Genomic DNA, 1,153,433 nt, shown 5'->3' with positions numbered 1-1,153,433 from the left:
CCAACACAGCCCGCCACATTAACACTCCGACCGCCGCGGCGGTGCAGACAAACAGCGTGGCGGTCACCGCCAACAGGCAGGCGGCAGACAATGTACCGCCCACAGTATCACAACTCACCAATCCGCCACCTTTTCCGGGGCGGGAGCCCCGCCGATAAAAACACGGCGGAAACAGACTACGAACGGGAAAACGCGCACCAAAACACACTCCACGAGGAAGGAGGACAGCATGGAACCCGAATTAAACATCCTACCTGCTCTCGTCTACCTTCTCATCTACCACGAGTACGAACGCCGGCGCCGACGACAACGGTGAGTACTGCACCTACGACACACGGGAGGGGGGAGGAGTGAAGTTCATGGCACACACATATGCGACCCCCACCCCCCCAAACTATGTACACACTAATGCAGAGCAACAATGCACAGTGACACCACCCAAACCCCCCTTAAAAATGCAAAGACAGAATTAAATTGGGACGAAAATTTTATATAAAAAATAGACTCTGATATGGAGCGGTCAACTATGCAAAATATCCATAACAAAATGATACTATATACACTGCAATGGAGAAGCGAGGCAATTAGTCCTGTACATGAAAGTTAAATGGAACAGTCCGTGGGCTACAGTGTAGCGACACAAGGGCAAAGCCCACACAGGAGACCTGAGTCCTTTGGAGAGAACACTGCAGGGGCATCTGATGAAAAAACTACAGGCACCTCAGGGGGAAGGGAAGGGGGAGGCACCACAGCCACATGAGTCCACGACGCCAGATCCACGAAGGGGCCACCATGCCCATTGATGTATCCAGGGGAGTGCAAAGCCACAGTCTCTCAAGTCTCTACAGTGGGTGGGTTGCCCACTTTACCATCCTGGGGAGTGCAAAGCCACAGTCTTTCAAGTCTCTACAGTGGGTGGGTTGCCCACTTTACCATCCTGGGGAGTGCAAAGCCACAGTCTCTCAAGTCTCTACAGTGGGTGGGTTGCCCACTGTACCATCCTGGGGAGTGCAAAGCCACAGTCTCTCAAGTCTCTACAGTGGGTGGCTTGCCCACTGTACCATCCTGGGGAGTGCAAAGCCACAGTCTCTCAAGTCTCTACAGTGGGTGGGTTGCCCACTGTACCATCCTGGGGAGTGCAAAGCCACAGTCTCTCAAGTCTCTACAGTGGGTGGGTTGCCCACTGTACCATCCTGGGGAGTGCAAAGCCACAGTCTCTCAAGTCTCTACAGTGGGTGGCTTGCCCACTGTACCATCCTGGGGAGTGCAAAGCCACAGTCCATCTGGTGGATCACAGTCTCCACTGCTCAAGGAGGAGGCATGGTGGGCACAGTGAACCATAAACAGTGCTTGACAGGAAGGGCCCAGCGGAGCGGTGCTTGAGACGGTGGGGCCCAGCGGAGCGGTGCTTGACAGGAAGGGCCCAGCGGAGCGGTGCTTGAGACGGCGGGGCCCAGCGGAGCGGTGCTTGAGATGAAGGACCCAGCGGAGCGGTGCTTGAGACGGCGGGGCCCAGCGGAGCGGTGCTTGAGATGAAGGGCTCAGCGGAGCGGTGCTTGAGGCGGCGGGGCCCAGCGGAGCGGTGCTTGAGATGAAGGGCCCAGCGGAGCGGTGCTTGAGACGGCGGGGCCCAGCGGAGCGGTGCTTGAGACGGCGGGGCCCAGCGGAGCGGTGCTTGACAGGAAGGGCCCAGCGGAGCGATGCTTGAGACGGCGGGGCCCAGCGGAGCGGTGCTTGAGATGAAGGGCCCAGCGGAGCGGTGCTTGAGATGAAGGGCCCAGCGGAGCGGTGCTTGAGACGGCGGGGCTCAGCGGAGCGGTGCTTGAGATGAAGGGCCCAGCGGAGCGGTGCTTGAGACGGCGGGCCCAGCGGAGCGGTGCTTGAGATGAAGGGCCCAGCGGAGCGGTGCTTGAGACGGCGGGGCCCAGCGGAGCGGTGCTTGAGATAAAGGGCCCAGCGGAGCGGTGCTTGAGACGGCGGGGCCCAGCGGAGCGGTGCTTGAGACGGCGGGGCCCAGCGGAGCGGTGCTTGACAGGAAGGGCCCAGCGGAGCGGTGCTTGAGACGGCGGGGCCCAGCGGAGCGGTGCTTGAGATGAAGGGCCCAGCGGAGCGGTGCTTGAGATGAAGGGCCCAGCGGAGCGGTCCTCTTCTGCACGGTGGGCCCTGTTCAGCGGTGCCTATCTTCACGGCGGGGCCCAGCGGAGCGGTCCTCTTCTGCACGGCGGGCCCTGTTCAGCGGTGCTCTTCTGCACGGCGGGCCCTGTTCAGCGGTGCTCTTCTGCACGGCGGGCCCTGTTCAGCGGTGCCTATCTTCACGGCGGGCCCTGTTCAGCGTTGCCTATCTTCACGGCGGGGCCCAGCGGAGCGGTCCTCTTCTGCACGGCGGGCCCTGTTCAGCGGTGCTCTTCTGCACGGCGGGCCCTGTTCAGCGGTGCACATCCAGTAGGTCAAGGGAGCCAGACCTGGCCTGGACTCCCTGCTCAGTCGCCCTCCGACCGTGATGCTTCTGGACCCTTCGGGGACGGAGTCCTGGGCCCTTTGGTGTCCTCCTTTTCAGCTGGGATGTGGCATGTGGGGCCCACCTGCTCCGCCCTCCTGCTGCCTGACTTCTCCGCCCTGCTGCCCTTACGCTCCTTAGATGGGGCTCTCGGGCCCTTGCCTCCCCTAGATGATGTGGCTGGTGAAGTGGGCGAACTTTGCTCCTTGGGGGCAGCCGTGTCAGTCGTCACACGGCGGCCCTTGTGTTTCCTGGTCCTCTTGCCGGGGGGGGGGCTGGATGTGTCCTTGCTGCTGATTGAGGTGTCACTGCTGGCAAAGGGTGGACTCCAGAACCCATGCACAACAGTGACACCCGAAGCTGGGCTGGTGGTGGCTGTGGTGCTCTTGGGACTCTTTGCAGATGGAGGGGGTACGTCATCGGAGGGAAAGAGGTCAAGATTAGCCAGGAAAAGTTTTTTAGGGCCAAGGTAAAGGGTAGGAGAAGTGGTGATGGGAGTGGAGGAAGAGGATGTGGTTGTAGGAGAGGGAGGAGGGAGACGAGGAGGAGGGGGACACAGGGGTGGCAGTGACTGTTGGAATGTCTGCATCTGGGTGTTGCTTGGGTGAGTGTTTGTGGGATCTGTGGTGCTTGTGTCTGGATGAGCTGCCCTTGGGTGTTGAGGTGTGTGCAGGCTGGTCAGATGGTGTGGATGGGATAGGCTGAGGAACAGGAGACAGAGACAGGCTGGAGGCAGTCAGAAGAGGGAGGCTGGAAACAGGGACAATGGCTGCCGTCAGTGCTGAGGCCAGAGCAGTGAACGATCGTTGATGGGCAGCCTGACCTGAATGAATGCCCTCCAGGTAGGCATTGCTCTGATGCACCTCCCTTTCTACCCCCTGGATGGCATTCAAAAGGGTAGTCTGCCCAACAATGAGCGTCCTCACAAGGTCAATGAGCTCCGCACTGAGGGCAGCAGGGGTGACAGGGGCAGGGGCTGAGGTGCCTGGGGCGAAGGAGACGCCCGCCTTCCTGGGCGAGCGGGCACGGAGCGTAGGCTGAGGGGCTGCAGGGAGGGCGGGGCTGGTGCGCTGGGTGGCGGCTGTACCTGTAGAGGCGGGGGGCCCGGATGTTGCCGCCACCGCTAGGGAGCACCCATCCGAGGACGTGTCTGTGTCGCTGCTCTCACCACCGGTCCCCGTTGTGGTGCTCCCCTCGCCCTCCGGATCACTGGTGCCCTCGGTGTCTGTTCCTGGGCCCACCGGGGCCTTGTGACTTGCAGCTCCCTCGTGCTCCGATGCCAAATCTCCTCCGCCTGATGATGCTAATGCACACATGCAAAAGAAGATGAAGAAGAAGGGTGGGGGGAGAAAAAAGAAGACCAGGTTGAGTGCATGCAATGTCAACACCGTTGGCGGAGAGGACAGACACAGGAGCCTCATGCACTAAGCCGCGCATTCGGGGTACACTACTCAGTACTTCTGACTAAGACAACAGGTCAAGAGACGACAAACGCGCACATGTGTGAGGCTGGACCATCAATAGCTGTACTTGTCACCCTACAGAGGTGGGGGCCGGGAGCACAGGGCCATGCCTAAGGGAGAGGACTACACTACAGAAAGCGCCCTGGCCTAATGTCACCCACAACCCTCCTCCCCCACCCAGACGCCTCCACTGCGCAGAAAGATAGCAGAATGTGCTGATACTCACCCCCTTGTGTCTGCTGTGATGCTCTCAAGCGCCCATCCAAATCAGGGTAGGCCACAGCCAGGATCCGGGACATCAGGGGGGTCAGGGTACGACTGGCACCCCTCCTAGGTTGGGAGGCCATCCCCAGCAGTGACTCGGCGGTCTTCCTGGTTCCGCGGCGGATGTCCTCCCACCTCTTGCGGCAGTGGGTGCCCCGTCTGACGTGGACCCCCAGGGCCCGGACTTCCTTGGCGATGGCACGCCAAATCTCGACTTTCTGATGGGCGCTGACCTATGTGACATGTACAGGGTGGGAAGGAAACATTCATCATCTTACTGCATGTTAGATGTGATTGGCCCCCCCTCCCCAGCCTTGCCATATGGCACATGCTCTCATCTGTCGTGCGTTGCACTCCTCAATCGCCCCCCACCCCACCAACTTACATCCACCCCACTCCACACAGGCATCGCCCATTCCATGTGCACCCGGTGTACTTACCTGTTGGTCTGGAGGACCGTAGAGTAACGCATACTGGGGGAGGACCCCATCCACGAGCTTCTCGAACTCTTCAGACGTGAAGGCAGGGGCCCTTTCCCCAGTCGCAGCAGCCATTGTCACTTCCAGACCGAGGTCACAGCAGCACTTGCAGTATAGGTCCTCTCCTGTGGATGATCAGGTCTCGAGTGATTAGGCAGATAGAAAATGGCGGTCACGCCCGCGGCGGTGCGTACCGCGGCGGTGCGTACCGCTACCGCCGGCGCACCTCGTCATTGGCTCCTGAAACCCATAGGCTTCAATGTTAACCAATGCGGCTCCGTGTAGCGGTCTTCGACCGCCTACCGCCACGGTGTGCTCCGCCAGCGCATTGACCTCACATCCCATTGTCCCACTTCACAGGTCAGGCAGCCGCCATTTCAAGGGCCCACATGGCATAATTTCTACTGCGACACACAGGCCTAGGCCTTGCATTGCCACACATACACGCTTTTCAAAACATAGATAACCGTGTGCTATGCAAGCTGTGGTGAACGTACCAGTGATTAGCTTGACTCTGTGCTCCATGTTGTCATTCCTAGGCACCGTCCGCTGGGACTTGCGAGGAGAAGGATGAATCCTCGCGTGTACCGACCGCTGGTGGACCTGTCGACAATGGAAGAACGCCACATCATACTACGATACCGACTTGACCGTGCCACTATCCATGAACTGTGTGCCCAGCTGGAGCCAGCCCTGATGTCCCCCATCCGCCAACCCACAGGAATTCCCCCTCTGGTGCAGGTTCTGTCAGTACTCCATTTTCTTGCAAGTGGCTCATTCCAGACAACAGTGGCCATGTCATCTGGAATGTCTCAGCCTATGTTTTCAAAAGTTTTGTCTAGAGTGTTGTCTGCCCTGACGAAACACATGCGGAGTTACATCATATTCCCTGAGGAGGTTGATTTGGCCACTGTGAAGGGTGATTTTTATGCCCTTGGACATATTCCTAACATCATTGGTGCCATTGATGGGACCCATGTAGCCTTAGTCCCCCCAAAAGACGATGAGCAGGTGTACAGAAACAGGAAAAGTTACCATTCTATGAACGTCCAGGTGGTCTGTTTGGCTGACCAGTACATCTCCCATGTGAATGCCATGTTCCCTGGTTCAGTGCATGACGCGTATGTGATGCGTAATAGCAGCATCCCTTATGTGATGGAACAGCTACAGAGACGTGTGTGGCTAATAGGTGACTTTGGTTACCCCAACCTGCCTTGGCTATTGACCCCAGTGAGGAATCCCCGGACCAGGGCTGAGGAACGGTACAATGAGGCCCATGGGCGAACTAGGAGGATCATAGAAAGGACCTTTGGCCTCCTGAAGGCCAGGTTTAGGTGCCTGCATATGACAGGGGGATCCCTGATGTACTCACCAAAGAAGGTGTGCCAGATCATCGTGGCCTGCTGTATGCTTCACAATCTGGCATTGCGACGTCAGGTGCCTTTCCTGCAGGAGGATGGTCCAGATGGTGGTGTTGAAGCAGCTGTGGAGCCTACGGAGAGTGAAGAGGAGGAAGACTCAGAGGACGACACAGACAACAGGGACAGAGTTATCCATCAGTAGCACACAGGTAAGAATCACCCACGCCATTTTACTTTTCCTGAAAGCCTCCTGCTTCTCAACTTTGTCTATGACCCCCCAGTTCTTTTGAACTGATGTTTGATTTTCCCTTCCCTTTTCAGTGCTGTATGACCCACTGCGTGACTTCTGCTTGGTTAGCCCATGGACTGATGCTTATTGATCTCGGTATGTGTTCAGCACAAAGTTAACAGAACATAATTGATCGGTAATGTGTTATACATTTGTAAATAATACAGCCTGACTCCTGTTTGATTTCAGTGCATTGAGTGATTTATTTTTTGTGCTAGATAATGGTACATGATATAAACACGGTGATGGGTGGGGGTGGAGTAATGGCCATGGCAGAGTCCAGTTCTCAGTCTCACAGGTGCATTGTCCATATGCCTGTGGAAGGATGGAGCAGGGGCAGTTCAAGGTTGGACAGGGTGGCAATGTGGGACAGTGGGATGACTTCAGGGGGTATCTCATGCTGGCGGGGGTCTTGACATCCTACTCTGTCGATTTTTTTGATCTCAGGCTCCTCTTGCGGGGTGGTTGTTCTTCAGCAGGAGGTGGGGTTCTGGTGGCCTGTCGTTGTGGTGGGGCCTCCTGTCCACTAGCGCCGGCGGAGGTGGTAGGCTGTTCCTGGCTAGTGACAGGGGCCCTGTGTGGTGCCACATGGTCCCGCAACGTGTCTTCTATCCGGTTGAGGGCCTGGACTATGCTCCCCATAGCGGTAGAGATGTTGGTGAGTTGATTGGTGAACCCCATGTAGCGTTCCTCCTGCTGTGCCTGGATCTCCTGGAACCTGGCCAGTACCGTCACCATCGTCTCTTGGGAGTGGTGGTAGGCTGCCATGATGGTGGTGAGGGCCTCTTGGAGAGTGGGTTCCCTGGGCCTCTCCTCCCCCCCTGTCGCACAGCAGCCCTCCGAGTTGCCCTGTTTCCCCCGGCCTCTGTCCCCTGGACGGTGTGCCCACTACCACTGCCCCCAGGTCCCTGTTGTTGTTGGGGTGGTGGGTTAGCCTGGGTGCCCTGTGGTGGCAGACACACCGCTGATTGACCTGTCCTAGAGACAGAGGCATGGGCCCGCTGGGTGGGAGCTGTGCTGTTGGTCCCAGAGGGGGTTGGGTCTGCTGTGGCCTGTGTGTGGGGAACCGACTGTCCAGAGGTCCCCGACGGTCCGGGCTGGTCATCAGGTTCCAGGTCGACCGGGCTGCTGTCATCACTGGGGGCCTCTTCCGGGGGGGGGGGGGATGGATATTTCTGGACCCTCCTGGCCGGTGTGTTGGCGTTCGGGTCCTGCAAGGGGTAAGAGAGTATGGTTATTGTTTCTGTGTGTGCTATTGCGTGCCATTTATGGGTGCCCTTGTCCCCCAGTGCTGTCATTCCCTTGGGGGAGGTGTTGTGGGGGTGTTTTGCGGGGGGGGTATTGTGCAGTGGTCATGCTTAGGTGATGGGTGTCCATAGTTTGTGGTGGCATGCAGGGGTTGGTGTTGGGAGGGTTGTGCTGGAGAGACATTCTCAGGGAGGATGTGTGATGGGGGTTGGGGGTGAGGGTGGTGGTGGGGGTTAGCATGCTGGGGGGGTGAAGTAGTTGAGATTGTACTTACCAGAGTCCATTCCTCCGTGTACTCCAGCAAGGCCATCAGGATGCAGGATGTTTAGTACCTCTTGCTCCTATGCTGTGAATTCGGGTGGAGTGGGTGGGGGTCCCCCGCCAGTCTTCTGCACTGCGATGTTGTGTCGCGAGACCATCGAGCGCACCTTTCCCCTTAAGTCGTTCCAGCGTTTGCGGATGTCGTCTCGATTTCTGGGATGCTGTCCCACCGCGTTGACCCTGTCCACGATCCGCTGCCATAGCTCCGCCTTCCTGGCTATAGTGGTGTGCTGCACCTGTGAGCCGAAGAGCTGGGGTTCAACTCTTATGATTTCCTCAACCATGACCCGGAGTTCTTGGTCCGAAAAGCGTGGGTGCCTTTGGGGTGCCATGGGGTGGTGTGGATGAGGTGTGGGGTGGTGTATATGGTGATGAGTGTGTTGGTGTGTGGTGCTTTGTGCTTCTATGTGGTGTGTGTGATGGTGTAGTGTGCCTCTGTGTGATGTAGCTCTCTATTCTGTGATGTATCTCTCTCTCCTTCGTCTCTGATCTTCGGTCGTAGGGGTTTGTGGGTGATGTGGGTGGGTGTTTTATAGTTGTATGGATGTGTGGGAGTGTTGTTGGTATGTGTATCAGGTGTGTGTATTTCAAATTGTCCAATGTGGCAGTGTTTTGGAGGTGTGTGTGTATTTTTAGCGCAGCGGTGTGTACCGCCAATGGAATACCGCGGTTGAAAGACCGCCGCGTGTATTCGTGGGTCAGAATGGCATTGGCGTGTTTGTGTTGGCGTGGCGGTGGAGGTTTGGTCATCTCCAGTTTTCCGCGGCCCGCTGATGAGGCGGCCTTCCTTGGATGTCGGGTTTTTGGCAGATTCACAGTTGGTGGTCAGAATGACCGTGGTGGTTTGCCGCGGCGGTAGTATGGCGGAGTTCTGACCGGCGGTATAGGCCTTTTACCGCCAAGGTCAGAATGACCCCCTTTGTGAGTGCGGGGACACCATTACACGCGTGCACTATACATAGGTCACTACCTATGTATAGCGTCACAATGGTAACTCCGAACATGGCCATGTAACATGTCTAAGATCATGGAATTGTCACCCCAATGCCATCCTGGCATTGGGGAGACAATTCCAGGATCGCCCGAGTCTCTAGCACAGATCCGGGTACTGCCAAACTGCCTTTCCCAGGGTTTCACTGCAGCTGCTGCCAACCCCTCAGACAGGTCTCTGCCCTCCTGGGGTCCAGCCAGGCCTGGCCCAGGAAGGCAGAACAAATGACTTCCACAGAGAGAGGGTGTTACACCCTCTCCCTTTGGAAAAAGGTGTCAGGGCTGGGGAGGAGTAGCATCCCCCAGCCTCTGGAAATGCTTTGATGGGCACAGATGGTGCCCATCTCTGCATAAGCCAGTCTACACCGGTTCAGGGATCCCCCATCCCTGCTCTGGCGCAAAACTGGACAAAGGAAAGGGGAGTGACCACTCCCCTGACCTGCACCTTCCAGGGGAGGTGCCCAGAGCTCCTCCAGTGTGCCCCAGACCTCTGCCATCTTGGAAACAGAGGTGTTGCTGGCACACTGGACTACTCTGAGTGGCCAGTGCCAGCAGGTGACGTCAGAGACTCCTTCTGATAGGCTCTTACCTTTCTTACTAGCCTATACTCCTTCCTAGGTAGCCAAACCTCCTTTTCTGGCTATTTAGGGTCTCTGCTTTGGGGAATTCTTCAGATACCGAATGCAAGAGCTCATCAGAGTTCCTCTGCATCTCTCTCTTCACCTTCTGCCAAAGGATCAACTGCTGACTGCTCAGGAAGCCTGCAAAACCGCAACAAAGTAGCAAAGACGATTACTGCATCCTTGTATCGCTGATCCTCCCGCTTTCTCGCCTGTTTCCTGATGGTTCATGCTCTGGGGGTAGACTGCCTCCTTTCTGCACCAGGAGCTCTGAAGAAATCTCCTGTGGGACGACGGAATCTTCCCCCTGCAACCGCAGGCAACAAAATACTGCATCACCGGTCCTCTGGGTCCCCTCTCAGCACGACAAGCGTGGTCCTGGAACTCAGCAACTCTGTCCAAGTGACTCCCACAGTCCAGTGACTCTTCAGTCCAAGTTTTGTGGAGGTAAGTCCTTGCCTCCCCACGCTAGACTGGATTGCTGGGTACCACGTGATTTGCAGCTGCTCCGGCTCCTGTGCACTCTTCCAGGATTTCCTTCGTGCACAGCCAGGCCTGAGTCCCCGACACTCTAACCTGCAGTGCACAACCTTCTGAGTTGTCCACTGGCGTCGTGGGACTCCCTTTTGTGTCTTCGGGTGGACTCCGGTTCACTCCTCTTCCAAGTGCCTTTTCTGGTACTTTTGCGGGTGCTGCCTGCTTCTGTGAGGGCTCCCTGACTTGCTGGGTTCCTCTTCTGTCTCCTCATCCAAGTGGCGACATCCTGGTCCCTCCTGGGCCACAGCAGCATCCAAAAACCCTAACCGCAACCCTTGCAGCTAGCAAGGCTTGTTTGCGGTCTTTCTGCGTGGGAACACCTCTGTAAGCTTCTTCACAACGTGGGACATCCATCCTCCAAAGGGAAGTTTCTAGCCCTCTTCGTTCTTGCAGAATCCACAGCTTCTACCATCCAGTGGCAGCTTCTTTGCACCCTCAGCTGGCATTTTCTGGGCATCTGCCCACTCTCGACATTGTCGCGACTCTTGCACTTAGTCCCCTTGTTCCACAGGTATTCAGGTCCGGAAATCCACTTTGGTTGCTTTGCTGGTGTTGGTCTTCCTTGCAGAAACCCCCTATCACGACTTCTGTGCTCTCTGGGGGTTATATGTGCACTTTACACCTACTTTTCAGGGTCTTGGGGTGGGCTATTTTTCTAACCCTCACTGTTTTCTTACAGCCCCAGCGACCTTCTACAAGCTCACATAGGTTTGGGATCCATTCGTGGTTCGCATTTCACTTTTGGAGTATATGGTTTGTGTTGCCCCTATACCTATGTTGTCCTATTGCAATCTACTGTAACTTTACATTGCTTGCATTACTTCCTTTTGCTATTGCTGCATATTTTTGTTATTGTGTACATGTATCTTGTGTATATTTGGCATCCTCATACTGAGGGTACTCACTGAGATACTTTTGGCATATTGTCATAAAAATAAAGTACCTTTATTTTTAGTATATCTGTGTATTGTGTTTTCTTATGATATTGTGCATATGACACCAGTGGTATAGTAGGAGCTTTGCATGACTCCTAGTTCAGCCTAAGCTGCTCTGCTATAGCTACCTTCTATCAGCTTCTTCTACACTAATAAGGGATAACTGGACCTGGTACAGAGTGTAAGTACCCCTTGGTACCCACTACAAGCCAGGCCAGCCTCCTACACCAGACATTACACAAACATTATCTGCATCAAGCTCAAAGCCATGCAGTCTTCCACACCTTGCAAAACACCTATACAGTGTGCCTTTAGAAGTTAAAAACTACCCTAGTTTGCAAACATGAACCACTTTTTAGCTATCTAATTCTCAATGAGGGCCACTTTTATTTTGGTGCCTGGGCCCATTTTCTGTCTCTGTTCAACCCTATCATAGCCACCCTCTTCTGCTCTGTGAAGATCGATTGAAGAAATTGTGTGTGGCTTGAGGTGATCATCTAATAACTACTCAAGGTATGGCAAATTTGTGAATACTTCAAGCAGTTGAATCTAGTAAAGCCATGTGGCACTGCAGCTTTTTGAAAGACTTTTCAAGCCGTACCTTCTGACCCCGAGAAGGAAATCCTATCATGGCTTTTGAGAGTACAGCCTTGTTAAAGATTTGAACCTGCTGATTCTGACTCAAGAGAGAGATCTATTAATGACTTGAAGGTACGGCAGCTATGAAAAAGCTTGCCTAACTTTGTTTGACTCGCAGCCTCATGGCTATGTACCTACATCCTTTTATGATCTTGTTACCAGTGATCAGTAAAGTACTAGGGTAAGAGAGAAATACCAGTAGCATACATGCAGGCTGCTTCATTATCAACTGTTTTCAATTGGTGCAAAATGAAGTTAAGCCTTCTATGGGATTGCGTCTTTGAGCTGAAATTTATTTGCTCTAACTCTCAGAAACAACAGGAATTTCTGAATGTACAAAAATGGATAAAGCGCACCTCTTCTCTTGCTTTCTTCAGACCTCAATAATATACTTCTATTTTTTTTGTTTAATTACGTTTTTGTCAATTCATTTCCAATATCAGATAGTTTGTGTTGGAAAACAAAATGTTTTCACCTAATTTCCATTTGAATTGTAACTCAAACAGTATGATTTAATGTGTATGGTTTACCTTGTGCCTGATCTATATTGGACAAACTTGTCAGAAAGTTCAAAACTGCATTGCACAAAGTCAGAACCCCATTCAGAGGGCCGCAAGCCAATAGAAGCTACTGGGCCTAAATGTGGGAGTGGAAGCCTTTTACTTCTGAGTTCCTGGGCCGACCTACAATAGATCCTGAACAATTGGGCTAAGTACTAATTCAGCACTTGACACTCAGTGATAGCACGAAAGGAGCAGTCCAAGGATTCTCGTGGGTGATAGACACAAGCTCACAAATCAAAATATGTCCAGCAGCAATTAATAATTGACCAGTCAAATACTTGATTTTATGAAAAAAGAGAATTAATCTACTAGCAGAAAGTAGAATATGACATCCACAAAATATGCATTTTATTGGCAGGTTCCTGAGTCCTACTTCACTCTCCCTAGCGGTAGTGGTTAATCCCCATTCACTACAGATGAAATTCAGGATGAGCCCTACTAGTAGTTTGAGTCTCAGGAGTTCCACTTTGACTTCTAAATAAAGGCAAAGATGTTCGAACTCTAAAGTGCTATATGGCAGGCAAGATCTTCCGGAGTGCTGTGTCCGGTAAATAAGTCTGACCCACATGAACAGGATCTGAGCGACCAGAGTCTCCGTGCATGCTTCCTTCGTGGGTGTTGATGCTGCAGCTGCTGCTGTCTCTTGTAAGTTCCTACCATGTATCCTGCGGGTTCAGCAGTCGAGTGTGCTCAAGTTCCTCACATGCGGGCCTGTGGAGGCAGCAGCTCGGGAGTCCTGAATGCTACTCAGAGGCTTATACGTTTCTTGGGACCCTCCTCACAGGAAGGAGCGCTGCGATGCAACTGGTGCTGCTCTTTGATTTGGAATCCAGCTCACTTGTGTCACCATGGTGGCTTCCTCCTCACTGTGACAGTCTCAATCAGACACGCTCTTTGCTTTAGTGGCTGCCCAGATTTATAGGGGTCACAATCTTAACTCTACATGGGCTACGGCCAGATTGAAACAGCATCAATCCTCAAAGTGGCCCCCACTTGGCATACGGGGTCACCACCTTCACTCCGCACACAAGCTGTGGCGCGATCAGCATGACAGCAATCTTCACAGCGGCCCTACCTGACATATGTGGTTGCCGTCTTCACTTTGCACACAGCTGCAGCCCGATCAGTGCAATAATGTTCATGGCTCACTTCACAGCAGCCCTCCTCTGGCATATGGGGTTCACTGTGTTTACCCTGCACATGGGCAATAAACCAATTGGTGCAGGAGCCATCCCCCCATACCAGGATCACCCAATGGACTTCATTCCCTCCATCTCCTCTTCCTCACAGGAGAGGCTGATATTGGCAAGCAGGCAGGCAATGGTGCACCTCGATCCAGAGACAGGTATCTTGGAGTCCCTTGTTGATGTCCCCAACTAGGACACTGGCAGACCTTAACCCCCAGTCTCAGTTGCAGGCAGGAGCCTTGAAAAGCTTCTCCGCCTTGTGCAGCCAGAATAGCTGACTGACAGTTGACAAATTTGCGGAGCTCGAACTCCCCTTTTTATGGTCAATTTCCAGGCACCAAATACGATTTAGAGTCTGAGTCTTTCAAGTTTATGTTAGGGTTCTACCTCCTTTCAAAGTGCCCTCTCCCCTGCCCAGTTCTTCCTCCTGAAAGCAGTCGGTCACTGCAGGAGTGACTTCAAATCTGATAGCCCACAACACAGGACATGGGAGTGACTAGACATTCTCACCTGAATGCCATCTACAGTAATATGTGTGTCAAAAGGTTACTTCAGCTCTACTCTTTATGATTTTCTTATCAAGCCCATCCCCTTCATGAGATGTGTCCAGGCTCCCTTCCCAGTGTCCTCTCACTGAATCAAAGAGAACCCTTTGAAGTGTAGTGAAGAGCCTGACTCTCCCTGCCTTTAATGTGTCCCACCCAGTTCACAGGAATGCAGCAATTAATAAATCTGTCTAGTGTGGTTTCTCTACCTCATTATGTTCCTCAAGTTAGCCCAAAATGGAACCGAAAACCTCCATGTATTGTGCCATTCACATATTCACAAACATATATTAAACACATGAACATATTAAACACACACTCGTAGCACCACATTCTTCATGTATTGTACCATTCACAGTCACATATACACCCAGCCCATATATAACACAAATACACTGTGCAACACTACAGATCAACCTGATGTATACCAAGGGTGAGTTAGCACATAGCAGTAAAACTTTGAATAAGTGAGCCTGTAAGCCCCACTCCAGTGACACTGGTAAAATATTTATACCCTATGGCCACTACACAAATGCTGCCACACAATGCTCCTGCCACTAAACTGTTGGTAAAGGCAGTAGCCTTTCACCAATATGAGGGTAGCCCTTTGGGCCGACCCATCCAATGGAAAAAGACCACAATCTGTGAGACGGGTCTATGTCATGGTGCACATGCATGGCCTATGTTCCCCCATGACAAAAAAAATAATCATCATCAGTTATTCAGACATCCTTACATTTTGGGCACTCAGGGTAGAGGAGCACATCCTTCATCCTTCACCCTGTGAGGGACTTTTTCTTCCCAACAGACTACCCTCCCAGCCCAGAACAACCCAAAGCAACTCATAACCTGGGGAGGTTAGGTGGTCATATTGGTAAAACCACTGGGAAGTCCATCAGCATTCCTGTTGCTCAATCTGGCTCTGTGCCTTACTACAAGGTCTAACCCTAACAAAGAAATAGTCCACCTCAACAACTTGAGATTTTCTCCCTTCAAGGCCTTGAAGCATTTCAGTGGCTTATGATCCACAAACTTGGGGGATGATTTAAGAGCCCCTAGTGCCTCCTTGTGCCACATTAACATAATTTTTTTTTTTACGCTAATGTGGCCCAATGAGGCCAAAAACACCGCACCAAACTTACAAAGTGGCGCAATGCATGCATTGTGCCACTTTGTAACACTTGGTGCTACATTATGCCTGTGCAAAGCATAATGTATGCAAAGGGTTATTCCCTGTTTGGGGGCCTAAAAAGTGGCGCAAAGAAATCAAAGAGATTTCTTTACGTCGTTTTTTCTGCACTTTTAATGCCTGCTCAGAACAGGCTTGAAAAGGAGGCATACCATTGTTTTCAATGGGCTTTTGGGTGCTTTGCAGCATTAGCGTCAGAATTTTTGATGCTTGTACTGCAAAGCTCCTAACTAGCATAAAAAATGTTGACATTAGTTTCCCTAACTACCGCCATGGTGTGTTGTATCTTATATACAGCCACACATGGTGGCTTAGGGGGTCACTAAGGGGCTCAAGGAAAGTGGTGCTGCACTGGGTACAGTGCCACTTTCCTTAAATCAGGCTCTAAGAGTGCCAAAATAGTAAGGACAGAAATTATGTAAGGCCCACACATAGCAAAGCACTCTTTCCCAATAGCCACTCAGTTCCGTTTGCTGGGCAGTAACCTCCCTCTAATAAAGGCAACTAGATGCTCTCTTCTTTTGTCATCTAGTTGGGCTAACACCGCTCAAACATCCTTGTCAGAGGCATTTGTCTCTACAATGAAGGGCTGACTATAGTCAGGGGCTTTCAGTAAAGGTGCATAGAGCCTTATTCAGTTCCTCAAATGCTTTCTGACACTCCTCAATCCATATTATCTTTCTGGGCTGCCTCTCGGAGGCAACACAGTCAATAGGACAACTAGATTTCTTTAGTTCACCACAAAGTTCCTGTACAACCCGGTGTAGGAAAGTAGCCTCTTTCTAGCATGGTTACCCCCACTTTTGGCCTGTTTGTGAGTGTGTGTCAGTGTGTTTTTACTGTGTCACTGGGATCCTGCTAGCCAGGACCCCAGTGCTCATAGATAAAAACCTATGTGTCAGTATGTTTTGCCTATCACACTGGGATCCTGTTAGCCAGGACCCCAGTGCTCATAGTGTGTGGCCTACTGTGTATGCCTTGTAGTGCCTAACTGTGTCACTGAGGCTCTGCTAATCAGACCCTCAGGGCTTATGCTCTCTCTGCTTTTAAATTTGTCACTGTAGGACAGTGACTTCATTTATCAATTTCAATTGGCACACTGGACTCCCCCTTATAAGTCCCTAGTATGTGGTACCTAGGTAGGAGGGCATTGGAGTTCCAGGAGGTCCATATGGGCTGCAGCATTTCCTTTGCCACCCATAGGGAGCTCAGACAAACCCTTACACAGGACTGCCATTGCAGGCTGCATGTAATAGTGCACACACTATTTTACAGCCATTTTCACTTCACTTAAGTAACTTATTAGTCACGTATATGTCTAACCTTCACTTGCTGAGGGTTAGGTACAAAGTTACTAAGTGTGAGGGCACCCTTGCACTAGCAAAGGTGCCCCCACATAGTTCACGGCCATTTTCCGGGACTTTGTGAGTGCGGGGACACCATTCCACAGGTGTACTACATATAGGTCAATACCTATATGTAGCTTCACAATGGTAACTCCGAATATGGCAATGTCACATGTCTAAGATCATGGAATTGTCCCCTCATTCAAAATCTGGTATTGGGGAGCCAATTCCATGCATCCTGGGGGCTCCACCATGGACCCCCAGTAATGCCAAACCAGCTCTTTGAGGCTTGTGCTGCAGCTACAGCTGCTGCCACCTTACAGACTGGGTTTTGCCCTCCTGGGGTCTGGGAAACCCAGTCCCAGGAAGGCAAAACAAAGCATTCCATCTGAGAGCAGGGTGTTACACCCTTGCCCTTTGGAAATAGGCATTACAGGCTGGGGAGGGGTAGCCCCCCAGCCTCTGGAATGCTTTGAATGGCATAGATGGTGCCCTCCTTGCATAAACCTGTCTACACATGTTCATGGACCCCTTCTCCCCTGCTCTGGTGGGAAACTGGACAAAGGAAAGGGGAGTGACCACTACCCTGTCCATCACCACCCGGGGTGGTGCCCAGAGCTCCTCCAGTGTGTCCCAGACTTCAGCCATCTTGCCTTGCAAGGTGTGGGGGCACTCTGGAGGGCTCTGAGTGGCTAGTGCCAGCAGGTGACATCAGAGACCCCTCCTGATAGGTCCATACCTGATAAGGTAGCCAATCACCCTCTATTTGCTGGTGTATAAGTACTGTGCGACTATAAGTGGTATTGGAGGAGCTTTGCATGTCTCCTAGTTCAGCCTAAGCTGCTCTGCTATAGCTACCTCTATCAGCCTAAGCTGCTAGAACACTACTACTTCACTAATAAGGGATAACTGGACCTGGTATAAGGTGTAAGTACCCAAGGTACCCACTACAAACCAGGCCAGCCTCCTACACCCCGTGAGTCCTAAGAAAGGCCCTTGCCTCGGTCTGGGTAGTAGGTACCTCACACCCCATCAGATTGAATTTTGGCATCCAACAGGTGAATCTTCCCAGGCCCCACCTCATGCCCAAGGTACACCTCAGAGGACGGCTCCACCTGACACATGGTCAACTTGATGGTCAGGTTTGCCTCCTGTAGCCTAACCAACACCTATTCTTGGTGTCTTAGGTTGTCCTATCATGAATTGCTGAACTCTGCAATATCATCCAGGTAGGCCACACTGTACCCTTCTAGCCCTGCAAGGATGTGGCTCCCCAGGTGCTGAAAAGTGACAAGAGCATTCTTTGACCCAAAGGACATCACATTGAATTCATATAGCACCTTTGGCATAGAAAATGCAGTCTTTTCCGTGTCATTTCATACCGAAATATTCTGCCAGTCTCCACTGGTCAAGTACTTCACTGCACCTCACTAATCCACAAGGCCATCCGTCCTTGAGGTTGGATGGGCATCTTTCTTGGTTACCTCATTGAGGTTTCAGAAATCCACAAGAACTGTAAGTCATAAGACCCTTGCTTTGGTACTGGTACCACAGGACTAAACCATGGACAACGAGATCTCTCGATGAACCCCATCACACCATGGGTCTCAGCACGACCCGCAGCTCACTCCACTACCGCCCTGCATCCTGTGTTATACAGCCGGATGCTCTACACACTTGCCTGTAGCCTAGGGAATCCTGCAAGGGGCCATGTAGGGCCTTTCTTGTCTCTGCTTTTCAGCTGGTCTGGAGGCATTCCTCTCCCGAGAGCCATATTCTTGCGCTCTGTAGCTTCTTCTTCACAGAATTCCTGAGGAAGGGTTTTCACTTAACCAATACACCATGCTCTATAATATATTCTTGACAGAATTTCCCAATTCATCTTGGCAGCCTAACTTCTTCTTTTATGTCACTTCCTGTTTTGGGGTATATAAGGAGCAGAACTGTCTTTCTCTATTGCTTACAAAACTCCTCAATTCTGCTGGTGTGTCTTCACTCCTTCTGGTGTATCCTTGCTCCCGCTGGTGTGTCATCGCTCCTTCTAGTGTCTCCTCACTCCTGTTGGTGTATCATCACTCCTGCTGTTAATTCTTGCTCCTGTTGTTTCCCTTCTGATCCTTTCTATTTTCCTGGTTCTGGCATTTCCACTAGCCCTAGCTGCATGTTCTAAGTCTTGCTGCAGTACCAGTCCTCATCAGTCTCCCAAGAGTCTCTAATCACCATCAGAGGTTTTTCCCATTTGTTTTTTTTTCTTTCGGGAGCTCCTTCTGGAGGGCACTATCTGCTGAGATGTTTCATTGTCAGCAGCATTGTGCCTACCAGAATGGGCCATCCCCACCCTTTGGCAGACAAGGACAGACAAAACTTGGTCTTGCAGATTTTCCCTTCGCTCCAAGGCTGCTGAGAAACTTGTCAGAACCCCAGTTCTAACATTTTGACAAAGTCCACCCTAATGTATCTCAGAACCAGGTCAGGCATTCTATACATCCTGTCCTTCACTGGCAGACTCTTTCATGTGTCTATGGCAACCCTGGAGCCAGCAAGAAGAGGTTGAAAAACCATAACAATACCTGTCTATACTCCCTCTGATGCTCAGGTACTAACTTAGGGGCTAATAGAAACCCTTCCACAGTGCCATTCCTCAGCAGCAAGCCTGGAAGAGGCTCACTGTCTTCCTCAAGTTCCTGAGCAGTAGCCATGACATTTACTGTGTAACCTCTCCAGAGGTAAGGCTTCAGCCTGTTCTCATGGATTATCTTTTTGGGTTTCCCTGTGGTACATGTATCCTGAGAAATCTTCTGAACTACATTGTATGGTCCACTCATTTGCCCTCCATAGCCCTTGGTCAAATAGGCTTTAGCACCAACACCTCCAGACCTTCCTGATACCAAGTTAGCATAGCTTTCTGGCCATACCATTCCTTCATCAGCACATGCCTGGCCTAGAGGTTTTCCTTTCCCTGACTCATGTATTGCCTGACTCGTGTATTACACTTTAAACGTCCTGAGGCTAATCACATAATTCATCAGGTCCTTCTATGAAGACTCTGAGGTTCCTTCACACCCTTCTCTGACTAAGGTGAGTAAGCTCTTGTACCGGGTGTCCATACAGAAGCTTAAAGGGACTGAACCCTACCACCTTTTGCGAAAACTCTTAGTAGGCAAACAAGAGACATGACAGGGGAAGATGCCAATTCCTCCTGAGGTTTGCTGGCAGAGTTCTCATCATGCTCTCCAGTGTCTTGTTAAACCCTTCTCCAACCCATTCGTGTGTAGGTGGTAAGCCGCGGAGAAGTGGCTTGCTTTCACATCTTCCTAAAAACAGAAGAAATTGGTTCCCTAGTCAGAAATAATCTTTCTTGGAAATCCAGCACGAGAAAAGATCCCTAGGAGAACTTTCACTACCACCATTGCAGTCAAGACATGTTCCCCAGAGGTATAGCTTCTAGGTACCTGGTGGCTTGATACAGCACAACCAACATTTGCTTGCTTCCTGTATATCACAGTCAAATGGACCAATTATGTCTAATACCACTTGCTCAAGTGGAACACCTATATCTACAGCTACACTTCTGTGAGAAATTAGCCTCCTTCTGGCATGGTTACCCCCACTTTTGGCCTGTTTGTGAGTGTTTGCCGGTGTGTTTTTACTGTGTCACTGGGATCCTGCTAGCCAGGACCCCAGTGTTCATAGATAAAAACCTATATGTTAGTGTGTTTTGCCTGTCTCACTGGGGTCCTGCTAGTCAGGACTCCAGTGCTCATAGTTTGTGGTCTAATGTAGTGTTGTCAGTAGTGCTTGACTGTGTCACTGAGGCTCTGCTAACCAGAACCTCAGTGCTTATGCTCTGTCTGCTTTTAAATGTGTCACTGTAGGCTAGTGACTTCATTTACCAATTTCAATTGGCACACTGGACCCCCCTCATAAGTCCCTGGTATATGGTACCTAGGTACCCAGGGCATTGGGGTTCCAGGAGATCCATATGGGCTTCAGCATTTTTTTTGCCATACCGTAGGGAGCTCAGACAAACCCTTCCACAGGCCTGCCATTGCAGTCTGTGTGAAATAGTGCACACGTTATTTCACAGCCATTTTCACTGCACTTAAGTAACTTATAAGTCACCTATATGTCTGACCTTCACTTGCTGAGAGTTAGGTGCAAAGTTGCTAAGTGTGAGGGCAAAGGTGCCCCCACATAGTTCAGAGCCATTTCCTGGGACTATGTGAGTGCGGGAACACCATTACACTGTGCATTACATATAGGTCATACCTATATGTAGCTTCACAATGGTAACTCCAAATATGGCCATGTAACATGTCTAAGATCATGGAATTGTCCCCCCATTCTAAATATGGTATTGGGGAGCCAATTTCATGCATCCTGGGGGATACACTAAGGACCCCCAGTACTGCCAAACCAGCTCCCTGGGGCTTGCACTGCAGCTACAGCTGCTGCCACCTCACAGACAGGGTTCTACCCTCCTGGGGTCTGGGCAGCCCAGTCCCAGGAAGGCAGAACAAAGCATTTCCTCTGAGACCAGGGTGTTACACCCTCTCCCTTTGGAAATAGGCATTACAGGCTGGGGAGGGGTAGCCCCCCAGCCTCTGGAATGCTTTGAATGGCATAGATGGTGCCCTCCTTGCATAAACCTGTCTACACATGTTCATGGACCCCTTCTCCCCTGCTCTGGTGGGAAACTGGACAAAGGAAAGGGGAGTGACCACTACCCTGTCCATCACCACCCGGGGTGGTGCCCAGAGCTCCTCCAGTGTGTCCCAGACTTCAGCCATCTTGCCTTGCAAGGTGTGGGGGCACTCTGGAGGGCTCTGAGTGGCTAGTGCCAGCAGGTGACATCAGAGACCCCTCCTGATAGGTCCATACCTGATAAGGTAGCCAATCACCCTCTATTTGCTGGTGTATAAGTACTGTGCGACTATAAGTGGTATTGGAGGAGCTTTGCATGTCTCCTAGTTCAGCCTAAGCTGCTCTGCTATAGCTACCTCTATCAGCCTAAGCTGCTAGAACACTACTACTTCACTAATAAGGGATAACTGGACCTGGTATAAGGTGTAAGTACCCAAGGTACCCACTACAAACCAGGCCAGCCTCCTACACCCCGTGAGTCCTAAGAAAGGCCCTTGCCTCGGTCTGGGTAGTAGGTACCTCACACCCCATCAGATTGAATTTTGGCATCCAACAGGTGAATCTTCCCAGGCCCCACCTCATGCCCAAGGTACACCTCAGAGGACGGCTCCACCTGACACATGGTCAACTTGATGGTCAGGTTTGCCTCCTGTAGCCTAACCAACACCTATTCTTGGTGTCTTAGGTTGTCCTATCATGAATTGCTGAACTCTGCAATATCATCCAGGTAGGCCACACTGTACCCTTCTAGCCCTGCAAGGATGTGGCTCCCCAGGTGCTGAAAAGTGACAAGAGCATTCTTTGACCCAAAGGACATCACATTGAATTCATATAGCACCTTTGGCATAGAAAATGCAGTCTTTTCCGTGTCATTTCATACCGAAATATTCTGCCAGTCTCCACTGGTCAAGTACTTCACTGCACCTCACTAATCCACAAGGCCATCCGTCCTTGAGGTTGGATGGGCATCTTTCTTGGTTACCTCATTGAGGTCTCAGAAATCCACAAGAACTGTAAGTCATAAGACCCTTGCTTTGGTACTGGTACCACAGGACTAAACCATGGACAACGAGATCTCTCGATGAACCCCATCACACCATGGGTCTCAGCACGACCCGCAGCTCACTCCACTACCGCCCTGCATCCTGTGTTATACAGCCGGATGCTCTACACACTTGCCTGTAGCCTAGGGAATCCTGCAAGGGGCCATGTAGGGCCTTTCTTGTCTCTGCTTTTCAGCTGGTCTGGAGGCATTCCTCTCCCGAGAGCCATATTCTTGCGCTCTGTAGCTTCTTCTTCACAGAATTCCTGAGGAAGGGTTTTCACTTAACCAATACACCATGCTCTATAATATATTCTTGACAGAATTTCCCAATTCATCTTGGCAGCCTAACTTCTTCTTTTATGTCACTTCCTGTTTTGGGGTATATTAGGAGCAGAACTGTCTTTCTCTATTGCTTACAAAACTCCTCAATTCTGCTGGTGTGTCTTCACTCCTTCTGGTGTATCCTTGCTCCCGCTGGTGTGTCATCACTCCTTCTAGTGTCTCCTCACTCCTGTTGGTGTATCATCACTCCTGCTGTTAATTCTTGCTCCTGTTGTTTCCCTTCTGATCCTTTCTATTTTCCTGGTTCTGGCATTTCCACTAGCCCTAGCTGCATGTTCTAAGTCTTGCTGCAGTACCAGTCCTCATCAGTCTCCCAAGAGTCTCTAATCACCATCAGAGGTTTTTCCCATTTGTTTTTTTTTCTTTCGGGAGCTCCTTCTGGAGGGCACTATCTGCTGAGATGTTTCATTGTCAGCAGCATTGTGCCTACCAGAATGGGCCATCCCCACCCTTTGGCAGACAAGGACAGACAAAACTTGGTCTTGCAGATTTTCCCTTCGCTCCAAGGCTGCTGAGAAACTTGTCAGAACCCCAGTTCTAACATTTTGACAAAGTCCACCCTAATGTATCTCAGAACCAGGTCAGGCATTCTATACATCCTGTCCTTCACTGGCAGACTCTTTCATGTGTCTATGGCAACCCTGGAGCCAGCAAGAAGAGGTTGAAAAACCATAACAATACCTGTCTATACTCCCTCTGATGCTCAGGTACTAACTTAGGGGCTAATAGAAACCCTTCCACAGTGCCATTCCTCAGCAGCAAGCCTGGAAGAGGCTCACTGTCTTCCTCAAGTTCCTGAGCAGTAGCCATGACATTTACTGTGTAACCTCTCCAGAGGTAAGGCTTCAGCCTGTTCTCATGGATTATCTTTTTGGGTTTCCCTGTGGTACATGTATCCTGAGAAATCTTCTGAACTACATTGTATGGTCCACTCATTTGCCCTCCATAGCCCTTGGTCAAATAGGCTTTAGCACCAACACCTCCAGACCTTCCTGATACCAAGTTAGCATAGCTTTCTGGCCATACCATTCCTTCATCAGCACATGCCTGGCCTAGAGGTTTTCCTTTCCCTGACTCATGTATTGCCTGACTCGTGTATTACACTTTAAACGTCCTGAGGCTAATCACATAATTCATCAGGTCCTTCTATGAAGACTCTGAGGTTCCTTCACACCCTTCTCTGACTAAGGTGAGTAAGCTCTTGTACCGGGTGTCCATACAGAAGCTTAAAGGGACTGAACCCTACCACCTTTTGCGAAAACTCTTAGTAGGCAAACAAGAGACATGACAGGGGAAGATGCCAATTCCTCCTGAGGTTTGCTGGCAGAGTTCTCATCATGCTCTCCAGTGTCTTGTTAAACCCTTCTCCAACCCATTCGTGTGTAGGTGGTAAGCCGCGGAGAAGTGGCTTGTTTTCACATCTTCCTAAAAACAGAAGAAATTGGTTCCCTAGTCAGAAATAATCTTTCTTGGAAATCCAGCACGAGAAAAGATCCCTAGGAGAACTTTCACTACCACCATTGCAGTCAAGACATGTTCCCCAGAGGTATAGCTTCTAGGTACCTGGTGGCTTGATACAGCACAACCAACATTTGCTTGCTTCCTGTATATCACAGTCAAATGGACCAATTATGTCTAATACCACTTGCTCAAGTGGAACACCTATATCTACAGCTACACTTCTGTGAGAAAGTAGCCTCCTTCTGGCATGGTTACCCCCACTTTTGGCCTGTTTGTGAGTGTTTGCCGGTGTGTTTTTACTGTGTCACTGGGATCCTGCTAGCCAGGACCCCAGTGTTCATAGATAAAAACCTATATGTTAGTGTGTTTTGCCTGTCTCACTGGGGTCCTGCTAGTCAGGACTCCAGTGCTCATAGTTTGTGGTCTAATGTAGTGTTGTCAGTAGTGCTTGACTGTGTCACTGAGGCTCTGCTAACCAGAACCTCAGTGCTTATGCTCTGTCTGCTTTTAAATGTGTCACTGTAGGCTAGTGACTTCATTTACCAATTTCAATTGGCACACTGGACCCCCCTCATAAGTCCCTGGTATATGGTACCTAGGTACCCAGGGCATTGGGGTTCCAGGAGATCCATATGGGCTTCAGCATTTCTTTTGCCATACCGTAGGGAGCTCAGACAAACCCTTCCACAGGCCTGCCATTGCAGTCTGTGTGAATTAGTGCACACGTTATTTCACAGCCATTTTCACTGCACTTAAGTAACTTATAAGTCACCTATATGTCTGACCTTCACTTGCTGAGAGTTAGGTGCAAAGTTGCTAAGTGTGAGGGCAAAGGTGCCCCCACATAGTTCAGAGCCATTTCCTGGGACTATGTGAGTGCGGGAACACCATTACACTGTGCATTACATATAGGTCATACCTATATGTAGCTTCACAATGGTAACTCCAAATATGGCCATGTAACATGTCTAAGATCATGGAATTGTCCCCCCATTCTAAATATGGTATTGGGGAGCCAATTTCATGCATCCTGGGGGATACACTAAGGACCCCCAGTACTGCCAAACCAGCTCCCTGGGGCTTGCACTGCAGCTACAGCTGCTGCCACCTCACAGACAGGGTTCTACCCTCCTGGGGTCTGGGCAGCCCAGTCCCAGGAAGGCAGAACAAAGCATTTCCTCTGAGACCAGGGTGTTACACCCTCTCCCTTTGGAAATAGGTGTTACAGGCTGGGGAGAGGTAACCTCCCCCAGGCTCTGGAAATGCTTTGAAGGGCACAGATGTTGCCCTCCTTGCATAAGCCAGTCTATACTGGTTCTAGGACCCCTTGTCCCCTGCTCTGGTGCGAAACTGGACAAAGGAAAGGGGAGTGACCACTCCCCTGTCCATCACCACCCCAGGGGTGGTGCCCAGAGCTCCTCCAGTGTGTCCCAAACTTCAGCCATCTTGTTTTGCAAGGTGTGGGGGCACTCTGGAGGGCTCTGAGTGGCCAGTGCCAGAAAGTGACGTCTGAGACCCCTCCTGATAGGTCCATACCTGATAAGGTAACCAATCCCCCTCTCAGGGCTATTTAAGGTATCTCCTGCGGGTTCTCTTCAGATTCTGTTTGCAAGTTTCCTTCAAGAATCCTCTGCAACTACTGCTTCATCCTCTGACCTCGGATTAACCGCAGCCTGCTCCAGGAACCACTGCACAGCAACAAAGTATCCACAAGGGATACTTTTCCTCTGCAACTTCACCTACAGCCAGCAACTGCAACAGTTTCCATAGTGTGCACCATCTAAGGACTCCCTGTCTTCATTCTGCACCAGAAGGACAGAAGAAAACTCCTCTCACAGCGACGAGCATGCTCCTACGAACACAGAGGGTGGACTTCATCGATATAGACTGTCCTGAGGTCCTGCTGACACAATTTGGAGGAAGTAAGGCCTTGCTTTCCCAGAGAGCAATGGTATCCCTGTGTACTGCATCTTATTCACCTCCTGAGGCCTCTCTGCATTATTTGCAAAATTCCTTCATTGACAGCCTAGCCCAGGTCCCCAGCAATCCATCCTGTGATGCTCAACTCGCTGAGTTGTTCTCCAGCGGCGTGGGACGTTCCTTTGTTGTGCTGCACCAACCGCTTTTTGCACCCCATTATCACCATGTCCTGGGACTCCCATGGATGCTGCCTGGCATCCTGAGGGCTCTCTAGAGTGCTGAGAGCCCCCTCCTCCTCCTCACACAGAGTTGAGGCCCCCAGGTCCATCCAGTGCCATTTTGACACAAAATGCACTTTTGTCGTAATCAAGGCTTGTTGGTGACTTCCAACACAAAATCATGTCTGCAACCACCTTCATTTTGTGGGACATCCTTTGCATCATACAAGAACCCGCTGGCATCTTTCTAGGGTGCATTCTTGCAGTCTTCGACTAACTGGGGACTCCTCTTTTGCACCCTCTTCTGGGTTGGCAGGGGCTCCTATCCTTCCTGGAACTTCTTTCGACTTCTGAATTTCATCCCCTTCTTTTGCAGGTCTTCAGGTCCAGGAATCCAGCAGTTGTTGTTTGCAGACCTGGTTGGTTACTGCAAAATCCCAATCACGAGGTGTAGAGTGTTCTATGGAAACTTGCAGTACTTTACTCCTGCTTTTCTGGGCTCTGGGCTGGGGTAATTTACTTATCTTACAGTATTCTTACTCTCCCAGCGATTCTGCACACACTACACTTGTCTAAGGGGGAATTTGTGACTCACATTCCACTTTCTCAGTATATTATTTGTGCTGCCCCTAGACCTACTTTCTCCCATTGCATTCTATAGCATTTCCTATTGTTTGCATTGCTCTATGACTACTTACTTCTCTAATTTTGGTGTCTAGTGTATATATTGTGTATAATACTTACCTCCAGAAGGAGTAATGCCTCTAAGACATTTTTGGTACTGTGTCACCCAAATAAATACCTTTATTTTGTATAACACTGAGTATTGTCTTTACTTGTGTATGTGTATTGTGTAACTATGATTGGTATTGCATTAACTTTGTATGTCTCCTAGTTCAGCCTAAGGTGCACTGCTATAGATACCTCATCAGCCTAAGCTGCTAGAATAAACCAGGCCAGCCTCCTACATTGGTGGTGCAGGGGCGGGATAAGTAATTGCAATTGCTTTACCACTTTGTTGCCTGTGCTTTTCACAAGAAAACCTTGCTCCAATACTTAGAGCATATATATTATATACCTAGAAACAGTTTTCTAACTTTCTAAAAAGTTCTTTAAACTTTGCTAAAGTTTTACAAAGTCTTGAAAAGGTTTCTTCTTTTCTCTAAAATGTTAGCTCTGCTATTCTACAAACTTTTTACTCACTTTTCCTAAACTTTTTTCTTTTAATATGTATTCTGTAGATGCTACCCCTAGAGTTGTGAAAAGAACATATGAAAATCTTAACTTTAAAAGTTTGAGGGTCTCTGTATTGAAAGAACTTTAGGGATTCGGAAGAACCCCAATAAGGAGTTCCTCTTAAATCTCCTCCTCCAAGATGACCGGGGAATCAGCACTGGTCCAGATCAGACAGGGGAAGAGGTAGAGGATGATTCCAACCAGGAAGGCTCAGAGGAGTAAACTGACAATCCTGGGGAGGGTCCTTCCACAGATCTATCTGTCAATAAACCACCTAGTATAACTGGTAGTGGGAAGGGTTCACACACAAGTAGGGCTCCCTTTACCCCTACAGGCTAGGTCATCATCATCATTTGACTTAATTTTGGTAAGAAAAACATACCATAAAAGTACAATGCACATAACAAAAAACATTTTTTAAAAGCAAGAGAACACTAAAGGTAAAAACACAATAAAAGAATTAAAAAAGATTAAGAGAAACTTAAGGTCCAAGCAAAATAAGCAACATTATGGGTGCCTCTTAATAATGGAAAATTCTACTAGACGAAAGACCAGTTCCATAAGTCCATTAATTATCAATAATATAGTGAACCAGTATCTATATGCTACAAGTTAGAGGCGTAAATCATACGTCCAAGTTAAATAAATATACATAAATAAGTCTAAGAATCAGCTAGCCAGTCTTGTTCCTTAAAATTGCTAATCTAAAACGCCAGATTGATTCGAGAAATTTTGCCACTGGTAAAACTATCTGGACGGATGGATCAGGTTTTAAGATTCTGTCAACATGAAAACAAGATCTTGCACCTATATGTTTGCAAAGCGGGATGATCCAAAGAGCTCTTTGTTTGTGGTATGCATGGCAATGAAAAAAGACATGTGAAACAGACTCTTCGCTTTTGCAACCCATCGGGCAGAACTTAGATCTATTGATGGAACTGGACCATTTATACGTTAGGGAGCACAAAGGGAGAGACCCTATTCGGAACCTAATAAAAAGGGCATGTGCAAGTGGAGATAACGCTACGTCCATAAAGGGCTCAAATTCATAATGGCATTTGACTGATAAATAATTATCAGACAGAGACAGCGGGACAGACTTGGTAAATTGGGTAATCTGGACATTATGCCAAAAAGCATCCTTTAACAGCTGCACAGCGTTTTTAGGAATAGAGGTGGGATCTTGCCAAGAGGACCCTAGGCAGAGGCGGGAGAAGGATCGTTCGACGAAGGCACACCATTTGATTTTGATAATGGAAGGCCCACCAGTTTAAGAAGCCCACAACGAAAAGGAATTAGGGCGTCTGTTGTCCATAACCGAATCCAAAACAGCAGGGGCCTTAGAGCAGCAATCTGTGAAATTGAGAAGAGGTTTAGGTCCATTCGGATGGGCAAAGATGGTGTGCTGGAGGGGACTTTTAGCAGCATTTTCAAGAACTGATTTTCTCCCCTTGCCAAATTCGCCAAGTTGCAGTGGCCCCAAAGTTCAGCGCCGTATAGAGCACCCCCCCTGGCTTGAGATTTGTATATTTCAAGGGCAGGGGACATTGCAAATTTGGGAGATCTAGAGGCAAATCTTACAATGCCACCCGCCCTTTGCTTCAGGCACAGTAAAGATTTCTGGCGGTGGGCATGCCAGAGATGTGAGTCTTCCAATTTAATGCCTAAATAATCAAAGGTGCCCACTCTTTCCAAGGGAATACCTTCTAAATATACAGGCCTCTTCATTTTGTGCCTGGTATCCCCAAAGACCATATATTTTGTTTTTGCTGAATTGATTTCCAACCCATGGTCGATACAAAACTCCATGAATTTAGAGAGCAGTCTGGAAAGGCCTGTAGCAGTATGCGAGAGTAGCAAAGTGTCGTCCGCAAACAAAAGACAGGGGAGCTTCTGCCCACCCAAGCTGGGGGGATCACCATGGCAGTCTGAAAGGTATGGAATACAAGCATTAATAAACAAAAGGAACAGGGTAGGCGCAAGAATGCATCCCTGCCTCACCCCACGGGCTATTGGAAAAGCTGGGGTCAGATCGACGGTCATACCCCAGCGAACTTTAGCACAGTTGTCAGAGTAAAGCTCCTTGATAATGTTGATCATGGAACCCGGAACACCAGTATTGCTAAGGACCTCCCAGAGCTTGGCACGCGGGACGAGGTCGAACGCAGATTTCACATCAACGAAGGCCACAAATAAATGGCCATGATCTGCGTCTACGATCTTCCACTTAATGGTAGTAAATCGGAAGACCTGGTCGATGGTACTGACTTTGTCCCTAAATCCAGCCTGGAGATGACTTAAAACCTGATTTTTCGTTATCCAGTGTTTTAGATTGGATAGCAACTGAAAAGAGAATATTTTCTGCAAGTTATCTAATAAGCTAATGGGTCTATAATTCCCTGGGGAGCTCTTATCTCCTTTTTTATGAATGGGAACAATAATTGCCATCTTCCACGAGACCGAATAGGATCGAGTTGCCATGACAGTATTCAATACACTATTGATGTACCGAGTCCATACAAGTAAGTCTGATTTATACAGATCCGAGGGGATACCGTCTGGGCTGGGAGCCTTCCCTGTTCTTTGTGCGCAAATTGCCAACTCTGTTTCTTTTAAAGTAAAAATCGGCACAGCAGGATGGCACAATAAAGAATCTGTAGAAATATTATCAGAATCGGGCCGAGGACCGTACAGTCCCCCAAAGTGGGAGAGCCAAGTTTCTGGATCAATGTGGCATTTGGGAGTAGATGACAGGGCAGGATCTCCACGTGAAACCAAAATCCCAAAAAGTTTGGCATCACGAGCACTGACCGCCTCCGCCAGACCCTCCCATAAATTTTCCTCATATTTGAGTTTAGATAACTTGCGAGTAGAAACATAGGGGGTCATTCCGACCAGGGACCGCAGAAGCACCGCCAACAGGCTGGCGGTGCTTCCTGGGCCATTCTGACCGCGGCGGTAAAGCCACGGTCAGAAAAGGAGAACCGGCGGTTTCCCGCCGGTTTACCCCTGGCCCAGGGAATCCTCCATGACGGCGCTGCTTGCAGCGCCGCCATGGGGATTCCGACCCCTTTCCTGCCATCCTGTTCCTGGCGGTAAAGGATGGGGAGAACGGGTGTTGTGGGGCCCCTGGGGGCCCCTGCAATGCCCATGCCACCGGCATGGGCAGTGCAGGGGCCCCCTAACAGGGCCCCATAAAGATTTTCAGTGTCTGCTTTGCAGACACTGAAAATCGCGACGGGTGCCACTGCACCCGTCGCACCCCTGCAACTCCGCCGGCTCCATTCGGAGCCGGCTTCCTCGTTGCATGGTCTTTCCCCCTGGGCCGGCGGGCGGCCTTTTGGCGGTCGCCCGCCGGCCCAGCGGGAAAGCCAGAATGGCCGCCACGGTCTTTTGACCGCGGTGCGGTCATTCGGCGGTGACCGCATGGCAGGCGGCGACCGCGGCCCGCCGCGGTCAGAATGACCGCCATAGTTTCTTCTTGCATGTATAATAGAATCCCAGTTCTTTAACTTTAGAGCTTTGAACAGAAGGTTCTTGGCCAACCGGCACTTCTTATCGAACCATTTGGAATTGGGTACGGAGGATTTCCTTTGGGTTATGGGAGATTTAGTAAAAAGCTTCTTGAGGTCTGCATAAAGAGCTACATGAGAAGACATAATTTCTGAGGAAGACAGTGCAATAGAGTCGTCAAAGAGCTGGTGACAGGAATCCAAGGCGCAGAGCTTATCATTAAGCAGATTTGATTTAAAAAACGAAGGTCATTTTACCACACCCCTATTGCTGGACAATTCCAGCAAATCGTTAGGATCAACCGAAACGTTGGGTGGTGCATGCCCTGTAAATAAAGTTGCGTTGCATGCAATTTGTAATGGGGCATGGTTACTAGTACGATGAAAACCCACCTCTACGTTAATTATAAAATGCCAAACTCATAGGTCAAAGATGACGTAGTCGAGAAAAATACTATAGCAACCTCTGAAAAAGGTAGGTCTAACAGGATTGCCATTTGGAAATCGTCCATTTCCTAAGCGAAGGCCATAAGTAATTGCAAGATCTATTATCTGCGACACCCTAGGGGGAGAAGTCAGTGGCATAGATTGAATTAAAAGCGGGGGAACATTCCACACTTCATCTTCAGCCTGAGTAGACTTGGCAAAAGCTGAGTCAAGTTCAATTTGAACATTAAGGTCGCCTGCAATGATGACACGAAATTTAGAATGAAGTTCAGATAGAAGATTATGCAGCAGATGGATAGTATCAGACTGATGGTTAGAAGGGTCAGGTCTGTTATAGATATTAATACATAACTCAGGAGTGCCAGAATTTGGCCATATTGCTATAGCTAGGATGTCACAAGAGTCAACAGCAATTTCCTTTACCCTGCCCATCTCAGACAACTTAACCCAGGTACAAAGACCCCCGGTCACCCTTCCCCTAGGAGACTGGATTGCCTTTTTAGTAAAAGAACAATAGCCTTGCCTATGCACACAATCCGTTGCCCAGGTTTCCTGAAACATACAGATGGAAAAGGATTCAACATAAGCCCCCCACTCAGAGTCAAACAGTTTACTCTTAATGCCAGCCACGTTCCAGGACAATAAGTTCCCTGAAGCATGTAGAGTGCTGCAAGTAGGCATACAAGAATCAACATCCGAAGCTGAATTGGAAATTGCATTAGAGGTGCAGGATGAAGCACTTGGAATGGAAACACCCGAGCCGAGTAGAAGTCTTTGAGGTGACGTGGCCTGTAAGAGTAGAGCGCTGGGGTTGCAGGAATTAGGAAGGCGTAGTCAATCCACACCAGATGTGTCCCTTAAGAAAATGGTGTCTCAGGTATTGGCACCTTTAGGGTTGCTAACCAGGGCAGCCCCATCAGCAGGGAAGGACAACAAACCAGGAAAAGCAGCAGAAACTGGAACATTACAAGGAATTATCTTGGCCCTGGGTGAGCGAACGGACAAGATCTTATGACCCGTAACGGGCGAGCATTCTCTGAAATGTATGTCAGAGTCCGTTCTTAACAAGTTGCGAGCTTCCATCTGCAAAAGCCCCTTGACTAGCGCGGGGCTAGCAAGATTGATTTTGATAGTATCCCGTCCAACGGGACAGCCGCGCACTCGTGAGGCAAAGACAATATCGGCATGAATGATAGAGACACAGCCCCTGGTGTGGCGAATCCAATACGACAGCTTATTGATAAGAGAAGAAGTATCTTCCCTCATGTGAGATATGAGAGGGGGGACTTTACACATGTAGATACAGTTTTGATTGGGCACGTGAGTAGGATGGGCCACAAATTGGTCGGGGTTGGAAAGAGAAGGTATCAGATTTGCTGCCAGTGGGGCTGAATATTTTCCATGGAGTGGCCTATGGGAGGGGCCCTTATTAAATTCCCGTGGAAATGGTGAAGCTACTAGTAATACGGCAGGAACCTGTGGACAGGGAGGTTGAGCTGGTGCTGAGATCGAGGTACACTGAGAGGTTGAATCAGATTTTTTGAGGAGTTTGAGGACCTCAGACAGTAGACCCTTCAGCTCCCCAACTTCTCGTTTTAAGCTAGAAACCATTGTTAAAACATCTTCTCCTGGAGGATCTCGGCTGGTGTTAAGAAGCGGAGGGGTCGGGGGCTGTTTGGCACCCGCTAAGTCTGGTTGATCCAGGACTCAGAACCGATTTGCAAAGGGAATCCCAATAAGGATGGGATCGAGAAAAGTTGCATCCGAATTGGCAACAAAGCCAGATGGGGGTGAAGAATTGGGCAGCCTCGACAACCTAGAAGAAGCAGGAACTTGAACTGGAATTCTCGGAGGCTGAGCATCGGTAGAGATATTAGGGGATGTTAAAAACAGGAGTAGGGTTCCAGGTTTCAGTCTCTTGCAAGCATTGCCCTCTTTTTCCTTGAGAATAGATTCCACTTCCTCGATTAAATTGTCAATTTCTCTAGAGACGCAACTGGAATGAATTTGAGTTACTCTGTTAGATTTGGACTTGACTGCAGCAGGATCGGGACTGGAGCGCACCTTACGCTTCCCCATGCTGAATAAAAGGAAAAAAGAAAAAGAGCTTGCTTCACACCCCTAGAAGACACAGCAAAAGGAATAAAAATTAAGGGATGTGGCCCAGCCCAGCCTCTTCCGGGCGCTGAAAGGGCGAAGGACGGGCCCACCCTTGGCCCGGGCTTTGTCCGGGCGCGTCCTGCGAAGCGGGCGCGCTGTGTGATTTAAAGGGGGTCTTGGCCCCGCCCCCAAGTGCCGGTAAGAACAGTCCTTCCTTCGTGGGTTCGCGGGGCGCGCTGTGTGATTTAAAGGGGGACTTGGCCCCGCCCCCAAGTGCCGGTAAGAACAGTCCTGCCTTCGTGGGCGCGACCCGCGAAGCGGGCGCGCTGTGTGATTTAAAGGGGGACTTGGCCCGCCCCCAAGTGCCGGTAACAACAGTCCTTCCTTCGTGGGCCAGGTCACTAGAGTGGCCCCTGTTAGAGATAGATCTGCTTCTGCACACTCTCATGTTACATCTGTTTCAGAGGCTTCACACACTTCTAACCCTGAGGACCAGTCCCTAGATAGGGAACTCAGAAAGCTGAGGTTGGAAGAGGCCAGACTGAGGCCAATGCAGCAACAGTTGGCCTTAGACAAGGAATCCCTAGCTGTGGAGAAAGAGAGGCAGTGTTTGGGGTTAGTTCACCATGGTAGCAGCAGCAGTTTTAGACATTCAAATGTTAGGGAACCTTCTCTTTACTTTAGAAATCTGCACAAAGTTGTCCCTCCTTACAAGGATGGTGATGACATCTACACGTGGTTTGCTGCACTTGAGAGGGCCTGTAAAGTTCAGAGGGTCCCACATGTACAGTGGGATGCTATCCTTTGGTTATCCTTCTCTGGCAAGGGGTGTACGAAGGTAGCCTCTTTCTAGCCTTGTCATCCCAACGTTTGGCCTGTTTGTGAGTATATGTCAGGGTGTTTTTACTGTCTCAATGGGATCCTGCTAGCCAGGACCCCAGTGCTCATAGTGAAAACCTTATTTGTCAGTGCGATTTATATGTCTCACTGGGACCCTTCTAGCCAGGGCCCCAGTGCTCATAGCTTGTGGCCTGAATGTGTTCCCTGTGTGGTGCCTGACTGTGTCACTGAGGCTCTGCTAACCAGAACCTCAGTGCTTATGCTCTCTCTGCTTTTAAAATTGTCACTGCAGGCTAGTGACCATTTTCAACAGTTCGGATTGGCACACTGGAATACCCTTATAATTCCCTAGTATATGGTACTAGGTAACCAGGGTATTGGGGTTCCGGGAGATCTTTATGGGCTGCAGCATTTCTTTTGCCACCCATAGGGAGCTCAGACAATTTTTACACAGGACTGCCACTGCAGCCTGAGTGAAATAACATCCATGTTATTTCACAGCCATTTTACACTGCACTTAAGTAACTTATAAGTCACCTATATGTCTAATCCTTACCTAGTGAAGGTTAGGTGCAAAGTTACTAAGTGTGAGGGCCCCCTGGCACTATCCAAGGTGCCCCCACATTGTTCTTGGCAATTTCCCCGGACTTTGTGAGTGAGGGGACACCATTACACGTGTGCACTACATATAGGTCAATACCTATATGTAGCTTCACAATGGTAACTCTGAATATGGCCATGTAACATGTCTAAGATCATGGAATTGTCCCTCCATGCCAAATCTGGCATTGGGGTGCCAATCCCATGCATCCACGGTGCTCCAACATGGACCCCGGGTACTGCCAAACTAGCTCTCTGGGCTTTTCTCTGCAGCTAACGCTGCTGCCAACCCACAGACAGGTTTCTGCCCTCCTGGGGTCTGGGCAGCCCAGTCCCAGGAAGGCAGAACAAAGAATTTCCTCTGAGAGAGGGTGTTACACCCTCTCCCTTTGGAAATAGGTGTTAAGTGCTGGGGAGGAGTAGCCTCCCCCAGCCTCTGGAAATGCTTTGAAGGGCACAGATTGTGCCCTCCTTGCAGAAACCAGTCTACACCACTTCAGGGATCCCCAGCCCCTGCTCTGGTGCAAAACTGGACAAAGGAAAGGGGAGTGACCACTCCCCTGTCCATCACCACCCCAGGGGTGGTGCCCAGAGCTCCTCCAGTGTGTCCCAGACCTCTGTCATCTTGAATGCAAAGGTGTGAGGGCACAATGGAGGCCTCTGAGTTGGCAATGCCAGCAGGTGACGTCAGAGACCCCTCCTGATAGGTGCTTACCTGGTTAGGTGGCCAATCCTCCTCTGAGGGCTATTTAGGATTTCTCCTGTGGGTTTCTCTTCAGATAACGAATGCAAGAGCTCACCAGAGTTTCTCTGCATCTCTCTCTTCGACTTCTGCCAAGGATCGACCGCTGACTGCTCCAGGATGCCTGCAAAACCACAACAAAGTAGCAAGACGACTACCAGCAACATTGTAGCGCCTAATCCTGCCGGCTTTCTCAACTGTTTCCTGGTGGTGCATGCTCTGAGGGCTGTCTGCCTTCACCCTGAACTGGAAACCAAGAAGAAATCTCCTGTGGGTCGACGGAATCTTCCCCCTGCTAACGCAGGCACCAAACTGCTTCACCAGTCCTCTGGGTCCCCTCTCATCTCGACGAGCTTTGTCCCTGGAACACCGGAGCTGGATCCAAGTGACCCCAACAGTCCAGTGGTCCTTCTGTCCACATTTGGTGGACGTAAGTCCTTGCCTCCCCACGCCAGATAGTAATCTGTGTACTGCGTGAACTGCAGCTGCTAAGGTTGCTGTGCACTTTTGCAAGGAATCCTTTGTGCACAGCATAGACCAGGTCCCCAACACTCTGTCCTGCATTACTCAACTCACTGAGTTGAACACCGGCTTCGTGGGACCCTCCTTTGTAGTGTTGAGAGGACCACCATGCTCCGATTTCTTGAATGCCTGTTCAAGTGCTTCTGTGGGTGCTGCCTGCTTCTGCGTGGGCTCTCTGTGCTGCTGAGCGCCCTCTCTGTCTCCTCCTCCAAGGGGCGACCTCCTGGTTCTTTCTAGGCCCGGGCAGCGCCCATTTTCTTCAAATGCGACCTTTGCAGCTAGCAAGACTTGTTTGCGATTTTTTTTGCGTGGAAACAACTCTGCATCTTCCAACGCGCCGTGGGACATTTTCTATGCAAAGGAGAAGTTCCTGGCATCTTCTGTTGTTGCAGGATCTTCAGCTTCTTCCACCCAGAGGCAGCCATTTTGCCCCTTCATCCAGGGTTTAGTGGCTCCTGCCCCCCTGGACACTTTCGTGACTCTTGGACTTGGCCCCCTTCCTTTACAGGTCCTCAGGTCCAGGAATCCGTCTTCAGTGCTTTGCAGTCAGTTGTTGCCTTTGCAGAATCTCCTATCACGACTTTAGTGTGTTTCTGGGGAAGTAGGGTAAATTTACTCCTACTTTTCAGGGTCTTGGGTTGGGGTATCTTGGACACCCTTAGTGTCTTCTTACACTCCCAGCGACCCTCTACACACTACTCTAGGCCTGGGGTCCATTTGTGGTTCGCATTCCACTTTTAGAGTATATGGTTTGTGTTGCCCCTAGGCCTATTGCATCCTATTGTATTCTATAGTGTTTGCACTACTTTTCTAACTGTTTACTTACCTAATTTTGTTTTTTGTGTATATTTTGTGTATTTTAATTACCTCCTAAGGGAGTATATCCTCTGAGATATTTCTGACACATTGTCACTAAAATAAAGTACCTTTATTTTTAGTAACTCTGAGTATTGTGATTCTTATGATATAGTGCTATATGATATGAGTGTATAGTAGGAGCTTTGCATGTCTCCTAGTTCAGCCTAAGCTGCTCTGCTATAGCTTCCTCTATCAGCTTAAGCTACTAGAACACTACTAATCTACTAATAAAGGATAACTGGACCTGGCACAAGGTGTAAGTACCATCAGGTACCCACTATAAGCCAGGCCAGCCTCCTACAAGGGGAGAGACAAACTTCTTATTGTCAGAGAGGATGATGCAGGTAACTATCAAATTCTGAAAAATTCACTCTTGGATGGTCTAGGCTTAACCACTGAACAGTAGAGACTTAAGTTTAGAGAGACCATAAAGGAGTCATCACAGGACTGGACAGACTTTGTAGACTGTTCTGTGAAGGCCCTGGAAGGGTGGTTAAATGGCAATAAGGTGACTGACTATGAAAGCCTATATAACTTGATTCTGAGAGAGCATATTTTGAATAATTGTGCGTCTGACTTGTTGCATCAGTATCTTGTGCACTCAGATCTGACTTCTCCCTAAGAACTGGGAAAGAAGGCTGACAAATGGGTCAGAACAAGGGTGAACAGAAAAGTTCATACAGGGGGTGACAAGGATGGTAAGAAGAAAGACGGTGAAAAAGTTCAACACAAGCATCAGGATAAAAGTAAACATAAAGATCCTTCTTCAGGTCCAAAACACTCTTCTGGGGGTGGGGATAAAACTTCTTCATCTTCTTCAAACTCTTCGCACAATCAGAAAAGGCCTTGGTGCTATGTGTGTAGAAATAAAGGCCATTGGCCAGGGGATAAGTCCTGTACAGGTGAAGCCCCTGAGCCTACTACCACTAAGACATAAGACTCTAGTGCCCCTAGCAGTAGTGATAATAGTGGTGGGACTACTGGCAATAGTCAAACTAAAGGTGTAGTTGGGTTCACTTTTGGGACCATAATAGAAAATGGGGTAGACAGTCCCAAGACAGTTTCTGTCACCTGGTGGCATTGGCCTTGCCACATTGGCTACTTGTCCCCCTAACACGGATAAGTACAGGCAGTCGATCTTAGTAAATGGTGTTGAGGACCAGGCCTACAGGGGCACAGGTGCCAGTATCACTTTGGTGATTGCAAACTTGGTGTCACATGCACAACACCTCCTTGGACAGAAGTACCAAGTTACTGATGTCTATAACTCCACTCAGTCTCTCTCCTTAACTGTAGTTCAACTTAGTTGGGGTGGAGTTACCGGCCCTAAGCAGGTGGTGAAATCACCTAGCTTACTTGTATATTGTCTCTTATGGAATGACCTAGAGGCCTCAGGTTGGGCTGAGGTAGAGTTTAGTACACATGCATCCATGCTGGGTATCCCTGAGGAATTCCTTCCTCTCATTTCTGATGAAATGAAAAAGCAAAGGAGAGACAAAGGCCTGAAATCTCTGGAACCCTCTCCACCAACAGGTTAAGAAGGGTATCAAAGTATCCCTTCCCCACCCTGCCACTAGAGATACAATTCATGTGGTGGGACAAACCTCTCCTGGGGTGGAACCATCTGTACCAAAGGAGCCCTCAGCTACCACAGCTGGACTCCCAGAGGTAAAAGTACCTTTCTGTGAAATTACTAATGCAGATGTACAAAATTGCACCATTTTAGTAAATATGGAGCATCCCTCCAGCCCTCTCAGAGAAACATTAGTACAGCAGCCCTATACTACCTCTAAACACTTAGGACTGCAGCCCTGTCCTAGTGTGGAGCTTATAGGACAGCAGCTCTGCCCTGCTCCAACTCAAGTGAGACAACAACCCTGTTCTCTCTTACAGCCATATGGACAAAGATTTTGCCCAGCTATGGCTTTATTGAGGCAGCGTCCCTGTCTAGCATTTCCTGCATTTGACATAGGCCCAGTGGACCAATCCCACTGCCCAACTTTAAAACATACTCATTCCAACTCTGAGAATTTACACTCACACTGTTGGTTAGGTAACAATCTCCACAGGGAAGTAACCATATAGTGGATGATGAAGGGAGTGACCACTCTATTGCAGATCTACTCTCCACGTATCATTACTTAGACAATAAAGTCTCAACTGGCCAAGGTTAGCCTTATTGTCCTGCGTTTGGGAGAGGGGCGGGGTTGTGTGAGAAAGTAGCCTCTTTCTAACATGGTTACCCCCACTTTTGGGCTGTTTGTGAGTGTGTGTCAGTGTGTTTTTACTGTGTCACTGGGATCCTGCTAGCCAGGACCCCAGTGTTCATAGATAAAAACCTATATGTCAGCGTGTTTTGCCTGTCTCATTGGAATCATGTTAGCCAGGATCCCAGTGCTCATAGTTTTTGGCCTAATGCATGTGTTGTCAGAAGTGCTTGACTGTGTCACTGAGGCTCTGCTTACCAGAACCTCAGTGCTTATGCTCTCTCTGCTTTTAAAATTTTCACTGTAGGCTAGTGACTTAATTTATCAATTTCAATTGGCACACTAGACCCACCTTATAAGTCCCTAGTATATGGTACCTAGCTAATCAGGGCATTGGGGTTCCAGGAGATCCGTATGGGCTGCAGCATTTCTTTTGCCAACCATAGGGAGCTCAGACAAACCCTTGCACAGGCCTGCCATTGCAGCCTGCGTGAAATGACGCACACGTTATTTCAAAACCATCAAGTAACCTATAAGTCACCTATATGTCTAAACTTCACTTGCTGAAGGTTAGGTGCAAAGTTACTAAGTGAGAGGGCACCCTTGCACTAGCCAAGGTCCCCCCACATAGTTTAGGGCCATTTTCCAGTACTTTGTGAGTCAGGGACGCCATTACACGCGTGCACTACATATAGGTCAATACCTATATGTAGCTTCACAGTGCTAACTCTGAATATGGCCCTGTAACATGTCTAAGATCATGGAATTGTCCCCGTATTGCAAATCTGGTGTTGGGGAGGCAATGCATCCTGGGGGCTCCACTATGGACCCCTAATACTGCAAAAACCAGCTCTCTGAGGCTTGCACTGCAGCTACAACTGCTGCCACCTCACAGACAGGGTTCTGCCCTCCTGGGGTCTGGGCAGCCCAGTCCCAGGAAGGCAGAACAAAGCATTTGCTCTGAGAGCAGGGCGTTACACCCTCTTCCTTTCGAAATAGGTATTACAGGCTGTGGAGGGGTAGCCTCCCCAAAGCTCTGGAAATGTTTTGAATGCCACAGATGGTGCCCTCCTTGCATAAGCCAGTCCACACCGGTTCAGGGACCCCTTATCCTCTGCTCTGGCATGAAACTGGACAAAGGAAAGGGGAGTGACCACTTCCCTGTCCATCACCACCCCAGGGGTGTTGCCCAGAGCTCCTCCAGTGTGTCCCGACTTCAGCCATCTTGCTTTGCAAGGTATGGGGGCACTCTGGAGGGCTCTGAGTGGCCAGTGCCAGCAAGTGACGTCTGAGACCCCTTCTGATAGGTCCATACCTGATAATGTAGCCAATACCCCTCTCAGGGCTATTTAGGGTCTCTCCTGTGGGTTCTCTTCAGATTCTGTTTGCAAGTTTACTTCAAGAATCCTCTGCAACTACTGCTTCATCCTCTGACCTCGGATCAACTGCAGCCTGCTCCAGGAACCACTGCACAGCAACAAAGTATCCAGAAGGGATACTTTTCCTCTGCAGCTTTAGCTACAGCCAGCAACTACAACAGTTTCCATAGTGTGCACCCTCTGAGGACTCCCTGTCTTCATTCTGCACCAGACGGACAGAAGAAATCTCCGTGGGGTGAGGGAGTCACTCCCTTGCTCAAGCAGGCACCTTCCAAGAAGACAACCAGTACCCTTGGACTCCTCTCACAGCGACGAGCGTGCTCCTACGGACACAGAGGGTGGACTCCATCGATATAGACTGTCCTGAGGTCCTGCTGGAGGAGGTAAGACCTTGCTTTCCCAGAGAGCAATGGTATCCCTGTGTACTGCATCTTATTCACCTCCTGAGGCCTCTCTGCACTATTCGCAAAATTCCTTCATGGACAGCCTGGCCCAGGTCGCCAGCAATCCATCCTGTGAAGCTCAACTCGCTGAGTTGTTCTCCAGCGGCGTGGGACCTTCCTTTGTTGTGCTGCACCAACCGCTTTTTGCACCTCCTTTATTCCCGTGTCCTGGAACTCCCGTGGGTGCTACCTGGCAACAAGTTTCCTTCAGGAATCCTCTGCAATTACTACTTCATCCTCTGACCTCGGATCAACTGCAGCCTGCTCCAGGAACCACTGTAACAGCAAAAAAGTATCCACAAGGGACACTTTTCCTCTGCAACTTCAGCTACAGCCAGCAACTGCAACAGTTTCCATGGTGTGCATGCTCTGAGGACTTCCTGTCTTCATCCTGCACCAGAAGGACAGAAGAAATCTCCTGTGGGGTGACGGAGTCACTCTCCTGCTCAAGCAGGCACCTTCCAAGACGACGACCGGTCATCTTGGACTCCTCTCAAAGCGACAAGCGTGCTCCTAAGGACACAGAGGGTAGACTCCATCAACGTGGGCTGTCCTGAGGTCCTGCTGATGCAATTTGGAGGAGGTAAGACCTTGCCTTCCTAGAGAGCGACTGTACCGTTGTGTACTGCATCTTCTTCACCTCCTGAGGTCTCTGTGCACTATTTGCAAATTTCCGTCATGCACATCCTGGCCCAGATCCCCAGAACTCCATCCTGTGACTCTCAACTCGCTGAGTTGTTCTCCGGCGGAGTGGGACCTTTCTTTGTTGTTCTGCACCGGCAGCATTTTTCACCTCCTTTGACATGGGTGCTGCCTGACATCCTGAGGGCTCTCTAAAGTGCCGAGAGCCCCCTCTTCCTCTTCACACAGTGTTGAGGCTGACAGGTCCCTCCTGGGTCCATCCAGCGCCATTTTGACACAAAATGCTCTTTTGTCATAACGAAGGCTTGTTGGTGACTTCCAACAGGAAATCACATCTGCAACCATATTCACGTTGTGCGACATCCTTTGCATCATGCAGGAACCCGCTCGCATCTTCCTAGGGTGCATTCTTGCAGTCTTCGACAAACCAGGGACTCTTCTTTTGCACACTCTTCTGGGTTGGCAGGGGCTCCTGTCCTTCCTAGAACTTCTTTCAACTTCTGGACTTGGTCCCCTTCTTTTGCAGGTCTTCAGGTCCAGGAATCCACCAGTTGTTGTTTGCAGACTTGGTTTGTTACTGCAAAATCCCAATCACGAGGTGTAGTATGTCCTAAGGAAACTTTCAGTACTTTACTCCTGCTTTTCTGGGATGTGGGGTGGGGTAATTTACTTACCTTTACTGTATTCTTACTCTCCCAGCAATTCTGCACACACTACACTTGTATAGGGATTTAATTTGTAATTCACATTTTACTTTCTTAGTATATGGTTTGTGTTACCCCTAAACCTATTTTCTCCCATTGCATTCTATAGCATTTCCTATTGTTTGCATTGGTCTATGACTACTTACTTCTCTAATTTTGGTGTCTAGTGTACATATTGTGTATAATGCTTCATTTTTGGTACTGTGTCACCCAAATAAATACCTTTATTTTTTATAACACTGAGTATTGTCTTTACTTGTGTATAAGTACTGTGTAACTATAAGTGGTATTGTATGAGCTTTGCATGTCTCCTAGTTCAGCCTAAGCTGTGCTGCTATAGCTACCTCTATCAGCCTAAGCTGCCAGAAGACTACTATATTTCACTAATGAGGGATAACTGGACCTGGTATAAGGTGTAAATACCCAAGGTACCCCCTACAAACCATGCCAGCCTCCTACAACCTACAACTGGTAGAGGCATGAATGATCCTTAATTTTCTTTCCTGTGCTACTACTCATCTGGCAAGCAGGACAGGTCCTACAAAACTTCTTTGTGTTTCTGCACATCCATGGCCAGCAGAACAGAGGTTGGACTTTATAATCTTTAAGTGTCCTGCTAAAGGCACTTCATGGGGCATTGGCAAGAGGAAATTGTCTGACTCAAGATTCACTGTCTCATTATAAAGGAGGTCATCGTCCCAGCCAACATAGTTTTCTGAGCACTACTTTGCTGGTCTGCTCCTGGGCTTTCTTCCAAAGTCCCACATGTATAAGGCACTCTTCCAGTGCCTTGTAGAAATCTCCCCCAGTAGGCCCTCCAGCAGCTAGCAAACCCTTTAGCTCTGGAAGCGACCCAGACACCAGCACCTGGTCCACTTCAGCAGCCTCATCCTACCCTCATCTTCCCCTCACTATAGAGTGTAAGCGGTGACTTCCATAGCAATTCCCTTCCTGGAGTTTACCCTATCCTGTAAACTACTTTGTCTCTGTTCTTGCAGTTCAGAAATGACCCCAGTCCTACTGGCACCAGTCCAGGGGAAATCAAATCATTGCCAATGGAGACATCCAGCATCTTGCTTTTCCCTTACCTAACATCAATCATGCCCTTTCCACTGGCTACTGAACTGTATACTTGGTCCCATGGAGTATCCCCTCAGACTGAAGGTACTTCCTCCGAACCATAATGCAGACGATTTCAGTATTACTTAGGGCAGACAGCTTCTTCATATTGATACTAACTTCCTGTACAAACTATATTGCGTTAGGATGAAAATGCTTCAGATCATCTGAGTCTCTCACCCAGATTTTCATAGCTACTAGACTGAGGGCAATTGGACCAGTCCAGGTCCCTCCACCCACGTGTAACCTGTCTACTATCAAAGATGCTGCTGGGTCAGAGACCTTCACCTGACAATCCCTCTTGAAGTGAACCACCTGGCGACACTTGTAGCAAGTCACCTCCTTGCACTTGGAAGAACTTACCTATCCTCCCTGCTCATGAGCCTCCTTCCTCTGACACAGCATTACCATTCTCCATTCTCTTAGGCCCTCCTTGAATTCCATGGGAATTGGGCTGACCCGTACTCTTCAGTTTGGAACCAATCCCTGGAGAGTTCCTCTCCCCCTTTGGCTTAGAACTGTACTGTTCTAGCCCCTTGTGAACCCTTTAAGCTAACCACTTGTCAGCCAACACTGCAAGCTTCTCTGGATCCATCTATGTGAGATCAGAAAAGTACTACCTAAGTGGGGTAGAGCACTCTTTCTTGTGTCGCTATGTCACCAGCAATTTGTTAAGAGACTGAAAGTCCTTTGCCACCATGCTTCTCACTCATGCATTCCAGTCCTGCAATACACCATGAATCCAAGTCTTAAACAGAACCCATTAACTCTTTTACAGTCCTGGAATCTCTGACGCAAATGAGCTGGCTTCAGTGCAAACAATCTAATCAGAGCCTCTTTTATTCACTTGTAGACTATCTGGTTTTCCACAGCTATCCCCTCTAAATGATGTCTGTCCCTTCCAATGGGTTGCACACCATTCAGACAGCTGCCTTAGATACCTCATTCAATGCCTGCAATCGACATGCAACCTCAAAGCTCACAAACCCTTCCAAGATGCTCTGACCTTCCAAATACATATGCACAAGATCTCTTGGAACGTTGGCCCCAACCTGACCTAAACTGGATGTAGGGTCACTTATCCTAGATAAAGTTGTCATGACTGCCTAAGTTTCATTCTCTCACAGGCTATCCTTTTCCTCTCCGGCTCTTTTTCCTTTTCCTTCTCTTTCTCTCCCACCCTCTGTTTCTCCTCCCTTTCTCTCTGTTTCTCTTTCTTTTCTCACACTTTCTCTGCTTGGGCCATTTCTCTTGCCTCTCCTCCTCCTCTCCGCTGGTTCCTGGTAAACTAGGATTAGCTTCTCTTGCAAGAACACTCTGGCTTTCTCCTCTTCCTCAGTCTTAGCTTTCGGAAGTACCAGCTGCAAGCTCAGAATTTCTGCTAGACTGAACCCACATAAGGGATTTACTACTGGAATTGGTGGCAGTGGTATCTTAGAATTTCGAGATGGTATACATACCTGCGACATTCTAGAAACTAAAGGTAGTGCATGACATGGTAAAACACTTGAACATGCATTAGGGGACACACTGCATATGTGTGAGATAGATGTTTCCTAAAGGGATCCTGAATCCACAGCACTCTGTTCCTGGGCTCCTACTATGGTCATCTTCGTAGAGTTAACAATATCTTCATCTTTTTTACCCAGCATCTCAAACCAGTCCCTGATTAAGTTAGTAGGGACCTATCTGTCTGTATGCCTGGAAACCCTCCTCACTTTGTCTCTGCATAAATCCTTCATGTGATCCATGGACATAGCGCTGAGGTCTATTCCTAACCCTGTGTTTCCCATTGTCTATGTAAGAGGACATTGTTTATAAAAACTGGACTTATTGAACTAATGGTGTAGAAGGCTTCCAAATGTTAGACACCCCACCACTTGCCACCAATTGTCAGAACCACATTCAAATGGTCAAGGAGCAAGCAGGAGTTACTGGGCCCAAACGTTGGGGTTGAGGCCTATTACTCCTGATGTACTAGTTCCTGACCTACTATGGGTCGAAAACAACTGGGCCAAGTACCCCTTCAGCACTTGATTCTCAGTGGTAACATGGATCGATCAGTCCAAGACTTCTCAGGGGAGGTAAACACAGAAGGGTAAACACAGGCTTGCAACTCAATATATATGTTCAGCAGCAGCAATAAATATTTGTCCCGTCAAATACTTGCTTTTATGGAAAAAGAAGTAATATCCAACATTCACAAACAATACGCACAGTTGTCTGAATTCAAGGAACTATTGTCTTATAGGCAGGTTCCTGACTCTTACTCCTCTCTCGCCAACGGTAGCGGTTGTTCCCTATTCACTATAAGCGACATTCAAGTTAAGCTCCACTAGCAGTCAGAATCTCAAGAGTCTGATTCCGACTCTTTATTTAAGTCAAAAGTGTTCCAGCACCAAAGTGCAATATGACATGCAAATTTTCCCTGGGGCATCCGGCCAGTAAATCATTCTTACTCTCACAAGCAGGTTCTGAGGGACCGAAGTCTCCAAGCCTACCCCATTCACACATGATCCCGCAGAGGCAGTGGCAGGGTGGTCCTAAATGCTCCTCCAATGTTAGTAAGGTTCCTTGGATATTTCCCACAGGAGGGGGTGGGCTTCAAAGGCTCCTGGTGATGGTCCTTAGTTGGGGCTTAGGTCCGCTTGGGTCACCACAGTGGCTTCCTCCTCATAACAATGGTCTTGAACAGGCCACACTCCTTGCCTTGTCCTGGTGACTTCTCGTCATACATAGTAACCAAATTCACTCTGAAAAACAGGCTATGACCCAATATTTATGGCAGCAATATTCACGTGGGTCCCACCTGACATATGGGGTCACCCACTTCACTCTGCACATGGGCTACAATCCAATCAGTGCAGCAGTGTTCATGGCTCAGTTTGCAGAGGCCCTGCTCTGGCATACTTGGGTTGTCAACTTTACCTTGCACATGGGAAATTACCCGATGAGTGCAGGAGCCATATCCTCACCTTCAATACAGGGATCAAATCACCAGGAGCCTCCACTGGACCTCGCTCCCTTCAACTCTCTCTTTCTCACAGGGCACACTGGTCTTGGTAAGCAGGCAGGCACTGGTGTTCCTGGCTCCAAGGAGAGCTAGCCTTGGGGTCCTTGGGTGATGTCCCCTCACCCAGCTGGGAAACTACAGGCTTGGAACCCTAGTCCTGGTCACAGACATATGTCTTACAGAGCAGTTTCTCCTTCCAGAGTCGACTGGCTGCTTGATGGTTGACAATTTTGTGGGGTTCAAGCTCCCCTTCTTTGAAGTTTATTTTGGAGGTCTGCTTCCTTTTGAAGTCCCCTCTGCATGTTTCTACCTTTGCAGGTCCGTATTTGTGTTTTCTTTTAGTAAGAGAAAGAAGTATTGTATATTAGAGTTAGAGAGGCATGAGAAGAGAATTTTAGGCAAGAACACGATGATTTAATGAGCAGACTATGCCTCCTATCCATCGCCTATCTGGTGTGAAGTTGTTCAAGGTTAACTTGATCGTTCAAGCTCTATGAGATGGGAGAATCAGCATGTATTGTAAGTGCGGCTTTCGGGCAAGAGAAATAATTGAAGTTTTTGGACGATGTGACTAGGGATATGGATTCTCCCGGAATTTTCCTCTTTACGTTTGTGTTCACACTGTTAAAATTACAGCAGATTCTTTTGGACTTTGAGAGGTACAGACCTCTCCACTTTCCTTAAGTCCTCTGAGTGAGTAGCGTTATTCTAGTACACATTTTTCTTTCTAGAAGATTTCTATTGAAGACTTCATGATGCTTACACCTACTGTGCTTCATTCTTGAGTCCCCTTTGACTTTTATTACCATTTAGCTTAGATCCTAAGTTGGTGTCCTAAATTCAATTTATGTTTAGGAGGAGCAATCTGACAACCTTTAAGGAATGCCAATTCTTATTCCTTAGATTCTCTACTGCTGTGACTGTAATCTTTGTATGACTTATGCTACTGAGACTGAATTTATTCTGGTGTTTCAGCTTGCCAGTTCTGATTTTGTACTTTTACAAATTGATTCTAATATGCACGTACATTGGATTGATTACTGATTTGTAATAAACCTATTAAACTTCACTAGTGATTACTTGCCCTAATTGTGTGACCAAATGGACTTCACGAAATTGTAAAGCTCCTTTGCCTCCTAGTCTTCTACAAGGTCTGTTAGATGAAGACTAACATCTGCTTCGATGTGCACTCCTTCACTCTAATATCTGTTCAAAGCGTATGCAGGTTGCTGCCTGTAGTGTGAAACATGGTGTGGCTTTGAAGGAGCCACTCGATATTTCACTCAAATGCCCTGCAAGTTTGCGACTGCCCTGGGGGCAGCACATTGTTTGTAATATCTGCACTGTCCCTATTTGCGCCCGGCACAGCTTTTGAATAGGGAAAGTGTACTGTATGCATAATGTGGTCCCAGGACATCTTCCAGTGTGACAAATTTTGTGTTGTTGCATTCCATGTCTCTATATGTCTCAATCAAGATGCAATATGTTACTACTTAAGATATCTTCCTTCTCCTTGGCTTCACAATCCTTTAAATTGAAGGACAACCCTTTTCTTCAAAGTGACCACATGCCTAAGCGTTCCTTGAAATATATTTAAAAAGGATTTTGCTAATGCAGAAACTTCAAAAATCCCCAGATTGACATGTCTATAAAAGGGCAGACTCTGATTAGAAATGAGTTTTTTATGACTAGCATGGTTTGCCAAAAGCATAAGGCATAAAAAGGACATATACAAATGTATTCAATAATAGATCTCCCATGACCAATTAAACATTCCTACATTGTTGCCTTTCATTTTGAAAGTAAAGGTGTAGAAGTGAAAACCATCTGTATTGAACGAGATTTAGAAAATGCTACAAAAGCAGAAAGTGACAATGACAAGTTGCCACAATGGTTCATGGAGAGATACGCAAAGTTAATATAAAGCTTGTCAATGCAATATAAAAACCCCAGCTACATAAGCACAATACAATTCCTAGTTTTATGAAAAGCTTTGCTACTAAAAAGACATCCAGTATCAATTCTGCATTTGAATCTGATCATTTCTTTCCAATTTTTTGACTGCATTGGATTTTCTAGTTATGGCCATTTATATGTAGAATGATATCACTAAGAACGTAAGGCTATAAACGGCTATTATTTACAAATGGCGTGTTGATAAAACTTTCTCCACCTTATAGCTGCATTATTTTGTTTTAGTTCCAAGTATTTTATTACATTTATATAGATAGATTACAAAAGACAAAGGAAAGAAAACATATGTGTGGCATACAAACATATATCACAGACCCAAACTCGATTAAAAATATCAAGTGTAGCTAGTGTCTTCAATCAAGAGCAACCAAATGCACAGACAGGAAATTAATCAAATGCATTTAGAGGCTCATTAGCAGGAAACACCGTAATTGAGCAAGGAAGCTTCCTATATATTTAGTCACAGAATTCAAAAGTGAATTCACAGGTTTGGGTAAGCATAAAAGCCAATAGTAACAAAACACATTTGTCACTAACAGGGAATGAACAAAGAAGCATGAACTAATTAAGAAAAACTGAGGTTCATCAGAAATATTATAGAACTACAAATCAAGGGAATAACAAGAAAATAGATACAAAGAAGAGAAATTAGTAAATGGACAGAAGTAGCAAAAGAAAGAGAAGCAAAGAAAGGGAAAAGAAAAGAGAAAAAGAGAGAGAGGAAGGAAAGAATGATAAAAGGTAGGAAAGACCTGGGAAAGAATGCCATGAGGAAACAATATTACAAGGATGAATATTATTCTTGCAGGCAATGAAAACAAATATAAAGGAAAAGGCTATTATGTTGTGGACATAAAGCAATCAAGAGTGTGCCACAGTGATTGTAAACGGACCGACATGCCAGGGGAAATGGATAATCATGTACGTGTACTTCTAAGTAACTCAAGCCCACCATGTATGAAAAAAATATATTAATGAGCGCTTTTCACTCTAATAGAATTACTTTGACTCCCTCCGTCAAAAGGAAATCTAATAGAGCCAAGTCTCTCTCAGGTAGATCAAGTGGGGGAGTTAATTAATATGGATTTAGCAGAACGAAAGGCACATTCCGATAGGACACCTCATAAATGTTAATAAGTCAGTCATGAATAGTTAGAAAGACATTTGCACGTCAAGAACCTATGGCCAGAGGTGCAAGTAGTTATTTGCAAGACCAACAGAGATCATAGTCAATTCATTTCAACTTGAACATTTTGGAGGTGTCCAGTAAAAGAAATGTGCAGTGTAAAAACGCGTCTGAGACAAAGAAGGTATCAGTTTATTACTAAGAACGTTTTTTAGAAATAAGAGGCCAACTAGAGTTCGGAATAGGGAACGATGTAGCAACTGAAGATACTTTACCCGGTGAGTGTGGATGGCTGAAGATGGTGGTACCAAAGAACTATGGAGGAATTTATATATTTTAGATGCAACATGCCCAACTGTAGTTGCCCGATGAATAAGAGGGAGAAACCCTGGTGGGGATTGCATATCTAATTTAGATAATTTTGTTTTGATCTTTAAAAAGTTATAACAGTCCATATTTGATAAGGAGTATTTTTCCTGGAGGGAGGCAAAGGATAGTGGGATACCGCTTTCCAACAAGTCTGACGCCAAGTTAATGCCCTTGGTGCTCCAAACAGGACGCACTTTGGATGAAAGCAGAGTTGATGTTTTTGAATTATTCCATAGAGTACTGGCAGAGGATTTAAATATTGTCTGAGAGGAGAACCTGTCCACCGTCTTAAGAGGCGGATAGTGTGGAGAAACATACGACAGGAATGGGAAACCTTTAGAGTATTTATTGAAAGCACATCATACAAGGAATTAAGGGAGATAATGTGATGTTCTATTAAAATCCAGAGGACCGTTAAACCACATTGAGACTCCAACCAGCATGCACCACAAGCTACAAGAAAGGCTGTTTGATAATTTCACCAGTTCTAACGTCCGCAGCCCCCCCCCCTCCCCTCCACACAGATGGCAATCTTAGGTTCTTAACGCTCATTCCAGGCTTTTTGGCAGACCACAAGAAGCTCGAAGCCATTTTATAAACTGTAGAGAAAAAAGTTGATGAAAGGTGGACAGGAAACATAAGGCCAAAAAAATTGCAAATGGTGTAATCATCATCTTCAAGGTAACTATTCCTCCCCACCACAAGATAAATTCTGGGGAACAAAAAGATAAGAGATCCTTGATTTTGTCTGAGGTCTTCTACTTATTGACTGCTAAGGACTCAGAAAGATTTTTAGCAAACCAAGGGGCATATTTATAAGCCGCCAGCGCCACCTTGCACCACATTTGAGACATTTATTTTGACACAAATGTGGCGTTAAGGTGGCATTTATCACATGCCATATTTATAAAGTGGTGCAATGGTTGCATTGTGCCACTTTGTAAACCCTTATGCCACATTACGACTGCACCAGGCATAATTATGCAAGGTTGGCATTTCCCCATTAGGGGGGCTGACAAAATGTCGCAAGGAAATCTAAAAGCTTTCCTTGCTCCATTTATTTCAGCACTTTTAACACTGCTCAGAGCAGGCGTTAAAAGGGAGCATACCATTATTTACAATGGGCAACTCTGTACTCTGCAGTAGCAGCGGCAACATTTAGGTGCTACTCCTGCAAAGTACATCAATAGCGTCATAAATAATTATGCTATTGGCCCCTACTCTGCACCATGGTGTTAAATACGGCAAACAAATGGTGGCGGTAAGGGGGCGCTAAGGGGCATACAAACCAACATTTGCTCTGTGTGATGTTGACGGAGAACTGGCCATGGTTACGAATAGTGTTTGCGCTGAAAGGGAGGGATCCGATGTGTATGTTCAGATTTGTAGTCTCCTTGGAAAGGGATATGAAGGGTGTATGGGATCCAGGTTGCTAAGAACTCAACCAAGGAAGGAGCCTGTTCCTCAGTACCATCAGGAAGCCCACATATTCTAAGACTGCCATGCCTACTGCAATCATCCATAGATGTTATGTCATGTTTGAGAGAGGAAGAGACCTGGTTGGATTCCTGAAGCTGTTTTCCATGCGCCACAGTATGATCCTCTACATAACTTATTCCTGGTTTGTCCTGATTGAGTCCAATATTTCAGTTTTTAAGTTCTCTTCTAATTGCAGCCACCTCCACTGGCCGAGATCTGTATTTGTTTTTTTACATTGTAGAATATTATGTACCACATTGAGCTTTTTCAGGATGGCTTCCCTTGTGGTGGTATTGTCTGGCTTATCTTTGGTAGGGATTTCAGGAGTGGGGGTTCCTGTTTGGGACATTTCAGTTCCCTTTGAAGTCCTTATCCTTGGAATCTTTGGGTTCCGGTATGATGCATTTATCAGACGTGCTTAACTTAATTGGTACAGAGATGGTCTGAAGACACGGTCCCCAGTTTGAGAACCTAGGTTCCAGAGACCGGAAGAAGAGGATGAAATAAGGCGGCAAATAATAACTGGGAGTATGTCGGTCTTGAGACTGCCAGGCATGTAATCTGGCCCTTTGTGTGGATTTGAATGGCTTAAAAAATCTGGAGTAATGAAACGCAGCACAAATCACTGTGTTGCATTACTCTGCACCATGGAGGTGTTCTATGTGAGTTCGGTGGGTGTTCCCATGCAAAGTCCATGGTTTTTGATGCATTTCCAGATTTATCTAACCTGGAATGCACCAAAAAGATACGCCTCCCCAGGAGAAGCGTAATGAGGAGAAATATCTTTATTTCTCCTCGTTTCTTCCTCTGTGTGTGCTGCATTGTGCAGCACACATAGAAAGAGGAAAAAGCTCCTCCTGATTATTTTTGACGCAGCAAGGTGTCCCTTTCTGCACAAAAAACAATCCTGCTTACAACAGAGGCACCCTTGCACCACAGTGCAAGGGTGCCTCCATTGGTGCTAAGCTGCCAAAATGATGCCATCACAAGGGAAACGGACAAGAATGCACGGTATTGGATAAATATGGCACATTCCTGCCCTTTTCCTGAGACGCAAGCAAATATAGCAAGGTGACTGCCCATGCTGCCCCATGCCACAAATGTCACAAATAAGCCCCTTAATGTTTTGTGATAGGACTTCGGTCATAAAACATTAATACATGCCTTAACAAACCAGTATTTGGAAGACACACCCATAAAGCTCCCCTTCAATAGTGATTCCTCATTGTTTCCTAAACCCTTACATGATAAGAAAATCCTTGGCATGGGCAGTGCAGAGGCCCTCCTGCCCAGCACCATCGCAATAACTCCAGCGGGGAGGTCAACACGTAGGCTATTTTAGGAAGCGATCTCTGCATGCCGGACATCAAACTATGAATGGCATCAGGAATTGAGCCATTTGCTGCATTTGGCCCTGGTTGCCATTTATGTTTGTTGTCTGGTCTACAGAGTTGCTGGGTAAGAGGTCAATAGCCTCCTCACTCAGCACAGCTGGAGGACAGGAGCAGGGGTGAGGTGCCTGCAGCAAAGGAGACCCCAGCCCTTTTAGTGGGTCAGGTTTGGCCATCTTGGGGGCAGCAAGAGTGAAGGTGGTGATCGGTCTCAGGGTAGCGGACAAGGATGCAGATTGTACAGTTCCTGTAGGATCCACCACCACTAGGTACTGATCTTGAGGTTTTAACCAAAACATTTCCTACTTTTCATATTTCACCTGCTTCAAGGGTTTCAAACTGAGGTTGAATTTACATTTATCTCATTAATATATGGAAAAGCTTCAGAAAACATTTGGTCACAGTTTTGTGTGTTCCCATCATTACTCCGATAGCATTTATGATAATTAGTCTTCATCATTTGGAATTTTCTCAAGGAATTGATTAACACATGTAGTTTTGAAGAGTGAACTTATGTCAAAAAAATCAATATCCAGACAAACAACCTTTGAACATTGTTCATCTGCAAAAGTCCCTTTCAAGAAATTTTTTTTCTTCTTTTTTTTCATCTTGACATGACAAAGGACATACAAAAGTCAGTTTTGGGTATGTGTTATCCTGTCCATAATGTGTACAAATTCCTGTAAATTGTTTAAAAAATGTATGCCTATCAAGTTATTTTTTCAATAAACAGACTGGCTTACATGCACAGACTGGCTTACATGCACATTTGTAAAGTAGTAGGCCCATGCAAATGTGTACTGAATTTTATGTGTTGTAAAAAATTATTTGTAATGTGTTTTTACTAAACATTGCTATTTCTTCTCATGTTACAACTCTTTTTGGCTCACATGCTCAGTATTGTTTTTCTATAATACCAACTCAGCAATCTGATGTTTGGAACATCAATCAATCAATCAATCAAGGATTTATAGCGCACACTAATCAACCGTTAGGGTCTCAAGGCGCTGGTGGGGGGAGCTACTGGTCGTAGAGCCATGTCTTGAGGCGTTTCCTGAATGTCAAGAGGTCTTGGGTCTGGCGAAGGTGGAGCGGTAGGGAGTGCCACGTCTTGGTGGCTGGGTGAGAGAAGGATCTTCCTACAGTGGTGGTGCGGCGGATGCGTGGGATAGAGGCGAGGGCGAGGCTGGCGGAGCGAAGATTGCGGGTGGCGGTGTGGAAGGTGAGTCTGTCGTTGAGGTAGGCTGGGCCTGTGTCGTGGAGGGCCTTGTGTGCATGGATGAGGAGTTTGAAGGTGATCCTCTTTTATACTGGTAGCCAGTGAAGGTCTCTGAGGTGGGGGGAAATGTGGTTGCAGCGTGGAATGTCCAGAATGAGGCCGGCGGATGGGTTCTGGATTCTTTGCAGCTTTGTTAGGAGTTTGGTTGTTATTCCTGCATATAGGGCGTTTCCGTAGTCCAATCGGCTGCTGACCAGGGCGTGGGTGACAGTTTTCCTGGTTTCGACGGGAATCAACTTGAAGATTTTGCGGAGCATGCGGAGAGTGTTGTAGCAGGAAGAGGAGATGGCATTGACCTGCTGAGTCAGGCTGAGTGTGGAGTCCAAGATGAAGCCTAGGTTGCGTGTGTGGTGGGTGAGAGTGTGGTTCCTAGGGAGGTGGGCCACCAGGAGTCATTCCAAGTTGAGGGGTTGGTGAAAAAGATGAGGATTTCTGTCTTGTTTGTGTTTAACTTGAGGTGGATTGATTCCATCCAGCTGGCGATGGCATGAAGTCCGTTGTGGAGGTTGTTCTTTGCAGTTGTAGGGTCTTTCGTGAGGGAGAGGATGAGCTGAGTGTCGTCTGCTTAGGAAACTATGTTGATGTGGTGGATTTGTGCGATGTTGGCGAGGATGAGCCATATAAACGTTGAAGAGTGTGGGGCTGAGCGAAGATCCTTGGGGAACGCCAGAGATGATTCTGGAGGCTTCTGACAGGAACGATGGGAGGCGGACTCTCTGGGTTCTGCCTGAGAGAAATGACGAGATCCAGTCGAGTGCCTTGTCGCGGATTCCAGCGTTGTGGAGGCGTGTGCGGAGAGTGTGATGACATACTGTAGGAAAGTACCATCTTGCCTGGCATGTTACCCCCATTTTTCACTGTATATATGTTGTTTTAGTTGTATGTGTCACTGGGACCCTGTCACCCAGGGCCCCAGTGCTCATAAGTGTGCCTGAATGTGTTACCTGTGTAGTGACTAACTGTCTCACTGAGGCTCTGCTATCCAGAACCTCAGTGGTTATGCTCTCTCATTTCTTTCAAATTGTCACTAACAGGCTAGTGACCAATTTTACCAATTTACATTGGCTTACTGGAACACCCTTATAATTCCCTAGTATATAGTACTGAGGTACCCAGGTTATTGGGGTTCCAGGAGATCCATATGGGCTGCAGCATTTCTTTTGCCACCCATAGGGAGCTCTGACAATTCTTACACAGGCCTGCCACTGCAGCCTGAGTGAAATAACGTCCACGTTATTTCACAGCCATTTTACACTGCACTTAAATAACTTATAAGTCACCTATATGTCTAACCTTTACCTGGTAAAGGTTAGGTGCAAAGTTACTTAGTGTGAGGGTACCCTGGCACTAGCCAAGGTGCCCCCACATTGTTCAGGGCCAATTCCCCGGACTTTGTGAGTGCGGGGACACCATTACACGCGTGCACTACATATAGGTCACTACCTATATGTAGCTTCCAAATGGTAACTCCGAATATGGCCATGTAACATGTCTATGATCATGGAATTGCCCCCTCTATGCCATCCTGGCATAGTTGGCACAATCCCATGATCCCAGTGGTCTGTAGCACAGACCCTGGTACTGCCAAACTGCCTTTCCTGGGGTTTCACTGAAGCTGCTGCCAACCCCTCAGACAGGTTTCTGCCCTCCTGGGGTCAAGCCAGGCTTGTCCCAGGATGGCAGAACAAAGGACTTCCTCTGAGAGAGGGTGTTACACCCTCTCCCTTTGGAAAATGGTGTGAAGGCAGGGGAGGAGTAGCCTCCCCCAGCCTCTGGAAATGCTTTCATGGGCACATTTGGTGCCCATTTCTGCATAAGCCAGTCTACACCGCTTCAGGGACCCCTTAGCCCTGCTCTGGCGCGAAACTGGACAAAGGAAAGGAGAGTGACCACTCCCCTGACCTGCACCTCCCCTGGGAGGTGTCCAGAGCTCCTCCAGTGCTCCAGACCTCGGCCATCTTGGAAACAGAGGTGCTGCTGGCACACTGGACTGCTCTGAGTGGCCAGTGCCACCAGGTGACGTCAGAGACTCCTTCTGATAGGCTCCTTCAGGTGTTGCTAGCCTATCCTCTCTCCTAGGTAGCCAAACCCTCTTTTCTGGCTATTTAGGTCTCTGTCTCTGGGGAAACTTTAGATAACGAATGCAAGAGCTCATCCGAGTTCCTCTGCATCTCTCTCTTCACCTTCTGCCAAGGAATCGACTGCTTCCCGCGCTGGAAGCCTGCAAAACTGCAACATAGTAGCAAAGACGACTACTGCAACTCTGTAACGCTGATCCTGCCGCCTTCTCGACTGTTTTCCTGGTGGTGCATGCTGTGGGGTAGTCTGCCTCCTCTCTGCACTAGAAGCTCCGAAGAAATCTCCCGTGGGTCGACGGAATCGTCCCCCTGCAACCGCAGGCACCAAAGAACTGCATCACCAGTCCCCTGGGTCTCCTCTCAGCACGACGAGCGAGGTCCCTTGAATCCAGCAACTCTGTCCAAGTGACTCCCACAGTCCAGTGACTCTTCAGTCCAAGTTTGGTGGAGGTAAGTCCTTGCCTCCCCACGCCAGACTGCATTGCTGGGAACCGCAACTTTTGCAGCTACTCCGGCCTCCGTGCACTTCCGGCGGAAATCCTTTGTGCACAGTCCAGCCTGGGTCCACGGCACTCTAACCTGCATTGCACGACCTCCTAAGTTGTTCTCCGGCGACGTGGGACTCCTTTGTGCAACTTCGGGTGAGCACCGTTTCACGCATCCTCGTAGTGCCTGTTTCTGGCACTTCTGTGGGTGCTGCCTGCTGCTGAGAGGGCTCCTCGTCTTGCGTGACACCCTCTCTGTCCCCTGAAGCAATTGGCGACATCCTGGTCCCTCCTGAGCCACAGCAGCATCCAAAAACCCTTACGGCATGATTTGCAGCTAGCAAGGCTTGTTGGCGGTCTTTTGGCGGGAAAGTACTTCTGCACAACTCTCCACGGCGCGAGGGATCCGTCTTCCAAAGGGGAAGTCTCTAGCCCTTGTCGTTCCTGTAGAAACCTAAGCTTCTACTGTCCAGTAGTAGCTTCTTTGCACCCACAGCTGGCATTTCCTGGGCATCTGCCCATATCCGACTTGCTTGTGACTTTTGGACTTGGTCCCCTTGTTCCACAGGTACCCTCGACTGGAAATCCCTCGTTGCTGCATTGTTGGTTTGTGTTTTTCCTGCAGAATTCCCCTATCACGACTTCTATGTCCTTTGGGGAACTTTAGTGCACTTTGCACTCACTTTTCAGGGTCTTGGGGTGGGCTATCTTTCTAACCCTCACTATTTTCTAATAGTCCCAGCGACCCTCTACAAGGTCACATAGGTTTGGGGTTGATTTGTGGTTCGCATTCCACTTTTGGAGTATATGGTTTGTGTTGCCCCTATCCCTATGTGTCCCCATTGCATCCTATTGTAACTATACATTGTTTGCACTGTTTTCTAAGACTATACTGCATATTTTTGGTATTGTGTACATATATCTTTTGTATATTTCCTATCCTCCCACTGAGGGTACACTCTGAGATACTTTGGCATATTGTCATAAAAATAAAGTACCTTTATTTTTAGTATAACTGTGTATTGTGTTTTCTTATGATATTGTGCAAGTGACATTAGTGGTACTGTAGGAGCTTCACTCGTCTCCTAGTTCAGCCTAAGCTGCTCTGCTAAGCTACCATTATCTATCAGCCTATGCTGCTAGACACCCTATACACCAAGAAGGGATAACTGGGCCTGGTGCAAGGTGCAAGTACCCCTTGGTACTCACTACAAGCCAGTCCAGCCTCCTACATTGGTTGTGCAGCGGTGGGATAAGTGCTTTGAGTCTACTTACCACTCTTGTCATTGTACTTTTCATAAGAGAAAAATATACAAAACAAGTTCAGTGTTTGTACACATAACTAAAAAGTTTTGCATTCCCTCTTTTCACTCATTTCTAAGTGCTGAAAAGTACTTCTAAACTTCTAAAAAGTTCTTAAAAGTTTAAAAAGTTTTTTTTTTTCTGTCTTTCTAAAAGTTCTAAAAACTTTTTTCTCTTTTTCTATCACTTTAACTCTCTCTAAAAATGTCTGGCACAGGCCAAAATGTTGATCTGTCCAAACTTGCATATGATTACCTTAGCTGGAAAGGAGCAAGGAGTCTCTGCATAGAGAGAGGTTTGAGTGTAGGGAAGAATCCTTCCTTGGAATTGTTACTTAACATGCTTAGAGAACGAGATAAGGCTAAAAGTGCCCCATCTGTTGAAATGCCAAGGTTCCCAATCTGATCCAGGGACTCCCCCAGGAAAAGATTCAGGAAAGAAACTTCCTAGCCTGCCCATTACTACACAGTCTAGCATAGTTGGTACTGAGGTTGAGTCACATCATACAGATGGTGTGCTCTCACATTACACTGTCAGCCAAGCTGTTAGAGTGCCCTCTGTAAGGGACAGGTCTCCTTCTGTTCATTCTCATCATACTTTTGTGTCTAGGAATGTCCCTCCCACCAACCCTGATGACAGAATGTTAGAAAGGGAACTCAATAAGTTGAGGGTGGAACAAACCAGACTGAAGCTTAAAAAGCAACAGCTGGATTTGGATAGACAGTCTTTAGAACTAGAGAAGGAAAGACAGAAGATGGGTTTAGAAACCCATGGTGGCAGCAGCAGTATTCCCCATAGTCATCCTGCAAAAGAGCATGATTCCAGGAATCTGCACAAGATAGTTCCCCCTTATAAGTAGGGGGATGACATTAACAAGTGGTTTGCTGCACTTGAGAGGGCCTGTGATGTACAGGATGTCCCTCAAAGGCAGTGGGCTGCTATCCTATGGCTATCATTTAGTGGAAAAGGTAGGGATAGGCTCCTTACTGTGAAAGAAAGTGAAGCCAATGATTACAAAGTTCTTAAGAATGCACTCCTGGATGGTTATGGCTTAACCACTGAACAATACAGGATAAAGTTCAGAGAGACCAAAAAGGAGTCTTCACAAGACTGGGTGGATTTCATTGACCATTCAGTGAAGGCCTTGGAGGGGTGGTTACATGGCAGTAAAGTTACTGATTATGACAGCCTGTATAACTTGATCCTGAGAGAGCATATTCTTAATAATTGTGTGTCTGATTTGTTGCACCAGTACTTGGTGGACTCTGATCTGACCTCTCCCAAAGAATTGGGAAAGAAGGCAGACAAATGGGTCAGAACAAGGGTGAACAGAAAAGTTCATACAGGGGGTGACAAAGATGGCAAGAAGAAGGATGGTAAGTCTTCTGACAAGGGTGGGGACAAATCTAAAAATGAGTCTTCATCAGGCCCACAAAAACACTCAGGTGGGGGTGGTGGGCCCAACTCCTCTTCTAATCAAAACAAGGAAAAGAAACCATGGTGCTGTTTATGTAAAATAAAAGGCCATTGGACAACAGATCCCAGTTGTCCAAAGAAAAGCACCAAGCCTCCTACCACTACAACCCCTACTGCTACACCTAGTGTCCCTACTAATAGCAGTGGTGGTGGGAGCAAACCTACTAATAGCCAATCCAATGGAGTAGCTGGGCTCACTTTTGGTAACTTAGTTGGGGTTGGTCTGGTTAGGGAGACCACAGAGGCTGTGTTAGTCTCTGAGGGGGCTATTGATTTAGCCACCTTAGTTGCTTGTCCCCTTAATATGGATAAGTACAAGCAGCTACCCCTAATAAATGGTGTTGAGGTCCAGGCCTACAGGGACACTGGTGCCAGTGTGACTATGGTCATAGAGAAACTGGTCCACCCTGAACAACACCTACTTGGTCACCAGTACCAAGTAACCGATGCTCACAACAACACACTTAGCCACCCCATGGCTGTTGTAAATCTCAACTGGGGGGGGGGGTTACTGGTCCAAATAAAGTTGTGGTAGCCACAGATTTACCTGTAGACTGTCTACTAGGAAATGATTTGGAGTCATCAGCTTGGTCAGATGTGGAGTTGGAGGCCCATGCAGAAATGCTGGGCATCCCAGGGCATATTTTTGCTTTAACCAGGGCTCAGGCCAAAAAGCAAAAATGACAGGGAAGCTTGGATCCTGGAACAATGGACCAAGTGCTCCCTAAAGCTAGGGCTAGTAGAAGTAAACCACTTCCTGCTATCCCTCCCTCTACAGTGGATTCTACTTCTGAGGAAGAAGAATTTCCACCCTGTGCAGAACCTACACCAGAGGAGCTGGAAGCAGACACTGCTGAGCTTTTGGGTGAAGGGGGGCCTGCCAGGGAGGAGCTGAGTGTGGCACAGCAAACCTGTCCCACACTAGAGGGTCTAAGACAGCAAGCTGTCAAACAGGCTAATGGGGATGTCAGTGACTCTCACAGAGTTTACTGGGAGGACAACCTCTTGTACACTGAAGCAAGGGATCCTAAACCTGGAACTGCCAGGAGGTTAGTGATTCCTCAGGAGTACAGAAAGTTCCTCCTAACTCTAGCCCACGACATTCCCCTAGCTGGACATCTGGGACAAATGAAAACTTGGGACAGGCTTGTTCCCCTGTTTCAATGGCCTAGGATGTCTGAGGACACAAAGGAATTTTGTAAGTCCTATGAAACCTGTCAAGCCAGTGGCAAGACAGGTGGCACTCCAAAGGCACCCCTTATTCTACTGCCTGTGGTTGGGGTTCTCTTTGAAAGGGTAGGGGTTGACATAGTTGGCCCCCTTGACCCTCCTACTGCTTCAGGCAATAGGTTTATCTTGGTGGTAGTAGACCATGCCAAGAGTTATCCTGAAGCAATTCCTTTAAGGACCACTACAGCACCTGCAGTGGCAAAGGCCCTCCTGGGAATATTTTCTAGGGTGGGCTTCCCAAAGGAAGTAGTATCAGACAGGGGAAGCAATTTCATGTCTCCATACTTAAAGGCCATGTGGAAGGAGTGTGGTGTGACTTACAAGTTCACTACACCCTATCATCCACAAACAGATGGACTGGTGGAAAGATTTAACAAAACTCTCAAATGCATGATTATGGGTCTCCCTGAAAAACTCCGCAGGAGATGGGATATCCTGTTACCATGCCTCCTTTTTTGCCTACAGGGAGGTACCCCAGAAAGGAGTGGGCTTCAGCCCCTTTGAACTCCTCTTTGGACACCCTGTTAGGGGTCCACTAACACTTGTCAAGGAGGGTTCGGAACAACCTTTAAAAGCTCCAAAACAAGATATTGTGGATTATGTACTTGGCCTCAGATCAAGGATGGGTGAGTACATGAAAAAGGCCAGTAAAAACCTTCAGGCCAGCCAAGAGCTCCAGAAGCAATGTCATGACCAAAAGGCTGTTTTGGTTCAGTACCAACCAGGGCAGAAAGTGTGGGTCTTGGAGCCTGTGGCCCCAAGAGCACTCCAAGATAAATGGAGTGGACCCCACACAATTGTTGAGAAAAAGGGTGAAGTCACCTACTTAGTTGACTTAGGCACTGCCAGGAGTCCCCTTAGGGTGCTCCATGTCAATCGCCTGAAACCCTACTATGACAGGGATGATCTCACCCTGCTCATGGCAACTGATGAGGGACAGGAAGAAGACAGTGATCCTCTACCTGATCTCTTCTCTTCCACAGAACAAGATGCTCTTGTGGAAGGGGTAGTTTTGGCTGATTGTCTTACCGCTGAGCAGAAAGACCATTGCATAAATCTCCTGGGTCAGTTTTCTGAACTCTTCTCTACTGTGCCAGGTACCACTTCTTGGTGTGAGCACACTATAGATACTGGAGACAGCTTGCCTGTCAAAAGTAAGATCTATAGGCAACCTGACCATGTCAGGGACTGCATAAAGCAAGAAGTGCAGAAAATGTTAGAACTGGGAGTGGTTGAGAACTCTGAAAGTCCATGGGCTTCTCCTGTGGTACTTGTACCAAAACCCCATTCCAAAGATGGAAAGAAGGAAATGCGGTTTTGTGTAGACTACAGAGGTCTCAACCAGGTAACCAAAACTGATGCTCACCCTATACCCAGGGCAGATGAGCTCATAGGTACACTGGCATCTGCCAAGTATCTAATCACTTTTGATTTGACTGCAGGGTATTGGCAGATCAAAATATCAGAAGATGCTAAACCTAAAACTACATTTTCAACCATTGGAGGACATTACCAGTTCACAGTAATGCCTTTTGGATTGAAAAATGCACCTGCCACTTTTCAGAGGTTGGTGAACACAGTCCTGCAAGGGCTGGAAGCTTTCAGTGCAGCATATTTGGACGATGTACTTGTCTTTAGCTCCAGCTGGGATGATCACCTGGTCCACCTATGGAAAGTTTTGGAGGCCCTGCAAAAGGCAGGCCTCACTATCAAGGCTTCAAAGTGCCAGATAGGGCAGGGAAAGGTGGTTTATCTGGGACACCTTGTTGGTGGGGAGCAGATTGCACCACTTCAGGGGAAAATCCAAACTATCATAGATTGGGTTCACCCTACTACTCAGACCCAGGTGAGAGCCTTCCTAGGCCTCACTGGGTATTACAGGAGGTTCATGAAGAACTATGGCTCCATTGCAGCCCCTCTTAATGACCTCACATCCGAGAAAATGCCTAAAAAGGTATTATGGACAGCAAACTGTCAGAAAGCTTTTGAGGAGCTGAAGCAGGCCATGTGCTCTGCACCTGTCCTGAAAAGCCCTTGTTACTCTAAAAAATTCTATGTCCAAACTGATGCATCTGAATTAGGAGTAGGGGCAGTCCTATCACAACTTAATTCTGAGTGCCAGGATCAACCTGTTGCTTTTATTAGTAGGAGGTTGACCCCTAGAGAAAAGCGTTGGTCTGCCATAGAGAGGGAGGCCTTTGCTGTGGTCTGGGCTCTGAAGAAGTTGAGGCCATACCTGTTTGGCACTCACTTCATTGTTCAGACAGACCACAAACCTCTACTTTGGCTAAAACAAATGAAAGGTGAAAATCCTAAATTGTTGAGGTGGTCCATATCCCTACAGGGAATGGACTATACAGTGGAACATAGACCTGGGAGTAGCCACTCCAATGCAGTTGGACTCTCCAGATATTTCCACTTAGAGAATGAAGACTCATCAGGTCATGGCTAGACTTATTGTCCTTCGTTTGGGGGGGGGGGTTGTGTAGGAAAGTACCATCTTGCCTGGCATGTTACCCCCATTTTCACTGTATATATGTTGTTTTAGTTGTATGTGTCACTGGGACCCTGTCACCCAGGGCCCCAGTGCTTATAAGTGTGCCTGAATGTGTTACCTGTGTAGTGACTAACTGTCTCACTGAGGCTCTGCTATCCAGAACCTCAGTGGTTATGCTCTCTCATTTCTTTCAAATTGTCACTAACAGGCTAGTGACCAATTTGACCAATTTACATTGGCTTACTGGAACACCCTTATAATTCCCTAGTATATGGTACTAAGGTACCCAGGGTATTGGGGTTCCAGGAGATCCATATGGGCTGCAGCATTTCTTTTGCCACCCATAGGGAGCTCTGACAATTCTTACACAGGCCTGCCACTGCAGTCTGAGTGAAATAACGTCCATGTTATTTCACAGCCATTTTACACTGCACTTAAGTAACTTATAAGTCACCTATATGTCTAACCTTTACCTGGTAAAGGTTAGGTGCAAAGTTACTTAGTGTGAGGGCACCCTGGCACTAGCCAAGGTGCCCCCACATTGTTCAGGGCCAATTCCCCGGACTTTGTGAGTGCGGGGACACCATTACACGCGTGCACTACATATAGGTCACTACCTATATGTAGCTTCACAATGGTAACTCCGAATATGGCCATGTAACATGTCTATGATCATGGAATTGCCCCCTCTATGCCATCCTGGCATAGTTGGCAAAATCCCATGATCCCAGTGGTCTCTAGCACAGACCCTGGTACTGCCAAACTGCCTTTCCTGGGGTTTCACTGCAGCTGCTGCTGCTGCCAACCCCTCAGACAGGTTTCTGCCCTCCTGGGGTCAAGCCAGGCTTGTCCCAGGATGGCAGAACAAAGGACTTCCTCTGAGAGAGGGTGTTACACCCTCTCCCTTTGGAAAATGGTGTGAAGGCAGGGGAGGAGTAGCCTCCCCCAGCCTCTGGAAATGCTTTCATGGGCACATTTGGTGCCCATTTCTGCATAAGCCAGTCTACACCGGTTCAGGGACCCCTTAGCCCTGCTCTGGCGCGAAACTGGACAAAGGAAAGGGGAGTGACCACTCCCCTGACCTGCACCTCCCCTGGGAGGTGTCCAGAGCTCCTCCAGTGTGCTCCAGACCTCTGCCATCTTGGAAACAGAGGTGCTGCTGGCACACTGGACTGCTCTGAATGGCTAGTGCCACCAGGTGACGTCAGAGACTCCTTCTGATAGGCTCCTTCAGGTGTTGCTAGCCTATCCTCTCTCCTAGGTAGCCAAACCCTCTTTTCTGGCTATTTAGGGTCTCTGTCTCTGGGGAAACTTTAGATAACGAATGCAAGAGCTCATCCGAGTTCCTCTGCATCTCTTTCTTCACCTTCTGCCAAGGAATCGACTGCTGACCGCGCTGGAAGCCTGCAAAACTGCAACATAGTAGCAAAGACGACTATTGCAACTCTGTAACGCTGATCCTGCCGCCTTCTCGACTGTTTTCCTGGTGGTGCATGCTGTGGGGGTAGTCTGCCTCCTCTCTGCATTAGAAGCTCCGAAGAAATCTCCCGTGGGTCGACGGAATCGTCCCCCTGCAACCGCAGGCACCAAAGAACTGCATCACCGGTCCCCTGGGTCTCCTCTCAGCACGACGAGTGAGGTCCCTTGAATCCAGCAACTCTGTCCAAGTGACTCCCACAGTCCAGTGACTCTTCAGTCCAAGTTTGGTGGAGGTAAGTCCTTGCCTCCCCACGCCAGACTGCATTGCTGGGAACCGCGACTTTTGCAGCTACTCCGGCCTCCGTGCACTTCCGGTGGAAATCCTTTGTGCACAGTCCAGCCTGGGTCCACTGCACTCTAACCTGCATTGCACGACCTCCTAAGTTGTTCTCCGGCGACGTGGGACTCCTTTGTGCAACTTCGGGTGAGCACTGTTTCACGCATCCTCGTAGTGCCTGTTTCTGGCACTTCTGCGGGTGCTGCCTGCTGCTGAGAGGGCTCCTTGTCTTGCTCGACGCCCCCTCTGTCCCCTGACGCAATTGGCTACATCCTGGTCCCTCCTGGGCCACAGCAGCATCCAAAAACCCTTACTGCATGATTTGCAGCTAGCAAGGCTTGTTGGCGGTCTTTCGGCGGGAAAACACTTCTGCACGACTCTCCACGGCATGTGGGATCCGTCCTCTAAAGGGAAAGTCTCTAGCCCTTGTCGTTCCTGCAGAAACCTAAGCTTCTACTGTCCAGTAGCAGCTTCTTTGCACCCACAGCTGGCATTTACTGGGCATCTGCCCATCTCCGACTTGCTTGTGACTTTTGGACTTGGTCCCCTTGTTCCACAGGTACCCTCTACTGGAAATCCATCGTTGCTGCATTGTTGGTTTGTGTCTTTCCTGCAGAATTCCCCTATCACGACTTCTATGTCCTTTGGGGAACTTTAGTGCACTTTGCACTCACTTTTCAGGGTCTTGGGGTGGGCTATATTTCTAACCCTCACTATTTTCTAATAGTCCCAGCGACCCTCTACACAGTCACATAGGTTTGGGGTCCATTTGTGGTTCGCATTCCACTTTTGGAGAATATGGTTTGTGTTGCCCCTATCCCTATGTGTCCCCATTGCATCCTATTGTAACTATACATTGTTTGCACTGTTTTCTGAGACTATACTGCATATTTTTGGTATTGTGTACATATATCTTGTGTATATTTCCTATCCTCCCACTGAGGGTACACTCTGAGATACTTTGGCATATTGTCATAAAAATAAAGTACCTTTATTTTTAGTATAACTGTATATTGTGTTTTCTTATGATATTGTGCAAGTGACATTAGTGGTACTGTAGGAGCTTCACTCGTCTCCTAGTTCAGCCTAAGCTGCTCTGCTAAGCTACCATTATCTATCAGCCTATGCTGCTAGACACTCTATACACTAATAAGGGATAACTGGGCCTGGTGCAAGGTGCAAGTACCCCTTGGTACTCACTACAAGCCAGTCCAGCCTCCTACACATACCGTGTCGAAAGCTGCGGAGAGGCCTAGGAGGATGAGTGCTGCTGTTTCTCCTTCGTCGAGCATGGTCCTAATGTCGTCTGTTGCAGCAATGAGTTCAGTCTCGGTGCTATGGTTTCTGCGGAATCCGGATTGGGAGGTGTCGAGAACCATGCTGTCTTCCAGGAACCGGGATAGTTGGCTGTTTACTATTTTTTTGATGACCTTGGCTGGGAAGGGGAGGAGGGAGATCGGCCGGTAGTTCTTGGGGTTGTCTGGGTCTGCCTTTGGTTTCCTCAGCAGGGCGTTGATTTCTGCATGCTTCCATCTTTCTGGGAAGGTGGCTGAACATCCACTGTATCAATGTAGGAGACTGGCCTGGTTTGTAGTGGGCACCTTGGGTACTGACACCTTATACCAGGTCCAGTTTTCCCTTATTAGTGAAATGTAGTAGTGTTCTAGCAGCTTAGGCTGATAGAGGTGTAGGAGGCTGACCTGGCCTATAGTGGGTACCTTGTGGTACTTACACCTTGTGCCAGGTCCACTTATCCCTTATTAGTAGAATAGAGGTGTTCTAGCAGCTTAGACTGATAGAGGTAGCTATAGCAGAGCAGCTTAGGCTGTACTAGGAGACATGCAAAGCTCCTACCATACCACTTATAGCATATAGCACTTTATCACAAGAAAACACAATACTCAGAGTTACTAAAAATAAAGGTTGTAGAGGGTCGCTGGGACTGTAAGAAAACAGTAAGGGTGTCCAAAATACCCCACCCCAAGACCCTGAAAAGTAGGAGTAAAGTTACCCTACTACCCCAAAAAGACACTATAGTCGAGATAGGGGATTCTGCGAGAACCACAACCACCAGCAAAACACTGAAGACGGATTCCTGGACCCGAGGACCTGTGAAGGAAGGGGACCAATTCCAAGAGTCAGGCAAGTGTCCTGGGGGGGGGGCATGAGCCCACTAAACCCCAGATGAAGGTGCGAAAGGGCTGCCTTCGGGTGGAAGAAGCCAAAGATTCTGCAACAACAGAAGGAGCCAGGAACATTTCCTTTGGTCATAAGATGTCCAATGGCGTGGTGCTGGAGGATGTAGGAGTGTTTCCACCACAAACAAGCCTTGCTAGCTGCAAGAGTCGCAGTTGAGGATTTTGGGTGCTGCTGGTGCCCAGGATTTCACCCCTTGGAGGAGGAGACAGAGGGGGCGCTCAGCAACTCAGAGAGCCCCCGCAGAAGCAGGCAGCACCCGTAGAAGTACCGGAACAGGCACTTGGAAGATCTGAGGACAGCGGTCGACTCAGAGTCACAAAGGAGGGTCCCACGACGTCGGAGTCCAACTCAGCGAGTTGGGCAATGCAGGTCGGAGTGCTGGGGACCCAGGCTAGGCTTTGCACAAAGGAATCCTTGGAAAAGTGCACAGAAGCCCGACCAGCTGCAGATCACGCAGTACACCGGATTACTGTCTAGCGTGGGGAGGTAAGGACTTACCTCCACCAAATTTGGACAGAAGGGCCACTGGACTGTGGGAGACACTTGGACCCAGCTCCTGTGTTCCAGGGACCACGCTCGTCAGGGTGAGAGGGGACCCAGAGGACTGGTGATGCAGATGTTTGGTGACTGCGTTAGCATGGGGAAGATTCCGTCGACCCACTGGAGATTTCTTCTTGGCGTCCAGTGCAGGGTGAGTCAGGCAGCCCTCAGAGCATTCACCACCAGGAAACAGTCGAGAAAGCCGGCAGGATTAGGTGCTACAATGTTGCTGGTAGTCGTCTTGATAATTTGTTGTGGTTTCCTTGGCAGAAGTCAAAGAGGGAAGTGCAGAGGAACTCTGTTGAGCTCTTGCATTCGTTATCTGAGGAATAGCCCAGAGGAGAAACCCTAAATAGCCCACAGAGGAGGAATGGCTACTGAGAAAGGTAGGCACCTATCAGGAGGGGTCTCTGGTGTCACCTGCTGGCCACTCAGAGCTGTCTATTGTGCCCTCACACCTCTGCATCCAAGATGGCAGAGGTCTGGGACACACTGGAGGAGCTCTGGGCACCTCCCCTGGGAGGTGCTGGTCAGGGACTGGTCACTCCCCTTTCCTTTGTCCAGTTTCACAGCAGAGCAGGGCTGGGGGATCCCTGATCTGGTGTAGACTGGTTTATCCAGAGAGGGCACCATATGTGCCCATCAAAGCATTTCTAGAGGCTGGGGGAGGCTACTCCTCCCTAGCCCTTCACACCTATTTCCAAAGGGAGAGGGTGTAACACCCTCTCTCAGAGGAAATCCTTTGTTCTGCCTTCCTGGGACCAGGCTGCCCAGGCCCCAGGGGGGCAGAAACCTGTCTGAGGGGTTGGCAGCAGCTGCAGTTGAGACCCCGGAAAGGCAGTTTGGCAGTATCCGGGTTCTGTGCTAGAGACCCGGGGATGCATGGAATTGTCTCCCCAATACCAGAATGGTATTGGGGTGACAATTCCATGATCCTAGACATGTTACATGGCCATGTTCGGAGTTACCATGGTGACACTACATATAGGTATTGACCTATATGTAGTGCATGCGTGTAATGGTTTCCCCGCACTCACAAAGTCTGGGAAATTTGCCCTGAACAATGTGGGGGCACCTTGGCTAGTCCAGGGTGCCCACACACTAAGTAACTTGGCACCTAACCTTCACAAAGTGAGTGTTAGACATATAGGTGACTTATAAGTTACTTCTATGCAGTGTAAAATGGCTGTGAAATACCGTGGATGTTGTTTCACTCAGGCTGCAGTGGCAGTCCTGTGTAAGAATTGTCTGAGCTCCCTATGGGTGGCAAAAGAAATGCTGCAGCCCATAGGGATCTCCTGGAACCCCAATACCCTGGGTACCTAAGTACCATATACAAGGGAATTATAAGGGTGTTCCAGTGTGCCAATGAGAATTGGTAAAATTAGTCACTAGCCCTCTCAGGGCTATTTAGGGTCTCTCCTGTGGGTTCTCTTCAGATTCTGCTTGCAAGTTTCCTCGAGGAATCCTCTGCAACAATTTGAGACTCATCTGACATCGAATCAACCGCAGCCTGCTCAAAAAAACGCTGTAACTACGACAAAGAGTTACTTTTCTTCAGCAACCTCAGCTCCAAGTCAGCAACTGTAACAGTTTCCACAGTGTGCATGCTCTGAGGACTTCCTGTCTTCATCCTGCACCAGAAAGGACGAAGAAATCTCCTGTGGAGTCACTCCCCTGCTCCAAGCAGGCACCTTCCAAGACGACCTTCCTAAAGAGTAGCGACCTCATGCAACCATGCTCCCTGCCAGAGCGGGGTGTGTCAGGTAATCGTGCCCCACCACCCCGTCACTCTTTCGGCCTCATGCCACCCATACACAACCTGGCTGGTGATTTTGGGCGTATCCCTGGGGATAGGAGAGAGATATAATAGATCCATGAGTCACGGGAGTCCCAGCGGTGACAGTTCCAGTAGAAAGGCTGGGTCGTCCCCCCCCCCCAGTAAGTCATTCATTAATAGTGAGTATCTGTACTGCCAGATAATAAAGGTAAAGGTTTTACATAGCCAGACCACCGTCGAACAAGCCGCGTTGACATGAGTCCTAGAGAGGCAGCTCCTGCCCCCCGCAGCACAAAGGAGAGGGTTACTGCATCCATCTCCCGAAACCAGTGCCGGGGATCCAGGTGGGGAGATTCTGGAGAATATATAGAAAACGGTGTAGGATCAGCATTTTGTACAGTGCTATTCGTTGCATCACATTAAGCAGCAGATTCTGCCATCTCCCTAGGTCCGCTTTCATTTTTCGCAAAAGCGGGTTGAGCTTAAAGACCCAGATCATGTCGGGATTAAGTGCGATTTTAATACTGAGATATGTGAAGCTTAATTGCCGGATAGAAATGGTTGTCTGCCAGTCAACCAGTGCCCGAGATGCAGATAGCAGTACCAGCAGAGACTTCCTAGCATTCATTTTGAGGCCAGACGCCTCACCAAAGATATGTAGCAGTTGGAGACACCTAGTATAGGAAGTTGGCTATGTATATACTATTTCAAAGTAAGAAATAGTGTGCACAGAGTCCAAGGGTTCCCCTTAGAGGTAAGATAGTGGCAAAATTAGACAATTCTAATGCTCTATTTTGTGGTAGTGTGGTCGAGCAGTAGGCTTAACAGAGGGTAGTGTTAAGCATTTGTTGTACACAAACAGGCAATAAATGAGGAACACACAATCAAAGACTTAACTCCAGGCCAATAGTTCTTATATAGAAAAATATATTTTCTTAATTTATTTTCAGAACCACAAGTTCAAGATTTGAAGTAAATACATAAAATGTAAGGTACTTCACCCAGGTAAGTTAGGAACTTTGAATTAAAGCGATAACACATACAATTTTAGTTAAAATGGCAATCAGCTATTTTGAAAGTAAGTGCAAAAATCAACAGTTCCTGGGGAGGTAAGTATTAGTTAGATTGTGAGGTAAGTAAGACACTTACAAGTCTCAGTTCCTGGGCATAGGCAGCCCACCGTTGGGGGTTCAGGGCAACCCCAAAGTTACCACACCAGCAGCTCAGAGCCGGTCAGGTGCAGAGGTCAAAGAGGTGCCCAAAACACATAGGCGCCTATGGAGAACAGGGGTGCTCTGGTTCAAGTCTGCCAGCAAGTAAGTACCTGTGTCCTCAGGGACAGACCAGGGGGGTTTTGTAGAGCACTGGGGGGGACACAAGTAGGCACACAAAACACACCCTCAGCGGCACAGGGGCGGCCGGTGCAGTGTGCAAAGCAGGTGTTGGGTTTTGAATAGGTTTCAATGGGGGGACCCGGGGGCCACTCTAGCAGTGCAGGCAGGCACAGGGGGGGCTTCTCGGGCCAGCAACCACCTGGGCTAGGCAGAGAGTCCCCTGGGGGTCACTCCTGCACTGAGGTTCGGTTCCTTCAGGTCCTGGGGGCTGCGGGTACAGTGCTTGGTCCAGGCGTCGGGTCCCTTGTTACAGGCAGTCGAGGTCAGGGGGAGCCTCACGGGGTCGCAGTCTCCGGCGAGTCCTCCCTGTGGTGTTTGTTCTCTGGATCTCGAGCCGGGGGTATCGGATGCAGAGTGTGAAGTCTCACACTTCCAGCGGGAAGAGTGAGGTCTTTAAAGTTGAAGAAAAGTTGCAACGTTGTTGCAGGTTATTGAGCAGAGCTGCTGCTCACAGGAGTTTCTTGGTCCTGGGGGTCAGGGCAGTCCTCTGAGGCTTCAGAGGTTGCTGGTCCCTGTTGGATGTATTGCTGGGTGCAGGTTTTCGACTCAGGAGACAGGCCGATAGGGCTGGGGCCAAAGCAGTTGTTGTCGTCTGTCGTCTCTGCAGGCTTGTAGGTCAGCAGTCCTTCTTTAGGTCAGGTTGCAGGAATCTAATTTCCTGGGTTCTGTGGTGCCCCTAAATACTAAATGTAGGGGTGTGTTTAGGTCTGGGGAGCAGTAGCCAATGGCTACTGTCCTGGAGGGTGGCTACACCCTCTTTGTGCCTCCTCCCCAAGAGGAAGGGGGCACATCCCTATTCCTATTGGGGAAATCCTCCAAAATCAAGTTGGAGGATTTTTAAAGGCAGGGGTCACCTCAGCTCAGTACACCTTAGGGGCTGTCCTGACTGGTGGGTGACTCCTCCTTGTTTTTCTTATTATCTCCTCTGGACTTGCTGCCAAAATTGGGGGCAGTAACCAGGGGGCGGGCATTTCCACTAGCTGGAGTGCCCTGGGGCATTGTAACACGAAGCCTGAGCCTTTGAGGCTCACTGCTAGGTGTTACAGGTCCTGCAGGGGGGAGGTGTTAAGCACTTCCACCCAGTGCAGGCTTTGTTTCTGTCCTCAGAGAGCACAAAGGCTCTCACCCCAGGGGGGCAGAAACTCGTCTCAGTAGCAGGCTAGCACTGACCAGTCAGTCCTGCACTGAAGGATTGGGTAAATTACAGGGGGAATCTTCTAAGATTCCCTCTGTGTGCATTTTGTAATAAATCCAACACTGGCATCAGTGTTGGTTTATTATTCTGAGAAGTTTGATACCAAACTTCCCAGTATACAGTGTAGCCATTATGGAGCTGTGGAGTTCGTTTTTGTCAAACTTCCAGACCATATACTTAATATGGCCACACTGCACTTACAATGTCTAAGAACAGACTTAGACACTCTAGGTGCATGTTGCTCATGCAGCTATGCCCCCACCTGTGGTATAGTGCACCCTGACTTAGGGCTGTAAGGCCTGCTAGAGGGGTGACTTACCTATGCCACAAGCAGTATTTTGTGGGCATGGCATCCAGAGTGGGATGCCATGTCGACTTTGCCTTTTTCTCCCCACCAACACACACAATCTACAATGGCTATGTGCATGTGTTAGGTGGGGGTCCCTAAGGGTGGCACAACACATGCTGCAGCCCTTACAGACCTCCCCTGATCACAGGGCCCTTGGTACCACTGGTACCTTTTACAAGGGACGTATGTGTGTGTGCCAGGGGTGTGCCAATTGTGGAAACAATGGTACATTTTTAGTGAAAGAACACTGGTGCTGGGGCCTGGTTAGCAGGGTCCCAGCACACTTCTTAGTCAAGTCAGCATCAATATTAGGCAAAACGTGGGAGGTAACTTCAACAGGGAACCATTTTCCTACACCGTGGGCCGCCTACTTCCAGGTGTGACAGGTAGAGTAATATGTCGTCTGCATATAAGGCGATGCAATCCTCCTTTCCCGTCTCCCACGGCCACCACTCCAAGAAGGCATCCTGGCAGATCATCTGAACAAGGGGTTCGATGGCTAGAGTGAAGAGGAGGGGGGACAGGGGCACCCCCTTCTGGTACCCTCTCGATCTGTATGACCTCCGATAGGCACTCGTTTACGAGAACACAGGCAGATGGTGCTTGGTATAATAGATGGACCATACGCCGAAAAGAGGATCCCAAACCCGCCCGTCGGAGGACAAGATCCAGATAACTCCAGTCCACCAAATCAAATGCTTTTTCAAAATCAATTAGGAGGAGGGCCTGGGGGGCGTGCAGCACATGTGTATGCGCTAAGGCAACATGAAGCCTCCGTAAGCAGTGTCTCACGCTGTGGGTGGGCATAAAGCCACATTGATCCGAGTGGATTAGGTGTTGCAGCACCGGCCGTAGAAAACCGGCTAGTATGTTGGCGTTAATCTTGAGCTGTGTTGAGTAATGATATCGGGCAATAGTCCATACAGTGCCTGGATGGCGGCTTAGATTTAGGCAACACCACGATGGTGGCCCGGTCCAGTTCAGCAGGAAAGGCCATGAAGGTGGGGCACCAGGAGGTCACGGAACCTGGAATAGTACTCTGACGGATAGCCATCAAGGCCGGTGTCTTCCCGGAGAGAAAGTTCGCAATGGCCTCCCCTATTTCTTCCAAGGTTATGGGGTCATCAAGGCCTCTGCTACCTGAGCCGAGAGGATTGGCATGCCTATCTCATTCAGGAACGGCATCTGCTGTTCGACAAGAGGTCTAGGTGCCACCTTGTATAGTGCAGCATAATAGTGGGCAAAGGTCTCCGCTATGTCCTGCGGAGTCGTGCGTATCTGCCCAGACTCATTCAGAATCTCAGAAATCACTCGCCCCTATAGGGGGCCAGTGGCCAGCCAATATAGGACCCTACTGTTTTTATCCCCCCTACTATAGACTCGGGCCTGTGTTGCCCGCCACATCTGTTTTGCCTCTTCCATGGATTGGGCTCGAATTTCTTGCCTCACCAGCTTCAGGGCCCGCCCGCGATCCTCCCCCCGGGATTCAATGCCTCGCACTTCAGATGGAGTGCCCGAGATTTGAGGGATGTGATATGGGCTTGTGTCTATTTCTCCTCACGTCGTAGGAGACTTTTTTGCATAACTGCGGACTGTGGCCTTAACCGCTACCAAAAGAGTGATACGGGATTGGACCGAGCCAGCATTGTCGCTAAAGTAAAGGTTGATCTGTTTTTCAAGGTCCTGGAGAAACCAGGCATTAAGACGTCACACAGGTCTCCGGTGTTGCTTCGCATGGCCAATAACCATCGAGATTGGTGCATGGTCGGAGAGGCCCCACACATGTATCTGGACCTGGGTGACTAGGGAAAGGTCAGTGTCCCTCGTGAGGATCATATATGTACGATCCTGGGTATGGTGCGTCACCAAAGTGTGTGTGTATTGTCGGTGTAGTGGGTGCCACACCTGCCATGTATCAGCCAGTCCTGTGTTCAGCATAAATTGGGTCAGAGCTCGCGAGCATCTACGATGGACATCAGACAAGGGGCCCATAACGTCCATCGCGTTCATATCCCCACCCATGGCCGTGAATCCCATAGGTATTTGTGCAAGGAGAGCGATAAGAGTGTCAAAGAACCCCTCAAGCCCAGCAGGGGGGGCATATATGCTAATTAGGTTTATATTGCATCTGTCCAGTCTTCCCGTCAGGGCCATGTACCTCCCCTGCAGGTCCTCCCAAGTCTGTTGCACCGCCAAGCGGCAGCCCCGGTGGAGTGGTATCACCACACCCCAAGCCCCCCACCTGTACTCAGAGTGGAAGCCTGGTCAAAGCCATAGCGGGTCAAGAACAGGCATGTGGACCCCAATAAGTGTGTCTCCTTTAGGAGGAGACTGGAGGGTCAGAGGCACTGTGCATAGCGCAGCACTGCCGTCCACTTAACCTTTTCAAGGAGATCATTAAAGTTCCAGGAGACTATTGTCGTGTGTGCCATGTGTCGTTTGAGATGGGGCATCCTCCACTGAAGGCAAAAAAACCCGGGGCTGGACACTGAGCGGTGGGCAGTGAGCCCTGCAGCCTCCCGGTGTCTGTGTGTACTGTGTGCGTCCCTCATATGCGGCGTCCAAGAGCTGAAAACTAGAAACAAACAACAATACAGTAAGTACCTCCCAACTCCCCCCTCCCTATTCCCCTCCCCAACTGAAGAAGCATCTGTCACCCTAGAAGACCCCAACACATCAATGAAAAGGTAAGGTATCTCCTATAGTGGTGTGGAGTGGGAGACCCCTCCATTGTGTCAGATTTCAGATATGCTCCATTAGTCAGCCATGTTGAGCTGATCGTCGCCCTCGGGGCCTCAAATGAGCGGGGTCTGGCTCAGTCTTTCCCCCTCCTCTGGTGCAAGGTGCCCCGGCGGTGTCGAGTCCCGGGAGTTCTCTCTCCTCCGAGGCGGCAACAGCGAGGGAGTCTCGGTGCCACCCATCCGGGAGGCTCTCCGGGACCTTCGCCTCCGTCGACGGCAACCAGTCCGCAAGCGCCCCTAGCGGTCGGGACCCCCAGAGACTCCCCCAGGCATCGCCTCTCACGCCCCCTCAGGATGAGAGGGGGGCCCTCCAGCGTCCCTCTGAAGCAGCCGCTCCTCCATTGCCCACTCCCAGGTCACCTCGGATGTGTCGAAGAACTGTACCCTGCCGGCATGTAGAGCTTTGGGGCGGGCCAGGAAGAGGAGCATGTACTTTAAATTGATCACTCGCAGTCTCTGTTTAACCTGTTCATAGGTGCGCAGCTTGGCCTGGACCTCTCGGGAGTAGTCCGGGAAGATCAGGATCCTTGAGTTTTGATAGCGCACGTCCCGTTGAGCACGTGCCTCTCGGAGCGCGGCGTCTCGATCTCTAAAGTTAAGGATGCGGGCGATCAACACCCTAGGCGCCACCCAGGAGGAGGCTTTGCAGTAAGAGCTCTATGAGTGCGCTCAACGGCAAGCCAGGCAGACAACTTGTCCACGGGCACCCATGTCTTGATCCATTTCTCTAGAAACTCTACGGGGTCAGAACCTTCGATGGCCTCCGGGAATTCCACAAAGCGCAGGTTATTCCAGAGTGAGCGATTTTCTGTGTCTTCTGCTCATTGTTGCAATTCCTGTGTGCTGGTGAGAATGCAGGAAACCTTCTTTTGAAGATCCCGAACCTCATCTTCCACAGTCGACACATGGGTTTCCGCCTCAGTGATTCGCGCCGAGGCATTCTGAAGATCTTGATGGAGCAGCAGTGCCAGGTCAACTCTGGGAGAACTGTATGCCGCGTAGAATCTTATCGGTGTCCCCCTCGATCTGGTCAGCGAGGGCGGGAGTCCCCACGCCCCTGCGCTCACCTGTCCCGGTCGAGGTGGTGTACTTGTCAATGCGGGCTTGAAATGAGGAGGGTTTGGCCTGTTTGTCTTTCCCCATAGCTCCACAGGCCAGTCTCACAGGCGTGGTGATATGTACCGCACACAGGGCCCGTCTGCTCTAGCCCTATGAAGTCCAGTCACAAGGTGAGGCTGTCTCCCCGAGTGGGCACTGGGGGCCCGCGATCTAGCCCCACCGTATTCCCAAGCCCAGGGCTGGCCCAGCCAGATCGGCCCTTCTTCAGCGTGGGCCGTTTGCTCCTCCATAGGTGCGAGCATAGCCCCGGGGGCCCAAGGCCGCTGGCCATCCCAAGCCCCACCGGGTGGCAGTCCCTCATATTCAGGGCACCCCCAGCAGTGGGCAGAAACAGGGGGAGGGGCGCCTGGTATAATCTCTCTTGTAGCCGGGCAGCTGTGGGGTCTCCAGTGCCGAACGTGCTTCCTGCGTGGGGCGTTCACCAACCAAGTCCCTGGTCGGCGGCTGCCGTCAGGGCCCCGGGAGTGCCGCCACCCCAGCCGATGATCCACGGCCCACCACCATTCCTCCTAGCAGCCACGACCAGCCAACGCCGGTCCTCTCCCCGGTGTGTTTCGGCGACCCATGTCAGCCACAATCTGTCCGTTGTCTGCCGTGGCGGGTGTCCGCTCCTCAAGCGCCCCTGTCCCGCCCACAGGACTAGTCCATCTGGGGCCCCCCAAGGCCCCAAGTAGTATTCGTCAATCGCGTTGGGCGCCCGTCTCCCGGGTGCCCCTCTCGGTCGCCGGGGGCTGTTGTGGGGGGGCCGCGGTTGCTTCCAGGCCCTCTGCACACAGCAGCTCTGCACTTGGCAAGCGGCCTGCCAACACGCCAAGCCCGACTCTGTTCAGCTTAGCGGAGACCCGCTATCTTAGACGCCCATTGACAGGATCTTGGAGGTCTGGAGCCCTGGGCACCGGAGGTCTGGCGGGCCGGTCTGAAGTCCTGGGTTCTCCTCTCCTTTGTCAGGCCCAGGGAAACAGCTCCGACACAGCGTGGATGGTGGGAGATGACGGAGGGGTCCAGAGCACCCTCACTGCCCAGAACTCCTCCAGTGTGTCCCAGACTTCAACCATCTTGCTTTGCAAGGTGTGGGGGCACTCTGGAGGGCTCTGAGTGGCCAGTGCCAGCAGGTGACATCAGAGACCCCTTCTGCCAAGCCAGCTCTCTGAGGCTTGCACTGCAGCTACAGCTGCTGCCACCTCACAGACAGGGTTCTGCCCTCCTGGGGTCTGGGCAGTCCAGTCCCAGAAAGGCAGAACAAAGTATTTGCTCTGAGAGCAGGGCGTTACACCCTCTTCCTTTCGAAATAGGCGTTACAGGCTGGGGAGTAGTAGCCTCCCCAGCCTCTGGAAATGTTTTGAATGGCACAGATGGCGCCCTCCTTGCGTAAGCCAGTCCACACTGGTTCAGGGACCCCTTGTCCTCTGCTCTGACGCAAAACTGGACAAAGGAAAGGGGAGTGGCTACTCCCCTGTCCATCACCACCCCAGAGGTGTTGCCAGAGCCCCTCCAGTGTGTCCCAGACTTCAGCCATCTTGCTTTGCAAGGTGTGGGGGCACTCTGGAGGGCTCTGAGTGGCCAGTGCCAGCAAGTGACGTCAGAGACCCCTCCTGATAGGTCCATATCTGATATGGTAGCCAATCCCCCTCTCAGGGCTATCTAGGGTCTCTCTTGTGGGTTCTCTTCAGATTCTGCTTGCAAGTTTCCTTCAGGAATCCTCTGCAACAACTTCAGCATCCTCTGACCTCGGATCAACTGAAGTCTGCTCCAAGAAAGGCTGTAACTGCAACAAAGTGTCTACAAGAGACACTTTACTTCAACAACCTCAGCTCCAAGTCAGCAACTGCAACAATTTCCATGGTGTGCCTGCTCTGGGGACTCCCTGTCTTCATCCTGCACCAGAAGGACTAAAGAAATCTCCCGTGGAGTGACAGTCACTCTCCTGCTCCAAGCGGGCACATGCCAAGGTGACAACTGGTACCCTGGGACTCCTCTCACGGTTAAGAGTGTGCTCATATGGACACAGAGGGTGGACATCATCAACACAGACTATCCTGAGGTCCTGCTGATGCAATTTGGAGGAGGTAAGACCTTGCCTTCCCCGAGAATGATGGTACCCCTGTGTTTTGTGTCTTCTTCGCCTCCTGAGGCCTCAGTTCACTCTTTGCAGCAGTCCTTCGTGCACAGCCTGGCCCAGGTCCCCAGCACTCCACCCTGCGACGTTCAACTCACTGAGTTGTTCTCCGGTGGGGTGGGACCTTCTTTTGTTGTGCTGCATCAACTGCATTTTGCACCTCCCTTGTACCCAGATCCTGTGACTCCTGGGGTGCTGGCTGGCATCCTGAGGGCTCACTAAAGTGCTGAGAGCTCCCTTTTCCTCCTGGGTCCATCCAGCACCATTTTGAAACAAAATCCACTTTTATCATAGCCAAGGCTTGTTGGTGACTTCCAACACAAAATCACATCAGCAACAATCTTCGTACAATGGGACATCTTTTGAATCATGCAGTAACCTTCTGGCATCTTCCTAGGGTGCATTCCTGCAGTCTTTGACTAACCGCAGACTCTTCTTTTGCACCCTCTTCTGGGTTGGCAGGTGCTCCTGCCCTTCCTGGGACTTTTTTCGACTTCTGGACTTGGTCCCCTTCCTTTGCAGGTCTCCAGGTCCAATAATCCAGCAGTTGTCCCTTGCAGACTTGGTTGGCTGCTGCAAAATCCCAATCACGAGGTGTAGTGTGTCCTAAGGAAACTTGCAGTACTTTACTCCTGCTTTTCTGGGCTCTGGGGTGGGGTAATTTACTGACCTTTACTGTAATCTTGCTCTCCCAGTGATTCTGCACACACTACACTTGTCTAGGGGGGAATTCGTGATTTGAATTCCACTTTCTTAGTATATGGCTTGTGTTGCCCCTAGACCTATTTTCTCCTATTGCATTCTATAGCATTTCCTTTTGTTTGCATTGTTTTATGACTATTTACATGTCTAATTTTGGTGTCCATTGTATATATTGTGTATAATACTTACCTCCAGAAGGAGAATTGTCTCTAAGATATTTTTGGTACTGTGTCACCCAAATAAATACCTTTATTGTTGGTAACACTGAGTATTGTCTTTACTTGTGTATTAGTACTGTGTAACTAGGGGCCAGCTGTACAAAGCTTTTTGCAGCGAATTTTGCTGTTTGCGACGTGCAAAAAGCACTTTGCAATGCACAAACCCCATTTTGCGATTCAGTAATCTGGTTACCGAATCGCAAAACGGGTTTGCGAGTCGCAATTAGGAAGGGGTGTTCCCTTCCAAATTGGGAGTCGCAGTGCAATGCAGGATTGCTTTGTGACCGCGTTTGCGGTCACAAACCAATCGCAGTTTGCACCCTTTTGAAATGGGTGGTAACCCATGCGCAGAAGGGAAGGGATCCCCATGGGACCCCTTCCCCTTTGTGAATGGCACTGCAAACATTTTTTAAGAGCAGGTAGTGATCCTATGGACCACTGCCTGCTCTGCAAAAATGAAACTAAAACGTTTCATTTTTCGTTTTTGTAATGCATCTTGTTTTCCTTTAAGGAAAACGGGCTGCATTACAAACAAACAAAAAACTGCTTTATTAAAAAGCAAGCACAGACATGGTGGTCTGCTGTCCGCAGCAGGCCACCATCCCTGTGAGGGCCGCCATTCACAAGGGGGCCGCAAATTGCGACCCATCTCATGATTATTCATGAGGTGGGCCTTTGCGACCCCCTTGCGAGTCGCAGATGGTGTGAGGGACACCATCCAACATTCCGAATTGCCACTCGCAATTTGCGGGTCGCAATTCGGAATTTTCCTACATCTGGCCCTATATGTGGTATTGCATGAGCTTTGCATGTCTCCTAGTTCAGCCTAAGCTGCTCTGCTATAGCTACCTCTATTAGCCTAAGCTGCTAGAACACTACTACATTCACTAACAAGGGATAACTGGACCAGGTGTAAAGTGCAAGTACCCAAGGTACCCACTACAATCCAGGTCAGCCTCCTACAGAGCTCAAACAAACCTTTCTTCAGGATTGCCACTGAGCCTGAGTGAAGTATTGCACACTATTTCACAGCCATTTTCACTGCACTTAAGTAACTCATAAGTCACCTATATGTCTAACCTTTATTTACTGAAGGCTAGGCGCAAAGTTACTAAGTGTGATGGCACCCTTGCACTAGTAAAGGTGCCCCCATGCTGTGCAGGACCAATTCCCCGGACTTCATGAGTGAGGGGATACCATTGCACACGTGCACTACATATAGGTCAATACTTATATATAGCTTCACAATGGTAACTCCGTATATGGCCATGTAAGGTGTCTAAGGTCATGGGATTGTCCCCCCATTCCAAATCTGGTATTGGGGGGGCAATCCCATGCATCCTGGGGTCTCCACCATGGACCCCCAGTACTGCCAACCCAACTCTGTGAGGTTTGCACTGCAACTCCAGATGCTGCCACCTCACAGACAGACTTCTGCCCTCCTGGGGTCTGAGCAGCTCAGTCCCAGGAAGGCAGAACAATGCATTTCCTTTGGGAGGAAGGTGTTACACCCTCTCCCTTTGGAAATAGGTGTAACGTGCTTGGGAGGGGTAGCCTCCCAGAGCCTCTGGAAATGCTTTGAAGGTCACAGATGATGCCGGCCTTGCACAAGCCAGTCTACACTGGTTAAGGGACCCCCAGTCCCTACTCTGTTGCAAAACAGGACAAAGGAAAGGGGAGTGACCACTCCCCTGTCCATCACCTCCTCAGGGGTGGTGCCCAGAGGTCCTCCAGTGTGTCCCTGGCGTTAGCCATCTTATTTTCCAAGGTGTGGGGACACTCTGGAGATCTCTGAGAGGCCAGTGCCAACATGTGACGTCAGGGACCCCTCCTGATAGGTGCCTACCTGGGTAGGTAGCCAATCCCCCCCCCACCGGGCTATTTAGGGTCCCTCCTGTGGGTGTCTCTTCAGATTCGGTTTGCAAGATTCCTCTAGGACTCCTCTGTGTCCTCTGCTTCAGCCTCTGACCATCCGATCAACTGCAGACTGCTCCAGGAGCCGCTGTAACTGCAACAAAGTATCCAGGACCACTCCTGTGACCTGCAACTTCAGCTCCGCCATACTCTACAACAGTTTCCACAGTGTGCCCACTCTGAAGACTCCTTGTCTTCACCCTGCACCAGAGGGATCGAAGGAATCTCCGTGGAGTGACGGAGTCACTTCCCTGCTCCAGCAGGCACCCTTTTTCACAACAACTGGTACTCTGGGACTGCTCTCCTGTCATCAAGCGTTATCCCTGGAACACAGGTGGTAGACCAAAGTGACTCGACTGTCCAAAGGTCCAGCTGTCCAAATTTAGTGGAGGTAAGAGCTTGCCTCCCCGTGCTGCAACATTACCCCTGTGCTCCGTGTCTTCTGCAGCTCCTTGGGCTTCTGTGTACTTCTTCCAAGAATCCTTCGTGCACAATGTAGCCCAGGTCCCTAGCACTCCATCCTGTGACCCACAACAAGTGAGTTTTTCTTTGGCGGCGTGGGATCATCCTTTGTTGGGCTGCACCAACCGTATTTTGCATCTTGTTGGTCCCTGTGTCCTGGAACACCCATGTTGAGAGAACCCCTCTATCTCCTCAGTCCGAGTTGAGACCCCCAGGTCCCTCCTGGGTCCAGGCAGCACCATTTTGATAGAAACCGCAAACTTGCTTGAACCAAGGCTTGTTGGATAAATCCAGCAACACAAACAGCCTGCATCCAACATCTCGACCTGGGACACCTCCTGCACCATGCAGGATCCCTCAGCCATCTTCTTTGGTGCTCTTCTGTACACTTCTTCTAATCGGAGAATCCACTTTTGCACCATCATCTAGGTTGGCAGGGGCTCCAGTCCTTCCTAGAATCTTCTGCAACTTCTGGACTTGGTCTCCTCTCTTCACAGGTCTTCAGGTCCAGGAATCCACTGGTTGTTGATAGCAGTCTTGTTTGGTTCTTGCAATATCTCTTATCATGACTTGTAGTGTGTCCTGAGGAAACTTGCACTACTTTACTCCTACTTTCCTGGGATCTTTGGTGGGGTACTTTATTTACCTTTGGTGTTTTCTTACACTCCCAACACACCTCTACACACTACACTTGCCTAGGGGGGAATTCGTGATTCACATTCCACTTTCTTAGTATATGGTTTGTGTTGCCCCCAGGCCTATTGCATTCTATGGTATTTTCTACTGTTTGCACTATTCTATGACTGTTTACTTACCTGATTTTGGTCACTAGTGTATATATTGTGTATAATACTTACCTCCAGAAGGAATATTGTCTCTCAGATATTTTTGGCCTTGTGTCACTAAAATAAAGTACCTTTGTTTTTGGTAACACTGTGTATTATCTTTTATTGTATTGTATTTTATTATAAGTACTGTGTAACTATAGTGGTATTGCAGGAGCTTTATATGTTTCGTAGTTCAGCCTAAACTGCTCTGCTACAGCTACCTCTAGACAGCATAAGTTGCTAGAACACTGCCTACTTTTCACTAATAAGGGATAAGTGGACCGGGTATAAGGTGTAATTACCTTGGGTACTCACTACAAACCAGGCCAGCCTTCTACACTAGGTGATCCTACCGCCCAAATCCAGTAGCCTCATTACCCTAATGAGAACCTATGCAACATAGCGCCACCAACTCTGGTCAGGCACAAATAGTCAAAAGCAGTAAATATGAGAGGCCCTATTTGGGAAAGTACCATCTTGCCTGGCATGTTACCCCCATATTTCAATGTATATATGTTGTTTTAGTCTATGTGTCACTGGGACCCTGCCAGACAGGGCCCCAGTGCTCATAAGTATGTGCCCTTTATGTGTTCCCTGTGTGATGCCTAACTGTCTCACTGAGGCTCTGCTAACCAGAACCTTAGTGGTTATGCTCTCTCTGCTTTCCAAATTTGTCACTAACAGGCTAGTGACTACATTTATCAATTCAAATTGGCATACTGGTACACCCATATAATTCCCTAGTATATGGTACTGAGGTACCCAGGGTATTGGGGTTCCAGGAGATCCCTATGGGCTGCAGCATTTCTTTTGCCACCCATAGGGAGCTCTGACAATTCTTACACAGGCCTGCCATTGCAGCCTGCGTGAAATAACATCCACGTTAATTCACAGCCATTTACCAATGCACTTAAGTAACTTATAAGTCACCTATATGTCTAACCTTCACCTGGTGAAGGTTGGGTGCAAAGTTACTTAGTGTGTGGGCACCCTGGCACTAGCCAAGGTGCCCCCACATCGTTCAGGACAAATTCCCCGGAACTTTGTGAGTGCGGAGACACCATTACAAAGCGTGCAGTACCCATAGGTCACTACCTATGTGTAGCGTCACAATGGTAACTTCGAACATGGCCAGGTAACATGTCTAAGATCATGGAATTGTCACCCCAATACCATTCTGGTATTGGGGGTACAATTCTATGATCCCCGGGTCACTAGCACAGCACCCGGGTACTGCCAAACTGCCTTTCCGGGGTCTCCACTGCAGCTGCTGTTGCCAACCCCTCACACCGGTTTCTGCCCTCCTGGGGTCCAGGCAGGCCTGGCCCAGGAAGGCAGAACAAAGGATTTCCTCTGAGAGAGGGTGTAACACCCTCTCCCATTGGAAATAGGGGTGAGGGCTCGGGAGGAGTAGCCTCCCCCAGCCTCTGGAAATGCTTTGATGGGCACAGATGGTGCCCATCTCTGCATAAGCCAGTCTACATCGGTTTAGGAATCCCCCAGCCCTGCTCTGGCGTGAAACTGGACAAAGGAAAGGGGAGTGACCACTCCCCTGCACCTCCCAGGGGAGGTGCCCATAGCTCCTCCAGTGCGTCCCATACCTCTGCCATCTTGGAAACAGAGGTGTTGGGGGCACACTGGACTGCTCTGAGTGGCCAGTGCCAGCAGGTGACGTCATAGGCTCCTTCTGATAGGCTCTTACCTCTCTTGGTAGCCAATCCTCCTTCCTTGGTAGCCAAACCTCCTTTTCTGGCTATTTAGGGTCTCTGCTTTGGGGAATTATTCAGATAACGAATGCAAGAGCTCACCAGAGTTCCTCTGCATCTCCCTCTTCACCTTCTACCAAAGGATCGACCGCTGACTGCTCAGGATGCCTTCAAAACCGCAACAAAGTAGCAAGACGACTACTAGCAACCTTGTATCGCCTCATCCTGCTGGTTTTCTCGAATGTTTCCAGGTGGTGCATGCTCTGGGGGTAACCTGCCTTCACCCTGCACCAGGAGCTCTGAAGAAATCTCCTGTGGGTCGACGGAATCTTCCCCCTGCTGACGCAGGCACCAAAAGACTGCAACACTGGTCCTCTGGGTCCCCTCTCATCCTGACGTGCGTGGTCCCTGGAACTCAGCAACTCTGTCCAAGTGACTCCCACAGTCCAGCGACTCTTCAGTCAAAGTTTGGTGAAAGTAAGTCCTTGCCTCCCCACAATAGACTGCATTGCTGGGTACAGCATGATTTGCAGCTGCTCCGGCTCCTGTGCACTCTTCCAGGATTCCCTTCATGCACAGCCAAGCCAGGGTCCCCGACACTCCTTCCTGCTGTGCACATCCTTCTGAGTTGTCCTCTGGCGTTGTGGGACTCCCTTTTGTGACTTCGCATGGACTCCAGTTCACTTTTCTTCCAAGTGCCTGTTCAGGTACTTTTACGGGTGCTGCCTGCTTCTGTGAGGGCTCCCTGAGTTGTGGGGCACCCCCTCTGTCTCCTCCTCCAAGTGGCGACATCCTGGTCCCTCCTGGGCCACAGCAGCACCCAAAAACCTCTACCATGACCCTTGCAGCTAGCAAGGCTTGTTTGTGGTCTGTCCGCATGGGAACACCTCTGCAAGCTTCATCATGACGTGGGACATCCGTCTTCCAAAGGATAAGTCCCTAGCTCTCTTCTTTGTTGCAGAACTCCAAGCTTCTTCCAACTGGTGTCAGCTTCCTTGCACCCTCAGCTGGCATTTCCTGGGCTCCTGCCCACTCTCGACACTGTTGCGACTATTGGACTTGGTCCCCTTGTCTTACAGGTACTCAGGTCCGGAAATCCACTGTTGTTGCATTGCTGGTGTTTGTTCTTCCTGCAGAATCCCCCTATCACGACTTCTGTGCTCTCTGGGGGTAGTAGGTGCACTTTACACCTACCTTTCAGGGTCTTGGGGTGGGCTATTTTTCTAACCCTCACTGTTTTCTTACAGTCCCAGCGACCCTCTACAAGCTCACATAAGTTTGGGGTCCATTCGTGGTTCGCATTCCACTTTTGGAGTATATGGTTTATGTTGCCCCTATACCTATGTGCTCCTTTTGCAATCTATTGTAATACTACACTGTTTGCATTACTTTTCTTTCTATTACTTACCTAATTTTGGTTATGGTACATATATCTTGTGTATATAACTGATCCTCATACTGAGGGTACTCACTGAGGTACTTTTGGCATATTGTCATAAAAATAAAGTACCTTTATTTTTAGTACTTCTGTGTATTGTGTTTTTTATGATATTGTGCATATGACACCAGTGGTATATTAGGAGCTTTACATGTCTCCTAGTTCAGCCTAAGCTGCTTTGCCATAGCTACCTTCTATCAGCCTAAGCTGGTAGAAACACCTCTTCTACACTAATAAGGAATAACTGGACCTGGCAGAAAGTGTAAGTAACTCTGGTACCCACTACAAGCCAGGCCAGCCTCCTACATTGGTTGTGCAGCTGTGGGATAAGTACTTGTAACTACTTACCACTTTTTCATTGTGTACTTTTCATAAGAGAATAATATACAAAACAGTTCAGTGTATGTACACCTAACCAAAAAGTTGTGCTTTTCTCCTCTTAAACGTTTTACAAAGTTCTGCATTTTTTCTAAAATTTCTAAAAGTTTTCTAAAAGTTAGAAAAAGTTTTTTTCTCTGTTCTTTAAAAAGTTGTAAAACTTTTTCTTCCTTCTCACTGTCTCTAAACCTTTTGCTATCATGTCTGAAGTAGAGTCAGCTCTAAAAATGGTCAATACAATTTATGACAATTTGAATTACAAGAGCCTAAGGGGTCTCTGCTTAGAAAGAGGTTTAGTGATAGGAAAGAACCCTACCAAAGAGTTTCTATTTAACATGCTTATTGTAAATGATGAGCCCCAAGCAGGCACATCAAATGAGAGGTTAATAGAAGGTTCCCAATCTGACTTAGGAAGGGAGGGTTCTGATCAGGATCTGCCCCTTAGCAGGACACACAGTAATGTTGGTAGTAATGGAGGTTCCCATCACTGTAGGGAAGTCTTTATTCCTAGAGGCCAAGTTGCTAGGGTCCAGTCAGTTAGGGACAGATCCCCCTGTTGTAATTTAATAGCGATTAGATTAAGCATTAGCAGAAGACATCTTATATTTAGCAACTATTGTGAACATTTGGAGGAATCTATTTTGTATTCATGGCAGCCATTTTCTCTGCCATGTGCTCGCCATGTGCTCTGTCCTACCTTTCTGTTAACTACTCTTGAAAATCTGTCTAGTGACAAGTTATATTTAGCATCTCCCACTTTCGCACATGCCCAGTAAGATCTGCAGCTGTTAGTAATCAGTAACAGACAGTAATGTGTCAACTAGTCCTTGAAACTGTTAGCCCCTCCTACCTGTCGACTGTGCATTTCCATATGACGTTACATGTATGTAAGTCTTGCTTCTATAATTGTACCACCTTCTTTTAGCCCCTGCGTGGGTATAAAAGGACCATGCTCTCTTAGTTCAGTGTGCTACTTCAAACATTACCGAAGGGTGCTGTTTAAACTGTAGTACCACCTCATGAGGTTTAATAAACTTTGTCTTTTATTTCAGTTTCTGTGCCAACTTCTTCCTATATGGTCTGAGGACTTTGTGCAGAGAAGGGCAAACCCCTTGCACTAGTAGGCCTTGCTGAGGCTTACTTCAACAAATTGGCGCCCGAACAGGGACTCATCGGCGACTCGGACGCCCAACGGATTGGTCGCGGCGAAGGATTGGGATCTCGCTGTGGACGATCAATGCCTGAGGAGACCCGAGTCTTGGCAACCACGCCGTTTTTCCCTTCTTTCTGATTTGACCATCCAGGTGGCGCCGGTCCTCGACTGAGATCCTTTTTGTTAATTCGTCATGGAGTGACCATTTGGTCGACTTTATAACTTGGCAGTTGGAACCTGGGCACCCTGTGATTGGTAAGAGCCGTTTCACAGCACTTGCTGTGGGTTTTGATGCCTTTGTTTGGTAATGAAGTTTAGCACTACTTACTGTGGCTCTCGTGTTTTGGGTGACTAGTCAATTTGTGTCCTTTGAATTGATATATAAATTGCAATTTATATAGGCAGGTAATGAGGAGAATTTTCTCCAATTTAATTTTGATTTGAACAGCAACTTAAGTGCTACTTTGATTATAATATTGCATATTCTGCACTTTTTTTGGCATGCCTGTTTTTAGCGCACTTCGTAGGATGTGTTGCTTTTGTAATGGTACCAATTTGAGACTGGAAGAATTGCAACCGGCACCCCCAGAGGGGACGCCCAATAGAGATATGTATGTTAAACATGGTCTTTCTTCTATAATGTACAGCACATTATGGAACAAATACACTTGTGCGGATCCTGAGTTAGGTTGGCCTATGCATGGATCATTTGATTTGTGAAAGATTGAGTATGTGGAGCAAGGTATGTGTAAGCGAAGGTCTAGGCAAGATATGTTTGACTGTTTACGAATGTGGGAGAAAGAAGTGCGTGGTAGAGTGAAGCGTGAGCAAGCCTTGCTTGAGAAAGAGCAGCGGAAGACTATATATGTGAAAGCATTGGAAATGAGAAAGAAAGAAAGAAATGACTTAAAGGAGCTAGAAGAGAAAGAACGTAAATTACAGGTAACTGGCCAATACACCGTTAGGCAACCTCTCTATCCTATCCTTAATAAACCACACAATGATTTTTTGTTACTAGATCGCCCTCCACCTCCGTATGTCGTTCCTTCTGGCCCTCATGAGTTAGCTAAGGTCTCCGGTTCGGAGCAACAGAAGACACGAGACAGTCGGTCTATGTTGCCTGCTGACCGTGCATCTGAGCTTAGATCTATTGCTCGTAAAACAATTCATAGCGTTGTCTCTGCTTCTGAACTTTTAGACAACATGAAAGGGTGGACGGAAAAGGAGCAGCTATATTTTACTGAGACATTTGGCACAGAAGTTATTGAACTATATCGGAAATATTCTGATGAGTTAGAGCGCAATAATGTATCAGCTGATCATAAGCAAATGCGTGATGGTCTTTTTGTTTTCTCCCAGGTGGCTGATGCAATCAGGCGTTTGGTGAAATGATGTGTTGTGGCAGTCCATTTGCAAGAGGACAAAAGGGCCGTGGACGTAGTTGCACGGACATCTCAGACCGGTGGGGTGCAAGCTTCCATCTTTGGAACAGATAAGACTATGATAGTTCACGCGAAACCAATGCAGGAGGCCGCGCCTTTGTATGTTCCTCCTAAAGGATTGGGTACAAGTGATGATAAAACTTCTGTTGATGCTAAGGGTTATTTTATTTATAATTGGGTGTATACTCCCTCGAATAGGGCAGATGTAATGGCACTTAAATCAGCAGTACCTGACCCGCGGAAAAATCCAGCCGCCTTTTATGAGGAAGTTGAGGGAGCAATTAGTTCTTGTACTATGACGTTGGCTGACATTGATTTATTTTTCCGATTGATATTACAACCAGATATGTGGAGAACTGTTTGTAAAGTTGATGATCGTGTAGTTTTTGGGGGGTCATGGAAAGAATTAGAACAGATGGACAGGGATAGGGAACCTGCGAAAAAGCCATATCAGTTGATTCTAGTTCTTCGCGCAGCCATATTAGTTAAGTTAAAAACGATTATTTCCCCTAAAAAGATAGATTGGACTGTTTTAGCGTCTTGTAAACAAAAGGCAGATGAATCGGTCTCTGATTTCTTTACACACTTTGAAGAAGCATTTCATGATTTTAGCAGCCAGTTATTGTCAGATGATAGGGGCAGACATTTGTTTGTCGATAAATATGTCGCAAATCTGTTACCAGGAATAGCTAGTCGTCTAAAAGCTAGTGAAAGTTCATGGACTACCTCAACTCCGGTTTCTCTTTTGACTATGGCTCAGTATTATGAACGTCAGGAATTAGAAGCAAAAGGTAGCGAGGATAAAAAGATTAAAGAATTAAAGACAAAGGTTATGTTGGCTCAAGCTTATGGTCCACTTTTTAGAGGTAGTGATAGAGGTGGACGTGGATCTTATGGTTCTTCTTACACTCATTCGAATTTGTCTGTTTATCAGTGGGCATATTGTAAGAAATGTGGGCATTGGGCTGCTGATTGTCCAGCACTACGTGTTCAGCAGTGTTCACGTGGTCGGGGACAAATGAGAAATCACTCAGGATATTCAGGGCCTAGAAGAAGCACGAATGATCATGCTAGGGTTGATGCTAATGTACGAGGGCAGGATGGGTTTAACACTTTTGATAGACGGAACCAATACCAGATGTCTAACTATGTGCAGCCTGATTTCCAAGATTTTGCTTATGCATAGGATTGCCTAGGATGGGGTAAGGAATCAGTTGAAGTTCCAGTAGATCAGAGGGGTCCCTATGTTACAGCACATGTTTTGGGTTCTACTGATCAGTTTCTGGTTGATACAGGAGCTACTCGTAGCGCCTTGTCTAAACAATTGATTCCAAGGGTTCCCCTGTCTGGCTTAACCATTACATCAATAGGTTTCGATGGAACACCTTCCTCTAGCCCGTTGTCACAACCACTTGCATTCCATGTTGATAAATTTACTGCTCCATGTCCATTTTTGCTTTCTCCAAATACACCAGACAATATTGTGGGTTTTGATATGCTCAAGTATTTCAGGGCTACAATACGATGCTCTCCTGAAGAGGTGTGTGTTATTTTAAATGATAATCATCCTGTGATGGAAAGAGTTTGTCTTGTTAAAGAAGATATTGCATTAGCTTCACTCCCTAGTACTTTGTGGGCTACTTCAGATACTGATGTGGGACAAATGATTATTCCACCGGTGCATATTAGTGTCAAGGAGGGAGCTGTATTGCCACGTTTGCCTCAATACAAAATTTCACAGGAGGGCGAAGAAGCACTCATACGAATTGTGCATGATCTTATTGTAGTTGGAGTTGTTGAGGAAGTTCTGTATAATGTTTGTAACAGTCCGATTCTTCCTATTCTGAAAAAGGATACTGATACTAGGATTTAGCGATTCATTTTTGATTTACGAGAAGTCAATAAGATTGTGATACCACAATATCCTGTGGTATCTGACATCACAGCACTTCTTACTTTGGTTCCCCCAACAGCAATTACGTTCTCTGTGATAGACTTGAAGAATGCTTTCTTTTCGATCCCTATTCATCCTGACAGCTGATATTTGTTTGGTTTTACTTTGAATAAACGATCATGTAGATTTTGCAGAGTTCCTCAAGGCTATACTGAGAGTCCTAGTATTTATAGTCAAGCGATAAAACGACAACTTGATTCTTTTGTTTTGCCTGAAGGTGTGGCTCTCATACAATATGTCGATGATATTTTGTTGGCAGCTGATACCCCTGAGCAATGTGAAAAGTGCACTTTGTCCTTACTTTCTTTTCTTGCTTCACACCATCATAAAGTGTCACGAAAGAAATTGCAATATTGTAGACCAAAGGTAACCTATTTAGCTCACCTTTAGTCTAAGGAGGGCTGTGCACTTACATCAGATCGTATTCAAGCAATTTTAGACACACCAGTACCCTCTACTCAGAAAGATGTTCGTTCATTCCTTGGTCTTACTTCTTTTTGTAGGCAATGGATATTAGGGTTTTCACACATTGTCTAACCTTTGCTAGCACTTTTGACTAAAGATACTCCAATGCCCCTCCCATGGACAGATGAATGTGAGACTGCTTTCCGGCAGCTACAACAAGCCCTTTGTTCAGCACCAGTGTTAGGTACTCCAGATTACATGAAGCCTTTTGTACTTTACGTACATGAGAAAGATGGATATGCATTGTCAGTTTTAGTACAGACACATGGTGATAAGCTGCGTCCCTGTGCATATTTTTCAGCAGTACTTGATCCTGTCCCTCGAGCGTTGCCTGGGTGTTTTCGTTCAGTTGCCGCAACAGCTATGTCAATACGTCAGAGTGAAGGGATAGTTTTGTCACATAAGCTGTTGGTGTTAGTACCCCATGCGGTTGATGCTCTTTTAAATCAAACAAAGACACAACATTTAACTAGCGCTCGCCTGACAGGATATGAATTGACATTGCTGGTTCCTCACATTACACTGAAGAGATGTGCAACACTAAATCCAGCCACTTTGTTGCCATATCCGGTGACTCAGCCTGAGTCACAAGAAACACATGATTGTATATTCCTTACTGAAGAACAGACAAAGGGTCGTATTGATTTACAAGATACACCCCTTCCAGATGTAGACGGGGAATTGTGGGTTGATGGGTCTTGTTTGAAGTTGCCTGACGGTATGACCTCAGCTGCATATGCAATCACCACAATACACACGGTAGTGGAGACAGCTCGTATACCACAGAAGTCAGCTCAAGCAGCTGAACTAATAGCTTTGACACGAGCATGTGAGCTTAGTACTGACTTATGTGTGAACATTTATACAGACAGCCGCTATGCTTTTGGAGTGGCTCATGATTTTGGTTTGCTTTGGAAGGAGAGAGGCTTTCTCACATCCCACGGGATGCAGATAATGCACGGAGAATTAGTGCATAACCTCTTGACTGCATTGACATATCCAAAGAAACTAGCTATTGTGAAATGTAGTGAACACAAGAAAGTGACCGATAAGATAGGGAAGGTAATGGCCTTGCGGACCGCGTAGCACGTGAGACTGCGATGCAGCGAAGTACTACTTCTATGTATGTTGTGAAGTCACAAGCTGAAAGTTGGCATAATGCTAGACAAGACGTATTAGATATACAGAAATCTGCTTCTGTGAAAGAATTCGAGCAATGGTCTGAAGAAGGAGAATTGGATTTTGAGGGCTGTTGGCGGAATAAGCAGATGGATAAATGGAAAATGCCTATAGCTTTTGTACAACCTATGGTTCAGATGGCACATGGGCTGGCACATGTTGGAGCCTCAACAATAACGAAGTTGCTTACGCAAGTTTGGGAACATCCAGAAATTTCCAGTTCAGCTAAGAGAGTAGTACAGTCTTGTTTGATCTGTTTACAATACAATCCTGGGAAAGGGACATGTACTCCTGCGGGAGGGTTTGCTACACCAACTGCACCTTTTGAAGTTCTACAAATGGATTATATTCAGCTTGAATGCTGCAACAATTTAAAGTATGTCTTGGTTGTGGAATGTGCCTTCAGTAAATGGATAGAGGCGTACCCCACAAAGGATAATACTGGCATTACCACAGCAAAGGTGCTTTTGAAAGAATTTTTCCCTAGGTTTGGTGTTTGCAGACTTTTATGGAATGATAACGGACCTCATTTTGTTGGGGAAGTTATTAAGTATGTCCTGAAAGGATTAGGGATCAAAAAGAAGTTCCATGCAGTTTTCCACCCACAGTCAGCAGGGTTGGTGGAAAGGTATAATGCTACTTTGAAGCTGAAGTTAGCAAAGATATAGGCTTCCACATCCTTAACTTGGCTGGATGCATTACCATTTATATTATTGTCTATTAGGTCAGTGCCACACTCTCGAATTGGCATTACCCCTTACGAAATAGTGTTTGGAAGGCCAATGGACATTTGGGGAGTTCCTAAGCCAAATTCTGTATATGATGTACCTTGTGTCCTGATGAATGATTATTTGGCACAGTTAACTGACAATTTGGTTTCTATTCATCAACAGGTTCGAGAAGTACTTCCTGACAGATCTACAGGTGAAGGCCATGAACTCCGACCTGGTGATCAGGTAATGATTAAGTCCTTTGAAAGATCAAGCAGCTTGGAACCAAGGTGGTGAGGCCCAGAACAGGTGCTCCTTGCGACAAGGACAGCAGTTCGAGTGACGAACCGAAAGAATTGGGTCCATAGTACTCACTGCAAGAGAGTGCTACCTACCTTGGTGGAACCTGCTGTGCTGACTGATCATCGAGAGATTTTGACTACGGAGAAAGGCCGTGCTATATCACCTGACAAATCTGCGGAAGTCTTCCCGGACCATACGATTTCTGAAGTGTCGCGATATAATTTGAGACCGAGGAAAGACCCCGTAGTGCTAGAGAAAACTGGTTGAGCTACTGCCCTGGGTTAGTGAAACGGAGAGCCAATATGGCAAGGGGGGGGATCAGTCATGCATTAGAGTAGTGACACCGTCTTGGCCTGTGGTGAAGAAATCAGCAACTGCCCAGGGATAGGAGCTTCAACAATTGTTTTTAGTTAATTTCTGAAAGGGTCGATTATCACTGTTGCTAAAATGAATAACATACTGATCATTAGTACTATGGGGTTTGTTGTTGTTTTGGTGGTTATAGCAATAATCACCTGGTTTGTTGAAAAGAAGGCTCCTGCTCGTGAGTTTTTTGTTGCCACTACCCCAGTACCAGAGGATCACTATTTCTTTACGCTTCCCTATCAGGAGCAGAAGCACCGTCAATCGTACTTCAATAATACTTTCATTCAGATGTTGCATCATACTCATAATGCTACAAATACTACTAACTGTTGGGTATGTGGAATGATACCTGCGCATCAAAAGAAAGGAGGAACACCTTTCATTCCTCTTCCTTTTTCACACAATGTTTCTTGTCAAGCTTGGTATACGCTTTTGTTTGCATCTGGAAAACGTACTGAGGGCAGACTTCTTTTTCGCCTTAATAAAGTATGCTACCAAGACATAGATGGGTATCCCCAAGCCAAAGGAACTAAATGGGAATAGGAAGAGTATCAACCGGACAATGTTTCAATACCATGTGTCTTCACAAATATAAGAGACTCTGACAAGAAAGAACAATTTGTGATTTCTGTTACAAAAACTAAAGCAAATTTATGTATACGTAGCATTGGGCAAATTCCAGTAGGGATAAGTGATTGTACCTTGATTTTAACTATAGAGGGTGTAAATAATAGTAGTTTTACAGCTTCACATAATACATATTTTGTTTGTGATAACTATGGATATTACCAACTACCTGTTGGGTGGTCAGGTGTGTGTTATGTATCTTTTCTATTACCCCCTGTGTTTTTGGCCCCTGCATCATATCACCGAGATTTGAAACTGTTCAATTAATTCATTAAAAACAGATATAAAAGGACAATAAGTACAAATGAGGTAGACCAAACAGATACTAGCCTGCAACAATATGTTGATTTTAATTTAGGGTTGTTCTTAAACAGTAGTAAAGTGAGACGATTGACTAGGGTTGTGGAAGCTGTTACCAATCATGCAGCTCTGGCACTTGGGAATATTACCGAGGAGCTCCAAATTGCGAGGATTGTAGCGCTCCAAAATCGTATGGTACTAGATGTGATATTAGCTGATCGAGGTGGTGCATGTCGCATCATTGGTAGTAGTTGCTGTGTTTTTATTCCAGATCACTCACCTTCAGTATATGATACAATATCTAAATTGCATAAAATTGCTGCAGAAATCCACACAGAGACTGGTACCTGGACTTTTTCTGGATGGTTTTGGGCTCTTGTTTCCGCTTGGGGCTGGAAACTTCTGACTATCCTGTGTGTAATGATTGCAATATTTTTCACATGTTGTATCTGTATTTAGTGTGGTCCAATGTTCTGCTCCATGTGTATTACTGCTTGTATGCCTACCAAAAGAAATATTACAGAAATGAAAGCACAACACATGTTAGATAAGGAAATAGCTGAAATGATGAGCATAAATATACAAGATGAATATTTAGATTATCCCAGAAAGACGAATGTCTTCAGCTAATGCTGAAAGGGTCGTCTTTTGTAATTTAATAGCGATTAGATTAAGCATTAGCAGAAGAGATCTTGTATTTAGCAACTATTGTGAACATTTGGCAGAATCCATTTTGTATTCATGGCAGCCATTTTCTCTGCCATGTGCTCTGTCCTACCTTTCTGTTAACTGCTCTTGAAAATCTGTCTAGTGACAAGTTATATTTAGCATCTCCCACTTTCACACATGCCCAGTAAGATCTGCAGCAGTTAGTAAACAGTAACAGACAGTAATGTGTCAACTAGTCCTTGAAACTGTTAGCCCCTCCTACCTGTTGACTGTGCATTTCCATATGACATTACATGTACGTAAGTCTTGCTTCTATAATTGTACCACCTTCTTTTAGCCCCTGCGTGGGTATAAAAGGACCAGGCTCTCTTAGTTCAGTGTGCTACTTCAAACATTACCAAAGGGTGCTGTTTGAACTGTAGTACCACCTCATGAGGTTTAATAAACTTTGTCTTTTATTTTAGTTTCTGTGCCAACTTCTTCCTATATGGTCTGAGGACTTTGTGCAGAGAAGGGCGAACCCCTTGCACTAGTAGGCCTTGCTGAGGCTTACTTCAACACCCATCTGTTGTTTCAAACTTGTCCTCTGTGTCCAAGCATTCCCAACCCACCCACCCTGAGGATAACTTGTTAGAAAGGGAACTCAAGAAGTTGAGGGTTGAAGAGACCATATTGAAGCTTAAACAGCAACAGCTGGTCTTAGATAGGGAATCCCTAGACCTGGAGAAGGAAAGACAGAGATTGGGGTTTGGACTCCATGGTGGCAGCAACAGTATTCCTGATAGTAATCCTGTTAGAGAGCATGATTCCAGGAATCTGCACATGATAGCCCCCCTTACAAGGAGGGGGATGACATCAACAAGTGGTTTGCTGCACTTGAGAGGGCCTGTATGGTACAGGGGTCCCTCAAAGGCAGTGGGCTGCTATATTGTGGCTATCTTTCACTGGAAAGGGTAGGGATAGGCTCCTTACTGTTAGAGAAAGTGATGCTAACAATTTTGCAGTTTTGAAGGATGCACTCTTAGATGGATTTGGCTTAACCACTGAACAATACAGGATTAAGTTCAGAGACACCAGAAAAGAGTCCTCACAAGACTGGGCAGACTTTGTAGACTGTTCAGTGAAGGCCTTTGAGGGGTGGTTACATGGCAGTAGAATTACTGACTATGAAAGCCTGTATAATCTTATTCTGAGAGAGCATATTCTGAATAACTGTGTGTCTGACTTGTTACACCAATATCTAGTGGACTCAGATCTGACCTCTCCCCAAGAATTGGGAAAGAATGCAGCCAAATGGGTCAGAACAAGAGTGAACAGAAAAGTTTATACAGGGTGTGACAAGGATGGCAAGAAGAAGGATGGTAAGTCTTATGACAAGGGTGGGGACAAAAGTAAAAATGAGTCTTCATCAGGCCCACAAAAATCCTCTGGTGGGGGTGGTGGGTCCAAATCCTCTTCCAATTATCAACCTAAAATGCCTTGGTGTTATCTGTGTAAAGTCCAAGGCCATTGTGCAAATGAAGCCAGCTGTCCAAAGAAAAACACCAAACCTCCCACTACCACAACCCCTACTGCAAATTCTAGTGCCCCTAGTAATAGCAGTGGTGGTGGGAGCAAACCTACAAATAGCCAATCCAAGGGAGTAGCTGGGCTCACTATTGGTAATGTAGTTGGTGTTGGTCTTGTTAGGGAGACCACAGAAGCTGTGTTAGTCTCTGAAGGTGCCATTGATTTGGCCACCTTGGTTGCTTGTCCCCTTAATATGGATAAGTACAAGCAACTTCCTCTAATAAATGGTGTTTAGGTTCAGGTCTACAGGGACACAGGTGCCAGTGTTACCATGGTGATAGAGAAACTGGTGCACCCTGAACAACACCTACTTGGTCAGCAGTACCAAGTGACATACGCTCACAACAACACTCTTAGCCACCCCATGGCTGTTGTGAATCTCAACTGGGGGGGGGGGTTACTGGTCCAAAGGAAGTTGTGGTTGCCTCAGATTTACCTGTAGACTGTCTACTAGGGAACGATTTATAGACATCAGCTTGGGCAGAAGTGAAGTTTGGAGGCTCATGCCGCAATGCTGGGCATTCCTGGGCATATTTTTGCTTTGACAAGGGCTCGGGCCAAAAAGCAAAAAGGACAGGGTAACTTGGATCCTGGAACAATGGACCAAGTGCTCCCTAAAGCTAGTGGTAGCAAGGGTAAATCCCTACCCACTATCCTTCCCTCTACAGATGATTCTCCTTCTGAGGAAGAATAATTTCCTCCTTGTACAGAACCTTCACCAGATGAGCTGTTGGCGGACTTTGTGAGTGCGGGGACACCATTACACGCGTGCACTGTACATAGGTCACTACCTATGTACAGCGTCACAATGGTAACTCCGAACATGGCCAGGTAACATTTCTAAGATCATGAAATTGCCACCCCAATGCCATTCTGGCATTGGGGGGACAATTCCATGATCCCCCGGGTCTCTAGCACAGAACCCAGGTACTGCCAAACTGCCTTTCCGGGGTCTCCACTGCAGCTGCTGCTGCTGCCAACCCCTCAGACAGGTTTCTGCCCTCCTGGGGTCCAGGTAGCCCTGGCCAAGGAAGGCAGAACAAAGTACTTCCTCTGAGAGAGGGTGTAACACCCTCTCCCTTTGGAAATAGGTGTGAAGGCTGGGGAGGAGTAGCCTCCCCCAGCCTCTGGAAATGCTTTGATGGGCACAGATGGCGCCCATCTCTGCATAAGCCAGTCTACACCGGTTCAGGGATTCCCCCAGCCCTGCTCTGACGCGAAACTGGACAAAGGAAAGGGGAGTGACCACTCCCCTGACCTGCACCTCCCAAGGGAGGTGCCCAGAGCTCCTCCAGTGTGTCTCAGACCTCTGCCATCTTGGAAACAGAGGTGTCTGTGGCACACTGGACTGCTCTCAGTGGCCAGTGCCAGCAGGTGACGTCAGAGGCTCCTTCTGATAGGCCCTTACCTCTCTTGGTAGCCAATCCTCCTTCCTAGGTAGCCAAACCTCCTTTTCTGGCTATTTAGGGTCTCTGCTTTGGGGATCTCACCAGATAACGAATGCGAGATCTCATCAGAGTTCCTCTGCATCTCCCTCTTCACCTTCTACCAAAGGATCGACCGCTGACTGCTCAGGACGCCTGCAAAACCGCAACAAAGTAGCAAGACGACTATTAGCAACCTTGTATCGCTTCATCCTGCCGGCTTTCTCAACTGTTTCCAGGTGGTGCATGCTCTGGGGGTAGCCTGCCTCATCTCTGCACCAGGAGCTCTGAAGAAATCTCCTCTGGGTTGACGGAATCTTCCCCCTGCAACCGCAAGCACCAAAAGACTGCATCACTGGTCCTCTGGGTCCCCTCTCAGCATGACGAGCGTGGTGCCTGGAACTCAGCAACTCTGTCCAAGTGACTCCCTCAGTCCAGTGACTCTCCAGTCCAAGGTTGGTGGAGATAAGTCCTTGCCTCCCCACGCTAGGCTGCATTGCTGGGTACCGCGTGATTTGCAGCTCCTCTGGCTCCTGTGCACTCTTCCAGGATTTCCTTTGTGCACAGCCAAGCCTGGGTCCCTGACACTCTAACCTGCAGTGCACAACCTTCTGAGTTGTCCTCCGGCGTCATGGGACTCCCTTTTGTGACTTTGCGTGGACTCCAGTTCACTCTTCTTCCAAGTGCCTGTTCAGGTACTTCTGCGGGTGCTGCCTGCTGCTGTGAGGGATCCCTGAGTTGCTGGGCGCCCCCTCTGTCTCCTCCTCCAAGTGGCGACATCCTGGTCCATCCTGGGCCACAGCAGCACCCAAAAACCTCTACTGCGACCCTTGCAGCTAGCAAGGTTTGTCTGCAGTCTTTCTGCGTGGGAATACCTCTGCAAGCTTCATCACGATGTGGGACATCCATCCTCTAAAGGAAAAGTTTCTAGTCCTCTTCTTTCTTGAATAACTCCAAGCTTCTTCCAACAGGTGGCAGCTTCCTTGCATCCTCAGCTGGCATTTCCTGGGCTCCTGCCCACTCTCAACACTGTCGCGACTATTGGACTTGGTCCCCTTGTTTTACAGGTACTCAGGTCTGGAAATCCACTGTTGTTACATTGCTGGTGATTGTTCTTCCTGCAGAATCCCCCTATCACAACTTCTGTGCTCTCTGGGGGTAGTAGGTGCACTTCACACCTACCTTTCAGGGTCTTATGGTGGGCTATTTTTCTAACCCTCACTGTTTCCTTACAGTCCCTGCGACGCTCTACAAGCTCACATAGTTTTGGGGTCCATTTGTGGTTCGCATTCCACTTTTGGAGTATATGGTTTGTGTTGCCCCTATACTTATGTGCTCCTATTGCAATCTATTATAATTTTACACTGCTTGCATTACTTTTCTTGCTATTACCTGCATAATTTTGGTTTGTGAACATATATCTTGTGTATATATCTTATCCTCATACTGAGGGTACTCACTGAGATACTTTTGGCATATTGTCATAAAAATAAAGTACCTTTACTTTTAGTACTTCTGTGTATTGTGTTTTCTTATGATATTGTGCATTTGACACCAGTGGTATAGTAGGAGCTTTACATGTCTCCTAGTTCAGCCTAAGCTGCTTTGCCATACCTACCTTCTGTCATCCTATGCTGCTAGAAACACCTCTTCTACACTAATTCTGCACTACCAATTTACAGTGATGCCCTTTGGTTTGAAAAATGCACCTGACACTTTTCAGAGGTTGGTGAACACAGTCCTGCAAGTGTTGGAGGCTTTTAGTGCAGCATATCTAGATGATGTAGCTGTATTTAGCTCCACCTGGGATGAGCACCTGGTCCACCTTTGGAAAGTTTTGGAGGCCCTGCAAAAGGCAGACCTCACTATCAAGACCTCAAAGTGCCAGATAGGGCAGGGAAAGGTGGTTTAACTGGGACACCTGGTAGGTGGAGAAGAGATTGCACCACTGCAGGGGAAAATCCAGACAATCATGGATTGGGTTCCCCCTACAACACAGACCCAGGTGAGAGCCTTCTTAGGCCTCACTGGGTATTACAGGAGATTCATTAAACACTATGGCTCCATAGCAGCCCCTCTTAATGATCTCACTAGTAAGAAGATGCCTAAAAAGGTATTGTGGACAGATAGCTGTCAGAAAGCCTTTGAGGAGCTCAAACAGGCCATGTGCTCTGCACCTGTCCTAAAAAGCCCATGTGACTCCAAGAAATTCATTGTTCAAACTGATGCATCTGAATTAGGGGTAGGGGCAGTCTTATCACAACTGAATTCTGAGGGCCAGGATCAACCAGTTGCTTTTATCAGCAGAAGGTTGACCCCTAAAGAAAAGTGTTGGTCTGCCATTGAGAGGGAGGCCTTTGCTGTGGTCTGGGCACTGAAAAAGTTAAGGCCATACCTGTTTGGCACTCACTTTATTGGTCAGACAGACCACAAACCTCTAATTTGGCTAAAACAAATGAACGGTGAAAACCCTAAATTGTTGAGGTGGTCCATATCTCTACAGGGAATGGACTATACAGTGGAACATAGACCTGGGAGCACCCACTCCAATGCAGATGGACTTTCCAGATATTTCCACTTAGACAATGAAGACTCATCAGGGCATGGCTAGTCTTATTGCCCTTCGTTTGGGGGCGTGTGTAGGAAAGTACCATCTTGCCTGGCATGTTACCCCATATTTCACTGTATATATGTTGTTTTAGTCTATGTGTCACTGGTACCCTGCCAGTCATGGCCCCAGTGCTCAAAAGTATGTGCCCTGTATGTGTTCCCTGTGTGATGCCTATCTGTCTCACTGAGGCTCTGCTAACCAGAACCTCAGTGCTTATTCTCTCTCTGCTTTCCAAATTTGTCAATAACAGGCTAGTGACTAAATTTATCAATTCACATTGGCATATTGGTACACCCATATAATTCCCTAGTATATGGTACTGAGGTACCCAGGGTATTGGGGTTCCCGGAGATCCCTATGGGCTGCAGCATTTCTTTTGATACCCATAGGGAGTTCTGACAATTCTTACACAGGCCTGCCATTGCAGCCTGTGTGAAATAACGTCCACGTTATTTGACAGCCATTTACCACTGCACTTAAGTAACTTATAAGTCACCTGTATGTCTAACCGCGTGTCTCCCTTTTGTGACTTCATGTGGACTCCGGTTCACTCTTCTTCCAAGTGCCTGTTCAGGTACTTCTGCGGGTGCTGCCTGCTGCGTTGAGGGCTCCCTGACTTGCTGGGCGCCCTCTCTGTCTCCTCCTCCAAGTGTCGACATCCTGGTCCCTCCTGGGCCACAGCAGCACCCAAAATCCTCTACCGCATCCCTTGCAGATAGCAAGGCTTGTTTGTGGTCTTTCTGCATGGGAACACCTCTGTAAGCTTCATTGTGACGTGGGACATCCGTCTTCCAAAGGAGAAGTCCCTAGCTCTCTTCTTTCTTGCAGAACTCCAAGCTTCTTCCAACCGGTGGCAGCTTCCTTGCACCCTCAGCTGGCTTTTCCTGGGCTCCTGCCCATTCTCGACACTGTTGCGACTATTGGACTTGGTCCCCTTGACTTACAGGTACTCAGGTCCGGAAATCCACTGTTGTTGCATTGCTGGTGTTTGTTCTTCCTGCAGAATCCCCCTATCACGACTTCTGTGCTCTCTGGGGGTAGTAGGTGCATTTTACACCTACCTTTCAGGGTCTTGGGGTGGGCTATTTTTCTAACCCTCAATGTTTTCTTACAGTCCCAGCAACCCTCTACAAGCTCACATAGGTTTGGGGTCCATTCGTGGTTCGCATTCCACTTTTGGAGTATATGGTTTGTGTTGCCCCTATACCTATGTGCTCCTATTGCAATCTATTGTGATCGTACACTTTTTGCATTACTTTTCTTGCTATTACTTACCTAATTTTGGTTAGGGTACATATATCTTGTGTATATAACTGATCCTCATACTGAGGGTACTCACTGAGATACTTTTGGCATATTGTCATAAAAATAAAGTACCTTTATTTTCAGTACTTCTGTGTATTGTGTTTTCTTATGATATTGTGCATATGACACCAGTGGTATAGTAGGAGCTTTACATGTCTCCTCGTTCAGCCTAAGCTGCTTTACCATAGCTACCTTCTATCTGCCTACGCTGCTAGAAACACCTCTTCTACACTAATAAGGGATAACTGGACCTGGCACAAGGTGTAAGTACCTCTGGTACCCACAACAAGCCAGGCCAGCCTCCTACACCCCTTACTGCACATTTGTAGGCAAATGGCTTAACGGCCCAGTTACTTTTGTTGTTTAAGCTCATGCGGCTTATAGAACAGAAATATTTTATTCTTGGTTCACCTTTCCAGCAGTGGATGGGAACACACATACATTTCATAATTATACACTGTCAAATCCTCCTGGACAATACAGAGCTTCTGCATCCTTAGAGATACCATTATCTTATCACGACCATAATAACTGGCCTGATGGCATCCTACCACACACAATTTTACCTGTTAGGTTAGGTCCTTTGAGTAATGCTGGCCGACCTGGCCCTTATTGGCCACATATACACCACATCCTGACGCAGGAGCAATGGCGATAGCTGAGGTCTGCCGTTTGTAAACAGAAATAATAATGACTTACAGATTGTTAGTACAATTTGTCATGTAAATGTTAAATACAAACCCAGCAAAAGCTGCTCTAGGTCAGGCACATGCAGCAGCGCAAGATATCAATCCTTCTACTGTACATTCAATCATGGGTAAAGTACACGCCAAACGGGAGGAAATTATGTTTTGGTTAACTCAAAAAATGTATGCACTGAAAGCAATTTTTCCTCATACTGGACCTCAGCATCAAAATAGAATTTTGACAATGTGCTTGCCCTTCGGCATGGTTTCCACAGTTAAAAACTGTAACAAATGGGGAATTGTATTTGCCGCGCTCTACACAACCACACACGGTACACCAACACTTGCCAATCTTCCGGAGGTATTGAAAAAAAATTCAAGACGAATATAGGGCAGCCATGGTCCTGGATTTGGGGTTGCAATCAATAGGTAATTTTGCCACTGTATCTTCATTTATATGAAGTAGCATTAAAGGGAAAGCAGTCGCAATGACAGTGCTCATTGTGGTTCCGTGACATTCCGGCATAGGATCAAGAACGAGAGCTGCCAAAAATTATCATTGAAAGTTACTCCATAATAGGTCAAGATAGTTTGGGAGCCAGACCGATTAAGCCACAAGTACAAGGTAGACCCAATGAGGATCCTGCCAAACAAACACATGAGAGTTCTAAAAAACACTGGGATAAAAAACAGCAAACACATAGAAAAGAAAGGGGAGAATCCCTGCATTCAGAGACCCTGCAAAAAAAGATACAATCTTAGAAATAGGGATAATTTAAAAACGCCTAACAAATATCAGTATTCTGATAAACGCCAATCTAGTCCCTTTTCAGACTCACCGGAAAAAAGCAGTGATAGAGGTGGGCGGTCAGATCAGCGGACCAAGTATGTGAAACTGATAAAGGACTCACAATTCTCATTTGAACCTTCTGTTAAAAAGGAAGAGAAACTTCCACAACAGAAACCACAGTTTAAAAAGAAATACGACATGCCACTCAAGAAGAGGGCTTTACTAAAGAACAGGAAGTGGGCACTTGCACTGCCAGACAGCAGAATTCACAATAGTTCGCCGGGATCTTCTAGAGCATCTGGAGGTGAAAACAACTGATGACTGTCTACAAGCAGAGACTGCTGGGATCGTGTCGTTTCTATTTATGATATTCTGCTGGTCAAAAAAGACTGGCCACCTATTTGTCCACTGGTATTTGTCCGAGATCACCCATATGGAGAGGACATTATTGAAAAATCCTTCTTGCCCCCTGTTCCGAAAGAGCTTGTTGAAAACTTTGCTATTGATTGGGCAGTGGTACAGGCACCTGCAATATATCGGAATCATGTAGGGTGGGACAAAGATTCTCCCTACCATATAATACCAAGAAAATTAATTACTCAGCCCCAACCTCAATATTCAATCACATACGAGGCGAAAGCCCCGCTGAGGGAAATCCTCATACAATTATTGTACCAGGGTGTCATTGAACGCTCAGACTCATCAATGAATAATCCATTATTCCCGGTCGCTAAACCCGACCATTCCAATAGAATAGTCTAAGACTACAGACATTTAAATAGTCATACAAAAACATATGTTATACAAAACACACATAGTACAACATTAATAAACAACATTGTGGGTAAAAAATACAAAACGACTCTGGATATATCCAATGGATTTTTCTGCTAAAACATAGCACCTGAAAGTAGGGACTTAACAAGTTTTAGTGCTTTAGGCTCCTGGAAAAAAATTGCTGACTCCCACAAGGCTATAAGAATGGTCCTGGAATGTTCTCGGCTCGTGTGGCATCAATATTACATGACGTAGACCCTGAGGTTTTGTCCTATGTGGATGATATTTACCTCACGGATGATGACCTCATACAACATTTAAGAAGGGTTGCCCGCATTGTTGTAGGATTTGCCGAAATCGGCTACAAATTTAGTTTAAAAAAAACCAAAAATAGCCCTTCTCAGTGTACTGTTTCTGTGATACGAGTTGTCGGATGAAGGCAAGAGCCTGGCGCCCCAAATGTTGGAAAAATGCGCACAACTACAACCACCAAATACAGAAAAAAGCTCCAATCAGTGTTGGGCTTTCTGAATTTTGGCAGAACTTATATCACAGACTATGCACAACACATAAAACCATTATATGACCTAATATGTCCTGATTTTACCAGCAGACACTGGACACTTGAACACACACGCATTCTCAAAGCACTGCAAAAAGACATGCTTGAAGCAAAACATTTACACACAAGGGACAATGAAAAACATTTGGTCATCAGAGTAATTGCTGATGCCATTGGTTTCACTTATGTGACATTTAATGAAGGTGAGACCGTCCCAACTGCATATAAATCACATTTATATTCTACAGCCGAACAACACTTTGCTCCCACTGAAATTTTTTTCACTGCTGCTCAGATGGTGGTCCTTAAATAGAGACCTCTGGCCCAAGGGAAATGACTTATTGTCATATCCCCGGTCCCAGCCCTTGAGGCTGTCACCAAAGCAAGTGTTCCGAATGCTAAAGCATTACATCCACATTGGATTCAATGGACAACGTCTCTGACGTCCACTGATGTTGTGTTTGACTCCAAATTACAGACTCAAGAATTCTTACAATACGAATATCCTGTTCCAGCAAATACACTACCTATTGAACTGTACAAAACAATCTTGTATACCGATGGTTCAGCACAACCTGCTGTAGGCACTAAACACCAATACTCAGCTGCTTGCGCAGTCATGAGTGGGTGCATGACGGATGGCAAGTTCCATCAAGAAAAAACATACACACAGACTCTAGGGGCTCAGGGCTCTGGTGATGGCACAAGAACATATGGATCCTGAGCAGATGACTTTGATTGTCTGTGATTCGTACTATTGTGTCCAGTCCTTAAATGAATACTTGCATTACTGGCGACAAAATGGGTTCAGAGATTCAAAAGGTAATACCATAAAACACAGACTTCTGTGGGGGAAGGTAGCGGATCTGAAGGAAAAACTACCAAATGTCCATGTTGTACATACACTAGGACACCAACGTGTTGGGATACACATTGAAGGCAACACTGTGGCTGATGAAGCAGCAAAGTCGGCAGTAGTGATGGCTTCTGTCACAGCAGTGACAGGCTCTAAAACAAGAGTGGATGATGAAACATTAGCAGCTAAAGGAGCAACGGCTGAGGGTACACCTATGCCCAAAGCCTATCCCACTAAATATTCCTACCGGATGGGAGGCACGTTTGACGCAGAAGTTAAAATTCCAGGTGTAGTGATTCCCAGCAAAGATTTAAGACCAGAGCTAGTAAAAACAGCACATGAGGGAGTTGCATCTGCCTATGCTGATGTGGCGCTACAATTTCAATATTACAATCACACTACTGGTGGCCAGGTCTTCACAAACAGGCCAAGCAGTATGTCCTTTGCTGTGAGATCTGCCAACAAATAAAAGGCCCCAGCGTTAATCTCCCACCGCAGACACCCATCTTAATTTCCGACAAACCCTCACATTGTGCGTACTTGGATTACTGTGGTGCTCTGACACCAGAAAGTGCATACAAATACATTCTAGTCGCTGTGGACTCATGCTCTAAATTTCTATGGGCTTGGCCACAATGCTCGGCTGACGCTCGAACTGTAAATAAAGAACATCACAGCAGTGGCAATATCCAATTGGATGGTATGGGATAAAGTCTTATTCAACATATATGGTCCTACAGAGATCATTCAAATTCCTTATGTGTTCAAACTTTCATTGATTGATATAATTACAACCGGAGTGATTTCTGATGATTGGGATGTAAAAACAGTTCATACAATGATGTCTGATCTACAGTATTATACGTTTTTTTTAAATGATGATGTGTACCAATTTAAAGGAAATAATGGAGATATGTTCTGTTAAAATCTTTATGGACATCATTTCATTCACAGAGCCAGTACCCCGAAAACTGTCTTTAGATATGCACAATGGGAGCACTGCCCGATTCCACCAACAGGCAGCTCAAAAACATATACTGAAAAGTTTGCATATTTTTCTGGACATAATATCATGAAAGCTGAGTCGCATTATTTCAGATTGCCAGTGATGGAAGACTTCCATGTATTATTAATTGATACAAAATTGATATATTCTGCTTCCTTTGTTTCCCAGTTGGCCTTAGTAGGTTATGAACATTGGGTCAATTCAATTGATGTAAAAATTGTGTGGGGAACATAAAATTGGTAACTTAGGTGTATAAAAGCTTAATTTAGAGCTTTATGATTCCTGTTCAGATGATATTCTTAAATGAAACAGTACAACAAACAAGCTGTTTAGGCTTAGCAAACATTAAAGAATTGAATGCGCCCAGTATTCCCACCCCTGCTAAATTTAGCAATTGGCAAAGGTATATAAATGCATCTGAAGACCAGCTTAATGAATGGGTACAAAATGGAACATATAACACTTCATTATCACATCCTGGCGGTGGTTATTGTGGCCTGCAGACACCATTGGATGCGCTACGCGTTTTGTGAACTCCTCTGGGGGATTTAGAACAAATAGGTCGGACCCTCGCTATATATCCTTAGAGCACTAGGGAATTGTGATGAGATATAGTGTAGGGAAACTTTGCCAGCAATAGATGAAGGTCTCCTCATTAGATGCTGTTAAAGCACATCTTGGTCTCCTGTCCAATAACACAGACTTACAGGATTTCCTGTTAGGCCCTAGGAGACAACACAGAAAACGCTTCATATATGAAACATATAATGAAATTTGGAAACTTTCCCACCAAGAAGCGGCTGCCCGGTTAAGGCAAATAGATCAAGAAAACTTACAGAAAGCATTAGCCATCTTAGATAATGGAATTAACATCCTGTCCACACTAAATAACATTGTGTCCTCTGCAATAGATATAGTACCGAGTGACATGTTGTTTCTGAAACATGGACAGAGTCAGCTACGATCCATCATGCAGTTAGGTTAGACACTACAGACATTGAAGGCAGGTCGTGTCCCCTGGCGACATGTGAGCGCAAGGGAGATTTTTTCAACATTTAATTTAACGCAACAGCAGCAAATGGTGGATAAGAAGGAAGCACATATATTATGTTGAGAACAGAGAAAGCAGAAAAGTTGCCTTTTACTGTGCCTGAGGTACCTTCTGCTGATTGGTTAATACATGGGGTTATTAATCTGCCTAGTTCAACCCTCCAATTCACATCCTGCTTGAAACACATTCTGGTAGGCAGGTATGAAAGGCTGGGAGATAACTATATACACGAGGTGTGGGAGGTACCCTTTTTGTACAAATGCTTCAATGGCATGAAAGAGGTCTTTCTTAGTGGTAGCGAATGCAAGACTCCTGTGAGCCATTCAGTGGTTTGTAAACAGCTATCCTTGCATGGGGCATGCACTGCAAATTTAGGTGCTCATTCTGACCTCGGCGGTAAAAGGCGCCTACCGCCGGTCAGAAATCCTCCATAATCCCGCCGCGGTCGCGGAAACCCGCCACGGTCATTCTGACCCGCAGAAGGCAAACCTCCGAAAATCCGACCGCCACAACAGACCGCCAGACCAGCGGTCGGCGGAAAAGTGGAGGTGACAAAACCTCCACCGCCACGCCAACAGAAATACGCCCATGCCATTACGACCCACGAATCCACGCGGCGGTCATTCAAACGCGGTATTCCATTGGCGGGACACACCGCCGCGGTCAGAATACACACAAACGAACAAAACTCAGCCACATTGGACGATTTGAATCCCACACACCTGATACACATACACACACCACTCCCACACACACAATACAATATAAAACACACACCCACATCACCCACAAACCCCTACGCTAAAAAATTCTGAAAGAAGGCCAGAGCGAGACACCAGCATCCACAAACTAACAGCCACAGCCACTCAACACCATCACCCACACACTATCCACACACAAAACAACACACACCACCACACTCAACTCACTTAAATACACATACTCCACCCCACACATCATACACACCACCCCATGGCACCCCAAAGACAACCCCGCTTCACAGACGAAGAACTCAGGGTCATGGTGGAGGAAATCGTTCGGGTAGAGCCCCAGCTGTTCGGCACACAGATACAATACACCAGCATTGCCCGGAGGACGGAGCTATGGCAGAGGATTGTCGACAGGGTCAACGCAGTGGGACAGCACCCCAGAAATCGGGAAGACATCAGGAAGCGATGGAACGACCTACGGGGGAAGGTGCGTTCCATGGTATCCAGGCACAACATCGCCGTGCAGAAGACTGGCGGAGGACCCCCACCTCAACCCCCACAATTCACATCATGGGAGGAGGAAGTCTTGAACATCCTGCATCCTGACGGCCTCGCAGGAGTCGGCGGAGGAATGGATACTGGTAAGTTGAAGCTTCAATACTGCTTCCCCCCCACCTGCATGCCAAATCATACCCCAACCCTCACCCCCATCCTCGAACCCCACCCTCACCCCCACCCCCATCCTCACCCCCACCCTCACCCCCACCACCATCCTCACCCCCACCACCATCCTCACCCCCACCCCCAGCACACCTATTCCCCGCCAATGTCTCACCATCACAACCCACACATCCCAATACCTAGGCCTGCATGCGTCCACTAAGCATGGACACCCATCACCAAAGCATGCCCAATGCATATACACATCCCCCCCACAAGCCACCCTCACCAAAGCCCCCACACACGAATGCCAGCACTTGGGGACACGAGAACCCATAGATACACCCATATGCCACACATTGAAACTATAACCATACCTCTATACCCCTGCAGGACCCGACCGTCAACACACCGCGGCGGAGGGGCCAGAATTCTCCACACCCCCCACCCAAGAGGCCGTCAGCGATGACAGCAGCTCTGTCGACCTGGACACCGATGACCAGCCCGGACCATCGGGGACCTCTGGACAGTCGGTTCCCCTCACACAGGCCCAGGCCACTACAGACCCAAACCCCTCTGGGAACACCAGCACAGCTCCCACCCAGCGGGCCCATGCCTCTGTCTCCAGGGCGCGTCAATCTGCGGTGTGTCTACCACTACAGGGCACCCAGGATAACCCACCACCCCAACAACAACAGGGACCTGGGGGCAGTGGTAGTGGGCGCACTGGCCAGGGGGCAGAGGCCCAGGGAAACAGGGCAACTCGGAGGGCAGCTGTGCGACAGGGGGGGGAGGAGAGGCCCAGGGAACCCACTCTCCACGAGGTCCTCACCACCATCATGGGAGCATACAACCGCTCCCAGGAGACGATGGCGACGGTACTGGCCCGGTTCCAGGAGATCCAGGTACTGCAGGAGGAACACTATCGGGGGTACAGGGAGGACATCAGAGCCATCAACACCACCCTGGTTACCATGGTAGGGCTGCTGCAGGACCTCGTCAACACCAGGGTGGACACTGAACAACACCCAAGGGCCCCTGCCACTAGCCTGGACCAAGAACAGCCAACCACCTCCGCCGGCGCTAGTGGACAGGAGGCCCCCGCACAGCAGCAGCCCACCAGACCCCCACCTCCTGCAGGAGAAGAACCACCCCGCAAGAGGGCCCTGAGATCTCGCAAGAAGACAGAGTAGTATGTCAAGACCCCCGCCAGCAATGGATACCACCTGATGTCATCCCACTGTCCCACATTGTCACCCTGTCCATCCTTGAACTGCCCATGCTCCATCTCTCCACAGGCCTCTGGACAATGCACCTGTGTGACTGTTACTCTGGACTCTGCCATGGACATTCCTTCACCATAGCCCCCACCCACTTGAAACCACCCATCCCATTTTGAGCACTTAAATAAACACCTATTTTGCACCAAAATATCTGGAGTCTGGCTGTGATTTCAATATATTGTAATTGACATGACAGTGCAAATATGTCCTTGTACATGGTGAAGTCAACAAACAGCTGCCACAAAGCTGTAGTCCATGGGGAAACGAAGCACAGGACTCGTAGTGGGGACCCCAGATCTGAAATAGGGAGGGAAAAGCCAAAACTCAGTCATCATACACTGGGGCAAATAGACAGGCAGCAGAGATGCAGGAGAGTAGTTAACATTTACTAAATTATCTTTGAAATGTTACCTGTGTCCTATTGGAAGTACTGTTCAATGATTCTGTCCCTGTTGTCTGTTTCAGCCCCGTCGTCTTCCTCCTCGTCACTCTCCTCAGGTTCCACCGCTGCCACAACACCACCGTCTCGACCATCCTCCTGCAGGAAAGGCACCTGGCGGCGCAAAGCCAGGTTGTGAAGCATGCAGCAGGCCACGATGATGTGACACACCTTCTTAGGTGAGTACATTAGGGATCCACCTGTCATATGCAGGCACCTAAACCTGGCCTTTAGGAGGCCAAAGGTGCGTTCGATCACCCTCCTAGTACGCCCATGGGCCTCATTGTACCGTTCCTCTGCCCTGGTCCGGGGATTCCTTACTGGGGTCAGTAGCCACGACAGGTTGGGGTACCCAGAGTCCCCCACTAGCCATACACGGTGTCTCTGTAGCTGTTCCATCACGTAAGGGATGCTGCTATTCCTGAGGATGTAGGCGTCATGCACTGACCCTGGGAATTTGGCATTTACATGCGAGATGTACTGGTCAGCCAAACACACCACCTGGATGTTCATTGAATGGTATTTTTTTCTGTTCCTGTACACCTGCTCCCTGTCTCTTGGGGGAACCAAAGCCACATGGGTCCCATCAATGGCACCAATTACATTGGGAATATGTCCAAGGGCGTAGAAATCACCCTTCACTGTAGCCAATTCGCCCACCTCAGGGAAAATGATGTAGCTCCTCACGGATTTCATCAGGGCAGACAACACTCTGGATAACACCTTCGAAAACATGGGCTGAGACATCCCAGAAGCAATTCCCACGGTTGTCTGAAATGACCCACTTGCCAAGAAATGGAGTACTGACATGACCTGCACCAGAGGGGGAATCCCTGTGGGTTGGCGGATGGGGGACATCAGGTCGGGCTCCAGCTGGGCACACAGTTCATGGATAGTGGCACGGTTAAGACGGTAGGTCAGGATAATGTGGCGTTCTTCCATTGTCGACAGGTCCACCAGCGGTCGGTACACGGGAGGATTCATCCGTCTCCTCGCCCAACCCAGCGGACGGTGCCTAGGAAGGACAACATGGAGCACACAGTCAAGCAACCCACAGGTACGTACTCACAGCTAGCACAGTAAACGATTCTCTATGCAGTGAATGGCGTGTCTGAGTGGCTATGCAAGGCCTAGGCCTGTGTGACGCTGTTGAAATTGAGCCATGTGGGCCCTGGAAATGGCGGCTGCCTGACCTGTGAACTGTGACAATGGGATGTGAGGTCAATGCGCTGGCGTGGCACACCGCGGCGGGCGGCGGGCGAAGACCGCGGCGCCAAGCCGCATTGGTTAACATTGAAGCCTATGGGTTTCAGGAGCCAATGGCGAAGGGCACCGGCGGTGGCGGGACGCACCGCCGCGGTACGCACCGCCGCGGACGTGACCGCCATTTTCTATCTACTTATCCACTTGCGACTTGAACTTTCACAGGAGAGGACCTATACTGCAAGTGTTGCTGTGACCTCGGTCTGGAAGGGACAATGGCTGCTGCGCCTGGGGAAAGGGCCCCTGCCTTCACTGGAGAGGAGTTGGAGAAACTGGTGGATGGGGTCCTCCCCCAGTATGCGCTACTCTACGGTCCTCCAGACCAACAAGTGAGTTTAATTCAATCTGGATTTGGGGCCACTGGCTGGCTTGGGGGCCTGGCGGGGGGCCTGGCGGGGATGGGGGGCATGTTGGGCCTGGCGGGGGGCATGGCGGGGGGCCTGGCGGGGATGGGGGGCATGTTGGGCCTGGCGGGGGGCATGGCGGGGATGGGGGGCATGTTGGGCCTGGCGGGGGGCATGGTGGGGGGCCTGGCGGGGATGGGGGGCATGTTGGGCCTGGCGGGGGGCATGGCGGGGATGGGGGGCATGTTGGGCCTGGCGGGGGGCATGGCGGGGGGCCTGGCGGGGATGGGGGGCATGTTGGGCCTGGCGGGGGGCATGGCGGGGGGCCTGGCGGGGATGGGGGGCATGTTGGGCCTGGCGGGGGGCATGGCGGGGATGGGGGGCATGTTGGGCCTGGCGGGGGGCATGGCGGGGATGGGGGGCATGTTGGGCATGGCGGGGATGGGGGGCATGTTGGGCCTGGCGGGGGGCATGGCGGGGGGCCTGGCGGGGATGGGGGCGTTGGGCCACTGGCAAGGAAAATGCTGACAAACTTGAACGTGGTATTTCTCCCTCCCTGTACGTGTCACATAGGTCCGCGCCCATGAGAAGATCGGGATTTGGCGTGCCATCGCCAAGGAAGTCCGGACCCTGGGGGTCCACCATCGACGGGGCACCCACTGCCGCAACAGGTGGGAGGACATCCGCCGCGGGACCAAGAAGACCGCCGAGTCTCTGCTGGGGATGGCCTCCCAACGTAGGCGGGTTGCCTGCCGTCAACTGAGCCCCCTGATGTTCCGGATCCTGGCGGTGGCCTACCCTGATTTGGATGGGCGCGTGAGGGCAGCACAGCAGACACAAGGGGGTGAGTACAAGCATTATCTACTCTGTTGTCGCGCAGTGGAGGTGTCTGGGTGGGGGAGGAGGGCTGGGGGTCCCCCTAGGCCAGGGCGATATCTGTAGGCTGGGCACCCCCGTAAGCCCCTGTGTCCCCAGCCACCACCCTCAGTAGTTTGTCAGTACAGCCATCCCTGGGCCGTGTCATCCATGGGTGCAGTTGTGAACTCTAGGCGTGTAGGGCATGTTCCACGGAATGCGTAGCGGACCCCAAGTGCGCAACTTAGTGCAGGGGGCATCTGTGTCTGTCATGTCCGCTAACTGTACCGGAGATCCATGTAATCAATATCCCTTTATTTCTCTCTCCCCCCCCTTTTTGTTTGTCTTTCTGTGCTTGTGTGCATCAGCATCATCAGGCGGAGGAGAAGTGGCATCGGGGCAGGAGGGAGCTGCATCTCACATGGCCCAGGAGGGCCATGCCACAGAGTCAGACTGGACCAGTGAGACGGAGGGCGAGGGGAGCTCCACGACGGGGATGACTGGACCCTGCAGCGACACGGACACGTCCTCGGAAGGGGGCTCCCTTGCGGGGGTGGCACCATCCGTGCCCCCCGCCATTACAGGTACAGCCGCCACCCAGCGCACCATCTCCGCCCTCCCAGCAGCCCCTCAGCGTTCGCCCCGTGCCCGCTCTGCCAGGAAGCCGGGCATCTCCTTCGCCCCAGGCACCTCAGGCCCTGCCCCTGTTACCCCCGCTGCCCTCAGTGAGGAGGTCATTGACCTACTCCGAACGCTCATTGTTGGGCAGACTACCCTTTTGAATGCCATCCAGGGGGTGGAGAGGGAGGTTCATCGCAGCAATGCGTACCTGGAGGGCATTCATTCGGGTCAGGCTGCCCATCAGCGATCGTTCCAGGCTCTGGCCTCAGCACTGACGGCAGCCATTGTCCCTGTCTCCTGCCTGCCTCTACTAACTCCCTCCTCCCAGTCTCCTGTTCCTCTGCCTGTCCCACCCACACCATCAGACCAGCCTGCACACACCTCAACACCCAAGAGAAGCTCATCCAAACATAAGCACCACAGATCACGCAGACATTCACACACGCAACATTCCGATGCAGACATGCCAACAGTCACTACCACCTCTGTGACCCCCACCTCCTCATCTCCCTCCTCCCTCCCTGTGACGTCTACACTCACACCTCCATTCACCTCACCATCAGCCAGTGTTCCCATCACCAGCACACCCTCCACTCCAGTCCGCACACGTGCAGTCACCACCCCCACTGCCATTTACACGTCCCCTGTGTCCTCTCCCACTGTGTCTGTCACCCCCTCTTCCACACCACACAAACGCAGCCACCCACCCACCCAACAGCCATCCACCTCACGACAGCCTATCCCTCCTGCACCTGCACCCAAAGACAGCAAACGTGACTCACCTACAACCACATCCTCTCCCTCCACTCCCATTCCCACTGTACCTACCACTCTCCATTGTCCCAAGAAGCTCTTCCTCGCCACTACTAACTTCTTTCCTGACCCTGACCCCCCCCCTCCTTCTCGTCGGGGTAAGAAGAGCACCTCAGCCACCACCAGCCCTGCAGCCCCCTTGACAAGGGTGCAGGGGTATTGGAGCCCGCCAGCCCGCATGTCTGGATCTTCGCCCAGCAGCAAGGGGACAGCCAGCCCACCCCCTGGGAAGAGGAGCAGAAGGCGGAAGGGGCGCCGCAGGAGCCGGCCTTCTACATCCTCCCCGGACACCACCCAGAGACAGTCACCAGCCACAGCTCCAAAGGGAGGAAAGGGCCACAGGCCCACGACTAAGGAGGGCAAGGGCAGCAAGTCGGAGAGGTCAGGCAGCAGGCCTGCTGCCCAGGAGGAGCCCACAACCCCCATAGCCGCTGCCCCGGGAGGAACCGGCACAGCTGCCCCGGGAGAGCCCACCACCCCCATAGCCGCTGCCCAGGGAGGACCCAGCCCAGCTGGCCAGGAGGGCCCCACCACCCACAGCCCCGGTGGGCATTGAAGGAGCACCATCCCCGCTGCCCAGGAGGGCACCACCAGGCAATGAGCAGTTGGCCATAGACCGGCCGCCGTCTCCAGAACCGCTGAACTGGGCCCCGCCGTCTCCAGAACCGCTGAACTGGGCCCCGCCGTCTCAAGAACCGCTCCGCTGGGCCCCGCCGTCTCAAGAACCGCTGAACTGGGCCCTTCAAGGCAAGGAGCGCTGAACTGGGCCCCGCCGTCTCACGCACCGCTCCGCTGGGCCCCGCCGTCTAAAGAACCGCTGAACTGGGCCCCGCCGTCTCAAGCACCGCTCCGCTGGGCCCCGCCGTCTCAAGAACCGCTGAACTGGGCCCTTCAAGGCAAGGAGCGCTGAACTGGGCCCCGCCGTCTCACGCACCGCTCCGCTGGGCCCCGCCGTCTCAAGAACCGCTGAACTGGGCCCTTCAAGGCAAGGAGCGCTGAACTGGGCCCCGCCGTCTCACGCACCGCTCCGCTGGGCCCCGCCGTCTCAAGAACCGCTGAACTGGGCCCTTCAAGGCAAGGAGCGCTGAACTGGGCCCCGCCGTCTCCAGAACCGCTGAACTGGGCCCCGCCGTCTCAAGAACCGCTCCGCTGGGCCCCGCCGTCTCAAGAACCGCTGAACTGGGCCCTTCAAGGCAAGGAGCGCTGAACTGGGCCCCGCCGTCTCACGCACCGCTCCGCTGGGCCCCGCCGTCTCAAGAACCGCTGAACTGGGCCCCGCCGTCTCAAGCACCGCTCCGCTGGGCCCCGCCGTCTCAAGAACCGCTGAACTGGGCCCTTCAAGGCAAGGAGCGCTGAACTGGGCCCCGCCGTCTCACGCACCGCTCCGCTGGGCCCCGCCGTCTCAAGAACCGCTGAACTGGGCCCTTCAAGGCAAGGAGCGCTGAACTGGGCCCCGCCGTCTCACGCACCGCTCCGCTGGGCCCAGCCGTCTCAAGAACCGCTGAACTGGGCCCTTCAAGGCAAGGAGCGCTGAACTGGGCCCCGCCGTCTCACGCACCGCTCCGCTGGGCCCCGCCGTCTCAAGAACCGCTGAACTGGGCCCTTCAAGGCAAGGAGCGCTGAACTGGGCCCCGCCGTCTCACGCACCGCACCGCTGGGCCCCGCCGTCTCAAGAACCGCTGAACTGGGCCCTTCAAGGCAAGGAGCGCTGAACTGGGCCCCGCCGTCTCAAGAACCGCTGAACTGGGCCCTTCAAGGCAAGGACCGCTGAACTGGGCCCCACCGTCTCCAGAACCGCTGAACTGGGCCCTTCAAGGCAAGGACCGCTGAACTGGGCCCCGCCGTCTCCAGAACCGCTGAACTGGGCCCTTCAAGGCAAGAACCGCTGGCCCTTTGGCAGACGTGGCAGGGCAGGATCTATCTCGGGCAGGGCTGCAGGATGTCCTCTGGCCAACTTGCCTCCTCCAGTGGCAGTGGGGTCTGTTATGGACTGTATGGACTGTGGCTTTGCTCTGCCCAGGATGGCCCAGTGGGCAGGCCACCCACTGTATGGACTGTATGGACTGTGGCTTTGCTCTCCCCAGGATGGCCCAGTGGGCAGGCCACCCACTGTATGGACTGTTTGGACTGTGGCTTTGCTCTCCCCAGGATGGGCCAGTGGGCAGGCCACCCACTGTATGGACTGTTTGGACTGTGGCTTTGCTCTCCCCAGGATGGGCCAGTGGGCAGGCCACCCACTGTATGGACTGTTTGGACTGTGGCTTTGCTCTCCCCAGGATGGCCCAGTGGGCAGGCCACCCACTGTATGGACTGTATGGACTGTGGCTTTGCTCTCCCCAGGATGGGCAAGTGGGCAGGCCACCCACTGTATGGACTGTTTGGACTGTGGCTTTGCTCTCCCCAGGATGGGCCAGTGGGCAGGCCACCCACTGTATGGACTGTATGGACTGTGGCTTTGCTCTCCCCAGGATGGGCAAGTGGGCAGGCCACCCACTGTATGGACTGTTTGGACTGTGGCTTTGCTCTCCCCAGGATGGGCCAGTGGGCAGGCCACCCACTGTATGGACTGTTTGGACTGTGGCTTTGCTCTCCCCAGGATGGGCCAGTGGTCATGGAGTCCCCTCGTGGATCTGGTGTCGTGTACTCAAGTGGCTGAGGTGCCCCCCCTTCCCTTCCCCCTGAGGTGCCTGTCCTATTTTCTTTCTGATGCCCCTGCAGTGTTCTCTCCGTGGAGTTCTTGTCGTGGGACTGGGCCTTGCCCCTTTGCACAGGACCCCTGTGATCCACGGACAGTGGTTGGACTACATTTAGTAGCTGTATATATTTTGTACATAGTTTATTTATTTATTGGGATTACTGGTGTACATATTTCAATATATCTGCCCGTTTATGATCTCTTCTTTTGGTCTTTGCATTATTTCGGTGGGGGGTGGTTTGTGGGTTGTGACAGTGATCTGTGGGAATGCATTGATGTGTGTGTTGTAGTGGGTGTGGGTGGGTGGGTGTGTGCCGGTAATCTTTTCCCTCCCCTGTGTCGTAGGTGCAGTACTCACCGATGTCTTCCGCGCCGCCGGGCGTGCTCCTGGTATATGAGCAGGTATAGGAGTGCGGGGATGACCTGCAACTCTGGTTCCATACTGCCGGAATCTCGCGTGGAGTGCGTAGAGGTGAGCGTTTTCCCGTTCGTAGTCTGTTTCCGCCGTGTTCTTATCGGCGGTGCTCCCGCCCCGGAAAAGGTGGCGGATTGGTGGGTCGTAATAGGGTGGGCGGTACATTGTCTGCCGCCTGGCTGTTGGCGGGAACCGCCGCGCTGTTTGTTTGTACCGCCGTGGTGGGCGGAGTGTTAAGTTGGCGGGCTGTGTTGGCGGTTCCCGCCAGGGTCAGAATTGCATATTTTAGACCGCCGGCCTGTTGGCGGCTTGGCCGCCGCTTTATCACCGACCGCCAGGGTCAGAATGAGGGCCTTAGCCTTTTATCTAAAGGGAGTCCCAGTGCCCTTAATTAGACCAGCATTCAAGGTGCTCTCCAATGGCAGCTATGTGCTCCTTAACAGTGAGAGCTGTTGTAAGATGCGAGCCGCAATACCTTACGTAGTTTCCGTCTCCAAAATTGTTACATGTTGCGGGAATGTCCTATTTACCCCCGCACAATTTCAAGGAGTAACAGACATCTGGCCTCATGTTGCTACTTCTAATGTTAAATTTGACAAGTTGAATAGACTGAAGGCCTTATCATTCCAAAAACATGTGGAGCTCACATCAGCCCACGAGACCTGTGCGCTTTAAGTTGTGAGGTCATCAGCGGAAACTCAGTCCCTTTTAAATACCAACTTTCCGAGACACTTTGGTGAACTAGTGGGACAAATATTCAATGTGTCTAGTACTGGTGGGATCACCCACTTTTTTAAGGCTGTTGGTTCTGGTTTCATTCACACCTTCTCCTCTATACTTGGTTTAATACCCTCAGGCAAACATTCACTTTTTTGGAGTGTTGTCGGCGGATTCCCGATCACTTTGGCATTAATTGGTGGCATCCTGCTGTTGCTTCTTTTTCCGCACAATTGCTGTCACTTCACAGCAAGGAGGACTGCAAGTGCTACCATCGGCGCAACTGTGTCGTGAATGCATGATGCAGTACTTCGGACCACCTCTCCTGCAACTGCTGGAGTGAGACTGGTCCTAGTCATTCCAACCAGTTTTGAACAGTGTGCTGCCCGTGTTTCGATGCCTGTGGTGCCTCTTTGAGTGTGCACTGGAAGTCTGTCTTTCTACGCAGCGTTTACTATCACTGGATGCTGATCTATTGATGTTCTCGATGAGGGCTCATCGTCGGACATGTGCATTGATGGTGCGTTTTCTACGAGAGGCAGTTTACAAACTGCCCTATATGGATTTGATGGGTCTTAGCTCTGCTGTGGGCATGACACGGAATGCTGCTGCCTCGGCTGAGGCTCAGACTGTGGGACATATGTTCTCTGTGGTCTTTCCGGGACCTACCTTGGATATTTTGTCACCTGCCGAAGTTGACCATCTCCTGGCATCCATTGTCCTGGATAGGATTTGCGATATCCAAAATGACTTTGACTTTTGAATTTGGTTCCACATGCCACTTAGTGGTTTTTCAAATTGTCCTTGCCATGGTTTGTGTTTACTGCACTTGTCATAATTACCGCTTTGGTTGCTGCCTTAGTTTGGAGCTTTCTGCATTCGTTTTGAATCACCTTTGACCAGCTATGTTCTGAGCGCATTGTTTTAGCTACCTGGACCCGCAGCTGTGCACTTTCACCCACCCACGGTTTATTCAGCACTGCATTATTTTTCTAGCAATAGCTTCCATTACGACCTTGTTTAATTTTAATATCTTATTGTCCTTTCGCCTAGTACTCCACCATGTTCTTCGTAGGACATTCAGTTCACTTTGTGCTTTCTCCAAGGCTACTGTCAGATAGGGTTGCCGACAAACGTGGTATGCTGTGTCTCCTGCATTCACAGAAACACACACACACTCATATGTGGGGACCATTTCTTAGAATGTCAGCTGTTTTATTATAAAACACCCCTTAGTCCCAGACACGTTAGAGGGAGATTCCAGCCAGATGACCATAACTGTATGCTGTTTGCTGCAAGCTTCGCTACAGCTACCTGCTTAGACGACCGAGCCCTGATCCAGATGGGGATGGTGTCTTTTTAGATCTCAGGCCTCTTCTCCAGGTATGAGGGATGATGTTCTCCCAGGGGGAAACCCGAAAGGCAGATTAGGCCTAGTATGCTCTGCTCATACTTAGTGTAGGTGAGGAGTTGTAGATCCACTCTCCTGTGATGATAGGACTGTTCTTGTGTTTTACCTTTTTAGTCACATGCCTGCTCCTATTACTTGTTATGATTCTCACTATTGCTATGCATCTGCTTCTATCTAGGATGCAGATATTTTAATAAATGCTTATTCAAATATATTCTGCCTCTATTATCTTTGCCTGAGTGAGAGCTTGGAAACTGAGAGAATGGGATATGATCTGACATTCCACGATTCCCTGGGGAGTCTATTTCATCATGAGCTGGGCTGCCACAATCATCTCGGTCAGAGATGGGGTGCTGCTAGGTAGCCGTTAACCCCGTATTAGGCCGACAGGTGTCACCTGGTGTGGAACTGTACTTAGTACCCACTGCCTGGGTGATCCTACTGCCTGAATCCAGTTGCCTCATTACCCTATTGAGAACCTACGTGACAGAAGGACCCCAACCAGCTCCCAGGCCGCCCCTTCCACTTCCAAGGCCACACCTGCCACCTCTGCAAGTAGCCATACCTCTTTCCTGAAGAAGAAGCCAACCCCTCCCAAGCTCAAGCCCAAACCCCCCTCCAAAATCTGATTCCCCTACCCCAAGATAATCCCTGAGATGCCTGCCTGCCATCTTGAAGGCTCTTACTGTGGAGGTTCCCTGACAGTTGGGAGTCATGTTTTAGCACAATACTGTGCTATGATGCAGCACTGCATGGACCGGTCAATGGCCTTCATTCAGAATCTTTTTTTCATAATAAAACCTATACAGTTGTTGGTTTATTGGGTACACCTTTGTCCTGCAATTCCTTTTGTAGCTTTATATTGTTCCTAAGTGACTTTGGTTGTGTGCCTCCAGTTGTGTGTGTTTGAGCCTGCTTGCTGCTCCATGTGCTGTTGTTAGCAGTATGTGAGTTTGTGGGCAGTGCTGGTGTCCCCCAAGCGAAGGGACTATGTTGTATGTATAGGTATGTGTATGTAAATGCAATGGTGGTGTAATGGCATTATGTACTGTTTGGTATGGTGAGTATTTCTTTTTCTGTTTTTCAATGTGGGCATGTATGGTGTTAGAATTGTCCCCCTGATATGGCTTATGGATTCATGTGATGTGTGCCCACTTGAGTTTTGCTTGTGCAGACATGGAGTGTGTTCAATTGTGGTAGCTGTATTTGCATATGCCTGTGTCCATTTACATGTGTGTCCCTTACAGCTAGTTCATGTAGAGTTATGTCCCATTCAGTAGTAGTAGTATGTGCTCTGTTGACTTGTCCTTCCCCATTGTGCAGATGTGCATGACATTTATAATTATATTTTGTACGTTTACACCGCTTTTGAGTAAAAAAATGATGCAAAGACAGTGCTAACTTTCTATAAATAAGGCCCTAGGTGTGAAAAATAATTGTATAGTTTGGCAGTTGGGCTTGTGAGAGTACCGCAAGACTCCAGCAACAGAGCAAAATCATAAAGAAGCCCTGTGATTGATAGAGGCCCAATTTATTTTTTTGTTAAATTGTTTTGGTTAGGATTTTTGATACATCAAAGTATGCAAGCCAAGTTACAAAAGGCGTCAAGCCACTCACAATATGCTACAGCTTCCCCCATCCCTCCCCGACCAGGTCATAGCATAATAATTAGGAGAGAAGTACACATCTCAATACGCCTGGCGCCCCAGCAATTGGTGTAGTTCACTAAATTCGTAAAGCATTAAATATAGTAATAACAAAACTTAACAACATAACAAGTGTTTTATCCCTCTCAGCACAACAGACGAGGATTGAAAGGACTTCAGCCTATGAGTCCCCTCCCTGAGCCCGGGAATGTTACCCTTAGTCACACTCATCATCCCTTCCCGATCCAGCCCCTACACATGGAAAAGATGCAGAGCCTGAAGGCGTGGGCTACAAGCTGCGATAGGCAAGCCCTTTGAGAGGAACCGAACCAGGGGGTCCCAAATGTAGTCGAAGCTTCTTCGAGAGTCATCTATTTTATCTGCTAAACGTTCCATGGCGAGGCCATGCCACAACCACGTATAGCACAGAGCTATTGGAGGTGGGTCCACTTCTTTACAATATGACGCGAAAGCCTTCTTCACCGCCCCCAACGCCAGCCACATTAAGGAGCGATCTCTCCGCATTTAATGTTTCAGTTCTGGGGCACGGAGGTCCAGCAGAATATGCTCGGGAGATGTCGGTACAGGTTAGCCCAGCATCTCTTGTAAATAAGATAGGATTTCACTCCAGTAAGGGCGGATGGGAAGGGCAGTCTCACCAGAAATGCCTGAAATCCCCCAACATTCCTCAACCACGCCAGCACCTGTCTGATACCTGGGGGTATATTTTTTTAAGTTTCTCAGGATAGAGGTACCAATTGTAAAGTAGCTCATAGTGTGCTTCCCTGGCTCCCATCGAGCGGTTGTATTTGGTTATATCCTGAAATAGGTGATGCAAGAGACCCTCCTCCACCGAAAAACCCAGCACCTGCTCCCAGAAAGGGATGTGTCGGGGGTATGTGCACACTGCGCCGAGGCCAATATTTTGTACAGTGTGTATATACTACCCCTCACCACTCCTCCCTGCTGCACAAATCTCTCAATGGGGAGAAGTTCCCTGGTGGCCACCTCTCGCATGTGAGGCTGCGTATCCCAATGAATTAACTGAGTGGAATGGAAGTATTCGGATTGGGGCAGTTGAAAGTCCCTACAGCAGTTATTGAATGTGCGTATCTATTCCCCATGAAACAGATCTGCGATTATTTAGACAGCCTCTCTCCCTCCACCTACCAATAGGCCCCGGTGAATTTCCCAGAGTAAAGGCCGTATTAAAATGGATGGGGGTATGCGATGAGGGAAAGGTTGTAATCTCATGTCCCACACCTTGAGGGTGGTAGTGGTGGGTATGCATTCTTTGGTCATGCCCCTTTTGGCTTCCAAAGTATGTCCCATAATATCCGTCCCGTCACTGCCCTGTCCATATGGAGCCACAACTTGTCCGACTCTCGGAGGGACCACTCAACAATGACACGGAGTTGTGCCGCTCTATAATACTTGAGGAGGTCAGGAGTGCTAAACCACCCTCCTCTCTGGTGCGCATAAGTACCTTGTGGGACAGTCTGGCCCTAGACCCCTGCCATGTAAACCTTGTGAACAGTGTACATGTCCCCGTAAAAAAATCTGTAGGAATGTCAATAGGCAGGTTCTGGAACAGATAAAGGAAGTGTGGGACCAACGTCATCTTGATGCTATTGATACAACCCAGCCAAGTGAGCCAGAGCAACGACCAGCTTTTAAAATCTGCTCACAGCATCCTAAGTAGGGGCGGGTAGTTGGCCCTAAACAGGTCGGCAACCCTAGGAACGAGCTTGATTCCCAGGTACGTAATTTCTTTTTTAGCCCAAATAAATGGAGACCTGGATGCTATCTGTTCCATTTCAGCGGTGGGTGTGGTCAAATTAAGGATATATGATTTCCCCTTATTTACTTTAAAGCCTGCCACTTGCTCAAAAAGAGACAGCTCCTGGATTGCCAAAAGGGACCTGTGGGGTTCATTGACAAACAGCAAAATGTCATCGGCAAACAGAGAAATTTTATGGTGGTCGGGGCCAAACTTGATGCTCTGAAAGTCCAGACATTCCCTAATGCGTGTTGCCAGAGGTTCCACACTAAGTGCAAAAAGCAACTGGGAAAGAGGGCATCCCTACCTCATTCCTTGTGACAAGTCGAAAAAATCAGAGATCACCCTGTTTACCAGTATTTGGGACCGGGGACCCGAGTAGTTGCTCATCACTATTGCAATGAATTGTTCCCCGAGCCCAAAACGCTGCAAAGTCGCCACCAGAAAGGACCACTCCACCCTATCGAATGCTTTTTCAGCATCGAGAGCCAGCATTAGTGCGGGTACCCATTTCTTTGTTACTTTTTCCATCAGGAGGATGACTCGTCTCAAATTGTTGTGCATTTGTCGGCCCTTGATAAACCCCGATTGAGCAGGATGTATTAAATCTGGCAGCACCTCCTCATGTCTCCGTGCCAGAATTGTGAAATATAATTTTACATCGAGGTTGAGTAGGGCAATAGGCCAATAAGAGGCACATAATTGAGGGTCCTTCCCTGCCTTGGGAATAAATGTGATCAGGGCTTCTCCCATAGTTGGGGACAGTGCACTCTCCGTTCTTACATAGTTGATCAATTTGGTCAGATGCACTGTTAGCTGCGCACTAAAGGATTTATGAAAATGTGCAGTATACCCATAGGGACCGGGCGCTTTATGAAGTGGGAGAGAGTCGATAGCCTCCTGAACTTCGTCTGTGGTGAACGGGGCTGCCAGAACGTCATCATCCTCCCAGGAGACCTGCGGAAAGTGGGTGTGTTGCAGGTCGCTCTCTTGAGCAAGGGCATTCGGCTCATCTGATTCATACAGATGCACATAAAACTCCCTGAAAGCTTGTGCCTTCTCATCGTTGGAATAATGTTCCCCGATCATCCTTCACCTGCGTTATATAGTCCCTGGCTTGTTTGGCATGTAGTTGCCTAACAAGAGGTGTGTCTATTTTATTACCCTTTTTGTAGTGCGTTTTCTGAAGTCTCAACAGTGCTATTTCCACTCTAGTCATGTATATGGATTGCAGTTTGCCTTTAATGGTAGTTACTTTCCTCTGGGCCTGCAAGGTAGGGGAGAGCTTATGGGCCTGCTCAGCTACTTTCAGTTCACCTGTTGTTTTAACTGATATAGTGCAGATGCTAAGGAAATGCATGTACCCCTGATGACAGCCTTGAATGCGTCCCACAGAATGGGGGGGAATAGTGTCTCCCACTCTATTATGTTGGAAATATTTTCTGATAGATCTCCGCAAGTCATCGCGGGTGGCTGAGTCACGGAATAAAATGTTTGGAGAGTCTGACGAAGAGGTCAACTTAAAAATATATAGTCTATCCTTGCATAGGATCTGTGAGAATGGGAAAAGAAAGCATAGTCCTTCTCAGTGGGCTTAAGGGTACGCCAAGAATCAAAGAGCCCTAACCTGTGGAGGGTCGACTTAAGTGATTTTGCAAAAGCACGTGCAGGTAGTCTCTGGGGGGGTGTTGTGTCCTGGGTGGCATCCCAGATCAAATTAAAGTCACCCAGTAGCATTATCTCTACCTCTGCAAATCCCTCCAGCCCTTCCAGGAAGCGCAGGAGAAAATGTGTTTGTTCACTGTTGGGAGCATAAAGAGTGGCCACCGTGCAAACCCTCCCCCGCAGGCTGCCCTTGACCATTAGAAATCTGCCCTCCCTATCTTGTTTTGACCCTATATTCTGGAAATTAATAAACCTGTGGAATAGCAGAGCTACCACACAATGCTTTGTTGGTGCTGAAGCAATGTTTTTCTGTGGGTACTGTTTGTGGTGTAGGCGCTGACCCTCGCCCCTCTTAAGGTGTGTTTCCTGAAAAGCCACAATATCATAGTGATGATCATCAAAGTACTTTCTAAGCTGTGACAGCTTATTAGGTGAGTTCAAAACCCTTAACATTCCATGATAACAATTCTAACATTGCACCACTGCGACCCAAATTCCCTCGCCCGAGTGAGAATATTCCCTTGGCAAATTCTCAGATCCCTCCCCCCACCCCTCGTCCAAGTGCTCCGAACGTTCCACAGGCCTCCTCGATAGCCCTCCTGCACTAAGTAGGGATAGTGAACAACAACCAAACATAAACAACACTTCTGAATAAGAAAAAATGGATGAACAACAGGTCGCTGGTTGTCAGACCTCCCTGTGATCTTCATGGTGTACACGGGGTATGTACACGGGGTATGCGACCACTGCCCCCTCCACAAGACCACATACGAATTCAATATCAGCGTCATGAGTGGTGTCCTCCACCATTACTCGTCAGTGGTGTGAGAGGGACCACGCCAAGCCTGTCCCTCCAGTGGCCGAACCCACCCTGAACCACAATGCCCCAGGCACCCCCCAGCGGGGGATCCCCCCGGCACAGTGAAATCCCCCGCATGAGACCACCTGGGAGTCTCCTTCTAACCCCTCACAGGTTCTGTTGCAGTCACATTCCATGCGAAGAGTTTCATTTCTTAGGGGTCTTCTTCCCCCTCCTCAGTTGTCTCCATTGATCCACAGAAGTGGAAGGCTTGTCCTGTCCTCGCGCATCACCCGTTGCAGTGAGACCAACTCCTGAACTCTACTCCTGTATTCTCCTGTATTCTACTGTGTTCCCAGTGAGGCCGCTGCCTCCCTGACGTCCGTGAAGTGGCAAGCCTTTTTGTGGAGCTCAAAAGCCAGACCAAAGGGAAATGTCCATCTGTACCCTCTGTCACCAGACGGAACTGCTGCTGATGGGCCAGTGTTGCTGGAGAAATATCCTGAAATAGGGTTCTTTGTGCCCCCTGGAATGAGACAGAGTCCTGTCGTCGCGCCCTTTGGAGGATACATTCCTTAACTTTAAACGAGCTCAGCTTCACCAATATGTCTCTGGGCCTCTTCCCCTCACCGGCGGCGCAGCTCTCCACCCTGTGCAACCTCTCTACCTATACCGCCGGATGTTCCTCACCCAGGAGGGTGGAGAAGAGGCCAATCACAAAGGCCTCCACGTCCGCTCCCTCGCTGCACTCCTCCAGCCCCCTCACTCTGATGTTGTCTCTGCGGGTGCAGTTTTCCAAGTCTTCGCACTTGTTGCATCTCTTGGACCTGTGTTTCCAGATCCAAAGTGCATGTCCCAACTGAGTTCACATCAGCTTGGAGAGAGGCCGGTCTACTATTAATGTATGCTTGGAACGTATCCAACGTCGCCTTAATGTCGGCTGTGAGGCTCTCTCTTAATTCCACCTTGAAGGTGCGAAGGGATGACAGAAGGTCCTCCTTCGTCAGCGCCATCTCTCCCTCCTGTGGGGAGGCAGGCCCTCCCGTTCTGGCTGGCGCAAAATAGTTGGAGACCCTGTTGGTTTACAATCTCCACCGAGGCATAGGCACCACCCAGGGTCTTATCGCTTAGAAGCTCCTGCCACCACCCCTATCGCTGTTCTACTTACTGTCATCATGGGATCCCTCACTGAGGTCCTTCTCACGTGCCGAGAACATCATTCAGGGCACCCTCACCGGAAAGTGGGGGGGATCTCACTGTCCCTTGGCTACAATCTTCACGCCAGGCCTTGGGCGCCATCTTGGGGTCAGTCATTCATTCCCACTTCACCCCTCCACCGGATAAACAGGGGACTTCACTCTCCTCACTGGGACCACAGGTGAATCCCCCTCCGGAGCATCGGCTGTGGGCCCCGGTTGTCACCATGCATCAGGACCCACCGGGCCCCGGCGTAGTTCAGGGCGTGGACGTGCCACATCTCTCCTGCGCGGTTACCCGACACACCAGGGGAGCCCATCGGCTCCCCAATCGCCAATGGGGGCCACCGCCTCCTCTCCTCAGCTTGCACTACGCGGCCCCCGGCTTGTCATGGGGCCGCAGGCCTCAAGAACTTCCAGGCCGTGCTCTGGCCAGCCTTCGCACCTCGCCTCCCAGGGTGGCCAGCTTGTCCAGCGGGGCCCTGCCTCTGCGTCGTTCGGCACCCCCGGGTGTCCCATCACCTTCACCGGGACATTGTAGGCAGAAAACTCCCCCACGACACCTCACTTAGCGTGGCCGTGGGGAGTTTCTGCAGAGCCTCGAGAGTTTACGTCTGGTCGGCCATGTTGGTTGGCCCCCTCGGCCAATTTTTCAACGAGCCTATATGCTCTCACAGGAGTGAGAGGCTCTCATGAGTCCAGTGAGAATGAGCACTCTGGTTGGCTGGCTGTTGGAATGTTAGGAATGAAATGGTAGCCATTAATATTTACCATGAAAAATTTGAGGTATTGTTGAAATTAAATAAAAAAGCTATATAATTGGTCAGTAGAAGAGCATACTGTCCTCCTAGAGTTAGAGAGGAGGTGTCTAAGGGATAACTACTGTGAAGATTATAAATGTATACTGTTTTTTACTAATTGTTAGGATCTTGTGGGTCTCTTGCATGTTTGTGAAGAGTAAAAAGAAGTATGTACATGAGTTCTCAATATGCTCTACTAGCAGAAATGCATTACTGAGGTCCTTGTTATTGAGAGGAACTGTCCAAGAGAGGAGTACTGTGATGAGTAGAAGTTTGATTCTTTTTTAAATCAAATGTTACAGTCTCGCAATGCTCTCCCAGGATTGAAACAAATAGGAAGAAGCAGGTGATCTTTGAATACACCCTGGTATGCACACTTTTTACTGGAGGAAGGAGTCTTATTGGAGGTGGTCCTTATTAGAGTCTACTAGTTACACCCATGGGCTTCATAGAAGTTGTGAGTAGAATTAAGCCTCTTCCCACATCCTACTATGCAAACCTGTCATCAAAGAGAGGTGCCTAAGTGGAGAGGCCAGTACATCCACAAACCCTACTGCACACACCAGTGAACTGATAGAGATTGAGGTCTCAAAGGAGAAGCCAGTCCCTCACCATACATCCTACTATGCATACCTGTCTTGTGAGAGAGCTCTCAGTGGAGAGGACAATCTCTATCCACACACCCTACCACACACACCTGTTATCTGAGAGAAAGGTCTGAAAAGAGAGACTAGTCCCTCTACACTCACTACTATGCAGGCCTATCTTCTGAGAGGGAGGTGTGAAAGGAGAGTACAATCTCTCCCTGGCTCTTGCAAACTCTTGTGAGAGGCTTGAGAGACAGCCACTGATTATTGTGGCCTTCTTTTGGTCTTTCAAGAATCTCACAAGAGATTTTAAGAAGGGAAAAAGGGAAACATGGTGCAAACAACATAGGTCGACAAAGCAGAGGTTAACTCCGAAAAGAGCCTTTTTAAACAGTTTTCAAGAACTATAAAACTTTTTAACGTTTTCAAATATTACATTTTTTTTGTTTTTTTAAGATTGTTTTAGAAGGGTACGACAAAAACATACAACTTGAGTTGTTAAACAAACAACCTATAAGTTATAGTTAGGTTCTGACTGAATTTACAGGCACAAAACCATAGAAATCCAGCTTTTAGACTCAGAATTATTTAAAGTAACTATAACTTGTGCTGTAAGTTAACTAACACTCATGTGCCCAGTAGGCACAATTTCCTCAACAATAATTTTGTTGCAAATGTTGCAGTGATTATATTAATGATGTCATAGAAGATGTCATCAGTAATGTATTATGTAGGGTAATTAGCTGTGTGTGGTGAGGCCTTGAGTTATAGTTACCTTAAGGCCTGAGTTATGGTTACTTGAAATAACTATTATAGCTTAATTTCTATGTTTTTTTGCGTGTAAATTCAGAACCTAACTATAATGCCTCTATAACCTTTGATTTTTTCAGTGAATTTCTATATTCTTTTAATGCAGCAGATTGCGGCCAAGCCCCGAAGGCATCTTAACCGTGCAGGGTACGGCCTTTGGTCATGCACAGCTTAGGATGGCTGCAGGGCCTGGTACCACACATGGCCTTTGACCGTGCATGGCAGGGGTTGCCTGCAGAGCCTGCAGCCAACACCGTAGGAGTTCAACCCAGTGCTACGCACAGCATTTGGCCACGCATGGCAAGGGTTTGCTGAAGGGCCTGGTCTGTCACCAACCCACCCCTGGGAACCCTAGGTGACAGATGAGATTTAATTTCTGTGAAATTCTCAAAGTGCCATAATGCATCCTGATTAGTTTATCTATCCAAGAAGAGGCCACAGTTTTGTGCAAAATGTCTATCCAACTGGAGTACTTTCTACTTACTAATTAGTAAGTACTACCTTGCTGGGTAAATATATAGTGCATATCCCACACTACAGCTGCATAAAGAACCCCGAGGTACTGACTTCAATGACCTTATGTGTCTGTAATTTTGGAAATGTGACTGTTCCTCATATGTCTTCATACAGACATCTGCAATAACAAGAATCTTCATGTACAGATAATGTAGAGATTACAAAGAGTTGAATCTCCAGCAAATAAGTACAGCTGGGCACACAACTCTGCTTCGCTGGTGGATTTTTCAGAATTTGGGCACTCCTTGCAAAGCAGAGTAGCATGAAATTCCCGAATTCCACCTTCCAGCATGGAGTGGCATTTGTTCGTGTGTGCAAGATTTGGTTTTGGTGCTCGCTTGTGAGCACCACAGTACACTCGGGTCACTAGCGAGCGCACACGAGACTTAGAGGGTCATTACAACATTGGCGGTAAAAGCCTTTTACCACCGTGCAGAAGACCGCCAACACACCGCTGCGGCCGCGGAATTCCGCCACGGTCATTATGACCCAAAGCCCGGAATCCGCCAAAATCTAGACACCCACACAAGTCCATCACCAAAGGTCAGTGATAAACTGCCGATAACAAAACCTCCACCGTCATGCCAACAGGAATTCACCCACACTATCATGACCCATGAATCCACGCAGCGGTCTTTCAACCGCGGTATTCTATTGCCGGTACACACCACCGCGCTCAAAATACACACACATTTACAAAACACTACCACATTGGACAATTCGAAATACACACACCTGATACACATACACACACCACACCCACACACCCAATACGCTATAAAACACACACCCACATCACCCACAAACCCCTACGACAACAATTGCGACTGAAGGCCCGAGAGAGACACCACCATCTACTAACTAGCATCCACAGGCACTCAACACCATCACTCACATAACATTCACGCACCACACACAACACACATCTAAATATCACCCCACACATCACAACACACACCACCCCACACATCACCCACACCACCCCATGGCACCGCAAAGACACCCCAGATTCTCTGAGGCGGAGCTCAGGGTCATGGGGGAGGAAGTCATCCTGGTAGAGCCACGGCTATTCGGATCACAGGTGCAGCACACCTCCAGAACTAGGAAGATGGAGCTATGGCGAAGAATCGTGGACAGGGTCAACGCAGTGGGACAGCACCCAAGAACCAGGGATGACATCAGGAAGAGGTGGAATGACCTACGGGGGAAGGTGCGTTCTATGGTCTCAAGACACCACATCTCGGTTCAGAGGACTGGCGGCGGACGCCCACCTCCTCCCCCACAACTAACAACATGTGAGGAGCAAGTCTTGGCTATACTGCATCCTGAGGGCCTCGCGGGAGTAGCTGGAGGAATGGACTCTGGTAAGTCAAATCTTTACTACATCATCCTCCACCCAACCTGCATGCCATCACATACACCCACCCTCGCCCTCACCCCATCACTCCAACTCCTCACACATGACCCAATATCACAAACCACACATCCCAAACCCAAGCCCTGCATGCAACACCAAAGCATGGACACCCATCACCAAAGCATGGCCACTGCACATACCCATGCACCCCCCTAAACCATCATCACACAAGGTCCATCACAGGAATGCAAGCACTGGGGTACACCGTCACCCACCCATCGCACACCATGGCACACACAGATGCAATAATCATGCTTTTACACCCCTGCAGGACCCCTACCCAACGTCACCGGACAGGAGTGTCCAGATATGTCCATGCCACCCACAGAAGAGGCCCACAGTGATGACCGCAGCTCTGTCCAACTGGATCTCGATGACCAGCCCTTCCCATCTGGGACCTCAGGACAGTCGGTTCCCCTCACACTGGCACAAGCCACTACAGATCTTCCCCCCTCTGGAAACACCAGCGCAGCACCCACCCAGCGGGCCCATACCTCTATCCCCAGGACACGTCAAGCAGCAGTGTGTCCACCACTGCAGGGAACCCAGGCTAACCCACCACCCCAACAACAACAGGGACCTGGGGGCAGTGGCAGTGGGCACACGGTTCAGGGGACAGAGGCCTGGAGCACAGGGGAACTGGGAGGGCTGCTGTGCAACAGGGGGAGGACAAGCCCAGGGAACCCACTCTCCACAAGGCCCTCTACAACATCATGAGAGCCTACCACCATTCCCAGGAGAAGATGGCAACGGTAGTGGCCAAGTTTCAGGAGACCCAGCGGCTACAGGAGGAACAGTATTTGAGGTTCAGGGAGGAACTCAAATCCATCAATTTCACCCTGGGCACCATTGTAGGGGTGCTGAAGGAACTCGTGAACACCAGGAGGGACACTGTGGCACAACAAGGGGCCCCTGACACTAGCATGGACGATGAACTGCCCACCACCTCCGCCGGTGCTAGTGGACAGGAGGCACCGCCACAGGACCACCACACCAGCACCCCACCCCCTGCAGAGGGAGAACCACCCCGCAAACGGTCCCTGAGATCCAGGACAAAGACAGAGAACGATGCCAAGACCACCACCAGAAATGAGACCACCCTGATTGTCATCCTTTTGTCCCACCTTGTCACCCTGTCCATCCTTAAACTTCCCCAGCTCCACTTCCTATGCCCCTTTGGACATTAGCAATTACGTTGGCAAAATCCTCTTTCAAATGTAATGTCAACATATCTATGTCACACAGCTGTAGCCCATGAGGAAACAAAGCACATCTGTGAAATCGTAAGGGAAAGTGACAACTCAGTGACCATACACTGGGTGAAAATGACAGACAGTAGAGAGGTAGTAGATTTAAATCAGATGTAGCAGGCAGTGTTGTCTTCTTACCTGTGTCTCACTGGACGTTTTGCAGGATCACCGCGTTCCTGTTGTCGATGTCCTCTTCTTCTGCTTCCTCGTCTTCACTGTCCACAGGGTCCACAGTTGCCACAAGACCTCTATCTGGACCATCCTACTGCAGAAAAGGCACCTGTCGTCGCAAAGGCAAGTTGTGAAGCATACAGCATGTCACGATGATCTGGCATACCTTCTTTGGTGAGTAGGATAGGGAACCACCTGTCATATGGAGGCACTGGAACCTGGCCTTCTGGAGGCCGAAGGACCGCTCTATAATCCTCCTAGTTCGCCCATATGCCTCATTGTAGCGTTCCTCTGCCCTTGTCCTGGGATTCCTCACTGGGGTCAGTAGCCATGACAGGTTGGGGTAACCAGAGTCACCTGCAAATGGCGAGGGACAACTGTTAGACACACACTAACTCATAGGGACATCCACAGACCCAGACAACTATTCCCACTGTATTGGGTCCATGTGCTCACCTAATAGCTACACCCAGTGCCTCTGGAGTTAAGGGATGCTGCTATTCCACAAGATGTAAGAGTCATGCACTGAGCCAGGGAATTTGGCATTAACATGTGAGATGTACTGGTCTGCCAAACACACCATCTGCACATTCATGGACCAAGGCCACATGTGTCCCGTCAATGGCACCTATGATGTTGGGGATATGTCCCAGGGCATAGAAATCACCTTTCACTGTAGGCAAATCCTCCACCTGAGGGAAAACGATGTAGCTCCGCAGGGCAGGCAACACTCTGGACAACACGTTGGAAAACATAGGCTGGGACATCCCTGATCCTATGGCCACTGTAGTTTGAAAAAACCCACTTGCTAGGAAATGGAGTACTGACAGCACCTGCACTTGAGGGGGGAATTCCTGTGGGATGGCGGATAGCTGACATCGGGTCTGGCTCCAACTGGGCACACAGTTCCTGGATTGTGGCACGATCAAGCCTGTAGGTGATGATCACATGTTGCTCCTCCATTGTCGACAGGTCCACCCGCGATCTGTACACCGGAGGATGCCGCCATCTCCTCACATGCCCCAGCGGACGATGCCTATAGAGGAAAACAGCGAGCAGAGAGTCAACCAACTCAGAGTAAACACAGCTTACTCTGAAAATATTCATAAATAAAAATTTGCCTGTATGAGTGTTTAGGCAAGGCCTAGATATGTGTAACGCAGTCAAAAATAATGCCATGTGGGACCATGAAAATGGCGGCTGCCTGACCTGTAAAGTGGGACAAGGGGATATGAGGTAACTGTGGTGGTGTTGTACAGCGTCGCGGTAGGCGGTCGAAGACCACAGCGCAATCCTGCATTGGTTAACATTGGACCCTATTGGTCCCAGGAGCCAATGACGATGTACGCCGCGGACGTGACCGCCATTTTCTCTCTGTTCAATCACTTGATACCTGATCTTCGACAGGAGAGGACCTACACTGCAAGTGCTGCTGTGACCTCAGTCTGGAAGAGACAATGGCTCCTGTGTCTGGGGAAAGGGCCCCTGCCTTCAGCAAGGAGGACTTGGAGAAACTTGTGGATGGGGTCCTTCCCCAGTACACGCTACTCTACGGTACTCCAGACAAACAGGTAAGTACACTGTGAGGATGCTGTATGGGCAATGCCTGTGTGGAGTAAGGGGGGATGAAAGAAGGGGGGGTGAGAATGAGGTGTGCATGAAAAGCCGGTGAGTGCATGTGCGTCATGGCAAGGGTAGGGATGCGGGACAGTGACTGTGACAGTGCAGATGGTAATTACTTCTCTTTTTCCCCTGTACAATTCCTGTAGGTCCGCGCCCACCAGAAGAAGGACATTTGGAGTGCCATCGGCAAGGAAGTCCGGACCCCGTGGGTCTACCACAGATGGAGCACCCACTGCCGGAACAGATGGGAGGACATTCGCCGCTGGAGCAAGAAGACAGCGGATGCCCAGCTGGGGATGGCCTCCAAACGTGGGAGGTGTGCCCGTCGCACCATAACCCCCCTGATGATCAGGATCCTGGCAGTGGCGTACACAGAGTTGGATGGGCACTTGAGGGCATCACAGCAGCAACAAGGGGGTGAGTGCACTCTCATTCTGCTGATTCAGCAAGAATTGTAGGTGTCTGGGTGGGGGAGGTGGCTGTGGGTTCCCCTAGGCCAGGGCGAGTTTAGTAGTCAAGGATCCTACTTAAGGCAGTCCCTGTGGCACCCCACCCCACCTGTGTACAGTGGCAACTACACCTAGTCAGGCTCCTGTGACATCCATGTGTGCAGCAATCGGGCATAGCCTTGTAACCCATGTTCCTGGGATTGAACAGTGCACTCCAAGTGCGGGGCATAGTGCAGGGGGCTTCTGTGTCTATAGTGTCTGCCAACGGTAGCGGTATTGCATGCACTCAACATGTCTTTCTTCTGTCTTCCCCCCCTTTTTGTGGTCTCCCTGTTCTTGTGTGCATTAGCATCATCAGCCGGAGGAGCAGTGGCACCGGAGCAAGAGGGAGCTGCATCCCACATGGCCCTGGAGGGTGACACTACGGAGTCTAAATTCACCAGTGGGACAGAGGGGGAGGGGAGCTCCAAGGCGGGGACAGGAGCTGACACCAGCGATACGGATTTCTCCTCTTATGGGAGCTCCCTTGCGGTGGCGGGCCCATCTGTGCCCCCCGCATCTACAGGTACAGCTGCCACCCCCTCTACCAGCAGCGCCCTCCCAGCAGCCCCTCAGCTTTTGCCCCGTGCCCGCTCACCCAGGAGGGTGGGCATCACCTTCGCCCCAGGCACCTCAGGCCCTGCCCCAGTCACCCCTGCTGCCCTCAGTGAGGAGGCCATTGACCTCCTCAGGTCCCTCACTGTTGGGCAGTCTACCATTTTGAATGCCATCGAGGGTGTAGAGAGGCAGTTGCAACAAACCAATGCATACCTGGAGGGCATTCACTCTGGTCAGGCATCCCTTCAGCGAGCATTTAAGACTCTGGCCTCAGCACTGATGGCAGCCATTGTCCCTGTCTCTAGCCTCCCCCCTCCAACTTCCTCCACCCAGACCCAACCCCTGTGCCTAAGCCTATCCCAAGCACGCCATCAGACCAGCATGCACACACCTCAACACACAAGGGAAGCTCAGGCAAACGTAAGCACCACACATCCCACAGGCACTCACGCAAGCCTCAGACACATGCAGACACACCAACATCCACTGTCTCCACTGTGTCCCCTCCTCCTCCTCTCCCTCCTCCCTCCCTGTCTCGTCTCCACTCACACCTGCATGCACTACATGCTCAGCCACTACGTCCATCACCAGCACACCCACCACCACACCCCGCTCACATGCAGTCACCAACCCCACTACCCTTCCCACGTCCCCTGTGTCCTCTCCCAGTGTGTCTGTGAGGCCACCTCCCAAGGTACACAAACGTAGCCACACACACACCCAACAGCCATCCACCTCACAACAGCCTCCAGCCCATGCACCTTCACCCAAAGTCAGCAAATGTACACCTCCTACAACCACTACCTCTTTCTCCTCTCCAAAACCCCCTCCAGCTACCCATCCCAGTGTTCCTAAGAAACTTTTCCTGTCCAACCTTGACCTCTTTCCCTCACCTCCCCCACCCATTCAGTCTCCTAGGGCCCGACTCTCCAGGTCCCAACCTAGCACCTCAGCCACCACATCGGCGGGACCAGTGGCGCCAGTAGTCACCGGATTCTAGAATGCACCAGGCAGCAGGGCAGCCAGTGTGGCAAGGAGCCAGAGCACGGACAGTCCCCCACCTGTCAAGCATAAAAAGTTGTCCAGTTCCCGGCAGCAGAGGGGAAAGAAATCAGCCACCAAAGCTGCTCCCAGGGGTATAGTTGGGAGTGTGGAGACAGCTGCAACACCATTCAAGGTGGGGAAGGGGCACAGTAAAACCGGCAAGTCTGGGAAGATCAGCATGGCGGACAAGACCGCCAGCAGCCCCACTGCCCAGGACAAGACCGCCACCAGCAGCCCCGCTGCCCAGGACAAGACCGCCACCAGCAGCCCTGCTGCTCAGGACAAGACCATCACCAGCAGCCCCTCTGCCCAAGACAAGACCGCCACCAGCAGCCCTGCTGCCCAGGACAAGACCGCCACCAGCAGCACCTCTGCCCAGGACAAGACCGCTAGAAGCCCCGCTGCCCGGGATAAGACCGCCACCAGCAGCCCCGCTGCCCAGGACAAGACCGCCAGCACCACTGCAGAACAGTGAGCGCCAATGATTACAATGCTACTGAGGCCGCCACGGGCAGGATGAAGCACTCTGGGCACAACGCCCCCTCCAGAACCAGTGGAGAGTTACATACACTACCTCTGTCCTTGGCAGGATGAAGCACTCTGGGCACAAAGCCCCCTCCAGAACCAGTGGAGAAAGACATCCACTACCTCTGTCCTTGGCAGGATGAAGCACTTTGGGCACAAAGCCCCCTCCAGAACCAGTGGAGATTCACATCCACTACCTCTGTCCTTGGCAGGATGAAGCACTCTGCGCACAAAGCCCTCTCCAGAACCAGTGGAGAGTTACATCCACTACCTCTGTCCTTGGCAGGATGAAGCACTCTGGGCACCAAGCCCCTTCCAGAACCAGTGGAGACTGTTATCCATTTGAGAGACTGTGGCTTTGCACTCCCAGGATTGAACAGTGGACAACCCACCCACTGTAGAGACTTGAGAGACTGTGGCTTTGCACTCCACAGGATTGAACAGTGGGCAACCCACCCACTGTAGAGACTTGAGAGACGGTGGCTTTGCACTCCCCAGGATTGAACAGTGGGCATGGAGCCCCCTCGTGGATCTGGCGTCGTGCACTCATCCGGCTGAGGTGCCCCCCCTTCCGTTACCCTTGAGGTGCCTGTTTTATTTCTATCTGATGCCCCAGCAGTGTTCTCTCTGTCTTGTTCGGGTATTGAGTGTGGGCCACGCCCATGCCTTCTGGGCCCAGTGGTCCACGGACTATGATGGTGGAATCCCTTGGACTTGTGTTCTTGGTGTATATAGTTGTTTATAGTGTAAATGTATATATATGTAAATATTTTTGATTCATGTAATTGAATGTTTCACATTTATTCGACACATTTCCTTTTGTCCTTGCATCCTTCCGGGGGGGTTGGAGGGTGTAACTGTAATGTATCATGCTGTATTTGTGTGTGTGTTGTAGTGGGTGAGGGTGGGGGTGTTGCGTATTGCATGTGTGTGTCACTGTTTTTTCCCTCCCCCCCACACTGTGTCGTAGGTGCAGTACTCACCGTGTTCTTCGCCGCCGGCGTTCGTGCTCCTGGTAGAGGAGCAGGAAGATAAAGGCTGGGAGTATCTGAAGTTCTGGTTCAATGGTGTCCTGGTTCCTCGTGGTGTGTGTAGAGGTGAGCGTTTCCCCTTCAAAGTCCTGTTTCCACCGTGTTTTTGTTCGCGGTGAATCCACCCCGGAAAAGGTGGTGGATTGTACTGTTGTAATTCTGTGGGCGGTACATTGTCTTCCGCCTGTCTGTTGGCGGTTACTGCTGCGGTGTTTGTTTGTACCGCCTTGGCGATCGTAGTGTTAAAGTGGCTGTCTATGTTGGCGGTTTCCGCCACGATCGTAATTCCATTTATTTTACTGCCGGCCTGTTTGCGGTTTAACCGCCGCTTTAACACCGACCACCAGGGTTGTAATGACCACCGTAATGTTTTATCTCGCTGCTTTCTGCCATATGCATGAGACTTCACATTGAATCATGCTGCTTCCAGCCATGCATGTGAAACTTCACATTCTCTCACATTACTTCCGGCTGCAGCAGCATCCAAAACAGTGCTGCAAGCGCGAACGCACCTAGAGTAGATTTTCTACTATAGATGCATCTAAATCTAATCAAAAAGAGATTATTGAGTGGATTTTCTTCTCCAAAGGACCCTCAAAGGTTTTTTTAGTGTGAGAAGCGTTTTATTTCCCACAGGAGAAAGTGACTCCAACTTCCTGTTCCTCCCAGTGCTTTGTCCACCTCTGGTCACTTTTCCCTTGGATTTCAAGGTGGACAGTTCATTCTCTTTGTCTCCCGGATATTATTTTGGATTTATGGAATTTGTTTGTGGGAAATCACACAAGTAAAAAACTATTCTATAGGGGTGTTGTTTGTTTGCTTGGGTATGCATCAGCAATGCTTTGTAATTTAATTTGATTTTAAAATTTTATCGTGGTGGGTGGCCTTGACTTTCAGTTTGGGCCTAGGTATTATTTACATGGCATTTCATTGATTTTTCATCTTTTGTAAAGGAAAATTGTTGCATTCCTCAGTACCTTTTCACCATCTTTGTAACATTTGCAGTATTATTTTCCTATGTGGCCTAGATTTCTACAGGGCTATCAATCATGTTGGCTCGGCAGAAATAGACATCACTGCATGAAATAATTGTTTCTGTGGTATATGTTTTTAAAAATTAATTTAGGACAGGAGTGGCATTGGACTAATTTACAAATGCTGGCTATTGTTTGCATTTCATTTTTAGTTGTTGCAAAAAGTGTATATGTCGTTGGGTACTATTTGAAGGTATAGTAGGTTGTGTCTTATTTGGAAATTTGTATAGCTCAGTTAATTTTTGTGTTTTGCATTTGCATTACTGAACTAATGCTGGTGTTTTCTTCAGTGATACCACCATGCCTCCTTACGGCCAGTGTGTGTGTGTGTGTGTGTGTTTGCCATCATCAACCATTTGTGTTTGTTCTCCATGCCATGTGGCCAGGGGTTATTTTGTGTAGTCTATGTCCATAGACCCTGCATATGTTCTTTGTTCTCCATGCCTACTTGTTCACAGTTGTTGTTTGACCATGTGGCTGGTAGCCATTTTGTGCATTCAGCCAGTGTGTCTTTGCCAAAGGCTTGCATGTGTTTTTTGTTCTTCTTGCTGTTTGACCATGTTGCTGGCAGCCATTTTGTGCATGCAGCCAGTGTTCGTTTGCCATAGGCTTGCATAAGGTCTCTGTTCCCCATGCTTCCTTGTTCCTTATTGTTGTTGTTTGACCATGTGTCTGGTGGCCATTTTGTGCATCCAGTCAGTGTCTTTTTGCAGTAAGCTTGCATATGCTCTTTGTTCCCCATTCCTCCTTGCTTCTTGTTGGTTGTTGTTTGACCATGTAACTGGCAGCCATTTTGTGCATCCAGCCGGTGTCTTTTTGCCATAGGATTGCATGTTTTCTTTGTTCCACAGGCCTCCTTCCTCCTTGTTGTTGTTGTTAGACCATGTCGCTGGTTGACATTTTCTGCATTCAGTCAGTTTCTTTTTGGCACAGGCTTGCATGTGCTCTTTTTTCCCATGACTCCTTGCTCCTTGTTGTTTGACCATGTGGCTGGCAGCCATTTTGTGCATCCAGCCAGTGTCTTCTTGCTGTAGGCTTGCATGTGTTCTTTGCTTGCAATGCCTCCTTGCTCCTTTTTGTTATTGTTTGACCATGTGGCTGGAGGCCATTTTGTGCACCAGCCAGTGTGCCTTTGCCAAAGGCTTGCATGTGTTCTTTGTTACCCATACCTCCTTCCTCCTTGTTATTGTTGTTTGACCATGTGGCTGGATGACGTTTTGTGCATCCACCCAGTGTGCTGTTGCCATCGGCTTCCATGGATTGATGGAATACCCCTGTAGGTTTATATGCTTCGGGATCTTTGTAGTACATGTATTATAATAGAATATGATTCTGATGAACAATGTTTATATCATTTCCTTCCATTTCTGCCTCATTTGCCCTTTCCTCACAATAGCTTTTTTTTCTTCTTGTCCTCCCATACACATTGGCAATTATTGATCATTTTTTAAATTTAATTTTTTACTTGAATTTTGTATTTACATTTTTATTTCTAATTTTTATTTCAATGTTCTATTTCAATTTGTATTTTTTGTTTTTCATTTTTCATTTTATTTTTTAAAGGTTATTTTAATTTTAATATGTTATTGATTTTTTAATTTCTTGTTTTTCTATTTTAATGTTTTAATTTGTGTTTTTTTTTAAATTGTTTATTCTTTTAATATATTTAATTCTGCATTTTGCCTTGATTCGTCCATCATAGGTGCACAGCTGTACGCCAACTTTCAGTTTTTTTAGGTGTATAATAATTCCATGTCCTCCTGAACACCCTGGCTGCAGTGCACTGCAGACACATCAGCAGCATAATTCTTTTTTTTACCACAGTTTTTTTTTCAACATAATTCCATTTACCCATGTACCGCTCTCTGACTACCACAGATATCTCTTTGACAATGGATGGGATAAAGCAAAGAGTTATATCTTCATTTGCGTTGCCTGATTTGAAATGAAGTTTTATGTTGTGGTATTGTGGTTTGATTTACAATATTTGATTAAATTGGTATTTATTCCATAAGTAACCAACCACACTAATATTGCATTTGTTTGTACTGTTTCAACCTGCAACTATGCCATGTTTTACTAACTACATGCTTTTCTTGCTTGGTTACTTTTGGGTGCACAAGAGAAGAGACATCACATCGCCCGCAGTATAGCCACTGAGAAGTCCTGTACAGTGCTTTCAGTACTCCAATCTCTTCCGCTTGTGCAGCTTAGTGCCACTGCCATAAAGAAAAAGGAAGGGTACTACAACACCATCTTCTCCAAGCACTACTTCTCATGACGATGATAGGGACATGTAGTGGACCACAGCGGCACCTGGGAGATGCAGGAGATGCAGGAGAGGCAAGGAAAAAGAGAAGTTCCAGAAAGCCTTAGCATCATGGAAGGGGGTGATCATGAGGAGGATGATGAGCCGGTCATTGTGTGAGCTGGAACAGAGAAATTCAACAGTGCTATCCAACCTGCTCCGAGAGATATGGCACAGGCAGCACCACCAGCTCCTATACTTGTAAGGCCCCAGATGAGACCTGCACCAACCCCTACCTCAGTAGAAGTATGCACTTCAGAGAAATCAACGCACCCACCTACTTCCAGTTCTTCTTCATGTATTGGCAATGGCCCAGTAAGAAAGTACTTCACCCCAGCTTGGTATATTTTTTACGATTAGCAAACAGTAGAAGAACAATGCAAGATGCTTCATTTGCAATATGAGTGTTCATCGAGGGACACCTGGTTCACATTATGGTACTGGAGACCAGACGACCCATATGAAAAAAACACACATGCAATCCAGTGGGAGGAGCACCTTAAAAATTGCTGAACATGCTTATAGTTGGTAAGGTGAGGAGAGAAGGGAAACATCACCTACAACTGGTCAAATCATGGTGGAAGGTGAGGAGTGAAAGGGTGACATCCTTAAGCAAAGCATCCCTGTCCTCAGCAGTGCTCCAGAATCATCCGCCTGAGTGACCTCCCATTGGCACAGGAAGACTAAGGGCCTGATTTATGAAAAGTTAACGCCACCTTTATGTCATTTTTTTACTCAAAAGTGGCTAAAACTTACAATATATAATTATATTTTGTACGTCTGTGCCGCTTTTGTATAAAAAAATGACATAAAGGCGGTGCTAAGTTTTCCTAAATCAGGCCCTAAGAGTCAGATGGAGACACCACAGCATACGGTGGCTGCACCATGATATACATTGTGTCTAGTACTACCTGCTTCTCAAATGTTGCCTGTGTCAGTGGCCCCAGAAAAAAACACAATCCAGACTACTGTTATGGGCATCCAACCACAACCACCCAAAGGCACGGTTGTACAATGAGAAGCTGGCAAAAATGTAAGTGCTGGACCTCCTCCCTTTTTCATTTGTGGATTCTTAGAAGTTGTGGCAGCCATCTGCCTGGAATGGAAGGTTCCAAGTTGGTCTTATTTTGCCAGAGTTGCTGTTCCAACACTGCATCACGATGTGCTATAATTGGTTGGACAAGCTTTGCAGCAAGGTGTTGGCCACACTTTCCACTTGACGACAGGCATGTGGACCAGTTGTCAGGCTCCTAAATACATGTGCATCACTGCACACTGGCTCTCTTTTGCAGCAGTAAAACAAAAGCTATCTAAATGTCTTCACCCTGAAGAAAATTTTAAGAACGTTCGGCAACATGCAGCAGTAACCATGTTTGCTAATGAGAAATCTCATACAGCTGCAAACATCTTGGATGAATTCAATAGCAAGGAGTCTTAATGGCTACCACCCACAGGTCTCCGAACTGGATTTGTTGCTATGGACAATGGTCAAGACCATGGCAGAAGGTGGCTATTTCAGGGTCCTGTGTTTGGAACACTGTATCAAGCTGGTTGTGCAAGACTTTCTAAAAAAAGAAGACATATTCAGCAACACACTACCCACCTGCAGATAAATCTGCACTCATTTCAGCCATTCTTTTAAAGCATAGAAGATGTTGCGGATTATTCAGCGTGCTAACACAGTACCAGTTAAAGCCCTGATACAGGAGGTGACAACACCTTGGAACTCAACCTAATGCAGAGGTCTTCAAACTGGAGGGCGGGCCCCCCTTGGGGGGCCTCAAGTGATCCCAGGGGGGGCGCCAAACTCTGGCCAAAAGAAATATTATACAGATAACATGCCTTTGTTTTAAGCAAAAGCATGTTATTGCAGTTTTAAAAAGGTAACAATACTTAACTGCAATGTTTAAATAGGTTTAGACCTATTTAAACATTGCCATCTTTCTAAAATAATTGTGAAAAATTCTGAGGGGGGGCCCAATGATTTTTATTTTTCAATTGGGGGGCGTGGCATTAAAAAGTTTGAAGACCACTGACCTAATGTATGCTGCAACATATGTTTGAGCAGTACAGACATATCAATGACTGTGTCATTCAAAGAGGAGGAAAGCTATCACCATGGATGCGGACCAAGGAGGCCTAGTCAAATGCATGAAACAGATGCTGCTCCCTTTTGAGGTTTTCACGAGGGAAGGTAGCAAGGAGGACAGTATGATGGACCAAGCTATCCCGTTGTTGCATCTGCTACAAGAGTAGCTAAAGAAGGTACCTGAAAAGTTCATAACAAAACAAAAACAAAAACTCAGAAGCACATGCCTTTGTTGAGAGCCTCGGCTTCGCTTGACTTGCAATACAAGACAGCAAAATTACATTACCTCGTCTAAAGAGTACATCTGTGCCACCCTACTTGATCCACGCTACATAAAAATTCTTTCCACTTTAATTCCTTTTTCTGAAGGGAATGTTTCAAAATACAATAGATGGATTGTTAAGCAAGCCAGAGAACTGGAAGAAGAATGGCTGGAAGTTAGATTCACACTGTGCAGATCTGAGGTGCAGCTTTCAACTTCCAGAGAGGGTAATCTTGTCTCACAGCCAGCAACAAGAACACCGGCAACAACAGCATCAGAAGAATCAGACCTAACCTCAGCATTCGCATGGTTACAAGTGGCCTTGGTCCAGTGCAGAGGTGAAGGCAAAAGAGGCCAAGCAAGTGGCAGCACCAATGACACTTCAGAGGATGTTCCAGGATTATCTTGATGACCCAAAAGTGGTATATATGGTTCAAAACCCATTGGTGTATTAATATGGGAAGCTAAGCCAATGACCATAGCTCAGGAGGCTGGTAATAAAGTATCTGGCTTGTCCTATAGCCAGTGTCTCTGCTGAGCTTGTGTTCAGTGCTGCTGGTGCAGTTGAACAGTGAGAAGGACCAGTCACTCACCTCAAAATGTAGAGAGATTTACCAAGATCAAAGTTAACCAGCATTTCATACCACCCGATTACACCGTTCCTGAAACACCATGGGAGGAGGAAAAGGATGATTGGTCAGAATTAAATGTGTTTGTTGACTAACTTGTGGTTCACCAACATGAGTTTGAGGACAAACTATACCTCTCAGACTGAGTATGACAGTACCATCATATAATGTTTTAAATATTTGTTTTTGAACTTCTTTCTTTCTTTGCAAAAAGAAATTGTTAGTGGATCATTATGAGTGTGTCGGATTTATACTCCCCTACCAATTTTTTGGTCACAAATATGGCTGGATTGGAATTGGACCTGTGTGCAGTGGAGAAGTCCACACATTCCCCTCAGGACATTGGAGTCAATGCCTGCCTCACTCACGTGCCATTGCCAATCCTTTTTTTACATCACCCAGCAGGGCTGCTCCAGAAAATCATTGATTAAAAGAGTGCCGGTGCCAAATTCCAATGTGTTTCTACCATCAAAGAGGATATAAAACTTTGTATCAACCACTGTGCTTGGATTTGAAGAGGTAACTACTAACTATTGCACCAATGAGTGGTGATATATTGAGTTATTGTGAGTGACGATTTGTGATGTATATGGTGTTTGACAATGAGGGAGAGAGTTTAACAAATTTGTAAACTTGATTTCAATGATTTGCAACGTTTGAGGGTTGATGGGTGATCTTTTTTTCCTGAAAGTGATTAGCCTTTCAAACTTAGAGAAATGTACCTGCAGGGTTCACTACTTTTTTCTCATTCCTCAGACACCAGACGAGTCACTTCAGTTACCAAACACAAATCTACACAGAATACTCTAATTCTATTTCTCAGTTTGTTCTTCAACATCAGTACACTCCACAGGTCTACCTTATTTGGTTTGGGACTGGGACTGAGTTATTCAGAATCAGGAGGAGGAGGATGGAAGAACTCAGGGTGGGACTAGCTCACCCCCTAGAAGTAGAATGTTATAGACTTCAAAGAGAAGCCACAATGATTGTGAAAAATGTGAGGCCTAGTACTTACTCAGCTCTGTGAACTGGAGAGAGGTGTGTTGATTTGGGCAATTCTGCTGACTATGTGTTTGCTGCATTAATGGCTCAAAGCATGAAACTCCCCTTTATGTTTTTGCTCTGCTTCTGAGCCTTGTTGATACAGTCCTGACCCCTCATGAAGCCTACCTTGCTTCTTTTTGTACTTTTCCTTCTCTTTATAATACATTTACTGTTTTTCAAACACAGGCCTTCTCCTTGTCCTCTCCTGCACAAACAAAACTTAGTGCAAGCTCAACACTCCAGCTTATCTACCAGACACATTCAGCCAGGCACACAAGAGTGACGGACATTCCAAGAAGAATGGAGATGCACCCCCCAATTTGGCAATATAGTATAATTTTCCTTTAAACAATCATATTCGATCTGGGTGGGTTATCTTCAGTCCTCCATAGCTTGTATTTTCCAAACCTAGAAACATAACATTTAGAGATATACTACCTTGGGTCTCTATGGGGCAGAATGACCATTTGCAATGCATTTAAATCAACTGGGTTATGCTTATCTCTTTATCGTTCACTTCCACAACAGATTGATGATGGTGTGCTGCTCAGCACCCTGATGAACATTGTAATGGTTTATTTTCTGTGGTCACACTTTTTCCTAAATCTCTTTCCCTATCCATTCATTCAGCCCCTAACCCTCTTCCCCAGGTCTATGTGATTTATTAAGGTGTGAATTCATTTTACACCATAAATTGATCACATACATGTTGGGGTGGATGTGGTGAAAGTGACACTATCTTACTGAATAGCCTTATATTACCTGAGCAATATTCCACATCGGCCCCATAAACATCATCACTAAGGTCTTGTGTTGCATAGATGCTTAACCTTGTCTGACCACTACTGACTCGGAGCCTACTTTTCCTGACTCAAGGATTTCATTTCCTAAGTTTAGTTTTCATTAAATACTAACTTCCCATTGCTCAGAAGAAGTTGACATTCCTAGTTTTTATTATCATATCAGGTCTTCTTTGTTGTGTGTCAAATACTGCCATTGTGGTAGTCAGGTCTCAGTCTTCCTAACTAGCTCTTTGTTTTCTTTCCATTTAGTTGACAGAGAGGATAACCCATTGAATAATCCTGCAGTTGGAGTTTGCATTGGTGGGAGTGGCACCTTGTGACTTCCCTGTTAGCACACTAGCCTGATACTACTACTACCACCCTCTCAAGTTAAGATGCTACCTTGGGAAAACCCTGCAGTAAGATGACTGAGGTATCAGCCCTTGCTTCATCTTTTCAGGTATGAGGAGAACTTTGGATTGAAGTGAACTTGGTTAGTTAGAAATGCACTTCTACTGAAGAATATTTTGTTTGTGTGTTTCTAGGTTTTTATAGGCAAAATAGGCAAAGGCAATCATTCCCTAGTGGTCACTATAGTTATGAAGGGCAGTAGAGCAAAGGTATAAGTAAATGACAGATTTAAAAAATAGACAACATTAAAATACAACAGTGCAAAGTAAAACACAAAATAAACTTTTGAGGCATAAATGAAGTAGAATAAATTATCCCTTTTTTTTTGCAAATGGAAAAAACTCCCTTTCTACCCACAACAGAGCCACCCCTCTCCCCAAACAAATGTCCTCTTCCCTAAAAGTCTAACAAAAGTCCAAAGTGAATAAAACTCAGTCCTAACTCGCTTCCCACCCTCTCCACCCACAAAACATTCCTCCCACCCAAACACATTTTTTTTAAAAGGGCTTAGAAGAGGGAATTGTCTATTTGGGTCTGGAGCTGGTCCAGGCTGTGCTCTATCCTGCGAGCTGGCACTCCATACTGCCCATCAGCTGAAGGGTGCTCTCCAGCAATGCCATGTCAGAGCAAGAAGGGGTGGCAGAAGTCTAGTCATAACTGAGTGCGGAGTCCAGACAAAAACCCCACTAGCTCCAGCTGCGGAGCTCAACATGTGCACACTGCAGCCCAGTTACAGGTCACAAGGGCAGAAAGTCTGCATTTTCACTGTGTGGCACATAACTGGGCTGCCGTGCACACTCAGCCCGATATTGGTGGTGTGGAGCTGCTGCAAGCTGCAGGACTGCACCAGCTCCAGATCCAGCAGAGAGCCGGGTTATTGGCAACAGGGACGCTGGGACCCAGGTGAGACCCTTGTTTCACGTTCTCTTCTATGTGCACATGGCAGGCCGGCACTGGGCATGGACAGGATTTGTATATGAGGGAGGTCTGTGCTTGGAAAAAAGGAAACTTTCTGTCAGAGCTCCACTTGATAAGAATCTGTCTCCTAAGAGGCCCTGGGAAAGGAAGTGGTGCTATGGGTTATGGTGCCAGCAGGGAGAGCTGGAGACCGGGGGAGCACCAGCTGTGTGCTGAGTGGTAGTCCAGCAGCCCCCACCAGATAGAGATGTTTGTGGCCTGAAAGAGTGCCTTAGAGCCCAGTGGCAAGCAAGGCTAAAAAATATCAGGCTACCTATGATGAGCTGCTTTGCTGCTGCTACTAGTGCTGGCCCTAAAGAAATGGCAGTCTGAGGCTTTGTGTAAGTCACAAGAAACAATTGCAAGGAGGTGCAAGACAGGGGCTGTGCTTGGCCCTCCGTAGCAAATTTGTGAAGGGAAGTGTGCAGGTGTGGAGAGCAGCAGGCTCCAGACCGGTGGGCTGTGTCAGCACAAGAGGCCTGAAATGGCAGCTTTCACTGCCTAGAGGAATGCACACGATATCAGAAACGTTAAGCATGGTCAGGCCTGGCTATCCAAGCCCGACCCTGTTTAGCACTGCTGAGATCAGGCGCATTTGGGCCCGAGTGCCAGTAGGACAGGTACAACTCCACCGCACGGGGAACTCTGCAGAATTCCACAGAGTTTTAATCCAACTCCGCAGAATTCCATGGAGTAGAACTCCATGAGCTCCGCCCACCCCTAGAATAAAGGAGTAACAAAAGGTGACTGAGTGTGTGAAGAGAAACACACCTTGTGTGTTTTTTTTTTATTGCATTGAAAACTGTGTAAATGCCACATTAACTGAATCAGATGCACATTGCACAGCCAACAGTGCAGTCACAAACTGAAACATACTGAACTTCTTCGTTCATGGGTAGCGAAATGCAATGGGAAGGGTGGGATATATATCTGCCACGCTCAACAAATACAGTCAGTCAAGGAATTAGAACAACAACAAAAAATACCCCGTATTTGAACCATAGCTTTAATAAACATAAAACAAAGTATGCAAAGTAGGTGAGCAGCATGCCCCTTTCCGGAAGGGTTCCCTTGTTTATTCATCAAAGCAATTAATCAGTCATCCTTTCACTCTTCCTACTATATTCATCCATAGCCACCATGATTTAAGCTTTAACTTTCTCACTTCTAGTCTTTCTCTAAAATTTCCAATCGATTATCCATCCATTCAGGATCCACCCTTTCTTTCAATAACCCTTTTGCCCGTCCATCCATTTACCCAATACTCACCAATGTATTTTTTCATTTCACACATTTCATCCATCCTTTCGTTTAACCTTCTGTTCTTTGCCATTTCCATCAACCCATCGTTTTGAATGTACATTAATGGAGTTTTTGCTAAGTTGCAGATAGAAGAGGTCATAACTCAGCCACTGCTGTAGCTTGTAAAGCAGGAGGTACATGATCATGAGTCACCATGATGGCCTTGTAGCTAGTGAGTATAATAGTTAGTGTCAATAAGCAAGCTATGTGACTACCACCTCCCGTCCCTGCAGCCGATTCTCCACCTCCAACTGAATCTCCTAATGTAAGAGGCTGGCCTGGTTTGTAGTGGGTACCTTGGGTACCTACCCTTATACCAGGTCCAGTTATCGCTTATTAGTGAAGTAGTAGTGTTCTAGCAGCTTCGGCTAATAGAGGTAGCTATAGCAGAGCAGCTTAGGCTGAACTAGGAGACATCCAAAGCTCATGCAATACCACTTATAGTTACACATTACTTATCCACAAGTAAAGACAATAGTCAGTGTTACCAAAAATAAAGGTATTTATTTGGGTGACACAATACCAAAAATATCTGAGAGGCAATACTCCTTCCGGAGGTAAGTATTATACACAATACATACATTAGACATCAACATAAAGCAATAATTAGACATAGGATAGTACAAACAATAGGAAATGCTATAGACTGCAATGGGAGAAAATAGGTCTAGGGGCAACACAAACCATATACTAAGAAAGTGGAATGAGAATCACGAATTCCCCCCTGTGCAGAATCACTGGAGAGTCAGAATACTGTAAAGGTAAGTAAATTACCCCACCCCAAAGCCCAGAAAAGCAGGACTAAAGTACTGCAAGTTTCCTTAGGACACACTACACATCGTGATTGGGATATTGCATTAACCAACCAAGCCTGCAAACAACAACTGCTGGACTCCTGGACCTGAAGACCCGCAAAAGAAGGAGACCAAATCAGGAAGTTGAAAGAAGTTCCAGGAAGGACAGGAGCCCCTGCCAACCCAGAAGAGGGTGCAAAAGAAAAGTCCCCGGTTGGACGAAGACTGCAGAAATGCACCCTAGGAAGATGCCAGCGGGTTCCTGCATGTTGCAAAAGATGTCCCACTGTTGAAGTAAGCCTCAGCAAGGCCTCCTAGTGCAAGGGGTTCACCTTTCTCTGCACAAAGTCCTCAGACCATGTAGGAAGAAGTTGGCACAGAAACTGAAATAAAAGACAAAGTTTATTTAACCTCATGAGGTGGTACCACAGTTCAAACAGCACCCTTTGGTAATGTCTGAAGTAGCACACTGAACTGAGAGAGCATGGTCCTTTTATACCCACGCAGGGGCTAAAAGGAGGTGGACAATTATAGAAGCAAGACTTGCATACATGTTAGGTCATGTGGAAATGCACAGTCGACAGGTAGGAGGAGCTAACAGTTTTCAAAGACTAACAGCTGCAGACCTTACTGAGCATGTGCAAAAGTGGGAGATGCTAAATATAACTTGTCACTAGGCAGATTTTCAAGAGTAGTTAACAGAAAGGTAGGACAGAGCACATGGTGAGAACATGGCAGCATGTGGCAGAGAAAATGGCTGCCATGAATACAAAATGGATTCCGCGAAATGTTCACAATAGTTACTAAATACAAGATGTCTTCTGCTAATGCTTAATCTAATCGCTGCTAAACTACAAGAGACGACCCTTTCAGCATTAGCTGAAGACATTCGTCTTTCTAGGATAATCTAAATATTCATCTTGTATATTTATGCTCATCATTTCAGCTATTTCCTTATCTAACATATGTTGTGCTTTTATTTCTGTAATATTTCTTTTGGTCGGCATACAAGCAGTAATACACATGGAGCAGAACATTGGACCACACTGAATACAGATACAGCATGTGAAAAATATTGCAATCATTAGACACAGGATAGTCAGTAGTTTCCAGCCCCAGGCGGAAACAAGAGCCCAAAACCATCCAGAAAAAGTCCAAGTAACAGTCTCTGTGTGGATTTCTGCAGCAATTTTATGCAATTTAGATATTGCATCATATGCTGAAGGTGAGTGATCAGGAATGAAAACACAGCAACTACTACTGATGATGCGACATGCACCACCTCGGTCAGCTAATATCACATTTAGTACCATACGATTTTGGAGCGCTACAATCCTCGCAGTTTGGAGCTCCTCAGTAATATTCCCAAGTGCCAGAGCTGCCTGATTGGTAACAGCTTCCACAACCCTAGTCAATCGTCTCACTTTCCTACTGTTTAACGCAGCACCCACAAAGGGGAATAACCCTAAATTAAAATCAACATATTGTTGCAGGCTAGTATCCGTTTGGTCTACCTCATTTGTACTTATTGCCCTTTTATATCTGTTGTTAATGATATCATTGAACAGTTTAAAATCTCGGTGATATGATGCAGGGGGCAAAAACACAGGGGGTAATAGAAAAGATACATAACACACACCTGACCACCCAATAGGTAGTTGGTAATATCCATAGTTACCACAAACAAAATATGTATTATGTGAAGCTGTAAAACTACTATTATTTACACCCTCAATAGTTACAATCAGGGTAAAATCGCTTATCCCTATTGGAATTCGCCCAATGCTACGTATACATAAATCTGCTTTAATGTTTGTAACAGAAATCACAAATTGTTCTTTCTTGTCAGAGTCTCTTATATTTGTGAAGACATATGGTTTTGAAACATTGTCCGGTTGATACTCTTCCCATTCCCATTTAGTTCCTTTGGCTTGGGCATACTCATCTTTGTCTTGGTAGCATACTTTATTAAGGCGAAAAAGAAGGTTGCCCTCTGTACGTTTTCCAGATGCAAACAAAAGCGTGTACCAAGCTTGACAAGAACCATTGTGTGAAAAAGGAAGAGGAATGAAAGGTGTTCATCCTTTCTTTTGATGCACGGGTATCATTCCACATACCCAACTGTTAGTAGTATTTGTAGCATTATGAGTATGATGCAACATCTGAATGAAAGTATTATTGAAGTACGATTGACGGTACTTCTGCTCCTGAAAGGGAAGCGTAAAGTAATAGTGATCCTCTGGTACTGGAGTAGTGGCAACAAAAAACTCACGAGCAGGAGCCTTCTTTTCAACAAACCAAGTGATTGTTGCTGTAACCACCAAAACAGCAACAAACCCCATAGTACTAATGATCACTTTGTTATTCATTTTAGCAACAGTGATAATCGACCCTTTTAGAAATGAATTAAAAACAATCGTTGGAGCTCTTATCCCTGGGCAGCCGCTGATTTCTTCACCACGGGCCAAGACGGATGTCACTACTCTAATGCATGGCTGATCCCCCCCCTTGCCACATTGGCTCTCCGTTTCACTAACCCAGGGCGGTAGCTCAACCAGTTTTTTTTCAAAACAATTTCAGATTCTTTCCTCGGTCTCAAATTATATTGCGACACTCCAGAAGTCGTATGGTCCAGGAAGACTTCTGCAGATTCGTCAGGTGATATAGCACGGCCCTTCTCCGTAGTCAAAATCTCTCGATGATCGGTCAGCACAGCAGGTTCCACCAAGGTAGGTAGCACTCTCTTGCAGTGAGTACTATGGACCCAATTCTTTCGGTTCGTCACTCGAACTGCTGTCCTTGTCGCAAGGAGCACCTGTGCTGGGCCTCGCCACCTTGGTCCCAAGCTGATTGATCTTTCAAAAGACTTAATCATCACCTGGTCACCAGGTCGGAGTTCATGGCCTTCACCTGTAGATCTCTCAGGAAGTGCTTCTCGAACCTGTTGATGAATAGAAACCAAATTGTCGGTCAACTGTGCCAAATAATCATTCATCAGGACACAAGGTACATCATATACAGAATTTGGCTTAGGAACTCCCCAAATATTCATTGGCCTTCCGAATACTATTTCATAGGGGGTCAGGCCTGTTCAAGAGGGTGGCACTGACCTAATAGACAATAATGCCAACGGTAATGCATCCGGCCAAGTTAAGGATGTGGAAGCCTGTATCTTCGCTAACTTCAGCTTCAAAGTAGCATTATACCTTTCCACCAACCCTGCTGATTGTGGGTGGAAAACCGCATGGAACTTCTGTTTGATCCCTAATCCTTTCAGGACATACTTAATAACTTCCCCAACAAAATGAGTCCGTTATCATTCCATAAAAGTCTGGAAACACCAATCTAGGGAAAAATTATTTCAAAAGCACCTTTGCTGTGGTAATGGCAGTATTATCCCTTGTGGGGTACGCCTCTATCCATTTACTGAAGGCACATACCACCACCAAGGCATACTTTAAATTGTTGCAGCGTTCAAGCTGAATATAATCCATTTACAGAACTTTAAAAGATGCAGTTGGTGTAGCACACCCTCTCGCAGGAGTACGTGTCCCTTTTCCAGGATTGTATTGTAAACAGATCAAACAAGACTATACTACTCTCTTAGCTGTACTGGAAATTTCTGGATGCTCCCAAACTTGCGTGAGCAAATTCTTTATTGTTGAAGCTCCAACATGTGCCAGCACATGTGCCATCTGAACCATAGGTTGTACAAAAGCTATAGGCAATTTCCATTTATCCAAATTCTTATTCCGCCAACAGCCCTCATCATCCAATTCTCCTTCTTCAGACCATTGCTCACGTTCTTTCACAGAAGCAGATTTCTGTACATCTAATACGTCTTGTCTAGCATTATGCCAACGTTCAGCTTGTGACTTCACTACATACGTAGAAGTAGTACTTCGCTGCATCGCAGTCTCACGTGCTACGCGGTCTGCAAGAGCATTACCTTGCCCTATCTTATCGGTCACTTTCTTATGTGCACTACATTTCACAATAGCTAGTTTCTTTGGATATGTCACTGCAGTCAAGAGGTTATGCACTAATTCTCCGTGCATTATCTGTATCCCGTGGGATGTGAGAAAGCCTCTCTCCTTCCAAAGCAAACCAAAATCATGAGCCACTCCAAAAGCATAGCGGCTGTCTGTATAAATGTTCACACATAAGTCAGTACTAAGCTCACATGCTCATGTCAAAGCTATTAGTTCAGCTGCCTGAGCTGACTTCTGTGGTATACGAGCTGTCTCCACTACCGTGTGTATTGTGGTGATTGCATATACAGCTGAGGTTGTACCATCAGGCAACTTCAAACAAGACCAATCAACCCACAGTTCCCCGTCTACATCTGGAAGGGGCGTATCTTGTAAATCAATATGACCCTTTATCTGTTCTTCGGTAAGGAATATACAAGCATGTGTTTCTTGTAACTCAGGCTGAGTGACCGGATATGGCAACAAAGTGGCTGGATTTAGTGTTGCACATCTCTTCAGTGTAATGTGAGGAGCCAGCAATGTGAACTCATATCCTGTTATACGAGCGCTAGTTAAATGTTGTGTCTTTGTTCGATTTAAAAGAGCATCAACCGCATGGGGTACTAACACCAACAGCTTATGTGACAAAACTATCCCTTCACTCTGACGTATTGACACAGCTGTTGCGGCAACTGAACGAAAACACCCAGGCAACGCTCGAGCGACAGGGTCAAGTACTGCTGAAAAATATGCACAGGGACGCTGCTTATCGCCATGTGTCTGTACTAAAACAGACAATGCACATCCATCTTTCTCATGTAAGTAAAGTGCAAAAGGCTTCATGTAATCCAGAGTACCTAACACTGGTGCTGAACAAAGGGCTTGTCGCAGCTGCCGGAAAGCAGTCTCACATTCATCTGTCCATGGGAGGGGCATTGGAGTATCTTTAGTCAAAAGTGCTAGCAAAGGTTTGACAATATTTGAAAACCCTAATATCCATTGCCTACAAAAAGAAGTAAGACCAAGGAATGCAAGAACATCTTTCTGAGTAGAGGGTACTGGTGTGTCTAAAATTGCTTGAATACGATCTGAAGTAAGTGCACGGCCATCCTTAGACAAAAGGTGACCTAAATAGGTTACCTTTGGTCTACAATATTGCAATTTCTTTCGTGACACTTTATGATGGTGTGAAGGAAGAAAAGAAAGTAAGGACAAAGTGCACTTTTCACATTGCCCAGGGGTAATAGCCGCCAACAAAATATCATCGACATATTGTATGAGAGCCACACCTTCAGGCAAAACAAAAGAATCAGGTTGTCATTTTAACGCTTGACTATAAATACTTGGACTCTCAGTATAGCCTTGAGGAACTCTGCAAAATCTACATGATCGTTTATTCAAAATAAAACCAAACAAATATCGGCTGTCAGGATGAATAGGGATCGAAAAGAAAGCATTCTTCAAGTCTAATACAGAGAACGTAGTTGCTGTCGGGGGAACCAAAGTAAGAAGTGTCATGATGTCAGATACCACAGGATATTGTGGTATCACAATCTTATTGACTTCTCATAAATCAATAATGAATTGGTAAATCCTAGTATCAGTATACTTTTTCAGAATAGGAAGAATCGGACTGTAACAAACATTATACAGAACTTCCTCAACAAATTCAACTGCAATAAGATCATGCACAATTCGTGTGAGTGCTTCTAAGCCCTCCTGTGAAATTTTGTATTGAGGCAAATGTGGCAATACAGCTCCCTCCTTGACACTAATATGTACCGGTGGAATAATCATTTGTCCCACATCAGTATCTGAAGTAGCCCACAAAGTACTAGGGAGTGAAGCTAATGCAATATCCTCTTTAACAAGACAAACTCTTTCCATCACAGGATGATTATCATTTAAAATAACACGCACCCCTTCAGGAGAGCATCGTATTGTAGCCCTGAAATACTTGAGCATATCCAGACACACAATATTGTCTGGTGTGTTTGGAGAAAGCAAAAATGGGCATGGAGCAGTAAATGTATTAACATGGAATGCAAGTGGTTGTGACAATGGGCTAGGGGAAGGTGTTCCATCGAAACCTATCGATGTAATGGTTAAGCCAGACATGGGAGCCCTTGGAATCAATTGTTTAGACAAGGCGCTACGAGTAGCTCCTGTATCAACCAGAAACTGATCAGTAGAGCCCAAAACGTGCTGTAACATAGGGACCCCTCTGATCTACTGGAACTTCAACTGATTCCTTACCCCATCCTAGGCAATCCTATGCATGAGCAGAATCTTGGAAATCAGGCTGCACATGGTTAGACAGCTGGTATTGGTTCCATCTATCAAAAGTGTTAAACCCATCCTGCCCTCGTACATTAGCATCAACCCTAGCATGATCATTCGTGCTTCTTCTAGGTCCTGAATATCCTGAGCGATTTCTCATTTGTCCCCGACCACGTGAACACTGCTGAACACGTAGTGCTGGACAATCGGCAGCCCAATGCCCAAATTTCGTACAATAGGCACACTGATCAACAGACAAATTTGAACAAGTGTAAGAAGAACCATAAGATCCACGTCCACTTCTATCACTACCTCTAAAAGGCGGACCATAAGCTTGAGCCAACATAACCTTCGTCTTTAATTCTTTAATCTTTTTATCCTCGCTACCTTTTGCTTCTAATTCCTGACGTTCATAATACTGAGCCATAGTCAAAAGAGAAACCGGAGTAGAGGTAGTCCATGAACTTTCACTAGCTTTTAGACGACTATCTATTCCTGGTAACAGATTTGCGACATATTTATCAACAAACAAATGTCTGCCAGTATCATCTGACAATAACTGACCGCTAAAATCATGAAATGCTTCTTCAAAGCGTGTAAAGAAATGAGAAACCGATTCATCTGCCTTTTGCTTACAAGACGCTAAAACAGTCCAACCTATCATTTTAGGGGGAATAATCGTTTTTAATTTAACTAATATGGCTGCAGGAAGATCTAATATCAACTGATATGGTTTTTTCGCAGGTTCCCTATCCCCGTCCATCTGTTCTAATTCTTTCCATGACGCCCCAAAAACTGCATGATCATCAATTTTACAAACAGTTCTGCACATAGCTGGTGGTAATATCAGTCCAAAAAATAAATCAATGTCAGCCAAAGTCATAGTACAAGAACTAATTGCTCCCTCAACTTCCTCATAAAAGGCGACTGGATTTTTCCGCGGGTCAGGTAATGCTGTTTTAAGTGCCATTACATCTGCCCTATTCCAAGGAGTATACACCCAATTATAAATAAAATAACCCTTAGCGTCAACAGAAGTTTTATCATCACTTGTACCCAATCCTTTAGGAGGAACATACAAAGGTGCGGCCTCCCGCATTGGTTTTGCATGAACTATCATAGTCTTATCTGTTCCGAAGATGGAAGCTTGCACCCCACCGGTCTGAGATGTCCGTGCAACTACGTCCACAGCTCTTTTCTCCTCTTGCAAGCGGACTGCTGTAACACATAATTTCACCAAACGCCTGATTGCATCAGCCACCTGGGAGAAAACAAAAAGACCATCACGCATTTGCTTATGATCAGCTGCTACATCATCGGGCTCTAACTCATCAGAATATTTCCGATATAGTTCAATAACTTCTGAGCCAAATGCCTCAGTAAAATATAGCTGCTCCTTTTCCGTCCACTCTTTCATGTTGTCTAAAAGTTCAGAAGCAGAGACAACGCTACGAATTGTTTTACGAGCAATAGATCTAAGCTCAGACGCACGGTCAGCAGGCAACATAGAGCGACTGTCTCGCATCTTCTGTTTCTCCAAACTTCAGACCTTATCTAACTCATGAGGGGCAGGAGGAACGACATACGGAGGTGGAGGGCGATCTAATAACAATAAATCATCATGTGGTTTATTAAGGATAGGATAGAGAGGTTGCCTAATGGTGTATTGGCCAGTTACCTGTAATTTACGTTCTTTCTCTTCTAGCTCCTTCAAGTCATTTATTTATTTCTTTCTCATTTCCAAAGCTTTCACATATACATTCTTCCGCTGCTCTCTCTCAAGCAAGACTTGCTCACGCTTCACTCGTCCACGCACTTCTTTCTCCCACATTCGTACACAGTCATACATATTTTGCCTAGACTTTCGCTTACACATACATTGTTCCACATACTCAATCTTTCGCAAATCAAATGACCCATGCATAGGCCAACATAACTCAGGATCCGCACGAGTGTATTTATTCCATAATGTGCTGTACATTATAGAAGAAAGACCATGTTTAACATACATATCTCTATTGGGCGTCCCTTCTGGGGGTGCCGGTTGCGATTCTTCCTGTCTCAAATTGGTACCATTACAAAAGCAACACATCCTACAAAGTGCGCTAAAAACAGGCATGCCAAAAATAGTGCAGAATATGCAATATTATAATCAAAGTAGCACTTAAGGTGCTGTTCAAATCAAAATTAAATTGGAGAAAATTCTCCTCATTACCGGCCTATATAAATTGCAATTTATATATCAATTCAAAGGACACAAATTGACTAGTCACCCAAAACACGAGAGCCACAGTAAGTAGTGCTAAACTACATTACCAAACAAAGGCATCAAAACGCACAGCAAGTGCAGTAAAACGGCTCTTACCAATCACAGGGTGTCCAGGTTCCAACTGCCAAGTTCTAAAATCGACCAAATGGTCACTGCATGACGAATGAACAAAAAGGATCTCAGTCGAGGACCGGCGCCACCTGGATGGTCAAATCAGAAAGAAGGGAAAAACGCAGTGGTTGCCAAGACTCGGGTCTCCTCAGGCATTGATCGTCCGCAGCGAGAGTCCAATCCTTCGTCGCGACCAATCCGTTGGGCGTCCGAGTCGCCGATGAGTCCCTGTTCGGGCACCAATTTGTTGAAGTAAGCCTCAGCAAGGCCTACTAGTGCAAGGGGTTCACCTTTCTCTGCACAAAGTCCTCAGGCCATGTGGGAAGAAGTTGGCACAGAAACTGAAATAAAAGACAAAGGTCCAGATGTAGGTAGGCTTTTGCACCTCGCAAACGGCAAAAAACGCCGTTTGCGAGGTGCAAAAGCCCTCAAGCGATGCAGAAACACATTTTGTGAGTCGGAACCGACTTGCAAAATGTGTTTCCGACTCGCAAATAGGAAGGGGTGTTCCCTTCCTATTTGCAACTCGCACCGCGATTTAAGTTGATTTGTGACCGCGAAAGCGGTCGCAAATCAACTCGCAGTTACCATCCACTTGAAGTGGATGGTAACTCATTCGCAAAGGGGAAGGGGTCCCCACGGGACCCCTTCCCCTTTGTGAATGCTCACAAAATTATTTTTTCAGAGCAGGCAGTGGTCCTATGGACCACTGCCTACTCTGAAAAAAACCGAAACAAAAGGTTTCGGTATTTTTTTCTATTTGCAGCTCGTTTTCCTTTAAGGAAAACGGGCTGCAAAGAGAAAAAAAAAACTGCTTTATTTAAAAGCAGTCACGGAGATGGTGGTCTGCTGTCTCCAGCAGGCCACCATCCCCGTGAGTGCCTAGACTCGCTATGGGGTCGCAAACTGCGACCCACCTCATAAATATTTATGAGGTGGGTCTTTGCGACCCCATAGCGAGTTGCAGAAGGTGTCTGAGACACCTTTCTGCATTCCAAATTGCGACTTGCAATTTGCGAGTCGCAGGGACTCGCAAATTGCAAATCGCAATTTGGAATCTTTCTACATCTGGCCCAAAGTTTATTAAACCTCATGAGATGGTTCCACAGTTCGAACAGCACCCTTTGTTAATGTCTGAAGTAGCACACTGAACTGGACTAACAGCTGCAGACCTTACTGAGCATGTGCGAAAGTGGGAGATGCTAAATATAAATTGTCACTAGGCAGATTTTCAAGAGTAGTTAACAGAAAGGTAGGACAGAGCGCATGGTGAGCACATGGCAGCATGTGGAAGAGAAAATGGCTGCCATGAATACAAAATGTATTCCGCGAAATGTTCACAATAGTTAGTAAATACAAGATGTCTTCTGCTAATGCTTAATCTAATCGCTGCTAAACTACAACACTACGAGGTGAAGAAGGATGCAGATGTGATTTGTGTTGGAAGTCGCCAACAAGCCTTGGTTACCACAAAAGTGCATTTTGCATCAAAATGGCACTGGCTGGACCCAGGAGGGACCTGGGGGCAACAACTCTGTGTGAGGAGGAAGAGGGGGCTCTCAGCACTTTAGAGAGCCTTCAGGATGCCAGGCAGCATCCATGGGAGTCCCAGGACACGGGGACAAAGGAGGTGGAACATGCAGTTACTGCAGCACTACAAAGAAGGGCCCCACACCACCGGAGGTCAACAACTCAGCGAGTTGAGCATCACAGGACAGAGTGCTGGGGACCTGGGCCAGGCTTTGCATAAAATAATTTTGCAGTTTGTGCACAGAGGCCTCAAGAGATGAAGAAGATGCAGTACACAGGGGTACTGTCGCTTTCAGGGAAAGCAAGGTCTTACCTCCTCCAAATTGCATCAGCAGCACCTCAGAACAATCTGTGTCAATGATATCCACCCTCTGTGTCCTTAGGAACACGCTCGTCACTGTGAGAGGAGTCCAAGGGTACCGGTCGTCGTCTTAGAAGGTGCCTGCATGATCAGGGGAGTGACTCCGTCACCCCATGGGATATTTCTTCGGTCCTTCTGGTGCAGGATGAAGACAGGGAGTCCTCAGAGTGTGCATACTGCGGAAACTGTTGCAGTTGCTGGCTGGAGCTGAAGTTGCAGAAGAAAAGTATCCCTTGTGGATACTTTGTTGCTGTTACAGCGGTTCCTGGAGCAGGCTGCGGTTGATCCGAGGTCAGAGGATGAAGTAGTAGTTGCAGAGGATTTCTGTTGGAAACCTGCAAGTAGAATCTAAAGAGAACCCACAGAAGAGACCCTAAATAGCCCTGAGAGGGGAATTGGCTACCTTATCAGGTAAGGACCTATCAGGAGGGGTCTCTGACGTCACCTGCTGGCACTGGCCACTCAGAGCCCTCCAGAGTGCCCCCACAACTTGCAAAGCAAAATGGCTGAAGTCTGGGAGACACTGGAGGAGCTCTGGGCACCACCCCTGGGGTGGTGATGGACAGGGGAGTGGTCACTCCACTTTCCTTTGTCCAGTTTTGCACCAGAGTAGGGGACAAGGGGTCCCTGAGTCAGTGTAGATTGGCTTATGTAAGGAGGACACTATCTGTGCCCTTCAAAGCATTTCTGGGGGCTGGGGGAGGCTACCCCTCCCCAGCCTATAACACCTATTTCCAAATGGAAAGGGTGTAACACCCTGCTGTCAGAGGAAATGCTTTGTTCTGCCTTCCTGAGACTGTGCTGCTAAGACCCCAGGAGGGCAGAACCCTGTGTGTGAGGTGGCAGGAGCTATAGCTGCAGTGCAAGCCTCAGAGAGCTGGTTTGGCAGTACTGGGGTCAATAGTGGAGCCCCCAGGATGCATGGAATTGTCTCCCCAATACCAGATTTGGAATGAGGCAACAATTCTATGATCTTAGACACCTTACATGGCCATATTCAGAGTTACCATTGTGAAGCTGCATAAAGGTATTGACCTACATGTAGTGCACACATGTAATGGCGTCTCGCACTCACAAAGTCCCAGAAAATGGCCCTGAACTATGTGGGGGCACCTTTGCTAGTGCAAGGGTGCCCTTACACTTAGCAACTTTGCATGTAACCTTCAGCAGTGAAGGTTAGACCTATAGGTGACTTATAAGTTACTTAAGTGCAGTGAAAATGGCTGTCAAATAACGTGTGAGTTATTTCACGCAGGCTGCAATGGCAGGCCTGTTTAAGGGTTTGTCTGAGCTCCTTATGGATGGCAAAAGAAATGCTGCAGCCCATATGGATCTCCTGGAACCCCAATGCCCTGGGTACCTACGTACCATATACTAGGGACTTATAAGGGGGGGTCCAGTGTTCCAATTGAAATTGGTAAATGAAGTCACTAGCCTACAGTGACAAATTTAAAAGCAGAGAGAGCATAAGCACTGAGGTTCTGATTAGCAGAGTCTCATTGACACAGTCAAGCACTATAGAGACACACACATTAGGACATAAACTATGAGCACTGGGGTCCTGGCCAGCAGGATCCCGGTGATACAGGCAAAAACATACTGACATACAGGTAAAAATGGGGGTAACATGCCAAGGAAGATGGTACTTTCCTACACCTCCTGCAGAGGCACTTAAGCTGGCGGCACTCTGTGTGGGAAGAAAATAACAATATAAATTTTTTAGATGCTAGATACACCTCCCCTTATCTTTTTAATCAAAACATACAGCTGCAATACATCACTACAGTTCAGTTAGCTATAGTATATTCTATCAAAAATATCACTCTGGGCATTTTGTTGATTCACAAAGTTAGAAAAGGCAGGTAGTCAAGCCAAGCAAAAACTTTTCATAATGGAGGGGCACTGCTATAGTCTATGATGAAGATGACTCTAAATTATTGAAGAACAATGAATGGGTGGTATAATAATAATCATTGAAAGACACATTGGGCCTCATTACGATTTGGCGGTCTTTTTGGAAGACCACCATGGGTGCGGCCATCAAAAGACCGCCATGTTGGCCGTCATCCGACTGCCGTATTACGACTCACACCATGAAGACTGCCAAAAAAGTCACAAATCGGATATTGCCAGGAGACAGGAGGGTGGGAAAGAGATGATTTCACCACCAGCAACGCCAGCCTGACAGAATTCCACCCACCATATTATGAGCCACAAATCACCACAGCGTTTCTTTCATGGTGAAAAACCATTGGCGGTGCGAACCGCCGTGCTCAGAACCCACTATGGCAGAACACAACACCAGACACACCTACCCGCTGCACTATAAACCACACCTCCACGCAACCCACAATCCTTTGCTACAAACTCAATGTTTTGGAGCACAGGTCCAGCAAACCTCAATAGCTAGAAAAATGGAGCTGTGGCAGAGAATAGTTGACAGGGTCAACTCGGTAGGCAAGGAAGGACATCAGGAAGACGTCGAACAACCTTAGGGGGAAGGTGTGTTCCATGACATCACAACACCAGATCGCCGTGCACAAGACTAGCGGTGGGCCACAACCTCCTCCCCCACAGTTCACATCTTGGGAGGAGAAGGTCTTGGACATTCTGTATCCCAAGGGTCTGACTGGAATACCTGGGGGACCGGATTCTGGTAAGTATCCACAACTTCCATGTCACACAGTTGTCGTGTCCTGCATGCTTCCTCACCACCCAAATACTCCCTGTTAGAAATGGGGGCTTCAGATGGCAGTCAGGTTACCTCCTGTCCAAGCAAGGACCCTCATTCTAGTCAGGAAAAAAGAGAATCACCCTCAGTTAACCCCCGCTCACCCCTTTGGTGGCTTGGCATGAGCAGGCAGGCTTACCTTCAGAAACAATGTGCGAAGCATTTGTACCAACACAAACAGTAATACAGTGAAAACACTACAAAATGGACACCACACCAGTTTAGAAAAATAGGTAATATTTATATAAATCAAACAAGACCACGACAACAAAAATCCAACATACACAAGTCAAGATATAAATTTTCAAACAAATAAGAGTCTTAGGGCCTCATTACAAACCCTGGTGGTCAAAGACCGCCAGGGCTATTCTGGAGGTTGCAGCCCCAACAGGCTGGCGGTGCAAACTTGCACATCACGACCACGGTGGGAGCGCCGCGGTCGCACCGCTGGGACCAGCGGTTTTCCGTCACGTTGGTCCCGGCGGATTCAATCCTCCAGGGCAGCACTGCTTGCAGCGCTGCCGAAGGGATTACGAGTCCCCCTCCCGCCAGCCTTTTCATGGCGGTAGGAACCACCATGAAAAGGCTGGTGGAAAGGGGAGTCGCAGGGGCCCCTGGGGGCCCTATGAAGTTTTTCACTGTCTGCACAGCAGACAGTGAAAAGTGCGACGGGTGCAACTACACCCGTCTCACCGCCGCAACACTGCCGGCTCCATTTGGAGCCGGCTCCCATGTTGTGGCCGTCTTCCACGCTGGGCCAGTGGGCGGAAACCAAGTTTCCGCCCGCCGGCCCAGCGGGGATGTCGAAATGGCCACAGCAGGAGTGCGGCTGCATTGGCGGCTGTGCGGCGGTTGCAACTTGGCGGGCGGCGGTTGCTGCCCGCCAAAGTTTTAATGAGGGCCTTAATCTTTACAAAACAGTGACAATTCTGTTGTTATACAAAGTACCTGGTTAGCGTTAAAAATAAAGCCACACAGGCGAGCATGCATCGGAAAAGATTCCTAATCGCAAGTGAGGCCGTTCGTCATTTCCTTCTCCGGTCGGGTCGGCGATGCGTCGTTTTTGTCCCTCGCAAGAGAGCAATGCATCGATTTCCAGACAGGGCACCTCGGATCCACCCAGAGTCAGGTTGACTTGGACACCCAGGGACGATGCGTGGAAAATCCAGTTGCACAGTATCAGAAAACCACGCTGAGTGGGGTTGCGTCATTATCAGCCTCCGTAAGTGGGTCGTTTCTCCAGTCTCGTTGCATCGATCTCCCAGCCCAAATGCAGGTGGAGTGTCGATTTCAGCCACAAAGTCGGCAGGTGCATCGTTTATCAGCCGTGTCGTAGAAGGTGCATCAGAAAATTTCCCTGCATGGTGTTCAGTGGGTGGATTTTCAGTTCTTTTCTGCCAGCTTCACCTTTCAAAGGCCCAGGGACTGGATAGGGCACCACTTGGCAGGGCAGGAGTCCCAGCAGCGAGCCCAGGTGCTGACAGGGGACGTCTTTGATGGCCCTGAGACTTCAACAACCAGAGGCAAGCTCAGTTCAAGCCCTTGGAGATTCTTCTCAAGCAGAAATGCACAACAGAGTCCAGTCTTTGTCCCCTTTCACAGGCAGAAGCAGCAACTGCAGGATAGCCCAGTAAAGCACAGGCAGGGACAGCTCTTCTCCTCAGCTCTTCAGCTCTTCAGCTCTTCTCCTTGGCAGAGGTTCTTCTTGATTCCAGAAGTGATCTAATTTTCACTACTTATACTCCTTTCTACCTTTGAAGTAGGAAAACTTCGAAGGAAAGTCTTTCTTGTTTTTGAGGTCCTGCTTTGCCCAGGCCAAGCCCCAGACACACACTAGGGGGTTGGAGACTGCATTGTGTGAGGGCAGGCACAGCCCTTTCAGGTGTGAGTGACTGCTCCTCTCCTCCCTACCAGCACAGATGGTTAATCAGGATATGCAGGCTAGACACCAGCTCCCTTTGTGTCACTGTTAGAGGAGAGGTGCAAACAGCCCAATTGTCAAACTGACCTAGACAGGGAATCCACAAACAGACAGAGTCACAGAATGGTTTCAGCAAGAAAATGCCTACTTTCAAAAAGTGTCATTTTCAAACACACAATCTAAAAACAACCTTTACTAAAAAAATTATTTTTTAATTGTGAGTTCAGAGACCCTAAACTCCATATTTCTATCTTCTCCCAAAGGGAATCTGCACTTCAATAATATTTAATGGCAGCCCCCATGTTAACCTATGAGAAAGATGGGCCTTGCACAGTGAAAACCAAATTTTCAGTATCTCATTGTCTGGCCATATTTAACACATTAGTATATGTCCGACCTTAAACATATACTACACCCTGCCCATAGGGCTACCTAGAGGCCTACCTTAGGGGTGCCTTACATGTAAGAAAAGGGAAGGTTCAGGCCTGGGAAGTGGGTACTCTTGCCAAGTCGAATTGGAAGTTTAAAACTGCACACACAGTCACTTCAGTGGCAGGTCCGATCCATGTCTACAGGGCTACTCATGTGGGTGGCAAGACAACCAGTGCTGCAGGCCCTCTAGTAGCATTTGATTTACAGGCCCTGGGCACCTCTTTTGCACTGTGCTGGGGACTTACTAGTAAATCAAATATTGCAATCATGGAAAGCCAATTGCACATACGCTTTACATAGGAGCACTTGCAGTGATAACGTGCCCAGAGTAACACAAACAGCAAAAACAGAGTCCAGCACACATCAACAACCTTGGAAACAGAGACAAAAAGTTAGGGGAGACCACGCCAAGGATGCCAAGTCTAACACGTGTCAACCCCCCAGTGGGGAGCAACTACCCAACCCCATGGGAATTCTCATAACTAAGGCAGAAGGTTCTGGACAGACCATCAGCATTGGCGTGTTCTGTACCAGGGTGGTGCTCTACCATAAAACCCATCCCTTGTAGGGAAATCGACCACATCAACAATTTTGGATTCTCACCCCTCAACTGCATTAACCATATAAGGGGCCTGTGGTCTATCTGAACCCGAAAGAGAGTCCCAAACAAGTACGGTCTTAGCTTCTTCAGCACCCAGACCACAGCAAAAGCTTCACGCTCAATGCACTCCACCTACGTTGCCTGGGAAGTAACCTCTTGCGAATGGTTACGAATGCTAAGGTTGAGCTATGCCCTCTTCATTAAGCTGTGAGAGTACTGCGCCTATAACATGCTCTGAGGTGTCTGTCTGCACAACAAACTCCTTGGAGTAGTCAGGTGCCTTCAATACAGGTGCTGTGCACATGGCAGCCTTCAGGGCATCAAAAGCAGTCTGGCAAGCCGCGGTCCAGATCATCTTCTTGGATTTCTTCTAAGAAGTCAACAGAGTCAAGGGGGCAACAATGGTGCCATATCCCTTGACAAACCTCCTGTAATAGCCAGTGAGGCCTAAAAAGGCCCTCTCCTCCTCCTGGGTCTTGGGAGGCTCCCAAGCCAGAATGGTGTCAATTTTGGGCTGTAGGGGTGTCACCTGGCCACTCCCTACCCAGTGTCCCAAATACACCACTGAACCCTGGCCTATTTTGCACTTGCTTGGCTTAATAGTGAGGCCAGCCTTCTGTAGGGCCTCCAAACACTCTGCAGAGGTGCTGCAAGTGTTCTTCCCAAGTCGAACTGAACACTGCAGTGTCATCCAGGCATGCTGCGCTGAAGTCATCCAACACAATCAAAACCTGGTTGCCCAGTCTCTGGAATGTGGCAGGGGCATTTTTCATCCCAAATGGCATCACTTTGAACTGGAAGTGTCCATCTGGGGTAGAAAATGCTGTCCTCTCCTTGGCCCCCTCATTTAAGGCAATCTGCCAATACCCAGATGTCAAATCAAAAGTGCTGAGGTATTTGGCAGCTCCCAACCAATCGATAAGCTCCTCAGCTAGGGCGATGGGGTGCGTGTCAATTTTAGTGACCGCATTGAGACCCCGGTAGTCCACACAGAACCAGAGTTCTAGGGTGGCATCAGGAGTAACAGGCTTTGGGACCAAGACCACAGGGCTTGCCCAAGGACTACTAGAAAACTCAATCACCCCTGGTGATAACATCTTAGACACCTCATCTTTGATGCTAGCCCTGACCTTATCAGTCACCCTGTAAACCTTCTGTTTTATGGGTGGACTGTCCCCAGTGTCCACATCATATGTACACAAGTCTGTGACTCCTGGGAGCAAGGAGAACAGGGAGGCAAACTGACCCAATACCTGGCGACAGCCCCTCTGTTGTTCTGAGGTCAGGGAGGGGGAGAGGTTCACTCCCTTCACAGACCCATCCTTCTATCCGGCAGACAGGAGGTCAGGAAAAGACTCACTCTATTCCTGCACCCCATCATCTGTCGCTATGAGCATGGACAATTCAGTCCACTCAAAGTGTGGCTTGACCCGGTTCACATGCAGGACCATTAAGGGTTTCCTGGGAGTCCACAAGTCCACCAGGTCGGTGACTTTGCTTTTGCTCTCCACCACCTCAAATGGTCCAGTCCACTTGTCCTGGAGTACCCAAGGCTCCACTGGTAACTGTAGGAAAGTACCATCTTTCTTGGCATGTTACCCCCAATTTCTACTTGTTTGTAAGTATGTTTTGCCTGTCTCGCTGGGATCCTGCTGGTCAGGACCCCCGTGCTCGTAGTTTGTGGCCTAATGTGTATGTTCTCAGTAGTGCTTAACTGTGTCACTGAAGTTCTGCGAACAAGAACTTCAGTGCTTATGCTCTCTCTGCTTCCAACTTAGTCACTCTAGTTTAGTGACTTAATTTACCAGTTCCAATTGGCACACCGGACCCCCCTTATAAGTCACTAGTATATGCTACCAAGGTTACCAGGGCATTGGGGTTCCAGGAAATCCTTATGGGCTGCAGCATTTGTTTTGCCACCCATGAGGAGCTCAGACAAACCCTTTCAGAGGACTGCCACTGCAGCCTGCGTGAATTAGTGCACACACTATTTCACAGCCATTTTCAATGCACTTAAGTAACTTAGAAGTCACCTATACGTCTAACCTTCATTTACTGAAGGCTAGGTGCAAAGTTACTAAGTGGGAGAGCACCCTTGCACTAGCAAAGGTGCCCCCACACTGATCTATTCCCAGGACTTTGTGAGTGTGGGGATACCATTAAACGTGTGCACTACATAAAGCTAAATATTTATATGTAGCTTCACAATGGTAGCTCCGAATATGGCCATGTAAGGGGTCTAAGATCATGGAATTGTCCCCCCATTCCAAATATGGTACTAGAGGGCCAATCTCATGCATCCTGGGGACTCCACCATGGACCCCCAGTACTGCCAAGCCAGCTCTCTGAGGCTTGCACTGCAGCTACAGCTGCTGCAACCTCATATACAGGGTTCTGCCCTCCTGGGGTCTGAGCAGCTCAGTCCCAGGAAGGCAGAACAAAGCTTTTCCTTTGAGATGAGGGTGTCACACCCTCTCCCTTTGGAAATAGGTGTTAAAGGCTTGGGAAGGGCAGCCTCCTAGAGCCTCTGGAAATGCTTTGAAGGACACAGATGGTGCCCTCCTTGCATAAGCCAGTCTACACCGGCTCAGGGCACAAAACTGGACAAAAGAAAGGGGAGTGACCACTCCCATGTCCATCACCACCCCAGGGGTGGTGCCCAGAGCTTCTCCAGTGTGTCCCTGGCATTAGCCATCTTGTTTTCCAAGGTGTGGGGACACTCTGGAGATCTCTGAGTGGCCTGTGCCAGCAGGTGACATTAGAGACCCCTCCTGATAGGTGCATACCTGGTTAGGTAGCCAATCCCCCTCTCAGGGCTGTTTAGGGTCTCTCCTGAGGGTTCCTCTTCAGATTCAGGTTGCATGTTTCCACCAGGAATCCTCTGAAACTCCTGCTTCATCCTCTGACTGTCAGATCAACTGCACACCACTCCGGGAACCGCTATAACTGCAACAAAGCATCCAAGAAGGCTACTGTGACTCCGCAACTTCAGCTCCAGCCAGCAACTGCAACAGTTTCCAAGGTGTGCACGCTCTGAGGACACCCTGTCTTCATCCTGCACCAGAAGGACCAAAGAAATCTCCCGTGGAGTGACGGAGTCACTTCCCTGCTCCAGGAGGCACCTTCTAAGACTACGACCGGTTCTCTGGGACTCCTCTCCTGACAACGATCATGCTCCCTGGAACACAGGTGGTAGACCCCTTCGACCCAGACTGTCCTAAGTTCCAGCTGCCCAAATTTGGCGGAGGTAAGAGCTTGCCTTCCCGATTTGCAACAGAAACCCTGTGCACCACGTCATCTCTCGCTCCTCTGTGCACTATTTGCAAGAATTCTTTGTGCACAGTGTTGCACAAGTCCCCAGCACTCTGTCCTGTGATGCTCAACTCAATTAGTTGTTCTCCGGTGGCATGGGACCTTCTTTTGTAGTGCTGTGGCAACCATAATTTGCATCTTTTTTGTCCCTGTGTCCTGGGACTCCAGTGGGTGCTGCCTGGTCATCTGTGGGTTCCCTCCAGTGTTGGGAGCCCCCTCTACCTCCTCAGTTGGAGTTGAGGCCCCCAGATCCCTCTTGGGTCCAGGCAGCGACATTTTGACGCAAACTGTGACATTGCTTGAACCAAGACTTATCGGACGAATCCAGTGCTGCAACTCGCCTGCATCCAACATCTCGATGTGGGACAACCTTTGCATCATGCAGGAACCCGCAGCCATCTTCTTTGGTGCTCTTCTGAAGACTTCTTCCAAAAGGAGAATCATCTTTTGCACCATCTTCTAGGTTGGCAGGGGCTCCTGTCCTTCCTGGAATCGTCTGCAACCTCTGGACTTGGTCTCCTCTCTTCACAGGTCTTCATGTCCAGAAATTTGTTGCTTGCAGTCCTGCTTGGTTCTTGCAATAACTCTTATCATGACTTATAGTGTGTCCTGAGGAAACTTACAGCACTTTATTCCTATTTTCCTGGGCTCTGGGTGGGGTATTTTACTCACCTTTGTGGTTTTCTTACACTCCCAGTGCCCCTCTATACACTATACTTGCATAGGGGGTGATTTGAGATTCACATTCCACTTTCTTAGTATGTGGTTTGCTTTAATCCAGTACACACTCAGATCTACGGCACCTGGCCATTGACGAATCTTGTTACTGGACTTATCAGGGTCCCCAGCTTCCGGTTACCTTTCATCCGCTTGGACTGTTTTCCACTATGACTTATTCACATCGAACAGCCTGACTACAGATACGAAGAATATACCTTATTTTTTGCTTCACGTATTGACACCGCTTTGTTACTTCGGCCACTAGCCTTGAAAAAGTCACCAGTGTGACGAAACACGTGTTGGCTGTGTTTGGAGTGAGGTTCTCCTTTACTGAATGTAACTGCGCTTACAAAGAAAGAGACTTTCAAGAAAGATGTGAATACCGACGTGCTGTCTTCCTCTTCTGTCCATACGGAACTTCATGCATTACGGATCTTAATATTTATATCATACTGTTGGTCATACTGTGTGCTGTGGTCTGTTCTACTCAGTATGTGGTTTGTGTTGCCCCTAGGCCTATTTCTTCCTATTGCATCCTATTGTTTTTTCCACTGTTTGTACTATTCTGTGACTATTAACTTGCCTGATTTTGGTCTCTAATGTATATATTGTGTATAATACTCACCTCCAGGAGGATTATTGCCTCTAAAATATTTTTGGCCTTGTGCCACTAAAATAAAGTACCTTTATTTTTGGTAACACTGAGTATTGTCTTTTATTGTGTATAAGTACTGTGTAACTATAGTGGTATTGCAGGAGCTTTGCATGTCTCCTAGATCAGCCTAAGCTGCTCTGCTATAGCTACCTCTAACAGCCTAAGCTACTAGAACACTGACTACATTTCACTCATAAGGGATAACTGGACCTGGTTGGTATAAGGTGTAAGTAGCTAGGATACACACTACAAACCAGGACAGCCTCCTACAGTGACATTACCCACCCTTTTTTACCAGGCTGAAACTCGACCAGACTGGCATTCTGGTCATACCACAGTTTCATGTCTGACTGGCTTGAGTCCAGGTTCTCTTGTGTGAGAGCTCTGAAGCGGGCAGTCGGTTTCTGAAGGCCAGCAAGTAGCTAAATACATCCAGGGGAGGTTTACTGGGTACTTTCTCTAAGCCCTCCTTCACCAGACTCAAAGATCCCCTGACAGGGTGGCCAAATAGTAAATCAAAAGGACTAAATCCAAGCACTTTTTGAGGCGCCTCCCTGTAGGCGAACAGAATGCATGGCAAGAGGACATCCCACTTCCAACACAAGGGCTCTGACAGGCCCATGATCATGCTTTTTAAAGTGCGGTTGAGTCTTTGAACCAGACCATTGCTCTGGGGGTGGTAAGGAGTGGTGAACTTATATGTTACCCCACACTCCTGCCACAGAGACTTCATATAAGTAGATATGAAGTTGGTACCCCTATCAGATACCACTTCCTTGGGGAACACCATATGGGTAAACCCCCATCAATGCATGACCTATCACAAGGGAAGTGAATCACCTCAGAGGAATGGCTTCTGGGTACCGGGTGGCATGGTCCACCAAGACCAAGATGAACCTGTTGCCAATGGCTGTCTTGGGTTCCAAAGGCCTCACAATGTCAATACTGACCCTTTCAAAGGGAGTACTAACCACTGGAAAAGGGTGGAGGGGAGCCTTACATTTCCCCCACTCTTGCCACTTGCCTGACAAGTCTGGCAAAACCTGCAATGAGAATCTGAGTGCTTACTCAGTAAGTGGCAGTAAAAGTGGTAAAAAGCCATTCAAAGGTCTTGTCCTGCCCCAAATTTCCAGCTAAAGGCACATCATGAGCCAGACCCCAGCAGGAAGGCTCTGAAGCACTGGGGTACCACCAGCACACGGGCTAACCCAGGCTAAGCAACCTTATGCTCACTATACAGAAGGCCATCCTCCAATAAATCAGGTGAGATCCTGGCTCCTTGCCAGCTTCCTGGTCTGCAGCCTGCTGCTGCAAACCCAGTAGAGTAGGGCATGTCTTCTGTGCCTCACAGAATGCCTCCCTGGTAGGACTCCCTTACTGCTGCCACTGTGATAGCTCAGGGACCTCCCCCAGCTCAGCCACCTGCTCCCCTGTGGGGTCCAGGATGTCACCCTCAGGCTCTGCCTCCTCCTGGACTGTGGGAACTTCTGGGGCCGGTTTCCTGTGCCCCTTGCCCTTCCTCTTTTTGGCGGTTCTCTGGGCCACTGTTTCAGGCTCCAAAGGCTCCTGACCACCCTGAGGGGCTGTCATGGACCAGGTGAATACACATACCAACCCAGGCGGGCCCAGCATGTGACCTGTGTTCCATCTCCTTCCAAGGGGAATCCTCCAGGTCATTTCTGGAGGATTCCAGGCATGGTTGGACTCACAGCTACTTTCAGGGAACCTGAGACCCCCCCCCATTCAAGGGGAACCTGTGCCACTATGCACAGGCGCTCTCTGAGTTGTTCACTGCAACTACTTGGTGAAGTACACAGGGATCTATCTGCTCTTCAGACACTAGGTGACTCCTTACTGTAGTCACACTGGCTCCTGTGTCTCTGAGAGCCTCAACCCTCTATCTATTAATGGTCCCCCACTGCCTTTACTTTTTAGTGTTCTCAGGCACTAGGGATCTCTGGACTATCTCACTGTCCCCTAGTGAGACAAGTGTCATCTCAGCTGGCTCCCACCCATCTGGAACCAACTCCTCCCCAAGCGCTACAGCCAAACCCTGGGACTGAGCACCAGTGGGTGCCGGTGTACTCTTGAGGCATTTGGGGTCCCCCTCACACCACCAGCCTGGTCAGAAGCATAACACTGATGCGGGGGTCTGCCTTCCACAGGTTTCCCTTTGGAGAACCATGGCTTCTTTTCATCGTGGGACTGGGAATCTTTATCTTGGGAACTAGTTTGGGGCCCTTTTGAGAACTCCCTCTGTTTACCCTTACTCCCCTTTCTTCTGAGAGGGACCCTGCCTACCCTTGGCGTGGTCTCCCCCATATCTCTTCTGGACCCTGGTGCTCTCCCAGCAGTCCACTTCCTGCACAAGCTTCCTGAGGTCAGTCAGCTTGCTGTCAATTAGGTGCTGGTGCAGCTCTGGAAAACATAAACTGTACAAGTGCTCCCAAGCAATTAATTTGTAAAGCCCTTGATATGTTGTCACCTTACTGCCCTTCACCCAACCATCCAGTGACCTGCAAAAAGAATCAACACATTCCAATCATATTTGGGATTCCTTCTTCTTATAAGACCTAAACTTGTCATACTGCTCAAGGGTGAGACCATACCTTGTGAGTAGGGCATCCTTCATGACAGAGTAGGTGAGCCCTGAGGATCCCCTAAGGATGTCAGACTATCCCTCCCCTCTACCTCAAAGTGCTTCCACAGACCCACCCCCAATGAGCTTCAGGGACCAGATTCATATGGAGACCAGCCTCATACCCCTTGAACCACAAGAATATGTCATCCTCCCTTTTGTAATCCTTCACAGGGTATTTAGGAATATGCATCGTCCTCTCAGGCTGTGCTTTGATATTGCTGCCACCACCCCTACTGGACTGGCTCCTCTGATCCAGCTCCCTCAAGCTGAGCTCATGAGCCAGCAGTATTTTCTTTTCCTCTATGGCCATCTTCCTTTCTTCCATCTCCCTTTGTATCCTAAACTTTTCCAACTCCAGCTGGTGATCCCTTTATGCCTGTCTGTCCTGTACCACTTCAGGAATCAGACACTTGGATGACACACTGCTACCTGCCCTGGAGACTCTCTCCCTGGACATAACAGGCCCATCGACTATACCGTTGCGTATAGATTGCACCTCCTTACCCTCATCCTCCCTCTCCTTCTCCTCCTCTGTGTGCCCCTCAGTTTCTTTGGCTGTTACCCAAGCCCTCAGTGCCTTCTGCAGGTCCCCCTTCCTGGTGGAGTCCTTAATGGGACAGGCAAGATTTTTGCAGAACTTCCTCAACTAAATGTAGGAAAGTACCATCTTGCCTGGCATGTTACCCCCATATTTCTCTGTATATATGTTGTCTTAGTGTATGTGTCACTGGGACCCTGCCAGCCAGGGCCCCAGTGCTCATAAGTGTGCCCTATATGTGTTCCCTGTGTAATGACTAACTGTCTCGCTGAGGCTCTACTAACCAGAACCCCAATGGTTATGCCCTCTCTGCTTTCTAAATTGTCACTAACAGGCTAGTGACCAATTTCACCAATTCACATTGGCATACTGGAACACCCTTATAATTCCCTAGTATATGGTACTGAGGTACCCAGGGTATTGGGCTTCCAGGAGATCCCTATGGGCTGCAGCATTTATTTTGCCACCCATAGGGAGCTCTGACAATTCTTACACAGGCATGCCACTGCAGCCTGAGTGAAATAACGTCCTCGTTATTTCACAGCCATTTACCACTGCACTTAAGTAACTTATAAGTCACCTTTATGTCTAACCTTCACCTGGTGAAGGTTGGGTGCTAAGTTACTTAGTGTGTGGGCACCCTGGCAATAGCCAAGGTGCCCCCACATCGTTCATGGCAAATTCTCCGGACTTTGTGAGTGCGGGGACACCATTTCATGCGTGCACAATACACAGGTCACTACCTATGTATAGCGTCACAATGGTAACTCCGAACATGGCCATGTAAAATGCCTAAGATCATGGAATTGTCACCCCAATGCCATTCTGGCATTGGGGAGAGAATTCCATGATCCCCCCGAGTCTCTAGCACAGACCCGGGTACTGCCAAACTGCCTTTACCGGGGTTTCACATCAGCTGATGCTGCTGCCAACCCCTCAGACATGTTTCTGCCCTCCTGGGGTCCAGCCAGGCCTGGACCAGGAAGGCAGAACAAAGGACTTCCTCAGAGAGAGGGTGTTACACCCTCTCCCTTTGGAAAAAGGTGTCAGGGCTGGGGAGGAGCAGCCTCCCCCAGCCTCTGGAAATGCTTTGATGGGCACAGATGGTGTCTATCTCTGCATAAGCCAGTCTACACCGGTTCAGGGATCACCCAGCCCTGCTCTGGTGCGAAACTGGACAAAGGAAAGGGGAGTGACCACTCCCCTGACCTGCACCTCCCAGGGAAGGTGCCCAGAGCTCCTCCAGTGTGCTCCAGATCTCTGCCATCTTGGAAACAGAGGTGCTGCTGGCACACTGGACTGCTCTAGGTGGCCAGTGCCAGCAGGTGACGTCAGAGACTCCTTCTGATAGGCTCTTACCTGTTTTACTAGCCGATCCTCCTTCCTAGGTAGCCAAACCTCCTTTTCTGGCTATTTAGGGTCTCTGCATTGGGGAATTCTTTAGATAACGAATGCAAGTGCTCATCCAAGTTCCTCTGCATCTCTCTCTTCACCTTCTGCCAAAGGATCGACTGCTGACTGCTCAGGACGCCTGCAAAACCGCAACAAAGTAGCAAAGATGACTACTGCAACCTTGTATCGCTTCTCCTGCTGCTTTCTCGCCTGTTTCCTGGTGGTGTATGCTCTGGGGGTAGCCTGCCTCCTCTCTGCACCAGGAGCTCTGAATAAATCTCCAGTGGGACGACGGAATCCTCCCCCTGCAACCGCAGGCAACAAAAGACTGCATCACCGGTCCTCTGGGTCCCCTCTCAGCATGACGAGCGTGGTCGCTGGAACTTAGCAACTCTGTCCAAGTGACTCCCACAGTCCAGTGACTCTTCAGTCCAAGTTTGGTGGAGGTAAGTCCTTGCCTCCCCACGCTAGACTGCATTGCTGGGTACCGCGTGATTTTCAGCTGTCCCGGGTCCTGTGCACTTTTTCAGAATTTCCTTCATGCACAGCCAAGCCTGGGTCCCTGACACTCTAACCTGCAGTGCACAACCTTCTGAGTTGTCCTCCGGCATCGTGGGACTCCCTTTTGTGTCTTCAGGTGAGCTCCAATTCACTCCTCTTCCAAGTGCCTGTTCTGGTACTTCTGCGGGTGCTGCCTGCTTCTGTGAGGGCTCCCTGACTTGCTGGGCACACCCTCTGTCTCCTCATCCAAGTGGTGACATCCTGGTCCCTCCTGGGCCACAGCAGCATCCAAAAACCCTAACCGTGACCCTTGCAGCTAGCAAGGCTTGTTTGTGGTCTTTCTGCGTGGGAACACCTCTGCAAGCTTCTACACGACGTGGGACATTCATCCTCCAAAGGGGAAGTTTCTAGCCCTCTTCATTCTTGCAGAATCCACAGCTTCTACCATCTGGTGGCAGCTTCTTTACACCCTCAGCTGGCATTTCCTGGGCATCTGCCCACTCTCTACTTTGTCGCGACTCTTGGACTTGGTCCCCTTGTTCCACAGGTAATCTCGTCCAGAAATCCACTTTGGTTGCTTTGCTGGTGTTAGTCTTCCTTGCAGAATTCCCCTATCACGACTTCTGTGCTCTCTGGGGAATATAGGTGCACATTACACCTACTTTTCAGCGTCTTGGGGTGGGCTATTTTTCTAACCTTCACTGTTTTCTTACAGTCCAAGCGACCCTCTACAAGCTCACATAGGTTTGGGGTCCATTTGTGGTTCGCATTCCACTTTTGGAGTATATGGTTTGTGTTGCCCCTATACCTATGTGCTCCTATTGCAACCTATTGTAACTTTACACTGCTTGCATTACTTCCTTATGCTATTACTGCATATTTTTGGTATTGTGTACATATATCTTGTGTATATTTGGCATCCTCATACTGAGGGTACTCACTGAGATACTTTTGGCATATTGTCATAAAAATAAAGTACCTTTATTTTTAGTATATCTGTGTATTGTGTTTTCTTATCGTATTGTGCATATGCCAACAGTGGTATAGTAGGAGCTTTGCATGTCTCCTAGTTCAGCCTAAGCTGCTGTGCTATAGCTACCTTCTATCAGCCTAAGCTGCTAGAAACACCTCTTCTACACTAATAAGGGATAACTGGACCTGGTACAGAGTGTAAATAACCCTTGGTACCCACTACAAGCCAGGCCAGCCTCCTACACTGAACAACTGTTTAGCTCTCCAGTTTCCCTAAGTCAAACGCAGCTCCAACTGATGCATCTCCGGATTGAGACACGATGAAGAATCAACAAAAGTGCAAAGTTCCAAGGCAGAAAAAGAGTTCCCAATGAAGTTCAAAAGTCAGTAAATGATCAACAAAAATATGGAAGTAGGGAAAAATTCAAAAAGAGAAAAAGCAAAGACAAGCTGTATGTGGTCACGTAATGGTCTGCACTGAAAGCAGTTGTGTACAATTAATCACTGTATGTCAAGTTCAAATATAAGTCCAATCCTCACCGTTTATCACCAATGTTAGAAATTGGGTCTTTGGTTGGCAGTCAGGTTACCCCCTGTCCAAGCAAGGACCCTCACTCCAGTCAGGGCAGAGGAGAAACACACCTGATTAACCCCCATTCAGCCCCTTGGTAGCTTGGCACGAGCAGGCAGGGTTAACTTCAGAAGCAAAGTGTAAAGGATTTGTACCAACACACACAGTAATACAGTGAAAGCACTACAAAATGGACACCACACCATTAAAAATAGGCAATGTTTATCTAAATCAAACAAGACCAAAATGACAAAAATCCAACATACAAAAGTTAAAATATGAATTTTCAAAAGAATAAGAGTCTTACTCAATAGAAAACAATGGATTTTTTTTTTTTTCACAAAGTACCTGGTTTGCTCCAAAAATAATGCTGCAGGGGCAAGCATGAAAAAAGTCAGTGATGCGCAAGGGAGGCAGTGTGTCATTTCTTCTCTGGTTGGGTCGGCGATGCATCGTTTTTCTCCCTCACAAGAGAGCAAAGTGTCGATTTCTAAACAGGGCACCTTGGATCCGCGCAGAGTCGGGTGACTTTGACGCCGAGGGATGATGCGTGGAAAATACCAGTCGCACAGTGTAAGAAAACCGCGTTGAGTGGGGTCTGCGTCAGTCAGTCAGTCAAAGAACTTTATTTGGCAATTGCCATAAAAGTGCAAATTAAGATCAAATTTCAAGCAAACAGAAAAAAAGTAAAATACATCTTACATGTGTTACCAAGAAAAAAGGATGGCAGAATGATCTTGTCCAGGTTCCTCTTTCACAGATATTCCAATATTCATTATCAAATCGTTTACTAGTTTCGTGCAATGTAATACTAAAAGCTGGTTAAATACCTTAAAATATAATAAAAACATTTCTTCCTAATAGCAATAGATGATCTAATAAAATTTAAATAAAATTTAAAACCTGAAAACAAATTTTGTCATTTAGTAATTTCTGGAAATATATCAAAGCTTCCTTATAATGAATTGGTCTTAAAGTGCGTAAAATAGGTAAAATGAAAGTATTTCTAGGGGAGGAATAAAGAGAACAAAAGAGAAAAAAAATGAGAAGTGCTTTGCTTTGAGCTGGCATCGCAAGGGCAAGGTGGTAAATCTTTTTGCCAAATACACTGCTTGGGAAAGGCCACCTTGAAATGAATCAAATTTAGTCTAAAAAAAGTTAAAAGAGAATATATTTTTGGGCATGAAAACCAAGTCAAATAAGGTTCAATATGTAAAGCCGTAGCAATCTGGGTATAAGAATCTAAAGATTTCAAGTTAAAACAGCTATGAAGTCTTATGTGCAAAGTATGCTCAGAGTAACGTGCTTTCAACAGGGACTTTGCAGTTGTAGTTAGCGTTTGCGGTTCTTCATACATGTACCTAAGCCCCAGCTTATCAAAAGATGATCGCAAGTACAAAAGCCAGGGGATCCTGTTTGAGTTAGCCAACTGTGTGCATTCAGTAATACATTACTGCACAAGACTTGCCACTGGGTTCGTCCAACATCTAATCCACAGCAAAAGGGGGGCAATAGAGACCGTGTCCTCTAAAAAGCATTGGCCCACCTCCTCATGGATAATGATGTTTGCTATACACTTAGGTACCACCAATAGTCTGCGCATAAATGTATTCTCGGTACGTTGGAGAGTGGACATTTTAATGTAGCCCCAGACTCCGGCCCCATATAGGGCTGCTGAGACACACTTGGAATTATATAGCAACATAATCTGAGAAGACGGTCTGTGGCCAAGTTTACGGGTAAAACGAAAAATCGCTTTAGTATTCCTTGACATTTGCTGAGTCTTAAATTTAAGGTGAGTATTCCAAAGCATAGAAGAGCTTATATGCATACCTAGATAACAGAAATCCCTCACCTTATTAATGGTATTGCCCCCCACAGTAAATGTTTTAGATTTTGTATTTCAGGGGCCACAAGTCATAACAAATGTCTTAGAATAATTTACTTTTAGATCTAAGTCCAACATGAAGTCCAAAAAAAGATCCAACAGGCCTTGTAAACCATTTGCAGTGCGTGCAATAAGTGCAGCATCATCTGCATATAGTAAAACTGGGAGCAATCTCTGACCCATCTTTGGCACATCCTTCCCATTTTTTATCAAAAAATCATAAAGCTGTAGGAGGCTGGACTGGCTTGTAGTGAGTACCAAGGGGTACTTGCACCTTGCACCAGGCCCAGTTATCCCTTATTAGTGTATAGGGTGTCTAGCAGCTTAGGCTGATAGATAATGGTAGCTTAGCAGAGCAGCTTAGGCTGAACTAGGAGACGTGTGAAGCTACTACAGTACCACTTAGTGTCATATGCACAATATCATAAGAAAACACAATACACAGTTCTACTAAAAATAAAGGTACTTTATTTTTATGACAATATGCCAAAGTATCTCAGAGTGTACCCTCAGTAAGAGGATAGGAAATATACACAAGATATATGTACACAATACCAAAAATATGCAGTATAGTCTTAGAAAACAGTGCAAACAATGTATAGTTACAATAGGATGCAATGGGGACACATAGGGATAGGGGCAACACAAAACATATACTCCAAAAGTGGAATGCGAACCACGAATGGACCCCAAACCTATGTGACCTTGTAGAGGGTCGCTGGGACTATTAGAAAACAGTGAGAGTTAGAAAATTAGCCCCCCCCAAGACCCTGAAAAGTGAGTGCAAAGTGAACTAAAGTTCCCCCAAAGACAAAGAAGTCGTGATAGAGGAATAATGCAGGAAAGACACAAACCAACAATGCAACAACTGTGGATTTCCAATCTAGGGTACCTGTGGAACAAGGGGACCAAGTCCAAAAGTCACAAGCAAGTCGGAGATGGGCATATGCCCAGGAAATGCCAGCTGTGGGTGCAAATAAGCTTCTACTGGACAGAAGAAGCTGTGGTTTCTGCAGGAACGAAAAGGGCTAGATGTAGGAAAGTACCATCTTGCCTGGCATGTTACCCCCATTTTTCACTGTATATATGTTGTTTTAGTTGTATGTGTCACTGGGACCCTGGTAACCCAGGGCCCCAGTGCTCATAAGTGTGCCTGAATGTGTTACCTGTGTAGTGACTAACTGTCTCACTGAGGCTCTGCTAATCAGAACCTCAGTGGTTATGCTCTCTCATTTCTTTCCAAATTGTCACTGACAGGCTAGTGACCATTTTTACCAATTTACATTGGCTTACTGGAACACCCTTATAATTCCCTAGTATATGGTACTGAGGTACCCAGGGTATTGGGGTTCCAGGAGATCCCTATGGGCTGCAGCATTTCTTTTGCCACCCATAGGGAGCTCTGACAATTCTTACACAGGCCTGCCACTGCAGCCTGAGTGAAATAACGTCTACGTTATTTCACAGCCATTTTACACTGCACTTAAGTAACTTATAAGTCACCTATATGTCTAACCTTTACCTGGTAAAGGTTAGGTGCAAAGTTACTTAGTGTGAGGGCACCCTGGCACTAGCCAAGGTGCCCCCACATTGTTCAGAGCCAATTCACTGAACTTTGTGAGTGCGGGGACACCATTACACGCGTGCACTACATATAGGTCACTACCTATATGTAGCTTCACCATGGTAACTCCGAATATGGCCATGTAACATGTCTATGATCATGGAATTGCCCCCTCTATGCCATCCTGGCATTGTTGGTACAATTCCATGATCTCAGTGGTCTGTAGCACAGACCCTGGTACTGCCAGACTGCCCTTCCTGGGGTTTCACTGCAGCTGCTGCTGCTGCCAACCCCTCAGACAGGCAGCTGCCCTCCTGGGGTCCAGCCAGGCCTGGCCCAGGATGGCAGAACAAAGAACTTCCTCTGAGAGAGGGTGTGACACCCTCTCCCTTTGGAAAATGGTGTGAAGGCAGGGGAGGAGTAGCCTCCCCCAGCCTCTGGAAATGCTTTGTTGGGCACAGATGTGCCCAATTCTGCATAAGCCAGTCTACACCGGTTCAGGGACCCCTTAGCCCCTGCTCTGGCGCGAAACTGGACAAAGGAAAGGGGAGTGACCACTCCCCTGACCTGCACCTTCCCTGGGAGGTGTCCAGAGCTCCTCCAGTATGCTCCAGACCTCTGCCATCTTGGAAACAGAGGTGCTGCTGGCACACTGGACTGCTCTGAGTGGCCAGTGCCACCAGGTGACGTCAGAGACTCCTGCTGATAGGCTCCTTCAGGTGTTAGTAGCCTTTCCTCTCTCCTAGGTAGCCAAACCCTCTTTTCTGGCTATTTAGGGTCTCTGTCTCTGGGGAAACTTTAGATAACGAATGCATGAGCTCAGCCGAGTTCCTCTGCATCTCTCTCTTCACCTTCTGATAAGGAATCGACCGCTGACCGCGCTGGAAGCCTGCAAACCTGCAACATAGTAGCAAAGACGACTACTGCAACTCTGTAACGCTGATCCTGCCGCCTTCTCGACTGTTTTCCTGCTTGTGCATGCTGTGGGGGTAGTCTGCCTCCTCTCTGCACCAGAAGCTCCAAAGAAATCTCCCGTGGGTCGACGGAATCTTCCCCCTGCAACCGCAGGCACCAAAAAGCTGCATTACCGGTCCCTTGGGTCTCCTCTCAGCACGACGAGCGAGGTCCCTCGAATCCAGCGACGCTGTCCAAGTGACCCCCACAGTCCAGTGACTCTTCAGCCCAAGTTTGGTGGAGGTAAGTCCTTGCCTCACCTCGCTGGGCTGCATTGCTGGGAACCGCGACTTTGCAGCTACTCCGGCCCCTGTGCACTTCCGGTGGAAATCCTTTGTGCACATCCAAGCCTGGGTCCACGGCACTCTAACCTGCATTGCACGACTTTCTAAGTTGGTCTCCGGCGACGTGGGACTCCTTTGTGCAACTTCGGCGAGCACCATTTCATGCATCCTTGTAGTGCCTGTTTCTGGCACGTCTCCGGGTGCTACCTGCTTTAGTGAGGGCTCTTTGTTTTGCTCGACGTCCCCTCTCTCTGCAGGTCCAATTTGCGACCTCCTGGTCCCTCCTGGGCCCCAGCAGCGTCCAAAAACGCCAAACGCACGATTTGCGTGTAGCAAGGCTTGTTGGCGTCCTTCCGGCGGGAAAACACTTCTGCACAACTCTCCAAGGCGAGAGGGATCCGTCCACCAAAGGGGAAGTCTCTAGCCCTTTTCGTTCCGGCAGAAACCTCAGCTTCTTCTGTCCAGTCAAAGCTTCTTTGCACCCGCAGCTGGCATTTCCTGGGCATCTGCCCATCTCCGACTTGCTTGTGACTTTTGGACTTGGTCCCCTTGTTCCACAGGTACCCTAGATTGGAAATCCACAGTTGTTGCATTGCTGGTTTGTGTCTTTCTTGCATTATTCCTCTAACACGACTCTTTTGTCCTTAGGGGAACTTTGGTGCACTTTGCACTCACTTTTCAGGGTCTTGGGGAGGGTTATTTTTCTAACTCTCACTATTTTCTAATAGTCCCAGCGACCCTCTACAAGGTCACATAGGTTTGGGGTCCATTCGTGGTTCGCATTCCACTTTTGGAGTATATGGTTTGTGTTGCCCCTATCCCTATGTTTCCCCATTGCATCCTATTGTAACTATACATTGTTTGCACTGTTTTCTAAGACTATACTGCATATTTTTGCTATTGTGTATATATATCTTGTGTATATTTCCTATCCTCTCACTGAGGGTACACTCTAAGATACTTTGGCATATTGTCATAAAAATAAAGTACCTTTATTTTTAGTATAACTGTGTATTGTGTTTTCTTATGATATTGTGCATATGACACTAAGTGGTACTGTAGTAGCTTCACACGTCTCCTAGTTCCGCCTAAGCTGCTCTGCTAAGCTACCATTATCTATCAGCCTAAGCTGCTAGACACCCTATACACTAATAAGGGATAACTGGGCCTGGTGCAAGGTGCAAGTACCCCTTGGTACTCACTACAAGCCAGTCCAGCCTCCTACACTAGAGACTTCCCCTTTGGTGGACGGATCCCACTCGCCGTGGAGAGTCGTGCAAAAGTAATTTCCCGCCGAAAGAATGCCAACAAGCCTTGCGAGCTGCAAATCGTGCGGTTAGCGTTTTTGGACGCTGCTGTAGGCCAGGAGGGACCAGGAGGTCGCAAATTGGACCAGGAGGTAGAGGGGACGTCGAGCAAGACAAGGAGCCCTCTCAGCAGCAGGTAGCACCCAGAGAAGTGCCAGAAACAGGCACTACGAGGATGCGTGAAATGGTGCTCACCCGAAGTCGCACAAAGGAGTCCCACGTCGCCGGAGACAAACTTAGAAAGTCGTGCAATGCAGGTTAGAGTGCCGTGGACCCAGGCTTGGCTGTGCACAAAGGATTTCCGCCGGAAGTGCACAGGGGCCAGAGTAGCTGCAAAAGTCGTGGTTCCCAGCAATGCAGTCTAGCGAGGTGAGGCAAGGACTTACCTCCACCAAACTTGGACTGAAGAGTCACTGGACTGTGGGAGTCACTTGGACAGAGTTGCTGGATTCGAGGGACCTCGCTCGTTGTGCTGAGAGGAGACCCAAGGGACCGGTAATGCAGCTTTTTGGTGCCTGCGGTTGCAAGGGGAAGATTCCGTCGACCCACGGGAGATTTCTTCGGAGCTTCTAGTGCATAGAGGAGGCAGACTACCCCCACAGCATGCACCACCAGGAAAACAGTCGAGAAGGCGGCAGGATCAGCGTTACAGAGTTGCAGTAGTCGTCTTTGTATGTTGCAGGTTTGCAGGCTTCCAGCGCGGTCAGCAGTCGATTCCTTGGCAGAAGGTGAAGAGAGAGATGCAGAGGAACTCGGATGAGCTCTTGCATTCGTTATCTAAAGTTTCCCCAGAGACAGAGACCCTAAATAGCCAGAAAAGAGGGTTTGGCTACCTAGGAGAGAGGATAGGCTACTAACACCTGAAGGAGCCTATCAGAAGGAGTCTCTGACATCACCTGGTGGCACTGGCCACTCAGAGCAGTCCAGTGTGCCAGCAGCACCTCTGTTTCCAAGATGGCAGAGGTCTGGAGCACACTGGAGGAGCTCTGGACACCTCCCAGGGGAGGTGCAGGTCAGGGGAGTGGTCACTCCCCTTTCCTTTGTCCAGTTTCGCGCCAGAGCAGGGCTAAGGGGTCCCTGAACCGGTGTAGACTGGCTTATGCAGAATTGGGCCCATCTGTGCCCATCAAAGCATTTCGAGAGGCTGGGGGAGGCTACTCCTCCCCTGCCTTCACACCATTTTCCAAAGGGAGAGGGTGTAACACCCTCTCTCAGAGGAAGTCCTTTGTTCTGCCATCCTGGAACAAGCCTGGCTTGATCCCAGGGGGGCAGAAACCTGTCTGAGGGGTTGGCAGCAGCAGCAGCTGCAGTGAAACCCCAGGAAAGGCAGTTTGGCAGTACCAGGGTCTGTGCTACAGACCACTGGGATCATGGAATTGTGCCAACAATGCCAGGATGGCATAGAGGGGGCAATTCCATGATCTTAGACATGTTACATGGCCATATTCGGAGTTACCATTGTGAAGCTACATATAGGTATTGACCTATATGTAGTGCACGCGTGTAATGGTGTCCCCACACTCACAAAGTTCAGGGAATTGGCCCTGAACAATGTGGGGGCACCTTGGCTAGTGCCAGGGTGCCCTCACACTAAGTAACTTTGCACCTAACCTTTACCAGGTAAAGGTTAGACATATAGGTGACTTATAAGTTACTTAAGTGCAGTGTAAAATGGCTGTGAAATAACGTGGACATTATTTCACTCAGGCTGCAGTGGCAGGCCTGTGTAAGAATGGTCAGAGCTCCCTATAGGTGGCAAAAGAAATGCTGCAGCCCATATGGATCTCCTGGAACCCCAATACCCTGGGTACCTCAGTACCATATACTAGGGAATTATAAGGGTGTTCCAGTAAGCCAATGTAAATTGGTAAAATTGGTCACTAGTCTGTTAGTGACAATTTGTAAGAAATGAGAGAGCATAACCACTGAGGTTCTGATTAGCAGAGCCTCAGTGAGACAGTTAGGCACTACACAGGGAACACATACATATAGGCCACAAACTTATGAGCACTGTGGTCCTGACTAGCAGGGTCCCAGTGACACATAACAAACATACTGAAAACATAGGGTTTTCACTATGAGCACTGGGCCCTGGCTAGCAGGATCCCAGTGAGACAGTGAAAACACCCTGACATACACTCACAAACAGGCCAAATGTGGGGGTAACAAGGCTAGAAAGAGGCTACTTTCTCACAAAAGCCCATTAATATATATCAAAAAAGGAAAGGGGGCCAAAATACATCCCAGACGCACTCCCCTAAAAGAGGAAATGGGGGCGGTTCGCTGGCCCGACGGGCCAAACTCAACTGACACATTTAAATCCATATGAAGGCGCTTTATGAGACCCAGTAGAGTCATGTCGCATCCCAGAGTTTCCATGATTTGCCACAACTTCTCCCTGTTTACCAAGTCAAAGGCACTGGATAAGTCAATAAAAGCCATATGAATTGGCTCCCTTTTGGCAATTACATATTTGTTAAGAATGAGATGCAAGTTTAATACTTGCTCAACTGTACCCAAACCAGGTCGAAAACCAAATTGAACTAGTGATAGAATCTGAGTCTGTAGCACCCAATCCTCCAGGCGAGATAAAATCACACTACCCAGAATCTTAGCTGTGGAGTCAATCAGAGATATAGGTCTGTAGCAGGAAGGGTCTTGCCTATTGCCCTTTTTAAAAATAGGGATAATAATTGCCAGTTTCCAAGAAGGGAGTATATTAGTTTTAACAGCACTTCTTAAAACGTTTGTTACTAGAGGGCCCCAAAGACTAGGCATAGATTTAAAAATGTCAATGGGGACACCGTCAGGGCCTGGGCCTTCCCTTGTTTTGAGCGATTTATGGCTCCAAGGATCTCATGTAGGTCAAAAGAAACATCTAAGTAGTTTGTGTAGGGGTCTATATTAGTCCGATTGTTGACATTATCCCCACTGATCTGGAGATCATTTTCTGGATCAAATACTTTCCTAAAGTGGTTCAACCACACTTCTTCTACAATAAAACAATCATCATCTTTAGTATTACTATCTGTAAAATAGGAATGATTGACCACTTTCTAGAATTTTGAGGAATCCTTCAGATCGGACGCGGCCTGAAGCTCTTCCCATGCCTTAGACCTTATCTCTGATTTCCTTTTTTCCAAGGTGGCCTTATACTCGGCCCTGACAGATTTAATTAAGTGACGGGAAGAAGAAACTGATTTAAGGGCATCTTTTAATTTTTTCTGAGCAATAGAACATGCAGAGTCAAACCATTTCTGACCGGGCAAGCCCCTAGTAGGCCTGTCCACCACGAGGGCATGTGAAATGGCATTACTTAGTATTTCAAATTCTTGAACGATATGGTCAAAGTCAGGCTGCTGAGATAAACATATATTAATGGAGTCAAACGTAGATCTTATGATTTCTTGATTAAAAATCGTTGGGTTTATTTTATCCCACTTCAAACGAAAACCAGAGTTTATGTGAAAAGTAGTATTTCTTCTCATACTCTTATCCCTAGGAACCTGGTCTATAATTAAGTCTAGGTTGATACACAGAGGGTTGTGGTCACTGGCACAGTGAGGGATTATCTTGAAATCACAGATTAAATGATAATCTGGGGAGCCAATAAGAATAAAATCAATGGTGCTCCCCTTCACATTCCCTGTAAACGTTGGAACATTTAGAGAGTCTAGTGCCATTTTCTCCCTGACATGAACCAGATCAAAATTACATAAGAAGGAGTTCAGAGCTTCTCCTTCAGGTATATGAGTAAAATGAATTAATGATTCTCTGCCTTCGGTAGGAATAGCACCCAATTCTAAAATTACCTGACAACATAAGGAGGTATTAAAATCGCCGACCCATAAGACTACAAAATCTTCATCCTGCAATTCAATAGAGGAATCAATAAAATCCACAGCGTCCTCTAACGTTCCTTTAAGGAGACCGTGTGGGACATTATTATAAAAATTTAAGATCAAAATACCTTTACACCCCTAATAGATAATAAAACAATCATAAAATAAGGAGAAGACCTAATTAAGGAAGCCTTCAGTGATGGTAAACGTAAAGATATGAACATTAATAGACCTCCACATGCTCTTCCCATTGGAGTAGTTTCTGCCGGCTGGTAAAGAGTTGTATACCCATCCAGAAAAAAACTTATCTTGGGACCAAGTTTCCTGTAGGCAAATTATGTCAAAGGATGATATAAAACTCACCCAGTCCGGGTTGTTTCTTTTAGATTGAAGCCCGCAATATCCCAACTAATCAAGGATAGAGGCTTTGATCCCGAGTGTGACACCAAACTATCAATATTGTTTAAATGGGAGCTGTCAGGAATCTTCACTCTTACTTCCTGTACAGGTTTGTCATGGTCATCATCAGTCGTTAATCTCAACATATTTTTGTGACCCGGACTAGCGATAACCTTAAGTCAATTATTTTCGTCAAGAGAGTTAAAGGGCAAAGGACAATTGTTAGTGGGAACATTTACAAGCGCGTATGGCCTAACAGGAGCTAAGCTGTGGTAGCTAGAGACAACACTGGTACATTGAGGAAAAAGGGAATGGTCGTAAAAATGACATAACAAGTGGATTTGTATACCTTTATCTGGGAAATAAGAACAATCTGAATTTGCCATGAGGTGATCAACTGAACACGGGTTAGCAAAATTAATTACGACACAATCTCCGTTGTCCCTATTTCTTCGATGGCCAACCTGATTCACTCTACGTGCTGTAAGGATCTTGTCATTCTGATGATATTTAGCCTTAAATTTAGATTTCAGCCAGTGATCAGACTTCCTAATCAGAGCTTGGGTGTCTTCTTTTTTTTTACTGTCTAGAGGGGGTACATTTGATAACACCAAAACATATGGAATCCAGTCAGGAGGTAGATGCAAGACATCTGCTTGATTAATAGAATTATTAGATAATGGACGTTTTGGGCAGGGAAGAGTGGCTTCTTTAGAAGTTACTTGTGGCAAACTGGTCACAGCATTACCTAGGCCAGGTATAACCGAAGGTCTGGCCTTAAGTGTACCGGCACGTGGGATGTCAATATGGGTAATTGGTTTACCTTTGTTGCCACATCCCGGCTTGGTGCCATTCCCTTGCTTAGTACTCCTGAATTTGGTAGCTGAACAAAGGTACTAAGCACTTTATCACAAAAACAATCTAGTTTTTTAGTAATCATGATAGTAAGTTTCTCCTCTAGAGTAGTGCAAAAAGATTTAAGTAAGGTGTTTATTACATCAAAAGGGTCGCTATAAGCATCATTTCTTTTAGGATGTTCATTTGTTGAAACCAAAACAAGTGATTCATCGGGACTAATTGCCGGTAAAATATGTGATCGCTTTTTCGAGCCTAACGTCTTTTTTATATTCCTGGTCTTTTTACCCGCCCTCCTCTTCTTCAATGGTGGGGAAAGCACCGGGGAGCGTTCCAGGGGCGAAATAACACTTTGGACCGAAAGATTAGGTAAAACTGATGGGGGCATATTACATGGAGTAGATTGTGTTATGTTGATAGAAGAAGCCAATGAAAGTAACCCATCCTTTGAATTAGTAATTATATGGACAATAGGTTCCAATGGGGGCTGCTGAGCAGTGTTTTGAACAGCCCCATTCCTTTTTTCAACTTGCTCTAGTTCGGATTCAATAGCCCCAATCACAGAAGATAAATAGCTGGCAATAGAAGACTGACATAAGGAGCTGGGCCCACCTTCCCCCTTTTGCAGATTGATCTTTCTCTTCCCCATTTTAGATGTCGATCTCCCACACCTCCTTTGACAACTTCCAAGAGGATTTACCACCAAACGGGAAAGAGAAATGTTAGAGGAGGGTCCATCCCAGCCTATTCCAGTCAATGACGGGCGAAGGACAGGCCCGCCCTTGGCCTGGGCTTGGCCCAGGCGCTGCCTGCGTGTGTCCCGCGAGGCGAGAGCGCGAGAATGTATTTAAAGGGCTCCTGCCCCACCTTTTGGCTGCCACCTCCTCCAGTAAGCGTGTCCCGCGAGGCCGGAGCACGAGAATGTATTTACAGGGCTCCTGCCCCACCTCCGGCTGCCGCCTCCTCCAGTAAGTGCGTCCCGCGAGGCGGGAGCACGAGAATGTATTATTAAAGGGCTCCTGCCCCACCTCCGGCTGGCGCCTCCTCCAGTAAGCAGCCGCAAGCCGGTGTTGTGCGTCATCTCTCCAGCCACAATGCATCAATCTCCCAGCCTCAATGCAGGTGGAGCATCAATTTCAGCCGAAAAGCTGGTGGCACGTCATTTATCAGCTGCATTGCAGATAGTGCATCAAAAATGTCCCCGCACTGCATTCTGTGCGTGGATTTTCAGCTCTTGTTCTGCCAACTTCACCTTTCAAGGGCCCAGGGACTGGATAAAACTTGTCAGGGCAGGTTTCTCACCAGAGAGGCCGGGTGCTGGCAGAGGAAGTCTTTGATGGCCCTGAGACTACAAAACAGGAGGCAAGCTCAGTTCAAGCCCTTGGATATTCTTCACAAGCAGGAATATACCACAACGTCCAGTCTTTGTCCCTGTTCGCAGGCAGAAGCAGCTACTGCAGGATAGCCCAACAAAGCACAGTCACAGGCAGGAGTAGCACTTCTCCTCAGCTCTTCAGCTCTTCTCCTTGGCAGAGGTTCCTCTTGAATCCAGAAGTGATCTAATTTTCGGGGGTTTTAGGTCCAATACTTATACCCCTTTCTGCCTTTAAAGTAGGCATACTTCAAAGGAAAGTTTCTGTTGTTCACAAGATACTGCGTTGCCAAGGCCATGCCCCAGACACACACCAGGCGATTGGAGACTGGATTGTGAGAGGGCAGGCACAGCCCATTCAGGAAAAGTGTTGGGAGTTTCAAAAACAGCAAAAACAGAGTCCAGCACAAATCAACAACCTGGGAAACAGAGGCAAAAAGTTAGGGGAGACCACCCCAAGGATGCCAACAACCTCCTAATCAGGGGCCCCCAGAGATTATCTATACATCACCAGTCACAAAATATTCATCACAGATCACTTTAGCTGTCATCTGTCATGGATAACCCTCAATTCTCAAATCATTTAGCAATGGTGAATGACTATGAATGCCTTAAGCCACAGGTAACAAAGGCACGCCAGGCGGGAACCACCAAGCGGCCGCTATGCGGCCAAAATAACGCTGCCCCCATTCCAACATTCACGCTGGGCCGGCGGGCACTAACCATGTTAGCGCCCGCCGGCCCAGCAGGAATGAGGCCGCAACACAGGAGCCGGCTCCTAATGGAGCCGGCGGTGTTGCGGCCGTGCGACGGGTGCAGTTGCACCCGTCGCGCTTTTCACTGTCTGCTATGCAGACAGTGAAAAGCAGGCCGGGGCCCTGTTAGGGGGCCCCTGCACTGCCCATGCCAGTGGCATGGGCAGTGCAGGGGCCCCCAGGGGCCCCAGGACACCCCTTACTGCCAGCCTCTTCCTGGCGGTGTAAACCGCCAGAAACAGGCTGGCGGTAAGGGGGTCATAATCCCCAGGGCAGCGCTGCTTGCAGCGCTGCCCTGGAGGATTATCACCACCGGTGGAAAATTGGCAGGAAACCGCAGGCCCCGGCGGTGCGACCGCGGCTTTACCGCCGCGGTCAGAATAGGGATTGAAGCACCGCCAGCCTGTTGGCGGTGCTTCTGTCATTCTTGCCCTGGCGGTCCAAGACCGCCAGGGTCAGAATGACCCCCATAGTCAATAATTGTCTATCCAGTGAAGATGTGAATGTAGGAAACTGCAGTGAGCACACATGTCAAAGGTGAGACACTTTTACTGTTCATCTTTTATTCAAACAGTCACCTTCCCCAACAGACACACATAGGGATAGGCCCACATTACACCTCCACTGATGAATCAACTTAGGAGGACGGTTGTCAGCAATTAATGCGGATATATAGCACTTGCAAACCAACACTCACCATACCTGTATGTCACTGGAAGTACTGATTGATGAGTTCAGTCCTAGGGTGAGCTGTGCCTTCCTGCTCTGCCTCCTCATCACTTGCCATGTCAGCATTACCAGCCACTGGTCCTCATCAGCTAGCAATGGTGTCTGACGTCTCAGGGCTAGATTGTGGAGCATGTAGCAGGTTACTATTACCTGGCATACCTTTTTTGGGGAGAGTAGAGGAGGAAACCTCCAGATAGATCCAGACACCTGAATCTGGTCTTCAGGAGGCCAAATGTTCTTCTTTCCTCCTGTGGACCTCATTGGAACAGAGTTCTCTATCTGTGGCAGGGTACCTCACTGGTGTCAACAGCCAGGGAAGGTTAGGATATCCAGAGTCACCTGTGTTAAAAATTGTAGGATCAGTGAAAATACAGCTACAGCGACAGGGAAGAATGTGGTGACAGGTGCCATAACAATGAAATACCTTCATATGCATACATGTCAAGGAACCAGGCCCTCTGTGTGTGGCTGTGCCATCATTTGTTGGACATTGCTGTTCTTCAAAGTGTAGGACTTATGAACAGATCTAGGAAACTTGGCTGTGACCTGTGAGATGTACTGGTCTGCCAGTCACACCACCTGAACATTTATGGAGTGGAAGTTCTTCCTGTTACTATACACCTGTTCATTGGCACTGGGAGGGACCAGGGCTACATGGGTGCCATAAATGGCCCCTATCACATGAGGGATGTGTCTCATGTCATAAAAGTCTGCCTTCACATATGCCAAATCTGCACATTGGGGGAACCTAATGTAGCTGCCCAGGTATTTTAACAATGCACCCAATACATCCTTCGACACAAGACTGAACATGGACTGTGACTTCCTGCTGTCAAGCCCACTGTATTCTGAAAGGAACATGACAGGACGAGCACTGTGGGGAGATACAATAGGGACTGTGTTTGGCTGGTAAGAGATCATGCTCCAACTGTGTACATAGATCCATGCTGGTCTGACGATTCAGGTGATAGGTCTGGATGATATGCCTGTCCTTCATTGTTGCAAGGTCAACTAGTGGACAGTACACTGGTGGTTGTCTCAATCTCCTCATGGCAGAATATCTAGGTAGTGAGGAGAGAATGTATTTTGAGAAATGCACTTGACACATGTAAGTCGATCATGTCAAAATCGCACAAACCTATCACTGTAGGACATGCGTAGCACTGCTGACAAATACTATTATGGGCATGCAGAAGAATTTTGGACACAAACCTTGCAGCACATTGCTGAACCTGTAAGGCATATAGGACACATATCACATGTATAACGTATGTGGCAGACTGAGCTGTCCTGCACTGATCAATAGAATAGTAATGGATATACCAATACAGTGCCACCGCCTATGTGCCTCTGAGTATCTAAACATGCCCATGATCAGATATACTGCCACATCACGTCACTGTGTCATGCATGTCACATGTCTTTGCAGTACCATGATGGCACAACATAGGCTTACTCCGCAATTTGTGCGAATATGTGTATGGCGTACTTGTTTTGGCACATCAATGTATAATATGTGCACAAAATGTCAGTCGCCTGTCCTGCTGCACTGGACAGTTGGAAGTGACCTATGTCCGCAGGTGTATGTCATCATGGCAGTAGGCAGTTAAAACGCTGTGCAACTTGTCATGGTTAACATTGCTGCCTATGACCGACTTGGGACAATGGTGATGACCACGGGCGGTGACGGTCCTGTAAGTGGTGCCGTAAACGGCATTTTCTGCAGCGTGATAGGGCCTCAGCCTTCACCCCAGAAGAGCTAGAGAAGCTTGTGAAAGGAGTCCTACCCCTGTATGGACAGCCATATTGGGCACCAGAGGAGCAGGTGAGCCCAGTGCCACAGTCAAGTGTGATAGGAGTGCTTGTGACAGTGAATGGGGTAAGTGTACCAGTGAGGAAGTATATGCATGCAGAGGACATAAAGTGAAGGTGTGTGAGCAGAGAGGATGGGAATGTGTGGGCAGTTGGTGAATCAGATGTGTATAGGCCACTCCTGTTGGTATGGTGCCAGTGTACATGACTTTCTCCTTTTGTCTGAGTCATCCATTCAGGCGAACACCGATCAGAAGAAAGGGATATGGCGTGCCATCGCCAAGCAAGTGCGGACCCTGAGGATCCACAGCTGGCGGAGCACCCATTGTTGCAAGCGGTGGGAGGACCTGAGACCCTGGGCCTGGAATGAAGAGCCAGCTGGGGATGTCCTCCCAATGAGGGAGGGGTTCCTGTTGGACCCTGGCCCCCCAAATGACCTGTATTGTAGCAGTGGCCTACCCTGAGGGGGATGGGTGTTTGAGGGCAGCACATCAGCCACAAGGGGGTGCGTACTGACTGTATCCTGGGACTTGGGTCAGGTTGTATGTGATTAGCTGCCTCGCTGTAGCTTTTGTGACAATGTAGTCAATGCAACATGTATGTAGACTAGTGGGAATGGGTAGTAACCACCCGGCGTGAGTATAAGTTGTAGATGTGTTTTGGTGGTTTGGTGTCAGTGAATGTACATCTCCTATATCAGGACATCTCCATGTCTTTATTATGGAGACGGTCTAGTGACATAGGCACATGTGTAACTCCATTCTGCCTTTACTATGGATGTGAGCTTGTGTATTACTCTGAACATTGAGTATGACCTGATCCATCCATCTGCATTTGTGGCTCTAAGGTGTCAGTCCACTCCTATCTGTATAGCACACCCGTATAAGCAACTGTGTGACTCTCATTGTATCACAGGGACTATATACATCAAGTACTGGTAACGATCTTGACTCCATGTGAGGCAGCCTTTACATATCCACCACAGATATGGCCTGTATAGGACTGACTAAAGGCTTGATAGTTGTATACTCATATTCTGGTCATCTGCTAACTTTAGCGTATGTGAAGGTTGCTAAAGTAGGATACTTTTACATGTACGTTTGATTTGGTCTGATTGCAATCATCATGCATTTCTAAGTGCTAGACTTGTGGGGATGAAACCTTGAAGCCAATGCGATAGTACTAGAGGTGGTAAGTGCCTAGGCAGACCTAGTCATTGTCAATATGTTATGTATATGCCATGTGTGCCAATGCCCTAGCAATTACAGTGCAACATAGCTTAGGTAGTGCCTACATCATGTCTCAATGGTTACTTGGGGGCACATCTGATAGAGTGGGACCATGTCTGATTCCTTTGGCCTAGCTGAAGTGGCAGATTAGGACATGATTGGGTATTGCATGACTTATGAGATGTTGGTGTGATTTAAATGTTGTATTTTCTCTCCTGAGGCTGCCCTATGTAGTAGTAGTATGTAGTAGTAGTGCAAAGGCAATGATGTTGATCCATGTGTGCATAATGCTTGCACGTATTTACTGTCTGAGATGTGTGTTGTCTGGATGTAGGTACAGGTATTCACAAATCTGAAATGGTGTGTGTGACAGTGTTGTTATCATGTTGTGAAGTCCTACTGGTGAAAATGCATGTGTGGTAGTTTTGTATGTGGGCCATGATGTCATATGTGTGTTTCTGAAGTTCATCAGTTGTGACACTCCACTCAGTGATGGAGCATATGTGTAATATGTGGTATATGGGCCATTGTAGGTGTACTTAGATGTATGATTAGTTGTGATATATATGTATTTGGGGTCAGCGGAGCTTCCTCTGAGATTGAGTCTGACTAATCACATGGCTAAACCCCAGACTTGTATTGTACACATCAGATGTCACCTGTATGAGAGTCTAACTTGTAGTGGCTAAATAAGTTATGATAGCTATATTGGTATTACTGTACAGAGTGTTAGGTCAGGCATGTAATGTGACAGGCAGATGCTGTGTGGTGTGTGAGTGGAGTAGACTTCACTGTCATGAACATTTTACAAAGGACATGGACTGATCAGCTGTTGTAACTGTACAGGCCTGATGATTTTTGTTCAGTCAACTGCACTTCCAATATGTGATAGAGGTATGGAGTGGTTTGATGTGAGATCAGGGAGTCATTTGTACTTTATCCAGGGCATGATGTGCTTGCACACATAGCTTTGGTGGTGATTATATGGATGACACACTACTTATGCACAAGGAAAGACAATACTCAGTGTTACAAAAAATGAAGGTAGTTTATTTGGGTGACACAAGGCCAAAAATATCTCAGAGGCAATACTCCTTCTGGAGGTAAGTATTATACACAATATATACACTAGACACCAAAATAAGATAAGTAATTAGAGATAGGATAGTACAAACAATAGGAAATGCTATAGAATGCAATGGGAGAAAATAGGTCTGGGGGCAAAATAAACCATATAAGAAAGTGGAATGCAAATCACGAATTCCCCCCTAGACAGGTGTAGTGTGTAGAGAATCGCTGGGAGAGTAGGAATACAGTAAAGTAAGTAAATTACCCAACCCCAGAGCCCAGGAAAGTAGGAGTAAACTACTGCACGTTTCCTTAGGACACACTACAAGTCGTAATAAGAGTTATTGCAAGAACCAAGCAAGACTGCAACCAACAAATGGTGGATTCCTGGACTTGAAGATCTGTAAAGGAAGGAGACCAAGTCCAAAAGTCAGAAGAAGTTCCAGGAAGGACAGGAGCCCCTGCCAACCCAGAAGAAGGTGCAAAAGAAGAGTCCCCAGTTAGGTGAAGACTGCAGAAATGTGTCCAAGGAAGATGTCAGCGGATTCCTGCATGATGCAAAAGATGTCCCACAAAGAGATGCTGGATGCAGGCAAGTTTTGGCACTGGATTTGTCCAACAAGCCTTGGTTCTAGCAAAGTCGCATTTTGCATCACAGTGGCGCTGTCTGGGTCCAAGAGGGACCAGGGAACCTCAACTCTGTCTGAGGAGGAAGTGATGGCTCTCAGCACTTCAGAGAGCCCTCAGAAGATCAGACAGCACCCACAGGAGTCCCAGGACACGGGGACAAAGGAGGTGCAAAATGCAGTTGGTGCAGCACTAAAAGGAGGGTCCCACGCCGCCGGAGGGCAACTCAGCAAGTTGAGTATCACAGGATAGAGTGCTGGAGACCTGGGCCAGGCTGTGCACGAAGGAGTTTTGCAAATAGTGCACAGAGGCCTCGAGGGGTGAAGAAGATGCAATGCACAGGGGTACTGTCGTTCTCAGAGGAAGGCAAGGTCTTACCTGCTCCAAGTTGGGACAGCAGGACCTCAGGACAGTCTGTGTCGAAGGGGTCCACCCTCTGTGTTCCAAGGAGCATGCTTGTTGCCAGGAGAGGAGTCCAAGAGAACAGCTGAGTTAATTAGAAGGTGCCTGCGTGAGCAGGGGAGTAACTGAGTCACTCCACAGGAGATTTCTTTGGTCCTTCTCGTGCAGGATGAAGACAGGGAGTCCCCAGAGTGTGCACACCATGGAAACTTTTGCAGTTGCTAGCTGGAGCTGAAATTGCAGAGGAAAGGTAGCCCTTCTGGATACTGTGTTGCTGTTAAAGCAGTTCCTGGAGCAGTCTGCAGTCAATCCGAGGTCAGAGGATGAAGTAGTAGTTGCAGAGGATTCCTGCTGGAAATGTGCAAGTATAATCTGAAGAGAAACCCACAGGAGAGACCCTAAATAGCCCTGAGAGGGGGATTAGCTACCTTTTCAGGAATGGACCTATCAGGAGGTGTCTCTGATGTCACTGTCTGGCACTGGCCACTCAGAGGCCTCCAGAGTGTCCCCCCACCTTAGAAAACAAGATGGCTGAAGTCTGGGACACACTGGAGGAACTCTGGGCACCACCCCTGGGGTGGTGATGGACAGGGGAGTGATCACTCCCCTTTCCTTTGTCCAGTTTCAAGCCAGAGCAGGGACTGGTGGTCCTTGACCCGCTGTAGACTGGCTTATGCAAGGAGGACACCATATGTGCCCTTCAAAGCATTACCAGAGGCTGGGGAAGGCTATCCCTCCCCAGCCTATAACACCTATTTCCAAAGGGAGAGGGTGCAACACCATGCTCCCAAAGGAAATGCAAGGTGGGCATCATATGTGCCCTTCAAAGCATTTCCAGAGGCTGGGGGAGGCTATCCCTCCCCAGCCTGTAACACCTATTTCCAAAGGGAGAGCGTGTAACACCCTGCTCAAAAAGAAAATGCTTTGTTCTGCCTTCCTGGGACTGAGCTGCTCAGACCCCAGGAGGGCAGAACCCTGTCTGTGAGGTGGCAGCAGCTGTAGCTGCATTGCAAGCCTGAGAGAGCTGGTTTGGCAGTACTGGGGGTCCATTGTGGACCCCCCAGGATGGATGGAATTGGCTCCCCAATACCAGATTTGGAATGGGGGACAATTCCATGATTTTAGACACCTCACATGGCCATATTCAGAGTTACCATTGTGAAGCTACATATAGGTATTGACCTATGTGTAGTGCACGTGTGTAATGGCATCCCTGTACTCACAAAGTCCAGGGAATTTGCCCTGAACTATGTAGAGTAACCTTTGCTAGTGCAAGGGTGCACCTAATATTTATTAAATGAAGGTTAGACATATAGGTGACTTATAAGTTACTTAAGTGCAGTAAATATGGCTGTGAAATAGTGTGTGCACTATTTCAAGCAAGCTGCAATGGCAGGCCTGTGGAAGGGTTTGTCTGAGCTCCTTATGGGTTGCAAAAGAAATGCTGCAGCCCATTAGTATCTCTGGAACTCCAATGCCCTGGGTACCTAGGTACCCTTTACTAGGTACTTATAAGGGAGGTCCAGCGTGCCATTTGAAATTGGTAAATGAAGTCACTAGCCTATAGTGACAAATTTAAAAGCAGAGAGAGCATACACACTGAGGTTCTGGTTAGCAGAGCCTCAGTGACACAGTTAATCACTACTGACAACACACACATTAGGCCACAAACTATAAGCAATGAGGTCCTGGCTAGCAGGATCCCAGTGAGACAGGCAAAACACACTGACATATAGGATTTTATCTATGAGCACTGGGATCCTGGCTAGCAGGATCCCAGTGACACAGCAAAAACACACTGACACACACTCACAAACAGGCCAAAAGTGGTGGTAGCCATGCTAGAAAGAGACTACTTTCTCACAGTGAGGTATATGTTAACCCTCTCTTGCCCTATCTCTCTTCTTCCCTCCCTCTCTCTTTCTCTATGTGTGTGCATCAGCATCGGCAGGCGAAGGAGAAGTAGCACAGGCGAAAAGGGATGCTGCAGGCCATGAGACCCTGGTTCTGCTACCAGCTACAGTGTGGGACCCAGTTATGGAGGGCAAGGGGAGTGCCACTGGGAAGACTGTATCTTCCACATCATCTTCGGAATCCTTCTCAAGTGGACACTCCTTGGCAGACATCCCTGCTGCCCTCGGTGAGGAGGCTATTGACCTCCTGAGGTCCATCTCTGTGGGTCTGTCTACAGTCCTGAATGCCATCCAGGGACTGGTAGCTCAATTGCAGTAGAGAAATGCATTCCTGGCTTTGGCCTCCACACTGGTGGCAGCCAGACACCCTTTGTCTACCATCCCCTCTCCACCTACCTCTTCCCAATCCCAAACCCCTCTTCCCAAACCCACGCAAAGCACACAGACAGACAAACATGCATCCACCTCAACATCCAAGTTTATCGCGGGCAAATACAAGCACCAAAAGACCCACTCCCAGCATGCACACAAACAACACCCACATGCAGACACATCAACACTCACTACCTGTACAGACTCCCCCACCACTCCCACCTTCACAGACACTACACCAGAGAGACACCTGCAGACACCACACCAACATCTACTGATCCAGCACAACTCCTACCTTACCCACAGTCAACACCTGCAGACATCCACCCCAGTCACCACACCCACAGACACCACAACCACAGACACCTCCACATGCAGCACATCTTCCATACGTGCAGACACCACCCAACAGACCGTCGTCCATCCAGCATACCATCTCCCAGCACCTCCTTCCAAGACACATAAACACCCGCACTCACCCACCCAACAGACACCCAGCACCCACAAGCATTCCTCGTATGCACATGTACCCACGAAATCCAGCAAGACACCTCCAACAACCACTCCCTCTGCCTCTACTCCCAAACCTTTTTGCCATGACTGCCCCTGTCTGTCTAAGAAGGTGGTCCTTTCTGAGTTTTCTGTGTTTCCTATTCCTCTCTCACTCTGTGATACCCCCAAACAGTCTAGGTCCCTCCCCAAGTCCAGCCCTTTCACCTCCAAGTTCTCTCCTACCCCGCTAGTACCCATGCCTCTCCCTCTGCCAGAAGTCAACCCCTCCCAAGCCCAAGCCCAAGGCCAAAGACCCCCCCTCCAAAACCCAAGCCCAAACCCCACCTCTGCCCCCAATTCCTGAGGTGCCTCTCTGCCCCCTTGATGCCCCTACCCTGTGGAGGTCATCTAGCACTCAGGAGTCATGTAGCGGCACACAGAAGTGCCATTTGTGACTTGTGAACTTTGAACTTTGGACTCGCTAATGGCCTTCTATTTGTACTTAGATATTTATTTATTGCCATATATTTATATTTATATTTATTATTCTAGAGCAACCAGTTGTTGGTTTGATGGTAATATGCTTGTCCTGCCTTTCTTTCCACCTGGCTGTTTTGGTCTTGCCTGCTTTGGTTTGTGTGTTAGTGACATATGTGTGTGTGTGTTGGTGTGCTAGTTGTTGTGTCTGGGCAGCATGTGTGGGTGTGGCCCTGCCATGTGCCCCACTGTGATGGCTGTGTGTTGTGTTTAGGATAGGTTTGTGTTTGGAACATGCATGTATGTTGATAATTTGTGTATTGTTTGTGTTGACATGTGCAATGGTGGTGTTGTGTGCCCTTGTGTGGTTGTTGTGTGTGTGATGAAGGGTGTGTCTGAAGCGTTGTGTGTTGTGTTAGTGTGGTACGACGTATGCCTCGTTGTATGGCTGTGTGATTGTGTATATTGGTTGTCAGGTGTTTTTTATGTGTTGTTGTATGTATGTAGTGTTATGTGGAGGTGTGCAATGTGTTAACTTGCCAAAGCGTTTGTGTTGTCCGGTTGTGGTGTAATTGTGAGATTTTGTGGTGTTGTGTTGGACTGTGCTGGTGCTGTGTGTGCGCAGGTTGGTGTGCGTATTGTTCATGTGTGTTGGCTGTGGTGTGTGTAGTATGGGTGCACATGTGTGTATGTGTGTGTGCATATGGGTATGTGGTTACGTTTGTGTGTTGCCATCGCCTGCCATCTCATATGTGTATGTTTTATGTGTGTGTGTATTTTGTTTTTTCCCTACAGTGTCCGGTAGGTGTGTGTACTCACTGTTATTGTTGATCCATGACCATGGCCACTCTCTCGTTAACTGGTAGAGCATGACAAGAACAAGAGATCCTTCTCAACAAACAAACATGGTGCATGCTATTTATAATACTAGATTACTTGGGCCTGCATTCGTCACAGTAGAAAGTAGAGTACCAAAAATCTGCTCTTAGTCTTACAATACAACAAGATATATAGAGAAGAGTGGAAAAAGTCAGCTACCATAAAAAAAACATGAAATAAGGAAAATGAAAAATAATGTAGGGATAACAGGAATTCAACAAAAATTGGATAGGAGAGTTGGAAAAAAGGAGACAGTATAAAAAAAAAAAAGGCAAAATTAAAAGTAGTATATTAGTGGGCAGAGGTAAAAGGTAGGGAAATACTACTAATAAATAATAGGACTTACTGGGGTGAGCACAGCCCTCAGCAGTGGTGCTCGTGGTCGGTACCTCCTCCCCAACGCTTCCCAGACCCGCCCCCATTCTTCTCCTCTTCTTGCCCTTGGGTGATGATCTAAGAAATAAAGAAGACAAAAAAATAGATTAGGAGTACAGTTAATCTCCTTGAAATTATTATAACAGGCAAACACAGTAACATTGTACATCATATAGCCTATTGGTACTAGTATCAGCTACTGTTGAGTTGGCTATACTAATCCTAAAATCCCTGTTCCAAATTTCATTACAAAACTACATTTGGAACTAATACATTGCAATGAATGATCTTTGATTCTATTCTCATTTCTCAACTCCCTTGATGGACAAACTTGGTCTCCCTTTTTGCAATGCATAGATGCATACTTCTACTAAACATGAGTGTGAAATTGCATAGGACTGTACAAGCTATATAAAGAAATTCACAGAGAACGCTAACTCACTGATATCACTAATTCACTATGGTGACAGGAGGTCAGAGGAGTCTGCAGTGCAATGGCTTCTTAAATAATCAGCCACAGCTAGCGCCAATGAGTATGATTAGATAGTGCTGAGCACCCACCTAGCTCAAACTGGTTCAAATGATAACGTTCTTAAAGTAAACTAAACATAACTTACCTCTGTATGAGCAGCATGCTATTCGCATTAGCATTGTAGAACACAAACACAACAAATAATATAATAATACTCACTGAACCCTGGAATCTTGATGTCTAGCAGGTGGAGCAGGTCCTGCTCCCGGTTAAGGATATCCACCCAGCGGTGCATCAGCTACTGGGTGGTGCGCTGTATCTGGCTGATGCACTGAACACACATCTGCATGCTACCACCCAAAGCAGCTGATGCTCAGTCAGGAGGTACTCACTGACAGGCCTGCCATCTGCTGCCAGCATGGAGGGGAGGTGGTGCTGCATGTAAGAAAACAGTGCTGCCACTCCCACATTACAAAAGATTGGCTGGGGCTGCACCCTTTGGCGGTGCTTCTGTCCACGAGGTAGGTGCCTGCTGCTGCTTGCTGTTCGGGGGTCTGCTGCCAACCGATTCCCTGGTCGCCACCATGCTCTGCCATGGAGCTGGGTGGGGAAAAGAAAAGAAACAGGTAAAAGCAGGAAAGAAGAAAGGGAGGAAGAAAGAAATAAGAAAGAAAAGGGGAAAATAAACAAAAATACACGAAAAAAAATGAAAAAAAACGCTAAAATACACAGACACAAAAACACACACTGATACAATAAATGAAAAGAAGGGGTGAAATCATGAGGAGGGCAGAGGACTGAAAATATTAGTAAGGGATTCAAAAACAGACCCAGCACCACGACCAGAGTATGAAAAAAAAGATGACCATGCCCATGCGCACAGCGTGATTTCGAATGTGCGGATGTACTCCTGTTAGAAATGGGGTCAGTTTGCACTCTGTCCAAGCAGGGACCCTCAGTCTAGTCAGGGCAATAAAGCTACACAATCAAGACAACCCCTGCTCACCCCCTTGGTAGCTTGGCACAAGCAGTCAGGCTTATATCAAAGGCAATGTGTAAAGTATTTGTATCAACAGACACAGTAATACCATGAAGACACAAAAAAATGGACCTGTGGAAGAAGGGGACCAAGTCCAAGAAGCACTGAAGAGTCAGGGGAGAACAGGAGCCCCTTCTAAAGCGGATGAAGGTGCAAAAGAAGAACCACCGGTAAGAAGACAAAGGTGGTCATTATGATCTTGCCAGCTGGCATGGCGGCCCACACCACCACATAATGAACCCTTGGAGGGCCCCCATAAGCAGCCCTCACTCACAGCCAGGCTGCCTCCATCAGGCAGCTTGGCGGCTTTCGGCATCATCATCCGACAGGGCAGCGGTACTGCCCCTCGGATAATGATCCCGCAGTCCCCAGCCAGGGAAAGGCTGGTGGAAGGGGTGCACCGGGGCACCCCTGGGAGCCCCTGCACTGCCCATGCACTTGGCCTGGGCAGTGCAGGGGCCCCTGTGCAGTGCTCCATCGCGGATCTGCACGACGGGTGAAGCTGCACCTGCCACACAGAGGCATTGGTGGCGGCTCCATGTGCGTCAATGTCCCGGCCAGGCATTCCTGTGGACCGGCGGGCGGAAAACAATGTTTACACCTGCCGGCCCACAGGAATATTCTTTATACAGGGGGCGGGGTTCGGGGTGCGCTGGCGGTTAGTAGTAAGACCGCCAGCATGAACATGCCGTGTTCATAATGAGGCACAAAGTCAGTTATGCACCCAAGAAGACATATGCAGGACCCTGGTTGGTGCAGAAGATGTTCCACGCTGGATGGATGATTGCAGTCTGGTTTGCGTCACTGAATTCTGCCAACAAGCCTTGGCACACGCAAAGTTCGCAGTTAGCGCAAAAGGGCGCTGCCCAGGTTCAGGAGGGACCTGGTGGCCTCTACCCAGGAGGGGAAGACAGAGGGGGCTCTCAGCAACTCAGAGAGCCCTCAGAAGAACAGGAAGCATGCACCGGAGTCCCACAGCATGGGACAGAGAAGGTGCAAATGGAGGCCCCTGCAGCACAACACAAATGGATCCCATGCCGCCGGAGAACCACTCAGGAAGCTGTGAATCGCAGGATGGAGTGCTGGGGGCCTAAGCTGTCCTGTGCACGAAAAACTTTTTGGAAGGTCTCACACAAGCCTTGGCAACTGCAAGTCATATGGTGCACGGGGTACTGTCTTGCATGGGGGGGCAAGCTCTTATCTCCACCAAAGTTGGACATCTTGACATTGGCACTATCGGATTCACTTTAGTCCACGATTTGTGTTGCTCGATCCACGCCTGTCGTCTGGAGAGGGGACACAAGCCACTGGTCATCGCTGCATTGAGGTGCATGCTGAAGAAGGGAAGGGACTCCATCACTCCACAGCAGATTCCTTTAGTTCTTCTGGTGCAGACTTAAGACAGGGGGTCCTCAGAGGATGCACAAACTGGAAACTGTTGGAGTTGCTGGCAGGAGCTGAAGTTACAATGTTGCAGAAGTCGTCTTTTCTTCTTTGTTGCAGTTTTGTAGAGTTCCTGGAGCAGTCAGCGGTTGATCCGTTGATAGAAGATGAAGTAAAGGAAGCAGAGGATTCCTGCTGGAGTCTTGCAATCTGAATCTAAAGAAACATCCAGAGGAGGGACCCTAAATAACCCTGAAAGGAATTGGTCACCTAACCAGGTAAGCACCTATCAGTTGAGGCCTCTTATAACACCTGCTGGCACTGGCCACTCAGATGCTCCCAGAGTGCCCCACCACCATGGAATCCAAGATAGCAAAACCCAGGGACACTCTGGAGGAGCTCTGGGCACCACCCCTGGGGTGGTGATGGACAGGGGAGTGGTCACTCCCCTTTCCTTTGTCCAGTTTCGCGCTAGAGCAGGGGCTGGGGTTCCTGAACCAGTATAGACTTAATTATGCAAGTAGGGCACCATCTGGGCCCTTCAAAACATTACCAGATGTTCCGGGAGACTACCCCTCCCATGCCCGTAACAACTATCTCCAAAGGGAGAGGGTGTAACACTACTCTCCCAAAGGAAATCCTTTGTTCTGCATTCCTGGGCTTGAGCTGGTCAAGCAACAGGAGGGCAGAAGCATGTCTGTGAGGTGGCAGCAGCTGGGGCTGCCTGGAAAACCTCAGAAGACTGGTATGGCAGTACTGGGGGTCCACTGTGGAGACCCCAGAGTGAATGGGATTGTACAACCAATACTAGAATCTTACATGGCCATATTCGGGGTTACCATTGTGAAGCTGGACATAGGTATTGACTTATTTCCAGTGCATCTGCAAAATGGCATTCCCCCACTCAGAAAGTCTGGGAAAATGGTCCTGGATGACGTGGGGGCACCTCTGCTAGTGCAGGGGTGCCCTCACACACAGGTACTTTGCAAGCAGCCTTCAGGGTTGGAAGAGCTGACATATAGGTGACTTATAAGTGACCTGGTGTAGTGAAAATGGCAAAAGTAATGCTGCAGCCCATAGGGATCCCCTGGAACCCCAGTGCCCTGGGTACCTAGGTACCATATACTAGGGACTTATAAGGGGTGATCAGTATGCCAATTTGAAGTGAAATACTGGGTTACCAGTATGTAGTGATCAACTTGGAAACAGAGAGAGCAGAAGCACTGGGGTCCTGGTTAGCAGGACTCCAGTGACACAGTCAAGCATACTTTCAAAAAAAGTGACACATACTGACAAGCAGGCCAAAAACCATAAGCACTGGGATCCTGGCTAGCAGAATCCCAGTGACACAGTCAAAACACAATAACAAACAGGCCAAAAATGGGGGTAACCATGCTAGAAAGAGGCTACTTTCTCACATGCACCACACCAGTTTAGATAAATAGGCCATATTTATCTAAATCAAACAAGAATCAAACATACACAAGTCAAAATATGAATTTTCAAGAGAATAAGAGTTTTACTCCATAGGAAACAATGGAAAACATTGATTTTACACAAAGTACCTGGTTTCCGTACAAAATAAAGCCACATAGGCGAGCGTGCGTTGGAAAAGTAAGGGATGCGTTGATTTCTAACTCCCAAGCGAGGCCGTGCATCATTTCTTCTCCGGTTGGGTTGGCGATGCGTCGTTTTTCTCTCACGCAAGACATCAATGTGTTGATTTCTGGACAGGGTACCTGTTATCCGCGCAGGTTCACGATGACTTTGACGCCCAGTGGTTGTGCGTGAGAAATCCGGTCGCACAGTGTTAGAAATCCATGCAGTGTAGTTTGTGTCGTTATCAGCAGCCGCAAGCGGGTGTTGCGTCATTTCTCCAGCCGCAATGCGTCAGAAGACTAGTGGTCACAGGGAAACAAATGTTGGACCATCAGAACAGAGCAGCCCAACCAGATCAGCTCCTCACAAACTGACAGTATATATCTCCACCCACTTTAAGATATTCCACACCATGTTCAGAAAATTGCTTGGGCATGCTCTATTGTAGATTAGAGGGAAATATTGTGAGAAAGTAGCCTCTTTCTAGCATGGTTACCTCCACTTTTGGCCTGTTTGTGAGTGTGTGTCAGTGTGTTTTTACTGTGTCACTGGGATCCTGCTAGCCAGGACCCCAGTGCTCATAGATAAAAACCTATATGTCAGTATGTTTTGCCTGTCTCACTGGGATCCTGCTAGCTAGGACCCCAGTGCTCATAGTTTGTGGCCTAATGTGTATGCCTGTGTAGTACCTAACCATGTCACTGAGGCTCTGCTAATCAGAACATCAGTGCTTATGTTCTCTCTGCTTTTAAATTTGTCACTGTAGGCCAGTGACTTCATTTACCAATTTCAATTGGCACACTGGACCCCCCTTATAAGTCCCTAGTATATGGTACGTAGGTATCCAGGGCATTGGGGTTCCAGGAGATCCATATGGGCTGCAGCATTTATTTTGCCACCCATAGAGAGCTCAGACAAACCCTTACACAGGACTGCCATTGCAGCCTGTGTGAAATAGTGCACACACTATTTCACAGCCATTTTCACTGCACTTAAGTAACGTATAAGTCACCTATATGTCTAACCTTCATTTGCTGAAGGTTAGGTGCAAAGTTACTAAGTGTGAGGGCACCCTTGCACTAGCAAAGGTGCCCCCACATAGTTCAGGGCCATTTCCCCGGACTTTGTGAGTGCGGGGACACCATTACACGCCTGCATTACATATAGGTTAATACCTATATATAGCATCACAATGGTAACTCCGAATATGGCCATATCACATGTCTAAGATCATGGAATTGTCCCCCCATTCCAAATCTGGTATTGGGGAGCCAATTCCATACATTCTGGGGGCTCCACCATGGACCCCTAGTACTGACAAACCAGCTTTCTGAGGCTTGCACTGCAGCTACAGCTGCTGCCACCTCAGAGACAGGGTTCTGCCCTCCTGGGGTCTGGGCAGCCCAGTCATAGGAAGGCAGAACAAAGTATTTCCTCTGAGAGCAGGGTGTTACACCCTCTCCCTTTGGAAATAGGTGTTAGAGGCTGGGGAGGGGTAGCCTCCCCCAGCCCCTGGAAATGCTTTGAAGTGCACAGATGGTGCCCTCCTTGCATAAACCAGTCTACACCGGTTCAGAGACCCCTTCTCCCCTGCTCTGGCGGGAAACTGGACAAAGGAAAGGGGAGTGACCACTCCCCTGTCCAGCACCACCCCAGAGGTGGTGCCCAGAGCTCCTCCAGTGTGTCCCAGACATCAGCCATCTTGCTTTGCAAGATGTGTGGGCACTCTGGAGGGCTCTGAGTGGCTAGTGCCAGCAGGTGACATCAGAGACCCCTCCTGATAGGTCCATACCTGATAAGGTAGCCAATCCCCGCCTCAGGGATATTTAGGGTCTCTCCTGTGGGTTCTCTTCAGATTCTGCTTGCAAGTTTCCTTCAGGAATCCTCTACAACAACTTCAGACTCTTCTGACCTCGGATCAAGCGCAGCCTGCTCCAAGAAATGCTGTAACTGCAACAAAGTGTCTACAGCTCCAAGTCAGCAAGTGCAACAGTTTTCATGGTGTGCATGTTCTGGGGACTCCCTGTCTTCATCCTGCACCAGAAGGACCAAAGAAGTCTCCTGTGGAGTGACTGAGTCACTCCCCTGCTCCAAGCAGGCACCTTCCAAGGCGACGACCGGTACCCTGGGACTCCTTTCACGGTGATGAGCATGCTCCTAAGGACACAGAGGGTGGACATCTTCGACATAGACTGTCCTGAAGTCCTGCTGATGCAATTTGGAGGAGGTAAGACCTTGTCTTCCCCGAGAACGACGGTATCCCTGTGTATTGTGTCTTCTTTGCCTCCTGAGGCTTCTGTGCACTCTTTGTAAAATTCCTTCATGCACTGTCTGGCCCAGGTCCCAAGCACTCCACTCTGTGACGCTCAACTCGCTGAGTTGCTCTCCGGTGGCATGTGACCTTCTTTTGTTGTGCTGCATTCAACTTCATTTTGCACCTCCTTTGAACCCGGATCCTGCGTCTTCTGGGGGTGCTGGCTGGCATCCTGAGGGCTCTCTAAAGTGTTGAGAGCCCCCTCTTCCTCCTCACATAGAGTTGAGGCCCCCAGGTCCCTCCTGGGTCCAACCAGCGCCTTTTTCATGAAAAACGAACTTTTGTCGTAACCAAGGCTTGTTGGTGCCTTCCAACACGAAATCTGATCTGCAACAATCTTCATGCTGTGGGACATCTTTTGCATCATGCAGGAACCTGCTGACATCTTCCTAGGGTGCATTTCTGCAGTCTTCAACTAACCTGGGACTCCTCTTCTGGGTTAGCAGGGGCTTCTGTCCTTCCTGGAACTTCTTTCGACTTCTGGACTTGGTCCCCTTCCTTTGCAGGTCTTCCGGTCCAATAATCCAGCAGTTGTTTTTTGCAGACTTGGTTGGCTTTTGCAAAATCCCAAAACCGAGTTGTAGTGTGTCCTAAGGAATCTTGCAGTACTTTACTCCTACTTTTTTGGGCCCTGGGGTGGGGTAATTTACTTACCTGTACTGTATTATTACTCTCCTAGCGATTCTGCACACACTACACTTGTCTAGGGGGGAATTTGTGATTCAAAATCCACCTTTTTAATATATGGTTTTTGTTGCCCCTAAACCTATTTTCTCCCATTGCATTCTATAGGATGTCCTACTGTTTGCATTGTTCTATGACTATTTACTTATCTAATTTTGGTGTCTAGTGTATATATTGTGTATAATACTTACATCCAGAAGGAGTATTGTCTCTAAGATATTTTTGGTACTGTGTCACCCAAATAAATACCTTTATTTTTGGTAACACAGTATTGTCTTTACTTGTGTACAAGTACTGTGTAACTATAAGTGGTATTGCAGGAGCTTTGCATGTCTCCTAGTTCAGCCTAAGCTGCTCTGCTATAGCTACCTCTATCAGCCTAAGCTGCTAGAACACTACTACTTCACTAATAAGGGATAACTGGAACTGGTATAAGGTGTAAGTACCCAAGGTACCCTCTACAAACCAGGCCAACCTCCTACAAATATTACTTTAACTCCTTAAGTTTTAGTTGGTATTAGACTCCCAAAAACAAAAGAACACAAATAGGATTAGCATCAACGTTTGTGTTGATAAGCGCAGGTTCTCTTGTAGCTAAGAACTCAGAAAAGCAACAACTGGAAGCAGCAGGGACAGAACAGAAGAGTTTTCAGGTGTCTTCTGAAGGACAAATGAGGCAAAATGTTCTTAAGTTCTGAAGGGATCTGGTTTCACAGGAGAAGGTGCCAAGTAATGAGAGCATGATCAGCAAAGACGTCTTTGCAAATTCGTGGAAAATGAAGACGAATCTGATCTGAATGCCAGTTGAAGGCAACTTGGTAATGTGATTGGTTAAAAAACTTCAAATTGCTTAAGAAAAGAAAATAATTACTTTGACACATTGGTGTGCTAGAGTTTGACCACCACAAGACATAGAAGCGGATAGGGCACACATTTTTGGATGCCATGGAAACGAAATCTGATACCTCTAAAAGAGGGACCCCAAGATCTTCGTTAAATATTCAAACAATGTGCTGGATAAAAGGGCCAAGTTAAGGATTTTCAGATAGGGAAAGATAGTACGTGTAACAGGGATCCCGTCTAATAGAAATCCAGATTAGCATTCTGAAAAAAATATTGACAAACGGGTAATGTTTCAAGTGGGTAAAAATCAAATCAACAAGCTAAAGACTTGGTAGAAGTCGTGAAACTAAAGGAGAAGCAAAGTTCTTTATCAAAATTATTGATTTTGAAATGATATAGGCAGTCATCTCAGTGTATCAAATTATGGGCTGCATAAAGAGGTTCATTTTCGGTCAGTGCTTTCTTAAGTATTATAAAACATTATTTCTGTCTGTTGCCTGTAATAGATAGTCTGGAGCCCTAATTGCTTTGACGATTTTATCTTTCAGACTTTTCAGAATTGTCTTGTAAAATTCTATCGTCATAGTGTTTTAGAGACACTTTAGTTACTTTTTCAGATGTATTCAGGGTGCTTGACTTCATTTTATAGAGAAACTTATTAGGCCAAGGATTATGGTTTTTTTGGGGGTTTAGTCTGCCAGATCGACGTTGGGAATAAAACATCAAGGGCAGAATGTATTTTGTTACAATAGGCCTCATATTTCGAGTTAGTGTCTTATTCAGTGTGAATCTTGCAGAAAGTGGACCTAATACTTATTTGCCAATATTCCAAGCAATTTTCCTCCAGTCCATAGAGTCATTATTAATGTTTTGTGCACCATTAATCGTTTGCGAGAGAGGCAAGCCAAACATCATAAAATGTTGGCCAAATCAATCACAAGTAAGAATCTCAAGTAAATTTACTCTGACTGCAGAGGCAATAAGGATGGCTAAAATAAGGTTAGCAATATGGGTGTCTTGAATTGATATTTGGTAAGAATGCAAGAAAGGAGAATGCTTAGCAAACATGGGATTATTAAACGCCTCAAAATGGAGGTTGCATTCAACAAAAATGAGATGCACTGAGATGTACTGAACGATGGAAGATATTCACTTCATGAAAACTTCGAATAAATGTAGAAGCATTGATAAGAGTGCCATAGATATGCATAAATGGAAGGATAGAACTGGCACTAGGGTATAAGATAAATGTTAAAACTTCAAAAGAGGGTGAGGGAAAAATAGAAAATTTGAATGTGATTATTTAACAAGCGCTGACCCCACCACCACCTTGGGGGTCATTCTGACCCCGGCGGGCGGCGGTCGCCGCCCGCCTGGCGGGAACCGGCATTTGCCTGCACCGCGGTCAAAAGACCGCTGGTGCAATTTCAACTTTCCCGCTGGGCCGGCGGGAAAGAGGCCTGCAACACTGAAGCCGGCTCCAAATGGAGCCGGCAGTGTTGCAGGCATGCGACGGGTGCAGTTGCACCCGACGCGCTTTTCACTGTCTGCTAGGCAGACAGTGAAAAGCTTCTGGGGGCCCTGTTAGGGGGCCCCTAGACACCCGTTACCGCCAGCCTCTTTCTGGCGGTGACAACCGCCAGAAACAGGCTGGCAGTAAGGGGGTCAGAATCCCCATGGCGGCGCTGCTTGCAGTGCCGCCATGGCGGATTCGCCCAGCCGGGGTAAATCTGGCGGGAAACCGCCGGACCCTGTTTTCTGACCGCGGCTTTACCGCCGCGGTCAGAATGGGCAGGGAAGCACCGCCAGCCTGTTGGCGGTGCTTCCATCATTCGCGGCCACCAGGGTCATAATGACCCCCCTTGTCTCCTAAGCAGTCAGAGCTATCAACAAAGTATTTAGGGGTGTTATTCACAATTGAAACATAATCAGTTCAAGCTGTGATGCAGGTCTGTTAATCAGAAGAAAATCTAGAACATTGCCAATTATGAGATTGTAAATCTCAACATCTTATTCAGAAATAGATGGTCATAAAATAAAATATCCTTCAAGTTAGCAGTGTGAATATAGGTTAAAGTAGAGTTGCTAAAGACTGTAGACGAAAAGGGTTAGTACAGGCATGAATTCAAATGTAAAGAGAATAATTGTGATGAAGAGACAGCAAATTGCTTTATGGTACCCTATAGTTGGCCGCTTCTGGTGAGAGGAATTATTGGTGAACTAGGGATGCCCTGTCACTATTTTTTGTTTGCATATCATATATATTAATGTGCACTGTGTGGATGATTGGTGCAAAGCTGCACTAGAGCAGAATCCTATAGTCCTGGACTGAGGCATGACACCACAAGTCAATTTCAATTGATTACTATAAAGCATATAAAGCCCCACAACAATGGCAGAGAGTAGGATATTTGCAACCCATGAATGTTTATTTACAGATTAGAAAAGTTATAACTCAAATCATTCAAATTAGTCATCAATCAATGATCGTTGGTCAATATAATTCAAAGGGTTTCAAAATAGCGAATACAAAGACAAACTGTCATTAGCAATTCAAGTGTACTCAGTTTCCCCTGAAGGGAAGTTTCACTAACATTCTAAGCTAAGAGGTCGAATGAAGTTGGGAGAAGTCGGGAAGAAGGTGTCACCAAATATAGCCTCTAAAGAGAGAATCAATGAGGGTGGGGGTTACAATAAGGTAAGTGACAATTGATTTGTTCAAGGGTCTAACACAAGAGCTGCATGAGGGTTTGCCTTTGGAGTTTTTGCAACATGGCCACACAATGAGTCCCTCTTTAAATAGTCCTTGCACATAACCGCAGGGTTAAACCTGATAAAGTTCAGCAAGGGGTAGACAGTAGAGAATGTCTTACCCCACAGAAAAACAGCAAAACGTGAGGAAAATGCGTGAATTAGTGTGAGTCGAAATAATACCTAAAATGGTCAATACAGTTAAAAACAGAAGTTAAGAAAAGCAATGCTAATGGCAGGAGCTGTCAAAGCTCAGGATTGCTACACAGTGAGTCCCTCTTTAAATGTAATGGTGGCTAATACATATTGGACACTGAAAAAAAGAACAACACCACTAGCACAATACTGTGCCAGGGGTCTACTCTTTAGATTGCCACCACCAAGAGCTCTGTAGTTGTGAGGTAAATTAAAACGAAGGGGAGAGTCAATCCTACCAACAAGCCTCAGAGAAACCCAGGCAGGAGAAAGTATTTGCCAAACACAGTAGCAGCAAAAAAAACAGAAAGATGCTCATGATATTCAGTTCTAATGCAATTGATAACCAAAAATAATCAATACAGTTCAAAACAGAAGTTTTTCGGCACATGACTAATGGCTGATGCTCTTAAAGTTCAGAATGGTCCCACGCCAGGTCCCTCTTTAAAAAGCAGTACATGCCCAGATGGTTGAGAAAGAACTAGACCTTTGAGACAACACTGTGCAAAGAGTCTGCACGCAAGATGGCAGCTGACAAAATGATCATAGTATTAAGGTAAACTTAACAAAGGAGACGAGCAATCCTACAAATAATCCTCAGAGAGAAGGCAGACAGTACAGAATATTTTACTACACACAACAACAAAAAAACTGTCAAAAGAGCTCAAGTTAGAAAATGCTAGTGCAAATACCCATGTCTGATCAATACAGATAAAAAAAGGAAAAGAATAAGAAGTTCAGGATGGTTGTGCAGCAAGTTCCTGTTTAAATAGAGCAGGGTCACTGCACATGCTCGGATGGCCAATAAAGAACTTGACCGTCAATAAAACACTGGGCCAAGAGTTCACACTCTTGCTGTCAAATCGACCGAACTTAGGCCCTGATTTATACTTTTTGATGCCAAACTGCGCTAACGCAGTTTAGCATCAAAAAGTATACCACCGGCTAGCAGCATCCCAAAACGCCGGCCGGGCGTCATATTTATGGGATGACGGTAGCCGGCGGTAGGGCCCGGCTAGCATCATAAGAAGGACACTAGCCGGGTGGGGAGGGGCATAGGGGGAACAGAGGGTTTAGTGTCAAAGGATGACGCTAGTATAGGCAGAGGCATAAAAAATGCCTCTAACCAGACTAGCGTTATTTTCTGACGTTAAGGCCGCATTTATACTTTTTGACGCAAACTAGCGCCTGCGCCGGTTTGTGTCAAAAAATGTACCGCTGGCTAACGCCACTCCTACGCGCCAGGCGGGCACCTTATTTAAGGATTGACGTTAGCCGGAGCTGCGGGCTGGTCAGAGTAAAAAAAAAGACTCAAACCAGGCAGCGCCGGCGTAGAGAAAAATGGGAGTTGTGCGTCAAAAAATGGTGCAAGTCAGGTTTGAGTAAAAAATCATGGCTAAAATCGGACTAGCGCCATTTTTTGACGCACAACCCCCATTGAAATTACTCCTGTCTTAGCAAAGACAGGAGTCATGCCCTCTTGCCCAATGGCCATGCCCAGGGGACTTCTGTCCCCTGGGCATGGTCATTGGGCACAGTGGAATGTAGGGGGGCCTAAATTATCCCCCCCTATTCCACTTTAAAAAAATAAAAAAATTATGCTAACCCCAACTTACCTGTACCTACCTGGGATGGGTCCCCCCATCCATGGGTGTCCTCCAGGGGTGGGCGAGGATGGCAGGGGGTGTCCCTGGGGGCAGGGAAGGGCACATCTTGACTGCTTCCATGGTCAGAGACCATGGAAGTGAGCCCACAGGTCCCTTAACGCCTGCCCTCACCCAGGCGTTAAAAAACAGCCCACATCAGGCTGTGCGCCGTTTTTTAAGGCCCGCACCCTCCTATGCGTCAAAATGACGCAGGAGTATAAATAAGGCGCACAGGCCTTAAAGTCATTTTTGGAATGTGAACGCCTACCTTGCATGTCATTAACGCAAGGCGGTTTCCCGCATCCCAAAAATGACGCACACAGAGGATTTTTGACGTCCGAGGGGTCGGGCATCATAGTATAAATATGGGGAAAGGTTTGTGCTGAATTTTGAAAAATTTGAAACACATTCGGCGCAAACAGAGTATAAATATGCCCCTAAAATCCTATGGACATGGGTCCTGTCTAAGTTAAGACAGGAGTCTTGCCCACCACCCCAATGGCCATGCCCAGGGAACATATGTCCCCCGAGCATGGGCATTGGGCCCAGTGCATTGTAGGGGGGCCCAATTTAGGCCCCCGTATGTCACTACAGAAATAAAAAAAAATTACGTACCTCTGCTTACCTATACTTACCTGGGATGGGGTCCCAATCCTCTGCTGTCCCTCTGGTGTGGTTAGGGGTATCCCTGGGGCTAGGGAAGGGCACCTGTGGGCTCTTTCCATGGTCTCCGACAATTGAAAAAGGCCCACAGCTCCCCTAACGCCTGCCCTGACCCAGGCGTTAAATAATGGTGCTTTGTAGGAAAGTACCATCTTGCCTGGCATGTTACCGCCATTTTCATTGTATGTATGTTTGATTTTGCCCATGTGTCACTGGGATCCTACCAGGCAGGACCCCAGTGCTCATAATGTATGCCCTGTATGTGTTCCCTGTGTGGTGCCTAACTGTATCACTGAGGCTCTGCTAACCAGAACCTCAGTGTTTATGCTCTCTCTGCTTTCTAAAATTGTCACTGCAGGCTAGTGACTAATTTTATCAATTCTCATTGGCACACTGGTACACCCATATAATTCCCTTGTATATGGTACTTAGGTACCCAAGGTTTTGGGGTTCCAGGAGAACCCTATGGGCTGCAGCATTTCTTTTGCCACCCATAGGGAGCTCAGACAATTCTTACACAGGACTGCCACTGCAGTCTGAGTGAAATAACGTCCACGTTATTTCACAGCCATTTTTCACTGCACATAAGTAACTTATAAATCACATATATTTCTAACCCTCACTTGGTGAAGGTTAGGTGCAAAGTTACTTATTGTGTGGGCACCCTGGCACTAGCCAAGGTGCCCCCACATTGTTCAGGGCAAATTCCCCGGACCTTGTGAGTGCGGGGACACCATTACACGCGTGCACTACACATAGGTCACCACCTATGTGTAGCGTCACAATGGTAACTCCGAACATGGCCATGTAACATGTCTAAGATCATGGAATTGTCACCCCAATACCATTCTGGTATTGGGGGGACAATTCCATGATCCCCCGGGTCTCTAGCACAGAACCCGGGTACTGCCAAACTGCCTTTCCGGGGTTTCCACTGCAGCTGCTGCCAACCCCTCAGACAGGATTCTGCCCTCCTGGGCAGCCCAGTCCCAGGAAGGCAGAACAAAGGATTTCCTCTGAGAGAGGGTGTTACACCTTTGGAAATAGGTGTGAAGGGCTGGGGAGGATTTGCCTCCTCCAGCCTCTGGAAATGCTTTGATGGGCATAGATTGTGCCCATCTCTGCATAAGCCATTTTACACCGGTTCAGGGATCCCCCAGCCCTGCCCTGGTGTGAAACTGGACAAAGGAAAGGGGAGTGACCACTCCCCTTTCCAGTACCTCACAGGGGAGGTGCCCAGAGCTCCTCCAGTGTGTCCCAGGCCTCTGCCATCTTGGATTCAGAGGTGTTGGGGGCACACTGGACTGCTCTGAGTGGCAAATTCCAGCGGATGACGTCAGAGACCCCTCTTGATAGGTGCTTACCTCCTTCAGTAGCCAAGCCTCCTTTCTTAGTAGCCAAACCTCCTTTTTTGGCTATTTAGGGTCTCTCCTCTGGGCTAGTCCTCAGATAACGAATGCAAGAGCTCACCAGAGTTCCTCTGCACTTCCCTCTTCGACTTCTGCCAAGGATCGACCGCTGACTGCTTCAGGACGCCTGCAAAACCGCAACAAAGTAGCAAGACGACTACCGGCAACATTGTAGCGCCTCATCCTGATGGCTTTCTCAACTGTTTCCTGGTGGTGCATGCTCTGAGGGCGGTCTGCCTTCACCCTGCACTGGAAGCCAAGAAGAAATCTCCCATGGGTCGACGGAATCTTCCCCCTGCTAACACAGGCACCAAACGTATGTGCCACCGGTCCTCTGGGTCCCCTCTCATCCTGACGAGAGTGGTCCCTGGAACACAGGAGCTGGGTCCAAGTGTCTCCCACAGTCCAGTGGCCCTTCTGTCCAAAGTTGGTGGAGGTAAGTCCTTGTCTCCCCACGCCAGACAGCAAACCTGTGTACTACGTGATTTGCAGCTGCTCCGGCTTCTTTGCACTTTTCCAAGGATTCCTTTGTGCACAGCCTAGCCTGCGTCCCCAACACTCCATCCTGCAGTGCCCAACTTTCTGAGGTGGACTCCGACGTCATGGGACCCTCCTTTGTGACTCTGAGTCTACTGCTGTCCTCAGATCTTCCAAGTGCCTGCTCTGGTACTTCTGCTGTTGCTGCCTGCTTCTGCAGGGGCTCTCTGAGTTGCTGAGTGCTCCTTCTGTCTCCTCCTCCCAGGGGCGACATCCTGGTCCTTCCTGTGCCCCAGCAGCACCCAAAATCCTCATCCACAACTTTTGCAGCTAGCAAGGCTTGTTTGCAGTACTTCTGCCTGGAAACACTTCTGCAACCTCCAGCATGCCGTGGGACGTCTTCCTTCCAAAGGAGAAGTTCCTGGCTCCTTTCGTTGTTGCAGAATCTTTGGCTTCTTCCACCCAGAGGCAGCCCTTTTGCACCTTCATCCGGGGATTAGTAGGTTCCTGCCCCCCGGACACTTTTGTGACTCTTGGACTTGGTCCCCTTCCTTTACAGGTCCTCAGGTCCAGGAATCCATCTTCAGTGTTTTGCTGGTGCTTGTGGTTCTTGCAGAATCCCCTATCACGACTGTTCTGTCTTTCTGGGGTAGTAGGGTAACTTTACTCCTACTTTTCAGGGTCTTGAGGTAGGTTATTTTGGACACCCTTACTGTTTTCTTACAGTCCCAGCGACCCTCTACAACTTCCCATAGGCCTGGGGTCCATTCGTGATTCGCATTCCACTTTTGGAGTCTATGGTTTGTGTTGCCCCTAGGCCTATGTCTACCTATTGCATCCTATTGTGATTCTACATTGTTTGCACTACTTTTCTTACTGTTACTTACCTGATTTTGGTTTGTGTGCATATAATTTGTGTAACGTCTGAGATACGTTTGGCATATTGTCACTAAAATAAAGTACCTTTATTTTTAGTAACTCTGATTATTGTGTATTCTTGTGATATTGTGCTATATGATATAAGTGGTATGGTAGGAGCTGTGCATGTCTCCTGGTTCAGCCTAAGCTGCTTTGCCATAGCTACCTTCTATCAGCCTAAGCTGCTAGAAACACCTCTATTCTACTAATAAGGGATCACTAGACCTGGCACAAGGTGTACGTACCACAAGGTACCCACTATAACCCAGGCCAGCCTCCTACATGCTTAGCAAGCTTAGCACCATTATTTAGACCCTCCTACCTCCCATGTTCCTTTTTTGCATGGGAGGATAATTAAGGCGCCTGGGCCTTAGAGTAATTTTTTGCCCGGAAAGCTTACCTTGCATCTCACTGATGGAAGGTAGTTTTCTGCATGCAAAAAATGACTTTAACTCCAATATTTTGACGCTAGATGGGTCTAGCGTCAAAATATTAATATGGAGTTAAATTTGCACTGACATATCATTAAAAAAATGATGCTATTTCAGCACAAACAGAGTATAAATATGCCCCTTACTTCTGATGTACAATAAGCAGAGGACAAGGAAATTAAAAAAAAGCAATCATTAGTGGCGTAATCCATCACAAAATAGTAGCAACCCTGTTAGACCTGACAGCCTTAGGGTGATCATCCCCCAACATTTTGCCTGCCTCCCTCCAATTTTCTGACACTGTTTTTTTCTGTTTTTAGGACTCTGCACACTTTCCCACTGCTAACCAGTACTATAGTGCATATGCTTACTTCCTTTAACATGGTGACATTAGTTCATCCCCAGTTGGCATATATGAGTTACTGATAAGTCCCTAGTAAAGTGCACTACATGTGCCCAAGGCCTGTAAATTAAATGCTATTAGTGGGCCTGCAGCACTGATGGTGCCACCCACACAAGAAGCCCCATAACCATGTGCAGGAAAGTGCCTTCTTTCTTGGCATGGTTACCCCATTTTCTGCCTGTTGCCACTGTGTTTGACTGTGTCTACTGGGCTCCTGCTAACCAGGACCCCAATAGGTATGCTCTCTCCTGTAAACTGTACCTTTTTCTTCCCATAATTGACATACTGGTCCCTCCATGTAAGTCCCTAGTATATGGTACCTAGGTAACCAGGGCATCGGGGGTTTCTAGGGGATCCCTATGGGCTGCAGCAGTTATTCTGCCACCCATAGGGAGCCCATGCAAAGGGCTCTGTAGGCCTGCCATTGCAGTTTGTTTGAAACAGGTGCATGCACCCGTTTTCACTACAGGTCACTGCACCAGGTCACTGTAAGTCACCCCTATGGTAGGCCCTCTCATCCCAGAGGGCAGGGTGCAGGTACCTCTGTGAGAGGGTACCCCTGCACTAGCAGAGGTGCCCCAAAAAACTCCAGATCCATTTTCCTGGACTTTGTGAGCGGGGTAATGCCATTTTACGTGTGTTCTAGACATTGGTCACTACCTATGTCCAGCTACATAATGGTAACGCTGGACCTGGGCATGTTTGGTATCAAACATGTCAGAATATATCCCAATACTGTTACAAGTATTGGAAGTCTGATTACAAGCACTCTGGGGGCTCCTTAGAAGACCCCCACCATTGCTACCACCAGTCTTACAGGGTTTTCCAGGCAGCCCAAGCTGCTGCCATCCCTCAGACAGGTTTCTGCCCTCCATCTTCTTGATCCGATCAAGCCCAGGATGGCAGAACAAAGGATTTCCTTTGGGAGAGGGAGGTAACACTCTCTCCCTTTGGAAATAGGTGTGACTGGCTTGGGAGGGTAGCCTCCCCAAGTCACTGGTATGCTTTAAAGGGCACATTTGGAGCCATCAATACCTAAACCAGTCCACACCGGTTCGGGGAACCCCAATGCCTGCTCTGGCATGAAACTGGACAATGGAAAGGGGAGTGACCACTCCCCTTTCTATCACCACTCCAGGGGTGGTGCTCAGAGCTCCTCCAGAGGGTCCCTGGGTTATGCCATCTTGTTTCCAAGGTTGGCAGGGAACTCTGGGAGCATCTGAGTGGCCAGAGCCCCCTCCTTATAGGTGATTACCTGGTTAGGTGACCAGTCCCCCTTTCAGGACTTTTTAGGGTCTTCCTCTTGGGTGGGTCCTCAGATTCAGCTTGCACAACTCCAGCAGGATTCCTCTGCAATCTACACTTTGACTTGTGGCCACTGTACCTGTGATTGGACCCTCCAGGAACCGACAACAATGCAAACAATGAAGAAGACTCTTCTACAACATTGTTTCCCCGACACCTGCCAGCTTTGCAACATTAACCGGGACCTGCATCCTCAGAAGACGCAACTCTTCAGCCTGCACAAGAAGAAGAAGGAATCTCCCTTGGAGTGAAGGAGTCACTCCTCTGCAACCGCAGGCACCTACAGCAAACGACGACCGGCTGCGTGGATCTCCCCTCACCTTCAGCTGCATGGATCCTGCATCACGGGTGGTGGTCTGGAGTAGTCCTCTTGGTGCTCCCTGCCAGCTTCTTAACTTTGATGGAGGTAAGCCATTGCCTTCCCACGCAGGACAGTACCCCTGTGCACCACATCTTTTGCAGCTGCCAAGGCTTGTTGGCATCTCCTCCAAGGGATTTTCAGGCTACATACAGCTCCATCCCCCAACACCACTTCCCGCAAAGCACAGCCTTCTGCGTGGTTCTCCGGCGGTGTGGGATCCTCTTTTGTAGTGCTCTGTGGGCTCCATCTGCGACCCCTGTGTCCCCATCCTGTGGGACTCCTGTGGGTGCTGCATCTTCTCCTGTGGACTATCTGCAACTCTGAGGGTCCCCTGTGACTCCCCCTCCTGGGTTGAGTTCTTCTGGACTTTGCTGGTGCCCGGCCCCACTTTTCCACTAACCGCAAGTTTACCTCTGCCAAGGCTTCCTTGGTGGAATTCCTGCACCAACACCTGTCTGCAATCTTTACTCCATAATGGGACATCTCCTGCATCCATCAGGAACTCTTCTCCCGCTCCAGGGCTGCAATGCTGTCCTGTTCTTCCTCACCATCATGCAGCTGGGTGGGTAGTAGCTCCTACTCCTCCTGGACTCCACTGTGACTCTTGGACTTGCTCCCCTTTCTCCACAGGTCTTCTGTCTTCAGGAATCCACCACGGGTTTCTTGCAGTCTTGTCTGGGTGTCTTCTTTTTCTTCTTTTCCTCCTTTTGGGTGGTTTGGGGAAATTCCAGTGATTTACTCCTGCTAACCTGGTCGCTGGGGGGTGTTATGTTATTTACCTCTGTGGTTTTATAGTACCCTCTGCTCCCCTCTACACATTACACTTACCTAGGTGGGGGTCATGTGTCTGTAGGAGGCTGGACTGGCTTGTAGTGAGTACCAAGGGGTACGTACACTTTGCACCAGGCACAGGTATCCCTTATTAGTGTATAGGGGTGTCTAGCAGCTTAGGCTGATAGAAAAGGTAGCTTAGCAGAGCAGCTTAGGCTGAACTAGGAGACGAGTGAAGCTCCTACAGTACCACTAGTGTCATGTGCACAATTTCATAAGAAAACACAATACACAGATATCCTAAAAATAAAGGTACTTTATTTTTATGACAATATGCCAAAAGTATCTCAGTGAGTACCCTCAGTATGAGGATAGCAAATATACACAAGATATATGTACACAATACCAAAAATATGCAGTATAGTATTAGAAAACAGTGCAAACAATGTATAGTTACAATAGGATGCAATGGGGACACATAGGGATAGGGGCAACACCAAACATATACTCCAAAAGTGGAATGCGAACCACGAATGGACCCCAAACCTATGTGACCTTGTAGAGGGTCGCTGGGACTGTAAGAAAACAGTGAGGGTTAGAAAAATAGCCCACCCCAAGACCCTGAAAAGTGAATGCAAAGTGCACTAAAGTTCCCCAAAGAGCACAGAAGTCGTGATAGGGGAATTCTGCAGGAAAGACCAAAACCAGCAATGCAACAACAATGGACTTCCAGACGAGGGTACCTGTGGAACAAGGGGACCAAGTCCAAAAGTCACGACCAAGTCGAGAGTGGGCAGATGCCCAGGAAATGCCAGCTGTGGGTGCAAAGAAGCTGCTACTGGACAGTAGAAGCTGAGGATTCTGCAGGAACGACAAGGGCTAGAAACGTCCCCTTTGGAGGATGGATGCCCCACGCCGTGGAGAGTCGTGCAGAAGTATTTTCCTGAAGAAAGACCGCAAACAAGCCTTGCTAGCTGCAAGTCGTGTGGTTAGGGTTTTTGAATGCTGCTGTGGCCCAGGAGGGACCAGGATGTCGCCAATTGCGTCAGGGGACAGAGGGGCGCCCAGCAAGACAAAGAGCCCTCTCAGAAGCAGGCAGCACCCGCAGAAGTGCCAGAACAGGCACTACAAAGAGGAGTGAAATGGTGCTCACCCGAAGTTGCACAAAGGAGTCCCACGCCGCCGGAGGACAACTCAGGAGGTCGTGCAATGCAGGTTAGAGTGCCGTGGACCCAGGCTTGGCTGTGCACAAAGGATTTCCACCGGAAGTGCACAGAGGCCGGAGTAGTTGCAAAAGACGTGGTTCCCAGCAATGCAGTCTGACGTGGGGAGGGAAGGACTTACCTCCACCAAACTTGGACTGAAGAGTCACTGGACTATGGGAGTCACTTGGACAGAGTTGCTGGATTCAAGGGACCTCGCTCGTCGTGCTGAGAGGAGACCCAGGGGACCAGTGATGCAGTTCTTTGGTGCCTGTGGTAGCAGGGGGAAGATTCCATCGACCCACAGGAGATTTCTTCGGAGCTTCTAGTGCAGAGAGGAGGCAGACTACCCCCACAGCATGCACCACCAGGAAAACAGTAGAGAAGGCGACAGAATCAGCGTTACAGAGTTGCAGTAGTCGTCTTCGCTACTTTGTTGCAGTTTTGCGGGCTTCCAGCGCGGTCAGCAATTGATTCCTTGGTAGAAGGTGAAGAGAGAGATGCAGAGGAACTCTGATGAGCTCTTGCATTCGTTATCTAAGGAAATCCCCAAAGCAGAGACCCTAAATAGCCAGAAAAGAGGGTTTGGCTACTTAGGAGAGAAGATAGGCTAGCAACACCTGAAGGAGCTTATCAGAAGGAGTCTCTGACATCACCTGCTGGCCCTGGCCACTCAGAGCAGTCCAGTGTGCCAGCAGCACCTCTGTTTCCAAGATGGCAGAGGTCTGGAGCACACTGGAGGAGCTCTGGGCACCTCCCAGGGGAGGTGCAGGTCAGGGGAGTGGTCACTCACCTTTCCTTTGTCCAGTTTCGCGCCAGAGCAGGGCTGAGGGGTCCCTGAACCGGTGTAGACTGGCTTATGCAGAAATGGGCACCATCTGTGCCCATGAAAGCATTTCCAGAGTCTGGGGGAGGCTACTCCTCCCCTGCCTTAACACCTTTTTCCAAAGGGAGAGGGTGTAACACCCTCTCTCTGAAGAAGTCCTTTGTTCTGCCATCCTGGGCCAAGCCTGGCTGGACCCCAGGAGGGCAGAAACCTGTCTGAGGGGTTGGCAGCAGCAGCAGCTGCAGTGAAACCCCTGAAAAGGCAGTTTGGCAGTACCCGGGGCTGTGCTACAGACCCGTGGGGTCATGGGATTGTACCAACTATGCCAGGATGGCATAGAGGGGGCAATTCAATGATCATAGACATGTTACATGGCCATATTCGGAGTTACCATTGTGAAGCTACACATAGGTAGTGACCTATGTGTAGTAAACGCGTGTAATGGTGTCCCCGTACTCACAAAGTCCGGGGAATTTGCCCTGAACAATGTGGGGGCACCTTGGCTAGTGCCAGGGTGCCCACACACTAAGTAACTTAGCACCCAACCTTTACCAGGTAAAGGTTAGACATATAGGTGACTTATAAGTTACTTAAGTGCAGTGGTAAATGGCTGTGAAATAACGTGGACGTTATTTCACTCAGGCTGCAGTGGCAGGCCTGTGTAAAAATTGTCAGAGCTCCCTATGGGTGGCAAAAGAAATGCTGCAGCCCATAGGGATCTCCTGGAACCCCAATTCCCTGGGTACCTAAGTACCATATACTAGGGAATTATAAGGGTGTTCCAGTATACCAATGTAAATTGGTGAAAATGGTCACTAGCCTGTTAGTGACAATTTGTACAGAGAGAGCATAACCACTGAGGTTCTGGTTAGCAGAGCCTCAGTGAGACAGTTAGGCATCACACAGGGAACACATACATATAGGCCACAAACTTATGAGCACTGGGGTCCTGGCTAGCGGGGTCCCAGTGACACATAACAAACATACTGAAAACATAGGGTTTTCACTATGAGCACTGGGCCCTGGCTAGCAGGATCCCAGTGAGACAGTGAAAAGCCCATGACATACACTCACAAACAGGCCAAAAGTGGGGGTAACAAGGCTAGAAAGAGGCTACTTTCTCACAGTGTCCGCATTCAATTTTTTTTGCATATGGTTTGGGCTCCCGCCACGGACACTATTGGTTATTGCTATTTGCACTATTTCTAATGTTTCTATGCCTATCCCTGATTGCTAGTGTATATAGTTTGTGTATTACTTACCTCCAATTGAAGGGTTGCCATTCTAGTATGTTGTGGTGTTGTGTTCCACAAATAAAGTACCTTCATCTTTGTACAACTGAGTGTGTTCTTTCATGTGTGTAAGTGTTGTGTGACTACAGTGGTGTTGCATGAGCTTTGCATGTCTCTTATATAAGCGTTGGCTGCTTATCCACAGCTACCTACAGAGTCTGGCTTCTAGACACTGCCTATACTTCTCTAAGAGGGGATACTTGGACCTGGTATAAGGTGTAAGTACCTTAGGTACCCACCACACACCAGGCCAGATTCCTACATCATGTCTCAAGCCTGCCATTTCAAGGCAAGTCTGTGCAGTTTCACTACCACTTTGACTTGGCATTTAAAAGTACTTGCCAAGCCTTAAACTCTCCATTTTCTACATATAAGTCACCCCTAAGGTAGGCCCTAGGTAACCCATAGGGCAGGGTGATATGTAGATAAAAGACAGGACATGTACATATGTGTTTTGTATGTCCTGGTAATGAAAAACCCCTAAATCTGTTTTCCACTACTGTGAGTGTAGGAGGCTGGCCTGGTTTTTAGTGGGTACCTTGGGTACTTACACCTTATACCAGGTCCACTTATCCCTTATTAGTGAAATGTAGTAGTGTCCTAGCAGCTTAGGCTGATAGAGGTAGCTATAGCAGAGCAGCTTAGGCTGAACTAGGAGACCTGCAAAGCTCCTGCAATACTACTTGTGGCTACACAGTACTTATACACAAGTAAAGACAATACTCAGTGTTACCAAAAATAAAGGTAGTTTATTTGGGTGATACAAGACCAAAAATATCTTAGAGGCAATACTCCTTCTGGAGATAAGTATTATACACAATATATACACTAGACACCAAAATAAGGTAAGTAATTAGACATAGGATAGTGCAAACAATAGGAAATGCTATAGAATGCAATGGGAGAAAATAGGTCTAGGGGCAACACAAACCATATACTACGAAAGTAGAATGCAAATCACAAATTCCCCCCTAGACAAGTGTAGACTGTAGAGAATCGCTGGGAGAGTAAGAATACAGTAAAGGTAAGTAAATTACCCCACTCCAGAGCTCAGAAAAGCAGGAGTAAAGTACTGCAAGTTTCCTTATGACACGCTACAAGCCATGATTAAAGTTATTGCAAGAACCAAGCAAGACTGCAAACAACAAATGGTGGATTCCTGGACCTGAAGAACTGCAAAGGAAGAAGACCAAGTCCAGAAGTCGGAAGAAGTTCCAGGAAGGACAGGAGCCCCTGCCAACCCAGAAGAGGGGGCAAAAGAAAAGTCCCCGGTTAGACGAAGTATGCAGAAATGCACCCAAGGAAGATGTCAGCAGGTTCCTGCATGATGCAATGGATGTCCCACATGGAGATGTTGGATGCAGGTGAGTTTCGACTCTGGATTCCTCCAACAAGCCTTGGTTCAATCAAAGTCGCAGATTACGTCAAAGCGGCGCTATCTGGACCCAAAAGGGACCTGGGGCCTCAACTCTGTGTGAGGAGGAAGAGGGGGCTCTCAGCACTTTAGAGAACTCTCAGAACACCAGATAGCACCCACAGGAGTCCCAGGACGTGGGGACAAAAGAGGCGCAAAATGCCATTGGTGCAGTACTACAAAGGAAGGTCCCACGCCGCCGGAGAACAAATCAGCGAGTTGAGGATAGAGTGCTGGGGACCTGGGCCAGGCTGCGCACAAAGGAATTTTTTAAATAGTGCACAGAGGCCTCAGGAGGTGAAGAAGATGTGGTGCACAGGGGTACTGTTGTTCTCGGAGAAGGTAAGGTCTTACTTCCTCCAAATTGGGACAGCAGGACCTCAGGACAGTCTGTGTCAATGGGGTCCACCCTCTGTGTTACAAGCAGCACGCTGATCACCAGGAGAGGAGTCCAAGAGAACCGGTTGTCGACTTAAAAGGTGTCTGCTTTAGCAGGGAAGTGACTCCATCACTCCATGGGAGATTTCTTTGGTCCTTCTGGTGCAGGGTAAAGACAGGGAGTCCTCAGAGTGTGGGCACCATGGAAACTGTTGCAGTTGCTGGCTGGAGCTGAAGTTCCAGAGGAAAAGTAGCCCTTCTGGATACTTTGTTGCTGTTATAGCATTTCCTCAAGCAGTCTGCAGTTGATCCGAGGTCAGAGGATGAAGTAGTAGTTGCAGAGGATTCCTGCTGGAAGCTTGTAAGTAGAATCTCAAGAGAATCCACAGGAGAGACCCTAAATAGCCATGAGAGGGGAAATGGCTACCTTATCAGGTATGGACCTATCAGGAGGGGTCTCTGACGTCACCTGCTAGCAATGGCCACTCAAAGGCCTCCAGAGTGTCCCCACACCTTGGAAAACAAGATGGCTGAAGTCTGGGACACACTGGAGGAGCTCTGGGTACCACCCCTGGGGTGGTGATGGACAAGGGAGGGGTAAATCCCCTTTCCTTGGTGCAGTTTTGTGCCAGAGCAGGGACTGGGGGTCCCTGAACCGGTGTAGACTGGCTTATGCAAGGAGGGCAACATCTATACCCTTCAAAGCATTTCCAGAGGCTGGGGGAGGCTACCCCTCCCAAGTCTGTAACACCTATTTCCAAAGAGAGAGGGTGTAACACCCTGCTCCCAAAGGAAATGCTTTGTTTGGCCTTTGGACTGAGCTGCTCAGACCCCAGGAGGGCAGAACCTTGTCTGTGAGGTGGCAGCAGCTGTAGCTGCAGTGCAAGCCTCAGAGAACTGGTGTGGCAGTACTGGGGGTCCATAGTGAAGCCCCCAGAATGCATGGAATTGGCTCCCCAATACCAGATTTGGAATGGGCAACAATTCCATGATCTTAGACACCTTACATGGCCATATTCGGAGTTACCATTGTGAAGCTACATATAGGTATTGACCTATATGTAGTGTACGTGTGTGATGGCGTCACCTCACTCACAATGTCCCGGGAAATAGCCCTGAAGTATGTGGGGGCACCTTTGCTAGTGCAAGGGTGTCCTCACACTTAGTTACTTTGCACCTAAACTCCAGCAAGTGAAGGTTAGACATATGGGTGACTTATAAGTTACTTAAGTGCAGTAAAAATGGCTGTGAAATAAAGTGTGGTTTATTTCACGAAGGCTGCAATGGCAAGCCTGTGGAAGGGTTTGTCTAAGCTTCTTATGGGTGGCAAAAGAAATGCTGCAGCCCAAAAGGATCTCCTGGAACCACAATGCCCTGGGTACTTGGTACCATATGCTAGGGACTTATAAGGGAGGTGCTGTGTGCCAAATTGAAATTTATAAATGAAGTCACTAGCCTATAGTAACAAATTTAGAAGCAGAGAGAGCATAAGCACTGAGGTTCTGATTATCAGAGCCTCAGTGACACAGTCAAGCACTATACAGACACACACATTAGGCCATAAAAGTATGAACACTGGGGTCCTGACCAGCAGGATCCCAGTGAGACAGGCAAAAACATACTGACGTACAGGTGAAATTGGGGGTAACATGCCAAGAAAGATGGCACTTTCCTAAAAAACGAGGGCCAGTAAGGCTAACCTTGCCCAGATAAGTCTTCATTGTCTAAGTGGAAATATCTGGAGAGTCCATCTGCATTGGAGTGCGGACTGCTTACTCCCAGGTCTATGTTCCACTGTCAAGTCCATACCCTGTAGGGAAATGGACCACCTCAACAATTTAGAGTTTTACCTTTCATTTGTTTAAGCCATAATAGAGATTTGTGGTCTGCTTGAACAATGAAGTGATGTAGGAGGCTGGACTGGCTTGTAGTGAGTACCAAGGGGTACTTGCACCTTGCACCAGGCCCAGTTATCCCTGATTAGTGTATAGGGTGTCTAGCAGCTTAGGCTGATAGATAATGGTAGCTTAGCAGAGCAGCTTAGGCTGAACTAGGAGACGTCTGAAGCTACTACAGTACCACTTAGTGTCATATGCACAATATCATAAGAAAACACAATACACAGTTATACTAAAAATAAAGGTACTTTATTTTTATGACAATATGCCAAAGTATCTTAGAGTGTACCCTCAGTGAGAGGATAGGAAATATACACAAGATATATATACACAATAGCAAAAATATGCAGTATAGTCTTAGAAAACAGTGCAAACAATGTATAGTTACAATAGGATGCAATGGGGAAACATAGGGATAGGGGCAACACAAACCATATACTCCAAAAGTGGAATGCGAACCACGAATGGACCCCAAACCTATGTGACCTTGTAGAGGGTCGCTGGAACTATTAGAAAATAGTGAGAGTTAGAAAAATAACCCTCCCCAAGACCCTGAAAAGTGAGTGCAAAGTGCACTAAAGTTCCCCTAAGGACAAAAGAGTCGTGTTAGAGGAATAATGCAGGAAAGACACAAACCAGCAATGCAACAACTGTGGATTTCCAATCTAGGGTACCTGTGGAACAAGGGGACCAAGTCCAAAAGTCACAAGCAAGTCGGAGATGGGCAGATGCCCAGGAAATGCCAGCTGCGGGTGCAAAGAAGCTTCGACTGGACAGAAGAAGCTGAGGTTTCTGCAGGAACGAAAAGGGCTAGAGACTTCCCCTTTGGTGGACGGATCCCACTTGCCTTGGAGAGTCGTGCAGAAGTATTTTCCCGCTGGAAGGACGCCAACAAGCCTTGCTACACGCAAATCGTGCGTTTGGCGTTTTTGGACGCTGCTGGGGCCCAGGAGGGACCAGGAGGTCGCAAATTTGACCTGCAGAGAGAGGGGACGTCGAGCAAGACAAAGAGCCCTCACTGAAGCAGGTAGCACCCGGAGAAGTGCCAGAAGCAGGCACTACAAGGATGCGTGAAACGGTGCTCGCCGAAGTTGCACAAAGGAGTCCCACGTCGCCGGAGACCAACTTAGAAAGTCGTGCAATGCAGGTTAGAGTGCCGTGGAGCCAGGCTTGGCTGTGCACAAAGGATTTCCGCCGGAAGTGCACAGGGGCCAGAGTAGCTGCAAAGTCGCGGTTCCCAGCAATGCAGCCCAGCGAGGTGAGGCAAGGACTTACCTCCACCAAACTTGGGCTGAAGAGTCACTGGACTGTGGGGGTCACTTGGACAGCGTCGCTGGATTCGAGGGACCTCGCTCGTCGTGCTGAGAGGAGACCCAAGGGACTGGTAATGCAGCTTTTTGGTGCCTGCGGTTGCAGGGGGAAGATTCCGTCGACCCACGGGAGATTTCTTCGGAGCTTCTGGTGCAGAGAGGAGGCAGGCTACCCCCACAGCATGCACAAGCAGGAAAACAGTCGAGAAGGCGGCAGGATCAGCGTTACAGAGTTGCAGTAGTCGTCTTTGCTACTATGTTGCAGGTTTGCAGGCTTCCAGCGCGGTCAGCGGTCGTTTCCTTATCAGAAGGTGAAGAGAGAGATGCAGAGGAACTCGGCTGAGCTCATGCATTCGTTATCTAAAGTTTCCCCAGAGACAGAGACCCTAAATAGCCAGAAAAGAGGGTTTGGCTACCTAGGAGAGAGGAAAGGCTACTAACACCTGAAGGAGCCTATCAGCAGGAGTCTCTGACGTCACCTGGTGGCACTGGCCACTCAGAGCAGTCCAGTGTGCCAGCAGCACCTCTGTTTCCAAGATGGCAGAGGTCTGGAGCACACTGGAGGAGCTCTGGACACCTCCCAGGGGAGGTGCAGGTCAGGGGAGTGGTCACTCCCCTTTCCTTTGTCCAGTTTCGCGCCAGAGCAGGGGCTAAGGGGTCCCTGAACTGGTGTAGACTGGCTTATGCAGAATTGGGCACATCTGTGCCCAACAAAGCATTTCCAGAGGCTGGGGAGGCTACTCCTCCCCTGCCTTCACACCATTTTCCAAAGGGAGAGGGTGTCACACCCTCTCTCAGAGGAAGTTCTTTGTTCTGCCATCCTGGGCCAGGCCTGGCTGGACCCCAGGAGGGCAGCTGCCTGTCTGAGGGGTTGGCAGCAGCAGCAGCTGCAGTGAAACCCCAGGAAGGGCAGTCTGGCAGTACCAGGGTCTGTGCTACAGACCACTGGGATCATGGGATTGTGCCAACTATGCCAGGATGGTATAGAGGGGGCAATTCCATGATCATAGACATGTTACATGGCCATATTCGGAGTTACCATGGTGAAGCTACATATAGGTAGTGACCTATATGTAGTGCACGCGTGTAATGGTGTCCCCGCACTCACAAAGTTCAGGGGATTGGCTCTGAACAATGTGGGGGCACCTTGGCTAGTGCCAGGGTGCCCTCACACTAAGTAACTTTGCACCTAACCTTTACCAGGTAAAGGTTAGACATATAGGTGACTTATAAGTTACTTAAGTGCAGTGTAAAATGGCTGTGAAATAACGTGGACGTTATTTCACTCAGGCTGCAGTGGCAGGCCTGTGTAAGAATTGTCAGAGCTCCCTATGGGTGGCAAAAGAAATGCTGCAGCCCATAGGGATCTCCTGGAACCCCAATACCCTGGGTACCTCAGTACCATATACTAGGGAATTATAAGGGTGTTCCAGTAAGCCAATGTAAATTGGTAAAAATGGTCACTAGCCTGTCAGTGACAATTTGGAAAGAAATGAGAGAGCATAACCACTGAGGTTCTGATTAGCAGAGCCTCAGTGAGACAGTTAGTCACTACACAGGTAACACATTCAGGCACACTTATGAGCACTGGGGCCCTGGGTTACCAGGGTCCCAGTGACACATACAACTAAAACAACATATATACAGTGAAAAATGGGGGTAACATGCCAGGCAAGATGGTACTTTCCTACACAACCCCCCCCCCCCAAACGAAGGACAATAAGACTAGCCATTACCTGATGAGTCTTCATTGTCTAAGTGGAAATATCTGGAGAGTCCATCTGCATTGGAGTGGCTACTCCCAGGTCTATGTTCCACTGTATAGTCCATTCCCTGTAGGGATATGGACCACCTCAACAGTTTAGGATTTTCACCTTTCATTTGTTTTAGCCAAAGTAGAGGTTTGTGGTCTGTCTGAACAATGAAGTGAGTGCCAAACAGGTATGTCCTCAACTTTTTCAGTGCCCAGACCACAGCAAAGGCCTCCCTCTCTATGGCAGACCAACTCTTTTCTCTAGGGGTCAACCTTCTGCTGATAAAAGCAACTGGTTGAACCTGGCCCTCAGAATTCAGTTGTGATAAGACTGCCCCTACCCCTAATTCAGATGCATCAGTTTGAACAATGATTTTTTTGGAGTAACATGGGCTTTTTAGGACAGGTGCAGAGTACATGGCCTGTTTGAGCTCCTCAAAAGCTTTCTGACAGCTAGCTGTCCATATCACCTTCTTAGGCATTTTCTTGCTTGTGAGATTATTAAGAGGGGCTGCTATGGAGCAATAATTCTTGATGAATCTCCTGTAGTACCCTGTGAGGCCTAAAAGGCTCTCACTTGGGTCTGAGTTGTAGGGGGAACCCAAACCATGATTGTCTGGATTTTCCCCTGTAGTGGTGCAATCTGTTCTCCACCTACCAGGTGGCCCAGATAAACCACTTTCCCCTGCCCTATCTGGCACTTTGGAGCCTTGATAGTGAGGCCTGCCTTTTGCAGGGCCTCCAAAACTTTCCAAAGGTGGACCAAGTGCTCATCCCAGATTGAGCTAAAGACAGCAATATCATCAAGATATGCTGCACTGAAAGCTTCCTACTCTTGCGGGACTATGTTCACCAACCTCTGAAAAGTGGCAGGTGCATTTTTCAAACCAAAAGGCATTACTGTGAATTGGTAGTACCCTCCTATAGTAGAAAATGCAGTCTTGGGTTTAGCATCTTCTGCCAATCTAATCTGCCAATACCCTGCAGTCAGATCAAAAGTGCTAAGATACTTGGCAGAAGCCAGGTTTTGTTACCTGATTGAGCCCTCTGTAATCTACACAAAACCTCATCTCTCTCTTTCCACCTTTGGTGTGAGGTTTTGGTACAAGAACCACTGGGCTAGCCAAGGGGCTTTCAGAAGGTTCAATCACCCCCAACATTTTCTGCACCTCTTGTTTAATGCAGTCTCTGACATGGTCGGGCTGCCTATAAATTTTACTTTTGACAGGCAGGCTGTCTCCAGTGTCAATTGTGTGTTCACACCAGGATGTTGTACCTGGTACAAGTGAAAAGAGGTCTGAAAATTGGCTTAGGAGATTGATGCAGTTGTTTTTCTGTTCTGCAGTCAGACAATCTGCTAAAACTACTCCCTCCACTAAGGCATCTTGTACGAAAGTACCATCTTGCCTGGCATGTTACCCCCATATTTCACTGTATATATGTTGTTTTAGTTGTATGTGTCACTGGGACCCTGCCAGCCAGGGCCCCAGTGCTCATAAGTGTGCCCTGTATGTGTTACCTGTGTGATGACTAACTGTCTCACTGAGGCTCTGCTAACCAGAACCTCAGTGGTTATGCTCTCTCATTTCTTTCCAAATTGTCACTAACAGGCTAGTGACCATTTTCACCAATTTACATTGGCATACTGGAACACCCTTACAATTCCCTAGTATATGGTACTGAGGTACCCAGGGTATTGGGGTTCCAGGAGATCCCTATGGGCTGCAGCATTTCTTTTGCCACACATAGGGAGCTCTGACAATTCTTACACAGGCCTGCCACTGCAGCCTGAGTGAAATAACGTCCATGTTATTTCACAGCCATTTACCACTGCACTTAAGTAACTTATAAGTCACCTATATGTCTAACCTTTACCTGGTAAAGGTTGGGTGCTAAGTTACTTAGGGCCTGATTCTAACTTTGGAGGACGGTGTTAAACCGTCCCAAAAGTGGCGGATATACCACCTACCGTATTACGAGTTCCATAGGATATAATGGACTCGCAATACGGTAGGTGGTATATCTGCCACTTTTGGGACGGTTTAACACCGTCCTCCAAAGTTAGAATCAGGCCCTTAGTGTGTGGGCACCCTGGCACTAGCCAAGGTGCCCCCACATTGTTCAGGGCAAATTCCCCGGACTTTGTGAGTGCGGGGACATCATTACACGCGTGCACTATACATAGGTCACTACCTATGTATAGCTTCACAATGGTAACTCCGAACATGGCCATGTAACATGTCTAAGATCATGGAATTGCCACCCCAATGCCATCCTGGCATTGGGGAGACAATTCCATGATCCCCCCGGGTCTCTAGCACAGACCCGGGTACTGCCAAACTGCCTTTCCCGGGGTTTCACTGCAGCTGCTGCTGCTGCCAACCCCTCAGACAGGTTTCTGCCCTCCTGGGGTCTAGCCAGGCTTGGCCCAGGAAGGCAGAACAAAGGACTTCCTGAGAGAGAGGGTGTTACACCCTCGCCCTTTGGAAAAAGGTGTCAGGGCTGGGGAGGAGTAGCCTCCCCCAGCCTCTGGAAATGCTTTGAGGGTGCCCATCTCTGCATAAGCCAGTCTACACCGGTTCAGGGATCCCCCAGCCCTGCTCTGGCGCGAAACTGGACAAAGGAAAGGGGAGTGACCGCTCCCCTGACCTGCACATCCCCGGTGAGGTGCCCAGAGCTCCTCCAGTGTGCTCCAGACCTCTGCCATCTTGGAAACAGAGGTGCTGCTGGCACACTGGACTGCTCTGAGTGGCCAGGGCCACCAGGTGACGTCAGAGACTCCTTCTGATAGGCTCTTACCTGTGTTGATAGCCTATCCTCCTTCCTAGGTGGCCAAACCTCCTTTTCTGGCTATTTAGGGTCTCTTCTTTGGGGAATTCTTGAGATAACGAATGCAAGAGCTCATCAGAGTTCCTCTGCATCTCTCTCTCCACCTTCTGCCAAGGAACCGACTGCTGACCATGCTGGAAGCCTGCAAAACCGCAACAAAGTAGCAAAGATGACTACTGCAACCTTGTATCGCTGATCCTGCCGCCTTCTCGACTGTTTTCATGGCGGTGCATGCTGTGGGGGTAGTCTGCCTCCTCTCTGCACTAGAAGCTCCGAAGAAATCTCCCGTGGGTCGAGGGAATCTTACCCCTGCAACCGCAGGCACCAAAAGACTGCATCACCGGTCCTCTGGGTCCCCTCTCAGCACGACGAGCGTGGTCCCTGGAACTCAGCAACTCTGTCCAAGTGACTCCCACAGTCCAGTGACTCTTCAGTCCAAGTTTGGTGGAGGTAAGTCCTTGCCTCCCCACGCCAGACTGCATTGCTGGGTACCGCGTGATTTGCAGCATCTCCGGCTCCTGTGCACTCTTCCAGGATTTCCTTTGTGCACAGCCAAGCCTGGGTCCCCGACACTCTAACCTGCAGTGCACGACCTCCTGAGTTGTCCTCCGGCGTCGTGGGACCTTCTTTTGTGACTTCGGGTGAGCTACGGTTCACTCTTCTTCGTAGTGCCTGTTCCGGCACTTCTGCGGGTGCTGCCTGCTTCTGAGTGGGCTCCTTGTTTTGCTGGGCGCCCCCCTCTGTCTCCTCACTCAATTGGCGACATCCTGGTCCCTCCTGGGCCACAGCAGCATCCAAAACCCTAACCGCGACCCTTGCAGCTAGCAAGGCTTGTTTGCGGTCTTTCTGCACGGGAACACCTCTGCAAGCTTTTTCACAACGTGGGACATCCATCCTCCAAAGGGGAAGTTCTTGCAGAATCCACAGCTTCTACCATCCGGTGGCAGCTTCTCTGCAACCTCGGATGGCATTTCTGGGGCGTCTGCCCACTCACGACTTGAGTGTGACTCTTGGACTTGGTCCCCTTGTTCCACAGGTTCTCTCGTCTGGAAATCCATCATCGTTGCATTGCTGGTGTTGGTCTTCCTTGCAGAATTCCCCTATCACGACTTCTGTGCTCTCTGGGGAACTTAGGTGCACTTTACACCTACTTTTCAGGGTCTTGGGGTGGGCTATTTTTTTAACCCTCACTGTTTTCTTACAGTCCCAGCGACCCTCTACAAGCTCACATAGGTTTGGGGTCCATACGTTATTTACATTCCACTTTTGGAGTATATGGTTTGTGTTGCCCCTATACCTATGTGCTCCCATTGCAATCTATTGTGACTATACATTGCTTGCACTGTTTTCTATTGCTATTACTGCATAATTTTGGTATTGTGTACATATATCTTGTGTATATATGCTATCCTCATACTGAGGGTACTCACTGAGATACTTTTGGCATATTGTCATAAAAATAAAGTACCTTTATTTTTAGTATATCTGTGTATTGTGTTTTCTTATGATATTGTGCATATGACACCAGTGGAATAGTAGGAGCTTTGCATGTCTCCTAGTTCAGCCTAAGCTGCTCTGCTAAGCTACCATTTTCTATCAGCCTAAGCTGCTAGACACCTCTTCTACACTAATAAGGGATAAGTGGACCTGGTACAAAGTGTAAGTACCCCTTGGTACCCACTACAAGCCAGGCCAGCCTCCTACATTGGTCGTGCAGCGGTGGGATAAGTACTTGCAACTACTTACCACTTTGTCATGTTGTACTTTTCATAAGAGAAAAATATACAAAACAAGTTCAGTGTATGTACACCTAACCAAAAAGGTTTGCTTTTCTCCTCTTACTCTATTGCTAAGTGCTGAAAAGTACCTCGAAAACTTTCAAAAAGTTCTTAAAAGTTGAAAAAGTTTTTTTTCTGTTTCCTTAAAAAGTTCTGAAACTTTTTCTTTCTTTTTCTGTCCCTTAAACTCTTTTCTATCATGTCTGGTACAGGCCAAGCTCTTGGTCGGGCCAGCACAGCTTATGACCACCTTTGCTGGAAAGAAGCAAGGAGTCTCTGCATTGATAGAGGTTTAGGGGTAGGGAAGAATCCTTCTAGAGGATTGTTAGTTAATATGCTCATTGAAAATGATAAGTCCTTAGGTGGCACATCAGGTGAGAAATTAGCAGATGGTTCACACTCTGATTCTGGGGTAGCCCCAGTAAAAGTGTTAGATAGTATTCTTCCCAACCTGCCCCTTAGCAGGCCACCTAGCATGGCTGGTACTTATGTGAGTTCTCATCACAGTAGGGAGATTACTCCTTTAGGCCAGGTTGTTAGAGTGCCATCTGTTAGGGACAGGTCTCCCTCTGTCCATTCACACCATTCTTCTGTGTCTAGGCATGCCCAACCCACACACCTTGATTACAGGGTGTTAGAAAGGGAACTCAATAGATTGAGAGTGGAAGAGTCCAGGCTGAAGCTTAAACAGCACCAGCTGGCTCTAGACAGGGAATCATTAGACTTAGAAAAAGAAAGACAGAGGTTGGGGTTAGGACCCCATGGTGGCAGCAGCAGTTTTACAGATAGTAATCCTGTGAAAGAGCATGATTCTAGGAATCTGCATGAGATAGTTCCCCCTTATAAGGAGGGGGATGACATTAACAAGTGGGTTGCTGACCTTGAGAGGGCCTGTGTTGTGCAGGGGGTCCCTCAAAGGCAGTGGGCTGCTATCCTATGGCTATCTTTCAGTGGAAAGGGTAGGGATAGGCTCCTTACTGTGAAGGAAAGTGATGCCAATAATTTTACAGTTCTTAAGAATGCCCTCCTAGATGGTTATGGCTTAACCACTGAACAGTACAGGATCAAGTTCAGAGAAACCAAAAAGGAGTCTTCACAAGACTGGGTAGACTTTGTTGACCATTCAGTGAAGGCCTTGGAGGGGTGGTTACATGGCAGTAAAGTTTCTGACTATGAAAGCCTGTATAACTTAATCCTGAGAGATCATATTCTTAATAATTGTGTGTCTGATTTGTTGCACCAGTATCTATTGGACTCAGATCTGACGTCTCCCCAAGAATTGGGAAAGAAGGCAGACAAATGGGTCAGAAAAAGAGTGAACAGAAAAGCTCATACAGGGGGTGACAAGGATGGCAAGAAGAAGGATGGTAAGTCTTCAGACAAGGGTGGGGACAAATCTAAAAATGAGTCTTCATCAGGCCCACAAAAACACTCTGGTGGGGGTGGGTCCAAATCCTCTTCTAATCAAGTAAAGAAACCATGGAGCTATTTATGTAAAGTAAAAGGCCATTGGACAACTGATGCCAGTTGTCTAAAGAAAAGCACCAAGCCTCCCACCACTACAACCCCTACTGCTACACCTAGTGCCCCTAGTAATAGCAGTGGTGGTGGGAGCAAACCTACTAATAGCCAAACCAAGGGAGTAGCTGGGCTCACTTTTGGTAATTTAGTTGGGGCTGGTCTTGTTAGGGAGACCACAGAGGCTGTGCTAATCTCTGAAGGTGCCATTGATTTGGCCACCTTGGTTGCTTGCCCCCTTAATATGGATAAGTACAAGCAACTTCCCCTAATAAATGGTGTTGAGGTTCAGGCCTACAGGGACACAGGTGCCAGTGTTACCATGGTAATAGAGAAACTGATCCACCCTGAACAACACCTACTTGGTCACCAGTACCAAGTGACTGATGCTCATAACAACACACTTAGCCACCCCATGGCTGTTGTAAATATCAACTGGGGGGGGGTGTTACTGGTCCAAAGAAAGTTGTGGTTGCCTCAGATTTACCTGTAGACTGTCTACTAGGGAACGATTTAGAGACATCAGCTTGGTCAGAAGTGGAGTTGGAGGCTCATGCAGCAATGCTGGGCATTCTTGGGCATATTTTTGCTTTGACAAGGGCTCAGGCCAAAAAGCAAAAAGGACAGGGTGACTTGGATCCTGGAAGAATGGACCAAGTGCTCCCTAAAGCTAGGGTTAGTAAAGGTAAAACACTACCTACTATCCCTCCCTCTACAGTGGATTCAACTTCTGAGGAAGAAGAATTTCCACCCTGTGCAGAACCTACACCAGAGGAGCTGGAAGCAGACACTACTGAGCTTTTGGGTGGAGGGGGGCCTGCCAGGGAGGAGCTGAGTGTGGCACAGCAGACCTGTCCCACACTAGAGGGTCTAAGACAGCAAGCTGTCAAACAGCAACATGGGGATTTCAGTGACTCTCACAGAGTTTACTGGGAGGACAACCTCTTGTATACTGAAGCAAGGGATCCAAAACCTGGAGCAGCCAGGAGATGGGTGATTCCTCAGCAATATAGAGAGTTCCTCCTAACTCTAGCCCACGACATTCCCTTGGCTGGACATTTAGGGCAAATTAAAACTTGGGACAGACTTGTCCCCTTGTTTCATTGGCCTAGAATGTCAGAGGACACAAAGGAATTTTGTAAGTCCTGTGAAACCTGTCAAGCCAGTGGAAAAACAGGTGGCACTCCAAAGGCTCCCCTTATTCCACTACCTGTGGTTGGGGTCCCCTTTGAAAGGGTAGGGGTTGACATAGTTGGCCCCCTTGACCCTCCTACTGCTTCAGGCAATAGGTTTATTTTGGTGGTAGTGGACCATGCCACCAGTTATATCCTGAAGCAATTCCTCTAAGGACCACTACAGCTCCTGCAGTGGCAAAGGCCCTCCTGGGAATCTTTTCCAGGGTGGGCTTCCCAAAAGAGGTGCTATCAGACAGGGGTAGCAACTTCATGTCTGCTTACTAAAAGGCCATGTGGAAAGAATGTGGTGTGACATACAAGTTCACCACACCCTATCATCCACAAACAAATGGACTGGTTGAGAGGTTTAATAAAACTCTCAAAGGAATGATAATGGGACTCCCTGAAAAACTCTGGAGGAGATGGGATGTCCTATTACCTTGCCTCCTTTTTGCTTACAGGGAGGTACCCCAAAAAGGAGTGGGCTTCAGCCCCTTTGAACTCCTATTTGGACACCCTGTAAGAGGTCCTCTAACACTTGTGAAGGAGGGTTGGGAACAACCATTAAACGCTCCTAAGCAAGACATAGTGGACTATGTACTTGGCTTAAGATCTAGAATGGCTGAGTACATGAAAAAGGCCAGTAAAAACCTTCAGGCCAGCCAAGAGCTCCAAAAGCAATGGCATGACCAGAAGGCTGTTCTGATTCAGTACCAACCAGGGCAGAAAGTGTGGGTCTTGGAGCCTGTGGCCCCAAGAGCACTCCAAGACAAATGGAGTGGTCCCCACATTATTGTTGAGAAAAAGGGAGAAGTCACCTACTTGGTTGACTTCGGCACTGCCAGGAGTCCCCTTAGGGTGCTCCATGTCAATCGCCTGAAACCCTACTATGACAGGGCTGATCTCACCCTGCTCATGGCAACAGATGAAGGACAGGAAGAATAGAGTGACCCTCTCCCTGATCTCTTCTCTTCCACAGAACAAGATGCTCTAGTGGAAGGTGTAGTTTTGGCAGATTGTCTTACTGCTGAGCAGAAAGACCACTGCACAAATCTCCTGGGTCAGTTTTCTGAACTCTTTTCTACTATGCCAGGCACCACTTCTTGGTGTGAGCACACTATAGATACTGGAGACAGCTTGCCTGTCAAAAGTAAGATCTATAGGCAGCCTCACCATGTCAGAGACTGCATAAAACAAGAGGTTCAGAAAATGCTTGAACTAGGAGTGGTTGAGCACTCTGAAAGTCCATGGTCTTCTCCTGTGGTACTTGTACCAAAACCTCATTCCAAAGATGGAAAGAAGGAAATGAGATTTTGTGTAGATTACAGAGGTCTCAACCAGGTAACTAAAACTGATGCTCACCCTATACCCAGGGCAGATGAGCTAATAGATACACTGGCATCTGCCAAGTATCTAAGCACCTTTGATTTGACTGCAGGGTATTGGCAGATCAAATTATCAGAGGATGCTAAAGCGAAAACTGCATTTTCACCCGTTGGAGGGCACTACCAATTCACAGTAATGCCTTTTGGGTTGAAAAATGCAACTGCCACTTTTCAGAGGTTGGTGAATACAGTCCTGCAAGGGTTGGAGGCTTTTAGTGCAGCATATCGAAATTATATAGCTGTCTTTAGCTCCACCTGGGATGATCACCTGGTCCACCTGTGGAAAGTTTTGGAGGCCCTGCAAAAGGCAGGCATCACTATCAAAGCTTCAAAGTGCCAGATAGGGCAGGGGAAAGTGGTTTATCTGGGACACCTGGTAGGTGGAGGACAGATTGCACCACTTCAGGGGAAAATCCAAACTATTATAGATTGGGTTCCCCCTACAACTCAGACCCAGGTGAGAGCCTTCTTAGGCCTCACTGGGTATTACAGGAGGTTCATAAAGAACTATGGCTCCATTGCAGCCCCTCTTAATTACCTCACTTCAAAGAAGATGCCTAAAAAGGTATTGTGGACAGCTAGCTGTCAGAAAGCTTTTGAGGAGCTGAAACAGGCCATGTGCTCTGCACCTGTCCTAAAAAGCCCCTGTTACTCCAAAAAAATTCATTGTCCAAACTGATGCATCTGAATTAGGGGTAGGGGCAGTCTTATCACAACTTAATTCTGAGGGCCAGGATCAACCTGTTGCTTTTATCAGCAGGAGGTTGACCCCTAGAGAAAAGCGTTGGTCTGCCATAGAGAGGGAGGCCTTTGCTGTGGTCTGGGCACTGAAGAAGTTGAGGCCATATCTGTTTGGCACTCACTTCATTGTCCAGACAGACCACAAACCTCTACTTTGGCTAAAACAAATGAAAGGTGAAAACCCTAAATTGTTGAGGTGGTCCATATCTCTACAGGGAATGGACTATACAGTGGAACATAGACCTGGGAGTACCCACTCCAATGCAGATGGACTCTCCAGATATTTCCACTTAGACAATGAAGACTCATCAGGTCATGGCTAGTCTTATTGTCCTTCGTTTGGGGGGGGGGGGGTTGTGTAGGAAAGTACCATCTTGCCTGGCATGTTACCCCCATATTTCACTGTATATATGTTATTTTAGTTGTATGTGTCACTGGGACCCTCCCAGCCAGGGCCCCAGTGCTCATAAGTTTGCCCTGTATGTGTTACCTGTGTGATGACTAACTGTCTCACTGAGGCTCTGCTAACCAGAACCTCAGTGGTTATGCTCTCTCATTTCTTTCCAAATTGTCACTAACAGGCTAGTGACCATTTTCACCAATTTACATTGGCATACTGGAACACCCTTACAATTCCCTAGTATATGGCACTGAGGTACCCAGGGTATTGGGGTTCCAGGAGATCCCTATGGGCTGCAGCATTTCTTTTGCCACCCATAGGGAGCTCTGACAATTCTTACACAGGCCTGCCACTGCAGCCTGAGTGAAATAACGTCCACGTTATTTCACAGCCATTTACCACTGCACTTAAGTAACTTATAAGTCACATATATGTCTAACCTTTACCTGGTAAAGGTTGGGTGCTAAGTTACTTAGGGGGTCATTTTGACCTTGGCGGACGGCGTAGGCCGTCCGCCAAGGTACCGCCGCTGAATGACCGCACCGCGGTCAAAAGACCGCGGCGGCCATTCAGACATTTCCTCTGGGCCGGCGGGCGCTCTCCAAAAGAGCGCCCGCCGGCCCAGAGGAAATGCCCCTGCAACGAGGACGCCGGCTCAGAATTGAGCCGGCGTAGTTGCAGGGGTGCGACGGGTGCAGTTGCACCCGTCGCGTATTTCAGTGTCTGCAAAGCAGACACTGAAATACTTTGCGGGGCCCTCTTACGGGGGCCCCTGCAGTGCCCATGCCATAGGCATGGGCACTGCAGGGGCCCCCAGGGGCCCCGCGGCACCCCCTACCGCCATCCTGTTCCTGGCGGGAGACCCGCCAGGAACAGGATGGCGGTAGGGGGTGTCAGAATCCCCATGGCTGCGGAGCGCGCTCCGCAGCCATGGAGGATTCACAAGGGCAGTGGTAAACCGGCGGGAGACCGCCGGTTTACCCTTTCTGGCCGCGGCTGAACCGCAGCGGTCAGAATGCCCTCGGGAGCACCGCCAGCCTGTTGGCGGTGCTCCCGTGGTCGGTGACCCTGGCGGTCACCGGCCGCCAGGATCAGAATGACCCCCTTAGTGTGTGGGCACCCTGGCACTAGCCAAGGTGCCCCCACATTGTTTAGGGCAAATTCCCCGGACATTGTGAGTGCGGGGACACCATTACACGCATGCACTATACATAGGTCACTACCTATGTATAGCTTCACAATGGTAACTCCGAACATGGCCATGTAACATGTCTAAGATCATGGAATTGCCACCCCAATGCCATCCTGGCATTGGGGAGACAATTCCATGATCCCCCGGGTCTCTAGCACAGACCTGGGTACTGCCAAACTGCCTTTCCTGGGGTTTCACTGCAGCTGCTGCTGCTGCCAACCCCTCAGACAGGTTTCTGCCCTCCTGGGGTCCAGCCAGGCTTGGCCCAGGAAGGCAGAACAAAGGACTTCCTCAGAGAGAGGGTGTTACACCCTCTCCCTTTGGAAAAAGATGTCAGGGCTGGGGAGGAGTAGCCTCCCCCAGCCTCTGGAAATGCTTTGATGGTGCCCATCTCTGCATAAGCCAGTCTACACCGGTTTAGGGATCCCCCAGCCCTGCTCTGGCGCAAAACTGGACAAAGGAAAGGGGAGTGACCACTCCCCTGACCTGCACCTCCCCGGGGAGGTGCCCAGAGCTCCTCCAGTGTGCTCCAGACCTCTGCCATCTTGGAAACAGAGGTGCTGCTGGCACACTGGACTGCTCTGAGTGGCCAGGGCCAGCAGGTGACGTCAGAGACTCCTTCTGATAGGCTCTTACCTGTGTTGATAGCCTATCCTCCTTCCTAGGTAGCCAAACCTCCTTTTCTGGCTATTTAGGGTCTCTGCTTTGGGGAATTCTTGAGATAACGAATGCAAGAGCTCATCAGAGTTCCTCTGCATCTCTCTCTTCACCTTCTGCCAAGGAACCGACTGCTGACCATGCTGGAAGCCTGCAAAACCACAACAAAGTAGCAAAGACGACTACTGCAACCTTGTATCACTGATCCTGCCGCCTTCTCGACTGTTTTCCTGGCGGTGCATGCTGTGGGGGTAGTCTGCCTCCTCTCTGCACTAGATGCTCAGAAGAAATCTCCCGTGGGTCGACGGAATCTTACCCCTGCAACCACAGGCACCAAAAGACTGCATCACCGGTCCTCTGGGTCCCCTCTCAGCGTGACGAACGTGGTCCCTGGAACTCAGCAACTCTGTCCAAGTGACTCCCACAGTCCAGTGACTCTTCAGTCCAAGTTTGGTGGAGGTAAGTCCTTGCCTCCCCACGCCAGACTGCATTGCTGGGTACCGCGTGATTTGCAGCATCTCCGGCTCCTGTGCACTCTTCCAGGATTTCCTTTGTGCACAGCCAAGCCTGGATCCCCGACACTCTAACCTGCAGTGCACGACCTCCTGAGTTGTCCTCCGGCGTCGTGGACCTTGTTTTGTGACTTCGGGTGAGCTACGGTTCACTCTTCTTCGTAGTGCCTGTTCCGGCACTTCTGCGGATGCTGCCTGCTTCTGAGTGGGCTTCTTGTTTTGCTGGGCGCCCCCCTCTGTCTTCTCACGCAATTGGCGACATCCAAAGTCCCTCCTGGGCCACAGCAGCATCCAAAAACCCTAACCGCGACCCTTGCAGCTAGCAAGGCTTGTTTGCGGTCTTTCTGCACGGGAACACCTCTGCAAGCTTTTTCACGACGTGGGACATCCATCCTCCAAAGGGGAAGTTCTTGCAGAATCCACAGCTTCTACCATCCAGTGGCAGCTTCTCTGCACCCTCGGCTGGTATTTCTTGGGCATCTGCCCACTCACGACTTGAGTGTGACTCTTGGACTTGGTCCCCTTGTTCCACAGGTTCTCTCATCTGGAAATCCATCATCGTTGCATTGCTGGTGTTGGTCTTCCTTGCAGAATTCCCCTATCACAACTTCTGTGCTCTCTGGGAAACTTAGGTGTACTTTACACCTACTTTTCAGGGTCTTGGGGTGGGCTATTTTTCTAACCCTCACTGTTTTCTTACAGTCCCAGCGACCCTCTACAAGCTCACATAGGTTTGGGGTCCATACGTTATTTGCATTCCACTTTTGGAGTATATGGTTTGTGTTGCCCCTATACCTATGCGCTCCCATTGCAATCTATTGTGACTATACATTGCTTGCACTGTTTTTTATTGCTATTACTGCATAATTTTGGTATTGTGTACATATATCTTGTGTATATTTGCTATCCTCATACTGAGGGTACTCACTGAGATACTTTTGGCATATTGTCAAAAAAATAAAGTACCTTTATTTTTAGTATATCTGTGTATTGTGTTTTCTTATGATATTGTGCATATGACACCAGTGGTATAGTAGGAGCTTTGCATGTCTCCTAGTTCAGCCTAAGCTGCTCTGCTAAGCTACCATTTTCTATCAGCCTAAGCTGCTAGACACCTCTTCTACACTAATAAGGGATAAGTGGACCTGGTACAAAGTGTAAGTACCCTTTGGTACCCACTACAAGCCAGGCCAGCCTCCTACATTGGTCGTGCAGCGGTGGGATAAGTACTTGCAACTACTTACCACTTTGTCATGTTGTACTTTTCGTAAGAGAAAAATATACAAAACAAGTTCAGTGTATGTACACCTAACCAAAAAGGTTTGCTTTTCTCCTCTTACTCTATTGCTAAGTGCTGAAAAGTACCTCTAAAACTTTCAAAAAGTTCTTAAAAGTTGAAAAAGTTTTTTTTCTGTTTCTTTAAAAAGTTCTGAAACTTTTTCTTTCTTTTTCTGTCCCTTAAACTCTTTTCTATCATGTCTGGTACAGGCCAAGCTCTTGGTCTGGCCAGCACAGCTTATGACCACCTTTGCTGGAAAGAAGCAAGGAGTCTCTGCATTGATAGAGGTTTAGGGGTAGGGAAGAATCCTTCTAGAGGATTGTTAGTTAATATGCTCATTGAAAATGATAAGTCCTTAGGTGGCACATCAGGTGAGAAATTAGCAGATGGTTCACACTCTGATTCTGGGGTAGCCCCAGTAAAAGTGTTAGATAGTATTCTTCCCAACCTGCCCCTTAGCAGGCCACCTAGCATGGCTGGTACTTATGTGAGTTCTCATCACAGTAGGGAGATTACTCCTTTAGGCCAGGTTGTTAGAGTGCCATCTGTTAGGGACAGGTCTCCCTCTGTCCATTCACACCATTCTTCTGTGTCTAGGCATGCCCAACCCACACACCTTGATTACAGGGTGTTAGAAAGGGAACTCAATAGATTGAGAGTGGAAGAGTCCAGGCTGAAGCTTAAACAGCGCCAGCTGGCTCTAGACAGGGAATCATTAGACTTAGAAAAAGAAAGACAGAGGTTGGGGTTAGGACCCCATGGTGGCAGCAGCAGTTTTACAGATAGTAATCCTGTGAAAGAGCATGATTCTAGGAATCTGCATAAGATAGTTCCCCCTTATAAGGAGGGGGATGACATTAACAAGTGGGTTGCTGCACTTGAGAGGGCCTGTGTTGTACAGGGGGTCCCTCAAAGGCAGTGGGCTGCTATCCTATGGCTATCTTTCAGTGGAAAGGGTAGGGATAGGCTCCTTACTGTGAAGGAAAGTGATGCCAATAATTTTACAGTTCTTAGGAATTCACTCCTTGATGGTTATGGCTTAACCACTGAACAGTACAGGACCAAGTTCAGAGAAACCAAAAAGGAGTCTTCACAAGACTGGGTAGACTTTGTTGACCATTCAGTGAAGGCCTTGGAGGGGTGGTTACATGGCAGTAAAGTTTCTGACTATGAAAGCCTGTATTACTTAATCCTGAGAGAGCATATTCTTAATAATTGTGTGTCTGATTTGTTGCACCAGTATCTATTGGACTCAGATCTGACCTCTCCCCAAGAATTGGGAAAGAAGGCAGACAAATGGGTCAGAACAAGAGTGAACAGAAAAGCTCATACAGGGGGTGACAAGGATGGCAAGAAGAAGGATGGTAAGTCTTCAGACAAGGGTGGGGACAAATCTAAAAATGAGTCTTCATCAGGCCCACAAAAACACTCTGGTGGGGGGGGGGGGTCCAAATCCTCTTCTAATCAAGTAAAGAAACCATGGAGCTATTTATGTAAAGTAAAAGGCCATTGGACAACTGATGCCAGTTGTCTAAAGAAAAGCACCAAGCCTCCCACCACTACAACCCCTACTGCTACACCTAGTGCCCCTAGTAATACCAGTGGTGGTGGGAGCAAACCTACTAATAGCCAAACCAAGGGAGTAGCTGGGCTCACTTTTGGTAATTTAGTTGGGGTTGGTCTTGTTAGGGAGACCACAGAGGCTGTGCTAATCTCTGAAGGTGCCATTGATTTGGCCACCTTGGTTGCTTGCCCCCTTAATATGGATAAGTACAAGCAACTTCCCCTAATAAATGGTGTTGAGGTTCAGGCCTACAGGGACACAGGTGCCAGTGTTACCATGGTAATAGAGAAACTGATCCACCCTGAACAACACCTACTTGGTCACCAGTACCAAGTGACTGATGCTCATAACAACACACTTAGCCACCCCATGGCTGTTGTAAATATCAACTGGGGGGTGGGGTGGGCGTTACTGGTCCAAAGAAAGTTGTGGTTGCCTCAGATTTACCTGTAGACTGTCTACTAGGGAACAATTTAGAGACATCAGCTTGGTCAGAAGTGGAGTTGGAGGCTCATGCAGCAATGCTGGGCATTCTTGGGCATATTTTTGCTTTGACAAGGGCTCAGGCCAAAAAGCAAAAAGGACAGGGTGACTTGGATCCTGGAAGAATGGACCAAGTGCTCCCTAAAGCTAGGGTTAGTAAAGGTAAAACACTACCTACTATCCCTCCCTCTACAGTGGATTCAACTTCTGAGGAAGAATAATTTCCACCCTGTGCAGAACCTACACCAGAGGAGCTGGAAGCAGACACTACTGAGCTTTTGGGTGGAGGGGGGCCTGCCAGGGAGGAGCTGAGTGTGGCACAGCAGACCTGTCCCACACTAGAGGGTCTAAGACAGCAAGCTGTCAAACAGCAAAATGGGGATTTCAGTGACTCTCACAGAGTTTACTGGGAGGACAACCTCTTGTATACTGAAGCAAGGGATCCAAAACCTGGAGCAGCCAGGAGATTGGTGATTCCTCAGCAATACAGAGAGTTCCTCCTAACTCTATCCACGACATTCCCTTGGCTGGACATTTAGGGCAAATTAAAACTTGGGACAGACTTGTCCCCTTGTTTCATTGGCCTAGAATGTCAGAGGACACAAAGGAATTTTGTAAGTCCTGTGAAACCTGTCAAGCCAGTGGCAAAACAGGTGGCACTCCAAAGGCTCCCCTTATTCCACTACCTGTGGTTGGGGTCCCCTTTGAAAGGGTAGGGGTTGACATAGTTGGCCCCCTTGACCCTCCTACTGCTTCAGGCAATAGGTTTATTTTGGTGGTAGTGGACCATGCCACCAGTTATATCCTGAAGCAATTCCTCTAAGGACCACTACAGCTCCTGCAGTGGCAAAGGCCCTCCTGGGAATCTTTTCCAGGGTGGGCTTCCCAAAAGAGGTGCTATCAGACAGGGGTAGCAACTTCATGTCTGCTTACTAAAAGGCCATGTGGAAAGAATGTGGTGTGACATACAAGTTCACCACACCCTATCATCCACAAACAAATGGACTGGTTGAGAGGTTTAATAAAACTCTCAAAGGAATGATAATGGGACTCCCTGAAAAACTCCGGAGGAGATGGGATGTCCTATTACCTTGCCTCCTTTTTGCTTACAGGGAGGTACCCCAAAAAGGAGTGGGCTTCAGCCCCTTTGAACTCCTATTTGGACACCCTGTAAGAGGTCCTCTAACACTTGTGAAGGAGGGTTGGGAACAACCTTTAAAAGCTCCTAAGCAAGACATAGTGGACTATGTACTTGGCTTAAGATCTAGAATGGCTGAGTACATGAAAAAGGCCAGTAAAAACCTTCAGGCCAGCCAAGAGCTCCAAAAGCAATGGCATGACCAGAAGGCTGTTCTGATTCAGTACCAACCAGGGCAGAAAGTGTGGGTCTTGGAGCCTGTGGCCCCAAGAGCACTCCAAGACAAATGGAGTGTTCCCCACATTATTGTTGAGAAAAAGGGAGAAGTCACCTACTTGGTTGACTTTGGCACTGCCAGGAGTCCCCTTAGGGTGCTCCATGTCAATCGCCTGAAACCCTACTATGACAGGGCTGATCTCACCCTGCTCATGGCAACAGATGAAGGACAGGAAGAATAGAGTGACCCTCTCCCTGATCTCTTCTCTTCCACAGAACAAGATGCTCTAGTGGAAGGTGTAGTTTTGGCAGATTGCCTTACTGCTGAGCAGAAAGACCACTGCACAAATCTCCTGGGTCAGTTTTCTGAACTCTTTTCTACTATGCCAGGCACCACTTCTTGGTGTGAGCACACTATAGATACTGGAGACAGCTTGCCTGTCAAAAGCAAGATCTAAAGGCAGCCTGACCATGTCAGAGACTGCATAAAACAAGAGGTTCAGAAGATGGAAAGAAGGAAATTAGATTTTGTGTAGATTACAGAGGTCTCAACCAGGTATCTAAAACTGATGCTCACCCTATACCCAGGGCAGATGAGCTAATAGATACACTGGCATCTGCCAAGTATCTAAGCACCTTTGATTTGACTGCAGGGTATTGGCAGATCAAATTATCAGAGGATGCTAAAGCAAAAACTGTGTTTTCACCTATTGGAGGGCACTACCAATTCACAGTAATGCCTTTTGGGTTGAAAAATGCAACTGCCACTTTTCAGAGGTTGGTGAATACAGTCCTGCAAGGGTTGGAGGCTTTTAGTGCAGCATATCTAGATGATATAGCTGTCTTTAGCTCCACCTGGGATGATCACCTGGTCCACCTGTGGAAAGTTTTGGAGGCCCTGCAAAAGGCAGGCCTCACTATCAAAGCTTCAAAGTGCCAGATAGGGCAGGGGAAAGTGGTTTATCTGGGCTACCTGGTAGGTGGAGGACAGATTGCACCACTTCAGGGGAAAATCCAAACTATTATAGATTGGGTTCCCCCTACAACTCAGACCCAGGTGAGAGCCTTCTTAGGCCTCACTGGGTATTACAGGAGGTTCATAAAGAACTATGGCTCCATTGCAGCCCCTCTTAATTACCTCACTTCAAAGAAGATGCCTAAAAAGGTATTGTGGACAGCTAGCTGTCAGAAATCTTTTGAGGAGCTGAAACAGGCCATGTGCTCTGCACCTGTCCTAAAAAGCCCCTGTTACTCCAAAAAAATTCATTGTCCAAACTGATGCATCTGAATTAGGGGTAGTGGCAGTCTTATCACAACTTAATTCTGAGGGCCAGGATCAACCTGTTGCTTTTATCAGCAGGAGGTTGACCCCTAGAGAAAAGCGTTGGTCTGCCATAGAGAGGGAGGCCTTTGCTGTGGTCTGGGCACTGAAGAAGTTGAGGCCATACCTGTTTGGCACTCACTTCATTGTTCAGACAGACCACAAACCTCTACTTTGGCTAAAACAAATGAAAGTTGAAAACCCTAAATTGTTGAGGTGGTCCATATCTCTACAGGGAATGGACTATACAGTGGAACATAGACCTGGGAGTACCCACTCCAATGCAGATGGACTCTCCAGATATTTCCACTTAGACAATGAAGACTCATCAGGTCATGGCTAGTCTTTTTGTCCTTCGTTTGGTGGGGGGGGGGGTTGTGTAGGAAAGTACCATCTTGCCTGGCATGTTAACCCCATATTTCACTGTATATATGTTGTTTTAGTTGTATGTGTCACTGGGACCCTGCCAGCCAGGGCCCCAGTGCTCATAAGTGTGCCCTGTATGTGTTACCTGTGTGATGACTAACTGTCTCACTGAGGCTCTGCTAACCAGAACCTCAGTGGTTATGCTCTCTCATTTCTTTCCAAATTGTCACTAACAGGCTAGTGACCATTTTCACGAATTTACATTGGCATACTGGAACACCCTTATAATTCCCTAGTATATGGTACTGAGGTACCCAGGGTATTGGGGTTCCAGGAGATCACTATGGGCTGCAGCATTTCTTTTGCCACCCATCGGGAGCTCTGACAATTCTTACACAGGCCTGCCACTGCAGCCTGAGTGAAATAACATCCACGTTATTTCACAGCCATTTACCATTGCACTTAAGTAACTTATAAGTCACCTATATGTCTAACCTTTACCTGGTAAAGGTTGGGTGCTAAGATACTTAGTGTGTGGGCACCCTGGCACTAGCCAAGGTGCCCCCACATTGTTCAGGGCAAATTCCCCCTGACTTTGTGAGTGCGGGGACACCATTACACGCGTGCACTATACATAGGTCACTACCTATGTATAGCTTCACAATGGTAACTCCGAACATGGCCATGTAACATGTCTAAGATCATGGAATTGCCACCCCAATGCCATCCTGGCATTGGGGAGACAATTCCATGATCCCCCGGGTCTCTAGCACAGACCCGGGTACTGCCAAACTGCCTTTCCCGGGTTTCACTGCAGCTGCTGCTGCTGCCAACCCCTCAGACAGGTTTCTGCCCTCCTGGGGTCCAGCCAGGCTTGGCCCAGGAAGGCAGAACAAAGGACTTCCTCAGAGAGAGGGTGTTACACCCTCTCCCTTTGGAAAAAGGTGTCAGGGCTGGGGAGGAGTAGCCTCCCCCAGCCTCTGGAAATGCTTTGATGGGCACAGATGGTGCCCATCTCTGCATAAGCCAGTCTACACCGGTTCAGGGATCCCCCAGCCCTGCTCTGGCGTGAAACTGGACAAAGGAAAGCGGAGTGACCACTCCCCTGACCTGCACCTCCCCTGAGAGGTGCCCAGAGCTCCTCCAGTGTGCTCCAGACCTCTGCCATCTTGGAAACAGAGGTGCTGCTGGCACACTGGACTGCTCTGAGTGGCCAGGGCCAGCAGGTGACGTCAGAGACTCCTTCTGATAGGCTCTTACCTGTGTTGCTAGCCTATCCTCCTTCCTAGGTAGCCAAACCTCCTTTTCTGGCTATTTAGGGTCTCTGCTTTGGGGAATTCTTGAGGTAACGAATGCAAGAGCTCATCAGAGTTCCTCTGTTCACCTTCTGCCAAGGAACCGACTGCTGACTGCACTGGAAGCCTGCAAAACCGCAACAAAGTAGCAAAGACGACTACTGCAACCTTGTATCACTGATCCTGCTGCCTTCTCGGCTGTTTTCCTGGTGGTGCGTGCTGTGGGGGTAGTCTGCCTCCTCTCTGCACTAGAAGCTCTGAAGAAATCTCCCGTGGGTCGACGGAATCTTCCCCCTGCAACCGCAGGCAGCAAAAGACTGCATCACCGGTCCTCTGGGTCCCCCCTCAGCACAACGAGCGTGGTCCCTGGAACTCAGCAACTCTGTCCAAGTGACTCCCACAGTCCAGTGACTCTTCAGTCCAAGTTTGGTGGAGGTAAGTCCTTGCCTCCCCACGTCAGACTGCATTGCTGGGTACCGCATGATTTGCAGCTGCTCTGGCTCCTGTGCACTCTTCCAGGATTTCCTTTGTGCACAGCCAAGCCTGGGTCCCCGACACTCCAACCTGCAGTGCACGACCTCCTGAGTTGTCCTCCGGTGTAATGGGACCTTTTTTTGTGACTTCGGGTGAGCTCCGGTTCACTCTTCATTGTAGTGCCTGTTCCGGCACTTCTGCGGGTGCTGCCTGCTTCTGAGTGGGCTCCTTGTCTTGCTGGGCACCCCCCTCTGTCTCCTCATGCAATTGGTGACATCCTGGTCCCTCCTGGGCCACAGCAGCATCCAAAAACCCTAACCGCGACCCTTGCAGCTAGCAAGGCTTGTTTGCGGTCTTTCTGCACGGGAACACGTCTGCAAGATTCATCACGACGTGGGACATCTATCCTCTAAAGGGAAAGTTCCTAGTCCTCTTCGTTCTTGCAGAATCCACAGCTTCTACCATACGGTGGCAGCTTCTTTGCACCCTCAGCTGTCATTTCTTGGGCATCTACCCACTCACGACTTGAGTGTGACTTTTGGACTTGGTCCCCTTGTTCCACAGGTTCTCTCGTCTGGAAACCATTGTTGTTGCATTGCTGGTGTTGGTCTTCCTTGCAGAATTCCCCTATCACGACTTCTGTGCTCTCTGGGGAACTTAGGTGCACTTTACACCTACTTTTCAGGGTCTTGGGGTGGGCTATTTTTCTAACCCTCACTGTTTTCCTACAGTCCCAGCAACCCTCTACAAGCTCACATAGGTTTGGGGTCCATACGTTATTCGCATTCAACTTTTGGAGTATATGGTTTGTGTTTCCCCTATACCTATGTGCTCCCATTGCAATCTATTGTGACTATACATTGCTTTCACTGTTTTCTATTGCTATTACTGCATAATTTTGGTATTGTGTACATATATCTTGTGTATATTTGCTATCCTCATACTGAGGGTACTCACTGAGATACTTTTGGCATATTGTCATAAAAATAAAGTACCTTTATTTTTAGTATATCTGTGTATTGTGTTTTCTTATGATATTGTGCATATGACACCAGTGGTGTAGTAGGAGCTTTGCATGTCTCCTAGTTCAGCCTAAGCTGCTCTGCTAAGCTACCATTTTCTATCAGCCTAAGCTGCTAGACACCTCTTCTACACTAATAAGGGATAACTGGACCTGGTACAAAGTGTAAGTACCCCTTGGTACCCACTACAAGCCATGCCAGCCTCCTACACATCTGCTTCAGTGGTGGAGAAGAGATCAGGGAGAGTGTCACTCTCTTCTTCCTGTCCCTCATCTGTTGCCATGAGCAGGGGTAGATCAGCCCTGTCATAATAGGGTTTCACGCGGTTGATATGAATCACAATAATGGGACTTCTGGCAGTGCCCAGGTCTACCAAATAGGTAACCTCACCCTTCTTCTCAACAATTAGATGGGGTCCATTCCATTTGTCTTGGAGTGCTCTTGGGGCCACAGGCTCCAATACCCAAACCTTCTGTCCTGGTTGGTACTGGATCAGAACAGCCTTCTGGTCATGCCATTACTTTTACAACTCCTGGCTGACCTGTAGGTTTTTACTGGCCTTTTTCATGTACTCAGCCATTCTGGATCTTAGGCCAAGTACATAATCCACTATGTCCTGTTTAGGAGCCTTTAAAGGTTGTTCCCAACCCTCCTTTACAAGAGTGAGTGGACCTCTTACAGGGTGCCCAAAGAGGAGTTCAATGGGGCTGAAGCCCACTCCTTTCCGGGGTACCTCCCTGTAAGCAAAAAGGAGGCAAGGTAACAGGACATCCCATCTCCTCCTGAGTTTTTCAGGGAGTCCCATTATCATTCCTTTGAGAGTTTTATTAAGCCTCTCAACCAGACCATTTGTTGGTGGATGGTAAGGGATGGTGAACTTGTAGGTAACACCACACTCCTTCCACATTGCTTTTAGGTATGCAGACATGATGTTGCTACCTCTGTCTGACACAACCTCTTTAGGAAAACCCACCATGGAAAAGATTCCCAGGAGGGCCTTTGCCACTGCCGGAGCTGTAGTGGTCCTTAAAGGTATGGCTTCAGGATATCTTGTTGCATGGTCCACTACCACCAAGATAAATCTATTGCCTGAAGCAGTAGGAGGGTCAAGGGGGGCAACTATGTCAACCCCTACCCTTTCAAAGGGCACCCCAACCACTGGAAGTGGAATTGGAGTGCCACCAGTCTTGCCACTGGCTTGGCAGGTCAAACAAGACTTACAAAAGTCTTTGGTGTCCTCTGACATATGAGGCCAGTGAAACAAGGGGACAAGTCTTTCCCAAGTTTTCGTCTGGCCCAAATGCCCAGCCAAAGGAATGTCATGTGCTAGAGTGAAAAGAAACACTCTGTACTGCAGGGGAATGACCAATCTCCTGGCTGATCCAGGTTTTGGGTCCCTTGACTCTGTGTACAAGAGGTGATCTTCCCAGTATACTCCATGACTGTCATTGACATCCCCATTTTGCTGCTTTACAGCTTGCTGTCAGAGACCCTCTAATGTGGGACAGGTTTGCTGTACCACACTCAGCTCTTCCCTGGCAGGCCCCCCTCCACCCAAAAGCTCAGCAGTGTCTGCTGCTAGCTCCTCTGATGTAGGTTCTGCACAAGGAGGAAATTCCTCTTCCTCAGAAGGGGAATTATCTGTAGAGGGAGGGATAGTGGGTAGGGATTTACCCTTGCTACCCCTAGCTTTAGGGAGCACTTGGTCCATTGTTCCAGGATCCAAGTTACCCTGTCCTTTTTGCTTTTTGGTCTGAGCCCTGGTTAAAGCAAACATATGCTTAGGAATGCCCAGCATTGCTGCATGGGCCTCCAACTCCACTTCTGCCCAAGCTGATGTCTCTAAATCATTCCCTAGTAGACAATCTACAGGTAAATCTGAGGCAACCACAACTTTCTTTGGACCAGTAACCCCCCCTCCCCCCAGTTGAGATTCACAACAGCCATGGGGTGGCTAAGAGTTTTGTTATGAGCGTCTGTCATTTGGTACTGCTGACCAAGTAGGTGTTGCTCAGGGTGGACCAGTTTTTCTATCACCATAGTTACACTGGCTCCTGTGTCCCTGTAGGCTTGAACCTCAACACCATTTATTAGGGGAAGTTGCTTGTACTTATCCATATTAAGGGGACAAGCAACCAAGGTGGCAAAATCAATGCCACCATCAGAGACTAAAATAGCCTCTGTGGTCTCCCTAACAAGACTAACCCCAACTACATTGCCAATAGTGAGCCCAGCTACACCCTTGGATTGGCTATTAGTAGTAGATTTCCCACCACCACTGCTATTACTAGGGGCACTAGAATTTGCAGCAGGGGTTGTGGTGGTGGGAGGTTTGGTGTTTTTCTTTGGGCAGCTGCAATCAGTTGCCCAATGGCCTTTGACTTTACACAAATAACTATCAACACGAGAGGGACTGGGAGGTTAATGGTCCAGTGTACTTTCTCCCTGTGCATGAACCTATAATAAAAATGAGTACACTGTTCCAGAGAAGATTGTAAACGAGGACGAAAAGTAGACTGAAAAAAGGTATTGTAGGAGTGCCCTCAAGCATCACAGTAGGATGCTAGGCATCATCATGGGGCTGACTCCTCGTCAGACCGGCACTGCAACGTCTGACGGGCCACCATACAAGGGGTGGTGGCACTTCAACTGAAAAGTTGTATCGCAGATCAAGTTGAGTCTGCAGAACGTGCTGACAGAGGAGGAAAGGAGAGTGAGGGGTATATAAAATTGGCTCTGAACACCTAATGCCTCAATTTAATGTTTAAAGTAAGGGTCAGGCCAAGATTAAAAATAAATGCAGGAGTATTAAGGGAAATAATGTTTCCTATACTCCTAAAAAAAGGCATCCTACTGTGATGCTTGAGGGCACTCCTACAATACCTTTTTTCAGTCTACTTTTCGTCCTCATTGACAATCTTCTCTGGAACAGTGTACTCATTTTTCTTATAGGTTTTTACACAAATAACACCAAGGCTTTTTAGGTTGATTATTAGAAGAGGATTAGACCCACCACCCCCAGAGGATTTTTGTGGGCCCGATGAAGACTCACAATGCTTACATTTGTCCCCACCCTTCTCAGAAGACTTACCATCATTCTTCTTGCCATCCTTGTCACCCCCTGTATGAACTTTTCTGTTCACACTTGTTCTGACCCACTTGTCCGCCTTCTTTCCCAATTCTTGGGGAGAGGTCAGATCCAAGTCCACTATGAATTGGTGCAACAAGTCAGACACACAGTTGTTCAGAATATGCTCTCTCAGAATAAGAGTGTACAGGCTTTCATAGTCAGATACCTTACTGCCATGTAACCACCCTTCCAAGACCTTCACTGAACAGTCCACAAAATCTGTCCAGTCTCGAGAAGACTCTTTTCTGGTGTCTCTGAGCTTAATCCTGGATTATTCAGCGGTTAAGCCAAATCCATGCAAGAGAGCATCTTTCAAAACTTTGTAGTTATTGGCTTCACTTTCTCTAACAGTAAGGGGCCTATTCCTACCCTTTCTAGTGAAAGATAGCCACAAAATAGCAGCCCACTGCCTTTGAGGGACCAACTGTACCATAAAGGCCCTCTCAAGTGCAGCAAACCACGTATTAATGTCATCACCCTCCTTGTAAGGGGGGACTATATTGTGCAGATTCCTGAAATCTTGTTCTCTAACAGGATTGTTATCAGAAATACTGCTGCTACCACCATGGGGAACTACCCTTAACCTCTTTCTTTCCCTCTCAATGTCTAGGGATTCCCTATCTAAGGCCAGCTGTTGCTGTTTAAGCTTCAGTCTGGTCTCTTCAACCCTCAACTTTTTGAGTTCCCGTTCTAACAAGTTATCCTCAGGGTGGTTGGGTTGGGAATGCTTTGACACTGATGAAATATGGGAAGTTTCTGAGGGGTATCTAATTGTTAGGACCCTGGTTACCTGGCCTCTAGGGATAAAGGATGCCCTACTGTTATGGGAACCTCTATCACTACCAGTATCACTAGGTACCCTGCTAGGGGGCAGACCCTTGTAAGAACCCTCCCCAGCTTCTCCAGGGGATGCCTCTGAATCAGACTGGGAAGCTTCACCCTTTTCTAACCTTCCTATTTGATGGCCCAGACTGGTTCTGGTCATCTACAACAAGCATGTTAAAGAGAAACTCTTTGTAGGGTTCTTTCCTATACTCAAAGCTCTATCCAGGCAGAGACGCCGCAAACTTTTAAAGTTCAAACTCTCATATGTTGCATTAACAGTTTTGAGAGTGGAATCTTCAACAGACATGAGAGTATAGGTTTAAGGATAGTAAGAAAGAAAATGTTTTAGAACTTTAGAAAGCACAGAGAAAAAACTTTTTCAAACTTTTAGAAGTTTTAAGAAACTTTTCAGAACTTTGTAAAAAGTTTTAGGATAGAAAAGTAAACTTTTGGGTTAAGTGTATATACACTGAACTGTTTGGTATATGATTCTCTTATGAAAAGTACAAAATGACAAAGTGGTAAAGCAGTTGCAAGTACTTATCTGATCGCTGCTGCCAGTGTAGGAGGCTGGCCTGGCTTGTAGTGGGTACCAAAGGTTCTTACACCCTGTGCCAGGCCCAGTTATCCCTTATTAGTAGAATAGAGGTGTTTCTAGCAGATTAGGCTGATAGAAGGTAGCTATGGCAAAGCAGCCTAGGCTGAACTAGGAGACATGCAAAGCTCCTACTATACCACTTATATCATATGCACAATGTCATAAGAAAACACAATACTCAGAGTTACTAAAATTAAAGGTACTTTATTTTTATGACAATATGCCAAAAGTATCTCAGTGAGTACCCTCAGTAAGAAGGTAAGTAATATACACAAGTTATATGTACACAAACTCAAAACAGGTAAGTAAGAGTAAGAAAAGTAATGCTGACAGTGTAGAATTACAATAGGATGCAATAGGTGAACATAGGTCTAGGGGCAACACAAACCATAGACTCCAAAAGTGGAATGCGAATCACGAATGGACCCCAGACCTATGGGAGCTTGTAGAGGGCCACTGGGACTGTAAGAAAACAGTCAGGGTGTCCAAGATACCCCACCCCAAGACCCTGAAAAATAGGAGTAAAGTACACCTACTACCCCAAAAGGGCACAATAGTCGTGAAAGGGGGATTCTGCAAGAACAACAAACACCAGCAAGGCACTGAAGGACGATGCCTGGACCTGAGGACCTGCAAGGCAAGGAGACCAAGTGCAAGAGTCGTGATAGTGTCCAGAGGGGGCAGGAGCCCAGGAAACCCCGGATGAAGGTGCAAGGAAGCTGCCTCTGGATGGAAGAAGCTTGGAATTCTGCAACAACGAAGAGGACTAGGAACTTCTCCTTTGGATGTAAGATGTCCCACGTCGGGATGAAGGTTGCAGAAGTGTTCCCACACAGAAATACTGCAAACAAGCTGCAAGGGTTGCACTAGAGGTTTTTGGGTGCTGCTGGGGACCAGGAAGGACCAGGATGTCGCCCCTTGGAGGAGGAGACAGAAGGGGCACTCAGCAACTCAGACAGCCCCCGCAGAAGCAGGCAGCACCCGCAGAAGTACAAGAGCAGGCACTTAGATGATTTGTGAACCAGATCTGGCTCAGAGTCACAAAGGAGGGGCCCACGACATCGGAGGCCAACTCAGCGGGTTGAGCTCTGCAGGAGAGAGTGCTGGGGACCCAGGCTAGGCTGTGCACAAAGGAAATCCTGGAAGAGTGCACAGGAGCCAGAGCAGCTGCAAATCACGCAGTACACAGGTTTGCAGTCTAGCGTGGGGAGGCAAGGACTTACCTCAACCAAACTTGGACTGAAGGATCACTGGACTGTGGGAGTCACTTCGATAGAGTTCCTGTGTTCCAGGGACCAAGCTCGTCAGGATGAGAGGGGACCCAGAGGACCCGTGATGCAGTCTTTTGCTGCCTGCATTAGCAGGGGGAAGATTCTGTCGACCCACAGGAGATTTATTCTTGGCTTCCAGTGCAGGGTGAAGGCAGATGACCCCCAGAGCATGCACCACCAGGAAACAGTTGCGAAAGCTGACAGGATGAGGCGCTACAATGTTGCTGGTAGTCATCTTGCTACTTTGTTGCAGTTTTGCAGGCGTCCTGGAGCAGTCAGCGGTCAATCCTTGGCAGAAGTCGAAGAGGGAGATACAGAGGAACTCTGTTGAGCTGTTGCATTAGTTATCTGAAAATTCCCCATAGGAGAGACCCTAAATAGGCAGAAAAGGAGGTTTGGCTACCAAGAAAGGAGGATTGGCTACCAAGAAATGTAAGAGCCTATCAGATGTGGTCTCTGACGTCACCTGCTGGCACTGGCTACTCAGAGCAGTCCAGTGTGCCTCCAACATCTCTGTTTCCAAGATGGCAGAGGTCTGGGACACACTGGAGGAGCTCTGGGCACCTCCCCTGGGAGGTACTGGTCAGGGGAGTGGTCACTCCCCTCTCCTTTGTCCAGTTTCACCCCAGGGCAGGGCTGGGGGATCCCTGATCCGGTGTAGACTGGCTTATGCAGAGATGGGCACCATCTGTGCCCATCAAAGCATTTGCAGAGGCTGGGGGAGGCAAAGTCAATGCCACCATCAGAGAATAAAACAGCCTCTGTGGTCTCCCTAACAAGACCAAACCCAACTACACTGCCAATAGTGAGCCCAGCTACATCCTTGGATTGGCTATTTGTAGTAGACTTCCCACCACCACTGCTATTACTAGGGGCACTAGAGGTTGCAGTTGGGGTTGTGGTAGTGTGAGCCTTGGTGTTTTTCTTTGGACAAGTGGCATCACTTGCCCAGTGGTCTTTTACTTTACATAAATAACACTATGGCTTTTTCTGATTGTGAGAAGAGGATTTGGATCCACCACCCCCAGAGGATTTTTGTGGGCCTGATGAAGACTCAGAATGTTTTTCATCTTTGTCCCCACCCTTGTCAGAAGACTTACCATCCTTCCTCTTGCCATCCTTGTCACCCCCTGTATGAACTCTTCTGTTCACTCTTGTTCTGTCCCATTTGTCTGCTTACTTTCCCAATTCTTGGGGAGAGGTCAGATCTGAATCTACCAAGTACTGGTGCAACAAATCAGACACACAATTGTTCAAAATATGCTCTCTCAGGATTAGATTATACAGGCTTTCATAGTCAGTCACCTTACTGCCATGTAACCAACCCTCCAAGGCCTTCACTGAAAAGTCTACAAAGTCTGTCCAGTCTTGAGAGGACTCTTTTCTGGTGTCTCTGAACTTAATCCTGTATGGTTCAGTGGTTACACCCAGACCATCCAAGAGTGCACTTTCAAGAATTTGGTAATTATTGCACCATCCTCTCTGACAATAAGGAGTCTGTCCCTCCCCTTACCAGAGAAGGATAACCACAGGATAGCAGCCCACTGTACATGAGGGACCCTCTGAACTTTACAGGCCCTCTCAAGTGCAGAAAACCACTTGAAGATGTCATCACCTTCCTTGTAAGGAGAGACAACTTTGTGCAGATTCCTAGAGTCAAATGAAGGTTCCCTAACATTTGAATGTCTGAAACTGCTGCTGCCACCATGGGGAACTAACCCCAAACCCTGCCTTTCCTTTTCCACAGCCAGGGGTACCCTGTCTAAGGCCAACTGTTGCTGCATTAGCCTCAGTCTAGCCTCCTCTAACCTCAGCTTTCTGAGTTTCCTATCTAGGGGCTGGTCCTCGGGTTAGATGTGTGGGATGCCTCTGAAAAAGAGGTAACATGGGAATGTGCAGAGGCAGATCTATCTCTAACAGGGGCCACCCTAGTGACCTGGCCTCTAGGGGTGAAGGGAGCCCTACTAGTGTGTGAACCTTTCCCACTCCCAGTTGTACTAAGTGGCTTGTTAACAGATAAATCTGTGGAAGGACCCTCCCAGGATTGTCAGTTTCCTCCTCTGAGCCCTTGCGGTTGGAATCATCCTCTACCTCTTCCCCTGTCTGATCTGGACCAGTGCTGAGTCCCTGGTCATCTTGGAGAAGAAGATTTAAGAGGAATTCCTTATTGTCGTTCTTCCCAATCCCCAAACTTCTTTCAGTACAGAGACCCCTCAAACTTTTAAAGTTTAGATTCTCATGGGTAGTTTTGACAACTCTAGGGGTAGCTTCTACAGAAGAAGTATTGAAAGAGAAAAGATTTAAGAAAGTGAGTAAAATGTTAGTAGAATAACAGAGCTAACTTTTCATAGAAAAGAAGAAAACTTTTCAGAACTTTGTAAAAACTTTTGAAAAGTTTAAAAAACATTTTAGAAAGTTAGAAAATTACTTCTAGGTATATACTATGTATGCTCTAAGTATTGGAGCAAGATTTTCTTGTGAAAAGCACCAGTAACAAAGTGGTAAAGGAATGGCAAGTCCTTATCCCACCGCTGCACAACCAATGTAGGAGGCTGGCCTTGTTTGTAGTGGGTACTTTGGGTACTTACACCTTATACCAGGTCCAGTTATCCCTTATTTGTGAAGTAATAGTGTTCTAGCAGCTTAGGCTGATAGAGGTTGCTGTAGCAGTGCAGCTTAGGCTGAACTAGGAGACATGCAAAGCTCATTCAATACCACTTCTAGTTACACAGTACTTAAACACAAGTAGAGACAATTGTCAGTGTTACCAAAAATAAAGGTTGTTTATTTGGGTGACACAGTGCCAAAAATATCTTAGAGGCAACCCTCCTTCTGGAGGTAAGTATTATACACAATATATACACTAGACACCAAAATAAGGTAAGTAATTAGACACAGGACAGTGCCAACAATAGGAAATGTTATAGAATGCAATGGGAGAAAATAGGTCTAGGGGCAACAGAAACCATATACTAAGAAAGTTGAATGCGAATCACAAACTGTCCCCTAGACAAGTGTAGTGTGTGCAGAATCGCTGGGAGAGTAAGAATACAGTAAAGGTAAGTAAATTACCCCACCCAGAGCCCAGAAAAGCAGGAGTAAAGTACCGCAAGTTTCCTTAATACACACTACACCTCGTGATTGGGATTATTGCAAGAACCAACCAAGTCTGCAAACAACAAATAGTGGATTCCTGGACCTGAAGACCTGCAAAGGAAGGAGACCATGTCCAGAAGTCGAAAGAAGTTCCAGGAAGGACAGGAGCCCCTGCCAACCTAGAAGAGGGTGCAAAAGAAGAGTCACAGGTTGGATGAAGACTGAAGAAATGCACCCTAGGAAGATGCCAGTGGGTTCCTGCATAGTGCAAAGGATGTCCCACATCGGGAAGTTGGATGTCGGCGAGATTTGGGACTGGATTGCTTCGAGAACCCTTGGTTCCAGCAAAGTTATGTTTTGCATCAACTAGGCACTATCTGGACCCAGGAGGGACCTGGGGCCCTCAACTCTATGTGAGGAGGAAGAGGAGGCCCTCAGCACTTCTGAGAGCCCCCAGAGCACCAGATAGCACCCACGGGAGTCCCAGGACAAGGGGACAAAGGAGGTGCAAAGTGCAGTTGGTGCTACACTACAAAGGAAGGTCCCATGCCGCCGGAGAACAACTCAGTGAGTTGAGCATCACAGGATAGAGTGCTGGGACCTGGGCCAGGCTGTGCATGAAGGAATTTTGCTAATAGTGCACAGAGGCCTCAGGAGGTGAAGAAGACGTGGTGCACAGGGGTACTGCTGTTCTGGGGGAAGGCAAGGTCTTACCTCCTCCAAATTGCAACAGAAGGACCTTAGGACAGTCTGTTTCGATGGGGTCCATCCTCTGTGTTCCAAGGAGCATGCTCGTCGCTGTGAGAGGAGTTCAAGTGTACCAGTCATCGACTTAGAAGGTGCCTGCGTGAGCAGGGGAGTGACTCCGTAACCCCATGGGAGATTTCTTTGGTCCTTCTGGTGCAGGGTGAAGACAGGGAGTCCTCAGAGCTTGCACACTGTGGAAACTGTTGCAGTTGCTGGTTGGCGCTGAAGTTGCAGAGGAAAAGTAGCCCTTTTGGATACTTTGTTACTGTTACAGCGGTTCCTGGAGCAGGCTGCGGTTAATCCGAGGTCAGAGGATGAAGTAGTAGTTGCAGAGGATTCCTGCTGGAAACTTGCAAGTAGCATCTGAAGAGAACCCACAGGAGAGACCCTAAATAGCCCTGAGAGGGGATTGGCTACCTTATTAGGTAAGGTCCTATCAGGAGGGGTCTTTCATGTCACCTGCTGGCACTGGCCACTCAAAGCCCTCCAGAGTGCCCCCACAGCTTGCAAAGCAAAATGGCTGAAGTCTGGGACACACTGGAGGAGCCCTGGACACCACCCCTTGAATGGTGATGGAGAGGGGAGTGGTCACTCCCCTTTCCTTTGTCCATTTTCCCACCGGAGCAGGGGAGAAGGGGTCCCTGAACTGGTGTAGACTGGCTCATGCAAGGAGGGCACCATCTGTGCCCTTCAAAGCATTTCCAGAGGCTGGGGGAGGTTCCCTCTCCCCAGCCTGTAACACCTATTTCTAAAGGGAGAGGGTGTAACACCCTGCTCCCAAAGGAAATGCTTTGTTCTGCCTCCATGGGACTGAGCTGCAGAAGGGCTCCAGGAGGGCAGAACCATGTCTGTGAGGTGGCAGCAGCTGTAGCTGCAGTGCAAGCCTCAGAGAGCTAGTTTGGCAGTACTGGAGGTCCATTGTGGAGCCCTCAGGATGCATGGAATTGGCTCCCCAATACCATATTTGGAATGGGGGGACAATTCTATGATCTTAGACACGTTACATGGCCTTATTTGGAGTTACCTTTGTGAAGCTACATATAGGTATTGACCGCTATTTAGTGTACGCATGCAATGGCGTCCCCGCACTCACAAGGTCCAGGGAAATGGCCCTGAACTATGTGGGGGCACCTTTGCTAGTGCAAGGGTGCCCTCACACTTAGTAACTTTGCACCTAACCTTCAGCAAGTGAAGGTTAGACAGATAGGTGACTTATAAGTTACTTAAGTGCAGTGAAAATGGTTGTGAAATAGTGTGTGCATTATTTTACGCAGGTTGCAATGGCAGGCCTGTGGAAGGGTTTGTCTGAGCTCCTTATGAGTGGCAGCAGAAATGCAGAAATGCTGCAGCCCATAAGGATCTCCTGGAACCTAGGTACCATATACTAGGGACTTATAAGGGGGGGTCCAGTGTGCCAATTGAAATTGGTAAATGAAGTCACTAGCCTATAGTGACAAATTTAAAAGCAGAGAGAGCATAAACACTGAGGTTCTGATTATCAGATCCTCAGTGACACAGTCAAGCACTATACAGACTCACACATTAGGCCATAAACTTATGAGCACTGGGGTCCTGACCAGCAGGATCCCAGTGAGACAGTTAAAACATACTGACTTACAAGTAAAATTGGGGGTAACATGCTAAGAAAGATGGTACTTTCCTACAGATGACAACTCCCTTGTGCATTTCGCCCAGACAACCACAAACACAGGACACTCAATCACATCTGCATTCATCTGCATAGCTGGAAGAGTGGAGGGCCTGACACTTACATTTCAAAGGCCAGTGGCCTGCCCTCACACAAAGGACTGATAACCCCCCACTCGGATCCTGGCAGACAAGTCTGGGCTGAAAGGCCAACTTGTTCACTTCAAAACCACTCTTTGAAGTCCCCTCTCTACAAAGGCATTTGTGGGTATATAAACTGGGTCTTTGACCCCACCAAATCAGACTCTTCTGGACCTACACCTGCACCCAGTCAGAGGAGCTGCCTGGCTGCCAAAAGGACTCATCTTGACTTGTTTGCTGTAAAGGATTGCTGCCCTGCTTGCCGCTGACCTTACTGGAAGGACACTGCCTTCCCCAGAAGTGCTCTCCAAGGGCTTGGATTCAGCTTGCTTCCTGTTTCTGAAGTCTCAGGGCCAAAAGACTTCACCTCTTCAAGAAACTCAACACAAAGCCTGCAGAAATCAGCGCAAAGCCTGCATTGCGGGTGAGATATCGCTGCACAGCCGACCGGAATGACACAGCACACAGAAAATTTGACGCATCACTGTGTTATTGTGCGATTTATTGCACAAATACTTTACACACTGCCTCCTAAGTTAAGCATGAAGTTTCAGTGCCAAGCTACCAGAGGGTGGGCACAGGATCATTTGGATTGTGTTGTAACTCACCCTGACTAGGATTGTGGTCCCTACTCTGACATGGGTGTATATCTCTGCCAAGTAGAAACCCCCTCACCCCTAATCTGAAGTATCAATCCATTACCCACAGTATTCTGCCAGCAGCTGCAGTTCGAAGTATTCCCCCCACAGGAGACACAGAAACTTTTGTACAGGATCCTCGTTGCTATGGCAGACATCTAGATATTTACAAATGTTCTGTTGCTGCTAGACGTTTCACCACATTGTCGGATAGAGAGTGTGGAGCCAAAATTGAAAGCTATATGTAGTTATACTGTAATTCTGAATGAAGTTGAGAATTTGAATGTTTTGATATTACTTCTTTAATCCAGTTAATTGCAGACTGGATTACTCAATCACAAATGTGATGAATATATCATCTGCATTATTGCATCTCCACGTTACAAGTCTGTTATATCCTACGACACTTGTAATAATGCTGATGAGTAATCCGTTACATTTGTGACTGACTACCAGTCATCAAACTCTAACTCATTCCAAGGGGTAGATTTACAAACATTCTGCGCTGGTGTTAAAAGTGAAGGTAACCAGCACAAAACGTTTTCCCCTAATTTACTTTCGAGTGCAAAACTTGTTTTTCACTGGGAAATATTCTAAAAGTAATGCAAAGCAGCGCAAAGCACCACTTTGCATTACTTAATGCTAAGGGGGCGTTACCTGGATGGTACATGGGAATTCTTATGCAACCACCCATGCCGTTTGATGCAAAACCATATCTACTAACAATAGTAGACAGGGTTAGCGCCAAAAGATACCATTTGAAAGGAGGCACTAAAAGGAGAAATGTTTTCATTTCTCCTTTTTTCCGACTTTGCTTGCATGCTGCACTGTGCAGCACACATACAAAGTAGGTAAAGTTTAAATGTGTCTAAGCATAGCACTTTGTACTGGAATGGTACCCTTCGAGCAGAAAAACCTGGTGCAAAGTGGTGTGCATGGCGCACATCAGATAAAATCAGGACTTAGGGAGAGGGGAGAAGAATTCCATATCTCTGTAGATATGGCACGGTGCTGCTCCCTTCCTGTCATGCGATGCAGCACAGCATTTTATCTGTTGCGCTGCTTTCAGTGCCTAAATCTGGTCCAGAGTGCCTTTAAAATATTTACTGGTTTGCAGGCATAATATTGAATTTGCATTGACAAAGGGAGTCTATCTTCCACTCTGGTTTTGAGGTCACCCTAGGGTACATTTAGCAAAGAGGTACGCAGTTTGCTTTGGTTTGCCCTGCGCTGATGTTTACTATAGCACGCAATCACGCAGGATAAATTGACTATAGTTTGTACAGGTAGAACATAGGGATCAGGCAGGACTGCTGTAGCATTTATGACATCGAGCTGTGAAGATGTGCCCAGAAAATAGTGGAAATGTAGAAACTGAACACTGATGGGCACGCACCAGACTGTTTGTGAAAGTAAACTGTTTGAAACAGGAAGGGGGCAGTATATCACCACTGTATTTATGTTACAAGTGAATGAACTTTCATCCTCTTAAACAAACAGAAAGCACATGACTACGGAGCCTGCTCTTTTATTGAACCATTTTTCCAGACCCTTTTCCCCTGTTGAAAAGCGTTTTAAACGAACGCACATGCTGTTTTTGGTGTTATTCCTGTCATTCAGATAAAGAAGCTGACATGGATATAACTATTTTCTTGTTCACAATAATTTCATGCGTATTTCTGCTTTCAACATGGAAACAAAGGTATCGGAAAGGTAAACTGCCACCAGGACCCACCCCGCTACCTGTAGTAGGCAACATTTTCCAGGTGAAACGAGGCCAGATTGTTAAATCGCTGTTAGAGGTGAGTCCTTTTAACGGGGTTGACTTCATGGTGATTGCACCATTCGGAGCAAATTATATTACTATATATCACAAGCATGGACTGATCTATACAAATCTTGACATTAGTTGAGAGAGAGACATGCCATCACCAGGGTTGAGGAGGATATCTTTATCTCGTGCATGCTAATCCGCTGTTTTGTTTTCGCTTCTGTCCAACTGACTCTGGTAGAAAGAAATGCCCGATTTACGAAACAAAATCATGCAATACAGTGCCGCCAAGCAACTAAAGTTGGTGTGCTGGGTTGCATGAAAAGGATATGTAAACTATGACGCTGTTTTCCTTTCTTCCTTTTCTAAGGTACTTTACGCTGTAATATGCCAATGCAAAAAACCTTGGGCCAGATGTAGCAAAGGTTTTTACCCATTCTGTGTCTATGGGAAAAAGTGTTCGTACATATGGCCCCTTGTGCCTTAGTGCAAAGGTGTGGGTTTTCCGTAAAGAATAGTTTTTATACAAACACTATCCTTTAACACTTTTCCTGCTTTGTAGTGTGCTGTGCAATGAAGCACACATGCAAATTATGAAAGATAACGGGAAATGCAATAGTTGTCTTCTTTATGCCTGCCTTGAGGAGGCATAAGATTTTGGCACAAATCTCGGTCTATGTATGTTTGTTGATCGGTATTTGTGTCAAAAGCAATGGGTGGTTACAAGGGAACGCCCCTGGACAACCTATGGATCATCTCCTTGATACAAAGAAACGCAAAGCAGTGGGCCCATTTTAGTTCCCCTTTCTGGGCACAGGAGATGGATTAGCTTTTAGCTTGCCCTTTTTACCTGGTCCCCATTGACATCTTTTCATGCTCTGTTTTATTCCATTTATTTATTTATTTCCTTTTAGCACTGCTTGCAGATGCGTGCATTTTAGAGAAATGTTTTCCTTTTGCTCATCAGTGTCTTTCTGAGAAAGCATCATTATCAGTGATGTACATGGGTAATGTCATCATGCTCTTTTTGTTTTACGTTGACAAGAACAGAATGCAAACATGTCAGGTATTTGTAATGCAATTGCCGATAAGGTTGGCATACTCGCGTCAGGATTTCTGCAAAAACCATAAATTGTGCCTGATAAAATCACCTTCAAGATCCAGGGGGTCATTTTCAAGCCCCTTGTGCCGCCTTAGCATCATTTTTTATACACTAAGGTGGCGCAAAACAGTCTCCGACCCCACGCCATATTTACAAACTGGTGCAGTGGGACCATTGCATCAGTTTGTAAAGCCTTGTGCCACATTATACCTGCGCCAGGTATATTGTATGCAGGTTAGGCTTTCACCCGTAAAAAGCCCTGCAGAAATGGCGCAGTGAAATCTACAAGATTTCACTGCACCAGCATAGCGTTATTTTTATAATGTCTGCTCAGGGCATGCGTTAAAAGTGAGGCTGTGCTGTTTCCCACAGGGCACCCTTACCATTGCTGGTTACTGTTGTGAACACATTTGCTCCATGGAGCACTGTCTTGTAAATACTGGCCTATAGTTAAGAAAAAGTGGCGCATCAGAGCTGATGGACCTCTTTTTCTGCACCCACATACTGGTACCCAGCAACACCATGGTTGCAACTTATTTATAATACGGCACACAATGGCGGTCGTTAGTACAATAGCATCAACATTTTTTAGGCTATTATGCCGCTTTGCTACACTAGCATAAAAAAATGTTGACGCTAGTATTGCAAAATGCAAGGAGGCCCATTAGTTTCAATGAGAGCATCATTTTAGAACCTGCTCTGAACAGGCGTTAAACATTATGCCAAAATTGGCGCAGTGAAATCTGTTGAATTTCACTGTTCCATTTTTGTGGGCCTCCTAGTGCCGGAACACCCCCCCTTGCATACATTATGCCTGGTGCAGGCATAATGTGCCGCAAGGATTTACAAAGTGGAGCAATGTATGCATTGCGCCACTTTGTATCTATAGCACGTAGCAAAAGCCACATATCTACCACTTTTATCCTCACCATTCTGCTTCTGTTATTTCTCATTGTCATAATTATTGTAGCACTTGCATTTTATCATAGATTGCAGTCTTCTATAAATGTATTGAAACTGTTCTGCATCCTCATTGCCTGTGTGTGTGTGTGTGTAAAAGACTTATTTCTGATGAGAGAAAAGGGGGACGATTTGTTACACCACAACTTCATGAAGGGTCTCCAGAGTTCATGCGGTAGGCTGCCAGAAGCCACCTTTACTCCTTAGGGTTCAAGTGAAGTACTGCTACGGAGCCGGGAGGTTTGGACCAACAGCTTCTAACTGGCATAGGAGTGACTCATTCATCTACGAATAAAAGAGTTGCCTCGCTGAGAGGCGAAAGTCATTCATGACAAGTGCAACTTTGTGTTACCTTGGGTAACTATCCAACAGCAAGTCCTTATTTGCATTAAATAGTTAAATCCGGCAAAACATTTGTGTCAAGTTTGCATTACAGAAGTAACAATACAAACCCAGCAGAAAACATTAGGAAATCTGGGCCAAAGTTCATTTCTACAAAAAGCAGTTTGAAGCACACGTTTCTTGTGATAGCTATGTCTCCCCTGTTTGTGCTTTTCTGACTGATAGCGACGTTCTCAAATGCAAAGTTGGACCGTTCTTGTTGTTACATGGATTAATTGCTATGAAACAATTGTCAACAAGTACAAAAACAAATATAGATAGGTAGGAAAGATGAAAGAATTCACAAGTAGAATAGATAGGCTAATGAATTAGTTCATTAAAGCAAACAAAGGCAGAAAGCCCTGGAGTGCACTTATTTTTTAAATGACGGCCGTCAACCCAAAACATGAAAAAAGCTAACAAAAATGTAATTGTTTTCTATTCAGCTCTTCAAATTAAAGGTGACTTGGCAATGCAAATTAAAGGTGTCATTAATACTAATGTGTTATACATGATGGGTTACCAGATCTCTCCATCTTTATCAAAGATTGAGTATTCATTCTTTGGAAATTCCTGCGGCAAATTAATTAGTTCATTAAAGCAAATGAAGGCAGAAACCCCTGGAGTGCACTTATGTTTTAAATGACAGCAGACACGAAGGAACTGAATTGTGTTACTTAGACTATTGCAATAAGGCAAAGCATGGAATGTGCATACTGAGAACACTCCATCGCTAACTAAAAGTGAGCATTCCAAAAGGAAGCAATGCTTGAATATTCATAGGCCATCGCATACTTCATCACACAAAAAACTTAAAATGCCCTCTTAGACCTAAAAAAACCCATTGTAATAGAGCAGAAAGGAAGATTGTTATAATCCCATTTTGTTCAGTTGCCAGTCAATCCTACAAATTTTTAAATCCAATATTTATGATGTGTATAACCTGCAGGAAATGTGGTAGGAAGGGCCACTTTGCAAGGGTCTTTAGAGATCCATCGAAACTGACAGACCTAATGACAATAAAAGGGTGGAGGAAACCCCCCACGAAGTAAAGAAGATTATTTTTTAAATCCAAGATGAGAACGCGGTTCACTCCAGGTATCCAGAATGCACCATACACATTGACAATAACCCTATCAAAGCTTTTGCAGACTCATGTTCTCCCTTCACCCTTTTAAACATTGCCGAGTTTTATAAGATGAAAGATGCTCAAGCTTTAAAATGAGTCACACCAGACGTTTCCCCAAAAGGTTACAACAAAGATCCCATTCCCATCAGAGGTATGTTCAAGGCTTGCATATCATAAAGGGTCATTCCACGGTAGGGAAAATATATGTTTTACAAGAGGGTTCCAACTTTTTGGGCTGGCAACACCAAAAAGAACTTGGAATCAGGTTAGATCCTAACAAACCAGAACAAGTTTTGATAGTCAATGAACATACCTCCACGGCACGAATTTCCAATGAATTCCCAGAGATTTTTTCAGAGAAATTGGGTGTGCTCAAAGATTTCCAGCACAAAATAAAATAAAAACCTGGCTCTAAACCTGTGGTACACAAAACCCGGCCAGTTCCGTTTTTACTTAAGGACGCTCTTGCTAGAGAGTTACACAGACTTGAATCGCTTGGCATAATACAACCCATTGACAGTTCGGAATGGCTGGCCCCTATTGTCATAGCAAAGAAGAATCACTGAGATCATATCAGAGTCTGCATTGATCTGAGAGATTTGAACAAGCACATCTGGGTTGATAGACACCCCCTTCCCAGGATTCAGGAAATGTTACGTTTAACAGGATGCCGTTTGGGTTAGCGTCAGCTGCTGCGGTTTTTCAGAAAGTCATGCAACACATTCTCCGTGATGCACAGAAAACCCTTTGTTTCCAGGATGATATTCTCATTTACGGAGCCTCTATTAAAGAACATGACTCAAACTTAAGAACTGTACTCAACAAACTAAGAAAAGCTGGCCTCACGTTAAAGAAAGAGCGATTGGGGTGAGCAGGGTGGAATATTGAGGACACACAATTTCTAAGGATGGCCCCTATTGTCATAGCAAAGAAAAATCACTGTGATCATATCAGAGTCTGCATTGATCTGAGAGATTTGAACAAGCACATCTGGGTTGATAGACACCCCCTTCCCAGGATTCAGGAAATGTTAAGTTTAACAGGATGCCGTTTAGGTTAGCATCAGCTGCTGCGGTTTTTCAGAAAGTCATGCAACACATTCTCCGTGATGCACAGAAAACCCTTTGTTTCCAGGATGATATTCTCATTTACGAAGCCTCTATTAAAGAACATGACTCAAACTTAAGAGCTGTACTCAACAAACTAAGAAAAGCTGGCCTCACGTTAAAGAAAGAGAAATGCCAAATTGGGGTGAGCAGGGTGGAATATTTAGGACACACGGGGCCATATTTATACTTTTTGCCGCTAAACTGCGCTAACGCAGTTTAGCGTCAAAAAAATTAGCGCCGTCTAACGCCATTCTGAAGCGCCATGCGGGCGCCGTATTTATAGAATGGCGTTAGCCGGCGTTAGCCGACCGGCGCTGCCTGGTGTGCGTGGAAAAAAACCACGTACACCAGGCAGCGCCGGCGTAGGGGAAAAACGGCGTATGGGCGTCTCAAAATGGGGCAAGTCAGGTTGAGTCCAAAAAATCGCCTTAACCTGATTTGCGCCATTTTTTTATGACACCCATCCCCCATTAACATGACTCCTGTCTTAGCAAAGACAGGAGTCATGCCCCCTTGCCCAATGGCCATGCCCAGGGGACTTCTGTCCCCTGGGCATGGTCATTGGGCATAGTGGCATGTAGGGGGGCACAAATCAGGCCCCCCTATGCCACAAAAAAAAATAAAAAAAATACTTACCTGAACTTACCTTAATGTCCCTGGGGTGGGTCCCTCCATCCTTGGGTGTCCTCCTGGGGTGGGCAAGGGTGGCAGGGGGTGTCCCTGGGGGTAGGGGAGGCCACCTCTGGGCTCATTCTGAGCCCACAGGTCCCTTAACGCCTGCCCTGACCCAGGCGTTAAAATCCGGCGCAAATGCAGGGTTTTTTGCCCCGCCCACTCCCGGGCGTGATTTTTGCCCGGGAGTATAAATACCACGCACATGCCTGGGAGTCATTTTTTTAGACGGGAACGCCTACCTTGCATCTCATTAACGCAAGGAAGGTGTTCACGCCAAAAAATTACGCTAACTCCATGGACTTTGGCGCTAGACGCGTCTAACGCCAAAGTATAAATATGGAGTTAGTTTTGCGTCGAAATTGCGTCAAAAAAAACAACGCAATTTCAGCGCAAACAGAGTATAAATATGCCCCACAATTTCTAAGGATGGTTTCAAACCTAAATTGTGCCTGGTTGAGCCCGTCCAAAAGGCAAAGGAACCTTGGAACAAAGAAGAACTCAGGTCGTTTTTGGGTCTGACTGAATTTATGGCGAAGTACGTCAAGAATGTCTCTGAACTAACGTATCAATTAAGAAACTTATTAAAAAATCACACCTCCTATGAGTGGTCTGAAATTCATGACAAAGCATTCTCAAAGGTCAAACAAGCCATTTTGGCAGCTCCTTATCTGGGTACTTTTGACCCCAAGAGGAAAACAGTCCTTACTACAGATGCTAGTAAAAAGGGTTTGGGGGCAACATTATCCCAATTTATTGATGGGAAGGAAAGAAATGTAGCCTTCACTTCTAGGGCCCTTAGCAAAGCAGAATCCAACTACTAAGTGATTGAAAGGGAGGCCCTAGCATGCTTCTGGGCTGTTAAACATTTTAAGTTCTTCCTTTGGGGCACCCAATTCAGTATTTGCACTGATCATAAACTGTTGGTATACATTTTCACCACTAAATGGTCTATCAACACCACCCCAAGAATGGCCAAATGGATCCTGGGCCTGGAGAGTTTTTGTTTCAAGGTAGACTTTTTTCCTGGTAACAAGAATTCTGTGGCTGATTTCTTGTCCATAGTACCTCTAGATGTAATTGAGGATTTTGAAATACCAGAGTATCCTGTTTTGTCATTCAATACGCCCTCGATCACCAGAGAGGAATAGATGTCAACATATCAACAAGACAAATCTTTGTCAATGCTGAAATCCTTTACAAGAGATGGGTGGCCTAACTCCAGAAAAGATGTCAGTGATTACATTATGGACTACTGGGAGATAAGATATGAGATTAACAAAAACAATGACTTCCTCTTTAGGAATGACAAAATCATACCCCCTGCGAATTTAAGGCATAAAATCATCATGCTTGCCCATGAGGGTCACCTAGGTAGGAGCTTAACCAAGGCTCACATCAGGGAAAAGTATTGGTTCCCTGGTATGGAGTCCATGGTGGAGACTGAGGTGAGGGATTGCACAGTTTGCGCTAACAGCAACAAATCCAAGATGGTCCGCAAAGCCCCCATATCTCCAGTCTCCATTCCGAGCAAGCCGTGGGTAAAGTTAGCCCTGGACATTGTAGGTCCTATCAACCTATCTGGGGTATCCAAACCATAAGCTTTTGTGCTTATTGATTACCATTCACATTGGATCCACACGAGGATGGTCAATCAGACCACCACAGATTCTCTGATCAATTTCTTGAAAGACATTTTTTCGATGGAAGGGATGCATGCTGCTCTCATCACAGATAATGGGATTCAACTAACCTCATCTGTGATGAAGGAGTTCCTGAATAACCTCAACATTGAACATCTTACCACTGCTTTATACTGTCCACGTGCTAATGGCCTGGTGGAAAGAGCAAATCGTATGATTAAGGAATGCATCCAACTTGCGAGCATTAATCACCTTAATGTGGAGAATGCTATTAGGAATATGCTGTGAGCACACCACACCACTCCTAATTCTGTTACTAAAGTCTCCCCATTTTTGGCATTAAAAGGTAGGAAACCTATCTCAAAGTTGTTTCCCGTATGGTTAGGGGGAGGAGACAAAATGGAGCGTACCGTCGCTGATACCAATATCCAGATATCCACACATCAAGACAAGTACAAAAGGTTCTATGACCTCAAGCATGGTGTGAAAGAACGGGTGTGGAGAGTGGTGATTGGGTGTTGGTCAAAAGGCTGAAATTGGGTACAATGAAGGGTACGAATTTTATGGGACCTGTACAAATCAGTAAAGTCAAACACAATGTTGTGATATTAGATAATGGTCAGTGTTGGAGCATGGACAGAATCGTTAGAAGTGATGCTCCTTTCAACCCGGGTAATGAAAAGGAGTTGTCAAGTTATGATATGAAAATGGGCCTCACCAATTCGACACACAAAAGACAAATCCGAACTCCGACGTGGCATAAGGACTATGGGCCAGATGTAAGAAGGCTTTTGCGCCTTGCAAATGGCGAAAAATGCAGTTTGCGAGGCGCAAAAGCCCCTACGCGATGCTGAAACACATTTACCGACTCGCAAAATGTGTTTCAGACTCGCAAATAGGAAGGGGTGTTCCCTACCTATTTGCGAGTCGCACCGCGATGTAGAGTTGATTTGTGACCGCGAAAGCGGTCGCAAATCAACTCGCAGTTACCATCCACTACAAGTGGATGGTAACTCATTTGCAAACGGGAACGGGTCCCCATGGGACCCCTTCCTCTTTGTGAATGCTCACAATAAAAAAAATTCAGAGCAGACAGTGGTCCTATGGACCACTGCCTACTCTGAAAAAAACCGAAACAAAAAGGTTTCAGTATGTTTTCTATTTGCAGCTCGTTTTCCTTTAAGGAAAACGGGCTTCAAAGTGAAAAAAAAAACTGCTTTATTGAAAAGCAGTCACGGACATGGAGGTCTGCTGTCTCCAGCAGGCCACCATCCCCGTGAGTGCCTAGACTCGCTATGGGGTCGCAAACTGCGACCACCTCATAAATATTTATGAGGTGGGTCTTTGCGAACCCATAGCGAGTCGCAGAAGGAGTCTGAGACACCTTTCTGCATAACATTTTGCGAGGTGCAAATTGCGAGTCGCTGGGACTCGCAATTTGCACCTCGCAAAATGTTTTCTACCTACATCTGGCCCTAAGTTATTAACACATAGGCCCTCATTACAACCCTGGCGGACGGTGTTAAAGCGGCGGTAAGACCGCCAACAGGCCGGCGGTAAAAAATGTGCAATTACGACCGTGGCGGAAACCGCCAACAAAGACAGCCACTTTAACACTCAGACTGCCACGGCGGTACAAACAAACAGCGTGGCGGTCACCGCCAACAGACAGGCGGGAGACAATGTGCCGCCCACACTATTATGACAGGCGAATCTGCCACCTTTTCCGGGGCGGATTCAACGCGGTTAAAAACACGGCGGAAACAGGAATTTTGAAGGGAAAACGCTCACCTCATCACACTCCACGAGGAACGAGGACACCATGGACCCGGAACTCCAAATTCTACCTGGGATAGTCTTCCTGCTCCTGTACGACACAGGGGAGGCAAAAACCAGGGACACACACATGCAACACCCCCACCCCCACCCTCACCCACTACAACACACACACTAATACATGTTGATACATTACAGTTACACCCCCCCAAGCCCTCCGGAAGAATGCAAAGACCAAAGCAAATGATTGTAACCATTGTAATCTATTAAAATACAGTACTCTAAAATATATATACACTATAAACAAATATATACACCAATAATACAAGTCCAGGTATTGCACCATTTATAGTCTGTGGACCACTGGGCCAAAAATGCATGGGAGAGGCCCACACTCGATACCAGATCAAAACAGAGAGAACACTGCAGGGGCATCAGATAGAAATACAACAGGCACCTCAGGGGGAAGGGAAGGGGGGGCACCTCGGCCTGATGAGTGCGTGACGCCAGATCCACGAGGGGGCTCAATGCCCACTGTTCAATCCTGGGGAGTGCAAAGCCACAGTCTCTCAAGTCTCTCCAGTGGGTGGTTTGCCCACTGTTCAATCCTGGGGAGTGCAAAGCCACAGTCTCTCAAGTCTCTACAGTGGGTGATTTGCCCACTGTTCAATCCTGGGGAGTGCAAAGCCACAGTCTCTCAAGTCTCTACAGTGGGTGGTTTGCCCACTGTTCAATCCTGGGGAGTGCAAAGCCACAGTCTCTCAAGTCTCTACAGTGGGTGGTTTGCCCACTGTTCAATCCTGGGGAGTGCAAAGCCACAGTCTCTCAAGTCTCTACAGTGGGTGGTTTGCCCACTGTTCAATCCTGGGGAGTGCAGAGCCACAGTCTCTCAAGTGGATGTCTCCACTGGCTCTTGAGGGAGGCTGGTGCCCAGAGTGCTTCATCCTGTGAAGGACAGAGGTAGTGGATGGATCTCTCCACTGGTTCTGGAGGGGGACTGGTGCCCAGAGTGCTTCATCCTGTGAAGGACAGAGGTACTGGATGGATGTCTCCACTGGTTCTGGAGGGGGACTGGTGCCCAGAGTGCTTCATCCTGTGAAGGACAGAGGTAGTGAATGGATCTCTCCACTGGATCTGGAGGGGGACTGGTGCCCACAGTGCTTACCCCGTGACGGACCCAGTTGCGTCAGTGCCCCTGCCGCTCATGGGCTTGATTTGGCGGTGCCCTGTTCAGCGGTGCTTGATTTGGCGGTGCCCTGTTCAGCGGTGCTTGAGTTGGCGGTGCCCTGTTCAGCGGTGCTTGAGTTGGCGGTGCCCTGTTCAGCGGGGCTTGATTTGGCGGTGCCCTGTTCGCGGTGCTTGAGTTGGCGGTGCCCTGTTCAGCGGTGCTTGTGCTGGCGGTGCCCTGTTCAGCGGTGCTTGAGTTGGTGGTCCTTCATGGCCCAGCGGGGCTTGTGCTGGCGGTCCTTCATGGCCCAGCGGGGCTTGTACTGGCGGTGGCCTCCTGGGCAGCTGGGCTGGGGCTGCATGGCCCAGCGGGGCTTGTGCTGGGGTCTTCATGGCCCAGCGGGGCTTGTGCTGGCGGTGGCTTCCTGGGCAGCTGGGCTCGGTGGCTGGCGGGGCCCTCCTGGGCAGCTGGGCTAGGGCTGGCGGGGCCCTCCTGTAGGAAAGTACCATCTTGCCTGGCATGTTACCCCCATTTTTCACTGTATATATGTTGTTTTAGTTGTATGTGTCACTGGGACCCTGGTAACCCAGGGCCCCAGTGCTCATAAGTGTGCCTGAATGTGTTACCTGTGTAGTGACTAACTGTCTCACTGAGGCTCTGCTAATCAGAACCTCAGTGGTTATGCTCTCTCATTTCTTTCCAAATTGTCACTGACAGGCTAGTGACCATTTTTACCAATTTACATTGGCTTACTGGAACACCCTTATAATTCCCTAGTATATGGTACTGAGGTACCCAGGGTATTGGGGTTCCAGGAGATCCCTATGGGCTGCAGCATTTCTTTTGCCACCCATAGGGAGCTCTGACAATTCTTACACAGGCCTGCCACTGCAGCCTGAGTGAAATAACGTCCACGTTATTTCACAGCCATTTTACACTGCACTTAAGTAACTTATAAGTCACCTATATGTCTAACCTTTACCTGGTAAAGGTTAGGTGCAAAGTTACTTAGTGTGAGGGCACCCTGGCACTAGCCAAGGTGCCCCCACATTGTTCAGAGCCAATTCACTGAACTTTGTGAGTGCGGGGACACCATTACACGCGTGCACTACATATAGGTCACTACCTATATGTAGCTTCACCATGGTAACTCCGAATATGGCCATGTAACATGTCTATGATCATGGAATTGCCCCCTCTATGCCATCCTGGCATTGTTGGTACAATTCCATGATCCCAGTGGTCTGTAGCACAGACCCTGGTACTGCCAGACTGCCCTTCCTGGGGTTTCACTGCAGCTGCTGCTGCTGCCAACCCCTCAGACAGGCAGCTGCCCTCCTGGGGTCCAGCCAGGCCTGGCCCAGGATGGCAGAACAAAGAACTTCCTCTGAGAGAGGGTGTGACACCCTCTCCCTTTGGAAAATGGTGTGAAGGCAGGGGAGGAGTAGCCTCCCCCAGCCTCTGGAAATGCTTTGTTGGGCACAGATGTGCCCAATTCTGCATAAGCCAGTCTACACCGGTTCAGGGACCCCTTAGCCCCTGCTCTGGCGCGAAACTGGACAAAGGAAAGGGGAGTGACCACTCCCCTGACCTGCACCTCCCCTGGGAGGTGTCCAGAGCTCCTCCAGTGTGCTCCAGACCTCTGCCATCTTGGAAACAGAGGTGCTGCTGGCACACTGGACTGCTCTGAGTGGCCAGTGCCACCAGGTGACGTCAGAGACTCCTGCTGATAGGCTCCTTCAGGTGTTAGTAGCCTTTCCTCTCTCCTAGGTAGCCAAACCCTCTTTTCTGGCTATTTAGGGTCTCTGTCTCTGGGGAAACTTTAGATAACGAATGCATGAGCTCAGCCGAGTTCCTCTGCATCTCTCTCTTCACCTTCTGATAAGGAAACGACCGCTGACCGCGCTGGAAGCCTGCAAACCTGCAACATAGTAGCAAAGACGACTACTGCAACTCTGTAACGCTGATCCTGCCGCCTTCTCGACTGTTTTCCTGCTTGTGCATGCTGTGGGGGTAGCCTGCCTCCTCTCTGCACCAGAAGCTCCGAAGAAATCTCCCGTGGGTCAACGGAATCTTCCCCCTGCAACCGCAGGCACCAAAAAGCTGCATTACCGGTCCCTTGGGTCTCCTCTCAGCACGGCGAGCGAGGTCCCTCGAATCCAGTGATGCTGTCCAAGTGACCCCCACAGTCCAGTGACTCTTCAGCCCAAGTTTGGTGGAGGTAAGTCCTTGCCTCACCTCGCTGGGCTGCATTGCTGGGAACCGCGACTTTGCAGCTACTCCGGCCCCTGTGCACTTCCGGCGGAAATCCTTTGTGCACAGCCAAGCCTGGGTCCACGGCACTCTAACCTGCATTGCACGACTTTCTAAGTTGGTCTCCGGCGACGTGGGACTCCTTTGTGCAACTTCGGCGAGCACCGTTTCACGCATCCTCGTAGTGCCTGTTTCTGGCACTTCTCCGGGTGCTACCTGCTTCAGTGAGGACTCTTTGTCTTACTCGACGTCCCCTCTCTCTTCAGGTCCAATTTGCGACCTCCTGGTCCCTCCTGGGCCCCAGCAGCTTCCAAAAACGCCAAACGCACGATTTGCGTGTAGCAAGGCTTGTTGGCGTCCTTCCGGCGGGAAAACACTTCTGCACGACTCTCCAAGGCAAGAGGGGTCCGTCCACCAAAGGGGAAGTCCCTAGCCCTTTTCGTTCCTGCAGAAATCTCAGCTTCTTCTGTCCAGTCGAAGCTTCTTTGCACCCGCAGCTGGCATTTCCTGGGCATCTGCCCATCTCCGACTTGCTTGTGCCTTTTGGACTTGGTCCCCTTATTCCACAGGTACCCTAGATTGGAAATCCACAGTTGTTGCATTGCTGGTTTGTGTCTTTCCTGCATTATTCCTCTAACACGACTCTTTTGTCCTTAGGGAAACTTTAGTGCACTTTGCACTCACTTTTCAGGGTCTTGGGGAGGGTTATTTTGCTAACTCTCACTATTGTCTAATAGTCCCAGCGACCCTCTACAAGGTCACATAGGTTTGGGGTCCATTCGTGGTTCGCATTCCACTTTTGGAGTATATGGTTTGTGTTGCCCCTATCCCTATGTTTCCCCATTGCATCCTATTGTAACTATACATTGTTTGCACTGTTTTCTAAGACTATACTGCATATTTTTGCTATTGTGTATATATATCTTGTGTATATTTCCTATCCTCTCACTGAGGGTACACTCTAAGATACTTTGGCATATTGTCATAAAAATAAAGTACCTTTATTTTTAGTATAACTGTGTATTGTGTTTTCTTATGATATTGTGCATATGACACTAAGTGGTACTGTAGTAGCTTCACACGTCTCCTAGTTCAGCCTAAGCTGCTCTGCTAAGCTACCATTATCTATCAGCCTAAGCTGCTAGACACCCTATACACTAATCAGGGATAACTGGGCCTGGTGCAAGGTGCAAGTACCCCTTGGTACTCACTACAAGCCAGTCCAGCCTCCTACATTGGTTGTGCAGCGGTGGGATAAGTGCTTGAGACTACTTACCACTCTTGTCATTGTACTTTTCATAAGAGAAAAATATACAAAACAAGGTCAGTGTATATACACATAGCCAAAACGTTTTGCATTTCCTCTTTTCACTCTTTTCTAAGTGCTGAAAATTACTTCTAAAACTTTCAAAAAGTTCTTAAAAGTTTAAAAAGTTTTTTCTGTCTTTCCAAAAAGTTCTGAAAACTTTTGTCTCTTTCTCTATCACTTTAACTCTCTCTAAAAAATGTCTGGCACAGGCCAAAGTGTTGATCTGTCCAAACTTGCATATGACAACCTTAGCTGGAAAAGAGTAAGGAGTCTCTGTATAGAGAGAGGTTTGAGTGTAGGGAAGAATCCTGCCTTAGAACTATTAATTAACATGCTTAGAGAACAGGATAAGGCCATAGGTGCCCCATCTGTTGAAAAAGTACCTAATAGTTCCCAATCAGATTCAGGGACTCCCTCAGGAAAAGATTCAGGAAAGAAACTTCCTAGCCTTCCCATTACTAGACAATCTAGCATAGATGGTAATGATGATGAGCCACACCATAGAAATAGTGTTGTCTCACATCATAGCAAAAGCATTTATTCTCACCATACTGGTAGTAATGTTTCTGTAAACCAAGCTGTTAAGTTGGCTTCTGTAAGGGACAGGTCTCCTTCTGTTCATTCCCATCATAGCTCTGTTTCTAGAAATGTCCCTCCCACCAACCCTGATGACAGAATGTTAGAGAGGGAACTCAATAAGTTGAGGGTGGAACAAACCAGACTGAAGCTTAAAAAGCAACAGCTGGATTTGGATAGACAGTCTTTTGAATTAGAGAAGGAAAGACAGAAGTTGGGTTTAGATACCCATGGTGGCAGCAGCAGTATTCCCCATAGTCATCCTGCAAAAGAGCATGATTCCAGGAATCTGCACAAGATAGTTCCCCCTTATAAGGAGGGGGATGACATTAACAAGTGGTTTGCTGCACTTGAGAGGGCCTGTGTTGTACAGGATGTCCCTCAAAGGCAGTGGGCTGCTATCCTATGGCTATCATTTAGTGGAAAAGGTAGGGATAGGCTCCTTACTGTAAAATAAAATGATGCTAATAATTTCCAAGTTCTTAAGAATGCACTCCTGGATGGTTATGGCTTAACCACTGAACAGTAGAGGATAAAGTTCAGAGAGACCAAAAAGGAGTCTTCACAAGACTGGGTTGATTTCATTGACCAGGCAGTGAAGGCCTTGGAGGGGTGGTTACATGGCAGTAAAGTTACTGATTATGATAGCCTGTATAACTTGATCCTGAGAGAGCATATTCTTAATAATTGTGTGTCTGATTTGTTGCACCAGTACTTGGTGGACTCTGATCTGACCTCTCCCCAAGAATTGGGAAAGAAGGCAGACAAATGGGTCAGAACAAGAGTGAACAGAAAAGTTCATACAGGGGGTGACAAAGATGGCAACAAAAAGAAGGATGGTAAGTCTTCTGACAAGGGTGGGGACAAATCTAAAAATGAGTCTTCATCAGGCCCACAAAAACACTCTGGTGGGGGTGATGGGTCCAAATCCTCCTTTAATCAGAACAAGGAAAATAAACCATGGTGCTATTTATGTAAAATAAAAGGCCATTGGACAACAGATCCCAGTTGTCCAAAGAAAGGCACCACAGCTCCTACCACTACAACCCCTACTGCTACACCTAGTGTCCCTACTAATAGCAGTGGTGGTGGGAGCAAACCTACTAATAGCCAATCCAAGGGAGTAGCTGGGCTCACTTTTGGTAATTTAGTTGGGGTTGGTCTGATTAGGGAGACCACAGAGGCTACTTTAGTCTCTGAAGGGGCTATTGATTTAGCCACTTTGGTTGCTTGCCCCCATAACTTGGAGAAGTACAAGCAACTAACCCTAATAAATGGTGTTGAGGTCCAGGCCTACAGGGACACAGGTGCCAGTGTCACAATGGTGATTGAGAAACTGGTGCACCCTGAACAACACATACTTGGACACCAGTACCAAGTAACCGATGCTCACAACATAACACAAAGCCACCCCATGGCTGTTGTAAATCTCAACTGGGGGGGGGGGGTAACTGGTCCAAAGAAAGTTGTGGTAGCTTCAGATTTACCTGTAGACTGTCTATTAGGGAATGATTTGGAGACATCAGCTTGGTCAGATGTGGAGTTGGAGGCCCATGCAGCAATGCTGGGCATCCCAGGGCATATTTTTGCTTTGACAAGGGCTCAGGCCAAAAAGCAAAAAGGACAGGGAAGCTTGGATCCTGGAACGATGGACCAAGTGCTCCCTAAAGCTAGGGCTAGTAGAAGCAAACCACTTCCTACTATCCCTCCCTCTACAGTGGATTCTACTTCTGAGGAAGAAGAATTCCCTCCCTGTGCAGAACCTACACCAGAGGAGCTGGAAGCAGACACTGCTGAGCTTTTGGGTGAAGGGGGGCCTGCCAGAGAGGAGCTGAGTGTGGCACAGCAAACCTGTCCCACATTAGAGGGTCTCAGACAGCAAGCTGTCAAACAGGCTAATGGGGATGTCAGTGACTCTCACAGAGTTTACTGGGAGGACAACCTCTTGTACACTGAGCATAGGGATCCTAAACCTGGAGCTGCCAGGAGATTAGTGATTCCTCAGGAGTACAGAAAGTTCCTCCTAACACTGGCACATGACATTCCCTTAGCTGGGCACCTGGGTCAAATGAAAACTTGGGACAGACTTGTTCCCCTGTTTCATTGGCCTAGGATGTCTGAGGACACAAAAGAATTTTGCAAGTCCTGTGAAACCTGTCAAGCCAGTGGCAAGACAGGTGGCACCCCAAAGGCACCCCTTATCCCACTGCCTGTGGTTGGGGTTCCCTTTGAAAGGGTAGGGGTTGACATAGTTGGCCCCCTTGACCCTCCTACTGCTTCAGGCAATAGGTTTATCTTGGTGGTAGTGGACCATGCCACAAGATATCCTGAAGCTATTCCTTTAAGGACCACTACAGCTCCTGCAGTGGCAAAGGCCCTCCTGGGAATATTTTCCAGAGTGGGCTTCCCAAAGGAAGTGGTATCAGACACAGGAAGCAATTTCATGTCTGCATACTTAAAGGCCATGTGGAAGGAGTGTGGTGTAACTTACAAGTTCACAACACCCTATCATCCACAAACAAATGGACTGGTGGAGAGATTTAATAAAACTCTCAAAGGCATGATTATGGGACTCCCTGAAAAACTCCGCAGGAGATGGGATATCCTTCTACCATGCCTCCTTTTTGCCTACAGGGAGGTACCCCAAAAAGGAGTGGGCTTCAGCCCCTTTGAACTTCTTTTTGGACACCCTGTTAGGGGTCCACTCACACTTGTCAAGGAGGGTTGGGAACAACCTTTAAAAGCTCCTAAGCAGGATATTGTGGACTATGTACTTGGCCTCAGATCAAGGATGGCTGAGTACATGAAAAAGGCCAGTAAAAACCTTCAGGCCAGCCAAGAGCTCCAGAAGCAATGGCATGATCAGAAGGCTGTTTTGGTTCAGTACCAACCAGGGCAGAAAGTGTGGGTCTTGGAGCCTGTGGCCCCAAGAGCACTCCAAGATAAATGGAGTGGACCCCACACAATTGTTGAAAAGAAGGGTGAAGTCACCTACTTGGTTGACTTAGGCACTGCCAGGAGTCCCCTTAGGGTGCTCCATGTCAACCGCCTGAAACCCTACTATGACAGGGCTGATCTCACCCTGCTCATGGCAACTGATGAGGACAGGAAGAAGACAGTGATCCTCTACCTGATCTCTTCTCTTCCACAGAACAAGATGCTCTTGTGGAAGGTGTAGTTTTGGCTGATTGTCTTACTGCTGAGCAGAAAGATAATTGCATAAATCTCCTAGGACAATTTTCAGAACTCTTCTCTATTGTGCCAGGCACCACTTCTTGGTGTGAGCACACTATAGATACTGGAGACAGTTTACCTGTCAAAAGTAAGATCTATAGACAGCCTGACCATGTCAGGGACTGCATAAAGCAAGAAGTTCAGAAAATGTTGGAACTAGGAGTGGTTGAGCACTCTGACAGTCCATGGGCTTCTCCTGTGGTACTGGTACCAAAACCCAATTCTAAAGATGGAAAGCAGGAAATGAGGTTTTGTGTAGACTATAGAGGTCTCAACTTGGTAACCAAAACTGATGCTCACCCTATACCCAGGGCAGATGAGCTCATAGATACACTGGCATCTGCCAAGTATCTAAGCACTTTTGATTTGACTGCAGGGTATTGGCAGATCAAATTGTCAGAAGATGCTAAACCTAAGACTGCATTTTCTACCATTGGAGGACATTACCAGTTTACTGTAATGCCTTTTGGTTTGAAAAATGCACCTGCCACTTTTCAGAGGTTGGTGAACACAGTCCTGCAAGGGCTGGAAGCTTTCAGTGCAGCATATTTGGACGATATAGCTGTCTTTAGCTCCAGCTGGGATGATCACCTGGTCCACCTATGGAAAGTTTTAGAGGCTCTGCAAAAGGCAGGCCTCACTATCAAGGCTTCAAAGTGCCAGATAGGGCAGGGTAAGGTGGTTTATCTGGGACACCTTGTTGGTGGGGAACAGATTGCACCACTTCAGGGGAAAATCCAAACTATTATTGATTGGGTTCCCCCTACCACTCAGACTCAGGTGAGAGCCTTCCTAGGCCTCACTGGGTATTACAGGAGGTTCATTAAGAACTATGGCTCCATTGCAGCCCCTCTTAATGACCTCACATCCAAGAAAATGCCTAAAAAGGTATTGTGGACAGCAAGCTGTCAGAAAGCTTTTGAGGAGCTAAAGCAGGCCATGTGCTCTGCACCTGTCCTGAAAAGCCCTTGTTACTCTAAAAAATTCTATGTCCAAACTGATGCATCTGAATTAGGAGTAGGGGCAGTCCTATCACAACTTAATTCTGAGGGCCAGGATCAACCTGTTGCTTTTATTAGTAGGAGGTTGACCCCTAGAGAAAAGCATTGGTCTGCCATTGAGAGGGAGGCCTTTGCTGTGGTCTGGGCTCTGAAGAAGTTGAGGCCATACCTGTTTGGCACTCACTTCATTGTTCAAACAGACCACAAACCTCTACTTTGGCTAAAACAAATGAAAGGTGAAAATCCTAAATTGTTGAGGTGGTCCATATCCCTGCAGGGAATGGACTATACAGTGGAACATAGACCTGGGAGTAGCCACTCCAATGCAGATGGACTCTCCAGATATTTCCACTTAGACAATGAAGACTCATCAGGTAATGGCTAGTCTTATTGTCCTTCGTTTGGGGGGGGGGTTGTGTAGGAAAGTACCATCTTGCCTGGCATGGTACCCCCATTTTTCACTGTATATATGTTGTTTTAGTTGTATGTGTCACTGGGACCCTGGTAACCCAGGGCCCCAGTGCTCATAAGTGTGCCTGAATGTGTTACCTGTGTAGTGACTAACTGTCTCACTGAGGCTCTGCTAATCAGAACCTCAGTGGTTATGCTCTCTCATTTCTTTCCAAATTGTCACTGACAGGCTAGTGACCATTTTTACCAATTTACATTGGCTTACTGGAACACCCTTATAATTCCCTAGTATATGGTACTGAGGTACCCAGGGTATTGGGGTTCCAGGAGATCCCTATGGGCTGCAGCATTTCTTTTGCCACCCATAGGGAGCTCTGACAATTCTTACACAGGCCTGCCACTGCAGCCTGAGTGAAATAACGTCCACGTTATTTCACAGCCATTTTACACTGCACTTAAGTAACTTATAAGTCACCTATATGTCTAACCTTTACCTGGTAAAGGTTAGGTGCAAAGTTACTTAGTGTGAGGGCACCCTGGCACTAGCCAAGGTGCCCCCACATTGTTCAGAGCCAATTCACTGAACTTTGTGAGTGCGGGGACACCATTACACGCGTGCACTACATATAGGTCACTACCTATATGTAGCTTCACCATGGTAACTCCGAATATGGCCATGTAACATGTCTATGATCATGGAATTGCCCCCTCTATGCCATCCTGGCATTGTTGGTACAATTCCATGATCCCAGTGGTCTGTAGCACAGACCCTGGTACTGCCAGACTGCCCTTCCTGGGGTTTCACTGCAGCTGCTGCTGCTGCCAACCCCTCAGACAGGCAGCTGCCCTCCTGGGGTCCAGCCAGGCCTGGCCCAGGATGGCAGAACAAAGAACTTCCTCTGAGAGAGGGTGTGACACCCTCTCCCTTTGGAAAATGGTGTGAAGGCAGGGGAGGAGTAGCCTCCCCCAGCCTCTGGAAATGCTTTGTTGGGCACAGATGTGCCCAATTCTGCATAAGCCAGTCTACACCGGTTCAGGGACCCCTTAGCCCCTGCTCTGGCGTGAAACTGGACAAAGGAAAGGGGAGTGACCACTCCCCTGACCTGCACCTCCCCTGGGAGGTGTCCAGAGCTCCTCCAGTGTGCTCCAGACCTCTGCCATCTTGGAAACAGAGGTGCTGCTGGCACACTGGACTGCTCTGAGTGGCCAGTGCCACCAGGTGACGTCAGAGACTCCTGCTGATAGGCTCCTTCAGGTGTTAGTAGCCTTTCCTCTCTCCTAGGTAGCCAAACCCTCTTTTCTGGCTATTTAGGGTCTCTGTCTCTGGGGAAACTTTAGATAACGAATGCATGAGCTCAGCCGAGTTCCTCTGCATCTCTCTCTTCACCTTCTGATAAGGAAACGACCGCTGACCGCGCTGGAAGCCTGCAAACCTGCAACATAGTAGCAAAGACGACTACTGCAACTCTGTAACGCTGATCCTGCCGCCTTCTCGACTGTTTTCCTGCTTGTGCATGCTGTGGGGGTAGCCTGCCTCCTCTCTGCACCAGAAGCTCCGAAGAAATCTCCCGTGGGTCGACGGAATCTTCCCCCTGCAACCGCAGGCACCAAAAAGCTGCATTACCGGTCCCTTGGGTCTCCTCTCAGCACGGCGAGCGAGGTCCCTCGAATCCAGCGACGCTGTCCAAGTGACCCCCACAGTCCAGTGACTCTTCAGCCCAAGTTTGGTGGAGGTAAGTCCTTGCCTCACCTCGCTGGGCTGCATTGCTGGGAATCGCGTCTTTGCAGCTACTCCGGCCCTTGTGCACTTCCGGCGGAAATCCTTTGTGCACAGCCAAGCCTGGGTCCACGGCACTCTAACCTGCATTGCACGACTTTCTAAGTTGGTCTCCGGCGACGTGGGACTCCTTTGTGCAACTTCGGCGAGCACCGTTTCACGCATCCTCGTAGTGCCTGTTTCTGGCACTTCTCCGGATGCTACCTGCTTCAGTGAGGGCTCTTTGTCTTGCTCGACGTCCCCTCTCTCTTCAGGTCCAATTTGCGACCTCCTGGTCCCTCCTGGGCCCCAGCAGCGTCCAAAAACGCCAAACGCACGATTTACGTGTAGCAAGGCTTGTTGGCGTCCTTTCGGCGGGAAAACACTTCTGCACAACTCTCCAAGGCGAGTGGGATCCGTCCTCCAAAGGGGAAGTCCCTAGCCCTTTTTGTTCCTGCAGAAACCTCAGCTTCTTCTGTCCAGTCAAAGCTTCTTTGCACCCGCAGCTGGCATTTCCTGGGCATCTGCCCATCTCCGACTTGCTTGTGACTTTTGGACTTGGTCCCCTTGTTCCACAGGTACCCTAGATTGGAAATCCACAGTTGTTGCATTGCTGGTTTGTGTCTTTCCTGCATTATTCCTCTAACACGACTCTTTTGTCCTTAGGGGAACTTTAGTGCACTTTCCACTCACTTTTCAGGGTCTTGGGGAGGGTTATTTTGCTAACTCTCACTATTGTCTAATAGTCCCAGCGACCCTCTACAAGGTCACATAGGTTTGGGGTCCATTCGTGGTTCGCATTCCACTTTTGGAGTATATGGTTTGTGTTGCCCCTATCCCTATGTTTCCCCATTGCATCCTATTGTAACTATACATTGTTTGCACTGTTTTCTAAGACTATACTGCATATTTTTGCTATTGTGTATATATATCTTGTGTATATTTCCTATCCTCTCACTGAGGGTACACTCTAAGATACTTTGGCATATTGTCATAAAAATAAAGTACCTTTATTTTTAGTATAACTGTGTATTGTGTTTTCTTATGATATTGTGCATATGACACTAAGTGGTACTGTAGTAGCTTCACACGTCTCCTAGTTCAGCCTAAACTGCTCTGCTAAGCTACCATTATCTATCAGCCTAAGCTGCTAGACACCCTATACACTAATAAGGGATAACTGGGCCTGGTGCAAGGTGCAAGTACCCCTTGGTACTCACTACAAGCCAGTCCAGCCTCCTACACCTCTTGGGCAGCTGGGCTGGCGGGCCCTCCTGAGCAGCTGGGATGGGGCAGACAGTGGCCTCCTGGGCAGCTGAGATGGGGCTGGCGGTGGCCTCCTGGGCAGCGGGGATGATGGTGGTCTTCTCCGCCGTGCTGCTCTTCCCAGACTTGCCGGATTTCTTGTGGCCCTTCCCCACCTTGGGAGGTGTAACAGCTGACTCCACACTCCCAACTGTACCCCTGGGAGCGGCTTTGGTGGCTGGAGGCTACCCCCTCTCCCGCCGGGCACTGGCCAACTTCTTATGCTTCACAGGGAGGGGACTGGCTGTGCTGTGTCTCCGTGCCACACTGGCTGTCCTGGTGGCCGGTGCACTCCACATACCTGTGACTACAGGCACCACTGGTCCCGGAGATGCTGTGGCTGAGGTGCTACTTCGGGAACCTATGAGATGGACGGGGTGGGGGAGGTGTGGGAAAAAGGTCAAGGCTGGACAGGAAAATTATTTTGGACACACTGGGATGGGTATCTGAAGGGGGTTTGGGAGTGGAGGAAGAGGTGGTGGTAGTAGGAGGTGTACGTTTGGTGACTTTGGGTGCAGGTGCATGCGCTGGAGGCTGTTGTGAGGTGGATGGCTTTTTGGTGGGTGTGTGCCTGCGTTTGTGTATCTTCGGAGGGGGCGTCACAGACACACTGGGAGAGGACACAGGGGACGTGTGAATGGTAGTGGGGGTGGTGACTGCACGTGAGCGGGGTGTGCTGGTGGGTGTAATGGTGAGGGACGTAGTGGCTGTAGAGGTAGTGCATGCAGGTGTGTGTGTAGACGAGACTGGGAGGGAGGAGGGAGATGACGAGGAGGGGGACACAGTGGAGGCAGTGGATGTTGGTGTGTCTGTATGTGTGTGATGCTTGCGTGAGTGCCTGTGGGATGTGTGGTGCTTATGTTTGCCTGAGCTTCCCTTGTGTGGTGAGGTGTGTGCAGGCTGGTCTGATGGTGTGCTTGGGATAGGCAGAGGTACAGGGGATTGGGTCTGGGTGGAGGAAGTTGGAGGGGGGAGGCTAGACACAGGGACAATGGCTGCCATCAGTGCTGAGGCCAGAGTTTGAAAAGCTCGGTGAAGGGCCGTCTGTCCAGAATGAATGCCCTCCAGGAATGCATTAGTTTGTTGCAACTGCCTTTCTACACCCTGGATGGCATTCAAAATGGTAGACTGCCCAACAGTGAGTGACCTGAGGAGGTCAATGGCCTCCTCACTGAGGGCAGCAGGGGTGACTGGGGCAGGGCCTGAGGTGCCTGGGGTGCCTGGGGCGAAGGTGATGCCCACCCTCCTGGGTGAGTGGGCACGGGGTGAAGGATGAGGGGCTGCTGGGAGGGCGGTGCTGGTAGGGGGGGGTGGCAGATGTACCTGTAGATGTGGGGGGCACAGATGTTGCCGCCACCACAAGGGAGCTCCCATCAGAGGATGAGTCCGTGTCGCTGGTCTCAGCTCCTGTCCCCGCAGTGGAGCTCCCCTCGCCCTCCGTCTCACTGGTGAATTCAGAGTCCGTAGTGTGGCCCTCCTTGGCCATGTGGGATGCACCTCCCTCGTGCTCCGGTGCTACTGCTCCTCTGCCTGATGATGCTAATGCACACAAGAACAGGTAGACAACAAAAAGGGGGGGGGAGACAGAATAAAGACATGTTGAGTGCATGGATTACCGCTACCGTTGGCGGACAAGACAGACACAGAAGCCCCCTGCATTACGCCACGCTCTTGGGCTCTACAGTGCAATTCCTGGGAAATGGCCTACAAGGCTATGGACGACATCTGCACACATAGATGACACAGGGGCATGAATAGCTGTACTTGGCACTCTACAGAGGTGGGGTGGGGGGCTACAGGGCCATGCCTTACGGAGGGGCCTAGCCTACGGAACTCGCCCTGGCTTGGGGAAACCCACAGCCCTCCTCCCCCACCCAGACAACTCCACTGCGCGCAAAGTCAGCTGAATGAGAGTGTACTCACCCCCTTGTGTCTGCTGTGATGCCCTCAAGTGCCCATCCAACTCCGGGTAGGCCACCGCCAGGATCCTGAACATCAGGGGGGTCATGGTTCGACGGGCACCCCTCCCACATTGGGAGGCCATCCCCAGCTGAGCCTCCACCGTCTTCTTGCTCCAGCGGCGAATGTCCTCCCATCTTTTCCAGCAGTGGGTGCTCCGTCTGTGGTAGACCCCCAGGGTCCGGACGTCCTTGGCGATGGCACACCAAATATCTTTCTTCTGGTGGGCACTGACCTACATGAAATGTACAGGGGAAAAAGAGAAGTCATTACCAACTGCACCGTCAAAGTGAGTGGCCCCCATCCCTACCTTTGCCGTGTGGCACATGCACCCACCGTCTTTCATGCACGCAGCACTCTGCCTCCTTCCTTCTTACATCCAGCCCTCTCCACACAGGCATAGCCCATACAATATGCTCCCTGTGTACTTACCTGTTTGTCTGGAGGACCATAGAATAGCGTGTACTGGGGGAAGACCCCATCAACGAGCTTCTCCAACTCCTCCGATGTGAAGGCAGGGGCCCTTTCCCCAGACGCACAAGCCTTTGTCTCTTCCAGACTGAGGTCACAGCAGCACTTGCAGTGTAGGTCCTCTCCTGTCGAAGATCAGGTATCAACAGATAGAAAATGGCGGTCACATCCGCGGCAGTCACGTCCGCGGCGGTTCGTACCATCACCACCGGCGTACATCGTCATTGGCTCCTGGGACCCTTAGGGTCCAATGTTAACCAATGCAGCATTGCGCCGTGGTCTCCGACAGCCTACCTCGACGGTGTACAACGCCAGCGCAGTTACCTCACATCCCATTGTCCCACTTTAGAGGTTAGGCAGCCGCCATTTCAGGGGCCCACATGGCCTCATTTTATACAGCGTCACACATACCTAGGCCTAGTCTCAACACACATACAGGCCACCTTTTGTGTATGATTGGTGTTCTGTGTAAACTGTGGGTACGTACGTGGCAGTTGTTTGACTCTGTGGTCGCTGTTTTCCTTCATAGGCACTGTCCGCTGGGACATGTGAGGAGATGGCGGCATCCTCCGGTGTACCGACTGGTGGAACTGTCGACAATGGAGGAGCGACATTTGATAATCACCTACAGGTTTTACCGTGCCACAATCCAGGAACTGTGTACCCAGTTGGAGCCAGATCTGATGTCAGCAATCCGCCATCCCACAGGAATCCCCCCTCAAGTGCAGGTGCTGTCAGTGCTCCATTTCCTTGCAAGTGGGTCTTTTCAAACAACTGTGGCCATGGCATCAGGGATGTCCCAGCCTATGTTTTCCAACGTATTGTCCAGAGTGTTGTCTGCCCTTCTGAAACAAATGCGGAGCTACATCGTTTTCCCTCAGGTGGAGGATTTGCCTACAGTGAAAGGTGATTTCTATTCCCTGGGACATATCCCCAACATCATAGGTGCCATTGATGGGACCCATGTGGCTTTGGTTCCCCCCCCCCTACAGGAGTGAACAGGTGTACAGAAACCGGGAGAGTTATCATTCTATGAATGTACAGATGGTATGTTTGGCAGACCAGTTCATCTCCCATGTGAATGCCATGTTCCCTGGCTCAGTGCATGACGCCTACATCCTGCGGAATAGCAGCATCACTTATGTGATGGGTCAACTCCAGAGGCACCGTGTGTGGCTATTAGGTGAGCCCCTGGAAGCAAGACAGTGGGAATGGTTGTCTGGGGTTATCCCTACAGGTTAGTGTGTGTCTAACAGTTGTCCCTCACCATTTGCAGGTGACTCTGGGTACCCCAATTTGTCTTGGCTACTGACCCCCGTGAGGAATCCCAGGACAAGGGCAGAGGAACGCTACAATGAGGCCCATGGGCGAACTAGGAGGGTGATCGAGCGGACCTTCGGCCTCCTGAAGGCCAGGTTCAGGTGCCTGCATATGACAGGTGGATCCCTATTCTACTCACCAAAGAAGGTGTTTCAGATCATCGTGGCCTGCTGTATGCTTCACAACTTGGCTTTGCGACGACAGGTGCCTTTTCTGCAGGAGGATGGTCCAGATGGCGGTGTTGTGGCAGCTGTGGAGCCTGTGGACAGTGATGAGGATGAAGCAGAGGAAGAAGACATGCAGAACAGGGACTCAGTGATCCAGCAATATTTCCAGTGAAACACAGGTGAGAATACATTCCTACCTACTACATGTACTTTTACACTACTACCTCTATCCTGTCTGACGTTTTTACCCAGTGTATGGTCACTGAGTTGTCACTTTCCCTTACGGTTTCACAGATGTGGGTCCCAACGTGTGTCATCTGCTTACATTCCTCATGGACTAGAGCCGTGTGACATAGGTATGTTGACATTACAATTGAAAGAACATTTTGTCACTGTAACTGCAAATACACTATTTCGAAATCACAGACAGACTCCAGATAATTTTGTTCTTTAGGTGTGTTTATTTAAATGCAAAATATTGGAGGGGGTAGTTAAATGGTGAGGGGTGATGGCGGAAGAGTGTCCATGGCAGAGTCCAGTCTATTAGTCTCACCGGTGCATTGCCCATATGGGCATAGGAAGTGGAGTTGGGGCAGTTTAATTATGGACAGGGTGACAAAGTGGGACAGTGGGATGACAATCAGGGTGGTCTCATTTCTTGGCGGGGGTCTTGGAATCGTGCTCTGTCTTGTTCCTGGATCTCAGGGACCGTTTGCGGGGTGGTTCTTCCTCTGCAGGGGGTGGGGTGCTGCTGTGGTGGTCTTGTGGCGGGGCGTCCTGTCCACTAGCGCCGGCGTAGGTGGTGGGCAGTTCATCGTCCATGCTAGTGTCAGGGGCCCCTTGGAGTGCCACAGTGTCCCTCTTGGTGTTGAGTAGTTCCTTCAGCACCCCTACGATGGTGCCCAGGGTGGAGCTGATGGTTCTGCGTTCCTCCCTGAAGCCCATATACTGTTCTGCCTGCATGCGCTGGGTCTCCTGAAACTTGGCCAGTACTGTTGCCATCGTCTCCTGGGAGTGGTGGTATGCTCCCATGATGGAGGAGAGGGCCTCGTGGAGAGTGGGTTCCCTTGGCCTGTCCGCCCCCTGTCGCACGGCAGCCCTCCCAGTTCCCCTGTGTTCCCGGGCCTCCATCCCCTGGACCGTGTGTCCACTGCCACTGCCCCCAGGTCCCTGTTGTTGTTGGGATGATGGGATATCCTGGGTTCCATGTAGTGGTGGACACACAGCTGATTGACGTGTCCTGGGGACAGAGGTATGGGCCCGCTGGGGGGGGTGCTGTGATGGTGTTTCCAGAGGGGGGAAGGTCTGTGGTGGCCTGTGCCTGTGTGAGGGGAACCAACTGTCCCGAGGCCCCTTATGGGCTGCGCTGGTCATCTAGATCCAGTTGGACAGATGTGCTGTCATCACTGTGGGCCTCTTCTGTGGTTGGAGTGGACATGTCTGGACCCTCCTGTCTGGTGACGTTAGGTAGGGGTCCTGCAGGGGTGGAAAGGCATGATTATTGCATCTGTGTGTGGCATGGTGTGCAATGGGTGGGTGACTGTGTACCCCAGTGCTGGCATTCCTGTGTGGGACCTTGTGTGATGATGGTTTAGGGGGGTGCATGGCTATGTGCAGTGTGCATGCTTTGGTGATGGGTGTCCATGCTTTGCTGTTGCATGCAGGGCTTAGTGTTGGAATGGCTGGTTTGTGATATTAGTACATTTGTGAGGAGTTGGAGTGATAGGGGTGAGGGTGGGGGTATGTGATAGCATGCAGGTAAGGTGGGGGATGTAATAGTTAAGATTTGACTTACCAGAGTCCATTCCTCCACCTACTCCTGCGTGGCCCTCAGGATGCAGAATCGCCAAGACCTGCTCCTTCCATGTTGTTAGTTGTGGGTGAGGAGGTGGGGGTCCGCCGCCAGTTCGCTGAACCGCCAGGTAGTGTCTTGAGACCACGGAACGCACCTTCCCCCGTAGGTCGTTCCACCTTTTCCTGATGTCCTCCCGATTTCTTGGGTGCTGTCCCACTGCGTTGACCCTGTCCACTATTCTTCGCCATAGCTCCATCTTCCTTGCAATTGAGGTGTGCTGCACCTGTGATCCAAATAGCTGTGGCTCTACCCTGACGATTTCCTCCACCATGACCCTGAGCTCCTCCTCCGAGAACCTGGGGTGTCTTTGCCGTGCCATAGCGTGGTGTAGGTGATGTGTGGGGTGGTGTGTGTGGTGATAAGTGTGGTGATATGTAGTGGTGTGTTGTGTGAGGTGCGTGGAAGTTGTGTGGGTGATGGTGTTATGTGCCTGTGGATACTGTTGTACTTGCTGGTGGTGTCTCTCTCTGTGCTTCGTTCTCAATTTTTGTTGTAGGGGTTTGTGGGTGATGTGGGTTTGTGTTTTATATTGTATTGGGTGTGTGGGAGTGGTGTGTGTATGTGTCTCAGGTGTGTGTATTTCGAATTGTCCAATGTGGTTGTGTTTTGTAAATGTGTGTGTATTTTGAGCGCGGCGGTGTGTACCGCCAATGGAATACCGCGGTTGAAAGACCGCCGCGTGGATTCGTATGTCGTGATAGTGTGGGCGTATTTCTGTTGGCGTGACGGTGGAGGTTTTGTTTTCGCCAGTTTATCACTGACCTTTGGTGTGGCGGACTTGTGTGGGTGTCTGAATTTTGTCGGGTTCCGAGATGTGGGTCATAATAGCTGTGGCGGAATCCCACAGCCGCGGTGGTGTGTTGGCGGTCTTCTGCACAGCGGTAAGCGGCTTTTACCGCCAATTTTGTAATGACCCCCATAATGTACTCTTTGTCATACCCTTGGCAATGCACCACTGAAGGTATTGTATTAATCCTCTGTAAAACGTATAAGCTCTTACGTTAGCTAATTCCCTTCTCCTTGTTTTTGTTCTCCCATAGGGTTTCTCCTCCTTGTTCTCTATCCTGCTCAATCCCCCCAATTCTTTTCTTGCATTTTCTTTATTTCTTTCTTTTGGGATGGAAGACGTGTTATAATCCCATTTTGTTCAGTTGCCAGTCAATCCTACAAATTGTTAAATCCAATAATTATGATGTGTATAGCAATCAAGCCAATACATGTTATCAATCAAGTATTGGTTATGAATAATCGACTGCTCCATTTCCCCTTTTATTCTGATGATATAGTATGTTCCTTTAGTTTAGAATGTTGAGTGGGAGCTCTCTTTAGAACGTTAGTTGTGAAAAGAGCGAGCTGTGTGAGGATGGAGCATTAGAGAAGAAGAATAAAAGCTCTCTCTCTGAAGAGTTACATTGTGAACGTCTCTTCTTTTACTACTCTAATTACAACAAAGATACTATTTGAAAGTCACATTATCAAAATATTCAATGCAGGAGTTAAAGCCCCTTTAAAGTCTAAAAATGTCTTGATGTTTAGATAGCGTTCATAGTCAGCTTTCAATATGAGCCATGTACATTTTGAAAGAAAGAAATTCAAACATTTGATAAAACAATGAGAATTTAGTTACTGTGAACAAAACAAACAGAATCAGTTTATGAAGAGAAGCCGGAGAAGCCGCATATTTGTCATGCTAAAATATCAAATTGTAGGATTTTACGTATTTCTGCCAAACCCATGGTTGTTCAGACACAATGTCATGTGCACGCAGTGGTGTGAGAAAGTAGCCTCTTTCTAGCATGGTTACCCCCATTTTTGGGCTGTTTATCAGTGTTTATCAGTGTGTTTTAACTGTGTCACTGGGATTCTGCTAGCCAGGACCCCAGTGCTTACGGTATGTGGCCTACTTGTCAGTCTGTTTCACTGTTTTTATCAGTATGCTTAACTGTGTCACTGGAGTTCTGCTCACCAGAACTCTAGTGCTTATGCTATCTCTGGTTCTAAATTTGTATTTACATATTGGTAACCCAGTATTTTACTCCAAATTGTCATACTGGACCCCCCTTATAAGGCCCTAGTATATGGTAATTAGGTACCCAGGGCATTGAGGTTCCAGGGGATCCATATGGACTGCAGCATTTATTTTGCCACCCATAGGGAGCCCATGCAGAGGCTTCGACAGGACTGCCATTGCAGCCTGTGTGAAATAGTGCATGCCCTTTTTCACAGCCATTTTCACTGCACGAGGTCACTTATAAGTCATGTTATATAGAAACTCTTTTGTAGGGTGCTTTCCTGTCTGTGGTGATAGGAAAGCACCCTACAAAAGAGTTTCTATATAACATGCTTATTGTGAATGATGAGTCCCAAGCAGGCACTTCAAATGAGAGGTTAATAGAAGGTTCCCATTCTGACTCAGGGGATCTCCTTGAGGGAGGTGGGGAGGGTTCTGTTCCAAATCTGCCCCTTAGCAGGACACCTAGTAATGTTGGTAGTAATGGAGGTTCCCATCATAGTAGGGAAGTCTTTATTCCTAGAGGCCAAGTTGCTAGGGTTCAGTCAGTTAGGGACAGATATCCCATCTGTTGTTTCCAATGTATCTTCTGTGTCCAAGCATTCCCAACCCACCCACCCTGAAGACAATATGTTAGAAAAGGAACTCAAAAAGTAGAGAGTTGAAGAGACCAGGCTGAAGCTTAAACAGCAACAGCTGGCCTTAGATAGAGAATCCTTAGACCTGGAGAAGGAGAGACAGAGATTGGGGTTAGGACCCCAAGGTGGCAGCAATAGCAGTATTCCTGATAGTAATCCTGTTAGAGAGCATGATTCCTGGAATCTGCACAAGATAGTCCCCCCCTTACAAGGAGGGGGATGACATCAACAAGTGGTTTGCTACACTTTAGAGGGCCTGTATGGTACAGGGGGGTCCCTCAAAGGCAGTGGGCTGCTATATTGTGGCTATCTTTCACTGGAATGGGTAGGGATAGGCTCCTTACTGTTAGAGAAAGTGATGCTAACAATTTTGCAGTTTTGAAGGATGCACTCTTGGATGGATTTGGCTTAACCACTGAACAATACAGGATTAAGTTCAGAGACTCCAGAAAAGAGTCCTCACAAGACTGGATAGACGTTGTTGACTGTTCAGTGAAGGCCTTGGAGGGGTGGTTACATGGCAGTAAAGTTTCTGACTATGAAAGCTTGTATAATCTTATTCTGAGAGAGCATATTCTGAATAACTGTGTGTCTGACTTGTTACACCAATATCTAGTGGACTCAGATCTGACCTGTCCCCAAGAATTGGGAAAGAAGGCAGACAAATGGGTCAGAACAAGAGTGAACAGAAAAGTTCATACAGTGGGTGACAAGGATGGCAAAAAGAAAGATAGTAAGAAATCTCAGGATAAGCATGGGGATAAGGGTAAAACCAAAGATCCTTCTTCAAATCCTAAACACTCTTCAGGGGGTGGGGATAAATCAAATTCTTCCTCTTCTTCACAACATACACACATTAAAAAGCCTTGGTGCTATGTGTGTAAAAATAAAGGCCATTGGCAAGGGGATAAGTCCTGTCCAGGTATACCCCTTGAGCCAACCACCACTAATACATCAAACTCTAGTGCCCCTAGTAGTAGTGGTAATAGTGGTGGGACTACTGGCAACAGTCAAAGTAAGGTTGTAGTTGGGTTCACTTATGGGTCCATCATAGAAACTGGGATAGTCAGTCCCAAGACAGTTTCTGTCACACCTAGTGGCATTTGCCTTGCCACAATGGCTGCTTGTCCCCTTACAATGGATAAGTGCAGGCAGACAGTTTCAATAAATGGTGTTGAGGCCCAGGCCTACATGGACACAGGTGCCAGTATCACTTTGGTGACTGAAAACCTAGTGCCTCCTGAACAACACATCATTAGACAGCAATACAAGATTATGGATGTCCATAACTCCACTAAGTTTCTTCCCTTAGCTATAGTTCAGCTTATTTGGGGTGGAGTTACTGGCCCTAAGCAGGTGGTAGTGTCACCTTGCGTACCTGTAGACTGTCTCTTAGGTAATGACCTAGAGACCTCAGGTTGGGCTGAGGTAGAGTTTTATACCCATGCAGCCATGCTGGATATCCCTGAGGAATTGCTTCCTCTCATTTCTACTGAAATGAAAAAGCAAAGGAGAGGAACGGGCCTGAAAACTCAGGATCCTTCTCCAACAACAGGTAAAAAGGGTATCAAAGTATCCCCTACCCACCCTGCCACTCAGGATAGCATTCCTGTGGTGGGAGAAACCTCTCCTGGGGTGGCACCTGTACCAAGGGAACCATCAGCTGGCACAACTGTACTCCCTGAGGTGGACGTACCTCTCTGTGGGATAACTAATATTGGTGAGAAAAAGTACACCATTGTAGTTAACATGGAGCATCCCTCCAACCCTCCCAGAGAAACTTTAGTGCAGCAACCCTGCACTGCCTCAAAACACTTAGGACAGCAGCCCTGGCCTAGTGTGGAGTTCATAGGACAGCATCCCTGCCCTGCTCCAAAGCAAGAGAAATAGCATCCCTGTTCTCTCTTATAGCCGTATGGACAAAGTTTTTGCCCAGCTATGGCTTTACTGATACAGCATCCCTGTCTGGCATTCTCATCACTAGAAATAGGTCCAGTGGACAATTCCCACTGTTCTAAACTAAAAATTACTGACAGGAACTCTGATAATATATCTTCACATTGTTGGTTAGCTAACAAACTTCAAACAGGGTGGTTTACATCCCCATAGGGAAGTAACCATATAGTGGATGATAAAGGGAGTAACCAGTCTATTGCAGAGCTACTCTCCACTTATCACCACTTAAACAATAAAGACTCAACTGGCCAAGGTTAGCCTTATTGTCCTTCGTTTGGGGGGGAGGGGGTTGTGTGAGAAAGTAGCCTCTTTCTAGCCTTGTTACCCCCACTTTCGGCCTGTTTGTGATTATATGTCAGGGTGTTTTCACTGTCTCACTGGGATCCTGCTAGCCAGGGCCCAGTGCTCATAGTGAAAACCCTATGTTGTCAGTATGTTTGTTATGTGTCACTGGGACCCTGCTAGCCAGGACCCCAGTGCTCATAAGTATGTGCCCTGTATGTGTTCCCTGTGTGATGCCTAACTGTCTCACTGAGGCTCTGCTAACCAGAGCCTCAGTGGTTATGCTCTCTCTGCTTTCCAAATTTGTCACTAACAGGCTAGTGACTAAATTTACCAATTCACATTGGCATACTGGTACACCCATATAATTCCCTAGTATATGGTACTGAGGTAACCAGGGTATTGGGGTTCCAGGAGATCCCTATGGGCTGCAGCATTTCTTTTGCACCCATAGGGAACTCTGACAATTCTTACACAGGCCTGCCAGGGCAGCCTGAGTGAAATAACGTCCACGTTATTTCACAGCCATTTACCACTGCACTTAAGTAACTTCTAAGTCACCTATATGTCTAACCTTCACCTGGTGAAGGTTGGGTGCAAAGTTACTTAGTGTGTGGGCACCCTGGCACTAGCCAAGGTGCCCCCACATCGTTCAGGGCACATTCCCCGGACTTTGTGAGTGCGGGGACACCATTACACGCATGCACTGTACATAAGTCACTACCTATGTACAGCGTCACAATGGTAACTCCGAACATGGCCATGTAACATGTCTAAGATCATGGAATTGTCCCCCCAATGCCATTCTGGCATTGGGGGGGATAATTCCATGATCCCCCGGGTCTCTAGCACAGAACCAGGGTACTGCTAAACTGCCTTTCCGGGGTCTCCACTGCAGCTGCTGCTGCTGCCAACCCCTCAGACAGGTTTCTGCCCTCCTGGGGTCCAAGCAGCCCTCGCCCAGGAAGGCAGAACAAAGGATTTCCTCTGAGAGAGGGTGAAACACCCTCTCCCTTTGGAAATAGGTGTGAAGGATGGGGAGGAGTAGCCTCCCCCAGCCTCTGGAAATGCTTTGATGGGCACAGAGGATGCCCATCTCTGCATAAGCCAGTCTACACCGGTTTAGGGATCCCCCAGCCCTGCTCTGGCGTGAAACTGGACAAAGGAGAGGGGAGTGACCACTCCCCTGACCTGCACCTCTCAGGAGAGGTGCCTAGAGCTCCTCCAGTGTGTCCCAGACCTCTGCCATCTTGGAAACAGAGGTGTCTGTGGCACACTGGACTGCTCTGAGTGGCCAGTGCCAGCAGGTGACGTCAGAGGCTCCTTCTGATAGGCTCTTACCTCTCTTGGTAGTCAATCCTCCTTCCTTGGTAGCCAAACCTCCTTTTCTGGCTATTTAGGGTCTCTGCTTTGGGGAATTCTTCAGATAACGAATGCAAGAGCTCACCAGAGTTCCTCTGCATCTCCCTCTTCACCTTCTGCCAAAGGATCGACCGCTGACTGCTCAGGACGCCTGCAAAACCACAACAAAGTAGCAAGACGACTACTAGCAACCTTGTATCGCTTCATCCTGCCGGCTTTCTCGACTTTTTCCAGGTGGTGCATGCTCTGGGGAAATCTCCTGTGGGTTGACGGAGTCTTCCCCCTGCAACTGCAGACACCAAAAGACTTCATCACTGGTCCTCTGTGTCCCCTCTCAGCACAACGAGTGTGGTCACTGGAACTCAGAAACTCTGTCCAAGTGACTCCCACAGTCCAGCGACTCTTCAGTCCAAGTTTGGTGGAGGTAATTCTTTGCCTCCTCACGCTAGACTGCATTGCTGGGTACCGCGTGATTTGCAGCTGCTCCGCTCCTGTGCACTCTTCCAAGATTTCCTTTGTGCACAGCCAAGCCTGGGTCCCCAACACTCCTTCCTGCAGTGCACAACCTTCTGAGTTGTCCTCCGGCGTCGTGGGACTCCCTTTTGTGACTTTGGGTGGACTCCAGTTCACTTTTCTTCTAAGTGCCTGTTCAGGTACTTCTGCGGATGCTGCCTGCTTCACTGAGGGCTCCCTACGTTGCTGGTTACCCCCTCTGTCTCCTCTTCCAAGTGGCAACATCCTGGTCCCTCCTGAGCCACAGCAGCACCCAAAAACCCTAACCGTGACCCTTGCAGCTAGCAAGGCTTGTTTGCAGTCTTTCTGCGTGGGAACACCTCTGCAAGCTTTTTTACAACATGCAACATCCATCCTCCAAAGGAGAAGTTCCTAGTCCTCTTCGTTCTTGCAGAACACCAAGCTTCTTCCAACAGGTGGCAGCTTCCTTGCACCCTCAGCTGGCATTTCCTGGGCTCCTGCCCACTCTCGACACCGTCGCGACTCTTGGACTTGGTCCCCTTGTCATACAGGTACTCAGGTCCAGAAATCCATTGTTGTTGCATTGCTGGTGTTTGTTCTTCCTGCAGAATCCCCCTATCACGACTTCTGTGCTCTCTGGGGCTAGTAGGTGCACTTTACACCTACCTTTCAGGGTCTTGGGGTGGGCTATTTTTCTAACCCTCACTGTTTTCTTACAGTCCCAGCGACCCTCTACAAGCTCACATAGGTTTGGGGTCCATTCGTTGTTCGCATTCCACTTTTGGAGTATATGGTTTGTGTTGTCCCTATGCCTATGTGCTTCTATTGCAATCTACTGTAATTTTACACTGCTTGCATTACTTTTCTTGCTATTACCTGCATAATTTTGGCTTGTGTACATATATCTTGTGTATATAATTTATCCTCATACTGAGGGTACTCACTGAGATACTTTTGGCATATTGTCATAAAAATAAAGTACCTTTATTTTTAGTATATCGGTCTATTGTGTTTTCTTATGATATTGTGCATATGACACCAGTGGTATAGTAGGAGCTTTACATGTCTCCTAGTTCAGCCTAAGCTGCTTTGCCATAGCTACCTTCTATCAGCCTAAGCTGCTAGAAACACCTCTTCTACACTAAGAAGGGGTAACTGGACTTGGCACAGGTGTAAGTACCTCTGGTACCCACTAAAAGCCAGGACAGCCTCCTACAGCAGTCACCTCTCTGCAGCGACGACCAGTGGCTTGGGTCCTCTCTCCAGATAGCAGATGTGGATCCAACAAAACTAGTGGTAGACTAAAGTGACTTCAACAGTCCCAACATCCAGCTGTCCAACTTTGGTGAAGATAGGAGCTTGCCTTTCCACGCAGGACAGTGCCACTGTGCATCGAGTGACTTGCAGTTGCCAAGGCTTGTGTGCTACCTTCCAAGAAGTTCTTCTTGCACAGCACTCAATCCTGTGACGCACAGCTTCCTGAGTGGCTTTCTGGTGGCGTGGGAATCCTTTGTGTTATGCTGCATGGGCCTCCATATGCACCTCCTTTGTCTCCGTGCTGTGGGACTCCTGTGCGTGCTGTCTGTTCTTCTAAGGGCTCTCTGAGTTGCTGATAGCCCCCTCTGTCTCCACCTCCTGGTTAGAGGCCACCAAGTCCCTCCTGGTCCCAGGCAGCCCATCTTCTGCCAGCTGTGTGTTTTGCGTAAGCCAAGGCTTGTTGGCGGAATCCGGTGACGCAAACCAGACTGCATTCATCCATCTTGCGTGGGACATCTTCTGCACCAACCAGAAACCCTCATTTGTCTTGTTTGGTGCAATACTGACTTTGTCTTCTCACCAGTGGTCCCTCTTTTGCACCTTCATCTGGGTTACCAGGGGCATCTGTTCTCCCTGGACTCTTCAATGCTTCTTGGACTTGGTCCCCTTCTTCCACAGGTCTTCAGGTCCAGGAATCAATCATTGGTGTCTTGCAGTCTCTTCTGGTTCTTGCATTATCTTCTATCACAACTTCTAGAGTATTTTAGGAAACTTACTGTGTTTTACTCCGGCTTTACTGGGCTCTGGGGTGGGGTATTTTACTTACCTCTGGTGTTTTCTTACACTCCCAGCACCCCTCTACACACTAAACTTGCCTAGGTGGGAAACCGACTTTCGCATTCTACTATTTTAGACAACTGTTTATTTCTAAGGATTAAGGGCCAGATGTACAAAGCTGTTTGCGCCATGCAAAACGCACATAGCGATGTTCAATCCCATTTTGCGAGTCGGTAACCTGGTTCCCGACTCGCAAAATGAGAATGCGACTCGCAAAGCGGAAAGGGTGTTCCCCTTCCTATTTGCGATTCGCATAGCAATTCGCAGTTAGCACCCATTACCCTTTGTGAATGGCTCTGAAAAAATTAAACAAAAAAGTTTCATTTTCTCGGGTGTATTGCAACTCGTTTTCCCTTTAAGGAAAACAGGCTGCAATACAAAAAAAATGCTTTATTAAAAAGCAGTCACAGACATGGTTGTCTGCTGTCTCCAGCAGGCCACCCTCCCTGTGAGTGCAGCGAATCGCAAAGGGGTCGCAAATTGCGACCTACCTCCTTAATATTAATGAGGTGGGTCTTTGCGACCCCCTTGCGATTTGCAGATGGTGTCAGGGACAACATCCTGCATATGGGTTTGCAACTCGCAAATTGCGAGTCGCAAACCCAAACTTACCTACATCTGGTCCTAAGACTCTTTTAAACATTTCATTTTTTTTTTTTTTTTTTTTTTTTTATTGGAAGGAAACACATAACACATATATTCTTATGTCATTATACACTGAAGGCTTAAAAAAAAAAGGAAAAAACAAAATATTACCAAGTTATATCATACGTACTACAAACCACAAAACCTAGCCACCCCTCAAGCTCTATCTAGAAGTGGTACCCATTGATTTATTCAAAAGGGAGTGGCCCGATCATTGTGGGCCTGCATCCAAGCCTGAAACAGACCCCATATTATCTTCCCTTTCCTCCTGGCTTGTCTCCCCTTCCGTTCATACAGTGACATCTCCAAGTGATATACAGACAGCAGCCTAGCCAGCCATTGTTGCCAGGATGGGGGTCGTAGATCCAGCCATGCTGTTGATAAACAGATTCGAAACACCGCCATAGCTACAAAGATAAACGCTCTGTGAGGTCCAGCGATTTCGCCATCAGTCCCAAAGACCATTATCTCAGGCGTGAGGACAAGATCATAGCCCACTACCTCCTTCAACACAGATCGAATACCTTCCCTTGAGGCTTTTAACTCCCCACATGCGGCCATCATATGTATAATATCTGCACCATGCATCCCACATCTTGGACAGTTTGTTCCTGACACACATCCCCATTTGGCAAGATGGGCTGGTGTATGATACAGATCAAACAAAGTCTTGTAATGCTGTGCTTGTAGGGAAGATGATAATAGAATAGTATATCCCAATTCCAGTGATCTCAAAAAATTATTACTACCATCCGCCAGCTTCTTACTCCACCTCTCCTTGTTCTTTTCTAAATCATCTGCTTCTTCTACCATTAAAATAGGGTAAATTGACCTAATAGTTATGCTGGGCTTAGCCAGAATATCGTTCAACAATTGATTACTTTTAAATCCCTGGGCCCCCCCTGTTTTTTTCGCTAAATAGTTCCTTATCTGTAGATATTTGAAGAAGTCCCTTTTCTGTAGACCATATTGCTCCTGTAGATCTCGAAACGTCTTGACCCCCGAGTTGTCGAAAAAGTTTCCTAGCCTGGTAATACCTGATGTACACCACTTAGCCATATATCTATCATGAAATATTTCAGGAAGTAATGGATTCTTCTCGATCATGGTATAATAGTTGTATCTACCGAATCCTTTCTTTTTATACCATAATCGCCAGCACTTGTGAGCCGCTCCTAGGACTTTATACCTAGTTTTCTTATAATATCCAGGCTCATGGAATGTTACCAAACACCCATTGGCTGCAGCTCCTATCTGCAGCTCATATATATTGGGGCTATCTGCCTTTATAGCGCCTTCTGTGTCAGATCCCAGTAGCGGACGCATATGCTGAAAGGCTGCTGCCATTTGATATAGTTTTACATTCGGCAGGGACCACCCACCCCTTTCACGGGGAAGAGACAAAAATTTACTCGATCTCCTACACTTGCCATACGCCCATATAAATCTCATAATTATTCTATCAATCTCTTTAAATTTTACGTTAGCAAAGTTCAATGGTACAGCACGAAATAGATACAACAACTTTGGGAGGAAGATCATCTTTATCATATTACATCGCCCTACAATGGTTAAATGTAGATTATTCCATCTGCATGTATCATCTCTAAATTTGGCGAGTATAGGATCTAAATTTAGGTTTACGACTTCATCTACATTTGGTGTAATATTAATACCTAAATATACTGCATGGTCCACCCTCCGTGGATCTTTGATATTTGTGTATTGATTAGCCAACAGCTGTGTCTTAGCTCCATTTAACAGACACCCGGAAAACCTTCCGAATTTTTTCGTCACCACTTCAATCTCTCTCAGTGCTGAATCAGGAGAGGGTGTTAGTATGGCTATATCATCTGCATATGCTAAGACTTTGGTATCCCATCCCTGCCTATGGATTGGTGGAATCTTACTATTTTCTTCCAATTGTCTCAGCAGAGGATCTATATACAAAGCAAACAGAAGAGGAGAGCAAGGCCACCCCTGCCTGGTGCCTCTCCTAATTAGTATAGTCTCAGATTGTCCTCCCATTAGTTGTATTTGCGCAGTCGGGGATCTATATAGAGCCCTTACTGCTGTAATAAATTTCTTCCCTAGCCCATAATATTCCATAACGTGCCATAAATACTTCCAATTCACCCGATCGAATGCCTTCTCTGCATCCAAAAAAACAGCCGCCATAGGCTCTTTTGCTACTTCCGTAGAATCAAAGAGTGCTAGAACTCTCTGGATATGATTGGTTGTATCTCTTCCTGGGATAAACCCATGTTGCCGTGGAGAAACCAGTTTTTTAATCACCAATGCCAATCGGACTGCCAAGATCTTTGAATATATCTTGGCATCACTATTTATTAATGTGATCGGGCGATATGAGGCTGGATCTAACGGGGGTTTTCCCTTCTTATGAAATATAACTATATTAGCTAGATCCCAAGATGGGGGGATTTTCCCTCCATTTTGTACCTGAGTATACAACTCCAACATAACCGGAAGCAGAGGTAGTTTGAAAACTTTATAAAATTCTAGAGGGATCAGATCAGGACCAGTAGCCTTCGCTGTGGGCAGATTGTTTATTGCCGTTTCTATTACTGAGACATCTATCTGTTCTCCAAGGCGTGCCTTGTCTTCCTTATCTAGCTTTCCCAACTTAATGGGGTACCAGAATTCTAAAGCATCTTCATCCGAATATACTGATGTTTCATCATAAAGTTCCTGATAATATCCGTGGAACACCTTTCTGATCCCGCCCACTTCTGATGTTACCCCTCCTTGCCGATCTGTGATCTCCCTAATTACCCCTTCCGCTGTTTTCTGGGTTGCCCGAATCGCTAGCAGCCGTCCGACTTTTTCTCCAAACTCAAACCCTTGCGCGCGCTGCGTTAAATATTTCTCTGCTATTTTTTGGGCTATAACCTCATTTGCTGTTGCTTTTATTATGGCAACCTCTTCCTGTGCTTTCTTTATATCTACTCCGGTTTCTATAGCTATAGCCAACTGTCTTTCTGCAGACCGCAGCTTTGCTTGAGACTCTATTATTTTCCCTTGAGCCTCCTTCTGTCTTTTAATACTAAAGCTTAATGTTTCTCCACGAATACCAGCTTTCAGAGTGTCCCAGACAATCTCTACTGGGGCTGACCCCTGATTGAACCCCAAAAATTCAGTTATCCACTTACTCATATGCTCACAATATTCTGGATTTTTTAAAAGTCCCCTTTCAAATGTCCATCTGCTGACTTTTGGTTCTAACCCATCCAGTTCCACATCAAGTACTAAAGGGTTATGATCTGACACCATCCGTGAGTATAACTCAATCCTGGCTTGTTTTAAGAATACAGGGGAGATTAGAAAATAATCAAGCCGTGCTAATTTCACATGTGGAGCCGAGTAATAAGTATATCCGGGATCAGGTTTGCGCAGCTTAACCCAAGCATCCACCAGCCCTAATTCTTGCTGAATAGCACCCATTGCCTTGTACACCCGAGGTTTACGCCCTTTATACTTCTCAGTTGTGGGTGCTAATAAATCCTGTAGTCCCTCCCACGAGCCATTAAAGTTAAAATCACCACAAATGATATAGGGAGGGGCCCATCCTGTGAGCTCGATAGCGAGGGTGTCAATTACAATCGGGTCATCCGTAACTACCCCATATATGGAACATAATGTAAAGCTATTATGGCCATAGCTACATTCTATTATTACCCATCTTCCACCGGTATCAGCCTTTTGCAGAGTAAATTTTAATTTACCAGTCTGGTCTAAAATCGCCACTCCTTTAGTTCTAGCTTCTTGCTTAGACCAGGCAATTGCCTTCAAACCAAGTGAGCCGAGGATCCCAGAGTTTTTATATTCCACGTGTGTTTCTTGCAGGCAGAAAATATCTGCCTTAAAAGTTTTAAGTTCTTCGGCCACTCTCCTTCTTTTATGAGGATCGTTCAGTCCACATATATTGATTGAAACAATTCTGAGTCTAGCCATACCCCTTCCTTTTTGTAAATTCAAAACCTTTCCCTTTGAAATCCCTCAAGTTACCATTTCTGACTACACCATCTCTTGAGTTCCCTTTCCTTCCTTTTCCACTTCTTTGCCCCCTATCTCTCACCTCCATTGATCGTTTCCTTTCCATTTTCTCCCCCTGATTTACCCCTATCGCTCCTCCCCCAACCCCTCCTACTTTCCCCTTCCCCTTCCCACCCCCCCTTCCCTCCCCCAGGGCCAGTCGCCCCTTACCCCCTCCCTGATCCCCTCCCTCCCCTCCTGATACTGGCCCCCCATTCTGTTGAGCAATCAGACCCCGAATGGCCTGAATGTTGGTGTCGTGCATGCATCGACCTACCCCACTCACCGGTGCCCCGAGTGTCTATGTCTTCACTAGTTCTTCTATACGCTATACATTTACCCCCATCAAGTATTCTTTTGCCTTAATTTCTGATGTAAAGAATCTTACTTTTCCACTCATTATTGTTTTTAGCCTAGCAGGGGCCAACAGATAAGCCTCCCCTCCTTTCTCAAAGAACGGTTTGATGAGCTGCCGAAGCCGCCATCTCCGCTCCACTGTAGCGTGACAGAAGTCGGGGCGGGTAAAGAAGGTAACCCCATTGCAGGAGCGTGGGGTATTGGGAGGAGTCTTATCGGCTACCTCTTGACGTACCAAATAGCTCCCGAAATAAACCAGAATCGCTCTTGGGTATTTAGAGTCTGCCCGATGTCCCCCCTCCCGACGGTTTATCGGGAACCTGTGAGCCCTCTGCACCTCATTGTCCCAATCCCGATTTCCCAGTTCTGGAAAGGCCCCACGCAAAAGAACAACCATATATGCCTGTATATTGTCCCCTTCTAGTCCTTCTGGTATACGGACGGAGCAACATGGTTGCCGTGTGATTGCGAGGCTTCCTGCCCCGCCCACTTGGGATCCCGAAGCCGCTGCAGTTGGTGCCGCGCAGGATCGGGAGCGGAGAAGAATCGCCGGCAAACCTCCGGCGTCCCAAAGGATTCTGTCGCGGAGGAGAGAGTTGCGGCAGAGACAGAGGCGGCGGTTTTCAAATAACGGCATTCGCAGGTAACAGCGCGAATTAATGAGCCGTTACGGAGCAGGGCGACTCAAGCCTGATCGCGGGCTGAAATTTCACTAACCCATGGCCGGGCTCAACAATGAAGACACAACACGAGGGGATTGTTTTGTAGCAATAAGGTGAAGGCGCAAAATGCAAGGTATACAGCTTGTGTTTTACTGGAGCTTCGCGCCGTGTCTGACTGCTGTTGTAGCTGCAGTATACATCAAGATAGCTACAAGTAGCGCTGACTGTATCCCCTCCGGACACCAGCGTTTCAGTGACAATTGTCTGTTATTCATTAAGCAGTCGCGCTTTCTCTCGCCGCAATAGCCACCATTAAGGACTCTGCGCATACCTGCACCCGTTTTTGCTGCCATTTATGTCATAACATGACAACGATTAAGGACGTGGAAGGAAAATAGAGGAGAAATGATCTGGCAAAAGTGTTGAGAGACTCTATTTTTAGGGGAGGGAAGAGGAAGAACCCTAGGAAGTGTCAATGCGTCCGACTACGCACAGTAATATATTATGGTATATGTCTACCCCCGCACGGCCATTAAGGAGCGTGATTAAACAAACAATAACAGAGGTGTTGGCGGCAGCGGTGGGCATAACAAGACTTATTCGATCACTATCTCAGACTATAACAATAAATATGGCACCCAAAGTCAATAGGTATCTGGGGAATAAAAGCGAGGGCGCTAAGACCGTACGCTCTGGCAGGGGAAAAGGAGAGTCTGCAGGAGTAAATAAACGTTTAATGTCTACAACCGGTAAAGTGGGGGGGGGAAATACTTCTACCTCAGGATTGATGAAAGACTCCAAGATGAGTGCTAAGATAAGCAACAGCCCTATCTCCCTGTTCGAAAACAAATTGAAAGATAAAAATCAATCAACTATAATGGCTTTTCTGGCCAGTGGAGTACAAGATGCCCCTGCTGCAAATGCAACCCCCCCCCCCGAAAAATAACTGGCCAGGAATAGGATCAACCCCTCCTGACTCAAGCGTGAGAAATCAAGATCAATGTGACAAATCTATAATAAGCCTATCAGGCAATCAAGACAACAGCCGGGCAGCAATCGGAAAAGTGCTCAGTCCCCCCGGAAATGAACAGCTACAAACCCAACAAATGGTGCAAGGCGAACAGCTGGATCTTCAGAACGAGGGGAGAATTGGAAGTCCATCAGGATACACAGTGGAGGAGAACAATTATACTAACCCCTTAGGCAGCCCTAAAAAACGGGATAACATCTTGGGGGGGAAAAATCCCCAATTAACTGACTGGGGCAGAGAAAGCAGTGACAAGTTTTACTCTCTGACAGAGGAGTCTGATCTTGGCAGCGCCGACTGCAGTTTTAGTGAAACTGATGAGAGTGAGACCTCTGAAACGGGCAACAAATCTCCAAGTGGGGAACATACAGTGCGTAAGGCTCGTCAACGGAAATCTGTTAAATCACGTTCTGGTTTACAAGAGGGCTCAGAAACTACGGCACCTATGAGGGGTAGGACTTTAAGGTGGGACTACTCGGGGATAAGCCTGGCAGATACTTTTACCGGTGGCAACAAAACCCCCACCAAAGATAAAACTGATCCAGAAGCCGCAGCCGGGAGTATTGGTAATTCTGGTGATGCTCACGCGATGGGCACCGAGACGGGGATCCTACAGTCAATTTACAGTTCAATCAAAGAGCTACAAACGGAGACTAGGATTGAAAGCCGTCGGGCTAGCGTCGCCACAAAGCGGCTGCAAGGATCTGTACGTAAGGTAGTGAAATCATGCATGGAAATTGAAGCCAAGTTATGCTCTATGGAAGATCGGATAGTGGCAGTCGAGGATGACATTGATACTCTCAAAGAGCAGAACACTGCCCGAGAAGGACAACTGATGGATGTGATGTGGAAGATAGAAGATTTGGAAAACAGACAAAGAAGGAACAATCTTTTAAACATTTCAAAAGTGATATTTCAACTTGTGCTTATTGAATCTTTGTCGTTTTGACCTTATTTTATTCAGATAAATATTATCTATTTTTCTAAACCTGTGTGGTGTTTTCACTGGGTTACTGTATGATTTATTGCACAAATACTTACACACTGTCTTTTAAGTTAAACCTGACTGCTCAGTGCCAAGCTACCAGAGGGTGGGCACAGCATCATTTGGATTGTGTGTGACTTACCCTGACTAGGATTGTAGTCCCTTCTTGAAAAAGGGTGTATACCTCTTGCAACTAGAGACCCCATTTCTAACATTGGTGATCAGCTGAGAGGATAGCACTTGTGTTTGTGCAGTGCCATACAATAGCTGTGTTTACACTACGTATCCACAGTAAAAGGTCAATTTGATTTGCTTCCTTTTTGCTGCAATTTCCCAGCTTGACATACTAATCTAATCCAATACAACATGTCTCTGGCTGGGTCCACAAGTGGAGCGGGAGAGTTTGACATAGCCAAGCTGGAGACACATACTGTCAACCAGCTGAAGGGTTTCTGCAAAGGAATGGGGGCACCTACCCATGGAGCCTCCAAGAAGGAGGAGTACCAAAAGGCGCTGAGGGCCTGGGCAAAAGTCCATTCACAAGAGCATATTGAGCTGAGAGAGCAACCAGATGGCTCTCCAGAGGATTTGCCAACAGCAGTGGGGGATGACACCCTTGGATTTGTGCCCCCTGTGCGAGAAAGTAGCCTCTGTTTAGCATGGTTACCCCAATTTTTGGCCTGTTTGTCAGTCTGTTTTTACTGTCTCACTGGGATCCTGCTAGTCGGGTAACCCAGTATTCCACTCCACATTGGCATACTGGACCACCCTTATAAGTCCCTAGGGTATTGGGATTCCAGGGGACCCATATGAGTTGAAGGAATTCTTTTGCCACCCATTGGGAGCCCATACAAACACTTCTTCAGGACTGCCATTGCAGCCAGAGTGAAATTGTGTAAGCACTATTTCACAGCCATTTTCATTGCACCAGGTCACTAATAAGTCACCTAAATGTTTGACATTCGGACCCTGAAGGCTAGGTACATAGGACCTGTGTGTGAGGGCACTCCTGCACTAGCAGAGGTGCTCCCACGTGGTCCATACCCATTTTCCCCATCCACCAGTCACTCCAACCCCTCCGAAGTGAAGGCAGGGGCCATTTCCCCAGTCACAGGGGCCATGGTAGGTTCCAGACACAGGTCACAGCAGCACACGCAGTGTAGGTGTCATCCTGTGAAAAGTCAGGAAAGTCAGGAAACAAGTGAGAATTTGGATAGGAAATGGCGGCCACATCCGCGGCGGTGTACAGCGTCACTGCCGGCACTGATCCCCATTGGCCACTGTACTCCATAGAGCCCCATATTAGCCAATTGGAATTGCACAGCGGTGCAAGAGCGCCTTCCACCACGATGCCCAATGTCGGTAGAGTTATCTCACTTCCACCTGTCCCAAGATACAGGACAGGCGGTGGCCATTACATGGTGTTGGACAACGATCAGATAAACCATAGCTTGCTTAAAATAGCACATACATTGCCATTCCAACTGCCCCATCACATTGATGCTTTATGTACACTGAGGTGGTGGTTCCATTGTTCAAAGTGTGACAGCCTACTCGCTCTTGTGTCCCTTAGATACCTACCACTGCGGATGAATAGGAGGAGACAAATCCCCGTGTACAGACCCCTTTTGGACTTGGCTACGCTGGAGGACAGGCACATCACACTCACCTATAGATTGGACAGGGCCACAATAACAGAGCTGTGTGCCCAATTGGAACTTGTCCTGATATCACCCATCCGTCATCCCACTTGGATCCCCCCTCTTTTGCAAGTGCTATCAGTGCTCCATTTCCTGGCAACTTCTTCTTTCCAAGTGACAGTGGGCTTGGCAGCAGGAATGTCACAGCCAATGTTCTCAATCGTGCTGGCAAGTGTTCTGTCTGCCCTGGTGAATCACATGTGCAGCTACATTGTTTTTCTCCAGGTGGAAGATTTGGCCACTGTTAAGGCAGGATTCTATGCAATGGGGTAGATATACCCAATATTATTGGTGCGGTTGACTGTACACATATTGAGTTCATTCCCCCCACCGCCACAATGAACAAGTGTTCAGGAATTGGAAGAGTTTCCATTTAATGAATGTGCAAATGGAGTGCCTGGCGGACCAGTACATCTCCCACGTCACTGCCAGGTATCCTGGGTTGGCGCATGGCGCCTTTGTCCTGAGGAATAGCTGCATCCCAAATGTGATGGCCCAAATATAGAGGCCCAGTGTGTGGCTAATAGGTGAGCCAGTGCCCCCACCCACTGTATGTCAGTGTATGCCTTCAGGTGTTATCCACATAGTACTGTGTAAAGCTAAAGTTTGGCCCTCACTATTTGCAGGTGACTCTGGCTACCCAAACCTATCGTGGCTCCTGACCACTGTGAGGAATGCCAGGACAGTGGCTGAGAACCGTTATAATGAGGCACATGGGCGATCCAGAAGAATAATTGAAAGGACCTTTGGCCTCCTGAAGGCCAGGTTCAGGTGATCCCCATCTGATAGGTGGATCCCTGTGCTACTTACCTGGGAAGGTCTGCCAGATAGTAGTGGTATGCTGCATGTTGCACAACCTGGCACTCAGAGGAAATGTGCTTTTTCTACAGGATAAGGTGATTGGAGATGCCCTGTGGCAGCAGTTGACTATGAGGACAGTGAGGATGAGGAGGCAGAGGATGAGGATGTGGACAACAAAACATCAGTTATATGTCAGTACTTCCAATGACACACAGGTGAGACAGTGGAACTGATCATTGCTCTGAATATTGATTTCATCTGTGTGACTGTGGCATGATGGCATTCGCTTCCTTTGCTTCTAAACACACTGTCACCTACAGATTTTGAAGATATGACAACAGTCTCATGATTTGATTACTACAGACAGTTACAGGTCATTATGTGTATGTTATCACAGTGTCCATATCATTTGCACCAGATGTGACTGTTCCCCTAAATGCACATTTTCAACACATAAAATACTATTAGTCAAGTTGTCTTCAAGGGTGTTTATTGTGGTGCTATAAAATTGAGGGTAAAGTGCAATGGAATGGGGTGATGGTAGAGGAAAGTCCAGTGTATTGTTCCAGCCAGTCTGTTTGTAGCAGTATCCAAGGGGCCATAGAAATGGGAGCAAAGGCAGTTCAAAGTGGACAAGGTGACAGGGTGGGACACAAGGGGGTCAATCAGGAGAGTCTCATTTCCTGGTGGTGGTCTTGGCAAATGTCTCTGGCTTCTGTTTGGTTCGCAGGGAGCATTTGCGGGGTGGTTCACCTTCTGCAGGGAGAGGGTTGCTGGTGGCCTGTGGGTCCTGTGGCCCACTAGCTGTAGCTGGGCTGGGCTGGTCAATAGACTGGCTAGCAGTAGGGGCCCACCTGTGTGCTGTCGATTCCCTCATGATGTTGGCCATGTCTGCCAGCACCCTTGCTATGGAGATCATGGTGGTGTTGACAGCATGCAAGTCCTCCCTGATCTCCTGATGGTGTTCCTCCTGCATCCGCTTGTTCTCCTGCATGTTGTCAAGGATCTGGCCCATTGTGTCTTGGGATTGTTGGTAGGCACCCAGGATCTTGGTGAGTGCCTCCCAGAGAGTCGGTTCCCTGGGCCTGTCCTCCCCCTGGCACACAGCGGTCCTCCCAGTGTCCCTGTTGCCCTTTGCCTCTGTCCCCTGAATGGTGTACCCACTGCCACTGACCCCAGGTCCCTGATTGTCCTGGGTGGGAGGTATGGCGTGGGGTCCCTGTACAGGTGGGCACACTGCTGATTGACGTGTCCTGGAGACAGAGGTGTGGGGACGCTGGGTGGGTGCTGTGGTGTTGTAGTCTGATGGGGGAGGCTCTGTGGTTGACTGTGAGTGCGCTGGGGTGACCGATTGTGCAGTGGTCCCTGATGGGCCAGGTTGTTGATCCAGATTCTAAAGTCCAGAGTTACTGTCATCACTGGGGGCATCTTCTGTTGGGGGTCTGGTTTGTCATGGCACCTCCTCTCCGCTGAGATTCGCTGGGGCACCTGCGGGGATGTAAGTGATGTATTATGCTTCATGCCTGTGACATATTGTACATCCCTATCTACCCCTCTATCGTTGCTGTTGCCCTGCCACCTTGGTTTGTGTATGTTGATGTTTTGCAGGATTGTTAATTCCCCTGTGCTGTGCGTGCCTTAGTGATGGGTGTCCATGCAGGGCTGGGAGGGCTGTTCATGCAATGGTATAGCATGCAGGGCTGGGCATTGGGGTTAGTCATATGTGTTGGTGCAGTGTGTGGGATGGAGTGGAGTGATGGGAGTGAGGGTGTGAGATGGCATGCAGGTATGGGGGGTGATAAGTAGTAAATATTGACTCACCACTGTCCAGTCCTCCGGCTACTCTAGTGAGTCCCTCAGGATGCAGATTTGCCAAGACTTGCTCCTCCCATGCTGTGAGCTGTGGGGGAGGAGGTGGGGGTCCACCGCCATTCCTCTGTATGGCATGCTGGTGCCTTGCTGCTATGGAACGTACCTGCCCCGTAGGTCGTTCCACCTCTTCCTGATGTTGTCCCTTGTTCTTGTATGCTGTCCCATGTCGTTCACCCTGTCCACAATTTTCCGCCATATCTCCATCTTCCTGGCAATGGATATTTGCTATACCTGTGCTCCAAACAACTGTGGCTCTACCCTTACTATTTCCTCCACCATGACCCTCAGCTCCTCATTTGTGAAACAGGGATGCCTTAGTGTCATCTGAGGAGGATCCTCTTCCATATATACACAAATATGGTTTTCATTTAATAACTAGAAAACTACTGATTGGATTTCCATCAAATCACAAAAAGGTCGCTTTATGGATCAAGAGCTAGCTTTCTGCCAAATTTGTGCATCAAAAAAATTAATGCTGACATTTCCTTGCGTGATCCAGGTGACATATTTAGAAAACAACGCACCATGGTGCTAAGAAAAAGGTTAGCGTAAAAAATATGATGCTAACTATTGCGACAGGTCGTATAGAAAAATGACACTAATACTAGCATGATTAGCGGCACTTTTTTTTACACCTATCGTGCTAGTGACATTTCTGCCTCAGAAAGCATCAAAAAAGCCCACAACAATGCCAAACAAGCCACAAGGACTCTATTTGGCCAATGCAGGTCAGGAGCGATCCCGTGATAGAACCCAGTCATCCCAGTACAAATCAAGATAGACAAACACAATCAAAGTAAAGGAGAAGAGGAAGATGAAGTGTTGTTTCAGTGAGGAAGAGAATAACATCAAGGTCAGAGAGGTGACAGAGCACCAACACCAGCTCTTTGGTACCTCCAAATTGCCAATAGGTGAAGAGGACAGTCATTGATTGTAAGAAGCGCTCGCACAATTGCAAGTGCAGAACTAAAGAGAAATTGCCCAGGAACCGAAAGGCAGCACTTGAGACTGGAGGTAGAATTCCGACACCGTTGGAGGACCTGGAGTACCTTGAGGAGATGGTGGCAGCGGTCATCCTAGAGGAACTAGTCACTGGAGTCTCAGGACAGGACAGTGCAGACTTTCAAAACCTACTAGAAATGCAGGGTAAGTTGCAGTGGGGGGCATTCTTGAAACTAACAAATGGCAGAAGGGGGAGGCACATCAGACACACTCAATGCATGCAAAAGGATTGCATGGGGACACAATAATGGCCAAAGACTTCTAATGCGCTCACACCTTTCCCCCTATATGCACAGACCATTTTCCAACCCTTACATCAATCCCTTCACTGTTGCAACTTAATCACCTGCTCATGTGGAACACCCATTGGGCAACATGTACTACATTTATTGCTGAGGGTGGGTCAACAAGAAGTGTGAAACGCCTCCATGCACCATTGTGAATGGGCACCAAAGTAACCATACACACTGTAATGAGCATGTCTGTGATCATCATCTGTGCTGCTGTACAAGTAGCTTCAATGTCACCATGTAGCAAGATTGCCTGTGTAGTGGGAATGGTTGGTGTTGTGCACAAAGAGACACCTTCATGCATAACATTAGCTACAAGTGGTTTCACTCACTCTAGGGCCCCATATTTACAAGCCCTTACTGGAACATTAGCATCATATTGATTGATGCCAATGTGGACTAAAGCCACCCATTCCCCTTGTGCTACATTAACAAAGTCACACAATGCATGCATAGATCCACCTTGCACCACAATATGCCTGAGCCTAATATGATGTATGCAACAAAATATTTCTTATGCAGGGAGGGAAGAACAAATGATGCAGACATTCGATAAATTTTGCACTATGACACCCGTTAACCTTATTTATGAGGCCTGCCAAAGGCAGATGGGAAAGTGCCACAAGCATTGTAAGCAGTGGACATACCTGCGCTTTGCTGCACTAGTGCTATCATTTATGCTGCCAAGGCAGTAAAGCACCACTATAGTGAAAAAACTCATGAGGCTACTGTGGAAACGTCCACCACGGTAACCAGTAATGTAAATACGTTGCTTCCATTGTTTGATTAGCTAGGGCAAGTCACTGCAAGGAAAATAGTGATTTGGGATCAATGCACCAAATACACTGAAAGTTTGCCCTATGTGTGATCCACAGTGCAACACACAATGAACAACTAAATCTTTGCAAATACAAACTTGTCACACACACACTTGTAACCCCCATACTACCTTTTTAATTCCTGGACTACACTGTAGGAGGCTGGCCTGGTTTATAGTGGGTACCAAAGGTACTTACAATACACCAGGCCCAGTTATCCCTTACTAGTGAAATGTAGTCAGTGTCTAGAAGCCAGGCTGTCTAGAGGTAGCTGGAGGCAGAGCAGCCAATGCTGAACTAAGAGACATGAAAAGCTCTTGCAATAGCACTGTAGTCACACATTACTTACACCATGAAAGATTACTCAATGTTACAAAAATAAAGGTGCTTTATTTTAGTCACACAATGCCAAAAATACTTTGTAGGCTATACTCCTTTAGGAGGTAAGTAAGTAACACTATATATACACTAGTAACCAGAAACAGGGAAAGTAGTGCAAATAGTGAAAAACACCATAGGTTGCAATGGGCCTAGGGGCAACACAAACAATGGGGGTCATTACAACCCTGGCGGCCGATGTTAAAGCTGCGGAAATACCGCAAACAGGCCGGCGGACGAAAAAAGGGAATTATGACCCTGGCGGAAACCGCCAACAAAGACAGCCACTTTAACACTTAGCCCGCCACGGCGGTACACACAAGCAGAGCGGAGGTCACCGCCAACAGACAGGTGGAAGACAATGTACCGCCCACAGTATTACAATCCGCCACCTTTTCCGGGGCGGATTCTCCGTGGATTAAAACACAGCGGAAACAGCTTTTGCTATGGGAAAACGCTCACCTGAACACATCCCACGAGGAACGAGGACTCCATGGAGCCGGAACTCCAAATACTCCCTGCCCTTGTGTTTCTGCTCCTCTACGACCAACAGCTACGTAGGCTCCGAAGACAACGGTGAGTACTGCACCTACGACACGGGGGAGGGGAAAGGCAAAAGTTAGGGGGACACCCACCAAACACCCCCACCCCCCCCTCTCATATTACAACATACACACCAATGCATTCACAAAAATCACAGTAACAACCCACAATCCCCCCGGAAGAATGAAAAGACAAAGCAAAATTTGGTCAAACATTGTAATGTGCCAATATACATCTCATAAAAAAATATACAGATATATATTTGAAAATCAGTCATAATTATATACAATACGAGAAGTAGTGCAGATATGTACATAACAATGTCCGTGCACCAACAGTCCAAAAATGCATGGGCGAGGCCCACAAAGGATACCTGACCACAATCGGAGAGAACACTGCCAGGGCATCAGATAGAAATACTACAGGCACCTCAGGGGGAAGGAAAGGGGGGGCACCTCAGCCGGATGACTGCAAAGCCAGATCCACGACGGGGCTCCATGCCCATTAATGTATCCTGGGGATTGCAAAGCCACAGTCTCTCAAGTCTCTACAGTGGGTGGTTTGCCCACTGTGCCATCCTGGGGAGTGCAAAGCCACAGTCTCTCAAGTCTCTACAGTGGGTGGTTTGCCCACTGTACCATCCTGGGGAGTGCAAAGCCACAGTCTCTCAAGTCTCTACAGTGGGTGGCTTGCCCACTGTACCATCCTGGGGAGTGCAAAGCCACAGTCTCTCAAGTAGATGCAGGTCTCTACTGGTACTGGGGGGGACTGGTGCCCAGACTGGATGAGTCTCCCCGTGAAAGGTCGTGTCCTGTCACTGTCCCAGCTGCACATGGGATAAGGATGCCTGATGTGGCGGTCCATTCATTCCTACCCGGTGCTTGCCCTGTTCAGCGGTGCTTTGCCATGGCGGTCTTTGTCCTGTTCAGCGGTGCTTTGCCATGGCGGTCTTTGCCCTGTTGAGCGGTGCTTTGCCATGGGGGTTCAGGACTGTTCAGCTGTGCTTTGACATGGCTGTCTTTGCCCTGTTCAGCGGTGCTTTGCCATGGCGGTCTTTGCCCTGTTCAGCGGTGCTTTGACATGGCAGTCTTTGCCCTGTGCAGCGGTGCTTTGCCATGGCGGTCTTTGTCCTGTTCAGCGGTGCTTTGACATGGCAGTTCAGGACTGTTCAGCGGTGCTTTGCAATGGCGGTCTTTGCCCTGTTCAGCTGTGCTTTGCCATGGCGGTCTTTGCCCTGTTCAGCGATGCTTAGACATAGCGGATCAGGACTGTTCAGCGGTGCTTTGCCATGGCGGTACTTGCCCTGTTCAGCGGTGCTTTGCCATGGCAGTCTTTGCCCTGTTCAGCGGTTCTTTGACATGGCGGTTCTGATACGGACATTGGTGTGTGGCATGACGTTCTCTACACTGGACATTGGTGTGTGGCATGACGTTCTCTACACTGGGCATTGGTGTGTGGCATGACGTTCCATCATTGCCCAGCGGGGCTGTGGCAGCCGGGGCCCTCCAGAGCACTGACTCCGGCGGTGGTCTCCTGACCAGTGATGATACTTGGGCCCTCCTGGGCACTGACTCCGGCGGTGGCGGTGGTCTCCTGACCAGTGACAATACTTGGGCCCTCCTGGGCACTGACTCCGGCAGTGGTCTCCTGACCAGTGACGATACTTGGGCCCTCCTGGGCACTGACTCCGGCGGTGGCGGTGGTCTCCTGACCAGTGACGATACTTGGGCCCTCCTAGGCTGTGACTCTGGCAGTGGTCTTTGGACCAGTGACCATACTTGTGCCCTCCTGGGCTGTGACTCTGGCGGTGGTCTCTGGACCAGTGACGATACTTGGGCCCTCCTGGGCTGTGACTCTGGCGGTGGTCTCTTGACTAGTAACGATACTTGTACCCTCCTGGGCTGTGACTCTGGCGGTGGTCTCTGGACCAGTGATGATACTTGTGCCCTCCTGGGCTGTGACTCTGGCGGTGGTCTCTGGACCAGTGGCGATACTTGTGCCCTCCTGGGCTGTGACTCTGGCGGTGGTCTCTGGACCAGTGACGACGGTACTGGCGGTTGTGTCTCAACCGCCGGCAATGATGGCACACTTCTCTGCCGTGAAACTCACAACAGGCTGGGCAGACTTCCTCTGGCCCTTCCCCACCTTTGGTGGAGTAACAGCTGACTCTTAGAGCCTTTAAAGGGGGTGGGCTGCCAGTGCCTTCGCTGTGGGTCCTACTGCCTGCCCTGGTGGCCGGTGCATTCCACAAACCTTGAACAGACACCACTGGTATTGGAGGCTTTTTGGCTGAGGCGCTACGACGGGACTGATGAATTGGAGGGGGTGGGGTGGGGGCAAAAAGGTCAACTTTACAGATGGACAGTTTCTGACGAACACTGGGATGGGTAGCTGGAGGGGGTCTGGGAGTGAAGGAAGAGGAGGTGGTTGTCGGAGGTGTCACTTTAGGTGTTTTGGGTGCAGGTGCAGGTACTGGAGGCTGTCGTGAGGTGGATGGATGTTGGGTGAGTGATTGCCGGCGTTTGTGTACTTTGGGAGGGGGCGTCACAGACACACTGGGAGAGGACACAAGGTACGTGTAAATGGCAGTGGAGGTGGTGAGTGCAGGTGAGAGGCTTGTGGTGCTGGGTGTCCTTGTGTGATTCATGGTGCCTGTAGATGTGGTGCATGCAGGTGTGTGTGTAGACGAGACTGGGAGGGAGGAGGGAGAAGAGGAGGAGGGGGACACAGTGGAGGCAGTGGATGTTGCTCTGTCTGTATGTGAGTGAGGCTTGCGTGAGTGCCTGTGGTGTGTGTGGTGCCTATGTTTGCTTGAGCTACTTGTGTGTGTTGACTTGTGTGCATGCTGGTCTGTAGGTGTGCTTGGGATGGGCTGGGGTACAGGAGATTGGTCTGGGTGGAGGAAGTTGGAGGGGGGAGGCTAGACACAGGGACAATGGCTGCCATCAGTGCTGAGGCCAGAGATTGCAGGGTTCGCTGAAGGACAGCCTGACCAGAATGAATGCCCTCCAGGAATGCATTACCGTATTGCAACTCTCGTTCTACACCCTGGATAGCATTCACAATGATAGACTGCCCAACAGTGAGTGACCTGAGGAGGTCAATGGCCTCCTCACTGAGAGCAGCAGGGGTGACTGGGGCAGGGCCTGAGGTGCCCTTGGACATATCCCCAACGTCATAGCTGCCATTGATGGGACCCATGTAGCTCTGGTCCCCCCCACAGGAATAAACAGGTGTACAGGAACAGGAAGAGTTATCATTCCATGAATGTCCAGATGGTCTGTTTGGCAGACCAGTACATCTCGCAGGTAAATGCTATGTTCCCTGGCTCAGTGCATGACGCCTACATCCTGCGGAATAGCAGCATCCCTGATATGATGGGTCAACTCCAGAGGCACCGTGTATGGCTATTGGGGGACTCTGGTTACCCCAACCTTTCCTGGCTATTGACCCCAGTGAGGAATCCCAGGACCAGGGCAGAGGAACGGTACAATGAGGCCCATGGGTGGACTAGGAGGGTGATCGAACGCACCTTCGGCCTCCTGAAGGCCAGGTTCAGGTGCCTCCATATGACAGGTGGATCCCTATTCTACTCACCAAAGAAGGTGTGCGAGATCATCATCGCCTGCTCCATGCTCCATCATTTGGCTTTGCGACGCCAGGTGCCTTTTCTGCAGGAGGATGATCCAGATGACGGTGTTGTAGCACCTGTGGAGTCTGTGGAGCCTGTGGACAGTGATGAGGATGAAGCTGAGGAAGAAGACAACGACAACAGGGAGTCAGTCATACAGCAATATTTCCAGTGAGATACAGGTGAGAACATTTTCAGGTTTAACATTACATTAACTTTCACACGTCTACCTCTATCCTGTTTCTCGAATTCAATCACTATTTGGTAACTGAGTTGTACCCTTCCATTACGGTTTCACAGGTGTGGTTACCTACGTGTCAACTGCTTGCATCCTTCAAGGGCTTGTGATGTGTGACATAGGTATGTTAGCCTTACAATGGTAAACCCATTATGACACTGTCATTGATAATACATATTTGCTAAATCACAGACTGACTCCAGATTGTTTTGTGTTTCAAGGGTGTTTATTGAAGTGCTCAGAAATGTGAGGGGTTTGTAAAATGAGGATGGGTGATGGCAGAGAAATGTCCATGGCAGAGTCCAGTCTATTAGTCTCACAGGTGCACTGCCCATCTGGGCATAGGAAGTGGAGCTGGGGCAGTTTAAGTATGGACAGGGTAACAAAGTGGGACAGTGGGAGGACAATCAGGGTGGTCTCATTTCCTGGCGGGGGTCTTGCCATCTTGCTCTGTCCTGTTCCTGGATCTCAGGGACCGCTTGCATGGTGGTTGTCCGTCTGCACGGGGTGGGGTGCTGGTGTGGTTGTCCTGTGGCGGGGCGTCCTGTCCACTAGCGCCGGCGGAGGTGATTTGCAGTTCATTGTTGTGGCTAGTGTCAGGGGCCCCTTGGAGTGCCACGATGTCCCTCAAGATCTGCTGTATTTCCTTCAGCACCCCTACGATGGTGCCCAGGGTGGAGCTGATGGTCCTGAGCTCCTCCCTGAACTCCAAATACAGTTCGTCCTGCAGGCGCAGGGTCTCCTGCAACTTGTCCAGGACCGTCGCCATCGTCTCCTGGGAGTGGTGGTATACTCCCATGATGGAGGATAGGGCCTCTTGGAGAGTGGGTTCCCTTGGCCTTTCCGCCTCCTGTAGCACAGCAGCCCTCCCAGTTCCCCTGTGTTCCTGTGCCTCTGTCCCCTGGACCGTGTGCCCACAACCACTGCCCCCAGGTCCCTGTTGTTGTTGGGGTGGTGGGTTACCCTGGGTGCCCTGTAGTGGTGGACACACCGCTGATTGACCTGTCCTGGGTAGGGAGGTTTGGGCCCGCTGGGTGGGTGCTGTGCTGGTGTTACCAGAGAGTGGAAGGTCGGTTTTGGGCTGTGCAAGGGGAACCGACTGTCCCGAGGCCCACGATGGTCCGGGCTGGTCATCAGGATCCAGTAGGGCAGAGCTGCTATCGTCACTGTGGGCCTCTTCTGGGGGTGGAGTGGTGTTGTCTGGACCCTCTGTTGTGGTGACGGTCCTTCGGGTTCCTGCAGGGGCATAAGAGCATGATTATTGCATGTGTGTGTGTAATGGTGTGAAATGGGTGGGTGTTTGTGTACCCCAGTGCAAGCATTCCTGTGTGTGGGTTTGTGTGATGATGGTTGGGGGGGTGTTCTGGGTATGTGCAGTGGGCATGCTTTAGTGAGGGGTGTCCATGCTTAGTTGTGTCATGCAGGGCTTGGTGTTGGGATGGGTGGTTTGTGTCATGGGTACAATAGAGACGAGTTGTAGTGATAGGGGAGGGGGTGAGGGAGGGGATGTGTGATAGCATGCAGGTAGGGTGGGGGATATGATAGTTAAGATTTGACTTACCAGTGTCCCATCCTCCACTGACTCCTCCGAGGCCCTCAGGATGCAAGATGGTCAAGACTTGCTCCTCCCATGTGTAGGAGGCTGGACTGGCTTGTAGTGAGTACCAAGGGGTACTTGCACCTTGCACCAGGCCCAGTTATCCCACCGCTGCCACCAATAAGGGATAACTGGGCCTGGTGCAAGGTGCAAGTACCCCTTGAAATGTAGGAGGCTGGACTGGCTTGTAGTGAGTACCAAGGGGTACTTGCACCTTGCACCAGGCCCAGTTATCCCTTATTAGTGTATAGGGTGTCTAGCAGCATAGGCTGATAGATAATGGTAGCTTAGCAGAGCAGCTTAGGCTGAACTAGGAGACGAGTGAAGCTCCTACAGTACCACTTAGTGTCATGTGCACAATATCATAAGAAAACACAATACACAGTTATACTAAAAATAAAGGTACTTTATTTTTATGACAATATGCCAAAGTATCTCAGAGTGTACCCTCAGTGAGAGGATAGGAAATATACACAAGATATATATACACAATACCAAAAATATGCAGTATAGTCTTAGAAAACAGTGCAAACAATGTATAGTTACAATAGGATGCAATGGGGACACCTAGGGATAGGGGCAACACAAACCATATACTCCAAAAATGGAATTCGAACCACGAATGGACCCCAAACCTATGTGACCTTGTAGAGGGTCGCTGGGACTATTAGAAAATAGTGAGAGTTAGAAAAATAACCCTCCCCAAGACCCTGAAAAGCGAGTGCAAAGTGCACTAAAGTTCCCCCAGGGACAAAGAAGTCGTGATAGAGGAATAATGCAGGAAAGACACAAACCAATCTAGGGTACCTGTGGAACAAGGGGACCAAGTCCAAAAGTCACAAGCAAGTCAGAGATGGGCAGATGCCCAGGAAATGCCAGCTGTGGGTGCAAAGAAGCTTCTACTGGACAGAAGAAGCTGAGGTTTCTGCAGGAACAAAAAGGGCTAGAGACTTTCCCTTTGGTGGATGGATCCCGCTCGCCTTGGAGAGTCGTGCAGAAGTGTTTTTCCACCGAAAGAATGCCAACAAGCCTTGCTAGCTGCAAATCGTGCAGTTAGCGTTTTTGGACACTGCTGTGGCCCAGGAAGGACCAGGATATCGCAAATTGCGCCAGGAGGTAGAGGGGACGTCGAACAAGACAAAGAGCCCTCTCAGCAGCAGGTAGATCCCGGAGAAGTGCCAGAAACAGGCACTACAAGGATGCGTGAAATGGTGCTCACCCGAAGTTACACAAAGGAGTCCCATGTCGCCGGAGACCAACTTAGAAAGTCGTGCAATGCAGGTTAGAGTGCTGTGGACCCAGGCTTGGCTGTGCACAAAGGATTTCTGCCGGAAGTGCACAGGGGCCGGAGTAGCTGCAAAAGTCGTGGTTCCCAGCAATGCAGTCTGGCGTGGGGAGGCAAAGACTTACCTCCACCAAACTTGGACTGAAGAGTCACTGGACTGTGGGAGTCACTTGGACAGAGTTGCTGGATTCGAGGGACCTCGCTCGTCGTGCTGAGAGGAGACCCAAGGGACCGGTAATGCAGCTTTTTGGCGCCTGCGGTTGCAGGGGGAAGATTTCGTCGACCCACGGGAGATTTCTTCGGAGCTTCTAGTGCAGAGAGGAGGCAGACTACCCCCACAGCATGCACCACCAGGAAAACAGTCGAGAAGGCAGCAGGATCAGCGTTATAGAGTTGCAGTAGTCGTCTTAGCTACTATGTTGCAGTTTTGCAGGCTTCCAGCGCGGTCAGCAGTCGATTCCTTGGCAGACGGTGAAGAGAGAGATGCAGAGGAACTCGGATGAGCTCTTACATTCGTTATCTAAAGTTTCCCCAGAGACAGAGACCCTAAATAGCCAGAAAAGAGGGTTTGGCTACTTAGGAGAGAGGATAGGCTAGCAACACCTGAAGGAGCCTATCAGAAGGAGTCTCTGACGTCACCTGGTGGCACTGGCGACTCAGAGCAGTCCAGTGTGCCAGCAGCACCTCTGTTTCCAAGATGGCAGAGGTCTGGAGCACACTGGAGGAGCTCTGAACACCTCCCAGGGGAGGTGCAGGTCAGGGGAGTGGTCACTCCCCTTTCCTTTGTCCAGTTTCACGCCAGAGCAGGGCTAAGGGGTCTCCTAAACCGGTGTAGACTGGTTTATGCAGAATTGGGCACATCTGTGCCCAAGAAAGCATTTCCAGAGGCTGGGGGAGGCTACTCCTCCCCTGCCTTCACACCATTTTCCAAAGGGAGAGGGTGTAACACCCTCTCTCAGAGGAAGTCCTTTGTTCTGCCATCCTGGGCCAGGCCTGGCTGGACCCCAGGAGGGCAGAAGCCTGTCTGAGGGGTTGGCAGCAGCTGCAGTGAAACCCCAGGAAAGGCAGTTTGGCAGTACCAGGGTCTGTGCTACAGACCACTGGGATCATGGGATTGTGCCAACTATGCCAGGATGGCATAGAGGGGGCAATTCCATGATCATAGACATGTTACATGGCCATATTCGGAGTTACCATTGTGAAGCTACATATAGGTAGTGACCTATATGAAGTGCACGCGTGTAATGGTGTCCCCGCACTCACAAAGTCTGGGGAATTGGCCCTGAACAATGTGGGGGCACCTTGGCTAGTGCCAGGGTGCCCTCACACTAAGTAACTTTGCACCTAACCTTTACCAGGTAAAGGTTAGACATATAGGTGACTTATAAGTTACTTAAGTGCAGTGTAAAATGGCTGTGAAATAACGTAGACGTTATTTCACTCAGGCTGCAGTGGCAGGCCTGTGTAAGAATTGTCTGAGCTCCCTATGGGTGGCAAAAGAAATGCTGCAGCCCATATGGATTTCCTGGAACCCCAATACCCTGGGTACTTCAGTACCATATACTAGGGAATTATAAGGACGTTCCAGTAAGCCAATGTAAATTGGTAAAATTAGTCACTAGCCTGTTAGTGACAATTTGAAAGAAATGAGAGAGCATAACCACTGAGGTTCTGGTTAGCAGAGCCTCAGTGAGACAGTTAGGCACCACACAGGGAACACATACATATAGGCCACAAACTTATGAGCACTGGGGTCCTGACTAGCAGGGTCCCAGTGACACATAACAAACATACTGAAAACATAGTGTTTTCACTAGGAGCACTGGGCCCTGGCTAGCAGGATCCCAGTGAGACAGTGAAAACACCCTGACATCCACTCACAAACAGGCCAAAAGTGGGGGTAACAAGGCTAGAAAGAGGCTACTTTCTCACACCATGTTGTTAGTTGTGGGGGAGGAGGTGGGGGTCCGCCGCCAGTCCGCTGTACCGCGATGTTGAGCCTGGAGACCGTTGAACTCACCTTCCCCGTAGGTCGTTCCACCTCTTCCTGATGTCCTCCCTATTTCTTGGGTGCTGTCCCACGGCGTTCTCGCTGTCCACTATTCTGCGCCATAACTCCATCTTCCTGGCTATTGATGTGTGCTGTACCTGTGAGCCAAATAGCTGTGGCTCTACCCGGACGATTTCCTCCACCATGACCCTGAGCTCCTCCTCGGAGCAGCGGGCGTGTCTTTGGCGTGACATGGGGTGGTGTGGGTGATGTGTGGGCTCGTGTATGTGGTGATGAGTGTGGTGAGTGTAGTGGTGTGTAGTGTTTTGTGCGTGGATGTTGTGTGGGTGATGGTGCTGTGTGCCTCTGTGTGATGGGGTTGTCTATTCTGTGCTCTCTCTCTGGCGTTCGTTCGTGATTTTTTTGCCGTAGGGGTTTGTGGGTGATGTGGGTGTTTGTTTTATACTGTATTGGGTGTGTGGGAGTGGTGTTTGTATGTGTATCAGGTGTGTGTATTTTGAATTGTCCAATGTGGCGGTGTTTTGGAGATGTGTGCGTATTTTGAGTGCGGCGGTGTGTACCGCCAATGGAATACCGTGGTTAAAAGACCGCCGCGTGGATTCGTGGGTTGTAATAGCATGGGTGTGTTTCTGTTGGCGTGGAGGTGGAGGATTTGTTTCCGCCAGTTTATCACTGACCTTTGGTGTGGCGGTGTTGTGTGGGTGTCTGAATTTCTGCAGATTCCAAGATGTGTGTCATAATAGCTGTGGCGGAATACCGCCGCCGCCGCGGTGTATTGGTGGTCTTCTGCACGGCGGTAAGCGCCTTTTACCGCCAATGTTGTAATGATCCCCCATATACTAAAATGGTGGCATGCAAAAGTTGGTTTCCCTTCTAGGCAAGTGTAGTGTGTAGAGGGGCGCTGGGAGTGTAAGAAAACACCAAAGGTAAGTAAAATACCCCACCCCAGAGCCCAGGAAAGCGGGAGTAAAACACAGTAAGTTTCCTAAAACACACTAGAAGTCGTGATAGAAGATAATGCAAAAAGCAGAAGAGACTGCAAGACACCAACTATGGATTCCTGGACTTGAAGATCTGTGGAAGAAGGGGACCAAGTCCAAGAAGTACTGAAGAATCGAGGGAGAACAGGACTATAATCATGACCCACGAATCACAACGGTGGACATTCAACGGTGGTAAACCATACACACCCTCGCGCTCAGAATGTACACACAGATACTAAATAACACAACATTGGCCAATAACAAAAACACACACCTGACACTCATACGCACACCACACTCACTCACCCATAGCAATATAAAACACACACCCACATTACCCACAACCCTTTACGAATGCAAATTATTGCCACCAGACTGACACCAAGACCACTACGACAACTAGACACACACACCACATACACCCATACATCTCTCATGCACCCAACTTCACACACCCAACCACAGTACCCAACACCCACACACTTACACACACCACACAACACCCATGTCCTGACCTTAATCTTTACACCACCGGTGACTCCTTACTCATGTGTCGATGTCAAGTGTCAATGTTCCATCACTAAGAAGGTTTAACACCCAAAACACTAGTGAATAAACAAACACACTGCCAAACGATACCAGGATTTGAACCTTTAGCCTACTGAGTGACAACACAAGACCTTGCCCATTAGGCCAAAAGTGACTCTGTTCCGCTCTGCATCCCAACATAACTATAAGATTCATAACAAACATCTTGCTAGCTTTACTTTTTAAAGTCATTGCACGGAGAGACCATTGCAATGTTAATCTCTCTCTCTATCTTCCATCACATTATAGGATGGAAGAGAGACAGAGAGAGAGAGTGACAGGACTGTGGGGGGATCTTCAAGGCCCCTGCGGTCCTAGCCAGCTTCCTACGTTCTGTGAGACTCAGCATTTTTCTCACAAGCAGCGAGTTGCTTTAAATAGCCACTCCCTGCTTGTGGGAGCAATGTTATCATCTGTTTTCCTGCACACATATTTGCGTGCCGGGAAACAGATGAAAACGTTTTGCAAGTGAGGGATGTTTGACAGCGCTCACTGGCAGAAAGTAAAGTGTTTGCTCTGACCTAACGGGAGCTGTCAAAGCTCCCGCCAAGTCACAGCAAACAGCTATGTGTAAGGGGCGGGCACCCCAGGACATAGCAGGAGCTGGCCCCCAGAGGTGGAAGTCTCCAGGGTGATTTATGGCTCCTTGAGGGGGGCCACGTGGTCCCCCTCCAACATGTATTGCACCCTGAGGCTGCAGGGGTCTGTTTATTTTCTTAACGCCCTTGGGAGGTCACCATCCTAGGGCCTGAGGGGGGGATGAGAGGGGCCACACAACCCGCACTATATTTAATGAAGTGACCCCTTCATTTTTTTAATAATGCCCCGGGGAGGTGGCCATCCCCAGGGCTGCAGGGGGGCCACGCTGCCACCCAGCTTTTTATTTAGTTAAAGTTCTGGTGAGGTATTGGTCCCCAGGGCTGTGGGGTGGCCGCATGACCCCACACATTGTATTTCATTGAAGCCCCTAGGAGGTGGTGGTCCCCGGGGCTGCAGGTATCCAAAACGCACCCCCCTCATTATTTTATTAATCTCCCAAGGAGGTTGCAGTCCTCGGGGCTGAGGGGGGCTGGGCAGACCCCCTTGCATCCATTTAATAAATTTCCCAGGGGAGGTGGTGGTCTCTGGGGCTGCGGGGGGACCTGGACATACCCCTGCTTCGATTTTGGAAATCGTACTGGGAAGGTCGCAGCCCCTGGGACGTGGCCCACCAGGGAGCTTATAAAAAGCAAGAGTAGAGTCTGTTTCAGTGAATTTGGGATGTCTTCGCAAAATTGTGGCATTTTTTTAATGAGGTCTTTTTTAGCCCTGGGGGTCCATATGGGACCTCAGAATGAGAACTAAGGGTTCAGGCTGACTCTACCCTGGCCTTTTTTTATTTTTTTCTTTATACTTTTTTGTGGGGCTTGGTTAAAGCTGAGTCTTAAGATGGATGTGAACACTTCCTGGTTGAAATGTTGGCAGCCAATCAAAGTTCTGAAGAAGTTCTCGCGGCCAGAGCTATCTAAATTTATTATCCCATTAATTTCTGATAAACTACTGAGTGGATTTACACCAAATAAGCAAAAACGTAATCTGCATACTGAAAGTTAGCTAGCTTTCTGCCAAATTTGGTGTAATTCCTTCCAGTGGTTCGGGCTGTAGTTGTGTCTAAAGGTCCTGTGGAAATTAACATGGGAAGCACAACTTTTTGACCTCCTCCTCTTTTTCTCAGCCCCTGCTTGACTTTTCACCCCAAAACTTTCTGTGCCCAATAAGAATCACTGGGGCACTTTAAAAAAAAACAATTGTGAGGATATGTCAAATGGTGCCAAAGATATAGGCAATTCAAAAATGCTTTTTCTATCTACATTCATATAAATAACTCTCTCTCTCTCTCTCTCTCTCTCTCTCTATATATATATATATATATATATATATATATATATATCTCCAAAACCAACAATTGTCAGACAATTGATTCGTTGCACTCCAGGAGAGTTTTATTGCTGGGACACGCAGGCCCCTACATCTCACTAATAACAGTCAAAACATGATAAATCCCAACAAAAACCTACTTATTATTATCAACCATTCAAATTATACTTAAATCATTAAGTACAAGACTATAAAATTATATATACAGCGCCAAAACAAACTAATGCTAAGCATGTTCCATATTCTGCATATATATACACAAAAATCCAGATAATACAAGTGGGATATCTGTTTTCCTGCCGATCATACATGAGGGATGGATTACATTTATATATTGTTAGGAAATATTTTAAATTGTGATAGTGATGATAACCAGTTTCCCAGGGCAATTGTTTATATCTCTCAATCTGCTGTATCTATTTAGTATGGTTACTAGTGAGATGTAGGGGACTGCGTGTCCCAGAATGCACTTGGGTGGTGATAGGAAAATACATTATAAATAGAGACTCATGGGAAGGTTCTTTTTAAATTGTGATCAAAACCGAGAGGTTGAGACGCGTTGGTAGTGTCTTTTTATACTTCTTTGTATATAAGCAATAAAACTCTCCTGGAGTGCAACAAATCAATTGTCTGACAGATTGTCTGGAGATTGTAGCGGAATGGTCCTTTCCTCACATTTGCACGCGTAACATTTGCGCGCCACAAGTTGGACCTGGGATAGTTTATATATATATATATATATATATATATATATATATATATATATATATATATATAGGCCTGATTTTAGGTTGGTGGTGGAAGGGAACTTCAGTGCAACAGTGACAGCATTCTCTCCCCCCCAACATAGTGGTCTGCCTACCAGATTTATATGCGGGTGGAGCATACCTTTCACCAAGGTGGAAATTACTCCATCTCCGCTGTGGCCACTCTTGAGTGACCCTTCAGAGTAAGGGCCATCGGAGCCTGACCTGTCACTCCATCCTTCTAATTTAGATGGGCACAATGAGAGGTCAGTTTTCAATGCCCCTCTCCACCAGGAAATCCCTGGCGGGGAAGGGGCAGTGGAAACTGCTAAATGCTCTCTTCTCCATGAAAGAGTACTCCTATGGTGAGGGAAACATTGCATTTTTTTAGTTTAAAAAAAATGAAAAATAAAACCAGAAAACTGTTTGGCACAGGGCTCTGTTCTGCTGATGGAGCCCTGGGCCAAACAAAAGAATTCCCTGGAGGGGAATTTATAAATATGCTGGGCCGTTCTGACACCAAAAGGATAAAATAATTTATTCTGTTGCTCTTGTAAAATAGCAGGCTATCAGGCCGAATATAAATCAGGCCCTTTATCTGTAGTGGTTTGCAAGTGTGAGAGGTGAACTCTTTTCTACTTCTGATCCTGGGATTTATCCTAATTTGAGTGTGCCACAAAGTGCTTTATCCATCTATTTTTTACATACAGCTTCTTTTACAGGTAGTGGAAGATATAATTATAGTATTATTTGGTGCGTGTGACTGAGAAAATAATTATTAAGATACTTTCAGCAAAAAACAGTACACACTTGTGAGACTTTTAAGAATGTGCTCATTATTATTCATGATAAAAATGTAATTGGGTGTAAATGATGATGAAAATAACTAGTTCTATGTTTATGCTGCTTCTAAAATATGTAGTTTGCTGAATAAAATACATCACGTGCGGTAGGCTTAAACATATAAAATGATGTGGTTGCCCTACTCATGATTCTGAAGATTATAGTTTTGCTTTATTTGAGAAGGTGTCCACATACGAAAATGGGTGCACTTTACATTGTGAAATATGTGGAACAATTTATATATTCTGTTTACACCAATGTGGTTACAGTTGCTGTTGGAGTACAGGAGCTACTTCAAATTTAAGGCCCATATTTATACTTTTGATACAAAACTGCTCCGATGCAGTTTTAAGTCAAAAATCTTAACGCCTGCTAACGCCATTTCTTTGCGCCGCTCGGGCGTCAAATTTATACTTTGACGCTCAGCGGCGCAAACCACTGGTGTGAGTCTTTTTTTTTACTCAAACCAATGCGTCACGTCGTAAAGAAAAACTACGTTAACACAACGAAAATGACTTTGATCCGATTTACGACGTCGCAAACTGGATACGCACCTTTTTTTATTAAATTGCGTCAAAAAGCAGCACAAGCACAGCAAAATATGCAAAGGAGAGCCAAAATGGATCCCAGAAGCTTTGAGAGACCCCAGGAAGATGACAACCGACCAGCCAGGAGGACCCACACAAGATCCAGGAGAGGGAGAAGAAGAAAAGGAAATGTCAGTTCAGTGCAGAGGAGCAGGAAATACTGGTGAAAGAGGTGTTGGAACACCAGCAACAACTTTTTGTCACCTCTAAATTGCCAATTAGTAGGAGAGAGGCAATTTGGCAACAAATTGTTGACATGATAAACAATGTGGCAGAAGTATGGAGAACAGTCATCAAGTGCAGGAAACGCTGGCATGACTGCAAGCGCAGGACCAAGGAAAAGATGGCCAGGAACAGGAAGGCAGCACTGCAGACTGGAGGTAGGAGTCCAGCACTGCAGGAGGCCCTGGACCACATGGAGGAGATGGTGGCAGCTGTCTTCACTGAGGAGATCGTCACAGGGATTCAAGGACAGGTCAGAGCTGACTACGAGGAGACAACACAGGTGCAGGGTAAGTGGCATGGGGAACCAAAATGCCTAAATGTTAACTGTAAGCGGGGGGACATACCTACTACACGATGCATGTAAGTCATGATAATCAGGGAGTGGAAAGGGCAAAGGGGCACGGCACGGGGGCATGGGCTGTTCAGAGGAAACCTGCGGCACAGTACAACACTACACCGACAACCTTTGCATTGGTGTATGCTGCCATGCCAAGGATGTTGGAACGGTAAAGCCAGTCCAGGAGGGTGCAGTACAATGTAAAACTGGCCTGCTGTCAAACTACAGCTGGTATTCTCGCCACCTGAACAAGGGCTCATTTAACAGTCTCAGGCCATATCCTCAAGTTGCCACTACCACCTCTGCTGTGTGTGCAGGTCAAGGAGCTAATGGCAGCTACGTGCCAATGGATCAAACACACCCAAATTAGAGGGTTCAGGATGTCAACGTTATCAATCCCCTGTAATCAATAAAAAGGTGCTAATCCTGTCAAATGTGAATGTTCCGAGTCGCTACAAACAACAGCCATTGTCATAAACATTATGAGGTACACAGCAGTAATGTCATACCCATGCTGCACATGTCAGGGTCCACCGTGTGCCTGGGTCACAATAGCTGTAATGACACCATGCAACATCCCAACTGTCATACAGCTCAGACAACAGCATTGAGGGAGAGGACATATGTTTCCAGCTAGTGAAACACACCTGCACAGTCAGAAGAGGAAATGGAACACTGCTAGGACCATCAGTGCAATCCAATGTAGCACACATTCCCCAACATCAACATTACACACTACCAATGCTGACATCTGTATTGTGCCATGCCAATGCTATACATAGTATATGCTAGGTCTCAGCAACATATAGCTGGATGTGAAATAACAGAGACTGAGGCAGTTTCAGATTGTTAAGTGTGGTGCAAGTGCCATCAGAACACCCACAGCCAGTGCAAGGCCAAAACATGAGAATGGAAGTAAACGGAGGGTTGAGTTGTACAATAAGGTGGCAACATACAATTTGGGCAGAACCTACACCTAGAGGATGTGACACAGACAATTCTCCAAGCTGCCCACACTACATGTGACATGCAGGTGGGGCATAGGCCTGGGAGAATGCTAATATTAAAGACAGGAACAATGAACAGGAACCAAGCTCACAATGTGCAACTAATAGGAAGTCAGGCATGTCACGTTACAAATGCCACAACCCAAACACACTAATTGTACTATATCTCATTGCAGAGGATGATGGCTCTCCTATTGATATGCCTGTCCTGGACTTCCCTGCTGACATGGATGACGAGCTGACAAGCATCAGCCAGCAGACCCTCCAAGATGTCCCTGGAACCCTCCAGACCCCACCTTCAGTCGCAAGGAGGAGCACAGAAGTAGCAGCCATCACAGAGGAACCACCCACCACCCCAATTGTACGACCTGCCAGCTCCAACACAGCTGGGGACTCTGACGATACTGGCACCAGCTTTGAGAGGACTGTAGTTGGAGTACATCAGGAGCTGGCCAAGGAGGTGCGGGTGGGGATGCAAAATATGACAGCCAGCCTAGAGGGGGTGCGTTTGTGCATGATGTCAACTGCAGAAGAGGCAGTGGCTATGCAAGGGCGAACATCAATCTTGCAAGAACTTCAAAAAAGTGAGAAGGAAATCATCACTGCAGTAAGGAAGCTGACACAACACCTCCAACAACAAACCTTTCAACAAGTGCACGAATGCTATTTTGACCCCCTCAGGGCCGACCTGGCTGCCTACCACAGTGATGTAGCTGCTATCCTTAAGAACCAGAAGCTCCTCCTTGCTGCATTACTGCCCTTAATAGCCCCACACTTGGCAGCTACCAGGATTTCTGACTCCACGTCTTCAAACAATGGAGTGTGTGTTGCCCCTTCAAACCCACCACCACCAAGGGCAGAGGAGATGACACACACATCAGAAGATGAAGATGTGGAACAGATCACCTTCACCCGTAAGAGTACCCGGTAGCACTAGTCCCTGCCACATGGGCACTTATAACCAAGGTCCTGTGCTTTGTAACATGTCAGTCTTGCAACAGCTGCTCACAAGCACTGTTCTCCAGCCCACTGTTTACCTTGACACTATGCTCTGTGATTGTCTCTCACTACTTCATTGGCAATTCATGTCCCTCTGTACTGTATGACACTTCACCCCTGCATGTCCAATGACATGTCCTTTTGCACTTGTGTAGTATCACAATAGAAGGCGTCACGTGTGTTTTTTGGACACAGAGGAGCACCGGCGAGGCGCGAGAGCCCTTTAAAGCATTTTTACGCGCTCCCGCTCGCGGGACACGTGTTTTTTGGGCACAGAGGAGCACCGGTGAGGGGGCGTGCCCCGAGAGCCCTTTAAAGCATTTTTACCTGCTTCTGCTTGCGGGACATGCGAGGGCGGCGCCCGGGCCAAGGGCGGGCCCGTCTGCGCCCTTCAGAGGCCATCTGAGGCTGGACTGGGCCACCCCCCTGGGCCCTAAGGTACGTTTCTGGGCCCCTTTGTCTTGTGTTTGTCTTGTGTTTGTTAGAAGCACCACGTGAGTGCTGGCTACCCTATTTAACATATTTAAGCCGTTTGGGGCGGTGTTAGGCTTCCCTTAAGTGCCAGAGGCTTGACAAACATTACTACTCTTTTTATACAAGAACAAGTGCACTGGGTAATCTTTGCTTTTTTTGGATTTGTGACTTGTATTTTATTAGTACCCAGCAATGGGAAAACGTAAAGCCGTGGATGTTCCACCTCGCCAGAACGGCACAAAAAAGTTGAAAAAGCACACTAAAAACTCAGTGAGTCCTGCAAAGAGCAAAGGATTTAATCCCCTGGATCAAATTGATTTGTTATTTAAGGAGGTTGAGGAACTTTTGAAATGTAATTCTCATCCATCTACAACAAAGAGTGAAACTCTGGGGACGGGGAAAATACCAGAAATCTTCGCTAGGAAGAAGAAGATACGAACAACATACTCTCCAGTTTTGACTCACCAAGTGAGGCTTCTCTTGCCCCTAGGGGTGAAACTATGCATAAGACAGTAGCAACTCTATGCAGTACTGCAGATGTTCCATTTAGCCATTCGGTTTCTCCTTCCATGGGTACTATGGCTATTCCCTCCCCACTAAGCCCAGAGATTGTAGTGATTCCCAATATTACATGTACTAACCGATTTGGGCCATTGGAGGAAGAGGGAGTTTTGCCTGCCTGTGTAACACACGTTCTGTATGGAGATGCCATTGAGAATGCTAGCTAGCAAAATAATGCGCTTGTTTCTGACGGTGCACAAATTTTGCATGAGAATGTTAATCTAGCCCTTGTTTTACGAAAGGTGGACGAAGTGAAGACCTTGGTTGTATCTTTATTGGGGTTGATGAGAGAGAACTTGGTGCCAAATTGTGGTTGTAGCTGCCAGATAACAAGAAAGAAGGTGGGAATAGAAATGGGTGGGGGGGAAAACTGTAACCAAGCTAGGATTAACATCAGTCACTCCCTCCAGTAGGGTAGCTACGAATCCCCTCCCTACAGATTTACTCCCACCCCATGCTGAGAGCAATCAGTCTGAAGCCACAAGGTTACGCCAGAAGTGTACTGGAGTTTCAAATATTAGAGGTGCCCGGGGGGGGTGTTTATACTGCAACACGGCTCAGCCCTGCGGAAGACGCATTTGAGGGGGCTGTTATACCTTGTGGGCTAGATGGAGCAGCTGGCCCCCATGGGATCCCCATTGGTTCAGGTATCTCCTCGACTGGTATTCCATGGCAGGTACGACAGGTACAACACTCAGGCCAAATAAGTAGAGCCAGTACTGTTTGTTTGATTAACGTTCCCAAACTGCCACCTGGTTCTTTCGAAGATCATGAAACCTTGACCAATAAGGTTATTCACTAGTTGCATTTTAGATGTGATTGTCTTTCGGTTATTCGTTCAGATATCCGTGAGGTAGGAAGGCATAGACAACCAGGGCTAAATCATGATTATATAACTGTTTGTATTATAAAAAAGGCTACGGTGGACCATCTCATGGAATTCATAATCTGAGCACGTGACCTGTGGGTCAAGAAAAGGGTTTGCATTAACCTTTATTTAAAACCACCCTGTATTTGCATAGAAAGGAATTTTAGTGAGCTAGCCCCGGCCCTGGAATGCGAAACTCCTGTGGATCACAATTCTTCTCATTCCCTGGACGCTATTGATTGACTAAATAACAATCGGGATGTGTGTTCAGGTGTTACTACTGGGGACAATTGAATGGAAGAGGGACTCAGCCCCGTCAACGGAAATGATCTAGCCAACCCTGAGCTCTTAATTGTAACATGGAATGCTGCTGGTCTCCATAAGAAGCTGGGGGACACGGAGTGGGCTACTTTTGTTAATAATTCTCACATTTGTTTGTTTCAAGAGACCTGGGCTGATGAGCACATTTTTATCGATGGTTTTTTTTCATATAATATTCTTGCCCAGCAACCAGAGAAGGGCCAAGGCCTTTTTAAAGGGGGCTTACTAATGCTCATTAATAAGGACCTGCAATGTGAACACTTCTTGTTAAAAATAGATTCTGTGGATTTAATGGGAGTCCAATTTACTCTACAACGGGAATTTAAAATTATTGTTATTAACGTATATGCAAGATCTGCTTCTAGGGGCTTCGAGTCTCAAACTTTATTACAGTTGACAGAATTTCTTGACTCCCTAAATCCCCCTTTTTTATTTAATATTAGCAGGGGATTTAAACTGTACTTTTGAACCCTCGCATATACTCACTGGATTAACAAATGAGGAAAACGAGACCTGGGGAATCCCACAGTTAATGAACAACTATCCGTGCACCCGTTCTCGTGTAGCACACCAGCTAGCTCTGTTATGTTTAAAGTATGGTCTCAGGGCTTGTAATGGACGTACACCCTCAGATTTAAACTTGGCACCTACCTTCAAACGAGGGATGTCCTCAAGTGTAATAGACTATTTTTTACTTGATATTAGATTATGGCCTCTATTAAAGGACATGAAGGTAGAATCCCGATGCGAAAGTGATCATAACCCCCTGATATTATCTATGGACAGGAATGATTTTAGGAGAACCCTGAATACACAACGTACTGTGGTCCCATCTTCACTATTGAATAATAACTTTACTAGGGTCTCGTGGCCAAAGGTTCTGTCTAGTCCTCATTCAATGGCTGGGATTTACAAATTGTTTACAGATGAGCTGGCTATCTATGAGGGACATGAAATTGATAACATTCCTATCCTAGACATTCAGCAAGGAATGTTGAAGGGATTGCAGAGGTTCTTCTATAAAAAGATTAGAGCCACAGTGGGTGATGTTTCTTCCAAGGGTGATAGAGGACGGTTCGATGAGGACTGCAGTAGGGCCATATCTGAATTAAAAGCTGCTATTAAGATAGGCTCCTCAGTAGAGATTCAATCAGCTAGGCGATCATATAAGGAGGCTCAAATATTAGTAAAAAAGCTATGGGAAGACTCGATATGGCAGGGCTTGATTCTCGCCACGGAAAACAACAATAATGTGATGTTCTGGGAGTTATTGTCTAGAGGGCAAGGAGGGGGCAGGAGGCGCATAAGGAACCATATTCAGTCTGAGATTTGGGTAGATCATTTTACTCAACTTTTGCTGCCCCTCATAGCCCTTCAGTTGGATACCCCCCAGCACAAGATTCAACTACCCCTTGGCTGGGAAGCTAGGGTGACCGGCCTGAACCACTCGTCTTCTCCTTAGAGGGAACTAGAATCACAATTAATTCACTAAAATCAGGAAAAGCGCCTGGGACTGATAAGATACCAGGTGATCTATATAAATCAGAAATAATTATCCGGTCCTGGTATATCAATTTGATTTCAAACAGAATCGCTGCTGGTGGTGTAATCCCGGCTAGAGAGGTTAACTAGTTGGGTCCAAGAACATCAGGCCCTTTCTACGTTGCAAGATAGACCAGGTTTTTAGATTGAGTCTCCTGTATTGGAAGTATGAGGTTCTCGCTAAACAACCCCTTTATGTTGTCTTCGTGGACCTCAGATCTGCCTTTGATTTAGTATTAAGTAGAGTCAAGACCATAGGCTACTTGGGCGTGAGGCTTTCAAATAACTTGCACTGGGAGGAACAAATTGGCAAAAGTGTGGAGCTTCTTCAGCACAGAGCGGCTGCTATCTTGCGCATTTATAAGAATTCTTTATCTAAAGCTGTATCCCCAGCTATCAAAATCTATTTGGTAAAGGCGCAGGGTGCAGCCGCCTATGGCGCTGAATTATTGGGTTTCTCAGAGAATAAAAGACTAGCTGTGGGATAAAACAATTTTGCCAGGGCCCTACCTGCGTGCCCCCAGAGTACTCCTTTGATCCCCATGTTTCTGGACCTAGGCTTTAACCGTATAGCTGACTTGGTAGCCTTAAGACCCCTGTTTTACTGGGTAAGGATCTGGATTGTTCCGGAACTTATTGTATACAGAGATTCAGTACTTGACATTCTAAGGAGGCCGGGAGCGGCCTCCATTCCCTGGGTTATGCATGCATCCAACTGGTTCCGTACTCTGGGTCTACGAAGGTTTTGGGAAGAGCCACACAACTTGAAGAGATCTGACAAGACCCTCTTGAAGACAGTATACTGGTCCCACATAACGAGTAATTTGGCCCGTTGTACATTTTATGGCAGATTGACTAATCTATTTACTGATCTCAAGTGGTATCCTCAATTTGAACAATATCTTGATTTGATTCCCGACCTACTGGGGAATAGTCTCTATGCACGCTTCCGCTTTGGAAGCCTCCCGCTGTTAACCTTAACTAAAGATTGGGGCGCGCCCTTATCTACTGATCTTTGCCCAGCTTGCTTTGGTTGCACTGAAACCATTGAACATTTTATGTTCTTTTGTCCTGCTTACACGACCCCTAGGTCAAAATGGCAGTGTTTTATAGCTATTAGGATTTTAAAGAGTGATACTTCTAAAAATGTTATCCATGCGGTTAGCAAGTTCCTTGCGACAGCTTGGCGTATACGACATCGCTCACTGAAATAAATCCTTTATTTTATCTTATTATCTATTTTAGGCTGTAGAACTTAGAATGTTTGAAGGAAAGGGGTGTATATTTTCAGTTATGTTTTAATCTGTGTATATATATATATATATATCAAGCCACCAAGCTCGTTTGCATCCTTTGACTGTATGTTTTTAAATTTTGCTATTTATGATTTTATGCTTTGATGGCCTCAAGGACCGAATAAAGTTATTATTATTATTATTATTAAGGCGTCACACTAATGGACTCACAATCCTGGCCTATGTAAATATTGCACTACAGCACTTTAAAATAAATAGCACTTACACAACCACTTTGTCTCTGTGTAATGTGACACATCAACCGTAAGGGAGATTAGTGATGTTTGCCTCATGTCAATGCCCATAGAATGTCAATACAACTGCCCTGAAAGATTGTGGGCTGATAACTATCCACTGTGGTCTGGATTGTACCATCATCTGCCCTTCATGAGGGTTAAATCTGAAGTAAATAGAAACATTACAGTATAATGCTGTGTTGGACAGAATAAGTCTTCTTCAAGGGATGTCTAAGCAGAAAATAATTATCTTCAAATTCTTCTTCAAGACAATCTTTAGGTATGTGACATTTGACTCAAAATTTACATCACACACACCATACAGCAGGAATGGATGTGTACGAGTGTACATACAAATAAGTAACCTGGCAGTACAATGTAAGAAATGATAGGTGTGAGTTATGTATACTATACTACATGAGAATATACCATCACCCACCTTATCAGGGTTCACATGAACATCAGGCTGCAGGCAGATGTACCATAGTGTCCTCAATACCAAATCTGGTCTCAAAGTATGACTGATTGAAAACATACATCCAAACGTTAAAACACATTGGGAACCATAGTAACCTTGAGTGGTGTGTGCAATGGATGGCAGATTCCTCTCGAAGTAGTTTTAGCGTAGCTGCCAATGTGACAGTGATGCAGGATGGAACACAAATGCAAATACTAAATTGACACTGTTCACCCATGCCAAGGCCCTGATCCCCAAGCATATGACACATACTGTAAAGGAGTACCTACGTATTTATTTAACTGTAAAAAATGGGATGCTAAAACTAGGGAAAACACCTTAACTAACCTAACCTATCCTAACTACACATTACCCACAACTGGCCGTAACTACCCTAAGCTAAATTTACTTAGCACATTTAACTAAACACTCTAAACATCATCCCCCACCCCCCTTATATGACGGGACACATGGAGGACAACATATAGGGCCAGATGTATCAAAGGTTTTTACCCATTATATGCCTATGGGAAAATGTGTTCATACATATGGCCCATACTAACCTAAACACATACTATCTTATACTAAATATGATATATATATATATATATATATATATATATATATATATATATATATATATATATATTTTTTTTTTTGTTTAATACACAAAAACCCCAACATCATCCCCCACCCACCCACAAAAAAACCACATATAAAAATATCATACCCTCCACCCCCCAACCCACTAATATTAACTAAACTAACAGCCTATTCTAACCTAACACAAAGCCCCCTAAACCCACTCAATATAAGAACCAGGAAAGAGGAGGGAGGGGAGGGAGTCATGGCTGAGGGTCTCAAAGTCACAAGTTTGACCTCCGCAGGGTCTTCTTAATCCCACGCACTCTTGTTTATCTGGGACACCTCCTGCTGCAGCATGTCGAGTCTGCGCAACATCCGTTGCATGTCACGTTGCATTGCACGAAATTCAACATTGTTAATGACTGCAGCAGAGGTGGTCTGAGTGCCAGTTGTGAAGGGTTGTCCAGTTGCTGGTGCCTAGCTTGGAGGGGGAGGTGCAGGGGCTGTTGTCAGTGGTCCAGGAGCTGAGGATGTTGATGGACCTGCAGAGGTGGCTGTCATCCTTACTGCCACTTGGGTCGTAGTGGTGGTGCTGGTGGTGGCTGCTGTTGTGGACACAGATGGGCCCCTTTGGGCAAATGCCCTCCACACCCCTGAGGCTCTCTCATGGCAATAACGCCGTGCCATGTGGCGGAACCCAGACTCTGCATCCAGAATGCGGCGGTAACGCATCGCCCTCCTCTGAAATTCACAGATCTGGTTGGCATCCATATTTGCTGCTGTTAAAAAAGATAAAGCCAAACATTAGTTACATCATTGTGTTATACAGCTACTGATGATAATCAGAAACTACATCTAATGTACCTGAAACAGGCCATATCACTGTTCAGATCACAAGTTCTCCCTGAGGAAGTACATGCCAACGCAGCCTACACATGTTCTATCTAACAGCACAGCAATGCTAAAAAAGATGTGTACATACTTAATTGCTCTAAGTATCATTGTTCTGCCATTAGTCACATAACAAATGCTGCAAGTCCTCCACATGTGACAGGCCAACTAATGACTATCTTCTGGATGACAATCAAGGGCCACTAGATCTGTGATTTGTAAATGGAATTGCCAGGATGGTATGCAGTTGCTAATCAAGAGTGGCTATCCTAGGTTGGAACAAATGAATTACAGAATTGCATGTCAGTGTACTACACTTGGATCCTCACACCTAGGTACACATATTTCATAACCCTAAGACTGTACCTCAGGGGGGGAAGGACAAGCAACACATACTTTCAAACATCAAAGACAGCCGGGAAGGTTTGGACAGCTGTACATGGGTTTAGTCAGTCCACCACAGGGAAGGATGGTGTCTAACTAGGATAGACAAACATTGGACAATCCCATCCACATTTATGTTTGTAATTGCAGACAATAGTCAACATTATTTGATACTACCAATATCTGTCCTACAACAAGCAGATAGATGCAAGCACCCATCTAGGCATGAGCTGCATGCACACCTATGACATTGTACTCAAGTGCCACATACACGTAGCACAACATGTGGTGCTAGATGCTGCTAGGAAGTCAAACATACAGTCTAACATGTTCATTAGTGAACAGGGAGGCTCAAGTCTGTGGGTAATACTTTGGCATCCCTATTCTGTGTGGGACTAAATCATGAAAATGGCCCTCTCCAAATTTTTCTTTACAAGAAATGTAACAAAAAGTGTCACACTATTCACATGGCCATGCCTACAAGGCTGCACTACAATCCCAAAATATGATTCTCCGCCACTGATTGTCCAACTCAAATATGGAAAAATAAGTCAAACTCCAGTCAAGTTACATATCAGATCATGTGCCAGCACATCATACCTTCCTATGTGTCCAACACACAGGAGTCAATCACACAACAGCTGCAAACACAACATAGAACTGAAATATCAACACTTACTGGATGTGGCTGGGTCCGCAAATCGAGCCACTTCCCCAATTGTGTAAGGGGCAGGTCCACCTGTAAAGCATGGAAGAGTGAAATGTGCTCAATGTCTGTGCACAGTACAACACTGTCAAGTAAAATTACTATGTGTGACATTATATATGAAGGACCAGCCCCTCAGGCATGATGATACACCAACATTCATACCACTGCAAACATGTATAGACCCTGTCACTCCAGTGAGTGATACACACATATGCACACATGCAGTGACCCTAACTATCATGTGGTGACAAACATGATTCCTCAATTGGTTGCAGACTCATTTGTAGAGTGTACTCCATTTCATTATTTGTTGTTATGAGAGACATGCAAAGCCACATTCCTGGTGCACAGCAATACCAGTCACTCAGGTATTGTGGCTTGTGCATCAAGGGACAATCAGTTACTGTATGATGCTCATGTGGTTTGAGTTAAGCTCATGATTTATTATGCTTTCTATGGTCCCTTACATGTGGGCCTGTGTTGTGTGTAGGTTCCATATGCCATATTTACAGTGTCCCCAGAGCCACATATGCCCCATGACACCATAATGGCAGGGATCCTGTGTGTTACTTGATGACAATCTGACGCTAAACATGGATTGGCCATTTATTGAAATTAACACAACAAAGAAATATATGCTGACAGTGTATATTTTGGTCATCCATGACAGAATGCTTGGGCAGAGGTGTAGTCATTGCACCTGAAATGTGTCACTCATTGCCCTGTGTACCCATATTGGGTATTAGAAGTCACAGTTAGCCACATTCATCATCTTACATTAGCCAAGTTGGGAGATCAGTGGGTATACAGCAAACTGACACTGTCCCATTATTGAAACATGATTTAGCAAATGTCCTACTGTGTCAATCATGATGATGTACCTTGGGAATGGCAGCAGTTACAGGAATGCTGGTCTTCTGATCTTAGCGTACATCCATGTCTGTTAAAGCCTTCATACTGGGAAGTTAGCTATTGTACATATGCTGCACTAGATCAGCAGGGGTGTACCAAACGTAAAGTAGCAAAGTATTTGGGAACTTTATATGTATGATGGAATTGCTCAGGGGTCCCTTGCACAACATCATGCAAGTAATACATTGTGACCATGCATTCCCCAACTTCAGGTATCCCATGATGACCCAATAACTTATGAGAAGTGCATGGCTATAAAGTAACACAGATGGGAAATTCATCAGCTCAGTTCCATCGATTGTGCCCAAGACCAATTTAAAACACACAGGTACAATGAACAGAGGGCCAGGGATATTTGTTATCCCTCAATTTGTATCATTTGCTTCATGTTTTACCCTACAGCTATGGAAAGTAGCACCAAACATTTAGCTATGAACCCGTGTACATTACTTTGGCATCCATACCTAATTTAATTGCGGCAAAACCAAGTCAAACTATCAGCCTAAGATATTACCTGAGGTTAGGAAGAAATTTGTACATATGGGCCAGAATACAGTTCAGACATGCTTTCAAAATAATTGGGGAACACATTAATTCCTTGCTTTAGCTTGTGAAAGACATCTCTTTCCTGGCACACTCACAGACCATGGATAAAAGATATGTTTGAGTCTCATTACCATCATCTATTGACATGAAAGCAGCACTAATTTACAAGATCAAGTTGTGTTTTGTAAGTTTGTGCAGCTGTTGTGTCAACAAATGACGGTAATGTGTAGCAATTATTGTATAACTCAGAGCCACTGTATGTTTAACTTGCATTCCACATGTCCAAAAACATTGCCTACAACATATCAACAAATCTGCTACTGTCACTACAGAGCATTTAAATGTGCACATTACTCTGAATTGTACTCACCAACAGGGCCACCAATCACAACACCCAGGTGGTCCAGCAGGTCTTGCTCTCTGGCAACAAGGTCAGCCCAGCGGTGCTTCAGTTGGTGGTCGTTGCGTGGTGTGTTGAAAATGCGACGCAGATGGTACAGCACCTTGGACCACCTGAGCCTCCTCGTCTCTGTGTGATACCCCTGTATCACTCTGCCACCTGCTTCAATCATCAGGGGGAGGAAGTGGCACACCAGCCAAATGAATGCCCCCAGCTCCTCCGCACCCATTTTCCCCAGACGTGGCCTACCCAACATGACAGAAATAATAGTACAAATAAAGGGTACGGAGGTAAATAAAGGGAAAGGAGGGAGGAAAATGAAAGTAAAGTAACCCACAAACAGTCCAACTATCCCCAAACTAACAATACACACTACAGACTCCCAACAGTACAAAGACAAAATTAGACACCAAATAAGACAAATACACACTTATAATGAACAACTGAGACAATTACAAATAAAACAGATGACAAATAGGATGGCACACAGGAGACAAAAGGACAAATTGGACAGACAAAACTCCCAGCACAGCAACACAGTCTAGAAAAATCACAGACTGCAAAGTGAAAGTACACCCACTGTACCATTTCTGTAAACAGGATATCCTATTACATCACTTCCTGCCTCAAATGCGTTGCGTTTTTATTATGATGCTTCAAGATTTTATGATGCTTACAGTCTGTGCGTCAATTTGTTTTTACGCAAATGCTAAAAAATTCCCCAGCATTCATAGTTCCAAATATTTTGCACTGGTAACCAATTTCATGGGGTGCAGTATAGGAATTACCGCTCCGGCCAATGAATGTATAATGGCTGTGAGCATCATTTTCCAACGCATATGCAGCGATTTTTTACGCATATGGGTCTCTTTTGACGCGTTTGTATCAAAATATGTCTTTTACTGTGTTTGTGTCATTTCTCACATTTTTAAAGTACATGACAGCAGTAACTGTACGGAGATAGGCTGTCTGCACCTCCATTGTGTATTCCAGTGTTTGGGCACATGTGGCAGATCACACTACTGAGGACCATGATACTCATGTTGTTGTACCGAATGAGCACTCTTCACTGACGCAATAGATACCCAAACCTTTTTAATACAATTTAGTATTAACCAGTTTGAGCAGGTTGTGTGTCAATAGAGGATAGCAAGGCTACGCAACTTAATACATTAACTCATTGCCTGTGTGTCAATGTCTGTGAATTGGCAATTTCAATTTTTGTTGGGCCTCTGTGTGAATGTCACAAGACGTGCTTTCATTAATGTGCTTGTATGCATGTGTTGTAAATGTGGATAACCTTCACAAACTATTCAGCGTAGATATGAGTCAGGATATGTGTTTGTCATACACGTAGCATCTAATTCTGTGTGAACTGCACTGAATTTTGGGACAATACAGCTCCCATGACAAACTATGCACAGGATAGATAGAGGACAGTTGATAATGGCAATGAGTAAGCCATCACATGTACAGGAATATTGGATACCACATCCTAGTAACTTGTTTGTTTACTAGCCATGAGTCAGTCATTTGAAAATGCTATGTAGGTACAGTGTTTGTGGCACATTGTCGGAAAACAATCCAAAAATGTAATGTTACTCCACAGTTTGAGTCCTATATATGACATATGTTTCTCGTGTGGCAGTGGAGGACCAGCAGACAAAGCTGCATGTGTTCACATATTTTCAGTGGTTAATTGCACAAAGGTGTCCAGTTCAAGTGTGTGGCCATGTGTACCCGGTGTCATTATTGTCCTCCATGTTGTCACTGTTACATGCATGTCTGCTCATGAGTCTGTGGATCCATTCCCTGCATTAACAGAGTATCCTTCAAAGCAGAATTGACCGAAAGCCAAAGGGAAATCGACAACACACATAGGGATATTTGAGCTATGGCACTGCAGAAGTTTTATGAGGCTGACAACAGGGTAACCTTGGTGTGCTGACAAATGTAATGGATCAGTAAATAGAACCCGGCAGCTTTCATCACAACATTTGTACACAGGGTGGTATTGAAAATTCCCACTGCAACAGGGAACATCAGTGCCTTTGTGCTGATTAACCTCACAGCTAGTCACCACGCAACCACCATCATTGGGTTGCCGCCAATGTGAATCTGTGTGTTGACCATGAGGGCACAAACATGTTTTGTCCATTCATGCACATTAGCAAACGTTGTTTTTTGTGCTGGAGGCACCATACCCAATCCATGCACACAGCCATAGTACACTGTCACTGTTTGTCACTCATGCATAACTGAAACACAGGCAAGGGATAGTGCCGGGATTAGGCTATTTGAATACATGTCCCACACCTTGATACCATATGTAATCTGATTAAACTATACAATCTATTTGAGGATTCATCGTTGACCTTCCAGACACAATACCGCAGGAGGAAAGAGAGGGCATAGAAAGCAACTATGAGAGAAATGTAGCCACAGAGAACCTCTGTGGTAACACAAAGACAGGTAACAATCAGGCTAACAGGATGTACGCTTTGTCAGGAACTAACATGAACAAGGCAAATGCACAGTGAGCAGACTCAGACTGGGAAAAGCCTGAACAACACTGTGGAAAATTAAAACTGGATTTGTGCTGTCGGCTGCAATGTTACACAATAACCCAAGGGCTGTGTTACACAAGTGGTTTATAAGGCAATGCACAACAAGGATATTCTGAAAATGGCAGCTTCTAAGCTGTTCCAGGCAGCAGCAATGGCAGTGCAGGTTCAAATGGCTGGTCTGCATGGAAGTGCTCACAGGTGTGTGCAGCTTCAGTCTCTCAGAAGTCCTGTAGGTGTGAATCCAGTTCAAAGGACCAACAGTACCTTCCACATGGGAAGCAATGGACTGGTGATTACAGGTCCTACAGACTACCAGGCAGTGCATTTTGGGACCTGCAGTCCATGCAGCCAAATGAACTAGGACCATGGCATGCCATACTAAAGAGGGAAGCACACTGGAGTCAGAATGTGAGTCTGGGTGTGTGTAGATGATGGATTATCAGGGTACAAACAGTCCTGTTACAGGGCCACCTAGAGAAGGGTGGGGAGAGACTGAATAAATGCCTGTGACAGAACTTATAACCTGGGATGGCATGCACAGGGCATGTCTTGTGAGCAATGCTTATCATACTTGGGGCACTCGTGCTATCCATTTGCAGCTTACATGGACTTCTTTTCACACATGCTCCTTGCAGAGATAGCTGATGTCACACTTACTGCTGTCAAGGGTGTGGTCATACATTCCTGTTACTAAAGCAATTGTAAATCCACAAGCTCATGTATGAAGCAGGTTTTTTACTTGTGATTGATGGTGTCTTAGTTGTGTGCCATATGCTGCAATGAACCATGTTGCGAACATGGATGTTTCCCATAGTTGTGCTACTTTGACATTGCCATTCAAATGTAAAATGAACACCATATATGTAATTTACACTTTGTGTGAAGTTGGATGCACATTCATACCCAACAAATGTAATATGGCTTTTTCAGTATCCTAATCTGTATTACTGCACTGCTCCATGAGGCTAAACTCTGATTGTGATTCCTAAGGATCATGTGATGCATAAATAATTACCCGGACCATGATTTAGTGATTAGATTAGGTGTTTAATGAGATATAGTAAGAAAGTGGTGATGGTGACTATAGTTAAAAGAAGTTTTGTACAATGTGTTGTCTCCGACGCAATCCTACAGCAGTGGTTGGATGGTCCCCCTCATGTTGATGGACAGCATCCTCCTCTTCCTCCTCTTCAGGCATTTGTGGGTCTGGTTCATAGAGGGGAATGTTCCTCCTTACACATATATTGTGCAGGATGGCGTAGGTCAGAATGATCTTGCAGACCATTTCCCAGGAATATAAGAGGCTGCCTCCGATGATGTTGAGGCACCTGAATCTTGACTTCAGGATGCCAAAGGTCCTCTCTACTATGGTATGTGTCCTCCGATGTGCCTCATTGTAAGCATGCTCTGCTGCAGTGCTTGGGTTTGCAAATGGGGTCATGATCCATGGCTGGATCCCATACCCCTGATCAGCTGAAAGAGAAAATGAGTGAAAAAATTTGATGGAGTTGCACCATGATTATCACTTTGCATGGCAGTGGTTATCTTGTGTTGTCTGTGACTCATCTGTGTTTGTGTTATTGTGTGGAATCCTAGGCTTCTAATATGTAACATCAGCATTGGTTTGTTTCATTATCTGAACTGGTGTTTGGCTGATTGACTGGATGTCAGCGTTATTTTTGTAGACTTGGAGTACATTGTGTACTCCCATGCATTATGTCATGTGAAAGAGGTGTTTGTGTGCCTTAACTGGAGGTGACATGATACTTCCATACACAGAATTAATTCCACAGTGGTGGCAACACGGTTGCATCTATATGGCCTGGACATCCCATCCAATTTAACATATGCAAGAGAATTTGTTTAACATCAGTGAGGCCCTTTGATTTGGCTAGGGTACAATGCACAACACATCTCCATAAGTTGGCAGCACTGTGGTGTTGACAATTCACAATACACAAATATTGCATGTGTGACCCGTTCTATGCAGACCTACTTTTCTACCCTCACCGAGTTGGCTCATGTTCAAACGTATACCTACACTACTGAACCTGGTCCACATAATGTGGCTAATTTGGTTGTGGAGGTAAAGGTTTAATTCTAAGAAGGTCCATATGCCTGTACATCTGTTGTGTATATGTGTCTCAATCCGTATGTGTAGCAATGTGCACTTTGCAATATTGTCACATCAATATGTGTTCTTATCACAGTCCACTTGCTTATTGGTATTGGCCAATGTCAGCCCAGGAGTGATGTGAGATGTTGGTACAGCCTCAATGATTCCATGTCCCATTCATTAGAGTCATCATCATCATGCTATGTGTGTCATGGTGTTTGACCTGCAGCGAAACACACTGCATACCCCTTACACAGTACATATTGGTTAGAAGGGTGTGTGATTGAGTGTTATTGATGTGATGTTGGAAGATTCATCTTCCAAGTTGTACTGCCAGTTAAGGCCATGTCATTGTCACTGTGTGGTTTTAAAATGTTCCCTTGTGTCTCTGGAGTGGCATCTGTTGTTATTTGCATCTGTCATTTGTCCATAGGTGTGTATCCCATTGGGTCAGGATATCAAACATGACTAGCAGTGTCACAACCTCAGTGTCTTCCTGGCCATGTGTCAATGTAGTGGTGTATGTGTTGTGTGTCCCACAGGGTTGCTGTGCTGTGTGTATATAACTGGGTTTCTGTACTTACCAACAAGTAGGCCATTTCCATACCATCCATCCTGGAAGTGTTAATTGATGGTGGGGTGGCGGAAGATGAATGAATCATGTACACTCCCAGGATACTTTGCCACAATGTTGGTGATCAAACCCTGGTGATCCACAATGGCCTGCACATTGATGGAGTGTGTGTGCTTCCTGTTGCGGTATAGATGCTCGGTTGCAGCCTGTGGGACAATCCGTACATGTGTGCAGTCAATGGCACCAAGCACGTGTGGGAAGCCGTTGATTTGGTAGAAGCCCTGTTTGGTCTCCTGCTGCTTCTGCTGTGTGTTGGGGAAGCTGATGTGGCTGGGTGTGAGGGAGATGATGGCATCCAGTACCTTGGGAAGGAAGGCAGAGAAGGAGGGCTGTGAGATCCCAGCAACCAGGGCACCATTGGTTTGAAAAGAGCCACTTGCCAACATGTGGAGGACAGCTAGCAGCTTGGTCTCTGGTGGAATGATGTGGGGTGTCTGCAAGCTGGGTGCCAACTGTGGCTCAATGTGGCGCAGCAGCTGCTGTATGGTTTGCCAGTTTAGTCTGTACCTCTGGATGATGTCATGTTCTCTGAGGCTCTGAAGGGTTGTCCTGGTCCAGAATATCCTCTCCTGCCTTCTGCGTTGCCTTTGGGGTCCCTGCTGGTGTGGTGGAAGCTGCTGCTGTTGGTCCTGTGCTCTGCGTCTTTGTGCATGCTGGATGAATAGCACCTCCATGTCTTCCTTTTGGAGCTCTGATGTTGCTTCTGTGTGTTTCCCTTAAGTACTGGTGTGTTTGCCCCATTTTAAAACCTGCCCTGACCCAGGCGTTAATTTTTGACGCAAATCGGGCTGTGCACCATTTTCCGACTACGCCTCCCAGCCGTGCCGGATTTTTGTGCGGTAGGATAAATATGGCGCGCAGGTGTTTAAGTCAGTTTTTGTACTGGAACGCCTACCTTGCATGTCATTACCGCAAGGTGGGTTCACGCATCCAGAAAATGATGCACACAGCGGAATTTTGGCGATCGCAGGCTCGGGCGTCAAAATATAAATATGGTGTTAGGTTTGCGCTGAATTTGCGTCAAAATTTTTGATGCAAATTCAGCGCAGACAGAGTATAAATATGCCCCTAAGTGTCATACATTCTACTCCTGTTCCTGTCCTGGTACTTGATTTGAGTCTTTCTATGTCCTGTTGATGTCAGACTTTTTTGTTTTATTTCTTATAAACCTCAGATGGAAGGTGCTAGAAACCACAGTTGAATCATGAAGATGACAAAATGTTTTTTATTAGTTCAGATTGAATGCTGATATCACATTGCCATACACAATTTTCACGAGAAGATGCTTTATAGAGGCAACATAGTGGGTACTATACATAAAATTGTGAAACATATCTCTGGTTTGAAGAGTACATATTAATAAGCTATGTGATCTCTTTCTGGTATTACTTACACTATAGAGTGTTCTATGAGCTTCATATGTTTGAAATGTGAAAATATATTGCAGCTTTAAATCTAGAGCAATGGGTGGTGTTCAATGCAGGCCCATGTTTTCGGAGAGCTATGTAAGATGTGTTCTTCAGCAGGTCAGTTGGTTTCATATGCACTTTTTTACTTTCTCCTTCCTGTGTTTAATTCTTCTTTCATTTTATTTAAAATTGATAGTGAACATCTCTAAGTTGTAGTGCTTCAGTCGTCCTTATTAGTGGTGTGTACATCTATTTGATTTATTAGCCTGGGCTATTTGTATTGTTCTCTTATTCAAAACTTGGCACTACAAATATGGTGCACAGTAGTGGAAGTATGTGTCAAATTAATGAAAATCAAGTGCTACTATTATAGTGTCTCACAGTGATGATAGCAATATGACTAATGGTTTATTATACGCCTGCAGATCAGCACCATGCTATGGTGCCTATTATAGGACTGTTTCAATAGTATAGGACAACTTTAAAGCTGAGCACCTATAGTAACAGGATGATAAAAAAATGCCTGTGAGATCAATTTACAATACCTTAGAAATCTCTTCAGTTCCTGTTGAGCTTCCGCAGCTGCAGCTATATGAGAGTATTGTTAGCCAGACTTCTAAGCTATAGTGCCAAAGCAGCCAAAAACTGCATGCAAAGTTACCTCCGAATTAGTTACTGGAAGGTGTAATAGGCAAAATAATGTATCTTCCACTAGACTTGAAGAAGAACATTAAGGCCTTGATTTATACTTTTTGACGCAAACCTGCGCTAGCGCAGGTTTGCGTCAAAAAGTTTACTGCCGGTTATGATCATTCCTAGACACCAGCTGGGCATCATATTTAAGGAATGAAGCTAGCCTGCACTAAGGCCCAGTCAGCGTCAAAACAAATGACGCTAACCGGGAAAGGGAGGTGTAGGGGAGACTGGAGGTTTTGCCTCAAAGAATGACGCTAGTCATGTGTGCGTTAAAAATATTGACTCTGACCTGACTTGGGTCATTTTCTGACGCACAACCCCCATGGACGTGACTCCTGTCTTAGCAAAGATACTGGTCCATTTGGCATGCTGAGCTAAAGTGCATGTTGTTTGTCTTAGGTGAAACCCATCTGGTTAGTAACTACGAGCTTCGCTGAGTATTCTTGAGACGATCCCCACAATGTCCTCAGGAAAGCTAACTAAAACATTGCTGGCATCAATTTTAAAACTATATTTCAAGAAGAAGGGAGTGTGAAGTGATACCAGGTTTGCTCACTTTCCCAAACTTCTAACCATACAAAAACAACAGGAGAGAACCCTCCTATTGTTTCTGAATGAATCAGTTTTAAAAAAACCTAGAGAATTGTGCTCTTTGGATTGAGAAAATGTAAGTAGGTACTTTAGTCATAGGTTTTAAGCTAAACTTTGCTTCATCTGCATCAAAAAGGAATCTTGGGTGAGGTCATTGAGTACTTTTGGAGGAAAGTGTACCAAGCTAGAGGTACTTTACATATTCACATGTTACTGTGAGTAAAAGGTGCACCCAAAGTTGGACAGGATATTGATGAGTCAGTATTGCTATTAATTGAGCAGAATGTTGCATCTGAGATTCCAAATGAACCCTTAGGGAGGAAGTGTTGCAATTCCAATCCCACAAATATGAAAATTACTGGTATTGCAACAATGTTTTGCTATGGATTCCCTTGACTTGTTCTTTTTAATTCAATTCAATTTATTTATTTCACGATTTGGAGGTCCACGTGTTCACCCAACATTTAAACAAAGGTATAAATAATGCGGTCCATATCAAATATATACAAACCCATCTTAAGTACTATATAAAAGACAAAAGAAATAAAACAGAAATATATTTCAGTATGAAGTAATCAGGTCACAGCCCAACATTTCTAAGTTAAACATCATACGATATTTACATAAAAACACTATTTGATAAATAACCAGTTTAAAAGAAGAAATAAAATACCAATTAACAGGAGAGTTGATGCCTACACCCAGGCCAAAGGGCCTATCATACGCCCCGGAATAAAAATACCAAAACATTCAAGATTGTGACTATAAATTATAACTACAGAGAGAGTGCTAAACTCAATAAAAATTTAAAAAGGCCTAAAAAATGTTAAACATCCTCAAACAAAATATTTCGTTCGGAGGATTATACATAAATTCAATAACCCATCATAAAAACATATGTTGAATTTCACACATAACGGTTTCAACCATTTTTTCCGTAACTCATCTAAGGATGGACAAACAAATAACACATGCATAAAATGTTGTATCCCTAGCTGGCAAAGATCACAAATATTCGAGGAACCATCCTACTTAGCCGTTACATCTCTCAGAGGTAATTTGTTAAATCTCAACAGGATGAGATTACAGGATGAATTTACTCCATGGGGTAAGTTCCACCGAAAATAAGGTTGTGGATAATAAAAAATCACTGAATTTGTTAGTGCCCTTAACCTCCAGTTTTTAATGCAGAACTCCATGTCCAAAAATAAACTTTTTTCCCTTGTAGCTTCTTTTAGACTCTTTTTAAATTACTAGGGGTATTGAGATAACAACAAATGAACATCTAACTGAAGAATTTGCATAGCATGGTTAATATTTCTATAAAAGTGAGAGTTATCTCTTAGTGAGCCAAATATTTCTTTATAGGCTAGGGATCTTAGGGATTGTGTTGTACTCTGGGCCAAACAGTAGGCTCTCCAGATTACTGCAGCTAGGCCCTGTATATAAATACTCTGAAGACCAAATTCTAACCTTAAAGCTGCCACAGAAACTGAGTTATTATAGGCAACCAAGCTTCTTAGAATCCGGCCTTCAATTTTATTCAAAAACTCCCATTTTGAAGTTTTGATTCCCTCAATGGCATAGAGGATAGAAGACAAAATTTCAGCTTGATAAACAGATAGTAGGTATGAGAAGTACCGCCGGCCCACCGCTTTGTAAAAGGCTAATATCTCCTGAGATTGAGACAGAGCCTTACTGCTGTTCTTACATATGTGGTCTCTATCACTAAGGGAACAGGACAGGATTTTTCCCAAAAAACAGTAAGATTTCACCAGCTCCAAACTCTGCTGACCCACTGACCATATAAAGTTATTTTTTTTACAGGATTTATTCCCCTGGAAGCATACTACTTGGGACTTTAATACATTTATTTTTAGGTAATGCTGATTCGAAAAATCATGTAAGGCCGCGTGTCGCCTATTGAGACCTTTCGGGGTGAAATCGAGCACAACAATATCATCGGCATAGAGAAGGCAAGAAATTGGAGTGCCTCCAATTATGGGTGCAAATCCTTGGGTGTTCCATAATACAGATGGCTGGTCGTGAAGATATAAGGAAAAAAGAAGAGGTGCCAAAAGGCAACCCTGTTTTAAACCATTTTTTGTCTCGAATTGAGAAGAAAGTCTCTGCTCTCCACCTAGCAGTATTTTACACCACATTGAAGAGTGCAAGACTATAATTAGACATAGCAAATTTAAAGGAATGCCCAATTTTGATCTTTTCTTCCATAATATCTCACAGTCTACCCTGTCAAAAGCTGTAGAAAAGTCAATAAAAGCGGCGTATACCACCCCACCCCTAAGCTGAACATACTTTTCATTTATGATCTGCATTAAAAGAATATTATCTAGGGTTTTATGCCCCTTCCTGAAGCCTGCCTGCTCGACAGGGAGGATCAAGTTTTCTTCTTCCCAGGAGGTTAGACGTACGAGTATGCTTTTAGCGAAGATCTTACCAACAGCATCCAACAGGGCTATTTGCCGATAGTTTAGCGCTTAAGATTTATCGCCCTTTTTATACAAAGGAACAATGATACTCCCTGTCCAAGACACCGGGATAGTACCATACAAATAGCAAGAGTGGAATACCGGGTTAAGGATCTTTGCCCAGAGCGAGGGCGCTTTTTAAATTACTGCCATAGGGACTTGATCAGGACTCATCGCTCCCGAGGCCCTCACCGACCTTATATACCCCTCTATCTTGAGGATTGTAGGGGCCCGAAAGCATCGGGCTCCAACCAACAAACGGTCTTTAGGTCCAATTCCTCTAATTCCATGACCTCATTTTCTGCATAAAGGGAGAGGTTATAGTCCCTCCATTCTGACTCAGCAATTGGTGGTGCTGAGGGAGTTTTACAAGACCCACAACCTTCAGAAATAAGTGACCAGAATTTACGACTGTCTTTCACCCTGGCTGCTTCCCGCAGAGCAATCCAGCGCTGATGTGCTTCCAGTGGTGGCCCGTCCTTTAGGGCGGAGGGGCCACCCCCCCCACCTTTTTCCCCCCATGAAGTGTGTCTGTCAGGCTGAACAAAGGTCAGCCTGACAGATACTCTTCATGTTCAGGTCAGGCAGCCAGGAGCAGACATGCGCGATTTGCGCAGACTCCTGGCTGTCTGAGCTGAACTTTGCTGGTCTGAGGAGATCACAGCTCCTATGGGCATGACCTCCTGAGCGCAGCAAAGGTGCCTCGAGGCCCTCCCCTGGGTGACGAGGAAAGCGTCACCAATTGACACTCTCCCTGGGCGCTTCAGTTTAAGCCCTGAAGTGCCCAGAGCGAGTGTCAATCAGTGACACTTCGTCACAGAGTGGGGTGGGGTCAGCAGTCTCACTGACCCCATCCCACTCTGTAACGAGGCTGGTACTGCTGCCTTCCCTCATTGGCTGACCTAAGGTCAGCCAATGAGGAAAGGCAGCAGTCCCAACCCTCCTGGGACCTGGAGGCCGAAGGTAAGTGTGTGTGTGTATGTGTGTGATGTTTCAAATGGAATGTTTGGTGCGTGCGTGCATGTTTGAATGGTATGAATGTTGTTAATGGATGTGCGAGCATGCGTGTGTGAAAGAATGAGTGTGTGTGATGTTTTAAAATGAATGGTTGGTGCATGCGTGCATGTTTGAATGGTATGAGTGTTGTTAATGGATGTGCGTGCGTGCGTGCATGCGTGTCTGTGTGTGAAAGAATGAGTGTGTGTGTGCCCCCGCCCACCCCCTCCCTCCCCCTCCCTCCTAAAGCTGCCGGCCGCCACTGTCTGCTTCCTCCTTCCTTATTCTCACCTTCATCCGTACTCTTCTCCTCTTGAGAAGGGAAATTCTTCTACCCCTCTCCTCCAATTCCCGCCCATGCTGTAACCTAACCAGTCTATTAATTTTCCTATTCAATAGGAGAAGAGGGAGCCTTAATTTCTGTTGTGGAGGTTTGATACATTTTGACTGGATTTTCTGAATAACATTTCCCATAAATTTGAAAAAACATTTTAGCGGATCTTTATGCGAGGCAACAATATTTCTCAACACTATTTCAACTAATTCCTTTAGGGACAACATTTTCAAAGGTGACCAATGCATTCGACCCGTTTTCGCATTAAAGTTCAGATTTTGACTCTTAAGGTTCCATGTTTCAATAGGAGACATTTGGAGTTTTAGTGAGAGGCTCAAAATCTTATGGTCACGAAGTGAAATACCCATAATTGCCATATCCTCCACAGTTTGTGCTAGGGGGTAGGAGGCCAGAAAATAATCAATGATAGAATTACTCAAGTGTGATTTATGAGTAAATGCTACAGTGGAGTCTGACTAAAATCGGCCATTCAAAATTATACAGCTAAGTTCCCTCAAACCTTTTAGCCGAGCAAACCACCATTTGTCTGTCCTAATACTGGGAGGAAAACGAATAGGTGGAATATTGAGGAGGGATTCCCTTTCATAATCACTAAAGATCGAGAGGGATGCATTCAAGATTTTGCAATTTAAATCCCCCACTATTAAAACTTCAAATACAGTTTCATCTGAACTTAAAAAAGAAGAAATACAATTCAGCATATGCAATAACATCCTATCATGCTCCTTGTCAGGGGGAATATAAGCATTTACCACTAAAACTGGCATTTTTCTACCATCGTTCAGTATTGGCACAATTCCAATTATCTGTTAAGAATTATGTAGAGTCGGAATGATTTCAAACTCCCATCTGTGATTATCACTTAAGAATATTGCAGTACCCCCTTTTGCATGCCTCAACTTGGGTGGCTGTCTTTTTGACTCAGGACCGTGTACCCCGGGCAAGAAATATTAGTTACGCTCCAAGTCTCCTGGATGCAGATTAGGTCTGCTTGAACAAAGCAGATATGGTCTAATTTACCTATATAATTCTCTAATCCTGCAGCATTCTAGGAGACCACATGAAGGTTATGGTTAAAAACCATGTTGAGGGTAATTCCCCTTCACCTTACTACTATTTAAAGCCCCAGCTCCAGTTATCTTGGGAGGAGCTCCGGGAGGGAGGCTGAACTTCTTTAACAAACTTCACCACTCTTCCTCCCTGGGAAAGCGAGACCTTCATATTTTCCAGGGGAGGAGTCAAAGACCCATGCCCAAGAGTGATGTTGCTTTTATTCATGCCTGGCGCCAGGGAGGACTGGATTTTATAGAAATGGGGATCCATCTTCCTATCTGGGAGCACATCTAAGCCTCTACGTTGCAATTGTTCACAATTGACTAAGATCAAATTTGCAATAGTTTTGGAGTAAAACCAGGCTCTTGATTTTGCAGAGTTGCGACCCTGCATTAAAGATACACAAGCAATATCACCACTTTCAATTAAACTTAACTCCGGTGTATCTGCAAAACATGATATTAAAAGAGAACGATTTAAAGGTAAATTTGATTCAAATAAAACTCAAAACTAAAGGTATGATTTTGACCCAGAAAAATTGAAAGGATTCTCCGTCTTCCCATTAGAAACTCCACCACCCAAGTTGTCAGGAATTAATTGCAAGGTATTACAGAACACATCTGCATGTGGATTAAGGGAAGAGGTCACCTTCTTTACACTCAATAGTTCATCTGGTTTGTCCACAGGAAGATCCCAAAAGGGAACTAAATTGAGTTCTTCCTTAATGGAGGTGGGTACAATGACTTCCTGGCCTGCAAAAACATTCATCCTCTCCTCAATTGGGTCTTTATTGATAACATCCATGGGGGGAGAGATTCCTGAAGGAGTCTGGCCATCAAACTTTACCTTTCTAGGTTTTCTTTTAGAAATCCGCCTTTTAGTTTTTCTTCCCTGCTTTTTTGATTTTCGCAAATTCACTTCATTGGCTACTTGCTTAATCGATTCCATCCTCTTGTGCTCCACACTTGGACAAATGGAGAGTAACTTAGACTGAGGTAGAAAGATAGGAAATGGAGCCATGGACGAGGATGATTTTAATTCCTTACTGACACGGGGATATTCAGCTGTGGAGGAGAGGGAGAAAATAACTTTTCCAGGGAATAATCAGTACTTTCCAAGTCAAACTTTCCTCACACTTTACCGGAGAAGGGGACACTTGTGATTTCCCAGCCTGGGTTCCTCTGAAAAACAAAACAATGGTTTAATTGAGTTTGTGTAGAAATTTGCATCCAAGGAGTCCTGAAGTATACCAGGAAAACTACCCCAATTCATTGGAGGCCTTTTTTATAGTAGACAGATTTTCCTCAATTGGGGTTAAACCCTCCTTTTTTTGACCTGTTAGGACTTTCAATACAGCCAATAGAGTATCTTGTGAATTTTCAAAGCTATGTATCGATTTTTCCAAAAGCGCTAAGATAGACGAAAGTATTCTCTCTAGGCATTTAAAGGATTCTGATATTACTGTATGTTGATCCAGGGGGGGCACTTGGCAAATTTCTAGAGGACAAAAACTCAGGGGTAAGTGAGGGAAATCCTGGAGATAGAGAGAGAGATCCGAAGGTGTACTACTAATAAGTCTTAGGCGGGGGGATTCCTCTTTTCTCTCCAAGGGTTGAGACACCAGATGAGGAGAAAAGCTCTTTGTGAGAAACATCCCTTTTACCTCAATGTCCGGCATGGTAAAGACTTCCACATCCGGGGGAGGACTCATGTTAAAATAAGGGAGAATTGTGTTCTCTAGATCACCCCCGACAATAAGCAACTGATTAAAACAAGAATGTGTGGCCAGAACCTTCCAGGAGTTACAGAGATGATCAGAACCCATAGGGTTTGCAGGAGCTTCCTTATAAGGAGGGGGATTGCCAAAAGTTTCCTTTTGCAAAAAGGGAAAAATTGTGCAGGAGTTTTTTCTATTCAAATGAGACATATACCCCTCAATACAACCCTGGCGGTCGGTGTTAAAGCGGCAGTAATACCGCAAACAGTCCGTCGGGAAAAAAAATGGGATTACGACCATGGCGGAAACCGCCAACATAGACAGCCACTTTAACACTCCGACCGCCACGGCGGTACAAACAAACATCGCTGCGGACACCGCCAACAGACAGGCGGAAGACAATGTACCGCCCACCCTATCACAACACGGCTATCCGCCACCTTTTCCAGGGGCGGAACCAACGTGAATAAAAACACGGTGGAAACAGTACACAGAAGGGAAAACACTCACCTCTCCACATCCCACGAGGAACCAGGACGCCATGGAGCCAGAACTGCAGATCCTGCCGGCGATGGTCTTCCTGCTCCTCTATCAGGAGCTCCAACGACGGCGACGACAACCACGGAGAGTACTGCACCTATAACACAGGTGAGGGGGGAGGGAAAAGAGAGTGACACACACACGCAACACACCCACCCCCACCCTCACCCACAACACCATACACACAAATACATGCTGTAACATTACATATACACCCGCCACCCCCTTGATTAACGCAAGGACAAAAGGAAATTATTGTAACGATTGTAATCAATAAAATTCCATCAGTCAAAACTCAAAATCCAGTATATACAAGTATGTACACCAACTACACAAGTCCGGATAGTGCACCAATCATTGTCCGTGGACCACTGGGTCCAAAATGCATGGGCGAGGCCCACACTAGATACCTGACTCCAAACGGAGAGAACACTGGAGGGGCATCACATAGAAAATATACAGGCACCTCAGGGGAAAGGGAGGGGGGCACCTCAGCCTGATGAACGCACAACGCCACTGCTTCACGAGGAGGCTCCATGCCCATCGATGTATCCTGGGGAGTGCCAAGCCACAGTCTCTCAAGTCTCTCCAGTGGGTGGGTTGCCCACTGCTTTATCCTGGGGAGTGCAAAGCCACAGTCTCTCAAGTCTTTACAGTGGGTGGGTTGCCCACTGCATTATCCTGGGGAGTGCAAAGCCACAGTCTCTCAAGTCATTCCAGTGGGTGGTTTGCCGACTGCATTATCCTGGGGAGTGCAAAGCCACAATCTCTCAAGTCATTCCAGTGGGTGGTTTGCCTACTGCTTAATCCTGGGGAGTGCAAAGTCACAGTCTCTCAAGTCATTCCAGTGGGTGGTTTGCCCATTGCTTTATCCTGGGGAGTGCAAAGCCACAGTCTCTCAAGTCATTCCAGTGGGTGGGTTGCCCACTACATCATCCTGGGGAGTGCAAAGCCACAGTCTCACAAGTCATTCCAGTGAGTGGTTTGCCCACTGCTTTATCCTGGGGAGTGCAAAGCCACAGTCTCTCAAGTCATTCCAGTGGGTGGGTTGCCCACTGCATTATCCTGGGGAGTGCAAAGCCACAGTCTCACAAGTCATTCCAGTGGGTGGTTTGCCCACTGCTTTATCCTGGGGAGTGCAAAGCCAAAGTCTCTCAAGTGGATAACAGTCTCCACTGGTTCTGGAGGGGGCTTTGTGCCCAGAGTGCTTCATCCTGCCAAGGACTGAGGTAGTGAATGTGATACTCCATTGGTTCTGGAGGGGGCTTTGTGCCCAGAGTGCTTCATCCTGCCAAGGACTGAGGTACTGGATGCCTTTCTCCACTGGTTCTAGAGGGGGCGTTGTGCCCAGAGTGCTTCATCCTGCCAAGGACTGAGGTAGTGGATGCCTTTCCCCACTGGTTCTAGAGGGGGCGTTGTGCCCAGAGTTCTTCATCCTGCCAAGGACTGAGGTAGTGGATGCCTTTCTCCACTGAAAGTGATGCTTCATGGAAGCTGCCCAGGCTCCTGGAACTCACCACCAGCCTCGGACGACTGACCACTGGGGATGGCAGCCATGTTTGCGATGGTGCCGCTGGCTCAGGATGTTGCGGGGCCGCTGGCGGTGCTTGCGGCGCTTGCGGCGCTTGCGGCGGTGTCTGTCGTGGCGGTGCTGGCGGTGGGCTCTGTGGCGGCGGTGCTTGCGGCGGTGTCAGTCACGGCGGTGCTTGCGGCGGGCTCTGTGGCAGTAGTGCTGGTTGTGGGCTGTGTGGCAGCAGTGCTTGCGGCGGCCTCTGTGACAGTGGTGCTGGTTGAGGGCTCTGTGACTGCGGTGCTGGTTGCGGGCTCTGTGGCAGCGGTGCTGGCGGCGGGCTCTGTGGTGGCGGGGCTGGTGGCGGGGTCTGTGGCGGGTGGGGCTGGTGGTGGGGTCTGTGGGGCGGGGCTGGCGGTGGGGTCTGTGGTGGTGCAGGTAGCAGTGCAGGTGGCGGTCTTCTCCGCCGTACAGGTTGGCGTCGAAGTGGACAGAAGGTGTGACACTGGTCCCTCAGTCGGTGCCACCATGCCCTCTCCTGACCTGCCCTTCAGTTTCTGGCCTTTCCCCACCTTTGATGGTGGCACAGCTGTCTTGCCACTATCCCCTTTCGTTTTCCCTGACCCCTTGGTGGCAGGTGTTTTCTGTTTCTCCCTCTGGGATGTGGGCAACTTTTTGAGCTTGGCGGGTGGCGGAATGTCCTTCCCTCGCTCCGTGGCACACTGGCAGCCCTGATGGTTGGCGCACTCCAATAGCCCGCAGTTGCTGCCACCACTGTGGCCGGGGATGTGGTGGCTGAGGTGCTGGGTTGGGACCTGGAAAGCCTGGCCCTAGGGGACAGACGGGGGAAGGTGTAGGTAACAGGTCAATATTAGCCAGGAAAAGTATTTTAGACACACTGGGACGGGTAGATGGAGGGGGTTTGGGAGTGGAGGAAGAGGTGGTGGTTGTAGGAGGTGTACGTCTGCTGAATTTGGGTGAAGGTGCATGGGCCGGAGGCTGTTGTGAGGTGGATGGCTGTTGGGTGGGTGTGTGCCTGCGTTTGTGCACTTTGGGAGGAGGGCTCACTGACACACTGGGAGAGGACACAGGGGATGGGTGAATGGTAGTGGGGGTGGTGAGTGTACGTGAGCAGTGTGTGGTGATGGGCGTGTTGGTGATGGAGGTAGTGGCTGAAGATGTAGTGCATGCAGGTGTGAGTGGAGACGAGACTGAAGGGAGGGGGGAGACGTGGAGGAGGGGACACAGTGGAGGCAGTGGATGTTGGTATGTCTGCATGGGTATGATGCTTGTGTGAGGTGCATTGTCCAAAGGGGCATAGGAAGTGGAGCAAGGGCAGTTGAAGGATGGACAGGGTGACAAAGTGGGACAGAAGGGTGACATTCAGGGGGATCTCATTTCCTGGCGGGGGTGGAGGGCTGTTCATCATCCAGGCTAGTGTCACAGTGTCCCTCCTGCTGTTGACAAGGTCCTGCAGCACCCCTGAAATGGTGACCAGGGTGGTGTTAATGGACTTCAGTTCCTCCCTGATCCCCAGATAGTGTTCCTCCTGCAGCCGCTGGGTCTCCTGAAAGTTGGCCAGTACCGTTGCCATCGTCTCCTGGGAATGATGGTACGCTCCCATGATGTTGGAGAGGGCTTCGTGGAGAGTGGGTTCCCTGGGCCTGTCCTCCCCCTGTCACACAGCAGTCCTCCAGTTCCCCTGTTTTCCTATTCCTCTGTCCCCTGAACCGTGTGCCCACTGCCACTGCCCCCAGCTCCCTGATTTTCTTGGGGTGGTGGGTTAGCCTGGGTTACCTGTAGATGTAGGTGGACACACTGATGTTTGACATGTCCTGGGGACAGAGGTATGGGCCCGTTGGGTGGGTGCTGTGGTGGTGTTTCCTGAGGGGGGAGGCTCTGTGGTGGCTTGTGCCAGTGTCAGGGGAACAGACTGTCCCGAGGCCCAGATCGGCCAGGCTGGTCATCTTGATCCAGTTGTGCAAAGCTGCTGTGTAAGGAAATGCCTCCTTGGCATGGTTACCCCCTGATTTTTTGCCTTTGCTGATGTCAATTTATGATTTGAAAGTGTGCTGAGGCCTGCTAACCAGGCCCCAGCACCAGTGTTCTTTTCCTAAAAATGTACCTTTGTCTCCACAATTGGCACACCCTGGCATCCAGGTAAGTCCCTTGTAACTGGTACACCTGGTACCAAGGGCCCTGATGCCAGGGAAGGTCTCTAAGGGCCGCAGCATGTCTTATGCCACCCTGGGGACCCCTCACTCAGCACAGACACACTGCTTGCCAGCTTGTGTGGGCTGGTGGGGGGAGAAAATGACTAAGTCCACATGGCACTCCCCTCAGGGTGCCGTGCCAACCTCACACTGCCTATGGCATAGAAAAGTCACCCCTCTAGCAGGCTTTACAGCCCTAAGATAGGGTGCACTATACCACACATGAGCACTATGCCCCTACAGTGTCTAAGACAAACCTTAGACATTGTAAGTGCAGGGTAGCCATAAGAGTATATGGTCTGGGAGTCTGTCATTCACGAGCTCCACAGCACCATAATGGCTACATTGAAAACTGGGAAGTTTGGTATCAAACTTCTCAGCACAATAAATGCACACTGATGCCAGTGTATATTTTATTGTGAAATACACCCAGAGGGCATCTTAGAGAGGCCCCCTAAAAACATACCCGACTTCCAGTGTGGGCTGACTAGTTTTGCCAGCCTGCCACACACCAGACATGTTGCTGGCCACATGGGGAGAGTGCCTTTGTCACTCTGTGGCCAGTAACAAAGCCTGTACTGGGTGGAGGTGCTTCTTACCTCCCTCTGCAGGAACTGTAACACCTGGCGTTGAGCCTCAAAGGCTCGCCCCCTTTGTTACTGCGCCACAGGGAATCCCAGCTAGTGGAGATGCCTGCCCCCTCCGGCCACAGCCCCACTTTTGGCGGCAAGGCCGGAGGAGATAATGAGAAAAACAAGGAGGAGTCACTGGCCAGTCAGGACAACCCCTAAGGTGTCCTGAGCTGAGGTGACTCTGACTTTTAGAAATCCTCCATCGTGCAGATGGAGGATTCCCAAAAATAGGATTAAGAATGTGCCCCCCTCCCCTCAGGGAGGAGGCACAAAGAAGGTGTAGCCACCCTCAGGGCTAGTAGTCATTGGCTACTAAACTCCCAGACCTAAACACACCCCTAAATTGAGTATTTAGGGGCCCCCAGAACCAAGCAAGATAGATCCCTGCAACCTGAAGATGAAGAAGGACTGCTGACCTGAAGTCCTGCAGAGAAGACGGAGACACCAACTGCTTTGGCCCCAGCCCTACCGGCCTGACTCCCCACTTCAAGAAAAACTGCAACAGCGATGCGTCTCCCAGGGTCCAGCAACCTCTGAAGCCTCAGAGGACTACCCTGCATCTAAAAGGACCAAGAACTCCCGAGGACAGCGGCTCTGTTCCACAAAGACAGCAACTTTGCAACAAAGAAGCAACTTTTAAAGACCACATGTTTCCCGCCGGAAGAGTGAGACTTTCCACTCTGCACCCGACACCCCCGGCTCGACCTGCGGAAAACCAACACTACAGAGAGGACTCCCCGGCAACTGTGAGCCCGTGAGTAGCCAGAGTTGACCCCCCTAGGCCTCCCATGCGACGCCTGCAGAGGGAATCCAGAGGCTCCCCCTGACCGCGACTGCCTGCTTCAAAGAACCCGACGCCTGGGAAACACATTGCACCCGCAGCCCCCAGGACCTGAAGGATCCGACCTCCAGTGCAGGAGCGACCCCCAGTTGGCCCTCTCCTTTGCCCAGGTGGTGGCTACCCCGAGGAGTCCCCCCCCCCCTTGCCTGCCTGCATCGCTGAATAGACCCCTGGGTCTCCCATTGAAACCTATTGCAAACCCGACGCCTGTTTGCACTCTGCACCCGGCCGCCCCTGTGCCGCTGAGGGTGTACTTTTTGTGCTGACTTGTGTGTCCCCCGGTGCCCTAAAAAAAACCCTGATCTCCCCTCCGAAGTTGCGGGTACTTCACTGCTGGCAGACTGGAACCGGGGCACCCCCTTCTCCATTGAAGCCTATGCGCTTTGGGTTTTGCTGGTGTGGTAACTTTGGTGTTGCGCTCAACCCCCAATGGTGGGCTACCTTGGACCCAACTTTGAACCCTGTAAGTGCTTTACTTACCTGAAAAACTAACGAATGCTTATCTCCCCCAGGAACTGTTGAATTTTGCACTGTGTCCAATTTTAAAATAGCTTATTGCCATTTTTGCCACAACTGTACATGCTATTGTGATGATTCAAAGTTCCTACGATACCTAAGTGAAATACCTTTCATTTAAAGTATTGTTTGTACATCTTGAATCTGTGGTTCTTAAAATAAACTAAGAAAATATATTTTTCTATATAAAAAACCTATTGGCCTGGAATTGTCTTTGAGTGTGTGTTCCTAATTTATTGCTTGTGTGTGTACAACAAATGCTTAACACTACCCTCTGATAAGCCTACTGCTCGACCACACTACCACAAAATAGAGCATTGGAATTATCTCTTTTTGCCACTATCTTACCTCTAAGGGGAACCCTTGGACTCTGTGCATGATATTTCTTACTTTGAAATAGTGCATACAGAGCCAACTTCCTACATTGGTGGATCAGCGGTGGGGTACAAGACTTTGCATTTGCTGGACTACTCAGCCAATACCTGAGCACACGACTAAATTCCAAAAATTGTCATTAGAAACTGATTTTTGAAATTTGAGCTATTTTTCTAAATTTTTAAAAATCCTGCTAGTGCCTTGTGTTAGTCCCTGTTAGCATTTCTTTTAGAGTTTAAAAGTTTTTGTAAGTTTGGATTAAGTTCTAGAGATAGTTTTAGATTCTTAAAAAGGATTCCAACTTTTAGAAACAAAGGCCCTCATTCTGACCTTGGCGGGCGGCGGAGGCCGCCCGCCAAAGTCCCGCCGTCAGGTTACCGTTCCGCGGTCGAAAGACCGCGGCGGTAATTCTGACTTTCCCGCTGGGCTGGCGGGCGGTCGCCTTCAGACCGCCAGCCAGCACAGCGGGAAAGAGGCTTCCACGATGAAGCCGGCTCGGAATCGAGCCGGCGGAGTGGAAGCTGTGCGACGGGTGCAGTTGCACCCGTCGCGTATTTCACTGTCTGCGCAGCAGACAGTGAAATACATGTAGGGGCCCTCTTACGGGGGCCCCTGCAATGCCCATGCCAGTGGTCCGACCGCCGGGATCTGGATGGCGGTAGGGGGGGTCGGAAGGAGGATTCAATGGGGCCGCGGTACACTGGCGGGACCCCGCCAGTGGTGCCGGTCCGACCGCGGCTTTACCGCCGCGGTCGGAATCCCCATTGGAGCACCGCCGGCCTGTCGGCGGTGCTCCCGCGGTCCTCCGCCCTGGCGGTCAAAGACCGCCAGGGTCAGAATGACCACCAAAATGTCTACTACAGAAGAGAGAGTGATGGAACTCAACCTCACCCCTTACCTGCATCTTAGGATGACAGAGTTAAGGTCTCTCTGCAGAATCAAAAAGATAAAAACTGGTTCAAACCCTACCAAAGTACAGCTCCAAGAGCTCTTAGCAGAGTTTTCTAAAAACAACCCCTCTGATGATGGCCTCACAGAGGGGGACACTAGTGATTTGGAGGAACTCCCACCTCCAGTCATAGATAGGGAGACCAGGGTTTCTCCAACCCTGACTCCACAAGTGATAGTCAGAGATGCTGCTTCTCTCACAGGAGAGTCCAGCAACTCTGGAAGCATTGAGGGCAGCATCAATGAAGATGACCTCATGTTAGACAGGATAGACAAAAGATTGGCTTTGGAAAGACAGATCCTAGCCATAGAAAGGGAAAGACAAGAGATGGGCTTAGGTCCCATCAATGGTGGCAGCAATTTAAATAGGGTCAGAGAAACTCCTGACATGCTAAAAATCCCCAAAGGGATTGTAACTAAATATGAAGATGGTGATGACATCACCAAATGGTTCACAGCTGTTGAGAGGGCTTGTGCAACCAGAAAAGTAAACAGATCTCATGGGAAATGTTCACTGGAAAGTATAGGGATAGACTCCTCACACTCTCTGGAAAAGATGCAGAATCCTATGACCTCATGAAGGCTACCCTGATTGAGGGCTTTGGATTGTTAACTGAGGAGTACAGGATTAGGTTCAGGGAGGCTCAAAAATCCTCGAGCCAGACCTGGGTTGATTTTGTTGACTTCTCAGTCAAAACACTGGATGGTTGGATTGATGGCAGTGGTGTAAATGAATATGATGGGCTGTACAATCTGTTTATGAAAGAACACCTTTTAAGTAATTGTTTCAATGATAAACTGCATCAGCATCTGGTAGACCTAGGACCAATTTCTCCCCAAGAATTGGGAAAGAAGGCGGACCATTGGGTCAAGACTAGGGTGACCAAGACTTCCACATGGGGTGACCAAAAGAAAGGGGTCACAAAGACTCCCCAGGGGAAGAGTGTTGCGACATCTAAGGGTAAAAGTAAAGAGTCTTCTACAGGGCCCCAAAAACCTGTTCAGGAGGGAGGGTCCAAAGCCTCTTGACAATCCAATTTTGGGTACAAGGGTAAAAACTTTGATCCCAAGAAGGCCTGGTGTCGTAGCTGTAATCAGCGGGGACACCAAACTGGAGACAAGGCCTGTCCCAAGAAAGGTTCCACTTCAAACTCTACTCCAGTTAGCACTGGAATAGTCAGTCTCCAGGTGGGATCAACAGTGTGTCCAGAGCAAATCAGGGTTCACACTGAAGCTACATTAGTTTCTGAGGGTGGGGTGGACTTAGCCACACTGGCTGCCTGGCCCCCTAGTATGCAAAAATACAGGCAGCAACTCTTAATTAATGGGACTAGTGTAGAAGGCCTGAGGGATACAGGCACCAGTGTCATCATGGTGACACAGAAACTGGTTTCCCCAGGACAGTACCTGATTGGACAAACTTATCCAGTCACCAACGCTGACAATCAGATTAAAGTACATCCCATGGCTATGGTAACTTTAGAATGGGGAGGGGTCAATGGCCTGAAACAGGTAGTAGTCTCCTCAAATATCCCTGTAGACGGTTTGCTTGGAAATGACCTGGAGTCCTCAGCATGGGCTGAGTTAGAACTCAAACCCCATGCAGCCATGCTGGGTATCCCTGAACTGGTGTGTGTCAAGACAAGGGCACAGTGCAAGGCTCAGGGTGAAAAAGTGGTGTTGGAGCTTGGAATAATGGCCCAACCCTCCAAGAGGAAAGGAAATAAGACTGGGGAACCAACACAACAAAAGAAAGGGAACCTCTCTTCCCAGGAAGAAGTTCTGCCCTCTGAGGGAACTGAGCCCATGGAGTTGGAACCTTATCAGGTGGAACTCTTAGGCCCAGGGGGACCCACAAGGGAACGGTTGTGTAAGGGGCAAGAAACATGTCCCTCTCTTGAAGGCCTTAGGCAGCAAGCTGCTGAAGAGACCAAAGGAAAAATCACTGGAACACATAGAGTCTATTGGGAAGATGGACTCCTCTACACTGAGGCAAGAGATCCCAAACCAGGTGCCACTAGGAGAGTGGTAGTGCCTCAGGAGTTTAGGAAGTTCATTCTGACCTTAGCTCATGATATTCCACTTGCTGGGCATTTGGGACAAACCAAGACTTGGGAGAGGTTAGTCAACCATTTCTATTGGCCCAACATGTCCCAGAAAGTAAAGGAGTTTTGTGTCTCCTGTGCCACCTGTCAAGCCAGTGGTAAGACAGGTGGACATCCAAAGGCCCCCCTCATTCCACTTCCAGTGGTGGGGGTCCCCTTTGAAAGAGTGGGTGTGGACATAGTGGGTCCACTTGAACCTCCCACAGCCTCAGGGAACCAGTATATCCTAGTGGTAGTGGATCATGCCACTAGGTACCCTGAAGCAATTCCCCTTAGGTCCACTACTGCCTCTGCAGTAGCAAAAGCACTCATAGGTATCTTTACCAGAGTGGGATTTCCTAAGGAGGTGGTGTCTGACAAGGGTACCAACTTTGTGTCAGCAAACCTGAAACACATGTGGAATGAGTGTGGGGTGACTTACAAATTCACCACACCATACCATCCACAAACCAATGGTCTTGTAGAAAGATTTAACAAGACATTGAAAGGCATGATCATGGGGCTCCCTGAAAAGCTCAAAAGGAGATGGGATGTCCTCTTGCCCTGTCTGCTTTTCACCTACAGAGAGGTGCCTCAGAAGGGAGTAGGCTTTTCCCCCTTTGAACTTCTGTTTGACCATCCTGTCAGGGGACCACTAGCTCTTGTAAAAGAAGGCTGGGAGAGACCTCTTCATGAGCCTAAACAAGATATAGTGGACTATGTACTAGGCCTACGTTCCAGGATGGCAGAGTACATGGAAAAGGCAAGTAAAAACCTTGAGGGCAGCCAACAGCTCCAGAAGATGTGGTATGACCAAAAGGCTGCTATGGTTGAATTTCAGCCAGGGCAGAAAGTCTGGGTTCTGGAGCCTGTGGCTCCCAGGGCACTTCAGGACAGATGGAGCGGCCCTTACCCAGTGCTAGAGAGAAAGAGGCAGGTCACCTACCTGGTAGACCTAGGCACTAGCAGGACCCCCAAAAGGGTGATCCATGTGAACTGCCTCAAACCCTTTCATGACAGGGCAGATGTGAATCTGTTCATTGTAACAGATGAGGACCAGGAAGCTGAGAGTGAACCTCTCCCTGATCTCGTCTCCACAGACCCTAAAGATGGCTCAGTAGATGGAATGATCTATTCAGACACCCTCTCTGGCCAACAGCAATCTAACTGTAGGAAAGTCTTACAACAGTTTGCTGAGCTCTTTTCCCTAACCCCTGGTCAGACACACCTGTATACCCATGATGTGGACACAGGAGACAGCATGCCTGTCAAAAACAAAATATTCAGACAGTCCGACCTAGTTAAGGAAAGCATCAAAGTGGAAGCCCACAAGATGCTGGAATTGGGAGTCATTGAGCACTCTGACAGCCCTTGAGCTAGCCCAGTGGTCTTAGTCCCCAAACCTCACACCAAGGATGGTAAGAGAGAGATGAGGTTTTGTGTGGACTACAGAGGAATTAATTCTGTCACCAAGACAGATGCCCATCCCATTCCAATGGCAGATGAGTTAATTAACAAACTAGATGCTGCCAGATACTTAAGTACCTTTGACTTGACAGCAGGGTACTGGCAAATCAAAATGGCACCAGGAGCAAAAGAAAAGACAGCATTCTCCACACCTGATGGGGATTATCAGTTTACTGTAATGCCCTTTGGCTTAAAGAATGCCCCTGCCACCTTCCAAAGGTTGGTGCATCAAGTCCTTGCTGGCTTGGAGCCCTTTAGTGCAGCTTATCTTGACGATATTGCTGTCTTTAGCTCCAGCTGGCAGGATCACCTGGTCCACCTGAAGAAGGTTTTTCAGGCCCTGCAAGCAGCAGGCCTCTCTATCAAGGCATCCAAATGTCAGATAGGGCAGGGAACTGTGGTTTACTTGGGACACCTTGTAGGTGGAGGCCAAGTTCAGCCACTCCAACCCAAGATCCAGACTATTCTGGACTGGGCAGCTCCAAAATCCCAGACTCATGTCAGGGCATTCCTTGGCTTGACTGGCTACTACAGGAGGTCTGTGAAGGGATATGGATCAATAGTGACACCCCTCACAGAACCTACCTCCAAGAAAATGCCTAAGAAGGTAAAATGGACTATAAAATGCCAACAGGCCTTTGACACCCTGAAACAAGCTATTTGCACAGCACCAGTTCTAAAAGCTGCAGATTACTCCAAGCAGTTCATTGTGCGGGCTGATGCCTCTGAACATGGGATAGGGGCAGTTTTGTCCCAAACAAATGATGGTGGCCTTGACCAGCCTGTTGCTTTCATTAACAGGAGGTTACTCCCCAGGGAGCAGCGTTGGAGTGCCATTGAAAGGGAGGCCTTTGCTGTGGTTTGGTCCCTGAAGAAGCTGAGACCATACCTCTTTGGCACTCACTTTGTAGTTCAGACTGACCACAGACCTCTCAGATGGCTAATGCAAATGAAAGGTGAAAATCCAAAACTGTTGAGGTGGTCCATCTCCCTACAGGGAATGGACTTTATAGTGGAACACAGACCTGGGACTGCCCATGCCAATGCAGATGGCCTTTCCAGGTTCTTCCACTTAGAAAATGAAGACTCTCTTGGGAAAGGTTAGTCTCATCCTTTTTCTTTTGGGGGGGGGGGTTGTGTAAGGAAATGCCTCCTTGGCATCGTTACCCCCTGACATTTTGCCTTTGCTGATGCCAAGTTATGATTTGAAAGTGACTGAGGCCTGCTAACCAGGCCCCAGCACCAGTGTTCTTTCCCTAAAACTGTACCTTTGTCTCCACAATTGGCACACCCTGGCATCCAGGTAAGTCCCTTGTAACTGGTACCCCTGGTACCAAGGGCCCTGATGCCAGGGAAGGTCTCTAAGGGATGCAGAATGTCTTATGCCACCCTGGGGACCCCTCACTCAGCACAGACACACTGCTTGTGTGCTGGTGGGGAGAAAATGACTAAGTCGACATGACACTCCCCTCAGGGTGCCATGCCAACCTCACACTGCCTATGGCATAGATAAGTCACCCCTCTAGCAGGCCTTATATCCCTAAGGCAGGGTGCACTATATCACAGGTGAGGGCATAGGTGCATGAGCACTATGTCCCTACAGCATCTAAGCCAAACCTTAGACATTGTAAGTGCAGGGTAGCCATAAGAGTATATGGTCTGGGAGTCTGTCATACACGAACTCCACAGCACCATATTGTCTGCACTGAAAACTGGGAAGTTTGGTATCAAACTTCTCAGCACAATAAATGCACACTGATGCCAGTGTACATTTTATTGTGAAATACAACCAGAGGGCATCTTAGAGAGGCCCCCTAAAAACATACCCGACTTCCAGTGTGGGCTGACTAGTTTTGCCAGTCTACCACACACCAGACATGTTGCTGGCCACATGGGGAGAGTGCCTTTGTCACTCTGTGGCCAGTAACAAAGCCTGTACTGGGTGGATGTGCTTCTCACCTCCCCCTGCAGGAACTGTAACACCTGGCGGTGAGCCTCAAAGGCTCACCTCCTTTGTTACAGCGCCACAGGGCATCCCAGCTAGTGGAGATGCCCGCCCCCTCCGGCCACGGTCCCACTTTTGGCGGCAAGGCCGGAGGAGATAATGAGAAAAACAAGGAGGAGTCACTGGCCAGTCAGGACAACCCCTAAGGTGTCCTGAGCTGAGGTGACTCTGACTTTTAGAAATCCTCCATCTTGCAGATGGAGGATTCCCCCAATAGGATTAGGGATGTGCCCCCCTCACCTCAGGGAGGAGGAACAAAGAGGGTGTAGCCACCCTCAGGGCTAGTAGCCATTGGCTACTAACCTCCCAGACCCAAACACACCCCTAAATTGAGTATTTAGGGCCCCCCAGAACCAAGCAAGATAGATTCCTGCAATCTGAAGATGAAGAAGGACTGCTGACCTGAAGCCCTGCAGAGAAGACGGAGAAACCAACTTCTTTGGCCCCAGCCCTACCGGCCTGACTCCCCACTTCAAGAAAAACTGCAACAGCGACGTGTCCCCCAGGGTCCAGCGACCTCTGAAGCCTCAGAGGACTACCCAGCATCCAAAAGGACCAAGAACTCCCGAGGACAGCGGCCCTGTTCCACAAAGACTGCAACTTTGCAACAAAGAAGCAACTTTTAAAGTTTCCAGCCGGAAGCGTGAGACTTTCCACTCTGCACCCGACGCCCCCGGCTCGACCTGCGGAAAACCAAAACTACAGGGAGGACTCCCCAGCTACTGCGAGCCCGTGAGTAGCCAGAGTTGACCCCCCTGGGCCCCCCAGCGACGCCTGCTGAGGGAATCCAGATGCTCCCCCTGACAGCGACTGCCTGCTTTAAAGAACCCGACGCCTGGGAAACACACTGCACCCGCAGCCCCCAAGACCTGGAGGATCCGACCTCCAGTGCAGAAGCGACCCCCAGGTGGCCCTCTCCCTTGCCCAGGTGGTGGCTACCCCGAGGAGCCCCCCCTTTGCCTGTCTGCATCACTGAAGAGACCCCTGGGTCTCCCATTGAAACCTATTGCAAACCCGACGCATGTTTGCAATCTGCACCCGGCCGCCCCTGTGCCGCTGAGGGTGTACTTTTTGTGCTGACTTGTGTCCCCCCCGGTGCCCTACAAAACCCCCCTGATCTGCCCTCCGAAGTCGCGGGTACTTACCTGCTGGCAGACTGGAACCGGGACACCCCTTCTCCATTGAAGCCTATTCGTTTTGGGCACCATTTTGACCTCTGCACCTGACCGGCCCTGAGCTGCTCGTGTGATAACTTTGGGGTTGCCCTGAACCCCCAATGGTGGGCTACCCTGGACCCAACTTTGAACCCTGTAGGTGCTTTACTTAACTGAAAAACTAACAAATACTTACCTCCCCCAGGAACTGTTGAATTTTGCTGTGTCCAATTTTAAAATAGCTTATTGCCATTTGTGCCAAAACTGAACATGCTATTGTGATGATTCAAAGTTCCTAAGATACCTGAGTGAAATACCTTTCATTTAAAGTATTGTTTGTACATCGTGAACCTGTGGTTCTTAAAATAAACTAAGAAAATATATTTTTCTATATAAAAAACCCATTGGCCTGGATTTGTCTTTCAGTGTGTGTTCCTCATTTATTGCTTGTGTGTGTATAACAAATGCTTAACACTACCCTCTGATAAGCCTACTGCTCGACCACACTACCACAAAATAGAGCATTAGAACTATCTCTTTTTGCCACTATCTTACCTCTAAGAGGGACCCTTGGACTCTGTGCATGCTATTTCGTACTTTGAAATAGTGCAAACAGAGCCAACTTCCTACATGCTGTCATCACTGTGGGTCTCTTCTGTGGGGGGACTGGATATGTCTGGAACCTCCTGTCCGGTGACGTCGGGTAGGGGGCCTGCAGGGGTGTGAAGTCTTGATTATTGCATCTGTGTGTGCCATCATGTGCAATGGCTGAGTGACCCTGTACTCCAGTGCTTGCATTATCGTCTAGGTCCTTGTGTGATATTTTGTTTGGGGTCTGTTTGGGTATCTGTAGTGGACATGCTTTGGTGATGGGTGTCCATGCTTTGGTGTTGCATGCAGGGCTTGCTGTTGGGATGGGTGGGTTGTGATAGTGGGACATATGTGAGGTGTTGGAGTGATGAGGGTGAGGGTATGGGATGGCATACACGTAGGGTGGGGGATATAATAGTTAAGAGTTGACTTACTAGAGTCCATTCTGCCTGCTACTCCTGCAAGGCCCTCAGGATGTAGTATTGCCAAGACTTGCTCCTCCCATGTTGTTAGTTGTGGGGGAGGAGGTGGGGGTCCACTGCCAGTCCTCTGTACTGCAATCTTGTGTCTGGAGACAACAGAACACACCTTCCCCCGTAGGTCGTTCCACCTTTTCCTGATGTCATCCCTAGTTCTTGGATGCTGTCCCACTGCGCCCACTGCTGCACCTGTGATCCGAATAGCTGTGGCTCTACCCAGACGATTTCCTCCACCATGACCCTGAGTCCCTCCTCAGAGAACCTGGGGTGTTGTTGAGATGCTATGATGTGGTGTGGGTGATGTGTGAGGTGGTGTGTGTTGTGATGTGTGAGGGGATGTGTTGTTGTGTGTTGTTTGAGGTGCGTGGATGTTGTGTGAGTGATGATGTTGTGTGTCTGTGGATGCTAGTGTTGTTTCTGGTGGTGTCTCTCTCTGGCCTTCTTTCGATTTTTTGGTAGTAAGGGTTTGTGGATGATGTAGGTGTGTGTTTTATATTGGATTGGGTGTGTGGGAGTGGTGGGTGTATTTGGAATTATCCAATGTGGTTGTGTTTTGTAAATGTGTGTGTATTTTGAGCGCGGCGGTGTGTACCGCCAATGGAATACAGCGGTTGAAAGACCGCCGCATTGATTCGTGGGTCGTGATAGTGTGGGCGTATTCCTGTTGGCGTGATGGTGGAGGTTTTGTTATCGCCAGTTTATCACTGACCTTTGGTGTGGCGGCCCTGTGTGGGTGTCTAGATTATGGCGGATTCCGAGCTGTGGGTCCTAATAGCTGTATTCCGCCCCCGCAGCGGTGTGTTGACGGTCTTCTGCACAGCGGTAAGCGGGATTTACCACCAATGTTGTAATGAGGGCCATAGTCTTGTTTCTTAAGGGATTTGATCTAGTCGTTTTGCAGGCCTGGTTCAGAAAAGCTCTGCCTATCCCTAGGTGTTTGGCCGTCATAACCCGATAAGGGATTAACTTAACAAGCTGTACAACAGTTCTTTTTTCCTCTCGGCCCGTGTAGCCGGGATACTCAGACTCTTTGATTACAGGCGCTCCCCGAGGTTTTAGGTAGCCGGGCTGGAGACTCCCAGAAATTATATTTATGGCTGTATAGGCTATTTCAACAATGTTGTCCTTATTCCGGATTTCCCAGGGTTTTCATGTAGCTGTTTCTCCCGGGCTGGGCTCTGAACGGGGATGCGGCAAAGGCCGACAATCCTCCAGCCTACTGCAACAGTACTTTAAGCTGAGTACCCACCAGTACCCATGGGGTGATACCAGCCCTAAAACAGAGTGGGATGGCGAGGAGGTGAGGGAGGGGGATTCTCTATGCCAGGAACCCACTCCCTTGCAACCCCAAGTCAATTGCAGCTAGCACTCACCAGACTCATGCCACCACCTGTCTGGTATATATTATTATCCGCCACGAGCAGCCAGCACTGCTCCAAGTAGGACCTGTACCTGAGTGCTCCTTCCTTCCTTGCTGCGTCACCCAGTCAGCCAAAAACACCAGCCGCCTTCATCGCTTCACCCACTCGGCTCCAGGCACTTTTAGGGGCCTGACCACCCCGCCGATTACCTCGGGATAGGGCTATACACCCTACCAAGGAAAGCCGAGGGCCGCCGCCCACGCTGGCCAGGCTTCGGGCTCCGGGCACAACCACAACCGCGAACCCGCTGATTTCCTGGGCAGAACACCCAACCAGGGAGGGCCAAGCAGGGCCCAGCAGGAGGCAAGGAGACCGGGAGCTGCCTCTGGCATAACCTCGCTTGTTGCAGCTGAAAACGCCGACCTCCCCTGCCAACCATCACAAGGTCTTGTGAGCGGCGCGAGGCACACAGCGAGTCACACAGCAACGGCGTCAATCTGGCTGTTACTAAGCAGACACCAAAGTCTTTTCGGGAAAAGTCCAGCGGTGCCGCGCACAATACCACACGCCCTCTGTGCTGTGTAACTGAGGGGTGAGCGGGGGCGGGGGGCAAAAGGTGCGGGAGCCGCCTCAGCCGCAGCCTTGCTCGTCACGGCCCGACGCGGCTAGCAACACCGACCTCCTCTGCCGACCACCAGAAGTCTCGCGAAACAAGCAAACGGGCGTCTATCAACTTCAGTAACCAGCGCAGACATCAACTTGTTTTCTTTAAAGGAAAGCTAAATTCATACATGAAAAAGTCTTGAAAGACTGAAATGAAAGATTTATGAGACAAGATCTCAGCAGAGAAATCTTCTACTAAAAAGCTTATAGCTTCAGTTTGAAGATGCTTTCACACAGAGAAGTTGGATCTTACGGAATGTGCAACAGATTCACTAAGAAATTGAGTTTTGAAGTTATGTGCAGAGATTCAGGGGCATGATTACTAATCTTTTACACTATGCAAGGCAGCAAGCAAAGTGATGCGATCCAGGCTCAAAATCATAGTAAATATGCCTCCCAGTAGCTCACTCTGATCATGATAGCACCGACATTGCAAAGACTAACATGATCCCAACCAATGTGGTCATTTAGAGAATCTATGTCTGTATTACGTTCTACAAATTAAGAAACACTGTTGAAAAAAACATTGAAGCTGGCATATTTGCTTTCTCTGGCTATAGCAGTTGTTAAGTGAGACATACCAAAGCCAGTCTCATCAACCATCACAAGCTCAGTTGTCAAAGATCAGATAAAAAAGAGTTATTTTACCTGGCTCTACTGAAACTCTTTAAATCTTGCTGTACTGAGGAAAAACCGTTAGGTCAATATGACTGCTATGAAGATGCTTTCAATGGACAGAAAGAACAAATTCAATGCCCAGTATTTCCTACCTTTATGAAAATGCTAAATGATGACATTCAACACCAGGCAACCGTACAAGGTGTCAAGGCAGCTAGAGTTCAGGCACAGATAGTGAAGATCTGCTTGGCCACTTGTTGTAGAAAATGCGGCAGAAATACCAATTAATGAAGCTGAAAATGTTATGGACCAAGTGGTGAATGGCTTCATTGATTTAGCATAATTAGTAGCTCAACTTACTGAAGAGCAGCTACAAATCTTCTAACTAATAACAGCATTGGTTGACCATGGAATTCCACATCACAAATTTGAATGTGCATGTACCACATTCAAGCCTACACTTCTCAATGTTAGTGGTGAGGCCTGTACTAGCTGAAGATTTCTCATAAAAGTGCTTACTGCATACATCCAAAAAAGGCAGATTTCAACCTTACATGGATTAATACCGTAATCCTGGTCCAGCTGGACTCAACATAAAAGGTATTGTCATTTTATTTTGCCAGTGGGGAATGACAATAAACTACAGTATCTCAAGTTATTTGGTAATGCTTAGGAGGAAGTGTCAAGCGTTAAAAAAAACCGAAGGCCCTAATTTTCGATGAGGTTAGCATGGTTTCAAACTTAATGCTAGTCTTCACCAATCTGAGAATATAGGATGTTCACAGATTTGACTATGGTGTATATTTTTTGGTATAAAACATGTTATAGTCTTCAGTACCACTCTTCAGACAACCCTGCGAAAGGTCAACCACTTTTTACACACTACTCCATGAACAAAAGAAACTTATTAGGCAGCATTAGAAACATTTGGTTGAATTTCCTATAAGCATAATTAACTAGAAATATAAGACAGGCTGCAGATGTGAAATATGGCAGAATGTTGAAAGACATCAGAATAGGTGTGGCCACTTAATGAGCTAAGATGGTTCTTGAGAGTCACTCATTAGCTGTTTTTTTCCCACACAAATAAAACAGCTGCAAGTGTAATACAGGAACTCCTAAATTCTTGCAAGTAGATTGTGTGCCTCATGGCAACATTAGATCTGTATGCACATACCATTATGTCAAAAGTGGTAAAGAAACTTGATGAACTAGACAAATCAGTTCACATACATCTGGTTTAGAAAAGCTCTAAGCCATAAGAAAAGTTTTGTGACGTAATTTGTCCGCCAACTGAGCCATGGGAAATTAGGTAGACTTAAGCATATATCCTTACAAAACTGAGTTTGAATCAGTTGTCGTAAGATTTGACCATACAGAACAACCAAAACATATAGGTAGGAGTAGTGCCCCTTTCCTGTTTGTGGAAGATCGCTAAGTGCATGAGTTTGACCTATGCTGTCACCAGTGATAAATCACAAGGATAAATATGAATGTAGCATTGATAAATATAGGCCAAAATGTTTTTCAAGTGGGCATGTCTTATGTTGCACTATCACAGGTTGAGTTGCCTTCAAAGTTATAACTTCTATATTTTAATGAGAGCAATGTAAATGCAGACAGTTCATTTGTTAGACAGTGCAATTGATTGAAACGTCTGTGCACTCCTCACCTTGGTCAATATCAAAATTATGAAAAGTGTCCAATCTGTAGCAAACTTAACTTTGAGAAAGTCTCTGAAGACAAGAAAGACACAAAGGTTAACAAGGTGAAAGAACAGCAGAGCAAAAAAGTAAAAGTAAAAGAGGCAAAGCATATGGCAGGGGCTCAGTTTTCAAAATTATATGGTTACTGGTATTGAAATTTAGTCAATGTTCTCTTTCAGTTAACTTCACTTAGTGAGAAAACTGAGGAAAACACAAGCAAAACCCTATTAAGCACACTGTCATGTCTATTGAGTACATTGCGGTCTGGAAAACATTTGTCTCATTCTGCAACAGTTATGTGTCACAGCGGTAATATCTGTACTGGTAAAACACAACTTACTCTAAATTTTCAAGAGGATACCCAGGAAATGCTTATAGTAGTGCTAGGTGTTCTAGAAAATTAGCATATTCCAATCAATTACATTTTTGGAATTAACAATTCCTCAGATAATGAATGCATACATATACACCTATCATCTAGAACTGACATTGATTTAGATGATTTGTATACCTAGTCATATAAGATTGCAAAGCAGCTTCATTTGATAAATTAGTTAAAAAAGCTGTGCAAAATAACTCATGTCTAGATTGTAGAGTAGAAGTGCTATCAAGTTTAGTTGTTAGGAAAAGCAGAAAGTATGGCATCTCAAATGCTACAAAGGTGTAAAGCTTGTATGGAGCAGTCGACACTAAAATAAATATTAGTATCACCCATGTTTTAATAGGTCAGATATCAATATACAATAAAGCATACTCTACTATTGGTATCATTTTCAATGAGGGAGAGAGTATTAGATCAGGCCACTGTACAGTTTATTTTGTGAATAGATCTGGATGGACTATATGTAATAACACTTGTCTTCCATACAAAAAGAGGTTAACAAGGAATATAGCAAATTCATATCTCCTATTTCTGGAACCAGAGTTCTCGGAAGTATATGGTTGTTTGGTTTAGGGTTAGGTTTATACTGAAACGTATTCCCAATAAAGTGGATCAATGTTGTCATGTGGCCTGGCAATGTCTTAACATTTTTTGGAGGAACACTTCAATTTCTGTTCAGTGTTAATTTAGGACACTATATATAGAGCTCTTTAAGAAAGTAATTTTAGCTTAATAGAAGCTGTTTAAATGTTAAACACTTTGCTTTTCATATGTCAAAGCCAAAGTCGCTTTGTTTTTTGAAGTTATGGGTTATGGTTTTTTTTTCTCTATTAATAAACTTGTGTCTCTAATGCCTAATGGAATGGCATTATACACCAGAGATATGGAGGGTATATATATATATATATATATATATATATATATATATATATATATATATATATTTACATATATTTTTTCTTTTCTCTTTTTTTTACTTTATAATTTTAAGTAAATGGAGACAATATTGTGTAGGTTTAAATCAGTGATTTGTTGGACTTTGAAACAGTAACTCAGTTTTTGTTTTTGGGCTGAAGTTTAATGATTTATTGAGTGATTGGTTTTCTTATTTTAAGTGGACATAATTTATGAAATGCACGGTGTCCTTTTGGTTTGATGCACCTGAAAAATATTGGGACACTGTGGATGATGTTCCCCTGAAATTGGACAACAGGGTGGTTACATGAGGATTCCCCTTCTTTATAAGATGTTAAGGTGAGTTAATTTTGATATTCATTGTTATGAGCGTTTTGATCCAATATGGGTACAATGGTATTGATGGATGTTAGGTTTTCTAGGTATTGAGACACTGAATTTCGTAAGTGGAACATACCATTTTTTGGAATACTAAGGATGATAAACCGTATGTGAGTATGAAGGTATTTTCTGAATCTTAATATACATGCAGCATATGATATTAGGAGAAATAGTAGGCTAAGGTTGTATATGGTTGATGTCTTGAGAAAGACCCGCAGTTGAGACAGAGAGTGGGCCTTATATATTTCGTTGGGTCGAAACATTGACAATACAGATTGAGCCTGAATTGTATTTGTTTTGTTATCATCAAGTGTAGGAAAGTACCATATTTCTTGGCATGTTACCCCCATTGTTGCCTGTATGCCAGTATGTTTTTGCCTGTCTCACTGGAATCCTGCTGGTCAGGACCCCAGTGCTCATAATCTATGGCCTAATGTATGTGTTGAAAGTAGTGCTTGACTGTGTCACTGAGGCTCTGCTAACCAGAACCTCAGTACTTATAATCTCTCTCCTTTTAAAATTGTCACTATAGGCTAGTTACTTAATTTACGAATTTCAATTGGCACACTGGACCCCCCTTGGTACCCAGGGCATTGGGGTTCCAGGAGATCCTTATGGGCTGCAGCATTTCTTTTGCCACCCATAAAGAGTTCAGACACACCCTTCCACAGGCCTCCCATTGCAGCATGCGTGAAATAGTGCACACACTATTTCAAAGCCATTTTCACTGCACTTAAGTAACTTTTAAGTCACCTATATGTCTAACCTTCACTTGCTGAAGATTAGATGCAACGATACTAAGTGTGAGGCCCCCTTGCACTAGCAAAGGTGCCCCACATAGTTCAAGGCCAATTCCCCATACTTTGTGAGTGCGGGGACGCCATTACACGTGTGCACTACATATAGGTCAATACCTATATGTAGCTTCATAATGGAAACTCAGAATATGGCCACGTAAGGTGTCTAAGATCATGGAATTGTCCCTCCATTCCAAATATGGTATTGGGGAGCCAATTCCATGCATCCTGGGGGCTCCACCATGAACCCCCAGTACTGCCAAACCAGTTCTCTGAGGCTCGCACTGCAGCTACAGCTGCTGCCACCTCACAGATAGGGTTCTGCCCTCCTGGGGTCTGAGCAGCTCAGTCCTACGAAGGCAGAACAAAGCATTTCCTTTGGAAGCAGGGTCTTACACCCTCTCCCTTTGGAAATAGGTGTTATAGGTTGGGGAGGGGTAGCCTCCCCCAGCCTCTGGAAATGCTTTGAAGGGCACTGTTGGTGCTCTTCTTGCATAAGCCAGTCTACACCAGTTCAGGGACCCCCAGTCCCTGCTCTGGTGCGAAACTGGGCAAAGGAAAGGGGAGTGATCACTCCCCTGTCCATCACCACCCTAGGGGTGGTGCCTAGAGCTCCTCCAGTGTGTCCCAGACTTCAGCCATCTTGTTTTCCAAGGTGTGGGGACACTCTGGAGGCCTTTGAGTGACCAGTGCTAACAGGTGACATCAGAGACCCCTCCTGATAGGTTCATACCTGATAAGGTAGCCAATCCCCCTCTCAGGGCTATTTAGGGTCTCCCCTGTGGGTTTCTCTTCAGATTCTGCTTGCAAGTTTCCATCAGGAATCCTCTGCAACTACCACTTCATTCTCTGACCTCAAATCGACGCAGACTGCCCCAGGAACTGCTGTAACAGCAACAAAGTATCCAGAAGGGCTACTTTTTCTCTGCAACTTCAGCTCCAGCCAGCAACTGCAACAGTTTCCATGGTGTGCACGCTCTGGGGACTCCCTGTCTTCACCCTGCACCAGAAGGACTGAAGAAATCTCCTGTAGAGTGACTGATTCACTTCCCTGCTCAAGCAGGCACCTTCTATGTCGATGACCAATTCTCTTGGACTCCTCTCCTGGCGAAGAGCGTGCTCCTTGGAACACAGGTGGTGGACCCCTTCGACACAGACAGTCCTGAGGTCCTGCTGTCCCAATTTGGAGGAGATAAGACCTTGGTGTAACATTTTGTAGTCGTCAGGTGTGGCCATTGAGAAGTTGGGATTTGAGGAAGGGTTTAACCATGTTTTGGTGATGAAGGCAACATCCGGGTCATGGGTGGCGATGGTGTCCCAGATTTCTGTGTCATGTTTGCATAGGGAGTAGGATACACTGGAGTGGTTCTGGGTTGTTTGCCATTTTCTGCACAAGTGTAGTGTGGTATCAGTGTGGGCAGGTGTCAGTGTCATCAGTTGAAGGGTCCTGTGGTTGATCGTGTGGTGGCCATGAAGCAGCTGATGTTGCAGAGTCTGATGTTCAGAGCCTGGAGTTCCTTGATGGTGTAGCAGTGTGGGCTGGGAGGGCCAGGGGTCCTGGCACTGGGCGTGGTCCAGGCACAGACAGGTACAGATGGGCCTGCCTTTGGCACATTGGAAGCGCAGTCTAGCAGCGGCCTCCATTATATGTCCTGGGAGGTGGTAGGAGCTGGAGTGGAAGGGGGGAGAGGGAGGGGGCGACAGCGGTAGAGGTGGGAAGGGTGTAGACAGATGCAAAAAGAGGAAGCGGGTAGACATGTAAAAAAAGGTGGGATGGCCAAGGAGTGACTTAGGAGCTGTGGTCTGACCAGGGAGGTCAGGTACTGCTCAATCAAACCATTTAGCGGCCTCCTTTAAATGTTCTGAGAGGTGGGAGAGACCAAGGTGGCAGGCGGGAGGGCAAGGTGGTGTGAGCAGCAGAGGCAGGAAGAGCACTGGCATGTGCAATCAGGGGAAGCGGGCAGAACTGTCAAAAAGGCAGGAAGGCAAAGGAGCAGCTGGAGAGCTGTGTCCAGCCCAGGGAGGTCAGGCACTGCTCAACCAGACCACACAGCAGCCTCCATTACATATCCTGGGAGGTAGGAGAGGCTGGGGTGGGAGACAGGAGGGCAGGGGGCCTGGAGCAGAAGAGGCAGGAAGAGTGATCCAAGCAGAGGAAGCAGCAGAGTTGTGAAAAAGGCGGAAAAGCCAGGGAGCGGCTGAGGAGCTTTGTCCAGCCCAAGGAGGTCAGGCACTGCTCTACAATGAGTTTTTCCACCAAAGCATTTCCCATAGACATTTGCATCTCAGGTAGTGTGAAAATAGCTGAATGGATTTACATGCAATTTGGCAGGGTTAGACATTATGTTTTACGGACATTAATTTTGGTTACTAGAGGTAAATAGAGTAAGGATTTGTTAAGTTAAAAGATATTTAAACTTAGTGGTATCTGTTGTTGCAGTATTTTGTGGTATTTTGTGTAAGTGTTACACTGCATAGCAATGACAAGGCATTATATAATTGATTAATGACTATGTTGTTTTTAGGTTCACTTTGGCTTTGATCTGCGTTTCATCCTTTGATGGAGACAGGTATTAGGTTTGATATATATCCCCTTCTAACTACCAATTTAATAAAGTGGTAATAAGTAGGGAAAATATTCAAAACTTTCCATATATTTTTTTTCTACAAAGGTGTATGGAGTACCGCAGAACTGCCTCAGTCGAACTGCAGTACCAAAATAATTAAAAATAAAAATAATGAAGAAATAAAAATGTTAAAAATTGGAAAAAGGCGCACTGCCCTATATTCTACATATATAGTGCAGTACAGTGTATTTATAATTTTTAACATATATAAATCTTCACAAAAAAGCCTAAGTAGTACCACAGTAACACCTATAAATCACCACACTACTTACATTTTTTTATTTTATTGTGTACTTCTCCCTAAACTGCTGTAAAGATATATAGCAAATTATAAATGTGAATAAACTGGTGATAAGAAGGGGAAATCTTTCAATCCCAATATTAATGTATATCTAAGTGCAAAATGCATAAAACTCTCTCATTTTTTAATATCTAAGACCCTAAACCAGAACACAACAAAATACAGAATGCAGCCAAACCGTGCTGAAAACTACATGGGTGCATTTTATGTCTGTTGAACACAGCCCATTTGCATGTACCACAGTATTCCACGATCTTACCATGGCATACAGTGTCACAATATATGTTTAAAAGCTATAACTTTAACACTATTCTCACATACTTCAAAAAATTACCATTTAAACCTAATAATTTAGGGCCAGATGTAGGTAGGTATCCGATTGCGACTTGCAATTTGCGAGTCATAGCGACTCGCAAATTGCAACTCGCAATCCGAGATGCAGAAAGGTGTCTCAGACACCGTCTGCGACTCGCTATGGGGTCGCAAAGACCCACCTCATTAATATTCATGAGGTGGGTCACAGTTTGCGACCCCATAGCGAGTCTAGGCACTCACGTGGATGGTGGCCTGCTGGAGACAGCAGACCACCATGTCCGTGACTGCTTTTTTAATAAAGCAGTTTTTTTTTCTTTGCAGCCCGTTTTCCTTAAAGGAAAACGAGCTGCAAAAAGAAAAAATTCCGAAACCATTTGGTTTCGGTTTTTTCTGAGTAGGCAGTGGTCCATAGGACCACTGCCTACTCTGAAAAAATATTTTTGTGGGCATTCACAAAGGGGAAGGGGTCCCATGGGGACCCCTTCCCTCTTGCGAATGAGTTACCATCCACTTCTAGTGGATGGTAACTGCGAGTTGGTTTGCGACCGCTTTCGCGGTCACAAAGCAGCTCTACACCGCGATGCGGTCGCAAATAGGAAGGGAACACCCCTTCCTATATGCGAGGCAGAATCACATTTTGCAAGTCGGTACTGACTCGTAAAATGTGATTCTGCATCGCGTTCAGCCTTTTGCGCCTCACAAACTGCGTTTTTCGCCGTTTGCGAGGCGCAAAAGGCTTCCTACATCTGGCCCTTATTTCCTGCCACCATATATCTAGATCCATTCACACACTTTCGAGTGATGTCTGTTTCAATTATCACACTCTGCGCTGTTACTCCACTCTATGCCACTGAGCTCCATGCCACTCTCCTCTCTGCTATTACAGTTTATGCCACTCCACTCTATGCCACTCTATGTCACTCTACACTACTCTAATCCACTGTAGGCCACTCCACTGTACCTCACTCCCCTCTACACCACTCCCCTTCACCCCACTACACTGCACAATATTACACTCTACGACAGACCACTGTATTCCACTCCACTGTATGTCCCTACATACAGTTTATGTATGCTACTTTGAAGCTTTGCTACTTGAAGCTTTGCTAGTCCACGGCACAGAACTCTATTCTACGACACTACACTCTACACTATTCCATTCTGTCCCTCCCCATGTTATGCCACTTAAGTGTACAACACTGCACGGTACGAAATGTCACTCGAAATGAGAATTTTCCTTAAAAAACAAAAGTCATATGGCAAACCAGGATACAATTTTTTAATTAAACATTACGGCTTGGAGAGCAATTACAGAACTAGAGTCTGAGGATTTTTTCTTATTGTACATCTAATTGAAGCAGGTTTTATGCATTACTCTGGGTACAATAAAGTCATTAAAAAAATTCCTTCCTTGGTAAAAAATGCAAACAGTTGTCAAGGAGTTGTAAATACAATTTCAGATAGGAAATGCAGATGGGCCTCGACCTGGCGTGGACACAATGTGGGCAGTGAGTATGTGTCTGGCTTGAGGGGCGCGTGGTCACTGCATGTGCTATGTGTGCTGGGTCCTGATTGGCTAGGTGTATCTGACTACATGTGGCATCTAACTTTATGGTGTTTTGGGAATGCACACATCCTTCTGGCCATGTGTGTTTTATTGGGCCAGTCTCTGGGGACCATTGTAGTGTTGCTGCCAATCTGTGGGATCTGATCTGATCTAAGTTTTCATGTTTGTGCATTTTGCTGCCAGCTAAGTGTTACCCCACCTGTAACCTCTCAGTCATTAATCTTTAGGCCTGGGTCTCAGAGCCTGCATGACCACCACCCTACGTGCTGGGGAGTTCATGATGGGGGAATCTAACAGTGGTAATGCAACTTTTTTTGTGTATGAAAATGTATTGTTCATGTATAGAAATGTCTTGGTGTCATGCTCATCGTCATTGATCGATCTATTCTCAACAGATATTCCTCTGTACACCACTCCAGTAAATGCCATCCCTACTACAACAATCCACTCCAAGCTATTATACTGCGCATAACTCCATACTATGCCACTCCACTCTACACCACTCCACTCTACACAAACCATTTCATGCTAAAACTCTTTAAGCTATTCCACTGTGCAACACTCCCCTCTACGGTATTCTACTCTATGCTATTTCATTTTGTGCCACTCTATTGTACTGTATGTCAGGAACACTCCATGTTATTTCACTCTAAACCACTCCATTGTTTGCTACTCCACTGTATGCCACTCCACCATATGGCTCTCCACTCTACACCCCTACTCTCGATACTATTCCACTCTATGCCACTCCACTCTCCAAAATTTCACTTTGTACCACTCCACAGTATGCTATTACACTGTATGGCACTACACTCTACTCTACAACACTCCATTCTGCAATATTTCACTCTACAACACTCTACTCTATGCCACTACACTGTACACCACTCCACTCTACCCACTCCAATCTATGGTAATCCGATGTACACCACTGCACTGTACCTTATTCCACTCTAAGATCCTCTACTGTGCACTGCTTCACTGTACACCACTCCACTCAGCATTATTCCACTCTACGCTGCTCCACACAATGCTGCTCCACCAAACTTCACTCCAGTGTACAGTATTCCACTATATGCCACTCCTGTGTATGCCGTTATACTCTATATCACTCCACTCTATACTATTTCCACTGTACTCCACTACTATGTACCTCACTCCCCTCTATTTCACTCCATTGTATGCCGCTCCATTCTATGCTATTCCACCATATGCCACTCCACTCTTACACATTCTGCTGACAAAACTGCACTGTACACCACTCCACTGTATGCGGTTCAACTGTAAGTTGATCAACTGTACAACACTCTAGTTTACACCACCACACAATATGGCAAACCGCTCTACACTATAGCACAACTCCACTGTACAATACTCAATTCTGCTTTTCCGCTCTATGTCACTCCACAGTATGTCATTGTAATATAGTTATTCCAATGTGTGCCACTTCACTGTACACCACTCCAGTCTGTGCCACCCCACTCTGTTATTCCACTGTATGCCACTCCACTCTTACACATTTCGCTGTATGCCCCTGCACTGGGCCCCACTTCACTACATGCTATTTAATTGTGAGGTGATCAACTCTACGACACTTCAGTCTACCCCACCACACTGTACGGCAATCCACTCTAAACTGTTCCACTGTTCACACCTCCACTGTACAATACTCAACTGTGGGCTTTTCCGCTCTAAGCCATTCCACTGTATGCCATTGTAATATATGCTATTCCATTGTATGTCACTTCACTGTACACCACTCCACTCAATGCCACTCTACTCTATTCCACTCCACTCTGTGCCACCGTACTGTATGCCACTCCATTCTATGTCACTGCAGTCTAAACCACTGCACTGTATGCTACTTCTTTCAACTATACTCCACTGTACTCAGCAGTTACTCTTGCCACTCCACGTTATTCCACTCTATGTCACTTCTCTGTATGCTATATCACGCTACCCCATTTCACTCTTCGCCAGCCCACTGTACGCCACTCTCTATATGATGTTCTGCTGTATGCAACCACATCATATCCCACTCAATTCTACGGTATTCAACTCTATGTCACTCCACTCCACACTACTTCACTGTTTGCTCTTCCACTGTATGCAACTCCACTATACCCCACTCCACTCTAAATCACTCACCTGTGCACTATTCCTCTGCACCCTACTCCACTATACCCTAGTTCACTCTATTCTATTTCAGTGTACTCTATTTCACTGTATGTCACTCCACTCTATGCCACTCACCGCTACACCACTTCACAGTATGCTTTCCACTGTACGGCACTCTACTCTACCCCACTCTACTCCAATCTATGCTATTCCACTTTACAGCACTTCATTGTTTCTTATTCTACTCAACTCTGCGCCCCTGCAGTCAATGCCACAGCACTCTAGTGCAATGTACTCTATGCTATTCCCTTGTATGTAACTCCACTCTACCCCAATCTACTCTATGCTATTGTACTCAATGCCAGTCCACTATACACCACTCCACTGTATGTAACTTCATTGTATGCCATTGCAGTGTATGTTTTTGCACTCTATGACAATCCACTCTATGCCACCCCACCCTACAACAGTCCACTGTATGCTATTCCACTCTACAGCACTCCACTGCATGGCACTCCACTCTAGGCCACTCCACTGTACTCCACTCCACTCTAGGCCACTCCACTATACGTTATCCCTCTGTATGCAGCTACACTCTATGCTAGTCTACTCCATGCCACTCCACTCTACCACACTCCACTGTAAGCTATTCTAATCTATACCACTCCACTGTACGTTATTTCACTGTACACTACTCCACAATACCCAACTTCACTCTATCTCACTCCAATTTATGCCACTCAATTCAATTCAATAGTTTATTCGGTCCAAATTTGGGCCATTTAAAAGGTTTAAAAATATATACATACATACAGAAAGATAAAAACCATAAACCAATACACAGTAAAAGGAACAATAGTAAAAAAAGTAGGGGTCCAGTAGCTGACTGAGAAAGATTTCATAAATAGGTGGGGTGAAGGAGGTGCTCGGAATAGTCTCTGGATCTTACCCTGTACATAACCCTGAACAGTAAAATAACAATAACGTAAAAACTGTTGTGTAGCACATCTCTATATAAAATCAGGCATTGAAACTCCAGACAGTAAAACCGATTAAAAATTTAAGAAGTCAGACAGTGGTAGATGATGCTCTAGGTTAATTAGTTCTTTTGGGTTAATTAATCCAATAAATTGCATCTTGACAATTATAAAATTAAGTATAATTTTAAATTTATAAAACACTTTAGTTAAAATAACTCAATGTAGCACTTATTCAGAGATACGGTCTTTTGGGCTCAATAAGTCGCGGTTTACAATTAGAGCCCAAGGCTAATATAACAGGATGCTGATTTACTATTTTCTAGACAGCTCTTCAAACAGTGAGTTAAAATCTAAAATAGTCCTATTACGAATTTTCCATGCTGCTGCCAGATATTTAGAAACAGCGCTGATTATCAGTATGGAAGTGTCGTATTTACATATTCTGAATAGACTGTTGCGGGATAGTGGTTGGAGTGTTCTGCACAAGGGAATAATCCACTTCCCTCAGGGACCTTTGTACAGAGGGCAAAAAAATAGGACGTGTTCAGCAGTTTCCTTGCATAAGTGACAATTTATGCATTTGTCCGATGGGGAACTGTTAGTCGACCAACCAGCCGTGTAGCTATTGACCGCCAATGTCCCGTACCTGAGCTGGAGTAATAGAGAGCGAGCAGGGGCTGGTATGGGTAGATCCAGGGAGCTTTCAGGGAAGGGAACGTGTTTGACCAGCAGGAATTCTGCTGTCAGCCGACCTGACCCATTTGGACCGAGAGATTCCTCGTTGATTTTTGCCCAATAATGTTCTTTGATCAGGCGTTTAGCACTGCCAGGAATCATCTTGGGGTTCTCCCAGTACTGGGATAGACTCAATTTGGCCCATGCCGCTTTCATCTCCCTAAGCCACCGTACTTTTTCCCATCCGTGATGAGGTGGTAATAGTTCTTTGACTGCTGCCCTGTAGGGTTCAAGTTCATCTGTTTTCCATAGTCTGACCCAATACAGGAGTGGTCTTAGATATGCTGTGTCTTTGATACTATTTAAGCCCAGGTCCAGTCTGAGGGGGAGCATTGGCGTGCCCCTCCCCAGTCTAGATATGTGTCTAAGGAAGTTATTTTCTTTGATTTGGAGAGTATCCATCTGTCTGTGTAATCCCCAAAGTTCTGCTCCATATAGGGCCGCAGCACGGATTTGTGCTTTATATATTTCAGAGATAAGGATCAGAGGGGGGCTTGTGGCAGTACTAGCTTTGCGTCCTATTACTCCACATCTTTGGCTAATTGTTAGTGCCCCTTTCCTTATGGCTGGCTCCCAGCTGCCCTTGTCAGATAGTCTAATGCCCAAGTAGTCATATTCCATTACTCTCTCCAGGGGAGTTAAATCCATCTTTATGTTTGCGCTGAGCTTCTTGTTCGGGGCGCTGTATATCATAAGTTTAGTTTTCTTATGGTTTATGTCTAATCCATAGTTTCTGCAGTATACACCAAACTGGTTTACCAAGTTTTGAATTCCCATGGGTGATTTAGACAAAAGAATAGTGTCATCTGCGTAGAGTAGGCAGGGGACTTTGGTTCCAGCCTGCTTGGGAGAATCATTAGTGCAGTTTACTAAGTACTTGATACAGTTGTTTATGTATAATAGAAAGAGAGTTGGGGCCAGGACGCACCCCTGTCTAACTCCCCTCTCAATAGCCACTGGTTCTGTGAGATCACCCTTCTTGCCGTTCCTGATTTGGGCATAGGTATTTTCATGTAGGCGGGTAATAAGTTTCAGAAGGCCATGTGGGACACACATATTGGCTAGCGTCAGCCATAACTGGTTTCTGGGGACCAGGTCGAACGCGGCTCTGAGATCGATAAAAACTACGTAAAGGTTACCCCTTCCTATTTCTACAGTTTTCCATTTTATTGTTAAAAATCTTAGCACCTGATCTATAGTACTGACTGCTGGTCTGAACCCTGCTTGTAGATCAGAGATGGCATTTGTTTCTAAAATCCAGTCTTCTAGACAGGACAAAATTTGCTTTGCAAAGATTTTTTGGAAGTTGTCGAGTAAGGAGATTGGGCGATAGTTGGCAGGGTTAGAGGGGTCGCCTTTCTTAAAAATGGGGACTATCTCTGCTCCCAACCAGGAGCTCGGAACAGGTGCTCCAGCAGCTATCTCATTGGAAATGAGGTTTAAGTATGGGGCCCATACATCTGGATTCGTCTTGTAAAGGTCTCCTGGTATTTTATCGAGGCCGGGGGCCTTTCCCCATTTCATTGAGGCAATCGCAGCCTTGGTATCTGCCAAAGTGAATTCAATTTTGGGGGTCTCGGTGGTCATGATATGGATCAGATCCCGGGAAGCAGCATCGGTGGTCCCCAGGTATAATTGGGAAAAATGGTCGGACCATTCTGCAGGGAGTATTGAGGCACCAGGCGAACGGTGTGGTTCATTGCTGGCATCAGCTACCAATTTCCAAAATTTCGTGGTGTCGTTTGTTTTAGCAGATTCCAGGAGGAGGACCCATCTTGATTCATCCCATTTCCTACGGGCTCTACCTTGTTCCTTTTTGTAGTCTTTTCTAGCTTCCCTTATATAATCCATCTGGCCACCTCTTAGGGCTCTCAGCAACTTATGCTGTGCTTCTCTGCATGCAGTGTTGAACCATCTTGCGTTAGAGTTCTGTTTAGGCTCTGTTGCCGACTCTTTAGTAAGTAGGGTTTTTAGAGAGTTAAAAAACAGTGTGTGGGCTGCTATAAGCCCACCACTATCTTTCGTGGGTTGAAGTATATATTCCATATGATCCGCCAGCTGCCTGTACACTTTTGCCAAAGTGGTTATGTCAGTGTTCAGGGATTTCCATCTAACATTTCGCCTGTTGTTGGTCAGTGCGAGCTGCTGTCCATAGGACTTGGGGCAGGAGACTTCAAGTAGGGGTAGTAGGTTCCTGAGAGATAAAATCAATGGTTCATGGTCGCTTTCCTCATGTTCTGTGATGTTCATATCGACCATGTGGCCCCAAAGGCGGATGTCGAGCAAGATGTAATCAATCTGGCTCTTCTGCAACCCACGCCTAAATGTGGGGAGAAGGTTAAGATCCGAGCGGGAACGGCCATTGCAAGCCCGGAGGCCGTGTGCCAATGTAATGTCCATGAGCTGGTATGATAGTCTGTTGATTTTAGGTCTTTTGCTTGACACCAGCTGGGGGATGCCCCAGTGAGCATCTTCATCTTTATATAGTTCCTGGGCCAGCGAGTAGGGTTCAAAAGTGGTGTTAAAATCTCCGGCAATGAGAATAAAATGAGAGGGTGATTTATCGGTGAGAAAATTGTCTAAAATAGTCAGTGCATTGGACTCATATTTATTGCCCAGGCTCCTATTATAGATGTTAATTATTAAAAGTGGTTTCTCTCTAAGGGATGGTATTGATAGACCCATTAGATCAGGGCAGCCCAAGTCAATTGGTTCAATTTGACATTTGAGAGAACAGCTGAGCCATATTAGCAGGCCACCTGAGGGTCTCCCTGAATTCGCCTTATTTGCTGGAACCCAGTAGCTTTTGTAGCCGATTCTATATTTAGGCTCCAGCGCCCATGTTTCTTGGAAGAGACATATTTTATGTTTGTCTATAAATTTTCCCCATTCAGGGTTGTTCATTTTACTCTCCAACCCGGCAATGTTCCAACTGAGGATGGTATCTAAGCCATCTGGTTTGTTATGGGGAGCTTCAGCCACAGGATTCTCTCTTGGGGCTAGGGTACCGTGGGGAAGCATTGTGCCCTTCTCAGTCGTGTCTAGGGTGCTTCCAGCCCCATCTAGGTCGGGGGGTGGCCTAAGCCATTCAAATACCTGGAGTAGAGGTGGGTCTGCGGGTTTGCTGTGATCTAGTGGGTCTGTAGCTAAGTTAATCTCAATCACCCTGCGCTCCTTATCTGTTCCCCCGATATGGATTTTAGAACATTTAAGATAGTCTGACTGGGCGAGAGCGGGAGTTAGAGTAGACTCACTAGTGTTGCTAATGGGAGTATATTCGGCCCCACAGTTGATTTGCCCTGTTTTATAAGTTTCATTTTTCCCAGCTATAGGATAGTTTTTGTTCCAGTTGCTTGAACCTCGGGAATTAGGAAAAGTCATGTGTAATAGTCAATCATTTTCGGAGAGTGTGGGCGAGGCAGCATTGCAACTTGGCTGGAAATCAGTTGGCATCTGAGCCCTAGGAAAATCTCTGGATGTCATTGTCACCCCCTTGAAGCCTGGTGCAGCTTTATGGGGGTAAAAGGCCTGAAGCCTGCAAAGTGAAGTGGCCCCCCCTAGGGGGTTGGGATGACATGCATTTAGGGAAAGCTGTTCGACAAGGGAAGGCGCATTAAAGTTAATAACAATACAGTCCCCAGTACCAGGGTTTTTGAGTGGACCCACCCAACCCACCCTCCTCACCATTAATATTGAGGGTATCATATGGAATGCGAATCTAGCATGTTTATGCAACCAATGAATAACCTTATTTTTCAGTTCTGTGAATGATTCTGGGATGATGGACTTGAGCTTAGGGACAAATTTATGCCACTCCACTCTATGTCTCTCTGCTATTACAAAGCTGGTTTTATGCCACTCCACATTATGCCAAACCACTCTTTGCTACTCTATGTTATTCCACTCTATGCTATTTCAGTGTATCATACTATACTGTACCCTATTCTAATATGCCAATCCACTCTATGACACTCCCCTCTACACCACTCCAGTTTATACCACTTCACCCTCCACGCTACAAATCTTTACAACTTCCTCTGTGCTGCTCCACTCCAGTTAATATACTCAATTTTCCACTGCACTCGACTGTACTCCACTACTACACTATGCCACACCATTGTATGCTACTCTGTGCCACTCAATTCCACAACAGTTTCCCTCTCTAATCTACTCTACTGTAGTACTCTCTAATCTACTCCACTCCACTCCACTGGACAACACTCTAATCTTCTCTGTGACACTAACTCTACTCCACCTTATGACACTTTTAGACACTATGCAACACACTAGCCCACTCCACTGTACCATACACCTCTATACTCTACAACACTTTAATTCACTATATACTATGCCACTCCACTCTACTCAACTCCCCATGACTGTACTCTACAACACGGCATTCCCATTTAAGCTACGCTATTCCACTAGATTCCATACACTCTACTCCACTGCACAACACTTTACTCCATTAAATGGCACTGTACAGCACTCCACTCTACACTGCCCGACTGTATTACACTTTCATCTACTATATGCAATGCCACTGTGCAACACTCTACTACATTCTGTGGTACTAGTCAACACTGTATTCCACTGTGTCTCTATACTGCCCGGTACAAGCGTGTGCTCCACTTTTTGCCCCTACACCACAGTGTACATCAATCTACTCCATTCTATAACACGTTCACTCTAAGACTCACCACTCCACTGTACTGCAGTAAACAGCACTCAAATTTATAATATTTTACTGGACTATACACTTCACCTTTTTACTCTAGTGCACCCCACTGTACAATGCAATCCCCCACCACACTAATATCAATTTAATCCACTCTGTTGCATAACTCCACTCTACCCCACTCCACTGTACAACGCTCCACTTTATGCAACTCCATTGTACATCACTTCAATCTATGCTATTCCACTGTTTGCACTCCACTGTACCACATTCCACTCTACTCCTCTATTCTGCTCTACCACATTCCACTTAATGAAACTTCACTGGTTTACTGTTGTCGAGTGGAATAATTAACTGTTGAATTTCTATGGTTCCGTATAAGTAAATTTAGAACCTAACTATAATTTCCCTGTAGCTTTTGTTTTTTTCAGGGAACATATATGTCTGTGTGTGTATGTGTGTGGGTGTGTATGTTTGTGTGTTGTTGTACAAAGAAGGGGAGGAGGCCTGAGCAGTGCCCCTCCCCGATTGATTATAGGCAGGGGGAGCCCATCTCCCAGGGCAAAATGTTACACAAAAATGGAGAGGACCCACATGTCCCCCTCCCCTAGCCCTTGTAGGCCTGGGAAACCCATCCCAAGTACTCTGTATTCAACTAGTCAATACAAGTATTGTGTCTCAGAGAGCCCATTCCTGGGACAAAGCAGCGGAATCATATGTTTGCTCCTGCCTGGTGGGGGCATTTTTAAATCTCCCACCAAATTGGAGCAAACATGCCTTCCCTACCTGGAGGAGCACAGGCAGGAATGCATGCCTGCTCCGAGCTAGCAGTAGCTTTAAACATGCTTCTGCCTGCTGGGAGCAGACTTCTGTTCTGTTTCCCTGCCCACACTCCTGCGGGCAAGGAAAAAGAACAGATGTTACTCACGCCTGGAGGGAGCATTCATAATTAGTTGTTTCCTTCAGGCATCAACAGTGCAGCTTCTGCACTGTGGGGGTCATTCTGACCCTGGCGGTCCATGACCGCCATGGCGGAGGGAGGCGGAAGCACCGCCAACAGGCTGGCGGTGCTTCCTGGGCGATTCTGACCGCGGTGGTAAAGCCGCGGTCAGAAAAGGGGAGCCGGCGGTTTCCCGCCGGTTTCCCGCCGGTTTCCCGTTGGCCCAGGGTATCTGCCATGGCGGCGCTGCTTGCAGCACCGCCATGGGGATTCCGACCGCCTTCCCGCCAGCCTGTTTCTGGCGGTGTCCACCGCCAGAGCCAGGATGGCGGGAAAGGGTGCCGTGGGGCCCCTGGGGGCCCCTGCACCGCCCATGCCACTGGCATGGGCGGTGCAGGGGCCCCCTAACAGGGCCCCACAAAGATTTTCACTGTCTGCTTTGCAGACAGTGAAAATCGCGACGGGTGCCACTGCACCCATCGCATCCCTGCAACTCCGCCGGCTCCATTCCAAGGCGGCTTCATTGTTGAAGGGGCTTTCCCGCTGGGCCGGCCGGCGGTCTTCTGGCGGTCGCCCGCCGGCCCCACGGGAAAGCCAGAATGGCCGCCGCGGTCTTTCGGCGGGAACCGCTTGGCGGGCGGCGACCGCCGACCGCCGCGGTCAGAATGACCGCCTGTGTGTTTGGAGTTGGCTGGGGCCAGGGGCACACTGTGGCTCCCCCTACAGCCCCTAACGTGGTGGTTGATGGGTGCCCTGGGTAGACACCAGGCCACTCACCTATAAAATAATGCAGTCCCCCAGGTAATGGAGTCCTTAGGTGTGAGAAGGCTGGGGAGTGGGAATTTTGCTCTGGGTGATGTGGTCCCCAAGCCTATAAAGGATCAGTGAGACGGCAAAACATCCCCCTCTCCTTCATATATATGTTTTTGCCCTGGGGAATGGGGTCCCTTGGCCAAGAAGGCTCTTGGAGGCCCCTTCCCCTTCATTAAGGCTTTTCGGAGGGGGGCACATGGCCTCTCCCCTTTTTTATTGGAATTTGGCTTTGGGAGATAAGGAGAAGGGCTGAATCCCCTGTCCCGTTCATATGTTTTTTTTGGCCCCAGGCAATGAGGTCCCTGGGGCCTGAAGGCCAACCCTACACCATGCATGCCAAAGGCTGTGCATTGTATGGGGTTGGCACATTGCTGGGGGTTTAAATGCAGGGCCAGGTGGCAGCCAAGCCCTCTGTCCAACCCCGCTGCCCTAAGGCAAAATTTGTGTGCTGCGTGTGATTGGCTGCCTACAGAGAGTTGGAAGCAGGGCCTGGCTGCAGTCAACTCAAATCCACACATGACCAAAGGCCATGGGCACATGACCAAAGGCCTTGGGCAGCGGGTTGGCATGTAATTGGCTGCCTACAGGGAGTTGGAAGCATGGCCTGGCTGCAGTCAACTCTACTCCACACCTGGCCAAAGGCCATGGGCAGCGAGTTGGCTATCAATGGGGAGTTGGAAACCTGGCCTGGCTGCAAGCCAGACCCTGTGGCAAACCTTACACCATGAATGACCAAGGGCCATGCAGAGCATGGGTTTATCTACCTCTGAGTGGCTTCCTGTGGGGTGCTGGACCCAGGACCTGGCTGCAAGACAGACTTTGTGGCCAACCCCATGCCATGCACAATGAAAGGCCGTGAGCAGCATGAGGCTGGCTGTCTGCAGAGGGTTGGCTGCCTCAAGGTAGGTTGGCTGAAGGCCTTGCACAGCCAGGGGTTGGCTTTACGTATGGTACTAAAAATTTCTTTATGTTAAGAAAAGTATAAATTCACTGGAGTAAACAAAGGTTAAAGTAAAATTATAGGTAGGAGGGACAAAAAGGTCTGTTTTTGCTTACATTTTTAAGTGACGTTATAGTTAGGTGAAAATGTCAGTGACAACATTAATATTTTGAACTAAAAAAAACACAGAAATGCACCAGTTATAATTAGCAGAGCTAACTATAACTTGTGCCCAGTACTGCTTAAGACCTCACACATTACATGATTCACCACATGTTCTATGATATCATGTATGACATAGCTGATGCCATCTCAAATAATATCAGTGATGACATCACTGATGGCTGCATTAGTTTGTTTTTTAGTTTCAATGGTGGTACGTAACTACTATATTGCTTCTTTAACTAATTTTGTACAGTCTGTGTCCACCTAATGGGTGTGTGTACAAAATGCATGTGCTCCTAATGCGTTATGTGTGTAGAGGTATTGAACACATTGTAAATCTTTGCATTGAACTCTGTGTGCAGATGGCAGTTGATGACTTGTGACTAGTGTCTTAACCACACGTTTTTTGATTCTACAGAAAACGTTTCCAACAGTAAAAAGATTCTATGTAGTAGATACTATGGGAGAAATGTATCATAGGTGATGCAAAGCTGCACAATGCAGAGTTGCATTGGAAATGTTTGTGCCCTGGTGTGGCATTTCCCTGCACCATGGATGTGCTTTACTTATGTGACTGCATATTATTGCACAAGGAACAAAGATGCATTATGAATTTTGATGCAGCAGTGACAAGAGTGGTGCAATAGGCCAGAATGCAACTACAATTTATGTGAAGAAAAGTTGAACTGTGTGTTGTAACGTACCTATAGGAGTGCTTAGCGACATAGGTGTACTTGAAAAAATGGTGCAATCTACACAAAATATTTCTCAAGATAAAGAAGCATGGAACGACCCTCAGAGAGCCAGGAGGGTAGTAACTCCAACTCAGAAGTCTTCACATCAGGCCTGGGGAAGAGGAAGACTTACTCCAGTGAGGCGGAGAACGATATATTAATCAGTGAGGTGACAAAAATGTAACACCTCTTATTTGTGACCTCAAAGTTACCATTATCAAGGAAGGATGCAATATGGCAAACCATAGTGGACAAGATAAACTGTGTTGTTCAAACAAAGAGGACAATCCTGAAGTGTAAAAAGAGGTGGCATGACTACAAGCATAGGGCTAAAGAAAAACTTCCCAAGGAACCTGAAGGCAGCACTGAGGAACAGAGGAAATTCTGATGTACGGGAGGAATTGGACCCATTGGAGAAGCAGGTGGCATCCAGTATCCAAACAGATTTGGCAGCTGAAGTGGAATATCCAGACAGTGCTGATGTAGAGGACCAGCAAAACCCCAGGGTGAGTAGAAACAAGGGACCATATTGTTCAAACTGTCATGCAGTGCAACGCTGCAAGACCCTTTCTGCACTGCGCTGCTATGTGTGAAAGGGAAAGGGCAGGAATACCCTACACGTTAAGTCATCCATCACACAACTGCCCTTTCCTTGGGCAGTAACAATCACTCCAGCCCAGTGCAGACCTGCCAAGTTTTCCTGGTCCATGTGTGATGTGCTGTTTCCATCCTTGTTTGACCATTGATTACAGTGACCAGTAGTGTAATGTTTAACATTATAGAGCAGGACTATAAGTCCCAGAAAACCAAGTCAAAACACATAGCAGTAGCAGACAATCATGCATTGACCTTTGAACCCTGGCAGATGTGCCAGTGACAATGCTGGTCCTCTCATACCATACCCAAAATATGGCTCTGTTGTGTCTAGGCAGCAAAGAAAAAATAAGTTATTGTGACATTGTAGTGTTAGCTTGTCAGCAGAGAGAGAATCCAGGTGCTGCGTAAGAGCATGATCTACAAGTAGAAGCACTTGAGGAGGCAGTCGTTGACTCACTATCACATATTTGATGCAGATGTCCTTATGTGGTGGGTGAGTTTATTCTAGGTGTAGGCTGCCATGTAGGAGAACACCCTACCCCCTGTCTTGCTCATATGGATATCGGTGGTGGGGGGAGTGGAAGCGGTGCAGAGCATAGGTTCATGATTAGATGGTGGAAGTGTAAATAGTGTGTGATGTAGGTCGGTCCTTCGTAGCGTAGTGCTTTGTAGGTATGGCTGAGCATCTTTAACTGGCAGTGTGTCTGAATGAGGAGCCATCGTATTTTTTAGAGGAGAGATGCGATGTGCATGCTGAAAGGTAGGTTAAGAAATAGTTTGGCTTTGGTGTGTTGGAAAGTTTGCCTCTTGGGGAGCAGATGTGCAGAGGTATTCTAGTAGAGCGCATTGGTGTAGTACAGTTTACATGTGATTAGGGTCTGTGTGATGCTCTCACAGGTGTCAGGAGGGAATCATATGAAGAAATGTCTGAGTCTGCAAAATATGTGAAAGCGGGTGGAGGTGACAGTGGCAGTTTGAAATGTCAATGTGTCTGGTGTCCAGGATGATGTACAGGTTTCTGGGGTGGTTGGAGGGTGATAGGTTTGGCTATAGTTCTCTGGGTAATCAGTGTGAGTTTATGTTGCAGATTTTTATCACTACCATTGTGTCTCATAGAGTTAACCATGTTGTTGAATGACATACTGTAACACCCTTTGGTGGCTTGGTGGCTCCTGAGAGTTAATGTATGAACTGAGTGTCATCAGTGTAAGTAAATGATGTAGAGTCCCTGTGGCTGAATGATGCTTACCAAAGGCATATGTTACACATATCCCTGTGCATCTGAAATTTAACCAAAATACGGTCCAAATGTAACTGAAACACTCATGTCCATTCAAACATGTTAAGTTTGTGATAAAGTTCAACTTTTTTCAGAAGGTCAAACAACATCTCCTGGAGATCAGACTGTCCATAATGCCCATCCTTTTATTGGGCATTATCCTGCCCCCCATGGACGAAGACACCTTCCAGCAGCTCCTGGACAGTATTGGAACTTCTCCTCCTCCACTGACAAGGGAAGATGACATTATTGTGTGTCCAGATGAACAATCACAAACTGGACATGGACCATCACCCAGTCAAATAACAGCTGAGGACAGAGGACCCCAAATGACTTTTCACTAGTGAGTGGTATGAGTCCGGCAATGGATGGCTGCGGAAGTCTGGTTGGGGATGGAGACCATAGCAGCACACCTGAAGGAGTCTGTAGGTGTCTTGAGCCTAATAAAGGGTTGACTAAGTCAATCACAGACACCTACGCTTGTCTTCAGTGGATTGATGAATTTCCAGCTGACATTGCTGGGGTCATGATGCAGCAAGAAAAACAACAACAGCCTCCTACATCTGACACCAGTGAAGTCGTGAGACAGCTAGGAGCCATTACTACATTCATACACTACCTGGAGACCAAGATTAACTCCTTCATAGCATCATTGAGTACCCTCAATAATGACATTGTTGCTTTGTTGGCTAACTAGCAAACCCTTGCCAGGGACTACCATGTTGCCTAGCTGTCCCTCACTAAAGTTGTTGGGAACATGAGTTTTACAACTTCTTCCTCAGATGTGAGTGTGTCTGAGGCTAATAACATCTCACAGCTGCCTCCCGGCATAACATGCATCAGAGGAGGAAGAAATATATTCTCTCGGTTTTGAAAAACAGTGTCAGAGAAACATTTGTGAATGCCCTCTTGACAGTTTTCCTATGTGTCCTGTGTAGGACACCATGTCGCCCTCTTTGGAGCCCGGGACAGTACACTGTGTTGTGCAGTTTTTTTATTTCGATCACTTGTTCCCCTAAATACTATGAAATACTTGACAATAGCAAATTTTCATCCTCACTGATCTTACTACAACACATGTAAATGTGTTGTGATGTGTAAAATAATATAATTTTACACACAATACCTAATGATTTGACATATGTGCTTCTTAATTTTTAAAACGTAACCTACTCCAATGTTGCAAGGTGAGGATATGAACCCCTGGAAGAAAATAAGTAGTATTTTTAGAAACAATTATGAGATTTGTGTGGTTATTCCTAAAACGTTTACAAACATCATGTCACATCCAGCGTCACTTTTTTGAAGCTGAAGAAGAATGAGCTCAACTTATTTACACATGTTGTCTTTGCTGTCACCTATACAAATTTAATCCATTGCAATGTTATGATGACCAAAGTGTACCTTATTAATGTAATATCAGAGTGTATCAACAAGATGTATTTTCTTGATACACACACAGTGAGAAGGTTCTGGCAAAGTACGCACAAACTTAACACATGTATATGGAATGTGTGAGGCACATGAGGGCAAAACACAATTATCAGCATAAATGTTTCAAAGTAGAGAATATATCATCATTCCTAATTGTGAAAACAGCACTGCCCACACAAACGATATGCAACAATACATACCTCTGGATGGTTGTACCAATATTAGCCAGATGTTCATGCCCATAGTTCTCCTGGATTAGCATTGTACTTGCGCGACATAAGGATGCACAGTGGCAACTCAATACTATGAATGACAGCAGCCTGTGTATAATGATAAATGTTGAGTAATGCAACATAGGCCAAAATAGCCAACTTAGGTTACTTTGCCCCAGAGAGACCTCACACGTTGAGTGTGAGTATATCCATATATAAAATCATTTGCACATACAATTTTGCATAGGTGGCAGACCATGGAGCCTGTATTAAAGCTATAGGGCAAGCGTGAGACAAATGGTCAATAATTTTTGTTGGCAGCTTTTGCTAAATGAGCTGCATTATGTGGCTTGTTAAGCAAGACGTAACTGCCAATTATGATGGATGTTGTCCAGACAGGTGTTACTTCCTGCACAATTATAAAACACACAACAATGCAGATCCCCTTGCACAATAGTGCAAGGGTGTCTGTGTTAGTGATAGGCAGTAGTTTATGTCGCAATGTAGGCAGTGACCAGCGTTCTATAATAAAAGGTAAATTAATTAATGTGCTACCCATTCCCTTTCACAAAGGCTGCTAAAGTCAGAAGACTCTGGGGGTCATTCTGACCCCGCGGGCGGCGGAAGCCGCCCGCCTGTCGGGAACCACCAGAAGACCGTACCGCGGTCAAAAGACCTCGGCGGTCATTCTGACTTTCCCGCTGGGCTGGCGGGTGACCGCCAAAAGGCCGCCCGCCCGCCCAGCAGGAAAGCCCCAGCAACGAGGAAGCCGGCTCCGAATGGAGCCGGCGGAGTTGCTGGTGTGCGACGGGTGCAGGTGCACCCGTCGCAATTTTCAGTGTCTGCCAAGCAGACACTGAAAATCTTAATGGGGCCCTGTTAGGGGGCCCCTGCAGTGCCCATGCCAGTGGCATGGGCACTGCAGGGGCCCCCAGGGGCCCCACGACACCCGCTCCCGCCATCCTGTTTCTGGCGGTGAAAACCGCCAGAAACAGGATGGCGGGAAGGAGGTCGGAATCCCCATGGCGGCGCTGCTAGCAGCACCGCCGTGGAGGATTCCCTGGGGCAGCGGGAAACCGGCGGGAAAACCGCCGGTTTCCCTTTTCTGACCGCGGCTTTACCGCCGGGGTCAGAATGGCCCCAGAAGCACCGCCAGCCTGTTGGCGGTGCTTCCGCTGTCGTTGGCCCTGGCGGTCCATGACCGCCAGGGTCAGAATGACCCCTTCTGTGTTGTGTAAAATCGAATAGTGATCCCCACTTACAGTGTGTAAAATATGTAATGGTTCCATACATAACTCAAATGTGAGGAAGACTTACCGTTTTTCAGCGATCTCAACCAATGCAACATATACCTATAATGTGCTAAGGAAAATTGCACATTATGTACTCACATAACACAATAGTAGCAACGCATGACAAGTAAATAATCCAACTTAAGAACACTGATTAATTTACTACATAGCAAAACGTAATATCTAAAAACACTATCAAACCCTAGCTACCCTATACTCAGTATCCTTAACATTAGCCTACACTACCTTATCTAAACTTAGCCTACCTTAACCACTAATGACAATTGACAAGGTAAACATACACCTCCACCCCCTTTAATACATATAGCTCAGTACAATATAAACATAAACTACATGCTAAACACTTAGAAGCCTAAACAAATATATATTTTGGGATTTTTGTTTCTATATTGTTTAAAATGGTGTCTCTAGTTGGCGGGGATTCACACCCTGTCCGTTTAGGGACCCTCTTTCTAGTCAGGGTAAGGGAGTCACACAGCTAATATAACCCCTGCTCACCTCACTAGTAGCCTGGCATGAGCAATCAGGCTTATCCCAAAGGCAAGGTGTAAAAAACAAAATAGCCAATATTTATCTGAATAAAATAAGACAAAAATGACAAGAATCTAATATACACAAGTAAAGATATCACTTTTTAAAAGTAGATATGGGTCTTAATCCATAGGAATCAATGATTGTATCTTTTTTTGTCAAACTGATTTTCTTGGTTTGCATAGGTACAGCATAAAAGTGGCATATTGCACATCACATAAGGCCATTTTCAAAGATCAGACTAATTGTGGAATCAGTTTCACAACAAATGAGCAAGGCCATAAGGTTATACATTTATCAAAATTGTGAAACTGATCCCGCAATTGTGTTACAACCATGACATCCTAGGAGAACATATTCATGCTAAAAAGGTGTAGAATACAAACATATTAACCAGCGCTAAACACAAAGGGTAACATAAAAAACTTGCCTGGTTGGATATTAAATCAGATGAGTAGTGGAAGGAGAGCTTATTCGGGCAAGTCAGGGACTGCGCAATAGCTGGGCAACCTAGATTCCAAGATAAGTGTGCTATGGGAAGACATTATATCTGAAAGAGATGGAGTACTCTTGAGTGGGTGGGGCATGAGAAAAGTTGAAGACTCTTCAAATGGAACTGTCCCAGGGATCCCCATGTGTAGTCAAAGCTTTTCAGGGAGTCTGTCATCCATAATGTCAGTCATTCATTCCATTGTAAGTGCATGCCATAGGCAAGCATGCCATTGCGACATTGAGGGGGCATCAGGTTTCTTTCCTGCCGATGCTAATGTCATCTTGGCTGCTCCTAGACACAGCTAAAGGATAGAGCGGTCTCCCTGTATTTGATATTTGATGGATGGGTCCATAAGGGCTAATAGGATAGTTGTTGGGGTGAAAGGAACAGGATAACCCAGTATTTCTTTCATCTGAGCTAGAATCTCTGTCCAGTAGGAGTGGATGGCAAGGCGGTCCCAGCAGATATGATAGAAATCTCCTAGTAGCCCACAACATTTCCACCGGCGATCTATCATGTTTGGAAATATTTTCCGGAGTTTTTCTGGATACACCTACCAGTGGAAAAGGACTTTATAGTGTGCTTCCCCTAGTCCCAATGAGTGGCTAAATCTAGGGATGTCATGCCAGAGGGTATGCCATTGCTGCACCTCCATAGTAATCCTCAGCGCTAGTTCCCAGAATATAATATGGTGTGAAGTAAGGGCAGGAGTAGTTAATCTCAAGATGGAGTAAGGGAAAATGATGTTCCTGCCTTTCATACAAATTGCTCAATTGGGAGAGTGTCTCTAGTGGCAGCCAATCTTATATCTGATTGTAGAACCCAGTGCTTTTGTTGAGAATAATGATAGGCTTCTTAGGTGGGTAAATTAAAATTGCAGCGGCAGTTTTCAAATGGCAATATGTCCCACCCATGGAGTAAGTCTTCTATAGTAAGGCATCCCCCTCTCACCACTTCAAAAGGACCTGGTAGTGGAGCTGTAGGAGGCTGGCCTGGTTTTCAGTGGGTACCTAAGGTACTTACACCTTATACCAGGTCCAGTTATCCCTTAATAGTGAAATGTAGTCAGTGTCTAGAAGCAAGGCTGTCTAGAGGTATCTGTAGGCAGAGCAGTGAAAGCTGAACTAGGAGACATGCAAAGCTCTTGCAATACCACTTAAGTTTCACAGTACTTACACACAAGAAAGACAATACTCAGTGCAACCAAACATAAAGGTACTTTATTTTAGTGACACAATGCCAAATATATCTTAGAGGCTATATTCCCTTAGGAGGTAAGTATTATAGACAAAATATACACTAGTAATCAAAATTAGGTAAGTAAACATTCATAAAATAGTGAAAATAGTGAAAATCACCATAGGTTACAATGGGCCTAGGGGGAACACAAACCATATACTAAAATAGTTGAACACGTATGTTGTTTTCCCACCTAGGCAAGAGTAGTGTGTAGAGGGGTGCTGGGAGTGTAAGAAAACACCACAGGTAAGTAAAGTACTCCACCTCAGAGCCCAGGAAAACAGGAGTACAGCACAGTAAGTTAAGTCGAGATAAAAAATAATGCAAAAATCAAGCGAGACTGCAAGACACCAAGGATCTATTCCTGGACCTGAAGACCTGCGAAGAGAAAATACCAAGGCCCATATTCATACTTTTTTAGGGGCACATTTGCCCCACTTTTTGACGCAAAAGCGACGCAAACTTACAAAATACAATTGTATTTTGTAAGTTTGCACCGCTTTACGCCACAAAAGGATGCACATGCAGCGCTAAAAAAGTATAAATATGGGCCAAAGTCCAAGAACAGCGGAAGAGTCCAGGAAGAACAAGAGCCCCTGCTAACCTAGATGAAGGTGCAAAAGTGAAACCTCTGGTTGGAAGAAAAAGTCAGAGATACACCAAAGAAGACAGCTGCGGGTTCCTACTTGGTGCAAGAGATGTCCCACGGCGAGTAGATGAATACAAGCTGGTTTTCATCGTTGGATTCCCCCAACAAGCCTTGGCTCAGCAGGAGACACATTTGGTGGGAAAAGGCGCTGCCCGGGCCCAGGAGGGACCTGGAGATCTCAATTTGGACTGAGGAGACAATGGGGGTTCTCAGCACTTCAGAGATCCCTCAGAAGAACAGGCAGCACCTACAGGAGTCCCAGAACACGGGGACAAAGACGTTGCAAATTGCGGTCATTGCAGCACTAAACAAAGGGATCCCATGCCGCCAGAGAAAAACTCAGGGAGCTGAGCGTCACAGGATAGAGTGCTAGGGACCTGGGCTAGGTTGTGCACAAAGTATTCCTTGGGCAAGAGCACAGAAGCAAAACATGCAGTGTACAGGGGTACTGTCTGGCATAGGGAGGAAAGCTCTTACCTCCACCAAATTGGGACAGTTGGACCTTTGGACAGTCAGGGTAACTTTGGTCCACCACCTGTGTTCCAGGATCAGAGATACACCAAAGAAGACAGCTGCGGGTTCCTACTTGGTGCAAGAGATGTCCCACGGCGAGTAGATGAATACAAGCTGGTTTTCATCGTTGGATTCCCCCAACAAGCCTTGGCTCAGCAGGAGACACATTTGGTGGGAAAAGGTGCTGCCCGGGCCCAGGAGGGACCTGCAGATCTCAATTTGGACTGAGGAGACAATGGGGGTTCTCGGCACTTCAGAGATCCCTCAGAAGACCAGGCAGCACCTACAGGAGTCCCAGAACACAGGGACAAAGGCGTTGCAAATTGCGGTCATTGCAGCACTACACAAAGGGATCCCATGCCGCCAGAGAAAAACTCAGGGAGCTGAGCATCACAGGATAGAGTGCTAGGGACCTGGGCTAGGTTGTGCACAAAGTATTCCTTGGGCAAGTGCACAGAAGCAAAACATGCAGTGTACAGGGGTACTGTCTGGCATAGGGAGGAAAGCTCTTACCTCCACCAAATTGGGACAGTTGGACCTTTGGACAGTCAGGGTAACTTTGGTCCACCACCTGTGTTCCAGGATCCACGCTCATCACCAGGAGAGAGGACCCAGAGTACCAGTCATCGCTGCAGAGAGGTGCCTGCTGAAGCAGGGAAGTGACTCAGGTACTCCAGGGGAGATTCCTTTGGTCCTTCTGGTGAAGGATGAAAATGGGTAGTCCTCGGAGTGCACAAACTGGAAACTGTTGCAGTTGCTGGCAGGAGCCAGAGTTACAGAGTTGCAGTAGCCATCTTGGATACTTTGTTGCAAGTTGTAGAGTTCCTGGAGCAGTTCAACGGTTGATCTGATGGTAGAAGGTGAAGGAAAGGATGCAGATCCGAATCTGCAGAAACACCCAGAGGAGAGACACTAAATAGCCCTGAGAGGTGGATTGGTCACCTAACCAGGTAGGCACCTATCAGGAAGGGTCTCTGACATCACCTGCTGGCACTGGCCACTCAGATGCTCCCAGAGTTCCCTGACCATCCTGAAAGCAAGATGACAGAACCCAGGGAAACTCTGGAGGAGCTCTGGGCACTACCCCTGGGGTGATGATGGACAGGGGAGTGGTCACTCCCTTTTCTTTGTCCAGTTTCACGCCAGAGTAGGGACATGGGGCCAGATGTATCATACAACCGATTTGCGATTCCCAAATAGCGATTTTTAAGACATCGCTATTTCAGATTTGCAAAAAGGTATGTATGATTTTTGCGATTCGGTAATAGCGATTTCTTTAAAATCGCAAATGCTATTATCAAATCTCAAATAGTGAATCCGTCCCCATTCGCACCTATGGGCCTGTAGGCCCATATTTGTGAATTGTCTGCATGTCGCAAATTGCGAATTCCAGTTAGGAATTTGCAATTTGGGAAATGCAAACCCCAGGGTGCTGGGGGCATAAGGCCCCCTCTGCCGCACCCCTAAAAAATATTAAAGGACATGTAAGGTGCACACATGCCAAAGGGGCATGTGTGCGTTACATGTCATTTTTAAAAATGCAGTTTAAATGCATTAAAAAAAATTGCACATGGTTACCACCAAATTGAATTTGGTGGTAATTGCATTTCCTAAATGCCCAATTCGCATTTAAAAAATGCTTGTTACATTAGCATAAGAAATCGCAAATAAGGCATCCTTATTTGCGATTTCTTAATTAGAGAATCGCAATTTGCGATTCCCTAAATGAGGTCGCAAATAAGAAATCCTTATTTGTGATGTCGCATTTAGAGAATCGCAAATTGCGATTCTCTAAATTGGGTCGCAATTTTAAGGATATGCTATTTTAGCAATTCCTTAAAATTGCACTGCGAATGCCTTTCTTACATTCAGAAAGGTGATTTTGCATTTGCAAACGGCCAAATTTTGCGATTCGCACCGTTTGCGAATGCTAAATTCTTTGATACATTTGGCTCTAAGGGTCTCTGAACCAGTGTAGACTGGATTATGCAAGGAGGGCTCCATCTGTGCCCTTCAAAGCATTTCCAGAGTATCTGGGAGGATACCCCTCCCATGCCTGTAACACCTATTTTCAAAAGGAGAGGGTGTAACACCCCTCTCGTAAAGGAAATGCTTTATTCTGCCTTCCTAGGATTGAGCTACTCAAGCCCCAGGAGGGCAGAAGCCTGTCTGTGAGGTGGCAGCAGCTGTGGCTGCAGTGAAAACCTCAGAAGACTGGTATGGCAGTACTGGGGGTACATGGTGGAGCCCTCAGTGTGTATGGAGTTGGACAACCAATACCAGAATCGGTATTGGGTATAATTCCTAGTTCTTAGACACTATAAATGGCCATATTCGGAGTTACCAGTTGTAGGAAAGTACCATCTTTCTTGGCATGTTAGCCCCAATTTCTACCTGTTTCTCAGTATGTTTTGCCTGTCTCACTGGGATCCTGCTGGTCAGGACCCCAGTGCTCATAGTTTGTGGCTTAATGTTTGTGTTTAACTGTGTCACTGAAGTTCTGCTAACAAGAACTTCAGTGCTTATACTCTCTCTGCTTCCAAATTAGTCACTATAGTTTAGTGACTTCATATTCCAATTCCAGATGGCACACTGGACCCCCCTTATACATCCCTAGTATATGGTACCTAGGTACCCAGGGCATTGGGGTTCCAGGAGATCCTTATGGGCCGCAGCATTTATTTTGCCACCCATAAGGAGCTCAGACAAACCCTTCCGCAGGACTGCCACTGCAGCCTGTGTGAAATAGTGCACACACTATTTCACAGCCATTTTCACTGCACTTAAGTAAGTTATAAGTCACCTACATGTCTAACCTTCATTTACTGAAGGCTAGGTGCAAAGTTACGAAGTGTGAGGGCACCCTTGCACTAGCAAAGGTGCCCCCACGTTGTCCAGGAACAATTCTCCGGACTTCGTGAGTGCGGGGATACCAATACACGTGTGCACTACATATAGGTCAATATCTATCTGTAGCTTCACAATGGTAACTCCGAATATGGCCATGTACGGTGTCTAAGATTATGGAATTGTCCCCCCATTCCAAATCTGGTATTGGGGGTACAATCACATGCATCCTGGGGGCTCCACCATGGACCCCGGGTAGTGACAAACCAGCTCTCTGAGGCTTGCACTGCAGCCTCAGCTGCTCCCACCTCACAGACAGGGTTCTGCCCTCCTGGGGTCTGAGCAGTTCAGTCCCAGGAAGGCAGAACAAAGCATTTCCTTTGGAAGGAGGGTTTTACACCCCCCCCCCAATTTGGAAATAGGTGTTACAGGCTGAGGAGGGGTAGCCTCCCAGAGCCTCTGGAAATGCTTTGAAGGGCACAGATGGTGCCTCCCTTGCATAAGCCAGTCTACAGCGGTTCAGGGTCCCCCCAGTCCTTGCTCTGGCGTGAAACTGGACAAAGGAAAGGGGAGTGACCCCTCCCCTGTCCATCATCACCCCAGGGGTGGTGCCCAGAGCTTCTCCAGTGTGCCCCTGGAGTTAGCCATCTTGTTTTCCAAGGTGTGATGACACTCTGGAGTGGCCAGTGGCAGCAGGTGACGTCAGAGACCCCTCCTGATAGGTGCATACCTGGGTAGGTAGCCAATCCCCCTTGCAGGGCTATTGAGGGTCTCTCCTGTGGGTTCCTCTTCAGATTCAGCTTGCAAGTTTCCACCAGGAATCCTCTGCAACTTCTGCTTCAGCTTCTGACTGTCAGATCAACCGCAGACTGCTCCAGGAACCACTGTTACTGCTACAAAGTATCCAGAAAGGCTACTGTGACCCTGCAACTTCAGCTCAAGCAAGCAACTGCAACAGTTTCCAAGGTGTGCATGCTCTGAGGACTCCCTGTCTTCACCCTGCACTATAAGATCCGAAGAAATCTTCTGTTGAGTGACGGAGTCACTTCCCTGCTCCAGCAGGCACATTCCAAGATGACAACCGGTTCTATGGGACTCTTCTCCTGGTGACAAGCGTGCTCCCTGGAACACAGGTGGTGGACCGCTTTGACACAGACTGTCCTAAGGGCCAGCTGGCCAAATTTGGCGGAGTTAAGAGCTTGCCTTCCTGGTTTGAAACAGAACCCCTGTGCACTGTGTCATCTCTAGCTCCCGAGGCCTCTGTGCACTATTTGCAAGAATACTTCATGCACAGCATGGCCCAGGTCCCCAGCACTCCATCCTGTGACGCAAAACTCGCTGAGTTGTTCTCTGGTGGCGTGGGGCCTTCTTTTGTAGTGCTGCAGCAACCACAATTTGCACCTTCTTTGTCCCCGTGTCCTGGGACTCCTGTGGGTGCTGCCTGGTCATCTGTGGGTTCCCTCCAGTGTTGGGAGCCCCCTCTTCCTCCTCACTCCAAGTTAAGGTGTCCGGTTCCCTCCTGGGTCCAGGCAGTGCCATTTTGACACAAACCGCGACCTTGCTTGAACCAAGGCTTTTTGGACGAATCCAGCGCTGCAACTTGCCTGCATCCAACATCTCAATGTGGGACATCTCTTGCATCATGTAGAAACCCACAGCCACCGTCTTTTGTGCTCTTCTGCAGACTTCTTCTAATCAGAGAATTCTCTTTTCCACCATCTTCTTGGTTGGCAGGGGTTCCTGTCCTTTCTGGAATCTTCTGCGACTTCTGGACTTGGTCTCCTCTCTTCACAGGTCTTCTGGTCCAGGAATCCACCCTTTGTTGCTTGCAGTCTTGCTTGGTTCTTGCAATAACTCTTATCACAACCTGTAGTGTGTCCTGAGGAAACTTGCAGTACTTTACTCCTCCTTTCCTGGGCTCTGGGTGAGGTACTTTACTCACCTTTGTGGGTTTCTTACACTCCCAGCGCCCCTCTACACACTACCCTTGCCTAGGGAGGAATTTGTGATTCACATTTCACTATCTTAGCATATGGTTTGTGTTGCTCCTAGTCCTATTGCATCCTATTGCATTCTATTGTATTTTCTACTGTTTGCACTGTTCTGCACTGTTCTGTGACTTACTAGAGATTTTGGTCTCTAGTATATATATTGTGTATAATACTTACCTCCAGAAGAAGTATTGCCTCTAAGATATTTTTGGCCTAGTGTCACTAAAATAAAGTAGCTTTATTTTTGGTAACACTGAGGCCCATATTTATACTTTTTGACTCACAACTGCGCCAACGCAGTTGTGCGTCAAAAATGTTACCGCCGGCTAACGCCATTCCAACGCGCCATGCGGGCGCCTTATTTATGGAGTGACGTTAGCCGGCGCTGCAGACTGGTGTGCGTAAAAAAAAATGACTCACACCAGGCAGCGCCGGTGTATGGGAAAATCGGGGTTGTGCGTCAAAAAAAGGGGCAGGTCAGGTCTGAGGCAAAATTCAGGCCTCAAACCGGATTTGCGCCATTTTTTTGATGCCCAACCTCCATTGACATGACTCCTGTCTTAGCAAAGACAGGAGTCATGCCCCCTTGCCCAATGGCCATGCCCAGGGGACTTCTGTCCCCTGGGCATGGTCATTGGGCATAGTGGCATGTAGGGGGGCCCAAATCAGGCCCCCCTATGCCACAAAAAATATCTGAAAAAAATACTTACCCAAACTTACCTTTACTTCCCTGGGATGGGTCCCTCCATCCTTGGGTGTCCTCCTGGGGTGGCCAAGTGTGGCAGGGGGTGTCCCTGGGGGCAGGGGAGGGCACCTCTGGGCTCCTTCTGAGCCCACAGGTCCCTTAACGCCTGCCCTGACCCAGGCGCCGTTTTTTAAGGCCTGCCCCCTCTTGTGCGTCAAAATGACGTCACAGTATAAATAAGGCGCACAGGCCTTAGAGTCATTTTTTGGAAAGAAACGCCTACCTTGCATATAATTAACGCAAGGCTGGTTCCCCCTTCCAAAAAATTACGCACATGGTGGAACTTTGACGCCCGCGGGGTCGGACGTCAAAGTATAAATATGGGGCAGGGTTTGCGCCGATTGTGCGTCAACAATTTTGACGCACATTCGGCGCAAAGAGAGTATAAATATGCCCCATTGTACCTGGTGCAGGTATAATGTGGCACAAGTGTTTACAAAGTGGCACAATGGTACCATTGTACCACTTTTTAAATATAGCGTAGTGGGGGTACCTCTTTAGCGCTACTGTAGCATAGGAAAAATTATGCTTCCGCTGCACTAAGGCGTGCAAGGGGCTTGTAAATATGCCCCTAAATCTGGGAAGCCTAAGCCCCCTGTTTATTTAGAGAGCATCAAGAGGCTGTAGGATAGTCAGGCCCTTTGATTTTGCCATATAAACTTTGTTATCACAGAGTGAGTAGTGGTAAACAATTCCCTATCTACTTCCATCAGAAGTCCTTGGAAAAGGTAAAGTATATCGGGAAGTACAGGCATTTTGATTGCATTAATGCAACCAAGCCAAGTTAAATATAATGGGGGCCGTTGTCAAAGATCCTTTTTAGTTTGCCGTAATAGAATGGGGTAATTTGCCTTGTGTACATCAGTCATTTCAGGTGTGATTTTTATCCCAATGAAATGGGGAGATAGATGATAACTGTGCAATCTCTGCACATGGCACAGTTAAGTTGAGCAAGAAGGATTTATGAAGATTGATGCAAAAGCAAGTCACTGCCTCATAGTGTTAAAGTTCTGCTTGTAGCACTTGGAGGGAGGATTGGGGAGAGGTAATGGAAAGTAAGATGTCATCTGAAAATAATGAGAGTTTGTGATCTTCTGAGCCAAAGAGAATCCCTTAAATGGATGGTGTTGCCTTTATTTTTGTGGCTAAGGGTTCAATACTGTGGCCAAAAGTTAGAGGGGGGCAGCCCTGTCTCATGTCTCAAGTGAGATCAAAATAGTCAGAGATTGTCTCATTTACCAGTAATCTAGAACTCGGATGACTATAGTTAATCTGTACCATAGCGATAAAGCGTTCATCAAACTCAAATCGATGTAGTGTGTAAGGTAAAAATGCCCAATCAACCCAGTTGAAAGCCTTCTCAGTGTCCAACATCAACAAGACCACTGGGATAAACTTCTCTGTGGCCTTCTCTATCAAGTGGATGACTCACCATAAATTGTCATGGGTTTATTGCCCTGTAATAAAGCCCAGTTGATCCTGGGGGATCAGGTCTGGCATCATGTCCTTCAATCTATGGGCTAGGATTTTGGCATATACTTTGGTGTCGAGGTTGAGGAGAGCAATTGGAAGTCATGAAACACAAAAATTAGGATTTTTTCCCTTGTTTTAGAATGACCGAGATCAGGGCTTCTCCCATCGAGGAAGGTACTGTCTGGGATTCTGCTATATCGTTGAAAAGCTCTGTCAAATGAGGGACTAATTTTGAGCTGAAGGTCTTGTAAAAGTGGGCATTAAATCTGTCAGGGCCAGGAGCTTTGTTGAGTTTTAGAGAGTCTATAGCTAGTTGTACCTCTCCTGTCCGTATGGAACTGCTTAAGGCATCATTGAGGGCTAGAGAGACTTGCAGCAGGGTAATGTCAGCTAGGTAGGCTAAAGTTGTACCTTGTCAACCATAGAGTCAGAAGTGTAAAGCTGTTTGTAGAAGTCTTGAAAGGCTCTGGCCTTCCCTTCTTCTGTGTGATGAGGCACACCTGCCTTGTCCTCTATTTGACTTATATATTCTTTTTCTTGTTTACTTCATAATTGTCTTGCTAATAGAGGTCCTACCTTGTTGCCTCTTTTGTAGGTGGTCCGTTTAAGCCTCAAGAGGGTCAATTTCTCTCTATTGGCATGTATGGCTTTAATTTTCCCCATAGGACTGTAACGTTCCTTTGCAGGGTAAGGGTGGGTGTAGCCTTATGGGCTTTTTCAGCTGCAAAAGTTCTGCTTCTAGCATCTGTCTCTCCTGTGTTTTTTGCTGGGTGAGAGCAGTCAGTAAGGAGATATATTTCCCCCAGATAACTGCCTTAAAAGTGTCCCAAATCATGGAAAGTGTGGTGTCCTGGTTCTTATTTAGCTACATATATTCTATAACCATCTTGAGGAGTTTGCTATGGAGAAGAGAATCTCTCAAAGTATATTGGGAAAATACCATCTACGAAGGGAAGATCTTGGGGTGTGCCAATCTAAGCAGATGAAATGTGCGACGGGTGCTGTTGCACCCGATGCACCACAACATTGCCGCCGGCTCAATTACGTGCGTCAATGTTGTGGTGAGTTTTCCACTGGGCCGGCAGGCGAAACACTGTTCCAGCGGAGAACTCCTAATAGGGCGGGCAAAAGACCTCCATTACTCCATTGCCTGCAGCGGCTTCGGCGGTTCTGTGAAAGGACCGCCAAAGTCGTAATGAGGCCCTTAATCTTTAAAAATGTATATCTCCGGTTCCCTTTATTGGATTTTTGTCATTTTAGTGTCACTTTAAAGATACAAATATAGGGCCTGATTACAACTTTGGAGGAGGTGTTAATCCGTCCCAAATGTGACGGACATACCACCAGCCGTATTACGAGTTCCATAGGATATAATGGACTCGTAATACGGCTGGTGGTATATCCGTCACTTTTGGAACGGATTAACACCTTCCTCCAAAGTTGTAATCAGGCCCTATATTTGTATCTTTAAAGTGACACTAAAATGACAAAAATCCCATATCAGGCCCATAATTTATTTTGATAAATTGGAGTTGGATTTTTACTGTGTTTTACTTATTCAGTGTTTTGTGAATGTTAAATGCTTTACACACCTGTCTCCTAAGTTAAGCCTGGGACCCTCACTGGACCTAGTGGGGACTTCTGACCCATAGCTAAGTGTAGGTACCTACCTGCCCTTCCCAGTATTCCACTTTCGAAACAGCTTCTATTATCTGTGTGGTACCATGTGCATATTCAGAGTTTCTAATTGTAAAATCAGCAATGGTACAATAAGTGTCTCTTGAAAAACGTAAGCTTTTCAATATCAAAATATTTAAGTCAGCAGACTTTGTTAAGTCACTCACTATGGAAAGTGAGAGGCCTATTGCTTTTGTCACATTTAATAATCAAAAAAGCAAACGTGATGGGGTTAACTTAAACATAAACAATGGCCATGTAGGCAGACTCAAAGTATACATTGGCATCAATATTAACTATTTTTGAACACAGCAGGGTTTTACTGTAACTCAACCCAAAACAATATGGTGGTCATTATGACATTGGCGGTGAGTGATAAAGTGGTGGAAATACCGCCAACAGGCTGGCGTGATTACTGCCAAATTATAACCATGGACAGCCAATGTACCACACCACCCGCCAGGGCGTTAACACCATTGACCACGGCGGTAGCCATCAACAGCCAGGCGGAAGACAAAGTACCACCCACCATAATATGACACAGCACACGGCCTCGATCAAAAGCCTGGCGAGAACCGAACACAGCAAACAAAAGACTCACCAACAAGTACACAGAGGACTCCGCTGCCGCCATGGAACAGGAACTGTAAGTCTTCCCGGTGCTCTTCTACTCCATGCTCCACTTGGAACACCAATGTCTACAAAGAGGAAGACAGTGAGTAAAGCCGCATAGCACACAAGGAAGGGAGGGAGGAAAACGAGAGTGACACACACATGCACCACACACACCAGACACACACCATACACACAACCAGCTGCAGACTTAAACCAATCTCACACAACAGATGGCACAACAAAACATGACCAGATTTTGTAAGTACTGAACATGAATTAGCAAGGGAAAAGCTACCACATGAACATGATATGTTCAGCTGTCTACAAAGGGCCAATGCCCAGTCCAAAGTACAAAGGGCCCACATAGCCACATGGCACAGTCCAAGGACCAACTTGTCTCCTGACTTCAACTGCACAGAACTCTGCAGGGGCATCATGTGGTAAGTGGGCAGGCACCTCAGGGAGAAGGGGTGGGGGGCACCTCAGCTGATTTGGGGCACTTCCTACTGGTTCTGGAGGGGGCCCGATGCCCATTTCCCTATGCTAGGGAGTGCAAGGCCACAGTCTCTCAGGTGGGTGACTTTCCCACTGGTTCTGGAGGGGGCTCCATGGACATTTTTCAGTGCTTGGGAGTGCAAAGCCACAGTCTCTGGAGTGGGTAACATGCCCACTGGTCCTGGAGGGGGCCCATTGTACAGCAGTCACAGGAGGGTAGCCTACATGCTCTCTGCTGGAGGTGAGGACTACACTGTATCATCTGGAGGTGAGGGCTGCACTGTGTCAGCAGGCTAAGGTGCCTCCTGGGCAGCCTCTGCTGGAGGTGAGGGCTGCACTGTCTCATCTGGAGGTGAGGGCTGCACTATGTCAGCAGAGGAAGGTGCCTCCTGGGCAGCCTCTGCTGGAGGTGAGGGCTGCACTGTCTCAGTGGGTGAATGTGCAGCCTCTGCAGGAGGAGTGGGCTGCACTGCCTCAGCTGGAGGTGAGGGCTCTGTGACCACTGGTGGTAGTAGTGTCACCCTGCCAGCCTCTGCTGGAGTCAAGGGCTTCTTCCCCTTCATGGCAGACTTCGAGGGCTTCTTCACCTCCTTGGCAGGAGGTGCGGGATCCTTCCCCTTCATGGCAGGAGTCGAGGGCTTCTTCAGCTTCATTGCAGGAGGTCCGGGCTCCTTCCTCTTCATGGCAGGAGTCAAAGGCTTCTTCCCCTTCATGGCAGGAGTCGCAGGCGTCTTCCCCTTCATGGCAGGAGGTGCGGCCTCCTTCCCCTTCATGGCAGGAATCGAGGGCTTTTTCCCCTTCATAGCAGTGGCTGTGGGATCCTTACCCTTCCTGGGTGGTGGAGTGGGAACCATCACTGTTTTGTCTCCACGACTAGGAGGCTCTTCCACTGTCCACGTGGACTGTTTGGCTGAGTTGCTGGGCTGGGTCATTGAGACCCTGCTCTTGCAGGCAGGATGGGGGGAGGTGGAGGGGAGAGGTCAAGTTGGGCAAGGAAAAGCTTTTAGGGATGGTGGGAACAGGTAATAGGGATGGGAGTAGAGGTTGAGGGAGTGGTTGTTGGAGGAGTACATCTGCTGGACTTGGGTGCAGGTGCATGGGGAGTGTGCTGATGTGAGGTGGATGGCTGTTGGGTGTCCGAGTGCTTGTGTTTGTGTCCTTTGGGTGGACAGACAGACAGTGTTGGAGAGGACACAGGGGATGCATGAATAAATGTTGTGGAGGCGTGTGCTAGCGAGATGTGTCTGCTGCTTGGTATGGTGATGCTGGTGGTGCTTGTTGAAGAAGTGAATGCAGGTGTGAGTGAGGACATGACTGTGAGGGAGTGGAGGAGGAGGGGGAGACAGAGGAGGTAGTGGATGTGGCTGTGTCTGCAAATGTCTGGTATTTGCATGAGTGCTTATGCGTTAAAGGGGGTGCCTGTGTTTGACTGTGCTACTCTTGTGTGTTGTCTTGTGTACATGCTTGTATGTATGTGTGCATGGGATGGGTTGGGGTTGAGAAGACTGGGACTGGGAAGTGGTAGTTGGATGGGGGACGGTAGGGACAGGGACAATGGCTGCCATCAGAGAGGAGGCCAGAGCCTGAATCGATCTCTGTAGGGCCGCCAATCCACCGTGGATGCCCTCCAGGAATGCATTGCATTGCTGCATCTGGGATGGCTGCCCCTGGATGGCATTCACAATGGTTTACTGCCCTACAGAGATGGATCTCAGGAGGACAATAGCCTCCTCACTCAGGACAGCAGTGCTCACTGGGGCAGATCTTGAGGTGCCTTGGGCAAAGGAGATGCCCACCCTCCTGGGTGAGCAGGCACGGGCAACTCGCTGAGGGACTACTGGGAGGGCGGTGCTGGTACGGGGGTCGTGGCTGTACCTGCACTGTTCCACTGATTCCTTCTGCGTCAGTGGACTCTGCCTCCTGGATCCTGTGGAATGCAGCTCCCTCTGTCGCCGGTGCCCCTGCTGCTCTACCAGATGATCGTCATCCACACATGGACAGGATGACAGAAGACAAAGGAGGAGAGAGAGAAAGAGAACACAGGCTCAATTACTGCACCAACACCATTGTTGGCATACACAGCACCGTCACACACAGGGATCAGGATTGAGCACTATGCATTGCACTGTCATTGATTTAGCTAGATGCCACAGCAAGATGAGGGCCAAACACCACCAACTGCATGCCTCCTGGGACCCACTAAGCCCTGTCTGACATGGAATGCAACCTAGCTAGGTTACATTCTTTTCCCTTTCAACCATTACCCTTGAGTTGGATCACGCTGCAATGCCTGGTCTGGCATTAAGGGGCACCCACTAACTCACACCCACCACCCGGATCCCTTGCACCAACCAATTATTGTAGTAATGCCCACTGTACTCACCCCCTTGTGGCTGCTGTGATGCCCTCAAACGCCCATCCCGCTCTGGGTAGACCACCGCCAGTGTGGGGGCCATCAGGGGGGTCAGGGTCCGATGGGCACCCCTTCCTCATTGGGAGGCCATCCCCAGCTGGGCCTGCACGGTCTACCGTGCCCAGCGTCTCAGGTCCTCCCACCGTTTCCGACAGTGGGTGCTCCGCCTGCCATAGACCCACAGTGTCTGCACATCCTTGGCGATGGCATGCCATAATCCCTTCTTTTAATGGGCGCTGACCTGCAGTGGCGATACAGATGAGAGGACACCATTGCACATACAATCCAGCCTGTCACACATATGGCCCACCAATCCCGTTTCCGTCACATTGACACACACATCGCCTGGCGCACACCATGTACACCACCACAAGACATTTCCCCCTGATGACATGATGCTTACACACACATCTCCATGCATCCTTCCCACAAGCATCGTGCCCAAGGTATACTCACCTGTTGGTCTGGAGGCCCATACAGCAGTATGTACTGGGGTAGGACTCCATTCACCAAGCGCTCCTACTCCTCCAAAGTGAAGGCAGGGGCCCTATCCCAGGTCACACGGGTCATGGTAGGTTTCAGACACAGGTCACTGCAGCACATGCAGTGTGGGTGTTCTCCTGTTGAAGGTCAGTAAACAAGTGAGGAATCAGATAGAAAATGACAGTCATGTCTGCGGCGGTGGACATTGTCACCGCCAGCGCTGATCCCCATTAGCCACTGTACTCCATAGGGCTCCATATTACCCAATGAGGAATTGCACGGGGTGCAAGACCGCCTTCTGCCACGACAGCCAACATTGGCAGAGTTACCTCACTTCCACCTGTCCCTATATACAGGACAGGCAGTTGCCATGTCATAGAGATGGACAACCATCAGATTAATCTTTACTGTATCACTGCCTAGATTTACACATACCTCTCATTACCACTGTCCCATCACATAAATGCAACATGTATACTGAGGTTGTGGTTCCATTGATTCAAATTGTGACAGCCTACTCCCTCTTGTGACCCTTAGATACCTACAGCTGCGGATGAATTGGAGGAGGAGATGACGAACCCCCGTGCAGAGACCCCTTGTGGACTTGGCTTCACTGGAGGACAGGCACATTATACTCACCTATAGATTCGACGGGCCACATTCACAGAGCTGTGTGCCCAATTGGAGCCTGACCTTATATCAGCTATCCGTCATCCTACTTGGTCATCCCTCTTGCAAGTATACAAAAGAGATCACAGCACAGAATATACAATGGTCAAACATAAACGGGATTAAGACATTTGTCGTTAAGTAGTAAGTTGAATGAAACAATCAAACAAATCGGTATTCAGGTCTTGTCTTCAAGGAGAAGTTCATTTATTCAAAATGAAGTAGCGTTCAATAAGACAGAAAAGCGTCTTTCCAAGACAGCCAACACGTGTTTCGTCACACCAGTGACTTTTTCAAGGCCGAAAAATAACGGAAAGGTTTCCAAGCAAACAGGTCCAATGCGTCTCAGGACCCTGGAAAGTCCAAATAATACTTGGTAGTCTCTAAATAATCATCATCAACGTATAGTGGAGATTCCAGAAAACCGTGCAAGGTTGTTCATCTAAGAAGAGGGACCCTGGTAGGTCCAAATGTAAGTTTCTAAAGTCAAATATGCTGCCGTCCGCCCGTGTACCAGCGTTGTGATCTCTGTAACATAGCAAGTGCTATCAGTGCTCCATTTCCTGGCAACTGGTTCTTTCCAAGTGACAGTGGGCTTGGCAGCTGGAATGTCACAGCCAATGTTTTCTATTGTGCTGGCAAGGGTCTTGTCTGCCCTGATGAAACACATGTGCAGCTACATTGCTTTCCCCCAGGTGGAAGATTTGGCCACTGTAAAGGCAGGATTCTATGCAATGGGCCATATCCCCAATATAATTGGTGTGATTGATTGTACACATATTGCGTTCCCCCCACCAGAATGAACAGGTGTTCAGGAATTGGAAGAGTTTACATTTAATGAATGTGCAAATGGTTTGCCTCGCAGACCAGTACATCTCCCACTTCACTGCCAAGTATCCTGGGTCGGTGCATGACGCCTTTGTCCTTAGGAATAGGGTGTGGCTAATAGGTGAGTCAGATCCCCCACCCACTGTATGTCAGTGTATGCCTTTAGGTGTTCTCCCCATAGTATTGTGTAAGGCTAAATGCTGTCCCTCAATACTTGCAGGTGAATCTGGCTACCCAAACCTATTTTGACTCCTGACCCCTGCGAGGAATGCCAGGACAGGGGCTGAGGAACTTTATAATGAGGCACATGGGTGAACCAGGGGAATTATTGAGAGGACCTTCAGCCTACTGAAGGCCAGGTTCAAGTGCCTCCATCTGACAGGTGTATCCCTGTGCTACTCACCTGGAAAAGTCTGCCAGATAGTAGTGGCAGGCTGCATGTTGCACAACTTGACTCTCAGGCGACATGTGCCTTTTCTGCAAGGGAAGGGGACTGGAGATGACCCTGTGGCAGCAGTGGACCCTGAATACAGTGAAGATGAGGCGGCAGAGGATGAGGATGAGGAAAACAGAACATCAGTTATAAGACAATACCTCCAATGACAAACAGGTGAGACAGTAGAACTGAACATTACTCTGACTATTGATTTACCTGTGTGCCTGTGGCATGATGGGATTCACTTCCTTTGCATCTCAACTTACTGTCACCTATGGCTTCTCATTTTCCAGATGTTGGTGATATGACAACATTGTCCTGATGTGATCACTACAGACTGTTCCAGGTTTTATTTTTTAGCTATCACAGTGTTCAGATCATTTGATCTTGATGTGACTGTTCCCACATATGCACATTAACCACACATAAAACAGTGTTACTCAAATTGTGCTCAATGGTGTTTATTGTAGTGCTATATAATTGAGGGTAAAGTGCAATGGAATGGGGTGATGGTGGAGGATAGTCCAGGGTATTGTTCCAGTCAGTTTGTAGCACAGGTCCAGTGTCCAAGGAGCCATAGGAAAGGGAGCAATGGCAGTTCAAAGTGGACAAGGTGACAGGGTGGGACACAAGGGGGACAATAAGGAGAGTCTCATTTTCTGGCGGTGGTCTTGGTCTTGGAAAGGGTCTCTGGCTTCTGTCTGGTTCGTTTTTGGGGTGGTTCACCTACTGCAGGGAGAGGGGTGCTGGTGGCCTGTGGGTCCTGTGGTGGGGCCTCCTATCCACTAGCGGCAGTGGAAGTGGAGGGCTGGTCAATAGACTGGCTAGTGGTAGGGGCCCGCTGGTGTACTGTCCATTCCCTCATCATGTTGGCCATATCTGCCAGCACCCCTGCTATGGAGATCGTGGTGGTGTTGAGGGCCTGCAAGTCCTCACTGATCTCCTATTGGTGTTCCTCCTGCAGCTGCTTGTTCTCCTGCATGTTGTTCAGGATATGGCCCATCATATCCTGGGATTGTTGGTAGGCACCCAGGACATTGGTGAGTGCCTCGTGGAGAGTTGGTTCTCTAGGCCTGTCCTTCCCCTGGCGCACGGCGGTCCTCCCAGTGTCCCTGTTGCCCTGCGCCCCTGCCTCCTGAACAGTGTGCCCACTGCCACTGACCCCAGGTCCCTGATTGTCTTGGGGATGAGGTGTGGACTGGGGTCCCTGTACAGGTGGGCACACTGCTGATTGATGTGTCCTGGGGACAGAGGTGTGAGTACGCTGGGTGGGTGCTGTGGTGTTGGTAACTGATGGGGGAGGCTCTTTGGTCAACTGTGAGTGAGCTGGGGTGACCGACTGTCCAGTGATCCCTGATGGGCCAGATTGTTGATCCAGATCCTGGAGTCCAGAGTTACTGTCATCACTGGGGGCATCTTCTGTTAGGGGAGTGGATTGTCGTGGCACCTCCTCTCCACTGAGATTGGCTGGGGCACCTGTGGGTATGTAAGAGATGTATTATGCTTCATGCCTGTGACATGTTGTACATCCCTATCTTCCCCTCTATGGTTGCTTTTGCCCTGCCACCTTTGATTGTGTATGTTGATGTATTGTGGGATTGTTAGTTTCCCTATGCTGTGCATGCTTTTGTGATAGGTGTCCATGGAGGACTAGGAGGGCTGTCCATGCATTGGTATGGCATGCAGGGCTTGGCATTGGGGTTAGTCTTCTGTGTTGGTGCAGTGTGTGGGATGGAGTGGAGTGATGGCATGCAGGTATGGGGGTGATAAATGGTAAATGTTGACTTACTAGTGTCCAGTCCTCCAGGTACTACAGTGAGTCCCTCAGGATACAGTAATGCCAAGACTAGCTCCTCCCATGCTGTGAGCTGTGGGAGGGGGAGGTGGGGGTCCACCGCCAGTCCTCTGTATGGTGAGCTGGTGCCTTGCTGCCACAGAACGTACCTTCCCCGTAGGTTGTTCCACCGCTTCCTGAGGCCGTCCCTTGTTTTTGGATGCTGTCCCACAGCATTCACCCTGTCCACGATTCTCCGCCATAGCTCCATCTTCCTTGCAATGGATATCTGCTGGACCTGTGCTCCAAACAGCTGTGGCTCTACCATGACTATTTCCTCCACCATGACCCTCAACTCCTCATCTGTGAAACGGGGGTGCTTTTGTGGGGCCATGGGTGTTGTGTGATGTGTGTGAGTGTTGGGTGGTGTGATTGGGTGTGGAGTGCATGAGGGATATATGGGTGTGTGTATTTGATGTCTGTCTGTTGGCAAGGATTTGTGTACGTAAAGAGTTGTGGGTAATGTGGGTGTGTGTTTTATAGTGGTGTGAGTATGTGGGTGTGGTGTGTGTATGGGTGCCGGATGTGTGTTCCTTAAATTGGCCAATGTTGTGTAGTTTAGTTTTTTGGGTGTCCATTCTAACCGTGGTGGTATGTACCGCCAATGGTTTACCGCCGTTGAATGTCCACTGTGGTGATTCATGCGTCATGATGTGGTGGGGGTTGTTCTGTTGGCGTAACGGTATGGGTGTTGAGACCTCCACTTTAGCACTGACCTTTGGGCTGGAGGATTTGTGTATGTGGCTGTATTCTGTTGGTTTGGTGTGTCTGTGTCGTAATGTGCAAAATGGTTATCTGCCACCACGGTGGTATGTTGGCGACCATCAGCGTGGCGGTAAGCGGGATTTACCTCCAATGTCATGATGAGGGATATATGTATTAAACCCTCTCCTAGTATGTTTGCCAGATATTTCACAAAGTGAAATCCGTTTAATGTATTAGTCTCAAAGTTCAAAATGTAAAGCTTTTTTCTATGGTGTTTGCAATAGAGTTAACAATATAAAATCCCTGCCCAAGGGATTTGACATGATGTTCACAATGTAAAATCCTTTCTTGCACTTGTCAAATGGTTCACAAAGCTGCCTCCTATGGTTTTTGACATAAAATTCAGTGCAAAATAATTTCTTGAAATATTTGATACAAATTAAAATGTGAAACTGTATCCTAACCTATCTGTCACAGGGTTATACCATGCAAGTCCCTTCTAACTGTATATGATTTCACCTCTGCATTAGAAAGTACTAGTCTATAGGCCTTTACACAGTGTAGTAACAACCCACAAAGGCCTACTGGCTTTAATATGTATATTAGGTAAGGACCACAGCACTCAAACACAAGTATATACAGCAGGTTAAGTAATTCACTGCATAAAAGTTAATACTAAAAACAGTCTTTGATGCAAAATAAGAAGTCGTTTACTCTCTCCTTGTAACCTCATGGGTTAATTTGTATCAAGGGAAGTTCCTTACAGCTCAGTTCATTCCTTTTGAACTGTTGGAAACACAGGGCCAGATGTAGGAAAAATAAAAATTGCGAGTCGCATTTTGCGAGTCAATGCGACTCGCAAAATGCAACTGGCAATTTGGTATGCCAGGAAATAAACCGGTCCGATTTAGCGACTCGCATCCGGACTCGCAACGCTGTGTGCGAGTCCGCAGATTGCGAGGTCGCTGTTTGCGAGTGTGCAAAAAACGAACTCGCAATTAGCGAGTTGGTGTCGCAAATTGCGAGTTCCCTCAAAATTGCTTGCAGGTGCAGCAGAACACTCCAGAAAGCACACCAAAACACTCTGGAAACACTTCCTGGCACATGATGATGACATCACAGCCAGGAAGTTAACAAATACACCTGGGAGGAGGCTGGACCACACCCTTTTACAACTGCCAGTCTGCACACTGAGCTAGCTGCAGCAGCCATGGAGGGAACCCCCGAAAAAGGAAAATTAAATTCTCTGAGAGGGAGCTTGAGGTGCTGACCGAAGAATGTTGTCAGCACCATGATGAGCTCTTTGGGAGAGCTGCCCTCACTGTTCCAGAGGCCACCAAAAAGAAAATCTGGCAGGAAATGCAAGAGAAAATCAATGCCCTGGGGGTGAGCCACAGGACAATTGAGGACATAAGGAAGAGGTGGTATGACCTCCGCTCCCGGACCAAGGAGAGGGTGGCAGAAAGGCTCCGGGAGATGAGAGGCACGGGAGGGGGACCATCATCTGTGCCACCACCCACACCCCTTGAAGACAGGATTGAGCAAACCTTTGAGCCGGAGGCAGTGTGTGGATTTGGGGACCTGGACACTTCAGAGCCCAGCACATCAACCGGTGAGTACCATGTGATAAGCCTGTACCCCTGTCAATGTCATACCCCACCCACCATGTACACATGTGCATGCACAACCAAATTAGCTCCATTTCAGGGTAGAAAAAGCCAGAATGATGCATTATGGGAAATGTAGTCCAATAGGCAGTGCATAGGCAAATGTTTATTAGGAATTGTGCAAAAGATACTAGACACTGACAGTGTGTTCCCCATGTCCCACAGGTCTCCAGCAAGACACCCCCTACACCCCAAGCACCCAGGCCCAGGAGGACACCCCAGGACCCTCCAGCACCCCCACATGCACAGTCAGCAGCATTCCTGCAGTTGTAACGCCTGCTGCAACAGCAACGCCAGGAGCTGCCCCAGCAACAGCCAGGGAGGATACAGGTGCGAGGACAGGGCAGCCACCACTGCGCAGGCGTCGCAGGGCAAGAGCGTCTGATTTCCGGATTCATCCTCCAACCAGCAGTGAGGCACATCTGCTGCGGGGTCAGCGCCTGCAGAACACAATATTGGGCAGGATCAGTGGGGTGCTGCACCGCATTGAAAGACAAAACCATGCAAGCATGCAGGACCTCAACAGGCGGATGGACCTGATGTGCCAGAACACTGGGGACATTGCCTCTGCCATCAGGGAACTGGCGGCCGGACTGCTGGGTCAGGCAGAGGCTGGGCGGCGCAGGGATCGGCAGATTATGTTAAGACTGGAGAGGATGGCCACATCAATCGGCAGGCTAGCCATCAACACAACAGGCCTGTCGAGGAGGACAGTTGGCCTGCAAATTGAGATGGGCCATTTTGCTGGGGATGTTGCCAGGGGCCTGGGACGTCTCACACATATCATAGAACTAATGGAGACACGTGAGATGTCGAGGGCCACCGGGGAAACACCCCAAGATAGTGAAGAGGGCTCCACAGTGAGCAGTGTATCTGCCACTGACAGTAGGGTGCTAAGGAGTGGGAGGCAGAGCACCATAGATGCGGCTGGGACCAGCCAGGCTGGCAGGAGGGGCAGGAGAAGTTAGCCAACAGCCCGGACAAACAAATGTGGCACATGGCTTTAATGTGCCACATGAGTGGTTGGCATTTCCCTGCCCATGGACAATTTCATCTTGTATATAGTTCATGCATTACATTATTAAAACAGTTATTTTTCTTCCACTTAACAAAAGGAGTGTTTGGTTAATGGGTGAGTATGGTGGGAGTTTACACGTACCGTCCAAAATATTGCGTTGCAATGTGTTCCCGTCTCAGTCTGCCTTGATTAGCTAGACTCCTATCCCCATGATGGCGGTGTGGTTGTTCTTGCTCTTCCTCATCAGGATATGGGTCTGCAGGGGTGAGAGGTAGCCCACGTCTGGTGGCTATGTTGTGGAGGATGGCGCATGCGACCACAATTTTGAAGGCGGTAATGGGGGTGTATTGGAGGGCGCCTCCGCTGCGGTGGAGGCATCGGAATCTTGCCTTCAGGAGTCCGAAGGTGCGCTCTATGAGGTTCCTGGTCCTCTTATGCGCACTGTTGTATTGCCTCTCTGAATCATTGCTGGGTGCTAAAAATGGAGTCATGATCCATGGCCTTAGAGCATATGCACTGTCACCTGTTGGGCACAAAAGTACACTGTTAGTAAGTCCAGATAGTCGTGCACAGTGACCTGTGTGTATGTCTGCAAGGTGTATGCAGCTCTACCTAGGAGGTATCCGTCTCCAAACTCCCCACGTTCCAGGCGTTGATGTATCCCACTATGTCTAAAAATGTATGAGTCATGGGTACTGCCTGGAAACTTAGCTACGATGTCCGTGATGACGTAATGGGCATCACAAACAACCTGTATGTTGAGTGAGTGGGTACACTTTCTGTTGCGGAAAATATGTTCCAGATTAGCGGGGGCATATTTGAATGTGTGTCCCATCTACACATCCAATGACATGGGGGAAGTGGGCAATGCGGTAAAAGTCCAGCTTCGTGCTGTTAATTTCTGCCTCATTCCTTGGTAAGTATATGAACTGAGACCTGTGCGCTACTAAGGCATCTAGGAATGCCCTGAGGAACCTTGACACTGCACTTTGGGATACCCCACCTGCCACGGCAATGACCCCCTGATAGCTCCCTGAGGCCAAGAGGTGCAGTGCGCATAGTACTTGCACATGCGTAGGGATGGCGCAGCCACGCAGAGTCTTGTGTTCTAGCTGTGGTTTTAGTAAATCTATTAATTCTAGAATGGCAGCGCTGCTAAGGCGGTATTTATCATAGATCTCCTCTTCAGTTTGCTGGAAAAGGGTCTGCCTTGTTCTATATATCTTCTCCTGTCTGTGGCCCCTCCTCCTCCTCTGCTGGGCTGCGTAGACTCTCCTCCTCACTGCTATCAGGTATATGTCCGCCATCTTGAGTGACCCAGATGCCTTCTGGGTCTCCTTTTATACTTTGGTAATGGTTACCACCTGCTCTGAGTTAGTGGTAAATGCGACTTGCAAACTGGGTTTTTTGCGACTAGTCGCAATTTGCGAGTTGCAATTGCATATGGGTTGCGACTCGCACATTGCGGGTCGCAAAAGGGGGTCGCAACGGGTGCGACTCGCAAACGGGGCACATCGCTTTTTGCGAGTCGGAAATGGGCTTTTTGCATCCCATTTCCGATTTTGCACTGTCGCAAATTGCGATTCGGCCCGTTTGCGAGTCGCAAACGTTTGCTACATCTGGCCCACAGTCCTTTATTATGGTACAATCCATGTAGTCCATGTGCTTATAATACATACAATAGCAGCCCGTAGTTGATCCAGTACAAAAACCAGCCAACACGTGTTTCTTCACACAGTGAAGTTTTTATGGCCGAAAAGTATGGGGCGATACGTCCCTATGTACTAGAATCCCTCAAGTATGGATAAGCTGTGTTAAAGAAAAGTGCATAGCGAGAAACTGCAAACACAATGTTTCTTGGGTTCCACTTTTTAAGATTCATAACATTATCTTATATTGTCTCACACCAATTAATTAACATAGTGGAATTGTCGTTTTTTTCCGCGCCTAGGCGTATTGTGGACAAAAAAGAAAAAATGAGCCTCAGATTCGTTGAGCACTAAGCAGTTGGGGCAGAAAGATCGGTTGCTGATTTTTTTTCCCTAACTTGCAATGAAGGACTTTAGGGGAAGAACCCCATATATCAGCAAAATACATAGACCCTCATTATGACCTTGGCCGGGATCGGACTGCCGGGCGGCCGCCAAATGCAGCCGCACTCCCGCTGCAGCCATTTGGAGATCCCCGCTGGGCCGGCGGGCGGAAACCTAGTTTCCGCCCGCCGGCCCAGCGGGGATCTCGCCCGCAACACAGGAGCCGGCTCCAAATGGAGCCAGTGGTGTTGCGGCTGTGCGACGGATGCAGTTGCACCCGTTGCTCTTTTCACTGTCTGCATAGCAGACAGTGAAAGACATTGCAGACAGTAAAAAGCTGCACGGGGCCCTGTCAGAGGTCAGTGCAGGGGGCCCCAGGGGCCCCACGACTCCGCATACCGCCAGCCTTTTGCTGGCAGTTTAAACTGCCAGGAAAAGGCTGGCGGTAGGGGGACTCGAAATCCCCTGGGCAGCGCTGCTTGGCGGATTACAACCGCCAGCCTCGTGATACCATAGGAAGCAACGCCAGCCTGTTGGCGGTGCTTCCATCAGAACAGCCCTGGCGGTCTTGGACTGCCAGGGTTGTAATGACCCCCATAGTCATTTTGCTTGGAGGGGAGTGATTCTGTCAACATATGGTTCAAATTTGGGAATACAGTTATGTAACAAAAATTGTGCAGTTATGCTCTCATTTTTCTGATCAACCCAGGCTCTTAAAACAATGTGATCCCAATATTCTTTTTTCAATTCCTGCACAGTGTCTTTCCCCATTGATCAAAGCCTGTTCTACAATTCCCCCATTTTTAACATATCCATTAATTGTTTTACATATTTTAGCCAGGTTATGCATGCTTGTGAGTCTAGGGAAACCAATTCGACCAGCGATTTCCTATATGGGGAGGATTCTGCAGATGACCACAATTTTACCAAATAGACAAGAGGTCTCAAGGCAGTCAAATGAGGAATCCTATTTAGGGACACGTCATAAATTAGTGGTAGAAGGGGTACACTCGTTGGGAGATCAAACAAAGCCCTGACAAAGGTATTTTCTGTCTGTGACAATGGTGTTACGTTTGCATAGCCCCAAATCTCAGCCCCATATGTGGCTGCTGGCACAGCAGTGACCCCATCAATTTTTAGAACCTGCGAGATCGAGCCTCACTTCACCCCTGGTAGCTTTATATTTTCTCCATATAGCCATTGCCCTCTAAAATAGGATAGACTTATTTTTGTCTAGTTGACGTTTCCAGTGCATGTTATCCGCTAGCCTTTCCCCCGGATAGTCGAAATGTTTGACTTGTTCAAGTGGTGGTTCTTTCTGGAGGACCAATGAGGGTTGATCATCATAAACTTGGACTTTGACGGATTTAATTCTAAACCTCTTTCCTGACAGAAAGCAGCAAAGGTATCCAGCTCACATTGTAGTCCCATAGGGGATCTTGATATTAAAAGTGAATCATCTATAAACATAAGGAGTGGAACAGATACTCCAGCACTTTTAGGCGCATCATGCCTACATTGTAACAGCCTTTTCACTGCGCCATTTATGTACAGGCTAAACAATGTTGGCGCAAGCATGCACCCTTGCCTAACGCCTCGCCTAATGGGGATTTTAGAAGTAAGGTCCCCCCTCTTTTCCATCTGAATTTTTCGTATGTATCTTGGTACAATACTCCCGGGACCCACAAGAGATCACCAGGAATTCTATCCCATAAGGTGTCTCTCGGTACTAGATCAAATGCTGCTTGTAAGTCTACAAATGCGACATACAGGTGGTTCTGCCTCAAAGATACACATTTCCAGCATATAGCCATGGAAGACAAACCTGGTGAAGGGTGCTAGATTTGGCCCTAAAGCCTGCCTGTTTCTCTGCAAAGATCGAATTGTCATCAAGCCAAGATTGGAGTCTAGCCAGGACCTGCAGACAGAAGATCTTCTGACTTGTGACAATTAGGCTTACGGGCCTTTAATTGGCTGACTCGTCTCTATTTCCCTTTTTATGCAATGGGATTATGACCGCCCCTTGCCATGGGGAAGGAATACCCTCACCCCTCAAGTTAGCATTACTGAGGAAGTTGAGGTAAGAAAACCATACGTCAGGTTGGGAAAGATACATAACACATGTGACACCATCAAGAGCCTGGTTCTTTTCCGTTTTCATTTGTTTAGGGTGATAGCTGTTTCATTTGGGGTAAACGTCATCACCTCCCTCTATCTGCCGCCAAGAAGGTAAGCTTTACATGTTGGAATGCTATGCTTGCTTGCTCATCCCCAGTCATGTTTCTGTGGCCTACTCTCTATATTGCACCACTCTGCAAAAAGGCCCTGAAGTGTGTCATCCATTTCTTAGGAGGAATTACTAGCTTTAAATGGCCAGAAGGTTTTCGCATCACCTTGTGTAAGGACTTCTGCTAGATCATCCCACTGAGTAATTTCCCATTGTTTCCTTGCCTCTGACAGGGTAGCTTGCAAACCTGGCTATTACAATCTGAGCATGGCAGTCTGACTTAATGGCTTTCAAGAGACTTTTCTTGGCAATCAGACACTTTCTGGTAAACCACCTAGGGGGCAATTTGGGACAAATACCTCTCTTCACTGTCTTTATAAGTAGTTTGCTTATATCTCTCATCAGTTGAGTATGCAGGTCCGGGAGTATGCCTTTGTTTCCATATACTATTGGAGAAAGCTTTACATGAAAGAGACTATAAAGTTGGGTCAGGATCATAGTATTATTCAACAGCTGTCCATTTTAAATTCCTCCTATTCATAGTAGCCTGGACTATATCAACATTGCTAGTTGGTTTCAAATTTGCACATTTGAAAACACAAAAATCTAACATAAGGCTTAATGAGTGATGGTCACTATCTACTCTAGCAGCAATCTTCATATCCACTAAAAAGGGCCACAAGAAGATATAATCTATATGAGTTGTTATTGCTCCTCTTTTGAAGGTTGGGCACCTATGGCAGTTAGATCTTGCATTGACAATTACTATTTTCATACCATGTGCCATGCCTATGGCCATTAATTGTATAGCACCATTGGATTACTTTTTCCCAGTAACATCTAGGAGCACCAGCCTAGAAAATGACTCAGTAGACTCAGTCTTGCCCATGTTCGGGGCTATTTGTGTATTACAATCCCCTGCTATAATTTTTACCATTCCCTTGCGTAGTTTTCCAAGAATGTCAGAAAGTTACTCAACTGTGGTAGAAAAGCAGCTTGATGGAACAGATCTTACGTATCTGTTCATTATGCCCATATACTTAAAGCCTTGTTTAGTGGATATACATACAGTATTTCTATGCCTAAAGAGATCACTACTGTCAGAGCGAACAACCTTTACTGAAGGGAAAAGGTCCAGCCGTAACCAGATCAAGAGGCCCCCTGAGGCCCTTCCTGCGGGCAAGGGGATGGCATTTTTGGTAAAGGTCATAAAGCCAGGCCTATGGGCTTGATCGGTAGCCCATGGCTCCTGTAGGAATATTATATGATGTGAATCTATGGCGTTTCCCCATTCAGGATCTGCAAGCTTAGCCTTTATCCCAGCAACATTCCAGGACAGTAGCCATATGCAATCAGTTTTTACCATGAGCATTCCCTTATCGGCAACAGCTTTATCTTTGATCTGGTTCTCCAAGTACAATATACTAGGCCGATCCGCTTGAAGATTTGGGATAATCTCTGGGGGAATTTCACCCTGGCTTATGGTCTTCAAGTTTACCATACTTCCTCGCTCTCTTCCCAAGATTTCCCTGTGAGTAGGCCCTGCATTACTTGTAATTACCTCTTGTCAATCAACTTCCTGTTGTCCATCAATCCAGCCTTGAGCAAGATTGGTGGCATCTAGGGGCCTAATTTCATTTGAGTCAGTTAGGTTTGATCCCTTTTGTGTCATGGGAACTATTTGTATTGTTAGGGCACCTTGCATACAGAATGTCTTCTCTGATAACAGACCTGCAGCCCCTAGAATGTCTTATCCAGTGGATCACTTTATTGGTGATTAATTCTTGTGATTCCCTCCCTTCCGGTGGCAATGTGGGAACGTATCATATGAATATCATATTGATCTTTAAGTCCATTATTCTTCCCCAATCCTCTGTTGGCTATGTGGATATTTTCCAAGTAAGATTTCCTCTGGTCATACTGTAGGTTTCTTTTTGTCAATTCCCTCCGTGAATTGACTTGACCCATGGATATGTTGCCCCTTATATTCCTAGTTTCAGTCAAATGTTCTTTGAGTCTTCTACTGTGGTCAACATGAGGAGACAACTTCTCATGTTGATAAGATCTAGTGTGTGGGGCTTGTTTTACAAATATTGGTTTCATCCCATCACACAGATCTTCCCTTGGCTTATTTGATTCCCCGACCAGTGTAGTTTAAGTGCTATTTAAATTGTCAGCCAATAGACTAATGCAATCCCGTAACTGCGTAATTTCATTCTTTAAGCGCTGCAACTGATCGATGAGAGGGGTACTATCTCTATTGGGGGGATGCCTAAACACCTTAGTTTCTACCTCAATGAGCTCCGCGGTATCCAACACAGTGTGTCTGTTGGAGCATTTCACTGTGTTAATTATAGACGCTAAAGTTGAGATTTGCTCAGACACGTAGTCCATCGTTTCAGGAGATGTCGAGTTGGGTAGAGGGGGGGTATTCCTGCTTGATGTAACCTTACTGTTAAGGCTAGGGGACAGCACCTTTTTAGCTTGTTTCAGAAAGGTCCTAATTCCCTTGTGGAGTAACCCTTTGGATTTAACCTTAGGAGCAGACCCATCACCTAACTTACCATGGAGTTAGTCTTTATGAACAAGTAACCCCTTCAACTCCTCAATTAATTTATCAAACTCTGCCAAAGTACAATTCTCTGCCACGTATCTAGGGCTTTTCTTCACTCTCCTTCGCCCTGAGTGTCCGTCTATTGCTTTCTGTTCAACCATGGTTATACCCTTCTCTTTGCCCCTGCACTCTAGTTATCGGTATGGCATACATAATTGAGTGCAGATAAAGTCTTGATTTGTCTGTATAAATTTGTGCAATAGAGTTTTAGGTACCAGTACAAGATCTAAACAGCATGCCAAACTATTGCATTATCTTGTTTCAATTGCACTGGGCACTCCAGACCAGTGGTAAGAACTTTAAATTATATGTTAGGCTGGGCATGTAATTCTAGAGATTGGCTAGTGTGAAAAATAGGCGCCTGGAGTCGTGGAGCCCCCAAGCCTCAAGTAGGGCCTCCTGGGGGACCAACCAACCAAGGGGGGTGGCCCTGCCCTGGCGTCTCCTGGCGCCGGACGGGCACAGGACGGGCACAGGACAGGCCTGCCATTGGCCCAGGCGTGGCCCGGGTGCTGCCAGCACACGTCCCGCGCTGTGGGAATGAGGAGCTTGCTACAAAGCACCAGTAATCCAGCACAGGTGAGATGGAACCTTGGGCCGCCTCCAGGGACCCAAAAAGAATGCTGGGACCTGTAGTCCTTCTGCCTCCCAATGTCTTGCTGTCTTGCAGTCTTGCACTGCGGGAGTGAAGAGCTTGCTATAAAGCACCAGTAAACCAGCACAGGTGAGGTGGAGCCTTGGGCCACCTCCAGGGACCCAAGAAGAATGCTTGGATCTGTAGTCCTCCTACCTCCCAATGCCTCACTGTCTCGCTGTACTGTGCAGCAGGAGTGAAGAGCTTGCTATAAAGCACCAGTAACCCAGCACAGATGAGGTGGAGCCTTGGGCAGCCTCCAGGGACCCAAGAAGAATGATGGTACTTGCAGTCCTCCTGCCTCCCAATGTCTCACTGTCTCGCTGTCCTACGCTGCGGTAGTGAAGAGCATGCTATAAAGAACCAGTAATCCAGCACAGGTGAGGTGGAGCATTGGGTCGCCTCCCGGAACCCAAGAAGAATGCTGGGATCTGAGGTCCACCTGCCTCCTGATGTCTCACTGTCTCACTATCCTGCGCTGCGGGAGTGAAGAGCTTGCTATAACGCATCAGTAACCTGCAACAGGTGAGGTGGAGCCTTGGGCCGTCTCCAAGGAGCCAAGAAAAATGCTGGGACCTGTAGTCCTCCTGCCTCCTGACGGCTCTATGTCCCGCGCTGCGGGAGTGAAGAGCTTGCTATAAAACACCAGTAACCCAGCACAGGTAAGGTGGAACCTTGGGCAGCTTCTAGGGACCCCAGAAGAATGCTGGGACCTGTAGACCTCCTGCCTCCCGATGTCTCACTGTCTCGCTGTCCCACCCTGCGGGCGGGAAGAGCTTGCTATAAAGCACCAGTAATCCAGCACAGGTGAGGTGGAGCCTTGGGCAGCCTCTAGGGAGCCAAGAAGAATGCTGGGACCTGTAATCCTCCTGCCTCCCGATGTCTCACAGTCTCGCTGTCACACGCATCAGGAGTGAAGAGCTTGCTATAAAGCACCAGTAACCCGACGCAGGTCAAGTGGAGCCTTGGGCCATCTCCAGGGACCCAAGAAGAATGCTGAGACCTATAGTCTTCCTGCCTCCCAATGTCTTACTGTCCTACGCTGCGGGAGTAAAGGGCTTGCTATAAAGCACCAGTAAAGCAGCACAGGTGAGGTGGAACCTTGGGCTGCCTCCAGGGACCCAAGAAGAATGGTGGGACCTGTAGTCGTCCTGCCTCCCGATGTCTGTTTATTTACATATTGCCTGTAATCAAATTACATAGTGGTTGCAGCTTGTGCACGGAAGCTTAGTTTGGGATCAGTGAGTGCATTTTGTTTTCTGTATCACTTTTATTGAGATTGTACTGATGCTGCTGATTTTCAACCAAACAAAACATGCTGTATTAATCCAATCATGAAACACATACTAAGGCCCACATTATGACATTGGTGGTGTAGGAGGCTGGCCTGGCTTATAGTGGTTACCTTGTGGTACTTACACCTTGTGGGAGGTCCAGTTATTCCTTATTAGTAGATTAGTAGTGTTCTAGCAGCTTAGGCTGATAGAGCTAGCTATAGCAGAGCAGCTTAGGCTGAACAAGGAGACATGCAAAGCTCCTACTATACCACTTAATCATATAGCACTATATCATAAGAAAACACAATACTCAGAGTTACTAAAAATAAAAGTGCTTTATTTTAGTGACAATATTCCAAAAGTATCTCAGAGGATATACTCCCTAAGGAGGTAAGTAAAATACACAAAATATACACACAGACCAAAATCAGGTAAGTAAAACACTTAGAACACAATAGAATGCAATAGGAGAAAATAGGCTTAGGAGCAACACAAACCATATACTCCAAAAGTGGAATGCGAACCATGAATGGTCCCGCTGGCATCTTCCTACGGTGCACTCCTGCAGTCTTTGTCCAACCAGGGACTCTTCTTTTGAACCCTCTTCTGGGTTGGCAGGGACTCCTGTTCTTCCTGAAGCTTCTTTCGACTTCTGGACTTGGTCCCCTTCTTTTGCAGGTCTTCAGGTCCAGGAATCCAGCAGTTGTTGTTTGCAGACTTGGTTGGCTACTGCAATAATCCATATCACGATGTGTAGTGTGTCCTAACGAAACTTCCAGTACTTTACTCCTGCTTTTCTGGGCTCTGGGGTGGGGTAGTTTAATTAACTTTATTATATTCTTACTCTCCCAGCGATTCTGCACACACTACACTTGTCTAGGGGGGAATTCGTGATTCGCATTCCACTTTCTTAGTATATGGTTTATGTTGCCCCTAGAGCTATTTTCTCCCATTGTATTCTATAGCATTTCCTATTGTTTGCACTATCCTATGTCTAATTTATTGCCTTATTTTGGTGTCTAGTTTATATATTGTGTATAATACTTACCTGCAGAAGGAGTATTGCCTCTAAGATATTTTTGGTACTGTGTCACCCAAATAAACTACCTTTATTTTTGGTGACACTGAGTATTGTCTTTGCTTGTGTATAAGTACTGTGTAACTATAAGTGGTATTGCATGAGCTTTGCATGTCTCCTAGTTCAGCCTAAGCTGCTCTGCTGTAGCTACCTCTATCAGCCTAAGCTTCTAGAACACTACTACTTCACTACGAAGGGATAACTGGACCTGGTATAAGGTGTAAGTACCCAAGGTACCCCCACTACAAACCAGGCCAGCCTCCTACATTGATGGTGCAGCGGTGGGATAAGTACTCGCAATTACTTTACCACTTTGTTACTGGTGCTTTTCACAAGAAAAGCTTTCTCCAATATTTAGAGCATGTATTTCATATATACCTAGAAGTAGTTTTCTAACGTTCTAAAAAGTTCTTTTAACTTTGCAAAAGTTTTTACAAAGTTCTGAAAAGCTTTCTTCTTTTCTCTAAAATGTTAGCTCTGTTATTCTACTAACTTTTTACTCACTTTCCTAAACTTTTTCTCTTTCAATATGTCTTCTGTAGAAGCTACCCCTAGAGTTGTCAAGACTACCTACGAGAATCTAAACTTTAAAAGTTTGAGAGGTCTCTGTATTGAAAGAGGTTTAGGGACTTGGAAGAACCCCAAGAAGGAGTTCCTCTTAAATGTTCTCCTCCTAGATGACCAGGGGCTCAGCACTGGTCCAGATCAGACAGGGGAAGAGGAAGAGAATGATTACAACCAAGAAGGCTCAGAGGAGCAAAATGACAATCCTGGGGAAGGCACTTCCACAGATTTATCTGTTAACAAGCCCCTTAGTACAACTGGTAGTAGGAAGGGTTCACACACAAGTAGGGCTCCCTTCACCCCTATAGGCCAGGTCACTAGGGTGGCCCCTGTAAGAGATAGATCTCCCTCTGCCCATTCCAATGTTACCTCTGTTTCAAAGACATCCCACACATCCAATTCTGAGGATCAGTCCCTAGATAGGGAACTCGGAAAGCTGAGGTTAGAGGAGGCCAGAATGAGGTTAATGCAGCAACAGTTGGCCTTAGACAGGGAATCCCTGGCTGTGGAAAAGGAAAGGCAGGGTTTGGGATTAGTTCCCCTTGGTGGTGTCAGGAATCCCCAAGGTGCCTCCTGCGTTATCTGTCAGCATCCCTAGGGATTAGGGTTAAATCATATCTCTGTTCTTGGTTAAACCTTCATATTTCTAAGTAAACATAATGAGGGTCATTACAACATTGGCAGTAAATGCCGCTTACTGCCGTGCAGAAGACCGCCAACACACCGCCGCGGCCGCTGAATTCCACCACAGCTATCATGACCCACAGCTCGGAATCTGCCAAAATTTAGACACCCACACAAGTCTGCCACACCAAAGGTCAGTGATAAACTGGCGATACCAAAACCAACACCGTCACGCCAACAGGAATACGCTCACACTATCACGACCCACGTATCCACGCGGCGGTCTTTCAACCGCGGTATTCCATTGGCCGTACACACCGCCACGCTCAAAATACACACACATTTACAAAACACTACCACATTGGACAAATCGAAATAGACATACCTGATACACATACACACACACTCCCACACATCCAATACAACATAAAACACACACCCACATCACCCACAAACCCTTACAACCATAATTGCGACTGCAGGCCAGAGAGAGACACCACCATCTACAGACTAGCATCCACAGGCACGCAACGCCATCACTCACACAAAACCACGCACAAAACACCACAACCCCCTAAACATTACCACACACATCACAACACACACCACCCCACACATCACCCACACCACCCCATGGCAGCGCAAAGACATCCCAGGTTCTCTGAGGAGGAGCTCAGGGTCATGGTGGAGGAAATCATCCGGGTAGAGCCACAGCTATTCGGAACACAGGTGCAGCACACCACCATAGCTAGGAAGATGGAGCTATAGTGCAGAATCGTGGACAGGGTCAACGCAGTGGGACAGCACCAAAGAACACGGGATGACATCAGGAAGAGGTGGAACGACCTACGGGGGAAGGTACGTTCCGTGGTCTGAAGACACCACATTGCAGTTCAGAGGACTGGTGGCGGACCCCCACTTCCTCCCCCACAACTAACAACATGGGAGGAGCAGGTCTTGGCTATACTGCATCCTGAGGGCCTCGCAGGAGTAGCTGGAGGAAGGGACTCTGGTAGGTCAAATCTTAACTATTACATCCCCCACCCTACCTGTATGCTATCAAATACTCCCACCCTCGCCCTCACCCCCATCACTCCAACTCCTCACATATGTCCCATTATCACAACCCACCCATCCCAACACCAAGCCCTGCATGCAACACCAAAGCATGGACACCCATCACCAATGCATGGCCACTGCAAATACCCACACACACCCCTAAACAATTATCACACAAGGTCTCACACAAGAATGCAAGCACTGGGGTACAGGGTCACACCACCCATTGCACACCAGGGGACACACAGATGGAATAATCATGCCTTTACACCCCTGAAGGACCCCTACTCCACCCACAGAAGAGGTCCACAGTGATGACAGCAGCTCTGTCCAACTGGATCTAGATGACCAGCCCTGCCCATCTGGGACCTCAGGACAGTCGGTTCTCCTCACACTGGCACAAGCCACAACAGAGCCTCCCCCCTCTGGAAACACCAGCACAGCAGCCACTCAGTGGGCCCATACCTCTGTCCCCAGGACACGTCAAGCAGCAGTGTGTCCACCACTACAGGGAACCCAGGCTAACCCACCACCCCAACAACACCAGGGACCTGGGGGCAGTGGTAGTGGGCACAAGGTTCAGGGGACAGAGGCCCAGGAACACAGGGGAACTGGGAGGGCTGCTGTGCGACAGGGGGAGGACAGGCCCAGGGAACTCATTCTCCACGAGGCCCTCTCCAACATCATGGGAGCCTACCACCATTCCCAGGAGACAATGGCAACGGTACCGGCCAAGTTTCAGGAGATCCAGCAGCTGCAGGAGGAACAGTATTTGGGGTTCAGGGAGGAACTCAAATCCATCAACACCACCCTGGGAACCATTGTAGGGGTGCGGAAGGAACTCGTCAACACCAGGAGGGACACTGTGGCACAACAAGGGGCCCCTGACACTAGCTTGGACGATGAACTGCCCACCACCTCCGCCGGCGCTAGTGGACAGGAGGCACCACCACAGGACCACGACACCAGCACCCCACCCCCTGCAGATGGAGAACCACCCCGCAAGCGGTCCCTGAGATCCAGGACAAAGACAGAGAACAATGCCAAGACCCCTGCCAAGAAATGAGACCACCCTGATTGTCATCCTTCTGTCCCACTTTGTCACCCTGTCCATCCTTAAACTGCCCCAGCTCCACTTCCCATGCCCCTTTGGACAATGCACCTGTGAGACTAATAGACTGGACTCTGCCATGGACATTCCTCCACCATCACCCCTGACCATTTTACAACACCCTCCAATATTTAGCACTTAAATAAACACCCTTAAAGCACAAAACAATCTGGAGTTAGTCTGTGCTTTCGAAAATGTGGATTTCCAATAACTGTGTAAAAATGCTATATCCATTGTATTGTCAACATACCTATGTCACACAGCTCTAGTCCATGCGGAAACAAAGCAGATGTCACACAGTGGGACCCACATCTGTGAAATTGAAAGGGAAAGTGACAACTCAGGGTCCATACACTGGGTGAAAGTGACAGACAGATGAGAGGTCGAACAATTATATCAGATGTAGCAGGCAATGATGTCTTCTTACCTGTGTCTCACTGGAAGTATTGATGAATCACCGTGTTTCTGTTGTCGATGTCCTCTTCTTCTGCTTCCTCTTCTTCACTGTCCACAGGCTCCACAGCTGCCACAACACCTCCATCTGGACCATCCTCCTGCAGAAAAGGCACCTGTCATCGCAAAGCCAAGTTGTGAAGCATACAGAAGGCCACGATGATCTGGCACACCCTCTTTGGTGAGCAGAATAGGGAACCACCTGTCAAATGGAGGCACCTGAACCTGGCCTTCAGGAGGCCGATGGTCCTCTCTATAACCCTCCTAGTTCGCCCATGGGCCTCATTGTAGCGTTCCTCTGCCCTTGTCCTAGAATTCCTCACTGGGGACAGTAGCCATGACAGGTTGTGGTAGCCAGAGTCACCTGCAAATGTCGAGGCAAATCTGTTAGACACACACTAATTCTTAGGGACATCCCCAGACCCAGAAACCTAGTCACAGTGTATAGGGTCCATGTCCTCACCTAATAGCCACACACAGTGCCTCTGGAGTTGCCCCATCACATAAGGGATGTTGCTATTCCTCAAAATGTAAGCGTCATGCACTGAGCCAGGAAACTTGGCATTCACATGGGAGATGTACTGGTCAGCCAAACACATCATCTGCACATTCATTGAATGGTAACTCTTCCGGTTTCTGTACACCTGTTCACTCCTGCGGGGGGGTACCAAGGCCACATGTGTCCCATCAATGGCACCTATGATGTTGGTGATATGTCCCAGGGCATAGGAGTCACCTTTCACTGTTGGCAAATCCTCCACCTGAGGGAAAAAGATGTAGCTGCGCATGTGTTTCAGCAGGGCAGATAACACTCTGGACAACACGTTGGAGAACATAGGCTGGGACATCCCTGATGCTATGGCCACTGTAGTTTGAAAAGACCCACTTGCCAGGAAATGGAGTACTGACAGCACCTGCACTAGAGGGGGGATTCCTGTGGGATGGCGGATAGCTGACATCATGTCTGGCTCCAACTGGGCACACAGTTCCAGGATTGTGGCACAATCAAGTCTGTAGGTGACAATTACATGTCGCTCCTCCATTGTTGACAGGTCCACCAGTGGTTTGTACACCGGAGGATGCCGCCACCTCCTCACCTGCCCCAACGTACGTGCTCTATGGAGGAGAACAGCGAGCAGAGAGTCAACCAACACTGAGGTACATAAACACAACTTTATTTCTCAATTTTTTTAAACTGCTATGTGCCTGTATTAGTGTGTATGCAAGGCCTAGATATGTGTGAAGCATTTAAAATGAATGCCATGTGGCCCCCTGAAATGGCGTCTGCCTGTCCTGTAATATGGAACAAGGGGATATGAGGTAACTGCTTTGGCGTTGTACACCGTCGCGGTAGGCGGTCGAAGACAGCGGCGCAACCCTGCATTGGTTAACATTGGACCGTATGGGTCCTAGAAGCCAATGACTGACGCGGATGTCACCGCCATTTTCTCTCTGTTCACTCACTTGATATCTGATCTTCGACAGGAGAGGACCTACACTGCAAGTGCTGCTGTGACCTCAATCTGGAAGAGACAATGGCTCGTGTGTCTGGGGAAAGGGCCCCTGCCTAGTGGATGGGGTCCTCCCCCAGTACACGCTACTCTACGGTCCTCCAGACAAACAGGTGAGTACACTGTGAGCATGCCGAATGGGCAATGCCTGTGTGGAGTGGTGTGGATTGAAGATGGGGGGGAGAATGAGGCGTGCATGAAACGACTGTGAGTGTATGTGCGTCATGGCAAGGGTAGGGATACGGGCCAATGACTGTGACGGTGCGGACGGTTATATCTTCTCCTTTTCTCCTGTACTTTTCCTGTAGGTCAGCGCCCACCAGAAGAAGGATATTTGGCGTGCCATCGCCAAGGAGGTCCAGACACTGGGGGTCCACCACAGACGGAGCACCCACTGCCGGAAAAGATGGGAGGACATTCGCGGCTGGAGCAAGAAGACAATGGAGGCCCAGCTTGGGATGGTCTCCCAGCGTGGGAGGGGTGCCCGTCGCACCATGACCCCCTGATGTTCCAGATCCTGGCAGTGTCGTATCTGGAGTTGGATGGGCGCTTGAGGGCATCACAGCAGCCACAAGGGGTTGAGTACACTCTCATTCAGCTGATTCTGTGAGCAGTGAAGGTGTCTGGATGGGGGAGGTGGGCTGTGAGATCCCCTAGGCCAGGGCGAGTTTAGTAGGCAAGGTCCCGTCGTAAGGCAGGCCATGTGGCACCCCACCCCACCTGTGTTCAGAGCCAACTACACCTAGTCAGGCTCCTGTGACTTCCATGTATGCAGCAATCGGGCATAGGCCTTGTACCCCATGTCCATGTGATTAAATAGGGAACTCAAAGTGCATGGCATAGTGCAGGGGGCTTCTGTGTCTGTAGTGTCTGCCAACTGTAGCGGTATTGCATGTATTCAACATGTCTTTCTTCTGTCTCCCCCCACCACTTTTTGTGGTCTCCCTGTTCTTGTGTGCATTAGCAGTGGCACCGGAGTAGGAGGGAGCTGCATCGCACATGGCCCTGGTGCGTGACACAATGGAGTGTGAAGCCACCAGTGAGACGGAGGGCGAGGGGAGCTCCACTGCGGGACAGGAGCTGAGATCAGCGACACGTACTCCTCCTCTGATGGGAGCTCCCTTGTGGTGTTGGGCCCCTCTGTGCACACCGCATCTACAACTACAGCCGCCACCCCCCCTACCAGCACCGCCCTCCTCAGCGTTTGCCCCGTGGCCGCTCACCCAGGAGGGTGAGCATCTCCTTCGCCCCAGACACCTCAGCACCTGCCCCAGTGAGCCCTGCTGCCCTCAGTGAGGAGGCCATTGACCTCCTCAGGGCCATCACTGTTGGGCAGTCTACCATTTTGAATGCCATCCAGGGTGTAGAGAGGCAATTGCAACAGACCAATGCATACCTGGAGGGCATTCATTCTGGTCAGGAAACCCAACAGTGAGCTTTTCAGACTCTGGCCTCAGCACTGATGGCAGCCATTGTCCCTGTGCCCAGCCTCCCCCCTCCAACTTCCTCTACCCAGACCCAAACCCATGTACCTCAGCCTATCCCAAGCACACCATCAGACCAGCATGCACACACCTCAACACACAAGGGAAGCTCTGGCAAACATAAGCACCACACATCCCACAGGCACTCACACAAGCATCATACCCATGCACACATACCAACATCCACTGCCTCCACTGTGTCCCCCTCCTCTACGTCTCCCTCCTCCCTCTCTGTCTCATCTCTACTCACACCTGCATGCACTACATCTTCAGCCACTACGTCCATCACCAGCACACCCATCACCACACCCCGCTCACGTGCACTCACCACCCCTACTACCATTCACACATCCCATGTGTCCTCTCCCAGTGTGTCTGTGAGCCCTCCTCCCAAGGTACACAAACGCAGCCACACACCCACCCAACAGCCATCCACCTCACGACAGCCTCCAGCCAATGCACCTTCACCCAAAGTCAGCAAACGTGCACCTCCTACAACCACTACCTCTTCCTCCACTCCCAAACCCCCTCCATCTACCAGTCCCAGTGTGTCCAAAAACATTTCCTGTCCAACCTTGACCTCTTCCCCTCACCTCCCCCACCCCTTCAGTCCCCAGGGCCTGCCTTTCCAGGTCCCAACCCAGCACCTCAGGCACAACATTAGCGGGAACAGTGGTGCCAGCAGTAACCGGCTTCTGGAGTGCGCCAAGCAGCAGGGCAGTCAGTGTGCCAAGGAGCCAGACCACGGACAGTCCCCCACCTCAAAAGCATAAAAAGTTGGGCAGAGCCCGGCGGGAGAAAGGCAAAACATCCACCACCAAAGCCTCTCCCAGGAGTACAGTTGGGAGTGGGAAGACAGCTGCGCCACCATCCAAGGAGGGGAAGGGGCACAGAAAGACAGTCAAGTCGCGGAAAACCTGCACGGCAGACAAGACCGCCACAAGCACCACTGCCAAGGACACCGCCACCACCAGCACCTCTGCCAAGGACACCGCCGCCACAAGCACCACTTCACAGGACACTGCCGCCACCAGCACCGCTGCCAAGGACACCGCCACCACAAGCACCACTTCACAGGACACTGCTGCCACAAGCACCACTTCACAGGACACCACCGCCACCAGCACCGCAGGCAAATGAGTGCCAAAATCTTCGACGCTCCTGGGGCCGCCACGAGCAGGATGAAGCACTCTGGGCACCAAGCCCCCTCCAGAACCAGTGGAGTATCACATCCACTACCTCAGTCCTTGGCAGGATGAAGCACTCTGGGCACCAAGCCCCCTCCAGAACCAGTGGGGTATCACATCCACTACCTCAGTTCTTGGCAGGATAAGGCACTCTGGGCACCAAGCACCCTCCAGAACCAGTGGAGACTGTTATCCACTTGAGAGACTGTGGCTTTGCACTCCCCAGGATAAAGCAGTGGGCAAACCACCCACTTGAGAGACTTGAGAGACTGTGGCTTTGCACTCCCCAGGATAAAGCAGTGGGCAAACCACCCACTGGAGAGGCTCGTGGGACTGTGGCTTTGCACTCCCCAGGATAAAGCAGTGGACAAACCACCCACTGGAGAGACTTGTGAGACTGTGGCTTTGCACTCCCCAGGATAAAGCAGTAGGCAAACCACCCACTGGAGGGACGTGTGATACTGTGGCTTTGCACTCCCCAGGATAAAGCAGTGGGCAAACCACCCACTGGAGAGACGTGTGAAACGTTCAAATCATTTCCTTTTGTCTTTGCATTCTTCCGGGGGGTTGGAGGGTGTAACTGTAATGTATCATGATGTATTAGTGTGTGTGTTGTCGTGGGTGAGGGTGGGGGTGTTGCGTGTGTGTCACTCTTTTTTCCCTCCCCCCTCCCCTGTGTCGTAGGTGCAGTACTCACCGTGGTCTTCGCGCGCCGGCGTTCGTGCTCCTGGTAGAGGAGCAGGAAGACAAAGGCAGGGAGTATCTGGAGTTCTGGTTCCATGGCGTCCTGGTTCCTCGTGGGGTGTGTAGAGGTGAGCGTTTTCCCGTCCAAGTCCTGTTTCTGCTGTATTTTTGTTTGCGGTGAATCCGCCCCGGAAAAGGTGGCGGATTGGACTGTTGTAATACTGTGGGCGGTACATTGTCTTCCGCCTGTCTGTTGGTGGCTACCGCTGGGGTGTTTGTTTGTACCGCCGTGGCAGTCGGAGTGTTAAAGTGGCTGTCTATGTTGGCGGTTTCTGCCACTGTCGTGATTCCATTTTTTTTTACTGCTGGCCTGTTGGCGGTTTTACCGCCGCTTTAACACCGACCGCCAGGGTTGTAATGACCACCAATGTGCTGTGTTACACAATTGGTTTTATCAATGCTTGTTTTACCAATGCTTCTTTGCTAATGTTGCAGTGAATCCTAGTTTATTTTAACGGGATAACAGGAGTTAGCTTAGCCGTAGGCTTGTAAACTTGTGCCCCCGTCACCCAGTGACTTTTAACCTACTTAGCTTGCTCTGTCTTAGTCCATTTAATTATTTATTTCCGTTAAGATGACGGCCTTGTTTATAGTTAGGCCACTTGTTATGGGTTCTATTATCAGTGTCACTGCGCCAAGGCGTCAAGATCAAGCACGAAAGACAAACATACAGTAGGCATTCACACTTAGGGATTTTCCCTCTCTATACTTTCGAGGGATTGTTGATATTAATTGCCGTCCCAAGCATGCCTGTTATCTATTGTTATGAATAACACTTATGTCAGGGGACCTTGTAGATCTGTATAAATACAACACACTTTTAGACAGATAATCAGAGGGATTCCGACCAGAGGGCATCGCCATCATCGCTGATACCGATGCTGCAGTCATCTTGACGCTGACCCAGTCTTCGTGTCCCTGCGGAGTCTGAGATAGAGACCTCATTCCAAGGTAACGAGGGTTGGGGGCTCCTCTCATGGACACGGCTCTGGCAGATTAGGTTTAACGAACCCAGCTCTCTTTTTTAGGTAGGAGGTTAGACCTATTCTCCTTAGGGTATTAGGGCTTATTCCATCTTATACATATACATACATTTCTTTCATATATTGCACAATGGTGGGGGTCTTTATAACAATGACTCTCTTCTTCACAATACTGTTGCTTGGTATATTCATTATCCTAATCATTGCAGTCCATGCAACTTATCACAAATTGCAGTTATGTTGAATAAAAACTATTATAACTTCACTGCATCTGTGTCATTGCCTTTGTTTGTATGAGACATAATAAATCTGTGAGAAAAGGGTAATTTCCGTTTAACCACGACAACCCTGAGAGATCTTACTTTGAGTCCATGCGTAAGCGACTGCTACAAATCACCTTTTACTATTGTGTTTCTGGTGAGGTACTGCTAGTAAGCCGGTAAGGTTTGGACAACAGTTACAACTAGTTGTAGGAAGAAACTTAAGGGGTCATTCCGACCCCGGCGGGCGCTGCCCGCGGGGCGGAGACCGCCAGAAGACCGCACCGCGGTCAAATGACCGCGGCGGTCATTCTGACTTTCCCGCTGGGCGGGCGGGCGACCGCCAAAAGGCCGCCCTCCCGCCCAGCGGGAAAGCCCCAGCAAGGATGAAGCCGGCTCCAAATGGAGCCGGCGGAGTTGCTGGTGTGCGACGGGTGCAGTGGCACCCGTCGCGATTTTCAGTGTCTGCTAGGCAGACACTGAAAATCATTATGGGGCCCTGTTAGGGGGCCCCTGCACTGCCCATGCCTGTGGCATGGGCAGTGCAGGGGCCCCCAGGGGCCCCACGACACCTCTTCCCGCCATCCTGTTCCTGGCGGTTTTTACCGCCAGGACCAGGATGGGGGGAAGGGGGTCGGAATCCCCATGGCGGTGCTGCGAGCAGCTCCGCCATGGAGGATTCTTTGGGGCAGGGGTAAACCGGCGGGAAACCGCCAGTTGCCCTTTTCTGACCGCGGCTTTACCGCCGCGGTCAGAATTGCCCATGAAGCACCGCCAGCCTGTTGGCGGTGCTTCCGCGGCACTCTGCCCTGGCGGTCCTTAGTCACCTACAAACGAAAGTACTGTCATCCTGAGACCAGCAGTCTTGCTCAGAGCAAGAGTCCAAACTACGACAATGTGAGCAGGTGTAGACGTGCTTTTAATTTGGTGTGGTGTAGACATGTGCTTGTAATTGGGTGTGGTGACTCATCCACATGTGGACACTCTACTGCTTTCCTGATTGGCTATAAATAGCAGAGTGAAGCATGCCTCCCTGCTTGGATTTGTTTTGCTTCCTGATCTCAGCATCTGATTTGGCAGTCCAGCCCCTGCTATCATCCTCGTATTCAGGACTTTTCAGGCAATTCTTTTCTTCGTTCCTGTACCAGGTGAGACCAGCCATTCCACCAGCACTCTGCAAAAGACTGCAGCCAATGGACACACTGTCATATGGGTGGTTGTAGATTACCTAACTAAAATGGCTCATTTTGGTCCATTAAAATGCCTCCCTATGGCTTCCAAGCTCTCTGATTTGTTTGTCCAACACATTGTACGGCTTCATGGGTTGCCCACCACAATTGTTTCTGATCATGACCCCTATGTATATCTCGGTTTTGATGTAGCTTCTGTTCCTCTGACGGTATGGACGTCCGTTTGTCCTCTGCATGTCATCCACAAACGGATGGGCATATGGAACGTGGCAACCAATCGCTGGAGCAAATCCTGAGATGTTATATTGACACATGGTCTACTGAGTGGGGTAAGGCTTTACCTCTTGTTGAATTTGTATATAACAACAGAGTCCACATGGCTACTGGAGTATCCCCATTTTACTGTTTGTTTGGTCTGCACCAAAGAATGCTATCTATAATTGGGTCCCAAACATCGACAAGAGTCCCATCAGTACAGAAACACCATAAAGAGTTACAGCAAATTCAAAAACAAGTACAACACCATTTAAAACTCTACCAAGCTCAAGTAAAAAAACTAGCAGACAAAAGAAGGAGGCCTGCTCCCTCTTATCAGATAGGAAATCAGGTGTGACTCTCATCAAAATATTTCCATCTTGTAGGATCCAGAAAATTAAACCCCCGATTTCTAGGCCCCTTTCATATTGCCAAAATCATCAATCTTGTGGTTGTAGAACTGACATTGCCAGATGATTTCAAGGTACACCCCGTGTTTCATGTGTCATTACTCCGTCCCTATTCCCCTGATACCCGCGATGCCCCACCACCTTCCCAGATAAAAGTACACGGGCAATGGGAATTTGAAGGGGCCAAAATACTTGATTCCAGGCGCGTACATGGTGTTCCACACTATTTATTGGCTTGGAAAGGCTATGGGCCTGAGGACAATTCCTGGGAACCCGCGTCCACAGTTCATGATCCACGTCTTACTAAAAAATTCCATCTCCTGCACCCTTCCAAGACCCGCCCCTTGAGAGGGTCCTTGGTGGGGAGGACTGTCAGGAATCCCCAAGGTGCCTCCTGCGTTACCTGTCTGCATCCCCAGGGATTAGGGTTAAATCATATCTCTGTTCTTGGTTAAACCTTTATGTTTCTAAGTAAACATAATGTGCTTGTTTGCTAATGTGAGCGGGTGTGAACATGTGTTTCTAATTGGGTGTGGTGTAGACATGTGCTTCTAATTGGGTGTGGTGACTCATCCACATGTGGAAACTCAACTGCTTTCCTGATTGGCTGTAAATAGCAGAGTGAAGCATGCCTCCCTGCTTGGCTTTGTTTTGCTTCCTGATCTCAGCATCTGATTTGGCAGTCCAGCCCCTGATGTCATCCTAGTATTCAGGACTTTTGAGGCAATTCTTTTATTCGTTCCTGTACCAGCTGACACCGGGCATTCCTCCAGCACTCCGCAAAAGACTGCAGCTAAGTGACTAGTATTCTCCAGGGAGTTTGTTCTTTGAGCGCCTCGCTTTCCTAGAACAACTAGTGTATTTCATGATGCATGATAAGTGCAACCACAGTTCTAATTGAAGTGTGCAACAGTGAATCTCTGTGAATCCAGCCCTAGTGTTGCAGTACTTATTGTTATGGTACTCGGTTTGGGTTTTTGGTAATGCAGTGTTAGTAATTGTGCCAACAGTTATTATTATCCCAAAAAAATGCTGGAGCATCCCGGTGTTCTTCTACCACTCCTGTGTCCATATCAGAAAGAGAGATTCAGTTTCAAGGAAGTTGAGTGCACTAACTCTACTATCACTCTGTCAACAATGACCTGCCCCCGAAGATACAGGGTGCCTGGCTGGACCGCAAGACGTGGCAGTGTTTTGTCTCTTTCTCTTCCACTCCCCTTTTCCTTTTGGGACACCTGCTGGGGTCTCTGTGTCCACCAGGAAGTGGCGAGAGGTATTCCAGTAGATCAGGGGCATTCCATCGCCCCTGCAGACATCCTGCTTTTCAGGTGAGTGGCCCCGTCTCGACAGGTGGCAGCAGCAGTTTCAGAAATTCTAATTTTAGGGAACCTTCATTTGATTGTAGGAATCTGCACAAAGTTGTCCCTCTTTACAAGGATGGTGATGACATCTACAAGTGGTTTGCTGCACTTAAGAGGGCCTGTAAAGTTCAGAGGGTCCCTCATGTACAGTGGGCTGCTATCCTTTGGTTATCCTTCTCTGGTAAAGGGAGAGACAGACTCCTTATGGTCAGAGAGGTTGATGCAGATACCTACCAAATTCTTAAAAGTGCACTCTTGGATTCTCTGGGCTTAACCATTAAGCAATACAGGATAAAGTTCAGAGAGACCAGAAAGGAGTCATCACATGACTGTACAGACTTTGTAGACTGTTCTGTGAAGGCCCTAGAAGGTTGGTTAAATGGCAGTAAGGTGACTGACTATGAAAGCCTATATAACTTGATTCTGAGAGAGCATATTTTAAATAATTGTATGTCTGACTTGTTACATCAGTATCTTGTGTACTCAGATCTGACCTCTCCACAAGAATTGGGAAACAAGGCAGACAAATGGGTCAGAACAAGGGTGAACAGAAAGGTTCATACAGGGGGTGACAAGGACAGCAAGAAGAAGGATGGTAATTCACATGACAAGGGTGGGGGCAAAGATGAAACATCATCAGAGTCTTCATATGGCCCACAAAAATCCTCTGGGGGTGGTGGGTCCAAATCCACTTCTCACAAAGATAAGATACCTTGGTGTTATTTGAGTAGAGCCAATGGCCATTGGGCAACTGATAGTCATTGTCCAAAAAGAAGCACCAAACCTCCAACTACCACATCCCCAACTGCAACCACTAGTGCCCCTAGTAATAGCAGTGGAGGTGGGAAAAGCACTACTAACAGCCAATCAAAGTGTGTAGCTGGGCTCACCATTTGTTATGTAGTTGAGGTTGGTCTAATTAGGGAGATCACTGAGGCTGTTTTAGTCTCTGATAGTGGCATTTATCTAGCCACTTTAGTTGCTTGTCCCCTTAATATGGATAAGTACAAGCAGCTACTCCTGATTAATGGTGTTCAGGTTGAGGCCTACAGGGACACAGGTGCCAGTGTCACAGTTGTGATAGACAAACTGGTTGCCCCTGAGCAGCACCTACTTGGTCACCAATACCAAGTGACAGACACCCATAGGAACACTGTAAGCCACCCCATGGCTGTTGTGAATCTCAACGGGAGGAGGGGGGAGTTTACTGGTCCAAAGAAAGTTGTGGTAGCCAGTAATTTACCTATAGAATGTCTGCTAGGCAATGAGGCAATGATTTGGAGACTTCAGCTTGAGCTGAAGTGGAGTTGGAGGCCCATGCAGCAATGCTGGGCATTCCTGGGCCTATCTTTGCTCTTACCAGGGCTCAGGCCAAGAAGCAAAGAGGACAGGGAAACCTGGATGCTGGAATAATGGACCAAGTGCTCTCAAAAACTAGGGGTAAGAAGGGAAAACCCTTGTCCACTATCCCACCCTCCACAGATGATTCCCCTTTTGAGGAAGAGGAAAGCTCTTCCTGTGCAGAACCTACAACAGAGGAGCTAGAAGCTGATACAGCTGAGCTTTTGGGTGCAGGGGGGCCTACCAGGGAAGAGCTGGGTGTTGCACAGCAAACCCACATTGGAGGGCCTAAGACAGCAAGCTGTCAAGCAGCAAAATGGTGATATCACTGACACCCAGAGAGTTTATTGGGAGAATAATCTCCTCTATAATGAAGCAAAGGACCCTAAACCTGGTGCCTCTAGGAGAATGGTCAGCCCCCTTCAGTACAGGTAATTCCTCCTAACTCTTGCTCATGACATTCCTTTAGCTGGGCATTTAGGCCAGGGTAAAACATGGGGCAGGCTTGTTCCACATTTTCACTGGCCCCATATGTCAGAAGACACAAAGGAGTTTTATCACTCCTGTGTCACCTGCCAAGCCAGTGTCAAGACTGGTGGCACACCAAAGGCCCCCTTGATCCCACTGACAGTGGTTGGGGTGCCCTTTCAAAGGGTAGGGGTTGATATTGTTGGTCCTCTAGACCCTCCAACAGCTTCTGGGAATAGACTCATCCTTGTGGTGGTGGACCATGCCACAAGTTATCCAGAAGCTATCCCCTTAAGGACCACTACAGCACCTACAGTGGCAAAGGCCATCCTGGGAATCTTTTCCAGGGTTGGTTTCCCTAAGGAAGTGGTTTCAGACAGGTTAGTAACTTCATGTCTACATACCTAAACACAATGTGGAAGGAGTGTGGTGTTACCTACCAGTTCACTACCCCTAATCATCCACAAACTAATGGATTGGTTGAGAGGTGTAATAAAACTCTCAAAGGTATGATTATGGGACTCTCTGTAAAATTCAGGAGATGGGATGTCCTATTGCCATGCCTCCTTTTCGCCTACAGGGAGGTACCCCAAAAAGGAGTGCGCTACAGCCCCTTTGAACTCCTATTTGGTCACCCTGTTAGGGGTCCCCTTGCTCTTGTTAATGAGCGTTGGGAACAAACTTTAAAAGCTCCAAAGCAAGACATTGTGGACTATGTGCTTGGCCTAAGATCCAGAATGGCTGAGTACATGGAAAAGGCCATCAAAAACATTCAGGCCAGCCATGAGCTCCAAAAGCAATGGTTTGACCAGAAAGCTGGCCTGACAGAGTACCACCCAGGACAGAAGGTGTGGGTATTGGAGCCTGTGGCCCCAAGAACACTCCAGGACAAATGGACTGGACCCCATCTAATTGTAGAAAAGAAAGGTGAGGTCATCCAACCTGGTGGTCCTGGGCACTGCCAGAAGCCCCTTTAGGGAGCTTCATGTCAGTCGCTGAAAGCCTTACTATGACAGGGCTGACTTAACCCTGCTCATGACTACAGATGAGGAACAGGAAGAAGTGACCTTCTCCCTGATCTCTTCTTCAACACTGAAGCTGATGGCTTAGTGGAAGGAGTGGTTCTTGCAGACTGCCATACTGGTGAGCAGAAGGAAGACTGGAAAACTCTCCTTCATCAGTTTTCTGAACCCTTCTTACTCCTACCTGGTACAACTACTTGATGTGAACATACAATTGACACTGGAGACATTTTAACTGTCAAGAGTAAAATTTACAGGCAACCTGACCGTGTCAGAGATTGCTTAAAAGCAGAAGTTCAATTTTTTTTAGACTTTAGAGTTATTGAGCCTTCTGTTAGCCCCTTGGCCAGCCCAGTGGTGCTTGTCCCCAAACCGCATATGGTTTTGTGTGGACTATAGGGGTGTCAATACAGTAACCAAAACTGATGCTCACTGTATACCCACGGTAGATGAGCTAATAGATACACTGGCATCTGTAAAGTATCTAAGCACTTTTAATTTGATTGCAGGGTATTGGCAGTTCAAAATGTCAGACAATGTTAAAACAAAAACTGCATTTTCTACCATAGGAGGGCATTATCAATTCACAGTTATGCCCTTTGGTTTGAAAAATGCCACTTTTCAGAGGCTGGTGAATACAGTCCTCTAAGGTTTGGAAGATTTCAGTGCTGCATAGTTAGATGATATTGCTGTATTTAGCTCCACTTGGGAAGATCACCTGGTTCACCTCTGAAAAGTTTTAGAGGCCCTGCAAAAGGCAGACCTAACTATGAAGGCGTCAAAGTGCCAGATAGGGCAGGGGAAAGTGGTTTATCTAGGCCACCTGGTAGGTGGAGAACAGATTGCACGACTACAGGGGAAGATTCAGACCATTATGGACTGGGCTCCCCCTACTACTCAGGCCGAAGTTAGAGCCTTCTTAGGTCTCACTGGGTATTATAGGAGGTTCATTAGGAACCATGGCTCCATTGCAGCCCCTCTTAATGACGTCACCAGTAAGAAAATGCCTTAAAAGGTATTGTGGACAGCTAGCTGTCAGAAAGCTTTTGAGGGGCTTAAGGCAATGTGCTCTGCACCTGTCTTAAAGAGCCCAAACTACTCCAAAAACGTAATTGTTCAAACTGATGCTTCTGAATTAGGGGTAGGGGGCTGTACTATCACAACTTAACTCATAGGGCCAGGATCAGTCTATTGATTTCATTAGCAGGAGGTTGACCCCTAGAGAAAATCGTTGGTCTGCCATAGAGAGGGAGGCCTTTGCTGTGGTCAGGGCACTGAAGAAGCTGAGACCCTACCTGTTTGGGACTCACTTTATTGTTCAGATAGACCACAAACCTCTACTATGGCTTAAACAAATGAAAGGTGAAAACCCTAAATTGTTGAGGTAGTCCATTTCCCTGCAGGGTATCGACTTTAAAAAAGTGGAACACAGACCTGGGAGTACACACTCCAATGCAGATGGACTCTCCAGATATTTCCACTTAGACAATGAAAACTCATCTGGGCAAGGTTAACCTTATTGTCCCTCGTTTGGGGGAATGGGGTTGTGTAGGAAAATACCATCTTTTTTGGCATGTTACCCGGAATTTTACCTGTATGTCAGTATGTTTTTGCCTGTCTCACTGGGACACTGCTGGTCAGTACCCCAGTGCTCATAGTTTATGGCCTAACCTGTGTGTCTGTATTGTGCTTGACTGTGTCACTGAGGCTCTGATAATGAGAACCTCAGTGCTTATGCTCTCTCTGCTTTTAAATTTGTCACTATAGGCTAGTGACTTCATTTACCAATTTCAATTGGCATACTGGACCCCCCTTATAAGTCCCTAGTATATGGTACCTATGTACCCGGGGCATTGGGGTTCCAGGAGATCCTTATGGGCTGCAGCATTTCTTTTGCCACCCATAAGGAGCTCAGACAAACCCTTACACAGGCCTGCCATTGCACCCTGCGTGAAATAGTGCACACACTATTTCACAGCCATTTTCACTACACATAAGTAACTTATAAGTCACCTATATGTCTAACCTTCACTTGCTGAAGGTTAGGTGCAAAGTTACTAAGTGTGAGGGCACCCTTGCACTAGCAAAGGTGCCCCCACATAGTTCAGGGCTTTTTCCCTGGACTTTGTGAGCGTGGGGACGCCATTACACGCGTGCACTATATAGGTCAATACATATATGTAGCTCACAATGGTAACTCCAGAAAAGGGCCATGTAAGGTGTCTAAGGTAATGGAATTGCCCCCCCATTCTAAATCTGGTATTGGGGAGCCAATTCCATGCATCGTCGGGCCTCCACTACTGCCAAACCAACTCTCTGAGGTTTGCACTGCAGCTACAGCTGCTGCCACCTCAAGAGAGCGTTCTGCCCTCCTGGGGTCTGAGCAGGTCAGTCCCAGGAAGGCAGAACAAAGCATCTCCTCTGAAAACAAGGTGTTACACTCTCTCCCTTTGGAAATAGGTGTTACAGGCGGAGGAGAGGTAGCCTCCCCCAGCCCCTGGAAATGCTTTGAAGGGCACAGATGGCGCCCTCCTTGCATAAGCCAGTCTACATCAGTTTGAGCACCCCTTGACCCCTGCTCTGGCGCTAAAGTGGACAAAGTAAAGGGGAGAGACCACTCCCCTGTCCATCACCACCGTAGGAGTGGTGCCCAGAGATCCTCCAGTGTGTTCCAGACTTCAGCCATCTTGCTTTGCAAGCTGTGGAGGCACTTTGGAGGGCTCTGAGTGGCCAGTGTCAGCAGGTTACGTCAGAGACCCCTCCAGATAGGTCCTTACCTAATAAGGTAGCCAATCCCCCTCTCAGGGCTCTTTAGGGTCTCTCCTGTGGGTTCTCTTCAGATTGTACTTGCAAGTTTCCAGCAGGAATCCTCTGCAACTACTACTTCATCCTCTGACCTCGGATCAACCACAGTCTGCTCCAGGAACCGTTGTAACAGCAACAAATTATCCACAAGGGTTACTTTTCTTCTGCAACTTCAGCTCCAGCCAGCAACTGCAACAGTTTCCATGGTGTGCACGCTCTGAGGACTCCCTGTCTTCATCCTGCACCAGAAGGACCAAAGAAATCTCCCGTGGGATGACGGAGTCACTCCCCTGCTCACGCAGGCACCTTCTAAGTCAAAGACCGGTACTCCTGGACTCTTCTCACAGCAACGAGCATGCTCCTGTAAACACAGTGGGTGGACCCCATCGACAGAAACTGTCCTGAGGTCCTGCTGACGCAATTTGGAGGAGGTAAGACCTTGCCTTTCCTGAGAGCGGCTGTGCACCTGTGCACAGTGTCTTCTTCACCTCCTGAGGCCTCTGTGCACTATTTGCAAAATCCCTTTGTGCACAACCTGGCCCAGGTCACCAGCACTCTATCCTGTGATGTTCAACTCGCTGAGTTGACCTTCAGCAGAGTGAGACGCTTCTGTGTAGTGCTGCACCAACAGCGTTTTGCACCCCCTTTGTCCCTGTGTCCTAGGACTCCTGTGGGTGCTGTATGGCATCCTGAGGGCTCTCTAAAGTGCTGAGAGACCCCCTTCCTTCTCATGCAGAGCTGAGGCCCCCAGGTCCCTCCTAGTTCCAGCCAGTACCATGTTGATGCTAAATGCAACTTTGTCATAACCAAGGTGTAGGAGGCTGGCCTGGCTTATAGTGGGTACCTTGTGGTACTTACACCTTGTGCCAGGTCCAGTTATCCCTTATTAGTAGAATAGAGGTGTTCTAGCAGCTTAGGCTGATAGAGGTAGCTATAGCAGAGCAGCTTAGGCTGAACTAGGAGACATGCAAAGCTGCTACCATACCACTTATATCATATAGCACTATATCACAAGAAAACACAATACTCAGCGTTACTAAAAATGAAGGTACTTTATTTTAGTGACAATATGCCAAAAGTATCTCAGAGGATACCCTCACTTAGGAGGTAAGTACACAAATTATATGTACACAAACCAAAATCAGGTAAGTAAAAGTAAGAAAAGTAGTGCAAACAATGAAGAATCACAATAGGATGCAATATGTAGACACAGGCCTAGGGGCAACACAAACCATATACTCTAAAAGTGGAATGTGAACCCCAGGCCTAGTGTAGGTTGTAGAGGGTCGCTGGGACTGTAGGAAAACAGTAAGGGTGTCCAAATACCCAACCCTAAGACCCTGAAAAGTAGGAGTAAAATTACCCTGCTACCCCAGAAAGACAATAAAGTCGAGATAGGGGATTCTGCAAGAACAACAACCACCAGCAAAACATTGAAGACGAATTCCTGGACCTGAGGACCTGTAAAGGAAGGGGACCAAGTCCAAGAGTCAAGCAAGTGTCCAGTGGGGGCAGGAGCCCACTAAACCACGGATGAAGGTGCAAAAGGGCTGCCTCCGGGTGGAAGAAGCCAAAGATTCTGCAACAACAGAAGGTGCCAGGAACTTTGGTCAGAAGATGTCCCACGGCATGCTGGAGGACGCAGGAGCGTTTCCACGCAGAAATACCGCAGCAAAGCCTTGCTAGCTGCAAGAGTCGCGTTTGAGGATTTTGGGTGCTGCTGGGGCCCAGGAAGGACCAGGATGTCGCCCCTTGGAGGAGGAGACAGAGGAGGCACTCAGCATCTCAGAGAGCCCCCGCAGAAGCAGGCAGCACCCGCAGAAGTACCGGAACAGGCACTTAGAAGACCTGAGGACAGCAGTCAACTCAGAGTCACAAAGGAGGGTCCCACGACGTTGAAGTTGGGCAATGCAGGACGGAGTGCTGGGGACCCAGGCTAGGCTGTGCACAAAGGAATACTTGGAAAAGAGCAGAGAAGCCGGAGCAGCTGCAGATCATGCAGTACACAGGTTTGCTGTCTGGCGTGGGGAGGCAAGGACTTACCTCCTCCAAATTTGGACAGAAGGGCCACTGGACTGTGGGATATACTTGGACCCAGCTCCTATGTTCCAGGGACCATGCTCGTCAGGATGAGAGCAGACCCAGAGGACCAGTGATGCAGAAGTTTGGTGCCTGCATTAGCAGGGGGAAGATTCCATCAACCCACAGGAGATTTCTTCTTGGCTTCCAGTGCAGGGTGAAGGCAGACAGCCCTCAGAGCATGCACCACCAGGAAACAGTTGAGAAAGCCGGCATGATGAGGCGCTACAATATTGCTAGTAGTCGTCTTGCTACTTTGTTGTGGTTTTGCAGGCGTACTGGAGAAGTCAGCGGTCGATCCTTGGCAGAAGTTGAAGAGGGAAGTGCAGAGGAACTCTGGTGAGCTCTTGTATTCATTATCTGAGGAATAGCCCAGAGGAGAGACCCTAAATAGCCCACAGAGGAGGATTGGCTACTGAGAGAGGTAAGCACCTATCAGAGGGGGTCTCTGACGTCACCTGCCGGCACTGGCCACTCAGAGCGGTCCATTGTGCCCCAACACCTCTGCATCCAAGATGGCAGAGGTCTGGGGCACACTGGAGGAGCTCTGGGCACCTCCCCTGGGAGGTGCTGGTCAGGGGAAAGGCCACTCCCCTTTCTTTTCAGAGCAGGGCTGGGGGATCCCTGAACTGGTGTAGACTGGCTTATGCAGAGATGGCACCATCTGTGCCCATCAAAGCATTTCCAGAGGCTGGGAGAGGCTACTCCTCCCCAGCCCTTTAAACCTATTTCCAAAAGGAGAGGGTGTAACACCCTCTCTCAGAGGAAATCCTTTGTTCTGCCTTCCTGGGACCAGGCTGCACAGGCCCCAGGGGGGCAGAAACCTGTCTGAGGGGTTGGCAGCAGCAGTAGCTGCAGTGGAGACCCCAGAAAGCAAGTTTGGGAGTACCCGGGTTCTGTGCTAGAGACCCGGGGATGCATGGAATTGTCCCCCCAATACCAGAATGGTATTGGGGTGACAATTCCATGATCCTAGACATGTTACATGGCCATGTTCGAAGTTACCATGGTGACGATACATATAGGTATTGACCTATATGTAGTGCACGCGTGTAACGGTGTCTCCGCACTTACAAAGTCCGGGGAATTCGCCTTGAACAATGTGGGGGCACCTTGGCTAGTGCCATGGTGCCCACACACTAAGGGCCAGATGTAGGAAGCCAAAAAATTGCGAGTCGGAAATTGCGAGTCGTTGCGACTCGCAATTTCCGACTCGCAAAATGGTATCCAACAAGAAAAAGCAACTTCATTTTGCGACTTGCAAATGAAGTCGCACCGCAGATTGCGAGTCCGCTGTTAACGAGATCGCTTTTTGCGACCTCGCTAAAAACGGACTCGCAAATTGCGAGTGGGTGTCGCAAATTGCGACTGTGCCGCAAATTGCATGCAGGTGCAGCAAAACAGTTGGAAAAACACTTCCTGACTCTTGCTGATGACATCAGAGCCAGGAAGGTATCAAATACACCTGGGAGGAGGGAGGACCACACCCTTTTCTAACTGCTGAGCAACCACCTGGAGGAACAGCAGCAACAATGGAAGACTCAGGCAGTGCAGGCAGGAAGAGAAAATTGAAGTTCTCTGAAAAGGAGCTTGAGGTGCTGACAGAGGAATGCTGCCAGCACCATGACCAGCTGTTTGAAAAGACTGCCCTGAGTTTTCCAGACACGGAAAAGAGGAGAATCTGGCAAGACATCCATGAGAGGGTCAACGCCATAGGGGTGAGCCACAGAAGTATAGAGGAAATCAAAAAACTGTGGTATTACCTGCGCTCCAGGACAAAGGAGAGGGTGGCAGAGCACCTCAGGGAGATGAGGGGCACAGAAGAAGGCCCATCCCACCACCCACAGCCATGGAGGAACTGGTAGAACAGAGCCTTGAGCCTGAGGCAGTGTCAGGAATGGGAGTACTGGACACGTCAGCACCAGGGACATCAAAAACTGAGTACCATGAAACATGCATGTACATCCATAAATGCTATACCCCCACCCATCCAGTACACAGCAGCATGCACATCCAAACTAGCTCCATTCCAGACTTGCAACCACCAGAATGGTGCATTATGGGCAATGTAGTACAGTAGTCAGCTTATAGACAACTGTTTAATAGGAGGCATACAAAAGATGTTAGATACTGACAGTGTGTTCCCTATGTCCCACAGGTCTCCCACAAGACACCCCCACCAGCCACACCGTCCCCGGTGAAGAAAGCAGCCCACAGGCAGGAGTCTGCAGCAGCCACTACAGGGCCCAGCACCACACCACCACAGTTCCCTGCAGATGAACAAATGGACATGGTGGAAATAAACACAGCACCTGGTCCCAGCCACAGTGTCAGATAGCAGGACCCCGAAGCACCACCGCTTCACAGATGCAGACTCCATGTCCAAGCAGTGTCCCAGGACGATATAGGTGACTGGAGGCAAGACAGGTGGCTAGGGGCACGGCAGAGACACCTCAGGACAGTGAGGAGTGGTCCACCATCAGCAGCGCATCTGCCACAGACACACGTGTCTTGCGGAGTGGCAGTGCACGTCAGGGGTCTGCTGACACACCTAGCACAAGCCATGCTGGCCGTCCCAGGCGAAGGTGTTAGGCCCAAGCACTGCAGGACACATGAGGCACATGGAGTGAATGTGTCCTCATTGAGGGAGGACATTTACAGCTCATTAACAAAAGTTCAGTTCTTTACTAATTAGGTTCACTTAATAAAAAGTTTTGTTTGTTCCACTTCACAACTGGGCTCTTTGTGTGTGACATCAGTGTGTGTGGTGACAGTTACCACGTACCTTCCAAAGTATTGGTTTGCAATGTGGTCCCGTCTCTGTCTGCCTTGATTTGCAATGCTTCTATCCCCAGCCTGGCGATGTGGTAGCTCTTGCTCGTCATCCTCCGAATCTGGGTCTTCAGGGGTGAGATGTAGCCCACGTCTGGTGGCAATGTTGTGCAGTATAGCGCATGCGCCATCTATCTTGAAAGCTGTTATTGGGGAATACTGGAGCGCACCTCCACTTCTGTGGAGGCATTGGAATCTCGCCTTTAACAGTCCAAAGGTCCTCTCCATGACATTTCTGGTCCTCCTATGTGCACTGTTATATCGCCTCTCATTTTCATTGCTGGGTGTTAGGTATGGGGTAAGTATCCATGGTCTTAGCGCATATGCACTGTCACCTGTGTGGCAAAAATGAACAATGTTAGCAGGGCATGGATGGTTTCTACAGTGACCTGTGTGTATGACTTCAGGGTGTTTGCAGCAATACCTAAGAGATATCCGTCTCCAAACTCCCCACGTTCTAGGCGTTGGTGTATCCCACTGTGCCTGAAAATGTATGAGTCATGTGTACTCCCTGGAAATTTGGCTACCATGTCAGTGATGACATAATGGGCATCACATACCACCTGGATGTTCAGTGAGTGGGTACACTTCCGGTTGGGGAACAGATATTCCAGATTTGCAGGAGGGCATATTTGTATATGTGTCCCGTCCACACACCCTATTACATGTGGGAAGTTGGTAATTCTGTAGAATTCCAATTTGGTGCTGTTGATTTCTGCCTCATTCCTGGGTAGGTATATGTATCTGGACATGTGTGTGAGTATGGCATCTAAGAAACATCTGAAGAACCGTGCGAGTGCACTTTGGGATACCCCACCTGCCACAGCAATGACCCCCTGATAGCTACCCGAGGCCAAGAGGTGCAGTGAGCATAGCACTTGCACATGTGTGGGGATGGCGCTGCCGCGCACAGTCTGTCGTTGAAGGTGCAGATTGAGTAGATCAATTAATTCTAATATTGCTGCACTGCTGAGTCTGTATTTATCGTAAACTCCTCCTCAGTTTGTTGGAATAGTGTCTGCCTGGTTCTGTATATCCTCTCCTGTCTCTGGCTCCTCCGCCTCCTCTGCTGGGCGGCGTGGACTCTCCTCCTCCTTGCTATCACATATATTTCAGCCATCTTGAGTAACCGAGATGCCTTCTGGGTCTCCTTTTATACTTTGGTTATGGTTACCACCTGCTCTGAGTTAGTGGTAATTTGGGTGTGCAAAATGGTCTTTTTGCGACTAGTCGCAATTTGCGAGTGGCTTTTTCATATGGTTTGCGACTCGCAAATTGCGTCTCCCTATCTGCGAGTCACACAATGGGCTTGTAAAATTTGTGAGTTGGTAATGGCTCACGTCGCAATTTGCGATTCGGAAATGGGTTTTTTGCATCCCATTTCCGATTTTGCGGGGTCGCAAATTGCGATTCGGGCCATTTGCGACTCGCAAATTTTTGCTACATCTGGCCCTATGTAACTTGGCACCTAACCTTCACCAAGTGAGGGTTAGACATATAGGTGACTTATAAGTTACTTATGTGCAGTGAAAAATGGCTGTGAAATAACGTGGACAATATTTCACTCAGCCTGCAGTGGCAGTCCTGTGTAAGAATTGCCTGAGCTCCCTATGGGTGGCAAAAGAAATGCTGCAGCCCATAGTGATCTCCTGGAACCCCAATACCCTGGGTACCTAGATACCATATACAAGGGAATTATAAGGGTGTTCCCGTGTGCCAATGAGCATTGGTAAAATTAGTCACTATCCTGTTAGTGACATTTTTAAAGCAGAGAGAGCATAAACACTGAGGTTCTGGTTAGCAGAGCATAAGTGATACAGTAAGGCACCACACAGGGAACACATATAGGCCACAAACTTATGAGCACTGGGGTCCTGGCTAGCAGGATCCCAGTGACACATATCAAACATACTGACAACATCGGGTTTTCACTATGAGCACCGGGCCCTGGCTAGCAGGATCCCAGTGAGACAGTAAAAACAACCTGACATATACTCACAAACAGGCCAAAAGCGTGGGTAACAAGGCTAGAAAGAGGCTACCTTTCTACACAACCCCCCCAAACAAAGGACAATAAGGCTAACCTTGGCCAGTTGAGTCTTTATTGTCTAAGTGTTGATAAGTGGAGAATAGCTCTACAATATATTGGTTACTCCCTTTATCATCCCCTATATGGTTACTTCCCTGTAGGGATGTAAACCACCCTGTTTGAAGTTTTTTAGCTACCCAACATTGTGAAGTTATATTCTCAGAGTTCCTATCAGTAAGTTTTAGATTAGAGCAGTGGGAATTGTCCACTGGACCTATATCAAGTTATGAGAATGCCAGACAGGGATGCTGTCTCAATAAAGCCGTAGCTGGGCAAACACCTTGTCCATATGGCTGTAAGAGAGAACAGGGTTGCTGTTTTTCTTGAGTGGGAGCAGGGAAGGAATGCTGTCCTATGAGCTCCACACTAGGGCAGGGCTGCTGTCCTAAGTGTTGTGAGGCAGTGCAGGGTTGCTGTACTAAAGTTTCTCTGGGAGGGTTGGAGGGATGTTCCATGTTACCTAAAATGGTGCACTTTTTCTCACCAATATTAGTCATCCCACAGAGAGGTACTTCTACCTCAGGGAGTACAGCTGTGTTAGATGATGATTCCCTTGGCACAGGTGCCACCCATGGAGAGGTTTCTCCCACCACAGGAATAGTATCCTGAATGGCAGGGTGGTTAGGGGATACTTTGATGCCCTTTTTACCTGTTGTTGGAGAAGGATCCTGAGTTTTCAGGCCTTTTTCTCTCCTTTGCTTTTTCATTTCGGCTGAAATGAGAGGAAGCAGACAGACCTAAGAGACAGTCTACAGGTAAGCTAGGTGATACCACCACCTGCTTAGGGCCAGTAACTCCTCCCCAACTAAACTGAATTATAGCTAAGGGCAGGAACTTAGTGGAGTTATGGACGTCAATAATTTTGTACTGTTTTCCAGTGATGTGTTGTTCAGGAGACACTAGGTTTTCAGTCACCAAAGTGATACTGGCACCTGTGTCCCTGTAGGCCTGGGCCTAAACACCATTTATTGAAACTGTCTGTCTGTACTTATCCATTGTAAGGGGACAAGCAACCAGTGTGGCAAGGCCAATGCCACCAGGTGTGACAGAAACTGTCTTGGGACTGACTACCCCAGTTTCTATGATGGACCCAAAAGTGAACCCAACTACAACCCTGGACAATGTGCATGAGAACAGGCGGCTGCAGGAGGGACAGTACCAGGGGATCAGGGAGGACTTGCAGGCGATCAGCAACACCCTGGTCTCCATTACAGTGGTGCTGGCAGACATGGCCAATATTATGATGTAGGCAGTCACACAAGAGCAGGCCCCTGCCACTTGCCAGGCATCTGAACAGCCTTCCACCTCTGCTATTGCTCGTGGCCAGGAGGCCACGCCACAGGACTCACAGGCCACCAGCACCCCTTCCCCTGCCGAAGGTGAACCACCCCGCAAACGTTCCCTGCGATCCAGATAGAAGCCAAGACCCCCGCCAGGAAATGAGACTATCCTGATTGTTACCCTTGTTTCCCACTCAGTCACCTTGTCCACCTTGAACTGCCATTGGTCTCCTTACTATGTCCCCTTAGACAATGCACGTGTGCTACAAACAGACTGGAACAATACCCTGGTCTTTCCTCCATCATAACCCCATCCCATTGCACTTGCCCCTCTTTTTCTTAGCACTTCAATAAACAGCATTTGATGAAAATCCATTTTGAGTATGTCATGTATATCAAATATGTATTCACTGAAACAGTTACAAACATTTTAATTCAACTGTACAGAAAACGAGCATAGATGAATGACCTGTAGCTGGCTGCAGTGATCACACCAGGCGTATATGTGAGGTCACCAACATATGCAAAATAAATTGCCAGAGGGAACAGTAAGTGGGCGTTGAAGTGGGAAATATCAGCATGCCAGTGACCCAGACAATCAAACAAATGTCATTGAAATGTGAAGTAACACTGTCCTACCTGTGTCATTGGAAGTATTGTCTGATGACAGATGTTCTGTTGTCCTCATCCTCATCCTCTGCCTCCTCAACCCCATTGTCCACAGAGTCCACTGCTGGCACACGGGCATCTCCAGCCTCCTCCTCCTGCAGGAATGGGACATGGCGTCTGAGGGCCAGGTTATGCAACATGCAGCATGCCACCACTATCTGGCAGACCTTCTTGGGTGAGCAGCACAGGGATCCACCTGTCAGATGGAGACCCCTGAACCTGGCCTTCAGGAGGCCAAAGGTCCTTTCATTTATCCTTCTGGTTCGGCCATGGGCCTCATTATAACGTTCTTCTGCCCTTGTCCTGGCATTCCTCACAGGGTTCAGCAGCCATGATAGTTTGGGGTAACCAGAGTCACCTGAAATATTGAGGGACAACATTTAGCCACACACTATCCCATATGGACCACACCATACCCATACACCAACATCTACTGGGTGGGAACCAGGGTCCACCTATTAGCCACACCCTATGCCTCTGTAGTTGGGCCATCATATTTGGGAGGCTGCTATTCCTCAGGACGAAGGCATCATGCACCGACCCTGGATTCTTAGCATTGATGTGGGAGATGTACTGGTCCCCAAGGCACACCATCTATACATTCATAGAGTGGAAACTCTTATGAATTCTGAACACCTGTTCATTCTGGCGGTGGGGACAAATGCAATAGGTTTTCCACCAGTCACACCAATTATGTTAGGGATATGTCCCATTGCATAGAACTTGGCCTTCACTGTCGCCAAATCATCAACCTGAGGGAAAAAAATGTAGCTGCACATGTGTTTGATCAGGGCAGATAACACTCTTGTCAGCACAATTGAGAACATTGACTGTGACATTGCTGCTGCCAAGCCCACAGTCACTTGGAAAGAACCAGTTGCCAGGAGATGGAGAACTGATTGCACTTGCACAAGAGGGGGATCCCAGTGGGGTGACAGATTGCAGATATCAGGTCAGGCTCCAATTGGGCACACAGGTCTGTGATTGTGGCCCTGCCCAGTCTATAGGAGAGGATAATGTGCTGACCTCCAGTGTTGCCAAGTCCATCAGGGGTCTGTACACGGGGTTATGTCTCCATCTCCTATTCATCTGCAGCGGTAGGAATCTACGGGACAAAAGAGTGAGGAGCCAGTCACAAACTGAACAATGGAGCTACAACAGAACTTTGCATCCTGTTAACTTGTAATGGGTCAGTGTGATATGTACAGTATGTCCTAATATCACCAGTGATGCAGCAATTGGCAAGGGCCTGCCCCCCCCGAAATTGCGTCTACCTGTCCTGTGTGGAGGAATAGGAGGAGGTGAGGTAATTCCGCTGATGTTGTGTGCCGTTGTGGGAGGCGGTTGGGAATCGCCATGCAACTCCTCATTGGTTATAATTGGGTACAATGGGTTAACCTGGCCAATGGTGATCTACACCGGCGGCGACGGTATGCACTGCCGCAGATGTGACCGCCATTTTCTATTTGATTCCCCACTTGTTACCTGACCTTCCACAGGAAAGGACCTACACTGCATGTGCTGCTGTGACCTGTGTTTGGAACCTACCATGGCCCGTCTGACTGGGGAAAGGGCCCCAGCCTTCACATCAGAGGAGTTGGAGAGACTAGCGGATGGGGTCCTACCCCAGTACGGAATGCTGTATGGGCCTCCAGACCAACAGGTGAGTACACTGTGGGCACGATGAATGTGGCATGAATGCATGGAGTTGTGTGTGTGTGAAGGCCTCGTGTAAGGGGGGTGAGTGGATATCTTCTTGGCAGAGTACAGGTTGTGTGCTGGGCCATGTGTGGGTAAATGGTGATAGAAAGGGGTATGGTGGGATATATGTGTAACAGGCAGGACTGCTTGTCTAATTCTTTTTCCTATATGTATTGCCTCTGCAGGTCAGTGCCCATCAAAAGAAGGGTATATTGCATGCCATCGCCAAGGAGGTGTGGACCCTGGGGGTCTATGGCAGGCGGAGCACCCACTTTTGCAAACGGTGAGAGGACCTGAGACGCTGGGCACGGAAGACGCCGGAGGCCCAGCTGGGGATGGCCTCCCAACGTGGGAGGGGTGCCCATCGAAATCTGACCCCCCTGATGGCCCACAGACTGGCGGTGGCCTATCCAGTGCCCATCATTACAACTTACGCATGGTAGGGTGGTATCTGGGAGGGGACGTGGATCAGTGGGTGCCCCTAGGCCAGTCCTGACATTGCAGCCTAGGTCCCCTGGTGGCTAGGGTTCAGGAGGAAAATTCTTGTTACCTAGCTCGTAGGCATCCACTACTGGTCAGGGCTGCGTGGGTCCCAGGTGTGCTGCATTTGGCGATGTGTGCCCCTCCCCATGCCTTGCCCGCTATTTCTCTGGTAGTGCTCTGGCATAATGCGTAGGGTTGTTCCCTGTGTGTGAGTGTGCTGTGTACGCCAACAGTGGTGTTGGTGCAGCCAATGACCAAGTGTATCCTTTGCCTCTCCCCCCCTTTTTGTTTTGCCATCCTGTCCTGATGTGCATTAGCATCATCTAGCGGAGGAGTAGAGGCACCGGCAAGAGAGGGAGCTGCATCCCACAGGACCAAGGAAACAGAGTCCACCGATGCTGAGGGCACCAGTGGGGCAGAGAGCGAGGGGAGCACCACGGCGGAGAGTGAAGGAGACAGTTCTGACACAGATACCTCCTCTGATGGAAGCTCCCTGGTGGTGGCGGACACTTCTGTGACCACCCAAGCTACAGGTACAGCTGCCACCCCCCGTAGCAGCACCTCCCTCCTAGCAGCACCTCATCGAGTGGCCCATGCCCGCTCACCCAGGAGGGTGAGCATCCCCTTTGCCCCAGGCATCTCAGGCCCTGCCCCAGTTAGCCCTGCTGCCCTGAGTGAAGAGGCTATTGACCTCCTGAGATCCATCTCTGTAGGGCAGTCAACCCTAGTGAATGCCAGCCAGGGGCTGGCAGCCCAGATACAACAATTTAATGCATTCCTGGAGGGCATTCACACTGGATTGGCGGCCCAACATACATCGATTCAGGCTCTGGCCTCCTCTCTGATGGCAGCCATTGTACCTGTTTCTACCCCACCCCCTCCAACCTCCACTGCCCAGTCCCATTCTCCTTAACCCCAACCCATCCCAAGCACACAGGCAGACGAGCATGCACACAAAACAACACCCAAGAGTGTCACAGGCAAACACAATCACCGCACTTCATCCCACAGGCACTCACACAAAAACCATCCAGTTGCAGACACACCAACATCCACTATTTCCACGGTGTCCCCCTCCTCCTCCTCCACCTCCCACCCAGTTCAGTCCACACTCACACCTGCATGCACTACATCATCATCCACTACCAGCATCACCACACCAAGCAGAACACACACCTCACTAGCAGACACCTCCACAACAGCCATGCACAAGTCCCCTGTGTCCTCTCCCACTGTGTCTGTCCCCCTCCTAAAGTACACAAAAGTAAGCAGTCAGACATCCAACAGCCATCCACCTCACAACAGCATACAGCCAAATGCACCTGCACCCAAAAGCAGCAAACAGACACCTCCAAAAACCACTCCCTCATCTTCCACTCCCATTCATTCACCCTCTTCCTGCCCCAATGTCCCTAAAAAACTGTTCCTATCCACCATTGACCTCTTCCCTATCCCTACCCCCCTCCAGCACATATGGCCAGGGTAAGAAGAACCCAGCCAAGCACATCAGCCACACAGTCCACGGCCCCAGTCGTCACCACACCCACTTGTGGTGGAAAGGGATCCAGGCCACATGTCCTGAAGGTGAAGGAGCCTGCACCAGGCAGCCTCAAGGGAAAAGAGCCTGCCCCCAGCTGCCAGGAAGACCAAGGAGCCTGCACCAGCAGGCAAGAAGGAAAAAGGAGCCTGCCCCAGCTGCCAGGAAGACCAAGGAGCCTGCACCAGCAGGCAAAAAGGGAAAGGAGCCTGCCCCAGCTGCCAGGAAGACCAAGGGGCCTTGGGCCAGGAACTGTGATGGAGCCCACACCACCAACCATGGTTGTGCAGCCGTCCGAGGTTCCAGGGGATGGGCAGGAGCCTCCCGCCACCAGCAGCACCACCAGCACTGTGCAGCCGTCCGAGGTTTCAGGGGATGGGCAAGAGCTTTCCCCCACCAGCAGCACCACCTCCACGGGCTGCTGTGCAGCCTGCACCATCCAGACCCAGAGGGTAAGACTCCCAACTGAGAGATTGTGGCCCATCATTCCCCAGGATAAAGCACAGGGCATGTGGCCCCCTACAGAACCAGTGGGTAAGACACCCACTTGCCCATCACTCCCCAGAATCAAGCACAGGGCACATTGCCCCCTCCAGAACCAGTGGATAAGACACTCACTTGCCCATAACTCTCCTGGATCAAGCACAGGGCATGTTGCCCGCCGTAACCAGTGGGTAAGACACCCACTGGAGAGACTGTGGCCCATCACTCCCCAGTATCAAGTACAGGGCAACCCACTTGCCCATCACTCCCCAGGAGGTCTTGTAACATCACCTGGCTGAGGTGACCCCCATCCCCCTGAGATGCCTGCCTATTTACCAACTGATGTCCCTATAGTGTTCTCCCCATGTTGAGGCAGGTGACATGTGTGGCCTTGGATTTTGGCCTGTGGCCATGTGGCCACCGAACATTATGGACCGGGCTGTGTCCCTTTTTCTGTACATATGTATATATCTATTAACTTGCCTAACTTATTTTTCAAACTGTGTTGATCTCATTACATTCACTTTTTCAAAATCATTTTGTCCTTGCATTATTCAGACGAGTGACGGGGTAAAAATGTTTTTATAATACATCCGGTTGTGTATATGGTGTGTGTGTGGGGTGTGTGTTGTGCGTTTGTGTGTCACTCTCTTTTTTCCTCTCCCCCTCCTTTGTGTGCTAGGCAGCTGTATTCACTGTAGTTGTCTTCCCTGGTGTTGGTGTTCGTGGTGGAGCACAACGTAGAAGATCACGGAGAAGATATGCAGTTCAGGTTCCTTGGCAGCGTGGTTGTTCCCTGTGTCTCCAATGGTGAGTCCTTTCCCTTCCGAGTTCTGTTTCGGCCAGGAATTTGATGTTATCAGTACTGCCCCGGAAAAGGTTGCGGATTGTGTAGTCATTATATGGTGGGTGGAACATTGACTTCCGCCTGGCTGTAGGCGGCTACTGCAGTGGTGCCTATTGTTTCCACCCTAGCGGTCGGTGTAGGAGGCTGGCCTGGCTTGTAGTGGGTACCAAGGGCCAGGTATCCCTTATTAGTGTAGAGGGGTGTCTAGCAGCTTAGGCTGATAGAAAAGGTAGCTTAGCAGAGCAGCTTAGGCTGAACTAGGAGGCGTGTAAAGCTCCTACTATACCACTGGTGTCATATGCACAATATCATAAGAAAACACAATACACAGATATACTAAAAATAAAGGTACTTTATTTTTATGACAATATGCCAAAAGTATCTCAGTGAGTACCCTCAGTATGAGGATAGCAAATATACAAAAGATATATGTACACAATACCAAAAATATGCAGTAATAGTAATAGAAAGCAATGCAAGCAATGTACAGTCACAATAGATTGCAATGAGGGCACATAGGGATATGGGCAACACAAACCATATACTCTAGAAGTGGAATGCGAACCACGAATGGACCCCAAACGTATGTGACCTTGTAGAGGGTCGCTGGGACTGTAAGAAAACAGTGAGGGTTAGAAAAATAGCCCACCCCAAGAGCCTGAAAAGTGGGTGCAAAGTGCACCTAAGTTCCCCAGAGAGCACAGAAGTCGTGATAGGGGAATTCTTCAAGGAAGACCAACACTAGCAATGCAACAACGATGGATTTACGACCGAGAGTACCTGTGGAACAAGGGGACCAAGTCCAAGAGTCACGATCAAGTCGGGAGTGGGCAGCCAGGGACGCTCCATCTAGTAAGCCTTCAGACAGCACATATCTGCCCTCTCTATCTATGGTGATCTGCAGTGTAACGGACCTTGGGGCTACCCAGATCAGTACCCCCCTAGCGAACATCGACACTGTTGTGCCGTAGATCTGGCCTCTCTATTTAGGTGTGAGGCATGTTTCTTGGAGTATCGCTATTTGTATTTTGTGTTGCTTTAGGAAAGTGATACCTGTTGCCGCTTATTAGGTGCTGCCATGCCCGTCTCATTCCACATTATTATATATTGTACCGTGTAGCTCCCATGTGGGTGTGTATGTTGCATTATGTGCCTGAGATTCATGTCTAGTGTCCAGCTGTGAGTGGCAATTTAGTGCCCCAGGTAATTCCATTCCCCTTTCCCCGTATTCCTTTCTCCCTGGGTCCCCTTGTGTCTACATCAAGAACTTTGTGTGAACTTGCAGTTCCCCAACAGCATCAACCTTTCTGGGCTGATGGCCAACAGGCCTACAGACACCTCTCCCCCTGTGAACATAACAGAAAACTGAAGCATTGTAGGGTGGTTCTACGTCCATTCAGAAAGTCATGGTGGGGGCGCAGGTGTTTGGATGGTGCTTTTTCTGTTGCTCCAGCCTGCTCCTAGTAATGGCCACTTTCCCACTTTCCCACACTCCACATCCCCATCCATCTGTTGGTTCTGTGTTTGTCCGCCTTCCGCTGGGACCCATCGTTACGGTTCTGCAAGCGTGGCTTTATGCCACTGTCATGAGCCAGTGTCTACTGATGTAGCCATTTGTATGCTTTAAGTCAATGAAGTGGTCGTCCATCTTCAGCTAAGTTATTCACTAGTGCCTGTGGCATACCTGAGTCTACTCCTCACGATTATGGAGTCGGTTCTCTGTTCAACCAGTGTCAACCATGACGGTGTGACTACAAATCATCTGCTGTGCGTGGGGTAATATCTGGTCCCTGTTCAGAACTGGTCATCGTAACTCTGGAATGGCCCTCTGATGAGTCAGTATGGGATGTGTGACCCTCACCTAGGGTTATGAATTGGTTGGACATGACCTGCGTGGCTTCTAGTAGTGCTTGATCTTGGCTTTCGTCCGCCGCACCTTGATACCTGGTCTCCTCTTGCACTGGGGCCAGGGGGTCCGCCATGACTCAGATTGAGGTACCTCTTGGGCCGGTTGCGCCAGGCGTTTGTAGTACAGCCACGACCAGGCATTCTCTGGAGTTGGGAAGATGTGATTTTTCTCTCCATATGTCACTCTTAGCCTCTCTGGAAATAACAGTGCATATTTACTGCCATGCTCGCGCAGGAGTTGTTTGACCTTTGTGTATGAGCTTCTCCAGCGCTGCATCTCAAGGCGGTAGTCAGGGTAGGCTTTTCGAACCGCCATGGGCCCTTCGTCCGGAAGCTCTGTAGGATGAGATCCCGATCTCGGTAATTGAGGAGACGGACTATTAGTGGCCTTGGTGGGGCATTGGGTGGTGGTGATCTGCTGGGGATCCCTTGTGCACGCTCAATGGAGAAGAGAGACAGCACTTTGTTCTCCAGCACTGTGAACGTCAGCCACTGCTCCAGGAAGAGTTTGGCATTATGTTCCTCTGCTCGCTCCGGAAACCCCAGGAATCGGATGTTATTCCTCCGTGATCTCCCTTCTGTGTCTTCAGCCCGCTACTGCAGGGAAGCCACTTTCATCTGTAACTGCGTTACCCTGCTATGAAGTTCCTGCACTGTTGGCTGCATAGTCACCAATGGTGACTCAGTGTTGTCAACTCTATCAGCCAGTTTACGTTGGTCTACTCGAAGTAAGCTAACTTCCTGAGACATGGATTACATTTTTGTTTCTTAGTGTCTAGTACTGCTTGCAGGAGCTTCTGGAATTGTGCAGAATGGGTTTGAAGCGTAGTGTTCATCTGCTGGAGTATGGTGTCATCTTCCCCCATGAGTGAGAGTGTCACAGAGGGCAGGGAGAGCTTTGCAGTTTTAGGTTTCACCATGTATCGTGCCGACTGCCCTGTGCCTTCAGTTCTCAAGCCTCTGCCGTGCCACCCGGGCAGCCCGATCAGCATTGCAGTGTTCAGATTTAGTAGGCTGAGGGTCGCATACACATCCATTTGCTGATGTAGCTACCTCCAGGGGCCCAGCCCCACTTTGCAGTGCCCGGCACTCCTGGTGCCACCAGCAACAGGCCCTACTGTTCCTGGATCCGGTGCATTCAGAGTCACAGTTGCTGATAGGTTCTCACAATACCGCTATGCTCCGTAGGCTAAATGGTGCCTGTCGGCTTTGGGTTCCCGCCACCTCTGGTGTTACTGTCGTCTGCCAGCCTTTTGGTCTCTAGTGTGCTTGGCTTGATGTCCATAGGGGGGGCCATGCGCTACGAGTGTGGTTTCAGTGAAGTTTGTGCCCTTTGATGGGACCCCTGGAGTCTGTATTTTTTAGTTTAGGGCCTGGCTAGCTGACGCGCCCACTCCCCGTAATGGCCCAGTGTCGCTGGGCACCGGGGTTAGGCAATGTTGTTGTGCAGCTCAGCCCCTGTTTTCAGGGCGATGGCCCACAGGTGACCGCCATGAGGGGGTCCCCTTCCTCCTGTGGTTGACGCTATGCAATGCACCGGACAGAGGGTACGCCCAAAATCCAGCACAGGGGCCATGTCGCCACCATCAGCCCAGTTAGGGTGTTGCGAGCACACCGGCTCGCCAGCTACCTTGGTGTTTCTCCCCACTCACCACCTTGTCTTGTGCTGCTTTGTATCATACCACCGGCTCTGCCAGGGCCTTCTCTGCTGCTGCTACATCGCTCAGTGGTTTGCTGTTGGCTTCCACGCCACCTTCGGCGCAGCCACTTACCACAGTCCCGACTCGGCAGTCCGGCTCGCAGCGGCTTCTCCTTCAGTGTCTGCATTAGCGGCACCCCGCCCTCGGAGGCCGTGTCCTGGTTTCTCCGATCTGCTTTCTGCAATGACTGGCAGGGGGCAGCCGTGGGTGTGCTCCGGCTAAGGCCGTGTCCAAGCCCCTCTGCTCCGCTTCCTGCAGTGCCCGCCGGGGGATGGCCGCGTGCCATGCTCCTGCGATGGCAGTAATGTCCCGCCTCCTAGCGCACCCAAACTCAGGCTGGTGTCATCCCTAGTCCAGCCAGCGATCGCCGCACGCAGGCGGCTTTAGGTCTGAACAGTTGGAGGCCCGGATGTGGTTTTTTCAGTCAGATATTGATCGGGCCTGGAGCTGAGCTCGGTGTTAAGCATCAGCTCTGGTCGCCATCTTGACCACTCCCCCAATAGATGGTAACTTTATGTGAGGCTGTCAACCCAATCAGGATTTTGGTATGGCAAACTTACTACACTCTCTAGGTTTGAGGAAATATCCCCATTGTCGTGTCAGATTCATACATCAGGTAAATATGAAGTTTGATCAGGGTGGACATCCTACATAATGAAAATCATAGTGGTAATAATATATTGACATTTCAAGACATGACATTGACATGTGCTCAAATACCTTTTACTCTAATGTATTTGGTGTTGAGCAGGTAAGTGACTAGGCTGCTGATGCCTTAGCCCATGTATATTGTCCATGCTACCCAGAGCTGTACCATACCTACATGGGTGTAACATACACTAATTTGTGCCTACCTCATGTGTCAAGTAAAATGTTGTTCATATTGTTATGCTGAGACTTCATCTTTGCCAGACTAATCTTTGATAATCTGAGGCTGTTTGGACAGTCCTAGTACTATATTTGCTCATTTCTTCCTAACCTAATAGTGTTGTAGGGCTTTCATTTGACATGCAAATGTTGGTCATATGGTATATGTTGTCATTTCATTTGCTTAACTGTAGGTTTATGTGTTATTCATGGTTATATTAGTAATTGGTTATGTAAGTATTAGTGCTAGACTTAGGTAATAGGATTCACATGTTGGTACAGCTGATAGTGATGTAGGTGTTTAGATGTTCGTCATATAGAGGTTTCTAATCAGCATGCATAGTGGAACGGTATGTGGCCTTCATGCACATTGTTTAGTGTCCATTGTATTGGAAGAGTTGGTATGCTCCCTGTGGTTGTCTGTCACTGTATCCTGTGTGCTAAGTAGGCCCCCATTGCAGAACATTGAAATATTGTCTATGTGTCAATGAGTTAGATAAGAGGGCCCAGATACTCTTTAAAAAACTTTTTATAGTATTTAGATTGATGTTTCAATTACATGCTATGTCATTTTCTGAGACACACTATTTGAGTATGCCATATTTAGTGTCTTCATCTGAGGTATTTGACATTGTGAAAGGTATGGACGGATTCAAAATTTAGGTATGTGATTGCAAAGCAACATGCTGTGTTGAATTTGAAGTGAGATGAGTTTACTTTCATGGAACATGACTACTGGTGATGGACTGGGCAAGTGTGGAGTAGGTGGAGGCATGACATTGTGGTGTTAGTAAACTGCATTTTGTAAGAATGATTTGTTGATACACAGTGATGATCTGTTTGGGGAGAGGCTTTAGATTTAGCCAATTAATCTTATGCATGGTCTTTCTGAGTTACTGCTGAATTGATGGGATGGTGATATAGTGGTCAGACGGTTGGCTTTTGCAGTGGGTGAGACTGTGGTCATGGGAGAATGTTGGATGTTTGTAATTTTGACATGATGTAGGCTCTAAATGGTTCCTATCTGGGGCTTTATGTGACACAGATGTGTTGTTACTGTTGTGTATGTTGTAATGTACGTGTATGTTAAGAATGTGATGACCCTTTCTCTCTTTCTGTGCATCAGCATCGGCAGGTGAAGGAGATGGGGCACAGCTGATTGGGGAAGCTGCTGGCCATGGCACCTAGAGTGCTGATACCACTGACACTGAGAGACCGAGTGGCCCAGAGGGCAAGAGGAGTGCCATGGGAGAGACAGAATCCAGTTCTTTGTCATTGTAATTCTCCTCCAGTTGATACTCCCTGGCAGTGGCCAACCCATCTGGAACCACCCCAGCACCATCTCAGACAACCCTCACTTATTACCACTGCCCTCCCTGTAGCTCCCCACCAAGTTGGCCCTGCCCGCCTACCTATGAGGGTGGGTATCTCATTTAGTGCATGTGCCTCTGCCCCTGCCATTGTCAGCCCTGCTGCCCTCAGTGAGGAGGGTATTGACCTCCTGAGGTCCATCTATGTGGGTCAGTCGACCATTGTGAATGCCACCCTGGGACTGGCAACTTAAGTCCAACAGAGTAATGCATTCCTGGAGGGCATTCACGGTGAACTGGCTGGCCTCCAGAGATCCTTTCAGGCTCTGGCTTCTACATATACTGACGGCAGCCAGTCACCCTTTGTCTTATTTTCCTCCTCCATCTTCATCTTTCCAACCCCAAACCCCTCTCCCCAACCCAGCCAAAGCACACAGACAGACAAGCATGCATCCACCTCAACATCCAAGGTTAGCACTGACAAACATAAGCAACACCACCGGCATGCACACAAGCAACATATACCTGCACACACAACAACAGTCACGACCTAGCCTGATACCCTCACCATCCCCAGCATCACAGACACAACACCTGACACACCTGCAGACACCACACCAACATTCACAGATCCAGTCACTACACCTATCTTATACACAGACAGCACCACAGCAGACCCTCAGACATCCACCCCAGTCATCACATCCACAGACACACCTTTGCGCAGCACATCCACCACACCTACAGTCACCACCCCAACAGCCACTCACCCACTCACCACGGCATCTCCCAGCACCTCCACCCCCCTCTTCCCAAGGCACATAAATGCCCACACTTACCCACTCAACAGACACCCAACACCCACAAGCATACCTCGCACAAACATGTACCCAATCATCCACACAAACACCTCAGACAACCACTCCCTCTCCCTCAACACCCAAACCCTTTTGCTATGACCATACCTGTGTGTTTAAAAAAGCTTTCCTGCCCTTTTCCCTATTCTTCTCCCACCCTGTACCCCTAAATTTGCTGTGTCACTCCCCAAGTCCGAAACTTCCACCTCCAAGACCTCCCCTGCCCCCCTGCAAGTTCCCATGCCCCTCTCCCGGCAAGAAGTCTACCTCTTCACCTAAAAGCCAACCCTCCCCTAAACAAAGTCCAAACCCAAACCCCCGTCAAGCCAGATCCCAAAAGCCCCATCCAAAACCCAGCCCCCCACCACCACACTCAGATAACCCCTGAGGTGCCTGCCTGCCCCATTGATTCCCCTTCCTGTGAAGGTTGCATGTCAGTCAGGATTCAAGTTCAGGACACACATATGTGCACTGTGTGCATTGTGCTCTCTTACAAAAGAATTGGCCTATGGCCTTTGTTTTTTAAATTTGTGACTACAATTAATAATTGAAACCTATCAGTTGTTGGTTTCCTGGTTACATCTTTGTCATGCATTTCTTTCCGTAATATGCTGTTGTTCCTGAGTGACATTAGTTGTGTGTATGTATGGGGGGGTGTGTGTTCTTCTTGAGCTACGTGTGTTGTTTAGGCAGTATTTGAGGTTGTGTCCAGTAATTTTGTCCGAAAGTGGTAGGGTATGTGTTGTGTGATGTAAAAAAAATTCATGTTCAAGGGGTTTAGTTGTGTTGGTATTGTGTGCTGCTGGTGTTGTGATGGGTTTGTTGGTGTGTTAAATGGCTTTGCGTGCATTGACTGTGTGTATTTGTATGTATGTTTTGTCTGTTGGTGTTTTGTTGTGAAGTCTGTGTCATGTGACCCTGGGTAGTATCCCCTGGGGTCCCTGACAAGTGACTGGAGATGGTGGGGTTGTGTTGTTTTCGTGATGTTGTGTGGTGTTTTGTGGAGCAGTGTGAGTGTGGGCGTGTGCAGTATTACCACAAGTACATGTAAGTGTTTGTGACATTTGTATGTGTGTGCATGTTGTGGCCATGCTATGTTTATTGTGCATAAGAATGTGTGTGTGAGTGGCTGTCTGTGAATGTGTGTGTTAGTGTGTTGTTATGTGTGAGTGTCGCCCTCGCACCCCCTTCCAGAAAGTATGTTGTGTATGTGTGTGTGTATTACAACAATAACAGGTAATTGTGTACACTTTTGGTTACTGTCATTGTCTCAGATTCCGTAGTCTTTGTGCGAGCAGAGGAAAGACGTATAGTTCTGGTTCCATGGCGGCTCCAGATTAGTATGGCTTCCTGAAGGTGAGTGTCTTCTTTTATGCAGTTGGTTTCCCTCTGGGTTTCCATGGTGGTACAACCACGGTGGAAACCTCGGCGGTGTGCAGCCTCGTAATCTGTCTGGCGGAGAGTAGCCCCATAACTAGGTCTCAGGACTGCCATTGCAAGGCCTGTGTGTGCAGTTCAACTGACACTTCGACTTGGCATTTAAAAGTACTTGCCAAGCCTTAAACTCCCCTTTTTCCACGTAAAAGCCACCCCTAAATTAGGCCTTAGGTAACCCATAGGGCAGGGTGCTATGTAGGTGAAAGGAAGGACATATACATATGTGTTTTATATGTCCTGGTAGTTGAAAACTCCTAAATTCGGTTTCCACTACTGTGAGGCCTTCTCCTTTAATAGGCTAGCAATAGGTCTGCCTTCATACACTGAGTGGTAGAATCTAAGCAGAAAGTGGTAAACAGGTCATGTTTAGTATGGCCAGAGTGGTAATAGAAAATCCTGCTTATTGGTGAGGTTGGATTTTATATTACTATTTCAGAAATGGCACTTTTAGAAAGTGAGCACTTAAAATCTATCTCAGCCTTACAGCCTGTCTCCAATAAATGTATGGGTTGGTTGACAGCTCCCTTATTCATTACACCCAGACAACCACAAACACAGGATACTTCGGCCCATATTTATACTTTTTGATGCAAATCAGCGCTAGCGCAGATTTGCGTAAAAAAGTTTACTGCCGGCTAACCCCATTCCAACGCGCCAGCCGGGCGCCTTTATTTATGGAATGATGTAAGCCGGCTCTGTGGCCTGGTTAGCATCAAAATAAATGACGGTAACCGGGCAGCGGAGGCAAAGGGAAGACTGGGGGTTGTGCGCCAAAGAATGGTGCAAGTCAGGTTAGAATAAAAAATATTGGCTCTAACCTGACTGGCGCAATATTTTGACACACAACTCCTATGGAAATGACTCCTGTGTTAGCAAAGACAGGAGTCATGCCCCTCTGCCCAGTGGCCATGCCCAAGGGACTTCTGTCCCCTGGCATGGCCAATGGGCACAGTGGCATGTAGGGGGCCCCAAGTTAGGCCCCCCTATGCCACTTAAAAAAAAAATATATATATATATATATATATATATATATATACTTACCTGCACTGACCTGCACTCACCATGGATGGGTCCCCCCATCCATGGGTGTCCTCCAGGGGTTGGCAAGGGTGGCAGGGAGTGTCCCTGGGTGCAGGGAATGGCACCTGTGGACTCCTTCCATGGTCTCCCACCATGGAAATGAGCCCACAGGTCCCTTAACGGCTGCCCTGACCGAGGTGTTAAAAAACGGCTCAAATCCGTCTGGGCACCATGTTTTAAGGCCCGCCTCCTCCTGTGCGTCACTTTGACGCCGGAGGATAAATAAGGCGCACATGCCTTAGAGTCATTTTTTGCACGGGAACGCCTACCTTGCATGTCATTAGCGCAAGGTAGGTTTTCACGTACAAAAAATGACGCACACTCCATAACTTTGGTGCTAGACATGTCTAGAGCCAAAGTATAAATATGGAGTTAAGTTTGCGCCGAATTAAATTACGCAATTCAGGCGCAAACAGAGTATAAATATGGGCCTTAGTTACACCTGCACTCATCTGCATACTGAATAGGTCTTTCTGGCTGGAAGGGTAGAGGGCCTGACACATTTCAAAGGCTAGTGGCCTGCCCTCACACAATGGACTGCCAAACCCCCTAGTGGAACCCTAGCAGACAGAACTGCACTGAAAGGGGACCTTGTGCACCTGAAGTCTCCCCCACTTCAAAGGCATTTTGTGGTATATAAACTTGGTCTCTGACCCCACCAAATCAGACACTTCTGGACCAGAAAGTGCAACCTGTCAAGAGGAACTGCCTGGCTGCCCAAAGTACTCACCTGGACTGCTTTGTAGTGAAGGACTGCTGCCTTGCTGTTGCCCAGCTGCCTCGCTGGCCTCTGACTTTGCTGAGAAGTGCTCTCCAAGGGCTTGGATTGAGCTTGCCTCCTGATTTCTGAAGTCTCTGGGCCAAAAAGTCTTCCTCTCTTCAAGGAAATTCTTTGTGCTCCGAAAATTGACACACAGCCTACCGTAAAGGGTGAACAGCCTGCCTTGCGACAAGAAAATCACTGCACAGCTGAACTGGAATAATGCAGACCACCTTCGCAAGTGAAGAACAATGCATCGCCTGCTTTGCGACCAGAAATTTGACGCACAGCTATACTGGATTGACGCACAGCAGAGCCGATAAGACGCTGCTCCACTTCCTGAGTGAAGAATCGATGCAGCGCCTGCTGTGCAGCAGAAAAGTTGACGCAACACTTACCAAATTGACGCACTGCCTGTGGCTTCGTCCATCATGACTTGGATTTCCATGCGTCGTCCCTGGATGTTAAAAAGAACCCGTATCACAGTGAGGACCCAAGACTGCATGCCATAAATCGACGGAAAGCCCCTTGCAGCATGGAAAGAAACAACGCATCCTCTGTGCCGCGTTGGAAATCCGGTGCACACCTTATTTATCGATGCATCTCCCCCTCTGCGGTCTCCATGCGTGTAATTTTGACACAAACCAGGTACTTTGTGCACACAAGAGACAACTGCTAATTTTTAAGATTTAAGACTCGTATTTACATTGCAAAAGTGATATTTCAACTTGTGCTTATTGAATCTTATCGTTTTGACCCTAATTTAACTAGATAAATATCATATATATTTTCTAAACCTGTGTGGTGTAGTTTTGTGGTGTTTTCACTGTTTTACTGCATGATTTAATGCAAAAAAATACTTTACACATTGCCTTCTAAGTTAAGGCTGACTGCTCAGTGCCAAGCTACCTGAGGATGGGCACAGGATAATTTGGATTGTGTGTGACTTACCCTGACTAGGATTGTGGTCCCTACTTGGACAAGGGTGTATACCTCTGCCAACTAGAGAACCCATTGGTAACAAAGTGCTATATTAGTGATACTTTCTCCCTACGACATGGGTGTGACAGTTGATCAATACTCTTATCTTCTATTTGTACTGTAACGGTAGCCTTATGGCCACCGTAACTGATTATAACAGTTAATTAAGGACCACTCCAGTTTTAAAGGCAGGAGGTGTGGGCAAAGGTCATCAAAAAGGGAGCAGGCCTCTAATAGGAAGTATAGCCCAACTACAATAGGCTTTAAGGCTATTAGTACATTCCAACACATCAGGGCATAGTGTTCTAACTACTAAAAAAAAAGCCTCATGGAGGCTGTGGGGGTTGAAATCTCCTTGGGCTTTGTGACACATTTGTTCACAGCTATTTCTGTTGGATAAACATTGGAATGTAGAACCTCCAGGGTTATACCAACCATTAAAAGCCAGGAGCAACTCCATTAGGCTCAATGGATCACTCAATATTCCCAAGTTCTAATGCTCTATAAATATTAAGAAATGTAAATTAAAAAAACCTTAGAAATTCACTTAAAAAAACAAAGGTTATTGGGATGTTATAGGTAGGCTGACATTCAAAATGTACAACACCATAGAAATTCAGCAGTTGTAGTTACCTCACCTAACTTTAACTTAGGCCCTTACAATGCACTGCTTATGACCTCACGTATTACATCACTCGTGACATGGTCAGTGATGACATAACTGATGCCATCTCAAATTACCCACTCTCAGGAAAATGATTAAGGCTTTAAGGCTTTATTAGAAGTGCTGCAGCCCCAACTACTTGTTTCGGCCCCACAGTCTGGGTTATGCCCAGGGTGAGATTAGCGCCACTATGCTCTAAATACAATGTGCCCTGACATATCATAGAAAATGACAAAGGACTGGGTGTACCAACAAACCACAAAGAAGTGTGTTGGCCAAATTGTAACAGCAATGGGGACAGTGATAAAAGGCAAAATAAAGTACGGAGAGAATGCAGTCCTCGTTTCATCAAACTGCAAACATTGGTATGTACTATTGGACCTTCTAAGTATGAGAAAATTCCTAAGTATGAAAAAATTAATAAGGAAAAGATAATACATTTGGGAAAGGGAAAGTTTGAAAACAAAATAGAATTAGGACAAAACATATTAGACGGTCAAATTACATAAAGTCGTTACACCCCATATTGCGTAAAGCAAGGATCCTTTCCAAGCATCTCATTCCCGAATAACCTGGTCCAGTTATATTGTACTGTCAAATTGTCAAATATTCATTATAGCATATGACATCCAACACAATTTCCTTTCAAAACGTCTCATTCCTAAATATCCTGCTACAGTGCTGGTAAGTACTGTCACACTTGTATCCTTCAAAAATCTACATGATATACTGAATACAGCCTGTAGTGGGCAAAGTATTGGAAACAGTTTCATGACCATTGTATCCCACATTGCTATAACTATGTGTGCAACCTAAATGGGTAAATTATTGGCACAATCTGAAAGGACAGCCTCATGTATGGTACACCCAGTACCCACAATTCAACTTAAATAGTGAATAACAAAATGATATTACCCAGTGCCGTTGTGGTGTTACCGGAAGAAAGGGGTAGGGTGCCCCAGCCGCGGCTTTCACACGATATCCAGCATGCCAGGTGAGAGTCCCTTCCTTTCTTCCCTGAACAGGTACAAAAACAGAAAATTGCAATTTAAAACAGGAAATTGCAAATTCAAAACAGTGTATCACCTGCTGCAGAGAACCAAATTGCAAATATTTGCACTGTTATACATTAATGTATAAAAATTCTCAAATTCAGGCAAAACACAGAAAGGTCTGTAAACCCAGAGTGTACCAATACTCTCTATGTCTATTCCAAATAGACATGTAGCTCCTCATCACTGTTTAATTTATGTGGTATGACAGTATTGAGCTCAATGATGAGTTTGGACTCTCACTATCCTAGCACAGCAACCCTGAGCTCAATGATGAGTTTAGACTCTCACTACCTTAGCACAGCAACACTGTCCCCACCTCTTGGATCTACCCTCATGTGGTCTACACCAAACAATCTCAATTGTTTCCTATCACTTTGTTGGTGTGTTTCAAAATGGTGGGCTACAGAGTAGTGTTTGTCCCAATTTGTATGGCTCTGGCATGTTCCAAAATGCGCTTACGGACAGGATGTATCATACTTCCCACAAGCCAGAGGTCACGGGGCATTGTAAAACATATACAACAAAAGTAGTGCTGCATGTTATGAAGTTTGTTATATTATGCCACTTGGTAGTGTGTGGGATATGGAAGTCTTTACAGTTGGTAGAACAATTCCAGGCTTTGCAATTGCTACAGGAAAAAAACAACATGTAAGTTGATGTTCTGTCACGTTATGTGCTTTCTCCTCAACATTAAAACCTGTTTTCACTAGCATATCCCTCAATGATTTAGTTCTCTAGAATGTGATATGAAAGGGTATATTTACAAGAACAGTGGCGCAGGGCAACACAGCAAATTACCTTGCTGCGCTGCTCTGTCCCACAGGGAAAGAGTAGGAATGCAGCGTATTTATTAAATTCACCTATTTGAAATTGGTAGCAGGCAGCCCCAGAATTTCTAGAAATCATGAAGGTTTGATAACTTTGGGCCACATGTACAAAGATCCGGTTTTGCGACTCGCAAACTGTGAGTCTTAGAGACTTGTACTTTACACTGTTTGCAATTCCCAATGGGGTCGCAAATGACCTACCTCGTGAATATGCATAAGGCAGGTCGCAATTTGCGCCCCCCCTGGGAATGGCGGACTGCTGGCCTGGGCAGTTTTTTAAAAATGCAGCCAGTTTTCCTTAAAGGAAAATGAGATGCATTTTTTTAAAAAAAGGAAAAGTTTTCTTTTAATTTTTTCAGAGCAGGCAGTGGTCCGAGTGTAGGAGGCTGGCCAGGATTGTAGTGGGTACCCTGGCTACTTACACCTTATACCAGGTCCAGTTATCCCTTATTAGTGAAGTAGTAGTGTTCTAGCAGCTTAGGCTGATAGAGGTAACTATAGCAGATCAGCTTAGGCTGAACTAGGAGGCATGCAAAGCTCATGCAATACCACTTATAGTTACACAGTACTTATACACAAGTAAAGACAATACTCAGTGTTACCAAAAATAAACGTAGTTTATTTGGGTGACACAAGGCTAAAAATATCTTAGAGGCAATACTCCTTCAGGAGGTAAGTATTAAACACAATATATACACTAGACACCAAAATAAGGTAAGTAATTAGACATAGGCTAGTGCAAACAATAGGAAATGCTATAGAATGCAATGGGAGAAAATAGGTCTAGGGGCAACACAACCCATATTCTAAGAAAGTGGAATGCAAATTCCCCCCTAGACAAGTGTAGTGTGTGCAGAATCATAGGGGGAGTAAGAATACAGTAAAGGTAAGTAAATTGCCCCATCCCAGAGACCAGAAAAAACATGAGTAAAGTACTGCAAGTTTCCTTAGGACACACTACACCCTGTGATATGGATTATTGCAGTAACCAAACACGTCTGCAAACAACAACTGCTGGTTTCCTGGACCGGAAGACCTGCAAAAGAAGGGGACAAAGTCCAGAAGTTGAAAGAAGTTCCAGGAAGGACAGGAGCCCCTGCCAACCCAGAAGAGGGTGCAAAAGAAGAGTCCCCAGTTGGACAAAGACTGCAGGAATGCACCCTAGGGAGATGCCAGCGGGTTACTGCATGATGCAGAAGATGTCCCATGACGTGAAATGGATGCAGACAGGATTTCGTGTTGGATGTTGCCAACAAGCCTTTGTTACGACAAATATGTGTTTTGCACCAAAATGCGCAGGCTGGACCCAGGGAGGACCTGGAGGACTCAGGTCTGTGTGAGGAGGAAGAGGGGGCTCTCAGCACTTTAGAGAGCCCTCAGGATGCCAGACAGCATCCATGAGAGTCCCAGGACACGGGGACAAAGGAGGTACAAAACGCAGTTGGTGCAGCACAATAAAGGAAGGTTCCACACTGCCGGAGAACAACTCAGCGAGTTGAGCATCGCAAAATGCAGTGCTGGGGACCTGGGCCAGGCTGTGCAAGAAGGAATTCTGCAAATAGTGCACAGAGGCCTCAGGAGGTGAAGAAGATGTGGTACTCAGGGGTACCATTCCTCTCAGGGAAGGCAAGGTCTTACCTCCTCCAAATTGTGTCTTAAGGACCTCAGGACAGTCTATGTCGAATGAGTCCACCCTTTGTGTCCTTAGGAGCAGGCTCGTCACTGTGAGAGTAGTGCAAGAGTACCGTTTGTCGTCTTAGAAGGTGCCTGCATGAGCAGGGGAGTGACTCCGACCCCCCACACGAGATTTCTTTGGTCCTTCTGGTGCAGGATGAAGACAGGGAGTCCCTAGAGTGTGCACACTGTGGAAATTGATACAGTTGCTGGCTGGAGCTGAAGTTGCAGAAGAAAAGTATCAGTTGTGGATAATTTGTTGATGTTACAGCGGTTCCTGGAGAAGGCTGCGGTTGATCCGAGGTCAGAGGATGAGGTAGTAGTTGCAGAGGATTCCTGAAGGAAACTTGCAAGCAGAATCTGAAGAAAACCCACAGGAGGTCCCCTAAATAGCCCTGAGAGGTAGATTGGCTAACTTATCAGGTAAGGACCTATCAGGAGGAGCCTCTGACGTCACTTGCTGGCACTGGCCACTCAGAGTCCTCCAGAGTGCCCCCACACCTTGCAAAGCAAGATGGCTGAAGTCTGGGACACACTGGAGGAGCTCTGGACACCACTCTTAGGGTGGTTATGGATAGGGGAGTGGTCATTCACATTTCCTTTGTCCAGTTTTGTGCCAGAGCAGGGGCGTGGGGGCCCTGAACCGGTATAGAGTGGCTTATGCAAGGAGGGCACCATCTGTGTCCTTCAAAGCATTTCCAGAGGCTGGGGGACGCTAACCCTCCCCAGCCTGTAACACCTATTTCCAAAGGGAGAGGGTGTAAAACCATGCTCTCAGTGGAAATGCTTTGTTCTGCCTTCCTGGGACTGAGCTGCTCAGACCCCAGGAGGGCCGAACCCTGTCTGTGAAGTGGCAGCAGCTGCCGTGCAAGCCTCAGAGAGTTGGTTCAGCAGTACTGGGGGTCCATAGTGGAGCCCCCGGGATGCATGGAATTGGCTCCCTAATACCAGATTTGGAATGGGGGAACAATTTCATGATCTTAGACATGTTACATGGCCATATTCGGAGTTACCATTGTGAAGCTACATATAGGTATTGACCTATATGTAGTGCACACGTGTATTGGCGTCCCTGCTCTCACAAAGTCCCGGGAAATGGCCCTGAACTATGTGGGGGCACCTTTGTTAGTGCAAGGGTGCCCTCACACTTAGTGACTTTGCACCTAACCATCAGCAAGTGAAGGTTAGACATATAGGTGACTTATAAGTTACTTAAGTGCAGTGAAAATGGCTGTGAAATAACGTGTGCGTTATTTTACACAGGCTGCAATGGCAGGCCTGTGCAAGGGTTTGTCTGAGCTCCCTATGGGTGGCAAAAGAAATGCTGCAGCCCATATGGATCTCCTAGAACCCCAATGCCCTGGGTACCTGGGTACCATATACTAGGGACTTATAAGGGGGGGGGGCAGTGTGCCAATTTAAATTGGTAAATGAAGTCACTAGCCTACAGTGACACATTTTAAAGCAAAGAGAGCATAAGCACTGAGGTTCTGATAAGCAGAGTCTCAGTGACACAGTAAAGCACTATACAGACACACACATTAGGATATAAACTATGAGCACTGGCATCCTGACCAGCAAGATTCCAGTGAGACAGGCAAAAACATACTGATATACAGGTAAAAATGGTGGTAACATGCCAAGGAATATGGTACTTTCCCACACCGTGGGACCGCTGCCTGCTCTGAAAAAAGATTTTGCTGCCGTGGGGACCCCTTTCTGTCTGGGAATGTGTTAGCACCAGTTTGAAACTGGTGCTAACTGCGATGGTTTTGCAACTGCATTTGCGGTCACAGAACAATCATACATACCATTTGGATTCGGTATTAGGAAGGGACGCCCTTGACACGCCCCTTCCTAATACTTAATCCCAAAATCCAAACTGCGATTCAGTAACAAGTTACTGAATCGCAATTTGGGCTTTGTACATCCCAAAAAGCATTATTCAAGTCGCAAACAGGACGATTCTGCGAATCGCCCCTTTGCGACTTGAAAAAAGCTTTGTACATCTAGCCCATAGTTCTTAAAATTGTTGGAGTGAAGCACCAGTGTTAATGCTGAGTTTTGGCCAGTTGTACAGGAGCCAGAAGGCCTAGATGAGTTATGTTTTTGAACCAGTTATTTACTGTATATGACATCGTCAATGGCTTTATCCTTCTCTGGCATTCCAACTCCAATCCAAATACCAAATTTGTAAAAGGAGATTGATTTTGCTGAATCAGGAAATGGAGTGCTTTCCTAAAGTTGTGGTTGAGACATCTAAGGTCCCACTTATGAAACCTTTCCTGATTTTATAGAAGTCGGGTTATGTAGATCCTACACCTGAGGACAGGCAGACTTTATATCTAAAAACAATAATCTGCTGCCCCAACTACATTCCAGTCAGTACATGGGATTAACTTGTCAGGGAGCAAATACTTGATCCACATCTGTCCATGACACAAAATCAATATCTGAGGTCCAGATATCCATGCAGCTAGGGCACTCAGGGTAGGGGTGCATGCCTGCCCCCATGCAGGAGGCTTTTCCATCCTAGCACTTTTCACACACAGCATCACATTTCTAAAACTGGTCTGAAAGTGGATTTTTTTACTCTGAAAAATATCAACAACTAAGTGAGTTCTCCAAAATTCTTCCCTAAAACTCCAAAACTCTTCCTGTATTCCCTATAACCTATTTTTCTATATATGTGTCTTTCAAAAGCAATAGTCAGTGTCTGCATATTGTGCCTTAGTCAACTTTCACACTAGCATCAGTTCTTATTAATAGGTGTCAGTGAAATATTCCATTCTGCCAGCAGAGTTAAGGAAATTTTGGCGACTCCATGTTATGCGGAGTTCCGGCACAATTCTGTTAACCTCTGCATGGCAAATGTTTTCTTGTGTGTGCACCAACATGGTACGTTGGTGAGCATGAATAAGATGTGGCACCCAGAGCACAATTTTCAGTCATTAGGGGGACATCCTGTGACATTGTTCCAATGCGGGCGGTCATGTGCAGTCACAACTGTTTGCGGTCAGAAGGCTGATGTTCAAGTAGGAAATCTACTTGAGTGGCAACAAAATAAATGTGAGTAGCTGCACTCCCTGGTGAGCCATGTGGTGCTGTTTGTGCTGATTTTTTAGCATGGGGGCACTAATAGCACTAAATTACAGCTCAAGTAGCATGATGTGCATATTTCCGCCCGTTGGCAGAATTTCGCAGAATCTCCCAGAGTTTTTTCATAATTCTGCAGACTTCAGCAGAGTCAAATCCCATGAGTTTCACCCACCCCTACGAATTATCACCAGACAAACTGTCCATGATCCTATGATGAGGTGCCATGTCACTCTTATGTGCTGCAATTGCTCTTGACACTCAAATAGTTAGTCGGAACACATGCATAATAATATCTTTTCAAATCCTTTCTTTTTTTCAATACAGCTGCGTGAAAAGTATGGATCAGTTTATACACTCTATATGGGCCCTCGCCCCGTGGTGGTTCTCTGTGGGTACGATGCAGTAAAAGAAGCCCTTGTGGACCTAGGAGAAGAATTCAGTGGAAGAGGAAAGATGCCAGCAGTACAAAGAGTACTTCATGATTTTGGTGCGTACTATTGCTCTGGATTTGAATGAGATCAAATTTAAAAAATGGAAGAAGATTTTTTAATGCTGAAACTGTACATTTTAGTTAGTTACATATTTATTTACATGCTTTCTTTACACTATGCTAAAAACAATTGCAGACAGACTGCTATAAGGTCTTTAGTCAGAAACCTGCATGCAAACTTGGTTTAAAAACAATTGGTACCCTTACCATCAGAATTCTTTGACCTCATTGATTTCACAGGTTTACACCTCAATTTTCACATAAAACATTTATTTCTTAATATGTCTGATTGAGTTATATGGTTAATGCTTAACCATTTCCCTGTTAAGCACCTATTACAAGTTATCGATAAACTTACTGGAAATAAAACTAAAAGAGATAGTTCCTAATATGATCTCAGATGAACAATTTGAGCCTGATTCACATTGATAACTTACACTTTTGCGTAATATACACTTTTGAGTAAATTTACTACTTTCTGCTACTCCCCAATTACAAGTGTAAGTTAGTACAAAAAAAAGTAGTATGTCTAAGTCCAACACCTCAAATTGTCAACCAATGGTACTACAGCACCCTTTTCATACAAATTAATGTTGGTTGGGAATTTAAAAAAAACATGAATATTGGTAAATTGAATGGAATATTTTAAATATTTTTAACCACAGATAAATATAATGTAATGTTAAACAGATATAACTATAGAACATATGTATTATTGCATTAGAAAATATTTACAACCCTATTTTGAATGGAAAAACTAATGTAACAATAACTTGTAATAAAATATAACTATCTTATTTGCAATTAATTCTGCACATCACTTTTGATAATTGCTAATGCATAATACACAAATTCTTTCTTTAGGGGGGAATTCATTTTTTATTTTTTTATTTAAACTTTTCTAAAATAATTTTAATTTAATATATTTTCATTAATTAAAGATTTATTTCATAATTAGGTCAATAGTGCTCTTGCATTTTCTTTTTATTTTGTTTTACACTTAAAAGAAGTATATAACGTTAATATTGCGTTAAAAGAATTCAATATTTATTTTTGAGTTAACTAACTGTTTTTTATTTCCCTATACCTTACCATGTTGATATAGGATTTTATCTTAGGTCAATATCTCTTTCAACAATCACTTATATAGAGTTTGCAGTGATACCTCTATTTCTGAGTTTGGAGGAGTACTATTCATCTTGGTTAGCCCAGATGCCGAAGAAGCTGTTGAGCTGCTGAGTTGGTTTTCAGGAGGGAACAATTAAAAATGAAGCATATAGGAGAGCATCATCAAAACACTTTATTTGGTATGAAAATTATCAACCATACAAATAAATAGACAGCACATCACATACCACTATCAAAAATCACTATCAAAAATACAATTGTGCAGCCATCCTGCCCAATAAATACTTATAGACAAAATTTAAAAAGAAATACATTAAGCCAATTTGTATATCACATCATGTCCTACTAAACATTTTAGCACATATAAAAATGACATTCCACATTTCATGAGGAGAATAATATTTCAGTAAGATTACAAATTTAAAATAATGTAAAAATACTCTAGATTGTTCCGCCAGGTTATAGCTCCCTTAAGAAAGGATCCCACCCCCTGCCACACCAGCGCATCAGAAGCCATACGCAGCCACAGAACAGCTGGACGATATTGCACAAAACCCCTGGACCTCAATAGGGGGAATAAGTAACGTTGCCTAAAGGGAGCATAAAAGCCACAGAACAAAGTAAAATGAATTAAAGTCTGCAGAGGCACTTCATCACAAGGGCATGGTTTTATAGATTTTTCCTCAAACTGACCTAACGGAAAACACAGATTACTTCTAATAATCCCTAGACGGAATCACGAGATATCCCTTCCCTCAAATTTCTTATCTCCAAGAGATAAGCCTCAGGACCCACCCCCATCTTTAGCATTATAAAATCCCTTACTGATTTGTTCCTTAGTTCCTCCTCCTCCCTCTTAACTCCCAAGATTTTGAATAAGTTCTCCTTTGCCTATTGTTTGTCAGAGCTAGTTAGACCCTCTGGAGCCTCAAACATATCCTGCCGCCCCAGTGTAAAGGCTACTTTTCTTATATACATCAGCCAGGGAATATCCTTTGCATGATCACATGCCATTCAATCCCGCAGGATCTCTCTGTTAAAAGAGGCAAACTCATTACTCCAAATAGAAATCCATAACATGAAAGGAACAATCTTGAAGGTATCTTCTATAAAGTCTAGATCCAATTCAGCATGCAGACAAAAGCCAGAGGTATTTTGACCAACTCCTAACAGCCTTCTGCAAAAGCAATTTTCCTCTATCGTAGGGGCCCTATTTTCTGTGTAACCCCAAACTGGAACCCCATACAGCAATACTGGGAGACATTTGTGCCTATAACCTTCAAGCAAGGGCTTAATAGGTTTATTTCCCACCCTTGCAGCAAACTCGAATGTGGCACCAACTGTTGTATTAAAAAGCACCCCTCTCCTGGAAATACAAGATTTCCAGGTGCCCTTGTCATCAAAATTGACCCCTAAATAGGGGAATTCCTGAACCTTACTAATTACTTGATCATTTATCTTCAGCCCCTTCACCCTGCTTAGTGGTTTCCCATACACCATAAAGTGTGATTTATTGCAGTTTATCTCTAGGTCTAAAGCTGACATAAAAATCTCACAGGCTCTAACCACCCCACGAAGGCCATTCATAGTTTGGGCCATAAGCACTGCATCATCCGCATAAATCAATACTGGGACACTTACCATGAATTTTAGAAGCATCCTTGCATCATTCATCTAAGAAATCAAACAACCCATTTCTGTACAGAAGAAAAAGGGTAGGAGCCAGGACACCTCCCAGGCGGACACCCCTGTTAAGTTCAAAAGCGTCCGAGCATTCCCCATTTATCCCAACCCTCATGTTTGCATTAGTTCCTAAGTGGAGGTACTGAAGCAGCTCCACAATTTGGGGATCCATACCCAACCGGATTAGCCTCTCCCACAGTTTACTCCGATTGCCCTTATCAAAGGCACAACTAAGATCCATGAATGCAAGATATAGTGTGCCCTTCCTGGCTTGTGTGTATTTCCCAATCACCATCAGCAGGTTTAAACACTGTTCCTGGGTACCAAGCCCTTCACTAAAGCCGTATTGCACCCTGCTCAGCATTGCATTTTCAGCCATCCAAACCTCAATGCGCCTTAAGATAATCCGGTCCAAAACTTTGGCCGAAGAATCAAGGAGAGAAATTTGGCGATATGACTTGGGATCATTTCGGTACCCCTTTTTATACACAGGAATAATACAAGCCAATCTTCAGGTGACAGGGATTCCCACACTATCTGCTGCATTGAGGACATTAAGCAGGATGGGCGCCCATAGTTGGGGACAAGATTTATAGAGATCCATTGGGATTGTGTCCGGGCCCGGAGCTTTATTACTAGCCCTGTCGTGAAGCGCCTCCCTTACCTCTTGAAGTGTAAACCAGATAGCTAAATTGGGGTGATCATCATATTGTTTACCCAAATTATCTCCTAAAGAACTCCCCTGAAAGATTCTACAAAAATGACTCACCCAAGCCTCAGGGGCAATATTACAACCCAGGCCCTCAGATGTTTCTGATTCAATGAATCGCCTATTTAAAACCTTCAAAAAAAGGCCAGGGTTCTTATGATCTACTGCATGTTCCAATTTCCTCCAGGCTAGCCCCTTGAGCTTTAGCTTTCTTGCACTCAGGACCGTTTTATACTTAGCCCTTGCATCTCTAACATGGTCCTTATCTCTAGGGTGCTCATTTAATACCTTCCTCAGAGATTTCTTAGCCTCATAACAGGGCTTACTAAACCATCCACCCTTATACTTATGGGAGGACAGAGCAGCTGCAATCAAGCAATCTTTAAAAGCTATGTTCACTCTAAGCATAGCATCAATAACTTCCCTTGAACTGGGAGTTTCTGCCAGAAGTATACCTGTAATCAGATTTAGGTTGTCACCCACCACCCTTTCTATTACTTGCTGGATATTTACCTGTCTCCAACCAAGTCTCCTACCCTGATCTTTTGTCCTCACCGAAACTGGCCCTCACCATCCTGGTTTGTGTAAAACTTCTGGGAAATTGAAGAAGACAGTTAGGGGGTTATGGTCACTAAAGTGCTTCTCTACCACCTCCCCATACATCACCAAATTTTTTAAAGATGGGTACACAAAGATATAATCAATTGTTCTACCAGCCCCTCTGCCTACAAAAGCTGGGACCTGATGTGTACCCACAGCTTCAATATCGCAAATGTCCAGAAGACCCAAACTCTGTAGGCCCTTAATCAAGTCCCTGCCCTTAGGGTCCTGTGAACCCTCAGCTAAATATATCTCCTGATCCTACTCAAAAGGATTCACCACTGTACTATGCCGCCTTATTTTGGCATTAAAATCTCCTGACACAACAGCACAAAATTCCATCCCAGCCTCCTTCAGTCTGCACTTCAGTATCTGGAGAACTGAGAAAAGGACCCTAATTTGACACCCGGAGTCCCAAACAGCGCTGTAAAAATTTACCAACAGGACATTGAATTTGTTAGGAAAAAAAACTACCCAAACAATCAATATACCCTGATGGCTACAGTTAATTTGATATGCTCTCGCTGTTTAAGAGAATCGGGTTAGGGTAACTAAACCCCCTTTAGGGTGACTTCCTTGAGGCCGAGCAGCCGGGACAGCAAACCTATGATAACTATCCCAGGCTGCCTGCCCATCCGACCAGGTTTCTTGAAGTAGAATAAAATCATACTGAGCCAGACACCTTGTCCATTCATGGTCAAATAACTTAGGGGGTCATTCTGACTTTGGCGGGCGGCGGAGGCCGCCCGCCAAAGTACCGCCGTCAGAATACCGCTGCGCGGTCAAAAGACCGCCGCAGTAATTCTGAGTTTCCCGCTGGGCTGGCGGGCGACCGCCAGAAGGCTGCCCGCCAGCCCAGCGGGAAACCCCCTTCCATGAGGATGCCAGCTCCGAATGGAGCCGGCGGAGTGGAAGGGGTGCGACGGCTGCAGTTGCACCCGTCGCGATTTTCAGTGTCTGCTTGGCAGACACTGAAAATCTTGGTGGGGCCCTGTTAGGGGGCCCCTGCAGTGCCCGTGCCATTGGCCAAAACCGCTGGCAGTAAGGGGGTCGGAATCCCCATGGCGGCGCTGCCTGAAGCGCCGCCATGGAGGATTCCCTAGGGCAGCGGGAAACCGGCGGGACACCGCCGGTTTTCCGTTTCTGACCGCGGCTGTACCGCCGCGGTCAGAATGCCCCTGAAGCACCGCCAGCCTGTTGGCGGTGCTTGCTCCGTCCCCGGCCCTGGCGGTCCATGACCGCCAGGGTCAGAATGACCCCCTTAGTGTCATACCCTGCTACATTCCATGAAATAAGACAACACTTTGTGGTCCTTCCACCCTGGTCATCCATGGTCAGAATAGCATTTGGGGGTTCTGCCATGCCCTCTATACATCTCCATGCATAGCGTCAATCCACCCCCTCCAGATCTGGAATGCTAACAGTATCATTCCTCAAACTAGTTAACTGTGGGGCACCCTGGCCTTGATGGTGATTCCTAGAATTCCCAAGTGGAGACTCAACAGACTGCCAAGTATAATTATAAAAGAAACCCAAGGGGACCATACCAATATTTCCCTTTCTTTGGGAAGACAAGCTTTGTGTTGAAATGAGCAGCTGGGCCAGACCAGGATATGTGCAATTTATAATAATACAATCCCCATTTCCCACTTGTTCTCGAGGTCCAACCCAATCAATTCTTCTAACAAACGGAATATCCCTAAGGTTCTTACAAGCAAAGTCAGAGTTTTTACTCAGCCAATGGCCAGCCTTCATTTTTAATTGGTCCGTGGATTCACTAGTACCTAGAGCAGGAACGTCTGTCAGCACTACAACGTAGGAGGCACAAGCCGGAGGGAGCTCCAAACAAACAAGTGGGGAACTTTTCTTCTAGTGCAGATCTTGTGCTCTACCCTCCCATTCTCCACAGGCCCGCTGCCAGATTGCCTACCAGCTCTTAGCCTGTTAGTTCCCCTTACACCTGTCGATAGATCGGCTGGGGCATCCGGGGAAGCCTCTACACAAATTCCATGAGCCCCTGAATTTGAAAAATTTGCAGGTTGCATATAGGAGAGCAATTATTCAATACTAAAACACTTTTAAAACAATTGTCTAAAATTAAAGACATTAGGTATTATCCTGAATACTATGCTTTATTTTTTGTGATCGTTTTTGGAACAACATAGGTACAACTATAAACAGAACTTAATTGTCAATTATGTTCAGTTGTTTTAAATATGTGAAAGAAATTAAGGAGTTAAATACTCAAAGTATTTCCAGTAAATGAGGAATGATATTTCTAAATTTGTACAATCCAGGCTTAATGCATCAAACATGCTCACCTATAAACTCTATAGTGTGAAAAATGCCATGTCTCTGCCATTCTTATGCAATACAAATCTTTACACCCACATTAATGCTTTAGTTAAAGTAGACCACTTCCAAATTGATTTTCTATAAGAAATAAAATTCTGTATCCCACCAAATGACTTCAAAACAGTAATTCAATCACTAGTCTTTTAAAGATTTTATTAAATTAAATCCATATTAATTGGCATTCCTGATATGCCTTTGGCTTCTCTAAGAACAGCCCTCAACACTGAAGCTAGGTTGGTATGTGAATGCAAAAGATAAGATCATATTACCGCAATCCTTTTCAGTCTGAATTGATACCCCATTATGGCAAGCAGTTTATTTACACTTACATCCATACAGTGCCACATTTCCTTGAATAACACACACAAGTCAAAAAGAATCGAATAGGTCCACCGTACTTAAAGGCAAATGTATTTTTATTCCCTGCCAATATATGTGCTTATTGGTATTGAACAATGATTTGCCATTTTCTTGTGAGTTAACTTTAAAATTGGTTCCTTGTTGGTAATCGTTTTTTTAAAAAAAGTGAATGAATTTTTAAAGCCACAGCCTTTTTTTTATCAATGAACAGGTGGAAAACACTGCAAGCTACTAGTAGTAATCATAGAATTCTTGAAAATGATCTTAAATTGTCAAAGTCCCATCCCGTTAATTAGTTCCACATGCAAACACCTTTGCCATTTCTTAAATGTACTATATTTTTGTGCACAGTTTATCAGCAAGTGCCTGAGTGTTACTGGTTTTTGCTTTCATAGGCACAGTGTTTAGACGTACATGTGCGTGTTGTCAATTTGGTGATCCCTTAGCATAGCAGCTGAACCTTCTGTCTTCTTCTCTACATTAATCCACAGTAATCCTGGAGTTTGGCATAGCCAGAAAGTATGTCAAATATTACATTAGCAATATGCAAATCACATTTGTTTCTAGACCCACCTAAAACAGTTTGTAATGTTAAAGGTGTTTTAATTTAAAATTTGGAAATGTAAAACTTGGTTCGCCTGACCAAATCTTGTGATTAATCCTTATATGTTTCTAGTCTTTCCTTAGATAATTATTGTAAATTCAAAGTAGTTACTCTTTTTCAGTTTTATAAAAAAAACAGTCTACATAATCTAACTTGAAGATATGAAAAATTATAGTCAAACACCCTTTTTGGGAGGTGGTACATACTATGCTCCTAGATGTACGCAGTTCTTTGGATCTCCTGTTTTCAGCCTTTGATTTTTCATAGCAGAACCACCTCATTTTGAAGCAACCAATGGGCCTCTTCTTGTAGAGCTTGGAATTCTGCCCAGAAGAGTGTGGCATTTCTGTAATGCGGGCCAGTGAGTGGGCTTCAGTATCAGTTTTTACACTGTTGCAATGCATGCTGAGGCCAGTGGTGGTGCTGACGTTTCTAATGAGCTGACAGGGGAAGAGTTGCAGGTTAATACCTTCCTGAGAAACCAAGGCTTAACCAGAGCCCTGATTTAATTTCTGATTCCAGATTTCAGATTTCAGATTTTCAGGTGGATGCAGTGTGGCACAGGCATGCTAGCAAGCTTTCTTCCACCCAGACTAGTGATGGGGTTTTACTTTGAGGGAGAGGAGACTCTGGGGCCTCCTACAAACAATTGACATGTGACTCATGTCCTGCTACATTTCCCTCACAGTCTCTGAGATATGAAGAGAAAATCAGGAGGTGAAGAGGTGCTACTGGATAGTTTGTTTGTAATATTTAGTGACCTGGTTGAAACATAGTTGAACAAAGTCAGAGGAAAGCAGCAATGAGAGTACAGGCTACAGAGTGGTTTAAGCCCTGATTGTGGTGGAATCACATATTGAAAAGACTCAGACATAGCATAGTGATTTTTTTAAACTGATTGATGAAAATATCACAGTTTCGATTGCAAGGCTTGAGACTATCAACAATTTTGGGGTACATGAACAGTAGTCAGATGTTTCCTATAATATTTGCACTTATTTTAGATTTCTTTAAATTTAAAAATTGTCACAAGGGGTCATTTCCCTATAAAATGTATCACTAAATGATACATTTTTACACTTTGAGGAATTCTGTGTAATTTCATGTATTTTTGCCTAAATTCACGATAGCCAATTACGAGAATTTCACACACCTTTATTGACACCTGTATATTGCCTCCTTTTACAGCGATTTTGTCCAACTAAACATGTTTGCCAAAAAAGTCATATCAGTTTAGAACATTAGAAGTACCTTTCTAATCAGTAGAGCTAATCGTGCTTTAAGCGATTTAGACATTATACCTTTTTATGCATTCATTGCATTTTGGCAATCTAAATAGCAGAGCTGAATTTTGCACCAGGTCTGTATCAAGCAAACAGAAGAATTCCCTGCCAAATGTGGCCACAATGAGTTGATCAGCCACACAGACTGAATGCAATATGGTGTTCATTTTCATGGTTGTCCTTGTTGATTATTCCTTCATGCTGGGTCCACTTGAAGACAAACAACTCCCAACCTCATAATGACATACTCGACTGCCTCAGCTGCTCCACACCTTAATCACTCCACAAGCACCTTCATAACTGTACAAGCACCTCAGTTATTTGCTAGTACTTCTGACCATCATGTGTCTAATCACCATTAGATGACTATCACATTCCTGTATCACATATGAATTTAATGCAGCACCCCAAGCACATCGCATGTCTCTTACACCTCACTTTCACCTTGCAGAACCATAGTCAAACCAGACACATTGCAGTATCAGATCACAGACACTACCACGGACATCCAACTATATACCCAAGCTGAGCATTATCCTACAACCTGACTAACATAGTCCCTCAAAACAATTTTGTTTTTGTACTCCTACACTACTCTGCTGTCCCCCACTGTCATATTCTGAACTACAAATGCTACACCAATATTATTACTACTTCACTAATACCACACAGCAACACAGCAATACTCATTGCATTATCAAAACCACTCCATTGCCACTTCACGGTAATGCACTACAAACTACTACCACCCACTGAAACAACACTATCATCTCCACAATTTCCCATTGCAATGCTCTCTCCCCTTATTAAAACACTATCATCCCTAACAATGTCTACAGCAGTAGTGCTGCACCCTTACAGCCCAGCTCCGTTGCATAGCAACAGCACTTTCCTAATACCATACACTACCACACTATCATCCATCACTGACTACCACCTGCCATCAACCCAGCCCTGCATACCATTGCAAAGCACTATATTAATACTAACCAATACTGGACCTTCAATCCTTATCACTGTAAAGCTACCCCAATACAGACTCCCAAACTACCATTGAATTCCTTACCCAGCACAAATGCTGCCTTCATTAATCAACACACTACCACCATCTAGGACTGTACTTGGATTCCATCAATCACATTACCATAGCAGAGCATCACAAGAGAACTCATCACCACTGCACCATCACTCTGCTATCTTCACTCCAGTGCACCAAGGACTGTAACACACCCTTACCACCAGACCTAACAGTTCATGACAGTGTGCTATGTCAGACCGTGTGTTTTATTCCTTATGATTTCACTGTTCTTTCATCAGCACACCGCAAAAGATACCATCATATTAAAAATTATACCCCACTTGACTATCTCCCAACTGCTGCTGGAGTACCACTTTAAATCATGACACTTCTATGACACAATATTAAGAAAAATTATTGTCTTACAATAATATTTCTAACTAAATATTTTTTACAAACATATTGCATTTATTTAATCATTTAGTAAAACACATAAAATATCAAATACCAAAACTACTGTCCACAAAATGTTGAAACAATTATGAATTTCAAGGCAAAATGCTACAATATTAAAAAAACAAATATTGTCCTCCAAAATAATGGTCGTACTACTTTAAAAAATAGTGGTACCTTGCTTTGAAATATTTAGCATGTAAAAATATTTGAATACAGAAGAATACATGCCTAAAAGTAAAATTAAACACACTAGACATACAAAAGTAACTTGTACCCCAAACTCATGCTAAAAAAATCACTAACCATTTAAGAATGTTTCACAACTCAGGAGTAATGGAAGAGAATGCCTGTCCTCCTGATCTGGTTCTGTCTATGCATGGAATATGTGCGAGTAGAAGATCTGTGGAGTGGAGGTATCCAAGTGGTTGATGGAAGAAGATGCTGCTGTTCAGATAGGAGGGGCCTAAGTTGGGTATTATTTTGAATGTGTGTGTGAGACTGTTGAAATGAGGTGGTGAAGCAACATGAAAGGTGATATGAATAGCGTTCTGTGTGGGATGCAGAGGATGAGTCTAGTTGCTGAGTTGGGGATAGTTTGTAGCCATCTTGTGGGATGCTGGGTGATCCCAGCATAGATCTTGTTCTGAAGTCCAACTTGCTGGTGAATAGGGTATGACTGACCATTTTTCTGGTGTTGCTTGGGAGGCATTTGAATATCTTCCTTAGAATCTTCAGGGTATGGAAGACGAGTGCAGTGATGGCATTGATTTGTGTGGTCCTGTTCCGTTTGCTGTCGATGATGATTCAGAGGTTGCTGGCGTGGGTGCTGGGTGTAGGTGCGAGTCATAGATCATCAGGTCACAAGTTGGAGTCCACATGGTGGGGTGTTCTTGACAAGTTCTTCTGTCTTATCGGTGTTGAGCTTGAGGCAGTTGGCTTTCATTCAGTTAGCGATTTTGTTCATATTGGTGATTAACTTGTTTTTAGTGTAGACTGTCTTGTTCAAGAGGAGTAATATGAGTTTTGTGTCATCAGCATATAGGAGGATGTTGATGTTGTGTGTGCTGATGACTTTGGTAAGAGGAATGATGTATAAATTGAATAGGGTGGCACTATGCGATGAACATTGAGGCACTTTCCAGATATGTTTGCAGGCTTCCAAGTAGTAAGGAGCCAGGCTGACTGCTTGTGTTTTATCTGTTAAGAAGAAGCAAATCGAGTGTAGCATGAGCCCTTGGATCTCCTTTTTGTGCGGGTGCCTTATAAGGATGTTGTGTGAGACCCTGTAAAATGGTGCAAAGAGGTCCAAGAGTCTGGGAACTGCAATGTCTCCTTTGTCAAGGGTCATGCAGAAGTAATCTGTGTTGGATATGAGTGCTGTTCTGTACTGTGGTCAGGCCTAAATGCAGACTGAGTGGCATGGGAGACCTAGTTTGTGCTGAGGTGGTCAGTGAAGTGTAGGTTAATTAGTTTCTTGATAACCTTGGCTGGTCATGGTAGGAGGGGAATAGGTCTGTAGTTGGAAAGCATGGTTGGGTCACCAGATGCTTTAATAATTACTTTTCTAAGCCAATATTTAACCAACAGAATCATCCTTCAAGCAACCAGAAGTCGACTTTAGGGAAAAAAGAATCACAATTTTACTACCTGAAATACATTATCAAAATGTATGAAGATCTTCATGATGCACACATCCCCTTATTATCTCCCTACTCCCAAATCCTCTCTCATACTCCAACAACATTAGAAAACTGTGAGAAACCTGAAAAACAGAACTCTGCAGATGTTCATAGTGAAAAAGGGAATACATTTCAAATTATCATTCAAGACACATGAGCTATGAAAGAGTGCTTCAGCTGTAATAAATTCTTTAACCTAAGCATTATTACAATTTTGAAAGTTAGTTAACTTGCACAAAAATAATTATATATAACCATATTACTTTCAGGTATAAAGAACACAATCGATGAGGTCTCGTGTATCACCTCTCAAAGGGAAAAAACAAATATGCTACATTGGTTACACTTACTCAAAAGAAAATAACCCCAACGACACAAACCCTGAAAAGGTACAACATACTTCTCACAATATTCTGCCAGGGTTACAGCAGTGACCAAACTGTTTAAGATTCCAGAGACCCTAACCACCCATGATGGATCTCTTAAATAGAAGCATGAAGTGCAATTAAGGACATCAAGACAATCACCTCCAAAATCCACTCTAGTATCAGAAGTAAGGACTATTACCCACAAATTATACTACACTTGGCCAGATATATGCATTCAATTCCATATTTAAAGCACATAATGAACCCCAAAAGAAAACTGCATGATGACACTACAACAGGACATACATCATATGTCTAAATATGTCTCCATCAACTAAAAATCAAGCATACCGTGGAACAATTTATCCTTTACAACAAATAAACAGAATTAATAGAATAAAAAATAATAATCTTGCAAATGTGGAATTATTTTAAAAATCTCCAATCTGGTTCAATGGTGCAAGTTTGAAATCATGCCCCCATACCCAAATCTAAATTATTTATGGTCAATACCTAGAAAACCCATTAAACTATGCACTCCTGTCTAATAAACACCCACAGTCACAGAACGTACTGTGAGAAAGTCATCCTTTTTCCCCTGATCACTGCCATTATTTTGACTGATACTGGTGGTTACTGACTCTGATTGTGCTGTGGGCTGTTTTAACCAGGTCCAGGGCTAGTGCTCTGTTTAAAATGTTTATAGGGATTAGGCATAATTTCAGTTGGCTCTGACAACCTACCTGCAAATCTCTAGTATATGGTAGGGCACGTAGGCATAGAGGACCAGTAGATATGGTGCACTGTTGTAATGCCTGCTGTCATTTTAAAAGCCAGCCCTGTCTTGTAGGCTGCTTTTAAAATAAAACGATGTCCAAAATCGACTTTTGAATAAAAAGTACTTCCAAAGTCTTAACATTATTTCCTGCATATATGTCACCCGTAAGGTACACCCTAGGTGCCCCAAGGGTAGGGTATATTGTAATAATAAGCAGGGACATTATGAAATATGTTTTATGTGCCCCAGTGAGGGAAACACTGTCAATTTCATTTTTTCCCATTGTAGCACTCCTAGCTCCTTAGGCTAACATTGGATGACTTTATTAAACTTTAATGAAGTCTAACTTTTGACAGGAAGGCGGTTGAACAGTCATTAGCAATGTTAAAATAATAGTTACAATCAATCCAACAACTTGTCAAGGTTAGATTTGTCATACATATTGAAGGAAAGTTTTGGTCTGATTTTCTAATGTAATCTAATTGCCTCCCTTTAGCAGCCTCTTCTGTTTGGCCATCCTTTGACAGGCTAAGCCAAGCTCCCTTGACTAGGTGTGTAGTGGGCTGGAGATCTGCTGTTGCATCTGCCAAGACAAGAGGGGTGCAGGGTAGCCAATCTGGTCTTCAAAGGGAGATGGATAGATAGTGCAGAAACCAGGCCTACCCCCTACTTCCTGCACCCACAGCCAGATGGGAGCCTCTCTAATTAGATTAGGAGAGGGGGCTGGAAGGGAAGTGTAGGGAAAAGTTAGCAAGACTGGCCTGTATAAGCAGTATCTGATAGTGGACATGTGGGCTGATGGGGGAGTGGGGACCCCTTTTGGTGGGTGTATGGATATCTGATGATGTATGTGCCTAGGTGTTTAATTGATTCAGATTTTGCGTGGGTGTCTGAGCATAGGTGCCTGATGGTGTGTTTTATTGAGTATTCAATGGTGTTTATTGAGTATTTGATGGCCCAAGGGAATATATATCTGTATGTGTGGGTGTTGGGGTGGAAATGTCCCCTGCATGGTGTGCAGCTGTGGCCCATGCCCAGAGTGCCCACATGCAAGTACCTAGTACCTTAATTTTGGGATTTTTAATCCCAGCCTCATGCTAATCAAGCACGTATGTGAAGGCATATGTCTGTTTATTGATGTTAGAGTGGTCCTGGGATTGTCCTGAACATACAGGGGTGCACCAAGCATGCTATCAATAATGACAGTGGACCACTGTTTCAGTCATAGGCACTATCATATAGAGTGGTGGTAGAAGCATACTGTGTTTTAGTGATCATGTAGTTGTGATAACATTTTGTTCTGTATCACAGGAGTGGTGGCCTACTGGCCCACTCATGTAAAGTGAATCCCAGATCTTTCCGCTAACATCCCAGCATTGTGTGCACCTATAAGGTTGCATGTGGCCCAATAGATACATGCATCATGTGTTTCTGAGTGAACCAGGGTGAAGGAAGCCCGTGGAATCACTTTTGAAAATCCCTGACTTGTTTATGTGCACTAGATAAAGGTGGGAAAACATTCCCAGTCTGTACAAGTAGATGGCTATCTTTCCTGATACTGGAGGGATGACATCATATACTGAAATGAAGATAAGGAGACAGGAATCTCATTAGAAATTCAAAAAGAGCATTTTGCTGCAAAGAGCTGATGATTAACCTTCCTGAAGTATAACCATTTGGTGAAGGGTGGATCTGCTGTCTCTGTCGTTCAGACTGCAAATATGTCTCTAGAAGGGCCAGCCGTTTGACTATTTGCTGGTCAATATCAGTAGAGCTGCTGATGGGCAGGTGTAAAATGCTCACACCGTTTTTGCCTCCGTTGCAGTCGCTTCCGCCTGGAGATGACCCGGCTGTGAGGAGCATCATTCTAGACAAAGGCTGTGGCTTGAAGTCAGCCTGGAAAGGCTGCATGAAAGGACATCAAACCTAAACTGGTTCTAAAAATGCATGCTAAAAATGAAAATACCTATATAAAAGTGTGAGCTGCTGACCCACTTGTTGTTCAAGCTCCAAGTTCTCACTGATCAGGGAAAGGGTGTTCCACACAGTACCCAGGGGGCTACTGTGCAACCACAGTTGCTATCTGCCAGACAGAAAGCTTCCCAGAGGTGAGTGCACCTGGATTCCTAGCTGGTGGAAGAACTCTCTCCCTCTCCTTAAAATCCTGGAGGTGATCTGCCAAGGGGGAAGGAAGAAGCAAGCCAAACCTACTGGATGAGTTGACTGGCAGCAAGAACAAGAGCAGTTGGCTCCAGAGCTGAGGATCTATTCACCAGAGACTGACAAGAATGTGACAGATGTGAGCCCTGCTCAGAGCCCATCACCTGATCTGAAGCAAGATACCTGCAGCACTGTTGAAGTATGCCCGAGTGAATCACCCCGATGAAACCTCCTTGCTTCAGGTCCATGGCACTTTCCCAAAGTGAGCCTGGATTGACCCCTGTTGTTGCCACCTACAGCACTTGCCTAAGTTTGCTGAATGGAGGTGTTTGATGGCTGTGTGGGTGTCTTTTAACACACAAGGGATAGGAGCAGGTCAAGCTGCTGCACGTCATCTTAAGAAATACAACTATCACAGTGTGGCAGCTTTAGGTAGAATAGAAGTAACAGTACTCCTACCTCAAAGCAAGTGGATATAAGTGAATAGACTATTATGTGTGTGAGGCTCCTCTTACATAGGAATGATCTTCCTTTTCCCTTGCACCTGTACAATAATTTTTTAAACATCCAAGTTGGATTTACTGGTATCCACTTGCTTTGAGGTAGGTATATTGTAACTTGTATTCTACCTATAGATGCCACACTGATTTACAAGAGTTGGTTGTGTGGGTGTGGTTGATGATAGTTGTATAAGGACATGTGACTGTGAGTGGATGGTCATCTAATGATTGATGTATGACTGTCTGATGCTAAGGGTGTGGGCACTTGAGGAAGATGTGGGCATCTCTTGATGGATGTGGGCATCTGATGGGGTGCATGTATTTGCATCTGATGGTATATGTGGGTCTGATGTGGATGCATGGGCACCTGATCGTTGTTTGGAAATCTGATTGAGTGTAAGAGCATCTGATGTTAGATATGTTAGGTTTCTGATGGCGGACTGTTGGCATGTTATGGTGCCTGTTGGTATCTGATGAAGAGTGCATATATGTCTGATGGTGTGTATTTGCAAAGTGGTCTGTTTGTACTTTGTGCAGAATGTGGGTTTAAATTTGATCAGATACCCAAAGACACACACCTCATCATCATCACTCTCATCCACACAGCCTCAAATACACACATCCATACACCCAATCATCAAATATTATATTTCAGTCATGGTCCCACCCATCCAAATACATTTTTCCTAGCCATGTCCATCATCAGAAGCTCACAAACATTATCAGATGTCCACTCACACACACCATCACAAACTCAAACATGCACATTTACATGCTTGCAGACACATGGCAAACTGCCCACCTATATGTCCAGTTCCATGTAATTGCGACAGATAGAAACAGACATGTGTTAATAGCCACTGATTCTTGCTTATAGTCCTAGTCTTTAGCAAGGCCTTTGTTCTACCAAGAGCTACTTTTGTGGCAAGTTCTGTTGCTTACCTTGCTGAAAGCAATCTGCTGCTATTGCTGTTTCTCCCTTCCAACAACCACTGATGACAAGACGTGGGTTGTATCTTCCTTTTGGCATGTGTCTCACCTCCCTAACTTGCTAATCATGGTCATGAAAATAACACACATCATGTCATGCAACCACCACCAGATGCACATCCATACCATCACAATGGTATGTGCAGACTATCCAATACAAACAATCATTTACAAATGTCCACCTTTAGACTCCCTAAAATGCCTTCAGATGGCCACACTCTCATTTCAAAATGCCACCTGGCCACCATCATAAACCCTCACATTCATGATCAGACACCTAAAAAATCACTGCTGAATTTCAAGACACTCACTATCGAGACCCCACACACTCACCATTAGATATCCACACATTCACCATCAAACTCGCACATGTCAACCATCAGAGGTCCCATTCAAGGCCTGGGCAGTCACACACCCTAGATCAGATGACAAGATGCCCACCATCACACTCCCATACTTGCCTTCACACATCTAAGAACACCATTGGGTGCTTGTACACAAACAGAAATCCAGACAAACAAATACATACTATCAGGCACCTACACATACACATACACATAGCAATCAACAGTTGCACACCAAAAATTAGCGTACAGTAGAAAAAGTATTTTATTGTCAAAACTATTTGCCTCACTGTTTCCTTTGTGTCCATCTATGTCCACCTCTTCTATACTACTGTTTAAGTAACACTGGGTGAGTCACAACAGCACACCTTCCAAATGTTCCTTCAGAAAGGGACAAGAGGTGTAGGGCTTAGGTATCTTGTCACAGACAATACCTGACTCATAACCTTGTTCACAGAAAATAAATAGTGCACAGAAGAAAGACTCAGCTGCCCCTCCCCTCCATTGCACGCAAAAGACAAAAAAGTAAGAGCTCCCTAGGTGCTCTATTTGTGCCTTTGAAAAAGGCTGCTGTAGACAGTCCAAATGTCCCTCACAGTTAACATATATGAGGAGCCCTGGGAGAGCCAGCTTGCCAACTTCTTATCAATATCAAAGTGAGTGCAGATCACTTTTAGTACATGCTGGTCCTCCTTGGCCCATGCCTTTTTCCAGCCAAAGGGAGTCTGGAAACTGTGCCATCTGGCCCAGTGCTATGTTTGCAGTTGCAAACAAGGCACCACTCCAGTTGCCGGATGTGCCATGCAATTCTATGTCTCTTTCTCAGCAAACTGTGGGTGAAAAAAGTTCAGTACAGCTGACAACTGGCTCCAGACACCGTTCACAATATGGGGCCTGTAGGAAGTTGGCTCTGTATGTGCTATTTCAAAGTAAGGAATAGCATGCACAGAGTCCAAGGGTTCCCCTTAGAGGTAAAATAGTGGTAAAAATAGATAATACTAATGCTCTATTTTGTGGTAGTGTGGTCGAGCAGTAGGCTTATCCAAGGAGTAGTGTTAAGCATTTGTTGTACATACACATAGACAATAAATGAGGTACACACACTCAGAGACAAATCCAGCCAATAGGTTTTTATATAGAAAAATATCTTTTCTTAGTTTATTTTAAGAACCACAGGTTCAAATTCTACATGTAATATCTCATTCGAAAGGTATTGCAGGTAAGTACTTTAGGAACTTCAAATCATCAAAATTGCATGTACACTTTTCAAGTTATTCACAAATAGCTGTTTTAAAAATGGACACAGTGCAATTTTCACAGTTCCTAGGGGAGGTAAGTATTTGTTAGGTTAACCAGGTAAGTAAGACACTTACAGGGCTTAGTTCTTGGTCCAAGGTAGCCCACCGTTGGGGGTTCAGAGCAACCCCAAAGTCACCACACCAGCAGCTCAGGGCCGGTCAGGTGCAGAGTTCAAAGTGGTGCCCAAAACACATAGGCTAGAATGGAGAGAAGGGGGTGCCCCGGTTCCGGTCTGCTTGCAGGTAAGTACCCGCGTCTTCGGAGGGCAGACCAGGGGGGTTTTGTAGGGCACCGGGGGGGACACAAGTCCACACAGAAATTTCACCCTCAGCAGCGCGGGGGCGGCCGGGTGCAGTGTAGGAACAGGCGTCGGGTTCGCAATGTTAGTCTATGAGAGATCTCGGGATCTCTTCAGCGCTGCAGGCAGGCAAGGGGGGGATTCCTCGGGGAAACCTCCACTTGGGCAAGGGAGAGGGACTCCTGGGGGTCACTTCTCCAGTGAAAGTCCGGTCCTTCAGGTCCTGGGGGCTGCGGGTGCAGGGTCTCTCCCAGGTGTCGGGACTTTAGGATTCAAAGAGTCGCGGTCAGGGGAAGCCTCGGGATTCCCTCTGCAGGCGGCGCTGTGGGGGCTCAGGGGGGACAGGTTTTTGTACTCACAGTCTTAGAGTAGTCCTGGGGTCCCTCCTGAGGTGTCGGATCGCCACCAGCCGAGTCGGGGTCGCCGGGTGCAGTGTTGCAAGTCTCACGCTTCTTGCGGGGGGCTTGCAGGGTTCTTTAAAGCTGCTGGAAACAAAGTTGCAGCTTTTCTTGGAGCAGGTCCGCTGTCCTCGGGAGTTTCTTGTCTTTTCGAAGCAGGGGCAGTCCTCAGAGGATGTCGAGGTCGCTGGTCCCTTCGGAAGGCGTCGCTGGAGCAGGATCTTTGGAAGGCAGGAGACAGGCCGGTGAGTTTCTGGAGCCAAGGCAGTTGTCGTCTTCTGGTCTTCCTCTGCAGGGGTTTTTCAGCTAGGCAGTCCTTCTTCTTGTAGTTGCAGGAATCTAATTTTCTAGGGTTCAGGGTAGCCCTTAAATACTAAATTTAAGGGCGTGTTTAGGTCTGGGGGGTTAGTAGCCAATGGCTACTAGCCCTGAGGGTGGGTACACCCTCTTTGTGCCTCCTCCCAAGGGGAGGGGGACACAATCCTAACCCTATTGGGGGAATCCTCCATCTGCAAGATGGAGGATTTCTAAAAGTTAGAGTCACCTCAGCTCAGGACACCTTAGGGGCTGTCCTGACTGGCCAGTGACTCCTCCTTGTTGCTTTCTTTGTTCCCTCCAGCCTTGCCGCCAAAAGTGGGGGCCGTGGCCGGAGGGGGCGGGCAACTCCACTAAGCTGGAGTGCCCTGCTGGGCTGTGACAAAGGGGTGAGCCTTTGAGGCTCACCGCCAGGTGTCACAGCTCCTGCCTGGGGGAGGTGTTAGCATCTCCACCCAGTGCAGGCTTTGTTACTGGCCTCAGAGTGACAAAGGCACTCTCCCCATGGGGCCAGCAACATGTCTCTAGTGTGGCAGGCTGCTGGAACCAGTCAGCCTACACAGCTAGTTGGTTAAGTTTCAGGGGGCACCTCTAAGATGCCCTCTGTGGTGTATTTTACACTAAAATGTACACTGGCATCAGTGTGCATTTATTGTGCTGAGAAGTTTGATACCAAACTTCCCAGTTTTCAGTGTAGCCATTATGGTGCTGTGGAGTTCGTGTAAAACAGACTCCCAGACCATATACTCTTATGGCTACCCTGCACTTACAATGTCTAAGGTTTTGTTTAGACACTGTAGGGGCACAGTGCTCATGCACTGGTACCCTCACCTATGGTATAGTGCACCCTGCCTTAGGGCTGTAAGGCCTGCTAGAGGGGTGTCTTACCTATACTGCATAGGCAGTGAGAGGCTGGCATGGCACCCTGAGGGGAGTGCCATGTCAACTTACTCATTTTGTTCTCACTAGCACCCACAGGCTTGTAAGCAGGGTGTCTGTGCTGAGTGAGGGGTCTCTAGGGTGGCATAAGACATGCTGCAGCCCTTAGAGACCTTCCTTGGCATCAGGGCCCTTGGTACTAGAAGTACCAGTTACAAGGGACTTATCTGAATGCCAGGGTGTGCCAATTGTGGATACAATGGTACATTTTAGGTGAAGGAACACTGGTGCTGGGGCCTGGTTAGCAGGGTCCCAGCACACTTCTCAGTCAAGTCAGCATCAGTATCAGGCAAAAAGTGGGGGGGTAACTGCAACAGGGAGCCATTTCTTTACACAAGCCCCCCCCAGCCCACAGGCCAGGAGACTCAGCCAACGCTGGAAGAGTCTTCCTAGTCTGTCAGGCGAGGAAGAGTAGAGGAAATGGCTGGTTTGTTGCAGGGCCTACTCTGCCTTACATCCTCCTGTTCAGGTCATTCCCTCTGGGGAACTGACCCACTTCCACAGTGATAGGACCTAGTCTGAACTGCCTCTTGTCTGTGCTTTTTATGTCTTCACCCATTCTCTCTATTTTGAGGTCAGAGGTATCCACCTCTGCTAATCTTATCTTAGCCAGGGTCACCCCTAGCTTACCCAAAGAGGTTACCCAGAGCTGGAGTAACCCCACCATGACCAACAGGGTCAGGGGGCCTAACTTGTTATTTGGCATGGGGTCAGACCACCATGCCAAGGATAGTGCAGCCATAAAGGCTAACACCCAGCAGAGGCCACTGACAGCTGTCAGTGCCCAGAACCACACCTTTAGCTCTTCACCTACAAGGGAAGGGGCTAAGTTACAGGCTTCTTTGGGTTCAGGGTGCCTGTCTGCTGTATTAGAGTGGGGGGTTACCACATCTTGTAGTAAACACCCTTCTTCCACTCTTTCTTCTGTTAGCTGAGGAGCCACCCACTCAGGCTTAACAGTTGCCTGACTAGCCAGGACTTCTTGTGGGTCAGGTTGGACTTTATCAGGGCCATTTTTGGAGTTCTCCCCTACGGGAGCAGAATCTCCTTGGCTTGCTGTAACCTTGGCTAAAGGTTGTCCACCCTTCCTACTCTGTTTTCTTTTCTTCTTCTTCTGGGGCCTGCTTGCATTTACTGCAGAGGCAGGACTCCCAGAATCCTTGGGAGAGGACTGGCACTGGACCAGTTCCTCTCTTGGGCTCTGACTAACCTCTGGGTAGTCATTTCCAAGGAGACAATCAAGGGGGAGGTCTGTACTGACTACTACCCTTCTCCAGCTAAGAGTGCCACCCACTTCTATGGGTACTAAAGCCACAGGCCTCTTAGTGACCCTGTCTAGGCTAACTCTTACCCTGGCAGTCTCACCTGGGATGTACTGGTTTGAGAGCACCAGCCTGTCATGCACAATAGTGTGACTGGCACAAGTGTCTCTCAGGGCAGTGGTTGGGATTCCATTCACCAGTAGGTGGTGGAAGTGTCTACTTCCCTCTGGAATCTCCAACTCACCTGTTGGGCCCTGTTTCCAGTTGAAGGCTATGAAGACCTCCTCATCTGAAGAGTCATCTCCCATGGCTATACTGGTTACCCCTGGAATGTTGTTCTGAGGTTTGTTTTTGGGACAAGAAGTGTCCTTGGTGTGGTGCCCAGACTGTTTACAGTTGTGGCACCATGCCTTAGTGGCATCCCAGTTCTTACCCTGGTACCCACCTTTGTTTTGGGTTGTGTCTTGGGGCCCACCCACCTGTTCTGGTTTTTGGGGGCCTACAGAGGACTCTTTTTCTTTGTGTCTAGTGTCACCCACTTTCTCCTGGGGAGTTTTTGTAACCCCTTTCTTTTGGTCACCCCCAGTGGAAGTTTTGGTTACCCTAGTCTTGACCCAGTGGTCTGCCTTCTTTCCCAATTCTTGGGGAGAAATTGGACCTAGGTCTACCAGATACTGATGCAACTTTTCATTGAAGCAGTTACTTAAAATGTGTTCTTTCATAAACAAATTATAAAGCCCAACATAGTCACACACTTCATTTCCAGTTAACCAACCATCTAGTGTTTTTACTGAGTAGTCTACAAAATCAACCCAGGTCTGGCTCGAGGATTTTTGAGCCCCCCTGAATCTAATTCTATACTCCTCAGTGGAGAATCCAAAGCCCTCAATCAGGGTACCCTTCATGAGGTCATAAGATTCTGCATCTTTTCCAGAGAGTGTGAGGAGTCTATCCCTACACTTTCCAGTGAACATTTCCCAAAGGAGAGCACCCCAGTGAGATCTGTTTACTTTTCTGGTTACACAAGCCCTCTCAAAAGCTGTGAACCATTTGGTGATGTCATCACCATCTTCATATTTTGTTACAATCCCTTTGGGGATTTTTAGGATGTCAGGAGAATCTCTGACCCTATTTAAGTTGCTGCCACCATCGATGGGACCTAGGCCCATCTCTTTTCTTTCCCTTTCTATGGCTAGGAGCTGCTTTTCCAAAGCCAATCTTTTGACCATCCTGGCTAACAGGGGGTCATCTTCACTGGAGTTATCCTCAGTGATTTCAGAGGTGTTGGTCTCTCCTGTGAGGGAACCAGCATCTCTGACTATTATTTTTGGAGTCAGGGTTTGAGGGACCCTGTTCTCCCTAGATAGGACTGGTAGGGGGGAATTTTCCTCCTGGTCACTATCCTCTTCCTCTGAGTTGCCACCCTCAGAGGGGTTGGCCTTTTCAAACTCTGCCAAAAGCTCCTGGAGCTGTATTTTGGTAGGTTTGGGGCCCATTGTTATTTTCTTTATTTTACAGAGTGACCTTAGCTCCCTCATCTTAAGATGGAGGTAAGGTGTGGTGTCGAGTTCCACCACAGTCACATCTGTGCTAGACATTTTGCTTCTAAAAGTTGGAATACTTTTTAAGAATCTACAACTGGTTCTAGAATCTAATTCAAACTTTTACAAACTTTTAAACTCTAAAAGAAATGCTAAACAGGATCTAACACAAGGCCCTAGCAGGTCTTTTAAGAATTTAGAAAACTTTTCAAATTGCAAAAATCAATTTCTAATGACAATTTTGGAATTTGTCGTGTGATCAGGTATTGGCTGAGTAGTCCAGCAAATGCAAAGTCTTGTACCCCACCGCTGATCCACCAATGTAGGAAGTTGGCTCTGTATGTGCTATTTCAAAGTAAGGAATAGCATGCACAGAGTCCAAGGGTTCCCCTTAGAGGTAAAATAGTGGTAAAAATAGATAATACTAATGCTCTATTTTGTGGTAGTGTGGTCGAGCAGTAGGCTTATCCAAGGAGTAGTGTTAAGCATTTGTTGTACATACACATAGACAATAAATGAGGTACACACACTCAGAGACAAATCCAGCCAATAGGTTTTTATATAGAAAAATATCTTTTCTTAGTTTATTTTAAGAACCACAGGTTCAAATTCTACATGTAATATCTCATTCGAAAGGTATTGCAGGTAAGTACTTTAGGAACTTCAAATCATCAAAATTGCATGTACACTTTTCAAGTTATTCACAAATAGCTGTTTTAAAAATGGACACAGTGCAATTTTCACAGTTCCTAGGGGAGGTAAGTATTTGTTAGGTTAACCAGGTAAGTAAGACACTTACAGGGCTTAGTTCTTGGTCCAAGGTAGCCCACCGTTGGGGGTTCAGAGCAACCCCAAAGTCACCACACCAGCAGCTCAGGGCCGGTCAGGTGCAGAGTTCAAAGTGGTGCCCAAAACACATAGGCTAGAATGGAGAGAAGGGGGTGCCCCGGTTCCGGTCTGCTTGCAGGTAAGTACCCGCGTCTTCGGAGGGCAGACCAGGGGGGTTTTGTAGGGCACCGGGGGGGACACAAGTCCACACAGAAATTTCACCCTCAGCAGCGCGGGGGCGGCCGGGTGCAGTGTAGGAACAGGCGTCGGGTTCGCAATGTTAGTCTATGAGAGATCTCGGGATCTCTTCAGCGCTGCAGGCAGGCAAGGGGGGGATTCCTCGGGGAAACCTCCACTTGGGCAAGGGAGAGGGACTCCTGGGGGTCACTTCTCCAGTGAAAGTCCGGTCCTTCAGGTCCTGGGGGCTGCGGGTGCAGGGTCTCTCCCAGGTGTCGGGACTTTAGGATTCAAAGAGTCGCGGTCAGGGGAAGCCTCGGGATTCCCTCTGCAGGCGGCGCTGTGGGGGCTCAGGGGGGACAGGTTTTTGTACTCACAGTCTTAGAGTAGTCCTGGGGTCCCTCCTGAGGTGTCGGATCGCCACCAGCCGAGTCGGGGTCGCCGGGTGCAGTGTTGCAAGTCTCACGCTTCTTGCGGGGGGCTTGCAGGGTTCTTTAAAGCTGCTGGAAACAAAGTTGCAGCTTTTCTTGGAGCAGGTCCGCTGTCCTCGGGAGTTTCTTGTCTTTTCGAAGCAGGGGCAGTCCTCAGAGGATGTCGAGGTCGCTGGTCCCTTCGGAAGGCGTCGCTGGAGCAGGATCTTTGGAAGGCAGGAGACAGGCCGGTGAGTTTCTGGAGCCAAGGCAGTTGTCGTCTTCTGGTCTTCCTCTGCAGGGGTTTTTCAGCTAGGCAGTCCTTCTTCTTGTAGTTGCAGGAATCTAATTTTCTAGGGTTCAGGGTAGCCCTTAAATACTAAATTTAAGGGCGTGTTTAGGTCTGGGGGGTTAGTAGCCAATGGCTACTAGCCCTGAGGGTGGGTACACCCTCTTTGTGCCTCCTCCCAAGGGGAGGGGGACACAATCCTAACCCTATTGGGGGAATCCTCCATCTGCAAGATGGAGGATTTCTAAAAGTTAGAGTCACCTCAGCTCAGGACACCTTAGGGGCTGTCCTGACTGGCCAGTGACTCCTCCTTGTTGCTTTCTTTGTTCCCTCCAGCCTTGCCGCCAAAAGTGGGGGCCGTGGCCGGAGGGGGCGGGCAACTCCACTAAGCTGGAGTGCCCTGCTGGGCTGTGACAAAGGGGTGAGCCTTTGAGGCTCACCGCCAGGTGTCACAGCTCCTGCCTGGGGGAGGTGTTAGCATCTCCACCCAGTGCAGGCTTTGTTACTGGCCTCAGAGTGACAAAGGCACTCTCCCCATGGGGCCAGCAACATGTCTCTAGTGTGGCAGGCTGCTGGAACCAGTCAGCCTACACAGCTAGTTGGTTAAGTTTCAGGGGGCACCTCTAAGATGCCCTCTGTGGTGTATTTTACACTAAAATGTACACTGGCATCAGTGTGCATTTATTGTGCTGAGAAGTTTGATACCAAACTTCCCAGTTTTCAGTGTAGCCATTATGGTGCTGTGGAGTTCGTGTAAAACAGACTCCCAGACCATATACTCTTATGGCTACCCTGCACTTACAATGTCTAAGGTTTTGTTTAGACACTGTAGGGGCACAGTGCTCATGCACTGGTACCCTCACCTATGGTATAGTGCACCCTGCCTTAGGGCTGTAAGGCCTGCTAGAGGGGTGTCTTACCTATACTGCATAGGCAGTGAGAGGCTGGCATGGCACCCTGAGGGGAGTGCCATGTCAACTTACTCATTTTGTTCTCACTAGCACCCACAGGCTTGTAAGCAGGGTGTCTGTGCTGAGTGAGGGGTCTCTAGGGTGGCATAAGACATGCTGCAGCCCTTAGAGACCTTCCTTGGCATCAGGGCCCTTGGTACTAGAAGTACCAGTTACAAGGGACTTATCTGAATGCCAGGGTGTGCCAATTGTGGATACAATGGTACATTTTAGGTGAAGGAACACTGGTGCTGGGGCCTGGTTAGCAGGGTCCCAGCACACTTCTCAGTCAAGTCAGCATCAGTATCAGGCAAAAAGTGGGGGGGTAACTGCAACAGGGAGCCATTTCTTTACAGGGCCCCAATAGAAAATTGTCAGCTACCAAACAATTATAAAAGCTGTATTTGTTAAAAAAAAGTCATCTAAAATAACCAGAAATTCACAGGTTGAGTAATATCGAAAAATGTCCCATATTTACCACCCCTCCATACATTGTTAACAAGGTCACACCTTTACGCACACAAAATACATTACAAATTCCCCAATATCAGAAATTTCTTCTGTATTAATTACATATCATTACATATGAATAGACATCAAGTTTTAAACAGTATATTGGTTGTACCTCAAACCTTAGAACTATTGTACACTTTATTATACTGAGAATGTTTTAGCTATGATAATTACACGTATGATGGTCTCAATGTCAGATGCTTTGACAAAATGCCAGTGATCCACCACAGAAAATATGTTGTGTGAAGTACTAAAATGAAAAATAATGAACTGGAATTTTAGATTTTTTGAAAAATAATGGCTTACTAAATTTGAATCATTATTGGTTATGTGCTAAGAAGACTTGGTTTGTGATAACGAATTATTATAATTTATAATTTACTGAATTGCAAATTCCAATGGGCGAACGTCCAGCAAGTGAGGTTAGTGTATGTTTCCGAAGTGAGGAGAGAGCAGCAGAGGTCTTGTTTTGGAGTGTTTCAGCAATACACTTCTGGAGACATCCATATTGCAAGTCATGACTCCTATGAGAATGGCTTACAAACATGCAAAAGAAAATTCAGCTATGCTGAATTGGAGAACCTAGCTGAGGGCAGTATAGCAGAGAACAATATATTTTTCGGGAAATCTTTAAAGTCCCAGAAGCCCCCAAAAAATCATATGAACCAGGGACATGACTGCATAAATGCTGTTGAGATAACAGTGATGACCTCTAAAGAGCCCAGAAAGGTGGTTTAACCTGCAACCAAGGGCCGAAGAAAGGTGCGTGTCGGAATGAGTGCATTCCAAAGGAGAAGGTAGCAGCACTGAACCCCCATCTACCAAAGATGAAAGAAATGACTGCAACAGTATTTCATCCTTAATCCTTTGGTGGTGTCAGTTCTATTAACACTTCAGCTCGGTGGCCATAACCTCATCTAAGACCTATGGTTTGTTTAAATGATAAACTAATTTTTTATTTAATGATATAGTACAAACTGTTACAGAGTAATGCTTAAATGAAAATATTATTGTAATGTGTTTCACTAAATCTTAGTTTAAAAATTCATTCAATAAGTTATATACAAAGTGCATTAAGGGAGCTGTAATATTGTAAGTAGACATCATTTAAAAATATTACAGTTAAATTGTAAAGATTAATAACAACAACAGCAAATGTTTATTTAGACCACAAGCCTTTAAACAACATACAACCCCATTCTAAAACGACAAATTACACATAAATATGATAACATTCCCCTAATAAATCATTTGAAATGAGCTTTAAAATCTTTGCAATCTTCCTCAGATACCCACATGGTAAACTTTACCATTCGGCCGTGCCTAAAAAACTTTTTACAGCAATCAAAATCCTGCCAATGGCATATGCAACATCCAAGAATCATATATCCGTAAAAAATTAAACTGCATGTGCATGATGTCTAATGCCATATTTTATAAAAATTGGCCAAAGAAATGTTGTCCGTAGTAGCAGGACCGTCCAACAACTCATTAGAATGTGCAAAATATTGCATTTAGTTCCCAGGCCACAGGTACATTTGCCCTCAGGGTTCATTAAAGCCAATTTCGTCTCTGATGAGCAATACCTGGGGTTAATTCCTACTCTTGCCCATAATAATTCATATCTTATCATACGATTTGGTAAGAGGTCCAAATAAGGGAAGCAATCTCCCTTTCCCCATGAATTTAGCATAAACTGGACGCAATATTTGCCCCCTAAATATTTTTTATCATATTCACTAGACAATTCCTTGCCATATATTTTAATATACTTCTTAGAAACTTCCAGATCAAAATTCTCCAAGCCCAACTTTACCTTCATGCTCTTACAAATATCCACCAACCTGTTCCTAACACCCTTTGCCCATGTCATCTCACTTTTCACAATCTCATGCTTGCACCATAATGCAACCTTATGCTCTTCACCCGCCTCCAGCTGAGCCCAAAATCTGATTAGAGCTACTTGAGCTAATACACTCCAAGATACCACTCCTGTTTCCAATCTCACAGCCTGAATCATTGCTGATGCTGGTAGGGATATTTTATATTTTTCAAACAAATCCCCTCCTCCCTGTCCCAATTACTTTTCCCACTCACACACAATAATTTGGCTCCATACAAACTTTGTGTGGGTATCATGGCCTCATGGGCTTTTAATAACGGCCTAGGGGACATCTCTCCATTGTCCCTACGGAATTTCTTCAGGCCGCTTATCGATGTAAGGGCTTTTACTTTTGTTGCTTCAATATGTACATCCCACCTCAAGAATACCATGAACCAAGCCCCCAGATACTTATAATCGTTCACCTGATCCAACTTTGTGCCCCCAGATACCAACTGCATCCAGTGGCTTTCCTTCCAATACACAGCACTTTTATCTTCTCCCGATTCATCACTAACTATTTCGCTTGACAACAATCAGAAAATGCATCCAACTTCCTTCGCAAATCTATCTTTGTCCAGTCAAATATCACTAAATCATCGGCATACAAAAGGCATGCCACACGATTCCCTTTCATTTTGGGACTTGCACCTCTTTCCACAACCAATGCTGCTGGTAGACAGCGATAAATAGGGAGAACAAAAGTGGGGCCAGCATACATCCCTGATGTAGCCCATTGGCAACTGGGATTTTCCTGGGATAGGGTCCCTTTCTCGTCTAGGATAACTTGAGCCCAATTAAGCGTGAGCAATTCGTGGATTAACAACAGGCTCTTTGGTATATCCTGCTTAATCAAGGTTTCCAAAAGGTACTTACGATCCACCACATCAAAGGCCGCACAAAAGTCCACATACAAAAAAACAACCTACCCCCTTGCTCTATCGACTTCCGAGCGATTGACCATAAGGCAAAACAATGATAAATAGTTGAGTGGCTCTCTTTGAACCCACCCTGCTCGGGAAGAATGATTTGATTTATAGCAACCCAGTCCTTAAGACCACCTAATACAATTTTCGAAAACAGTTTTTCCCCAACATCCAACAGGTTAATCAACCTGTAATTCTTTGGGTCCTTTACACCCCCTCATTTATGAATGGGCCTAATAATTGCACCTTTCCAACTTACAGGTAGCTGGCCTAAATCCAATTTGTTATTAAACATTTATTAAAAAAAAAAATCACCCACCAATCAGATCGGATTCTTGTTATAGCAGCCGGAATATTATCTGGGCCAGCTGCTCAGGTCAGTACCAATTCCGATATAGTGGGTTTAATATTTCCTGCCAAAAATAGGGACCTGGTAACCTCATCTACCCCTATCCATGGGATAATTGGCCCCACCACCTGTTTCGACCCAGCACTATACATTTCTTTTATGTATTGGACCCGGGCATCTTCTTCCACTACACACTTCATACCCACTGGTAATTTCTCACAGCTATCTTTTTTAAGTTTTTGCTATATATTGTCTTCAGTAAATTCTCCCAACACTTCTCCTTATATGACCTTTTCTGATTAAGGATTATCATTTTATATACTTTCTTTAATTTCTGAACGGCAATATAACTCTCATAATCATACCATAATCTAAGGCTTTTATCATATTTTCTTACTAGGACCTTTAATTTCATTTCCTACATTCTTCATTAAAGCAAGCTCTTAACTTTATCCTCTAGCACCTTTTTACCTTTCAGGACCACCTTTAAACAGGCAACTACTTGGTTAGGAATGTTCTCAAACCACTTTATATTGCTAGCTGGGGCCATACTTAACAAGGTTTCTTGTTGGAAGGAGGCTAATGCTGCCAGTGACTCTTCTGAAATACTTGTAGTAAGACACTTTGGGTAATCAATTGTTATGGGGAGAGCCCTTTCTTTAAATCTTCTTACTCCCCTACTTAGTTCCAATTTTAAGGGGCAATGATCACTGCCTCCTTCTTCCCAGACCCAAAAGTGATTGATCTTATCATAATTCCATGCGTGCATACACATATAATCAATTGGACAAGCCTGCGACCCGTACTTAACCGTATGATTTGCTGGCTGATCTGGCTCCATCTGGCCATTAATGCAGAATAGGGCCTTGGAGGCCAAAAATTGGTTGAGTTCTTCTTCACGTGCCTCACATTTTATTGCTGGAAAACTATCAAAATTAATATTGTATGCCAAAAGTATTTCTTTATGCCATAGATCTACTCTCATGTGGTTTAACTTATGGTTAAAATCCCCTGCGATAAAGAGTAAGTCTTTATGGAACTTTCCACATAATAAATCTACCTCATTCGTGAATCTTCCCAGTTCAGTTCTATATTTTACCCCATGAGTATCCTGTAAATATACGTCAACTATTGCCATGAAGTCACATCCCGCGACCCCATCCTGCAGGCTGACTCTACATGCCATCATCCATTTACAATTCAAATCTATTGGCACAACCTTCTTTGCAATTCTAGTGGTGGTCAAAATTATTAGTCCCCCATGAGGGTCACCCATAGAGGCTTCTCTTAGCAGTCCTATTTAACTGAACAAAACCATCAAACAAGTGGGTTTCGTCACACAGCCAGGTTTCCTGCATACATACAATCTCATGCATCTTACCCACCTTTTCCAATCTCTCCGATTTTAACATACTCACTAGACCATTCATATTCCATGAGAATATTCCTAGACTATGCAACGACCCAGAATCCTAGTCAATCTCACTCAACCACCCCTCATCCTCATTACCTGGGGATGACAAGGCCGCAAATCTATTCTTGTGGCACACATCCTCCCATGCCACGGCTTTACCTGGGGTCTGCACAGTTATTTCCAAGGCTTCCTTATCTCTGAACTTCTTAGCAATCAACCTAGCTTGTTGAGGGCCAAGCCCTGCATGGTATCGAGGTGTGCTTTATTCTGACCCTCATCTTCCGGCATTTCATTTCTCTGAACAAGCCGTATCACTTCCTTCAATACTTCACTTTCGGCCTTTATAAGCAACAACTTCACTAACCCTGAATACAACAGGAATGTTTTTTGCAGTACATAGCGCAAAGGTGGTACACTTGCCTTATGCCCTATTTGTAAATCTGTGCCCGAGACAGTGAACCATATTGTCATTGTATGTCCAGGGTACCGAGACATAAGGCGGCACTGGCTCAGGCCCATTTGTTTGTCTCTGGGGATTAGGGATTATCAGGCAGTGATATGTTAATTCGCAACAGACACTGCAGACCCCATTGTTTACTCAGTAAGTCGCATCCTTCTTGGTGTCTGGTATAAGCTAGCCAAGATCTTAGCTCAGACAGTGCAAGGCTAATCAACTACAGTCCAAACAGGGGCCGGGCAAGGTAATATCTCTAGCTCTAAATTTGTTGAAGGAATTTGGGTTTTTAATTACTTGCATTGTATGTATTTTAGTGGCTGTTGTGAATGAAGGACAGGGCAGGGTAAGAACTTAGGTAAGGGGACGCTCAAGAGGCCTTAAGCACACAATTCATCTTGGCAGCAGGCATAGATATGTGTGATCATACTGGCAACCCTGATAGGAATATGTGCCCTTCAGAGGGAATTAAGATGAATGTCAATCTTCTCTTCACATAATGTGTTTTTATTTAGTGATTACTTTATATGTGCTCACTAATTTGATCAAATCTTAATGTAATGGAAGTTGTATTATTGTTTTTAAAATGATATGTGCTTTTATGGCCATATGTGCAGAAATAAAGAAAAGAGGAAAGGAAAATGACTTTTTTCATAAAGCCTACCTGTCCAAGGTCCTTGGTTCCTGGTCTTTCACACTTGGGCATTTGGAGAAGGCAAACAATAACTTTGAACGGTTGAGGAGGACTAACTTCCTTGTTCGTTTCCCTTTTTTCTCCTTTTGGGCAGGTTCAAAATATAACCATAGATTGCTATCTATTCCATTCTCTATGGAAGTAGATGCCAAGCCATCCCTACCCCTATTCACACTAAGTTTCCTCTCCTTCTTTTCCATTCCCACACTTCCCCCTTCCATTTCTCCCTGGTTTTGTGAACCCTTCTTGAACGTTACTTGCTTATCATACTCCATGTCCTCTCTACTCAGAGATTGAGGGTTCCTTCCTTCACAATACCCTAGAATTCTCTTTCCCCCACTTTTTTGACCACTCATACTTCCCACTTCTCTAGTGGCCTTTTGGAGTGTTCAACTTCACAATCTTAAATTAAGGAGTTGCCCCAGGCCCTTTGGACAGGCACTGTAACATTCCTAGTACTTATTCTCACACCCTTCACCCTTCACCCTTTACTTGACACATACACACTTTGTGCTCCCACCTCCTCTTTGTGGGGTACTTCTGCTTCTTGCTTATCCCCTTCCACCGGTCTAACCATAGATGGCATTAGAGCCTTTATCTTCTTCAATTCCCCCACTGTAGCCTGAAACTGCTCTTTTTGTGCTTTCAAAACATTGTGACTCATTACAGATACCTCAAGCAGATTTTGTAAAGTCTTCTGTAACATCAACATGATATCTAACATTGATGCAGAGGATGATGCAGTAAATTTTATATTTAGAGTAGAGTTGTGCTCTAAATCTCCTGAAACCTCTTTTAAAACATCTTTTACAGTAGCTGAGCATTGCTGAGCTCCTGCTCCCTCCCATAGCGAGTCAGGTTCTCCCAGCCAGATCCCGCCTCAGCATCCCCATTTCTTTCTTCACATTACCTTGCTCCACTCTCAAAGAGTGAAAATACTGTTGGTGACGAGGACAGTCTGGGCTCGATATACAGTTCATTCTGGCTTGATTATTCTGTCATACTTGCTGTCAGTAGACTTAGAACTAAAGATCAGCTGCCGGAGTCCCTTGTTGATTCTTGTCCCATTAGTCCCGCCTCCACTCGAGATTGAGGTATCTCCCTTTTCAAGTGTTTACCCAAAAAATCTTTTATTGATCTGCTCAGAGCCGCCCCCAAGTCATCCTTGGATGGCTACGATCTTGAATTTGTCTCCTTCTTATCCTGCCTATAGGCTTGCCTTTGCCTTTTTTATCAATACTTCATTGTTCTTACAGGTCTTCCACTGACATGTCTTCTGCTATCAATATAGAGTCCTCTCACTATTGGTTAATAAAGCTTTTCCCTGCTTTCCTTTCCCAGGTGCCATTTCCCAGTGATACCTAACTTGGGCACCTACTCTGGTGCCTCTGTACCCTTATATTATATACCATTGCTTCCAATAATAACTTCCTTGGTCCAAATGCACTCCAAAGTACTTACCTCTGATAACTGGGCTGGTGTCCCGACTATAAGCAGCCGGACTGCTGCCACCGCCTCCACCTAGCTGCCTTACACCAACTCCTTTTGCCCAAGGTCTTGTAGATTCTCCAAATTACTCCAACAGTAGCTCTCTCTGCTCCTTTTTTGCCTGCGGATTGGATGCCACACCGCACCATGTCCTCCACCACCTCTGCCTCCCAAATTTTCCCGGGGACAGTGATCCCTGCAGGGGGACCGGCACTCTGTGGTCTTTTTCCATACTCTATGTACGAGTACATGTCCTTCAGCAAGACAGCACAGTGCACGTTAGAAAAACACATTTAATATGAAACCGGGCAGCTAGGCCCCGACTCATGCTAACTAAGGCCTAGTGATTAATTAGCAAAACCTTAACCTATAATCCCTAATACTAATACAAAATCATACATTAGTACATCAATAATTCATTATTAGTCAATTACATTAGTCATCGTATACATTAGTGGCCACTCCCCGTGGGCACATTACAAACGCACATTTAGTAAAACATAGCAATACATTTTCTATGCAGCATTATTATGCATTAGTTCGCAAACATTTCATGTTAATTTTGATTATATGAACTACTCTCCATCAATCCCTCCTCTGATGACACTTGTCATCTCACAAAACCTTTCCCTTCACAGCTTTTCACTTTCTTAATTCGCGCATCTCAATTTCTTCCCCTTTTCTTGACTTTTCATAATTTTCTATGAAAATTGTCTCCCTTTTCTTTTCTTGTCTCTTCTTATTGCGTTTTGCAATTTTTCTCTAACTCTTTTACTAATTTTACATGATAACCATAGACCGAATAAACAAGCTAAAATAATCAGTATTCCCTGTATTATTTTTGCAACTATCCCATGCCAAATATTACTAAACCAACTTCCCACTTTAGCAAGTCCCTTTCCAATTTTTTCCCACACTCCAGATTCTTTCAGTTCCTTCAAATCTGTACTATCTCGTGTTAGGTTAATAAGCATACTTCTATCTTTATTACTATTGTCGGGTATATAGGTACAACAATGCCTCTCATTAAGTATCCTACAGACTCCATCAGCTTTCGCTAAAAGAATATCTAAATCAAGCCTATTTTGAAGAGTCATAGCCCTCTCTGCAGCAAGTTCAGTATCCATCAGGAGTATAGCCCCTGTGAAGTTTGTCAGCATGTTATCCACAATTGTAGACAACTTTTGAATCTTTATGGAGTTCAAGATAACTCCCACTGAAGGAATTATGACTCCAAATATATCACCCACAATAGCAGCAGCTGTCTCTCTTTTCTGTCTGGTATGATGTAATTCAGACACTTTAGGAAACTTCCTTAAGTCATCAAATTGGTAAATCTTTGGAAAAACGATTCCCAAATAGCATGTCTCATACCATCCCCTTGGAAGATGGTAATAAGCATTAAGGTGGTGATTACAACCCTGGCGGTCGGTGTTAAAGCGGCGGTAAGACCGCCAACAGGCCGGCGGTAAAAAAAATGGAATTACGACCGTGGCGGAAGCCGCCAACATAGACAGCCACTTTAACACTCCGACCGCCACGGTGGTACAAACAAACACAGCGGCGGTCACCGCCAACAGACAGGCAGAGGACAATGTACCGCCCACAGTATCATGAGAGGCCAATCCACCACCTTTTCCGGGGCACATTCACCCCGAACAAAAACACGGCAGGAACAGGACTTCGTATGGGAAAACGCTCACCTCTGCACACCCCACGAGGAACCAGGACGCCATGGAACCAGAGCTCCACATTTTTCCAGCCTTTATCTTCTTGCTCCTCTACCAGGAGAACGAACTCTGGCGGCAAAGACCACGGTGAGTACTGCACCTACGACACAGGGGGGGGAACAGTGACACACACACGCAACATGCAACACCCCCACCCCCACCCTCACCCACGACAACACACACACTAATACAGCATGATACATTACAGTTACGCCCCCCAACCCCCCTGGAAGAATGCAAAGACAAAAGGAAATGAGGGGAACGATTGTAATATATTAAAATTCAGTATTCACAAAATATACATACACTATTTACCAATATATGCACCAGTAATATTAGTCACAGGTATTCCACCATTAAAGTCAGTGGACCACTGGGCCCAAAATGCATGGGCGAGGCCCACACAAGATACCCGAACAAGACGGAGAGAACACTGCAGGGGCATCAGATAGAAATAAAATTGGCACCTCAGGGGGAAGTGAAAGGGTGGGCACCTCAGCCGGTTGAGTGCACGACTTCAAATCCACGAGGGGGCCCCATGCCCACTGTCCAATCCTGGGGAGTGCAAAGCCACAGTCTCACAAGTCTCTACAGTGGGTGGTTTGTCCACTGTTCAATCCTGGGGAGTGCAAAGCCACAGTCTCACAAGTCTCTACAGTGGGTGGTTTGCCACTGTTCAATCCCGGGGAGTGCAAATCCACAGTCTCACAAGTCTCGACAGTGGGTGGTTTGCCCACTGTTCAATCCTGGGGAGTGCAAAGCCACAGTCTCTCAAGTGGATGTCTTTCTCCACTGGTTCTGGAGGGGGCCTTGTGCCCAGAGTTCTTCCTCCTGCCAAGGACAGAGGTAGTGGATGTCTTTCTCCACTGGTTCTGGAGGGGGCCTTGTGCTCAGAGTGCTTCATCCTGCCAAGGACAGAGGTAGTGGATGTCTTTCTCCACTGGTTCTGGAGGGGGCCTTGTGCCCAGAGTGCTTAATCCTGCTCGTGGCGGCCTCAGTAGTGTCAGAGCTTTTGGCGCTCATGGGCCTGCGGTGCTTGTTGCGGCGATGTCTTTGGCATTGGTGCTTGTGGCGGCGGTGTCTTTGGCAGCGGTACTTGTGGCGGCGGTGTCTTTGGCGGCGGTGTCCTTGACAGCGGTGCTTGTTGTGGCGGTGTCTTTGGCAGCGGTTCAGCTGCTGGCGGTCCTGTCTTGGGCGGCGAATGTCCTCCCATCTTTTACGGCAGTCGGTGCTCCGTCTGTGGTAGACCCCCAGGGTCCGGACGTCCTTGGCGATGGCACGCCAAATATCCTTCTTCTGGTGGGCGCTGACCTACAGGAATTGTACAGGGGAAAAAGAGAAGTTATTACCAACTGCACCGTCACAGTCATTGGCCCGCATCCCTACCCTTGCCATGTGGCACATGCACTCACCGTCGTTTCATGCACGCCTCATTCTCCCCCCCCTATCTTTCATCCACACCACTCCACACAGGCATTGCCCATACAGCATACTCACAGTGTACTGACCTGTTTGTCTGGAGGACCGTAGAGTAGCGTGTACTGGGGGAAGACCCCATCCACGAGTTTCTCCAACTCCTCTGTGCTGAAGGCAGGGGCCCTCTCCCCAGACGCACGAGCCATTGTCTCTTCCAGACTGAGGTCACAGCAGCACTTTCAGTGTAGGTCCTCTCCTGTCAAAGATCAGGTATCGAGTGATTGAATAGATAGAAAATGGCGGTCACGTCCGCGGCGGTGCGTACCGTCACCGCCGGCGTACATTGTCATTGGCTGCTCGGACCCATAGGGTCCAATGTTAACCAATGCAGAATTGCGCTGCGGTCTTCGACCACCTACCGCGACGGTGTACAACGCCAACGCAGTTACCTCATATCCCATTGTCCCACTTAACAGGTCAGGCAGCCGCCATTTCAGGGGCCCACATGGCTTTATTTTTAACTGCGTCACACATAGCTAGGCCTTGGCTCAACACTCAAACAGGCAAAATTCAGGTTATGAATAGTTTTCTGAGTAAGCTGTGTTTACGTACCTCTGAGTTTGTTGACTCTGTGCTCCATAGGCACCATCCGCTGGGACATGTGAGGAGATGGCGGCATCCTACGGTGTACAGACCGCTGGTGGACCTGTCGACAATGGAGGAAAGACATGTAATCATCACCTACAGGCTTGGTTGTGCCGCAATCCTGGAACTGTGTGCCCAGTTGGAGCCAGACCTGATGTCAGCTATCCGCCATCCCACAGGAGTCCCCCCTCAAGTGCAGGTGCTGTCAGTACTTCATTTCCTTGCAAGTGGGTCATTTCAAACAACAGTGGCCATAGCATCAGGGATGTCCCAGCCTATGTTTTCCAACGTGTTGTCCAGAGTGTTGTCTGCCCTGCTGAAATACATGCAGAGCTTCATTGTTTTCCCTCAGGTGGAGGATTTGCCAACAGTGAAAGGTGACTTATATGCCCTGGGACATATCCCCAACATCATAGGTGCCATTGAAGGGACATGTGGCCTTGGTCCCCCCCGCAGGAGTGAACAGTTGTACAGAAACCGGAAGAGTTACCATTCGATAAATGTGCAGATGGTGTGTTTGGCAGACTGGTACATCTCCCATGTTAATGCCAAATTCCCTGGCTCAGTGCATGACGCTTACATCCTGCGGAATAGCAGCATCCCTTATGTGATGGGGCCACTCCAGAGGCACTGTGTGTGGCTGCTAGGTGAGCACCTGGAACCAAATCAGTGGGAATAGTTTTCTGGGTCTGGGGATATCCCTAAGAGTAAGTGTTTGTCTTACAGTTGTCCCTCACCATTTGCAGGTGACTCTGGTTACCCCAACCTGTCATGGCTACTGACCCCAGTGAGGAATCCCAGGACAAGGACAGAGGAACACTACAATGAGGCCCATGGGCAAACTAGGAGGATTATAGAGCAGACCTTCGGCCTCCTGAAGGCCAGGTTCCGGTGCCTGCATATGACAGGTGGTTCCCTATTCTACTCACCAAAGAAGGTGTGCCAGATTATCGTGGCCTGCTGTATGCTACACACCTTGGCTTTGCGATGACACGTGCCTTTTCTGCAGGAGGATGGTCCAGATGGAGGTGTTGTGGCAGCTGTGGAGCCTGTGGACAGTGAAGACGAGGAAGCAGAAGAAGAGGACATCGACAACAGGAACTCTGTGATCCTGCAATACTTCCAGTGAGACACAGGTAAGAAGACAAACCTGCCTACTACATGTACTTTAACACTACTACCTATCTACTGTCTGTCCTTTTCACCCAGTGTATGGTCACTGAGTTTTCACTTTCTCTTACGATTTCACAGATGTGGGTCCCACTGTGTGACATCTGCTTTGTTTCCTCATGGACTAGAGCTGTATGACATAGGTATGTTGACATTACAATTGAAAGAGCATTTTGTCACTGTAATTGCTAATACACTAATTCGAAATCACAGACAGACTCCAGATTGTTTTGTGCTTTAATGGTGTTTATTTAAGTGCTCAATATTGGAGGGGGTTGTTAAATGGTGAGGGGTGATGGTGGAGGAATGTCCATGGTAGAGTCCAAGCTATTAGTCTCACAGGTGCATTGTCCAAAGAGGCATAGGTAGTGGAGCTGGGGCAGTTTGAGGATGGACAGGGTGACAAGGTGGGACAAAAGGATGACAATCAGGGTGTTCTCATTTCTTGGCAGGGGTCTTGGCATCGTTCTCTGTCTTTGTCCTAGATCTCAGGGACCGCTTGTGGGGTGGTTCTTCATCTGCAGGGGGTGGGGTGCTGGTGTGGTGGTCCTGTGGCGGTGCCTCCTGTCCACTAGCGCCGGCGGAGGTGGTGGGCAGTTCATCGTCCAGGCTAGTGTCAGGGGCCCCTTGTTGTGCCACAGTGTCCCTCCTGATGTTGAGGACTTCCTTCAGCACCCCTACGATGGTGCTCAGGGTGGAATTGATGGATTTTAGTTCCTCCCTGAAGCCCAAATACTGTTCCTCCTGCAGCCGCTGGGTCTCCTGAAACTTGGCCAGAACCGTTGCCATTGTCTCCTGGGAATTATGGTAGGGTCCCATGATGTTGGAGAATGCCTCGTGGAGAGTGGGTTCCGTGGGCCTGTCCTCCCCCTGTCACACAGCAGCCCTCCCAGTTCCCCTGGTTCCCTGGGCCTCTGTCACCTGAACCGTGTGCCCACTGCCACTGCCCCCAGGTCCCTGTTGTTGTTGGGGTGTTGGGTTAGCCTGGGTTCCCTGTAGTGGTGGACACACTGCTGCTTGACCTGACCTGGGGACACAGGTATGGGCCCGCTGGGTGGGTGCTGTGCTGGTGTTTCCAGAGGGGGGAAGCTCTGTGGTGGCCTGTGACTGTGTCAGGGGAACCGATTGTCCAGAGGTCCCAGATGGGCCGGGCTGGTCATCTAGATCCAGTTGGACAGAGCTGCTGTCATCACTGTGGGCCTCTTCTGTTGGTGGTGTGGACATGTCTGGACCCTCCTGTCTGGTGACGTTGGGTAGGGGTCCTGCAGGGGTGTAAAAGCATGATTATTGCATCTGTGTGTGTCATGGTGTGCAATGGGTGGGTGATCGTGTACCCCAGTGCTTGCATTCCTGTGTGGGGCCTTATGTGATGATGATTTAGGGGGGGTATGGGTATGTGCAGTGGCCATGCTTTGGTGATGGGTGTCCATGCTTTGTTGTTGCATGCAGGACTTGGTGTTGGGATGTGTGGTTTGTGAAATTGGAACATTTATGAGGAATTGGAGTGATGGGTGTGAGGGCGAGGGTGGGGGTATGTGATGGCATGCAGGCAGGGTAGGGGATATAGTATTAGAGCTTTGACTTACCAGAGTCCATTCCTCCAGGTACTTCTGCGAGGCCCTCAGGATGCAGAATAGCCAAGACTTGCTCCTCCCATGTTGTTAGTTGTGGGGGAGGAGGTGGGGGTCTGCCGCCAGTCCTGTGAACCGCAAGGTGGTGTCTTGAGACCACGTAATGCACCTTCCCCCGTAGGTCGTTCCACCTCTTCCTGATGTCATCCCTATTTCTTGGGTGCTGTCCCACTGCATTGACCCTGTCCACTATTCTTCACCATAGCTCCATCTTCCTAGCTATGGAGGTGTGCTGCACCTGTGCTCCGAATAGCTGTGGCTGTACCCAGATGATTTCCTCCACCATGACCCTGAGCTCCTACTCAGAGAACTTGGGGTGTCTTTGCCGTGCCATGGGGTGGTGTGGGTGATGTGTGGGGTGGTGTGTGTTGTGATGTGTGGGGTGATATTTAGTGGTGTGTTGTGTGAGGTGCGTGGATGTTATGTGGGTGATGGTGTTGACTGCCTGTGGATGCTTGTTTGTAGATTGTGGTGTCTCTCTCTGGCCTTCTTTCAGAATTTTTGGCAGTAGGGGTTTGTGGGTGATGTGGGTGTGTGTTTTATATTGTATTGGGTGTGTTGGAGTGGTGTGTATATGTGTATCAGGTGTGTGTATTTCGAAATGTCCAATGTGGTTGTGTCTTGTAGATGTGTGTGTATTTTCAGCGCGGCGGTGTGTACCACCAATGGAATACCACGGTTGAAAGACTGCCGCGTGTATTCGTGGGTCGTGATAGTGTGGGCGTATTCCTGTTGGCGTGACGGTGGATGTTTTGTTATCGCCAGTTTATCACTGACCTTTGGTGTGGCGTACTTGTGTGGGTGTCTAAATTTTGGAGGATTCCGGGCTTTGGGTCATAATGACCGTGGCGGAATTCCGCTGCTGCGGCATTGTGTTGGCGGTCTTCTGCGCGGCGTTAAGTGGCTTTTACCGCCAATGTTGTAATGACCCCCTAAGTTCACATATGTAATAGATCCCCGGGATCGCTGGATCGCTGGATCCTGTCCATTTAGCATGAACGTCCATTTACTCTGAAACAAAAACACATGTCTGCGCTCACTCGTTCCCACAAATAAAGTGTCATAGTCAGATTTTGGCCTATATATACAAAGCTTTCCTACAACTGTAATGCATTTACAGCTAATTTGCCTTGTGTCTTTATTGCACTATAAGCGTAATCATTTGCAAACGTTCGTTTCTCTAACCCTTTCTCTAGCTTTTCCTTTAGCACTTTTCTTCTATCATCAGTGTGATCTAAAAAGCTCTTTTCTACAGGCGTTAGTAAGCAGGTTAAATTATTGCGATGCGCATAAGCTGTACCAAATGTCAGTGTTGGCTCAAATAAACCCCTAACTATTTTTATATTATGATCCTTAGCTATTTTACTCAAATATTCAATTATAGGCACAAAGGAGAATACTACATCTAAATTTGAATAGAAGTACTGAAGATATTCTTGATCATAATGCCTTGTTAATATCAAACTACAACTTATCCCGTAGGTTAGTGGCAAACTATGATAAGTAACCCCTTCTTGTATTGATGAAGGAATTTTTGTGCACACATAACAATTCTTCGCATCCATTGTCTCAACATACTCATTCAACAAGCGATAGAAAACATTAGTAGATAGTTCCCTTTTTGTGTTAGTTCCCTCATGCAAATATTTCAGATCCTGCTCAAACCTCTCCCATGGTGTTAGTGTAGCAGTCTCAGGAATTGTAGCATTGTTAGTCTCACTCTTTTCCACCAATGGCATTCCCACAATCACAGCTATTATTACCACTGCGCACACAACACCCAAAGCAACACTCAAATATTTACACTGCACATTTCTTTCAACGTCATCTCCTGATCTAGGCATGATCTGTAAAGAATCAGAAAGCAGAACAATATAAAGGCAAATAATCAACTGAGGAAGATCTAAAGCTCTCTTTTTCTCTTTTTTTTCTTTTTCTTAGGCAAAGTCTTTCTTTAGCAAGTATTTACAGCTTCACTCACTCCCAGGACCCTTTGTCAAATCAGGTTAGCAGCTTGTCATAATCGGTTTTTCAGAGTCAATTCAGGTTAACAGTGTCACATCCGGTAATTTTATCAGTCTCTTTTCTCAGGTTTCTCTTAATTCAATTTCAGCTTAACACAGTTTCTTATTTGTGGGCAATTTCAAGTACCGTAATATTGACCTAGAATTTCTCGATCAAAACAGAATGCCAAGAATTCTTGTTGCCACTCAGCTGATGTTGCATAAGCCCATTCAGAATCTGCGTACCTTCTGTTTGCAACTCTTTTTCTTTTCAGTCTGCGATCACCCTGCAACTCTCCTTCACTGAGATCTTCTTTCCTCGTCGTGTCAACTTCCTCCTCAATTGTTTTGTTAATGACCACTTTCTCCTTTGCAGCTTGTGGTTCCGGCCATTTATCTCCTTTAAGTGGTTTCCTACCACTTGGCTTTTCAGGGTGCTGGTCAACGCCCTCCTCTTGTGCTATGGTGTTTTCTCTTGATGGATCTGCAAGTGGCTCAGGAGGAGTCAGAACTCTTTGACTTCCTTCTGTCTCACCTCCTTCGCCTTCAGGGTCTGTCAGGGGTTCGACTTCAAACCCGTATCCCTCTGCTTCTGGGAGAACCTCTCTTTGTGTCGGCCCTCCTGGTGCCTCAGTTGAGAGAGGCTCACCGTCACCCTTCTGGATTTTGTTTACGGTTTGAGTGACTAAGCCGTCCTCAACGGGCTCTCCTTCAGTCTCAGTTCCCCTTCGATTATTCTCCAGCCCTAAGACTTCCTTTTCTGCAGCTGTTGCTTTCGACAACTCAAGTTCCTCATCAGTTGGACACATCACCTTCTTAGTGTGACTGGCATGGATCCAGTGTGGAAGTCCTGCACATTTCACAGCGGTAGTAGTTGTCAGTATCACCTGTATGGCCCCTTCCAACGTGGCTCCAAACACAACTTCCTCACGTGTTTCTTGACAACAACCCAGTCACCGGCTTTCAGAGTGTGACCTGGATCATTTATCGGTGGCAGTGTGGTTGCTTCCACCTGGTGAGAGAAAGAGCGGACCACGTCAGCCAGACCCTTGCAGTAGTCCAACACCATATCATCTGTGATATTTACAAGAGCAGTGACAGGCACTGCGGGCAATCTCATAGCACGGCCCATGAGAATTTCATGAGCAGACAGTCCTGTTTTCTTGTCAGGTGTATTTCTCATTGACATTAGTACTAAGGGCAATGCGGCCATTTCAAGTTTGTAGGTGCGCACATTTTTGCCATTCTCAATTTCAAGGTACCATTCATCTGCTCCACTAGTCCTGAGGCTTCAGGACAGTAGCTACAATGCAATTTCTGTTCTATGTTCAATGCAGCACACATGAGCTTGATCACCTCATTGTTAAAGGGACTTCCCCTATCTGATTCTAAAGAGATCGGAAACTCGAAACATGGTATCAACTCCCTAAGAAACAACTTAGCTACTGTGAGACTATCATTTCTACGTGTAGGGTAAGCTTCGATCCAGTGACTGAAAATGCACACAATCACCAACACGTACCTCAGACCTCCACACACAGGCATTTCAATGAAATCCATTTGCATCCTGCTAAATGGACCTCCTGCTCTCCCATTGTGGCTCAAATTCACCACGGTCCCTTTCCCTGCATTCATCTACTGACAGATGATGCACCTGTGACAGATAACTTCTGCAGCTTGTCTGAATTTTGACCTGATCATGGCGTCTCTCCCAACATGTGCTTGACCATGGTAAAATCTCGCAAACTGTGACAAAAGACTGTTTGGCAAAACCATTTTCCCTTCATCTGAAACCCACAAATCATCAGGTCTTTGTGTACATTGCATTTCGAGCCACAAGCGTTTCTCCTCTCTGCTGGCACGTCCCTGTAATGATTTTAACTCTTCCAATGTGTCAATCATTCTTAATGCATAACCTGAGCATGTCTCATTTTCAGTTTCCGGTAACAATTCTCACTGATCTTGGAATTATATACAGTTCAATGCACAAAACCTTGCGACTTGATCTGCATATCCGTTTCCCATTGACACAAAGTCTTGCGACTTCACATGAGCATTGCATTTCACCACGGCAGTTTCAAGAGGTAACTGAATCGCGTGCAACAACTCCTTAATACTTTCGACATTTTTCACTGGAGAACCAGACGAGGTCATGAAACCCCTTTGTGACCATAACTGGCCAAAATCATGGACAATTCCAAAGCCGTACATGCTGTCAGTATAGATAGTGACTTTCCAATTTTCAGTGGCATGGCATACCCTAGTAAGAGCAACCAATTCAGCAACTTGAGCAGAATACACTCTTTCGAGCCAAGATGCTTCCAGGAAACCAGTTATTGTACACACAGCGTATCCAGCTCTCAGTACTCCCACTGAGTCTCTCAGACATGAGCCATCAACAAAGATAATGTAATCATTCTCTTCTAATTGAATATCTTTAATATCAGGTCTCGGTTTGGTGCACAGATTGGTTACCTCAAGACAATCATGTTCTACTTTCTCAGCATCATCAATATCTGTATTGTCATTAGGAAGCAAAGTTGCCGGGTTCAACACAGTACAGCCCTTCAAAGACACATTAGATGACCCCAGTATGATCGTTTCATATTTGGTTAAACGAGCATTTGTCATATGCTGAGTCTTTGTTCATGTGAGCAGTATTTCGACTGAATGTGGGACCATTACTGTTAAGGGATGTCCCATCACTATACCTTCACATTGAGTGAGCCTTTGACCAACTGCTTTAACTGCACGCAAACAACCCGGTAAGGCTGCTGCGACTGGGTCCAAAGTAGCTGAAAAATATGCTACTGGGCAATTTGCACCTCCATGGACCTGTGTCAAGACAGACAAAGAAAAAGCATCACGTTCATGACAAAACAGTACAAAATGCTTTGTGTAGTCAGATATACCTAAAGCTGGAGCCCTGCACATACTCTCTCTCAATTCAATGAATGCCCTCATCACTTTCTCATACATAGTTATAGCACCCGCGCCATCCTGAATCTCTTTGACAGTCAACCTTACCAAAGGCTTAGAGATAATCGAGAAGTTGGGAATCCACTGGTGACAGTAACCCACCATTCCCAAAAACATCCTCACGTCCCTCTTGGTTGTGGAGGGATTCATCTGTAATATGGCTGTTACCCTTTCTTTGGATATTTTCCTCGACCCTTTCTCAATCAGATGACCTAGGTACTACACTTCTTTCTGGCAGTACTGTAGCTTCTTTGGGGACACTTTATGTCCATTCTTTCCCAAATGATTTAGTAAGGCAATAGTGTCGTACCTGCAGTCATCTTTCGTTTTGGACGCAATCAACAAATCATCAATGTGCTGTACTAGAGCCGAATTAAAAGGCAGTTCCAATGATTCCAAATCCTTTTTCAATATCTGATTGAAGATGGAAGGCGATTCTGAAAACCCTTGAGGAATTCTACACCAACTGTAAACTTTGTCCAGGAATTTGAAACTAAAGAGAACTTGACTGTCCTCATGAAGAGGCACCAAAAAGAACGCTTGAGACAAATCCACAACTGTGAACCACTCTGCATCACAAGAAACTTGAAACATGATCACGGCTGGGTTTGGCACTATTGGGCAACATTTTACTACTATCTTGTTAACCTTTCTCAGGTCTTGGACAATTCGGACTTTCCCACAAGGCTTTTTCAGACCCATATTTGGAGAATTACACAGGCTGCTCATCACTTCTTTCAAAATCCATTGCTTTACAAAGTCCGCAATTATCTGTGTCACCTGTATAAGGACATCTTGTGCCATGTGGTACTGCAGTACCCGGGAAAAACAACGCATTTGGCTTCACCTCTACTTTGACTGGTTCTACTCCTTTTATCAGTCCCACTTCCTTTCCTGTCAAGTCCCACACTTTCTCTGTCACTGTAATTCAGTTGGCAAATCAGTCATTGTGAACATCGGGAAGAAGGTTATCAAAGGGTACTCTTCGTCTGTAGTCTCCGTTTCTGGCTCTAAGATCTGACCATCATCCCCTTCATCATCACTGTTTGTCTGCACCGCAATCCCTTCATTGGAACAGGTAATCAAACACCTCGTTTTACACAGCAAGTCTCTTCCCAGTAGAGATACGAAACTCGAATCACAGACTACAAACCTATGTTATCCCTGGAAGGTACCAATCTCAACTTGGACCGGATCTGTAATTGGGTTTGTCAGGAGCTGATTTGCTACTCCTACCACCTTTATAGTACTCTCCGAAAGCGGCAATTTCGGAGTGTCTGCACTTCTGACTGTAGAGCGTGTAGCTCCTGTATCAACCAAGAATTAAACCTTGTGGCCCATCACCTTTCCCTGAACATAGGGTCCCCTCTGATCTACTTCTAGGGATGCTGCAAGCCTGCACTCCTCACTATCTGAACAATCATCTGGCCATTCATCGTTTATTCCATCCTCACCAGGCAATGGGAAATATTGTACTGTATTATTTTGACTCATTGTTTGGCCTGTGACCTGTTGAGGAAGCATCACCTGTTGCTGTCCCATCGGAGCTAAAGGCAACTGCATTTGCTGTCTAGGTACCAGGGGAATCTGCTGTTGTACTTGTTGCATCTGTGCTGGCTGAACACGTAGCATTTGTATTTTCTGCATGGGCTGGAGCCCCTGCATCTGAACCATATTATTCTGGAAGTTCGAATGTGAACCCCACATTTTCGGACCCCTCACATTTTGAAATGTACCGACATCATTGCTTTGTTGAACAACACCATCCTGCACCGTCATCAGGCACTCCCGCTTCCAGTGTCCCACGCCCCCGCACGCATGACATGGCAACACCTTTTTCATCCCCTGCACATCATTTTGTACCACAACCGTATTCAAATCTGGACCGCGGTTCACAAAACCTCCTCGACCTCGGCCTCTTGATTGCGCCTAAAACATCCCGTTTCCTTGCGGTTGCTGCTGTACCATCTGCGGCACTCCGTTTCCCTGTATCCCTGCTTGAGCTGCCCTAATTTGCATCACCATCACCTTTTCTTTCAGCTTTTTCTGCTTCAATTCATTTTCATCGCTACAGTATTTCGCGTCCTGCAACACTTCATTAATCGGCTTCGCTTGCCAACAGATCAAATGATTCTTAATCATCTGGATAATCTCTGGCCTCAATCCTTCAACAAACCTGAACACAAGATGATTCATGTCTTTCGGCTCTTTGACCTCAGTGCCACTGTAGTGTTTGAACACCTTTAACAACCTCTCATAGTAAGCATGTATCGATTCTTTGCCTTCTTGTGCCTTTCGATCAATTTTCTGCCAATCAGTGACATTCGGCGACACCTTTTGTTTTAAAAAGTCAATCACCTTAAGGTAATACCTCATCACGTCAGGAGACGGTGCTCCAGTAATCTTATCCCTTAATGGTTCTTCTGTCGGCCAGTCCACACTTCTCTTGCACTCAAGTCATAAGTCAGCTGGGACTATGATCTCAAACAGTGTGTTCAAGGCTTCCCAAAGACATTTCGCAAGCTTCACAAACCTGTCCGTCTGCTGATACCACTCTATCGGCTTTTCCCTCAGCCTGGGATAATCATTTGTGAATGACAGAATGTCACCTCTAGACCACGGTACATGGAGTAAAACCCCTCCAGCTGTCTCTCTCATGGGTAACATCTTTATTGTTCCCGTATCTGTCGCAACTTTCACCTGTTGCGGTTCTATGCAGTCATTTTTTCCCTTATCTCTCTTCTTTGCCCATCTGCCTTCCCATTTCTCGAATGCTCCCCAAACCTGCGCGCTCTGTAAAATTTCCTTAAGATGTGCTTTCATTCCAGTAGACCTCATATGCTCAAAATCTTTAGGCTCAAAGTCTAACCTGTAACTCCTCTTCAGATGCTTAGAATTGTCTAGATCTATGCTGTATTTGTCTGCTGGGTTTGCTAACCTCTGATGCACCCTGCTCACTTCTCTTGTTATTTTCGGGCACAGAAACCTCAATTCTGCTTCAGTGTATGATTCCAATCTGTTCACCCCCATAGTTCCTTCCACTAACTCTGTGGCTTCTACACCCAACCTCACAAAATTCAGGTATTCCTCTCTTTCCGTCCGTTCTGCTGTCACAGAAGTAGTCTGCGAAGTGTTGAGCTTGTCTAACCACTCATTGTTGCGCTGTCAAGTTTTGCAACAAGATATTTCCAGACTGCATCATTGGTGTCTGTGACGTATTTGTACTCGTTACCTGTGGGGTTAGTGTACCCAGACCTGCTTGTCTCATTGTCTCTAAAGGAACCCCAATTGGACTGAAATCTAACAAGGATCTGGACCTTTCAGCTGTCTGTTCTCCCTGTGTCATCCCTTGGGAGCTTCCTGTGAACCCTCCTCTTGTCGCCTCTTGGGTCATTATTCCTTGGTTGCATACACTAGTCTTTGCCTGCGCATATAGCGATACTGGTGGACCAAAAGTAATCGGCAAGGATATGGCGGCTGGTGTCTGCCCAGTTCCCAAACCCTGTGGAGCATCAGCTCCCATAGCTTGATTCATTATAGGTGCTGTTGTTTACTGCGGTCCTGCAACCGAAGTGTAACTCGGAACCATCTGTTGCTGCGCCTGGGGCAGCAATTGTGGAGTTGGCTCAATCTGCACTAACTTTGATCTCGCGTATACCAGATCTGGTGGCACCATCAAATTCGTAGTTGTCTCCAATACGGGACATCAGGGTAGAGCCTCTGAATTGGTGGTGGTTGCAACTGTATCTGAGTGTCTGATGCAGTGGATACACTAGCACCATTCTGTAATGGAGCTGATGAGATAACATTATTTGCCTGTACTACACTTGTATCTCCCTGATTCGGTGCTGAATCTACAGGACCTGCACTCGTGTTTGGTCTGTTATCGTTCATGGCATATGGTGGCGGTCGATCATGTAACAACTGATTTAAAAACTCATCATCATCTGAATCATCTGCATCTACGCAAGATTTCTGAGTCTCCTTTTGCTTACCAGAGCCCTTGTATGTTTTACAAGTGGCCTTCTTTCCCTGTGTTTCGGCTTCTTGAGTTATTGCCGGACACATCCTAATTCCGTCTACTATTCCTTTTCTCCACATCTTAGTCTCACTGTCCCATCTAGCCTCCGCTAGAGTCTTTTCTGCTTTTCTCATTCTCCTCTCAAATTTCTGCTGCCTCTGTCGCATTGCCATTAAATCCCAAATCGCTAACACCTCAAACTGAGCTGGTCTCGGAGGTGGTTTTTGCTCACTTAACACCCTCCGCAAATTCTCCAAAATCCTTATATTGAACGTTCCGTTCTCCAGAAACGCTAAACATCCTTCCTTGTCTGTCATTTTGCACCATTGCTTTAGCCAAAGACATGGGGCGACTCCCTTCTCCTCCATTACAGTATAAGCTGGAGTATCCTCTGGCGGTGTAGGCTCCCCCACACTCGCTTTAATGTACGTATCTCCCCTCAAAGCACTTTTCTATGCCTTGAAAAATGTCATCTTGCGTATTTTATTTTGTTTTAGAATCTAATCAGGAAGTGACCTTAATTCCCAGAACACTCTTCGCCTACCTTCTCAACCAATTGCCTCTCACGGACGGCTGCCAATCCGTGCGTGTTGTGCTTTCCTCTTATTTAGTTTCTAAGCACTAACATAACACAACAGAAATGCACTTCTGAGGTCAAAGAAGACTTTTATTGTTATTTTATTCTTCCCCAACCACAATGTTTATGAATGAATGACGAATTAGTAGCTTTCAAGTCCGCGTTAATCAAACAAAATATATCAGTTTGCAATATACACAGCAGGTTATATTTATAAAATATTGAATGCAAAGCAAAACAAATACTTCACCGTGTAGGAACTATTTACAGCTACATCTTTCTAAGGTCTGCAAGCTGATGACCCCTGTCAGCCGCGAGAAAGAGTGTCATCTACCCACACGGGATGCTGCCAGCTGGCGCCAAGCTCCAGCACGAGGTCCGGCAGATTCGAATCTGACTCTCTGCAGCCTGTTACATTCGTTACAAAGGTGTGCCCCCTCCTCTCAGACCTGGGAAACTGAGCAAGCCTTTTGGAGACTGGCCAGGTCTCCAAGACTACTCCTGTTCCCAAGCTCAAGGGAAGAGAAACGACGCCCATGTACTCTCTCTTATCAGGTCTAGTCTACTGTGAGAGCAAAACATCTTGGTTCTCTGGTGCAAAAACACAGCTTGGAAAAATACAGAACTCCACGTTAAAGGCAATGGGCAGCTAACCTAAATATCAAATGCAATGTCATGTTAAAGGCAATAGGCAGCTAACCTAAATATCAAATGCAATGTCTAGTGTCATGTCAAAGCCAATAGGCATCTAAGCTGAATACAAAATGCAATATATAATATCATGTCAAAGTCAATAGGCAGCGGAGCTGAATACAAAATGTAATATATGATATCATGTCAAAGTCAATAGGCAGCTGAGCTGTATAATATCATGTCAAAGCCCATAGGCAGAATACAGAATGTAATGGCTAATGCGATGTCAAAGCCCATAGGCGGGTAAACTGAATACAGAAAGTAATGGCTAATGCAATGTCAAAGCCCATAGGTGGCTCAACTGAATACAGAAAGTAATGGCTAATGCCATGTCAAAGCCAATAGGCAGAATACAGACTAATGCAATGTCAAAGCCCATAGGCGGCTAAACTGAATACAGAAAGTAATGGCTAATGCCATGTCAAAGCCAATAGGCGGCTAAACTGAACAAAACATACCATGTGCTACTGGTGAACATTGAGCAACTAATATGCGCAGTGGTGAAACACAAAGTCATTGGTCAAAACAAAACTTTATCAAATGGCAGGACATTCCGCCCTTTGACCAATGAATTTTTGTTTCACATATCTCATATTTCAAAAAAAAAAAAAAAACATCAGCACAAAAAAAAAACATTATGATCAAATCAAATTTCAATGATCAAAGCAATCCCTGTAAAGCAATAGAAGTGAATTAACACATTGATTTCATAACCTTTCATATCAGATACATCTACATAGAAAAGACTGGGCAATTTTTTTTTTTTTTTCTGAATGAGTCTCTAATTCAACAGTGTTAGCAATTTGATGTGGCATGAGTTCTGCTCATGTAAAGGTGCACGGTCCACCTGAAAGGTTTTCTGGAAGGTAAGCAAAAGTCAGAGTTCCATACGAGAGGGGAAAAAAAAAAACCACAGCAAACAAGTTGAACTTGAACTGAAGGCGCAGTTTGCGCAAAATGGATCCATGGTGCTGGCACTTTACTCAGCCAGGTTCAGGTTGGGGATTCGGTCCCTTCCCCGACCCCACACGCACACACCGGAAGGGGGACCACACAGCGCACTCAGGGACAGTGGCGAAACGTGGTCGGATCTGCAAAAGAAACAAGTATGACTTTTCTTGCAAATAACATTTTTCATTTAAACTGCACCCTTCCTCTTTCTTTCCCTGTTTTATAATCAGCAGGACGTTTTTGAGGCCCTTTGTTATATTTTCTGCAGGTTCTGGAGGATCACTTGGGGCTTCAGCCCACACATCAGTACTGAGGTTTTTATCTGCTGCACCACAGCTTCCTTTTTCTTGCACTGTCAGAAGGGCTGGGGCAGACTCATTCTTTACCAAACCTCCATTCACTGCACTTTCGCCAATTTGGGCCATTCTGTCTCCAATTTGTATGAATGAATCAGATTCTTTTCTAGGTATCAGCATAATTTCGATTTTTCCTTGGTAATTTGCAGCAATCACTCTCCCTAAAACCTGATCAATTTGCCATTTCTGTTCTGGTAACTTTCCTCTCCCCAACTGCTCTGTGACTGCTTGCATGACAGATTGCTTTTGTGCGTGCTGCACAGTTTTTATCAAATCTAGGGGAATGTGCATCTCTCTCATCTCTGCCCACCTGTAAGTGGCCTTTTCACATTTCTGGGGCACCCACATAGCCATCCCCACTAAGGCAGAATTCTGGGTGAACACTTCTCTCTCTGCATTTTTCTCATTAACATCTGCAAGGTAATTGAACCAGTTAGGTGCTAAAACATTATCAAAGAACCAAAAATCAGCGTAAAAATGACACATCTCACTTAGCTCTTGCTTTAAAATCTGACACACATTATACCACGCTGTTCCTTCTACGGTGCCAGAAAACAACATTTCAGTCAATGAATCATTAGTAAAACAAACATGCTTTTTATCTTCAGTGGACACGAATTCAAATGGTGCATTCAACTTCATTGGTAATTCTTTTATCTGTGGTACTCTAGCCCTGTCTTGCAAGTACCAGATCCATTGTATGATTCTAGCTAGGGGCAGTATTTTCTTCCCTTGTTCTTGAATTACATGTACATAAGTATTTCCTTCTTGCACTGCGCAGAAACCTAAAGTCTGCATTATTTCATTTGCCAAATCACAAGCGCGCAGCTGCATATTATTTTTCACAGTGACCATATACAAAAGTGTTAGGATTTCTCTCAAATGAGGGCTATTCTTTTTCCAAAAATCAAACAAGCTAATGAAACTCGGGGTGTCTTGCTCTAAAATCCTTCGTTTTACTTGTGCATTTTGCAAGTAACTCGTAAATCACATTCTGAGCTCTCTCGTCCGTGTTATCAGTTAAGGAATGCACTTTGGCTGCCAAAAACCCTGGCTCACACGGAAACTCAGTGCAGCTCGGAGCTGTCTTAACCCCCTCATTACTGGAATGGGACAAGAAAGATTCTTCAAAAACAGCCTTTTTATAACTTTCAGTGGGGCTAATTTGCTCACGTAAATTCCTATTTTCATGTTCCAACTTCCTACATTTCTCCTGCATTTCTCTGTAAGCAGATAAAGGTATCCAGACCTTTCTGTCATCATTACTTCCAAAACACACGTTTTCTACATATATACAACAGGAATTATTTCTCAAAACATTATCAGGCCTTTTAGCTACACATGCATTTTCTTCTGTAATTCCCCAAACAGAAAACAATTCACAGTTTTTCTTAGCACCATCAGGCAGTTCATCAACACATGTATTCTCAGACATGGTCTGCCGTGCTACTGTGATTCTCCAAACAGAAAACAATTTCTGTAATTCTCCAAACAACAAAAAAAACAATTACACTTTTAAAGTGTGCACTTAGAAATCTACCAACTCGTCAAACCCTTTAATCACCTCTTAATGACCGACCCCACGACTCCAGGTACCAATTGTTGTGCTTTCCTCTTATTTAGTTTCTAAGCACTAACATAACACAACAGAAATGCACTTCTGAGGTCAAAGAAGACTTTTATTGTTATTTTATTCTTCCCCAACCACAATGTTTATGAATGAATGACGAATTAGTAGCTTTCAAGTCCGCGTTAATCAAACAAAATATATCAGTTTGCAATATACACAGCAGGTTATATTTATAAAATATTGAATGCAAAGCAAAACAAATACTTCACCGTGTAGATTCGAATCTGCCGGACCTCGTGCTGGAGCTTGGCGCAGGCTGCCAGCAATCCCGTGTGGGTAGATGAATCTCTCTTTCTCGCGGCTGACAGGGGTCCTCAGCTTGCAGACCTTAGAAAGATGAAGCTGTGAATAGTTCCCACACGGTGAAGTATTTGTTTTGCTTTGCATTCAATATCTTATAAATATAACCTGCTGTGTATATTGCAAACTGATATATTTTGTTTGATTAACGCGGACTTGAAAGCTACTAATTCGTCATTCATATAACAACAATAAAAGTCTTCTTTGACCTCAGAAGTGCATTTCTGTTGTGTTATGTTAGTGCTTAGAAACTAAATAAGAGAAAAGCACTACAGTGCGCGACCCCCTTCGGCAACTGACCTATCCCAGCACGGCTCCAATGACGTCACACTCACACACACTGCGGCTGACAAAGTCTTGCGGCTTGTCCTCTTCACTTTAAATTCACACAAACTAATGCAATATATTGCGAGGACCTTCACAAAAACTCAAATTTGCCGGTTTACTACAGGAAGGGTAACACAATCGCTTCAGACCTTTACAGAGATTTCACTTGAAGCCTTGGCCGCTACTCTCTCCTTCTCAGATCCCGCACTCGCAAGCAGAATTCGACCTGCAAATTCTACTCTTGATTTGTCAACGGCTTGTTCTAGTGCACTTTAGAACTTACCAAATCTCGATTGAATGTTTCACTCACACTCTTTGACTCAAACTCAACTTGTCAACCACGCCCGATTGACCTATTAAACTGCACAAATTACAACATAAACCAAGTGTCTCATACACTTATCAACATACTCCGGAGTCGTAGACCACGCCGGGTCTATACATTACCAACAACCACGTGGACAATTTTTTAGCACAAAGCGCCACACTCACATGAAGTTCGCCGACTTCCCTACTCTCATACTGCGGAGTATGCCCACTCCTACTAAAACATTACCTGGCCTATAATCTCACAAACTTCACAATTCACCTACGCTGTGCATAAGCTGAGCAAGCGCAATTCTACACCACACATACTATCACTAGAACGCCGAGAACATACCCAACTCACTTTGGCAAGCTCTGAGATTCCGGAAAAGTCATCAGGGATTTAAGGGAACAGTTTATTTGTTCTTGTGATTGACGTCTTCAACTGGTAAAATGTCCGGTATGATTTCATGTTCTCGTGGTCCTCTCACAGGTCTAGTCAGTAGTTCCATTGTCTATACCAGTTCAGGTGACCTTGTACCTGTTGCAAGTCTACACTGTTGCATTCAGCAAGAATGTCTCCTTGAGCAAGTCGAATCTCATGAGAACGGATTTACTACGGTTACATACATCCTCTAGCTTTGGAAAAATACGAGTACATGTCCTTCAGCAAGTCAGCACAGTGCACGTTAGAAAAACACATTTAGGGGGTCATTCTGACCCTGGCGGCCGGTGACCGCCAGGGTCACCGACCACGGGAGCACCGCCAACAGGCTGGCGGTGCTCCCTCGAGCATTCTGACCGCGGCGGTTCAGCCGCGGTCAGAAGCGGAAAGTCGGCGGTTTCCCGCCGACTTTCCGCTGCTCGGGGGAATCCTCCATGGCGGCGGAGCGCGCTCCGCTGCCATGGGGATTCTGACACCCCCTACCGCCATCCTGTTCCTGGCGGGTCTCCCGCCAGGAATAGGATGGCGGTAGGGGGTGCCGCGGGGCCCCTGGGGGCTCCTGCAGTGCCCATGCCCTTGCAATGGCATGGGCACTGCAGGGGCCCCCGTGAGAGGGCCCCGCATAGTATTTCAGTGTCTGCAAAGCAGACACTGAAATACGCGATGGGTGCAGCTGCACCCGTCGCACCCCTGCAACTCCGCCGGCTCCATTCGGAGCCGGCATCCTCGTTGCAGGGGCATTTCCGCTGGGCCGGCGGGCGCTCTTTTGGAGAGCGCCCGCCGGCCCAGCGGAAATGTGAGAATGGCCGCCGCGGTCATTTGTCGGCGGGACTGTGGCGGGCGGCCTCCGCCGCCCGCCACAGTCAGAATCAGCCCCTTAATATGAAACTGGGCAGCTAGGCCCGACTCATGCTAACTAAGGCCTAGTGATTAATTAGCAAAACCTTAACATATAATCCCTAATACTAATACAAAATCATACATTAGTACATCAAAAATTAATTATTAGTCAATTACATTAGTCATCGTGTACATTGGTGGCCACTCCCCGTGGGCACATTTCAAACGCACATTTAGTAAAACATAGCGATACATTTTCTATGCGGCATTATTATGCATTAGTTCGCAAACATTTCATGTTCATTTTGATAATATGAGCTACTCTCCATCACCATTGCATTCCTCCTAAGAACTCCAGACCAATTGCATATAATCATCAGCCTCTCATCCCTCCTGCCCAGTTACTCTAAAAAAAATAAATGAACTCTCGCTACATCAGCTTATAGCATATAGGATTCAACCCTGTGTATCTCATACATATATCCCACTCTCTCTAATCCACTACGCTATTGCGTTTGAAACATTTCGCAAATCACATAATTTAGATTATGGGCCTGATACAACTTTGGAGGAGGGTGTTAATCTGTCCCAAATGTGACAGATATACCACCCGCCATATTACGAGTCCATTATATCCTATGGAACTCATAATACGGTGGGCAGGATATCCGCAGCATTTGGGACGGATTACCACCCTCCTCCAAAGTTGTAATGAGGCCCTATATCTCATAAGCAAGGCTTTGTCGACTTAATGTACTACCCCCTATTATTCTTCACATCCTCTGTATAGCCGTTGCATTCCTTCTGGGAACTCTACACCAACTACAATACAACATATCTATAACAAACAGTGCCCTATGGCTAAATCTCTTTAAAAAATGGACTGCAAACACCCGTACTCCAATTCTACAACCACCAAACTGTAAGTAAACATTTTTTTAAAATTTTGTGACTGTTCAACAAATTCCTCAACAACTGCATCTGTTGTAAATTCACTATCTAACAAAATACAATTTATTTCCCTCTACATCAACTTATACCATATGGGATCGAATCCTCTGTTTCACATATATCCTTCACACTTTCTCTAAAAACTGCACTAATGTGTTCAAAACATTTTAACATTTGCATAATTAAAATTCCATCCCTTTAGGATAACTTAACTGAGCTAATATGCTCCCCTGTCTCTTACCATGTACACTATGCTAACACTGTTTTACTCCTCGAAGCTACACACAAATTCCACACTACCTACTCCCACAACACAAATATAAGTCATGTCATTACCAACCACTTCTGTAAAACACTTTCTATTTGTTACTTATCCTAGGTGGCACCTTCACTGCAGGGAGGCCCTGGCCTCTAGCCCTCCCATCCCCATAGATACACCATCACTGAGCTTGGCACCCTCCAACCCGGATGCTGCAACAAAGATTACCACAGCAGTGACCCAATCTCCACTGAGGGACCTTTCACCTGCATCCACTATCACTTCACCTGCCCCAGCACACACACCAGTCAACTGACCCACTCCACCTCAAACACACCACATACACCACCTGAATAGAAATACCAACTCCCATGCACCCTTCTCAACACGCACTCACTATTCAAACACAGCACTGAGATTTGTGACCTCATCTCCACCCTCAAAAGAAAACTGGCTCAACCCCACTTCCACGCCTGCCACTGCAATACCTGAAGGATACAAGATCACCCACTGTGATTGCATCAACAAACCTGGCAGAGGGATTGCTGTCATACCCAAGGAATCCACAAATGAGAACATCACCACAGACATGAACCATCTCAACTTCCAAATCAAGACAGCAAAACCTCCATCAGGGGCATCCTTGCCTAACATTCTCCATGACCACATCCAACCTTCTGCAACTTCATCGCAGACTTCACCACCCCATTGCCTTTTTCCCAGCAACCTCAACTTTCATCTCAATTACCACAATTACATCAATACTACCAACCTCCTTGACAGGAGGAACAACATTGGATTAACCCAACTCATCCACATGCTCACGCACACTGCAGGCCACACACTTGACCCCATCTTCACCTCCAGCGATCTCATTATGTACAGCTACACCATGGAACTCACCTGGACTGAACACTCCATCATCCACTTCAACATCACCAGCCTATGGACCTCCGCTCTCATGTCTCCAATGCCCCCCAACGCAGCTTGAGCAAAATCTCAAAAGAAACATGGATCAAATCCTTCAACACCACCCCCCACCTCCTCCAGAACCTAGACAGAACATCAGAAACGTCAACAATTGGATCACCAACTGCACCAACAGCATTGGTCCCTTAAGAAACAACATCTGCGAAAGGTCCACTAAGCAGGCTAGCAGGTATACTGAGGACCTCAGAAATGCTAAACAACACTTCAAACAAATAGAAAGGAGATGGTGCTCCAGCAAGGACATGACTGAAAATAAAGCCTTCAAGACAACCCTCAACCTCTACCAGAGGCAGTTGAGAGAATAAAAAAAAAGGCCTTAGCCTCACGTATCAAATGAAGTTCCAATAACAGCAAAGTACTCTTCAACATCCTCAAAGAATTCTCCAACCCCTCAGCTGCAACAAACAACAATACCCCCTCACAGGATCTCTGTGACAACCTTGCAAACGTCTTCCACAACAAGATCACCAACATCTACAGAAACATCACACCCCAGTGATAGGCCACTGACCTCTTCAAGCAACATAATGACTGCTCAACCTCCATCATGCACTCTGTCTACTCAGGGACAGCAACCGACCCATGCTCTAACCACATCTCCAACCTAGGTGAAGCCAGAATCAACCACATACTCATCACCTTGCTCAATACCTCAACTGACACAGCCACCTTCCTCCAGGACTGAAAACACTCAGAAGTCAACATCTTACTAAATAAAACATTTACTGACCCAAGCACACTCAAGAACTACTGACCGATCTCCTGCCAATGTATTAGAAAAAGTAATCAACCAACAGCTCCACTCACATCGGGAACAGAACCTCCTATTCGACTCCTCCCAATCTGGATTCCACAGTAAAGGCAGCACTGAGACAGCCCTCATCGCAGCTACCATTGACATCCAAGCCCTACTTGACCGAGAAGAAACTGAAGCTCTGATCCTCCTTGACCTCTTGGCAGCCTTCTACGTGGTCTCTTACCACAAACTCATAACAAGACTGCACAACATAGGCATCAAAGGAGCTTCTCTCGGATAGATCACCTCTTTCCTCACTGGAAGAATGCAAAAAGTCCGCCTTCCCCCCATTCACCTCTAAAGCCAAAGAAATAATCTGTGGAGCACCCCAAGTATCCTCCCTCAGCTCTACCCTCTTCAACACCTACATGACACCTCTGGCAAGCATCGTCAAAACCCACTCACTCAACATCATATCCTATGCTGAAGACACATAACTCATCCTCTCCCTCTTCAAAGACACCACCAACACTAAGATCAACTTCCGCAACTGCATGGCAGACGTCACCAAGTGAAAGAAGGACAGCTGCCTGAAGCTCAACAAGACAGAGGTACTGATCTTTGGAAACAAAACCACCCCATGGGAGGCATCCTGGTTGTCCTTGGAACTCAGACCTACTCCTACCCTTATTGACCATGCTAAAAACTTAGGCATCATTCTGGATAACAAGCTAACCATGATGACTAAGGTCATCTTGTTTCCTCCTTATGCTTCTTCATCCTCTGCATGTGCTGTGATATTCAAATGGCTACCCCAAAGCTCATGACGTGCCATCAACCAGACCCTCTTCTCAAGCTTACTAGAACATGACAACACTCTCTTTGCAGGGATAGCAGCTCATCTGCTCCAACAACTAAAGACCATACAGACCTCTACAGCCAGACTCGTACTCGATCTCCCTAGATTAACCTACACCACCCCCTACCTCAGGGTACTCCACTGGCTCCCTGTACAGAAAAGATGCCAGTTCATGCTCCTGACCCATGCATGCAAGGCCCTACACAGTTGCAAACCTGACTACTTGAACCACAGCCTGAAATTCCATCAGTCCACACACAGCTCCGCTCACTTTTCTCTAACCCTCACTCCTGCCGTGATGTAGCTCCTTCTCCTACCTAGCAGTGAAGACATAGAACGAGCAACACTTTAATCGCCGTAACTCCCAATCTCTACCACTGTTTTGAAAGTCCTGGCTATTCGAATAATCAGTTGGACCCTGCCAGTGCCTGGATACCCTCATGGGTAACAAAAAGTGCTCCACAAATCTACTGATCCATTGATTAATTGAATCCAGCTTCAAGATTCCCCAGTGTTTCCGAAGGCACCTATGTTATTCTCGATTCCCATTGTTATATTGAGTAATAACCTCACTACATTCTCCCTTTCTTATTCTTTCACAGTCCTCAGTTTTAATAGTTCCTCTCTCCTGATCTTATCTGCCCTTCTCCTCACCTGTTCTGTTCTCATGTCATAACCCCTTGGCATAAATCTATGTCATATAGAGACCTCTTAGTTGCCATAGTCCCACGCCTCACTACAGTTTATTTTAACCTGAAGAAACTCTTTAAATGGCAGAACTGCCCATGTAAAATTGCATTAACACTAGTAGGTTTCCTGTGTATTCTTGATGCTATGTCCTCTCTGTCACATATAATCTGAATTTATCTGGAGCTGAAAGAAATTGTAGTGTAGCGAGGGACTATGCTAAGGAGGTGGTCTCTGTTACAAACAGATTTATGGGATGTGAGCAGTAGAGTCTAACTGTGGGGTTTCACTTCTATAGAAATTATGAAGACCTGAGAGGCTAAGGAGTATAAGAGAAAGGTATGATTCAAAATCACATGACATTGACACTAATTTGGAGAACGGGAATGGTCAGTTGTATCAGGTATGAATAGATGTAAATACTATGGGGCAGATTTAAGGAACTTTCCTAGCGCCCCTTAGAGCCCCCCTTCTGCCACTATGTGTGCGCCGTATCTAAGATATGGCGCACCCTGGTGCATTGTAGGTTCAAAATCATCACATTTTTGACACTATTGATGTACTGTTCAGGGTTAGCGTCAAAATGTTGGCGCTAACCCTGAACAGTACATAGAGGCCCATTGTAAACAATGGTTTGCTTCCTTTTAATGCCAGCTCTGAGTAGGCGTTAAAAGTGCCGAAAACAATGATGCAAAGAAATCTCTTAGATTTCATTACGCCATTTTTTCAGCCCCCCTAACGGGGGGAACACCCCCTTTGCATACATTATGCATGGCGTATGCATATTGTAGAGCAAACGGTTACAAAGTGGCGCAATGCATGCATTGCACCACTTTGTAAATATGGCACAGGGAAATGGCCACCTTAGCAGGGCCTTAGCTTAAAGAAAATGACGCTAAGCCAGCACTAAAGTGGCGCTAGGCCTTCTTAAATCTGGGCCTATGTTCATTATGTGTGAATGGACTTGATGGTGACTCGTTGAACAAGGGTTGAGGAGCTTTTCGTAGGTGCCATACTTATTGAAATACAGAAGGAGCGTTTATAAAATTAGATTTGATATTCCCTCATTAGGGAAGAGGTGGTGTGGAAATTGGAACCACTTATCTATTGTCTTTCTCGTGAATTAAGAAGGTGATTTGAGTATAATGAGTGTAATATATTGTGGTATAATAGGATGAATATGTATATTTATGTTCATTGCTTTCAAAAGATTGTTGTGCAATTTTTGCATTGTAGACTAGTATTACATGTGCTAAAGCAGATGTCTTCATTAGAAAATATTAATGAGTGTTTATGTATTTTGAATAATGACTTATGTAGAACATTAATAACATGGAGAAAAATAATGTGCATGTTTGAAATTGTGAACTCGAAGAATGGCCACCAGTGTTCACGAAATGTACTTAATAATTATTAATACTTATGAAATATTGAAAATGTATTAGATTAATGTAGTAATATGTCATATTAAGGGTTATGAAGTACGTTCTAGCTTATTAATTATAGGCCTTAACTTAGCGAGTGTTTTGGCCTAGTTTTGCCAGGCCTCATGCAGAAGCTGTATTTCTTAGCGTTTATTAAAAATGCTGACAGAGTGAACTAATTGTGAAGTGCTCATTGTCGTGTTAAAATGCTTAGCAGAAGCTTTCCATGAGAACCGATTAACAGGAGACAGTGTTCTTAAAATGTATTGAGATGTGTGTAATGTGTGCAAGAGGTTATTTCCCAGGATGCGAACAATGAAGACACTGACTGGTGAAGAAGATGCAACAAATTCGATACCTGACAAGCCGGATGATGAGAGCATCGTAAAGTGGACCAATCAACGACATGTGAAGTGTGAAAAGTTAGAATTCATAGATTTGGTATAGAACTTTCACTGGACAGAGTAATAACGTACGATTAATTGACCAATTGGGAATTGGGGGATAGTTTGGGTGACTTTGATATAACAACGCGACAGAGGGAACCTGGACAGACGACGAGACCAGAGATTTAGAGTGACTTTGGGAGAAGAAGAGATTCGAGATTCTGTCATTGGGCTCATTACTCTCTGACAGAGAGCTTGATGCTTTGCTAATCGACTGATGACCTGAGGACAAAGACTGATTCAGCTTGCTGACCCATACCGTGGATAGGTAGAAATGACAATGTGACTGAATTGCATTTTTATGCCTTTTCTTTCTAGTTACCAACTGCGCTGTCTTAATAGTTTCCCTTAGCTAGATGTTTTGACTAAATTTGTGTTCTAAATTGTTTTGCATGAAGCCCCACATGCTGATGCCAATCTGGGTTAGTTGAGGCTATTCACAAGACGAGTGATAAATTGCAGAGACAAATGTTTGACGAGCTATCTTGCTGAATTCGATGTATGTGATTACTTCATCGCAAATGACTTTGCTATTGATCTGTACCGTTTTCTTAGAATATATTGTGATTCAGGCCTTGATTAGATTGTGCTTCTTTCGTCGCTTTGGTCAACCGGTACTGTTTTTATATGTGTTTCATTTGATCTTGAGATTAATCTACATGACTTTAGCATTTTTAATATAAGGGAAATAACTTTTACTAAAGTTGTGGTTATTCATGGCTGAAAAGTCATGGTGCGTGACAATTACTGACTCCATTGATTATTGTTTTAACTAATGATTATTGATTATTGATTATTGTGTATTGATTATTGTTCTGCTCTGGAGCTATGGTAAGAACATCTTGAACGAGTCAAAAGGTTCATCGACCTATACCCGTCCCCTTGTAAGTTTACTTATTAAGGTCCGACGCTCTAACAGACATGTTAGCAGACTGATGGTTAGTATGTTTGGGAGCTTGCATAGGTGTTCGGAACGGAGTGACAGGTGTTAAAAGTGGTAATAAGAAGACAGGACAGGTGTTCCTTGTTAGGGTAATAGTTTGAGATTAATCCATTAAGAGTTCGGTATTATTGAGATTTGGATTTTGTTTTTCAAAATGGCATATTTAGAGAAAATTACATTCCCTTAAGCCCAGAAATGACTTTCCCAGTTCCTGGATCCTGCTAGTAGTGTTGGGTTTGTTCTCGGCATTCTAGTGATAGAGTAAGAGAGATAGGTTGTGCTTGCACTGCTTATGCAAATCACAGGTGAACTGTGATGTATGGGAGCATTTAGGGAGTTTCCGTAGCCCAAATGAAGTTTTAGTAGGAGTGTGCGTATGCTGCAGCATGAAAGTAGGGAAGTCATCGAACTTCACATTTTTGTGGCGCTTTGTGCTAAACAATTGTCCAAGTGGTTGTTGATATACGGACCCTGCGTTGTCTAAGACTCCAGAGTATACTGAAAAAGTGTATGAGACACTTGGTTATATATTGTAATCTGCCAGGTTTAGTAAGTTGATCGGGCATGGTCAACGGGTCAGTGTGTGAGTAAAGTGGGTGAGAGGAAATTTCGACTGAGATTTGGCAAGCCCTATGTGCACCAGGACAGACCCATTGATCAGTTGCGAGTAAAATTTGTGGGTTGAATTTTGCTTGTGAATCTGTGAGACCGAGAAAGAGGAATAGCTGCATGAGCAAAAGGGCTATCAGTGAAAATCTATAAGGTTTCTGAAGCTTCCTGTAGTAAAGCAGCAGGTTTTTTTGTTTTTTTGTTTTTTTGTTTTTTGATTAGTGCTAGCAATATTCTGCATTCGTTTGTGTGAATTGAAGTTTTGGAGGACGAGCCGCCAGAGTTTGTCAGCCGCAGTACGTGTGGGTGTGACGTCATTGGAGCCGCGCTGGGATAAGTCGGTTAGTAAGAAGGGTTGCGCACGGATTGGCAGCCGTCCGTGAGAGGCAACTGGTTAAGAACGTAGGTGAAAGGAATCTTGGGAGTAAAAGTAATTTCCTGACTTTGAATAAACAAAAGTAGAAAAGATGAAGTTTTTCAAGGTATTGAAGGGTGCCCTAAGGGGTGCCTACCCCGCCAGAAGTTACACCGGCTTACATTGTAATGGAGAAGGGAGGTGTCGCGCCATGTCTTTGGTTAAAGCAGTGGTGTAAGTTGACAGAGAAAAATGGGAGCTTAGCGTTTCCTGAGAATGGGACATTTAATTTGAGAATTTTGGAGCAATTGCGGATGGTGCGATATGAATTGAAGCCCCTTCCGAGAAAAGCACAGTTTGAGGCATTAGCAGTTTGGGAGTCGGGAGCTAGGCAGCAAATGAAAGTCGAGAGGAGAGTAAGAAAGGTAGAAAAGTCATTAGCGGAAGCAAGATGGGATTGGGAACAGAAGAAATGGAGATCAGTGACATTACAGGATGTTAAGTTGTTTCCAGCAATTACACAGGAAGATGAGACAGAAGGAAAGAAAGCGACTAGAAAGACTAATAAAAGTCTGTCCAAGAATAAGGAAGCAAGAAAATCTTCCATAGTGGAGGAGGAATCAGATGCTGAAGATCTTGTTACACATATACTGAGAGATCAACCACCACCGTATGCGGTGCATGAAAATGGTCCGAGTACCAGTGTTGATGCAACAGCCCGGCACAGGCAGTGGGGACAGTGAATCCAGTACACGTTAATGCTAGCCAGACACAGGGTGTGGTCCAAGGTAGTCCTAATGTGCTGACTACTCCAGTAGTTCAGACACAGATGTATCTGCCACCCATACAGAGAATTTATCCTGATGTGCCTATTTTAGAGATGACTTTGAACTTAGTGATACCTACGTAGCAAGGTGGTTCCGAGACCACTGTTGGTTCCGACTGAGCCGACTCCGATTTTGTTGCCCCAGGTACAGCCGCAGGGGATGTTGAGATTTACGCCAATAATGGGGACACAATCAGACTTGACTCCAGTGATGAATCAGAATATGGGAGTTACTCACCCACAGTGTACAGGTGCCAGAGCAGCCCTAAATGCAATATCGCTGCCGATTGCTATTGGTCCAGCGGTACCATTATTTGCGCAGAAGAAAACAATTATGAATGAACCAAGAACGATGTCTCAGAGTATAATGAGGAGGGGACTAGATGAACAAGTGCAGGTAGTCTCTTCAATGGGTCAGGCCTTTGATGGGTCGAGATATTTGTTAGATCTTAGTCCACTCGTAGCACTTCCAGATGCTGTGAATGGACCTAGTACAGGTCAGAGCTTGAAGCTATTGACACCGCAGACACTCAATGCAGTGGTACAGCACGTGCCACTGGTTCAAGCGAGTAACATTTTGCTACAGGGACTAAAAGCCCAGCAGCTGACTGAATGGTTAGACAAGCTGAATACTCTGCAGAAGGAAGAAAAGCAGATCAACTCTGTGAACTAGTTGAGAGAACAATGGGGGTAAATAGATTGGAGTCCTACACAGAAGCAGAGTTGAGATACTTATGCCCGAGAATCACAAGAGAAGTGGGCAAGGTACACCAGAGATTAGCAGATTTGGTAGAGAAGCATGGCATAGAAATCGAGAAAATGAAGCATCTGAAGAGAAGTTACAGATTAGATTTTGAAGCTAAAGAGTTTGAACATATAAGGTCAGCCGGAATGAAGGCACACCTTAAAGAATTACTGCAGAGTGCTCAGGTTTGGGGAGCATTAGAGAAGTGGGAAAGCAGATGGGTGAAGAAAAGAGACAAAAGGAAAAGAGGTTCTCTAAAAGTGACCGAATTGTACAACAGGACAAGGATCCGGTAAACATTTTACCAATGGGAGAAATCCCAGGGGGAAAATGTTGTTCATGTTCCTTGGAGTAGGAGTGATATTCTATCGTTTACAAATGATTATCCAAAATTGAGGGAGAAGCCAGTAGAGTGGTCAGAGCAGACAGGTAAGTTTGTGAAACTTGCTAAATGTTTGTGGGAAGACTTGAACACCTTACTGGAGATAGTGGTTCCAGCTGACTTGTGGTTTAAGTGTAAGAGAGCTGTAGATTATCCAACAAGTGAACCAGAGAGAGATAAGAGTACAGTTGCACCATCTCCTGAGGTAATTAAATATTACAATAAGGTAATTGAGTTCCTGAAGATGAGGATTTTGCCCAAAAACATTGATTGGCAGAGAATTGACAGGACAGTGCAGGAGGTCAAATAGTCGATACATGCGTACTATGAAAGATTGTTAAAGGCATTCAAGGAGTACAGTGGCAAAGAAGCGATTGAGCCAAAAGACATGCTGCATTTTGTGTTCAGATGGTGAAGAGTAATTTGATTTGCTGGCAAGCAAAGCCGATTGATGAGGTATTGCAGTATGCGAAATACTGTAGTGATGAGATTGAGTTGAAGCAGAAAAAGTTGAAAGAGAAGGCAATGATGATGCAGATTAAGGCAGGTCAAACAGGAGTACAAGAAATGTTTGTGCAGCAGATGCCACGGCAGCAGGGAAATGTCATGTTTCAGCCTCAGATGAGAGGCAAAGGTCGTGGAGGCAATATGAATCGTGGTCCAGATTTGAATACTGTAGTGGTTCAGAATGATGTACAGGGAATGAAGAAACTATTGCCGTGTCACATTTGCGGAGCCGTGGGACACTGGAAGTGTGAGTGTCTGATGATGGTACATGAGGGTGTTGTTCAGGAAGGTAATGACGTCAATACATTTCAGAATATGAGAGGACCAAGAATAAGAGGTCCAAATCCAAATTTTCAAAATAATGTGAATCAAGTGAAACATTTTCAGCCCATGCAACAGGTGCAAATGCCCCATGCAGAAGTATTACAGTTGCAGCTGATGCAGCAGCAGGTTCCCATGGTACCTAGACAGCAAATGCAGATACCTCAAGCCCTGATGAAGCAGCAACAGATGATGCTTTCTCAACAGGTCACAGGTCAGAGACAAGACAGAAGTAGTAATGCAGTGCATCAATTCCCGTTACACAGTGAGAATTAAATAAATGGTGAATGGATGAGTGATAGTTCCGATGAGGAGCCATGTGTGCTTGTGACTTCTCTAGAGGTAGATCAGAGAGTACCCTATGTGAGAGTAAAGGTAATGGGTCACAGAGTCTCATTTCTAGTGGACACAGGAGCTACACGCTCTACAGTGAGAAGTTCAGAAGTTCCGAATTTGCCCATTTCAGGTTGAACAGTTCAGGTCGTGGGGGTAGCAAATCAGTTTTTGACAAACCCGATTACAGATCCAGTGCAAGTTGAGATTGGCAATTTCCAGGGACTGCATAAGTTTGTGGTCTATGATTCGAGTCTGGTATCCCTACTGGGGAGGGACTTGTTGTGTAAGACAAGGTGTCTGATTACTTGTTCAAATGATGGAATTGAGATCCAGATGAATAATGATGAGGAAGACCCAGCCCCAGAAACTGAGTGGTAAACTACAAACGAGGAATACCCTTTGATTAAGATTTTCCCAATGTTCACAGTGAAAGAGCTTCATTCTGATTTGCAGGGAACAGTGCAAGAAAACATGTCGGATTTGACAGGGAAAGAAGTGGGTCTGATCAAGGGAGCGGAGCCGATTAAGGTTACTTTGAAGCCGAATGCAGTGTTTCCGCAGCTTCCACAGTATAACATGCCACAAGATGTCCTGATGAAAGTGGCTCAGATAATTGCAGATTTTGTGAAGCAGGGAGTTTTGAAGGGGGTGTTGAGTAGCCCATGTAATTCACCAATAATGGGTTTGAAGAAGCCATGTGGGAAGGTTTGAATTGTTCTGGATTTGAGAAAATTAAATGACATTGTGATCAAGTGCTGTCCCATAGTGCCCAACCCAGCTGTAATAATGTTCCAGATTCCATGTGATGCAGAAGGGTTCACAGTTGTTGATTTGTCACAAGCGTTCTTTTCTGTGCTGCTACATGAGGATAGTCAGTTTCTCTTCAGTTTCAAATTCTTAGATCGAGCCTTTAGAATTGCCTTTTCAGTCGACTCTGGTACAGTATATTGATGACCTATTGATTGCTTTCAAGACAAGGGACAAGTGTAAGTGCGACTCAATTGCCCTGCTGAATCATTTGGGAAAGTATGGTCATAAAGTATCACCACTGAAATTGCAGTACTGTCAGAAGGCAGTGAAATATTTTGGTGACCAAATTGAGAAAGGATCGAGAAAAAGATCCGTGGAAAGGATCACATTGATACTGCCGATAAGTCCCCCAACCTCGCAGAGAGATGTCAGGATGTTCCTGGGAATGGTGGGCTACTGTCGCTAATAGATTCTGAATTTTTCAGAAATTTCAAAGCCATTGCAGAAGTTGACCCATAAGCATGTCACCGATTCCATAGTGCTAGACCAGGATGAAATGAGAGCATTCACTGTGTTGAGAGAGAGTTTGTGCAGAGCTCCAGCATTGGGTATGCCTGACTGCACAAAACCTTTCACATTGTTTTGTCATGAGCGTGACGTATGTTCATTGTCTGTCTTGACTCAGGTCCATGGAGGTGCTCATCGCCCAGTAGCATATTTTTCAGCTACTTTGGACCCAGTTGCAGCAGCCTTACCAGGTTGTTTGCGTGCAGTTGCCACAGTTGGTCAGAGTCTTTCACAGTGTGAAGGAGTAGTGATGGAATATCCTCGATTGAAATTTTACTGACAAGGACAAACGCCCAATACTTGACTGGTGCTAGGTTGACTAGGTATGAGACAAGTATTTTGGCTGCACCAAATGTGACACGGAAAAGATGTACAATGCTGAACCCGGCAACTTTACTTCCAAGTGATACTACTGAAATTGAGTAAGAGGAAGATGTTGAACATGATTGTCTTGAAGTAACTGAGTTGTGCACAAAACCGAGACCTGACATTAGAGATTGGAACAAAATGACCAAATTGTTTTTGTTGATGGTTCATGTCTCAGAGACAACACAGGGACATTGAGAGCAGGATATGGCGTGTGCACGATTACAGGTACCTTAGAAGCTTTCTGGCTTCGAGGTGTGCATTCTGCCCAGGTAGCTGAATTGGTTGATCTTACTAGGGCGTGCCATGTTTCTGCTCGATTGAGAGTCACCATCTACACAGATAGCCAATATGGATTCCGAATAGTTCATGATTTTGGTCAATTGTGGTCACACAGGTTTGACCTCTACTGGATCAGCAGTGAGAAATGGTGAGAGAATAAAGGAGTTGTTATATGCAATTCAACTGCCTGAAGAAATTGCCGTGGTGAAATGCAGTGCACATCTAAAGTCACAGGACTACGTTTCCTTATATGATGGATATGCGGATCAAGTCGCAAGGTTTTGCGCATTGAACTGTGTATCGTTCAAAGACAAGTGGGAATTGTTATCTGAAGAAGACACAACACGTACAAGTTTTGCATTAAAAGTAGTTGACACTTTAGAAGAGTTAAAATCGTTGCAGAGTAATGTTGACAAAGAGGAGAAACGTTCATGGAGCAAACTGATATGTGTTCAAAGACAGGATGAGTTGTGGGTTTCAGAAGAGGGTCAGTTGGTTTTACCAAATAGGCTGTTGTCTCAGATGGCGATGTACTATCATGGTCAGGTACACTTTGGGAGGGATGCCATGGTTCGTCTGTTCAAAATTGATTGGTTTAACGCCAAGTTTAGACAAACAGCTGAAGCAGTTTGCCATTGATGTGTCATTTGTCAGCAATTAAATGTGGGGAAAGGGACAGTGGTTAATTTGAGCCACATTGGAAGAGCTGGAGGTCCATTCAGCATACTGCAATTGGATTTCATTGAGATGCCTATGTGTGGAGGTTTGAGATATGTGTTGATGATTGTGTGCATCTTTAGTCATTGGATTGAAGCGTACCCTACACGGAGATATGATAGCCTCACAGTAGCGAAACTGCTGCTTAGGGAACTGACACCACACTTTGGATTTCCGAACTCTTTAGAATCAGATAGGGGAATGCACTTCAATAATGTGGTGATTAAACTATTGTGTGCAGCATTGAACATTGAGCAGAAGTTGCATTGTAGTTACTGCCCTGAAGCATCAGGACTAGTGGAGCAGATGAATGGTACCTTGAAGTCAAGAATTGCAAAAATGTGTGCAGCTACGAATTTGAAATGCCCAGATTCATTACCTTTCGTGTTGATGTCAATGAGAAACACACCTGACAGGAAGACAGGATGTCGCCTCATGAGATCCTCGTGGGCAGAGCAATGAGGTTGCCAGCAGTACCAGCAAATGCACTTGTGAACATTACAGATGATATGGTGTTGGATTACTGCAAGGGTCTGGTTGATGTAGTCTGCTATTTCTCTGAGCAGGTGGAGGTCATCACACTCCCACTGATCCATGATCCAGGGCACAACCTGAGAGCTGGTGACTGGGTTGTTGTCCAGAAGCATGAGTGCAAGATGTGTTTGGAGCCTCGTTTGAAGGGACCGTACCAAGTGATTTTAACGACTACGACAGCTGTGAAGTGTTCTGGGATCCCGAATTGGATTCACGTGAGTCACACGAAGGAAGTGGCATGTCCACTGGATCATGAAGAAGCTTTGTTGAGAGTACCAACAACTGTGCAACAAATTGCAGCCCCGGAACAGGAGCAAGGAAGAACTGAAGCTGAACCTAAGCTCATTGAAGACGGTTCCATCACCCCTGTGAGAGACGAGGGTGGAAATCTCCAGGAGGGTGCTGAGGAACCTATCTCAACTGAACCAGCAGGAGAGCCGGGTATAGAGGGGGTTCTCCCAGAAGCAGACAGTTCCGAGAGACAAAGAGAGCAATTGCCAGACCCAGAAGGGGAAGGAGTTGAGGTAGATCAAATTCAAAGTGATCTGACTCCTCCTGAACCGGTCACAGGTCTGTCAAGAGAAAACACCACAGAAAAAGAAAAGGATTCAAGTTAAGTCCTGAAGAGAATATTGACAGAAGGTACATGAAAAGGAGATAAGTGGCCGAATTCGCAAGTGTAGAAAAGGAAAGAGGTGATAATTGAACCAACAATAGAGGAAGAAGTAGACACTATGAGAAAAGAAGAATTAGGTGAAGGAGAGTTGAATGGTGATCGAAAGTTTAAAAGGAAGAGAATAGTCGAAGATACGCAGGTCCTGAATGGGCGTATGCAACTACAAACTAATGCCAACAAGAGTTTATGTCTTTTTGTTTTGATAGGGAAGTTCTGAGTCAATATTTTGAGGTGACGTGAAGAAGATTGATGAACTGAACTGTTGAAACATAATGAGAAATATTTTTGAGAAAGAAACTGTTGAAAAGTAACCGGGAAAGACATTGATAACCTGATTTTGACTTTTGAAACCTGATTTTGACAAGCTGCTAACTGATTTTGACAAGGAAGAAGGGTTCTTGGAAGTGAAACTGAACTGCTGAAAGAATTGTCTATTTTTGATTTTTGCTGCAGATTTTTCTAAGTTAGTTCTGCTTTCTGATTCTTTACAGATCATGGCTGACGTAGATAAGCAAATTAGGGATGCTAGGCGCTGTAAATATATGAGCATTGGGTTGGTTATTATGTGTGGGATTTTGTTTATAGAATTGATTAGGAATGTCTGTTCTTGATGCAAAAGGAGCCAACCATACTTCTGCTTTTGAGACTCCTACACTAACGGCTTTAGAGAGATTTAAGTTAGATGAGAAATATTTGCATGACTATACTAATGCACAAAGAGAACTTGCTTGTATTGTTTCGATTGCTTGTTGAGTGAGTAAGTTGAGACAATGGATGCAAAGGATTGTCTTGATCAGTCAAGGAAGGAGTCACTTATCATAGCCTCCCATTAACATACAGGATAAGTTGTAGCCTGTTACTAACAAGATTCTATAACCAGGAGTATATTTAATATTTGTATTCTAACCACAATGTTCTGTTTTCGTCTGTTCCTATTATTAGGTATTTGAGTAGAGTAGTTAAGGATAATGATATAGTACTAGTTAGAGAATTCTTTGGACCTACACTGACGTTTGGCACAGCATATGCGCATAGAAACAACCTCACATGCATGTTTACATCTTTAGAGAAGATCTTCTTAGATCATACTGATGACAGGAGAAAGGCGCTGAAGGAGAAATTAGAAAAAAGCTTAGAAAAAAGGACTTACAAGAATGATTATGCTTACACTGCAAATAAAACTCAAGGGAAATTAGCTTTAGATGCATTACATGTAGGGAAGCTTTGTATATATAGGCCAAAATCACGCACTGACAATTTATTTGTGGGTACGAGTGAATGTAGGCATGTGTTTCTGTTTCAGAGTAAATGGACAATTATGTTGAATTGGCAGGACCCTGCGATTCCAGTGATATATTATATTTGTGGACTTAATGCTTATTACCGTCTTCCAAGAGGATGGTGTGGGACATGTTATTTGGGGATAGTTTTCGCAAAGATTTACCAGATGGAGTATTTGAAAAAGTTTCCAAAAATGACAGAATTACATCATAAGAGACAGAGGAGGAAGTCCTCTTCTGCGATAGTGGGAGATATATTTGATGCGGTGATTCCTTCAGTGGGAGTCATCCTGAATTCGATTAAGATTCGAAAGCTGTCTCCTATTGTGGATAACATGCTGAAATTTTTTTCAGGGGCAATACTTCTGATAGATACTGAATTTGCTGTGGATAGAGCTATGACTCATCAAAATTGTCTTGCTTTAGACATTCTTTTGGCGAAAGATGGCAGAGTCTGTAAAATGATTAACTCTAGGAATTGCTGTTCATACATACCTAACAATAGTAAAGAGATAAAAGACTTAGGGCCAGATGTAGGAAAATCCGGCATTGCGACTCGCAAATTGCGAGTCTGAGCGACTCACAATTTGCGAGTCGCAATGCCGGATGCAGTATGGTGTCCCTGCGAGTCGCAAGGGGGTCGCAAAGGCCTACCTCATTAATATTAATGAGGTGGGTCAATTTCATTTTTTCAGAGCAGGCAGTGGTCCATAGGACCACTGCCTGCTCTGAAAAAATGTTTTTGAGGCCATTCACAAAGGGGAAGGGGTCCCCATGGGACCCCTTTTGCAAATGGGTTTCCACCAGTGTGATACTGGTGGTAACTGCGATTGCTTTGCGACTGCGTTCGCGGTCACAAAGCAATCTCACATCACGCTGCGACTCGCAAATGGGAAGGGGAACACCCCTTCCTATTTGCGACTCGCAGTCCCATTTTGCGAGTCGGTAACCAGGTTACCGACTCCCAAAATAGGAATGGGCATCTCGATGTGGGTTTTGCGCCTCGCAAACAGCGATTTTCGCTGTTTGCGAGGCGTAAAAGCCTTGCTTCATCTGGCCCTTACTTACTAATCTGACTAACGCAAGTAGTGATTTGAAGGAGTTGAAAGAACCAGGTGGTTGGGAAAAGGTTGGTAAGGGTAGGTAGAATTTTTTTATTAGTTAATAAAAAACATTAAAAAAAGAAGAAATACATTAAAAGGATACATCAGACACAGCCAAAGAATGTCCTAACACAAATGTACAATAAACCTAGACAACATTAAGAATAAGTACTAAAACTGGAGTATAACCCTATTGGAAACAACAGGGGTACCCAAGTACAATTGGGCAGAAGAAATGAGCTGAACTAACACTAGACATGGCCACCTATTAATCAGAGGATGCCTTCAGGGTAGGCTGAGCCCCTACATTTCGATAGCTGGTAACCACGGGCGGGTTCTAGTATTATGGGAGTAGACAATTGACTTTTACTAGACTGGATTTACTGGGACCGCCAGGGCTGTAAAGATTCACAGGAACTGGATTAGTCTGGTATTCAGGTTTCCTTTGCTTGGGTCGAGGGCTGTTGTAACGGCTGCCCTGCATGACCGAACTCCTAAGATGTTGAATTCGTTCCTCAGCAGTTCCCTTCTTTGGCGTCCCATAACTGGGCAGATGCAAACCACATGGAATAGGGTCTCCCTGGTCTGATGACAAAGTCGACAAACCTGTGTTTGCCATCCTACATCTCTTTTCCTTTTCCGGAGGAAGTCCACAGTTGATAAATCTCCCAACCTCATCAGTAGGAGGGCCAGCCTGGTTTCCCGTGGGAATGTGGTGGATAGGATACGTGGTTCCTTATCCCGCACATATGAATTAAGGACTAGTCATCCATGCGATCGGTTTGATAGCGCCTCCACTTCTTCTAGCTGGCTTAAGATTTTGGCCGATTTGTTGGCTCCTTTTCTGAAGGCTAGTGCTGATAATGTGCTATCCCACAAATCACTCCGTTTAAGCCAAGCTAAACGTTTTCCCAGTGGACCTTAAAACTATTGTTACCCCTCGCTAGGGTGATTTCATGCCAGACTAGGTTTGCTAAGGACCCCATGGGCGCGGAATAGAGTTTATAGCAGCTGTTTGCAAAAGCAGCTAACCTTGCCAAAGTCTGACCTGTGCCTGAGATGCTGATCTAGGTAACTGGAAGACTTGCTTATAGGATTTCACTAATAACTTATCCAATGTGGCTACCTCCGCCCCCTCATTATTTTCGCACTATATGCAAGGGTTGGCAATATTTTTGCTTGCAAGATCATGGCCATTGGTTTTAGGGGCCACCCCAGGGTGGATTTTGCCAGGGTGCCAAAAGACTGGTTCAGAGCTTGTGCCTTCTCTATTATTGCTTCTTTGTGCGCTGAGAATGTACCCCTGGAGTTGAACCTGACCCCTAAGTATGTTTACACTGCTACCTCCTCAATGTACTGCCCATTTAACAGCCACTTACGGCGTGGGGTCAGTTTACGGTTAAGGGTGATTATTTTAAACTTCCCATAGTTCATTTCTAGGTTGTTGGCTAGTGTATAACCTCCAAGGCAGTTCAAGAGTTTCTATAAGCCTACCCTGGTATTGCTAAGCAACAGCAGGTCATCTGTGTAGAGTAGCTTAGACACTTGATGGTCCCCTAAGCTTGGTGGGTGGGCCGACTACTCGTCCAGTGCTGGGGATAGGTCTGATATATACAGATTAAGAGAAGCGGTGCTAATACACAACCCTGTTTCAGGCCAACAGTGGTTTTGATGGGCCTAGATAAAAATGAGCCGTCGACCAGTTTGATTTTAACCCAAGTGTCAGAATAGATCATGATGATAGCATTTAATAGATTCATCAGCAGCCCCCACTACTGTAGTTTTAACCACAATTTCTCTCTAGGGACGCATTCAAATGCCGCCTTAAAATCCACAAAGCACATATAAAGGGGTGTCCCTGTGGCCCTTGCCCTATTTATTACTAGGCTTAAAGCCATAAGGTTTGTCAGCGTACCCTGTTTTTTTGTAAAACCTGTTTGGTTAATCGGGAGTATCCCCTTACCCATGGCCCACCGTTCTAAATGTTGTAGGATGCCTATTGAGAAATATTTCAGGTCTACATCTAGAAGGGCAATTAAGCTGTAGTTGGAGGGTAGGGAGGCCTTCCCTCCCTTGTAAATAGGGTGAAGTATCGAACCCTTCCAACTAACTGGGGCAAAACCTGTTGTTAAAATATAATTGAACAATATGGCAAAAAAGGTCGCCCATTTTGCTGGCTGCTCTTTAAATTGGGCCTGAGGAAAGCCATTGGGTCCAGGCGCACAGTCTCGGTATGATATTTCTATTATCTTAGCTATTTCCTGAGGACTGAATGCGATGGGCTCCTCCTGTTCCCTACTGACCTCCATTACCTCTCGAAGGGAGATGTTGGCCTCTGTCACAATTCTTTCTTTAAAGTGGGTTCTCAAATAACCCACCCATGCCTCCTCCGTTAGATTTGCATTGTTCGCAGCTCTGGGTCCTTTCTCAATATTATTAATCAGCTCCAGAACCGGCTCGAGTTTGCCAATGTTGAAGCATTGTGAAGTTTTGCCCATAATGTTTCCTGCTTTGTTAGTCTAAAAAGCCATATGGCCCTCTTTAGCAGTTTCATTTCTTGCCGTGGGGCTTCTAAGTTTAGTTCATCGGTTGGATGCCTCTGTGCCAGTCTCTAGAGCCTTCTTACTTCCGCTCTCCTCTTTTGTATTGTCTGTGGCATACGTATGGTCTTGCTATGCCCCAGGGGGGGCCCTGGCCCTCCCTCTCAAAGAGGGTTATTTTACAAGGCTTTCAGTTAATGATTCCCATACGGCAACTACTCTTAATGGGTCATTGGCCATCTTTTCCAGTTCCCCTACAACATCCTCTGCTTGAGCTGTGATCGTAGACGAACTCCATTTTAACCGTTTCAAGTTTTCAGCACAAAGAATCCCACTAAGGAGTTTTGCTTCTTCTTGAGTAGAACCCTGGCTCCAGATCGTAATTATTTGCAGATTGTGATCGCTTTCTGTATGGGATTGAATTCTAAAGTCTCTCACCAATCTGAATAGGAGGGGGTTTACCAAAGTGTAGTCCAAATGTGAGACAGTCCTTTCGGTGGCTCTTGTCCAGCATGGGGGTGTATCAGACAGGAGCCGCCCATTTAGTGCGAAGAAGCCTGCTAGCTCACAGCTCTTAATTAGCTTTAGGCCCACTTTATCCTGCATTCACCTCAGAGGTAATTTTTTAATGGGTAATGGAACCGCTAGTTGTACATGGTCCTTGCTTGGTTCATCAAATAGATTAAGGTTAAAATCTGACACTAACCAGTAGGCTGAATTGTATGTGTTTATTATATGTAGCAGATGTTTTAGCAGGATATCAGCTTCCAACTTTTTCTTTTTAGGGTTAATATACACATTGATCAGGATCAGGGGGCCCTGTATGTTTTTTGCCCAGTTGTCCGAGCCGACCCATTGGAAGGGCTGGTCACCCGGCGGCCCTCCCGATAATTTTGCCTCTAGTTTGGTGTTGATATAAATTGACAGCCCTCCTTTTGCTCTTCCAAAGTTTTTTGTTTAACCGCCGGAATGTTGTACTCTTTTTAACTAATTAAAGGAAGGTTTGTAAGTGCCCATGTTACCTGCAACATTATGATATCAAAGGTGCCCAGGAATTTGGTGATCTCTGTGTCTTCCAGTTTAGATTGTAGACCCCCTATATTCCATGAGCAGATACTTAAAGATCCTTGTGTCAGGGATGATTGATGAGTTGTCATTCAGGCTTTTTGTGGCTTTCTGGGACTAGCGATGTTGGCAGCCAAGCCCAATTATCTTGTAGATGACTGTTTCTCTGGGGTTGGGCCACTGCAATCCTTCTCCAGTACTCACCTTCCCTTATTTCGATTTGTAAATCTAGAGCTGATACTGTTCCTTGTCATGCTGGTTCGTGGCCAGATTCTCCAATCTGTGGGTACCCAGATACTCCTCGTAGGATGGACCGAGTGGCTATCCGCATTGGTTCTTAGTGCTAACGGCTGTGGATATCTTTCTCCTAAATAGTAGCCTACCTCAGTTCCCCAGGCTTTCACAATGCTTTTTTTTCTATGATTTGCTTTGGTAATTCAAAAGAGGCAAATATTACCACCATAGGTTCTGTGGTCTGGCTCCCCTGTGTTTGGATGAATTTAATGGAGGTGATATCATCCGAACTCACTGCTGCCAAGTCTGGTAGTGCTTTTATTAACTTGAGAATGGTGGAGCGATTGAGCACATCTTGCGGGCCTCTAGATTTGTACTCCGGGATCAATAGTAATTGCAGTCCTTGGTCAGGCAGAGCTTGGTTTGAACTCTCTGCCAGATTTGACTAGACCATTCTTGTCTCAGCTAAATCTGCCCTTAGGTGATGATTCCTTGTTGTTACATCCAGCTCCACAACTGTGGGTTTTACCTCTGCCGAGCTAGTCCTTAGCTTTACCTGGGTGGGTGTTTGGGGCCACAATGCGGTGAGTGATTGTTGGCCCTGGGGTCCAGGAGCCCTGTCCAATCTCGCCACCGGGTCCGGGTCCTCTTGGTCCGGTGCACGGGGCTGTGCTGTCAAGGAATTTGTTTCCTCCACTGCCACCTCCTGTACTCTGTGGGGTTGGGATCCCATTCCAGATCCGGACGTCGCCTGGATGTTCTTTCTGCCTTTCCGTGCCCGCTTCCTTTCTTTTTTTTTCAGCTGATAGCCAGAATGCCTTTCCAAAACTTTGGGCTCTGTTGTTTGAGAAGAATGATCTTGTGCTCTTTGTTGAGGGGCTACCACTATTTCCCTAGTTGGATTCCCCTCCAGGTTAGGTGACCTTAGGGCTAGGGCGTCTTGCGGGCTAGACCAATTCTGCTCTGAGGGCGTTGAGGGTTTGAGGGATGGGGGCAACCCCAAGGATAGATGGGACGTCCGGGCCAAGCTCTCTTTATTTGTAGGGTGGCGAATCTCATCCAGGATCACTTTACTGGTAGTTGGCCCAATCCTTCAACTACCTCCTTGCAGGAGCAAATGGTAAAGACCTTAAATTGATTTTGTTGTGTTCTTGTAATTAATGAGTTTAGTTCTTGCAGTTCACTATCGATTCCTGAGATGAAGACTGCAAGAGTGTTTAACACATCAACCTGTATGTCCATTTTATGGGACTGAAACTGTAAGGCTGTTACTGTAGTCTGCATTGAATTCAATATAGCTGCCCATATGTCTGTTATGGGTGCCAGGGAGGCAGCAGGAGTATTTGAGTCATTCCTTTGTGGTGTCCTAGAGGCAGGGGAAAACTGGGCGAGACACCATCTGTCCCCAACGTCCTCCAGCATCCTTGATGCTATATCCTCTTGGTCTGCGTTTCCCAGGCTAATGACAGGAAAATGGAAATAATTGAGACTGGTGCTTATTGGAGGGGACTGCTCTCTCCACTCCCCACCGGTCAATGACCTCTTCATTTATGGACTTGTTTGAGGTAGTAAGATGCTATTTGGTCATACTTTCCCCCACCCGAAAATGAGGTGCTGATTCCTGGCCACTTGTAATGGACGCTGACCTTCCTGGCACGGGGAGACTGACTTCTCCGTTTTTAGAGTCTTTCGAGATCGGAGACCTAGCCTGTATCATTCTGCCCTCCAATATGCTGATGATTGGGGACAGTGGTAAGGGCTGTGGGGTGTTACTTTTACTCTCCTTCTGCCCCCTTCTCTGCTCAGAGGCCGGGACCTGGGCCAATGAGGTGGAGAGGGCTGAATGAGGCTTCATAGTCCTGCTTGTTGCTCCAAAATAATCAGTTATTTTGTGAGATGCGGCTGCTCCCGAGGCCGGGGTGGAGAGGGAGACTACCCCCCCTGGCCTGGAGATCTGGAGGTCTTGACCATTGCCATTTTGAATGCGGGATCCTGCAGTGGCAAAGGCTCGATATATGACTTGGAGAATCTCAAGGGGCTTGTGCAGTGGGCCCATAGCGATCTCACCGGGTGAACTCTACTAGCTGCACCCGCTCTTCTTTTTGTTTGCGTTCTCACAGCCAATGATTCCTCCTTTCTCTTCCTTTTATTTGTAAGTGAAGGCCTGCCTCTTATTTTGCCTGATCTAATCTCTGCTGTCCGCAGTTGTTTACTACTTACTTAGATGTTTTATGCAGGTTATGTGCTGCTTATAACTAGTAAGGTTCTTATAGGGTTCTGTGCATGCTGGCTTGCTTGCTAGCTGCTATGTGCTTGCTAGCTCTGGTGGGACCGTCCGATGGGGTGAGGGGTGGGAAATGCGCAATGGCGCAGGGCGAGCAGGACCCGCAAACCTACCCCACAAGCCGTGCCCAACCGAGCCGGCCCGCTTCCGCAGAGAGGCGGGCACACACTCCGCAGCTAACCCACTGCACTCGCCACACATACAGTCTCACCGCTCCCAACTCCCTCACCGGGACTCACCGTGCACTCCTGGGCTCCTGTGCTCCTGGTCTCCTAGGCTCCAATGACCAGCAATGACCAGGAATGACCAGCTGTCCGCTACTCCTCTGTGCTCTGTGCTCTATGCGGGTCCCCACTGTTTCCTCCGGTTTCCTGCGCTATGCAGTGCTATGAAGGCCGAGGTCCAATCCAATCTTCTCCTTTCCTCTCCTTTTCTCTTACCAGCAGTGTCGCAAGTGTGGGCAGGAGGTGGAGGCTGGTTCTTTAGCGGAAATGCCCCTCTCACGCAATGCCCCTCTCACACAATGATCAGAGGTGCTGGGCCCCCTTCGCCCCCGCAAGCTGCACCCCGTCGGGCCTCTTCTGCAGGGGTCCACGGGGGAGACTGTCGGATGGGCCGGATAGGCCGCGGGTAGAGTTCACTACTCGCTCTGCTGTTGCTGCCGGCTCTACTGCCGGCTCGTCAGACTTCAAACGAGCTCCCGAACTTGGGCGTGGGGGATGCGCTGTTCACACTGCAGGGCTCTCAGGCGCTGGGTAAGGCTCCTGCTGGAGGGGTGCTGCATGCCGCTGGGCTCCTCCTAACTCTCCTGGTGTGCGCGGTGCGGTTCCGGTTTCTGCTCTTCCTGTCAGCGGCATAGAGAAAAACACCTAAGGGCCGAAAGGTTGGTAAAGGGTTTGTTTCAGTGGAAAATTGGCTTAATAGTATTTGGAATGGGGTGCTATTGAAAATTGTACAGGGAATATTAATTGTTGTGGGTTGTCTATTAGGAACATGGGGACTGTGCAAATTATGCAAAATAATTAAATTGAAGAGGTCTACAAAGAATCAGAGGAGGGAAGAAAAGAAAAGGGAAAGAAGGTATGGGGAAAATTCAATGAGAAGACAAAATGTCGAAGAAATCAAATTGTAAAAAAAATTGTGGGTGGTAAAGTTTGGTGTGATGACACATTTAGTCATCAGAGGAGGGATTGCTGAAGCAGATGTCTTAATTAGAAATTATTAATGAGTGTTTATGTATTTTGAATAATGACTATTGTAGAAAATGAATAACGTAGAGAAAAATATTGTGCACGTTTGCAATTGTGAACTCGAAGAATGTCCACCAGTGTTCACAAAATGTACTAAATAATTATTGATACTGATGAAATATTGAAAATGTATTAGATTAATGTAGATATATGTCATATTAAGGGTTATGAAGTATGTTCTAGCCTATTATTAATAGGCCTTAACTTAGCGAGTGTCTTTGCCTAGTTTTGCAGGCCTCATGCAGAAACTGTATTTCTTAGCGTTTAATAAAAATGCTGACAGAGTGAACTAACTGTGAAGTGCTCATTGTCTTGTTAAAATGCTTAGCAGAAGCTTTCCATGAGAACCGACTAACAGGAGACAGTGTCCTTAAAATGTATCAAGATGTGTATAATGTGTGCAAGAGGTTATTTCCCAGGACGCAAACAATGAAGACACTGACTGGTGAAGAAGATGCAACAAATTTGATACTTGACAAGCCAGATGATGAGAACATCGTAAAGCGGACCAATCAACAACGTGTGAAGTGTGAAACATTAGAATTCATAGATTTGGTATAGAACTTTCACTGGACAGAGTAATAACGTATGATTAATTGACCAGTTGGGAATTAGGGGATAGTTTGGGTGACTTTGATATAACAGCGCGACAAAGGGAACTTGGACAGATGATGAGACTAGAGATTTAGAGTGACTTTGGGAGAAGAAGAGATTCAAGATTCTGTCATTGGGCTCATTACTCTCTGACTGCGAGCCTGATGCTTTGCTGATCGACTGATGACCTGAGCACAAAGACTCATTCTGCTTGCTGACCCATACCGTAGATAGGTAGATATGACAATGTGACTGAATTGCATTTTTATGCTTTTTCTTTCTAGGTACCAACTGCGCTGTCTTAATAGTTTTCTTTAGCTAGATGTTTTTCCTAAATTTGTGTTCTAAATTGTGTTGCATGAAGCCCCACATGCTTATGCTAATTTGGGTTAGTTGAGGCTATTCACATGACAACTGACAAATTGCAGGGACAAATGTTTGACGAACTATCTTGATGAATTCGATGTATGTGATTACTTCATCGCAACTGACTTTGCTATTGATCTGTCCCGTTGTACCAGAATGTGTTGTGATTCAAGCCTTGATTAAATTGCGTTTCTTTCATAGCTTTGGTCTACCGGTACTGTTTTTATATGTGTTTCATTTGATCTTGAGATTAATCTACATGACTTTATCATTGTTAATATAAGCGAAATAAACTTACTAAACGTTTGCTAAAGTTGTGGTTATTCATGGCTGAAAATTCATGGTGCATGACAATTACTGACTCCATCAATTATTGATTTGACTATTGATTATTGTGTATTGATTATTGTTCTGTTCTGGAGCTATGGTAAGAACATCCTGAACGAGTCAAAAGGTTCATCGACTTATACACGTCCCCTTGCAAGTTTACTTATTAAGGTCTGCCGCGCTAACCCATAGCTTTGAGGTTAGTCATGCTGGTGTGTTTTGGTTACAGCCCTGATGAAGCAGAAGAAGTCATGATCATTGTTGAGTGCCTTGGCATAAGAATATTTGACTTTTATGTGTTGGATTGTTCCCTCAACCAACACAACTGCACCCTAGGTGGTGGGTGCCTGTCAGTTTGGCACCAACAGCAGTACTTTCTGTGAAATTTTGTACATTGTTCTCTCTAGTATAAAATGTGTATACAAAAGAAGTGCGAACCTTATGCATAATCACCTGTCTTTTTCTTGTAGAAGTCATGAAACGTGCTGGCTGAAAACATTTGAATTTTAATAAATAAAGAAGTTAACCTACATTGGAGCCTACAACAAGTCCAACAGAATGCCAATGGCCAGTCCCTATTCCAAAGTCCGATGGGCCCAAATGGCCCCAACTTGACTCCCACAAGTGCAAATGATACTCCACCATGAAGGGGCAACAATGGCATATCCAGGCACCTCAAGGAACAGGGGCAGGGGGTGGTGGAGGTGGTGACGTACGACTGGGAGGGGGGCTTGGCTTTACGTTTTGGAGGTGTAAGGTGCTTGGGTCTGGCCTTTGAAGCTGGTGGAGGGGCCTTGAACCTGGGTGCAGCAGATGTACCTGGGCCAGCATAGGGTCTCTTGCTCACAAGGGTTGTAGCACGGGAATGGGAAGGGCAGACAGGTGTGGGCTGTGATGTGGGAGGAGTGGACAGGGCAAGGAGATGGGTACGTTTAGGGATGAGACGGGTGGGCCAGTGGGTTTGAATAGGTCAACTCGGGATAGGAAAAGTTTTTTAGGGGCAATTGGGGTGGACCTGGAGGAAGGTGTGGGAGTGGAGGTAGAGGGAGTGGTTGTGACAGGTGTAGGTGTGTGTGACGTGGGTGCAGGTGACTGTACAGTATGCTGAGGTGTGGTGGATGTGTGTTGGGTGGGTGTCTTGGAATGTTTGAGTGTCTTGGGGGGGTGGACACAGTGGGACAAAACAGGCTGCCAGTGTAAATGTATGTTGTCTGTGTGTCTGCAAGTTTGGTGAGTGTGCTGCATGTGTCAACCAAAGTCGTTGTGGTGAGGGCAGGTGTGGTGTCTGGGGTGCATGAATGGATGTCTGATTTTGTGGTGACTGCCAGAATGGGGTCAGCAGTATTGAATGAGGGTGCAATGCCTGTGAGTGTGCATGTAGAGGTGACAGACAGGGAGGCGGAAGAGGTGGACACACTGGGGGAAGTGGATGTTGGTGTGTGTGCCTTTGTATGTTGGCTGTGTGTATGCCTGTGGTGGGAAGTGTGGTGCTTGTGTTTTTCAGTGTGCTTCTTGTGTGTTGAGGTGTGTGCATGGCTGTCAGAATGTGTGCTTGGGACGGGTGAAGGGAGTGGACTGCTGGAAGGGATAGAGGTGGTTGGAGGGGGGACGGAATGACGAGGGACACTGGGTGCCGTCAAAGAGGAGGCCAGAGCCTGAAAAGATCTCTGTAGGCCAGACACGGCACCGTGAATGCCGTCCAGGTAGGCATTGGTCTTCTGCACCTCTGATGCTAGCCCCTGGATAGCATTGACGATGGTTGTCTGCCCTACAGAGATGGTCCTCAGGAGGTTAATAGCCTCCTCCGTGAGGGCAGCAGGGCTGACTGGGGCAGGGGATGAGGTGCCTGGGGCTAAGGAGATGCCCACCCTTCCGGATGAGCGGGCACGGGCAACTCGGTGGGGAGAAAATGGGAGGGTGGTGATGGTATGGGGTGGCAGAAGATGACACAGAATGGGTGGGTCCACTAGGGCCCGCCACCACTAGGGAGCTCCCATCGGAGGAGGTATCAGAGTCACTACCTCCAGTGGTAGTTACCTCCCCTGTGGTACTCCCCTCGCCTTCCAACCCACTGGTCCCCTTGGCGTCGCTCGGCTCTGCCTCTGTGGAACTGTGGGCCAATGCATCCCCACTCGCCGGTGCCACAGCTCCCTCGCCAGATGATGCTGATGTACACAGAGAACAGGGATGGGGAGACACTTGTAAATAGCTGAATGGAGGTACATAACTGGTTCACACATACTCCCACCCTGCAAATATTCCACCATGCATCACTTACCGCTATACACATGGCTATGCCCCTGTCTATTTGCCACAACCCTCCTCTACAGCCATTTCCAACATCACAGTAGGACCTGAAGTACTGCAGACCTTTCCCTTACAACCTAACTTCCCATGGGGGCCATTATGTAAAATTACATCAGTCAGAGTCCCTGCTAATAGGCAACATACATACTACAGCACACTCACACATCCATCAACAAGGCATACAATGGTTTCTGTACGCACCCTCTTGTGGCTACTGTGCAGCCTTCAAGCGCCCATCCAGGTCCAAATATGACACCTCCAGAATGCGGCGCATTAAGGGGGTCAGGGCCCGACGGGCACCCCTTCCTCATTGTAGTGACTTCCCCAGCTGGGCCTCGCAGGTCTTCCTCGTCCAGTGCCCCAGGTCCTCTCACTGCTACCGGCAGTGGGTGCTGCGCCAGTTGGAGACCCCCAGGGTCCGCACCTCCCTGTTGATGGCATGCCAGAGTCCCCTCTTCTGATGGGCACTGACCTATATGGGACACACAGAAAAAGTAACACAGAGGTCAGACAATGCCCACTAGATAAAGCTGGCTATACGTCCCCTATGGGATGGACACTCACAACAGCATAACAGGACCTCACACACACAGCATGTCATGAATCCCATGACTGTACAGTGTCAAACGTGCACATATGTTTACAGCCATATACCACCATTACACACATCCATGCCCCCCAATCCACCTACTCACCTGTACCTCTGGTCGACCATAGAGCTTGGCGCACAGGGGTAGGACCCCGTCCACGAGCTTGTCCAGTTCCTCAGTGGTGAAGGCCGGGGCCCTTTCCCCTGCCACTTGTGCCATTTCCAGGACCAGAGTCAGGACACAGCAGCACACTCAGTGGAGTACCTGCATGCATGTAATCCGGGAGTCAAGTGAAGCTGGGGTGACGAGATGGCATGCGCTCTGCGGCAGTGTGCACTGTCACCGCCAGCGGAGATCATGATATGCTCATATTCCCCATTGACAACCATGTTAACCAATGAATGGTCGCACGGTGGTGAACACTGCCTTACGTTATTATGACAACCGCTAGCGTTATGAGGTCACTTCCACTACAACATTTCTGGATTACAGGGGGCAGACATTTTGGCCATTACTACGCAGTTATTAATTTCTCATTTGCCCCATGCAAGCCCTATTGTCCCCAACCCCCATAGGCATGAACAAATATACATTTACTCACCACAACAGTCCTGATGTATCATTGAGGACATGTTACTCCAGTTTAACATCCTACTATGCATATGTGTCATCGACTTGTATGCCAGCAGTGCTGAATATTTAACATGTTGGGCAGCAGTATGTGTGTTCCTCACATGTGTTCTCAACTCCTCCTAGGTACAGAGCCATGTGGTGAGGGAGGCCCCATTGGTGTACAGACCACTTGTTGATTTGGGGACCACGTTGGAGCGTCACATCATTATCAATTACAGACTCAACCATGCTACTATTCATGAACTTTGTGCATTACTGGATCCAGCACTGAGACCGGATAATCGGAATCAGTATGCCATCCCTACCGAAGTGCAAGTGCTCTCTGCACTCCATTTCCTGGCCACGGGCTCATTTCAGGTGACTGTGGGCATGGGTGCAGGTTTTTCACAGCCAATGTTTTGCATTACACTGTCCAGATTCCTGAAAGCATTTGTACGACACCTGCAGTCCCATGTGAGGTTTCCCCAAAGTGCTGACCTCCCTGCCTTCAAGTCAGACTTCTATGCCTTTGCAAACATTCCACATGTGATAGGTGCCATAGATGGCACCCACTTAGCTCTCATCCCCCCAAGAGTAAGTGAACAGGTGTACAGAAACAGGAAGAACTTTCACTCCATGAACATTCAATTGGTGGTACTGCAGACCAGTACATCTCACATGTGAATGCAATGTTCCCTGGATCAGTCCATGATTCCTTTGTGCTGAGGAACAGCAGTGTGCCACACATGATGGAACAACTACAAGGGGACAGAGGATGGATCATAGGTAAGTGTGTCTGACACTTTTTGACACATAGCAGACAGCCAGGCTGTCTGCAACTGAGGGTTGTCAGTGACAGTCCTGTTTTGCCCCCTTTTGCAGGTGATTCTGGTTGCCCCAACATGCGTTGGCTCCTGACACCAGTGAGGAATCCTAGGACAGATGCAGAGAGGAATTACAATGAGGCCCATGGACGTACTAGGAGGGTGATAGAGCGCACAATAGATCTCCTGGGGGCTAGATTCCGTTGCCTCCATATCTCTGGGGGATCCCTGCCCTATGAGCCTGAGAAGATGGGTAGAATAGTGGTGGCCTGCTGCATGCTGCACAACGTGGCTGTGAGGAAATCTATTCCCCTCTTGGAGGGGGCTGTATATCCAGACCAGCTTCCTCAGAGAGGGGATGAGAGTGATGGTGATGATGAGGAGGAGAAAGATGTACACTAGAGGAACCAAATGATCCAACTGTACTTCCAGTAACTAAGTGGTAATATTTGATGCTGTGGTTGTCTGTGCTACCTACTGGCAGTATGCCTTATCCTCTATGGGGGTGTTGGGTCTATCACCATTGTCACTGTGACCAGGTTTGCATGGGACATGTGACATTATGGACAACTTGTTAGACATTTCTGTTGGCACCACCCCATGTTATGCATGGGGTGGCATTCCTGCAATAAAAATATGAATAAATGATGTCAATGACAATTGCATGCACACTTCGATTTGATTCAACATAATGACAGGGGACATTTACATTGGTGAACAGGTGTTTTATTTGGTGTCAGGGATGCCATGGTGCTCTTTACAGTGATGGGAGTGGGCTACTGGTGGATGTCCATATTGGCTACATGGTCTCATTGATTGTTGGCAGTGGTAATATGTCCATCTGTTATTTACAAGTTTTGGGGTTGTTATTGTAGGAGGCTGGCCTGGCTTGTAGTGGGTACCAAGGGGTACTTACACTCTGTACCAGGTCCAGTTATCCCTTATTAGTGTAGAAGACGTGTTTCTAGCAGCTTAGGCTGATAGAAGGTAGCTATAGCACAGCAGCTTAGGCTGAACTAGGAGACATACAAAGCTCCTACTATACCACTGGTGTCATATACACAATATCATAAGAAAACACAATACACAGATATACTAAAAATAAAGGTACTTTAGTTTTATGACAATATGCCAAAAGTATCTCAGTGAGTACCCTCAGTATGAGGATGCCAAATATACACAAGATATATGTACACAATACCAAAAATATGCAGTAATAGCAAAAGGAAGTAATACAAGCAATGTAAAGTTACTGTAGATTGCAATAGGAGCACATAGGTATAGGGGCAACAAAAACCATATACTCCAAAAGTGGAATGCGAACCACGAATGGACCCCAAACCTATGTGAGCTTGTAGAGGGTCGCTGGGACTGTAAGAAAACAGTGAGGGTTAGAAAAATAGCCCACCCCAAGACCCTGAAAAGTAGGTGTAAAGTGCACCTATAACCCCAGAGAGCACTGAAGTCGTGATAGGGGGTTTCTGCAAGGAAGACCAACACCAGCAAAGCAACAACAGTGGATTTTCGGACCTGAGTACCTGTGAAACAAGGGGACCAAGTCCAAGAGTCGCGACAATGTCGAGAGTGGGCAGATGGCCAGGAAATGCCAGCTGAGGGTGCAAAGAAGCTGCCACCGGATGGTAGAAGCTGTGGATTCTGCAAGAACGAAGAGGGCTAGAAACTTCCCCTTTGGAGGATGGATGTCCCACGTCATGAAGAAGCTTGCAGAGGTGTTCCCATGCAGAAAGACCGTAAACAAGCCTTGCTAGCTGCAAGGGTCGCGGTTAGGGATTTTGGATGCTGCTGTGGCCCAGGAGGGACTAGGATGTCGCCACTTGGATGAGGAGACAGAGGGGGCGCCCAGCAAGTCAGGGAGCCCTCACAGAAGCAGGCAGCACCTGCAGAAGTACCAGAACAGGCACTTGGAAGAGGAGTGAACTGGAGTCCACCCGAAGTCAGAAAAGGGAGTCCCACGACGCCAGAGGACAACTCAGGAGGTTGTGCACTGCAGGTTAGAGTGTTGGAGACCCAGGCTTGGCTGTGCATGAAGGAAATCCTGGAAGAGTGCACAGCAGCCGGAGCAACTGCAAATCACGCAGTACCCAGCAATGCAGTCTAGCATGGGGAGGCAAGGACTTACCTCCACCAAACTTGGACTGAAGAGTCACAGGACTGTGGAAGTCACCTGGACAAAGTTGCTGAGTTCCAGGGACCACGCTCGTTGTGCTGAGAGGGGACCCAGAGGACCAGTGATGCAGTTTTTTGTTGCCTGCGGTTGCAGGGGTAAGATTCCGTCGACCCACAGGAGATTTCTTCAGAGCTCCTGGTGCAAGAAGGAGGCAGGCTACCCCCAGAGCATGCACCACCAGGAAACAGGCGAGAAAGCCAGCAGGTTGAAGCAATACAAGGTTGCAGTAGTCGTCTTTGCTACTTTGTTGCGGTTTTGCAGGCGTCCTGAGCAGTCAGCGGTCGATCCTTTGGCAGAAGGTGAAGAGAGAAGTGCAGAGGAACTCTGGTGAGCTCTTGCATTCGGTATCTGAAGAATTCCCCAAAGAAGAGACCCTAAATAGCCAGAAAAGGAGGTTTGGCTACCTAGGAAGGAGGATAGGCTAGTAACACAGGTAAGAGCCTCTCTGTAGGAGGCTGGACTGGCTTGTAGTGAGTACCAAGGGGTACTTACACCTTGCACCAGGCCCAGTTATCCCTTATTAGTGTATAGGGTGTCTAGCAGCTTAGGCTGATAGATAATGGTAGCTTAGCAGAGCAGCTTAGGCTGAACTAGGAGACGAGTGAAGCTCCCACAGTACCACTAGTGTCATATGCACAATATCATAAGAAAACACAATACACAGATATACTAAAAATAAAAGTACTTTATTTTTATGACAATATGCCAAAAGTATCTCAGTGAGTACCCTCAGTATGAGGATAGCAAATATACACAAGATATATGTACACAATACCAAAAATATGCAGTATAGTATTAGAAAACAGTGCAAACAATGTATAGTTACAATAGGATGCAATGGGGACACATAGGGATAGGGGCAACACAAACCATATACTCCAAAAGTGGAATGCGAACCACGAATGGACCCCAAACCTATGTGACCTTGTAGAGGGTCGCTGGGACTGTAAGAAAACAGTTAGGGTTAGAAAAATAGCCCACCCCAAGACCCTGAAAAGTGAGTGCAAAGTGCACTAAAGTTCCCCAAAGGACATAGAAGTCGTGATAGGGGAATTCTGCAGGAAAGACACAAACCAGCAATGCAACAACGATGGATTTCCAGTCGAGGGTACCTGTGGAACAAGGGGACCAAGTCCAAAAGTCACAAGCAAGTCGGAGATGGGCAGATGCCCAGGAAATGCCAGCTGTGGGTGCAAAGAAGCTGCTACTGGGCAGTAGAAGCTGAGGATTCTGCAGGAACGACAAGGGCTACAGACTTCCCCTTTGGAGTATGGATCCCACACGCCATGGAGAGTCGTGCAGAAGTGTTTTCCTGAAGAAAGACTGCCAACAAGCCTTGCTAGCTGCAAGTCGTGCGGTTAGTGTTTTTGGATGCTGCTGTAGCCCAGGAGAGACCAGGATGTTGCCAATTGCGTCAGGGGACAGAGGAGGCGCCCAGCAAGACAAGGAGCCCTCTCAGAAGCAGGCAGCACCCACATAAGTGCCGAAACAGGCACTATGAAGAGGAGTGAAATGGTGCTCAACCGAAGTCGCACAAAGGAGTCCCACATCGCCGGAGGACGACTTAGAAAGTCGTGCAATGCAGGTTAGAGTGTCGTGGAACCAGGCTTGGCTGTGCACAAAGGATTTCCGCCGGAAGTGCACAGAGGCCGGAGTAGCTGCAAAAGTTGCAGTTCCCAGCAATGCAGTCTGGCGTGGGGAGGCAAGGACTTACCTCCACCAAACTTGGACTGAAGAGTCACTGGACTGTGGGAGTCACTTGGACAGAGTTGCTGGATTCAAGGGACCTCGCTCGTTGTGCTGAGAGGAGACCCAGGGTACTGGTGATGCAGTTCTTTGGTGCCTGCGGTAGCAGGGGGAAGATTCCGTCGATCCACAGGAGATTTCTTCGGAGCTTCTAGTGCAGAGAGGAGGCAGACTACCCCCACAGCATGCACCACCAGGAAAACAGTCGAGAAGGCGGCATGATCAGCGTTACAGAGTTGCAGTAGTCGTCTTCGCTACTTTGTTGCAGTTTTGCAGGCTTCCAGCGCGGTCAGCAGTCGATTCCTTGGCAGAAGGTGAAGAGTGAGATGTAGAGGAACTCTGATGAGCTCTTGCATTCGTTATCTAAGGAAATCCCCAAAGCAGAGACCCTAAATAGCCAGAAAAGAGGGTTTGGCTACTTAGGAGAGAAGATAGGCTAGCAACACCTGAAGGAGCCTATCAGAAGGAGTCTCTGATGTCACCTGCTGGCCCTGGCCACTCAGAGCAGTCCAGTGTGCCAGCAGCACCTCTGTTTCCAAGATGGCAGAGGTCTGGAGCACACTGGAGGAGCTCTGGGCACCTCCCAGGGGAGGTGAAGGTCAGGGGAGTGGTCACTCCCCTTTCCTTTGTCCAGTTTCGTGCCAGAGCAGGGCTGAGGGGTCCCTGAACCGGTGTAGACTGGCTTATGCAGAAATGGGCACCATCTGTGCCCATGAAAGCATTTCCAGAGGCTGGGGGAAGCTACTCCTCCCCTGCCTTAACACCTTTTTCCAAAGGGAGAGGGTGTAACACCCTCTCTCTGAGGAAGTCCTTTGTTCTGCCATCCTGGGCCAAGGCTGGCTGGACACCAGGAGGGCAGAAACCTGTCTGAGGGGTTGGCAGCAGCAGCAGCTGCAGTGAAACCGCGGGAAAGGTAGTTTGGCAGTACCCAGGTCTGAGCTACAGACCTGTGGGATCATGGGATTGTGCCAACTATGCCAGGATGGCATAGAGGGGGCAATTCCATGATCATAGACATGTTACATGGCCATATTCGGAGTTACCATTGTGAAGCTACACATAGGTAGTGACCTATGTGTCGTGCACACGTGTAATGGTGTCCCCGCACTCACAAAGTCCGGGGAATTTGCCCTGAACAATGTGGGGGCACCTTGGCTAGTGCCAGGGTGCCCACACACTAAGTAACTTTGCACCTAACCTTTACCAGGTAAAGGTTAGACATATAGGTGACTTATAAGTTACTTAAGTGCAGTGGTTAATGGTTGTGAAATAACGTGGACGTTATTTCACTCAGGCTGCAGTGGCAGGCCTGTGTAAGAATTGTCAGAGCTCCCTATGGGTGGCAAAAGAAATGCTGCAGCCCATAGGGATCTCCTGAAACCCCAATACCCTGGGTACCTCAGTACCATATACTAGGGAATTATAAGGGTGTTCCAGTATGCCAATGTAAATTGGTAAAATTGGTCACTAGCCTGTTAGTGACAATTTGAAAGAAATGAGAGAGCATAACCACTGAGGTTCTGGATAGCAGAGCCTCAGTGAGAAAGTTAGTCATAACACAGGTAAAACATTCAGGGCACACTTATGAGCACTGGGGCCCTGGCTGGCAGGGTCCCAGTGACACATACAACTAAAACAACATATATACAGTGAAAAATGGGGGTAACATGCCAGGCAAGATGGTACTTTCCTACACTATCAGAAGGAGTCTCTGACATCACCTACTGGCCCTGGCCACTCAGAGCAGTCCAGTGTGCCAGCACACCTCTGAATCCAAGATGCAGAGGTCTGGGGCACGTTGGAGGAGCTCTGGGCACCTCCCCTGGGAGGTGCAGGTCAGGGGAGTGCTCACTCCCCTTTCCTTTGTCCAGTTTCGCACCAGAGCAGGGCTGGGGGATCCCTGAACCGGTGTAGACTGGCTTATGCAGAGATGGGCACCATCTGTGCCCATCAAAGCATTTCCAGAGGCTGGAGGAGGCTATTCCTCCCCAGCCCTGACACCTTTTTCCAAAGGGAGAGGGTGTAACACCCTCTCTCTGAGGAAGTCCTTTGTTCTGCCTTCCTGGGCCAGGCCTGGTTGGACCCCAGGAGGGCAGAAACCTGTCTGAGGGGTTGGCAGCAGCAGCAGCTGCAGTGAAACCCCGGGAAAGGCAGTTTGGCAGTACCCGGGTCTGTGCTAGAGACTCGGGGGATCATGGAATTTTCTCCCCAATGCCAGAATGGCATTGGGGTGACAATTTCATGATCTTAGACATGTTACATGGCCATGTTCGGAGTTACCATTGTGACGCTATACATAGGTAGTGACCTATGTATAGTGCACGTGTGAAATGGTGTCCCCGCACTCACAAAGTCCGTGGAATTTGCCCAGAACGATGTGGGGGCACCTTGGCTAGTGCCAGGGTACCCACACACTAAGTAACTTTGCACCCAACCTTTACCAGGTGAAGGTTAGACATATAGGTGACTTATAAGTTACTTAAGTGCAGTGGTAAATGGCTGTGAAATAACGTGGACGTTATTTCACTCAGGCTGCAGTGGCAGGCCTGTGTAAGAATTGTCAGAGCTCCCTATGGGTGGCAAAAGAAATGCTGCAGCCGATAGGGATCTCCTGGAACCCCAATACCCTGGGTACCTCAGTACCATATACTAGGGAATTATAAGGGTGTTCCAGTATGCCAATGTAAATTGGTAAAATTGGTCACTAGCCTGTTAGTGACAATTTGAAAGAAATGAGAGAGCATAACCACTGAGGTTCTGGATAGCAGAGCCTCAGTGAGACAGTTAGTCATAACACAGGTAACACATTCAGGGCACACTTATGAGCACTGGGGCCCTGGCTGGCAGGGTCCCAGTAACACATACAACTAAAACAACATATATACAATGAAAAATGGGGGTAACATGCCAGGCAAGATGGTACTTTCCTACACAACCCCCCCAAACGAAGGACAATAAGACTAGTCATTCCCTGATGGGTCTTCATTGCCTAACTGGAAATATCTGGAGAGTCCATCTGCATTGGAGTGGCTACTTCCAGGTCTATGTTCCACTGTATAGTCCATTCCCTGTAGGGATATGGACCACCTCAACAATTTAGGATTTTCACCTTTCATTTGTTTTAGCCAAAGTAGAGGTTTGTGGTCTGTCTGAACCATGAAGTGAGTGCCAAACAGGTATGGCCTCAACTTCTTCAGTGCCCAGACAACTGCAAAGGCCTCCCTCTCTATGGCAGACCAACGCTTTTCTCTAGGGGTCAACCTCCTACTAATAAAAGCAACAGGTTGATCCTGGCCCTCAGAATTGAGTTGTGATAGGACTGCCCCTACTCCTAATTCAGATGCATCAGTTTGGACATATAATTTTTTAGAGTAACAAGGGCTTTTCAGGACAGGTGCAGAGCACATGGCCTGCTTCAGCTCCTCAAAAGCTTTCTGACAGTTTGCTGTCCATAATACCTTCTTAGGCATTTTCTTTGAAGTGAGGTCATTAAGAGGGGCTGCAATGGAGCCATAGTTCTTTATGAACCTCCTATAGTACCCAGTGAGGCCTAAAAAGGCTCTCACCTGAGTCTGAGTAGTAGGGGGAACCCAATCTATAATAGTTTGGATTTTCCCCTGAAGGGGTGCAATCTGTTCCCCACCAACAAGGTGTCCCAGATAAACCACCTTCCCCTGCCCTATCTGGCACTTTGAAGCCTTGATAGTGAGGCCTGCCTTTTGCAGGGCCTCTAAAACTTTCCATAGGTGGACCAGGTGTTCATCCCAGCTGGAGCTAAAGACAGCTATATCGTCTAGATATGCTGCACTAAAAGCTTCCAGCCCTTGCAGTACTGTGTTCACCAACCTCTGAAAAGTGGCAGGTGCATTTTTCAATCCAAAAGGCATTACTGTGAATTGGTAATGGCCTCCAATGGTTGAAAATGCAGTTTTTGCTTTTGCATCTTCTGATAATTTGATCTGCCAATACCCTGCAGTCAAGTCAAAAGTGCTTAGATACTTGGCAGATGCCAGTGTATCTATGAGCTCATCTGCCCTGGGTATAGGGTGAGCATAAGTTTTGGTTACCTGGTTGAGACCTCTGTAGTCAACACAAAACCGCATTTCCTTCTTTCCATCCTCGGAATGAGGTTTTGGTACAAGTACCACAGGAGAAGCCCATGGACTTTCAGAGTGCTCAACCACTCCCAGTTCAAGCATTTTCTGCACCTCTTGCTTTATGCAGTCTCTGACATGGTCAGGCTGCCTATAGATCTTACTTTTGACAGGCAAGCTGTCTCCAGTATCTATAGTGTGCTCACACCAAGAAGTGGTACCTGGCACAGTAGAGAAGAGTTCAGAAAACTGACCCAGGAGATTTATGCAGTGGTCTTTCTGCTCAGCAGTAAGACAATCTGCCAAAACTACACCTTCCACTAGAGCATCTTGTTCTGTGGAAGAGAAGAGATCAGGGAGAGGGTCACTCTCTTCTTCCTGTCCCTCATCAGTTGCCATGAGCAGGGTGAGATCAGCCCTGTCATAGTAGGGTTTCAGGCGGTTGACATGGAGCACCCTAAGGGGACTCCTGGCAGTGCCTAAGTGAACTAAGTAGGTGACTTCACCCTTTTTCTCAACAATTATGTGGGGTCCACTCCATTTATCTTGGAGTGCTCTTGGGGCCACAGGCTCCAAGACCCATACTTTCTGCCCTGGTTGGTACTGAACCAAAACAGCCTTCTGGTCATGCCATTGCTTTTGGAGCTCTTGGCTGGCCTGAAGGTTTTTACTGGCCTTTTTCATGTACTCAGCCATCCTTGATCTGAGGCCAAGTACATAGTCCACTATGTCTTGCTTTGGAGATTTTAAAGGTTGTTCCCAACCCTCCTTAACAAGTGTTAGGGGACCTCTCACAGGGTGTCCAAAAAGAAGTTCAAAGGGGCTGAAGCCCACTCCTTTTTGGGGTACCTCCCTGTAAGCAAAAAGGAGGCATGGTAAAAGGATATCCCATCTCCTGCGGAGTTTTTCAGGGAGTCCCATAATCATGCCTTTGAGAGTTTTGTTAAATCTCTCCACCAGTCCATTTGTTTGTGGATGAGAGGGTGTGGTGAACTTGTATGTAACACCACACTCCTTCCACATGGCCTTTAAGTAAGCAGACATGAAATTGCTTCCCCTCTCTGATACCACCTCTTTTGGGAAGCCCACCCTGGAAAAGATTCCCAGGAGGTCCTTTGCCACTGCAGGAGCTGTAGTGGTCCTTAGAGTAATTGCTTCAGGATATCTGGTGGCATGGTCCACTACCACCAAGTTAAACCTATTGCCTGAAGCAGTAGGAGGGTCAAGGGGCCCAACTATGTCAACCCCTACCCTTTCAAAGGGAACCCCAACCACAGGCAGTGGGATAAGGGGTGCCTTTGGAGTGCCACCTGTCTTGCCACTGGCTTGACAGGTTTCACAGGACTTACAAAATTCCTTTGTGTCCTCTGACATTCTAGGCCAATGAAACAGGGGAACAAGCCTGTCCCAAGTTTTCATTTGCCCCAAATGTCCAGCTAAGGGAATGTCGTGAGCAAGAATTAGGAGGAACTTTCTGTACTCCTGAGGAATCACCAATCTCCTGGCAGCTCCAGGTTTTGGATCCCTTGCTTCAGTGTACAAGAGGTTGTCCTCCCAGTAAACTCTGTGAGAGTCATTGACACCCCCATTTGCTTGTTTGACAGCTTGCTGTCTTAGACCCTCTAGTGTGGGACAGGTCTGCTGTGCCACACTCAGCTCCTCCCTGGCAGGCCCCCCTTCACCCAAAAGCTCAGCAGTGTCTGCTTCCAGCTCCTCTGGTGTAGGTTCTGCACAGGGTGGAAATTCTTCTTCCTCAGAAGTAGAATCCACTGTAGAGGGAGGCATAGTAGGTAGTGCTTTACTTCTACTAGCCCTAGCTTTAGGGAGCACTTGGTCCATTCTTCCAGGATCCAAGTCGTCCTTGTCAAAGCAAAAATATGCCCTGGAATGCCCAGCATTGCTGCATGAGCCTCCAACTCCACTTCTGCCCAAGCTGATGTCTCTAAATCATTTCCTAATAGACAGTCTACAGGTAAATCTGAGGCAACCACAACTTTCTTTGGGCCAGTAACCCCCCCCCCCCAGTTGAGATTCACAACAGCCATGGGGTGGCTAAGGGTGTTGTTATGAGCATCGGTTACTTGGTACTGGTGACCAAGTAGTTGTTGTTCAGGGTGGACCAGTTTCTCTATTACCATTGTAACACTGGCACCTGTGTCCCTGTAGGCCTGAACCTCAACAACATTTATTAGGGGTAGTTGCTTGTACTTATCTATGTTAAGGGGACAAGCAACCAAGGTGGTTAAATCAATAGCCCCCTCAGAGACTAACACAGCCTCTGTGGTCTCCCTAATCAGACCAACCCCAACTAAGTTACCAAAAGTGAGCCCAGCTACTCCCTTGGATTGGCTATTAGTAGGTTTGCTCCCACCAACACTGCTATTACTAGGGGCACTAGGTGTAGCAGCAGGGGTTGTAGTGGTAGGAGGCTTGGTGCTTTTCTTTGGACAACTGGGATCTGTTGTCCAATGGCCTTTTATTTTACATAAATAGCACCATGGTTTCTTTTCTTTGTTTTGATTTGAAGAGGATTTGGACCCACCACCCCCACCAGAGTGTTTTTGTGGGCCTGATGAAGACTCATTTTTAGATTAGTCCCCACCCTTGTCAGAAGACTTACCATCCTTCTTCTTATTGCCATCTTTGTCACCCCCTGTATGAACTTTTATGTTCACCCTTGTTCTGACCCATTTGTCTGCCTTCTTTCCCAATTCTTGGGGAGAGGTCAGATCAGAGTCCACCAGGTACTGGTGCAACAAATCAGACACACAATTATTAAGAATATGCTCTCTCAGGATCAAGTTATATAGGCTTTCATAATCAATAACTTTACTGCCATGTAACCACCCCTCCAAGGCCTTCACTGAATGGTCAACAAAATCAACCCAGTCTTGTGAAGACTCCTTTTTGGTCTCTCTGAACTTCATCCTGTATTGTTCAGTGGTTAAGCCATAACCATCCAGAAGTGCATTCTTAAGAACTGTAAAATTATTGGCATCACTTTATTTCACAGTAAGGAGCCTATCCCTACCCTTTCCACTAAATGATAGCCATAGGATAGCAGCCCACTGCCTTTGAGGGACATCCTGTACAACACAGGCCCTCTCAAGTGCAGCAAACCACTTGTTAATGTCATCCCTCTCCTTATAAGGGGGAACTATCTTGTGCAGATTCCTAGAATCATGCTCTTTTGCAGGATGACTATTGGGAATACTGCTGCTGCCACCATGGGTTTCTAAACCCAATTTCTGTCTTTCTCTTTCCACTTCTAAGGACTGTCTATCCAATTCCAGCTGTTTCTTCTTGAGCTTCAGTCTGGTTTGTTCCACTCTCAAACTATTGAGCTCCCTTTCTAACACTCTGTCATCAGGGTGGGTGGGTGGGACATTCCTTGAAATAGAAGTATGTTGAGAAAGAACAGAAGGGGACCTGTCCCTAACAGAAGGCATCCTAACAGCTTGGTTAACATAAACATCACTTCTACTATGATGTGAAGGAATACTCTTGCTATGATGTGAGGCAACACTATCAGTATGGTGTGACTCTACATCAGTACCAACTATGCTAGGCTGTCTGGTAATGGGCAGGCTAGGAAGTTTCTTTCCTGAATCTTTTTCTAGGGGAGTCCCTGGATCAGATTGTGAACCATTAACTACTTTTTCAACAGAAGGGGCACCTCTGGCCTTATCCTGTTCTACAAGCATGTTAACCAACAGTTCTCTGGGGGGATTCTTCCCTACACTTAAACCTCTTTCTATGCAGAGACTCCTTGCTCCTTTCCAGCTAAGGTGATCATAAGCAATTTTGGACAGATCAACAGTTTGGCCTGTGCCAGACATTATAGAAAGTGTTTAAGTGACAGAAAAAGTGAGAACAAGTTTTTAGAACTTTTGAAAGAACAGGAAAAAAAACTTTTAAAACTTTTAAGAACTTTTTAGAAAGTTTAGAGGTACTTTTCAGCACTTTAGAAAAGAAGTGAAAAAAGAAATGCAAAACTTTTTGGTTAGGTGTACATACACTGAACTTGTTTTGTATATTTTTCTCTTATGAAAAGTACAATGACAAAAGTGGTAAGTAGTTACAGAGCACTTATCCCACCACTGCACAACCAATGTAGGAGGCTGGACTGGCTTGTAGTGAGTACCAAGGGGTACTTACACCTTGCACCAGGCCCAATTATCCCTTATTAGTGTATAGGGTGTCTAGCAGCTTAGGCTGATAGATAATGGTAGCTTAGCAGAGCAGCTTAGGCTGAACTAGGAGACGAGTGAAGCTCCTACAGTACCACTAGTGTCATATGCACAATATCATAAGAAAACACAATACACAGATATACTAAAAATAAAGGTACTTTATTTTTATGACAATATGCCAAAAGTATCTCAGTGAGTACCCTCAGTATGAGGATAGCAAATATACACAAGATATATGTACACAATACCAAAAATATGCAGTATAGTATTAGAAAACAGTGCAAACAATGTATAGTTACAGTAGGATGCAATGGGGACACATAGGGATAGGGGCAACACAAACCAAATACTCCAAAAGTGGAATGCGAACCACGAATGGACCCCAAACCTATGTGACCTTGTAGAGGGTCGCTGGGACTTTAAGAAAACAGTTAGGGTTAGAAAAATAGCCCACCCCAAGACCCTGAAAAGTGAGTTGCAAAGTGCACTAAAGTTCCCCAAAGGACATAGAAGTCGTGATAGGGGAATTCTGCAGGAAAGACACAAACCAGCAATGCAACAACAATGGATTTCTAGTCGAGGGTACCTGTGGAACAAGGGGACCAAGTCCAAAAGTCACAAGCAAGTCGGAGATGGGCAGATGCCCAGGAAATGCCAGCTGTGGGTGCAAAGAAGCTGCTACTGGGCAGTAGAAGCTGAGGATTCTGCAGGAACAACAAGGGCTAGAGATGTCCCCTTTGGAGGATGGATCCATCACGCCGTGGAGAGTTGTGCAGAAGTGTTTTCCTGAAGAAAGACTGCCAACAAACCTTGCTAGCTGCAAGTCGTGCGGTTAGTGTTTTTGGATGCTGCTGTGGCCCAGGAGGGACCAGGATGTCGCCAATTTCGTCAGGGGACAGAGGGGGTACCCAGCAAGACAAGGAGTCCTCTCAGAAGCAGGCAGCACCCACAGAAGTGCTGGAACAGGCACTATGAAGAGGAGTGAAAAGGTGCTTACCCGAAGTCGCACAAAGGAGTCCCACGTCGCCGGAGGACAACTTAGAAAGTCGTGCAATGCAGGTTAGAGTGCCGTGGACGCAGGCTTGGCTGTGCACAAAGGATTTCCGCCGGAAGTGCACAGAGGCCGGAGTAGCTGCAAAAGTCACGGTTCCCAGCAATGCAGTCTGGCGTGGGGAGGCAAGGACTTACCTCTACCAAACTTGGACTGAAGAGTCACTGGACTGTGAGAATCACTTGGACAGAGTTGCTGGATTCAAGGGACATCGCTCGTTGTGCTGAGAGGAGACCCAGGGTACCGGTGATGCAGTTCTTTGGTGCCTGCGGTAGCAGGGGGAAGATTCCGTCGACCCACGGGAGATTTCTTTGGAGCTTCTAGTGCAGAGAGGAGGCAGACTACCCCCACAGCAAGCACCACCAGGAAAACAGTCGAGAAGGTGGCAGGATCAGCGTTACAGAGTTGCAGTAGTCGTCTTCGCTACTTTGTTGCAGTTTTGCAGGCTTCCAGCGCGGTCAGCAGTCGGTTCGTTTGCAGAAGGTGAAGATAGAGATGCAGAGGAACTCTGATGAGCTCTTGCATTCGTTATCTAAGGAAATTCCCAAAGCAGAGACCCTAAATAGCCAGAAAAGAGGGTTTGGCTACTTAGGAGAGAAGATAGGCTAGCAACACCTGAAGGAGCCTATCAGAAGGAGTCTCTGACGTCACCTGCTGGCCCTGGCCACTCAGAGCAGTCCAGTGTGCCAGCAGCACCTCTGTTTCCAAGATGGCAGAGGTCTGGAGCACACTGGAGGAGCTCTGGGCACCTCCCAGGGGAGGTGCAGGTCAGGGGAGTGGTCACTCCCCTTTCCTTTTTCCAGTTTCGTGCAGAGCAGGGCTGAGGGGTCCCTGAACCGGTGTAGACTGGCTTATGCAGAAATGGGCACCATCTGTGCCCATGACAGCATTTCCAGAGGCTAGGGGAAGCTACACCTCCCCTGCCTTAACACCTTTTTCCAAAGGGAGAGGGTGTAACACCCTCTCTCTGAGGAAGTTCTTTGTTCTGCCATCCTGGGCCAAGCCTGGCTGGACCCCAGGAGGGCAGAAACCTGTCTGAGGGGTTGGCAGCAGCAGCAGCTGCAGTGAAACCCCGGGGAAGGTAGTTTGGCAGTACCCAGGTCTGAGCTACAGACCTGTGGGATCATGGGATTGTGCCAACTATGCCAGGATGGCATAGAGGGGGCAATTCCATGATCATAGACATGTTACATGGCCATATTCGGAGTTACCATTGTGAAGCTACACATAGGTAGTGACCTATGTGTAGTGCACGTGTGTAATGGTGTCCCCGCACTCACAAAGTCCGGGGAATTTGCCCTGAACAATGTGGGGGCACCTTGGCTAGTGCCAGGGTGCCCACACACTAACTAACTTTGCACCTAACCTTTACCAGGTAAAGGTTAAACATATAGGTGACTTATAAGTTACTTAAGTGCAGTGGTAAATGGCTGTGAAATAACGTGGACGTTATTTCACTCAGGCTGCAGTGGCAGGCCTGTGTAAGAATTGTCAGAGCTCCCTATGGGTGGCAAAAGTAATGCTGCAGCCCATAGGGATCTCCTGGAACCCCAATACCCTGGGTACCTCAGTACCATATACTAGGGAATTATAAGGGTGTTCCAGTATGCCAATGTAAATTGGTAAAATTGGTCACTAGCCTGTTAGTGACAATTTGAAAGAAATGAGAGAGCATAACCACTGAGGTTCTGGATAGCAGAGCCTCAGTGAGACAGTTAGTCATAACACAGGTAACACATTCAGGGCACACTTATGAGCACTGGGGCCCTGGCTGGCAGGGTCCCAGTGACACATACAACTAAAACAACATATATACAGTGACAAATGGGGGTAACATGCCAGGCAAGATGGTACTTTCCTACACTATCAGAAATAGTCTCTGACATCACCTACTGGCCCTGGCCACTCAGAGCAGTCCAGTGTGCCAGCACACCTCAGAATCCAAGATGGCAGAGGTCTGGGGCACGTTGGAGGAGCTCTGGGCACCTCCCCTGGGAGGTGCAGGTCAGGGGAGTGCTCACTCCCCTTTCCTTTGTCCAGTTTCGCACCAGAGCAGGGCTGGGGGATCCCTGAACCGGTGTAGACTGGCTTATGCAGAGATGGGCACCATCTGTGCCCATCAAAGCATTTCCAGAGGCTACTCCTCCCCAGCCCTGACACATTTTTCCAAAGGGAGAGGGTGTAACACCCTCTCTCTGAGGAAGTCCTTTGTTCTGCCTTCCTGGGCCAGGCCTGGTTGGACCCCAGGAGGGCAGAAACCTGTCTGAGGGGTTGGCAGCAGCAGCAGCTGCTGTGAAACCCCGGGAAAGGCAGTTTGGCAGTACCCGGGTCTGTGCTAGAGACTCGGGGGATCATGGAATTTTCTCCCCAATGCCAGAATGGCATTGGGGTGACAATTTCATGATCTTAGACATGTTACATGGCCATGTTCGGAGTTACCATTGTGACGCTATACATAGGTAGTGACCTATGTATAGTGCACGCGTGAAATGGTGTCCCCGCACTCACAAAGTCCGTGGAATTTGCCCTGAACGATGTGGGGCACCTTGGCTAGTGCCAGGGTGCCCACACACTTAGTAACTTTGCACCCAACCTTCACCAGGTGAAGGTTAGACATATAGGTGACTTATAAGTTACTTAAGTGCAGTGGTAAATGGCTGTGAAATAACGTGGACGTTATTTCACTCAGGCTGCAGTGGCAGGCCTGTGTAAGAATTGTCAGAGCTCCCTATGGGTGGCAAAAGAAATGCTGCAGCCCATAGGGATCTCCTGGAACCCCAATACCCTGGGTACCTAAGTACCATATACTAGGGAATTATAAGGGTGTTCCAGTATGCCAATGTGAATTGGTGAAATTGGTCACTAGCCTGTTAGTGACAATTTAGAAAGCAGAGAGAGCATAACCACTGAGGTTCTGGTTAGCAGAGCCTCAGTGAGACAGTTAGTCATCACACAGGGAACTCATACAGGGCACACTTATGAGCACTGGGGCCCTGGCTGGCAGGGTCCCAATGACACATACACTAAAACAACATATACAGTGAAATATGGGGGTAACATGCCAGGCAAGATGGTACTTTCCTACAGTTATTGCACGGTGAAGATGGTAGTTCAGTAGCACACTTGAGGGACAGTTCTTGTCTGAGTCACTTTCTTATGGGAGGGCAGGTGTTCCAGTACCATATCTGGGCCTGAGGGACCGTTTGGGTGCCTGGTGTTGGCCTGTGCGGGTTGAGGTGCTGGTCTCCTGTGTGTCCTCAGATGGTGGCACAAGTCCAGTTGTTGCTGCTGCCGTTGTTGGTAGGTCTGTATCTTGGCCTGTAGTAGGATCTTCCTGGTCTGTGGGGGTCTCAGGCTGGGTTGGGACAAGGTGCAGCCGCGCACCTGCTATGGTGTCCATGGTGGTATTGTGCCTGTTTCCACTGCTCCATGGTCTCTTGGTGTTTGGCTATCTGCAGCCTTTGACTCTGCTCCAGGGTGGCCACAATCTGGTCCATCCTGTCTTGGGTATGGTGGTATGCTCCCAGGACCTCAGCGATAACGTCCTTAGCTGCAGCATCCATCCTGTGGCCTACCCCCTGGGCCACTGATGCCCTCCCACTGGGCCTACCCCCTTTGCCTGTGTCACCTGCACAGGTCTGGCAGTACCACTTGTACTGGGGCCATCATCTTCCTGCCTGTTGGTAGGTGGTGACTGTGGCCTCTGTCCTTGTGTTCCGCCAGACTGTGGCCTGGATACACAGGTGTGGGGCCGGCTGCCCTGGCCTGATGTTGGTGGGTGGGTGGTAGGGGTGTCAGTAGTGTCCTGGGTGGGGCTCCTGGATGGTGACAGTCCAGGACTGTGTGAGGGGCCAGGGCATTCCTCACTGTCCAGGGTTCCCTCCCCCGTGTCCTGGGTGGTGCCTCTGTCTCCATGCGGGGAACTGCCACTCCTTGTCCTGTCCGTCAGGGTGGCATGGGTGGTGGTGCCTGTTAGGGGGGATGGACATGTCTGTTACAATTGCTTAATCGGATGGGGTGCACAGGGCTGGGCTGTTTTGTGAAGGTTTTCCACTTTTGGGCCATGCAGGGTGCCTTTGTGAGGTTGCCATTGCATTTTGCTTAGGATATGGAGGTGCATTGTGGGTGGTGTAGTGCCTTTGTGATTACTTGCAGGAGTAGGTGGCTGTGCACAGGGGGAGGTATGTGGGCCTATTGGTGCAATTGTGGGTATGCAGGGTGACTGGATTTTGTGATTGAGGCCTGGATGGGGTAGTGGTCCTGGTGGCTGTTGGAGGGGTGGGGTAGTGCACGCATTACAGATGTGATGGCTATGGCGTAATTGTAGACAACTTGCTCAAGTCCATTTCTCCAGTGAGTCCAGTGAGGCCCTCAGGGTGCAGGATGGCCAATTACCTTTTCCTCTCAGTCAGTGTAGTCGGGTGGTGTTGGTGGAGGTCCTCCCCAAGTCTTCTGGACTGCAATGTTGTGCCGGGATGCCATGGACCTCACCTTCCCACACAGGTCGTTCCATCTATTGCGGATGCCGACCCTCGTGCATGGATGGTGTCCCACTGCATTGACCTTGTTGACAACGGTCTGCCATAACTCCATCTTCGTGGCGATGGGTGTGTGCTGGACCTGTGCCCCGAATAATTGTGGCACGACCTTCAGTATCTTGTCCACCAGGGTCCTTAGCTCCGTTTCTGTGAAGCTTGGGTGCTTAGGGGGTGCCATGGTGTGTGTTGTGAGTGGTGTGTTGTGTGGATCTAGTTGAAGGTGCTGTTGTGGTGTTGGGTGTGTGATTCGTGTGTTGTGGTGTTCAGTGTCTGCTTATGAAGTTCTCAATCTCAGTTGTCCTATTGGTGGTGCAAAGGATTGTGGGGTGTGTCTGTGAGTGTTTTATAGTGTAGTGGATGTGTGTCAGGTGTATGGGTTTCAAACTTGCCAATGTGTGCAATTCTTACTGTTGGGTCCCATTGCTGGCCGTGGTGGTCTGTACCGCCAAAAGTCGTTCGACTTCCACTGACCGCCGCTGTGATATGTGCATCATTATTTGGAGGACGGGGAGTTTGTGTGCTCAGCGGTGGCAGGGTGGGATGTCCAGCATTTTTGCCGACAAGGTCCTGGCGGTGACTAGTGGCAGGGAAATTTTTGTCAGATTCGGATTTTTGCATTTTTATATGTCGAGTTTCTGTTCACTGCCAATGGCAGGATTCTTTTCAGCACCGCCACGGTGGGGGACAGTATTTACCGCCATGTTCATAATGACCCCATATATATATATATATATATATATATATATATATATATATATATACACAAAACTCTCAGAGTTTACATATATATATTCACAAACATATTCACTCTACCTCTCAGTCTCACCTTACCCCAACAATTAACAAGTAATAATGGGGTTGAAAGCTATGGTTATTTAATATAGCAAGGTTGGTCCGAAGCATTCAACTACTTATTAATTAAAATGCAAGAGAACACAGGCCTTTCAATTAAGAATATATGTATATGATTATTTCCTGAATATCCCCACTTTATTATACCTGTTTATTATACCTGTTTAAGATGTTTTGGGACTAATTTAGAAAAGCATATTTGAGTACATTAAAGAGTGCTACAGCAGTACTGCACCCCAAATGCCTTTGTAAATAGACCCCTTTTTTAGATATCTATTATGTTTATAGTTTGCGTATGCATTGATATTGAGTTAGCACAGCTCGGTTTTCTGACAGAAATGTTAACGAATATACACTCGATAGTCTTAGGACTCATGCTAAACTTTTATTTCCTTGCTCTTCAGGCATTATTTCCGGTAATGGCGAGCGCTGGAAGCAACTGCGTCGATTTTCTCTCATGACACTGAGAAACTTTGGAATGGGAAAGAAGAGCATAGAAGAACGCATTCAAGAGGAGGCGCTTTTTCTAGTGGAGGAGCTCAAACAGATGAAAGGTTCGGTTTGGAGTTCTGTTTATTAATGTGAAAATCCTATTCTTTGAAGAACTCAGCACCTCCTCGTGTGTTGGCAATGGTACCGCCCACTCTCATTTCTGATTACCTGTCACTAAAGAACATGATTTACATAGTGTTATTTGTGTTATCACTTCTGGTATTGAGACTATACTCGTGGTTTTCAGACATACGATATATAATCTATTTTTGTTATGTTATCAGAACTGATGAAAATGTTTTTCAAAATGTTGTTCAGTTTGTAGTATTGTATTGCAGGTAGGTCTACTGTTGCATGGCTGTCCAAGGTATTGTCTTATTGCCTCAATTGCACATTTGATAATATTGCATATTAAAATCACAGCACAAATGATGGGACACTGGTCACACAACACACCTATATGTAGTTATATATAACGGTTATTGAATGCAACACAAAAATCCACATCAAATTTTCTGTTGTTTTAATTGCATACAATTATTTCGCCTGCTCATATAGTTTTCGGTCTTTTGTTAGTCAAGATTTTACTAAATTTGTATGTATGTATAATATAATCATAGGGGCTTTTATCAATGGACTATTATTGTATCATTCACATTTCCCTTCCCTCACTACTGCTTACAGAATGGTTTAGTGTTTGGTCATAGCTGTGTTCAAATCATGTTTTTTTCTGCCAATTGCAGCCTTTACCAAATATTCTGGTAAAATTAAATGATATTGTCTGAGTCATCCAAGCATATTTATCAGTAGTTGTAGAATTTAATGTAACACTTGTATCTGAAGCATTGTTTTGTGCCCGGGTGACAGATTTGTCTGCATATAGAGAGTGGAGCTTAGTGACGTGGGAGTCTGTCAGAGGCTTAAGTCCAAACTGGTCTCTTCACCGTGCACTTTTTTTTAACGACATTATATTCAATTTGAACAAAGGTAACATGATGTACCTAACAAAAGTAGCCCAACAAACATCCCTGACTGATATGGACGGCTTCCATATTTACCTGTTCTTTATTCCTTCCACCTGCTCTCCCGCCGGCCCGGTCTAAGAGATGCAATCCTATCGAAAGTTTTTGGGCCATTATTAACCGTTTCTTCATTGTCCTGCCACACATACCTCTTGAAGCTGAGAAATACGCAACAGTAAATTTTTCTTTAACATCTAGGGGCATATTTACTATTATTTTACGCAACACAGCACAGCAAGAAAAGTTGCTGTCTTGCGTTGCTTGAAAGGGAAAAAACAGAAATTATCCATATTTGCAAAGATATGGAGCATTTCTGTTCTCTCGCTTCCCTGGTGCACTATGTGTCGACTAGCTCTAATGCAAGCGCCCTTGCACCACTGTGGAAGGGTGCCTTTTGTTATGGCCAGGAGTGGTTGTGAGAAGGAAGGAACACCTTACTACACAGAAGTAATCCAAAGAGGCATATTCCTCTTTCTAGGTGGGTTACAGAATGCAGCAAACATGGAAAGAGGAAGAAACAAAGGTAAATAAACATTTTGATCCTGTTACTCCTGTGTTGGGCAGATGCACCATTTTCCCACACAAAAGGATGATGGACGGAGTGCTGAAGCTTTTCAAACCCTCACCCCTAGTCACAGATCTCAGTTCAATCCATCGTTCTTTTACTCACCATGCCACCCCAGTTTGGACCCAGTCAAATGCAAATCAGTCCTGACCCTGATCCCCACGGGAACAGTCCAGCCCAAACTGCCAAGCCAAGTCCTCCCGGACCGGGGACAAGCATCCTAGGAATGGCTTCGGGGTATCACCAGGGGTACACCAGGTGGCCAGGTTCTCAGTTAATGGGAAGGCATCACATTTGTTTGGAACTGGGAGGGTTACAAGACATGGCTGTCCAATGTCATCCTTCTTGTTCACTCTATCCATGAAGCCCCTGTTGAATGAAATAAGAGACTGGGAAGAAATGAAAGGGATATTCCTCTGTAGAAAGGAAAATAAGATCTGCTTGTACTCAGATGATTTGTTGTTGCCCTGTCTGATGCGATGCTGTCATTTTCACCCATATTGGAAGAGTTGGAGGGATTTGGTCTAGTTTCATGGTTTAAAATTAACCTGCAGAAATTGCAGCTTTTGAATCAAACCTCACCTGTTGACCTGAATGTCCATATCTAGTAAAGGTTCCCCTTGGCTTGGACAAATAATTGTATCACATATCTCTAAGTTAAAATATTTCCGTAGCTGGAGGAAATGGCTTGTGTAAATTACAATGATCTTCGGTACTCCCTCATACCAGTTTTATAGATGTGTTACACAGGAGCTTTATCCTGGATTTGGAAAATAGTTGCTTTTAAAATGATAGCCTTGCCTAGATTCTTATATGTTGTACAGACACTACCCCTACAACCACTGGATCCCTGGTGGAAATTGAACATACATTGAAAAACCTTGCATGAGGAGGGAAGAAACCTAGATTTGCTGCATTATTTTTTTACTAGCAAGTAGGGGAAGGGGGATTGGGCATTCCCTATGTAGTAAAGTATGTATTAAAGTATTGCCATACAGTGTACTTGCAATATATGGTCGAATGGAGCAGCGAAGAGAGAGAAAAGGCATTGTGCTTCATGAATCAGCTAATAGCTAGGGACCACCTATGGAAACTCCCCTGGCTGCCTAAAAAATAAAATTCATGAAGCCTGGATTCCTCCCCTGTTAGAAGAACTATATTGGCCTCTTGGGACTCAATGATGACAGGGAAGGGTCTCTTAAAAAATCCCTGCCTCCTCTCACCTAATTTATAGGCAACCCAAATTTCTCCCCACGTATGGAGCAATGAAAGTACTATAGGGTGTATTTATGATGCCCCTAGCTCCACCTTGTACCACATTTGCATCATTTCTTGACACAAATGTGGTGTTAAGGTGGCATTTCCCAACGCTCCATATTTACAAAGTGGCGCAATGCAAGCATTGCGCCACTTTGTATACCCTTGCACCACATAATACATGCATGTAGGAAGGTAGTCTCTTTCTAGCCTTGTTACCCCCACTTTTGGCCTGTTTGTGAGTATATGTCAGGGTGTTTTTACTGTCTCACTGGGATCCTGCTAGCCAGGGCCCAGTGCTCATAGTGAAAACCCTATGTTGTCAGTGGGTTTGATATGTGTCACTGGGATACTGCTAGCCAGGACCCCAGTGCTCATAAGTTTGTGGCCTGTATGTGTTCCCTGTGTGGTGCCTAACTGTATCACTGACGCTCTGCTAACCAGAACCTCAGTGTTTATGCTCTCTCTGCTTTTAAAATTGTCACTGCAGGCTAATGACTAATTTTACCAATTCTCATTGGCACACTGGAACACCCTTACAATTCCCTTGTATATGGTACCTAGGTACCCAGGGTATTGGGGTTCCAGGAGATCCCTATGGGCTGCAGCATTTCTTTTGCCAACCATAGGGAGCTGAGACAATTCTTACACAGGACTGCCACTGCGGCCTGAGTGAAATAACATCCACGTTATTTCACAGCCATTTTACTCTGCACTTAAGTAACTTATAAGTCACCTATATGTCTTACCCTCACTTGAGTGAAGGTTAGGTGCAAAGTTACTTAGTGTGTGGGCACCCGGGTACTAAGCAAGGTGTTCTTACATTGGTCAGGGCAAATTCTCCGGACTTTGTCAGTGCGGGGACACCATTACACGCGTGCACTACATATAGGTCAATACCTATATGTAGCGTCACCATGGTAACTCCGAATATGGCCATGTAACATGTCTATGATCATGGAATTGCCCCCTCTATGTCATCCTGGCATAGTTGGCACAATCCCATGATCCCAGTGGTCTGTAGCACAGACCCTGGTACTGCCAAACTGCCCTTCCTGGGGTTTCACTGCAGCTGCTGCCAACCCCTCAGACAGGCATCTGCCCTCCTGGGGTCCAGCCAGGCCTGGCCCAGGATGGCAGAACAAAGGACTTCCTCTGAGAGAGGGTGTTACACCCTCTCCCTTTGGAAAATGGTGTGAAGGCAGGGGAGGAGTAGCCTCCCCCAGCCTCTGGAAATGCTTTGTTGGGCACAGATGTGCCCAATTCTGCATAAGCCAGTCTACACCGGTTCAGGAGACCCCTTAGCCCTGCTCTGGCGCGGAACTGGACAAAGGAAAGGGGAGTGACCACTCCCCTGACCTGCACCTCCCCTGGGAGGTGTCCAGAGCTCCTCCAGTGTGCTCCAGACCTCTGCCATCTTGGAAACAGAGGTGCTGCTGGCACACTGGACTGCTCTGAGTGGCCAGTGCCACCAGGTGACGTCAGAGACTCCTTGTGATAGACTCCTTCAGGTGTTGCTAGCCTATCCTCTCTCCTAAGTAGCCAAACCCTCTTTTCTGGCTATTTAGGGTCTCTGTCTCTGGGGAAACTTTAGATAACGAATGCAAGAGCTCATCCGAGTTCCTCTGCATCTCTCTCTTCACCTTCTGCCAAGGAATCGACTGCTGACCGCGCTGGAAGCCTGCAAACCTGAAACATAGTAGCAAAGACGACTACTGCAACTCTGTAACGCTGATCCTGCCGCCTTCTCAACTGTTTTCCTGGTGGTGCATGCTGTGGGGGTAGTCTGCCTCCTCTCTGCACTAGAAGCTCTGAAGAAATCTCCCGTGGGTCGACGGAATCTTCCCCCTGCAACCGCAGGCACCAAAAAGCTGCATTACCGGTCCCTTGGGTCTCCTCTCAGCACGATGAGCGAGGTCCCTCGAATCCAGCAACTCTGTCCAAGTGGCCCCCACAGTCCAGTGACTCTTCAGTCCAAGTTTGGTGGAGGTAAGTCCTTGCCTCACCTCGCTAGACTGCATTGCTGGGAACTGCGACTTTTGCAGCTACTACGGCCCCTGTGCACTTCCGGCGGAAATCCTTTGTGCACAGCCAAGCCTGGGTCCACGGCACACTAACCTGCATTGCACGACTTTCTAAGTTGGTCTCCGGCGACGTGGGACTCCTTTGTGTAATTTCGGGTGAGCATCGTTTCATGCATCCTTGTAGTGCCTGTTTCTTGCACTTTTCCGGGTGCTACCTGCTGCTGAGAGGGCTCTTTGTCTTGCTCTACATCCCCTCTCTCTCCTGGTCCAATTTGCGACCTCCTGGTCCCTCCTGGGCCACAGCAGCGTCCAAAAACGCTAACCACATGATTTGCAGCTAGCAAGGCTTGTTGGCGTTCTTTTGGCAGGAAAACACTTCTGCATGACTCTACAAGGCGAGCGGGATCTGTCCTCCAAAGGGGAAGACTCTAGCCCTTTGCGTTCCTGCAGAAACCGCAGCTTCTTCTGTCCAGTAGAAGCTTCTTTGCACCCGCAGCTGGCATTTCCTGGGCATCTGCCCATCTCTGACTTGCTTGTGACTTTTGGACTTGGTCCCCTTGTTCCACAGGTACCCCAGATTGGAAATCCAGCGTTGTTGCATTGTTGGTTTGTGTCTTTCCTGCATTATTCCTCTAACACGACTTCTTTGTCTTTAGGGGAACTTTAGTGCACTTTGCACTCACTTTTCAGGGTCTTGCGGAGGGTTATTTTTCTAACTCTCACTATTTTCTAATAGTCCCAGCGACCCTCTACAAGGTCGCATAGGTTTGGGGTCCATTCGTGGTTCGCATTCCACTTTTGGAGTATATGGTTTGTGTTGCCCCTATCCCTATGTGTCCCCATTGCATCCTATTGTAACTATACATTGTTTGCACTGTTTTCTAAGACTATACTGCATATTTTTGGTATTGTGTACATATATCTTGTGTATATTTCCTATCCTCTCACTGAGGGTACACTCTAAGATACTTTGGCATATTGTCATAAAAATAAAGTACCTTTATTTTTAGTATAACTGTGTATTGTGTTTTCTTATGATATTGTGCATATGACACTAAGTGGTACTGTAGTAGCTTCACACGTCTCCTAGTTCAGCCTAAGCTGCTCTGCTAAGCTACCATTATCTATCAGCCTAAGCTGCTAGACACCCTATACACTAATAAGGGATAACTGGGCCTGGTGCAAGGTGCAAGTACCCCTTGGTACTCACTACAAGCCAGTCCAGCCTCCTACACTCAGGTTTACGAATCCTTGTAAATCTGAGGCAGCATCAGAATACAATAGGTTTTGCAGTGGAACACCCACAGCAACAACCATTGCACGCCCCTCTGCCACAGAAAACTGTGTCGGGTAGGCCATATTTACAAGGGGGCGTTAAGGGGGTCATTCTGACCGCGGAAGCACCGCCAACAGGCTGGCGGTGCTTCCGGGGGCATTCTGACCGCGGCGGTAAAGCCGCGGTCAGAAAAGGGAAGACGGCGGTTTCCCGCCGGCTTCCCGCTGCCCCAGGGAATCCTCCACGGCGGCGCTGCAAGCAGCGCCGCCATGGGGATTCCGACCCCCTTCCCCCCAGCCTGGTTCTGGCGGTTTTCACCGCCAGAACCTGGCTGGCGGGAACGGGTGTCGTGGGGCCCCTGGGGGCCCCTGCAGTGCCCATGCCATTGGCATGGGCACTGCAGGGGCCCCCTAACAGGGCCCCACATAGATTTTCAGTGTCTGCGTGGCAGACACTGAAAATCGCGACGGGTGCAACTGCACCCGTCGCACCCCTTCCACTCCGCCGGCTCCATTCGGAGCCGGCATCCTCGTGGAAGGGGGTTTCCCGCTGGGCGGGCGGACGGCCTTCTGGCGGTCGCCCGCCAGCCCAGCGGGAAACTCAGAATGACCGCCGCGGTCATTTGACCACGGTGCGGTCATTCGGCGGCTCCCGCCGGGCGTGCAGTTACCGCCGCCGGCGGGAGTCGTAATGACCACCTAAGTCTTTACAAGGTTGCTTAACGCCACCTTGTAAATATGGAAAATGGCACAGTGCCACCGAAGCGTCGCTAAAAGTGACGCTCTGGCGGCGCTAGGGGCTTACAAATATGTCCCTTAATACGGCTGCTCAGATACGTTTTTATCTCATAAACCTACTCTCAAAGTGGGAGTTTGATATCGAAAAACTGAAAAGTAAAAGTTTCACATAAGCGAGCTGAGGGCCACCATCAGTGCAAATTAGACACACAAACGGAAATAACAGTTCACTTGTAGTGAAACCTATTGGCAAAAGTGCAATTATCTACGTAACCGGCAAAAGTGCAATTAACAATGTAATAGCGCCGATGTCATGCAAAGCGATGGACTTCTGCGAAAAAGTAGTCCACAAACCGGACGGAAAACACCAAGGGGGTCATTTTGACCCTGGCGGTACGAGACCGCCAGGGCTAAAATGACAGAAGCACCGCCAACAGGCTGGCGGTGCTTCCAGGCGTATTACGACCGCGGCGGAAGCGCCGCGGTCACACCGCCAGGGCTGGCGTTATTCCCCCACTTTTGCCCCGGCGGTGATAATCCGCCTGGGCAGCGCTGCTTGCAGCGCTGCCCAGGGGATTACAAGTACCTGACCGCCAGCCTTTTTCTAGCGGTTTGCACCGCCAGGAAAAGGCTGGCGGAAAGGGGAGTCGTGGGGCATCTGGGGACCCCTGCACTGCCCATGCCACTGGCATGGGCAGTGCAGGGGACCCCTGACAGGGCCCCATGCAGCTTTTCACTGTCTGCTATGCAGACAGTGAAAAGCACGACGGGTGCAACTGCACCCGTCGCACGGCCGCAACACCGCCGGCTCCATTTGGAGCCGGCTCCTATGTTGTGGCGCGATCCCAGCTGGGCCGGCGGGCGGAAACCAGGTTTCCGCCCGCCGGCCCAGCAGGGATCTCCAAATGGCTGCGGCGGGGGTGCGGCCGCATTGGCGGCCGCACGACAGTCAGATCTTGGCGGGCGGCTCATGCCGCCCGCCAAGGTCGTAATCACCCCCCAAGCCTCTTATGTTTTCAGTACTTGGTTGCTCCGCTCGAGGAGGGCTAACCACAGAAAAGGCACGACGTATGCATGCCTTCCACTAATGAAAGCAAGCAGATTTTAAAAGCCAAGCCCACAAACCAATGAAAGACACTGCCATGACATGGCCGTGGTTTGAAGCCCAAAGAGAGATAACAACACGGAACAGAGTGCTTTTTACTCGCCCGTAAAAAACGAATGTCGGAATGTCTGCCTAAATATGTCCTAAGGTACTTTGACCAGCTACAGCAGACAGGTCATTGCCCGCAGAGCTACCGTAGGCCACACTTTTGAAAACAAAGCGAGTCCCCTGACTCCAAATAGAGCAGAGGGACCATGATTTTGGCAGGTGGAATATCCACCACATTTTTGACGGAGTATATCTTCTACCAAATTCTAAATAAAGCCCCTAAACTGAGCTGTAAAAATTCCATGAGGAAAATTTGATAGTTCTTCAGGCATAGTCACCTCCTCGTTTGATTATTTCTTGGGTGATGTTTCTGTGAAAATAAGTATCTAATCATTGGTATAAAATCACTGCTGATAGTTGAATAGTGTTTTGTGCCTCACTGTTTGGTCATTATTAACCACTATTGAGAATGGTTCTTGATCAGATCATATCAGTTGAATATATGGTGTAGTAACGCTGTGTGCTAATAAACTGTAAATAATATAAGACTATTGTGATTTTTCCAGTACCTAATTTCTAAAGGCGGTGGAAATTGTCTTAACCACTGGAAATGGTAACGCTCAATCGGATTTCTTTGTTTGATGTCATTATTTATATTTTCAAACATTACAAAATAGATCATGACATACAAAAAACAGTGTTCCTCGTATTAACCCCTTCCCCGCCATGGACGTAATGCTTACGTCCATGGCAGCGCCCGTGTGGCGCCATGGACGTAACCATTACGTCCTGCATGCTGGCCTCGGGAGAAGAGCTAGCGCTCCCCCCTAGGAAAGAAGGTCAGGGCTGAAAGGGGAATCCCTTCCCCTTCAACCCCCGACCCCCCCACCCCCCCACCCCCCCTGTGACGTCAGGGCGCTGACAATCACACAACCTCCCCCGTCGCGCTGGAAGCAGAGCTTCCAGCACGATCGAAAGAGAAATGCTCAGCATTTCTCTTTCGATCACGTGGGGGAGGCAAGGAGAGGCTTCAAAGGGAAGGAAATGTATTTCCTTCCCTTTGAAGTCTCTCCCAGGGTTTCAAAAGCCGGATTGCTTGCAATCCGTCTTTTGAAACCCCACTAGACACCAGGGATGTTTTTTGTTGTTGTTTGAAATAGACATAAGGGAGCGACCCCTTGGGCAAGGGTCGCTCCCAGGGGGGCTTTTTTTTTTAAGGCCTTTTCTGCCCCCCTTGGGCAGATCAGCCTATTTTTATTAGGCCGGTCTGCCCCCACTGGGGGCAGAAACCACTAGGCACCAGGGATTTTTGTTGTTGTTGTGTTTTACAGATGAGGAGCGTCCCCTTAGGCAAGTGTCGCTCCCCTGGAGGGGCAAATTGTATTTAGGCCCTTTCTGCCCGCTTTGGGGGCAGATTGGCCGATTGTAGGTCAATCGGCCCCCAAGGGGGCAGAAACCTCTAGGCGCCAGGGCAAATAGTTTTTCGTGTTTTTTTTTTTTTTGTTTGTTTTTTTAGAGATGGGCAGCGACCCATTAGGCAAGGGTCGCTCCCCTGGGGGGCAAATTGTATTTAGACCATTTCTGCCCCCCTTGGGGGCAGATTGGCCGATTATAGGTCAATCGGCCCGCCAAAGGGGCAGAAACCACTAGGCACCGGGGATTTTATTTTTGGCATCAATGTCACGCAGGGGGAGCAACCCCATAGGCAAGGGTCGCTCCGGGGGGGGGTTGGGGACAAATTTATTTTAGGCCATTTCTGCCACCGCTGGGGCCGGATGAGCTAGAGGCCAAAATCCACAGGTAGGCACTGTTTTCTATGAAAAAATGTGATGTGTCCACGTTGTGTTTTGGGCCATTTCCTGTCCCAGGCGCTAGGCCTACCCACACATATGAGGTATCATTTTTATCGGGAGACTTGGGGGAACGCTGGGTGAAAGGAAATTTGTGTCTCCTCTCAGATTCCAGAACTTTCTGTCACCGAAATGTGAGGAAAATGTGTTTTTTTAGCCAAAATTTGAGGTTTGCAAAGGATTCTGGGTAACAGAACCTGGTCAGAGCCCCACAAGTCACCCCATCTTGGATTCCCCTAGGTCTCTAGATTTAAAAAATGCACAGGTTTGGTAGGTTTCCCTAGGTGCTGGCTGAGCTAGAGGCCAAAATCTACAGGTAGGCACTTTGCAAAAAACAGCTCTGTTTTCTGTCAAAAAATGGGATGTGCCCACTTTGTGTTTTGGGACATTTCCTGTCGCGGGTGCTAGGACTACCCACACAAGTGAGGTGTCATTATTATCAGGAGACATGGGGGAACGTTGGGTGGAAGGAAGTTTGTGGCTCCTCTCAGATTCCAGAACTTTCTGTCACCGAAATGTGAGGAAAATGTTTTTTTTTTTTAAGCCAAAATTTGAGGTTTGCAAAGGATTCTGGGTAACAGAACCTGGTCAGAGCCCCACAAGTCACCCCATCTTAGATTCCCCTAGGTCTCTAGTTTTAAAAAATGCACATGTTTGGTAGGTTCCCCTAGGTGCCGGCTGAGCTACAGGCCAAAATCTACAGGTAGGCACTTTGCAAAAAACAGCTCTGTTTTCTGTGATGTGTCCACGTTGTGTTTTGGGGCATATCCTGTCGCGGGCGCTAGGCCTACCCACACAAGTGAGGTACCATTTTTATTAGGAGACTTGGGGTAACGCTGGGTGAAAGGAAATTTGTGGCTCCTCTTAGATTCCAGAACTTTCTGTCACCGAAATGTGAGGAAAATATGTTTTTTAGCCAAATTTTGAGGTTTGCAAAGGATTCTGTGTAACAGAACCTGGTCAGAGCCCCACAAGTCACCCCATCTTGGATTCCCCTAGGTCTCTAGTTTTCAAAAATGCACAGGTTTGGTAGGTTTCCCTAGGTGCCGGCTGAGCTAGAGGCCAAAATCTACAGGAAGGCACTTTGCAAAAAGCAACTCTGTTTTCTGTCAAAAAATGGGATGTGCCCACTTTGTGTTTTGGGACATTTCCTGTCGCGGGCGCTAGGACTACCCACAAAAGTTAGGTATCATTTTTATCGGGAGACTTGGGGGAACGCTGGGTGGAAGGAAATTTGTGGCTCCTCTCAGATTCCAGAACTTTCTGTCACCGAAATGTGAGGAAAATGTGTTTTTTTAGCCAAAATTTGAGGTTTGCAAAGGATTCTGGGTAACAGAACCTGGTCAGAGCCCCACAAGTCACCCCATCTTGGATTCCCCTAGGTCTCTAGTTTTAAAAAATGCACAGGTTTGGTAGGTTTCCCTAGGTGCCGGCTGAGCTAGAGGCCAAAATCTACAGGTAGGCACTTTGCAAAAAACAGCTCTGTTTTCTGTGATGTGTCCACTTTGTGTTTTGGGGCATATCCTGTCGCGGGCGCTAGGCCTACCCACACAAGTGAGGTGCCATTTTTATCGGGAGACATGGGGGAACACTGGGTGGAAGGAAATTTGTGGCTCCTCTCAGATTCCAGAACTTTCTGTCACCGAAATGTGAGGATAATATGTTTTTTTAGCCAAATTTTGAGGTTTGCAAAGGATTCTGGGTAACAGAACCTGGTCAGAGCCCCACAAGTCAGCCCATCTTGGATTCCCCTAGGTCTCTAGTTTTAAAAAATGCACAGGTTTGGTAGGTTTCCCTAGGTGCTGGCTGAGCTAGAGGCCAAAATCTACAGGTAGGCACTTTGCAAAAAACAGCTCTGTTTTCTGTCAAAAAATGGTATGTGCCCACTTTGTGTTTTGGGACATTTCCTGTCGTGGGCGCTAGGACTACCCACACAAGTGAGGTATCATTATTATCAGGAGACATGGGGGAACGTTGGGTGGAAGGAAGTTTGTGGTTCCTCTCAGATTCCAGAACTTTCTGTCACCGAAATGTGAGGAAAATGTGTTTTTTTAGCCAAAATTTGAGGTTTGCAAAGGATTCTGGGTAACAGAACCTGGTCAGAGCCCCACAAGTCACCCCATCTTAAATTTCCCCTAGGTCTCTAGTTTAAAAAAATGCACAGGTTTGGTAGGTTCCCCTAGGTGCCGGCTGAGCTAGAGGCCAAAATGTACAGGTACGCACTTTGTAAAAAACAGCTCTGTTTTCTGTGATGTGTCCACGTTGTGTTTTGGGGCATATCCTGTCACGGGCGCTAGGCCTACCCACACAAGTGAGGTACCATTTTTATTAGGAGACCTGGGGTAACGCTGGGTGAAAGGAAATTTGTGGCTCCTCTTAGATTCCAGAACTTTCTGTCACCGAAATGTGAGGAAAATATGTTTTTTAGCCAAATTTTGAGGTTTGCAAAGGATTCTGTATAACAGAACCTGGTCAGAGCCCCACAAGTCACCCCATCTTGGATTCCCCTAGGTCTCTAGTTTTCAAAAGTGCAAAGGTTTGGTAGGTTTCTCTAGATGCCGGCTGAGCTAGAGGCCAAAATCTACAGGTAGGCACTTTGCAAAAAACAGCTCTGTTTTCTGTCCAAAAATGGGATGTGCCCACTTTGTGTTTTGGGACATTTCCTGTCGCGGGCGCTAGGACTACCCACACAAGTTAGGTATCATTTTTATCGGGAGACTTGGGGGAACGCTGGGTGGAAGGAAATTTGTGGCTCCTCTCAGATTCCATAACTTTCTGTCACCGAAATGTGAGGAAAATGTGTTTTTTTAGCCAAAATTTGAGGTTTGCAAAGGATTCTGGGTAACAGAACCTGGTCAGAGCCCCACAAGTCACCCCATCTTGGATTCCCCTAGGTCTCTAGTTTTCAAAAGTGCACAGGTTTGGTTGGTTTCCCTAGGTGCCGGCTGAGCTAGAGGCCAAAATCTACAGGTAGGCACTTTGCAAAAAACAGCTCTGTTTTCTGTCAAAAAATGGGATGTGCCCCCTTTGTGTTTTGGGACATTTCCTGTCGCGGGCGCTAGGACTACCCACACAAGTTAGGTATCATTTTTATCTGGAGACTTGGGGGAACACTGGGTGCAAGGAAATTTGTGGCTCCTCTCAGATTCCAGAACTTTCTGTCACCGAAATGTGAGGAAAATGTGTGTTTTTAGCCAAAATTTGAGGTTTGCAAAGGATTCTGGGTAACAGAACCTGGTCAGAGCCCCACAAGTCACCCCATCTTGGATTCCCCTAGGTCTCTAGTTTGAAAAAATGCACAGGTTTGGTAGGTTTCCCTAGGTGCCGGCTGAGCTAGAGGCCAAAATCTACAGGCAGGCACTTTGCATAAAACAGCTCTGTTTTCTGTCAAAAAATGGGATTTGCCCACTTTGTGTTTTGGGACATTTCCTGTCGCTGGCGCTAGGACTACCCACACAAGTTAGGTTTCATTTTTATCGGGAGACGTGGGGGAACGCCGGGTGCAAGGAAATTTGTGGCTCCTCTCAGATTCCAGAACTTTCTGTCACCGAAATGTGAGGAAAATGTGTGTTTTTAGCCAAAATTTGAGGTTTGCAAAGGATTCTGGGTAACAGAACCTGGTCAGAGCCCCACAAGTCACCCCATCTTGGATTCCCCTAGGTCTCTAGTTTGAAAAAATGCACAGGTTTGGTAGGTTTCCCTAGGTGCCGGCTGAGCTAGAGGCCAAAATCTACAGGTAGGCACTTTGCAAAAAACAGCTCTGTTTTCTGTGATGTGTCCACGTTGTGTTTTGGGGCATATCCTGTCGCGGGCGCTAGGCCTACCCACACAAGTGAGGTAACATTTTTATCGGGAGACTTGGGGGAACGCTGGGTGGAAGGAAATTTGTGACTCCTCTCAGATTCCAGAACTTTCTGTCACCGAAATGTGAGGAAAATATGTTTTTTTAGCCAAATTTTGAGGTTTGCAAAGGAGTCTGGGTAACAGAACCTGGTCAGAGCCCCACAAGTCACCCCATCTTAGATTCCCCTAGGTCTCTAGTTTTAAAAAATGCACAGGTTTGGTAGGTTTCCCTAGGTGCCGGCTGAGCTAGAGGCCAAAATCTACAGGTAGGCACTTTGCAAAAAACAGCTCTGTTTTCTGTGATGTGTCCACGTTGTGTTTTGGGGCATATCCTGTCGCGGGCGCTAGGCCTACCCACACAAGTGAGGTAACATTTTTATCGGGAGACTTGGGGGAACGCTGGGTGGAAGGAAATTTGTGACTCCTCTCAGATTCCAGAACTTTCTGTCACCGAAATGTGAGGAAAATATGTTTTTTTAGCCAAATTTTGAGGTTTGCAAAGGAGTCTGGGTAACAGAACCTGGTCAGAGCCCCACAAGTCACCCCATCTTAGATTCCCCTAGGTCTCTAGTTTTAAAAAATGCACAGGTTTGGTAGGTTTCCCTAGGTGCTGCCTCAGCTAGAGGCTAAAATCTACAGGTAGGCACTTTGCAAAAAACAGCTCTGTTTTCTGTCAAAAAATGGGATGTGCCCACTTTGTGTTTTGGGACATTTCCTGTCGTGGGCGCTAGGACTACCCACACAAGTGAGGTATCATTTTTATCAGGAGACATGGGGGAACGTTGGGTGGAAGGAAGTTTGTGGCTCCTCTCAGATTCCAGAACTTTCTGTCACCGAAATGTGAGGAAAATGTGTTTTTTTAGCCAAAATTTGAGGTTTGCAAAGGATTCTGGGTAACAGAACCTGGTCAGAGCCCCACAAGTCACCCATCTTGGATTCCCCTAGGTCTCTAGTTTTCAAACATGCACAGGTTTGGTAGGTTTCCCTAGGTGCCAGCTGAGCTAGATGCCAAAATATACAGGTAGGCACTTTGCAAAAAACAGCTCTGTTTTCTGTCAAAAAATGGGATGTGCCCACTTTGTGTTTTGGGACATTTCCTGTCGCGGGCGCTAGGACTACCCACACAAGTGAGGAATCATTTTTATCGGGAGACTTGGGGGAACGCTGGGTGGAAGGAAATTTGTGGCTCCTCTCAGATTCCAGAACTTTCTGTCACCGAAATGTGAGGAAAATGTGTTTTTTTAGCCAAAATTTGAGGTTTGCAAAGGATTCTGGGTAACAGAACCTGGTCAGAGCCCCACAAGTCACCCCATCTTGGATTCCCCTAGGTCTCTAGTTTTCAAACATGCACAGGTTTGGTAGGTTTCCCTAGGTGCCAGCTGAGCTAGATGCCAAAATATACAGGTAGGCATTTTGCCAAAAACAGCTCTGTTTTCTGTCAAAAAATGGTATGTGCCCACTTTGTGTTTTGGGACATTTCCTATCGCGGGCGCTAGGACTACCCACACAAGTGAGGTATCATTTTTATCGGGAAACTTGGGGGAACGCTGGGTGGAAGGAAATTTGTGGCTCCTCTCAGATTCCAGAACTTTCTGTCACCGAAATGTGAGGAAAATGTGTTTCTTTAGCCAAAATTTGAGGTTTGCAAAGGATTCTGGGTAACAGAACCTGGTCAGAGCCCCACAAGTCACCCCATCTTGGATTCCCCTAGGTCTCTAGTTTTAAAAAATGCACAGGTTTGGTAGGTTTCCCTAGGTGCCGGCTGAGCTAGAGGCCAAAATCTACAAGTAGGCACTTTGCAAAAAACAGCTCTGTTTTCTGTGATGTGTCCACTTTGTGTTTTGGGGCATATCCTGTCGCGGGCGCTAGGCCTACCCACACAAGTGAGGTGCCATTTTTATCGGGAGACATGGGGGAACACTGGGTGGAAGGAAATTTGTGGCTCCTCTCAGATTCCAGAACTCTCTGTCACCGAAATGTGAGGATAATATGTTTTTTTTAGCCAAATTTTGAGGTTTGCAAAGGATTCTGGGTAACAGAACCTGGTCAGAGCCCCACAAGTCACCCCATCTTGGATTCCCCTAGGTCTCTAGTTTTAAAAAATGCACAGGTTTGGTAGGTTTCCCCAGGTGCTGGCTGAGCTAGAGGCCAAAATCCACAGGTAGGCACTTTGCAAAAAACAGCTCTGTTTTCTGTCAAAAAATGGGATGTGCCCACTTTGTGTTTTGGGACATTTCCTGTTGTGGGCGCTAGGACTACCCACACAAGTGAGGTATCATTTTTATCAAGAGACATGGGGGAACGTTGGGTGGAAGGAAGTTTGTGGCTCCTCTCAGATTCCAGAACTTTCTGTCACCGAAATGTGAGGAAAATGTGTTTTTTTAGCCAAAATTTGAGGTTTGCAAAGTATTCTGGGTAACAGAACCTGGTCAGAGCCCCACAAGTCACCCCATCTTAGATTCCGCTAGGTCTCTAGTTTTTAAAAATGCACAGGTTTGGTAGGTTCCCCTAGGTGCCGGCTGAGCTAGAGGCCAAAATCTACAGGTAGGCACTTTGCAAAAAACAGCTCTGTTTTCTGTGATGTGTCCACGTTGTGTTTTGGGGCATATCCTATCGCGGGCGCTAGGCCTACCCACACAAGTGAGGTACCATTTTTATTAGGAGACTTGGGGTAACGCTGGGTGAAAGGAAATTTGTGGCTCCTCTTAGATTCCAGAACTTTCTGTCACCGAAATGTATGGAAAATATGTTTTTTAGCCAAATTTTGATGTTTGCAAAGGATTCTGTGTAACAGAACCTGGTCAGAGCCCCACAAGTCACCCCATTTTGGATTCCCCTAGGTCTCTAGTTTTCAAAAGTGCACAGGTTTGGTAGGTTTCCCTAGATGCCGGCTGAGCTAGAGGCCAAAATCTACAGGTAGGCACTTTGCAAAAAACAGCTCTGTTTTCTGTCAAAAAATGGGATGTGCCTACTTTGTGTTTTGGGACATTTCCTGTCGCGTGCGCTAGGACTACCCACACAAGTTAGGTATCATTTTTATCGGGAGACTTGGGGGAACGCTGGGTGGAAGGAAATTTGTGGCTCCTCTCAGATTCCATAACTTTCTGTCACCGAAATGTGAGGAAAATATGTTTTTTTAGCCAAATTTTGAGGTTTGCAAAGGATTCTGGGTAACAGAACCTGGTCAGAGCCCCACAAGTCACCCCATCTTGGATTCCGCTAGGTCTCTAGTTTTCAAAAATGCACAGGTTTGGTAGGTTTCCCTAGGTGCCGGCTGAGCTAGAGGCTAAAATCTACAGGTAGGCACTTTGCAAAAAACAGCTCTGTTTTCTGTGATGTGTCCACGTTGTGTTTTGGGGCATATCCTGTCGCGGGCGCTAGGTCTACGCACACAAGTGAGGTATCATTTTTATCGGGAGACTTGGGGGAACATAGAATAGCAAAACAAATGTAATTGCCCCTTGTCTTTCTCTACATTTTTCCCTTCCAAATGTAAGACAGTGTGTAAAAAAGACGTCTATTTGAGAAATGCCCTGTAATTCACATGCTACTATGGGCACACCTGAATTCAGAGATGTGGAAATAACCACTGCTTCTCAACACCTTATCTTGTGCCCATTTTGGAAATACAAAGGTTTTCTTGATAGCTATTTTTTACTCTTTATATTTCAGCAAATGAATTGCTGTATACCCGGTATAGAATGAAAACCCACTGCAGGGTACAGGTCATTTATTGGCTCTGGGTACCTAGAGTTCTTGATGAACCTACAAGCCCTATATATCCCCGCAACCAGAAGAGTCCAGCAGATGTAACAGTATATTGCTTTTGAACATCTGACATTGCAGGAAGAAGTTACAGAATAAAACGTAGAGAAAAATTGATGTTTTTTTCACCTCAATTTCAATATTTTTCTTTTTCAGTTGTTATTTATGACCCTTGTAGGATCTACACAAATTACCCCTTGCTGAATTCAGAATTTTGTTTACTTTTCAGAAATGTTGTGGATTCTGGGATCCAACATTGGTTTCAGGCCCATTTCTGTCACTGACTGAAAGGAGGCTGAAAGCACAAAAAATCGTAAAAATGGGGTATGTCCCAGTAAAATGCCAAAATTGTGTTGAAAAATTGGGTTTTCTGATTCAAGTCTGCCTGTTCCTGAAAGCTGGGAAGCTGGTGATTTTAGCACCGCAAACCCTTCATAGATGCCCTTTTCAGGGAAAAAACCACAAGCCTTCCTCTTCAACCCCTTTTTCCCATTTTTAAAAAAAAATGAAATTTTCACTGTATTTTGGCTAATTTCTTGGCTTCCTTCTGGGGAACCCACAAAGTCTGGGTACCTCTAGAATCCCTAGGATGTTGGAAAAAAGGACGCACGTTTGGCTTGGCTAGCTTATGTGGACAAAAAGTTATGAGGGCCTAAGCGCGAACTGCCCCAAATAGCCAAAAAAAGGCTTGGCACCTGAGGGGGAAAAGGCCTGGCAGCGAAGGGGTTAATAGCAAGGGCCATGTAATCAATTAAAACTAAACATTTCGACATAACACAGTCCAACATTCCAACATTGGGCATTCACTTTCAGAACGGACTGGTGACTGAGAAGCAGTACAATGAAATAAAGAGTATGCTATCCTCAGTTATAGGGCAAAAAAAAATAAGTCAAAAAGCAACCTGAGAATACAGTATAAATAACAAAGACTAGTAATACTTAATCCAGCCTTTACATTATCAGATATATTCAGAAATAACACAGTCCTGCTTGTAAGGGATAAAGGAAAGTGCAATGTACTATTCAATGAATCACAAGTCATATGTCTTGACTTTTATATCCAGATTATTGCCTCATTAGCAGGGGAAAGAGAAACAAGAGGCCCCTGGCAAATTCAAAGTGCAAAACTGGGAGGGGTGGACATTTTTTGGGGGGAGGTGGGGCACTAAGGTAATGTGTGGCAACATGGGTGCAGTGACAGTGGAAGAGATAAGAAAATGGTGGCCGGCGGGCCGGCGGCGTAGCTATATGATGTGTGTGTTGACACAGATATGCTAATTAGAAATTATTAATTAATGTTTATGTGTTTTGATTAATAAAAAGCTCGTAGACAAATTAATTGTAGAAAAATAATGTGCAAGTTGAAAATGTACCCACGGGGTATGGCAGCCATATATACGAAAGTTATATTAAAATAACTAAAATGTGTGAAATAATGGAAAATGTAAGAATAATTTAGTAATATGTCATAATGAGATGTATAACCTATGTTTTGCATTAATTTGTAGAATTAACTCAGCTGAAGTCATGGCCTAGTTTTTTTCCAGGCCTCACACGAGAAGCTGAATTTCTAGCGCACTGCAGAGAAGCTGATGTCTTAACCTGACCCTGAACCACCCCATGTTAATGTTGCTTAGCTAGAATTTTCTGCAATGTACCGACGGACAGGAGATAATGAAGTCAATTTGATACAATTAGGTGTAGAGTAGGCTAAATGTACTCTCCCAGGAGTTGAACAATGTGAGCACTGACTGAAGAAGGATATGCAACATTTTCGATACCTGAAGAGCCGGATGATGAAGACATTGTACAGCGGACCAATCCGTGAAATGAGAAAAAAGAAATATTAGAACTCATAGATTTGAAAAATGTATATTATAGGTTAGAGTCATATCTGCTGATTGACTGTCCATTTAGGAATTAGGGGGATGGACTGAAAAACTCAAATAAAAAGTCATGACAGGGGCTAAACTTTCAGAATGTGGCAGGGTTGAGATGAATGTTGATGACATCAGAAGACGCGTTCCGAGTTCCTGACATTGGGCTTATGTTCTTGAAAGCCTGATGCTTTGCTGATCGATTGATGACCTGAAAATGAAGAATGACTTTGTTGCTGATCCATTCTGAGGATAGGTAGCTATGACAAGGTGACTGACTAGCTTGTGCTTTTTCTTCTAGGTACCAACTGCGCTGTTTTATAGTTTTTCCACTTAGTTAGATGTTTTTCAAATACATGTTTTAAATTGTTTTTGCATGACGTCCCACATGCTGATGCTAATCTGGGTTAGGTAGGGGTAACTCTGGGTGGCGCTGACGGTGACAAATGATTGACAGACTAATTGCTGAACACTGCTGTTAATTTTTGCTTATTCAGTTTTGCTAGCTTATGTGAAAGCATCAGAGCAGATCTTTTACAAGTATTGATTAGATTATGTTACTGGTGGTCATTAACAAACTGATTTTGAGTTGATTAAATAAGGTTGAATTATCCATATGCCTTAGTATTGTAACCAATAGGGAATAAAATTGTTAAACGTATTTGAGTTGTGGTCATTTATGAAATGTTAATGAATTCATTGATTAAAGTTTCTTATCAGTAGTTATTGATTGTGTATATTTTCACACTGGTCACTACATGGCTAGGATACTCCATACGATCCAAAAGATTCATCAGCCTATACACGTCCCCTTGTAAGTTTACTTACTAAGAACCAGACGTGCTAGCATGTGCATATGCTTTGAAAAGCCTCACCGGTTATCAATCCTATGTGGAGGGAGGGGTGGATGATTGAATGTAGGTTGGAGGTTAGAAAGGAAGACCTTGAGAGAGGAGAAAAATGCCAAGCGTGCTTCTGTAGCTACGCATATGTGGGTGCCACCCTTCCAGCATGCTCTATAATGCACCATTCAGAAAGGGCACCACGTCTGCAGATCCGTTTTGTCCTTTCCCTTTTAAAAGAGCCTTTAATAAGAGGCTGTTTTATACACCTGAATTATCCTTTCTACATGGTTGGGAAACTGCAGTGATTGCTGATGCCAGAGGATGCAAATCTTGGCTGAAATTAATGCAGTGAAAAGCAAGCGATCTTCATGATTTGTTAGCGGAAGAATGTCAGTTGTATCATGATGCATGATCAGCTGTCAGAATAACGGCAATAAGATTTCAATGGATTCGTTTAGGATAGTCCCGGTCATATGTCATAGGCAAAGGATATGTGGGCAGGAATAGATACTTATTATATCATACTCTACTTGAGTACATCTCCAACATTTTTGTGATGCAGCAGACCCTCTGTATTTGGTTTTGCATTGTCCCTTACCAGTCCTGGACTACATTAAATAAACAGAATTTCTTCCAGGATTCTCAGACCCTTGTTAGCCTAACCTTTGATTATGTATGCCAAGCCTCAGTCTATATATTCAATATGTTGGACACACTACCATTTTTCATGCAATTGAGATAGTAGGGATCTGGCATAGGGGTGGGATTAAGAGGTTGTAAAAACCCTCCTTTATCCACCAGTAGTCCCCAAACTTTTTAGATAGCATTCTACAGGGGAATTCTGTATTTCCCTAGGTGGCGTCCCAATCTGATCTGCAGACAATCACATAAATGGCATATTTACATTTCTAGTTAGCAGACAAGTGAAACTCTTCCGACAGGGATGTCATGGATTTCCGGTCACCCTGCGTTATGATTTGGTCAGGAGTGAGAATGCCTGCCTTAGGTCCCAGTCTATGGCATGTCCATCCACACTGATAGCTGTGTTGTGCAGGATAGGTGCATGTGTATGAGTAACTTTGCATCTGTCTGCAGTAACTTATTGGCACGCTGTAGGAAAGTATCATCTTTCTTGGCATGTTACCCCCCATTTTCTACCTGTTTGCGAGTATGTTTTGCCTGTCTCACTGGGTTCCTGCTGGTCAGGACCCAGGGGCCCTAGTTTGTGGCCTAATGTGTGTCTTGTCAGTAGTGCTTAACTGTGTCACTGAAGTTCTGCTAACCAGAGCTTCAGTGCTTATGCTCTCTCTGCTTCCAAATTAGTCACTATAGTTTAGTGACTTCATATTCCAGTTCCACTTGGCACGCTGGCCCCCCTTATAAGTCCCTAGTATATGGTACCTAGGTACCCAGGGCATTGGGGTTCCAAGATACCCTTCTGGGCTGCAGCATTTCTTTTGCCACCCATAAGGACTGCAGCCTGCGTGAAATAGTGCACACACTATTTCACAGCCAGTTTTACTGCACTTAAGTAACTTATAAGTCACCTATATGTCTAACCTTCATTTACTGAAGGCTAGGTGCAAAGTTACTAAGTGTGAGGGCACCCTTGCACTAGCAAAGGTGCCCACACGCTATCCAGGGCCAATTCCCCAGACTTCGTGAGTGCAGAGATACCATTACACACGTGCACTACATATAGGTCAACACCTATTTGTAGCTTCCCAATCGTAACTCTAAATATGGCCATGTAAGGTGTCTAAGATCATGGAATGGTCCCCCATTCCAAATCTGGTATTGGGGAGCCAATCCCATGCATCCTAGGGGCTCCACCATGGACCCCCAGGACTCCCAAACCAGCTCTCTGAATCTTGCACTGCAGCTGCTGCCACCTCACAGATAGGGTTCTGCCCTCCTGGGGTCTTAGCAGCTCAATCCCAGGAAGACAGAACAAAGCATTTCCTTTGGGAGGAGGGTGTACACCCTCTCCCTTTGGAAATAGGTGTTACAAGCTTGAGAGGGGTAGCCTCCCAGAGCCTCTGGAAATGCTTTGAAGGGCACAGATGGTGCCCTCCTTTCATAAACCCATCTACACCTGTTCAGGGACCCCCAGTCCCTGTGCTGGCTTGAAACTAGACAAAGGAAAGGGGTGGTGCCCAGAGCTCCTCCAGTGTGTCCCAGGGGTTAGCCATCTTGTTTTCCAAGGTGTGGGGACACTCTGGAGGTCTCTGAGTGGCCAGTGCCAGTAGATGACGTCAGAGACCCTTCCTGATAGGTGCATACCTGGTATGCTAGCCAATCCCCTTCTCAGGGCTATTTAGGGTCTCTCTGTGGGTTCCTATTCAGATTCAGTATGCAAGTTTCCATCAGGAATCCTCTACAACTCCTGCTTCATCCTCTGACCTCGGATCGACCACAGACTGCTCCAGGAACCACTATAACCGCAACAAAATATCCAGAAGGGCTACTTTGACTCTGCAACTTCAGCTCCAATACCAATAAGGACGTGGGAATTAGTGTTAGGAAATCTAACCTAGTCAGACTGCACCGAGAGGAGATACAGCATTATTTTTTCCTGATCATCCCGGGGAGAGACGTGCTTAAGTTTCCTTAACTTTGTCGCTTTGAAGCGACATTCTGTATGATTGTTCTTGAGACATTGCTATTCTAAATTCTAATGCTGAATCCAGATGTCTTGCTGATGTAAATTGTTGGAGGCTGGCATGGTTTGTAGTGGGTACCAATGGTACTTACACCTTAAACTAGGTCCAGTTATCCCTTATTAGTAGAGTGTAGAAGTGTTCTAGCAGTTTAGGCTGCCTGCAAAACTGCAGCAAAGTAGAAAGAAGACTACCAGCGACATTGTAGCGCTTAATCCTGCCAACTTTCTCGACTGTTTCCTGGTGGTGCATGCTCTGGAGGCAGTCTGAATTCACCCTGCACTGGAAGCCATGAAGAAATGTCCCGTGGGTCGACGGAATCTTACCCCTGCTCCAGCAGGCACCAAACTTCAGCATCACTGGTACTCTGGGACCCCTCTCATCCTGACGAGCGTTGCCCCTGGAACACAAGTGGTGGACCTAAGTGACCCAGACTGTCCAGTGGTCCAATTGTCCAAATTTGGAGGAGGTAAGTCCTTGCCTCCCCTCTCCAGACAGTAATCCTTTGTGTTACCTGAACTGCAGCTGCTAGGGCTTCTGTGCACTTTTAAAAGGAATCCTTCATGCACATCCTAGCCCAGGTCCCCAGCACTCTGTCCTGCATTGCTCAGCTCGCTGAGTTGACCACCGGCTTCGTGGGACCCTCTTTTGTAGTGTTGAGATGACCGCCATCCTCAAATTTCTTGAACCTGTGTTCAAGTACTTCTGCGGATGCTGGCTTCTTTTTCATGGGCTCTTTGTATTGCTGCGGGCACCCTCTGTCTCCACTTCAAAGTGGCGACCTCCTGGTCCTTTCTGGGCCCGGCAGCAGCCTTTTTCTTCAACTGTGACCTTTGCAGCTAGCAACGCTTGTTTGGGGTCTTTCTCCAAAGAAACAACTCTGCATCCTCCAGCACTCCATTTGACATCTTCTGTGCAAAGGAAAAGTTCCTGGCATCTTTGGTTGTTGCAGAACCTTCAGCTTCTTCCACCCAGAGGCAGCCATTTTGTACCTTCATCCAGGGTTTAGTGGGCTCCAGCCCCTCCTCGACACTTGCATGACTTTTGGAGTTGGTCCCCTTCCTTTAAAGGTCCTCAGGTCCAAGAATCCATCTTCAATGCTTTGCAGTCTGTTGTGGTCTTTGCAGAATCTCCTATCACGACGTTATTGTGTTTCTGTGGAAGGAGGGTCACTTTACTCCTACTTTTCAGGGTTTTGGGGTAGGGTATCTTGGACACCCTTTGTGGTTTCTTACACTCCCACGACCCTCTACACACTACACTAGGCCAGGGGTCCATTTGTGGTTCGCATTCCACTTTCTTAGTATATGTTTTGTGTTGCCCCTAGACCTATTGCATCCTATTGTATTCTACATTGTTTGCACTACTTTTCTAACTGTTTACTTACCTGATTTTGGTTTGTGTGTATATTTTGTGTATTTTACTTACCTCCTAAGGGAGTAAATCCTCTGAGATATTTTTGGCACATTGTCACTAAAATAAAGTACCTTTATTTTTAGTAACTCTGAGTATTGTGTTTCTTATGATATAGTGCTATATGATATAAGTGGTATAGTAGTAGCTTTGCATGTCTCCGATTTCAGCCTAAGCTGCTCTGTTATAGCTACCTTTATCAGCCTAAGCTGCTAGAACACTACTAGTCTACTAATAAGGGATAACTGGACCTGACACAAGGTGTAAGTACCATCAGGTACTTACTATAAGCCAGGCCAGCCTCCTACATTGGCAGCAGCGGTGGAATAAAGTTTTTGTAACTGCTTTACCTCTTTGTCATTGGTGCTTTTCATAATAAAAACATATTCAAAATACTTAAAAATATAAACAGTTTAACTCTCTTCCCAAAAACTTTCTAAAAAGTTTTCAAAAGTTTTCAGAAGTTTGAAACATTTTTCTCTTTTCTTTAAAAGTTTCTAAAACTTTTTTCTCTTTATCTTAAACTCTTTTCTTACAACTATGTCTGTAGTACAGACCACCCCCTCAGTTGTCCAGGCAACCTATAGTAGTTTAAACTTTTAAAGTTTGAGGGGTTTCTGCATAGAAAGAGGTTTAACCATTGGTAAGAACCCTACCAAAGATCTTCTCCTTAGCCTTCTCCTAGAAAGTGACCAGAACCAGTCTGGCCCATCCCAGGAACAAGAGGTAGGGGAGAAGTGTACCCAGGAAGAATCAGGGGAGGGCCCTGAAGACTCGGGGGAGGGTTCCTTCAAAGACCTGTCAACTGACAAACCACCTAGTGACACTGGTAGTGTAAGGGGTCAAGCACTACTAAGGCACATTTCACTCCAAAAGGCCAGGTAACTACGGTTCAGGTAGTTAGAGACAGGTCCACTTCTCAACATTCTCACATTTACTCTGTGTCTCAGAATTCCCAAGCCTCCCACCCTGAGAATGACACCCTAGACAGGGAACTCAGAAACCTGAGTTTGGAAGAGGCCAGACAGAAGCTGAGACAGCAGCAGTTGGCCTTATACATGGAATCTCTAGATGTAGAGAGGGAAAGACAGAAGTTGGGGTAAGTTCCCCATGGTGGCAGCAGCAGTGTTCTTGATAGTAATCCTGTAAGAGAACAAGATTCAAGAAACCTGCACAAAATTGTCCCCCCTTACAAGGAGGGAGATGACATCAACAAGTGGTTTGCTGCACTTGAGAGGGCCTGTAAAGTTCAGAGGGTCCCTCATGTAAAGTGGGCTGCTATCCTTTGGTTATCCTTCTTTCTTAAACATGCACTCTTGGATGGTCTGGGCTTAACCACTGAACAGTACAGATTTAAGTTCAGAGATACCAGAAAAGAGTCCTCTCAAGACTGGACAGACTTTGTAGACTGTTTAGTGAAGGCCTTGGAGGGATGGTTACATGGCAGTAAGGTGACTGACTATGAAAGCCTATATAATCTTATTTTGAGAGCATGTTTTAAATAATTGTGTGTCTGATTTGTTACATCAGTACTTGGTAGACCCGGATCTGACCTCTCCCCAAGAATTGGGAAAGAAAGCAGACAAATGGGTCAGAACAAGAGTGAACAGAAAGGTCATACAGGTGGTGACAAGGATTCCAAGAAGAAGGTTGGGGACAACAATAAAAAGCATTCTGAGTCTTCATCAGACCCACAAAAATCATCCGGGGAGGTAGGTCCAAATCCTCTTCTCACAATCAAAAGAAGCCATGGTGTTATTTTTGTAAGAGTAAAGGCCATTGGGCAAGTGATTCCACTTGTCAAAAGAAAAACACCAAGGCTCCCACTACCACAACCCCAACTGCATCCTCTAGTGCTCCTAGTAATAGCAGTGGTGGTGGGAAGTCTACTACAAATAGCCAATCAAAGGGTGTAGCTGGGCTCACCATTGGTAATGTAGTTGTGGTTGGTCTTGTTCGGGAGACCACAGAGGCTGTTTTAGACTCTCATGGTGGTATTGACTTTGCCATCTTGGTTGCTTGTCCCCTTAATATGGGTAAGTACAAGTAACTGTCCCTAATAAATAGTGTTGAGGTTGAGGCCTATAGGTATACAGGAGCCAGTGTCACTATGATGATTGAGAAACTGGTTCACCCTGATCAACACCTACGTGGACAGCAGTACCAAGAGACTGATGATCATAACAACACTCTTAGCCACCCCACGGCTGTTGTGAATCTCAACTGGGGGGGGTTGCTGGTCCAAAGAAAGTTGTGGTAGCCACTGATTTACCCATAGACTGCTTACTAGGCAATGATTTGGACACATCAGCTTGGGCTGAAGTGGAGTTGGAGGCTCATGCAGAAATGCTGGGCATTCCAGGGCATATCTTTGTTCTCACAAGGGCTCAGGTCCAGAAGCAAAGAGGACATGGAAGCCTGGATCCTGGAACAATGGACCAAGTGCTCCCAAAAGCTAGGGGTAGAAAGGGTAAATCCTTGCCTACTATCTCTCCCTCTCCAGAAGATTCCCCTTTTGAGAAAGAGGAATCCACTCCCTGTGCAGAACCTACACCAGATGAGCTGGCAGCAGACACAGAAGAGCTGAGTGTGGCACAGCAGACCTGTCCCTCACTAGAGGGTTTAAGACAGCAAGCTGTCAAACGGCAGAATGGGGATGTCAGTGATAGCCATAAGGTGTATTGGGAAGACAAACTCCTGTATACTGAATCAAGGGACCCTAAACCTGGAGCTGCCAGGAGATTGGTCATCCCTTTGCAGTATAGGGAGTTTCTTCTGACCTTGGCACATGACATTCCTTTGGCTGGGCATTTGGGCCAGATTAAAACTTGGGACAGGCTTGTTCCCCTGTTTCATTGGCCTCATATGTCAGAGGACACCAAAGAGTTTTGTCGCTCTTGTGTGACCTGCCAAGCCAGTGGCAAGACTGGTGGCACTCCAAAGGCTCCCTTAATTACACTTCCTGTGGTTGGGGTACCCTTTCAAAGGGTAGGGGTTGACATATTGGCCCATCTGACCCTTTAACAGCTTCAGGCAATAGGTTTATCCTGGTGGTAGTGACCATGCCACTAGGTACCCTGAAGCAATCCCCTTAAGGACCACTACAGCTCCTGCAGTGGCAAAGGCCCTCTTGGGAATCTTTTCCAGGGTGGGTTTCCCTAAGGAAGTGGTATTAGACAGAGGTAGTAACTCCATGTCTGCATACCTCAAAGCAATGTGGAAGGAGTGTCGTGTAACATACAAGTTCACTACTCCTTATCATCCACAAACACATGGTCTGGTTGAGAGGTTTAATAAAACTCTCAAAGGTATGATAATGGGAATCCCTGAAAAACTCAGAAGGAGATGGGATGTCCTGTTACCTTGCTTCCTTTTTGCTTACAGGGAGATACCCCAAAAAGGAGTGGGCTTTAGCCCCTTTGAACTCCTTTTTGGGCACCCTGTGAGAGGTCCCCTTGCACTTGTTAAGGAGGGTTGGAAACAACCTTTAAAAGCTCCTAAACAGGACATTGTGGATTTTTTACTTGGCCTAAGATCAAAAATAGCTGAGTACATGAAAAATGGCAATAAGAACCTTCAGGCCAGCCAGGAGCTGCAAAAGCAATGGCATGACCAGAAGGCTGTCCTGACACAGTATCACCCAGGACAGAAGGTGTGGGTATTGGAGCCTGTGGCCCCAAGAGCACTCCAGGACAAATGGAGTGGACCCCATATAATTGTTGAGAAAAAGGGTGAGGTTACCTACTTGGTAGACCTGGGCACAGCCAGGAGTCCCCTGAGGGTGCTCCATGTCAACCACCTAAAACCCTACTATGACAGGGCTGATCTCACCCTGCTCATGTCAACTGATGAGGGACAGGAAGAAGAGAGTGACCCTCTCCCTGATCTCTCACCACCTCTAAAGCTGATGGCTTAGTGGAGGGAGTAGTACTTGCAGATTGCCTTACTGCAGAGCAGAAGGACAACTGTGTAAATCTCTTAAGTCAGTTTTCTGAACTCTTCTCACTGATACCAGGTACCACTACTTGGTGTGAGCATACAATCAATACTGGAGACAGTTTACCTGTCAAAAGTAAGATTTATAGGCAGCCTGAGTATGTCAGGGACTGCATTAAACAAGAGGTTCAGAAAATGTTAGACTTAGGAGTGATTGAGCCTTCGGAAAGCCAATGGGCTAGCCCAGTAGTGGTCGTTCCAAAACATCACAGTAAGGATGGTAAAAGAGAGATGAGGTTTTGTGTTGACTATGGAGGGCTCAACCAAGTAACCAAGACAGATGCTCACCCTATACCCAGGGCAGATGAGCTGATAGATGCACTGCCTCCTGCCACGTATCTAAGCACTTTTGATTTAACTGCAGGGTATTGGCAGATTAAATTATTAGAAGATGCTAAACCCAAGACTGCAGTTTCAACCATTGGATGACACTATCAATTCACTGTAATGCCCTTTGGTCTGAAGAATGCATCTGCCACTTTTCAAAGGTTGGTGAACACAGTCCTACAAGGGTTGGAAGCTTTTAGTGCAGCATATCTGGATGATATAGCTGTCTTTAGCTCCACCTGGGATGATCACCTGGTCCACCTGTGGAAAGTTTTGGAGGCCCTGCAAAAGGCAGGCCTCACCATCAAGGCCTCAAAGTGCCAGATAGGGCAGGGGAAAGTTGTTTATCTGGGCCACCTGGTAGGTGGGGAACAGATTGCACCACTGCAGGGGAAGATCCAGACCATTATGGAATGGGCTCCCCCTACAACTCAAACCCAGGTGAGAGCCTTTCTAGGCCTCACAGGGTACTATAGGAGGTTTATTAAGAATGATGGCTCCATTGCAGCTCCTCTTAATGACCTCACTAGTAAGACGATGCCTAAAAAGTTATTGTGGACAGCTAGTTGTCAAAAAGCTTTAGATGAGCTCAAACAGGCCATGTGTTCTGCACCTGTCCTAAAAAGCCCTTGCTACTCCAAAACGTTCATAGTCCAGACTGATGCTTCTGAATTGGGGGTTGGGGCAGTTCTATCACAGCTTAATACTGAAGGCTAGGATCCACCTGTTGCTTTTATCAGCAGGAGGTTGACCCCTAGAGAAAAGCGTTGGTCTGCCATAGAGAGGGAGGCCTTTGCTGTGGTCTGGGCACTGAAAAAGTTGAGACCATACCTGTTTGGTACTCACTTTATTGTTCAGACAAACCACAAACCTCTACTTTGGCTAAAACAAATGAAAGGTGAAAACCCTAAATTGTTGAGGTGGTCCATATCCCTACAGAGAATGGACTAAACAGTGGAACATAGACCTGGGAGTACCCACTCCAATGCAGATGGATGCTCCAGATATTTCCACTTAGACAATGAAGACTCTTCTGGACAAGGTTAGCCTTATTGTCTCTCGTTTGAGGTCGGGGTTGTGTGGGAAAGTACCATCTTCCCTGGCATGTTACGCCCATTTTTTACTCGTATGTATGTTTGTTTTTGTCTGTGTCACTGGGATCCTGCTAGCCAGGACCACAGTGCTCACAAGTTGTGCCCTATATGTGTTCCCTGTGTGGTGCCTAACTGTATCACTGAGGCTCTGCTAACCAGAACCTCAGTGTTTATGCTCTCTCTGCTTTTACAATTGCACTGCAGGCTAGTGACTAATTCTACCAATTCTGATTGGCACACTGGAACACCCATATAATTCCCTAGTATATGGTACCTAGGTACCCAGGGTATTGGGGTTCCAGGAGATCCCTATGGGCTGTAGCATTTCTTTTGCCACCCATAGGGAGCTCAAACAATTCTTACACAGGACTGCCACTGCAGCTTGAGTGAAATAACGTCCAAGTTATTTCACAGCCATTGTACACTGCACTTAAGTAACTTATAAGTCACCTATATGTCTAACCCTCACTTAGTGAAGGTTAGGTGCACAGTTACTTAGTGTGAGGGACCCCTGGCACTAGCCAAGGTGCCCCCACATTGTTCAGGGCAATTTCCCCGCACTTTGTGAGTGCGGGGACACCATTACATGCCTGAACTACATATAGGTCAATACCTATGTGTAGCTTCACAATGGTAACTCCGAACATGGCCATGTAACATATCTAAGATCATGGAAAAGACCCCCACAAGCCAAATTTGTTATTGGGGTGCCAGTCCCATGCATCCCGGGGCTCCAGCATGGACCCTGGGTACTGCCAAACTAGCTCTCTGGGGTTTTCTCTGCAGCTACCGCTGCTGCCAACCCTCATACAGGTTTCTGCCCCCATGGGATCTGGGCAGCCCAGTCCCAGGAAGGCAGAACAAAGAATTTCCTCCGAGAGAGGGTGTTACACCCTCTCCCTTTGGAAATATGTGTTAAGGGACAGAGATGAGTAGCCTCTCCTGGCCTCTGAAATGCTTTGAAGGGCACAGATGGTGCCCTCCTTGCATAAACCAGTCTACACTGGTTCAGGGATCCCCCAGCCACTGCTCTGGTGAGAAAATGGACAAAGCAAAGGGGAGTGAACACTCCCCTGTCCATCACCACCCCAGGGGTGGTGTCCACAGCTCCTCCAGTGTGTCCCAGACATCTGCCATCTTGAATCCAGAGGTGTGAGGGCACAATGGAGATCTCTGAGTGGCCAGTGCCAGCAGGTGACATCAGAGACCCCTCCTGATAGGTGCATACCTGGGTAGGTAGCCAATCCTCCTCTGAGGGCTATTTAGGGTCTCTCCTGTGGGTTTCTCGTCAGATAACGAATGGAAGAGCTCACCAGAGTTCCTCTGCACTTCCTTCTTCGACTTCTGCCAAGGATCGACCGATGACTGCTCCAGGATGCCTGCAAAACCGCAACAAAGTAGCAAGAAGACTACCAGCAACATTGGTGCGCCTCATCCTGCCAGCTTTTTCGACTTCAACTGTTTCCTGGTGGTGCATGCTCTGAGGGCTGTCTGCCTTCACCCTGCACTGGGAGCCAAGAAGAAATCTCCCGTGGGTCGACGGAATCTTCCCCCGCCAACACAGGCACCAAACTTCTGCATCACTGGTCCTCTGGGTTCCACTCATCTTGACGAGCGTGGTCCCTGGAACACAGGAGCTGGATACCAGTGACCCCAACAGTCCAGTGGTCCTTCTGTCCAAATTTGGTGGAGGTAAGACCTTGCCTCCCCACTCCAGATAGTAATCTTATGTACTGCGTCATCTGCAGCTGCTAGGGCTTCTGTGCACTTTTGCAAGACTTCCTTTGTGCACAGCACAGCCCAGGTTCCCAGCACTCTGTCCTGCATTGCCCAACTCGCTGAGTTGACCTCCAACTTCGTGGGACCCTCTTTTGTTGTGCTGAGATGACCACCAAGCTCAGATTTCTTGAATGCCTGTTCAGGTACTTCTGCGGGTGCTGCCTGCTTCTGCGTGGGCTCTGTTTGGTGCTGAGTGCCCCCTCTGTCTCCTCCTCCAAGGGGCATCCTCCTGGTCCTTCCTGGCCCTGGCAGCACCCAAAATCTTCAACTGCAACTCTTGCAGCTAGCAAGGCTTGTTTGCAGTCTTTCTGCGTGGAAACAACTCTGCATCCTCCAGCACGCCGTGGGACATCTTCTGACCAAAGGAGAAATTCCTGTCACCTTCCGTTGTTGCAGAAGCTTTGGCTTGTTTCACCCAGAGGCAGCCCTTTTGCTCCTTCATCCAGGGTTTAGTGGGCTCCTCCCCCCCGAACACTTGCATGACTCTTGGACTTGGTCCCCTTCCTTTGCAGGTCCTCAGGTCCAGGAATCCGTCTTCAGTGCTTTGCAGTCAGTTGTTGTCTTTGCAAAATCCCCTATCTCGACTTTACTGTCTTTCTGGGGTATTAGGGTAACTTTACTCCTACTTTTCAGGGTCTTGGGGTGGGGTATCTTGGACACCCTTGGTGTTTTCTTACACTCCCAGCGACCCTCTACACACTACAATAGGCCTGGGGTCCATTTGTGGTTCACATTCCACTTTTGGAGTATATGGTTTGTGTTGCCCATAGGCCTATTGCATCCTATTGTGTTCTATAGTGTTTGCTCTATTTTCCTAACTGTTTACTTACCTGATTTTGGTTTGTGTGTATATTTTGTGTATTTTACTTACTTCCTAAGGGAGTATATCATCTGAGATACTTTTGGCATATTGTCACTAAAATAAAGTACCTTTATTTTTTGTAACTCTGAGTATTGGGTTTCTTATGATATAGTGCTACATGATATAAGTGGTATAGTAGGAGCTTTGCATGTCTCCTAGTTCAGCCTAAGCGACTCTGTTATAACTACCTCTATCAGCCTAAGCTGCTAGAACACTACTAATCTACTAATAAGGGATAACTGGACCTGGGACAAGTACCCACTATAAGCCAAGCCAGCCTCCTACAATATTACTACAAAGTACTCGAATCTCTGAAGATGAGAATTTCACCCCAAAACATTGGCTGGCAGAGAATAAACTGGACAGCTCAGGAACCAAAGGAGTCAATACATGCGTACTACAAGAGATTTTTGCAGGCGTTTAAGCTTTACAGTGGTACAGAAACAATAGAGCCGAAATAAATTATTGATTTCGTGTCCAGATTTGTGGAAGGATTGAGACCTGAAATTAGCCAGGTGATTAAGAGTCATTTGATTTTCTGGTAAGCAAAGCCGATTGATGAGGTATTACAGTATGCAAGTACTGTAGTGACGCGATTGAGTTGAAGCAGAGAAAGTTGAAAGAAAAGGCAATGGTGATGCAGATTGAAGTGTCACAAACCGGGATGCAGGGAAATTTTCCGCAGCAGCAGGGAAGTGTGGTATTCCAAAATCAGATGAGAGGTAGAGGTTGTGGACGAATTGGTAATAGAAATCGTAGTCCCGACTTGGGTACTGTAGTGGTTCAGAACGATGTGCAGGGAATGAAGAGATTGTTGCTGTGTCACGCTTGCAGAGCAGTCGAACATTGGAAGCGGGAGTTTCGGATGATGGTACAGGAAGGTGCAGTTCAGCAAACAGGTGACATCAACTTGTTCAAAAAAATGAGAGAACAGTGAATGAAAGGTCATAATCCAAATTTCCATAATAATGTGAATCAAATGCAAAATTTTCAACCCATGCAGCAGGTGCAAATGCCACGTGTACAAATGACACAGTCACAGCCAATGGAAGAGCAGATTCACATGGTAACTAGACAGCAAATTCAAATACCTCAAGCCCCAATGGAACAGCAACAGGTGATGCTTCCTCAACACATCACAGGTCAGAGGTTTAGTCAAAATAATAACACAGTACACCAATTGCCGTTACACAGTGAGGATGGAATAAACGATGATTGGGTGAGCGGGAGTTTGGATGAAGAATGTGTGCTTGCAGCCTCTTTAGAAGTAGATCAGAAAGGCCCATGTGTGAAGGGAAAGGTAATGGGCCACAAGGTTTCCTTCTTGGTTGACACAGGAGCTACACTCTCTACAGTGAGAACTGCAAAAGTTCCGAACTTGCCCCTTTCAGGAAAGACAGTCCAGATTGTGAGAGTAGTGAATCAGTATTTGACCAATCCAATCACAGAACCAGTCCTGCTTAAAATTGGCAACTTTAAAGGATTGCACAAATTCGTATTCTGTGATTCAAGTCCGTTATCCCTACTGGGAAGAGACTTGCTGTGTAAAACCAGATTCTCGATTACTTGCTGAAATGACAGAATCGAGATACAGACAAACAGTGATGATGAAGATGGCCCAGCTCCCGTACCTGAGTGTGAGACTATAAATGAGTAGTTCCCTATGATTGATTTCTTTCTAGTATTCAGATTGAAGAAGCTTCCTTCTGATTTACAGGGAACGATTAAAGAAAGGGTGTGGGATATGACAGGGAAAGAGATTGGCCTGATTAAAGGAGTTGAGCCAGTTAAAGGTTCTGTAAAGCAGAATGCGATCTTTCCTCAGATTCCCCAGTATCACATGCCACAGGACATCCAATTGAGAGTTGCTCACATAATTGCAGAATTTGTAAACGAAGGGGTCTTGAAAGATGTGTTGAGCAGCCCATGTAATTCTCCGATAACTGGATTGAAAAAGCCCTGTGGGAATGTTCGAATTGTCCAGGACCTGAGAACAATAAATTACATTGTGATTAAATGTTGCCCCGTAGTGCCAAATCCAGATGTGATAATGTTTTAGATTCCATGTAATGCTGAATGGTTCCCCATCATAGACTTGTCACAAGCCTTCTTTTCTGTGCCTCTTCTTGAGGACAGCCAGTTTCTCTTTTGTTTCAAATTTTTGGACAGAGTTTATCGTTGGTGTAGAATTCTTCAAGGGTTTTCACAATCACCTTCCATATCTAAACAGATCTTGAAAAAGAATTGCTTTTCCAATCGACCTTGGTACAGTACATTAACGACTTACTGATTGCATCCAAGGCAAAGGAAGAGTGCAAGTATGACACGGTTGCCTTGATGAACCATTTGGGAGAGAATGGTCATAAAGTGTCTCCACTTAAATTACAGTACTGTCAGAAAGAAGTGAAATATTTGGTCCACCAGATTGAGAATGGATTAAGAAAAACATCCAGAGAGAAGGTCACAGCCATATTGCAGATGAGTCCCCCAGCCACCCAGAGAGATGTCAGGAGGTTTTAGGGATGGTAGGCTACTGTCACAAATGGATTCCCAATTTTTCAGTCATTTCCAAACCATTGCAAAAGCTGACCAATAAAGAAGTCACTGATCCCCTAGTGTTAGATCAGGCTTGCATGAAAGCGTTTTCTGATGTGACAGAGAGTTTGTGAAAAGCTCCTGCTTTAGGAATGCCTGACTATACTAAATCCTTCACGTTGTTCTATCATGAGCGTGATGCATGTTCTTTGTCTGTCTTGCCGTAGGTCCATGGAGGTGTAAACTGCCCAGTAGCATATTTTCAGCTACTTTGAACCCAGCTTTACCAGGCTGTTTGTGTGCAGTTGCAGTGTTGGACAGAGCCCCACACAGTGTGAGGGTATTGTGAGAGGACATCCTTTAATGATAATGGTCCCTGAATCTATTGAAGTTTTACTTACCCAAACTAAAACCGTGTACTTGACAGGTGCCAGATTGACCCGTTATGAGACAAGCATTTTGTGGTCACCAAATGTGTCATTGAAAAGATGTACAGAGCTTAACCCGGCAACCTTACTCTCAACTGAAAATGTTGAAATTGAGAATTTGGAAGACATTGAGCATGATTGTCTTGAAGTAACTGATTTGTGCACAAAACCGAGACCTGACATTATAGATATCTGATTGGAAGAAAGTGACCAACTTATCATTGTTAATGGTTCCTGTCTAAGAGACAATGTGGGTACACTGAGAGCAGGGTATGCTGTATGCACAATTTCTGGTATACTGGAAACTTCTTGGCTTCAAGGAGTATACTTTGAACAAGTAGCGGAACTGGTAGCCCTTACTAGAGCATGCCATGTTTCTGCCCAGCTTGAAGTTACCATCAGTACGGATAGCCAGTATGGATTTGGAATAGTCCATGAATTTGGCCAGTTGTGGTCGCAGAGAGGTTTCATGACCTCTTCTGGTTTACCAGTGAGGAATTCAAGAGTTGTTGCAATCGATCCAAATGCCTGGAAAGATTCCGGTGGTGAAATGCAGTGCACATCTGAAATTGGAAGATTTTGTGTCAGTGGGAAATTGATATGCAGATAAAGTTGCAAGGTTTTGCGCATTGAACTGTTTATCGTTCAAGGATGAGTGGGAATTGTTATCTGAAGAAGATGAAACATGTCCAAGTTATGTATTGCATGTGATAGATAGCACATGTTGGGAGGGATGCAATGTTTCGCCTCTTTAAACATAATTGATTCAATCCGAGGTTTGGACAAGTTGCTGAAGCAGTTTGCCATTGTTGTGTCATTTGCCAACAAATGAACAAGGGAAAAGGGACCATGGTCAATTTGAGCCACATTGAAAGAGCAGGAGGTCCATTCAGCAGAATGCAAATGGATTTTATTGAAATGCCTATATGTGGAGATTTCAGATATGTGTTGGTGATTGTCTATATCTTTAGTCATTGGATTAAGAGTACCCTACACGAAGAAATGACAGCCTCACAGTAGTGAAACTACTTCTTAGGGAACTGATACCACGGTTTGGGTTTCCAATCTCCTTAGAATCAGATAGTGGATGTCACTTCAACAATGAAGTAATTAAATTACTATGTGCAGCCTTAAAAAATTACCAGAAGTTGCATTGCAGTTACCACCCTGAAGCATCAGGACTAGTGGAACAGATGAATGGTAACTTGAAATCAAGAATTGCAAAAATGTGTGCGTCCACGAATCTGAAATGGCCCGACGCACTGCGGTTAGTTCTGATGACAATGAGAAACACACCTGACAGGAAAACAAGGTTGTCACCACACAAAATCCTCATGGGCAGAGCAATGAGGTTGCCAGTGGTTCCTGCAAATGCTCTTGTGAACATAACAGATGATATGGTGTTGGACTACTAGAAAGGTCTGGCTGATGTGGCTCACTCTTTTTGTCAGCAGGTGGAAGCCACTACCCTGCCACTGATCCACGATCCAGGACACAACCTGAGAGCTGGTGACTGGATTGTGGTCCGAAAACACGTGAGGAAGACGTGATTGGAACCTCAGTGGAAAAGCCCATTCCAGGTAGTTTTGATCACTACCACATCTGCGAAGTGTGTTGAAGTTCCGAACTGGATCCATGCCAGCCACACGAGAAAAGTGGCATGTCCTCTGAACGATGAAGGCGAGTTGTTGAGAGTACCAACAACACCCAGACAAGCATCAGAACTGAGAAGAGAAGAGGAACTGAGACCAGATCTGAGCGTGTTGAGAACGGTTCAGTCACTCCTGTGAGAGACGAAGGAGAAGACCTCCAGGGAAGCGACAGTGAACCAATCTCAATTGATGCAGCAGGGGAGTCTAGTCAGAGGAGGGCTCTCCCAGAGTGACGATCTTGAGAGACAAACAGAGTGGACCCAGAGGGGGAAGGAGTTGAGGCAAATCAAAGTCAACGTTATCTCACTCTCCGGAACCAGTTGCAGATTCGTCAAGAGAAAATCCTGCCGAGCAAGAAGAAGTTACAAATTCAACACTGAATACAGCATTGACCATGGGTCCACTGAAAGGAGACAAGTAGCCAGAGTCACAAGCAAAGAGAAAGGAAGCAATTGTTAGGACAACGATCGAGGAAGAAGTAGACACGACAAGGAAAGACGACCTGAAAGGAGGAGAATTTAATGGAAATCAAAAGTTGAAAAGAAAGAGAATAGCAAGTTGAACGTACGCAGGTCTTGAGACGGCATATACAACAAGTGAATGGCAAAAATTATTTTTGTCTTTTTGTTTTGATCAAGACATTCCATGTCAATATTGTGAGAAAGTAGCCTCTTTCTAGCATGGTTTCCCCCCATTTTTGGCCTGTTTGTCAGTGTTTGTCAGTGTGTTTTAACTGTGTCATTGGGATCCTGCTAGCCAGGACCCCAGTGCTCATAGTTTGTGGCCTACTTGTCAGTCTGTTTCACTGTTTTTGTCAGTATGCTTGACTGTGTCACTGAAGTCCTGCTAGCCAGAACTCCAGTGCTTATGCACTCTCTGGTTCCAAGTTTGTACTTACATACTGGTAGCCCAGTATTTCACTCCAAATTGGCGTACTGGCCCCCCATTATAAGTCACCAGTATATGGTACCTAGGTACCCAGGGCATTGGGGCTCAAGGGGATCCTTACGGGCTGCAGCATTTCTTTTCTCACCCATAAGGAGCCCATACAAGAGTTTCTTCAGGACTGCCATTGCAGCCTGTGAAAGAGTGCATGCACTATTTCACAGCCATTTTCACTGCACCAGGTCATTTATAAGTCACCTATATATCAAACCGTCAGACCCTAAAGGCTGGGTGCAAAGTACCTGTGTTTGAGGGCACCCCTCCACTAGCAGAGGTGCCCCCCACGTGGTGCAGGCCCATTTTCCCAGACTTTGTGAGGGCGGGGATGCCATTTTAAGTGTGCACTGTACTTAGGTCAATACTGATGCACAGCTTCACAATGGTAATGTAGAATATGGCCATGTAAGGTGTCTAAGAACTGAGAATTGTACCCCAATACTGATTCCAGTATTGGTTGCACAATTACATGCACTCTGGGGGCTCCACAGTAGACCCTCAGTACTGCCATACCAGCCTTCTGACGTTTCTGCTGCAGCCCCAGCTGCTGCCACCTCACAGACAGGGTTAAGCCCTACAGGGCTTGGGCAGCTCAATCCCAGGAAAGCAGAACAATGCATTTCCCTTAGGAGAGGGGTGTTACACCCTCTCCCTTTGGAAATAGGTGTTACAGGCATAGGAGGGGTATCCCCCAGAGCCTCTGGAAATACTTTGAAGGGCACCGATGGGGCCCTCCTTGCATCATCCAGTCTACACCGATTCAGGGACCCCCAGTCCCTGCTCTGGAGTGAAACTGGACAAAGGAAAGGGGAGTGACCACTCCCCTGTCCATCACTACCCCAGGGGTGGTGCCCAGAGCTCCTCCAGAGTGTCCCTGGGTTTTGGTGTCTTAGATTCCAAGGTGGTGGGGCACACTGGGAGCATCTGAGTGGCCAGTGCCAGCAGATGACGTCAGAGACCCCTCCTTATAGGTGCTTACCTGGTTAGGTGACCAGTCACCCGCTCAGGGCTATTTAGGTTCTCTCCTCTGGGTGTTTCTTCAGATTCGGATTGCAAGACTCCAGGATGAATCCTCTGCATCCTTTACTTCATCTTCTACCGACGGATCAACCACTGACTTTCCCAGGAACTCTTCAAAACTGCAACAAAAAAGCAAAGATGACTTCTGCAACATTGTAGCTTCAGGTCCTGCCAGTAACTGCTCAAGTTTCCAGGTCGTGCATCCTCCGATGACTGCCTGTCTTCAGCCTGCACCAGAAGAACCGAAGAAATCTCTTGTGAACTGACGGAGTCACTTCCCTGCTTCAGCAGGTGACGACCAATGGCTTGGGTCCCCTCTCCAGATGACAGGTGTGGATCCAGCAACATAGGTGGTGGACTAAAGTGCCTCTGACAGTCCCAATGTCCAGCTGTCCAACTTTGGTGGAGGTAAGAGCTTGCCTCCCCACGCAAGACAGTACCCCCATGTACCATGTGACTTGCTGTTGCCAAGGCTTGTGTGCGACCTTCCAAGAAGTTCTTGGCATAGGCCCCCAGCACTCCATCCTGTGACGCACAGCTTCCAGAGTGGTTCTCCGGCGGCCTGGGAATCCTTTGTATTTTGCTGCATGGGCCTCCATTTCCACCTCCTTTGTCCCCATGCTGTCGGACTCCTGTTCACGCTGCCTGGTCTTCTTAGGGCTGTCTAAGTTGCTGAGTGCCCCCTTTGTCTCCCCCTCCTGGGTAGACATTACTAGGTCCCTCCTGGTCCCCAGAAGGGCCATTTTCCGCCAACTGCATGTTTTGCATGAGCCAAGGCTTGTTGGCAGAATCTAGCGACGCAAACCAGACTGCATTCATCCATCCAGCGTGAAACATCTTTTGCACCAACCATGAACCTGCATCTGTCTTCTTTGGTGCAAAACTGACTTTGTCCTCTCACCGGTTGTTCCTCTTTGGCACCATCATCCGGGTTAGCAGAGGCTCCTGTTCTTTCAGGACTCTTCAGTGCTTCTTGGACTTGGTCCTCTTCTTCTACTGATCTTCAGGTCCAGGAATCCATTGTTGGTGTCTTTCAGTCTCTTCTGGTTCTTGCACTATCTTCTATCACAACTTCTAGTGTGTTTTAGGAAACTTGCTGTGTTTTACTCCTGCTTTTCTGGGCTCTAAGTTGGGGTATTTTACTTACCTTTGGTGTTTTCATATACTCCCAGCGCCCCACTACACACTACAGTTGCCTAGGTGGAAAAGCGACTTTTGCATTCCACTATTGTAGTATATGGTTTGTGTTTCCCCTAGGCCCATTGCAACCTATTGCGATTTTCACTGTTTGCCCTATTTCCTGACTATTTACTTACCTATTTTTGACTACTAGTGTATATATTGTGTAATTTACTTACCTCCTAAGGGAGTATGATCTCCAAAGTATTTTGGCATTGTGTCACTAAAATAAAGCACCTTTATTTTTGGTAACACTGAGTATTGTCTTTCATGTGTGTGAGTACTGTGTGGCTACATTGGTATTGCAAGAGCTTTGCATGTCTCCTAGTTAAGCCTTGGCTGCTCTGCCTACAGCTACATTTAGACACCCTGACTTCTAGACACTGACTATATTTTGCTAATAAGGGATAATTGGACCTGGTATAAGGTGTAAGTATCTTTGATACCCCCTACAAACCAGGCTAGCCTCCTACAAATATTTTGGCACTTGAAGGAAAGAACTGAACTGAACTGTTGAGACAATTTAAGGAAGTTACAAAGAAAAGAGACTGTTGAAAGAAACTGGAAAGGACTTTGTTGATTTTTGAAACTCTGATTTGACAAGCTATGCTAAACTGATTTTGACAAGCTAACCGATTTTTGAGAAAAGGATCCTGGAAGTGAGACTGAAAGCTGTAAATAACTGCTGAAAGAAGATTGAGATTTTTGTTTTTTGATTTTTTGCTGCATAGTTTCTAAATTTTCTCTTCTACTTTCTGAGTCTTTGCAGATCATGAGTAACATTAGCCAAGAAGGTAGGAAGAACAAGTGTTGTAAATACAAGAGTATTGGTTTGGCCATTGTATGTGTGATATTGTGTGTGATATTGATTGTGGGAATGATTGTCCTTGACAAGAGAAAAGCAAACTATACTTTGGAGACAACTCCTGCATTAACTGTGATAGAGACGTTTATGTTAGATGAGAAGTATCTGCACGTAGACAATGCACAAGGGGAACTTTCCTCTAATGTTTTCTATCGCTTATTGAGTGAGCATGTTGAGACGACGAATGTGAGGAATTGTTGTGTGTGTACGCAGATTCCTTTGTCAGTCGAGGAAGAAGTTACCTATCATAGTTTACCCCTAACTTATGGGATAAGATGTAGTCTGTTACTAACAAGACTCTTGAACCTGGAGTACATTCAATATTTCTATTCCAACCACGATGTTGTGTTCTCGTTTGTCCCCATAGTTAGAGATCTGAGTAAATTAACTAGGGACAATGACACAGTATTAGTAAGGGGTTTCTTTGAGCCTACATTAACTTTTGGTACTGCATATGTGTAGGATGCTGGCCTGGCTTATAGTGGGTACCTTGTGGTACTTACACCTTGTGCCAGGTACAGTTGTCCCTTATTAGTAGATTAGAGGTGTTATAGCAGCGTAGGCTGATAGAGGTAGCTATAGCAGAGCAGCTTAGGCTGAACTAGGAGACATGCAAAGCTCCTATGATATCACTTATATCACTTAGCACTATATCATAAGAAAACACAATACTCAGAGTTACTAAAAATAAAGGTACTTTATTTTAGTGACAATATGCCAAAAGTATCTCAGAGGATATACTCCCTTAGGAGGTAAGTAATATACACAAAATATACACACAAACCAAAATCAGGTAAGTAAACAGTTAGCAAAGTAGTGCAAGCACTGTAGGAAACAATAGAATGCAATAAGAGACAATAGGCCTAGGGGCAACACAAACCATATACTCCAAAAGTGGAATGTGAACCACGAATGGACCCCAGGCATAGTGTAGTGTGTAGAGGGTCGCTGGGAGTGTAAGAAATCACTAAGGGTGTCCAAGATACCCCACCCCAAGACTCTGAAAAGTAAGAGTAAAGTTACCCTACTACCCCAGAAATACAGTAAAGTCGACATAGGGGATTCTGCAAAGGCAACAACTGACTGCAAAGCACTGAAGATGGATTCCTGGACCTGAGGACCTGCAAAGGAAGGGGACCAAGTCCAAGAGTTACGCAAGTGTCCAGGGAGGGCAGGAGCCCACTAAACCCCAGATGAAGGTGCAAAAGGGCTGCCTCTGGGTGCAAGAAGCCGAAGATTCTGCAACAACGGAAGGTGTCAGGAACTTCTCCTTTGGTTAGAAAATGTCCCACTGCGTGCTGGGGGATTCAGAGTTGTTTCCACGCAGAAAGACTGCAAACAAGCCTTGCTAGCTGCAAGAGTCACAGTTGAAGGTTTTGGGTGCTGCCAGGGCCCAGGAAGGACCAGGAGGTCGTCCCTGGGAGGAGGAGACAGAGGGGGCGCTCAGCAACAGAGCGAGCCCACGCAGAAGCAGGCAGCACCTGCAGAAGCACCTGAACAGGCATTCAGAAGATATGAGCATGGCAGTCATCTCAGCACAACAAAAGGGAATCCCACGAAGTCGGAGTCCAACTCTGCGAGTTGGGCAATGCAGGACAGAATGCTGGGGACCTGGGCTAGGGTGTGCCTGAAGGAAGTCTTGCAAAAGTGCACAGAAGCCCTAGCAGCTGCAGTTCACGCAGTCCACAGGATTACTGTCTGGTGTGGGAAGGCATGGACTTAACTCCACCAAATTTGGACAGAGGGGCCACTGGACTGTCTGGGATACTTGGATCCAGCTCCTGTGTTCCAGGTACCACGCTCGTCAAGAAGAGAGGGAACCCTGAGGACCGGTGATGCAGAAGATTGGTGCCTGAGTTGGCAGGGGGAAGATTCCGTAGACCCACGGGAGATTTCTTCTTGGCTTCCAGTGCAGGTTGAAGGCAGACAGCCCTCAGAGCATGCACCACCAGGAAACAGTTGAGAAAGCCGGCAGGATGAGGCGCTACAATGTTGCTGGTAGTCTTCTTGCTACTTTGCTGTGGTTTTGCAGGCGTCCTGGAGCAGTCAGCAGTCGATCTTTGCCAGAAGTCTAGCGAGAAGTGCAGAGGAACTCTGGTGAGCTCTTACATTCGTTATCTGGTGAGATACCCACAGGAGAGACTCTAAATAGCCCTCAGAGAAGGATTGGCTACAGAGAAAGGTAAGCACCTATCAGGAGGGGTCTCTGAGGTCACATGCTAGCACTGGACACTCAGAGGTGTCCATTGGGACCTCACACCTCTGCATCCAAGATGGCAGAGGTCAGGGACACACTGGAGGTACTGGTCAGGGGAGTGGTCACTCCCCTTTGCTTTGTCCAGTTTCACGCCAGAGCAGGGCTGGGGGGATCCCTGAACCGGTGTAGACTGCCTTATGCAAGTAAGGCACCATCTGTGCCCTTCAAAGCATTTACAGAGGCCAGGAGAGGCTACTCCTCTCAGGCCTTTCACACCTATTTCCAAAGGGAGAGGGTGTAACACCTTCTCTCAGAGGAAATCCTTTCTTCTGCCTTCCTGGGACTGTGCTGCCCAGGCCCCAGGGGGCAGAAATCTGTCTGAGGGTTGGCAGCAGCGGTAGCTGCGGAGAAAACCCCGGAAAGTTAGTTTGGCAGTACCCAGGCTCTATCCTGGAGACCCTGGGATGCATGGAATTGTCCCCCCAATACCAGAATGGTATTGGGGGGACAATTCCATGATCCTAGACATGTTACATGGCCATGTTTGGAGATACCATGTGACGCTACATATAGGTATTGACCTTTATGTAGTGCACGCGTGTAATGGTGTCCCCGCACTCACAAAGTCTGGGGAATTTGCCCTGAACAATGTGGGGGCACCTTGGCTAGTGCCAGGGTGCCCTCACAGTTAGTAACTTTGCACCTAACCTTCACTAAGTGAGGGTTAGAAATATAGGTGACTTATAAGTTACTCAAGTGCAGTGTAAAATGGCTGTGAAATAATGTGGGTGTTATTTCACTAAGGCTGCAGTGGCAGTCCTGTGTAAGAATTGTCTTAGCTCCATATGGGTGGCAAAAGAAATGCTGCAGCCCATAGGGATCTCCTGGAACTCCAATACCCTGTGTACCTAGGTACCATATACTAGGGAATTATAAGGGTGTTCTGGTGTGCAAATAAGAATTGGTAAAATTAGTCACTAGCCTGCAGTGACAATTTTAAAAGCAGAGAGAGAATAAACACTGAGGTTCTGATTTAGCAGAGCCTCAGTGATACAGTTAGGCACCACACAAGGAACACATACAGGGCACACTTTATGAGCACTGGGGCCCTGGCTAGCAGGATCCCAGTGACACAGGCAAAAACAAACATACATACATACAGTAAAAATGAGGGTAACATGCCAGGCAAGATGGTACTTTCCTACACAACCCCCCCAGTGCTTAATTTGTAAACACAAAGGTGCCAGTGCCCAAAACCCTCCTCTTAAACATGCAGCTGCAGTAATTAAATGTGTGAACATGGAATACTGAGGCGGCGTAATCCTGAAGCCATCTCGGGCCTGTTCAATCCATATAAAGCCACTTGTTGCCCCTTCCGTTCACTCTTGAAGCTTTTCACTTTCTCCCTTTGAGACTCTTTTTTGTTTTTCCCTTCATCCGTCTTTCCTATATGTCTTTCGCTCGCAGCAAATGCTTGAGGCATAGGAGTAAGCCCCGGCCCTCAGAAACAAGTGCCGGTGCTCAGCATCGGAAACAACAAGCACAAATTAAGCACTGAACCCCCCTCAAATGAGGGACAATAAGGCTATCCTTGCCCAGATGAGTCTTCATTGTCTAAGTGGAAATATCTGGAGAGTCCATCTGCATTGGATTGGGTACTCCCAGGACTATGTTCCACTGTATAGTCCATTTCCTGTAGGGATATGGACGACCTCAACAATTTAGGGGTTTCACCTTTCATTTGTTTTAGCCAAAGTTGAGGTTTGTGGTATGTCTGAACAATAAAGTGAGTACCAAACAGGTATGGTCTCAATTTTTTCAATGCCCAGACTACAGCAAAGGTCTCCCTCTCTATGGCAGACCAACACTTTTCTCAAGGGGTCAACAGCCTGCTGATAAAAGCAACAGGTTGATCCTGGCCCTCAGTATTAATCTGTGATAGTACTGCCCCAAACCCCCATTCAGAAACATCAGTCTGGACTATGAACTTTTTGGAGTAGCAAGGACTTTTTAGGTCAGGTGCAGAGCACATGGCCTGTTTGTGCTCATCAAAAGCTTTTTGACAGCTAGCTGTCCACAATGCCTTGTTAGGCATCTTTTTACTAGTGAGGTCACTAAGAGCAGCTGCAATGGAGCCATAATTATTAATAAACCTCCTATAGTACCCTGTGAGGCCTAAAAAGGCTCTCACCTGGGTTTGAGTTGTAGGGGGAGCCCATTGCACAATAGTCTGGATCTTCCCCTGCAGTGGTGCAACCTGCTCCCCACCTACTTGGTGGCCCAGATAAACCACTTTCCCCTGCCCTATCTGGCACTTTGAGGCCTTGATAGTGAGGCCTGACTTTTGCAGGGCCTCCAAAATATTCCACAGGTGGACTAGGTGATCATCCCAGGTGGAGCTAAAGACAGCTATTTCATCCAGATATGCTGCACTAAAAGCTTCCAACCCTTGCAGGACTGTGTTCACCAACCTTTGAAAAGTGGCAGGTGCATTCTTCAGACCAAAGGGCATCACAGTGAATTGATAGTGTGCTCCAATGGTTGAGAATGCAGTTTTAGGTTTTGCATCTTCTGATAACTTAATCTGCCAATACCCTGCAGTTAAGTCAAAAGTGCTCAAATACTTGGCAGAAGCCAGTGTATCAATCAGCGCATCTGCCCTGGGTATAGGGTGAACATCTGTCTTGGTTACTTGGTTGAGCCCTCTATAATCAACACAAAACCCCATCTCTCTTTTACCATCCTTACTGTGAGGTTTTGGAACCAGCACCACTGCGCTAGCCCATGGGCTTTCTGAAGGCTCAAGCAAACCTAAGTCCAAAATTTTCTGAACCTCTTGTTTAATGCAGTCTCTGACATGGTCAGGCTGCCTATAAATCTTACTCTTGACAGGTAAACTGTCTCCAGTATTGATTGTATGCTCACACCAAGTAGTGGTACCTGGTATCAGTGAGAAGAGTTCAGGGAACTGACTTAAAAGATTTACACAGTTGTCCTTCTGCTCAGCAGTAAGACAATCTGCCAGTACTACTCCCTCCACTAAGCCATCAGCTTCAGTGGTGGAGAAGAGATCAGGGAGAGGGTGTAGGAGGCTGGCCTGGCTTGTAGTGGGTGCCAGAAGTACTTACACCTTGTGCCAGGTCCAGTTATCCCTTATTAGTGTAGAAGAGGTGTTTCTAGCAGCTTAGGCTGATAGGAGGTAGCTATAGCAGACCAGCTTAGGCTGAACTAGGAGACATGCAAAGCTCCTACTATACCACTGGTGTCATATGCACAATATCATAAGAAAACACAATACACAGATATACTAAAAATAAACGTACTTTATTTTTATGACACTATGCCAAAAGTATCTCAGTGAGTACCCTCAGTATGAGGATGCCAAATATACACAAGATATATGTACACAATACCAAAAATATACAGTAATAGCAAAAGGAAGTAATGCAAGCAGTGTGAAGTTAGAATAGGTTGCAATAGGAGCACATAGGTATAGGGGCAACACAAACCATATACTCCAAAAGAGGAATGCGAACCACGAATGGACCCCAAACCTATGTGAGCTTGTAGAGGGTCGCTGGGACTGTAAGAAAACAGTGAGGGTTAGAAAAATATCCCACCCCAAGACCCTGTAAGGTAGGTGTAAAGTGCACCTACAACCCCCAGAGAGCACAGAAGTCGTGATAGGGGGATTCTGCAAGGAAAACCAACACCAGCAATACAGCAACAGTGGATTTCTGGACCTGAGTACCTGTAAGACAAGGGGACCAAATCCAAGAGTCGCAAAAGTGTAGAGAGTGGGCAGGAGCCCAGAAAATGCCAGCTGAGGGTCCAAGGAAGCTGCCACGGACGGAAGAAGCTTGGTGTTTTGCAAGAACAAAGAGGACTAGGAACTTCCCCTTTGGAGGATGGATGTCCCACTTCGTGAAGAAGCTTGCAGAGGTGTTCCTACGCAGAAAGACGGCAAACAAACCTTGCTAGCTGCAAGGGTCACAGTTAGGGTTTTTGGATGCTGCTGTGGCCCAGGAGGGACCAGGATGTCGCCACTTGGATGAGGAGACAGAGGGGGTGCCCAGCAAGTCAGGGAGCCCTCACAGAAGCAGGCAGCACCCGCAGAAGTACCGGATCAGGCACTTAGAAGAGGAGTGAACCGGAGTCCACCCAAAGTCAGAAAAGGGAGTCCCACAACGCCGGAGGACAACTCAGAAGGTTGTGCACTGCAGGTTAGAGTGGCAGGGGGCCAGACTTGGCTGTGCACAAAGGAAATCCTGGAAGAGTGCACAGGAGCCGGAGCAGCTGCAAATCACGCGGTACCCAGCAATGCAGTCTAGCGTGGGGAGGCAAGGACTTACCTCCACCAAACTTGGACTGAAGAGTCACTGGACTGTGGAAGTCACTTGGACAGAGTTGCTGAGTTCCAGGGACCACGCTCGTCGTGCTGAGAGGGGACCCAGAGGACCAGTGATGCAGTCTTTTGTTGCCTGCGGTTGCAGGGGGAAGATTCCGTCAACCCACGGGAGATTTCTTCAGAGCTCCTGGTGCAAGAAGGAGGCAGGCTACCCCCAGAGCATGCACCACCAGGAAACAGGCGAGAAAGCAGGCAGGATGAAGCGATACAAGGTTGCAGTAGTCATCTTTGCTACTTTGTTGCGGTTTTGCAGGCGTCCTGAGCAGTCAGCGGTCGATCCTTTGGCAGAAGGTGAAGAGGGAGATGCAGAGGAACTCTGGTGAGCTCTTGCATTCGGTATCTGAAGAATTCACCAAAGCAGAGACCCTAAATAGCCAGAAAAGGAGGTTTGGCTACCTAGGTAGGAGGATAGGCTAGTAAGAAAGGTAAGAGCCTATCAGAAGGAGTCTCTGACGTCACCTGCTGGCCCTGGCCACTCAGAGCAGTCCAGTGTGCCAGCACACCTCTGAACCCAAAATGGCAGAGGTCTGAGACACACTGGAGGAGCTCTGGGCACCTCCCCTGGGAGGTGCAGGTCAGGGGAGTGGTCACTCCCCTTTCCTTTGTCCAGTTTCGCGCCAGAGCAGGGCTGGGGGATCCCTGAACCAGTGTAGACTGGCTTATGCAGAGATGGGCACTATCTGTGCCCATCAAAGCATTTCCAGAGGCTGGGGGAGGCTACTCCTCCCCAGCCCTGACACATATTTCCAAATGGAGAGGGTGTAACACCCTCTCTCAGAGGAAGTCCTTTGTTCTGCCTTCCTGGGCCAGGCCTGCCTGGACCCCAGGAGGGCAGAAACCTGTCCGAGGGGTTGGCAGCAGCAGCAGCTGCAGTGGAGACCCCGGAAAGGCAGTTTGGCATTACCCGGGTTCTGTGCTAGAGACCCGGGGGATCATGGAAATGTCTCCCCAATGCCAGAATGGCATTGGGATGACAATTCCATGATCTTAGACATGTTACATGGCCATGTTCGGAGTTACCATTGTGACGCTATACATAGGTAGTGACCTATGTATAGTGCACGCATATAATGGTGTCCCCGCACTCACAAAGTCCGGGGAATTTGCCCTGAACGATGTGGGGACACCCTGGCTAGTGCCAGGGTGCCCACACACTAAGTAACTTTGCACCCAACCTTCACCAGGTGAAGGTTAGACATATAGGTGACTTATAAGTTACTTAAGTGCAGTGGTAAATGGCTGTGAAATAACGTGGACGTTATTTCACTCAGGCTGCACTGGCAGGCCTGTGTAAGAATAGTCAGATCTCCCTATGAGTGGCAAAAGAAATGCTGCAGCCCATAGGGATCTCCTGGAACCCCAATACCCTGGGTACCTCAGTACCATATACTAGGGAATTATATGGGTGTACCAGTATGCCAATGTGAATTGGTAAATTTAGTCACTAGCCAGTTAGTGACAAATTTGGAAAGCAGAGAGAGCATAACCACTGAGGTTCTAGTTAGCAGAGCCTCAGTGAGACAGTTAGGCATCACACAGGGAACACATACATATAGGCCACAAACTTATGAGCACTGGGGTCCTGGCTAGCAGGGTCCCAGTGACACATAACAAACATACTGACAACATAGGGTTTTCACTATGAGCACTGGGCCCTGGCTAGCAGGATCCCAGTGAGACAGTGAAAACACCCTGACATATACTCACAAACAGGCCAAAAGTGGGGGTAACAAGGCTAGAAAGAGGCTACTTTCTCACAGGATCCTATCCACGAGTTTCTCCAACTCCTCCGTGCTGAAGGCAGGGGCTCTTTCCCCAGACACACAAGCCATTGTCTCTTCCAGACTGAGGTCACAGCAGCACTTGTAGTGTAGGTCCTCTCCTGTCGAAGATCAGGAATCGAGTGATTGAACAGAGAGAAAATGGCAGTCACGTCCGCGGCAGTGCGTACCGTCGCCGCCAACGTACATCGTCATTGGCTCCTGGGACCCATAGGGTCCAATGTTAACCAATGCAGAATTGCACAGCGGTCTTCAACCGCCTACCTCGACGGTGTAGAACGCCAGCGCAGTTACCTCATATCCCCTTGTCCCACCTTACAGGTCAGGCAGCCGACATTTCAGGGGCCCACATGGCTTTATTTTTGACTGCGTCACACATACCTAGGCCTTGCCTAACCACTCATAAAGGCAAATTTCGATTTATGAATATTTTCAGAGTAAGGTGTGTTTACGTACCTCAGAGTTGGTTGACTCTCTTCTCGCTGCTCTCCTCCATAGGCACTGTCCGCTGGGGCATGTGAGGAGATGGCGGCATCGTCCGGTGTACAGACCGCTGGTGGACCTATCGACAATGGAGGAAAGACATGTGATCATCACCTACAGGCTTGATCGTGCCACAATCCAGGAACTGTGTGCCCAGTTGGAGCCAGACCTGATGTCAGCTATCCGCCATCCCACAGGAATCCCCACTCAAGTGCAGGTGCTGTCAGTACTCCATTTCCTAGCATGTGGGTAATTTCAAACAACAGTGGCCATAGCATCAGGGATGTCCCAGCCTATGTTTTCCAGCGTGTTGTCCAGAGTGTTGTCTGCCCTGCTGAAACACATGCGGAGCTACATCGTTTTCCCTCAGGTGGAGGATTTGCCTACAGTGAAAGGCGACTTCTATGACCTGGGACATATCCCCAACATCATAGGTGCCATTGATGGGACACATGTGGCGTTGGTCCCCCCACGCAGGAGTGAATAGGTGTACAGAAACCGGAAGAGTTACCATTCGATGAATGTGCAGATGGTGTGTTTGGCAGACCAGCACGTCTCCCATGTTAATGCAAAATTCCCTGGCTCAGTGCATGACGCTTACATCCTGCAGAATAGCAGCATCCCTTATGTGATGGGGCAACTCCAGAGGCACCGGGTGTGGCTATTAGGTGAGCACCTGGACCCAAATCAGTGGGAATAGTTGTCTGGGTCTGTGGATGTCCCTATGAGTCAGTGTGTGTCTAACAGTTGTCCCTCGCTGTTTGCAGGTGACTCTTGTTACCCTAATCTGTCATGGCTACTGACCACAGTGAGGAATCGCAGGACAAGGGCAGAGGAACGCTTCAATGAGGCCCATGGGCGAACTAGGAGGATTATAGAGCGGACCTTCGGCCTCCTGAAGCAAAGGTTCTGGTGCCTCCATATGACAGGTGGTTCCCTATTCTACTCACCAAAGAAGGTGTGCCAGATCATCGTGGCCTGCTGTATGTTTCACAACTTGGCTTTGCGATGCCAGGTGCCTTTTCTGCAGGAGGATGGTCCAGATGGAGGTGTTGTGGCAGCTGTGGAGCCTGTGGACAGTGAAGACGAGGAAGCAGAAGAAGAGGACATCGACAGCAGGAACACGATGATCCTGCAATACTTCCAGTGAGACACAGGTAAGAAGACAACACTGCCTGATACATCAGATTTTAATCTACTACCTCTCTACTGTCTGTCATTTTCACCCAGTGTATGGTCACTCAGATGTCACTTTCCCTTACGATTTCACAGATGTGGGTCCCACAGTGTGACATCTGCTTTGTTTCCTCATGGACTAGAGCTGTGTGACATAGGTATGTTGACATTACATTTGAAAGAGCATTTTGCCACTGTAATTGCTAATACACTATTTCGAAATCACAGAAAGACTCCTGGTTGTTTTGTGCTTTAAGGGTGTTTATTTAAGTGCTCAATATTGGAGGGGGTTGTAAAATGGTGAGGGGTGATGGTGGAGGAATGTCCATGGCAGAGTCCAGTCTATTAGACTCACAGGTGCATTGTCCAAAGGGGCATAGGAAGTGGAGCTGGGGCAGTTTAACGATGGACAGGGTGACAAGGTGGGACAAAAGGATGACAATCAGGGTGGTCTCATTTCTTGGCAGGGGTCTTGGCATCGTTCTCTGTCTTTGTCCTGGATCTCAGGGACTGCTTTCGGGGTGGTTCTCCCTCTGCAGGGGGTGGGGTGCTGGTGTGGTGGTCCTGTGGCGGTGCCTCCTGTTCACCAGCGCCGGCAGAGGTGGTGGGCAGTTCATCGTCCAGGCTAGTGTCAGGGGCACCTTGTTGTGCCACAGTGTCCCTCCTGGTGTTGACGAGTTCCTTCAGCACCCCTACAATGGTGCTCAGGGTGGAATTGATGGATTTGAGTTCCTCCCTGAAGCCCAAATACTGTTCCTCCTGCAGCCGCTGGGTCTCCTGAAACTTGTAAAGTACCGTTGCCATCGTCTCCTGGGAATGGTGGTAGGCTCCCATGATATTGGAGAGGGCCTCATGGAGAGTGGGTTCCCTGGGCCTGTCCTCCCCCTGTCGCACAGCAGCCCTCCCAGTTCCCCTGTGTTCCTGGGCCTTTGTCCCCTGAACTGTGTGCCCACTACCACTGCCCCCATGTCCCTGTTGTTGTTGGGGTGGTGGGTTATCCTGGGTTCCCTGTAGTGGTGGACACACTTCTGCTTGACTTGTACTGGAGACAGAGATATGGGCCCGCTGGGTGGGTGCTGTGCTGTTGTTTCCAAAGGGGGCAAGCTCTGTAGTGCCCTGTGCCAGTGTGAGGGGAACCGACTGTCCAGAGGTCCCAGATGGGCCGCGCTGGTAGTCTAGATCCAGTTGGACAGAGCTGCTGTCATCAATGTGGGCCTCTTCTGTGGGTGGAATGGACATATCTGGACCCTCCTGTCCGGTGAGGTTGGGTACGGGTCCTTCAGGGGTGTAAAGGCATGATTATTGCATCTGTATGTGCCATGGTGTGCAATGGGTGGGTGACCGTGTACCCCAGTGCTTGCATTCCTGTGTAGGACCTTGTGTGATGATGGTTTAGGGGGGTGTATGGGTATGTGCAGTGGCCATGCTTTGGTGATGGGTGTCCATGCTTTGGTGTTGCATGCAGGGCTTGGTGTTGGGATGGGTGGTTTGTGATATTGGGACATGTGTGAGGAGTAGGAGTGATGGGGGTGAGGGCGAGGGTGGGGGTATGTGATGGCATGCTGGTAGGGTGGGGGATGTAATAGTAAAGATTTGACTTACCAGAGTCCATTCCTCCAGCTACTCCTGCGAGGCCCTCAGGATGCAGAATAGCCAAGACCTGCTCCTCCCATGTTGTTAGTTGTGGGGGAGGAGATGGGGGTCCGCCGCCAGTCCTCTGTACCGCAAGGTAGTGTCTTGAGACTGCTTTCGGGGTGGTTCTCCCTCTGCAGGGGGTGGGGTGCTGGTGTGGTGGTCCTGTGGCAGTGCCTCCTGTTCACCAGCGCCGGCAGAGGTGGTGGGCAGTTCATCGTCCAGGCTAGTGTCAGGGGCACCTTGTTGTGCCACAGTGTCCCTCCTGGTGTTGACGAGTTCCTTCAGCACCCCTACAATGGTGCTCAGGGTGGAATTGATGGATTTGAGTTCCTCCCTGAAGCCCAAATACTGTTCCTCCTGCAGCCGCTGGGTCTCCTGAAACTTGTCCAGTACCGTTGCCATCGTCTCCTGGGAATGGTGGTAGGCTCCCATGATGTTGGAGAGGGCCTCGTGGAGAGTGGGTTCCCTGGGCCTGTCCTCCCCCTGTCGCACAGCAGCCCTCCCAGTCCCCCTGTGTTCCTGGGCCTTTGTCCCCTGAACTGTGTGCCCACTACCACTGCCCCCATGTCCCTGTTGTTGTTGGGGTGGTGGGTTATCCTGGGTTCCCTGTATATAACACCATCACTTTGTTCACAATATTCACTTTCACCATGTTTATCAATATATGAGCACATATTGCTATGCATTCTTTAATGAGAAATATTGTATGTTGGGGTTTTTAGATGACATTAATTGAGTTTGTAAAAGAAATAAAAAACTTAAATTAATCCAAGGAGACTGGATGCATTGAATATGATAATTTTAAATAATTTACAGTGGAATTCTAGGTTTACTTTCCCCTTGTTTGACCACGTATCATTATTATTGTTTATTTACCCAGGTCAAAGGGTTAGTGGGTTTTGCCTCAATTTCTTTATCCTGAAATATTGTGGCCATTTGGCTTTCCTTGTGCACTGTTGCATTATATTTGACGTTGGTTATGCCTAATTTTGGTGCCCTATCCTTGATATATTATGCATACTCTTAAAACGTTGTAGCTTGCCCTCTATAAAAGTGGCCTATCTTCAATTTATACTGTAGTGTGGCCATTTTTGACAACATGTGGGTTATCCCTGGCATAATAATGGGCTACCTTTAACAACTTTTAGGCGTTCTTGGTTGATTATCAAATGGACATACTAGTTGCCCAGGTTTAACAAATATTGGATATTTTTGAGAACATTATGGCTATCCCTAGAATATTTTTGGCTCATCCTCAAAATATTGTGGGCAGAGTTGACATTACTCGGCATATCCCTGTAAACAGTGCTATCATGGTCACAGTACATCTTTAAAAATACGACCAAATCAAAATTTAGATTTTCTTTATAAACGTTTGCCAGAAGATTTCCCACCAAAGATATATTAGTGCAAACAGTAGGAGTAAGATTGTTTAAATAGTGGGTTTGCAGAAAGCAGCATAGCTGCATTTAATGAAAAAATATATTCTGTGTGGAGAAAATATTGATTTGGGAATAAAAGGGCCAATACACTGAAACCCTGAACCTTATGAGGATCATTGTCTTCCTGAATGGAATAAGCCGTCGCATACGTTCAGTGGTACCCGGTGTAAATTTATTAAAGTCATATATTTCCAAGTTTAATGACTCAGATCTTGGCGCAAAAGGATACATCATCAAAAATCCAAACATAAGATTCTGTCTGCTTTTTTAATTAGCCTCAAAAAGAGAGCAGAGGAATGAAGAACGCTACTTATAATAACATCTGTAAGAAATGGGTGAGGACCATTTCGTTTTTTTTCCTTTCCTACTGGTTCATGTTTGATAAAGTAACTACATTCACTCTCCACATATTATGAGATTCTGCTGCTTCTACTGCTTCAATCACATGTATTTCTTGTCTTTTCTACACTGCAATGCATCTCTGCAAGTCTGTGCCTTTGTAACTCATCTTATTATCCAACGTACAGAAAATTCTGTGTTTTGGTTTCAATTGATTTTTTTTATTTCTTCTTTCAGAGTCACCATTTAACCCTCAACTAATTTTCAACTTGGCGGTCTCAAATGTCATCTGCTCCATTGTCTTCCATACTCGATTTGAATATGATAATCCAAAGATTCAGCATTTGCTCCACTTATTCAATGAAGTCTTTGAGATCCTGAGTTCAGGATCAGTACAGGTAAGAGCCCCTCTCTAAAAAATCAAAACTTGGTTTGGGCATCTTTTGTGACTTGATGCTAGGCCATCCACTAGGAGGGTTTTTGTTTTTGTTTTTTGTTTTCCATTACAACAAAATATGGTAGTAAAGAGCATATAAAGTGTGATATACAACAATAAATTTTCAAATGAACCAGAAAGTATAAAGAAGCCCAAATTGGAAGCTCTTGGCCATAGAAAGATTTTTTTTTTTTTTAGTACATCTACACCAATTGTAACTAGCTGCCACCATTAGGCAAAAAATATTTTCATGGGTTGGTGCTCTGCAATTGACCTACCCTTTAGTATAGGGGAATGTAATGCAATTCAAATGCATATGATGACATCAGCAACAAGGTTACCCATGGGAGTGCTGCTTTATAGTATGTCTCAAATTCAAGAACACTAAGGCCTTCCACCTCAGTGGGCAGGTACAATTGACAAAATAATTTAATGTCTGCCATTTCCCCAAATCAAGTCACCTAACATTCTCTCAAGCTCTTGAAAAAAGAGGTTTGTAAATATCACCGGCAAAGTGGAGAAGTAGTACAGCAGTTGGAGTAGAAGAATCCTTCTATGCACCACAACTCCAAGCAGAAATGAGGGAGGTTGCTTTTCCAAAAGCCTGAAGAGGGTCTTGCATTTGCTAAAGCCCGAAACAGGTTACATGAAATTATGTTCAGGTGCTGTCTGGAAAAAGCCACTCATTTATATCTTATTGATTGTAGGGAGATTTTGAAGTCCCCCAGTAAATAATTCATCAGTTGTTTATGCTATGAGATCCATTAAAGGGGAAAATATATGACTTTGTTTTGTTCGTGGTTAAGCCAGATACTCTGCCAAAGTCCTCAAGTGCCTGTAGGGTCACTGGAAGACGAATCTGCACATCCCAGATGAACAGTAACAAATCATTTGAGTATAGCGAGATGATGGGAGTTTATCTCTGTAGGTTTAGACCAATATGACCACCCTACTGTCTCATATGTCTAGCAAAGCCTCCATCACCAAAGACAATACCAATTGGGACAAGGGGCATCCTTGTCTAGACCAACAATAAATTGTAATTAGGTGAGATGTCAGTTAGAAATTGTAATACGGGATGTAGGGGCCCTACACAAGAGTCTAACCAATAAGAGGACTGTATGACCAAATCCCACATCTTTCAGGACATGAAAAAAATAGTTCCAATCAAATGAGCGGGTGCCTTTCCTAGTGCATTAGCTTGCTTACAAGTGTTTGGTCTAAAACATGGAAAAGCCTACATAGATTAGTGAAAGTATTATGCTTTGGAAGAAAACTACTCTGGTCAGTGTGGATAAAATGCAGTAAAACTAATGGCAGTCTATCAAAAAGGACTTTAGCCAAAATCTTGTGTCCAAATTTAGTATGGATCGGGGGGCAATAAGAGGGCAGGTTTAATCAGTCCTTCCCAGTTATGGTAACATCATGATGATTGCCTCTTTAGTGATGAGGGAAGCATGTCTATGTCATGGGCTGCAAAATACAATTAGAGCAAATGGGGCACCTGTATTGATTGATAGGCTCTGCAAAATTTCACAAGTAGGTAGTCAATACCAGATAGCTTACCAGTAGCTAAGTCATTTACTGCTTCATTCATTTTGATTAATGAGGGTGTAAGCTGCGAGGTAGAGGAATCATCTCTGTTCAAATTAAGATAACATTAGAATAGTGAGTTGTATATAGCGTCCATGTTGCTCTCAAGCAAGTATCATATCCATGGTACATAGCCTTTCATAATAAGAAGCAAACCTCAAGTTAATAGCCAACCGAGACCCCAGAATGTGTATCCAAAGGTGTCTAGTCACTAATATGGGTGTATGGGAAGTTGTGGATGAGATAGCCAGGCTTACACCTTATCTCCCTCTGAATGTACCAAGATTACATATTTGTTATAGTCTGGAGGAATCAATCTGACATGAGTCTTTGAGTGTAAGTGCCATTTGTTAAGAAGAGCAGTGCCATTGAGTGAGCAAGGAAGCTGTTGTTCAGTCTCTAAGGTTCGTAACGGCATGTGAAGTGTTTTACGAATCCCTGCAGAAGTTCTCATACAAGTAACTCTGATATAGACCTTGAAGAATTCACAATTGTGGTTGTGTCATTAATGGAGCCTGAATTCACATACAAAAGGCAGGGGTTGCCATGCCAATAGAATGCTTTGAGACAGTGTCTTGTAAGTCTGAATTTAGAAAACATTAAGTGGGAATGATGTCAATTTGTGCTCCACTCTAACATCAACAACAGTAGCTTGTGATCATATACCATTTAGCAAAATATGCAACATCATGGACCAAGTTGGGTATTTGCCACATGGCAAAAAACAGGGTATGCATGTGTATAGAGCACAGAGTATTTCCTGATAGTGAGATAAACTTCCCTTCAAAGTTCTACCAACGCCCAATTTGTTAACCAATTAGCGAGGGCCTCTGTTGTCTTTCAGGTCTGGGCCTCGGGCAATGGGGAATGTGAACTGTTGAGGTCAAATTCAGGGACCGTGTTGAACTTCCCCACTAAGAGAAGAGGCTTGTGATCAACTGATGCCACCACAATGGACTTAAAGTCGAAAAAGCAATCTGATCTGACTTTGATTTGGGGCATACAGGTCTAACACATGAAGTTCCCTACTATCAAGCAAAGGTGAGACAGAAACATATCTAACCTAGGGATCAGTCCTTTGTATAACCTGGACAAATGGAACACCAAGTTTCACCCATAACAAGATGCCTCTTGCAGATGCTGAATATATGGTGCAAATTATTTAGCCTTTCCATCTGTGCCTGAGCTTCAAACTTTTGGGTTTGTTTAAATGGATGTCTGGAAAAATTGCAAAGTGAATCCCACTCCATCTTATGAACAAATTTACGCAGGGTCACTGGAGTTATGCAATTTTGCAGCCCCAGCGATTTTCACATCAATATAGTTTTGCTGCATTTGCCGCATAATCCATTTTCTGCTGCATAATCTGTGGATTTCAGCAAAAAAAGTGTTCAATAAAAATGTAGCGAGTCATGTTGCAGCGAAGTGAAAGGCCCTTTGTTAAGGTCAACTGGTCTCCTTTCTGTTGATTAATGCTATATTTGAGTCTTAAGCTGATACTAATAATTTACCAAATACATACATAATTTGCCTTTTCATGTCTCATAATTTACTCAACCCTGCAGCATAATTTGTCCCTCTCCTGCCACATAATTCAGTGGCACTGAATATGCCTGGTATCTCTTGGCAGAGTGGCCTAGTCCTTGGGCATTCAAAGTTGGGAAATTGTATATAGTCTTAAAACGGTTCGTGTCAGGAAACACCTAAAACTGCAAGTGTCAGGTTATTGTGAGTGACCAAACATTGGCTTGGTTTACATATTGTAGGAAAGTACCATCTTGCCTGGCATGTCACCCCCATTTATACATGTATGTCAGTTTGTTTTTGCCTGTCTCACTGGGATCCTGCTAGCCAGGACCCCAGTGCTCATAGTTTGTGGCCTGAATGTGTATACCTGTGTAGTGACTAACTGTGTCACTGAGGCTCTGCTAATCAGAACCTCAGTGCTTATGCTCTCTCTGCCTTTAAATCTGTCACTTTAGGCTAGTGACCACTTTTACCAATTTCAATTGGCACACTGGAACACCCTTATAATTCCCTAGTATATGGTACCTAGGTAGCCAGGGTATTGGGGTTCCAGGAGATCCCTATGGGTTGCAGCATTTCTTTTGTCACCCATAGGGAGCTCAGACAAACCTTTACACAGGACTGCCATTGCAGCCTGAGTGAATAGTCACTGCACTTAATTAACCTATAAGTCACCTATATGTCTAACCTTCACTTGATGAAGGTTAGGTGCAATGTTACCAAGTGTGAGGACACCCTTGCACTAGCAAAGGTGCCCCCACATATTTCAGGGCCATTTCCCCGGACTTTGTGAGTGCAAGAACACCATTACACACGTGCACTACATGTAGGTCAATACCTACATGTAGCTTCACAATGGTAACTCCGAACATGGCCATGTAACATGTCTAAGATCATGGAATGGTCCCCCCATGCCAAATCTGGTATTGGGGAGCCAATTCCATGCATCCCGGGGCTCCACTATGGACCCTGGGTACTGCCAAACCAGCTCTCTGGGGTTTCTCTGCAGCTACCGCTGCTGCCACCCCACAGACAGGGTTCTGCCCTCCTGCGGGCTGGGCAGCCCAGTCCCAGGAAGGCAGAACAAAGAATTACCTCTGAGAGAGGGTGTTGCACCCTCTCCCTTTCGAAATAGGTGTTAAATGCTTGACAGGGGTATCCTCTCCCAGCCTCTGAAAATGCTTTGAAGGGCATAGATGGTGCCCTCCTTGCATAAGCCAGTCTACACCGGTTCAGGGAACCCCCAGCCCCTGCTCTGGCATTAAACTGGACAAAGGAAAAGGGAGTGACCACTCCCCTGACCTGCACCTCCCAAGGGGAGGTGCCCAGAGCTCCTCCAGTTTGTCCCAGACCTCTGCCATCTTGTTTCCAGAGGTGTGAGGGCACTCTGGAGACCTCTGAGTGGCCAGTGCCTGCAGGTGATGTCAGAGACTCCTCCTGATAGGTGCTTACCTGACTAGGTGGCCAATCCTCCTCTGAGGCCTATTTAGGTTCTCTCCAGTGGGCTTTTCCTCAGATACCGACTTGCAAGAAGTCACCACAGTTCCTCTGCACCTCTCTCTTCGACTTCTGCCAAGGATCGACCGCTGACTGCTCCAGGACACCTGCAGAACTGCAACAAAGTAGTAAGAAGACTACCAACAACATTGTAGCGCCTTATCCTGCCGGCTTCCTCAACTGTTTCCTGGTGGTGCATGCTCTGGGGGCTGCCTGCCTTCACCCTGCACTGGAAGCCACGAAGAAATCTCCTGTGGGTCGACGGAATCTTCCCCCTACTTCAGCAGGCACAAAACTTCAGCTTCACCAGTATTCTGGGACCCCTCTCAACCTGATGAGCATGGCCCCTGGAACACAGGTAGTGGACCCAAGTGACCCAGACTGTCAAGTGGTCCAACTTTCTGAATTTGGAGGAGGTATGTCCTTGCTTCCCCTCCCCAGACAGTAATCCTGCGCTCCACGTGTTTGGCAGCTACAAAGGCTTCTGTGCACATTTCCAAGAAATCCTGCAAACACACAGCCAAGCCTAGGTCCACAGCACTCCGTCCTGCGATGCTGAGCTCCCTGAGTTGATCTCCAGTGTCGTGGGACCTCCTTTCGCAGTATTGAGATGACCACTGTGTTCAGTCTTCTTGAACCCATGTTCAAGGACCTCTGCGGTGTTTCCTGCTTGTGCATGGGATCTCTGCATTGCTGAGGGCCCTCTCTGTCTCCTCTCCCAAGTGGCGACATCTTGTCCTTCCTGGGCCTGGGCAGCACCCTTTTTCTCCAACCGCAACTCTTGCAGCTAGCAAGGCTTGTTTGTGGTATTTTGCCAAGGAAACAACTCTGCATCCTCCAGCACACCGTGGGATATCTTCTGCACAAAGGAGAAGTTCCTACCTCCTTTCGTTGTTGTAGAATCTTCAGCTTCTTCCATCTAGAGGCAGCAATTTTGCACCTTCATCTGGGGTTTAGTAGGCTTCTGCCCCCCCTGGACACTTTAGTGACTCTTGGACTTGGTCCCCTTCCTTTGCAGGTCTTCAGGTCCAGGAATCCGTCTTCAGTGCTTTGCAGTCTATTGTGGTATTTGCAAAATCCTTTATCACGACTTTAGTGTGTTTCTAGGGAAATAGTAATACCTTACTCCTAATTTCCAGGGTCTTGGGGTGGGGTATCTTGGACACCCTTAGTGTTTTCTTACACTCCCAGTGACCCTCTACACACTACACTAGCCTAGGGGTCCATTTGTGGTTCGCATTCCACTTTCTTAGTATATGGTTTGTGTTGCCCCTAGGCCTATTGCATCCTATTGTATTCTATAGTGTTTGCACTACTTTCTGACTCTTTTACTTACCTGATTTGGTTTGTTGTGTAATTGTGTGTATTTTACTTACCTCCTAAGGGAGTATATCCTCTGAGATATTTTTGGCACATTGTCACTAAAATAAAGTACCTTTACTTTTAGTGACTCTGAGTATTGTCATTCTCATGATATAGTACCTATATGATATAGCATGAGCTTTGCATGTCTCCTAGTTCAGCCTTGGCTGCTCTGCTATAGCTACCTCTATCAGTCTAAGCTGCTAGAACACTACTACTCTACTAATAAGGTATACCTGGACAAGGTGTAAGTACCATTGAGACCCACTGCAAGCCAGGCTAGCGTCCTACACATATGGATATGAATGGAAAAAGACCACTCATGGTAACAGAAGATATCTGTCTAATAAAAGGTGGGCCCCCTACTGTCAGTGCTCCTGAAACATAAAAAAAGAGGTAAACAACAACAACAAAAACTCTCCTTCCAGGTTTAAAATTACCACATGCCCAGACTTTATCAACTTGTTGTGCATGTGTGAGAGTATGTGGCATGGCTGACATGGCTGTCAGGGTAAAGCCTGGACTTAATTTACATGATGAGAGAAGTCAATAACAGAATCAGGTTATGCTGAAAAAGATAGAAGCTAATTAAATGTTAGAGGACCAAAGTGGAAGTGAAGTGAGAAGGCACCCCTTTTTCATGGGAGTTATCTCCCTTTTAGAGTGGAATTAGACAGTTTTGACTGCCCCTCACCACCCGGGTGTTCCTGGCAGTGACAGGCAGTGAGTGTACCCATCTAAATTAGGTGGTTGGGCATAGAAGTCAGACTCTGTTGGTGGGGGATTCACCTTGGTTGAGATGGAATCGTTTCTGCATAGGTTACACCAAAGATCTACCCGCTTCTAAATTTGGTGGGTAAATCATCACAATCGTGGTACGGAAACTCTGTTGTCTTTACAATGGAGTATCCTTGACACAGATGTATAAATTACCCCCTTAGTCATCAACATATGGTCCCAGATATCTGACCTCCCTCCAATCTGGGAAGGCCCCTGAAAAGAAATATTACACATATATAATGCATCTACAGTCTGTGGAGTAATTCATGGGAGATTATTGAGATTGTAGAATAAGGGATCCACCCAGCTGGGTTCACTAGCTAAATCTGCAGTGTCAGGGGAAGGATATGTAGACCTCAACCTCCTATAAAGATCTGCTAGTTCAAAGTCAGTTTTTACTGTGTTATCAAGGGATGGGGAGTGAGAGTGTAAGGGGGAAGAAGATAGCATTCATGACCTCAAATGTTCACAGACAGTGAATCCAAATACTCTCTGTCAGCCTCTGAGAGGCATCAGTCATCAGTGGCAGGGCCTGGCATCTCACTCAACTGCTCCTTGCCTCTTGGCCCCGCTGCACCTTATTCAACTCCATCTGTTGAATCGTGACAGTCTCTGTGCTGGCCTGGATAGAGCCAGTGACCGTGTTTGGCTTTCAGTGTACCAGGTGGTTTGACTGGAGCTACCCTGTCTGGAGGTGTGGGACTGTGTGGGGGCTCTTCCGACCTGTGGCGGGTAGCATACCCCTAGAGTTCTAATCACTGCCCAACCCCCTTCTTTGAGAGGAACACCTTCATGTGGTTCGGGTCTACTCGAGCCCTCTCACAAGTGGTCAGGAGACCATTTGTGATGTAGGCAGGACTTGCTAATGGAGGCAGTGATCAAATCTCACCCTGGAGTATCCATACGACCTAGATCAAGCTTATGTTCTGCACCAATGTCCTGGGAGTTGTGTAGTCCTATGTGGATTGGCATCTATTGGGACATGGCTGTCCACCACACTGCTCCCATCTGAAGTAGCAGGTCTCATCGTAGCCTGAGTCAGATTGTGCTCCTTCCCATTATATTGGAGGAAGCTTTGCGCTAACATGGGACTCCCTTCCAGACTTATCAATTACAACATGTCCCCCTACCAACAATGCATGAGACTCAGACCCAGCCAATGCTCTAATCTCCACAGTGACAATAGAAGTGGAGTTTTGGTCATGGGTCATGCCCTAGCTCCATGTTTGGAGCCTGTCCTCGCTTGATCACAATTGCATGCAGAAACAGGGTCTTGTTGGTGCCTCATCTCCCTCACCAGCTCACTTTGTCTTGTGAATTTGAACTACAGTACTGCTCTTGGCAGAACACAGAACGCTCGGGTGCTGTGTGAAAAACTGATAACTGTAGCCTATGCTATGTTGTGGCCCTCTTGGCTGGAAGTGACCTGCGATGGAAAGCAACATACTTTTCAAATACCATAAAAGTCCTCAAACTTTCTAGAGAAACTAGCTGTGTGATCTGTCTTTAAGTGTAAGTGCTCACTGTCAGTATTAAAGCCTACACTCATTGCTGAAGCTCTGCCAGTGAGTGATAATTTCCCCCAAACTTCCTCAAATTTCATAAAGGTCACACCATTTATTGTCTTCATTATGTAAGACAAACCACATTTGTTTACAGCTGCTCCAGCTCACAAGGATGCTTTTTTCATTTGGTTGGGTGGTTAGGGATGATCTCCTGGTGGGTTTGGCCCACCAGAGTGGGTGGAATAGGAGTAGAGTATTAGTTGGAGTTCTGTCTTTGTTGTTCACAATACAGTGGCCAATGATGCTTGTTCTGGACATCTAGCGAGTCAGCCTTTAGATAGCCTAGGCCCAGGGGATGCCAGATGGTATGTTGTTTCCCCCTCAAGTACTAACCACACTATACAGGCATTACATACAAATAGCCCTTCTGCAGGAGACACACTTTCTTACTATAAGAGGCATACCTCTGCATGGTTTGGGCTTGCATGGTGAAGATCCGGGTTGTTTGGTAAAACTTTGGGGCAAATGGGCACTATTTGCATCACAATAGTGAACTGTTGTGGCTCTACTCCATATGATGCTTAAGTCTACAATAATACAAGATGGCGCCGTAGTCGGACGCGTCTCGAAGAGCTCCGAGACGGCCTCCTGAAAACAAGATCCTAACTGCCTGCCTCATCCCTCTGAGACCTGCTGCTGGGGACTGGGGGGCTCCCTCTGCCTCTGGACCCCCTCCGGTGGACTGTGGATCCCGAGCCGGGGACCTGGGGGGCCGCGGCCGCACCCTCCATGCGGCGGGAGCGTAAATGGACTGGGCCTGGTGAAGGAGGTGACCGCCGTAGGGGAGGCGCAGCAAGACCGCGAGCCTAAACGTGGCCGTGCGGAGGCCCTGATTAGGCCGGAGAGGCCCCGTGGTCCCAGGCTGCTCCTTGAGTGGGACCAGAGCCTGAGTGTTGCGGGGTCTCCGACGCGGGACTGAGTGGGGCACGGAGGGAGTTCTTGCGCCCATCGGATCGGCCGGCCCTGGGTGCTGCCGGGGCTGAGAGACCGGAGTGAAGACACAAACGAGTCCCCTTGGAGTTGCGGAGTGCCCGGTGGCTGGGAGTCCCGCACAGAGGAACCTCGGGCCGGACCAGGAGGGAGACGGCTGTCCCAGCGAAAGGCCTGGCCGCCCGAGTCCCCTCGGGGCAGCGGAGAGCCCGGTGGCTGGAAGTCCCGCATAAAGGACTAGGAGGGAGATGGCTGTCCCAGGGATAGACCTGGCTGTGGCCTGTGCTGCAGGGACGTGCTCTGCGCATCCCCTCCTGTTGCCGCCTACTACGCGAACTACACAATATTGCTGAACGATGCTGGATGATGCGAGGGGCGCCGAGGAGGGCCACCTATAACTTGGATCAGAGGTGGGGAGAAGGGAAACTACAAGTGTGCCGCTTGATATCTGGTGCAGACAAAATAGATAAAGCAACTCCGCCATAATTAAAGGGGGAAAAAGCATTCCATACAAAGATTTGGCCAGCGGAGCCGGCCCCAGAAGGTGGAGAAGAGATGTGAGACCTGCAGCGGCGGTGGTGGGCCGGGAGCCGGACTCTCCCCCTTGGGCCTGAGCCCGGCCGGGAACTGCTTACGGTGGTAATAGAAAAGAGATCCTGTTGTGGCTCCTGGGTCTTTTGGAAACTCAGCAGCCTGGACGGGGCTCTGGGAGACCCCAGATGGCACGAGATAAAGATCCCAAACCGCCCCGGCATGGCAAAATGGACAGATATACAAAAGTGGTGACCCCCCCGGTGTCCGCGGGGGAGTCCACGCCTGCTCCGGACAACAATGCGCTTCCCTCGACAATACAGGCATCAAGAGGAGCTCTGGAAGAACGGATGGGTGAGGTGCACTCGGAGGTGTCCCTCCTTCGACAAGACCTTCGCAAAGTTGCAGAGAGGGTCACATCCGCGGAGACTCGCATCTCAGAAATGGAAGACATGGTTAGGGACCTACGGAAGGAGGTAGCAGAGATTAAAGTCATCAATAAAGACGTAATGTGGTGATTGGAAGATGTGAAAAATAGAGCAAGATGCAATAACCTCCGCTTTGTGGGATTTGCAGAAGGAGTGGAAGGGACTGACATGAACAGTTTTCTAAATCAATGGCTCACACGTGTTATCCCGCTGGAAATGTTCTCTACATGTTTCATAATAGAACGTGCTCACAGGGCTTTGGGGGGGAGGCCCCCGCCATGCGCGCCCCCTAGGCCAGTGATAGCCCGTTTTCTTAACTATCAAGAGAGAGACATGATCCTAATGGAGGTTCGCAAGATGGGAGAGGTTAGGTATGAGAACACAAAGATCCTAGTCTTCCCGGACTATACAAGAGAGGTGCAAATACAGCGACGTGCCTTTGACACAGATAAGACCCGGCTTTGAGGCCTCCAGCTTCGATACATGCTCCTCTTCCTGGACAAACTTAAAAAACTGTTTCAGGGAAAATCCTTTTTTTTTCAGTCTCCAGAGGAGGCCTGGGACTGGATTGAAGAGAGACCCCGACTTGGCAGAGGGGGATCTGGAGAACCTGAAAAGACGTCTAGGACAGCAGAAGGTGCAAGACCTAAAGAATGGTCCCTACTGGTACGCAGAGGCAGACGGAGACAGAGAACTGGAAGAAGCACGCCCTGGCGGATCCCCAGGCGAGCGGATGTGAGAGCGGACACTACGGATTCGGAGGGTAACCGCAGTGTAGGAGCCTGGACTCGAAGTGGACAAGAAGGGACAAATCCACAGACGCCTGAGAATAGAACGGGCTTGGGAAGGGAGTCCCAACACCCATTGTTGGAGGCTATTGATAGAATGGAGGTGGAACAAGAGGCCCGGATTCTTCGAGTCTGGATGGGCAGGTGCAAGACTGAGACTGAACGAGGTGGTGAGACGTCTCGATCTTACCCCAAACTTGTAAAAGGTCTACATCCCTTTGAATTAGGGTGGTTTGAACAATTTACCTAGTTCATACGGTTGGGAGGGTAGAAAGGGGGAGGGGGCTACAGACCTCCAGTCTCTCGTGGACTAGGGCTATGCCGCAACACGCTCACAGGGGCCAGAGGGAGGTGGGGAGTGGGGTGGAAGGGGTGTTAAGGTATAGACATTTATACTTTAAATGGTTATTTCTAAGTTACATGGCAAATCCACAGACGCGAATAGACGAGCATCAAGTGACGACAGAGAATGTCCCCAGACTACACTGCTGCAGCCCCGGGTGCTTCAGTCGGTCAATAAGTGGTGACACTAAGATTAACTGCAGGAGATTGCCCCGGAAGTGCAGATAGAATGACATCGCTTGGGAATGAAAAAGGCTTTAGTGTACTCTCCTGGAATGTTAATGGTCTTGGCGACAGAGTGAAAAAAGGTCTAGTCTCCCAGTACATTAAAAGGCAAAAGCCAGACATAGTGCTCCTCCAGGAGACTCACCTCAAAGGTACAAGGTGTGGTTTTCTGAGTAGGGGTCCTTATATAGTACTTGCACATGCGGGATACACATCCGGTTCTAGAGGAGTAGCAATTCTGATCCGTTAACCCCCCCCTTTAAGATCACCCGAAAATGGGAAGACGCGGATGGCCGCTTTGTGGGAGTTGAATGGCACTTGGGGACGGAGAGAGATACTATTGGTGAGTGCATATGCCCCCCCGAGACTACAAGGCCCCCTACTAGACAAGATTGCAAGGCTCCTATTAGCATCCTCCGCATCTCTTCACATACTGGGAGGAGATTTCAATGATGTGATGGATATAGAGCTGGATAAATCAGGAAAGAGATTGGCAACAGGTCAGGCTACCCCATTACATGAGTTTTCGGCCTCCTTGGGATTGATAGATATATGGAGAAGGATGCACCCTACAGAAAGGAAATACTCATATTTCTCAGGGGCACACAGGGTTTTTTCCCGCTTGGACTATATCTTCGCTCCAGCTGGAGAAAAGGGAAAGGTACAGGGGGCGGACTACCTCGTGAGAGGGCTTTCAGACCATTCTCCCCTGCTGGTAAATAAAGGCGGGAAAGCTGGAGGACGCAGGGGCTGGCGGCTGAACGCTTGGGACCTGCAAGATCAAGAAGTGAAGAGAGGACTACAAATACATACCGAACTGTACTTCAGGGAAAATGTAGGGTCAGTGGGCTCCGCAGTGATATTATGGGAAGCCTATAAGACAGTGCTTAGAGATAGCGCATAAAACCTAGTGGCTCAAAAAAGGCGAAGAGATAATAGAAAGTTGAGCGATATGGAGAGTAAGCTCCTGGAGTTAGAAGTGAAGGTGACACTGACGCCCACACCCACACTTCTTCGACAGTTAGAGCTAGCGAAGATGGAATACAGAGAGACAGCAGGAAAAGAGGCATTGTCCAGCCTCCAGGCGACCCAATACAGATCGTACGAGACTGGAGATAAAGCGGGAAGCTTCTTGACTGGCTCGGGAAAAAAGAAAGAAAAGCTAGATGGGTTCAAGAGATAGTGACCCAAGACGGGGTTAGAGTAACTGCCGACAAAGACATTGCTGAGACATTTGCTTGCTATTATGGAGACTTCTATAAGGCAAGACCGTTAGAAAATGGGGACTGTATTACGGAATATCTAGACAGGATAGATGTCCCCGTACTCAACAGTGAGGGACGAGAAGGACTTGAGAGAGAAATCACAATAGAAGAAATCTCGACATCTCTGGCACGGCTCAGACCGGGCAAAGCACCAAGACCAAACAGCTTCCTGGCAGAGATTTTTAAAAACCTCAGAGAGGTATTGGCTCCCCACTTACTAAACATGTATTTAGAGGCTCGTATACAGGAGGTCCTCCCCCCAGACTTACGAAGGGCTGAGATTGCTGTTGTACACAAAGAGGGAAGGCTTAATGCAGCTGTGCTTCATACAGGCCGATATCCTTATTAAATGTCGAGGTAAACGTCCTGGCCACTGTATTGACCACCAGAATTTTAGGGTTTATCTCTTCATTAGTTCACATGGACCAGACCGGCTTTATGCCGGAGAGGTCCACAAGACATAATTTGAGAAGAGCGCATATATGGTTAGCCACAGTTATGAATTGATTGGAGCCACACCTATTCCTAGCCCTGTATACGGAAAAGGCCTTTGATGCAGTCCACTGGCCCTTCCTAGAGGCGACACTAAAGCGATTCGGTTTTTGCCCAAAGTATGTGGAGTGGGTGCAACTGCTATACACGAAACCGGTGGCGACGGTGAGGGTCAATGGAGTCCTTTCCTCAGAGTTTCCCATAGAGAGGGGCACAAGACAGGGATGTCCATTATCTCCCCTGCTATTTGCCCTTACCCTTGAGTCTCTTGCGTGCAAGATCAGGAACTCTGCAGGTTTATATGGCTTTAGACTAAAAGTAGATGAGAGTGAAGAGGAGCGCATCTCCCTGTATGCGGATGATGTCCTCCTCTACATCACCCGCCCTGAGATGACCCTCCTGCGATTGTTTCTCTTGATTGAGGAATACGGGAGACATTCCGGCTACCACATTAACTGGCAAAAATCGATCCCTTACACACCACAGGGGGGAGCTCACTTGCCCCCACTGCCGATGAGGCTGCAGTGCACAAAGGAGGGATTCCTATATTTAGGCATATATGTCATGCACCTGGCTGACAGATGCCATGACCGCAACCTGGGGAGGGTGGTGAGAGAATGCAGCACTGAATTTAACAGATGGAAAACATTACCTCTGACGTTGATGGGTAGGATGGCCATGGTTAAAATGATTTCTTTACCAAAGATCCTATACGTTCTACAGAATATGTACTACCAAATTCCCCCAGGCCAATTTAGAGACATAGATGGAGACATACGACATTTTCTGTGGGAGGGGAAGCACCCACGAATAGCCCTTAAAACCTTGCCGCGTAATCAGTACGTAGGGGGTCTGTCCCTACCAGACATAGAGGCATACTACTGGGCGGCACATCTTATCAATGTCAATGATTGGTAATTCGCCATAGACGAACACCCCACATTCCGTCTGGAACGGCTACAATGGGAGGGAAGGACATGTAGACAACTCCTTTATGAGAAGGTGGGGATCCGGCACCTCACCCCAGCCACGAAAGTGACCCTAATGGCCTGGAAAAGAGCTAACAAAATGGTGGGGTGGTATAGGTGGCCCACCAAGGAAACCCCTCTATGGGAAGGAGGTTGGTTAAAAGAAATTAAGAAACGTGAGGACTAGGAGGGTTGGGATAGGATTGGAATTTCCAAACTTGGGGACTTGATGCAAAATGGGGAACTTATGCCCTTTGAATCTCTCCAGGTGGAATACGACCTAAGCAGAACACAATACTTCCTCTATATACGACTGAGACACGCATGGATGGCAGAGGGCTTTCGGGGACAGGATATCCGAGACTGCTCCCCCTTGGAGGGCCGATTACTATCGACTAGGATAACAGAGAAAGTGACTTTGCCAGTATACAAGACTATAAACAATAATATGCCAAACACACTGTTAAACCTGCGCACCAGGTGGGAGACGGAAATGGGACCTCTGGAGGACATAGACTGGGAGACTGCATTGATGTTTCCAAGGGAGGTCACAATTAGGATACGACTCAGACTGATACAATTTAAGATTTTACACAGAATATACTATGACCCACAAAAATTGCACTTGATGGGGAGGGCCAGGCATCCACACTGTAGCAGAGGCTGTGGTGGGGTTGGATCCTTTTTTCATGTGTTATGGGAATGCCCCAAGATTAAGGTGTTTTGGAGCAAGGTGATCGAAGTACTTGCTGGGGTTTTTGACCGTGTATATCCCCCTAGATCCCAAATACATACTACTAGGCATACCCAATGACATAGACCTGCCCCGAAGAAAGCTTTTGTTCTGCGGTCTTGGGTTGATGGTAGCCAAAAGAGATATAGCCCGACTATGGGGAGCCGAAAGTTGTCCAACAATAGGCGCCTGGAGAAAGGGCATGGATGATTTGGGAAAAAACAACATATATAAACAGAGGATGCCTGCTGAAATTTCAAAAGATATGGGGGGAATGGATCACATACTATTCCCTAGAGATATAGTTCAGACAGGAATATGGATTCACGAGAGACACGAGAGATATTGGACCATCGGCCGTTCATGGAGAGATTACAATGACTGATTGGGAATTGAAAAGAAAAGAACAGATCTATGGGACTGCTCAAAGTGATGATGGGTGCCATAAGGGGAGTTGGGGGAAGGGGAGGGGGGTTTGAGAGTTTTCTTTACTGAGAAATATACATGTGTACCTTTTCCCTCAGAGACACTACGGTGTGATTCTTATGTGTAACTCTTTGGAAATGTCATGTCTCGGTTTAAAGGCAAATAAAAAAAATAAAAAAAAAAGATTAAGGTGCCCACATTTAAGAGGGCCTAGAACCTCCTTGCACCACATTAGCATAATTTTTTTACACTAATGTGGCCCTACAAGGCCAAAGTCGCCACGCCATATTTACAAAGTGTCACAATGCATGCATTGCGCCACTTTGTAACCCCTTGTGCCACATTATGCCTGCGCATAAAAGATTTCTTTGTGCCATTTTCTGCGGTATTTTTAATGCCTGCTCAGAGCAGGCGTTGAAAGGGGGCACACCATTGTTTACAATGTGCCCCTATGTGCTGTTCAGGGTTGGCATCAAAATTTTTGGCGCTGGCCCTGAGCAGTACATCAATGGTGTCAAAAATGTTAACGCCATTGCCCCCTACCCTGCGCCATGGTGCACCGTATTTTGAATGCGGCACAGCCATGGTTGTGTGGGGTGGCACTATGGGGCACAGGGAAAGTGGCGCTGCACTGGGTGTAACACCATTTTTCCTAAATCTGCCCCAGGATCGCTTTCCTTTCCATACAAATGTAGCAATAAGTGAGTCAAGCTTCTTAAAATAAAGGAGGAAGATTCTTACTAGTATCATGGAGATGTTGCAAAGAATAATGGCAGAAATCATCAACTTAATAGCATCTAAATCACCCGAACATCATGAAAATAAAGGATTTAAACTCATAAGTAAAGATTCAGGTTTAGACAAAGCTTCTTTTTGATTAATGTGAACTGTCTCTTTGATGAAATTAGTGAACCACAGACCTACATATCTGATTTTGGACTGGTAAAACAATATTTGTATTTACAGTTATTTTGTATACTGTATGAAGGCTTTATCCATTTTTGATATTTAGGTGTTGAGTATGCCATTGCTTCTATGTTAGTAAATATTAGTAACAGCAGTTATTTGTTTTTTCACATGTTGCAGCACTGATGAAGCTCTGATCTAGGCAAACCGTGTTGGCTGTGTTTCTGTTTGTTGAGAAGAATAAAGAAACTCATACAACCTAAAAAAATAAAAAAAATAAAAAGTCTACAATAATCAATAATCTATTGAGTAAGGTGCTGTCTACAGTGCTACACTATCTGATATGGAGTGCAAAATTTGTCTGCATCTGATCACAGACTGCTGATGGAGGTAATACCACATTGGCCAGTTACCTATGAGCCATATTGTGATAACACAAGTAGATGGGCATCTGGAGACATCACCACTTGTTGACCCATGAGGGCTCCTTTTGTTCTACAATTCACAATTTGTCATCTAGATTGGATTTCTAGTTGGTAACACAGGATGCTTTGTTTTGGGTGGCAGAAGTGAGACGTATTTCACACACTTTCAGATCACTCACCAGTATTGCTGAGTCTGAAAGTCCTTGAGACAATGCCAGTTGGTAAAAATTGGAACAAAAACACTGAGGCCATTTTGGCTCGAATATTTTATGATGAATTGAGGACTGACATTCTAGAACATTTGTGGGTAATTTTGGATTTGATTTGATGAAAAACACAGAGGTAGTATGGGAGGCCTTTAATTCCACAATAAGAGGCATGTGTATCATAAAACAAACCACAGTTCTGAAATTCCTTCTGACACATCTGTCCTGCTTCAACTCAAGGTACACTGCCCTCTGGAGATAAGACCCTCGTATAGAAACAAATCAGTGATAAACTCTCCAAATTTAAGAGGTGATGAATAGAGAGTGTAAGCATCAGGCTAGGTATGCTCTGGCTGAGCATATAGGAAGATGAGTGCCATGGCAAGTCCCTGCCAGTTATGAGAAGGCGCCCCTGAGCTTCAATGAAATAACAAAAATATTAGATTAATCTGGAACATTCCTAGAGGATATGCCTTGCATATTGCAGACATTTTCTATATATTTTATCAATTTATGCCCATCAACGAACTCCCATCCCCATGTCCCAAAAGTTGATTACTTGGAAGATATCATTCTGGGCTGGGTCAGTGATGTGCTTCTCCTCTTTTCTCGCACAACCTCTTAGTGTAGATAAAACCAAAGTGGTTATTGGTGAGCTTCCTAAATGTAAATTATCTGGTTTGGATGGGCACCTGCCAAATCTTATTAACACTATGCAGATGTACTTGCCCCTAACTTACTGGTGATGTATGTAGAGGCACTGAAGGTGAGCTCCCCTGTCTTTGCTTGAAGCAGTGCCTAGAACTCTACTGAATCCAGGCCAACTGTCCAAGAACTGTGAATCTTACCATCCACTATCATTGCTCAATTGTTATGCTATAATATTAGCCAAATTGATTGCCAACCATCTAGCCTTCTTGTTAGTAGACCTAGTGAGGCATTTTCAGTCTGGCTTCACCCTGGGCAGGCCAATGACTCACAATTTGCCCACCTTTGTTCCCTCAAGCAGGATCATAATCCAAAACTGGGTGCTTATGCTGTTTTCCCTGATGACTCTAAGGGGCATATTTATTCTCTGTTTGCGCCGAATGTGCGTCAAAAATTTTGACGCACAATCGGCGCAAACTCTGCCCCATATTTATACTTTGACGTCCGACGCCGCGGGCGTCAAAATTCCACCATGTGCGGCATTTTTTGGAAGGGGGAACAAGCCTTGCGTTAATTATATGCAAGGTAGGCGTTCCCTTCCAAAAAATGACTTTAAGGCCTGTGCCCCATATTTATACTCTGACGTCATTTTGACACACAGGAGGGGGCAGGCCTTAAAAAACGGCGCACAGCCTGATGGGCGCCGTTTTTTAACGCCTGGGTCAGGGCAGGTGTTAAGGGACCTGTGGGCTCAGAAGGAGCCCAGAGGTGCCCTCCCATGCCCCCAGGGACACCTCCTGCCACCCTTGCCCACCCCAGGAGGAAACCCAAGGATGGAGGGACCCATCCCAGGGAAGTTGAGGTAAGTTGGGGTAAGTATTTTTATTCGTTTTTTTTTTGTGGCATAGGGGGTCCTGATTTGGGCCCCCTACATGCCACTATGCCCAATGACCATGCCCAGGGGACATAAGTCCCCTGGGCATGGCCATTGGGCAAGGGGGCATGACTCCTGTCTTTGCTAAGACAGGAGTCATGTCAATGGAGGTTGGGCGTGAAAAAAGAATGGCACAAATCCGGTTTGAGGCCTGAATTTTGCCTCAGACCTAACTTGCCCCATTTTAGACGCCCAACCTCCATTTTCCCATACGCCGGCTCTGCCTGGTGTGAGTCATTTTTTTTTACGCACACCAGTCCGCAGCGCCGGCTAACATCATTCCATAAATAAGGCGCCTGCATGACGTGTTGGAATGGCGTTAGCCTGCGGTAACATTTTTGACGCACAACTGCGTTGGCGCAGTTGTGCGTCAAAAAGTATAAATATGGGCCTAAGGATTTACTCTCCATGGAATTGGAGTACCACTTCCCCATGCTCCATAAGATGGGATCTCACATGTTAGGTTGTAGGCTGGATAAAACTACTCTACTCCTCGTATCTGGCTAGAGTACAGGTAATGGTGCCACGTTGTCTGCTATCAACAACTCAAGGGGAACGAGGCAAGACTGCTCCCTCTTTCCCATATTATTTGTACTTGAGTTGCTATGCTCCACCAAATAGCTTAAGGACATGCACTGCATTATACCTGCTTACATATCCTGATACAATTAGCAGTAGATGAATGACACTCCTTATTAGGAATCCTGGGGAATGTTCTAATGTTTTCGAGGAAATACATCAAGTTTCAGGCCCTATCTTGAGGCACTATTAACAGGAATACATTTTCTAATATTGACTCTCATCATTTACATGGTAAAAAATGTACCTCATTTCTCCATAGATTGGTGCAAGGGAAAGACCCCTCACATAACTGGCTATTAGGTCATCTTGATCAATAGAGACATGAATACTGTCTTGAAATAAAGGTATGGAGTTGTCATAGTGGAGATCAGGAAGCAGATCACTCAGTGGTTGTCCTTTCAGTATTCTTGGCCAATTTGGATAGCCCTCATGAAGATGTCTTCCTCCACAATTCTATTCATAACTATTCCTCTACCCCTCACAAAGGCCTTCTTCTGTCTGCGTGTAGCCAGGTTAAAATGGGAAACAAGTCCTGATTTAGAGTATGACGGACGGGTTTCTCCATCACAACAGTGATGGATATCCCATCAGCCGAAATATAAATCTCTTAATGTCCTATGGGATTTATATTTCGGCAGACTGGATATCCTTCCCCTTTATGATGGAGTCACCGCTCCGTCAAACTCAAGAGCAGGCTCTTAATCTGCATTTCCAGTGAGGGTTATTTGAGGCCCCTGACCCAGAACTCTACTACGTATTCTCTCATGCACACTTCGCCCATTACTGGTTCCATCCAACTCTCTATTTGCCCCATCTTGCTGTTGAAACAGATATGCCAGCTGTATCCCCACTTAGCCTCCCTTTACACCAGCAGCACTCCCTCATCTTTTGTAAGACACAATTCAGCCTCTATGCTGAGCTGATGCCCCTGTTGTGAAGACCCAAAGATATGTGAGGACTATTCAAGTAGTTTCTGCTATCAACCACCTCATAAAACATTAACTGATTAGACCCTTATGTGTCAATGCCCTTTTGGTCTATGTGAAGCTGAAAGGTGTAGGGGATGGTGATGGTTTTAAACTGCAGAATGATTAGTCTGTGTAATGATGTGGTGTTCTTTCTGGTTGAAGTCAATGCTTTGCTAATGTTGTAATATCCCTTGTCTTTTTGTTCAAGTACATACTGGATAATGAAAGTTTCTCCACTCACTGGTCCCTATTTGTCACACTGCGATTGATTTCCATTATATATGCCTATGTATGTTATATGTATTTGAAAATTACATATATAAATAAAAAAAAAGAAAATTTGAAAGTGAGAGACCAAAAGACCTACATTATTTGGTAACTGCCCTGCAATCAATTGGTTGATACCTAAAAAAAAGAAAGTTGGAAAGTTTTTAACATATGCTTAGTAATTATACATTTTGTGAGATGTATCCAATTTTTCAAGATTTCTAAAAATAAACATATCTCTGAAGTCAACCCTTTGCTTGTGGCTATACATGTTAGGAAATCATGAAACAAAAAATTTATGGAGGAAGAAGAGTGGGAAAATGGAAAGGTGGAAAGAAGAAAAAGAATGCAAGGGAAAAATAAGGGGAGAAAATGAGAGAAAAAATAGAAAACGGATGAAAAAGAAGAGAAGGACAATAAAGAAAGCAAGGGACGAAGAAAGGAGAAAAGATTAATTGAAAGAAACAGAGACAAATAATAAGCAACAGCAGAGAAGACAAGGAAGAATGGAATTAAAGAAGAGAAAGTGTGAAGAAAAGGCAAACATAATGAAAGTGGGGAAGCTAACAAATAAAACGACAATGAGAGGAGACGGAAAACAAAGAAAATAAGTGAGATAATAAGAAAGAAAACAACTCTGGCAGTGTAACTGAGGATGGGCACTGACTGCTTCCCCAGACCAACAGAATCAGACACAAACTCTTCTCAAATTCTGCCAGCAGCATATTGTCAAATGAACTGACATGCCATAAAAAAATTGTGAGCTAATGCTTGGATTCGTCATATGTTTTTTCAGATGAAACTGGTAGGCTATTGATTGACATCAAGAGTGCTCTCAGCCAGGTGCTGTTGACCTGAAGGTCTCGTCAAAGCACCCAGGTCAGGGAACCTCTCTGCAGCTGGCACCAAAGAGATTTCCCTTTTTAACATTTCGGGTAATTTTGCTTTTGAGAATGACGGCAGTAACTTCAAAGTTAAAGTGAAATGTGCCAATTAGCTCATTTTACTTTCACTTGCATTGGTACTCCGGGCATATCTCAGCACCAATCTTGATGGGAGAGGTATTGTTGGAATAGGTAGAACAGTGGCGGCCCGTCCTTTAGGGCGGAGGGGCCACGCCCCCCCCACCCCATGAAGAGTGTCTGTCAGGCTGAACAAAGGTCAGCCTGACAGACACTCTTCATGTTCAGGTCAGGCAGCCAGGAGTGAGCCATGCGTGATTTGAGCAGACTCTTGGCTGCCTGAGCTGAACTTTGCTGGGCTGAGGAGATCACAGCTCCTATGGGCATGACCTCCTCGGCCCAGCAAAGGTGCCTCCAGGCCCTCCCCTGGGTGACGAGGAAAGCGTCACCCATTGACACTCTCCCTGGTTTAAGCCCTGAAGTGCCCAGGGCGAGTGTCAATCAGTGACACTTCGTCACAGAGTGGGGTGGGGTCAGCAGTCTCACTGACCCCATCCCACTCTGTGACGAGGCTGGGACTGCTGCCTTCCCTCATTGGCTGACCCAAGGTCAGCCAATGAGGGAAGGCAGCCGTCCCAACCCTCCTGGGACCTGGAGGCTAAAGGTAAGTGTGTGTGTGTGTATGTATGTGTGTTATGTTTTACATTGAATGTTTGGTGCGCGCATGCATGTTTGAGTGTTATGAGTGTTTTTAATGAATATGCGTGCGTGCGTGTGTGTGTGAAGGAATGAATTTGTGTGATCTTGTAAAATGAATGTTTGGTGCGTGCGTGAATGTTTGAATGGAATAAATGTTGTTAATGGATGAGCGTGCATGGGTGTCTGTGTGTGAAAGAATGAGTCTGTGTGTGTGTGTGTTTGTGTGTGTGTGTGTGTGTGCCCCGCCCACCCCCCCTCCCAAAGCTGCCGGCCGGCACTGAGGTAGAATCTACCCAGAATGCCTCTCCCAGCTGCCCAGAAACCCACAGGGCACCAGGGAAATTTTAGGCACCATGGACAAAATGATTGAGGGCAGCCAGCCTAGGCACCAGGCCAAGCCCCTATACCAAAATGGGATATACAATCTTTCTGCCTTCCTATGTGTGGATTCGGTGTTTGCCCCAACCTGACCCAAGGGAGGGCCGACAAAAAGCCTACTAGACATCAGAAAACTATTTTGGGAGGAGTACCCTCCCTGTGCGTGGGCCAGTGTTCCCACCTAAGCAAAACAGTTGTTCTGTCCTACTTGAGGGACAGGTGAGGGTGTTTACTCCCAATACCCCCCCCCCCATGTGCAGAAAGTCTACTAGACAGCAAGGAATGTTTTATTAAGACAAACGAAGGTCTGGTTGTGTTGGCCAATACATGTATCTCACCATGCTCCCATCCCAGAACAGGTGCAGCAGTCTTTCTACTCCCCTGGGTTTGCATTGGGAGGATTTACCCAGTAGACACCAGCTATATACATATATTGTTTTAGGAAAAAATATTGGATGAGGGCAGCCCACCCAGGCATTGAGCTGCACCTCTAAATCTCAAATGCCTCACTGATTGATTGGGGCCTATGGTAGCCCCATCCTCATGCCAAGGGTAGAACATTTGGATTCTTTTATGAGTAGGTTTGACATATGGGCCAGCATAACGAGGGTAAATCCCAATTTCCTCTTACCTACCATGCTGAATAGCTGCACTATTCAGGCTAGGTGTCAGCCAATAACCAGCGAACTGTAATCAATGGAGATATTTCCAAAAAGTGGGCCCAAGCGGGCAGACCTACTAACAAGTCAGGCAATGCAATGCAAGAACACAAATTGCCGCATTGTGTTGTGTTTCAAAGAGTGGGCAAGAATGCATCATATATACTAAGAATTGGTGCATTCCTGCCCTCTCCCTGGGCTGGTGCACCAAATGCAGCCTAGTACCAGTTCAGGCACCCAGGCAATGTGATGCAAGGGTGCTGGCATTACAGCCATGATTGTTTGTGTGCTGGAAGGAACATCTTCCTCCACAAAAGCTATCATTAAAGCCACTGTCCTCTTTCTATGTGTGCTGCTGAATGCAACGCACATAGAAAGAGAAAAAAGCGAGGAGAAATAAACATATTTCACCTCATTATGCCAACCTGGGAAGGTGCACCATTTTGACACATTCCTAGGTTTATTAGTCCTAATAAATCTAAAACTGTGCCAAAATCCATGGATAGATGCATGGGAACCCCAAGGCTCTAGCCATGGAATGTCTTCCCAGGGCAGAGGAATGCAACGCAACTCAAGGATGCAGAATTTCCAATAATTTAATTTCCCTGTGCATTTAAATGTGTAACTAGTCTGGTTCTCTTGTAATGCTTTCTGATACTATAAAGTCAAGGTCATGCTGAAAAACAAAGCAAAAAAGCAGCCTTCTCATCAATGTGTATCCAAAAACATATGATTATAGGGACACTTTGTGGCCTCTAGCAAAACTAGAGGAGAACCTTAGAAAGATGTGCTTCCTTACACACTCATGCTACCCCAATGTGACAGGTAATATAAAAGACAGCATTATGTAGTTAACAATAGTCATTCAATAGACTAAAGTAGGTAAAAAGAAGCCACCTTGGAGCATCCTGAAATATTAGAGCGCTTACAACGTCAGTCTTCTTCAGAAATCATTTGCTGCTATAAATACGAAATAATTAAGCTAATAGATTCAGTGCTCAAAATTGCTGTGGACCAAGTGACTATTCTTAAGTGATATATTAAATATCAAGGAGATGTACCTTTTTTGTGTACCAAAAATTCAAAGAACACAGTACAATAATGTGCAGAGTTGCAGAACTTATCTCTGATAATGGGCTCAACAGTAAAATAGATTAAAGTATTTGGCAAAATATGACTATCATCTATACATATGTCACACAATAAACCATGGGCGACATTACATAAACCAAGGTGCATTTACATCCTAGGGAAAACCACGAACGAAAAAGTTGACCAAAATTCTAGAAAGGAAATATGTTGGCACACCGCCATCACTTGATCAACATCAGCTCTGCTGATGTTCCTTCAGCTTCTGCTTTGCCATGCAAAAACACATTTGCTCAAATTTTTAGGCAAATATAAATGCGTGTTGCTGTTATTTGTGTTTTTACCCATTCTCAATTAACATTTTTAGAACTGTCATGTATTGTAATAAGCTTCCATAATTTAGGACTTTAGTATGCTATATTGTAGCCTTGAGTTGAAAGTTAATTGACTGCAGCAGATGAGCATAAACAAAACTACCCCATATTGTTTTGGCATGCACCTTTAAGCATTTGACTTATACCAAGTGTACCAGGTAACCAAAAAGCAGATCTTCTGCAGTTCATTGTGAATTCCACAAGAATGTATACCCTTGCCAATTAACGTGTGATCTACTGCATAGTCTCAGATTTCTTGATCCATTAATATTTAGCTTGAATTGATGAAATTTTTCTAACAACAATAAAAAGTAGGCTCAGCACAGCTGCAGACACTTTGCAAACATTAACTGATCACCTTTCAGCTGCTTACGATGGATAAAATAACTGTTCCACCTCTTTAAACATGGTAATTTTGATTTACAGTTATTTTGCCTATAAGTCCTTACTGTATGGTGCAGCAGATGCACCCAGTACCTGAAAGTTAAATACCATTTGTGGACTGCAACATCTACTGTGCCGTTCGCAAAGTGGGCCTACAAAACATTTCTTTGGGCTTATTCCGTATAGCCTGCTGTCAGAATATTAATTTTTGACAGGCAGAATACCCTACTTTTAAATATTAATATGTCACCCCTGAGTCTATACTGTTGCCATGAATTGGTGCCTTCCTGAAATCATGGGAGCTTTATTTTTTCATGTAAATTCTTTGGTGGTTAAGATGTAGGATAGTGAAAACTGCTTTAACAACAGCAATGTGTTCATACCTATGTATGCCCACACCCATGGACTACATTGAGATTCGTTTTGGCAGGTTCGTAGAAGATGTGAAGCAGCAGAATGAGGGACAAAATGTATCAATACTTTACCTCGGTATGTGGGGCAGCATGTTCTCTTTTGTTAGTAGCTTCATTCGGGGAGTGTAGGCAGATTGATGAGATTGAGCTGATGCTGATGCCTCTTCAACTTGCAGCAATTGTAAGTGATCAAAACTGGCACAACATGAATAACAGCTCTGCCTGATAATAGTTCTTTCCAGACTCACAGTATTTGCTTCCCCAGTGAAAAGACTTTGCTCAAATGCAGGTGAGCTGCCCAGCCCAACCTTCTACACATTCCCTTGTGACATTACTTTGCTCACTCAAAGTGAGCTGGACACTGACACCATTGCCTACCCTCACCGCCTTCCACAGTGTCAAAAGAGGCCTTGGGAAAGTAGGTGGAACTGGGAAGTGAGCTGGTACTTAAAATGCATGCTGAAGAGGGGATAAATGCCCTGCTGCGACTAGACAAAAAATGACACTGCAAGTGAGAAATGTTACAATTTTCATAAATCATGTGCATTCTGATGTCACAACACACCTGTAAAAAAAGACTTAAAGTTTCTAAGTATGTAATACTCTCCTGAGGAGTACAAACATGTAATTTATGGTAACAATTAGTAGGGCTATTGCTTAATAGATTAAATAATTAAACAGCCAGATAGTGTGAACTCAGATCAAACCTGAAACTGAAGACAAATTGTAAAACAAAACTGGTATGTGCAGAACAAAGAGGTACATCCTTTGTTATATCATAAATCCTTAAGGTCCATAACCTCAAGCTACCACTATTTAATTTCTACTACCTTTACATCAACTACATGAACAAGGTAAGTCTTGAATATTATTTACAACTACTATAACTACCCTTCCTCAACACTACAGTGACCTACGTCTACCATTAATTCATTATTAAATTACATGTATTTTAATAATGAACCTTAACACCAACTCTATATCTCTGCTCACTTTAGTTAAATCAAATCAAATTAATTGGGATCCATACCTCTTACCTTAAACTTAAATTAATTTATAGTAAATATAAAATTATTACAAATTATCAAACACTACGTTCATTTAAATAATATGGACCGGGAAACCCCAATTCCTATCCCTTTGTAATTTAATTTAGATAAAATTAGATTGCCTGTCACTCGATAACCAACTGATAGTACCTGCACATTTTTTTATTAATGTTGTTACAAATAACTAAATTAAAGGAGGGGCTTTCTCCGTGGTGGTAGCATCAATTTAGTCATGTCACTCATTTGAACGAACAGTTTTTATCTAAGAGGTAGAAAGGGCAGTTTTAACAAAATGGCATTCCTATACTAAATTGTGAGAAAATGTCATTAATTGTTTGATTAGGATTTACTGATTGTGCATATTTTCTTTAATAAAGCAGCCTGCATATTTTCTGTAGTATTAGCATCCCTTTTCTGTCAGTGTGTGCAAAGCTGGCAACAAAGAAGTATCATAATGCCATGCACACAATTGACGATAGTGTCATAATTGCTGACTGTTATCGCTGAAGACTTGATGCAAATTATACCCTTTTGGCAGTCCTGATAAAACACTTCTACCCCAGTTGGTTATGACCAAGACAGTCCGACGTACCATAGGACACAATTATACTAAAAGAAAACCATCATCAATACACCTAAACCAAGTCAGTCCGCATTAAAGGGAATATGTATCCAAAGCATGAGGTGATCTACCAAATTTGTCTTGTATCCTTGAGAACTTTAACACAGCTTCCTTGCACTTCCCCGCCATCATCTCTCCACACATTTAAAATTGCAGAATCCTATAAAGTCTGTAATTCAAAACATCCAAGCATATCTCTGTTCTGTCTAGACCAATAAGAAAAACAGCATGTTTGGCAAGGCTACGTGGTCCAATTGTACTACAGAAAATAGTAGCTGAAACATAAGAGGTGGGTTAACCTCTTAGCTGCTGGACCTTTTCCCCCCAGTGCTGAGCCCTTTTTTGGCTATTTGGGGTAGTTTGCGCTTAGGCCTTCATAACTTTTTGTCCACATAAGCTATCCACGCCAAATTTGCGTCCTTTTTTCCAACATCCTAGAGATTCTAAAGGTACCCAGAGTTTGTGGGTTAACCTGGAGGGGACCGAGAAATTAGCCAAAATACAGCTAAAATTTCGTTTTTTTCAAAAAAATGGGAAAAAAGGGCTGCCGAAGAAGGCTTGTGGTTTTTACCTTGAAAATGCCATCAACAAACGGTTTGCAGTGTTAAAATCTCAATCTTCCCAGCTTTCAGCAACAGGCAAACTTGAATCAGAAAACCACATTTTTCAATACAATTTTGGCATTTTACTGGGACATACCCCATTTTTACTATTTTTGGTGCTTTCAGCCTCCTTCCAGTTAGTGACAGGAAGGGGTGTGAAACCAATACTGGATCTCGGAAATCTAAGCATTTCCAAAAAGTAGTCAAAATTCTGAATCCAGCAAAGGGTCATTTGTGTAGATCCTACAAGGTTTTCCAACAGAAAATAACAGCTGAAATAAAAAAATATTGGAATTGAGCTTAAACAAACAGCCGTTTGATGGACTATTCTGGTTGCAGGAATATATAGGGCTTGTAGGTTCATCAAGATCCCTAGCTACCCAGAGCCAATAAATATGCTGCATCTTTCAATAGGTTTTCATTCTATACCGGGTATACAGCAATTCATGTGGTGAAATATAAAGAGTGAAAAATAGGTATCAAGAAAACCTTTGTATTTTGTGAAATTACAGGCCATTTCTCAAATAGATGTCTTTTTTACATACTTTCTTACATTTGGAAGGAAAAAATGTAGTGAAAGACAAGGGGCAATAACACTTGTTGTGCTATTCTGTATTTCCCCAAGTCTCCCGATAAAAATGGTATCTCACTTGCGTGGGTAGGCCTAATGCTTGTGTCAAAAAAAGGCAACATGGACACATCACATTTTTACATTGAAATCTGAAGTGTTTTTTGCAAAGTGCCTAGGTGTTTGATTTTGGCCTCTAGCTCAGCCGGCACCTAGGCATACCTACCAAACCTGTGCATGTTTTAAAACTATATACCTCGTCGAATCCAGGATGGGTAGACTTGTGGGGCTCTCACCAGGTTCTGTTACCCAGAATCCTTTGCAAACCTCAATATTTGGAAAAAACATTTTCCTCACATTTCGGTGATAGAAAGTTCTGGAATCTGAGCGGAGCCACAAATTTCCTTCCACCCAGCATTTCCCCAAGTCTCCCGATAAAATGATACCTCACTTGTGTGGGTAGGCCTAGTGCCTGCGACAGGAATAGATCACACAACGGTCAATGTTGGTCCTTACATGAGGCAACTGTTGACCCTGGGGTGATCCATTACTGACGCAGGCACTATGTACAGGCACTCAAGCGGGGTAGTGTTTTTATCAGGACAGGTGAGGATTCACTGGGTGGTAGGAATTTTGTGGATCCCAGCATATTCCTGTAGTTTGTGTGACAGAAATGCAAGAAAAATAAAGTTTTTATTCAACATTTCAGCTTTGCAGGGTATTCTGGGTAAGAAAACTTTGGGGAATCCACATGTCTAGTTTCCAGAAATGTTTGGGTTTAGTATGTTTCCCTATATGGCCGCGGAGCCCAGGACCAAAAACAAGGTGCTTGCCTTACAAAACCAGTTTGTTTTGTGATAGATAATTTTGATGTCTCCACAATACGATTTGGGTGGTGGAATTTGGGGCTGAACTAAATTGGGGAGCTCCCAAAAGAGCACTCTCTCTGTGTGCTTGCCGCCGCATTCACCTGCTCTCTGGGTTGGGCTAACCCGCTATTGCCCCGTTGCACAGACTGTGCTTGCGAAGGAACAGCAGGACTGTCCTCATCACCTCCCTCATAATTACTGGAAGAGGAGCTATCGAATGGGACTCCTCCAACTGAAAAATCACTCCCGGAGTCTGCGCCATTGTCCTATCCCTCAGATGCTGTCTCAGTATCTGCTGTCTCAGTCTCTGATCCTATGTCAGAGCTGTCCTCTATAACCCGAGTGAGGGCATCAGCAGCAGTTATCCAATGAGATGCCATCTCTGCTACTGGCTAAACTGTTGCTCTAAAACACTAGCCTACGTAGACAGTCACAAATTTGCTGGTTAGTGTGTGATACGTGCAACAGTATAGGTCACCTTACCTGCGCTTCTTCCCTCAATCAGCACGTTCTTTCAAGACACTCAAAAAACACCTTGTCACATACCATTCGTCACAGTCTTTAGCACCTCCTGCGCACAGTCCACCAATCATTATTGGTGCTCCCACTCCCATGTCCTCCTCTCGGATTCCCTTATTACCACCCAGCAAAAGTGCCCTTCATCTCTCCATCACCACCCCCCACCCCCGCACATACATTTCATTTGTATTATAGCGCAGGTAACAGCTGACTTTACTAATGTACTCAGCTATTTACATAAAATACAGATTCGCTCTTTGCAGTAGGCATATAAACCTTCTGCGCTTCTTTATGGCACTAAAACTGCCTCTAGACAAAAAGTCCGATTCTTTTGTAGCAGAAACATGATCACAAGACTTACTTGACTTTTTTATTGCTGCCTAAAAGCTACAGTAGAGTGAGATATATATATATATATATATATATATATATTTACACAGAGATCACTTTTATATGCCGATCGCAGCCCCCAGGGATACCACACATGCATTGACGAAAGTGATATATATATATTTATTTATATATATATATATATATATATATATATATATATATATATATATATATACATAGAACAGATCTATATATATATATATAAAAATATATGTGTATATATATATATATATATCTATAGATATATCTAAGTAGCTAGATATATCTATCAACATAGATATATATATCTATATATATATATATATATATATATCTATATATATATACATAGATCTATATTTTTATTACTATTTGTACGGTTGGCCCCCAGGGAAACCCTACAACTACTAAAAAAAAGCTTTGCCCCCACAGGGGGTCGCCCGCGATCGCACCCCCCCAGGGGACACCTACCTTTATGTGAAAAAATATGCCTGGGGGGGCGGCCCGTTTTCCGAGGGTGGTGACTCCCCCAAGTGAAATCCCTGGTGTCTAGTGGTGGTCCTGGCCCTCGAGGGCCAGGAAACACGTTCAGGAAGGCCTCGTGTAAAAGGGGAGAGTCTCCCCTTTCACACGAGGCCTTTCCGAACTTCGGGAAGGCCGTTTGGGGCTGTTTTCCCTTACGGACGCTTCCTGCTCCGATGGGGAAAACAACACTGTGACGTCAGCGGGCCTCACGGCGCGCTGACATCACAAAGGGGCGGGTGGGTGTTTGGGGATAGACACAGAAGATCTTCCGTGTCTCCCGGGGTTTAAAAAAAGAAAAAATCCTTGGGTGTGACGCACCCAAGGATTTTTTAAGCCCCTCCCTGATGTCGGCCACTGGTTGTGACCCGCACCAGGGAGGTAGAGTGGGCGTCGGTCAGTGGCCAATGCCCGGGTTAAAAATGTTTTGGTAGTTAACATAAACATAACATGGAACCTGCAGAGTAAACTAAAACAAGCATAAAAGGTAACGTGAGAGCAGATCATCTCTAACTTCCTCTCCCTCCTTCACAGTAGTATGCACTGCGACCCAAGACACAAAAAAGCATCACTTTGGTCATTCACACACCACATTTAAAGATTTTCCACATAAATTCACAGCAAGTATAACAGCCCGTGACCAAGCACTCCCCCATAGTATAGTAGCTTCCTCAAATAATTACGTTGTGGGGGGATCCACGCATCAGGTATGATACACCATACGAATGCAAGTACAATACAATAAATTAATGCATTGTATTATTAAATGTACTTTTGAGTGAATTAGTAGGCATTCCTCAGAAAGCATCTGCATAACCATGTTCATGCGCATTTAAAGGGCTAGATTTCTCTTAACAGGTTGACAATGATAAGTTTATAGAGGCAGTGTCATTGACTATGACAATTTTGTTATTCTTCTGCAGGGAATATTTAAAAGTCTATGGATGTTTCTCAGTGAAAATGTGCATTTGCATAAACCTCCCTTTTACATGTACACCACCTCTGGATATATTACACTGGATAAAGTGCTGCAGGATTTGTTTGCATGTGGACTTATATGTGTTACTAACAGTGTATTCTTCCCATGTGCGCCTGTGTGTAGGAAAATAAAAATGTATTTTCTAGTAAACCTCTACTTTGCACATTTTGTTTCTGAAAATTTAAACCTTATGAAATTTTCACATTTTGTTTTGAAATAATGCCTAAAGCAATATTTTTAATTTCATACCCACAGATGTATGACATGTTTCCAAACATCATGAAATACATGCCTGGAAGACATAAGAAGCTATTTAAGTATTTAGAGGAGATACTTGAATTTGGCTCAGAGAGAGTGAAGATTAATCAGAAATCCTTCGACCCCAGTTCCACTTTGGACTTCATCGACTGTTTTCTGAAGAACATGGAAGAGGTATAACCTACTGAACTATATTGCTCTAATCCAAATTATTTTGCTTAGATTTGCAACTGTTCATCTCCTCAAAATCCTTTAGAACTATTAATTTAAGGACCTCATTCGAATCTGAGAAGCAACACTTCCTTTCCGCAGGCCTAAACATGGACATCATTCTGCCAACCCATATCATAAAGTACCTGCTACACCGCCCAAAAATTCTGTGGCAGTATTAGTCATTGGTTACGTTGGGGGGGTTCGTGGGGGGGGGGGGCGGATGGACCATGGAAGTGGGGAAGACATCAGCATGGCTATGTCAGATCTTGTAACATTTCATCTGTAGGTCCTATAGGATGCACTTGACATTCGGGCCTGAGGAATCATTGTAGTATCTCTAGTTAAAAGTATGCATGTGAGTGGTATTGGATGTAAATATCTAGGTATTCCTGAAGGCTCAGGGTTCCCAAGGAGATTAGTGATTACGACCCATTTGCTGTGGACCCCCATCCTAGAAAAGTAGAATCTTGGTGATATTATTTCTTTCATTGTGTACATGGGCATTGCATATGGGGAACCTCTTTTGTACAGCACATGTGCTTGGTGTCGGCAAGCAAGGTAATTACTAAGATGCCTGTTTTGATAGTAGGGCGCATACATGCAACCAAAAAAATTGGGCCCATATTTATTCTCTGCTTGAGCTGGATTTGCGTCATTTTTTTACGTAAATTCGGTGCAAAACTAACACCATATTTATACTTTGACGCTAGACCCCGCTAAAGTCAAAATATCTCAGTGTGCATCATTTTCTGGATGCGTGAAACCTCCTTGCGTTAATGACATGCAAGGTAGTTGTTCCCAACCAAAAAATGACTTAAACACCTGTGCGCCATATTTATCCAACCGCGCAAATATGGCGCACATCCCGATTTGCGTCAAAAATTAACGCCTAGGTCAGGGCAGGTGTTAAAATGGGGCAAACATACCAGTACTTAAGGAAAACACACAGAAGCAACATCAGAGCACCAAAAGGAAGACATGGAGGGGCTATTCATCCAGCATGCACGAAGACGCAGAGCACAGGAGCAACAGCAGCTTCCACCCCACCAACAGGGACCCCAAAGGCAACGCCGAAGGCAGGAGAGGATATTCCGGACCAGGACAACCCTTCAGGGCCTCAGGGAACATGACATCATCCAGAGGCACAGACTAAACAGACAAGATATACAGCAGCTGCTGTGCCACATTGAGCCACAGTTGGCACCAAGCTTGCAGACACCCCACATCATTCCACCAGAGACCAAGCTGCTAGCTGTCCTCCACATGTTGTCAAGTGGCTCTTTTCAAACCACTGGTGCCCTGGTTGCCGGGTTCTCACAGCTCTCATTCTCTACCTTCCTACCCAAGGTACTGGATGCCATCATCTCCCTCACACCCCACCTTATCAGCTTCCCCAACACACAGCAGAAGCAGCAAGAGACCAAAAGGGCTTCTATCAAATCAATGGCTTCCCACACGTGCTTGGTGCCATTGACTGCACACATATACGGATTGTGCCACCTGCTGCAACCGAGCATCTATACTGCAACAGGAAACACCCACACTCCATCAATGTGAAGGCCATTGTGGATCACTGGGAATTGATCACCAACATCGTGGCAAAGTATCCTGGGAGTGTACATGATTCATTAATCTTCTGCCACAGCACCATCAATCAACACTTCTGGGATGGACGATATGGCAATGGCCTACTTGTTGGTAAGTACAGAAACCTAGTTATATACACACTGCACAGCAACCCTGTAGGACACACAACACATACACCACTACATAGACACGTGGCCAGGAAGACACTGAGTTTGTGACACTGCCAGTCATGTTTGATATCCTGACCCAATGGGATACACACCTATGGACAAATGACAGATGCAAATAACAACAGATGCCACTCCAGAGCCACAAGGGACATATTTAAAACCACACAGTGACAATGACATGGCCTTAACTGGCAGTACAACTTTTGAAGATGAATCTTCCAATTTCACATCAATAACACTCAATCACACACCCTTCCAAGCAATACGTACTGTGTAAGGGGTGTGTAATGTGTTTCGCTGCAGGTCAAACACCATGACACACATAGCAAGATGATGGTGACTAATGAAGGTGACATGGAATCATTGAGCCAGTACCAACATCTCACATCACTCCTGGGGTGACATTGCCCGCTACCAATGAGGAAGTGGACTGTGCTAAGAACACATATTGATGTGACAATATTGCAAAGTGCACACTGCTACACATACGGATTGACACAATTACACATATACACAACAGATGCACAGGCACATGGACCTTCTGACACTTAAACCTTCACCCCCACAACCAAGTTAGCCAGCTTACCTGGAGCAGGTTCAGTAGTGTAAGTACACGTTTGCACATGAGCCAACTCGGTGAGGGCACAAAAATAGGTCTGCATAGAACTTGTCACACATGGGATATTTGTGCATTGTCAATTGTGAACACTTCAGTGCTGCCAACTTATGGAAATGTGTTGTACATTGTCACCTAGCCAAAGCAAAGGGCTTCACTGTTGTTTTTCACATGCTATTACATATGTTGAATTGGTTGGGATGTTCATCCCATATAGTGCAACCGTGTTACCACCACAGTGGAATCAATTGTGTGTGTGGACGTATCATGTCACCTCCAGTGAAGGCACATGGACACTTCTTTCACATGACATAATGCATGGGAGATACACAATGAGCTGCAAGTTTACAAATATACTGCTGACATCCGGTCAATCAGCCAAAGACCAGTTTTGATAAATAAACAACCCAATGAGGAAAGAACAGCCGAGAAGCCTAGAATCCCACAAAATAATACAAACACAGATGAGTCACAGACGAAACAACATAACAACTGCCATGCAAAGTGAGAATCAAGATGCAACCAACATCCAGATATTTACACTAATTTTCTCTTTCAGCTGATCGGGGTTATGGGATCCAGCCATGGATCATGACCCCATTTGCCAACCCAAGCACAACCTCAGAGCGTGCCTGTAATGAGGCACATCGGAGGACACACACCATACTAGAGAGGACTTTTGGCATCCTGAAGTCCAGATTCCATTGCCTCAACATCACCGGAGGCAGCCTCCTATATTCACCTGAAATGGTCTGCAAGATCATTTTGATCTGTGCCATCATGCACAACATTTGTGTAAGGAGGGACATTCCCCTCTATGAACCAGACCCACAAATGCCTGAAGGGGAGGAAGAGGAGGATGCTGTTTTTCAACATGAGGGGGACCATCCAAACACTGCAGCAGGATTGCGTCGGAGACAACACATTGTACAAAACTTCTTCTAACTATATTCACCATCACCACTTTATTAGCATATGTCATTAAACACCTACCTTCATCACTCAATCATGCTCTAGGTAATTATTTATGCATCACATGATCCCTAGGAATCATCATCATAGTTTAGCCACGTGGAGCATTGCAGAAATACAGATTAGGATACTGAAAAAGCCACATCACATTTGATGGGTATGAATGTACAGCCAACATCACACACAGTGTAAATGACATGTGTCCTGTCTATTTCACATGTGAAGGCCAATATCGGAGGACCACAGCTATGACACACATCCATGTTGCCAACATGGTTCATTGCAGCACATGACACACAACTAAGACACCATCAATCATAAGGTAAAAAAGTGTTTCATACATGAGGCAGTGGATGTGCTATTGCATTGGTAACAGGAATGAATGACCAGACCCTTGACAGCAGTAAGTGTGACATCAGTTATCTTTGCAAGGAGCATGTGTGACAAGGAGTCCATCTAAGCCGAAAATGGATAGCACGAGTGCCCCAGGTATGCCAAGCATTGCTCACAAGACATGCCCTGCGCAGTCCATCCCAGGTAATAAGTCCTGCCACTGCCATGTTTTCAGTCTCTGCCCACCCTTCTCTAGGGGGCCCTATAAATGGACTATCTGTACCCTGATAAACTTCATCTACAAACACCCAGACTCCCATTATGACTCCTGTGTGCTTCCCTCTTCAGTGTGGCATGCCATAGTCATAGTTCATCAGTCTGCATGGACTTCAGGTCCGATAACGCACTGCCTGGTAGTCGGTAGGACCTGTAATCAGCTGTCCATTGCTTCCCATGTGAAAGGTCCAGTTGGCCATTTGAACGTGAATCTCAACTCCAGGACTTGTGAGAGACTGAAGCTGCACACAACTGTGAGTACTTCCATGCAGACCAGCCATTTGAACATGCCCTGCCCTTGCTGCTGCCTGGAACTGCTTAGAAGCTGCCATTTTCTGAATCTCCTTGTTGTGCATTGGCATACAAATCACTTGTGTAACAGAGCCCTTGGGGAATTGTGTAATGTTGCAGACCACAGCACAAATACAGTTTTTAGTTCCCACAGTGTTGTTCCAGTTTTTCCCAGTCGGAGTCTGCTCACTGTGTATTTCCCTTGTTCATGTTTGTTCCTGACAGAGCCTGCACCCTGTTTGCCTGACTGGTTCCTGTCTTTGCGTGAACCATAGAGGTTCCCTGTGGCTACATCTGTCTCATAGACGCTTTCCATGCCCTCTCTTTCCTCATGGGGTATTGTGTCTGGTAGGTTTACGATGAATCCTCAAATATATAGTTTAGTTTACTCAGTTTCCTTATAGTGTTCTGTTCTGGGACATGTAGTCATAGAGCCTAATCTAGCCCCCATCCCTTGTCTGGTTTTGCAAGTATTCATTAGTGCCAAACAGTGACAGTGTGCCATGGCTGTGTGCATGGATTTGGTACGGTGCCTCCAGCACAACAAAGAAGGGTTGCCAATGTGTATGTAAGGACAAGACATGTTTGTGGCCTGACGTTCCACACACAGATTCACTTCTGCCGCCACCTTTTGATGGGGCTTGCGTGATGACTAGCTGTGACATTAATCAGCACAGAGGCACTGATGTTCCCTGTTGCAGTGGGAAGTTTAGAGGCCACCCTGTGTACAAATGTTGTGATGAAACCTGCCTGTTTCCTATTACTGTTCCCAAATGTTTGTAAGCACACCAAGGTTGCCCTGTCGTCTGCCCTATTAAAGGTCTGCAGTGCCATAGCTGGACTATCCCGTGTGTTGTTAGTTGTTCTTTGGCTTTAGGTCAAATCTGCTTTGAAGGATACTCTGTTAATGCAGGGAATGGATCCACAGACTCATGACTAGACCTGCACGTAACTGTGACAACATGGAGGCCAATACTAAAACAGGGCACACATGGCCACACACTTGAACTGGACACCTTAGTGCACTGAACCACTTTAAATATGTGAACACATGCAGCATGGTCTGCTGGTCCTCCACAGCCAGAGGAGAAACATAGATCATTGACATGACTCAAACTGTGGTGTACCATTACTTTTTTGGATTGGAGTTGGGACTCTGTGTCACAAACACTGTACCTATCTAGCATGTTCAAATGCCTGACTCATGGGTAGTATACACACAAGTGACCATGGAGTTGTCTCCAACATTCCAGTACACGTGATGGCTTACCTTTGTAACATTGCCATTCTCACCCCTCCTCTATCTATCCTGTGTATAGTTTGTCATGGGAGATGTTTTGTCCCCAAAGTCAGGGAAGTTCACACAGCATAAGATGCTACGGGTATGACAAACACATATCCTGACTGATGTACCTCAATGAATGGCATCTGATGGTTATCCACAATTACAACACATGCATACAACCACATTATGCAAAACACGTCTTGTGGCGTTCACACAGAAGCACACCAACAATTGAAATAGCCAATTTACAGACATAAACACACAGGCCAAGAGTGATTTTTTTTAAAGTTGCGTAGCCTTGCTATCCTCTATTGACGTACCACCTGCTCAAACTAGGGAATACCAATTTTAATTCCAAATGTTTGGGTTGCTGTTAGTTAGGAGTGCTAATCCGGCACAACAACATGAATATTATGGTCCACAGTAGTGTGGTCTGCCACATGTGCCCATACACTGGAACACACAGAGCAGGCCCTAACAGCCTATCTTTGTATAGTTATAGCTTTCATCCAGGTTAAAAATGAGAAAAATGACACAAACACAGTTAAAGACAGATATTTTTACACAAACGCGTCAAAAAAGACGCATATGCGTCAAAATATGCTGCATATGTGTTAAAAAATGATGCTCACAGCCATTAAACATCGATTTGTCCCTAGTGTTAATTCTAACACTGCACCCCATGAAATTGGGCATCCATTAAAAATATATTGATCTATGAATGCGGGGTAATTTTTAAGTATATGCGTCAATAAATATTGAAGCACAGCCGTAAGCGTCATAAAATTTCAGGCATCATAATAAAAACGTACCACATTTGAGACAGGCAGTGATGTAATAGGATATCCTGTTTACAGAAATGGTTTAGTGGGTGTACTTTCACTTTCAATTTGCAGTCTGTGATTCTTGTAGACTGTGTTGAGAGTTGCGTCTGTCCAAATTGTGCTTTTCTCTCCTCTGTGCCATATCAATTGTCATCTGTTGTTTTTGTAATTGTCTCAGTAATTCAGTGTAAGTGTGTTTTGGTCATCTTTTGTGTCTAATTTTGTCTTTGTACTGTTGGGAGTGTGCAGCGGGTATTGTTAGTTGGGGTATTGTTGGGCTGTTTGTGGGTTCTTTAAGTTTCATTTTCCTACCTCCTTTCTCTGTATTTCCCTCTTTTCCCTTTCCTATTCCTATTATTTGTTGTGATGTTGGGCAGGCCACGTCTTGGGAGAATGGATGAGGAGCAGTCGGAGGCTTTCATTTGGCTGGCGTGCCACTTCCTCCCCCTGATATTAGAGGCTGGTGGCAGGGTGATACAGGGGTATCACACCGATTCGAGGAGGCTCAGGTGGTCCAAGGTGCTGTTCCACCTAAAGAAAGTATTCAACAGCCAGCGCAATGACCACCAACTCAAACATCGCTGGGCTGACCTTGTGGCCAGAGAGCAAGACCTGCTGGACCACCTGGGTGTGGTGATTGGTGGCCCTGTTGGTGAGTACAAATTAGACTAATGTGTACAGTAAAATGCTCTGTTGTGACAGTAGCAGATTTGGTGACATGCTGCATGCAATGTTTGTGGACATGTGGAATGCAAGTTGAACATACAGTGGCCCTGATTTATACAATATTTGCTACGCATTACCGTCATTTGTTGACGCAAAAGCTGCACAAACTTACAAAACACAACTTGATCTTGTAAATTTGTGCCGCTTTGACGTCAATAGAGGATGGTAATGCAGCACAAACAAATGTTTTATTCATGGTCTGTGAGTGTACCAGGAATGAGATGTATTTCACATGATAAAGCAAGGAATGAATGTAGTCCCCAATTATTTGTAATACATGTCTGACCTGTATTCATGGCCATAGGTACAAAGATCTTCCTAACCTCTGGTAATATCTTAGGCTGATATTTTGAATTGGTTTGTGCAGCATTTAATTTAAAAATGGATGCCAAAGTAATGCACACTGGATAATATCTAAATGTTTGGTGCTACTTTCCATAGCTGTAGCGTAAAAACAGGAAGCAAATGCTTCACATTTTAAAAATTTAAAAATCTGGCCCTATGTTCATTGTTTCTGTGAGTTATAATTTGCCTTGGGCACAATTGCTGGTATAGAGCTGATGCATTTGCCATCTGTGTCACTTCATAGCCAAGCAATTTTCATAAGTTAATGGGTCATCATGGGATCCCTGAACTTTGTGAATGCATGGTCACAAATTATTTATTTGCATGATGTTGTGCAAGGGACCCCTGACTGCTTCCATCGTACATTCAAAGTGACAAAATTGTTTGGTAGTTTACGTTTGGTACACTCCTGCTGATCTAGTGCAGCATATGTGCATGAAGGCTATCACAGATATTGGTGTATGCTATGATCAGAAGACCAGCATTCCTGTGAGTGCTGCCATTCCCAAGGTGCATACAAATTGAGACCTACCCCATCAAGAATGCCACAGTAGGACATTTGCTAAACCATGTTTCAATTAGGGGACAGTGTCAGTTCATTGTATAACCACAGATCACCTAACTTGGCAAATGTAAGATGATGAATGTGGCTAACTGTGATCTACAATACCTGATATAGGTCCACAGGGCCCTGAGTAACACATTTCAGGTGCAATGACTACACCTGTGCCCATGCATTCTGTCACAGATGGTCAAATTAGACACTGTCAGCATATATTTCTTTGTTGTTTTGATTTAGATAAATGGCCAATCCATGCTTAGCATAACATTGTCATCAGGGAACACACAGGATCCCTGCCATCATGGTGTCAAAGGGGTCATATACGGCTCTGGGTACACTGGCAATGTTGCATATGTAACCTACCGACAACACAGGCCCACATATAATGGACCATCGAAAGCACAATAAATCCTGAACTAAACTCAACCACATGAGCATCACACAGTAACTGATTGTTTCTTGATGCACAAGCCACAATACCTGAGTGACCGGTATTGCATGCACGAGGAATGTGGCTTTGCATGTGTCTCATAAAAACAAATGAAGAAATGGAGTACCCTCTAGAAAGAATTCTGCACAAAATTGAGTATCCTGTTTGTCACCACATGATTGTTAGGGCCAGAGCATGTGTACATATGTGTCTCTATCAATCACTGGAGTGACAGGGTCAATACATGTTTGCAGTGGTATGTCTGTTGGGTGTCTACATGCCTGAAGTGCTGCTCTATCATCTAAAATGTCACACACAGTGATTTGTTGTTCCAAGTTTTGTACTGTGAGCAGACATTTAGCACATTTTACCCTACCATGTGTTACAGGTGGACCAGCCCCCTACATAATTGGAGAAAACGTTCGATCTGTGGACCCAGACATATCCAGTAAGTGTTGATATGTTAGTTCTGTGTTGTGTTTGCAGCTGTTGTGTGATTGACTCCTGTGTGTTGGACACATTGCAAGGTATGATGTGCTGGCACAGGCACATGATCTGATATGTGACTTGCCTGGAGTTTGACATTTTGCTCCATGTTTGAGTTGGACAATCAGTGGGGGAGAGTCATATTTTGTGATTCTAGTGTTTCGCTATAGGCATGGGCAGGTGAACAGGGTGATATTTGTTGCTACATTTATACCAATGATAAATTTGGAGGTGGCCATGTTCATGATTTAGTTAGCAAGTCATACCCAGATTCACACAGACCAGTGATGCCGAAGTATTACCCACAGACTTAAGCCTCCCTGTTAACTAATGAACATGTAGGACTGTATGTTTGACTTCCTAGCAGCATCTGGTTCCACATGTTGTGCTACGTTTATGTGGCACCTGAGTAGAATGTCATAGGTGTGCAAGCAGCTCAAGCCCAGATGGCTGCTTGCATCTATGTGCTTGTTTTGGGAAAGGTATTAGTGAGATCAAATGATGTTGACAATTGTCCGCAATTAGAAACATAAATGTGGATGTGATTGTCCAAAGTTTGAGTCAATCCTAGTTGGCAGCCCTCCTTACCTGTGGTGGACTGACTAAACCCATGGACAGCTGTCCAAAGCTTCCTGGCTGTCCTAGATGTTTGAAAGTATGAGTTGCATGTCCATCACCCCGTGAGGCACAGGGTTAGGGTTATAAAATATGTGTAGCTAGGTGTGAGGATCCCAGTGTAGAAGATAGACATGTAATTCCAGCATTCATTTGTTCCAACCTAGGATACCCCCTCACGATTAGCAACTGCATACCGTCCAGGCAATTCCATTTACAAATCATAGATCTTGTGGCCCTTGATTGTCATCCAGAAGATATTCATTAGTTGGCCTGTCACATGTGGAGTACTTGCAGCATTTGTTATGTGACCAATGGCAGAGCAATGATGCACAGATCATTGAAGTAGGTACACACCTTTTTGAGTATTACTGTGCTGTTAGATATGACATGTGTAGGCTGCGTTGGCATGTCATTCCTCAGGGACATTCTATGATCTGTCCTGTGATTTGGACTGTTTAAGCTAATTTTGAGTAAGTGTTAGAATATCATCTGGAGATGTATCACACAAGGATGTCACTAATGTTTGTCTTTTTCTATTTTTAGAGCTGCCAACATGGATGCCCATCAGATCAGGGAATTCCAGAGGCGGGCAATGCGTTACCGCCACATACTAGATGTGGAGTATGGGTTCCGCAACATGGCACGGTGTTATCGCCATCAGAGAGCCACAGGGGTCTGTAGGGCATTTGCCCAAGGGCGGCCATCCTTGCCCACAACAGCCACCACCACCAGCACAACCACTTCGACCACAGTCGCACAAAGGATGACAGCCACTGTTGGAGGTCCTTCTAACTCATCAGCTCCAGGCCCACAGACAGCAGCTCCTGCACCTCCCCCTCCAAGCTTGGCACCGGCACCAGCACTACCATCCACTAGTGGCACACAGACAACCCCAGCTACAGTGATAGACAATGCAGAATTCCAACAAATATGACGTGACATGCAACGGATGTTGCGCAGGATGGACAGACTGCAACAGGAGGTGTTCCGCAATAGCAGGAGACTGCGTGGAATAAAGAAGATCCTGCGGAGGGCAGATTTGTAACTTTGTGACACTCAGCCATGATTCCCTCCCCTCCCTCCTCTTTCCTGGTTTGTATATTTAGTGGGTTTAGGGGGCTTAGCATTAGGTTAGAAAAGGCCTGTTAGTTTAGTTAGTATAAGTGGTTTGGGCGGTGGAGGGGGTTATATTATTACGTGTGTTTTTTTTGTTTGGATGATGTTGGGGTTTATATGTATAAAAAATAAAAAAATAAAAAATATATATATAAAAAATAAATATATATATATATATTTGTTTAGGATAAGTTAGTATGTGTTTAGGTTAGTATATGTTGTCCTACATGTGTCCCGCCATATAAGGGGGGTCGGGCTGATGTTTAGAGTGTTTAGTTAAATGTGATAGGTAAGTTTAGATTAGGGTAGTTAGGGCCAGTTGTGGGTAGTGTGTAGTTAGGATAGGTTAGGTTAGTTAAGGTGTTTCCCCTAGTTTTAATATCCTTTTTTACTGCTAAATATATATTTAGGTGCTCCTTTATAGTATGTGTCATATGCTTGGGGATCAGGGCCTTGGCATGGGTGAACAGTGTCAATTTAGTATTTGTATTTGTGTTCCATCCTGCATCCAAATCCCATTATTGACATGGTTATTCACAATTCCTAATGTGCAGTCACATTGGCAGCTACACCAAAGCTACTTCTAAATGCATCTGCCATCCATTGCACCCACCACTTACTTTGGTTCCCAATGTGTTGTTAAGTTTGGATGTGTGTTTTAAATCTGTCATCGTTTGAGACCTGATTTGGAATCTTGGCCACTGTGGTACGTCTGCCTGCAGCCTGATGTTCATGTGAACCCTGATAAGGATAGTGATGGTATAATCTTATGTAGTATTGTATACATAACTCACACCTATCATTTCTTACATTGTACTCCCAGGTTACATATTAGTCCACACACTTGTACACATCCATTCCTGCTGTATGGTGTGTGTGTGTGATGAAAGTTTATAGTCAGATGTCACATACATGAAGATTGTCTTGAAGGGAATTTTGAACACATTGATTGTCAGCTTAAGCATACCTTGAAGCGTACCTTTTCAGTCGAATACGGCTTTATACTGTTAGTTTTCTATTTACTTCAGAAATAACCCTCAGGAAGCGCAGATGATAATACAATCCAGACCCCATTGCATAGTTATCAGCCCACAATCGTTCAACGCAGTTGTATTGACATGCTGTGGCCACTGACATGTGACATACATCACTAATCTCCTACACAGTTGATTTGTCACATTACACAGAGACAAAGTGGTTGTGTAAGTGCTATTTATTTTAAAGTGCTCTAGTGCAATATTTACATATCACAGGATTGTGAGTCCATTAGTGTGACGCCTTCTATTGTGACACTACACAAGTGCAATGGGACATGTCATTGGACATGCTGGGATGAAGTGTCATACACTGCAGAGGAACATGAATTGCCAATGAGGTAGTGAGAGACAATCACAGAGCATAGTGTCAAGGTAAACAGTGGGCTGGAGTACAGTGCATGTGAGCAGCTGTTGCAAGACTGGTATGTTAACAAGCACAGGACCTAGGATATAAGTACCCATGTGGCATGGACTTGTGCTACCGGGTACTGTTACGGGTGAAGGTGATCTGTTCCACGTCTTCACCTTCTGATGTGTGTCGTCTTCTCTGCCCTTAGTATTGGTGGGTTTGAAGGGGCAACACACACTTCAGTGTTTGAAGACATGGAGTCAGAATTCCCGGTAGCTGCCAACTGTGGGGCTAATATTGGCATTACTGCAGCAAGGAGGAGCTGCTGGTTCTTAAGGATGGCAGCTACATCACTGTGGTAGGCAGCCAGGTCGGCCCTGAGGGGGTCATGATTGCACTCGTGCACGTAGTGAAAGGTTTGGGGTGCGAGGTGTTGTGGCAACTCCCTTAATGCAGTGGTGAATTCCTTTACACTTTGTTGTAGTCCTTGCAGGATGGATGTTAGCACTTGCATGGCTGCTGCCTGTTCTGCAGATGACATCATGCACGAACGCATCCCCTCAAGGCTGGCTGCCATATTTTGTATCCCCACCCTGTAGGAAAGAACCATCTTGCCTGGCATGATACCCCCATTTTTACTGTATGTATGTTTGTTTTTGCCTATGTGTCACTGGGATCCTGCTAGTCAGGACACCAGTGCTCATAATGTATGTCCTGTATGTGTTCCCTGTGTGGTGCATAACTGTATCACTGAGGCTCTGCTAACCAGAACCTCAGTGTTTATGCTCTCTCTGCTTTTAAAATTGTCACTGCAGGCTAGTGACTAATTTTACAAATTCTCATTGGCACACTGGAACACCCTTAAAATTCCCTTGTATATGGTACCTGGGTACCCAGGGTATTGGGGTTCCAGGAGATCCCTTTGGGCTGCAGCATTTCTTTTGCCACCCATAGGGAGCTCAGGCAATTCTTACACAGGACTGCCACTGCAGCCTGAATGAAATAACGTCCACGTTATTTCACAGCCATTTTACACTGCACATAAGTAACTTATAAGTCACCTATATGTCTAACCCCCACTTGGTGAAGGTTAGGTGCAAAGTTACTTAGTGTGTGGGCACCCTGGCACTAGCCAAGGTGCCCCCACAGTGTTCAGGGAAAATTCCCCAGACTTCGTGAGTGCGAGGACAGCATTACACGCGTGCACGACATATAGGTCAATACCTATATGCAGCGTCACAACGGTAACTCCGAACATGGCCATGTAACATGTCTAGGATCATGGAATTGTCACCCCAATACTATTCTGTTATTGGGGGGACAATTCCATGCATCCCCGGGTCTCCAGCACAGAGCCCGGGTACTGCCAAACTAACATTCCGGGGTCTCCAATGCAGCTACTGCTGCTGCCAACCCCTCAGACAGGTTTCTGCCCCCCTGGGGCCTGGGCAGCCTGGTCCCAGGAAGGCAGAACAAAGAATTTCATCTGAGAGAGGGTGTTACACCCTCTCCCTATGGAAATAGGTGTGAAGGGCTGGGGAGGAGCAGCCTCCCCCAGCCTCTGGAAATGCTTTGATAGGCACAGTTGGTGCCCTCTCTGCATAAGCCAGTCTACACCGGTTCAGGGATCCCCCAGCCCAGCTCTGCCGTGAAACTGGACAAAGGAAAGGGGAGTGACCACTCCCCTGACCAGCACCTCCCAGGGGAGGTGCCCAGAGCTCCTCCAGTGTTTCCCAGACCTCTGCCATCTTTGATGCAGAGGTGTGAGGGCACAATGGACAGCTCTGAGTGGCCAGTGCCAGCAGGTGACATCAGAGACCCCTCCTGATAGGTTCTTACCTTTCTCAGTAACCAATCCTCCTCTGTGGGCTATTTAGGGTCTCTCCTGTGGGCATCTCACCAGATAACGAATGCAAGAGCTCACCAGAGTTCCTCTGCACTTGCCTCTTCGACTTCTGCCAAGGATCGACCGCTGACTGCTCCAGGACGCCTGCATAACCACAACAAAGTAGCAAGAAGACTACCAGCAACATTGTAGCGCCTCATCCTGCCGGCTTTCTCAACTGTTTTCTGGTGGTGCATGCTCTGAGGGCTGTCTGCCTTCATCCTGCACTGGAAGCCATGAAGAAATCTCCAGTGGGTCGATGGAATCTTCCCCCTGCCAACGCAGGCACCAAACTTCTGCATCACCGGTCCTCTGGGTCCCCTCTCATCCTGACAAGCGTGGTCCCTGGAACACAGGAGCTGGGTCCAAGTGTCTCCCACAGTCCAGTGGCCCTTCTATCCAAATTTGGTGAAGGTAAGTCCTTGCCTCCCCATGCCAGACAGTAATCCTGTGTACTGCGTGAACTGCAGCTGCTCGGGCTTCTGTGCACTTTTGCAAGACTTCCTTTGTGCACAGCCTAGCCCAGGTCCCCAGCACTCTGTCCTGCATTGCCCAACTCGCTGAGTTGGACTCCGACACAGTGGGACCCTCCTTTGTGACTCTGAGTCGACCACTGTCCTCAGATCTTCTAAGTGCCTGTTCAGGTGCTTTTGCAGGTGCTGCCTGCTGCTGCAGGGGCTCTCAGAGTTGCTGAGTGCCCCCTCTGTCTCCTCCTCCAAGGGGCGACCTCTTGGTCCTTCCTGGGCCCCAGCAGCACCCAAAATCCTCAACCGCGACTCTTGCAGCTAGCAAGGCTTGTTTGCGGTCTTTCTGCATGGAAAGAACTTTGCATCCTCCAGCACGCCGTGTGACATCTTCTGACCAAAGGAGAAGTTCCTGGCACCTTCCGTTGTTGCAGAATCTTCAGCTTCTTCCACTCGAAGGCAGCCCTTTTGCACCTTCATCCGCGGTTTAGTGGGCTCCTGCCCCCCGTGGACACTTGCGTGACTCTTGGACTTGGTCCCCTTCCTTTACATGCTCTCAGGTCCAGGAATCCGTCTTCAGTGTTTTGCAGTCAGTTGTTGTCTTTGCAGAATCCCCTATCTCGACTTTACTGTCTTTCTGGGGTAGCAGGGTAACTTTACTCCTACTTTCCAGGGTCTTGGGGTGGGGTATTTGGACACCCTTAGTGTTTTCTTACACTCCCAGCAACCCTCTACAACCTACACTAGGCCTGGGGTCCATTCGTGGTTGGCATTCCAACTTTGGAGTATATGGTTTGTGTTGCCCCTAGGCCTATTTCTCCCTATTGCATTCTATTGTGATTCTACATTGTTTGCACTACTTTTCTAACTGTTACTTACCTGATTTTGGTTTTTGTGCATATAGTTTGTGTATATTACTTACCTCCTAAGGGAGTATATCCTCTGAGATACTTTTGGCATATTGTCACTAAAATAAAGTACCTTTATTTTTAGTAACTGAGTATTGTGTTTTCTTGTGATATAGTGCTATAGGATATAAGTGGTATAGTAGTTCAGCCTAAGCTGCTCTGCTATAGTTACCTCTATCAGCCTAAGCTGCTAGAACACCTCTATTCTACTAATAAGGGATAACTGGACCTGGCACAAGCTGTAAGTACCACAATGTACCCACTATAAGCCAGGCCAGCCTCCTACTCACCCGCACCTCCTTGGCCAGCTCCCGCTGTACTCCAACTACAGTCCTCTCAAAGGTCGTGTCAGTGTCCTCAGAGTCCTCAGCTGGGTTGGACCTGGCAGGTCGTACAATTGGGGTGGTGGTTGGCTCCTCTGTGATGGCTGCTACTTCTGTGCTCCTCCTTGCGACTGAAGGTGGGGTCTGGAGGGTTCCAAGGACATCTTGGAGGTCTGCTGGCTAATGTTTGTCAGCTCATCATCCATGTCATCAGGGAAGTCCAGGACAGGCATATCCCCAGGAGAGCCATTGTCCTCTGCAATGAGATATTGTACACTTAGTGTGTCTGTGTTGTGGCATTTGTAGTGTGATGTTCCTGACTTCCTATTAGTTGAACATTGTGCTCTTGGTTCCTGTTCATTGTTACTGTCATTAACATTAGCATTCTCCCAGGCCTATGCCCCACCTGCATGTCACATGTAGTGTGGGCAGTTTGGGGAAATGTCTGCGTCACATCCTCTAGGTGTACGTTCTTCCCAAATTGTATGTTGTATTATTGTACTACTCAACCCTACGTCTACTTCCATTATCATGGTGTGGCCTTGCACTCACTGTGGGTGTTCTGATGGCACTCGCATCACACTTAACAATCTGGAACTGACCCAGTCTCTGATATTTCACATCCACCGATATGTTGCTGATACCTAGCATATACTATGTACATCATTGGCATGGCACAATACGGGTGTCAGCATTGGTAGTGTGTACTGCTGATGTTGGGGAATGTGTGCTACATTGGATTGCACTGATGGTCCTAGCAGTGTTCCAGTTCCTCTTATGACTGTGCGGGTGTGTTTCACTAGCTAGAAACCTATGTCCTCCGCCTCAATGCTGTTGTCTTAGCACTATGACACTTGATATGTTGCATAGTGGTATTGCAGCTATTGTAACACAGGCACAGGGTAGACCCTGACATGTGCAGCATGGGTATGACATTACTGCTGTGTACCTCATAATGTTAATTACAAGCCCATGCACCCGTGCTGTGCCCCTTTGCCCTTTCCACTACCTGATTATCATGGCTGACATGCATTGTGTAGTAGGTATGTCCCCCCCGCTTGAAGTTAACAGTTAGGCATTTTTGTTCCCCATGCCACTTACCCTGCATATGTGTTGTATCCTGGTAGTCTGCGCTGTCCTGTCCTTGAATCCCTGTGACGATCTCCTCAGGGATGACGTCTGCCACCATCTCCACCATCTCCTCCATGTGGTCTTGGGCCTCCTGCGGTGCTGGACTCCCACCTCCAGTCTGCAGTGCTGCCTTCCTGGTCCTGGCCATATTTTCCTTGGTCCTGCGCTTGCAGTCATGCCAGGGTTTCTTGCACTCGGTGACTGTTCTCCGTACTTCTGCCACACTGTGGATCTTATCAACAATTTGTTGCCAAATTGCCTCTCTCCTCCCAATTGGCAATTCAGAGGTGACAAAAATTTGATGTGTTCCGTCACCTCTTTCACCAGTATTTCATGCTCTCTGCACTGAACCAACACTTCCTTTTCTTCTTCTCCCTCTCCTGGGTCTTGTGTGGGTCCTCCTGGCTGGGTCCTGGTTGGTTGTCATCTTCCTGAGGTTTCTCATGGCTTCTGGAATGCATTTTGGGGCTCCTTTGCACATTTTGCTGTGTTTGCGCCGTTTTTTGATGCTATTGCAGCAAAAAAAGGCTCGTATTCGGTTTGCGGCGTCGTAAACTGTATTAGTCATTTTCGACACAATAACGTTGTTTTTCTTTACGACGTGGCACAAGGGTTTGAGTAAACAAAAATTACTCTAACCCGTGGTTTGCGCCACTGAGCGTCAAAGTCTAAATTTGATGCCCGGGGTGGCACTAAGAAATGGCGTTAAACGTTTTGGCGCAAAACTACATTGGCGCAGTTTTGCATCAAAAAGTATAAATATGGCCCTTAATCTTTTAGATTGCTAATGTATGTGATGTACAGCGGGGACAGGAATTGTCTGCCAGTCCCTGGGGCTCAAGGATTCCTTCAGCCCTGTGGAGAGTGGGAGAGTTCAAGATAAGGCTATGGCCAACTATGAACTGGTGAGCCAGTCTGCCAAGCCAGATCTTCCTAAAAATGAGTGGAAAATGCTGCCTCATTTTGTGAATGTGCCTGCCAATATCCAGCATGATGCGTTGGTCTTGCTAGGGAATTAGTGGTGTGAGGGGTTGGAGGTGCCGCCATGAGGTAGTCAGTATATTTTCTTCTGTCATTGCCTTGAAATTGGCATCTTGCTGGAGGAGCCTTTGCAGAGGGAGGGACAACTTCTGTATACATCAAGGTTTTAATGATGTCCTAAGTGTTTTTCAGGTACAGTGTGGGTCATTGTAATACAAATCACATTCATAAAACTGTAAAGAAATGTTGTTGTACATCACACATTTTATAACTTGTAAGGTCTAGCAGTAACGTGTCATTAGTTTATTGGGGCTATTTTTAGTATTATTTAAAGATTAATAGTTGGTAATTTGTAATAATAACTTTGCTGGTGCAGATCCAATTTTTGTGACTCTATAACTGTGAGGTTTGTGTTGTATTATAACGTACACCTTACTGTGTGATACACTCCCAACATATCATAGGTCCAACCAGGCTCATTTATAAAACCTCCAGCGCAACCCTGGCTATCTGTGATTAAGAGTAGCAAGGCTTAATCAAAGGAACTAGTGTAAAGCATTTAGGAGTACCAAGCAACAATGGGAAAGTCAAGCAACATGAAAGACATCCAACATCAATTAATAAAGATAGATTGTATTTGTATTAACTTTTAGACACTATGATGAGCAAATCTACTGGCGGATAATGGAGATATAGATTTTTAAATAAAATGCAAGTCTCAGCTTTTTAGTTTAAAGAATAACAAGCATTGGTAACTGTAAAGTTTACAAACTTTTGAACAGTTTGGAAAGTTGTGTTCACTACTACGGCCCAAACTGGGTGATCGATTCCAACAGGGAGATGGTAAGGCAGGAAGTATTTGGACAGTTAGCTGATCACCAAAGCAGTCTCAGGTCCAATTCTACAATTTAAATCAAGACCGTTGTGGACATCAATAGAGTGATCCTGATGCTGGGGGTGCAGGATGCTGACGATGCTGAAAGATGCTCTGGGTGCTGTGTGGTCCACAAGGGCCTTCCGGGGATTAAAACTCAGTCCATTGGGAAGGTGGGGCGACTTTGGCTTGAGGCCAGAGGGATCACAGTCCCTCAAATTTTTCTAGCTAGTGTCTAGGTAGTGTCTGTCTGAGGTGACCAATCCATACTCTGACAACTATTAACCTGAGTCTGACAAACAAAAGTGCAACTTTTGAGTCAAGGGGGGTAGGTCTTCTTGACTTCATGTCGCAGTCAGCAGCGATTCGCTGTGATTGGCTACTGACTGCCTATGATCGGCTACATCAGATTTTATGGCACTGATCCTGGAACAAGGGATCAGGAGACTGACCCTTGGATTCACAGCTTTGGTCTGGAGCTCAGGATAATCTTTTCCTCAGGTCAGGCACAACAGGCAGAGTCCTGTATTTTCTAGCCCAAGGAGCATAAGGAACAGTTCAGCGGTTGATGCACCCCTCTTTCCAGGTGGATCGGTCAGCAGGGAAGGACTTCTTCAGTCCTTTCTCCAATCCAGATATAAACTGAGGTTCAGGGTGCAGGGGTGCAATATATATGTCCAGAAAGTGGCCTAGGGTGATGTAATCACTTGCACATAGGCTACCAGAATCCCTCCCACCCTGGGATGAGTTCCAGCTATTTGTGGCATGCTTCAATCCCAGAGTGCACTATTCTGCCCACTCCCAAGATGTCTGAACCCTTTCTCAGATTTAAGGAGCTTGGCAGCCCACACTAGAGGTGTGGCTACCTGGATGCCCACCGTAAAATTGGTTTGACTACTGGTTTCCTTTTTTCTGTTCCCGCCACCAGCCCATCTACCTGAACAAAGGGGCAATTCTACATAAGTGTGATCGCCATTTGCCCACCAAAGGCGGCTTCCCTTTTGAGGCTCGCCTTTTGGGCCAACACCAGGTTTGGTTTCCTGCAAGGTGAAAGTAACACCTTTTCTGAAGCCTGAGCCTGAAAGTCATTCACATGACTCCCCTGGAACACAGAAGTCTGTTTGGTGGCCATCAACTGTGAAGGCCTCTGGATAAACTGGGCAACAGAGTGGCAACATTCCTAAAGTTGCCTTTCTCTAAAAGTGACATTAAATTCAACTTAGACATCAACTCGGGTGTATTGCCATGAATAACTTGAAACCTTGAAGTACTCATTTTAGTAGAGCCGCTGAGAAGTTAGCCAGACTGTGATGTCAGCTGGAAACGTTGTAATAGCAAATGGGGATAAAAACATTTTCACAGCAAATCAACAATTTTATAGTTTTGCTTTTAGGACATATTAAAGTATATGTCCTACTTAATAATACACAGCTCGCTGCCTTAGAGCTTGATAGACCTTCCTTAGGGGGGACATACAAATATTGTTAAGGGAAGTGGATGTTTTTCCCATTGGTTTAAATGGCAACTCAAACTATTAGTTTTGTAACTGCTCTTCCAGGCAGCAGTGGCCGGCTGGGAGCCATTTAATATTTTGTCACATTCAGTGTGGCATAATCAGTGCTGCAGCCCTGAGTGGACACTGTAACTTACATGCCTTGAGCACCTTTGGTACCATATATTTGGGACTTATAAGTAAGTCACCCTATGCCAATTTGAGGTTGCCAATTCAATATACATTTTGTAATGGATTAGAACACTGGCACTGAGGTCTGGTGAGCAGGCCTTGGGGCATTCTCAAAGTTGAAAGGCCAGCAGCTAGTAGGGCAGATGGATAAAAAAGTGTGTGTGGGGGGGCTGTGAAAAGCCTGTGTCCTCACACAACCCTCTTCCACCACCTTATAAGTCAAGGAGAATGTAACCAGTATATTGTTAAGTCTCCTTGACGAATTACTGAGGAAGGATGTAAAGAAGTTGACTGACCATTGCAGGACCTACACTGCCTCACATTCATCTGCCACGGGCATTCCCTCTAGGGAGCTGACCTCCCTCAACTATGACAGTCCTCAACTTAAACTGGACCTTAAATGAGACTATGGGCCTTATTTACTATGTTTTGGTGCAAGCCTTTTTTTTGCTGTGCCACTCTGCGTCAAAACAAAAGGGCAGGATTGCATTATCTCTATAAGATCAGGCACATTTCTGTCCTTTCCCCCTGCGCTGGTGCACAAATTGCTACCTAGCACCAATGCAGGCACCCTTGCACAATGGTGCAAGGGTGCCTGCATTTCAGCGATGATTGTTTATGTGCAGGAAGGGACACCTTACTGCACATAAACAATCATTAATGGCATTTTTCTCTTTCTACGTGTGCTGCAGAATGCAGCACACAAAGAAAGAGGAAAAATGTAAGAGAAATAATGTTATTCTGCCCTGTTGTGCCACTTTAACTCCACCCCTGACGTGGTGTAGGAATCTAATGCATTCCCTGACTTGTAAATCTGGAAATGCATCAGAAACCATTGATTTCTATGGGTGTAGCGTGGTAACAACCACAGCAACACCGGCGGAATGCCCTTTCTTGCAGTGTTATGCAATCTTCCTTGGAAGAATGCTATTATCTATAACCCTCATTGAAATAGTTTAGTAAGGGTTTTATTCTATGGCAAAACCGGAGGCGCGGATTATGCATTACTTTCTTTCCTTTGTTCAAACAGCAGACGTTGGAAGCAAAAAAACACTTCCCAGAACCCTCTGGGATGGAACTACAATCTGAAGAGCCAATCCACAATGAGCCAGGCCATATCCCAGCTGCCCCTCCTCAGGCACTTCCTCTTTCTTTCCTGCTACGAGCAAGCTAAGTTCCCTTATTCGTTTCTCTGTGTTTTTGCTTGTGCGTTTATGTCACGCCCACTACATTTTCGTGTATACTGGTAGCGGCACGTTTTGTGGTGATTGTGGTGTTGTTTCCTTACAGGGAGCCGTGGGGTGCTGTTCGCTCCCCGCTCGTGGCTCAACAGCCCGCCAGGTGCTGCGGTACTCCCGGCACGCCGGAGGGGGGGAAGCGGTGCTTCTTGAAACGCTTATTGCGCGTCTCGCTGGTTCTCGCTGGGCCCACGCTTTTTGTTGGAATAACAGCACGAGCCCGTGAAATCGCTTCTTGTCACCGCGCGCCCTGGAAGCCCTGATGCTCGTTTTTGGGTCTGTAGAGGCAACGAGTGGCGCTGTGTTTGATGATCGGTGGCCTGACGCCTGGAGCTCCGGGTCTGTACTCCTGATTTTCACAGTATTTTTCATAGCGCTTGAGCACTTACTTGATACCTCAGCTGCCGTGGGGCTGGGCGTTTTCTTTGTGTTTGGCTCCCAGAGATCCAAGGGAGGTTGGCCCCAGAGGATTACCCCAATCAGTCTTTGGCCTGTCTGTGACTTTCTGTAGAGGGGCTCTCCCCCATTCCGCCTTAAGACCTGTCAGACTGCTGACTTTCCTTGCGCACTGCACACTGTGCAGATTACATCTGGACTTCGTCCTACACAAATTCTGTGCATGCTGTGCTAATCATTGTTGTGCTTTGCCCCAGCCATACGCTTCCAGACCCTATAGTATGTGGCCTACTGGTCAGCATGCAGCGAGAGGGTTATGTGGAGGAAAAGACCTTGTCGGTGTCAAGGAGACCAGATCCTCAGGGCTTGCGCATGTTCCCAACATGTCCACCTCTTGGCAGCTCGAAACTCCACTAGTTATTATAACACAGAGGTAAAGAATGGCCAAGTGGGGGAATGGGTTTTGGGTTGGGAACAGCGGGGTAGCAAGAGTTAAACAACACAATTGCAAGATTAATCACAATGACTTTCAATAATCTTTGTTTCAAATAACACTTATACTGAAAACATGAATGGCCTAAGGCTTCACTATAACTAGGCCTCAGGAACCTAGGTACCTAGAAATCAAGAAAGGTTATGCAAAGTTTCATATGAACAGCACCTGGATTTTCTCTGCATGAATGAACTGTACCAGAATCATGAATAACACTGCTACGTCACACTCTGATTAAGAGTTCCAAGACTCAAATGTTCAGGAATTATTATGCACCTTAATCAAACTGAACATCAAGATTTCAATGTCTAGAAATGATCGCGCACTCTGACGATCTGTATTTCAAAAGTTAAAACGCCAGGAATGAATCGCGCACACTGTTGCCGATTCTCACATCTAGATTCAAATGCAATGAAACAATCACACGCACTGCCGATCTGTAATTCAAGAGTTAAAAGCCTGGATTGAATCACGCACACTGTTGCCGATTCGAACATCAAGAACCAAATGCCATGAAAATGATTGCGCACACTGCCGATCTATACTTCAAGAGTTAAATGCCAGAAATGAATTGCGCACACTGTTGCCGATTCGAACTTCACGATGCAAATGTCATGAAATGATCGCGCACAGTGCCGATCTGAATGCCAAGGATCAAATGCCAGGAATGAATCGCGCACACTGTTGCCGATTCGAACATCACGATGCAATTGCCATGAAATGATCGCGCACACTGCCGACCTGAATGCCTAGAGCCAAATGCCAGGAATGAATTGCACACACTGTTGCCGATTGGAACGTCACGATGCAATTGCCATGAAATGATTGTGCACACTGCCGACCTGCATGCCAAGAGCCAAATGCCAGGAAAACAATCGCACATGCGATTTTATGTTTAGGCCCAAAACTCGAATGTCTCTGGAAACGGAGTCGGGGGCCTAACCCGACCTCCGCCTTACCGCCCTGCTTGAGGATCACCAAATAAATGAGGGCAGGCCTGGAAATGACTTGATAGGCCTCCGGCACAGGAACTCATGAAAATGCTGCTGCTCTGCACCGGGACCTCTGAATAGTGAGCATGTGAAGCTGGGCTGGCTCCCTTATATAGAGCCAAGCCCCGTCCACTAGCCACACCCAACCATGCTGCAGGAAAGCTTCTAGAATGTCTTAGAATAAGGACCACACCCTGTAATCCTGCAAACAAGCCTTGCAAATGAACAATGTATTACAAACAGCATTAATGACTTTTCAAGGTAAAAGCTCTGCAATGCAAAATGTTAACATACTGCATAGAAACACAATGCATTAAATATTCCCTTGCATAAGGACTGGGTTTTTGCATTTACGTCACCCTTAGAACGCGCACTGTCCTGATGTTGACAGCACTCCCCCCTCCCAAACGCGCTCTAGGGCCTGGTTTGTCTGGATTTAGGCGATGAAAACGCCTCACTAGTCGTGGAGAATAAATGTCAGATGTGGAGACCCATGAGTTGCTCTCAGGACCGTAACCTTTCCAAGATATTAGATACCAGAGATTACGACCTCTAAATTTTGAATCCAGCACCTGTTTAACTTTGTATTCCAATTCTCCCTATACTAGAACTGGAACTGGTTTTGGAGCGGACTTTTTGGACAGCTCTTTTCAGGAGAGAAGTATGAAACACTGGATGAATACGTAGTGACCTTAGTAACTGCAGTTTATAGGTCACTGGATTGATTTGCTGAAGGACTGTGTAAGGACTTATGAATTTGGGATTAAACATATGCTTTTTCTTGAAGTCAATATGACGTGTGGAAAGCCACACTCTATCACCTGGCTTATATTGGGGTACTTCACAATGTTTCTTGTCATAGTGCTTTTTATACGTTTGTTTAGCTTTATCTAGATGTTGCTGGATTTGTTTCTGGGTTTGATGGAGTTGTTGAATCGTCTCTGAAATGGCTGGTGTAAGTGAACTTTCTTGTGGAATTGTGATTGGCAGGGTATCAGGATGATAGCCAAACAGACCAATAAAGTGGGTGACACCAGTGGAAGTATGATACGAGTTATTGTAGGCTAGTTCAGCTAACCAAAGCATCGATGTCCAAGAATGAAGTGCTTTCTCAGCATAAGCACGCAGATATTGTTTCAATGTCTGATTTAGTCTCTCAGTTTGGCCATCCGTTTGAGGATGATGACTGGTAGACAGTGTAGAAGTGATTTGAAGTGTTTTGCACCACGTTTTCCAGAAGTTAGAGGCAAATTGGGATCCTCGATCGGAGAGAATCATTTTTGGCAATCTGTGATATCGGACCACTCGATTTAAAAGGATTGTTGCCAGTTCACTGGAGGTGGGCAATTTCTTGCAAGCAATGAAATGTGCATATTTTGTGAGACTATCTACCACCACGAGGATTACTGAGTGATGTTAAACAATGGATAGACCAGTAATAAAGTCTAATGAGATGTGCTCCCAAGGTTGAAGTGGAGTTGGGAGAGGATGTAACAATCCTTTTGGTTTTGAATGACTTGACTTGATGCGAGCACAAACCTCACAGTGAGCTACCATCTGCTTGACGTCTTTTATCAAAGTAGGCCACCAAAAGTAGTGTTGGACTAATTCAAGAGTTTTAGGAATACCTGGATGACCTGCCGTAGGTATAACATGCAACCAATGAAATACCAACTTGCGCAACTTGGTAGTTGGAACAAATAAACGGGCATCATGGAAAGGTAGTCCTTGTTTGATTGACCTTTTGGGATCTGCTTGAACCCACGTCTGCCATTTCTCAATGGTGAAAGAATTACGGATTTCTTCAAAAAAGTCTTTGTTTTTTATGATGCAAAGAACCTTGTCTGGAGCAATGATAGACCTAGGAGACTGGATCGCAGGTAACATAGTAGAGTCTTGACGGACAAAGCATCTTCTTTACGATTATCTATTCCGGGACGGAAGGTTACCACAAAATCAAACTCTGCAAAAAACAGCATCAATCGTAAATGCAGAGGAGTCAAAAGTCTAGCTGAACTCATGAACTGGAGATTGCAGTGATCTGTATTTACTGTGATAGTATATTTGGCCCCTAACAAATGGTGTCTCCATTCTTTGAAGGCATCACTGATTTCCTAAAGCTCTTTCTCAGCAATGACATAATTTTGTTCAGCTTCGTTCAGTTTTCGAGACATGTAGGCTACAGGATGTAGCTGGCCAGTATTTTTACTGCGTTGTGATAACACTGCACCAATTGCCACATCTGAAGCATCTGCTTCCACTATGAATGGACGCTCAACGTCTGGGTGAGTCAAGACTGGGGCAGTGGAGAAGGCTTCCTTTAAGGTTGAAAAGGCTCTGTCAGCTTCGGGGGCCATACAAATGGTTCTTTCTTTCTTAACAGCTTGGTGATTGGCGCCACTGCCTGAGAGAAATGATCTATGAACCTGCAATAAAAGTTTGCAAAACCTAGGAAGCACTGAACATCTCAAACAGTCTTTGGAGTGGGCCAATCAGCTACCGCTTGTACTTTTCTTTCTGCCATGACCATACCTTGAGGGGTAAGGATGACTCCTAAGACCTCGATGGTGGTAAATTACAGATGATGTTTTCGAAGGGCTGTGAGAATCTTCTTGACATGTTGTACATGTTTGACTTCATTGTCTGAATAGATTAAAATATCGTCGATATAGACTATTGCAAATAGATATAGATACTCTCTAAGGACGTCATTCAGAAAGAATTGAAATGCTGCTGGAGCGTTACAAAGTCCAAAGGGCATGAATGTGTATTCAAATAGACCATATCGGGTTTTAAAGGCAGTTTTCCATTCATCGCCTTCTCTCATTCTGACTTAGGGGGTTATTCTAACTTTGGAGGAGTGTTAATCCGTCCCAAAAGTGACGGTAAAGTGACGGATATACCACCAGCCGTATTACGAGTTCCATAGGATATAATGGACTCGTAATACGGCTGGTGGTAAATCCGTCACTTTTCCGTCACTTTTGGGACGGATTAACACCTTCTCCAAAGTTAGAATAACCCCCTAAATGTTAAGCACCTCTTAAGTCTAACTTAGTGTCAACACCAGTGTGAGAAGGTAGCCTCTTTCTAGCCTTGTTACCCCCACTTTTGGCCTGTTTGTGAGTGTATGTCAGGATGTTTGTCACTGTTTTCACTGTCTCACTGGGATCCTGATAGCCAGGCCTCAGTGCTCATAGTGAAAACACCGGCCGCCAGGGCCACCGACCACGGGAGCACCGCCAACAGGCTGGCGGTGCTCCAATGAGCATTCTGACCGCGGCGGTTCAGCCGCGGTCAGAAGCGGAAAGTCAGCGGTCTCCCGCTGACTTTCCGCTGCTCATTGGAATCCTCCATGGCTGCGGAGCGCGCTCCGCAGCCATGAGGATTCTGACCCCCCCTACCGCCATCCAGTTCATGGCGGGAAAGCCGCCATGAACAGGATGGCGGAAGGGGGGGTCGCGGGGCCCCTGGGGGCCCCTGCCGTGCCCATGCCAATGGCATGGGCACGGCAGGGGCCCCCGTAAGAGGGCCCCAAAATGTATTTCACTGTCTGCCTTGCAGACAGTGAAATACGCGACGGGTGCAGTAGCACCCGTCGCACCTTCCCACTCCGCCGGCTCGATTACGAGCCGGCATCCTCGTGGGAAGGTCGTTTTCCCCTGGGCTGGCGGGCGGTTTAACTGGAACCGCCCGCCAGCCCAGGGGAAAACTCGTAATACCCGCCGCGGTCTTTTGACCGCGGCGCGGTAATTTGGAGGGCGGGATCCTGGCGGGCGGCCTCCGCCGCCCGCCAGGGTCATAATGAGGCCCTATGTTTTCAGTATGGTTGTTATGTGTCACTGGGATCCTGCTGGTCGGGACCCCAGTGCTCATAGGTTTGTGGCCTATATGTATGTGTCACTGGGACCCTGTCACACAGGGCCCCAGTGCTCATAGGTGTGCATGTATATGTTCCCTGTGTGGTGCCTAACTGTCTCACTGAGGCTCTGCTAACCAGAACCTCAGTGGTTATGCTCTCTCATTACTTTCAAATTGTCACTAACAGGCTAGTGACCATTTTTACCAATTTACATTGGCTTACTGGAACACCCTTATAATTCCCTAGTATATGGTACTGAGGTACCCAGGGTATTGGGGTTCCAGGAGATCCCTATGGGCTGCAGCATTTCTTTTGCCACCCATAGGGAGCTCTGACAATTCTTACACAGGCCTGCCACTGCAGCCTGAGTGAAATAACGTCCACGTTATTTCACAGCCATTTTACACTGCACTTAAGTAACTTATAAGTCATCTATATGTCTAACCTTTACCTGGTAAAGGTTAGGTGCAAAGTTACTTAGTGTGAGGGCACCCTGGCACTAGCCAAGGTGCCCCCACATTGTTCAGAGCCAATTCACTGAACTTTGTGAGTGCGGGGACACCATTACACGCGTGCACTACATATAGGTCACTACCTATATGTAGCTTCACCATGGTAACTCCGAATATGGCCATGTAACATGTCTATGATCATGGAATTGCCCCCTCTATGCCATCCTGGCATTGTTGGTACAATTCCATGATCCCAGTGGTCTGTAGCACAGACCCTGGTACTGCCAGACTGCCCTTCCTGGGGTTTCACTGCAGCTGCTGCTGCTGCCAACCCCTCAGACAGGCAGCTGCCCTCCTGGGGTCCAGCCAGGCCTGGCCCAGGATGGCAGAACAAAGAACTTCCTCTGAGAGAGGGTGTGACACCCTCTCCCTTTGGAAAATGGTGTGAAGGCAGGGGAGGAGTAGCCTCCCCCAGCCTCTGGAAATGCTTTGTTGGGCACAGATGTGCCCAATTCTGCATAAGCCAGTCTACACCGGTTCAGGGACCCCTTAGCCCCTGCTCTTCCGCGAAACTGGACAAAGGAAAGGGGAGTGACCACTCCCCTGACCTGCACCTCCCCTGGGAGGTGTCCAGAGCCCCTCCAGTGTGCTCCAGACCTCTGCCATCTTGGAAACAGAGGTGCTGCTGGCACACTGGACTGCTCTGAGTGGCCAGTGCCACCAGGTGACGTCAGAGACTCCTGCTGATAGGCTCCTTCAGGTGTTAGTAGCCTTTCCTCTCTCCTAGGTAGCCAAACCCTCTTTTCTGGCTATTTAGGGTCTCTGTCTCTGGGGAAACTTTAGATAACGAATGCATGAGCTCAGCCGAGTTCCTCTGCATCTCTCTCTTCACCTTCTGATAAGGAAACGACCGCTGACCGCGCTGGAAGCCTGCAAACCTGCAACATTGTAGCAAAGACGACTACTGCAACTCTGTAACGCTGATCCTGCCGCCTTCTCGACTGTTTTCCTGCTTGTGCATGCTGTGGGGGTAGCCTGCCTCCTCTCTGCACCAGAAGCTCCGAAGAAATCTCCCGTGGGTCGACGGAATCTTCCCCCTGCAACCGCAGGCACCAAAAAGCTGCATTACCGGTCCCTTGGGTCTCCTCTCAGCACGACGAGCGAGGTCCCTCGAATCCAGCGACACTGCCCAAGTGACCCCCACAGTCCAGTGACTCTTCAGCCCAAGTTTGGTGGAGGTAAGTCCTTGCCTCACCTCGCTGGGCTGCATTGCTGGGAACCGCGACTTTGCAGCTGCTCCGGCCCCTGTGCACTTCCGGCAGAAATCCTTCGTGCACAGCCAAGCCTGGGTCCACGGCACTCTAACCTGCATTGCACGACTTTCTAAGTTGGTCTCCGGCGACGTGGGACTCCTTTGTGCAACTTCGGCGAGCACCGTTTCACGCATCCTCGTAGTGCCTGTTTCTGGCACTTCTCCGGGTGCTAACTGCTTCAGTGAGGGCTCTTTGTCTTGCTCGACGTCCCTTCTCTCTGCAGGTCCAATTTGCGACCTCCTGGTCCCTCCTGGGCCCCAGCAGCGTCCAAAAACACCAAACGCACGATTTGCGTGTATCAAGGCTTGTTGGCGTCCTTCCGGCGTGAAATCACTTCTGCACGACTCTCCAAGGCGAGAGGGATCTGTCCACCAAAGGGGAAGTCTCTAGCCCTTTTTGTTCCTGCAGAAACCTCAGCTTCTTCTGTCCAGTCGAAGCTTCTTTGCACCCGCAGCTGGCATTTCCTGGGCATCTGCCCATCTCCGACTTGCTTGTGACTTTTGGACTTGGTCCCCTTGTTCCACAGGTACCCTAGATTGGAAATCCACAGTTGTTGCATTGCTGGTTTGTGTCTTTCCTGCATTATTCCTCTAACACGACTCTTTTGTCCTTAGGGGAACTTTAGTGCACTTTGCACTCACTTTTCAGGGTCTTGGGGAGGGTTATTTTTCTAACTCTCACTATTTTCTAATAGTCCCAGCGACCCTCTACAAGGTCACATAGGTTTGGGGTCCATTCGTGGTTCGCATTCCACTTTTGGAGTATATGGTTTGTGTTGCCCTTATCCCTATGTTTCCCCATTGCATCCTATTGTAACTATACATTGTTTGCACTGTTTTCTAAGACTATACTGCATATTTTTGCTATTGTGTATATATATCTTGTGTATATTTCCTATCCTCTCACTGAGGGTACACTCTAAGATACTTTGGCATATTGTCATAAAAATAAAGTACCTTTATTTTTAGTATAACTGTGTATTGTGTTTTCTTATGATATTGTGCATATGACACTAAGTGGTACTGTAGTAGCTTCACACGTCTCCTAGTTCAGCCTAAGCTGCTCTGCTAAGCTACCATTATCTATCAGCCTAAGCTGCTAGACACCCTATACACTAATAAGGGATAACTGGGCCTGGTGCAAGGTGCAAGTACCCCTTGGTACTCACTACAAGCCAGTCCAGCCTCCTACATTGGTTGTGCAGTGGTGGGATAAGTGCTTGAGACTACTTACCACTCTTGTCATTGTACTTTTCATAAGAGAAAAATATACAAAACAAGGTCAGTGTATATACACATAGCCAAAAAGTTTTGCATTTCCTCTTTTCACTCTTTTCTAAGTGCTGAAAAGTACTTCTAAACTTTCAAAAAGTTCTTAAAAGTTTAAAAAGTTTTTTCTGTCTTTCCAAAAAGTTCTGAAAACTTTTTTCTCTTTTTCTATCACTTTAACTCTCTCTAAAAAATGTCTGGCACAGGCAAAAATGTTGAACTGTCCAAACTTGTATATGATCACCTTAGCTGGAAAGGAGCAAGGAGTCTCTGCATAGAGAGAGGTTTGAGTGTAGGGAAGAATCATTCCTTAGAACTGTTAATTAACATGCTTAGAGTACAGGATAAGGCCATAAGTGCCCAATCTGGTGAAAAAGTAGCTAATGGTTCTCAATCTGATCCAGGGACTCCCCCAGGAAAAGATTCAGGAAAGAAACTTCTCAGCCTGCCCATTACTAGACAGTCTAGCATAGTTGGTACAGAGGTTGAATCACACCATACTGATGGTGTGCTCTCACATTATACTGGTAGCCAAGCTGTTAGGGTGCCCTCTGTAAGGGACAGGTCTCCTTCTGTTCATTCCCATCATACCTCTGTATCTAGAAATGTCCCTCCCACCCACCCTGATGACAGATTGTTAGAAAGGGAGCTCAATAGATTGAGAGTGGAACAAACCAGACTGAAGCTCAAGAAGCAACAGCTGGATTTGGATAGACAGTCTTTAGAATTAGAGAAGGAAAGACAGAAGTTGGGTTTAGATACCCATGGTGGCAGCAGCAGTATTCCCCATAGTCATCCTGCAAAAGAGCATGATTCCAGGAATCTGCACAAGATAGTTCCCCCTTATAAGGAGGGGGATGACATTAACAAGTGGTTTGCTGCACTTGAGAGGGCCTGTGCTGTACAGGATGTCCCTCAAAAACAGTGGGCTGCTATCCTATGGCTATCATTTAGTGGAAAAGGTAGGGATAGGCTCCTTACTGTAAAAGAAAATGATGCTAATAATTTCCAAGTTCTTAAGAATGCACTCCTGGATGGTTATGGCTTAACCACTGAACAGTACAGGATAAAGTTCAGAGAGACCAAAAAGGAGTCTTCACAAGACTGGGTTGATTTCATTGACCATTCAGTGAAGGCCTTGGAGGGGTGGTTACATGGCAGTAAAGTTACTGATTATGAAAGCCTGTATAACACAATCCTGAGAGAGCATATACTTAATAATTGTGTGTCTGATTTGTTGCACCAGTACCTGGTAGACTCTGATCTGACCTCTCCCCAAGAATTGGGAAAGAAGGCAGACAAATGGGTCAGAACAAGGGTGAACAGAAAAGTTCATACAGGGGGTGACAAAGATGGCAATAAGAAGAAAGATGGTGAAAAATCTCAAGATAAGCATGGGGATAAGGGTAAAACCAAAGATCCCACTTCAAATCTTAAACACTCTTCAGAGGGTGGGGATAAAACAAATTCTTCCTCTTCTTCCCAACCTGCACACATTAAAAAGCCTTGGTGCTTTGTGTGTAAAAATAGAGGCCATAGGCCAGGGGATAAGTCCTGTCCAGGTAAACCCCCTGAGCCTACCACCACTAATACATCAAGCTCTAGTGCCCCTAGCAGTAGTGGTACTAGTGGTGGGACTGCTGGCAACAGTCAAGCAAAGGGTGTAGTTGGGTTCACTTATGGGTCCATAGTGGAAACTGATGTAATCAGTCCCAAGACAGTTTCTGTCACACCTAGTGGCATTGGCCTTGCCACACTGGCTGCTTGTCCCCTTACAAAGGATAAGTACAGGCAGACAGTTTCAATAAATGGTGTTGAGGCCTTGGCCTACAGGGACACAGGTGCCAGTTTCACTTTGGTGACTGACAACCTAGTGCACCCTGATCAACACATCATTGGACAACAGTATAAGATTATTGATGTCCATAACTCCACTAAGTTTCTTCCCTTAGCTATAATTCAGTTTAGTTGGGGTGGAGTTACTGGCCCTAAGCAGGTGGTGGTATCACCTAGCTTACCTGTAGACTGTCTCTTAGGTAATGACCTAGAGGCCTCAGGTTGGGCTGATGTAGAGTTTTATGCCCATGCAGCCATGCTGGGCATCCCTGAGGAATTGTTCCCTCTCATTTCAAGTGAAATGAAAAAGCAAAAGAGAGAAGGCCTGAAAACTCAGGATCCCTCTCCATCAACAGGTAAAAAGGGTATCACAGTATCCCCTAACCACCCTACCATTCAGGATACTATTCCTGTGGTGGGAGAAACCTCTCCTGGGGTGGCACCTGTTCCAAGGGAATCATCAGCTGGCATAGCTGGACTCCCTGAGGTAGAAGTACCTCTCTGTGGGATAACTAACATTGGTGACAAAAAGAGCACCATTTTAGTTAACATGGAGCATCCCTCCAACCCTCCCAGAGAAACTTTAGTGCAGAAACCCTGTACTGCCTCACAACACTTAGGACAGCATCCCTGCCCTAGTGTGGAGCTCATAGGACAGCATCCCTGCCCTGCTCCAACTCAAGAGAAACAGCATCCCTGTTCTCTCTTCCAGCCAAATGGACAAAGTTTTTGTCCAGCTATGGCTTTACTGAGACAGCATCCCTGTCTGGCATTTCCATCATTACAAATAGGTTCAGTGGATAATTCCCACTGCTCTAAACTAAAACTTACTGATAGAAACTCTGAAAATACATCTTCACATTGTTGGTTAGCTAAAAAACTTCAAACAGGGTGGTTTACATCCCCACAGGGAAGTAACCATATAGTGGATGATAAAGGGAGTAACCAGTCTATTGCAGAGCTACTCTCTACTTATCACCACTTAGACAATAAAGTCTCAACTGGCCAAGGTTAGCCTTATTGTCCTTCGTTTGGGGGGGGGGTTGTGTGAGAAGGTAGCCTCTTTCTAGCCTTGTTACCCCCACTTTTGGCCTGTTTGTGAGTGTATGTCAGGATGTTTGTCACTGTTTTCACTGTCTCACTGGGATCCTGATAGCCAGGCCTCAGTGCTCATAGTGAAAACACTATGTTTTCAGTATGGTTGTTATGTGTCACTGGGATCCTGCTGGTCAGGACCCCAGTGCTCATAGGTTTGTGGCCTATATGTATGTGTCACTGGGACCCTGTCACACAGGGCCCCAGTGCTCATAGGTGTGCATGTATATGTTCCCTGTGTGGTGCCTAACTGTCTCACTGAGGCTCTGCTAACCAGAACCTCAGTGGTTATGCTCTCTCATTACTTTCAAATTGTCACTAACAGGCTAGTGACCATTTTTACCAATTTACATTGGCTTACTGGAACACCCTTATAATTCCCTAGTATATGGTACTGAGGTACCCAGGGTATTGGGGTTCCAGGAGATCCCTATGGGCTGCAGCATTTCTTTTGCCACCCATAGGGAGCTCTGACAATTCTTACACAGGCCTGCCACTGCAGCCTGAGTGAAATAACGTCCACGTTATTTCACAGCCATTTTACACTGCACTTAAGTAACTTATAAGTCACCTATATGTCTAACCTTTACCTGGTAAAGGTTAGGTGCAAAGTTACTTAGTGTGAGGGCACCCTGGCACTAGCCAAGGTGCCCCCACATTGTTCAGAGCCAATTCACTGAACTTTGTGAGTGCGGGGACACCATTACACGCGTGCACTACATATAGGTCACTACCTATATGTAGCTTCACCATGGTAACTCCGAATATGGCCATGTAACATGTCTATGATCATGGAATTGCCCCCTCTATGCCATCCTGGCATTGTTGGTACAATTCCATGATCCCAGTGGTCTGTAGCACAGACCCTGGTACTGCCAGACTGCCCTTCCTGGGGTTTCACTGCAGCTGCTGCTGCTGCCAACCCCTCAGACAGGCAGCTGCCCTCCTGGGGTCCAGCCAGGCCTGGCCCAGGATGGCAGAACAAAGAACTTCCTCTGAGAGAGGGTGTGACACCCTCTCCCTTTGGAAAATGGTGTGAAGGCAGGGGAGGAGTAGCCTCCCCCAGCCTCTGGAAATGCTTTGTTGGGCACAGATGTGCCCAATTCTGCATAAGCCAGTCTACACCGGTTCAGGGACCCCTTAGCCCCTGCTCTTCCGCGAAACTGGACAAAGGAAAGGGGAGTGACCACTCCCCTGACCTGCACCTCCCCTGGGAGGTGTCCAGAGCCCCTCCAGTGTGCTCCAGACCTCTGCCATCTTGGAAACAGAGGTGCTGCTGGCACACTGGACTGCTCTGAGTGGCCAGTGCCACCAGGTGACGTCAGAGACTCCTGCTGATAGGCTCCTTCAGGTGTTAGTAGCCTTTCCTCTCTCCTAGGTAGCCAAACCCTCTTTTCTGGCTATTTAGGGTCTCTGTCTCTGGGGAAACTTTAGATAACGAATGCATGAGCTCAGCCGAGTTCCTCTGCATCTCTCTCTTCACCTTCTGATAAGGAAACGACCGCTGACCGCGCTGGAAGCCTGCAAACCTGCAACATAGTAGCAAAGACGACTACTGCAACTCTGTAACGCTGATCCTGCCGCCTTCTCGACTGTTTTCCTGCTTGTGCATGCTGTGGGGGTAGCCTGCCTCCTCTCTGCACCAGAAGCTCCGAAGAAATCTCCCGTGGGTCGACGGAATCTTCCCCCTGCAACCGCAGGCACCAAAAAGCTGCATTACCGGTCCCTTGGGTCTCCTCTCAGCACGACGAGCGAGGTCCCTCGAATCCAGCGACACTGCCCAAGTGACCCCCACAGTCCAGTGACTCTTCAGCCCAAGTTTGGTGGAGGTAAGTCCTTGCCTCACCTCGCTGGGCTGCATTGCTGGGAACCGCGACTTTGCAGCTGCTCCGGCCCCTGTGCACTTCCGGCGGAAATCCTTCGTGCACAGCCAAGCCTGGGTCCACGGCACTCTAACCTGCATTGCACGACTTTCTAAGTTGGTCTCCGGCGACGTGGGACTCCTTTGTGCAACTTCGGCGAGCACCGTTTCTCGCATCCTTGTAGTGCCTGTTTCTGGCACGTCTCCGGGTGCTATCTGCTTCAGTGAGGGCTCTTTGTCTTGCTCGACGTCTCTTCTCTCTGCAGGTCCAATTTGCGACCTCCTGGTCCCTCCTGGGCCACAGCAGCGTCCAAAAACACCAAACGCACGATTTGCGTGTAGCAAGGCTTGTTGGCGTCCTTCCGGCGTGAAAACACTTCTGCACGACTCTCCGAGGCGAGAAGGATCTGTCCACCAAAGGGGAAGTCTCTAGCCCTTTTTGTTCCTGCAGAAACCTCAGCTTCTTCTGTCCAGTTGAAGCTTCTTTGCACCCGCAGCTGGCATTTCCTGGGCATCTGCCCATCTCCGACTTGCTTGTGACTTTTGGACTTGGTCCCCTTGTTCCACAGTTACCCTAGATTGGAAATCCACAGTTGTTGCATTGCTGGTTTGTGTCTTTCCTGCATTATTCCTCTAACACGACTCTTTTGTCCTTAGGGGAACTTTAGTGCACTTTGCACTCACTTTTCAGGGTCTTGGGGAGGGTTATTTTTCTAACTCTCACTCTTTTCTAATAGTCCCAGCGACCCTCTACAAGGTCACATAGGTTTGGGGTCCATTCGTGGTTCGCATTCCACTTTTGGAGTATATGGTTTGTGTTGCCCTTATCCCTATGTTTCCCCATTGCATCCTATTGTAACTATACATTGTTTGCACTGTTTTCTAAGACTATACTGCATATTTTTGCTATTGTGTATATATATCTTGTGTATATTTCCTATCCTCTCACTGAGGGTACACTCTAAGATACTTTGGCATATTGTCATAAAAATAAAGTACCTTTATTTTTAGTATAACTGTGTATTGTGTTTTCTTATGATATTGTGCATATGACACTAAGTGGTACTGTAGTAGCTTCACACGTCTCCTAGTTCAGCCTAAGCTGCTCTGCTAAGCTACCATTATCTATCAGCCTAAGCTGCTAGACACCCTATACACTAATAAGGGATAACTGGGCCTGGTGCAAGGTGCAAGTACCCCTTGGTACTCACTACAAGCCAGTCCAGCCTCCTACATTGGTTGTGCAGTGGTGGGATAAGTGCTTGAGACTACTTACCACTCTTGTCATTGTACTTTTCATAAGAGAAAAATATACAAAACAAGGTCAGTGTATATACACATAGCCAAAAAGTTTTGCATTTCCTCTTTTCACTCTTTTCTAAGTGCTGAAAAGTACTTCTAAACTTTCAAAAAGTTCTTAAAAGTTTAAAAAGTTTTTTCTGTCTTTCCAAAAAGTTCTGAAAACTTTTTTCTCTTTTTCTATCACTTTAACTCTCTCTAAAAAATGTCTGGCACAGGCAAAAATGTTGAACTGTCCAAACTTGTATATGATCACCTTAGCTGGAAAGGAGCAAGGAGTCTCTGCATAGAGAGAGGTTTGAGTGTAGGGAAGAATCCTTCCTTAGAACTGTTAATTAACATGCTTAGAGTACAGGATAAGGCCATAAGTGCCCAATCTGGTGAAAAAGTAGCTAATGGTTCTCAATCTGATCCAGGGACTCCCCCAGGAAAAGATTCAGGAAAGAAACTTCTCAGCCTGCCCATTACTAGACAGTCTAGCATAGTTGGTACAGAGGTTGAATCACACCATACTGATGGTGTGCTCTCACATTATACTGGTAGCCAAGCTGTTAGGGTGCCCTCTGTAAGGGACAGGTCTCCTTCTGTTCATTCCCATCATACCTCTGTATCTAGAAATGTCCCTCCCACCCACCCTGATGACAGATTGTTAGAAAGGGAGCTCAATAGATTGAGAGTGGAACAAACCAGACTGAAGCTCAAGAAGCAACAGCTGGATTTGGATAGACAGTCTTTAGAATTAGAGAAGGAAAGACAGAAGTTGGGTTTAGATACCCATGGTGGCAGCAGCAGTATTCCCCATAGTCATCCTGCAAAAGAGCATGATTCCAGGAATCTGCACAAGATAGTTCCCCCTTATAAGGAGGGGGATGACATTAACAAGTGGTTTGCTGCACTTGAGAGGGCCTGTGCTGTACAGGATGTCCCTCAAAAACAGTGGGCTGCTATCCTATGGCTATCATTTAGTGGAAAAGGTAGGGATAGGCTCCTTACTGTAAAAGAAAATGATGCTAATAATTTCCAAGTTCTTAAGAATGCACTCCTGGATGGTTATGGCTTAACCACTGAACAGTACAGGATAAAGTTCAGAGAGACCAAAAAGGAGTCTTCACAAGACTGGGTTGATTTAATTGACCATTCAGTGAAGGCCTTGGAGGGGTGGTTACATGGCAGTAAAGTTACTGATTATGAAAGCCTGTATAACACAATCCTGAGAGAGCATATACTTAATAATTGTGTGTCTGATTTGTTGCACCAGTACCTGGTAGACTCTGATCTGACCTCTCCCCAAGAATTGGGAAAGAAGGCAGACAAATGGGTCAGAACAAGGGTGAACAGAAAAGTTCATACAGGGGGTGACAAAGATGGCAATAAGAAGAAAGATGGTGAAAAATCTCAAGATAAGCATGGGGATAAGGGTAAAACCAAAGATCCCACTTCAAATCTTAAACACTCTTCAGAGGGTGGGGATAAAACAAATTCTTCCTCTTCTTCCCAACCTGCACACATTAAAAAGCCTTGGTGCTTTGTGTGTAAAAATAGAGGCCATAGGCCAGGGGATAAGTCCTGTCCAGGTAAACCCCCTGAGCCTACCACCACTAATACATCAAGCTCTAGTGCCCCTAGCAGTAGTGGTACTAGTGGTGGGACTGCTGGCAACAGTCAAGCAAAGGGTGTAGTTGGGTTCACTTATGGGTCCATAGTGGAAACTGATGTAATCAGTCCCAAGACAGTTTCTGTCACACCTAGTGGCATTGGCCTTGCCACACTGGCTGCTTGTCCCCTTACAATGGATAAGTACAGGCAGACAGTTTCAATAAATGGTGTTGAGGCCTTGGCCTACAGGGACACAGGTGCCAGTTTCACTTTGGTGACTGACAACCTAGTGCACCCTGATCAACACATCATTGGACAACAGTATAAGATTATTGATGTCCATAACTCCACTAAGTTTCTTCCCTTAGCTATAATTCAGTTTAGTTGGGGTGGAGTTACTGGCCCTAAGCAGGTGGTGGTATCACCTAGCTTACCTGTAGACTGTCTCTTAGGTAATGACCTAGAGGCCTCAGGTTGGGCTGATGTAGAGTTTTATGCCCATGCAGCCATGCTGGGCATCCCTGAGGAATTGTTCCCTCTCATTTCAAGTGAAATGAAAAAGCAAAAGAGAGAAGGCCTGAAAACTCAGGATCCCTCTCCATCAACAGGTAAAAAGGGTATCACAGTATCCCCTAACCACCCTACCATTCAGGATACTATTCCTGTGGTGGGAGAAACCTCTCCTGGGGTGGCACCTGTTCCAAGGGAATCATCAGCTGGCATAGCTGGACTCCCTGAGGTAGAAGTACCTCTCTGTGGGATAACTAACATTGGTGACAAAAAGAGCACCATTTTAGTTAACATGGAGCATCCCTCCAACCCTCCCAGAGAAACTTTAGTGCAGAAACCCTGTACTGCCTCACAACACTTAGGACAGCATCCCTGCCCTAGTGTGGAGCTCATAGGACAGCATCCCTGCCCTGCTCCAACTCAAGAGAAACAGCATCCCTGTTCTCTCTTCCAGCCAAATGGACAAAGTTTTTGTCCAGCTATGGCTTTACTGAGACAGCATCCCTGTCTGGCATTTCCATCATTACAAATAGGTTCAGTGGATAATTCCCACTGCTCTAAACTAAAACTTACTGATAGAAACTCTGAAAATACATCTTCACATTGTTGGTTAGCTAAAAAACTTCAAACAGGGTGGTTTACATCCCCACAGGGAAGTAACCATATAGTGGATGATAAAGGGAGTAACCAGTCTATTGCAGAGCTACTCTCTACTTATCACCACTTAGACAATAAAGTCTCAACTGGCCAAGGTTAGCCTTATTGTCCTTCGTTTGGGGGGGGGGTTGTGTGAGAAGGTAGCCTCTTTCTAGCCTTGTTACCCCCACTTTTGGCCTGTTTGTGAGTGTATGTCAGGATGTTTGTCACTGTTTTCACTGTCTCACTGGGATCCTGATAGCCAGGCCTCAGTGCTCATAGTGAAAACACTATGTTTTCAGTATGGTTGTTATGTGTCACTGGGATCCTGCTGGTCAGGACCCCAGTGCTCATAGGTTTGTGGCCTATATGTATGTGTCACTGGGACCCTGTCACACAGGGCCCCAGTGCTCATAGGTGTGCATGTATATGTTCCCTGTGTGGTGCCTAACTGTCTCACTGAGGCTCTGCTAACCAGAACCTCAGTGGTTATGCTCTCTCATTACTTTCAAATTGTCACTAACAGGCTAGTGACCATTTTTACCAATTTACATTGGCTTACTGGAACACCCTTATAATTCCCTAGTATATGGTACTGAGGTACCCAGGGTATTGGGGTTCCAGGAGATCCCTATGGGCTGCAGCATTTCTTTTGCCACCCATAGGGAGCTCTGACAATTCTTACACAGGCCTGCCACTGCAGCCTGAGTGAAATAACGTCCACGTTATTTCACAGCCATTTTACACTGCACTTAAGTAACTTATAAGTCACCTATATGTCTAACCTTTACCTGGTAAAGGTTAGGTGCAAAGTTACTTAGTGTGAGGGCACCCTGGCACTAGCCAAGGTGCCCCCACATTGTTCAGAGCCAATTCACTGAACTTTGTGAGTGCGGGGACACCATTACACGCGTGCACTACATATAGGTCACTACCTATATGTAGCTTCACCTTGGTAACTCCGAATATGGCCATGTAACATGTCTATGATCATGGAATTGCCCCCTCTATGCCATCCTGGCATTGTTGGTACAATTCCATGATCCCAGTGGTCTGTAGCACAGACCCTGGTACTGCCAGACTGCCCTTCCTGGGGTTTCACTGCAGCTGCTGCTGCTGCCAACCCCTCAGACAGGCAGCTGCCCTCCTGGGGTCCAGCCAGGCCTGGCCCAGGATGGCAGAACAAAGAACTTCCTCTGAGAGAGGGTGTGACACCCTCTCCCTTTGGAAAATGGTGTGAAGGCAGGGGAGGAGTAGCCTCCCCCAGCCTCTGGAAATGCTTTGTTGGGCACAGATGTGCCCAATTCTGCATAAGCCAGTCTACACCGGTTCAGGGACCCCTTAGCCCCTGCTCTGGCGCGAAACTGGACAAAGGAAAGGGGAGTGACCACTCCCCTGACCTGCACCTCCCCTGGGAGGTGTCCAGAGCCCCTCCAGTGTGCTCCAGACCTCTGCCATCTTGGAAACAGAGGTGCTGCTGGCACACTGGACTGCTCTGAGTGGCCAGTGCCACCAGGTGACGTCAGAGACTCCTGCTGATAGGCTCCTTCAGGTGTTAGTAGCCTTTCCTCTCTCCTAGGTAGCCAAACCCTCTTTTCTGGCTATTTAGGGTCTCTGTCTCTGGGGAAACTTTAGATAACGAATGCATGAGCTCAGCCGAGTTCCTCTGCATCTCTCTCTTCACCTTCTGATAAGGAAACGACCGCTGACCGCGCTGGAAGCCTGCAAACCTGCAACATAGTAGCAAAGACGACTACTGCAACTCTGTAACGCTGATCCTGCCGCCTTCTCGACTGTTTTCCTGCTTGTGCATGCTGTGGGGGTAGCCTGCCTCCTCTCTGCACCAGAAGCTCCGAAGAAATCTCCCGTGGGTCGACGGAATCTTCCCCCTGCAACCGCAGGCACCAAAAAGCTGCATTACCGGTCCCTTGGGTCTCCTCTCAGCACGACAAGCGAGGTCCCTCGAATCCAGCGACACTGCCCAAGTGACCCCCACAGTCCAGTGACTCTTCAGCCCAAGTTTGGTGGAGGTAAGTCCTTGCCTCACCTCGCTGGGCTGCATTGCTGGGAACCGCGACTTTGCAGCTGCTCCGGCCCCTGTGCACTTCCGGCAGAAATCCTTCGTGTACAGCCAAGCCTGGGTCCACGGCACTCTAACCTGCATTGCACGACTTTCTAAGTTGGTCTCCGGCGACGTGGGACTCCTTTGTGCAACTTCGGCGAGCACCGTTTCACGCATCCTCGTAGTGCCTGTTTCTGGCACTTCTCCGGGTGCTACCTGCTTCAGTGAGGGCTCTTTGTCTTGCTCGACGTCCCTTCTCTCTGCAGGTCCAATTTGCGACCTCCTGGTCCCTCCTGGGCCCCAGCAGCATCCAAAAACGCCAAACGCACGATTTGCATGTAGCAAGGCTTGTTGGCGTCCTTCCGGCGGGAAAAGACTTCTGCACGACTCCCCAAGGCGAGTGGGATCCGTCCACCAAAGGGGAAGTCTCTAGCCCTTTTCGTTCCTGCAGAAACCTCAGCTTCTTCTGTCCAGTCGAAGCTTCTTTGCCCCCGCAGCTGGCATTTCCTGGGCATCTGCCCATCTCCGACTTGCTTGTGACTTTTGGACTTGGTCCCCTTGTTCCACAGGTACCCTAGATTGGAAATCCACAGTTGTTGCATTGCTGGTTTGTGTCTTTCCTGCATTATTCCTCTAACACGACTCTTTTGTCCTTAGGGGAACTTTAGTGCACTTTGCACTCACTTTTCAGGGTCTTGGGGAGGGTTATTTTTCTAACTCTCACTATTTTCTAATAGTCCCAGCGACCCTCTACAAGGTCACATAGGTTTGGGGTCCATTCGTGGTTCGCATTCCACTTTTGGAGTATATGGTTTGTGTTGCCCCTATCCCTATGTTTCCCCATTGCATCCTATTGTAACTATACATTGTTTGCACTGTTTTCTAAGACTATACTGCATATTTTTGCTATTGTGTATATATATCTTGTGTATATTTCCTATCCTCTCACTGAGGGTACACTCTAAGATACTTTGGCATATTGTCATAAAAATAAAGTACCTTTATTTTTAGTATAACTGTGTATTGTGTTTTCTTATGATATTGTGCATATGACACTAAGTGGTACTGTAGTAGCTTCACACGTCTCCTAGTTCAGCCTAAGCTGCTCTGCTAAGCTACCATTATCTATCAGCCTAAGCTGCTAGACACCCTATACACTAATAAGGGATAACTGGGCCTGGTGCAAGGTGCAAGTACCCCTTGGTACTCACTACAAGCCAGTCCAGCCTCCTACAAGAATGCAAAAACCCAACACTCTCAAGATAATGTAATTTATGCATTGTGCTGATATGTTATTGTTTAACCTTTTGCTTTGCAGATTTCAATCCTGAAGACTCAGGCCCTCATTCTGACCCTGGCGGTCGGTGATAATGCGGCGGCCAAGCCGCCAACAGGCCGGCGGTCCAAAATATGCAATTCTGACCCTGGCGGGAACCGCCAACACAGCCCGCCGCATTAACACTCCGCCCGCCACGGCGGAACAAACAAACAGCGCGGCGGTCCCCGCCAACAGCCAGGCGGCAGACAATGTACCGCCCACCCTATCACGACCCACCAATCCGCCACCTTTTCCGGGGCGGGAGCACCGCCGATAAAAACACGGCGGAAACAGACTACGAACGGGAAAACGCTCACCTCTACGCACTCCACGCGAGATTCCGGCAGTATGGAACCCGAGTTGCAGGTCATCCCCGCACTCCTATACCTGCTCCTGTACCAGGAGCACGCCCGGCGGCGCGGAAGACATCGGTGAGTACTGCACCTACGACACAGGGGAGGGAAAAGATTACCGGCACACACACACCCACCCATACCCACTACAACACACACATCAATGCATTCCCACAGATCACTGTCACAACCCACAAACCCCCCCCTCCGAAATAATGCAAAGACCAAAAGAAGAGATCATAAACGGGCAGATATATTGAAATATGGACACCAGTAATCCCAATAAATAAATAAACTATGTACAAAATATATACAGCTACTAAATGTAGTCCAACCACTGTCCGTGGACCACAGGGGTCCTGTGCAAAGGGGCAAGGCCACGTCCCACGACAAGAACTCCACGGAGAGAACACTGCAGGGGCATCAGAAAGAAAATAGGACAGGCACCTCAGGGGGAAGGGAAGGGGGGGCACCTCAGCCACTTGAGTACACGACGCCAGATCCACGAGGGGACTCCATGACCACTGGCCCATCCTGGGGAGAGCAAAGCCACAGTCCATACAGTCCATACAGTGGGTGGCCTGCCCACTGGCCCATCCTGGGGAGTGCAAAGCCACAGTCCATACAGTCCATACAGTGGGTGGCCTGCCCACTGGGCCATCCTGGGGAGTGCAAAGCCACAGTCCATACAGTCCATACAGTGGGTGGCCTGCCCACTGGGCCATCCTGGGGAGTGCAAAGCCGCAGTCCATACAGTCCATACAGTGGGTGGCCTGCCCACTGGGCCATCCTGGGGAGTGCAAAGCCGCAGTCCATACAGTCCATACAGTGGGTGGCCTGTCCACTGGGCCATCCAGGGGAGAGCAAAGCCACAGTCCAAACAGTCCATAACAGACTCCACTGCCACTGGAGGAGGCATGTTGGCCAGAGGACATCCTGCAGCCCTGCCCGAGACAGATCCTGCCCTGCCACGTCTGCCAAAGGGCCAGCGCTTCTTGCCTGGAAGGGCCCAGTTCAGCGCTTCTTGCTTTGAAGGGCCCAGTTCAGCGCTTCTTGCCTTGAAGGGCCCAGTTCAGCGGGTCTTGCCTTGAAGGGCCCAGTTCAGCGGTGCTTGAGACGGCGGGGCCCAGTTCAGCGGTTCTTGAGACGGCGGTCCCCAGCGGAGCGGTGCTGGAGACGGCGGGGCCCAGTTCAGCGGTGCTTGAGACGGCGGGGCCCAGTTCAGCGGTGCTTGAGACGGCGGGGCCCAGTTCAGCGGTGCTGGAGACGGCGGGGCCCAGTTCAGCGGTGCTTGAGACGGCGGGGCCCAGTTCAGCGGTTCTTGAGGCGGCGGTCCCCAGCGGAGCGGTGCTGGAGACGGCGGGGCCCAGTTCAGCGGTGCTTGAGACGGCGGGGCCCAGTTCAGCGGTGCTGGAGACGGCGGGGCCCAGTTCAGCGGTGCTGGAGACGGCGGGGCCCAGTTCAGCGGTGCTTGAGACGGCGGGGCCCAGTTCAGCGGTGCTTGAGACGGCGGGGCCCAGTTCAGCGGTGCTGGAGACGGCGGGGCCCAGTTCAGCGGTGCTGGAGACGGCGGGGCCCAGTTCAGCAGTGCTTGAGACGGCGGGGCCCAGTTCAGCGGTTCTTGAGACGGCGGTCCCCAGCGGAGCGGTGCTGGAGACGGCGGGGCCCAGTTCAGAGGTGCTTGAGACGGCGGGGCCCAGTTCAGCGGTGCTGGAGACGGCGGGGCCCAGTTCAGCGGTGCTTGAGACGGCGGGGCCCAGTTCAGCGGTGCTTGAGACGGCGGGGCCCAGTTCAGCGGTTCTTGAGACGGCGGTCCCCAGCGGAGCGGTGCTGGAGACGGCGGGGCCCAGTTCAGCGGTGCTTGAGACGGCGGTCCCCAGCGGAGCGGTGCTGGAGACGGCGGGCCCAGTTCAGCGGTGCTTGAGACGGCGGGGCCCAGTTCAGCGGTTCTTGAGACGGCGGTCCCCAGCGGAGCGGTGCTGGAGACGGCGGGGCCCAGTTCAGCGGTGCTTGAGACGGCGGGGCCCAGTTCAGCGGTGCTGGAGACGGCGGGGCCCAGTTCAGCGGTGCTGGAGACGGCGGGGCCCAGTTCAGCGGTTCTTGAGACGGCGGGGCCCAGTTCAGCGGTGCTGGAGACGGCGGGGCCCAGTTCAGCGGTGCTTGAGACGGCGGGGCCCAGTTCAGCGGTGCTTGAGACGGCGGGGCCCAGTTCAGCGGTTCTAGAGACGGCGGTCCCCAGCGGAGCGGTGCTGGAGACGGCGTGGCCCAGTTCAGCGGTGCTTGAGACGGCGGTCCCCAGCGGAGCGGTGCTGGAGACGGCGGGGCCCAGTTCAGCAGTGCTTGAGACGGCGGGGCCCAGTTCAGCGGTTCTTGAGACGGCGGTCCCCAGCGGAGCGGTGCTGGAGACGGCGGGGCCCAGTTCAGCGGTGCTTGAGACGGCGGGCCCAGTTCAGCGGTGCTGGAGACGGCGGGGCCCAGTTCAGCGGTGCTGGAGACGGCGGGGCCCAGTTCAGCGGTGCTTGAGACGGCGGGGCCCAGTTCAGCTGTGCTTGAGACGGCGGGGCCCAGTTCAGCGGTGCTGGAGACGGCGGGGCCCAGTTCAGCGGTGCTGGAGACGGCGGGGCCCAGTTCAGCGGTGCTTGAGACGGTGGGGCCCAGTTCAGCGGTTCTTGAGACGGCGGTCCCCAGCGGAGCGGTGCTGGAGACGGCGGGGCCCAGTTCAGCGGTGCTTGAGACGGCGGGGCCCAGTTCAGCGGTGCTGGAGACGGCGGGGCCTAGTTCAGCGGTGCTTGAGACGGCGGGGCCCAGTTCAGCGGTGCTTGAGACGGCGGGCCCAGTTCAGCGGTTCTTGAGACGGCGGTCCCCAGCGGAGCGGTGCTGGAGACGGCGGGGCCCAGTTCAGCGGTGCTTGAGACGGCGGTCCCCAGCGGAGCGGTGCTGGAGACGGCGGGGCCCAGTTCAGCGGTACTTGAGACGGCGGCCGGTCTATGGCCAACTGCTCATTGCCTGGTGGTGCCCTCCTGGGCAGCGGGGATGGTGCTCCTTCAATGCCTACCTGGGCTGTGGCTGGTGGGGCCCTCCTGGCCAGCTGGGCTGGGTCCTCCCTGGGCAGCGGCTATGGGGGTGGTGGGCTCCTCCTGGGCAGCAGGCCTGCAGCCTGACCTCTCCGACTTGCTGCCCTTGCCCTCCTTAGTCGGGAGTCTGTGGCCCTTTCCTCCCTTTGGAGCTGTGGCTGGTGACTGTGTCTGGGTGGTGTCCGGGGGGGATGTAGAAGCCGGGCTCGTGCGGCGCCCCTTCCGCCTTCTGCTCCTCTTCCCAGGGGGTGGGCTGGCTGTCCCCTTGCTGCTGGGCGAAGATCCAGACATGCGGGCTGGTGGGCTCCAATACCCCTGCACCCTTGTCAAGGGGGCTGCAGGGCTGGTGGTGGCTGAGGTGCTCTTCTTACCCCGACGAGAAGGAGGGGGGGGCTCAGGGTCAGGAAAGAAGTTAGCAGTGGCGAGGAAGAGTTTCTTGGGACAATGGAGAGTGGTAGGTACAGTGGGAATGGGAGTGGAGGGAGAGGATGTGGTTGTAGGTGAGTCACGTTTGCTGTCTTTGGGTGCAGGTGCAGGAGGGATAGGCTGTCGTGAGGTGGATGGCTGTTGGGTGGGTGGGTGGCTGCGTTTGTGTGGTGTGGAAGAGGGGGTGACAGACACAGTGGGAGAGGACACAGGGGACGTGTAAATGGCAGTGGGGGTGGTGACTGCACGTGTGCGGACTGGAGTGGAGGGTGTGCTGGTGATGGAAACACTGGCTGATGGTGAGGTGAATGGAGGTGTGAGTGTAGACGTCACAGGGAGGGAGGAGGGAGACGAGGAGCTGGGGGTCACAGAGGTGGTAGTGACTGTTGGCATGTCTGCATCGGAATGTTGCGTGTGTGAATGTCTGCGTGATCTGTGGTGCTTATGTTTGGATGAGCTTCTCTTGGGTGTTGAGGTGTGTGCAGGCTGGTCTGATGGTGTGGGTGGGACAGGCAGAGGAACAGGAGACTGGGAGGAGGGAGTTAGTAGAGGGAGGCAGGAGACAGGGACAATGGCTGCCGTCAGTGCTGAGGCCAGAGCCTGGAACGATCGCTGATGGGCAGCCTGACCCGAATGAATGCCCTCCAGGTACGCATTGCTGCGATGAACCTCCCTCTCCACCCCCTGGATGGCATTCAAAAGGGTAGTCTGCCCAACAATGAGCGTTCGGAGGAGGTCAATGACCTCCTCACTGAGGGCAGCGGGGGTAACAGGGGCAGGGCCTGAGGTTCCTGGGGCGAAGGAGATGCCCGGCTTCCTGGCAGAGCGGGCACGGGGCGAACGCTGAGGGGCTGCTGGGAGGGCGGACATGGTGCGCTGGGTGGCGGCTGTACCTGTAATGGCGGGGGGCACGGATGGTGCCACCCCCGCAAGGGAGCTCCCTTCCGAGGACGTGTCCGTGTCGCTGCAGGGTCCAGTCGTCCCCGTTGTGGAGCTCCCCTCGCCCTCCGTCTCACTGGTCCAGTCAGACTCTGTGGCATGGCCCTCCTGGGCCATGTGAGATGCAGCTCCCTCCTGCCCCGATGCCACTTCTCCTCCGCCTGATGATGCTGATGCACACAAGCACAGAAAGACAAACAAAAAGGGGGGGGGAGAGAGAAATAAAGGGATATTGAGTACATGGATCTCCGGTACAGTTAGCGGACATGACAGACACAGATGCCCCCTGCACTAAGTTGCGCACTTGGGGTCCGCTACGCATTCCGTGGAACATGCCCTACACGCCTAGAGTTGACAACTGCACCCATGGATGACACGGCCCAGGGATGGCTGTACTGACAAACTACTGAGGGTGGTGGCTGGGGACACAGGGGCTTACGGGGGTGCCCAGCCTACAGATATCGCCCTGGCCTAGGGGGACCCACAGCCCTCCTCCCCCACCCAGACACCTCCACTGCGCGACAACAGAGTAGATAATGCTTGTACTCACCCCCTTGTGTCTGCTGTGCTGCCCTCACGCGCCCATCCAAATCAGGGTAGGCCACCGCCAGGATCCGGAACATCAGGGGGGTCAGTTGACGGCAGGCACCCCGCCTACGTTGGGAGGCCATCCCCAGCAGAGACTCAGCGGTCTTCTTGGTCCCGCGGCGGATGTCCTCCCACCTCTTGCGGCAGTGGGTGCCCCGTCGATGGTGGACCCCCAGGGTCCGGACTTCCTTGGCGATGGCACGCCAAATCCCGATCTTCTCATGGGCGCGGACCTATGTGACACGTACAGGGAGGGAGAAATACCACGTTCAAGTTTGTCTGCATTTTCGTTGCCAGTGGCCCAACGCCCCCCATCCCCGCCAGGCCCCCCGCCATGCCCCCCACCAGGCCCAACATGCCCCCCATCCCCGCCAGGCCCCCCGCCATGCCCCCCACCAGGCCCAACATGCCCCCCATCCCCGCCAGGCCCCCCGCCAGCCCCAACATGCCCCCCCATCCCCGCCAGGCCCCCCGCCAGCCCCAACATGCCCCCCCATCCCCGCCAGGCCCCCCGCCATGCCCCCCGCCAGCCCCAACATGCCCCCCATCCCCGCCAGGCCCCCCGCCATGCCCCCCGCCAGGCCCAACATGCCCCCCATCCCCGCCAGGCCCCCCGCCAGCCCCAACATGCCCCCCATCCCCACCAGGCCCCCCGCCATGCCCCCCGCCAGCCCCAACATGCCCCCCATCCCCGCCAGGCCCCCCGCCATGCCCCCCGCCAGGCCCAACATGCCCCCCATCCCCGCCAGGCCCCCCGCCAGCCCCAACATGCCCCTCCATCCCCGCCAGGCCCCCCGCCATGCCCCCCGCCAGCCCCAACATGCCCCCCATCCCCGCCAGGCCCCCCGCCATGCCCCCCGCCAGGCCCAACATGCCCCCCATCCCCGCCAGGCCCCCCGCCATGCCCCCCACCAGGCCCAACATGCCCCCCATCCCCGCCAGGCCCCCCGCCAGCCCCAACATGCCCCCCCATCCCCGCCAGGCCCCCCGCCATGCCCCCGCCAGGCCCAACATGCCCCCCATCCCCGCCAGGCCCCCCGCCATGCCCCCCACCAGGCCCAACATGCCGCCCATCCCCGCCAGGCCCCCCGCCAGCCCCAACATGCCCCCCCATCCCCGCCAGGCCCCCCGCCATGCCCCCCGCCAGGCCCAACATGCCCCCCATCCCCGCCAGGCCCCCCGCCATGCCCCCCACCAGGCCCAACATGCCCCCCATCCCCGCCAGGCCCCCCGCCATGCCCCCCGCAAGCCCCAACATGCCCCCCATCCCCGCCAGGCCCCCCGCCAGCCCCAACATGCCCCCCCATCCCCGCCAGGCCCCCCGCCATGCCCCCCACCAGGCCCAACGCCCCCCATCCCCGCCAGGCCCCCCGCCAGGCCCCCAAGCCAGCCAGTGGCCCCAAATCCAGATTGAATTAAACTCACTTGTTGGTCTGGAGGACCGTAGAGTAGCGCATACTTGGGGAGGACCCCATCCACAAGTTTCTCCAACTCCTCTCCAGTGAAGGCAGGGGCCCTTTCCCCAGGCGCAGCAGCCATTGTCCCTTCCAGACCGAGGTCACAGCAACACTTGCAGTATAGGTCCTCTCCTGTGAAAGTTCAAGTCGCAAGTGGATAACTAGATAGAAAATGGCGGTCACGTCCGCGGCGGTGCGTACCGCGGCGGTGCGTACCGCCACCGCCGGCGCCCTTCGCCATTGGCTCCTGAAACCCATAGGCTTCAATGTTAACCAATGCGGCTTCGCGCCGCGGTCTTCGCCCGCCGCCCGCCGCGGTGTGCCACGCCAGCGCATTGACCTCACATCCCATTGTCACACTTCACAGGTCAGGCAGCCGCCATTTCGAGGGTCCACATGGTTCAATTTCAACTGCGTCACACAGGCCTAGGCCTTCCATAGCCACTCAGACACGCCATTCACTGCATAGAGAATCGTTTACTGTGCTAGCTGTGAGTACGTACCTGTGGGTTGCTTGACTGTGTGCTCCATGTTGTCCCTCCTAGGCACCGTCCGCTGGGTTTGGCGAGGAGACGGATGAATCCTCCCGTGTACCGACCGCTGGTGGACCTGTCGACAATGGAAGAACGCCACATTATCCTGACCTACCGTCTTAACCGTGCCACTATACATGAACTGTGTGCCCAGCTGGAGCCCGACCTGATGTCCCCCATCCGCCAACCCACAGGGATTCCCCCTCTGGTGCAGGTCCTGTCAGTACTCCATTTCTTGGCAAGTGGGTCATTTCAGACAACAGTGGGAATTGCTTCTGGGATGTCTCAGCCCATGTTTTCGAAGGTGTTATCCAGAGTGTTGTCTGCCCTGATGAAATACGTGAGGAGCTACATCATTTTCCCTGAGGTGGGCGAATTGGCTGCAGTGAAAGGTGATTTCTATGCCCTTGGACATATTCCCAACGTCATTGGTGCCATTGATGGGACCCATGTGGCTTTGGTTCCCCCAAGAGACAGGGAGCAGGTGTACAGGAACAGAAAAAGTTACCATTCAATGAACATCCAGGTGGTGTGTTTGGCTGACCAGTACATCTCGCATGTAAATGCCAAATTCCCAGGGTCAGTGCATGACGCCTACATCCTGAGGAATAGCAGCATCCCTTACGTGATGGAACAGCTAGAGAGACACCGTGTATGGCTATTGGGGGACTCTGGGTACCCCAACCTGTCGTGGCTACTGACCCCAGTAAGGAATCCCCGGACCAGGGCAGAGGAACGGTACAATGAGGCCCATGGGCGTACTAGGAAGGTGATCGAACGCACCTTTGGCCTCCTAAAGGCCAGGTTTCGGTGCCTGCATATGACAGGTGGATTCCTAATGTACTCACCTAAGAAGGTGTGTCACATCATCGTGGCCTGCTGCATGCTTCACAACCTGGCTTTGCGCCGCCAGGTGCCTTTCCTGCAGGAGGATGGTCGAGACGGTGGTGTTGTGGCAGCGGTGGAACCTGAGGAGAGTGACGAGGAGGAAGACGACGGGGCTGAAACAGACAACAGGGACAGAATCATTGAACAGTACTTCCAATAGGACACAGGTAACAATTCAAAGATAATTTAGTAAATGTGAACTACTCTCCTGCATCTCTGCTGCCTGTCTATTTGCCCCAGTGTATGATGACTGAGTTGTGGCTTTTCCCTCCCTATTTCAGATCTGGGGTCCCCACTACGAGTCCTGTGCTTCGTTTCCCCATGGACTACAGCTTTGTGGCAGCTGTTTGTTGACTTCACTATGTACAAGGACATATTTGCACTGTCATGTCAATTACAAAATTTTGAAATCACAGCCAGACTCCAGATAGTTTTGTGCAAAATAGGTGTTTATTTAAGTGCTCAAAATGGGATGGGTGGTTTCAAGTGGGTGGGGGCTATGGTGAAGGAATGTCCATGGCAGAGTCCAGAGTAACAGTCACACAGGTGCATTGTCCAGAGGCCTGTGGAGAGATGGAGCATGGGCAGTTCAAGGATGGACAGGGTGACAATGTGGGACAGTGGGATGACATCAGGTGGTATCCTTTGCTGGCGGGGGTCTTGACATCCTACTCTGTCTTCTTGCGAGATCTCAGGGCCCTCTTGCGGGGTGGTTCTTCTCCTGCAGGAGGTGGGGGTCTGGTGGGCTGCTGCTGTGCGGGGGCCTCCTGTCCACTAGCGCCGGCGGAGGTGGTTGGCTGTTCTTGGTCCAGGCTAGTGGCAGGGGCCCTTTGGTGTTGTTGAGTGTCCGTCCTGGTGTTGATGAGGTCCTGCAGCAGCCCTACCATGGTAACCAGGGTGGAGGTGAGGGCTCTGATGTCCTCCCTGTACCCCCGATAGTGTTCCTCCTGCAGTACCTGGATCTCCTGGAACCGGGCCAGTACCGTCGCCATCGTCTCCTGGGAGCGGTTGTATGCTCCCATGATGGTGGTGAGGGCCTCGTGGAGAGTGGGTTCCCTGGGCCCGTCCCCCCCCTGTCGCACAGCTGCCCTCCGAGTTGCCCTGTTTCCCTGGGCCTCTGCCCCCTGGCCGGTGTGCCCACTACCACTGCCCCCAGGTCCCTGTTGTTGTTGGGGTGGTGGGTTATCCTGGGTGCCCTGTAGTGGTAGACACACCGCAGATTGACGCGCCATGGAGACAGAGGCATGGGCCCGCTGGGTGGGAGCTGTGCCGGTGTTCCCAGAGGGGTTTGGGTCTGTAGTGGCCTGGGCCTGTGTGAGGGGAACCGACTGTCCAGAGGTCCCCGATGGTCCGGGCTGGTCATCGGTGTCCAGGTCGACAGAGCTGCTGTCATCGCTGACGGCCTCTTGGGTGGGGGGTGTGGAGAATTCTGGGCCCTCCGCGGCGGTGTGTTGACGGTCGGGTCCTGCAGGGGTATAGAGGTATGGTTATAGTTTCAATGTGTGGCATATGGGTGTATCTGTGGGTTCCCGTGTCCCCAAGTGCTGGCATTCGTGTGTGGGGGCTTTGGTGAGGGTGGCTTGTGGGGGGGATGTGTATATGCATTGGGCATGCTTTGGTGATGGGTGTCCATGCTTAGTGGACGCATGCAGGCCTAGGTTTTTGGATGTGTGGGTTGTGATGGTGAGACATTGGCAGGGAATAGGTGTGCTGGGGGTGGGGGTGAGGATGGTGGTGGGGGTGAGGGTGGGGGTGAGGATGGGGGTGGGGGTGAGGGTGGGGTTCGAGGATGGGGGTGAGGGTTGGGGTATGATTTGGCATGCAGGTGGGGGGGAAGCAGTAGTGAAGCTTCAACTTACCAGTATCCATTCCTCCGCCGACTCCTGCGAGGCCGTCAGGATGTAGGATGTTCAAGACTTCCTCCTCCCATGTTGTAAATTGTGGGGGTTGAGGTGGGGGTCCTCCGCCAGTCTTCTGCACGGCGATGTTGTGCCTGGATAACATGGAACGCACCTTCCCCCGTAGGTCGTTCCATCGCTTCCTGATGTCTTCCCGATTTCTGGGGTGCTGTCCCACAGCGTTGACCCTGTCGACAATCCTCTGCCATAGCTCCGTCCTCCGGGCAATGCTGGTGTATTGGATCTGTGTGCCGAACAGCTGGGGCTCTACCCGAACGATTTCCTCCACCATGACCCTGAGTTCTTCGTCTGAGAAGCGGGGGTGTCTTTGGGGTGCCATGGGGTGGTGTGTATGATGTGTGGGGTGGAGTATGTGTAGTTAAGTGTGTTGAGTGTGGTGGTGTGTGTTGTTTTGTGTGTGGATAGTGTGTGGGTGATGGTGTTGAGTGGCTGTGGCTGCTAGTTTGTGGATGGTGGTGTCTCGCTCTGGCCTTCTTTCAGAATTTTTGGTCGTAGGGGTTTGTGGGTGATGTGGGTGTGTGTTTTATATTGTATTGTGTGTGTGGGAGTGGTGTGTGTATGTGTATCAGGTGTGTGGAATTCAAATCGGCCAATGTGGCTGAGTTTTGTTCGTTTGTGTGTATTCTGACCGCGGCGGTGTGTCCCGCCAATGGAATACCGCGTTTGAAAGACCGCCGCGTGGATTCGTGGGTCGTAATGGCATGGGCGTATTTCTGTTGGCGTGACGGTGGAGGTTTTGTCACCTCCACTTTTCCGCCGACCGCTGGTCTGGCGGTCTGTTGTGGCTGTCGGATTTTCGGAGGTTTGCCTTCTGCGGGTCAGAATGACCGTGGCGGGTTTCCGCGACCGCGGCGGGATTATGGAGGATTTCTGACCGGCGGTAGGCGCCTTTTACCGCCGAGGTCAGAATGACCACCTCATTCTTTAGGTGCTTTTAAATACTGTTCATTTGCAATGTATTGCTGCAGGCTTTCAGAGTGAGTCAGGGTGTGGTCCCTTTCCAGGGCCTTCTAGAAGCTTTCCCTGCAGCATGCCTGGGTGTGGTTGTGGGCTGGGCCAAGACTCTATAAAAGGGGGCCAGCCCAGCTCCACGTGCTCACTATTCAGAGGTCCCAGTGCAGAGCAGCAGCAACTTCCTGAGCTCCTGTTCCGGTGGCCCACCTTGACCTTCCAGGCCTCTGCCCTTCACATTACAGTGGTGATCCTTAGTCAGGGCGGTAAGACGAAGGTTGGGCTGTGCCCCCGACCCCATAATCGAGGACGCTCGAATTCTTGGGCCTAATTCTTTATGTTAAACAATTTGCTCTTGCGCGTGTGAATGTGAGTTTGGATTTTTCATGGCATTTTCATGGTGGCATTCGAATCGGCAAGACCCGCGATTCGTTTTCTTGTGCTGAATTCATGATATTCATTGTGCGCTACCATTCCTTGACAGTTTCATGGTGGCATCCGAATCGTCAAGACGCGCAATTCTTTCCTTGTGATTAATTCATGATATTCATCGTACGCTACCATTCCTTGGCAGTTTCATGGTGGCGTTCGAATCGGCAAGACGCGCGATTCGCTTCCTAGTGATTTAACCTTTAATATTCATTGTGCGCTACCATTTTTTGGCAGTTACATAGTGGCATTCGAATCGGCAAGACGCGTGATTCCTTTTCTTTTCTTTAATTCATGATATTCATTGTGCGCTACCATTCCTTGGCAGTTACATGGTGTCATTCGAATCGGCAAGACGTGCGATTCCTTCCTCGTATTTAATTCATTTTATTCATTGTGCGCTACCACTTTTTGGCAGTTACATGGTGGCACTCAAATCGGCAAGACCCGCAATTCTTTCCTCATGCTTAATTAATGTTGCTTACTGTGTGCTACCATTCTAAGGCATTTACTTGGTAGTATTCGAGTTGTCAAGTCGCGTGATTTACTCCTTGAATTTACGTTGTGTTATTCATGATGCACAATCCTTCTATGGTGTTTGATACTTATATAAAAACCTGCAATGTGCGCAATTCACTTTCCAATGTTTTGAGAGAACACAAAAAGACCAGAGTTCTAGATGTAATGCTGTGTGTTCCTGATATGTATTCTTAAAATAAGATTCATATGATGGTTCAGAAATTACTCAGATTGTTTCCTGATTCTCATGCTAAAGAAAGTACTTGAATCTGAAAGTTCTATTCTAACCTCTCTTGCTTCCCTCACAGGTGTTCAGTCATATCATAGTACTGATTTCATGAGATGTAATTTTGATGTTGTGTTTTTTAACCTTTTGCTTCCTACAGGTCTCCATCCCAGCTGTTCCCTTCCTAATCCCCTTTTCCCCACTTGGACTCTCTTAGACTCTGTGACAAATCTAATCAGAGTATTGGAGCTGTCTTGTGGTGGAAGTGTTGGGAACGTGCACAGACCCAGAGGATCTGGTGACTCTGACACTTTGCTTTTTATTAACTTAATCAAACAAGACAGGAATCAGAGGTAATGGGTATTTTGTTCAATCCTCTATAGTCTATGCAGGTTTGGAGATCCCCATTAGCCTTGGGGACAAAAAAAAGAGGAGACGCTGCAGGAAACTTGGAAGGACGAATAAAGCCATTAGCTAGAAATTGATCTAAGTATTTTCTTAGGTGTTGATTTTCGTGTTCTGACAAGGCGTACACACGACAACTAGGGAGTATAGCACCAGGAGTTAGATCAATTTGGCAGTCATATGGTCTGTGAGGTGGCAAGATTTTTGCTTCTCTTTCATCAAATACATCTAGATAGGATGAGTACTGCCAGGGCAGCGTTACATCTTTTTCAGCAGCTGCTGCTACGTGAGATTTGCAAGGTTTTGTGACTCTTGATGTCTGGAGACATTTTTCATTACACAAGATGGAGGAGAATATGATTTTCCGTTCTGACCAGTTGATTTCAGGGTTATGATAACTTAACCACGGCAGTCCAAGAATGATTCCATACTGAGGAGCATGGATGACATCAAAGATAATGTTCTCTTCATGTTTGATATTCTGATTTCCCCAATTACAGGTCACCGACAAGGGGACGGTCTGCAGAGTCACTGGACCTCCAGTTAAGAGTTTTCCATCTACGGCTTGTATTATTTCTGGTGTTTTCTTCTTGGTGCATGGGATCCTCCATGTTCGAACCAATTGTGCATCCACAAAGTTACCAGTAGCCCCAGAATCCACTAAGGCTTTCTTAAGATATTTCTTCTTCTTTACTTGTACTTCGATGTCTAACTTAAGATGCCTTGACTGTGAAGGGTCCATGGTGACACCCAAGAGCAACCCTTCTTTACATCTTGGGTGATCTAGTTTTTCCTGCTCGGTTTGTACATTTGCTGCAATTTTCTTGATAGGACCTTGTTTGCTCTTTTGTTTTATTGGACACTCTTTGGCGAAGTGGCCCTTGCACCCACAGTAAAGACATTGTCCGTTCTTTCTGCGTAGGTCTTTTTCGTCTTTTGTCAAAGGCCGCCTGATAGTTCCAATTTCCATTGGTTCGTGATTACTCTCTTTCTGAGTTCTTGATTCTCTACGTTCGTGAACACGCCAGGAATATTTCTCAGTCTTTGTGCGTGTTCCCTGTCGTTCTGCAAGACGATGGTCTATTCTCAAAACAAGGTTTATCAGATCTTGACAATCTGTAGGTTGAGGATCGATCTGGGCAAGAATGTCTTTTAGCTCTTCTTTGAGTCCTTGGTAGAACAGAGCTGCTTGCTTTTCTAGCCAAGTAGGAAACTAAATCTTTATTGCCTTGTCGCAATTCTAACAGTTCTCGGTCTGCTGATAGAGTCACTGTTCTTCGATCAAACACTCTTTCAAATTCACGGACAAAGTTTCTCCAATTATAAAGCAGGGGACTGTCTCTACACACAAGAGGATTTGCCCAGGTGGCCGCGTCTCCAGTCAGATAAGAAAACAGGAAGGTCACCCTGGATTGGGCATCAGGGAAAGTGCTTGGTTGACAGGTAAAATGTAATTCTACTTGAATCAAAAAGGATTGCGCTTTCAGAGGATCACCTGAAAACCACTCTGGAGGAGCCAGAGGAATGGCTGAAGGAACGTTGAGGGAAATGTTAGTTGGAGGATTACCTCCTGAACCTTGAGAAGGAGGACCAAGCCAACCCGCACCCAAAGACCTTGCTCCTTCTTTTCTACTGGGTCTTGTAACTGACTCACTCTCTCAGCTAAGCTGCTTTCTATGTCTTTGGATGCTACTACATCCGATTGGAGCTGCGTGATAACTTGAACTAACTCATCCAATGTGGCCATATTGAGAACCTAGCGCAAACCAGGAGGATTAAAAATTTGTGGGCTCACTATTCTGTCAAGGAGACCAGATCCTCGGGGCTTGCGCATGTTCCTAACATGTCTACCTCTTGGCAGCTCCAAACTCCACTAGTTATTATAACACAGAGGTAAAGAATGGCCAAGTGGGGGAATGGGTTTTGGGTTGGGAACAGCGAGGAAGGAGACCTGTGGAAGCAAGAGTTAAACAACACAATTGCAAGATTAATCACAATGACTTTCAATAAGCTTTGTTTCAAATAACACTTATACTGAAAACATGAATGGCCTAAGGCTTCACTATAACTAGGCCTCAGGAATCTAGGTACCTGGAAATCAAGAAAGGTTATGCAAAGTTTCATATGAACATTCCAGAATTAACATATCATATTTTAAACAATGAACGCTCTCCAAATATTTCTTAGAATAATCACTGCATTACAACACAAATCAAAGAGCACCTGGATTTTTTCTGCATGAATGAACTGTACTATAATCATGAATAACACTGCTACGTCACACTCTGATTAAGAGTTCCAAGACTCAAATGTTCAGGAATTATTATGCTCCTTAATCAAACTGCACATCAAGATTTCAATGTCTAGAAATGATCGCGCACTCTGCCGATCTGTATTTCAAAAGTTAAAACGCCAGGAATGAATCATGCACACTGTTGCCGATTTGCACATCTAGATTCAAATGCAATGAAACGATCGCGCACACAGCCGATCTGTAATACAAGAGTTAAATGCCTGGAATGAATCACGCACACTGTTGCTGAATCGAACATCAAGAACCAAATGCCATGAAAATTATCGCGCACACTGCCGATCTATACTTCAAGAGTTAAATGCCAGAAATGAATTGAGTACACTGTTGCCGATTCGAAAATCAAGAATCAAAGGCCATGAAATGATCGCGCAAACTGCCAATCTGAATGACAAGAGTTAAATGCCAGGAATGAATTGTGCACACTGTTGCTGATTCGAACTTCACGATGCAAATGTCATGAAATGATCGCACACACTGCCGATCTGAATGCCAAGAATTGACTGCCAGAAATGAATCGCGCACACTGTTGCCGATTCGAACTTGATGATGCAAATGCTATGAAATGATCGCGCACACTGCCGATCTGAATGTCAAGAATCAAATGCCAGGAATGAATCGCGCACACTGTTGCCGATTCGAACATCACGATGCAATTGCCATGAAATGATCGCGCACACTGCCGACCTGAATGCCTAGAGCCAAATGCCAGGAATGAATCACGCACAATGTTGCTGATTCGAACATCAAGATGTAATTGATATGAAATGATCGCGCACACTGCCGACCTGAATGCCAAGAGCCAAATGCCAGGAAAACAATCGCACACGCGATTTTATGTTTAGGCCCAAAACTCGAATGTCACTGGAAACGGAGTCGGGGACCTAACCCGACCTCCGCCTTACCGCCCTGCTTGAGGATCACCAAATAAATGAGGGCAGGCCTGGAAATGACTTGATAGGCCTCAGGGACAGGAACTCAGGAAAATGCTGTTGCTCTGCACCAGGACCTCTGAATAGTGAGCATGTGGAGCTGGGCTGGCTCCCTTATATAGAGCCAAGCCCCGCCCACGAGCCACACCCATCCATGCTGCAGGAAAGGCTTCTAGAATGTCCTAGAATAAGGACCACAGCCTGTAATCCTGCAAACAAGCCTTGCACATGAACAATGTATTACAAACAGCATTAATGACTTTTCAAGGTGAAGGCTCTGCAATGAAAAAGGTTAACATACTGCATAGAAACACAATGCATTAAATATGCCCTTGCATAAGGACTGGGTTTTTGCATTTACGCCGCACGTACAGCACGCACTGTCCTGATGTTGACAGTCGGTCTTTCCCATTGATAATGAATTTTGTTAGGCGGTGGACGCTTCCATTCAGCAGGCAGTGGCGGCTGCCATCGAGCCTCTGGAGAAGAGGCTGTTTCAGCTAGCTCATTCCTTTCCAGCCCCTCTTAATATGTCTGCACAAGGTCCGCCAGAGTGGGGTCATTCAGCGCAATGCCCCTATAAGCGCAAACTGGAGTGCGCCCTGGATATGTGGCCCTTTGAGAAGGTGAAGCAGGCTTTGACAGAGCCCTCCACTCCAGATTGCGATTCCCTGTCCATCTTGCCATCGGCCACCCCAAAGGAGGATGATTCGCACAATTCTACTGATGAGGCAGGGCCTTCCAGGCCTTGGCGGCTCGCTCAGACTCCCGCAGAGCTTTAGTTACCTATGGGGTCAGAAATGTTGGATCCTGATGACTTGGTCCACCCCCGCTCCTCCGAGTGGGTTCCTTCCGATAAAGTCACGTCTTACGTCGCCGCCCAGCTGCGCAAGCCTCTGGACAAGGAGGTTCGGGCGCGCCTGCTGGCGGAATGCCCTCGCCCTTCCCTTCCGGGGAAGGTTTCTTATACCCCGGACATAGATTCCAAGATACCTACTTTTTTGCAGAAAATGTATTAAGGATCCCAAAAAAGGGCTCGACAGGTCCTGGCAGGCCTGTCAAGATAAGTTACTGAATATTTCCGGCCCTCTTACTAAAATCTTGGGGTTGGCTGAGCAAGCCAAGGTGTCTGATACTCCTTTGTCTCCGGAGGTTATCTCTGGTTCGGCCTAATTTCTTTAGGACTGGTCAAAGGAGAAAGGTTACACCTTTTTCCCTTCGCCATGATAACACATCTGGCTGTGCTGGTACGCCGTCAGCAGACGCAGGTAGTGAAGATCACTCTGGTCTAGAGGTCTCAAGTGTGGTTTTCGGTTCTTCTGGAACTTTCTTGGGATTTTCCAATCCTTCTTCCCCACGATCCAGATATTCTAAAGGATCCCCTGGGTCGGAGTCACCCATTGGTTCTCCAAGGCCGCATTCCTCTCATGGCTTGGAGGATTTCAGGGAAAGATGGAGAGTCCCAGAACCTTTCATCGGAGGCTGAACGATTGTTGGCCGCAGCCTGGGCACTTCTAGGAGATATAAATCTGCATGGACAAAGTGGGTACGTTGGTGTCTTCAACGCGAAGAGGATCCCATGGGGCGTGATGTTGTCCCAGTCCTGAACTTCTTGACCTCCTTGGCTTCACGGGGTATGGCCTGTTGTACGGTTAATGCATACTGGTCGGCGATTTCCGCTGGCCATCTCCTGTTGCAAGGTTCACCTATAAGGGAACATCCTTTGGTGTGCAAGTTGTTACACAGCATTCCCCTGGCCCTTGCTCCTCAACCCAGATACTCAAATTTGTGGGATGTCAGTTTGGTTCGTAATCTTTTTCAATCCTGGCAAGCGAATGAGTACCTTTCCAGGAAATAAATATTGGCCAAGTTCGCCATGCTTTTGTGCCTTGTTTCTTCCAAAAGGGTCTCTGATGTCAGGGCCCTGGAGGCTTCCAGTAGGGTTTTTACACCTCAAGGGGTTACCTTTCATGTGTCTAGGAGAACTAAGACAGATACTAGACTGAGTTCTTATCCGGCCTTTGATGCGTCTCCTAAGTTGTGTGTGGTGAGGTGCTGCAAGGGCTATGAGATTGCCACTAAAGACGTTAGACCCCCGGGGGAAACTCAATTGCTTATTTCCATTCGTAAACCCCTCAAAGATGTCTCCTCTCCGACCATAGCCGGGTGGTTTATGCAGGAGGCAGGCATTAACATGGCACGTTCTGGTGTGCATTCTGTAAGGGGTGCGATGGCGTCTAATGCGTTTTCACTCAGTGCTCGACTGGAAGACATTATCAATGCAGCTGACTGGTTTTCTGATTCCATGTTCAAGAGGTTTTATTTCAAGCTATTCGTGGACATGGGATCATTGGTGGTCGATAAGCTTTGAACATGCATAATCCTTGCCTCCGGCCCTGCCATAGAATGAAAAATGTCCTAGCTATCTTAACGGAAAGTTTCAATTCTATTAAGGACACAGAGGTGAGGATTATTTCAACCCGGATACCATTTGTTTTGCCCTACCCAAGGGATGGTGTTATTCTCTGCAAAATCATTACACACAGTATCTGGATGAAAGGTGTAGGTTTCCTTTTCTTATGAATTTTCTCTCCTTATGTAGACAACTATGGTTAGTGACTATGTTGGAAACTTTTGTGATTCCAGGCAGACTACTCTAGCTATCTCTGCTACTTAACTTATAAGTCTGTTCAGCCATTTTCCCTCGGTAACACTTGAGATATCAGTTTTAGTGTGGTCCTGCAAGGTTTATTTAATTTGATTTATTTAATTACGTCAGAAATCCTTCTTATATTTGAAAATGACTGCATATTTTCATGCATATGATTATATGTGTAATATTTCCTGAGAGATTGGTGGGATAAGGTAACATTCAAAACAACTCTGTAGGGTATGACTAATGAAGTATTGACAGATTAGAAATTTGAATAAGAGGTCGGTACTATTTATTCAGTTTGTGTACATTCCAAAATGGCCACCTCTTCTTTCCATTTTCTTTCTCATTTTCTTCTTCAACATTTAATTTTAAATCAATTTTTTTAAATCCTCCTTACTCAAGATAATAGAATTAGTGTGGGTCCTTTAAGTTTGTTCAGTGGTTATTTTGTGTATCCCCTTGGGAAAAAAACTGTGGTAGCAAGCACCCTGATGAATCCATAACACATTAGGCTTAAAACCATATGGAAAATGCCTGTTTTAGGGAGTGGCATCTGTAGTATATTTGTAAGTCATTTTTGTAGGAAATGACGTGCAAATGAGGGACATATAGGATACTGTGATACACACTGAAAATTTGAGTTTTGAGCACATTTAAAGATGACCTCCTGTTTTGGGTTTATCTGCTTACGTCATTTCTGGGGCCCACTTCCGCGTTCACAGGCATGTAGTACAGGACACAGAGGCGTCTCTTGGTGGGTGGCTTACTCTCCGTTATTATTGTCAACTGTAATAGAAGTGACCACATGCTAAAGATCAGTGCGGGCCGTACCCGTGTTATTTGGATTTTTCCATCAGCAGACTTGTCGCTTCTGCTGTTATTATCGTATGAGGTGGGAAACTTATAATAATATTGCATAGCGATGTGGAGTCCAGAATGGAATTACCAGTATTGGAGCCATGTAATAAGAACTGGAGGTTTTATAGACATCTTATGTGCACAGGTTAAACTTAAGTTTAGGAAATGTTACAGTTGTGCCAACGTTAGTATCAATATATGGAGCGGTAATTATATTTTAATGCTATGCAGACCAGTCGCTATCACTGTCATTACAATAGAGGCAGTAATCTTACAATACTGCAGCAAAGTGACTTTGTGTATGAAATTGAACTACAGTATTGCGGCAAGGTATTGTTAACGCATCGGTCCTTAATAGGTCAACTTACAGGGTGACGAGTATAGGTCGATGAACCTTTTGATTCGCATGGATTATCCTAGCCACAGGGTGACAAGTGTACACAATAATCAATGCGCAGCTTCAATAACATTAGTCAAAGCATTAAACAATTAATCAAGAATACAACATGACCTTTCAGCAATGAATAACCACACCTCAGAATATACGCTTAGTAGTGTTATTGCCCTTTTGTTACAATACTAAGTCATGAGATTAATTCAAACTTTATTCAATTCAATAAACCACGATTAGTCAATCAGAAGATGCCATGAACCTAATCTAATCAAAGCTTGCATTAAGATTTATTCTAAAGCATTTGCACAAATCAATAAGAAAATCAATCTCATAAGTGGCATAAGTTCAGCAGAATTTGTCCGTCAATCAATTCGTCATATAGTCATGTCAAGTACTGTCAAGTACAACAAAACCTTATCTAACCCAGATCAGCATTAGCATGTGGGACGTCATGCGAAAAACAATTTAAATCATGAATTTTGAAGAAAAACATCTAACTAAGGAATACTATATAGACAGCGCCGTTGGTACAGAGAAAGGGAAAGCAATGCAGTACAGTCACATTGTCATATCTACCTATCCTCGGTATGGGTCAGCAACAGAATCAGCCTTCATCATCAGGTCATTAGGCATCAGGCTCTCAGTCAGAGAATCAAGCCCGAGTCACCTCTGCAGTTTCGATAAAGGTCTGCTCGTGCAAACTCTCCCCTAACATCTCTCATTCCCCTCTCCATCTGAAGTATTTTCCCTCTGTCACGATGTTATATCAAAGTCACCCAGACTATTCCCTAATTCTTAATTGGACAATTAGTCGTACGTTATTTACTTAGCCAATGAATAAAACACACCAAATCTATAGATTCTAATATTTCATAGTTCACAGACTGTTGATTGGTTCGTCTTGTGATGTTCTCATCATCCGGCTCGTCAGGTATCAAAAATGTTGCATCTTCTTCTCCAGTCAGTGTCTTCATTGTCCGAGTCCTCAGAAAGTAAACCCAGTGCGTTTTACATGACAATTGTCACAGTTCTGATTCTAGCATCTCCTGTCTGTTGGTTCATGTGAAGGTTCCTTGCTAAGCAATTTTTATTAAACAATGAGCAGTTCATGGTTAGTTCAGCTCACCAACGTTTTCCATTTTACCATTAGAAACACAGCTTCTGCATGAGGCCTGGTAAGACTAGGCCAGGACATTTGCTAAGTCAAGGCCTATAATTAATAAAGCATAGGTTATATCTTTCAATATGTCACATTACTACATTATTTTCATTATATTTTCTTCATCTACGTATAAGTTAGTCTTCTTCTTAATATTTTCGTTAATACTGGTGGCCACCCTCTGTGGTCAAAATTTCAAGCGTGCACATTATTTTCTACATTATTCATTTTTCTATGTATTTCATTATTAAAAATATATAAACATTCATTCATAATTTCTAATTAATACGTTTGCGTTAACAATCCCTCCTTTGATGACTAAGTATATCATGACACTACTTTTCCCTTGTCAGTTTTACAACTCAGTCTCCTCGACATTTTGCCTTCTCCTCAAATCTTCTCTATAAGTTCCTTCCCTGTTTCGTTCTTCCCTCCTCTGATTATTTTTAGACCTTATTAATTTAATCTTTTGCCATAATTTGCATAATCCCCATAAGCCTAATAAACAAGCAATTACAATCAATATTCCCTGTATAATTTTTAATAGCACCCCATTCCATATTTGACCAAGCCAATTTCCCACTGAAGCAAATCCCTTTCCAGCTCTTAGGATGTCTAAAGCAAGGCGATTTTAAAGAGTCATAGCTCTATCCGCAGCCAGTTCAGTGTCAATCAGGAGTATTGCCCCTGTAAAATTTGTCAGTATGTTATTCACAATAGTAGACAACTTTCGAATTTTGATTGAGTTCAGGATGACTCCCAGTGAAGGAATCACAGCACCAAATATATCACCCACTACTGCAGAAGAGGATTCCCTCCTCTATCTCTTATGATGTAATTCAGTCAATTTCGGAAACTTTTCAAGTCAGCTGTCTTGTCAATCTTTGGAATACTATCCCCAAATAACATGTCCCATACCATCTTCTTGGAAGACGATAATAGGCATTAAGGATACAAATATAATAGATTCCTGGAATCGCAGGGTCCTGACCATTCAGCATAAAAGTCCATTTATTCTGAAACAAAAACACATGCCTACATTCACTTGTTCCAACAAATAAAGTGTCAGGGCGTGATTTTAGTCTGTATATACAAAGCTTCCCTACATGTAATGCATCTAAAGCTAATTTCCCTTGTGTCTTTATTGCAGTGTAAGCATAATCATTTTTGTAAGTCCTTTTCTCTAAGCCTTTTTCTAACTTTTCTTTTAATGCCTTTCTCCTATCATCAGTATGACCTAAAAAGCTATTTTCTAAAGATGTGAGCAAGCATGTAAGACTATTACGATGAGAATAAGCAGTCCCAAACATTAGTGTGGGCTCGAAGAATCCTCTAACCAATACTATGTCATGATCCTTAGCTACTCTACTCAGATACCCAGGGCCGGCTTTCGGAATAGTGGCGCCCCCCCCCATACAATGACCTCCTCCTTTGTTTCACTCACTACCACCCAGAAAATGTGCCCCTTACCTCTCCAGGCTGGCTTTACTAATCCACTCAGCTAGCCACATAAAATATAGGGGCATATTATTTAAGAGCCCCTAGCACCATTTTAACGCCACATTAGTGTAATTCTTTCACGCTAATGTGGCGTTAGAAGGCCAAAAACACTGTGCCATATATACAAAGAGGCCTAATGCATGCAGTGCGCGACTTTGTAACCCTTTTCGCTACATTTTGCCTGCTCCAGGCATAATGTATGCAAAGGTGGCATTCCTCCGTTAGAGAGGGCCCAAAAAATAGCGCCAAGAAATCTGACAGATTTCTGTGCGCCATTTTTTTCTGCCACTTTTAACGCCTTCTCAGAGCAGGCATTAAAAGGAGGCGTCTGTTGGTTACAATGGGCCTCTGGTGCTTTGCAGGATTAGCATCAAAACATTTTACGCTAATCCTGCAAAGCGCCAGACTAGCGTAAAAAATTCTGACACTAGTCCTCTAACTACCGCCATGTTACGCCATATTTTAAATACAGTGCAAACATTTATTCTGACAGGTTTCTTTGCGTAATTTTTTTCCAGCACTTTTAATGCCTGCTCATTTTAAATATGACGCACACAAGGTGGCGTTGGGGGGTGCTAAAGGGCGCAAGAAAAGTGGCGCAGCACTGTGTACAGCTCCACTTTTTTCAAATATGCCCTATAGGGCGGTGCTTAATTTGTAAATAAAAAGGTGCCGTGCCCAAAGCGATCCTCTTAAACACGCAGCTGCTGCAATTAAATGTGTGAACACAGAATACAGAGACAGCGTAATCCTGAAGCCATCTCACTCCTCTTCAATCCATTTACAGACACTCCAGGACCCTTCAGCTCACTCTTGCAGATTTCTGCTTTTTCCCATTGTGATGTTTTTTTCTCTTCCTCCGTCTTTCCCATATGCGTCTTTTTCTCACAGTAAATGCTTGAGGTAGAAAAATAAGCGCTGGTCCCCCCAAAAAAGTGTTGGTGCTCAGCACCGGAAACAACAGGCACAAATTAGGCACTGCCATAGAGGTATATTTAAGAGCCCCTAGTGCCACTCTAACACCACATTAGTGTCATTTTTTTACACCAATGGGGCGTTAGGAGGCCAAAAATGCTGCACCATATATACAAAGAGACGCAATGCATGCATTGCGCTACTTTGTAACCCTTTACGCTACAATATGCCTGGGCCAGGCAAAATGTATGCAAAGGGGGCATCTGTTAGATTTCTTTGCGTCATTTGTTTCCGGCACATTTAACGCTTGCTCAGAGCAGGCATTAAAAGGAGGCTTCCATTGGTTACAATGGGCCTCTCGGTGCTTTACAAGATTAGCGTCAAAATTGATGCTAATCCTGCAAAGCGCCAGACTAGTGTAAAACATTCTGACGCTAGTCCCCTAACTACTGCCATGTGCACCGTATTTTAAATATGACGCACACATGGTGGTGTTCGGGGGCGCTAAGGGGGGTGCAAGAAAAGTGGTGCTGTACTGTGTGTAGCGCCACTTTCCTTAAATATGCCCCATAGTTCTGTTTTTTGCAGCAGGCATGTTAACCCAATATGCTCCTTTATGTTGAGTCAAAGCTGCCACTAGGCAAAACTCCCATCTCTCTCTCTAGCAGGAACATCATTCACAAGAGGTATCTTGACATTTTAACTATTTCTTGAAGGCTAAACTCACAAGGAACTTTTCAGCAGGTGCTTTTAAATTGCAAGTTTCGGAAACTATTGATAAACACAGTGCCCCACTGAGGTCGGCGCCCGGTGCAGTCGCACCGCTCGCACCACCTAAGAGCCGGCCCTGCTGATACCTAATAATAGGAACAAATGAAAATACCACGTCGTGGTTGGAGTAAAAATATTGGATATACTCCTGATCATAAAACCTTGTTAGCAGACTACAACTTATCCCATAAATTAAAGGCAATCTATGATGAGTAACTCCTTCCTCAACTGATGAAGGAACTTGCGTGCACATAAGACAAATCCTTCGCATCCATTGTCTCAACATACTCTCTCAGCAAGCTATAGAAAATGTTAGAGGAAAGTTCTCCTTGAACATTAGTATAGTCATGCAAATACTTCTCATCTAGCTTAAACTTCTCTAAAGCAGTCATTGTAGTAGTCTCAGAAGAAATAGTATGGTTGGCTCCTTTCATATCAAGAACAGACATTCCCACAATCATTACTACAAAAAAAATCGCCTAACCAATGCTCATATATTTACAGCTCTTAACATCTATAATCTCGTTATTGAGCTCAGCCATGATCTGTAAAGAATCAGAAAGCAGAAGTAACTTTTATAAAGTGCAGCAAAAAATCAAAAACAAAAATACCTCTTCAGCAATTCAGTTTCACTCTTAGGAAACCTTTTTTCCTTTGTCAATAATCGATTAGCAGCTTGTCACATCCGTATTTTCAATGTCAAATCAGGTTATCAATGTCTCTTTTCAGGTTATTTTCAACAGTATCTTTCTTAAGCTATTTTATGATTTTCCAGCATTTCAGTTCCTTGATCACCTTCAGGTTACATAAAAATACTGACTCAGAACATCTCTATCAAAGCAGAAAGACATAAAGTCGTGTTGCCATTAATTTGTGCTTGCGTACGCCCATTCAGGACCTGCGTACCTTCGACTTGCTATTCTCTTTCTTTTCAACTTACGATCACCACTTAATTCACCTCCTCTCAATTCTTCTTTTCTTGTTGTATCTACTTCTTCTTCTATTGTCTCATTTATAACTAATTCCTTATTTTTCCCTATTTGTGATTCTGGCCACTTATCTCCTTTTCTTCTTCCGTCAGTCAATATTCTTTGCAGGATTGGATTCTTCTCCTTTTCTTTTTCTATGGTGTTTTCTCTTGATGGACCTGCAACAGGCTCAGGAAGAGTTGAATCGTTTTGACTTTGATCCAGCTCAATTCCTTCATCCTCTGGGTCTACTCCTTGCTCTGTTTATTTTTCAGATACGTCTGCTTCTGGAAGAACCCCTGCTGAGCTAGGCTCTCAAGCTGTATCAGTTATGAAAGATTCTTGTGCTGTGTCAGTCGTGATAGGTTCTCCTGCACCCTCCTGTAGTTCTTCACTTTTGTCTCTTACATGGGTGATAAAACCCTCTTCTAATAGCTCTGGTTCGACTTCAGGCTCTCTCTGTTCCTTTTCCGGTTCTGGAGCTGCAATTTGCTTCACAATCACTGGAGCTCTCAATAACATGCCACTTTCTTCGTGTGACTGGCGTGAATCCAGTTTGGGATTCACTGCACACTTCACAGCTGTCGTGGTTGTTAGAATCACCTAGTATGGCCTTCTCCAACGTGGCTCTAAACACGTCTTGCAAACATGTTTTCAGACAACGGCCCAGACGCCGGCTCTCAGGTTATGTCCTGGTTCGTGAATTGGTGGCAGTGTGGTGGTCTCCACCTGCTGAGAGAAAGAGCGAACCACATCAGCTAGACCCTTGCAGTAGTCCAACACCATATCATCTGTAATATTTACAAGTGCATTGGCTGAAAATGCTGGCAACCTCATTGCTCTGCCCATAAGAATCTTGTGGGGGAGACAATCCTGTTTTCCTGTCAGGTGTATTTCTCATTGACATCAACACCAAAGGCAAAGCTTCTGGCCATTTCAGATTTGTTGCTGCACACATCTTGGCAATTCGCTATTTTAAAGTACCATTCATCTGTTCCACTAGTCCTGATGCTTCAGGGCGGTAGCTACAATGCAAATTCTGCTCAATGTTTAGTGCTGCACACAAAAAGTTTAATCACTTCGTTATTGACGTGCGTTCCCCTATCTGATTCTAAAGAGATCGGAAATCTGAAATGTGGTATCAACTCTCTAAGCAACAGTTTTGCTACTGTGAGACTATCATTCCTTCGTGTAGGGTACGCTTCAATCCAGTGACTAAAAATGCATACAATCACCAACACATAATTCCAACCTCCACATGCAGGCATTTCAATGAAATACAATTGCATTCTGCTGAATTGTCCTCCTGCTCTTCCAATGTGGCTCAAATTCACCACGGTCCCTTTTCCTGCATTCAGCTGCTGACAAATTACACAGTGATGGCATACTACTTCTGCTGCTTGTCTGAACATACGATTGAACCAATCAATTTTGAATAACCTGAACCATGGCATCCCTCACAGTGTATGCCTGACTGTAGGAGGCTGGCCTGGCTTATAGAGGGTACCTGATGGTAGTTACACCTTGTGACAGGTCCAGTTATCCCTTATTAGTAGATTAGTAGTGTTCTAGCAGCTTAGGCTGATAGAGGTAGCTATAGCAGAGCACCTTAGGCTGAACTAGGAGACATGCAAAGCTCCTACTATACCACTTATATCATATAGGTACTATATCATAAGAAACACAATACTCAGGGTTACTAAAAATAAAGGTACTTTATTTTAGTGACAATGTGCCAAAAATATCTAGGATGATATACTCGCTTAGGAGGTAAGAAAAAACCACAAAATATACACACAAACCAAAAATCAGGTAATTAAAACAGTTAGAAAATAGTGCAAACACTGTATAATACAATAGGATGCAATAGGCCTAGAGGCAACACAAACCATATACTATGAAAGTGGAATGCGAACCACAAATGGACCCCTAGGCTAGTGTAGTGTGTAGAGGGTCGCTGGGAGTGTAAGAAAACACTAAGGGTGTCCAAGATACCCCACCTCAAGACCCTGGAAAGTAGGAGTAAAATACTACTATTTCCCCAGAAACACACTAAACTTGTGATAGACGATTTTGCAAAGACCACAACAGTCTGCAATGCACTGAAGACAGGTTCCTGGACTGAGGACCTGCAAAGGAAGGGGACCAACTCCAAGTGAAAGTGTCCGGGGGGGCAGGAGCCCACTAAACCCCGGATGAAAGTGCAAAATGGCTGCCTCCGGATGGAAGAAGCTGAAGATTCTGCAACAACGAAAGGTGCTAGGAACTTCTCCTTCATGCAGAAGGTGTCCCACAGATTGCTGGAGGACACAGAGTTGTTTATTTGGCAAAAGACAACAAACAAGCCTTGCTAGCTGCCAGAGTCACTTTTGAAGAAAAAGGGTGCTGCCTGGTCCCAGGAAGGACCAGGATGTCGCCACTTGGGAGAGGAGAAAGAGGGGGCCCTCAGCAACATATAGAGCCCACGCACAAGAAGGTAGCACCCGCAGAAGTCCTTGAACACAGGTTCAAGAAGTCAGAACACAGCCATCATCTCAACACTGCAAAAGAGGGTTCCATGATGTCGGAGGTCAACTCAGGGAGTTGAGCAATGCAGGACAGAGTGCTGGGGACCTGGGCTTGGCTCTGCATGAAGGATTCCTTGAAACTGTGCACAGAACCCATGGCAGCTGCAGTTCACACAGTGCACAGGATTACTGTCTGGAGAGGGGAGGCAAGGACTTACCTCCTTCAAATCTGGACAGTTATACCACTGGACAGCCTGGGTCACTTGGGTCCACCACCTGTGTTCCAGGGGCCACGCTCGTCAGGATGGGAGGGGTCCCAGAGTATCAGTGATGCTGAAGTTTGGTGCCTGCTGAACAGGGGGAAGATTCCATCGACCCACGGGAGATTTCTTCGTGGCTTCCAGTGCAGGATGAAGGCAGGAAGCCCCCAAAGCATGCACCACCAGGAATACAGTCGAGAAAGTTGGCAGGATTAGGCGCTACAATGTCACTGGTAGTCTTCTTGCTACTTTGTTGCAGTTTTGCAGGCGTCCTGGAGCAGTCAGCGGTCGATCCTTGGCAGAAGTCAAAGAGGGAGGTGCAGAGGAACTCTGGTGAATTCTTCAAAGTCGTTATCTGTGGAAAAGCCCACTGGAGAGACCCCAAATAGCCCTTAGAGGAGGTTTGGCCAACTAGTCAGGTAAGCACCTATCAGTAGGGGTCTCTGACGTCACCTGCTGGCACTGGCCACTCAGAGGCCTCCAGAGTGCCCTCACACCTCTGGATCCAAGATGGCAGAGGTCTGGGACACACTGGAGGAGCTCTGGGCACCACCTCTGGGGTGATGATGGACAGGGGAGTGGTCACTCCCCTTTACTTTGCCCAGTTTCACGCCAGAGCAGTGACTGTGGGTTCCCTAAACCTGTGTAGACTGGCTTATGCAAGGGGGCACCATCTGTGCCCTTCAAAGCATTTCCAGAGGCTGGGAGAGGCTACCCCTCCCCAGCCTTTAACACCTATTTCCAAAGGGAGAGGGTGTACAACCCTCTCTCAGAGGAAATCCTTTGTTCTGCCTTCCTGGGACTGGGCTACCCAGACCCCAGGAGGGCAGAACCCTGTCTGTGGGGTGGCAGCAGTGGTAGCTGCACCGAAAACCACAGAGAGCTGGCTTGGCAGTACCCGGGTTCCACAGTGGAGCCCCGGGGATGCATGGGATTGGCACCCCAATACCAGATTTGGCATGGAGGGACAATTCCATGATCTTATACATGTTACATGGCCATATTAGGAGTTACCATTGTGAAGCTACATATAGGTATTGACGTATATGTAGTGCACGCGTGTAATGGCGTCTCCGCACTCACAAGATTCGGGGAAATGGCCCTGAACTATGTGGGGGCACCTTTGCTAGTGCAAGGGTGCCCTCACACTTAGAAACTTTGCACCTAACCTTCAGCAAGTGAAGGTTAGACATATAGGTGACTTATAAGTTACTTAAGTGCAGTGAAATTGGCTGTGAAATAACATGTGCGTTATTTCACTCAGGCTCCAGGCAGTCCTGTGTAAAGGTTTGTCTGAGCTCCCTATGGGTGGCAAACGAAATGCTGCAGCCCATATGGATCTCCTGGAACCCCAATACCTAGGTACCATATACTAGGGAATTATAAGGGTGTTCCAGTCTGCCAATTAGAATTGGTAAAAAAATGGTCACTAGCCTATAGGGACAATTTTAAAGGCAGAAAGAGCATAAGCACTGAGGTTCTGGTTAGCAGAGCCTCAGGGACACAGATAGTCACTACACAGGTACACACATTCAGGCCACAAACTATGAGCACTGGGGTCCTGGCTTGCAGGTTCCCAGTGAGACAGGCTAAAACAAACTTACATACATGTAAAAATGGGGGTAACATGCCAGGCAAGATATTACTTTCCTACACAACCCCCCCAAACGAGGGACAATAAGGCTAACCTTGCCCAGATGAGTCTTCATTGTCTAAGTGGAAATATCTGAAGAGTCCATCTGCATTGGAGTGGGTACTCCCAGGTCTATGTTCCACTGTACAGTCCATTCCCTGTAGGGAGATGGACCACCTCAACAATTTAGGGTTTTTACCTTTCATTTGTTTAAGCCATAATAGAGGTTTGTGGTCTGTCTGAACAATAAAGTGAGTACCAAAGAGGTATGGTCTCAACTTTTTCAGGGCCCAGACCACAGCAAAAGCCTCCCTCTCTATGGCAGACCAACGTCTTTCTCTAGGGGTCAACCTCCTGAGGATAAAAGCAACAAGTTGATCCTGGCCCTCAGTGTTAAGCTGTGATAGAACTGCCCCTACCCCTAATTCAGAAGCATCAGTCTGGACTATGAATTTCTTGGAGTAACAAGGGCTTTTTAGGACAGGTGCACAACACATGGCCTGTTTGAGCTCATCAAAAGCCTTTTGACAGCTAGCTGTCCATAATACCTTTTTAGGCATCTTTTTGGATGTGAGGTCATTAAGAGGTCATAATTCTTAATAAACTTCCTATAGTACCCTGTGAGGCCTAGGAAGGCTCTCACCTGGGTTTGAGTTGTAGGGAGAGCCCATTCAATAATGGTCTGGATCTTCCCCTGCAGTGGTGCAATCTGTTCCCCACTTACCAGGTAGCCCAGATAAACCACTTTCTTCTGCCCTATCTGGCACTTTGAAGTCTTGATAGTGAGGCCTGCCTTTTGCAGGGCCTCCAAAACTTTCCACAGGTAGAACAGGTGATCATCCCAGGTGGAGCTAAAGACAGCTTTATCATCTAGATATGCTGCACCAATCCTTGGAGGACTGTATTCACCAACCTCTGAAAAGTGGCAGGTGCATTTTTCAATCCAAAGGGCATAACAGTGATCCGATAGTGATCTCTAATGGTTGAAAATGCTGTTTTGGGTTTAGCTTCTTCTGCCAACGTATTCTGCCAATACCCTGCAGTTAAGCCAAAAGTGCTTAGATACTTGGCAGAAGCTAGTGTATCTATCAGCTCATCTGCCCTGGGTATAGGGTGAGCATGAGTTTTCGTTATGTGATTGAGACCTCTATAGTCCACACAAAACCTCATTTCCTTTTTACCATCTTTACTTTTGGGTTTGGGGACAAGCACCACTGGGCTAACCTAGGGACTTTCAGAAGTTTCAATCACTCCTAGATCTAACGTTTTCTGTACTTCTTGTTTAAGGCAATTTCTGACATGTTCAGGAAGCCTATAAATCTTACTTTTGAGAGGTAGACTGTCTCCAGTGTCGATTATGTGCTCACACCAGGGAGTTGTAGCTGAGATCAGTGAGAAGAGGTCAGAGAACTGAACTAAGAGATTTTCGCAATTGTCCTTCTGCTCAGCAGTAAGCCAATCTGCAAGCACAACTCCCTCCACTAAGCCATCAGCTTCAGTGGTGGAGAAAAGGTCAGGGAGAGGGTCTCTCTCTTCTTCCTGCCCCTCATCAGTGGCCATGAGCAGGGTTAAGTCAGCCCTGTCATAATAAGGTTTCAGGCGGTTGACATGAAGCACCCTAAGGGGACTTCTGGCAGTGCCGTGGTCTACCAAATAGGTGACCTCACCTTTTTTCTCCACTATGAGATGGGGCCCACTCGATTTGTCCTGGAGTGCTGTTGGGGACACAGGCTCCAATACCCACACCTTCTATCCTGGGTGGTACTGAGTCAGGACAGCCTTCTGGTCATGCCATTGCTTTTGGAGCTCTTGGCTAGCCTGAAGGTTTTTATTGGGCTTTTTTCATGTACTCAGCCATTCTAGATCTTAGGACAAGTACATAATCCACAATGTCTTGCTTGGGAGCTTTTAAAGGTTGTTCCCAACCCTCCTTTACAAGAGCAAGGGGACCTCTTACAGGGTGCCCAAAGAGGAGTTCAAAGGGGCTAAAGCCCACTCCTTTTTGGGGTACCTCCCTGTAAGCAAAAAGGAGGCATGGCAACAGGACATCCCATCTCCTCCTGAATTTTTTAGGGAGTGCTATGATCATGCCTTTGAGAGTTTTATTAAACCTCTCAACCAGACCATTTGTCTGTGGATGATAAGGAGTAGGGAACTTGTAAGTTACACCACACTCCTTCCACATAGCTTTGAGGTATGCAGACATGAAGTTACTACCTCTGTCTGACACCACTTCCTTAGGGAAACCCACTCTGGAAAATATTCCCAGGAGGGCTTTTGCCACTGCAGGAGCTGTAGTGGTCCTTAAGGGTATAGCTTCAGGATACCTAGTGGCATGGCCCACTACCACAAGGATAAACCTATTGCCTGAAGCTGTTGGAGGGTCAAGGGGCAAACAATGTCAACCCCTACCGTCTCAAAGGGCACCCCAACCACTGGAAGTGGAATTAAGGAGGCCTGAGGCGTGTCACCAGTCTTGCCACTGGCTTGGCAGGTCACACAGGAGCGACAAAACTCCTTGATGTCCTCTGACATATGAGGCCGGTGAAACAATGGAACACGTCTATCCCAAGTTTTACTCTGGCCCAAATGCCCAGCCAAATGAATATCATGAGCCAAAGTCAGAAGAAACTCCCTATACTGCAAAGGGATGACCAGTCTCCTGGCAGCTCCAGGTTTAGGGTCCCTTGACTCAGTGTAGAGTCAATCATGCTCAATGTCTTCCTCTTTTTCAGTTTTAGCAGTGTCACTTGGAAGTAAAGTTGCCAGGTTCAACACTGTACATCTTTCAAGTGTCACGTTAGGAGCGCCTAAAATACTTGCCTTATACCTTGTTAGTCGAGCACCCATCAAGTACTGCATTTTCGTCCTTGTCAGTAAAATCGCAATTGAGTGAGGGACCATTACCGTCAGGGGATATCCCATCACTACTCCCTTCCCTCAAATTGTGAAAGGCTTTGACCAACTGTGGCTACTGCACGCAAACAACCTGGTAAGGCTGCTGCAACCAGGTCCAAGGTAGCTGCAAAATATGCTACCCGGCGATGAGCACCTCCATGGACCTGAGTCAAGACAGACAAAGAACATGCATCACGCTCATGACAGAACAATGTGATTGGTTTTGTGTAATACCTTTTGCTGGAGCTCTGCACAAACTCTCTCTCAACTCAGTAAACGCTTTCATCTGCTCCTCATCTAAGTTTATGGGATCAGTAACAACCTTGTGTGTCAACTTCTGCAATGGCTTTGAGATTTCAGCAAAATTTGGAATCCACTGTCGGCAGTAACCTACCATTCCCAGAAACATCCTGACATCTCTCTGTGAAGTCGGAGGACTTCTCTGCAAGATCATTGTGATCCTTTCTCTGGATATTTTCCTCAACCCTTTCTCAGTCTGGTGACCCAAGTACTTCACCATTTTCTGACAGCACTGCAATTTCAATGGTGACACCTAATGGCCAAACTTTCCCAAATGATTCAGTAGGGCAATTGAGTCGTACTTACACTCGTCCCTAGTCTTGGATGCAATCCACAAATCATCAATGTACTGTACCAGAGTCGATTGATACAGTAATTCCAATGACTCCAAGTTCTTTTTCAGGATCTGATTAAAGGATCTGATTAAACAAGGCTGGGGACTCTGTGTACCCTTGAGGAAGCCTGCACCAGCTGTAGACTCTGTCTAGGAATTTGAAACTGAAAAGAAACTGACTATCCTCGTGAAGAGGCACAGAAAAGAAAGCTTGTGACAAATCAACCACTGTGAGCCACTCTGCATCGCATGGTATCTGAAACATTATTACTGCTGGATTTGGCACTACGGGACAACACTTGACCACCATGTCGTTCACTTTCCTCAAGTCCTGAACAATTCGTACATTCCCACATGGCTTCTTTAAACCCATTATCGGTGAATTACAAGGGCTGCTTAACACTTCTTTTTAAACTCCCTGCTTTATAAAGTCTCTGATTATCTGTGCCCCTTTCATCAAGACATCTTATGCCATATTGTACTGTGGAAGCTGCGGAAACACTACATTCGGCTTCAAAGTGATTTTAATCGGTTCCCCTCCCTTGATCAAATCTACTTCCTTTCCTGTTAAGTCCCACACATTTTCCTGCACTGTTCTCTGTAAGTCTGCATGTAGCTCCTTTACTGTGAACATGGGGAAAAACTCAATTAATGGATACTATTCATTCGTAATTTCACACTCCATTTCGGGAGCTGTGTCCTCCTCATCATCACTATGGCCCTCATTACAACCCTGGCGGTTGGTGATAAAGCGGCGGTAATTCCACCAACAGGCCGGTGGTGAAAAAATGTTATTATGACCATGGCGGAAAACGCCCACACAGACATCCACATGAACACATCGACCGCCACTTTGGTAGCAACAAGCACCACGGCAGTAACCGCCAACAGCCAGGCGGAAGACAATGTACCGCCCACAGTATTACAAGAGGCCTATCCGCCACCTTTTCCGGGGCGGTACCAACGACATCAAAAGCATGGCGGAAACAGTACACAGAAGGGAAACAACTCACCTCTTGAGACTCTGGGAAGAACCACGCCGCCAGGGAGCCCGACCTGCAGGTGATCCCCATGCGGGTCTACCTCCTCCTACACCAGAAATACCAAAGCCGGCGACGACGGTGAGTACTGCAGCCTAGCACACAGGGGAGGGGGGAGGAAAAAGAGAGTGACACATACATGCAACACGCAACACCCCAACACCATACACACAAACAGATGTATTAACATAACACATCCACCCCGTAACCCTCAGGAATAATGCAAGGACAAAAGGAAGTGATTGAAGTGAGTGTAATAAGATAAAAAACTAGAAATACGTCCTCAAAAATCAAAACAGTATTTACATACATACAAATGGAGGGACACTGACCAGTCCATAATGTCTGTGGGCCACAGGGCCACATCACATAGTCCAAGGCCCCACCTTACTCCTGCATCAACATGGAGAGAACACTGCTGGGGCATCAGGTCGAAAATACACAGGCACCTCAGGGGAACAGGAAGGCACCTCAGCCGGAAGATGGTACAACACCACTTGTCCTGGAGGGGGCTCCATGCCCTGTGCTTGGTCCTGGGGAGTGCAAAGCCACAGTCTCACTAGTGGGTGGTTTGCCCACTGCTTGGTCCTGGAGAGTGCAAAGCCACAGTCTCCCTAGTGGGTAGTTTGCCCACTGCTTGGTCCTGGGGAGTGCAAAGCCACAGTCTCTCAAGTGGGTGGCTTCTCCACTGGTTCTGGAGGGGGCTTTGTGCCCAGTGTGCTTTCCTGGAAAGGATGGGGTGAGTGGATGCCTTCTTCCACTGGTTCTGAAGGGGGCTTTGTGCCCAGTGTGCTTCATCCTGGAAAGGAGGGGGTGAGTGGATTCATTCTTCCACTGGTTCTGGAGGGGGCTTTGTGCCCAGTGTGCTTTATCCTGGCAAGGAGGGGGTGAGTGGATGCCTTCTTCCACTGGTTCTGGAGGGGGCTTTGTGCCCAGTGTGCTTCATCCTGGCAAGGAGGGGGTGAGTGGATGCCTTCTTCCACTGGTTTTGTAGGGGGCTTTGTGCCCTGTGATGCAGTTCTTGGGGAGTGTTACACCCACATGATTTGCAGTGGTCAGGATGCATCACAGTCCATGGAGGCAGGACTACACACTAGCCGCCGGTGCCGACGGCTGCTCAGTGGTGGCAGTGCCGGTGCTGGTGTCGGTGCTGGCAGTGGTGGGGAGAGGCTTCAGCCCTTCCCCTGCAGCCTCGGACGGCTGCCCACTGGGGCTGCTGCTGCTGGCAGTGATGCTGGTGGTGGTTCTGGCAGTGGTGCTGTGCCGGTGCTGGTGCTGGTGGCAGTGCTGGCAGTGGTGGAGGGAGGCTCCAGCCCATCCCCTGAAGCCTCGGACGGCTGCCTACTGGGGCTGCTTCTGCTGGCAGTGGTGCTGGTGGCAGTGCTGGCAGTGGTGCTAGTGGCGGTGCTGTCAGTGGTGGGGGGAGGCTCCAGCCCCTCCCCTGAAGCCTCGGACGGCTGAAGCGCCATGGTTGGTGTTGGGTGCTCAGATTTAGTCCCAGCACCAGGCCTCCTGTCCTTCCTACCTGTGGGGGCAGGCCCTTTGCCCTTGCCATCTGGTGATGCCTCCTTGCCCTGGTCATGTTGTGGTGCTGCCTTACCATGTGGTGGTGCCTCCTTGCCCTGGCCCTTGCAATGTGGGGGTGCCGCCTTGCCATGTTGTGGTGCCTCCTTGCCCTGGCCCTTGCCATGTGGTGGTGCCGCCTTGCCCTTGGCCTTGCCATGTGGTGGTGCCTCCTTCCCCTTGGCAGGTGGTGGTACATCCTTGCCCTTCCTCTTGGCAGCTGGTGCAGGCACACTGGCAGTGTTGATGGGTGTTTCCTTAGAGCATCTCATACCTACAGTAGCTGCCGAAACAACTGTGGCTGTGGACTGGTTGGTTGAGGTGCTATCCTGGGTTCTGACCACCCTGGCCCGACGTGAAGGATGGGGGGAAGGGTAGGGAAGAGGTCAACGGCGGAGTGCAAAAGCTTCTTAGGGACACTGGGGCAGGAAGAGGGTGAAGGTTTGGAAGTGGAGGGAGTGGTTGTTGGAAGTGTCTGTCTGCTGTGTTTGGGTGCAGGTGCATGGGCTGGATGCTATTGTGAGGTGGATGGCTGTTGGGTGTCTGAGTGCTTGAGTTTGGGTACTTTGGGAGGAGGGGGCAAAGATACAGTGGAAGAGGACACAGGGACGTGTGCATGGATGTGGGGGTGGTGACTGCCAGTGAGGGGTGTGTAGTGATAGGCATGCTGGTGATGGAGGTAGTGGATGAGGATGTAGTCCATGCAGGTGGGAGTGGAGATGCTACTGGGAGGGTGGTGGATGACGAGGAGGAGGGGGACACAGTGGAGGCAGTGGATGTTTGTGTGTCTGCATCTGGATGGTGTTTGTGTGAGTGCCTGTGGGATGATGTGTGGTGCTTGTGTTTGCCTGAGCCACTCCTGTGTGTTGTCTTGGGTGCATGCTGGTCTGCCTGTGTGCTTGGGATAGGTTGGGGTTCAGGGGAATGGGACTGGGCAGAGGAAGTGGGAGGGGGGAGGCTAGAGACAGGAACAATGGCTGCCATCAGGGAGGTGGCCAGAGCCTGGATTGATCTCAGTTGGGCCGCCATGCCAGAGTGAATCCCCTCCAGGAATGCATTTGTTTGTTGCAAATGCCCTTCCAGCCCTTGGATGGCATTCACTATGGTTTACTGCCCAACAAAGATGGATCGCAGGAGGTCAATAGCCTCCTCAATCGGGGCAGCAGGGCTAACTGGGGCAGGGCCTGAGGTGCCTGGGGTGAAGGAGATGCCCACTCTCCTGGGTGAGCGGGCACGGAAACTCACTGAGGGGCTGCTGGGAGGGCAGTGCTGGTACGGGGGTGGCGGCTGTATCTGTAGTTGGAGTGGCCACAGAGCTGTCCGCCACCGCTAGGGAGCTTCCATCGGCAGAGGTATCACTTTCAGAACTGTCCCCTTCTGTCTCCGCTGTGGTGCTTCCCTCTCCCTCCTTCCCACTGGTGCCCTCACCGTCAGCTGATTCGCCTCATGGGCCATGTGGGATGCAGCTCCCTCCGTCGCCGGTGTCTCTCCTCCTCCGCCAGATGATGCTAATGCACATAAGGACAGGATGACAAAACAAAACGGGGGGAAGAGAAAGAGGATACACTTGGTCAATGGCAGCAACAACACCGCCGTTGGCGTACACAACACACTCACACACAGGGAACAACCCTACGCACTAAGCCAAGCACTACCAGTCACAATGCTAGTCACCAGCCCATGGACAGGAATACCTAACGCCAATTACAGCATACCTGAGACCCACAGAGCCCTGCCCAGTTGTAGGAGGCTGGCCTGGCTTACAGTGGGTACCTGATGGTACTTACACCTTGTGCCAGGCCCAGTTATCCCTTATTAATAGATTAGTAGTGTTCTAGCAGCTTATGCTGATAGAGGTAGCTATAGCAGATCAGCTTAGGCTGAACTAGGAGGCATGCAAAGCTCCTACTATACCACTTATATCATATAGCACTATATCATAAGAAACACAGTACTCAGAGTTACTAAAAATAAAGTTACTTTATTTTAGTGACAATATGCCAAAAGTATCTCAGAGGATAAACTCCCTTAGGAGGTAAGTAATATACACAAAATATACACATAAACCAAAATCAGGTAAGTAAACTGTTAGAAAAGTAGTGCAAACACTGTAGAATACAATAGGATGCAATAGGAGACAATAGGCCTAGGGGCAACAAAAACCATATACTCCAAAACTGGAATGCGAATCACGAATGGACCCCAGGCCTAGTGTAGTGTGTAGAGGGTCGCTGGGAGCGTAAGAAAACACTAAGGGTGCCCAAGATACCCCATCCCAAGACCCTGAAAAGTAGGAGTAAAGTAACCCTACTACCCCAGAAAGACAGTAAAGTCGAGATAGGGGATTCTGCAAAGGCAACAACTGACTGCAAAGCACTGAAGATGGAATCCTGGACCTGAGGACCTGTAAGGGAAGGGGACCAAGTCCAAGAGTCACGCAAGTGTCCAGGGGGGCAGGAGCCCACTAAACCCCGGATGAAGGTGCAAAAGGGCTGCCTCTGGGTGGAAGAAGCTGAAGATTCTGCAACGGAAGGTGCCAGGAACTTCTCCTTTGGTCAGAAGATGTTCCACGGCGTGCTGGAGGATGCAGAGTTGTTTCCATGCAGAAAGACTGCAAACAAGCCTTGCTAGCTGCAAGAGTCACGGTTGAAGATAATGGGTGCTGCCCGGGCCCAGGAAGGACCAGGAGGTCGCCCCTTGGAAGAGCAGACAGAGGGGGTGCTCAGCAACAGAGAGTCCACGCAGAAGCAGGCAGCACCCGCAGAAGCACTTGAACAGGCATTCAAGAAATCTGAGCATGGCGGTTGTCTCAACACAACAAAAGAGGGTCCCACGAAGCCGGTGGTCAACTCAGCAAGTTGGGCAATGCAGCACGGAGTGCTGGGACCTGGGCTAGGCTGTGCATGAAGGAATCTTTGCAAGAGTGCCCAGAAGCCCTAGCAGCTGCAGATCACGCAGTACACAGGATTACTGTCTGGTGTGGGGAGGCAAAGACTTACCTCCACCAAATTTGGATAGAAGGACCACTGGACTGTCGGGGTCACTTGGATCCAGCTCCTGTGTCCAGGGACCATGCTCGTCAAGATGAGAGGGGACCCAGAGGACCGGTGATGCAGAAGTTTGGTGCCTGCGTTAGCAGGGGGAAGATTCCATCGACCCACAGGAGATTTCTTCTTGGCTTCCAGTGCAGGGTGAAGGCAGACAGCCCTCAAAGCAGAGGAACTCTGGTGAGCTCTTGCATTCGTTATCTGAAGAGAAACCCACAGGAAAGACCCTAAATAGCCCTCCGAGGAGGATTGGCTACCTAACCAGGTGAGAACCTATCAGGAGGGGTCTCTGACATCACCTGCTGGCACTGGCCACTCAGAGGCCTCCATTGTTCCCTCACACCTCTGCATTCAAGATGGCAGAGGTCTGGGACACACTGGAGGAGTTCTGGGCACCACCCCAGGGGTGGTGATGGACAGGTGAGTGGTCACTCCCCTTTCCTTTGTCCAGTGTCGCACCAGAGCAGGGGCTGGAGGATCCCTGAACTGGTGTAGACTGGCTTATGCAAGGAGGGCACCATTTGTGCCCTTCAAAGCATTTCCAGAGGCTGGGGGAGGCTACTCCTCCCAGCCCTTAACACCTATTTCCAAAAGGAGAGGGTGTAACACCCTCTCTCAGAGGAAATCCTTTGTTCCGTCTTCCTGGGACTGGGCTGCCCAGACCCCAGGAGGGCAGAAACTAGTCTGAGGGTTGGCAGCAGCGATAGCTGCAGTGGAAACCCCAGAGAGCTAGTTTGGCAGTACCCGGGGTCCATACTGAAGCCCCGAGGATGCATGGGATTGGCACCCCAATATCAGATTTGGCATGGGGGACAATTCCATGATCTTAGACATGTTACATGGCCATATTCGGAGTTACCATTGTGAAGCTACATATAGGTACTGACCTATATGTAGTGCACGCGTGTAATGGTGTCCCCGCACTCACAAAGTCTGGGGAAATTGCCCTGAACAATGTGGGGGCACCTTGGCTAGTGCCAGGGTGCCCTCACACTTAGTAACTTTGCACCTAACCTTCACTAGGTGAGAGTTAGACATATAGGTGACTTATAAGTTACTTAAGAGCAGTGTAAAATGGCTGTGAAATAACTTGGACGTTATTTCACTCAGGCTGCAGTGGCAGTCCTGTGTAAGAATGGTCTGAGCTCCCTATGTGTGGCAAAAGAAATGCTGCAGCCCATAGGGATCTCCTGGAACCCCAATACCATGGGTACCAAGGTACCATATACTAGGGTGTTCCAGTGTGCCAATCAGAATTGGTGAAAATGGTCACTAGCCTGCAGTGACAATTTTGAAAGCAGAGAGAGCATAAGCACTGAGGTTCTGGTTAGCAGAGCCTCAGTGACACAGTTAGGCACCTCACAGGGAACACATTTAGGCCACAAACTTATGAGCACTGGGGCCCTGGCTAGCAGGGTTCCAGTGAGACATATAAAACACACTGACAAATAGGGTTTTCACTATGAGCACTGGGGTCCTGGCTAGCAGGATCCCAGTGAGACAGTAAAAACACCCTGACATATACTCACAAACAGGCCAAAAGTGAGTGTAACAAGGCTAGAAAGAGGCTACCTTCCTACACCAGTAGTGGATGCCCACTAGCTTGGTTTGAGGTGGAGTTCATCAGCCCCTGCCCAACATGTACCCTACCCTGCAATGTCCAGCCTGGCCTAGGGGCACCAACAGGCCCACATCCCCCACCCGGATACCACCCCACCACGCACAAGTAGTATATTAGGAAACTGTACTCACCCCCTAGTGGCTGCTGTGATGCCCTCAAGTGCCCATCCAGCTCCGGATAGGCCACCACCAGTATGCGGAACATCAGGGGGGTCAGGGTTCAACGGGCTCAGGGTTCGACGGGCACCCCTTCCTCGTTGGGAGGCCATCCCCAGCTGGGCCTCCGCCGTCTGATGGGCACTGACCTGCAGAGGAAATACACATAAAAAAGAATATCAGTCATACCGTCCGGCCTGTTACACTAATGGCCCACCATATCCCTCCCATCCCCTTACTCACATACTTTGCCCAGCATACATGCAGCACGCTGCCTAGGACCCCTCAACCCCCCCACCCTTACACAAGGTCCTCATATACAGCACTCCATGCATTCATGCCCCATGCATCGTGCACACAGTGTACTCACCTGTTGTTCTGGAGACCCTCTTCAACATCTACATGAGCCCCCTCGCAGCCATCGCCCCCATCACAACCTCAACATCATCTCCTACGCCGACAACACCCAGCTGATCCTCTCCCTCACCAACGACCCAGCCACCGCCAGAACCAACCTGCACGAAGGGATGAAAGACGTAGCCGAGTGGATGATGAACAGCCGCCTGAAACTGAACTCAGACAAGACGGAAGTCCTCATCCTTGGATCATCACCCTCTGCCTGGGACGACTCCTGGTGGCCCCCTGCCCTGGGCAGCGCACCCAAACCAACGGACCACGCACGCAACCTGGGCTTCATCCTGGACTCCTCCCTCTCGATGACCAGACAAGTCAACGCCGTCTCATCATCATGCTTCAACATCCTACGCATGCTCCGAAAGATCTTCCGATGGATCCCCACCGAAGCCAGGAAGACGGTCACCCAGGCACTCGTCACCAGCCGACTGGACTACGGTAACACCCTCTACACCGGAACCACGGCCAAACTACAGAAAAGACTCCAACGCATCCAGAACGCCTCCACACGCCTCATCCTCGACATCCCCCGACACAGCCACATCTCCGGACACCTGAGAGACTTGCACTGGCTCCCCGTCAGCAAGAGAATCACGTTCCGCCTCCTCACCCACGCACACAAGGCCCTCCACGACCTGGGCCCCAGGTACCTCAACAACCGCCTGACCTTCTACACTCCCACCCGCCAGCTACGATCGACCAGCCACGCCCTCGTCGCCGTGCCACGCATTAGAAAAGCCACCATGGGAGGAAGATCCTTCTCCTACCTGGCAGCCAAGACTTGGAACTCCCTCCCCATCCACCTCCGTCCGACCCAAGACCACCTCTCCTTCAGGAAGCAACTCAAGACCTGGCTGTTCGAGCAGTAGCGGTCCCCCCTCCCCCAGCGCCTTGAGACCCTCCGGGTGAGTAGCGCGCTATACAAATTTCTTGATTGATTGATTGATTGGAGGCCCATACAGCATTCGGTACTGGGGTAGGACCCCATCAACCAGTCTCTCCAACTCCACAGCGCTGAAGGCAGGGGCCCTTTCCCCAGAGACTCGAGCTATGGTCGGTTCCAGACCCAGGTCACAGCAGCACTTGCAGTGTAGGTCCTCTCCTGTTGAAGGTCAGGTAGCAAATGAGAGAACAGATAGAAAATGGCGGTCACGTCCGCAGCGGGGCGTACCGTCACCACCGGTGTACATCACAATTGGCAACTGTAACTCATAGGGCCAAATGACAACAAATGAGGAGTTGCACAGCGGTACTTGTAGGAGGCTGGACTGGCTTGTAGTGAGTACCAAGGGGTACTTGCACCTTGCACCAGGCCCAGTTATCCCTTATTAGTGTATAGGGTGTCTAGCAGCTTAGGCTGATAGATAATGGTAGCTTAGCAGAGCAGCTTAGGCTGAACTAGGAGACGTGTGAAGCTACTACAGTACCACTTAGTGTCATATGCACAATATCATAAGAAAACACAATACACAGTTATACTAAAAATAAAGGTACTTTATTTTTATGACAATATGCCAAAGTATCTTAGAGTGTACCCTCAGTGAGAGGATAGGAAATATACACAAGATATATATACACAATAGCAAAAATATGCAGTATAGTCTTAGAAAACAGTGCAAACAATGTATAGTTACAATAGGATGCAATGGGGAAACATAGGGATAGGGGCAACACAAACCATATACTCCAAAAGTGGAATGCGAACCACGAATGGACCCCAAACCTATGTGACCTTGTAGAGGGTCGCTGGGACTATTAGAAAATAGTGAGAGTTAGAAAAATAACCCTCCCCAAGACCCTGAAAAGTGAGTGCAAAGTGCACTAAAGTTCCCCTAAGGACAAAGTAGTCGTGTTAGAGGAATAATGCAGGAACGCCACAAACCAGCAATGCAACAACTGTGGATTTCCAATCTAGGGTACCTGTGGAACAAGGGGACCAAGTCCAAAAGTCACAAGCAAGTCGGAGATGGGCAGATGCCCAGGAAATGCCAGCTGCGGGTGCAAAGAAGCTTCTACTGGACAGAAGAAGCTGAGGTTTCTGCAGGAACGAAAAAGGCAAGAGACTTCCCCTTTGGTGGACGGATCCCGCTCGCCGTGGAAAGTCGTGCAGAAGTGTTTTCCCGCCGAAAGAACGCCAACAAGCCTTGCTAGCTGCAAATCATGCGGTTAGCGTTTTTGGACGCTGCTGAGGCCCAGGAGGGACCAGGAAGTCGCAAATTGGACCAGCAGAGAGAAGGGACGTCGAGCAAGACAAGGAGCCCTCTTTGAAGCCGGTAGCACCCAGACAAGTGCCAGAAACAGGCACTACGAGGATGCGTGAAACAGTGCTCGCCGAAGTTGCACAAAGGAGTCCTACGTCACCGGAGACCAACTTAGAAAGTCGTGCAATGCAGGTTAGAGTGCCGTGGACCCAGGCTTGGCTGTGCACAAAGGATTTCTGCCGAAAGTGCACAGGGGCCGGAGTAGCTGCAAAGTCGCGGTTCCCAGCAATGCAGCCCAGCGAGGTGAGGCAAGGACTTACCTCCACCCAACTTGGACTGAAGAGTCACTGGACTGTGGGGGTCACTTGGACAGAGTTGCTGGATTCGAGGGACCTCGCTCGTCGTGCTGAGAGGAGACCCAAGGGACCAGTAATGCAGCTTTTTGGTGCCTGCGGTTGCAGGGGGAAGATTCCGTCGACCCACGGGAGATTTCTTCGGAGCTTCTGGTGCAGAGAGGAGGCAGACTACCCCCACAGCATGCACAAGCAGGAAAACAGTCGAGAAGGCGGCAGGATCAGCGTTACAGAGTTGCAGTAGTTGTCTTTGCTACTATGTTGCAGGTTTGCAGGCTTCCAGCGCGGTCAGCAGTCGATTCCTTATCAGAAGGTGAAGAGAGAGATGCAGAGGAACTCGGCTGAGCTCATGCATTCGTTATCTGAAGTTTCCCCAGAGACAGAGACCCTAAATAGCCAGAAAAGAGGGTTTGGCTACTTAGGAGAGAGGATAGGCTACTAACACCTGAAGGAGCCTATCAGAAGGAGTCTCTGACGTCACCTGGTGGCACTGGCCACTCAGAGCAGTCCAGTGTGCCAGCAGCACCTCTGTTTCCAAGATGGCAGAGGTCTGGAGCACACTGGAGGAGCTCTGGACACCTCCCAGGGGAGGTGCAGGTCAGGGGAGTGGTCACTCCCCTTTCCTTTGTCCAGTTTCGCGCCAGAGCAGGGCTAAGGGGTCCCCTGAACCGGTGTAGACTGGCTTATGCAGAATTGGGCACATCTGTGCCCAACAAAGCATTTCCAGAGGCTGGGGGAGGCTACTCCTCCCCTGCCTTCACACCATTTTCCAAAGGGAGAGGGTGTCACACCCTCTCTCAGAGGAAGTTCTTTGTTCTGCCATCCTGGGCCAGGCCTGGCTGGACCCCAGGAGGGCAGATGCCTGTCTGAGGGGTTGGCAGCAGCAGCAGCTGCAGTGAAACCCCAGGAAGGGCAGTTTGGCAGTACCAGGGTCTGTGCTACAGACCACTGGGATCATGGAATTGTACCAACAATGCCAGGATGGCATAGAGGGGGCAATTCCATGATCTTAGACATGTTACATGGCCATATTCGGAGTTACCATTGTGAAGCTACATATAGGTAGTAACCTATATGTAGTGCACGCGTGTAATGGTGTCCCCGCACTCACAAAGTTCAGGGAATTGGCTCTGAACAATGTGGGGGCACCTTGGCTAGTGCCAGGGTGCCCTCACACTAAGTAACTTTGCACCTAACCTTTACCAGGTAAAGGTTAGACATATAGGTGACTTATAAGTTACTTAAGTGCAGTGTAAAATGGCTGTGAAATAACGTGCACGTTATTTCACTCAGGCTGCAGTGGCAGGCCTGTGTAAGAATTGTCAGAGCTCCCTATGGGTGGCAAAAGAAATGCTGCAGCCCATAGGGATCTCCTGGAACCCCAATACCCTGGGTACCTTAGTACCATATACTAGGGAATTATAAGGGTGTTCCAGTAAGCCAATGTAAATTGGTAAAAATGGTCACTAGCCTGTTAGTGACAATTTGGAAAGAAATGAGAGAGCATAACCACTGAGGTTCTGATTAGAAGAGCCTCAGTGAGACAGTTAGTCACTACACAGGTAACACATTCAGGCACACTTATGAGCACTGGGGCCCTGGGTTACCAGGGTCCCAGTGACACATACAACTAAAACAACATATATACAGTGAAAAATGGGGGTAACATGCCAGGCAAGATGGTACTTTCCTACACAACCCCCCCCCCCAAACGAAGGACAATAAGACTAGCCATGACCTGATGAGTCTTCATTGTCTAAGTGGAAATATCTGGAGAGTCCATCTGCATTGGAGTGGCTACTCCCAGGTCTATGTTCCACTGTATAGTCCATTCCCTGTAGGGATATGGACCACCTCAACAATTTAGGATTTTCACCTTTCATTTGTTTTAGCCAAAGTAGAGGTTTGTGGTCTGTCTGAACAATGAAGTGAGTGCCAAACAGGTATGGCCTCAACTTCTTCAGTGCCCAGACCACAGCAAAGGCCTCCCTCTCAATGGCAGACCAACGCTTTTCTCTAGGGGTCAACCTCCTACTAATAAAAGCAACAGGTTGATCCTGGCCCTCAGAATTAAGTTGTGATAGGACTGCCCCTACTCCTAATTCAGATGCATCAGTTTGGACATAGAATGTTTTAGAGTAACAAGGGCTTTTCAGGACAGGTGCAGAGCACATGGCCTGCTTCAGCTCCTCAAAAGCTTTATGACAGTTTGCTGTCCATAATACCTTTTTAGGCATTTTCTTGGATGTGAGGTCATTAAGAGGGGCTGCAATGGAGCCATAGTTCTTAATGAACCTCCTGTAATACCCAGTGAGGCCTAGGAAGGCTCTCACCTGAGTCTGAGTGGTAGGGGGAACCCAATCAATAATTGTTTGGATTTTCCCCTGAAGTGGTGCAATCTGTTCCCCACCAACAAGGTGTCCCAGATAAACCACCTTACCCTGCCCTATCTGGCACTTTGAAACCTTGATAGTGAGGCCTGCCTTTTGCAGGGCCTCCAAAACTTTCCATAGGTGGACCAGGTGATCATCCCAGCTGGAGCTAAAGACAGCTATATCGTCCAAATATGCTGCACTGAAAGCTTCCAGCCCTTGCAGGACTGTGTTCACCAACCTCTGAAAAGTGGCAGGTGCATTTTTCAAACCAAAAGGCTTTACAGTAAACTGGTAATGTCCTCCAATGGTAGAAAATGCAGTCTTAGGTTTAGCATCTTCTGATAATTTGATCTGCCAATACCCTGCAGTCAAATCAAAAGTGCTTAGATACTTGGCAGATGCCAGTGTATCTATGAGCTCATCTGCCCTGGGTATAGGGTGAGCATCAGTTTTGGTTACCAAGTTGAGACCTCTATAGTCTACACAAAACCGCATTTCCTTCTTTCCATCTTTGGAATGGGGTTTTGGTACCAGTACCACAGGAGAAGCCCATGGACTGTCAGAGTGCTCAACCACTCCTAGTTCTAACATTTTCTGGACCTCTTGCTTTATGCAGTCCCTGACATGGTCAGGCTGCCTATAGATCTTACTTTTGACAGGTAAACTGTCTCCAGTATCTATAGTGTGCTCACACCAAGAAGTGGTACCTGGCACAGTAGAGAAGAGTTCAGAGAATTGATCTAGGAGATTTATGCAATTATCTTTCTGCTCAGCAGTAAGACAATCAGCCAAAACTACACCTTCCACAAGAGCATCTTGTTCTGTGGAAGAGAAGAGATCAGGTAGAGGATCACTGTCTTCTTCCTGTCCCTCATCAGTTGCCATGAGCAGGGTGAGATCAGCCCTGTCATAGTAGGGTTTCAGGCGGTTGACATGGAGCACCCTAAGGGGACTCCTGGCAGTGCCTAAGTCAACTAAATAGGTGACTTCTCCCTTCTTTTCAACAATTGTGTGGGGACTACTCCATTTATCTTGGAGTGCTCTTGGGGCCACAGGCTCCAAGACCCACACTTTCTGCCCTGGTTGGTACTGAACCAAAACAGCCTTCTGATCATGCCATTGCTTCTGGAGCTCTTGGCTGGCCTGAAGGTTTTTACTGGCCTTTTTCATGTACTCAGCCATCCTTGATCTGAGGCCAAGTACATAATCCACAATATCCTGCTTAGGAGCTTTTAAAGGTTGTTCCCAACCCTCCTTTACAAGTGTGAGTGGACCCCTAACAGGGTGTCCAAAAAGAAGTTCAAAGGGGCTGAAGCCCACTCCTTTCTGGGGTACCTCCCTGTAGGCAAAAAGGAGGCATGGTAGAAGGATATCCCATCTCCTGCGGAGTTTTTCAGGGAGCCCCATAATCATGCCTTTGAGAGTTTTATTAAATCTCTCCACCAGTCCATTTGTTTGTGGATGATAGGGTGTTGTGAACTTGTACGTTACACCACACTCCTTCCACATGGCCTTTAAGTATGCAGACATGAAATTGCTTCCCCTGTCTGATACCACTTCCTTTGGGAAGCCCACCCTGGAAAATATTCCCAGGAGGGCCTTTGCCACTGCAGGTGCTGTAGTGGTCCTTAAAGGAATAGCTTCAGGATATCTTGTGGCATGGTCCACTACCACCAAGATAAACCTATTGCCTGAAGCAGTAGGAGGGTCAAGGGGGCCAACTATGTCAACCCCTACCCTTTCAAAGGGAACCCCAACCACAGGCAGTGGAATAAGGGGTGCCTTTGGGGTGCCACCTGTTTTGCCACTGGCTTGACAGGTTTCACAGGACTTACAAAATTCCTTTGTGTCCTCAGACATCCTAGGCCAATGAAACAATGGAACCAGTCTGTCCCAAGTTTTCATTTGACCCAGGTGCCCAGCTAGGGGAATGTCATGTGCCAGTGTTAGGAGGAACTTTCTGTACTCCTGAGGAATCACTAATCTCCTGGCAGCTCCAGGTTTAGGATCCCTATGCTCAGTGTACAAGAGGTTGTCCTCCCAGTAAACTCTGTGAGAGTCACTGACATCCCCATTAGCCTGTTTGACAGCTTGCTGTCTGAGACCCTCTAATGTGGGACAGGTTTGCTGTGCCACACTCAGCTCCTCTCTTGCAGGCCCCCCTTCACCCAAAAGCTCAGCAGTGTCTGCTTCCAGCTCCTCTGGTGTAGGTTCTGCACAGGGAGGGAATTCTTCTTCCTCAGAAGTAGAATCCACTGTAGAGGGAGGGATAGTAGGAAGTGGTTTGCTTCTACTAGCCCTAGCTTTAGGGAGTACTTGGTCCATTGTTCCAGGATCCAAGCTTCCCTGTCCTTTTTGCTTTTTGGCCTGAACCCTTGTCAAAGCAAAAATATGCCCTGGGATGCCCAGCATTGCTGCATGGGCCTCCAACTCTACATCTGACCAAGCTGATGTCTCCAAATCATTCCCTAATAGACAGTCTACAGGTAAATCTGAAGCTACCACAACTTTCTTTGGACCAGTAACCCCCCCCCAGTTGAGATTAACAACAGCCATGGGGTGGCTAAGTGTGTTGTTGTGAGCATCGGTTACTTGGTACTGGTGACCAAGTAGGTGTTGTTCAGGGTGGACCAGTTTTTCTATGACCATAGTCACACTGGCACCAGTGTCCCTGTAGGCCTGAACCTCAACACCATTTATTAGGGGTAGCTGCTTGTACTTATCCATATTAAGGGGACAAGCAACTAAGGTGGCTAAATCAATAGCCCCCTCAGAGACTAACACAGCCTCTGTGGCCTCCCTAACAAGGCCAACCCCAACTAAGTTACCAATAGTGAGCCCAGCTACTCCCTTGGATTGGCTATTAGTAGGTTTGCTCCCACCACCACTGCTATTAGTAGGGACACTAGGTGTAGCAGTAGGGGTTGTAGTGGTAGGAGGCTTGGTGCCTTTCTTTGGACAACTGGGATCTGTTGTCCAATGGCCTTTTATTTTACATAAATAGCACCATGGTTTATTTTCCTTGTTCTGATTAAAAGAGGATTTGGGCCCACCACCCCCACCAGAGTGTTTTTGTGGGCCTGATGAAGACTCATTTTTAGATTTGTCCCCACCCTTGTCAGAAGACTTACCGTCCTTCTTTTTGTTGCCATCTTTGTCACCCCCTGTATGAACTTTTCTGTTCACCCTTGTTCTGACCCATTTGTCTGCCTTCTTTCCCAATTCTTGGGGAGAGGTCAGATCAGAGTCCACCAAGTACTGGTGCAACAAACCAGACACACAATTATTAAGAATATGCTCTCTCAGGATCAAGTTATACAGGCTTTCAAAGTCAGTAACCTTACTGCCATGTAACCACCCCTCCAAGGCCTTCACTGAATGGTCAATGAAATCAACCCAGTCTTGTGAAGACTCCTTTTTGGTCTCTCTGAACTTTATCCTGTACTGTTCAGTGGTTAAGCCATAACCATCCAGGAGTGCATTCTTAAGAACTTGGAAATTATTAGCATCATTTTCTTTCACAGTAAGGAGCCTATCCCTACCTTTTCCACTAAATGATAGCCATAGGATAGCAGCCCACTGCCTTTGAGGGACATCCTGTACAACACAGGCCCTCTCAAGTGCAGCAAACCACTTGTTAATGTCATCCCCCTCCTTATAAGGGGGAACTATCTTGTGCAGATTCCTGGAATCATGCTCTTTTGCAGGATGACTATGGGGAATACTGCTGCTGCCACCATGGGTTTCTAAACCCAGTTTCTGTCTCTCCTTCTCTACTTCTAAAGTCTGTCTATCCAAATCCAGCTGTTGCTTCTTGAGCTTCAGTCTGGTTTGTTCCACTCTCAATCTATTGAGTTCCCTTTCTAACAATCTGTCATCAGGGTGGGTGGGAGGGACATGCCTTGAAACAGAAGTATGGTGAGAATGGACAGAAGGAGACCTGTCCCTTACAGAAGCCACCCTAACAGCTTGGCTAACAGAAACATCACTACCAGTATGGTGAGAATAAATGCTTTTGCTATGATGTGAGACAACACTATTTATATGGTGTGGCTCATCATCATTACCAACTATGCTAGACTGTCTAGTAATGGGCAGGCTAGGAAGTTTCTTTCCTGAATCTTTTCCTGGGGGAGTCCCTGGATCAGATTGAGAACCATTAGCTACTTTATCTACAGATTGGGCACTTATGGCCTTATCCTGTACTCTAAGCATGTTAATTAACAGTTCTAAGGAAGGATTCTTCTCTACACTCAAACCTCTCTCTATGCAGAGATTCCTTGCTCCTTTCCAGCTAAGGTGATCATATGCAAGTTTGGACAGAACAACATTTTGGCCTGTGCCAGACATTTTTAGAGAGAGTTAAAGTGATAGTAAAAGATAAAAAGTTTGTCAGAGCTTTTAGAAAGACAGAGAAAAAAAACTTTTAAAACTTTTTAGAACTTTTTAGAAAGTTAGAAGTACTTTTCAGCACTTAGAAAAGAGTGAAAAGTGGAAATGCAAAACTTTTTGGCTATGTGTATATACACTGACCTTGTTTTGTATATTTTTCTCTTATGAAAAGTACAATGACAAGAGTGGTAAGTAGTCTCAAAGCACTTATCCCACCGCTGCACAACCAATGTAGGAGGCTGGACTGGCTTGTAGTGAGTACCAAGGGGTACTTGCACCTTGCACCAGGCCCAGTTATCCCTTATTAGTGTATAGGGTGTCTAGCAGCTTAGGCTGATAGATAATGGTAGCTTAGCAGAGCAGCTTAGGCTGAACTAGGAGACGTGTGAAGCTACTACAGTACCACTTAGTGTCATATGCACAATATCATAAGAAAACACAATACACAGTTATACTAAAAATAAAGGTACTTTATTTTTATGACAATATGCCAAAGTATCTTAGAGTGTACCCTCAGTGAGAGGATAGGAAATATACACAAGATATATATACACAATAGCAAAAATATGCAGTATAGTCTTAGAAAACAGTGCAAACAATGTATAGTTACAATAGGATGCAATGGGGAAACATAGGGATAGGGGCAACACAAACCATATACTCCAAAAGTGGAATGCGAACCACGAATGGACCCCAAACCTATGTGACCTTGTAGAGGGTCGCTGGGACTATTAGAAAATAGTGAGAGTTAGAAAAATAACCCTCCCCAAGACCCTGAAAAGTGAGTGCAAAGTGCACTAAAGTTCCCCTAAGGACAAAGTAGTCGTGTTAGAGGAATAATGCAGGAAAGCCACAAACCAGCAATGCAACAACTGTGGATTTCCAATCTAGGGTACCTGTGGAACAAGGGGACCAAGTCCAAAAGTCACAAGCAAGTCGGAGATGGGCAGATTCCCAGGAAATGCCAGCTGCGGGTGCAAAGAAGCTTCTACTGGACAGAAGAAGCTGAGGTTTCTGCAGGAACGAAAAAGGCAAGAGACTTCCCCTTTGGTGGACGGATCCAGCTCGCCGTGGAGAGTCGTGCAGAAGTGTTTTCCCGCCGAAAGAATGCCAACAAGCCTTGCTAGCTGCAAATCGTGCGGTTAGCGTTTTTGGACGCTGCTGAGGCCCAGGAGGGACCAGGAGGTCGCAAATTGGACCAGCAGAGAGAGGGGACGTCGAGCAAGACAAGGATCCCTCTCTGAAGCCGGTAGCACCCGAAGAAGTGCCAGAAACAGGCACTACAAAGATGCGTGAAATGGTGCTCGCCGAAGTTGCACAAAGGAGTCCCACGTCGCCGGAGACCAACTTAGAAAGTCGTGCAATGCAGGTTAGAGTGCCGTGGACCCAGGCTTGGCTGTGCACAAAGGATTTCCGCCGGAAGTGCACAGGGGCCGGAGTAGCTGCAAAGTCGCGGTTCCCAGCAATGCAGCCCAGCGAGGTGAGGCAAGGACTTACCTCCACCCAACTTGGACTGAAGAGTCACTGGACTGTGGGGGTCACTTGGACAGAGTTGCTGGATTCAAGGGACCTCGCTCGTCGTGCTGAGAGGAGACCCAAGGGACCGGTGATGCAGCTTTTTGGTGCCTGCGGTTGCAGGGGGAAGATTCCGTCGACCCACGGGAGATTTCTTCGGAGCTTCTGGTGCAGAGAGGAGGCAGACTACCCCCACAGCATGCACAAGCAGGAAAACAGTCGAGAAGGTGGCAGGATCAGCGTTACAGAGTTGCAGTAGTCGTCTTTGCTACTATGTTGCAGGTTTGCAGGCTTCCAGCGCGGTCAGCAGTCGATTCCTTATCAGAAGGTGAAGAGAGAGATGCAGAGGAACTCGGCTGAGCTCATGCATTCGTTATCTGAAGTTTCCCCAGAGACAGAGACCCTAAATAGCCAGAAAAGAGGGTTTGGCTACTTAGGAGAGAGGATAGGCTACTAACACCTGAAGGAGCCTATCAGAAGGAGTCTCTGACGTCACCTGGTGGCACTGGCCACTCAGAGCAGTCCAGTGTGCCAGCAGCACCTCTGTTTCCAAGATGGCAGAGGTCTGGAGCACACTGGAGGAGCTCTGGACACCTCCCAGGGGAGGTGCAGGTCAGGGGAGTGGTCACTCCCCTTTCCTTTGTCCAGTTTCGCGCCAGAGCAGGGCTAAGGGGTCCCCTGAACCGGTGTAGACTGGCTTATGCAGAATTGGGCACATCTGTGCCCAACAAAGCATTTCCAGAGGCTGGGGGAGGCTACTCCTCCCCTGCCTTCACACCATTTTCCAAAGGGAGAGGGTGTCACACCCTCTCTCAGAGGAAGTTCTTTGTTCTGCCATCCTGGGCCAGGCCTGGCTGGACCCCAGGAGGGCAGATGCCTGTCTGAGGGGTTGGCAGCAGCAGCAGCTGCAGTGAAACCCCAGGAAGGGCAGTTTGGCAGTACCAGGGTCTGTGCTACAGACCACTGGGATCATGGAATTGTACCAACAATGCCAGGATGGCATAGAGGGGGCACTTCCATGATCTTAGACATGTTACATGGCCATATTCGGAGTTACCATTGTGAAGCTACATATAGGTAGTGACCTATATGTAGTGCACGCGTGTAATGGTGTCCCCGCACTCACAAAGTTCAGGGAATTGGCTCTGAACAATGTGGGGGCACCTTGGCTAGTGCCAGGGTGCCCTCACACTAAGTAACTTTGCACCTAACCTTTACAAGGTAAAGGTTAGACATATAGGTGACTTATAAGTTACTTAAGTGCAGTGTAAAATGGCTGTGAAATAACGTGGACGTTATTTCACTCAGGCTGCAGTGGCAGGCCTGTGTAAGAATTGTCAGAGCTCCCTATGGGTGGCAAAAGAAATGCTGCAGCCCATAGGGATCTCCTGGAACCCCAATACCCTGGGTACCTTAGTACCATATACTAGGGAATTATAAGGGTGTTCCAGTAAGCCAATGTAAATTGGTAAAAATGGTCACTAGCCTGTTAGTGACAATTAGGAAAGAAATGAGAGAGCATAACCACTGAGGTTCTGATTAGCAGAGCCTCAGTGAGACAGTTAGTCACTACACAGGTAACACATTCAGGCACACTTATGAGCGCTGGGGCCCTGGGTTACCAGGGTCCCAGTGACACATACAACTAAAACAACATATATACAGTGAAAAATGGGGGTAACATGCCAGGCAAGATGGTACTTTCCTACAGTACTCAACTGCCTCCCACCACGGCGCACGTCAACGGAATTACCTCATTTCCACATGTCCCTCCTAATAGGACAGGCGGGCGCCATTTCAGGGGGGGCAGAGCTAAGCACCTAACTGTATCACAGCACACATAAGCACCATTTTTCCATATACAACAACATACTGGTTCTGTCACAACTTGCAATGCACTCTACATTTTAGAAATGTTGACTACTGACCAGATGCTCATCGGTTTTAAAAGCAGAGAGAGCATAAGCACTGAGGTTCTGGTTAGCAGAGCCTCAGTGACACAGTCAAACACTACTGACAACATGTACATTAGGCCACAAACTATGAGCACTGGGGTCCTGGCTAGCAGGATCCCAGTGAGACAGGCAAAACAAGCTGACATATAGGTTTTTATCTATGAGCACTGGGGTCCTGGCTAGCAGGATCCCAGTGACACAGTAAAAACACACTAACACACTCTCATAAACAGGCTAAAAGTGGGGGTAACCATACTACAAAGAGGCTACTTTCTCACACAACACCCCTCAAGCGAAGGACAATAAGGCTAACCTTACCCAGTTGAGACTTTATTGTGTAAGTGGTGATAAATGGAGAGTATATCTGCAATAGAGTGGTTACTCCCTTTATCATCCACTATATGGTTACTTCCCTGTGGGGATGTAAATCACCCTGTTTGGGGATTTTGTACCTAACCAACAGTGTGAGTGTAAATTCTCAGAGTTCCTATTAGTACATTTTAAAGTTGGGCAGTGGGATTGGTCCACTGGGCCTATATCAAATGCAGTGAATGCTATACAAGGATGCTGTCTCAATAAAGCCATAGCTGGGCAAACACTTTGTCCATATGGCTGTAAGAGAGAACAGGGTTGCTGTTTCTCTTGAGTTGGAGCAGGGCAGGTCTGCTGTCCTATAAGTTCCACACCAGGACAGGGCTGCTGTCTTAAATGTTTAGAGGTAGTGCAGGGCTGCTGCACTAAAGTTTCTCTGGGAGGGCTGGAGGGATGCTCCACATTTACTAAAATGGTGCAATTGTGCACATCTGTATAATTAGTTCCACAGAGAGGTACTTTTACCTCTGGGAGTCCAGCTGTGGTAACTGAGGGCTCCCTTGGTACAGGTTCCACCCCAGGAAAGGTTTCTCCCACCACAAGAATGGTATCCTTAGTGGCAGAGTGGGGAAGGGATACTTTGCTACCCTTCTTACCTGTTGGTGGAGAGGGACCCTCAGTTTTCAGACCTTTTTCTCTCCTTTGCTTTTTCATTTCACCAGAAATGAGAGGAAGCAATTCCTCAGGGATACCCAGCATGGATGCATGTATACTAAACTCTACCTCAGCCCAACCCGAGGCCTCTAGGTCATTCCCTAAGAGACAATCTACAGGTAAGCTATGTGATACCACCACCTGCTTAGGGCCAGTAACTCCACCCCAACTAAGTTGAACTACAGCTAAGGGGAGAGACTGAGTGGAGTTATCGACATCAGTAACTTGGTACTTCTGTCCAAGGAGGTGTTGTGCAGGTGACACCAGGTTTTCAGTCACCAAAGTGATACTGGCACCTGTGCCCCTATAGGCCTGGGCCGCAACACCATTTATTAAGATTGACTGCCTTTACTTATCCATGTTAAGGGGACAAGCAGCCAAGGTGGCAAGGCCAATGCCACCAGGTGTGACATAGACTGTCTTGGAACTGTCTACCCCAATTCTATCATGGTCCCAAAAGGGAACCCAACTACACCTTTAGTTTGACTATTGCCAGTAGTCCCACCTCTATTACCTCTACTGTTAGGGGCATTAGAGTCTGATGTCTTAGTGGTGGTAGGCTGCAGGACTTATCCCCTGGCCAATGGCCTTTATTTCTACACACATAGCACCAAAGCTTTTTCTGATTGTGTGAAGAGTTTGAAGAAGATGAAGAAGTTTTATCCCCACCCCTAGAGGAGTGTTTTGGACCTGAAGAAGGATCTTTGTGTTTACTTTTATCCTCATGCTTGTCCTGAGATTTTTCACCATCTTTCTTCTTGCCATCCTTGTCACCCCCTGTATGAGTTTTTCTGCTCACCCTTGTTCTGACCCATTTGTCTGCCTTCTTTCCCAATTCTTGGGGAGAGGTCAGATCTGAGTCCACAAGATACTGATGTAACAAGTCAGACATACAATAATTCTAAATATGCTCTCTCAAAATCCAGTTATATAGGCTTTCATAGTCAGTCACCTTACTGCCATTTAACCATCCTTCTAGTGCCTTCACAGAACAGTCTACAAAGTCTGTCCTGTCCTGTAATGACTCCTTTCTGGTCTCTCTGTACTGTTCAGTGGTTAAGCCCATACCATCCAAGAATTTGGTAATTATCTGCATCATCCTCTCTGACAATAAGAAGTCTGTCTCTCCCCTTGCCATAGAAGGATAACCAAAGGATAGCATCCCACTGTACATGAGGGACCCTCTGAACTTAACAGGTCCTCTCAAGTGCAGCAAACCACTTATAGATGTCCTTGTAAGGAAGGACAACTTTGTGCAGATTTCTAGAATCAAATGAAGGTTCCCTAATATTTGTATTTCTAAAACTGCTGCTGACACCACGGGGAACTAACCCCAAACTCTGCCTCTCTTTCTGCACAGCCAGGGATTCCCTGTCTAGGGCCTACTGTTGCTGCATAAGCCTCAGTCTGGCCTCCTCTAACTTCAGCTTTCTGAGTTCCCTATCGAAGGACTGGTTCTCAGGGTTAGAATTATGTGAAGCCTCTGAAAAAGAGCTAACATGAGGGTGTGCAGAGCCAGACCTATCTCTAATGGAAGCCAGTTTAGTGACCTGGCCTCTAGGGGCGAAGGGAGCCCTACTTGTGTGTGAACCCTTCCCACTACCAGTTATATTAGGGGGCTTGTTGACAGATAGGTCTGTGGAAGGACCCTCCCCAGGATTGTCATCCTGCTCCTCTGAGCACTCCTGGTTGGTGTAATCCCCTACCACTTCCCCTGTCTGATCTGGACCTTTGCTGAGTCCCTGGTCATCTTGGAGGAGAAGATTTAAGAGGAAATCCTTACTGGGGTTCTTCCTGATCCCTAAACTTCTTTCAGTTCGAGACCCCTCAAACTTTTAAGGTTTAGATTCTCATAGGTAGTCTTAACAAATCTAGGGGTAGCTTCTACAGAAGACATATTAAAAGAAAGAAAAAAGTTTAGGAAAGTGAGTAAAACATTAGTAGAATAACAGAGCTAACTTTTCAGAGAAAAGAAGAAAACTTTTCAGAAATTTGTAAAACTATTGCAAAGTTAAACAGAACTTTTAGAAAGTTAGAAAATTGTTTCTAGGTATATACTATGTATGCTCTAAGTATTGGAGCAAGCTTTTCTTATGAAAAGCACAGGTAACAAAGTGGTAAAGCAATTGCAAATACTTATCCCACCGCTGCTGCCAATTTAGTAGGCTGGCCTGATTCGTAGTGGGTACCTTGGGTACTTACAACTTATACCTGGTCCAGATATCCCTTATTAGTGAAATATAGTAGTGTTCTAGCAGCTTAGGCTGATAGAAGTAGCTATAGCAGAGCAGTTTCGGCTGAACTAGGAGACATGCAAAGCTCATGCAATACCACGTATAGTTACACAGTACTTATACACAAGTAAAGACAATACTCAGTGTTACCAACAATAAAGGTATTTATTCGGTTCAAACAGTACCAAAAATATCTTAGAGACAATACTCCTCTGGAGGTAGGTATTATACACAATATATACATTAGACACCGAAATTAGGCAAGTAAATAGTCATAGAACAATGCAAGCAATAGGAAATGCTATAGATTGCAATGGGAGAAAATAGGGCTAGGAGCAACACAAACCATATGCTAAGAAAGTGGAATGCTAATCACGAATTCCCCCCTAGACAAGTGTAGTGTGTGCAGAATCGCTGGGAGAGTAAGAATATAGTAAAGGTAAGTAAATTACCCCACCCTAGAGCCCAGAAAAGCAGGAGTAAAGTACTGCAAGTTTCCTTACGACACACTACACCTCGTGATTGGGGTTTTGCAGCAACCAACCAAGTCTGCAAAGAACAACTGCTGGATTCCTGGCCCTGAAGACCTGCAAAGGAAGGGGAAAAAGGTCCTAATTACAACCCTGGCGGTCGGTGTTAAAGCGGCAGTAATACCGCCAACAGACTGGTGAAAAAAAAAATTGAATCACGACCGTGGCGGAAACCGCCAACATAGACAGCCACTTCAACACTCTGACCGCCACAGCGGTACAAACAAACATTGCGGCGGTCACCGCCAACAGACAGGTGGAAGACAATATACCGCCCACCCTATCAGAAGATTCCAATCCGCCACCTTTTCCGGGGCGGAACCAACGCGAACAAAAACACAGCGGAAACAGGACTTGGAAGGGAAAACACTCACCTCTCCACACCCCACGAGGAACCAGGATGCCATGGAGCCAGAACTCCAGATACTCCCTGCGATGGTAATCCTGCTCCTCTATCAGGAGCACCAAAGACGGCGGCGACGACCACAGTGAGTACTGCACCTACAACACAGGGGAGGGGGGAGGGAAAAGAGAGTGACACACACACGCATCACGCAAAACCCCCACCCTCACCCACAACAACATACACACAAATACATGCTGCAACATTACATATACACCCTCCCACCCCCCTTCAATAACGCAAGGGCAAAAGGAAATTATTTTAACTAATGTAATCATGAAAAATCCAGTAGTCAAAACTTGAAATACAGTATGTACAAATATGTACACCAACTACACAAGTCCGGATAGTGCACCAATTATTGTCCGTGGACCACTGGGCCCAAAATGCATGGGCGAGGCCCACACATGATACCAGACTTCAAATGGAGAGAACACTGCAGGGGCATCAGATCGGAATGAAACAGGCACCTCAGGGGGAAGGGAAGGGAGGGCACCTCAGCCGGATGAGTGCACGACGCCACTGCTCCACAAGAGGGCTCCATGCCCACTGCTGTATCCTGGAGAGTGCAAAGCCACAGTCTCTCAAGTCTTTACAGTGGGTAGTTTGCCCACTGCTTTATCCTGGGGAGTGCAAAGCCACAGTCTAACAAGTCTCTACAGTGGGTGGTTTGCCCACTGCTGTTTCCTGGGGAGTGCAAAGCCACAGCCTCTCAAGTCTTTACAGTGGGTGGTTTGCCCACTGCCTTATCCTGGGGAGTGCAAAGCCACAGTCTCACAAGTCTCTACAGTGGGTGGTTTGCCCACTGCTGTATCCTGGGGAGTGCAAAGCCACAGTCTCTCAAGTCTTTCCAGTGGGTGGTTTGCCCACTGCTTTATCCTGGGGAGTGCAAATCCACAGTCTCTCAAGTGGATGCCTTTCTCCACTGGTTCTGGAGGGGGCTTTGTGCCCAGAGTGCTTCATCCTGCCAAGGACTGAGGTAGTGGATGCCTTTCTCCACTGGTTCTGGAGGGGGCTTTGTGCCCAGAGAGCTTCATCCTGCCAAGGACTGAGGTAGTGGATGCCTTTCTCCACTGGTTCTGGAGGGGGCTTCGTGCCCAGAGTGCTTCATCCTGCCAAGGACTGAGGTAGTGGATACCTTTCTCCACTGAAAGTGGTGCATCATGGAAGCTGCCCAGGCTCCTGGAACTGACCACCAGCCTCGGGCGACTGACCACTGGGGATGGCAGCCATGTTTGTGGTGGTACCACTGGCTCAGGATGTCGCGGGGCTGCTGGCGGTGCTTGCGGCGGTGTCAGTCGCGGCAGTGCTTGCGGCGGGCTCTGTGGCATTGGTGCTGGTGGCGGGCTCTGTGGCGGCGGGCTCTGTGGCGGCGGTGCTGGTGGCGGGCTCAGTTACTGCGGTGCTGGTGGCGGGCTCTGTGGCAGCGGTGCTGGTGGCGGGCTCAGTGACTGCGGTGCTGGTGGCGGGCTCAATGACAGCGGTGCTGGTGGCAGTGCATGTGGCGGTCTTCTCCGCCGTACAGGTTGGCGTCGACATGGACAGAAGGTGTGACACTGGTCCCATTCTCGGTGCCACCATGCCCTCTCCTGACCTTGCCTTTATCTTCTGGCCCTTCCCCACCTTGGATGGTGGTGCAGCTGTCTTGCCACCATCCCCTTTCGTTTTCCCTGAGTCCTTGGTGGCAGGTGTTTTCACCTTCTCCCTCCAGGATGTGGGCCACTTTTTAACTTTTGCAGGTGGCGGAATGTCTTTGCCCTCGCTCCGTGGCACACTGGCAGCCCTGACGGTTGGCGCACTCCAATAGCCCGCAGTTGCTGGCACCACTGTGCCTGGTGATGTGGTGGCTGAGGTGCTGGGTTGGGACCTGGAAAGCCTGGCCCTAGGGGATGGACGGGTGGGAGGTGTAGGCAAGAGGTCAATATTAGCCAGGAAAATGTTCTAAGACACACTGGGACGGGTAGATGGAGGGGGTTTGGGAGTGGAGGAAGAGGTAGTGGTTGTAGGAGGTGTACGTTTGCTGAATTTGGGTGAAGGTGCATGGACTGGAGGCTGTTGTGAGGTGGATGGCTGTTGGGTGGGTGTGTGCCTGCGTTTGTGTACTTTGGGAGGAGGGCTCACAGACAAACTGGTAGAGGACACAGGGGATGTGTGAATGCTAGTGGGGGTGGTGAGTGCACATGAGCGGTGTGTGGTGATGGGCGTGCTGGTGATGGAGGTAGTGGCTGAAGATGTAGTGCATGCCGGTGTGAGTGGAGACGGAACAGGGAGGGAGGAGGACGACGTGAAGTAGGGGGACACAGCGGAGGCAGTGGATGTTGGTATGTGTGCATGGGTATGATGCTTGTGTGAGTGCCTGTGGGATGTGTGGTGCTTATGTTTGCCTGAGCCACCCTTGTGTGTTGAGGTGTGTGCATGCTGGTCTGATGGTGTGCTTGGGATAGGCTGAGGTACAGGGGATTGGGTCTGGGTGGAGGAAGTTGGAGGGGGGAGGCTGGACACAGGGACAATGGCTGCCATCAGTGCTGAGGCCAGAGCCTGAAATGCTCTCTGTTGGGCTGCCTGGCCAGAATGAATGCCCTCCAGGTATGCATGTGTTTGCTGCAAATGCCTCTCGACACCCTGGATGGCATTCACAATGGTAGATTGCCAAACAGTGAGGGATCTCAGGAGGTCAATAGACTCCGCACTGAGGGCAGCAGGGCTGACTGGGGCAGGGCCTGAGGTGCCTGGGGTGAAGGAGATGCCCACCCTCCTGGGTGAGCGGCCACAGGACACACACTTAGGGGCTGCTGGGAGAGTGGTGCTGGTAGGGGGGGTGGCGGCTGTACCTGTTGATGCGGTGGGCACAGAGGGGCCTGCCACCGCAAGGGTGCTTCCATCAGAGTCGCTGCTGTCACCTCCTGTCCCCTCCGTGGAGCTCCCTTCGCCCTCCGTCCCACTGGTGGCTTCAGACTCCGTTTTCTCCCCCTCCAGGGCCAAGTGGGATGCAGCTCCCTCCTGCTCCGGTGCCACTGCTCCTCCACCAGATGATGCTATTGCACACAAGAACAGGGAGACTACAAAAAGGGGGGGGAGACAGAAGAAAGACATGTTCAGTGCATGCAATACCACTGCCGTTGGCGGACACTACAGAAACAGCAGCCCTCTGCATTACGCCATGCACTTACAGTTCCTAGATTAATCACATGCCCATGGGGTACAAGGCCTATGCCCGATTGCTGCACATATGGAAGTCACAGGAGCCTGACTAGGTGTAGATGGTTCTTACCACTGGTGGGGTTGGGGTGCCACATGGCCTGCCTCACAAAGGGTCCTTGCCTACAAATCTCGCCCTGGCCTAGGGTACCCACTGTCCACCTCCCCCACCCAGACACCTCGTAATGCACGCAGAGTCAGCAGAATGATAGTGTACTCACCCCCTTGTGGCTGCTGTGATGCCCTCAAGCACCCATCCAACTCTGGATACGCCACCGCCAGGATCCGGAACATCAGGGGGGTCATGGTGCGACGGGCACCTCTCCCACGTTGGGAGGCCATCCCCAGCTGGGCCTCCGCCGTCTTCTTGCTCCAGCGGCGAATGTCCTCCCATCTTTTCCAGTTGTGGGTGCTCTGTCTGTGGTGGACCCCCAGGGTCCGGACGTCCTTGGCGATGGCACTCCAAATATCCTTCTTCTGGTGGGCGCTGACCTACGGGAATAGTACAGGGGAAAAGGAAAAACTTTAACCGTCTGGACTGTCACACTCATTGTCCCACGTTCCCACCCTTGCACTGACGCACATACACTCACCGTCTGCTCATCCAGGGCTCAGTCCCCCCCCCATGTATCATCCATCTACACCACTCCAAACAGGCATTGCCCATGCAGCATGCTCACAGTGTACTCACCTGTTTGTCTGGAGGACCGTAGAGTAGCGTGTACTGGGGGAGGACCCCATCCACTAACTTCTCCAACTCCTCCGAAGTAAAGGCAGGGGCCTTTTCCCCAGACACATGAGCCATCGTTGCTTCCAGACCCAGGTCACAGCAGCACATGCAGTGTAGGTCCTCTCCTGTTGAAGGTCAGGTATCAAGTGAGTGAACAGACAGAAAATGGCGGTCACGTCCGCGGCGGTGCGTACCATCACCGCCGGCGTACATCGTCATTGGCTCCTGGGACCCATAGGGTCCAATGTTAAGCAATGCAGGATTGCGCTGCGGTCTTCGACCGCCTACCGCAACGGTGTAGAACGCCAGCGCAGTTACCTCATATCCCCCTGTCCCACCTTACAGGTCAGGCAGCCGCCATTTCAGGGGGCCACATTGCATTAATAATAACTGCGTCACACCTATCTAGGCCTTGCATACACACAGTAACAGGCACATTGCGGATTAACAAATGTGTGCTAATGACATTTTGTCATACCTCAGTGTTGGCTGACTCTCTGATCGCTGTTCTCGTCCATAGGGCACGTCCGCTGGGGCAGGTGAGGAGATGACGGCATCCTCCGGTGTACAGACCGCTGGTGGACCTGTCGACAATGGAAGAGAGACACGTAATAGTCACCTACAGACTTGATTGTGCAACAATCCATGAACTGTGTGCTCAGTTGGAGCCAGACCTGATGTCAGCAATCCGCCATCCCACAGGGATACCCCCTCTAGTGCAGGTCCTGTCAGTACTCCATTTCCTGGCAAGTGGGTCTTTTCAAACTACAGTGGCCATTGCATCAGGGATGTCCCAGCCAATGTTCTCAAACGTGTTGTCCAGAGTGTTGTCTGCCCTGCTGAAACACATGCGCAGCTACATCGTTTTCCCTCAGGTGGAGGATTTGCCTACAGTGAAAGGTGACTTCTATGCCCTGGGACATATCCCCAACATCATAGGTGCAATTGATGGGGCACATGTGGCCTTGGTACCCCCCTCAGGAGTGAACAGGTCTACAGAAACCGGAAGAGCTACCATTCTATGAATGCGCAGAAGGTGTGTTTGGCGGACCAGTACATTTCCCATGTGTATGCCAAGTTTCCTGGCTCAGTGCATGACTCTTACATTCTGAGGAATAGCAGCATCCCTTATGTGATGGGGCAAGTCCAGAGGCATCCTGTGTGGCTAATAGGTGAGGACAAGGACCCTATGTCCTGTGAATAGTTGTCTGGGTCTGGGGTTGTCCCTACGGGTTGGTGTGTGTCTAACAGTTGTCCCTCGACATTTGCAGGTGACTCTGGGTACCCCAACCTGTCATGGCTCCTGACCCCAGTGAGAATTCCCAGGACAAGGGCAGAGGAACACTACAATGAGGCACATGGGCAAACTAGGAGGGTAATCGAACGGACCTTCGGCCTCCTGAAGGCCAGGTTCCGGTGCCTCCATATGACAGGTGGTTCTCTCTACTACTCACCAAAGATTGTGTGCCAGATCATCGTGGCCTGCTGTATGCTGCACAACCTGGCTTTGCGACGACAGGTGCCTTTTCTTCAGGAGGATGGTCCAGATAGAGGTCTTGTGTCAGCTGTGGAGCCTGTGGACAGTGAAGAAGAGGAGGCAGAAGAAGTGGATATCGACAACAGAAACAAAGTTATCCAGCAATTCTTCCAGTGAGACACAGGTAAGAAGATGTCACTGCCTCACACATCTCATACAATTGTTTGACCATCTGTCACTTTCACCCAGTGTATGGACCCTGACTTGTCACTTTGCCTTTCCATTTCACAGATGTGGGTCCCACTGTGTGACCTCTGCTATATTACCTCATGGACTAGAGCTGTATTAAATCGATATGTTGACAATACAATTGACATTGCTCTATTCCACAGTTATTGCAAATACACGTTTGTGAAAGCACAGGCTGACTCCAGATTATTTTGTGATTCAAGGGTGTTTATTTCTGTGCAAATTAGTGGAGGGGGTTGTAAAATGGGCAGGGGTGATGGCGAAGGAATGTCCATGGCAGAGTCCAGTCTATTTGTTTCACAGGTGCATTGTCCAAAGGGGCGTAGGAAGTGGAGCTAAGGCAGTTGATGGATGGACAGGGTGACAAAGTGGGACAGAAGCATGACATTCAGGGGGGTCTCATTTCCTGGCAGGGGTCTTGACATTGTTCTCTGTCTTGTTCCTGGATCTCAGGGACTGTTTGCAGGGTGGCTCTCCATCTGCAGGGGGTGGGGTGCTGGTGTCGTGTTCCTGTGGCGGTGCCTCCTGTCCATTTGCGCCGGCGGAGGTGGAGGGCTGTTCATCATCCAGGCTAGTGTCAGGGGCCCCTTGTTGTGCCACAGTGTCCCTCCTGGTGTTGACAAGGTCTTGCAGCACCCCTGCAATGGTGACCAGGGTGGTGGTAATGGACTTCAGTTCCTCCCTGATCCCCAGATATTGTTCCTCCTGCAGCCACTGGGTCTCCTGAAACTTGGCCAGTACCGTTGCCATCGTCTCCTGGGAATGATGGTACACTCCCATGATGTTGGCGAGGTCCTCATGGAGAGTGGGTTCCCTGGGCCTTTACTCTCCCTGTCGCAGAGCAGTCCTCCCAGTTCCCCTGTTTTCCAGTTCCTCTGCCCCAGGTCCCTGATTGTTTTGGGTTGGTGGGTTTGCCTGGGTTCCCTTTAGTGGTGGACATACTGCTGATTGATGTGTCCTGGGGACAGAGGGATGGGCCCGCTGGGTGGGTGCTGTGGTCGTGTTTCCTGAGGGTGGAGGCTCTGTGGTGGCTTGTGCCAGTGTCAGGGGAACCGACTGTCCCGAGGTCCCTGATGGGCCGGGCTGGTCATCTTGATCCAGTTGTGCAAAGCTGCTGTCATCACTGTAAGTCTCTTCTGTGGGGGGACTGGATATGTCTGGTACCTCCTGTACGGTGACGTTGGGTAGGGGTCCTGCAGGGGTGTAAAGGCATGATTATTGCATCTGTATGTGCCATTGTGTGCAATGGGTGAGTGCCCCTGTACTCCAGTGCTTGCATTCTTGTCTAGGTCCTTGTGTGATAATTGGTTTGGGGTCTGTGTGGGTATCTGTAGTGGACATGCTTGGGTGATGGGTGTCCATGCGTTGGTGTTACATGCAGGGCTTGGTTTTGGGACGTGTGGATTGTGTTGGTGGGGTGTCTGTGGGTGGTTGGGGTGATGGGTGTGAGGGTAAGGGTGGGAGTATGTGATGGCATGCAGGTGGGGTGGGGGATAAGGTAGTAAAGATTTGCCTTACCAGAGTCCTGCGAGGCCCTCAGGACGCAGTATTGCCAAGACTTGCTCCTCCCATGTTGTTAGTTGTGGGGGAGGAGGTGGGGGTCCACCGCCAGTCCTCTGTACAGCAATCTGGTGTTTGAAGACCACGGAACGCACCTTAACCCGTAGGTCGTTCCACCTCTTCCGGATGTCATCCCTAGTTCTTGGATGCTGTCCCACTGCGTTGACCCTGTCGACGATTCTGCACCATAGCTCCATCTTCCTAGCAATGGAGGTGTGCTGCACCTGTGATCCGAATAGCTGTGGCTCTACCCGGGCGATTTCCTCCACCATGACCCTGAGCTCCTCCTCAGAGAACCTGGGGTGTCGTTGAGGTGCCATGATGTGGTGTGGGTTATGTGTGAGGTGGTGTCTGTTATGATGTGTAAGGGGATGTGTTTGTGTGTGTTGTCTGAGGTGCGTGGATGTTGTGTGCGTGATGGTGTTGTGTGCCTGTGGATGCTAGTGTGGTTTCTGGTGGTGTCTCTCTCTGGGCTTCTTTCTCAATTTTGGTTGTAAGGGTTTGTGGGTGATGTGGGTGTGTGTTTTATATTGTATTGGGTGTGTGGGAGTGGTGTGTGTATGTGTATCAGGTGTGTGTATTTCGATTTGTCCAATGTGGTTGTGTTTTGTAAATGTGTGTGTATTTTGAGCGCGGCGGTGTGTACCGGTAATGGAATACCGCGGTTGAAAGACCGCCGCGTGGATTCGTAGGTCGTGATGGTGTGGGCGTATTCCTGTTGGCGTGACGTGTCGGTTTTGTTATCACCAGTTTATCACTGACCTTTAGTGTGGCGGACTTGTGTGGGTGTCTGGATTTTGGCGGATTCCGAACTGTGGGTCGTAATAGCTGTAGCGGAATTCCGCCGCCGCAGCGGTGTGTTGGCGGTCTTCTGCACGGCGGTAAGCGGGATTTACCGCCAGGGTTGTAATGAGGGCCAAAGGCCAGAAGTCAAAAGAAGTTCCAGGAAGGACAGGAGACCCTGCCAACCCAGAAGAGGGTGCAAAAGAAGAGTCCCCGGTTAGTCAAAGACTGCAGGAATGCACCCTAGGAAGATGCCAGTGGGTTCCTGCATGATGCAAATGATGTCCCACGACGTGAAGATCGTTGCAGATGTGATTTCGTGTTGGAAGTCGCCAACAAGCCTTGGCTGGGCATTTTGCGTCTAAATGGTGCTGGATGGACCCAGGAGGGACCTGGGGGCCTCAACTCTGTGTGAGTGGGAAGAGGGGGCTCTCAGCACTTTAGAGAGCCCTCAGGATGCCTGCCAGCACCCCCAGGAATCGCAGGATCTGGGGACAAATGAGGTGAAAAACACAGTTGATGCAGCACAACAAAAGAAGGTCCCATGCCGCCAGAGAACAAATCAGCGAGTTGAACTTCACAGGACGGAGTGCTGGGGACCTGGGCCAGGCTGTGCACAAAATAATTTTGCAAAGAGTGCACAGAGACCTCAGGAGGTGAAGAAGACGCAGTACACAGGGGTACCGTTGCTCTCAGGGAAGGCAAGGTCTTACCTCCTCCAAATTGTGTCAGCAGGACCTCATGACAGTTTATGTAGATGATGTCCACCCTCTGTGTCCTTGGGAGGAGGCTCATCGCCGTGAGAGGAGTCCAAGGGTACCGGTTGTTATCTTAGAAGGTGCCTTCCTGGAGCAGAGGAGTGACTCCGTCACTCCACAGGAGATTTCTTTGGCCCTTCGGGTGCAGAATGAAGACAGGGAGTCCCCAGAGAGTGCATACCATCGAAACTGTTGCAGTTGTTGACTTGGAACTGAGGTTGCTGAAGGAAAGTGTCTCTTGTAGACACTTTGTTGCAGTTACAGCATTTCTTGGAGCAGTCTGCGGTTGATCCGAGGTCAGAGCAGTCTGAAGTTGTTGCAGAGGATTCCTGAAGGAAACTTGCAAGCGGAATCTGAAGAGAACCCACAGGGGAGACCCTAAATAGCCCTGAGAAGGGGATTGGCTACCTTATCAGGTATGGACCTATCAGGAGGTGTCTCTGATGTCACCTGCTGGCACTGGCCACTCAGAGCCCTCCAGAGTGCCACCACACCTTGCAAAGCAAGATGTCTGAAGTCTGGTACACACTGGAGGAGCTCTGGGCACCACCCCTGGGGTGGTGATGGACAGGGGCGTCGTCACTCCCCTTTCCTTTGTCCAGTTTCCAGCCAGAGCAGGGGAGAAGGGTTCCCTGAACCGGTGTAGACTGGTTTATGCAAGGAGGGCACCATCTGTGCCCTTCAAAGCATTTCCAGACGCTCGGGGAGGCTACCCCTCCCCAGCCTGTAACACCTATTTCCAAAGGGAGAGGGTGTAACACCCTGCTCTCAGAGGAAATGCTTTGTTCTGCCTTCCTGGGACTGGGCTGCCCAGACCCCTGGAGGGCAGAACCCTGACTGTGAGGTGGCAGCAGCTGTAGCTGCAGTGCAAGCCTCAGAGAGCTGGTTTGGCAGTACTGGGGGTCCTTGGTGGAGCCCCCAGGATGCATGGAATTGGCTCCCCAATACCAGATTTGGAATGGGGGGACAATTCCATAATCTTAGACATGTTACATGGCCATATTCAGAGTTACCATTGTGAAGCTACATATGGGTTTTGACCTATATGTAGTGCACACGTGTTATGGTGTCCCCGCACTCACAAAGTCCAAGGAAATGTCCCTGAACTATGTGGGGGCACCTTTTCTAGAGAAAGGGTTCCCTCACACTTAGCAACTTTGCACTGAACCTTCAGCAAGTGAAGGTTAGACATATAGGTGACTTATAAGTTACTTAAGTGCAGTGAAAATGGCTGTGAAATAACGTGTGCATTATTTCACGCAGGCTGCAATAGAAGTCCTGTGTAAGGGTTTGTCTGAGCTCCCCATGGGTGGCAAAAGAAATGCTGCAGCCCATATGGATATCCTGGAACCCCAAAGCCCTGGGTACCTAGATACCATATACTAGGGACTTATAAGGGGGGGTCCAGTGTGCCAATTGAAATTGGTAAACGAAGTCACTCGCCTACAGTGACAAATTTAAAAGCAGAGAGAGCATAAGCACTGAGGTTCTGGTTAGCAGAGCCTCAGTGACACAGTCAAGCACTACTGACAACACATACATTAGGCCACAAACTATGAGCACTGGGGTCCTGGCTAGCAGGGTACTAGTGAGACAGGCAAAACACACTAACATATAGGTTTTTATCTATGAGCACTGGGGTCCTGGCTAGCAGGATCCCAGTGACACAGTAAAAACACACTGACACACACTCACAAACAGGCCAAAAGTGGGGGTAACCATGCTAGAAAGAGGCTACTTTCTCACACATGGGCGAAGAAGAAGAATTATAGAGCGAACCTTCGGCCTCCTGAAGGCCAGGTTTCGGTGCCTGCATCTAACAGGTGGTTCCTTGTTCTACTCACCCAAGAAGGTGTGCCAGATCATTGTGGCATGTTGCATGTTGCACAACCTTACCTTACGTCGCCAGGTGCCTTTTCTGCAGGAGGATGAGGCTGGAGATGGGCGTGTGGCAGCGGTGGAGCCTGTGGACAGTGACAAAGATGAGGCAGAGGATGTGGACAATAGAACAGCAATCATTTGACAGTACTTCCAGTGACGCACAGGTAAGACACTGTAACTTCACCTTCCATTGCAGTTCTGTATTGCAAATTTTTACTGGCAGGCTGATATTCCCACTACTATGGCCACTTACTGTACCCTTTGACATGTCTATTTACAGATATCTGTGCCCCACTCTGGCTCCTGGTGCATTGACTGCAGCAAACTACAGGTCATACCTATGTATACATTACTGAACAGTTGAATTTCAATTTCTACAGATTGGTAAACGAATACATAGTTCCATCACTTGACAGACTCAATACTTGTATTTTTTACAAGGAAATATATTTGTGTGCTAAGAAGTTAATGGGGTATTGCTATAGGCTAGGGTGGTGGTGGAAGAGTGTCCAGGTAAGCGTTCCAGTCTATTTGTATCACAGGTGCATTGTCCAAGGGGGCATAGGAAGGGGAGAAATGGCAGTTGAATGCGGACAGGGTGACAGAGTGGGACACAAGGGTGACAATCAGAAGAGTGTTATTTCCTGGTAGGGGTCTTGGCAATGTTCTCTGGCTTCTGCCTGGATCGCAGGGCCCATTTGTGGGGTGGTTCTCCTTCTGCAGGGGGTGAGGTGCTGGTGGCCTGTTGTTCCTGTGGCGGGGCTTCCTGTCCACTAGCGTCAGCGGAGGTGGAGGGCTGCTCATCGGTGTGGCTAGTGTCAGGGGCCCGTTGGTGTGCCACTGCCTCCCTCATGGTGTTGGCCATGTCTGCCAGCACCCCTGCAATGGTGACCAGGGTGTTGTGGATGTCCCTCAGGCCCTTCCTGATCCCCAGGTACTGTCCCTCCTGCAGCCGCTGGGTCTCATGCAACTTGGTCAGTATCTGGCCCATCGTCTCCTGGGAATGGTGGTATGCTCCCAGGATGTTGGTGAGTGTTTCCTGGAGGGTCGGTTCCCTGGGCCTGTCCTCCCCCTGTCACACAGCAGTCCTCCCTGCTTCCCAGTTGTCCTGTGTCTCTGTCCCCTGAACCGTGTGCCCACTGCCACTGATCCCAGATCTCTGATCGTCCTGTGTTTGTGGGGTGTCCTGGGGTACCTGTAGTGGTGGACACACTGCTGATTGACGTGTCTTGGGGACAGAGGGATGGGCCAGCTGGGTGGGTGCTGTGCTGGTGTTTCCTGAGGGGGGAGGCTCTGTGGTGGTATGAGACTGTAGCTGGGTAACCGACTGTCCAGAGGTCCCTGATGGGCCAGGTTGGTCATCCTGATCCAGGCGTGCAGAGCATCTGTCATCACTGTGGGCCTCTTCTTGGGGGGGACTGGATGTTGCTGGCACTTCCTCTCCGGTGACGTTGTGTGGGGGACCTGTGGGGATATAAATGCAGTGTTATTGTTTTTGCGTGTGACACATTGTGCATGGGTGTGTTGCCCTGTTAGGTTGTGATTGCCCTGGCAGCTTAGGCTTGTGTGTGTGGTCATTTGGTTGGCTAGGTGATTGTCTCAAGTGTGCATGCTTTGTTGATGGGTGTCGATGCCGGTCTGTGTTGGGTGTCCATACATTGGTGTTGCATGCAGGGCTTGGTATTGGGAGGGGTGGGTTGTGATGGGGGGTGTATGTGAGGTGGTGGGGTGATGGGAGTGAGGGTGAGGGTGGGGGTATGTGATGGCATGCGGGTAGGGGGATGATAGTAATAGAGATTTGACTTACCAGAGTCCAGTCCTCCTGCTACTGCTGCCAGGCCCACAGGATGCAGTATTGCCAAGACTTGTTCCTCCCATGTTGTTAGTTGCGGGGAGGAGGTGGGGTTTCACTGCCACTCCTCTGTACTGCTATCTGGTGTCTTGCAACCACGAAATGCACCTTCCCCCGTAGGTCATTCCACCTCTTCCTGATGTCCTCCCTTGTTCTTGGGTGCTGTCCCACAACATTGACCCTGTCCACGATTCTCCGCCATAGCTCCATCTTCCTTGCGATGGATGTCTGCTGCACCTGTGATCCGAATAGCTGTGGCTCTACCCGGATGATTTCCTCCAACGTGACCCTTAGCTCCTCCTCCAAGAACCTGGGGTGTCTTTGTGGTGCCATGGGTGTAGTGTGAGTGGTGTGTGTGAGGGTGTGTGGGGTGATGTGTTGGGGTGTGTGCTGTGAGGTGCGTGGATGGTGTATGGGTGATGGTGTTCTGTGGCTCTGGTTGTGTGGATGCTCCTGCTGTATCTCTCTCTAGTAGCAATTTTGTTAGTCATAAAGGGTTGTGGGTAGTGTGTGTTTTATAGTGGTGTGGGTGTGGTGTGTGTAAGGGTGTCAGGTGTGTGTAGTTTGAATTGTCCAATGTGATGTTGTTTTGTATGTGTGTGTGTATTTTGAGCGCAGCAGTATGTACCCCCAATGGTTTACCGTCGTTGAATGTCTGCCGTGGTGATTTGTGGGTCATAATGCTGTGGGCATAGTTCTGTTGACCTAACGGTGTGGGTTTTGGTACCACCATTTTTTCACTGACCTTTGGGCTGGCGGACTTATGTGTGTGTCTGTATAGTTATGGATTGCTATATGTGTGTCATAATATGGGTAGCGGTAAACCGCGGCGGTATGTTGGCGGCAGTCAGCATGGCGGTAAGCGGCACTTACCGCCAATGTCATAATGAGGGCCTATTTGTCTGAATGTCAATTTCATCTGTTGAACATGTAATTCAACACCTTGTTTTACACAACAAGTGGCTTTCCATTAGGGATACTGGACTCGGGTCACAAACCACAAACTTGTGTAGTCCCTGGAAGTTGCCAATCTCAATTTGTACTGGATCTGTAATCGGATTAGTCAAAAGTTTATTTGCTACCACTACCACCTGGACCGTTCTTCCTGAAAGAGGTAAATTCGGTACTTCTGCAATCCTTACAGTTGAACGTGTGGCTCCTGTATCCACCAAAAATGAAACCTTGTGACCCATCACCTTTCCTTTCACATAGGGACCTCGCTGATCTACTTCTTAGGAAGCTGCAAGCACACATGTCTCCTCATCTGAACTATCGCTCATCCATTCACCATTTATTTCATTCTCACTGTGTGACTGGAATTGGTGCACTGTGCCACTATTTCTGTCTTGTCACTGACCCGTGACCTGTGGAGTAAGTATCATCTGTTGCTGCTCCATATGGGCTTGAGGTATCTGCATTTGCTGTCTAGGTACCAGAGGAATCTGCTGCTGCATTGGTTGCAACTGTGTTATCTGTGCTCGCGGCACTTGCACTTCCTGCATGGTTTGAAATCTTGCGTCTGATTCATGTTATTCTGAAAATTTTGATAACACCTCTCATTCTGGGCACTCTGACATTTTGCATTGTATTGACATCACCATTCTGCTGAACCACACCTTCCTGCACCATCGACGGACACTCACGCTTCCAGTGCCCCACTGCCCCACAAATGTGGCACCGCAACACCTTCTTCATCCCTTGCACATCATTTTGGACCACTAAAGTATTCAAGTCTGGACCACGATTCATATTAATTCCACGTCCCCTACCTCTCATCTGCGACTGGAACATAACAGTTCCCTGTTGCTGAGGTATCTGCTGCACAAAAGTTTCCTGTACTCCTGTTTGAGCTGCCTTGATTTGCATCGCCATCGCTTTCTCTTTAACTTTTTCTGCTTCTATTTGATTTCGTCACTACAGTATTTCGCATACTGCAACATCTCATCAATCGGTTTTGCTTGCCAACAAATCGAATGACTCTTAATCATCTGGTCTATCTCAGGTCTCAGTTGTGAGAAAGTAGCCTCTTTCTAGCCTTATTACCCCCACTTTTGGCCTGTTTGTGAGTATATGTCAGGGTGTTTTCACTGTCTCACTGGGATCCTGCTAGCCAGGGCCCAGTGTTCATAGTGAAAACCCTATGTTGTAAGTGTGGTTGTTATGTGTCACTAGGTTCCTGCTAGCCAGGACCCCAGTGCTCATAAGTTTCTGGCCTATATGTATGTGTTCCCTGTGTGATGCCTAACTGTCTCACTGAGGCTCTGCTAACCAGAACCTCAGTGGTTATGCTCTCTCTGCTTTCCAAATTGTCACTAACAGGCTAGTGACCAATTTCACCAATTCACATTGGCATACTGGTACACCCATATAATTCCCTAGTATATGGTACTGAGGTATCCAGGGTATTGGGGTTCCAGGAGATCCCTATGGGCTGCAGCATTTCTTTTGCCACCCATAGGGAGATCTGACAATTCTTACACAGGCCTGCCAGTGCAGCCTGAGTGAAATAACGTCCATGTTATTTCACAGCCATTTACCACTGCACTCAAGTAACTTATAAGTCACCTATATGTCTAACCTTCACCTGGTGAAGGTTGGGTGCAAGGTTACTTAGTGTGAGGGCACCCTGGCACTAGCTAAGGTGCCCCCACATCGTTCAGGGCAAATTCCCCGGACTTTGTGAGTGCGGGGACACCATTACATGCGTGCAATATACATAGGTCACTACCTATGTATAGCGTCACAATGGTAACGCCGAACATGGCCTTGTAACATGTCTACTATCATGGAATTGTCACCCCAATGCCATTCTGGCATTGGGGGGACAATTCCATGATCCCCCGGGTCTCTAGCACAGAACCCCGTTACTTCCAAACTGCCTTTTCAGGGTTTGCACTGCAGCTGCTGCTGCTGCCAACCCCTCAGACAGGTTTCTGCCCCCCTTTTGTCCAGGCAGCCCTGGCCCAGGAAGGCAGAACAAACGATTTCCTCTGAGAGAAGGTGTAACACCCTCTCCCTTTGGAAATAGGTGTGAAGGCTGGGGAGGAGTAGCCTCCCCCAGCCTCTGGAAATGCTTTGATGGGCACAGATGCTGCCCATCTCTGCATAAGCCAGTCTACACCGGTTTAGGGATCCCCCAGCCCTGCTCTGGCATGAAACTGGACAAAGGAAAGGGGAGTGACCTCTCCCCTGACCTGCACCTCCCAGGGGAGGTGCCCAGAGCTCCTCCAGTGTGCCCCAGACCTCTGCCATCTTGGAAACAGAGGTGTTGCTGGCACACTGGACTGCTCTGAGTGGCCAGTGCCATCAGGTGACGTCAGAGACTCCTTCTGATAGGCTCTTACCTTTCTTACTAGCCTATCCTCCTTCCTAGGTAGCCAATCCTCCTTTTCTGGCTATTTAGGGTCTCTGCTTTGGAGAATTCTTTAGATACCGAATGCAAGAGCTCACCAGAGTTCCTCTGCATCTCCCTCTTCACCTTCTGCAAAGGATCGACCACTGACTGCTCAGGACGCCTGCAAAACTGCAACAAAGTAGCAAAGACGACTACTGCAACCTTGTATCGCTTCATCCTGCCGGCTTTCTCGACTGTTTCCTGGTGGTGCATGATCTGGGGGTAGCCTGCCTCCATCTTGCACCAGGAGCTCTGAAGAAATCTCCCGTGGGTCGACGGAATCTTCCCCCTGCAACCACAGGCAACAAAAGACTGCATCACTGGTCCTCTGGGTCCCCTCTCAGCACGACGAGCGTGGTCCCTGGAACTCAGCAACTCTGTCCAAGTGACTCCCACAGTCCAGTGACTCTTCAGTCCAAGTTTGGTGGAGGTAAGTCCTTGCCTCCCCACGCTAGACTGCATTGCTGGGTGCTGCGTGATTTGCAGCTACTCCGGCTCCTGTGCACTCTTCCAGGATTTCCTTTGTGCACAGCCAAGCATGGGTCCCCGACACTCTAACCTGCAGTGCACAAACTTCTGAGTTGTCCTCCGGTGTCGTGGGACTCCCTTTTCTGACTTCGGGTGGACTCCAGTTCACTCCTCTTCTAAGTGCCTGTTCTGGTACTTCTGCGGGTGCTGCCTGCTTCTGTGAGGGCTCCCTGACTTGCTGGGCACCCCGTCTGTCTCCTCATCCAAGTGGCGACATCCTGGTCCCTCCTGGGCCACAGCAGCTTCCAAAAACCCTAACTGCGACCCTTGCAGCTAGCAAGGCTTGTTTGTGGTCTTTCTGCATGGGTACACCTCTGCAAACTTCTTCACGATGTGGGACATCCATCCTCCAAAGGGGAAGTTCCTAGTCCTCTTCTTTCTTGCAAAACACCAAGCTTCTTCCGTCCGGTGGTAGCTTCCTTGCACCCTCAGCTGGCATTTTCTGGGCTCCTGCCCACTCTCGACACTGTTGCGACTCTTGGACTTGGTCCCCTTGTCTTACAGGTACTCAGGTCCGGAAATCCACTGTTGTTGCATTGCTGGTGTTGGTTTTCCTTGCAGAATCCCCCTATCACGACTTCTGTGCTTTCTGGGGGTTGTAGGTGCACTTTACACCTACCTTTCAGGGTCTTGGGGTGGGCTATTTTTCTAACCCTCACTGTTTTCTTACAGTCCCAGCGACCCTCTACAAGCTCGCATAGGTTTGGGGTCCATTTGTGGTTCGCATTCCACTTTTGGAGTATATGGTTTGTGTTGCCCCTATACCTATGTGCTCCTATTGCAATCTATTGTAACTTTACACTGCTTGCATTACTTCCTTTTGCTATTACTGCATATTTTTGGTATTGTGTACATATATCTTGTATATATTTGGCATCCTCATACTGAGGGTACTCACTGAGATACTTTTGGCAAATTGTCATAAAAATAAAGTACCTTTATTTTTAGTATATCTGTGAATTGTGTTTTCTTATGATATTGTGCATATGACACCAGTGGTATAGTAGGAGCTTTGCATGTCCCCTAGTTCAGCCTAAGCTGCTCTGCTATAGCTACCTTCTATCAGCCTAAGCTGCTAGAAACACCTCTTCTACACTAATAAGGGATAACTGGACCTGGCACAAGGTGTAAGTACCTCTGGTACCCACTACAAGCCAGGCCAGCCTCCTACATCAGTCCTTCCACAATCCTAAACACAAAGTACAACATGTCCTTTCGGCTCAATTGCTTCCTTGCCACTGTACTCCTTGGAGGCTTTTAATAATCTCTCACAGCACGCATGTATCGTCTCTTTCACCTCCTGCACTGTCCTGCCAGTCCTCTGCCAGTTAATATTTTTAGGTGAAATTCTCATCTTCAGGAACTCAATCACCTTATAATAATGCTTCATTACTTCAGGTGGTGAGGCACCTGTAGTCCTATCTCTTTCTGGTTCACTTGTCGGCCAATCTACTGCTCTTTTGCACACGACCCACAAATCAGCTGGAACCACTATTTCCATCTAAGTATTCAGATCTTCCCAGAGACATTTTGAAAGCTTCACAAACCTGTCTGTCTGCTGATACCACTCGACTGGTTTCTCCCTCAATTTTGGATAATCAATTGTAGAAGACAGAATTTCACTCCTATGCCAAGGAACGTGAATGAACTGCCCCCCTGGGATTTCTCTCATTGGCAAAATCTTTACTGGATCTTTATCCTCCTGTACACTCTCAGACCCTTCTTGTGATACTTGTCTCCGTTTATCCTTCTTCTTTGCCAATCTGCCTTCCCACTTTTCTAAGGCTCCCCAAATGTGTGCACTCTGCAGTAACTCTTTAAGGTTTGCCTTTATTCCGGCTGATCTCATGTGTTCAAAATCCTTTGCCTCAAAATCTAATCTATAACTCCTTTTCAAGTGCTTTGTTTTCTCAATATCTATGTCATGTTTTTCTGCCAAGTCTCCAATTTCTGATGCACTTTGTTCACTTCTTTTGTAATTCTGGGACAAATGTATCTCAATTCTGCTTCGGTATAGGATTCTAACCTAGTCACCCCCATTGATCCTTCAACTAGTTCTGTCACTTCAGTGATCAACTTGACACAATCAATCTGCTCTTCCCCCTTGGATGCATTTTCTGGGGTCTTCAAACTATCTAACCACTCATTCAGCTGCTGTGTTGTCAATCCCTGTAACATAATCTTACTTGCATTCAGTGTTGATACTTGTTGCACCACTGCTCTTGGAGTCTGTGGGGTCAATAACTTCAGGCTCTGACCTGCACTTGGGCCATTTACGGCATCAGGAAATGCAACAAGTGGACTAAGATCAAGCAAGGACCTTGATCCATCAAATGTCTGACCAATGGCAGCGACTACCTGAACCTGTTCACTTATCCCCCTCCTCATAAGGTCGCAAAACCTTATGTTGCACAGTGTCAATGACACTATTTGCGATTCGCAATGGGGTCGCAAATACCCTCCCTCATGAATATTCATGAGGTAGGTCGCAATTTGCGACCCCCTTGGGAATGGCCACCCTCACAGGGATGGTGGCCTGCTGGAGACAGCAGACCACCATGTCTGTGACTGCTTTTAAATAAAGCAGTTTTTTTTTTTTAATGCAGCCCGTTTTCCTTAAAGGAAAACGAGATGCATTTCAAAAACAAAAAATGAAACTTTTTCGTTTCAGTTTTTCAGAGCAGGCAGAGGTCCATAGGTCCACTGCCTGCTCTGAAAAAATGTTTTAACTGCCATTCACAAAGGGGAAGGGGTACCATGGGGACGCCTTCCCGTTTGCGAATGGGTTAGCACCAGTGTGACACTGGTGCTAACTGTGATTGTTTTGCGACCGCATTCGCGGTTGCAAAACAATCATACATGCGACTGCGACTCGCAATTAGGAAGGGAACACCCCTTCCTAATTGCAACTCGCAATCGCTTTTTGCGATTCAGTAAATAGTTTACCAAATCGCAAAAATGGGTTTGAACATGCCAAAGTGCATTTTGCACATCGCAAACAGCCAGATTCGCTGTTTGTGACGTGCAAAATGCTACGTACATGTATCCCTAACTTATTTACCCTTATGGTACAACTGGCACCTGTGTCTGTCAGGGTGGGATTCCAATGATTACTAACACTAGAGTATCCCTTGAATATGAGGCACCCAAAATAGAAGAGAAAGCTGCTTGCTACACATGTAAACCAAAGCTATAGATACAGGAAAATAAAAAATAATTTTTCTCATTTGTAACCCTCACCCACTCTAATAGTGGCATGCTTCATCATCGGGTTCACCCTGACTCCTAAAGGTCAGGGTGGGCTCAACCATCTTACAGGGAGGTCTTGTCAGATAATTAGACAGGGAGTGTAACCTTAAGATATAAAATTCCAAACCCCATCCCTTTATTGGTAGGGTGGATGGGGATGGTTAAAAAGTACCCTATGAATGGGTTTCAGGATATAATGGTCCCACGACCCTTAAATCTCCAATTGCACCAACATGTTTGAGCCCACTCTGATCATTGGGAGTCAGGGTTAACCCAATGAAGAATGCCACCCTTTTCATCCTGAGAGCCCTTTCATTAGATGCTAGCCATTTGTCTATATCATCCCCCCCAACATACTTTGGCACCATACCTTGGGCAACCTAGGGTGATGGGCATTTACTGAATTTACCTCTTTGTTGCTATTGCTGCCACAATTTGCTTGGGACTTCAGCCCTGGCTTGACCCTGCTCACGGCCAGGGCAGCTTTCTCTCTTGGAACTTTAAGAGACTAATCTGGGCCCCAAAACTGAAGTGGAACTCTTCCCACTTCTAGATGTGGAGACATGCCTTGAATGAACTGTGGGGGTCACACTCTTGTTATCCCCCTCAACTTCTTCATCAAAGAGATTTCTGCCACCATCCTCAGTGTGAATGCCACTTTCCCACCAAAAGCGAATTCCCCTTTGAAGCTCGCCTATTGGGCCAAAACCCTGTTTGGCTTACTCCCAGGGGGATGTAACACCTCCCTCTGAAGCACGTCTCTATTGTTACTGAGGCTGGGAGATATTCACACAACTACCCAGGAGTGCAGAATGCTTTTTGGTGGCCAGCGACGTTGAAGGCCCCTGGATACGCTGGGAAATAGAGTGGAACATTCCAAAAGTTTCCTTTCTCTAAAAGTGACATTAAATTTGACTAGAGCATCAATTCAGGTTCAATGCCATGATAAATTTGATACCTTGAAATATCCATTTTAGTAGTCCCATTGAGAAGTTACCTGGACTCAGAGGTCAGCCGGTAACTCAGTATTAGCCGATGGGGCTAGTAACTTTCCCACAGTAAAACAACAATTTTAGAGTTTTGCTGTTATGACATATTAAAGTATATTTACTACTTAATATACAGCTCCCTGCTTTAGGGATCAATAGGCCTTTGTTAGGGGAGACTTACATATCTTGTTAAGGGGAGTGGGGGCTTTTCCATTGGTTTAAATGGCAAAGTAAAACTAGCAATTTAAAAACTGCTCTTCCAGGCTGCAGTGGCAGCCTATGAGCAATTCTGGTGGCACAATCAATGGCACAATCAGTGCTACAGCCCTGAGTGGACACTCTAACTTGCATGTACCCTTCATACCATATACTAGTAAATTAGCCTATACCATTTGGTGGTAGCCAATTCAAAATCCATTTTGTAACACTTAGAACACCTGCACTGAGGTCTCGTTACCAGGCCTCATTGCACTCTCAGAGTCAAAAACCAGCAACTAGCAGTTCAGATAGGGGAAAAAGTATGGGGGCATGGACCTGCAAAAAAATGGTTTCCTCACAATAACTATGAAGGCTGCTAGTTCAATCAAAATCAGATGAATTCTGCTGTGCACCATTCCGAGATACACAGGTGTGGATCTGTTTGGAAGGATCCTTTGGCGAGGGATCATTTCCAGGCCCTAGCACAAGCATTGCAACTATTCTCTTTGAAAGTTCAGCACTAAAGCAGACCCTGGTGTCATGGTTTACTGACATTTCAGTAGTTCTTTCTAGTTTCCTCCATTTTTGTTTTCTGTGAATCCACTGATGTTAAGAATATTTTTGATTCTCTTACAATACCTTTTTTCTGACCATGCACAGATTTGTTAAGAGCAGGTAAGTGTGGGTTACCCGATTGTTTGCTGTACTAGGTCAGCTCTGGCTTGGACAACTCCATTACTTAGTAATTTTAATTCATGTTTATAGTGTTATGTTACACTCTTGATAGCATTCAAGTAGATATTTGTAGGAACTTACTTGACGAATTCTGCTAAGGAAGCTCTGGGTAATATTCTCCAGGGAGGAGCGTACTAGATGCTGTACTCCAAGGAGGAATGGATAGATGTGAATTGTCAGTTGCCAATCAAAACAACCTGGTTGACAGTACTATGATTTTTCTATTTCAACTTGGTCTGAGGGAAGAAATCGAACCCAAATTGTTTTGTTTGCATTGTAATTTTCTGAACCTATTAATTTAGTGCTGCTGATTGAACATATCCAAAAAGGAGAGAAAGAAGTCTTGAAGTAGCAATGTCAATTTTTTAAAGTTTGTTCAGTAGACCTATTGACTCAAGAAAGCTATTTGAAGTAGGAGCTTTAAAAGGTTCATCATTTGTAGGTGAAAAGGAGAGCCAGAGTAAGGCTGGACTGCAAAAAAAGGAGAAAAGAGGCGTGGGTTTCACTACCAGACCAGAAATTAGACCTTAGAGTACAGTGGCCTTTTCATTTTCAAAACAGATTGAGGTCTCAAAAGATATTATTCTCTGACTTTGAGTTTTAACTCTCAATCCTTGCTTATTGTATGATATAAAAATTTAATCCCAAAATTTGCTTCCATGTTGTTGTTTTTTAATGTGTAACATGTTGTTTAAATCAATGAATCTCAATATTAGAATACATTGTCATCCAGAAAATTATTTGACAATTGAACCTCCACCTTCTGGTAGTTTCTATAGAAGGATTACAATCTAAATGGTGTGGTTATTTTGCCCATGGACACACAAGTTATAATGTGCTACATAACTTGTCAACCCTAACCTAATTGTACCAACCTTTAGATAAACAGAACAATCTAGCAAGAGGATAATGTGTACTGCCTTTAAAAGTTAGATGCCCCAGTGCCAATTTTCAGTAATAACAAAAGCATTTAACCCTTTCGCTGCCAGGCCTTTTCCCCTCAGGTGCTGAGCCTTTTTTTTTGCTATTTGGGGCAGTTTGCGCTTAGGCCCTCATAACTTTTTGTCCACATAAGCTACCCACGCCAAATTTGCATCCTTTTTTTCCAACATCCTAGGGATTCGAGCGGTACCCAGAGTTTGTGGGTTCCCCTGGAGGAGACCAAGAAATCAGCCAAAATACAGCTAAAATTTCATTGGGAAATGGGAAAAAGGGCTGCAGAAGAGAGCTTGTGGTTTTATTCCCTGAAAATGGCATCAACAAAGGGTTTGCAGTACTAAAATCACCATCTTCCCATCTTTCAGGAACAGGCAGACTTGAACCAGAAAACCACATTTTTCAACACAATTTTGGCATTGTACTGGGACATATCCCTTTTTTACTATTTTTTGTGCTTTCAGCCTCCTTCCAGTTAATGACAGAAATGGGTGTGAAACCAGTGATGAATCCCGGACAGCTAAACATTTCTGAACAGTAGACAAAATACTGAATTCAGCAAGGGGTCATTTGTGTAGATCCTTCAAGGTTTTCCTACAGAAAGTAACAGCTAAAATAAAAACAAATATTGAAATTGAGGTGAAAAAAGAGCCATTTCTGTCCACGTTTTCTTATCTAACTTTTTCCATTTATGGCAGATTTTTTAAAGCAATATACCGTTACGTCTGTTGGATTCTTCTGGTTGTGGGGATGTATAGGGCTTTTTTTGTTCATCAAGAACCCTAGGTAACCAGAGCCAATAAAGTAGCTGCACCTTGCAATGGGTTTTCATTGTATACCAGGTATACAGCAATTCATTTGGTGAAATATAAAGAGTGAAAAATAGGTATCAAGGAAACCTTTATATTTCCAAAATAGGCACAAGATAAGGTGTTGAGAAGCAGTGGTTATTCGCGCATCTCTGAATTCCGGGGTCCCCATACTAGCATGTGAATTACAGGGCATTTCTCAAATAGATGTCTTTTTTACACACTGTCTTCATTTGGAAGGAATAAATGTAAAGAAAGACAAGGGGCAATAACACTTGCTTCTATTCTGTGTTCCCCCATGTCTCCCGATAAAAATGGTACCTCACTTGTGTGGGTAGGCCTAATGCCTGTAACAGGAAACGCAACATGGACACATCACATTTTCTCAAAGAAAACTGACCTGTTTTTGACAAAGTGCTAAGCTGTGGATTTTGGCCTCTAGCTCATCCGACACCTAGGACAACCTAGCAAACCTGGACATTTCTGAAAACTAGACACTTAAGGGAAACACAGGATGGGGTAACTTGTGGCACTCTCACCAGGTTCTGTTACCCAGAATCCTTAGCAATCCTCAAAATTTGGCAAAAAAAATACTTTTTCTTTACATTTGAGTGATAGAAAGTTCTGAAATCTGAGAGGAGCCACAAATTTCCTTCCACCCAGCATTCCCTCAAGTCTCCCGATAAAAATGGTACCTCACTTGTGTGCATAGGCCTAGTGCCCACAACAGGAAATGCCCCAAAGCACAACATGGACACATCACATTTTCCCAAAGAAAACTGACCTGTTTTTTGCGAAGGGCCTAGCTGTGGATTTTGGCCTCTTGCTCATCCGGCACCTAGGAATACTTAGCAAACCTGGACATTTCTGAAAACTAGAAACCTAGGGGTAACCAGGATGGGGTAACTTGTGGCGCTCTCACCAGGTTCTGTTATCCAGAATGCTTAGCAAACCTCAAATTTAGCTAAAAAAATCACATTTTCCCTTTATTTCTGTGTGGGATCACCGCACCTGCCCAAATTTCCTACCACCCAAAGTTCCCTTCAGGCTCCCGATTCCATCACTAGTGTAGGTGGGCCAAGTGCCTGTGACAGGGAAGAACCAAAAACATGTTGAATTTGAGGTGGAACCAAAGCGGGTCCAAATGGGCAGTTTGAAAAAAAACATTTTAGGCTGCCAAGTGGGGCAGAATCTTTATTGGTATAGATACAACAATGCTGGGTGGTAGAAATTATGTGGATTCCTACAGATTCCAGAAGGTTCCATCACAAAAATGTGGGAAAAATGTGTGATTTCAAGCAAAGCTGGAGGTTTGCAGGGCATTGTGGGTAAGAAAATGGTGCGGGGTGCATGTAAAGTACACAACCCTGGACTCACCCAGATGTTTAGTTTTCAGATGTGTCTAGGTCTCGTAGATTTTTCTACATGGCAGCGTCCCAAAGCCCAAAAAGTGCAGCCCTCACCATTCCAAGTGGAACGATTTTGAGAGTTAGACAAGCTCTCATGGCCCAAATATAAAACCAAAACCCCAAATAATCAAATGTCCTCTCGCTTGCGTTGGGTTAAGATCTTTTAGTGTGCGGGCAGAGAGATGAAAGAATGTTACCCCCTTCAGTTGGGGTGGGGGCATAACCATGCCCATACTGGTTGGTAGCCACTACCCCACAATTTTTTTTTTTATTCCCTGGCATCTAGTAGGCTTTCTGCCATACCCCCCCACCCCCGGAGTGGATTGTCCCCATTTATTTGGAACGGGGGTATGGCCATATCCCCACCCTCATATTTTGAAAAAAGATTCTTCCCTGGTGTCTGGTGGGCTTGCTGCCTCCCTTGGGGGCAGATGGGCCTTTTCAAAAATAGGCCGATCTGCCCCCATGGGGGGCAGTAATGGCCAACAGTAATGTGCCCTCATGTGGAGCGACCCTTGCCCAAGGGGCTGCCCCCTACACAAAACACACACACCAATCTCTGGTGCCTAAGTGTTTTCTGCCCCCAGAGCATCGGCCTAATAGAAAAAGTCCGATCTGCACCTGAGGGTGGCAGAAATGGCCTAAAATAACTTTGCCCCCCAGGGGAGTGACCCTTACCTAAGGGGTCGCTCCCCATCTGTAAAAAAAATGAAAAAACAAAAATCCCTGGTGCCTAGTGGTTTCTGCCCCCCTTGTTGCCTAAAATAAAATTGCTCCCTCCATTTGTTAAAAAACATTTTTTTAAAAAATTCCTGGTGCCTTGTGGTTGCTGCCCCCCTTTGGGGCAGATTGGCCTAATAAAAATAGGCCGATCTGCCCTCATGGGGGACAGAAGTGGCTTAAAAGCTATTTGCCCCCCAGTGGAGCAACCCTTGCCTACTAAAAAATGCTCTCTTGGGGAGGGACCCTTGCCCAAGCGGCCGCTCCCCTTCATTGTTTACTTTACGTAAACAAACATCCTTGGTGTCTAGTGGGCATTTCTGCAGCCCAATCACTATGCGATCGGGCTGCAGAAATGCTTAGAAAGACATGAAAGGTAAGGAAAAGCCTTTCTTTTCCTTTCATGTCTCTCTGGCCGCCCCCACCCCGATCAGAAGAGAAATGCAAGCATTTCTCTTCCGATCGCGCTGAAAGCTGACCTTCCAGTGCGATGGGACGACCTCTGATCAGGTCAGCGCTATCGTACGCTGACATCATCAGACATCCCTGGGGAGGCAGGGATGGAAGAGGAAGTGATTCCCCTTCCAGCCCTGCCCAGGGGAGGGGGTGGGAGGCCCTCGGGGGAAGCGGGCCGGGTGCAGGACGTAAAGGTTATGTCTGCAGCACCCGAGCAGTGCTGCCTAGGATGGAACTGTTACGTCCACGGCAACCAAGGGGTTAAAGATTGTTCATACCCTGAAAAAGCAACTCCTTCGTGAATTATCACAAAACACATTGTGGCACTCTTCATTTGTCATTTAGTGATTCAAGCAAGCAGTTCAAAACTGAACAAGCATGATATTCTGGCTATTATCCCCAATTCAATGGAGAAATTGAGTGAACATACCAATTTTTATAGTGACAGCTACAATGCTACGATAATGCAACTCACTATAATGGGCTTCCCTATTCACCTCAAGGTTTAACTTTTTTATTTATCAAAGGATTTTCTCCAAGAAAGTTCCCATCATCGCCTCATATTGATGTTTTGGTTCAGTAACTGCTGTTTTTTTAATTAGTTATAGAAGCACCGCCAACTTGTTTCTGGGAGCTTACATCTTTCAAATGTCAAGATAAAGGAATATTCTGATAAATCATGAGCAGGGTCACTGCAATTATGTGCCTGGAGAGAATCAATTTATGTGGCAAGTTTGAGTAAATTATGTGGCAAGAATTGCCAAAGTATGTGGCATAATGCGGCACATTTTGTAATAGTATTACTTCATCATTTTTAAACTTGGTATCCCTGTTTGGACATTGTGTGCTCCTCATTAGTACCAGTTTAACATCTAAATATTACAATACGCTACAGAAAGATGACCAGTCCAGTATTGCCAAGAGTCTTGTAAATCGTCCCAATACGTGTCACTGCATTTTTCATAACCTTTGAACCATTTGAACTAGAGAAATTTTTGTTGTTGTTAAAATCTGCAGGTTATTTGGCAGATGATGGATTATATGACAAGTGCTGCAAATCTATACTTATGCAAAAATTGCGTTGGCCGTGCTAGCGCATAACTCCAGTGGCCCTGATCATGATCAAATTCTGAATGTTTAGCTCCTCAAAAGAAGTAGTGGGTAACCATAACTTGCATAATTCAGTGTAGCGTAATCACGAGGGTTTACCTGAAAATTCTACAAGATTGCATAGAAATATGCAAGAAAACTAATTCTGCGTTCAGCATTATTATCTTAGTGCAAACATGTCTCTGGAATTAGATGCACAGATACATTTTGCGTTAAGAAATAGTGATAAATGCAACCAAACATGAATAGCAGCATGAGCAGCTGGTGCGCATTAAAGAGCACCTTTCCCTCAACTTACTTCCTGCATTGAGCCCTATTTTCTTACAGCACAATGCAGGATAAGGATGTTAGGATGCATTAATACCAGAAAATAACGTAAAATGCAATAGAACATAAACAGTAGCACAAGCAGCTGCTCACTGAAGGTGCTGTCATGGTAGGATATTTTTCCTCTAAACAGTTCCTAATTACACAGGCATAATTGCATTATTATCTCGTGATTATTGGTAGTTTCTCATCAAAGAGTAACATGAATTACCGAAACTACTCCGATAATTGAAATTTCACCAAGGGCTAGAAAGGAGGTTTAGTTGTCTTTTCACTTTCTTCAAATCTTACCTTAACTCCAGAAGAACAGTCATGTAAGTTGTTGCTAAGTGCCCAAGTGCAGTAATTGTTCCTTTGCACATAGAATAACATTACGGCACCCAACACTGAAAAGCACCCCTGCACCTGGAGGCCCAAGTGGCTTCCAAAGTGACCTGTTGGTGCTGCCTTGGACCTTGCCCTATACTTACCTAAACTCAAGTCTGTGGCATAACGAAGCTTGAGGGAGTCCCCCACCAAAAGTACATGGAGGGGGACCCCTCCCCGGCCCACACCTACCACTTTTCCTGAGGGGGCCCCTGGAACTCATGGGCCACCAGCACCACGGGGGTTGCAGGGGCTTATGTTACTCCACTGACTCCAGTAGAACAGTCCTATAAGACATTGCTAAGTGCTTGAATGCAGTATATGTTCCTTTTCCAATAGGATAACATTAGGGCACATGACACTGAAAAGCACCTCTGCACCCGGATGCCCCAGGGGCTCCCAAGATGACCTGTTGGTGCTGCCATGGACGCTGCCCCATATTCTCCTTAAGACCATAAGATTGGTCCTGTAAGTTGCTTTAAAGTACCTGTATGCAGTATATGCCTTTCCTCCATAGGATAACATCACAGCTTCAGAAATTGCACTGTATTGATTTTTCAGACCTGTGAAAATTCATAAGTCGATCGGTGCTTACCTGATCATGATTATCTTGGTGTCTACAATTATATGAAGATAAGCTAAGAACAAGCTTCCTACATTGGTGGTGCAGCAGTGGGATACAACACTTGACATTTGCCGTACCACTCGGTTGTAAAGTGATTCCACTAAGTAATCCAAAAGTGTCCCTACCTAGAAATATTTTTTCTTGATTTTGATTTTTCTAAACTGTTCAAAATTAACTGTTAGAGCTTAGTGTTAAGTCTCCCAGTCCAAACTGTTTAGAATTTAAAAACATTTTTGCTAGTTAGGCCCTTTTAGAAGTGCACTTGAATTTTTTCTAATTTAAGGTCACAACTGCTTTAAGGCCATGACTGAGGAGGCATGTCTATCCCAGTAGCTCAATCTGGGCCCCTACAAAAATCTTAAGATTGTCTTACTTAAGTCCGTCTACCAAGCATGGAAACTTGCCGTGGGGTCTAAACCCACTAAAGCACATCTGCAAGAGGTACTTGCAGAAAATGATAGAGCCACGGCAGGAAAATAATTCTCTATGAGGAGGGGGAAGAGGATGCTGAAGAGGATGATGATTCCCTCAGCAATCCTACTGATAGCAACACCACTGGGTACTCCTGACAGTACTCCAGAAGATGTAGATAATGAAGATTCTGATTTTCAAAACCTAGCTAATAGGATCTACCTAGAGGCTAAACTCTTAGCTGTAGAAAAAGGAAATAGCTGGGATGGGCCTAGGGATGGGCCTTAAATAAGGAGGAAGAAGAAGCTTTTGACCCTAAAATGCCCAAAGGGATTGTCCCGAAAAATACAGAACCCAACACTGAAAAGCACCTCTGCACCTGGAGGCTGAATTGCAGAATGTAAAATGAGCAAACTCAGCCAAAATTATTGGGGCTATCTACTCTGGGAGCTGTTTTCAGGAAATTGCAAGAATAGACTCCTGACAACTGAATGAGACAGATGCTGGCTGAGTCCTATGACCGCATGAAGGAAACCCTAATTAAGGGCTTTGGACTTACCACTGAAGAACACAGGATCAGGTTCAGGTAAACTCGAAAAACCTCAAGTCAGATAGGTGGGTGGTTAAAAGGTAACCAGAAGTAAGACTATAATGGGCTTTATAATTTATTATGAAAGCGCATCTGTTGAGTAACTGTGCTTCTGAAAAATGATATCAGTACCTGGTAGACCTATGTCCAATTTCTCCCCAAGAATTGGGAAAGAAAGCAGACCACTGGGTCAAGACTAGGGTATCCAAAACAATTGATGGTGGGGGTGACTAAAAGAAATGGGTTGCTAAGGCCATCAAGGGAAAGATGGTGACCAGTCTAAAGATTAAAAACAAAGAGTCTTCTAAAAGCCCTTAACAACCTGTTCAGTCGGGTGAGCCCTGAGACAAGCCACAGACCAAGGATGGGTAGCAGTATAATACCTGGGATCTCAAGAAGGCTTGGTGCTTTAATTGCAAAACCAATTGGCATCAAACTAGAGACCCTGTATGTTCCAAAAATAATTCCCGTAGTCTCCAGATGATATCCCAGGTGTGCCCTGACCATGTCAGAGAGCACACAGAAGCAACCTTAATCTCTGAGGGTGGGGTGGATGTAACTGCCCTGGCTGTCTGGCCCAATAACATGGAAAATAAAGACAACAGCCTCATATAAATGGGATCAGAGTTGAGGCATGGAAGGATACACGTGGAAATGCCACCATGGTGACTGAGAAACTGATATCGCCAGACTAGTATCTATCTGGTGAGACCTTCACAGTTATCAATGCTGACAACCAAACTAAGGTCTATCGCATTGCAATGATGTTCTTAAAAAGGGGAGGCGTTACTTGCCAAAAGAAGGTGATAGTATCCTCTGCAATTCCTGTCGCCTGTCTGCTAGGAAATGATTGAGTCTTCAGATTGGGCTGAGGTCGAAAGAAAGACCCATGCAGCTATGCTGGTTATACCTGAATGGGTGTGTGTAAAAACAAGAGCACGATGGAAAGCACAGAGTGAAAAAGAGGTGCTGGAGTCTGGAATTATGGCACCGCCCTCCAGGAGAAAAGGTACGAAGTCTGGTAAGCCACCTTCTGAACAGGAGCAAGCTCAGGTCCCCTCTCATGGAGAAGACCTGTCAGCTCTTGAGGGAACTGAGCCCCAGGAACGTGGTTCTTACACAGCAGAGCTCCTAGGCCCAATGGTACCATCTAGGGAATAACTGTGCCAGGGACAAAGGACCTGTCCCACTTTTGAGAGCCTGAGACAGCAAGCTGCTGACCAGGAAAAGGCAGAGGTGAGTGGCTCCCACTGATCCATTGGGAGGAGGGACTCCTGTACACAGAGATCCCAAACCTGTTGCCACTAGGAGAGTAGTAGTGCTTCAGATATACAGAAAGTTCCCACTCACCTCAGCACATCACATCCCCTGAGCTTGGCATCTTGGCCAGAACAAAACTTGGAGGAGGTTAGTCCATCACTCTATTGGCCAGGTATATCTGAGAAAGTGAAGGAGGTTTGTAACTCCTGTGTTACCTGCCAAGCCAGTGGCAAGACAGGCAACCATCAAAAGGACCCCTTAGCTCCACTTCCAGTGGTTGGGGTCCCCTTTGAAAGGGTACGGGTTGATGGTGGTTTTCCCCCTTTGAACCTCTGATTGGTCATCCTGTCAGGGGATCATTGTGTCTAGTGAAGAAAGGCTTGGAGAAACCTCTCAAAGGGGCAGATTTCAGGAAAGTGGTGCTGCATTCAATGCAGCGCCACGTTTCTAGCGCCCCTTAACACCCTCCTAACGCCACCAAGTGTGCGCCATATTTAAGGTACGGCGCAGCATGGCGGTAGTTAGGGAACTAGAGTCTAAGTTTTTGATGCTAGTTTGGTGCTTTGCAGGTTTAGCATCAAAAATGTTGACCCTAATCCTGCAAAGCACATTGAGGCCCATTAGAAATAATGGTGTGCTTCCTTTCAATGCCTGCTCTGTGCAGGCTTTAAAAATGCCACCAAAAATGGTGCAAAGAAATATTTTAGATTTCTTTGCGCCATTTTTTTACCCCCCACCACAATGGGGGTACGCCTCCTTGCATTCATTATGCCTGGCGCAGGCATTATGTGGCTTAGAGGCTACAAAGTGGCACAATGCATGCATTGCACCACTTTCTAAATCTGGTGCGGTGATTTTGGCTTCGTTGGGCCACATTTGCAATAAAAAAATGACACTAATGTGGCACAAGGAGGTGCTAGGCCCTCTTAAATCTGGGCCAACGTGTTTAAGCAAGACAAAGTGGACTATGTACTTGGCGTATATTCAAAGACTGCTGAATACATGGAGAAAGCATCCGAAAACCTTGAGTCCAGCCAAGAGCTCCAATAGCTCTGGTATCACCAAAAGGCTGCACTAGTGGAGTTCTAAAAGGGCAGAAGGTGTGGGTACTAGGGGCTGCAGCTCCCAGGGCACTCCAGGACAAAGGTAGTAACCCTTACCCTATCCTTGAAAAGAAGGGTGAGATCACCTATCTGATTGACCTATGCACTTGCATGAACCCTCACAGGGTCATCCCTGTGAACCGCTTGAAACTTTTCCATGACAGGGCTGATGTGGCCATGTTGATGGTCACTGATGAAGCTCAGGAAGAAGAGAGTGAACATCTTCCTGACCTCCTCTCCCACAGCCCCAAAGATGGGTCAGTTGATGGAGTGGTCTTTTCAGACATGTTCTCTGCCCAGCAGGAAGCTGACTGCAGGCAAGTGCTGGAGCAGTATGCTGAACTTTGTCCTCTCACCCCTAGTCAGACTAACTGGTGTGTCCACAATGTGGACACTGATGACAATATGCTTGTCAAACATAAACTATACAGTCAGTCTTACCAAGTGAAGGAAAGCATCAGGGCTGAAGTCAGCAAGATGCTGGATTTAGAGGTGATTGAGCCCTCTGACAGTCCTTGTGCCAACCCAGCAGTCGTAGTCCCTAAACCTCATTCCAAGGGAGGTAAGCCAGAGCTGAGATTTTGTGTGGACTATAGACGCCTCAGTGCTGTCACTAAGACAGATGCACACCATATCCCAAGAGCTGATTAACTGTTTAACAGGTTAGGGGCAGCCACATTTCTCAGTACCTTTGATTGGACTTCAGGGTACTGGCAGATTGGTCTGACACCAGGAGCAAAAGAAAAGCCAGCATTCTCGATCCCAGATCGAAATTACCAATTTACAGTTATGCATTTGGTTGAAAGAATGCCTCTTCCACCTTCCAAAGGTTGTGAACAAAGTCCTTGCTAGTTTGGAGTCTTTTAGTGCAGCATAACTTGATGATATTGTTGTCTTTAGCTCCACTTGGCAGGATCACTTGATCCACCTTGGAAAGGTTCTTGAGGCTCTGTGAAGGATAGGCCTCAATATCAAGGCAAGCAAGTGCCAGATACGGCAGGGCACAGTTGCATACTTGGGCCAACTTGTAGGTGGAGGCCAAGTTCAACCCTTGCAACTCAAGATCCAGACAATTGTAGACTGGTAGCTCCAACCACCCAGACTCAAGTCAGGACACTCCTTGGCTTGACTGGATACTACAGGAGGTTTGTGAAGGGTTATGGTGCCATTGTGGCACCCCTCACAGAACTGACCTCCGATACAATGGCAGAGAAGATAAACTGAACAGTGAGCTGTCAAAAGGCTTTTGACACACTGAAGGAAGCAATGTGCTCAGCACCCATTCTGAAAGTTCAAAATTCTTCTAAGCAGTTCAAAGTGCAAACAAATGCATCTGAACATGGGACCTATCCCAAACCAATAATGATGGCCATGACCAACCTTTTTCTTTCATTAGCAGGAGGTTACTTCCCAGAGAAAAGCGCTGGAGTGTCATTGAGAGGGAAGTCTTTGCTGTGGTTTGGTCCCTGATGAATCTGAGACCATACCTGTTGGGTTCTCACTCCCTTGTTCAAACTGACCACAGGCTGCTTACATGGCTGATGGAAATGAAATGTAAAAACACAAAATTGTTGAGGTGGTCCATCTCACTAGAGGGAATTGACTTTACACTGGAGTACAGACGTGGGACTGAGCACACAAATGCAGATGGCCTTTCCAGGTTTTTCCAATTAGATGATGAAGACTCTCTTTGGAAAGGTTAGTCTCATTCTCTTTCATTTGCATGGGCTGTGTAGGAAAGTGCCCTTTGTGACATGGTCACCCTCAATTTTTGCCTGGTATTTGATGCAATTTTGACAGAACGCGCACTGGGTTCCTAATATCCAGGTCCCCAGCGCCAGATCTCTTACCCTATACTTTACAATTGTTTCCCCAATTGGAAATACATTTGCACCCTGTAAGTTCCTAGTAAATGGTACCCCAAGCAGCTAGGGCATGGGTACCTAAGATGGTCCCTAAGGGCTGCAGCACGCATTGTGCCAACCTAACCCCTCACCTAGCTCATGCAGACTGCCACTGCAGGCTGCATGTCTTGGTGCAGTGAAAAGTCACAACACAGCATGGCACACAGCCCGTGTTCCATGTCCACTAACACTGCATGCAAGATATGTAAATCACCCCTACAGCAGGTCTTTCACCCCTTAGCAGCAGGCATTATTTTACATGTGTGAACTGTAGGAAAGTACCATCTTCCTTGGCATGTTACCCCCAATTTCTGTCTGATTGTCAGTGTGTTTTTACTGTGTCACTGGGATCCTGCTAGTCAGGACCCCATGGCTTATGGCTTATGGCTTATGGCTTGCTTGGCAGTGCACTTGCACTGTTTTCTAAATTGTCACTGGAGTCCTTCTAATCAGAACTCCAGTGCTCATGCTCTCTCTGTTTCTAAATTTGTCACTATTTTAGTCTAGTGACCCTGTATTTCACTCCAAATCGGCACACTGGACCCCCCTTATAAGTCCCTGGTATATGGTACCTAGCCTAGGTACCCAGGGCATTGGGGTTCCAGGAGATCCTTATGGGCTGCAACATTTCTTTTTGTCACCCATAATGAGCTCAGACAAACACTTCTTCAGGACTGCCATTGCAGCCTGAGTGAAATGGTGTAAGCACTATTTCAAAGCCATTTTCACTGCACCAGGTAACTTATAAGTCACCTATATGTCTATCCTTCAGACCCTGAAGGTTAGGTGCAAAGTTACTGGGTGTAAGAGCACCCCATACACTAGCAGAGGTGCCCCCACGTTGTCCAGGCCCATTTCCCCAGACTTCATGAGTGCGGGGACACCATTATAAGTGTGTACTACATATAGGTCAATACATATATATTTAGCTTCACAATGGTAACCCAGAATATGGCCATGTGAGGTGCCTAAGAACCAGAAATTGTACCCCTAATCTGATTCTGGTATTGGGGGACCAGTTCCATGCACCCTGGGGGCTCCACTATGGACCCCCAATACTGCCAAACCAGCTCTCTGAGGTGTCCACTGCAGCACCAGCTGCTGCCACCTCACAGACAGGTTTCTGCCCTCCTGGATCTTGGGCAGCCCAATCCCAGGAAGGCAGAACAAAGCATTTCCTTTAGGACAGGGTTGTGACACCCTCTCCCTTTGGAAATAGGTGTAACAGGCATGGGAGGGGTATCCTCCCAGAGTCTCTGGAAGTGCTTTGAAGGGCACAGATGGTGCCCTCCTTGCATAATCCAGTCTACACCGGTTCAGGGACCCCCAGTCCCTGCTCTGGTGCGAACCTGGACAAAGGAAAGGGGAGTTACCACTCCCTGGTCCATCACCACCCCAGGGGTATAGCCCAGAGCTCCTCCAGAGGGTCGCTGTCATTAGCCATCTTGGATTCCAAGGTGTTGGGATACTCTGGGAACATCTGAGTGGCCAGTGCCAGCAGGTGACGTCAGAGACCCCTCCTGATAGGTCCATACCTGGTTAGGTAGCCAATCCCCCTCTCAGTGCTATTTAGGGTCTCTCCTCTGGGTGTTTCCTCAGATTCGGTTTTGCAAGATTGCAGCAGGACTCCTCTGCAGCCTCAGTGTAGGAAAGAACCATCTTGCCTGGCATGTTACCCCCAATTTTTACTAGTATGTATGTTTGTTTTTGCCTGTGTCACTGGGATCCTGCTAGCCAGGACCCCAGTGCTCATAAAGTGTGCCCTGTATGTGTTCCCTGTGTGGTGCCTAACTGTATCACTGAGGCTCTACTAACCAGAACCACAGTGTTTATGCTCTCTCTGCTTTTAAAATTGTCACTGCAGGCTAGTGACTAATTTTACCAATTCGTATTGGCACACTGGAACACCCTTATAATTCCCTAGTATATGGTACCTAGGTACCCAGGGTATTGGGGATCCAGGAGATCCCTATGGGCTGCAGCATTTCTTTTGCCACCCATAGGGAGCTCAGACAATTCTTACACAGGACTGCCACTGCAGCCTGAGTGAAATAACACCCACGTTATTTCACAACCATTTTACACTGCACTTAAGTAACTTATAAGTCACCTATATGTCTGACCCTCACTTAGTGAAGATTAGGTGCAAAGTTACTTAGTGTGAGGGCACCCTGGCACTAGCCAAGGTCCCTCCACATTGTTCAGGGCAATTTCCCCCGACTTTGTGAGTGCGGGGACACCATTACACGCGTGAACTACATATAGGTCAATACCTATATGTAGTGTCACAATGGTAACTCCGGACATGGCCATGTAACATGTCTAGGATCATGGAATTGTCACCCCAATACCATTCTGGTATTGGGGGGACAATTCCATGCATCCCCGGGACTCCAGCATAGAGCCGGGGTACTGTCAAACTAACTCTCCGGGGTTTTCTCTGCAGCTACCGCTGCTGCCAACCCTCAGACAGGTTTCTGCCCCCTTGTGGCCTGGGCAGCCCATTCCCAGGAAGGCAGAACAAAGGATTTCCTCTGAGAGAGGGTGTTACACCCTCTCCCTTTGGACATAGCTGTTAAGGGCCTAAGAGGAGTAGCCTCTCCTGGCCTCTGGAAGTACTTTGAAGGGCACAGATGGTGCCCTTCTTGCATAAGCCAGTCTACACCGGTTCAGGGATCCCCCCAGCCCTGCTCTGGCGCAAAACTGGACAAAGGAAAGGGGAGTGACCACTCCCCTGACCAGCACCTCCCAAGGGGAGGTGCCCAGAGCTCCTCCAGTGTGTCCCAGACCTCTGCCATCTTGGATGCAGAGGTTTTGCTGGCACAATGGAGACCTCTGAGTGGCCAGTGCCAGCAGGTGACGTCAGAGACCCCTCCTGATAGGTGCTTACCTCTCTCTGTACCCAATCCTCCTCTGAGGGCTATTTAGGGTCTCTCCTGTGGGTTTCTCATCAGATAACGAATGCAAGAGCTCACCAGAGTTCCTCTGCACTTCCTTCTTCGACTTCTGCCAAGGATCGACCGCTGACTGCTCCAGGACGCCTGCAAAACCGCAACAAAATAGCAAGAAGACTACCAGTAACATTGTAGCGCCTCATCCTGCCGGCTTTCTCGAATGTTTCCTGGTGGTGCATGCCCTGAGGGCTGTCTGCCTTCACCCTGCACTGGAAACGAAGAAGAAATCTCCCGTGGGTCAAAGAAATCTTCCCCCTGCTAACGCAGGCACCAAACTTCTGCATCTCCGGTCCTCTGGGTCCCCTCTCATCTTGACAAGCGTGGTCCCCTGAACACAGGAGCTGGATCCAAGTGTCACCGACAGTCCAGTGGCCCTTCTGCCCCAATTTGGTGGAGGTAAGTCCTTGCCTCCCCACGCCAGACAGTAATCCTGCATACTGCATGAACTGCAGCTGCTAGGGCTTCTGTGCACTTTTGTAAGACTTCCTTCATGCACAGCATAGCCCAGGTCCCCAGCACTCCGTCCTGCATTGCCCAACTCGCTGAGTTGGACTCCGACTTCGTGGAACCCTCTTTTGTTGTGCTGAGACGACCGCCGTGCTCAGATCTTCTGAATGCCTGTTAAGGTGCTTCTGTGGGTGCTGCCTGCTTCTGCATGGGCTTTCTCTGTTGCTGAGCGCCCCCTCTGTCTCCTCCTCCAAGGGGCGACCTCCTGGTCCTTCCTGGGCCCTGGCAGCACAGAAATCCTCAACCGCGACTCTTGCAGCTAGCAAGGCTTGTTTGCAGTCTTTCTGCATGGAAACAACTCTGCATCCTCCAGCACGCAGTGGGACATCTTCTGACCAAAAAAGAAGTTCCTGGCCCCTTCTGTTGTTGCAGAATCTTCTGCTTCTTCCACCTGGACAAAGCCCTTTTTCACCTTCATCTGGGGTTTAGTGGGCTCCTGCCCCCCCTGTACACTTGCGTGACTCTTGGACTTGGTCCCCTTCCTTTGCAGGTCCTCAGGTCCAGGAATCCGTCTTCAGTGCTTTGCAGTCAGTTGTTGTCTTTGCAGAATCCCCTATCTCCACTTTACTGTCTTTCTGGGGTAGTAGGGTAACTTTACTCCTACTTTTCAGAGTCATGGGGTGGGGTATCCTGGACACCCTTAGTGTTTTCTTACACTCCCAGCGACCCTCTACACATTACACTAGGCCTTGGGTCCATTTGTGGTTCGCATTCCACTTTTGGAGTATATGGTTTGTGTTGCCCCTAGGCCTATTGTCTCCTATTGCATTCTATTGTGTTCTATAGTGTTTGCACTACTTTTCTAACTGTTTACTTACCTGATTTTGGTTTGTGTGTATATTTTGTGTATTTTACTTACCTCCGAAGGGAGTATATCCTCTGAGATACTTTTGGCATATTGTAACTAAAATAAAGTACCTTTATTTTTGGTAACTCTGAGTATGGTGTTTCTTATGATATAGTGCTAAGTGAAATAAGTGGTATAGGAGGAGCTTTGCATGTCTCCTAGTTCAGCCTAAGCTGCTCTGCTATAGCTACCTCTATCAGCCTAAGCTGCTAGAACACTATTACTTCACTAATAAGGGATAACTGGGCCTGTTATGAGTTGTAAGTACCCAAGGTACCCACTACAAACCAGGCCAGCCTCCTGCATTGGCGTGGCAGGGGTAGATAAGTACTTGCAATTGCTTTAACACTTTGTTACCTGTGCTTTTCACAAGAAAAGCTTGCTCCAATACTTAGAGCATACATAGTATATACCTAGAAAAACAATTCTAACTGTTTAAAAGTTCTGTTTAACTTTGCAAAAGTTTTCAAAGTTCTGAAAAGTTTCTTATTTTCTCTAAAAAGTTAGCTCTGTAATTCTACTAACTTTTTACTCACTTTCTCAAACTTTTTTTCTTTTAATATGTCTTCTGTAGAAGCTACCCCTAGAGTTGTCAAGACTACCTATGAGATTCTAAACTTTAAAAGTTCCAGGGGTCTCTGTATTGAAAGACGTTTAGGAATTGGAAAGAACCCCAATAAGGAGTTCCTCTTAAATCTTCTCCTCCAAGATGACCAGGGACTCAGCACTGGTCCAGATCAGACAGGGGAAGAGGTAGAGGATGGCTTCAACCAGGAAGCCTCAAAGGAGCAAGATGACAATCCTGGGGAGGGTCCTTCTACAGACCTATCTGTCAATAAGCCCCCTTATATAACTGGTAGTGGGAAGGGTTCACATACAAGTAGGGCTCCCTTCACCCCTAGAGGCCAAGTCACTAGAGTGGCCCCTGTTAGAGATAGGTCTGCCTATGCACACTCTCGTTACCTCTGTTTCAGAGGCTTCACATAATTCTAACTCTAAGAACCAGTCCCTGGATAGGGAACTCAGAAAGCTGAGGTTAGAGGAGGCCAGACTGGAGCTAAGGCAGCAGCAGTTGGCCTTAGATAGGGAATCCCTGGCTGTGGAGAAAGTGAGGCAGGGTTTGGGGTTAGTTCCCCATGGTGGCAGCAGATTTTTTAGATATACAAATGTTAGGGAACCTCCATTTGATTCTAGAAATCTGCACAAGGTTGTCCCTCCTTACAAGGATTGTGATGACATCAACAAGTGGTTTGCTGCACTTGAGAGGGCATGTAAAGTTAAGAGGGTCCCTCATGTACATTGGGTTGCTATCCTTTGGTTATCCTTCTCTGGCAAGGGGAGAGACATACTTCTTATTGTCAGAGAGGTGATGCAGATAATTACCAAATTCTTAAAAATGCACTCTTGATTGGTCTGGGCTTAACCACTGAACAGTACAGACTTAAGTTCAGAGAGACCAGAAAGGAGTCATCACAGGACTGGACATACTTTGTAAACTGTTCTGTGAAGGCCCTAGAAGGTTGTTACATGGCAGTAAGGTGACTGATTATAAAATCCTATATAACTTGATTCTGAGAGAGCATATTTTGAATAATTGTGTGTCACACTTGTTGCATCAGTATCTTGTGGACTCAGATCTGACTTCTCCCCAAGAATTGGGAAAGAAGGCTGACAAATGGGTCAGAACAAGGGTGAGCAGAAAATCTCATACAGGGGGTGACAAGGATGGCAAGAAGAAGGATGGTAAGTAACATGACAAGAGTGGGGACAAAGGTAAAAAATCATCAGAGTCTTCATTAGGCCCACAAAAATCCTCTGGGGTGGTGGGTCCAAAGCCTCTTCTCACAAAGATAAGACACCTTGGTGTTATTTGTGTAAAGCCAAAGGCCATTGGGCAACTAATCCTCATTGTCCAAAAAGAAACACCAAACCTCCCACCACCACAACCCCAACTGCAACCACTACTGCTCCTAGTAATAGCAGTGGTGGTGGGGAAAACACTACTAATAGCCAATCAAAGGGGTTAGCTGGGCTCACCATTGGTAATGTAGTTGGGGTTGGTCTAGTTAGGGAGATCAGTGAGGCTGTTTTAGTCTCTGATGGTGGCACTGACCTAACCATTTTAGTTGCTTGTCCCCTTAACATGGATAAGTACAAGCAGCTACCCCTGATTAATGGTGTTCAGGTTGAGGCATACAGGGACACAAGTCCCAGTGTCACAATGGTGATGGAAAAACTGGTTGCCTCTGGTTACCAGTACCAAGTGACAGACACCCATAGCAACACTGTAAGCCACCCCATGGCTGTTGTGAATCTCAATTGGGTGGTTTACTGGTCCAAAGAAAGTTGTGGTAGCCACTGATTTACCTGTAGAATGTCTGCTAGGCAATGATTTGGAGACTTCAGCTTGGGCTGAAGTGGAGTTGGAGGCTCATGCAGTAATGCTGGGCATTCCTGGGCATATCTTTGCTCTTACCAGGGCTCAGGCCAAGAAGCAAAGAGGACAGGGAAACTTGGATCCTGGAACAATGGACCAAGTGCTCCCAAAAACTAGGGGTAAGAAGGGCAAACCCTTGTCCACTATCCCTCCCTCCACAGATGATTCCCCTTTTGTGGAAGAGGAATTCTCTCCCTGTGCAGAACCTACACCAGAGGAGCTGGAAGCTGATACAGGTGAGCTTTTGGGTGCAGGGGGGCCTGCCAGGAAAGAGATGAGTGTGGCACAGCAAACCTGTCCCACATTGTGGAGGGCCTCAGACCGCAACCTGTCAAACAGCAAAATGGTGATGTCACTGACACACACATAGTTTATTGGGAGAATAATCTTCTTTATACTAAAGCAAGAGACCCTAAACCTGGTGCCACCAGGAGACTGGTCATCCCCCTTCAGTACAAGGAATTCCTCCTAACTCTGGCTCATGACATCCCTTTGGCTGGGCATTTAGGCCAGAGCAAAACATGGGACAGACATGTTCCACATTTTCACTGGCCCAATATGTCAGAAGACACAAGGGAGTTTTGTCGCTCCTGTGTCACCTGCCAAGCCAGTGGCAAGACTGGTGGCACCCCAAAGGCCCCTTTAATCCCACTGCCAGTGGTTGGGATGCCCTTTGAAAGGGTAGGAGTTGATATTGTTGCCCCCCTTGACCCTCCAACAGCTTCTGGCAATAGGTTTATCCTTGTGGTGGTGGACCATGCCACAAGGTACCCAGAAGATATCCCCTTAAGGACCACTAGAGCTCCTGCAGTGGCAAAGGCCCTCCTAAGAATCTTTTACAGGGTGGGCTTCCCTACAGAAGTGGTATCAGAAGAGGTAGTACCTTCATGTCTGCATACCTAAAAGCAATGTGGAAGGAGTGTGGCGTTACCTACAAGTTCACCACCCCTTATCATCCACAAACAAATGGACTGGTTGAGAGGTTTAATAAAACTCTCAAAGGTATGATAATGGGACTCTCTGAAAAACTCAGAAGGAGATGGGATGTCCTATTACCATGCCTCCTTTTCGCCTACAGGGAGGTACCTCAAAAAGGAGTGGGCTACAGCCCCTTTGAACTCCTTTTTGGTCACCCTGTTAGGGGTCCACTAGCTCTTGTGAAAGAGGGGTGGAAGCAACTCTTGAAGCCCTGTTAGGGGTCCCCTTACTCTTGTTAAGGAGGATTGGGAAACACCTTTAAAAGCTCCAAAACAAGACATTGTGGACTATGTGCTTGGCCTAGGATCCAGAATGGCTGAGTACATGAAAACGGCCAGCAAAAACCTTCAGGCCAGCCAAGAGCTCCAAAAGCAATGGTTTGACCAGAAGGCTGCCCTGACAGATTACCACCCAGGACAGAATGTGTGGGTATTGGAGCCTGTGGCCCCAAGAGCACTCCAGGACAAATGGAGTGGACCCCATCTAATTGTAGAGAAGAAAGGTGAGGTCACCAACTGGTAGACCTGGGCACTGCCGGAAGTCCCGTTAGGGTGCTTCATGTCAATCGCCTAAAGCCTTACTATGACAGGGCTGACCTACCCCTGCTCATGGCTACAGATAAGGGACAGGAAGAAGAGATTGACCCCCTCCCTGATGTCTATTCCACCACTGAAGCTCATGGCTTAGTGGAGGGAATGATTCTGGCAGACTGCTTTACTGCTGAGCAGAAGGAAGACTGCAAAAATCTCCTTGATCAGTTTTCTGAACTCTTCTCACTCACACTTGGTACAACTACTTGGTGTGAACATACAATTGACACTGGACACAGCTTACCTATCAAAAGTAAAATTTACAGGCAACCTGCCCATGTCAGAGATTGCATAAAAGCTGAAGTTCAGAAAATGTTAGACCTTGGAGTTATTGAGCCTTCTGATAGCCCCTGGGCTAGCCCAGTGGTGCTTGTCCCCAAACCGCATAGCAAAGAAGGAAAGAGAGAAATGCGGTTTTGTGTGGACTATTGGGGTCTCAATACAGTAACCAAAACAGATGATTACCCTATACCCAGGGCACATGAGCTAATAGATACACTGGCAACTGCCAAGTATCTAAGCACTTTTGATTTGAGTGCACGGTATTGGCAGAGCAAAATGTCAGAAGATGCTAACGAAAAAACAGCATTTTCTACCAGAGGAGGGCATTATCACTTCACAGTGATGCCCTTTGGTTTGAAGAAAAGCACCTACCACTTTTAGGAGGGTGGTGAATTCAGTCCTCCGAGGCATAGGAAGCTTTTAGTGCAGCATATTTGGACGATATTGCTGTCTTTAGCTCCACCTGGGATGAACCCCTGGTCCACCTCTGGAAAGTTTTGGAGACCCTGCAAAAGGCAGGCCTAACTATCAAGGCTTGAAAGTGCCAGATAGGGAAGGGGAAAGTGGTTTATTGGGGCCACCTGGTAGGTGGGGAACATATTTTAGATTGCACCAGTTTAGGGGAAGATTCAGACCAATATGGACTGGCCCCCCCTACTACTCAGACCCAAGTCAGAGCCTTCTTAGGTCTCCCTTGGTATTAAGGGAGGTTCATTAAGAGCTATGGCTCCATTGCAGCACCTCTTACTTACCTCACCAGCAAGAAAATGCCTAAAAAGGTATTGTGAAAAGCTAGCTGCCAAAAAGCTTTTGAGGAGCTTAAGCAGGCAACGTGCTCTGCACCTGTCTTGAAGAGACCAAACTACTCCCAAAAATTCATTGTTCAAACAGATGCTTCTGAATTAGGGGTAGGGTCTGTACTATCACAACTTAACTCAGAGGGCCAGGATCAACCTGTTGCTTTCATTAGCAGGAGGTTGACCCCTAGAGAAAAGTGTTGGTCTGCCACAGAGAGGGAGGCCTTTGCTGTGGTCTGGGCACTGAAGAAGCTGAGACCCTACTTGTTTGGGACTCACTTCATTGTTCAGACAGACCACAAACCTCTATTATGGCTTAAAAAAATAAAAGGTGAAAACCCTAAATTGTTGAGGTGGTCCATTTCCCTACAGGGGATGGACTATACAGTGGAACATAGACCTGGAAGTACCCACTCCAATGCAGATGAACTCTTCAGATATTTCCACTTAGACAATGAAGACTCATCTGGACAAGGTTAGCCTTATTGTCCCTCGTTTGGGGGTGGGAGGTTGTGTAGGAAAGTACCATCTTCCTTGGCATGTTACCCCATTTTTACCTTTATGTCAGTATGTTTTTTCCTGTCTCACTGGGATCCTGCTGGTCAGGACCCCAGTGCTCATAGTTTATGACCTAATGTGTGTGTCTGCATAGTGGTTGACTGTGTCACTGAAGCTCTGCTAATCAGTACCTCAGTGCTTATGCTCTCTCTGCTTTTAAATTTGTCACTGTAGGTGTAGGAGGCTGGACTGGCTTGTAGTGAGTACCAAGGGGTACTTGCACCTTGCACCAGGCCCAGTTATCCCTTATTAGTGTATAGGGTGTCTAGCAGCTTAGGCTGATAGATAATGGTAGCTTAGCAGAGCAGCTTAGGCTGAACTAGGAGACGTGTGAAGCTACTACTGTACCACTTAGTGTCATATGCACAATATCATAAGAAAACACAATACACAGTTATACAAAAAATAAAGGTACTTTATTTTTATGACAATATGCCAAAGTATCTTAGAGTGTACCCTCAGTGAGAGGATAGGAAATATACACAAGATATATGTACACAATACCAAAAATATGCAGTATAGTCTTAGAAAACAGTGCAAACAATGTATAGTTACAATAGGATGCAAAGGGGACACATAGGGATAGGGGCAACACAAACCATATACTCCAAAAGTGGAATGCGAACCACGAATGGACCCCAAACCTATGTGACCTTGTAGAGGGTCGCTGGGACTATTAGAAAATAGTGAGAGTTAGAAAAAATAACCCTCCCCAAGACCCTGAAAAGTGAATGCAAAGTGCACTAAAGTTCCCCTAAGGACAAAGAGGTCGTGTTAGAGGAATAATGCAGGAAAGACACAAACCAACAATGCAACAACGCTGGATTTCCAATCTGGGGTACCTGTGGAACAAGGGGATCAAGTCCAAAAGTCACAAGCAAGTCAGAGATGGGCAGATGCCCAGGAAATGCCAGCTGCGGGTGCAAAGAAGCTTCTACTGGACAGAAGAAGCTGCGGTTTCTGCAGGAACGCAAAGGGCTAGAGACTTTCCCTTTGGAGGACGGATCCCACTCGCCTTGTAGAGTCGTGCAGAAGTGTTTTCCCGCTGAAAGAACGCCAACAAGCCTTGCTAGCTGCAAATCTTGCGGTTAGCATTTTTGGACACTGCTGTGGCCCAAGAGGGACCAGGAGGTCGCAAATTGGACCAGAAGAGAGAGGAGACGTCGAGCAAGACAAGAAGCCCTCTCAGCAGCAGGTAGCACCCGCAGAAGTGCCAGAAACAGGCACTACGAGGATGCGTGAAACGGTGCTCACCTGAAGTTACACAAAGGAGTCCCATGTCGCCGGAGACCAACTTAGAAAGTCGTGCAATGCAGGTTAGAGTGCCGTGGACCCAGGCTTGGCTGTGCACAAAGGATTTCCGCCGGAAGTGCACAGGGGCCGGAGTAGCTGCAAAAGTCGCGGTTCCCAGCAATGCAGTCTAGCGAGGTGTGGCAAGGACTTACCTCCACCAAACTTGGACTGAAGAGTCACTGGACTGTGGGAGTCACTTGGACAGAGTTGCTGGATTCGAGGGACCTCGCTCGTCGTGCTGAGAGGAGACCCAAGGGACTGGTGATGCAGCTTTTTGGTGCCTGCGGTTGCAGGGGGAAGATTCCGTCGACCCACGGGAGATTTCTTCGGAGCTTCTAGTGCAGAGAGGAGGCAGACTACCCCCACAGCATGCACCACCAGGAAAACAGTCGAGAAGGCGGCAGGATCAGCGTTACAGAGTTACAGTAGTCGTCTTTGCTACTATGTTGCAGGTTTGCAGGCTTCCAGCGCGGTCAGCAGTCGATTCCTTGGCAGAAGGTGAAGAGAGAGATGCAGAGGAACTCGGATGAGCTCTTGCATTCGTTATCTAAAGTTTCCCCAGAGACAGAGACCCTAAATAGCCAGAAAAGAGGGTTTGGCTACTTAGGAGAGAGGATAGGCTACTAACACCTGAAGGAGCCTATCAGAAGGAGTTTCTGACGTCACCTGGTGGCACTGGCCACTCAGAGCAGTCCAGTGTGCCAGCAGCACCTCTGTTTCCAAGATGGCAGAGGTCTGGAGCACACTGGAGGAGCTCTGAACACCTCCCAGGGGAGGTGTAGGTCAGGGGAGTGGTTCCTCCCCTTTCCTTTGTCCAGTTTCGCGCCAGAGCAGGGCTAAGAGGTCCCCTGAACCGGTGTAGACTGGCTTATGCAGAATTGGGCACATCTGTGCCCAACAAAGCATTTCCAGAGGCTGGGGGAGGCTACTCCTCCCCTGCCTTCACACCATTTTCCAAAGGGAGAGGGTGTAACACCCTCTCTCAGAGGAAGTCCTTTGTTCTGCCATCCTGGGCCAGGCCTGGCTGGACCCCAGGAGGGCTGATGCCTGTTTGAGGGGTTGGCAGCAGCAGCAGCTGCAGTGAAACCCCAGGAAGAGCAGTTTGGCAGTACCAGGGTCTGTGCTACAGACCACTGGGATCATGGGATTGTGCCAACAATGCCAGGATGGCATAGAGGGGGCAATTCCATGATCATAGACATGTTACATGGCCATATTCGGAGTTACCATTGTGAATCTATATATAGGTAGTGACCTATATGTAGTGCACGCGTGTAATGGTGTCCCCGCACTCACAAAGTCCGGGGAATTGGCCCTGAACAATGTGGGGGCACCTTGGCTAGTGCCAGGGTGCCCTCACACTAAGTAACTTTGCACCTAACCTTTACCAGGTAAAGGTTAGACATATAGGTGACTTATAAGTTACTTAAGTGCAGTGTAAAATGGCTGTGAAATAACGTGGACGTTATTTCACTCAGGCTGCAGTGGCAGGCCTGTGTAAGAATTGTCAGAGCTCCCTATGGGTGGCAAAAGAAATGCTGCAGCTCATAGGGATCTCCTGGAACCCCAATACCCTGGGTACCTTAGTACCATATACTAGGGAATTATAAGGGTGTTCCAGTAAGCCAATGTAAATTGGTAAAATTGGTCACTAGCCTGTTAGTGACAATTTGAAAGAAATGAGAGAGCATAACCACTGAGGTTCTGATTAGCAGAGCCTCAGTGGGACAGTTAGTCACTACACAGGTAACACATTCAGGCACACTTATGAGCACTGGGGCCCTGGTGAACAGGGTCCCAGTGACACATACAACTAAAACAACATATATACAGTGAAAAATGGGGTAACATGCCAGGCAAGATGGTACTTTCCTACAGTAGGCTAGTGACTTCATTTACCAATTTCAATTGGCACATTGGAGCCCCCTTATAAGTCCCTAGTATATGGTACCAAGGTACCTAGGGCATTGGTGTTCCAGGAGATCCATATGGGCTGCAGCATTTTTTGCCACCCATAGGGAGCTCAGACAAACCCTTACACAGGCCTGTGTGAAATAAAGCACACATTATTTCACACGCATTTTCACTGCACTTAAGTAACTTATAAGTCACGTATATGTCTAACCTTCACTTGCTGAAGGTTATGTGCAACGTTACTAAGTGTGAGGGCACCCTTGCACTTGCAAAGGTGCCCCACATAGTTCAGGGACATTTCCCGGGACTTTGTGTGTGCGGGGACGCCATTACACGTGTGCACTACATATAGGTCAATACCTATATGTAGTTTCACAGTGGTAACTCCGAATATGGCCATGTAACATGTCTAAGATCATGGAATTGTCCCCCCATGCCAAATCTGGTATTGGGGTGCCAATCTCATGCATCCCAGGGGCTCCAGCATGGACCCCAGGTACTGCCAAACTAGCTCTCTGGGGTTTTCACTGCTGCTACCGCTGCTGCCAACCCACAGACAGGCTTCTGCCCTCCTGGGTTCTGGGCAGCCCAGTCCCAAGAAGGCAGAACAAAGGATTTCCACTGAGAGAGGGTGTTACACCTTCTCCCTTTGGAAATAGGTGTTAAGGGCTGGGGCGGAGTAGCCTCCCCAGCCTCTGGAAATGCTTTGAATGGCACAGATGGTACCCTCCTTGCATAAGCCAGTCTACACCGGTTCAGGGATCCCCAGCCCCTGCTCTGGCGTGAAACTGGACAAAGGAAAAGGAAGTGACCACTCCCCTGTCCATCACCACCCCAGCGGTGATGCCCAGAGCTCCTCCAGTGTGTCCCAGACCTCTGCTATCTTGAAAGCAGAGGTGTGAGGGCACAATGGAGGCTTCTGAGTGGTCAGTGCCAGCAGGTGATGTCAGAGACCCCTCCTGATAGGTGCTTACCTGGTTAGGTGGCCAATCCTCCTCTGAGCGCTATTTAGGGTCTCTCCTGTGGGTTTCTCTTCAGATAACGAATGCATGAGCTCAACAGAGTTCCTCTGTATCTCCCTCTTTGACTTCTGCCAAGGATCGACCGCTGACTGCTCCAGGATGCCTGCAAAAACGCAACAAAGTAGCAAGAAGACTACCAGCAACATTGTAGCGCCTAATCCTGCCGGCTTTCTCAACTGTTTCCTGGTGGTGCATGCTCTGAGGGCTGTCTGCCTTCACCCTGCACTGGAGGTCAAGAAGAAATCTCCCGTGGGTTGACAGAATCTTCCCCCTACTAACGCAGGCACCAAACTTCTGCATCACCGGTCCTCTGGATCCCCTCTCATCTTGACGAGCGTGGTCCCTGGAACACAGGAGCTGGATCTAAGTGACTCCGACAGTCCAGAGGTCCTTCTGTCCAAATTTGGTGGAGGTAAGTCCTTGCCTCCCCACGCCAAACAGTAATCTTGTGTACTGCGTGAACTGCAGCTGCTAGGGCTTCTGCGCACTCTTGCAAGGAATCCTTCATGCACAGCCTAGCCCAGGCCCCAGCACTCTGTTCTGCATTGCTCAACTTGCTGAGTTGACCACCAGCTTCGCGGGGCCCTCTTTTGTAGTGTTCAGATGCCCGCCATGCTCAGATTTCTTGAATGCCTGTTCAGGTGCTTCTGCGGGTGCTGCCTGCTTCTGCGTGGGCTCTCTGTACTTCTGAGTGCCCCCTCTGTCTCCTCCTCCAAGGGGCGACCTCCTGGTCCTTCCTGGGCCCAGGCAGCACTCATTTTCTTCAACCGTGACTCTGGCAACTAACAAGGCTTGTTTGTGGTCTTTCTGCGTTGAAACAACTCTGCATCCTCCAGCGCACCGTCGGACATCTTCTGTGCAAATGAGAGGTTCCTGGCATCTTCCATTGTTGCAGAATCTTCAGCTTCTTCCACCCGGAGGCAGTCCTCCTGCACCTTCATCTGGGGTTTAGTGGGCGCCTGCCCCCCTGGACACTTGCATTTTTCATAACCTTTGAACCATTTGAACTAGAGAAATGTTTGTTGTTGTTAAAATCTGCAGGTTATTTGGCAGATGATGGATTATATGACAAGTGCTGCAAATCTATACTTATGCAAAAATTGCGTTGGCCGTGCTAGCGCATAACTCCAGTGGCCCTGATCATGATCAAATTCTGAATGTTTAGCTCCTCAAAAGAAGTAGTGGGTAACCATAACTTGCATAATTCAGTGTAGCGTAATCACAAGGGTTTACCTGAAAATTCTACAAGATTGCATAGAAATATGCAAGAAAACTAATTCTGCGTTCAGCATTATTATCTTAGTGCAAACATGTCTCTGGAATTAGATGCACAGATACATTTTGCGTTAAGAAATAGTGATAAATGCAATCAAACATGAATAGCAGCATGAGCAGCTGGTGCGCATTAAAGAGCACCTTTCCGTCAACTTACTTCCTGCATTTAGCCCTATTTTCTTACAGCACAATGCAGGATAAGGATGTTAGGATGCATTAATACCAGAAAATAACGTAAAATGCAATAGAACATAAACAGTAGCACAAGCAGCTGCTCACTGAAGGTGCTGTCATGGTAGGATATTTTTCCTCTAAACAGTTCCTAATTACACAGGCATAATTGCATTATTATCTCGTGATTATTGGTAGTTTCTCATCAAAGAGTAACATGAATTATCGAAACTACTCCGATAATTGAAATTTCACCCAGGGCTAGAAAGGAGGTTTAGTTGTCTTTTCACTTTCTTCAAATCTTACCTTAACTCCAGAAGAACAGTCATGTAAGTTGTTGCTAAGTGCCCAAGTGCAGTAATTGTTCCTTTGCACATAGAATAACATTACGGCACCCAACACTGAAAAGCACCTCTGCACCTGGAGGCCCAAGTGGCTTCCAAAGTGACCTGTTGGTGCTGCCTTGGACCTTGCCCTATACTTACCTAAACTCAAGTCTGTGGCAAAACGAAGCTTGAGGGAGTCCCCCACCAAAAGTACATGGAGGGGGACCCCTCCCCGGCCCACACCTACCACTTTTCCTGAGGGGGCCCCTGGAACTCATGGGCCACCAGCACCATGGGGGTTGCAGGGGCTTATGTTACTCCACTGACTCCAGTAGAACAGTCCTATAAGACATTGCTAAGTGCTTGAATGCAGTATATGTTCCTTTTCCAATAGGATAACATTAGGGCACATGACACTGAAAAGCACCTCTGCACCCGGATGCTCCAGGGGCTCCCAAGATGACCTGTTGGTGCTGCCATGGACGCTGACCCATATTCTCCTTAAGACCATAAGATTGGTCCTGTAAGTTGCTTTAAAGTACCTGTATGCAGTATATCCCTTTCCTTCATAGGATAACATCACAGCTTCAGAAATTGCACTGCATTGATTTTTCAGACCTGTGAAAATTCATAAGTCGATCGGTGCTTAACTGATCATGATTATCTTGGTGTCTACAATTATATGAAGATAAGCTAAGAACAAGCTTCCTACATTGGTGGTGCAGCAGTGGGATACAACACTTGACATTTGCTGTACCACTCGGTTGTAAAGTGATTCCACTAAGTAATCCAAAAGTGTCCCTACCTATAAATATTTTTTCTTGATTTTGATTTTTCTAAACTGTTCAAAATTAACTGTTAGAGCTTAGTGTTAAGTCTCCCAGTCCAAACTGTTTAGAATTTAAAAACATTTTTGCTAGTTAGGCCCTTTTAGAAGTGCACTTGAATTTTTTCTAATTTAAGGTCACAACTGCTTTAAGGCCATGACTGAGGAGGCATGTCTATCCCAGTAGCTCAATCTGGGCCCCTACAAAAATCTTAAGATTGTCTTACTTAAGTCCGTCTACCAAGCATGGAAACTTGCCGTGGGGTCTAAACCCACTAAAGCACATCTGCAAGAGGTACTTGCAGAAAATGATAGAGCCACGGCAGGAAAATAATTCTCTATGAGGAGAGGGAAGAGGATGCTGAAGAGGATGATGATTCCCTCAGAAATCCTACTGATAGCAACACCACTGGGTACTCCTGACAGTACTCCAGAAGATGTAGATAATGAAGATTCTGATTTTCAAAACCTAGCTAAGAGGATCGACCTAGAGGCTAAACTCTTAGCTGTATAAAAAGGAAATAGCTGGGATGGGCCTAGGGCCCACCTCTGCTGGCAGCAACATTTTAAATAAGGAGGAAGAAGAAGCTTTTGACCCTAAGATGCCCAAAGGGATTGTCCCGAAAAATACAGAACCCAACACTGAAAAGCACCTCTGCACCTGGAGGCTGAATTGCAGAATGTAAAATGAGCAAACTCAGCCAAAAGTATTTGGGCTATCTACTCTGGGAGCTGTTTTCAGGAAATTGCAAGAATAGACTCCTGACAACTGAATGAGACAGATGCTGGCTGAGTCCTATGACCGCATGAAGGAAACCCTAATTAAGGGCTTTGGACTTACCACTGAAGAACACAGGATCAGGTTCAGGTAAACTCGAAAAACCTCAAGTCAGATAGGTGGGTGGTTAAAAGGTAACCAGAAGTAAGACTATAATGGGCTTTATAATTTATTATGAAAGCGCATCTGTTGAGTAACTATGCTTCTGAAAAATGATATCAGTACCTGGTAGACCTATGTCCAATTTCTCCCCAAGAATTGGGAAAGAAAGCAGACCACTGGGTCAAGACTAGGGTATCCAAAACAATTGATGGTGGGGGTGACTTAAAGAAAGGGGTTGCTAAGCCCCTCAAGGGAAAGATGGTGACCAGTCTAAAGATTAAAAACAAAGAGTCTTCTAAAAGCCCTTAACAACCTGTTCAGTCGGGTGAGCCCTTAGACAAGCCACAGACCAAGGATGGGTAGCAGTATAATACCTGGGATCTCAAGAAGGCTTGGTGCTTTAATTGCAAAACCAATTGGCATCAAACTAGAGACCCTGTCTGTTCCAAAAATAATTCCCATAGTCTCCAGATGATATCCCAGGTGTGCCCTGACCATGTCAGAGAGCACACAGAAGCAACCTTAATCTCTGAGTGTGGGGTGGATGTAACTGCCCTGGCTGTCTGGCCCAATAACATGCAAAATAAAGACAACAGCCTCATATAAATGGGATCAGAGTTGAGGCACGGAAGGATACAGGTGGAAATGCCACCATGGTGATTGAGAAACTGATATCGCCAGACTAGTATCTATCTGGTGAGACCTTCACAGTCATCAATGCTGACAACCAAACTAAGGTCCATTGTATTGCAATGATGTTCTTAAAAAACGGGAGGCGTTACTTGCCAAAAGAAGGTGATAGTATCCTCTGCAATTCCTGTCGCCTGCCTGCTAGGAAATGATTGAGTCTTCAGATTGGCCTGAGGTCGAAAGAAAGACCCATGCAGCTATGCTGGTTATACCTGAATGGGTGTGTGTGTAAAAACAAGAGCACGATGGAAAGCACAGGGTGAAAAAGAGGTGCTGGAGTCTGGAATTATGGCGCCGCCCTCCAGGAGAAAAGGTACGAAGTCTGGTAAGCCACCTTCTGAACAGGAGCAAGCTCAGGTCCCCTCTCATGGAGAAGACCTGTCAGCTCTTGAGGGAACTGAGCCCCAGGAACGTGGTTCTTACACAGCAGAGCTCCTAGGCCCAATGGTACCATCTAGGGAATACCTGTGCCAGGGACACAGGACCTGTCCCACTTTTGAGAGCCTGAGACAGCAAGCTGCTGACCAGGAAAAGGCAGAGGTGAGTGGCTCCCACTGAACCATTGGGAGGAGGGACTCCTGTACACAGAGATCCCAAACCTGTTGCCACTAGGAGAGTAGTAGTGCTTCAGATATACAGAAAGTTCCCACTCACCTCAGCACATCACATCCCCTGAGCTTGGCATCTTGGCCAGAACAAAACTTGGAGGAGGTTAGTCCATCACTCTATTGGCCAGGTATATCCGAGAAAGTGAAGGAGGTTTGTAACTCCTGTGTTACCTGCCAAGCCAGTGGCAAGACAGGCAACCATCAAAAGGACCCCTTAGCTCCACTTCCAGTGGTTGGGGTCCCCTTTGAAAGGGTACGGGTTGATGGTGGTTTTCCCCCTTTGAACCTCTGATTGGTCATCCTGTCAGGGGATCATTGTGTCTAGTGAAGAAAGGCTTGGAGAAACCTCTCAAAGGGGCAGATTTCAGGAAAGTGGTGCTGCATTCAATGCAGCGCCACATTTCTAGCGCCCCTTAACACCCTCCTAACGCCACCAAGTGTGCGCCATATTTAAGGTACGGCGCAGCATGGCGGTAGTTAGGGAACTAGAGTCTAAGTTTTTGATGCTAGTTTGGTGCTTTGCAGGTTTAGCATCAAAAATGTTGACCCTAATCCTGCAAAGCACATTGAGGCCCATTAGAAATAATGGTGTGCTTCCTTTCAATGCCTGCTCTGTGCAGGCTTTAAAAATGCCCCAAAAAATGGTGCAAAGAAATATTTTAGATTTCTTTGAGCCATTTTTTTGCCCCCCACCACAATGGGGGTACGCCTCCTTGCATTCATTATGCCTGGCACAGGCATTATGTGGCTTAGAGGCTACAAAGTGGCACAATGCATGCATTGCACCACTTTCTAAATCTGGCGCAGTGATTTTGGCCTCGTTGGGCCACATTTGCAATAAAAAAATGACACTAATGTGGCACAAGGAGGTGCTAGGCCCTCTTAAATCTGGGCCAACGTGTTTAAGCAAGACAAAGTGGACTATGTACTTGGCGTATATTCAAAGACTGCTGAATACATGGAGAAAGCATCCGAAAACCTTGAGTCCAGCCAAGAGCTCCAATAGCTCTGGTATGACCAAAAGGCTGCACTAGTGGAGTTCTAAAAGGGCAGAAGGTGTGGGTACTAGGGGCTGCAGCTCCCAGGGCACTCCAGGACAAAGGTAGTGACCCTTACCCTATCCTTGAAAAGAAGGGTGAGATCACCTATCTGATTGACCTATGCACTTGCATGAACTCTCACAGGGTCATCCCTGTGAACCGCTTGAAACTTTTCCATGACAGGGCTGATGTGGCCATGTTGATGGTCACTGATGAAGCTCAGGAAGAAGAGAGTGAACATCTTCCTGACCTCCTCTCCCACAGCCCCAAAGATGGGTCAGTTGATGGAGTGGTCTTTTAAGACATGTTCTCTGCCCAGCAGGAAGCTGACTGCAGGCAAGTGCTGGAGCAGTATGCTGAACTTTGTCCTCTCACCCCTAGTCAGACTAACTGGTGTGTCCACAATGTGGACACTGATGACAATATGCTTGTCAAACATAAACTATACAGTCAGTCTTACCAAGTGAAGGAAAGCATCAGGGCTGAAGTCAGCAAGATGCTGGATTTAGAGGTGATTGAGCCCTCTGACAGTCCTTGTGCCAACCCAGCAGTCGTAGTCCCTAAACCTCATTCCAAGGGAGGTAAGCCAGAGCTGAGATTTTGTGTGGACTATAGACGCCTCAGTGCTGTCACTAAGACAGATGCACACCATATCCCAAGAGCTGATTAACTGTTTGACAGGTTAGGGGCAGCCACATTTCTCAGTACCTTTGATTGGACTTCAGGGTACTGGCAGATTGGTCTGACACCCGGAGCAAAAGAAAAGCCAGCATTCTCGATCCCAGATCGAAATTACCAATTTACAATTATGCATTTGGTTGAAAGAATGCCTCTTCCACCTTCCAAAGGTTGTGAACAAAGTCCTTGCTAGTTTGGAGTCTTTTAGTGCAGCATAACTTGATGATATTGTTGTCTTTAGCTCCACTTGGCAGGATCACTTGATCCACCTTGGAAAGGTTCTTGAGGCTCTGTGAAGGATAGTCCTCAATATCAAGGCAAGCAAGTGCCAGATACGGCAGGGCACAGTTATATACTTGGGCCAACTTGTAGGTGGAGGCCAAGTTCAACCCTTGCAACTCAAGATCCAGACAATTGTAGACTGGTAGCTCCAACCACCCAGACTCAAGTCAGGACACTCCTTGGCTTGACTGGATACTACAGGAGGTTTGTGAAGGGTTATGGTGCCATTGTGGCACCCCTCACAGAACTGACCTCCAATACAATGGCAGAGAAGATAAACTGAACAGTGAGCTGTCAAAAGGCTTTTGACACACTGAAGGAAGCAATGTGCTCAGCGCCCATTCTGAAAGTTCAAAATTCTTCTAAGCAGTTCAAAGTGCAAACAAATGCATTGAACATGGGACCTATCCCAAACCAATAATGATGGCCATGACCAACCTTTTTCTTTCATTAGCAGGAGGTTACTTCCCAGAGAAAAGCGCTGGAGTGTCATTGAGAGGGAAGCCTTTGCTGTGGTTTGGTCCTTGATGAATCTGAGACCATACCTGTTGGGTTCTCACTCCCTTGTTCAAACTGACCACAGGCTGCTTACATGGCTGATGGAAATGAAATGTAAAAACACAAAATTGTTGAGGTGGTCCATCTCACTAGAGGGAATTGACTTTACACTGGAGTACAGACGTGGGACTGAGCACACAAATGCAGATGGCCTTTTCAGGTTTTTCCACTTAGATGATGAAGACTCTCTTTGGAAAGGTTTGTCTCATTCTCTTTCATTTGCATGGGCTGTGTAGGAAAGTGCCCTTTGTGACATGGTCACCGTCAATTTTTGCCTGGTATTTGATGCAATTTTGACAGAACGCGCACTGGTTTCCTAATATCCAGGTCCCCAGCGCCAGATCTCTTACCTTATACTGTACAATTGTTTCCCCAATTGGAAATACATTTGCACCCTGTAAGTTCCTAGTAAATGGTACCCCAAGCAGCTAGGGCATGGGTACCTAAGATGGTCCCTAAGGGCTGCAGCACGCATTGTGCCAACCTAAGGGACCCCTCACCTAGCTCATGCAGACTGCCACTGCAGGCTGCATGTCTTGGTGCAGTGAAAAGTCACAACACAGCATGGCACACAGCCCGTGTTCCATGTCCACTAACACTGCATGCAAGATATGTAAATCACCCCTACAGCAGGTCTTTCACCCCTTAGCAGCAGGCATTATTTTACATGTGTGGACTGTAGGAAAGTACCATCTTCCTTGGCATGTTACCCCCACTTTCTGTCTGATTGTCAGTGTGTTTTTACTGTGTCACTGGGATCCTGCTAGTCAGGACCCCAGTGCTTGTGGCTTATGGCTTGCTTGGCAGTGCACTTGCACTGTTTTCTAAATTGTCACTGGAGTCCTGCTAATCAGAACTCCAGTGCTCATGCTCTCTCTGTTTCTAAATTTGTCACTATTTTAGTCTAGTGACCCTGTATTTCACTCCAAATCGGCATACTGGATCCCCCTTATAAGTCCCTAGTATATGGTACCTAGCCTAGGTACCCAGGGCATTGGGGTTCCAGGAGATCCTTATGGGCTGCAACATTTCTTTTTGTCACCCATAATGAGCTCAGACAAACACTTCTTCAGGACTGCCATTGCGGCCTGAGTGAAATGGTGTAAGCACTATTTCAAAGCCATTTTCACTGCACCAGGTAACTTATAAGTCACCTATATGTCTATCCTTCAGACCCTGAAGGTTAGGTGAAAAGTTACTGGGTGTGAGAGCACCCCATACACTAGCAGAGGTTCCCCCACGTTGTCCAGGCCGATTTCCCCAGACTTCATGAGTGCGGGGACACCATTATAAGTGTGTACTACATATAGGTCAATACATATATATATAGCTTCACAATGGTAACCCAGAATATGGCCCTGTGAGGTGCCTAAGAACCAGAAATTGTACCCCTAATCTGATTCTGGTATTGGGGGACCAGTTCCATGCACCCTGGGGGCTCCACCATGGACCCCCAATACTGCCAAACCAGCTCTCTGAGGTGTCCACTGCAGCACCAGCTGCTGCCACCTCACAGACAGGTTTCTGCCCTCCTGGAGCTTGGGCAGCCCAATCCCAGGAAGGCAGAACAAAGCACTTCCTTTAGGACAGGGGTGTGACACCCTCTCCCTTTGGAAATAGGTGTAACAGGCATGGGAGGGGTATCCTCCCAGAGTCTCTGGAAGTGCTTTGAAGGGCACAGATGGTGCCCTCCTTGCATAATCTAGTCTACACCGGTTCAGGGACCCCCATTTCCTGCTCTGGTGCGAACCTGGGCAAAGGAAAGGGGAGTTACCACTCCCCGGTCCATCACCACCCCAGGGGTATAGCCCAGAGCTCCTCTAGAGGGTCGCGGTCATTAGCCATCTTGGATTCCAAGGTGTTGGGATGCTCTGGGAACATCTGAGTGGCCAGTGCCAGCAGGTGACGTCAGAGACCCCTCCTGATAGGTCCATACCTGGTTAGGTAGCCAATCCCCCTCTCAGTGCTATTTAGGGTCTCTCCTCTGGGTGTTTCCTCAGATTCGGTTTTGCAAGATTGCAGCAGGACTCCTCTGCAGCCTCAGTGTAGGAAAGAACCATCTTGCCTGGCATGTTACCCCCAATTGTTACTAGTATGTATGTTTGTTTTTGCCTGTGTCACTGGGATCCTGCTAGCCAGGACCCCAGTGCTCATAAAGTGTGCCCTGTATGTGTTCCCTGTGTGGTGCCTAACTGTATCACTGAGGCTCTACTAACCAGAACCTCAGTGTTTATGCTCTCTCTGCTTTTAAAATTGTCACTGCAGGCTAGTGACTAATTTTACCAATTCGTATTGGCACACTGGAACACCCTTATAATTCCCTAGTATATGGTACCTAGGTACCCAGGGTATTGGGGTTCCAGGAGATCCCTATGGGCTGCAGCATTTCTTTTGCCACCCATAGGGAGCTCAGACAATTCTTACACAGGACTGCCACTGCAGCCTGAGTGAAATAACACCCACGTTATTTCACAACCATTTTACACTGCACTTAAGTAACTTATAAGTCACCTATATGTCTAACCCTCACTTAGTGAAGATTAGGTGCAAAGTTACTTAGTGTGAGGGCACCCTGGCACTAGCCAAGGTCCCTCCACATTGTTCAGGGCAATTTCCCCCGACTTTGTGAGTGCGGGGACACCATTACACGCGTGAACTACATATAGGTCAATACCTATATGTAGTGTCACAATGGTAACTCCGGACATGGCCATGTAACATGTCTAGGATCATGGAATTGTCACCCCAATACCATTCTGGTATTGGGGGGACAATTCCATGCATCCCCGGGACTCCAGCATAGAGCCGGGGTACTGCCAAACTAACTCTCCGGGGTTTTCTCTGCAGCTACCGCTGCTGCCAACCCTCAGACAGGTTTCTACCCCCCTGGGGCCTGGGCAGCCCATTCCCAGGAAGGCAGAACAAAGGATTTCCTCTGAGAGAAGGTGTTACACCCTCTCCCTTTGGAAATAGCTGTTAAGGGCCTAAGAGGAGTAGCCTCCCCCAGCCTCTGGAAATGCTTTGAATGGCACAGATGGTACCCTCCTTGCATAAGCCAGTCTACACCGGTTCAGGGATCCCCCAGCCCCTGCTCTGGCGTGAAACTGGACAAAGGAAAAGGAAGTGACCACTCCCCTGTCCATCACCACCCCAGGGGTGGTGCCCAGAGCTCCTCCAGTGTGTCCCAAACCTCTGCTATCTTGAAAGCAGAGGTGTGAGGGCACAATGGAGGCTTCTGAGTGGTCAGTGCCAGCAGGTGATGTCAGAGACCCCTCCTGATAGGTGCTTACCTGGTTAGGTGGCCAATCCTCCTCTGAGAGCTATTTAGGGTCTCTCCTGTGGGTTTCTCTTCAGATAACGAATGCATGAGCTCAACAGAGTTCCTCTGTATCTCCCTCTTTGACTTCTGCCAAGGATCAACCGCTGACTGCTCCAGGACGCCTGCAAAACCGCAACAAAGTAGCAAGAAGACTACCAGCAACATTGTAGCGCCTAATCCTGCCGGCTTTCTCAACTGTTTCCTGGTGGTGCATGCTCTGAGGGCTGTCTGCCTTCACCCTGCACTGGAGGTCAAGAAGAAATCTCCCGTGGGTTGACAGAATCTTCCCCCTACTAACGCAGGCACCAAACTTCTGCATCACCGGTCCTCTGGATCCCCTCTCATCTTGACGAGCGTGGTCCTTGGAACACAGGAGCTGGATCTAAGTGACCCCGACAGTCCAGAGGTCCTTCTGTCCAAATTTGGTGGAGGTAAGTCCTTGCCTCCCCACGCCAAACAGTAATCTTGTGTACTGCGTGAACTGCAGCTGCTAGGGCTTCTGCGCACTCTTGCAAGGAATCCTTCATGCACAGCCTAGCCCAGGCCCCAGCACTCTGTTCTGCATTGCTCACTTCGCTGAGTTGACCACCAGCTTCGTGGGGCCCTCTTTTGTAGTGTTCAGATGCCCGCCATGCTCAGATTTCTTGAATGCCTGTTCAGGTGCTTCTGCGGGTGCTGCCTGCTTCTGCGTGGGCTCTCTGTACTTCTGAATGCCCCCTCTGTCTCCTCCTCCAAGGGGCGACCTCCTGGTCCTTCCTGGGCCCAGGCAGCACTCAGTTTCTTCAACCGTGACTCTGGCAGCTAGCAAGGCTTGTTTGTGGTCTTTCTGCGTTGAAACAACTCTGCATCCTCCAGCGCACCGTGGGACATCTTCTGAGCAAATGAGAGGTTCCTGGCATCTTCCGTTGTTGCAGAATCTTCAGCTTCTTCCACCCGAAGGCAGTCCTTCTGCACCTTCATCTGGGGTTTAGTGGGTGCCTGCCCCCCTGGACACTTGCATGACTCTTGGACTTGGTCCCCTACCTTTACAGGTCCTCAGGTCCAGGAATCCATCTTCAGTGGTTTGCAGTCAGTTCTTGTCTTTGCAGAATCTCCTATCAAAACTTTAGTGTGTTTCTGGGGAAGTAGGGTTACTTTACTCCTACTTTTCAGGGTCTGGGGGTCGGGTATCTCCGATACCCTTAGTGTTTTCTTACACTCCCAGCGATCCTCTACAACACCACACTAGGCCTGGGGTCCATTTGTGGTTCGCATTCCACTTTTAGAGTATATGGTTTTTGTTGCTCCTAGCCCTATTGCAAACTCTTGTATTCTACAGTGTTTGCACTACTTTTCAATCTGGTTACTTACCTGATTTTGGTTTGTGTGTATATTTTGTGTATTTTACTTACCTCCTAAGGGAGTATATCCTCTGAGATATTTCTGGCACATTGTCACTAAAATAAAGTACCTTTATTTTTAGTAACTCTGAGTATTGTGATTCTTATGAAATAGTACCTATATGACATAAGTGGTATAGTAGGAGCTTTGCATGTATCCTAGTTGAGCCTAAGATGCTATGCTATAGCTACCTCTATCAGCCTAAGCTGCTAGAACACAACTAATCTACTAATAAGGGATAACTGGACCTGGCACAAGGTGTAAGTACCATCAGGTACCCACTATAAGCCAGGCCATCCTCCTACAGGTGTGGGATGCATTGTGCAGATTTTATACATCTAGCATGGTACTTGCAATCAATAGGCGATGAATGCCTATTCGCTTGAAGTACAGGCTGCACTTTCTGTCATGGTCGGTGAGACACGTCTTCTGTCTCCACTAATTGCCCTTTTCAGTTATGTTAAATTTGCACCTGCCTCACAAAGGAGATACATGGCATTGGCACTACTACTTGCTAAAAGGAGGGTCGCCTTTCATTGAGGATGTGGATAGGCACCTGATTTAATACCTGGATCTCACATGTACTATATTGTAATGAACACAACATTGTATGCAGAGCTTCGCCTGTCCCTTCCAGATCTCAGGTTACCGGGGTCCCACTCAACACTTCTAACTTTGTCACTATAGGCTAGTGACTTCATTTACCAATTTCAATTGTCACACTGGACCCCCCTTATAAGTCCCTAGTATGTGGTACCTAGGTACCCAGGGCACTGGGGTTCCAGGAGATCCTTTTGGGCTGCAGCATTTCTTTTGCCACCCTTAAGGAGCTCAACAAACCCTTTCACGGGTCTGCCACTGCAGCCTGCGTGAAATAGTGCACACACTATTTCACAGCCAATTTCACTGCACTCAAGTAACGTACGTATAAGTCTATACGATCTACATGTCTAACCTTCATTTACTGAAGGCTAGGTGCTAAGTGTGAGGGCACCGTTGCACTAGCTAAGGTGTCCCCACGCTGTCCGGGCCGAATCCCTGGACTTCGTGAGTGGACCTCTAGATGCATGCCATTCGGGATGAACAGACTGCTGCTGTCGAGCCTTCTAATATTCTATAATGACGACTCCTTATAAAGGCATCTTTGACTGTCCAAATTATCTACCACCCCACACTGCGTGCTGCCTGGAACATTGGCTCATTTCATCAACTTCACTCTGTCTGCTCTAAATAAGTGTTTTGGTGCTGTTCGGGGATGGGAGCAGGAACACGTGCCTGAGTTCGGTACAAGAGGAGACACACTTACTATGTTTACATATGTGATGACATTTTGTTGCGGTTGTTATTTAAATTGTAACACTAAACTTTAAAAAACATATATATATATATATATATATATATATATATATATATATCATATACATACATATGTATATTATATATATATATATACATATATATATATATGTATATATATATATCTATATTTTAAAGTAATATATTTATTCATTTTTTTACAGAAAAATTGAGTAGACATGACAGAATTTGGAAGTCAATGATTATTGCTTAGCACTTTGTTACTGATTTGACTCCAATTAGGATTTTCAGCAAATGGATGCGAATTTATGTGGGGCGAATTACAGGAAGGGACACTTCACAAATAGAAAACGGGAATGTTACCCAAGTAATTTTGTGGTATGCAGTCATAACAGCATCATCATCAATATATGACTTATAAAGCATTTTATGATTCAAGGGCTTAAAAACAAACCACAGTGAAATGTTTGTACCATTTAACAATTTAAAGGTATGTAGTTGTAGTAGAGAAAACGATAAATTATCTCTGAAGCATAGACAACAACGGGTACCTCATTCATGTTACACCGCAGATATATAGAACAACATTAACCTTAACACTCTAAGGTAGACCAGAGCTAGACAGGAATTCTGAAACAGGGAACCTTTTTCACTGCTACTATCATGAAATGCTCTAGTTGATTTTTAATCCCTTCTTGTAGTTTTCACCACTAGCATTTTATTATCTTTAGGAGAAGCATAATCCTTCATCTGAGTTCAACATGAAGAACTTGATAGTATGCATTGAAAATCTATTCTTTGCTGGAACAGAGACTGTCGGCACCACCCTGAGATGCGGCTTCCTGAATCTTCTGAAATATCCACAGATTACAGGTTTTATAAACTAATATACAATTAAAAATTGAACATTCATTAAAATGCAAGCCATTTTCTACATAAAGATTTGTAATTAGCAAAGTAATTTCACAACTTAATCGTACGTACAAGAACTATATATGTTTTGGCAATTATAAATTAAGTAGCAATGCAAACATATTCAGGCATCACTCACTTAAACATTTAGAGAAGTAATTACAAAATTGTATTTTTATTTTAGGTCTCATCTACAGACAGCTTTATGTAGCTGCTGGTGAAAGACTTTGGGACTTATTTACAAGGAGCTTGTGCTGTTGTTGCATACTTTTTTTGAACCCGGAGGAACGCTGTTCTAACTCCATATTTACAAAGTGATGTATTTGGCCGAATGCATCACTTTTCTGGCGCTGCATTAAAAAAACCTGTGTGGGATACAGCTGCATCACACACATTTTAATGTATGCAGAGTGGGCGTTCCATCAGAAAAGTCACTTACAACTGATGCAGTGGTGTTTAGAAGATTTTCCTCTTTTGGCACTTCTTCAAGATGCCTCATGCATAGCCTGCAATGCGCCAGAATTCCTTCGCCACAAAAACCCAGCTGTAGGGACTGACACAGTGGCTTTAAAACAGGAATCTGGCCATTTGAAGTCACACTACACCCTCATAATTATATACACTTACAATTAACTTTCACTCACTATGGGGGTCCCTACGACTGCCACTCTCGCACTAGTGGTCTGAACCGCTGCAGATGCGGTGGTCCGAACGCCACATTACCACCCTGGCGGTCCAACCACCAGCTCCACCAGGATTATGGATTCCGGTGGCCTGACCTTGCGGAGATCGTAATCTGCCAGGGCAGCTCTGCATGCAGCGCTGCCCTGTGGATTAAGACCATGTTCTCACCCAGCCTTTTCATGGTGGTAGCACCCCGATGAAAAGGCTGTCCAAGAACCGGTGCAGGGGGCCACAGGGGGACTCCTGCACTGCCCTTTGCAGACAGTGAACATTGCAAGGGTGCTGGTGCACCCTGCTGGCTACAGCCTTGCCGCTGGCTCAATTACGAGCCACAAGCAATGCTGTAGCCTGTTTCCCGCCTGCCGACCTAGCGGGAAAACTCATAAAACTCCTCATAAAAACTCCGGCGGGTAGGTCGCCGCGTAGGCAGCGCCCACCCTGTCAGGAGTTTGGTGGATAATGACCCCCTGTGTTCCAACTACTGAGGTCTCTGCATAAACATACATAGAATATGCCCATTGTAATGTGACACATAGCCATACTGCATACATTACTTCTTACATCCAGGACCAATGTAAACGTGTAGATGGTGAAATGAACCATTTTACAGTCTTTTACATTGGTCCTCACACATTAGTCTGTGTTGAAGTTGTGCCAGTTCTGACGCTAACTTCAGCAATGTGTCAGTTTTTGAGTGCAGCATCCTTCCGCCGTTTGTGTCAGTATTTCTGACGCATTCATGGACCCTACCACATGGAGCGCCGTATTTTAAATTTGATGCATCCATAGTGTCATAAATATTTTTTACACAACATACCATTTTTTACCATTGTAGCAGCGATGTGTTTTTTGGTGCATCACTACTAGAACACAGTGATGCGTCAGTTCTTGTAAATGAGGCAACTAGTGCCTACATCACTAGTGCATTATGTGAGCTTTGAGAATGCCCATTGCTCATATTTGGTTGTTTTTCTTATCTATTTCATTTCCTTACTACTTATTCAATGGCTTTCCTTTCTCTGCTTGTGTTTTTCCCTCCCTGGTTGCATAGCTGATTTACAGTTTACAGGATTAGTTGAATCTTTCAGCTGCATACATTCAGTTAATGTTTGCTTCTGGCAGCACTCCATAGAAGCACATGCTTTATTGCACTCTCTCTCATGTTCTGCTTTCACCTCAGATCCCATCCTTCCATATCAATTATGCTGCTCCTTGCAACTTGTCAATTGCTCCTCCAGACCCTTGCCAACGTGCTCTGTGTTTTTTCAACCCTTTGAACATCTCTATTGCTCTTCTGCCATCTCTCCTTAGCGTTGCTTTCAGCACCTCATTGGTATAGAGAGACTTCACCTCTTGCTTCTGTCCTCATGTTCTTTTATATATATTTTTTTTCCGGGGTGTAGGAAGGTAGCCTCTTTCTAGCCTTGTTACCTCCACTTTTGGCCTGTTTGTGAGTGTATGTCGGGGTGTTTTTACTGTCTCACTGGGAGCCTGCTAGCCAAGACCCAGTGCTCATAGTGAAAACCCTATGTTGTCAGTGTGTTTGATATGTGTCACTGGGATCCTGCTAGTCAGGACCCCAGTGCTCATAAGTTTGTGGACTGTATGTGTTCCCTGTGTGGTGCCTAACTGTATCACTGAGGCTCTGCTAACCAGAACCTCAGTGTTTATGCTCTCTCTGCTTTCTAAAATTGTCAATGCAGGCTAGTGACTAATTTTACCAATTCACATTGGCACACTGTGTAGGAGGCTGGACTGGCTTGTAGTGAGTACCAAGGGGTACTTGCACCTTGCACCAGGCCCAGTTATCCCTTATTAGTGTATAGGGTGTCTAGCAGCTTAGGCTGATAGATAATGGTAGCTTAGCAGAGCAGCTTAGGCTGAACTAGGAGACGTGTGAAGCTACTACAGTACCACCTAGTGTCATATGCACAATATCATAAGAAAACACAATACACAGTTATACTAAAAATAAAGGTACTTTATTTTTATGACAATATGCCAAAGTATCTTAGAGTGTACCCTCAGTGAGAGGATAGGAAATATACACAAGATATATATACACAATAGCAAAAATATGCAGTATAGTCTTAGAAAACAGTGCAAACAATGTATAGTTACAATAGGATGCAATGGGGACACATAGGGATAGGGGCAACACAAACCATATACTCCAAAAGTGGAATGCGAACCACGAATGGACCCCAAACCTATGTGACCTTGTAGAGGGTCGCTGGGACTATTAGAAAATAGTGAGAGTTAGAAAAATAACCCTCCCCAAGACCCTGGAAAGTGAGTGCAAAGTGCACTAAAGTTCCCCTAAGGACAAAGAAGTCGTGTTAGAGGAATAATGCAGGAAAGACACAAACCAACAATGCAACAACGATGGATTTCCAATCTAAGGTACCTGTGGAACAAGGGGACCAAGTCCAAAAGTCACAAGCAAGTCGGAGATGGGCATATGCCCAGGAAATGCCAGCTGTGGGTGCAAAGAAGCTTCTACTGGACAGAAGAAGCAGAGGTTTCTGCAGGAACGAAAAGGGCTAGAGACTTCCCCTTTGGTGGACGGATCCCTCTCGCCGTGGAGAGTCGTGCAGAAGTGTTTTCCCGCCGAAAGAATGCCAACAAGCCTTGCTAGCTGCAAATTGTGCGGTTAGCGTTTTTGGACGCTGCTGTGGCCCAGGAGGGACCAGGAGGTTGCAAATTGGACGAGGAGGTAGAGGGGACGTCAAGCAAGACAAGGAGCCCTCTTAGCAGCAGGTAGCACCCGGAGAAGTGCCAGAAACAGGCACTACGAGGATGCGTGAAACAGTGCTCACCCGAAGTTACACAAAGGAGTCCCACGTCGCCGGAGACCAACTTAGAAAGTCGTGCAATGCAGGCTGTGCACAAAGGATTTCCGCCGGAAGTGCACAGGGGCCGGAGTAGTTGCAAAAGTCGCGGTTCCCAGCAATGCAGTCTAGCGAGGTGAGGAAAGGACTTACCTGCACCAAACTTGGACTGAAGAGTCACTGGACTGTGGGGGTCACTTGGACAGAGTTGCTGGATTCGAGGGACCTCGCTCGTCGTGCTGAGAGGAGACCCAAGGGACCGGTAATGCAGCTTTTTGGTGCCTGCGGTTGCAGGGGGAAGATTCCGTCGACCCACAGGAGATTTCTTCGGAGCTTCTAGTGCAGAGAGGAGGCTGACTACCCCCACAGCATGCACCACCAGGAAAACAGTCGAGAAGGCGGCAGGATCAGCGTTACAGAGTTGCAATAGTCGTCTTTGCTACTTTGTTGCAGTGTTGCAGGCTTCCAGCGCGGTCAGCAGTCGATTCCTTGGCAGAAGGTGAAGAGAGAGATGCAGAGGAACTCTGATGAGCTCTTGCATTCGTTATCTAAAGTTTCCCCAGAGACAGAGACCCTAAATAGCCAGAAAAGAGGGTTTGGCTACTTAGGAGAGAGGATAGGCTAGCAACACCTGAAGGAGCCTATCAGAAGGAGTCTCTGACGTCACCTGGTGGCACTGGCCACTCAGAGCAGTCCAGTGTGCCAGCAGCACCTCTGTTTCCAAGATGGCAGAGGTCTGGAGCACACTGGAGGAGCTCTGGACACCTCCCAGGGGAGGTGCAGGTCAGGGGAGTGGTCACTCCCCTTTCCTTTGTCCAGTTTCGCGCCAGAGCAGGGCTAAGGGGTCCCCTGAACCGGTGTAGACTGGCTTATGCAGAATTGGGCACATCTGTGCCCAACAAAGCATTTCCAGAGGCTGGGGGAGGCTACTCCTCCCCTGCCTTCACACCATTTTCCAACGGGAGAGGGTGTAACACCCTCTCTCAGAGGAAGTCCTTTGTTCTGCCATCCTGGGCCAGGCCTGGCTGGACCCCAGGAGGGCAGATGCCTGTCTGAGGGGTTGGCAGCAGCAGCAGCTGCAGTGAAAACCCCAGGAAGGGCAGTTTGGCAGTACCAGGGTCTGTGCTACAAACCACTGGGATCATGGAATTGTGTCAACAATGCCAGGATGGCATAGAGGGGGCAATTCCATGATCTTAGGCATGTTACATGGCCATATTCGGAGTTACCATTGTGAAGCTACATATAGGTAGTGACCTATATGTAGTACACGCGTGTAATGGTGTCCCCGCACTCACAAAGTTCAGGGAATTGGCCCTGAACAATGTGGGGGCACCTTGGCTAGTGCCAGGGTGCCCTCACACTAAGTAACTTTGCACCTAACCTTTACCAGGTAAAGGTTTAGACATATAGGTGACTTATAAGTTACTTAAGTGCAGTGTAAAATGGCTGTGAAATAACGTGGACGTTATTTCACTCAGGCTGCAGTGGCAGGCCTGTGTAAGAATTGTCAGAGCTCCCTATGGGTGGCAAAAGAAATGCTGCAGCCCATATGGATCTCCTGGAACCCCAATACCCTGGGTACCTTAGTACCATATACTAGGGAATTATAAGGGTGTTCCAGTAAGCCAATGTAAATTGGTAAAATTGGTCACTAGCCTGTTAGTGACAATTTGAAAGAAATGAGAGAGCATAACCACTGAGGTTCTGATTAGCAGAGCCTCAGTGAGACAGTTAGTCACTACACAGGTAACACATTCAGGCACACTTATGAGCACTGGGGCCCTGGTGAACAGGGTCCCAGTGACACATACAACTAAAACAACATATATACAGTGAAAAATGGGGGTAACATGCCAGGCAAGATGGTACTTTCCTACACAACCCCCCCCCCCAAACGAAGGACAATAAGACTAGCCATGACCTGATGAGTCTTCATTGTCTAAGTGGAAATATCTGGAGAGTCCATCTGCATTGGAGTGGCTACTCCCAGGTCTATGTTCCACTGTATAGTCCAACAATTTTGGATTTTCACCTTTCATTTGTTTTAGCCAAAGTAGAGGTTTGTGGTCTGTCTGAACAATGAAGTGAGTGCCAAACAGGTATGGCCTCAACTTCTTCAGAGCCCAGACCACAGCAAAGGCCTCCCTCTCAATGGCAGACCAACGCTTTTCTCTAGGGGTCAACCTCCTACTAATTAAAGCAACAGGTTGATCCTGGCCCTCAGAATTAAGTTGTGATAGGACTGCCCCTACTCCTAATTCAGATGCATCAGTCTGGATATAGAATTTTTTAGAGTAACAAGGGCTTTTCAGGACAGGTGCAGAGCACATGGCCTGCTTCAGCTCCTCAAAAGCTTTCTGACAGTTTGCTGTCCATAATACCTTTTTAGGCATCTTCTTGGAAGTGAGGTCATTAAGAGGGGCTGCAATGGAGCCATAGTTCTTAATGAACCTCCTGTAATACCCAGTGAGGCCTAGGAAGGCTCTCACTTGAGTCTGTGTAGTAGGGGGAACCCAATCAATAATTGTTTGGATTTTCCCCTGTAGTGGTGCAATCTGTTCCCCACCAACAAGGTGTCCCAGATAAACCACCTTACCCTGCCCTATCTGGCACTTTGAAGCCTTGATAGTGAGGCCTGCCTTTTGCAGGGCCTCCAAAACTTTCCATAGGTGGACCAGGTGATCATCCCAGCTGGAGCTAAAGACAGCTATATCGTCCAGATATGCTGCACTGAAAGCCTCCAGCCCTTGCAGGACTGTGTTCACCAACCTCTGAAAAGTGGCAGGTGCATTCTTCAATCCAAAAGGCATTACAGTGAACTGGTAATGTCCTCCAATGGTTGAAAATGCAGTTTTAGGTTTAGCATCTTCTGATAATTTGATCTGCCAATACCCTGCAGTCAAATCAAAAGTGCTTAGATACTTGGCAGATGCCAGTGTATCTATGAGCTCATCTGCCCTGGGTATAGGGTGAGCATCAGTTTTGGTTACCAAGTTGAGACCTCTATAGTCTACACAAAACCGCATTTCCTTCTTTCCATCTTTGGAATGGGGTTTTGGTACAAGTACCACAGGAGAAGCCCATGGACTTTCAGAGTGCTCAACCACTCCTAGTTCTAACATTTTCTGGACCTCTTGCTTTATGCAGTCCCTGACATGGTCAGGCTGCCTATAGATCTTACTTTTGACAGGCAAGCTGTCTCCAGTATCTATAGTGTGCTCACACCAAGAAGTGGTACCTGGCACAGTAGAGAAGAGTTCAGAGAATTGATCTAGGAGGTTTATGCAATGGTCTTTCTGCTCAGCAGTAAGACAATCAGCCAAAACTACACCTTCCACAAGAGCATCTTGTTCTGTGGAAGAGAAGAGATCAGGTAGAGGATCACTGTCTTCTTCCTGTCCCTCATCAGTTGCCATGAGCAGGGTGAGATCAGCCCTGTCATAGTAGGGTTTCAGGCGGTTTACATGGAGTACCCTAAGGGGACTCCTTGCAGTGCCTAAGTCAACTAAATAGGTGACTTCACCCTTTTTCTCAACAATTGTGTGGGGTCCACTCCATTTATCTTGGAGTGCTCTTGGGGCCACAGGCTCCAAGACCCACACTTTCTGCCCTGGTTGGTACTGAACCAAAACAGCCTTCTGATCATGCCATTGCTTCTGTAGCTCTTGGCTGGCCTGAAGGTTTTTGCTGGCCTTTTTCATGTACTCAGCCATCCTTGATCTGAGGCCAAGTACATAATCCACAATATCCTGCTTAGGAGCTTTTAAAGGTTGTTCCCAACCCTCCTTTACAAGTGTGAGTGGACCCCTAACAGGGTGTCCAAAAAGAAGTTAAAATGGGCTGAAGCCCACTCCTTTCTGGGGTACCTCCCTGTAGGCAAAAAGGAGGCATGGTAAATGGATATCCTATCTCCTGCGGAGTTTTTCAGGGAGCCCCATAATCATGCCTTTGAGAGTTTTATTAAATCTCTCCACCAGTCCATTTGTTTGTGGATGATAGGGTGTAGTGAATTTATAAGTTACACCACACTCCTTCCACATGGCCTTTAAGTATGCAGACATGAAATTGCTTCCCCTGTCTGATACTACTTCCTTTGGGAAGCCCACCCTGGAAAATATTCCCAGGAGGGCCTTTGCCACTGCAGGAGCTGTAGTGGTCCTTAAAGGAATAGCTTCAGGGTATCTTGTGGCATGGTCCACTACCACCAAGATAAATCTATTGCCTGAAACAGTAGGAGGGTCAAGGGGGCCAACTATGTCAACCCCTACCCTTTCAAAGGGAACCCCAACCACAGGCAGTGGCATAAGGGGTGCCTTTGGGGTGCCACCTGTCTTGCCACTGGTTTGACAGGTTTCACAGGACTTACAAAATTCTTTTGTGTCCTCAGACATCCTAGGCCAATGAAACAAGGGGACAAGCCTGTCCCAAGTTTTCATTTGTCCTAGATGCCCAGCTAGGGGAATGTCGTGGGCAAGAGTTAGGAGGAACTTTCTGTACTCCTGAGGAATCACTAATCTCCTGGCAGCTCCAGGTTTAGGATCCCTATGCTCAGTGTACAAGAGGTTGTCCTCCCAGTAAACTCTGTGAGAGTCACTGACATCCCCATTAGCCTGTTTGACAGCTTGCTGTCTTAGACCCTCTAATGTGGGACAGGTTTGCTGTGCCACACTCAGCTCCTCCCTGGCAGGCCCCCCTTCACCCAAAAGCTCAGCAGTATCTGCTTCCAGCTCCTCTGGTGTAGGTTCTGAACATGGAGGGAATTCTTCTTCCTCAGAAGTTGAATCCACTGTAGAGGGAGGGATAGTAGGAAGTGGTTTGCTTCTACTAGCCCTAGCTTTAGGGAGCACTTGGTCCATTGTTCCAGGATCCAAGCTTCCCTGTCCTTTTTGCTTTTTGGCCTGAGCCCTTGTTAAAGCAAAAATATGCCCTGGGATGCCCAGCATTGCTGCATGGGCCTCCAACTCCACATCTGACCAAGCTGATGTCTCCAAATCATTTCCTAGTAGACAGTCTACAGGTAAATCTGTGGCTACCACAACTTTCTTTGGACCAGTAACCCCCCCCCAGTTGAGATTAACAACAGCCATGGGGTGGCTAAGTGTGTTGTTGTGAGCATCGGTTACTTGGTACTGGTGACCAAGTAGGTGTTGTTCAGGGTGGACCAGTTTCTCTATGACCATAGTTACACTGGCTCCAGTGTCCCTGTAGGCCTGAGCCTCAACACCATTTATTAGGGGTAGTTGCTTGTACTTATCCATATTAAGGGAACAAGCAACTAAGGTGGCTAAATCAATAGCCCCCTCAGAGACTAACACAGCCTCTGTGGCCTCCGTAACAAGGCCAACCCCAACTATGTTACCAATAGTGAGCCCAGCTACTCCCTTGGATTGGCTATTAGTAGGTTTGCTCCCACCACCACTGCTATTAGTAGGGACACTAGGGGTAGCAGTAGGGGTTGTAGTGGTAGGAGGCTTGGTGCTTTTCTTTGGACAACTGGGATCTGTTGTCCAATGGCCTTTTACTTTACATAAATAGCACCATGGTTTATTTTCTTTGTTTTGATTAAAGGAGGATTTGGACCCACCACCCCCCACCAGAGTGTTTTTGTGGGCCTGATGAAGACTCATTTTTAGATTTGTCCCCACCCTTGTCAGAAGACTTACCATCCTTCTTTTTGTTGCCATCTTTGTCACCCCCTGTATGAACTTTTCTGTTCACCCTTGTTCTGACCCATTTGTCTGCCTTCTTTCCCAATTCTTGGGGAGAGGTCAGATCAGAGTCCACCAAGTACTGGTGCAACAAATCAGACACACAATTATTAAGAATATGCTCTCTCAGGATCAAGTTATACAGGCTGTCATAATCAGTAACTTTACTGCCATGTAACCACCCCTCCAAGGCCTTCACTGAATGGTCAATGAAATCAACCCAGTCTTGTGAAGACTCCTTTTTGGTCTCTCTGAACTTTATCCTGTACTGTTCAGTGGTTAAGCCCTAAAAAATCCAGGAGTGCATTCTTAAGAACTTTGTAATCATTAGCTTCATTTTCTTTCACAGTAAGGAGCCTATCCCTACCTTTTCCACTAAATGATAGCCATAGGATAGCAGCCCACTGCCTTTGAGGGACATCCTGTACAACACAGGCCCTCTCAAGTGCAGCAAACCACTTGTTAATGTCATCCCCCTCCTTGTAAGGGGGAACTATCTTGTGCAGATTCCTGGAATCATGCTCTTTTGCAGGATGACTATGGGGAATACTGCTGCTGCCACCATGGGTTTCTAAACCCAGTTTCTGTCTCTCCTTCTCTACTTCTAAAGTCTGTCTATCCAAATCCAGCTGTTGCTTCTTGAGCTTCAGTCTGGTTTGTTCCACTCTCAATCTATTGAGCTCCCTTTCTAACAATCTGTCATCAGGGTGGGTGGGAGGGACATGCCTTGAAACAGAAGTATGGTGAGAATGGACAGAAGGAGACCTGTCCCTTACAGAGGGCACCCTAGCAGCTTGGCTAACAGAAACATCAGTACCACTGTGGTGTGAATAAATACTTTTGCTATGATGTGAGACAACACTATTTGTATGGTGTGGCTCTTCATCATTACCAACTATGCTAGACTGTCTAGTAATGGGCAGGCTAGGAAGTTTCTTTCCTGAATCTTTTCCTGGGGGAGTCCCTGGATCAGATTGGGAACCATTAGCTATTTTTTCAACAGATGGGGCACTTCTAGCCTTATCCTGTTCTCTAAGCATGTTAAGTAACAGTTCCAAGGAAGGATTCTTCCCTACACTCAAACCTCTCTCTATGCAGAGACTCCTTGCTCCTTTCCAGCTAAGGTGATCATATGCAAGTTTGGACAGATCAACATTTTGGCCTGTGCCAGACATTTTTAGAGAGAGTTAAAGTGATAGAAAAAGAGAAAAAAGTTTGTCAGAGCTTTTAGAAATACAGAGAAAAAAACTTTTTAAACTTTTTAGAACTTTTTAGAAAGTTAGAAGTACTTTTCAGCACTTAGAAAAGAGTGAAAAGAGGAAATGCAAAACTTTTTGGCTATGTGTATATACACTGAGCTTGTTTTGTATATTTTTCTCTTATGAAAAGTACAATGACAAGAGTGGTAAGTAGTCTCAAAGCACTTATCCCACCGCTGCACAACCAATGTAGGAGGCTGGACTGGCTTGTAGTGAGTACCAAGGGGTACTTGCACCTTGCACCAGGCCCAGTTATCCCTTATTAGTGAATAGGGTGTCTAGCAGCTTAGGCTGATAGATAATGGTAGCTTAGCAGAGCAGCTTAGGCTGAACTAGGAGACGTGTGAAGCTACTGCAGTACCACCTAGTGTCATATGCACAATATCATAAGAAAACACAATACACAGTTATACTAAAAATAAAGGTACTTTATTTTTATGACAATATGCCAAAGTATCTTAGAGTGTACCCTCAGTGAGAGGATAGGAAATATACACAAGATATATATACACAATAGCAAAAATATGCAGTATAGTCTTAGAAAACAGTGCAAACAATGTATAGTTACAACAGGATGCAATGGGGACACATAGGGATAGGGGCAACACAAACCATATACTCCAAAAGTGGAATGCGAACCACAAATGGACCCCAAACCTATGTGACCTTGTAGAGGGTCGCTGGGACTATTAGAAAATAGTGAGAGTTAGAAAAATAACCCTCCCCAAGACCCTGAAAAGTGAGTGCAAAGTGCACTAAAGTTCCCCTAAGGACAAAGAAGTCGTGTTAGAGGAATAATGCAGGAAAGACACAAACCAACAATGCAACAACGATGGATTTCCAATCTAGGGTACCTGTGGAACAAGGGGACCAAGTCCAAAAGTCACAAGCAAGTCGGAGATGGGCATATGCCCAGGAAATGCCAGCTGTGGGTGCAAAGAAGCTTCTACTGAACAGAAGAAGCAGAGGTTTCTGCAAGAACGAAAAGGGCTAGAGACTTCTCCTTTGGTGGACGGATCCCTCTCCCCGTGGAGAGTCGCACAGAAGTGTTTTCCCGCCGAAAGACCACCAACAAGCCTTGCTAGCTGCAAATCATGCGGTTAGCGTTTTTGGACGCTGCTGTGGCCCACGAGGGACCAGGAGGTCGCAAATTGGACCAGGAGGTAGAGGGGACGTCGAGCAAGACAAGAAGTCCTCTTAGCAGCAGGTAGCACCCAGAAAAGTGCCAGAAACAGGCACTATGAGGATGCGTGAAACGGTCCTCACCCGAAGTTACACAAAGAAATCCCACGTCGCCGGAGACCAACTTAGAAAGTCGTGCAATGCAGGTTAGAGTGCAGTGGACCCAGGCTTGGCTGTGCACAAAGGATTTCCACCGGAAGTGCACAGGGGCCGGAGTAGTTGCAAAAGTTGCGGTTCCCAGCAATGCAGTCTAGCGAGGTGAGGCAAGGACTTACCTCCACCAAACTTGGACTGAAGAGTCACTGGACTGTGGGGGTCACTTGGACAGAGTTGCTGGATTCGAGGGACCGTCGTGCTGAGAGGAGACCCAAGGGACCGGTAATGCAGCTTTTTGGTGCCTGCGGTTGCAGGGGGAAGATTCCGTCGACCCACGGGAGATTTCTTCGGAGCTTCTAGTGCAGAGAGGAGGCAGACTACCCCCACAGCATGCACCACCAGGAAAACAGTCGAGAAGGCGGCAGGATCAGCGTTACAGAGTTGCAGTAGTCATCTTTGCTACTTTGTTGCAGTGTTGCAGGCTTCCAGCGCGGTCAGCAGTCGATTCCTTGGCAGAAGGTGAAGAGAGAGATGCAGAGGAACTCTGATGATCTCTTGCATTCGTTATCTAAAGTTTCCCCAGAGACAGAGACCCTAAATAGCCAGAAAAGAGGGTTTGGCTACTTAGGAGAGAGGATAGGCTAGCAACACCTGAAGGAGCCTATCAGAAGGAGTCTCTGACATCACCTGGTGGCACTGGCCACTCAGAGCAGTCCAGTGTGCCAGCAGCACCTCTGTTTCCAAGATGGCAGAGGTCTGGAGCACACTGGAGGAGCTCTGGACACCTCCCAGGGGAGGTGCAGGTCAGGGGAGTGGTCACTCCCCTTTCCTTTGTCCAGTTTCGCGCCAGAGCAGGGCTAAGGGGTCCCCTGAACCGGTGTAGACTGGCTTATACAGAATTGGGCACATCTGTGCCCAACAAAGCATTTCCAGAGGCTGGGGGAGGCTACTCCTCCCCTGCCTTCACACCATTTTCCAAAGGGAGAGGGTGTAACACCCTCTCTCAGAGGAAGTCCTTTGTTCTGCCATCCTGGGCCAGGCCTGGCTGGACCCCAAGAGGGCAGATGCCTGTCTGAGGGGTTGGCAGCAGCAGCAGCTGCAGTGAAAACCCCAGGAAGGGCAGTTTGGCAGTACCAGGGTCTGTGCTACAGACCACTGGGATCATGGAATTGTGCCAACAATGCCAGGATGGCATAGAGGGGGCAATTCCATGATCTTAGACATGTTACATGGCCATATTCGGAGTTACCATTGTGAAGCTACATATAGGTAGTGACCTATATGTAGTACACGCGTGTAATGGGGTCCCCGCACTCACAAAGTTCAGGGAATTGGCCCTGAACAATGTGGGGGCACCTTGGCTAGTGCCAGGGTGCCCTCACACTAAGTAACTTTGCACCTAACCTTTACCAGGTAAAGGTTTAGACAAATAGGTGACTTATAAGTTACTTAAGTGCAGTGTAAAATGGCTGTGAAATAACGTGGACGTTATTTCACTCAGGCTGCAGTGGCAGGCCTGTGTAAGAATTGTCAGAGCTCCCTATGGGTGGCAAAAGAAATGCTGCAGCCCATATGGATCTCCTGGAACCCCAATACCCTGGGTACCTTAGTACCATATACTAGGGAATTATAAGGGTGTTCCAGTAAGCCAATGTAAATTGGTAAAATTGGTCACTAGCCTGTTAGTGACAATTTGAAAGAAATGAGAGAGCATAACCACTGAGGTTCTGATTAGCAGAGCATCAGTGAGACAGTTAGTCACTACACAGGTAACACATTCAGGCACACTTATGAGCACTGGGGCCCTGGTGAACAGGGTCCCAGTGACACATACAACTAAAACAACATATATACAGTGAAAAATGGGGGTAACATGCCAGGCAAGATGGTACTTTCCTACACACTGGTACACCCATATAATTCCCTTGTATATGGTACCCAGGTACCCAGGGTATTGGGTTTCCAGGAGTTCTCTATGGGCTGCAGCATTTCTTTTGCCACCCAAAGGGAGCTCAGACAATTCTTACACAGGCCTGCCAGTGCAGCCTGAGTGAAATAACGTCCACGTTATTTCACAGCCATTTTTCACTGCACATAAGTGACTTATAAGTCACCTATATGTCTAACCTTCACTTAGTGAAGGTTGGGTGCCAAGTTACTTAGTGCGTGGGCACCCTGGTACTAGCCAAGGTGCCCCCACATCGTTCAGGGCAAATTCCCCAGTCTTTGTGAGTGCGGGGACACCATTACACGCGTGCACTATACATAGGTCACTACCTATGTATAGCGTCACAATGGTAACTCCGAACATGGCCATGTAACATGTGTAAGATCATGGAATTGTCACCCCAATACCATTCTGGTATTGAGGGGACAATTCCATGATCCCCCTGGTCTCTAGCACAGAACCCGAGTGCTGCCAAACTGCCTTTCCGGGGTTTCCATTGCAGCTGCTGCTGCTGCCAACCCCTCAGACAGGTTTCTGCCCTCCTGGGGTCCAGGCAGCCCTGGCCCAGGAAGGCAGAACAAAGGATTTCCTCTGAGAGAGGGTGTTACACCCTCTCCATTTGGAAATAGGTGTGAAGGGCTGGGGAGGAGTAGCCTCCCCCAGCCTCTGGAAATGCTTTGATGGGCACAGATGGTGCCCATCTCTGTATAAGCCAGTCTACACCGGTTCAGGAAACCCCCAGCCCTGCTCTGGCGGGAAACTGGACAAAGGAAAGGGGAGTGACCACTCCCCTGACCAGTACCTCCCAGGGGAGGTGCCCAGAGCTCCTCCAGTGTGTCCCAGACCTCTGCCATCTTGGAAACAGAGGTGTTGGGGGCACACTGGACTGCTCTGAGTGGCCAGTGCCAGCAGGTGACGTCAGAGACCCCCTCTGATAGCCTCTTACCTCTCTCGGTAGCCAATCCTCCTTTCTTGGTAGCCAAACCTCCTTTTCTGGCTATTTAGGGTCTCTCCTCAGGCGAATTCTTCAGATAACGAATGCAAGAACTCACCAGAGTTCCGCTGCATCTTCTGCTTTGACTTCTGCCAAGGATCGACCGCTGACTGCTCCAGGACGCCTGCAAAACCGCAACAAAGTAGCAAGACGACTACCAGCAACATTATAGCGCCTAATCCTGCCGGCTTTCTCAACTGTTTCCTGGTGGTGCATGCTCTGGGGGTCACCTGCCTTCACCCTGCACTGGAAGCTCAGAAGAAATCTCCCGTGGGTCGACTGACTCTTCCCCCTGCTAACGCAGGCACCAAAAGACTGCATCACCGGTCCACTGGGTCCCCTCTCACCCTGACGAGTGTGGTCCCTGGAACACAGGAACTCTATCCGAGTGACTCCCACAGTCCAGTGATCCTTCAGTCCAAGTTTGGTGGAGGTAAGTCCTTGCCTCCCCATGCTAGACTGCAAACCTGTGTACTGCGTGATTTGCAGCTGCTCCGGCTCCTGTGCACACTTATAGGATTTCCTTTGTGCACAGCCTAGCCTGGGTCCCCAGCTCTCCGGCATGCAGTGCTCAACCCTCTGAGTTCGCCTCCGACATCGTGGAACCCTCGTTTGTGACTCTGAGCCAGCTCTGGATCACAAATCTTCTAAGTGCCTGCTCCGGTACTTCTGCGTGTGCTGCCTGCTTCTGTGGGGGCTCTCTGAGTTGCTGAGCACCCCCCTCTGTCTCCTCCTCCAAGTGGCGACATCCTGGTCCTTCCTGGTCCTCAGCAGCACCCAAAAACCTCTACCACGACCCTTGCAGCTAGCAAGGCTTGTTTGCGGTATTTCTGCGTGGGAACACTTCTGCAACCTTCATAGCGACGTGGGACATCTTCCATCCAAAGGAGAAGTTCCTAGTCTTCTTCGTTGTTGCAGAATTCCAAGCTTCTTCCATCCGGAGGCAGCTTCCATGCACCTTCATCCGTGGTTTTCTGGGCTCCTGCCCCCCCTGGACACTATCGCGTCTCTTGGACTTGGTCCCCTTGCCTTGCAGGTCCTCAGGTCCAGGAATCCACCTTCAGTGCCTTGCTGGTGTTTGTTGTTCTTGCAGAATGCCCCTATCACGACTATTGTGTCCTTTAGGGGTAGTAGGTGTACTTTACTCCTCCTTTTCAGGGTCTTGGGGTGGGGTATCTTGGACACTCTGACTGTTTTCTTACAGTCCCAGCGACCCTCTACAAGCTCCCATAGGTCTGGGGTCCATTCGTGATTCACATTCCACTTTTGGAGTACATGGTTTGTGTAGCCCCTAGACCTATGTTCACCTATTGCATCCTATTGTAATTCTACACTGTTTGCATTACTTTTCTTACTCTTACTTACCTGTTTTGGGTTTGTGTATATTACTTACCTTCTTACTGAGGGTACTCACTGAGATACTTTTGGCATATTGTCATAAAAATAAAGTACCTTTATTTTTAGTAACTCTGTGTATTGTGTTTTCTTATGATATTGTGCATATGATATAAGTGGTATAGTAAGGAACTTTGCATGTCTCCTAGTTCAGCCTAAGCTGCTTTGCCATAGCTAGCTTCTATCAGCCTAAGCTGCTAGAAACACCTCTATTCTACTAATAAGGGATAACTGGACCTGGCACAGGGTGTAAGTACCTTTGGTACCCACTACAAACCAGGCCAGCCTCCTACAGGGGGGATTTGCAAATTCCTGCAATATGCTAAATCCCCACTCCTTTCTCAGCAATGTGCATTAAGACACTTTTAATTTTTTACTTCACTGCACCAAGCTGGGTGTCTGCCATCTTAGAATAGTAAACTAAAATAAAAAAAACACCAGTGAAGTGTTCTGATACAATATGTGTGGATGCATGGTGATTCGTGTTCATATATATCATCAGACAGAAATTAAAAGTTGCGTCATCATCTCTCTCATAGGTTAACATAGGGGCTGCCTTTAAATAACTTTTAAGTGGAGTTTCCCTTTGAGAGCAGATGGAGATGAGGAGTTTGGGGTCTCTGAACTCACAATTTAAAATACAGCTTTTGGTAAAGTTGGTTTTTAAATTGTCTGGTTGAAAATGCCACTTTTTGAAAGTGGGCATTTTCTTGCTTAAACCACTCTTTGACTCTTCCTGCTTGTGTATTCTCCGTCTGGGTCAGTGTAGGAAAGTACCATCTTTCTTGGCATGTTACCCCCATTTTTACCTGTATGTCAATATGTTTTTGCCTGTCTCACTGGGATCCTGCTGGTCAGGACCCCAGTGCTCATAGTGTGTGGCCTAATGTGTGTGTTGTCAGTAGTGCTTAACTGTGTCACTGAGGCTCTGCTAACCAGCACCTCAGTGCTTATGCTCTCTCTGCTTCTAACTTTGTCACTATAGGCTAGTGACTTCATTTACCAATTTCAATTGGCACACTGGACCCCCCTTATAAGTCCCTAGTATCTGGTACCTAGGTACCCAGGCATTGGGGTTCCAGGAGATCCTTATGGGATGCAGCATTTCTTTTGCCACCCATAAGGAGCTCATAAAAACCCTTTCACAGGACTGCCACTGCAGCCTGCATGAAATAGTGCACACACTATTTAACAGCCAATTTCACTGCACTTAAGTAACTTATAAGTCACCTATATGTCTAACCTTCATTTACTGAAGGGTAGGTGCACAGTTACTAAGTGTGAGGGCACCCTTGCACTAGCGAAGGTGCCCCCAAGCTGTCCGGGGTCGAATCCCTGGACTTCGTGAGTGCGTGGATGCCATTACACGCGTGCACTACGTATAGGTCAATACCTATATGTAGCTTCACAGTGGTAACTCCGAATATGGCCATGTAAGGTGTCTGAGATCATGGAATTGTCCCCCCATTCCAAATCGGGTATTGGGGAGCCAATTCCATGCATCCTGGGGGCTCCACCATGGACCCCCAGTACTGCCAAACCAGCTCTCTGAGGCTTGCACTAAAGCTACAGCTGCTGCCACCCCACAGACAGGGTTCTGCCCTTCTGGGGTGTGAGCAGCTCAGTCCCAGGAAGGCAGAACAAAGCATTTCCTTTGGGTGGAGGGTGTTACACCCTCTCCCTTTGGAAATAGGTGTTACAGGCTGGGGAGGAGTTGCCTCCCAGAGCCTCTGGAAATGTATTGAAGGGCACAGATGGTGCCCTCCTTGCATAAGCCAGTCTACACCTGTTCAGGGACCCCCAGTCCCTTCTCTGGCGCAAAACTGGACAAAGGAAAGGGGAGTGACAACTCCCCTGTCCATCACCACCCCAGGGGTGTTGCCCAGAGCTCCTCCAGTGTGTCCCAGACTTCAACCATCTTGTTTTCCAAGGTGTGGGGACACTCTGGAGGCCTATGAGTGGCCAGTGCCAACAGGGGACGTCAGAGACCCCTCCTGATAGGTCCATACCTGATAAGGTAGCCAATCCCCCTCTCAGGGCTATTTAGGGTCTCTCCTGTGGGTTTCTTGTCAGATTCTGCTTGCAAGTTTCCATCAGGAATCCTCTGCAACTACTACTTCATCCTCTGACCTCGGATCGACCGCAGGCTGCTCCAGGAACCACTGTAACTGTGACAAAGTATCCCTAAGGGCTACTTTTCCTCTGCAACTTTAGCTCCAGCCATCAACTGCAAAGGTTTACACCGCGTGCACCCTCTGGGGACTCTCTGTCTTCACCCTGCACCAGAAGTATCGAAGAAGTCTCCCGTGGAGTGACGGAGTCACTTCCCTGCTCACCCAGGCACCTTCTAAGTCGACGACCGGGTTCTCTTGGACTCCTCTCCTGGCATCGAGGGTGCTCCTTGGAACACAGATTGTCCTGAGGTCCTGCTGTCCCAATTTGGAGGAGGTAAGACCTAGCCTTCCCTGAGACTGAGAGTACCCTGGTGCACTGCATCTTCTTCACCTCCTGAGGCCTCTGTGCACTATTTGCAAAATTCCTTTGTGCACAGCCTGTCCCAGGTCCCCAGCACTCTATCTTGTGACGCTCAACTCGCTGAGTTGTTCTCCGGCAGCGTGGGACCTTCATTTGTAGTGCTGCACCAACCGCATTTTGCACCTCCTTTGCCCCCATGTCCTGGGACTCCTGTGGGTGCTATCTGGTATCCTGAGGGCTCTCTAAAGTGCTGAGAGCCCCCTCATCCTCCTCACACAGAGTTGAGGCCCCCAGGTCACTCCTGGGTCCAGATAGCGCCACTTCAACGCAAAACGCGGCCTTGCCGGAACCAAGGCTTGTGGGAGAAATCCAGCGCCAAAACTCGCCTGCATCCAACTTCTCTTCATGGGACATCCAGTGCATCACGCTGACATCTTCCTTGGGTGCATTTCTGCAGTCTTCATCCAACTGGGGACTCTTCTTTTGCTCCCTCTTCTGGGTTGGCAGGGGCTCCTGTCCTTCTTGGAACTTCTTTAGACTTCTGGACTTGGTCTCCTTCCTTTGCAGGTCTTCAGGTCCAGGAATCCACCATTTGTTGTTTGTTGTCTTGCTTAGTTCTTGCAATAACTCTAATCACGACTTGTGGTGTGTCCTATGGAAACTTGCAGTACTTTACTCCTGCTTTTCTGGGCCCTAGGGTGGGGTAATTTACTTACCTTTCCTTTATTCTTACTCTCCCAGCTATTCTCTACACACTACACTTGTCTAGGGGGGAATTCGTGATTCGCATTCCACTTTCTCAGTATGTGGTTTGTGTTGCCCCTAGACCTATTTTCTCCCATTGCATTCTATAGCATTTCCTATTGTTTGCACTATCCTATGTCTAATTACTTACCTTATTTTGGTGTTTAGTGTTTATATTGTGTATAATACTTACCTCCAGAAGGAGTGTTGCCTCTAAGTTATTTTTAGCCTGGTGTCACCCAAATAAACTACCTTTATTTTTGGTAACACTGAGTATCGTCTTTTCTTGTGTATAAGTACTGTGTAATTTTAAATGGTATTATAGAAGCTTTGCATGTCTCCTAGTTCACCCTAAGCTGCTCTGCTATAGCTACTTCTGTCAGCCTAAGCTGCTAGAACACTACTAAATTTCACTAATAAGGGATAACTGGACCTGGTATAAGGTGTAAGTACCCAAGGTACCCACTACAAACCATATTCTCTGCATGAGATGTAAGGTTCTTTGTAGTTAATCAACTCTGATTGTGCAGCTCATAATTAGTACTGTGCTGACTCTCAGCCACCCGTTTCTTTGTGCACAGTTTTGGCTAGCTTTAGATTAGACTGAATCCAGCCTGACAAATGCCACTGAACATAGTGTCAACTTTTTTTCTGTTCAGAGTGGTATTTGTCCTGGGAAGAAGAGTGCAACAGAGGCAACAAAGTTTGATGGAAACAATATGTGACAAAAGAGAAACAATAAACAGAAATATTCTACACAAACTGCACCAGGAACAGTAGGGCAAACCATGAGCCTGGTGTAACACCGGAGGAACACGTGGTAGAGTTTCTAGGGTTGTGGAAAATAAACATATTTACATGAAAATTCAGGAAAATTATCAATAGTATGCCTTAATGCATGAAAAACAAATCTGTAATTTAGCGCTATATCCATAACGTGAAAAGTGCCTTCACATCAATTCATGATACAAGGGCAGATTTTGTGCTAAAAGAGAGACCAAAAACACATTTTCTGTAAGAAAAAAAACAGCTACACATGTTCTGGGCGTCTTTTCTATTCCTACTACTCCGCCCTATAGTTTTGACACTCACAGGGGCATAATTATTCAACACAGCATAACAGCTTATGCTCTGGAGTCTCACATCACAAGTGTAACATAAAATTATGCATATTACATCAGCATAATTTACATTTTTCCTGGGCCTAGATTCTAACTCTGAATAATGAACTCTGCAAACACATCAGTTTGTGAGTGAAAACAGGTTGAAAGGACTGTAGAGACTAGACTTCCCAAACTAGTCCTATTATGTTCAAAGGGCAAGGAATTGGAAAACATTTTGTACTAGCAACTACACCAGTTAGAAAGATGTTTTTCTTGTTTTTATTGAATCTAAAAATGGCATTTTTAAATCTAGAGGCAAATAGATGACAAAATGCATAGAGACATTCTAGAGCTGATGGACATTGGAAAAAACTGAATAACTGCATAGATTTCAGGTGATTGATCGTGGCCCTGGAATCTGCTTCCCAAGTTAAAATAAAATGAGTCATGTTCAAGCGATGAGGGCGTTGAGAACGTTCTGACAATCTCAATCACTAGATCATCACCCCAATCCATTCTCCCTAGATCTGGGTGGTTTACTAGTGCTTGTACTAAAGCACATAAGCTTCTATTGAGAGCATTTCCTAGGACTCCACACTACCCTGCTGAAGTGAGTAGGTGCAGGCGAGATTTCAGGTTGGCACTTAAGGCCAGGAAGGATGAACTGAAGCATCTATCCTGGGAATCCTTGATCGAAACCAGTCAGTCTAAGGATACTTCTGCCTTTTCGCACATAACTAACGCCCCCCTGTTAAAGGATGACAGCACAACTAGGTGCATATTTACAAGGAGCTTGTGCCACCATTGGGTAATTTATTTTATGCATCAGCAGCGCTGACAGTACTCCATATTTACAAGGTGATGCATCTAGGGCAATGCGTCACTTTTCATAAGCCTGCATCGGAATTTCCCTGCACCTTAACCGACTGTGTCAGGTCACTTGAAAATATGCAAAGTAGGTGTTCCTTCGTAAAATCCAAAGCCAAACTGACACAGTGATATTTACAAGTTCATGGAAAAGCAATGCATCGTCCTCACAAGCCGCACAGAGCCTGAAATGCATCAATATTTCTGAGCATCGGGAACCCAAGGATAATAAATAATGCATTTGCACTGGTATATAAACAGAACATAACCAAAACAATTTGGCAAGCTCAACTATGTCATGGAGCTGCTCATACTGCAGCTAGGAGCACCAACAAGACCACCACCATAGAGGCAGTGCAAGAGAAGGGAATGTGTCCACAGCCAGAGGACTACCCTCATTGATCATATGGAGGAGGAGGTCATCACCTACAACAGGTTCAGGAGCGAGTCCATCATCCAGCTCCTGAACCAGATTGTACCAAGGCTGCAGCCAACATCACAGAGGTGCACAAACATTCCTGTGCAGGTCAGGCTGGTGTCATTCCTCCACATGCTGACATCTGGGTCATACCAGACCACCACGGCCAGTGTGGCAGGAATCTCACAGCTAACTGTTCCACCATTCCTACCCTCAGTCCTGGATGCCATCATCAGCTTGACACCTCATGTTCCCCAAGACACAACAGCAACAACTGGACCCCAAGCAAGGCTTTTATGCCATAGCTGCCTTCCCACATGCCTTCAGGGCAGTGGATTGCACACATGAGCAACTGGTGGCTCCTGCTGCAACATCCCACCTGTACTGCAATAGCAAGCATACCTACTCAATAAATATACAGGGAATAGTAGCCCATCTGGGGGTGTTCATCAGTGTGCTGGCAAAGTACCCTGAGAGTGTGCATGATGCTTACTGTTAGAAATGGTGTCTTTGGTTGGCAGTCAAGTTACCCCGTGTCCGAGCAAGGACCCTCTCTCTAGTCAGGGTAAGTCACACACAATCCAAATTATCCAGTGCCCATCCTCTGGTAGCTTGGCACTGAGCAGTCAGGCTTAACTTAGAAGGCAATGTGTAAAGTATTTGTGCAATAAATCATGCAATAACAGAGTATAAACACCAGAAAAATACACCACACAGGTTTAGAAAAATATAGGATATTTATCTGATTAAATGCAGGTCAAAACGATCAAGATTTGATAAGTATACGTTGAAATATCACTTTAGAAAATGATGAAAAGAGTCTTAAGTTCTTGCTGAAGCAGATGTCTTGATTAGAAATTTAGTGTTTATGTATTTTGAATAATGAATTATGTAGAAAATGAATAACGTAGAAAAACAATGTACATGTTCGAAATTGTGACCTCGAAGAATGGCCACCAGTGTTCACGAAATGTACTAATTACATGATTAATACATATGTAATATTGAAAATATATTAGATTAATGTAGTAATATGTCATATTGAGAGTTATGAAATATGTTCTTGCTTATTAATTTAGTGAGTGTCTTGGCCTACTTTTGCCAGGCCTCATACAGAAGCTGTATTTCTTAGCGTTTAATAGAAAATGCTGACAGAGTGAAATAACTGTGAAATGCTCATTGTTTTAATAAAATGCTTAGCAGAAGCTTTCCATGAGAACCAACTAACAGGAGACAGTGTCCTTAAAATGTATCGAGCTGTATGTAATGTGTGCTAGAAGTACTTTCCCAGGACGGGAACAATGAAGACACTGACTGGAGAAGAAGATGCAACAAAACTGATACCTGACGAGGCGGATGATGAGAACATCGGAAAGCAAACCAAACAACGTTGTGTGAAAGGAGAAATATTAGAATTCATAGATTTGGGACAAACATATTATTGGATGGAGCAATAACGTACAATTAACTGACCAATTGAAAATTAAGGGATAGTTTGGGTAACTTTGATATAACAACGTGACAGAGGAGAAAGATTCAGATTAGACTTATGCAGATTTGGAGAGAAGAAGAGACTTAGAGGAGATTCGAGATTCTGTCATTGGGCTCACTCTCTGACTGAGAGCCTGATGTGTTGCTGATCGATTGATGACCTGACGACGAAGACTGATTCTGATAGCTGACCCATGCCGTGGATAGGTAGATATGACAATCTGACTGAATTGCATTTTTGTGCCTTTTCTCTCTAGGTACCTACTGCGCAGTCTTAATTAGTTTTCCTTAGCTAAATGTTTTTCTAAATTCAAGTTCTAAATTGTTTTGCATAGTCTGGGTTAGTTGAGGTTTTTCTACATGACGACTGACAATTTGCAGAGACTAGTTTGCTGAACTTTATGGATCGCATTGCATTATTGAAGCTGACTTTATTAATGGTTTGCACTGATGCTTTAGAATGTATTGTGATTCAAGCTTTGATTAGATTGTGTTTCTTGCATCTTTTTGGTTAATAAATATTATTCTTGGAGCTTCTGATTTGATTTTGAGATTAATCTACATGACTTTAGCATTGTTAATATGATGGAAATAGAATTACTAAACTTTTACTAAAGGTGTGGTTATTCATGGCTGAAAAGTCATGGTGCGTGATAATTACTGACTCTATTGATTATTGAATATTGATTTGACAAATGATTATTGTGTATTGATTATCAGTTCTGTACTGGAGCTATGGTAAGAACATCTTAAACGAGTGAAAAGGTTCATCCACCTATACGCGTCCCCTTGTAAGTTTACTTATCAAGGACCAACGCGCTAACCGTTATGGTAGCAGACTGATAGTCTCTTTAAGAGCTTGCCATAAGTGTCTGGTATGGGGTGTTAGTGGTATGGGTAAGGAGTCTGTTGGTTACCCTTTTCCAGAGCTTACCATAGGTGTCCAGAATGGAGTGACAGGTGTTCCTAGTATGGTGATAGTTTAAGATTGATACGTTGAGAGTTCACTATTATTGAGATTTGGATTTTGTTTTTCAAGATGACATATGTAGAGAAAATGATGTTCCCTTAAGCCAAGAAATGACTTTCTCAGATCCTGGATCCTGCTAGTGGTGTTGGGTATGTTCTCGGCATTCTAGAGATAGAGTGAGAGAGATAAGTTGCGCTCGCACAGTTTATGCAAATTGCAGGTGAATTGTGACGTATGTGAGAGAATTTAGGGAGTCTGCGTACTTCAGATGAAGTTTTAGTAGGAATGTGCATACTCCGCAGTATGACAGTAGGGAAGTCGTCAAACTTCACATATGTGTGGCGCTTTGTGCTCAAATTGTCCACATGGTTGTTGATGTATGGACCCTGCGTGGTCTAAGACTCCGGAGTATATTGGAAAAGTGTATGGGACACTTGGTTATATGTTGTAATCTGTCTGGTTTAGCAGGTTGATCGGGCGTGGTCAACAAGTCTGTGTGTGAGTTAAGTGGGCGAGAGAAAAAAAAATTCAACTGAGATTTGGCGAGTCTTATGTGCACCAGGACAGACCCATTGATCAGTTGAGAGAAAAATTTGCGGGTCAAATTTTGCTTGCGAATCTGGGAGACAGGTAAAGAGGAATAGCTGAATGAGCAAAAGGGCCATCAGTGAAAATCCGTAAGTTTTCTGAAGCGATTGTGTTACCTTTCCTGTAATAAACCAGCAGATTTGTTTTTGATTTTTGTTTTTTGATTAGTGATCGCAATATTTTGCATTAGTTTTGAGTGGATTGGAGTTTAGGAGGACGAGCCGCAAGACTTTGTCAGCCGCAGTGCGTATGAGTGTGACGTCATTGGAGCTGCATTGGGATAGGTCGGTTAGTGAGAAGGGTCACGCATGGATTGGCAGCCGTCCATGAGAGGCAATTGGCTGAGAACGTGGATGAAAGGAATCTTGGGAGTAAAAGTCATTTCCTGATTTGGTTTCAAATAAATAAAAGTAGAAAAGATGAAGTTTGTCAAGGCATTAAAGAGTGCCCTAAGGGGAGATACTTACATTAGAGCAAATGTAGGGGAGCCTACACTGCCGGAGAATACACCGGCTTACATTGTGATGGAAGAGTGAGGTGTTGCGCCATGTCTTTGGTTAAAACAATAGTGCAAGTTGACAGAGAAAATTGGGAGCTTAGCATTTCCCGGGAATGGGGCATTAAATTTGAGAATTTTGGAGCAATTGCCGATGGCGCTATATGAATCAAAGCCTCTTCCGAGACCAGCACAGTTCGAGGCATTAGTATTTTGGCAGTTGGTAGCTAAGCAGCAACAACAAATGAAATTCGAGAGGAGAGTAAGAAAGGTAGAGAAGTCTTTAGCGGAAGCTAAATGGGATTGGGAGCAGAAAAGATGGAGATCAGAAACTTTGCAGGGAGTTAAATTGTTTCCTGCCATTACACGGGAGGATGAGACGGAAGGAAGGAAAGCGACTAGAAAAACTGATAAGAGTGGGAGTAAGGAAGCAAAAAGATCTTATATAGTGGAGGAGGAATCTGATGCTGAGGATCTTGTTACGCAGATATTGAGAGACGGACCACCACCGTATGAGGTGCCGGAGGGAGGTCCGAGTACTAGTACAGATCCAACAGCCCCAGCACAGGGGATGGGGACAGTGAGGCAGATACAGGGTGTGGTGCAGGGTAATCCTAACGTACTTACTATCAAGTAGTTCAGGCACAGATGCATCCACCACCGATACAGAGAATTTATCCTGATGTACCTATTTTGGAGATGACCTCGAACTTAGTGGTGCCTACGGAGCAAGTGGTTCCAAGACCACTGCTGGTTCAGATTGAGCCGACTCCGATTTTGTTGCCCCTGGCACAGCCGCAGGGGATGCTGAGATTTACGCCAATGACTGGGAAACAGTCAGACTTGACTCCTGTAATGAATCAAAGTATGGGACTTACTCTCCCACAGAGTGCAGGTGCCAAAGCAGCCCCAGATGCAATAACGCTGCCGATCACTGTTGGTCCAGCGGTACCATTATTTGCGCAGAAGAAACCAATTGTGAATGAGCAAGGAGCGATATCTCAGAGTCTGATGAGGAGGGGACCAAATGAACAAGTTCAGGTAGTCTCTTCTGTGGGTCAGACTTTTGATGGATCGAGGTCGTTGTTGGATCTCAGTCCACTCGTTGCACTTCCCGAATCTGTGAATGGACCTGGTGCAGGTCAGAGCTTGAAGCTATTGACACCGCAGTCACTGAATGCAGTGGTACAACAGGTGCCATCAGTGCACACGAGTAACACTTCATTACAGGGATTGACATTACAGCAGTTGTCTGAATGGTTAGACAAGTTGAATACCCCACAGAGTGCTTCCAAGGGTGAGTAGCAGATAAATTGTGTCAGATTATGCATGGAAGCAGGTGAACTAGTTGAAGGAACAATAGGGGTGTAGGAAGGTAGCCTCTTTCTAGCATTGTTACCCCCCACTTTTGGTCTGTTTGTGAGTGTATGTCAGGGTGTTTTCACTGTCTCACTGGGATCCTGCTAGCCAGGGCCCAGTGCTCATAGTGAAAACCCTATGTTGTCAGTGTGTTTGATATTTGTCACTGGGATCAGTGCTCATAAGTTTGTGACCTATATGTGTTCCCTGTGTGGTATCTAACTGTATCACTGAGGCTCTGCTAACCAGAACCTCAGTGTTTATGCTCTCTCTGCTTTCTAAATTTGTCACTACAGGATAGTGACTAAATTTACCAATTCCCATTGGCACACTGGTACACCCATATAATTCCCTTGTATATGGTACTGAGGTACCCAGGGTATTGGGGTTCCAGGAGATCCCTATGGGCTGCAGCATTTCTTTTGCCACCCAAAGGGAGCTCAGACAATTCTTACACAGGCCTGCCACTGCAGCCTGAGTGAAATAACGTCCACGTTATTTCACAGCCATTTTTCACTGCACATAAGTAACTTATAAGTCACCTATATGTCTAACCCTCACTTAGTGAAGGTTGGGTGCCAAGTTACTTAGTGTGTGGGCACCCTGGCACCAGCCAAGATGCCCCCACATCGTTCAGGGCAAATTCCCCGAACTTTGTGAGTGCGGGGACACCATTACACACGTGCACTATACATAGGTCACTACCTATGTATAGCGTCACAATGGTAACTCCGAACATGGCCATGTAACATGTCTAAGATCAATGAATTGTCTGCCCAATACCATTCTGGTATTGGGGGGACAATTACATGATCCCCCGGGTCTCTAGCACAGAACCCGGGTACTGCCAAACTGCCTTTCCGGGGTTTCCACTGCAGCTGCTGCCAACCCCTCAGACAGGATTCTGCCCTCCTGGGGTCTGGGCAGCCCCAGCCCAGGAAGGTAGAACAAAGGATTTCCTCTGAGAGAGGGTGTTACACCCTCTCCCTTTGGAAATAGGTGTGAGGGGCTGGGGAGGAGTAGCCTCCCCCAGCCTCTGGAAATGCTTTGATGGGCACAGATGGTGCCCATCTCTGTATAAGCCAGTCTACACCGGTTGAGGGATCCCCCAGCCCTGCTCTGGCGCTAAACTGGACAAAGGAAAGGGGAGTGACCACTCCCCTGACCAGTACCTCCCAGGGGAGGTGCCCAGAGCTCCTCCAGTGTGTCCCAGACCTCTGCCATCTTGGATTCAGAGGTGTTGCGGGCACACTGGACTGCTCTGAGTGGCCAGTGCCAGCAGGTGACGTCAGAGACCCCCTCTGATAGGCTCTTACCTCTCTTGGTAGCCAATCCTCCTTTCTTGGTAGCCAAACCTCCTTTTCTGGCTATTTAGGGTCTCTCCTCTGGGGAATTCTTCAGATAACGAATGCAAGAGCTCACCAGAGTTCCTCTGCACTTACCTCTTTGACTTCTGGCAAGGATCGACCGCTGACTGCTCCAGGACGCCTGCAAAAACACAACAAAGTAGCAAGATGACTACCAGCAACATTGTAGCGCCTAATCCTGCCGGCTTTCTCGACTGCTTCCTGGTGGTGCATGCTCTGAGGGCTGTCTGCTTTTACCCTGCACTGTAAATCCCGAAGAAATCTCCCGTGGGTTGACGGAGTCTTCCCCCTGCTAACGCAGGCACTAAACTTCTGCTTCATCGGTCCTCTGGGTCCCCTCTCATCCTGACGAGCGTGGTCCCTGGAACACAGGAACTCTATCCAAGCAACTCCCAGAGTCCAGTGATCCTTCAGTCCAAGTTTGGTGGAGGTCAGTCCTTGCCTCCCCACGCTAGACTGCAAACCTGTGTACTGCATGATTTGCAGCTGCTCCGGCTGCTGTGTATTTTTCCAAGGATTCCTTTGTGCACAGCCTAGCCTGGGTCCCCAGCACTCCGTCCTGCAGTGCTCAACCCTCTGAGTTGGACTCTGATGTCGTGGGACCCTCCTTTGTGACTCTGAGCCAGCTCTGGTTCACAAATCTTCTAAGTGCCTGCTCCGGTACTTCTGCGGGTGCTGCCCGCTTCTGTGGGGGCTCTCTGAGTTGCTGAGCACCCCCTCTGTTTCCTCCTCCAAGTGGCGACATCCTGGTCCTTCCTGGGCCCCAGCAGAATACAAAAACCTCTACCTTGACCCTTGCAGCTACCAAGGCTTGTTTGCGGTATTTCTGTGTGGGAACACTTCTGCAACCTTCAGCACAACGTGGGACATCTTCCATCCAAAGGAGAAGTTCCTAATCCTCTTTGTTGTTGCAGAATCCTAAGCTTCTTCCATCCAGAGGCAGCTCCCTTGCACCTTCATCCGGGGTTACCTGGGCTCCTGCCCCCCCTGGAAACTATTGCGACTCTTGGACTTGGTCGCCTTGCTTTGCAGGTCCTCAGGTCCAGGAATCCGTCCTCAGGGCTTTGCTGGTGTGTGTGGGTCTTGCAGAATCCCCCTATTACGACTATTGTGTCCTTTTGGTGGGGTAGTAGGGGTACAAGATACCACACCCCAAGACCCTGAAAAGTAGGAGTAAAGTATCCCTACTACCCCAAAAGGACACAATAGTCACGATAGGGGGATTCTGCAAGACCCACAAACACCAGCAAAGCCCTGAGGACGGATTCCTGGACCTGAGGACCTGCAAAGCAACTGTCCCTAACTAACCTAACCTAAACGTACTTATCACATATTACAAAACGTTCTAAACATCAACCCCCCACCCCCCTTATGAGACGGGACACATGGAGGACAACCGATACTAACCTAAACACATACTATACTATCCTAAACAAATATATATATTTTTGTAGTTTGTTGATATTTTTTAATTTTTTTTGGTATTTTTTCTTTTTTTTTGTTTGAAACACACAAGAACCCCAACATAGCCCCCCCATCCACCCACCCACACACTTAATAAGTAAAAATAGAAAGATTCAGGACCCCCCACCCACTAACACTAACTAAACTAACAGCCTTTACTAACCTAACACTAAGCCCCCTAAGCCCACTAAGTATGAGAACAAGGAAAGAGGAGGGAGGGGAGGGAATCATGTCCATAACAAAATGTCTAGAGGTTGGCCCTCCGGAGGGTCCGCTTTATGGACCGCACACGCCTGTCCATCTGGCGAACATCCTGGCTCAGCCTACTCATTGCCTGGAAATCTGCAGGGTCAACTGTAGCAGCTGGTGCAGTCTGGGTACCGGCGGAGGAGGTTTGTGGGCGTGTAGAGCCAATGCCTATGGGCTGCCCTGAAGGTGTTGCAATGCTGGGGCCAGGAACAACAAGAGAAGACGTTGGGACAACAGTCCCAGCTGTGGGTGGTGCCATCTGGGTGGAACTGGTGGTTGTGCTGGTGGTGGGCAAAGTAGGGCCACCCTGTGGTGAAACCCACCATGCTCCGGAGGCCCGCTCATTCTGGTATCTACGGCCCATCCTCCTGAACCCCAACTCTACCAGCTGGATATGTTGGTATCTCATGGCTCGCCTCTGGAACTCACGGACCTGGATGGGTGTCATGTTTGCAGCTGTGAAGACAAAGCCCAACAATTTACCTTTAGGAACTGCATTGTGTGAAATGGCACAAGAAGTAAATCAGACAATACATCTACTGTACTTGTAACAGCTCATATCACCATACAGATCATCGAATGTCCCTGAGGAAGTACATGGCAGGCCAGCCTACAAAGGTCATCTCACACATAGCACATCCAAAACCTACAAGATGGGTAAAAACTGGCATTAACTTGCCATCTGAGTTCTGCCAGTTGTCAGCTAACAATCATGCTGCACATCCTCCGCCAATGCCTGGGCTACAGATGTCAGTGTACGTGATGAAAAACTAAAGCCACATGGTCTGCAAATTGTAATTGGACTTCCTAGTATGGTACTCATGTGCCATACCTGAGTGTGTATACTAGGTTCCGACCAAACATTCACTTATTCACATGTATGTGTAACATACTGGTAGCATCAGTCCTAGGTACCTCATTCACAAACCCATGCCTGTGTTTGAGGGGGGGGGGAGAAACAACAAACAATTCCAAACAACATGCACACCCAGGAGTGTATGGAAAGCTCAACACGTGTTTGGCTCTACACACACACCACAGGTAAGGTCTATCACCAATTAGGAGTCTGCAAACCCTTGACCAATCCTAGCACCACACATGTCAGGACATGCAGACCTTGGTCCACATCATATACTTCCAGTATGGCATGACTTTCAACAGACACAGAGTTGCAAGAACACCCATGATCATGATTTGCATGCACACCTAGGCCATTGCACTCAAGTTCCACATACTTGTAGCACTGCATGTGGAAGTAAATGCTGCTAGAAAGTTCAACCTACAGTTTAATAAGTACTTTGGTGAATAGGGAAGCTGAAGTCTTTTGGAAAGCGATTTGCAGTACAAATCTGGGAGAATGTGGGTCTGACATGCAGACTAAATCTGAGATGAGTTCCAGTGCTACTCTTGTTGATACAAGTGTTATCCACATGACTCACCCCAGTTCTCATTGCGGGGCCTACAGGAATGACCTACAATCCCTAGATAATACAATAGGATAAGCATTGGCCAACTCTAACATTTTGAGAAACTGAAATCCCGCTCATGAAACAAGACAAATGATTGGCCAGCGCATCACACCTTGCTATGTGTTCAACACAGAGGAGTCCATCACACATCACCAGCAAACACAACACATAACAGACATATCAACACTTACTGCAGTAGTCGGGGTCCTCAAATGTAGCCACCTCTCCCACAGTGTATGGTGCCGGTTCACCTGTAAGGCATGGAAGGAAGAAATCTGCTCAGAATCTGTGCACTGACCAACAATTTCAAAGACAAAAACAATGTGTAAGCTGACATAAGTAATGAAAGCTATTCAGATAATACATGATAATACAGCATCGGATATATCACGGCCAACTTGTACATAGCATGGGTCTCCTGTGACAGTTACACACATATCTACACACATGCAGTGGCCCTAACTATCATGTGGTGGCAAACATGCTCCTTCATTAGTGAGCAGAAATAATAATGGTGTGTAATCGTCTCATCATGTGTATCCAAGAGAGACATCCAAGCCTGGTTACTTGAGGACTGCATTACCTGTCAAACAGCCTATGTGGCCATGACACATTTATGACACATAGGTACAATGTACAGAGGGGCAGGGACTTTTGTAAGCCCTCAAGTTGTTACAATTTCTTCATTTGATGTGGCCCAGCAATGGTGATTTGCACCAAACATAGAGATATTAACCCATGTGCATACCTTTGGACTTCCATCCCTAAATGGAATGTGGCACAACAAACTCCAAATACCAGTCTAAGATGTTAGCTGAGGGCACCTTACACCTTTTCACAATGTTTTCCAATCCAGATCTGACATGTATCCCAAAAGATGAAGGACCACAATAATCCCTAACATTCATAGAACTTCCGTGAACCCTTTCCTTCAACTCACTCACCAGACACACATGAGACATATGTCTGGGCCACATTGCTATCTTCAATTGACGTGAAGGCAGCACTAATTTTCTGCATCATGTAGTGTTTCTAAAGTCTGTCTAGCTATTGCGTCAACAAAGTTTGCCAATATTTTAAGTACATCTATACTTCACAGGCAAATGTGACCTGTAGAGACATGATTGGCTCCTATTTTGTTTTGTTGTCTGACACAAAGGCGGCACTAAATTACATTAAGCAAAAAGTATCCTGTAAGTTTGCAGAGCATGTGCTTCCTGACAGCTAGCAATTGTGATCCTTCACATAGTGCATCAATTACCCTGTGTGTTTCCTCAGCATTACAAACAGTCAGCAACTGGCAGATATTGTACAAATCATCTGATGTCACTACAGAGCTTTTAAATGTGCACATTTACATGATCTGTACTCACCAACAGGGCCACCAATCACTATTTCCAGGTGGTCCAGCAGATCTTGCTCCCTGGTGATGAGGTCAGCCCAGCGGTGCTTCATGTGGTGGGCATTTCTCTGGATCCCATATACGCGCTGCAAGTGATGCAGCACCTTTGCCCACCGGATCTTTCGCGCCTCAGTGTGATACCCCTGTATCACCCTGCCCCCTGCCTCGATCATGAGTGGGAGGAAATGGCACACCAGCCATACAAACCCCCCCAACTCCTCCTCACCCATCCTGCCAAGACGTGGCCTACCTGACATCTCAGCACTGAAAAGGGGAATAGGTGAGAGAAAAAATTGAAAAGAGAAAAGGGGGAAAGTAGGAGTATGAAAAAACAAAGTAAACTTGACAACTAAAAGAGCCCAACTATCCCCAAACTAGCACTACCCACAACAGACTCCCACAAACAACAAATACACTACAAAACTGGACAATTGTAAACAAAACACACTCAGACAGTATACAACAACAATATTTATTTCACAAACTGACAAGTAAGATAGCACACAGGACACCAAAGCACAAAATCACTGGACAACACTCTTAACCCCTTCGCTGCCAGGCCTTTTCCCCCTCCTGTGCCAGGCCCTTTTTTGCCTATTTGGGGCAGTTCGCGCTTAGGCCCTCATAACTTTTTGTCCACATAAGCTAACCAAGCCAAATTTGCGTCCTTTTTTTCCAACATCCTAGGGATTCTAAAGGTACCCAGACTTTGTGGGTTCCCCTGAAGGAGGCCAAGAAATTGGCCAAAATACAGTGAAAATTTCGTTTTTTTCAAAAAAATTGGAAAAAGGGGCTGCAGAAGAAGGCTTGTGGTTTTTCCCCTGAAAATGGCATCAACAAAGGGTCTGCGGTGCTAAACTCAGCAGCTTCCCAGCTTTCAGGAACAGGCAGACCTGAATCCGAAAACCCAATTTTTCAACACAATTTTGGCATTTTACTGGGGCATACCCCATTTGTGCAATTTTTTGTGCTTTCAGTCTCCTTCCAGTCAGTGACAGGAATGGTCATGAAACCAATGCTGGATCCCAGAAACCTAAACATTTCTGAAAAGTAGACAAAATTCTGAATTCAGCAAGGGGTCATTTGTGTAGATCCTACAAGGGTTTCCTACAGAAAATAACAGCTGAAAAAGAAAAATATTGAAATTGAGGTGAAAAAACCATCAATTTTTCTCTACGTTTTACTCTGTAACTTTTCCCTGCAATGTCAGATTATCGAAAGCAATATACCGTTACGTCTGCTGGACTCCTCTGGTTGCGGGGATATATAGGGTTTGTAGGTTCATCAAGAACCCGAGGAACCCAGAGCCAATAAATGAGCTGCACCCTGCAGTGCGTTTTCATTCTATACCGGGTATACAGCAATTCATTTGCTGAAATATAAGGAGTAAAAAATTGCTATCAAGAAAACCTTTGCATTTCCAAAAAGGGCCCAAGATAAGGTGTTGAGGAGCAGTGGTTATTTGCACATCTCTGAATTCCGGGGTGACCATAGTAGCACGTGAATTACAGGGAATTTCTCAAATAGATGTCTTTTTTACACACACTCCTATATTTGGAAGGAAAAAATGTAGAGAAAGACAAGGGGCAATAGTACTTGTTTTGCTAATCTATGTTCCCCCAAGTCTCCCGATAAAAATGGTACCTCACTTGTGTGGGTAGGCCTAGCACCCGCGACAGGATATGCCCCAAAACACAACGTGGACACATCACAGAAAACAGAGCTGTTTTTAGCAAAGTGACTACCTGTAGATTTTGGCCTCTAGCTCAGCCGCCACCTAGGGAAACCTACCAAACCTGTGCATTTCTGAAAACTAGAGACCTAGGGGAATCCAAGGAGGGGTGACTTGTGTGGCTCGGACCAGGTTCTGTTACCCAGAATCCTTTGCAAACCTCAAAATTTGGCTAAAAAAACACATGTTCCTCACATTTCTGTGGCAGAAAGTTCTGGAATCTGAGAGGAGCCACAAATTTCCTTCCACCCAGCGTTCCCCCACGTCTCCCGATAAAAATGATACCTCACTTGTGTGGGTAGGCCTAGCACCCGCAACAGGATATGCCCCAAAACACAACGTGGACACATCACAGAAAACAGAGCTGTTTTTAGCAAAGTGACTACCTGTAGATTTTGGCCTCTAGCTCACCCGTCACCTAGGGAAACCTACCAAACCTGTGCATTTCTGAAAACTAGAGACCTAGGGGAATCCAAGGAGGGGTGACTTGTGTGGCTCGGACCAGGTTCTGTTACCCAGAATCCATTGCAAACCTCAAAATTTGGCTAAAAAAACACATGTTCCTCACATTTCTGTGGCAGAAAGTTCTGGAATCTGAGAGGAGCCACAAATTTCCTTCCACCCAGCGTTCCCCCACGTCTCCCGATAAAAATGATACCTCACTTGTGTGGGTAGGCCTAGCGCCCGCGACAGGATATGCCCCAAAACACAACGTGGACATATCACAGAAAACAGAGCTGTTTTTAGCAAAGTGACTACCTGTAGATTTTGGCCTCTAGCTCAGCCGCCACCTAGGGAAACCTACCAAACCTGTGCATTTCTGAAAACTAGAGACCTAGGGGAATCCAAGGAGGGGTGACTTGTGGGGCTTGGACCAGGTTCTGTTACCCAGAATCCTTTGCAAACCTCAAAATTTGGCTAAAAAAACACATGTTCCTCACATTTCTGTGGCAGAAAGTTCTGGAATCTGAGAGGAGCCACAAATTTCCTTCCACCCAGCGTTCCCCCACGTCTCCCGATAAAAATGATACCTCACTTGTGTGGGTAGGCCAAAGCGCCCGCGACAGGATATGCCCCAAAACACAACGTGGAGATATCACAGAAAACAGAGCTGTTTTTAGCAAAGTGACTACCTGTAGATTTTGGCCTCTAGCTCAGCCGCCACCTAGGGGAACCTACCAAACCTGTGCATTTCTGAAAACTAGAGACCTAGGGGAATCCAAGGAGGGGTGACTTGCGGGGCTCGGACCAGGTTCTGTTACCCAGAATCCTTTGCAAACCTCAAAATTTGGCTAAAAAAACACATGTTCCTCACATTTCTGTGGCAGAAAGTTCTGGAATCTGAGAGGAGCCACAAATTTCCTTCCACCCAGGGTTCCCCCACGTCTCCCGATAAAAATGATACCTCACTTGTGTGGGTAGGCCTAGCGCCCGCGACAGGATATGCCCCAAAACACAACGTGGACATATCACAGAAAACAGAGCTGTTTTTAGCAAAGTGACTAACTGTAGATTTTGGCCTCTAGCTCAGCCGCCACCTAGGGAAACCTACCAAACCTGTGCATTTCTGAAAACTAGAGACCTAGGGGAATCCAAGGAGGGGTGACTTGCGGGGCTCGGACCAGGTTCTGTTACCCAGAATCCTTTGCAAATCTCAAAATTTGGCTAAAAAAACACATGTTCCTCACATTTCTGTGGCAGAAAGTTCTGGAATCTGAGAGGAGCCACAAATTTCCTTCCACCCAGCGTTCCCCCACGTCTCCCGATAAAAATGATACCTCACTTGTGTGGGTAGGCCTAGCGCCCGCGACAGGATATGCCCCAAAACACAACGTGGACATATCACAGAAAACAGAGCTGTTTTTAGCAAAGTGACTACCTGTAGATTTTGGCCTCTAGCTCAGCCGCCACCTAGGGAAACCTACCAAACCTGTGCATTTCTGAAAACTAGAGACCTAGGGGAATCCAAGGAGGGGTGACTTGCGGGGCTCGGACCAGGTTCTGTTACCCAGAATCCTTTGCAAACCTCAAAATTTGGCTAAAAAAACACATGTTCCTCACATTTCTGTGGCAGAAAGTTCTGGAATCTGAGAGGAGCCACAAATTTCCTTCCACCCAGCGTTCCCCCACGTCTCCCGATAAAAATGATACCTCACTTGTGTGGGTAGGCCTAGCGCCCGCGACAGGATATGCCCCAAAACACAACGTGGACATATCACAGAAAACAGAGCTGTTTTTAGCAAAGTGACTACCTGTAGATTTTGGCCTCTAGCTCAGCCGCCACCTAGGGAAACCTACCAAACCTGTGCATTTCTGAAAACTAGAGACCTAGGGGAATCCAAGGAGGGGTGACTTGCGGGGCTCGGACCAGGTTCTGTTACCCAGAATCCTTTGCAAATCTCAAAATTTGGCTAAAAAAACACATGTTCCTCACATTTCTGTGGCAGAAAGTTCTGGAATCTGAGAGGAGCCACAAATTTCCTTCCACCCAGCGTTCCCCCACGTCTCCCGATAAAAATGATACCTCACTTGTGTGGGTAGGCCTAGCGCCCACGACAGGATATGCCCCAAAACACAACGTGGACATATCACAGAAAACAGAGCTGTTTTTAGCAAAGTGACTACCTGTAGATTTTGGCCTCTAGCTCAGCCGGCACCTAGGGAAACCTACCAAACCTGTGCATTTCTGAAAACTAGAGACCTAGGGGAATCCAAGGAGGGGTGACTTGTGTGGCTCGGACCAGGTTCTGTTACCCAGAATCCTTTGCAAACCTCAAAATTTGGCTAAAAAAACACATGTTCCTCACATTTCTGTGGCAGAAAGTTCTGGAATCTGAGAGGAGCCACAAATTTCCTTCCACCCAGCGTTCCCCCACGTCTCCCGATAAAAATGATACCTCACTTGTGTGGGTAGGCCTAGCGCCCGCGACAGGATATGCCCCAAAACACAACGTGGACACATCACAGAAAACAGAGCTGTTTTTAGCAAAGTGACTACCTGGAGATTTTGGCCTCTAGCTCAGCCGCCACCTAGGGAAACCTACCAAACCTGTACATTTCTGAAAACTAGAGACCTAGGGGAATCCAAGGAGGGATGACTTGTGTGGCTCGGACCAGGTTCTGTTACCCTGAATCCTTTGCAAACCTCAAAATTTGGCTAAAAAAACACTTGTCCCTCAAATTTCTGTGGCAGAAAGTTCTGGAATCTGAGAGGAGCTACAAATTTCCTTCCACCCAGCGTTCCCCCAAGTCTCCCGATAAAAATGATACCTCACTTGCGTGGGTAGGCCTAGCGCCGGCGACAGGAAACACCCCAAAGCGCAATGTGGACACATCCTAAATTTTGGAAAAAAACAGAGCTGTTTTTTGCGAAGTGCCTACCTGTAGATTTTGGCCTCTAGCTCAGCCGGCACCTAGGGAAACCTACCAAACCTGTGCATTTCTGAAAACTAGAGACCTAGGGGAATCCAAGGAGGGGTGACTTGCGGGGCTCGGTCCAGGTTCTGTTACCCAGAATCCTTTGCAAACCTCAAAATTTGGCTAAAAATACACATGTTACTCACATTTCTGTGGCAGAAAGTTTTGGAATCTGAGAGGAGCCCCAAATTTCCTTCTACCCAGCGTTCCCCAAAGTCTCCCGATAAAAATGATACCTCACTTGCGTGGGTAGGCCTAGCGCCGGCGACAGGAAACACCCCAAAGCGCAACGTGGACACATCCTAAATTTTGGAAAAAAACAGAGGTGTTTTTTGCGAAGTGCCTACCTGTAGATTTTGGCCTCTAGCTCAGCCGGCACCTAGGGAAACCTACCAAACCTGTGCATTTCTGAAAACTAGAGACCTAGGGGAATCCAAGGAGGGGTGACTTGCGGGGCTCGGACCAGGTTCTGTTACCCAGAATCCTTTGCAAACCTCAAAATTTGGCTAAAAAAACACATGTCCCTCACATTTCTGTGGCAGAAAGTTCTGGAATCTGAGAGGAGCTACAAATTTCCTTCCACCCAGCGTTCCCCCAAGTCTCCCGATAAAAATGATACCTCACTTGCGTGGGTAGGCCTAGCGCCGGCGACAGGAAACACCCCAAAGCGCAACGTGGACACATCCTAAATTTTGGAAAAAAACAGAGGTGTTTTTTGCGAAGTGCCTACCTGTAGATTTTGGCCTCTAGCTCAGCCGGCACCTAGGGAAACCTACCAAACCTGTGCATTTCTGAAAACTAGAGACCTAGGGGAATCCAAGGAGGGGTGACTTGCGGGGCTCGGACCAGGTTCTGTTACCCAGAATCCTTTGCAAACCTCAACATTTGGCTAAAAATACACATGTTACTCACATTTCTGTGGCAGAAAGTTCTGGAATCTGAGAGGAGCCACAAATTTCCTTCTACCCAGCGTTCCCCCAAGTCTCCCGATAAAAATGATACCTCACTTGTGTGGGTAGGACTAGCGCCCACGAAAGGAAAGGGCCCAAAACACAACGTGGACACATCACATTTTTTTATAAAAAGCAGTGCCTACCTGTGGATTTTGGCCTGTAGCTCAGCCGACACCTGAGGAAACCTAGCAAACCAGTGCATTTTTGAAAACTAGAAACCCAGGGGAATCCAAGATGGGGTGACTTGCGGGGCTCTGACCAGGTTATGTTACCCAGAATCCTTTGCAAACATCAAAATTTGGCCCAAAAAACACTTTTTCCTCTCATTTCGGTGACAGAAAGTTCTGGAATCTGAGAGGAGCCACAAATTTCCTTCCACCCAGCGTTCCCCTAAGTCTCTCGATAAAAATGGTACATCACTTCTGTGGGTAGGCCTAGCGCCCACAAAAGGAAATGGCCCAAAACACAACGTGGACACAACATATTTTTCACAGAAAACAGAGGTGTTTTTTGCAAGGTGCCTACCTGTGGTGTTTGGCCTGTAGCTCAGCCGGCCCCAGGGGGGGGGGGGGGCAGAAATGCCCTAAAATAAATTTGCCCCCCCAACCCCCACCCTCCCCCGTCGGGAGCGACCCTTGCCTACGGGGTCGCTCCCCCTGCGTGACATTGGCACCAAAAAACAAATCCCCGGTGCCTAGTGGTTTCTGCCCCCTTGGGGGCAGGTTGACCTAAAATCAGCCAATCTGCCCCCAAGGGGGGCAGAAATGGCCTAAATACAATTTGTCCCTCAGGGGAGCGACTTTTGCCTGATGGGTCGCTCCCCATCTCTAAAAAAAAAAAACAAAGAAAAAAAAAAAGAAAAAAATGAAAAATTCCCCTGGCGCCTAGAGGTTTCTGCCCCCCCCCCCCCCCGGGGGGCAGATCGGCCTAATAATAGGCCGATCTGCCCCCCGGGGGGGCAGAAATGGCCTAAAATAAATTTGCCCCCCCAACACCCACCCCCCCCCCGGGAGCGACCCTTGCCTACGGGGTCGCTCCCCCTGCGTGACATTGGCGCCAAAAAACAAATCCCCGGTGCCTAGTGGTTTCTGTCCCCTTGGGGGCAGATTGACCTAAAATTGACAAATCTGCCCCCAGGGGGGCAGAAATGGTCTAAATACAATTTGCCTCCCCAGGGGAGCGACCCTTGCCTGATGGGTCGCTCCCCATCTCTAAAAAAAGAAACAACAAAAAAAAAAAAAGCAAAAAAAAAATTGCCCTGGTGCCTAGAGTGTTCTGCCCCCCCCCCCCGGGGGCAGTTCGGCCTAATAATAGGCCGATCTGTCCCCCGGGGGGGCAGAAATGGCCTAAAATAAATTTGCCCCCCCAACCCCCACCCCCCCCCCGGGAGCGACCCTTGCCTACAGGGTCGCTCCCCCTGCGTGACATTGGCGCCAAAAAACAAATCCCCGGTGCCTAGTGGTTTCTGCCCCCTTGGGGGCAGATTGACCTAAAATTGGCCAATCTGCCCCCAGGGGGGCAGAAATGGTCTAAATACAATTTGCCCCCCCAGGGGAGCGACCCTTGCCTGATGGGTCGCTCCCCATCTCTAAAAAAAGAAACAAAAAAAAAAAACACAAAAAAAAAATTGCCCTGGTGCCTAGAGTGTTCTGCCCCCCCCCCCGGGGCAGTTCGGCCTAATAATAGGCCGATCTGTCCCCCGGGGGGGCAGAAATGGCCTAAAATAAATTTGCCCCCCCAACCCCCAACCCCCACCCCCCCGGGAGCGACCCTTGCCTACGGGGTCGCTCCCCCTGCGTGACATTGGCGCCAAAAAACAAATCCCCGGTGCCTAGTGATTTCTGCCCCCTTGGGGGCAGATTGACCTAAAATTGGCCAATCTGCCCCCAGGGGGGCAGAAATGGTCTAAATACAATTTGCCCCCCCAGGGGAGCGACCCTTGCCTGATGGGTCGCTCCCCATCTCTAAAAAAAGAAACAACAAAAAAAAAAACACAAAAAAAAAATTGCCCTGGCGCCTAGAGTGTTCTGCCCCCCCCCCCCCGGGGGCAGTTCGGCCTAATAATAGGCCGATCTGTCCCCCAGGGGGGCAGAAATGGCCTAAAATAAATTTGCCCCCCCAACCCCCACCCCCCCCCCCGGGAGCGACCCTTGCCTACGGGGTCGCTCCCCCTGCGTGAGATTGGCGCCAAAAAACAAATCCCCGGTGCCTAGTGGTTTCTGCCCCCTTGGGGGCAGATTGACCTAAAATTGGCCAATCTGCCCCCAGGGGGGCAGAAATGGTCTAAATATAATTTGCCCCCCCAGGGGTGCGACCCTTGCCTGATGGGTCGCTCCCCATCTCTAAAAAAAGAAACAACAAAAAAAAAAAAACACAAAAAAAAAATTGCCCTGGTGCCTAGAGTGTTCTGCCCCCCCCCCCGGGGGCAGTTCGGCCTAATAATAGGCCGATCTGTCCCCCGGGGGGGCAGAAATGGCCTAAAATAAATTTGCCCCCCCAACCCCCACCCCCCCCCCCCGGGAGCGACCCTTGCCTACGGGGTCGCTCCCCCTGCGTGACATTGGCGCCAAAAAACAAATCCCCGGTGCCTAGTGGTTTCTGCCCCCTTGGGGGCAGATTGACCTAAAATTGGCCAATCTGCCCCCAGGGGGGCAGAAATGGTCTAAATACAATTTGCCCCCCAGGGGAGCGACCCTTGCCTGATGGGTCGCTCCCCATCTCTAAAAAAAAAAAAAAGAACCAAAAAAAAAAACACAAAAAAAAAATTTGCCCTGGCGCCTAGAGGTTTCTTCCCCCCCTGGGGGCAGATCGGCCTAATAATAGGCCGATCTGCCCCCAGGGGGGGCAGAAATGGCCTAAAATAAATTCCCCTCCCCCCCAGGGAGCGACCCTTGCCTAAGTGGTCGCTCCCTTTGCGTGAAATTCACGCAAAGAAAAAACTCCCTGGTGTCTAGTGGTTTCTACCCCCCCTTGGGGGCAGATTGGCCTCATCAAAATAGGCCAATCTGCCCCCAAGGGGGGCAGAAATGGGCAAAATATAATTTTCCCCCAAGGGGAGCGACCCTTGCCTAAGGGGTCACTCCCCACCAAAAAAAAAAAAAATGAAAAAAAAAAAAAAAAATGGTCCCTGGTGCCTAGAGGTTTCTGCCCCCCCTGGGGGCAGATCGGCCTAATAGTAGGCCGATCTGCCCCCAGGGGGGGCAGAAAAGGCCTTCCCGAAAATATGCCCCCCTGGGAGCGACCCTTGCCCAAGGGGTCGCTCCCTTTTGTCAATAACCATAAAAAAAAAAAAAAAATCCCTGGTGTCTAGTGGTTTCTACCCCCCTTGGGGGCAGATTGGCCTCATCAAAATAGGCCAATCTGCCCCCAAGGGGGGCAGAAATGGCCAAAATATAATTTTCCCCCAAGGGGAACGACCCTTGCCTAAGGGGTCGCTCCCCACCTCAATAAAAAAAAAATGAAAAAAAAAAAAAAAAAAAAAAAAAAAAGAGGTCCCTGGTGCCTAGAGGTTTCTGCCCCCCCTGGGGGCAGATCGGCCTAATAAGGCCGATCTGCCCCCAGGGGGGGCAGAAAAGGCCTTTTCAAAAAAATGCCCCCCCTGGGAGCGACCCTTGCCCAAGGGGTCGCTCCCTTTTGTCAATTTCTACGAAAAAAAAAAAAAATCCCTGGTGTCTAGTGGGGTTTCAAAAACCGGATTGCAAGCAATCCGGCTTTTGAAACCCTCGGAGGGACTTCAAAGGGAAGGAAATACTTTTCCTTCCCTTTGAAGCCCCTCCGGGCCTCCCAAGTGATTGAAAAAGAAATGCTTTTGCATTTCTTTTTCAATCGCGCTGGAAGCAGAGCTTCCAGCGCGACGAGGGAGGCCCCTGTGACACATCAGCGCGCGCGCGCGCGCGCTGACGTCACAGGGGGGGGTGGGGGGGGGGTCGGGGGTGGAAGGGGAAGGTCTTCCCCTTCCATCCCCGACTTGGGGGGGGGGAGGGGGGTGCACGGGGGGCGCGCTAGCGCGCCCCCAAGTTCCCCTGTGCCATGGACGAGATGATCTCGTCCAAGGCACAGGGGAACTGTAGCCTTGGACGAGATCATCTCGTCCAAGGCACAGAAGAGGTTAACACAGCCACACAGTCTAGAAGATTCACAGACTGCAAAGTGAAAGAGAAAGTACACCCACTGTACATAATCTGTAAACAGGATATCCTATTACATCACATCCTGCATAAAATGGCCGCTGTTTTTATCGTTATGCGTCATTTTTTCATGCATGCAGCTTGTGCGTCATATTTTTCAACGCACAGGAGTGAAAATGAGGCTTCATCCAAATAATAGTAATTTTCTTTACAATTATTTGGATGCAGCATAATTTTCACTCCTGTGCGTCGAAAAATATGACGCACAAGCTGTATGCGTGGAAAAATGACACACAACGATAAAAACTTCAACAATTTAGTGCATGAACTGGTTTTGGGGAATTTTTCTATCTTTATGTTGGGTTACATTTGGGACAGTACTGAGATAGGCTGATTGCACCCACTTTGGTGTTGATGGTGTATGTTCATATGTGAGACATCATACTGCAGCGGACAATGCACCACTACTTCCTTAACTGGATTTTGACGGTTGGCTGACGCACTAGATGGCCATATGTGTGGCCTACATATATGTCTTGCACAATTTGGCCATGTTTGGCATCAGGAGAGGATAGCAAGGTGATGTACATGAGTACAAGGCCTCAATGCCTATGGCTCAATGTGTGTGCAGTGGCAACTAATGTAGTTGTTGACCCACTGTGTTTGCATCACAAGATGCATTATTGCAAATATGCTTGTATGAATGTGAAGTCAATGTGTCCATACCTTAGATGCAAGTCAATATGGAAATGAGAGAGGACATGTGTTAGTCATACATGTAGCAACATCCGTTGTGTGCCCTTCCAAGATTTTGGGTAACATAGACACCACAAATGGAAAAGCATGCACCAGATAGATGGCAGACACTTGTTCATCTCAATGGTCCACAATTTCACCATCCTATTTCCTAGATTTTTGGTAACTGCTTCCTAGGCACTTGTTGGTGAATCTCACAGTGAGTCAGTCAAATGCATTTACGAAGTGGGTACCATGTAATTGGCCCAGACAGCCAAAGGTGAACCAATTTTTTGGGGTGTATGTTGTCACTGTTACGTCCAGGTCTCATCATGAGTCAGTGGCAGCTATTCCTGTATCTACTGAGTATCCTTCGGAGATCAATGTGAGTAAAGTCAATGAGGACATGAGAACCTACATGGGGATGGTCCCACCCTGTTTACTGAAGATGTGTAATGAGACTGTCAACAGGGGAACCTTGGTGTGCTGAGTGAGATAATGTCTCAGGTGTCATGTTCCGGCAGGTGTCATTACAACATTTGTACACAGGTTGGCCTCTGTAATTCCCACTGCATCTGGGAACATCATAGCCTCTGTGCTGATTATTTTCGCAGCTATTCACCACACACGGGCCATCAATATGTTGTGAACAATGTAATTCAGCGTGTGAACTGTCAGGGTCTAAACATGTGTAGACTTTTCATGGACATTATCAGAGGTTGCTGGTTGTTCTGGAGGCCACATACCCAATCCCAGCATATGGCCCTGGTACACTGTCACACTTTGTCGTTCATGCATAAATGAGACCCAGACAAGGGATGGGCCATGATTTTGGTATTCAAGGACAATGTAACAAATATGGTACAATTAAAAGGCAGATGATGCTATACAATGTATTTGAGTATGCATTGATGACGCACATGACAAAATACCCTCTGAGGAATGAGAGGTTTTGTAAAGCAAGTGTGGTACATATGTAGCCACAGGGAATCTTTAGGGTGACCCACAGACAGGTGCCGGTCAGGCTGACAGGATGCAGGGTCAATCAGGATCCAGCAATTTCACAAGTTACATGATCAGTGGTCTGACTAAGACTGGTCGGAGGAAGAACTAGACAGTTGACCTGTCAAACTGTGTATGCCCTGTGTTTTTGAAGGTGACACATGAACCCAAGGGTTGTGTTACACGTCTTCATTACTAGCAGTGCATAACGGTGTATTTGACAAAATGGCAACTTCTATGCTGTTCCAGGCATCAGCAGGGGCAGCGCATGTTGAAATGGGTGGTGTGCATGGAGGTGATCACAGGTGTGGGCTGCATCAGTTTCTCACAAGTCCTGTAGGTGAGATTTGCATTCAAATGGCCAACATACCTTTCACACGGGAAGCAATCTACAGGTGATAACAGGGCTTAGAAACTGCAAGCCAGTGTATTAATTGACCTGACGTCCATGCAGTCAGATAGTACTATAACAATGGTATACCATAGGAAAGGGTGTAGCACACTGGATTACTATTGTTAGTCTGTGTGTGTGTAGAGGAGGGAATATCGGTGTACACATATTACTATTCCAGGGATCTCTTCAGACAGGTGGGTTGTGACCAGCTGCATGGGTGTGTCAGGAGTTAGGAAATGGGCTGACATGTACATGGAATGTCATGTGCGCAATGCTTGTCATATGTGTGGAACTTGTGCTGGCTATGTTCTGCTTATATGGAACTCTAGTCACAGATAGTCCTTGTAAAGATTGGATGCAGTTGGACTTACTGCTGTCAAGGCTCTGGTCATACAATCCTGTTACTGATGCAAAAGCACATCAACTGCCTGATGTATAAAGCTTGTTTTCCCCTTATTGAGTGATGGTGTCTTAGTTGTGTGCCATATGCTGCGATGAACCATGTTTCCAACATGTATGTGTGTAATAGGTGTGGTCCTCTGCTATTGCCCTTCAAAGGTGAAATGTACAGGATCTAAGTCATTTACAGAGTGTGTGTATGTGACCGTTGTATGATACGCATCACAATTGTTCTTGGATTTTCTGTGTCCTGATCGGTATATCAGCAATGCTCCATGAGGCAACACTCTTTTTCTGATAGTTAGAGCTAAAGGTGAGCACAAATGATTAGCCAGACCATGATATGGTGATTATTATCGGTGTTTATTTGCATTAGTTCATAAAGTGGTGATGGTGATTATATTTAAAAGAAATTGTTAACGATATGTTGGCGCCTACGCAATCCAGCGGCCGTGTTTTGCTGTTCCCACTCATGTTGCAGGCCAGCATCCTCCTCTTCCTCCTCTTCAGGCATGTGCGGCTCTGGTTCCAGGAGGGGAATGTTCCTTCTTATGCAAATGTTGTGCAGCATGGCACATGTTAGAATGATCTTACAGACCATTTCAGGGGAATATAGGAGGCTATCACCAGTGATGTCGAGGCACCTGAATCTCGACTTGAGCATGCCGAAGATCCTCTCGACTATGCTGCGTGTCCTCCTATGTGCGTCATTGTAGGCACGCTCTGCTGCAGTACTTGGGTTGCCAATAGGTGTCATAATCCATGGCTGGATCCCATACCCCTGATCAGCTGAAAGAGAAAATGAATGGGATCATTTTGATGTAGCTTGCTCCATTTATATCAGCTTGCATTGCAGTAGTTGTCTTGTGTTGTCTTTGACTCTTTTGTGTTATTGTGTTGCATCCTAGGCTTGTAGGATGTACCATCTGCATTGTGTTGTTTCCTTGGCTGAACGAGTGTTTGGCTGCTGACCGGTTGTCAGCAGTATGTTTTGGGATTTTCAGTACAGTGCGCCCTCCCTTGCATTGTGACTTGTGATACAGGTGTCCCTGTGTCTTCACTGGGGGTGAGATGATAGTACCATACACAGGTTAAATTTGACATTGTTGTTAACACATTCATATTAATGTACCATGGACATCACATACCTTTACACTTATGCAATGGATTGATGTAAACATAATTGAGACGCTTACAATTTGCAAGGTGACATTTAGGCAACCCACTCCAAACGTTGTGATCATTGACGTCTTAACATTAGGCTGTACAGTAATTTCGGATGTGTGACAGGTTCAATGGTGACCAATGAAACATGGCTAGCGATGTCACAACCTCAGTGTGTTCTTGTCGACATGTTGCTGTTGTGGTGTATGTGTTGTGTGTCCTAGAGGGTTGCTGTGCAGTGTGTATATAAGTAGGTTTTTGTACTTACCAAAGAGTAGTCCATTGCCATACCGTCCATCCTGGAAGTGTTGATTGATGGTGCTGTGACGGAAGATGAATGAGTCATGGACACTCCCAGGATATTTAGCCACGATGTTGGTGATCAATCCTTGGTGATCGACAATGGCCTGCACATTGATGGAATGTGTGTGCTTCCTGTTGCGGTAGAGGTGTTCAGTTGCAGCAGGTGGCACAAGGCGTACATGTGTGCAGTCAATTGCATTAAGGACGTGTGGGAAGCCACTAATGAGGTAGAACCCCTGTTTTGTTTCCTGCTGCTTCTGCAGTGTGTTAGGGAAGCAGATGTGGTGGGGTGTGAGTCCAATGATGGCATCCAGTATTTTGGGCAAAAAGGCAGAGAATGATGGCTGTGATATTCCGGCAACCAGGGCACCAGTTGTTTGAAAATATCCACTTGCCAGCATGTGAAGTACAGCTAGCAGCTTGGTTTCTGTTGGGATGGTGCGGGGTGTCAGCAAGGTGGGTGCCAACTGTGGCTCTATGTTGTGCAGCAGCTGCTGAATAGCTTGCCAGTTCAACTTGTACCTCTGGATGATGTCATGTTCCCTGAGGCCATGAAGAGTTGTTCTGGTGCGGAATATCCTCTCCTGCCTTCTGCGCTGCCTTTGGGGTCCCTGCTGGTGGTGTGGTAGCTGCTGTTGTTGTTGCTGGCCTCTGCGTCTACGTGCATGCAGGATGAGTAGCACCTCCATGTCTCCCTTTTGCTGCTCTGATGTTGCTTCTGTGTGTTCTGATGAAATACAGGTGTGTTTGCCCCATTTTAAGGCCTGCCCTGACCCAGGTGTTAATTTTTGACGCAAATCGGCCGTGCGTCTTTTTTGCCCGGAAGCATAAATACAACGCACGGCCTTTTGAGTCATTTTTTGGACGAGAAAGCCTACCTTGCATATGATTAACACAAGTGGGGTTCCTGCCTCCAAAAAATGATGCACACGCCGGGATTTTGACGCACAATCGGTGCAAACGGAGTATAAATATGGGCCCTAGTGAAGCTGGTAGTGATAGAGGCTCCCATAACAGTAGGGCATCTTTTATCCCTAGAGGCCAGGGTACTAGGGTCCAGACAGTTAGGGACATGTCCCACTCTGAAACTTCCCACATTTCCTCTGTATCTAAGCATTCCCAACCCACCCACCCTGAGGAGAACTTGTTAGAAAGGGAACTCAAAAAGTTGAGGGTTGAAGAGACCAGACTGAAGCTTAAACAGCAGCAGCTGGCCTTAGATAGGGAATCCCTAGACATTGAGAGGGAAAGACAGAGGTTGGGGTTAGTTCCCCATGGTGGCAGCAGCAGTATTTCTGATAGCAATCCGGTTAGAGAGCAAGATTTCAGGAATCTGCACAAGATAGTCCCCCCTTACAAGGAGGGGGATGACATTATTAAGTGGTTTGCTGTACTTGAGAGGGCCTGTATGGTACAGTTGGTCCCTCAAAGGCAGTGGGCTGCTATTTTGTGGCTATCTTTCACTGGAAAGGGTAGGGATAGGCTCCTTACTGTCAGAGAAAGTGATGCCAATAACTACAAAGTTTTGAAAGATGCACTCTTGGATGCATTTGGCTTAACCACTGAACAATACAGGATTGAGTTCAGAGATACCAGAAAAGAGTCTTCTCAAGACTGGACAGCTTTTGTGGACTGTTCAGTGAAGGCCTTGGAAGGGTGGTTGTATGGCAGTAAAGTTTCTGACTATGAAAACCCCTGTTCAATCTTATTCTGAGAGAGCATATTCTTAACAATTGTATGTCTGATTTGTTACACCAGTACTTGATAGACTCAGATCTGACCCTTCCCCAAGAATTGGGAAAGAAGGCAGACAAATGGGTCAGAACAAGAGTGAACAGAAAAGTTCATACAGGAGGTGAGAAGGATGGCAAGAAGAAAGATGGTGAGAAATCTCAGGATAAGCATGGGGATAATGGTAAAACCAAAGATCCTTCTTCAAATCCTAAACACTCTTCAGGGGGTGGGGATAAATCAAATTCTTCCTCTTCTTCACAACCCACACACATTAAAAAGCCTTGGTGCTTTGTGTGTAAAAACAAAGGCCATAGGCCAGGGGATAAGTCCTGTCCAGGTAAACCCCCTGAGCCTACCACCACTAATACATCAAACTCTAGTGCCCCTAGCAGTAGTGGTAATAGTGGTGGGACTGCTGGCAACAGTCAAAATAAGGGTGTAGTTGGGTTCACTTATGGGTCCATCATAGAAACTGGGGTAGTCAGTCCCAAGACAGTTTCTGTCACACCTGGTGGCATTGGCCTTGCCACACTGGCTGCTTGTCCCCTTACAATGGATAAGTACAGGCAGACAGTTTCAATAAATGGTGTTGAGGCTCAGGCCTACAGGGACACAGGTGCCAGTATCACTTTGGTGACTGAAAACCTAGTGTCTCCTGAACAACACATCATTGGACAACAGTACAAGATTGTTGATGTCCATACCTCCACTAAGTTTCTTCCCTTAGCTATAATCCAGTTTAGTTGGGGTGGAGTTACTGGCCATAAGCAGGTGGTAGTATCACCTAGCTTACCTGTAGACTGTCTCTTAGGTAATGACCTAGAGGCCTCAGGTTGGGCTGAGGTAGAGTTTAATACCCCTGCAGCCATGCTGGGTATCCCTGAGGAATTGCTTCCTCTCATTTCAGCTGAAACGAAAAAGCAAAGGAGAGAAAAAGGCCTGAAAACTCAGGATCCTTCTCCAACAACAGGTAAAAAGGGCATCACTCTGCCATTCAGGATACCATTCCTGTGGTAGGAGAAACCTCTCGTGGGGTGGCACCTGTACCAAGGGAAACATCAGCTAACACAGATGTACTCCCTGAGGTAGAAGTACCTCTCTGTGGGATAACTAATATTGGTGAGAAAAAGTGCACCATTTTAGTTAACATGGAGCAACCCTCCAACCCTCCCAGAGAAACTTTAGTGCAGCAACCCTGCACTGCCTCACAACACTTAGGACAGCAGCCCTGCCCTAGTGTGGAGCTCAGAGGACAGCATCCCTGCCCTGCTCCAACTCAAGAGATACAGCAACCCTGTTCTCTCTTACAGCCATATGGACAAAGTTTTTGCCCAACTATGGCTTTACTGAGACAGCATCCCTGTCTGGCATTCTCATCATTTGATATAGGTCCAGTGGACAATTTCCACTGCTCTAAACTTAAACATACTAATAGGAACTCTGAAATTATGACTTCACATTGTTGGCTAGCTAAAAAACTTCAAACAGGGTGGTTTACATCCCCACAGGGAAGTAACCATATAGTGGATGATAAAGGGAGTAACAAAACTACTGCAGAGCTACTCTCTACTTATCACCACTTAGACAATAAAGCAACTGGCCAAGGTTAGCCTTATTGTCCTTAGTTTGGGGGGGGGGGGGGGGGGGTTGTGTAGAAAGGTAGCCTCTTTCTAGCCTTGTTACCCCAACTTTTGGACTGTTTGTGAGTGTATGTCAGGGTGTTTTTACTGTCTCACTGGGATCCTGCTAGCCAGGGCCCAGTGCTCATAGTGAAAACCCTATGTTGTCAGTGTGTTTGATATGTGTCACTGGGATCCTGCTAGCCAGGACCCCAGTGCCCATAGGTTTGTGACCTATATGTGTTCCCTGTGTGGTGCCTAACTGTGTCACTGAGGCTCTGCTAACCATAACCTCAGTGTTTATGCTCTCTCTGCTTTCTAAATTTACCAATTCTCATTGGCACACTGGTACACCCATATAATTCCCTTGTATATGGTACTGAGGTACCCAGGGTATTGGGGTTCCAGGAGATCCCTATGGGCTGCAGCATTTCTTTTGCCACCCATAGGGAGCTCAGACAATTCTTACACAGGCCTGCCACTGCAGCCTGAGTGAAATAACGTCCACGTTATTTCACAGCCATTTTTCACTGCACATAAGTAACTTATAAGTCACCTATATGTCTAACCCTCACTTAGTGAAGGTTGGGTGCCAAGTTACTTAGTGTGTGGGCACCCTGGCACTAGCCAAGGTGCCCCCACATCATTCAGGGCAAATTCCCCGAACTTTGTGAGTGCGGGGACACCATTACACGCGTGCACTATACATAGGTCACTACCTATGTATAGCGTCACAATGCTAACTCCGAACATGGCCATGTAACATGTCTAAGATCATGGAATTGTCACCCCAATGCCATTCTGGTATTGGGGGGACAATTCCATGATCCCCCGGGTCTCTAGCACAGAACCCGGGTACTGCCAAACTGCCTTTCCACTGCTGCTGCTGCCAACCCCTCAGACAGGATTCTGCCCTCCTGGGGTCTGGGCAGCCCCAGCCCAGGAAGGTAGAACAAAGGATTTCCTCTGAGAGTGGGTGTTACACCCTCTCCCTTTGGAAATAGGTGTGAAGGGTTGGGGAGGAGTAGCCTCCCCCAGCCTCTGGAAATGCTTTGAGGGGCACAGATGGTGCCCATCTCTGCATAAGTCAGTCTACACCAGTTCAGGGATCCCCCAGCCCTGCTCTGGCGTGAAACTGGACAAAGGAAAGGGGAGTGACCACTCCCCTGACCAGTACCTCCCAGGGGAGGTGCCCAGAGCTCCTCCAGTGTGTCCCATACCTCAGCCATCTTGGATTCGGAGGTGTTGGGGGCACACTGGACTGCTCTAAGTGGCCAGTGCCAGCAGGTGACGTCAGAGACCCCCTCTGATAGGCTCTTACCTCTCTTGGTAGCCAATCCTCCTTTCTTGGTAGCCAAACCTCCTTTTCTGGCTATTTAGGGTCTCTCCTGTGGGCATCTCACCAGATAACGAATGCAAGAGCTCACCAGAGTTCCTCTGCACTTCCCTCTTCGACTTCTGCCAAGGATCGACCGCTGACTGCTCCAGGACGCCTGCATAACTGCAACAAAGTAGCAAGAAGACTACCAGCCACATTGTAGCGCCTCATCCTGCCAGCTTTCTCAACTGTTTCCTGGTGGGGCATGCTCTGAGGGCTGTCTGCCTTCACCCTGCACTGGAAGCCAAGAAGAAATCTCCTGTGGGTCAAACATCATCTGCATCACCGGTCCTCTGGGTCCCCTCTCATCCTGACGAGCGTGGTCCCTGGAGCACAGGAGCTGGGTCCAAGTGTCTCGCACAGTCCAGTGGCCCTTCTGTCCAAATTTGGTGGAGGTAAGTCCATGCCTCCCCACGCCAGACAGTAACCCTGTGCACAGCGTGAACTGCAGCTGCTCGGGCTTCTGTGCACTTTTGCAAGACATCCTTTCTGCACAGACTAGCCCAGGTCCCCAGCACTCCTTCCTGCATTGCCCAACTCTCTGAGGTGGACTCCGACGTTGTGGGACCCTCCTTTGTGACTCTGAGTTGACAGCTGTCCTCAGATTTTCTAAGTGCCTGTTCAGGTGCTTCTGCGGTTGCTGTCTGCTTCTGCATTTGCTCCTTGTGTTGCTGAGTGCCCCCTCTGTCTCCCCCTTCAAGGGGCGACCTCCTGGTCCTTCATGGGCCCTGGCAGCACCCAAAATCCTCAAACGCAACTGTTGCAGCTAGCAAGGCTTGTTTGCGGTATTTCTGCATGGAAACAACTCTGCATCCTCCAGCACGCCGTGGGACATCTTCTGACCAAAGGAGAAGTTCCTGGCACCTTCCGTTGTTGCAGAATCTTTGGCTTCTTCCACCCAGAGGCAGCCCTTTTGCACCTTCATCCGGGGTTTAGTGGGCTCCTGCCCCCCCATGGACACTTGTGTGACTCTTGGTCTTGGTCCCCTTCCTTTACAGGTCCTCAGGTCCAGGAATCCGTCTTCAGTGTTTTGCAGTCAGTGGTTTTCCTTGCAGAATCCCCTATCTCGACTTTACTGTCTTTCGTGGGTAGTAGGGTAACTTTACTCCTACTTTTCAGGGTCTTAGGGTGGGGTATCCTGGACACCCTTAGTGTTTTCTTACACTCCCAGTGACCCTGTACAACCTACACTAGGCCTGGGGTCCATTCATGGTTCGCATTCCACTTTTGGAGTATATGGTTTGTGTTGCCCCTAGGCCTATTTCTCCCTATTGCATTCTATTGTGATTCTACATTGTTTGCACTATTTTTCTAACTGTTACTTACCTGTTTTTGGTTTGTGTGCATATAATTTGTGTATATTACTTACCTCCTAAGGGAGTATATCCTCTGAGATACTTTTGGCATATTGTCACTAAATTAAAGTACCTTTATTTTTAGTAACTCTTAGTATTGTGTTTTCTTGTGACATAGTGCTATATGATATAAGTGGTATAGTAGGAGCTTTGCATGTCTCCTAGTTCAGTCTAAGCTGCTCTGCTATAGCTACCTCTATCAGCCTAAGCTGCTAGATCACCTCTATTCTACTAATAAGGGATAACTGGACCTGCCTACCAAGATCGCACTGGCCTAGGGGAACCCACTGCCCACCTCCCACACCCAGACACCTCATAATGCGCGCAGAGTCAGCTGAATGAGAGTGTACTCATCCCCTTGTGGGTGCTGTGATGCCCTCAAGCGCCCATCCAACTCTGGATACTCCACCGCCAGGATACGGAACATCAGGGGGGTCATGGTGCGACGGGCACCCCTCCCATGTTGGGAGGCCATCCCCAGCTGGGCCTCCGCTGTCTTCTTGCTCCAGCAGCGAAGGTCCTCCCATCTTTTCCGGCAGTGGGTGCTCCATCTGTGGTGGACCCCCAGGGTCCGGACGTCCTTGGCGATGGCACGCCAAACAGCCTTCTGGTGGGCGCTGACATAGAAGAATAGTACAGGGGAAAAGGAAAATCTTTACCCTTCTGGATCGTCATACTCATTGGCCCACGTTCCCACCCTTACCCTGACACACATACACTCACAGTCCGCACATGCAGGCCTCAGTCCCCCCCCCCCCATTCATCTTCCATCCACACCACTCCAAACAGGCATTGCCCATGCAGCATGCTCACAGTGTACTCATCTGTTTGTCTGGAGGACCGTACAGTTGTGTGTACTGGGGGAGGACCCCGTCCACTAGTTTCTCCAACTCCTCCGAAGTGAAGGCAGGGGCCCTTTCCCCAGACACATGAGCCATCGTTGCTTCCAGACTGAGGTCACAGCAGCACTTGCAGTGTAGGTCCTCTCCTGTTGAAGGTCAGGTATCAAGTGAGTGAACAGACAGAAAATGGCGGTCATGTCCGCGGCGGTGTGTACCGTCACCGCCGGCGTACATCGCCATTGGCTTCTCGGACCCATAGGGTCCAATGTTAACCAATGCAGGATTGCGCCGCGGTCTTCGACCGCCTACCGCGACGGTGTACAACGCCAGCGCAGTTACCTCATATCCCCTTGTCCCACCTTACAAGTCAGGCAGCCGCCATTTCAGGGGGTCACATGGCATTAATTTTAACTGCGTCACACCAATGTAGGCCTTGAATACACACAGTAACAGGCACATTGCGGATTAATATATGTGTGCAAGTGACATTTTGTGATAACTCAGTGTTGGCTGACTCTCTGCTCGCTGTTCTCGTCCATAGGGCACGTCTGCTGGGGCAGGTGATGAGATGGCGGAATCCTCCGGTGTACAGACCGCTGGTGGACCTGTCGACAATGGAAGAGAGACACGTAATAGTCACCTACAGACTTGATCGTGCAACAATCCATGAACTGTGTGCCCAGTTGGAGACAGACCTGAAGTCAGCTATCCGCCATCCCACAGGAATCCCCCCTCTAGTGCAGGTCCTGTCAGTGCTCCATTTCCTGGCAAGTGGTTCCTTTCAAACAACAGTGGCCATTGCATCAGGGATGTCCCAGCCAATGTTCGCTAACGTGTTGTCCAGAGTGTTGTCTGCCCTGCTGAAACACATGCACAGCTACATCGTGTTCCCTCAGGTGGAGGATTTGCCCACAGTGAAAGGTGACTTCTATGCCCTGGGACATATCCCCAACATCATAGGTGCCATTGATGGGACACATGTGGCCTTGGTACCCCCCCTGCAGGAGTGAACAGGTGTACAGAAACTGGAAGAGCTACCATTCTATGAATGTGCAGATGGTGTGTTTGGCCGACCAGTACATTTCCCATGTGAATGCCAAATTTCCTGGCTCAGTGCATGATGCTTACATTCTGACGAATAGCAGCATCCCTTATGTGATGGGGCAACTCCAGAGGCACCGTGTGTGGCTAATAGGTGACGACAAGGACCCTATACAGTGTGAATAGTTGTCTGGGTATGGGGTTGTCCCTACGGGTTAGTGTGTGTCTAACAGTTGTCCCTCGACATTTGAAGGTGACTCTGGTTACCCCAACCTGTCATGGCTACTGACCCCAGTGAGAAATCCCAGGACAAGGGCAGAGGAATGCTACAATGAGGCACATGGGCGAACTAAGAGGTAGATTGAACACACCTTCGGCTTCCTGAAGGCCAGGTTCCGGTGCCTCCATATGACAGGTGGTTCTCTCTACTACTCACCAAAGAAGGTGTGCCAGATCATCGTGGCCTGCTGTATGCTGCACAACCTGGCTTTGCGACGGCAGGTGCCTTTTCTGCAGGAGGATGGTCCAGCTGGTGGTCTTGGGGCAGCTTTGGAGCCTGTGGACAGTGAAGAAGAGGAGGCAGAAGAAGAGGATGTCGACAACAGAAACAACATAATCATGCAATACTTCCAGTGAGACACAGGTAAGAAGATGTCACTGCCTCCCACATCTCATACTATTGTTGGAGCTAGCATAAGTCTGTCATTTTCACTCAGTGTATGGACCCTGACTTGTCACTTTGCCTTTCCATTTCACAGATGTGGGTCCCACTTTGTGACCTCTGCTATATTTCCTCCAGCCCTACAGCTGTGTTACATCGGTATGTGAACTATTAAATTGACATTGCTATATTCCATGGTTATTGCAATTACACGATTGCGAAAGCACAGACTGACTCCAGATTGTTTTGTGATTGAAGTGTGTTTATTTCTGTGCAAATAAGTGGAGAGGGTTGTAAAATGGGCAGGGGTGATGGTGGAGGAATGTCCATGGCAGAGTCCAGTCTATTTGTTTCACTGATGCATTGTCCAAAGGGGCATAGGAAGTGGAGCAATGGCAGTTGAAGGATGGACAGGGTGACAAAGTGGGACAGAAGGGTGACATTCAGGGGGTCTCATTTCCTGGCGGGGATCTTGGCAATGTTCTCTGTCTTGTTCCTGGATCTCAGGGGCCGTTTGCAGGGTGGTTCTCCATCTGCAGGGGGTGGGGTGCTGGTGCTGTGTTCCTGTGGCGGTGCCTCCTGTCCACTAGCGCCGGCGGAGGTGGAGAGCTGTTCATCGTCCAGGCTAATGTAAGGGGCCCCTTGTTGTGCCACACTGTCCCTCCTGGTGTTGACAATAGTCTTGCAGCACCCCTGCAATGGTGACCAGGGTGTTGTTTATGGACTTCAGGTCCTCCCTGATCCCCAGATAGTGTCCCTCCTGCAGCCGCTGTGTCTCCTGAAACTTGGCCAGTACCGTTGCCATCGTCTCCTGGGAATGATGGTAAGCTCCCATTACGTTGGAGAGGGCCTTGTGGAGAGTGGGTTCCCTGGGCCTGTCCTCCCCCTATCGCACAGCAGTCCTCCCAGTTTCCCGGTTTTCCTGAGCCTCTGTCCCCTGAACCGTGTGCCCACTGCCACTGCCTTCAGGTCCCTGATTTTCTTGGGTTGGTGGGTTTGCCTGGGTTCCCTGTAGTGGTGGACACACTGCTGATTGACGTGTCCCGGAGACAGAGGGATGGGCCTGCTGGGTGAGTGCTGTGCTGGTGTTTCCTGAGGGGGGAGGGTCTGTGGTGGCTTGTGCCAGTGTCACGAAAACCGACTGTCCCGAGGTCCCTGATGGGCCGGGCTGGTCATCTTGATCCAGTTGTGCAGAGCTGCTGTCATCACTGTGGGTCTCTTCTGTGGGGGGAATGGATATGTCTGGTACCGCCTGTCCGGTGACGTTGGGTTGGGGTCCTGCAGGGGTGTAAAGGCATGATTATTGCATCTGTGTGTGCCATCGTGGGCAATGGGTGAGTGACCCTGTACTCCAGTGCTTGCATTCTTGTCTTGGTCCTTGTGTGATATTTGGTTTGGGGTCTGTGGTGGACATGCTTTGGTGATGGGTGTCCATGCTTTGGTGTTGCATGCAGGGCTTGGTGTTGGGATGGGTGGGTTGTGATAGTGGGGCATATGTGAGGTGTTGGAGTGATGGGGGTGAGGGTGGGAGTATGTGATGGCATGCAGGTAGGGTGGGGGATATAATAGTAAAGCTTTGACTTACCAGAGTCCAGTCCTCCTGCTACTCCTGTGAGGCCCTCAGGATGCAGTATTGCCAAGACCTGCTCCTCCCATGTTGTTAGTTGTGGGGGAGGAGGTGGGGGTCCACCGCCAGTCCTCTGTACAGCAATCTGGTGTCTGGAGACCACGGAACGCACCTTCCCCCGTAGGTCGTTCCACCTCTTCCTGATGTCATCCCGTGTTCTGGGGTGCTGTCCCACTGCGTTGACCCTGTCGACGATTCTGCGCCATAGACCCATCTTCCTTGCAATGGAGGTGTGCTGCACCTGTGATCCGAATAGCTGTGGCTCTACCCGGACGATTTCCTCCACCATGACCCGGAGCTCCTCCTCAGATAACCTGGGGTGTCGTTGAGGTGCCATGATGTGGTGTGGGTGATGTGTGAGGTGAAGTGTGTTGTGATGTGTGAGGGGTTGTGTTGTGTGTTGTTTGAGGTGCGTGGATGTTGTGTAAGTGATGATGTTGTGTGTCTGTGGATGCTGGTGTTGTTTATGGTGGTGTCTCTCTCTGGCGTGGTATCAGAATTCTGGTAGTAAGGGTTTGTGGGTGATGTGGGTGTGAGTTTTATATTGGATTGGGTGTGTGGGTGTGGTGTGTGTATGTGTGTCAGGTGTGTGTATTTTGAATTGTCCAATGTGGTTGTGTTTTGTAAATGTGTGTGTATTTTGAGCGCGGCGGTGTGTACCGCCAATGGAATACTGCGGTTGAAAAACCACCGAGTGGATTCGTGGGTCGTGATAGTGTGGGCGTATTCCTGTTGGCGTGACGGTGTCGGTTTTGTTATCGCCAGTTTATCACTGACCTTTGGTGTGGAGGACTTGTGTGGGTGTCTGTATTATGGCGGATTCCGAGCTGTGGGTCGTAATAGCTGTAGTGGAATTCTGCAGCCGCAGCCGTATGTTGGCGGTCTTCTGCACGGCAGTGAGCGGCATTTACCGCCAGGGTTGTAGTGAGGGCCTATGTCTTTTTGTTTTGATAGAGAAGTTCCGAGTCAATATTTTGAGGTGACCATAGAAGATCAAGGAGTTGAACTGTTGAAACAATCAGAAATATTTTTGAGAAAGAGACTGTCGAAATGTAACCGTAAAAGACATTGATGACCTGATTTGACTTTTTGAAACCTGATTTTGACAAGCTGCTAACTGATTTTGACAAGAAGAAGGGTTCCTGGAAGTGAATCTGAACTGCTGAAAGAAGAGTTGTCTATTTTTGATTTTTGCTGCAAGTTTTTCTAAGTTACTTCTGCTTTCTGATTCTTTATAGATAATGGCTGATTTTGATAAGCAGGTTAGAGATGCTAGGCGCTGTAAATATATGAGCATTGGATAGACAATTATGTGTGGGATTTTGTTTATAGTGTTGATTGTGGGAATGTCTGTAATTGATGCGAAAGGAGCCAACCATACTTCTGCTTTTGAGACTACTACACTAACGGCTTTAGAGAGGTTTAAGCTAGATGAGAAGCATTTGCATAATTATACCAATGCACAGGGAGAACTTTCTTGTAACATTTTCTATTGCTTGTTGAGTGAGTATGTTGAGACGATGGATGCAAAAGATTGTCTTGTGTGTACGCAGATTCCTTCATCAGTCGAGGAAAGAGTCACTTATCATAGTCTTCCATTAACATATGGGATAAGTTGTAGTCTGTTACTAACAAGATTGTATAACCAGGAGTATATTCAGTATTTTTATTCCAAGCACGATGTTGTGTTTTCATTTGTTCCTATTATTAGGTATTTAAGTAGAGTAGCTAAGGATAATGACATAGTATTAGTTCGAGGATTATTTGAACCTACACTAACGTTTGGCACAGCTTATGCTCACAAGAATAACCTGACATGCTTGCTTACACCTTTAGAGAAGAGCTTCTTAGATCATACTGATGACAGGAGAAAGGCGCTGAAGGAGAAATTAGAAAAAGGCTTAGAGAAAAGGACTTACAAGAATGATTATGCTTATAGTGTAATTAAAGCACAAGGGAAATTAGCCTTAGATGCATTACACGTAGGGAAGCTTTGTATATATAGGCCAAAGTCGCACACTGACACATTATTTGTGGGTACGAGTGAATGTTGGCATGTGTTTTTGTTTCAGAGTAAATGGACATTTATGTTGAATGGGCAGGACCCTGCGATTCCAGATATTTATTATATTTGTGGACTTGATGCTTATTATCGCCTTCCAAGAGGATGGTATGGGACATATTATTTGGGGATAGTATTCCCAAAGATTTATCAAATGGAGGATTTGAAAAAGTTTCCGAAAATGACAGAATTACATCATAAGAGAGGGAGTCATCTTCTGCGATAGTGGGAGATATATTTGGTGTGGTGATTCCTTCAGTGGGAGTCATCCTGAATTAGATATTCGAAAGTTGTCTACTATTGTGGATAACATGCTGACAAATTTTTCAGGGGCAGAACTCCTGATAGATACTGAATTGGATGCGGATAGAGCTATGACTCTTCAAAATCGTCTTGCTTTAGACATTCTTCTAGCGAAGGATGGCGGAGTCTGTAAAATGATTAACTTTATGCATTGCTGTTCTTACATACCCAACAATAGTAAAGAGATAAGAGACTTACTTACTGATCTGACTAATGCGAGCAGTGATTTGAAGGAGTTGATAGAACCAGGGGCCAGATGTAGGAAGGAAGCAATTTGCGAGTTGCAAATTGCGAGTCCTTCCGACTCACAATTTGCAACTCGCAAATTGCTATGCAGTACGGTGTCTCAGACACCGACTGCAACTCGCTATGGGGTCGCAATGACCCACCTCATGAATATTCATGAGGTGGGTCGCAAATTGCGGCCCCATAGCGAGTATAGGCACTCGCTAACATGGAGGCCTGCTGTAGTCAGCAGGCCTCCATGTTAGCGACCTGCTTTTAAATAAAGCATTTTTTTTTTTTGAAATGTAGCCCGTTTTCCCTAAGGGAAAACGAGCTGCATTTCAAAAAAATCCGTAACCTTTTGTTTCGGTTTTTTCAGGGCAGGGAGTGGTCCCTTGGACCACTCCCTGCCCTGAAAAAATATTTTGGGGTCCAGTCTCAAACTGGAAGGGGTCCCATGGGGACCCCTTCCAATTTGCGAGTGGGTTACCATCCACTTGAAGTGGATGGTAACTGCGACTCCATTTGCGACCGCGTACGCGGTCGCAAATGGAGTTGCATACCACTGCGACTCGCAAATAGGAAGGGAACACCCCTTCCTATTTGCGATTCGGAAATGCATTTTGCGAGTCGGTAACGACTCCCAAAATGCATTTCTGCATAGGAAACACGCATTTGCGAGTCGCAAACGGCAGATTTTGCCGTTTGCGACTCGCAAAGTGTTTCCTACATCTGGCCCCAGGTGTCTGGGAAAAGGTTGGTAAAGGGTTTGCTTCAGTGGGAAATTGGCTTAGTAGTATTTGGAATGGGGTATTGTTAAAAATGATACAGGGAATACTTATTTTCGTGGGTTGTCTATTAGGGATATGGGGATTTATGTACATTTTGCAAAAGAATTAAATTGAAGAGGTCTAAGAAAAATCAGATAAGGGAAGAAAAGAAAAGAGAAAGAATCTATAGGGAAAATTCAAGGAGAAAACAAAATATTGAAGAAATAGAGTTATAAAAATTGTGGGTGGTAAATTTGGTGTGATGATGCATTTAGTCATCAGAGGAGGGATTGCTGAAGAAGATGTCTTGATTAGAAATTATTAATGAGTGTTTATGTATTTTGAATAAGGAATTATGTAGAAAATGAATAACTGTAGTAAAGTACCATCTTGCCTGGCATGTAACCCCAATTTTTACATGTATGTAAGTTTGTTTTTGCCTCTTTCACTGGGATCCTGCTAGCCAGGACCCCAGTGCTCATAGTTTTTGGCCTGAATGTGTGTACCTGTGTAATGACTAACTGTATCACTGAGGTTCTGCTAACCAGAACCTCAGTGCTTATGCTGTCTCTGCCTTTAAAATTGTCACTATAGGCTAGTGACCATTTTCACCAATTCTAATTGGCACACTGGAACACCCTTATAATTCCCCAGTACATGGTACCCAGGTACCCAGGGTATTGGGGTTCCAGGAGATCCCTATGGGCTACAGCATTTCTTTTGCCACCCATAGGGAGCGCAGACAAATCTTACACAGGAATGCCACTGCAGCCTGAGTGAAATAACGCATACGTTATTTCACAGCCATTTTACACTGCAATTAAGTAACTTATAAGACACCTATATGTCTAACCCTCACATAGTGAAGGTTAGGTGCAAAGTTACTAAGGCCCATATTTATACTTTTTTACCGCCACATTTGTGTCATTTTTTGACGCAAAACTGGCACAAACTTTCAAAATACAATTATATTTTGTACGTTTGCGCCGTTTTTGCGTCAAAAAGGGGCGCAAATGCGGCGCTAAAAAAGTATAAATATGGGCATAAGTGTGAGGGCACCCTTGCACTAGCAAAGGTGCTCCCACATAGTTCAGGGCAATTTCCCCGGACTTTGTGAGTGTGGGGACACCATTACACGCGTGCACAATATATAGGTCAATACCTATATGTAGCTTCACAATGGTAACTCCAAGTGTGGCCATGTAACATGTCTAAGACCATGGAATTGTCCCCCCATGCCAAATATGATATTGGGGTGCCAATCCCATGCATCCCAGGGCTCCACCGTGGATCCCGGGTACTGCCAAACCAGCTCTCTGGGGTTTTCTCTGCAGCTACCGCTGCTGCCACATCACAGACAGGGTTCTGCCCTCCTGGGGTCTGGGCAGCCCAGTCACAGGAAGACAGAACAAAGGATTTCCTCTGAGAGAGGGTGTTAAACCCTCTCTCTTTGGAAATAGGTGTTAAAGGCTGGGGAGGGGTAGCCTCTCCCAGCCTCTGCAAAGGCTTTGAAGGGCACAGATGGTGCCCTCCTCGCATACGCCAGTCTACACTGCTTTAGGGACCCCCAGTCCCTGCTCTGGCGCGAAACTGAACAAAGGAAAGGGAAGTGACCACTCCCCTGTCCATCACCACCCCAGGGGTGGTGCCCAGAGCTCCTCCAGTGTGTCCCAGAACTCTGCCATCTTGAATCCAGAGGTTTGAGGGCACTCTGAAGGCCTCTGAGTGGCGAGTGCCAGCAGGTGACGTCAGACACCCCTCCTGATAGGTGCTTACCTCACTTGGTGGCCAATCCTCCTCTGAGGGTTATTTAGGGTCTCTCCTGTGGGCTTTTCCTCAGATAACAACTTCCAAGAATTCACCAGAGTTCCTCTGCACCTCTCTCTTCGACTTCTGCCAAGGATCGACCGCTGACTGCTCCAGGACACCTGCAAAACTGCAACAAAGTAGCAAGAAGACTACCAGCGACATTGTAGCGCCTAATCCTGCCGGCTTTCTCGACTGTTTCCTTGTGGTGCATGCTCTGGGGGCTGTCTGCCTTCATCCTGCACTGGAAGCCAAGAAGAAATTTCCTGTGGGTTGATGGAATCTTCCCCCTGCCCCAGCATGCACCAAACTTCAGCGTCACCGGTACTCTGGGACCCCTCTCATCCTGACGAGTGTGGCCCCTGGAACACAGGTGGTGGACCCAAGGGACCCAGACTGTCCAGTGGTCCAACTGTCCAAATTTGGAGGAGGTAAGTCCTTGCCTCCCTTCTCCAGACAGTAATCTTGCACACTGTGATGTGAACTGCAGCTGCTAGGGCTTCTGTGCACCTTTCCAAGGAACCCTTTGTGCACAGCCAAGCCCAGGTCTGCAGCACTCTGTCCTGCATTGCTCAACTCCCTGAGTTGACCTCCGGCTTCGTGGAACCCTCTTTTGTGGTGTTGAGACGACAGCCGTGCTCAGTTTTCTTGAACCCGTGTTCAAGGACTTCTGTGGGTGCTGCCTTCTTGTGCGTGGGCTCTCTCCTTTGCGGAGGGCTCCCTCTGTCTCCTCTCCCAAGTGATGACATCCTGGTCCTTCCTGGGCCCGGGCAGCACCCTTTTTCTTCAACCACGATCTTTGCAGCTAGCAAGGCTTGTTTGCAGTCTTTTGCCAAAGAAACAACTCTGCATCCTCCAGCACTCCGTGGGGCATCTTCTGCATGAAGGAGAAGTTCCTAGCACCTTTCGTTGTTGCAGAATCTTCAGCTTCTTCCATCCAGAGGCAGCCATTTTGCACCTTCATCCAGGGTTTAGTGGGCTCCTGCCCCCCCTGGACATTTTCACGACTCTTGGACTTTGTCCCCTTCCTTTGCATGTCCTCAGGTCCAGGAATCGGTCTTCTGTGCTTTGCAGTCTGTTGTGGTCTTTGCAAAATCCACTATCACGTGTTTTAGTGTGTTTCTGTGGAAATAGTACTTTACTTCTACTTTCCAGGGTCTTGGGGTGGGGTATCTTGGGCACCCTTAGTGTTGTCTTACACTCCCAGTGACCCTCTATACACTACACTAGCCTAGGGGTCCATTCGTGGTTTGCATTCCACTTTCTTAGTATATGGTTTGTGTTGTTCCTAGGCCTATTGCATCCTATTGTATTCTACAGTGTTTGCACTACTTTCTGACTGTTTTACTTACCTGATTTTGGTTTGCGTATATATTTTGTGTATTTTACTTATCTCCTAAGGGAGTATATGCTCTGAGATATTTTTTGGCACATTGTCACTAAAATAAAGTACCTTTATTTTTAGTAACTCTGAGTATTGTTTTTCATATGATATAGTACCTATATGATATAAGTGGTATAGTAGGAGCTTTGCATGTCTCCTAGTTCAGCCTAAGCTGCTCTGCTATAGCTACCTCTATCAGCCTAAGCTGCTAGAACACTACTACATTCACTAACAAGGGATAACTGGACCTGGTGTAAGGTGTAAGTACCCGAGGTACCCAGTACAAACCAGGCCAGCCTCCTACATCGGTGGTACAGAGGTGGGATAAGTTCTTGTAACTGCTTTACCACTTTGTCATTGGTGGTTTTCATAAGAAAAACATATTCCAAATACTTAAAAACATACACATTTAACCTAAGCAGTCTAACCCTCTTTCTAAAAACTTTCTAAAAACTTTTGAAAAGTTTGAAAAAGTTTTTCTCTTTTCCTTAAAAGTTTCTAAACTTTTTTCTCTCTATCCTAAACTCTTTCTTGCAACTATGTCTGTAGGAGAGGCCACTACCAAAGTTGCCCAAACCACTTATGGCAATTTAAAACTTAAAAGTTTGAGGGGTCTCTGCATAGAAAGACGTTTAAGTATTGGTAAGATCCCTACCAAAGATCTTCTCCTTCTCCTTCTCCTAGAAAGTGACCAGAACCAGTCTGGCCCATCCCAGGATCAGGAGGTAGAGGAAGAGGGTATCCAGGTAGAATCAGGGGAGGGCCCTGAGAACTCTTGGGAGGGTTCCTCCAAAGACCTGTCAGCTAACAGGCCATCTAGTGAAGCTGGTAGTGAGAGGGGGTCACACATCAGTAAGGCACCTTTCACTCCAATAGGCCAGGTAACTAGAGTTCAGGCAGTTAGAGACAGGTCCACTTCTGCCAATTCCCACATTACCTCTGTGTCAGAGAATACCCAAGCCTCCCACCCTGAGGATAGCACCCTAGGGAACTCAGAAAGCTGAGGTTGGAGGAGGCCAGACTGAACCTGAGACAGCAGCAGTTGGCCTTAGACAGGGAGTCTCTAGATGTAGAGAGGGAGACATAGAAGTTGGGGTTAGTTCCCGATGGTGGCAGCAGCAGTGTTCTTGATAGTCATCCTGTAAGAGAAACAGATTCAAGAAACCTGCACAACATTGCCCCCCTTACAAGGAGGGGGATGACATAAACAAGTGGTTTGCTGCACTTGAGAGGGCCTTTATGGTACAGTTGGTCCCTCAAAGGCAGTGGGCTGCTATCTTGTGGCTATCTTTCACTGGCAAGGGTAGGGATGGGCTCCTTACTGTCAGACACAGTGATGCCAACAACTACAACGTTTTGAAAGATGCACTCTTAGATAGATTTGGCTTAACCACTGAACAACTCAGGATAATGTTCAGAGATACCAGAAAAGAGTCCTCTCAAGACTGGACATACTTTGTAGACTGTTCAGTGAAGGCCTTGGAGGGATGGTTACATGGCAGTAAAGTGACTGACTATATAATCTTATTTTGAGAGAGCACAGTTTGAATAATTGTGTGTCTGATTTGTTACATCAGTACTTGGTAGACTCAGATCTGACCTCTCCCCAAGAATTGGAAAAGAAGACAGACAAATGGGTCCGAACAAGAGTGAGCAGAAAAGTTCATTCAGGGGGTGACAAAGATGGCAAGAAGAAGGATGGTAAGTCTTCTGGCAAAGGTGGGGACAAAGATAAAAAACATTCTGAGTCTTCATCAGGCCCACAAAAATCCTCTGGGGAGGTGGGTCCAAATCCTCTTCTAATAATCAAAAGAAGCCATGGTGTTATTTATGTAAAAGTAAAGGCCATTGGGCAAGTGATTCCACTTGTCCAAAGAAAAACACCAAGGCTCCACTACCGCAACACCAACTGCGTCCTCTAGTGCCCCTAGTAATAGCAGTGGTGGTTGGAAGAACACTACAAATAGCCAATCAAAGGGTGTAGCTAGGCTCACCATTGGTAATGTAGTTGGGGGTTGGTCTTGTTAGGGAGACCACAGAGGCTGTTTTAGTCACTGATGGTGGTATTGACTTTTCCACCTTGGTTGCTTGTCCCCTTAATATGGAATACCTGTGGGTATCTCACTAGATGATGAATGCAAGAGCTCACCAGAGTTCCTCTGCACTTCCCTCTTCGACTTCTGCCAAATATCGACCGCTGACTGCTCCAGGACACCTGCAAAACTGCAACAAAGTAGCAAAAAGACTACCCGCAACATTATAGCGCCTCATCCTTCCAGCTTTCTCGACTGTTTCCTGGTGGTGCATGATCTGAGGGCTGTGGATGTGGAAAGGGAAAGGCAGAGGTTGGGGTTAGTTCCCCATGGTGGCAGCAGCAGTGTTTTTGATAGCAATCCTGTTAGAGAGAAAGATTCCGTGAAACCTGCATAAGATAGTCCCCCCCTACAAGGAGGGGGATGACATTAACAATTGGCTTGCTGCACTTGAGAGGGCATGTATGGTACAGTTGGTCCCTTAAAGGCAGTGGGCTGCTATCTTGTTGCTATCTTTCACTGGTAAGGGTAGGGATAGGCTCCTTACTGTCAGAGAAAGTGATGCTAATAACTACAAAGTTTTGAAAGATGCACTCTTGGATGGATTTGGTTTAACCACTGAACAATACAGGATTAAGTTCAGAGACACCAGAAAAGAGTCCTCTCAAGACTGGACAGACTTTGTAGACTGTTCAGTGAAGGCCTTGGAGGGTTGGTTACATGGCAGTAAGGTGACTGACTATGAAAGCATGTATAATCTAATCCTGAGAGAGCATATTTTGAACAATTGTGTGTCTGATTTGTTCCATCAGTACTTGGTAGGCTCAGATCTGACCTCTCCCCAAGAATTGGGAAAGAACGCAGACAAATGGGTCAGAACAAGAGTGAACAGAAAAGTTCATATAGGAGGTGACAAGGATGGCAAGAAGAAAGATGGTGAGAAATCTCCGAATAAGCATGGGGATAAAGGTAAAACTAAAGATCCTTCTTCAAATCCTAAACACTCTTCAGGGGTGGGGATAAATCAACTTCTTCTTCTTCTTCACAACCCACACACATTAAAAAACCTTGGTGCTATGTGTGTAAAAACAAAGGCCATAGGCCAGGAGATAAGTCCGGCCAGGTAAACCCCCTGAGCCCACCACCACTGATACATCAAACTCTAGTGCCCCTAGCAGTAGTGGTAATAGTGGTGGGACTCCTGGCAACAGTCAAAATAAGGGTGTAGTTGGGTTCACTATTGGGTCCATCATAGAAACTGGGGTAGTCAGTCCCAAGACTGTCCCCTTACAATGGATAAGTACAGGTAGACAGTTTCAATAAATGGTGTTGAGGCTCAGGCCTACAGGGACACAGGTGCCACTATCACTTTGGTGACTGAAAACCTAGGGCCGTATTTATACTTTTTGGCGCACAACTGCGCCAACGCAGTTGTGCGTCCAAACATTTAACGCCGGCTAACGCCATTCCAAAGCGCCATGCGGGCGCCTTATTTATGGAATGACGTTAGCCGGCGGAGCTGACTGGTGTGCGTCAAAAGAAATGACCCACACTAGGCAGCGCCGGCGTAGGGGAAAATGGAGCTTGGGCGTCAAAGAATGGGGCAAGTCGGTCTGAGGCAAAAAATCTGCCTCAACCCGATTTGCGCCATTTTTTTTTTACTCCCACCCTCCATTGACATGGCAAAGACAGGAGTCATGCCCCCTTGCCCCATGGCCATGCCCAGGGGACTTCTGTCCCCTGGGCATGGTCATTGGGCATAGTGGCATGTAGGAGGGCACAAATCAGGCCCCCCTATGCCAATAAAAAAAAAAAAAAAAAACTTACCTGAACTTACCTTAAGTTCCCTGGGATGGGTCCCTCCATCCTTGGGCGTCCTCCTGGGGTGGGCAAGGGTGGCAGGGGGTGTCCCTGGGGGCATGGGAGGGCACCTCTGGGCTCCTTCCGAGCCCACAGTTCCCTTAACGCCTTCCCTGACCAGGCGCTAAAAAATGACGCTAAAGCGGCTGGACGTCATTTTTTTTGACCCGCCCACTCCCGGGCGTCATTTTTGCCCGGGAGTATAAATACGGCGCACATGCCTCGGAGTCATTTTTTAGACGGGAATGCCTACCTTGCATATCATTAACGCAAGGAAGGTGTCCACGCTAAAAAATGACGCAAACTCCAAGATCTTTGGCGCTAGACGGGTCTAACGCCAAAGTATAAATATGGAGTTAGTTTTGCGTCGGATTTGCGTAAAAAAAAACGACGCAATTCTGGCGCAAACAGAGTATAAATATGCCCCCTAGTGTCTCCTGAACAACACATCATTGGACAACAGTACAAGATTATTGATGTCTATAACGCCACTAAGTTCCTGCCCTTAGCTATAATTCAGTTTAGTTGGGGTGGAGTTACTGGCCCTAAGCAGGTGGTAGGATCACCTAGCTTACCTGTAGACTGTCTCTTAGGTAGTGACTTAGAGGCCTCAAGTTGGGCTGAGGTAGAGTTTAATACCCATGCTGGGTATCCCTGAGGATTTGCTTCCTCTCTTTTCAGCTGAAATGAAAAAGCAAAGGAGAGAAAAAGGCCTGAAAACTCAGGATCCCTCTCCAACAACAGGTGAAAAGGGTATCAAAGTATCCCCTACCCACCCTGCCATTTAGGATACCATTCCTGTGGTGGGAGAAACCTCTCCTGGGGTGGCACCTGTACCAAGGGAATCATCAGCTAACACAGCTGTGCTCCCTGAGGTAGAAGTACCTCTCTGTGAGATAACTAATATTGTTGAGAAAAAGTGCACCATTTTAGTTAACATGGAACATCCCTCCAACCCTCCCAGAGAAACTTTAGTGCAGCAACCCTGCACTGCCTCACAACACAGGACAGCAGCCCTGCCCTAGTGTGGAGCTCATAGGACAGCATCTCTGCCCTGCTCCAACTCAAGAGAAACAGCAACCCTGTTCTCTCTTACAGCCACACGGACAAAGTTTTTGCCCAGCTATGGCTTTATTGAGACAGCATCCCTGTCTGGCATTCTCATCACTTGATATAGGTCCAGTGGACAATCCCCACTGCTCTAAACCTAAACATACTAATAGGAACTCTGAGAATATAACTTCACATTGTTGGCTAGCTAAACATCTTCAAACAGGGTGGTTTACATCCCCACAGGGAAGTAACCATATAGTGGATGATAAAGGGAGTAACCAATCTATTGCAGAGCTACTCTCCAATTATCACCACTTAGACAATAAAGACTCAACTGGCCAAGGTTAGCCTTATTGTCCTTTGTTTGGGGGGGGGGGTGTAGGAAGGTAGCCTCTTTCTAGCCTTGTTACCACCACTTTTGGCCTGTTTGTTAGTATATGTCAGGGTGTTTTTACTGTCTCACTGGGATCCTGCTAGCCAGGGCCCAGTGCTCATAGTGAAAACCCTATGTTGTCAGTATGATTGATATATGTCACTGGGATCCTGTTAGCCAGGTCCCCAGTGCTCATAAGTTTGTGGCCTATATGTGCTCCCTGTATGGTGCCTAACTGTATCACAGAGGCTCTGCTAACCAGAACCTCAGTGTTTATGCTCTCTCTGCTTTTAAAATGGTCACTGCAGGCTAGTGACTAATTTTACCAATTCTGATTGGCACACTGGAACACCCTTATAATTCCCTAGTATATGGTACCTAGGTACCCAGGGTATTGGGGTTCCAGGAGATCCCTATGGGCTGCAGCATTTCTTTTGCCACCCATAGGGAGCTCAGACAAATCTTACACAGGACTGCCACTGCAGCCTGAGTGAAATAACGCACACGTTATTTCACAGCCATTTTACACTGCACTTAAATAACTTCTAAGTCACTTATATGTCTAACCCTCACTTAGTGAAGGTTAGGTGCAATGTTACTACGTGTGAGGGCACCCTTGAACTAGCAAAGGTGCTCCCACATAGTTCAGGGCAATTTCCCTGGACTTTGTGAGTGCGGGGACAGCATTACCTGCGTGCACTACCTATATGTAGCTTCACAATGGTAACTCCGAATATGGCCATGTAACATGTCTAAGATCATGGAATTGTCCCCCAATGCCAAATCTGGTATTGGGGTGCCAATCCCATGCATCCCCTGGCCTCCACTATGGACCCTGGGTACTGCCAAACCAGCACTCTGGGGTTTTCTCTGCAGCTACTGCTGCTGCCATCCCACAGACAGGGTTGTGCCCTCCTGGGGTCTGAGCAGCCCAGTCCCAGGAAGGCAGAACAAAGGATTTCCTCTGAGAGAGGGTGTTACACCCTCTCCCTTTGGAAATAGGTGTTTAAGGCTGGGAGGGGTAGCCTCTCCCAGCCTCTGGAAATGCTTTGAAGGGCACAGACGGTGCCTTCCTTGCATAAGCCAGTCTACACCGGTTTAGGGAATTCCCAGTCCCTGCTCTGGTGCGAAACTGGACAAAGGAAAGAGGAGTGACCATTCCCCTGTTTATCACCACCCTAGGGGTGGTGCCCAGAGCTCCTCCAGTGTGTCCCATGAAACCCCACATGCTGATGCTAATCTGGGTTAGTTGAGGTTTTTCTACATGACGACTGACAATTTGCAAAGACTAATGGTTGACGAACTAGTTTGCTGAACTTTATGGATCACTTTGCATTATTGAAGCTGACTTTATTAATAATTTGCACTGATTCTCTAGAATGTATTGTAATTCAAGCTTTGATTAGATTGTGCTTTTTGCGTCTTTTTGGTTAATAAATATTATTCTTGATGCGTTCGATTTGTTTTTTAGATTAGTCTACATGACTTTAGGATTGTTAATATAAGGGAAATAAAATTACTAAACTTTTACTAAAGGTGTGGTTATTCATGGCTGAAAAGTCATGGTGCGTGACAATTACTCACTATTGATTATTGAATATTGATTTGACTAATGATTATTGATTATTGTTTATTGATTATTGGTTCCATACTTGAGCTATGGTAAGAACATGTTAAACCAATCAAAAGGTTCATCGACCTATGCGTGTCCCCTTGTTAGTTTACTTAATAAGGACTGACGCGCTAACATTCTTAAAAACTAACAAGTGTCTCTTGCAAGCACAAAATACCTGGTTTGCGTCTAAATTATCCACAAGGGACCGCAGAGGAGGAGATGCGTGGAAAACGGGAAAGTGTGCGCCGGTTTATCGGGGCGCACACAGACGATACGTTGATGTTTTACCACGCGGCAAGGGCTTTGGGTCGATATCCTGCCCGCAGGCTTGAATCCTCTTCGGTTACGGGGTATTTGGACGCCCCGGGGACGATGCAGAGAAATCCTGGGCGTGCAGGACAAAGTCACAGGAGCTGTGTCGATCCGGTGGGCGATGCAGGGAAATTTCAGTCGCACCACACGCGCTGCGTCTATTCTTCCTTGCAGGAAGTCGGGCTGCATTGTTCCGGCTCGGCAATGCGTCGATCCAGTGGGCCGTGCGTTGAAATTCCGGTCGCAATGCTGCTGCTGCGTTTGATCTTTACTCGGGGAGCCGGGCTGCGTCATTCCATTTCGGCGTGCAGTAATTTTCTCACCGTAGTGCAGGCTGTGCGTCTATTCCAGCAGGCTGTGCATCGATTTTCGCCACACAAGGAGGTCTTTGCAGAGATGAAGTCTTTTTGGCCCTGAGATTTCAAGGAACAAGAGGCAAGCTCTATCCAAGACCTTGGAGAGCACTTCTCAGCAGATCCAGGGGGCAGCAAGGCAGCAGGGCAACAGCAAGGCAGCAGTCCTTTACAGCAAAGCAGTCAGGTGAGAACTTTGGCCAGCCAGGCACCTTCTATTGGCAGGTTGCAGGTTCTGGTGCAGAGTTTCTTTCCCAGGAAGTGTCTAAGTTGGTAGGGTCAGAGACCCGGTTTAAATACCCAAATGTGCCTTTGAAGTGGGGGAGACTTCAAAGAGTGTCTTAGAAGTGCACAAGGTCCCCTTTCAGTTCCATCCTGTCTGCCAGAGTCCCAGTAGGAAGTTTGGCAGTCCATTGTGTGAGGGCAGGCCACTGTCCTTTGACATGTAAGTGTCAGGCCCTCCACCCTTCCAGCCCAGGAAGGCCCATTCAGTATGCAGATGTGTGCAGGTGTGACTGAGCATCCTGGGTTTGGGATGGTCTGAGTGAAATGCACAAGGGAGCTGTCTACTAACCCAGCCAGATGTGGATTGGAGACAGGCTGTAAGGCACAGAAGGATTTGAGTGTTGTCAGAGTCACCAGATCCTCAGGGTCTGTGCACGTTCCCAACACGTCCACCACAAGACAGCTCCAATACTCTGATTAGAATGTCACAGAGTTTAAGAGAGTCCAACTGGGGAAAAGGTTATTAGGTAGCGAACAGCTGGGAAGAAGACCTGTAGGAAGCAAAAAGGTTAAAACACACAATATCAAGATTATATCATATTAATAATTACTAGACTATGATTCTAAACATTGTCATACTGGAAACATGGATAACTTAAGCATGGACTAAAAATAACTAGGCCTCAAGATGTTTGGATACCTGTGAAGGAATCAAGAAAGATTAATACAACTTTCCAATGAACCTCTCAATGTCGCGCCGCTGCACGCTGCACGAGCCGAACATTCGGCTCGTGCCGCAACACGCGTTTTCCTGACGCGGCGTGCCCCCAGTCTGCTGTGTGCTTTCCGAGGCCCCAAATTGGGCATGGGGCCTCGCTCTTTTTCTGTGCACCGCGTTTTGAGGCATTTCTGACCCCCACTCACCTGTTCTTTTCTTCTCTTTTTTCTTTTCTTCTTTTCTTCTTTTCTGGGACATCTGGTTGTGCCTTCCTTTATGTTATTTCCCCCTTCCCATGTTACCTTTCTCTTCCCAGCATTCCTTGTTCCCTATTCTCTATGGTTCCAAGTCCATTCTGTTCTATGTACTTTTCCCTATCTAAGATGGTGTCCTTTTACTTCCTGTTGGTCATTCCTGTTTGTTGGTATTTAAGGGCTGTGATTCTTTTTCTCCTTGCGCTGCAACACTTTCTGTTTGGATGGTGTCTTCGCTCCTGCTTCCTCGTATTCTTCTGCTGGTTCTCGACAGTTCAGAATACTTTTTCCTGTATTTGCTCTTGTTGATATCTCTTCCTTTTTGTTCCTGTTTTAGGAACATATCTTTGTGGAGGTTTTTTCCACTTTTCTGGGGTTTTTTCCCTCTGGCGCTACTTCTGAGGGACACGGCCTGCTCTTGGCGTACCCATTGCCTGCAGCACCGTGGCTACCAGAAAGAGTCGCCCCTACTTGGGCCAAGGCCAAACATTCAAGAACAGGACCCACGCCACTCGCTCTGCGGCCTCCAGGGTAAAGCAGAACGTAAGTCGTGACAGATTGCAGCGCCTAATACTCCTGACGTCTTCTAACATCATGGATGATACAGTGGCGGCTGCTGCAGATCCTGATCAATCTCTTCTGGCAACCATTCAGCAACAGGCTCAGGAACTGCAACAATTACGCAACGAGAATGCTGCTTTACGTCAAGCTTTGGCCTTTCGCAGTGCGAATGTTCCGACCGTCTCCACCTCTACTCCTCGTTTCTCCGGTGAACCAACTAAGCTGCGAGAGTTCCTCGATGCATTGACTGTGTATTTCGCCTTCCGACCTTCCCAATTCTCCCACGACAAGACAAAGGTGGGATATCTTATCAGTGCCTTATCCAGCCCTGCCTTGGCCTGGGCAACCCCGATGGTATCCTCCGATGACCCAGTATTATCAGACTATCCTGCCTTCGTGAGTCGGTTTAAACAGATGTTCAGTCGTCCAGGATTGGAGGCCTCTGCGGAAGAGGCCTTATGTGACATCCAACAAGGCTCACAAGATGTTCTCCAATATATTACCCGCTTTCGACAGCTAGCGGCTAAGACCACTTGGGTGGAACGAACTCTGGTGACTTTATTTCGTAGAGGACTTAAAGAAGAAATCAAAGACGAGTTAGTACACTCCACCCGAGTTGAAGATCTTCGTGGTCTGATGGATCGGGCTCTTTCCATCGAATACCGTCTCCAAGAGCGACGTATAGAGAAAAGAAAAATTAGAGGATCATCTCAGCCAAGCACTTCACGTGTCTTTATGCATCGTCCCGAGGAACCTCGTCCTCCCGCCAGAGACGCCGAAGGCAAACCTATGCAGGTGGATACCACTCGAGGACCACTTTCCGTTAGCGAGCGGGTAGACAGACGTAGGAAGGGATTATGCCTGTATTGTGGTGCTGCCGGCCACATGCTCCGGACCTGCCCCGTTCGTCCTCAAAGGCCATTGGGAAACTCCACTTCCCGTCCTCTGTAAGAAGGGAGGGGACGGGATCATCAGCTATACCTTCAATCAGTTCCTTCAAGGACAATGCCACTACTTTGTTTATGTTACCTGTGACGTTACATTTACCGGACGGCCGTCAAGAGAGAACACTGGCTTTACTTGATTGTGGTGCCAGTGGCATATATATGGATAAGACTTGGGCCACGACTCAACAAATACCAACACAACCCAAAGAGACCCCAGAACAAGTTCACACAGTGGATGGGTCTTTAACATCCTCTGGTCCAGTTGATACCACCACCATGACACTGAGTTTACAGTTTGGAAACCATCAAGAGCACATCTCTTTTGATCTAATATCATCCCCCAGTCATACTATCATCTTGGGAATTCTGTGGTTCATAAGACATAACCCTTATGTAAATTGGGAAACCTGGACTATTTCCCTGTCCTCCCAGTTTTGTCATGAGAATTGCTTTGCTTCAGACACTTATTGGTCACCCAAGAGGTTGATGCCTATTGACAGTATTACTGGATGTTCCATCAATACAGTTCAAGGAGTTCCTGATCACTATCTTGAATTTCAACATGTGTTCCAAAAACCAACCAGACCTGTGTTACCCCCACATCGAGATTACGATTGTGCTATTCCCTTGGAACCCGGAGCTATCGTTCCCTTTGGGAGGATGTATTCACTCACTGAACCTGAAAGAGAAGTCCTAAAAGAATATCTGCAAGAAAACGTACATAGCGGTCTTATTGTACCATCGTCCTCTCCGGCTGGGGCTCCTCTCTTTTTTGTAGCCAAGAAAACTAAGGATCTTAGTCCATGCCTGGATTTTCGCGGGCTAAATAAAATAACTATAAAGGACCGTTATCCTTTGCCTCTCATTAAGGATATACTAGAGGCAGTCAGAGGGGCTCAACGATTTACCAAACTGGATCTTCGTGGAGCCTACAACCTTTTGCGTATTAAAGAAGGAGACGAGTGGAAGACTGCTTTCCGGACCCCATTTGGTCATTATGAGTACAGAGTTATGCCTTTTGGTCTTACTAATGCCCCCTCCATTTTCCAGAGATTTATGGATTCAGTATTCTCTGATCTCTTGAACCATACGGTCGTCATCTATTTAGACGATATTCTTATTTATTCTAAACATCCTGAACTTCATTCCTCTCACGTCAAACAGGTCCTCCAAAGACTCCGGGAACATCAACTGTCGTGTAAACCCGAAAAGTGTGAGTTTGACAAGACCGAAGTCAAATATTTGGGATATCACCTTAGTCCCACTGGCATAGCTATGGACCAAGAAAAGGTACAAGCCATTCTAGATTGGCCTTCTCCTTCCTCTATTAAGGAAACACAATGCTTTTTAGGATTGGCTAATTTTTATCAGCATTTTATCTTGGACTTTGCAGAACAAACCAGCCACATAACACAAACTTTAAAAAAGGAAAATCTAAAGAAAGGCTTCGTCTGGACCAAGGCGGCTGAACAAGCTTTTCAGAGTCTAAAAAAGGCCTTCACTCAGGCACCGATATTGAGGAACCCAGATACCAACAAACAATTTATTGTTGTTACAGATGCTTCCGAAAGAGCCATCGGAGCTGCCTTACTCAAACAACAAGAAGATGACGGTCTTGAACATCCTGTGTTCTATTTGTCCCATGTACTTTCGGCGTCAGAACAACATTACTCAGTACTTGAAAGGGAGTTGTTAGCCCTGAAAACAGCCTGCCTTGAGTGGAGACAGTTTCTTATGGGTTCCAAAGAGCCCTTTGAGGTACGAACAGACCATCGCAATCTACAATGTTTGCGTAACCTTTTATGCCAGAACAGTCGTCAGGCTCGTTGGGCCTTCTTCTTCAGTCAGTATGACTTTTATGTCACTTATATTCCTGGATCCCAAAACATTCTGGCTGATGCCCTATCTCGCCGTTATCCAGATTGTGCTTCTACCCCATCACAGTATCTTCTTGAGCCCAGTAAAATCATGGGAGTAGCTCAGTCTTTCCTGGTTGAGGTACAACTGGAATACTCCAATCTGACTGATCAAGAAATAAAGAAACTGAACATATGTAAGAGGCAAGGATATTATTATTATAAGAACTTGTTGTTTCTCCCTACTAATGGAGTCAGAGAAAAGAGACTACAAATGTGCCATGATTTACCGGTTGCTGGTCATAGAGGCATTAAGGCCACACAAGAACTACTCTTGCGCTCTTTCTGGGGGCCTACCTGGAAATCAGATGTCAAAAGATACGTTCAGGCTTGTCCCATATGTGCTCAAGTAAAGATTCCACGTACCAGACCTACAGGATTACTACAACCACTACCTGTTCCACTGGCTCCCTGGCACACTATTTCTACTGATTTTATGTGTTCATTACCTCCATCAGCAGGAAACCGGGTTATCATGGTCATCATAGATTCTTTTACTAAGATGGCTCACTTCACTGCTCTGAAAAAACGACCTAATTCCCAAGAACTAAGTCAGATATTTATCCAACATACTTTCCGTCTCCATTTACTTCCACACAGCATTGTATCTGACAGGGGACCTCAGTACATCTCCCGGTTTTGGAAACATTTTTGTAAGACACTGAATATCAACATAGCACTCACATCGGGTTTCCATCCTCAAACCAATGGACAGACTGAGGGGGTCATTCCAACCTCGGCGGTAAAAGGCGCTTACCGCCATGCAGAAGACCGCCATAATACCGCCGCGGCAAACCGCCAAGGTCATTCTGACCCACAACAGGCAAACCGCCAAAATACAGACATCCACAAAAGTCCACCACACCAAAGGCCAGCGAGAAACTGGCGAAGACCAAACCTCCACCGTCACGGCAACAGAAATACGCCCACACTATCACGACACACGAATCCACGCGGCGGTCTTTCAACCGCGGTATTCCATTGGCGGTACACACCGCCGCGCTCAAAATACACACACACTTACAAAACACAGCCACATTGGATAATTCGAAATACACACACCTGATACACATACAAACAACACTCCCACACACCCAACACAATATAAAACACACACCCACATCACCCACAAACCTCCACTCCTAGAGATTCGTGAACACGCACAGAGATAAGAGACCCGAGCACCCAGACGAGCAATTCACTGTCACCCAGCAATATTACCACGCACTTCAAACTACACACCAATACACATCACCACACTTAGCACCACACAATCCACCCCACACATCACCCAAACCACCCCATGGCACCGCAAAGACACCCCAGGTTTTCTGAGGCTAAACTCAGGGTCATGGTGGAGGAAATTGTACGGGTAGAGCCACAGCTCTTCGGGACACAGGTGCAGCACATCACCATTGCCAGGAAGATGGAGCTATGGAGCAGAATAGTGGACAGGGTCAACGCTGTGGGACAGCACCCAAGAAATCGAGACGACATCAGGAAGCGGTGGAACGACCTACGGGGGAAGGTGCGTTCCATGGTATCGAGGCACAACATCGCGGTGCAGGGGACTGGCGGCAGACCCCCGCCTCCTCCCCCAGGATTTACAACATGGGAGGAGCAGGTCTTGGCGATCCTGCATCCTGAGGGCCTCGCAGGAGTAGGCGGAGGAATGGACTCTGGTAAGTCAAATCTTAACTACTTCATCCCCCCCACCCCACCAGCATGCCAACTCATACCCCCACCCTCACCCCCACCCCCATCACACCTACTCCTTGCAAATGTCTCACCCTCACAACCCACCCATCCCAACACCAAGCCCTGCATGCGACCACAAAGGATGGACACCCATCACATAAGCATGCCCACTGCACATACCCATCCCCCCCAAAACACCGTCACAAAAGCCCCCACACAGGAATGCAAGCACAGGGGTACATGGGCACCCACCCATTGCACGCTATGGCACACACAGAAGCAATAATCTTACTTTTATACCCCTGCAGGACCCGAACGCCACGTCACCACGCAGGAGGGTCCACAAATGTCCACTCCACCCCCAGAAGAGGTCCACAGTGATGACAGCACCTCTGTCTCCCTGGATCTAGATGTCCAGCCCGGCCCATCGGGGACCTCTGGACAGTCGGTTCCCCTCAGACAGCCACAGGCCACAGCAGACCTTCCCCCCTCTGGGAACACCAGCACAGCACCCACACAGCGGGCCCATAGCTCTGTCCCCAGGACACGTCAATCAGCGGTGTGTCCACCACTACAGGGCACCCAGGTTAACCCACCACCCCAACAACAACAGGGACCTGGGGGCAGTAGTAGTGGGCACACGGTCCAGGGGACAGAGGCACAGGGAAACAGGGGAACTGGGAGGGCTGCTGTGCGACGGGGGGGGGACAGGCCCAGGGAACCCACTCTCCACAAGGCTCTCTCCTCCATCATGGGAGCATACCACCCCTCCCAGGAGACGATGGCCACGGTCCTGGCCAGGTTTCAGGAGATCCAGCTTCTGCAGGAGCAACAGTATATGGGGTTCAGGGAAGAACTAAGAAACATCAGTTCCGCCATGGGCACCATCGTAGTGGCTCTGAATCAGGTAGTCACCACATTGCAGGACACTGTTGCACCACAAAGGGCCCCTGACACTAGCATGGACCAAGAACTGCCTACCACCTCCGCCGGCGCTAGTGGACAGGAGGCCCCGACACAAGACCAACAGGCCACCAGAACCCCACCCCCTGCAGAAGGAGAACCACCCCGCAAGCGGGCCCTGAGATCCAGGAAGAAGACAGAGTAAGATGCCAAGACCCCAGCCAGGAAAGGATACCTCCCTGATTGTCATCCCACTGTCCCACATTGTCAACCTGTCCAACCTTACACTGCCCCTGCTCCACTTTCCACAGGCATCTGGACAATGCACCTGTGATACTGATAGTCTGGACTCTGCCATGGACAATCCTCCACCATCACACCTCAACGATTTGCAACCACCCACCAATTTAGAGCACTGTAATAAACACACTTATTGCATAAAACAATCTGGAGTCTGGCTGTGATTTTGTAGAAATGTATTAGACATTACCATGCCAAATGGCATATTCACATTGTGATGCCAACATACCAATGTCACACAGCTGTAGTCCATGGAGAAATAAAGCAGATGTCACGCAGTGGGGCCCACATCTCTGAAATCGGAAGGGAAAGTCACAACTCAGTTACCATACACTGGGGGAAATGGTCAGACAGTAGAGAGGTAGTAGGGGTTAAGTATATGTAAAATGCCGGTGTGGATTCTTACCTGTGTGTCATTGAAAATACTGCTGTATTACTGTGTTCCTGTTCTCTATGTCGCCCTTTTCGCCTTCCTCCTCTTCACTCTCCACAGGCTCCACAGCTGCTACAACACCACCATCTGGACCATCCTCCTGCAGAAAAGGCACCTGGCGTCGCAAAGCCAGGTTGTGAAGCATACAGCAGGCCACGATGATCTGGCACACCTTCTTTAGTGAGTACATTAGGGATCCACCAGTCATATGGAGGCACCTAAACCTGGCCTTCAGGAGGCCGAAGGTCCGCTCGATCACCCTCCTAGTTCTCCCATGGGCCTCATTGTACCGTTCCTCTGCCCTTGTCCTGGGATTCCTCACTGGGGTCAGTAGCCATGAGAGGTTGGGGTAACCAGAGTCTCCTAATAGCCACACACGGTGCCTCTAGAGTTGACCCATCACGTAAGGGATACTGCTATTCCGCATGATGTACGCGTCATGCACTGACCCAGGGAACTTGGCATTAACATGGGAGATGTACTGGTCAGCCAAACACACCATCTGGACATTCATGGACTGATAACTCTTCCTGTTCCTGTACACCTGTTCACTCCTGCTGGGGGGGTACCAAAGCAACATGTGTCCCATCAATGGCACCAATGATGTTGGGTATATTTCCAAGGACATAGAAATCAGCCTTCACTGTAGCCAAATCCCCCACCTCAGGGAAGACTATGTAGCTCTGCATGTGTTTGAGCAGGGCAGACAACACTCTGGACAACACCTTGGAAAACATGGGCTGGGACATCCCTGATGATATGGCCACTGTTGTTTGAAATAACCCACTTGCTAGGAAATGGAGTACTGACAGCACCTGCACTAGAGGGGGGATCCCTGTGGGTTGGCGGATTGGTGACATCAGGTCTGGCTCCAGCTGGGCACACAGTTCCTGTATAGTGGCTCGGTCAAGCCTGTATGTCAGTATGACATGTCTTTCCTCCATCATCGACAGGTCCACCAGCGGTCTGTAAACGGGAAGATTTCTCCATCTCCTCGCATGTCCCAGCGGACAGTGCCTATGAAGGACAACAGCGAGCACAGAGTCAATCAACCCACAGGTACGTAACCACAGCTTGCACATAAAACGTTTCCCAATGCATTGAATGGCTTGTATGAGTGTCGATGCAAGGCCTAGGTATGTGTGACGCAGTAGAAAATAAGGCATGTGGGCCCTTGAAATGGCGGCTGCCTGACCTGTGAAGTGCGACAATGGGATATGAGGTCAATGCGCTGGCGTGGCACACCGTGGCGGTAGGCGGTCGAAGACCGCGGCGCAAAGCTGCATTGGTTAACATTGAACCCTATGGGTCTCAGGAGCCAATGACGATGTGCCCCGGCGGCCACGGTACGCACCACCGCGGTACGCACCGCCGCGGGCGTGACCGCCATTTTCTATCTGTTTAATCACTCGATACATGATCTTCCACAGGAGAGGACCTACACTGCAAGTGCTGCTGTGACCACGGTCTGGATGAGACAATGGCTCATGCGACTGGGGAAAGGGCCCCTGCCTTCACTGCTCAGGAGTTGGAGAAACTCGTGGATGGGGTCCTCCCCCAGTATGCGCTACTCTACGGTCCTCCAGACCAACAGGTAAGTACACTGGGACCATGCTTTGTGGCCAATGCCTGTGTTGAGTGGGGTGGATGAAAGATGGTGGTGAGGGGAGCGATTGAGGCATGCATCAAATGACAGATGAGAGCATGTGCCACATGGCAAGGGTGGGGATGGGGGGGCCACTCACATCGAGCATGCAGAAGGTGATGATTATTCTTCTCTCCCTGTACATGTCACATAGGTCAGCGCCCACCAGAAAATCGATATTTGGTGTGCCATCGCCAAGGACGTCCGGACCCCGGGGGGTCCACCAGAGACGTGGCACCCACTGCCGGAAGAGATGGGAGGACATCCGACGCTGGAGCAGGAAGACGGCGGAGGCTCAGCTGGGGATGGCCTCCCAACGTGGGATGGGTGCCAGTCGTACTTTGACCCCCCTGATGTCCCGGATCCTGGCAGTGGCCTACCCCGATTTGGATGGGCACGTGAGGACATCACAGCAGACACAAGGGGGTGAGTACACTCAAATCCTGGTGACTTTGCGCGCAGTGGAGGGTTCTGGGTGGGGGAGGAGGGCTGTGGGTATCCCTAGGCCAGGGCGATTTCTGTAGGCTAGGCTCCTCCGTAAGGCATGGCCCTGTGCCCCCGCCCCCCACCTCTGTAGGGTGCCAAGTACAGCTATTCATTGCCCTGTGTCATGTATGTGAGCAGAGGTCGCCCATAGGCTTGTAGGCCATGTCCAACGGATTGCGTAGTCGACTTCAAGTGCACGGCGTAGTGCAGGGGGCTTCTGTGTCTGTCCTGTCCGCCAACGGTGTCGCCAATGCATGCACTCAACATTTCTTTATTTTTCCCCACCCCCCTTTTTTGTTGTCTTCCTGTTCATTTTTGCATTAGCATCATCAGGCGGAGGAGAAGTGGCATCGGAGAACGAGGGAGCTGCATCTCACATGGCCATGGCGGGCAATGGCGGGCCATGCAACTGACTCGGAATTCACCAGTGAGACGGAGGGCGAGGGGAGCTCCACAGCGGGGACTCGTGCAGATGTCAGTGACAGCGACTCGTCCTCTGAAGGGAGCTCCCTTGTGGTGGCGGCAACATCCGTGCCCCCCGCAACAACAGGTACAGCCGCCACCCAGCGCACCAGCACCGCCCTCCCAGCAGCCCCTCAGCGTTTGCCCCGTGCCTGCTCACCCAGGAAGGTGGGCATCTCCTTCACCCCAGGCACCTCAGGCCCTGCCCCTGTCACCCCTGCTGCCCTCAGTGAGGAGGTCATTGACCTCCTGAGGACGCTCATTGTTGGGCAGTCTACGATTTTGAATGCCATCCAGGGTGTAGAAAGGGAGGTGCACCAGAGTAATGCATACCTGGAGGGCATTCATTCGGGTCAGGCTGCTCATCAGCGATCGTTCAACACTCTGGCCTCAGCACTGATGGCAGCAATTGCCCCTGTCTCTAGCCTCCCCCCTCCAACTTCCTCCACCCATACCCAATCCCCTGTACCTCTGCCTATCCCAGACACACCATCAGTCCAGCCTGCACACACCTCAACACCCAAGGGAAGCTCAGACAGACATAAGCACCACACATCACACAGGCATTCACACAAGCAACATCCACATGCAGACATACCAACACCCACTGCCTCCACTGTGTCCCCCTCCTCCTCGTCTCCCTCCTCCCTCCCTGTCACGTCTCCACTCACACCTGCATGCACAACATCTTCAGCCACTACGTCCATCACCAGCACACACACCAGAACCCCCCGCACACGTGCAGTCACCACCCCCACTACCATTCACACGTCCCCTGTGTCCCCTCCCAGTGTGTCTGTCACCCCCTCTTCCAAGCTACACAAACGCAGGCAGCCACCCACCCAACAGCCATCCACCTCACGACAGCCTCCAGCCCAAGCACCTGCACCCAAAGACAGCAGACTTCAAACTCCTACAACCACAACCTCTTCCTCCACTCCCATACCTACTACACCTACCCGTCCCTCTCTTCCTAAACTTATTTTCCTATCAAAACTTGACCTCTTTCCAATAACTCCCCCACCCCGTCCATCTAATAGGACTCCAGTCAGCACCTCAGCCACCACAAAAGCGGGCCCTGTGAAGACAGTCTGCCATTGACTGTGGAGCGCGAGAGGCCTAAACACCTGGGACCAAAATCCCTACCATGGCTCCGGCAGGGAGTGTGGTGCCACCTGGCACACCGCCAAAGGTGGAGAAGGGCCACAGGCAAACAGGGAAGGCTGGGAAGGGCAGCACGCCCGACAAGACCGCCAGCAGCCCAGCTGTGCAGGAGGGCCCCGCATGCCCCATCCCAGGTGGGCAGGAGGACACCAACAGGCCCGGTACTGCAGCCCAGGAGGGCCCCACCAGGCCCATTCCCAGGTGGGCAGGAAGGCGCAGCCAGCCACAGGTCAGGTGGTGAATGACCTCCACGCCATGGGTGGATCCGCTGAACTGGGCACTCATCCGAAGCACCGCTGAACTGGGCCCCGCCGTCTCAAGCACCGCTGAACTGGGCCCTTCATCTCAAGCACCGCTGAACTGGGCCCTTCATCTCAAGCACCGCTCCGCTGGGCACCGCCGTCTCAAGCACCGCTGAACTGGGCCCTTCATCTCAAGCACCGCTGAACTGGGCACCACCGTCTCAAGCACCGCTGCGCTGGGCCCTTCATCTCAAGCACCGCTGAACTGGGCCCTTCATCTCAAGCACCACTCCGCTGGGCACCGCCGTCTCAAGCACCGCTGAACTGGGCACCGCCATCTCAAGCACCGCTGAACTGGGCACTGGCGTCTCAAGCACCGCTCCGCTGGGCACCGCCGTCTCAAGCACCGCTGAACTGGGCACCGCCGTCTCAAGCACCGCTCCGCGAGGCACTGCCGTCTCAAGCACCGCTGAACTGGGCCCTTCATCTCAAGCACCGCTAAACTGGGCACCGCCGTCTCAAGCACAGCTCTGCGGGGCCCTTCATCTCAATCACCGCTGAACTGGGCCCTTCATCTCAAGCACCGCTCCGCTGGGCACCGCCGTCTCAAGCACCGCTGAACTGGGCCCTTCATCTCAAGCACTGCTGAACTGGGCACCGCCGTCTCAAGCACCGCTGAACTGGGCCCTTCATCTCACGCACCGCTCCGCGGGGCACCGCCGTCTCAAGCACCGCTGGACTGGGCCCTTCATCTCAAGCACCGCTCCACTGGGCACCGCCCTCTCAAGCACTGCTGAGCTTGGCCCTTCATCTCAAGCACCGCTCCGCTGGGCACCGCCATCTCAAGCACCGCTGAACTGGGCCCTTCATCTCAAGCACCGCTCCGCTGGGCACCGCCGTCTCAAGCACCGCTGAACTGGGCACCACCGTCTCAAGCACCGCTGAACTGGGCCCTTCATCTCAAGCACCGCTGGCCCATTGGCGGAAGGGGCAGGCCCGCATCTGTGTTGGGCAGGGCTGCACGAAGCACTCTGGGCACTAGTCCCCCTCCAGTACCAGTGGAGACTGATATTGACTTGAGAGACTGTGGCTTTGCACTCCGCAGGATGGAACAGTGGGCAAGCCACCCACTGTTATCGAGTTGAGAGACTGTGGCTTTGCTCTCCCAGGATGGAACAGTGGGCAAGCCACCCACTGTAGAGACTTGAGAGATTGTGGCTTTGCACTCCCCAGGATGGAACATTGGGCAAGCCACCCACCGTAGAGACTTGAGAGACTGTGGCTTTGCACTCCCCAGGATGGAACAGTGGCCATGGAGGCCCCTCATGGATCTGGCGTCGTGGACTCATCTGGCTGAGGTGCCCCCCCTTCCCTTCCCCCTGAGGTGCCTGTAGTTTTGGTATCTGATGCCCCTGCAGTGTTCTCTCCGTTGGAGTCAGGTATCCTGTGTGGGCTTTGCCCATGTGATTTGGGCCCAGTGGTCCACGAACAATGCCTGATACAAATATCGGACTGGACAATTTATTTAAATAAAAGTTTTAGATGTGTGATATGTTTTAAAGCCAGTCATACAATATATTCCAATGTTTATAATAATTTCCTTTTGTCTTTGCATTCTTCCGGGGGGTTTGGGGGGGTAACTGTGATGTGTTGCTATGCATTGATGTGTGTGTTGTAGTGGGTGAGGGTGAGGGTGGGTGTGTTGCATATGTGTGTCCCCGTAATTTTTTGCCTCCCCCCTCCCCTGTGTCGTAGGTGCAGTACTCACCGTTGTCTTCTGCGCCGGCGTTCGTGCTCCTGGTAGAGGAGCAGGAAGACAATCGCTGGGAGGATGTGTAGTTCGGGTTCCATGCTGTCCAGATTCCTCGTGGGTTTTATGGAGGTGAGCGTTTTCCGTTTGAAATGGCTGTTTCTGCGGGTTTTTATCAGCGGGGCTACCGCCCCGGAAAAGGTGGCGGATTGGTGGGTTGTGATAGGGTGGGCGGTACATGGTCTCCTGCCTGTCTGTTGGCGGTGACCGCCGCACTGTTTGTTTGTCCCGCCGTGGCGGGCGGTGTGTTGAAGTGGCGGTCTCTGTTGGCGGTTTCCGCCACGGTCGGAATTGCATTTTTTTTTCCGCCAGCCTGTTAGCGGTTTTGCAGCCGCTTTAACACCGACCGCCAGGGTTGGAATGACCACCTGAGCGTCTCAACCAAGGTTTGGAGCAGTACCTTTGCTGCTTTTGTAATTCTACTCAGAGTAACTGGAACACTTACCTCCCTATTGCTGAATTCTCCTACAATAACTCTGTCCATAGTGCCTCCAAGGTCACTCCTTTTTTCTGTTCTTATGGCTATCATCCTACCTCTTTTCCTACTACTCCTCATTCTACCTCTTCTCTTCCTGCTGTTACTTCATTCTCCAGACGACTTTTACAGATTCATAGATTGATTCGCTCTAACTTGTTGAACACCAAGAGATACATGAAGAGAATAGCAGACAAGAAACAGAGGGATGCTCCAGAGTATCACCTTCAGGATAAAGTCTGGCTTTCATCTAAATTTCTACCTTTACGCCTTTCTCAGAATAAGTTCACACCTCGTTACTATGGTCCTTTCCGAATCCTTCAGCTGATCAATCCCGTCACTGTCCGTCTTCACTTGCCTCGTACCTGGAGGATTCACCCGGTCTTTCATGTTTCTCAGCTAAAACCCTATGTACCTGATCCTTGCTCTCGTCAGTTTCCCTGTCCTCCTCCTGTGTTAGTGGATGATGTACCTGAATATGAGGTGCAGGAGATTTGTGATTCTCGTATCTTTCACAAACGTCTTCAGTACTTGATTCATTGGAAGGGTTACCCTCTCAGTGAATGCTCTTGTGAAGATGCATCTTCTGTTCACACACCTCTTCTGATTTGTCATTTTCACCGTTTGTTTCCGCACAAACCTGGGCCTTCGGGGGGGGGGGCTACTGTCACGTCGATGCACGCGGCACGAGCCGAACATTCGGCTTGGGACGCAACACGCGTTTTCCTGGCGCGGCGCGCCTCCAGTCTGCTGTGTGCTTTCCAAGGCCCCAAATTGGGCATGGGGCCTCGCTCTTTTTCTGTGCACCGCATTTTCAGGCATTTCTGACCCCCACTCACCTGTTCTTTTCTTCTCTTTTTTCTTTTCTTCTTTTCTGGGACATCTGGTTGTGCCTTCCTTTATGTTTTTTCCCCCTTCCCATGTTACCTTTCTCTTCCCAGCATTCCTTGTTCCCTATTCTCTTTGGTTCCTAGTCCATTCTGTTCTATGTACTTTCCCTATCAAAGATGGTGTCCTTTTACTTCCTGTTGGTCGTTCCTGTTTGTTGGTATTTAAGGGCTGTGATTCTTTCTCTCCTTGCGCTGCAACACTTTCTGTTTGGATGGTGTCTTCGCTCCTGCTTCCTCGTATTCTTGTGCTGGTTCTCGACAGTTCGGAATACTTTTTCCTTTATTTTTTCTCTTGTTGATATCTCTTCCTTTTTGTTCCTGTTTTAGGAACATATCTTTGTGCAGGTTTTTTCCCCTTTTCTGGGGTTTTTTCCCTCTGGCGCTACTTCTGAGGGACACGGCCTGCTCTTGGCGTACCCAATGCCTGCAGCACCGTGGCTACCAGAAAGAGTCGCCCATACTTGGACCAAGGCCGAACATTCAAGAACAGGATCCACACCACTCGCTCTGCGGCCTCCAGGGTAAAGCAGCACATAAGTCGTGACACTCAATGAAATGTTACACATGGATTAGAAACATCAGAACCTTCTAGAATTACGTTTTCAAATTCAAGCATAGTCTTTTGCATGAGGACCAGGAAATAATCTGAATGATTTCTATAACACCATATGAATTGTACTTAAGGAACCTATTATGCACATACAATATAACATCTAGAATTCTAACACTTTAGGTTCTCTTAAAATGCAGGAACATGAATTGCGCACATTGGGGATTTCCACAAGGGTTTATAAACGCCATGAAATGATTGTGCACAATGAATAACATGAGTTAGACACAAGAAATGAATCACGCGTCTTGCCGATTCGAAGGCCACCAAGTAAATGCCATGAAGTGGTAGCGCACAATGAACATCGTGATTTAAGCACAAGAAATGAATTGCGCGTCTTGCCGTTTCGAATACCACCATGTGAATGCCACGAAATGATAGCGCACAATGAGTAACATGAGTTTAGCACAAGAAATGAACCGTGCGTCCTGCCGATTCAAATGTCACCAAGTAGATGCCATGAAATGGTAACACACAATGAATATCATGAATTAAGCACAAGAAATGAATCGCGCGTTTTGCCGATTCGAATGCTACCTTGCTAATGCCATGAAATGGTAGCGCACACTGAAATATCATGAATTAAGCACAAGAAATGAATCACGCATTTTGCTGATTCGAAGGCTACCTTGCTAATGCCATGAAATGGTAGCGCACACTAAATATTCATGAATTAAACACAAGAAATTAATTGCGCGTCTTGCCGATTCGAAGGCCACCATGTGAATGGCAAGAAATGGTAGTGCACACTGAATAGCGTGAATTAAGCACAAGAAATGAATTGCGCGTCTTGCCGACTCGAATGCCACCATGTGAATGCCAAGAAATGGTAACGCACACTGAATATCATGAATTAAGCACAAGAAATGAATTGCGCGTCTTGCCGATTCGGATGCCACCACGTGAATGCCATGAAATGGTGGCGTACAATGAAATACATGAATTAAGCACAAGAAATGAATCGCACGTCTTGCCGATTCGGATGCTACCTGTAAATGCCATAAAGGGTAGCGCACAATGAATATCAAGAGTTGTACACGAGTAAAGAATCGCGCGTCTTGCCGATTCAAGTGTCAGCATGTAAATGCCATAAAACATCAAGCGCACATTCACACGCACAAGAGCAAAATTGTTTTATCATGCAAATTAGGTCCAAGAACTCGAAAGCCTTCGAGAACGGGATCGGGGGCCCAGCCCGACCTTCCGTCTTACCGCCCTGATCAAGAATCACTGACAAAGTGAAAGGGCAAGGCATGGAAGATGAAAGTAGGCCTCCGGAACAGGAGCTCAGGAAGTTGCTGCTGCTCTGCACCGGGTCCTCTGAATAGTGAGCACGTGGAGCTGGGCTGGCTCCCTTATATAGGCCCATATTTATAGTTTTTGACGCAAAACTGAACCGGCGCAGTTTTGCGTCAAAAATGTTACTGCGGACTAATGCCATTTCGGTGCGCCGTGCGGGCGTCAAATTTATACTTTGACGCACGGTGGCGCAAACCACAGGTGTAAGTCATTTTTTTTTACGCACACCACTACGGAAAGTCGTAAAGCAAAACGATGCAAACGCAGTGTAACTCGCTTTACGACCCCGCACACCGGATATGCGGCGTTTTTTGACGCAATAGCATCAAAAATCGCCGCAAGCACAGCCATTCCAGCAGAGGAGAGCCAAAATGGATCCCAGATGCCTGAACAGCCCCCAGGAAGATGACAACAGACCAGGAACCAGCCACAAGGACCCACACAAGACCCAGGACGATCTGAAGAAGAAAAGGAAGTGTTGCTTCAGTGCAGAGGAACAGGAAATTCTGGTTAAAGAGGTGACGGAACACCAGCAGCAACTGTTTATCACCTCAAAGTTGCCAATCAGTAGGAGAGAGGCAATATGGCAACAAATTGTTGACAAGATTAACAGTGTGGCAGAAGTATGCAGAACAGTAATTGAGTGCAAGAAACGCTGGCATGACTGCAAGTGCATGACCAAGGAAAAGATGGCCAGGAACAGGAAGGCAGCACTGCAGACTGGAGGTGGGAGTCGAGCACACCAGGAGGCCCTGGACCATATGGAGTAGATGGTCGCAGCCGTCATCCCTGAGGAGATCGTCACAGGGATTCAAGGACAGGACAGCACAGAATACCAGGAGACAACGCACATGCAGGGTAAGTTGCATGGGGAATCAAAAAGCACTTATGTCAACTGCAACCGTGGGGGTGGACATACCTACTACACAATGCATGTAAGTCATGATATTCAGGGAGTGGCATGTGTAAAGGGGTATTGCATGGGGGCATGGCCTGTACAGAGAGAAGCTGGGGCACACCATAACCCCACACCAACAACAGTCCCATGGGGGCACGCTGCCATGCCAACAATGTAGCAAAGGTAAAGCCACGCCAGGAGGGAAGAGCACAATGTCAAACTGACATCCCGGCACACGTCAGCCACTATACCCCCTACTGTAACTAGGGCCCAATTAACAACCCATAACCATACCGACAACTGGAATGTTACAGTGACAACAGTTGCCACTACCACCTCCGCTCTGTGTGCAGCTCAAGTAACCAATGGCACTAACGTCCCCATGGATCATACACACCTAAATTAGTGGGTGGAGGATGACAACTCTTAACAATCCCCTGAAACAAATGAAATGCTCCAATCCTTGCAATCGTGAATGCCCATAGTTGCCACAAACAGCAGCCAATGTCATCAACAGTAGGAGCTACACAGCACTAAGGACACACCCATGCTGCATATGCCAGGGTCCATCCTGTGCCTGGCTCACAATGCAACATCCCAAATGACATATTGCTCAGACAACAGCATGTAACTGGTCACTGAAATACACCTGCACAGTCAGAGGAGGAAATAGGACACTGCTACGACTATCAGGGCAATCCACTCTCCACACATTACCCAACATCAGCTGTATACATTACCAGTGCTAACATCCATATCGTGCCATAGCAATGCTATGCATAGGATACGCTACATGTCAACTACATATAAGTGGATGTGAAAGATCAGAGACTGGGGCAGGTCCAGATTAGTAAGTGTGCTGCTAGTGCCATCAGAACACCCACAGCCAGTGAAAGGCCTCACCATTAGAATACACGTAGACTGAGGGTTGAATAGGACAAGAAGGTGGCAATTCACCATTTGGCCTAACACAACACTAGAGGAGATGATGCCGACAAGTCCAATAACTTACCACTATATATGTGACATGCAGGTGGGCCATAGGCCTGGGAGAATGTCCATCTGAAAGACTGGATCAATGAACAGGAAACAAGAGCACAATGTGCAAATCAACACAAGGCAGCCATGTTACATTACAAAGCCCACAACACTGACACACTAATTGCACCCTATTTCATTGCAGAGGACAATGGATCACCTACGGATATGCCTGTCCAGGAATACCCTGATGACATGGATGATGAGCTGACAAACATCAGCCAGCAGACCCTCCAAGAGGTCCTTGGAATCCTCCAGACCCCACCTTCTGTCACAAGGAGGAGCTCAGAACAAGCAGCCATCACAGAGGACCCACCCACAACACCAATTGTAAGACCTGCCAGCTCAAATACAGCTGAGGACTCAAACGACACAGGCACCAGCTTTGAGAGGACTGTAGTCGGAGTACAGCGGGAGCTGGCCAAGGAGGTGCGGGTGGGAATGCAAACTATGGCAGCCAGCCTAGAAGGGGTGCGTTCGTGCATGATGTCATCTGCAGATCAGGCAGCAGCTATGCAAGGGCTAACATCTATCTTGCAGGACCAGCAATAAAGCCTGAAGGAAATCAGCACAGCTGTAATACAGTTGACCCAACACCTACAACAGCAATCCTGTCAACGCGTGCACGAATGCAACATTGAACCCCTTAGGGCCGACCTGGCTGCCTACCATCGTGATGTGGCTGCTATTCTTAAGTATCAGCAGATCCTCCTTGCAGCAGTACTGCCCTTAAGACCTTCACAAGTAGCAGCGACCGGGATGTCTGACTCCACGTCTTCTAACACTGAGGTGTGTGTTGCCCCTTCAGAACCACCACCACCAAGGGCAGAGGAGGCAACACACACATCAGAAGAAGGAGACGTGGAACAGATCACCTTCATACGGAAAAGTACACAGAAGCACTAGTCCCTGCCACATGGCCAACTAGTAGCAAGGTCCTGCGCTCTGTAACATGCCAGTCTTACAGCAACTCTACTCAATGAGTGTTCTGCAAACCACTGTTTATCTTGTCATCCTGCCCAGTGATTGTCTCTCACTTACTCATTGGCAAATCCTGTCCCTCTGCACTGTCTGACACATCACTCCAGCATGTCAAATGCATTTTCCTTTACCACTTGTGTAGGATCACAATGGAAGATATCACTATAATGGACTCACAATCATGGACAATGTACATATAGCACTACAGCACTTTCAATAAATAGCACTTACACAACCACTTTGTCTCTGTGTAATGTGACACATCAACCATGCAGTAGATCAGTGAAGTTTGCCTCCTGTCAATAATTGTAGATTGTCAATACTACTGTCCTGAAAAATTGTGGGCTGATAACTATGCACAGTGGCCAGGATTGCATCATGCTCTGCCCTTCCTGAGGGTAATATATGATGAAGTGAGAAACCATACACCATCATGCTGTGTTGGACAGAATAATGCTTCCTCAAGGGATATCTAAGTCATCAAATAGTGGCCGCAAAATGTTGTCACCATTCAATACTAACATATATAACAGTGCACACAAATCTAAGGAAACACTCCAAAAACGGCATGAGAGAAGGTGTCTGAGTTGACATCCAAATAGGTAATCATGCTGAACAGTGTCACAAATGATCTATGTGAGTCATGAAGACGATACTACACGAGTGCTTACGACAACTCATCTTATAAGGGTGTCCTTGAACATCACACTGCAGTCAGACCTAGAACTGTTCCCCCAATACCAAATCTGAAAGCACTGTTTGTGACTTAGAAAACATACTTATTGAAAAATACAATTGGGGATCCATATTAACTGTGAATGGTGGTTGCAATGAATGGTGGACTCTTTGCAAGGTAGCTCTGGGGTAGCTTCCAATCATACAGCTCAGTTGGGATTTGTTTGTATCATAGGACACAAATGTAATAGTACAAAATTAATGTACACTAATGCCAAGGCCATGATCAACAAGCATTTAACACATACTGTAAAGGGTTCACTATATATATTTATTAAATGGTAATCACAGAAGAGGAAACTGAGGGAAAAGTCTTACCTACCCTAATCTACCCTGACTACTCGTTACCTACAACTGTCCCTAACTAACCTAACCTAAACTTACTTATCACATGTAACGAAACATTCTAAACATCAACCCCCCACCCCCCTTATGAGACGGGACACATGGAGGACAACAGATACTAACCTAAACACATACTATACTATCCTAAACAAATATATATTTTTTTGTACATTTTTTTATATATTTTTTAATTTTGTTGGTATTTTTATTTTTTTTAACACACAAGAAACCCAACAAAGCCCCCCACCCACCCACCCACACACTTAATAAGTAAAAATAGAAAGATTCAGGAGCCCCCACCCCCCACCCACTAACACTAACTAAACTAACAGCCTATACTAACCTAACACTAAGCCCCCTAAGCCCACTAAGTATGACAACAAGGAAAGAGGAGGGAGGGGAGGGAATCATGTCCATTTTATAAGTCTAGAGGTTGGCCCTCCGGAGGGTCCGCTTTATGGACCGCACACACCTGTCCATATGTCGAACATCTCGGCTCAGAAGATTAATTTTCCGTAGCACACAATCAATTTTACGTTCCATTGCCTGGAAAGCTGCAGGGTCAACTGTAGCAGCTGGGGCAGTCTGGGTACCGGCGGAGGAGGTTTGTGGGCGTGTAGAGCCAATGCCTGTGAGCTGCCCTGAAGGTGTTGCACTGCTGGGGCCTGGAACAACTGCAGACGATGGGACAACAGTCCCAGCTGTGGGTGGTGCCACCTGGGTGGAACTGGTGGTTGTGCTGGTAATGGCTGTGGTAGGCAAAGTAGGGCCACCCTGTGGTAAAGCCCACCATGCTCCGGAGGCCCGTTCATTCTGATATCTACGGGCCATCCTCCTGAACCCTGACTCTACCAGCTGGATATATTGGTATCTCATGGCCCGCCTCTGGAACTCATGAACCTTGATGTGTGTCATGTTTGCAGCTGTGAAGACAAAGCCCAACAATTTACCTTAGGAACTGCATTGTGTGAAACGGCACAAGAAGTAAATCAGACAATACATCTACTGTACTTGTAACAGCTCATATCACCATACACATCATAGAATGTCCCTGAGGAAGTACATGGCAGGCCAGCCTACAAAGGTCATCTCACACATAGCACATCCAAAAACTACAAGATGGGTAACAACTGGCATTAACTTGCCATCTGAGTTCTGCCAGTTGTCAGCGAACAATCATGCTGCACATCCTCCGCCAATGCCTGGGCTACAGATGCCAGCGTACGTGATGAAAAACTAAAGCCACATGGTCTGCAAGTTGTAATTGGACTTGCTAGTATAGTACTCATGTGCCATACCTGAGTGTGTATACTAGGTTCCGACCACACATTCACTTATTCACATGTATGTGTAACATACTGGTGGCATCAGTCCTAGGTACCCTATTCACAAACCCATGCCTGTGTTTGGGGGGGTGTGGAGAAACAACAAACAATTCCAAACAACATGCACACCCAGGAGTGTATAGAAAGCTCAACACGTGCTTGGCTCTACACACACACCACAGGTAAGGTCTATCTCCAATTAGGAGTCTGCAAACCCTTGATCAGTCCTAGCGCCACACATGTCAGGACATGCAGACCTTGGTCCACATCTTATACTTCCAGTAAGGCATGACTTTCAACAGACACAGAGTTGCAAGAACACCCATGATCATGATTTGCATGCACACCTAGGCCATTGCACTCAGGTTCCACATACTTGTAGCACTACATGTGGAAGTGCATGCTGCTAGAAAGTTCAACCTACAGTTTATTAAGTACTTTGGTGAATAGGGAAGCAGAAGTCTTTTGGAAAGCGATTTGCAGTACAAATCTGGGAGAATGTGGGTCTGACATGCAGACTAAATCTGAGATGAGTTCCAGTGCGACTCTTGTTGATGCAAGTGTTATCCACATGACTCAGCCCAGTCCTCATTGCGGGGCCTACAGGAATGACCTACAATCCCTAGATAATACAATAGGATAAGCATTGGCCAACTCTAAAATTTTGAGAAACTGAAATCCCACTCATGGAACAAGACAAATGATTGGCCAACGCATCACACCTTGCTATGTGTTCAACACACAGGAGTCCATCACACATCACCAGCAAACACAACACATAACAGATATATCAACACTTACTGTACTGGTCGGAGTCCTCAAATGTAGCCACCTCTCCCACAGTGTATGGTGCCGGTCCACCTGTAAGGCATGGAAGGAAGAAATCTGCTCAGAATCTGTGCACTGACCAACAATTTCAAAGACAAAAACAATGTGTAAGCTGACATAAGTAATGAAAGCCATTCAAACATGATGATACTGCATCGGATATATCACGGCCAACATGTACATAGCATGGGTCTCCTGTGAAAGTTACACACATATCTACACACATGCAGTGGCCCTAACTATCATGTGGTGGCAAACATGCTCCTTCATTAGTGAGCAGAAATAATAATGGTGTGTAATCGTCTCATCATGTGCATCCAAGAGAGACATCCAAGCCTGGTTACTTGAGGACTGCATTATCTATCAAACAGCCTATGTGGCCATGACACATTTATGACACATAGGTACAATGTACAGAGGGGCAGGGACTTTTGTAAGCCCTCAAGTTGTTACAGTTTCTTCCTTTGATGTGGCCCAGCAATGGTGATTTGCACCAAACATAGAGATATTAACCCATGTGCATACCATTGGACTGCCATCCCTAATTAGAATGTGGCACAACAAACTCCAAATACCAGTCTAAGATGTTAGCTGAGGGCACCTTACACCTTTTCCCAATGTTTTCCAATCCAGATCTGACATGTATCCAAAAAGATGAAGGACCCCAATAATCCCTAACATTCATAGAACTTCCGTGAACGCTTTCCTTACACACTCACCAGACACACATGAGACATGTGTCTGGGCCACATTGCTATCATCAATTGACGTGAAGGCAGCACTCATTTTCTGCATCATGTAGTGTTTCTAAAGTCAGTCTAGCTATTGCGTCAACAAAGTTTGCCAATATTTTAAGTACATCTATACTTCACTGGCAAATGTGACCTGTAGAGACATGATTGGCTCCTATTTTGTTTTGTTGTCTGACACAAAGGCGGCACTAAATTACATTAAGCAAAAAGTATCCTGTAAGTTTGCAGAGCATGTGCTTCCTGACAGCTAGCAATTGTGATCCTTCACATAGTGCATCAATTACCCTGTATGTTTCCGCAGCATTACACACAGTCAGCAACTTAGCTGGCAGATATTGTACAAATCATCTGATGTCACTACAGAGCTTTTAAATGTGCACATTTACATGATCTGTACTCACCAACAGGGCCACCAATCACTATTCCCAGGTGGTCCAGCAAATCTTGCTCCCTGGTGATGAGGTCAGCCCAGCAGTGCTTCATTTGGTGGGCATTTCTCTGGCTCCCATACATGTGCTGCAAGTGATGCAGCACCTTTGCCCACTGGATCTTTCGCGCCTCAGTGTGATACCCCCTGCCTGATCATGAGTGGGATGAAATGGCACACCAGCCATACAAACCCCCCCAAATCCTCCTCACCCATCCTGCCAAGACGTGGCCTACCCGACATCTCAGCACTAAAAAAGGGGAATAGGTGAGAAAAAAAAAAGAAAGGAGAAAAGGGGGAAAGTAGGAGTATGAAAAAACAAAGTAAACTTAACAACTAAAAGAGCCCAACTATCCCCAAACTAGCACTACCCACAACAGACTCCCACAAACAACAAATACACTACAATACAGGACAATTGTAAACAAAACACACTCAGACAGTATACAACAACAATATTTATTTCACAAACTAACAAGTAAGATAGCACACAGGACACCAAAGCACAAAATCACTGGACAACACTCTGAACACAGCCACACAGTCTAGAAGATTCACAGACTGGAAAGTGAAAGTGAAAGTACACCCACTGTACATAATCTGTAAACAGGATATCCTATTACATCACATCCTGCATAAAATGGCTTCCGTTTTTATCGTTATGTGTAATTTTTTCACGCATACAGCTTGTGCGTCATATTTTTCGACGCACAGGAGTGAAAATTAGGCCGCATCCAAATAATAGTAATTTTTCTTTACAATTATTTGGATGCGGCATAATTTTCACTCCTGTGCGTCGAAAAATATGACGCACAAGCTGTATGCATGAAAAAATTACGCATAACGATAAAAACTTCACATTTTAGTGCATGAACTGGTTTTGGGGAAATTTTCAATCTTTATGTTGGGTTACATTTGTGACAGTACTGAGATAGGCTGATTGCACCCACTTTGGTGTTGATGGTGTATGTTCATATGTGAGACATCATACTGCAGCGGACAATGCACCACTACTTCCTTAACTGGATTTTGGCGGTTGGCTGACACACTAGATGGCCATATGTGTGGCCTACATATATGTCTTGCACAATTTGGCCATGTTTGGCATCAGGAGAGGATAGCAAGGTGACGGACATGAGTACAAGACCTCAATGCCTATGGCTCAATGTGTGTGCAGTGGCAACTAATGTAGTTGTTGACCCACTGTGTGTGCATCACAAGATGCATTATTGCAAATATGCCTGTATGAATGTGAAGTCAATGTGTCCATACTTTAGATGCAAGTCAATGTGGAAATGAGAGAGGACATGTGTTAGTCATACATGTAGCAACATCCATTGTGTGCCCTTCCAAGATTTTGGGTAACATAGACACCACAAATGGAAAAGCATGCACCAGATAGATGGCAGACACTTGTTCATCTCAATGGTCCACAATTTCACCATCCTATTTCCTAGATTTTTGGTAACTGCTTCCTAGGCACTTGTTGGTGAATCTCACAGTGAGTCAGGCAAATGCATTGACGAAGTGGGTACCATGGAATTGGCCCAGACAGCCAAAGGTGAACCACAAATGTATTATGACGCCACAGTTGAGTTCATATAACTGAGCCACAACTCTCCAGTGGCTGTGGTGGACCAGTATACGAGGCAGCATGTGTCCACATATTTCCAGTGATCAATTGCACAGAGGTGTCTTGTTCATGTGTGTGGTCCAATGTTGATCCTGTGTAATTTTTTGGGGTGTATGTTGTCACTGTTACGTCCAGGTCTCATCATGAGTCAGTGGCAGCTATTCCTGTATTTACTGAGTATCCTTCGGAGATCAATGTGAGTAAAGTCAATGAGGACATGAGAACCTACATGGGGAGGGTCCCACACCCTGTCACTGAAGACGTGTAATGAGACTGTCAACAGGGCAACCTTGGTGTGCTGAGTGAGATAATGTCTCAGGTGTCATGTTCCGGCAGGTGTCATTACAACATTTGTACACAGGTTGGCCTCTGTAATTCCCACTGCATCTGGGAACATCATAGCCTCTGTGCTGATTATTTTCGCAGCTATTCACCACACACGGCCCATCAATATGTTGTGAACAATGTAATTCAGCGTGTGAACTGTCAGGGTCCTAACATGTGTAGACTTTTCATGGACATTATCAGAGGTTGCTGGCTGTGCTGGAGGCCACGTAGCCAATCCCAGCATATGGCCCTGGTACACTGTCACACTTTGTCGTTCATGCATAATTGAGACCCAGACAAGGGATGGGCCATGATTTTGGTATTCAAGGACAATGTAACAAATACGGTACAATTAAAAGGCAGATGATGCTATACAATGTATTTGAGTATGCATTGATGACGCACATGACAAAATACCCTCTGAGGAATGAGAGGTTTTGTAAAGCAAGTGTGGTACATATGTAGCCACAGGGAATCTTTAGGGTGACCCACAGACAGGTGCCAGTCAGGTTGACAGGATGCAGGGTCAATCAGGATCCAGCAATTTCACAAGTTACATGATCAGTGGTCTGACTAAGACTGGTCGGAGGAAGAACTAGACAGTTGACCTGTCAAAGTGTGTATGTCCTGTGTTTTTGAAGGTGACACATGAACCCAAGGGCTGTGTTACACGTCTTCATTACTAGCAATGCTTAATGGTCTATTTGACAAAATGGCAACTTCTATGCTGTTCCAGGCATCAGCAGGGGTAGTGCATGTTGAAATGGTTGGTGTGCATGGAGGTGATCACAGGTGTGGGCTGCATCAGTTTCTCACAAGTCCTGTAGGTGAGATTTGCATTCAAATGGCCAACATACCTTTCACACGGGAAGCAATCTACAGGTGATAAGAGGGCTTAGAAACTACAAGCCGGTGTATTAATTGACCTGACGTCCATGCAGTCAGATAGTACTATGACAATGGTATACCATAGGAAAGGGTGTAGCACACTGGATTACTATTGTTAGTCTGTGTGTATAGAGGAGGGAATATCGGGGTACACATATTACTATTCCAGGGACCTCTTCAGACAGATGGGTTGTGACCAGGTGCATGGGTGTGTCAGGAGTTAGGAAATGGGCTGACATGTACATGGAATGTCATGTGCGCAATGCTTGTCATATGTGTGGCACTTGTGCTGGCTATGTTCTGCTTATATGGAACTCTAGTCACAGATAGTCTTGGTAAAGATTGGATGCAGTTGGACTTACTGCTGTCAAGGCTCTGGTCATACAATCCTGTTACTGATAGAAAAGCACATCAACTGCCTGATGTATGAGGCTTGTTTTCCCCTTATTGAGTGATGGTGTCTTAGTTGTGTGCCATATGCTGCGATGAACCATGTTTCCAACATGTATGTGTGTAATAGGTGTGGTCCTCTGCTATTGCCCTTCAAAGGTGGAATGTACAGGATCTAAGTCATTTACAGTGTGTGTGTATGTGACCGTTGTATGATACGTATCACAATTGTTCTGGGATTTTCTGTGTCCTGATCAGTATATCAGCAATGCTCCATGAGGCAACACTCTTATTCTGATAGTTAGAGCTAAAGGTGAGCACAAATGATTAGCCAGACCATGATATGGTGATTATTATCTGTGTTTATTTACATTAGTTCATAAAGTGGTGATGGTGATTATATTAAAAAGAAATTGTTAACGATATGTTGGCGCCTACGCAATCCAGCGGCCGTGTTTTGTTGTTCCCCCTCATGTTGCAGGCCAGTATACTCCTCTTCCTCCTCTTCGGGCATGTGTGGCTCTGGTTCCAGGAGGGGAATGTTCCTTCTTATGCAAATGTTGTGCAGGATGGCACATGTTAGAATGATCTTACAGACCATTTCAGGGGAATATATCAGGCTACCACCTGTGATGTTGAGGCACCTGAATCTTGACTTGAGGATGCCGAAGGTCCTCTCGACTATGCTGCGTGTCCTCCTATGTGCGTCATTGTAGGCACGCTCTGCTGCAGTACTTGGGTTGCCAATAGGTGTCATGATCCATGGCTGGATCCCATACCCCTGATCATCTGAAAGAGAAAATGAATGGGATCATTTTGATGTAGCTTGCCCCATTTATATCAGCTTGCATCACAGTAGTTGTCTTGTGTTGTCTGTGACTCTTTGGTATTATTGTGTTGCATCCTAGGCATGTAGGATGTACCATCTGCATTGTGTTGCTTCCTTGGCTGAACAAATGTTTGGCTGCTGACCGGTTGTCAGCAGTATGTTTTCGAATTTGCAGTACAGTGTGCCCTCCCTTGCATTGTGACTTGTGATACAGGTGTCCCTGTGTCTTCACTGGGGGTGAGATGATAGTTCCATACACAGGTTAAATTTGACTATGTTGTTAACACATTCATATCAATGTACCATGGACATCACATACCTTTAGACTTATGCAATGGATTGATGTAAACATAATTGAGACGCTTACTATTTGCAAGGTGGCATTTAGGCAATCCACTCCAAACGTTGTGATCATTGACGTCTTCACATTAGGCTGTACAGTAATTTCGGATGTGTGACAGGTTCAATGTTGACCAATGAAACATGGCTAGCGATGTCACAACCTCAGTGTGTTCTTGTCGACATGTTGCTGTTGTGGTGTATGTGTTGTGTGTCCTAGAGGGTTGCTGTGCAGTGTGTATATAAGTAGGTTTTTGTACTTACCAACCAGTAGTCCATTGCCATACCGTCCATCCTGGAAGTGTTGATTGATGGTGCTGTGACGGAAGATGAATGAGTCATGGACACTCCCAGGATATTTAGCCACGATGTTGGTGATCAATCCTTGGTGATCGACAATGGCCTGCACATTGATGGAATGTGTGTGCTTCCTGTTGCGGTAGAGGTATTCAGTTGTAGCAGGTGGCACAAGGCGTACATGTGTGCAGTCAATTGCACCAAGGACGTGTGGGAAGCCACTAATGAGGTAGAACCCCTGTTTTGTTTCCTGCTGCTTCTGCAGTGTGTTAGGGAAGCAGATGTGGTGAGGTGTGAGTCCAATGATGGCATCCAGTACTTTGGGCAAAAAGGCAGAGAATGATGGCTGTGATATTCCGGCAACCAGGGCACCAGTTGTTTGAAAAGAGCCACTTGCCAGTCTGTGAAGTACAGCTAGCAGCTTGGTTTCTGTTGGGATGTTGCGGGGTGTCAGCAAGGTGGGTGCCAACTGTGGCTCTATGTTGCGCAGCAGCTGCTGAATGGCTTGCCAGTTCGACCTGTACCTCTGGATGATGTCATGTTCCCTGAGGCCATGAAGAGTTGTTCTGGTGTGGAATCTCCTCTCCTGCCTTCTGCGCTGGCTTTGGGGTCCCTGCTGGTGTTGTGGTAGCTGCTGTTGTTGTTGCTGGGCTCTGTGTCTACGTGCGTGCAGGATGAGTGGCACCTCCATGTCTCCCTTTTGCTGCTCTGCTGTTGCTTCTGTGTGTTCTGATTAAATACAGGTGTGTTTGCCCCATTTTAACGCCTGCCCTGACCCAGGCGTTAATTTTTGACGCAAATCGGGCTGTGCGCCATTTTTCGACTCCGCATCCCGGCCGTGCGTCATTTTTGCCCGGAAGCATAAATACAACGCACGGCCATTTGCGTCATTTTTTGGTCGGGAACACCAACCTTGCATATGATTAACGCAAGGGGGGTTCCCGTCTCCAAAAAATGCTGCACACGCTGGGATTTTGACGCCTGCGGCCGCGGGTGTCAAAGTTTCATTTTGGTGCGCGGTTTGCACCGATTTTGCGTCAAATATTTTGACGCGCAAACGGAGTATAAATATGGGCCATAGAGTCTTAGACCAGCCCACAAACCACACCCAGGCATGCTGCAGGGAAAACTTATAGAAGGCCCTGGAAAGGGACCACACCCTGACACACTCTGAAAGCCTGCAGCAATACATTGCAAATGAACAGTATTTATAAGCACCTTGAACATAAGCCTTCAGGATTAAACTCTGCAATGCAAAAGGTTAAACAACAGCATATCAGCACAATGCATAAATTACGTTATCTTGAGAGTGCTGGGTTTTTGCATTCTAGTCGCCCATAGAGCGCGCACTGCCCTGATGTTGACATGTGTAGAGAAATGCGCACTTTCTAAAAGTGGCATTTCTAGAATAGCAATATTAAATCCAACTTCACCAATAAGCAGGATTTTCTATTACCATTCTGGCCCTACTAAATATGTCCTGGTTACTCCTCTCAGATCAGAGTCTACCACTCAAACAGCATATGAGGGTAGCCATAGTGCTATCCTATGAAAGGAGCAGGCCTCACAGCAGTGTAAAACGAATTAAGGAGTTTTACCCTACCAGGACATATAGATCACACATGTTCATGTCCTGCCTTTTACCTACATAGTACCCTGCCCTATGGGCTACCTAGGGCCTACCTCAGGGGTGACCTATATGTAGAAAAAGGGGAGTTTAAGGCTTGGCAATTACTTTCAAATGCCAAGTTGAAGTGGCAGTGAAACTGCACACACAGGCCCTGCAATGCCAGGCCTGAGACATGGTTAGGGGGCTATTTATGTGGGTGGATCAACCATTGCTGCAGCCCACTAGTAGCATTTAATTTACAGGCCCTGGACACATGTAGTGCACTTGACTAGGGACTTACAAGTAAATTAAATAAGCCAATTAGGTATGCACTAATGTCACCATGTTATAAGGAGAGAGCATATGCACATTAGCACTGATTAGCAGTGGTAGAGTGCACAGAGTCCTAAAGCCAGCAAAAATGAGGTCAGAAAAAGAGGAGGGGGAAGGCAAAACATTTGGAGTGACCCTGCAGAAAGGCCATTTCCAACACTTACATTTTCAGACACTCCATCATCAATGAGTGCTTCCAGAATAATAGATATGGGAAGGATTCCTAGTTGGTAAGTACATTTGAAGTACAGGACATTCATATGAACAGTAAATAATGTATGACAAAATAGCCATCTCTGTGTTTTCTTCCTGAGACAGTGCTTATGTTGGAAGATTGTGCCTCATACTGGAACTACACATCATGGCACATATGCAGTGCACACCCGCAAGTCACACATGTTAAGACATGCTAAGCCACTGTGGGGCATAATTACAAGCCACATGTGCCACCGGTGCAACACTTTTAGGGACGCATTGGCGGCGCTCAGTACAGACCCATATCTACAAGGCCATGCAAAGCCACTTTTTTATGTAATTCAAAACTGCACAAGTTGCTGCATTGTTATATACTGCTTTAAGGAGGCTTACCATCGGTGTTGCTGTGGGTGTTTCCACGCAACACCTATTGGTTTTGACGCATACCCAGATGTCAAAAAATCTGTAAACCTGGAAATATGGCAAAGCTGCACGCCTCCCAAGGGCAGGGGCAACAAGGAGAAATATATTTTTTTCTCCTTGTTGTTTCCTTTTTCTATGTGTACTGCATTCGGCGGCACACATAGAAGGAGAAAAAAGCTTCTTAGGATTGATTTTGTGCAGAACGGTGTTCCTTCCTGCACAAATACAATCCTGCCAATAACTCAGACACCCTTGCACCATGGTGCGATGGTGTCTGCATTGGCCCTAGTGAGCAAATTGTACCCAAGCACAGGGGAAAAGGACAGAAATGCACAGTATTTTTTAAATACAATGCATTTCTGCCCTTTGGAATTGACGTAGGAGAGAGCAGCAGAAAGGCTTGCGGTGCTGCCCAATACCAATTTCTAGTAAATATACCCCTGTGTGTGCCTATCAGTAGTAGTAAGAACCTGAGCAATGCAATGCTAGAAAAAATCTGTGTTCATCACTGGTTGCAAGGAAGGGCTTCCATGGCTGTTGTCTGTGAGTCCATAAGTAAATCCCATGGTTCATGAGACATGTCATGTATCCCACAACAGGTAATCTGTGAAATATATCCAATCAGTTGCTGTCCCCAGCCCAGGTCATGTGTTCCACTTAAAAAATACTTGAGTCATCCAACATACTGTAGTCACCTATGAGTAGTGAAGTCCGTGGCACACAGGCATAAACAATCAGGCCTCCAAGGGTTCATGTGGTGCATAAAGGTGGCCCCTCATGCACAAAGTAAATCTCTCATGAAATGCAGCCACTCAATTCCCATGTTGCAGTTGTGCCAGTCTTGGTGCTACACAGCCCATTGTGTGCCAGTGCTTCTTGAAAAGTCAGGACTGTGCTGTATGGAGTCAAATATGTCCCACACTGTCTTTCTCAGTGAGGCAGTGCAGTGCTGAAAATGTACTTGATGCATTGTACAGCATCACATTTCTATTTATCTGGGTCCTTGTCTCCTGTCCACAGAGCTGCCCCAGTGCACTGTAAGAAGCAGACAATTATGTTCCAAATTGAAATGCACTGAGTACTCTAAAAATGGTAGTAGCTAATGAACATCAATGATTACTACTGTCACATTTCAATCTCTGTGACTGAATGGAACCACATGCCAGTATACATATATGTTTTTCAAAGTGTCTGGAATAATAATTTAGAAAGGCCATTCATTCCATCCAACGAAAGTGTAGGCACCAGACATCGGTAAATGTCTATACACATTCACAAATTGACATCAACAGTGTAGGAGGTTGGGCTGGTTTGTAGTGGGTACCTTGGTACTTGCACCTTATACCAGGTCCAGTTATCCCTTATTAGTGAAATATAGTAGTGTTCTAGCAGCTTAGGCTGATAGAAGTAGCTGTAGCAGAGCAGCTTAGGCTGAACTAGGAGACATGCAAAGCTCCTGCAATACCACTATAGTTACACAGTACTTATACACAATAAAAGACAATACTCAGTGTTACCAAAAATAAAGGTACTTTATTTTAGTGACACAAGGCCAAAAATATCTTAGAGGCAATACTCTTTCTGGAGGTAAGCATTCTACACCATATACACTAGACACCAAAATCATGTAAGTAAAGAGTCATAGGATAGTGCAAACAATAGAAAATACTATAGAATGCAGTAGGAAGAAATAGGCCGAGGGGCAACACAGACCATACACTAAGAAAGTGAAATGCAAATCACAAATTCCCCCCTAAGCAAGTGTAGTGTGTAGAGGATCGCTGGGAGTGTAAGAAAAGCACAAAGGTGAGTAAGATACCCCACCATAGAGCCCAGGAAAGTAGGAGTAAAGTACTGCAAGTTTCCTTAGGACACACTACAAGTTGTGATTAGAGTTATTGCAAGAACCAGGCAAGACTGCAAGCAACAAATGGTGGGTTCATAGACCTGAAGTCCCGTAGAGAGAGGAGACCAAGTCCAGAAGTCACAGAAGATTCCAGGAAGGACAGGAGCCCCAACCAACCTAGAAGACGGTGCAAAAGAGGATTCTCTGGTTGGAAGAAGTCTGCAGAAGAGCACCAAAGAAGATGGCTGTGGGTTCCTACGTGATGCAAAGGATGTCCCAAATGGAGATGTTGGATGCAGGCAAGTTGCAGCACTGGCTTCATCCAACAAGCCTTGGTTCAAGCATTTTCGCGAATTCATCAAAATGGCGCTACCTGGACCCAGGAGGGTCTTGGGGGCCTCAACTCAGACTGAGGAGGAAGAGGGGACTCCCAACACTGGAGGGAACCCACAGATGGTCCCAGGACACGGGGACAAAGAAGGTGCAAATTGCGGTTGTTGCAGCACTACAAAAGAAGGTCCCACACCGCCGGAGAACAACTCAGTGAGCTGAGTGTCACAGGATAGAGGGCTGGGGACCTGGGCAAGGCTGTGCACGAAGGATTCTTGCAAATAGTGCACAGAGACCTCAGGAGGTGAAGATGACGTGGTGCACAGGGGTACTGTCGCAAGGCAAGCTCTTACCTCAGCCAAATTTAGACAGCTGGACCTTAGGACAGTCTGTGTCGAAGGGGTCCACCACCTGTATTCCAAGGAGCACCCTCGTCATCAGGTGAGGAGTCCCAGAGAACTGGTCATCGTCTTAGAAGGTACCTCCTGGAGCAGGAAAGTGACTCCGTCACTCTACAGGAGATTTCTTCGGTCCTTCTGGTGCAGGGTGAAGACAGAGAGTCCCCAGAGCGTGTACACACTGGAAACTGTTGCAGTTGCTGGCTGGAGCTCACGATGCAGAGTGGCAGTAGCCTTTCTGGATAATTTGTTGCAGTTACAAAGGTTCCTGGAGCAGTCTGCGGTTGATCTGAGGTCAGAGGATGAAGCAGGAGTTGCAGAGGATTTCTGGTGGAAACTTGCCAGCCAAATCGGAAAAGGAACCCACAGGAGAGACCCTAAATAGCCCTGAGAGGGAGATTGTATGAAAGTACCATCTTGCCTGGCATGTTACCCCCATATTTCACTGTATATATGTTGTTTTAGTTGTATGTGTCACTGGGACCCTGCCAGCCAGGTCCCCAGTGCTCATAAGTGTGCCCTGTATGTGTTACCTGTGTTATGACTAACTGTCTCACTGAGGCTCTGCTAATCAGAACCTCAGTGGTTATGCTCTCTGATTTCTTTCCAAATTGTCACTAACAGGCTAGTGACTAATTTTTCCAATTTACATTGGTATACTGGAACACCCTTATAATTCCCTAGTTTATAGTACTGAGGTACCCAGGGTATTGGGGTTGCAGGAGATTCCTATGGGCTCCAGCATTTCTTTTGCCACCCATAGGGAGCTCTGACAATTCTTACACAGGCCTGCCACTGCAGCCTGAGTGAAATAACGTCCACGTTATTTCACAGCCATTTTACACTGCACTTAAGTAACTTATAAGTCACCTATATGTCTAACCTTTACCTGGTAAAGGTTAGGTGCTAAGTTACTTAGTGTGCGGGCACTAGCCAAGGTGCCCCCACATTGTTCAGGGCCAATTCCCCGGACTTTGTGAGTGCGGGGACACCATTACACGCGTGCACTACATATAGGTCACTACCTATGTGTAGCTTCACAATGGTAACTCCGAATATGGCCATGTAACATGTCTAAGATCATGAAATTGCCCCACCAATGCCATCCTGGTATTGGGGAGACAATCCCATGATTCCCCGGGTCTCTAGCACAGACCCGGCTACTGCCAAACTGCCTTTCCCGGGGTTTCACTGCAGCTGCTGCTGCTGCCAACCCCTCAGACAGGTTTCTGCCCTCCTGGGGTCCAGCCAGGCTTGGCCCAGGAAGGCAGAACAAAGGACTTCCTCAGAGAGAGGGTGTTACACCCTCTCCCTTTGGAATAAGGTGTCAGGGTTGGGGAGGAGTAGCCTCCCCCAGCCTCTGGAAATGCTTTGATGAGCACAGATGGTGCCCATCTCTGCATAAGCCAGTCTACACCGGTTCAGGGATCCCCCAGCCCTGCTCTGGCGTGAAACTGGACAAAGGAAAGGGGAGTGACCACTCCCCTGACCTGCACCTCCACTGGGAGGTGCCCAGAGCTCCTCCAGTGTGCTCCAGACCTCTGCCATCTTGGAAACAGAGGTGCTGCTGGCACACTGGACTGCTCTGAGTGGCCAGGGCCAGCAGGTGACGTCAGAGACTCCTTCTGATAGGCTCCTTCAGGTGTTGCTAGCCTATCCTCTCTCCTAAGTAGCCAAACCCTCTTTTCTGGCTATTTAGGGTATCTGCTTTGGGGAATTCTTTAGATAACGAATGCAAGAGCTCATCAGAGTTCCTCTGCATCTCTCTCTTCACCTTCTGCCAAGGAATCGACTGCTGACCGCGCTGGAAGCCTGCAAAACTGCAACAAAGTAGCAAAGACGAGTACTGCGACACTGTAACGCTGATCCTGCCGCCTTCTCAACTGTTTTCCTGGTGGTGCATGCTGTGGGGGTAGTCTGCCTCCTCTCTGCACTAGAAGCTCCGAAGAAATCTCCTGTGGGTCGACGGAATCTTCCCCCTGCTACCGCAGGCACCAAAGAACTGCATCACCGGTCCTCTGGGTCTCCTCTCAGCACGACAAGCGAGGTCCTTGAACTCAGCAACTCTGTCCAAGTGACTCCCACAGTCCAGTGACTCTTCAGTCCAAGTTTGGTGGAGGTAAGTCCTTGCCTCTCCACGCCAGACTGCATTGCTGGGAACCGCGTGTTTTGCAGCTACTCCGGCTCCTGTGTACTCCACGAAGATTTCCTTTGTGCACAGCCAAGCCTGGGTCCACGGCACTCTAACCTGCATTGCACGACCTTCTGAGTTGTCCTCAGGCGGCGTGGGACTCTCTTGTGCAACTTCGGGTGAGCACCATTTCACTCCACTTCATAGTGCCTGTTCCGGCACTTCTGCAGGTGCTGCCTGCTTCTGAGAGGGCTCCTTATCTTGTTGGGTGCCCCCTCTGTCCCCTGATGCAATTGGTAACATCCTGGTCCCTCCTGGGCCACAGCAGCATCCAAAAACCCTAACCGCGACCCTTGCAGCTAGCAAGGCTTGTTTGCGGTCTTTCTGTGGGGAAAACACGTCTGCACGACTCTTCACGACGTGGGACATCCATCCTCCAAAGGGAAAGCTTCTAGCCCTTGTCGTTCATGCAGAATCCTCAGCTTCTACCATCAAGTGGCAGCTTCTTTGCATCCACAGCTGGCATTTCCTGGGCATCTGCCCACTCCCGACTTGATCGTGACTTTTGGACTTGGTCCCTTTGTTCCACAGGTACTCTCGTCTGGAAATCCATCGTTGTTGCATTGCTGGTGTTGGTCTTTCCTGCAGAATTCCCCTATCACGACTTCTGTGCTCTTTGGGGAACTTAGGTGCACTTTGCACCCACTTTTCAGGGTCTTGGGGTGGGCTATTTTTCTAACCCTCACTGTTTCCTTACAGTCCCAATGACCCTCTACAAGGTCACATAGGTTTGGAGTCCATTCGTGGTTCGCATTCCACTTTTAGAGTATATGGTTTGTGTTGCCCCTATCCCTATGTGCCCCCATTGCATTCTATTGTGACTATACATTGTTTGCACTGTTTTCTATTGCTATTACTGCATATTTTGGTATTGTGTACATATATATTGTGTATATTTTCTATCCTCATACTGAGGGTACTCACGGAGATACTTTGGCATATTGTCATAAAAATAAAGTACCTTTATTTTTAGTATATCTGTGTATTGTGTTTTCTTATGATATTGTGCATATGACACTAGTGGTACTGTAGGAGCTTCACTCGTCTCCTAGTTTAGCCTAAGCTGCTCTGCTAAGCTGCCTTTTCTATCAGCCTAAGCTGCTAGACACCCCTCTACACTAATAAGGGATACCTGGGCCTGGTGCAAGGTGTAAGTACCCCTTGGTACTCACTACAAGCCAGTCCAGCCTCCTACATTGGTTGTGCAGCGGTGGGATAAGTACTTTGCAACTACTTACCACTTTTGTCATTGTACTTTTCATAAGAGAAAAATATACAAAACAAGTTCAGTGTATGTACACCTAACCAAAAAGTTTTGCTTTTCTTCTCTCACTTCTTTTCTAAGTGCTGAAAAGTACCTCTAAACTTTCTAAAAAGTTCTTAAAAAGTTAAAAAAGTTTTTTTCTGTCTTTCAAAAAGTTCTGAAAAACTTGTTTCTCACTTTTTCTATCCCTTAAACACTGTCTAAAATGTCTGGTACAGGCCAAACTCTTGATCTGTCCAACATAGCTTATGACAACCTTAGCTGGAAGGAAGCAAGGCGTCTCTGTGTAGATAGAGGTTTAGGGGTAGGGAAGAATCCCTCAAGACAACTGTTGGTTAATATGCTCATTGAACAAGATAAGACCTTAGGTGGCACTTCTGGTGAGAAATTAGCTGATGGTTCCCACTCTGATTCTGGGGCACCCCTAGCAAAACATGTGGGAGGGAAGCTTTCCAACCTGCCCCTTAGCAAGCCACCTAGCATAGCTGGTACTGATGTGAACTCACATCACAGTAATAGTGTTGTTTCTCATCATAGTAGAAGTATCACTTCTGTAGGCCAGAATGTTAGTGTGACATCTGTTAGGGCCAGGTCGCCTTCTGTTCATTCTTACCATTCTTCTGTTTCAAGACATGCCCTACCCACCCACTCTGATGACAGAGTGTTAGAAAGGGAGCTCAATAGATTGAGAGTGGAACAATCCAGGCTGAAACTCAAGAAGCAACAGCTGGATTTAGATAGGAAGTCCTTGGAAATAGAAAGAGAAAGACAGAAATTGGGTTTAGAAACCCATGGTGGCAGCAGCAGTATTCCAAATAGTCATCCTGCAAAAGAGCATGATTCTAGGAATCTGCATAAGATAGTTCCCCCTTACAAGGAGGGGGGTGACATTAACAAGTGGTTTACTGCACTTGAGAGGGCCTGTGTTGTACAGGATGTCCCTCAAAGGCAGTGGGCTGCTATCCTATGGCTATCTTTCAGTGGAAAGGGTAGGGATAGGCTCCTTACTGTAAAAGAAAGTGAGGCCAATGATTTCAAAGTTCTTAAGAATGCACTCCTAGATGGTTATGGCTTAACCACTGAACAGTACAGGATGAAGTTCAGAGAAACCAAAAAGGAGTCTTCACAAGACTGGGTAGACTTTGTTGACCATTCAGTGAAGGCCTTGGAGGGGTGGTTACATGGCAGTAAAGTTACTGATTATGAAAGCCTGTATAACCTAATCCTGAGAGAGCATATTCTTAATAATTGTGTGTCTGATTTGTTACACCAGTACCTGGTGGACTCTGATCTGACCTCTCCCCAAGAATTGGGAAAGAAGGCAGACAAATGGGTTAGAACAAGGGTGAACAGAAAAGTTCATACAGGGGGTGACAACGATGGCAAGAAGAAGGATGGTAAGTCTTCTGACAAGGGTGGGGACAAATCTAAAAATGAGTCTTCATCAGGCCCACAAAAACACTCTGGTGGGGGTGGTGGCCCCAAATCCTCTTCAAATCAAAACAAAGAAAAGAAACCATGGTGCTATTTATGTAAAATAAAAGGCCATTGGACAACAGATCCCAGTTGTCCAAAGAAAAGCACCAAGCCTCCTACCACTACAACCCCTGCTGCTACACCTAGTGCCCCTAGTAATAGCAGTGGTGGTGGGAGCAAACCTACTAATAGCCAATCCAAGGGAGTAGCTGGGCTCACTTTTGGTAACTTAGTTGGGGTTGGTCTTGTTAGGGAGACCACAGAGGCTGTGTTAGTCTCTGAGGGGGCTATTGGTTTAGCCAACTTGGTTGCTTGTCCCCTTAACATGGATAAGTACAAGCAACTACCCCTAATAAATGGTGTTGAGGTTCAGGCCTACAGGGACACAGGTGCCAGTGTTACCATGGTAATAGAGAAATTGGTCCACCCTGAACAACACCTACTTGGCCACCAGTACCAAGTAACCGATGCTCATAACAACACACTTAGCCACCCCATGGCTGTTGTAATTCTCAACTGGGGGGGGGGGGGTTACTGGTCCAAAGAAAGTTGTGGTTGCCTCAGATTTACCTGTAGACTGTCTACTAGGAAATGATTTAGAGACATCAGCTTGGTCAGATGTGGAGTTGGAGGCTCATGCAGCAATGCTGGGCATTCCAGGGCATATTTTTGCTTTAACCAGGGCTCAGGCCAAAAAGCAAAAAGGACAGGGTGACTTGGATCCTGGAAGAATGGACCAAGTGCTCCCTAAAGCTAGGGTTAGTAGAAGTAAATCACTACCTACTGTCCCTCCCTCTACAGTGGATTCTACTTCTGAGGAAGAAGAATTTCCACCCTGTGCAGAACCTACGCCAGAGGAGCTGGAAGCAGACACTGCTGAGCTTTTGGGTGAAGGGGGGCCTGCCAGGGAGGAGCTGAGTGTGGCACAGCATACCTGTCCCACACTAGAGGGTCTAAGGCAGCAAGCTGTCAAACAAGCAAATGGGGATGTCAGTGACTCTCACAGAGTTTACTGGGAGGACAACCTCTTGTACACTGAAGCAAGGGATCCAAAACCTGGAGCTGCCAGGAGATTGGTGATTCCTCAGGAGTACAGAAAGTTCCTCCTAGCTCTAGCCCACGACATTCCCTTAGCTGGACATTTGTGACAAATGAAAACTTGGGACAGGCTTGTCCCCTTGTTTCATTGGCCTAGAATGTCAGGGGACACAAAGGAATTTTGTAAGTCCTGTGAAACCTGTCAAGCCAGTGTCAAGACAGGTGGCACCCCAAAGGCACCCCTTATCCCACTGCCTGTGGTTGGGGTTCCCTTTGAAAGGGTAGGGGTTGACATAGTTGGCCCCCTTGACCCTCCTACTGCTTCAGGCAATAGGTTTATTTTGGTGGTAGTGGACCATGCCACCAGATATCCTGAAGCAATTCCTCTAAGGACCACTACAGCTCCTGCAGTGGCAAAGGCCCTCCTGGGAATCTTTTCCAGGGTGGGCTTCCCAAAAGAGGTGGTATAAGACAGGGGAAGCAATTTCATGTCTGCTTACTTAAAGGCCATGTGGAAGGAGTGTGGTGTTACATACAAGTTCACCACACCCTATCATCCACAAACAAATGGACTGGTGGAGAGATTTAACAAAACTCTCAAAGGCATGATTATGGGACTCCCTGAAAAACTCCGCAGGAGATGGGATATCCTGTTACCTTGCCTCCTTTTTGCTTACAGGGAGGTACCTCAAAAAGGAGTGGGCTTCAGTCCCTTTGAACTCCTATTTGGACACCCTGTGAGAGGTTCTCTAACACTTGTTAAGGAGGGTTGGGAACAACCTTTAAAAGCTCCAAAGCAAGACATAGTGGACTATGTACTTGGCCTAAGATCTAGGATGGCTGAGTACATGAAAAAGGCCAGTAAAAACCTTCAGGCCAGTAAAGAGCTCCAAAAGCAATGGCATGACCAGAAGGCTGTTTTGGTTCAGTACCAACCAGGGCAGAAAGTGTGGGTCTTGGAGCCTGTGGCCCCAAGAGCACTCCAAGACAAATGGAGTGGACCGCACATAATTGTTGAAAAGAAGGGAGAAGTCACCTACTTAGTTGACTTAGGCACTGCTAGGAGTCCCCTTAGGGTGCTCCATGTCAATCGCCTGAAACCCTACTATGACAGGGCTGATCTCACCCTGCTCATGGCAACAGATGAGGGACAGGAAGAAGAGAGTGACCCTCTCCCTGATCTCTTCTATTCCACAGAACAAGATGCTCTAGTGGAAGGTGTAGTTTTGGCAGATTGTCTTACTGCTGAGCAGAAAGACCACTGCATAAATCTCTTGGGTCAGTTTTCTGAACTCTTCTCTACTGTGCCAGGCACCACTTCTTGGTGGGAGCACACTATAGATACTGGAGACAGCTTGCCTGTCAAAAGTAAGATCTATAGGCAGCCTCACCATGTCAGAGACTGCGTAAAGCAAGAAGTACAGAAAATGCTTGAACTGGGAGTGGTTGAGCACTCTGAAAGTCCATGGGCCTCTCCTGTGGTACTTGTTCCAAAACCTCATTCCAAGGATGGAAAGAAGGAAATGCGGTTTTGTGTAGACTATAGAGGTCTCAACCAGGTAACCAAAACTGATGCTCACCCTATACCCAGGGCAGATGAGCTAATAGATACACTGGCATCTGCCAAGTATCTAAGCACTTTTGATTTGACTGCAGGGTATTGGCAGATCAAGTTATCAGAAGATGCAAAAGCAAAAACTGCATTTTCAACCATTGGAGGCCATTACCAATTCACAGTAATGCCTTTTGGATTGAAAAATGCACCTGCCACTTTTCAGAGGTTGGTGAATACAGTCCTGCAAGGGCTGGAAGCTTTTAGTGCAGCATATCTAGATGATATAGCTGTCTTTAGCTCCAGCTGGGATGATCACCTGGTCCACCTATGGAAAGTTTTAGAGGCCCTGCAAAATGCAGGCCTCAGTATCAAGGCTTCAAAGTGCCAGATAGGGCAGGGGAAGGTGGTTTATCTGGGACACCTGGTAGGTGGAGAACAGATTGCACCACTTCAGGGGAAAAATCAAACTATTATAGATTGGGTTCCCCCTTCAACTCAGACCCAGGTGAGAGCCTTCTTAGGCCTCACTGGGTATTACAGGAGGTTCATAAAGAACTATGGCTCCATTGCAGCCCCTCTTAATGACCTCACATCTAAGAAAATGCCTAAAAAGGTATTGTGGACAGCTAGCTGTCAGAAAGCTTTTGAGGAGCTGAAGCAGGCCATGTGCCCTGCACCTGTCCTGACAAGCCCCTGTTACTCCAAAAAAATTCATTGTCCAAACTGATGCATCTGAATTAGGGGTAGGGGCAGTCTTATCACAACTTAATTCTGAGGGCCAGGATCAACCTGTTGCTTTTATCAGCAGGAGGTTGACCACTAGAGAAAAGCTTTGGTCTGCCATAGAGAGGGAGGCCTTGGCTGTGGTCTGGGCACTAAAGAAGTTGAGGCCATACCTGTTTGGCACTCACTTCATTGTTCAGACAGACCACAAACCTCTACTTTGGCTAAAACAAATGAAAGGTGAAAACCCTAAATTATTGAGGTGGTCCATATCCCTACAGGGAATGGATTATACAGTGGAACATAGACCTGGGAGTACCCACTCCAATGCAGATGGACTCTCCAGTTATTTCCACTTAGACAATGAAGACTCATCAGGTCATGGCTAGTCTTATTGTCCTTCGTTTGGGGGGGGGGGGTTGTGTAGGAAAGTACCATCTTGCCTGGCATGTTACCCCCATATTTCATTGTATATATGTAGTTTTAGTTGTATGTGTCACTGGGACCCTGCCAGCCAGGGCCCCAGTGCTCATAAGTGTGCCCTGTATGTGTTACCTGTGTTATGACTAACTGTCTCACTGAGGCTCTGCTAATCAGAACCTCAGTGGTTATGCTCTCTCATTTCTTTCCAAATTGTCACTAACAGGCTAGTGACCAATTTTACCAATTTACATTGGCATACTGGAACACCCTTATAATTCCCTAGTATATAGTACTGAGGTACCCAGGGTATTGGGGTTCCAGGAGATCCCTATGGGCTGCAGCATTTCTTTTGCCACCCATAGGGAGCTCTGACAATTCTTACACAGGCCTGCCACTGCAGCCTGAGTGAAATAACGTCCACGTTATTTCACAGCTATTTTATACTGCACTTAAGTAACTTATAAGTCACCTATATGTCTAACCCTTACCTGGTAATGGTTGGGTGCTAAGTTACTTAGTGTGTGGGCACCCTGGCAATAGCCAAGGTGCCCCCACATTGTTCAGGGCCAATTCCCCGGACTTTGTGAGTGCGGGGACACCATTACACGCGTGCACTACATATAGGTCACTACCTATGTGTAGCTTCACAATGGTAACTCCGAATATGGCCATGTAACATGTCTAAGATCATGGAATTGCCCCACCAATGCCATCCTGGCATTGGGGAGACAATCCCATGATTCCCCGGGTCTCTAGCACAGACCCGGGTACTGCCAAACTGCCTTTCCTGGGGTTTCACTGCAGCTGCTGCTGCTGCCAACCCCTCAGACAGGTTTCTGCCCTCCTGGGGTCCAGCCAGGCTTGGCCCAGGAAGGCAGAACAAAGGACTTCCTCAGAGAGAGGGTGTTACACCTTCTCCCTTTGGAATAAGGTGTCAGGGCTGGGGAGGAGTAGCCTCCCCCAGCCTCTGGAAATGCTTTGATGAGCACAGATGGTGCCCATCTCTGCATAAGCCAGTCTACACCGGTTCAGGGATCCCCCAGCCCTGCTCTGGCGCGAAACTGGACAAAGGAAAGGGGAATGACCACTCCCCTGACCTGCACCTCCCCTGGGAGGTGCCCAGAGCTCCTCCAGTGTGCTCCAGACCTCTGCCATCTTGGAAACAGAGGTGCTGCTGGCACACTGGACTGCTCTGAGTGGCCAGGGCCAGCAGGTGACGTCAGAGACTCCTTCTGATAGGCTCCTTCAGGTGTTGCTAGCCTATCCTCTCTCCTAAGTAGCCAAACCCTCTTTTCTGGCTATTTAGGGTCTCTGCTTTGGGGAATTCTTTAGATAACGAATGCAAGAGCTCATCAGAGTTCCTCTGCATCTCTCTCTTCACCTTCTGCCAAGGAATCGACTGCTGACCGCGCTGGAAGCCTGCAAAACTGCAACAAAGTAGCAAAGACGACTACTGTGACACTGTAACGCTGATCCTGCCGCCTTCTCAACTGTTTTCCTGGTGGTGCATGCTGTGGGGGTAGTCTGCCTCCTCTCTGCACTAGAAGCTCCGAAGAAATCTCCTGTGGGTCGACGGAATCTTCCCCCTGCTACCGCAGGCACCAAAGAACTGCATCACCGGTCCTCTGGGTCTCCTCTCAGCACGACGAGCGAGGTCTCTTTAACTCAGCAACTCTGTCCAAGTGACTCCCACAGTCCAGTGACTCTTCAGTCCAAGTTTGGTGGAGGTAAGTACTTGCCTCCCCACGCCAGACTGCATTGCTGGGAACCGTGTGTTTTGCAGCTACTCCGGCTCCTGTGTACTCCACGAAGATTTCCTTTGTGCACAGCCAAGCCTGGGTCCACGGCACTCTAACCTGCATTGCACGACCTTCTGAGTTGTCCTCCGGCGGTGTGGGACTCTCTTGTGCAACTTCGGGTGAGCACCGTTTCACTCCACTTCGTAGTGCCTGTTCTGGCACTTCTGTGGGTGCTGCCTGCTTCTGAGAGGGCTCCTTATCTTGCTGGGCGCCCCCTCTATCCCCTGACTCAATTGGTCCCTCCTGGGCCACAGCAGCATCCAAAAACCCTAACCGCGACCCTTGCAGCTAGCAAGGCTTGTTTGCGGTCTTTCTGCGGGGAAAACAGTTCTGCACGACTCTTCACGACGTGGGTCATCCATCCTCCAAAGGGGAAGTTTCTAGCCCTTGTCGTTCATGCAGAATCCTCAGCTTCTACCATCCAGTGGCAGCTTCTTTGCATCCATAGCTGGCATTTCCTGGGCATCTGCCCACTCCTGACTTGATCATGACTTTTGGACTTGGTCCCCTTGTTCCACAGGTACTCTCGTCTGGAAATCCATCGTTGTTGCATTGCTGGTGTTGGTCTTTCCTGCAGAATTCCCCTATCACGACTTCTGTGCTCTTTGGGGAACTTAGGTGCACTTTGCACCCACTTTTCAGGGTCTTGGGGTGGGCTATTTTTCTAACCCTCACTGTTTCCTTACAGTCCCAGCGACACTCTACAAGGTCACATAGGTTTGGGGTCCATTCGTGGTTCGCATTCCACTTCTAGAGTATATGGTTCGTGTTGCCCCTATCCCTATGTGCCCCCATTGCATTCTATTGTGACTATACATTGTTTGCACTGTTTTCTATTGCTATTACTGCATATTTTGGTATTGTGTACATATATCTTGTGTATATTTGCTATCCTCATACTGAGGGTACTCACTGAGATACTTTGGCATATTGTCATAAAAATAAAGTACCTTTATTTTTAGTGTATCTGTGTATTGTGTTTTCTTATGATATTGTGCATATGACACTAGTGGTACTGTAGGAGCTTCACTCGTCTCCTAGTTCAGCCTAAGCTGCCCTGCTAAGCTACCTTTTCTATCAGCCTAAGCTGCTAGACACCCCTCTACACTAATAAGGGATACCTGGGCCTGGTGCAAGGTGTAAGTACCTCTTGGTACTCACTACAAGCCAGTCCAGCCTCCTACAGAGATTTGCTACCTAACCAGGTATGCACTTATCAGGAGGGATCTCTGACGTCACCTGCTGGCACTGGCCATTCAGAGATCTCCAAAGTGTGCCCACACCTTGGAAAACAAGATGGCTGAAGTCTGGGACACACTGGAGGAGCTCTGGGCACCACCCTAGGGCTCCTCAAGCTGGCCTCGTGTTGATCACAAAATAGACTTACTTTTGTGGCCAACACTTTTCTGGATATGCAGTGTGCAAGTGAATCACATATTGTGCCAGACACCAAGCCGAGAGAGCAGGTGCTTGTGTACAGCGACATTATATGGTGGTCGTTAGGATTTTACGTCTGGTAAATTGTATCTTGCACATATTAACAGGCGTCCTATTGGCCTAGCCACGTACCTCTCATATTTAGACAGTGAATTTTGAAGCTGGATGCCACATACACTGTAGGCTGGCAGAAGCTGCCAGTGTATGTAATTCCCTGAATGCGTATTGCATCTGTAACACATCTTGTTTTAGGAATGCAGACAGATTGCACGATCTTCAATTTTGGGCATAATCTTGAATAACAATTTGGATTACAATTGTCAAGGGCTACAATATCTGTGAAATTACAATTCCGACTACACAGCTACCTATTTTCAGCCAAACATAATATAAACTGTGATAGAAATAAATACTGTCAAGCTATCAACAAATTACAAAAAGTCTGTGTATATCACTAAAATATATTGCCTGTCCTAATGTGTGCAGCATGAACAGAATGAGTCACACATATGCGCTGTTAACATATACATGCAACACATCCCAAGTCTCAAGACTTCTAGCATGTCAGCAAAGATAATTTCAGAAAGAAAAGTGATCCCTGGGAGTGTTTACCTGCATTGCACAAATAAATACACTGTACCACACACAATAGGCTAGTTGCATCAATCAAACACATGCATTGGCCATTTGAGTGATGCATTGCATGTTATGCATCATCACTGGGCATCAAAGTCATCGTGAACCTGTGGGGATCCGAGGTGCACCGTCCGGAAGTCAACTCATCGATCCCTTGTGGGGGAGAAAAATGATGCATGACCGACCCGACTGGAGAAGAAACGACACACGGCGTCACTTGCAAATAAGGATTCAACGCATCGCTGACTTTTTCTTCAAACGCTCGCCTGTGCAGCTTTATTTTTGACGCAAACCAGGCACTTTGTGTAACAGCAACGTTTCCATTATTTTCTATGGAGTATGAAAGTTCATATTGTGACTTGTGTATGTTAGATTTTTGTCATTTTGGTCTTGTTTGTTTTAGATAAATATTGCATATTTTTCTAAACTGGTGTGGTGTCCATTGTTTATTGTTTTAACTGTATTACTGTGTGTGTTGGTACAAATACTTTACACATTGCCTTTGAGATAAGCCTGACCGCTTGTGCCAAGCTACCAAGAGGGTAGCAGGGGTTGTCTTAGGGGTGTAACTCCCTTACTCTGACTAGAGTGAGGGTCCCTGCTTGGACAGAGTGCAAACTGACTGCCAAACAGAGACCCCATTTCCACAGATATATACAGCAAATACATAAAACCAACACTCAGTCACAGTAAAATAGTTGCAGTCACCAATCTGTTCGAATAGAGTAAGTCATCAGACAGTCCCAAAATGTACCTGCTATTGACTAACATGACAAGGAAATAACTTGCAAAATTTGAAAACACATTAGTCGTGCCCACTCAGCTAAGATAGTGACAGGATAAACAGAAAAAGCAGCCTCTTTCTAGCATGATTACCCCCATTTTTGGCGTGTTTGTCAGTGTGTTTTGACTGTGTCACTGGGATCCTGCTAGTCAGGACCCCAGTGCTTATGGTTTGTGCCCTACATGTCAGTATGTTTTACTGTGTTTTCAGTACACTTGACTGCTAATCAGAACTCCAGTGCTTACCCCTCTGGTTCCAAATGTGTACTTACATACTGGTAACCCAGTATTCCACTCCAAATTGGCATACTGGACCCCCCTTATAAGTCCCTAGTAAATGGTACCTAGGTACCCAGGGCATTGGGGTTCCAGGAGAGCCTTATGGGCTGCAGCATTTCTTTTGCCACCTATAAGGAGCTCATACAAACACTTCTTCAGGACTGCTATTGCAGCCTGAGTGAAATAGTGTAGGCGCTATTTCACAGCCATTTTCACTGCACCAGGTCACTTATAAGTAATGTATATGTCTAACCTTCAGACCCTGAAGGCTAGGTTCAAAGTACCTGTGTGTGAGGGCACCCCTGCACTAGCAGAGGTGCCCCCACGTCGTCCAGGCCCATTTTGCCGGACTTCGTGAGTGCGGGGACGCCATTATAAGTGTGCACTATATGTAAGTCAATACCTATATATAGCTTCACAATAGTAACTCCGAATATGCAGCTATAACGGGTAGTAAGGGTGAGAGTTGGCCGCACTCAAAGGGATTAGTACCTAAATGTTATATGGTCTGTTGAGTAAGAAATGGTGCACGTGACCATGTGCCCTACTACCCTTGGGCAACAATAAAGTGTAATGTGGATACACACATAGAATACGCAAATAGAGATCACAGCACACAGTATGCAAAGTAGTAAAAACAGGATCAAGTCAACTACTCATACAGGATTAAATGAATAAGAAAATCAAGCACATCAATGTTCAAATCCAGTCTTCAGAGAAGAGTTCAATTTATTCCGATTGGAGAGGTATTCCAAGTAGCGGGAAACAATCTTTCCAAAACAAAAGACCCCGATTGGAGAGGTATTCCAAGTAGCGGGGAACAATTTTTCCAAAGCAAACAGCCAACACGTGTTTCGTCACATCAGTGACTTTTTCAAGGCCGAAATATGCGGGAAGGTTCCAAAAAGTAAATTCCGATACGTCTCAAGGATAGTATGCAGTCCAAAGCAAAAATTTGCTAAATCATCTCTTAGATATCAACGTCAATGAGTGAAAATAGAAAGTCCACAGGGCGTGCGGAGCTGTCCATCAAGAAGAACCCCGGTAGGTCCACTCGTATGTCTCGTAGATAAATATTTAACAGACCGTCCGTGTGTCGGTGTCTTCTTCTCTGTAGCTCCGAATATGGTCATGTGAGGTGTCTAACAACTGGGAATTGTACCCCAATACTGATTCCAGTATTGGTTGCACAATCCCATGCACTCTGGGGCCTCCACCATGGCCCCCCAGTACTGCCATACCAGCCTTCTGAGGTTTTCACTGCAGCCCCAGCTGCTGCCACCTCACAGACAGCAGCTCAATGCCAAGAAGGCAGAACAATGCATTTCCTTTAGGAGAGGGGTGTTACACCCTCTCCCTTTGAAAATAGATGTTACAGGTGTGGGAGGAGTATCCTCCGAGCCTCTGGAAATGCTTTGAAGGGCACAGATGATGCCCTCCTTGCATAATCCAGACTACTCTGGTTCAGGTAGCAGTCCCTGCTCTGGCACGAAACTGGACAAAGGGAAGGGGAGTGACCACTCCCCTGTCCATCACCGCCCAGAGCTCCTCCAGAGTGTCCCTGGGTTCTGCCATCTTGGATTCCAAGGTGGTGGGATACTCTGGGTGCATCTGAGTGGCCAGTGCTAGCAAGTGATGTCAGAGACCCCTCTTGATAGGTCCATACCTGGTTAGGTGACCAATCCCCCTCTGAGGGGTATTCAGGGTCTCTCCTGTTGGTGTTTCCTCATATTCGGATTGCAAGACTCCAGCAGGACTCCTCTGCATCCTTTGCTTCACCTTCTACTGTCGGATCAACTGCAGAACTGCTCCAGGAACTCTACAACTGCAACAAGGTATCCAAGAAGGCTACTGCAACTCTGTAACTTCAGCTCCTGCCAGCAACTTTAAAAGTTTCCAGGTTGTGCTTGCTCTGAGGACTGCCTGTCTTCATCCAGCATCAGAAGAATTGAAGGAATCTCCAATTGAGTGACAGAGTCACTTCTCTGCTCCAGCAGGCACCTCTCTGCAGTGACGACCTGTACTCTGGGTCCCCACTCTCGATGATGAGTTTAGATCCTTGAACACAGGTGGTGGACTAAAGTGACTCGGACTGCCCAAAGATCCTGCTGTCCAAATTTGGTGGAGGTAAGAGCTTGCCTCCCCGTGCCAGACAGTATCCATGTGAACTGAGTGTTTTGCAGCTCCTAGTGCTTCTGTGTGCTTCTCCAAGAAATCCTTCATGCACAGTCCCCAGCACTCTATCCCGTGATGCTCAGTTCTGTGAGTTGTTCTCCGGTAGTGTAGGATCCCTTTGTGTAATGCCTCAACAACCGACATTTGCAACTCCTTTGTCCCCATGCTGTGGGACTGCTGTGCATGCTGCCTGTCTTCTGAGGGCTCTCTGAGTTGCTGAGAGCCCCCTCTATCTCTCTCTCCTGGGTAGAGTCGACCTGGTCCTTCCTGGGCCCAGGCAGCACATTTTTTTGCAAAAACGCAAGTTTTGCATTTACCAAGGTTTGTTGACAGAATCCAATGACGCAAACCAGACTGCATTCATCCATCCGGTGTGGGACATCTTCTGCACCAATCAGAAACCTGCATCTATCTTCTTCGGTGCAATACTGACTGTGTCTTCTCACTGGTGGTTCTCCTTTTGCACCTTCATCTGGGTTAGCAGGGGCTCCCGTTCTTTCTGGACTCTTCAGTGCTTCTTGGGCTTGGTCCCCTTCTTCCACAGGTCTTCGGGTCCAGGAATCCATCATTGGTGTCTTGCAGTCTCTTCTGGTTCTTGCACTGTCTTCTACCACAATCTATAATGTGTTTTAGAAAACTTACTGTACTTTACTCCTGCTTTCCTGGGGTCTGGGGTGGGGTATTTTACTTACCTTTTTTACTTTTTTACTTAATGTTTTCATACACTCCCAGCGCCCCTCCACACACTACACTTGCCTAGGTGGGAAACGAACATTCTCATTCCACAATTTTAGTATATGGTCTGCGTTGTCCATGGGCCCATGCAACCATTTGTGATTTTCACTGTTTGCACTTTTTTATGACTGTTTATTTACCTGGTTTTGGCTACTAGTGTATATTTTGTGTATAATACTTACCTCCTAAGGGAGTATAGCCTCTAAGATATTTTTAGCCTTGTGTCACTAAAATAAAGTACCTTTATTTTTGGTAACACTGAGTATTGCCTTTCTTGTGCGTATGAACTGTGTGACTACAGTGGAATTGCAAGAGTTTTGCACGTCTCCTGGTTCAGCCTTGGCTGCTTTGCCTACAGCTACCTCTAGACATCCTGGCTTCTAGACACTGCCTACATTTCACTAACAAGGGATAACTGGACCTGGTATAAGGTGTAAGTACCTTAGGTACCCACTACAAACCAGGTCAGCCTCATACAAGGCTGCGGTCTCATCTGTGGGTAAAAGTTGTTCATAGTGTCGTATACTGGACTCTAGTTCCTGAAGTTCCCTGCGTAAGGTTAGTCTGGCAGCAAGGTTCATTTTTATCACGTGTCCCCTGAGAACTACTCTAAAGGCGTTCCATTCAATACCCCCATCAGATGCTGAACCCGTGTTTGTCTCAAAATAAATTTTAATGTGCTCTCTAATGGAGTCCCTGTAAGCTGCATCCTGTAGGGCCGACACAGGCAGCCTTCACGTGGGTATGCTCGGGGGGTTTCGATTCCACCTTAGGCAAATTCGCAGGGGAGAGTGGTCTGACAGGCCGCGACCAAGATATTCAGCATTGGTAATCTTCAACAGCGCTTCTGAATTACAATAGAAAAGATCTATCCTGGAGTGTAAATCATGCAATCCTAAATAATATGAATATCCATGCGTGTTGGGATATAGACCCCTCCATGCGTCGTGGAGTTGGTTGTGGGTTGCCCACAGGTGCAAATGTTGTGTAATAGTTATAGATTGGGTTCCAGACACTGGCGGGTGCAACCGGTCTAATTCTGTTTCTGGGATGCTGTTGTAGTCCCACCCCGTAGCACGGTGCTGTCGGGTTATGTAGTAGGGCTGCAGTGAGTGATTGTAAGAACATAGCTTGGTTAGAGTTGGGGGATAGAGTGAAACTATAGATGTTGGTGCTTCATCTAAGTTTCCTTCTAGTATTGCATACCTTCCCTCTGCGTCTGTTCTGGTGTGTAACACCTCTAACGGGACTCCCGGCACAACCCAGATAAGGGTCCCCCTAGTGTTCCTAGAGTATGTGGTCCCCACCAGTGTGCCCCGGCAGCGTTTGCGTACCCTCTCCAAGTCTAATGCAGTGAAATGTATCTCTTGCAGCAGCGCCACATGTATTTTACATCGTTGTAAAGACTGATATACCCTGTATTTTTTAACAAACCCCGCCAGCCCTATTACATTCCGTGTCAAAAGAGTATTGTGACATTTACTTAATAGAGTGGTATGGTCCGCATGTGCCCTGTGAGGCACTGTTGATGCCATCTATTAAGGTTCTGACCCCTTTGTGTCTCTCCCTGTCCTGTTAACACACCGTTCTCCTCCCATCACACACTGTGACATGCACAACCAACTACAACCGTTAGAAACATAGAAAAAAATCCCTCTGTCATAACACAGGTATGACAGGGAACTCCCCATCCCAGGCTGTGGCCCAAACAGGTGATCAGCCAATAGCACTATGATGCTTACAAGTAACAATATTAACGTCTGTTCAACTCTGAATACACCTTTGGTGTATGTGGGGGCCACGTGGCTTACCAATCGAATACACATACCTTGAAGTCTCCTGAAACATTAGTACTCAGCCCATAGGATAAGAACTTCAACCCTACCTCTCGGATTGTATAGAAGGCAACATGTTTATGGGCCCCCCATGAACCCCAGTTCATAACCATTGTAGTATCAGGTCTTATATCAGGTTGTCTGAAGTTTGTGGAGTCACAGTTAGGCCGCCGCCCAGCAGTGCATTTGTCAATTCGCCATCCATCTCGAGAGTGTCATCTTTTGTATGCTTCTGTATTGTCATGATCGGGGATGGGGACCTCACCCGGTGTTCCAATTCTGCCACCTCCTGCTCTTTCGTTAGCTGTTTGTTCCTTACATAGCCCCGTCCTTGTTCGCCGCCTGCGTGTGCCCTGGTCCCCTTGTCTCAGGCTCCCTGTTGCTCGAGCCAATGTCTTCGGTGTCTCCCTGGTTATACCTCTACTTTCCATCCATGTCCATGCCTCTTCTGGTGTGGTACAGAATGTGGTGACACCATTGAGCGTGATCCGGAGGGTTGCTGGGAATTACAGTGTGTATTTGATAATATGGTCTCTAAGTGTGTGTTTGACGAAGAGGAAAGATGTTCGCTTGCGTTGCACCTCCAAGGTGTAGTCTGGGTAAATATGTACCAGCGAGTCCGATACCCTCCATGGGCTACGTGTAGGAGGCTGGCCTGGCTTATAGTGAGTCCCTGATGGTACTTAAACCTTGTGCCACATCCAGTTATCCCTTATTAGTAGATTAGTAGTGTTCTAGCAGCTTAGGCTGATAGAGGTAGCTATAGCAGAGCAGATTAGGCTGAAATATGAGGCATGCAAAGCTCCTACTATACCACTTATATCATATAGGTACTATATCATAAGAAACTAAAAGATAATTTATTTAGTGAAAATGTGCCAAAAATATCTCAGAGGATATACTCCCTTAGGAGGTAAGTAAAATACACAAAATATACACACAAACCAAAATCAGGTAAGTAAAACAGTCAGAAAGTAGTGCCAACACTGCAGAATACAACAGGATGCAATAGTCCTAGGGGCAACACAAATCAAATACTAAGAAAGTGTAATGCGAACCACAAATGGACCCCTAGGCTAGTGTAGTGTGTAGAGGGTCGCTGGGAGTGTTAGAAAACACTAAGGAGGTCATTCCAACCTCAGCGGTAAAAGGCGCTTACCGCCGTGCAGAAGACCGCCATAACACCGCCGCGACCGCGGTAAACCGACACGGTCATTCTGACCCACAACAGGCAAACCGCCAAAATACAGACATCCACAAAAGTCCGCCACACCAAAGGCCAGTGAGAAACTGGCGTAGACCCAACCTCCACCGTCACGCCAACAGAAATACGCCCACACTATCACGACACACGAATCCACGCGGCGGTCTTTCAACCGCGGTATTCCATTGGCGGTACACACCGCCGCGCTCAAAATACACACACACTTACAAAACACAGCCACATTGGATAATTCGAAATACACACACCTGAGGCACATACAAACAATACTCCCACACACCCAACACAATATAAAACACACACCCACATCACCCACAAACCCCCACTCCTAGAGATTCGTGAACACGCACAGAGATAAGAGACCCGAGCACCCAGACGCGCAATTCACGGTCACCCAGCAATATTACCACGCACTTCAAACTACACACCAATACACATCACCACACTTAGCACCTTACAATCCACCCCACACATCACCCAAACCACCCCATGGCACCGCAAAGACACCCCAGGTTTTCTGAGGCTGAACTCAGGGTCATGGTGGAGGAAATTGTATGGGTAGAGCCACAGCTCTTCGGGACACAGGTGCAGCACACCACCATTGCCAGGAAGATGGAGCTATGGAGCAGAATAGTGGACAGGGTCAACGCTGTGGGACAGCACCCAAGAAATCGGGACGACATCAGGAAGCGGTGGAACGACCTACGGGGGAAGGTGCGTTCCATGGTATCCAGGCACAACATCGCGGTGCAGCGGACTGGCGACGGACCCCCACCTCCTCCCCCAGAATTTACAACATGGGAGGAGCAGGTCTTGGCGATCCTGCATCCTGAGGGCCTCGCAGGAGTAGGCGGAGGAATGGACTCTGGTAAGTCAAATCTTAACTACTTCATCCCCCCACCCCACCAGCATGCCAACTCATACCCCCACCCTCACCCTCACCCCCATCACACCTACTCCTTGCAAATGTCTCACCCTCACAACCCACCCATCCCAACACCAAGCCCTGCATGCGACCACAAAGCATGGACACCCATCACCTAAGCATGCCCACTGCACATACCCATCCCCCCCCCAAACCACCGTCACAAAAGCCCGCACACAGGAATGCAAGCACAGGGGGACACGGGCACCCAACCATTGCACGCTATGGCACACACAGAAGCAATAATCACGCCACGTTACCGCGCAGGAGGGTCCACAAATGTCCACTCCACCCCCAGAAGAGGCCCACAGTGATGACAGCACCTCTGTCTCCCTGGATCTAGATGACCAGCCCGGCTCATCGGGGACCTCTGGACAGTCGGTTCCCCTCAGACAGCCACAGGCCACAGCAGACCTTCCCCCCTCTGGGAACACCAGCACAGCACCCACACAGCGGGCCCATATCTCAGTCCCCAGGACACGTCAATCAGCGGTGTGTCCACCACTACAGGGCACCCAGGTTAACCCACCACCCCAACAACAACAGGGACCTGGGGGCAGTGGTAGTGGGCACACGGTCAAGGGGACAGAGGCACAGGGAAACAGGGGAACTGTGAGGGCTGCTGTGCGACGGGGGGGACAGGCCCAGGGAACCCACTCTCCACGAGGCCCTCTCCTCCATCATGGGAGCATACCACCACTCCCAGGAGACGATGGCGACGGTCCTGGCCAGGTTTCAGGAGATCCAGCTTCTGCAGGAGCAACAGTATATGGGGTTCAGGGAAGAACTAAGAAACATCAGTTCCGCCATGGGCACCATCGTAGTGGCTCTGAATCAGGTAGTCACCACATTGCGGGACACTGTTGCACCACAAAGGGCCCCTGACACTAGCATGGACCAAGAACTGCCTACCACCTCCGCCGGCGCTAGTGGACAGGAGGCCCCGACACAAGACCAACAGGCCACCAGAACCCCACCCCCTGCAGAAGGAGAACCACCCCGCAAGCGGGCCCTGAGATCCAGGAAGAAGACAGAGTAAGATGCCAAGACCCCCGCCAGCAAAGGATACCTCCCTGATTGTCATCCCACTGTCCCACATTGACACCCTGTCCAACCTTACACTGCCCCTGCTCCACTTTCCACAGGCATCTGGACAATGCACCTGTGATACTGATAGTCTGGACTCTGCCATGGACAATCCTCCACCATCACACCTCAACGATTTGCAACCACCCATCAATTTAGAGCACTGTAATAAACACACTTATTGCATAAAACAATCTGGAGTCTGGCTGTGATTTTGTAGAAATGTATTAGACATTACCGTGCCAAATGGCATATTCACATTGTGATGCCAACATACCAATGTCACACAGTTGTAGTCCATGGAGAAATAAAGCAGATGTCATGCAGTGGGGCCCACATCTCTGAAATCAGAAGGGAAAGTCACAACTCAGTTACCATACACTGGGGGAAAAGGTCAGACAGTAGAGAGGTAGTAGGGGTTAAGTATATGTAAAATGCCGGTGTGGATTCTTACCTGTGTGTCATTGAAAATACTGCTGTATTACTGTGTTCCTGTTCTCTATGTCGTCCTCTTCGCCTTCCTCCTCTTCACTCTCCACAGGCTCCACAGCTGCTACAACACCACCATCTGGACCATCCTCCTGCAGAAAGGCACCTGGCGTCGCAAAGCCAGGTTGTGAAGCATACAGCAGGCCACGATGATCTGGCACACCTTCTTTGGTGAGTACATTAGGGATCTATCAGTCATATGGAGGCCTTCAGGAGGCCGAAGGTCCGTTCGATCACCCTCCTAGTTCTCCCATGGGCCTCATTGTACCGTTCCTCTGCCCTTGTCCTGGGGTTCCTCACTGGGGTCAGTAGCCAGGACAGGTTGGGGTAACCAGAGTCTCCTAATAGCCACACACGGTGCCTCTGGAGTTGACCCATCACGTAAGGGATGCTGCTATTTCGCATGATGTACGCGTCATGCACTGACCCTGGGAACTTGGCATTAACATGGGAGATGTACTGGTCAGCCAAACACACCATCTGGACATTCATCGAATGATAACTCTTCCTGTTCCTGTACACCTGTTCACTCCTGCTGGGGGGGACCAATGCAACATGTGTCCCATCAATAGCACCAATGATGTTGGGTATATGTCCAAGGGCATAGAAATCAGCCTTCACTGTAGCCAAATCCCCCACCTCAGGGAAGACGATGTAGCTCCGCATGTGTTTGAGCAGAGCAGACAACACTCTGGACAACACCTTGGAAAACATGGGCTGGGACATCCCTGATGATATGGCCACTGTTGTTTGAAATGACCACTTGCTAGGAAATGGAGTACTGACAGCACCTGCACTAGAAGGGGGATCCCTGTGGGTTGGCGGATTGGTGACATCAGGTCTGGCTCCAGCTGGGCACACAGTTCCTGTATAGTGGCTCGGTCAAGCCTGTATGTCAGTATGACATGTCTTTCCTCCATTGTCGACAGGTCCACCAGCGGTCTGTACACGGGAACATTTCTCCATCTCCTCGCATGTCCCAGCGGACGGTGCCTATGAAGGACAACAGCGAGCACAGAGTCAATCAACCCACAGGTACGTAACCACAGCTTGCACATAACACGATTTCCAGTGCATTGAATGGCTTGTATGAGTGTCGATGCAAGGCCTAGGTATGTGTGACGCAGTAGAAAATAAGGCATGTGGGCCCTTGAAATGGCGGCTGCCTGACCTGCGAAGTGCGACAATGGGATGTGAGGTCAATGCGCTGGCGTGGCACACCGTGGCGGTAGGCGGTCGAAGACCGCGGCGCAAAGCTGCATTGGTTAACATTGAACCCTATGGGTCTCAGGAGCCAATGACGATGTGCGCCGGCGGTCGCGGTACCACCGCCACGGTACGCACCGCCACGGGCGTGACCGCCATTTTCTATCTGCTTAATCACTCGATACCTGATCTTCCACAGGAGAGGACCTACACTGCAAGTGCTGCTGTGACCACGGTCTGGAAGAGACAATGGTTCATGCGACTGGGGAAAGGGCCCCTGCCTTCACTGCTCAGGAGTTGGAGAAACTCGTGGATGGGGTCCTCCCCCAGTATGCGCTACTCTACGGTCCTCCAGACCAACAGGTAAGTACACTGGGACCATGCTTTGTGGCCAATGCCTGTGTTGAGTCTGGTGGATGAAAGATGGTGGTGAGGGGAGCGATTGAGACATGCATCAAACGACAGATGAGAGCATGTGCCACATGGCAAGGGTGGGGATAGGGGGGCCACTAACATCGAGCATGCAGAAGGTGATGATTATTCTTCTCTCCCTGTACATGTCACATAGGTCAGCGCCCACCAGAAAATCGGTATTTGGCGTGCCATCGCCAAGGACGTCCGGACCCCGGGGGGTCCACCAGAGACGTGGCACCCACTGCAGGAAGAGATGGGAGGACATCCGATGCTGGAGCAGGAAGACGGCGGAGGCTCAGCTGGGGATGGCCTCCCAACGTGGGAGGGGTGCCAGTCGTACTTTGACCCCCCTGATGTCCCGGATCCTGGCGGTGGCCTACCCCGATTTGGATGGGCGCGTGAGGACATCACAGCAGACACAAGGTGGTGAGTACACTCAACTCCTGGTGACTTTGTGCGCAGTGGAGGTGTCTGGGTGGGGGAGGAGGGCTGTGGGTATCCCTAGGCCAGGGCGGTATCTGTAGGCTAGGCCCCTCCGTAGGGCATGGCCCTGTGCCCCCGCCCCCCACCTCTGTAGGGTGCCAAGTACAGCTATTCATTGCCCTGTGTCATGTATGTGAGCAGAGGTCGCCCATAGGCTTGTAGGCCATGTCCCACAGATTGCGTAGTCGACCCCAAGTGCGCGGCGTAGTGTAGGGGGTTTCTGTGTCTGCCCTGTCCGCCAACGGTGTCGCCAATGCATGCACTCAACATTTCTTTATTTTTCCCCACCCCCCTTTTTTGTTGTCTTCCTGTTCATTTGTGCATTACCATCATCAGGCGGAGGAGAAGTGGCATCGGAGTACGAGGGAGCTGCATCTCACATGGCCATGGCGGGCCATGCAACTGACTCGGAATTCACCAGTGAGACGGAGGGCGAGGGGAGCTTCACAGCGGGGACTCGTGCGGATGTCAGTGACAGTGACTCGTCCTCTGAAGGGCCCCCCGCTACAACAGGTACAGCTGGCACCCAGCGCACCAGCACCGCCCTCCCAGCAGCCCCTCAGCGTTTGCCCCGTGCCCGCTCACCCAGGAAGGTGGGCATCTCCTTCGCCCCAGGCACCTCAGGCCCTGCCCCTGTCACCCCTGCTGCCCTCAGTGAGGAGGTCATTGACTTCCTGAGGACACTCATTGTTGGGCAGTCTACCCTTTTGAATGCCATCCAGGGTGTAGAAAGGGAGGTGCACCAGAGTAATGCATACCTGGAGGGCATTCATTCGGGTCAGGCTGCCCATCAGCGATCGTTCAACACTCTGGCCTCAGCACTGATGGCAGTAATTGTCCCTGTCTCTAGCCTCCCCCCTCCAACTTGTGGAGAAGTGTGGCTCAATGGTTAGAGCGGCAGACCCTGAAGCAGAGATCTGGATCAAGACCAGGGTTCAAGTCCCGCTTCGGCAGGTCTTGGGCTCAATTCCCCTTGACCAGATAATTCTCGCCTCGGTGCCTAATCTAATTCATGGGTCCCACTCTGCAACTCTGGGCAATAGCTTGCTTAATCTCCACAACGGCCCCAACAGCGCTTGGATGCCTGGCTTCACCCTGGGGGTGCTCAGGAGTGGGCGCCTCACAGGGAAAAGCCAGGAGGGGTTCCATAGCGGTATGAGTACAGCGCCTTGAGACCCTAACGGGTGAGTAGTGCGCTATACAAGTGCTAATTTACATTTACATTTACAACTTCCTCCACCCATACCCAATCCCCTGTACCTCTGCCTATCCCAGACACCCCATCAGACCAGCCTGCACACACCTCAACACCCAAGGGAAGCTCATCCAGACATAAGCACCACACATCACACAGGCATTCACACAAGCAACATCCACATGCAGACATACCAACACCCACTGCCTCCACTGTGTCCCCCTCCTCCTCGTCTCCCTCCTCCCTCCCTGTCACGTCTCCACTCACACCTGCATGCACAACATCTTCAGCCACTATGTCCATCACCAGCACACCCACCAGAACCCCCCGCACACGTGCAGTCACCACCCCCACTACCATTCACACGTCCCCTGTGTCCTCTCCCAGTGTGTCTGTCACCCCCTCTTCCAAGCTACACAAACGCAGGCAGCCACCCACCCAACAGCTATCCACCTCAAGACAGCCTCCAGCCCAAGCACCTGCACCCAAAGACAGCAGACTTCAAACTCCTACAACCACAACCTCTTCCTCCACTCCCATACCTACTACACCTACCCGTCCCTCTCTTCCTAAACTTATTTTCCTTTCCAAACTTGACCTCTTCCCAACAACTCCCCCACCCCGTCCATCTAAAAAGACTCCAGTCAGCACCTCAGCCACCACAAAAGCGAGCCCTGTGAAGACAGTCTGCCATGGACTGTGGAGTCCCCCATCCTCAAGGGCAGCCAGCTCAGTAGGAAGCCAAGGCACGGGCAGCCCACCGCCGCAAAAACATGTGTAGATTGTCAGTGCCCGGTGCGAGAGGCCTAAAACACCTGGGACCAAAATTCCTACCATGGCTCCGGCAGGGAGTGTGGTGCCACCTGGCACACCGCCAAAGGTGGGGAAGGGCCACAGGCGACCAGGGAAGGCTGGGAAGGGCAGCACGCCCGACAAGACCGCCACCAGCCCAGCTGTGTAGGAGGGCCCCGCATGCCCCATCCCAGGTGGGCAGGAGGACACCAACAGGCCCGGTACTGCAGACCAGGAGGGCCCCACCAGGCCCATCCCAGGTGGGCAGGAAGGCTCAGCCAGCCACAGGTCAGGTGGCGAATGACCTCCACGCCATGGGCAGATCCGCTGAACTGGGCACTCATCCGAAGCACCGCTGAACTGGGCACCGCCGTCTCAAGCACCGCTCCGCTGGGCACCGCCATCTCAAGCACCGCTGCGCTGGGCCCTTCATCTCAAGCACCTCTGAACTGGGCCCTTCATCTCAAGCACCGCTCCGCTGGGCACCACCGACTCAAGCACCGCTGAACTGGGCCCTTCATCTCAAGCACCGCTGCTCTGGGCCCTTCATCTCAAGCACCGCTCCGCTGGGCCCTTCATCTCAAGCACCGCTGCGCTGGGCCCTTCATCTCAAGCACCGCTCCGCTGGGCACCGCCGTCTCAAGCACCGCTGAACTGGGCACCGCAGTCTCAAGCACCGCTGAACTGGGCCCTTCATCTCAAGTACTGCTCCGCTGGGCCCTTCATCTCAAGCACCGCTCCGCTGGGCCCTTCATCTCAAGCACCGCTCCGCTGGGCCCTTCATCTCAAGCACCGCTCCGCTGGGCACCACCGTCTCAAGCACCGCTGCTCTGGGCCCTTCATCTCAAGCACCACTCCGCTGGGCCCTTCATCTCAAGCACCGCTGCGCTGGGCCCTTCATCTCAAGCACCGCTCCGCTGGGCACCGCCGTCTCAAGCACCGCTGAACTGGGCACCGCAGTCTCAAGCACCGCTGAACTGGGCCCTTCATCTCAAGCACTGCTCCGCTGGGCCCTTCATCTCAAGCACCGCTCCGCTGGGCCCTTCATCTCAAGCACCGCTGAACTGGGCTCTTCATCTCAAGCACTGCTCCGCTGGGCCCTTCAACTCAAGCACCGCTGAACTGGGCACCGCCGTCTCAAGCACCGCTCCGCTGGGCCCTTCATCTCAAGCACCGCTCCGCTGGGCACCGCCGTCTCAAGCACCGCTCCGCTGGGCCCTTCATCTCAAGCACCGCTGAACTGGGCCCTTCATCTCAAGCACTGCTCCGCTGGGCCCTTCATCTCAAGCACTGCTGAACTGGACACAGCCGTCTCAAGCACCGCTCCGCTGGGCCCTTCATCTCAAGCACCGCTCCGCTGGGCACCGCCGTCTCAAGCACCGCTCCGCTGGGCCCTTCATCTCAAACACCGCTGAACTGGGCCCTTCATCTCAAGCACCGCTCCGCTGGGCACCGCCGTCTCAAGCACCGCTCCGCTGGGCCCTTCATCTCAAGCACCGCTCCGCTGGGCCCTTCATCTCAAGCACTGCTGAACTGGGCACCGCCGCCTCAAGCACTGCTCCGCTGGGCCCTTCATCTCAAGCACTGCTCCGCTGGGCACTGCCGTCTCAAGCACCGCTCCGCTGGGCCCTTCATCTCAAGCACCGCTGAACTGGGCCCTTCATCTCAAGCACTGCTCCGCTGGGCCCTTCATCTCAAGCACTGCTGAACTGGGCACCGCCGTCTCAAGCACCGCTCCACTGGGCCCTTCATCTCAAGCACCACTTCGCTGGGCACCGCCGTCTCAAGCACTGCTTCGCTGGGCACCGCCGTCTCAAGCACCGCTCTGCTGGGCCCTTCATCTCAAGTACCGCTGAACTGGGCCCTTCCTCTCAAGCACTGCTCCCCTGGGCCCTTCATCTCAAGCACCGCTGAACTGGGCACCACCGTCTCAAGCACCGCTCCGCTGGGCCCTTCATCTCAAGCACCGCTACGCTGGGCACCGCCGTCTCAAGCACTGCTCCGCTGGGCCCGTCATCTCAAGCACTGCTCCGCTGGGCACTGCCGTCTCAAGCACCGCTCCGCTGGGCCCTTCATCTCAAGCACCGCTGAACTGGGCCCTTCATCTCAAGCACTGCTCCGCTGGGCCCTTCATCTCAAGCACCGCTGAACTGGGCACCGCCGTCTCAAGCACTGCTCCGCTGGGCCCTTCATCTCAAGTACTGCTCCGCTGGGCACTGCCGTCTCAAGCACCGCTCCGCTGGGCCCTTCATCTCAAGCACCGCTGAACTGGGCACCGCCGTCTCTAGCACCGCTCCGCTGGGCCCTTCATCTCAAGCACCGCTCCGCTGGGCCCTTCATCTCAAGCACCGCTGAACTGGGCACCGCCGTCTCAAGCACTGCTCCGCTGGGCCCTTCATCTCAAGCACTGCTCCGCTGGGCACTGCCGTCTCAAGCACCGCTCCGCTGGGCCCTTCATCTCAAGCACCGCTGAACTGGGCCCTTCATCTCAAGCACTGCTCCGCTGGGCCCTTTATCTCAAGCACCGCTGAACTGGGCACCACCGTCTCAAGCACCGCTCCACTGGGCCCTTCATCTCAAGCACCGCTTCGCTGGGCACCGCCGTCTCAAGCACTGCTTCGCTGGGCACCGCCGTCTCAAGCACCGCTCTGCTGGGCCCTTCATCTCAAGTACCGCTGAACTGGGCCCTTCATCTCAAGCACTGCTCCCCTGGGCCCTTCATCTCAAGCACCGCTGAACTGGGCACCACCGTCTCAAGCACCGCTCCGCTGGGCCCTTCATCTCAATCACCGCTACGCTGGGCACCGCCGTCTCAAGCACTGCTCCGCTGGGCCCTTCATCTCAAGCACCGCTCCGCTGGGCACCGCCGTCTCAAGCACCGCTGAACTGGGCACCGCCGTCTCAAGCACCGCTGAACTGGGCCGTTCATCTCAAGCACCGCTGGCCCATTGGCGGAAGGGGCAGGGCTGCACGTGGCACTCTGGGCACTAGTCCCCCTCCAGTACCAGTGGAGACTGATATTGACTTGATAGACTGTGGCTTTGCACTCCCCAGTATGGCACAGTGGGCAAGCCACCCACTGTAGAGACCTGAGAGACTGTGGCTTTGCACTCCCCAGGATGGCACAGTGGGCAAGCCACCCACTGTAGAGACTTGAGAGACTATGGCTTTGCACTCCCCAGGATGGAACAGTGGGCAAGCCACCCACTGTAGAGACTTGAGAGACTTTGGCTTTGTACTCCCCAGGATGGAACAGTGGCCATGGAGGCCCCTCGTGGATCTGGCGTCGTGGACTCATCTGGCTGAGGTGCCCCCCCTTCCCTTCCCCCTGAGGTGCCTGTAGTTTTCCTATCTGATGCCCCTGCAGTGTTCTCTCCGTTGGAGTCAGGTATCCTGTGTGGGCTTTGCCCATGTGATTTGGGCCCAGTGGCCCACGAACAATGCCTGATACACATATCGGACTGGACAATTTATATATATAAAGTTTTAGATGTGTGATATATTTTATACTCAGTCATACAATATATTCCAAAGTTTATAATCATTTCCTTTTGTCTTTGCATTCTTCCGGGGGGTTTGGGGGGGTAACTGTGATGTGTTGCTATGCATTGATGTGTGTGTTGTAGTGGGTGAGGGTGAGGGTGGGTGTGTCGCATATGTGTGTCCCCTTAATTTTTTCCCTCCCTCCTCCCCTGTGTCGTAGGTGCAGTACTCACCGTTGTCTTCTGCGCCGGCGTTCGTGCTCCTGGTAGAGGAGCAGGAAGACAATCGCTGGGAGGATGTGGAGTTCGGGTTCCATGCTGTCCAGATTCCTCGTGGGGTGTATGGAGGTGAGCGTTTTCCGTTTGAAATGTCTGTTTCCGCCGTGTTTTTATCGGCGGGGCTACCGCCCCTGAAAAGGTGGCAGATTGGTGGGTTGTGATAGGGTGGGCGGTACATTGTCTCCCGCCTGTCTGTTGGCGGTGACCACTGCACTGTTTGTTTGTCCCGCCGTGGCGGGCGGTGTGTTGAAGTGGCGGTCTCTGTTGGCGGTTTCCGCCAGGGTCGGAATTGCATTTTTTTTACCGCCAGCCTGTTAGCAGTTTTGCCGCCGCTTTAACACCGACCGCCAGGGTTGGAATGACCGCCTAAGTGTGTCCCAGATACCCCATCCCAAGACCCTGGAACGTAGGAGTAAAATACTACTATTTCCCCAGAAACACACTAAACTTGTTATAGAGGATTTTGCAAAGACCACAACAGACTGCAAAGCACTGAAGACGAATTCCTGGACCTGAGGACCTGTAAAGGAAGGGGACCAAGTCTAAGAGTTGTGAAAGTGTCCAGGGGGACAGGAGCCCACTAAACCCCAGATGAAGGTGCAAAATGGCTGCCTCCAGTTGGAAGAAGCTGAAGATTCTGCAACAACGAAAGGTGCTAGGAACTTCTCCTTTGTGCAGAAGATGTCCCACGGAGTGCTGGAGGATGCAAAGTTGTTTCTTTAGAGAAAGACTGCAAACAAGCCTTGCTAGCTGCAAAGGTCACGGTTGAAGAAAAAGGGTGCTGCCCGGGCCCAGGAAGGACCAGGATGTCACCACTTGGGAGAGAAAACAGAGGGGGCCCTCAGCAACGTAGAGATCCCAAGCACAAGAAGGCAGCATCCGCAGAAGTCCTTAAACACGGGTTCAAGAAGACTGAGCACGGCGGTTGTCTCAACACTACAAAAGAGGGTTCCACGAAGCCGGAGGTCAACTCAGGAAGTTGAGCAATGTAAGACGGAATGCTGGGGACCTGGGCTTGGATGTGCATGATGGATTCCTTGGAAAGGTGCACAGAAGCCCTAGCAGCTGCAGTTCATGCTGTGCACAGGATTACTGTCTGGAGGGGGAGGCAAGGACTTACCTCCTCCAGATTTGGACAGTTGTACCACTGGACAGTCTGGGTCACTTGGGTCCACCACCTGTGTTCCAAAGACCACGCTCGTCAGGATGAGAGGGGTCCCAGAGTACCGGTGATGCTGAAATTTGGTGTCTGCTGGAGCTGGGGGAAGATTCCATCAACCCACAGGAGATTTCTTCGTGGCTTCCAGTGCAGGATGAAGGTAGGAAACCCCCAAAGCATGCACCACCAGGAAACAGACGAGAAAGCCGGCAGGATTAGGCGCTACAATGTCGCTGGTAGTCTTCTTGCTACTTTGTTGCAGTTTTGCAGGCGTCCTGGAGCAGTCAGCGGTCGATCCTTGGCAGAAGTCGAAGAGAGAGGTGCAGAGGAACTCTGGTGAAGTCGTTATCTGAGGAAAAGCCCACTGGAGAGACCTTAAATAGCCCTCAGAGGAGGATTGGCCACCTAGTGAGGTAAGCACCTATCAGGAGGGGTCTCTGATGTCACCTGCTGGCACTGGCCACTCAGAGGCCTCCAGAGTGCCCTCACACCTCTGGATTCAAGATGGCAGAGGTCTGGGACACACTGGAGGAGCTCTGGTGATGGACAGGGGATTGGTCACTCCCCTTTCCTCTCTCCAGTTTCGCACCAGAGCAGGGACTGGGGGTTCCCTGAACTGGTGTAGACTGGCTTATCCAAGGAGGGCACCATCTGTGCCCTTCAAAGCATTTCCAGAGGCTGGGGGAGGCTACTCCTCCCCAGCCCTTAACACCTATTTCCAAAGGGAGAGAGTGTAACACCCTCTCTCAGAGGAAATTCTTTGTTCTGCCTTCCTGGGACTGGGCTGCCCGGACCCCAGGAGGGCAGAAGCCTGTCTGTGGGGTGGCAGCAGCAGTAGCTGCAGAGAAAACCCCAGAGAGCTGGTTTGGCAGTACCCGGGGTCCACAGTGGAGCCCAGGGGATGCATGGAATTGGCACCCCCAATACCAGATTTGGCACGGGGGACAATTCCATGATCTTAGACATGTTACATGGCCATATTCAGAGTTACCATTGTGAAGCTACATATAGGTATTGACCTATATGTAGTGCACGCCTGTAATGGTGTCCCAGCACTCACAAAGTCCGGGGACATTGCCGTGAACTATGTGGGGGCACCTTTGCTAGTGCAAGGGTGCCCTCGCACTTAGCAACTATGCACCTAACCTTCAGCAAGTGAAGGCTAGACATATAGGTGACGTATAAGTTACTTAAGTGCAGTGAAAAATGGCTGTGAAATAACATGTGCGTTATTTCACTCAGGCTGCAATGGCAGTACTGTGTAAAGGTTTGTCTGAGCTCCCTATGGAGTGGGCCTTTATGGTACAGTTGGTGCCTCACAGGCAGTGGGCTGCTATCTTGTGGCTATCTTTCACTGGTAAGGGTAGGGATAGGCTCCTTACTGTCAGAGGAGGTGATCCTAATAATTAAAAAGTTTTGAAGGATGCACTCTTAGATGGGTTTGGCTTAACCACTGAACAATACAGGGTGAAGTTCAGAGATACCAGAAAAGAGTCCTCTCAAGACTGGACAGATTTTGTAGACTGTTCAGTGAAGGCCTTGGAGGGATGGTTACATGGCAGAAAGGTGACTGACTATGAAAGCCTGTATAATCTAATCCTGAGAGAGCATATTTTGAATAATTGTGTGTCTGACTTGTTGCATCAGTACTTGGTAGACTCAGATCTGACCTCTCCCCAAGAATTGGGAAAGAAGGCAGACAAATGGGTCAGAACAAAAGTGAACAGAAAGGTTCATACAGGTGGTGACAAAGATGGCAAGAATAAGGATGGAAAGTCTTCTGACAAGGGTGGGGACAAAGATAAAAAACATTCTGAGTCTTCATCAGGCCCACAAAAATCCTCTGGGGATTGTGGGTCCAAATCCTGTTCCCACAATCAAAATAAGCCATGGTGTTATTTATGTAAGATTAAAGGCTATTGAGCAAGTGATTCCACTTGTCCAAAGAAAAACACCAAGGCTCCCGGTACCACAACTCCAACTGCGTCCTCTAGTGCCCCTAGTAATAGCAGTGGTGGTGGGAAGTCTACTACAAATAGCCAATCCAAGGGTGTAGCTGGGATCACCATTGACAGTGTAGTTGGGGTTGGTCTTGTAAGGGAGAACACAGAGGCTGTTTTAGTCTCTGATGGTGGCATTGACTTTGCCACCTTGGTTGCTTGTCCCCTTAATATGGGTAAGTACAAGCAACTTCCAATAATAAATGGCGTTGAGGTTGAGGCCTACAGGGACACAGGAGCCAGTGTAACTATGGTTATAGAGAAACTGGTTCACCCTGATCAACACCTACTTGGTTAGCAGTACCAAGTGACTGATGCTCACAATAACACACTTAGCCACCCCGTGGCTGTTGTGAATCTCTACTGGGGGGGGGGGGGTTACTGGTCCAAAGAAAGTTGTGGTAGCCACTGAATTACATGTAGATTGCTTACTAGGCAATGATTTGGAGACATCAGCTTGGGCTGAAGTGGAGTTGGAGGCTCATGCAGCAATGCTGGGCATTCCTGGGCATATTTTTGCTTTGACAAGGGCTCAGGCCAAAGAGCAAAAAGGACAGGGAAACTTGGATCCTGGGACAATGGACCAAGTGCTCCCAAAAGCTAAGGGTATTAAGGGTAAACCCTTGCCCACTATCCCTCCCTCTCCAGAAGATTCCCCTTTTGAGGAAGAGGAATCCTCTCCCTGTGCAGAATCTATACCAGATGAGCTGGCAGCAGACACTGCTGAGCTTTTGGGTGCAGGGGGGCCTGCTAGGGAAGAGCTGAGTGTGGCACAGCAGACCTGTCCCACACTAGAGGGTTTGAGACAGCAAGCTGTCAAACAGCAGAATGGGGATGTCAGTGATAGCCATAAGGTGTATTGGGAAGACAACCTCTTGTATACTGAGTCAAGGGACCCTAAACCTGGAGCTGCCAGGAGATTGGTCATCCCTTTGCAGTATAGGGAGTTTCTCCTAATCTTGGCACATGACATTCCTTTGGCTGGGCATTTGGGCCAAAGTAAAACTTGGGACAGGTTTGTTCCCTTGTTTCACTGGCCTCATATGTCAGAGGACACCAAAGAGTTTTGTCGCTCTTGTGTTACCTGCCAAGCCAGTGACAAGACTGGTGTCACACCAAAGGCCCTCTTAATTCCACTTCCTGTGGTTGGGGTGCCCTTTGAAAGGGTAGGGGTTGACATAGTTGGCCCGCTTAACCTTTCAACAGCTTCAGGCAATAGGTTTATCCTTGTGGTAGCGGACCATGCCACTAGGTATCCTGAAGCAATCCCCTTAAGGACCACTACAGCTCCTGCAGTGGCAAAGGCCCTCCTGGGAATCTTTTCCAGAGTGGGTTTCCCTAAGGAAGTGGTGTCAGACAGAGGTAGTAACTTCATGTCTGCATACCTCAAAGCAATGTGGAAGGAGTGTGGTATAACCTACAAGTTCACCACCCCTTACCATCCACAAACAAACCGTCTGGTTGAGAGGTTTAATAAAACTCTCAAAGGTATGATAATGGGACTCCCTGAAAAACTCAGGAGGAGATGGGATGTCCTGTTACCTTGCCTCCTTTTTGCTTACAGGGAGGTACCCCAAAAAGGAGTGGGCTTCAGCCCCTTTGAACTCCTCTTTGGCCACCCTGTAAGAGGTCCACTTGCTCTTGTGAAGGAGGGTTGGGAACAACCTTTAAAAGCTCCTAAACAGGACATAGTGCACTATGTACTTGGCCTAAGATCCAGAATGGCTGAGTATATGAAAAAGGCCAGTAAAAACCTTCAGGCCAGCCAGGAGCTGCAAAAGCAATGGCATGACCAGAAGGCTGTCCTGACTCAGTACCACCCAGGACAGAAGGTGTGGGTATTGGAGCCTGTGGCCCCAAGAGCACTCCGGGACAAACGGAGTGGACCCCATCTCATTGTTGAAAAGAAGGGTGAGGTTACCTATTTGGTAGACCTAGGCACTGCCAGGAGTCCCCTTAGGGTGATCCATGTCAATCGCCTAAAACCCTACTATGACAGGGCTGATCTCGCCCTGCTCATGGCAACAGATGAGGGACAGGAAGAAGAGAGTGACCCTCTCCCTGATCTCTTCTCCACCACTGAAGCTGACGCCTTAGTGGAGGGAGTAGTCTTAGCAGATTATCTTACTGCAGAACAGAAAGATAACTGCATCAATCTCTTAAGTCAGTTTTCAGACCTCTTTTCACTTGTACCAGGTACAACTTCCTGGTGTGAACATACAATTGACACTGGAGACAGCCTGCCTGTCAAAAGTAAAATTTATAGGCAGCCTGACCATGTCAGGGACTGCATTAAACAAGAGGTGCAGAAAATGTTGGACTTAGGGGTGATTGAACCTTCTGAAAGCCCCTGGGCTAGCCCAGTTGTGCTTGTACCAAAACCTCACACCAAAGATGGAAAGAGGGAGATGAGGTTTTGTGTAGATTACAGAGGGCTCAATCAGGTAACCAAAACTGATGCTTACCCTATACCCAGGGCAGATGAGCTCATTGATACACTGGTTTCTGCCAAGTATTTTAGCAGTTTTGATCTAACTGCAGGGTATTGGCAGATTAGATTATCTGAAGATGCTAAACCCAAGACTGCATTTTCTACCATTGGAGGGCACTACCAATTCACAGTAATGCCCTTTGGTTTGAAAAATGCACCTGCCACTTTTCAGAGGTTGGTGAACACAGTCCTGCAAGGGTTGGAAGCTTTCAGTGCAGCATATCTAGATGATGTTGCTGTCTTTAGCTCAACGTGGGATGATCACCTGGTCCACCTATGGAAAGTTTTGGAGGCCCTGCAAAAGGAAGGCCTCACTATCAAGTGCCAGATAGAGCAGGGGAAAGTGGTTTATCTGGGCCACCTGGTTGGTGGAGAACAGATTGCACCACTACAGGGGAAAATCCAAACTGTCATGGATTGAGTTCCCCCTACAACTCAAACCCAGGTGAGAGCCTTTCTAGGCCTCACAGGGTACCATAGGAGATCCATAAAGAATGATGGCTCCATAGCAGCCCCTCTTAATGATCTCACCAGCAAGAAAATGCCTAAGAAGGTATTGTGGACAGCCAGCTGTCAGAAAGCTTTTGAGGAGCTCAAACAGGCCATGTGCTCTGCACCCGTCCTAAAAAGCCCTTGTTACTCCAAGAAATTCATAGTTCAAACTGATGCATCTGAATTAGGGGTAGGGGCAGTACTATCACAACTGAATTCTTAGGGCCAGGATCAACCAGTTGATTTTATCAGCAGAAGGTTGACCCCTAGAGAAAAGCGTTGGTCTGCCATAGAAAGGGAGGCCTTTGCTGTGGTCTGGGCACTGAAAAAGTTGAGACCATACCTGTTTGGTACTCACTTTATTGTTCAGACAGACCACAAACCTCTACTTTGGCTAAAACAAATGAAAGGTGAAACCCCTAAATTGTTGAGGTGGTCCATATCCCTACAGGGAATGGACTATACAGTTGAACATAGACCTGGGAGTACCGACTCCAATGCAGATGGACTCTCCAGATATTTCCACTTAGACAATGAAGACTCATCTGGGCAAGGTTAGCTTTATTGTCCCTCGTTTGGGGGGGGTGGGGGTTGTGTAGGAAAGTACCATCTTGCCTGGCATGTTACCCCCATTTTCACTGTATGTATGTTTGTTTTTGCCCATGTGTCACTGGGATCCTGCTAGGCAGGACCCCAGTGCTCATAATGTATGCCCTGTATGTGTTCCCTGTGTGGTGCCTAACTGTATCACTGAGGCTCTGCTAACCAGAACATCAGTGTTTATGCTCTCTCTGCTTTCTAAAATTGTCACTGTAGGCTAGTGACTAATTTTACCAATTCTCATTGGCACACTGGTACACCCATATAATTCCCTTGTATATGGTACCTAGGTACCCGGGGTATTGGGGTTACAGGAGATCCCTATGGGCTACAGCATTTCTTTTGCCACCCATAGGGAGCTCAGACAATTCTTACACAGGACTGCCACTGCAGCCTGAGTAAAATAACGTCCACGTTATTTCACAGCCATTTTCACTGCACATAAGTAACTTATAGGTCACCTATATGTCTAAGCCTCACTTAGTGAAGGTTAGGTGCCAAGTTACTTAGTGTGTGGGCACCCAGGCCCTAGCCAGGGTGCCCCCACATTGTTCAGGGCAAATTCCCCGAACTCTGTGTGTGCGGGGACACCATTACACGCGTGCACTACACATAGGTCACTACCTATGTGTAGCGTCACAATGGTAACTCCGAACATGGCCATGTAACATGTCTAAGATCATGGAATTGTCCCCCCAATACCATTTTGGTATTGGGGGACAATTCCATGATCCCCCGGGTCTCTAGCACAGAACCCGGGTACTGCCAAACTGCCTTTCCAGGGTTTCCACTGCAGCTGCTGCTGATGCCAACCCCTCAGACAGGTTTCTGCCCTCCTGGGGTCTGGGCAGCCCAGTCCCAGGAAGGCAGAACAAAGGATTTCCTCTGATAGAGGGTGTTACACCCTCTCCCTTTGGAAATAGTGGTGAAGGGCTGGGGAGGAGCAGCCTCCCCCAGCCTCTGGAAATGCTTTGAAGGGCACAGATGGTGCCCTCCTTGCATAAGCCAGTCTATACCGGTTCAGGGATCCTCCCCAGCCCTGCTCTGGCGCAAAACTGGACAAAGGAAAGGGGAGTGACCACTCCCCTGACCAGCACCTCCTAGGGGAGGTTCTCAGAGCTCCTCTAGTGTGTCCCAGACCTCTGCCATCTTGGATGCAGAGGTGTGAGGGCTCAATGGACAGCTCTGAGTGGCCAGTGCCAGCAGGTGACGTCAGAGACCCCTCCTGAGAGGTGCTTACCTTTTTCTGTAGCCAATCCTCCTCTGAGGGCTATTTAGGGTCTCTCCTGTGGGTATCTCACCCGATAACGAACGCAAGAGCTCACCAGACTTCCTCTGCACTTCCCTCTTCGACTTTCGCCAAGGATCGACCGCTGACTGCTCCAGGACGCCTGCATAACCGCAACAAAGTAGCAAGAAGACTACCAGCAACATTGTAGCGCCTCATCCTGCCGGCTTTCTCGACTGTTTCCTGGTGTTGCATGCTCTGAGGGCTGTCTGCCTTCACCCTGCACTGGAAGCCAAGAAGAAATCTCCTGTGGGTCGACGGATCTTCCCCCTGCCAACGCAGGCACCAAACTTCTGCATCACTGATCCTCTGGGTCCCCTCTCATCCTGACGAGCATGGTCCCTGGAACACAGGAGCTGGGTCCAAGTGTCTTCGACAGTCCAGTGGCCCTTCTGTCCAAATTTGGTGGAGGTAAGTCCTTGCCTCCACACGCCAGACAGTAATCCTGTGTACTGCGTGAACTGCAGCTGTTCGGGCTTCTGTGCACTTTTGCAAGACTTCCTTTGTGCACAGCCTAGCCCAGATCCCCAGCGCTCTGTCCTACATTGCCCAACTTGCTGAGTTGGACTCCGACGTCGTGGGACCCTCTTTTGTTGTTCTGAGTTGACCGTCATCCTCAGATCTTCTAAGTGCCTGTTCAGGTTCTTCTGTGGGTGCTGCCTGCTTCTGCATGGGCTCTCCGTGTTGCCGAGCGCCCCCTCTGTCTCCTCTTCCAAGGGGCAACCTCCTGGTCCTTCCTGGGCCCTGGCAGCCCCCAAAATCTTCAACTGTGACTCTTGCAGGTAGCAAGGCTTGTTTGTGGTCTTTCTGCGTGAAAACAACTCTGCATCCCCCAGCTCGCCGTGGGACATCTTCTGACCAAAGGAGAAGCTCCTGGCACCTTCTGTTGTTGCAGAATCTTAGGCTTCTTCCACCCGGAGGCAGCCCTTTTGCACCTTCATCCGGGGTTTAGTGGGCTCCTGCCCCCCCTGGACACTTGCGTGACTCTTGGACTTGGTCCCCTTCCTTTACAAGTACTCAGGTCCAGGAATCCGTCTTCATTGTTTTGCAGTCAGTTGTTGTCCTTGCAGAATCCCCTATCTCGTCTTTACTGTCATTCTGGGGTAGTAGGGTAACTTTACTCCTACTTTTCAGGGTCTTGGGGTGGGGTATCTTGGACACCCTTAGTGTGTTATTACACTCCCAGCGACCCTCTACACACTACACTAGGCCTGGGGTCCATTCGTGGTTCGCATTCCACTTTTGGAGTAAATGGTTTGTGTTGCCGCTAGGCCTATTGTCTCCTATTGCAATCTATTGTGTTCTACAGTGTTTGCACTACTTTTCTAACTGTTACTTACCCGATTTTGGTTTCTGTGAATATATTTTGTGTATATTACTTACCTCCTAAGGGAGTGTATCCTCTGAGATACTTTTGGCATATTGTCACTAAAATAAAGTACCTTTATTTTTAGTAACTCTGAGAATTGTGTTTTCTTATGATATAGTGCTATGTGATATAAGTGGTATAGTAGGAGCTTTGCATGTCTCCTAGTTCAGCCTAAGCTGCTCTGCTATAGCTACCTCTATCAGCCTAAGCTGCTAGGACACCTCTATTTTACTAATAAGGGATAACTGGACCTGGCACAAGGTGTAAGTACCACAAGGTACCCACTATGAGCCAGGCCAGCCTCCTGCAAGGCCTTTGCTGTGGTCTGGGCCCTGAAGAAGTTGAGACCATTCTCATTGTTCAGACAGACCACAAACCTCTCTTATGGTTAAAACAGATGAAAGGTGAAAACCCTAAATTATTGAGGTGGTCCATTTCCCTACAGGGGATGGACTTTACAGTGGAACATAGACCTGGGAGTAACCACTCCAATGCAGATGAACTCTGTCACTCCATGGGAGATTTCTTCGGTCCTTCTGGTGCAGGGTGAAGACAGGGAGCCCTCAAAGCGTGCACACCTTCGAAACTGTTGCAGTTGCTGACTGGAGCTGAAGTTGCAGAGTCGCAGTAGCCTTTCTGGATACTTTGTTGCAGTTACAGCGGTTCCTGGAGAGGTCTGCGGTTGATCCGATGGTCAGAGGATGAAGCAGGAGTTGCAGAGGATTCCTGGTGGAAAGTTGCAAGCTGAATCTGAAGAGGAACCCACAGGAGAGCCCCTAAATAGCCCTCAGAGGGGGATTGGCTACCTAACCAGGTATGCACCTATCAGGAGGGGTCTCTGACGTCACCTGCTGGCACTGGCCACTCAGAGGTCTCCAGAGTGTCCCCACACCTTGGAAAACAAGATGGCTAACGCCAGGGACACACTGGAGGAGCTCTGGGCACCAGCCCTGGGATGGTGATGGACAGGGGAGTGGTCACTGGGGGTCCCTGAACCAGTGTAGACTGGCTTATGCAAGGAGGGCACCATCTGTGCCCTTCAAAGCATTTCCAGAGGCCCTGGGAGCCTACCCCTCCCAAGTCTGTAACACCTATTTCCAAAGGGAGAGGGTGTAACACCCTCCTCCCAAACAAAATGCTTTGTTCTGCCTTCCTGGGACTGAGCTGCTCAGACCCCAGGAGGGCAGATCCCTGTCTGTGAAGTGGCAGCAACTGTATCAGCTGTGCAAGCCTCAGAGAGCTGGTTTGGCAGTACTGGGGTTCCATTTAAAGCAGGATGCATTGGATTGGCCCCCCAATACCAGATTTGAAATGGGGGGGGGCAATCCCATGATCTTAGACACCTTACATGGCCATATTCGGAGTTACCATTGTGAAGCTACATATTGGTATTGACCTATAAGTAGTGCACATGTGTAATGGTATCCCCGCACCCACGAAGTCTGGGCAATTGGCCCTGGACAGGATGGGGGCAGCTTTTCTAGTGCAAGTGTGCCCTCACACTTAGTAACTTTGCACCTAACCTTCCCTAAGTGAAGGTTAGACATATAGGTGACTTATAAGTTTCTTAAGTGCCATGTAAAATGGCTGTGAAATAACGTGTGCGTTATTTCACTCAAGCCGCAGTGGCAGTCCTGTGTAAGATTTGTCTGAGCTCCCGATGGGTGGCAAAAGAAATGCTGCAGCCCACAGGGATCTCCTGGAACCCCAATACCCTGGGTACCTAGGTACCATATACTAGGGAATTATAAGGGTGTTCCAGTGTGCCAATTAGAATTGGTGAAAATGGTCAGTAGCCTATAGTGACAATTTTAAAGGCAGAGAGAGCATAAGCACTTAAATCCAGGTTAGCAGAGCCTCAGTGACACAGTTAGTCACTACACAGATACGCACATTCAGGCAACAAACTATGAGCGCTGGGGTCTTGGGTAGCAGGATCCCAGTGAGACAGGCAAAAACAAACTTACATACATGTGAAAAATGGAGGTAACATGCCAGGCAAGATGGTAAATTCCTACACAGGGCTACCACTAAATAAAGTTATTGAAAGTGTTAGGGAACATAACCGCCCTAAAAATTACTGAAATATGATTCAGAAATATTTTATAGGAACTAAAGGAGGGTAGTGCGAGCTCATAAGAGTTAACAGGAGTAATACTTAAGAATGTTCCTCAACAAGTAACAAAGTAAGGGCCCGATTCCGAGTACTGCGGTCCCAGGACAACTGTACCTGCAGTGGCGTCCGATCGTAGCATCCTCATCTGTCCGATTGCCAGATTTGAATGATGGCAGTTGGAACACCACTAAAATGCTGCAACCACGGGATCTCTTCGAAAAGCCGTGGTCAAGCACGGCGGTGCCAATGTTGGCACCGGCGTGCTGATCACAACTTGCTTTTCCGCTAACCTTTTCATGGCGGGGACACCACCATGAAAAGGTTGGCAGAAAGCCAAAGAAGAGGCCACGGAGGGGCCCCTGCATTGCCCTTGTCATGGGCAGTGTAGTGGCCTCCCTGTCAGCACAGTCAGAATGAAACTTCAATGGCAACAGTGTATATTTTGGCTGTGCTGGTAGCGCTGACAGTACAATGGCATTGGCCTCGGGTCTGCCTTAGAGCCCAAGCCAATGCTGCTGCACTGTCTGCACCATCTAGCCCAGCGGAAACATCCTAATATAGTGGTCAGGAGGCTGCCGGCGTGTTCCCAAACGCTGTATTGGCAGTCCAAATTGGGCCCTAACTCCCTGCATACTAATCCTAAAAACACATATAACAACCAGAGAAATACCAGTAGGACCAAATAATATGTACATTACTAATCATGCATTAAAAGACACATTTTCAATATATGACAACTACAATAATAACACAAAATCATTAGTTATGCTACCAGTAACATCGTACTAGCATTAACTCAGTGAAACACTTGGATGGTAGATGGCACTTGTAAGTTGTCCCTTACATCATTCAGTCAAATACACATAATACATGATCATATCAAAATACAAACATCCCATTAGTGCACACTTTTACCTAAGAAAGTGTAACTTATAATGCTAACACATATAAAACAATAAACTAACAAGTATAACCCATAAACAATCATCCTAGATTTTTTTTAAAGCAATGATTTCAACAGTACTACAGAGAAGCAAGTTTAGGGTTGGTACTACCGCTTCAACCAGAGCAAATGGAGGCACCTCCACAAAATCTACCTTGAGCATAGACTATGTAACTAACCTAGAATTACACACAAAATAAAAAAGCTAATAGCTTTAGCATATGTCATTGTAGCAGAAGTCACTATATATTATGGCATCATACTTCAATCCCCCATTTACCAACAATGAAACCACACTTACTCCACTAATGGATTATTTTGAGGATACTTGAGTTGGTCAGCTGCAATAATCAAGCAACAAACACCTCCTGCAGCATCACATTCCATTATGAAATTCCTCTGAAGCAAAGACAAATAATGCATAGAAAAAGTGGGACCATTCCTTCAAAGGAACACTTGAAAGAAGACACTCTACTAATTCATTGAAATACTTCAAAGATCAACAACAGTGAGAATTGAACAATCCCTAACCCATCTTGAACCAAAAGTCTCCAAACGAACTAAACAAATGCATGAAACCCTAGCACTCAATGTAAGTCTCTTTACTAACAACCCAGGTGTACCATAGCTAGACACAACAGCAAGAACCCTACTGAAAAACAAAATCACACTACATAATAAAATAATTTAACCTGCTTAACACGCAAATCCTCTTACTTTATGACTAGTTATTTCTAAATATTATTAAAGCAAATTTGAAATACCAACATCAACAAAAAGTAGTTCAAAAGAAAAAAATGTAGACTTATAATGAAAAGTTTATCATAAATATGTAAAACTATATAAATATACAGGGAAAAACAACCAACTTTTTTTTCAAACTAAAGTATCTTTCTACCATCAATCAACAATATGCTATCACCCTATAAAACTACATATCTATCTATATATATATATGTGTATATATATATATATATATATATATATATATAGACAATAAAAGAAAAATAACATACATACATACACACATAAAATAGGATAACACATAATTTCATAGCTGAAGTCCTGGTAGGTCAAATGACGATCCACAACATACAATACAAAAAAAGAAACTCCCCACTAATGTGAAAAAAACAAAGAACAATAGAACAACTATTATGAATTTAATAATCCAAGGAAAATACCCAAATGTACAAAATATATAAACCGCCAAAGAAAACACAAATATCAACAGCAAAGTGAACAGTAATTTTGGTTAAAAGATAACCAAGTCTTTTCCCATGGACAAAGATTTTAAAAATACAGGTTAAAAATAAAGTCCAAAAGCAACCCTAGTAAATTGCAATGCGCAACAAAAAGCATAAAAATCAATATGAAATACAACTAACATTATATTTCACAGTACGGCATACCACAACATTTTTACTAATGCACACTGCACTAAAGAAATCCAATGAAATAGACTACCATAACAAAGAGTAAACACCTCTCCCCAACACTAAACCCTAATTTAAAAAAGTTTGAAATAGTCTTACATGACAGAAAACTGTGATTGCAAGCTCAGTGAACCGCCCAAAATAACGTGGGAAGTCTACAAAATCAAAGACACATAGGAAATAGTAGTAAAATTATTTTTTTAAAACAAATTCCAGCACATGCAAATCAATGTAAAAAATGTATTTTATTTATTGAAGTCTACAAAATACTGAAGAAGATGTTAACATTGTAAAAATGTTTACCTTTTGTAAGAAAATGTACACAAACGTTTCACATAGAAAGATATTTTAAATACTGATGCAATATAACACATTTTTCAAGACCCTTTGAATATAAAAATGTTAAAAAAATATAGGTAATATAAGGAGTATTGTTCATGACAAATCGCTGTATAACATGTTAAAAAAAATTGTAGAACTACAAACAAAGGTGACAAAAAGACTACTATATCATATATGTATTTCTATTTATCTTAAATTAAAATGTATTTTCTTGGAAACAAAAAATATTTGTAAATATTAAAAAGTATAGTATAATATATGTAAATTAATCCAGGATGATCACGAGGTTGAGTGCAGGGCATTTTTAGTTATTCAGAGTTAAAAGATGCTTTTTTCCTGGAGACAACAAAATGTATAAATTGTCAATGGGAAGAAAGCGAGAAAACAAATGAGAATGAGGATGGCATGGACAATGGAAGGGCTTGTTCTTTAAATGTCCAAAAAATCCCAAATTTATATTTTAAATCATTTTAAATGTTTCCTTATTTTGGATGCCAATAGGACCAAGGTGTTTGTTGAAATGAAAGAGATTAAAGCAGTAAATGTAAGATAGGGATATATTGTGAAATACATTTTTTTTTATCTTTACAAATCAAATATATACCCTGAACATTCTCATCTTTTCGCTAGAGGGAGTTCAAAACAAATGCGTCATTTTGTAGAATCAACAAAAACACCAATAGCTACTTTTATATAAATAGTACTGCAGCTGCAATCTCTACACAATGACCACAAATTACCTTAAGGCCATCCTTATATTATGCGAGCTCAAAGAAGTAATGGCTACAAGGGACTATGCAGGGTGATCAAGGATGGTTTGGATCCTATGTTGAGTATGAAAAGGTTATCTTGTAAAAGGCCACAAGCAAAGGCCTTCCTCAACAAAGAATCTGCTTACTACCACGTGCCAACTGCGTAAGCCCAAGATGGGTCTTTGTGATGCTAAATGCTCTTCTTGTTTATTCTCGTCTCACACATGTATATAACAAGAAAACTAGCAAACAAAGGCCAAAATGTAAGAAGAATGACACACATAAAAAAAATGAATGCTGCCTAACAACATTTCCTTGCACGATCTGTGCATCGTATTTAGAAAATGATGCACCATGGCGCTAAGGAAAGGTAAGCGTAAAAAAAATTATGCTAACCATTACGACACGTTGTGAAGAAAAATTACACTAATGCTGCAAAAGTGGAGTTAGCATGATTAGAGGCACTTTTGTACGCTAATTGTGCAGACGCCATTTTTGACTCAAAAGCATTTTAAAAAAATCCTGTGACAATGCGAAACAAGCGTCAAGGACCGAAGATGGACAATGCAGGTCAGGAGAGAACCCAGAGAGACCCTAATCAGCCCAGTACACGCCAGGATGGACAAACATAATCACAGGAGAAGGAGAAAAGGTTTAGGAAGTGTTGCTTCAGTGAGGAGGAGAATAACATCTTGGTCAGAGAGGCGATGGAACACCAACACCAGCTCTTTGTCACCTCCAAATTGCCAATAGGTAGGAAGGAGGCCATATGGCAGTCAATTGTCAATAAAGTCAACAGTGTGGCAGAGGTGAAAGGACTGTCACTGATTGTAAGAAGAGCTGGCACGATTGCAAGTGCAGAACTAAAGAGAAATTGGCCAGGAACCGAAAAGCAGCACTGCAGATTGGAGGTGAAAGTCACACACCCCAGGAGGACCTTGATGACCTAGAGGAGATGATGGCAGTGGTCATCCTGGAGGAGCTGGTTACTGGAGTCTCAGGACAAGACAGTGCAGATTTCCAAGAACTACCAGCAGGGTAGGTTGCAGTGTGGGGGATTCTTGAAAATAACAAATGGCAGAAGGGGAAGGCACATAGGACACACTGAATGCATGCAAATGGTCACATGGGGACACAATAATGTAACAAGGGTGACTGTGTAGTGGGAATGGTTGGTGTTGTGCAAAACTGGACACCTTCATGCATAACATCAGCTATAAGTGGCCTCACTGTTTTAATAGGGGCCCATATTTACAAGCACTTACTGCAACATTAGCATCATATTGATTGATACCAATGTGGACACAAGCCTGGCTGTGCTGTAGTTGCCACATGGGTGGAGGACTTTGATGTGTCCAGGGTGGGGCTGGTGGTGGTAGACTGACCATTTGTCCCAAATGGCCCAGGCAAGTAGTCAATATCCAGACATCCACTGGGGCCTTCATCCTGGGAGGGCTGTCTGTCTCTGACAACAGCTGCGGGATGGAAGTGGCAGCGGAACCTGTGCATGGAAAGGGAGGGAGTTACATTGTGGAGATGTACCTGTTCGTATCATCGTCTGATGCATGGAGTAGCTTGACTTACTTCCCCGTGATGGCAATGACAGCTGCAGCACTGCAGACATTGCTTGCGGGTGAAATATTGTGGCATTGTTTCCATTTTCCATTGTGGGTTGAGGATTGTGGATGGCTGTCATTGCCATGTTTTGGAATGCAGTTAAAGCATCCAGTTGGTGTGGCATGTGCTATGGCTTTTTGCGCAGGTGTTCCACTGTGAAGTGGGACTGTGAACTTTTGATGTGTAGGATCTGATGCATTGTGGGAGTTGTGGTGCTTGGCATACGATTGGTATCTGTGCATTAGGGAGGGACTGTGTGGGGGTAGTGGCAGTGGGGTGGGGTGGCATGCAGGAAGAGGGTGTGGGGTTATTGGGGGGGTAAAGAAGTGTGATATGGGCTGGATTAGGGAGTGATGGGTGGTGGGGACAAATGCTGGACAGGAGTGGTTGGTGCCTGGGGAGTGTTATTAACTTATCAGAGTTGAGTCCGCCGATAATTCCAGTCAGGCCCTCAGGATGCATGATGTCCAAGACCTTGTCCTCCCACGATATGAACTCGGGGAGGAGGTGGAGGCCCACCGCCAGTCTTGTTGATGGTAATCTGGTGACATGATGCCATGGAACGCACCTTCCCCCGTAGGTCGTTCCACCTCTTCCTGATGTCTTCCCTTGTGTGTGGATGGTTGTCCACTGAGTTGACCCTGTCAACAATCCTCCACCACAACTCCAGTTTCCTGGCTATCCAGGTTTGCTGGACCTCAACTCCAAACAGTTGTGGCTCTACCTATATGATTTCAACTACCATGACCCTCAACTCATCATCTGTGAAACGTGGGTGCTTCTGATGGACATGGTGGTTATGTTGTGGGTGTCAGTGCAGTGTAGGGTGTTTGGTGGGGTGGGGGTGTTTGGTTGTGTGTGTTGGTGGTATCTGGTGTATGTGTGCAGTGGTGATCTGTGTATTGTGTTGCTGGTGCAGTTGTGTGGTGTGTGATGCGTTGGAAGTGCGCTGGTGCTTATGGTATCGACGTGTAGTGTCCTCCGTTGGTGTGCTCCTCGATGCCTCTGTTAGTAGATATGGTTGCAAAGGATTGTGGGGGTGTGCAGGGGTGTGGAATTTAATAAAATATCTACTGGTCCATGGGACAGGTTTCTTCTTAAATCTACTTGTCCTGTAAAAAAATCTACTTGTCCCTTTGGTGCCATGTCATGCAGCAACAAATTATGGGAGCAATCTCATTATGTAAGAGCTCTGATAATGGCCTCTCTGATTATGCCAGGGCACCTACAATAGTAGGGCTTGAATACTTGCAATTTCAATCCCTACTGTAGCAATTTCCTTATTTTGCCACCTTTCCGCAGATCTAAATACTGGGGATGGAGGAAGCAGTAAGCAATAGTTCCAGGGCTGGAATGCCATTGAGTCTTCAAACCTACTAATTTGCATGTTTTAAGGATTTTCCCCAGCTCTTCTCTAATCTTTTCCCATAAAGAGAAAGGCTGGAAATTTACTCATGACAATGGCAGAAGTAGAAGTTCTTCCAGGGATGAGAAAAAAGTGGATGGAAGGAAAGTTAACTTGTAAACGCTCAACAGATTTTCACATGAGCAAATCTACACATGCATATTTGTTCGTGCTAAAATACAGTTCACAAATATTTTGTAGGAGTACGATTTCCTGATCTACTTCTGTAAGTTCTTGTGAATTCATGAAAGCCACTAATTCAAATACATATACCATGGGTGCACTTTTGTGACTTTCTTTAAGAATTCGGTCCCTAATTAGGTCTGGCATTAACAAAGACATTTTGTCTTTATTAAACTTCTATTTCTCTATCTATAGGCTGGCTTTACTGTGAGTGATCACATTCGGTGTTTCTACAAGGAGCACATTGGCACACAAAGTAGTTTTATTCAGTGCCAGGAACTACTGTGGCAATCAGTGGTGTAACGAAACTGGAGGTGGCCCCCCTGCAAAGAACCTGGAGGGACCCCCACCCACCAGACTTCCGCAGGGCAGGTGCTGTGCTGAGTGGGTCCCCTGGAGTGGGGCTGCAGGGCCCTTGTTACACCACTAGTGGCAATGTGTGCTTTTCAAGACCAAAAAATGTGTTTTTGCTTTTTGCCAATGTTTGTTACAATGGTGAGGGCCTCACAGCTCTCACAACAACAAAGGGTTACAAAAGCCATGTCAAAACAACACAAGCATTGGCGAAACCATAAGACTCACAAACTTTTTTGGAGCGGTTGCATTTGCCAGTGCTTGTTTATTTTCACGCTTCCCATAATCTTGTTGAAAATGTTTAACTGATTTTCCATTAGGAATATTTTTGGGAAAAATACTAGCATACATCAACACATTTTACTAAATGATGCTTCGAAGAAATAGCACCTAAGATTTCATAGTAGAGAAACTTTTTTTTCTTACTTGCATTTTTTTCTGAACATTTTATTTTGAAAGCAAAGACGCATCACTCTTGCTTACAAGCTTCTGCAAGCATTTGCATCTAATCAGAGAGCATTCTGGGAGCATTATACTTATCCTCATATTGTTAAGCTTTTTAAACATGTATGTACACTTTTTTTTTTATTACTTTAACCTCTGTCAGTAGTGGAGTGCGACCATAAAATGTTTATTTACAGCGCTCACCCTAATAATGAAGGCTTTACATTCATGAACCATAAAGACAAGTTCAAACAGCTTTAACACATGGACATATTGTAAGAGGTTGGCCTGGCTTGTAGTTGGTACCAGAGCTACTTACACCTTGTGCCAGGTCCAGTTGTCCCTTATTAGTGTAGAAGAGGTGTTTCTAGCAGCTTAGGCTGATAGAAGGTAGCTATGGCAAAGCAGCTTAGGCTGAACTAGGAGACATGTAAAGCTCCTACTATACCCCTGGTGTCATATGCACAATATCATAAGGAAACACAATACACAGAGTTACTAAAAATAAAGGTACTTTATTCTTATGACAATATGCCAAAATTATCTCAGTGAGTACCCTCATTATGAGGATAAGATATATACACAAGATATATGTACACAAACCAAAATTATGCAGGTAATAGCAAAAGGAAGTAATGCAAGCAATGTAAAGTGACAGTCAATTGCAATAGTAGCACATAGGTATAGGGGCAACACAAACCATATACTCCAAAAGTGGAATGCGAACCACGAATGGACCCCAAACCTATGTGAGCTTGTAGAGGGTCGCTGGGACTATAAGAAAACAGTGAGGGTTAGAAAAATAGCCCCCCACAAGACCCTGAAAGGTAGGTGTAAAGTGCACCTACTACCCCCAGAGAGCACAGAAGTCGTGATAGGGGGACTCTGCAGTAAGAACAAACACCAGCAATGCAACAACAGTGGATTTCTGGACCTGAGTACCTGTAAGATAAGGGGACCAAGTCCAATAGTCGCGACAGTGTCGAGAGTGGGCAGGAGCCCGGGAAATACCAGCTGAGGGTGCAAGGAAGCTGCCACCGGTTGGAAGAAGCTTGGAGTTCTGCAAGAAAGAAGAGGACTAGGAACTTCCCCTTTGGAGGATGGATGTCCTATGTCGTTAAGAAGCTTGCAGAGGTGTTCCCATGCAGAAAGACCACAAACAAGCCTTGCTAGCTGCAAGGGTTGCGGTTAGGGTTTTTGGGTGCTGCTGTGGCCCAGGAGGGACCAGGATGTCGCCACTTGGATGAGGAGACAGAGGGAGCACCCAGCAACGTAGGGAGCCCTCACAGAAGCAGGCAGCACCCACAGAAGTACGTGAACAGGCACTTGGAAAAAGAGTGAACCGGAGTCCATCCGAAGTCACAAAAGGGAGTCCCACGACGCCGGAGGACAACTCAGAAGGTTGCGCACTGCAGGTTAGAGTGTCGGGGACCCAGGCTTGGCTGTGCACAAAGGAAATCCTGGAAGAGTGCACAGGAGCCGGAGCAGCTGCAAATCACGCGGTATCCAGCAATGCAGTCCAGCGTGGGGAGGCAAGGACTTACCTCCACCAAACTTGGACTGAAGAGTCACTGGACTGTGGGAGTCACTTGGACAGAGTTACTGAGTTCCAGCGACCACGCTCGTCGTGCTGAGAGGGGACCCAGAGGACCAGTGATGCAGTCTTTTGGTGCCTGCGTTAGCAGGGGGAAGATTCAGTCGACCCACGGGAGATTTCTTCTGAGCTTCTGGTGCAGGGTGAAGGCAGGCTACCCCCAGAGCATGCACCACCAGGAAACAGTCGAGAAAGCCGGCAGGATTAGGCGCTACAATGTTGCTGGTAGTCTTCTTGCTACTTTGTTGCGGTTTTGCAGGCGTCCTGGAGCAGTCAGCTGTCGATCCTTGGTAGAAGGTGAAGAGGGAGATGCAGAGGAACTCTGGTGAGCTCTTGCATTCGTTATCTGAAGAATTCCCCAAAGCAGAGACCCTAAATAGCCAGAAAAGGAGGTTTGGCTACCAACAAAGGAGGATTGGCTACCAAGACAGGTAAGAGCCTATCAGAAGGAGTCTCTGACGTCACCTGCTGGCACTGGCCACTCAGAGCAGTCCAGTGTGCCAGCAACACATCTGAATCCAAGATGGCAGAGGTCTGGGGCACACTGGAGGAGCTCTGGGCACCTCCCCTGGGAGGTGCAGGTCAGGGGAGTGGTCACTCCCCTTTCCTTTGTCCAGTTTCGCGCCAGAGCAGGGCTGGGGGATCCCTGAACCAGTGTAGACTGGCTTATGCAGAGATGGGCACCATCTGTGCCCATCAAAGCATTTCCAGAGGCTGGGGGAGGCTACTCCTCCCCAGCCCATCACACCTATTTCCAAAGGGAGAGGGTGTAACACCCTCTCTCAGAGGAAATCCTTTGTTCTGCCTTCCTGGGCCAGGGCTGCCTGGACCCCAGGGGGGGAGAAACCTGTCTGAGGGGTTGGCAGCAGCAGCAGCTGCAGTGCAAACCCTGAAAAGGCAGTTTGGCAGTACCCGGGTTCTGTGCTAGAGACCCGGGGGATCATGGAATTGTCCCCCCAATACCAGAATGGTATTGGGGTGACAATTCCATGATCTTAGACATGTTACATGGCCATGTTCGGAGTTACTATTGTGACGCTACATATAGGTAGTGACCTATATGTAGTGCACATGTGTAATGGTGTCCCCGCACTCACAAAGTCCGGGGAATTTGCCCTGAACAATGTGGGGGCACCTTGGCTAGTGCCAGGTGAAGGTTAGACATATAGGTGACTTATAAGTTACTTATGTGCAGTGGTAAATGGCTGTGAAATAACGTGGACGTTATTTCACGCAGGCTGCAATGGCAGGCCTGTGTAAGAATTGTCAGAGCTCCCTATGGGTGGCAAAAGAAATGCTGCAGCCCATAGGGATCTCCTGGAACCCCAATACCTTGGGTACCTCAGTACCACATACTAGGGAATTATATGGGTGTACCAGAATGCCAATGTGAATTGGTAAAATTAGTCACTAGCCTGTTAGTGACAATTTTGGAAAGCAGAGAGAGCATAACCACTGAGGTTCTGGTTAGCAGAGCCTCAGTGAGACAGTTAGGCATCACACAGGGAACACATACAGGGCACATACTTAGGAGCACTGAGGCCCTGCTTGGCAGGGTCCCAGTGACACATAGACTAAAACAATATATATACATTGAAATGTGGGGGTAACATGCAAGGCAAGATGGTACTTTCCTACACATATTACCTCACATGCAGATAGTTCCATTCTCTTTAAAATGGCAACAAAGGGCTTGTGCTGCAGGGGGTTGGGCCTACTCCTCCTAAGGACAAAATAAACACAAATGTTGTTGCTCTTTCTAGCATAGTTAACCCCACTTTTGGCCTGTTTGTGAGTGCATGTCAGTGTGTTTTTACTGTGTCACTGGGATCCTGCTAGCCAGGATTTCATAGATAAAAACCTATATGCCAGTGCTCATAGTTTGTGGCCTAATGCGTATGCCTGTGTACTGCCTAACTGTGTCACTGAGGCTCTGCTAATAAGAACCTCAGTGCTTATGCTCTCTCAGCTTTTAAATTTGTCACTGTGACTTCATTTACCAATTTCAATTGGCACACTGGACCCCACTTATAAGTCCCTAGTAGATGGTACCTAGGTACCCAGCGCATTGGGGTTCCATGAGATCCATATGGGCTGCAGCATTTCTTTTGCCACCCATAGGGAGCTCAGACAAACCCTTACACAGGACTGCCACTGCAGCCTGCGTGAAATAACGCACACGTTAATTCACAGCCATTTTCACTGCACTTAAGTAACTTATAAGTCACCTATATGCTAACCTTCACTTGCTGAAGGTTAGGTGCAAAGTTACTAAGTGTGAGGGCACCCTTGCACTAGCAAAGGTGCCCCCACCTAGTTCAAGGCTATTTCCCCAGACTTTGTGAGTGCGGGGACACCATTAAACGTGTGCACTTCATATAGGTCAATACCTATATGTAGCTTAAAAACGGTAACTCCGAATATGGCCATGTAACATGTCTAAGATCATGGAATTGTCCCCCCATTCCTAATCTGGTATTGGGGAGCCTATTCAATGCATCCTGGGGGCTGCACCATGGACTCCCGGTACTTCCAAACCAGCTCTCTGAGGCTTGCACTGCTGCTACAGCTGCTGCCACCTCACAGACAGGGTTCTGCCCCCCTGGGGTCTGGGCAGCCCAGTCCCAGGAAGGCAGAACAAAGCATTTCCTCCAAGAGAAGGGTTTTACACCCTCTCCCTTTGGAAATAGGTGTTACAGGCTAGGGAGGGGTAGCCTCCCCCAGTCTCTGGAAATGCTTTGACGGGCACAGATGGTGCCCTCCTTGCATAAACCAGTCTACACCGGTTCAGGGACCCCTTCTCCCCTGCTCTGGCAGGAAACTAGACAAAGGAAAGGGGAGTGACAACTCCCCTGTCCATCACCACCCCAGGGGTGGTGCTCAGAGCTCCTCCAGTGTGTCCCAGACTTCATCCATCTTGCTTTGCAAGGTGTGGGAGCACTCTGGAAGGATCTGAGTTGCCAGTGCCAGCATGTGACGTCAGAGACCCCTCCTGATAGGTCCATACCTGATACGTTAGCCAATCCCCCTCTCAGGGCTATTTAGGGTCTCTCCTGTGGGTTCTCTTCAGATTCTGATTGCAAGTTTCCTTCAGGAATCCTCTGAAACAACTTCAGCATCCTCTGACATCGGATCAACCGCAGCCTGCTCCAAGAAACGCTGTAACTGTAACAAAGTGTCTACAAGAGACACTTTTCTTCAGCAACTTTAGCTCCAAGTCAGCAACTGCAACAGTTTCCATGGTGTGCATGCTCCCTGTCTTCATCCTGCACCAGAAGGACCGAAGAAATTTCCCGTGGAGTGACAGAGTCGCTCCCCTGCTCCAAGCAGGCACCTTCCAAGGCGACGTCTGGTACCCTGGGACTCCTCTCACGGTGACGAGCATGCTCCTAAGGACACAGAGAGTGGACATCATCGACATAGACTATCCTGAGGTACTGCTGACGCAATTTGGAGGAGGAAAGACCTTGCCTTCGCCAAGAACGACAGTACCCCTGTGTTTTGTGTCTTCTTCGCCTCCTGAGGCCTCTGTGCACTCTTTGCAAAATTCTTTCATGCACAGCCTGGCCCAGGTCCCCAGCACTCCTCCCTGTGACGCTCAACTCGCTGAGTTGTTCTCCGCCGACGTGGGACCTTCTTTTGTTGTGCTGCATCAACTGCATTTTGCACCTTCTTTGAACCTGGATCCTGCCGCTTCTGGGGGTGCTGGCTGGCATCCTGAGGGCTCTCTAAAGTGCTGAGAGCCCCTCTTCCTCCTCACACAGTGTTGAGGTCCCCTGGTCCCTCCTGGGTCCATCCAGCGCCACTTTGATGAAGAATGCACTTTTGCCATAGCCAAGGCTTGTTGGCGCCTTCCAACACAAAACCTCATCTGCAACAATCTTCACGCCATGGGACATCTTTTGCATCATGCAGGAACCCGCTGGCATCTTCCTAGGGTGCATTTCTGCAGTCTTCAACTAACCAGGGACTCTTCTTTTGCACCCTCTGTTGGGTTGGCAGGGGCTCCTGTCCTTCTTCAACTTCTGGACTTGGTCTCCTTCCTTTGCAGGTCTTCAGGTCCAATAATCCAGCAGTTGTTCTTTGCAGACTTGGTTGGCTGCTGCAAAATCCCAAAAACGAGGTGTAGTGTGTCCTAAGGGAACGTGCAGTACTTTACTCCTGCTTTTCTGGGCTAATGGGTGGGGTAATTTACTTACCTTTACTGTATTCTTACTCTCCCAGCGATTCTGTACACACTGCACTTGTCTGGGGGGGAATTCGTGATTCACATTCCACTTTTTTAGTATATGGTTTGTGTTGCCCCTAGAACTATTTTCTCTCATTGCATTCTATAGGATTTCCTACTGTTTGCATTGTTCTATGACTATTTACTTGTCTAATTTTGGTGTCTAGTGTATATATTCTGTATAATACTTACCTCCAGAAGGAGTATTGTCTCTTAGATATTTTTTGTACTGTGTCACCCAAAACAGTACCTTTATTTTTGGTAACACTGAGTATTGTCTTTACTTGTGGATAAGTAATGTGTAATTATAAGTGGTATTGCATGAGCTTTGCATGTCTCCTAGTTCAGCCTAAGCTGCTCTGCAATAGCTACCTCTATCAGCCTAAGCTGCTAGAACACTACTACATTCACTAACAAGGGATAACTGTACCTGGTGTATGGTGTAAGTACCCAAGGTACCCACTACAAACCAGGCCAGCCTCCTACAATATGTGTCAGGCGATAGGAATTCCACATCCCTGGGTGTGTTTTATCGTGCAGTGAGCAGGTGTGTATCAGGTGTGGAGTATTCAGACTATCCAATGTAGTGTTGGGTTCTGGTGTAGGTGATTTTTAGACCGCGGCAATTCGCACTGCCAATGGTTTTCTGCTGTGCAATGACCGCCACGCTGATTTGTGGGTCGTAATATGGAGGGCGGGGTGTTGTCGGCATGGTGGTGCTGGTGGTGGGAGCTTCACTCTCCCGTTCGGCCTGGCGGTTTGGGATTTGTGTGTGTATTTGAGCGGTCTTCAGTTTGTGACTTGTAATACGGCAGTCACTTTACCACCATCACGCTGGTGGTGTTTTGGCAGCCGCCGGGACGGGGGTCTTGCCAAAAGACCGCCAAACTTGTAATGTACGTTTTTAGGGCATAGAAACTAAAAGCGCCACTCAGGAAACTGGTTGCACCTCGACAGGGGCAAAGTCAAAATTTGAAGCCAATCGCCCTGGAACCCTGGTCAGCTCCAGCAAGAGGGAGGCCTCGGTCAAAAGTTCACCTTCGAACTTGGCCTTTTTCTTGAAGATTTTTCTCACCGGGAGGAAGTCACCAATCCGATCAAACTTCTCTGGATCGGATTCACGTCACAAGAGTCCTCGGTGAAGAATTCTACCTTCAGACTTAGATGATTTTTTGGGATGGAAATCTTCGTCGTGGCAGAAGTTGAAATTGGATGCGACGTCCCTGGAGCCCTTCTTGGATATGCTCTGCGGGAAGTCCCGATCAACTTTTTACATTCGGACCTTGTCAGTTTTTGGGAGCTTTTTCTCTCCTGCGTCTGACGACCCTCCACTGCAAGCCTATTTTGCGTTGGATTGCCTTTCTAGGAGCCTCCAGTGAAATCGTGGAATTCTGGGGCTCAGGAGCTTTTCAGCGAGACGAACCTGCAAGTCAAGCTGGGTCGCGGTTGATGTAAGCCGGTTTGACTCACAACATCGGGTCGGTCCCTTTATGGAGCTTTTTACAAAAAAGTTCTCCAATCTTCTCCAAACTTCTGGACCTTGTTCCAGAAGGTCTTTGAAGGTTCTTTGGGAGTCCACAGCTCACTCTAAGGTTCCAGAGATGCTCCTTGAGGGTTAGGACTCCAACTCCCAGAATGTACCTTGCTCAAACATAAAAATGACCACTGGACAGTGGGCAGCTGGTCAGTTTCTTCAGGATTTGATGCAGGGGACTCTGGTTAGCTATTGTCTACCTGTAGCAAACAGGGAGTCCCTTCTTGAACAAGTTGAAGCCAGGCAAAGTACTTTTTGTGGTGAAGCCCAAGTGTGAAGCTGGTGCAGTCCTTCAGAGTATAGGGCCCAGTTGCTGGTCAGGGGTCCAGCAGGGCAGTCCTTCTTCTTCTTGTTTTGTTCCTGGTAGGGATCTGAGGTGTGGGTGCAGCCCTGCCATATATATCCTTGCTCCTGGGCGGAGCGCGGGGGGGCAACTGCCCAATCACAGGCAGGCCACCACCCTCTTGGATGACCACTTCCTTGGAAGTGTGCCAAAAATCAACCCCATGGAGCAACATTCTTTAAAAATCCAAAATGGCAGAATCTGTATTTTGGAAGTTAGATCTGCCTGAGTCCACCCACTTGTGTGTCTAAAATTCCCTAAAACACCCCTTTCCTGCCCTTTCCTAATCTAATCAAAGGGTAACCTGGTTGTCTGGGTGTGCAGGAAATGAGGAAGGTCCTGAGCTGCTCCAAATGTCCTTCCCTCTTTTGAAGACCAGTTTGACTGCTCTCCCTTATCCTGTTTCACCATCTGCTGAGGCAGATATGCTCTCCCAGGCACTTCTGTTGTCTTCAGCTCAGGCCACTTCACACATCACAAGGCAGCATGTCCAGCCTGCCAGAGGCGGGCCAATCAGAGAAGGGAACTACAGAGCTGAAGTTGGCACCTTTCAGGTAGAGTTTTAAAATTATTTCCTTGAACTAGTTATATTAAATTCAGCAATGGCAAGTTGTTGGATGTATTACAACAATCAGTTTAGTACCAAACTTGAAATATGTAGCTCCTTTTGAAACTTTATTAAAACAAAATCTCCCCATTTTAACCTGTGGAGCCTATTCACTATGAAGAGGGAAAAACACATTTGGCTATTTTTCCTCATCAGGGCTTATAAAACATCTTTTATAAGATCCTTGCTTATAGTTACACTGTACCCAACCCTGGGGGCACCTAGGTCACACCTTAGGGGTGACTTATATGTCAAAATCAGGTACTTTGGAATTAAATGTACTTTCAAAGTCTTACAGTCGAATTTGTAGGTAACTTTAATTTAAAAGCAGCAAGCTGCCAATTATAATTAGCCTAATTTGCATATCCACTTTACATAGAGCACTGGCACTGGGACTGATTAGCAGTACCCAGGGCACAGTCAAGAGTCGGTAACCACCAGTATCTGTCCAAAAAGTTTGGGGGTGACTAGTGCAAAAAGGAGGACTTTCCTACAGTGAGGCCGCCGGCTTGATGGCAGCCTCATTCCCTCAGGGTTGGTGGTTCAACTGTCACACCGCCAAAGTCCTAAAAGGGACCTTAATTGGGGACTTCCTTTCCACAGCCACTGGGCACTGGTTGGTACCATGGTCTTATAATCATAGGATAAAGGCACTTAACTCCATGTCAGTAGACTCTTTTTGCTTATAAGTCAGTCAACGTGCTCTAATGGGTTGAATCATTTATGAGTCACAATGGAGGGTGGCTTAAACATTGCCATTAATGATGCAGTGAATCTGGAAACCAAAACATTGCTAGGCCTATAAGAATATCCTGGAGGGGTTCCCTTGATATTCTTCTGTAATGTCGCATTCCATTTTAGTCTGTGAAGTAAGAAGTCAATCAACTGTGGGTTTCTAAATTTAATGACAAGACAGTCACCTTTCTCTAAGTCACATGGTGGGCTAGAGAATGAAGTCCAGGGCAACGGGCTTCCACTGCAGGGCTATCTAGAGCTCTGAACTGGGGTTTGGTCAGAGCTTCTTAACCCAGCCAAGCAGGGGAGAGCTCCCTCAGTCAGTGAGATCCCGTCTCCCACACTATGAGACATTACAGACCACAGAATAGAGCCAGGGACTGGGGGCTTCCACCCCAGGTTCAGCCATGGGTCAGACCTGGGAACCAATCAAAGCAATTTAAGCTAGCTAAACAGTGGAGATTTTCCTGGGTCTGCAGGACCCATCCTGGTGCTTTGAGACATGGGCGGACAGAGAATGGATCCCATGGTCGTGGGCTTCCAACACTGTTCGAGGTCTGATCTAGGACCCAGTTTGAACTGTATCGGCCACACTGTGACACAGTGGAATGTATAATGAAGCCCAGGGATGGGTGCTTCAATACTGGGGTGTAGGAGGCTGGCCTGGCTTGTAGTGGGTACCAAGGGGTACTTATACTCTGTACCAGGTCCAGTTATCCCTTATTAGTGTAGAAGAGGTGTTTCTAGCAGCTTAGGCTGATAGAAGGTAGCTATAGCAGAGCAGCTTAGGCTGAACTAGGAGACATGCAAAACTCCCACTATACCACTGGTGTCATATGCACAATATCATAAGAAAACACAATACACAGATATGAAGCCCAGGGACGGGTGCTTCAATACTGGGGTCACCCAGAGCTCTTACGCAGGGCCCAGTCACAGCATCTCCACCTGCCCAAGCAGGGGGGCCACTCCAAGACTACAGCACCCAGTTATATGTCTTTGGGGACATTTAAGGTCAGTGTGCAGACCCCTGGGCTCACCAGAGCACAACCCTGTCTTATGTTCTGTGTACAGCGAGAGACAGAGAGGGACATTTGAGAGGTTGTATTCAGCCTCCTGGACTCCTGACTGGGCTTGGAGTTTCAATTGAGCCCTCCCTGGCCCTTTCAGGCCTCCTCGTAATTCTGAATACTGTCACTTTAAGGAAATTATCTGGTTTTTAATTAATTTATTTATGTATTTATTTATTTATTCATTTATGTATTATGTTTATTTATATGTTTTAAGTCCAAAACATGCCGGTGTGGTTGGTATGACACATTTTGCATCACTAATGTAGGCACGGTAAATGTCCAGGTTTAATTTCACACACACCTAATTACAACTTTGAACAGCTCTAGTCTCTGCATCAGACTACAATGCAAATGTTAATTCCTTTTTACAATGGCTTTAAAATTCTATACTTCACTGTAACTGATCCCATGTGGTACTTGGTGGCCCTCAGTATTCAGTTCTGGAACCTTTGCTTATCACTCTTTAAACTACAACCCTACACAATATCATCTTGTTATTCAACTTCATCTTTATGCAGGTGACATACACAAATCGCCTACTGCCTCACAGCCACTTGTCACTGGATGGCTAGTTTCACTTACGCACATCTTAAACAAATCAGAAATTGTTCACTGTTCTTCAAAATGAGATTCCACAATTCTTGCAATTCCTGTTCTGCTTCCCCCTGACATTCTTATTCCCCACCCTTGAGACAAAAACATTGGTGTGTATTTCAACCCAGTAGTGGGCCGACTCTCAAAACAGTCTGAAAATAAAGGGCAGAGAGGGCCATCTCCTCTTGGATGTAAATGCCTTTTTAAAACTTTCCCAGGGTTATGCTTGGAAAGCTGCACACTTGGGGAAAATATTTTTACCCATGGAGAAACCCCTTCCTCTACTTCCTCGCCAAATATGAGGGTGATTCTTTTCTCATCCGACCTTGAAAAAGGATTTAAGCCATATTTTGGCTGCAATAAAAATCTTACAATTTCTAGGTTGGAAAGTGGAAAGAGACACGTTTGTGAATGCTCACAATCATACTTGCATGTGGATGTTCACACACCTTCTAGGCTAGCAATGCCCTGCAATGCTTTGGAACACAAAAGGTCTCACCCATTGTGTAGGCTTATGGATTCGACAAACTAAATACTTGTGTCGGAAATCTCCACACATACAAGTGGAGTTACACCTGCCAGTTATCTCTTTGCGAATTGCTTGCTGGTGTAAAACAATGAAATTCATCACAAGCTTCCATTGAGATTCAAATCTGCACCAACACACCCTTTTGTACAGCTGATACTCCACTGTGTTCAATCGTTCAGAGAAATTTGGATTTCTTGTCAGTACTCATTCCTCCCAAGGTACAAATTACACATTTTGCGATAATAATCCTTAATAATCTTCCTAAGCAAACTTCAATGTCCTATTATCCTCATTATGGTCTGGTTACCTTCCAAAAAGGAACAATTTGCAAGCTAGTAGTTCTCTTGTTTTAAAGCAATAAGTGCCAGATGTATGAAGCCTTTTACACATCGCAAACGGCCCCTCGGACTGTTGATAACAGGTAAAATGCTTTTTGGCATGTACCAACCTTATTTTGCGAGTCGGTAACCTAATACCAACTCGCGAAAAAGGGTTTTGTGACTCGCTATCAGGAAGGAGCATGCTAAGATTGTCCCTTCTTTGTAACGAGTTGCACTGCTATGTAGGAGTGTTTTGCGACTGGGAATGCCACTGTAAGAGGCTGGCCTGGTTTGTAGTGGGTACCACAGGTACTTACACCTTATACCAGGTCCAGTTATCGCTTATCAGTGAAAGGTAGTCAGTGTGTAGAAGCCAGGCTGTCTAGAGGTAGCTGTAGGCAGAGCAGCCAAGGCTGAACTAGGAGACATGCAAAGCTCTTGGAATACCACTGTAGTCCCACAGTACTCACACAGATGAAATACAATAATCAGTGTTACCAAAAATAAAGGTACTTTATTTTAGTGACACAATGGCAAATACATAATAGGCTATACTCCCTGAGGAGGTAAGTAGTATACAAAAAATATACACTAGTCACCAAAATCAGGTAAGTAAACAGTCATAAAGTATTGCAAATAGTGAAAATCACAATAGGTTGCAATGGGCCTAGGGGGAACACAAACCATATACTAAAATAGTGGAATGCGAATGACAGTTTCCCACCTATTCAAGTGAAGGGTGTAGAGGGGCGCTGGGAGTGTAAGAAAACACCAATTGTGTTTTCTTACACTCCCAGTAAGAAAACACAATTGTGAGCCTGCGCTCAATGTTTTATTTCTCTACTATCCATCCATAAATGTCACCAACTTATGCTTTAAAATGGTCGCAACTAATTATTACAAACTCACGTTTGCACTCCTAGGGTCTACAATTATACTCTCAGACATGGATGAGAATATTGTTGACATGCACACTAAGCTGTCTAATCTGTCTAATCTGTCTAATGTTAACTGTATTTTTAATTAACAACTATTATGCATCTAACACAAAGCTACAGAAATCTACCTGAACTGTATGACCTGATACTGTCTCGATGAACAGAATTTCCTGTTCCTTATTTCTGCGCTATACATGAACTGCCACTAGAGGATACGTTATATATTAGGCCAGTTTGGTTTAATGCATAGTAAAATTGGCAAATAATAAATGCACTGGAGGTATTTTTGACTACCAAACATTCTATTGATAAACGATGGTCTAATAAGACAGGTTTTTGTACCAATTTGTGCATGCAAGTACCGCATTATTAATTTTTAGTATTGGAGCTTAACCGCCATGGCTATCCTGATGATAAATGTCAATGCTAAAATCTGACACAATATCAGTCCTACCTAGACTCCTACTAAACATTGCTATTAGAACAGGCAGAATTGTATTTGAGCCTGTTTTACCACCAACAAATATGGTTAAGCATCCCAAGTGAAAATGCAAATATTTTTCGTACTCCTGCATTCATATTGTATAACCACACTGATCGTCAATCTGCTTTCAATATTATATGATGTTTTGTATAGTGACGGCATTTTAAAATGGGGAAACTATTTTTCTGTGAACAGAAAAGTTGCAAGAGGAGATAGATGTTGTGATTGGCCGGAACCGCTGCCCAAATATTGAGGACAGAAAAAACATGCCCTACATGGAAGCAGTAATCCATGAAATTCAACGATATAGTGACCTGCTCCCAATGGGTGTCATCCATTCAGTGATAAAAGACACACAGTTCAGAGGATTCACTATTCCAAAGGTACATTTATTTGTATGTTAGCTTGATCCAGTGCTGCTACTATGCGCTTTTAAAGTTTGTCGTTCTGCCAAACATCAGGTTTAATAGAGGTTTTGATTCTTACACACAAGTTTTGGACACATTTTTTATTTGGATCAGTAGGCCTTTGAGGTGTGGTTATTTGCCACAAAGCGACTACTGCAGGAATGGCAGAGTTTCTTTGGAAAAAATGGTTGGTACTGGCATCCTACTTGCCCCATATAGATTCACATAGATGCTGCTCAATTATTCTCCTCTGACTCCACACCTTTGTATCATGCCCCCTTAACTTTATCATAGAATTATGCAAATAAAAATGGTGTTGGACGATCCACCCTTAATGTTGTAATTTCTGTCTGTATATTGGTCGCAAAAGAGGTGTTCCCTATAGTGGTCCCCAAAGCATTCCATCATCACCAATGAAATCTCCCGCCCCCTCAATATTTTGTAATAGAACACCGAGGAGTGCAGAAGGGACATCCAACTTTTATTTTGCTGATGCTCCTGTACTGTTCTCCTCTAATTTGAACCCTATGTTTTCATAATACTTTCTTTGTTTCTTGTGTTGTAATTTTATTTTTATTGGTGAAACAAGACTGTATACAGATACACAATGTAGTCTGTCGTGGATCAATACATAAAAAGAACAGAACATAAAAGACTATCAATTGAGTTTTAAACAGTGAAGGCAGAGGGTAATGGTGAGGATGATCCACTTTACAAGTGTGCAACTGTCGGCGGGGGACAAGTCACTGCAGGGCCACTGGGGTCTTGGTACAGGATGGATGCATGTTAACCTAGGTATTGTATGGTCCCGTTCCCTGAACCATTTCCAGGGTCGTGCCCAGCAGCCATTGGTCGCCGAGGGCAATAAACTCACCATCGGTCGATCCGAGCACCATACTGCAATGGGGAAAAGGATGGGAGGTGAGTATGCGGTAGTGAGGTCTGGGTAGGGAGGGGCACAGGGAGGTGCATTATCCGATAGGTCTTGGGACTGTGGGACGTTATTCTATGGCTGCTGGACTGTGTGTCCATACCATGGTATAGTAGTGGGGGCTGCGAAAGCAAGGATGTGGGAAACACCATATGCCTATGTGAGGGGGCAGTGTGGTGGGCTCAGAGGTAAGGCTAGGCACCAGTGCATGATTGGATAAGGTAGGATGGGTTAACTAAGGGGTAAAGTAAAGTTAAGGATGGATGAGTGACGACGGACAGGGTACAGTATAGTAAAATAAAACGAGGAGGAGGGGTGTGTAGGGGAGAAGGAGGTAAGGCAAAATAGGGTGGGAGAGGATGAGATAGGTTTACAACGAAAGAGGAAGAAGGAGGAAGGGGAGCACCCAGCATCCAGTGCATTCCGAAAGGGCTTGGAGGTGGGAGGAAGGCAGGCCGGAGGAGGGGAGGTGAGTGGGTGGAAGAGGGGAGAGCAGAGACCAGATGGGGGAGGCTGTGAGGATTCCTGCCTAGGGTGAGGAGGTGGCGATAGTTATTTAGAGTTAGAGTGGTTGGACGAGGAGTATGCCACGAGTCTTCTGTGAGAAAGGGTGCCCATGTCTGCTTATACTGGGTAGTTTGGTCTTGCATTTGGTAGATAACGCGTTCATGCGTGTCGGTCCGGATCATTGCCACCATCCACTCTTCTGGCGTGGGGAGAGGCAGGGGACCCCCAGAGGTGGAGGATACAGATATTGGCCACCGACCGGGCCGTATGTAGTAAGTGACATTGCGGCCGGGTAAGCTCAGGGGTATCTCTCCCATTGTGTGAGAGCATGGAGGGAGAAGAGAGCAGAGTCCAGAGTGTCATGGAAGTGCTAAGGGTGGAGCCTACAACCTCCCAGAAGATCCGGATCAACGGGCTTTCGCATAGGACGTGGATCAAATCACATTGGGTCTCCGGATAGCGCCAGCAGTTGCCGTGGGGTAAAAGACCCATTCTGTGCAATTTCACCGGGGTCCAGTACCAATCGTGAATCACTTTAAAAAGCCAAAACTTCAGGTGTGCTTCTCAGACACCTCTCTCAAGGGCCTCTAATATATCCATCCAGTACTCAGTTGTAGGAAAGTACCCTCCTTTTGGCATGTTATCACCAATTTCTGCCTGATGTCAGTGTATTTTGACTGTGTCACTGGGATCCTGCAATCCAGGACCCCAGTGCTTATAGTGCAAATTGGCATACTGGTCACCCCTTATAAGTCCCTAGTATATGGTACTTAGGTACCCAGGGCATTGGGGCTCCAGGGGATCCCTATTGGCTGCAGCATTACTTTTGCCACTCATTGGGAGCCCATCTAAAGACGTCAGCAGAACTGCCATTGCAGCCTGCGTGAAATGGTGCATGCACCCTTTCACAGCCATTTTCACTGCACCAGGTCACTTATAACTCACCTATATGTCAGGCCTTCAAACCCTTAAGGCTGGGTGCAAAGTACCTGTGTGTGAGGACACCCCTGCACTAGCAGAGGTGCCCCACATCGTCCAGGAGCATTTTCCTGGATATTCCAAGACGGCTGAAGACACAGTGGAGGAGCTCTGGGCACCACCCCTGGGGTGGTGGTGGACAGGGGACTGGTCACTCCCCTTTCCTTTGTCCAGTTTCGCGCCAGAGCAGGGACTGGGGGTCCCTGAACCAGTTTAGACTGGTTTATGCAAGGAGGGCACCATCTGTGCCCTTCAAAGCATTTCCAGAGGCTGGGGGAGGCTACCCCTCCCCAGCCTGTAACACCTATTTCCAAAGGGAGAGGGTGTACCACCCTCCTTCCAAAGGAAATGCCTTGTTCTGCCTTCCTAGGACCGAGCTGCTCAGACCCCAGTAGGGCAGACCCCTGTCTGTGAGGTGGCAGCAGCTGTAGCTGTAGTGCAAGCCTCAGAGAGCTGGTTTGACAGTACTGGGGGTCCATGGTGGGGCCCCCAGGATGCATGGAATTGACTCCCCAATACCAGATTTGGAATGGGGGGACAATTCCATGATCTTAGACACCTTAAATGGCAACATTTGGAGTTACCATTGTAAAGCTACATATAGGTATTGACCTATATGTAGTGCACACATGTAATGGTGTCTGCGCACTCACAAAGTCCCAGGAATTGGCCCTGAACTATGTGGGGGCACCGTTGCTAGTGCAAGGGTGCCCTCACACTTAGTAACTTTGCACCTAGCCTTCAGTAAATGAAGGTTAGAGATATAGGTGACTTATTAGTTACTAAAGTGCAGTGAAAAGGGCTGTGAAATAGTGTGTGCACTATTTCACACAGGCTGCATTGGTAGTCCTGTAAAAGGGTTTGTCTGAGCAAAATAAATGCTGCAGTCCATAAGGATCTCCTGGAACCCCAATGCCCTGGGTACCTAGGCACCATATACTAGGGACTTATAAGGGGGATCCATTGTGCCAATTGGAATTGGTAAATTAAGTCACTAAACTATAGTGACTAATGTAGAAGTAGAGAGAGCATAAGCACTGAAGTTCTGGTTAGCAGAACTTCAGTGACACAGTTAGGCACTACTGACAACACACACATAGGCCACAAACTATGAGCACTTGGGTCCTGGCTTGCAGGATCCCAGTGAGACAGGCAAAACACACTGACACACACTCACAAACAGACCAAAAGTGGGAGTAACCATGCTAGAAAGAGGCTACTTTCTCACAATACCTACTGGCAGTCGCCAGTAGGTAGTTATAGCTAGAAAAAGCATTTTTTCACTTGCCTATATCTTTGGCATCGTTTGAGGAATCTTCATCAAATTCTACAGAAGTGATCCTGAAAATCTTGTCATACATGGGCAATGTCAGGGTGATCCCTCAAGCAGGGGCCGAGAAAAAGTGGGATTAAAAAAAGTGCATTTCCCATTTTAATTCCCATAAGAGTTTTTACCACAGCCGGAACCACTGCACAGAATTAAGCCAAATTAAGCAGAAAGGTAGCTTTCAGTACACAGATCATGCTTTTTGCTATTTGGTGTAAATCTGTTCAGTCGTTTAAGAGAAAGTAAAGGAAAACCAAATTTGTATATCTATAGGCGTGAAGGCTTCTCAAATCCTACCCATCTTGTCTTTGCTTCCAACACTTCAACCAAGAAGTTAGAATAAGCAGTCGAGAGTTTAGGACATTTTTTGGCAATCTGTGCTTAAAGGTTAATTTACGGTCCTCACAATCAGTCCTTCCTGTATTGTTTCTTAAATATATTGTAGGATGTCCTGAAGTAGTGTTCTCTCCATGATGGAAAATAATGGCAGTACAACTAAAAGTGCACCCAGAAATATAAATTTGGCTAGTACTGAGATCAATAATTAAAGTATCAATTTTGATATTTTCTGAATTTCTTCTTTTTATTATTAGGACTAAATATTTGTTTACCAAAGTTAACCAAAGTGCTAACACAACCTTTGATGCACTGTTTGAACAAATGGACATAAAATAGAGTACACAGCTTGATATTTAAAAAATTTAAATGATATAGATTTATAATCAAGAAGAGGAAGGTATACAAATCTTTCTAATTCTTCTGTGACTGTTGACAAGAATTAATCTTATACTTTTGTGTATGTTTATGATTGCATTCTATTTTCAAATGGATTTAAGAGTAGTTTCTTTACGAGTGTGAAGTCTCAGCACATAAAAAGATAGGTCTTTTTATGTGCGGAGACTTCACATTTGTAAAAATACTACTCTTAAATCCCTTTGTGAATAGCAAACAATTGTAAACTTACACAAAAGTGTAAGTTTACCTTTCTGAATCAGGCCCTCCTTGTTTGTGAACATTTCCTTTGCTTTAATATGTATTTTAGGTTTAGACACAACTGGATATTCTCCAAGAGAAGCAGTATATATTATTTGCAAATTATTGTATTCATGTATACAAGAAGTGTCTATATTAGTTTTTGTGTAATCGAGGCCTTTGATATATAGGGGGTCATTCCGGCCCCGGGGGGCGGCGGGCGCCGCCCGCCGGGCGGAAATCGCCCAAACACCGCACCGCGGTCAAATGACCGCGGCGGTGATCACAACTTTCCCGCTGGGCCGGCGGGCGATCTCAAGCAGATCGCCCGACGGTCCAGCGGGAAAGCCCCAGCAAAGATGAAGCCGGCTCCGAATGGAGCCGGCGGATTTGCTGGGGTGTGACGGGTGCAGTGGCACCCGTCGCGATTTTCAGTGTCTGCAAAGCAGACACTGAAAATCTTAATGGGGCCCTGTTAGGGGGCCCCTGCAGTGCCCATGCTAGTGGCATGGGCACTGCAGGGGCCCCCAGGGGCCCCACGACACCCGTTCCCGCCAGCCTTACACCACCAGGAACAGGCTGGCGGAAAGGGGGTCGGAATCCCCATGGCGGCGCTGCATGCAGCGCCACCATGGAGGATTCCCTGGGGCAGGGGAAAATTACCGCCGCGGTCAGAATTGCCCCAGAAGCACCGCCAGCCTGTTGGCGGTGCTTCCTCTGCCCTCTGCCCTGGCGGTTACAAACCGCCAGGGTCAGAATGAGGGCCATAGTCCTTTTAATGTTTCACATGAGTTAAAGCAATATATTCCATACCCTCTTTCAAAAGAGTAGAACCAATATTGATGCTTAATCCAAGCTTAAACCTTGGGAGCTATGTATTGTTACTGCATAAGACAAACATAGAGGAAATTGTTTTCTCCTAATATATGTCTTTAATAAGTAAATATCTTGCATTTGCTCAGGAAATTTGTTTAGGTTCATTACATTGTTAAATTTAACAATAAGAAATTCAATGTATTTATTAATATTATATTTAACATGATGCCGTATATGCCTTATTGCTCCTTTCAGAAGTCCATATTCAACTTCCAAATTTAAAAACAAAATTGTACTATACTTTTTACAAACACATAAGTCTTTCTCTAATCAGGCAGACTGTGACACAGATTTTTTCATCCTGACTATATTGTAGATAATCATTTAGTTATTGGAATATTTTCTCAGTGAGTGTCAAAGCAATCTTTACATGGTAGATGTATATATTTTTTAATTTTCCATAGATTACTTTTCCATATTTAAATTAGAGCACTCTTTTATGGTTGGCATCAAACTAACAATGGGTAGTGTCTTCAAAAGAAGATAAAACATAACTTCTACTAGATATCGTTCTGGTTTTAAGCATATTCTTGCCTATTTGGTTATAATTCCTAGCCTAATATCTTTTAATATTTTGCCATGTTCCTCATCATTTACTTGCCTCATTTTTGTGTGAGTTCACTATATGAGAAATGTAGCCAAATAATAATATTACCTATACTTCCTAAGGAAGTTTTACTTTCCTTTTTTGATAGTGTTTTAAAAATTGGCTCCCCTTTTACAGGAGCAAGTTTAAACGGATCCCCAAAACTATAACACGTTTTCCTCCAAGCAGACTATCATATTTCTGTCTTACGTAAGTGAAGAAAAGCCATTTTTAAGATAGCAATTATACTAATCTCATCTATAATCAAAATGTGTATTTTTGAAGAACTCAACAAACAGAGGTATCACAATTTAATTTCAAATATTCTATTATGTTAACATGTTCCACTAGTACCAGTAGTAGGTGGTGTAATGTAATCCATTTCATATTATGTGTAGGTTAATCCAGTTAGAGGTGTAACAACACATGATAAGTTGGTATTAGAAACTTTCTGAATGTAAGCAGTTATAACATTTATGAGGAAACTTTTACCTCTACCAGCCTTGCCTGATATATATTGTGAAAGAGGCTTAAAACTTGAACATATACATAAACCATGTTCATGTTGAAAGTAATAATCTACAGTTGTTCGAATATGTTGAAATATTTTAAGTTGTTTAGTATTTAATTTTGATATAAAGTCATCTACGTTCTCGCCATCTCTCTGCATTTCGCCATTAGCAATTTCTACTTCACCCATAGTGAAAGTATCTTCATTAGCAATTTATGAGTGTCATAGTGTGACTGCAGGTGTAATATTTGAAGAGTTATTGGTACTTGCATTCTTGCATAGTATTTCAGATTATATTCTTCCCCAAGAAATTACTTGGTTCAAGATTTCATTATAAATCTTGAACTCTGGTATAGTAATGTGGGTTTTGTATGCATAAAACGCTTTTTAATATGATAGTGATATTTCAAGCAATACTTCATCTTTTTGTCATGGTTTAAAAAGCTGTAAAAGTGCCACAAAAGTACATTTATTTTTTAGCACTATTGTCATATGTAGGCTTTCAGAGCTTAATTAGTTTAGGTTTGGAATGACATATTAATCAGTCGTCCACTCCATCAAAATAACATTTTCCAAGTGTTAGCATCCTTAACATCATAATTTCCGTAGGAATAAAATTGAACTACTTCATACGGTGCTAAACGTTGGTGTAGTATGTGTTCAACAGATTCATTTCTGAAATGTTTTTCCTCCCTGGCTTAAAGAAAGCAACATATCCAATTTCTGGCAAACTTTTCAAAAACTCTACTTCAGGAGCATGCTAATCCTAAAATAGGCCACATAATGGCACAAGACTTTGCATGTAAACTTGAGGAGATAAAACGGTCACATGCCTCATAGATAGCATTTGAAGGCTAAATCCATGTAGCCTTCTAGTTAAAGATTGTTCAGCAGATCTCTCTTCCCATAATTAAATCATATAATTTTTTTAGCTTTAGGAGGTGACATAACAAAAAAAAAAGAAATTGTATGCCCGTTTTGGTATTCCACATATGTAGTATTAAAGGGCTGTAGTCATTGAGCCACTGTGATGTGTGTCCTTTTTAGACCTGACAGCCTTAGGGTGGTCACCCTCAACTTTTTGCCTGCCTCCCTCCACTTTTTGACACTGTTTTTGCTGGTTTTAGGACTCTGTGCACTTTACCACTGCTAACCAGGGCTAAAGTGCATATGTTCTCTCTCTTAAAACATGGTGACATTGGCTCTTACCCACTTGGCTTATTTAAGTTACTTATAAATCCCTAGTAAAAGTTCAATACATGTGCCCAGGGCCTGTAGATTAAATGCTACTAGTGGGCCTGCAGCACTGATTGTGCCTCCTACATAAATAGCCCCCTAACCATGTCTCAGGCCTGCCATTGCAAGGCCTGTGTGTGCAATTTCACTGCCAATTCGAATTGGCATTCAAAAGTACTTGCCAAGCCTTAAACTCCCCTTTTTTCTACATATAAGTCACCCCTAAGGTAGGCCCTAGGTAACCCATAGGGCAGGGTGCCATGTAGGGAAAAGGCAGGACATGTATCTGTGTAGTTTATATGTCCTGGTAGTGTAAAACTTCTAAATTCGTTTTACACTGCTGTGAGACCTGCTCCTTTCATAGGCTAACATTAGGGCCACCCTCATATGCTGTTTGAGTGGTAGATTCTGATCTGAAAGGAGTAACAAAGTAATATTTAGGCCCTCATTACAACCCTGGCGGACAGGGGAAAAGTGGCGGTAATACCGCCAACAGGCCGGCGGAAAAAAAGTGGAATTATGACCATGGCGGTAATCCGCCACTTCTGCACTCCGACCGCCAGGGTGGTGACGACCGCTGGGATGGACCCTGCATACCGCCATGGATTCTGCGTGGTTTGGAACTGCCATGAAATCTATGGCGGTAGGCACCATCAGTGCCACGGAATTCCTTCCCTGGCACTGAGAGTGCAGGCCACCATCCCTGTGAGTGCAGGGACTCGCTATGGGGTCGCAAAATGCGACCCACCTCATTAATATTAATGAGGTGGGTCTTTGACGACCCCATAGTGACTCGCAAACGGTGTCTGAGACACCATTCTGCATCCGAATTTGCGATTCGGAAATTGCGAGTCGCACCGATTCGCAAATTTCCGAATCGCAAATTCGGATAATGCTACATCTGGCCCTTAGTCTCTAAGGTACTTTTGGCATTTGTGTCACCAAAATAAAGTACCTTTATTTTTGTAACACTGAGTATTTTCTTTCATGTGTGTGAGTACTTTGTGACTACAGTGATATTGCAAGAGCTTTGCATGCCTCCTGGTTAAGCCTTGACTGCTCAGCTACAGCTACCCCTAGACAGCCTGGCTTCTAGACACTTACTACATTTCAATAATAAGGGATAATTGGACCTGGTATAAGGTGTAAGTACCTTTGGTACCCACTACAAACCAGGCCAGCCTCCTACAGTCAGCCAATCAGATCTCAGCATGAGATTGGGAGGGGTTGCAAATCTTTCACATCTGTATGAATACAAATTTGTTTTCCCCTTATTTTCTCAAAAACTACTGAAAGAATTTACACCAAAACAAAAAGGGTAGTTATAGTTAGGACCTAGGTTCTATAGAAAAAGTATTTTTTGTTTTTCTAATAACTTTGGTGCCCTTTGATGAATCTTCACAACATTTTCAAAGCTTATAATTTGCTAAGCTCTGCTTCTGTCTTAAAGGTTTCGGAGTGATCTGTGAAGCGGGGGCCGAGAAAAAGGGGGGGTCCCAAAACACTTTTTCCCTATTAATGTTTCCATAGGATCTTCAGACACGCCTACAGCCCGAACAACTGAACAGAATTACACAAACTTTGGCACGAAGATAGATTCTGATTAGCAAGTCATGCTTTTTGTGATTTGGTGTAAATCCATTTAGTAGTTTTGGAGTAATTGAAGGCCAAAAGATATAGATATATAGGGACGTGGATCGTCTGCGGCTCCATTGCGGGTCGATCCATGGATCCACGTGCCACAAGAGGAATCTGATTTTCTGGCCGCAACCTGACAGAAAAGTGGCGGCTGCTATTTTGTTTGTTGCTTCGGCTCGTTGGTGGGAAAAGAGGAGAGAAAAAAACATAAGCGGTCAGGTAACAGGTACCCTGACCCCATAGGACACATGGAGGGGACCCTTAGGGACCCTTCATGGGCAATGATTTCCCAATTATTATTTTTTTATCCGATTCGTGGACCTGTGGATCCACGGTTGAATCCACGGATCCTGGAATCGCTAATCCACTTACGAATCCAGTGAAAATTAAATAAAAATACCCACTGTATCCAAATATATGGCTTGGCTTTGTGTGCATGCAGGAGGGTTGGCCGCCGGACCAGGTCCAGTGGCCAAACCCCACTGTGCATGGCCTTTGGCTGTGTGTGGCGTAGCTTATATTCACATCTGTGCATGCAAAAAACATAGAAATTCACTGAAAACAACAAATGTTACAGGGACATTATGCTCTGAATTTATTCACAGAAAACCTTAGAAATTCAACAGTTATAATTAGAGCTATTTCAAATACCTATAACTCACGCCCATAAGGTAACTATAACTTGCTCCTTCACCATGCGCAGCTAATTACTCCACATTTTATATCACTGATGACACCTTCTATGGCATATTTCATACTATCACTGAAACAGTTACAAAAAAATTATTGATCAGAAAACTGTGCATGGTGAGGGTGCGAGTTATAGTTACCTTAGGGCTAGAGTTATAGGTATTTGAAATAACTCTAACTATAACTGCTGAATTTCTAAGGTTTTGTGTGAGTAAATTCAGAACTTAACTATTTTGTGCGAGTAAATTCAGAACTTAACTATAACGACCCTGTAACCTTAGATTTTTTCAGTGAATTTATATATATATATATATATATATATATATGTATATACGTATATACATATATATATATATATATATATATATATATATATATACATACATATATGATAGATATATAGATATAGATAAAGTCTAACTTTACTCGTAATAAAGTTAGACTTTTGGTTTCAAAATTAGACTTTTGGTCTAAATTTAGTCTTTGGATCTAAACTTAGACCAAAACTCTGAACTCAACTTAGAACAAAAGTCTAACTTTTTTCTTAGTAAAGTTAGTCTTTTGGTCTAAGTTTAGACTTTTGGTCCGTTTATCTTTGTGAATGATGCCCAAGATTTATATGCTTGGGTATGTTTCAAAGTTTGTTTTTAATCATATAAAAAAAATGGGTGGATGAGTTTAAAAATATTTACACAGAGTGCACTTTTGTTATTGGGAGGTTGTTATGCATCTTCTGGATTCGAAGTATCTTTAGGCAAGTCAGTAGTGGTTTTGCAGACCGGGGGTTGGGGCAACACATTAGAGACCTGGTATTTAGTAATGCATGATAAAATCGCATGGCACATATATAGCATTTGACCAGCAGTATTGCCTTGCCTACGGGTTGTGGGTTAGTGTCATTGGCCTGGGCTTCCTCAAAGATGGCCCATAATTCTAGTAATACCTCTCCTTTATCCTTCTTTGGGCCTGTGTATTTTGTTTGTATGTATGTTCTTGTGTGTTCAATTATGTTGGTGTCAAAGGCTCCCTTTTTTGCTCAGGGAAATGTGTGTGCCTTAGTGTGTACCTCAACACAGTGCCAATGAAGGAGATAGGCAGGCCAGGAAATCAGGGACCAGGGTAGCCTGGTGCAAACTCAGCTTAGGCACAATAGAACCAAGATTGCACCTTTGTGTGTGCACGAGGAGAGCAGCAATGAAGACGCTCCCTGATCCTCCCAAACACGTAGAACAAATAGACCAACCCCAAGGGAGATAGTAGCTCAGGAGGAAGATGAGATCTTTGCCTGACCCTTTTGTCACCTGCTAACCCATTAGACCGAAGGAAGTGATAAACACTGGCCGGAGAAGGGATCCTTCAAACCAGAAGACATAGCTGTTGTGGAAGGCTGCATCCAGAATGGAGGGGGAGGTCCCCAGTGGAACTTCACCTACATGCAGGATTGTCAAAGGAGATGGGAACTCTATGTTGAGGAGAAACCAATGGAGGTGCCCAAAATGCAAATAAGTAGCCCACTACTACAGAAGGGCACATCAGGGACCCAATTTTCCACTGTTGTTGAACGGGGCAGGGAAATGGATCCTATGATTTGAGAAGAACACCGCAGGAATACCCATAGTGACAGGCAATGTTAAAAGTCTGCTATATAGCATTATCGGTGAGCAGACTAACGCAGTGTTCACCAGAGCCCACATCTTAGCAATCACGCTGACAAACACGGAGCATGACGGGGCTGCATTCAATTCATGCAGCACCAAATATGGACAGCCCAGTGGGAAATGTTTCCTAACTGCCCAGTAATAGGAGGGTTGATGGCAGAGACCACAAAACTTGGGGAAACCATAACAGATTTTCTAGACAGGATGAGAGAACAGTGGGGACAGGAGACCGGACAGCCATATACCAACATGGACTCCGGTCGCTTTATTTTGCAATATCCTCAAGAAGGGACTACCCACGGAATTACAAAGTGGTTTGGACAGCGTAGTAGGTCTGGACACTAAACTCTAGCAGAAGATGCAAGCATACATATGAAAAGGACATGGAAAATAAAGAGCAAGCCCAGAGAGACACCGCTAAATTAGTCCAACACAAACTCAGGAAAACTCCCCTCGAAGGGGCCACATTGGCCGTAAGTGTGCAAATGGCACCAGTTCTGAAGGGTACTCCACCACAAAACCCTATAGGGTTTCAATATAACTATAATGACAGAAACCAGGGAGGTTGGCAGCAGCCAAACCACATACAATGCTACTATTGCTACAGAATGGGGCACATGGTCAACAGATCCCGACTGAAGGCACATCAAAAGCAGAAGTCAATGAGCCAAGGCCAGCCCCGCATAATTTCCAACCGCAACACCAAGCCTATGGAAACCTGACTGCACCTTATATTCAGCAATAGGGAAGTGAATCCATTGCTCCACCGCCACAACCGGGTTCAGGTAGTTGGAATAATACATGGCAACAGCAACCACAGGCACGGAACCCAGCCCAACAAGGACCAGGGCCACAACCCTGGCAGGGAGGGGTAACTGTTTGGGTAAGTAATGTCTTCAAACAGACACAGAACCCAAATGCACAGTAAACATAAATACCCTCAATTGAAACCATCCATTTCGCACATACCTCAAAATTCACTGTACTAAACTATGAGCAACTTAACATTAAAGATGTAAACCTTTACTTAAATTTGGGGAATTCAGGGGTGCTGTGTTGCTGTCAATCAGATATCCTCACTAGAGTCCACCATTCAGGGCTGCTATATGGCCGGGTATCCTCACTAGAGTTTGCCACTCAGGATGCAGTGGGAGCCTAGGCCATACTTTGCTGCTGATTTCCCAGGGGCGGGATCAGTTGGCCACACTCCAGCGGGAGGGCAGTCTGATGAAAGAGAGCTGGGCAGCTCCCTAACCTGTGCTTAAAAAGTCGGGACCCCAAGTCCTCACACCCACAGGCAAAATTGGGGAGAGTGCCAATGGCCAAGTAAATGGTCTCCATTCTCAGGCACCCACCTGGGACCGAAATGTCTTTGTTGTGTACTCCCTGCAGCAGTAGTACCCCCAGCAGCAGTAGTAGTACCCCCAGAAAGTTAACGACCTCCAGCCAAATGGAGGACCCCTCTTTGGTTCCAAAACGAAGCTGTCCTTCAGTGTCAGTAGCCAGGCTCCCCGCAGAGTTGGGATAGAGAAGACCTCATAACCCCCTCAGTACAAGCGTGAGTTCCAATAGATTTGAAACATCCAGTCTTCCTAGTCTGTTCCCATAGTTTGAGCAAACTTCTACAAGCTCTTGTTGTTGCTCCAGGCTCTACAAACAGTGATATTGTTACCTCTTCCTTTCCCTCAAAGTTTCCTAAGAAGTAGCTGGAAACCACAGGTCCAAATAAGATGAGGTCCGAAGGAGAGGGAGATGCCGGGGAAAAAGGGAGACAGACAGAACCATCATAGCTCCTAACAGAATATATCACAGTAATATGCTCACCCCCACATTAGGTCATGCATGAGGCCTAGCATCCAGCTAACTCACAAGGCCTTGCACACACTGACTGAAGGGAACAACAATACAATTTTGAACACCACAAATCAGAGGCACATGGGGGCTGTGGAACAACTCTCTAACCCCCTCTGGCTCACAAGAATTTTGAAAGACCAAATAAAAGAAACCCAAAGCTAGCCCAAAAAAAAACTCTAGAAAAGGGCATAGTCAAGACACTTGGTGCCACTTGGGAAGGTCACGTTCGATGCCACATGTCGGGACTAGAAGGGTACATGTGACCTCAGGGCATGTTGCGATCAACGACCAACATTCAGTGAGACATGCCTCTTCTTTTACACATCCCCGCACACGTGTAGGTTGAAAATACCACCCACATCGATGGCAACCCCATGCACACCATTTTTTCCAAACTAGGTATCCTGAGCGAGGCCACCTTCAGGCACCCTATTAAAATCATGGAAAGCACATGAATTCCTATGGAATAATTGGTGATATGCAATGATGTAATGTTCTTTTTCTTTTACAACAACAAAATGTTGCTCTCATTCAGCAGATCTGTAGTTGAGTCGCTAAGTGCACCACCTCTACTGCAGGTAATCACGTTCTCAGCAGCCGTAGCAGTACCCCAACTGGATCAAGAGCCAAAAACTGCTCCAAAAACTTTCACATCCAAAAGGATCAAGAGGCACAAGCTGCTCCAAGACCTTTCCACATCAATACCCCCAATGAGATACCAAACCAAGGGGGTCATTGTGACCTCGGCAGTAAAAGCCGTTTACCGCCGGTCAGAAGGCCACCACAATACCGCCGCGGCCGCGGTTAGCCGCTACGGACATTCTGACCCACAACTGCAAAACCTCCAAAAATCCGACCTCCACTGCAGTCCGCCACATCAGCGGGCAGTGGTAAACTGGAGATGACCAAACCTCCACCGCCACGCCAACAGGAATACGCCCATGCCATTACGACCCGCAAATCCACGCGGCGGTCTTTCAAACGCGGTAGTCCATTGGCGGTACACACCGCCGCGGTCAAAATACACACACCTTTACAAAACTCAACCACATTGGACAATGTGAAAGGCACACACCTGAAACACATACACACACCACACCCACACACCCAATACAATATAAAAGACACACCCACATCACCCACAAACCCCTACTAACAAAAATCAGAGACGAAGGAGAGAGAGAAACATCACAGAATAGAGAGCTACATCACACAGAGGCACACTACACCATCACACACACCACATAGAAGCACAAAGCACCACACACCAACACACACATCACCACATACAACACCCCACACCTCATACACACCACCCCATGGCACCCCAAAGGCACCCACGCTTTTCGGACCAAGAACTCCGGGTCACGGTGGAGGAAATTATAAGAGTTGAACCGCAGCTCTTCGGCTCACAGGTGCAGCACACCACCATAGCCAGGAAGGCGGAGCTATGGCAGCGGATCGTGGACAGGGTCAACGCGGTGGGACAGCATCCCAGAAATAGGGACGACATCCGCAAACGCTGGAACGACCTACGGGGGAAGGTGCGCTCGATGGTCTCGCGACACAACATCGCAGTGCAGAAGACTGGCGGGGGACCACCACCCACACCACCCGAATTCACAGCATGAGAGCAAGAGGTACTAAACATCCTGCATCCTGAGGGCCTCGCTGGAGTATCCAGAGGAATGGACTCTGGTAAGTACAAGCTCAACTACTTCACCCCCCCCCAGCATGCTAACCACCACCCCCACCCTCACCCCCAACCCCCATCACACATCCTCCCTGAGAATGTCTCTCCAGCACAACCCACCCAACACCAACCCCTGCATGCCACCACAAACTATGGACACCCATCACCTAAGCATGACCACTGCACATACCCCCCCCACAAAACACCCTCACAACACCTCCCCCAAGGGAATGCCAGCACTGGGGGACAAGGGCACCCATAAATCGCACGCAATTGCACACACAGAAACAATAACCATACTCTCTTACCCCATGCAGGACCCGAACGACAACACACCGGTCAGGAGGGACCAGAAATGTCCATCCCACCCCCGGAAGAGGCCCCTAGTGATGACAGCAGCTCTGTCGACCTGGAACCTGATGACCAGCCCGGACCATCGGGGACCTCTGGACAGTCGGTTCCCCTCAGGCAGCCACAGGCCACTGCAGACCCAACCCCCTCTGGGAACAACAGCACAGCTCCCACCCAGCAGGCCCATGCCTCTGTCTCTAGGACAGGTCAATCAGCGGTGTGTCTGCCACTACAGGGCACCCAGGGTAACCCACCACCCCAACAACAACAGGGACCTGGGGGCAGTGGTAGTGGGCACACCGTCCAGGGGACAGAGGCCGGGGGAAACCGGGCAACTCGGAGGGCTGCTGTGCGACAGGGGGGGGAGGACAGGCCCAGGGAACCCACTCTCCAAGAGGCCCTCACCACCATCATGGCAGCCTACCACCACTCACAAGAGACGATGGCGACGGTACTGGCCAGGTTCCAGGAGATCCAGGCACAGCAGGAGGAACGCTACATGGGGTTCAGCGAACAACTAACCAACATATCTAATCTATGGGGAGCATAGTCCAGGCCCTCAACCGTATAGAGGACACGTTTCGGGACCATGTGGCATCACACAGGGCCCCTGTCACTAGCCCGGAACAGGAACAGCCTACCACCTCCGCCGGCGCTAGTGGACAGGAGGCCCCACCACAACGACAGGCCACCAGAACCCCACCTCCTGCTGAACAACAACCACGCCGCAAGAGGAGCCTGAGATCAAAAAAATTTACAGAGTAGGATGTCAAGACCCCCGCCAGCATCAGATACCCCCTGAAGTCCTCCCACTGTCCCACATTGCCACCCTGTCAAACCTTGAACTGCCCCTGCTCCATCCTTCCACAGGCATATGGACAATGCACCTGTGAGACTGAGAACTGGACTCCGCCATGGACATCACTTCACCCCCACCCATCACCGTTTGACTAGAATGTACCATCATCTTGCACTAAAAATAAATCACTCATTGCACTGAAATCAATCAGGACTCAGCCTGTATTATTTACAAATGTATAACACATTACATATCAATTACGTTCTGTTAACTTTGTGCTGAACACATACCGAGGTCACTTAGCATTAGTCCATGGGCTAACCAAGCAGAAGTCACGCAGTGGGTCATACAGCACTGAAAAGGGAACGGAAAATCAAACATCAGTTGTAAAGTTCTGGGGGGAAATAGACAAAGTTGAGATGCAGGAGGCTTTCAGGAAATGTAAAATGGCATGGGTGATTCTTACCTGTGTGCTACTGAAAATACTGTTCTATTACTCTGTCCCTGTTGTCTGTGTCGTCTTCTGAGTCTTCCTCCTCTTCACTCTCCGCAGGCTCCACAGCTGCTTCAACATTACCATCTGCACCATCCTCCTGCAGGAAAGGAACCTGACGTCGCAATGCCAGATTGTGAAGCATACAGCAGGCCACGATGATATGGCACACCTTCTTTGGTGAGTACATCAGGGATCCCCCTGTCATATGCAGGCACCTAAACCTGGCCTTCAGGAGGCCAAAGGTCCTTTCTATGATCCTCCTAGTTCGCCTATGGGCCTCATTGTACCATTCCTCTGCCCTTGTCCGGGGATTCCTCACTGGGGTCAGTAGCCAAGGCAGGTTGGGGTAACCAGAGTCACCTATTAGCCACCCACGTTGTCTCTGTAGCTGCTCCATCACATAAGGGATGCTGCTATTTCGCATAACATACGCGTCATGCACTGACCCAGGGAACTTGGCATTTACATGGGATATGTACTGGTCAGCCAAACAGACCACCTGGACATTCATCGAATGATAATTTTTCCTGTTTCTGTACACCTGCTCATCGTCTTTTGGGGGCACCAAAGCCACATGGGTCCCATCAATGGCACCAATGATGTTGGGGATATGTCCAAGGGCATAGAAATCACCCTTCACTGTAGGCAAATCACCCTCCTCTGGGAAAATGATGTAGCTCCGCATGAGTTTCATCAGGGCAGACAACACTCTGGACAAAATCTTGGAAAACATAGGCTGAGACATTCCAGATGACATGGCCACTGTTGTCTGGAATGACCCACTTGCCAAAAAATGGAGGACTGACAGAACCTGCACCAGAGGGGGAATGCCTGTGGGTTGGCGGATGGGGGACATCCGGGCTGGCTCCAGCTGGGCACACAGTTCATGTATAGTGGCACAGTCAAGTCTGTAGCGTAGTATTATATGGCGTTCTTCCATTGTCGACAGGTCCACCAGCGGACGGTACACGCGAGGGTTCATCCTTCTCCTCGGAAGTCCCAGCGGACGGTGCCTAGGAAGGACAACATGGAGCACCGAGTCAGGCAAACCACAGGTACGTTCACACAGCTTGCACAGTTAAAGAATCGCAATGCATTGAAAGGCGTGTATGTGTGGCAATGCAAGGCCTAGGCCTGTGTGACGCAGTCAAATTTAAGCCATGTGGGTCCTTGAAATGGCGGCTGCCTGACCTGTGAAGTGGGACAATGGGATGTGAGGTCAATGCGCTGGCGTGGCACACCGTGGCGGTAGGCGGTCGAAGACCGCTGTACGAAGTCGTATTGGTTAACATTGAACCCTATGGGATTCAGGAGCCAATGACGATGTGCGCCGGCGGTCGCGGTACGCACCGCCGCGGTACGCACCGCCGCGGGCGTGACCGCCATTTTCTATCTGATTAATCACTCGAGACCTGATCATCCACAGGAGAGGACCTATACTGCAAGTGCTGCTGTGAACTCGGTCTGGAAGTGACAATGGCTGCTGCGACTGGGGAAAGGGCCCCTGCCTTCACGTCTGAAGAGTTGGAGAAACTTGTGGATGGGGTCATCCCCCAGTATGCGCTACTCCAGACCAACAGGTGAGTACACTGAGTGCTCCTTGAATGGTCTATGCCTGTGTGGAGTGGGGTGGCTGTCAGTTGGTGGGGTGGGGAGAAAATGAGGAGTGCAACGCACAACAGATGTGAGAATGGGCCACATGGCAAGGTTGGGAAGGGGGGGGCATTTACTCCATACATGCAGAAATGTGACGTTTTCTCTTTCCCACCCTGTACATGTCAAACAGGTGAGCGCCCATCAGAAAATCGATATTTGGCGTGCCATCACCAAGGAAGTCCGGGCCCTGGGGTCTACACCAGACGGGGCACCCACTGTCGGAAGAGGTGGGAGGACATCCGCCGCGGAACCCGTAAGACCGCAGAGACCCTGCTGGGGATGGCCTCCCGACCTAGGAGGGGTGCCAGTCGTACCCTGACCCCCCTGATGTCCTGGATCCTGGCGGTGGCCCACCCTGAGTTGGATGGGCGCTTGAGGACAGCACAGCAGACACAAGGGGGTGAGTATCAGCACATTCTGCTATCCTTACGCGCAGTTGAGGTGTCTGGGTGGGGGAGGAGGCCTGTGTGTGACAGTAGGCCAGGGCGCTTTCCGTAGTGTAGTCCCCTCCCTTAGACATGGCCCTGTGCCCCCACCACCCAGCTCTGTACGGTGCCAAGTGCAGCTATCCATGGTCCTCCATCACCCATGTGCGCGTCTGTTGTCCCTAGACCTGTTGGCCTAGTCAGAAGTACTGAGTAGTATACCCCAAGTTTGCGGCTTAGTGCACGAGGCACCTGTGTCTGTCCTCTCCGCCAAGGGTTTTGACAAGGCATACACTCAACGTTGTTTTATTTCTCCCCCCCCCCCTTATTCTTTGTTTTCTTGTGCATTAGCATCATCAGGCGGAGGAGAATTGGCGTCGGAGCACGAGGGAGCTGCAGGTCACCAGGCCCCGGTGGGCACTGACACAGACACCGAGGGCACCAGTGATCCGGAGGGCGAGGGGAGCACCACAACGGGGGCCGGTGGAGACACCAGCGACACGGACACGTCCTCCTTTGGGAGCTCCCTAGCGGGGGTGGCAACATCTGTGCCCCCCGCAACAACAGGTACAGCCGCCACCCAGCGCACCAGCACCGCCCTCCCAGCAGCCCCTCAGTCTTCGCTCCGTGCCCGTTCGCCCAGGAAGGCGCGCGTCTCCTTCGCCCCAGGCACCTCAGCCCCTGCCTCTGTTACCCCTGCTGCCCTCAGTGCGGAGCTCATTGACCTGGTGAGGACGCTCATTGTTGGGCAGACCACCCTTTTGAATGCCATCCAGGGGGTGCAAAGGGAGGTGCAACAGAGCAATGCCTACCTGGAGGGCATTCATTCGGGTCAGGCTGCCCATCAACGAGCGTTCACTTCTCTGGCCTCAGCACTGACGGCAGCCATTGTCCCTGTCTCCAGTCTCCCTCTTCTGACTGCCTCCACCCTTTCTCTGTCTCCTGTTCCTCAGCCTATCCCATCCACACCATCAGACCAGCCTGCACACACCTCAACACCCAAGGCCAGCTCATCCAAACATAAGCACCACAGAACACACAAGCATTCACCCAAGCAACACCCAGATGCAGACATACCAACATTCACTCCCACCTCTGTGTCCCCCACCTCCTCGTCTCCCTCCTCCCTCCCTGTGACGTCTACACTCACACCTGCGTGCACACCAACATCAGCCAGTTCTTCCATCACCAGCACACCCTCCACTACAGTCCTCACACGTGCAGTCACCACCCCCACTGCCATCTACACGTCCCCTGTGTCCTCTCCCACTGTGTCTGTCACCCCCTCTTCCAAGACACATAAACGCAGGCAGCCACCCAAGCAACAGCCAACCACCTCACGACAGCCTACGTCCCAGTCACCTGCACCCAAGGACAGCACACCTGACTCTCCTACAACCACATCCTCTTCCTCCACTTCTATCACCACTACTCCTACCCTTTACCTTGGTCCAAAGAAGTATTACCTCTCCAATGTTGACCTATTTCCCTCCCCTAACCCACCCCCTCCATCTGGGAAAAGTCCCAAAGGCACCTCAGCCACCACCAGCCCAGCTGCTAAGGTACAAGTGGTGCATGGATTATGAAGCCCACCCTTTGGCGGCAGTGACACTTCACTGAGCAGCAAGAGGACTGCCAGCCCCCCCCAGGCAAGAGGACCCGGAAAGTGAAGGACCGCCGTGAGCGGACTGAGACGGCTGCCCCCAAGGAGGTAACTCCGGCCACTTCACCTGTCACAACAGCCAGGGGAGGCAAGGGCCCGAGAGCCCCATCTAAGGAGCGGAAGGGCAGCAGGGCGGAGAGGCCAGCCAGCAGGAGCGCGGAGCAGGAGGGCCCCACACGCCCCATCCCGCCTGCAATGGACGACACCAAAGGGCCCAGGACTCCGTCTCCGAAGGGGCCTGACACTGCACGTTCGGAGGGCAAGTGAGCAGGTTGTCAAGGCCAGGTCTGACTCCCTACACTGACTGGAAGAGCACCGCTGAACAGGGCCCCGCCGTGCAGAAGAGCACCGCTGAACAGGGCCCCGCCGTGCAGAAGAGCACCGCTGAACAGGGCCCCGCCGTGCAGAAGAGCACCGCTGAACAGGGCCCCGCCATGAAGAAAAGCACCGCTGAACAGGGCCCGCCGTGCAGAAGAGCACCGCTGAACAGGGCCCCGCCATGCAGAAGAGCACCGCTGAACAGGGCCCCGCCGTGCAGAAGAGCACCGCTGAACAGGGCCCCGCCGTGCAGAAGAGCACCGCTGAACAGGGCCCCGCCATGAAGAAAAGCACCGCTGAACAGGGCCCCGCCGTGCAGAAGAGCACCGCTGAACAGGGCCCCGCCGTGCAGGAGAGCACCGCTGAACAGGGCCCCGCCGTGCAGAAGAGCACCGCTGAACAGGGCCCCGCTGTGCAGAAGAGCACCGTTGAACAGGGCCCCTCCGTGCAGAAGAGCACCGCTGAACAGGGCCCCGGCATGAAGAAAAGCCCCGCTGAACAGGGCCTCGCCGTGCAGAAGAGCACCGCTGAACAGGGCCCCGCCGTGCAGGAGAGCACTGCTGAACAGGGCCCCGCCGTCTCAAGCACCGCTCCGCTGGGCCCTTCATCTCAAGCACCGCTCCGCTGGGCCCTTCATCTCAAGCACCGCTCCGCTGGGCATCGCCGTCTCAAGCACCGCTCCGCTGGGCCCTTCCTGTCAAGCACCGCTCCGCTGGGCCCCGCCGTCTCAAGCACCGCTCCGCTGGGCCCTTCCTGTCAAGCACCGCTCCGCTGGGCCCCGCCGTCTCACGCACCGCTCCGCTGGGCCCTTCCTGTCAAGCACCGCTCCGCTGGGCCCTTCCTGTCAAGCACCGCTCCGCTGGGCCCTTCATCTCAAGCACCGCTCCGCTGGGCCCTTCCTGTCAAGCACCGCTCCGCTGGGCCCTGCCGTCTCACGCACCGCTCCGCTGGGCCCTTCCTGTCAAGCACCGCTCCGCTGGGCCCTTCCTGTCAAGCACCGCTCCGCTGGGCCCCGCCGTCTCACGCACCGCTCCGCTGGGCCCTTCCTGTCAAGCACCGCTCCGCTGGGCCCTTCCTGTCAAGCACCGCTCCGCTGGGCCCTTCATCTCAAACACCGCTCCGCTGGGCCCTTCCTGTCAAGCACCGCTCCGCTGGGCCCTGCCGTCTCACGCACCGCTCCGCTGGGCCCTTCCTGTCAAGCACCGCTCCGCTGGGCCCTTCCTGTCAAGCACCGCTCCGCTGGGCCCCGCCGTCTCACGCACCGCTCCGCTGGGCCCTTCCTGTCAAGCACCGCTCCGCTGGGCCCTGCCGTCTCACGCACCGCTCCGCTGGGCCCTTCCTGTCAAGCACCGCTCCGCTGGGCCACGCCGTCTCAAGCACCGCTCCGCTGGGCCCCGCCGTCTCAAGCACCGCTCCGCTGGGCCCTTCCTGTCAAGCACCGCTCCGCTGGGCCCCGCCGTCTCAAGCACCGCTCTGCTGGGCCCTTCCTGTCAAGCACTGTTCACTGTTCACTGTGCCAACCATGCATCCTCCATGACCAGTCGACTCTGTTATCCACCTGATGGACTGTGGCTTTGCACTCCCCAGGATGGCACAGTGGGCAAGCCACCCACTGTAGAGACTTTGAGAGACTGTGGCTTTGCACTCCCCAGGATATGTCAGTGGGCATGGTGGCCCCTTCGTGGATCTGGCATCGTGGACTCATGTGGCTGTGGTGCCCCCCCCTTCCCTTCCCCCTGAGGTGCCTGTAGTTTTGTCACCAGATGCCACTGCAGTGTTCTCTCCAAAGGACTCAGGTCTCCTGTGTGGGCTTTGCCCTTGTTTCGCTACACTTTGGCCCACGGACATGGTGAATTCGTAAGATGTGCAGGACTACTTGCTTCAGTTATCCACTGCTGTGTAAATACTTTTTTTTTATGAAATATTTTTTGATGGTTGAATAAGATTTTTCTGCAGCTATTTTGTACATAAATATTTATTCTCAATTTGGTTATGTCATTGTATTTTTTACGGGTGTTTGGGTGGTGTCACTGTGAGTTGTTGCTCTGCATTGGTGTGTACATCTTGAGGGGGGGTGGGGGTCGCATATGTGTGTGCCCGTAACCTTTTGTCCTCCCCCCTCCCGTGTGTCTTAGGTGCAGTACTCACCGTTGTTGTCTGCGCCGGACTTGGTACTCGTGGTAGATGAGAAGGTAGACGAGAGCAGGTAGGATGTTTAATTCGGGTTCCATGCTGTCCTCCTTCCTCGTGGAGTGCGTAGAGGTGAGCGTTTTCCCGTTCGTAGTCTGTTTCCGCCGTGTTTTTATCAGCAGTGCTCCCGCCCCGGAAAAGGTGGCGGATTGGTGAGTTGTGATAGTGTGGGCCGTACATTGTCTGCCGCCTGGCTGTTGGCGGTGACCGCCGCGCTGTTTGTCGGTCCCGCCGTGGCAGTTGGAGTGTTAAAGTGGCGGGCTGTGTTGGCGGTTCCCGTCAGGGTCAGAATTCCATTTTTTGGACCGCCGGCCTGTTGGCGGCTTGGCCGCCGCTTTATCACCGACCGCCAGGGTTAGAATCACCCCCCAAATATTGCTCCAAAGACTTTGCACCCAATAAAAGTCCCATCACCAGAGGATTATGGACATCTCCGCCGGAACCATCTCAAGAGCTACAATGATTTACAAGTTATGTGTTTTTATGCATTTATACATCCTCTGTTTATGCTACTGCATCCATGCATTTCCCATAAGCGGCCTTGTCTAATGGAGTCTATTCAGAAATCACCACAGCACTTGCATATGGACTTCACTATCATCACCTATAGTTACACTGCACCAAACACTATCATTCCACATGAACTAAACAGCGCCCTTTATCACAACACGTGGTATTAGCACATGCCTGCCGTGAGTTCACAGACTTCAGGTGGATCAGGTTTCATCTGCCTGCTGATACCACATGCAGTAGCACCGATAGGCTTTACTTACCCCAAGAGGAAGCCCCAGAGAAAGAAAAATGCCTTCTCCATCGTTACCTATGTCAGCTTAGGACCAAAATACAACCTAAAGAGTTGAGCCCCACAGGGTATTAGTAAATCTGAACTTCTATGTGACCCCACAGCACTGTTCCTTCTCACTGAGCCTAGTGATATCCAAAAATGAGCTAAACAGGATGCACAGAAAGGGAGCTAAAGAGAAGGATACTGTCTGGCCCCACAATATCCCAGAGAGGAGATTCTTGGAGGTAGCTATACCACCTAACCAGAGCACAAACACATCTGCTCCCTCTTCCATCTGTGGTCACAGGGTGGTCCTTAATGTTTCTGGAGCTGTCTTCATCAACAACAAGTGGATGCAGACATAGAGTTTCAGTACCTGGCCATCCACCCAAGATGAGATGAAGGGAAATGGGTCTTGTAGGTGAGGGTTAAATGATACCCCTTGTCCGGAAATCTGGGACACTGAGAAAGATAGGTACACGTGGATAGAAGGGAAAGGGCAACTCCTAATTGTACGGAAACTCACACTGTATTGTTTATGTTTCAGAAGCAAAAGAACAATTCCTCTGGGCACAAATGAACACTGAGGAACAATCCTGCACATTCTAGAAATGCAAAAGGGCACCTCAATGCTGATGGGCACTCACTGACAATTTGGTGAGTTTTCTTACACCCTGCTCTGCTCCCTCATCACCGTATATACCACGACCCTGGTCATTCCTGGAGAAGCTTCGTCAGAACTGTACCAATACCCGCCAAGGAAGAAAACTACACTGTTGCATAAGACTTGAGAGAAAGGAACTGATGATTATTTTCACTGGGATCAGTACATGGACATTCCAGAGGAATTTAGACTGTTCACCAATGCCCTAATATCAGCAGGAGGGTCAATACCCTTTTTCACCTTGCAGACAAAAGCGAATGTCCACTAGTTGCAATAACCAGGTGGGAAGTTCTCAAAATTATGAACAGTACTGAGCTTTACCTTAATGCAACTAAGGAAGAATTGAGAGCCATCTGCCTCCTGGTGATGGTACATCAGTATGTGTTGGACTTGATGACTGCAATGGAGGGTGGGGTATGTGCGAAGTTTGGTGCATCTTGCTTTACTTTCATACTTGGCAATGACATGGACAATGGAACTCTGACTCTTGCCATTCAAGCATTGCACCGACTAAAGAAAGACATGTGTGCCCCTGAGCAGGAGTGGTTCATGAATGGGTTCTCCTTGCTCCCCTGGTGGCTAACCAGTCTGTGCACATCATTGTTGCCCATTTTCATTGTGTTACTCTTTTTGGGTGGTTTCCTGAAAATGGGTGGTTTCTGCTCTAAAAACACAGTCCTCAAATTGGGTAGGATACAAGTGGCTAGGCAAGTGGGACAACAAGCTCCCAACAATGTGGCTGTCTTGCATGGGTTTGATGGTGTAGTTGAAAATTCAGTTAGAGAGGGGAATGTTAATATTGGAGAAATCAATATTGATGCACCCAGCGATACATTCATATACATGAAAGAAGTTGCATCATCATTATTAGATTCCCCCGTCATAAACTCTCCGTCAACCTCAATACGTAGGTAGGTAGTCAGGTTACTAATTGACAGGTCAGATGTGAAGTAACACTTAGATGTCAGACAAACACGCAAACAGGAAAACTTAGATCAGATCCCATGGACAGGCAGAGAGACACCACAAAGGTCCCCAGAGATTGGCTCCAATAAAAACACACATGCCACGGGGTTAGTGTGCGTTCCCAAAAACACCATAAAGTAAGATGCCACATGTAGTTAGGAACATTTAGCCAATCAGAACACAGCACACACAGCAAACGCAGCAACCACACGACCCTCAGGCCGGACATCTAAACATGTACCCACTGGCCCGCATTGTGTCCATGCAAGGTCGAGGCCCACCTCCATTCATTATCTGGAACTGGAATTAGGACTCCATGACAACTGTTCGCATTCTAAACCATGAGAGGAATGTATTTTGTTGCTTTATGATTTTCAGATAAATGTATAAAAGCCTACCACGACCTGATGTACATCGAGAGACTTCTCTCCCGGCCTTAATGTTTATTTAAATGAAAAATTCCTGTTTTGCCAGATGCCTCTTGCCTTTTAGTTTTTAAGGTAATGTCACATTTGAGTAACACTTTCACTGGCAAAGCATTTTTTGTGATGCTAATAACTTTGGCGCCTTTTGACAAATCTCCATTAAACTTCCCAAAAAAGTACTACTTTTTGACTATTTTGTGCATGGCAAGTTTCAGTGTGATCAGCCATGCATTTTCCATAGACTTCTTTAAGAATTCCTACAGCAAAAACTGCTGAACAGAATTACATCAAATCTAGCAGGAAGCTAGATTGTGGTCTGCAGATTGTGCTTTTTGAGATTTGGTCTAAATCTGTTCAGGAGTTTTTGAGAAATTGAGGGTAAAAAATAAATGCATATTTTAGCACTTGGGCTTGCAAGAGTCTTAGAGACTCTTGTGGGAGAAATAATTAAGAAATAGAGCATTTGTATTGGCTGAGGGAGTTTTCTTTCCCTTGGGCCATGTCTCTTGGACCAGGGCACCCAGCTTTTGTTGTGCTGGGCCTAGGGGGATGGGGTCCCTGGGGCTGAAATTGGCCCTGGGAGGGGGCTTCATGCCTCTTCCCCTTTGAAAATGCTCCCAGGCCCAAGGGGTGGAGTCCTTGGGTGCCAAAATAGGCCCAGAGAAGCGTGCCACATATACCTCCTCAAAATAACACTGGGCCCTGGGGATTGGGGTCCCTAGGGCAAAAACTGACCCACGTGGGAGGGGGGAACACAGACCTCCTTCCCCTGAAAATACTGCCAGGCCCTGAGGAATGGGGCCCTTGGAGTCTTAATCGACCCACAGAGGGTGACCATGGACACCTCCCATCAAAATAACACTGGGTCCCTGGTGATGGGGTTCTTAGGGCCTATGTCAGCCCAGGGAGGGGTGATGTGTGTCCTCCTGCCCCTAAATATAAAACTGGGCCGTGGGGTAAGGGGTAACCTTGGCTGAAATTGGCCTCTGGAGGGGGGTCCATGCGTGCTCCCCTCTCCTTTATTCAAGAGAGGTGCCCTGGGGCATGGGGTACCTCAGGGCCTAACAAGACTCAGAGAGGGGGGCACATGTTGCATTTATGTATCATATCAGCTTTTTATCGATTCTGGTGAGTTCACAGATGATTACACCCTGGGAAAAATAATGACCCTCTGCTGGGAGCTGACGAACCATGTTTGAGAATTCACTGTTTTATTTTATGATTTCTCATAGAGGTTCTAGAAGTTGCTATGAGAGCACATACTCACTATCTTACTCAATCATTTGAGAACAAAGGCCCACATTACGACTCTGGCGGACGGTGTTATTTTGGAGAAAGGCACCGCCAACAGGCTGGCGGTACCTTTCCCCAAAATATGACATTGGCGGTTTGGCACAAGTCAAACCGCCAATGTACCACTCTGTCCGCCAGGGCGGTAACACCCGCTGGGCTGGAGACTTCGGTCTCCAGCCAGGCGGCCGTCACAATCCTACCCTCGGGATTATGACCCCGCCTACCGCCATGGTTTTCGTGGCAATCTTACCGCCACGAAAACCATGGTGGTAGACACTATCAGTGCCAGGGAATTCCTTCCCGGGCACTGATAGGAGTCTACCCCGCCACCCTCCCCCACCCCAGGGACCTCCCTCACTTAACCCACGACATAAACACACCTACACGCATAGACATACACACTCATACACACACGCATACCCACATTCGCCCACACATGCATACATTCATACACCCACACAGCAACACACACTGACATACATACAAGCACACACGCATTGATACGACAAAACATACACGTACATTCACACCCATTCCTGCACACACACATTCCACACGCCTCACACCAGCATGCATGCATACAAAAACAGTCACACACACCCCCACTCACACACACACAACACCCCCCTACCTTGTCGGAGAATCCGACTTACCTGCTTGCAGGGGGTCCTCCGGCAGGAGACGAGACGGGGCGCTGCTGCCAGCACCAGTGTCCACCAGCGGAACACCACCAGGCCGTATCACGTGTCATGATACGGTTGGCAGCGTTCTACTGGCTTGGCGCAGCAGCACCACCTTACCGCTGTCTGCCGCCATGACCGTAGCTGGAATTGCGCCAGCCTTCTGTCGGAATTCCGGCTACGGTCACAAAATGGAGGACTTTAGGTAGCCACGGCGACGGTCTTTTGGTGGCCTTCGCTGTGGCAGTAGGCGGGATTTACTGCTTAGGTCATAATGAGGGCAAAAGTCTGGTAACAGTAGCAGTAGCCTGTCAGGTGATTCCCCATGATTCCCCATTGTTCTGTATTTCATTACAAACCTGTGACACATCTGAAGCCCTCTTAATGGACTCAAAGCTGAAAAACATAAAGCATTTCCTTTAGAAATTAACGATTCGTGTTGTCATAGAAATTATGATTAGTCCTCTGGAAAACTAAAATGAGGACACATTTTCAATCAGTTCTCTAATATCTCTCTTATCCATGTTAATAAAGCATTCTGACATGCAGACTGAAAGGCACTTTAAACAACAGTAGTAGTCTAGTCTGTCAATTAACTCCCTAGCTAACTGCCGTTTCCCACAGAGCTCTAATTAGCAACTAGGCTGCCAATATTCTGTATGTGTGACCCAAGTGTGGCACTCCTGGATGATAATGTGTTCAATATAAAGCATATCTTGAAGAGAAGTGTAAAGGACCTGAACATTGAAATGTTAATGCAAACATGAAAACAGAGGATTAAAATACCAGGTGAGGTGTTGTTTCTTAGTAATTTGAAGCATGAGTACAGCATCCCCTTTCTACTTCTGTTTACTCAGTTTACCCATCTTTTCAGTCGCTTAACAGCTCTCTAATTTTACAATAGTAATATTTCCTATCTATCTATCTATCTATCTATCTATCTATCTATCTATCTATCTATCTATCTATCTATCTATCTAATCATCGATCCATCACCCACTGATATCTAACTCCTCTCACGGGGTGGGTGCTAGTGTGTGGTAGTGGAAACTGACGTAATTATCTCAAGGCTCATGCAACAAAGGTACTATCTATATTCACTGGAAAAAAAAGATTAAAGGGATGTCATACTATACTGTAAGCCATACCAGCACCATAAACAATGATGTCATCAATGATTTGTTGTCATCAGTGATGTTATAAATGATGTCATAGCACATGTCTTGAGAGATGTAATTTTTAGCTTAAATGTTATGTTAAAACTGACATTTTCACCTAACTATAACATCACTTTAACCTTTGTTTTTTCAGTGAATTTCTAAGCTTTTTTTATGTAAAGTAGGATATTATTAGAATACCCAACTATAACCTCACTTTAACCTTCTTTATTTTCAGTGTTTTTTTTTAATGGAAAACATTATTTAATTACCACATGTAACAATACCAACCCTCATTGTGTATGGCCTGTTTTTGGTAGAAAGCTATACCTTTACTCAGAAAGCATGCTTTTGTGATTTGGTGTAAATCAGTGTAGGAAAGTACTATCTTGCCTGGCATGTTACCCCCATATTTCACTGTATGTATGTTGTTTTAGTCTTTGTGTCACTGGGACCCTGCCAGGCAGGGCCCCAGTGCCCATAGTATGTGCCCTGTATGTGTTCCCTGTGTGGTGCCTAACTGTATCACTGAGGCTCTGCTAACCAGAACCTCAGTGTTTATGCTCTCTCTGATTCCAAATTTGTCACTAACAGGCTAGTGACTACATTTACAAATTCACATTGGCATACTGGTACACCCATATAATTCCCTTGTATATGGTACTGAGGTACCCAGGATATTGGGGTTCCAGTAGATCCCTATGGGCTGCAGCATTTCTTTTGCCACTCATAGGGAGCTCTGACAATTCTTACACAGGCCTGCCACTGCAGCCTGCATGAAATAACATCCACGTTATTTCACAGCCATTTACCACTGCACATAAGTAACTTATAAGTCACCTATATGTTTAACCTTCATCTGGTGAAGGTTGGGTGCCAAGTTACTTAGTGTGTGGGCACCCTGGCACTAGACAAGGTGCCACCGCATCGTTCAGGGCAAATGCCCCAGACTTTGTGAGTGCGGGGACACCATTACACGCGTGCACTGTACATAGGTCACTACCTATGTAGCGTCACAATGGTAACTCCGAACATGGCCATGTAACATGTCTAAGATCATGGAATTGTCACCCCATTACCATTCTGGTATTGGGGGGACAATTCCATGATCCCCCGGGACTCTAGCACAGAACCTGGGTACTGCCAAACTGCCTTTCTGGGGTTTCCACTGCAGCTGCTGCCAAACCCTCAGAAATATTTCTGCCCTCCTGGGGTCCAGGCAGCTCTGGCCATGAAGGCAGAACAAAGGATTTCCTCTGAGAGAGGGTGTTACACCCTCTCCCTTTGGAAATAGGTGTGAAGGGCTGGGGAGGAGTAGCCTACCCCAGCCTCTGGAAATGCTTTGATGGGCACAGATGGTGCTCATCTCTGCATTAGCCAGTCTACACCGGTTCAGGGATCACCCAGCCCTGCTCTGGCGCGAAACTGGACAAAGGAACCTGACCAGTACCTCCAAGGGGAGGTGCCCAGAGCTCCTCCAGTGTGTCCCAGACCTCTGCCATGTTGGAAACAGAGGTGTTGGGGGCACACTGGACTGCTCTGAGTGGCCAGTGCCAGCAGGTGACGTCAGAGGCTCCTTCTGATAGGCTCTTACCTCTCTTGGTAGCAATTCCTCCTTCCTTGGTAGCCAAACCTCCTTTTCTGGCTATTTAGGCTCTCTGCTTTGGGGAATTCTTCAGATAACGAATGCAAGAGCTCACCAGAGTTCCTCTGCATCTCCCTCTTCGCCTTCTACCAAGGATCGACCGCTGACTGCTCCAGGACGCCTGCAAAACTGCAACAAAGTAGCAAGACGACTACCAGCAAGATTGTAGCGTCTAATCCTGCCAGCTTTCTCGACTGTTTCCAGGTGGTGCATGCTCTGGGGGTAGCCTGCCTTCACCCTACACCAGAAGCTCCAAAGAAATCTCCTGTGGGTCGACGGAATCTTCCCCCTGCTAATGCAGGCACCAAAAGACTGCATCACCGGTCCTCTGGGTCCCCTCTCATCCTGACGAGCGTGGTCCCTGGAACACAAAAACTCTGTCCAAGTGACTCCCACAGTCCAGTGACTCTTCAGTCCAAGTTTGGTGGAGGTAAGTCCTTGCCTCCCCACACTAGACTGCAAAGCTGTGTACTGTGTGATTTGCAGCTGCTCCAGCTTCTGTGCACTCTTCCAAGATTTCCTTCATGAACAGCCTAGCCTGGGTCCCCAGCACTCTGTCCTGCAGTGCACAACCCTCTGAGTTGGCCTCCGACGTCGTGGGACCTTCTTTTGTAACTTCGCGTGGACTCCGGTTCACTAATCTTCTAAGTGCCTGTTGGGGTACTTCTGCGGGTGCTGCCTGCTTTTGTGAGGGCTTCCTGAGTTGCTGAGTGCCCCCTCTGTATCCTCTTCCAAGTGGCGACATCCTGTTCCTTCCTGGTCCTCAGCAGCAGCCAAAAACCTCTACTGCAACTCTTGCAGCTAGCAAGGCTTCTTTGTGGTATTTCTGCGTAGGAACACCTCTGCAAGCTTCAGCGCGACGTGGAATATCTGTCTTCCAAAGAAGAAGTTCCTAGTCCTCTTCTTTCCTGCAGAACTCCAAGCTTCTTCCATCCAGAGGCAGCTTCCTTGCACCTTCATCCGGGGTTTCCTGGGCTCCTGCCTGGCCCTGACACTGTCACGACTATTGGACTTGGTCCCCTTGCCTTGCAGGTCCTCAGGTCTGGAAATCCATTGTCAGTGCACTGCTGGTGTTTGTTGTTCTTGCAGAATCCCCCTATCACGACTATTGTGCTCTCTTGGGGTAGTAGGTGTACTTTACTCCTACTTTTCAGGGTCTTGAGGTGGGGTATCTTGGACACCCTGACTGTTTTCTTACAGTCCCAGCGACCCTCTGCAAGCTCACATAGGTTTGGGGTCCATTCGTGATTCGCATTCCACTTTTGGAGTATATGGTTTGTTTTGCCCCTATACCTATGCTTGCCTATTGCAACCTATTGTAATTCTACAATGTTTGCATTACTTTTCTGACTCTTACTTACCTGTTTTGGGTTTGTGTACATATAACTTGTGTATAGTACTTACGTTCTTACTGAGGGTACTCACTGAGATACTTGTGGCATATTGTCATAAAAATAAATTACCTTTATTTTTAGTAACTCTGTGTATTGTGTTTTCTTATGATATTGTGCATATGATATAAGTGGTATAGTAGGAGCTTTGCATGTCTCCTAGTTCAGCCTAAGCTGCCTTGCCATAGTTACCTTCTATCAGCCTAAACTGCTAGAAACACCTCTATTCTACTAATAAGGGATAACTGGACCTGGCACAAGGTGTAAGTACCTTTGGTACCCACTACAAGCCAGGCCAGCCTCCTACAATCAGTTCAGATATTTTTGAGAAATTAAGGTTCAAATGTTAGTAATATCTACATGTTTGGTCCCACACGATTCCTGTGGCAGTCCTGTAGGACTGCAAATTTATTACATACAGTGATATCTGGTTGGCCAAGAGGGATTTTTTCTCACTGTCCATCTTGGCCGAACGAGGCCAGTCCTTGTCGCGTGGGATGGAGCAATCTGATTTTCTGACTACAACACAAATAGAAAAAGTGGCCCCCCAACATCGGTCTGTAGAGCTGCCAGGCCCTCGCAAAATCAAAAGAAGTTTGAATAATAAAGGAAAATATCCTTATTTTATGCAATGCACATTGACTCACAAGACTCTTTTACAGGAGACTATTTTCTCCGTGACTGACAGCATTGGGCTTAACATTATAGCGTCACTCGCACAAAAGGGAAACAACTGCTGAATTTCTATAACCCACTGCCTCATGTATTATGTTGTGGTGGGCAGAGACAAACTCTATAGCCTACCAATTAAAGATGAGAGCTTAATGAAAGTCCCTCTATGCACGTATATACTTATGTGTTATTTACAGATTTCTTTTGGCAAGTAAAAGAACTTGTCTAGCAACAGACCTAAGAATATTTCTACCAAGTGTGAAAACATGATTGTAAATTATGCATCTCTGTACTAAGCATGTAGGTTTATGAGAAACGAAAGCCAAAAGAAAGGCATTTGATTGGGACATTCATTAAAAATATAATGTAAGCTAATTTCTGCCTTCTATAATAAAGCCAAATTGTGCTGGCCCCTTGATTTAGACATGAAAAAGGATATACTTTCTCACTTCCCTCTTTATGTTGTTGAGCCTGAAGAGTGTCCATAACTCAAGAGAGGTTATGAGTTCTGATGCCCCTTCCTCCCTTGAAGAGATTGCTTCAGTGCTGGCATGGGCAACTCATACTTTCACTTATCAGATGGTGGATCTGTTACCTAGCATTTGAGTTGGGTTGCAGTAACCTCTGGCTCCTTTTGCTAGTGGGTCCACAGTACTGCAGACTTTACCATCTACCATCTGGAAGCAAAGTATCCTATTTTAGCACTTAACTCTGAGGGTAGTGAGGCAGGGGATTTAAGTCCTTACTTAAGCAAGATGCTATCGATTAGAGACTCAGATCTTAGCAACACAAAAACCAGCACTTACTAGATAGCTGTCTATTAAGTACATTTCTAGTAAAGAAGAAATAATACTTCATTATACAAACTACTAAGTACTATTAAATATTATGCACAACTTACCAAATATATACAGAATGGCAATTGTTAATGCCTATAGGGTCTCACAAGGGAGGAGGGATCACACTGTCTGGCATACCAGCACCCAAATAGGAACTATGCTTTGAGGAAGATGCAGTGCTTGACAGCACTCACTTTAGTTGAAAGTCTTTAACTTTCAACATTATTGGTGAAGCCACTGTTGTGTATCTCCCGACATGTTTTTCAGGATTTATTCCTTCTTCAATAGAGATTAACACTTTAGATGTGAGGGTGCTGGCAATGCTGCTCACAGTCTTCTCAGGTATCTGTACCACTTCACTGTGCAGGTGCACCCCAATGAGCTCATCAGCCCTATAGCTCAGAAAGGACCCAATCAAAACAAGGTGGGAGGGAGTGCACTGCACAGCATACCATCACATAATTTGCTCACATGTGTGAAGTGGCTTATTACAGGCTTACATGCAACGTTTTTCCCCACTTTTGACTATTGGTACTGGTGCACTGACTCGGAGATTGCACTGAAGCCTCCTAACCAGATCTCAGTACCAGTGCTCTGAGCTTGAAAAGTATATGTTTAATTGTTTTATTCCCAATTGGCAAACGTTAACTTACTTGTAAGTCCTACTATCTGGTACCAGAGGTACAGAGGGCCTGTAGGTTAAAGTGTCCCTCATTGATTGCAGCACTTTTTGTGTCATCACAAGCGTGACAAAGTAGAACATGTCTTCTAGCGTGCCCCTGCAGACTTTTGGAACAGTTTCAAACTGCTAACTAAACCTTGCCATTTAAACTAATTGCAAAGTTCACAGCTCCCTTTTTAATATATATAGGTCACCCCTAAGTTATGCCTGTCAGTCCATACTGCTGGATTCTGTTCACTGAAAAGCAGGACATTCGTTTTATATGCCCTAACAGTAAAACCCCAAATTGTCATTTTTACTGCAAAAAGGATAGTAGCCACATTAGCAAGTACAGGATTAAACACTAACAGCTCAGCTGTATTAACTCTGGAATGGGACTACTAAAGCTGGTGCTTCAAGGTATCAAAAGAATCATTAACCTAAAACCAACTTGATGCCCAAATTGAATTTAATGTAACTTTTGAGTAAAAAGCAACTTTAGAAAGTTGCCACTCTGTTGCCCACATTTTCCAGTGGCCATTTGCAGATGCTGGTCACAAGACAGCATTCTGACCTCCAGTATCAGCGCCAGGGAATTTCTTCCCTGGTACTGATAGGAGTCTCGCGGGTTATGATAAGGTCGGCAGCGTTCTACTTGCGTGGCGCTGCTGCTGGCAGCAGCACCACCTTACCACCGTCCGCCACCATGACCGTATCAGGAATTGCGCCAGTGTTCTGGCGGAATTCCAGCTACTGTCATAATATGGCAGACGGTAGGTAGCCACGGCGGCGGTCTTTTGGAGGCCGTCGCCGTGGCGGTAGGTGGGATTTACTGCCTAGGTCATACTGCTAGCCAGGACCCCAGTGCTCATACTTTGTGGCCTGAATGTGTGTCCCTGTGTAGTGACTAACTGTGTCACTGAGGCTCTGCTAATCAGAATCTCAGTGCTTATGCTCTCTCTGCCTTTAAAATTGTCACTATAGGCTAGTGACCATTTTTACCAATTGTAATTGGCACACTGGAACACCCTTAAAATTCCCTAGAATATGGTACCTAGGTACCCAGGGTAATGGGGTTCCAGGTGATCCTTATGGGCTGCAGCATTACTTTTGGCACCCATAAGGAGCTCAGACAAACCCTTCCACAGGCCTGCCATTACAGCCTGTGTGAAATAGTGCACATACTATTTCACAGCCATTTTCACTGCACTTAAGTAACTTATAAGTCACCTATATGTCTAACCTTCATTTACTGAAGCTTAGGTACAAAGTTACTAAGTGTGAGGGCACCCTTGCACTAGCAAAGATCCCCCCACATAGTTCAGGGCCAATTCCCGGGACTTTGTGAGTGTGGGGACACCATTACACACGTGCACTACACATAGGTCAATACCTACATGTAGTTTCACAATGGTAACTCCGACTATGGCCATGTAAGGTGTCTAACATCATGGAATTGTCCCCCCATTCTAAATCTAGTATTGGGGAACCAATTGCATGCATCCTGGGGGCTCCATCATGGACCCCCAGTACTGCCAAACCTGCTCCCTGAGGCTTGCACTGCAGAGGGCTGGGTTCTGCCCTCCTGGGGCCTGAGCAGCTCAGTCACAGGAAAGCAGAACAAAGCATTTCCTTTGAGAGGGGGGTGTTACACCCTCCTCCATTGCAAATGTGTGTTACAGGCTGGGGAGGGGTAGCGTCCCTCAGCCTCTGGAAATGCTTTGAAGGGCACAGCTGGTGCCCTCCTTGCATAAGCCAGTCTACACCAATTCAGGGACCCTCAGTCCCTGCTCTGGCACGAAACTGGACAAAGGTAAGGGGAGTGACCACTCCCCTGTCCATCACCACCCCAGGGGTCGTGCCCAGAGCTCCTCCAGTTTGTCCCAGACTTCAGCCATCTTGTTTTCCAAGGTGTCCGGAAACTCTGGAGGCCTTTGAGTGACCAGTGCCAGCAGGTGACGTCAGAGACCCCTCGTGATAGGTCCATACCTGATAAGGTAGCCAATCCCCCTCTCAGGGCTATTTAGGATTTCTCCTGTGGGTTTTTTCTTCAGATTCTACTTGCAAGTTTACAGCAAGAATCCTCTGCAACTATTGCGTCATCCTCTGACCTCGAATCGACCGCAGACTGCTACAAGAACCGCTGCAACAGCAACAAAGTATCAAGAAGGACTACTTTCCCTCTGCAACCTGAGCTCCAGCCAGCAACTGCAACAGTTTCCATGGTGTGCGCGGTCTGAGGACTCCCTGTCTTCACCATGCACCAGAAGGACCAAACAAATCTCCCGTGGAGTGACGGAGTCACTTCCCTCCTCTTGCAGGCACCTTCTAAGTCGATGACCTGTTCTCTTGGAGTCCTCTCCTGGCGACAAGCTTTCTCCTTGGAACACAAGTGGCGGACCTCTTCAACATATATTGTTCTAAGGTCCTGCTGTCCCAGTTTGGAGGAGGTCAGAGCTTGCCTTCCCAGAGTACGACAGTACCCCTGTGCACCCCGTCTTCTTCACCTCCTGATGCCTCTATGCACTCTTTGTGAAATTCCTTCATGCACAGCCTGGCCCAGGTCCCCAGCACTCTATCCTGCGACGCTCAACTCGCTCAGTTGATCTTCGATGGCGTAGGACCTTCCTTTGTAGTGCTGCATCAATCGCATTTTGCACCTCCTTTGTCCTTGTGTCCTGTGACTCCCGGGGGTGCTGCATGGTCTTCAGAAGGCTCTCTAAAGTACTGAGAGCCCTCTCTGTCTGCTCAGTCTGAGTTGAGACCCCAGGTCCCTCCTAGGCCCGGGCAGCGTCATTTTGACGCAAGCCGCAACCTCGCTTGAACCAAGGCTTGTTGGACAAATCCAGCGCCGAATACTGCCTGCATCCAACAGCTCGATGTGGGACATCTCCTGCACCATGCAGGACCCCACAGCCATCTTCTTTGGTGCTCTTCTGTACTCTTCTTCTTTCCGGAGAATCCACTTTTGCACCATCTTCTAGGTTAGCAGGGCCCCTGTCACTCCTAGAATCTTCTGCGACTTCTAGTCTTGGTGTCCTCTCGTCACAGGTCTTTCGGTCCAGGAATTCACCAGTTGTTGATTGCAGTCTTGCTTGGGTCTTGCAAACTTTCTTATCACGACTTGTAGTGTGTCCTGAGGAAACTTGCGGTTCTTTACTCCTACTTTCCTGGGCTCTGGGGTGGGGTATTTTACTTACCTTTGGTGTTTTCTTACACTCCCAGTGTCCCTCTACACACTACACTTGCCTAGAGTGGAATTCGTGATTCGCATTCCACTTTCTTAGTGTATAGTTTTTTTGCCCCTAGGCCTATTGCATTTTATTGTATTTTCTACTTTTTGCACTATTCTATGGCTGTTTACTTACCTGATTTTGGTTACTAGTGTATATATTATAAATAATACTTACCTCCAGAAGGAGTATTGTCTCTAAGATATTTTTGGCCTTCTGTCACTAAAATAAAGTACCTTTATTTTTGGCAACACCGAGTATTGTCTTTTATTGTGTATAAGTACTGTGTAGCTATAGTGAAATTGCAGGAGCTTTGCATGTATCCTAGTTCAGCCCAAAGCTGCTAGAACACTCCCTACATTTCACTAAGAAGGGATAACTGGACCTGGTATAAGGTGTAAGTACCTTAGGTACCCACTACAAACCAGGCCTGCCTCCTACATTGGTGATGCGGCTGTGGGATAAGTACTTGCAATTGCTTTACCACTTTGTTACTAGTCCGTTTCAAAATGAAACCTGTACTCCAATACTTAGAGCTATATACAATTGAACATAGCAGTAATTTTTCCCTTTCTAAAAAGTTCTTTAAAACTTTCTAAAAGTTGTGAAACGTTTTGAAAAGTATTTTCTTTTCTCTAAAAAGTTAGGCCAAATAGTTTGCTAACTTTTTTTCTTCTCCCTAACCTCTTTCCTACACTATGGGGGTTATTCTAACTTTGGAGGAGTGTTAATCCGTCCCAAAAGTGACGGTAAAGTGACGGATATACCACCAGCCGTATTACGAGTTCCATAGGATATAATGGACTCGTAATACGGCTGGTGGTAAATCCGTCACTTTTCCGTCACTTTTGGGACGGATTAACACCTCCTCCAAAGTTAGAATAACCCCATATGTCTGTTGTAGAGGCTACCCCCAGGGTTGTAAAGACAAAATATGAAAGCTTGAATTTCAAACATTTGAGGGGTCTCTGCTTAGAAAGAAGTTTAGGGATTGCAAAGAACCCCAACACGGAATTTCTCCTGAATCTCCTCCTGCAAGATGACCAAGGACTTCCTACTGGTCAGGTACAGTCAGAGGGGGAGGTAGGGGGCGATTTAACCCCGGTAGATTCAGGAGAGCATTCTGAAGATCCAGGATAGGGTCCTTCTACAGATCTTTCCATGAACAAACCTCCTAGTGTAGCTGGTAGTGGGAACGGGTCACACACAGGTAGGGTACCCTTCACACCTGGAGGCCAGGTAACTAGAGTACTCAAGTTAGCGAAAAATCTTCCTCTGCTAATTCCCATGTCACTTCTGTCTCAGAGGTGTCACACACATCCAACCCTGAGGACCAGTCCCTAGAGAGGGAACTCAGAAAGCTGAGGTTGGAAGAGGCCAGACTGAGGCTACAGCAGCAAAAGTTGGTCTTAGACAGGGAATCTCTGGCTGTGGAAAGGGAAAGGCGGGGTTGACGTTGGGGTTAGTTCCCCATGGTGACAGCAGCAGTAGTTTCAGGAACCCCAGCGTTAGAGAACATACATTTGATTCCAGAAACCTGCACAAAGTTGTACCCCTTACAAGGATGGGGATGACATTTACAAGTGGTTTGCTGCACTTGAGAGGGCTTGTAAAGTTCAGAGGGTCCCCCAAGCACAGTGGGCTGCAGTCCTGTGGTTGTCTTTCACTGGCAAGGGGAGAGACAGCCTCCTGATTCTCAGAGAAGATGACTCAGACAACTACCATGTTCTGAAAAGTGCACTCTTGGATGGAGTAGGCTTAATCACTGAACAATATAGAATCAAGTTCAGAGAGCCTAGAAAAAAGTCTTCACAGGATTGGGTAGACTTTGGGGACTGCTCAGTGAAGGCCTTAGAAGGTTGGTTAAATGGCAGTAAGGTGACTGACTTTGAAAGCTTATATAATCTGATTCTGAGAGAGCATATTCTTAACAATTGGGTGTCTAGTTTGTTGCACCAGTATCTTGTGGACTCAGATCTGACCTCTCCAAAAGAACTGGGAAAGAAGGCAGACAAATGGGTCAGAACAAGGGTGAGCAGAAAAGCTCATACAGGGGGTCACAAGGACAGCAAGAAGAAGGATGGTAAGTCTCATGACAAAGGTGGGGACAGAGATAAAAAATCATCAGAGTCCTTAACAGGCCCACAAAAATCTTATGGGGGTGGTGGGTCCAAATCCTCTTCATATAATCAGAAAAGGCCTTGGTGTTATTTGTGTAAGAACAAAGGCCATTGGGCAAGTGACCCCACTTGTCCCAAGAGAAACACCAAACCTCCCACCACCACAACCCCCACTGCTTCCACTGGTGCCCCTAGTAATAACAGTGGTGGTGGGAAAAACTCTACTAATAGCCAAACAAAGGGTGTAGCTGAGTTCACTTTTGGTAATGTAGTGGGGGATGTTCTAGTTAGGGAGACCACTGAGGCTGTTTTAGTCTCTGATGGTGGCATTGACCTTGCCTCCTTAGTTTCTTGTCCCATTAATATGGATAAGTACAAGCAACTACCCCTAATAAATGGTGTTTAGGTTGAGGCCTACAGGTACACAGGAGCCAGTGTCACTATGGTGATGGAGAAACTGGTTGCCCCTGAGCAACACCTACTTGGTCATCAGTACCAAGTTACTGACGCCCATAACAACATTGTTAGCCACCCGATGGCTGTTGTGAATCTCAACTGGGGGAGTGGGTTACTGGTCCTAAAAAGGTTGTGGTATCCACTGACTTACCTGTAGAGTGTCTCTTAGACAATTATTTGGAAACTTCATCTTGGGCTGAAGTGGAGTTGGAGGCCCATGTAGCCATGCTGGACATTCCAGGGCATATCTTTGCTCTTACCAGGGCTCAGGCCAAGGAGCAAAGAGGACAGGGAAACTTGGATCCTGGAAAAAAGGACCAAGTGCTCCCAAAAACTAGGGGTGAAAACAGCAAACCCTTTCTCCACTATCCCTCCCTCTCCAGTAGATTCCCCTTTTGATGATGAAGAGTCAACTCCCTGTGCAGAAACTACACCAGAGGAGCTTCAAGCTCACACAGCTGAGCTCTTGGGAGAAGGAGGGCCTCCCAGGGAGGAAATGAGTATGTCACAATAGACCTGTCCCACACTAGAGGGTCTAAGACAGCAAGCTGACAAACAGCAAAATGGGGATATCAGTGATTCTCACAGAGTTTACTGGGAGAACAATCTCCTTTATACTGAGGCAAAGGACCCTAAACCTGGTGCTACTAAATGTCTGGTCATCCATTTACAGTATAGGGAATTCCCCCTAACACTGGCACATGATATTCCCTTGGCTGGACATTTGGGGCAACGTAAAACCTGGGACACACTTGTTCCACACTTTCACTGGCCTCATATGTCAGAGGACACAAAGGAGTTTTGTCCCTCCTGTGTGACCTGACAAGTCAGTGGCAAGACTGGTGGCAAACCAAAGGCCCCCTTAATCCCACTGCCAGTGGTTGGGGTGGGCTTTGAGAGGGTAGGGGTTGACATTGTTGGCCTCCTTGGCACTCCTGCAGCTTCTGGTAATAGGTTCATTCTTCTGGTAGTGGACCATGCCACAAGATACCCAGAAGCTATCCCTTTAAGGACCATTACAGCGCCTGCAGTGGCAAAGGCCCTCTTGGGAATCTTTTCCAGGGTGGGTTACCCTAAGGAAGTTGTAGCAGACAGAGGTAGTAACTTCATGTCTGCATACCTCAAGGCAGTGTAGAAGGAGTGTGGTGTTTCGTACAAGTTGACCACCCTTTATCATCCACAAACAAATGGATTGGTGGTTGAGACGTTTAATAAAACTCTCAAAGGCATGATTATGGGACTCTCTGAGAAACTCAGAACGAGATGGAATGTCCTCTTGCCATGCCTCATGTTCGCCTACAGAGAAGTACCCCAAAAAGGAGTGGGCTATAGCCCCTTTGAGCTCCTCTTTGGTCACCCTGTTAGGGGTTCTCCTTGCTCTTGTTAAGGAGGGTTGAGAACAACCTTTAAAACCTCAATACAAGAAAATGGGTTGTGCACCACTATCAGTTGTCAATCACGAATAATAGTTCAGAAGAGTCCCAGTTTGTTAAACATATGGTGACACAAGGTTTCCATAGGTTTCTCCCAAAGGGTTTATTTCATCAGAGACATTTGGTGTCACAATAAATTTGTGAGAACAAACAATGCAGCAGCCAACGCGTTTCGCCCTATACAGTTGGGCTTCTTCAGGGCTGCAAAAATAACAACAAAAAGCCATAAAGTAATGATAAGGTAACAATGGTATTCCTAGTATTACAAAGATCAAAATATATAAAGCAGAATCAGCAGGTTATTATTTAATATAAAGCAAAAAACACTAGTCAAGTGTAATTACGAATTAAATTTAAGCAAGAGAGAGAGTTTCATCAAATAGATCACAATTCTGGTTACAAGTCAACCTCTAGTCATAAGTGGTGGATAAAACCAACAAGGGAAAAAATAGAAAAGAAAGAATTCGCAAAAAAATCGAAAAAGGTGATTTTTAAAGATTTTTGCGTTAGTGGCAAGAAAATGTGCTCGAAGAAAACATGCCGTATAAACTGTAATGAATATGATAGTTGCAGTAATCCCTGCACCATGATAGTGCCAACATCACCATCACAAAATGTTAAGTGAACCATCACCAAGATATAATAACTAAAAACTGAGTAAGACTTAAATAAAAAAGTAGTGAGATGAAAGCTAGGTGAAGATAAAAGTAATAAGAATACGTGTAAGGAAGAAGGGGGGGGATAGGGAAAAGAATAATATACTTGGAAAAAGCACATACCAAGTAGTAGGTTCCAAAGTAGGTTCAAGAATCAATATATAAGATAAGTATAAACACGAACAAAGATTCAATGGGCTAAAAATAAAAAGAGTTGAAAAAATTGAAAAAACTGTACATGTATCAAAAAGAAATAATATAATGTGGGCAAAGTCCCACAAAAGTCAATTAAAATATGTTAACGCGACTATATAAATAAATCGAAGGGCTGTGGTCCAGCCTTACCTAAATTATGTAAATCCAAATTGTTTATACGTTGCAAGTTGTAACCGGCCGGATTTTCCAAATGAAAAGAGAATCGTGAGACGGGCCCGGTCGCGTTGCCACCCGTCGGGTAAAGTGAAGTAAGTAGCGCGTCCAAGTTTAGAGGAAATGCCGGCAAGAATTGCCGAACATTTATGACAAACATCGTGCGTGAGGAGGAGTATAAACACAGAAAAAGGACTATGCCCAAAAAGCGGCATAGTACGGATAATTTAAGTGGCGGCCATTTTGGAGTAGACAAAGCAATTATGTGGTATAATAGTAGGTGAATTGAAATGGACAAACGCTATATATTTGAAAAGTAATTACCATAATTAGGTAATGAAAAAATATATTGAGAGGGCAGAGAAGAAAAACCAAAAGAGGGTAAAAGAAAAAGCGGAAAAATAGGCATAGAGAAAAGTGGGGGGAAGACACTAAAGATCAGGGGAGCAAGCCATTAACTGTGCAAAGTAAAAATAGTGAAGCAGTAACAAAAAGAAACCCAAAAAGAGATGTCATAGACAATAATCTTACAGTGAAAAAGATGACAAGAGTAGGCCAATGGCCTCTAGTATAATGTAATCTCAATTTTACAAAAAATAGGTCTATTAGCATCCAATGAGCATGTACATGCAGACAATATACTATCAGGAAGTAATATCAAGACATGTAATTTAAACCCTAGTACAGTCACAAAACAATGGTTGAAGTTTACATGTGAAGAGACAGTATTTAAGCCTCTATTGTTTTCGCCATTGTTTTGAAAGAAAGTACTAATATTCAGTACTCCACTCGTACAATATTAGTGTATATATTATACAACAATACCATTACAAGAAATGATGAAATTCGTGATCAGTGTTGTGTCCCAACTCGACCGTGCGTAAACGGCAAATCCATGCTGCTTCTTGTTTGCGTAGTTGCAGTTCTCTGTTGCCCCCCCTAGGGTTCAATGGGATATGATCAATCCCATGAAATGAAATTACATTATCACGTAGGTGTGTCGATGTCATATGTGATGATAATGGATACCTAATATCGTTGTTCCTAATGGCTCGTATATGCTCCTGTATTCGATGTTTGAGCTGTCTTTTAGTGCTTCCCACATAGATTTTGTTACATGTACATTTTAGAATATAAATTACAAATTTGGTGTTACAATTAATAAAATGTTTGATAGTAAAAACCCCTGTGTTATTATAACAGAAGGTACTAGTTTTATCCAAACCAAAATTACAAACATTACATTCATGACATGTGTAAAAGTACAGAGGCTTGGTCGGAAGCCAAGTAGAAGGATTAGGTACAGATACATAACTGGGACAAAGCAAGTTTCTCAATGTCATACCTCTTCGATAAGTTATTCGAGGTGTTTCGGGAAGAATCCCTCTGAGTCCATGTAAATCAGTAAGTAAATGCCAATGGCGTTTAAGTATTTTGTAGATGCCCTGGCTGTGGGCCGTGTATCTGGTTACAAAAGACAGACGTTCATTAGTTGAATTCTTTTTACTTTTAGGTTTTAATGACAACGTGTCCTTTCTGGATATACTCATGATACGTTGTTCTGCAGTACAAAGAATCTGGTTCTTGTAACCTCTATTGATAAATCTTTGTTTCACAAGTCTAATTTGTTCGCAAAATAGATCTTCAGTGCTGCAATTTCTGCGCATACGTATCATTTCACCAAAAGGAATATTGTTAATAGTAGAAGACGGATGTGCACTTGTTGCATGTAAAAGACTATTGCAAGACGTAGATTTCCTGTACAAGACACTCTGAATAGAGTTATTGTGAATAAAAAATCTTATATCCAAAAATTCAATACTGTCCTTCCTATAATGAAGACTAAGTCTGACATTATAAGGATTATCATTAAGAAATGCATGATACGAAGTAAGTTGCTGAATGGATCCATTCCAAATTAAAATAATGTCATCTATATACCTCCCCCAGAATACAATAAATTCAGTCCAAGGAGAGGCATGTTTACCCCATGCATGTATTTTTTCGAACCAGCCCATAAAGAGACAGGCATATGAAGGGGCAAATTTGGAACCCATCGCTGTCCCTTGTATTTGTTGAAACCATTTAGTATTGTGTAAAAAGTAATTTTTAGATAGGATTATGTCAATCATATCCAGAAGCATTTGATTGTGGTCATAATGTTCTGCAGAACGAGTATTGAGAAATGAAATGACCGCCAGCAAACCAAATGGTTTTTGAATACAGGTATAGAGACTATTGACGTCCATTGTGACAAATAAAAGGTCATCAGACCAAGGAAAATCTTCAAATTTATTCAGGATATCCTTACTATCCTGTATATATGAAGGGAGATTACAAACAAACTTTTGTAGAAAGATATCCACAAATTCCGATATTCTCTCTGTAGGGGAATCAATCCCAGATATGATAGGTCTACCCTGTGGAAACGAACCTTCTTTGTGGATTTTTGGAAGAATGTAGATACAAGGATATCTTGGATATTTAACAAGTAAGTATTTGTATTCGTGATCAGATAAAAGACCCTGTTCATGCCATCCCCATAGTTTGTTGTTAATGAATTCAGACAGTTCAAAAATAGGGTTACTGGTAAGACATTTATAACATGTTGTGTCAGCTAACTGTCTATCAATTTCATGCATGTAATCACTTGTGTTCATAATGACTACATTTCCACCTTTATCGGCCTCACGAATAACAATTGATCGGTCTTTCCTAAGACTAGTTAGAGCCTTCTGTTCTTCAATGGCAAATTGTCAATTTTCCGCCAGTTAGTATAAGGAACACCCAAAAGTTTATATAGGTCAGATGATACCTTGTCCGCAAATAAATCAATATTACTATGTACAATATTGGGTATAAATTTAGAACGTGGTCTTAGACCACTGGTAACGTTGAGATCCTCCATAATTCCTAAATCTGTCCTAATATTTTCAATGTCTGTCTCACTGCCATTTTGTAAAGACATCAGCAATTGTATATCGTACAAATCCGATATAGATTCAGTCACTGCCTGGGTATTAACAATAGTGGTGTCAATGAGCGGTGATATAGAGGTTTCACTATTGGTAGTCCCCCCAGTGCGAGTAGAAAAATTGTTTCTTAATTTCAGTAGGCGAATAAATTTAAATAGATCAACAAAAATTTCTACCTGATCATTAGTTTGAGTTGGGCAAAAGCCTAAGCCCTTACTAAGTAAATTGCATTCAGTAACATCCAAGGAACGATCGGATAGATTGACAATGGTCAGATCTCCTCCAAGTTCATTACTGTCAAGGGCGGTGGGTCCTAGTCTTTCTTCGAGCGGGTGCGAACCCCTTGTTTTTCTAAACTTTTTTCTCCATTGTTTCCCACCCCTTCTGGTCTTATTTCTCTTCGGTTTGTTTTGGTTCCAAGACGTAGTCGTTCCATTTCGACTAAAAAACTGTTAGCTGAACTGTGGGGAACTTGTTTGGAAGGTTCACTGTCCTGTAAGGTGCTACTATCAATAGAGGACATAGAGCCGCCACTGGAGAGATCAGTATCATTTGTGAATCTGTCACTATTGGTGCGTGATCCAGAAATCTTCACATTGTCGTATTTGCGAGCAAAAGTGTAAATTCTGCCAAGTTTATAGTCAAGATCATCACGCTTGACTTTACGTAATTTTTTATCACAAAGATAGATTTGATAGTCCTCAACTATTTTATGGAGAATCTCATAGTTCTTATTTATTAAATCTTTTTGAGAAACTCCATCGATTTCCCTTTCTAATGTTTCGATATCATCTTGTAGTTTAGCCACTTTTTTGTCAATATGTTTAATTAAAATACGCATCATATTAAATGATGCATTCTGCAAATTGTCCTCCCAATCCTTGAGTGCTTCATCATCTAAATCCTCATATGTAGGGAATATTAAGATTCTAAGACCTCGAGGTCCTTTAAAACCTCCAAAGCAAAACATTGTGGACTATGTACTTGGCCTAAGATCTAGAATGGCTGAGTACATGAAAAGGGCCACTACAAACCCTCAGGCCAGGTAGGAGCTCCAAATGCAATGGCATGAGCAGAAGGCTGTCCTGACAGAGTACTACCCAGTTCAGAAGGTGTAGGTATTGGAGCCTGTGGCCCCAAGAACACTCCAGTACAAATGGAGTGGACCCCATTTCATTGTGGAAGGGTGTTAGGGTGCTCCATGCTAATCGCCTTAAGCCTTATTATGATAGGGCTGACTTAACCCTGCTCATGGCCACAGATGAGGGGCAGGAAGAAGAGAGTGACCCTCTCTCTGACCTCTTCTCCAGCACTGAAGCTGATGGCTTAGTGGAAGGAGTGGTGCTTACAGACTGCCTTACTGCTGAGCAGAGGGAGGACTGAAGAAATCCCCTAGGAAAGTGTTCTTACCTCTTTTCTCTCATACCTTGTACAACTACCTGATGTGAATATTCAATTGATACTGGAGACAGTTTACCTGTCAAAAGTAAAATTTACAGGCAGCCTGACCATGTCAGAGATTGGATAAAAACTGAGATCCAGAAAATTTTAGATCTAGGAGTTACTGAGGCTTCTGATAGCCCCTGAGCCAGCCCAGTGGTGTTTGTCCCCAAACCACATAGCAAAGAAGAAAAGAGAGAAATGTAGTTTTGTGTGGACTATAGGGGTCTTAATACTGTAACCAAAACTGATGCTCAGCCAAGTATCTAAGCACCTTTGATTTGACTGCAGGTTTTGGCAGATCAAATTGTCAGAGGATGCTAAATCAAAAACTGCATTTTCTAGTATAGGAGGGCATTATCTATTCACTGTAATGCCCTTTGGTTTGAAAAATGCACCTTCCACTTTTCAGAGGCTAGTGAATACAGTCCTCCAAGGTCTGGAAGCTTTCAGTACAGCATACTTAGATGATATTGCTGTATTTAGCTCCACCTGGAATGACCACCTGTCCCACCTCTGGAAAGTTTTGTAGGCACTGCAAAAGGCAGGCCTAACTATCAAGGCTTCAAAGTGCCACATAGGGTAGGAGAAAGTGGTTTATCTCGGCCACCTGGTAGGTGGAGAACATATTGGACCACTGCAGTTGAAGATTCACACCATTATGGACTGGGTCCTCTAATACACAGACCCAGGTCAGAGCCTTCTTAGGTCTCACTGGGTATTACAGGAGGTTCATTAAGAACTATGGCTCCATTGTTGCCCCTCTTAATGACCTCACTTCACAGAAAATGCTTAAAAAGGTATTGTGGACAGCTAGCTGTCTGAAAGCTTTTGAGGAGCTTAAGCGGGCTATGTGCTCTGCACCCGTCTTGAAGAACCCAAACTACTCCAAAAAATTAATTGTCCAAACAGATGCTTCTGAATTAGGGGTAGGGGCTTTACTATCACAACTTAACTCAGAGGGCTAGGATCAACCTGTTGCTTCTATCAACAGGAGGTTGACTCCTAGAGAAAAGCGGTGTTCTGCCATAGAGAGGGAGGCCTTTGCTGTGGTCTGGGCCTTGAAGAAGCTGAGAACCTACTTGTTTGGGACTCACTACATTGCTCAATCAGACCCTAAACCTCTATTATCGCTTAAACAAATGAAAGGTGAAAACCCTAAATTGTTGAGGTGGTCCGTTTCCCTACAGGGTATGGACTTTACAGTGGAACATAGACCTGGGGGTACCCACTCCAATGCAGATGGACTCTCCAGATATTTCTACTTCGACAATGAAGACTCATGTGGGTAAGGTTAGCCTTATTGTCCCTTGTTTGGGGGTGGGGGGTGTAGGAAAGTACAATCTTTCTTGGTATGTTACCATCAGTTTTACCTGTATGTCAGTATGTTTTTGCCTGTCTCACTGGGATCCTGCGGGTGAGAACCCCAGTGCTCATAATTTCTGGCCTAATGTGTGTGTTGTCAGTAATGTTTGACTGTGTCACTGAGGCTCTGCTAAGAAGAACCTCAGTGTGTATGCTCTCTCTGCTTTTAAATTTGTCACTATAGGCTAGTGACTTCATTCACCAATTTCAATTGGCACACTGGAGCCCCCTTAAAAGTCCCTAGTATATGGTACCTAGGTACCCAGGGCATTGGGGTTCCAGGAGACCCTTATAGGCTGCAGCATTCCTTTTGCCACCCATAGGGAGCTAAGACAAACCCTTCCACAGGCCTGCCATTGCAGCCTGCATGAAACAGTGCACACACTATTTCAAAGCCATTTTCACTGCACTTAAGTAACTTATAAGTCACCTATATGTCTAACATTCATTTACTGAAGGTTAGGTGCAAAGCTAGTAAGTGTGAGGGCACCCTTGCACTAGCAAAGGTATGTAGGAGGCTGGCCTGGCTTATAGTGGGTACCTGATGGGACTTACACCTTGTGCCAGGTCCAGTTATCTCTTATTAGTAGATTACTAGTGTTCTAGCAGCTTAGGCTAATAGAGATAGCTATAGCAGAGCAGCTTAGGCTGAACTAGGAGACATGCAAAGCTCCTACTATACCACTTATATCATATAGCACTATATCATAAGACTCACAATACTCAGAGTTCCTAAAAATAAAAGTACTTTATTTAAGTGACGATGTGCTAAAAATATCTCAGAGGATATACTCCCTTAGGAGGTAAGTAAAATACACAAAATATACACACAAACCAAAATCAGGTAAGTAAACAGAAAAGTAGTGCAAACACTGTAGAATACAATAGGATGCAATAGGCCTAAGGGCAACACAAACCATATTCTAAGAAATTGGAATGCGAACCACTTAGGGACCCCTGGCCTAGTGTAGTGTGTAGAGGGTCACTGGGAGTGTAAGAAAACACTAAGGGTGGTCAAGATACCCCACCCCAAGACTCTGAAAAGTAGGAGTAAAGTTACCCTACTTCCCCAGAAACACACTAAAACCGGGATAGGAGATTCTCCAAAGACCACAACAGACTGCAAAGCACTGAAGATGGATTCCTGGACCTAAGGACCTGTAAAGGAAGGGGACCAAGTCCAAGAGTAACAAAAGTGTCTAGGGGGGGCAGGAGCCCTCTAAACCCCGGATGAAGGTCCAAAATGGCTGCCTCCAGATTGAAGAAGCTGTAGATTCTGCAACAACGAAAGGTGCCAGGAACTTCTCCTTTGTGCAGAGGATGTCACACGGAGTAAGCAGAGCTGTTTCTTTGGAGAAAGACTTCAAACAAGCCTTGCTAGCTGCAAAGGTCAAGTTTGAAGAAAAAGGCTGCTGCCTGGGCCCAGGAAGGACCAGTAGATTGCCACTTGGAAGAGGGGACAGAGGGAGCCCTCAGCAATACACAGAGCCCATACACAAGAAGGCATCACCCAAACAAGTACTTGAACATGGGTTCAAGAAAACTGAGAATGGCAATCATCTCAACACTACAAAAGAGGGTCCCACAAAGTCGGTGGTCAACTCAGCGAGTTGAGCAATGCAGGACGGAGTGCTGGGGGCCTGGACTATGCTGTGCACAAAGGATTCCTTGCAAAAGTGCACAGAAGCCCTAGCAGCTGCAGTTAACACAGTACACAGGATTGCTATCTGGAGAGGAGAGGCAAGGACTTACCTCATCCAAATTTGGACAGTTGGACCACTGGACAGTCAGGTTCACTTGGGTCCACCACCTGTGTTCCAGGGGCCACGCTCGTCAGGATGAAAGGGGTCCCAGAGTACCTGTCATGCTGAAGTTTGGTGCATGCTGAAGCAGAGGGAAGATTCAGTTGACCCACTGGGGATTTCTTCGTGACTTCCAGTGCCGGGTGAAGGCAGACAGCCCCCAGAGCATGCACCACCAGGAAACAGTTGAGAAAGCCAGCAGTAGTAGTAGTACAAAATCTTTATTCGGCTTTCAACAAGTCATAAAAGAGATAACAGTCATAAAAGATCTCCAATAATGATACATACAATTCAATATATAATAAAAAGTCGAGTAGATAAAATAATGAAAGATAATAAAAAAATGTAAAAGCACACAACAATAAGTCAGTCTAGTATATCAATAAATAAAATAAGAACCCTATCACGATAAGTTACAATTCGATCACCTCCCCCATAGATTTCCTTATCTTTAATACAGAACATAAAAAATTAGCTAAGATTCCGCACATCTCTAAAGAAGATAGTGAATGGAGACAGACATAGGCTGTGCGACACTGGGGGAGATTAATTGACCTTAGAAGCGGGACAACTAGACGCTTCCTCTGATAGGCATAGAAATTACAGAATAAAACCACATGGATTGTGGATTGAAGTGATTTTGCGTCGCAGGGACATGGTTTTAACACAGTTGTCCAATCGTTCATAATTGGAAATGAAACTAGACGATGGAATGTGTCTAGCCTAAATCTTGTGAGGTCATAACGGTGGCGAAGGAGTACCATGTTTGCCAAGTACGGCTGCATGCCCTCAGCATTATTTGATTATAGATGACTGAGGTTTTTTTTTATTCTACCTCCCAACGTATGTCTTCTAGATAGTTTAATGCCAAGTTACTCAGGTCCTTCCTGGATATCTTCTGCAAAGAAACTGGGTTTGTATAGTAATCTTGCTTGCCCATTTTTTCGAAAAAGGTCATAATGTATTTTAACCATGGTACCCTTGATGTATATAATGATTTTGTACAGTCGGTCAGGATAGCCTTATTAAAACTGGTGTGTTCCGAAGTCCAGACTTTATGCCATAGTAGTAATGGCTGGATCTTTATCAAGTCTGCAATGTAAGGAACCCCGAGTTCCGAGTGTGTGACATACGATGAGGTGCCTTTTGGTACCCTCAACAGATGTCATAGGAAGTCATTTTCCACTGTCTGCACTAGATCACAGTTTGCATGTCCCCAAATTCCAGCCCCGTATGTAACGGCCGGAATACACTTGGCTTTATAGATCTTTATCATGTTAGGTGGTGTAATCCCCCCAAGCCTTTTAGAGAAGAGTCGAAGTGCCATCGTTGTTTTAATCAGATATACTCTCTTCATCTTCCTGCAGTTAGCCCAGGAACCCAACTTATCAAATGTTATGCCCAAATATGAAAAGGTTTGCGCGATTTCGACTTTGCTGTCTAAAATAGTGGTATTATAAGTCTTGCCGCGCTTCCTTCCGCAGTTCATGATGAAGGTTTTGGAGCGATTGACAGTGAGTCCCAGCTGTGTCATGTATGTAATGCAGGTTGTTAAAAGTTTCTGTAGAGCTATTGGGGTCCTGGCCATTAATACTGCGTTGTCTCCGTAAAGTAATGCTGGGACAGGTTGCTTATCTATTTGTGGTACATCTTTACACCTAGTGGCCAATTCTTTGTCTAGATTGTTTATATACATTGAGAACAGAAACAGAGCGAGAACTCCTGCTCTGCACCCTGTATACATTTCGCGAATAAATTGAATTAAGGCTAGTTCCACCCCCATGCTATTTAAAATGTCCCGCAATTTATCATGGATTACACAGTCGAAAGCTGATGATAAGTCAATAAAGGCCAGGTACAGATTGCCTGTTCTAATCTTAGTATACTTTGCAATGATGAGACTCAAATTTAAAATTTGTTCCACTGTTCCGATTCCTTTCCGGAATCCATACTGGACCGGAGATAGAACGTTTTTTACCTCTGCTCATGATTGCAGCCTATTCAGGATTATTCTCCCTGCTAGTTTAGCTGTTGTGTCCAGCAGGGAAATTGGCCTGTAGCAGGCTGGATTAAGGCGGTCACCCTTTTTATATATTGGAATTATGTTGGAGACTCTCCAAGATGGTGGGGGTCCGCATGTGCAGATAGCCCTCAACGTCTGCGTCAGGACAGGCCCCCACAGCTCAATATTGGCCTTAAATATATCGATCGGAACACCATCAGGGCCTGGCGCTTTCCCTGATTTGCTTTAAATTATAGCTTCCTCTACCTCCTGAAGGCTAAATTGGGGGGTTATATCTAGGTGCGGACCTTCCTGGTGATCGTAGTCATGTGTATGGTCTAATAAATCACTCGTCAGTGAATATATATTAGAGAAATGTGCTACCCAAACTTCTTTGGAGATGGCGATTTCCATCCTAGGAATGTCTCTGTCCCCTAACACGGGGGAATTTATTGTCTGCCAGAAAAGTATATTATCTTTCTTACGACTTGCTATATGGAGGGTTTCCCACAAGTTTGTTTATATAGTCAATTTCCTTTCCTTTATTGCTGTCTTATATTCCTGTCTGCGTTTATGTATGTATGTATGTCAGTCGCACATCTTTTTGGGGCATTTAGGGCCTTTTTCAGTCTCTTATGTGCTTGAGTGCACGTCCTTTTTTTCCCTATCTTACTACTTCTGATAGTGAGGGCTTCTTTTATGGTTTGAGTAATCATCGTAAACGCACTTAGACATTGTCCTGGATGTGGGTTCTCTCTTAAACAGTCTGCGAAAGCATGTTTACATTGGCATATTACCTGATTTAATAAAGACTTAGGATCTGTCTGGGACCACTTCATAGTATATCCATTGCGAGGCACCAATTCAATGTCATCTACCAGTGTGATACTGTCTTCCCTAGCTGCTAAAGGAGGGGATAGTAGGAGATTTATGCTCTGGGGGTAGTGATCACTAATTGCAATGTCGTGGAAGGTATAGTTTGTAAGATGGTGTGCGAAGTGAGTGGACATTAGGACGTAATCAATCACTGTGTTTGCGCCCCTTCCGTTATACGTTGGTTTGAAGTGTGGGTCGTCCAGGAGTAGTTCATTTACAAAGGATAGGTTATAGGTTTGGGCTAGCAAATTCATTTAATCTCCTTGGGTGTTGTGAGAGAAGTGGAGGCTTGCACCTATACCTTCCGAGTCCCATCCACATATCTTATCTGAATTCTCTTTACACGGATGGACGTTAAAATCACCACCCCATATCAATAGGATCTCACGGTTATTTGTTTCACATATTTTTTTTAAGTCATTTCCCATTTCCACGAGAGTGTTGGAAAATACTCCTGGAGGAACGTTGTTATAAAAATTAATAATGACCAGGTGGGTATTGTGATCTAAGTCACTCTCTATCATTTGGTAGTATGGACTCATAAATTGCATCACTAAGTTCTGTAAGGGGAACTTATTAGAGATATATGTACACAGTCCCCCTTTAGGTCTACCATACCTGGACTGCTCAGCAGGGGTGTGGAATGTTTTGTAGCCGTTTAAATGGGAAGGGGTTAAAAGCCATGTCTCTTGTAGACAAACACATAGATAGTCTTCTAAGAAATTAACCCAGATCTCGTTGCCTAACTTATTTGCTAGACCTGCAATGTTCCAAAATAGTAAGACTATTTCAGGTTTCTGGTTAGGATTCTGTTTTAACTGGCAGGGCTGGTTCTTTGGGGAAGGAGGGGGATATTGCCCATAGTGGTATTTGGTATATTACTAGATTCATCATTGCCCTGGCTTAGATGAGGTAATATCTCATTCCTTATAGAAACCGTTGTATGTGGTGTATCTTCCTTTTGTAGTTCTGTCCCTGATCTATGTTTTATCTGTACTTCTCTATCATAGAGAGCTAACTGTTGCATGTCCAGTCAGTCTATATTTTCCAGCGTTGAAAGGGGATAGAATCTATTGCACATTTTAGACAGGTCTGGGCTGGATGAGGGTGCTACAGCTCTCTGTGAGCGGGTGGAGCTGTTCCCCTCTGGTCTTTGATAAAAATATCCCAGGGGTAATAGCGAGATTCCTTGTAAAGTAGCTTGTCTGGCTCCTAAGTCAAGAATGATCCTATTCACTAAATTTGGTGAGCCAAAAGAAAGGGCCACACAATGTCCCATCAGCGCTTTCCTACTGGTTCCTATGCATTTAATTCTTCTGACCATTTTTATATCATCAAAGAGAGTCCTCACCATTCCAGGGCTCATTCGGGCCCCGATCCAATTGAGGGCCTTGTTTCTCAAGGCCGTCCAAGTTTCTCGTTGTTGGCCATCTATCGGTGGAACATTAGCCAAGACCACAACATATGGTGTAGCCTCCGGGGGAAGATGTAACAAGTCACTAGGGAGATAAGCGAGATTCGGCGATCTAGGCCTGCTATTTATGTTTCTCCCCGGATTTAAATAGGGATTGGTATCTGTATTTGCTGCCCTGCGCATAGCACTACTCGCTGTCTTGCATAAAATGGGATTTAGAACTTTTTTATCTGAGGAAAAATTATGAGGTAAAAATGAAGGTTGGTTATATTGGTTCATAGAAGAAGCTTTTGGGTGAGGTTGGGGCTCATTCTGGGAGTTAACGTTTCGATGTATACTACTTGGTCTGTTAGACGGAATAGAATGTGTGTTGTTCTCGTGTTCTAAGGACCGCAATGTGTTTCCGGGATCCTTACTTGTAGAATGCGTGTCTTCCCATTGTAAGGACTTTATTGTTTCAAGGCCTGCCTCAAGACTAGACTCCACCCTCTTTAGGCGTTCCGACATTGAGACCAGAGTGGCTCCGATAGATAATTTCAATGAGTTTACTATCTCATGGAGATTTATAAGGAGTGATCGAACAGTGTCTCCTGCTAAGGTTGGGGGTTTCTTCCGGGTTAGTTTTTTTGAATGTTTTTTTATTGGAGTGGTTATTAAGTCTATCACTGGCGTTTTCTTTGAGGTCTTGTCCACCAGGCCCATCTCCGGTTTCCTTGGTCGCTTAGCAACGGGGGATATTTCGTCCATGGAATAGATTATATTTGAGGAGTCTTTAATACAACCATTTGTAAACCTTACTTTTGAGTATCCGTCCCCAGGTTCACTAGATGGGGAGTTACGCTGCGGTAGTACAGACCCTAATGAATCACGAGATTGCTCTTTGGATAGTGACATTTTCCCTTCAACAGTAGCAATTTGCTTATCTATCATTCCCATCGCCCCAGAGATGTATTTTAATATAGATGAACTGTCTTTTAAATTTGTTGAGGTGTTTAGTTTTGAGTGCTTCCTTTTGCCCATAGTTTGCGTAGTGGCCGGTAACTCGGAGAGCTGTATTCGTATATCTAAAGCAAAAAACCTTTAATATAAAGGAGAAAAAGGGCTCTAATCACTAGGGAACCAGCTTAAAACACAAAAATACAGAGGGGGGGCCCAGACCAACCTCTTCCCATCGATATCAGGCGAGGGACAGAGGGTTCCTTCGTACAATCGGCCTTACGGCCAGTCCAGATAGAAAGTTGGATTTAGAGGGCTCCTGCCCCCTCAGCAGAACGCAGCGCGACAATTATAGGGAAGGTTGAGAGGAAAGGAGAGCAAACAAGCGTCACAGTACCTTCAGGCAGCCCTATGTTCGTAGGTTTCCGGTCCAGAGATTTTTGGGGGAAATGTCAGAGGGGTGGCCCTGCCCTACCTCTTCCTGGCAATGACGGGCAAGGACGGGCCCGCCCTTGGCCCGGGCTTCGCACGCGCGCGTCCCGCGACGGTGGGAGCGCTAGTCAAATTTAAAGGGCTCCTGCCCTACAGGACTTAGCTGCGGCTCTTCCCGCGACGGCGGGAGCGCGATTTAGAAATTAAAGGGCTCCTGCCCCGGTGGACTCTTTCACGGCGCTTCCCGCGACGGCGGGAGCGCTAGTCAAATTTAAAGGGCTCCTGCACTACAGGACTCAGCTGCGGCGCTTCCCGCGACGGCGGGAGCGCGATTTAGAAATTAAAGGGCTCCTGCCCCGGTGGACTCTTTCACGGCGCTTCCCGCGACGGCGGGAGCGCTAGTCAAATTTAAAGGGCTCCTGCCCTACAGGACTCAGCTGCGGCGCTTCCCGCGACGGCGGGAGCGCGATTTAGAAATTAAAGAGAAGCCCAGAGGAGAGACCCTAAATAGCCCTAAGAGGACGATTGGCCGCCTATCGAGTTAAGCACCTATCAGGAGGGGTCTCTGACGTCGCCTGCTGGCACTGGCCACTCAGAGGCCTCCACTGTGCCCTCACACCTCTGGATTCAAGATGGCAGAGGTCTGGGAACCACTGGAGGAGCTCTGGGCACACAGGAGAGTGGTCACTCCACTTTCCTTTGTCCAGTTTTGCGCCAGAGCAGGGACTGGGGGTTCCCTGAACCAGTGTAACCTGGCTTATGCAAGGAGGGCAGCATCTGTGCCCTTCAAAGCATTTCCAGAGGCTGGGGGAGGCTATTTCCAACCCTCTCTCAGAGGAAATTCTTTGTTCTGCCTTCCTGGGACTGGGCTGCCCAGACCCCAGGAGGGCAGAACCCTGTATGTGGGTTGGCAGCAGCAGTAGCTGCAGAGAAAACCCCAGAGAGCTGGTTTGGCAGTACCCGGGGTTCATGGTGGAGCCCCGGGTATGCAGGGATTGGCAGCCCAATACAAGATTTGACATGGGGGGGGCAATTCCATGATGTTAGACATGTTACATGGCCATATGCGGCGTTACCATTGTGAAGCTACATATAGGTATTGACCTATATGTAGTGCACACATGTAATGAGGAAATCCTTTGATCTACCTTCCTGGGCCAGGGCTGCCTGGACCCCAGGAGGGCAGAATCCTGTCTGAGGGGTTGGCAGCAGCAGCAGCTGCAGTGGACACCCCTGAAAGACAGTTTTGCAGCACCCGGGTTTTGTGCTAGAGACCCGGTGGATCATGGTTTTGTCCCCCAATACCTGAATGGTATAGGAGTGACAATTCCATGATCTTAGACGTGTTACATGGCCATGTTCGGAGTTACCATTGTGACGCTCTACATAGGTAGTGACCCATGTATAGTGCAAGCGTGTACTGGTGTCCCCTCACTCACAAAGTCCGGGGAATTTGCCCTGAACGATGTGGGGGCACCTTGGCTAGTGCCAGGGTGCCCACACACTAAGTAACTTTGCACCCAACCTTCACCAAGTGAGGGTTAGACACATAGGTAACTTATAAGTTACTTATGTGCAGAGAAAAATGACTGTGAAATAACGTGGACGTTATTTCACTCAGGCTGCAGTGGCAGGCCTGTGTAAGAATTGTCTGAGCTCCCTATGGGTGGCAAAAGAAATGCTGCAGCCCATAGGGATCTCCTGGAACCCCAATACCCTGGGTACCTAAGTACCATAAAAGGGAATTATATGGGTGTACCAGTGTGCCAATGAGAATTGGTAAATTTAGTCACTAGCCTGCAGTGACAAATTTGGAAAGTAGAGAGAGCATAAACAATGAGGTTCTGGTTAGCAGGGCCTCAGTGATACAGTTAGGCACCACACAGGGAACACATACAGGGCACATACTATGAGCAATGGGTTCCTGCCTAGCAGGATCCCAGTGACACAGGGGCTAAAACATACATACATACAGTAAAAATGGGGGTAACATGCCAGGCAAGATGGTACTTTCCTACACCCCCCCCCCAAAACGAAGGACAATAAGACTAGCCTTGTCCTGATGAGTCTTCATTGTCTAAGTGGAAATATCTGGAGAGTCCATCTGTATTGGAGTGGGTACTCCCAGGTCTATGTTCCACTGTATAGTCCATTCCCTGTAGAGATATGGACCACCTCAACAATATTGGGTTTTCACCTTTCATTTATTTTTGCCAAAGTGGAGGTTTGTGGCCTGTCTGAACCACAAAGTGAGTGCCAAACAGGTATGGCCTCAACTTTTTCAGTGCCCAGACCACAGCAAAGGCCTCCCTCTCTATGCTTTTCTCTAGGGGTCAACCTTATGCTGATAAAAGCAACTGGTTGATCCTGGACCTCAGAATTCAGTTGTGATAAGACTGCCCCTACCCCTAATTCAGATGCATCAGTTTGAACAATGAATTTCTTGGAGTAACATGGGCTTTTTAGGACAGGTGCAGAGCACATGGCCTGTTTGAGCTCCTCAAAAGCTTTCTGGCAGCTAGCTGTCCATAATACCTTCTTAGGAATTTTCTTGCTAGTGAGATCATTAAGAGGGGCTGCTATGGGGACATTATTCTTGATGAATCTCTTGTAATACCCTGTGAGGCCTAAAAAGGTTCTCACCTGGGTCTGAGTTGAAAGGGGAACCCAATCCATGATTGTTTAGATTTTCCCCTGTAGTGGTGCAATCTGTTCTCCACCTACCAGGTGGCCCAGATAAACCACTTTCCCCTGCCCTATTTGGCACTTTGAGGCTTTGATAATGAGGCCGGCCTTTTGCAAGGCCTCCAAAACCTTCCAAAGGTGGACCAGGTGCTCATCCCAGGTTGAGCTAAAGACAGCAATATCATCAAGATATGCTGCACTGAAAGCTTCCAACCCTTGCTGGACTGTGTTCACCAACCTCTGAAAAGTGTCAGGTGCATTTTTCAAACCAAAGGGCATCACTGTGAATTGGTAGTACCCTCCTATGGTAGAAAATGCAGTCTTTGGTTTAGCATCTTCTGCCAATCTAATCTGCCAATACCCTGCAGTTAGATCAAAAGTGCTAAGATACTTGGCAGAAGCCAGTGTATCAGTGAGCTCATCTGCCCTGGGTATAGGTGAGCATCAGTTTTGGTTACCTGATTGAGCCCTCTGTAATCTACACAAAACCTCATCTCCCTCTTTCCATCTTTGGTGTGAGGTTTTGGTACAAGCACCACTGGGCTAGCCCATGGGCTTTCAGAAGGGTCAATCACCCCCAAATCCAACATTTTCTGTACCTCTTGTTTAATGCAGTCTCTGACATAGTCAGGCTGCCTACAAATTTTACTTTTGACAGGCAGGCTGTCTCCAGTGTCAATAGTGTGTTCACACCAGGATGTGGTACCTGGTACAAGTGAAAAGAGGTCTGAAAATTGGCTTAGGAGATTGATGCAGTTGTCTTTCTGTTCTGCAGTCAGACAGTCTGCTAAAACTTCTCCCTCCACTAAGGCATCTGCTTCAGTGATGGAGAAGAGATCAGGGAGAGGGTCACTCTCTTCTTCCTGTCCCTCATCTGTTGCCATGAGCAGGGTGAGATCAGACCTGTCATAGTAGGGTTTTGGGTGGTTGACATGAATCACCCTCAGGGGAGTCCTGGCAGTGCCCAGGTCTACCAAATAGGTAACCTCACCCTTCTTCTCAACAATTAGATGGGGTCCACTCCATTTGTCTTGGAGTGCTTTTGGGGCCACAGGCTCCAATACCCACACCTTCTGTCCTGGTTGGTACTGGATCCGAACAGCCTTCTGGTCATGCCATTGCTTTTACAGCTCCTGGCTGGCCTGAAGGTTTTTATTGGCCTTTTTCATGTACTCAGCCATTCTGGTTCTTTGGCCAAGTACATAATCCACTATGTCCTGTTAAAGAGCTTTTAAAGGTTGTTACCCACCCTCCTTTACAAAAGTAAGTGGACCTCTTACAGGGTGCCCAAACAGGAGTTCAAAGGAGCTGAAGCCCACTCCTTTTTGGGGTACCTCCCTGTAAGCAAAAAGGAGGCAAGGTAACAGGACATCCCATCTCCTCCTGAGTTTTTCAGGGAGTCCCATTATCCTTCTTTTGAGAGTTTTATTAAACCTCTCAACCAGACCATTTGTTTGTGGATGGTAAGGGGTGGTGAACTTGTAGGTAACACCACACTCCTTCCACATTGCTTTTAGGTATGCAGACATGAAGTTGCTATCTCTGTCTGATACCATCTCTTTAGGAAAGCCCACCCTGGAAAATATTCCCAGGAGGGCCTTTGCCACTGCAGGAGCTGTAGTGATCCTTAAAGGTATGGCTTCAGGATATCTTGTGGCATGGTCCACTACCACCAAGATAAATCTATTGCCTGAGGCAGTAGGAGGGTCAAGGGGGCCAACTATGTCAACCCCTACCCTTTCAAAGGGCACCTCAACCACTGGAAGTGGAATTAGATGGGCCTTTGGAGTGCCACCAGTCTTGCCACTGGCTTGGCAGGTCACACAGGACTTACAAAAAGTCTTTGGTGTCCTCTGACATATGAGGCCAGTAAAACAAGGGGACAAGTCCTTCCCAAGTTTTCATCTGGCCCAAATGCCCAGCCAAAGGAATGGCATGTGCTAGAGTGAGAAGAAACTCTTTGTACTGCAGGGGAATGACCAATCTCCTGGCTGCTCCAGGTTTTGGGTCCCTTGACTCTGTGTACAAGAGGTTGTCTACCCAGTATACTGTAGGACTGTCACTGACATCCCAATTTTGCTACTTGACATCTTGCTGTCTGAGACCCTCTAATGTGGGACAGGTTTTCTGTGCCACACTCAGCTCTTCTCTGGCAGGCCCCCCTCTGCCCAAAAGCTCAGCAGTGTCTGCTGCCAGCTCCTCTGGTGTAGGTTCTGCACAGGGAGGAAATTCCTCTTCCTCAGAAGGGGAATCATCTGTAGAGGGAGGGATAATGGGTAGGGATTTACCTTTCTTACCCCTAGCTTTAGGGAGCACTTGGTCCATTGTTACAGGATCCAAGTTACCCTGTCCTTTTTGCTTTTTGGCCTGAGCCCTGGTTAAAGCAAAAATATGCACAGGAATGCCCAGCATTGCTGCATGGGCCTCCAACTCCACTTCTGCCCAAGCTGATGTCTCCAAATCATTTCCTAGTAGACAGTCTACAGGTAAATCTGTGGCTACCACAACTTTCTTTGGACCAGTAACCTCCCCCCCCCAGTTGAGATTCACAACAGCCATGGGGTGGCTAAGAGTGTTGTTTTGAGCGTCTGTCACTTGGTACTGCTGACCAAGTAAGTGTTGTTCAGGGTGGACCAGTTTTTCTATCACCATAGTTACACTGGCTCCTGTGTCCCTGTAGGCCTGAACCTCAACACCATTTATTACGGGAAGTTGCTTGTACTTATCCATATTAAGGGGTCAAGCAACCAAGGTGGCAAAATCAATGCCACCATCAGAGAGTAAAATAGCCTCTGTGGTCTCCCTAACAAAACCAACCCCAAACTACATTGCCAATAGTGAGCCAGCTACACCGTTGGATTGGCTATTAGTAGAAGATTTCCCACCACCACTGCTATTACTAGGGGCACTAGAATTTGCAGCAGGGGTTGTGGTGGTGGGAGGTTTGGTCTTTTTCTTTGGACAACTGGAATCAGTTGCCCAATGGCCTTTGACTTTACACAAATAACACCAAGGCTTTTTAGGTTGATTATTAGAAGAGGATTTGGACCCACCACCCCCAGAGGACTTTTGTGGGCCTGATGAAGACTCAGAATGTTTACTTTTGTCCCCACCCTTCTCAGAAGACTTACTATCCTTCTTGCCATCCTTGTCACCCCCTGCATGAACTTTTCTGTCCACCCTTGTTCTGACCCATTTGTCTGCCTTCTTTCCCAATTCTTGGGGAGAGGTCAGATCAGAGTCTACTAGGTATTGGTGCAACAAGTCAGACACACACTTGTTAAGAATATGCTCTCTCAGAATAAGATTGTACAGGCTTTCATAGTCAGAACCTTTACTCCCATGCAACCACCCTTCCAAGGCCTTCACTGAACAGTCCACAAAATCTGTCCAGTCTTCAGAAGACTCTTTTCTGGTGTCTCTGAACTTAATCCTGCATTGTTCAGTGGTTAAGCCAAATCCATCCAAGAGTGGATCTTTCAAAACTTTGTAGTTATTGGCTTCACTTTCTCTAACAGTAAGGAGCCTATCCCTACCCTTTCCAGTGACAGATAGCCACAAAATAGCAGCCCACTGCCTTTGAGGGACCAACTGTACCATACATGCCCTCTCAAGTGCAGCAAACCACTTATTAATGTCACCCCCCTCCTTGTAAGGGGGGACTATCTTGTGCAGATTCCAGGAATCTTGCTCTTTAACAGGATTGCTTTCAGGAATACTGCTGCTGCAACCATGGGGAACTAACCCCAACCTCTATCTTTACTTCTGTATGTCTAGGGATTCCCTATCTAAGGCCAGCTGCTGCTGTTTAAGCTTCAGTCTGGTCTCTTCAACCCTCAACTTTTTGAGTTCCCTTTCTAACAAGTTATCCTCAGGGTGGGTGGGTTGGGAATGCTTTGACACAGATGAAATATGGGAAGTTTCAGAGGGGGACCTGTCCCTAACTGTCTGCACCCTGGTAACCTGGCCTCTAGGGATAAAAGATGCCCTACTGTTATGGGAACCGCTATCACTACCAGCATCACTAGGTGCCCTGCTAGGGGGCAGACCCTTGTAAGAACCCTCCCCAGCTTGTCCAGGGGACTCCTCTGAATCAGACTGGGAAGCTTCTCCCTTTTCTAACCTCTCATTTGATGGTTCAGACTGGTTCTGATGATCTACAACAAGCATGTTAAAGAGAAACTCTTTTGTAGGGTCCTTTCCTATACTCAAACCTCTATCCAGGCAGAGACCCCTCAAACTTTTATAGTTCAAACTCACATATGTTGCATTAACAGTTTGGAGAGTGGAATCTACAACAGACATGATAGTATAGGTTTAAGGATAGTGAGAAAGAAAACGTTTTAGAACTTGAGAAAGAACAGAAAAAAAACTTTTCAAACTTTGTAAAACGTTTTGAAGTTTTAAGAAACTTTTCAGAACTTTGTAAGAAGTTTTAGGATAGAAAAGTAAACTTTTTTTGGTTAGGTGTACATGTACTGAACTGTTTGGTATATGATTCTCTTATGAAAAGTACAAAATGACAAACTGGTAAAGCAGTTGCAAGTCCTTATCCGACCGCTGCACCACCAATGTAGGAGGCTGGCCTGGCTTACAGTGGGTACCTTGTGGTACTTACACCCTGTGCCAGGTCCAGTTATCCCTTATTAGTACAATAGAGGTGTTTCTAGCAGCTTAGGCTGATAGAAGGTAGCTATGGCAAAGTTTAGGCTGAACTAGGAGACATGCAAAGCTCCTACTATACCACTTATATCATGTAGCACAATATCATAAGAAAACACAATACTCAGAGTTACTAAAAATAAAGGTACTTTATTTTTATGACAATATGCCACAAGTATCTCAGTGAGTACCCTCAGTAAGAAGGTAAGTAATATACACAAGTTATATGTACACAAACCCAAAACAGGTAAGTAAGAGTCACAAAAGTAATGCAAACAGTGTAGAATTACAATAGGATGAAATAGGTAAACATAGGTCTAGGGGCAACACAAACCATATACTCCAAAATTGGAATGCGAATCACGAACGGACCCCAGACCTATGGGAGCTTGTAGAGGGTTGCTGGGACTGTAAGAAAACAGTCCGGGTGTCGAAGATACCCCACCCCAAAACCCTGAAAAGTAGGAGTAAAGTACACCTACTATCCCAAAAGGACACAATAGTCGTGATAGGGGGATTCTGCAAGAACCACAAACACCATCAAAGCACTGAAGACGGATTCCTGGACCTGAGGACCTGCAAGGCAAGGGGACCAAGCCCAAGAGTCGCGATAGTGTCCAGGGGGGGCAGGAGCCCAGGAATCCCCGGATGAAGGTGCAAGGAAGCTGCCTTCGGATGGAAGAAGCTTAGGATTCTACAACAACGAAGAGAGCTAGGAACTTCTCCTTTGGCTGGAAGATGTCCCACGGCGTGCTGAAGGTTGCAGAAGTGTTCCCATGCAGAAATACCCAAACAAGCCATGCTAGCTGCAAGGGTCACAGTAGAGGTTTTTGGGTGCTGCTGAGGACCAGGAAGGACCATGATATTGCCCCTTGGAGGCGGAGACAGAGGGGGCGCTCAGAAACTCAGAGAGCTCCCACAGAAGCAGACAGCACCTGCAGAAGTACCAGAGCAGGCACTTAGAAGATTTGTAAACCAGAGCTGGCTCAGTGTCACAAAGGAGGGTCCCACGACGTTGGAGGCCATCTCAGAGGGTTGAGCACTGCAGGACGGAGTGCTGGGGACCCAGGCTAGGCTGTGCACAAAGGAAATCCTGTAGGAGTGCACAGAAGCTGCAGCAGCTGCAAATCATGCAGTACACAGGTTTGCAGTCTAGTGTGGGGAGGCAAGGACTTACCTCCTCCAAACTTGGACTGAAGGATCACTGGACTGTGGCAGTCACTTGGATAGAGTTCCTGTGTTCCAGGGCCTACCCTCGTCAGGATGAGAGGGGACCCAGAGGACTGGTGATGCAGTCTTTTGGTGCCTGCGGTAACAGGGGGAAGATTCCGTCGACCCACAGAGATTTCTTCTTGGCTTCCAGTGCAGGGTGAAAGCAGATGACCCCCAGAGCATGCACCACCAGGAAACAGTTGAGAAAGCCGGCAGGATTAGGCGCTACAATGTTGGGGTTTTGCAGGTGTCCTGGAGCAGTCAGCGGTCGATCCTTGGCAGAAGTCGAAGAGGGAAGTGCAGAGGACTCTGGTGAGCTCTTGCATTCGTTTTATGAAGAATACCCCAGAGGAGAGACCCTAAATAGCCAGAAAAGGAGGTTTGGCTACCAAGAAAGGAGGATTGGCTACCAAAAGAGGTAAGAGCCTATCAGAGGGGGTCTCTGACATCACCTGCTGGCACTGGCCACTCAGAGCAGTCCAGTGTGCCCCCAACACCTCTGTTTCCAAGATGGCAGAGGTCTGGGACACACTGGAGGAGCTCTGGGCACTTCCCCTGGGAGGTACTGGTCAGGGGAGTGGTCACTCCCCTTTCATTTGTCCAGTTTTGCACCAGAGCAGGGCTGGGGGACCCCTGAACTGGTGTAGACTGGCTTATGCAGAGATGGGCACCATCTGTGCCCATCAAAGCATTTCCAGAGGCTGGGGGAGGCTACTCCTCCCCAGCCTTCACACCTATTTCCAAAGGGAGAGGGTGTTACACCCTTTCTCAGAGGAAATCCTTTGTTCTGCCTTCCTGGGCCAGGGCTGCCTTGACCCCAGGAGGGCAGAATCCTGTCTGAGGGGTTGGCAGCAGCAGCTGCAGTGGAAACCCCGGAAAGGCAGTTTGGCTGTACCCGGGTTCTGTGCTAGAGACCCGGGGGATCATGGAATTGTCCCCCAATACCAGAATGGTATTGGGGGGACAATTCCATGATCTTAGACATGTTACATGGCCATGTTCGGAGTTACCATTGTGACGCTATACATAGGTAGTGACCTATGTATAGTGCACTCTTGTAATGGTATCCCCGCACTCACAAAGTCCGGGGAATTTGCCCTGACCGATGTGGGGGCACCTTGGCTAGTGCCAGGGTGCCCACACACTAAGTAACTTGGCACCCAACCTTCACCAAGTGAAGGTTAGACATATAGGTGACTTATAAGTTACTTATGGGCAGTGAAAAATGGTTGTGAAATAACATGGACGTTATTTCCCTCAGGCTGCAGTGGCAGGCCTGTGTAAGAATTGTCTGAGCTCCCTATGGGTGGCAAAAGAAATGATGCAGCCCATAGGGATCTCCTGGAACCCCAATACCCTGGGTACCTAAGTACCATATACAAGGGAATTATATGGGTGTACCAGTGTGCCAATGAGAGTTGGAAAATTTAGTCACTAGCCTGCAGTGACAAATCTAGAAAGCAGAGAGAGCATAAACAATGAGGTTTTGTTAGCAGAGCCTCAGTGATACAGTTAGGCACCACACAGGGAACACATACAGGGCACATAGTATGAGCACTGGGGTCCTGCCTGGCAGGATCCCAGTGACATAGAGGCTAAAACATACATACATACATACAGTGAAAATGGGGGTAACATGCCAGGCAAGATGGTATTTTCCTACACAGACCATTTGTCTGTGGATGATAAGGTGTAGTGAACTTGTACGTTACACCACACTCCTTCCACATAGCTTTGAGATATGCAGACATGGCGTTACTACCTCTGTCTGACACCACTTCCTTAAGAAAACCCACTTTGGAAAAGATTCCCAGGAGGGCTTTTGCCAATGCAGGAGCTGTAGTGGTCCTTAAGGGTATGGCTTCAGGATACCTAATGGCATGGTCCACTACCACCAGGATAAACCTATTGCCTGAAGCTGTTGGAGGGTCAAGGGGGCCAACTATGTCAACCCCTACCCTTTCAAAGGGCACCCCAACCACTGGCAGTGGAATTAAGGGGGCCTTTGGGGTGCCACCAGTCTTGCCACTGGCTTGGCAGGTCACACAGGAGCGACAAAACTCCTTAGTGTCCTCTGACATGTGAGGCCAGTGAAACAATGGAACAAGTCTGTCCCAAATTTTAGTCTGGCCCAAGTGCCCAGCCAAAGGAATATCATGTGCCAAGGTTAGAAGAAACTCGCTATACTGCAAAGGGATGACCGATCTCCTGGCAGCTCCAGGTTTAGGGTCCCTTGATTCAGTGTAGAGGAGATGATCTTCCCAATAGACCTTATGGCTATCAGTGAAATCCCCATTCTACTGTTTGACATCTTGCTGTCTGTAGGAGGCTGGCCTGGCTTATAGTTGGTACCTGATGGTACTTATACCTTTTACCAGGTCCAGTTATCCCTTATTAGTAGATTAGTAGTGTTCTAGCAGCTTAGGCTGATAGAGGTAGCTATAGCAGAGCAGCTTAGGCTGAAGTGGGAGACATGCAAAGCTCCTACTATACCAATTATATCATACAGCACTATATCATAAGAAACACAATACTCAGAGTTACTAAAAATAAAGGTACTTTATTTTAGTTACAATGTGCCAAAAATATCTCAGAGGTTATACTCCCTTAGGAGGTAAGTAAAATACACAAAATATACACAGAAACCAAAATCAGGTAAGTAAACAGTTAGAAAAATAGTGCAAACACTGTAGAATACAATAGGATGCAATAGGCCTAGGGGCAACACAAACCATATACTAAGAAAATGGACTATGTGGGGGCACCTTGGCTGGTGCCAGGGTGCCCTCACACTTAGTAACTTTGCACCTAACCTTCACTAAGTGAGGGTTAGACATGTAGGTGACTTATAAGTTACTTAAGTGCAGTGTAAAATGGCTGTGAAATAACGTGTGTGTTATTTCACTCAGGCTGCAGTGGCAATCCTGTGTATGATTTGTCTGAGCTCCCTATGGGTGGCAAAAGAAATGCTGCAGCCCATAGGGATCTCCTGGAACCCCAATAAACTGGGTACCTAGGTACCATATAGTGGGGAATTATAAGGGTGTTCCAGTGTGTCAATTAGATTTGGTCAAAATGGTCACTAGCCTATAGTGACAATTATAAAGGCAGAGAGAGCTTAAGCACTGAGGTTCTGGTTAGCAGAGCCTCAGTGGCACAGATAGTCACTACACAGGTACACACATTCAGACCACAAACTATGAGCATTGGGGTCCTGGCTAGCAGGATCCCAGTGAGACAGGCAAAAACAAGGTTACATACATGTGAAAAATGGGGGTAACATGCCAGGCAAGATGGTACTTTCCTACAAGGTGCCCCCACGTAGTTCAGGGCCAATTCCCGGGACGTTGTGAGTGTGGGGATGCCATTACACAAGCGCACTACATATAGGTCAATAGCTTCACAACAGTATCTCCGAATATGGCCATGTAAGGTGTCTAAGATCATGGAATTGTCCCCCCATTCCAAATCTGGTATCGGGGAGCCAATTGCATGCATCCTGGGGTCTCCACCCTGGACCCCCAGTACTGCCAAACCAGCTCTCTGAGGCTTGTACTGCAGCCACAGATGCTGCCACCTCACACACAGGGTTCTGCCCTCCTGGGGTCTGAACAGCTCAGACCCAGGAAGGCAGAACAAAGCATTTCCGTTGGGAGGAGGGTGTTACACCCTCTCCCTTTGGAATTTGGTGTAACAGGCTGGGGAGGGGTAGCCTCCTCCAGCCTCTGGAAATGTTTTGAAGGGCACAGATGGTGCCCTCCTTGCATAAGCCAGTCTACATCAGTTCAGGGACCCCTATTCCGTGCTCTGGCGCGAAACTGGACAAAGGAAAGGGGAGTGACCACTCCCTTTCCATCACCACCCCAGGGGTGGTGCCCAGAGCTCCTCCAGTGTGTCCCATACTTCAGCCATCTTGTTTTCCAATGTGTGGGGACACTCTGGAGGCCTCTGAGTGGCCAGTGTCAGCAGGTGACATCAGAGACCCCTCCTGATAGGTCCATTCCTGATGAGGTAGCCAATCCCCCTGTTAGGGCTATTTAGGGTCTCTCCTGTGGGTTTCTCTTCAAATTCTACTTGCAATTTTCCAGCAGGAATCCTCTGCAACTACTATTTCATCCTCTGACCTTGGATCGACAGCAGACTGCTCCAGGAACCACTGTAGCAGCAACAAAGTATCCGGAAGGGCTTCCTGTGCAACTTTAGCTCCAACCAGCAACTGCAACAGTTTCCACGGTGTGCACGCTCTGGGGACTCCTTGTCTTCACCCTGCACCAGAAGGACCAAAGAAATCTCCCGTGGAGTCACGGAGTCTCTACCCTGCTCTTTCAGGCACCTTCTAAGTCGACACCCGGTTCTCTTGGACTACTCTCCTGGCAATGAGCATGCTCTTTGGAACACAGGTGGTGGACCCCTTCGACACAGAATGTCCTGAGGTCCTGCTGTCTCAATTTGGAGGAGGCAAGAGCTTGCCTTCCCTGAGTACGACAGTCCCCCTGTGCACCATGTCTTCTTCACCTCCTGAGGCCTCTGTGCACTATTTGCAAAATTCCTTAATGCACAGCCTGGTCCAGGTCCCCAGCACTCCATCTTGCGAAGCTCAACTCACTGAGTTGACCTCCAACAGCGTGGAACTTTCCTTTTTAGTACTGCACCAACCACATTTTGCACCTCCTTTGTCCCATGTCCTGGGACTCCCATGGGTGCCGTCTGGTCAACTGAGGGCTCTCTGAAGTGCTTAGAGCCCCCTCTTCTTCCTCACGCAGAGTTGAGGCCCCCAGGTCCCTCCTGGGTCCAGACAGCGCCATTTTGATGCAAAACACAACTTTGCCCGAACCAAGCCTTGTTGGGCGAATCAAGCACCGAAATTCGCCTGCATCCAACATCTCTTCGTGGGACATCCATTGCATCATGCAGGAACCCGCTGACATCTTCCTTGGGTGCATTTCTGAAGTCTTCGTTCAACCAGGGACTCTTCTTTTGCACCCTTTTCTAGGTTGGCAGGTGCTCCTGTCCTTTCTGGAACTTCTTCTGACTTCTGGACTTGGTCTCCTTCCTTTGCAGGTCTTCAGGTCCAGGAATCCACCATTTGTTGTTTGCAGTCTTGCTTGGTTCTTGCAATAACTCTAATCATGACTTGTAGTGTGTCCTAAGGAAACTTGCAGTTCTTTACTCCTACTTTCCAGAGCTCTGGGGTGGGGTAATTTACTTACTTTTGCTGTATTCTTACTCTCCCAGCGATTCTCTACACACTACACTTGTCTAGGGGGGAATTTATGATTCACATTCCACTTTCTTAGTATATGGTTTGTGTTGCTCCTAGACCTATTTTCTCCCATTGCATTCTTTAGAATTTCCTATTGTTTGCACTATCCTATGTCTAATTACTTACCTTATTTTGGTGTCTAGTATATATATTGTGTATAATACTTACCTCCAGAAGGAATATTGCCTCTAAGATATTTTTGGCCTTCTGTCACCCAAATAAACTACCTTTTTTTTTGGTAACACTAAGTATTGTCTTTACTTGTGTAGAAGTACTCTGTAAAAATAAGTGCATTGCATGAGCTTTGCATGGCTCCTAGTTCAGCCTAAGCTGCTCTGCTATAGCTACCTCAATCGGCCTAAGCTGCTAGAACACTACTACATTTCACTAATAAGGAATAACTGGACTTGGGTGTACGTACTCGAGGTACTCACTACAGACCAGGCCAGCCTCCTACACCTCACTTCTAAAAAGATGCCTAAGAAGGTATTGTGGACAGCTAGCTGTCAGAACGCTTTTGAGGAGCTTGAGCAGGCTATGTGTACTGCACCTGTCCTAAAAAGCCCAAACTATTCAAAGAAGTCTATTGTCCAGACAGATGCTTCAGAGGTAGGGGTTGTGGCAGTGCTATCACAACTCAATTCAGAGGGCCAGGATCAACCTGTTGCTTTTATTAGTGACCTCTAGAGAAAAGCATTGGTCAGCCATATAGAGTGAGGCTATTGCTGTGGTCTGGGCCCTGAAGAAGCTGAGTCCGTACCTCTTTGTAACTCACGTCATAGTTCAGATAGACCACAAACCTCTCTTACAATTAAAACAAATGAAAGGTGAAAACCCTAAATTGTTGAGGTGGTCCAATTCCCTACAGGGGATGAACTTTCCAGTGGAACATAGACCTGGGAGTAACCACTACAATGCAGATGCACTCTCCACATATTTCCACTTAGATAATGAAGACTCATCTGGGCAAGGGTAGCCTTATTGTCCCTCGTTTGTGGGGGGTTGTGTAGGAAAGTACCCTCTTTTTGGCATGTTACCCCCAATTTGTGCCTGATGTCAGTGTGTTTTACTGTGTCACTGGGATCCTGCTAACCAGGACCCCAGTGGTTATGCTATCTCTCCTCTCAATTCTGTCATTGCATACTGGTAACCCAGTATTTCTTCCCAAATTGGCATACTGGTCACCCCTTACAAGTCCCTAGTATATGGTACTTAGGTACCCAGGGCACTGGGGCTCCAGGTCATCCCTACGGGCTACTGCATTACTTTGGCCATCCATAGAAAACCCATGCAAAGGCTTCTGCAGGACTGACATTGCAGCCTGTGTGAAATGATGCATGCATAATTTCACTGCCATTTACACTGCACCAGGTCACTTATAAGTCACTATATGTCAGGCCTACCAACCCTGAAGGCTAGGTGCAAAGTACTTGTGTAATAGGGCACCCCTGCACTAGCAGAGGTGCCCCAACGTCATCCAGGACCATTTTCCCGGACCTCGTGAGTGCGGGGACACCATTTTACGTGTCCACTGGACATAGGTCAATACCTATGACCAGCTTCACAATCATAACTCCCAATATGGCCATGTAAGGTGTCTAACATCTTGGAATTATACCCCAATGCTGATTCTAGCATTGGTTGTATAAGTCCATGCACTCTGGGAGTTCCACAGTGAACCCCCAGTACTGCTATACCAGCTGTTTGAGGTTTTCCAGGCAGCCTCAGCTGCTGCCCTCTCACAGACAGGTTTCTGCCCTTCTGTTGCTCAAGCACCTCGAGCCCAGGAAGGCAGAACAAAGCATTTCCTTTGGGAGAGGGGTATTACACCCTCTCCCTTTGGAAATATGTGTTACAGGCATGAGAGGGGTAGCCTCCCAGAGCCTCTGGAAATGCTTTGAAGGGCACAGATGGTGCCCTGCTTGCATAATCCAGTCTACACTGGTTCAGGGACCCAGTCCCTGCTCTGGCGTGGAACTGGACAAAGGAAAGGGGAGTGACCACCCCCTTGTCTAACACCACCCCAGTGGTGGTACCCAGAGCTCCTCCAAAGTGTCCCTGGGTTTTGCCATCTTGGATTCCAAGGTGGTGGGGCACTCTGGAAGCACCTGAGTGTCCAGTGCCAGCAGGTGACGTCAGAACCCTCTCCTGATATGTGCTTACCTGTGTAAATGACAATCCCCCTTTTAGGGCTATTTAGGGTCTCTCCTCTCGGTGCTTGCTGACATTCGGATTGCAAGACTCTAGCAGGAAACCTCTGCATCCTTTACTTCACTTTCTAATGACAAAACTGCATCTGGACGCTCCAGGAACTCTACAAACTGCAAAAAAGAACCAAAGATGACTTCTGCAACATTGTATCTTCAGCTCCTGCCAGCAACTGCAACTGCACCAGAAGAATGAAGTAATCTCCCTTGAAGTGAAGGAGTCACTTCCCTGATTCAGCAGGCACCCCTCTGCAGCGATGACCGGTGGCTTGGGTCCCCTCTCCTGAAAAAGTGTTTGGATCCAGCAACACGGGTGGTGGACTGAAGTGGTCCCGACAGTCCTGAAGTCTAGCTGTCCAACTTTGGTGGAGGTAAGAGCTTGCCTCCCCACAAGACAGTACCCCCATGCAGTTGCCAAGGCTTGTTGGCACCCTTCCACAAAGTTCTTTTTCCACTATGCATCTACGGCCCCCAGCACTCTTTCCTGTGACGCACAGCCTCCTGCGTGGTTCTCCTGCAGTGCGGGAGTCCTTTGTGAAGTGCTGTATGGGCCTCCTTTTGCACCTTCTTTGTCCTCATGCTGTGGGACTCCTGTGTGTGCTGCCTGGTCTTCTGAGAGCTCTCTGAGTTTCCGAAAGCCCCCTCTGTCTCTCCCTCCTGGGTGTAAGTAACTTAGGTACCCACTACAAACCAGGCCAGCCTCCTACAATCACCACATTAGTGAAAATAACCATGTCATATTCAACATTACACCACCATTAAAATCAATGGAAACAGTACCAATATTCACAAGCATTCATTGTTATGGATAGCCCTGAATTGTTGATCATTCCATTAATACTGAAGCATGGATTCACTACAGATGGCTCAGAGTGTTTCATTTTTATCAGGGTGCAAATGCAGCCTTTGGACCAGCCCCTGCATGACTCTTGCCTGTCTAAGCTCATGTTCAAAACCACAGGCTCAGGGGGAGCTTATAATCTGAAAACAACTCTCCAAGAGTCATGCATTTAACCAGCGATACATTTAGGGCTAGGCCCCCACAGCTCCAGCTAACTCCCTGCATATGTGCAGGGTACACTTGTAGTACCCTGCTGGAGCCTACTGCAACCAGAGTTGCTGTTTCTTCTCTCCTGCCAAAGATGACAGTAGGTTGGAAGGCTGGAGGCCAAAGACCCCTTAGACACAAGAACAAGGGATGGGAAGAGTGACCCGCATGGTCCTAAGTCCCAAGGAGATTGGGTCCTCCTGGACAGTATTGACTGTGTCAGGCCCATGGATTCTTTGGGGAGGGGACTCAATGCACGCCTTCTCCCTGGCCTAATAAATGAAGGTTGTGGCAACCACAGAGGCTTGGCCCTTTTCTGGAGGAATGCTTAAAAATTGTGGCAATCATAACATGTTTTTAAATGCTAAATAGTTTAATTAGTCTACTCTGCTTGGAAATGAGAACAGCTATTCTCTGCCTCCAAAATATCAGTATTGTTGTTATAATTTAACTGCATAATGAAATTGAATTGAAATTGAGGAATAACATTTATAATTTTATATTGAGGCACATCAATGGAAATTTGCTATAAAGGCATAGTTTAAAGTGTCCCAAAAAGGCGACAAGAATGCACTAATGGGAGTGTCAAACATTTTTCTCATGTCACATATTTGGAGCAATATGCTTTTTACTAAATTACTGACTAATTGACAAACTGCAGGACATCACAGAGAACAACAACTGTCATCACCAGTAAATTCCTAGTGTTCATTACTCTGCACACAAATGTGTAAAGCTAACAGTAAATGTGTTCTTGTGTATTTGTGATGGAAAAAGACTTTGGGCATGATTTGGGGTTTGGCAGATGGATGCTCCATCACACAAATAATGGATAGCCCCTCATTATAAGTGCATTAGGATATAATTCACCTGTAATAAGATGAAAGGGGTATCCATCATATTTGTGATTAAGTATCCATCTGCCAAACTCTAAATAAGGCCCTGAATGAGAGGAGTCACCATACTACCCTACTGGGTAAAGGTAATCACTGCACACCAATATTTTCACTGAATCTAAATGAGGGCTAAGGAAGACGTTTTTACATCCTATTGAATAAGGAGTATCTGTCTTGATTAATTGTTCAATTATCCTATGACATAATTGTTTAAGTCAAAATTATATTATGCGTTCCTTTTTCTTACATCTTAATTCACTAACATTTGTTATTTGTAATTTTAGGGTACAGATGTGATTCCAATGCTCACCACAGTGTTAAAGGATCCAACACAATTTGAGGACCCAGAAACCTTTGATCCAAGACGTTTTTTAGATGAAAAAGGTTGCTTTAAGAATCATGAAGCCTTCATGCCATTCTCTACAGGTATATACCTCTTAGCTATATCTTTAAAGCAGACAGCTGCCATTATAATTAATGCATATGTGGAGAAATGCCTTCCATAGCTTAATGGATGGTTTGACCATTACCAAAATCTAGTAAATTGGAATAGAAGAGCTAGGCTTGGTGGCCAGTGTTGGGTTTACTCTGTCTAAAATGCTGTGGATCTTTGAAATCAATCTGCATTCCTACCTGGGTGGAAAGGTTGGGTGTCAGTTCCTGTAGGAGGCTTGCCTCGTTTGTAGTGGGTACCTTGTATACTTACACCTTATCCCAGGTCCAGTTATCCCTTATTAGTAAAGTAGTAGTGCTCTAGCAGCTTAGGCTGATTGAGGTAGCTATAGCAGAGCAGCTTAGGCTGAACTAGGAGACAGGCAAAGCTCATGCAATACCACTTATAGTTACACAGTACTTATACACAAGTAAAGACAATAATCAGTGTTACCAAAAATAAAGGTAGTTTATTTGGGTGACACAATACCAAAAATATCTTAGAGGCAATACGCCTTCTGGAGGTAAGTATTATACACAATATACACACTAGACACCAAACTAAGGTAAGTAATTAGACATAGGATAGTGGAAACAATCTGAAATGCTATAGAATGCAATAGGAGAAAATAGGTCTAGGGGCAACACAAACCATACACTAAGAAAGTGGAATGCAAATCACAAATTCCCCCCTAGACTAGTGTAGTGTGCGCAGAATCACTGGGAGAGTAAGAATACAGTAAAGATTAGTAAATTACCCCACCCCAGAGCTCAGAAAAGCAGGAGTAAAGTACTGCAAGTTTCCTTAGGACACACTACACCACGTGATTGGGATTATTACAATAACCAACCAAGTCTGCAACAGCAACTGCTAGATTCCTGTATCTGAAGACCTGCAAAAGAAGGGGACCAAGTCCAGAAGTCGAAAAAAGTCCCAGGAAGGGAAGGAGCCCCTGCCAACCCAGACGAGGGTGCAAAAGAAGAGTCCCCGGTAGGACGAAGACTGCAGAAATGCACCCTAGGAAGATGCCAGCAGGTTCCTGCACGATGCAAAGGATGTCCCACAACGTGAAGATGGATGCAGATGTGATTTTGTGTTGGAAGTCGCCAACAATCCTTGGTTACAACAAAGTTGTGTTTTGCATCAAAATGGTGCTGGCTGGACCCAGGAAGGTATAAGGAGGAAGAGGGGGCTCCCAGCACTTTAGAGAGGCCTCAGGACGCTAGACAGCACCCACTGGAGTCCCAGGACATGGGGACAAAGGAGGGGCAAAACCCGGTTGGTGCATGTAGAAAAGTACCATCTTGTCTGGCATGTTACCCTCATTTTTACTGTATGTATGTTTGTTTTTGCCTGTGTCATTGGGATCCTGCTAGCCAGGACCCCAGTGCTCATAAAGTATGACCTGTATGTGTTCCCTGTGTGGTGCCTAACTGTATCACTGAGGCTCTGCAGACCAGTACCTCAGTGTTTATGCTCTCTCTGCTTTTAAAATTGTCACTGCAGGCTAGTGACTAATTTTACCAATTCTGATTGGCACACTGGAACACCCTTATAATTCCCTAGTATATGGTACCTAGGTACCCAGGGTATTGGGATTCCAGGCGATCCCTATGGGCTGCAGCATTTTTTCTGCCATCCATAGGGAGATATGAGAATTCTTACACAGGCCTGCCAGTGCAGCCTGAGTGAAATAACGTCCACGTTATTTCACAGCCATTTACCACTGCACTTAAGTAACTTATAAGTCACCTATATGTCTAACCTTCACCTGGTGATGGTTGGGTGCAAAGTTACTTAGTGTGTGGGCACCCTGGCACTAGCCAAGGTGCCCCCACATCATTCAGGGCAAATTCCCTGGACTTTGTGAGTGCGGGGACACCATTACACGCGTGCACTCTACATAGGTCACTACCTATGTACAGCGTCACAATGGTAACTCCGAACATGGCCATGTAACATGTCTAAGATCATGGAATTGTCCCCCCACTGGCATTGGGGGGACAATTCCATGATCCCCCGGGTCTCTAGCACAGAACCCAGGTACTGCCAAACTGCCTTTCCGGGGTCTCCACTGCAGCTGCTGCCAACCCCTCAGACAGGTTTCTGCCCTCCTGGGGCCCAGGCAGCCCTGGCCCAGGGAGGCAGAACAAAGGACTTCCTCTGAGAGAGGGTGTAACACCCTCTCCCTTTGGAAATAGGTGTGAGGGCTGGGGAGGAGTAGCCTCCCCCAGCCACTGGAAATGCTTTGATGGGCACAGATGGTGCCCATCTCTGCATAAGCCAGTCTAAACCGGTTCAGGGATCCCCAGCCCTGCTCTGGCGCAAAACTGGGCAAAGGAAAGGGGAGTGACCACTGACTAGTACCTCCCAGGGGAGATGCCCAGAGATCCTCCAGTGTGTCCCAGATCTCTGCCATCTTGGATTCAGAGGTGTTGGAGGCACACTGGACTGCTCTGAGTGGCCAGTGCCAGAAGGTGACATCAGAGACCCCCTCTGATAGTCTCTTACCTCTTTTGGTAGCCGAACCTCCTTTCTTGGTAGCCAAACCTCCTTTTCAGGCTATTTAGGATCTCTCCTCTGGGGTATTCTTCAGATAACGAATGCAAGAGGTCACCAGAGTTCCTCCACACTTCCCTTTTCGACTTCTGCCAAGGATCGACCGCTGACTGCTCCAGGACGCATGCAAACCACAACAAAGTAGCAAGACGACTACAAGCAACATTGTAGCACCTCATCCTGCCGGCTTTCTCGACTGTTTCCTGGTGGTGCATGCTCTGGGGGCTGTCTGCCTTCATCCTGCACTGGAAGCCAAGAAGAAATCTCTGGTGGATCGACGGAATCTTCCCCCTGCTAACGCAGGCACCAAAAGACTGCATTACCGGTCCTCTGGGTCCCCTCTCATCCTGGGGAGCTGGGTCCAAGTGTCTTTGACAGTCCAGAGGCCCTTCTGTCCAAATTTGGTGAAGATAAGTCCTTGTCTCCCCACGCTAGACAGTAATCCTTTGTACTGCATGAACTGCAGATGCTAGGGCTTCTGTGCACTTTTGCAAGACTTCCTTTATGCACAGCCTAGCCCAGGTACCCAGCACTCCGTCCTGCATTGCCCAACTCACTGAGTTGGACTCCGACGTCGTTGGACCCTCTTTTGTGGCTCTGAGTTGACTGTTGTCCTCAGATATTCTAAGTGCCTGTTCTGGTGCTTCTGCGGGAGCTGCCTGCTTCTGCATGGGCTCTCCGTATTGCTGAGCTCCACCTCTGTCTCCTCCTCCAAGGGGCGACCTCCTGAAACTTCCTGTGCCCTAGCAACACCCAAAATCCTCAACCACGACTTTTGCAGGTAGCAAGGCTTGTTTGTGGTCTTTCTGCATGGAAAGAACTCTGCATCCTGCAGCACGCCGTGGGACATCTTCTGACTAAAGAAGAAGTTCCTGGCACCTTCCATGTCTGCAGAATCTTTGCCTTCTTCCACCTGGAGGCAGCCCTTTTGCACCTTCATCCGGGGTTTAGAGGGCTCCTGCCCCCCCTGGACAGTTGCGTGAGTCTTGGACTTGGTCCCCTTCCTTTACAGGTCCAGGAATCCATCTTCAATGTTTTGCATTCAGTTGTTGTCCTTCAGAATCCCCTATCTCGACTTTACTGTCTTTCTGGGTAGTAGGGCAACTTTACTCCTACTTTTCAGGGTCTTGGGGTGGGGTATCTTGGACACCCTTAGTGTTTTCTTCCACTCCCAGCGACCCTCTACACACTACACTAGGCCTGGGGTCCATTTGTGGTTCGCATTCCACTTTTGGAGGATATGGTTTGTGTTGCCCCTAGGCCTATTGTCTCTTATTGCATTTTATTGTGTTGTACAGTGTTTGCACTACTTTTCTAACTGTTACTTACCTGATTTTGGTCTGTGTGTATATATTTTGTGTATATTACATACCTCCTAAGGGAGTATATCCTCAGATATACTTTTGGCATATTGTCACTAAAATAAAGTACCTTTATTTTTAGTAACTTTGAGTATTGTGTTTTCTTATGATATAGTACTAAGTGATATAAGTGGTATAGTAGGAGCTTTGCATGTCCCCTAGTTTAGCCTAAGCTGCTCTGCGATAGCTACCTCTATCAGCCTAAGCTGCTAGAACACCTCTAATCTACTAATACCGGATAACTTGACCTGGCACAAGGTGTAAGTACCACAAGGTACCCACTATAAGCCAGGCCACCCTTATGGTTCCCTGATTTTCCCCTGGTGATACTGCTTAGGTTTGTCCTTTCTCACTTCACTGCTCGGAGGTTGGTTTTATCTGGCTTTTTGCTTGGGCTTGTGGCCGATCCCTAGACATTCTTAGGACTTTGCGGTTTTCAGTTGGTCTGCTTTGCTCCTTCCCTTACTCGATGGTTCCTGTGAAGGGATTTCTTCTTCACCTGTAAGTTTGCTATTCTTCCTCCCTCTTGAATTTGAAAAATGTGCTATCTAACATAGGTGTATCCTATGATTTGCCTTTGGTACATGGCTTATGCCAGTTTGCACATCTGCCTTTCTTTTGGGTGTGGCCTCTGCGCTCCAAAACCTGCTTGAAGATGACTTTGGATAAGGGGCTTCAGTTTCCTGCCTTGCATTTGGCCTTCTGGCTTGACCTTACTCTCCCTGTCCCCCAGGGATGGATGTTGGTGGAATGTTAGCGGTGACCTCTTACCTGGGTTTTTGTTTTGACTTGAGCTGAGATGTGCCAAAGCTGCTGAGGGTCTTTGTGCTGCGGACATAGGGCCTTTTCTAACTCTTTCCAGCATTACTGGCTTTTAGCACTTTGGTTGGTGGCTGCCTTTTGCTTTCTTGTCTATTGTGCCGCCTCAAGTGGATTGCCACTGCAGGCAACCCCTTTTGTGTGAACGTGCTTCACTTCCCCATACTAATTGGACCTTCTGCTTTTTGGGCTTCTAGCACTTCTTTGTTTGCCTTCACACTGGTTGGCATTCTGGGTTCAGTCCTTCCACCTGAATACTTGTACCTTGTCCTTTATAAAAGGCTACATTGGTGGGTGATCATAGCTGACTGTGTTAGTTTTGGTGGTTTCCTCATGATGTAATGATGGGGAAAAGGAAATGTTTAGGAAGTTATTATTCCATTACTCCCATTCTACTTCTTCATCCCACTAATTATGACCCTCCCTCCATCCGTGCCTGGCTTAAATGCAGTCTGCTGAGCTGCTTTGCGGGTTTATTTAGGAGGTTGCTAGTTGATTTTGAGTAGAGGTGGTTCTTTGTAAATACACCTGTCGGGGTCAAAATCTGCATGTTTTTACAAAGAAAATTAGGTTCAGCAGGAAAACCTGATCTGCGCCCTTTAATAATAAAATAGCACAGACCTCTGTATCTACACAGAGAGAACAGGGATTGGCTGAAGGCAAGGGAGACGAAAGAAACTTCATAAACAGCTTTCTAGCAATGGAGAAAGGCTCGCAAAACAAGTCTGAGTTTCTACACTTAAACAATGTCGTAACCTAGCTAATCACAGACCAACAAAAGGGAGCTATATGGGAACACTGCAACACTTAGGATCTGATTTAGACATTGGCGGACGGGTTACTCCATCATACGAGTGACGGCTATCTTGTCTGCCGAAATCTAAATCCCATAGCAGATATTGGGATTTAGACTTCCGCGGACAGGATATCCATCACTGTTGCGAGGGAGTGCCCAGTCCGCCGAGTTCTAAATCAGGCCCTTAGTCCAGGAAAAATGACCTCAAAGTCCTTCAGCTGACATTGGGCATCTTTGTGTAAGACGTTACGTATGTACCTAAAGCACGGACATATTGAAGCAGCAGAAATACACACAATAGCACAATCATTGAAGTTAAACTAAAACACATTTTCTAAATCCAACTATTTTACACAGAAAATCAGGTTCAGCAGTAAAAGTACCAATTGATCTATTTATTTCAAGAATAAAATAGCACAGACACATGCAAGGACATGTGGTAGTAGTAGAAATACACCATGCACGAATACCATTGATTACAATTCATTCAATACATTTGATTGATACTAAATAGCATTTATTTTCCTAAAACAAAACCCAACACTTTTCTAGATAAAACCAGGCTCAGCAGGAAAAGTGGATGCGTACCTGTTTCTTTTTAGAATAATATAGCATAGACGTACATTTAGCCAGAGCGAGCAGAGCAGAGAGAGGGAATTGAAGGCAAGGGAGGAGAAAAACACCACAAGAATGACTTCTCAGCATGGAGAAAACCGTGTAAAACAATTATCAGTTTTTACATTTGAAACTTTGGGGCGTTCTAGCCAATAACGGCAGAGAAATTACCTACAGATGCCCAGATTCCAAATGAAAGTTGTGCTATACCGCCAAAATACTAAAATCAATGTTTTGATAACATTCAAGAAAGTTTGGTTTCATCTCGAGTAATGCATTAAATAATATTGACTCGTAGATTGCAATATGGTCCAAAAAAATCAAATGAGCCAACTCTTATTCTTGCTAAAGGGCATACTTTCTTTACATATTTAGAGAAAAGACATAAACGGACCTAAACATCATTGTGGCGTTGTATAATTAACTCCAACAGTGGGAAATTAATATCCCACTAGACCAGTTTTGTTTACAATGCATCCACGCCTCGCTAACATAGGCAGGTGCATGGTATTATCATTGGTAAGGACACAGAACTTGTGCACCAATTTATTAAATGGTTTTTGGCTTCTTACTACCACCAGACTCATAAGAATTTAGGAAGACACTTCAAAATCAACTTACAAGACATACCCAATAGTTTAATTAGCCCTGAATTCCTTGTAATACCTTAGGAGTAAGTGGTTTCCCTTTCTGAAAATAGTTTTTCACAATCTGCGCTTCCATGAAGCAGGATTCACCGTAATCACTCTGCATCTATTTTTAAACTCTTTATCAGTGCACCTCTAGTCCCTAAAGCCTAAAGGCTTCGAGGAAGTGATTAAAAAATCCAAACTTGGGGAGGATTACAACGGGGTACATTTTAGTCTGGTCTAAGAGACCAAGGACCAAATTTAAGAAAAGTGGCGCTGCATTAAATGCAGCACCACTTTTCTTGCACCCCTTAACGTCCCTCCTACCACCACCATGTGTGCGGCATATGAAACATACAGCGCACCATGGTGCAGGTTAGGGACAATAGTGTCAACATTTTTTATGCTATTGTTGTACTTTGCAGAATTAGCACAAAAAAATTGTGCTAATCCTGCAAAGTTAATTGAGTCCCATTATAAATAATGGTGTGCCTCCTTTTAATGTCTGCTCTGTGCAGACATTAAAAAATGCCGCAAAAATGGCTCAGTGGAATCTCAGAGATTCTACTGCACCATTTTTGCGGTCCCCCTCATGGGGAAACGTTCCCATTGCATACATTATGCCTGGCACAGGCATAATATGACGCAAGGGTTTACAAAGTGGCGTAATGCATGCATTGTGTCACTTTATAAAAATGGAGTGGCAAATTTGGCCTCGTTGAGCCACATTAGCGTCACAAAAAATAATGCAAATATGGCGCAAGGAGGCACTAGACCCTCTTAAAAATGGGCCCAAAGGCCTTAGAAGGTGTAGCGCTGATTAAGTATTTGACTGATCAAATCAGAAGGCCTCAGGAAACTAACAATAAGGTTGCTCTATGACTATAAATGCACAGGTACCGCCACTACTGAGAAACCCATATCATTAACTTTTTCCACTGGTGGTAAAGTGTTCTCACTTTTTATACACAATTTTCTTTTGTTTGGTTTCAAGTAGGCTCGTATTTTCTCAAGCTAAAATGCTACTTTTCACCATCTAAGAACTGTGCAAAGAGAGTCTCTAATTGTTATTAATGACGTGACTTCTCAACAATCTACGCCTCTATCATAATTATTGTCCTTCTTCCTATAATAGAATTAATGTCCTACTGATGTACATGCACATAAAGGAGCAGATTGATGTCCTCCTGCTGAATACTATTCACACCTCGTTGACAAACCCCTTTTGCATTACTATCAAGTATTTTGGCCCATAGACTCTAATTCATAAAAGTCACTTGGTTGTGATGCTTTGATTAATTTTAGAGAGTAATAAACTGTTACAAACTTCAGACCAAGGTTGAAGATAGTAGGGCATTTATTTTGAGTTTGGTGAGTGGCTGAGGCCACCCGCCAAACTCTTTAGGACAGAAAACCACCACTCCGCCCACTGGCCCTATTTTGAGTTTCCCGCCAGCGGGAAACAGGCTACAACATTGATGCTGGCTCATCATTGAGCCGACTGCAATGTTGCGATGCGTCAGGTGCGACATCACGTATCACGCTTTTCACTGCCTGTAATTCAGGAAGTGAAGAGCATGACGGGGCTGTCCATGGGGACCCCTACACTGCCCATGCCATGTGCATGGGCAGTGCAGGGGCCCCCATGGGTCCCCCGGCACCCCATCTCCGCCAGCCTTTGAATGGTGGTAGAACCGCCATGCAAAAGCAGTCAGAGAGGGAACTTGTAATCCCCAGGGCAGTGCTGCAAGCAGCACTGCCCTAGCGGATTAAGACCCCCGGCGGTTGGACTGTGGAGGCTCCGCCACGGCCATAATGTGGAGTCCGGACCTCTCCTTTGGCGGCGGTCTAACCGCCACAGCGAGTCTGGCGGTCCCGGAACCACCAGACACGTAATAAGGGCCAAGGTGTTTAAGAAACAATCACTAGTTCCTCTTGCTGTTTTTCTCTATTTAAAGTTGAGCGTTTGTGTTTGTATTGCTGTTTATGCAAAAGAATGGCAAGTCTATAGGAAATTCAAGTTCAGTATATATTGAAAAAATTGAAGAATCCAAAACTGTGTTGCAGGTACATATGCCCGAATGTCGTATAATAGATAAATGCAAATTAATTATCAAATACTGAATAATTATAAATAATATAATTGATTAATATTAATTTAATAATTAATTTAATGAGTTTCCACTGAACTGTTTGTATAACATTGATTTGAAATGCTGGAGGGTACAGCTGATTTTATGTGCTCCGTCAACTTGTAATTGGAGATGGCCTTGGTCAGGTAGACCATTCCCAATAACCTAGGTACATTGTCTTCAAAAGTGAATTTTCCTGGTTGCTAGGCAGAGAAAGTTTCCCACCCCGAGAGCAATGTAACGTTGTGAAAGATGGGGAGTGAGGTTCTGGCCCCTCTGATTTTACCTATTTCCTACGCCTCGAGTCCTGAGGAAATAGTTTTGTGGTATTCCAGACATGAGTATGCAAGGTAAGGACAAGCCAAATCCTGGTGTAGTGTTTGCATGTGAAAGAATCATTCAGCAGTCTGTGATTTAAGGGATGACGCTCATCGTGGATTTAATATTACGTTTTCCTGCTTTTTTATCGAGTGGTGGGTGATTGTACCAGGTTACAGTCTGTGGAGTCATGGAACAGAAACTCTGTTGTGGATGTATTCTCGTAAAGTTTGGTATAACCACATCCATCCCTAGATGGGCAATAAATAGGTCCAAAAGTGTTTACATTTTAACAACCATTCTATCGTTTAAGTGTAGATGAGTTTTGTTAGCATGCATGCGGTCGCCAGATTTGTGCAATTCGATGATGGAAGCAAAGTGACCCGTATCTACTGACTTGGCTAGAGCACAACGCCAATCCATTTGTTACTCCCTATGTCATGACGCATGTGGAACTGAGATAGGAATGACATAATTTACTTTAATACCCACTAGTTAAGATATGATCAATGGGTGTCAAAGAAGGCAAATGGATCTAATGAGAGCAGCAGATAAACGTAGTCTCAATGTTTCTCACTGGTTGAGAGGATTTTGCCGTGTATTTTAGCAGGGTTGTTAGTCATCATAGGATAGACAATATATTTGGCATTTCTTGAATTTGGGTGGCTGCATGCTATTGCTGGGTTGAGAGGGTGAGTATGTGAAGTTAGACAACTTTACAAATTTTCTTTAAATTGTTTTGGCTTTCTTTTGCAAGTATTCGTTTTTTTAATAAAAAAGAGAGGCAGCTTTAGCAGCCCTTCACTGCAGTACGGAGGGTCACCATTTTGAGACCCACAACATAGTGCACCTTTGTCTTCCATGCACTGCCGTCTCCCTCACAATCACGGATAGTCCCATTTGTACTGCCCACACTGTTCCATTAAAATGATCACAATTTCCATCAGAGCTATCCCCATCAATGTTGTAGGAAGATGGCTTTCTTTTAGCATGGTTACCCCCATTTTTGGCCTATTTGTCAGTGTTTGTCAGTGTGTTTTTACTGTCTCACTGGGATCCTGCTAGTTGCGGCCTATATGTCAGTATGTTGTACTGTGTTGTCAGGTATGCTTGACTGTGTCACTGGAGTCCTACTAACCAGAACTCCAGTGCTTATGCTCTCTCTGATTCCAAATTTGTATTTACATACTGGTAACCCAGTATTCCACTCCAGATTAGCATACTGGTCCCCATTATAAGTCCCTAGCATATGGTACCTAGGTACGCAGGGCATTGGGGTTCCAGGAGATCCTTATGGGCTGCAGCATTTCTTTTGCCACCCATGTAGGAGGCTGGTCTGGCTTATAGTGGGTACCTTGTGGTACTTACACCTTGTGCCAGGTCCAGTTATACCTTATTAGTAGAATAGAGCTGTTTCTAGCAGCTTAGGCTGACAGAGGTAGCTATGGCAAAGTAGCTTAGGCTGAACTAGGAGACATGCAAAGCTCCTACTATACCACTTATATCATGTAGCACAATATCATAAGAAAACAGGACACTCAGAGTTACTAAATATAAAGGTACTTTATTTTAGTGACAATATGCCAAAAATATCTCAGAGGATACCCTCACTTAGGAGGTAAGTAATATACACAGATTATATGTACACAAACCCAAAACAGGTAAGTAACAGTAAGAAAAGTAGTGCAAACAATGTAGAATCACAATAGGATGCAATAGGTAGACATAGGTGCAGGGGCAACACAAACCATATACTCCAAAAGGAGGTTGCAGTAGTCGTCTTTGCTACTTTGTGGCGGTTTTGCAGGTGTCCTGAGCAGTCAGCGGTCGATCCTTTGGCAGAAGGTGAAGAGAGAGATGCAGAGGAACTCTGATGAGCTCTTGCATTCGTTATCTAAAGAATTCCCCAAAGCAGAGACCTTAATAGCCAGAAAAGGAGGTTTGGCTACCTAGGAAGGAGGATAGGCTAGCAACACAGGCAAGAGCCTATCAGAAGGAGTCTCTGACGTCACCTGCTGGCACTGGCCACTCAGAGCAGTCCAGTGTGCCAGCAGCACCTCTGTTTCCAAGATGGCAGAGGGCTGGAGCACACTGGAGGAGCTCTGGGCACCTCCCCTGGGAGGTGCAGGTCAGGGGAGTGGTCACTCCCCTTTCCTTTGTCCAGTTTCGCGCCAGAGCAGGGCTGGGGGATCCCTGAACCGGTGTAGACTGGCTTATGCAGAGATGGGCACCATCTATGCTCATTAAAGCATTTCCAGAGGCTGGGGGAGGCTACTCCTCCCCAGCCCTAGCACCTTTTTCCAAAGGGAGAGGGTGTAACACCCTCTCTCTGAGGAAGTCCTTTGTTCTGCCTTCCTGGGCCAATCCTGGCTGGACCCCAGGAGGGCAAAACCTGTCTGAGGGGTTGGCAGCAGCAGCAGCTGCAGTGAAACCCCGGGAAAGGTAGTTTGGCAGTACCCGGGTCTGTGCTAGAGACTCGGGGGATCATGGAATTGTCTCCCCAATGCCAGAATGGCATTGGGGTGACAATTCCATGATCTTAGACATGTTACATGGCCATGTTCGGAGTTACCATTGTGACGCTATACATAGGTAGTGACCTATGTATAGTGCACGCGTGAAATGGTGTCCCGCACTCACAAAGTCTGGGGAATTTGCCCTGAACGATGTGGGGGCACCTGGGCTAGTGCCAGGGTGCCCACACACTAAGTAACTTAGCACCCAACCTTCACCAGGTGAAGGTTAGACATATAGGTGACTTATAAGTTACTTAAGTGCAGTGGTAAATGGCTGTGAAATAACGTGGACGTTATTTCACTCAGGCTGCAGTGGCAGGCCTGTGTAAGAATTGTCAGAGCTCCCTATGGGTGGCAAAAGAAATACTGCAGCCCATAGGGATCTCCTGGAACCCCAATACCCTGGGTACCTCAGTACCATATACTAGGGAATTATAAGGGTGTTCCAGTATGCCAATGTGAATTGGTGAAATTGGTCACTAGCCTGTTAGTGACAATTTGGAAAGTAAAGAGAGAGCATAACCAATGAGGTTCTGGTTAGCAGAGCCTCAGTGAGACAGTTAGTCATCACACAGGGAACCCATACAGGGCACACTTATGAGCACTGGGGCCCTGGCTGGCAGGGTCCCAGTGACACATACACTAAAACAACATATATACAGTGAAATATGGGGTTAACATGCGAGGCAAGATGGTACTTTCCTACACTTTCTGATGGCGCAATCACTCCTACGTCCAAAATTTCTGCACCTCTTGTTTAATGCTGTCCATGACATGGTCAGGCTGCCCATACATTTTACTTTCGACAAGTAGGCTGTCTCCAGTATCAATTGTCTGTTCACACCAGGAAGTAGTACCTGGTACAAGTGAAAATAGTTCAGAAAACTGACTTTGGAGATTGATACAATTGTCCTTCTGTTTAGTAGTAAGACAATCTGCTAAGACTACTCCCTCCACTAAGCCATCAGCTTCAGTGGTGGAGAAGAGATCAGGGAGAGGGTCACTCTCTTCTTCCTGTCCCTCATCTGTTGCCATGAGCAGGGTGAGATCAGCCCTATCATAGTAGGGTTTTGGGCGGTCGACATGAATCGCCCTAAGGGGACTCCTGGCAGTGCCTAGATCTACCAAATAGGTAACCTCCCCCTTCTTTTCAACAATTAGATGGGGTCCACTCCATTTGTCCTGGAGCGCTCTTGGGGCCACAGGCTCCAGTAGCCGCACCTTCTGTCCTGGGTGTTACTGAGTCAGGACAGCCTTCTGGTCATGCCATTGCTTTTGCAGCTCCTGGCTGGCCTGAAGGTTTTTACTGGCCTTTTTCATATACTTAGCCATTCTGGATCTTAGGCCAAGTACATAGTCTACTATGTCCTGTTTAGGAGCTTTTAAAGGTTGTTCCCAACCCTCCTTCACAAGAGCAAGTGGACCTCTTACAGGGTGCCCCAAGAGGAGTTCAAAGGGGCTGAAGCCTATTCCTTTTTGGGGTACCTCCCTGTAAGCAAAAAGGAAGCAAGGTAACAGGACATCCCATCTCCTTCTGAGTTTTTCAATGAGTCCCATTATCATTCCTTTGAGAGTTTTATTAAACCTCTCAACCAGACCATTTGTTTGTGGATGGTAGGGGGTGGTGAACTTGTAGGTTACACCACACTCCTTCCACAATGCTTTGAGGTATGCAGACATGAAGTTACTACCTCTGTCTGACACCACTTCCTTAGGAAAACCCACCCTGGAAAAAATTCCCAGGAGGGCCTTTGCCACTGCAGGAGCTGTAGTGGTCCTTAAAGGAATGGCTTCAGGATACCTAGTGGCATGGTCCACTACCACAAGGATGAATCTATTGCCTGAAGCTGTTGGATGGTCAAGGGGGCCAACTATGTCAACCCCTACCCTTTCAAAGGGCACCCCAACCTCTGGAAGAGGAATTAGAGGGGCCTTTGGAGTGCCACCAGTCTTGCCACTGGCGTGGCAGGCCCCACAAGAGCGATAAAACTTTTTTGTGTCCTCTGACATATGAGGCCAGTAAAACAAGGGGACAAGTCTTTCCCAAGTTTTCGTCTGGCCCTAATGCCCAGCCAAAGGAATGTCATGTGCCAGGGTAAGAAGAAACTCTCTGTACTGCAGGGAAATGACCAATCCCCTGGCAGCTCCAGGTTTAGGATCCCTTGACTCTGTGTACAAGAGGTTATCTTCCCAATACACCCTTTGGCTATCACTGACATCCCCATTCTGTTGTTTGACAGCTTGCTGTCTTAAACCCTCTAATGTGGGAAAGGTCTGCTGTGCCACACTCAGCTCTTCCCTGGCAGGCCCCCCCTGCACCCAAAAGCTCAGCAGGGTCTGCTGCCAGCTCCTCTGGTGTAGGTTCTGCACAGGGAGAGGATTCCTCTTCCTCAAAAGGGGAATCTTCTGTAGAGGGAGGGATAGTGGGCAGGGATTTACCCTTTCTACCCCTAGCTTTTGGGAGCACTTGGTCCATTGTTCCAGGATCCAAGTGTCCCTGTCCTTTTTGCTTCTTGGCCTGAGCTCTTGTCAAAGCAAAAATATGCCCAGGAATGCCCAGCATTGCTGCATGAGCCTCCAACTCCACTTCTGCCCAAGCTGATGTTTCCAAATCATTGCCCAGTAAGGAATCTGCAGGTAATTCAGTGGCTACCACAACTTTCTTTGGACCAGTACCGCCCCCCCCCCCCCCCAGTTGAGATTCAAAACAGCCATGTGGTGGCTAAGAGTGTTGTTATGAGCATCAGTCACTTGGTACTGCTGACCAAGTAGGTGTTGATCAGGGTGGACCAGTTTTTCTCTCACCATAGTTACACTGGCTCCTGTGTCCCTGTAGGACTCAACCTCAACACCGTTGATTAGGGGTAGTTCTTGTACTTACCCATATTAAGGGGACAAGCAACCAAGGTGGCAAAGTCAATGCCACCATCAGAGACTAAAACAGCCTCTGTTGCCTCCCTAACATGACCAACCCCAACTACATTGCCAATATTGTGCCCAGCTACACCCTTGGATTGGCTATAAGTAGTAGACTTCCCACCACCACTGCTATTTCTAGGGGCACTAGAGGTTGCAGTTGGGGTTGTGGTGGTGGGAGGTTTGGGGTTTTTCTTTGGACAAGTGGAATCACTTTCACAATGGCCTTTTACTTTACATAAATAACACCAAGGCTTTTTCTGATTGTTTGAAGAGGATGTGAACCCACCATTCCCAGATGATTTTTGTGGGCCTGATGAAGACTCAGAATGCTTACTTTTGTCCCCACCGTTGTCAGAAGATTTACCATCCTTCTTCTTGCCATCCTTATCACCTCCTGTATGAATCTTTCTGTTCACTCTTGTTCTGACCCATTTGTCTGCCTTCTTTCCCAATTCTTGGGGAGAGGTCAGATCTGAGTCTACCAAGTACTGGTGCAACAAATCAGACACACAATAGTTAAGAATATGCTCTTTCAGGATGAGATTATAAAGGCTTTCATAGTCAGATACTTTACTGCCATGCAACCAACCCTCCAAGGCCTTCACTGAACAGTCAACAAAATCTGTCCATTCTTGAGAGGAGTCTTTTCTGGTGTCTCTGAACTTAATCCTGTATTGTTCAGTGGTTAAGCCAAATCCATCCAAGAGTGCATCCTTCAAAACTTTGTAGTTATTGGCATCACTTTCTCTGACAGTAAGGAGTCTATCCCTACCCTTTCCAGTGAAAGATAGCCACAAGATAGCTGCCCACTGCCTTTGAGGGACTGTGACGGGCTAGCCGGAACTCGCCCGCACACCCTACCGACTTGTGCTGCCGCTGCCTGTTGTGTGCAGGAACACCACAGAACCACCACCAAAGGGAGTGGCGCGGCCAGGACGACGCGGGAAGGAGGAGAAATAAGAAGGTCAGCGACAGGACCAGAAGGGGAGAAGGAGTCAGGAGAGAAGGCGGACCTGGAAAAAGAGGAGCGAGATGTAGGATCGAGAGACCGAGAAGACACCAATGAGAGAACCCCAGACCGGAGGACCTGGGAGACCGGAGAGAGGTTGGCCCTCGAACGGGGAATTAAGGACGACGAAGCAACCGAAGGAGCCTGGAGCAACATGGCGAGCTGGGAAGCAGAGCGCAACAGCCCACCACGCTTCTGGAGAAGCGTGGCCGATCCAGGTGTGTAAATGCGCCGTAGATCAGGGAAGGGAGGACGGGTGGAGCAGACTGAGAGAAATAAGGGAGGGGGTGAAGAAGAAAAGGGAATTGAGAGCAAACTATGGGATACATTCTAAAGCATGGGTGAGGTGAGGGGTATTCCAGAACAGCATCTATGAAATAAGGCGGGCACCAGGTCACACCATTATTAAAAAGGAAGAAGCCTAAAACAACAGTCAATAGGACTACAGAAGAAAGAGTACAGAAAGAGAAAAGAGAAGAAGAAGAGACTTAGGAAAACCTTGACAGGAAGGGAAATAAAAGAGAAGGCTAATACAGATAAGGAAAGCGCAGAAAACGCAAAGAGAGAGAAACGAAAAGAAAGAAAAGACATAATAAGAGGGACAGCAAGGAACAGTTAGGAAAAGAGGAAAACCAAACCACTTACCGCTATTATTATTCTTTTCTCTTCATGCGCTTCCCGGGACACCTAAGAAACAGAGAGAAGCAAAGAAGAGGTTAAGAACCAGGAACCGAAGTAGCCCCAACATAGAAAGACGGAAGGACAAAGAGAGAAAACCAGCAGGCACAAATCCACATTACTAAACAATAAACATCACTTACCTACTTGACGGCCGACTCCCGCATTGTTATTTGCACTTCGCTTGCCACAAGTGGTGTCAGAAGTGGGACCAAGAGAAACACGCCACAATGGAGGAGAAACCATCCATGGCGGACATGATCGCCCAACTGACGGAGGGGCAGCGTCACTTACAGATCGTGTGGGAACAGCAGATGAGAGAGGCCAAGGAAGAACATGAAGCCTTGCAGACAGCCCTTAAAAGTCAGGCGACGATAATAGTGAATAATCAGCTGGTGCACAAAACTGCTCTGGGGAAACTTACAGATACTATTGCCCATACCAAGGTTCATCCAAATGTACCCAGTAGTGTGCTGCAGAGGTACCAAGAACAGGAAGACCTGGACTCATTCTTTACGAATTTCGAAAGAGTTGCCAGCACTGCAAATTGGCCAGAAGAAAAATGGGGCCAATATATAACGCCATTACTAACAGGACATTTGCAAGCCACCTACCAATTCATTAACCCCGGTGGCACTCTTCCCTACAAAGATCTAAAGAAAACTATTTTGGAACGCGTAGGGCTGGACAGTGAAAGCCATCGCACCAGGTTCCGCCAAATCAAGTGGCAGCATCAAGAGAATCCTCGCACCCTCTTCTATAGGGTTCAGCATGCAGCAGGGAGATGGTTACATCGAGAAAACCAGGGAGGAAATGTTCGACACTATAGTTTTGGAACAATATTTGGATGCACTACCCTGCACCCTGTAACACTCGCAACTCGGTCAGACAGCACCCCGGGTTGACTAATGAGACTGCAGTAGACCTCGCCTGTGCGTATCATAGGGCTCCAGACTTTCTGGCTACATCTAGCAGACATCCTCTCCCTTCCCCTGTCCGCCCGACCATAGTGAAAGGTACTACCCAGCGACCAGTGATGTTACATGGGCCTGAGCATTCCCTACCTGCAACAACGTTGAATACCAACTATCTGACCACAGGTCCCCAGTGCTATCACTGCTCCGAATGGGGCCATATCGCTAGACATTTCCCTCTGAGGAACCCATGGAGATTGGGTTAACTAGGGGTCGAGTATTCTGGTCCGGAGGGGAAAAACCCACCTATACCCTGACTACCCTCATCAATGGTATTGAAAGAACAGCGCTGATAGACTCTGGGTGCATTCAGAGTGCAATCAGACAGCAGTTAGTATTACCAGGTCAAGAGGAACTCCAAGCACAAGTATTAATTGCATGTGTACATGGGGATCAAAGATATTATCCGGTGGCCACTGTACACATATACTGGAGACAAAAGAATGAGACTATAAGAGTGGGAGTACTTCTCCATCTGGGCGAAGATATCATCCTCGGAACTGACTATGAGGATTTTTCCTCCCTCTTAACCAAAGCAGGTCAGGAACACACCCTTAGGACTTGGAGGGAGGAAGTACCTTTTCAGATAGGGGAGGAGGAAAGTCGAAGACCCAGAGTGATCCTCAGTAGAAAGAAAAAAATGGAACAGCGACAACGATATACCCAGAGTCGGCAAGCCCCGATGGTCGACAGTCCAGAAGTGGCCAGTAGGGTATGTTCCATTCCGGGGGAGATCCGGCAAAGTCAACACGATGACCCCTCCCTGAAACATGCGTAGCACCAAGCCTTGAATCCGGAAGAGCATGTTGTAGGTCGTAGATTCATAATACAAAACAACCTAGTGTATAGAAGACTCACCATTACGGGAGAGAAAAACTTACAATCAGTTGTCCCCATGAGTCATAGACAGCAGGTCTTACATCTCGCACATGGGGATAATGGGGAAGGATACCTTGGAAGGGAGAAGATGGGGGAAGCAGTACTCCAACGCTTCTATTGGCCTGGGGTGTATGGGGAGATACATAAACATTGCTCAGAATGCCCAAAATGTCAAATCTTTAACCCCTCTCCACACCGACCAGCTCCTTTCCAACCCCTTCCTATCATAGACACCCCATTTTCAAGAGCGGGTATGGATATCATCGGTCCCCTTACCCCCTCCATAAGAGGACGTCAATACGTTTTGGTAATAGTAGACTATGCCACACGGTATCCGGAAGCATTCCCCATTCCCAGCATGCACACAAAAGCCATTGCACAAGCACTGATAGAATTCTTCTCCAGGGTAGGGTTTCCCAAAGAAATACTTACCGACCAAGGGAGCCCGTTCATGTCCAGACTTATGGCGGAGGTGAGCAAAGCATTAGGGGTGAAACAAATTAGAACGTCGGTATATCACCCACAAACCGATGGTTTAGTGTAGAGGTACAATAGGACGATTAAATCCCTCCTCAAGAAAAGTATTTCCGAGGTGGCAAAAGATTGGGAAAAAAAACTGCCTCTTGTTTTATACGCTATACGCACCCATGTTCAGGCCTCCATGGGGCATAGCCCCTTTGAGTTATTGTTCGGCCGACAACCTCGGACCCTTCTAGAAATGTTGGCTGAACATTGGTAAGAAACGGAGGAAGAGGTGAAAGATCTCTTCACATACACCCGTGAATTAAGAGACAATCTTCATACGGTGTGGGAAGAGTCCCACACCGCCCTACGAGATGCCCAGAGCAAACAGAAACAATGGTATGATGCTAAAAGTGTGCTCTGCAGTCTGAAGGTAGGCAACAAGGCGTTAGTCCTACTCCCTAGTTGTGAAAACAAACTATTAGCCCGGTGGCAGGGACCGTATGATGTTATTGAGCAAATCAATCCCACTACATATAAATTAGCCATTCCACAAGGACCAGGTAGAGAGCAGATATACCACATAAATCTCCTTAAGAAATGGCAGGAACCCTCGTGTGAGCAGCCTGTTAGGTATATCACACATGATACCACGGGGGAAATTCCCTACCTTTCTTTCCCCCGAGAAACATTCTATGGGTCTCCTCCCCCACAGATGAATCCTTCCCTAGCCGAACCATATCTCAGGCAACTCACCCACTTGATAGAGGAGAACCGAGATATCTTCTCCAAGAGTCCTGATCGAACAAATCTAGTGCACCACCCGATCCGGCTAAAAGTAGATAAAGTCTCCCGACAGCGACCGCACCGCATCCCGGAAGCCAAAAAGACAATAATAGAACAGGAAGTCCAATCCATGCTAGAAGCTGGCACTATTGAACCGTCAGCCAGGCCCTGGTGTTCCCCGGTTGTACTAGTACCCAAACAGGACGGGAGTACCCGTTTCTGTGTAGATTATAGACGGGTCAACGAGTTGACATATTTCTATGCATATCCCATGCCACGTATTGATGAACTACTTGAGAGACTAGGCCAAGCCCAATATATGTCCACCTTAGACCTTACAAAAGGGTATTGGCAAATAGCCTTAAGAACAGAAGACAAAGAAAAGACTGCTTTCGCAACACCATCAGGACTCTATCAATTCACGGTCCTTCCGTTTGGGCTCCATGGAGTACCAGCCATCTTTCAGAGGCTCATGGACAGGATCCTACGTCCCTATCATCGATATGCAGCAGCATATTTTGATGACATAGTGATATATAGTATGTCCTATGAAGAACACATAAAACATTTAGGTGACATTTTGCAGGCATTGAGAACAGCTAATCTAACGGCGAATCCAGAGAAGTGCAGATTGGGACATACCAATATTAAATACTTGGGATTTGTCTTGGGAGAAAGTCAGGTCAGACCACAGGTAGAGAAAATAGAAGCCATCATTAAAATAACCTTGCCACGGAAAAAAAAAACGTTAGATCCTTCCTCGGTCTGGTGGGTTACTATAGACGTTTCATTCCACAATTTTCCACGTTAGCAGAACCACTTACTAACCTTCTAAAGAAATCCTGTCCCAACACCCTTCCACCTCTCTCTAAGGCTGAACGTTAGAGCTTTGAACAACTAAAAAGCACACTGACGTCTGGTCCAGTGTTGTGTTGTCCGGATTTTCTGAAGCTCTTTATTTTGCAAATGGATGCCTCCGATGTGGGTCTTGGGGCAGTCCTTTCCCAGGCACAAAATGATGGGACCCAACACCCCATATTGTACATTAGCCAGAAGCTTCTCCCAAGGGAAACCCATTACCCCATGATAGAAAAAGAATGCTTGGCCATTAAATGGGCAGTGGAGTCTCTACGGTACTATCTCACAGGCAGAACATTTACACTGGTAACGGATCACGCTCCCCTCACATGGCTTGCTCACAACAAGAATACTAATTCCCATATCCTGCAGTGGTACCTCTCATTAGAGCCTTTCTCCTTTCAGATCGTGCACTTCCCAGGCAGCCAATTGACGAATGCAGACTTTCTATCCCGATACCCAACAACTAAGCGTCTCCAGCAGCCGCTCTCTAGGGGGAGTGTCTGTGACGGGCTGGCCGGAACCCGCCCACACACCCTACCGACTTTACCGACTTGTGCTGCCGCTGCCTGTGGTGTGCCGGAACACCACGGAACCACCACCAATGGGAGTGGCGTGGCCAGGACAACGCGGGAAGGAGGAGAAATAAGAAGGTCAGCGTCGGGACCAGAAGGGGAGAAGGAGTCGGGAGAGAAGGCAAACCTGGAAGAAGAGGAGCGAGACGGAGGATCGAGAGACCGAGAGGACACTGAGGAGAGAACCCCAGACCGGAGGACCTGGGAGACCGGAGGACCTGGGAGACAGGAGAGAGGTTGGCCCTCGACCGGGGAATTAAGGACGACGAAGCAACCGAAGGAGCCTGGAACAACTCGGCGACCTGGGAAGCAGAGCACAACAGCCTGCCACACTACTGGAGAAGCGTTGCCAATCCAGGTGTGTAAACGCGCCGTAGTTCAGGGAAGGGAGGATGGGTGGAGCGGACTGAGAGAAATAAGGGAGAGGGTGAAGAAGAAAAGGGAATTGAGAGCAAACTATGGGATAAATTCTAAAGCACGGTTGAGGTGAGGGGTATTCCAGAACAGCATCTATGAAATAAGGCGGGCACCAGGTCACACCATCATTAAAAAGGAAAAAGCCTACAACAACAGTCGATAGGACTACAGAAGAAAGAGTACAGAAAGAGAAAAGAGAACAAGAAGAGACTAAGGAAAACCTTGACAGGAAGGGAAAGAAAAGAGAAGGCTAATACAGATAAGGAAAGAGGAAACCAAACCACTTACTGCTATTATTCTTCTTTTCTCCACATGCGCTTCCCGGGAGACCTCAGAAACGGAGAGAAGCAAAGAAGAGGTTAAGAAACAGGAACCACAGTAGCCCCAACAGAGAAAGACGGAAGGACAAAGGGAGAAAACCAGCAGGCACAAATCCACATTACTAAACAATAAACATCACTTACCTACTTGACGGCCGACTCCTGCGTTGTTATTTGCACTTCGCTTGCCACAAGTGGTGTCAGAAGTGGGACCAAGAGAAACACTCCACAATGGAGGAGAAACCATCCATGGCGGACATGATCGCCCAACCGACGGAGGGGCAGCGTCTCTTACAGATCGTGTGGGAACAGCAGATGAGAGAGGCCAAGGAAGAACATGAAGCCTTGCAGACAGCCCTTAAAAGTCAGGCGACGATAATAGTGAATAATCAGCTGGTGCACGAAACTGCTCTGGGGACCAACTGTACCATACAGGCCCTCTCAAGTGCAGCAAACCACTTATTAATGTCATCCCCTTCCTTTTAAGGGGGGACTATCTTATGCAGGTTTCTAGAATCTTGCTCTCTAACAGGATTACTGTCTGAAACACTGCTGCTGCCACAATGGGGAACTAACCCCAATCTCTGTCTTTCCCTCTCTATATACAGGGATTGCCTGTCTAAGGCCAGCTGCTGCTGTTTAAGCTTCAGTCTGGCTGGTCTCTTCCAACCTCAGCTTTCTGAGTTCCCTTTCCATTAAGTTATCCTCAGGGTGGGAGGCTGGGGAATGTTTGGACACAGAGGCAATTTGGGAATTGGCAGAGAGAGACCTGTCCCTAACTGGCTGGACCCTAGTAACTTGGCCTCTGGGAGTGAAAGATGTCCTACTCTAGGACCCTCTAACACTACCAGTGTCGATAGGAGGCCTGCTAGATGGCAGGTCTTTGTAAGAACCCCCCCCAGCTTCTTCTCCTCTGAGTCTGACTGGGGAGCCTCCCCTCCTACCTCTTTCTCCTGAGATGGGCCAGACTGATTCTGGTCACTTTCTAAGAGCAGGTTAAAGAGAAACTCTTTTGTAGGATTCTTACCTATGCTTAAACCTCTTTCTAAGCAGAGACCCCTCAAACTTTTGTAGTTTAAACTCTCTGAACAACTTTGGGAGTGAGCTCTACTGAAGACATGATAGGTTTAAGGACAGTGAGAGAAAAAGTTTTAGAACTTTAGAAAGCACAGAGAAAAAACTTTTTCAAACTTTTGGAAAACATTTAAAAGTTTTCAGAACTTTTCAGAAACTTAGTAAAATGTTTTAGAGCAGAAAAGTAAACTGTTTTGGTTCAATGTACATATGCTGAACTATTTGGTATATGATTTTCTTATGAAAAGCACCAAATGACAAAGTGGTAAAGCAGTTACAAGTACTTATCCCACCGCTGCACCACCAATGTAGGAGGCTGGCCTGGCTTATTGTGGGTACCTTGTGGTACTTACACCCTGTGCCAGGTCCAGTTTTCCCTTATTAGTAGAATAGAGGTGTTTCTAGCAGCTTAGGCTGATAGAGGTAGCTATGGCAAAGCAGCTTAGGCTGAACTAGGAGACATGCAAAGCTCCTACTATACCACTTATATCATATAGCACAGTGTCATAAGAAAACACAATACTCAGAGTTACTAAAAATAAAGGTACTTTATTTTAGTAACAATATGCCAAAAGTATCTCAGAGGATACCCTCACTTAGGAGGTAAGAAATATACACAAATTATATGTACACAAACCCAAAACAGGTAAGTAACAGTAAGAAAAGTAGTGCAAACAATGTAGAATCACAATAGGATGCAATAGGTAGACATAGGTCTAGGGGCAACAAAAACCATATATTCCAAAAGTGGAATGCGAATCACAAATGGACCCCAGACCTATGGGAGGTTGTAGAGGGTCTCTGGGACTGTAAGAAAAGAGTAAGGGTGTCCAAGATATCCCACCCGAGACCCTGAAAAGTAGGTAGGAGTAAAGTTACCCTACTACCCCAGAAAGACAGAATAGTCGTGATAGGGGATTCTGCAAGAACAACAAGCACCAGCAAAACACTGAAGATGGATTCCTGGACCTGAGGACCTGTAAAGGAAGGGGACCAAGTCTAAGAGTCACGCAAGTGTCCGGGGGGGGCAGGAACCCACCAAAACCCGGATGAAGGTGCAAAAGGGCTGCCTCCGGGTGGAAGAAGCCGAAGATTCTGCTACAATAGAAGGTGCCAGGAACTTCTTCTTTTGTCAGAAGATGTCCTACAGCGTGCTGGAGGTTGCAGACATGTTTCCACGCAGAAATACCGCAAACAAGTCTTGCTAGTTGCAAGAGTTGCAGTTGAGGGGTCGCCCCTTGGAGGAGGAGACAGAGGGGGCGCTCAGCGACTCAGAGGGCCCCAACAGAAGCAGGCAGCACCCACAGAAGTACCGGAACAGGCACTTAGAAAATCTGAGGACAGCGGTCGATTCAGAGTCACAAAGGAGGGTCCCACGACGTCGAAGTCCAACTCAGCGAGTTGGGAAATGCAGGATGGAGTGCTGGGGACCCAGGCTAGGCTGTGCACAAAGGAATCCTTGGGAAAGTGCACAGAAGTTGGAGCAGCTGCAGATCAGGCAGTACACAGGATTACTGTCTGGCGTGGGGAGGAAAGGACTTACCTCCACCAAATTTGGACAGAAGGGCCACTGGACTGTGGGAGACACTTGGACCCAGCTCCTGTGTTCCAGGGACCAAGCTCGTCAGGATGAGAGGGGACCCAGAGGACCGGTGATGCAGAAGTTTGGTGCCTGCATTAGCAGGGGGAAGATTCCTTCGATCCAAGGGAGATTTCTTCTTGGCTTCCAGTGCAGGGTGAAGGCAGACAGCCCTCAGAGCATGCACCACCAGGAAACAGTCGAGAAAGCTGGCAGGATGAGGTGCTACAATGTTGCTGGTAGTTGTTTTGCTACTTTGTTGTGGTTTTACAGGCGTCCTGGAGCAGTCAGCGGTCGATCCTTGGCAGAAGTCGAAGAGGGAAGTGCAGAGGAACTCTGATGAGCTCTTGCATTTGGTATCTGAGGAATAGCCAAAAGGAGAGACCCTAAATAGCCAGAAAAGGAGGTTTGGCTTCTGAGAAAGGAGGCTTGGCTACTGAAAGAGGTAAGCACCTCTCAGGAGGGGACACTGATGTCACCTGCTGGCACTGGCCACTCAGAGCTGTCCATTGTGCCCCAACACCTCTGAATCCAAGATGGCAGAGGTCTGGGACACACTGGAGGAGCTCTGGTCACCTCCCCTGGGAGGTACTGGTTAGGGGAGTGGTCACTCCCCTTTCCTTTGTCCAGTTTTGCGCAAGAGCAGGGCTGGGGGATCCCTGAACCAGTGTAGACTGGCTTATGCAGAGATGGGCACCATCTGTGCCCATCAAAGCATTTCCAGAGGCTGGGGGAGGCTACTCCTCCCCAGCCCTTCATACCTATTCCCAAAGGGAGAGGGAGTAACACCCTCTCTCAGAGGAAATCCTTTGTTCGGCCTTCCTGGGATTGAGCTGCCCAGACCCCAGGGGGGCAGAAACCTGTCTGAGGGGTTGGAAGCAGCAACAGCTGCAGTGGAGACCCCGGAAAGGCAGTTTGGCAGGACCTGGGTTCTGTGCTAGAGACCCAGGATGCATGGAATTACATGGCCATGTTCGGAGTTACCATTGTGACTCTACATATAGGTAGTGACCTATAGGTAGTGCACGCGTGTAATGGTGCCCCCGCACTCACAAAGTCTGGGGAATTTGCCCTGAACAATGTGGGGGCACCTTGGCTAGTGTCAGGGTGCCCACACACAAAGGGCCAGATGTAGCAAAAATTTGCGAGTCGCAAATGGCCCGAATCGCAATTTGCGACCGTGCAAAATCGGAAATCGGATGCACAAATCCCATTTCCGCAGTGCAAATTGCGATGCGAGCCATTACCGACTTGCAAAAATTGTGACCCCATTGTGGGACCCACAAATAGGAAGACGCAATTTGCAAGTCGCAAACCATATGAAAAAGCCATTTGCAAATTGCGACTAGTCGCAAAAAGCCCATTTTGCACACCCAAATTACCACTAAGTCAGAGCAGGTGGTAACCATAACCAAAGTATAAAAGGAGACCCAGAAGGCATCTGGGTTACTCAAAATGGCTGAAATATATGTGATAGCAAGGAGGAGGGGAGTCCACGCCACCCAGCAGAGGAGGAGGAGGAGCCAGAGACAGGAGAGGATATAAAGAACCAGGCAGACACTTTTCCAACAAACTGAGGAGGAGATGTATGACAAATACAGACTCAGCAGTGCAGCAATATTAGAATTAATTGATCTACTCATTCCGCAGCTTCAACGACAGACTGTGCGCGGCAGCGCCATCCCCACACATGAGCAAGTGCTATGCTCAATGCACCTCTTGGCCTCGGGTAGCTGTCAGGGGGTCATTGCTGTGGCAGGTGGGGTATCCCAAAGTGCACTCTCACGGTTCTTCAGATGTTTTCAAGATGCCAAACTCACACACATGTCCAGATACATACACCTACCCAGGAATGAGGCAGAAATCAACAGCACCAAGTTGGAATTCTACAGAATTGCCAACTTCCCACATGTAATAGGGTGTGTAGACGGGACACATATACAAATATGCCCTCCTGCAAATCTGGATTATCTGTTCCGCAATCAGAAGTGTACACACTCACTGAACATCCAGGTGGTAGGTGACACCCATTATGTCACATGGTAGCCAAATTTCCAGGGAGTACACATGACTCTTACATTTTCAGGCACAGTGGGATACACCAACGCCTAGAACGTGGGGAGTTTGGAGATGGATATCTATTAGGTATTGCTGAAGACACCCTGAAGCCATACACACAGGTCACTGTAGAAACCATCCATGCCCTGCTAACATTGTTAATTTTTGCCAAACAGGTGACAGTGCACATGTGCTACGACCATGGATACTTACCCCGTACCTAACACCCAGCAATGAGAATGAGAGACGATATAACAGTGCACATAGGCGGACCAGAAATGTCATAGAGAGGACCTTTGGACTGTTAAAAGCAAGGTTCTGATGCCTCCACAGAAGTGGAGGTGCGCTCTAGTATGCCACAATAACAGCATTCAAGATAGTTGGCGCATGCACTATACTGCACAACATTGCCACCAGATGTGGGCTACATCTCACCCCTGAAGACCCAGATTCAGAGGATGACGAGCAAGAGCTACCACATTGCCAGCCTGGGGATAGAAGTATTGCAAATCAAGGCAGACAGAGCCGGGACCACATTGCAAACCAACACTTTGGAAGGTACGTGGCAACTGTCACCACACTCACTAATGTCACATACAAAGAGCCCAGTTGTGAAGTGGATCAAACAAAACATTTTAATAAGTGAACCTAATAACTAAAGAACAGAACTGTCTGTAAGGGGCTGCACATGTCCACCTTTAATGAGGACACATTAACTGCATGTGCCTCATGAGTCCTGCAGTGTTTGTGCCTAACACCTCCTCCTGGTACGCCCAGCATGGCTCGTGCCAGGTGGGTCAGCAGACCCCTGACGTGCACTGCCACTCCGCAGTACACGTGTGTCTGTGGCAGATGCACTGCTGATAGTAGACCCCTCCTCACTGTCCTGAGGGGTCTCAGTTGTGCCCCTTGCCACCTGCCTGGTCTCCAACATGTCCACAGCATGGCTAATGCAGCCCAGTCCCCGTGCCACATCCCCTGCAAAGTGGCCCAGGTCCACCTGCAGGCTCATGGTCCGTCATGACAGGCCCGTGGTGTTCACTGCAAGACGGACAATTTAATGACAATATAAGTCCCTAGTATATGGTACCTCGGTACCCAGGGCATTGGGGTTCCAGGAGATCCATATGGGCTGCAGCATTTCTTTTGCCACCCATAGGGAGCTCAGACAAACCCCCTTACAGGACTGCCATTGCAGCCTGTGTGAAATAGTGCACACACTATTTCACAGCCATTTTCACTGCACTTAAGTAACTTATAAGTCACCTATATGTCTAACCTTCACATGCTGAAGGTTAGGTGCAAAGTTACTAAATGTGAGGGCACCCTTGCACTAGCAAAGGTGCCCCCACATAGTTCAGGGCCATTTTCCCAGACTTTGTGAGTGTGGGGACGCAATTACACACGTCCACTACAAATAGGTCAATACCTATATGCAGCTTCACAATGGTAACTCCGAATATGGACATGTATCATGTCTAAGATCATGGAATTGCCCCCCCATTCCAAATCTGGTATTGGGGAGCCAATTCCATGCATCCTGGGGGCTCCACCATGGACCCCCAGTACTGCCAAACCAGCTCTCTGAGGCGTGCACTGCAGCTACTGCTGCTGCCATTTCACAGACAGGGTTCTGCCCCCTGGGGTCTGGGCAGCCCAGTCCCAGGAAGGCAGAATAGAGCATTTCCTCTGAGAGCAGTATTTTATACCCTCTCCCTTTGGAAATAGGTGTTGCAGGCTACGGAGGGGTAGCCTCCCCGAGCCTTTGGAAATGCTTTGAAGTCACAGATGGTGCCCTCCTTGCATAAACCACTCTACATCAGTTCAGGGACCTCCTCTCCCCTGCTCTGGTGGGAAACTGGACAAAGGAAAGGGGAGTAACCACTCCCTTATCCATCACCACCCCAGGGGTGGTGCCCATAGCTCCTCCAGTGTGTCCTAGACTTCAGCCATCTTGCTTTGCAAGGTGTGGGGGCACTCTGGAGGGCTCTGAGTGGCCAGTGCCAGCAGGTGACATCAGAGACCCTTCCTGATAGGTCCATACCTGATAAGGTAGCCAGTCCCCTTCTCAGGCTATTTAGGGTCTCTCCTGTGGGTTCTCTTCAGATTCTGCTTGCAAGTTTCCTTCAGGAATCCTCTGCAACAACTTCAGTATCCTCTGACCTCGGATCAACCACAGCCTGCTCCAAGAAACGCTGTAACTGCAACAAAGTGTCTACAAGAGACACTTTTCTTCTGCAACCTCAGCTCCAAGTCAGCAACTGCAACAGTTTCCATGGTGTGCATGCTCTGGGGACTCCCTGTCTTCATCCTGCACCAGAAGGACCGAAGAAATCTCCTGTGGAGTGACAGAGTCACTCCCCTGCCCCAAGCAGGCACCTTCCAAGGTGATGACCGGTACCCTGGGACTCCTCTCACAGTGAGGAGCATGCTCCTAAGGACACAGAGGGTGGACATCATCAACATAGACTGTCCTGAGGTCATGCTGACGCAATTTGAAGGAGGCCAGCCTCCCAGAGAAAACTGTACCCCTGTGTTTTGTGTCTTCTTTGCATCCTGAGGCCTCTGTGCACTCTTTGAAAAATTCCTTCATGCACAGCCTGGCCCATTTTCCCAGCACTCCACCCTGTGACACTCAACTCACTGAGTTTTTCTCCGGCAGCGTGGGACCTTCTTTTGTTGTGCTGCATCAACTGCATTTTGCTAGTTCTTTGAACCCATATCCTGCAGCTTCTGGGGATGCTGGCTGGCATCCTGAGGGTTCTCTAAAGTGCTGAGAGCACTCTTTTCCTCCTCACACAGAGTTGAGGCCCCCAGGTGCCTCCTGGCTCCATCCAGGGCCATTGTTATGAAAAACACACTTTTGCCTTAGCCAAGGCTTGTTGGCGGCTTCCAACACGACATCTCATCTGCAGTGATCTTCATACTGTAGGACATCTTTTGGATCATGCAGGAACCCGCTGGCGTCTTCCTAGGGGGCATTTCTGTAGTCCTCAACTAACTGGGGACTCTTCTTTTGCACCCTCTTCTGGGTTGGCAGGGGCTCCTGTCCTTTCTGGAACTTCTTTGTACTTCTGGACTTCGTCCCCTTCCTTTGCAGGTCTTCAGGTCCAATAATCCAGCAGTTGTTTTTTTCAGACTTGGTTGGCTGCTGCAAAATTCCGAAAACAAGGTGAAGTGTGTCCTAAGGAAACTTGCAGTACTTTACTCCTGCTTTCCTGGGCTCTGGGGTGGGGTAATTTTCTTACCTTTACTGTATTCTTACTCTCCCAGCGATCCTGCACACACTACACTTGTCTAGGGGGGAATTTGTGATTCACATTCCACTTTTTTAGTATATGGTTTGTGTTGCCCCTAGACCTATTTTCTCCCATTGCATTCCATTTCCTATTGTTTGCATTGTTCTATGAATGTTTACTTGTCCAATTTTGGCGTCTAGTGTATGTATTCTGTATCATATTTACCTCCAGAAGGAGCATTGTCTCTGAGATATTTTTGGTACTGTGTCTCCCAAATAACTACCTTTATTTTTTGTAACACTGAGTATTGTTTTTACTTGTTATAAGTATTTTTTAACTATAAGTGGTATTGCATGAGCTTTGCATGTCTCCTAGTTCAGCCTAAGCTGGTCTGCTATAGCTACCTCTATTAGCCTAAGGTGCTAGAACACTACTACATTCACTAACAAGGGTTAACTGGACCTGGTATAAGGTGTAAATACCCAAGGTACCTACTACAAACCAGGCCAGCCTCCACACACTAGCTGGGTTTAAACAGTCATGTATATTATTACCGTGCATACCATTGCACGCAGCAGTTTTAAAAGTTTATATTTTTTTCTCTGGGGCAGCAATTTATAGAAATGTGTTGTGATTGTTGTGAGAGCAGCATGTAACATTGTATTTATCGTGAAATGGGTGTGTATTGTGGTTCATACCTAACATGATTATATCATGGTGACTAGGTTTTTTCTTTCGGAATGATGTTAAAAAGCTAATTTAAGGAAAAAATAATTTTGTGTTTCCACTCGTAAAATAGATCATGCTTTCTCCCTTCAGGGAAACGTATCTGCATTGGAGAGGGACTTGCCCGAATGGAGCTTTTTCTATTCTTCACCACTATTCTACAGCAATTCAATCTTCAGACTCCCATTGATATGAAAGAATTTGACATCACACCACGGATGACTGGATTTGCAAACCAACCACCTCCTTACCAACTCCTGCTCACTGAACGCTAAAGAAAATTGGACATTGCTCAGCTTTGAATTGTGGGAGTAAGGCCATACCTCTTCAAATAATGATACCAAACAGGCCATCCTTCTTTAGAATTTTTGCAATATGATAAGGGGACATGCAGCAGTTTGAATGCAGTTGTTAAAATTGGATTACAAATTATATTTCAGTGTACTTATTCACACGAGCCTTGACAGGAGATAGTCACTGATATCTCCACAATATTTTTTAACCAAACTGCGTACACTGCATTCACTCTATCTGTGCTTCCACATTTTCTTTGAAATAAGGATTTATCGGTAACCCTCTATTTGAGTTTCTAGTATTTCTCTCATAGTTTACACATACCCCCAACATTTAATAGGCTCCAAGAATGAGAATTTGATATGTATGCAAATATTTCAACGTCTGCCTGTATCCAAATGAAGATTAGCTCCCGCTCTGCTGCAAAAAAATGATACATCTCCAAGGAGCTAATAGACTTAGATCCTGTGAGACAAAATGACTAACATCTTGCATTGGTTGTTTTGGGATTTACTTTACATTACGAACCCTGATTTGTGTTGAAATGTAGCCCTAAACTCATGCTAAGTAGCACTGCGTGCTACTCTGACTCAAGGGAACGTTTCATGGGTGATATATAGGGGTTCCTATGCAACGCCTCTAGTAAAAACATAATCCACAAATGTGTGCCAATGCAGAGAGAACGAGAAACAGTAGATACGCTGCTGCTCTACTCTCTCCATTTCATTCAGTGCCACAACGTTTGTTGCTGTGAAAGCTTGGTAAATCCACCCCTGCATTTCATTTTGATGTATTCATAATTTACAAATGTATGGATAAAAGTGATGCAACATTTTATTTACTTAAAATAATACATTTAGAAGAAGGCATACTTAATCCCAGGAGGTAGGCGAAGCATAGAAACAGTAGAGTTTACGCCCTAGGTAAGACTGTGTACGCATTCATTTACAAGGCATCAATGGCACAACTGTCATTTTAGGGTTAATCTTGACACTGCCCACAGTATCCACCTCTATCTTGCTCTAGCTGATCAACTGCCATACCTACATGGCTAAAAGTACACATTTTATCTTCATATGCACACAGTACTACTTCCATCCGGTATTGCAAATTTACATATGTCACATGTGCGATGTTCCTTATTAGAGCAGTGGGTGAACTTCTGCTGTCTGTCAGATGTTTCCAATGTTCTGATTGAATATCCAACTTATTACAAAGCCACATTTTGAAAGCCTGTTCAGCTGTCAAAATTCAACTGCTGAAGCCCTGTTCCACCCACACTGTCCCATGTGTGGAGGCAATCTCCTGCAACATTCCCGTGCCAGATCTTGCCATGCTAAAGCGTGGGGAATCTTTCAGTCACGATCTCTGCAGGATATCACATCCATACATTAGGCTAGTTGGATAAAACAGAGTCAAGCAAAGTTGGTAAATACGGTAAATCCACCACACTACCAAGTGATTAAACCACATAGAAATGGGAATTGCAATGCAGGCACATTTTTTCTAGTTGTGTAACTCCATGGAATTCCCAGTTCTGTGAGGATTAACACATATATTTACTGTCTGCTCTGAGTCAGTGGTAAATGATCTGGCCAAAGCCTTATGCAATTTTGCCATACAGAATGTCTGCATGGTAAAGTCTGATCTGGTTCACCAGCACCCAGAAAAAATGACTATGGAAGAACCGACTCACTTGTCATCACGATGAGCAGAAATCAATGAGGTTATTCCTCTTTGCCTGATGATAATGAGGATCAAATGCTTTAGGCTTTATCTGCCTTTGAAGGAGTCAACAATCCACTCTCATAAGCCCCCCTAAAGTCACAAATGGAGTTCCCTGGCAATGTCCTTTTTTTTGTTCCATTCCTAAGTTTCTACCAGTGTGTTCACATGGGCACCTTCTTGTCAAAAATGTTCCCCATTAAGTGTGGAGTCCCCAAGGGTTTATACCGCCTCCTGTCATGTTAAACGTTTACATGAAGCCACTTGGTGTCTTACTCACAGGTAGCAGCTTCAAGATTCACCAATATGCAGATTATCCACAACTCTACTAGGTCATGCTTCAGACATCCAATGCACATCATCCAGAGCTGGCCCTGAATGGTTAGTGTCTACCTGAAGCTCAACACAACCAAGGCAGAATGTCTGCTATGTACCAAGAATACCAAACCGCATACAATAGAAACATGCTCCAAGATCTGGATCTTCGTGGCCTTGAACCCCAAATATCATTGAATGCCAAGTCACTTTGATCCACCCTGGACAACAGCCGCAACCTCAAGGAACCCATTGCCAAAATATCAAAGACAGCCTGGGCCTTATACCTGCTCTCTCCTCTAAAGAAATTCAAACTATTTTTTCCAGAAAGAAGCTGTTCAGGCCCTTGTACTCTTGCACCTGTATGTGGTAATGCCTTAATTTTTTGTTCTCAAAATCCACACTGCCACCTCTTAGGGACATCCTAAACACTTTAACATGTCTCATCCAGAGCCTGAAAAAACATGATCACATCAGCCACATCCTTTAAGAACTCTATTGGCGCCCCATGCCAGCCGTCTGCAAAATCAATGGCATAATTTACAAGGCCATCGTGACCAGTACCCCCACTTGTATTACAGACAAGCTGACCATATCTGTCTGTTCTCAGTACACCTGCAGCCAGGGAACTGTCAGACTGCAGACTATGGGGGTGATTCCAACCTTGGCGGGCGGCGGTAGCAGCCCGCCAGGCGGGAACCGCCAAGCGGCCGCCATGCGGCCAAAATGCCGCAGCCCCCATTCTAACATTCCCGCTGGGCCGGCCGGCGCTATCCATGTTAGCACCCACCGGCCCAGCGGGAATGAGGCCGCAACACAGGAGCCAGCTCCTAATGGAGCCGGCGGTGTTGCGGCCGTGCAACGGGTGCAGTTGCACCTGTCGCACTTTTCACTGTCTGCCATGCAGACAGTGAAAAGCAGGCCGGGGCCCTGTTAGGCTGGGGGCCATGCCAGTGGCATGGGCAGTGCAGGGGCCCCCAGGGGCCCCAGGACACCCCTTACCGCCAGCCTCTTCCTGGCGCTGTAAACCGCCAGAAACAGGCTGGCGGTAAGGGGGTCATAATCCCCAGGGCAGCGCTGCTTGCAGCGCTGCCCTGGAGGATTATCACCGCCGGGGGAAAATCGGTGGGAAGCCGCCGGCCCCGGCGGTGCGACCGTGGCTTTATCGCTGCGGTCAGAATAGGGATTGAAGCACCGCCAGCCTGTTGGCGGTGCTTCTGTCATTCTTGCCCTGGCGGTCAAAGACCGCCAGGGTCAGAATGACCCCCTATGTGTAAAAAGAAAAATAACAACACAAAGACCTTTTTCCTCTATGCAGCCAGGACCTGGACCAACATTCCTGTATCTATCAGGACTGCCTCAACATTGCTACAGTTTAGGAGAATTAAAGACTTGTCTCATTAAAGATGCTGTACCACAATGTATTAATTATCCACAACCCAGCTTCCTCTCATTTTACTCACTGACTTTAAGCTTGCCTTTGACCCTGTGCAGCACTCTTCTGTGTTTTGGCTAGGTTTGAGATATAAAAATACCCTGTACATATGTACATACATAAACATGCAGGACAGGAGAGATTATTGACATGCCTCTCGCACATCCCAGGAGAAAACATTGGAAGAAGAATATCATATGCTGGATGATATTGTAATGTTTGCTTTCCCTTGGCTTGATAAATTCATAAAAGGGAGAACAGCATCCTGACAAAAATTCAGTTACCCAGATCTACTATCACTTTGTGCAGGTTTTCATTACTTTTGTAAGTTAAACCCAGCACAAAGTGTTGTGGTGGTATTTAGTTTCCAATTCAAATGAAGATTTCTTTTGGAAAGCTGGCCAAAGTAGCACAAGTAGTGCCAAGGGTCTACTGTGAGTTACTCTCTATCAATGCACTGACTCATTGTTGATACAAGGTCTTTCTCATCATTGGGATATGACAGAAATCCTCATTTACTAAAATTAATAGGCAGGGATTTGCACCAAAACCTTATGCTTCCTTGAGGCAGGAGTAACTGTGGAGCAAGGTTCAAACTGTTCACATTTCTCCAACTTTGCATGTGTTCTGCATTGTACAGCACACAAACATGTGGTGAAAGTATTAAAGCATAGATCATAAAACCTATGCTTAATGGAATGCACATCTCCTTACACTAGTCGAGTCAAGTCAAGTCAAGCTTTATTCGGTTACAGTGAAAATCATAAAGCATCACAATACATAAAATAAAACAATAGATATATATACACTCTCCCCCAAAATATGAGATCATAAGTAAAAACATCATGTAAAAACATTAAACCCCAAATTCCATTCAATCTTCCTGGATTTCCTTAATCTCTTCACAGCTATTGGCAAATCCATAGGTCTCGCCTATACAAGATAATTTGGCTTTGTCAATATTTGTTCACCATGTTGTATGGCAGTGCAGCCTCTGTACAACATGGAGAAAAACATTGACAAAGCCAATAGATCTTGCATATGCGCGATGTATTGGTTTTGCCAATGCTTGTTTTTAATGCTGCGGCTTGGAGCAGTAGGCTGCTGTCTCCCACTCCCTTTGCATCTACTCCTCCTCTCCTCAGAGGATAGGAAACAGGGGAGGGCAATTTTCTGTGCCTTCTAATCTGCATTTATTGCTGGGAGCACATCACCCAATACCAGGGCCTGTTTGCAATGTTCAATGCATGAAGAGCTGTCAAGATAGGAGATGTATCACCATCGAGATGGAAGATGTATTACAATGGAGAAGTTGTAGTGTTATTGCCAGAAATGCTAACTTGAAAACCCGAGGAACTAGGTTTGAGTCTATGCTTGGCTCTTGTGATTCTGGGCAAATCACTTCATGTGCCTGTGCAATAAAAAAAAACATGAATGCGACCTTCTGCAATGTAATCGGGGTTCATGTAAAGAGTTCTAGTCCATGCCAGTCGAGCTTTCACTATACAAGACTGCAACAAATTTTAAAAAAGAGTGCTGGTTTAAACTGGAAAATCAGTGCTTGCATGACAGCTTGACACATGCTCCTGCTATTTAAGTCTTCAGAAAACAAAAAAACAAGCAATAGTGGGAGAGTGAGGAGGGGCACGCATCAATAAAGATAAATAGTAATTCAATCATATCGGAAGCAGCGGACGAACACAGATTAATTTAAATCAATCTGTGCTTGTGGTACCTGCACCACAGAAATAATCGGTAATGACATTTCGGTTGCATCATCCAGTTAAAGAGGCGACAAAGAAAAAAGATGTGAAGTCAACAAATTGTAAAGCAATGGGCAGGTTCCAAGCCCTTGTTGTATACAACAGTGTCTTGCAAGCGAGACGCATGCGCTACCCGATGCTCTCGCAGGTTCAACCCTAAAAAGAAAGCTCCATTAAAAATGGTATCTTCAGAAAACAATTAAAGGACAGAAGAGCAGGTCGAAGTTATGTGAATTGTCCTTTGCACTATTTTGCAAGGGTGTGTGCATAGACGCAAGGCAGTCTAAAGTGCGCCAGCTCAGTGGGATAGAAAAACAGCCCAATTATCATGCCCATTAGCATATATTTGAATCCGCTAATGCATATAGATTGAACTCATAAAAAGATGCTCTAAATGTCAATTAGGATAAACAGAAACTACTGCTTTGAGGCAGGAGTACATTGAAGGTAAATGGTACATGAATGAAATTTCAGTGTTACAATTTAATTCATTAACATACCCTGATCTTTTGTGTGGCAGTGGAATAAAGGGATGGGGTGTTTTATGTCATAATTTTGCTATGCTACAATGATGCCGCTAATATAAATTAAACAATTGTGAAAATCTTGAATAACACAGGGAACAGTGTAATAGCACATCATATTTACTGTTGTGAATATTTGATTGCCCTACATGAAATGAAATGCATTTTATATGTGTTTTATTTGTACGCTTTGTAAACAGAAAATAAACAAAAACGCATGATAGTAAGTGCATGTTTAATACGCACTGTTTTGGTTCAGGGGAGGGTGGTGCTTGACTTTATGTAAGTGATTTACGTGTTAACAGAACTGAAACACCTGCAGTTTAATTTTCTGGTGTCATTAAAATTGCACACAACATAGACGCGGGGCAACTGACATAATAAACGTTAACGACGATGTTGTAAATTTAGCTTTGATAAATAGTGCATTTAAAAAATATTGCATGTCATAAGAATAGCAACTGAACTCATGATGAAATATGTGCTGAGAGATATCATATGATTGGCTTCTTTTAAATCGGGCAGGTTCAGAATCATAGCAGTGAAAACGGTGTCACCTGTTTCCCTGTGGTTGAGGATCTGCATGCAATAAACCCACTCGTACAAATTCTTCAGGGTGTTTGTTGTCTGCTGCCTACATTGGTGAGCCCCAGTCTACCCACTAGAAGAGTTCTGAACAGCAGCAGAGTATTGAAGCGCCATGTGTTTTTATCCACCCTTATTCCTTAGTGGGCTATTCCTGCATTTGGTTGTCAAGATCAGATAATGTATACTGAATGTAGTTGAGGGTTGTAAGAAGTTGGGTTATGTAGGAGGCTGGGCTGGTTTGTAGTGGGTACCTTGGGTACTTACACCTTATACCAGGTCCAGTTATCCCTTATTATTGAAATGCAGTAGTGTTCTATCAGCTTAGGCTGATAGAGGTAGCTATAGCAGAGCAGCTTAGCCTGAACTAGTAGACATGCAAAGATCATGCAATCCCACGTATAGTTACACAGTACTTATATACAAGTAAAGACAATACTCAGTGTTACCAAAAATAAAGGTAGTTTATTTGGGTGACACACTACCAAAAATATCTTAAAGGCAATACTCCTTCTGGAGGTAAGTATTATACACAATATAAACACTAGACACCAAAATTAGACAAGTAAATATTCATAGAACAATGCAAACAATAGGAAATGGAAGGCAATGGGAGAAAACAGGTCTAGGGGCAACACAAACCATATACTAAAAAAGTGGAATGTGAATCACAAATTCCCCCTAGACAAGTGTAGTGTATGCAGGATCGCTGGGAGAGTAAGAATACAGTAAAGGTAAGTAAATTACCTCACCCAGAGCCCAGGAAAGCAGGAGTAAAGTACTGCAAGTTTCCTTAGGACACCTTACACCTTGTGATTGGGATTATTGCAAGAACCAACCAAGTCTGCAAACAACAAACAGTGGATTCCTGGACCTGAAGACCTGCAAAGGAAGGAGACCAAGCCCAGAAGTCAACAGAAGTTCCAGGAAGGACAGGAGCCCGTGCCAACCCAGAAGAGGGTGTAAAAGAAGAGTCCCCTGTTGGATGAAGGTGCAGAAATGCACCCTGGGAAGATGCCAGTGGGTTCCTGCATGATGCAAAGGATGTCCCACGTCGTGAAGTTGGATGCTGGTGAGTTTTGGCGCTGGATTCCCCCAACAACCCTTGTTTCCGGCAAAGTCACTTTTTGCGTCAACTAGGTGCTATCTGGACCCAGGAGGGACCTGGGGGCCTCAACTCTGTGTGAGGAGGAAGACGGGTCCCTCAGCACTTCAGAGAGCCACAGAGCACCAGATTGCACCTGCGGGAGTCCCAGGACAAGGAGACAAAGGAGGTGCAAAATGCAGTTGGTGCATCACTTCAAAGGAAGGTCCCACGATGCCGGAGAAGAACTCCGTGAGTTGAGCATCGCAAGATAGAGTACTCGGCACCTGGGCCAGGCTGTGCACAAAGAAATTTCGCAAATAGTGCACAGAGGCCTCAGGAGGTGAAGAAGAGGCGGTGCACAGGGGTACTGCCGTTCAGGGGGAAGGCAAGGTCTTACCTCCTCCAAATTGTGACAGCAGGACCTCAGGACAGTCTGTGTTGATGGGCACCACCCTCTGTGTTCAAAGAAGCACGCTCGTCGCCAGGAGAGGAGTCCAAGAGAACCAGTCGTCTGCTTAGAAGGTGCCTGCGTGAGCAGGGGAGTGACTCCATCACCCCACCGGAGATTTCCTCTGTCCTTCTGGTGCAGGGTGAAGACACAAAGTCCTCAGAGGGTGCACACCATGGAAACAGTTGCAGTTGCTGGGTGGAGCTGAAGTTGCAGAGGAAAAGTATCCCTTCTGCATACTTTGTTACTGTTACAGAGGTTCCTGGAGCAGGCTGCGGTTGATTCGCGGTCGGAGGATGAAGTAGTAGTTGCAGAGGATACCTGCTGGAAACTTGCAAGAAGAATCTGAAGAGAACCCAGAGGAGAGACCCTAAATAGCCCTGAGAGGGTATTTGGCTACCTTATAAGGTAAGGACCTATCAGGAGGGGTCTCTGACGTCACCTGCTGACACTGGCCAAGCAGAGCCCTCCAGAGTGCCCCCACACCTTGCAAAGCAAGATGGCTGAAGTCTGGGACACACTGGAGGAGCTCTGGGCATCACTCCTAGGGTAGTGATGGACAGGGGCATGGTCACTCTCCTTTCCTTTGTCCAGTTTTGCGCCAGAGCAGGGGACAAGGGGTCCCTGAACTGGTATAGACTGGCTTATGCAAGGACGGCACCATCTGTGCCCTTCAAAGCATTTCCAGAGGCTGGGGGAGGCTACCCCTCCCCAGCCTGTAACACCTATTTCCAAAGGGAGAGGGTGTAACACTCTTCTCCCAAACAAAATGCTTTGTTCTGCCTTCCTGGGACTGAGCTGCTCAGACCCCAGGAGGGCAGAACCTTGTCTGTGAGGTGGCAGCAGCTGTAGCTGCAGTGCAAGACTCAGAGAGGTGGTTTGGCAGTACTGAGATCCATAGTGGAGCCCCGAGGATGCATGCAATTGGCTCACCAATACCAGATTTGGAAGTTACCATTGTTAAGCTACACATAGGTATTGACCTATATGTAGTGCACACGTGTGATGGCATCCCCACACTCACAAAGTCTGAGGAAATGGCCCTGAACTATGTGGGGGCACCTTTGCTAGTGCAAGGGTACCCTCACACTTAGTAACTTTGCACCTAACCTTCAGCAAGTAAAGGTTAGACATATAGGTGACTTATACGTTACTTAAGTGCAGTGAAAATGGCTGTGAAATAACATGTTCGTTATTTCACGCAGGCTGCAATGGCAGGCCTGTGCAAGGGTTTGTCAGAGCTCCCTATGGGTCCCAAAAGCAATTCTGCAGCCCATATGGATCTCCTGGAACCCCAATGCCCTGGGTACCTAGGTACCATATAGTAGCGACTTATAAGGGGGGTTCAGTGTGCCAATTGAAATTGGCCAATGAAGTCACTAGCCTACAGTGACAAATTTAAAAGCAGAGAGAGCATAAGCACTGAGGTTCTGGTTACCAGAGCCTCAGTGACACAGTCAAGCACCACTGACAACACATACATTAGGCTACAAAGTATGAGGACTAGGGTCCTGGATAGAAAGATCCCAGTGAGACAGGCAAAACACACTGACATATAGGTTTTTATCTATGAGCACTGGGGACCTGGCTATCCGGATCACAGTGACACAGTAAAAATACACTGACACACACTCACAAACAGGCCAAAAGTAGGGGTAACCATGCTAGAAAGGGCCTACTTTCTCACAATAAGCACTGAGGTTCTGATAAGCAGAGCCTCAGTGACACAGTCAAACACTACACTCCACACACATTAGGCCATAAACTATGAGCACTGGGGTCCTGACCAGCAGGATCCCAGAGAGACAGGCAAAAACATAGTGAGATACAGGTAAAAATGGGGGTAAAATGCCAAGAAAGGTGGTACTTTCCTACACAAACCCCCCGGACGAGGGACAATAAGGCTAACCTTGCCCAGATGAGATTTCATTGTCTAAATGAAAACATCTGGAGAGTCCATCTGTATTGGAGTGGGTACTCCCAGGTCTATGATCTACTGTAAAGTCCATACCCTGTAGAGAAATGGACCACCTCAACAATTTAGGGTTTTCACCTTTCATTTGTTTAAGCCATAATAGAGGTGTGTCGTCTGTTTCAACAATGAAGTGAGTCCCAAACAAGTAGGGTCTCATCTTCTTCAAGGCCCAGACCGCAGCAAAGGCATCCCTCTCTATGGCAGACCAACACTTTTCTCTAGGGGTCAACCTCCTGCTAATGAAAGCAACAGGTTAGTCCTGGCCCTCTTAGTTAAGTTGTGATAGTACAGCCTCTACCCCTTATTCGGAAGCATCTGTTTGGACAATTATTTTTTTTAAGTAGTTTGGGCTCTTTAAGACAGGTGCAGAGCACGCAGGCTGTGTTAGCTCCTTAAAAGCTTTCTGACAGCTAGCTGTCCACAGTATCTTCTTAGGCATTTTCTTACTGGTGTGGTCATTAAAAGGGGCTGCAAGGGAGCCATAGTTTTTAATGAACCTACTGTAATACCCAGTGAGACCTAAGAAGGCTCTGACCTGGGGCTGTGTAGTAGAGGAATCCCAGTCCATAATGGTCTGAATCTTCCCCTGTAGTGGTTCAATCTGTTCCCCACCTACCAGGTGGCCAGATAAACCATTTTCCCCTGCCCTATCTGACACTTTGAGGCCTTTATAGTGAGGCCTGCCTTTTGAAGGGCCTCCAAACCTTTCCACAGGTGGACCAGGTGATCATCCCAGGTGGAGCTAAAGACAGCTATATCATCCAGATATGCTGCACTAAAAGCTTCCAACCCTTGTAATATGTGTTCACCAACCGTTGAAAAGTGGCAGGTGCATTCTTCAGACCAAAGGGCATCACAGTGAATTGATAGTGCCCTCCAATGGTTGAAAATGCAGCCTTGGGTTTAGCATCTTCCGATAACTTAATCTGCGAATACCCTGCAGTTAAATCAAAAGTGCTTAGATACTTGGCAGAAGCCAGTGTATCTATCAGCTCATTTGCCCTGGGTATACGGTGAGCATCTGTCTTGGTTCCTTGGTTGAGCCCTCTATAGTCAACACAAAACCTCATCTCTCTTTTTCCATCTTTACTGTAAGGTTTTGGAACCAGCACCACTGGGCTAGCCCATGGGCTTTCTGAAGGCTCAATCACTCCTGAGTCTAAAATTTATTGAACCTCTTCTTTAATGCAGTCCCTAACATGGTCAGGCTGCCTATAAATCTTACTTTTGACAGGTGAACTGTCTCCAGTAGTGTTTGTATGCTCACACCAAGTAGTCGTACCTGGTATCAGTGAGAAGAGTTCAGAAAACAAACTGACTTAAAAGATTTACACAGTCATCTTTCTGCTTAGCAGTAAGACAATCTGCAAGTACTACTCCCTTCACTAAGTCATCAGCTTCAGTGGTGTAGAAGAGATCAGGGAGAGGGTCACTCTCTTCTTCCTGTCCCTCATCAGTTCCATGAGCAGGATGAGGTCAGCCCTGTCATAGTAGGGTTTTAGGCGATTGACATGGAGCATCCTAAGGGGACTCCTGGCAGTGCCCAGGTCTACCAAGTAGGTAACCTCACCCTTTTGGTCAACAATTAGATGGGGTCCACTCCATTTGTCCTGGAGTGCACTTGGTGCCACAGGCTCCAATACCCACACCTTCTGTCCTGGGTGGTACTGGGTCAGGACAGCCTTCTGGTCATGCCATTGCTTTTGCAGCTCCTGGCTGGGCTGAATGTTTTTACTGGCCTTTTTCCTGTACTCAGCCATTCTTGATCTTAGACCAAGCACAAAATTCACAATGTCTTGTTTAGGAGCTTTTAAAGGTTGTTCACAACCCTCTTTACCAAGTGCAAGGGGACCTCTCACAGGGTGTCCAAAGAGGAGTTCAAAGGGGCCAAAGCACACTCCTTTGTGGGGGGTACCTCCCTGTAAGCAAAAAAGAGGCAAGGTAACAGGACATCCCATCTCCTTCTGAGTTTCTCAGGGAGTCCCATTATCATACCTTTGAGAGTTTTATTAAACCTCTCAACCAGACCATTTGTTTGTGGATGATAAGAAGTAATGAACTTGTATGTTACACCACACTCCTTCCACATTGCTTTGAGGTATGCAGACATAAAATTACGACCTCTGCCTGACACCACTTCCTTAGGGAAGGCCACTCTGGAAAAGTTTCCCAGGAGGGCCTGTGCCACTGCAGGAGCTCTAGTGGTCCTTAAGGGAATAGCTTCAGGGTACCTAGTGGAATGGTCCACTACGACCAGGATAAACCTATTGCCTGAAGCTGATGAAGGGTAAAGGAGGCCAACTATGTCAACCCCTATCCTTTCAAAAGGTATCCCAACCACAGGAACTGGAATAAAGGGGGGTTTTGGAGTGCCATCAGTCTTGCCACTGGCTTGGCGGGTCATACAACAGTGACAAAACTCTTTAGTGTCCTCTTACATATGAGGCCAGTGAAACAAGGGAACAAGTATGTCCCAAGTTTTACTTTGGCCCAAATGCCCAGCCAAAGGAATGTCATGTGCCAAGGTAAGAAGAAAATCTCTCTATTGCAAAGGGATGACCAATCTCCTGGCAGGTCCAGGTTTAGGGTCCCTTGACTCAGTATACAGGAGGTTGTCTTCCCAATACACCTTTTGGCTATCACTGACATCCCCATTGTGCTGTTTGACAGCTTGCTGTCTTAAAACCTCTAGTGTGGGACAGGTTTGCTGTGCCACACTCAGCTCTTCCCTAGCAGGACCCCCTGCACCCAAAAGCTCAGCAGTGTCTGCTGCCAGCTCATCTGGTGTAGGTTCTGCACAGTAAGAGGTTTCCTCTTCCTCAAAAGGGGAATCCTCTGGTGAGGGAGGGATAGTGGGAAAGGATTTACCCTTCCTACCTCTAGCTTTTGGGAGCACTTGGTCCATTGTTCCTGGATCCAAGATTCCCTGTCCTTTTTACTCATTGGCCTGAGCCCTTGTCAAAGTGAAAATATACCCAGGAATGGCCAGCATTGCTGCATGAGCCTCCAACTCAACTTCAGACCAAGCTGATAGCTCCAAATTATTGCCTAGTAAGCAATCTACAGGTAATTCAGTGGCTACCACAACTTTCTTTGGACCAGTAACCTCCCCCCAGTTGAGATTCACAACAGCCATGGGGTGGCTAAGTGTGTTATTGCGAGCATCAGTCACTTGGTACTGCTGACCAAGTAGGTGTTGATCAGGGTGAACCAGTTTCTCTATAACCATAGTTACACTGGCTCCTGTGTCCCTGTAGACCTCAACCTCAACACCATTAATTAGGGGTAGTTGCTTGTACTTACCCATATTAAGGGGACAAGCAACCAAGATGGCAAAGTCAATGTCACCATCAGAGACTAAAACAGCCTCTGTGGTCTCCCTAACAAGACCAACCCCAACTGCACTGCCAATAGTGAGCCCAGCTACACCCTTGTATTGGCTATTTGTAGTAGACTTCCCACCACCACGCTATTACTAGGGGCACTAGAGGTTGCAGTTGGGGTTGTGGTAGTGGGAGCCTTGGTATTTTTCTTTGGACAAGTGGAATCACTTGCCCAATGGCCTTTTACTTTACATAAATAACACCATGGCTTCTTCTGATTGGGGAATGAGGATCTGGACCCACCACCCCCAGAGGATTTTTATGAGCCTGATGAAGACTCAGAGTGCTTTTTATCTTTGTTCCCATCCTTGTCAAAAGACTTACCATCCTTCTTTTTGCCATCATTGTCACCCCTTGTATGAACTTTTCTGTTAACTCTTGTTCTGACCCATTTGTCTGCCTTATTTCCCAATTCTTGGGGAGAAGTCAGATCTGAGTCTACCAAGTACTGGCGCAACTAATCAGACACACAATTGTTCAAAATATGCTCTCTCAGGATTAGATTATACAGGCTTTCATAGTCAGTCACCTTACTGCCATGCAACCAACCCTCCAAGGCCCTCACTGAACAGTCCACAAAGTCTGTCCAGTCTTGAGAGGACTCTTTTCTGGTCTCTTTGAAATTAATCCTGTATTGTTCAGTGGTTAAGCCAAATCCATTCAAGAGTACATCCTTCAAAACTTTTTAGTTATTAGCATCACTTTCTCTGACAGTAAGGAGCCTAGCCCTACCCTTACCAGTGAAAGATAGCCACAGGATTACAGCCCACTGCCTTTGGGGGACCAATTGTGCCGTAGAGGCCCTCTCAAGTGCAGTTAACCACTTGTTAATGTCATCCCCCTCCTTGTTAGGGGGGACTATCTTATGCAGGTTTCTTGAATCTTGCTCTCTAACAGGATTACTTTAAAAAACACTGCTGCTGCCACCATGGGGAACTAGCCCCAACCTCTGTCTTTCCCTTTCCACATCCAGAGATTCCCTGTCTAAATCCACCTGCTGCTGTTTAAGCTTCATCCTGTCTTCTTCCAACCTCAGCTTTCTGAGTTCCCTTTCCATTAAGTTATCCTCAGGGTGGGAGGTTTCGGAATTGTGAGACACAGAAGAAATGTGGGAATTGGCAGAGTTGGCCCTGTCCCTAACTGACTGGACTCTAGTAACCTGGCCTTTAGGAGTGAAAGGTGTCCTACTAATGTGTGACCCCCTCCCAGTACCAGTGTCACTAGGTGGCCTGTTAGCTGACAGGTCCTTGGACGAACCCTCCCCCAGCATCCTCAATGGACTCCTCTGAGTCTGGCTGGATACCCTCCTCTTCTACCTCCTGATCCTGGGATGGGCCAGACTGGTTCTTTTGTAGGATTCTTACCAATTGCTAAACTTCTTTCTATGCAGAGAACCCTCAAACTTTTAAAGTTTAGATTGCCATATTTTGCTTGGACAACTGTGGGAGTAAGATCTACTGCAGACATGATCGAAAAGGTTCAGGACAGAGAGGGCAAAAAATATTTTTGGAACTTTTTAAGAACAGGGAAAAACTTTTTCAAACTTTTGAAAACTTTTAAAAGTTTTCAGAAAATTTTCAGAAACTTTTTAGAAAGTTTTAGAGAAGGAAAGTTAAACTGTTTAGGTTGCTGTGTATATTCTGAAGTATTTGGTATATGTTTTTCTTATGAAAAGCACGAAAGACAAAGTGGTAAAGCAGTTACAAGTACTTATCCCACCGCTGCACCACCAATGTAGGAGGCTGGCCTGGCTTATAGGGAGTACCTGATGGTACTTACACCCTGTGCCAGGTCCAGTAATCTCTTATTAGTAGATTAGTAGTGTTCTAGCAGATTAGGCTGATAGATGAAGCTATAGCAGAGCAGCTTAGGCTGAACTAGGAGACATGCAAAGGTCCTACTATACCACTTATATCATATAGCACTATATCTTAAGAAAACACAATACTCAGTTACTAAAAGTAAAGATACTTTATTTTAGTGACAATATTCCAAAAGATTCTCAGAGGATATACTCCCTTAGGAGGTAAGTAAAATACACAAAATATACACACAAACCAAAATCAGGTAAGTAAACAGTTAGAAAAGTAGTGCAAACACTTTAGAACACAATAGAATGCAATAGGAGGAAATAGGCCTAGGGGCAACACGAACCATATTTTCCAAAAGTGGAATGCGAACCACAAATGGACCCCAGGCCTAGTGTAGTGTGTAGAGGGTCGCTGGGAGTGTAAGAAAACACTAAGGGTGTCCAAGATACCCCACCCCAAGACCCTGAAAAGTAGGAGTAACGTTACCCTACTACCCCAGAAAGACAGCAAAGTCGAGATAGGGGATTCTGCAAGGACAACAACTGACTGCAAAGCACTTAAATCGAATTCGTGGATGTGAGGACCTGCAAAGGAAGGGGACCAAGTCCAAGAGTCACGCGAGTGTCCAGGGGGGGCAGGAGCCCACTAAACCCCGGATGAAAGTGCAAAAAGGCTGCCTCTGGGTGGAAGAAGCCAAAGATTCTGCAACAACGGAAGGTGCCAGGAACTTCTCCTTTGGTCAGAAGATGTCCCACGGCATTCTGGAGGATGAAGAGTTGCTTTCATGCAGAAGGACCGCAAATAAGCCTTGCTAGCTGCAAGGGTCGCAGTTGAAGGTTTTGGACACTGCCAGGGCCCAGGAAGGACCAGGAGGTCGCCCCTTGAAGGAGGAGACAGAGGGGCCCTCAGCAATACAGAGATCCCATGCAGAAGCAGGCAGCACCAGCAGAAGCACCTGAACAGGCATTCCGAAGATCTGAGCACAGCAGTCTTCTCAGCACAACAAAAGAGGGTCTCACGAAGTCGGAGGTCAACTCAGTGAGTTGAGCAATGCAGGACAGAGTGCTGGAGACTTGTGCTAGGTTGTGCACAAAGGAATCCTTTCAAAAGTGCACAGAAGCCCTAGCAGCTGCAGTTCACGCAGTACACAGGATTACTCTCTGGTGTAGGGAAGCAAAGACTTACCTCCACCAAATTTGGACAGAAGGACCACTGGACTGTCGGGGTTACTTGGATCCAGCTCCTGTGTTCCAGGGACCACGCTCGTCAAGATGAGATGGGACCCAGAGGACCGTTGATGCAGAAGTTTGGTGCCTGCGGTATCAAGGGGAAGATTCCGTCGACCCACAGGAGATTTCTTCTTGGCTTCCAGTGCAGGGTGAAGGAAGACAGCCCTCAGAGCATGCACCACCAGGAAACAGTTGAGAAAGCCGGCAGGATTAGGCGCTACAATGTTGCTGGTAGTCATCTTGCTACTTTGTTGCGGTCTTGCAGGCGTCCTGGAGCAGTCATCAGTCGATCCTTGGCAGAAGTTGAAGAGGGAAGTGCAGAGGAACTCAGGTGAGTTCTTGCATTCGTTATCTGAAGAGGAACCCACAGCAGAGACCCTAAATAACCCTCAGAGAAGGATTGGCTACCTAACCAGGTAAGAGCCTATCAGGAGGGGTCTCTGACATCACCTGCTGGCACTGGCCACTCAGAGGTCTCCATTGTGCCCTCACACCTCTGCATTTAAGATGGCAGGGATCTGGGACACACTGGAGGAGCTCTGGGCACCACCCCTGGGATGGTGATGGACAGGGGAGTGGTCGCTCCCCTTTCCTTTGTCCATTTCCATGCCAGAGCAAGGCCTGGGGGCTCCCTGAACCGGTGTAGACTGTTTATGCAAAGAGGGCACCATCTGTGCCCTTCAAAGCATTCCCAGAGTCCAGGAGAGGCTACTCCTCTCAGGCCCTTAACACCTATTTCCAAAGGGAGAGGGTGTAATACCCTCTCTCAGAGGAAACCCTTTGTTCTGCCTTCCTAGGACTGGGCTGCCCAGGCCCCAGGGGGGCAGAAATCTGTCTGAAAGTTGGCAGCAGCGGTAGCTGCAGAGAAAACCCCATAGAGCTAGTTTGGCAGTACCCAGGATCCATGCTGGATCTCCGGGGAAGCAAGGAATTGCCCCCCCAATACCAGAATGGTATTGGGGGGACAATTCCATGATCCTGGACATGTTACATGGCCATGTTTGGAGTTACCATTGTGAAGTTACACATAGGTATTGACCTATATGTAGTTCACACGTGTAATGGTGTCCCCGCACTCACAAAGTCCGGGGAAATTGCCCTGAACAATGTGTGGGCACCATGGCTAGTGCCAGGGTGCCCTCACACTTTGTAACTTTGCACCTAAGCATCACTAAGTGAGGGTTAGAAATATAGGTTACTTATAAGTTACTCAACTGCAGTGTAAAATGACTGTGAAATAACGTGGATGTCATTTCACTCAGGCTGTAGTGGCAGTCCTGTGTAAGAATTGTCTGAGCTCCCTATGGGTGGAAAAATAAATGCTGCAGCCCATAGGGATCTCCTGGAACCCCAATACCCTGGGTACCTAGGTACCATATACATAGCAATTATAAAGGTGTTCCAGTGTGCCAATCAGAATTGGTAAAATTAGTCACTAGCCTGCAGTGACAATTTTAAAATCAGAGAGAGCATAAACACTGAGGTTCTGGTTAGCAGAGAATCAGTGATATATTTAGGCACTACACAGGGAACACATACAGGGCACACTTAATGAGCACTGGGGTCCTGGCTGGCAGGATCCATGTGACACAGGCAAAAACAAAAATACATCTAAGTAAAAATGGGGGTAACATGCCAGGTAAGATGGTACTTTCCTACAGCAACATTGAGCCTCAGTTGCCACCCAGCTTACAGACACCCCTCTGCATTCCACGAAGCTGCTAGCTGTCCTCCACATGTTAGCAAGTGGTTTGTTAGAAACCACTGGTGCCCTGGTTGCCAGGATCTCACAGCCCTCATTCTCTGCCTCCCTACCCAAGGTATTGGATGCCATCATCTCCCTCACTTCCCGCCACATCAGCTTCCCCAACACACAGCAGAAGCAGCAGGAGACCAAACAGGGCTTCTACCAAATCAACGGCTTCCCACACATGCTTGGTGCCATTGACTGCACACATGTACTGCTTGTGCCACCTGCTGCAACCGAGCATCTATACCGCAACAGGAAGCACACACACTCCATCAATGTGCAGGCCAATCTCGATCACCGGGGATTGATCACCAACATCGTGGCAAAGTATTCTGGGAGTGTACATGATTCATTCATTTTCCACCACTGCACCATCAATCAACACTTCCATGGTGGACGATATGGCAATGGCCTACTTGTTGGTAAATTCAGAAACCTACTTATATACACACAGGGACAATGAAATGGCCCTAACTGCCAGTACCACTTGGAAGATTAATCTTACAACATCACATCAATAACACTCAATCACACACCCTTCCAAACAATATGTACAGTGTGAGGGGTATGAAATGTGTTTTGGTGCAGGCATAACACCATGACACACATAGCATGATGATGATGACTAATGAAAGGGACATGGAATCACTGAGGCTGTACCAATATCTCACATCATTCCTGCTCTGACATTGCCCACTACCAATAAGCGAGCGGACTGTGCTAAGAACACATATTGATGTGACAATATTGAAAGTGCACATTCCTACACATACGGTTTGAGACAATTACACATATACACAAAAGATGTACAGGCATGTAGACCTTCTGACATCAAACTGTCAACCTCACAACCAAGTTAGCTAGCTGAAATGGACCAGGTTCAGTAGTGTAGGTACACGTTTGAACATGAGTCAACTCGGTAAGGGCAGATAAATAGGTCTGCATAGAGCTTGTCACACATGGGATATTTGTGCATTGTCAATTGTCAACACGTCAGTGCTGCCAACTTATGGAGATGTGTTGTACAATGTCACTTAGCCGAATCAAAGGGCCTCACTGACGTTTAACAAATTCTATTGCATATGGATGGGATGTCTAGGCCATATAGATGCAACCGTGATACCACCACTGTGGAATTGATTCTGTGTACGGAAGTATCATGTCACCCCCAGTTAAGACACATGGACACCTCTTTCACATGCCATATTGCATGGGAGTACAAAATGTACTGCAAGTCTACACAAATACCACTGACATCCGGTCAATCAGCCAAACACCAGTTCAGATAATGAAACATCCCAATGCCGATGGTACATCCTAGAAGCATAGGATTCCACAAAATAACACAAACACAGATAAGTCACAAACAACACAAGAGAACAACTGCCATGCAAAGTGATAATCATGGTGCAAGCAATATCAAGATTTTCTCACTCATGTTCTCTTTCAGCTGATCAGGGATGTGGGATCCAGCCATGGATCATGACCCCATTTGCAAACCCAAGCACAGCATCAGAGCGTGCCTATAATGATGCACATTGGAGGACACGCCCCATAGTAGACAGGACCTTTGGCATCCTGAAGTCAAGATTCAGGTGCCTCGACATCACCGGAGGCAGCCTCCTACACTCACCTGAAATGGTGTGCCATCCTGCACAACATTTGTGTAAGGAGGAACATTCCCCTCTATGAACCAGACCCACAAATGCCTGAAGAGGAGGAAGAGGAGGATGTTGTCCATCAACATGAGGGGGACCATCCAAACACTCCAGCAGGATTGCGTCGGAGACAACACATTGTACAAAACGTCTTTTAACTATCGTCACCATCACCACTGTCTTTCCATATGTCATTAAACACCTATTCTAATCACTGTATCATGGTCTGGGTAATCATTTATGCATCACATTATCCCTAAGATTCATAATCAGAGTGTAGCCTCATGGAGCATTGCAGATATACAGTTTAGGATACTGAAAAATAAACATCACATTTGATGGGTATGAATGCACACCCAACTTCACACACACTATAAAAGACCTATATCCTGCCCATGTCACATTTGAAGGGCAATATCAGAGGACCACAGCTATGGCACACATACATTTTTGGCAACATGGTTCATTGCAGCGTATGGCACACAACTAAGACACCATCATTCATAAGATAAAAAACTGCCTCATACATGAGGCAGTGGATGTGCTATTGCATTGGTAACAGGAATGTATTACCAGACCCTTGACAGCAGTAAGTGTGACATCAGCTATCTCTGCAAGGAGTATGTGTGACAATAAGTCCATGTAGGCTGAAAATGGATAGCATGAGTGCCCCAGGTATGACTAGCATTGCTCACAAGACATGCCCTGCACATGCCATCCCAGGTCATAAATCCTGCCACAGCCATGTTTTCAGTCTTTTCCCACCCTTCCCTAGGGGGCCCTGGAAACGGACTATTTGTACCCAGATAATCCTTCAGCTACACACACCCAGACTCACATTCTGACTCCAGTGTGCTTCCCTCTTTAGTATGGCATGCCATAGTCATAGTTCATCTGTCTGCATGGACTTCTGGTCAGAAAATGCACTGCCTGGTAGTCTGTAGGACCTGTAATCACTTGTCCATTGCTTCCCATGTGAAAGACACTGTTGGCCCTTTGAACTTGATTCTCACCTACAGGACTTGTGAGAGACTGAAGCTGCACACACCTGTAAGCACTTCCATGCAGACCAGCCATTTGAACCTGCACTGCCCTTGCTTCTGCCTGGAACGGCATAGAAGCTGCCATTATATGTATATCCCTGTTATGCATTGCTGTATAAATCACTTGTGTAACACAGGCCTTGGGTTATTGTGTAACGTTGCAGCACACAGTACAAATACAGTTTACATTTTCCAAGGTGTTGTTCCAGCTTTGACCAGTCTCAGTCTGCTCACTGTGTATTTGCCTTGTTCATGTTAGTTCCTGACAGAGCCTCCAACCTGTAAGCCTGATTGATCCCTGTCTTTCTGTTACCATAAAGGTTCCATGTGGCTACTTTTGTCTCATAGTTGCTTTCCATGCCCTCACTTTCCTCCTGGGGTATTGTGTCAGGTAGGTCTACAATGAATACTCAAATACATTGTATAACGTACTCAGTTTACCTATCGTATCATGGGTTGGAACATGTCTTCAAATAGCCTAATCACGGCCCATCCCTTGTCTGGGTTTCATGTATGCATGAGTGACTAATAGTGACAGTGTACCATGGCTGTATGCATGGATTGGGTATGGTGCCTCCAGCAAAACAAACGTTTGCTGATGTGCATGAAATGTCAAAACATGTTTGTACCCTAACACTCCACACACTGATTCACATCGTCCCCAACTTATTGATTGGGCTTGCGTGGTGAAAAGCTGTGAGATCAATCAGCACAGAGGCACTGATGTTCCCCGTTGCAGTGGGAATTTTAGAGGCCACCCTGTGTACAAATGTTGTGAGGAAACCTGCCTGTTTTAAAATACTGATTGAAGGAAAGTACAATCTTGCCTGGCATGTTACCCCCATATTTCACTGTATATATGTTGTTTTACTGTATGTGTCACTGGGACCCTGCCAGCCAGGGCCCCAGTGCTCATAAGTGTGCCCTGTATGTGTTCCCTGTGTGATGACTAATGGTCTCACTGAGGCTCTGCTAACCAGAACCTCAGTGGTTATGCTCTCTCTTCTTTCCAAATTGTCACTAACAGGCTAGTGACCAATTTCACCAATTCACATTGGCATACTGGAACACCCTTATTATTCCCTAGTATATGGTACTGAGGTACCTAGGGTATTAGGGTTCCGGCAGATCCCTATGGGCTGCAGAATTTCTTTTGCCACCCATAGGGAGCTCTGACAATTCTTACACAGGCCTGCCACTGCAGCCTGAGTGAAATAACGTCCACGTTATTTCACAGCCATTTACCACTGCACTTAAGTAACTTATTAGTCACCTATATGTCTAACCTTTACCTGGTAAAGGTTGGATGCTAAGTTACTTAGTGTGTGGGCACCCTGGCACTAGCCAAGGTGCCATCACATCGTTCAGGGCAAATTCCCCGGACTTTGTGAGTGCGGGGACACCATTACACGCGTACACTGTACATAGGTCACTACCTATGTACAGCTTCACAATGGTAACTCCGAACATGGCCATGTAACATGTCTAAGATCATGGAATTGTCACCCCAATGCCATCATGGCATTGGGTAGACAATTCCATGATCCCCCGAGTCTCTAGCACAGACCCGGGTACTGCCAAACTACCTTTCCCGGGGTTTCACTGCAGCTGCTGCTGCCAACCCCTCAGACAGGTTTCTGCCCTCTTGGGGTCCAGCCAGGCTTGGCCCAGGAAGGCAGAACAAAGGACTTCCTCAGAGAGAGGGTGTTACACCCTCTCCCTTTGGAAAAAGGTGTTAGGGCAGTGAGGAGTAGCCTCCCGCAGCCTCTGGAAATGCTTTGATGGTCACAGATGGTGCCCATCTCTGCATAAGCCAGTCTACACCGGTTCAGGGATTCCCCAGCCCTGCTCTGGCGCGAAACTGGACAAAGGAAAGGGGAGTGACCACTCCTCTGACCTGCACCTCCCAGGGGAGGTGCCCAGAGCTCCTCCAGTGTGCTCCAGACCTCTGCCATCTTGGAAACAGAGGTGCTGCTGGCATACTGGACTGCTCTGAGTGGCCAGTGCCAGCAGGTGACGTCAGAGACTCCTCCTGATAGGCTCTTACCTGTGTTGCTAGCCTATCCTCCTTCCTAGGTAGCCAAACCTCCTTTTCTGGCTATTTAGGGTCTCTGCTTTGGGGAATTCTTTAGATAATGAATGCAAGAGCTCATCAGAGTTCCTCTGCATCTCTCTCTTCACCTTCTGCCAAAGGATCGACCGCTGACTGCTCAGGACGCCTGCAAAACTGCAACAAAGTAGCAAAGACGACTACTGCAACCTTGTATCACTGATCCTGCCGCCTTCTCGACTGTTTCCCTGGTGGTGCATGCTGTGGGGGTAGTCTGCCTCCTCTCTGCACTAGAAGCTCTGAAGAAATCTCCTGTGGGTCGACGGAATCTTCCCCCTGCAACCGCAGGCAACAAAAGACTGCATCACCGGTCCTCTGGGTCCCCTCTCAGCACGACGAGCGTGGTCCCTGGAACTCAGCAACTCTGTCCAAGTGACTCCCACAGTCCAGTGACTCTTCAGTCCAAGTTTGGTGGCGGTAAGTCCTTGCCTCCCCACGCTAGACTGCATTGCTGGGTACCGCGTGATTTGCAGCTGCTCTGGCTCCTGTGCACTCTTCCAGGATTTCCTTTGTGCACAGCCAAGCCTGGGTCCCCGACACTCTAACCTGCAGTGCACAACCTCCTGAATTGTCCTCCGGCGTCATGGGATCTCTTTTTGTGACTTCGGGTGAGCTCCAGTTCACTCCTCTTTGTAGTGCCTGTTCTGGCACTTCTGCGGGTGCTGCCTGCTTCTGTGAGGGCTCCCTGTCTTGCTGGGCGCCCCCTCTGTCTCCTCACACAAGTGGCGACATCCTGGTCCTTCCTGGGCCACAGCAGCATCCAAAAACCCTAACAGTGACCCTTGCAGTTAGCAAGGCTTGTTTGCGGTCTTTCTGCATGGGACCTCCTCGGCAAGATTCTTCACGACGTGGGACATCCATCCTCCAAAGGGGAAGTTTCTAGCCCTCTTCGTTCTTGCAGAATCCACAGCTTCTACCATCCGGTGGAAGCTTCTTTACACCCTCAGCTGGCATTTCCTGGGCATCTGCCCAATCTCGACTTTCTACTCTTGGACTTGGTCCCCTTGTTCCTCAGGTACTCTCGTCCAGAAATCCACTTTGGTTGCATTGCTGGTGTTGGTCTTCCTTGCAGAATTCCCCTATCACGACTTCTCTACCCTCTGGGGAATATAGGTGCACTTTACACCTACTTTTCAGGGTCTTGGGGTGGGCTATTTTTCTAAACCTCACTGTTTTCTTACAGTCCCAGCAACCCTTTACAGGCTCACATAGGTTTGGGGTCCATACGTTATTCGCATTCCACTTTTGGTGTATATGGTTTGTGTTGCCCCTGTACCTATGTGCTCCTATTGCAATCTATTGTGACTATACATTGCTTGCATTACTTCCTTTTGCAATTACTGCATATTTTTGGTATTGTGTACATATATCTTGTGTATATTTGCTATCCTCATACTGCGGGTACTCACTGAGATACTTTTGGCATATTGTCATAAAAATAAAGTACCTTTATTTTTAGTATATCTGTGTATTGTGTTTTCTTCTGATATTGTGCATATGACACCAGTGGTATAGTAGGAGCTTTGTATGTCTCCTAGTTCAGCCTAAGCTGCTCTGCTATAGCTACCTTCTACCAGCCTAAGCTGCTAGAAACACCTCTTCTACACTAATAAGGGATAACTGGACCTGGTATAGAGTGTAAGTACCCCTTGGTACCCACCACAAGCCAGGCCAGCCTCCTACACTGATCCATTAACTTTGTGAGCACACCAAGGTTATCCTGTTGTCTTAAAACTTCTGCAGTGCCATAGCTGGACTATCCCCATATGTTTTTTCAATTCCTCTTCGGCTTTCGTTCAATTCAGCTGTGAAGGATACTTTGTTAATGAAGGGAATGGCTCCATAGACTCATGACTAGACCTGCACGTAACTGTGACAACATGGACCCCAATAATGACACTGGGTACACATGGCCACACACTTGAACTGGACACCTTTGTGCAATTAACCACTGGAAATATGTGAACATATGCTGCTTGGTCTGCTGGTCCTCCACTGCCACAAGAGAAACATAGGTCATTTATATGACTCAAACTGTGGAGTGACATTGCATTTTTGGATTGGTTTTGGGACTCTGTGTCACAAATACTGTACAGACATAGCATTTTCAAATGCCTGACTCAGGGACAGTATACAAACAAGTGACCAGGAAGTGGTATCCAACATTCCAGTACATGTGATGGCTTAGTCTTGTAACATTACCATAATCAACCGTCCTCTATCTATCCTGTGCATGGTTTGTCATGGGAGATGCTATTGTCCCAAAATTCAGGGAAGTTCACAAAGCATTTGTTGCTACGTGTATGACAAACACATTTCCTGACTCATTTCAACACTGAATAGCATCTGATGGTTATCCACATTTACAACACAAGCATACAAGCACATTAATGAAAACACGTCTTGTGATGTTCACACAGTGGGACAACTAAATTTGAAATAGCCAATTCACAGAGATTGACACACAGGCAATGAGTTACTGTATTAAGTTGCGTAGCCTTGCTATCCTCTATTGACGCACAACCTGCTCAAACTGGGTAATATCAATTTGTATTCCAAAAGTTTGGGTATCTATTGCGTCAGTGAAGAGTGCAAATCCCATACAACAACTAGAGGATCATGGTCCGCAGTAGTGTGATCTGCCACATGTGCTCAAACACTGGAATGCACAATGTAGATGCAAATAGCCTATCTCTGTATAGTTACAGCTGTCATGTACTATAAAAATGTGAGAAATGACCCATACTCAGTAAAAGACAAAAATTTTGATGCATACGCATAAAAAAAAGACGCATATGCGTCAAAAAATGATACATATGCGTTGAAAAATGACGCTCACAGCCATAATACATCAATTGGCCCTGAGCTGTAATTCCCACACTGTAGCTCATGAAATTGGTTATCAATGAAAGATATTTGGAAATATGGATGCAGGGAAATTTCTAAGCATGTGCGTAAAAAAAAAATGACACACATACTGTAAGCTTCATAATATTTTGACACATCATAATAAAAACGCACCGCATTTGAGGCAGGAAGTGATGTAATAGGATATCCTGTTTACAGAATTGGTACAGTGGGTATACTTTCACTTTCACTTTGCAGTCTGTGATTTTTCTTGACTGTGTGGCTGTGTTTGGACTTGTTTCTCTTTGAATATTGTGAATTTGTCTCCTGTGTGCTCTTTATATTGTCTTTTGGTGTTTTCTAAGTGTCTGTGGTATCCTGTGTAAGTGTATTTTTGTCATTTCTGGGGTCTAATTTTGTCTTTGTACTGTTGGAAGTCTGTTGTGGGTATTGTTAGTCTGGGTATAGTTGGGCTGTGTTAGGGTTATTTTCATTTCGTTTTCCTCTCCTCCTTTCCCTTTCCCCTGTACCCCTTAATTCCCTTATTATCTCAGTCATATTGGGTAGGCCACGTCTGGGGAGAATGGGTGAGGAGGAGCTGGGGGGATTAATTTGGCTGGTGTGCCACTTCCTCCCATTGATGATCGAAGCAGGTGGCAGGGTGATACAGGGGTATCACACAGAGGCGAGGAGGATCTGGTGGTCAAAGGTCTTGTACCATCTGTGACGCGTCTACAACACACCGCGCAATGACCACCAACTAAAGCATCGCTGGGCTGACCTTGTTGCCAGGGAGCAAGACCTGCTGGACCACCTGGGTATTGTGATTGGTGGCCCTGATGGTGAGTACAATTCAGAGTAATGTGCACATTTAAATTCTCTGTAGTGACAGTAGCAGATTTGTTGATAGGCTGCAGGCAATGTATTTGGACATTTGGAATGCAAGTTAAACATACAGTGGCCTTGAGTTATACAATAATTGCTACACATTACCGTCATTTGTTGACGCAACAGCTGCACTAAGTTACAAAACACAACTGGAGCCTGTAAATTAGTGCTGCCTTCACGTCAATAGATGATGCAAATGTGGCTCTAACATATGTTTTAGCCATGGTCTGTGAGTGTACTAGGAAAGACATGTTTTTCACCAGATAATTTCAAGAATGAATGTGTTCCCCAATTATTTCTAATACATGTCTGAACTGTATTCTGGCCCATACGTACCTATTTCTTTCTAACCTCAGGTAATATCTTAGGCTGATAGTTTGACTTGGTTGTGCCGCAATTAAATTAGGAATGGATGCCAAAGTAAGGCACACGGGTTAATATCTAAATGTTTGGTGCTACTTTCCATAGCTGTAGCATATAAAATGAAGCAAATGATACAAATTGAGGGATAACAACTATCCATGGCCCTCTGTTCATTGTACCTGTGTGTTTTTATTGGTCTTGGGCACAATAGCTGGAACAGAGCTAATGCATTTCCCATCTGTGCTACTCTATAGCCATGCACTTCTCATAAGTTATGGGATCATCATGGGATACCTGACATTGGGGAATGCATGGTCACAATTACGTGCATGATGTCGTGCAAGGGACCCCTGACCATTTCCATCATACATATACAGTTCCCTAATACTTTGCTAGTTTTATTTGGTACACCACTGCTGATCTAGTGCAGCATATGTTCAACAACTAACTTGCCAGTATGGAAGCTATCACAGACATGGGTGTATGCTAAGATCAGAAGACCAGCATTCCTGTGAGTGCTGCCATTCCGAAGGTACTTACAAATTGAAACCTACATCATCATGATTGGCACAGTGGTACATTTGCTAAACCATGTGTTAATAATATGACAGTGTCAGTTTGCTGTATACCCGCTGATCTCCCAACTTGGCAAATGTAAGATGATGAATGTGGCTCACTGTGATTTCCAAAACCCATAATGGGTACACAGGGCAATGAGTGACACATTTCAGGTGCAATGACTACACCTGTGCCCATGCAGTCTGTCATGGATGACCATAATATACACTGTCAGCATATATTTCCTTGTTGTATTAAAATATTAAAACTGGTCAATCCATGGCTTGCCTCAAATTGTCACCAATTAACGCACAGTATCCCTGCCATTATGGTGTCATAGGGGGCATATGTGGCTCAGGGTACACTGTTAATGTAGCATATGTAAGCTACTCACAACAAAGGCCCTACATGTAAGGGACCATAGAAAGCATGATAAATCATGACCTTAAATCAACGCACAGGTGTGTCACACAGTACGTGATTGTCCCTTGTTTCACAAGCCACAATACCTGAGTGACTGGTATTGCAGTGCTCCAGGTATGTGGCTTTGCACGTCTCTCATTACTACAAATGATGAGAGGAGTACACTCCATAAATGAGTCTGCAACCAATTGATGGAGCATGTTTGTCACCACATGATAGTTAGGGCCACTGCATGTGTACAGATATGTGTGTATCACTCACTGGAGTGACCAGGTCTGTACATGTGTGCAGTGGTATGTCTGTTGGAGTATCATCATGCCTGAGAGGCTGGACTTTCAGATTTAATGTTACACACAGTCATTTTATTTGAAAGTGTTGTACAGTGCACAGACATGGAGCGCATTTTTCCCTTCCATGCTTTACAGGTGGACCTGTCCCTTACCCAATCGGAGAAGTGGCTCAATTTGCGGAACCAGACATATCCAGTAAGTGTTGATATTTCAGTTCTGTGTTGTGTTTGCAGCTGTTGTGTGATTGACTCCTGTGTGTTGGACACATAGCAAGGTATGATGTGCTGGCAAATGATCTAATATGTTACTTGACTGGAGTTTCACTTTTTTCCATCTTTGAGTTGGACAATCAATAGCTTATAGTCATATTTTGGGAGGGTGACATTTGTGTTTGAAATTTTTATAAAGACAAATTAGCAGAGGGACATTTTCATGATTTAGTCAGCAAGTCAGACCCTGAATCTCACAGAATAGGGATGACAAAATCTTACCCACAGACCTGAGCCTCCCTGTTCACTAATAAACATGTTCGACTGTATGTTTGACTTCCTAGCAGCATCCAGCTCCACATGTTGTGCTACGTGTATGTGGCACTTGAGTACAATGTCATAGGTGTGCATGAAGCTCATGCCCAGGTGTGTGCTTGCAGCTATCTGCTTGCTGCAAGACAGGTATTAGTGATATTAAATGATGTTGACAATTGTCTGCATTTACAAACATAAATGTGGATGGGATTGTCCAAGGTTTGGATCTATCCTAGCTGGACATCCTCCTTACCTGTGGTGGACTGCCTAAACCCATGTACAGCTGTCCAAAGCTTCCTGGGTGTCCTTGATCTTTGAAAGTATGTGTTGCTTGTCCACACCCCCCCCTCTGAGGCACAGGCTTAGGGTTATGAAATGTGTAACTAGGTGTGATTATCCAAGTTTAGTACACAGACATGTAAATCTGTAAATCACTTGTCCAAACCTAGGATACCCACTCATGATTAGCAACTGCATTCCATCCTGGCAATTCCATTTACAAATCACAGATCTTGTAGCCCTTGATTGTCATCCAGAAGATAGTCTTTAGTTGGCCTGTAACATGTGGAGGACTTGCAGCATTTTTTACATGACTAATGGCTGAACAATGATGCATAGGTCATTTAAGTTGGTACACATCTTTTAGAGCATTGCTGTGCTGTTAGATAGGACATGTGTAGGCTATGTTGGCATATATTTCCTTAGGGAGAATCTATGATCTGTATGGTGATCTGGCCTGTTTCAGCTACATTAGATCTATTGTCTGATTCTCACCAGTAGCTATATCACACAATGAAGTACCTAATGTTTGGCTTTATCTTTTTTAATAGCAGCCAATATGGATGCCATCCAGATTAGTGAGTTTCAGCGCCAGGAGATGGGTTACCGCCACATTCTGGATGTGGAGTCTGGGTTCCGCCACATGGCACGGCGTTATCGCCATGAAAGAGCCTCAGGAGTGTGGAGGGCATTTGCCCAAGGGGGCCCTTCGGTGTCCACAACAGCCGCCACCACCAGCATCACCACTACGACCGAGGTGGCACCAAGGATATCAGCCACCACTGCAGGACCATTGACTTCCACTGCTCCAGGACCACTGACAGCAGCACCTCCCCACACAAGCACGGCACCACCAAACGGACACACATCAAGAACTGGCACTCAGACCACCCCTGCTGCAGTCATTGACCGTGGTGATTTTAGAGTAATGCAACGTGACATGCAATGTATGTTGCGGTGACTGGGCAGGCTGCAGCAAGAGGTGTCACAAATTAATAAGAGGGTGCATGCCATAATGAAGACTCTGCGGAGGGCGAATTTCTGCCATGATTCCCTCCCCTCCCTCCTCTTTCCTGGTTCTTTTAATTAGTGAGTTTAAGGGGCTTAGTGTTAGGTTAGAATAGGCTGTTAGTTTAGTTACTAGTAGTGGGTGGGGGGATGGGGGATGATATTTTTAAATGTTATTTTTTCTGTGTGTCAGATGATGTTGGGGTTTTGGGGTTTTAAAAAAAAATACATATATATATATAAAAATACAAAAAAAAATATTTGTTTAGTATAAGATAGTATGTGTTTAGGTTAGTATATGTTGTCCTTCATGTGTCCCGTCTTATAAGGGATGGGGGGTTGATGTTTAGAGTGTTTAGTTACATGTGATAAGTAAGTTTAGCTTAGGTTAGTTAGGGCCAGCTGTGGGTAATGTGTAGTTAGGATAGGTTAGGTTAGTGTAGGAAAGTACCATCTTGCCTGGCATGTTACCCCCATTTTTCACTATATATATGTTGTTTTAGTTGTATGTGTCACTGGGACCCTGGTAACCCAGGGCCCCAGTGCTCATAAGTGTGCCTGAATGTGTTACCTGTGTAGTGACTAACTGTCTCACTGAGGCTCTGCTAATCAGAACCTCAGTGGTTATGCTCTCTCATTTCTTTCCAAATTGTCACTGACAGGCTAGTGACCATTTTTACCAATTTACATTGGCTTACTGGAACACCCTTATAATTCCCTAGTATATGGTACTGAGGTACCCAGGGTATTGGGGTTCCAGGAGATCCCTATGGGCTGCAGCATTTCTTTTGCCACCCATAGGGAGCTCTGACAATTCTTACACAGGCCTGCCACTGCAGCCTGAGTGAAATAACGTCCACGTTATTTCACAGCCATTTTACACTGCACTTAAGTAACTTATAAGTCACCTATATGTCTAACCTTTACCTGGTAAAGGTTAGGTGCAAAGTTACTTAGTGTGAGGGCACCCTGGCACTAGCCAAGGTGCCCCCACATTGTTCAGAGCCAATTCACTGAACTTTGTGAGTGCGGGGACACCATTACATGCGGGCACTACATATAGGTCACTACCTATATGTAGCTTCACCATGGTAACTCCGAATATGGCCATGTAACATGTCTATGATCATGGAATTGCCCCCTCTATGCCATCCTGGCATTGTTGGTACAATTCCATGATCCCAGTGGTCTGTAGCACAGACCCTGGTACTGCCAGACTGCCCTTCCTGGGGTTTCACTGCAGCTGCGGCTGCTGCCAACCCCTCAGACAGGCAGCTGCCCTCCTGGGGTCCAGCCAGGCCTGGCCCAGGATGGCAGAACAAAGAACTTCCTCTGAGAGAGGGTGTGACACCCTCTCCCTTTGGAAAATGGTGTGAAGGCAGGGGAGGAGTAGCCTCCCCCAGCCTCTGGAAATGCTTTGTTGGGCACAGATGTGCCCAATTCTGCATAAGCCAGTCTACACCGGTTCAGGGACACCTTAGCCCCTGCTCTGGCGCGAAACTGGACAAAGGAAAGGGGAGTGACCACTCCCCTGACCTGCACCTCCCCTGGGAGGTGTCCAGAGCTCCTCCAGTGTGCTCCAGACCTCTGCCATCTTGGAAACAGAGGTGCTGCTGGCACACTGGACTGCTCTGAGTGGCCAGTGCCACCAGGTGACGTCAGAGACTCCTGCTGATAGGCTCCTTAGGTGTTAGTAGCCTTTCCTCTCTCCTAGGTAGCCAAACCCTCTTTTCTGGCTATTTAGGGTCTCTGTCTCTGGGGAAACTTTAGATAACGAATGCATGAGCTCAGCCGAGTTCCTCTGCATCTCTCTCTTCACCTTCTGATAAGGAAACGACCGCTGACCGCGCTGGAAGCCTGCAAACCTGCAACATAGTAGCAAAGACGACTACTGCAACTCTGTAACGCTGACCCTGCCGCCTTCTCGACTGTTTTCCTGCTTGTGCATGCTGTGGGGGTAGCCTGCCTCCTCTCTGCACCAGAAGCTCCGAAGAAATCTCCCGTGGGTCGACGGAATCTTCCCCCTGCAACCGCAGGCACCAAAAAGCTGCATTACCGGTCCCTTGGGTCTCCTCTCAGCACGACGAGTGAGGTCCCTCGAATCCAGCGATGCTGTCCCAGTGACCCCCACAGTCCAGTGACTCTTCAGCCCAAGTTTGGTGGAGGTAAGTCCTTGCCTCACCTCGCTGGGCTGCATTGCTGGGAACCGCGACTTTGCAGCTACTCCGGCCCCTGTGCACTTCCGGCGGAAATCCTTCGTGCACAGCCAAGCCTGGGTCCACGGCACTCTAACCTGCATTGCACGACTTCCTAAGTTGGTCTCCGGCGACGTGGGACTCCTTTGTGCAACTTCGGCGAGCACCGTTTCACGCATCCTCTTAGTGCCTGTTTCTGGCACTTCTCCGGGTGCTACCTGCTTCAGTGAGGGCTCTTTGTCTTGCTCGACGTCCCCTCTCTCTGCAGGTCCAATTTGCGACCTCCTGGTCCCTCCTGGGCCCCAGCAGCGTCCAAAAACGCCAAACGCACGATTTGCGTGTAGCAAGGCTTGTTGGCGTCCTTCCGGCGGGAAAACACTTCTGCACGACTCTCCAAGACGAGAAGGATCCGTCCACCAAAGGGGAAGTCTCTAGCCCTTTTCGTTCCTGCAGAAACCTCAGCTTCTTCTGTCCAGTCGAAGCTTCTTTGCACCCGCAGCTGGCATTTCCTGGGCATCTGCCCATCTCCGACTTGCTTGTGACTTTTGGACTTGGTCCCCTTGTTCCACAGGTACCCTAGATTGGAAATCCACAGTTGTTGCATTGCTGGTTTGTGTCTTTCCTGCATTATTCCTCTAACACAACTCTTTTGTCCTTAGGGGAACTTTAGTGCACTTTGCACTCACTTTTCAGGGTCTTGGGGAGGGTTATTTTGCTAACTCTCACTATTTTCTAATAGTCCCAGCGACCCTCTACAAGGTCACATAGGTTTGGGGTCCATTCGTGGTTCGCATTCCACTTCTGGAGTATATGGTTTGTGTTGCCCCTATCCCTATGTTTCCCCATTGCATCCTATTGTAACTATACATTGTTTGCACTGTTTTCTAAGACTATACTGCATATTTTTGCTATTGTGTATATATATCTTGTGTATATTTCCTATCCTCTCACTGAGGGTACACTCCAAGATACTTTGGCATATTGTCATAAAAATAAAGTACCTTTATTTTTAGTATAACTGTGTATTCTGTTTTCTTATGATATTGTGCATATGACACTAAGTGGTACTGTAGTAGCTTCACACGTCTCCTAGTTCAGCCTGAGCTGCTCTGCTAAGCTACCATTATCTATCAGCCTAAGCTGCTAGACACCCTATACACTAATAAGGGATAACTGGGCCTGGTGCAAGGTGTAAGTACCCCTTGGTACTCACCACAAGCCAGTCCAGCCTCCTACATTGGTTGTGCAGTGGTGGGATAAGTGCTTGAGACTACTTACCACTCTTGTCATTGTACTTTTCATAAGAGAAAAATATACAGAACAAGGTCAGTGTATATACACATAGCCAAAAAGTTTTGCATTTCCTCTTTTCACTCTTTTCTAAGTGCTGAAAAGTACTTCTAAACTTTCAAAAAGTTCTTAAAAGTTTAAAAAGTTTTTTCTGTCTTTCCAAAAAGTTCTGAAAACGTTTTTCTCTTTGTCTATCACTTTAACTCTCTCTAAAAAATGTCTGGCACAGGAAAAAATGTTGAACTGTCCAAACTTGCATATGATCACCTTAGCTGGAAAGGAGCAAGGAGTCTCTGCATAGAGAGAGGTTTGAGTGTAGGGAAGAATCCTTCCTTAGAACTGTTAATTAATATGCTTAGAGTACAGGATAAGGCCATAGGTGCCCAATCTGTAGAAAAAGTAGCTAATGGTTCTCAATCTGATCCAGGGACTCCCCCAGGAAAAGGTTCAGGAAAGAAACTTCTCAGCCTGCCCATTACTAGACAGTCTAGCATAGTTGGTACAGAGGTTGAATCACACCATACTGATGGTGTGCTCTCACATTATGCTGGTAGCCAAGCTGTTAGGGTGCCCTCTGTAAGGGACAGGTCTCCTTCTGTTCATTCCCATCATACCTCTGTATCTAGAAATGTCCCTCCCACCCACCCTGATGACAGATTGTTGGAAAGGGAGCTCAATAGATTGAGAGTGGAACAAACCAGACTGAAGCTCAAGAAGCAACAGCTGGATTTGGATAGACAGTCTTTAGAAATAGAGAGGGAAAGACAGAAGTTGGGTTTAGATACCCATGGTGGCAGCAGCAGTATTCCCCATAGTCATCCTGCAAAAGAGCATGATTCCAGGAATCTGCACAAGATAGTTCCCCCTTATAAGGAGGGGGATGACATTAACAAGTGGTTTGCTGCACTTGAGAGGGCCTGTGCTGTACAGGATGTCCCTCAAAAGCAGTGGGCTGCTATCCTATGGCTATCATTTACTGGAAAAGGTAGGGATAGGCTCCTTACTGTAAAAGAAAATGATGCTAATAATTTCCAAGTTCTTAAGAATGCACTCCTGGATGGTTATGGCTTAACCACTGAACAGTACAGGATAAAGTTCAGAGAGACCAAAAAGGAGTCTTCACAAGACTGGGTTGATTTCATTGACCAGGCAGTGAAGGCCTTGGAGGGGTGGTTACATGGCAGTAAAGTTACTGATTATCACAGCCTGTATAACTTAATCCTGAGAGAGCATATTCTTAATAATTGTGTGTCTGATTTGTTGCACCAGTACTTGGTGGACTCTGATCTGACCTCTCCCCAAGAATTGGGAAAGAAGGCAGACAAATGGGTCAGAACAAGAGTGAACAGAAAAGTTCATACAGGGGGTGACAAAGATGGCAACAAAAAGAAGGATGGTAAGTCTTCTGACAAGGGTGGGGACAAATCTAAAAATGAGTCTTCATCAGGCCCACAAAAACACTCTGGTGGGGGTGGTGGGTCCAAATCCTCCTTTAATCAGAACAAGGAAAAGAAACCATGGTGCTATTTATGTAAAATAAAAGGCCATTGGACAACAGATCCCAGTTGTCCAAAGAAAGGCACCACAGCTCCTACCACTACAACCCCTACTGCTACACCTAGTGTCCCTACTAATAGCAGTGGTGGTAGGAGCAAACCTACTAATAGCCAATCCAAGGGAGTAGCTGGGCTCACTTTTGGTAATTTAGTTGGGGTTGGTCTGATTAGGGAGACCACAGAGGCTACTTTAGTCTCTGAAGGGGCTATTGATTTAGCCACTTTGGTTGCTTGCCCCCATAACTTGGAGAAGTACAAGCAACTAACCCTAATAAATGGTGTTGAGGTTCAGGCCTACAGGGACACAGGTGCCAGTGTCACAATGGTGATTGAGAAACTGGTGCACCCTGAACAACACATACTTGGACACCAGTACCAAGTAACCGATGCTCACAACATAACACAAAGCCACCCCATGGCTGTTGTAAATCTCAACTGGGGGGGGGTAACTGGTCCAAAGAAAGTTGTGGTAGCTTCAGATTTACCTGTAGACTGTCTATTAGGGAATGATTTGGAGACATCAGCTTGGTCAGATGTGGAGTTGGAGGCCCATGCAGCAATGCTGGGCATCCCAGGGCATATTTTTGCTTTGACAAGGGCTCAGGCCAAAAAGCAAAAAGGACAGGGAAGCTTGGATCCTGGAACAATGGACCAAGTGCTCCCTAAAGCTAGGGCTAGTAGAAGCAAACCACTTCCTACTATCCCTCCCTCTACAGTGGATTCAACTTCTGAGGAAGAAGAATTCCCTCCCTGTGCAGAACCTACACCAGAGGAGCTGGAAGCAGACACTGCTGAGCTTTTGGGTGAAGGGGGGCCTGCCAGAGAGGAGCTGAGTGTGGCACAGCAAACCTGTCCCACATTAGAGGGTCTCAGACAGCAAGCTGTCAAACAGGCTAATGGGGATGTCAGTGACTCTCACAGAGTTTACTGGGAGGACAACCTCTTGTACACTGAGCATAGGGATCCTAAACCTGGAGCTGCCAGGAGATTAGTGATTCCTCAGGAGTACAGAAAGTTCCTCCTAACACTGGCACATGACATTCCCTTAGCTGGGCATCTAGGACAAATGAAAACTTGGGACAGGCTTGTTCCCCTGTTTCATTGGCCTAGGATGTCTGAGGACACAAAAGAATTTTGCAAGTCCTGTGAAACCTGTCAAGCCAGTGGCAAGACAGGTGGCACCCCAAAGGCACCCCTTATCCCACTGCCTGTGGTTGGGGTTCCCTTTGAAAGGGTAGGGGTTGACATAGTTGGCCCCCTTGACCCTCCTACTGCTTCAGGCAATAGGTTTATCTTGGTGGTAGTGGACCATGCCACAAGATATCCTGAAGCTATTCCTTTAAGGACCACTACAGCTCCTGCAGTGGCAAAGGCCCTCCTGGGAATATTTTCCAGGGTGGGCTTCCCAAAGGAAGTAGTATCAGACAGAGGAGGCAATTTCATGTCTGCATACTTAAAGGCCATGTGGAAGGAGTGTGGTGTAACTTACAAGTTCACAACACCCTATCATCCACAAACAAATGGACTGGTGGAGAGATTTAATAAAACTCTCAAAGGCATGATTATGGGACTCCCTGAAAAACTCCGCAGGAGATGGGATATCCTTCTACCATGCCTCCTTTTTGCCTACAGGGAGGTACCCCAAAAAGGAGTGGGCTTCAGCCCCTTTGAACTTCTTTTTGGACACCCTGTTAGGGGTCCACTCACACTTGTAAAGGAGGGTTGGGAACAACCTTTAAAAGCTCCTAAGCAGGATATTGTGGACTATGTACTTGGCCTCAGATCAAGGATGGCTGAGTACATGAAAAAGGCCAGTAAAAACCTTCAGGCCAGCCAAGAGCTCCAGAAGCAATGGCATGATCAGAAGGCTGTTTTGGTTCAGTACCAACCAGGGCAGAAAGTGTGGGTCTTGGAGCCTGTGGCCCCAAGAGCACTCCAAGATAAATGGAGTGGACCCCACACAATTGTTGAAAAGAAGGGTGAAGTCACCTACTTGGTTGACTTAGGCACTGCCAGGAGTCCCCTTAGGGTGCTCCATGTCAACCGCCTGAAACCCTACTATGACAGGGCTGATCTCACCCTGCTCATGGCAACTGATGAGGGACAGGAAGAAGACAGTGATCCTCTACCTGATCTCTTCTCTTCCACAGAACAAGATGCTCTTGTGGAAGGTGTAGTTTTGGCTGAGTGTCTTACTGCTGAGCAGAAAGATAATTGCATAAATCTCCTAGGACAATTTTCAGAACTCTTCTCTACTGTGCCAGGCACCACTTCTTGGTGTGAGCACACTATAGATACTGGAGACAGTTTACCTGTCAAAAGTAAGATCTATAGGCAGCCTGACCATGTCAGGGACTGCCTAAAGCAAGAAGTTCAGAAAATGTTGGAACTAGGAGTGGTTGAGCACTCTGACAGTCCATGGGCTTCTCCTGTGGTACTGGTACCAAAACCCAATTCTAAAGATGGAAAGAAGGAAATGAGGTTTTGTGTAGACTATAGAGGTCTCAACTTAGTAACCAAAACTGATGCTCACCCTATACCCAGGGCAGATGAGCTTATAGATACACTGGCATCTGCCAAGTATCTAAGCACTTTTGATTTGACTGCAGGGTATTGGCAGATCAAATTGTCAGAAGATGCTAAACCTAAGACTGCATTTTCTACCATTGGAGGACATTACCAGTTTACTGTAATGCCTTTTGGTTTGAAAAATGCACCTGCCACTTTTCAGAGGTTGGTGAACACAGTCCTGCAAGGACTGGAAGCTTTCAGTGCAGCATATTTGGACGATATAGCTGTCTTTAGCTCCAGCTGGGATGATCACCTGGTCCACCTATGGAAAGTTTTGGAGGCTCTGCAAAAGGCAGGCCTCACTATCAAGGCTTCAAAGTGCCAGATAGGGCAGGGTAAGGTGGTTTATCTGGGACACCTTGTTGGTGGGGAACAGATTGCACCACTTCAGGGGAAAATCCAAACTATTATTGATTGGGTTCCCCCTACCACTCAGACTCAGGTGAGAGCCTTCCTAGGCCTCACTGGGTATTACAGGAGGTTCATTAAGAACTATGGCTCCATTGCAGCCCCTCTTAATGACCTCACATCCAAGAAAATGCCTAAAAAGGTATTATGGACAGCAAACTGTCAGAAAGCTTTTGAGGAGCTGAAGCAGGCCATGTGCTCTGCACCTGTCCTGAAAAGCCCTTGTTACTCTAAAAAATTCTATGTCCAAACTGATGCATCCGAATTAGGAGTAGGGGCAGTCCTATCACAACTTAATTCTGAGGGCCAGGATCAACCTGTTGCTTTTATTAGTAGGAGGTTGACCCCTAGAGAAAAGCGTTGGTTTGCCATTGAGAGGGAGGCCTTTGCTGTGGTCTGGGCTCTGAAGAAGTTGAGGCCATACCTGTTTGGCACTCACTTCATTGTTCAGACAGACCACAAACCTCTACTTTGGCTAAAACAAATGAAAGGTGAAAATCCTAAATTGTTGAGGTGGTCCATATCCCTACAGGGAATGGACTATACAGTGGAACATAGACCTGGGAGTAGCCACTCCAATGCAGATGGACTCTCCAGATATTTCCACTTAGACAATGAAGACTCATCAGGTAATGGCTAGTCTTATTGTCCTTCGTTTG

General features: G+C 47.3%; 1 protein-coding gene across 1 annotated transcript; it reads left to right on the top strand.

Annotated features, from left to right (window-relative positions):
• Nucleotides 1–265,318: 265,318 nt before the first annotated feature.
• LOC138259682 (cytochrome P450 2G1-like) lies at nt 265,319–1,120,722 on the top strand. The gene is made up of 9 exons (XM_069207565.1): nt 265,319–265,617; nt 487,377–487,539; nt 592,714–592,863; nt 647,466–647,626; nt 679,308–679,484; nt 841,817–841,958; nt 1,009,483–1,009,670; nt 1,083,993–1,084,134; nt 1,114,533–1,120,722. Exons 1-9 carry the CDS (start codon nt 265,450–265,452, stop codon nt 1,114,712–1,114,714), a joined length of 1,473 nt encoding a protein of 490 aa, XP_069063666.1. The 5' UTR covers nt 265,319–265,449; the 3' UTR covers nt 1,114,715–1,120,722.
• The last annotated feature ends 32,711 nt before the right edge of the window (nt 1,120,723–1,153,433 follow it).

This window comes from Pleurodeles waltl, chromosome 9, assembly GCF_031143425.1.
Source record: "Pleurodeles waltl isolate 20211129_DDA chromosome 9, aPleWal1.hap1.20221129, whole genome shotgun sequence".
NCBI classification, from domain to species: domain Eukaryota; kingdom Metazoa; phylum Chordata; class Amphibia; order Caudata; family Salamandridae; genus Pleurodeles; species Pleurodeles waltl.
The sequence above is the reverse complement of the archived record's forward strand: the minus strand, read 5'-3'. Positions and strand labels throughout refer to the sequence as shown.

What these genes read in the sequence shown, in the direction of transcription:
- LOC138259682 (XM_069207565.1), top strand. Translation starts at nt 265,450, where the DNA reads ATGGATATAACTATTTTCTTGTTCACAATAATTTCATGCGTATTTCTG. An exon ending in AAGAGTACTTCATGATTTTG is followed by an intron (nt 487,540 to 592,713) that starts GTGCGTACTATT and finishes CTTGCTCTTCAG; the next exon opens with GCATTATTTCCGGTAATGGC. An exon ending in TGAGTTCAGGATCAGTACAG is followed by an intron (nt 647,627 to 679,307) that starts GTAAGAGCCCCT and finishes TCATACCCACAG; the next exon opens with ATGTATGACATGTTTCCAAA.